Below are 1,035,373 nucleotides of genomic sequence, written 5' to 3' on the forward strand. Positions count from 1 at the left end.
ATGTATTTTTTCTTTATTCACAAAATTTACCCTTATAAATCTTCGGATAGAAGCCAGGGACTAATTCCTTCATGCAGAGATACACTGCAGTAAACTCTCAATTATCTATGAGTGGTTTATTTGTCATGTTAATTATTCATGACTACCTCTGCCTCATACTGAGGCACTGTTTTGCTTAATAATAATGATAACTAGCATTTGTATATCACATGTTAACTCACTTGATCCTTACAACAACCTGTGCTGTTATTATCCCCATTTTACAGATGAGGAAATTGAGGCATAGAGAGATTAAGTGACTAGCTCAGGGTCACCCAGCTAGGGAATCTGAGGTCTTTCTGACTCCAACTCCTGTATTTGATCTACTGCACCATCTAGCTGCCTCCATTACTGTGAGGCTGAGGTATGAGGGGACACAGAATGGGAGTGAAAGCATGTATGTGTACATCATATGCCCATATACATATATCTATAGGACCATGCAGCCTTAGCATGGGTTTGTGGTTAAATCTCAATTAAACAAGAGGTGCTGGGATAAACACACACAAATGAAATGAAATACCATTCTTGCCCACATTTTACTAGATCTTACATTTAGATTAAATGAAATACAAATAATTTTCAGCTATCGTTTGCTTGGTTGATACAGAGATAGAGATAGACATATATTTATATAGAGATGGTTTTCTAATCTTGCTGCCTTCAGTTCTGTGTATAATAACCAGGAATTGATAACAGTGACAGCAGTCATTCAGTTTGACCATCCTCTCTGGTTCCTCAGCAGTACTTATGGAAGGACGTGTCATATTTCCATTTCTGTCGCCCTTCCTCCTTTTCTACAAAGTGAAATAGTAAAATCTCAGAAAGGAACCTCAGACACCATCTAGTCCAACCCCCTATATGACTGATGAACTCACATACTTGGCAGATGGTTGTAAAACCCTGCTTAAACATTTCCAATAATGGAAACCATACTATCTAAGGGAAAAATACACAAACACTTTAGACTCAAATGGATCTATGATCTCAGCGATTCGGATATTCCCTTCAGTGATGGAGAACTCAGCTCGTGCACAATCAGCCATCCTGGGTAACATGTGTTCATGTCTTCCCTTAAGTCTACAACAGGTGATCCAGCCAATATGATGAAGGCTTTCTTTGCTTTCTCCTAATATCACAAAAATGCCAGCAGAGCACTTAGTCTGACTGCTTCTAGCCCTCACCCTTGCTTCATGACCAGCCCATCTCTTTTTTCTCAGACATTTCCCTGACGACATCCTTTACTCTTGTAACAGGTGGTGCTTGAGCTAAGCTTTGAAGAAAGCTAAGAATTCTAAGAGGCAGAAGTGAGGAGGTAGTGAATTCCAGGCATGGGGATAGCCTGTACAAAGACATGACATGGGAGATGGAACGTTTTAGCTGGACCCTAGAATAAGTGAAGTAGAGTAATATTAATTGTATCTGAAAAGGTAAGTTGGAGCCAAATTGTGAAGAGATTTAAATGTCAGAGAAGTTTGTCTTGATTTTAGTAGTAAAAAGGGAGACCTTTGAACTGAGGAGTGACATGGTCAGACTTTTTTTTCAGGAATATCACTTTGGAAGCTGTGTGCAAGATCGAATGGAATGAAGAGACTTGCAGCAGAGGAATCAGTTCAAAGGCTAGATTAGGTGAGAGGCGATAAGGTCCTGAAATAGGGTAGTGAACATTTGAGTGAAGGAAGGGAATCAATACTAATTGATTCTGAGCCCAGGCATCAGAATTTGAAAATAAGAAACACATGAAATAATGAACAAAAGTTAGGATGAGGTCTGTGATCAAGGTACTCAATAGAGCCCCCCTCACAAGGGAGATAACTAAGTCCAAAGTAAAAAGGTTAAGCCTAAGGCACTTGGTTAACTGGGACAACCCAACTCCTTGTTCTAAGTACTTAGATACCGGGGTGGGGGGGGGGGCTAAGAAACTCCTGCAGGAGAGATAACAGGCCCTTGTATTAAAGCCTGAGGAAACAACACAGAGAAGTCTTTCTGTTGGTCTTGGGGGTCACAGAATTCTGCCTTTTTATAAAAAAGCTAAGGGTTTTCAGCTAAGAGAATGTGGCACCACCTACTCTTCCTTGAAGAAGAGATCCCTGCAGATTTCAGAGGAGCCAGAACCCTGAGGCCATGGAGCTGGCAGCTTCCTGTGTAACTCTGACAATGGAGGGGGTAAAGAAAGGCTTCTTGTAGGAGACAGCCCTTGGGCCGAGCCTTGAAAAGAGCGAAGTTTTCCTAGGGAAGAGGGTGAGGAGACAACAACATGAAACACACAGTAGGAGAAAGAGGAAGCAATTGTAATTTTAAAGGGCAGAGGGAGTACCCACCTGGGTGAATGAATCCATTGGAATATTCTATGTAAAAATACAAATAGAGGGCATTCTCAAACCACACTAAGACTTTTGGGACACTCTATATTTGCCAGCTACTTCTTTTACCTGGATGAATTAAGACTTGGTTAACAGCTGTACACTGCTCGAAAGAGATAGCTAAACAACCTTAGTCAAGTATACAAACAGGGGAGTAAAAAAGGCAAAGAGGAGGCCCTTGGATTGTTATCCATCCCACCCATATCTATATTTGCCACAAAGAAAAGGAAAAGCCTCAACCAATTTACAGTGAAAAATTTACTTTTATACAGAACAAATAAATTGGGACCTATCAATAGAAAAAAAAATCAAGATTTCTTACAGAGAAGAATTACAAGCTCCAATTTATCAATCTCTTCCCCAGATATAAATGGGAGTGGGAAGGCAAGAGGGGAAAAAGTCAGCTTTGGCTGAGTCAGACTCAAAAACTGCAGCTATAATGATTGCATCAACAGCCCAGGGATAAAAATGGACTCATCTGCATTAAAATGAAAAGACTGCCCAACTCAATTCATCTCCTATGAATGTTACTGCTGAGAAAATGGCAGTCACTTTAAGAAGAAAGTGTTCCATTTCTTAAGGAGCAAAGACCAGGTACATGAGGTTTCTGTAGGATTTCATTTAAAAGAGAGACAAAAAAGAAAACCCTGCGGACCTTAGGAATGACGAAGGAAATGATCATTTAATTTGAGCAGGCTACTAGACCTGTTGGCAGCTAACATTGGAGGCAATTCAGCAGCACCAGAAAAGAAGGGGCTAAAAAATCAAAGGAAAAATGAACCTGGCAAATTTTGCGTTTTCAACAGCTTTCTAAAGAGCGAGACAAATTGCAGTCTAGTTAGGAGCAATTGGGGAAATTTCAGACAGGGAGATTTTAAACTAAGCACTGGGGAAACCTTTTGAATTGATAAAAACCAGCCCTTTTCCCTACACCAGGACAGTTCTCAGACACATACATTAGGCAGGGCCCTGGCCTGGTGATGAGGGAGGCGAGCTTTTCTCTGCCTCCAATTAATAAGATTCTTTAATTTGCCCTTTGCCAGAGCAATTTACCCCTTCGAGGAGCTGCTGTTTTTACTGCTGATCTGCAGTAATGAGGTTGACATGTTTTTCTACCAATCCATTCCTAAGAAAAACAACCAAGTTACCCCTGTGCCAATAGCTGTAACTCCTTATATCTATGGTCAGCTCACCCATATTCATAGCCTAGTTGTTGTAAAACTCCGGTATGAGCCCTCATGTGTGCCCTACTGGCATGGTCTAACCACCTTTTGAGAAAACACAGTATTCCATTAGAAGACAGGAAGAAACAAGCCAAGAAACCCTGTGTATACATCAAAAGCTCATAGAGCTCAAAGTTTCTAAATGGAAACAACCCAGAAGCTACTCAGACTGAGATTGTTTGCCTCCTGCAAACAAGATCAACCTTTCCAAGGTCAATCTCGCTCAGAAGTGGACAGGGATTTGCTTTCTTTATTATTATCCCTATTTGCCAGATTTCTCCAGAGGTCTAGGGAGGTGTGGCTAAGAAATTCACTACTCCCTTTTATCTGTCCACAAGAAGCCCCTAGAAAAAACTAGGCCAAGCCAAGCTCTACCACTTCAGTAACTAGTGGATGAATAAACTGTCAGGGTGTGGAAATGAGTTCTACAGCCTTGAATGGGCTTCTGTTTGTGTAGAAGGCCCTGACATACAATAAGGTCTCAATTCTAAGCATCCAAAGTAAGAGCTCTCCATTTCCTGACTAGGTAAAGAATTGGCAAATTGAAAAGAAAAATGGGGTGATACAAACTTGTTATTTAACATGATAATACCCAACCACAGCAGCTTTTAATTTTATTTTTATTAATCTTTGTTTTTATGTTATCTTTTCTTTTCTGACTAAATCCTTCTTACCTTCTGCTATTAAGTGAGCCATAATTTGAAGTAAAGATTTTAAAAGAAAGAGGGAGGAAAAAAAGCAGTTTAACCAATATACCAGCTGTGTCTGAGAGTACATATAATAGTACTGACCATATTCCCTCACCTCTAGAAAGAAGAGAGGGGAGTAGATTTTTCTTCACTCCTCTCCAGGACCCAGCTTGGTCATTAAGATTACACAATCTTCTTCAGTTGTTACTTTTTTGTTCTTCCCATTTGTCAAGTCGCCATTATCATAGCACTGGTCTAGCTGAGGGGCAACAGGCTGAAATTCTGCATAAATTATCAGAAGCTCCTTGCCTCTTGCCAGGCCTTGGGACACTTCAGTGAAGGGAAACCAAAGATAATCGAAGGAAGGGGGCTGACTTTTTCCTCTCAGCTGTGCGTGGAAGGGTTCCCGATTTTCCCTTTTGGTCTACCCTCTGCTGAAATAGATTGTGTCTTTAGGCAATGCCATCTTTAGCTGTAAATCAGGTACACACAGGAGGTGTGAGTGTGTGTGTGTGTGTGTGTGTGTGTGTGTGTGTGTGTTGGTTAAATAAGAGAATGACGGTCGGTGGCTGAAATAGATTGTGTCTTTAGGCAAGACCATCTTTAGTTATAAATTCATTATACACAGGAGCCAACGAGGTCCACATAGGGGTGCATGTGGTAGTGTACATTGGCTAAAAAAGAGAATGATGGTCAGTGGCTAAAAAGAAAGCATGCAGCAAAACATGGAGAACTGAACCTGGAGTTCTTAGTCTAGGGTACTTGAATTTGGGTGGTTTTTAAAAAAATATATTTTGATAACTGTATTTCAGCATGATTGTTTTCCTCTGTAATCCCATCTATTTTATTTCATGCATTTAAAAAGACTATTCTGAGAAAGCACTTGTAGGCTTTGCCAGCCTGCCAAAGGGGTCCATGATACAAAAAAAGATGAAGAACCCATGGAGGAGGGTAAAAGGAACAAGCTAGTTTCTGGAGTCCCAACCGTAAAATTTGGGGGTGTATAATATGGTCTATAAGGTGGTTTCTAAAATTCTATGACTTAACACCGTCTTCTCCAAAATCTCTGATTCTAAATTCACACAGCTATAAAACACAGCTCTGTTCCAGTGGAATGTACACTGGGTGTGGAGGAGAAAGGCTAAGATCTTAGTCTCCTATGTTATTACTGGATAGATGGCTGTGGGCAAGTAGATTGGCCTGTCTGTGTCTCAGTTTCTTCATATATTAAATGGGGATGATAATAATAGTTGCATTTTTAACTCATACTGCTGTGCTCAGGAAAGATTTGCAAAATCTTAAGTGGAAATAATAGAGATACGATAACTAAATGGCAGAGAACTATAGTAGTTCACCAATGCAGATATTTATAGTAAAGCCTCACTACCTCAGACCTTTACTGGGTTGGAGTTCATGCAAACCTGAAAAGGGCCTGGGCCGAACCTAACTTTTAGATTTACTTACAAAAGATTAGTGGTTAATTAGGCAAATGATTAATATAAACAAAATTAGGAGAGTAATGTTTACCTGCTAAAGAGAATAAACTATTTTCAAATATTTTAGAAGTAGCATTTACATATAATCAATATAATTCCAAGTGAGCAGAAGCAGGCTATTTAGGTTGGTGCTTAGGTATCTTAATTACAAATCATATTAATTTATTCATTAAATTATACTTTTTATTGGAAATACTTGGTTAGCTCTGTTCTAGCTCCTTTCTATTTTTTCTTAAACCAGGTCTTGTGATTTCATCAGAAGAAGTACCTGCCAAGGAAATACTCTCAGATAAGTTTTCCACTCCACCCTCCAAATTAATCATGTCTGGTGATAGCAGGGGTAGCAGTATTTATCTCAGTGGATAGAGCCCTGGACCTGTAGGCAGAAAGACTTGAGTTCCAATCTAGCTTCAGACCCTTATGAACTGTGTTACCCTGGACAAATCAATTAATTTTTATTTGACTTAATTTCCTCTTCTATAAAATAGGGCTAATAATAGCCTGTACCTCCCAGGGTTGTTGTGAGGATCAAATGAATTAATATTTGTAAATTGCTTTGCAATCCCATTAAATGCTAGGTAGTAGTAAAAAGATACCTCAGGTGGATAGAATTAAACACCAGCTCACTATCCTTTATGAACTAGCACAGCTGTATCAAATTTGACTAGAAGCAAGAGTGCTAAGCCAACCACACATAAGGATTCCGGCAGGCCACACGCTGTCTTAGAAAAACACATATCAACATTATCTATTTTCTATTACATTTTTATTTATTTGGTTAAATATTTCCCAATTACATTTTAATCTGCTTTGGGCCACATTCAAGAGTGTTGTTACAGGGCAGCATTTGGCCTCCGGTTTGACACTTTTGAACTAGTAGACAGCAAAATCCTGTCCTAAAAATACAAACCCAAAATGTTACTGAGCCAGTTCTGCAGCCAACAAAGTCCCTAAGACTGGAGGATGTTTATAGGCAGAACTGCTATCCACAGCTACTTGGGCATAATGCTGATCCTTAAAGAGCAATATTCCTACTATATATTGCCATCCCGAACACTCCTAATTTCCAAACTACACGGAAGGAAAAGATTTCAAAAGGCAGAGACCAAGCAAAAGAAATTAAAATCATTTGGGCACAGGACAAAGTATGTGTCATCCCCATCGGTTTATCTGCTACTGGAGTTTTCTGAAGGATACTTTCAGTGAGTCCACAGAAGGTGAGCTTTCACACTCCTTCAATCCACTTGCACATCAGTTCCCAGAATATCAAATAATAGAGGGATTTCATCTTGTCTTCAGATTGTTTCTATCTGAACCCTATCAAAATGATGATAACAGTAAGTTAACGGTGATAATAATAATAAAAAGAACTGTGAGATTCAAAAAGCACTTCACACACATTATTTCATTTGAACCTTACCATAGTCTAGGTGGTTCAGTGGAAAGCCGCTAGGTGGCGCCATAGTGCAGAGTGTTGAGCATGGAGCAGGAAGACCTGAGGTCAAATGTGGCCTCAGACACTTACCAGCTATTGATCCTGAGCAGGTCAATTAACCTCTGTTTGCTTCAATCCACTGGAGAAAGAAATGGCAAACCAATCCAGTGTTTTCACGGAAAAAAACCCCATGGACAGTAGTGGAGTTCTAAGGTCCATGGGGTCACAAAAAGTCAGACATGACTGGACAACAGCAATGTAGTCCAGTGAGGTCGGTGACAATATTATCCCCCGTTTTAAAGATGAAGAACTGAAGCTTAATGAGATTAAGTGATTCGTCAAGGATCATATAGCTAATATGCACCTGAAGTGAGGATCTGAACCTAGGTCCTTCTGACTCTAAGTCCAACACTCTACCCACAAATACCATATTTAATAGCCAATAGCAAGCATTGATATAGTACTCTAGGGTTTGCGAAGCATTATCTCACATGATCCTCATAACAACTCTGTAAGGCAGATGCTATTAGTATCCCCATTTTATAGATGGGAAACTGAGGCTGAGATCAAGTGACTTGCCTACAATTCACATGACTATCTAAGACCGGTCATTTGAACCCTGCTCTTCCTGACTCCAACTTCAGCACTCTGTCCACCGTACCGCCTAGCCACCTCACTTGTGTTATGTATGTACTTACTGGTATAGATATATCATAAATTTATAGAATAGCAAAGTATACTACAGATCCTAATTCAGGGAGACAAATTGGACCTCAGAGGTGCCACTCAATGTGATAAAACTCCAAAGTAGAATATGGCTCTTAAAAATTTAATTTGATTAAAAGAAAAAAAGACATGTAAACAAGGGGGCATAGAATAGCATTGTATACTACAATAAAGTACTGTAAGGAAACCTATAACCAAAAAGAAGAGAATATTTATGTGAATATCTAGGCAGCATGAACAAAAGAGATGTGGTCACTGGGGTATCCAACGGACAGAAAAAAAATAGATAAGTTCAGGAAACAGATCACATTCCTGGTATAGAAGTATAGACACGCGAACAAGGTGTTACAGGTGTGCATAGTGTGTTTGGTTTGCCCAGGTTAATTCCCTTAATTAACACCATAATTTTACTCCTCCCAATAAACTTTGGTATTTTATATCTCATTTTTTATTGTGTATTAAAAGTAAAGTTTTATTGTTAATTTAAATATATGTATATACATATATATTTATTTAGGTTTTAGCTTAGTTGATGACTAAAAAGAAAGAATCTTATGGCTATTCAATAATAGTTCACCTTTAAAAATAAAATTATCTAGGTGTAGCTAGGTGGCACAGTGGATAGAGCACTGGCCTTGGATGGAGAAGGATCTGAGTTCAAATCTGGCCTCAGACACATAAAAACACTTATTAGTCTGTACTAGCTGTGTGACCCTAGGCAAGTCACTTAAGCCAAGCCAAAAAAAAATTTTTTTTAATTAAAAAAAAATTACCTTTAAAAAATAAATTTAGCAAGATGTGTACTCTAAGGAAATGAGAGGGGCAGACCTACATAGTGGTTATGGGGGTCTTCAGTGCTGTCCTGGCTTTGATTCCAACCAAGGAGGAACCAGTCACTAGGATGGAAGTGGTAAGAATCCAAGGAAAAGTGACCATGCCATCTTAGAATCTATGATCTAGAAGAAAAGTCATTTTCTGACATGGACCTTAGCTTTTGAGAGAGCCTATTTCAAAGGATTCAGAGAAGAAGGGGGAGAATATTGTGACCTAATTGTCCTTAGAGAAAGTTAACTGGGTTGGGATAGGCATGAAATTTTGAAAATACAAAAAAAAAAAAGAATTCTAATGTAGAGAATAATGAATTGCCCGAAGTGAATGATTTGAAGAAACAGAGAACTCATTGACCAACTTAGTCTCATTTTGCTTTGTTTTTAATGTATGAATGAAAGCAAAAGCAATATCAAAGGATGAATACAAAAGAACCCCACATATCAGTGTCATGAGGACTAAAGCTCAGAATTAGCTGAAGGTAGACATAAAAGCAATGGGCAATAAGAAAGAGGAATTCTTAAAGCTATAAAGAAGAAATCCCCCCCCCCTTTTCTCTGTATCTCCAGAGCTTAGCATGGTGCCTGTCTTAATAATTTCTTATTGACATCTTTGGGGATTGTTGGGATGACAATAATGGATTATGAGAAGAGAAAGCTGCTCAAGTCCTCTGATTCCCTATCTAGCTCTGTGTTGTCTAGCCAGAACACATTATGAAGTTACTCAATCCCTCTACTGTAGCACCTGTCTTCTTGCAGAGTGGCCACCCTTCCCCAAAGCATCATGGATCAGTTGTATCAGTAGGATACAACACAACATTCTGTCTAGATCTGAAGTTTTGACAGCCGCTGCTGTAGGAGACTCATGGGGTTGACAGTTCTCCCATATCCAGCTTGGGGGATTCTTCTACAGTCTAATCCAAACTTCACAGAACAAATCCTGTAAAACTTGGACTCAATCAAAAGGCCATATCCAAGGACATAGAAGGCCATGAGGCTACAGACTAGACTTCCCATCTCAGTTCTAGACCATAACAAGATTGGGCTTATGAAATAATATGTGAAAAGCGCTTTGCAAATCTTAAAGCACTATATAATATTAGCTATTGATGTCCTCTCCATCAGGGGCATGTTATGGGCTACTAAGTGAAGTCTACAGTGTTGATTGAACCCAGGCTAGCTTGAGAAGCAACGAATGGAAGTGAAGTTTCTACACAGGTATAGGTGAGGAAAACATTGAAAATGAGCTAAAGTTAAAAAAAACAAACAAACTAGGAGTGAGCTGAGGACCTAGAGATAGACAGAGGTGGGAGTAGGTGGGCCTACTGAAACAAAAGCAAAGTCAAAGTCAGGAATCACAAGGTCACAAAGGGAACTGGTGATAACCAAGGATGATGGTTCAATCTGGAAGAACTCAGTGCTAGGTAAGAACTAAGTATTCAAGCTAGAAAAATGAAAGATCACAATTCATCCTACTCACTATTCCCATATTGTTACCGAGTTTTAAGCTCACTAGACACCAGTTGGCCCCACCTTCCAGACCCATCCAAATTCCCTTCAACTAAACAGTCCCCAAGGAGACCTTGAACTGACTTTCAAGGAATCTACATTGCTAAAACAGAAGGCATCTTCAAAGTAATCAACTCCAATCTCACCAGCATGGGTTAGCCATGGATCTATCATTAACATTTACATCAGTCTCTGAGAGGATGTTCATGAAGTTTGCAAATGGAACTACCATGGCCAGGAGGAGAAGGTGGTAAATATTTGGAAAGCTTGGAAGAAGAGAAATGTCAAAGGCATTCTGTAAAATCAAACTCAAGATGGTATCTCTGGAGATGGGCTGGGGAGAAGCTAAGTACAAAATACAAGGTGGAGAAGGACAGGCAGTGCACAAACCAGGTAAAAAGAATCCAAATATCATATGGACAGAATGTAGTGCCCTGGTATAAAAAGAGCATGATGCTGGACTTAACATACCTTAATACATAGGTCTAGCCTTCTCAATAGATTCCAAAGTCCTTGAAGTTATAGATATCTTATATGCAGTGGTACAACAGAGATGAGACAAGTGAGGTGCCTACCTTGGGTGTCCAAAGCTGAAAAAATAGAAATATATAAAATATACAAAATAACTAATACGAAAGTATAGGGAGGAGTTGTATATTTTTCCCTAGGGATTAAAATAACTTGTTACAGCTTTGGTTCTACTTCCTGTAATCCCTCCTTATACAAGAAGATGAATCCCTGGTAGAGTACAAAACAAATAATAGTGATGATGATGATAATAATAATAACAATAATAACTAGCATTTCTATAGTACCTTAAGGTTTGCAAAGTGCTTATAGAGATATAATAATAGCAACTAGCATTTATGTAGCACCTACCATATACCAGGCACTGTACAAATATTACCTAATTTGACTCTCACAACAATGTTGGGAGGCAGGTGTTATCATTATATCCATTTTACAGTTGAGGAAACTAAGGAAGAGAGAGGTTAAGTGACTTGTCCAAGGACACACAACTGGCCCCAAGTCCAACAATAGCTTCGCTGTGCCACTTAGCTGCAACAAATATTTGGAAATAATCAATCAGCAAGCATCTGATGGGGGCATCTTCCTGAGTTCAAATCTTATCAAAAACGAGTTCAAAGACTCATCCTTCTGAGTTCAAATTTGGTCTCAGATCATTACTAGCTATATGACTCTGGGAAAGTTTGCCTCAGTTTCCTTATCTGTCAAATGAGCTGGAGAAGGAAATGGCAAACCATTCCAGCATCTTTGTCAAGAAAATTCCAAATTGGGTCATGAAGAGTTGAACATAACTGAAAAAACTGAACAACAAATCAGCAAGTATTTATTAAGCACTCACTGTGGCCAAGCACTGTGTTAGGCACTAGAAATACAAAGACAAAAATAATACCATTTCAGCCTTCAGCGAGCTTATGTCATGATGACAATGATGAAAATGATGACAGCTACAAGGACAATTTAGGATCCATGAGCTAATCCTCCCAGCTTTGCTTCTGCTTAGTAGTGTAAGTTCTGATTATATTCAATGTATGTCAAATTCTGTGTCTAATTCTGCGCTCCACAGCCAAAGAAGTATGTGGAAAACCCAGAGAAGATTCAGTGGAAAGTCACAAATGAAGCGAAGTGAAAAAAAAAAGGCGAAAAATGAAAAGCAAGTAAAAAGTTGGAAAATAATACCTTGAGGGAAACATTGGCATAACGGGGATTATTCATTCTCAGGAAGAAAAGACCAGATAAATTAGTAGCAATTATCACTCATTCTTAAGAATAATTACTTAATGGACTAGATATCTGCTAAGATTCTGAATATCCAAGACATGTATTTATTATGCTGAACAGAAACTAAAGGAAACATTTAAATATGAAAAACAAACATGTATATGAAAAACAAGCAAGTATATTTTCTTAAATAAGAAAGAAAATGGACCTAGTACACTTATATAATTTCAAAGACCATTGAGATCCATTAGCTCAATCACTTCACTTTTATAGATGGGAAAATATTAGTATGAGATTGTCTATTATATAACATTCTGATGTCATAGCTTCTTAAGGTGGGGAGAGAGGATAACGAAAGATAATATATGGATGACGAATGATAAACATGGGAATGGTGAGAAAACCACTATGTCAAGAGGAAATCCCCCAAATCAAGGAGAACTGAAGGAAAGGAGATGTAAAGAAAGTTTTAGGTAACTGGAACGGGTATATGTTTGTACAAGGATGAATTGAAAGATTATAAAGTAATTTGGGAATAAAAGGATGGGAGGCTTTGTATTATGTAGCTATGTCTTAAGGATTGGAAAAGGGGAACATTTGTGGGTGAGTGTGTCATGAAGAATAAAAAGACTTGTTCCCAAAAATATTCATGGCTACTATTAGTACAAACATATGTTCAGACTGCACTCCTTTTCTTCCTTTTTTTTTTTAACAGCGAAGTAAAATGGTTGTGTTCCTGAAAGAAAAGGCTACCACATGAAATCTGACTAGATTGTATTTGTAGGTCACCTACAGACTAGCGTGCAGTGAAATATTGTCTTTGAGTACACAGTGTCACCTTGTGGACTATACGTGGTATTGCAAGATGTGTAATTTATTGGCTAGTTTTTGAAAGGAATAGACAAAGGAAGAATGAAAGAAAACCTTGTAAGTAAGAAATAACACACCAGTGGAGTTTGATCAGTTTATGGTCAGTTTATGGTCAGTGAAGCGTCTGATGCACATGATTGCAAATCAGATTACATAACTGCAAAAGACTGAAATCGGCCCATTTTTTCACAACCCCAGACTCAGACATGGTGCTATAATGATTTCTCAATGCGTCGCTGTACAAATCAACAGATTTTCAGCTCAGTCACTGTCAGTTAACAAAAGAGGAGGGAAACCTCTTGAGCTATTTCTCTCCCTATGACCTTGATCCCATCTCCACTGGCCCCATCTGGGATCATTATGAGCCATTATCTCATCTTTCATGCTTCCATCTTTCTTTCATGCTTTTACTGCATTCAGCTACTATCCAATCTTCCTTCTTCTCATAGGGCCAAGCTTCTTTTAAAAATTACCTACATTTACTGCTTCTATCTGTTACTCATGCGCTCTCTCCCTAACACCTTTGTGATCAGACTTCTCCCCAGACACTCAACTGCAATTGTTTTCTCAAAGGTCACCAGTGACTTTCTGTTTGTCAAATTAGGCCTCTAACAGCTTTTCTTCCATCTTCATCTTCCTTGAACTTTCAGCAATATCTAACATTGCTGAATACCCACTCCTGGATATATGCTTTCTGCCATCAGAAACACCACATTTTCTTGGTTCTTCCCCCTCTCTATTTTCTTCACTGGCTCCTCCTCCTTTTACTGATCCCAGAAAGTGAACAGTCCCCAAAATTTTGAACTGATCCCTCTCCCATTTTCTCTCTGCATTTTACGCTTAAACATCCTCTCTTGGTTATCTCATTCATTTCTACAGCTTCAACTCTTATCTCTATGCAGATGGCCCCCAAATCAATATCTTCAGTCCTGCCTGAGTTCACTTCTGATTTCTATACATCCATCTCTAACTGCCTAGAAGATCTCTCTATCTAGGCATCTTGTGACAAAGCAGTGTAGGTATAGGAAGTCTAGTTCATTAGCACCTCAAATCCAAATTCCAAAACCAAGTTCAACTTTTTTTCCAGAACATACAGTACAAGATTATTTGAAAGATTTAACAATAGAGATAACCTTATTTAATATCTGTCTGGTTGTTCATATCAAGCAAGGCACCGAATGGGAATGCATGTATGTCTATCAAAGACATTTACCACTGTCACAAAGTGGGTCAAACATAGACTAAATCATAGGATCACAAATATAGAGCTAGAAAGGATCTTACAGGCCATCTAGTCCAACACCTTCATCTCAGCCATTAAGAAACTGAAGATCAGATAGGTTAAGTGACTTGACAAGGCCATGCAATATGTATCAAAGGACAAATTTGAATACAGGTTTTCCTGACCACAAGTCCAGGACTCTAATTATTGTGCTAGGCTATCTAATACAAGGGTGGCATAGGATAGAAAAACAAGAATGAATTGTAACCTGCATCCTTGGAGGGAACAGCCACAAGAACAAATCTACTGTAGTAATTCTTCTACTTTGGGGGATTTTCAGGAGGTGAGGAAGTCACGTGATGATATCAAAGGATAAGCAATGGACTGATGGTGTGGCGTATTGGTGCCCACGTGATCTCAAGAAACCTAGAAGAAGACCCTTGGCTTGTTAGGTGGACTCACTGTGGGGGATTCATGGGAGAACATGGACAAGAGTTGCAGAGGATGAAAAGGCATTGATGAGTTGTGATTTGTGGCCTTGGAAGGATTGCCCATATTGATGAAATTAAAGGACCACTGAAATACATAATGTGTAACTCTGATCCTTTTATTCCTATAACACAGTTCATCTAATAATGTACTAGGGGCTTTCCTCAGAGTCCCTTGGCATCGTAAGGATGCCAACTGAGCACATGAACTTGTTCTTTAGTTATCCCTTGTTTTTAATCATGTGATACATCCCGTTTTATTTTTAAATTGTATTTCAGAGATTACATTTTACATACCACTTCTGCATTATTTACTCAAATGAACTGCATCACCCACCATGCATCTCTCCATTGCGCTTTTAATGATCCTCATTTTCAATCCTTCAGCTAAAACCCCACCTTTTACAAGAATCCTCTCCCAATCGCCCATAATGTTCATGCTTTTCTTATTGATTATCTCCAATTTATCTGGCATATATCTTGTTTGCACAAAGTTGTTTCCATGTTATCTCCATCCCACCTACTACTTTGTGAAAATGTGAGAGCCTTGAGATGGTCTTTTGCCTTTCTTTGCATCCTGAGCAATTATAATGGTGCCTAAAATACAGTCTTATCTCTTTCTTGCAAAATTTTCTTACAATATTGCCATTTATCCCCATACAAACATATGCCATTTCCTCTGCCTAAACTTTTCTTTCCATCTCCCCTCCTTTTGTTCCCCTTGATTTCCTCTTGACATGTGGCTTTTTCCCATTTCCATGCATGTTGTTAAATGTTCGTTGACTGATTTCAACAGAATACAAGCTTCTTGTGGGAGGGAATGATTACATTTTACTTTGCATCCCCAATGCAAAGCGAGAGAGAGAGAGAGAGAGAGAGAGAGAGAGAGAGAGAGAGAGAGAGAGAGAGAGACAGAGAGAGAGAGAGAGAGACAGAGAGAGACAGAGAGAGACAGAGAGAGAATGAATAACAATAACTGCTGATTCAATTTCTAGCTTTCCCATCTTTATAAAATGTGTATTAGAACAATCTAAGCATGCAGTGAAGCTATCCTTAATGAGTGATGTTCAACAAAGAGAACTGCATGATGTAAAATGTTGAAAATGCAGAAAAGCGAAAGCTTTGAGAAACAAAGCTATTCAGCTTATGGACAAATCTGCTTTCTATATTGTGTTTTCTACAATGTTTCTCTTGCAATTAGAGTGCTCTTTTTTCCACTCTCAGATTGGCAGTGTGGTATTTTGAGCTGTTATGTTGGTAGGCAAATTTAATTGTTAAACAAAACAGAGTGGCCATCTCAGGCTTACCAGAACCAACCCAAACAAAAAGTCTGCATCAGACAGAGAAAGAACAGGACAAAGTTCACCTCAGGCACTTGGCATCAAGACAAAGAGAATGTGATGTATGCATTTCCTTTCTCTAGCCAAGAAAATACATCTAGAGAGCATGTGAGAAGTCAGTCTTCTTGACATGTGATCTTCATGAGTACAAACTAAATGTATGAAGTCTAGGAAATGCTGTACAAAGTGCTTTTTTCTTTCAGTAAGCAATGATACAGCACTGAACAACACATTACTTAGAGTGGTTTGCCAGTCTTTGAAATCACAGCAATGGATTTTGGATTGTAACTAAAATGTGAATTTCCTGGATTAGCTACTAACATAATACAATAATCATATGGTCCATGTATCACATTCTTTAATGCCCTACCCTTTAGGACTTTTGTGATGAATAATTCCATTATTCCACTGCACCCACTGGAGTCTGTGTGAAATGTATGAGGTTGACGTCAAAGTGAGCTGGTTTTATATTTTATCTTCCAAACAAAAATTCCCTGTTCTCCCAGGACAATATATTGCATATATATAGGATGTGTGTGAATAAATGTGTCTATAATAAACATTGTATATATAACATATTGTGTGTATATAATGTTTATGTATGTATAGGACTGAATGAAATTTGTGTTTATATATACATGTGTATATGTGTGTGTGTGTATATATACACACACACACACATAGATATATTATATATACACATATATAAATTCATGTGTGTATATGTCACCCTAAACACATGGGTTTTCCTCACTAATGTGCTTCATTGGGTAGTTTCTATAAATATGTGACTAATCTCCCGCACAGAGTGTACTGGTGGGACAGTGTGACCTACATTTATGTGTAGATTGTAATGCACTTATTATTCCTGCTTTTGCTTTAATATATAAATACCTGTGATGTTATTATTATTTCTCTTCCTGAGCACTTAGCACAATGCTTGACATACAGTAAACACTTAATAAATGCTTATGGATTTACTTAGTGCTTAGTAAATGGTAATATTTAAGATCTAAATGCGTCATCATTGTGAGTGGTTTGTGTAAATGAAAGCCCATTGATGGGGGCTTAAGAGCTAAAGTTGTGAGTAATGGGAAGCATATTCCCCCATAACAGGGCTATTCCTGTGAACCTCAGAGAATGTGAGTGTATCTATGTTCTGATGGCCCATCTCTGGGAACCTAGACTGTGTGAGAGCAGGCTGGAAAGAGTCGACTAGCTCAGAAAGTGGACATAGGTAAGCAGATGTCCATACTCCCTGCGGAGAGGTGTGAGGCACTACAGTGTTGGTGGCTAGCCCTCAGAGTTGTACATGCAAAGATATAAATACATATGCATGTATACATACATACACAAATATCTAAATATATGCCTGTACAATATGATTAAGATATTTAGGTATATACACATTTCTATCTGCAGACATAGATACACATTTCACATGAAAGTGATTACTTCAATACTTCAAGCCTCTGATTTCATTAGACTTCTTCTACGATGCAGATTACAAATTCCGTTTCAGTTGACAGTCTTCATGAATTGCCATAGTTGAAACACCTATCACTTTGTCATCAGTCTGGTGATTCAACTTTCTATGTTTAGTTCGATTGGTCTCCAGACAACAAACATATATGCCATCTCCGGACTTGTTTTACTACTCAATACTGATTCAATCAACAGTTAAGTTGAATGCTCTCTATCTAGGCTACTTTTAAAAAATTGTGTTTTCGTTTTTGTAGCCTAATAAATGTCCTAGATAAATGCTATTATTAACCCAATAATCATAGACTTTAAACAAAGATTCTTCTGATAAAAGTCCATAGTACCACAAATCGAGAATACTTATAATTAGATCATTTTGAATAGCTGCCTACAGAAACAGAACATTCATAAAGATTTATAAAGAATTACTTAGGTTTCTGTAATATATAAATATATACACATACATATGTGTACATGTACACATATGCATATGTGTACATATACACATGATATTAAAAAATTTTTTTTGCAACTGGGGTTAAGTGACTTGCACAGGGTCACACAGCTAGTAAGTGTCAAGTGTTTGGTCTAAGGCTGCATTTGAACTCATCCTGATTCAAAGGTCGGTGCTCTATCCACTGCGCCCTCTAGTGGCCCCATAAATATATTTTGACAGAGAGGCAAATATGTGCAAGGATTCTATTTGAGAACATGATACCAGATCAAATATCTTTGTGAAAAATGTTATGTAACAAAACAAAGATGTTTTGATGAATGCTCTAGAATAGATAGGATGAGACTATTTCTGTTTAGCATGCAGTCAGTAAAATTCTCTAGATATTATTCACCAGAGCAGAGATTTTAGGTCATAAATAAATGTAAATTCAATTAGTTGAATGAACTCTAACATATTTACATACTCACTTTAGTCATGGTTCAACTTTTTTCTAGATTTCTAGCTTTAGGGCAACTGAAAGCCCCATATAAAGCCAGGATCCTATTAAAATGAACATTCCTTCATTAATCAGTACTTTTCTTCTGGTCCTTATTTGCTTTTCATATATAAAGTCCTTTAAATAAGCAACTTATTGGTAATCATAAACACTGGATTTTATTCATTTTGTTTTGAGCAGAATTTAGACTTCTAGAATTTGATTACAATTGATGGAGTGATATTTGAGAAATTATGATTATCTCTTTAAAGGTAGCCTGTGCAGAAGTGCATATGGCCAAAGAGAGACAGACACAGACACAGAGGTACAGAGATAGACACAGAGATATTTAGAATCAGAGATAGAGAGCTGGAAAGACAGAGAAGAGAGAGTTGTTAAATCATATTTCAAATTAGAACAAAAGCGTCTGACAGTCTATTAACCAGTGCCTGTTAGAAGATACCCAGAAAGTTGACAGGAACCCACTACCAACTGTTTGTAAAAAGGACCAAAGGGTTTTAATTGACTATAAGCTTAAGACAAGTTAATAGCAGGACATGGCTACTAATGCAATTTTAGATGGCCTTAAATAGAGACAATGGTGAAGGACACAGCAGGGACAGTGTACTTGTCAGACATCTGACACTGGGCTCATTTTCAAGAGAACATTAACAAAATAAAGTACATCAGTTAGAGGATGACAAGAGTTAAGGGTCATTTTGAAGCTGTTGTCATGTGAGACACAAAGGAGCTGAGAATGTTAAGCCAGAGAAAGACATGGGCAGTACATGAAAACAATCTTTAAATACAACTTATATGAGCTTAATACAGCTTAAGATTGCACTAAGACTTTTTAGAACACCCTGTACAAGAAGGGCTGCCATGTGAAAGAGGGAATAGATTCATCCACTATGGTTTCAAAAGATACAAGGAGGGGCAGCTAGGTGGCACAGCGGAGAAAGCACCAGCCCCGGAGTCAGGAGGACCTGAGTTCAAATGTGGCCTCAGACACTTGACACCTACTAGCTGTGTGACCTCGGGCAAGTCACTTCACCCCACTGCCCAGCAAAAACCAAAAACAAAAGATATAAGGAAACCAATGGACTGATATTAAGGGACACCGATTTTTTGTTTTGTGGCCACACAAAGTCCTCCTTTGACAATTCACTGTGACCTGGAGGTGATCATGGCTCTATGAGGCTGACACAAGAACTCTGGCAAGTTCCACCAAGTACTGGAAGTTCTTGAGTGCGGTCCCATCCTTCTGCCCTTTGAGGACAAGCTTGGATTAGTAAGGAGAGACTTATCATCAGCAGGGTTGTGACACAGGAGATTCTTTGGACAAGGTAGCCAATGAGATGAAGAAAAACATTCTGATGGTCTTTTCAATCCTGAGCAACCCTGTTTTGCATGACAAAGGGGTGAAAAGCATGTAGAGATGCTAAGAAAGACGCAATTCAATTCTAAATATGAGTCACGTTTATGGGACTCTGCCATCCCCCTCAAGCTATCATCCTATATTCTTCCATCCTTTCACAGACATCTCCTTAAGGCCATCTGCTCATCTCCATTTTTTCATCTCCCACTCAATTTTCAACCTCCTGCAATGTGACTTCTGATCCTGCCACTTGAATGAAGCTATCATTTCCTATGTTATTTTCTCCTTCAACTCTCTGTGTCTGTGTCTCTGCACCACATTGATTCAGCAGAACAGTACCCTACCTTTGTATCAAACATAGTGATTTGCTGGTCAAGTATCTGGGCCAATTATCTATTAATTACTAAATCCAATTGGCTTTTTCTCGGTATTAATGGTTTTGGGCCTCTCTATAACTTCCGACATTCATATTTTTTGCATCTTCTGGTGATGTTCTATGGCTACAAGCAATAGAGCAACACTGTCTCCAGAGAATCAGTATTTTGAGTCAACTAAGGGAAACTAAGCTACACTGGCAGAACTAGGCCACAACTCATTAACAATGGTTGACTTGCTTGCACGAAGTTGGGTAAGAGATGTCATCCAAGAGACATGTGACTTAAAAGGGAAGTGAGCTAGATGGCCATTATGCTGCAGAGAACCCTGAATGATACTACATTCAGGCACCTAGGAAGGCGCCTAGCACTTTGGATGGGCCCTTAATATCAAGATTTATGGAAGAATGTGGACAAGAATCATAAGATGAAAGAGACAAGTCAGTAAGTATTTAAGCATCTGCTATGTGCCAGGCACTGTGCTAAGTGCTGGGTACACCACAAAAGGCAAAAGGCAATCCCTGTTCTCCAGGAGCTCATAACCTAATGAGTGAGACAACGTGAAAACATCTATGTACAAACAAGGTGCATAGAGGATAAACAGGAAATGATCATCACAGGAAGGTACAGGAATTAAGGACTGGGAAAGACTTCCTTTGGAAGGATATGAGCTATACTGTTAGAATATCTATGCTGATGAAAGCTCAGATCCATTAAAGTTTTGAAGAATTAGGAAAATTTTTCTGACAATTTAGGTCATCCAAAAATGGAATGGACTGTCTTGTGAGATAATGATAAATATGAGCTGTATCACCATGGGTTCTCTATTACCAGAATTATTAAAGCACAGGTTGAATGATTACCTGTCAGATGTAATAGGAGAGTAAAAGATTATACTAGATGACCTCTACGGTCAATTATAACTCTTAAGATTGCATGAATCCAATGTGGCAGAGAATGAAGGAATTTTCTAGAAATAGAATTCAGACTTGACCCCTTTATGGAAGCCAAAAATCAAGTTTCTGGGATATTTTAAGATCAAAGACATTACAGATATTCTTTAGCCTATGGTGGGCCTATATTCTGTAGCTTCTTACCCACTCTGTTCCAACACTACTAAACGTTTCTCAAATCACTAATACCCAGGACCTCAAGGGAAGCTGTTTGTGACAGAACCCACACATCATATTTTGTAAATCCTAAACTGCTAGAACCTAGATGACCACAGCATTGACTTATAGTGACTTGCAGTTACAGAGTTTCTAATAATTTTGACTTCACTTCTTTTGGTTAAGTCCTTAATAGAGACATACATGTTTAGAAATTTTTGAAGGAAAACTGCATGAACGTAATTTCTTCCCTTTGGTCTGGTCCTGTAATTTCATTGGTATAGAGAATACTCCATGAAGAACCTACCTTCACCAATGCAGATCAGCAAATGTTTTACATTTTAGAATCTGAGTGACAGAAATTGAGAGGTTGAGTGACTTGCCCAGAAACAAATAGTATGTTTAGTGCTAATAAAAAAAAAAAGCATTGAATAATATATTTGTTTGAACATAAAACACTTTAGAGGGCTTAATTTAATTTAAAGTTTATTTAAAATAGAGAATGGTTTCATGAGAGATGTCAAGTAACAAAATACAAAGGTGAAAATGAAAAAAGAAAGAATTTGTTCCAAACTTACAAAAAGAAATCATAGCAGCATTACATTTATATTGACTCCTGGTGATAAGGCCACCTTTCCTTTTACATATTATATAATATTAAGTACAGAAAAATTAACCACTACACTTGTTTTTAGAACATAAAATGTAAGTTATATAAGAGACTTCGTGCTACTCATAATAGTCAACACTCCTTCCAAACTCAATCATTTCATGGACACACACATTTTACTTACTCCTCAGTCTAAATCTGCCACCAGAGCATTTCCTCTTTCCAATGCTATAGACATTTATGAAGCACCTGTACAAGATACTCTGCTACTTGCTAGAAACATGAAAACACAATGAAAACCAGTCCCTGCTCTTAAAGAGCTTACACTCTCCTGGGGAAGTGATACAGCATGCAAACAGATAAGCATACAGGGCAACCTGAGGAAGAAGGAGCGAGCATCAACAGCGGGGGAATAAGGAAAGGTTCCTAATGGGAGCTGGAAGAAGCGTTCAGTGAGGAATTCTGAGCAGCAGAGTTGAGGAGGAAGTACATTACTGTCAAAAGGGAGAGCAAGCAAAGGTGAGGAGGTGAAAGATGACAGGACAAATATCTGCCAGTAACAACATTAACATTCACATACAGGAAACAACTTTCTGAAAGCAACAATGATGTCCTCCAGAAAGAAATAAGCATACACAATGGCAGGCCTCGTTCTCCAGGCTGTACTAAAGTGTGACTTTCTAAACATGAAGTAAGTCTTTTTAGCAGTCACTGTTGATGCAGTACTTTCTCCTCAAAACCAAAGCAAAAATATATTCTACGATCCCATGATTTTATATCACAGTCAATTCATGCTTATCTGCATTGGCAAAATATGATTTGTGAGTCATATTTTCCCTCAGTTGAGCCAAATATATCAAGTATTTTTACTAAATAAACGACTTCTTGCTGAACTGGAAGGAAAAGAAAGAGTAAACTAAGGTATCATTGTATTAACACAAGACTTTTTCAGGTTATTTTAAAATGCAAGATGTAACAAACAATTAATTGCCTACAAAATTTCATAACTCAGTTATTTTTAAAAGTGCTGTGCGTACAAAGAGGTGATCAAATCTAAGGATTATGGAAGCTCATGATGGTACTTTCAAAATGTTGTGTGACAAAACATAATAAACACGCATATGTTATGTCTAAGATACTTTCCTAAAATTAATTATTAATTATTAGGCAAACATTTTCTGACAGCTTATTCCAAGTATGTGCAACATGCTGTGTTAGGTCCTGTGGGAAATCTAAAGATGTTGACAATCCAACAGAGAAAGGACACGAACACAAATAATTACATATAAAGTAGATCATGATAAGTGCATGTGAGAAATATAAAGTACTAAGAAATTCCAAAAGAGGGGAAAATTGAATTTTGCTTGGTAGGGTTGAAGAGGAATGCAGGATAGAAGAAAATCTGAGAAGGCTTCAGAAGGACTAGGAAGAGACTCATTTGAAATAATCTATAACAATTAATGATAATAGTTAATATCAACACAATACTTTACAGTTACAAAGTAATTTACATTTGATCCTCAAAACCTAGGAGGTAGGCAATAAAAACATTATCCCCATTTTACAGATGGGGAATTTGAGGTTTAAAAAGATTACATGCTTTGTCTAAAATTATGCAGGTAATTAAACTAGTAGCTTGAAGTCAGATCTCCTGACTCCTAAGTCCCAAGTTCTTTCCACTATACCATGCTGCCTAATGCACACAAGAATTAATGAAAGCAATCTCAAAGCTTTATCATGCGAAGGTGTAGGCTAGTCTGTATAGTAAAGCACACCCAGAAAGGAAAGTTCTTGTCACTGAAATCCTTATCATGGTGAAATGGTTTAGCATCAAAACAGATATGGTTTTATCAAGGGGAATAACATTAAACACTTTAAACAACATTAATTACCAAAGGCATGGGGCTTTTCCACTTGCAGATGAAATCTCCTCTATGTGCTTCCTTCTCCTATTACAAGGTGGGTTCCTGGAAAGCAGTGGGTATCTCACTTTTCTATTTATATCCCCAGCACTTTAATACATGCTTTGTAAGCTTTTAATAAGCACCCCGCCCAACCTTATATTCTTTCTTTCTTCTAGATCATACTGACTTCATACCAGTTCTAAAATTAATAAAATAAATTTATTTGGTTCAAAAGCATAATGAAAATACGAATTTCATTGAAGATAGATAACTTATTTTTCAACCATTTAACCTTACATAAATCAAAAGGCTAAATTTTTTTCTTATAGGGAAGACCCAAATAAGCAAAGTCATCCTAAGGACACTTAAGGATAAAACCAGAACCTTATTATTACTTCCCCTGCCCCTGAAATAGTGATCAAGTGAATATCATTAACTATCGATCCATAAGCCTACTTTCCCCATCCAAAGAAAATTTTTATGATAATAATATACACATTCATTGAGAAAGGAACAGTAAGGCTTTTGCAAATGACATTCCACAGCAGAGATTTACAATGTCAAAACTGACTAAAAAGTAAAGAGAATACAAGATTCCACTGAACTTACTGACAAGCATTTAATACAGTAAAGGCTCTCTTCTAACAGGCTGTCTCTTATATGTACATCAAAAGCACTTAAGATATAAGAGAAAACATTATCAACAACTCTCTGATTACAAATACCAGATGGGTCATAAGACATGTTCTTGACAAAGATGTACATAATTGTCACTGAGGAGATCTAGTAGAGTCAAAGACATAGATGGATTCTCGACATGATTAGGTCCTGGAGATGCTCATTTGGAGATGACAGTGGGCTGACTAAATCAAATAGTGGAATATCACACAGCCTCCTACACTAAAGCCATAATCATTTTTAAAAGTATGGCATAACATAAAGAAAAAACTCAAACAGTTGATGAATGCCTATTGTCCAAACCATGATATGAAGTTAGATAACAACCTATAGAGAATTTCCATCAGTACATACCTTGGACAAATACCACAAACAGAAAATGACCTGGGCTCAGAATTTGACAGGATAAGGAGATTAGGCTAGATTTCCTCTGGGAAACAGCAAAGTTTTTTAATGACTCCAAATTTCTTTCTGAAACAAAAGTTCACTGTCTGGTGATATATGATTGTGAGTTATGAAATACTATATTCTCCAAGGAATTACAGCAGAGCATCACACAAAGAAAAGAGAAATGGAGAGATACATGGTATGCAAGGGCAATGTGACACTTCACAAATAAGGAATTATACACGAGAAAGGGCATAAAGGAGGTTATCGGAGAGGTGTTTAGCTGAAAAACATGGGTGTGTCATGTAGCAAAAACAAAACAAAACAAAACAAAACAGGTATATGTTATACCCAGAAGAACATCTGTCAGGCCCCTAATCCTGAATTTATAGGAATATATGGATTAGAATCTCAATAAGGGCAGGCATGGAGAAGTCATAATCTGCATCACTGGAAAGAATATTCACATTGATGAGACCTCAGAACCACGGGAATACTGGAACCAGTCTATAAGTGTCCAGGAAACAGCCCAGGCAAGCAATTCCGGCATGTACCTGTAAAATGCAATGTAATAAATATTTAAAAAGTTATTGCTTAGAATAGCAGGAAAAAGCCTACTAGTAGTATACTTTCTGGCAGCATGTATCAATAACGTATTTATAAAGTCCACAATAAAGAGGAAACACAAGTAGCATATCAAAATATTTGCATTATTAAAAGTTACTATGGAGAAAAATACTGATGCATATTTGCAACGGTGATTATCTTTTGGCTTCACAACATAACTAAAAATATAGGAGTGGTGGAATAAGAATGGAATGCTATTCACTGGAATTTGCTATTTGTTGGTAAGAACAACCATCAATGCAGTCACAATGATGCTACATTTCTGTGAGTTTCAACGTGTTTCTCCAACAGATAACTAACTTTAAAAACAAAATTAATTTCTTGTATTACCTACAAATAGTTGATGTAAATCTGGCTGAGTACTAACTTAGTTTGCACACCAGACAGTCTAGTATTTTAATGAAAAGTTGAAAAGATTATTCCTTCCATTAAATAAACAGAAAGATAAACAAACTCAAAAAATGAGAAATTTACAGTTTCAACAAATTTTACTTCCTGATGTCAACATTTAATGTAATGGCATAATATACTCATTACTATATGCCCCAAATAAATTAAGTGAGCCATTAATATAAAAACATTTTTAACAACTGATTTTAAAAATATGAGATATCTTAATCCTCAGACTACAGGAAAAAAATTAATTTTGGACTCTGATACATACTATTAGTGGAGCAACTTTTTTCATGTTTTCAATGTTGTACTTGCTCTTCAAAATCTCACTAATGACTGCCAGTCTAATTTCACTCAGGACTGCAGTACTATTTATTTTTTTTAATTTATGCTGAACTCCTAAATCCTCCCAAAAAAAGATTACAACAGTACCTGAGTAGCCTAACATAGTCAACAAAATGCCACATATGGCCAAGCAAGATTTTCAGAATGACAAAATGTATATGAGAAGAATTCAATATTCTTCAGCTTCTCCCCTCATGACTATTGACATATTTATTCACAGCTCAAGTATCAAAGACTTTAGAGCCAAAGAGTACCTTATGTATCACCCAATACAGCCCCTTCATTTTATTTACAGAGGAGGAAATCAAAGCTTCAGAGTTGTTCAGAGACTTGCTAAAAAGTACTAAGCACATTGACAACAGCACACAGACTAAAACTCAGGCTTTCAGACTCTTGGGTCAGTGCTTTTCCAACTATATCAGCTGCTATTTCCTTGTCTCAAGTCAAGTTTCTAACACCTTCTACCTTCACATACATATTTTTTTAAGTCTTCAAAACACATTAAAAAGATATGCAGTACATTTAAAGAAACAAGAATAAGAGGCTAACATCCAGGAAATACAAGCTAAGTTTTACAAGCCGTTCTTGAGCATTCACATGGGATTTTAAAAGCCACAGCTTCTGTCCCAGTCTTGAGACAGGCAGTAGAGAGCGTTTCAGTAAAAGCTGAAAGGGACCCTAGAGGCCACCTAGGCCAGCTCCCTTTTCTTTACAGAGGAAGAGACTGAGATCTGCGGAGGATAAGCGGTTTTCCCAAGGTGCCACAGGCAGGAACAGAGGCTTGGACTACAGATTTAATACCCTTCCCACAAAAGGCAGCATCAAGAGCAAAGACCTGAATCTGAACTGTGCCTCCTGATGCATGTGAATTGTGTGAGCATGAATAAGTCATGTAACATTGATGCATAACAGTACTTGCACTACCAAGCTCAGTAAAGAGGGAAGTGATTTGGAAACCTTAAAGCACTACAGAAAGGGGGTTATTATTATTATTGTTATAATCTATTAACCAAGAAAAGAGGCAGTTGTCCTTCAAGGAAGATCATCTTAGAGAAAACAAGAATAAGTACGTCACTACAATCTTTCTATATAGAAGTTGACTCCAAATAAACTTCTGAATACCCCACAAGTATAAAAGGAAATTTGTTATGCAATTATTAGGGATGTAACCTATTGTGAAAAACCTAATTCACAAAGTCTTTTAATGCTTTCTAATCGGGTTTGGTAAAAAGAAAAAGAACTTACCATATTTACTCTCTAATTAATATGAAGCCTATTTGTGACCCAAAATTAATGCCGTCCCGGACATGAGAGAAGAACATATCAGGATGACAGGATGTACAAAGATCAAGATTTGGGTTCTGGTCAGACTTAGAATCACCTTGAATATTCTGAGGAAGAATTCCTCCTCGTTCTAAAAGAATTCTTAAAATAAGAAACAAAGAAAGACATCAACAATTTGTATGTCAATAATCAAGTAACCAGAATAATGTGTATAGGACATTATTCTGCTGGGGGGGGGTTGATTTTGGTATGAGACTGTTCTAGTAAAGATCTACAAACCAAAAAGGAAATTAATTATATTTCAATTATGATACCTGGCCTATTCTGCAAATGGGTTCTATATCCTTAATTAATAAGATAACAGGGCAACCTTCCATATTGTACTCTATAGACTTGGTTTAAGTAGAAAGCTTTGCAAACAACAAAAAGGATGGAAAGAGATACTTCTAAAGCAAATTAAAGGTATTTTTATGCAAGCTCACTCATTAGACTGAATTCAAACATTTTAGAATTGTTTTTAAAAATATCATCTGGCCCTCTTTTCTCCTTATTCTCTCTGGATTTTTAATAAGAAAAATAGTTAACAAAGTATTATATTATATACAAGGCTACAAAGTAATAAGGTTGGTTCTTAAAGTCATATGTAGAAATAAGTTGTATTCTTTTATAGTTGTATAAAAAAATTAAAAACTCTTTGCAGTTCACTTTGCTTCTGGAAGCAAAAGAACAGAACCAAACATAGACAAAATCAATGCCACTATGGGCAATCACACCCAGTTTTCTAGAGGCATTAATAATAAAACTCAAAAAAATTCAAATAGCAAGCCTCCAGAAAAATACCTTTAAAGGTAATAGGTTTTATATCATCCTAGTTATTTTAAACTAAAGAACCACAGTCTTCTACCCAGCTGATAATAAAAGTGTTCTCTGGTTATGTACTGCATTACTTAAATAAATCAGCTTAATGTCTCACCATCTTTGGAAAACTTTAGCCTATGTATTACTCATGATTAAAAGCAAGCTTTGAACTTTCTGTCAACCTAGGACTTTTAAAAATGATTAGATCACATACCAAATATTCTCTTTTTCCTTTCAAATCAAAAAAAGGCTAAGGAAAATTTCTATATTGTTTCACTAGAACAGGTTTCATCTTTTATCTAGATTTTTGATGTAACTGGGTTCTCAGCTAGTTGATGTCAGCATCCTGAGTGTCTCAGGGATATCATTTTGGTCTTATAATGAAAAGGCTGGTATTTTGTGTTCTACAGAAAAGAAATCAAACTTACCTAGTGGCTTTACGTATGTCAACATAGGGATTTGGTGAATCAACTAGTCTTACACATTGAGGGTCAAGATTATAAAAGGCCTTTGCTGAATCTCTCGGAAGAGTAAAACAACAAGGTCCCACTGAAGGGCCCATTACAACAAGAATATCTTCCAGGCGACAGCCATATTCTGCTACCAGAGCATTGACAGTAGCCATAGCAACTCCTAACAACGTACCCTTCCATCCTAGACAAGAGTAAGGGGAAAACAGTCAAAATTTGGAAATGCTGGACAATTATGGTTTGAACAGTATTTTTCACATTACTGTAATACTGAGTCAACTCCACAGTGCTAGTTCTTGAAAAAGCTATCATATTCCAATATAACACCAAGACTAGAATGCATAAGCACAACGAAAGCAATCTTCTAAACTTTGCTTAGGGCTAAGGAGGATCTGTACTGGGTCACAACATTAAGGACAGAAATGTAACAAGATTCAAGGGGAGGAAAATGAAAACAAGTTACTTATCACATTTAATTACTTTGGGGATCACTGATTTCATCAACCACTGCAGGCAGAAACCCTTCTACACCTGAGAAGTTCTTCGTGAAAAGCTACGGCCAGATTTATGGTGACTGGCCTCTCCAAATTTAGCTAGTCTCATTACTGGATGATAGCCACAGAGTTCAGAAGTGCCTTCCCAGGTTGGTAGAGCCTACAAGAGCTCCGTGAGCTCAGTAATAGGGAGAGTACAGCACAATGAGCCATCAGAATAGAACTTAAGAGAAAGAGAATATTAAATAAACACACATATGTTATCAGTAAGAATGGGATGATCTGATGGTTCTTAAAAAATATAAGGTAATTATTTTCTATTTAGAATGGAATAGGAAGAACTGAACAAAGAAGGAAGAATGAATAATATTAGACTTTTGAAGAGGTTAACTATATGAGCTGGTTAATGCCAAAATAATTTTTGATGGGAGACTATGGATTCCCTGACAATAAGAATGATCCGATTGACCAGGACCACCAGCAGATGTTTAATAAATGCCAAATATGTGCACAGCAGTGTATTGGGCATTATAGTTGGAGTTCTACCTAGAGGCAAGGAAATTAACAAGATGATCTCAGAGGTCCCTTCTTCCAATCCACAGAGTCTAAGACAGAAGATGATTTCATAAGGCAGGGTTTTATACAATAGAGAATGGGTTAGGAATTGACCTGTGATTCCTTATAGGGAAATCATAAATGAGAAAACTCCCTCTATCAATGAAAGTGCAGATTCATACCTTCTCTGCTTAAATAAAGTTCTTTTGTATTTAAAAATATAAAAACCATTCTTAATTCTTACAAAAACAGGCCAAATGTTGGTCTAAAGTATTGAGAGGTTTAGTGATAGACTCGTCCAGGGTCATTATATGTGTCAGAGGCTGGAATTAAATCCCGGTCTTCCTGGCTTCTAAGTCAGTTCTCTACCCACTACCCCCACACTGCCTGTTTTTATGCAATATAAAAGAAATAATGAACAGTCAACTGAATTTTATAGGTAAGCATGCTGCGTGCACAAGCAGGTGTGCAGACTCAGCTACAAGAAGCTACATCTTTCATAGATTCACTGAACGTGATGATTTGACAGAAATGAAGTACTGTGGTAATATATGTACTCTAATTATAGTCTATTTACTACAGTACACTGAAAACAGATAATCACCATTACAGGACCCAGGAAAAAAATTTAAGAGGAATTACATGTATGCATAATTTCCATGCTATTTACATTACCTCTGCTTTTTATTCCAATGTATCATATTTCCTTATTCTCAGATGGATGCTGCCTCTAAAACTATACTAAGACAGTGGGGTTCAGTACTGAAGACTATAATGTCACTAATTGCTTTTGCTCGTCAACTAATACTACTGCTGTCGTTCAGTTGCTTCAGTCATGGCCAACTCTTCATAGCCTCGTTTGGGGTTTTCTTGGCAGAGATACTGCAGTGGTTTGCCATTTTCTTCTCCAACTCATTTTACAGATGAGGTGCTGAGGCAAACAGGGTTAGCTGATTTTTCCAGGGTCACAAAGCTAGTAAGTGTCTGAGGCCAGATTTAAACTCAAGAAGATGAGTCTTCCTCACTCTAGGCCCAGCACTCTATCCACTACACCACCTAACTGCCTTAATATTAGTCATGTTTAAATCTGGGACAAAAACTTTCTAGTCCTTTCTTCAGTCTTTTAGTCAGACTCTTTTTTTCCTATTTAAGAAATGCTCTCAATTCATGGAACTGTTTATGAGAACTTCCAAAAAAAGATAACTTAGGATAAGAAAACAACTATCTACTCTACTCTCAATATAGACTCTATTTCAAAGTTTTACTTACCATTTCAAGGCCTCTATTGAGGCAGTTTCAGAAAATATCATTTTATTTCACAGGGATTCCTACAACCTGTGTGATCGCGGGTTTTCAGATCCAGATTTTACACCTGCTATATACCATTGTTAAGGGTCACATCTATAGTGTCTCTAACTTCATAAAGCATACCTTGTAAACTGTATATGGTAAGCTGATGTTTCAAAATAGAAAAATACTGATTTATATTCAACATATAGCGGGTATTGTAGACTATTTTCAAAATAGAACATGTAAATAAGGGACCTGAATTAGTGCTTCTCCTGTCCAAAATACAATTTTCTGACAATGCAGGGGAGTTTCCATAAGCCCTTCAATTAGTCTCTCAGACTTTAGTACACTTATTTTTCAAAAAGAAAATTTAACTGAACAGAAAGCCATAGATAACACACTTTGGTCTACTCTTGAGTATAGCTGCAATACTACATTACAGCCTTTTGAAAGTTAAAAAAAAAAAAAGAATGTGAATTTCCTAGATACTAAATCTATGTCCAAATTTTAATGCTACTTCTAAAATGCTAAAAATGAACTCACTGGCCTTCTTATATTTTGTGGCTAAATCGCTTTCTTTCCTTTTTAAGAACCTGATTGGTTACATATCTATGGAAAGGACTTTACTATCAAGGACATCTTGGAATTGGATATGAACTATTTCTCTGTATGTGGTCCACATCTTAAATATTTTAAAACCTCAAGAATTGCCAGTAGAATGTAACTGTTTTTCTTTGTATTCTTAACATTAAGAAAAGTGCCTTCGTAGAAAGTACTTAATAAATGCTTGTTGAATTAAACTGAATTTGAACCTCTGAAGCAACAAATAGGATCCACCTTCTACACCAGCAAACAGAGATAGAGAGTAAACCTGTGTTCCCCAGCAATGTTCTCTATTTAGCAAATCTGGCTACAAACCATCAAACGCCATTGCTATAACCAGGTGAGAAGCATCACAAGGTACATTCCTTTTTTCAGTGATATAAGTTCTGAAGCGCAAAGTAACAGACTGATTTGTAAAGGTGAAAAGAGACTTGGTAATTCCGGCATATTCTCTGTCTTAAGATCCTTTAATTCTTACTTAACTGATTGCCTACTTCCCCAACAAAGTTTTTCAATCCTCTTCTGTCCTGAAACCTTCCTCACACCTCCACCTTCCTATCTTCTCTCAACAAAAGATCTCACCTCTTATTTTACAAAGAAAATTGGCATCTTGACATTTAACATGTCCAAAACATAACTCATCATCTTTCACCCCAAACCCAAACTTCAAAACTTCTCAATTTTTGTCAGAAGCACCACCACTTTGCTGGGCTCCCATCATAACTTTGGTTTTCTCTTTGATTCATCTTACTCCATTTATATAGCAGCAAAATCTTGATGTTTCTACCTTCACCACATCTTTTGCATAGAACTTCCTCTTTTAGTAACATAGCTATAATCCCAGTATGAGCTTCTTACCTAGATTACTACCAAAGCCAAATTTTTCCTCTGCCTCAATCATCTCCTTCAGTCTATCCTACACAACACTGCCAAAGTGATTTCTTTAAGCATATATCTATCCATGTCATTCCCTACTCAATAAACTCCAATGATACCCTACTGTCTCTAGGATAAACCATAAGCTCCTTTAATTTTAAAGCCCTTCACAGCCTTGCTCCAACATTCCTTTCCAGCCTCAATGGGCATTACTTGTCCTCTCACACTGGGATTCAGTCATACTGGCTTTCTCTTTGTTCCTCACACACAACACCTCACCTCCCTCTTCTGTGTTTTCATACTTGCTGTCCTCTATGCCTGGAATACTCTTCCTTCTCCCCTCCACTTACAAGAATTTCTCTCTTCCTTTAAGATGCTCTTCAATTACAATCTTCTACCTGAAACCTTTCCTGATCCCTTCAACCACTGATTCCCCTGCACTCCAACCACCTTTTATTTAACTATGTCATTTATTCTCTTCATATTTGTTTTGTATAAACTTACATATGCCTTGCTGTCTCACATATTAGAATATAAGCTCCTTGTGTGTAAGGATTGTTGGATTCATCCTATTTGTAACCCTAGCTTTGAGCTCAGTACCTGGCATGCAGCAGGTGCTTAAGATACCATTACTGATTGACTGAAGATCATACTCAAATGAGAATCTACATACTGTTCTAACAAAGCTCCAGGAATTTATTATCTTCCCCAAACCATGAATGACAAGTGATCCAAGCTATTAAGAAGTTTTTCTTTACATTTATTTTAAATTTTTTCAACTTTAGCTTAAGTTTCTTCTCCTATCCCAATATACCTCAAAACCAACTGTCCGATATCCACCAAACCTTAAACACTCTATGACAAAAGGAGCCAACAGTGAAATAAGTAATGAAATAGAGTTACCAGAATGGGCAACACCACATGCTTTTTTTACAGGATCTGCAAAAACCAAAGGTAGACAGTCTGCCCCAAGAGCCGCTATGGTGGCACCTCTTTGGTTGGTTGTTATTCCATCATAAGAATCAGGCTCCTTCTTGCCCATTATCCAGACACCATTGGCATGATCAGTCTAATGACAGGGAAGATTTAAGGCAAACAAGGAAAAAAAGTTTTAAAAGAGAAATTATTAATAACTTTAAAATTATCACAATATACAGCTACATTATCATCTTAAGATTACTATTAAACTGTTAAGTCCATGAGATGTCTGACTCTCCTATAGATGATAAACACTAGGTGCCCTTGGACCAACATATTATCACATCTTGATATAAAAATATAAAAGCAATATAATTTTAAAAACTTTTCAAATGAAAAATCCATAAATATTACTTAAAGGAAAATTAGAAAACCAATAGGTCCCAAGGTTAAAAATTCAAACAGAGGAAGCTAAGTAGCACATTGAGTAGAGTGTAGTGCCTGGAGTCGAGAAGACCTGAGTTCAAATCCAGCCTCTAGACACTTAGCTGTATGATGCGGATAAGTCACTTAGCTTCTGTCTGAGTTTCTTCAACAGTAAAATGAAGACAATAACAGCAGCTACATCCCAGGGTTGTTGTGAGGATCAAATGAGGCAATATTTATAAAGCAGTTAGTTTGGCACACAGCAGGTGCTTTATACATGCTTGTTTCCTCCCTTTCTAGGGACCCAGGCTTTGTCAGTAAAAAGGCATCTTTTCATCAGTGACTGTTCTGTTTGCTTTTGAAGCTAGTGGAATGAACTCCTTTTGTTTTTAACCACACCCAATACTCTTGTAAATCAAAAAGGTTAGCCAGTGAAGCCATATACCAGTAGGCTTAACCTGCAACCAGTATGGTACTACAGTGCTTTTAGAAGACATTCCAAGTGGCAGATAAATATTATGTATCTATACGGTCTGATATGTCTATTGGAGAAAATCAAGAATAAACGTCCTTAGAATATAGGCGGAAAAACTAAAGCAAAAGTAGCCTGATCAGAAATCACATGATCAAATTTACTTTAATTTTCTCATCCGTGAAGCAACAAATTACCTTTATGCGGTGAAATTTTTCAGAGTCAAACCCTGCCGCTTGAGCCAACCTGCGCAGATTTTCTTGAACAACAGCTTTTGGATCTCTACGCTTAGTACTACTGAAGAGATTGAAAGAACTGAGAGTGGGTAGGTAGGATATCCCACCTGTCCTGGTAGTGAAGCCATGTATGAAGGTATCTGTTAAAAATATTCAGTAAAAGATTCAAAATAAATTCCATGCACGAAGACTAATACTTTACAATGCTCCTATCAGATGATATTGATAAGTGGTACTGATCAGATACCAGCAAGGATTTCTTAAGTCTATAGGGATAGCTAGGGAGGATTGGGCTAAACAAATGGGCCTGAGTTTGATCTAGTTTAAAAGGCAATGGAAGCCTTCTGAAAATCATCAAAGTAACTACTGCTGTATCAAGCAGCCAATACTATGTGTCTTCTGGCTGCCAAGCCTGAAGGCTCCAGAAAGCTATGCCTTCTTAATCATTACACAACCTCTTCCACCATCCCATAAAAAATTCATCCAGACCCTCAGCTTAAGTACTATAATCAGAATCCTTGTCTTGATAACATGCTTTCCAGTAACTAGTCCAATCTTCCCAACTTTGCTATAATACACGACCATATTGGCAATCTTTGAAAACAGTTTATCCCTCATGTGGTAACTGGATAACTGACCCAGCTATAATAGTTTATTTCAAGTCAATTTTATAGGATGGAGGCCTGAGCAATGGAAATTCAGACCCAATGCCCCACACCAACAACAGGTAGTAAAGAATAGTGTTACCCGAATAGAGGCATGCAAGTGCTATATAAATCCTGGTGCTGAGGGCCCAAATACTTCTAACAATGAAAACAGTTCACGTATATGCAGTATGGTTTGCAAAGTTTTCCCAAGCCCGAGCCAAAGAAGTAGATAATGTAAATATTATTTTTCCTTGCCAGGTTCTATTTTCCCAAATTTATGTTAATTCCTCTTTAGTTTCTAGCTCCACTGATCATGTCCTCCATATTTCTCTCCTCATGAAGCATACAGTCTATTAAGGAGATAAGACAAACAATGTTATGTAATATTATTACTACTTATATTATTAGAAAGCGTAGCGTGAAGTGCAAGAGGAAAGACTGTCACCAAAGAAGAGGCTTCTTAAAAGAGGTGGCATTCAATCTGGATTTTAGAGGATGGGTAAGAATTCACAAGCTACAGATGGGTAAGAAGGATATTTTAGGAATAAGAAACAGTACAAGCAAAGCCAACACCAGGACAGCCAAATATGCCTCATCATATTCAGAGCACAGAGCAGTCCAGTTTTTTTGGAATAACGCGTGAAAGGTAGGGTGACATTAAATAATAGTGGATAAGAATACTATCTGGAACCACAGAACAAAATGATCTTTTGAACTCTGACACAGCCAGCAAGGTGCAGTACAAAGACTCCTGAAATTGTAATCACAGCGCCCTAGTAGGGTCACTTATCAGTGACTGTTGACAAGTCAATTAAGAATTCTCTCTAGATCTTAGTTTAAGTTAGGCAACAAGCAGGATACGTCTAGCTCAAAATCTAGATTCTACAGTGACCTCATCAACAGAAGTTCTCCAAGGCTGAGTTAATGAGACAGCATGCCAATAAAAAGGGAATGCCAATTACACAGTTAATACTAATAGGTTTTGTTTATTTGTCCTTGATATCCATCTTAGTGAACCTTATTATCTCCTTCTAGCCAGAGAAGGGGAAGTGTCTCCTCCCCAAAAAGATAAAATTCTTTATCTCTTTTCCTTTGAAGCAGGTTTATGTTATCAGAGATCAACTAACTATTCTCTTGCTAAATCAAGAGTGGTATATTGATTTTACCCAAACAAGAGGAGATATTCTGATGCAGATAAGTGTGGTTATGCCTTTTATATAAGAAAGAGAGGTGAGGGTGTTTTATACTATGTTCTACAGAAGGAAACAATTGTCAGATAATGCTTCAGACCAGTAGTCTCAAAGTTTTTTTGATACCACTATCTGTGGAAAAAAAATTGTGTAAGTACCCCTAGTATATGTATATTTATTTATTTATAAATTACATACAGGTGCTATTATGTATATTACAAAATAAACACAAAAACAGAAACTGAAAATATTTTATTTATTAAAAGTATAAAACCCCTTTTTGATCTCACTTAAAATTATCAATTTAATGACAGCAAAATTAATGAATGCTTCATTGGTCTCGAAAATTTTTGTTTAACACTTTGTATAAAGCACTTCACAGATCTGTTTTAAGGTCAGTTTATTTAGAAACCTGGTTTTAATGGCTGCCATAACTGAAAAAGATACCTCACAAAATCACATAGATCCAAGTGCATTGTGGGCCATGCTTACTAAATCATTATATTCATTAGTACTCTAAGTATACAGATACATTGTTATAGGTGACACAGACATTGTTTTCAGCAACCTGGCAAGGAAACAGGAAATATTCAGAAGAAAAATATAGACAACATGGATGAAGAGGGTGGCATAGCCCAAAATTGGCTATTGTGGGGAACATAGAATGTGATCCACATTCCTACCACCTTACTGGTTGTTCACATATGAACTGAGGTCAAGCTAAAGTCTCCACTTTGAAGACCACTGCTTTAAAAAATGTGAATGCTTACTGTTACTCATCCACTAATAAGGGGGCCATCTTTATCAAATATATGATTTAAATTCTAGGAAAAAAAACATATAAAAGTGAATACACCTAGAAAAGTGTTCCAGTATATCCAGAGATATAAAATCTAACAAGTGAACTATATTTATTTTGAAATATGTTAACAATCATATCTTGTTAATACCAGCAAAATTTTCCAGGTTATTTCTATGCTTGCCAATGATGTTAATTTTCCATTTGTAAAATGGCAATATGGTTTATGATATTTTGCTTGCTAAGAAGAGAGCTGTGATAAAATTGTACATCTCGCTCCTTAGTCAAGCTATCAGTAATTAGTAAGAATTCACATGCCAAATATATGCCATGCACTGGGGATAAAAACAAGTAATTATACAGTTAAAAAGTGAACTGGATTTGGAGTCACAGGATTAAAATCCTACCTCTGCCACTTCCAGCTATACTCTCTATTAACCCTCTCTTGGCCTAAGTTCCTTATCAGTTAAATGAGGATTTTATACTATAAGTTCTCTTTCAGCTTTAAAACCATGACCTTTTGATTCTTTAACTATCTAGAGAATATATACAAAAGCTATACAAGGTAGTTTGGGGAGGAAGAGTTTGAGAGCTAAGTAGATCAGAAAAAGGCATCAAGTTATGCTTAATGTAATTGAAACTTGAAGGAAACAAGAGATTTGAAGAGGCAGAGATGAGAAGAGAGTGAATTCCAGGAATAAGGACAGCCAGCACAAAAGCAGAGAGACAGGATGTGGAGCGTCTAGTTTGGCTCAACCAAAGAGTAGGAGAAAAGAAATAAAACATAACAAAGCTAGAAAGATAGCTGAGACCAGGTTGTGAAGGGCCTTAAATGCTAGAGACAAGAGAGAAAAATGGGGGTACACTAAGTAAAGAAGTGACATCACTCATCAATGCAATGACCAAGCACAATTCCAGATGAACAATTAAGAATGCTACTTACTTTCTGACAGAAAGGTCATAAGACTCAAGATGGTATTTTTTTCCCCTCTCTCAATTAGAGAGATAGGAGAAAGAGAAAATAAATGCTTTTTAGAGAAAGAAAATTATTCTGACAGTGTATGAAAAAATGGATTGGGAAAGGGAGAGATTTGAGGCTGGGAGACCAGTTAGGAGGTTCTTGCACTAACCGAAGCAATAAATGATGAGGGACTGAACTAGAGTGGTGACTATGTTAGTACACAGGAGGTGACGTGTTTAGAAAATTCTGAACTTTTCTATAGTGTCTTATCATTCCTTTTTTTTCTTGATATATCCACAATTTTACTGACCTGGGTATTCCCTCTACCAACAAAACCAAAGACAGGAATGATTTTTTGTGATGCTCAATAAATAATTACTAAGTGAATGAATACCAAATGAAGATTATATATCTGTGGGGCTGCTAGGTGGCGCAGTGCATAGAGCACCGGCCCTGGATTGAGGAGGACCTGAGTTCAAATTCGGCCTCAGACACATAACACTTACCAGCTGTGTGACCCTGGGCAAGTCATTTAACCCCACTGCCTAAAACAACAAAAACAAACAAACAAAAAAGATATATCTGTGTATGTGTGCGTGCATGTGTGTGTGTGTGTGTGTGTGTGTGTACGTGTACGTGTATACACATAAGCCATTAAAAAGAGACCAAATTAAGCAGAGAAGAGGGATGTAGAAGAGATTAGATGAGTGCCTAAAGAGTTGACTACATGCATACATGAAAAATAAATGGATATAACCTAAAATACCTGGGATCAAGGAAGATGTGAGAATGGTGAGTTCCCCCTTCAGTCCTGGTAGACTTCTCAAATATGTTTTGATATCATTCTGGATTTCTTCTAATTCTTGGTTTGTAACAGTGTTTAGCTCAATGGATTCTTTTATATGGCTCTCTCCCAAATCTAGTGGTAAGTCTTCAAACTCAAAATGATAAACATCAGTGAAGAGTTGATCAATAAAAACTTTCATTAATGCTTTCTTCTGTAGTGTTGTCATTATTGTAATACTACTCAAATTTTCTTCATCAAGTTTTTGCTTAATTATATATAAGGTAGCAGCCATACTGGAATTACTTACAACCTCAAATCCCACTGGAAGGGCTGGTAAACTACTGATCATTTCAAGTTCACTATCACCATGTTCACCGCCATTTTCACATCTGAGATTACAGCAATGCATTATGTAAAAGAATTTGGCATTTGTGGCATGCAGGTACTGGACAGCATTCAGTGTTTTTAGTAGAGCACAATTACTCTGAGAGTTCAATTTCAAACCAAAGAAATCGATCAATACTGCTTCTGCCATATTGTTATAAAGCTCCTCAAAAAGAATCCTGCACCCAATAAACTACCTATAAAGAAAAAATATAATATCAACATACAAATTATTCAATTGTTACAGTAAAAAAGATTGTGTATTTTATTTTAAAAATTATATTTGGATATAAAAAAACTAATCCATCAAATAATATAACCAATGAAGTAATGCCTTATTTTCCATATAAAAATTTGTGCAGTGTTTTACATAGGAAGAGTTAAGTATTAACTAAAGAAGAGCCTTAGGATCCTTTTTTTTTTCATTACAGGTAGTTAGCTTAGGAAATATCTTTAAAACTGACAAGATTGTTCATATCTTGCCACAAGATATGAACTACCTTACCAAGCACCTGGAGCCAGGATGCAGCTTTTTCACTTACTAACCAAGCCATTTTAACTTCACTGAGTGCTTTCTCATCTGTGACATGAAGACAAGATAAGAATACTTCTAATATGGACCTCAGAGGGTTCATGTATAGATCAAATGAGATAAAATAAGTGAAAGTGCTCTGTAAATCAAAAGTTATATCTTGTTGTTATTTGGTCATTTCAGTTGTATCCCACCCTGTGACCCCTTTTTTTTGGGGGGGGTTTCTTGGGAGAGATACTGGAGTGGTTTGCCATATCCTTCTCCAGATCATTTTTTATAGATAAGGAACTGAGGCAAACAGGATTAAGTGATTTGCCCAGGGCACACAGCTAGTAAGTGTCAGAGGCGGGATTTGAAGTCAGGAAGATAAGTCTTCCTGATTCTAAGCCCAGTGCTTTACTCACTGTACCACCTAACTACGTAATAGCTTATACTTACTAAATTTCAGTCCAATGAAATCACTGGTTTATAAAGCAGCCTCATCATATGGATTAAATAGCTCAAGAGAATAGCTCATAGGGATTAAAGTTTTGTAAAGTGCTTTACATACATTGTTCTCATTTGATCGTCACATAAAACCTGTGAGGCAGGTTATTATCTCCATATTACAAATGAGAAAACTGAGACCCAAAGAGGTGAATTGACTTGCTCAACATCACCCAGCAAGTGAGTGGAAGTTCTGGAACTTGAACACAAGTCTTTTCAACTCTATCTATGGCCTTTCTATTATATTTCTTTAAAAGGAGAACAGCCAATAGGGAAATCTTTCTTATTTTATATGTATAGAATTGTGTATCTACATAGTACTACAACACACATCTTGATTAAATCAGTATAGATACTATAACCCTCTTCTTCCTTCAGCCATCAACATGGCACTTGGCACTTTTTGAAGGGCTCAGGCTGGAGACCAAGTCATAACCCCTATTCTTTCCTTAGGCTCTATAATGCCATGCCCTTCTTCTCACATCCCATCCCACTTCTTGCTCCCCAGCACTGTTATTTCCTAACATACTTAATGTTTATACTTCCCGTTCTTTATGTAAAGATGCCCTTAGTGTTAATTTGTAACAGAGTTTACCTAACTACAAATGGCACAGTGATTTGTCGTCCCTACCTGCCCCCTAAATGGTCCTACTGCCTTTTTCCTTTTCCTAAAGTATCAAGGGATCAATGTCTATCTCAGTTTCCTTCCCCTTCCCCTCCTTTTTATCATTCTTAAGGTATGCCTGGTCTTACAGATTCCCCCCAAATATATATGCATACACATAGATACATATGTATATACATATATACACATACATATGTGCACACATATATAGCTCAACGGATTTTGTAGATATCTGTACAGATATAGGCAGGTTTATATCTATGTATGTAGACACAGATCTATGTATATGTACATATAGATCTATATCTATGCATATTTATCTATAGTTCTACACACATCCACATAGGTATTACACAATATGGAACATTACAAACATTATGTTATATTATAGATACATTATTATTAGATAATATATGATCACTGGTGCTATTCTTAAGGGTGCTGATCCTTAGGTCAGGGCTAAGGTAGCCCAGCCTTGAACTTGAACCCGTCCCTCGGCCTTAGTGCCACCAAAGCTCTTAGCACTTGTCCTTGTGGGTGGTTAAAGTCATCTCACTAGAGGCTGGTTCAACTGTCCTCAAACGGTAGGCACTTCGCTTATTACTCTTAAGCTCCTTCAATGACTGCGACCCCGGTGCCCTGCTGGGGCGGCGCTGGCTACCGTCCCTGTCGCTGTCATTAGCGTCAAGCCCTAAAAATTAAACACTCCCAGGAAGCAGTGACCGGGTTAAGCCCACAGCTGATAACGATGCCCTCAGCTGGTGCCACGGTCCTCATGACTCACACACACACACAGCAGCCCCACGCTGCTTGGGCTCGCGGCGGTTCCCCGTTACTGACCTACAGACAGCCCGTACTTACAGCCCCAGGACGCGCGGCAGGACAACCTTCAACCTGCAGACTCCGCAAGGCAAGCTTCCTGGGGAAGCTGCACGAGCATGCGCACTGGGCTCGGCTGGACTGGGGGATGCGGACTGGCCCGCACCGCAGCTGCGCAGTGCGTCCGAAGATGCTGCGGCACTTCCGGCTTAGGAACGAGAGCCCCTGGACCCCACCCCCTTCCCCCAACATACACACTCTCACGGACCCCAACTCCAGGCGTGGCCTTATCTTAAAGCGAGGGTGGGGCAAGAAAATAAACCTGGAGAAAGAGCCCGAGAACTAGCCAGGGCTGGGGAGGGGGGTAGGGGAGGTAGGGTTCACCTGAGAGGCTGGGACGTGAGGGGGAGGGAAGAGGGATTACGTAGGGGGGCGGCAGTAGCCAGAACGAGGCTAAGAGTCTAGGGGGCGGGGAAGGGATAGAATCTGAGAGCGAGGCTGGATGAGACGTGAGCGAGGTCGGGCGCGTGCACCTGCCTATACCCCGCCCCTCAGGTGTGTGAAGGTGCGGCTGCAGGAGCGGGCGTGGTCCCAGTGCTGCCCGGGCGTGACCGGCTTCTTGAGTGCCTAGGATAGAGGGTAGTGGGCCTTGACCGCCATTCCCGGGACGCCGCGGAGCAGGCGGTGTTCCCAGGGTTCTAGTCCTGGTTCTAGAACCTGTAAGCGCTGGTGAGTGGTTTTTATAGCCTCACGTGGGCCTCAGTTTCCACATGTGTCAAGTTAGCTCAGACCAGAAAGTCGGTGAAACAAAACGCCTACTGTGTGCCGGGCACTAAGTGCTGGTGGTAGTTTGCCTGAGCCCTACAGTGGGCAGGTTGGCACCATTTTAAAATGAATATTCTACGTGTGGTCTGACTAATGCAGAGTGCATTGAGTCAACATGCAGAGCGCACAGAGTCAATGAAACACACAGTGAACCTACAGTCCTTTATAACTACCCGTCTGGAAAGTAATCTTTTTCAAAACAAAGGTATTGTTTCACCATAAACTCCCTATCTTTTATTTGGGAAATTGATGTTTTGAACCCAGCAGTAAACTTAACGTTTGTTTGAATTAAATGGCATCTTAATAGATTCAGCCCAACGTTCTAATTGTTTGGGAAATAACTATAGATATGGAAACATCTATAGATATATTCTATATCGATAGAAACATCTATATATATCCTATATAGATCTATATAGGTATTATATGTAATACCATATATTATGAATATTATATACTGTAGACTAGATACTGACTGCCATCCATAGTCTAGCTATCATTAAGAAACTTGAAGAGCGTGCTATCTTTGCCTTTATCGAAGACATTCCAAAAAATGTTGAGCAGCACAGGGTCAAGAGTTGATCTCAGGACATTCTACCATAGACTTGCCTCACATTTGAAATCAGCCCCTTAATTAATAGCTTTTTTGAGTGTGGTCCTTAAATCAGTTTAGAAAGTACCTAATGATACAGTTTATTGCCTAGACCACATCTCTGTATCTTGTCTAAAAGGATAGCTAAATTTGTTCTGTTTTAACTGTCATTCATTTATTATCAACATTTCAGTCATTCAAGAAATAGGTATTGAGATTCCATTATGAGACAATGTAGTGTGCCAGAATTAGCATTTATCTGGAGGTTGGCAAACCTGGGTTCTGCTTCCAGCCTTGCTACTATTTGACTTGCACCTCTTCAGACCTCAGTTTACTTATATTAAAAGGAGACCTTTTGAGTTGACTTCTCAGGTCTCTCCCAGCTCTAATATCCTGTAATTCTACTGCAAATAAGGAATTGTGTGTGGATTATACAAAGATATATAAAACTGTCCCTGCTGCCATGGAACTTCCAATTCAGTAGAGGAACTACATTCATCAATATATTATAAATCAAGCTGAAATAAATGTCGTAAGCATGGTACAACCAAAATACTGTAGGAAGTCAGAGAAGGGAAAGCTTTTTAGTTTTTGGTATAACTAAGAAAGGTTTCATAGGAGAAAGTGGCATATTTCTAGCTGACTTTGACTTTGATTTCCTGTGTATCAAGTAAAGTCAGTTGCAATGTAGAAAAAAATGAAGTTCTTGCTATTCCAAATCTGAGGAAGTATGGTGCAGTAAATAGAGTGTTGAATTTGAAGTCAGGAAGACCTACTTTCAGATCATCCCTCAGGGGTGGAGAACCTTCGGTCTCAAGGCCACATGTGGCCTTCCAGGTCCTCAGGTAAAGCCTTTTGACTGAATCCAAATTTTATAGACAAATCCTTTTATTAAGGGGATTTGTTCTGTGAGGTTTGGATTCAGTCAAAGGGCCGCACTTGAGGACCTAGAGGGCCACATGTGGTCTCAAGGTCAAAGGTTCCCCACCCCTGTCTCATATAGTTACTTGCTGTGTGACCCTGGCCAAATAACTTTTTCTTTGTTGAGCCTCAGTTTCCCATCTTTACATCTGTAAAGACAATAATAATAATACCTACCTCCAGGTTTTGTTGTGAGATGTGTGAAGCATTTTGCAAACCTTAAAGTGCTATAGAAATGTTAGCTATTAACTATTTTTAGTTGAATCAATTGAAATATTTCCATTATGGTACCAGTATAGCTGACTTTTAAGAAATATAGGGGGAAATTTTTAAAAACAAAATATAAAAAAAATATTTTCCATTTTTTACAGATATGTAATTTCATCAATTTGAGTACTCTCTCCACTAGAAAACAAACACTCTATACTTTAGTAGATATACTTTGACAGCTACTGTGGCTGAAAAAATGATCATGCTATGATCATCCTTGTGATGAACCTTCTTGAACTTAACTAGTCTGGTCCTCAGACAACCCAAGTACTCCCTCAAAGCATTTCTAGCTTGGTACGGCCTGTCAGATCATGCACTTTCCAGATCCTAGGGTCACATCCACATTTTGGAGAAGCATGAGTGTAGGTGTTCAGTGGAGTTCACTGTAAGCACTCAGCTCACTTTACTTCAACTTAAAACGTGGCAATGTAGTGTCTACCTATTTAGTTTTTGCATAGCAGTTTTCTGAACTTAATGCTACTGAAGCCAGGGGAATTTGAGAGGAAAAAAAAAATAAAACAAACTGACTACAGACCCAGAGTACAGTTGTATAAATGTAATCAAGCAGAAAATTTGTAGAAAATCAGATTCTTTCCTAGGTGGTGTAGTGGACAGAGGCTGGGAGTCAGGAAAACCTAAGTTCAAATTTCATCTCATATGTTTACTAGCTATGTGACCTTGATCAAGTCACTTAAATCTATTTGCCTCAGTTTCAACTGTAAAATGAGGGTCATAATAGCACCTATCTCCCAGAATTGTTGTGAGGACCAAAAGAGATTGTGGGTTAGACATATCTTTGAAAACAGTCTTCATTCTTAACTGTTACTTGGATAAGAAGTACCAGAACTTGAATAAAAAAGATGAAAAGTTCATCGAATTGGAAGAATCATAGAAGTTTAGAATTAGAAGGAATTTTAGTTATGATTTAGTCAAGCCAAATTATTTTACAGATTAGAAAAGTGAGATACCCCCCAAGAGGGAAAAGCACTTGTCTAAAGTTAGAAAGTTAGTGACATACCAGCAATAGAATCAAGCTCTCTTGACTCCAGCAGATTCTGTTTCCACTTTACCATTCATCTGTCTTCTCCTCTAAGATAAAACCATACTTCACCATTCTAGACATATAAGAATGAATCCTGTTTTTCAAAAATCCTAGAGAAGGTGATTTGAAAACTTCATTTTGATTGTAAACAGTCTGAGTTTGGGGGCTATGGGGAGGGAACACCATGGCAAAAAGTCACAACATAGTAGCAAAAAAAAATGTATTAAAACAGGAGAAAAGATAAGTGAATGGGGAGCTTCTATTTCTAACACTCAGGGAAAACCCCAACAATATCCCTATCGAGGGAACCAATTCTAGGGGCATCTTAAAGCATAATTATGGGTTTGTTCTGAGTAAAAGTGTCACTGAGCTAGGTCATGGCTGTACTTTTTACAAAGAATTTAACTTTATTTTCTGGGAACCAACCCAGCAGTTGAGTCTTGCACAACAGGCATCACCCAGTGGTTTAGAATTTACTCAACACTTAAGGATAGACAAGGGAATTCCTGAGGCTAGCTTCAGATAAAGCTTGCTTCATGTCTTAAATTAAGAGACCTGTTATTCAACCTGTCTTTATATAAACAAACTCTTCAACAAAATTCCCTGTCTGCTTTACTTCCTTGTAGAACCCATTCTAATGTTAAGCATACTCAGCCAAGTATTTTAAGCATATACCTTAAACTTAAATTCAAACCCATTTACTCTTTGATCATAAAAATTAGAACTGAAGAAAGATCTTAGAGAAAGTATAGTCTAAACATTTCATTTTAGTGATAAGGAAACAGGCCCAGAGAGGTTAAATTGCTTCCCAAGGTCACATCAGTACTCCAGAGAGATAGATTCTAAACCCAGGTCAGTTAATTAAAAAACATTTATTATGCACCAATCACTGTGATAGGTGTTAGGGATACAGACAAAAAAAATGAGATGAACACTACCCTCAAGGAGTTTACTGTTCGTAGGTCCTCTGATGCTAATGCCAGTGTCCTATTATATCATATTGCCTCATTCTGTACTAAGTAGAAGGGTAAAAACAAAACAATTGTATCTATAAAATTAACCTTATATATACTCCCAGAGGCTATTAAATCTCTTCTCTCTTTAAAGCTAAAAAATTCACAATTATTGTCTCATTTAATATGTCTACAACTGAAATCATCTTTCCCTCTAAACATACTCTCCTGATTTCTCATTTTCTGTATATGGTACCTTGATTGACATACCATTCACCCCATTTCCCACATTTGAAACCTCACTATTGTCTTTTACTTCATTTTCCTTCATCTTCTAGGTATAATTATCAAATCCTGCCCAAATATCTGCAATCTTTCTTGTCGTTGATTCTTTCCTTTCTGTTTCCATTGCCAGCATTCTAGTACAGACCTTTCACTATTATCCACCTAGATTATAGCAACAGATTCCATTATGTCTTCACATCTCTACTCTCTCAAGACACTCCAATTCATCCTTCATAGAGTCTGAACTTAGTGAGAGAAGGAACTGTCTTTTGCCATTCTTTGTATCCATGTTGTTTAGTACAGTACCTGGCACATGGTAGGTGCTTAATACATGGTTATTGACTGACTACCAGAATAATATACCACACTAATTAGTCCTTTGCTTTTTTTTTCCCCAGTGACTTAATATTGTATGCCAAGTATGTTTCAGACTCATTTGCCTAGCAGTCAAAGACCTATATTATCTGGTCCCAACTTTTCTTTTTCAGTCAGATCTCTCATTGCTTTCCAAATTCTCTCCTCTAGCCAAATTAGGCTAACCACTATTAGTTGAATACATCCTACTTAATTTCATCTCCACACCTTTGTTCACATCATTTCTTCTGCCTTGGGGAAAGGACTTGTGGCAAGGATGACATTAGAAAGACAAAAATGAAATGATCCTAGCCCTTAAGAAGCTTACATTCAATTGGGGGAGATAATGCCACGTCATATGAGGTTCCTCAGAAGAAACTGTGGCTTTTTAGCCTTGAGAAAAAGAAGTGGGACCATAATAACCTTCTATGAGTTTGGAGCGCTGTCATAGGGAAGACTTATACATATTTTCTTTGGATCTAGAGAACAGAACCAGAAGCAAGGGATGGATGTTGAAGAAAGGCACATTTCAGCTTGACTTAAGGGAATGCTTTCTTTCAATTAGAGATTTATTAAAGTAGAATGGGGCATCCCCCAAGGTAGTGAGTTCTCTATCACATGAGGTCTTCAAGTAAAAGTTGCATGACCACTTATCAGGGGCATAATAGAGGACATTCTTGTTCAGATATGGGTTAGACTCTATGACCTCTAAGGTCCTTTCCAACACTAATCCTCAATTTCATGCTTTGAGTTAAATAAGTACTACTTTCTGAGATGACTGCAGAGCATGCTTAGCTCTCCCTTTCTGTGGTCATGCACATAAAAGATTAGTATTCCAACATTTTTCAACTAGTTCATGAGGGTGATGACACCTGTCAAATAATGGCAGTGTTTCTGTCATCTTTCCTCTGTGTCAACCAAGCCCCCAAAGTTTTCCCAAACATTCTCTTTCAATTTGTTCTTTGCCTCACTCCTGTCATTCCATGTGAAGGGATAGGAGAGGGGGAGTCTAATAAAGTTGCTCCTTCAGAAGAACCAAATATCCAGTCTAAAAAGAATGAAACAAAAAATGGTTGTCCCTTTGACCCAGCAATTTCATTACTAGGTCTATACCCCAAAGAGATCAAAGAAAAGGACCTATTTGCACAATAATATTTAAAGCAGCTCTTGTTGTGGTGGCAAAGAATTAGAAATAGGATGCTTGTCAATTGGGGAATGGCTGAATAAACTGTGGTATATAATTGTGATGGGATACTATTGTGTTATAAGAAATAACAAGCAGGATGCTTTCAGAAAAACCTGGAAAGGCTTGTATGAACTGATGCAAAGTGAAATGAACAGAACCAGGAGAACATTGTATATAGTAACAGCAATGTTGTACAATGACCAACTGACTTAATTGTTCTCAGAAACACAATGCTGTAAGACAGTTCCAAAGGACTTATGATATACCTTCAGAGAAAGAACTGGTGGAGTCTGAATGCAGATTGAAGCATACTTTTAAAAAATTTCTTTATTATTCTTTTTTGTGGTTTCTGTTTTCTTTTACAACATGGCTAATGAGGAAACATTTTGCTTGACTACACATGTCTGACCTATATTAAATTGCTTGCCTCCTCAAGGAGGGAAGAAAGAAGGGAGAGAGAGAATTTGGAATGCAAAATTAAAAAAAAATGTTAAAAAATTTTGTTTATGTGTAATTAAGAAAAAATAAAAATAACATACTAAACATTAAAAACAAAAAAGGAATAGAGTGCTTCATATTTAAGTGGAAATGACACAAGTAGTAATTATTTTTTTCTTGATATACAGATGAGAAGTACTAAATGAATGAGAGAGAGAGAAAATGTTGAGATTCAGAGATTCTGTTGCAGTTTAGAATAGTAGTTAGGAATGGTCTTATGCCTCTGCTTAGCTGATGAATAGGAAAAAGCCTCACAGAAGCCTACTACTGGAAGGGATGTTAAAGGTCATCTATCTCTCATTACAGGGCCTCTGCAATACAGACGGTCCCCAAGGTTTCCATTTCCATACTTCATATACTGATTAAGAATCCAGGATAAGATATCATTCAACTGTGCTAATAAACACAAGGTACAGGGACCATCCCCTGCTGAAATGTGGTTTCACACGGAACAAAGAGATATTAGTTTACAAAGCCAGTGTAAAAAGTACCAGTGTTTTATAGTCAAAGGTAGAAATTAATTTTCCTTTCCTTTCTAAACCAGGCAGTAGAAAAACAGAAAAGGAATATTTCAAAGGAGCAAAGCTGTCATGGGAAAGAGATGTTCTTATATACTATTTACATATCCTTTCCTTTCACAGTGGAGAAAATACCAATGATGACATAACTTCTCTTGAGTATATGTACCTCAGAAGATCAGCAGGCCTTTCTGCTAAATATTATCTGCCTTTTGGTTAGCCTCTCAGAGCCCTGTTTATGGGTCTGTCAGGCCTTTATATCTATGACTCAGCTTCAGTAGTTCCAACTTTTACTCAAGCTGAGTTATGCCATACCTGTCAACATAAAGTTTTTGCTGGGCATGTTTCAAAATAATTAAAAATTCCTCTATTCCATTAAATAATTTCTACTCTAAATAATACTCTACTGTAAATGGCTGTTACTAACCATTCCCCTTCCCTTCCAGCTTCAGCTTTAGTTTTGAAACCTTAGCTTCAAAGGAACCAATTTCACAGTCAAGTGAAAATTATACATATAATTAATTTATTCAACAAAGATTTTTAAGCACCTACTTTGTGCAGTGCAGTCTGAGAGATGTGGGGAATGTAAAGATAAATAATGCTAGGCCGCAAAGAATTTATAATCTTAAAATAGTAGTATAAAGCACTGTGAGACCAGATGAGGGAGAGATTACTTACAGAAAGATTAAGGAAAGGCTTCAAAGAGTAAGGAACATTTAAGCTAGTCTAAAAGAGAAGACAAGGAAGTCAATAGGCAGGTTATATAACTTTCTTTTCCTTATTTTAGAGTTAAAACATCAGGACAACAGATAGGGAGTGGTAGGGTGAAGAGAGCATACAAGTAAATATGGCTGCTGACAAGATGCCTTCCTTTTTTTGGCCTCCAGAAAAATGGAGCATGGAGCTCTTCTGGAGTGAGTGAGTGTGCAGAGCAGCCCCCTTCTTTTTTTTTCTGGGCCAGAGGATCTCAAAAGTCCAGAAGAAGTATCTCTAATATAATGTCTTCTGCCTTCCGTGAGGGTTTTTGCTGTGTTTTTAACTCTGCTTTTTGAGTGGTAGTATTGAGTACAGTGATCCAATCTTATTCTTTTCCTCTATGGCTACATTCTTTAGGGTAGCAGTTCTCTACCTTTTTTAAAAGTGAAGGTCCTCCCTTTTAATGTTAAAATATTGTATCCTTCCCCAGCAATAGTGAGAATGACTATGAAATTGTGATAATTATTTAGAAAATACTTAATGACAAAAGGCTACAAATGAAGCCAGTCTTGTCTTTCAATGAATTTATATTTTATCACATCAGTTTCTACATACATTTGGAAAACAGCAATATATATAGTACAATTATAACATATACTTATATTGATATGAGAGGAAGAATGGGGTAATACCCAGCCTCAAGGGAAGAAAGACTTGGTTTTCAAGTCCTAGCTCTGACACATCTTGACCTTGTGACCATAGACAAGTAATTTAACTTCTTAGTGCCCCAAGCAACTCAAGTCTTAAGCCAATAAATTGCTGGGTAGGTGTGGATCTAAATTGGTAGAAATTTTCTCACGGGGAGTTTCTTTTATTAGTGAAAGTACAAGTCTAGGCCCAAAACAAATGTCTGTGTATAAGACATTTCTTTATTCAGTCTATAGAAATTATGTTTGATAAAGATCAAAATGGCAATACTTAGTGAATACATAGATTCCTGGGAAACCTTTATAATAACTCCATAGATCCTTCAATGTCTGGGACTCACATTTTGGAAACTACTGCTACTTATTATTGTTGTTGTTACTGTCACTGTTATCATTTATACTGCACCTTAAGGTTTGCAAAGTACTTTACATGTATTGTCTCAGTTGATTCTTGCTGCGAGCAACACCCCTGTGAGGTCTGCATTTTACAGATGAGAAGATGACTAGTCTAAGAGAGGTTCAGTGAGTTACCCAACCAGTAAGCATATATGTATGTATATGTGTATATATATGTATGTATATTACATGTATATATGTATATATACACATATATATACACACATATACAAACATATATGTGATTGATTGTCTGCTATAATAAATATATTACTTTTTTTCAATCACTAAATTAGTCAACACTATTGGATCCCTTCAGATTTGTTAACATGTGGAATTTCAAGGCCTTAACAATAGATGGCAGTATTTCTTTTTTTACCTTTAATTTCCTCTTCATTATTTTTGTAGATTACAGTGACTTTGCATAGCCCTCCCTCACTTAAATCCGTTCACTTGCAAGTTATGGCATCACTTTCCTGATGTCACAGTCCTCTTCAAGAACAAACAACAACAACAAGATTGTAGGGACTGATTGAAATAATTCTGATTTTTTCTTAACAGCTATATATCTTTGTGAGTGTATTTCTCTGGTGTGAATGTACCTCTGATTTGTTTAACTATCTTTTGTGTTGTCGGCCATTTTCTTAGGCTTCCTCTTTAGTTAGAGAGGATATGGGGGAGCAGCCTATTATTTTGTACACTGTGCAGGACCCGAAAGAGCCAGTCAATGTCCTTCAGTGGTTTACAATCTAGTTTAAATATGAAGTGAAAATGTAAGGTCTGAGGTCAAGAAACTTGGAGATAAATAAAGCACAGTGGAAGACACACTTGATTTGGAGTGAGAATTTGATTTTGAATTTTATTTACTCCCCATTAGAATCTTAGGGAATTACTTAACTTCCCTGAGCCATAGGTTTCCTCATTTGTTAAGTTAGAAAGATCAGGTGTTCTAAAGCTAGGATCCGTGAACTAACTAACTAACTCTCTCTCTCTCTCTCTCTCTCTCTCTCTCTCTCTCTCTCTCTCTCTCTCTCCTCTCTCTCTCTCTGTCTCTCTCTCTCTCTCTCTCTCTCTCTCCTCTCTCTCCTCTCTCTCTCTCTCTCTCTCTCTCTCTCTCTCTCTCTCTCTCTCTCTCTCTCTCTCCTCTCTTTCTCTCTCTCTCTCTCTCTCTCTCTGTGTATAGATATAGATATATATATATAGATAGATAGATATATGTATGAGACTTTCAATGGAATAGATTTCCTTTGTAATCCTGTGTATTTTATATTATGCATTTATTCTGAATTCTGAAAAGTGCAAAGGCTTTGCCAAATTGCCGAAAGGGTCAGTGACCCAAGAAAGGTTAAGAACTACTGGCATAGATGATTCATTCATCTTATGATTGGAAACAGCCTATGGCCACATGAATCCAGTTGTTCCACAGGAGATTTTGTGGTCTTGACTTCATTAACACTGTGCTGGTACAAACACCTGAACTAATAAACTACAAATTATTTACGTATGCAAAAGCAAAAGGAACATGTAATAATGGAGTGAAAAGAGTAAATGATATCCTTCACAGCAGAGATTAGTCTTGGAGTGAGGTTAAAAGGAAAAGAAGAATATGAATTGACAGAACCATGTTGCTCTAACTTCTCAGTGTGGGTGGGATGCCTTCAGCATTTTCTGCATAAGGATAATAGCTTAAGAAATGATTAGCTATATAATGAAGGACTGGACTGGGGGATTCCTACAGCCTCATTCACATAGAAATTGCTATGATTTTGTAATTCCAGTGGCTTCATAGACATTTATCTCAGTCTTTCCAAATTCCTAGTAAATCTCTTCATTCAGGTGGTCTTAGCTTTCTTTTTCTTATATATTCTTTTTCACATCAGATTTAAGAGGTCTAGGATAATAGAGGACAGACATTTAATAGGTAGTCTATCTCTTGAGAAGATACTTCTTGTTCAGTAATGGTTTTGCCTTCATTTGTGTGCAAATATAATTCAAATATCTTCCTTAATTTGTACAGAGTTTAAAGAGGTACCACTTATTTATTTAAATGTCTGTTTATTTTATGTCTGTTTTCTTATGTTTTCTCTGAGTTATTTGTGTTCAATACTTGTAGTTAGTGAGTGAGCATTTATTATATAACCAACTTATGCCACATGTGCAGATACAGAAAATCTAATCTGTGCTCTTCAATCCAACCCTTCCCACCATCGCCAGTCATTTTCTGAAGGGATTCCTCTTGTTTTATATTTAATTTTAAGTTTAATTTTTCAGTTTATTGAAGTGGTGAAGGGGACTATAAACCTGTAACTGATAAGATTCTTAAGTGCTAATGTACCAAATCAGTGGGTCAGTAAAAACAGAATTTCCTCTTCATTTCCTAAGTGATTTGTCTAGGATTGATACATGTGCACACTCCTGGGAAATAGAACAATTCTATGCTATGTCTACCTTTTTCGTCTCCCTACTTGTTCCACAGAGATAAGTGGACTTTATAGCAAAGAGCAAAATACAATTTTTAAACCAATGAACCTGAAGTAAAATGGAAATATCCTAGAGGATATTTGAAAATTAGGGTGAACTTCAAGAGTAGACAGTAGGTTAAAATAGAGAAAACTTAAGGAATATCAATCTAGAATTGGCAAATCAGTTAATTAAGATGGAGCAGATAAGCCAGAGGAGGTGAAATGGGATACTGTAGAGGCAGAAGAAAAAGACCCTGTGAGCTGAGATCTCCTCTGTGTCAACCAATAGGGAATGGGAAGGAGAGGAGAGCAGAACATAACAAAGGAACAGTCATGGGAGGACCAGGACAGTGCCTACTGTAAGAAATGTTCTTGTAACATGGGATACGTTACCAGCATCAAAGTGGGATCAAGGAGAGGATGTTAAATTTGGCCAGGAGGAGGAGTGTATAGTGTTTAGAAAAGAAATGTGTATGTTAAGATGTGTATATATAATGAATGTACATCAACCTAATTATAATATATGGCATTATTGTGTTACTGTAATTATAATACATTTAGAAATGGTCTGACCAAAAAAAAATGAGAAAATAGCATCATGTTCAATAAAGAAGCAGGTGTAACTACATCAGAAATCCACGTGGAGAATTCAGATTGTCTCATAATTTCTTTTGGGTTCAGTTACGTTCACAGAAAGGAAGCTTACTGGTCCCAAATCTCATGTACTTATGGTGAAAAAGAAACTTAGGAGCTTAGTAGAAAGGAAACGCAATTTCTTAGCACATTTAATAATAGCTAACAATTATATAATGCTTACTATGAGCCAGGCATTGTACTATCTCATTTTGTTATTTGTCTCATTTATCATTTATCTCATTTTATCATTTGTATTCTTATCCCTAATTTAGAACTGATTCTTCTCTCCAGGTATGGCTAAGAAAAACGATTCTTCATTTTCTGATGTTGTAAAGGAAGTTGTAGAGCAACAGCAATCCCAAACATCTGAAATAGAGAAAAACAAAAAAATTCTGTTCCAGTTACAGGTAATTTCATTCATTGTGCCTTTAATAAAATATTAAATGTATTTAAAACTTCTGCATTAATATAAGAGAAATGATTAAAGGTGATATGACATTTCATTTTTAGGAGGCTTTTTCAACCATTCAGTTGTACCTAAATTGTATTTATATGAACATTGTAATTATGTAGAAAATGTGTCATTCTGAGCATAAAATTAATACAAAATAGTCAAGTGTTTTATAAAGGCAGCCACTGAAGCAGCTAGTTGGCACAGTAGATAGAGTGGAAGACTTGGATCAGGAAGACCTGAGTTTGATCCTTCCATCAGATATTTACTTGCTGTGTGACCACTTGGTCTTTCTGTGCCTCAGTTTCCTCATATGTGAAATGAAGATAATAATACCTACTTCCTAGAGTTGTTGAGAGGATACATGTTAATACTTTGAGAACCTTAAAGTACTATTTAAATACTAACTATTATATAAGTCAGGGTTCACACTTGTATATGTGCGTATATGAATTCTTTGTTGTTTAACTCAGTTTACAGCTTTTAATTCAATATTTTCAAAATTGTAGACCACTAATAACTCTTAACCTGGATGGAGCCTGGTGGCTTTCCTTACTCGCTGCTTCTACTTCCTCAGTACTTTACAGTCTGGCTTTTGGCCTTAATAACTCAACCGAAACTCCTCTCTCCAAAATTACCAGTGCTATTTTAATTACCAAGACTGAAGGTTTTTTTCTCAGTACTCATCCTTCTTGACCTGACTACTTCATTTGATGCTGTTGATAGCCTCTCCTTCTAGATAGTCTTTCCTCTCCAGGTTTTTGCAACACCTCTTTCCTCTCCTGGTTTGCCTCCCATTTAGAGGATTACTCCCTCTCAGTCTCCTTTCCTGAGTCACCATGCACATCATACCCCATAACTGTTGGTGTTTTCCAAAGTTCTATTCTGGGTTCTTTTATCTTCTCTCTCTTCTTTTTCTGAGTAACCTTATCCACTCCCATGGGTTTAACTATCATCTTTATGCATATCATTCCTAGATCTATATATTTATCCCAATTGTCTGTCCTAAGCTTCATTCAGTCCCTCTTATACTCAATTATTGTTGTTCTTTCCAGTTGTTTTCAGTTGTGTCCTACTCTTCATGACCCCATTTGGGGTTTTCTTGGCAAAGATATTGGAGTGGTCATTTCCTTCTCTAGCTCATTTTACAGATGAGGAGCTGAGGTGAACAGGGTTAAGTGACTTTCCCAGAGTCACACAGCTAGCTAATAAGTGTCTGAGGCCAGATTTGCATTCAGAAAGATGAGTCTTTCTGATTCCAGGCCTGGCACTCTATCCACTGTGCCTGCTACCTAACTGTCCCTTAAACTTAATACTGTTTCTCTAACAATGAAATCCTTATCTTTCCCCCTAATCCTCTCCTTTTCTAGACTTCTTCCTTTCTAACGAGGGCACCACCATTTTTCCAGGTCTCAGTTCATTATTTTGTCCTTATTCTTGACTCCCAATTCTCCCTCACCCCACATGCCCCGTCAGTTGCCAAATCTTGCCATTTCTACTTTCACAGCATCTCTCGCATTTGATCCATTTTCCCTCTTCATATACCTGCCACCCTAGTTTAGGCACTCAGCCCCTCTTGCAGACTCTTGCAACAGCCTCAATTGTTTTCCCAACCTCAAGTCATTCATGATTCCAGTCTATTCTATACACTGCTGCCAGAGTATTTTTCTTTAAGTACAGATCTAACCACATGATTCCAACAACTCGAGTGACTTCCTATTGATTCTAAGATAAAATATAAACTCCTTCATTTTGCTTTTAAAGCACTACACACTTGGCCCCAATCTATCTTTCCAACTTCGTTGTACACTATTCCTCCTCTCACATTTTGCAATCTAGCCAAATTGATCTCTCTGTTCCTCACTCACAGTACTCCATTTTTAAATCTTCATACCTTTGCACCTGTCTCACTTTGTCTGGAATATGCTTCCACCTTACCTCTGCCTCATAGTATCCCTCTTTTCCTTTAAGACGCAGCTCTGGCTTCTGAATGAAGCCTTTCCTGATTCTTCCTGATTGCCCCAGCTGCTAGTGCCCTCCTTCCCATGGTATCCTATATTAACTACTTTGTGTATCTATATGTAAGCTTATATTTCTAATACATGTTTTTTATATGTACTTGTCTCCTTCATTGAAATGTTAAGTGCATTGTTAGCACTTAATACAGTTCCTGGTACACAGTAGATGCTTAAGAAATACTTATTGACTGGTTGATTTGGTACCAAAGCACTGAAGATGATTATAATTCATGGGTATGGCTAAAAAGAGAAATAGACAAGGAACAAAGTATTTAAAACTCTTTATACAAAAAGATTTTTATTTAATTTTCAGCTATAGCTACCACCAAAATTTCTGTCCATTTTCAAGTGACTACATAAGATTTGTAGCAAATTCAGATTTCTACTGTTTAAAATGAGTTACCCTGTACACTGCTGCTACCTCCTAGAGTTCTATATCTAAGCCTCATTCAAGTTAGAAGCTTCGCATAAGTATTCATATGAGTTCATAAGAGTATTCATAAGGTAGTTCTCCTTTGCTTTCTCTTATTATGGTCAAAAACCATAACAACAAACCTAAGAAATAGAAAATTGTGAAGTTTCAGTTTTAAACATGCTTCTTCATTATGATTTCATTAGTGATTTATTTTGTCCTTTCAGAATGGTAGTATGGTATCATAGAAAGACTTTATTTTATTATTATTTGGGGGGGGGCGTGAGGCAATTGGGGTTAAGTGACTTACCCAGGGTCACACAGCTAGTAAGTGTCATGTGTCTGAGGCCGGATTTGAACTCGGGTCCTCCTGACTCCAGGGCCAGTGCTCTATCCACTGCACCACTTAACTGCCCCGTAGAAAGAGTTCGAATCCTGTCTCTGCACCTAATACTTGTGGAGTCTTGGCAGGGCAAATCCCCTCAACTGGCCTCTCTCTCCTTAGTCACAGAATGAGAAGACTGGAGTGGATGAACCCTAAGGCCCCTTCCAGCTCTAAATCTATGGTTCCATGACCACAGATTGTAATCTTTCTAGTATTTTATGAGCTGTTTATAAGCTGTTCCAAAACTCATTACAGGGTGGCCAACTTGAAGGTTATTAGCTTTTCTAAACTTAGAGTAGGTTGGTCTTTGGAGAGCAGACACAGAGGCTGTCAAACAGGCTGTCCCTGGAGCCCTGGCCCAAGGCTTTTTAGCCTGATGGGACCTTTCAGAGCCTGAATTCCACTAGCATGGTCTTCATGAGCTCAAGTTTAGGTCTACATTATGTTAAGTCATTGGAGGAAGACTTTAGTAGAAAGATCTTTGAGAATTAGATTTTAACTTGAAAATATATTACTACCACCATCACCACTTACAACAACAACAACAACAACAATAATAATGAAGACTACCATGCATTTATATAAAGTCTAATAAGTTTCCAAATTTTTTTTAGCATGTGCCAAGACTTAACTGCCCTAATTAACTGTCTAAATTGGAGTAGTTTAGACATATTTATAGACTTCCTAATTCACATACTTGGAATAGCTAGGTGGCACAATAACAGTGCTAGTCCTGGAGTAAGGAAGACTCTCGTGAGTTCAAATCTGTCCTCAGCCACTGACTAGCTGTGTGACCCTGGGCAAGTCACTTAACCCTGTTTGTCTCAATTCCTCATCTGCAAAATGAGCTGGGAAAGGAAGTGGCAAACCATTCCAGTGTCTTTGCAAGAAAAGATCCCAGATTGGGTCAGGAAGAGTTGGATGTGACTGAAATGACTCAACAACAATTCACATGCTTGGATGTGGTCCTCAAGAACATCTTAATTGAAATTATTCCTTAGCAAGTGATGTTTTTCCTTTCTTAGATTAGTTCTGGATTTAGGCATGGATATCAAGGTATCAACTGTGATAGCATTGATAGCAGTATGGCAACATGTTTTTGATTGTTAAGTACTAGACTTGTCTATCATATAACAATAAAAATATGTTCCATTCTTTGTCACTTTCCACATTTATCTTGTTTGACACTAACAACAGCTCTACAAAATAGACTGTATAAGTAAGTAGACCTGTTCTACATATGAGAAAAATGAAATTCAGGGGTTAAAAATCTTCTGTAAGGTCTCTTGGCTGGGACTAGACTCTAAGTCTTTGGGTATATTCTCCAGTGCTCTTTTCACTTTACCACACACATGTTCTCTTTGTGTTACTTCTATTATTTCACAGAGTTATGCTTATTAACACAAATTTTTTAACGTATTGTCAAAATAAAATGTTAGGACCAAATAATAAAAACCTCATAGCTAAAAGTAAGTGAAAACTGTAGAAAATAGAGCTCCAAGTTCTATAAGAAATTTTTAAAAATCACTCTGAGATTTCATTGTATTTTCATTTTCTTGTATATCAGTTTTTCCAAATCTGAGAAATACATATTTTTTCTGATTGTTTAAGTGATTTTCCTGCATGTATTATGCATCAAAACGACTTTCCTCTGATGTTGAATATCATGAATTAATAATGATAATGTTGAACTATATTACAGAATGAAGTCTGTGAATTTGAGAAACAAATAGGATCTGTCATAGCAGAGACCAAAGAAATAGAAAAGCACATTTATCAACAAGAAAGTAAAATAGAAGAAACCAAGCTTCGTTGTGGAAGCCTAGAGGCTCAGATCAAATCCTTACATGCAGAAAATGTAAAGCTCAAATTTTCCATAGAAACAGCACAAGAAGAGTTTGAAGAGTTCCGTATAAGAAATAATGGATATGATCAGAAAATAAGAATATATAAAGAAGGTATTGCTGAGGCAGAAAATAAATGGCCATTTATGATTGAACTTCATCTGAAAAAAGAAGAAATTAAAAAATTAATGACAAAGAAAAAGGAACTGACCCATGATCTCCAAAATCCAGAAGGAAACGTGATAAAAGAAGCACAGGTTTGAAATATTCTTTTTTAGAGCTTATCATTTTTATTTTTTGCAAGTGCTACATAATACATTATCTGGCAAGGGAGTGTTAACTCATAATTAAGCAGTAGGCCTACTTGTTAAACTCTGTTTTAACTAGATTCATAAGCTGCTCAGATGGCTTTCGTAATTCTTTTCAGTTTTGTGAAGTGTTTGAAGTGAATGACAACAGTGTCAAATGTGTGGAGGCATAACTAAAAATGAAATAAAATCAGATTTATAAAAATATATAGGAAAAAATACTATGAGCAATTAATCCATTTGTGGTTAAAAATTGTGTTTCAAAGAAGTGCTCGAGCACTTGGTTCCAGACTAATAGATCCAAACCAGCTCAAATCACTTTAGTATGCCTGATGCTGATATGGAAATAATATGAATTAATGCTTGTACCTCAAGCTGTCTTCTTCTTTTTCCTGCTGTTCTTTGAAGACTGGGAGCGACAAAATTTAGGATGTCAATCATTTCTTCGTGCTGTTGCTGGGCTGTAGCCACCATGACTACCATTTATCTTTGTGTCTTATTTCTACTTGATTCTTGGTTCTGTTTCAGAATCTAAGGGGTTTTGATCTAATTTTAGTTATGTAGAATAGAAATATTTAAATGATGCTTAACAGCTTCTAGGTATGTTTTTCAAATCACAATGATAACTGTGTTTTAGGTTTTATGTACTAATATTCATCTTCAATTCACCCGTGTACTTTCAATTTTATATATAGGAAGAAATTATGAATCTAAAGGATAAAATTGTAGCTGTAAAGGCATCTATCTCCATGAAAACTAGTTTGCTTGAGGAAGAGAAAAAGGTACATGAAAAATTGACAAAAGAAATAGAGGTAAGTTTTAGATATTTGAGTTAATTTTTTAAAATCTCAGTTCTATATCACATAATTTTAATACAGTTGTCAGTTTTCCATTCTAGTGAAGGCAGAGGAGTCAGTAATCTGAAATTTTAAAAAAACTAAATCTAAATTCATTTGTCGGATTTTGAAATGTGACCAGGGAATCCTACTTTTCAGAGACTCACAAAACTTCACCACAAAAGGTGGGCTGGCCCTGCTCATTTTTACTCTTTAAGCTGTGATTCGCTGATTCGTACAGCTGCTCTGTTACCACAAAATAGTGGAGATGGAATATAGATTATTAGAACTGGGGGGAGCCTTAGAGTAGACAGTATTCTATATGGAGGAATCCTTGGACATCATCTGATCAGCACGAGGCTAAGAAAACGCCAAATGTGGAACCAAAACACAGTATCCTTGATCAGAAATGTCTAGGGAAAAGAATCCAAACTGATATTTCTTCCCAAGACTTCGTCATTTCTACCTCCACTGCATCTCTTGGGTCCATTCACCTCTCCCTCCTCACACTGCTACCACCCTGATGAAGGCTCTCATCTTCACTCCTGCAGTAGCTTGCTAGTTGGTCTCTGTTCCTCAAGTCTCTCCTCACTTAGCTGCCAGAGTGATCTCCCTAAAGCACAAATCTGACCCTAAATGCCAGGTTCCCTTTTACTTCCAGGATCAAATATTAAATCTTTACTTTGAGTTTTAAAGTCCCTCACATTTTGTCTCTCTCCTGCTTTTCTAGTCTTCTTACACTTTACTCTCCTCCATGTATTTTAGGATTGGGTCCCACTTGAATTCTTGCTGTTCCTCACACGTGACACTCCATCTTCTGACTGTCTCACTGGCTTCCCCCCATGCCTCTTCATTTTTGTGTCCTGGCTTCCTTGGATTCCTTCAAGACTTAGCTTCAGTCTACCTTCTGTAAGAAGTCCTTTCTTCCTGCTCCCCCTCCCCACCTATGTACAGAATTGTTTGCATGTTGTCTTACTTATTAGAAGCCAAATTCCTTGAGGGAAGGGAACATGTTTTTACCTTTCTTTGTATCCCCAGCATTACTAAGCTCCTGGCACATAGTAAACCCTTAATAAATGCTTGTTGACTGACACTTCATTTCCAGGAATGGTAGTAGGTATGATTACTAATCCCACAATAAAAGATATAATAGCAGCTTGGGGGTCTGGATGAAGCCAGAAATGGTAAAGGGTTACCCATCAGAATAAGTGATTTTTGAAATTCTTTCTTAAAAGTTCATCTCTTGTCGGCCAACCTTTTGTTGATGAGTTTTTATGCGCTTAGTAAGGCAGGCTCCTAGACACCAGAGGTACAGTTTATTGCCTGATCCATGCCTAAGACTATCCAGCTTAGAAGGAACAGACAAAGCTTGTCTTCTACTAATCCAGTCTTTGGAAAGCTCAAGGACATCACAATGCCACATGGAGACTTGGTGGGCTTTAATGAAAGAATAATCATCACTTTTTTTTTTAATAGCGCATATACAGCTTTAAGTAGGACTGAATTTTATAATAGTATGATACCACAGTGACACCTTAGTGACAATTAATGTTCAGATGGTTATAGGAGGCAATTTATAATAGAGAGAAAATAGATTAAAAATAAAAATCTGTAATAAAACTGCAAATCCGAAAATAATGCATCTTAAAAGTATTAATTTAGAAATGGCTTATTGTTTCTAACTTAATTCATCTGATTTAGAAAAATATGAGAGTACAAACTGAATGCTCTTATACCATAGACCATGAGTATAATTTACATTTCACCAACAATGAAAATAAAAATTACTTTTCTGGCCAAGATTAATATTCTCAGATGTTAAATCTTCTGTTTTAAAAGTTCCTATCTATTTCAGTGGCATTGATGTTTAGATAGAAGGGTGGATGAATCTGAGACTTTCATTTTTTATCACTTCAGCAGATAACTTCATGCACTGAAAATTAATGAACTGTTTCAAAGCCTTATAACAGCCAGTTTTGTCAAGAATATCTTTTCCATTATAACTTTAGCTTTATTACCTTTAATACATTTAAAAGTAGTTCTGTGTTAATGCTACCGTAATATTAGAATTGAAAAAATAAAACTTAAAAAATTAGATGCCCCAAGATTGTTATAAAAGCAAAGACTTATGTATTTAATGTGTTATGCATACCATAACATATAATAATAATAATCATAGTAGCTTGAAAACATTAATTTTTATTGAATCTGAAGAAATTTCAGTAAACCATCAGCTAACAAGTATTCTTCTTGAAATAGCATATTTCTTGAAAGGATATATGTTTCAAAGCTAAAATAATTCTGTATTATCCATCATACCTTTTGCTGTTTTTGTAAGACACTACATGATATGGTGGGAAAAACACTGGTCTTGGAATCAAGCAACAAGCATTTATTAAGTATCTGTTGTGTGTTGGAATCAGGTAATATATGAGTTTCAGTCACATCTCATACAATTACTAGGTGTTTTTTCTAGGTGTTTTACCATGGCTAAGTAATTTATTCTCTCTGAGTCTTTGTGTTCACATTTTGAAAATATGATGAATAATAACTCAAAAAGTTGTTGTGAGGGAGCCAAGATGGCAGAGTAAGAGGTGAGTCTCTCTTACCCTCCCCTATTAACCCCTGAAATCCCAGAAAATATCACCCCAGGAAAAACCCTGGAACAGCTGAACCAGAAGATGGGGGTGCAACAGTCCAGGAGCCTAGGTATCTTGAGGAATTAACTGGAAAGGCCCCTCTTACCTTGGGGAAAAGGGAGCAGTACAGAACGGGAGGCATCCCAGCAAGCTAGTGGAAACCCCCACCTCATCATACCAGGAAGAGATCCTGAAGCCCAGGTGGTGGAGCAGGCAAACACCAACACCTGGACCCCCAGTGCCTTCTTGAGGGGAGGGAACTGGTGGAAACCAGCTCAGAAAACCACCAGGTGCCTAGGCATTCTGCAGCAACAGGCTCTTCCAGTGCCTCAGCAAAACTAAGGGAAGCAGGGCTCCAAGGGGCCCCAGGTGGACAAACACCCTACAACATCCATCTGAAAGAAGCTGAAGAAAGCAAAAGGAAGGAAAGGCCTGGGTGAGCAGGAAATCTCCAGGAGCCACACTATCCAGTCCTACCCCTAGAGTTCCAGTGTTCCTGATTCCAGCCCAACACCAGGTAAACTGCCAGAATCCTACAGCCTCCAACTGCCAACATTGGAGGCCCCAGTACACAAAGCCATGTACCAGGCCCTAGGCTCCCAACACAAGAAGCTTGGGTCAGTGCCTTCTGCTCCCCAGCAGGAGAGCCCAATCTCTAAAGGACAGTAAATAAGCAAACACCATGAGCAAAAAGAAACGTAAGATAGATTCTTATTATGGGAAGAGTGAAGATCAAGGCAGAAATTCTGAAGAGGACAACATTATCAACAAACCCACATCTGGAACCTCAAAAGGGAATATGAACTGGTCTGAAGCCCAGAAAGCCTTCTTAGAAGAGCTCAAGAAGGATAAAAAGTCAAATGAGAGAGGTAGAAGAAAAAATGGAAAAAGAAATGAGAGGTATGCAAGAGAGAATCGATAGCTTGGAAGAGGAAAGACAAGAATTAACTGTAGAAAACAAGTCCCTAAAAAATATAATTGGCCAACTGGAAAAAAAGTACACTGAAGAAAACAAGTCCCTAAAAAATAAAATTGGCCAAATGAGGAAGGAGGTACAAAATCTAATAGAAGAAAACAATTTGTTAAAAATTAGAATTGAGCATATGGAAGCTAATGACTCTATGAGAGAGCAAGAATCAGTCAAACAAAAGCAAAAGAATGAAAAAATAGATGAAAATGTAAAATACCTCATTGGTAAAACAACTGACCTGGAAAATAGATCCAGGAGAGACAATTTAAAAATTATTGGTCTACCTGAAAATCATGATGAAAAAAAGAGCCTGGACAGTATCTTTCAGGAAATCATAAAAGAAAACTGCCCTGAGGTCCTAGAACCAGAGGGTAAAATAGCCATAGAAAGAATCCACCACTCACTGCCTGAAAGAGATCCCAAATTGAAAACACCAAGGAATGTAGTAGCCAAATTCCAAAATTACCAGGTCAAAGAGATAAACTCCAGAGGCTCCTATTACCTCCAGGATTAAATACAGAATCCTCTATGTGGCTTTCACAGCCCTTTATAATCAACCCCTCACACCCCCACCTTTCCATTCTTACACACACACACACACACACACACACACACACACCCTGCTCTAAACCCCACTCTCCCATACTCTTCAATTCAGTGACACTGGCCTCCTGACTCTGCCAAGGACAAGACATTCCCATCTTTAAGCTCCAGGCATTTTCTGTGTCTCCTGTACAGAAGGGAATGTTCTCCCTCCGTATCTCCACCTCCTAGTTTCTCTGGCTTCCTTCAAGTCCCAGCTAAGATCTCACCTTCTGCTGGAAGCTTTCTCCAATACTTCTTAATTCTAGTGCCTTTTCTCTGTTAATTATATTCCATTTATCCTGTGTATAGCTAGTGCATGTATATGCATTTGCTGGTTGTCTCCCCCCCACCCCTATCAGTCTGTGAGCTCCTTGAGGGTAGGGACTGTCTGTTGCCTTTTTTTTTTTTTAGGCAATTGGGGTTGAGTGACTTGCCCAGAGTCACATAGCTAGTATCAAGTGTTTGGTCTGAGGCAGAATTTGAACTCAGATCCTCCTGACTTCAGGGCCGGTGCTCTATCCACTGTGCCACTTAGCTGCCCCCTTTTGTCTTTCTTTGTGTCCCGGGTATTGAGCATAGTGATTGACTTATTAAATGTTTACTGGTTAATTGAGTCAGGACCGATACTTAGCTCTCCTGACTCTTAATCCAGTTCTTTCCAATATTTCATGATGTATATAAAGAGTTAACTATTTAAAAAAATGAAAAAACTTAAAATGGGTTAGTAAAATAAAGTTTAAAGCCCACAGCTAATATGGAAATATATTTTGCATGACTTCATATGTAGAATGGATATCATATTTCTTGCTTTCTTAATGGGTAAAGGGAACTGAAAATAAAAATAAAATTAAGAAAAAACATTTAAAGCTTCTCTTTTGAATATTTAAAATAGAAAAGAGTTTAAATTTAAATTTAGTTGAGATCACTGAGGTCAGGCAGCTTGGGCAAAAAGTTTGACCAAAACTAAAGTTTGACTTCATTGCCACCACCGTTTAGTTCAAGAAGCTGCTATTGATGTTAACCCACCCATACCCAGTATGCAAAATTATGTATTTCAGGGAGCTATACCTGTAGTATGAGCTATGTCTCCCACATCATCATCATGATCCAAGTTTAGGTATGTTTTTGTGTAATAGATTAGATCAGCTTTCAAAATCCCCACTAGCCCCAGTATTCTATTTTCTTATTTGTTTAATAGTTAATGTCCTTTAAATAACCAGTACCGATATCAGGAGACGTGAGTTTTTCTCTTCAGGTCTCTGAAAACATACTGTAATTTATCCCACACTACTTGACTTTTTTTATTTTAATCCCAAGTATGTATAGTACATGCATACTCTCAAAAGATACTCTAGAATTAATATACAACATGTGGAGAATAATTATTTAGCATTTTTAACAACCTTGAAAGTAAAACTGTTGTTTGAAACCACTCTTTCCTTAAAGTGATAAAGTGTGAAAGTGATAAACACAGATTTTAATTATTATCACTAACTTGTTTGATGCAATTTATGGGACAAGAATTGTTGATTCCACCTTCTGTAAGCCTCCTGAATTCATTATAACAAAATAATAGATTTTTAGAACCAGGAATAACCTCAGAGCTCACTAGTTCCTCATGTTAAAGAAGAAGTAGTTGAGGCTGACACATTAAGTGATGTATACAAGGTCACCCCGATAATTTGTCACAGAGCAAGACTAATACTGCACTTTCAGGGCAGTGTTTTGTTTTGTTTTTTTCTACTTTACTATATCATAGCATCCCCTTATCCCTTTTCTATGTGTATATGTAAAACCATAATATGCATACTTCTGTTTATCAGTTATTTCTCTGGAGGTATATAGCATCTTCCTTCATAGGTCCTTTGTAGTTAATTTGAATATTCATAATTTGAAATAGCTTAGTCATTCAGTTATTCTTTGAACAATATTGCTGTTACTATATACAACATTCTCTTGGTTCTGCTCATTTCACTCCTCATTTCATGCAAGGCTTTCCGCGTTGTTCTAAAACCAACCTGCTCATCATTTACAACACAATAGTATTCTATCACAATCATACACCACAATTTATTCAAGCATCCCCTCAATTTCTAGTTCTTTGCCACCATAAAGAGAGCCGGTATAAATATTTTAGGTCCTTTTCCTTTTTCTTTGATCACCTTGGGAAACAGACCTAATAGTGGTATTGCTAGATCAGAGTATATACACAGTTTCATAACTCTTTGTACGTAATTTTAGATTGCTCTTCAAAATGGCTGGATCATTTCACAGTTCCATCAACAGTGTATTAGTGTCCCAGTTTTTCTACATCTTCTCCAATATTTGTCATTTTCCCTGTCTATCATTTTGGCCAGTCTGATATATGTGAAATGATATCTTAAAGTTGTTTTAATTTGCATTTCTCTAATCAATAGTGATTTAGAGGTCACAACTCCATATGGGGTCACAGCCCATAGTTTTAGAAGTACTAGAGTGCTCACAAGTGGAAAAAGTTTAAGAAGCCCTGATTTAGAGCATTTTTTTCATGTGACTATTAATATCCTTGGACCACTTATCAATTGGAGAATGACTCATATTCTTATAAATTTGATAGAGTTCTCTATATATTTGAGATATGAGACATTTGCCCAAGACATTGTCTATAAATTTTTTCTTTCACAATTTTTTGTTTTCCTTCTAATCTTGGCTATATTGGTTTTATTTGTATGAAAGCTTTCTAATTTAATGTAATCAAAATTATCCGTTTTGCATCATAAGATGCTCTTTATCTCTTATTCATTCATAAATTATCCTGTCTATAAGTCTGATAAGTAATATGTTCCATGTTTTTCCAACTTACTTATGATATCTCCTCTTATATGTAGGCCATGTATCCATTTTGACCTTGTCTTGGTAAATGGTGTAAGATACTGGTCTATACCTAGTTTCTGCCAAACTGTTTTCAAGTTTTCCCAACAATTTTTTTTTTACCAAATGGTGAATTCTTATTCCAAAAGTTTAAATCTCTATATTTGTCAAACCAAAGATTACTATAATCATTTTCTGCTATGTATTGTATGCCTATTCTGTTCCACTGATTCACCTTTCTGTTTCTTAGCCAATATCAAATAGTTTTGACCATTACTGCTTTATAATACAGTTTAAGATCTGGTATTGCTATATCTCCTTCCTTTACATTTTTTTTCATTAATTCCTTTGATATTCTTGACCTTTTGTTCTTCCAAATGAATTTTTGTTATTTTTTTCTAGCTCAATAAAATAATTTTTGGTAATTTAATTGGGATAGAATTGAATAAATAGATTAGTTAGAATTGTGATTTTTATTTGTATAGTGTTTTACAATTATGTTCATGTAATTCCTGGGTTTGTCTTAGCAGGTATACTCCCAGGTATTTTATGCTGTTTAGTCATATACTTGTTTACATTTTTTCTGTGAGTTTTTGTGTTCTTTTTATCTGTGTAAATCCTTCCTCCTTTAGCCTTTACATTTGTTGAAAATCAAACTACATCTAGAGTTTCTTTTATATCTTCCCATAGATGTTGGTGTGGAGCTTTGAATACAGTGGAAACAAGAAATGATGACTTGGATTGTGCTTACCTCACCTAACTCCCAATATGCACACAATGTATATATATAGATATATGTATATGTATATGTGTGCACACATGCATACATGCATAATACATGTGTATAAGCACACATGCATACATGTGTATTAACTAGGAAGGTTAAGTTAAGGTTTGTATGATATACTGTGTAAATATATATAAATACATAAGCTATAGATACATGGAAACACATATAGGCCTGTATTGCATATCTATCTCTATCTTAGCTGGGGTGATTAAGTTGATTAAGTGACTTTTCCTCCCTCTCGATTTCTGGGTAGAGATTGTAAATAGAGAAACAGAATAAACTGCAACGTTAAGCTTTCGTAGCGTAAGCGTCTAAACTGTACTGAAGATGGAATGATATGTATGAGGAACAGCAAGTAAGCCAATTTGGCTAAACTACAGAAAGCAGGAAGGGAAGTGATGTCCAAACTTACAGAATGTCCCCTGTGCTTGCGAGGCGTTTCCTTGTCAGTTCGACCTCTTAGAATTCCTTTTTTCCCTTCAGAGCTGATATACAGGGTTACCTCCTATACAAGGCCTTTCCTGATCTCCCCAAGCACTAGTATTTCCCCAAAAAATTTATCTTGTAATAATTTGTTTTTCATATGTTATATCTACTTACACAGTCAATCTACCAGCATTTATTGAGTCCTTACCATGTGCCAAAAGCAGTGTAGCATGGTAGGCAGAGAGCCAGCATCAAATCCAGGAAGATCTGAGGGTAACAACTGGCCATGTGACTGCAGACAGTTTACTTGACTTCTCTGTGTTCTAGGTGACTCTCTATGGTTCTAGCAGAGAAGGGGCCCACCTTTTTGTTTCTTAGCCAGTATCAGATAGTTTTGACAATTACTGCTCTATAATACTGGAATGAGGAATGAGGAAGTTTCTTACCCCAATGAAATCACAGTTCCGTTCCTAGTCCCTGTCCTACTGTGTGCCAGGTGTTGCTAATGGCTTGAGATACAAAGGAAAAGTGAAAACAGTCCCAGCCATCAAGAAGCTTATGTTTTAATGAGGGCATCAATAGATACAAAATGACATATGAGATAAATGAAAGGGAGATAGGGAGAGGAAACTTAGAGGGAATGGTACCAATACCTGGCAGGACCAAGAGAAGCCTTCTAAAGGTGACACAAGCTGAGTCATACAGGGCCTCTAAAAGTGAGAGGCTTGGGGAACAGCCAATGGAAAGGCATGAATGCAGGAGATGGACTGGTGTATGTGAGGGAAAGAGAGGAGGCTGGTATGGCTAGATTACAAAGAGGCGATAGGAGGAGAGTCAAGTGTAAGAATATTGGAAAAGTGGGAAGGGGCTGGCTTTGGAAGAGCTCTAAATGTCAGGATTTTATATTTCAGCCTAATGGTTAGAGAGAGTCACTGGAGTTTACTGAGTAAGCAGGTAAAATTATCTTGCCTAGGCTTTACTCAAATCAATGCATTGTCAATCTGGCCCAATCCTATCCATTTTTAAGGCTCAAATAAAATTCTGCCTCCTCTGAGATTATTTTTATGAACACTGGAATCTAAAGGATTACTTATTGCCTGTATTGCCTTGTATTATTATTTTTTCATGTCTAATCTTATGTCCCAGCTAGAGTGCAAGCCCTTGTAAACAGGGATTATATCATATCTTTTAAATCCTCCAAAGTACCTAGCATGATGTCTTGCACATAGTAGATACTCAATATTTGCTAATTTGATTTTTATTTGGTATTATTTAATGTATGATTATTTGATTATTTTCTTATAAAAAACAAATAGATTCTCATCTTTCTGACCTGTCTGGCTTTACTATTAACCTACCCATAGGAAGGGAACAGACTAGGCAGCATCCAGGTTCTTTTAAGAATATAATTCTGTGAATAACTGCATAACAGATCTAATCAGCTCTTTTAATCTGTAACACTAATGTATGTACAAGTGCTTTCAGAGGTAGAGAAGGCTAGATAAACGTAAGTTGCTTTTATCCTTTGTTATCATCATCTCCATTTTTCAAGGATCCTTCAGTCTCTGGCTTTCCTACATGAAAACAAAACTGTAGTCTTGACTAGTAATAACATTTGTCATTTACAAAGGACTTTAATGTTTGTGCGACAACTAGGTGGTGCAGTGAATAGAGCACCATGCCTGAAGTCAGGAAGACTCATCTTCCTGAGTTCAAATCTGGCCTCAAACACTTCCTAGCTGTGTGACCCTGTGCAAGTCTCTTCACCTTGTTTGTGTCAGTTTCCTCATCTATGAAATGAGCTGAAGAAGGAAATGGCAAACCATTCCAGTATCTTTGCCAGGAAAACACCAAATGGGGTCTTGAAGAGTCAGACACAAGTGAAAAACAACTGAACAACAACGAATGTTTGCAAAGTACTTCTCTATATATTATTTAATTTCATCACAGCCCTGTGAAATAAATACTACAGCTATGTCCCCATTTTACAGTTGAGGTTTATAGAGACTGAAAGACTTATGCAGGGCCACACAGCTAGGAAGTGGCAGAGGAAGAAGTCAGGCCTCAAATTCTCCTAGTTCTCAATCCTATAATAATTTACCCTCCACGACAGTATTTTCTTATTGCTAAGACTTCTTGACATAAGTAGACAGCTTTTCATATCCATATTTATTATTTATTACAAAGCCTATTAAAGTGTACTCTTTGTTTCAATAGGTGCAAAATAAAAGGTGTGATGCTATTTTAAAGCGCCTCCGATGTCAGGTGAACAAGCTTCAGGCAAACAGAAGACAATGGCAGTGGAATATTCAACAGATGGAACAAACTGCGGAGGAACTAAGGAGATGCATAGGAATGAGAGATTAGAACAGTGCTCTGGCAAAATGGAGAATACAGGCAACAGCGCATGTCGTCCTTGGCATCCAGTAAAATAATTTGGGAAATAAGCCTTTGGATCAGGGACTAATAGGGTCTATCTTCAAAGGGACTAACGTAGTGAATGTTTCCTTCCTTGTATTAAAATCAACTCTCAGTTGTTAATTAAGTTGTTAATTAAACTACAGTTGAGAACAGGTATGTGGTAGAAGAGTCTCTGTAGAAATTTGTACTGATTTGTGCAGATGAGTTATAGAGAAAGAAGCCTTCTCGACAGTTGAACTATATGGATGGGCTGACTGGGAAAGACCTCTTTTTACAGAGAGTCAACTCAGTTAAATGCTGAACTGTTTGAAAATTAAGCATCTAATTCTGTTCTTTCTTCTCTTTTGTGTTTCATTTAGCACCAACAAACTGTAAAACATTTGGCAAGAAAATAATACTTCTGAATTTATAATAATTTCCATTTTAAAGTATTTTAAACCTGATACTTTAGAAAGAAAATGAATATCTATTTCAAACTGTGTTAGAACTTGCCTTCTAGACATCCATTTTAGCAGTAGTCTATAACAAAGATGTTTACATTAATTCATTGTTACAGGTTCAAAAAAGTGTAACTTTTCTATTTTGTCCAGTAGGTGGCAATTTAGTACCATTTTAATCATTTTCTTTGTTACAGAATGGAAATTGAAGTATTGTAGTTATGGTTTTAAAAAAGCATCAATAAAGCTTACTGTGTTTTTCAATATATATCTTCTATGTTTGTTTTAAAATAGCATGTGGTTTTTATTTCACTAATACAATAAAAATTAGTTTTTAACGTCAACAAAAACATACTGTGTTCTTAAAAAGATAGTGCCAATTTGTTTGGATTAACCAATTTTCCTCCGTTATAGAAAGGTAAATAAGTATCATGATAGTTTAAAATGAATTTTAAGTTACCACTTTGAATGGAATGAATGAAAAGGTATTTATTATATGTCATGCACAATGCTAAGCACTGTTGATAAAAATATAAAATATAGTCCTTAGGGACTTTATATTCTAATACAGGGAGACAATATATAAAGGGAGTGGTGGCTAGGAAAGATGAGTAGAAAATAGAATGTTATACCCCTCCCCCACTCTTTGTACTGTTTCATCCCTTAAGTCAAATACATTTTAGTGTTTGTATATAAAACCACTTATTTGAAGATTTCTTTAAAAAAAACATCATTTGTGGGATTTCTTAATTTAAAAGGGAAAATGAAGTAGATATCTATTTCTTCATCGTATATAACTTTCATTGTTCCTGAGAACTAATGAGATCATTTAAGACCAAATATTTCTGTCCTAGTCCTATGATTAACATGCATTGGCCCATTTCCCGAAGAACAAAATGTAGGGAGAAAGAATGCATGAGTTGGGCTAGGTTAAGAAGAAAGAGTTGGGATCCTTGCTAAAAAGAAATCTGAGTTGTAGAACAAATGAGGAGGATGTAAGATAGTCAAGAAAAGAGCAAAGAATTTACATAGTAAATGAATTGCCAAAAAGCAAAAGACACCATAACTTAAAAAATTAAGGAAGCCTAAGTAATAGAAGAATAGACAACAGGTAGAGATGTATAGCTTTCCACGTTTAAGTTTTTACTATTAACCTTACTCCCATCTAGTTTATATTGCATTTTCAGTAGCTGCCATAAACTGTTTCATATTTGTCTGCTTAAATCCAGTGTTTAGAGTGTTCCCAGGCATGAAAAACTGAGCACAAATAGAAATATTGTGCTATATCTAGCCACTTTGGATCTTTAATTTAAAATATTTCTATATATTTTATATAACTAATCTATATGCTAAATATTAATTTTTAATGTTTATATAACAATATCAAGTCAAGACAGAACATATGCATATGTGTGCATATATATATTCAACAGATGGAAAAAACTGCGGAGGAACTAAGGAGATGCATAGGAATGAGAGATTAAAACAGTACTCTGGCAAAATGGAGAATACAGGTGACAGCGTATGTCATCTTTGGCATCCAGTAAAATAATTGGAAATAAGCCTTTGGATCAGTGACTAATAGGATCTATCTTCAAAGGGACTTACATAGTGAATGTTTCCTTCCTTTTATTAAAATTAACTCTTATATATGTGTGTGTGTGTGTGTGTGTGTGTGTGTGTGTGTATTTATATATATATTTATATATATATATATATATATTTATATATATATATATATATATATATTTATATCACTAAACTTCAAATGTTGTCAATGTGGTTTTACTTCCCTAAGGAGAAACTAACCCCTCCAGGTAGAAATATAAAGAGGCAGCATGATATAGTGGGGGATATAGTGGGAACAGCAAGGGACTCTGAGTCAGAAGACTTGATTTTTACTACCGACTTTGACACTTACTTATCTATGTGACCATGGACGAATCATTTAACCACTTTGAGCCTCATTTTCTTCATCTTTAAAATGGAGCTAATATAATATGGTGGTCAATAGTCAATCTAGTATTGTGAGAAAAGTGCTTTGTAAATCTCAAAATGATATATAAATGCATTATTATCAATTCTCCCTACCAGGATTTGGGCCTTTAGGGGGTTCAGTTCCCAGGAAAAATCTTCCCTACTTCATACCTGTGACTCATAATCTTCAAAGGCCTTGGCAGTTGTGTTTGTGTGTGTGTGTGACCTGAGTAACAACCCAGCCAAATTGAAATAGACATTGTCAGATTGGCGATAGAAGGATGAATTTTTTCTGTCATGGCAACTCTCAAAAGCCATCTACAAAGACAAAGACAGGGGGGTTGCAGCTTGTTTTGGTGAAGAGGGTACCCACAGCAATGAGACTGTAGAAGGGTGTGTACATTAGCACTATGCTTTCTTGGTACAAGATGGCAGAGCCATCTCTTACCCAAAGGCTTTCTTCCTTAGTTTCTGCTCAGCACCAGCATTATAGCTCCCCCGTCCAAAGTGTCTTAGTGAGGCAATTACCCCAGTTTACTGTTCCCTAGACGTGGCTCTACCTCCTGTGCTTCTAGACATAGAAAACCTCTAAGCTCTAAAACTTTACCCAACTTCCTTCTCTGAATATGGCAATGCCAAAGGTCCTTAACTACCTGTTTATAGCTTATTAGAACTAAAGTGTTAATTTGCTTTCTAGCATTCTTAATTATCTCTAGCTGTTCTATTCATCTAATCCACCCCTAAACCTGCCCTTTTTTATTTGCAAGGAAATAGGCTCCCTTAAAACTGTCTCATCTACATGTTTCTGCATCCTATTCATTTCACAATCAAAAGAAAAAAGACCCAAAATCATAAAACTTGATGAGTGTCTTTTTTTTCCAATTAGATAAAGATTACTCATGTTTACAATTCTATATGTATCCCCTCTGAAGCTTAGTGCTTACATATAAGATACTTTGAATGACTAGTTAAAGGTATCCTTTCGTCAGCCTCGTAACTGCCAGCAGTTGTTTTTTTTCCCCCCTTTCTTAAATTTGCTTCAGGCCTGAGACTTCTTAAAGCAGACAATTTTTTTTTTTTTGCTTTCTGAGCCCAACACCAAAAAAAAGGTGGGGGATAGGAAAACTCATACATCTTAAGCATTCGTAGAGTTTCCTCACCGTTTACAAAAGACACATATGAGAAAGTTATAGGTATCCCTGATACTGTCCATGCACTAAACAGCAGTGTTGTATTACTGTTCACATGAGAAACACCCCCAGTTCCTTATACAGAGGTCCTTGTGTGGAAGATATAGGCCAGTTGGGCAAAGAGCTTTTACATTTATAATGTTATTTACATATTACCCATTTCCCATTATCAATTATTTGTCCCAGTCAGTCAGGATTCAGTTGTTTTCACTGTGGGCAGTATCTTTTTTCCTACCTTATAGTTTTCTTTAAATACCAATTCTGATCTTCGTTCTAAGGTGGTGGCCTAACTATACAGAGATTGCCAATTCAGGGATGACTCCCACATCAATAATGAGTTTTCCCATCAAAAATAATCAATTTAATATTTTTCATTTAACTATTAAAATATTTAACTCTAATATTTAAACAAGTAATTAAACATGAAAATCTATAATGAATATAAAAATGTTTATGGCAGTTTTAATGGTTTTATACAAAAATTTAAACCAATGACCAAAACAAAAAGACTGTGTTAAAGTTGTATCTTTTTTGGACCCTCTGTCAAACCCCCTTCCCTTTCTGGTCAGGATAGTGAGCAAGGTTGTAAATGTTGTTATTGTGTCACTTCATTTGTGTCCAACTCGTCGTCACCCCATTTGGTGTTTTCTTGGCAAGGCTACTGAAGTGATTTGCCATTTCCTTCTCTGGTTCATTTTACAAATGAGGAAACTGAGGCGAACAGGGTTAAGTGAACTGCCTAGGGTCACACAGCTAGTAAGTGTCTGAAACTCAATCTAAACTCAGGTCTTCCTGAACTCAGGAAGACTTCAGGCCTAGCACTCTATCCACTGCACCATCTAGCTGCTCTTAAGGTTATAAATAGTGAGCTTAAAGTAACAATAGCAGCAAGTATATTGGCGAAAGGAAACCTAGAAGTCCTAAAGATCAAAGGAGCATAATTTGCCAACTGTATCATATATTAACCAAAAATCATCCTGGGATTACGTGCTAAATCGGGGTATGCTGTCTAGACTTTTTTGTATGTATGTAAATGATGACATGTAAATCTCAGATAAGTTCCCGACATCTTCAGTAAGGTAAGCAGAACACACCCACTGGTGCTGATAACTTTGAGCTGAAGTGTATACATTAACTATAAAGTTTTGCTGACAATTTTGAGATGATCTGGATAGGTTAGTGATCTAACCCCAACATGGCATGGATAAGAATCTGTTCCCCCCCAAAACCCTATAAAATGAGACCCCTCCAAACTCCTGCACTCTCGAAATACTCTTCCATCTTCATCTGAGTCTATGCTGCTGAGTACTCCCAACTCTAATCTATGGTTATATGAATTACTTTCTATGACTTTCCCTCTCCTCATTCTCTTCCCCAATTTGCCTGCCTTCCTCTACCACTCCATCCCTATCCTCACCTCTGCCTTTGTATCTCATCCCCACCCTCTTTGTGTCGTTTGTCTCTGTACTTCCTGTGCCATTTTCCACATCACCATTTGTCCCTTATTCAAGTGTGATTAAAGCCTCACTCCCTACTGCCATCATAGTCTTCCTGGCAAGTACCAAAAGAACCAGGCATGCCTATCCCGTTTCATAATTCAATAAATTAATTAGCAATTCAGAGACAAAAAGAGCATAAAAATGCCTTAGTCAGCAAACACTTGACTTACTTGCCAAGGGAGATGACAGCCAAAGTTATAATATAAATTCACTTCTAAAATTTTACAAAGAAGGCTGACATATGATTGTAAGCAGCACTGCTTCAAAACAGAAACAGTTAAGGGCAGAACCATGTTAAAGAATGTTTGGTAAGAGATTTCAATTTATATTATTTTAGTTATTGTATATAGTTTTCCTACCTAATTCACTTGAATCAGTTCATAAAAATGTTTACCGTGCATTTCTATATTCATTATTTTTTCTATAGACTTTGATATGTTAGTTTTGTTGAATATTTTTTACTCTTTTTTTTAATTTAAAGGATGGTTCAGGGATTGGGGTAGATACATTGGTAAATATAGAAGATGTAAAAGAAAATATAATTTTAAAATGTTTGTAAATCTCCCGTTTTTCTTCTTCTGTTGTCCTATTTTCATCATCAAATTTAGCCCTTATTTATGTTACTTGTTTTTAAATCTTGAGATATTTAATCCAATTATTTTCTCCAGTTAACCCCTTCTCTTCTTATACTAATTACGTTAATTCTATGCAATCCTGTATGAAAGCTTCAGTTCCAAGTGATCAAATTATTTATGATAACTCTTGTAATTGCTTCTTTCCCTTGCTAGGCACTTCAAGCTTCTAGCCATAGTTGTGGACAGTACCGGATCTGATTCTCTGTGTGTGTGTGTGTGTGTGTGTGTGTGTGTAGTGTGTGACCTTTAATATTCAAATCACATAGCCATTTTGAGCTTATTATACTATAAGATGGAAAATGTTGGTTTAAACCTAATTTCTGTCAGATTGCTTTGTAGTTTTCCCAGGAGTTCTTGTCAAATAGGAAGTCCTTTCCTAGGTAATTTATATTTTCTAGTTTATCATATACTGGGTTATTGAGTTCAATTATTTCTGATTCTTCCTTGTCTAATCTGTTCATTGATCTGCTTTTCCATTTTTTAACCTGCATGAAATATTTTGATGATTGCTGCTTCATAATAATTGTTTGAGGTCTGGAAGTGTGCTTCTGCAAAACTTCCTGGAAAAGATCTATAACCATCCAAAATAGTTTGATTTGACCATCTACAGAAGAAAAATCAAATGAAGGAAAAATATCTGCTGCCTAGATTATAACATTCATTGGCTAGACAACCACTAGCACTTGTCCATTAGGATATTTGTGTATGTCTATGTACATATGAATGCATAGACACACACATAAAGGCATTATATACACACATATACATATATATGTGACATATACATATATCTAAATCCATCTATCTACATCCATCCATCTATCTATCTATCTATCTATCTATCTATCTATCTATCTATCTATCTATCTATCTATGACAAGTATAAAAAGACATTGAGTTCATGCCTTCACAAAAAGCTCCTTTAATTAGCTCTAGCATTTTTGGAAACAATTGCCCATCTTTATAATATCAATATTTTACCACTTTTGTTGTATAAATGTGGGACATGAAACATGATTATTTCCAGGGAATTAAAAATAAATGTCTCACAGAGGGCAACAGAGAAATACGTATTTTTGTGAGCAGCCTGCAACATATAATCAGTGAGGAACTTCAAAGAACAGGAGTAAAAGTTTTCACCACGGAAATGTATGATGGGAAGAGAAGATAGACCAGACATATGGCAAAGGCAATGGATGACAGGCAGACACATCAAATGTTCCACTGGTATCTTTGGGATGTCAGCAGAAAGCAAAGAAGTCTTTCATTGTAGTTGGTGGATTCCCTTTGGTAAACTCATGGGAAAATATGGACAGGTGTCACACACACAATGATTACACATAGAGAGATGCTATTTGCATTGTTGGAGGTAATGCTCAAACAGATGAGATTACAGATGCATTTGAGTATTTTGAGTTTTTATATATGTAGTTATTCTTGTTTTAAAAAAAAATGGATGTAGTTATTCTTGTTTTAAAAAAAAAATTAACGGAAGGGGAATAAGTGTTTTTAAGCACCTACTATTTGCCAGGTACTATACTAAATGCTTTACGAATATCTCATTTGATCCTCTCAACAACCCTGTGAGGTAGATAGCATTATTATCCTCATTTTACAGGTGAGTAAACTGAGGCAGTTAGAGATTAAATGACTTGCCCAGCATTAAGCAGCTAGTAAATGTTTGAAGCTGGATTTGAACTCAGGAGGTCTTTTTGACTCTAGGCCCAGCTCTCTAGCCACTAGATCACCTAGTTGCCTCTGTTAAGAAATAAGTATTACAACAAAGGAAATAAGTAGTATAATAGAAAAGCCCCAAATTAAGTGGAAATTTTCAAAATATAGGTATGAAATATGACTTTCAAAAAAGATAGTAACCTCTTATTAGACTTTGTCTATAATGCCATTGCATTTATTATCACCATCTGCATATTTCTTACTAAAGGAGGCAGTTGTCCTTTCTTGAGGGTTGGTCACTAATACTAGCAACAAATGAAAATTTAAGCTAGTCTAATGATAGCCCTGATTACAACATAACTTACCTTCTCTGAATTTTGCATAATTCTAAGCAGATTTTGTGGAAAAAGATAAAAAGGACTTCCCTTCTCCCTTTGCCCCATTCTTTCCAAATTTGAGAGCCTTTTTGGAAAATGGAAACGATTCAGATTAACCTAAGAGGACTAAAAACTGAACTTTCTTTCAGGGCTAATGCTTAATTTGTAGAGAAGCCACTGTGGAGAAATATGAGGAAATATTCCAGTGAAAAACACACTTAGGCACAAGCTTTATGGTTTGAAATCACCAGACTGGAACACATTTGAGTCCATTATTTCAGTCATCTTAACAACCAAATTGGATTGTGTCGTGGTTAATAAAGTCAAGTCACTACTGATGGTAAAGACATTGAAATTTTCTTCTCCACCAGACAGCACCTTTTTGTGGAAGAAGATATGGACCAGTAGAGAGAGTTCTGGAATTGGAATGAGAACACCTGTGTTTGAATCTCATCTCCACAGGGTGGTCTGGAGTAAGCCATAGAAGTTCTATGAGTCTTGGTCTTCAGCTATAAAATGGGGTTATTAATACATTCACTATTCACTTTTCAGTTGTTATGAGGCTCAAATGAAATAACTGATATGACATCAGCTAGTCCCGCTACCTCAATCTTGACTACTCAGGCACTCCACCCAAATTTACTCCACCTAGCACTGGAAAGAACTTAAGGAAACCTCAAACTTTCTGGTTCCCAAAGAGCTGGCAGTGTGTTTCTCTAGCTCTGCCTCTTTCTGTATGACACTGCCCTTTACTTTCATTTAAAGAGGATGGTTAATAGGGATTGATCTAATATCAAAATAGCTGTTAGGTCTCCATCCCAACAAGAAAAAAGCCAAGGTCTCCTGTGTTTTACTGAGCCTTAGTCACATAGGCAAGGCAAAATGGGATACAAAAGGCCACACAAGGATACTAACTACAGCATTTACATTTCTTTTACTCATAGGTATATTAAAAAAAAATACAAAGTAATGGATAGCAATCTGGCCTCAGGGTAAGGAAAACCTGGATTTAAGTCAGGAAAACCTATGACACACACTGGCTGTGTGACCTTAGACAAGACATTTAAAGTTTCTAAAACTGTATAATGCAGATCTGAATAGGAGGAGGGAGCTTGGCATCAGGACTCCCCATCCCACTGAAATCACAAGCCCAAAGGTAGGGTAGGGGGAGATTAATTACAAAGCAGTTTTGACCACAATCTTCTATATTCTGGCTTTCCTCAGTCCAGGAATTTTAGGAAAGCCATAGTTCCCACTTCTCACACTCACTCAACAGTGCACAAAGGGCTTCACAGTTACCTCCAGAATGGTCAGTCAGTTCCTGACAAACTTGGGAGCTCAAATTGGCTGAATTCTTTACGGAACAGGGATATAGACGCAAGCTAAACCCTAGCAGAGAAAGAGGCTCCTCTGGCCATCAGCAACAGTTCATGTCTGCTTTGTTCTGACCATGCGTCTGTTGTGGTATAGTGGATAGAGCAATGGACTTGGAAGTCAGAAAGATGTGGGTTAAAATCCTCCTTAAACACCTTCTAGCTTGGTCTCCCTGGGCAAGCCATTTAACTTCCTTGAGCCTCAGTCCCCTCATCTTTTAAATGAAGTGCTCAGACTTGATGACTGCTAAGGTCCCTTCCAGCTTTAAATCTACAATCCTATGACCCTTGCCTCAGGAATCTAAGGGCACCAAAGTTTCATAATAGAAAATAGGCAGTAGGAGTAGAATAGATTCACTGTTTCAGTTATTTTGCGCTCTCTCTCTCTCTCTCTCTCTCTCTCTCTCTCTCTCTCTCTCTCTCTCTCTCTCTCTCTCTCTCTTTCTCTCTCTCTGTCTCCTTCTTTGTTCTTGAAAAATAGGGACCACCTGTCTGTCTTTTTGCTGTGTCTGGATCATACCTCCCCTGAGCTACTCTTCTCTTTTTTTAACTACCTCGGTTTTATGGGCATGGCCACCCTGAAATGTTTTGGGAGTAGGAGCCCCTGGAGACACAGAGCCCATGATCCCTAGTTGGAACATAATATAACCCCTGCTACATAAATGTAATTTATGACTGTGGACTCACTTTTGGCTTGATTGACCTTGCCTATTCTGAACACCCAACCACATCTGAATTAAGGAATAAGAAACTTCCTCCCAGGGTTAAAGTCAAGTTTATTACAAATACAGAATCATAATTTACTTCCACATTTAATCCATCATTTTAATGGCTCATCAACAAAAAATGGAATTGAGCTGAGTTTAGTTGAAATGTAATAAGTTTTATGGTGAAAAGCAGTACCCAGATGAATGGAGACCATAGTACAACCATCAGAAGAGGGAAAAAATTGGCCAAAAACATTGATTGAAATCACGATGTTCACAAAGGTTTTGTTGTGACCTTTTAGGTTCACCTAGGAGATTAGCGTTAAAGGCTTCAACTCTTGTGCAATATTGCACAGTAATTTACTGTCTATAAATGTTTTATCTTTCCTGAAAGAGTGAAAAGACTGTATTGACCCTATGGAGATTTAAGACTATCGTGTTTGAGGTCAAAGGGTCAGAAGATTTTGAAGGCCAACCACTGGAGGCTGGAAGCTTGCATGTACTTGATCTATCCGGAATCAATATTCATGGAACACAAATACGCCCAGACATTAGGGCTTATAACATTTTCAGTATCATAAATATTTTATTTTTCATTAGCTAAGCTAATGATTGCCAAAGCTAATGATCAGAAGCTAAAACTGAAGTTATGTGCCTATCAAAATAACCTACGCTGCACACATTTGTTTGTTTTAATTTACCATGTATTCCTTGAGGAAGGAAGCTTTTTTTCTTTACTGAAATACATTTACAATGCAAAGAATCGAGCATTACAATGTGTTTCCTTTATCACAGATGTCGCTTCTTAAGGTTGTCTACTGAATATTGCTAAACAATATTGGGCATTGGGGAGGGATGGGGGATAAAGGGATTGGAAGAATTAAAAAACCATTGGTAAAATTATTCACCATATAACAGAATGGATGTTCCACATTGAACTTTTTGTAGCATGTTATATTTTAATAATGAATATGTAGACTAGATCTTGAGAAACATAAAAATAGCAGACAATTTGGTAATGACAGTGTTGCTGTTTATATACTTCAGTGAAGATAGACCCAAAGTAATGAGTCTTCTGCCTCTTAATTAATGAGATAATGTACTCCAAAGCCAAAATCAGAATTCATATGATAAATAGTTTTAATAGGTTCCTTACCCCAAAAGCTGCCTGGCAGAGAAATCGTGCTGAAATGGGAACAAAGAGCAAAAATTACAGACATTTTGCCAGTGTTACTGAAACATAGCATGTGGTGCTTTTGAGGAAGAAGCCCAAAGCCAGTTTAGGCTTAATTTTAAAAATATTTCCTAAAGCAAATATTTGAGTCAAGAAACATAATCCACCTCCTCATTCGTTAATGTTTATTTCTCCTTCTATGGCATTATTTCAATAAGTATAGATCTGACATCCTCCCTACTGCTGACGTGACTAACACAGACATGTCTACAAGAGATGCATGCTTTGCAAACACATTGAGTTCTGGGATCCAAGATATTTTGAGGTTTGCTCCCTGCCCCACCCCACCCCACCGATCTCATAATATTTGTGTACAAGGGAGACAACAAAGTACTGAGTAAATAATTTGCTTGGGTTGCTTTGTCTTTAGTATCCCACTGCTTCAGTGACTCATGCACAACAGTCTTACCTGATGTCAGTACATCTTCCTAACAGAAGGGAAAAAAAAAAACTTCAAGGGTTTTCCCATCACCTTTTTCAAAGTCACAGACATTGTCTTGCTGCCAAACCCCCCCCCCAAACCCAAGAAACTCAATCCTCAAAAAAGAGAATTCATTTCTCCGATCAATTCCCAGCCCCACTGGTCCTTTTCCGACTCCCCCAATAATGCCAATGCAGGATGATCTGGCAGAATCAAGCACACACCCCTAAGGGTAGGAGCTTCAAGCTCTTAGAAAGACCTTGGCTATAGGTCTCCTGCAGTGATAATTTGGGTATTATTCCAGTCTCTGGTTGGTCTTGAATTACAAGACAATTCCAAGAAAATGTAATTTGTCCTAGCCCTAGTAAACAGTTGTCAGTGTTTCAAATTGAGCTTACTCATTTTCTAAATCTAACTCAATTATGATTGTTGAAAACTCACATTTTTCCTTTCTTCTCACTTTATCAAAACTATTACCTCCTGTGCTGTGCCATTTAGCCTTTATTACCCTACTCATTAGTCTCTGGACATCTCACCAGTTGTGCTGTCTTCCCCATCAAATTCACATATTTCGTTGTCACCAGTAAAATTGTGCAAGTCTCCACTGAACGCTATATTTCTACCTGTGTGACTTTGTCAAGGGGCCTCAATTTCCTCCTGTGTAAATGAGGGGGTTTGGCCTCTGAGATTCCTTCCAGCTCTATAGCTATGTCCTAGATGATAGAATCTATTTACATTTTTTCGTTTCCTGTTTTTCTCCACCGATTTGCTCAAGTCTAGTGTCTAAAGATTTTCTTTGATCTCTTATATGGCTATAAATGAACTTTCTCTGGTAATCCAACCTCTTCTTTGAAATCCTTTTGAAAGAGGGGGCCTCTTAGAAGCCTTAAAAAAGCAGTCATGTAGTAAAGGTCTCCATTCCTCTACCCGCTTCTTTCCATCACTCCCCGGACCCTATCAGCCAAAACAAAGGACCTTTGCATCCTTGATAATTTTAACCGTTCCTATTTGATGTGGTTACTTGAAGGGTGAGGGGCAGTAAAATATTCATGCATCTAACTTGAAAAGAAGGCCTCTAGGGCAGGTACTTTATTTTCTATGTTTAGTACAATACAAAGTGCACTGTTGGCTTTCAGAAATAATAAATTACTGCTTCTTATTATTAATCTCTGTCAATGTGCTCAGGGGCTACCATGCAGGCACATCCAATAAATCTAATAAATAAAAACATTATGATAATGAAAGCCCAACTTCCAGTTCAGGATATTTACTCAACCCAGATAACATCATATGCCTGATTTTAGAGCTGATATACTCATTATTACAGGTACTACAGCTGTCGTCCCCCCCCCAATATTTTCAAGTGGCTGAGCATGCAAAAACCTTTGAATTTAACTTGAATTTAGTCTTTTTGTTTCCTTTTTTAAAAGATTTTTTAAAATATTTATTCAAAATTAAATCCCATGATTAAGTTATTCTGTTCGACAAAATTTTCTCCTGCTATAATATCAGAAAATTTCTGTGGACTACCCTATCTCAGTTTTGGAATAATATCCATGCTAGGAACTTTGGTGGTGGCAGGGTGGGGGGAGAGGTATAAGGACAAAAAAAAATGGAACTACCTGCTCTTAAGGAACTGACATGAACTTCTATCATGAAGAAGAGGTTATGGGAAAGATAATATTATGGTGAAGTCAGACACAAAAATGGTATTATGGAGGTTAAACGGGGGACAGCGGGTCTCCTCTGGTTAAAACATACCCCATGGATTGCTAAACTGTGCCAAGTTCTTTCAGTCTTGAGCCACATTCCTCCCAAAGTGAATAGTGTGCAGGCTCAGAAATTCATAGGGTTTGCTCTAACCAGAGCAAACCAAGGGACCTCTTACTCTCCACTAAGGAACCCAACTTAGCTCTGGACCCATATACTCATGCCCCCACTCCAGAACCCTGGGGCGAATCACTTTAAATTTTAGGTTTGGCTTTATGTCTTTATGGTCTCCCCAAAGGGTCAAGTAGGAAGGAACTCAATGAATCAATTGTAGAACAGTTATTTATTTCCATCACATAAAAGAAGTGCTAAGCCAGAAAGACCAGCATTCATATTAAAACACTTTCCTGTAACATAACTATGTTTTATGTTGAGGTTGAGAGTTAAGAGTTGAGGTTGCATCTTAAAACCATCAAAGTATAATTTGTGGGACTGCTAAATAGTCGTTGTCAACATCTCATCTGGACTCTGCACTGTCTCATTAAAAGTCCACATTTTCTGCCAATCCAGGCCAGGGTTTGGGGCTCCTCATCTTCACATTTATGGTTATTTTCTCTAAGAAGGGCAGATAGTTGCAGAACAGTCAGTTCCAACAGAGGGACCCAGGACCTCTGGATTGCTTGAATTCAGAGGCTAGACATCCATCTCAGGATCACTGATTAATCATCTCTGCCCAGAGAAGAAACAAAGGATCTAGGGACTCAAGCTCAAGCTCACTTAAGCCAATGTATGTGATTTAGCTGCATGTGCCCCCAGTTAGCCATTTCTGGTAAAGTAAGAAAAAAGGGCGCCTCCTTCCCATCCCCAACTCACAGGAAGAGTGGAATGCTATGTGCCCACCTTGACTCATAGGAAGAGAGCAAGCTTGAGGATATGTCTCCTTTTTAATTGACAGGACACCTCTGCTATAGTGTTGGGGCAGGAGGAGGAGCCCACCCATGTTTGCTGTATCATACCAAAACTCCAAGGCTGGAAGTGGCCAGAGTAGAGACTTCACACTACTCAAGGTGAGCTCTAATCAGAGTAGGCCAGAGAGCATGCTGTTTACTCTCCATTTCAGTAGCATTTGGGGCAGAATGAATTGGGCATCAGTCATTGCAAAATCAGTCAGTCAATAAGCATTTATGAGCATCTACTCTACGCCAAGCATCCTGCTAAGTGCTGAGGATACAAAGAAAGGCCAAAGACAGGCCCTGTCCTCAGGGAATTTACAATCTATTGGTGGAGAGAACAAGCAAACAATATGTACAAACAATCTATATACGGGACAAATAGGAAATAACAGAACGAAGGCACTGAAATTTAGAATGGTTGGGAAAGCCTTCCTGTACAAGGTGGTGTTTTAGTTGGGGCTTGAAGGAAGCCAGGAGAGCCAGGAGATGGATACGAGGAAGAGAGTATTCCACTGCTGGGAGATAGCCAGAGAAAATGCCTTTGTGCTGAAACATGTAGAACAGCCAGGAGGTCAGTGTCCCTGGATCAAAGAGTAAGTGAAGGGGGGGGGTGAAGTGTAAGACAACTGGCCACATAGGAGGGGGCTAGGTTATGAAGGGCTTTGAACACTAGGCAGAGGATTTTCTGTTTGATCCTGAAGGTCATAGGAAGCCTCTGAACTTTGAGTCATGGGGGTGATATTGTTGAACCTGTGTTTTAGGCAAATCACTCTGGCAGCTGAATGGAGGATGGACTCAAATGGTGAAAGACTTGTGGCAGGCAGCCCCACCAGCAGCTATCGCAATAGTGCAAGTGGAAGGTGATGAGGACCTGTACTAGAATGGTAGCGGTCTCACAGGAGATAAGGAGAATATAAGAGAGATGTTGCAAAGGTGAAGTCAACAGGCCTTGGTAACAGATTGGATATGGGGAAGGAGGCGGTGAGGTAGGACTCAATAGTGAAGAGTGAAGATGACATCTAGACTGTAAGTTATGGGGATGGGGGATGGTAGCGCCCTCAACAGTAATAGTGAAGTTCAGAAGTAGGGGGAAGGTTTAGGGGCAATATAATGAGGCACAGCTAGGGCTCAGTGGCCACCATAGCCCTTTGGTTACACTTTAGTAAAAGATTAATGGATTTATATTCCAAATGTGAACAAATGACCAAATTTTATACATAAAGTATCTTGAGAGTAAGGAGCACTGTGAAGATTAAAAACCAGGCTAGGCTGTGGTCTAAAAAAATGACTATTTCTGTATGTTCCTTTCGAGGAGAAAAGAAAAAAGGATAATCAGCATTCCCAAAATAAGGGCTGCAGCTGTCTTATACTCCAAGCCTGAATTCCAGCCTGAACATAGGGCAACCTACACATCAAACTCTCCATCCCTCTGCTCTCCTTGACAGCTCTTCTGCTGGGTCAGCAGAGGACTGAAATTCATGAAAATCCTGCTCTGTGCTTCTTCACAGAGCATGATTCTCGTCCTTTGCCAGACCACAAGAACAGACCTTTTTTATAGGAAGCAGGGGAAAGGGGAAACATCTGTACATTCCCCCAGATTGGCCTTCCTGAGTGTTCTGCTTTCTTCAGTAGCATTCCTCTCTCCCGGTATACCCTTTTGTAATTAACAATTCTCCTTTCCAATCATTCAATTATCCCTCCTGCAGCTCAAGAAGCCAGCATAATAATCTGATGAAGCAAAAGAGTAATTAACATTCAGAAGATGACAAGGGAATGGGGAACAACTCAAAAGATGTAAAAGAAGAGAAAACACTCTAAAATCCCAAACACAGCAGATGGCATCAGTGTCTCTGAGATTTTGCAATAAATTTAAACATAAATCATCAATCAAATTACGACACTTAGTGTAATCTATTCAAAATGACTCCCTAAAATCTGAAAATAGCAAAACTCATCATAACATTTAACATATGACTTTATTAGGCCAAGATCAACCAAGCAAAAGTCATTGAGATCTTGGAGCATTTTATAAATACTACATTTCATAGATGAAGAAACTATAGCTGTTGTAGACAGGTACATATAAGGGTATGCATGGGGAGGGGCAATTACCGCACAATGGCGGGTTTTGTTTGAGCTCAAAGCATTAAGGGAGAGCACAGTAACACATGTTAAAACTATTTCAACCAGGTTATGAGGGTGTGGCTCTACAACTCTAGGAAGCTGGCAGATAGGACCCACAAAAAGGGAAGTGAGAAAATGGCCAGCTGATGAGCTAGCATCCATGATTCTCAAAGGCAAAAGGAGAATTAGGCAATCAGTTAAAGGTACAATGACTGGAAAGGAAATTTGGAGTCATGGACATAGTACAAGGCCAGATCAATAGATAATCAACACAAGACAAACTTGAAAAGAAAAAAGAGGAAGGGGTTGCAGTATTGAAAGCAAGTTCCCAGATAAAGACACGGATCATAGTCTAGGCAATGGTGTTGAGAGTATACTTCAAGAGACTCAAAGGTTTTCTTTACCACCCCTTGATCACTGATGGCTGGATGCTATGTTCCCAATAAAATTCCATTATTGCTAATGCCTGTTCAACTAAGGATTTCACATAACAAATTAATTTCTGCATTGTGGAACATGACCCCAAGAAAGAATGCTTTGTTGAGCTATTTTCAATGAATTCTCTACAACTGTTGTTGTTGTTCAGTTGTTTTTCAGTCATGCCTGACTTTTTGTGACCCCCATTTGGGGTTTTCTTGGCAAAGATACTGGAGTGGTTTGCCATTTCCTTCTCCAGTTCATTTTACAGATGATGGAATTGAGGCAAACAGGGTTAAGTGGCCAGCCCAGGGTCTCGACTCCAGGCTATCCACTATGCCGTCTAGCTGCCCAATTAAATGAATATAATTAAATAAATACAATGAGTATAAACAAATATAACCCAGTTATAACAATTCACGTTTACATATCTGCCTGTGAGGTAGTTGGCACATGTATCTTTGCCCCTATTTTACAGAGGAGAAAACTAAAGCCCAGCAAATTTAAATGACTTGCCTATGAGACACTCAGCTACAAAGCACCAGAGGTGAAATATGAACACAGACTTTTCTCTTGGCAAATCCATTGCTCTTTCCATGATGACATGCTGATTCTCCAGTTTTACCGTGGTCCTTGTCTGTGTACTGAATTGACATCGTGGACAACCACCATTCTGTCTATTGGAACTTAACTTGTGTGGAGTTATAGGTTTGCCTCATAGCTATTTTGTTCATGATTGTGGGAGAAAATATTTCTGATTGTGTCTTGGATAAGCAGGAGGTATCCCTTTCCCCCCTCCCTCTTTGTCTTCCTGAAGAAAGAACCACGACTCATTCTTTAAAGAATAAATTGTAGCCAAGGATCTAGGCTAGAAGAAGGTCAGAAAAAAAGAACTTAAATATGTTTGGGGTGAAACTCTGAGATCAGGAGCCCAAGCTGTACAACTCCGAAAGGAGGATAAAGCCTTTAGAAAGAGATAGGCAACGAATGGGTATCTATAATATAAATAAACCTGACCCAGAGGGCTGGGAATCTTCATTCACATCAAATGAGAAGGGGCCCGCCTTTCACAATCACCGTGACCAGCAATAGCCGCTGCTTAGCTGCCACCAACAGGCGGATCACAAATGGCAGTGTGCCCCAAGCAAGAGACCAGTGGCACCACCAGTCCTACCTCCAGCTCATTGGTTGCCGCCATCATCTGAAGAGGCAGCTGCCATGGAGAAGAGCCTGGCTATCCCCATCCACTAACTGCCAAACAAATACCACTCATGTGGCAGGCAAGCCAGCTCAGTGAAGCAGTGGGGCACTCTGAAGGAGAGATGGGAAACAGCCCATTCCAGACACATCAAGTCGCCACCACCACCACCACCTTGACTACCTTCTGTCCTCAGACCCTTAATGAGACAATATGGGGACTCTGAATCCAGGAACCTTCAAGCCAGCAATGTTTCCAGCCCACTGCCCACAACCATCATCTTGGGAAGCAAGCTCCATGGAGATGTAGACTGGCAATTGCTCCGACAAATGCTGTAGGGTGAAGGGAACAAGCACTTATATCGCACCTGTTGTGTGGCAGGCACTATGATGAGTGATATACAATCATACATACATACATACACATATATATGTCTATATATACATACACACATATATATATATATATATGTATATATATATATATATATATATACATATTCTCACTTGATCCTCACAACAATAGGTAGGTGCTATTATTATCTCCATTTTACAGTTAAGGAAATTGAGGCAGACAGAAATTAAGTGACTTGCCCAGGGTCATACAGCTAGTGAGTGTCTGAGACTGGATTTGAACTCAGGTCTTCTTGATAGGGGTCAAATTTGCCATGTTTTCAGTTCTGTTGGATCAAGTGTATTTTCTAATAATGTGTTCATTTAAAACAATGGGGGCAGTGTGTAGTGGGTTTTTTTTTTTACTAAAACTTAGGGCATTGAGTTCACTGGAAATGGTGAGTAGTTCATTGTACTAGAATGCCTAGGATTATGCCAATGAAGAGATGTTAAAGGACAGCTAGTTTCATCCCCTCAGGAAACTGAGGCCCAGAGAGTATAAGTATGTTACCCCAGTTTACCTAGGTAATAAGTGATGGAGCCTGGTTTTGAACTAGGGTCCTACTGCCTTGAAATCTAGTCCTCTTCCTTGTGCTATACTGCCAGCAGCACTTTATGTTGCACTTTTGTGAGCTGATACACTTTCAGTTCATACATTGTAAACTATGTAGCCAAGATTAGAAGTCATCGTGAAAATTTAAGCCAAACACTTACAGTATTTCCTTATTATTTTCTCACCTTCCTATCTCTAGCCACATACACAATTTCCCATATAATTTCCATACGATATATAGCCCGTAGCTACCCTTCATTGCCCTAAGAGGAAGGTGCCATTATCCAAACACCATTTTTAAGCACCATTTTAACCCTCTCTTTCTGGTTGCATCTGGGGTGACCAAATGGAGCTCCCTGCAGCATTAGGCCTACCATAACAAAAGATGTGGGGAAAAGGGATAAGCATTTATATAGTACTTTCTGTGTCCAAGACACTGAGCTAAGTGCTTTTTACAAATATTATTTCATTTGATTCTCACAGCAACCTTGAAAGGTATATGTTTTTATTATCTCCATTTTTATGTGGAGAAAACCGACGCAAACAGAAATTAAGTGACTTGCCCAGAGTCACAGAGCTAGTAAGTATCTGAAGTAGATTTGAACTCAGGTCTTCTAGGCTCAGAGCTCTAACTACTATACTACCAAATAGGTATCTGTGTCTAAACCTTCATTCAGTTGTTGATAATAGTCAGACTAGAACTCAAGAGTTTGTATCGTAGATTATTATAACTGGAAGGATCATCTAATCTATTTTGTAAGGAAAGAAAGAAAAAGAGGCCCAGACATTTGCCTAAGGTCATAAGACCTTGTTTCAGAATTGGGTCTTAAACACAATCTTCTGACTTCTAGGACAGTGTTCTTTCAACTGAATGCTCAAGGTTGATGAGTCTGTCACCTCATCAATCAACGAACACCTACTATGTGCCAATCATTATGCTAAGTATTGAGAACATAAAGAGAAAGGGGGCTATATATATACATATATATATATATATATATATATATATATATATATATATGACATATATAGGTATATGTAGACTATATACAAAATTAATACAAGGTGCTTTTGGGGAAGAGAACTCTAAAATCAAGTATGATAAGAAAAGGTCTCATGTAGAACAGTTGTGTCAAATTCAAATAGAAACATTCATTAAACTGTAGAGATCCCTGCAGCCACATATTGGTTTTGTGGGGGGGGAGTTTTGTTTTTGGGTTTTTTTTTTGCTTTTCAATGAGGCGATTGAGGTTAAATGACTTGCCCAGGATCACGCCGCTAGTAAGTGTTAAGTGTCTGAGGCTGGATTTGAACTCAGGTCCTCCTGACTCCAAGGCCAGAGCTCTATTCATTGCGCCACCTAGCAGCCCACCCGTTAATATTATCTATGTTCTAATGCACTTTTATTTATTTTGTTTAATATTTTCCAGTTGTATTTTAATCTGGTTTGGATCCACTTGGGATTATATAGTTGCAGGCTGTGTGGGGTTGTGTGTTTGATACTTCTGATGTAGAAGATGGTACTTGGGTTGAGGTTTTATGGAATCCAAGAAATCCTCAAGTTAGAGGTAAGAAGAGAGAGCATTCCAGGCATAGGAGAAAGGCTGGTGAAAAAGCCTAAGAAACAAGAGATGGAGTGCCATCTGAGGGGAACTGTAAGTAGGGCAATGAGTGCAGAGGAGTAATGTGTAAGAAGGCTGTAAAGGATGAAACCAGGTTGCAAAGAGCTATAAATTCCAGGTACAGGAGTTTATTTATATTTGATCTTAGAGATAATAGGGAACCACTGACATTTATCAATTAAAAAAGATGACATAGTCAGACCCATGCTTTTGGAAAATCAATTTAGTGGAAGCTTATTGGAGTAGGGAGAGCCTTGAAGCAAGGAGACCAATTGGGAGGCTATTGCAAAAAGATTATAAGAACCTGAATTAGGGTGGTGCTGTATGGGTGAAGAGAAGGGGACCTTAAGAAGTGTTTCAGAGAGAGAAATGACAAGAGTTGGAAAGTGATTGGGTACATGAAAGTGACAGTGAGGAGGGAAGTGACAGTGAAGAGTTAGGTGTGACACCAAGGCTGTAAATCTGGGTGACTGGAAAGTCCATGTGCTTTAGAGAAGTTTGAAATAAAGGTTGCTTTAGGGGAAAAGATGAGTTCTGGTTTTGACATGTTAACATGCCAATGGGGTATGCAGTAAAAAATGTCCAATAGGCAGTTCGTGATATAGGAGTCCTGGTTGCTCAGATGAGAGACTCGAGCTAGAAATAGGGCATTCCAAAAGTCCCTGTGCACTTTTAGGCTACTAAAGCTTTAAAACTCAATAAGACTTTTGGGACAGGAGGTAGAATTAGTAGTCATTTTCGTAGAGATGCTAATTAATCCATGGGAGGTCATGAAGTGAAAGAGTATATGGAGAAAATAGAAGACCATATTCCCTTTAGTAGTGTATATCCCAAATCTATCCATGTCTTCAGCCCGAGCTTCACGTGCTTCTTCTGGAAATCTTCCAAAGGGGAATTTCTCCAGTATGGTGGGGAGGGCTTCCTTGAAATCTCTTGTTATTGCATGGATACCACATGGTTATGTATCGGTTATACTTCACTTTTACTACATGATTTACCTTCTGTGTTGGCCATACCTTTCTGTGTTAATATCCTTTACATTGTTTCTCTTAGATAATTCTTCATTAATGATAACTCTATGGCCTTCTCATGCCCACTACATGCCTCTATCATATTTTAGGTGACCTTCAATTTTCATTTTTCAGAGATTGTGGTGTTCCATGACTAATAACCATGCACCATGACCAGAACAACTTTTGTCTTCTTCTGTCTCTGGTGTCTGTCCAAGATTATGGTATTAACAGATCAGCTCTATGGGTTTTCCATCTTACTGTAGAACAATAAATGAAAATTCTTCTTGTTTTTTTTTTCAGTGGATAGTTAAGTTAAAATAGTTTTAGTGATTATGGACCTCATTCAGGAGGCTGTGAAATGTCCTGAGGCTTGATACAATAAACTCAATGTCATCTGCAAAAGGGGTCATGTGGAGATGACCATCCATTCTATCTTCAGGGAATCTCTCTTCAAATTCGACATTTACCATGATGGTGGCAAGGACCTTTGGTAAGCATACATTCCCTACATTATGTGTCACTTTATCTTAAAAATCAGAAAAATTTTAAAATTATCTCTGTTGTTTCATGTTTCAAGGAAGCTTATTATTTTGATTATATGCATGGGTAATATCTTACTGGAGTAGAACTTTTACTATGATGTTTTGATCACCACTTTATTGGTTAGGAACTCTTTTTCCTAAAGTATTTAAAGTATTTCCTTCTATTTTATGCTAATTCTATTATGAAACAACCTTTTGCATTTAGATCAAGTATTCATTTGGAATTTATAGTATGTGGAGTAAAATTATTTTCTAAATCTAATTTTTGCCAAATGTTTCCCAGTTTTCTCAATAATTCTTGTTAAATAGGTAGTCTTTCTCCATGTAGTTTATGTTTTTGGATTTACTGAACACTAGGCTGCTGAGTTCTATTTTTTCTAATTCTTTTTTCTGCTATCTAATCTGTTTCACTGCTCTAATTTTCTGTTTTTAACTAGCAGCAAATAGTTTTGAGATGATTGCTGCTTATAATATATTTTGAGATCTGGAAGTGCTATTTATTCCCTCTTCATTTATGCTTTTTTTAAAAAAAATAATCTCCCTTGATATTCTGGACCTTTTATTGTTGCAAATGAATTTTGATATTATTTTATCTAGCTCTATAAAATAATTCTTTGATAATTTTATTACAGGTAACTAGGTGGTACCATGGATAGAGCACTGGGCCTGGAGTCTGGAAGATCTGGAGTTCAGCCACTTACTAGCTGTGTGACTCCTGGCAGGTCACTTAATTTCTATTTGCCTCTGTTCTTCATTTGTAAAATGGGGGCATACTGGAGAAGGAAATGGCAAACCACTCAGTATCTTTGCAAAAGAAAACTCTGTGGTCAGAGTCCTGGGTTCAGATAGAGTTGGGCACACCTGAACAACAATAAATGTAAAAATTAATTTTGGTAGTATTGCCACTTTAATTATATTGACATGGCCCAACCATGAGCAATGAATAGTTTTATAATTAGTTATGTCTTCCTTTATTTCTGTAAAGAAATTTTATAATCTGATTTAGGTATTTAGATCTAAAGCTGAAAGGGACCATCTCAAGGTGGAGGATTTCCTTAAATCTGCTGCACGTGGAATGAAAGGAAATTCAAAGGATTCTGAGGATTGACTCTAGCTCTCTTTCCTTCTACCACGAGGACCAAAAATTTGTCCTGAGCCCATTTATAATAAAAGGAAAATATCTTTTGTTGATTTTAAACCTTCGGTTGGTATTTCCACTCATTAGAGAGAGAATCTCTGTTTCCCTGTCTACCTGATCAAATATTTCCTCCCTGTGTTGGATTTAATCCCTCAGGTACACACATAAATAAAGGACAGTATTTTAGAGAAATGGGTTTCTTTTGAAATAAATGGTGAAACAAAAACAAACTCTTAAAGGAAACGAGGATTGGTAAAGCAAGTTCATGTCTTGAAGAGAAAATGAGACAGTAAGGAGAAGCAGCATAGTATGGGGGCGTAGAGTTCACTGGGCTCTATCTCTGTAATTCAGTGGGTAGATTATTTTGCCCTGTTCTGTCTGGCTTGCACTCAACCTTGCTCATTAGTACTGATATGAGAGTCACAGAATCCTCCTGTCCTTACTTCCTGTAGCATTGGATTTATGTCTACTCTACCACTCTGAGTTCTGGTCACTCTCCCACCAAGACCCATATATCCCCTCTCTGGGATGAGATTCAGTTTTGGGAAGGATAGTCCTTGTGCAAATGTAAGGATGGGGGAGGGAAGTCAATGAATCAATCATTCCCCAGCCTAATTGTCATAATTAATAAAATGCTCTGGCCTCTAGTTTGTCTGGTATATTGATCAATCTGGCAGGCTGAATCTCCAGAGAATAGCTAGTTCTCTCTTCCAGGTTTTAGGAGACCCTGAAAGGCTAGAAACAATTTATCTTATATCCCAGCTTGTGAACTTCCACCAGCTTCTTCCCCCAAGGATTATCAGTTGATATCAATTAGCCAGGCAGATGTATTTTATTTTAGCTAGGAACACTTACTAATATGGTATAATAGTGATATAATAAGTTCATTTATAACATCTTTTCCCTGCCAAAAAAAATTTTTTTTTAATACACTTTCTGCAAGTTCGAATAGAACTCATGGGAAAGTGGGCTCAAGCTTTGAGCACATGTGATGAAGGCATAACTCACCCACAGCTCCTTTGCTAGAAGTTCCTTTCTCTCTTTGGGGATTTCTTACAAAGTTACCCTTAGGCATAGCACAGAATTTAGCTAGGTTCCTTAGCGTCCCAAAGCTGCCTTTCCTCAGCATGTCTCCTTTGTCCTTGGCTCCTCATGAAGACATGGCTGTTAGACACTGCTGTTCCAGGAATGCTGATAAGACACCAGTAAGAAGTCCAAATCTTCTAGATCTTTTGAAGTTCACAGATGTCTTCTGGTCAAGGGTGGGGCAGAAGACTAAAGCTCTTTTCTCCCTACCCCTGTAATTCCTTTTCAGGGGTTTTGCTGGAACTGGTCTCTTGCCTTGTACAGAGAATTCTGGAATACAGATTGACTTACTATTTTATGCAAACCCCATACAGTATAAGTAAATCTCCTCAATTAATCTCAATATACCTCCTATAGAAAATAATTTCATTTTGTCTTATGGCTTTCTTTCCTTCCAAAGTGAACAAGGATTTCTTGCACCTAGTTTAACATCTTTGACTCACTGATTGATTTCATTGATTATGTTGCCTCCAGGACAGGCCTCTTCTATGTATACTTTGTCTAGCCTAGCACTTCTTTCCCGTTTTTTTTTCTTTTTATGCCGTTTCTACTTCATCAAGTAGTATACAACACAAAGACTGTGTTGTTTGAATCTAAATGTGGTATAGCTTCATTGTCACTGACAGAGAAAAGAAATGTTTGTGGATAATTTTCTTTTTATTCTGTCCTTCATCTTCTTTACAATTTCATTCTTAATGCCCTTGGGATGATTTAGCTCAGTTGAATCTCTTGCAAAACTTTATGTAAATTTCCTTTTGTCTCTACTACTTCTCATTGTTTTATGTTATGATATCCCTAATAATCTTCCACTTGACAAAGATATCAAGTGTTTTCTGGCTAAGGCATTTTCAGTACTGTTTTGATCTTTCCAATCTGTCAATTGATTTTCATTAGTCAAATGCCCTTAGGAAATACTAATAATCTGCATTAATGTCTATTCTTTTATCCATTTCCAGTTTCTTAATGTTAAAAGCTTAAGTAGTGAAGGCCAGAGTCCCCCAGCTAGGCACAATATCCTCTCATTTTTACTCTTTCTACTAATTTGGTATTCATTGTAATCATGGCTCTAACAAGTTGATTATCTGAGTATATACAGACAACAGATTTTGAAATGACTCTCTCATTGGCAGCCAGTCTTTCTCTATCTTTTAAAATATAATCAATTCTTTTTGTGATATTATTTAGTGCTTGGCATATCCAAAACCTTCCATCTTTGTGTGTGTGTGTGTGTGTGTGTGTATGTGACACAAAATGGGGTTAAGTGACTTGCCCAGAGTCACACAGCTAGTGTGTTATGTGTCAGAGATCAGATTTGAACTCAGGTCCTCCTGACTCCAGGGCTGGTGCTCTATCCACTGTGCCACCTAGCTCCCCTCCTTCCATCTTTCTTATAAAAAAATTATTCATGATATATAGGCTTCCCTATAATCTAAAAGCTTTTTGACATATCTTGATTCTTACTCATGCCATATTTCCCAACATTTTTTGTCATCCTCCCCTATACCCACTCACATTGGTGAAGAAGTCACCAGATATTGTTAATTTAGTTTGTAAGATTTTTAAAATTTCTTTATGGGATTTCTCTATTTATTTATCCTCTGCAACAGATGTGTTACATAAACTGCAAATGTTTTCATGCTGTCTTTCTGTGGATCCTTTTCATGACCGCTGCAATATGGAATAAACAAATGTCTCATGGAAATGATATTTCTTGTTGCTTTTAGATGCCTAAGAAAATCAATTCCACTGACTCCTTTTGTATTTTCCCTTCCATTTAGCTACAAGTCTAATTTCTCTTTTGGTTTCATTTATGATGAAAATGTTGGCATTTCTATGATTCAGTTCTTTTAGTATTATGTCCACTAGTTGACCACTGGATAAGAGTCAGATCAAGAGCTAAGGTGGTGTTTACAGAGAGTCTAAAGACTGTGGTTCTTAGCACCTTTTGTCCTCTTCTCTACTTTTCCGCCACAGTCACTGAAGAAATGGATAAGGGCCCCATAGCACTGAAGTCATTTTGTATTTTTCTTTGTTTTATGGGCAGTCATGAATGTAGCACTAACTACCCTGTCCTCAGCTGCCTGAAGGCTACAAATATTACATTTCACCTCTTCCCCCCTCCAGTATTCTCTGGTACTTTCAGGGGATTGAAGTGTGTCTATGCCCTCTCTACAAATCATTCTAGCTCACACCAATTACATTCTTTCAAGTGTTGGGGGAAGGGGTGGTCATGTCCCCTGCACTCAAATTCTGTTTAACTACTAACAGTCAAATTAGCTTTTACTGGAAAAAAAAACTTCAAAAGCATAATAAAAATATACTAACTCTACAATATGTGGGAGGCTTAATCCCCTCCACCTTTGTACCACCTCAGTCTCTGGGGAGGGGGAAGGGATTAGATCGATGGTGTAGGTTGGTTCCCATAGAACACAGTCCCAAATTCCAAATCCAAAATCTCCTTTAGGCTTGAGTTCTAGGCACCCTGGCTTCTGTGGATTTCCTTGCCATGCTAACTGGCTACAGCATCTTGCCTAGAATCCTGCTTTCAAGGTCAATATATCTGGAACTCCCATCTCGTGTCTCTCCCCTCCTCCCCACAAACCAAGGTAAAACAGGGCTGGGGGTGGGGGTGGGGAAGATATCTCCCCTCCAAGTTCAATTTGTGATGCTTGCACTGTGAGAGAACTGTGTGTAATCCTCTGGATAGAGTAAATGAACTAGGAGGAAAAAGAGAGCCTGTCACAGTCTGGTAGTTTTTAAAGAGGCAGCCTGTTCTGGGTAGTCAGCCAATCAAAGGAGGCTACTTCCCTCCGTGAAGGAAGCAGAATGCCTCTTTGTTAGACAACGTGGACGTGCTCTAAAGGCTCCTTACATGACCAAAGAATTCATCATCAGATGGTCAGCCTCTGGTACTAAGCCTGCCCCCCTTACCGAGGCTGGTCCTCAGAAAGCACACTAGGCCTTTTGTCAGTATGGTTTTTAAGATAACTCACAGAGAGTTTCCTCATCCATAGGGGGTTGGATTTCATGAACTCTGAAGTCCCTTCCAATAAATCTGTGATTCTATCACCCTTTCCAGCTTGGTAGAAACTTCCAGAGCTTTTTTCTGCTAGCATAACCTTTAGGACCCTCTTTACCATGGTGACCTCTTTACTCTGAGGAGGATTTTTGTGGGGGCTATACTATGGATAGAGTAATTATAAAAGGTTTAGTCCAAAATATTCAACAATAAATGGGAGGAAATGATAGGCAAACAAGATTTAACAAGGCCTCATTTTTCTAAAGGTCCATAGTTTGAAACAGACTAAATGATTTTTATCATGATTTCAGAGACAAAACGAACAATGACTTACAATTTAGAGAACTTTCGCAAGCCCCTTGTGATTTAGAACAGGCAAAAGTGATGTTAACCTCTTTTAAATATTAGGTTTTGTGGTGGCCTGGATGCTCCAACTGTGACATGGAATTATTTGACTGACATATGAAGATAACAAAAGCATTAAATCCATTTATCATTTGTGAAAGAACATGAAAAGTGCCTATTCAGTGACAACTTTCCAAATCTATTTTTTTTGCTATTTTAATCTAAAATGTGTGAACATTTTTAAAGGTTGAAGTCTTCAAGAAATTGCTTTTTTCTTTTTTCCAATTAAGTGATTCTTTTAGGTAGCTCTGGTGAGAATAAACATGTTTAATAAACTGCAATAAATGTGCTTTTTATGTCCTTTCATTACAAATAACTTGATTGAAATATGCTCTTTCAAGAAATCATGTCTGTGCTGGTAAATTATGCAAAATGCTCAAGACACAAAATCCTGAAAAATAGAGTGTGTAATGAGCATCCTGATCACACAATCACAGCCTCCTCCGCAATGACTTACATGGGTATTATGAGGATGAAATAGAAAATATCTGTTAAAAATGGAAATCATAACATCTCCTTGAGATTGTACATAGCAACTCATTAACAAGCTGGGGTTGTATCTAAGATAATCTTTAGCAACTTTGCCCTTGTTTTTGATGTTTCTACATTGTATTCATGATCATTGCATTTAACTGTAATTTTTATGTAATGTTTTCCAATGATGCACTTTGTATCTCTCTCCTAATTATACCTGTAGAGAAATCATTTTCAGGAAACCATCTCATTCTTTGTGCCTACAACATTGCTCTTTGTTCCACTGAAAATAGCTTTCCTTTTCATTTTAATCACTTTTAAATATTCTTTACATTTACTATTTTTTCCCCCTAGAATTACAATGTTTCAGGAGTTGATAGCAAAGGGGTTTCAAGTACGTTTTATAGGTTTTGGCATCAGAAACATACTAAGCCATGCTTATTAGTCTTTAGAGACTGCTAATTTTCTCGTACAAAGGGAATTTCGAACTCTCATTAGGATGTTTCCCAGATACTTTAATTTTTGATACAGTTTAGTACAATTATGTTTGCTTTTACTACAGAAATGTGAAAAATAATGCACAGAGGGAAACAAAAAGCTAGTTGTTTTAAAGGACAAATGAGTAGCTAATAAGAAAACAACAGAGGCAACATGATTTTAAATCCTATGTAACTCAGGGAAAAATGGATACATAATAATACTGAGAATAGTAATTACTAGTGCATTACGAACATGGGCAAATAAATCAATTAAAACAATAAATCAAGGAAGTATGCCAAAATCATTTAAATTTTAGGCAACCAACTAATCTGAATTAAATAGGAAATAGCATCCTTCAGGAGCATGGGAGAGGAAGGGGAAAAGATGCTAAATGGAGAGTGTTTTTTTTTTAAATCAGAATACAGTAAAATGAAAATATGGCAGCAAATGAATGAGGACCAAGAGAAGCAATTAGTCTTAATCCATTGTTTTGTAACACTGTTTCGTTCTTATATTCTTTTTGTTTGGCCTTAACACCAGCTACTGAATATTGGGGAGTTAAGATTTGGTCTGTAGAAGGGAAGTACTATAAACTAAAATCAAAGTCATGGTTCAGAGAAAACGAAGCAAAAAAGTATAAGAACTTTATTTCCACTATTCTGTGTAATAGGCTCTCTCCACTCTCAAAAAAAAGATTATTTATGTATATAGGTATATACATATATATTTGAATGAGTTTCAATAGAAATTAAAAGGCTTATGATCTCAATTTTCTTTTTATCTTTTTTCTTTTTGGCTAGGCAATGGGTTTAAGTGACTTGCCCAGGGTCACACAGCTAGTAACTGTTATGTGTCTGAGGCTGGATTTGAACTCAGATCCTCCTGAATCCAGGGCTGGATTCTATCCACTACTCCACCTAGCTGCCCCATGATCTCAATTTTCAACAAAATCTTTGAGCCACAGTAGATACCATCCTGGTTAAAATATCACTAGAATTATATTTTAATACTATGTTTTAGAAAAACAGCTGCTTTTATGATAGGGTTCAATTTATCACTTAAGTACAGTTGTTGCTTTTTACATATCATGCTAGTAGTATTTAGGTTTATCTTCTGATGTCTATAAACATATCCATTTGTGAATTCTTCTTTTCTAAAACATAGAATGAAAATGCCTTACAACTGAGAAATTTGGCACCCAAAATCCCAAACCAAAATCAGTTCTTTTAAGAACAATTAAATATATCCCAATGGCATTTTTTGAAGGCAGAAAATGCAGACTGTTCACTTCACTCTTGGTATTGGTTACAAGTTGTTGTGGGGTATTTTTTCCCCATGCTCCCATAAAGTTTTCTTCTGTTTTTATTCCCTTTTGTTGCTGTCTTCCTCAATACACAATCAAAGTTGAATAATTTTGTATGTTGTTTTATATATTAGCTTTCTTACAAAAATGTCAAAATATATGAACTAAACTAAATGACCTCCAAGGTCCCTTCTAGCTCTAAATCTAGGGTCCAATAAACCAATTTACTGCATTTTATAGAAAGGAAAACTGAGGCACTACGTCTTATTTTTATTTTTATTCCATTTCCACATAGGTAGATTCCACACTCTTGTGAAGCTCCTGAGAAATATGCCTGTGTCTACATGGGGGATTCTATTGTGTTATTGGTTTGTGGAAAGCATGGATACTGAAAATTCTTGAAAAATCCAGAGAGAGTTGGAGACTGAGGAACTCGGTGGCTCAGTCCTCTGTGCTGAGCTGCATCAGTATCATGAGCTAATATACCACATAGGCCTTCTCAGAGGTTCCACAAATGCTTTCCTCATAAAATTTTGTTCCCAGAAAAATGTACCAGAATGAAATCAATCTCAGACACTGGGATTGCCCCTAAGTAGGATATAGCTTTGGAAAGGAAATTCCCCTGTTTGTGTTCACTAGAATCCCTCTCCAATAGCCCTTTATTTACCAAGTGTGAAGGAGGGTTTGAGACAAAAGAGGTCACTTACTCTCTTAGTCATCATCAGATTAAATGTTAGAAAAAATGAAACAGCCCTCTTAGAAGGCCTGCAAAGCCATATGTGTATATGTATATATGTGTAAATATACATGCATATATATGCATATACATATATATATATATATATATATATATATATATATACACATATACATACATATATATGAAATCTCACTGTGCATGCTACAGTTTATTGTATCCACAGGTGAGAGTTGGGTGTTAAGTGGATACCAAAGGTGGATGAGCAGCCCTGAAAAGGACTCAGCAAGTCCTCACACCAGAGGAAAACATTGGATCCTGCAGCTTTAGGGTAAAACCAAAGAAATTTGACATTCAAAACTCTCCATTGTTGAAGAAATGGAAGGGTTGCCTAAGGAAGACACTCAATGTGAAGACTAATGTGTTCCCATTTCATGAGAGGGTGTAAGTGACACACAGCCCACCTTAATTACTCTTTAATTTTTGAGAGTGATCTCAGAAAATCAAAACCACATAAAGGGCTAGTAGTCAGCAACTTGATCCACAATCCTCATTCTTCATTGGTAAGTGTGGAACAGAAGGCTGAGAAGACTTTGAATCAGAGAAAAAGTTGGATCAATACATCATGCCTCTAATTCAAGACATCTTGGATTGTTGGTCAATCAGTGGTGGTGGATGTGAGCAATGGATATTCCCCATGGCAGTAAAAGGTTAAGAAAAAGATCTTTACATATCCAGTAATCTTCTACCTATTTGAGCACATGACCATGAGGAATTTCTGGAGCTTTTGCCATTTTTTCAGTAGCTTGAGAAAAAAAAAACAGTGAGTGAAATGAACTACTTGGGGTATTGTATCTGGATGGTTTTGAAATATTTAGGAAGAAATTGGAAGAGCATGAGAGGAAAACTTCTGAAGGTATTAGACAGGCTAGGAGCTGCTGGTCTAGAGATGTTAATCAAATAGTTCCAGTTCTGCAGAGCTTCTGTAAGATACATGGGTGATGGGGTAATTCAATAAGCAGTGAATATTGATCATAAGAAAAATGGAAGTGCTTATGATTCAGTAGTAATCCAAAGAACGATCAGAAGCAGAATACTTTGCTAGGACTTGGTACCTATCAGATATTTGTGAAATTCCATGTCATCATGCCAGACCTTCTCAATGACTTCACTCATGGGTATTTCGTTCAGAAAACCACAAAACAGAAGAGCAAAAAGGGAGATCCAAATCTGAACCTCATGACTTCAGAAATTGTTGGCATGAGAAATATGGGCAGGCATTTAAGAACATATTCTGGCATTGACTTTTGAAGCAAATCCTATATATTTTGCGCTCACACCAGCCTAGAAGGCTTGGGAGAATTTTACAATATAAAAGTAATAGCCACCCATTGCATTTTCTATCAGACTATTCATTGACTGGGATGCTTGTCATCTTATGCATAAATATACGTTCTGTCCATGATAAGTTTATAGTTTTTGTGTTAAGAACTGAATTTCTACTACAGATTTGTGATTCACAGATTTGTAGCCTGTCAAGTGCTAAGTTGAGTGCTGCCAAAGAGATAGGGATAAGTAGCATTGGCCAGCTGTGAGTTCAGTGTACATTACAGGACATAGAAGATCAACATGGATATGATTTTTGTTGTTTAGTTGTTTCAATCATGTCCGACTCTTCACTGTCCCATTTGGAGTTTTCTTGGTGAAGATACTGTGATTTGCCATTTTCTTCTCCAGCTCATTTTATAGATAAGGAAACTGAAGCAAACAAGGTTAAGTGACTTGCTCAGGGTCACACAAACAGGATTTGAACTTGTGAAGATGAGTCTTCCCAATTCTAAGCCCTAGGCTAGGTGCCACCTATAAATCTATAAGATATAAGATATGCTAAGCCTATTAAATTTCATCTTATTATATATGGTCCAGATAGCCTAGGCTGCTAACATCTTTTTGTTAACACCTTATTTTGTTATCTAATATATTAGCTGTTCCCTCTAACTTTACGTCATGTGCAAAGTTGATAAGCATGTCACCAAGCACTTATACAAATAATTGCTAAAGATTTTCAGCAACATAGTGTCAAGCCCAAATTCCTGGACCACTTCACTGGAGACCTCATTGCAAGTTGACATTTAACAACAATAAATCCTCTTTATGTCCACCCATTCACCCAATTCTGAAACCACTTAATTATGCCATAATCTAACCCCCATATTTCCATTTTTTCCCACAAAAACAGCAGAAGAGACTTTGTCAAATGCCTTGCATTTGAAATAGATGAAATACATCTACAAAATCTTCCTAATTTACCAGTTGTATAATCCTGTTGGAAAAAGAAATGAGATTACCTCACAAGGCCTGTTCTTGATGAAGCCTTGCTAGCTCCTTGAAGTCACTGCTTCCTTTTCTAGATGTTCACTAACTATCTCTTTAATAAAACATTCTGGAATTTTGATAGGAATCAAAGTCAAGCTCACTGGCATATGATTGCAGACTCCATTCTCTTCCCTTTTTTGAAAAGTGGAACGATATATTCCCCTTTCCAATCCCCTGGCACCTCTTACATTCTCCATGACAGGGGCTTTGCAAACATGTTAGCCAAGTTTCTCAGTACTCTACAATGTGGTTCATGTGGGCCTAGAGACTTGAACTCGTCAAAAGCAGCTAGCTACTCTCATTATTTCCCTATTTTCAGTATGAAGCCCAAATCTGCTGAGATAGACGAGAGCAAGCCTAAATTTCCCAGTTCACTCTGTAATAAATGCACCCCTGTCCAATCAGGGGGTCACACCTGTTGTCAGGGGGCCAAGTCTTCAAGTTTCCCTGATGCTGCTAGTGATTAAGAAGTGTTGAAAGAAGATGGGAATAAGGAAGAAAAACAGAGCCCTAGTGAGGAGCAAACAACCCGAACTAAGGACCGACCAGATGAGTAGGTGGTTAAATGATTTATGAGGGAGTGCAGTAGTGCAGCAGCAAAGACCTCACTGTGTTTTCCCTAATTGCATGTATAAATATGAATTGAGTGTAAAGGAGAGAGAGCGGAGCTTCCTCTCCAAACAGGAACCTAAATCCTGGGCATGGCTAGGGCTAGTTGGCACATAGGTGATATAAAAAGGGAAAGTTTACAAATTGCAAACCTTCTTTGGATTATTCTTGGTTCCAGGAACCAACTGCAGAGACTTTCAAAGTCACCTTATCCAGACCTATCATTTTAAAGTTTAGGAAACTGAGGACCAGAAAAAAGTCAAGTGACTTGTCCAAGGCTATACATATGTTTATTATCATAGTATGCCTATTACCATAAGCAGAGATCTTTGATATCATTTTGTGATTTTAGAACTCAGGAAACTACAGACCAAAGAACTCAAGTAGCTTGTCTTAGGCAGTAATAATTTAATTCTCTCTCTCTTTCTGGTAGGTTTTGTTGGGAAGCTCTTTGACACCTCAGCCTTCCAAAATCTGCTTTCCCAACACTGAGCTCCAAATGTGGAAGAGATCTAGAACCTGAAACACTTTCTTCACATGAGATGTGAAAGCAATTATGAAGTTCAGTTATCAAAACATTTTTTAAAACTGAGCCCATGGACCCCAGGTTAAGAATTTCTACTCTAGCTCATCTAGCTATGGACTTGGGATACACCCTTGGTCTTTGGATCTCTAGATGAGAAATACTTCACTATTTGGCCTCCCAAGTTTTGGAGTCAGACCTTGTATCCTTTCACCTTCCTCCAGATCCTGGAATATCTTTTCATCATCCTCAGTGCTGGCTGTGCTCTGGGTGATAAAATTGCATCTTTGATCTACTGCCCCAGACTAAAACTGCTAGTAGCCCAAGCTGGCAAATAAGTAACCTTTAGAATTATATACAGAATAATTTTTGTACAGTGAAAAAATGGTGAGCTTAAAAATAGTCTAGAATGGTATGAGTTAATAACTTGGTTGCCAAGGAAACTCATTCCTGATTAGAAAAAAAAAAGCAGTCACAAGGAAGCATGGCATATAAAAACAGTGTTTGACTCCATGGGTTTTTTTCTCTTTTATAATGAGATTGGTTTCCAAAGTGGGTGATCAGGGTAGTGCCTCATATGTCATATCTCTAGGTTATAGCAAAGCATTTGACAAAGTCTCCCATGATATTCCAGTGGACAAGATAATGACAGGCAGGCAAGGTTACAGGATAGCCAAGTAGATTCACATATGTTGAATACTCAGAACCAAGATTAGTCATTGAGAAATCCTATCAACCTGGAAGAAGGTCTATAGTGGAGTGTCCTGGGGATCAATTCTTGGTCCTATTAATAAAAGTCCTAGAGTCACAGAGGAGAGAAGAGAAGAGAAGAGAAGAGAAGAGAAGAGAAGAGAAGAGAAGAGAAGAGAAGAGAAGAGAAGAGAAGAGAAGAGAAGAGAAGAGACGAGAAAGAAAAGAAAAGAAAAGAAAAGAAAAGAAAAGAAAAGAAAAGAAAAGAAAAGAAAAGAAAAGAAAAGAAAAAAAAAGAAAAAAAGAAATCAACTGCAGCAATACAGAACTGGGAAGGCAAGATTAGAAAATTGTTTCCGTGAAAAAGACTTGGGACTTCTAGTATATTGAAGATTCAACCAGAATCAATATCATGATATAGTGGTCAAAAAAAGTTAATGTGATCTGAGGCTACATTAATAGAAATAATGTTCAGAATGAGGAAGGTAATAGTCTCCACGCACTCTTCTCTGGACAAGCATTTGGAGAATTTCATTCAGTGGGACACAGCCTTCGAGGAAGAATGCTGACAAACTGGAGCTCTTCCAGAGAGAATGAATGACTGGCAAGGTGGGAGGAAATCTTGCCATGTGAGAATTTACTGAAGACATTGGGGACATCTAAACTGGAAAAGAAAAGTGGGGACAGAATGGTTGTCTTCAATTACTTGGAAGACTGGTACACAGTACTTGAGTTAGGATTATTTTGATATCAGCAGCAGAACTTGAAAATATGACTCAAAATTACAGAAAGGCAGATTTTGGTCTGATGTAAGGAAAAAAACCCTTCTTAATAATTAGGATTATCCAAAAATGGAACAAGATACCTCAAGAAGCAAATAATTCTCCATTACTTGAGGTCTTTAAACTGATGCCAAATGACAACTCATTGGGAATTTTTTAAGGGAGATTTCTCTTCAGGTCTGGGTTGAACTAGATGACTACTGGCATCTTTTCAAAATCCAAAAATTTTGGGGTTTTTTGTAAGTAATGTCCTTAATGATGACCTAGGTTCTTAAAAACATGTCAATTATGGTTTTGAAAAACCAACCCTATAGTAGCAGAATGTTTTCTCCTAGATAGTATGACTCCAATTTGGGTAGCATAAGGGATTTTTTCAAATGTTTTGCTAAAATCTAGGTAAACTAAAAACTAGGTAAACCATCCTCTGATCTACCAGTCTAGCAACTCTGTCAAAAAAAGGAAATGCTCTTAGACTGGTATGGCCTGTTCTTGATGAAGCCAGCCATTATGGCTCTTGACATTTATCACTTCCTTTTTAAGATGTCCAGTAACCATTCCTTATTGATATGTCCTAGAATTTGCTAGGAATCGAAGTCCAGCTCATTGTCACATAATTTACAGATTCCACTGTTTTCCTTCTTTGAGAGAGACAGTGTTTTGCCCTTCCTCCATATTCTACTATTTCTCCCATTCCCTATTATCTGTATTGCTAACTATGGCTTGGCAATCATGTCTGCCACTTATTTTTTTACCCTGGAATACAGGTCATCTGGGTCTGGTTACTTGATTCTTTTTTTCCTCTGGTAACTTGAATTTTATTTGAATCTTAAAGAGGCCGACTCAATTTAAGAAATATTTATAGAGCACCTACTATGTGCCAAGTACTGTGTTAAGGGCTTGGAGTACAAATAAGAAAAAGATAGACCCTTGCCTTCAAGGAGCTTACAATCTAATAGAGGAATAGAGGACAATACACAAAAGGGCAGCCCTTGGGGTCTGATGTTTTTTGTTGTTCAGCCATGTCTGACTCTTCATGACCCCATGGACCATAGCACATAAGACCCTTCCATTCTCTACTGTCTCTCAAAGTCTGTCCAAGCTCATGTTGTTGCTTCTATGACACCCTCTCTCCATCTCATCCTCTGCTGTCCCCTCTCCTTCTGCCTTCAATCTTTCCGAACATCAGGGTCTTTTCTTCTCTTTTTTTTTAATATAAATTTGTTTATTTTTAGTTTTCAACATTCCCTTCCACAAGTTTTTGAGTTCCAAATTTTCACCCCATCTCCCCCCCCCCCACCCCAAGATGCATGCATTCTGAATATCCCTTCCCCTAGTCTGTCCTCTCTTCTATCTCTCTCCCCTTCTCTTATCCCCTTGCCCTTCTATTTTCCTGTAGGGAAGGATAGACTTCTGTACCCCATTTCCTATATTTCTTATTTCCCAGTAGCATGTGAAAACATTTTTTTTTAAAACACATGTTTTTAAAACTTTAGGTTTCAAATTTTCTGTCTTCCTCCCTCCCTCATTGAAAATGCAAGCAACTCAATATAGGTTGTACATGTGCAGTTATGCAAAACACTTCCATAGTAGACATGTTATGAAAAACTAACTCTATTTCCCTTAATCCTATCCTGCCCTCCCATTTATTCTATTCTTTCTTTTGACCCTGTCCCTCTTCAGAAGTATTTACTTCTGATTACCACCTTTCCCATCCTCTCTATCATCCCCCTGCTCTCTTGTCCCCTTCTCCCCCTATTTTCCCGTAGGGTAAGACAGATTTCCATACCCAATTGAATGTGTATATTATTTCCTTAAGCCAAATCCTATGAGAATAAGATTCACTCATTCCTCTCACCTTCCCCATTTCCCTCCACTGTAAGAGACTTTTCTTTTCTGTTTTTTTTGTGAGATAATTTACCCCATTCTACCTCTCCCTTTCTTCTTCTCTGAGTATAATCCTCTCTCACCTTAATTTTATTCTCCAGATATGACCCCTTAATCTTCAACTCACCCTGTGCCCTCTATCTATCTATCTACATATACATACATATAATTTTTTTTTTCCAACTACCCTAATACTGACAAAGGTCTCATGAGTTATAAATATCATCTTTCCATGCAGGAATGTAAACAGTTCAATCTTAATAAGTCTCTTATGATTTCTCTTTCCTGTTTACCTCTTCATGTTCCACTGAGTCCTGTATTGGAAAGTCAAATTTTCTATTCAGCTCTGGTCTTTTCATCAAGAATGCTTGAAAGTCCTCTATTTCACTGAATGACCATTTTTTCCCCTGAAGGATTATACTCAGTTTTGCTGGGTAGGTGATTCTTGGTTGTAATCCTATCTCCTTTGCCCTCCGGAATATTATATTCCATGCCCTGCAGTCCTTTAATGTAGAAGCTGCTAAATCTTGTGTTATCCTGATTGTGTTTCCACAGTACTTGAACTGTTTCCTTCTGGCAGCTTGTAATATTTTCTCCTTGACCTGGGAACTCTGGAATTTGGCTATAATATTCCTAGGAGTTTTCCTTTGGGGATCTCTTTCAGGAGGAGATCTGTGGATTCTTTCAATTTCTATTTTGCCCTCTGGTTCTAATATATCAGGGCAGTTTTCCTTGATAATTTCTTGAAAGATGATGTCTAGGCTCTTTTTTTGATCATGGCTTTCAGATAGTCCAATAATTTTTAAATTCTCTCTCCTGGATCTATTTTCCAGGTCAGTTGTTTTTCCAATGAGATATTTCACATTGTTTTCTAATTTTTCATTCTTTTGGATTTGTTCTACTGTGTCTTGATTTCTCATAAAGTCACTATCTTCCAATTGCTCTATTCTAATTTTTAAGGAAGTATTTTCTTCAGTAAGCTTTTGGACTTCCTTTTCCATTTGGCCAATTTTTCTTTTTAGGGCATTTTTCTCCTCATTGGCTTTTTGGACCTCTTTTGCCATTTGGGTTAGGCTTTTTTTTTAAGGTGTTATTTTCTTCAGTATTTTTTTGGGTCTCCTTTAGCAAGCTGTTGACTTGTTTTTCATGATTTTCTTGCATCACTCTCATTTCTCTTCCCAGTTTTTCCTCTACTTCCCTTACTTGCTTCTCAAAATCCCTTTTGAGCTCTTCCAAGGCCTGGGACTGATTCATATTTTTCTTGGAGGCTTTGGATGTAGGAGCTTTGACTTTGTTGTCTTCTTCTGGTTGTATATTTTGATCTTCTTTTTCACCAAAGTAAGATAATATAGTCTGACTCTTTTTGCACTGCTTGCTCATGATCCCAGCAATTACTTGAGTTTTAAACTCTTTGTTAAGGTAGATCTGCTTCCAATGTGGAGAATGTACTGTCCCAAGCTTGGGTTTTATAGCTGTTTTCAGAGATACTTGTAGGGACCTGTAAATTTTCAGTTCTTCCAAGGTGGTATGATAAGGGGTGAGGTGTTTACTCCTTTCCTGGCCTGACACAAGTACTCCTTTCTGTCCTGTAACTGTGAGGAGGGGTTCCTCTCCACAATCACTCCAAGCTCTACCAGGCCAGCGCTCCTCCTCACCCCAGCACTGCTGCCCAGAACTGTGACCCAGATCCAAACACGGGCAAAGCAAGAGATTCCTGCCTCAGCACTGGCAAAGAGATCCCTGCAGTCCTTCTCTGATCAGCCACTGGATTCCCCCTCAGTCTGTGGGTTGGAAGCTCGGGAAGCAGCTGCCCCCCCCCCCCCCCGCCACACTCTTGGGTAATGGAGCTGAAACCCCACCTTCCTTTTTCAGCACCGACAGAAACAGACTTTTCCCACTGACCTTCTAAATTGTCTTTGGCATTGGTGGATTGAGGAGTCTGGAAACCTCCACAGCTGCCCGCGATTCAGTCCTCTGAGGCCTGCTCCAGGTTTGCTGCAGCCCGCGCCCATGCCGCACTGTGCTGTGCTCCCAGCCCAGCGCGATACACCTTTCTGATCAATCATCCAAGTTGTCTTGGGCTGGAAATTTGTTTCACTCTGTGTTTTTGTGGGTTCTGCTGCTTCAGAATTTGTTTAGAGCCATTTTTTATGAGTATTTGCAGGGGTTTGGAAAAGAGCTCAAGCAAGTCACTGCTTTCACTCCACCATCTTGGCTCTGCCTCCCTGGTTACTTGATTCTTAAAAGAGGTAAATATTCTGTTACTGGCCTCTTACCTATTGGGTTTTGACTTCCTCTGTTCTTTCCACTACAAAATATTTTCTCACTAGCACAGAAAACCAAAGCAAAATAATTGTGAATTAAGCAGCAATGAATTTTATTTTATTTCTGTCATTGTTATTAGCATGCCCGTCAGAACAACAGTTCCATTCCTTCTGTGATCTTCCTATTTTCAACAATAGTTTTTTTTTAAACTTATAATTCTTTTATAATTCTTAACTTTCCTCACCAATAACTAGCAGTTATGTGGAATAAGTTTTGCAGAGCTCTTTACAAATAGTATCTCGTTTAATCCTCACAACAATTCTGGGAGGTAGGTAATATTATTATCTCCGTTTTACAGATGAGGAAACTGAGGTAGATGGCATTTAAGTGACATGCTGAGGGTTACTCAGCATGTAAGTGTCTGAAGCTGTATTTAAAATCAGGTCTTCCTGACTCTGGGTCCAGCAAATCAATCCACTGTATCACCTAGTGGCCGGAAGTCATTGTGGACTTTAGCACTCCAAATACTATTCTTACAGGATCCTGCTCTGCTTTCTATCAATATATGTCTTAACAGCCAAGTTGGTCAATGACTTTCCTGTGAATCCACATTTATGTTTTTAAGCCCTCCCCACACACACACACACACACATGCCAAATACTAATTTGTTTTTGTCTCTCATCTATTTTGATTTTTCCTCAAGGACAAAGACTGTTTTTATTTTTACATTTAGATCCCTTGCATCTAGTATAGTTTCTGGGCACAAAATAGGTGCTTATAAAGGCCTGCAGAATGACTGAAAGAGGGGAAGGTAGGGGCTCTTTTCTAGATATAGTGGTTAGAGTGGGGGAAGTGCATGAAGGGTAGGCCATATGTGGAGAGCCCCTAGTGTGGTTGGTTCAGTTTGGCTGAAATCTAAGGTGTCATACATTTCAGCCATCAGTCTCCGATGCTGAGAGATTAGGCTGGAAAGATAGGTTGGAAGCATATTGCGGAGTACTAAGCTATGGAGAAGGGCCTTTTGTTTTCAGTAGGGTCAGGGGAGAGCTGTAAATAGATACACCTGTGAAATAAAGTGCATGACTTATGCAACATATTTTGTGACAGCTATTTTGCCTGCTCAGATTTTAAAATCTTGTTTTATTCATATATTTTAGTTTCTGCCTTATTTTCAGACATATCTTTCCCTGACCTAGCACCAACTGAGCCATCTCTAGTAACATTGATTTAAAAAGAAGGAGAATAAAAGCAGTTTAACTGTTATGAACTGCATCTGGCAACTTATGCAACATTTTATACCCATAGTCCCCATCTTTCATCTCTTCAACTGGAGAAAGGAGATATATTTTATCAACTCTTGTCCAGGTCCGAGTTTAGTCATTAAAATTGTATAGCATTCATTTTCTTTTTGTTGTTCTTTCCACGTGCATTGTTGTAAGAACTGTGTATATTGTTTTCCTGGTTCTGTTTACTTCACTTTGCATCATTTTATATGTCTTCCTGTACTTCGCTGTATTCTTCACATTTTTCTCCTTTTTTTCTCCATATGTATTCTCCATTTTTTCTCATAACACAGTAATATTCCATTATATTCTTGTAATACAATTTGTTTAGCTAGTTGTTTCATCACCAAAAAGTGACATTATTAATATATTTGTATATAAAGGGTATTTCTTTGACTTCCTTGGAGAATAGAGATTTTTGGTCAAGGGATATGGATATTTTAGTCATTTTTAAAGCATGATTCTATATTGCTTTCCAGAATGGTTGGACCAATTTATTGCTCCAACAATGGTGAATTAGTGTGCCTGACTTTCTGTAGATCCTCCAAAATCAACTATTTACATATTTTTTCATCTTGGCCATTTTACTAGGAGCAAGGTAAAACTTCAGAGTTGTTTTGTTTATTTATCTTATAATTTCATGTTATTAATTAGTTAATAATTTGCAATTCTTAGATAATGGTTCATATTATTTGACCATTAGAAGATGGCTTTTAGTTTCATAAACTAATTGTAATTGTATATACATGTCATATAGTAGTCTCTTATCAGAGATATTTGCTACAAAGATCCCTCCCTCACTTTAATGGTTTCCCTTCTTATCCTAGCTGCATTGACTTTCTTTGTACTAAAGATGTTCAGTTTCATCTCATCAGAATTATCTTTTTTTATCTTTTGTGATCACCTCAGCAGACTCTTTTGCTTATTTATTGGTTTCTGGATGTCTTCCAAATAATAACATTATTACATTAAAATCTTGATTAATCAAAATGCTTGGGGATGTATTCTTGTTAATTTGATTATGTCTTTAACTGAAGGCTAAGCAAATAACCCCCTTATATTAACTCTTATTGCTAGAAATCAATTCTTAGTGATTTCTTCCTAATCCTGATCCCTGAAATTATTTTGCACTTACTTTTCATTTTTTATTTAACTATATACGTGTGTGTGTGTGTGTGTATACAGAGAGAGAGAGAGAGAGAGAGAGAGAGAAAGAGAGAGAGAGAGAGAGAGAGAGAGAGAGAGAGATTACTTTATCATAGTAGAATGTAGGTTTCTTGGGTGAAGAGACTTTCATTTTTGTCTTTGATACACAGTACTTAGCAGAGTACCTTGCATATAGTAGGTCCTTAATGCTTATTGAATTAGATTTCTAAAATTTTCTTTCCCTACTAAATACATCTTATTGAATGTAATTTGACTTTTCTCTGATAATTAAGAATCTTATTTCGACATCATATTTGAAATATAAATGTTCATTGTAAAGTAACAAAGAATCTTATTTCCTCCTTATATCATTCTTTACAGTGACTCTTCCAAACATTTAACTTTCTTCTTGAGCCCCCAACTCTTATCGACAGGCTTCTTCTATAATGAAAAGATTAGCTCTTACAGGAGCTCTCTTATCCCTTCCTCTACTCCCCCCAAACTTCTTGACATCATCACCCATCCTCTCCTCCTCTCTTTAGCCTTGGAGGACAAATAGTTCTTACTAAGGATAATCCCTTTACCTGTGCCATGGATCCATCCCATCTCCTCCTGCCTCCTCCAGGACCAACAACAATTCCTTCTCTTTCAATCATTGATCCTTCCTTCATCCTCCTTCCTATAAACATTTATAGGTCTCTCAAATATAAAATAAAACCTTCCCTTGACCTTTTTATTGTATCCAGCCCCCTAGATAGCTTTCCTTTCTAGGTTAAGCTTCTTAACAAAGTTGTCTATGCTCCACATCTTTACCATACTTTTTCTTTTTTAGCACCTTGAAATTTTTTGCCTTTATTACTTTTGGCTGTTATTGACGTGTCATTTCAGTCATGTCTGATTCTTTGTGACTCCATTTGGGGTTTTCTTGGCAAAGATATTGGAATGGTTTGGTATTTCCTTCTCCAGCTCATTTTACAGATGAGGAAACTGAGGCAAACCAGGCTAAGTGACTTGCCCTGGGTCACATAGCTAGTAAATGTCTGAGGCTGGATTTGAACTCCAGAAAAGGAGTCTTCCTGACTCCAGAGCTCTATTCACTGGGCCACTTAACTGACCCTCCCAGCTCCTCAACAAGGGTGTTTCCATGAATTTGTCCTCCACTCTCTTTGCTTCTCTCTCTGTATTATCTCCCTTAGTAAGTCCCAAAGTTTCCTTTCTCACTTATGTAGGGAAGATTACCAAATCTTCTATCTCCTGCCCTGGTCTCTTCCCTAAATTCCAGAGCTACATGATGAATGCCTATATGTTGCACCAGAATATCCAAATCTCTCAGAGGTTTGTTCCAGCAGTCTCTTAGCACTCAATTAGACTGCAAGCTTTGGATCTAAATGCTCTTACTTTGGCCACTCTTTTCCTGTATGGAGACTACTGAGGGTATACAACCAGGCCATTCAGATACAGCTCTTTTATCACTGTTCCTCCAATATGGCTATTACTACGTAAAATGGCAGTGAGCCACAGAACAACACACTTTCAGGGTGTGGAGCACTAGGAGGGTATATCAGCCTCCATTTCTACACAGAACCTGTCTTTCTATCTACTTCCAAAAAAAAAGGCACATTCATTAGACTGTAGAACTCCAATACTCAGACCTGAGACTTTCCTTAAGCAGACATACCACCATCACTCAATGCTACTGTTCTCACTTCCTCTGACTTAGGTTATTAGCCATTCCACCTACAACACCAATATTCTATTCTCTTTCTAATCAGTACCATGTACGAAGGGGTCAGCCAACCAAACCAATCAATGATCCCAGAATCAAAACATCTTGAGAATTTCAGTGGCTCTAAATCCTTCCCAGCCTTGCTCCAATCTGCCTTTCCTTCTTTTCACACAGTTTGCTTTAGCCAAACTGGCCTTACTTTTTCTTACACAAGACCTTTCATCTCTAGGCTCTTTGCTTTTGCGGAATCTTTTCCCATCATCCATGCCTGGAATACACTTCCTCCTCACCTCTGCCTCTAAAAGGAATTGGTTTTCTTTCTTTCTTTTTTTTTAGTAGTATTTTATTTTTCCCAATTACATGTAAAGACAATTTTTAACATTCATTAAAAAAAAATTTTAGTTCCAAACTTTCTTTCTCCCTCCCTCCCTCCCTCCCCCCCCTCCTCCTTAAGATGGTAAATAATTTGATATGGGTTACATATGTACAATCATGTAAAACGTATTTCTGTATTAGTCCTATTTTGAAAGAAGAAACAGACCAAAAGGAAGAAAATCACTAAAAAGATAAAATGAAAAATAGTATGCTTAGATCTGCATTCAGACTCCATAGTTCTTTCTCTGGATGTGGATAGCATTTTTCATCATGAGTCTTTTGGAATTGTCTTGGATCATTGTATTGCTGAGAATAGCTAAGCCATTCATTGTACAACATTGCTGTTACTATGTACAATGTTCTCCTAGTTCTGTTCACTTCACTTTGTATAAATACTAGTTTTATTCATGGTTCAACTCAAGCACTACCTTTTTCTGATCTCCCCAGGTCCTTCCCCCAAACCTTCAAATTACTTCTTTATGTATATATTGTCCCACAACAGAATATAAATTCCTTGAGGGCAGGGGCTTTTTCGTTTTTTATCTTTGTATCCCTAGTGCCTAACACAGTGTCTAGCACTTAATAAATGTTAATTGATTGATTGATTTTTCTCCTCATTCACATGGACCAAGTAATAAATACTGGACAGCTGGAAGTTTCTTTCGCCTTCTGCACACACCTGTCTGCCTTTAAAAAAGTTCAGTCTCACAAACCTAACATCAAGTTTATCATCTTTTCTGAAAAAGTTATCCTTCTTTCTGACTTCATTATTTTTGTCAGTGGCATCACCATTCACCCAGACTCCCTTGTTTGAAACCTTGATGTTGTCTTTGATTTATTCCTCTTCTCTTCCTCTCATATCTAATCAATTTCCAAGTCCTGTCAATTCTGTCTCTGCAGCAGCTCTAGCTTTTGGCACCACCTCTCAGTTGCCATTACCCTAAGAACCTCATTACCTTAGGTATGAACTATTGTAACAACCTTCTAATTGATATTCTCAAGTCTATTCTCTACCCCCTCAAAACTATCCTTCACTGCTCTGCCAGAAATATCTTCTTCATGTCTAGATTTTGTAACATTCAAGGGTTTTGAAGGGCTCAAAATCCTTCCGCAGTTCCTTAATGCCTACCAAATGTAACCTCTGAGTGCCTCTGGGATATAAAGAAATGCAAGCAGGAATTGAAATTTTGTGAATCAGAACAGAATTTTTTGGACTGTAATCATGAGAATTAATACTGAGACTCTGGGGGTAGAGACACTAAGCTAAGGTGGCTGGGGATAAGTTCTGGACAGGAAGAGTGAGCAAGATAGGAACAGTAAAATGGTAGATCTGTGGAGTGCCGAGGATAGGGTAATGAGAGTGACAGAAAGAAGGAGGGAGGGCAGAAGGGAGGAAGGGAGGGAGGAGGGAGAGAGAGAGAGAGAGAGAGAGAGAGAGAGAGAGAGAGAGAGAGAGAGAGAGAGAGAGAGAGAGAGAGAGAGAGAGAGAAACTCTAGCAGGTATTTTGTGATATAAGCATAATGATAAGAAACTAGGTGTTTCAGGCAGCTAGCTTTCTCACCAGCAGGCTTCAACATTTTACTAGTATCTTAGAACCTTAAAATGTCTCTCACTCCTGATACCAAATTATGACTGGTCATACCTTCTTTCTGATATGTGTCAGTCTTTAATTGTAAATAGAGGAACTGCCAGAGAAAGAGCCAGTAAATGCCTTGTGGTCCATAGAGATACAGAGACAGAAAGTATGAACCTTCTCTTTCTGAATAGCAGGGTAAAAGCAATTTTTTTTCTCCCCTCCCCAACACAACTGGGGGCTCCTGAGCTAAAAAATTGTTGAACAAACCCTATAGTTTTGATTTGTTAATTTATTTTGATAAACATCCTCCAAAAGCAGAATTAAACTGTAATCTAGTTGTTTTTTTCTGATTCCTTTTAATCTAATAAAGTGGGAATGGATAAGGGTGAACCTCATTATCTTTTCCATTGTTTCCCTCATTTCACTGAGCATGCTCAGTGTAATGAGTGTGGTGACTAAGGGAATAATAGATCTGTCACAGGAAGAGAGAGGTGTGTTTTGGCAAAAATAGACACACCCACCTTTCAAAAGTAGGGGCTAGAAGAGGGAAGAAACTTTTTCTCTTTTTAAATCTCCACCTTAAACTTCCAAACCCTGGCAGACAGCGCTATCAAGTGGTTTTATACAGGTAAAAGTTCACACTCTTGAGTCTGGCATTTAAGGATCTCTAAATCTAGTAAAAATCTAGTAAATACAATCTAGTACCACCCTTACTTTCTAGCCTAACTACATACTCTTCCTTGGAAGCTCCCTTACATATTTATCATGTATTATATTGTATTATAGTTATCTGTTTATTCCTCACACCTCTCAATAGACTGTAAGGTCCAGGAGAATAGTAAGCATGTCTTATCTAAATTTCAGACTTTTTGAAGTATATAGTAAGCACTTAATAAATATTTGTTATATTGAATTAACTGGAGGTAGGAGGTTAGGTTGGAGGCATACTGATCCCAGGACATCCCCTGTGAATTTAAATTTAAATTTTGTTCTTAAGTCAGGGATTTAGTTGGATATTTCCACATCACAGGAGTTAAGCACAAGGCACACCCCATCCCCATCCCCCACCCCACCCCCCCAATCAAGAAAATCTGAGTAAAATTTTTTGGCCCTGTCTTTTTTACCAGAAAAGAAGTCTGAATTTTTTATTTTTCTCTTATAGGGTATTTACAGTACCTTATTGTAAAATTCTGGTTAAGTATTTGGTCATAGGTTCTGCATCATCTGCTGGCCTTCATGTGTCCTCTGCAGCTTCTGCAAAACTGCCCCCCAAATTCCCACCTTAATTTCTTATGCTGACCCAAGATATATTGAAACCTCAATGAGGAAAGTTGCGATGTGGAAGGATTAACTATACTATGATTTTGATAGAATGGGAAAGAGTACTAGACCTGTAATTAGGAAGATCTTGGGTTCAAATCCTGACATCACCATTTGCTAGTGAAGTGCCCTTGGGCAAGCTGCTTAATAACCTCTCTGTCCCTCGATTTCTTCACTTCTAAAATGGGAATATTAGTACTTGCAGTACCTACCTTACAGAGATTCAGACAACTGGCCAAAATTAAAGAACTGCATAAATGTAGTTTCTCATTATTTGTCTTAAATGTGGAATACTAAGGAGGAATAAAGTTCCAGCTGAAAACTTCTAATGACTCTGAATCTTGTTGATTCATTTAAATAGTATTTAGTGATGGTGCATAACATTATAAATATAAGACATAGTCCTTGCTCTCCAAGAAGTTAAAATCTAATCAAGCTGATAAGAAGGATAAAATAACAGTTGGGTCAGGGTGTAAGGCAGTATATTGTGGAAGCATATTAAAAACATCCTTTTTAGGAAAACATAAAATATTAATAAATAATATTTCTCTGGCTAAACCCCTTTTCAGACCTTTCCCTTTAGGAAAATGGGCAGGCTGCCCTCCTGACTGTCCAGACTGTCTCAACCATGCTACAAAAACCTCTTCACCCTGGAAGCTCACTCACTTCTGAAACTCTCACATTGGAATTATTCTCTACCCCTGTCTTCTCTCCTTCTGACTAGCTGGTTCTTATGGAGCGCTAATGATAGACCCCTAAAAGGTCCTGGACTTTCCCACGTGGCCCAGGTTCCTGGAGCTCACCTGGGGCACCCCACCCTTCTGGGTCCTTCTCTGTCACCTCCCAGTCACCTCAGACTTCTTGACTACTCCTAGATTCTTCCCACAGTCTTACTGTATATGAGGTCCATCTTGCCCCCCATTAGATCGCTCAGATTCTTTAAGAGACTGACCTGGTTGTATTCTCGTTAGAAAGGCTCAGATGCTTAAAGTCTGGCCAGTAGTGCAGTGTTCAAATTAACTTTGTCTGGCTGAAAGAAGGCTTGGGTCGAATTCATTTGAGGCAGGACCTGCATTGCTTGCCCTTGAATTTTGAGGTTCCCAGCACCCGTAGACCTCAACAATTCTTCCCAGAGCCTCCATTCAAAGGGGTATGCACAGACCAGCCAAGTCTTCATTCCTTACCAGCCTGTGCTCTTAATTCTCAGACTTTTTTTTTTAACCATGCCCCTCTGCTGGTACCTTCATCTCCTTCCCCACTGCCCTTTCAGCTTCCTTTTAATGGTGGTTTTCCCTTATAAGAATGTAAGCTTCTTGAGGGCAGGGACTGTCTTTCTTTCTGCTTATACAGTGTTTGTGTTTCCAGAACTTAGCAGAATTTCTGGCACATAGTAAGCCTTGATTAATGCTTGTTGACTGAAACAAAAGTTAGAGCCTTTCTTAGGAAATGGATTATGGGTGATGATCAAACTTAACCCATTTCTAAATAAGAACATTCCCTCCCCACCACTGGAAGGGTTTAACACCAAGACCCATCCTTCTCCAATGAGAAAGGATTTTGATATTGATATCGATTTAAGGGAGCAGTCCCATTGATTCCATGAGGGGAGTGATCTAGGAAGAAATGGTTTAATGGCTTTGTCACCAACAATTTTGGAATATTAACCCCAAACTGCATTTTAACATATTGTGATTTTTTTTTCTTTGTTTAAGATTCATATAATTGTTACCTCAAATCATCTTAGAGTAGAGAGTTATGTTGGACAGCACAGGGGAACCAAGATAGTTTGTATATTAAATTAAATGAAATTGTTTCTGGTAGACATGACCTAATACACATAGTATAATAGCAACATTTTTCTTCTTTGACAGTGTGATTCACACAAAATTGAATGACACAGACAAAAAATGCTAAAGGATTTCTGAAAAAGCAGAAGTTAATGGATGCTTCATCAGGCAACTCAAGAGCTGTACTCTCTAACAGAAGCATAGAGTTTGGAGATAAACTCATTTTTGGTTGGGAACAAATGAGGATGTTAGAAAACAAAATGCACTGAGTCAGATGTTAAGTTGAGTGCTAAAGTTAGAGATGGAGAAGGAAGACAGCTAATCTCTGAGAGTGTTCAGTACAGGTAAATTTGCTATTTCCAGTTTCTTTTAAATAGCTTTAGTTACGATACCATGCTTAAAACTTGCTTATTCAGCCAATAGTTTAGAATGTTCCTATAAATATTGCTACCCACAATAATCCTATAATTATGCCTTTCAGAAAATGGAATCTGGAGCAACCAGTTCTTTCTTTGATCATTGATATGGACTTTTATATTGAATCATGATTTTTTTTCAAAGGCAAACCACAGCAAACCAATGTATCAATCCAAGTTAAAGTGGAAACTACTGATTTAGCAGAGCCACAAGAGTCTCAAGAGGTCCCTTGATTTTTTAAAATGTTCTTAAAATAGAGTAAAATGAATTTAAAATGGTAGGACATTTAAAGAAGAATCTTATAGTTACTTTCTACAGCCATATTAGCTCTTTAAATGCTGTCTACTGTATGAGTTTCTCACAAAAAGCTAGTTGAGAATAAGTCATGTTATCAGCTGCCCTGGGGGAGTGAAAATATAATCAGATAGTTTTCATCTTTGCAAATGCCTTAACAAAATCGCCAGACCCTTTGCTTAATGCATTCTGTAACCCGAACCCTTGGACACACTGATGCCTTTTAAGGGTGATGGGGTGGGGGGAAGAGGAGAAATCCCTTAGAGGTCTGATTTTAAGATCCTGATTTGCATAATCTTTGGAACAGGTGATTTATGGGACCACTCACTGGGCTTTGAGTATGTTCCAATAATCCCAAGGTAAGATAACAGGAAATAGGGATGCAAATTGACTGAATCTTACACCTTACTCAGACACACATATTCTTTGATCTAGTGACACTGGCCTCCAGGCTGCTCCATGAGCTAGATACTCCACCTCTCAGCTCAAGGCATTTTCTCTGGCTGTCACCTACTGGCCTCCCTGGCTTCGTGTGAGTCTCAACTAAAATCTCATCTTTTGCTGGAAGCTTTTTTCAACCTCTTCATTCTAATGCCTTCCCCCTGCTAATTATTTCCTATTTATCTTGTATATAGCTTGCTTTGTATATATTTGTTTACACCTTGTCTCTCCCTTAGATTATATGTTCCTTGAAGGAGGAACTCTCTTTTGCCTCTTTTTGTATCCCCAGAGCTTAACACAGCATCTGATACACAATAGGGACTTAATAAAGGTTTATTGATTGATTGATTGAATTTGGCTCGCTGAGATTCCGCCAAACCAGAGGCTCTTATACTGGGCCTCATGAACTTTAAAAAAACATATGTATTTTGATAATATATTTCATTATTATTGGTTTCCTCCATAATCCTATGTACTTTATGTTCTGTATTTAAAATCTTTATTTGCAAAGCGGTACACAGGTATCACCAAATTTCCAAAGGAGTCCATGACACAAAACAGGTTAAGAACCCCTGTGCTAAATGAAGACCAGGGAATGCTATATACCAGGATCATTCTACTGCCCCCATGGAAGTAGTAGAATACAATAGAAAGAACTAAGCCCATGTTATATGCTGTATGCCTTCCAAATCACACAAATCCATATAATCATTTAAATTTGTTTGTTTAGATCAAAGATCACCAAAAGTCTGAGATCAAAGTTGTTGCAGTCTAGAGGTGCTAAGAACCCTACAATGCCAGGGCAAAGGGTGTGAGTCTGCCTTGAAAGAATTCAACCACTCAAGCCTTTTTTCAGTGAGAGACAAGACAATCAAAGTGGGTGAGATTTTAAGAATCTGCACAATTTAATGGGGACAAGATGGACACTTTTATACAGAAAGACTCCGGGAAGATCTGGATGGGATCTAGGGGTGGCAAGTAGACTGGGGTGGGCCAGATGTAGGCACAATGAAAGGGCAGTTAAAGGGATTGTTAACTGGAAAGGGCCAGGTGGCTTAGGCAAATGCCAGAGATCTGGGTTCAAGGGCTGGGTTGTGTGGGAGAGTTTCAGGGGCTTTTAGGGGTCCAGATCCAATCCCCATCAAAAGTAACTCCCAGTTTTCTGGGGTACAGGTTGTGCCCATAGTAAAACAAAAACAAAACAAAAGCCTTCTTTGAATAGTTCTATTCAGGGTCTGGGCCACTAGGTGGCACAGTGGATAGAGTGCTAGGCTTGGAGTCAGGAAGATTCATCTTCCTGAGTTCAAATCTGGCCTCAGATACTAGCTATGTGACCCTGGGCAAGTCCTTAACCCTGTTTGCCTCAGTTTCCTCATCTGTAAAATACTCTGGAGAAGGAAATGGCAAACCATCCCAATATTTTTGCCAAGAAAACCCCAAAATGGGGTCACGAAGAGTGGGACATGTTGAAATGACTGCATAACAACAACAAATTCAAGATCTATTCAGATTGTGATTACAACTCAAAATTCTAAGGGTCTACAAACATACACTGAATCAATAATTCTGTTCCTAAACCATTTCTGAGCAATATCTGAGTTTCTGACAAATTCTGATAGACTGTGCTAATCATTGTTTTCTAATTCATTGGTCTCCGTATATTCCCCTCTATGGAGTATAGCAATATATACAGATGGCTTTCCCTTCCCTCCTTCTCTAACTACAGGTAGCCACACACACACACACACACACACCCCCTGCTCAGACACACACTTACATAACAATGTGAGCATAAAGCAGAGAGGCTTCTGTCACCGTCCTCATCCTAGGACACAGTCATGGGTCACAGAACATTGTCACAGTACCAGCTCCCTATTGCCATTCACTTTCTATAAATGCCTCACCTAGGCCTTGCCCTGTCTTTGTTGCAGCAGGATACCATCTTGTTTTGACAGCTTCCTAGCCTATTGATGTTATCTGTTCATTTGTCAGATAGTTGGCAAGGAAGCTATTTACCCTGTGTTGGGGGGGAAAAATCGTTAGCTAGACATTTACACAGCATATAGAATGACAGTTCTGAAGGCACTAACCTTCACCTTTAGAAGGTCTTAGATGGTACTATCAAGTCAGCAGCACCTACTCCATCTCTCACCAAGCTATTAAGTGTGGCTGCATTATCTTTGATAGAATTAGATGACAGGATAACAGAACAAAGAAAAGACACCTACAAAAATAGGCCTATGAACTCGAAAGGGAGGAACAGAGTTGGGGGGGCATATTTCATGAATCCCAGAACCGTGCTGGCTTATTGATTTTTGACACAGCATTTTGATTTTTCACCAATATACTATGTGTTTTGGCAAGGATAACAGAAACAACCTTAGAACTAGCTGGTTCAATTGTAAACCAAAAAGATGAAGGAGTGATGGAAGATGAATGGGATAGAAATGGCCATTGTCATCCAAAGACATACTGAGTGGGGGAGGGGAAGATGCCCTTGAGATTCCAAGAGCCTGGGTTTGAATTGGTCTGGTGGAAGTCACTTAAGCTCTCCATGAGCCTCGGAACTGGTCAGCTATAAAATAAGATGATCCAGCCGGTCAGTCCCTAAGGTCCCTTCAGCTCTAAGTCCTTTGAATATGTTTTCAGGAGGACAACATGGTTTACTACCATTGTGTCAAGTTAAGAGTCCTTCACTGCTCTTCCAAGGCACACCCCTTAAATTGGTTACAAAGTCTTTTACAGTCATCTGTAATGTGCCCTTCACACTCATAAATGCTTATTCAGTGAATAGCAGCAGCAGCAGCAGCAGCAAAAAACAAAACAAACTCATGCCTTGAATGTGTTAAAAATTGTGGGGTTTTTTTTTTGGATGCACTAGCTGTATATCTTAAAACCAATACAGTACCTAGTACTAACGATGTTAGAAATACTGGGAGGGAGTGAGAAGGTTATGGGTACAACCTTGTTTCTACTGGTTGCTGTCAGAAATCTCCAGACTCCAACATCACAGAATAGAATCAATAAAATAATCTTTTACTGAACAGAGGAAGGCATTTTTCTTGATTTTATTTAATTTTATTTTTGGACCAGACATGATTTCACTGAAATAGACAACTCTCAATGTGGAAACTCCCTCCACCAATGAGAAAAGGTATATGCTCACAAATTCTAATCTTAGAGTTTTCTGGCAGCAGTATTGAGGGGTTATTCAGCTGTGTGTGTGTATATCTGTATATATGCAATCTAAACATGCTATATACATACATGTATATACACATATGTATATTCACATGTGCATGCATATATGTATGTGTATATGTGTGCATAAACACACACATCTACATATGCATACCCTATGACACATATATGTACATACACATACACTATTCTTTGTTCCCATTTTTATGGTTTCTTTTTTTCAGCAAATGAATTTCATGGAGAAATAGTTACTATATGTGTATATATCTATATAAATTGTAAATATGTATATATCTATCTAGATGTCTACACAAATTTTATGGATATCAGTATACATTTATATTATATATACATATGTATATAAATTTACATATTGATTTAGATATATGTATATATGATTTATACATATATATAAGGCACCCAATATTTAGAGATATAAATGTATACATATATTAATCATTCATCATTTTCTCTCTTTCTATGTACATATACATATATTAAGCGTTCATGTTTTCTCTATGGAATTCATTTGGTGAAAAAAAGAAACCATAAAGATGGGGCTAAAGAATACTGTTTGCTATTGCATTCAAAAGCAATTAATATGTAAAATATTGAAAGTGGTCCACAGAAGAGGCAGTATATATCAGGTTAGGTGTGTCCACTGGCAGAGTTATCTACTGGGTCGCAGATCTGAGTGGAAGCCAGGAGCCCCTGCTTCTTTCTTGTTAGTTTTGCTCACAGTGGTTTACTCTTTGATATTGGGCCAGTCATAGCATCTCCTCATTGTGGTACTTCCTGTTCAAAGCACAATGTTTGTATAGGCCAAGGCCCAGATTCTAGGAAAGTTTCATAGGAACTTTAGACATCATCTAATCCAATCCATCAGTTTAAAGATGAAGAGGATGAGGACATTCAGGTAACTTGCACATGGTCAGAGAACTAATAAGTGGGGTTGAGGTAGAAGCGAATGAGTTTATGGGAAGTTGAACCGTTCTGCTTAGGAAGCCAGTTGTTGGTAAATGGGGATTACACACAGAGAATGCAGAGGAGGGAGCTGAATTCTTTCAGGGACTGAACTTGAACCAGGGGTGGATGTAGGGTGGAATAAGAAACAACCCTCACAGATAATCAAGGAAAAGGCAGAGGAACCTAAGGAATTAGACTGATATATCCAGGACTTAGGGTTTTTCATTAAAATTTAGAGGATACCCAATGTAACTTTCTATTCTGTGCTAATGCCTGATAGCTTAGGATGAGTCTCCATTTTGGAGCTGCTCAGGGTCTGGGTGTCTATCGGGAAGAGTGAGGCAGTACAGTGTGCGGTGCTACTCACTACCTGTGTGAGCTTGGACAAGTGACCTAAGTGTCCCAGCTTCAGTTCTCCCCACAGGAGTGGGGAACCTGTGGCCTTCTAGATCCTTAAGTGTGGCCTGTTGACTGAAACCTTTGGATCTAGAAGGAAGATCTAGAAGCTCAGGTTGCCCATCGCTGTCCTAATCTGTAAAATCAGGATACATTTAATAATCAGAAAGACATTGAACAAATATGCTTTAGGTGCTATGTGGGTTGCATTGGCCACACAGGTAGAACATACATGGGGTGTAGGGTGTGTTCAGGGAGGACTAGTGCCTCTGGTGTGGAGGCTGCTTTCCACCCTTGGTGTCCACCTGTTCCACCTAACTCTCACTTGTGGCTCCAAGAAGCTGTAGCATGCACAATGGCCACACTCCGGTAAACCATTTTGGCAGACAGGCTAAACTAGGTCAGGGGTAACCAAGGGGTCCCAAACCCATTGGTGAGTTAGGGGGATGTCTACCCCAAGCATGTGAACACTTCGGAATGGGAGGATGAGAACAATTTGTTCCAACGACCATGACAGCAGCTGAAGTAGGCGCTGTGGAGCGCTTAGAGCTTGGTTAGCCATGGAAGAAGCCAAGGTCATCAGCTGCATCTTGAGCCATCACCAGTCCTTTTGATTCTGTCTTGCCACTGGACTGTGATGACTCTGGAGGAGAGAGTGAGGCCGATGACTTCATGCAACTCTGCCTCACTTAAATCCAATTTACACACAAATCAAAAGACATCCCCCCTCCCCCAAAAAGGTAAAACATACATATATTTTATAATGTAAATATAGACATGTGTATAAATATACGCACATATGCATGTAAGTATGAGTGCATATATAGTATGAGCATATGTGACCCTAGGTAAATCACTTAACCCTGTTTGCCTTGGTTTTCTCATCTGTAAAATGATCTAGAAAAGGAAATGGCAAACCACTTCAGTATCTCTCCCAAGAAAACTCTAAATGGGGTCATGAAGAGTCAGACACGACTGAATGATATGTATGTGTTTCCTATACTGACATTGTAAATATAGGATGTAAAACCTTAACTGAGGAGGAGACTAAAAAACCAGTAGATGGCAGTGTTTGCTATTTAAAAACCTATCCAGTACAGAACCGTTCCCTTCACTGTTAGTACATGTACGTAGTATAAATCCAAACCTCCATTTTAAGTCTTTATTTACAAGCCCAATTTTTATGTTCCTTCCTGATACTTCTGTTGAATGATTCTGTCACAACTTCTTAAATAGAAAAATATTTATAGAATACTGACACCAGAGAAAATAAGCTTATTATTCAAAGATTTTTTTTTCCTTTGCAGTAATACTTTTAAAAAAACAACTTTTTTTTCTCCATGAAAAAAACCCTAAAGGAATATTTTTTAAATGACATTTAGGCCATAACTACATCTCTATTCAATCATATAAATGTTTATAACTAGGATATACTAATTAATAATAATTTAATTATCTTATTATATATAGCATATCATATATAAATAAAAGTATTATTTTACTAATTAATTAATGAAAATAAATAATAATTTAATTATCTTAACATCATTCTTCTAAAGATTTTTAATATATTTCTAAAAGTATAAATTAATTCATGTTCCCAATGTAGCTAAGAATTTGAAAGTACTGTCCAGTACATAATATAGAAGAGGCTTATAATGGGACCTGTAGGTTTCCTATTGTAGATTGTCATCTAGCTAGCCTTTTAACTTTCCGGAAGGGGAAACTGAGGGAGGCCTAAGGTGGCAAAACTAAGTTGGGGAAGAACTGGGATTTAAACTCAGGCCTCCTTACTGTGTTCTCTACACTGCCTCTGCAGCATGAAGTACCTTATAACCAGCCAGACACTCCATACATCTCCCTGAACAGCCTCAGAAAAGAAGACTCTTAGGATCCATTAATAACTAATTCTTCTCAGCATTTACTAAATTCCTGCCTAACCCACCTGTCCCTACTAAAGAAGTGCCTACAAGCTCATGATGGTGTTTTCACCCGTCCTCCTCAAGCCTTAAGTATTTCTTAAGCTCTCTCTGCTTCTGATGCACATGAAGGAGTTTCAGCATCATTTACCATTGAAGGTTAAAACATCTGCACCCTGTAATCTCCTACTCAACAACCGATACCAGTTTAATACTGAGAGGTGAAGTGCCGCAGCTGAAATGTTTAGCACAGTATCTGTATTTCTCATCTTTGATTTAAAATTATGAAAATTATATATTGTCTGCAGAAGCAGATATTTCGAGTCAGTGATAGTTCCCCCACATCAGGACACTAAATGCATGCCAAGGTGTTTTACTCGGAATTAAAATTTGATCTCTGTCTGCATAAAATTTGATTAAAATTCAGGAGCCAAACAGAGGAAGATTAGCAAACTGAACTGGAGTATCCAGAAGGAAAGACATGCCAAGCAGTAAAAATGAAGAAAGGAAAAAAAAACCACCCCAACAACAACTTGGATTTTCTATATTTATCTGTGAGCTGTGTGTATTTGCTTCACTTGGTTGTCAATTTTAATTGGTCTGCAACATGCAGGGTTTCAGTTCTCACTAGTTTTAATGTATTCAGAATTCCTGTTGTTATTTCTCCCCTGTACTGTGCTATCCCAGAATGCAGTCATTTCCAGTAAGTAATAGACTTTCCTCTCATTATTGAAATAAGCAACTCATTAGCCAGATACTGGGATGCATTAGTTTTTATGTTTGTTGACACAACAGTATAGGGTGGAGAAAAATAGGAAGTAGTCTTTTTAGTATAGGCCAGAAAATATGGACAAATATTCTATTATATACCATAGTAAATAAAAGCAACACACGAGTCACTGAGGGCAGAATCTGGCCTCATATGAATTGATGTTTTTCAGGGTTGAGACTGTAACAAGTACATAGTACATTCTCAAAGACACTCATGTCCATTTGTTCCAAGAAAATAAAAGGAAATATATTAAACAGATTTAAAATTGTTGCTTCTTGAAAACAAAGGCCACTTGAAAAAGGAAGGAAATCTCTCTCTGGAGCGAATATCCATTTTACTAAATCTGACAGCAAGAACAACAATATATATTTGAAATTTGTGAAGTATATGAGAGTTAGATGGCAATAGAATTTAATCTAAAAATCAACTCATGGTAGAAATCAACCCCATGTGAATCTAGAGATATATGAAAATTAAGATTTATGTGAAAAATAAACGTCTGATTATTTACATTACAAAAGCATTATTTGTTGTATAAAGAAGGGGAGCTACCATTTCTTAGAGTGCTTTAGGATTCCTTAAAATGTCATCTTCTCCAGGGTATGCAAAATATGATTTGATTTATAAAAATATAATTTGTCAAAATATCCTCAGAAATAATTTGTGTAAAGTGAGGCATGTTAGCATGTTAGTGGAGTACCAAGAAGCAAAATTCCAACTATTGTTTGTCTGCCTTTTGTTTGTTTCCATTAATAAAAATAAGAAAACTCTTTATTTCCCTTTGGACAACTCCTACCTAGCATCTTTATCTTCACAATGGCTTCTTTTAGTACTTTAATTTAGCTTAAGTAACTTTTCTCCCCTTCAGCAGTATTCTCTAATTTGAAAATTAAATAGTAACATGTCTAATCCCAAATATTTTTTTCTGTGAATAGACACTGAGACAAAGATACACAGAAAGGGATAAAAGTTCTTGCAAATATATTGCCACATTAGTCACTGACATCAGAGTCTATGCTTGTAGCTAGATATCTAAATAAAAACTGAAATTGTCATCTAAAAATTGAGGTATTTTAAAATATTTAACTATTTGAGGCTTTGTGGGGAAAAATATGAATTTTCCAGTTTTCATTCAGATCCTTGTTTTCACGTAGAACCACTTGGGAAACAGTCTATGAAGCAAGAAGTGAACACTATAAAACAGCAAGGTCAATAATGCCCACATGTCTAACAGTTCAAAAAAAGCAACTGGACAGAGGCACATTATCTCTGGCAAATAACTTGCTATTCCATTTAGTTACCAGATTTTAGACAAAAAGGAGTACATTCATAAAGGAAGATGAAAAGATAAACAAATAAATAGAAAAGAGAGAGCACAGCCCAAAGCCATGTAGGATGGGGGAGTGAAGGTTGGGAAATTTTGATATGGGTCTCCAATGCTCTCCCCTTCATACCTTATATCAGCTGTACTTGATATATAGAATTGGACAAGTCGTTTAAAATTTCTGCAATAAATTTGATTTCTGCAATCCAGGAATAATCAAAGTGAGCTGCCCTACAGAGACACTGGGTGGATAAAATAATCCACATTTGGGCATTCCTATTTTCAAATTAATCTCTGCATTTGTTGGAAATGCTGTTTATCTGATAGTGCACTCTTTGCTTTTTCAACGAGATATTTAAAAAGACAACTGAAAACTGGACTAAGGCCAAGGGGTGAGTTTGTAGTGTATGATTTGAAGACGCACAATCTACTAAACAGGTCATGGCCCCGAAAGATGTTTATGATATAGTGATCCCAGCCTCTGACTTTTTAGGTGACCTCCCTTTAAATGCCACAATAAGTAGGGACAAATATAATTAAAGGAGTTGGCTGGTATTTGGTAAAATGGCATGGAAAAATAAAATATTCTCACAACCTCCAAGTGGGGAGTGTAAGTACGTATGCATGTGTGTATATAATATATACACATATATACATACATATACATATATATATATATATGCAGACAGACACACACAGACACATACATATGTAATTTCTTTCTTCATAATGCAAGGTGTGGCAGAAATAAATGGTTACTGAGGAATAGAAAGTACCATAATGTTACGTCTTTAATTCAGAGTGGCAATTGGGGTGGAGGTAACTAGGGCTCTTCCTCAGGGTACCAGAGGAGTTTTCCTTCCAACCACCACTTACCTAGCACTCCTCCCTACTTTTGGTTCTTAGCCAGGAAGCACCATGAGGGTCTTGCCCCTCTCTGAGGGACCCACCTTGTGCCAGGAGAACCCTTTCCTTCTATGAGGTTCTGTCCCTTTACCCCTCCTCCCCTCACCTTCTTGCTGCCTCCCCACATTGTGTCTCTTTTGAGAGGTGCCCAGTTTGACTGGACCTGACTAGGATGGGTTATAGTACTCTATACTCACATACTGTCTACATCCCTCCCCAATTACTATCTGAAGACCCTCACACAGGGTTCTGCCCCTCTCTAGTCTTGAGGATCACCTTCAGCCATTAGGGTGTATCCCTCTCTAACACTATCTCCATGACCCAGCCTGCTTTCTCTCATCCCCTCTACCTCCTCCACAAGGGTCCTGTGCCCTTTCCTATTCTGCCTCTTGGCCCATTCCTTCTCTGTTCATATCTTGCACCTCTTCCCAGGAGTTCTCCAGAGCAAAACTATCTTTGGCTTTCCCCAACTCAGTCAATTTTGCGCCAAGTACCAGAACTTCTGGGGGCAGCTAGGTGGTGCAGAATGCTATACCTGGAGTCAGGAAGGCTCATCTTTGTGATGCCTCAGACACTTATTATCTATGTGACCCTGGGCAAGTCACTTAACTCTGCCTCAGTTTCCTCATTTGTAAAATGAGCTGGAGAAGGAAATGGCAAACCACTCTAGTATCTTTGCTAAGAAAACCCCAAATAGGGTCATGAAGAGTCAGACACTACTGAAATGACTGAACAACAACAACAACCAGAACTCCTAGTTATGGCGTACATGTAGACCAGGTTGGGGGTGGGATGGAGTAAGGTAATAATGCTGAATACTGTTAAAACAATTGATTTATGCTTCTAATGTGTGTAGAAAGGGCCTTGCCAAAGATTGGCATGGCTGCAGAACACCTTAAAGATTTTTGTGTATTTATCTCATCCTGACTCCACATCTACTTCTTTCTTCAGCCCAAATGAGCTAAGGGACTTTGTTTCTGATCATGCCCATAAGGGCAGAAGTCACCTGAGACATGCACTTTGACCCATATACTTCTTTCCGGACTCCTAATGATGCTACCTCCCATCCTTCACTAAGTGTCCACTTCTAGCTCTTGTTATAAGCATCTTCCCAAACATGGTACAGAACACACCCCTCTGCCATATATATTAAAATCACACCGGATATTGAGGTATGGAAAGCAGACTCAATAGCACATCCTGAGCCCTGGAGGATATGTACCCTAGTATCCACATCTGGCTTCCATGGAACCCTGGTTACTTAGCATATATAGATGTAAGCACATTCACCATTATCTGGAGCTAGTGAAAGGTCAGGCTTAAATGATTTTTAGGGTCCTCCTCTGCATTTTATTTTGAAAAACACATCTAGGATTATTAGAAAACCAGTTGGAGACTTCTGCAGCAAAAAATGGTAGGATAGCTTTCTGATTGTGTCATCTGAGGAATAAGCAGGAGCAGCTGTATACTGAATGACACTCTGCAGGGACTATATTACTGAAAAGTAGTACTGTAAATTGGCAGAACAGGTTTCACTAAATAGAAAATGCTGAAATGGAACCTTTGGTTAAGATGACATAATGGACAGAGCTTCATAAAGAGACAGGTAGATTTGAGCATATATTGTCTTGGACATACACATGTGCACAATACATATGTGTGTAAATATGTATATGCAATGCAAGTACATACTCATAACACATGTTCATATGTACATATACCTATATATAATTTGTATATGATATATGTATATGTACTTACATAGATATACACATACATATACACGTATGTATGTCTCTGTGTGTATATGCATGCACGTAAACATATGGTTATATTGTATGACCTGTGTCCTGATTGCATTGAAAATACACTCCTAGATCCTGGATCTGCCACCACTAGGTGGCTGTTTGACATTGAGCAGGTCACAGAGCCTTATTTTCTTCATCTGCAAAATGGGGATAATAATAATAATAATAATAATAATAATACTTGCCCTATTTAATTATCTTATGGTTGTTGTGAGGATCAGATAAGATCATGGGTATAATAGTGTTCAGAAAAAATATGGAGAAAACAAAGATATTTAAATACATATGAATATGCATACATACATATATATATGGAACAGGAATAATAATTTACATTGATTCATCTCACAAGTACGCTACTGTTATTGAAATCTATCTAATAACAAGGCTCTTCTGCCTTGTTTAAAAATAGAATTAGATGGAATTTTTGCCCTGTGGATTTAAACTAGAAAAGCACACTTGATGCAAAGATGGGAAAACATTCAAGGTAGACAACAGCTTCATGTGAAGATCAATGATACAGTGATTAGAAAGAAGCTCTGAGCTCCTTGGATGACAGGTGCACTACGGCCAATTATTCCTTTGACTATCTCATCATTGTGAAAAGTGGCATTCTAAATGATGCATAGTAAAGCCTGGGGGGAGGAATGAATGAAAGCTATAGAGGACTAAGAGAAAGAAGTATGTTTAACTGAAGAAAAAGAAGGACACAGGAAGTAGAATGGAGATTTGAAGAAAAAAAGAAAACTAGAGATGGAATGGAAAGCATTGAAAAGGTAGTAGTTAATTAAATTTGCATACTTTCACGTCTATCTAAGATGTTCATTTTGCCCTGGAAACTGTTCCAAGAAGCTTGGGGTTAACCTTTTTTCCTTTTCTTCTTCTTTCTTTTCTTTTATTGTTTTTTAAAAATTTATTTTATTTTCAATTCACAGAACAAAGCAAGCAATTGCATAATGCAATACAATAAAAAAGATGATTGCACATGGAACTGTAAATTTGCCATGTAAAACTTGCTATTCTCTCTTACTATACAACAAAGTTATCATGTGAATTTCTTAGTTGTTTTTGTTTCATTCATTCATTTATTTATTTTTGAGAGGGAAATCAGGATTTGGGAAACATGGAACTATGACTTCATTCCTATAGGGAGCTGCCTTCAGAAATGAAGATTTTTAACTTTTCTGTAATTTGTGTATGACATCTTAAAAGAGTTGTCTGGAGGCTTTGTGCCATTAAGTGGTTTACTCAAGGTCACACAAGTAGTACATGTCAAAAGCAGTACTTAAAACACGAGTCTTCCTGAACCCGACTGACCCTGTAGCACAAGTGTTGTTGAGGGTGTGTGTGTGTGTTTGTGTGTTTGTGTGTGTGTGTGTGTGTATGTGTATTGTGGATACTTTGACATTTGGCCAAAGTCTATGGGACATCTTCTTAGAGTAATGTTTTTAATTCATAAAAGAAGATACATAGAATTATGAAGGAAAACAGTTATGTTGAAATATAACTATCAAAATATTTAGTAAAAAGGTCCATGGATCCCAAATTAAGAACCTCTGCTCTCTCCACTACTCTGTGTCATGCTAACTTTCACCTAGGATGTTGACATCAAGCCTAGGAAACACTAAGATCATTAATTTACCTATACCAATCAACCACCACAAAGAAAAGTGTCATTTTTTCAGAGCATGGAAAAAAAAGACTTTAAGGACAGTGAATTGGGAAGTTATTTTAAAGCATGAGATGAACTTGGTGATGCTGTCAACACAATTGAACTGATGACTTACATGTCAAAGACTTGGCTGTCATGCTGAAGATCTTCTCCTCTTCTCAAAAATCAGTGTAAATCCATTATAGGATCATAAATGTACAGCTACAGGGACGTTGGAGACCATCTAGTCCAATTCCCTCATTTTATATATGTAGCAAGTATTCTTTGGCCCTCTCCCAGAGCCAGGGATGGCCCTTCACCTTCAGGATTGGATAGGGATGCCCTGGGGGTTTGGGAGATCTCTCTTCTCTAATGCCATGGGCTTCAGCCTCCCATAGTTATATTCTCTCCATTGTTAGGGGGCAGTAACTATCACCTAAGTGACATTGGCCACTTGTAACTTTTACAAAGGGATATTTATTTATTTCAAAGGTAGAGAAAGAAACCAAGTCTCAGAGCAGCTAAATGACTGGCCCATGGTCATACAGCTAGGGTCAGAGGCAATATATGAACACAGATCTTGGTGATTCCAAGTCCAGCATTCTGCCCACTATACCATGATGCCTCTCAGTAATTTCTAGTACCCAAGGAGAGAACAACAATGTCCAATTGGTAATTCTTTACCCAAGAAGTCCTTGGAGAAGGCAGAATTATGGTAGCATCTATCTATCTATCTATCTATCTATCTATCTATCTATCTATTATCTATCTATCTGTCTGTCTGTCTGTCTGTCTGTCTGTCTGTCTGTCTATCTATGTAACCTTCACATGTGAGAGATCCCTTTAAAAACAACTTTGTGATTAAGATATTTCAGCCTTGACAACAAATGAGGGCCTTTGATATTTTATGGGGGCAAGACCAGAATAACAAATGATACTTACACACAGAATGATTTAAAAATGATTTGTTAATTCTGAAGCACTTATGAAAAATGTTATACACCTCCAGAGAAAGAACTGATGGAGTTTGAATGCAGATTGAAGCACACTTTTTTTTCACTTTATTTTTCTTGGAGTTTTGTTTTGTTTTGTTTTTTTATGTTTTCTTTTCCAATGTGGCTAATATGGAGGTACATTTTACATGACTGCACATGTATAATCTATATCAAATTGCTTGCCTTCTTAAGGAAGGAGGAGGGGAAGGAGGAAAGAAGAGAAATTGGAACCATTTTTTTAATGAATGTTAAAAATTGTTTTTACTTGTAATTGGAAAAAATATAAACATTTTCTCATAAATATGAATGATTTGTTAGCAGAACTCCAGTGATTCTCTCATGCTTCTATTAAAACACTTGCAGCCTAGATCTAGAGCCAACTTTGCTGTCACAATGGAGAATTTATGATTAAAAAAAATTTAATGTAGCCCAGAATTTTCCAGTTCTCTCTCTCTCTCTCTCTCTTCTCTCTCTCTCTCTCTCTCTCTCTCTCTCTCTCTCTCTCTCTTTCTCCCTTCTCTCCCTCCCTCCCTTCTTCCATCTCTGTCTCTGTCATCCCCTCCTTTCTTTCTTCACAACACAGGAACTAGATGGCAAGCACTATAGAACTATTTACTTGTCCAAACTAAAGTCTCCATTCTAGAAATCCCCAGTCAAACTTGTCCCAACTGAAGGACGGCTGAAAGCAAATTTTCCCTTATGTTCCTTCCTTCCTATCCATAATGGTTTTGGCATAAAATGATACTAATAGATTAAAATAACACATACACCCCCCCCCTTTTTCCATAGCATCAATGAAGAACAAGGTTGAGACTATGAGTGAGGTGAAGATGGACCTAGAAGCTTTGAGTTTAAACTTCAGGAAAGGCCACACCTAAATTATGCCAGTCTGATGTTTCTGAAAAGTTACATGGACAGAGAATCCACAACCCTCTCCAGTAACTAATTCCAATGGCCAACAATCCTCACAGTCAGGAAATTCTTCCATAGCATTTAATTAAATTCCTCATGCTGTAGCTTATATAAAAAAAATTAATCTATATAAGGGAAGGTAGCATTTCTATCCATTTTATTAAAAGCTATATTTCTTGGGGTCTCTGAAATATGTAAAAGAAAGCACAAGGAAAGTGAATTCAGCTATTTCCCCCACCCCCAAAAGCCTGTGTTCTGGTAGTTGCAATGTAATGAATGGTAAAACTGACTGTTTCAGGCTGAGTCTTGTAGCATTGTTGAAACTTGGCCTAGGGTTTGGTTCTTAGCTGTGTAATATGAGAAACTGGATTTTATTAGTTTACCCAGGATAACTGTTTCAGGCTGACCTAACTCAGAAGTCATTGATTGTTCATCAGAATGTCATTTTAGCAATATACAATGAGAGAAGTACCTGTCCAATGATGAGAATAATCATGTCTGCTATCAGGGGCCATGCCCCCTACACAGTAGTAAGATGTGTAGGAAACTGGTAACACCTCATTGATCTAGAAGTCGCTTAGCTGACTGACTAAATGGAACATAGCAAAAAAAAAGGGGGGGGGGGGGAGGGTAAGATACAGACCCAGGACTTCTGTTATTTAGTATACTCTAAATGGGTAAAGAATTGTGAAATGCTTTTTGAAAGATTTCATAGATTTTGGACCTGGAAGGTATCTTGTATTTGTGTGTTAAACAGTCTTATATCAAAAGCAAGTAAACTGAGGCTTACAGAGTAATTTGTTTATAGTTGCATAACTAGATAGTAGCAAAAGAGAAACTAGAAGCAGTCCTGATTCCATTCTAGTGTTCTTTATATTGCAGGACACTGTGCATTCTTAGTGAAAAAATAAATACAACTGTTTTAGCATGTGAAGGAGACATTTTCAATTATCTGGAAAATCCAGTTATATGGAATCGCATTCCTAGATGACGCCTGATAAATGAAGCATTACGGCAGCAGAACTAGAGAACATGAGGGCTTACTGGGCACCTTAGAGATCACCCAGTCCACTAGCCTCATTTTATATGGCTAATTTGTGGCCGAACTGGGACCAGAACCCAGAGTTTCTTGGCTCTGAGACCAGTGCAATTTCTGTTGCACCACAGCTGTCTAATCAGAGGGTTGATTGGTGGGCACAGAAGCAGAGCAAAGGGAATTGAATCATTTTGTGTTGTATTTCACACAATCTGTGAGAAAGGCTAGCGCATCATCCCTATGCCCCTGGCATACACTTTCCTAGCAACAAAGATAGTCATATCCTCCTGGGTCTAGACACACCTCAGTATATCTCTTTTCTTCAGCAGTGCTGAATAAACCCTGACAAATTCTTATAATATGACTACCTTCTCAGTGTTCCTTATCACTCTTAAACCTTGTGGTATGATGTAAAGCCCTGGCTTTAAGTGATGATTTGAACAAAAATTCACAGGACATAACTTCTCTGGGCCTCAGTTCCCTTGTCTTCAGAAGCAATGTGTTATAGTGGATAAAGTCTTAGACTTGGAGCCAAACAGACCTGGGCTCTGTGGGACCATGTCACTGGACATTTCTGATCCTCAGTTTCGCTTTCTGGAAAGTGGGCCTCATAAGATCTGTAACACCAACTTCATAGGGTTGTGGTAAAGTTCAAATGAAATAATCCATGTAAAACACTTTGCAAACCCCATGATGTCACATGTATAAGTGTCTGTGATTATTATGTGTAAAATGACAACATTGAACCAGGAGACCTGTAACCTACACCTTCCAGCTATAACATGCCTGCCTTCTAATCTTGGCTTTGCTTTTTATTCTTTCCTGATCCTAGGCAAAACACATAGCTTCTCTATGCCTCATTTTCCTCACTTGTAAAATGAGAGCATTAGCTTAACTTATCTCTAAGGTACTTCTGTCTCAAACTCCCAGGAGCCTGTTTAAAAAAAAATCTATATTGTGATGCCATGTTAGGATTTCCAAGTGTTTTCTTTAGCTTATATTTGGGGTAGCAGTTTCCCAGTCATAGGTACCTTACTCTTCATGAAGCTTTCTCAAATCATACTATAGAAGGGATACTTCTTGGAAGGATTATTTTAGAACACATATCTTGGGTATCTTGTACTGATTCTTTTTTTTTTGGAGGCAATCAGGGTTAAGTTACTTGTCCAGGGTCACACAGCTAGTAAATGAGGCTAGATTTGAACTCAGGTCTCCTGACTCTAGTTTGGGTGGTCTGTCCATTGAGCCACTCAGCTGCCCCTATCTTGTACTGATTCTTGAGAGACTCAGAGAATGACATTTGCTTACTTCCAATCCTATAATTTGGGACATACTTTTCTTCTCTGGGCAGGGGCAGCATGGTGTAGGTTTAGAAAAGAGGACTGTAGAGTTAGAGGATCTGGGTTCTGCCAGTTACCACCTGTGTGACTTTGGATAAGTTATTATATCCTGATAGGTCTTAGTTTGTTCATCTATAAAATGGATGCATTGGGCAAGATGACTTTTAAGGTTCCTTGCAGCTTTAAGTCTATAATCTTAAAATCTCCCTGACATTAATTAATAAAATCAAATTTCTGAAATTGCCAAGTTAAGCAGCAAAAACATTAAGCCAAGATTTAGCCATCTTGTGAGACCCAGCTTAAAACTGTCTTATCATGCACTGTTGTTGTTGCTTGTCTTTCCTTCTTGAAGAGGACCACGGCAACAGGAAGGTGATACCTTGACTTGCAAGTGAATTGGATTTAAGTGAGGGAAGACTGTGCAAAGTCATCAGCCTCACTTTCTCCTCCAGAGCCATCTGGGTCCAGTGGCCAAATATAGATAGATCAGGATGACCAGAGATGGCCCTTGATGCAGTGGGAGACATTGGCCTTTTTGAGCTAAGGTCTTTTTTTTTCTTTTTGGTGGTGTGATTGGGGTTAAGTGACTAGCCCAGGGTCACACAGTTAGTAAGTGTCAAGTGTCTGAGGTCATATTTGAACTCAGGTCCTCCTGACTCCAAGGCTGAAGCTTTATCCACTGCATCACCAAGCTGCCTCTAAGGTCTTCACTGGGTCTCAGTTTGTATGAGGCAATGCCCATTCAGTGATTAAAGCTAGGTAAGAAGAAATGAGGCAAAGAATGGCCTCTTTTACCTAGTCAAAAAAAAAATCAATCTGGGAGAGGAAGACCCCCAGGGTTTCTGACCAAAACGGAAACAATTGCTATTCACACTTACTCAGAGCCATCAGGGCCCAAACAATGACCAAGTGAGGCTTGGGCTGGTACCTACCTTTGGCCAATCAATGAAAGCCAGAGTGATTTGGGTTTAAGGCATGGTCCTTAAGAAAGAAATCTAGCCTGTAAACCCCAAGATACCTTGTGAGGTTTCAGCAATCAAAATTTATATTTCTTTAAGCAAAGCATCCACAGGTAAGATACCCTATGTGGACACAGGGAGAGGAGGGAGGGAAAGGAGAGCACAAGACTAGGAGGGAAGGACGGAAGGAAGGAAGGAAGGAAGGAAGGAAGGAAGGAAGGAAGGAAGGAAGGAAGGAAAGAAGCTGCATTGCCCAACTGGAACTGGCCAGTTGGGTCCCCAGTGGGGCAGCTCATATTGCTCACAGGTTTTTGTTTGTCCTTTCTAGAAGAGGACCATGACATCAGGAAAGTTATGTCATGACTTGCAAGTGAATTAGATTTAAGTGCAGAGTCATCAGCCTCACTCTCTCCTCTGAGCTATCTGGATCCACTGACAAGATATAGATTAGGAAGATTGGAGATGGCCCCGCCTTATCATGCATTACATTATCTCAAAGGATAAAATGTAAAAAAGCATTTTGTAAAACTTAAAGGGCTATATAAACGTGTTATCATTATTATCAGTCACTGACTGCATTGGCAAAATTACCAAGTATTCTACTAATATTTTTTTTCATTAACAACACTAAGCTTCTTGAAATAACTACTTTAGGTCAGTTAGTAAAGTAGGAAATTTATTTGAAATTAGAATGACTAATTGCATAAAATATAAAATTGTTTGCCTGCTTAAAAAAAACAAACAAAAAACAAACCAAAGAAACGACTCCACCCTCTTCCACCTGTCTATTCTGTAGCACTCTGTAGACAGTCACTTATATACTGAGTAACTCTTTTAAATCAAATCTCTTTTCTACTTCATGTAAAGTACCAGGTCCAAGGTTAGAGCTGGACTTAATTTCTCCATGTGGAGGTTAAGTAATGCAAAGTATCTGCAGAATGTCCAGAGGCTAAGGAGCAGGGCTTGTGACTCCATCCACGTCAGTACAAGGTGAGGGTAATTTTTAAGAGCCTTTTAAAGAGGTTTCATTGGTACATGTTGAAAAGGAAATGTTTTAAGGATGAATGGCTAAAATCCTGTTTTGAAGGACAAACTGCCCAAGGGACCGTCTTGGAAAGGAGGGGTGTGAAAGCATAAATATTATCTTTTTAGCCCTTGGAAGTGAGTGTTTATTTGACTGCAGTTCTTAAAAATGTTAGCATTTAAATGGCTGAATTTGGTTTTGAATAACTTATTTAAAATAAAGAGTATACCTCACCATAGTTGCTATTTGCCGAGAGAGGGTTCTGCTAGCCTGAATTCACTGGGCAAAATACCCATGGGCAGATATGTGAAAGTTGTACCTTTTTCACAAAAATGAATTAAAAATTGAATTCATATCAACAAAATGAATGCCTCTTATGTGCAAGACACTATACTAAATCATTATGCTCTCAGGGTGTATACATTCTAGTAGAACAATCAAATGCAAACAATAGGAATTTGGTAAGTTACTCTACCTGTACTGGAAGAAGACAGAACTTCATGGAGCTGTGGATCCTACAATTTCCTGTGTCTGTGAATTTCTGCCCTTTTTTGGCTATCCACTTATGATTTATTAAATATTCCATTAAAATGTCATATATCTCGAGAAGTTCATAGAAAATCATCAGTCTAATCAAGTATTCTCTAACTTGTTGCTCAGTAAAAGTGTCCTGTTATCCATTAACCCCCCACCTGCATGTATTTTCCAACATTTTGCCAGGACTTGACAAGGAGAAAGAAACAAGCATTTATTAAGTGCTTATAATGTATCAGACACTATGCTAAGGCCTGAGGTTACAAATACAAGCAAAAAGAAAGTCTTTATCCTTGAGAAACCTACATTCTGTTGGAGGAAGAGATTACAATAAAGGGAGCTGAAAATGGGGGTGGTAGGAATTAAAGATGATGACCAAGATCCTGAAGTACAGAGAAAGTCAGGAGCAGGTCTAGGAGGAAAATGAAGGCGGACAGTCTGGGTTCCTCTACAAAATGGCAGCTTCATGAAGAACTCACCAATGGTAAGAGTGGAAGAGGCTGTATGGAGGGATAATTCATGGGCCAAAGTGGTAAGCTATCCAAGGGTAGGGAGTTCCTGAGCCAGCCATGAGCCAGCAATGGGAGGGAGAGATGGTTTTGAGGGGAGAAGAAGCCAGGAGAGAAATCTGTGTCAGCCAGTGATGAGTAAAAAGGAACTGAGATAAAGAGTATCAGTGACTAATGGATCATAAAATTATAAATTTAGAGCTTGAAGGGACCATTTTACAAATGAGGAAACTGAAGCCCAAAGATATTTAGTGACTGGCCTAAGTTAACACAGGTGGTAAGGAATAGAGGCAGAATTAGAAGAGTGAGAAAGATTTGAAAAAAGAAAAACGAAGACATGATGGCTTGAAGGACATTAATAATATTTTAAATGAAAAAGCAAGCATCCATTTTAAATGCAGTTATACTAGGTTCTATAGACATATTAAAATAAAATAAAAAATAAATAAAATAAAAATGATATGTATTAATGCAAACACTTTCATATTGAAAGTCAGTGAAGCCTAGGAGCCCAAATTTGGAGTTCTGTGTTGTTGTTGTTTAGTCGTTTTCAGTCATGTCTGCCTCTTCATGATCCTATTTGGGGTTTTCTTGGCAAAGATCCTAGAGTGGTTTGATATTTCCTTTTCCAACTCATTTTTACAGAAAAGGAAACTGAGGCAAACAGTTAAGTGACTTGCCCAGGGTCACACAGCTAGTGAGTGTCTGAAGCTGGATGTGAATTCACGAAGATGAGTCTTCTTGATTCCAAGCTCCAAGCTCTACCCACTGTACCACCTATCTGCCCTGGAGTCATCAAGACTTACATTCAAATCCCACAGCTGTTACTGACTAATTTAGTCACCATGGGTTAGCCACTCACCAAGCCTCAACATCCTTATCTATCAAATAGGAGAAATGATATGTTCACAATATCTATCTTACAGGTTTACTGTGAGGTTCAAATGATTGTGTATGTAAAGTATTTTGCAGAATTTGAAAAGCTAATCTTCTTATCATTGTGCAATCCTCAAGGAAAATATCAATCTATTCCAGATTGATTGTTATCTGACCAATTCTTAAAGATACGGAGGAAAAGGGATGATGCAACTTTCTTTCCAACATGGTCCATAATCTCTAATGTCCAGGACTTTTTTTTAACCCTGTGATCAACTAAATACATTTAATGCTCCACTTGAAATTTAAATTGCCTTTTTGGACATTCTAATTCCACTCTGCTCCTAAGTGGCAATGAAGAATAGCTTGTTTACTATATGGTCTGCCGTATGATGCTATTACTTCTAAATTATACCTAAAAGGATATAGTGGAAAAAGCAACAAGCTGGAAGTCAGGAGAGCTGGATTCAAGTAGTAGCTCTGGCTGCTTCTAGCCACTTAGCTCTATGTACTGAGGCAAATTGTTTGACCTTACCAGGCCTCACATTCTTCAGATTCACTAATCTAGTTAGCTGGAGCGTGGTTCTCCAGCCTTTTGGAGTTCAAAGACTCTTTTCACACACACACACACACACACACACACACACACACACACACACACACACACACAGACACCCCGACTCTTGAATGAAAGCAATTGCATTCATGCTGCATATTTTGCCAGGGCTAAATAAAGATAAAATGCTTGGTACATATAGGGGTTCCCATATCTGTATAACTTTAAGACACCTCAGAGGTGCTCAGACCACAGGTTAGGAACTACCCAGACTAGAAGATTTCTAAAGTCCCTTCTAGCTGTAAAAATGTATGGATCTATGAGTGTTTTGGGTATGACAATATGCTTATATATTGGCCAGTGTTCATCAATAATCAGCACATTATGCCTGTGTTGACACTTTCAACCCAATGGTTTGTTTATTTAACTGACAGCTTCACCAGGGGCTATTGGCACACATTTGTTTAGCCTGGCCAAGTGATATGTTATGTTTGCATTTACTCTTTTTCTCCCTAGGATAATTACTATAATAAGACTGCAAGCTTCTTAAAGACAAGGCTCTATCCTAAGCTTCACTGATATCCCTCCCAACACAAAGCAGGCAATGAATGGTCAGTAAATCATTATTGCTAATTAACTGACTTTTGAGACAGGCAGCATGATATAGTAGGGAGAGTACCAGAATGAAGTCAGAGCGACCTAGGTTTGAATCTTCATATTTTATTTCTTACATATGGCTTTAGCCAAGCCACAACCTTTTCTGAGCCTCAGTTTCCTTATATGAAATGTAAAGATAGTATTACTGTTATGCCTCCCCATGAGGGTTGCTTATGAAGATCAAATGAAATAATGAAGTTAAAAATCAGTTTGCAAACTGAAAAACCCTATGTGAATGTAAATTATTATTATGCTGCATATACCACTTTCATGGAAATTATTTAATAAACAAGTTGTAAATAAAAACAATTGAGTGCTGATTTGCTTATTTTCTGCATAAAATGCCTGTATGTAAAGGAAATATGTCTAAGGCATTTTTTTCTATTGATAACATTGATAATTTAAAAAGTCGTTAACCACTTATCCTTAAAACATAAGACTCTTAGCATTCTTCTTTGATTCAGACTTTCAAATTCATAATCCCAAGGCCAATAGATGATTTGTGGCAGTGAGCTTGGCATGGGATTCTTCTTGAAGACCAACTATTCATCAACTGCCCAATGAAGCTAAATGTCCCCTTAGTCACATCTTGAACTGAATTCAATTCAATAAATGATATTTGGTGCCTCCTTGGTGCCAGGCTTCCTGCTTGGTTCTAGAGATGCAAAGACAAAAATAAATAGTCCTTGCTCTCAAGGAGCTTACATTCTCCTGAGGGGATGGGGAAATGATATGTCCACAGATAAGCAAATTATACATTTGTAATACAAAGTAACTTCAAAAGCACAGCTGAGAGACTGAGGAAAGCCCTCACATGGGAGATAGGAACTGAGTTGTGCTTTGAAGAAAATTGAGGATTCTACAGGTAGAACTAAGAAGGGAGTGCATCCTACACATGGGACAATGGATTGTTCAAAGGCACTAAAGTGGGAGATGATCACAGAGGGGGCACAGTTACTAGGCCAATCTGACTGGATTAGAGTGTGCTAAACAGGTAGAAGTTAGCTTGTGGAGAGCTTTAAATGCCAGGTTAAGGATTTTGAATTTGATTCTCGGTACATACTTTAATTAAAATCATATTATACTAGTGTTTTACAAAAAGCACAGTAACTTTTCATTTCTAGGTTCAGTTCAAGGTGTTTCTAACTTAAAACTATAAAGTCTTAGCTGATCTGGAGCCTGATTATGGGTGAAATTTCCAGTCTCCTTATGCACACTCATGATTGCTAAAATACATTAAAGGACTGGAGCTAACGGTTCCTTGCTTCAAACTTAAGACAACTAGGGATAAATTTTCTGTGTAAAGGTTTACTTTTGGAATTTGTAGAATAAGAGTCTATTTTTACCAATCACCCAAGGCAGGAAGGATGCAAAGCCATCTTTTTGGTTTAGTGTTCTGGATAGATCAAGCTTCAACTAACTACTCATTTTAAAGTGTTCCCTCCCCCCCATCTCTGTATTTTTAAAGAAGTTAATATTTGACTACTTTACTGGGCTATTGCAAATTGAATGAAGCAATTATGCTAAGCAGCAATTCACTTTTTAGGAGGAAAAAGTAATTTTTTTTATTACTATAGGGTGACAGCCTGTCTTTATCCAACTGGTAATAAGAATATAACTGGATCTCTTAGTGCTTGTTACTGGTTTGATTATTTAGTGTTTTGATGGCAAAGTGGTTTATGCTCATTTTCCAGTTGATCCTGATGGAACAGATGTTCCTTGAGGGTGGAAACTTTCATTTTTGTTGTTGTATATCCAGGTCTAGCACAGTGCCTGACATATAGTTGTAGGTGTTTATAAGCATCTTTTGATTGCAATTGCTTACATATCTTGATGACATAGCTCAGTATTAGCATATAGTGTTTTTACACTTGAATCACTATACATAACAGTATAACTAGGTTTCTTTCAGTGGGTAGTATATAGTAGAGGAAGAGTAGCTTGCTATTTGTAATTGCTTTTATTTTATAATGTTCATTTCTTATTAGTGTTTATGTCTAGAGGGAAAGAGATGCTTGCCTTGGTGGACAAAAAGGCTTTTCCCTGATGACATAGCTCAGTATCAGTGCATAGTGTTTTTAAACATGAATCAGTATACATAACAGTATAACTAGGTTTCTTTCAGTGAGAAGTATATATACTATAGGAAGAATAGTTTGCCATGATTTGTAATTTGCTTTATTTTATAATGCTGGTTTCTTATTACTGTTTATTTCTAGTGGGACAGAGATGCTCCCCTTGGTGGACAAAAAGGATGTTGCAGCTTTGACAAAGTACTTCCTACTTGGGAAAATTGTGGTGTATGTATAGAGGAGTGCTATCTAGATTGCTCTTTCAGACTCACAAAATCACACACTAAATACAGCTTTCACTAGAAAACATCAATTCTGGGAAAACCAAAGCTGCAGAAATTATCTTGGAGAATTTTGCCTCACAACAACTGCAAGGGATGCTTGTCAAACAACCATTGGTAGGTTCTCAGGACTCTTCTCCAGATTCCAACACATATTTTCACGTAAAAATGAAAACATTTCTAAACTTAAAACATGGCAAAGAAGTACACAAATTCCAATTTTAAAAAATGTATACTAAGGATGCCGAGTTGAGCGACAGAATGTAAATCGTTTAAAAAAGATCCCCCACTAGAGAACAAATAGCAGAACCCAAATCAATTCACTGTAATTTATACCTCAGTTTAGTCACTTTTCACAGCTGTGTTATCACCAGCAAAACCCCCATATATTTATGAACTGAGAAGAAGCTTGGGGAAAAAATGAACTTCTAAAGGAGTAGAAATTTAACAGGAAATAGAAAATTGAGAATTTTTCAAAAGGATCTTTGCCGAAACCAGGCACATTGGCAAGAGTGGACTTGGGGGTTCTATTGAATAATACCTAAGCAGGGCACAATTATTCAATGAGGGTGAGCTGTGTCACCTATAATCTATGAAGTGAGTGTCCAGGAAACACTGCCCTATACATATATCATTAAAGCAGCTGGCTTTTGACAGGCTCTGGGGCAGGCCTTTCTTTTGGAACAATGTTTCCTCACTGAGTATAAGCAATCTGCTACTGCATTGGGAATTTCATATGTGTTAAGGTATGCTTCCCCAGGACAGAAGAATGCTTAGCTTCTATTGACTTAAAGCATCAGATTAGGCTCAATGCTGTGTCCTTTTTGTGTACGTTCTTGCGTTGCTTTGTATGATTTGTTGTCTTTGCTTAAGTTGGAACTGTGGCACTTAGCCTGTCAGCCAGAGTGGGGAAAGGGTCACTCAGAAGAAAAGCAGCACAAACCAGCAGAGTTAAAATTAAGCAAGCCTGGGGGTAAAGGGTGGGGTGGGAATTCAGCCCATCAAACATTTATTGAGTCTCCTACTGGCAGAAGCACATTGCTACTACACTAGCCTAAGTTTGCACCCCAAACCTAGATGGGAGACTACAGAACATTCCTTTTCACTCAGCTCAAACCAGCTCATATTATATAGCATTTTAAGGATTTAGAAAATACTTTTCGGCAGGTAGGATCTTGTTTTTTATTTTTGGAGTGCACCAAACATTTACATTTTACATTTATAAGGCACTCTGCTAGATGATGTGGGGCATACAAACCCAAACTAAAACCAAAACTAGGAAATATTCCTGCTGTCCAGAAGGTTACAGACAGAGAGGATGTTCTTCATCTCTCCTTGGCCTTTTAGCTCTCTCTCTTTCCACTCTGTTCAACTTTAAGAATTTTTTTGCTGAACAGAATTATACCTTGGAATGCGAAAGACCAATCAAATCAATCAATAAGCATTTATTAAGTTCCTAATATGTGCCAGGCACCGGGCAGGGTATTGGGGATGCAAAGAAGAAAGTGAAACAGCCCTCACCCTGTAGAAGATGACATTCTTTTTCTCCATAATGAATAACAATTATTAATAATAGCTAATAATAGTTAGCATTTATGTAGAGTTATGAAGTTTGCAAAGCACTTTACAAATACTATCTCATTTTATTCTCACAATAACCTTGGGAAGTGAATGCTATTTTTATCCCCATTTACAGATCAGGAAACTGAGGCAGAGATTGCCCAAGGGTAACACAACTAGTTTGAGGTGGGATTTGAACTCAAGTTTTCCTGACTCAGGTTCCAACATGTAGCTCACCCAGCTGCCCCGGAAGCTTCCATTCTATTACAACAGGTATGTATATAAGTATATACTACATAAAATGTGTTCAAACGTGTTTGACTCTTTGTGACCCCATTTGGGATTTTCTTGGCAAAGATACTGGAGTGGTTTGCAATTTCCTTCTCCAGCTCAGGTTACAGATGAGGAAACTGAGGCAAACAGGATTAAGTGACTTGCCTGGGGTCACATAGCTAGTTAGTGTAATTTGAGTTTAAGTCCTCCAGACTCCAGGCCCAGCACTCTATCTACTTTCATCACCTAGTTGCCCCACTATATATAATACATATATGCATATATATGTACAGATATATTTGTTATATACACGTGTAGGTATAATACATATGCATTACATGTACATGTGTATGTATATGTGATATATGTATGTGTGTATGGAGTTTCCTAGCACAGCTAAAAGGTGGTGGGGTAATCAGGCTTCTTGTAGCATGTGGCACTTGAACTATGTCTTGGAGGAAACTAGGTTTCCTATAGGGAGGGGTGTGAAGGGAGTGCTCATAGGAAACATAGTGCTTCACTCATAGGAAACAGCCAATACAAAGGCTCAGAGACAGGAAATGGGGCATCCTATGTGTGAAATTATGAAACTAACAATAGGGGGGTCATACCTAAGGAGAGGTATTGTAAAGAGGCTTTATTTGTTCACTTATTTTGCAGCTTTCAGGAGTCTTTCCAACCAAAAGAACAGGTCGAGAAAGGCGTCCCTTGACTGCTTCTCCCCTCTTTGATGGTACCCCTCTGTTATTGGGATGGACACTTGACTGAATCTACACAGAGCCTGGGACACATTTTACCTTACTTCTCCTTATGCGAAGTTATGGGAGGCTAAGTAGACAAAAGAAAAAAAAATGCCCACGTTTGGCCAAGAGGGAACGGGAAAAGAGAAAACAACCTCACATCTCTGAAACAAACTACCCCCTTAATTCTCACGGCCTCCCTCCTCCCGAATCACCTTTTTAAGAACCTGGAACATGAATGCCATAGGCTTAAGAGCCATCCTCCAATGTGGCAGGGACGGCTTTGATGCAGAGGCTGTTAGGTCTGACCTCCCCTCGACAAATTCCTCCTTTCACCCATTTCACCCCACCCCTGCCAGTCTGGCTGGGGAGTTGCGAGTGCGGTGGGGGAGTATGTGAGTACCCTGGCCCTTTCTCTCCTTCTGCCAACTAAGTACCCAGCTTCCCTGGGCTCCTTCAAGGTCGCCGTGGCAACCGTGGGTTACAGGTCTTCATCTCGTCCCTGCCCCCACCCCCTCTTCAAGCTGGAGTAGTCAGAGGCGGTAATGAGAGGGAGACGTCGGTGGGGAGGGGGGGAGGTTAGTGGGGTTTCTCCCCGGCAGGCAGCGAGCAAACGCTCCCGCCTCGGCCACCGCCGCTGCAGCACCGGTGGGCACTCTGGCTGCTCCGCTCCGGGGGCTGGCGCTTCTCTTCCTCCTCCTCCACCCAGCAGCTTCGCCAGGCGAGACACTCCTCCTTCTCTCCCCCCGCCCCCCACCCCCAGCCTTCCACGGGTTGACGGCTTTCCTAGAGGGAAGAATTTTACCTCGGTCCCTGAGAGCATCTCTCTCCTCTCTTTCTCTCTCTCTTTCATTCTCCCACCTCCCCCTTCCTCGCAGTGACTCTCCCCATCCCCCCTCCCCCCAGCGCTCCCCAGCTCGCGCGCGCTCTCTCTCTCTCTCACACACACACACACACACACACACACACACACACACACACACACACACACACACACACTCACCCACACTCACCCACACTCACCCAGAGGCACGCATACGTTCGGGATCCGGAGCTGCTGTTTCTCGAGCTCCCCTAAGCTGGTCCCACTCTGGCCGCCGCGGCTGCTACTCGCCCAGGCTTCCAGCCGCCACGGGGCGTCCTCAGTCTGCAGCAGCGGCAGCAGGAGCAGCGGCGGCAGCGGCCCCAGGAGCAGCAGCGGCGACGGAGGCAGCCTCGGGCTTGGCTCGCTTCTCTCTGCCCGGGACAAGGAGGGGACAGACCCGGAGGGAAGGCGAAGCGGAGCAGCCGCGCCGCGCCGCCCCGCACCGGGAGGACCGCCTCCGTGCCCCCGCCCGGTGGCCGCAGGTAGGGATCTCCCAGGTCCGCAGCATCTCCGAGCCAGGATCTCCCCACCGTGGTCTGTCCCCGGCTCCCGGGCACGGATTCGGAGGCTGGCGAAGGAGGGTGTTGGGGTAGGGGTGGTGGTGGGGTGAGGCCGGGGGCGGACGAACAGGCAGAGGAGGGGAGGGGGTTTCTGGGTTTCCCCAAAAGCCCCCCACCCCTTTCACTTTTGCCAGCCCTTCCTAACAGCTGCTCAAGGCTGGGGGAGCTTCTTTGCGTCCAGGGCCGGCGCTCTTCGCTTCCCTTCCCGCTGCGCTCGGGACCCCGCTGCTGCCCCACCGCCCCCAGCCCTGGCTCCCTCTCGGGGCTCCCTCCCTCTCCTCTGGCCAGTTTCCTTTAGGGTGCGGAGGTCTCTGTTCCAGCGGGCGGCTGGCGGAGAAAGTTTCCTGGGCATTAGCTGCAGGAGAGCTTGTATTGTTAGACACCAATGCCCCCTCCCAGCTCCAGCCCAGAATATCTAGGCCCCTTGGACGGCGCTTCCCGATCCCGTCCCGTCCCTTCTGACGGGAGCGCTGCACCTTCAGAGCCCGCGGCCCTGGGATTCACGGGGCTGGCCGGGGCTGCGCCGCGCCCAGGGCGGGCACCTGGGCAGCCACTGGGCCACCTCTCCGGACAACACGTGCACGCCTCCCACGGCCCGGGTTCCTCCCGGACCACCTCTCATCCTCCCCCCTACAGGGCCACCACCACCCCATAGGTCGGACTCCCGGGGCTCCGGCTTCCTGATTGGCTGAAGGCGCAAACCCTCCCCTTCCCGGTGTGTGGGGGGTGGTGGTGGCTGTGGAGTGTTGTGGTTGTCTTTGACAGGAGCGCACATGGGGGAATGGGGGGGGTCAGCGGGTGGGGAAACTTGCCCTGGCCCAGTCCTATCTCATTCCCACTCCCTACACTTTCTTTTCTCCAGTCTCTTTACCTCCTTGCTGAAGACTCCCCACCCCCGGTGAAATATGTAAACAGTTGGGTTGCATTTCCTAGTTTTATTTTTACAAGAAGAGACAGTTTCTTGAAATAAGGATAGGAGAACCAGTGGGTGGGTGAGTGGTAGAGGGAACTGAGTATCAACCTGGGGTGATGACTAGTGGATGATATCGGCCTGGGATGGTTAGTATGATAATTTTGAAAAGAGGATAACAAAGGGAATGTCCCAGGGTTCTGAAAAGGGTGAAAAAAAGGAATTGGAGATGTATTTATGTGCCCTGGTGGTAGTCTCCCCTCATCTCCAAGAGTGTGCTGTGGAAGGTAAGAAGCTAAGAGAGAGAAGGGACTGGATCAACCTCATTGGGTGGAGTAGAGGAGAAAAAAAATTAGGGAGGTCATTCCTAAGGTAGGTAAAGAAGACAATGTTAGTGGGTTTGTGAATTAAAAGTATTGTAGTGGCCTTGATAAATATTAAGTTCAGTTTTCCCTTTTATTTTTGCTTCTTTTTCATTATATTACTTATTATCTTTTTAAAGGGAAACTATGCTCATATTATAAAGTTCTAGTGTTCTGGAAATTGTTTACTGTGATTTCTTGTCCTGTGTACATTTCTGAATGGTGACAAAAAGTGATGTGTGAGACTAAGAAAACTGAATCCAAAAAGTCCCTTTAATGTAATTCGTAATAATAAAAGTTACAGTGATTTAGAAAATGATATAAAAGTAACAAGTGAAATTTATACACAGTGTTGTAAAGATTTATAAAGAGACAAATAAAGACTATAAAACCCAAAGGGAAAAAAAGATGTTTGCCATATATACATATAAATGATACTGATTTCATAATTTCCAGGCATAACTATATAGAACTATTAAGCTTTAATTCCTTGAAGGTGTTTTGATCCTAATCAGCCTCTGTGCTGTGTATCTGCATCTGAGAATATTGTAATTCTAATCTTTAGATGCCTTGTCAATGTACAACAAACCACAAGTGATACAAGTTAATGTTGACAATTTTATATTGAGTGCACTGTGCTATTTGTAAGCTGGTGAAATATGCAAGAGTAACATACCATGACTGTTATTCCCCAGGGACCTATATCAAAACAAAGTAAGGATCATAGGAGGCTATTCCAGGGAGAACAATTCAATTATTTTTAAAAAAATGAATAAATTGTAAGATTCTTATATATGAAGAGTACCAAATTTTTTTCAATTTGAATCGTAATCTGTATTCACAGCGGGAGCCAATGTAATGTTATATAAAACAGCATTAAATTTGTTAGCTGACTCTAGATAATAGAAGCTTTTTCCATTTTTTGTTATTTTTATTTAAGGAGACAGGACTGTTTCCTTTCTAATTCCAGAACTGTTTCCAAGGGATAGGACTGAATGTGCTTGACAAGTTGGAAATGATCACTGTTACTGAGAAAATAATCTGTACTATGCCTTTGTATGTCTAGTGAACTTATGTTCATCTTGAGTTTTCCATGGAATTTAAATTCTTGTTGTAGGCTCATGAACTTTAGAGAGGTTTGACGAGGATATGTATATTAATTTACATACATGCGCATCTACACATAAACACCCTTGTATACATACATATATGCTTCATATTTGGGGATAGTCACTTATAGGTAATAGGATCTGGGGAATTTTTTTTCCTCTCATTTCTGAGTGTCCATAAGGTGGTCCTGAGTTAAATTGTAAAAAAGCATTATCACTAATGGAACTGGGCAATAGATCATAGAATCAGACAATAGTATTTTGTTGCCAGGCAACCACCTACTGTGAACAGAAAACAAAACGGTAGCAGCTGCTTCTACATCATGACAGTCACACTGTAGCTCAAGTATTGAAACCCTCCAAGTGAGGCAGATTCACTAAGTGATTCTCTAGAGTCAAACAGGTTCTGTTTTCTTCACTTCCTAAAGGAAGAGTTTAAGGAATTTGAACTGGAATGATATTGTTATATATTGCTGAGTGGAATCTTTCTTATTCCCTTTGTTTATAAGACAGGCCTGTTACAAACTCAAAACAAGATGCAGTGTCGGAATTGATGAGAATCCTTATATCCCATCACTTGTAGTATTAATATGGTACAAACACAAATTTTATATTATTACCAGGGTGTTCCTAGGCCCTTATGAGAACTTGACTTATCCTTATTAATCTTAGAATTATATGATGTTAGATTTAAAAGGGACCTTTAGATGATTCCCTTCCATTTAACAGATGTGGAAACTGAGGCCTATGGTGGTTTACAGACTTGTCAGAGATTCATATTGCTAATTTGGTGGTGGATTCCCTGGCTTTCTACTTTACTGGGGTTGCTGTGAATAGGGTGTGTTGTATACTTTAAAAAAAATAGACTTTCTCTTTGTTTTGCTGAATTTTAGTCAAAGCAGAGAAACAACAAACATGTTCATTTGGCCATCATGTTTCTGTGTTTCATTTGCTTAAGCTCCTGCCTCAAGTTTTCTGGCAACCAGAATTAAGATTATCATCAGGAACCTTGTATTATCTTCTTCTGTTAGAATGTAAACTCCTTGAGGCCAGGCACTATATCTTGCTTGCTTATATTTCTATTCCTAGTGCTTAGCACTGCACCTGGCATGTAGTAAGCACTTAATATATACTTCATCTATTTATCTATGAAATGAAACTCAGTTTTTGGCATTGAGATTGATTTTAGTCTTAAATGCACTGTGTTTTTGCTTCCAGTTTCCAAAAACTCCACTGAAATGTTGTTATCCAGTAGACTGGGAAACTTTCTCTTCACTTTTATAAATATTTATAGATTTTTACAATCTTTAACACCTATCATTTTGGGTGTAAATGCTAAGTATGATAAGCACAAGACTTGTATTTATAATCTGTGAATGGCAGCAAGAACTCTAAGCATATTAACTTTCTGTCATCCCACTTGTTCAATTCTTCCAATTATGAGACATAACAGAAATAGTATTCATGTGATTCACTGGGATTTTTATCCAATAAAGCCCATGAAGGTCACATGGTGTGATAGGAAGCATATTGGATTTGAAGTCAGAGGATCTGGGTTCAAGTCTCACCTTTGTCATTCATTATTTGTGTGACCTTGGACAGACCAGTTTGGCCTTAATTTCCCTATTTATAAAATGGAGGGGTTGTACTGTAATCTTTAAGGAATCTACGAGTTGGAGATCTGCCCTTTTGACTTTCAGAGGTGAATATGTGGTGTTTGTTACACTTTTTGTTCTCTTTGCCAAAGTTGTCTTCTCAGAGTTTTTTCTTTTCCTTATGTAAAGCTAAAAGTGAGCACTCTTAGAGGTGCTAATAGCTTATGTGATTTCTCAAAAATCTGATGATAAAGAGTTTATCTTTGGGCAAGAGACCTAACTTCTCAAAGCCTCTGTTTCTTCATCTAACAATTATACCCATCAGTACTTGTCTCACTGGGATGTTCTGAGGCTTAAAAGAGCTGAGAGATAGAAAGCTTCACAGACCTTAAAGTGTCATATAAATTATAGCTTTCTATGATCATTTGGTTGGCACACCACTTGTGGATTATCAGGTTTAGGGCTGGAGGGGACCTTAGACATTATGTAATCTAATCATCTAATCTCCCCCCCCCCCAACAAATGGGGAAACATTGGCCCAGAGACAGTGATTAGCCCTAGGTCACACAGGTTGTAAGAGGCAGAGCTAGAATTAGAACCCAGGTCTTCCAACTTCAAATCCAGGATTTCTTCCACAGTACTACATATGCATTATTAAGCCTTTAACTTTGGAAATAATTGCCTAAGTGATTCCTTGGAGCTATTTAAAAGAACCAGTATTCCATCATTTATTATTTAAACTAAAGGTTGGCATTGCTCTCTAATGCTACTCTCACATTCAATAAAAAATTTTGTAGAATGGTCAGAGAAACAGATGGACTGTATTGCTTATCAGTCGAGCTGTTTTCACCTGCAAAGCCTGCACTCTTTGCCGCTTTATAGGGGTGAATAAATTGATTTACAGCATGTTTAACCTAGTTTTAGAAGCCTGCTATTAACTTGTTCTAGCTAGAAGGATCTTCAAGGAGAGAATTTAGCAGATTTCAAGCCAATTTTACTGATTTTTGGGAGGAAACCATTTTATTCCCAGACTAGTTATAGTTTGTCTTGGGCAAGTGTTTGCTTTCTATCTTCTTTAGTGAACATACATACACACATACACACATTATATATACATACATACATATATATATATATATATGTGTGTGTGTGTGTGTATACATATGTGTGTATACATATGTGTATATATACATATATAATGTGTGTATACATACATGTGTGTGTATATACATATGTGTGTGTATATATATATACGTGTGTGTGTGTGTGTGTGTGTGTATCCACACATTTTGACATCACTCCTTTTCTCATGGTTTGTTTCTCTTGGAAAATAACCAGTGGATTGGCATTTGCATATATGAAAGCTCTGCAGAGTTCAGCAGAGTGGAAGGAGGGCTAGCCTTAGGAAGATGAGTGTTCAAATTCCATCTCTGACACAGGTGATTCTGCCCAAGTCTCTTAAACTGTGCCCCTATTAGTGCGCCAAGACTACAAGTCTCAGAGCAGTTACAGATCAGTCATTCTCTTCTCTGATTAACTCATAGGATGGAAAAAAAATTGTCACACACACAAAAGGAAAAGCCCACCATTGTCAGAGAAAGTAAAGAGAAGTCCTAGTGACTTTTAAAGTATGATATGGTTATGTTTTAAATCCCCCAAGCCAGCTTCTGATTTTGTAGCCTATAAACCCTCACCCACACAGTTATGGTTGCTTAAAAAAAAGAAAAGAAAACAGGAGTATCAAATCTCTTAGCCTTCATACCACCTAAGAGGGACAAATTCCTGTTATTCTTAATTTTGCACCCACATAGGTATGAGTTAAGGCCTGCGAGCTGTCTCTTAATTTCAAGGACAGACTGAGGTGGTATTTGCTTGGAGAGACAAAAAAAATATGCTGGATATAAGGGACAAAGAAAAATAAAAATAAATAACTAGCACTAATGCCATGCCTTAGAGATTTGCAAACCACCTACAAATATTATTTCATTTGATCCTTAAAACAACCCTGAGAAGTAAGTGTTATTATTATCCCCACTTTAATGGGGGTAAATGACTTGCCAAGAATCACCCTACTGTTAAATGTCTAGAGCAGGATTTGAACTCAGGTCTTCTTGATTTCTGGTCTGGGACTCTATCCATTGTGCTATCTAGTTGGAATTACATAGCTGAAAGTACAATGGAAGGATTAAATTGAATTATTCTATGGCCAAATTTTCTACCACCCTACCTTATGGTCTCTATTTCTGTCTCCATATATTCACAGGCACACATATAAAAATAATGTACATATGTATATTCACACATATTTTTGTGTATACGAATATACATATATACCGTGTATATATATACACCCCCCCAAATATACAAATACACACACAGACATGTATTTATGTGTACATATACATACATATGCATATTTATTATGTTTTCAAGAGGGAAAATAGGAAAATACTATAATACTTCTTATCTGTGTAAATAACATAAATAATAATTAGGACAATTGGAGGGAAAATTCATTGTATCTCTTTTTCATCTCAGTTAATTTTGGGGGGAAAATGGCAGCTCTAGCTAATAATATTTTAGAATATATTTCCTTTCTGCCATTGTAGAAACAGCTATAGAAGGATATTGATCTCTCCCAAGTACAGCCATCTAAAGTATAAAATAGCTATTTAACAGCCCTCAGCAGCATAACAAAGGTTATAGCAGTAAGTCCACTGAAATACTTTATTTAGTTGGAGCTGGAGGGTGAAGTTTGCTAGACCCAATGTAATTATCCAGACTGGAATATGGCCAAGGCACTGTGGTTAATATCCCAGACAGTAGAAGAAAAGTCATGGATAAAACTTTTAATGACCATAAGGGGACCGTGCCTTTGTATCTTACTTGTAAGAATACAGTAACTTTTGTAGCATAGGAGCCCTTAACCCAAAGGAACAGGGCAAGGTATGGACTCATCAGCCCTGTCCCCACAGGTGATACAACTTTTTAAAGGAAATAATAATGCTGAAATAAGAGCTTTTGTTTTATCTCATGGCACCTCTGAAAAAAGGCCCCAGACTTATGTATGAGTAACACAAAATGCAAGGAACTAAGAGTGGGAAAGCCCCCAACTAGAATTTCCCTGAAAGAGCAGTGCTGATAGATGTACAAGTATGGTGGTGACTTTGGATAACTTGGAGCTGAAAGGCCTTGTTCCCAGGACTTACTCCTTGGCAGAATTTTGGAGTAGATAAAATTTGGGCATCTTCTCCCACCTCTGCTTTCTGAAATCTTCTTTCTAACTTCTGGAGGTTTTTTTTTCTCCTTTTCTCTACACACACACACACACACACACAACTTTTGTGTACTATTCTTTTAGGGCATTCCTGATAGTTGTTAGTTCACTTTGGCTGAGGTGTTGGTCAACTTGGACTTAAGGTGTTATCTCTTGAAGAGATGTTTACATTTTGCTTCTTGCTAATTTTTTTCCCCTCTATTCCATGGCTTTTAAAAATAAGCTCTCGCGGCAGCTAGGTGGCACAGTGGATATAGCACTGGCCTCGAAGTCAGGAGGACCTGAGTTCAAATGTGGCCTCAAATCAAACACTGACACTTACTAGCTGTGTGACCCTGGGCAAGTCACTTAACCCCAATTGCCCCCCCCCCAAAGCTCTCCTCCTGGAGCCCAGGAGACAGTGTCCTAAGGCGGGGGTGGGGGAAGGGGGGGAAAGGGGGGCCCTGGTCACCGGCTCTGTGCGCTGGGATGTCAGGTGCTGGCAGCTTGCTCACTGCCCTGGGGTGACCCAGCCTAGTTGGGCCTATTGTTGCTTGGTTTCTGGGGCTGACAACTTGGCTTCTGCACTGGGGCTGGAGGCTTCACAGCTAACCTGATGCCACTGGCCTGTTCAGCCAGAACTGAAGGCCTTAGTTGCTTCCCCTGTCTTGCCTGGACACCGGCTATGCTGGCCTGTACTCCCCTTTTACCCAAGTGAGACAGATCTTTACTGAGGTTCTTCTAAGTTATTTTAAGCTGGAAAATTGTTTTACTCTGTCTTTTTGTAGGTTGTGTTGCTCTAGAATCCATTTAGAGGCTTGATTTAATGTTTCTAGGGAAAACTGGGGAGAGCTCAGACAACTTCCTGGCTTCTCTCTGCCATCTTGGCTCTACCTTTCAGCATTTATATTTTGATAAGAAACTCCCTAAGAGCCAGAGAGTCTGGGCCAAGCGGATCAGGTGTCTTTACTGAGCCTGGAATCAATATGTTGAGGCCCCAGAGAAGGGTCAGTGGGGGCACCAGGTGGGCTGCCTAAGGACTGTTGAATTGGCCCAAGTTGGAAATGGACCAGATCAAAGCTCCTATGTCAATGAGTGGTGGTATTGGGCCTGTGAGTGGCTATTGCACTTCCAGATGAGGGAGGCCCAGTATAGGAAGGAAAGGAAGGAGGAGAGAGAGAGAGAGAGAGAGGGAGAGAGAGAGAGAGAGAGAGAGAGAGAGAGAGAGAGAGAGAGAGAGAGAGAGAGAGAGAGAGAGAGAGAGAGAGAGAGAAGAAAACAAGAAAGGAAGGAGGGATGAAGTGAAAAAGAATGAAACTCACTATGACCTAAAGGAGTAAATATTAAATAGTGGAATTTCTTTAGACCAGGAAGAAAGAGTTTGGGAAGGGAGTTGAGGCTGACTGGCAGTCTTGAAATCATGTCATACCCAGTATCTGCCTACTTGCAAGACTCATGTTATCCTTATTTTAAAGAAAGATAAAGCAAGGTACAGGATTAATACTTGCTGTAGTAAGTCACTTAGAAGCTTATTGGTCAAACTGAAAAACAGAGTTTTAGAATTTCACTTGTAACCTGACAAGTAGTCAGATAACACCACTCCACAGAACTGTCTGTTGTGCAAGAACTTGTGATTAGTGTTTGCTAAGCTCATGATATTTGCCAGACTATCTAGAGTTAAATAGAAACAATTCTGGGTATAAATAAGAGGGAAGAAAGATAAATCAAAGGATATAAATTATTCATAGCCAAATGATTAAGGAGGGAAGGTAATATTTTATAAGAAAGATTTGAATATACTAATAGAGTTTTGGAGCAGGGTACCTAAGACACATATAGCCACTATATGAGGAATAAATCATTACTAGCCAAGTGGAGGTTTTAAAGCCATTCTCAGTTTGCTGGGCTTTGAACAGTATCTCTTCTTGCCAGAATTCTTTGACATAGCTAGGAGAATCAGGGGTGGATGAGCAGAGTGAAATAAGAAGAAAATTTTTTTAAAAAATCAGTAGAAAAGAAGCTTAGAATGATTAAATAAAGGAGAAACTGAAGGCATTGGAAATTAAGGGTGATAGGGTCAGGCTTTATTGTCCCATGTAAGAATATTAAAAGTCTGCCCCTTTTTTATTGCCAAAGATTTCTATAATCAAAGCAAGAGGAATCTGCTGTGCACAGAGAGACTTTAGCAGAAATTGAGAGTGATGATAAGCAAGAAAGAGTGAGCTAACTGTAATCACCAAGAGTTTGTGAGGCTTTATTAGAAAGAAAGGGAAAGAGGAAGAACAAAGAGTTAAGATCTTGGGGAATTAATATTTTTAGACAGGAAGAAAGACTGAAAAGTGTGTAGGAGATGAACTCTAGCCAGAAACTTGACTCTGTGGAAAAGAGGAAAGAGAATACAAATAATGGGCTTAAAATTTGTGTTTAGTATGTTTACAAGAGCCTATGAGCTTAATTTCATAGTTGTGTAATAGTTTTTACTTTAGTGGTAGGAAAAGAATTGTAAATATACTAACAGGTATTTTTTTTAATATACTATTTATTTTTAATTTTCAACATTTACTTCCACAAGATTTTGAGTTCCAAATTTTCTCCCCATCTTGTCCCTCCCCCCACCCCAAGATGGCATGCATTCTGAATACCCCTTCTCCTTGTCTGCCCTCTCTTCTATCTCTCCCCCACTTCTCTTATCCCCTTCCCCTTCTATTTTCCTGTAGGGCAGGATAGACTTCTGTACCCCATTTCCTGTATTTCTTATTTCCCAGTTGCATGTGAAATGCTCAGGAGACAGCCACTGCCCCCAGGCCATGCTGTTGGAGACTGGAGTTGAGACCCCTGCTCCTCTCTCAGCACTACAGAAACAGACTTTTCCCACTGACCTTCTCAGTTGTCTTTGGAGTTCATGGGTTGAGAAGTGTGGAAACTGCCACAGCTGCCTGCGATTCAGTCCTCTGAGGCCTGCTCCAGGTTTGCTGTGGCCTGCGTGCCCATGCCTCACTGAGCTCCTCTCCCAGTCCGGTGGGATATACCTTTCTGATCAACCATCCAGGTTGTCTTGGGCTGGAAATTTGCTTCACTCTGTCTTTTTGTGGGTTCTGCTGCCCTGGAATTTGTTTAGAGCCATTTTTTACAGGTATTTGGAGGGGTCTGGGGGAGAGCTCAAGCAGGTCACTGCTTTCACTCCACCATCTTGGCTCTGCCCCCCTACTAACAGGTATTTTATATAAATACTTTTTGTAGTTAAAAAATAAACTTCTTAATATCTCTCTCTCTCTCTCTCTCTATCTATATCTATATCTATATCTATATATATTTTTTTTCTCTTTTGAAAACAGAGTTGTTTCAAGAATCTTGTTTGGATAGGGTTTGGACTAGATGATCTCTGAAGCTTCTTTTGAACTCTAAGATTTTGTGATTCAGTAATAGAAATTGACCCATATAGACAGGCTTAATTGGACCTGAAGGAGAAGGGATAAACCAGATGTTTGACCAACTTTCTTCCTGCCTCGCTCTCTTCTTTCTTTTCCTGCCTCCTTTCCTTTCTCCCTCTCTTCCGTACTTCCTTCTTTCCTTCCTTCTTTCCTTCCTTCTCTCTGTTTTTAGGTTAAGGGTCATCTTAAAGACAGAGGGAAAGATAAGACATCTCAACAATGCAATAGTCTCTGATTTATTCTGATATGAACTCAATAAATGTTAATAGTCAGAGCTTTTTATACAGGTCCCATGGAAAAGGACATTCACCATTCACGTTGATAATCTCTATTCCTATAGTGATTGAAGGAGCCAATATGTTATAGTCAGAAGAAGGCTAGATTTGAAGCCTCAGGGTCTAAATTCAAATCTGGTTGAAATATTTACTACCTGTCGGACTCAGAGAAAGCTGTGTCATCTCACCTTCCTTATTTGTAAAATGAAAAGGTTGTACTAGATGACCCATAAACTCTTTTCTCATTCTTGAGTTTATAATTATGCCCTTCTACCATCACATCCCTGCTCCACCCAACCTTAGCATAAGAAATGCCCAAATATCCTCTAATCTATTTAACCCCCCCCCCCAAAGATCAGCAGGCAGTCTGGATTTCCTTCTCTCCTTCAATGAGATAGAAATTACCCAAATTTTTTTTATACCCCTCCCCCCCCCCCGTAACAGAAGTGTATTCCTTTTGATAACCTCCTACTTTTCTAAGGGTTAATGTACTTTATCCAGGTTGAACTGGCACTTCTGGAGGTCTTTTCCAAATCATCATCACATTTCCTTCTGTCTTTGTTTTTTTGGCCCAGAGCCCTAGATCAATTATTTTCCCATCTCCACATCTGGTTTCTTAGTTCTGCTAACAATTCGGGGGGTGTTTTTGGTTCCCATTTCTGTGCAGGAAATCTTTGTGGCTATACTAACTTTTGGTTTTATAGCTCACTCTTTTTTATTTTTAAAATGTTTGGTTTATGTATTTTGTTTCTACATTACAAACATTTCCAGATAACCTTCATACTGTGAGACTTCTCCTGCAACAAAGTAAAACATTTAAGCTAAGCTCACAATATAGTGACCTCATTTGAAAATGCATGAAACATTCTACATCTATAGCACTCAAATCTCTTTAATTTTTTTTAAACAGATGTTTTTTCCCCTCCCAAGCCACTGAAAAAACCCCACAAATTCCCTGTAATAAATATGCATAGTCAAGCCAAACAAATTCTTTCATTAACTGTATATAAATATATGTATATGTAAAACAAATATATAGTTACATATAACATATATTTAGTATTTAATATATATTATATGTAGTAATATGGCAGCGAGGCGGTGTAATGTAAAGAGTGCTAGGCCTGGAGTCAGGAAGATTCATCTTCCTGAGTTCAAATCCTGCCTCAGACACTTCCTAGCTGTGTGACTCTCAGCAAGTCACTTAATCTTATTTGCCTTAGTTTCCTCATCTGTAAAATGAGCTGGAGAAGGAAATGACAAACTATCTTTGCCAAGAAAATCCCAAAGAGGTCATGAAGAGTAAGACATGAATGAAAAACAACTAAACAACAATAGCAGTAATATATAGAATATTTTGTTCCATATAACAAATATATGTTGTTAAATATAGGTGTCATATATGTCACATGTGTGTATATACTTGTGTAGATATGCATATGTATATGTGTACACATGTGTATACATAGATATATGTAGATAAAATCTCTTATTCTATACCTTAAATCTATCACCTCTCTGTCAGATGGTATGTTTTTTCTCTACTGCTTTAGAATTGTGGACAGTCACTGTATTGATCATCGTTTTTACAGCTTTCCAAACTTGTTTGTTTTTCTTGAGTTGTTGTTATTGCATAAATTGTTCTCCTGATTCTGCTCGTTCAATTCTTCATCAGTTGGAGGGGGTGTAACGTTCTCTGAAATATGCATGTACATTGTAGGTTGTGTTCTATGGGACCTTAATTCTGATGTACTGTACATTTCTGCTTATGCTATATCAGCATTGGTACAAGGTTGCTGAGTCACCTGGTCTCCTGCAGAAGTAGTTCCTATAGAACAAGAACAAGAGGGTTGCTAATGAGATTGCTTTGGGACAGGGGGGAAACTGCCTCTTGTTATCTTTCAGTAAAAACATATGAAGGGGGAGCTCCAGCAGAATTACAAGTAGAGAGAAGTTTCATTTTTTGCTCCAATATCCTGGGTGGTTATTGTTTTAGGGATCATGGGGCTCACCTCTACTGCCTCTGCTGGCAGAGGAGAAGAGAGAGAAAAGCTTGGCCCCCTCCCCACTTGCCTAAGTCCCCAGCCTCAACTGAGAAGGGAGTGAGAGGAGAAATAGCCTCATAGCTACCTGGGATTGGGGCAGGCACAAAGAAGTGGGCAAGCAACTTCTTTCATTCCTTGCCCATCAGTCTTCATTGGTCTCTGTTGTGCTCCCATGGGCAAAATACCATTAGAGCTAGCCCTCACTTTACATGTTCCAAAAGGTGCCTGAAAATGAAGTCACAGGTGGAGATTCCACTAGGAAGGTATTCATCGTATTATGATACATGTGGAGATATTCTTAGAATTAAGTCATGTATATCAACACCAGCTCTATAGATCCAGGGCCTGAAAAAAATCAAAACTCTAGGTAGGTGAAACTTTTAATGAGTTTTGAAAATTAGACCTGGTAATGCTATCAACAAATGTATCCAGGGTCCCAGTGGTTGCTCTGGTGGTGGGATGAGGGGTGGGGAGGTGTGTGTGTGTGTGTGTGTGTGTGTGTGTGTGTGTGTGCGCGCATGCACGCGCACAGAGCATTGTGTGGATGAGTCAACATTTTTGTGGATGGATAGATATTTTTATTTGTTTTTAAAACCTGATTTGTAAGGCTGCTTGTAGCATGCCTCCCATAATGATGAAAGAATTGTGGGTGCCAGGCAGGAAGATCATGGATTAGGCAGCACTGTGTGAGCTGACAATGGAAAAGAAATAAGCTTTTAAATAGGCATAAGCTTCGAAGGCAAGTAATTAAGACACACTTCAACCTCATGGACAAATTAGGGTTCTAGTTAATACAAGGAAAAGATTGGAAAAAATAAATCACTTGTACACATATAATCACTTAGGAACAGTTTGTTTAGTAACAAAACACCAATTATCCCTTCTCTTTATGTGAGTTCCTCCTCCAATTCCTTTTTTTTCCCCTTTATCTCTAGGGACTAATTGAGTTCAAGGTCCTTCTCTCTTTCTCTCTCTTTTTTCTTTTTTCTTTCTTTTTTTTTTTAAGGTAGTACTGTATTCTTTTTTGAGAAAGTAGTGTCCATGTTAAAGCAGCTAATGGTTCTTCATGACATCCTGCCCAGAAGGCTGGTCTTTTGCCCATTTCAATTGAATGCTTCTGTGAAGATGAAGACTACATTTCTTTCCTTATTACTCAGTAATGTGTTGTGGCACAGAGAGTAGAGTTTAAAATAGGAATTTCCCAGGCATTAGAAGCAGTTCCATCAGGAGATGGAGAATGATGTAGGAGTGCTTTGCTATTATATCTGGTAAAGCCGCATATAAACTAATGGGAAATAACCCCTTTTTATATGGATGCCATATAATGTGTTAACACTAAGATGTTTATGTTTTCCCCATACAGCCATAAATGGCAAAATGCTGACATCCATATTTTCGCTCTTATCTATACACTATTGCCAAAGTGACTCCAGATACTGAAGGAAAGTTGTGTAATTTGGAGGAAAGAGAAAGGTTTAGGTATCATATACAATCAACTCTTTGATTATCCATAAGTATTCACCTCGTGAATGACCTGTACACTCTTCCATTCCACTGCCCACCTTTAACAACTAAGGCCATCCAGCTAGGGCCAAGCTGGAATTGGAATGGAGCCCAACCCACTGTGATTCCATGTGTGAATGAATGTGTATGTTCATGGTTGTGTACATGAAGGTACACAAAGATACATTTATTCCAGAGCCAAATATAAATGATTTTGGAGACTATCATTTTTGAGCCTATCTTTAGTTCTGGGTAATTTTGCCCTGCCTCTTGTCTTCTGTGACAATGTGTTCATGAGAGTTAATATATAAATGGTAGCCCTGGTTTATTAATAATGACATTAAGATGAATTACAATGTAACTATGTTACTATAGTTTCCTGTGACACTACTGATTTATTGCAGGAAATGAGCTTTTAAAACAAACCATTTTGCAGTGACTTTGTAATTATTCTATATATGCATGTCCTAGTTTCTTTACTTTAAAGAATTGTATCCATATAAAGTATCTGACAATAAAATCCTGGTTTTAGAGATTCTTTAGTGGGAAGGTTGGGCCAGTTGTTTTGAAGGAAATCACCCCCTGCTGTGTCAACAAATAGATTATGATTTTATCTTTTGTTCATATATTGTATTTTTCTTTATATGTTCACCTAACAGAAATAAAAAAAACCCAGCCATTTAAGGAAGTAATTTCTAAACTGAGACAGTTTGGGAGCTGCTTTGCTAGTGGTAGATACTTCTGACAAATATATGTCTTCTTGTTTTGAACCTGGCTTAAGTTGGTTCATTGTTGACCAAAATTATTTCTTTTGAGAACTTGTAAGTGCACAGGAGAAACTCTGTTGGAGGGGAGCCTTTAAGGCAATATTTTGCTCTACTGAATCAAGATGACTTTTTATAGACAACACACAATCAACACAGCAGTATCTTGCATGCTGTATGTCATTCAGTCAATTGTGTGACTGTAAATCAATCAAGCAAGATGGGGTCCGCTGACTTCTTTCTTTCTCACATTAGTCGTCAAGGATTCCCTCAATGGATAGGCAAATTATTTTCATACAGTTTTTGTAGACATAGAAAGGTAGGTACGTGGGGTCAGTAGGTACTGATATTTTCTCACCACTTAAAAAAATTATTTTTGGTAACAATAAGGTTTAAGATTTGTTTTAGGCTCTTGATATTCTTTTCTGTTTTAGCTATCTTGAGAATAAAATCTTCAGGGTGGAACAGAAATAGAGTTTAAAAAGAAATAAATAACAGGATTGACAAGCAGCTTAAACAGTCTAGTTTGTGTTAGTGTGAATTTGTAGTAGTACTGTCACTTTTTCATTACTTTCTTTAGTAGTACTTGTTAGATATCTTGTATCCTAATCAGTTATTCCTCAGCACATGTTTTCCTTTTCAATTTATCTTTTTCTAGTTTACTTCTAAGTTGCTCTAGTAATCGGTAGCAGTGCCTTAGCTCTTAATGAAAATCTGTCTACCACGTTATCAGAGAGGAGTGTTCAGATTTGATCCAAAAAGTTTATTTAATCTTATCCATAACTGCTGAACTTCCTTCAATAATTTATATCTCTAGCCAGGAATATATTACCAAAATGAAGTGAAGATTTGAAATAATTCTCTCAAAAAACCAAGAAATGAAATACCATGTAGATGGAATGTAGAATATTCTTGTAATGATTCAGTGCAAATAGGAAAGTAGATATATGGGTTAGTAGTTGTTATCTTTTTAGTCATTATTTTGTAATAATTACTTTCAACTAGAATAAGACCTGTGATATTTTCCCAAAGCTTTTGGATTTTTGAGATTCTTGAGAAATGATTCCTTAATGTTCTCAAAATTGCATATCCATCAGCATGGACATTTTATGTGCATATTTGGTGTAATTAAACTGATTTTCCCATCTTTGTTTAGTTTCATTTCCATTTACTTATGCAGTATGTCATAGATTGGGATGTTAGAATATAAATGTAGTTGTTCTTCTGTTTTTGATAGAAAAAATAATTTGTCAGCATTTTGTCTGTTCATTGTCCTTCCAGTTTCATCCTTCAGTGCCTTGAAAGTGATCTGCCTTAGTTGGGTCTCTTACTGTAAAAAGTTGTTTTTATCTCTACTGCTTCTTGCTTTTTTATGGAGGTAATGATACTTATAATTTCCCAATACTTGCCTTATATTTTAAAAATGAGTGTAAGTGCTATGCTGATGTGCCCTTGGCTGCCATATCTCTACATGAGGGAAGGAGATTGAGTGTTTGCTGATTAGACCATTTCTAGCCTCTTTTGCTCTTTTCACTTTGTTGATTGATTTACATCTATTCAATTTCTTTAGGAAATGGTGAAAGTCTATGTTGATATCTGTTCTTTTATCTACTCCCTCTTTTTTGACCTCAACAGATTGTTTAACTAGGTCAAGCTGGAGTTGCCTCAATTCCCATAGCATATTCTCATTTTTATTCTTTCTTTTAATTTAGTATTAATTTTAACCTTTGCTTTAACAGGTCAGTGTTTTGAGAGAACAGAGACAGCTATTTCAGCAATGACTCCTATATTGGTAATGAGTCTTTTTTTTGTCATTTAAATGATATTATTTGGTGATCATTATGTTAAATAACACCAAACTCTCTTCTTGAGGAAAGTATTCAGAATATATAGACTTAATACTTTAAGCCTTTGGTCTTTCTCATTTTTTTGTTCCTGATTTATAATTTCATATTTTCCAACATATTTCCCCTATTCTCTCCTTTACAATGAAGCATCAAGTATTAATGTATGCTTTGATTTAACTTGGAAAGTTTTATTATGTTTGTCATAAATTATCTTACATCTTTATCCTAAGTATAGATGTTGGCCCATAAGTTGTAATTTTATTGAATGTTTTTACCCCCAAATATTCATAATGAATTCTGCCATTCAAACTGCCCAAATCCCATGAAATGATAGCACTTTTTGCCTTTGGACATTCTACAAAGCCAACTCTACCAATGTATTTGCTTTTCCAAATGGAGAACCTATGGGTCATTCTTCCCTTCAGCTGCAACTTTTTTTTTTTTGGTAGTTTGGCTTCAGTTATAGAAAGAATATTGAGATTGATAACTTTCACCAGTACTGTATTTATTTATTGGTTACTGGACAAGGAAGGATCTCATATTCAGAATTGTTGTTTAGTCATTCAGTTGTGTCCAACTCTTTGTGATCCTGTAGATCATACTATCCATGGGTTGGTTTTTTTTTTTTTTGGCAAAGATACTGGAATGGCTTACTATTTCCTTCCTTGGACATTCAGAATTACACAACTGCTAAATTGATATTTATAGATGATCTGCGGATCTGAATGACCATTTTCATTGTTCTGCCCAGGACTCAGGACAAATTTGTGCCTTCCTTGGGTTTGTAGTATGGGATCAGTAGTCTAGGTCTACTATATTCTTATCCTGCTATTTTGTTGTTGGGCTTCTAGAAGCTTAGCATTGGTGCAAAAGGCTCATAGGGCTCTGGGAAAGCTCCTGCCTCTAGATAGAATAATGAAAGACTTGGATTCCTTACTTGTACCACTTTTGATAATCCATTATCTATTAATATTTCAACTTTTCAAGGAATCATCTAGAAGTTTCCAGAGGGTTTGCTAGGCCTCAGGACTTTGCCTTTGAATATGTCCACTAATTTCATGATCAGTTCTACAGATTCACTGACATATGCTATATCTTCCATGCACCTTCCATCATTTGATTGTCCTTGCATCATTTGATTATTTTAAGAAAAAATTTTGCTTTGCCCAAATGTTTTGAGAATTTTTTATTGTACACATCTTTTTGGACTTCTGTAGTGAGTGAAAGATTATATTGGCCTGCATTTCAAAGAGTACCATGGTCATTTTTTCAACAATATTTTTCTGTGGCCAAAGTATCCCAGCACACTGTTAAAGAGCCTTTCTGATTTTTTCTAGGTTGGTCCTCAGAAAGCAGATGTGATCTGTTACTGGGACTGTACTAGAAGACTTTCAAGCATGGTAGAACTTGCCAAAATTTGTAGTCAGTTGGCATAATCTTTGAGAACCAAGGGTCAGCACTATGCAGTGATGAAGCTTTGGAATGGGACTTTCTAGAGGCTAACTTAATTGACCTTTATAGTAATTTTGTGAGGTAAGAATTACATATATTATTTTCATTCAATTGACAGATGAGGTATCTGAGGTTCATAGAGTGACTTGTTCAAGATTTTATAACCATTCAGGGGTCATGTCAATATTAGAACCAGCCTACTCTCATTCCAGTGCTTTTTCTTCTGTACTGTGCTGCTGAAAATATGTGGTATGTGTCTTGCCACTACTTTTCTTTTTAAAATAAAATCTATTAATTGTTTGTTTTTATACCACCTAAAATTTCCCCAGCATCCCTCTTCCTTTGCCCTCCCAGAAAGCCATGTCATATAATAAAAAGGGGGGGAAAAGTAATCAGCAAAATCAATCAATATATCAAAAAATAAAATATTCAATTTTTCACATCCATGGACCTTCCACTTCTTCAGGGAATGAGTGGGTTGTTGTCTTCTTTTGTCTCTTCTTTAGGCCCCATGCTTATTTATTTATTTTTATAATTTTGCATCATCCTTTTTTTATTATTTTGTTTTTCTTTCCATTGAAATTGTTGTACTCATTGTGCATATTGTTTTCTTGGCTCTGCATAGTGCACTCTGTATCAGTGTAAGGCTTTCCATGCTTCTCTGTATTCATCATATTTGTTATTTCTTACAGCACAGTAATATTCCATTACTTTATTTCTAGTTGTTACCAGAAAGTGCTACTATAAATATTCTGGTATATATGGGGACTTTCTTATCACTTGCCTCCTTGTGGTATATGCAGGATAGTGGGATCTTTGGGTCAAAGGGTACAGTGCTTTTCAAAATTGTTGTACTAATTTGCAATTCCACCAACAATCCATCTAGCACACTACTTTTCTATTTTTCTAGGGGGTAGAGGGAGGTATTGGGGCAAGGAAGGAAACCAAGCAAATAATAGTGAAGTGTCCCAAGTTAAAAAAGGCTGAGATTTTCTTCTGAGTTCTGTTCTCTTAGTTGTGTTATTTCAAAGTGCACAATTATCAATAGGTAATCAAAGATTAAAGTATTAATGATGCATGCCTTGCATCTCCTCTAATGCTAAGCCTCCCCTCACCAAAAAACAAACAACCCCCCCCAAAACAAACAAAAAATACCCACAACAACAATAACACCACCACCAAACCAAGTCCACGTAAAGCAAACATCCCCTTCTACCACCAGTTTTTTTTTCACATTTGTAACAAATGCTGTAACTATCTTCATTTACCCCTCTGAGCCTGTTTCCTTCTCTGTCTTCTTTCTTAGCTTTTATTCCAGGAATCTGAAACATTCAGCCCTTGTAGAAAAAGGTACAATTTGGTACACAGCATTGCCACTGCTTTGGAAAAGCATAGAGAACTGGTTTCTTCTGTTTCTTCATCCTGTGTAAATCCAGGGTTTAAAGTAGCATTCCATAGATTCACTATGGAATTTCATTATATTTTCAAGGCAGTTAGTTAGCTTTTGCATTTTTTTTTTCTTTTCAGGCATGTTTTAGTTTGGAGTTGATTATGAGGCAAAACTCATAAAGTTCATTCCCTAAAAAAAAAAAAAGGATGGAATCCTTTGGTCTGAAGCTATTAATCAAACACTAGTTGGGGACAATTTGATTGCAAAACCTGTGTTGAAACATGTTGGGTTAAGTTAAAGCCAACAAAAAAGAGAAAGGAAAGAGAAGAAGAAAGTGCCTTTGTCATTTCTCAAAAACCACCAGGATGTGAAGATGGATTAACTGTACCTTTTGTGCTATTGTGTCCAGGTGGCCCAGAGGTTATATAAGGAAACAGCTAACAAATTTTAAATACTCCCTACCCGAATACATAGTACCAAAGCAATTCCTAAGCTTTATAAAGAGCAATGTTCTGTCTCCCAGTGAATGCATGGAACCCAAACAAAAGGAAAGCTGTATCTAACTAGCTTTATGACCATGGGAAATTCCCTCGGATTTAACAAGCATTTTATTAAAGTGCCTAGTAGAGTATGTATGAGGCACCAGGCTAGGTGTTATATGTGCAAAGATACAAAAGAAGAGGTTCCAAAAATGAAACAATTCATTTTGCCGTTGTGTCCTCCCCTATCAAATAAGGGAATCATGTTAGATTATCACTGAAGTCCCTCCAAGTTCTAAAGTCCTATCATCTGGTGTACTATGAGTAAATGGATTTAAAAAACAAAAACATTTATTAAGCTCGTTATGTCGAAAGGCACTTTGCTTAGTGCTGAGGTACGGATAGAAAATATGAAACAGTCAATTCTGAAGGAGCTCACACTCTAATTGGGGCAGATAACTCAGCAATCAATAAACATTTATTAAGTGCCTACTGTCAGGTACTGTGATAAGTGGAGGAGGTACAAAAAAGGCAAAAGATAGTCCCTGTCCTCAAGAAGCTTACAGTCTAATAGGGGAGATGACGTGCCAACAAATCTATACAAAGCAAGCTATATACAAAAAAAAAAAGGAAATAATTAAATGAGGGAAACACTGGAGTCAAGAGGGGTGAAGGAAGACTTCTTGTAGAGGATGTGATTTTAGTTGGAACTTATAAGAAGCCAAGGAGGTCAGTGGTCAGAGAGAAGGAGAGCTTTCCAGTCATGGGAGACAGCCAGCGAAAATATCTGGAGACAGCGGCAGCTAGGTGGTGCAGTGGATAGGGCACCAGCCCTAGAGTCAGGAGGACCTGAGTTCAAATCTGGCCTCAGACACATAGCACTCACTATCTGTGTTCCCCTGGGCAAGTCACTTACCCCTAATTGCCCTCACCAAAAAAAAAAAAAAGACAGAAAGAAAATACCCGGAGCCAAGAGATGGAGTGCCTCGTTTGTGGAACAGCCAGAAGGTCAGTGTCACTGGACTGCAGAGTACTGGATTGAAGTGTAAGAAGTGAGAAGACTGGAAAGGGAGGAGGGAGCTATTTTATAAAGGGCTTTAATGCCAAACAGAGAATTTTATGTTTGTTCCTGGAGGCAGTAGGGAGCCACTGAAGTTTATTGAGTAGGGGAATGACCTGCATTATGGGAAAACACAAAAGAAAGTTCAGCTGCAGGGCAGATGACAAGGCCTGAAATTCCTAAGGGTGTAGTGGTCATGTGGCAAAGCCAGGGATGACAGCAGTGGGGTTCTGGAAGACATAAAGAGAGAGGCAGATGGTAAGACCTGGATGATCTTAGGATGCAGTGCAGGGAAGATGGTAAATCTTTGTGGTTCTACTTCTCACCGGAAGGAAGAATTGGAGACTCCTATCTTACTCAAACTGCATGAGTAGTCAGGAAGTCTGGATGGGTTCCAGCCAGCTAGGCCAGGTTTTGGGTGGCTGGTGTTAAAAAAGTGGGTGAAGAGGTTACTTTATTCTTAGAGAAACTTTTTGAGAAGGTAGGAGTTAAAACAGAAAGCTTGGTAGTTCTGACCTCTTCTTCAATTCCACAGAACAGTCAATGAGTCCATAAAGACCAATACTGGACTTGGACAGAAGGAAACAAGTATGTAATGAGTGTGATCTACTGAAAAGAAATATTAGGAATCTAAAGATTCCATAATTAAACAGAAGCTACATTTGTTGCAATTCCTGTAATACTAGAAAAAAAATGTCAACAGTGATGGAGAAGCCTTCAACATCAAATCATAAGGTGTAACTTTAAGTGCCCCAGATAAAGTAAAATACTTTTGTAGGAAAGAAAAGAGGGAAGAAGGGAGAGGAATATGTCTTCCCAGTTAGGGTTTGAGCTTCCTAAGGCAGAGTCCTAGAACGGAGAGGAGCATTGATTTGATACCAATCTCCAACTCTATGGGTGCAGATTTTCTTTCAAAATGCCCATTACTCCAGACATTGCCACGTAGTCACCCCATTGTGCAAAATGAAGAGTAGAGTGAGTCCTAACTGAAGGGCTAAGCGGTGATGGGTGTGTATTCATCCTCATGCTCCTGTTACTTGAATTTTTCTGGATCTTTGTTACTTGCTGTTCAATTTCTGAAAAGCAAACAGCATGGAATCAGCATACTATTGAGGAAGCTGATTCATTGATGACCCCATACTCTGTTCCAATCAGTATCAATCAATTTCATATGGTTATAAGTTCTGTATATTTGGCCCCATAGCTGTGAGCTGCAGGTGGTAAGATCACTTGTGTAATCATTTGAACCTGGCTGGGGCCCTCCACTCTTGTTTTTTCCTTGTCGTGGTGACCAAGCCTAGTGTGGCAGAGATGACTCAACTATATGGAAAGTCCCTCAAAATTATTTTTGTAACTCTGGACCATTCTCTCTTGTCCAACACGAGCAGGTGCCCATCTTGTGACCATCTTATGGCCACCTAATAACCACCTAGTCAGTGGAGATATTCCTTGCTTTGCCCAACTTGTGACCCTGCTGATAGATGACATATTGTTTTACTTATTTTAGCCTTAACACATTATATGTCAACCAATGGAATTATTCTGTATCTGGTATAGCTGCTATTGAATATTTACATGTTGGACCTCGGGCTCGAGAAGGAGGGGGAATCTTAGATTGTGAGGAAGATCTGAGGTGTCTACTTCATTAGAGGAGACCATAGACCCTTTAATAAAGTGCCATTGGTGCAGAGCTCTGCCTCAGTTTCTGTTATTGGAGGTAGGATAATTTTTATCCCCACACTATGGAGGTGGCGGCATGGGGATCCCCTGGGGATTGATTATCTTTGCCGGGCATGTGACTTTTGGGGCATTCACTGGGGGTTCTGTCTCATAGGGGTGGGAAGGAAATATACTTCATAGGTTAGAAAATTTATTTGCAGCGGTAGTTTAAGTGAGTGTGGGTAGGAATAGTCATATGGAGAAGCAATAAAGAGTCCTGGATTAGGTTTAAGGAGCCTTGGCTTCAAATGGAAGGTTCTGCCATTCAATGACTGAATGACCTTAGAACAATTATTTCAGCACTTTTTGCTTCAGGTTCCTTTGAATCCTGTGACTTTCACTGAAAGCTAAGAAAAGATCTTAAATAGTAATAATGACTGGCATAATTCAAAGTGTTGTTGTAATGGCAGGTTTTATGCAGCATTTTAATGAATGTTACAAAAGCAGAATAAACTGCCCAGTAATTATGGGAAATAATATCGAAGAGCTCAAAGTGAGATGTACAAACAGGAAAGACAAAAAAAGTATGCATGAACCAAAAGAGAAATGCATGTGGTGTAAACATAGGAGAATAAGATTCAATCAGGGAGACCAAGAAGAGACTTTTTTTTTTTTGGTAGGAAACTGCCCTGAAACTCAGGTGTTTCATAGGCATGAGAAATATGGAAAAGGGCTCAGGCAAGTGAAAAGAGACAAGATTAAATTAGATAGCAAGATGTGAAAGTGCTTTGAAGAATTAAAAGCACTATAGAAGCGTAATTAATTCTTACGATATTCGAAGGAAGCTGGCTGTGGAAGGGAAGCAGATACTCCAAGGCTAGAAGATCTGGATACAAAGTAGGCAAGTGATGGTACCTTTTTGCAAAGCTGTGGAGATGCCTTTTATTTGGAGAGCGGTGGTGGCGTTCCTTTCTAGGGTGGAAGTGCCAGGAAGGTAGACATCCATTCAGTTAGAGAAGCAGCAGTAGAAATAAAGAAGGAGCTAGAGGACTGGTTCTTGAAAAAAGAAAAAAAAACACCAATATATCAAAAGTGTGATGCTATCAGTGTGGCAGCTCCCTCTGCCGAAGACTGCTTCCGTTTGTCACCTAGTAGTACACAAGTCATAGAAAGTTACTTGACATTCAGAGAAATTATGGGTCATGAAGTCAGTTGATTTACAACTAGATTGTGTCAAAGGCAGAATTTGAACTCGGTCTTTCTGACCCCCAAGCCCAACACTATATCCACAATGCCATACTATCTCTATGCTCAAACAGATAGAAGAAAACTTAGAACCACAGGTGAAATTTCAAGTCCGTTGTGACATATAAAACAAAATAAACTTGGACACTTCAAAGCTCATTGTGAGGATGAATTCTTCTATATGGGGCCAAGAGAAAGCTCAGATTGTCTATTAGGCCTCTTCTGTCTCTTTAATTCACTAATGCCACATTAGAAGGGGAAGAGCGTAAAGACTGAGTAGTCCTTGAGGTTCCATTGAAATTGGCAGAAAGTATAGAGAGCAAGGTGGGTTCCTGCCCGACAGTCTCTCTATGTCTGTGTTTTCCTTAGTCTGCTAGTTAGTTACCTGGTTAAGAGCCATGGTAGCCAGACTTGTACTTGTCAAATGTCCAGCTATATATGGCAGACATCACTTACTTTAACTACATCAGTGGACACTGAATTCATCTTTTCCCACCGATGTTTTAAGGAGCCAATTATAGAATATCTGTTTCATTGGTTCCTTAGTCATCTTCATTGGGAACTGATTCATTACCCAGTGGCTATAATAACTGGAAACTTTCTTTTCATGCTTAACCAAAGCTTTTATTTCCTTGTCTTGAGGCTACTGAGCAACTTGGCCTATTTGACAAGTACCATAGCTCTGGTGATGCGATTGACTGCCTAGTAAAATGAGCTGGATAAAGTTTGGCTCCCTGCATCCTCAGGGCAGGGATTCTTGACTTGGGGCTGCCAACATCAAGAAAAAAAGGTGGCTAAAAATTCGATCCAGTAATCTATCCATGAATTGGCTTGGGAACCCAATGGTGACATCTGCTCCACAGTGTTATTTATAAGTGCTACTACAAACCCCTAAATGTTACAAATCTATGCTCTTGTCTCTTCAGTCTTAAAATCTTAGCATGAAATATTTAGTACCCTAGGAAAGCTAAATTAGTGGTGAGTCAAAGTAATTAAGGCAAAGTAAATAATCTCCAAGGTTCTCATTCCCTGTGAAACTAATTTCATATCTTATCCTTCATGTGTTAAAAATAGTTCCCCGCTAATTCAAGATGCCTGTGTACTGTGTTGGTGAAGTGCACTTCAGTTCTATTGAAAGGCTGCAGATTAGAGAATTATTTTCAATGGGGTGGATTTTTAAAATTATTTTTTAAGAGAAATATTCATTTTGGCACCATGAGAGTGTGAATTTTCTGGGTGAACTGAGAGTCAGAAACAGCTGCACCAAGGCAGATGATAGGCCAACTAGCTTGTGATAACTTGCAGCTGGAGTATCCTTTTTATCTTTTCTATGGAGACAGAAAGATCCTATCCTTCTAGCCTAAGACTAAATTATTTTCATTCTTTTTCAGGGTTCTTTGTTGACATGGTGTCTACCTAGCCTACTAACAAAAAAACTGAAAACAGGCCTGCCTAGTTCTTCTGAGCAATGGGAATGTTAGGACTTCAGACATCATTTGTTTGCTTTTGGTCCCCTTAACACCATTGACAGAAAATTAAGAAAGGAAGATTTTTCAAGCTGTTTGGTTTGTAGATGGTAGAAACTAAAGTTTCCTGGTGTTTTTTTGTTTTTGTTTTTGTTTTTTTAGTATTTTGGTCATGCAAATTAGCACTGGCCTAGGAGTTTCGGCAGTGAAAAAAAATTAGGTCATCCCACAAGTCTGTGAGAAATCAGGTTAGAATAAAAATGAAAGGGATAAATGACACCAATATCGTTGTTATTCTGGCCAAAGGTATCCTTTGCCGTGGGATTTATCATTGCTGTGATGTTGTTTTGCACAATGAAAATTTGGCAACATGAGAGAATTTTTATAATCTCTCTGTAAGTCTGAGCAGCCCCATACAAATATGGCAAATGTGTATTCTTGGTAAGGGAGGGTTACTGATGGGATAGATGTTTGGAGAGAAATGTTTAGCATCTAAATCTTCTATTTACCCTACAGCTGTAATATGAAATCATTATCACCTTTGTTGCTCACCTTCAAATTCCCTCAGTTATCTTCCTCTCTCCAGGGAGATGACTGAACCACAGAGGACATTTCTGGGCTTAGTCCTCCAATGCAACGTAGTGTTAATAATGTTTTGAAACAGCAAGATGGAAACAGAGATGGAAATGAAGGCTAATATGCATTGTCCAATTTGTTTGGAAAAAAAGCAGTTTAATAGAAGAATATATCTCATAAAGAGGATTTAAATACTATTATATATATATATACATATACACACACACACACACACACACACATATACATACATGTGTATAAGTATATACATAGGGTGCCCCAAAAGTCTTAGTGCACTAACTGTGTTGATTTCCCCCCCAACCCTCTTTTTTAGTGCAGAGAAGTTCCTCTTTTTACCAAAGATGAAAATGGAAACCATAACTCCAATATACATATTTAACTTTACTGAATGCATTTCAAGTGTTTATGAATTGTAGAAATAACTGTGAGAAAACATTTAAAAAACTACTTTGTTTTTTTTTTTGAAGAAGCCTTCCTTCTGTATGTTCTGATTTGCTTGCATATGGGACTGACAATAGGTTTTGATATTCTTTAGGGGAATTGTTTGTAGTCTACTATTAATTTATTTGATTAATCCATTATTAGCACAGGCTATCTCAGGACTAAGAAAATCAGAGGCTTAATTTTTACAGGCTTACCTTTTAAAAAAAATAATGCTTTTACCTAGTGTCCTTCCAGAGAGACAGTTTGTCCCCCTTTTTTGTTTGAAAATCTGTAGAGAGGTTACCATCCATAAATCAATCAGGAATACACAAGATAGGCTGGAGCCTGAGCCTCTTAGATTCTTAAGGGAGCACTCTGCCTGCTCAAGAGTGGTAGTTTCATTGGCTGGGCACAATTTACCTATTATTCCATATCTCCCAACTCTGATTTCAAAGGGTCACAGACTATGTCAATTTGTGATGTTGAAATCTGACAGTACGTATTATCACAGCCTCTCAAGAATGGTGTGCTGCACACTATTACTTCTGGATAAAAGTGCTGTTGGTTTTTTTTTCTGGGGAGGGTGGAGGATAACAAAGGAAGTAGTAAAAATAATTGAAAAATCACGTGAAGAAAAGAAGGTAAAGTGGAGTTAAAGCACATTAGTCTCAAGTTGATATTGTTTCTTGAAAGTGGGCCATTTCGGTAGCTTTCCTGCACTGTATGTGGTATAAAGAACAAACCTTCCCATTTTTTTTTTTTACTGAGAAGAGCCACGATGTTATCTCAGTAATTGAAAATAATCTTCTAAAGTTACTCTTTAACTAGAGTTACACAATCCCCTTTCAAATCAGCCCTAATCTTTCCTTATATTTCACAGTAAATGTTGCTGTCTGCACAACAAGATCAAGTGTAATTCTTTGGTGATTTGAAATAAAGTATTTCTTGTGTAATTAGAGTGGCTTCTGGTTGTTCGGTAACAAGGATGTTTTCTCTACCGGGTTTTTGAGGATGCTTGGGGGTGAAATATGATAAGAACCCATACTCAGGTAAAGTTTTCTTTTGCAAAAAATGTTTTCAAACATGAATCATATTCTCTGCTTTTCAAGATATTTCTTTTTATGTTTGGAAATATTTTCTTTCAGAAAAAGGTATCTATTTTTCTAGATGAAGAACGTTGAGAGTTTTGGATTTTTCTCTCAATACAGTACTGGAAACGGTGAAGTGGATTTAGGATATGTTAACATCAGTTTCTGTGCCTCCATCTCCCACTCTGTAGAATTAGAATCCTTCTATTTTCATTTATGTTGCATCAGGGATAGAAGTGTTTTCTGGTAGTAAGAGTTAAAAACTGGAATGAATCAAAAGGGAATGTTTTTGAATTTCTGTTTCTGTTGTTGTTTGTCCTTCATTCTTGAAGAGGACCATGACAATGCAAGTGGGTTGGATTTGAGTGAGGGAGGGCTGTGCAAAGTCACCAACCTCACTTTATTCTCCAGAGCCGTCTGGGTCCAGTGGCCAGATATAGATCAAGACAACCGGAGATGGTCCTGGATACAGTGAGAGACTCTGGCCTTTTTAAGCTAAGGTCTTTCCCAGGTCTCATTTTGACTGAGGCAATGCCCATTTCAGAGATTAAGGCTAGGTAAGAAATGGCAGAGACTGGCCTCTTTACTTAGTGAAAAAAAAAATCCATCTGGGAGGCAAGATCTTCGGGGTTTCTGGCCAAAACAGTAGGACTCCTGGAACCTCCAGGATTCTTATCCGCTTTCTAGGATCACAGATTTACAGCTGGGACATAGAGGTCAGTTAATCCAACCCTTCTTCTTCTTCTTTTTTTTTTAAATAAATGAATAAACTGAGTCCAAGATAGGGAAGTGGTTGGCCTAAGGTAATATGCTAAGGTAGTCAGTAGAAGAGCTAGAATTCTCAATCAGTTTTCTCATTTGTACATTAGGAATAATACTATTTGAACAACTGACCTCATAGGGATGTTGTGGTGTGTGAGCATTTTGCAATCTTAAAGTACTTTATAAATGTGAATTGCTGTTATTCTTAGCATCAGAGATTGGGGAGTAGAGAGGAATGGATTGGGAAGTGGGGCAAATTCTGAGTACATCAGTCTCAGAAAGTCTGTAATAGCAGGAGAGGAAACTGAGGCCCAGACAGAGTAAGTGGAAAGTCCTTCCTAACTCTAAAATGAAGATGAGATCAGCTAAATATGGCCAAGCTTTCCTTAAAATGCCTTCTAACTTAGGTGACTCATTCAGTAAAACTTTTTTTAAGGGTCTACTATGTGCCAGGCACTGTGATAAGCTCTGGGGATACAAAGAAAGACAAAAGGCAGTCCTTACCTTAGAGGAGCTCACAATCTATTGGAGATTAGTGACTTAGATGGAGGTCTTTAAGTGTATGTATTTTACAGGTGAGAACAATTAAGTACTAAGAGGTCAAACAACTATCCTAGACTTACAGGTCCAGTGAAACCAAGACTTGAACCGAAGAACTTGTAAACAACACCAGACACCCTTCTCTTCCCCACTTCCCCCATAACAACACTATTAAGTCATGTTTATTTCCTCTTCACTTAGTGGTGAGGATTTTACTGTATCTACAAGCTACATATCCAAATTACAGTTAAGGTTTACTTTTTGAGATGGGAAAACAAAGAATGCACTTCTACAGAATTCCTGGTTTTTGGATTTCACATATGCTGTCCAATTCTCCAGCCATAGGGGTTCCTCCCATCCTTAGTCATCTCTAAAAGTCTGCTAAAATTCTGTTCCCATGGAGATGACCCGGAATTCTTAAAGGCTATGCTAGTGGAAACCAAGCTCTTGCACATCCCACCAATCTGGGAAGACTTCAAATTTGAGTCTTATGCCCAGTCTAGCTAAGTCTGGAGAAGCTCATCATTAGAGTATTGGCCACCAGGTGATTAATATTTTTGACCATGACAACTCATGAAGACTATGATGTCGTAAGAAAGGATTCAAACTTTGTGACCTCTGTGGTTCCTCTCCACTCTAAAATTATGTGATTCTGCAACTTCAAATTCTGAGCTCTTCCCACTATACAATGTTGACTGTATTTATGTATATTAAATTCCTTGAAAGGCATTCTAGAAAAATAACCTGGATATGAGTTTTGTGTGTCTTTTATAGAACTTAGAGTTTTTCACTTCCCTCACTACATTTTTTCCCCTTGAAATGTCTTCTGCTTTAGGTCATTCAATCAGTAAACATTTATTAAGCATCTACAACATGCCAGGCACTGTGCTAAGCTGAGGATACAACGAAAGTCAAAAGGCTCCTGCCCTCATGGAACTCACAATCTACCAGGAGAATAGTGACTTAGGTGGAGGTCTATAGTGGATATATTTTACTAGTGAAGGCAAGAAAGTACTGGATGGTTAAACAATTATTCTAGACTTACAAAGTTACTTACTGACAGTACCATGACATGTTACATAGAAATAGCATGAGCTGGGAATTAGAAGGCTTCCATTGTAGTCCAAGCCTGCTACAAGCTAGCTGTTTGACTTTGGACAAATCATTCATCAACATGAGTCTCATTTTTGCATCTATTAAATAGGACGCTTGGACTAGAATTGGTTTTTTTAAGCTAGGCAATGGGGTTAAGTGACTTGCCCAGGGTCACTCAGCTAGTGTTATTATGTGTCTGAGGCCAGATTTGAACCCAGGTCCTCCTGAAACCAGGGCCGGTGCTCTATCCACTGTGCCACCTAACTGCCCCATAGAAATTTTTAAGGTACTTTAAAATCTGGTGTGCTTATTAAGTCAGGGTTATCTGATTCCATACTCAGTGCTTATACCAAACAGTTCATTCCTTATAATATGAAAATGGATATAGCCAACTTAACATTGTTGGGAACAGTTATAGGATTTTTAGATTATTTGGGCTTCTTTCTTTTCCCTTAAAAAATGCTTTGCCCCAGCCCTTCTATTTCAATGACTATGAGTATTATGACTAATTAAAAAATATAAGGGGTATGGAACTAGGAAGTGATATTCACATTTCAGTGTGTGCCTAGAAGAATAATAAGTTTAGTGGATAAAAAATTTGAACTTGCTAGCCAAAATGAAGTTTGGGAGTTATCTGTCAATTTAGCTTATCCAATCCTTATTTATCCCAGGTAATTAAAACCCTAAATAGTCTTGTGAAATAAAAAAAAAATACATCCCATAAACATTTTTGCCTTCACATCTGAGTAGCCCAGTGGCAGCAAAGGACAAAAAGGAAAAATACTGGGCTGGCAATAATGGAAATGACTGTATCTGCAATTTACATTTATCCTCAGCTTTCAAATGGAGAACAAAATAGGGGAAAAAAGAGAAAGAATCAGTGACTATGTTTAAGCTGCTCCTGGGCAACTGTAATTTATGGTTTTCTCACTTAAACGAGATGTTGCCAGATGAATTCCTCAGATTGTTGCCAATACTGAGCTATCCCTCCAGACATAACTCAACAGTTGTATCCATCACAGACACATTCATGCACATTAAGCATCATGTCTTTACCCACAATGCATGGTAAGCAATGTTAAGTCCAGCTTTATTTGACATCTTCCTCAATGATGTAATAGGAAAAGAGGAAAAAAGAGCATGCTAATTAAATTTGCAAGGAGGGGCAGCATGACTGAGCATGCTTATGGTGGAAGAGAGGTTTAAGAATGTTTTTATTCCCAGTTCTGCTGCTGTGGATAAGTCATTTAACTTCTCTGTGTCTCAGAGTCCAAAAGTAAATAACACTTTAAGAAAGGAGATGGAACAGTATAATTATTTGTGGAAGAATGAGCATTTTGAAAACTTTCAAATGTTAAGAAAACTGTCATGTTAGACATAGGGGTATAAAAGGGTAAAGAGAGTTGGAAAGTATGCTAAAGCTCTTCCCTTCTTGAATTACAAGTATAGACAGATCCTAAGAGAATGAAATTCATCTAGGAAAATGTGAGCTAACATGTCATGGGCAAAATTCATACAGAACATGGGTATTGAAAGGGAAGGTAATGTTTGGAATATAGTTATGCCAATAAATTCCTGTGAAATAAACAGTTTTACATAAGGTCATAGTATGTCATGACTCCCCTGAAAGAGCCCACCTTATAAATGACTCAGCTTTTGAGTGGTCAACATTGAGTGTATAAATAATAACATTCTAAATGCTTCCAGAAAATGTCTCCAATTTTTGTTGATGTTATTGTTTATCTTGCTTTCTAAGAAACTAATTTTTCCTTAGCTCAGTCCCACATTATATTGGAAGAAAATGAGGTAGTCATTACATAGAGCATTTCCATTTTGATAGTATTGTCAACTGGAGAAGACACAAGTACTAGAAGGCAAAAAGACATTCTGTCTAGTCTTGGGCAACTCACTTAACTAACTTCAGTGTCTTAGTTTTCCAATAAAATGGAAAGAATTATAGCTGTCTCATAGAAATGTTGAAAGAAAACTCAGTATTTTTTTTTGAAAACTCAGTATTTCAAGGGTCCATCATTTTTGATAATATACCCTCCAGAAATGTAGATCCAAACCATATGTGACTTAGTAGAACAATCATTGTGAGTTGCTTTGATTTAAAAAAAAAAGTCATTGCTTGGTGACCAATCCTTTCGTGATGAGCTTCTTCAAATAAACTGGGCTGATCCTCAGGCAATAGATATACACTTCTTTGCTTGGCAGTAATTGCCATCTTTTCATCTTAGTAGGGCTTGCCACACCTTTCACTCTGCTGGCCAAGTCTTAGAGAACCTGGGCTCATGAGCTCTGTAACATGCTGATTCACTGGGGTAAGATTTTAGTGTAGGGTTGAGAGAATAAATGGAATAAATTCAGTGAAAAGCTTTTAGATCCCATTAGTAAATAAGCTATATAAATGCAAAGTAGCTAAACTGGATGACTTGTCATTTCCTGAACTCATCCCACCCCATTCAACCTTTTGTCATCTCCTTTGTTTGCAATATGGTTCCTTCCTATCTATGCATGTTGAAATCCTGCCCTTCCTTCAAAGCCTAAAGACCATCTCTTCTGTGAACCATTCTGGGGTTCCCTCAGTCAGAAATTACTTCACTCTTCCTTTTTTCCCCCATGTTTCTCTTATGTGCATGTATTCAAAGGATTTGTGATTTCATGAGTGTGAGTAATTTCGAGTACAGGCACGTTGCCTTCACTTGTTCAATCAGTAAGCATTTATTAAGTGGCAACTGTGTGTCAGGACCTGTGCTAAGTGCTAGAGATATGAAGAAAAGCAAAAGACAGTCCTTGATCTCTAGAAGTTCATGAGCTAATAGGGGACATTACATGAAAACAATTATGTATAAGCAAAGTATAGGCAGGATAAATTTAAGAGAATCAACAGAGGGAAGGTGCTAGCATTAAGGGGTATCATGAGTGGAAGGTGAAATTTTACGTGGTACTTGAAGAAAACTAGAAAATCCAAGAAATGGGTGTGAAGAGGGAGAGAATTCAGATACAGAAGACAATTGGTGAAAATGCCTAGAATCAGGTGATGGTTTCTAGTATGACCATACAAGGAGGCAAGTATCACTGGATTGCAGAGTGTATAGGGGCAAGTAAAGTGTAAGAAGGCTGGAGAGGTAGGAGGAGGTCTGGTTGTGGAGGGTCTGGTTTTGAATGCCAAACAGAAGATTTTAGATTTGATCCTGGAGGCAGGTGATTCTGGTAATAATATGGTTAGACCTACACTTCAGGAAGATTAATTGATAGTTGGGTGAAGATGGACTGGAGTGGGGAGGGACTTGGGAAAAGCAGTCCAACCAGCAGGTTATTGAAGTAGTCCAGGTATGAAGTGATGAGGGTGTGCACAAAAGTGGTAACAGAATCAGAGGAGAGATGGGGTCATATACAAGAGATGTTATGAAGGTGAAATTCACAGGTCTTGGCAGCAGGTTGGTTATGGGGAGGGTGTGAAAGAAAGTGAAAATCAAGGCTGATACCTAAGTTGCAAGTCTGGATGACTTAGGAGGAGAGTAATGCTCTAGACCAGCACTTTTTAAACTATGTGCTGTGACTGCATGTGGGGTCATGAAAAATTTGGCAACAGTAAAAGATTTCTGAACACACAATGACTAAAAATTAATTAAAAATCAAATGCCTAATGAATCTGAGGTGTTTCTGGCACCACTTGCCCTTGTTGCATCCATCATATTTCACTATAGCCTTGGTTCTGAACACAAAGCATGCCCTCAGGCCACACAAAGCCAAGAACGCTGTGGAATGGTGAAAAGGGGTTGCAAGTCAAAAAACTTTAAGAAGCCCTGCCCTAGACCAGAAGTGTCAAAAACAAATAGAAACTGGGGCAACTAATTCATATGTAAAGATCTCTGTGAGCTGCATATTGACTTAGTTTTAAAATGTCATGTCTTCAAAAGCAATCGATAAAAAGAAAGTCCCCATGAGCTCCAATATATCTATCAAAGAACTTTTTAGTGATAGCCAAGAATTGGAAATAGAGTAGATACCCATTATTTAGGAGATAGTTAAACAAATTGTGGTACATGAATGTAATGGAATATTACTGTGTTGTAAGCAATGGTGTGTATGATTAACACAGAGAAACATGGAAAGAGGTTTTTGAGCCGATGCAAACTGAAATAAGCAGAGCCAAAAAAAGATGTACAGTATACACAGTAACTGATACGAATTGAAAGAATAAAGGCACACCAAAAAAAAAGTAAATGTAACAAAATTATAAAGATCAAGTAAAACTGGAATGAAGAAATATGAGAAATTCCTCCTCTCCCACCCCCTCTCTCTTTTTGGCATTGGGAGGTCTACAAGTATTACACATTGCACATGTTTTAGGGCTTTTTTTTTTAAATGTATTCATCAGTTGTACAGATTTTTTTTCCTCTCTCTAAAAATACTGTTTGTTGTGTGGGATGGCTGTCTGGAACGGGGAAGGATATTTGGGATAACTATGGTGATATAAGAAATAGAACATATCAACAAAAGCTCATTTTTATAAATGTAGCATTACCTATATTTTATTATATTTTTATTTATTTTGTTAAATATTTCCCAATTACATTTTAATCTGGTTCTAGTTGCACTCAGGAGTCCCTACCAAGTGTTTTACACATCTGCGTAAGACTATAATAGGGAAGTTTGAAAGGGCTAGGGTTTTTGGGGAAAGAAAATAAGTTTAGTTTTGGACATGTTTAGCTTCAGATGTGAATCTGGAATTTAGGAGAGAGGTTAGGTGTGGATGAGACAATATGACAATCATCAGCATAGAGATGATAATCAATTCCATGGGAGTTGATAGTGGGCAAAGAGAAAAGGGCCCAGGATAGAGTCTTATGAGAAGTCCATAGTTAGCATGCACAACCTGGATGAAGATCTTGAAAAGGAAACCGAGAAAAAGCAGTCAAGCAGGTAGGAGGAGAACCAGAGTAATCAACAGTGGCGAAGGCTGTAGAGAGAGGTCAAGGAGGATGAAGACTGAGACAAGGTCATTAAATTTGGCAATTGAGAGATCATTAGTAACTTTGGAGACAGAAGTTTTGGTTAAATGATGAAGTTAGAAACCAGACTGTAGAGAGTTAAGAAGAGAGTGAAATGAAAGGAAGTGAATGCTTCTTAGCCACAAAAAGAAGGGAAGATATAGGATGATAGGTAGTGGGAATGAACATATCAAGTAAGAGTTGTTTTGAAGAGTAGAGGAGGCATAGGGATGTTTTAGGCAACAGGAAAACAGCCAGTAGAAAGGAAGAGATTGAAGAGAACTGGTATAGTAGGAATGATAGAGGGGCCAATCTGCTATCGGAGATGGGATAGAATGGGACCATTTGAACATGTAGAGGGGTTAGCCTTTGTAAGGAAAATGGTTTCATCTTCATGGGAGAGAGGGGTGAAGAAAGAGACAGTGGCAGAAGGCATCTGGTTGATATGAGATAAAGAAGAGGGAAGAAGAGGAAACTCTTAATGAATGTTTTCAAAATTTCAGTGAAATATGAGGCTGAGAGGGGGGAGGGGAAGCTCTAGAAGGTTTGAGGAGGCATCAAAAAGTGTGGCAAAGCCTCTGTGGTAAGGGATATAATGAATTGATTAGGGAGGTGTAAAAGGATTGCCTTGCCACAGGGAGGGCCCAGTTGAGATTATGTAACAAATTTGTAGTAGATTCCGTGTAGCCCAGTTTTGTGATTTTTTTTTCTCCATATTTAGTGGTCAGCAGGAGTGATGGCAGGGGATAATGGGATTAATCCAAAACTGAGGTTTGGGAGGACAAGATCAGCAACAGAATAAGGGAGGCTAGGGACCAGGTAGAAGAGAACAGTTTTATAGTGTAGAGTTGAATTGGGTCATCCAAAGGGTCAAGATGGGAAAGGGAGGAGGAGAGTGTGGATAGTGTGGGGGGTGATGACCTGAGAAAGAAGTTAGGGGTCAAGAGAATGAGAGTTATGGTGTAGACAAAGAACAAGGTTTGGAATTGGAAAGCAGAGGGGGAGGTGGAATGACAATAGATTGTGGTCTTTTCACTCACTTGGAAACCCTGCGTAATCTGGCTTGTGAGCTCATCACACTGCCAAAATTGCTCTCTCCAAAGTTGACAGTGATCTCTTGCTTGACAGATTTGATGCATAGCCTTTCCTCAAATCTCGTTCTTCTTCATTTCTCCTTAGCATTTGAGTGATGACCTATTTTTCTGGATACCCTCTCTCTCTCTGGATCTCCATGACATTGTCTTTACTTGGTTCTTAATTAATGCTTAATGAAATATTTATTGAACTTTTGGCAGAAAATTGGCCAATTTATTTTGTGGATTTGCTGATTATGCAGAAGTGTTTCCAGTTTCCTGAAATTTAATGCCTTGTACACAGTAGGTATTTTATAGGAATTTACAGAAATGAATTTGGATCTGAGTTATGGGAGATGCTGATTGGTATTGTAATAATTACACTGGTCTTAAGTCAATAGGCCTGAGTGTTAGAACTGTAGTTTAACACTTACTGCCTGTGTGGACATGAGCAAGTTACTTTCTTTTAACCTTAGTTTCTTTATGTGTAAAAAAGTGGGGTATTAATATCTGAACCTCCCAATTCACGCAGAAAGTATTTTATAAATCTTGATCTACTACTTAAATATGAGCTATTATGAAAATCTTTCTTGACACCATTAGGAGATGGGAGCATTTTAGAAAAACAAACTAACACTGAAGCAAATGAAGAAAGTAAAGATGCAAGCCCTTTGAGTATGTCCCATTTATACCTATTCCATTGTGAGCATTTCTTCCGTGCTTGATAATTCGTGGCTCACCAACCCCAGAGAGTTCAAGATTTTATTTTCCCGGCAGAGAAAAGAGTTTTTCTGGGAATAATAAGATATTCCCAATGTGTTAGGAAAATATGTCTCCAAAGGGACATCTCTGTGTGCTTTTGGGGGAAGACCTAAACAGTGTCTTTAACTCTATTACCGTGTATATTTGGTAATACCGTGTATAATTTGGTAATAATTTTTGAATTTTGATTCATAAATTTGTTTTATTTTTGTTAGGAATTCAGAACAGATAAGGTGATGAGGATTATCATAGCATATTGGACTTACTCGTAGATGCAGCATCTTTATTTTATTTTTAATATTTATGTATCATTTGGCTACATCTCAGAAATTATTGGCCATATTAAATACCTTAGATTCTTTAAAAGTAACATTTGCATATATAGAAATGCAGAGCAAGAGCATAGTAGTTATGGTGGTAAGACTGTGTACTTGCTTCATGAGGTTACTGTGAAGTTTAATTGTTTATTTACTGATCGCCTAGCTGCCTTAAAGGTGGACAGGGCTTTTTGGAAGTGCCGATTATTGCCATTATTACTGTTTTTATTGTTATTAGTTCAGAAAATAACATTAGTAACATTCTCAGAGATCACTGGTTGGTTTAACTTTTAAATTAATCCAAGCCCTGCTAATTGCCAGGTAAGGAGCAAGGCTGGTCCCCTGCTGGGAAACAGGTGTGTTCCCCATCATAGCAGCTCCCCCTGACGTAGCTATTCCTGGTGTCACCAAGCACTCCATTTCCATAGTTCCTTAGCTGTGGTGCAGTCTATACCACAGAGGCTTATCTCCATGCACCTGTGTCAAAATGGAAAAAACAGAAGCCTATGCATACCCTTGAATTGCAAAGTCTTTGTACTTCAGGGAACAACAACAACAACAAACAACAACAACAACAACAACAACAAAACAGCTGCTGGGTCCTTACGACATCTGCATAATCCTGGGGCAGTTTTGTTACTGTCAGATCCCTTGCAAAGAATTGTAGCTGAGTTTATTCCTTGCCCTTCCCTACTTTACTCCTAAACTATTCATCAAAATTGAACAACACTTTCTCCTGCTGATTCTACCTGTTGGATTTTTTAAAAATAGTGAAACTATTTTTAATAGCAAAACTTCACTAATTAAGGCAGCATATTCCCTGCCTACTAGACCTGCTGTCTTCTCTTAAAAACATAAAAGGTATTAATATAAGTAAAATGAGGTAAGGGATTGGAAACTTTAGAAACCTAAATAACTATGTTATATAATAGTATAAGTATTAAAATGAGGTTACTTTAAACACTTCATACAATTAGAAGAAGTTTATAGAGCTAGTCTGAATTGTAGCAAATTCCAAATGAGAGGTTTCACTGTAATAACAGAAGGCTGTTTCTAGTTCTTTGAATCACTGTATGGTGTGATGTGGACTGTTATTTAATCTCTGAATCCTCCAAGTGAAAAATAATCTTTATTTCGGGCTCCAATTCTATCCAGGTATCAGCATCATTAAGCTTAGCCTCTGGCTTATGAAACTCTAGTGATAATAGCTCACACTTACATAGTGCCTTAAAATTTATGAATCACTTTCCTCACAGCAACCTTGTAAGAGGAAGTTCAAGTCCCATTTTGCCAATGAGAAAATTGAGGAGAGCTCAGATTCAAATTTAGGCCTTGTAATCACTCTTTCCACTACACCATGCTAATTGGCATTCAAATATTATAGTTTCTGCCCGAGTTTGTGGGCTGATTGAGCCCATGCTTCTATATTGTGCAGACATTTTGTTTTCTCTTGTTCATTTCAATATTTTGGTCTGTGATCTCAGTTATGTCTGCACATCCTTCACTGGCACAGACTGTAAACCATCCATGCCCCATCTTTTGTGACTCTTGTCCATGACATTCTGTAAATCCTCTCTAGAAGGGCATACCTCAAAAGTGGTGGTGGAGAGCTTTATTTTGATCTCTTAAAAAAAAAATTTGAACTTAACATACAACAAGTACAATGAGCATTTCCATCTACAAAGCAAAATAGAAAAAGGGATTGCATATGTAGCCATGAATTTGTAAAAGAGTTTTCTAGCTTGTTCTTTTCAAAGCTGTCTGGCTTGCCTGTGTTTGCTACTGACCTTTCTTCTGTTCTTTGCTATGCATCTACAGATGCCTCAATGACCATCTTTTCTTTATTTTCTTCTTTTTTTCCCCCACCTTGGTAATCTTATCACTAACTCAATTCCCTGCTCTCCTTAAAAGAAAGCAAAACAGGACCCTCTTATCAAATAGATAAATAATCGAGCAAAATAGGTCTCCACAAGGGCCATGTTCTATACCTTGAGTTCATCACTTCACTGTCAGGAGGTAGATACATGGTTGTTCGTTGCATTGACCCGTTCAAGTATTTTTAGGTGTTTTATTTTTCAATGTTGTTATTCCATAAATTGTTTTCCTGGTTTGTTTGCTTCACTCTGCATCAGTTCACACTAGTCTAACAAGGTTCATTTGAAACCATCCCTTTGGTCATTTCTTAAAATAATATTCCACTACATTAATATCCCATTATTTGTTCAGCCATTCCTCAAGTGGTGGATATCTCCTTAATTTCTAGTTCTTTGCCACTCCAAAAAGAACTGCTGTAAATATTTTTATACGTATGAGTCCTTTTTCTCTTTCTTTGATCTTTTGTGGGGACTGGCATATTAGTGGGTACTACTAGATCAGAGGGATAAGACAGACTTTTGGAGTATAGTTCCAAATTGCTTTCCAAAATGTCTGAACCAATTCACAGATTTATCAGCAGTGGGCCAATCTTCCCACAGTCCCTTGTCATTTTCCTTTATTTTTTTTTGCCAATCTAATGGATGTGAAGTAGAATATCGGAATTATTTTAATTTTCACTTCTCTAATTATTAGTGTTTTGGATCATTTTTTTCATACATCTATTGATAGCTTAGATTTTTTTCTTAACTTTGGTAATTTTTCTGTGAAGAAATGTCTGCTTTCCTTATGTATTTTGGGTATCAGACTTTTACTGAGTAATTTCTTAAAAAGATTCCACCTCCTCCCCCAGGTAACTGCCTCCCTTCTAATTTTAAATGCATTAATTTTATTTTGCAAAAACTTCACTTTTATATGTTTTTATATTAAAAAAAAATCTTTCATGATCCGATCTTTTCTTTGTTTGGTCATGAGATCTTCCCCCATCCATAGTTGTGTTTGCTTCTGTGTATTGTGTGCCTAATCTGTTCTACTGACCAACTTCTTTGCTCTTGAACCAGAACCAAATAATTTTGATAATTTACCTATTTGTAGTATAGATTGAGATTTGGTACTTCTAAGATCTTTTCTCTTCCCCCCCCCCTTTTAAAAATTATTTCCCTTGAGATTCTCCACCTTTTGTTCTAGATGAATTCTGTTACTTTTTCTAGCTTTACAAAGTGATCTTTTCAAAATTTGAAACTAAAGAGTAAAAAGAAAGATTGTTCTGAAGACCACACTATTAATTTTACCACAGCTTCTAGTATTACTGCTTAGGTACTGCTTTAGACCCTTTCTGTTATTCAGTTTTCCTTACTATGTGTAGTTAGCTGGCGGGGAGAGCAGAACAACAGAACCCTTCCAGATCTTCCAGCTTCCAGGGACATCTCTGATACATACTTATGTAGAATAGCCTGGAATCTAAAACCTCAATGAGCATTTCTCTGTTTAAGGGCGAACAAACTGGAGTGGAAAGTTCAAACTCTCAGTTCAAAGAGTGAGGGGACTAGTGTCAGGTGAATGGCTTTTGAGGCAATTCACAAAACAGGTTATCAGTGCCTGGTTTACTTAAGACATATCAGCAATGGGATGTCACTTTCCTCTCCCCCCCTAAATTTCATTCCCAAGTCACAGTATTATTTTTCTCTTGACTTCTTCCTTCTCTTTTGTCTTTCAAAAATCCTGTCAAGGTCATTTACTGTCCTAAGACATCCTTCCTGGGACCTTCTCTTCATAGTCCATATGCCTTTTTAATAATTCTCCACAATTCTCCAACTTTGCTCTTTTTTTTCCTTGTCTTCCTTGATTATGTATTGGCTCCTGTTCCCCTCCCCCTTTTAACTCCCCTGTTGCTGTTGTCTTGGCTCTTCCCAGACTTGCTTTTAACCAGCTTCAGTTCTCTTCAGTCTAGTGAAACCATTGTCATCAGGGCTGCCGAGGAGACTAGTCTTTGTGCCTCCTCCTGTGACGTGTTCAAGCATCAACACCCATACTGTTAGTGCTTACTAAATACATAGTAATCATTTGTGAGGGAGTCCTTTCCCATTTCTTTCTTTGAGAATTGACTCCACATTGCCACTATAAGCACTGCCTTCTGGATACGCTTGTACCCTGCTGGTAATCCGTAAATGCTAAGATGCATTTTAGATGTAATTTATATTCACAGAAGTTTACACAGTGCATTATTTAGGCAGTTCAGCACCAAGGAGAGTGATTATTTGCTTTCCTTTGGGTTCAAGGTCAGTGGAGGATTTACTGTGTTTAGGCCTCTGCTATGCTGTTGGCAAGATGTAATTTTTCCATAATAGATGGAAAGCCAAACCCTGTATAAACACACTTTAATAATGGTGAAAGCACTGGTATAGTCTTACAGTGAGGAAATATTAAAGTTCATATTCCCGTAGCCTAGGCTTAATTGAAGCAAATGGTCTGCGTATGTAAATGTGGGTTGTTTGTTTATATTTATATATATATATATATATTTTTTCCCCCTTAGTGTTTATTCACATGCCTCTCATTCTTCAACAGATATATCTTTAAGTGCCTTTGCTACAGTTTCACTTAGTCTCTGTCTTGTCACCAAATCCTTGGGGCAGATTTACAACATTCTTTGTGACCCTTTGGAAATCTCTGTCCTTGTATCTCAGCATCTATTCCTCTGACTGTCTCTAGGGTTTAGCCATACAGCTCTTTCACTGCCTGGCAGTTTACTAAAAGAGTGACCTGAGGTGCTCATTTGTTATACAGGCAGGTGCCTTCTAGAACTATCTGCATAAAAACCATTGAAGCCAATTCAGGGCACTTTGGGACATGATTTTCTAGGCAGCCCCAAAGCCCTACACTTTCAGATGCAAGGATTGCTAGCCAACTAGTACATCTGGTACCTAGTATGCACCATGCACCCTGTGGGCACCCAATAAATGTCAGTTGATATGAAAATCCTGACTAGCGTGAAAGGGACTGGAAAGTTACTAAAAATCAGAAGCAAAGCATCTTTTTTTGTGTGTGTGAGGGAAAGGGTTCTTTTTCATTCTCATTTCCTCTCTGTATGCTTCAGTCTTCTTCCTACTTCAAGTGTATGATGGACCTCTCTTAAGGTAAGAGAAGTCAGATTTAATCTCTTTAATGGACACTAGAACTGCTGGGTCTTTTCTCCTATGCAGTAATAAGGGCCTTTTGAGTTTTGTCTTGACCATCCTTTCAAGCAGCTGGAATAGGGCTTTGGGACAGATGTCTGAAATCTCCCCAGGCAGTCCTGATTAAAAAATTTCATACAAAGAATGCTCCTAAGAGTTGCTGAGTTAATAGAGTCAAGGTACTTTCTGATCCTTCAGTAAAAATGTTATATGTTGTATTATTTTAGAGGGTCTGTACATAGAGATGAATGTGCTGACAGGCTAAAGCAGAGATGGAGTGCGAATCAATAAAGTGGCTGAGGTTGGGCCAAATCCGTTTATTCCCACATTCTTTACACCATTTAAACTTTTCCCTTAGCCTCTCCTACTGGGAAGAGGGTTGGTTCTTTGTTTTAATATTGATATTTTTTATTTCCCATTCATTTATTTATAGCTTCTAGCTATATTTTGAAGCTTTTAGTTGGCTGAAATATACCCCTCGAATTTCAGAATTCACTTTGTTCATTGACCAAAGTCAAGGTGGGAAGACAATTGTTAAGCTCGGATTTTAGTCCATACAATCAGAGGAACTAGGCTTTGCCTGGGATTCAAGGCCTCTTCTGCGTTTTATCCCTAAACTATTTTTTTTTAGTCTTGTTTCTTCCTATTCTCTTTCTCACACCCCCATGGTTTAACCAAATTGGACTATTTGCCTTTCTCAGAAACTGCGAAACAATATTCACATCTTTTTGTCCTTCATCAAGCTGTTGCCTCTGTCTGGAAGCCCTCCCTCTCCTCCTGTGTTGTTCAGATCTGCCTTTCAGTTCTTGTCAGTACTTTGATGTTTGGCCTCCGTGCTCGAAGAGGAATGAAATGATATCATGATGTTGGGGTCAATATATAGTACGTGCAGATGTGGCTGATCAGATCTACATGAGCTTGGAAGGCTCTGTCAAGGGTGGGGCACAAAAAGTCCATATGATGGTTTGGGCATCTCATGCTTCTTTTGAGCTGCCACAATTCTGCTTTAATCTCAGAGCGCAGTGCCTTCTTTGAGGTGGGCACACCATGCTAAATGATCTTGTGCCAGTATGTCTGCCATTTCTCACAATCACTACCAAAGTTCTTCAGAGAGACCTTGAGACTGTCCTTTTATTACTTCTTCTAACTACCATGTGAGTGCCTGCCTTGGTCCTTTAAAGATCTTTTCAAATTCCATATTTTCTATGAAGCCTTCTCTGACTTTCCAGTCAGCAGTAATTTCACTCTTCTTTGAATGAACTCTTATCCCCTTGAGGTTGTAGGAACCATGCTTTTTTTTTCATAATTGTAATTGCAGTGCCTAGTATAGTGTTTTGCATGTAGTAAGCACTTGTTGAATTACCTCTGTCACTATACTCGCATATTCTGTCTGCAGCGCTCTTGATAAACATACATAATCCTCTGAACTAGATTAGTAAACTCCCAAAGGGAAGAGACCCTAGTTTGTATATCATTGGATTCTGTGACACTGTGTGCAGCCTGGTGCTGCACACAGTAGGTCCTCCTTGAATGTTTGTCAAATGAATTGATAAACTGAATGAATATAGTTTTGTGATCTGACATTTTTTATTGTTTTCCATTAAAAAAAGCACACAACAAAACCACTTTCCTACCCTGTTTCAAATGTGCTCTGCATAGTGAACACCAATATATGATTGTTGGCTATTGACTGACAACTTTGTTCAAGATTCATCTTCTCCATGAAATATTTACAGATCAGCTTTGACATCAGTTGCCACAGATACAACCTATCTTTTATTCTTCATATTTCTTTGATTATTAGCACTCATGTAAAATCTCTATTTCTGTCTCTGTTTCTATAAAAGAATAGGACTAATTTTCAGAGATGGCTTAGAAGGCAGGTGGTTAGTGCCCTTTAGAATCCCATAGATTTGGGATGCTTATGTTAATGTAGCCATGTTCAAAGGGATAGAGCCTTGCACATGGGGTATGCTCTTTGAGTCTCTATTCAAATAATATAATCAGTGCCAAGAACACTTGTGTAAGCCTGAGGTGGTGGTCTTTCATGGTGCTGTCACCAATGTCTTATGTAGATGTCTGTGTAGGTGTGTGTGTCCTTCCTTACAGCTTATTTCAAATGTGTTGAAGGGGACTCTTTTTTAGTTCAGTAACGTTCGCAAGTCAGGTCGGATGATGTGATTGGTAGTGGGTGCTTGGCAATGACCTATCTGCTCAATAGCATTTCATTCAGAATTAGTGATTTCTTTGGATTTAGGCATTTGTCTCTGAGAAGACCCCTTGAAATGCAAATATGATACCTTGAGGGATAATGGATTAACTCTTCATTTAGTACTCATAAACATTTTAGTTGCTAATAGTTTTTCAGAGAACTTATCTGAAACCTGACTGAGGGCTGAATTCTAAGGGAAGGGGAGACAGGTCGGGTAAGTTTTGGTAGGGCATCAGGAATTGAAAAAAAAAATCTGTAACATGGTGGAGGAGAAATTGATAAGACACTACCTCAGCCCTAAATCAGGTATCATAATAGAGGGTCCTGATCATCTAGTGAAGTGGGCAGAAGGGAATAAACATTTATTATACATGTGGTATGGCACTGTGATAAGCATTTTACAAATAATATTTCATTTGATTCTAACAACACTAGGAAGAAGATGCTATTAATTATCCCCCTTTTACAGTTGGGGAAACTAAGGCAGACAGCGATTAAGTGACTTGCCCAGACTCACACACCTAGGAAGTGTGTGAGGCCAGATTTGAAGTGGGATCCTCCTAAGTCCCAGGAGGTATGTAAGTAGTATTAAGAGAGTGATAGGTCCAAATCCATCAAAGGTTGAGAACTCCCAATGAAGTGATCTCAAAGGTTCCTTTAAAGTCTTAAAGATTCTTTGATTCTCTGATATATTGACTAATGGATTATTATGTGGAACCTTGTAGAAGAATGCAAGATAGTTCTGGAACGTAGAGGTTCCATGATATACTTTGTATTCTTTTGCCTAGCACTTTAATGTTTTCAAAGTATGAACATCCTTGAAGGTCATAAAGTACTGGTGTTATTGTTATTTTCACTTTATGGGTGAGGGAATTGGAGTTCATAGACATTAAGTGGCAAATTCCAGCCTAATAAGTAGTGGAGCTACGGAGGGATCCTGGATCTTCTGATTCATTCGTTCATTCATTTTCTTCATTCAACCAGCCAACTTTTGTTAAACACCTATTTAATTTATTGTGTATATAGTACTGTGCTAAATACTGGTGGAGATAGAAAGATTAGATAAATCGTGGTCGTTATACTCACAGAGCAAATACAGTTTAGTTGGACACCTAAGCCTAGTGTTTTTTTCCTTTACAACACACAATCATTATTAGCATATGTCTGCTATGGCTAGATTGCTCGAGAACAAGGAATTAAGTGTACACCCCCTAGAAAATCTATCTGCCATCTTGGGCTTCCTATTTGACACTAATTCTCTTCATGTTTTTTTCCCCCAAAATATCTCTAATGAAACGCAATTAAAGGATTATTGTTTTGAAGAAGCTTCTTGAAAACGAGTTAATGAAAACATTGTTTCTATTTAAATGTGATTGAGAGTGGGTCATTTAAACAGTGAGGGTAAATATTGTTTTTACCAATATATCTTTTTTAGTTAGTAATTTAAGAACTATTTTCCCTGTAATTGTATATTTGGTATAAGGGGAAAGGAATTGTTATTATTCAAAATCAACTCTTTTTTTTTAATCTAATAGATTTTTTTTCTCCTTCATTTAATCTCATAATGCCTTTTCTTTACAATTACTATATGTTTTAGCTTCACACTTACTTGTGAAATACTAGGGAATTATGCTTTTTTTTACTTGGCTACTTTGTCAAAGTCAAATTAAAAAATACTCTAATCTCAGCTATAAGATGTTTTTTCTCCAGGTTAAATTGCATGCTATATATAATTTGAACTTGGGTGAAATATTTTTGAAGACATTTATCTTGCAAAACAACACATTTAGCACTTGGAATGTTTAATATTCCTATACCTGAAAAACAAACTAACAGCTTTTTTTCAATGACATTTACCTGTCTGTTTTAGCTTAAAATATATGGGCTTTTGGCATTTTAAATACAAGTCAAAATGTATTTTTGCTATTCCATGGAAATGACTTGTTTTGGTGACAATTATAAATGCAGACACCAGACCTAGCTTGTCACCTAAACTTGCTTTGCATCCATTGTCTGGGAAGGTGGATAGGGTTAGTCCCAGGCTCCCACTATTCCTAATGAGCTCCACCCAGAGTTAGGATTACAATGGAAATTTAGGCTTTTTATTGATAGGGACCTGAAATGTCCCAAATTCCCTTATAAAGCTGTGCTCTACAGAGACATTGTAACCAAAATACAGGAAAAATAACTGGTAAAATATGTCCCTCTTTAGAAAGTCTCTAATAACAGCCAAGGATTGACACTTCTGCCCTGAACTACAAACTTTTTTCTCTGGTCAGTTTTCTGAACTAACAGACCTATCCCACCATGTGCTTATGCCTCAAACTAATGGACATAAGGAAATACACGTTTGGGTGAAGCAGAGATGTTTATGAAAATTAGAATTAGATCAGGAAAGAAACCAAGTTCAGAGCAAAGGAAAAGGAAATTCCTAGAAATGGGGGTGACCTATACATGAGCTGAAACAGGAAAAGGAGAAATATGTAAATAAAGGTAAGTTCTTCTACATTCCCTGCAAAGTCCCTACATTGGGCATGAGCTTCAGCAACCACAGGCAAGATGCTGCCATGACTCAGTTCCATCTACACCTCTCTGGGACCTCCCACTGTCTTCCTTTCTCCCTGTGGGCCTGAGATGAAACCAGGATCTCAGCCACTGCTGCTGCCCTCCCCTAGGCCATACTGCTAAACTGATCATAGCCTGCTAATCTGGCTCCTTGCACTGCAAAATCTAGCCCCCCATCCCAAATTCTGGTGTATTCTTCATCTGTTCCCAAGCCAAGAGGACATTGTGCTGGGTGGAATTCCATTTCCAAATATGATTTGCCATAGTCCACATTTGTTCTTGAGATTTGCAGCAATATCCCACCTGAAGGGTATTTATATATAGACACACAATCCCCAGTGAGGGCTCTTCCTTCATTGATGCTCTATGATTTACAATTTTAGAGAGTTGCCTGGAGCAATGAAGGGTTAAGTGACTTGCCTTTGGGTCACAAAGCTAGTGTGTGTCAGAGGCAGATCTGGAACCCTGGACTTCCTGATGTTTAGACTAGATTTCTGTCCACCATGGCAGCCTGTTAAGAGTTCTTACATGAAGCATATCATAGAATCTTAAATAACCAAATCTTAGCATTTCAATGAAAGTGAGAACAAATTGAGGCCAACATGTATTAAGGCATGAATCCAGGGATGTGCTAATTTCAGTGTGAGCATTTACACCTTGGAAATTGGTCAATGCTGTGTATAAGGGCTCGATTTATTGTTTTGTTGATTGTCTAGACTTAAAAAAATGATAGGAAAAATGTTAATACTGCAAATTAAACTCAAAAGTGTGTTGTATGTTTTTTTTTCTGAAGACCTGGTCATTAAATATTTACCAGCATACCTATGCATGAATCCCCTCTACCATGTGCTTGTCAAGTGGCTACCTAGTTTCTACTGAAAGAACCCTAGTGATGAGACCCATTTAATAATGAATAAGCCACCCTATTCCAGTGCTAACTGTTGGAAATTCTTCATTTGAGTCAGCATGTGTTTCCCTATAGTTTTTCAGTCATTTTCTAGTCATATCCCACTCTCTATGACCCCATTTGGTGTTTTCTTGGCAAAGATACTGAAGTGGTTTGCCATTTCCTTCTCTAGCTCATTTTACAGATGAGGAAACTGAGGCAGAGTTAAGTGACTTGCCCTAGGTCACGCACCTAGCTGCCCTTCCATGTTTCCCTGTGACTTCTCCCTCAATTTTATCCTCCAGATGTGTACAGAATAAGTTTAATCTTTCCCCCACATAAGAACTCTTCAAGGAATTGAAGACAAGTTCTGTCTTCATGATCTGCGTTCTTCTCTAGGATAAACATTCCTAACTTCTTTAACATAAATTCCCTTCTTGTGGTTGTCCTGGTGACCCACCTCTGAAATTGTTTCAGCTTGTCTGTATCCCTTCTATAATGTACTGCCCAGAACCAAACGCAATAGTTTAGATGTGTTCTGGCCTGGATGCCCTCATTTTATATACTATGCGGTAGCTCTGTAATTCAGCTTAAGATAAATTTAACTTTCAGCTGCCGTGCACAATGTTGACTCGAATTGAATTTGTAAGCCACTCAAATCTCAAGTTCTTTTTCATAAGAATTGCTATCTGGTCACATTTAACCCATATTGCACTTGGGAAGCTGATTTTTTTTAAACCTACATAGAGGACTTTGCATTTATCTTTATTGAATTTTCTGTTATTGGATTCAATCTGTCATCCTCCCTTGTTGAAATCATTTTGATCCTGATTCTGTCACCAAGTATATTTGTAATCCTAAAATGTGATGGAACTCCTCTATGCTTTCATTCACATCATCAATAAAAAGCATGAACTGAAAAGGGCCAAAGACAGAGCCTTTTGGATTGCTAGAGACCTTTCTACATTTTACACAGATCGGTTAATCAAAACTCTTTGAATCTCATTATTTAGCAATAAAAATTTCACATTTTTATCTCACTGTAAAGTTCACAAAGCACCTTTCTCACAACAACTTGATTGGGTAGGTGTTGCTTTTTTTTTTTAATAGATGAAGAAATTTAAGTTTGTAGAATTTAAATGACACACCCACATTCACACAGTTTCTAAGTGTCAGAACTAGGATCCACATCTACCAATCTGTTATCACTCAGCTCATCTGGTCCTTTTTAGCAATAGGGATATTATCGAGGACTTGGCCAGAGTTTTTTTAAGGCACTTGTTTTTAGATTTCACAGGTGTGTTCCCTTAATGTTTGTTGTTTGCTGGATATAAAACCTCTGAGCCTAGAGCAGGAGTTCTGCATTCCAAGCTCTAGACAAACTTTCAAGCCCCAGCTTCGGTTAGTAATGATCACTCATAACACAAGCTACTGTACTTCACAGGTGATGCATATAGCAATAAGGAGAGTACTGGATTTGAGGTCAGAGGGCCTGGGTTTCAGTCCTGTCTTGGTCTCTGTGACTTTCGGCAGGTCACTTAATCTCCAGGAGCCCGAATTTCCTCATCTGGAAAATGAGGGGGTTGGTGAGATAGCCTGTCAGATTCCTCCTCTCTCTAAATTTGTGATTGTATAAATATGTAGGATTATGTTAGTGGCCATTTAACTACCTAGTGTCACCTTAAGGAATCCATGACTTCTCTGGGGCTCAGTTTCTCATCTATAAAATCAGGGGCGTGGACTAGATGACCTCTGATGTCCCTATCTACTCTCAATCTATCAACCCTTTAAATTTAAGCTTGTTTTGCAAAACCACAACCTATCACATAGAGTCCTAAGGGCAGTTAAGTGGTATAGTGAATAGAGTGCTAGGTCTGGAGTCAGGAAGACCTGAATTCAAATATGGCCTCAGATACTTCCTAGCTGTGTGACCCTGGTTAGGTCACTTAACCCTGTTTGCCTCAGTAAAATGAGCTGGAGAAGGAAATGGCAAACCACTCCAGTATCTCTGCCAAGAAATCCCCAAATGGAGTCACCAGGAGTTGGAATAGTTGAATAACAATAACAGCATACACAGCTGGCTGCTTTGACCAGGTACCACAGCACAGCATAGCTGAATATGTTGGTTGCATGGTTTGGGCAATCTTGAGTAGTTTATACGCTTAGCGGAAATTGTCATTCACTGGCAGACTCTAACTTGATAGATAATTACCATACAAAAAGATCTAGGTCACTGAATTTTTCTAAGGTGTCACATAGCTGTGTTACCTTGACCAAATTAACTTCACCCACTGGGACTCATTTTCTTCCTTTGTGAAACTGAGAGAGTTAGATCAGTCTTTTTCCAGCTTTCTGTTATTCTACGAAAAAAGCTGCTTGTGTATCTCACTGGGTTGCAAATAATCATTTAGGTATTTGATTGAGATTTTTCTTTTAGGTTTTTTTTTTTTAATATCCAAGTTCCGATCACAGGCTTCTCTGGTCTGTGTGACCTGTATGAATAATTAAAAGATCATTAAATGCACATTAGCAAAACTTTTTGCTCCAGTATTAACTGTGTGGTTTTGAATCAATAAGGAACATTAAAAGATGCTCCCTATAACCAAAGTGACTGAGAGACAGCAAAGTGGTTTCTTTAAAGAAAAAAAATCAATGAAAGAAGGGAAATGGAAAGAGTTAGTCCTGCAAATGGGTTTTGATTATCATCCTGTAGTTCACTTTGCTTTCCCTAAAGTAGCAATTTTATGGGAAGTCAAAAGAACAGATGATTTTACCTGCCATTTTCTCTTCCGTAGTCACCTAGCATAAGCAGGTGAGTCGACTGCTGATGGACAGGCCTGCCTTTCTTCCTTAACTCTGCCCTTCCTGGGTGATTAGACAGCAAGTGCAACAGTTAGCTAGTCTTCATAGGAAGCTCTTTGGGTTGGCATTCTATTTTCTGACCATGAGATTTTCCCCTTTTAAATTTTGTTTTTCAGAATTGGCCTTCTCCTTTGAACCTCCTCTCTCCCATTTTACTTTCCATCCAACTGTTTGAAATGAATAGTAATAAATATTGTCACTTGTTTCTGTGTGGGGGTGACAATCTTGTACATATAGACATGTATTATGTACTTATAGACATATATGTCTTACTGATCATGTTATTGTTTTGTTAGATACTTGAGTGGATTGATTAATCATGGTTCTGTTCAGGAAATCTGTTTCACATTTATATAACTCTACTTCTTAAATGCCCTTTTACTAGACCACAATTTTAGATGCCATCTTAAAAATATGTTTAACTGCTTGTTTTCTTGATTGGGAAGCAGTATAGTATACTGGGTTTGGTGACTAGGTGTGTCTAGAGTCAGGAAGATTCATCTTCCTGAGTTCAAATCCTGCCTTAGACACTTACTAACTGTGTGATCCTGGGCAAGTCACTTAACCCTGTTTGCCTCAGTTTTCTCATCTGTAAAATGAGCTGGAGAAGGAAATGTCAACCACTGTAGTATCTCTGCCAAGAAAACCCCAAAAGGGGTCTTGAAGAGTCAGATGACTGAAATGACTGAACAACAATAACAAAAACAAATGGGATATTGGAAAGAGTATAAGACTAGGGATTAGGATGCCCAGGTTATAGTCCATGGTCTACCACTAAATAGCTGAACATTCCTCTGAACCTGATCTATAACATGAGAGATTAAGAGTATTTATAAGGCCCCCTCTAGCTCTTAATAATGTGTGATGTTTTTTGGTTCAGCCTAAACGTTTGCTCTACTTTGTTCCTTGACCTCTTGACCCATTTTAGTTCAGCAGTCACTTTTTGAGACTTGGACAGAACTGGTTTCAGGTGGAGATGTTCAAAGCACATTACAGTGCATGCTACTGTACCCATTTTATTTGGGCAGGTAGATGGTACGGTGGATAGAGTGCTGGGCTTGGAGTCAGGAAGACTCATCTTCCTGAGTTCAAATCTGGCCTCACATACTTTTTAGCTATGTGACTGTAGGCAAGTCACTTCACCCTGTTTGCTTCAGTTTGCTCATCTGTAAAATGAACTGAAGAATGAAATGGTGAACCAACCCAGTAGCTTTGCCAAGAGGGTCACAAAGAAGCACACGGGATTGAAAAATGACTCGAACAACAACATATACCCATTTTGTTTAGAGGGGAAATGAAGGACAGAATTGTGAGGACCAAATAAGATCATATATGTAAAACTCTTTGCAAACCTTAAAGTGGTATGTAAGTGCTAGTTATAAGATATATTTGTATAGTTTAGTGCTATATGCCTGACACCTAGTAGGTGTTTAATAAATGCTTTTTCCATTTCTTCTTCTTCTTCCTCCTCCTCCTTCTTTTACTCTTCCTCCTTCCCTTCTTCCTCTTTCTCTCCCTTTCTCTCTTCTCTTTCTCCTCCTCTTCTTCTTCCTCCTCTTCCTCCTTCTCCTCCTCCATCTTTTCTTCTATTAAAGAGATAGTCCCATGATCTTATGATAAGACCAGTTCAGAATTGGGGATAGAAACATCTCCTTCTTACACCTAATTTTCTTGTCTGTAAACTGAGTGGACTGGACCTATTTCTTGGACTATATGATTTCTTAAAGGTTCTTTCACCCCTTAAAACTCCATGATCCAATAACTTCCAAAATTGTATTAAACCCATGACGGCCATGTTCCTTCTTCTATTTCAAACAAAGTTGATTAGAATCAACTTTTTAACATACTTTACTACCACAATTTCAACCTAAAAAAACCTTTTTGAGTCTAGTTTTCCACTTGAGTGGTATGTGATGTGATTTTGTTGAGTGACATACAGCTATAATCATCTATGGGTCTATACATCCAGATGTTAAAATGGCATGTTATCAAAGGCACTTGCCTCTAAATCTGAAATGAAAAGAAATGGAAATATGAAGGTCAGCAACTGATTAATGCTTCTAGATTTATCTCATTACTTCCTTTTTCTGGGATGCATTTCCCTCAGAAAAGAAAAGCTGGATAGTGGATATTCGTTGCTGGTTGGGACACTGAGCAGCAGTATCCAAAAAATGCTTCTGAGTGTAAGGGTTAATCCTTATGGTGATACTGTTTTTCCTTAGTTTAAGGATGAGAATTTCCCAAAAGGGGGTTTCTTAGACACTGGAAGTAGGCACAGAGACTGAGATCTCTTACCACTCATTTGTTGGAGATTGATTGAGGCGAATCCTACCAGAAGGAATCAAAAAGGTAATTTCTGAAGGTTTTTTCCTAATCCTAAGATTCTGTGATCGGCCGTAGCGAAGGACCCCGCCCTGAAAATCAGCTCTCTGCGCAATCTACTTGGAAAACAAGTTGGATACAAGGAAAGATGAGGAAGCTTGACAAAGAACAATGCTTTCATGGTGTTGAGAAATTGGTGTTCCATTTCTCTCTGCAGCTTCCAAAGTAGAGGATAAAACGACCATTGGCTGTGGTTTACTCTAATGCCTTTTGATGCTTCTGACAAGTTTGTAAAGCCCAGGATTCATTTGTGCATGGAGGTTATTATCTTTCAGTTGTGTGGAAAATAACCAGAGTGTCCTTGTTTTCCAGTAGCCCAGGCCTATACCCTCCACGTAGCAAGGGATATGTCTCCCTTTTGTGTTTGTCCCCTTGCTGGATGGCACTGCAGAGAGTATTTAAAGATGTCTGCACAGTTTATGGTCCTGTTTAAAAATATTTTTTTGCTTCCCATGGTCTGCTAGCATAAAAATAACTGATGGCAGATGGAAACCTTATTGATGTTAAGATTTGTATCTGTGGCTTCTGTTTGATTAAGGTAAATGAGCAGGAGGAGGAACATAGGTGTAGAACGTGGAAGGCTCTCAGAGCCTGCCTAGCCTAACCAACCCTTCTACTTTTCGTATGAGGAAACAGATCCAAGCAGTTTTAAGTGACTTAAGGTCAAGTAAGGAGTAAGCAGGGGAAGCTAGGTGGCGCCATAGTGCACAGAGCGCTGGGCCTAGAGTCAGGAAGACTGGTCTTCCTGAGTTCCAATATGGCCTCAGAGAATAGCTGAAAAAGGCCAAGGCTCCCCACTGCATCCACTGCATCCTGGCCTGTGTCTTGCCGTTGGACCCCGATGACTCTGGAGGAGGGAGTAAGACTGATGATTTTGCACAGTTCTGCCTCACTTAAATCCAGTTCACTTGCAAGTCAAGACATCACCCTCCTGATATCATTGGTCCTCTTCGAGAACAAAGGAAGGCCAAGGACTGGTACTAGGACAAGGCTAGGAGGGGGTATAAGGCATTACAAACTGTAACCACATTTCAAAGACTCCTGCAAAGTGGGAAGTTTGGATCCTGGTACCAAGTTTGGGTAACAACAATGGCCTCAGACATTTACTGGCTGTGTGACCCTGGATGAGTCACTTAACCCTGTCTGCCTCAGTTTTCTCATCTATAAAATGAACTCGAGAAGGAAAAGGCAAACCACTCCAGTATCTTTTCCAAGAAGACCCTAAATGGTGTCATGAAGAGTCAGACACGACTTAAAAACGACTTAATGATGCTGTAAGCACCATTTGAACTGTGCACCTCTTTCTCCCGAGCCAGCATTTTTTTTCCGCTGTACCATACCATGTCAGGAAAGGAAGAGTTAAAAAGCAAGGTGCTTCATCAGACTTACAAAGCCAATTAGACGTGGGCTGTCTTATACTCCTCACGCATGCCCTGTGCAATTAAATGTAATTTATGTCAGTAATGGATACTGTCCCTGTTTAGTGACCTGGACTCGGGTTATAACACAGCCTGAGGAGGCTGATGGGGGAAGGTTGAAGACTGCCTTCTGCTTTCATCCATCAGACAGACTGTTAGAACAGGGATGGTAGAGTGAGAACCAGTGGCTGATAAGACTTTTGTGGGACTGAAAATACACACCCACCCCCCACACCCACCACCATTGCTCCTATCCCCAAATCCAACCCAACCCTTTGAGCTTAAGTCCTGCTCAGCTGATTACTGCTAGAACTTAGCATGAATAGTAAGCCTGCCTTGTTTAGAGAATCTCAGAGTGCAGCAATTTAAGAAGTATTTATCTTAGTAAGAATTCTTTTCTTTAATAGAAAGCACATTGGCTGTTTCCTTGACTTATCTCTTTCAGTATTAGTTCTTCAATGGTTAGCAGTGGGAATTCCTCCTATTAGAGGCAAGTTAGTTTACTTTTAAATTGTGTAGAATAGTAGGGGGCTACTTTGGGCGTTTCATTATCATTTGGCACATGTTTTTTTCAATGATTTGGTATTAAGTGATAATCAGTTTATGAGAACTGAAAGGGTTTTAGAGGTTTAAAGAGGTTCCATGCCTTGCCTGAGGAAAAGCTCTTTTCCTAAAAGAGAATTTTAGGACTTAGGCTTAAAAAACAAACACATAGAAACTTAAATATGCAGATATAGCATGCATCCTCTCCTGGAATGCAGATTCCTAAGAAGCAAAGCTAGAGAAACTTAAATTTAAGGAGACTTAGAAGTCAGTAACTGAAAGAAACTCTTAGGGTTTAGCTAAACTCAGAACATGACCTCTAATCAGGTCTATAGGTTAAAACAGGGGTGGGAAACCTGTGGCCTTGAGGCCACATGTGACCCTTTAGGTCTTCCAATATGACCCTTTGACAGAATCCAAACTTCAGTCAAAGGGCCTCACTTGAGGACCTAGAGGGCCACTCGTGGACTTGAGGCCACAGTTTCCCCACTCCTGAGTTAAACTGTCTCATGCAAAAAATGAGAGACCTGCCCCTTGGATAGGAAAATGTGTTTGTTGATCATGAAATCATTATTGAGAATCCTGACTGGAGGTTGTCTTGGTGACCAGTGGTTAAGCCAAGGACTGGTACTAAGACAAGACTAGGAGGTGGTATAAGGCATTAAAAACTGTAACCACATTTCAAAGGTTCCTGCAAAGTGTGAAATTTGGATTCTGGTACAAAGTTCAGGTAAATATTGATTTAAATTTTCTTTCCCTTTTAGCCCCTCCCTCACTGTACTTGAAGTAAAATGGTAATTACCTCCCATCAATGGAAATTGTGACTCATCTTGCTGGTTTAATTTAGATCATAAAGCAGTGAAGAAAGGTCTTTTTTCCCCCCTTAGCAGTACTAAGGACTCTAATAGCAAAATGTTTATTTTAAAGTTATTTTATAGAACTGTAAAATAATATAAAAACATTTTTATTATTTGTAATAACAATGAGGTGTTCCTAAAATATTAGACAGATTTCATCTACTCAGAAGTGATTGCCCTAGTTCTATATAACTCAAAAAACCATGTATTTCCCCCTTAAACTAGTTAGACAGTGGTTCCTTAAGGAGGTATGAGTTTTGTATTAAAAATCAAAACGTGTTTTGAATATGTTTTGAGTTATGTTGGTTACTGTGAGCCAAAAGCAGCTATACTACTTCAATGTAAAATATATGTTTTAATCATTTTCACTCCTAATTCCAGAATAATTTTTTTTTTCTCAAATGACTTTCCAGAGAAGGGGGAAAAATGGACTGAGGCCAGGTTTTTATAAGTTTTGGCTGAGGAACTAAGTTATTCCTGAGTGGAAACAGGCGACCATAGCTTTCTGCTTATAGATAACTCTACCTTAACTCCTTGACTGTAAGTTCTGTTATTGAACCCAAAGCAAGATATTCTCAGTCTCCATGGAGAACTGAATCATTTATCCGGATAATAATTCCCCTTTGCTTGAACCCAGACTGAACTGGTAAATAGTTAGAATATAAACACAGCCTTTCTAAGGGTGTTGCATATTGTGAAATTTCCCCCAGATTATGAGGAATACCTTCACTTCTGTTCAGTCAGCTCAAGAAAATAGACAATGAGGGAAAAGGTTAGCTTAATTCATTGCTATTAGCAAACTCCTCTTCCCCTATTTACATACGCCCATAATTCCTTTGTGTGTGGTCAGTTCATTTGCTGTGACCTCTTCTCCTCCCCATCACCAAATGGGTCTGCCACCCAGACATACATTAAACAAACAGTTTTTTAAGATCTTACCGTTGTTGTGCCATGTACTGTGTTCATCTTTGGAAAAGAAGCAAAGAGAAATGAATCATAGTTCCTGTCCTCATGGTGCTTGCATTTCTGTAGGTGCAACATAATATGGACAAATCGCTATAGTTAAACAAGTAACAGGTATATCAAGTATTATGAGAGAGAGATCATTGCCTTGGGAACAGGGTGAGAAAGGAGGGCATGGGACTTTCTTTAATGTTCACTTTGACCGGCTTTCATCTGAGTGAAAATGTTGGAAGTAGAGGTAAGAAGGTATACATTTAGCACAGTGACTGACACATAGTAGGTGCTTAATAAATGCTTATTGACTTGACACTGTGATTCACCTTAAAGATGGCCTTGTATGTAATAATATGTGGAGAGGAACATAGTTTTATTATATTTTTGTAGCAGATCAAATAAATGCTAGCAAACTGTTATCAACTAGATATCTGGGCTTGCCAATATGATACATATAAAAGATTCATTAGAAATCAGAACACTTTTTTCAGGCTGCTGTTAAAGTATTCAGAAATAGTCTATTTTCTTTAGTATATTAAATATTTCCTTCTTTAATTGTTTATTCTGTTTACTTACTTAGTAAAAACATTTTTTCTCCATAAATAATGCTAAAGAAAACTTCAGGGCAAGGCTAATTTAATTGTCGCCAATTCTAAATGAATGGTATCTACATGAAATTTTACTGCAGTTTTAGTAAAAATGTAGGTGTTTGGGGCCTGAATTATCTGCTACACACAGAATGTAGAAGCATGGCCACAGTGCCTGTTGATAAAAGTAATTAAGGGGAATGTGACATAGTGTGGAATTTTTGTGGAATTATGGGGAAAATGTAACTAGGTGGTGCTGTGGATGGAGTACTGGGCCTGAAGCCAGGAATACTCATCTTCCTGAGTTCAAATATGGCCTCAGATACTTACTAGCTCTATGACCCTGACCAAGTCACTTAACTCTGTTTGCCTCAGTTTCCTCATTTATCAAATGAGCTGGAGAAGGAAATGGCAAGCCACTCTAGTATCTGTGCCAAGAAATAGGGTCATAAAGAGTTGTACAGGACTGAAACAACTGAACAACAATGGAAAACTACTTAAGCAGTATGAGCCTCAGTTTCATGACCTATAAAATAATATTATATGTCACATAAATCATCTATGTTAGATAACCTCTGATGCCCCTTATAGCTCTAAATATATGATCCTATGAAATTAGATTAGATAATCTCTGTAGTCCCTTCCAATTCTAAAATGCTATGATTCAGTTGTATTTTTCCATTGATTATGGATTATAAAGATCCTTTATGTAACCCAGGGCTCAAACTCATTTGCATGAGACTCTCCTCTGGTAGAGAATAATTATTTAATACTTTGTGTCTTCATTGGGGTAGAGTTGGTGAGAACTTGGTGGAGTAAAGATTCTAAGACTTCTAGCTTCGAGAGAGGACACACAGTATTCCAGGTTCTCTTCAGAGATTCCAGGAGGGAGAGAAAGATTCTGGGAAGAAGACAACATCTAGAAGTGCTGGAGGACCTTGAGCGTGTCCCTATTCCCAGCTTGCTTTATTAGAGACTTCTGGGAATTTCCTCTTGCTTGAGATTTGGGTCTCTCTCTCTCTCTCTCTCTCTCTCTCTCTCTCTCTCTCTCTCTCTCTCTCTCTCTCTCTCTCTCTCTCTCTCTCTCTCTCTCTCTCTCTCTCTCTCTCTCTCTCACACACACACACACACACACACACACACACACACACACACACACACACATGCCTGCCCTTCTGCTTTTAAACTCTGAGCCCTGCTCATCATCTAACTATATTATGTCCGAGGTATACAAACTATTATACAAAATCCATAGGATATCCTTTCACATTTTAGCCTACTGGTCACCAAGCAATTACTTAGCCCTTACTATGTACCAGGCGCTGTGCATATTAAACTCTGGGTAATAATATTCTTTGACCATGCAACAAAGTTATTAACCTGGGGTGTGTGAATTTTTAAATTAATAAAAATTTGGATAATTTCATTATAATTGATTTCCCTCATAATCTTATGTATTTTGTTTTATAAATTTAAAAATATTATTCTATTTTTGGTGAGGCAATTGGGGTTAAGTGACTTGCCCAGGGCCACCCAGCTAGTAAGTGGCAAGTATCTGAGGTCGAATTTGAACTCAGGTCCTTCTGACTCCAAGGCAGGAGCTTTATCCACTGCACCACCTAGTTGCCCCCCAAAATATTATTCTAAGAAGAGTTCTATAGACTTTCTTAGACTGCCAAAGGGGTCTATGACACAAAAAGAAGCCTTGAATTGATATTTCTTGTATACATTGATAGGCCAAACTCTTTTCGCAGTGATTAGGGAGCCCTTTGATAGGGCAGTTTTGGTAAAATGGTTGAGGAGAGGAGAAGAAGCCAATAAAAGGGCTCAAGTGGTAGTGATGAAGTGGTGAAATCAGATATAGATAACTTAGCAAGGAGGGGGAGGAGACAGATGAGACCATAGGGGAGGGTGATAGAAGGATCAAGGAAAGGCATTTCTTTGCATTTGGGAGACCTGTGCATGGCATAGACCAAGCTTGGTTTGGGAGAGATTGAAGATGTATGAAAGAGGGAATGAATACATACTGAAGCGAGGCCCTGAGGAGTCAGGAGGGAAGGTTTCAGTGGGTGAGGCAGAGAGTTTGGACTCAATGAATATCAGTGAGAAAGGAGGGAAGTTAGAGAGATAGGATGGTGATAGCCTGAGGCTTTGAGGAGTGGAGCAGGGAAACTGGAACGGTCAGGTCAAGTGGACTCCATCTTCTCCGTGAAATAGAATGGCGGGCCGTATGTTATCCTTGTGGAGGTGAGGATTGTGGCTGGTATCCCTGGGAGAAATACAGAGGGACAAAAGAATGTTTGGAACTGTTGGCTGTTGGCTGTTGAGAATGAGATAAGAGGTTGGTAAGAACAGACTGAAAGAATTGCCAGAGGGACCTTCTGAGTTTATGTGGCATGAGTTTGTGCCAGAGTTTTGTCTTTCATTTCTCTATAGATTCCCATGACCTAATTCAACTCTAAAAAGAAATTTAAATGCATTGAGGATTTTCTCACTGTCTTCACCTTTTTCTTGTTTTGCATCTATCCTTCTTCTCCTATATGTCCCTTAATTTAAAATGAAATTATTATGAACAAACAACAAACAATTATTATGAACAATTTAAAATGCAACAAAATAGGAAAAAGGCCCACCTAGGGATCAGCCCCCATGTCTACTTCTCTCTTCCACATGCAGTCAGTACTCGTCCACAGAGGAGGAAGAGAACTTTTATCCCTTCTTGGAAGATGTATGTATTGGGTAGCAACTTTATGTTGAGCTGGTGATGTATGCTAGATGCCTGGGAAGGAATTGAAGTTTCATTAATTTTAATCTACATTGTTTTTGGACTTTCTCACTGTATCCATCAGTTTACTGACTTTTTTTTCTTCTCAAAAAACCCCCAAATTACTGTTTATCATATGGGATGGCTCTACAGGAGTGGGAGGGGAATGGATATGTGGGATACTATGGTGATGTATGAAACAGAAAACATAAATAAAAATCATTAAAAAAAATTTTACCTACATTTCCCACTCATAGACAAGGAGGGGTAGTATATTTTGGGGACATCGTTACAAGGGCAACTCTTAGCTAAGAGTGGAATGGATGAAAACCATGCATTTGTTGCTTGATTTAAAGGAAGGCATTTATCTGATCTCATATGTGCTAACATCTGGCGTATGCAGTTAACAAAAGACACAGAGAGTGATGGGAGTAACTAGAGGCTGATAAAGTGATCTGGGGGAATCTTTACGGCTCTAGTGCCCCAGGAATAGCGATAAGTGTTCTAGGAAACACCTGGAACATCAGAAGGGTGACAAAAATGATCAAGTTCAGGGCAGACTTTAGCATAAGACTTTGGCAGTAAGGAAGACAATTCAGACACTTCTGTCTAAAAGAAACAATCCATTTCCTCCATCTATTTTCTAGGGCTGAGCCTCGATCAAAGGGAATCTTCTCCTTCCTTTCCCAGCCCACGTTCCTCTCTTTCTCTTAATTGTTTAAAGCATGTGGGAGTGGTGGAGAGAATGATTCCAGTGTTCCCCTGCTGTCCCTTTTTGAAGCTGGTACAACTAATGGAATGGTCATCAAGTGACCATTAAAAGGGAAAAGAAAAATATTGTTAATGAGATTCAGACTTAAACGTGCTAAGATTTCTCTTTGTTCTTCAGTATGTTTTGTTCTGGGCATTTAGGTTTCTACAGTGGCCTAAGCGAGCATTTTGATTCTGAAACAAAGAGGAGAAATAAAAAATATGTATATTGTGTATGAAAATAGATTATAATATAAAGAATATATTAAAATAGATAAAATATATTAGCATATATACTATATTTTAAAATATGGGCAGCTAGGTGGCACAATGGGTAGAGTTCAGGTACTGGAGTCAGGAAGAGCTGAGTTCAAATGTAGCCTCAGACATTTATTAGTTGTGTGACCGTGGGCAAATATCATTTAACCCTATTTGCCTCTGTTTCTCATCTGTAAAATGAGCTAGGGAAAGAAATGGCAAGCCACCCAGTATCTTTGCCAGGAAAATCCTAAATGAGGTCATGAAGAGTTGGATATGACTGGACAACAACAGCGACGTTAAAAAATATATTCTAAATATTAAGAATATATTAATATATACAAAACAAGTACATATTTAATAATAATATTTAAGTATATTAAATATGTACAAAATGAACATATTAAATATATAATATATAAAATAAAGACATTTTGTAAAATATATAAATATATACAAAATAAGTATATATTAAATATGTAATAGATAAACATTTTAGAACATATGCCTATATTAAAAATATATCATCTGTCTCCAGATCAAACCAGGCACTGGCACATATATGCATATATTGAATATATGTGTATGTATGTGTGTACGAATTTAAAATGTTCGCAGGCCAGGTTTGACCTTTGCCTATTCTTGGTTACAGCCATCTCCGAAGTGGGAAGAAAGGATTACATTATCTTAACTTGGCAGGGAGAGAAAGTAGGTTCAGGGCTAGTCACAGCAGAGAGCAGCAGTCAGTCTTGTAGAATTTCATAGCTGAAGAAGAATGTGCTGCTCTGGGTCAATTGTACCTAAAGATTGTATTTGGGGATCAAATCATATTTTCTGATTTGCACTGAGTATGTGTTCTCTTGCCTGCACTAATACAGGCTGCCCACTTCTCATCCACTCTATCTCGGGAGGCCAGATTCTGAAGCCTATCATTGGAACTAATTCTTTAGACCCTTTCACTTGGATTATGACACTCCCCAGAAAGAGCCTTGGACTGATGCCAGTGGCTGTTCCTGCGAGAAGGGGGTAGAACTAGCATCATCAAAAATGTAGATGATAGAGGAAGAGATGGTTATCCAGGCATGGAGCAAGCAAAGAATCATAGCTGGAGAGCCTGAGTGTTGGGGAGCCACAAATCACTGAAAGAACCAGAGAAGGATCTCTAGCATAGCGAGTAGATCTTCTCAGATTGGTTTTAGTTTTAATTTTTATTGATGTCTTTGTATATAGTCTTCCTCCATTCCCCTACTCAGTCAACTATTTGTTTGTTGTTGTTATTCCTTCCTTTTCAGTTGTGTCTGAATCTTTGTAGCCCCATTTTGGAGATTTCATGGTGAAGATACTGGAATGGTTTGCCATTTCCTTCTCCAGCTCATTTTATAGATGAGGAACTGAGGCAAACAGGGTGAAGTGACTTACCCAGGGTCACACAGCTAAGTAAGTGTCTGAGGCCACATTTAAACTTAGGAAGATGAGTCTTCCTGACTCCAGGCCTGGCACTCTACCCACTGCACTATCTAGCTGCCCGTACAATTCCTGGTACAAAGATATTTTTTTTAATAGGAGAAAAAAAAAGCAGCTCAGCAAAACTAACCAGCATGTCAGTCGTCTGATAGCATGTGCAAGTGTTACACACCCATGGGTCCCCACCTCTGCAAAGGTTTTCATCCTAGCTTGGCCCCAAAGATTTACAGAAATACGTGGGCATGGATGAGGAATGCACAGAGGGCGTGGATGGCTTGTTGTCTGCCCTGGTCTAGAGAGGTCCTGTTCTGATGGCATCCCACTCCTTCCAGTTCATGCATTTTAGCAAAAAGGTCACTTCCCAGACCCACTTCTCTCTATCCCTTGGTGTTTGTGGGAATCCAGAACCCTACAAAGCTTTCGAATCAGCCTCATGTGATACATTGATTCTTGCTATGGCCCATGGGAAAAGAAAGGCTTCACATTTCCCATTGCAGCAGTGTTGAAAAGCCAAATTTTCCCTTTTCCTACTTAAAGATTCCAGGCAGAAAAAAAAGAAGAAACAGCTAATTCCCTTCTGCCAAGGTCAACTGCCCTTGAATTACAACCTAATCATCAAGAAAAGTGGCAAATTCATTCTGTGCAGCCCATAACATTTCAGTGAACCTAATAGTGAATGTGGCTAGGTGAGAGGGTCCTGGCAATACAAAGCCCACATCTGATTGCCTATAACACCTGATGCTACCAAAATGAACTATTTACAGTTCAGCCTGCATGTGCTATTTTTTAAAGGACCTGGGGAGGAAAAAAAAAGACATAAATGGTAAGCTTTGAAGTAACCTCATGTAGAATCTTTTCCCTCCCTTGTTCATTCAAGATGCCAGAAAGCAGTGCAAGGAAAGAATTCTTATAGGAAGATGACATATTAGGATTAACAGGCCTACAAGTAGGAATATGTGATCAAGGAATTATTATATTTCTATGGGAATGATACGCCTGGGAACTTAATGCCAAGCCTGAGGATGTTTAGAAAAGGGGTTCACTGCTTATACATGGGAGACATCATGGTAATGAGGATGAGTGAAGGCTATGAATAAGTGAATTTCCCTGCAAACAAGTCTAGGAAGATGACTTGAATGGAATTATTATTGTTAATATGCAATAACTTTTGAATACCCATTGTGCCAAACAATAATAATAAGAAAACCACAGATCATTAAATGCCCTGTAGCATCTGCATTGAACGACAGACACTTGTGATGGAGTGATGCTCACTCCTTTTCCTCCCAGTGGGTCTGTCTTTTTATAATGGGAGCTGGGGAGGCAGAGAGATGTTGCTCTCCTGTGGCCTGTCTTATAGGATGAAATTGGGACATATGATGAGTGCATAGCTAACAAGAAGGCACATGTTCCTAACATGTATGTGTATTTGTGTCTGAGAATACAGAAATGAGATCTTGTAGACGACAGGGTACTGGGTAGCAATTGTTTTATGCTTCTGAGCCTCAATTTCCTCATTGATAAAATGAAGGGATGAGAATATGGGATTGCTAATCTCCCTTCTATATTGTATATGTAGTTATGCACTGGAAAGGCTGTAGGTCAGAAAGGCAGCACCTACAGAAAAAGAGATTTTGGTTCCAATTGCCGTCCTTGTATTTGTCCAGCTGGTGCTACTTTTATGTGGCTGTGTCAAAACTGGGGAAGGGTGGGTCATTCTCAGTTCTAAGGAAGTGTACATTACCCTTGGTGCTTCAGACACCTTGTGTGTGCAGCTGATGTACAGACAGGTGATGTGTGTAATGGAAGGAGGTTCAAGGAACAGGAGCCAGGTACTCCAGATTTAACTAGAGTCAAGACAACATGAAAAATGGGCTCCCAGAAGCTTCTCCTGGTGTTCATGGCATTATTTAAAAGACCTAATGTGCTGTCATGTATGATTTATGCTACGTAGGTGTTTTTCTACTGCATTTGGAGCAGAGAGATATTAGAGCATAATATATTATGCAGTTTCAAATGTTAAAAAAAAATACCGTAGTGATGTGAGGAGATAAAGGTGTTGTACTGGTGATCAGATATCCCAGAATAACTGTTTTCAGAGAAAAGGCATATATTTGGACAGTCTTATCCCAAAAAACATGCAAGTGCTTTCAATCTTCTTTTCCCTCTTATATTTCCAGGATTGGAAGTTGGTCTATCCCTCTATGCAAATACCTGTTGTTGCATGTATGTTAAAAATGAGCTGGCGGCAGTCTGGTGCAAGGGTGTGGCTCTGAACTAGAATTTGGGACACTAGTGGAGAGAGTACTAACCTGGGAGCCAAAGATCTGGGCCCAAAATATGCCTCTGATCCTTACTGGTTATATGGCTTTGGGCTCTGGGTCTCAGCTTCCTTATGGGTAAAATAAGGCCAATTTCTGAGATCCCTTCTGGCTCTAATATTCCATGGTTCTATGGTCCTTTTCCTGGCTCTGCCATTATCTAGTTGTGTGATCTCTTGGGGCCTCAGTTTCCTCATTGTAAATTGGGGAGGTTGGACTGGAAGATCTGTAAAGTCTCTTCTAGGTGTAAAGTTTGGTGATTCTTTTTGGGGGAGAGGGAGAAAGGTAGCACCTGCAGAAAAAGATATTTTTGATCCCAATTGCAGTTGTAGTATGAATTTACTTCTAAATTTCAGTAACTTCAACAAGTGGGATAATAACATAGTCTTCTTTTTACAGTACTTTGTTACCTACTTGAAATGAATGCAGGGAGATTAAAGGTTTGAAGTATCTTAGGGAATAGCAGGGGAAGTGGGCTGTCTTTTAGATTCATAAATTTTCCTTTTATTGTGCAGTGATGTCATTCCAAAGCCTTCCTAACAGGTTGAGTAAAGCTTGTTTATGGGACTCCTGAGAAGTGGTTTTGGAAACGAAAGCATTTAAATGAGCAGCAGAACTTTGCTTTTGCAAAAATCTTGTTTTCTCTCAAAGTCAGGGTTTTAGTGCTTGTAGAAAGGAGACTTTATCCCTCCGAGATGTATGCTTTGCCCCCATTTTACTTCTGTGTTCCCAAATATGGCTTCCTTATAGTGAGGTTCAGGGATGTTGAAATAAAATGCATCTTAGCATGTATACAGCTGCTTGATGCCTTTTCCTGAAACAGCCACCTGTGCTCTGGGCTCACCTGGAAGTCAGGGGGCCAACAACATGGAGCTCCTGGTTGCTGTCATGGAGTGGTGGTCATGGTGGACCCAGGTTATTGAAAGCATGGGAACTCAGAAGTGCCATGTTTGACTCTCAGAGAAGCTTGCTCCATGATTCTTAGCGTTATTGAGTAACATTTCAAAATGACCTTAAAAGATATGGCAGAGCTAAAGAATATCCCATGTTTGGCATATTTAAAGACAGCCTAGACTATAAGTGATAGGAGTGCAAGGGCAGGGATCACTGGCTTTGGAAGCAATGGTTCTGTGTTTGAATCTTGCGTCTGCTACTGGCTACCTGTGTGACCTTGACCAAGTCAACCTCTCCGGTCCTCAATTTCCACATCTATAAAATGAGGCAGGTTGGAATGAGCAGTGTCTAAGGTTCCTTCCAGAATCGACGTCTTTGGCATGCTCACAGTACTCAATGTTAAGCTGCTACAGAGATCACATTTCTTTGCAGTGCAGCAGGTGATAGTGGGGAATGGTGAGTGCCAGGCTGGGCTTTAACACGTTAAGAAATGTGCTTTGCAAACTTCCGTAGTTTAATTTTGCAGATGGGCACACAATCTGATGCCAACAGGCACATCTACTTTTTGAAATGTGGAGAACCTATCTTTCTTTCTTGGCTAGCCATATTGTACTTCTTAGTTGTGGCTTCTTCTTTCATATGATTAAAAATAGGCTTTGGAATTGTGATCCAAATAGTTCCCATCTTTCTAGAAATTTATAATCTAATAATAGCTCACTTTTATACACCAAGTCCATGTTTTATCTACTCTTTCCCTTCCCTATGCCAGTATATCACTCTGCCTCTCAATCTAAGACTATTTAGAGCTAGGTCTTTTAGTATAATGCCCTCATGTCATGTTATAGATGAGGAAACTAGTCTGCTGCTGTGAACTAGTCCAAGGTCACAAGGACAGTAAGTATCTGAGCTAGGATTTGAACCCAGGTTCTCTGACTCCAAAAGAGTGGTCTTTCTACAGAATTACCCTTCCTCTCAAATGATAGCAAAAGTATAGTAATAATAATAATAATGATATTTAACAATAACTAACTTTTATACCAGGTGCTATGCCACATGCTTTATATTTATTATCTCATTGATCCTGGGAGATCATCCCTATTTTATTAATGAGGTAATGGAGGAGAATAACTACTGAAGATATACATTGAGAACAAGCATAATTTGTTTTTAAAAATTAAAGTACAATTGTATTTAATAGGAGAGTGACTCAAGTAGCTGAGCTTTGAGGGGAACTACCACCATTCTTTAATGCTCATCCTACCCATATTTCCTTGGGAACAAGGAACCGGTTTTGAGCCCTCATTCTGTGGGACAGTTGTGGGGAAAAGATGAAATGACAGAGGAAACAAAGTTTTGAGCATCTGAACATATTGATTTATTAAGCAATACATACCAATTTCTCAACAAACGGGGACCAGGCCTCCTCAGCTTTGGCACTAGACCTTAAAATAGGGACAGACATTATTATATGTTAAAAAACAATTAATCAAATAATACCAATTAATTAAAAGAAAACAATTAACCAGGATACAAAATTAGGTAATCTGATTTCTAATTGGAGGAAAGATTAGGGACTTTCAAAGTTGGGAGGGGAGAGTGAAAAGGTGTAACTTCCTGAAAACAGAAAAAGAGGTGTTCCACTCCCCTCAAGTGTCTGTGTTCAATCAAAGGAAAATGAAAACAATAACTGGGGCCAGTTTTCAGATAAAACATGTAGTTGGCTTGAGGTGTGTAATTATGAGAAAACTCCTTGCATCAACCTTCAGATCTGACTAAGTTTCTGGTCAGCATAACCTAGATCTTAGTTAAGATCCTCTAAGCAGTGGGTAGAAGTTGTCTAGCTTCCCAGTCAGGCGGGGCTAGGTTTGAACAAATCAACAAAGCCTTCTTACAATTCCCACAACTGAATCAAGTTTTCTCAAAAGACAAAAACTGGACTAAACCCATAGTTAAATAGAAAGGGAATGGAGCGAATTCCAGAACTGAGTCACAAGATGGAGTCAGTATGGTTCAGTCAATTCCCACTACTACTTGCTGTTCTTTTTTTTTCTTTTTTCTTTTTCATCATTTGTTGTTCTGATCCCCTCAATTTCCCCTTTTGATTCATGGGGAAGGGCAGCCCACTCCCCCAATGGATCACTTATCTATAATCTAAATCTTTGAGGTTTTGCATATATTCATAATCAGAATTAGGTAAGTCAGGTTGCAGACCAAACTACTTAGTGGACTCACAATGGACTAAATCTGAGGAGGGAGATATACATTTCACCAAGGTAACCAAGAAAACTTAAGCATAAACATAAACACCATGAAACAAAAGTACAATAATGATCAATCAGTTTTAACTAACATCAGATCTCCTGGTATCCTAGTAACCCAGTCCCAATATCCATTCAATCATCTTATCTTTTCTTGAGTTCCAGATGTTCCCATGTAGTCATCTGGAACTTGGATATCTGCTCTAGGACATTCTGGAATAGTTTTCATTCTCAGGGCAACTCTGAAGGAGGCTCTGCTTCTCTGGTTCCAAATCATTTGTAGAGATTACTAGAGGAATTTCCTAAACTCTGCTAGTAACAAGACAGTACAATTTAGTACAACTTCTTAAATTTGGTTTTCCAAACCTGAAACTTCAGAGAATTCCAGTTGCTGTTTCTTTACCTAAACAGTGTACCTGATATAAGAATCTTTAAAAAAAATCATGAGGATCTAATTTGTAAAATGAACCCTTCTGTCTTTAAAATTATCAGATACTTTAAAAATGGGAAAATAATTTATTTTACTTTCTTTACAATTATCAATACAATTTTATATGTAAAATCCTTAATCCAATTTTGAGAACTTATTACTAAAACATAATCAAAGCCTGAATTTCCATACTAGATACATTTGGGAGTCAATCACATATGTAGTTCTCATAGAAAATGGTCTAATTCTGTTGCTTTCTCAAAGTTTATTACTCTAATTAGAAAATTTTTACATTAGATCTTTTATTACTTTGTCTAATTCCACCTTTTGGAGGATATCATCCCTATAGTATAATTTGACCACAAATAAGATTAATATTGTAAGATTTTTCATGCTTGCATCTTATTATAGTACTCAGAGATGTTCTAGTATCAATTTATTAATCTACTAATTAAGAGACTTAGTATTATATTTATAAAAATTCTGCTGCCTACTATTTAACTCACAGTATTGTGGGAAGGAGAGCATTTCACAAATTTAAGAGCATTATATAAGTATGTGCCATCATGTAAACAATTTCCAAAATCTTTTGTTGACCCTATGATATGGTCATGGTATGTCGTAGATACTTTAGTCGCAAAGATTTGTAAGTTTGCAATATAGAGTTGTGGGATATGGAGAGAAAGAAGCTACCTTGTTTTAAATCTCTCCCTGGGTCAGGCCAATGTAGCTTAAAAAAGCACTCATTGAATTGAATAGAAACTATAAAATTGGGTGAATAATAATACTCACCTCACAGAATTATAAGAAAAGAAACTTGTAAATCTCATAACATTCAATACATTGGACTTCTGGTTATTGTTATTAAGTGCAAAGTGTTATAATTCTTCTGTTATGTTTCTGGGTTCCTTCTATTTCCCTATCATACCTTCCCTGCTTATATCTCTTGGCTTAATAATAATAATAATAATGATAATGATAGCTAGCATTTATATTGTGCTTTAAGGTTTGCAGAATTTTAAATATATATAGTCTCATTTGATGCTTCCCAAAACCCTGGACTGTAGATGTTATTATTATAATACCTATTTTACAGATGAAGACACAGATAGACAGAGATTAAGTGACTTGCCCAGTGTTACATTGTTGGGTCTTTTCTTCAGTTGTGTCCAGCTCTTTGTGCTCATATTTCGGGTTTTCTTGACAAAGATACTGGAGTGGTTTGCCATTTTGTTTTCCAGCTCATTTTACAGATGAAGAAACTGAGGCAAACAGGGTTAAGTGATTTGTACAGGGTCACACAGCTAGTAAGCATCTGAGACTAGATTTGAACTCAGCTCTTCCTGTCTTCAGGTCCAGTGCTCTATCCACTTTGCCTGCCTCAGTTTGTCACTTTGGGAGTGCTTTTCTTTCTCAGGTTTTCCCTCATCATGGAGATTATAGTTTGTCACCTTCCATTAAGCAGACCTCTTGTTTCTCTGCCTTCCTAATCATACTGGCCAACATGCCTTTTTATTAACTTTCCATGGGGAAGGGAAAAAGGTGAAACTCAAACTCATCTCTTTTGCTACTAATTAGCAGCTCTGATGAAAGGCTTGGATAAAGTCACTGGCTACAGTGACATTTTGGAAATGTTTTCAATTATTTGTGTGATTTCCTTAATCACAAACAGAGTAGCTGTTTAGTGCCTGAAGCCCATTTTTCAACTTGAACGATGTTTGTACACTGGACCAGGAGGCTTGAGCACTTCCCATATCTCAGCTACTTAACTAACTCTGTGACTGAAGGCAAATCAACCTCTTGGACCTTAGTTTTACCATCTGTCAAATTAGGAGCTTGAACTAGACATTCTCTGAGGTCCTGTCCAACCCTAACCTTCTCTCTAAGAACTTATTAAGGAATAATCCAAATGAGGATTCTTTGAGGGGTGTGTCCACAACTCTGGGGTCTATTTCTAGTTCCAGAAAGTCATTATGTCTTCTTTTAGATTAAACAACAACAGCAAACAAACAATTATAGTGGTTTTTAATTAGGCATATTCTCTTAGAGGTAGACTGGAGCTGAGTCTAGAGTCAGGACAACCTCAAATCCACCCTCATACACATACTAGCTGTGTGACTCTAGGCAAGTCACTTCAAAACCTTTCTCTGCCTCAGTTTCCTCAACTGTAAAATGGGGATAATAATAGCACGTAGCTCCCAGAGTTGTTGTGGGATAAAATGAGACAATATTTGTAAAGCACTTTGTATACAGTGTCTGGTACAAAGAAGATGTTTAATAAATGTTTGTTTTCTTCCATTCCACCTCTGGCTGTTCCAAGTTAAGAAAATAAGGCAAAAGATGGTTTATAGAGGTTATTTTCTTGCTTGTTTGGGATGTATTTTCAATGCAAAAGTTTTAAACAAAACTATGAAAAGTCTTTAGTTTGGATTTTGGGCTAAAGCTCTGTGAACTCCTGACCTATTTCCTGCTAAATGGCATCTAGAGAGCTTTGAATCAAAGCTGTTAGCACAAAAACAGTAGTAACTCAGGAAGACCATAGCCTGATTGATAGATGATTTCTCACTTGGTAGGCTGAAAACTTGATAGGATATCATCTGCACTGTATTTGTGGAAAGACTATCTCCCCTTCTTTTTGTATTTATTTAAATATCAAAGGATGAGGGATTATAAATTAAAGAGATGTGAATAGTAATTAAGTAATCTGTTTATTTTCAGGAAAAAATGCTGCTTTTGCTACTGTTGACAGGCACAGCAGCTCTCCAGATAGAATTTAAACTAAAGAAAATTATCATATTGTCTCCTCAAAATTTAGAGAAAAAAATATATTTAATAATGTTCAGGTAAATGTAATACATCGTAGCTAAAGATTAAATATTTAGTAATGTTCAAAGTGAGGAAAAACAATTAGCAAATCCATGAATTGTTCTTGAATCAATACTTATCTTTCCAAAGATTAAGTAAAAAACACCTTTATTCTGATTATAGCTTTTTATTAGATTGACTAATTAGTATTGACTAAGCCTTGCTTTCTCGTTCAAAATTTGAGATGTGAAATTCAAACTTACTTGTGGAAATATGAGGGTTTTTTATTCATTAATGCCTAAAATCAAGGTAAGAGGCATTTATTAAATGGTGAGTGCCTTTGGGAAGACAAGTGCAAACTTGAGAACAATTAGTGAGTTTCCTAATTATTCTTCCCTGCCTATTGGTTGCAGTTCACTCTTCAGCAGTGAGAAATATAGCAAACCCTAAGTATTCAAGACATGAACTCATTTCTCTTCAGTTTTGAAATCTCTCTATGAAAACCTAGTGGCATTTGAAAGCTAATCTCCCAATGTGCTGAAGTAATTAGAGCAAAGTAAATAATCTCCAGTGTTCTTATTCCCCATAGAAATTGTTCTAATATCTTATCTTTCAAAAGTAGTGTTCAGCACATTCAAAAAAGCCTATGTAAAGTTCTTCACTGTTCAGGAAAAGAAGTAACTTTAAACAGTCCAAGAACATAGCTTCTCTCCATCACAAGTGAAGTTTCCCTAGGGTACTTACTGCTAGAGGAGGAGAGAGAATTGTTTTCCCAAGGGTGGGAGACATGTGGTAAAGCAGTGAGCCAGAAATCAGTATCCTGAACAATAAGCTACTGTGTGTAAACATGAGATATTTTGTTTGGTGTGTTGATCATTCAGTAGGTGGCATTCTTCCCTCTGAGTCATTATTGAACTGATGCCCCTGTGTGATATGGGGAGGCGAGGGGGGGCGCACCAGAACTGTTGGATGAGATGTTAAGCAAAGGGCTTGAACAGTTGTGGTGATTTATGATCCTGTGGGCTTTTCTCTTATTCCATCCTCCACAAGATTTGTGGTGTTTGTCCCAGTGTCTGAGTAAATTCCACTATGAGTCATTATATTTCTGCCTTGCTAAATGAAAAGGCAGTGATAAAAAGGGATGTATTCTCTGCTTTATCTGAAGGGCTAGGTAACAGCACACAAGTGGTGAAGGGATCCTTGCCTTTTAAAAGGGCAAAGTTGTTTTTACTTCTCAGAACCTGCTCACCCGGTCACAATGCACATGTAGAAAGTTATCATTTTTTCAAATGATAAAACCCCCAGGAAGAGTTTCTCACCTCACCTCACTTGCTGGTTAGGAAGATGTTGGGTGAGCCTTTGTCTCTTTGTATGTGCAAATAGTTCATAACTCTGATGGTGTGCAGACAATGACATATTTTCCTAATGTTCAGTCTTCTGTAATTTTGTTGTAAGTTCCACTTAGATTGAGTTTTTTTCCCTTGAAAATCTGTAGATTGAGTTTTTTTCCCTTGAAAATCTGTGAAAAGTCTATGGCTAAAAATAAGGTCTGTTGGAGGCAGCTTTGTTAGCTATGTGTCTGCCAGGTTTGTTTGTTTTTTGAGGCAATGAGGTTAAGTGACTTGCCCAGGGTCACACAGCTAGTGAGTGTTATGCATCTGAAGCCAGATTTGAACTGAGGTCCTCCTCACTCCATGGTCAGACCTCAATCCACTGCGCAGCCTAGCTGCCCCAGCTTTGTTAGATATGGAATTCTGGGTTTGGAATCAAAGGAACTAGGTTCAAGTCATTTGATTTCTTTGGACCTCAGTTTCCTCATAAATAATATGATGCTGTTGGAGAAGGTGATATCCAAAGTCACCTTTCAGCTCCAAATTCATTAGCCTCTGAATTATAATTTGCTCTTTTTGTAGTTTAATGACTCAGATTTTTGAAGTGTGTTAAGGTTTGCAAATCACTTCCTCATAACAATCCCTCGAGATAGGTATTAGAATCAAGATCCCTATTTTACTGAGGAAGATCAAATTTACTAACTACTTATCCAAACTCTATATCTTGATGATGTACTTGAAAACATTTTCTGACAAAGAATTGAAAAGCATGAATGTTATCTCTAGGTTGGTAATATTAATTTCAGTTCACAGCCTCCCATTGATTTTTGCCCCTTTTAATATATGTGATATGGTTTGGGGTCCAATAGAATTTTTGACATTTTGCTAGCTACAAATGGAGATAGGACCTTTGGGGGTCTTTAGCCCAATTTCATACCATTGATCTTTCCTCTGTCTTCTTTAATATGTTTTCCTTTCAGAGCCTGAATGTCTCCATTAAGAAGCATCTTATGGGTTGCCACTCTCACTGATTGGCTAGCAAGAACAAACAAGGGAAAAATAGTTTCATTCACTTGACAAATGAGCCATCATTTGTAACGTGGCATCAGCCCTGAAAATAGTGAGGAAAAAGCCCAATGAAAACTCAGTAAAGTAAATGGGCTGTATTCAAACAATACTGATATCCACCTATATTCTCCTAAATATGTCCCTGAATTCTACCTGTTGGTGTTACCTTGTGAAGATATCTTTCTCTCCTCTGTGATTCTTTGAGCATTGCTACCACTTGTTTCAAAGTTTCTTCCCCAAAAAATCCTTACTAACTTTGTGCCCACCTCATACTGTTGTGCCATATGAAAATTGCATTCACAATCACCTAGTTGCTTCTGGGGCATTCGTAACTCATGGAAAGGAGTGGGATTGAGGAACTATTCCAAAGGAAAAGGAGGAAAGTAAGAAATCTAATTTGCTAGACCAGAGTATCCTTGACTCCACTACCATGATGAGGCAATTGAAAATAGTTTTATAGTTGGGTCTGGTGTAGGCAGTACTGGTGAGATCTGAGTAGGGGTACATAACATATTTCACTGTATAGTCATTGCCACCACATAGTCATTGCACCCTGTTTTTTCAGTCCAAAAATTGGTTTATAACCTTTCATCGCATAATCATTTATGGTATAATTATGTTCATCACGCTGCTTAAAAGGTAAACAGAGCAGCAGTGTATTCACCAGTGGCATATGGATACGCATTTATTTCTTGCACAGTGTGAGTTGTGAGCCTAGAATTCTTAGCACACACGCATTGTTGGTATATTTCTGAAAGCCAACCTGCATGGTTTGTTTAGAGCGTTGCAGTGCTAACAGTATTGTCACTCAACCCAATGAGGAGCCATAGGAGCTAGGAGAGCGGGAGGGCAGGTGAAGCTGCCATGAGTAAGTCATGTGATATGATAAGACTTGCATCTTCCCAATTTTAACATATATTCACGAGTATTCCATGCATTCTAATCTTGCACCAAAGACAGTTTAGCAATAAGTGATTTTTAAATAATACTAGCACAATTTTTTTTAAAGAAAAGCTTCACATAATAGTCACACCCTACTTTTTTGCAAAAAAATTAGCATAAAATCTGCGAAGATTACGTGGTGAAATATGGTATAACGTTCGATGATCTGACATCACCAGTGGGATACCAATAATTAGACTCTATGTCTCATGTCTATGAGAGGCTTTAGCTTCTGGGGAAGGGAGAAGAGTAGCTAAATCAAAGTTCTAAGGAACTAGGAAAGGATTCTGAGGAAAACAAAAAGCATAAATATATTGATAAAGGAGCTGAAGGCATATAGGAGAGAATGTTGTTCAGGGACTAATGGTCTATTGTTGCCTTATTTATTTATTTTGTGGGGAATGTAGGAGACTGTTTTTATTTAATTGATTTTTTTGGTCACTTATTGGCTTATATTGCTTGTTTGGCAATAAACCAATGCATTTCATTTGATGCATTTGTTTTCCCCCAGCCTGGCACTTTTTGCATTAGTAGGGTCTCTGCACTAATTCTGATTGCAATCTATTGACAAAATGTAACATTACTCAGGCGCCTGTCATTGTCTGGACACATCATCTCCTTCCCATCTTCCTTCTTCTAGCTAAACTTACTTCCCTTTTAATGTTACTCATTCCTTAAGAAAAGAAGAAAAATAAAAAGGTATCACTATTATCTTGATGTATGACTTTGTACGCTTCCTTTCTTTTCTTTCCTATGTTCAATCTATCACCAAAGCTTGTGGATTCTTTCTTCAAGATTTCTCTCAGATTCAGTACTTCTTTTCCATTTTCACACTCACTACTCTAGTTTAGGGTCTAATTGTCTCATGCCTAGAATATTAAAAACACTCCCCTAACTGATCTCTCTTGAAGGCTTCCTAAGACCATTACTTTAATGGATTATTTTCCATTTAAAAACCTGCAGTGCCCCCTTCATCAGGTTTAAACTTCAAACCCCTCACTTTGGACACTCTCCCAATTTTTTCCCTGTTTTGCCTACCCAGCCTTACTTCCCTTATATCTAACAGCCTACGATATAGCATCTGCTGATCTTGTCAGCTATTGATTCTGTATCTTTCTTCAGTATCTTTCCTCTGGCTTAGAATGTCCATTCTCCATCTCTGCCTGTTTGAATCCCCTTCATCCTGCAAGTCATAGCTCATGTTCTCTCACCAACGATTCTGACTCCTGGTAACCTCTTCATTCTCTGTAGTCCTATTGCATTTCTGATCTGTATCACCCCAATGAACACTTGATATACTGTCTTAAATTGCTCTTTAATTAAGTCATGTGTGTTACCCTTGTTCCTTGTTACCTTTGTAAATTATAAGCTCCTTGAGGCAGAGACTATGTGTCTTTCTCTTGTATCCTCTGTAACATCTAGCATAGAACTGGTGACTAGTAGACTTAGTATTGACTTCTTCATTATTTGTCAATTTGCTTCCATTCTCTTTGGAGAGAGTAGATCTCAATATAAAGAGGGGTGTGTGTGTGTGTGTGTGTGTGTGTGTGTGTGTGTGTGTGTGATATTAATGCTACTTTAAATTGCCCTTTAACTTCTCCACATTCATTCATTCCACAATTATCATTATTACTATTATTATTATTATTTTGCAACCTTCTATGGAAAAGGGAATATGGTACAGTGGAACATACATTGGACTTGAGAGTCACTTTAATCTTTAGCTCAACACTCACTATCTTTTTGGAGCCTCAGTCTTCTCTGTAAAACAGGGATAACAGTTCAGTTATTGCATTGCACTACTTAGCACAAAGGATTGTTAAGTACCCCAAAATATGAGATAACGTGATGTACAAGGCACTTGCCTAGGCAATGTGGGGGTTACAAAAAATTAAAAGATTTTTTTTGCCTGTCAAAGGGGAAAGAAGACCCTTATACAAATTATATCAAATAAGTCAGTATGGGATATGCACTATAAATATAGTACAGAGTTCCATTTAGAGAGTTTTCGAGGGTTTTAGAGAGGAAGTGTAATTTGAGCAAAACTTGGAAGGATGGATTGTATTTTAAAAAGTAGATAATCAGGGAAAGAACATTCCAAGCAGTCCAAATGACTCCCTAAGGGAGATACTGAAGAAAAAGTACTTTACCCACCTTAGTTGGTTGGCTGTGGTCCTTCATTCTTGAAGAGGACTAAAATGACATCACTATGTTGGAGTCAAGGTACAATATGTCTGACTGTGGCTGATTGGACCAGAGAGCTTGGAATGCTCTCATAGTCCACGTGGACATTTGGAGTGGATTCTCTAAATTTGTGCATCTCACATTTATTTTAAACTATTGCAATTCTGCTTTGCTCATAGAGCACAGAGCCTTCTTTGATGTGGGCAAGCCAAGCTGGGCAGTCCTGTGTCAATGTCTCCCATGTCATAGAGTTGAGTCCAAATTTCTTCAGAGAAACATTGAGTGACCTAGTATTGCTTCTTCTGAACTCCATGGGAGTGTTTGCCTTGTGTGAGCTCCCCATAAAAGAGTCTTTTAGGCAAATATGTACATTTGACATTTGAACAATGTGGCCAGCTCATTGGAGTTGCTCTCTGCAGGAGAGCGAATATTTGGCAGTTTGCCTATATCAAGGAATTATTGTTACTATAATTGCTGTAGATTGAGATAAAAAAAACAGGCTTTCCATTGTTGACCATTTGGTAACCCTGGAACTACCATGATCTCCTATGTGGCAGGCAGTACCTTGAACAATGCTGTGTGCTTGGTACAATTTAGTAAATCTTCATGATTACACACATCTACCCATTCATTCAGGGCAACTAGGTGGCACAGTGGATAGAGCCCACAGCCTGAAGTCAAAAAGGCCTGAGTTCAAATCCAGCCTTAGACACTAGCTATGTGAAATCACTTAACTCTGTTTCAGTTTCCTCATCTGTCAAATGAGCTGAAGAAGGAAATGGCAAGTCACTCCAGTATCTTTTAAAGTCAGAAAAAATGACTGAACGACAACAAATCAATTCATTGGGTAAACATTTATGAAGTGCTTATTATGTGCTAGGCACTGTGCTTAGCACCAGGGATACCAAAAGAGGCAAAAGACAGTTCTTGCCCCCAAGGAGCTTACAATTCAGTCATTAAGAATGCTCTCATTTTTATTTTTGTGTTATTATCTGTATGTCTGAAATTCATTATCTATTAGAAAGTGTGGTACCTTCTCTGATAATGTTATAATGTGGGGCTGGAGAGTAGTGATACGTCCATTGGTGTAGTGGAAAGAGAGACCCAGAAGACTTGGTTTTGAATCTAAGTTCTTCTGATTTTTCTACCTATGTGACCAAGGGTAAGTAGCCTGACCTTTCCAATGCCCAATTTCTTAATCTCTCTAATGAGGAACTTGGCCCAGATGATCATGGAGGTTCCTGTTAGCTCCAGATCTTCCTTTCCAGCTTGCTCACATTTAACTTGGTGCAGCAGCAGACTCATTTCCTCCAGTAGAGTATAAGCCAGCTTCAGAAATAACTTTAGTAGCCTGTGAGGCCTTTAATGAATAATAATTGAATTGATTTTGAAGTATAGATCGATTTGCCATGGACTCTGATATGTTATGTGCCCCTTAAGGGCTGGCTGCAGTTTCTGGACCTGGCTGAGAAAAATTAAGAGAGTTTCTTCTGTGACTCCTTATGTTTTCCTTCCTTTGCTGGGTAGGAGCCTGTGGCCAGGGGTGGACCATCTGGCATCTTAAATATACACACACTCCAGAATTAAAAATAAACTACAACTGTAAAGCTCTTGTAATTTTGCTCCAAATCCAGTATGATAAAGTGAAGCTGCTCCTTAAAGCAGTCTTAGAAATGGCTTTCTCAAGTGTATATATCATGTCCAAAACATAACCTCCTTTCTCCATAATTGGGCCAAGACGCATCTGGCATGCAGTGGTTAGTGTTAAAGGAAGCTCTGAGAAGAACCACAGGAAGGTTTGGTTTAGTAGAAGTGCAGTAGTGGAACAAAACATCTGACAACCAAGCAGCCCTGTTCCTCGGAGGGCAATTACTTAGGACTATATTGGAGGGAAATGGGATAAAAAGCAAAGGAGGTGCTTTTCACCGTCATTAGGAGGAACTTCTGATAAGTGAGAATTAATAAATTATGGAATGGTTTCACAAAGGAACTGAACTGATTTTTCCCGTCTTAGACATTTAAAAGTGGGTAATCTCTTTGGGGACTGTTGAGACCGGTTTTGCACTGGTACCATTTACACAATGGTGTCGTGGGCATAAAGTCTTTTCCAAGCTTGATTTCCATGATCTTACCTTATGGAAACTGTGATAAATGAAAAAGGCTTCTCTACTGAGAAAACTCGGTATATTTTTCAAATGTTTCTTGACACTAACAGCTTCATTCCTCAATTAGCAAAGGGAATAAAGCTGATTATGCAGTTCTGTGGAGTGACACTTTGTATCTGATTAGCAGCTGTAAAGTAAACATTGAAAGGTCACTATCAATAACTTTTAGTTCTTTTGTTCCTGGAAACACCAGTCACTTAACTATAGCTTGTTCAACCTTCCCCCCTCCCCCCAAGCTTGATAAATACTGTTTAAAATGAACATAGTCTAATATAGGATAATAAAAGCAATGGAATTTAAAAACCCTGTTAGATTGTATTTTCGATAGTTGCATTTTCCTAATTATCTTCTAGCACCCATCTGTTTCTGTGCAATTATAACTCAAAAATGTTACAACTTATTGCTAGTCTTATGCATCAGAAATGGGGCTATATTATGCATAGACTTATAAAATGTTTAAGGTGTCCAATACCACATTCAGAGTGTCAAAGTTTTTGGGGGTTGGAGGGTCATCTGGGCCAGCAGGATCAAATTCAAATAGAAATGTGAGCCACTAATTCATACAAAATGATTCCTGTAGGCCACATATTGGCTTCATTTTAAAATGTAATTTTTTATTGTATTTTTATTTATTTTGTTAAATAGTTCTCAATTACATTTTAATCTAGTTCAGGCTGCTGGGCTTTACTTGGGAATGTTGTGACTGTGTTTGACCACCTCCTGTCTAGTCCTTTCTTTGACTGAAGGCACAAAAAGCACCCAAGAGAGGAAAGAAAAAAAAGTAGCTATTTATACTTTATGTTATGTTTTTACATATATATTTATTTTTAATTTTTTAAAATTTTAAACTTTTATAGTTTTTAAAAAACTATACATTTTAAAACTGACATTTTAAAAATTATTTTAAATTTTTAGAGTTTTGTTACTTTGAACTTGAAATATACCAAAAAATCCAAGAGAACGTTCCCATATATATCTGTAGCAAACAAAATGCTTTGGGGTGACTTTCCCAACTCTTGCTTGCACTGAGGAAAGGCATCCCCAGACCATGGATATTCTGTGTCCTCAGGGCTGTAGGAGTATCCTTGAAGGGTTAAGGAGTGTCTTTCTAATGCTATTTTCTCATGAGCCCTCACTGGTGCTCTCCTCATGAATATCAATCAGTCGATTGATGAGAGTGTTGATATAAACTAGTCAACCAGGCTCAATTAGACTTTAGAAAGGAGCAATTGCTAGGATGGGTCAGCTATGTAGCATGGTGGATAGAGTGCTAGATCTGGAGTCAGGAAGACTTCTCTTCCTGAGTTCAAATCTTACCTCAAACACTAGATGTATGACCCTGGGCAAGTCACTTAGACCTGTTTGTCTCAATTTCCTTATGTATAAAAATGAATTATAGAAGGAAATGGCAAACCACTCCAGTTTCTTTGCCAAGAAAACCTCAAATGGAGTCACAAAGAGTTGGACATGACTGAAAATGACTGAAGGACAACAAATTTACTAAAATGGTATAGTAAGGATAGTTGGTACAAAACTACTCTCAAAAGTCTACAATATATTCTCTACTAGTACAAACAAATTCCAGGGGGGAAATGGGCTCAAGTTCAGAGAGTACTTATGGCAAAAGGAGCAATTCCCAGAAGCTGTTGTGCTCAACTCCTCAAGATTTTCACTTCATGCAGGGGTGAGCTGGAGCTGTGAGAGACAATTGTTCAATTATCAGTGTGAGCCATATATACCTAGGAAATTGGCAAATGGTACAAATTAGGGCTTGATTTATTTTATTGTTTTGTTGATTGTATAGAATTAAGAAAGTGATGGAGAAGATAATAATGCGGATTAAACTTAAAAGTATATCAAGCCCACTTTTTTTTTTCTGGAGAGCCAGTTGTTAAACTGACTCACCACTGACTTTAGGTATGGTGTAGCTTTTTTTTTTTTCTGCTAGACTTTTTGTAAAGTCTTGAATCTGCATCTAGTCTGTCTTTTACTCCCAATGCAGGCATTGCTACCAGCTGTTTTCAGGAAATTTTTAGGATACCACTGGGAATATGGGAATTCTAAAATCCTCCTGACTTTTTAAAGCTCAAGTGGTCCTTCTTCAGTGGGTATGTGTGTGTGTGTGTTCAGGAAGCAGGAGACCAAGACAAGAGATACCTTCCCAGAGGTTATACTGGAGTGTTCTCTCCTGATTCACTGTTAACTCAAAAGCTTTATTTCTAACTAGGTTGATGGTTTTATACAAGCCCCAGAGGGTCTAAGTCGATCAGCCAATCTGAACAGACTCACTATCATGCCCAGGGAGGTGCCCAGGCCTTGCTTCTACCCAGGGAACAATCGATATATATTCTCACCTAATAAAAATATCAAGATGTAGTATATTATCATTTATTTTAAACAGGATTGGGGTTATTTGATTGATTTACTCAGTTAACCTCTATCCTTGTACAACAGAAAAAGAGCATTGTTTATGAAATTGCAAATCTCATTATGTACAGGTAGGGTTTTTTGGGGGGGGTGTTAAAAGTACATGCCAAATTCTAAAATGTTATTTCCAAAAGTTGTACTGCCTGCTTAGGTTTCCCTCTGATTCTTCTGTTCTCTTTTGTTCATTTAAAAAATGTTTGATTGGCCCACCCTCCCTCCTTCCTTCCTCCCTCACTTTCTCCTTCCTTCCTTCCTTCCTTCCTTCCTTCCTTCCTTCCTTCCTTCCTTCCTTCCTTCCTTCCTTCCTTCCTTCCTTCCTTCCTTCCTTCCTTCCTTCCTTCCTTCCTTCCTTCCTCCCTCCCTCCCTCCCTCCCTTCTTTCCCTCCAATATCTATCAGTACTCACTCGTTCTGGGTCTATTCACATGAAAATCTGCCTCATGCCAAGATACCCTGATTTTTCAGGTTTGATACTGGAACAAAATGAGACATTTGTAGTCATTCAAAGGTTTACCAAGGGAAGTTTACTTAACCATAGCAAGAGAAGGATATTGAACAAGGATTGAGCTTGAAGATACCTCAAGTTGGTTCAGCTGAGTGAAGCTCCCTTCCCTGAGTTGCCAAATGTGGTTTACCGAAAATCAGAGAGAACACTTAGAGGTCTTCATGGCTATTTTGTACTCACATGATGAAGAAGTGATATCGGCAGCCTTTAGTCCTCTGAGCCAACCAAGTCTCAAGGACAATCTCAATATCTTTTAGGGAAAAAAAATAACCTAATTTACCTGGTGGAGGGTAGGATATTGCACCTAACATATTATTCCCCTTTAGTCCTTCCCTCAGTCCCTTCCCCACCCCCAACCTTTCTTTCTTTCTTTCTTTCTTTCTTTCTTTCTTTCTTTCTTTCTTTCTTTCTTTCTTTCTTTCTTTCTTTCTTTCTTTCTTTCTTTCTTTCTTTCTTTCTTTCTTTCTTTCTTTCTTTCTTTCTTTCTTTCTTCTTTAGCAAGTTAGCATAGATCTATATATTGGCCATATTAAAAATGTATGTATCATTTTCTACTTCCAGTCTGTCCCCTCTCTGTTAGGAGGTGAGTGACATGCTTCATCATCAGTCCTCTGGAGTCATGCATTGATCAGAGTACTTAAGTCATTCAAAAATGTCCTTAATAATGGTCTACTTGTATAAATTGTTCTCCTGGTTCTGCTTACTTCACTTTCCATCAGTTCACACCAAACTTTCCAAGTTTCTCTGAATCCTCCCTTTTACCATTCTAGCACTTAGCATAGTAGGCACATAGTAGGCACTTGATAAATGTGTATTTATTGCATCAGATTGTACAATTCTATAATATTCTATCTATAGATCATAAGTTATTCATCCATTTCCCAACTGATGGATTTCCACCCTCCACATGTATTCCAGTTCTTTGTGACTACAAAAAGTCCTTCCATGAATATTTTTGTACATATCATTTCTTTCTCTCTTTCTTTGATCCCTTTGGGGTTTCTGAGTATTAGTGATATTTTGAATCAAAGGTATATATAACTTAGTGACTTTTAGTTACAAATTGCTTTCCAGGATGGTTATATCAGTTCATAGCTCCCAACAGTGGTATGTTAGTATGCCTGTCCTCCCACATGCCTTGCAACAGTTGCTGTTTTCCCTTAAATCATTTTTTTTTGCCCATTGATGAGTGTAATATGGAATCCCCAAATGTATTAATCTATATTTTTCTTATTATTAATGTTTTGAAGTGTTCTTTCATATATAGTTGTTGGTATACTTGGATTTTTTCCTCAGAGACCTGCTATTCATATCCTTTTATTACTTGTCTATTGGGAAATTTCTCATATTCTTACGTATTTGAATCATAATAATGGTTACCATTTATATAGCACTGACTATATGCCAAGTACTATGCTAAGCATCTTACAAATATAATCCCATTTCATTCTTACAACACTGGGAAATAGGTGTTATTGTTATCCCTGTTTTACACTTTGAGGAAACTGAGGCAAACAGAGATTAAGTGATTTAAGGTCACACAGCTCGTAAGTTACCAACCCTGAATTTCTGGTATAAATCTAGTCAAATCACAGTGTACCATCTTTTTAATATGTTGTTGTAGGCTCTTTCCTGATGTTTTATTCAATATTTTTGAACTTATATTCATTACAGATCTTGGTGTATAGTTTTCTTTTTTGTTTTTCTCTCTTTCATTTAGGTATGAAAACTTTATTTGAATTATAGAAGGAATTTGTCAGAATCTGTGCCTTTTCTGATTTTGCAAACATCTTATTTTAGAATTAATTTTTCTTTGAATATTTGAAAAAATTGGGGCAGCTAGGTGGCACAATGGATGGAGCACCAGCCCTGAAGTCAGGAGGACCTGAGTTCAGATCCAGCCTCAGACCAAACACTTGACACTTGCTAGCTGTGTGACCCTGGGCAAGTCACTTAACCCCAATTGCCTAACCAAAAAAAAAGAAAAAGAAAAAAAAAGAAAAAATAACTTTTAAATCTATCTGGTCCTGGATTACTCCCCTCCCCCTGCCCCCCGAGGGTATGTTTATGGCTTGTTTATTTTTTTCTGAGATTTATTTTTTATTTTGTTAATCTGAGTACATCTATATCTTTAAAATACACATTTTATTTATCAATTTTGTTTCCTTTTCTTTTGTTGTGAATGCTGTTTCTTCATTTTTGATATTGGTAAGGTAGTATTCCTCTTCTTTAAAAAATAAAATTAATGTTTCATATGTTTTCTTTCTTTTAAAGCTAATTTTACTTAACAGATCAGTGTTTTTAACTTTCAGTTTTGTTAATGTTTTCTTTGATTTTCTGAATTTCCTCTTTGCATTTAGTTAGGATTTTCTGATTTGTTGCTTTTTTCTAGTTTTCTTTTAGTTGCATGCCAAACTGATTGATACATCTTTCTCTCTTCTGTTGATGAAAGTATTTAGTGATATAAATTTTATTCTAAGGACTTTTTGGGCGCTATCCCCAAATTTTGGTGTGTTGCCTTATTGTGGTCAATTTCTTTGATGAAATTACCTATTGTTTCTATTATCTGCTCTTTAATCCACTAATTTTTTAGGATTAAATTGTTCAGTTTCCTTTAAATTTTAAATTCTTTCTTTAATTAAAGGCCCTTTATAGATGATAAATTCATTATATTGTGGTCAGTAAGGATGTGTTTAATTAATTTCTACTTTTCTGCATTTGAGTTTTTTATACCTTAACACATGGGGAGTTTTTGTAAAGGTGCCATTTTCAGTTGGGAAAGATATATGCATATATTTAGAACTATAAAACTCTCTATTCTTGTTCAGTAGTAGTCAGATATCTATCATATGAAACTTTTCAAATGTTCTATTCAGATCTAATTTCTTTCCTATTTATTTATGTAAGATTTGCCTAGATAGTTAATAGTGAAAAAAAAAACCCACCCCAAACCATGTATTAATTACCTGCTATGTGCCAGGCACTATGATAAGCACTGGGGATACAAATATAAATAACAACAAGCACAGTGCCTACCCTCAAGGAGTTTAGAATCTAATGGGGGAAGATGAAACACAAAAAGAAACTGCAAAGGAGGGGTAGGGGAAGATACTCAAAGAAGTCCAATAGCAGAGAAGCTGGTGGGAAAGGGGGAGAAGTGGTCAGTCAGTGAATGAATTTAAATACAGGTCTTGGAAACAGTGGCCCTGACTTTCCAGTCAGAGGGTCCAATCAAAGGGGGCATGATGACATATGAGTACCAGGCAGATTCAATTGTGTAGGATAATGAGATTTCCCAATGAAGGGTTTCCTGGGGAAGGAAGGAAGGAATGATGGAGAGAACCAAAGATGTCCAAAAGCGGTACAGCTGGTGGGAAAAAGGGGGATCTAAGAAATGTACAATAAAGCATCCAACTATTAAAGCTGTTCTATTTCTCCTTCTGATTCTATTAACTTTTCTTTTAATTATTTAAATACTATCAAATTTGGTGCATACATACTACATATTGGCATTATTCATTGTCTGTGGCACTTTTTATCTTAAGGTAGTTTTCTTGCTATGTAATTTAGTCTAGTTGGATGACACAGATTCTAGAGTCAGTTCCAAAGCCAATCAGTATATTATTTTCTCAGGCATTTATTGTTACCCTCTAAAGTATTTGCTGTAACTGCGATTTGGCATATTTTTAGTTAAAATTAGCTATTCTGCCAGATGATAGTTGTAGTATCTCAATCTACTTGTATTTGAAGGTAGTATTTAAGTTGGAGCCATAACCACATTGGGGAATTTTAAGGCATTTCACCATTTGTGAAGGCCTGCATACTTCTTTCTATTCTTAATGAGGCTACAAGGGAGGCATTAAATAATAGTCTTTTGAATCATTCTGTCTGTAGTTGCTCCAGTGATTGGAGATGAGATTAGCAGTGGCCACTTTGTATCCTCAGACTGCTTCCTTATGCTTGCTTTAATCAACAGAGGGGACTGGAAAGGGGAAGAGGCATCTAGCATCAATCAGCATCAGGCCAGCCAATGGCAATATAAATCAATTTAACCATTGCTAGAGTCTACTGCAGTTAACTCAACTATTTCCAGTATAGAAAATACTGACAGCAATGGGGTATATGTATGTGGGGGAGGGTATAGGATGGGTAGGATGGAAAGAGTGACCCTAAACTCCAACACTATGGCTTAAAAGAATGGCAGCATAATCATTGAACTGCATAAGCTGAATCAGAACGTAGACCTTTGGGATGAGTTCAGCTCTGCTTTGGAGACCTAGTTCTTTGGACATTCATTCTCCTGACCTTTGACCACGACTGCTATTTCTGTTGCCTTTGGATATGAATTCCTTTGAATTGTCATTGGTTATTTCTAGAGCTTGGGCATCTCTTACCTGATGATAACTGACACATGGCCAAATATTTAAATATTATTTAAGGACACTTATTATTGTCTATACAGAGACTTAAATTTCAGTCCATGCATCATATGTGGGAGCTTTTCTCTCTGTATCCCCTTAGGAGCTTCTACAAATTGGTTTCTCTGAGAAGTGCAAATTTCACTCCATCAATGGAAAACAAGTTGAAGTTTTTTTTTCTCACAGTTTCATACATTATCTGCATCAGCAGCTAAATTCCAAGCTATACTTTGCAGATGATGATATTTGAAATAAGCAGACTTTGAATAATGATGACCCTATAAAAGTGGCAATAAGAAAGACTTGTTGGAGCCAATAAAAAACTCATCAGACAAAGAAGCTGAGGCAGAAGTGTGGGAATCGAGGTCTGAAGTTTTACTTTTCTCATTTCTACCAGGCTTATGTCTCCTAAATCAAAGATACAACTAATTTCACTAATCAGAACGTTATTAGCATTGGTCATATTCACAACTATGGTGAGTACACCTAAAGCATAAATGAAGAATGAATATGTAGATATGTTGTGTTAGTCGAATGCCCTCAGCAATATAATAGGGGAAGAATAATGAGATCAATCAATCAAGCATTTATTAAGCACCGACTATGTGCCAGGTACTGTCCTAAGTGCTGGGGTTGAAAATATACTGCTGCTACTTTCTGACAGCTTACATTCTAAAGGATCATAGCTTTAGAGCTGGAAGAGGGACATATAGAAGCCATTATTCCAGCCACCTTATTTTATAGAGGAGAAACATGAGGCTCAGAAAATTAATCTCACCATCCAACCCAGAAAGCAAGTATTAAGTATTTTAGTTTTTTTCCCCCTTTACAATGTTGCTTTTTTTTTTTTGCTTGGTGTTTTTTTTTCCAGGAAATTGGGGTTAAGTGATTTGCCCACGGTCACACAGCTAGTAAGTGTCAAGTGTTTGGTCTGAGGCTGAATTTGAACTCAGGTCCTCCTGACTTCAGGATCAGTGCTCTATACACTGCGCTACCTAGCTGCCCCACAATGTTGCTATCTTTACTTAAATTGTTCTGGTTTTGCTATCTTCATTCTGTGTCAGGTCACACTCACCCAGGATTCCCTGAAATAATAATCTCCTTTGTCATTTTTTATGATGCAATAAAATTCTATTACATTCACCTATAATCTTAAGCCATTTCTCAGTGATCTAATAGGAGATCTAAGCTACTCCCTTAGGTTCTTGTTTTCTTATCTTGTCTTTCCTTTCTACTCCCTTTTTCAGTGCCAGGAAGTTTGTTTTGCTTGTAGCTATGCCCTCTCGGGTAGTATCCTTTTAATGACTGCCTCCCATGAACTCCCACCAACTTACACTTATGCCCCTGTTGGGTTTGATGTATTTCTGCACCATGTTGCATGTATGTTTAAAACTCTCTTCTGTCTATTTCAGATAACAGTGAGGTTCATCTGATACCCACTCTCCTTCACCCTTTTCTTTATGTTTATATACTCTTCTTTTCATGCACCCCAGATATGAGAAATAAGGTCTTCCTCCTTTCTACACTAGTATATTCCTTTTATGCTCCCTTCACTTGTCTCTCTTCACACCCTCAGAACATAATCAGCCTATCTCAAGGTTCTCTGTTCTTCTTCAACTCACTCAATACCCTATTAAGAACATTCAGAACATTAACATTCCAAAGTTACTTTTCCTTCTCCAGCTAGGTTTCTTGAGATTCTTGTATTTGTACTTCACTGTTCCTAATCAGATCTGACTTTTGTTTACCCAATGTGCTTGAACGCTCTCTATTCTATTGCATCCTTTTTTCCCTCCTATAAGATTATACTTGGATTTGAATGTGTGTAATTTTTGGTCTTAAGCCTGTATCTTTTGCCTTTTAAAATACTGTCTTCCAAGATCTCCTCTCATTGTAACTGCTAGGTCTTGTGTGATCTGTCTTTTTTGCTTGCAGTATTTTTTTTTCTTTGATACGAGAGCACTAAATTTTGGCTATGACATACCTGGGACTTTTCCTTTTGGGGTTTCTTTCAGAAGGTGCCTTCTGGTTTATAATATATCTTATAACACTAAGTTTTTGAAACATAGTATTTTTTTTAAACAGTTTTCAGAGAGTCCAGTGATTTTAAAATGATTTTTCCTTGACTTGTTTTTCAGGTTAGTTGTTTTTGATATCTTACATGTTCTACTTTTTTAATCTTTTGATTTTGTCCTAATATTTCTTCATGTCTCATGGAGTCATTGATTTCTGTTCATCATAGTCTAGTTTTCAGGGAGTTCATTTCTTAAGAAAGGTTTACCACTTTCTCTTCTAAGCCATTTACTCTCCCTCCAATTCTTTTCTCCAGAGCTTTGATTTCATTTTTCATCTTATGCTTTATTTCTGCTGGGTATCCATGTAGTCCTTGTGGAAAATTTATTTTCCCCTCTTTTGGTCACTGCTTGCAATTGTTACACAATTACTCCCTCCTTTTTGGATTATTGCAATTTGCAATAATTTTTTGATAGTGATGTTTTCTTTGATTTGTTTATCTTTTTACCTTTATCTCCTGAACTGGGGCTTTGTACCAGGGTACATCTCTGCCACCTGCTATATTTTTCAGTGTGGGATTGGCCCTGCTTGTTCTCACTTGGGTTTCCTGTATTGATTTCTACTTTCTGGTGTTAGCCCCTCTGAATCTTTGAACTTCAGAGCCCTGGATATTCACAATCCTCTCTGGCATCTCAGGGTAGAATATTAGAGACTGCAGATTCCCTGGACTTAGACTGGACTGCTCTGAGCACAAGTGCACCATACAGGGTGGCTCTACATGTTTCACTGCATTCTGCTGCTTTCTGCTACTTCCAAAGTCCCTGCCTTAGGGCTTTCTGAGGCGAGGCCCTTTGCTTTTGCTGCCTCAGGACAAAGATTCTTGCAGTCTACATGTTTCCCTGACTGTGTCTGGCTAGTCTTGGAGACTATCCTGTTCTAGAGCTGTCTACTGATAGCCCTCTTTCCTGTTGCACTTTGGCTTCTGGCTGCCCCCTTGTGCAATTTAAGGGTGGAAGAAGTCATTTACCTATAGCTTTTTAATGGATTTCTTGATTATTATTTTGTCTCATGTGAATGTTAGGGTTTTGCTGAAGTAGGTATGTGGGAACTAGGCAATCTGCTTCCCATTCTGGCAACCATCTTGGCAGGAAGTTTCCCTATGTATATTTATATCCATGGTGATTTTGATTATGAAATGGCAAGTATGAAAATTATTTTACCTTAATTGCATAGCTTTATGAACATGGAAGAAGATGGAAGGCCAAAATAATATTATTCAGATTCAAAGTATCATGCTTTCATGCTAATGAATATCAGGTCCTGTTAAGCAACACATTTCCTCCACTCATGAAAAAGGCAAGCCTGCTTGGGGCTTTCATTTAATTATCAGAGGGAACAGGACCAATGTCACCATGATCATATTAAGGTCAGAATTGTGCACAGTGATGGCAGCCTAACTTTTTTGTTTCAAGGAATAGTAATTTTTTAAAAATTTGGTCCGTGGTAAGGAAGACCACCTATGCAGAGTAAAAATTTGTTCCTTACCATCTCTGTTTGAAAACAAGCAAAGAAACAAACAAAAAAACCCAAGCCTGGAGATGATAGTGATGGGAAGGAAGGCAATGGTCCTGAGAGTTCTGCAGTTTAAAACTTAAGAGAATGATGGTAGTCACTAAGTAAAAAGTGAATCAGATTGGAAATTAAACTTTATGGATGAACTCAATCCTGTTTTGAATACCCACTTCCTTGAGTGTTTGTCTCACCGTTAGCATGAGTAAACTTTGAAAATTAATGCAAACTAGGCAGGGAATTATGCACATTATATTTGTTTATATAGAAAAAAATCTGTGGTATTGATGTGGGGGCTTCTTCCACCTTATACAAATGACTGTGATCTGTCCACATCTTGATCAGTGAACTCTTTTTGAACTCTCGGTTCTCATAAAACTTCATCACCTAGTGCAATATGAGTAACCTATGACTAAGATCCCTATGTAGGCTAGGCTAATTTTTCCCTTAACACATAGTCCTTGAGATTTAATTTTCCCAGGGGAGCTAAAGCTAAGCCACTGACATAGCTTCCTAGTGGTATATGTATATGTATATAATATGGTACCTGGTGGTTTATGTATATGTATGTAATATAGAAGTCAGGGTAGCAAGAGTTCCTAGGTCCATGCTCTTCAACCTGGCCAATCTCACCTGCAAAGTCAACAAAGAGTCCAGGAGATTATACCCAACTGAATCAATGCGCCATCTTTGTGGAATATTTTTTCCATATCACTAAGTAAATTTCCCTTTTATTGACTGTTAGATGGTCTATGGAGTCTCATTTTGTTTCAGTCTCAAACCTGGAACAATGAATTATCTGATCTGCAATATACAGTGAGCAGTCTTTTAATGATGACCCTCTTTGAATTTAGATAAACTGGCCCCTTAATGACATTTACATAAGCCCATGCACAACCTTCTTCTAGTGATATATACCTACATATATTTACGCATATTTTATGTACACATACATATGTATTAATATTCACATATTAACAGAATACCTAAAGGCACTTAATACAACATAGAAAGTAGCTCTATACCTGAATCTAAATAAGAAGCATATGAGGACATAAGGGAGAAGCGGGGGAAGAAGGAGGTTTGGATAGTAAAGACAAAGCTGGTTCCAAAGATGAGGATGATCAGTATCTAATTAAATTCACTTTTCACCAGTTTTTCTTGTCTATTGATAAGAGGAGAAGGTCTTCCCATCTTCTGAGTCAGCGGAAAAGAGATTACTATCTCTTCTAATGCTAGTTAGGCTGAGCTAGGTAATGCTAGTTTCTACTCTTTGGTACAAAGATGTAGTTAATTCTGCACTTTTGACTTATCTCCCAGGCAGAGGGTAGGGGCATTAGAGTGGTGGGGGGAGGGAGGGAAGAAGGAAGGATTCATTTCAGAGAATGATATAGTTGAGCAGATGAAACAACTTACTCATCTCTGCAAGAATATCAGTAGTGGTTTTTCCTTGACATGCTAATTTGAGTCACAGGAAAGAACTTCATGGATTGTTCCCATGATGTCACCCCTCCTCCCCAGGGTCAGCTAGGAAGCATTCAATTGTATAGCTGAGTGAGGCTGTGGGTGTTGGCTACTTACAAGGGCCAAACTGGGATAACTCACAGCTGGAAGTGTATGCTGTGCCCATGCTGAACTCTGAATTGAGATGGGAACCATGATCTAACTACAGCCGTTCTTGGCCAAAAACAGATCTCAGTCTTAGTTTGTAATGATTCACCTACTTCAGAACATTTACTGAAGGGATGGAAAGTGAATTAGGACTTTAGAGGAATTCTTTATTTTTCCTTACTCTTTCTCTCTCCTCTATTTCTTGAAAAGATGCCCTGAAGAGAAACCCTGAAGTCTTAATTGGCCACAACTAAGTCCAAAAATTGTAGTTTTTTCATTACCCTATAGAGTCTCAGGTTGATAACTGAAAGGAATTTTAGAGGCCACTTAGTCTAACCTCCTGATTTTCCAGATGAGGAAACTGAGGCTCAGAAAAGAGTAATGGCTTGCCCATTGTCACACAGAGGCAGAGCTGGGATTCAAATCTTGACTGAAAGCACATTTTCTATTGTATCACTCACCCCTTAGAAAATCCAGGTAGCTCCCCTTTACCACCACTAGCCTGGAGAGAGAATGAACAAACCTTCTGTAGTTAATGATCTGAATTGCAAAGTACATTATCTCATTCAGGCTTCCTCCTTACTCCCCTTTCATTATGTAAACTATTAATAGGTCACTGCTCAGATGGTAGAAACTCTGCTTTAGGTGACTGGGTAGTGCAAAAATGCCTCTCAGCTGTGTACTCTACACTTGTGCAAACCTGTTCCAGGCTGATAGTCAACCGAAGCCAGCCCACTCAGGAATTCCATGTATTATTAGTTGTCATTCTTTTCCAGCGGCCTCATTAGCATCCAAGAGCTCCACCCCTTCTCTGGTACTCTTGGGTGGTGAACAACCTAGGAGAAAATGGGCTAGAGAAGGCAGGGAACAATTTTGTTATTTTTACTGGGAAGGTAAATGTTTGTTGGAAGAAGCAAATTAATTGGATCTGGGGGTAGGGAGATATGGAGAGAAACTGTGTGGGAAAGTGTTAGTTCAAGTGACCTCCCAAACTAAAGCAGACTCTTTGGCAACAAATAGTGAATAGAGTGAACTCCTTGGGGAAAGATCTTAGGGTTCCTAGGAAATTGAAGGGAAAAAAAAGCAGCAGAATCTTACATCATTAGGCCATAAATAGAAAGTAGCTAGGTTTTAGAAATGTCTGTAGAGAATGGACAGAAGTGATCTCTCAAAACTCTCACCTCCAGGGGAACAGATCATAAATTCCCTTTAATTTATATTTTTAAAACTAAATTTCCATTAGTTTAAAGCTACTGAACAGATCAGAGCTCAACATCATCTTCTCTTAGTTATGAGACCCATATAAATGTGGTTTCAACTGAGTTAAATATGCATGTTCTTTGTTTAGCCATGATCAAGGGAAAATAGCCCCCAAACCTCCAGGTGTTAACTATCTCTGTTTAGTTGTGACCATTACCTATAAAGGACCATTGGCCTAATTAGCTATTAGTTATTCATTCTCTCCAAAGAGTCCACATCTTCCAAGGGGGTTGGTTGGTAAAGGAGTTACAAACTCATTCACTGCTGACAGGTCAAGCTAGTCTCTGTAGGTTGATTGTTCTCTGAGAAGTGCCAAATGAATTGATGCTGAACAGTACATGCAAGACGTGTTGCACTTGAATCATTATATTTTGGAAATAATGTATGTGTGCAGTGGCCATCCTAGCGATCACCATCGCTCTGGCCTAGTTGTTGCATTCTCATGACATTTGTGAAACTGTGTTTCGAAAGCGTCTGAAGAAGGAGAAGGTAATCCCAGCAAGAGTCAGAGGCCCATGGACCTCTAGTAAAAACCTGGAAGGCCATGAAGGGGACACTCTTGGTGGAAGAATTTCTGGTTCAAACAAGTCCCATCTACCTTTTCAAGTATTTTGTCATTTTTTCCCACTAAATATACTCTCTGTTTGAGTCAAATCGCCTACAGGCTATTCCTTGTGCACAATATTCTATCTCTTTTCTCCATGTTTCTGCATCTTGTGTTTGGAATGCATTCCCTCTTCAGCTCTGCCTTTTAGGCCTTTTGTATTTCCCTCCTGGCCATGTTCTGACTTTCTGGGCTTCAACACCATCACTTTGATGCTTTGGTCTTATCCTGGAAGCTCCCTCAGGGCCAGGGACCTCCTCATCTTGGAACATCCATCAGTAATGGAGCCCCCTTCTCCCATTGATGAGTTCTTCCTTCATTTTGCGGGCTGTGCTTCAGACTTTCTAGCCATCTGTGTTCCTTCCTCTCTCCCCTTTTCAGCTTCCTTTTGTGGGTGGTCTGCCTCTGATAAAATGTAAGCTCTTTGAGGGCAGGAAGTATCTTTCTTTTTTGTCTTCAGTATTTAACATAACATAGTGCCTGGCAGATAGTAAGCACTTAATTAATGTTTCTTTCCTTGCCTTGCCTTGCCTAAGAACAGACAGCAAGCCTTTCTCAATTCTTGTAGTTGTTATTTTTCACTCCCTCTTAAAATGATTTTGTATTAGCCTGTACATTATTATTTACATTATGTACAATTACTTTATTTATAATAATTTACCTTATTTACAGGGACAGAAACAAGTGTTTAAGTGCCTGCTATGTGCTCGGCAATTTGCTAATCACTTTACAAATATTATCTTCTTTCATCATAACACCAATCCTCTGTGGTAGGTGCTAGTATTATCCCCATTTTATAGCTAAGGAAACTGAAGCAGAGAGTGTTTAAGTGACTTACCCTAAGTCAAGTGCCTTACGTCACTTGTTAAATGACTAGCTACTAGCTACTAAGTGTATGAGGCTGGTTTTGAACTCAGGTCTTCCTGACTCCAGGTCCATTCACTGTCTACTATGCTACCTAGCTGCTTCTAAACCTGGATCCATCTTCCCCCTCCTCAGCAGAATGTGCAGAGACTGTTTTGTTTTTGTCTTGGTATAACCAGCCTCAAGAAGAGCGCAATACCTTGCACGCTGTAGGAATTTGATAGATAGTTGTAGATAGAATTTGGTAAGTGGAAGGATGTTGAATCAGATTGAACAGAGGCAACTAACTGGGGCGTAGTGCATAGAGTGCTGGACCTAGAGTCAAGATCTGAGTTCAGATCTAGTCTCAGGCATTTAATAGTTGGGTGAATCTGGGCAAATCCGTCTGTGTGAGTTTCTTCATCTATAAAGTGGGGGTCATAATAGCACATACTTACCAGTATGTGAGTGAGAATAAAATGAGATGATATTTGTAAAGTGCTTGACAAACCTTAAAGTATATACACATTAGTGATTAGCTATTATTTATTTTTCTTCACATTATTCTCTACATCTGCAGCTGCCCAGCTCTTAAGGTCCATCTGGATGGAGCCTTTCCCGACTATTCTAACCCACAATGAAGGACTCTATCCTCTGTCATCTGTACCACTTAATCTAGCACTAGATTCCATTCTAGTGCATTGTTCTCTAGCTGCTGCCCATAAGAAAACCTGCCCTCTCCAAACTAGAGAGTAAATTCCTTGAGAGAAAGGACCACACCTTCCCCTGCTGTCATATTTCTGGCAGTACCTAGAAAGGAATAGCATCTACCCCGTGGATATTTACTGACTTGCCATGAACTCCAACCAGAGGCAGTGAGATGAAAAGAGTGTGCTGACACAAGTAATACTGGGTTTGGAGATGTAGTTGGAAGATTAAATTATGTGGTGGACTTGGAAGGTGTAGCGTTTCTCCATAAAATGGAAAAGATGAATGGCTCGCCAGAATGATTTTAAATATCTGGCTTTCTCTCCTCTGACCTTCGCTAACCTAATTGTTTTCATATTCTGACAGGCAGAAGGCAGAGGATGTTTTACATGTGGAGCTAAGAGTGGGAGGACCTGATTGCTTGTAGGAAGTCACCCACTGTGGGGAGGATGTGTGTACCTCATCACGAGACTAGGGGATAGCTCACCAGAGATGCAGCCACATTTAGCCTGATGTTCTTGGGGTTCTGCCTTCTCCTTTGCTTCCAATCTGGTTGGCACTTCTTTCGGACATCTAATTTTAGAAAGATCATGCCTGACTCAGAAATGAACCATTGGATGGCTTTTATTTAGTGTGATCCTGAGAACCTCCTTTCAGCCTGATATGAAACCTAGGCCTTTATATTCATAAAGGGGGTACCTGTGTCACAAGTAATACTCTAAACCTGGTCCCGGATGACTGGTCCCTCCCTCCCTTTCTTCGTCTTGTAGGCTGGGGGTCAGTTCTTCAGGACAGATGGCACTGTTATGGGGGAAAAACCATCTGCCTGGGGAGAAACCTGCCTTGTAAGTCTCCTATTAAAAGGACTCACCAGGGGGCCCCAGGAACTGTGAGCATAGTACAGCCTGCCATATATAGCCATATACATGATATCTAATAAATCTGCTAATGAGTACTTCTCTATAGAGTGTGTGCTACTAACCTTGGCCTCATTTATCATGCTTTGGCTGGCATTGTCAAAGATGAAGGATGAAGTACCTAACACCATGTTGTTAGAAATGGTTGTCTTGCTTTCTCTCTGGATAGCTGTTTGTTTCATTGGCTAATGACTAGACTCTGCTCTATTCTAAATCCAAGGCCTAGGTTATGAGTGTGGCAAGTAACTAGCTTATAGAATCACTGTTCTGCGAGCTCTCAGCAGAGACTTACAATATCATTTTAAAATTTGAAGTATCCTCTTGTTCATTTCTTTTTTCGAAACACACATAAATATTTTTGAAAAAAAAAAGAATTTTCTAATTGGCTCCCTCTGGGTTTCAGGCCTTGTTATACTTAATGTTATGTTTTCTTTTAGTGGGCATCAGGAGATCGGCAGTGGGTACTTCTGCCTGATGGGTGGGGTAGGAGGATCTGGCAATACATTTTTTTTTTCTTTTAAGTTTTGTCTTTCACCTCAACTTTGCCAGTGACTTGGGGGGTTTGATTTTTTTAAAACCATTTTATAGTGTTGGGTTCTGTAACTCCCATTCAGTTTCAAACCCCCTTTAAATGCCAACTGCAGCTCCCACCACCCACCATGAACCAACTCTATGTGTTGTGGAAGAAAAATAAGAGATGGGGAGAGGGGTAGGGAGAAGACACAATAGACACAGTAGCATAATACAATATAGACTCATGTAAACAATCTTTACCCAGCACAGTTCTAATAAACCAACTTTATGCATGTCTAGTCCACTAGAAGTAAACACCCATTCAGACAATGGAACAGTTATTTTTAGAGGCCCTGATTCAGATGTTCCTATAGTCTAAACAACTATGAGAAGGCTGCCAAAATCTCTCTATTAATCACAGTGAATAGTACTTTTTTTTAATTGGACACACTGAAGTAAATGGGAGAGAGGGTAGAAGTAGCAAGGTGGGGGAAGGGGAGGGCATCATTTCAAAATATATGTTTTAGCCAGAGATTTAGGGTTCATACTTATGGATCTCAGTCATAACTAAAGGCATAATTATAGTATTTTCTTTAAAGTGCTATTATTAAAAGGAGTGGGGAGGGCATTTTGTCTGCCTGCTACTTTTTTTTTGGTTTAGAAGCCTATTGGAATGAAGTGAGAAGAAGCTCTTAATTTCCATTCCATAATTAAAGGGAAAACTTCACTGGGAGGGGTGCACATTAATGTTGTATTGTACGAACCCCCAACTGCTCCCCACCTCTCCCCCAAACTCACATACATTTTGTACCCTAGAACTGAAAGTAGAAATAGGGAGTGTGAGTTCAGAGCTGTTTCCCTGTGTGGAACTGTAATGGAAGAAGGCAGTGTTTCAGTGGGCCAGAGAGCTGATATAGTTAGAGTTGAATGGCAGAGCAGAAGATAGCCTTAGAATTTGGTGTCAAAGAACCTAGGTTCAAAGCCAACCCATGTCATTTAGTACCTTCGTGACTTTGGGCAAGTCACTTAACTGTTTTTTTGGACTCCATTTTCTTGTTTTGACAGTGTTGGACTGGATGATTTTCGAGGGTCTTTTCATCTCTACGATTTTATGGTCTGTAGAATGAGGAGGGTTGGAGCAGAGGGTCTCTGGGGTCCTTTGTAGGTCTAAATCTGTGATACTGGGAGCCTTGGGCATGACTTCATTGAGGACTCAGACCTCAAAGCAGGATAAGAAGCAGAAGGAACATCCTCTCATTGATAGACTGCAAGGGTGTGTGTGTGTGTGTGTGTGTGTGTGTGTGTGTGTGTGTGTGTAGAAAACTTATTTCGGTTCTTGGAAAGGAGCTGCCTCGCAATCACTGCTATTACCACATTTGGTCTCTCCTTTCGTGGAGCTGGCAGGCACTGTTTTCATTGATTGAATACAGAAGTGACTTGAAACTTTTTTTTTCCCCTTCACTAGTGCGTCTTTTAGGTATGTGTTATATCACGAGTGGGAATAGTTGTCCAACTGCAGTGGGGTTGGCCTGTCATTAGTCAGACAGAACCTGCCAAAGCATAAGGAAAAGCTTAATTTAGGGTTTAGCAAAGGATGAATTTAATAATAAAAAAGCACTCTTATTGAGTCTAAAAACCGAGAGACTTTCATTAAGGAAGCAGCAGGGGGAAGTGGAAGGAACCTGGATTTGGAGCAGAAACACCCAGATCTTGGCTATCCACCATCTGCATGAACTAGGGTATGTGACTTTGCTTCCTGGGCCTCAGTTTACTCATCTGTCAGATGACAGGGTTGGCCTAGATGACATAGCTCTATAATCCTATGATCTTTGAACTTTTTTTTTTTAAAAAAAAAAATCTCTAGAATTTCTCTTGGGAATAGGTCATGCCTTTCAAATGGTAGATGGGCCAAATAGACCACAAGAGGGCAGGTGTTTTCACTTGGCTATCACATACGGAAACAATATTATTTAGTGTGTTCTGGACTGGGAGTCATGAGACCTGGGTTCTAGAACTGTATGAACTGTCGATCCATCCATAAAAAATTTATTAAAAATACTGATAACATTCTCATATATATTAAATGCCAACTATGTGCAGGTATTATGCTAAGTGCTAGAGATACAAAGAAAGGCAAAAGATAGTCCAACCTGGCACAAGTCAATCAATCAATCAATAAACATTTATGAAGTACCCACTACATACCAGGTACCATGCCAGGAAGCAGAGAACCTGGGTTCAATCTTGTTTGTAATGCTTACTAAGTATGAGACCTTGGACCAGTCACTCAACTCTGGTTTTTCAATTTTCTCACCTATAAAATGAGTGATTTTCTGAATCCCTTCCAGGTCTAAATTTATCATCTAAGTTATTTAATCTCTCTCTGTATCAGTTTCCTCATTTCTAAAATGAGGATAATACTACTGTACTACTTCCATTACTTTCACCACCTATCTGATGGAGTTGCTGTGAGGAAAGCATCTTCTAAACAATCAAATCCCGATATGTGATTAGCAAGAGGAAAATGGAGTATCAATAATGATATAACTCAGTATTTGCTTTGGGGGGAGCAAAAGAAGACCTCTTTCCTTCTTTTTCCTTTTCTCCTGCCTCACCTTTCCAGCAACCAAAGATGTGTGTGCCTGGAGGCTGTGGTCAGGGAGTAGACCCATTTGGGAGCTACAAGGAGACTTAACAGTCTTTTAAAATGCAACGCTTCATTTTATAGATGCTGTCATTCCACACCCTCCTTTTTCCTCTTCTCTCCTCATCCCCATTTTAGGTCCTGAGTATCCACCTTTACTAATTCCTTACATTGCGTTCATCTCATCCTTTCTTTCTTCTTGTCCATGCTTGACATGCCTGCCCCGGAGAAGTAGACTCTCAGAAGCCCATCCTGATAGGCCTTCTCCCTGCGACGGATCAGGGAAGGTCTGGTATTGCCAATCCATGTATGGTCCAGCCCTTTGCTGAGGGTGCCCTCCTATGCACGCTTGTTGGCAAACACTTTCACATGTTCCAGAAAAATACGCATTTTCCCTGCAGTGAGAAACCCATGATCCCTTAACTTAGGATGTTTTCTTTTAAATACAGAGCATTAACTCTGTGGTTTAAAAGAGTTGAATTTCGGTATTGCAAGTGAAACCAGCAGAGTTATTTAAAAAAAATTCAGCTGGTAGATTACATATGTAAACTGGTGGTTATTTGAGGAAATAACAGGAATAGAAGGAAGGGATCGGGGGCGGAGTTGAATTTAATTAGAGGAGGGCTTTCTTTTTTTAACCTCATAGATTTTATCTGCCTGGCAGCAGCTGCCTGGTATTTGAGATGTACAAGGCTTTCACTAATTATGAATGTTTGACATAGCAAAAATAAGGATCAATATGTTTACATTTCAAGGTCAATGTTTCTTACTGTAAGGAGTCAGAACAACAGAATGAGAAAACCCAGGTCTTTTTATTATGTTATAGTAGAATCTTGCAATAATTATTATTTGGATACAAGACTAACATCCTTGTTAGTGCGTTTCCGTGTCAATAGCTAACATTTATATAGCATTTCAGGTTTGCAAAACAATAACCCCGGGAGATAGGTGCTATTATTACCCCCATTTTACCAATGAGGAAACTGAGGCAGGCAGGCATGAAGTGACTTTCCCAGGGTGACACAGTTTGTGAGGATGGAATTGAACTCCGTTCTTCCCAGACTCCAAGTCCAGTGTTCTATCTGTCCTGCTACCAGCTCGTGTTAGAGTGACAGAGTTGTACTTACACATCATTATAGACTATAACACCCCACTTATCTTGCAGTAAGCTTTCCAGCAACCTTAGCCATTTGGAACATAGTCTTGTGCCAAAAAGGATAGAGTTTTAAAAGCATCACAGGGTCATAGATTATATTAGCAATGATTTCTCCTTCCTCAAATTTCTCATAGCACTTTGTTTTAAGTTCCTTGAAATTTTTCTCTGTGTGTGCGTGTGTGTGTTTGTGTGTGTAGGTATGTTACTCTCAAATGACATGTTCTAATGGTCATATGTATACATTAGTAATCCCTACTAGCTTGTAAACTCTTTGAGGGTAGCTTCTGTGTCTTATTTCAACTTAATATGTTCTCAAGGTGCAATGCCTTGAACATAATAGTGTGCCATGAACATTTATGAAATTCAATTCAATGTAATTGTCAGTGGTAGAGTTTTTGGAAAGTATTAATGCAAAATTCTCAGGGAGTGTTCAACCAGAAACCCAACCATCTCCTGGTCTGTGTGTCAATGGTGTATCTTTGTGGAATCCATTGGTCTTATGGAATTGAAGCACCAGCCTTTTATGTGAACATGAGTGTGGTGGTCTTTGGGGAGTAACCATAATTAGAAAGTCATCTAATGTTGCTTAGTAGGAATGGAATTAGCCCATAGCATGTCTTTATAAGGAGAGTGTTTTGAAGTGGAATGGGGGAGGGGAAGAAGAAAATGAGAGGAAAAATAAAATCAATAACCAAATGATCAAATGTAGGCAGGATTAACAGAGGAAGGTCTCACAGGAGCACACAGGTAGGCAGACTGAAGTAATTTTCACTTATTGGACAATATATTGTTTCTCGTTCAATTTCTTCAGACTTCCAAATGATTTGGCATGAAGCCATCCTTACAAAATGGATTTGGAATCTAGGCTTTCCCCATCTATAATCCATTCTCCAAATAGCTTCCAGAATGATATTCCTAAAGCCCAGGTCTGACCAGGTCACTCAGTAAGTTTCAGTGGTTCTCCATTGCCCTTGGGTCAGCGAGGTAGCACAGTTGATAGAGTGTCAGACCTGGAGTTGGGAGGACTCCTTCTCCTGAGTTCAGATCTGGCCTCAGGCACTTACTAGCTGTGTGACCCTGGGCAAGTCACTTAACCCAGTTTGCCTCAGTTTCCTCACCTGTAAAATAAACCAGAGAAGGAAATGGCAAACCACTCTGGTATCTCTGCCAAGAAAACTCCAAATGGGGTTATGAAGGTCTGGACACAACTGAAAATGACTGAACGACAGCAACTATTACCCTTGGTATTAAATACAAAAACCTTTGTTTGCTGTTTCAAACCCTTTACAGTCTGGCTCCATCTCATCTTTTCAGGCTCATTACAGTTTACTCTCCATTACATACTCTATGCTATAGCCAAAATGGCCTATTTTTGTCTCCCCTTATATGATGGTCCATCCTACCTCTTTGCTCTCTTTCCTTACCTTACCCTTTTGGATTCAAGGCTCAATTCTAGAGCCACTTCCTTCAAGAAGTCTTTCATGATTTTTTCCAGTTGTTAGTTCTCTGCTCTGCCCCATCTCCTATCACTGTATTTATTTTGCAAACATTTCCTGTTTCTATTTATCTAGGAACATCTTGTATCCACCAATAGAATGTAAGCTCCTTGAGGGCAGGACTGACTTTTTTTGCTTGTATCCCCAGAATTTAATATTGTGTCTGACAAATATTAGTTACTTAGTAAATGCTTATTGATTGATAGATTGGGTGATTGATTGAATTAACTGCCTCTGTGTCTTAAATCATATACCCAGTGTAAAATCTAGATCACTAGGACTATGCCTCTGAATAATTCTGCTTCCTCTTCCAAATATTTATGCTCATCAAATATGACCTGGATATTGTTACATATTTTTAGTGATAGATTAAAATAGTTTAATGTCATTCTGTTTTTAAAGTCTCTATAAGGAGGACTTGTGAAGTCTTAACTTAGACTATAAGCTTTGTGAGGTTGGAAATAAACTCTCTATTTCCCCAACTCCCACTTCAGTGTCTGAACCAGTAGCTGGTTAATAAATCTTTGTTACATTTAATTAAATAGCAATGCCTCATTTTTCACCTTTTCCTGAAGCCTCTCTTTTTGGCAAATGCTTTCCTTGCTATTGAAAAATCTAAAAATACATAAAGAATTCCAGGTAGAGTATTGTAAAGTGAGAGGTCACAACTCTGACTCATGCAGCATGCTTATCAGGATTGTAAGCAGGACCCATTTGAGTTACCCATTCAGAATGAAAGGGCGTGGAGTTTTCTTTGTGTAATGGAGGCATTGCTAAGGGATGTGATTACAGTCGCTGCTTAACCTTCACATTATATTGTACTATACTTTAATACTTGGTTTTTTTGTGCCTAAGGTTGTGCTTAGTGTTTCTGATTTCTAATTTTGCCTCCCACACATTTATTGGTTGTTTGAGTAATATTCAGGATGAGAGTTGAAGTAAAAGAACAATGGAAAAAAAAAACAGCAGCAACCTACTAACAGGAAGGTTTGTTATCACAGTAAATAATGTTCCTCCATTACTTTTTAGGGGATTTTAGATTAGATATAGTTGTAATTAGGCAGGTCTGATAGAGACCCAGATGCTTAGTATAACTCTAATACTAAATTTCTGTGAGAGCTTTGGTTTGACCTTTCACTTCCTTAGACTGAGGTTTCCTCTCCTATAAAATAAAAGGATCAGTTGTCATGAAAATCAGATATATACGACACAGAGGGTACACAAGATGGTCCACTGGGATGTGGGTACACAATATTAGCACTTCTGTTTTGCTTATATTTTTAAAAGAGAGAAATAAGTTAAGATTTACTAATAGTTATCGTGTTGTTAGATGTAAGTGCTCTCAGTCTCTTTTTCGGATGTCCACATCATATATGTTACTTGAGTCCTACTGAAGGAAGATTCAGATTTCCACAGAGTGGAAGGGCTGACATCAAACTCCTTCATTCACTTCTTTTTAGTCTGTTGCTGTTTACATGTGCCCAGTTAAATGGCCTTAAAAGTTGTATTATCTAGTTCAGGGGTGGGGCTCTAGGTCCTCAAGTGGGGCCTTTTGACTGAATCCAAATTTTACAGAACAAATCCCCTTAATAAAAGGATTTGTTCTGTAAAACTTGGACTCAGTCAAAAGACCACACCCAAGAACCTAGAAGGCCACATGTGGCCTGGAAGCCACAGGTTCCCCACCCCTGATCTAGTTTGAAGCAAACAAATTCTCACAAAATGGACAAGGGTCTGAGGAAATCCTGCAAAGACAAAGCAAACAAACAAAACCCAACCATGGATTGAAGGTACTACTGATAATGTGAACCCAAACAAACAAGAAAATGGCCAACACTTTTCTTATGCCCTCATAAGCGGACTCTTTGTTAGTCATACAGTATGGTAAAAGCAAAGGTGATTGAATCAGAGCTGAGAGGTTGGCCTCCCCAAATTGAAATGATCAAGATAGTTTGATATATGTATTTTTATCCATTATCATCAGTGATGAGCCTCACCCTATGTGTGCATTGAACCTTGAGAAATTAGCTAGTGATAATACTAAGCCATTATGATTAGTGAGGCACTGAAAAACTAAGCTTTTGTTCTCAAAAGTGATGTGTCAACTGTAAAAATTCCCATATCTCTGCTTTAAAAACTTGGAAATATAATTTTCTAACTTGTTTAGAAATTACCCCCCAAACACTAGTTTCTGTGGGTTTTAAACTCATTAGTTTAAAAAGATATGTGTGTATATATATATATTCATCTTCCCCAATGTCAATCAGTTATTCTTGTAAACCAGTCAGAAGGCACTTATGTGTATGTACATATATATATTATATATATACATACACACAATACACACAGAGACATATATGTATGTATGCATATATAAATATATTATATATTATCATTATTACAATATATGTGCAATGCTTTATGACTAGTTTACAAGAATAATTGATTGACATTGGGGAAGATAAAAATTTATTATCTGAATTTTATCAAAAACGTTTGATAAATGAGTTTGGAAAAAATGAGTAGCATGATTTAATACATACAGACAATGATTCACTTCTTCTGTTTGGCCCTAAATATCTTTATGAGTGATCTTTTTCAGCTCTTGACAGTCATTAAGACCAGGCTGCAGAATAAATAGTAGAATCAGACCATTGAATTTTTTAAAATGGTGAAACATTCAATTACACTATCAAAGAAGTTTTTGTACCATTGATACATGAAAAAAACCACTTAAGTATTTATTTCATATTTATTCAATTATTTTAATGCCTTTTGTGTATTTTTGTAATATACACAATTTATTAGTACATGTTTGTGATTTACAAATAGATATAAATACATTGGAGTGCTTACTCTTTTTTATTATTGGGTTATGTGATTTTTTTTTTAAAAAATGAGGACTACTAAATAGGCTATCATTGAGATTCCTACCAGGTACAAGTCTATGACTCTATTAATCAATGAATCAAGACACTTTTGATATTTTCCTTATGAATGAAGTTAAATGAAAAGAAGTAGCAGCTAAAAAGGAAGGATGGTTCACTGGTCCTCCTTAAAGAGGACCAAATCCATCAACCAACAAGCATTTACTAAGCACCTGTTAAATGTCAGGCATTGGGTTAGGCCCTGGGAATACAAATATAATAAATTGGATAATCCCTCCTTGTAAGGAGCTTATATTTGAATGGGAGAGACAACATAGATGTGTATACAGAACAAATATAAAAAAATACATTAAAATAATTACAAAGTAATTCAATTCAAGGTAGTTTGGGAGATAACCCACTAGCTGGTGGAGGTGGGGGTAGAGATCAGGAAAGTCTTTATGTAGAAGATATTGCTTGAGCTCTATCTTGAAGGAAAAGAGGGATTCTCTGAGGCAGAAATAAGAAAGGAGTGCATTTCAGTATGAGGGATGACCAGTACAAAGGCAAAGAGTTAGGAGATGGTGTGTCAAGTGTGAAGGATGGAGAGCTGGCCAGTTTGGTTGAATTGTAAAGCATGGGAGGGCAGTAATGTCCAATAAGGCTAGAAAAAAAAAGATTTAGGTTGTGAAGGACTTCGAAAGTAAACAAAGTTATATTTTATCCTAGTGGTAATAGGGAGTCACTAAAGTTAATTTAGTAGGGAAGTAATGACTTTGGTAGTTGTGTGGTAGATGGATTGAAGTGGAGAGAAACCATGAAGTGGGGAGATGAATTGGGAGGCCATTGCAATCATCAAGAGGAGAGATAATGAGGGTCTGAGTAGCCATGTGAATAGAGATAAAAGAGATGTCAGATATCTGGCAACTGACTGGACATGTGGAATGAGGGAGAATGGGAAGTCGAGAATAATGACAAGGTTATAAACTTGGAAGATTGTATTGCTCTATATTCCTCCTGTGACAAGTGTCCTGTTAGTATGGTCATGGTACTGTCATTTCCTAAGGTCAACAGCTCTGGTCCACAGATGACCAGTTTGGTGGGATAGAGAGAAAGAGATGGAGATTCCCTTAGCTTTGAGATCAGACTATTTCTACTTGGCATACTGCACTGTCCATGCTTGTCTCTCCCCAGAATTCTTTATTTTTTCCCTGGAAGTCTTCTCTAGCAAAGGTGTCAAAAGGTAGTCCTATCTCTTGGTTATAAAACCCACAACATGGCAGTGTGTTAAGCATCTCCATTAGAATTAGTCACCTGAGGCTGTAAGAGCTGAGCATAAATTCTCAGCTGTTGGTACTTTCCAGGTGTGAAGAATATATGAGGATGCTAAGGGAAAGACAAAAAGTTAGCCAGTAAGTGTTCCATCTGTTCTGGAATCTTGCCAGCAATGAACCACAAGCCTGCCAGTCTCTAGTATCTGAAAGCTGCCTTTGCCTTTTTAATACTGGGACAACAGCATTTTCCCATTTCCATTATATTGGCATCCCTGTCAACTAGACCAATCTCCAGTCTGGATAGGATAACAAAAAGTTGTTCAAGAGGAAAATGAAGTCCAGTAAAGCATTGAGCTCCTCTAAATAAGTTAAATTCTCTAGGAGGAAATGAATGACACCATTCTGCAGAGTTGTGGAAAAGTTACTGGTAAGTGGTTTAGTCATCACTATTACAAAAAATTAATATTTGTGAGTGCTTAGAGTCAGAAAATCTGGGTTCAAGTCTAAGCTGTGCCACTTGGTAACTGTGTTACTTGGGACAGATCCCCTGATCTCTCTGAGTTCCATTTTTTTTGTTGTCAAGTGAGAATAAAATAACCTTACAATACAACATAATAATATAATATGACCTTATAACCTAATTGACAGGGTTATAGTCAGGTCCAAATAATAACTTAAATTTATGTAACATTTAAAATTTTTGCAAAGCACTTTCCTTATAGTAACCATAAGAGATAGGCAGTTGAAGTATTATCCCCAGTTTGACAAATGAGAACTTGGGGTCAGAGAGGTTAATTGGGTTGCTCAATGTCGCACAGCTAACAGATGGCAGAACTGGTGTTCAAGCCCAGATTGTCTAATACCATATATAGTTCTTTTTCCACTATCCTAAGTTGCCTTCATAATTTTAATGTATATAAGTTGTTGTTCATTCATTTCAGTTGTGTCTGACTCTTTGTGACCTGATTTGGGGTTTTCTTGGCAAAGATGCTGGAATGGTTTGCCAGTTCCTTTTCTAGCTCATTTTACAGATGAGGAAACTGAGCCCCAGAAAGGTTTAGGTACCTGTCCAAGGTCACACAGCCAATGTCTGAGGCCAAATTTGAATTCATGTCTTCCTGTCTCCAGGGCCAGCACTGTATCCACTCACTGCACCATCTGGCTGCATTTGAGAAATTCCTTTTTTTGGTTATTCGTGTTAATACTAAGCAATAAGGGGGTCCTTGATGGAGCCTCCCCACTTCATTCATATCCTGTCTTGATCTGGGAAACAGAGTAGGAATTCAAGACTCAGCCCAAAGGATTAGTGATCATCTATCCTTTGCTCTCCTCTTTTGCAGCTCTTTTGGCCATATGTGTTGTATTTAATAGGTCTCTAAGCTAGCCACAGTTTGGTAGCCTGGATGGGGTCTGGTAACACTGCAAGAGAGAAAGAAGGTGGTGGGAGCTGATGAAAGGGAAATAGCCCCAAATCATGATTTTATATATATTTTTTGTGGCAAATGCATTGTAAATTCGTACCAGAAGTTTTGTGTGAAGTAAAAAGGAAATTGACACAAGTGAGATATAAAGATATAAGAACAAGTGGGTACATATTTTCATGCATCTGAACTAATGCATGGAGAGAGTAAGGAGGGTTATCTCAATGCCTTACCCTCCTTTAATGTTTAAATAGTACTTTGATCAAAAAACATAAGTTAGCTCATGGTAAAGAACAAAAAAAAGCAAGAAAAGAAAAGCTATTGTCTGTAGGCCAATTGCATCCTGTGGGGCACAAGCAGGCCTGTGATTTCATTAGTGGTTATACTTCCAAAATTTTTCTTTTTCTTCCTAACAGACTTTGTAGCAGTGGGCAAACCAAGAGATGCTGAATTTAATGCTCTCATTAAAATGGTAAAGAGGCTTTATTCCTGTAAGACTAAGGCTATAATTACTTTATCTTTGTAAACTCAGAAAATTTGCTAGGACCTCTTGTGGCGGTATTCTCCTAATTTTCTTTTTTAGGAAGGACTTTGTGGATGGATTGAAGGGATCAAGTACAGAACTGTGTTCCCCTGAGTAGTATCTTTGAATTACAGACTCATGAAGTCTTCGCCTTGGAGAGGACAAAAGCATCCAGTCCAAACTCTCCCTTATAAATGGTATCCTTTCATGATGTGCCTGAAAAATAAAATACCCATCAAGATTTGGTGATACAATAGAAATAGCATTGGTTTTTGAGTAAAAACCTGAATTGAAGTCCTTAGTGTGACACTTCTTAGCTGGAAAGTCTCTCTCTCTCTCTCTCTCCCCCCACACCCATGCACGCACATACACCCCCCCACATATATACATATATGTATGTATGCATGCATGTATATGTGCATGTGTGTGTGTGTGTATATATGCCTTGGTTTTTTCATCTGTAAAATGGACATAATGCTGTTTGTAATACCTACCTTACAGGGTCATTGTGAGAATGTAATCCTTAAAACTCTACGGAAATGTAAGCTACTATTAAATGTGAGCAACCTCCTTGGAGGCCTTGGAAATATTGTGTTGTAGTGGAGGAAGAGCTGGCCTTGTTGGCAGGAAGTATTTGGTTCAGGTCTGGCCTCTGACTCTTACCTTGGGGTGAGTCATTTACCCTTTTGGTGTTCTAGGAAATTCTTTAAGACTATGAGTTATAGAGTAGTTGCCAATCTGCACTTTGTAGAGGGTTTTTCCTTAGAAGGAGGTTGCTCTACTGATAAAAACCCAGGTCCTGATCCCTTCATCTTAAAGTATCCTTTTCCATTTTAGAACTGATGTGGTTATTTAAAAGGTTTAATCTCCCTTATATTAATCATAAAGCCTATTCCCTGTAATTTCTATCTATTGGTCCTCCTTCTGTCTTCTAGGACCAAGCAAAATCAATCAAATCTCTCATTGTTGTGTCAATGTTTAATATATGTTAAATTAATTCTCACCTAGCCTTTAACTACTGAATGGGTGTTGCCTCAGACAAACTGAAGCTTAGGAAAGACCTTAGCTTAAAAAGGCCAAGTTCTCTCCCTGCATTCTGGGTCATCGGACCTGTGTCTTGCTCCTGAACTCCAGTGACTCTGGAGGAGAGAGTGGGACTGATGTGTCTGCACAGCTCTGCCTCACTTAAATCCAATTCACTTGCAAGTCAAGATATCCCCCTGCTGATGGCATTGGTCCTCTTTGAGAATGAAGGACGAACAACAACAATAAACAAGGTATCCCTCCCAACTTTGTCTTACACACACTTGATAAGCTGCTGCCTGTGTCTTCATTTTTTTAAGTACAAATCAGAGCTCTATCATTCATCAATATAGACATCCTTCCAGAATAGCCATAGAATTCTACTGTAATTCAGAATCTACCTTAGTCTATTATTTGTTAGCCTCTAGCCCACGTTTTGTCCATTTTGACCATAAGAATGTCATGAGCGACTTAGTCAAATGTCTTCTTGAAATGTAGGCATATGTAGCATTCCCCTAAAGTCAGTGTAGTACCCTACTTAAAAAAAAAAGGAAAAAAGGTTAGTTTGATGTGACTTGTTCTTGATGAATCAGTGTTGGTTTGTAGTGATTGCTCTTTCTTTGAGTACTCACAAACCATTTGTTTAATCATTCATTCTAGAATTTTGTCAAGAAGCGATGTGAATCCCTCTGACCTGTCTGTAGCTTGAAGAGTCCAGCTTTTTGCCTCTTGCAAATTGGGACAAAACTTTCCTGTTTCCATTTTTTTTAACTTATCTCATTTGGTGTGATTTCCTGACCACATCATTGCCTTGCTCAGAAGTCTTCAGTGAGCCCCTGTCTTGGATTAAATTCAGACTTCTCAGCTTGGCATTTAAAACCCTTTGTAATCTGGCTGCATCTGACTTTATTTTCACATTATCAGACAACCCTAACCCTAACCCTAACCCTTTTGTGTATTCTGCACTGCAGCTAAATTAGCTTACTTTCTGTCCTTTGAATTTGACATTCTGCTTATCCCTGTCCTTGGAAAGACTGCAGGCCTCCTGCCTTGCCTGGAATGCACTCCCTCCTCTCCCATCCCTCTTAGAATCCTTGGCTCCCTCCAAGGCTCAGCTCAGGTACTACTCCTGGAAACCCTTCCTGATATTCTTTATCATTAGCATACACCCTCATCTCGAATTATCTTCTATTTACTTGTTTATATGTTGTGTTCTCTGATAGAATGGAAGCTTCTTGAGGTGACTTTTTTTTTTCATTTTTGTCTTGGTATGTCCAGCGTGGCATCTTGCGCATGTTAGGTATTTAATAAATGCTTATTGAATTAAATTTAACTGAATTTAGTGGTTTAACAATTGCATTTATAAGTTCTTCCAGTAGCTTGGCATATCTTTTTTTTCTGGATCAGGTGACATGAATAATTAACTAAATGACTGTCATTTTCATTTTGCCAATATTCTCTCCTTGCTGATTAGAATCAGGTCCAGAATAACTGTTTTGTTCCTGATTTCTCTTCTTTCAGAAAGATTACATTATTATCAAGGCAAATAAAATAATGTTGGGTGGTCTGACTTTAGCAGAGATTGGCCGTCATCACACATATATCCTACCTCATTGCCAGCTTTTTGATCTGTTATGGCAATTCATCTTCTTGTGGAGATATCTGTGGTATATTTCCTCTGCATTGTGACTTCTGTCTTTGTAGTTTATTGGTCCTCTACATCTCTAATTCACTCTGTTTATCACCCTTTCTCTGGGCATTGGTGTACAGTTAGCTGAGAACTTGAATATTATTTCTCTCTCTCTTCCTGGTAAATGTCTCTTGAGGACTACTGGGCACCTTCACAGTTATTCTTCCAACCTTAGACTTGCTATTCACTTTACTGTCTGACCTAGAAGGTACATCTTGGTATTTTCATCCTTCCTACTCCTTTTTTTTAGTTGAAAACCCTCTTGAGATCAGCAAGTCTCCCGACTAATTCATTCTTCCTGGCTCTGGATAGAAGTACTCTATCCCTGGCCAAGAGCCCATCATTCCTGTATCTCACATTATGGTTCAGGAAGCCAACTCTTGCTCTCTTAACACTGTCTTCTTAGCCATATTGTCACTTCCCATCTCCTCTTTTCTGTTCTAATGATTCAACCTTCAATCAGCAGCTATAATGAAAACACCACCTGTACTTTGAAGTCCTTCTTGTGCTTTCCCCAAACTTTGTAATCACCGGGGATTATTTTTAAATTGCTTCTAGTGGTAGCATTAAATCTCACACGAGTTACCAGAATTGGGTAATGGTTGTCAGGTTTCACAGGTCTTGAATTATTCTTTGTCATGTTCTGAATGACAGCCTTGAGAAGACATACCTCCTAACTGAGCATATCAGATCAATTTATGTTTGTGTCCTATGAAGAAAAGTCACTGACTATATGAAAGATATTTTTCTATGACCTCTGTGTGTGTGTGTGTGTGTGTGTGTGTGTGTGTGTGTATGTAAGTATTCAGTGATCTCCTAATGGCCTTTTCTTTTTCCTTATCCTTCTTCACTTATGTGGATATTCCTAAAGCCAAGGTCTGATCATGTCAGTTCCCTCCTTAATAAATCCCAATGGCTCCATAGTACCTAATATAATTTCAACTTTTGGGCATTTAAAACTCTTCACAAATTGGCTTCAACCTACCCTGCCAAGCTTCTTATATCTTATTCCCTTCATGTACTCTGTGGTTAACTAAACTTGACTTCTTGTTACTCCTCACATGTGACATTTCATCTCCCATCCTCACACCTTTGCACAGGTTTTCTGCTGTGCCTGGAATGCACTCTTTCCTCAGTTAGACTCTGGTTTAGGAGCCAGCCTTTTACATGAGACTTCTTCTGATCAAATCAGACTGCCTTGTATTGATTTTATATGTATTTGTATGTGGACATGTAGTTTCTTGAAAGAATGTAATTTCATTAAGTGCAGCAACTTATGTCTTTGTATCTCTAGTGCTTACCACAATGCTTGGCAAATAGTAGGTGATTAATAAATGCTGTTGGTTCATTGATTGATTTGCTCCTGGCAGCACCTGTTTTTCTACAGAAAGTTGCTTCTACCTCTCAAGTTCCAGATCCATCCTCCATGGAAAGAGCCTCATGCTTGTAAAACACCTGTAAATGTTCATTGGGCTTCCACTGGTTTCAATTGCCCTCTTTTCCCTGACATTCTGTTTATCCTTTGCTTTCTTCTTGGAGTAATTCTTCCAACCTGTCAAGAAACATTTCATCTACTTTGATAAACTGGAAAATAGAGAAATAGCCATCAGGTTTGTTTTTTTTTCTTTTTTAACCTTCTTCTCTAGTATGGAAACCACACTGCATTGACTGCACATATATTGGTTCCCTGGCTCTAAAAGAAACAAATATAATTCAACTTCTTCTAATCACTGGAATAGCTACCCTTGACCTCCATACCTGAGATATTCAGCTTATTGTGAAAATCATGAAAACAGTGACTGTATTTATGAACTATTTGCAAGATACTTTCACTATAGAATAACAGAAGCTCCTTTGCTTCCTCCTGCCTCTCTATCCCTCTCATCTTCCCTTACTCAAACACTGGTCACTTTCTTCCACAGTCAGTACACATACCTGCGTTTACTTCTGCTTTATTCTAAACAGGCTTCTTATGGCAGGCTCTCCCAGAGTTATGTCCTATTATCTCGTGGAACTTCTTTGGTCAGATGCTCCAGATTGGTAATTAGCATATTTTTGCTTCTATCCTCGTGCCAACAGTATCTATAACCAGGAACCCTTTGTGAGATGGTCTTGCAAATACCCAATTCCCAGGAGCTTCCCCGTTCTGTCTTTGACTCTGTCTCTCAACATTAGCTGCTCAGCCTCTTTACTTCGATTTGTACACTTCTGTCATTCAAGGCAGCAAATGCTTCATTGTTTTCCCTCCTGGGTCATTTTCACATTTGGTGTCTCCTTTTTTCTCAAATCTATTGACTACTCAATCTCCAGTTTGAATTTGGAAATCCTGTTAAAGTTGTGGCCAGTACATACACACACACACACACACACACACACAAACACACAATATGGTGGTGGAAGGGTCATAATATTAGGTAGTTCACTCTTTGCTTTCTCCTTGGGCTTTGTTGCACACAGCGTGGGATGATTTTAGGAGAATTCCAAAGATGAACAGCTGAATAGTGAAGAAGTTTTGAGCCACTGCCTGGAAAAGGTAAGAACCCCTCTTTCAGGAAACACAGATGGAGAAAGTACTTGGAACTGGCACTGGGAAAAGATAGACTGCTCTCTGCTATTCTTCCCTGTCCCCAAGGCCCTGAAACCAGTTATGCCACAGCTGAAAAATACTGCTATAGAACTTTATGTGGTGAATACAGATGTATGTAAAACTACTTCCTGGTAATGAATTGTAATGATGTAGAAATCAGAGTGAAATGACAGAGCTAGAGCAGCAGTGTCTGTGTCTGGAAAACTGTCAAAGAGTAATTTAGGGGACCAAAAGATCAATGAATGCAGATGGCCTCTCTCTGGTTTTCTCATGCCTACAATAAAAAAAAAAGATTCTTGTTAGTATGGAAGCACAGTCTAGTCTCAGGAATAGCAGCCATAGCAAGTGATTGATCTGAAATATTTCTCTTCCCTTTTTCCAGTTCATCAATAAAAAAAAAATTAAGAAAATTTAGTCATAGCAAGGTGGGGTTGGAGAATTCATTTGAGTCTTTTGTTCTGAGTTTGAAGCAGGGTACTTTATTATTATTTTGCTTTGGAACTATCTTTAAAGCTATCAAAATTGTGTAGTCTTTAAGCAGTCAAATTCCTTCTTTCTAATGGGGATATGGCACCTTTATTAAAACCCATTCGTATCTAAGGGTGTAATTAAGTTGAAAGACAATATAGCAGGCTAAATGCAGTTTATAATTTGGGGTACTTTAGAACTGCTGATAGGTCAATGAAGACTTCTTTTTTGTGAGTTATCAATCCTAAATCCAGTGATGGTAAAAGATAGGACATAAAAATGGATCTCAACTTTTTCCTAGACCATGAAGAAAAGTAAATTCCATTTTCTGCAACACTGCATATTTAATATCATGAATTTATTTTTAAAGCTCTTGCAAAACTCAGGAATAAATGCAGATGCAGTCTTCCCTAGGACTTCCACCTAGAGACTATGCAATGTAGATCCTGGGAATTGCCATCCATGGCCAGCGGGGTTCTACTCTCTTATCTCTTAGACTCATGTACACATACTCATGTAGGTACATGTGCTCTTTTGAATTTTTGTTGTAGAGAGATTTACTCCCTTTAAAGTCTGAACATACTTAATCTAAACCCTGAATTCTAGGTTTCAGTGCTGGTTTCAGTCACTGGCCTGCGAAGTTCCAGTCTTTCTCAGACCATAGATTTACATGCCTCTCCGGGGTCAAAGGTCAGCTTTAGAGCCCTCTGGGTATTCCCATGGGATCTTGGCACATCTTGTAAGTATGGGTATTTTAGCTCACCCCTAGCACAATGCAGATACTAATTGAAAGTCTCGGAACTCAATGCACTTCCTCAGTGGTTCCATGTATATCTAATCAAATACTTTTAATAATCTTAATAATAGCTCATGTTGCAATAGCAGATTATAGTTGTGAAATGTCTTACAGAGGCTATGCATTTGATCCTTACAGCAACTCTGTAAGGTAGGCTGTGTAAGGGCTGTTATCCTCATTGGACAGATGAAGAAACTGAGCCTCAGAGAATTTGCCTATCTCCAAAAAGCTTGCAAGTTGTAAAGATGAGACTTGAAGCTAGGTTATACCCCTAAGTTTAATTTGCTTTCCTCAGTTCCATGTGAATCTAATAATAATAGTGCTTTACAGCTCATGAAGTCCTTTCACACAGATGAGTTTATGTGATGCTTTTAACAACCCTATGAGTTGGAATGGGACAACCAATAAAATTGCCATTATATAAATCAATAAACTGAGGCCCAGAAAGCTTAACTGACTAATGTATGTTGACAGAGGAAGACAAGTCGGACTATAGAATCATGGAACTGAGGCCTATAAGGGGTTATAAAGATAATTTAATCCAAATAATTTATTTTACAGATGAATAAACTGTGGCATAGAGTTGTGGAGCTTATCTTCAAACTCTTGATTCCCAAGACCTACTTTTTGTTACATTATGTTGTCTCATTAAGGGGTTAGCTGGGGAGAGGAAGAGCATCCTGAACATGACTATGGGATGATTTCAAAAGATACACAGACTCTATGAGTCACAGAAATTTCATAGAATCATGGAACTGGAGTTGGAAGGGACCCCAAGGCCCCCTAATCCAACCTAAGGGGTCATTTATACTCTGCTTAAAGACCTCACCCCCTTGCGAGGCAACTCTTTCCATCTTTGGACATCCTTGATTGTTCTGCATTGTTGTCTCCTCCCTTCTATGCTGCTGAAATCAGCCTCTTCATTTTACATTCATTGTTCTTCCTTTTCCCCACTCAGGTCAAACAGAACAAATTTAATCTTCCTTCCACATGAAGGCTCTTTGAATTCTTGAAAACTGCTATCGTATTTCCCTCTCTTGGATTGTCTCTTCTCCGTGGAAACTTTAATTTCCTTCAACTCATCCTTATACGATATAGTTTTCAGATCCTTGGTTCCCTCTAGATGCATGTCAGTTTGTCAATGTTCTAGAGCCCAGAACTAAAGACAGTACTCGAGACATGATATGGGTAGGGCAGAATACATTGGCACATATCCCTTGCTCTGGGCACTATGCCTTCATTAATCTGGTTATTGCTTTTTGGGGAGGGAGACTGCTTTTTCACACTGTTGACTCGAATTAAAGGAGGTACAGGGAAAATACAACTCTGGCATCAGAGGACCCAGATCCAAATGTAGCCTTCAAATCTTGCTTTATGTGAAACTTTCTTACCCTTCCTGGATCTCAGTTTCCTCATCTGTATGATATGGGGATTAGACTAGGTGATAATTGAGGTTCATTTTGGTTCTAGATCTGTGATCTAGTCCACTAAAATTCCTAGCTTTTTTTCATATGGGAGAGGTATGGCTCTTACCTAGCCTTATCTATTCCATACATACTTGTTCATTTCTTGTTTTCTTTTTAAACCTGTTCATTGAAGTTAATCAAACCCAAGAGTTTATATCCCTCCCTTTTTATATTTTCTTATATTATTTCCTTTGAGATACTTTTAGAACCTGATTTTTTGACATAGTGCATTTATCTCTCTCTTCCAGCTTGGGTACCACTTGCAAAGTCAGCAACCGTACTATCAGTGTGATCCCTAGTGATTGATAACATTTTGAACTGAATAGGGCCAGAATCAGGGACTCTTCAAAAGATTGCCCTCCAGGTTCACATTGCTCCATGTATCCAATGATACATCCTATTAATTGCTCCATTAATTACGCAGGGTGCCTCCAAATGTATATGTGGATTTGCCCATTTTTCTATGTTTTTGGTCATTTGACCAGTTTAGAATCCGCTTAATTATTGTTATTCCTGCATGTCTGGAATGCTGTCCTTCCCCTTACTCCAACTACTGACTTCCCTGACTTCTTTTAAGCCCCATCTAAAATCCCACCATCTAAGGGAAGCCCTTCCCAACCCCTCTTAATTCCAGTGCCTTTCCTCTGTTTATTATCCCCTATTTATCCCACATATAGTTTGCTTTTTATCTCCTTCTAGAGATATCCTATTGGCTCAGTGGATAGAGCATTGGTCCTAGCAGAAAGACCTGAGTTCAAATCAGGCTTCAGACACATCAGGGCTATGTAACCCTGGCAAGTCCCTTAAACTCTGTTTGCCTTAAGCCACTAGAGAAGGAAATGGCAAACCACTCCAGTGTCTTTACCAAGAAAACCTCATGGTCCACAGGGTCACAGAGTCAGACAAGACTGAATGATTCAATGACTGAACAACAAGAAAATACGAGAGAGAGAGAGAGAGAGAGAGAGAGAGAGAGAGAGAGAGAGAGAGAGAGAGAGAGAGAGAGAGAGAGAATGTTTTAGATTATAATCTCCTTGAAGCAGAGATTGTCTTTTGCCTGTTTTTCTATCCCCAGCACATAGCACAATACCTAGTACGTAGCAGGCATTTAATAAATATCAATTGATTATCTAGACCACATCTCCATTTTTTTAACATGACAGATTTTGCTAAATGCCTTGCTGAATGTGATATGAGATAAAGAATCAGACTAAGCTCCTTAAAAGTTGTGTCTTAGCTACCCTTCTCTATTCATTACTTTCATGATGTCAGCAAAGTCAAGGCTAGGGAGGAATTTTGTCTCATTAATATAGTACACTTCTAGTATGTAGCTATACCAGGACACCTGGGAATTGGTGATTTGGAAATTCTGTAATAGACACAGACCTAGGAGCTTTCCAAAATCATGATTCAAATTAGAAAAATAGTGTATTCCTGGTCATTTTTTAAAACATTGAATTATGCCCAGGATTTAAAATATCTCATATTGTTTCCTAGCAATTTCATTTATCTCTGATTGTGTTGTATGATTCAAAGAGATGCTGAATTCCCCTAACAAGGAGAGCCCTGATATGTCTTTGCCAAGATAAAGCTTATTTCTATCCTCATTTTCGCTAAAGTTAATAACAGTATTTTATAATATTGTTATCCTTTGATTTACCTCACTATAGGGAAATCTCAGTATCTGCCACCCTTGAAGAGCAAACTATTCTGGATAGTTGAGTGTTTCAGATAGCTGAAAGTTTCCAAACTCTTAAAGTTCTTTCATTTAACCATTTTTATAAGCATCACTTCTGTTTCCATCTATGTCATTGATAAATATGTTGAACAAAACAGGGGTAAGAACAGAATACTGGGGCATCTCATTAAAGACATCTTTCTAAAATGTTTTATACATCTTTGCCTTTTTATGCTGAATATACTGTAATCTAACATAATTTAACCACTTATTTATGACTAAGGGTCATCATTATGAATGTCAACCATTGTTCTAAGTGTGCCTTTATGGGATGGCTTTAAGGTTTATTGAGGGGAGTATTTGCCTGTGCATTAAATGGTCCCAGATTGCTATGATGCAGGGGTTCTATTGTCTGATACGTGTGTGTGTGTGTGTGTGTGTATAGATATAGATATATCTATCTATATCTATATCTATATCTATATCTGTATCTATATCTATATCTATATCTATATCTATATCTATATCTATATCTATATCTATATCTACATCTACATTCTTTATCTCTTCCATTGCTGTCAGTTCTCACCTCTGGTCAGTTTTCCTGTAACTTGCTCACTTTTCCCCCTTCATTCATCACCAGTAAACTCATCATCATGCAGATTGCATCAGATTTGGTCCTTATACCTCCTTGGTAACCCCAACTGCCTCTATTCCTCTAATTAGAGGTCTGGAGGATGGAACAAAAACACTGCCCAAAACCTCTATTTAAAAAGGGCTTTGAAGCCCAGCTGACTCTTCATTTTTTGTCTTTGGATTTGACTCTCCCGTCATCATGCCCCATTTTTAGCTTCCTATTCCATATTGTCTTCCCCCAGTAGATTGTAAGATCTTTGAGGGCAGACTGTCTTTCTTTTTCTTGTTTCTCAGCACCTAGCACGGTACCTGGTACATTGTAGGTGCTTAATAAATGTTTATTATATTGTACTATATTCTAGAGCAGTGAAGTGATAGAATATTTGTTCATTGATAGAATATTTCTCCTTCAGAATGACTTGGTATCTGTCTGCCTCATTTGAGACTTCTGCTTAGCTTTGTGATTTGGCAAAGAAATACAAAAAGTGGTAGAAATTGTCTAAGTACTACCACTTTGGAACTGTATTTTCCTTCATCTACTTAGTGTTCTGTGTTTATTGTAGTAGTTCTTGGTCGGTGGAGTTTTTCTGATATGCCACAGGATAGAAAAACAAATGGCTGAAATTTATAAAGGGCACTAAATTGTTCCATTGTGTTTCCAAGAAGAAAAAAATAAGGTCGGAGATGACCCTGTCCCACCATATGCTGTATCATTTGTTGTAAGCATGTTCCATGCAGCAAGGAGGACTGGGATTTTCAACATTCTAATATTTTGCATCTATTCATTAAGTGGTAATGTGTAATGCTTCCTGTCAGGGGCATTAAGTGGAATTTTTTTGTGCACTGCATTGTGTCTTCCTTTGTCAGGGAGCAATCTGTTAACTCCTGCCTGTGTCATTCATGAGACTTGTACTGGTAATGAGGCACATTTCAGTCCTTCTGGGAAGGTTTTTGGTATATGCACAATGAGGGATAAGACTAATGAAGGGTAGGATTCATTTGGGGAAAAAAGCATACCAAGAATAAAACCTTTTTTCCAGTCCATTTTATATCTTTGTACCTTTCCCAGGAAAGCCAGCTGAATATACCTGAATTGTCCCACTGCTAAATTTTTTTCCCCTGCCTTTGCCCTGGCAGTGTGCTAGGAGACTGGTACCTCCCAGTGGCATGTTCTGTTTCCTTTGAACAGTACAGGAGTCCAGTCCTTGTTTCTATCATGTCTATACTCTGTGCTAGGAAGGACTGGCTGTGTGCTGATAACAAGATTTGACACTGGGGAGGAAAGAAGAGCAATAAAAGAAGTCGGGAATGGAAATGTGCGAATATTAATGGTAAAATGGAAAGAGCCACAAAAGGAAAAAAGAAAGTAGAAAGACACATTTTTGATCCCCTCCCTCCCCACCTCTTCCTTGGGGAGAGGGAGTAAGGAAGAAGGAGGGAATGAATAAAGTGGTTAAAAAAAATGTGCAGGCTAGAAGAGGAAAAAAAAAAGATGGTGAATTGGAGCATAAGGAAAATAGAAGGTGGCAAGGGAGAAGGTAAAAGATTCAGAGACCACAAGAGTAAGGAAAGGGGGCAGGAGAAAGGAAAAGAAGCATTTAAGTATAAAAGAAAGAAGAGAGATGGGTATAGAGAGGGGTCCACATCCTCTAGTCATCTTTGGAAATCTTCAGTTGCTCCCAGTGGTATACCTGCCACATAAGCCAGTGTGTCTCACTGAAGACATTTCACTAACTTTTGTATTAAGTTTAATGGGATTCTCTTTCTGATTCCTGGATGACTGGTTGCAGTTACACTGACACTCTGTGAGATCAAAAAAAGTAAGTGCCAAGCCCTGGGTCTGCCCTATGTGCCCCATGCAGCGTTGTCTAAACTTCTGAACCTGCGCCATCTGCATTTGATGTTTGCCAGTCCTTCTTGCCAACAGGGAGAGTTGGTTGAAAGGGAAAAAATAGTCCTAAGACTTGTCATATTTATAGCAAATACATGAGAGAGTGCTGAACGCAGAGGAGTATGCCAATTACTTTTTAAAGAGAAATTCCCTTTTGTAGACAAACTGCTTGGCTAATATGTAAGGACTGCAAATGATGATTTCTAAGAAAGAAATCATTGAGAATCATAAAATCAACAGGGATTTATAAGCAAATGTTTCTAGCAAAGCTGTTTAACCTCTTTCAGCCTCAATTTCATTATCTGTAAAATGGGAATAGTAATGGTCATATTACTTTTTGCACAGAGTTGTGGTATGGAAACTACTTTGTAAACCGGAGTAGAAATTTTAGCTCTGATTTATTAATGTATACTAGTTCATAACAGCTATAGGTATGAGAAAGAATGATTGGCTTTGTTTGATAACTAAGACTTGTTAGTCAAGACCCTCCATAATCTTTGGTCCTTCCTGAGTATGGTCTCCAAATGCTCACGACTCTCCCTTTTGGGATTCTTAGCGTTTCCTTAAATTGCTGGGTTACCACTGACTATCAGTCTTAAAGTTTCTGGTGACCTCTGATTTGGGGAAATGGACCTGTGATGTCATTGATATAGGGAATGCCTGGGTGAGCAAACACTCTCTACTAACCATACGTGTTGGTATGTTCTCTGTAATTTAGGGTTAGACTAGAGTTACCTAGAGCTCTGAGATGTTAATTGTCAATTATGTGCCTGAACCCATGTCTTCCAGGATCTGAAGATGGCTCTGAGATACTAATAAAGATTATTAAAACTTTGAGGCATTCTTGATAGTCTGCAGAGCACACGCACTGATAATTTCAAAAATGTCATCCTGAAAACCTCAGAAAGTTTTAACTTATCTTCCCTACACGTAGGCAGTGGGGCATCCATTGCTTTTGAATAGCATCAGAAGTGAGATAAAGTTATCCTTGTGATTGAAAAGTTATTTTAGATTCAAATCTTTATGAACCTCACAGTATAGTTTAATTTGAATTCCTGTACAGTTTGGGGAGGGGGACAGGAGAGGACAGAGACTGTGCTGTTTAGTGTAGTTGCTATCAATGAAGAAATAAATATGTTATTCTTGGGAAGTTTGAAAAAATGATAGACTATATTTATTGTAGGACTTTCATTCTTAATGACTGTTAGAATGTTAGTAACTTCTGGATAAATTCTTTCAAAAGCAATCAGTAGGAATTGCTATAAATAGGAAAGGACAGTATCCAGTACCCAGTCAGTCAAAAGCACTTATTAAATGTTTGCTATTTGCCAAGCACTGTGCAAAGCACAGGGGATACAAATACAAGCAAAAACAAAGACAGATCCTGCCCTCAAGAAGCTTGTATTCTAAAGGGGAAGATAATACATCAAAGGAAGCTGAAAAAGATTGAGGGGGAGGGAGAGAGAAGGCACAATGGAGAAGTGTGGTAAAGTACAGCCTGGTGAGAAACGAAGAGATGGCTGACTTGGTCACCCTCTTTACATGGAGGCTCTGGGAAGATCAATCCAATCAGAAGGAGGGACATGAGGGGCAAAGAGCTCTTAGGGTGTGTGAATTCCAGGGCTGAAGTAAGTATCCATGATGAAGGGTTTTCTGGAACATGGTGGAGACCTGGTGGGAAATGAATCTTCAAATTAAACCTTTGACACGTTCACAGAGTTTTCTTTGAATGAAATATTTCAGGACTGTTTTAACTTTGTCTTACTTCCATTTTGCAGGTCATCAACCATCAATTTGATATCTTTAAGATATATACTTCACTGAGTCTGGAAAGAAGAGTCAGCCAGGTAAGTGTAAAAAGTTTGAATATATTCTCTCTCTCTCTCTCTCTCTCTCTCTCTCTCTCTCTCTCTCTCTCTCTCTCTCTCTCTCTCTCTCTCTCTCTCTCTCTCTCTCTCTCTCTCTCTCTCTCTCTCTCCTCCCTCCCTCCTCTCCCTCTCCTCCCTCCCTCTCTCTCCCTCCCTCCCTCCCTCCTTCCTTCCTTCCCTCCTTAGCACCAACAGATGCAGAGGCAGATTTTCAGTCTTGGGGACTTGATACATTTTGGTGATCACTTTGCTATCACCCTTTCATAACATGTCTAGAAACCTACGATGGCAGAATTAGGCCTAATTATGGATGAAGGTAGATGTAGAGTAGGGTATCTCCATCAGTCAGTTGTCAGCAAGTATTTATCAAGTGCCTAGAATCATGTGGAGTCATGGAATATTAGAGCTGAAAGGAACTTCTGAACTTCCTACTCCCCACCCCAATATTTTACAGCTAAGGACACTGAGGCTAAGAAAGGTTAATTAGATTAAGTGACTGGTCTGAGATTACTTAGGAAATATGTGGCAGAGCTGAGAGTAGAACCCTGGGCCACTGGAGTTTCAGTCTAATTCTCTTTCTCCTGTAGCATGTAACCCAACACCCTGCCATTGGTGTCCTGTCTGGGAGGAAACAGTGATCTGAGGAGTGGAAAGCTCTTTCCTGATGGGCACAGAGGGTCCAGCATAGAGCTGTCAGTGGTTGTTGAATTAATTTTGGGCTGGATGTATCCATCTGTTCAGTATTTACTCTGATGTATGGATAGTGCAGTGTCCACTTCATTTAAAAGTCCTTTCTGTTATCTGTGTCCCTTTGTCTCAGGCAGCTGCTCTAAATTCTCCTTGCATTTCTCCCCTAACATATACTTATGCCCCATAGCTCTGATCTTCCCAGGAAGCTCAGACAGATCATCGGGTTTAATTTTCTATTAACCTTTATTGTCTAAGTTCACCTCCCCCTTGTCTTCTTGAGGATTAAATAATCCCTGTTTGGCCAGTCTCCTTTTGGGATGTAAAACATTATCTTATTGATTATCTCTGTTGTACTGAGGCAGGACTTGGCAACCTGTAGGCAACCAACCCATGGACTAAAGCTGGCTAAATTAATCATGTCAGAGAGATCTTTTATGTTTCTTTTCTTTGTTTAAATAATATTTTATTTTTCCCAATTGCATGTAAAGACAATTTTAACATTCATTTAAAAAAATTTTTTTGAGTTCCAAATTTTCTCCCTCTCTCACCTCCTTCCTCCCTAACATGGCAAGCAATTTGATCTAGATTACATATATGCAATCATGTAAACCATATTTTCATATTAGTCATATTTTGAAAAAAGAAACAGACCAAAAGAAAAAAACACACAAATGAAAAATAATAAGTTTCAATATGCATTCAAACTTCATCAGTTCTTTCTCTGGATGTAGATAGCATTTTTCATCATAAGTCCTTTGGAGTTGTCTTGGATCATTGTTTTGCTGAGAATAGCCAAGTCATTCATAGTTGATCATCATACAGTATTGCTGTTACTGTGTACAATGTTCTCTTGGTTCTGCTCGCTTCATTTTAAATCAGTTCTTGTAAATCTTTCCAGGTTTTTCTGAAATCAATCTGCCTGTCATTTCCCATCATGTACCACAACTAGTTCAGCCATTCCCTAATTGATGAGAATCCCCTCAGTTTCCAATTCTTTACCACCACAAAAAGAGCTGTTATAAATATTTTTGTATATATAGGTCCTTTCTTTCCCTTTAAAAAAAATCTCTTTGGGATACAGGCCTAGTACTGGTATTGTTGGATCAAAGGGTATGCATGATTTTATAGCCCTTTGGACATAGTTCCAAGTTGCTCTCCAGAAGGGCTGGATCAGTTCACAACTGTGCATTAGTGTCCCTATTTTCCCTCATCCTCTCCAACATTTATCATTTTCCTTTTCTGTCATATTATTCAATCTGATAAGTGGAAGGTGGTACCTCAGAGTTGTTTTAATTAGCATTTCCCTAATCAGTAGTGATTTAGAGCATTTTTTTCACATGACTATACATATTTCTTCCTTCATCTGATTTCTTCATCTGAAAACTGCCTATTCATATCCTTTGACCATTTGAGAGAGATCCTTTATGTAAAAGAGTATCCATAGCACTATTTTTTGGGGAGAGTGGTAGCAAAAAATTGGAAACTAAGTGAGTGCCTCCCTGTCAATTGGCTTAATAAATTGTGGCTCATTAACATCATATTATTGTACCATAAAAAAATGACAAATATGAGGAATTTGAAGAAACTTTGGGAGGCATATGAACTGAGTGAAGGAAGCAGAATTAGGGAAGCAATATACAAAATTAGTATAACAGTATAAATAGAAAGAACAAGAATATGAAACTGAATAAAGAATAAAGTGAGCAAAGGGAGCCCTTAAGAAGAGATAAGACATTGTGCCATCCTCCTTTCAATGGAAATATGGGGTACTATGGGTGTGAAATGTTACATCTGCTGTCAGATACAATTGATGTGTTTGTTGTCTTTTGCTGATTGAAAAAAATCTTTATATAAAGAGAAGGCTTACTGAATGGAGGGAAAGTAGGATTATATTAAAAAATGAATGTGATGTAAAAGCAAAAGGCATCAATAAAACTTACCCTCCTCCAAAAACAGCCATTCCAATCATTCTGTACATAGATTCAAACAAAGATTCCTGTCAATGATGGCTGTTTAAATTCAGTTTTATGGTTTGATGCTTACATAATCCTGCACCTGAACTTTTTTATTTTAAGGCCAGGAAGAAATGCCAACAGGTATTGAGGATGGACAAGACCATTGGCATGTGTCCATATTGCTTCTTACTGCTCTGCAACTTCTGGAGCCCCTGTGACCCTTAACTTGTTGGCATGACCAGAGGTTCATCTGAAGGCAGAGCAGGGCAAGAAGGTGGGAAGAATGGAAGAGTCATAAATTTGAGTAGTGAACCAGGACCAGGATTAGTTCAGGTGAGAGATTTAGAACATTCTCTAGCCAATCAGATTTTATTACTGCCTCTCTAGCATCACAGATCCAAACCTAGAAGGGACCTCCTCTAGAATCCTTTCAGGACCTCATTCTCCTTTGCCTGAACTCTTTTAAACTACCCTTTCCTCTTGTCTTTTTCCTCTTTTAATTTATTTGACTCACTTTACTATATATGTGTATGTATGCATATGTGTGTGTGTGTGTGTGTGTGTGTGTATATATATATATATATATATATATAATGTATTGATCTGAACAAGGTATATGAAGTACTTTTTTTTAAAGCCCATGACATTTATTTATTTTGGCAATAAGGTCATTGTTGAATTTTTAAATCAATAATTTACTTTTAACATTCATTTTTTAAAAATTATACTTTCAAATTCTCTACCTCCTTCCACACATTGTGAAGGCAAAAAATGATATATATGAAGTGCTTTTCAAACGTTGAATTGCTATATAAATGCCTCATATCACTGTCACTACCACCACTAACACCACCAGCATCATCATCATCATTATCATCATCAAGGCAGTGTTGTATAGTGATTACAGAGCTCAGCCAACAATCAACTAGGAAGACCTAGGTTTAAGTACCATCTATGGTGCCTACTGACTATGACCCTTTGCTGTCATTTAACCTGTCAGTGCTCTAGGTCAGCGTTTCTCAAACTGTGGGTCTCGACTCCATATGGGCAACAGCAAAAGGTTTCTGAATGTGCATTGACCAAAAATTAATTAAAAATCAAACACATAATGAATCAGAGATGTTTATGGCAGGGCTTGCTGGTTTTTTCACTGCAGCCTTGGTTCTGGACACAAAGCATGCACACCCTCAGGTCATGCAATGCCAATGAACCCTGCTTAAACTTGAGAAGAGGTCAGGAGTGAAAAAAGTTTAAAAAGTCCTGTTCTAGGTAACTCTTTAAGGGTGTAAGTTACAAAGAAGGTACTTACCTCCATTGGAAGAGGGAATGTCCTCATCTGCCAGTTTCCTACACCATTGTATTTTACACAAGTACAATAAAATCTTGTACGTTTCTCCTTTCAGTGGAAATATGGAGAACTATGGATGTGGAATGTTGCATCTGCTTTCAAATACAATTGATGTGTTTGTTTTTTTTTGCTGATTGAAAAAAAATCTTTGTTTGAAGGGAAGGCTCACTGAATAGTGGAAAAGAAGGGTTATATTAAAAAAAAATAATGTGATAACCCTATCCATCCCTATTATTATTCATATTTATTGATACCGCATTTCATTGTTCAAAAGCTTTCATAGATTCCTCCTTTGCTTCTGAATATAATTTATACTCCTAAGACTAGCCCACTACCATTTGGCTCCAGCACACCATTCCAACCTTTTCTCGTTCTAATCCCTTTACATACCTTAGCTTCCAAACTGGCCCTTCTCCCAGCACATTCAGTACCTGCCCAGACTCTGTGCTTTTGCTCACAACATGTCATACTTCTGGAATGCCCTTCCCTTATCTGTCTCCATTGAAATTCTACCCTTCCTTCAAGACACAGGTCAAATACTCTGTCTTCTGGGAAGCCTTTCAGGATATCGCCAGCAGAAGGTGACTGCTTGCTCTGAACTCACACTTTGTTAGCTTTATATACATGGGTTATTTACATTTTAGTCATTTGTACACAGTCATTAAGTGGCAAGATTAAGGCTTTCTGACCAGAGTTTTAAGTCTTATCTCCCCAACTAAATCATTAGATCTTTGGGGACAAGCATCTTCTATCACCTATCATCCCACCTCAGCCTCTTGCCAGGGCTAATAGTACAATGTAGGGGAAAGTGCTGCACAAGTGCTAACTTATTCTTATTCATGGTGGTAGTGGTGGTGGTGGTGGTGGTGGTGGTGATGATGATGATGATTGTGGTCTAGCTGGATCAAAGGATGTGCAGTTTAGTGACTTTTTGGGACTAGTTCCAAATGGCTTTCCACAACTGGTCAAAAGTATCTTAACCCTTACTGAGCACTGTCTTTAGTGCACCCTATCAAGGTTATACTTTCCTTAAAGAATAGCCCCTGTTGAAGACCATCTTCTTAATGTGAGCTAACTGGTCCTCTAGAAAGGGAATGTGTAGTGTTCCTGGATTTATTTACCATACCCCTCTGGATGTAAGCCACTTTCTTGTTAGCCTTCTCTGCTGGGTCTGCATATTGAACCTAGAATATAAATGCCGTACCTATCAGTACATCAAGATTTCCTTCCAGCTCATTCAATACCATTTAAATCATACTTAGCTAGGGCATTCTTTCTTCCCAACTGTATCACATTGCTCTTATTAAATTTCACATTCTCTTTCCCAGCTTTAGTCTATAAAAGTGATCCTGAAAAAGATCTAGTCCATCTGTGTCTTCTTCCCCATCTTTTTGCCTTCTTAGGACAGAATTATTTGAATTTGTCTTGTGAGTTTGAGAGTTGATAAAAATATTGGAGTACATGTCTCATAGTAAAGCCCGAGAGATCTACTCGTTAGGGATGTTTATTTGAAAGAAAGATTATTCCTGGCATATAACACTTAGGCTATTGTCATTTCCAAATAAGAATTTATTTTCTTACCAGAGATGAAAGATAGTGCTTACAGAGGACAAGAAATCTGTTTTATCCAGAGCGTAAACTACTACCTGGAAGTAAGGTTGGTGCCTTTGGAAATTATGTCGAGCCCTTTAGGAAGCTGAGGCATCCTTTAGTGGATGCATGCCCAAGCTGGATTCTTGACCATAAGCTTGACAAGTTGAAGGTCATGGTGGGATGCCATTTTAATTAATGAGATATTCTGGAACTCGGAAATCATTGGAATATTCTGACAGGAGGGGATTGGATGATCTCCAAGTTCCCCTCTAGCTGTAGATCCTATGATTGTAGAATTAAAACACTGTTTAGCCTCATCACAGGTTCATAGCAATGGGATAATATCAAACTTAACAATATGTAATTTTAATAATATTTAGGAATAATAATATTTAGCATTTACATAACATTTTAAGGTTTGTAAAGCACTTTGCAAATATCTCCTTTGAGTTTCACAACAACTGTGGGAAGTAGATACTATTATTATCCCCATTTTACAAATGAAGAAACTGAGGCAGACATAATTTAAGTGACTTTTCCAGAGTCACACAGCTAGTGAGTGTTATGTGTCTGAGGCCACATTTGAACTCAGGTCCTCCTGATTTCAGGGCTGCTACTCTATCCACTGCGCCACCTAGCTGCCCCCAATTGTTTCTAAAATTAAAAAAAAATCAGTCTAATACTTTTATTACACTTGGCTGACCCCAAATCAATTGCTTATTCAATCAGTGAAGAAATATTTATTGAGCACCAACCATGTGAATGGCATTGTGAAACCAAATGCTATTTCGACTTCTAACCTTAACCCATCTGTCCATCCTGTTTCATTCCCATTTCATTAGTATTTACTATCATTCATCATGAAAATTTGTAAATAATTTGCCATGCAAATCCATCATTGTCATATTGCTAATATCTATAAAGCTTGAAAAAAATGTCTAGTTTTTTCCACCGTCATCATAATACCCAAAACAAGATGGCCATAGTACAGCCAGTTAATTTCTTGATAAATGAACTGTAAATAATCAGTCTTAAGTCTTAACCTTTTGTGCATTATGGACCCTTTGGATTTGGTGAAGCTATGAAAACATTTCTCAGATTAATGTTTTTAAATGCATAAAATATATAGGATTAAAAAGGAAACAAATGATATTAAAATAGTTATCAAAATAAGAAAAAAATCAAAATCACAGATCCCCTGAAATCTAGATACAGACCTACCATGCTAGGGTTCTGTAGACCCCAGCTAAGAATCCCTGGTATGGACCAATGGTTCTGTGGGTCATTATTTTTAATTAGACTGTTTGACAAAATTGACCGTAAATTCCTTTTTATGTATTCCAAATTTTCTTACATATCTTCCTAAATATACTAGTATAGTCTATAATTTCCCACTTTTAAAAGTTCATTTTAAAAGAAGAACAATATTTATTGTTTTTATTCATATCTAATACTTCTATTACCAAAACAAAACAAAACATTTTAACAACCTAGAAGCATAATATTGAATATCTTGACAGTATAGACTAATTTATAATTTCTTTGTCTCTGACTGCTTTTATTTCATATTTCACATTTTCCACTAATCTCAACTACTCCAGCATATTCTCATTAAAACCCAGAGACTGTCGACCAAGGAAATAATATTAGTATCTTCTTCATAAAGTTCTGATACTACAGAAACATTATTTCCCGGCTCTTCCTATCTATATTACCTAATTAACTCAATGAGATTTGTTTCAGAACTGTTACATTAGAGAAACATTGTAGTGTTACGAGGGCATTTTAATTATAGAAATACTGTTTGGAATCAAAATCTTATCAGCATTTCTTTTAAAATAGTTTTAATATGGTGAAGTGGCAGGTGACTACTCGTGAGGGGGTAATAGTGTCCACACATGATGAGTGCTTAATAAAGGTTTGTTGGTTGATTAACTGACTCTCCTAGATCTCCTCCTGCCCTTTCAATTGTATGTTCTTTGTGCCTTTCTTTCATTGTTTCCTCTTATTCCACTCCTTTGATATAGGCGTGCTGTAAAATAATAATTCTCACTTTATTTTTTACTCACTCCCTCAGTGAGAGCAGCCACCCCAACTCCTGTCCAGGTCTTTGGTTTTGACTCTAACATCTCAGAACTCTAAGGACTGCATTTTGCATGTATTGATTTTCTAATTGCCTGCTGGACATTACTTAGGTGGCTTACTTGAAACTCAATATATCTCAAACTAATCTCGTCAACATCCCCTTTCAAACCAGCTCTTCCTCCTGATTTTTCTCTCTCTGCTATTGGCACCAACATTCTGCTACCCAATCAAGTTTAAAACATCTCATAACTATTGACTTTTCCTCTTACTTTAGGCCTTTTCAGCCATCAAGATCTCGTGATTCTTGATTACCTGTCTTTCACAGCTATATTTCTTTTTCCTCCCACTACCCCTACCCTTTTATCACATCTTGCCTGGACAATTGCGGGCACCACCTAACTAATTTCCCCACATTAAGGCTCTTGCTACTCAAATCCATCTTCCACATCACCCTCAGGGTACCCTTTCTTAAAGCACTGCTTGGATCCTGTCACTTAACTGAGGTGTAATGTACAATGGGAATAGGATTTCTTTAGGAGTCCCAAGATTCGAGTTTTAATTCTGACTCTACAAAATCCTTTCATTTCCTCTAAACCTCAGTTTCCTCATGTGTAAAAATGGAGATGATAATACTTGCATTTCCTGTTGTGAGTCAACATAGTGTAAAGCGTTGTCCACAAAGTCAGAAATACTTGGATAAGAGTCCTATCTCTGATACACATGTACGATGCCATCCCAGACAAATTATTCAGAATTTCAGTACCTTGATAACTCTCTAAGGCTTTCTAAGTTTCGTAGAATGTTCCAACCCCTGTTGATAGAGAAATTTCATTAATGGGAGTTTCATGATCAGGACCCCAAATAAAACAAAAAATTATCTTGTAGGAGTTTCTTTGAGTACCAATTAGATAATATAAGTAAAGGGCTTTGAAAGCTGTAAAGATCTATATAAATGAAAGCTTATTGTTGTTTTTGTTATCATTATTGTACAGAAGACTTCTGTCTTCTCTCATTTCCTACTGAATATATCCTGAACTCCTTAGCCCAGAGTTCATGGCTCTCAAAACTCTGCCCACAACCTACCTCTCTTGTTTATTTTCCTCTCACTACTTCCATACAATCCCTACACTTCAGCCAAACTGAACTATTTATTCAGTCTCTACTAAATGTGCCTTGTGGTTTCCTGTCTGTGTGCCTTGGCTTTCTACCACTTCTGCCACCTGAAATACTCCCTCCCATGTCATTCATTACCTGTGAAGATCCTATTATTCCCTCTGGGCCCAGCTGCAATGGCCTTTCTCCATGGAATCTTCTTGGATCAGTCCAGGTGAACTGTTTTCTCCCTTCTTTCATTTCCTGTGCAGAATCTCAGTTTTTGGTGGGGAGTGTGTGGAGGAGATGGACAAAGTTGTGGAAGCATGGCATGAAGACAGACTAGGAAGAAAAAGAAGGGGTATGTGTAACCATGAGGATCAGTATCTGAAAATAAGTTAACAAGCTTGAATGCATAGGTTTAAGTGATGTGAGTGAGAGATTTAGAAAACCATTAAGACAAACATGGCACAGATTGATAGTGAATGACAGATGACATCTGACTTTGGGATGTGATGGGATAGGAAAAAAAAATGTGTTTTATGTATTTCAAGTTAAGATGCTTCTTTATTCAAGAAGATGGAGATGGGGGGGCGATGCTTGGTTCAGCGGAACATTCCTCAAGACCATGAAATTGGAGACAGTAGGGGGAATTCAGAGATATATTTATGAAACTTAGCTGCTTTGAATTCAAAGGCCAAATACTATTACTGTTGCATGATGATTTGAAAAAGGTAAATATGAAGAACTGGAAGGAGATATTGATTAAAGTATTAGTATATTTGGGAAAAATGGAATTAAATTAATTAAATTAAATCCAGTTAATATTGGACCTAATGTATTTTGTTTCTTCCATTCGATTCTGCTCCTTTTTGATTGAGTTGAAATAAAGTCAGTCAGGCCATGAAAAAGAAGTAAAACCTAATAGAAATAATAATAATAATAATAATTTATATAGCACTTTGCAAAGCACGTTGAAAGTATTTTCTTATTTATATTCACAGCAGCACTGAGAGGTAGGTACTATTATTATTCCCATTTTCAGGTGGAGAAACTGAGGCAAAATAATGTTCAATGATTTGCCTATGGTCACATAGCTAATATTTTTCTAAAGCAAGATTCAAACTTAGGTCTTCCTAGACTCTAAGTCCAGTGCTCTGATCTACTGTCCTACCTAATATTGATATTCATTTAAAAAAATCCCTAATTGTTATTTTAGTAGAAGCTCCATTATTTGGAACCTTTTGCACCTTTGCAAGGGAAAAAAATGGTTAAAATCTAAGAAAACAATACAATGGCAGGAATTTCATAAAAATATGGAGTTATCAAAATTTCATTGATTCTTCCTTCAAAATGTCTCTTCCTTTCCATTATGATGTCAACACTCTTGTCTAGACTAATGTCATCTCATTATCTGACTAATCACAATAACCTCTCAAGTAGTTACTTTCCCAATCTCTACCATTTATTACTTGGACTAATTGGATTAATCTCACCAAATTGGATTAATTGGATCAGTCTTGCCAAAATACCCACTTTCATCTTGTTGCTACCTGCTCATAAAGCTTCACTGTCTCCAAATTGCCAAATGAATAATATCTAACCTTTTCTGAATGACATTCAAGGCCTCCATAATCTCACTTCCTGCTTAGCTATGCCCACTTTTACTCCTGTGACCCCCGAGACAAACTTTGTGGTACATCCTGGAAGTTCTTATTGTCCCCTAGACTTCGAATGGTCTCCTTCATCCTTTATCATATCATTTCCCTCTCCTAGAGTACATTCTCCTCCTCTTTCCCAAGGATATCCATCTTTTAAGACCTATATGAAATTATTCATTCTCCATGAAGTCTTCCTAGTATACATTCTTTCTCTTGACTTCCTCTTGCATTTAATGTCCTTGCATCTCATTTTAGTCCTTAGTCCTTAGTCATAGACATATATATATATATGTATATTATATATATATATATATATATACACAGACATACACTCAAATACATATGTGTATATACACACTTGTGTATATGCACATACATACATATGTATATGTGTGTGTATGTCTATGTATATATATATCGGCTTTTCATGTGCATATGTCTTGTCTAGCCAACATAATATGAAGGCCCTTCCAGGACAAGGAATGTGTCATGTATATCCTTTCATACCTCCTGGCATTTAATGGCCAAGTGGTCAATAATTACTAATTGAGTTGAGAGAAGATAAGAATTGACATGTATTAAAACGTATATTGGATTGTCAAGTACACAGATGAATACCATAGAAAATGGTATTATTCCTTCCTCTTGCCAAGCCAGACAAATGTCCAGGGTAGGGGGAGCAGGATGTAGATTGCCTTCTGACTTGCTTTCCAAATACCAAAAAGTATCAGAATTGGTCTTAGTCGGGGGAAAAGTGGGGATGATGGTAAGTGGGGGAAGAATGGTGGTGGTGTTACTCCTCATTTCTTTATCACAATGAAGAGAAGTGGAGGCCCTGGTCCCTTCTTACATCTTTACTTGTCTTGTTTCCTGGGGTTGGAAAAAAGTGGTTTCTCAGGTAACATGAAATAGGGAAGGATACAGATCTGTTTAATTCTGTTGTCATTAGTGCTTTTCAAAATTTGAGCGTTAATCCACAATTTGTGAAATTCTGGTTACTCTAGGGTAGGGTAAAATAAGAATTTATGTAATTCAAGACAGTCCTCTTTGTTACTTGATAGTCACAGAAAGTATTTGGGAGAGAGAGTGGGCTGGAAATGAATGCCGTAACGTTTTGAAATTATCAGACTTTGCTTTTCTCCTCCTGTTACCTTCTCCAGGAGCATAGCTCCTGAACTGAGAACTAGCAATAGAAATAGAAAACAAACAAACAAAAGGCTACCAAAAGAGATATATATATATATACACACACACACACACACACACAGAGACTGAGAGAGAGAGAGAGAGAGTCCTTTAAGGAATAACTAGAAGGACATAAAAACACCGAATACTCTCTTGCTTAGAAGAGTTTTGCTCAGCTAAGGGAATAGATCTATCAAGTGCCCTCTATAGCTAAGACTTAGATTTGAAACAATGGCTCCTTAATTTGCCACTCTGTTAATGGCTGTCTGATTTGTTCTTTTTTTTTCTTCTTCTTCCAGGCCTCTGATATATTCTTAAAAACCTCTTAGGAGTTTTATCCTTTCAGTCTGAGGCATTTGTGCTTCATTTTGCCTTTTGTTCTTCAGACACCTTTGTCTCTTTTCTTACTTTCATCTTTTGAGAGGTTCAGAATAAATCTGCCTATGGTGTGCACTAAATAATTTGGATAAGGCTTGTGACAAGTTTTGACGATGTTAAGCCTCTCAGAATCCTGGAAAATATTCCCAGCTTGTGTTAGTGGAAGATTAATGCAGACGATCTTCAAAGTTCTAATTTTAAAAAAATATACATTGTCTCTACTGATGATTGATAAATATTAGCATTCTTCTATGCTGGTATTTCTGATTATAATTGCAGAGGTGGTTGGTTGCTGAATGGTTCATTGCTGTTCCAAGAGGAGCAAAATATTAATTGTCCCCAATTATGGCTATTAAGGGGCAGCTAGGTGGCTCAGTGTATAGAGTGCTGGGCCTGAAGTCAGGAAGTCCTGAGTTCAAATGTGGCCTGAAACATTTACTAGCTGTGTGATCCTGGGTAAGTCATTTAACACTATTTGCTTTGCCTCAGTTTCCTCATCTATAAAATGATTTGGAGAAGGAAATGGCAAACCACTGTAGTATCTTTGACAAGAAAACTCCAAGTGGGGTCATGAAGAGTCTGACACGACTAAAAGAAATGACTAACGGTTATTAAACATTTTAAAAGTTAATTTTTCAAAATGTATCATTCTTCTTTTTTTCAGATTTTATTAATTTATTTATTTTTAGTTTTCAACATTCACTTCCACAAGATTTTCTCCCCATCTCGTCCCTCCCCCCACCTTAAGGTGGCATGAGTTCTGAATGCCCCTTCCCTTAATCTACCCTACCTTCTCTCTCCCCCGCCCTGCACCCTTCTTTTATCCTCTTCCTCTTTTATTTTCCTGTAGAGTAGGATAGATTTCCATACCCCATTGCCTGTATATCTGATTTCCCAGTTGCATGTGAAAACAATTTTTAAACATTTATTTTTAAAACTTTGGGTTCCAAATTTTCTCCCTTCCTCCCTCCCCACCCACCTTCATTGAGAAGGCAAACAATTCAATACAGGTTATACATGTGCAGTCATGTAAAACACTTCCATAATAGTCATGTTGGGAAAAACTAACTATATTTCCCTTCATTCTATTCCACCCTCCCCTTCCCCCGTTTATTCTATTCTTCTCTCTTTTGACCCTGTCCCTCCTTAGAAATTTTTGCTTCTGATTACCCCCTCCCCCAATCTGCCCTCCCCTGTACCATCACCCTGCTCTCTTATCCCCTTCCCCCCTATTTTCCTGTAGGGTAAGATAGATTTCCATATCCAATTGAGTGTGTGTGTTATTCCCTCCTTAAGCCAAATCCAGTGAGAATAAGATTCATTCATTCTCTCACCTTCTCCCATTTTCCCTCCACTGTAAAAGCTTTTCTTGTCTGTTTTATGTGAGATAATTTACCCCATCCCATCTCTCCCTTTCTCCTTCTCCCAGTATAATCCTCTCTCACCCCTTAATTTTATTCTCCAGATATTACCCCTTCATCTTCAACTGACTCTGTGCCATCTATCTATCTGTCTGTCTATCTGTCTGTCTGTCTGTCTGTCTGTCTGTCTGTCTATCTATCTATAGATACATACATACATATACATACACAAACACACACACACACACACACATATATATATATATATATATATATATATGTATATAAATATTTTTTTTCCCCTCCAACTACCCTGATACTGACAAAGGTCTCATGAGTTACAAATATCTTTCCATGCAGGAATGTAAACAGTTCAATCTTCATAAGTCCCTCATGATTTCTCTTTCCTGTTTACCTCTTCAGGCTCTTCTTGAGTCTTGTATTTGAAAGTCAAATTTTCTATTCAGCTCTGGTCTTTTCATCAAGAATGCTTGAAAGTCCTCTATTTCACTGAATATCCATTTTTTTCCCCTGAAGAATTATACTCAGTTTTGCTGGGTAGGTGATTCTTGTTTGTAATCCTATCTACTTTGACTTCTGGAATATTATATTCCATGCCCTCCAGTCCCTTAATGTAGAAGCTGCTAAATCTTGTGTTATTCTGATCGTGTTTCCACAATGCTTGAATTGTTTCTTTCTAGCTGCTTGCTATATTTTCTCTTTGACCTAGGAACTGTGAAATTTGGCTACAATATTTCTAAGAGTTTTCCTTTGGGGATCTCTTTCAGGAGGTGATTGATGGATTCTTTCAATTTCTGTTTTGCCTTCTGGTTCTAGAATATCAGGACAGTTTTCCTTGATAATTTTTTGAAAGGTGATGTCTAGGCTCTTTTTTTTTCCAATCATGCCTTTCAGATAGTCCATGTATCCTTATCCTAATTTATTCTTATATACACGTACTTTGTGAATGAATAAAGATGGCAACTATATGTAAGCAAATATGCATTTACTTCTAAATGAGTTGCATATTTACCTGATACCATGTGGTTAGGTAGAGGAAGGAATAGGCTTAACTTCTTGTGGTTCTCATTTGAAGTGTATGTGTGTATGTGTGTGTGTGTGTGTGTGTGTGTGTGTGTGTACATGCATGCACATGCATGCACACAGAGATGAAGTGGGTAACAACAGTATGACTTATCCCAAAGAAGGTAATACAGAACTGAATAATTATTCCAGTGTCCTTATCAAGAATAATTTGGGTATGAGCTCAAAAATTTTGGTGGTTTGAGCTACAAATGACTGAACGTCCAGGTGAAGCCTTAAGGAAAGGGGTCAGCGATAGTTCACTGCCTTCCCCATCCCTCCCTACTGCTGCATCGTATTTTTCAAGTTTATTTTGATCACTACTTTTTATTTTGACGAGGCAGCATGGCACAGTGGATAGAACACCAGACTTGGAGTAAGGAAGACCTGGGCTACGGTCTTGCATCTGCAATTGATAAGCTCTGTGAAAAGTTGTTTAATCTTTCCAAATCTTTGCCAACTTTTAAATACTTATCTGCTAAATTATCAATAGCTTTACCAATGGATCACAGTTCTTTGACTCAGATATACTTGTTTTGGTCCAGTGAGGACATCACCCCCCAAAACCCCACCCCAAAACTCTCCCATATATACATGTGTACATATAAACACATATACAGAGCATGGCCTCAAAACAATCACAAAATAGAGTGAATGTGAGTGATAATACATTTTTTTCACTTTTATAGTTTATTTTTTACCATAAAGGAGGAGAAATATATACTTCAATTTGGACTTTATGATGCATTGTCCATTGTTTTTTGTTTTAGTTTTGTTCATTTTAATGTTGGCTTCATTTATATTTTTTTGTAGTGAATTTTTGGGCCTGCTTTTTTACACTTTATCTCTTTAGACAGTCCTTCCTATATTTCTCTGAGTTTTTGTTATTTGTGGATTCATTTCCCATTCTTTATAGCGTAATAATATCTGGAGTTAGCTGCATAATGTATTGGATAAAGCACTGGACCAGGACCTGAATTCAATTTGGGCCTCAGTTACTAGTTTTGAGATTGTGGGCAAATCACTTAACCACTGTCTGCCTGAGTTTCCTCATTTGAGGCAATAATAGCTCTCAACTCCCAAATTTGTGAGGAGCAAATGAAATAATTTGTCAAATTACATTAAATAATGTGCTAATAAATGCTTTCTTGCTTACTTGTTTGCTTGCTTCCTGCCTTCCTTCCATTGTATTCACAGTTTGTTCAGCCATTCTTGATTTTTTTGAGCATACACTTTGCTTCCAGTTTTTGGCTTTTACAAATGGTACCATTATGAATGAATATTTTGTCCTTTGAGTTCTTTTCTTGATGGCACTAACTGTTGCCTGAGGCTATAAAACCAGTAATGGGATCACTAGGTCAGAGTGTAGGGATCATTTAGCAAGTTTTCTTGCATACTTCTAAATTGCCTTCCAGGATTGTAGGAGATTTCATCACTCCATTATCCATGAATTTTCATGTCCAGCTTCCCTTAATCCTTTCAAATCTAGTTTTCTGTTCTTTTACTATCTTTGTCAATTTGATAGGCATGAGATAACACACCAGAATTGCTTCAAAATGAAGTTTTCTGATTTTAGTGATTCTGAACAGCTTTTCATATGATTCTTGATAATTTGCATCTTAAACTGTTTATATCCTTTGAGCTCTTACCTAAGAGGGAATGTCTCTTTGTTCTAAAGATTTATGTCAAATCCCTAGTGATGTTCAATATCAGACTTATATCTGAATTATTTAATGAAAATATTTTCCCAGGATGTGTCTTTTCTTATTATTCTGGCTGTATTGTTTCTGTTTGTAGAAAAGGACTTCATTTTTATATGATCAATGCATTTAAAAAAATAATTGTTATGTTTATTTATTATGTTTCCCCCATTCACATTTGTGAAAGTTAAGAAACTTATATTACTCTAGTTTGTTTTTTCACGTGACAAATTTTTTTTGTCATGTTTATTTAAATCATTCACAAGTTTCGAATTGATTTTTGCATATAGTATAAGATGCTGGCATACATCTATTTTCTGCCAGTTTCCCACCCAGTTATTCCAATGGTTCTTTTAGAATGAAAGAGTCCTCTCTGTAATAGTTTTATTTTTAGATTTTTTAGCATTGCATTGTTATATGTGTTTCTTTCAAGATCTTGCTTCTATAATTTAATCTACTAACCTCTTTGTTCCTTTTTTAGAAATCAGGTACTAGATAGGGTTTAAAAATTTATTATGCTTTGTAATTCCTTTTGATATTCCTTACCTTTTGTTCCTCATCATAATATTTGTAATAATTTTGTCCAATTCTTGTATCATTTTGTCAAGTTGATGAATCTATCAATCTGCATACAAATTCAGATAGTATCATTTTTTATTATACTGAGACCATTCAGACACAAATATTATCTTTTTAATTATTTATTTTCCTTTATTCCCATAAGAATTATTTTTTGTTTTGTTTATATTTCATGTGTCTTAGTAAATAATTCCTAAATATTTAATGTATTTTTTCTTTTAAATGCATTTTTATGTCTTATGACTATATTTTATGTTGCTACTTCAATTTTTTTTTTTAGTTGTTGACTTTCTAGGGTTTTTTTTTAAGTAGACCATCATATTATCTGAAATCATTTTACCTTATTTTGCTGTGTTCCTTTAACTTATTTTTCTTGTCTTATTGCTATACATAGCATTTCTAATCATAATCCAAATAGTAGTAGTGTAAATAGTGAGCATTCTTGCTTCATGCCTCAACCTGGGAAAGTTTCAAATGTGTCTGTGCTACATCTTCATTTTAGATGATTATTTTTGAAATATTAAAAGAAAAGGTCTTTTCATTCCTATGCTATCTTTTGTGGAATGTGTTTTCTGCTTCTGTTGATATAATTACGTCTTTTTTTGTTGTACTTTACTGTCCCCAGACAGTATCCAAACTATATGGATACATATCATTTCTTTCCTTGTATATTCTACCTGCATTATCCTTGACATACTTAAGAAGATGAGATCACATCACAATACTTTTTTTTTAACTGCAAAAAACCAAAAACCAACAATCATTTTATCTAACTCCTCAACAGTCTACCCAACTTTAAACATAAAATAGTAGGACAACAATTTATGCTTTGACCATTATTATCTGAATTCCATTAAATCCAAGAACAAGAATAACAGTGCAAACAAAAACAACATTGCATATACAGGTAGCACCTGGCAGTTTGCTTGGTGCTTTCACAAAGGATTTTTGAGTCAGGAAGACATGGGCCTCAAACACTGTGAAACGCTGGGTAAGTCACTTAATGTCTGGCTTTTTAAGTTTCTTCATCTATAATATTGGGATATTAGTAGCATCTACTTCACAGGATTGTTGCTAGGATCAAAGGAGAGAACATGCAAAGTGCTTTGCAAACCTTAACACACTATATAAATGCTTGCTTTTATACTGATCTTCACAACAACCTGAGGAATTAGACTAGGCTGGTATTATTTTCCCTATTTTGCTAGTAATGGAACTGAGACTTAATGGTTAAACAACTTGTCTAAAGTTACTCATTTAGTGTTTTAGACCTGGGAGCAGGAGTCTCATTTTCTTATTCTTATCATGTACTCTGTCCACTGATCCTTTTGAAGGGGGAGTTATTAAAGGGTTAAAGCTGGTTGAGGAAAGATAATAATCTCTCTTTCAGTTATGCTGGGTTTTAAGTGACATCTGTCCCCATGGAGATATCTACAGCCAGCCAAAAATCCAGGACTGGAGTGAAGGTTAGAGGTTAGGGCAGGAGATGTAGGTCTGAGAGTCCTTTGTGTACACATAATAATTGAAACCATGTGAGTAGCTGAGTAGTCCATAGAAAGAGGGAAGGGGGATGGCTCTGGGCCAAATATTGTGAGATAACTGGAAGTAAGAATATATGGGAGTCAGGAAGGCAGAAAAAGAGTGATGTATCACAATCATTAAATTGTTTAATTTAATTTGTAAATGAGTTGTCTTTTCTTGACAGTTGACACTGTGCTTCATACTTTTGAAGACATAATAAAGAAACAAACTCTTCCCCCGGACTTAGAATAGAGAGAGAGTATATATTATAAGTCATTTTTTCCCCAGACTTCTGCAGGTCTACACAGATATTCAATGCCCAGCAGAATTTTCCTAGACTCCACCAAGCTTACTTACCAGTGCCACTAATCCCCATAGCCTCATGCAGGTACTTGTGAAAATGCCACCCAGAAAAGTCTCATCTGCTTTGGTAGGTGAGGAAGGAGGAAATGGAGTAAGTTTCTTTTAGGAAAATTTTCTAGTTAATCATAATCCTCATATCTGGAGTTATGAAGCAATGAGATCTATTTAGCTTTCCATTATAATCAGAATCAAACTAGGAAAAAATGTTTATTTTTGACCTTTCAGAGTCTGTTATTTATGTTCCCTATGGTTAAAAAGAAAAAGAAAAAAGCGTGGTCAGCTATATTCTGCACGAATGTTCTTAGTGATGAGATGATGGTGAAGCAATGAATTCCTTCTGTTGTGTGAATGGTTACAGAATTTCACCTCCCAAATTATTTCCTTCCCAAATGATTTAGCATGAGATAAATAGGGTAATAGGCATTGTAGAATAAGGAAGAATTGCTTTTATAATTGTGTATGGAGTGCCCAAGAACCCCTCTATTTTGTTAAAAAGAACATTTTGGAAGGGGGGATGGATAACACTTTGAATTTACTGAATCATCAGCATGTAGAAATGTGGCTAGGCGCCTGTTTAGTAGAGCATGTGACAGTTGCGTGGAATATGGAGGAGTTAATATTTTCTGAAATAACTTTCATGCTGGAATTTACTGTCTTCTGTATATATAAATTTGAAACATTAATGTGCTATTCTAGATGTTTACATTTAATATGCATGCAAATTCAGGATGCATCCTGGGTGCAGTGAACATCATTTACGAATGCTTACTTTCCATGTTTGGTAGCAATTTTGGCTGCTTTAAAAATTAATACTTTAAAGAAATACACATTTTAAAGTATTTGTAATGATCACCTTTGGTTTGAAAAGAAAACAATATTCAGCTACTCTTCTCCCAGGGGGGAAAATGTAATGCTTAACAAAGTTATGCAGAGTGTTAAAGGTTAGAGTATTTTTATCTTTACTACCAGTCGGTTTAGATTAGGTGTTGCAGATGATTGTCTCAGTTAACAATGCTGGAAAATATGGTGTTTACAACGAGTGATTGCAAGCTATGACATTTTGGTACCATTATGGATGAGTCATTCCAGTGATAAACATACATTATGTTACAGAATACCACAACGTATTTTTAAATATAAAAAAGATAAGTAAGGCACAATATAACCAAAAGCTTAGAAAGAAAGAGTCCCAGACAGAGACTTTGTAGGGACTCTGGATGCCATTTAGGCTTGTTGTCTTGACAACTAAAATACCAGAATCCTGTCTTTCCCCAGGTATGAAACCTTAAGGTCACCTTTGACTCTGCACTGCCCTTTCCTCCTCCCTTATCCAATCCATCAATGAATTTCACTTCTGCAACTTCTCCATCTTTTGGATTTCCATTTTCCTTGCCATCTCCATAGCCAAGCCCCCAAGATCAAGCAGCCCTCCTTCCTGAAGAGAGAATTGAAGCTTCTGCAGTAAAGACTTCTGGGCATCCCTGTTTCTTACCTTTTCAGCCAACTGAAATCAACACAACCCAAAATCTTCCTTTTTTTCCTGTCACATAAATGATGTCATCCTCCCCATTCCACAAACCTCCTGTGGCTCCATATCATCCTTTCCATCCAAATAAGCTTGTTTTTCTTCCTATAAGTCTGCCTAGCTGTATGACTCTCTTTCTTTTCTCCCATATTCTTTCTTTGGTTATCTTTGTACTTCATGTGTCTCATTATTGCTATTTACTTTCAGACTACCATTTGTATTTGAATTGATTTTCCTTTACATCTATATCCACACTCTTCTTCCCCCTTTGCAACCTTACGGTTCCTTCGTCTTCTTCACAGTTACTTTTTAAATGAGAATGAACAGCTAGGTGGTACAATGGATAGAGGGCTGGAGTCAGGAAGATTTAAACACAGACTTGTTAGTAGCTGTGTGGTCTTGGGTAAGTCACTTAACTTGTTTGCCTCAGTTTCCTCTACTGTAAAGTGATGATAATAATAGCACCTACCTTGTAGGGTTGTTGTGAGTATCTGATGAGATCATATTTGTAAATCACCTAGCAAAATGCTGGGCACATAGTAGATGCTATATAAATACAAGCTACTACCACTACTACTACTACTACTACTACTACCACCACCACCACCATTACTATTACTACTACTACTGTTATTATGCAGTGAAAAGAGTCTTTGGATCCATGATCAGAAAATTGAGTTTGAATCCTCACTCTGATACTTATTACCTGGGTGATCTTAGATAAGTGATTTAACCCTTATGGGACTCAATTAACATCTTCAAAATGAAAAAGTTGGACCAGGTTATTTCTCAATTTCCCTTCAAATCTTGAAGCAACAGACTTGTAACTATCATCTGGAAATGATTACCTGGTGATCATCAACTGGGTAAAATGTTGGACAAAATATTTGATATGATGGCATTTCCTTTACTGCATTGTGGATTCTTTCATGTTTCAATATATATATATATTTTAAAATGACATGCCTGCCATTATCTACTTACTTGACATTCTGTTACCTCAAAGAAATCATTAAAGGTAACATGCACCTCTTTCCACTTGGGAAGGGACATAGGGAAGGGCTAGAAAACCTTTACCAGAGGGCCCAGGTAATATGGAGAAGTGTATAGAGTACTAGACTTGGAGTCAGAAAGACCTGGGTTTTCATGTCACTACCTATATTAACTAGTTATTTAGCCATGAAAACTTTCAAACTTCTCTTTCTAAAGTTACCAGTGATCTCTTATTTGCCAAATCTAATGACCTTTTCTCAATCCTCACCCTTCTTGACTTCTCCCCTGCTTTTGACACTTCTTATCATCCCTTTCTCCTAGATACTCTCTTTTCTATAGGTTTCTGTGACTGCTTTCTTCTGGTTCTCCTTCTACATGTCTGATAGTTCTTTCTTTCACTTCTTTTCTAGATCTTCATTTAGGGCATTCCCCACTTATCATGGATTGCCCCCAAGGCCTGTCCTGGACCCTTTCCTCATCTTCATCTATGCAATTTCACTTGGTGATCTCATAAGCTTCCATGGTTTCAGTTATCACCTCTATGCAGATAATTCTTACAACTACCCTTCATCTTGGCTCTCCAATTGAGTTTTGAACATTTTGAACAACATTTCTTGTAGATAACCTAAGCTCAACATGTCCACAACTGAACTCATTATTTCTTCCCAGATACTCCTTTCTTCCTATATCCCTTTTACTGGCAAGGGTACCATCATTCTCCTAGTCATCCAGGCTTGCAACCTAGGTATCATCTTTGACTCCTCACTATCTCTCACTCTTCATACCCAATAAGTTGTCAGATTGTATCATTTCTGTCTTCATAATATCTCTTCTGTATACCCACTTATCTCCCCTCCCCTATACCCCCAATCCTGGTTCAAGCCTTCACTACCTCATTCCTGGGCTATCTCAACAACCTTCTGATTGGTCCCTTTGTCTTGCATTTCTCCCCACTGCAACCTATCCTCCACTCAGCTGTTGAATTTATTTTGGATAGAGTGCCAGGCCGGGAGTCAGCAAGACTCATCTTTCTGAGTTTAAATCTGACCTCAAACACTTGATAGCTATGTGACCCTGGGCAAGTCACTTCACCATGTTTGCCTCAGCTTCCTCATCTGTCAATTGACTTGGAGAAGAAAATGGCAGACCACTCTAGTATCTTTGCCAAAAAAAAAACCCCAGGCTAGGTCACTAAAGGTCAAACATGACTGAAAAATGACTAAACAATGATAAAAATGCAAGCCTGACCTTGTCAGTATCATCAAATCCAATGAATCCCATCATCTCTAGGATCAAATATAAAATCTTCTGGTTTTTAAACTCTTCATAAATAAGCAGGCCCCTTCCTACCTTTCCAGTCTTCTTACATCTTACTCTATACATATTCAGAGATCTAGTGCCCCTGGCCAGCTTGCTATTCCTTACATAAGATGCTTCATCTTCTGTCTCTGAATATTTTCTCTGGCTGTCTTCCATGCCTGGAGTTTTCTCCTTCCTCTCTCCTTCCTAGCTTTCTTGGCTTCCTTCAGATCTCAGTTCAAATGTCATTTCTTCCAGAAGCTTTCCCAGTCTCCCTGAAGAGAGCCTTCCCTTTGTTGTCCCCCCCCCCAATTTATCCTGCCTACATCCTATTTGTACATAGTTATTTGCTTTTTTGTCTCCCCCATTAAGACTATGAGTTCTCTGAGAGCAGACCTCCTTCTCCCTTTCCTTGTATCCCTAGTGTTTCATACAGTACCTGGCACAGAGTGGGTAATAAATGCTAGTTGATTGATTGATTTGAAAGTATGCTGTGACTGGACTTGAGGTCATTATACATGTGAGGGAAAGCACAACTTGATAGGTACTATTACTGCTCTTCTAATGAATGCATGCCAAGAGAAATCCCAAGGATTCATTACTACTTTTCTGATATTTGTGAATAAGCCAAATTAGAGCTGTGTTTACCATGCTACTCTGGCCAAGCAAAAGGACAGTAAGAATTATGAGGAACGTAGCTGAACTATGTCTTACATATACTTTGAGGAGGGATGATAAAGGCCATAATTTCCATTAACTTATCCTACAATGGGAGAGAGAATTGTATCCATTTATTCTTTACCTAACTGCTTTATGAACCTCATATTGTCTGATAGCCTCACAGTTGTTGGGCTGAATGTAGTGGCTGGGTTTGAATTTACATTGTCATTTCTGTTAAAGCTTTCTGTTGTCTGTTTTAAGGGATTGTGCATTTGTCTTTTCTATCCCCAAAGAAGAAGCTGCCATATTAGATAAAGGGCCATTCCTCTGGTACTATAGTGTATGAAGCTAGTGTATCCCTGGTAGGCACTAGCTCTCTGTCTGAGTCTTTACCAGGGAAATGAATCTAGTTATAAGAGCCAGTTTTACTGATCTACCCAAGAGCATGCTACAGAAGAAATCTATCACAATAACAATGATCTAGCCTTCTACCAGAATCCAACCATATCCATATTCAGATTAGACCACAGAGTACTAGCTATAAAAATGATATCTTAGTGTTCTTGGATAATGTTGCCTTTACAGTATTCATAAAATATGCCAAAATCAAGAACTTCAAATTATGTTTCCATAGGTTGAGAAAAGAATGTGTCTTTGTGTCATTTCCTGTCAAATTCTCAAAAATAATAAGAGCATTTCTACCATGTTCTCAAACAAAGATAGACAGGCTATGGTTGAGCTGCTCAATCCCAGGGGATCTCAGACTTTGTGTCAAAGAAGGGGTCACAGAGAAGGCAAATTCGTTGTTAATTGGAGTACCTGCTAGGTATGAGACATGTACTAGGTGCCAAAATGCCTTATAATCCAATTTACCAAGTGTTTTTAAGTGTCTTTGATGTGAAAGACACAAAGGAAATGATCTGGAAACCTAGCTTTGTGGAATTGTGTGAAGACGTTCATCTGGTTGTTTCCATTTACATCATGTCTCATGGAAATGGGAAAATTAGCTCTCAAATATTCATTCATTTGCCATTCATTCAACAAATATTTCTGAGGCTCCTACTATGCACAAGGCACGATGCTAGGAATTATAGGGAATTCAAAGATGTATTAAGACACAGGCCTTAGGTGATGAATGGCTACTAAGGTAGGTAATGAGCACATACTAAGAATACAAAAATAAGAAACAACATACACCCTGCCCTCAAAAAGTATATACCAGCATCATGACACATGCTTTTTCTCCAATCTTTAATCTCTCTCCCTTTCCACTGACCTTTCCCTTTTGACTGTAAGCATACACTCAGGTCTCTTCTGTCCCTAAACACTCTCACTTGACTGTACAACTCCATCAAACTATCAGTCTGTATCTTTCTTTCTTTCTTTCTTTCTTTCTTTCTTTCTTTCTTTCTTTCTTTCTTTCTTTCTTTCTTTCTTCTTCTTCTTCCTTCCTTCCTTCCTTCCTTCCTCCTTCCTTCCTTCCTTCCTCTTCCTTCCTTCCTTCCTTCCTTCTTCCTTCCTTCCTTCCTTCCTTCCTTCCTTCCTTCCTTCCTTCCTTCCTTCCTTCCTTCCTTCCTTCCTTCCTTCCTCGGAAAACATTTCTGCACTCTCTGCCTCTGCTTTTCTCACTCATTTCTCAACCCCTTGCAATATAAAACTAGCTCTCATTGTCAAATGAAATTACTCTCTGTAATGTTACTGAGCAGTTAGGTGGCACAGTGGATAGAGCACAAGACCTAGAGTCAGGAAGACCTGATTTCAAATGGACCCTCAGATATTTACCAGCTGTGTGACCCTGGACAAGTCACTTAACCCTGTTTGCCTCAGTTTCCTCATCTATAAAATGAACTGGAAAAGAAAATGGCAAAGCACTCCAATATCTTCACAAAAAAAAATCCAAATGGAGTTGCAAAGAGTCAGACGTGACTGAAATGACTCAACAACGTGTCACTAGTGATCTTTTAATTGCTGAATCCAATAGCCTTTTCTGAGTCTGAATTCTTCTTGACTTTGCTGTAGCACTTTGCACGTAGGACCACCCTCTTTGAATATTCTTTTCTCTATGGATTTTTTGATAGGTATTAATTCTCTTCTTACCAATCTGACTCCTTTTCTTAGTCTGTTTTGTTGGATCACCATCCATGACCCACTCACCCCCAAGGCTCTACCTCAGGCCCCCTCTTTCTCCACTCTTAATATTCTCTTGCTGATCTCATGTGTTTCCAACGACTCAATTATAACTCTCTTGGGATGACTTTTAGATTTATACATCCACTCCTGGTTTCTCTCCTGAGCTTCAGTCCCTCACCATCAGCTGCCTAGTTGACATTTCCAAGTAGATATCCTGAAACTATCTCAAAATATGTTCAAAGGAGAACTTGTTATCTTATCCCTCAAACATTCCCCTCTTCCAAATTTTCCTTTTTCTGCTGAGGCGATACCATCATCCCAGTCAGTCATGTTATCAACACTGGAGTCATCATCAGCTCAGCCTCTCACTCAACATATCCTGCTAGTTGTTAAGTCTTATTGAGTCTTTCACAATTTCTCTCATGTCCATCCTCTTCTCATCATTCATGATGACACTTTTATTCAGACTCTTATCACCTTTCACTTGGCCTGTGATAGTAGACTTCTAATAGGTCTGTGTACTCCAAATCTCTCCCCTTTTCAATTCATCTTCCACACACCTGCCAAACTAATATTCTAATGTACAAATTTGACCTTGTTCCTCCATCCTTTAAGAAGCTTCAGTGGCTCCCTGTTGCCTTTAGGATCAACTACACCTCCTCTCTTTGGTATCTGAAGCTCTTTACCACTAGCTGCAGCCTACCTTTCCAGATTTATGAAACATTGTTCCCTTTCATGTATTCTACAGACTACCTAAACTGACCTATTTGTTACATACATCCCTCTGCTATTCTGTTTCCCATTTTCATGATTTTTCACAAGCCTCATGCCTGTTTAGAAAAGGTATTTTGGCTTTTGGCAAACTAAATTTGAGCTCATTGGCTCACTTTGGACTCAACTTACCCTGTCAAAGTTTGGAACTATTGTATAATTGAGAAAATTCTAAAAATAATATTGTGTTTTGAGTAGGTTTTTTTTTTAAGATAGAGTAGTCCTTGATGTTGTTAAATGAATAAGTATAAAGTACTAAGGAACAAATATAATCAGGATACTGTTTAGAAAATAAAATAGAAACAATAATAACTGACACATAGCACTTAAAAATTTGCAAAAGACTTTATGTATACTATCTCATTTTACCTTCATAGCAACTTTGTGAGGTAGCTATTACAGGGATTATTCTCATTTTCATTTTGCAAATGAGGAAATTGAGGCTAAGGAAAGGGAATTTGTTTCATAGTGCAGTGGAAGGTATGCTGAGCTTGAAGTTGTAAAACCTAAATTTGAATCCCAGTTCAGTCATTTAATACCTGTGTGCCCTTGGGTAAGCCATGTTATACTCTCTGGAGCTCAGTTTTTCCTCATTTGCACAATGAGTGGGTTGGAATAGATGAACTCTAGATCTATGATTTGTCCAAGGTTCTATGCTTAGTTAATGTCAGAAAAGGGCCTTGAAGCCAGGTTTGTCTGGTCTTATCTCTAGATGCCAGAGGTCTTAAGCCAAACCCTGGATCTGGCAACAGCAGTGGCACTTTTTCCACACGTCCATTCTGAGAGAGTTTTTTTTTTTTTTGGATGGGGGGAGTGATAGTAGGTCTTGGAGTGCCTAGATAAGAACAGAAATAGGGAGAGAGAGCACAGTACTATACAAGAAAGTTAACATAGGTGTGGGTTTTTTTTTTTTTGCAATGCTGATTTCTTTCAGAATACTTTACATAAAGCTAAATTTGTATAATGTGAATTTATGTAGAGTGAGAACTGTAGTGAATACTGGTGAATACCTTCAAGAGTAGGCTAGCCATGTGGCTGCTGTTGCTTAAACATGCCTGATCTTTTTGATTTGTAGGAGTTATTTAGGAAAGGCAAACATATGCATAGTTTGCTTCATCAATGCATAATGCTCTTTATGTTTAGATTCTTTCATGCAATTTCTGTTCATTTCTAGTAAGGATACCCCTTCGTTCCCCCCTCCCTTTGGCAACGTATCTCTAAAAATCATCATAGAAATCAATAGGAAAACAAAAATGTATTTATACTCTATAATTCAGTCATCTAATTCATAAAGTGTGCTCAAGCTGTATTTATGTTTGAGACTGAAAAATAGGAACCAGCTACCATGCTGTGTCATTGGTGATGAATAGAAGCAAAAAGAATCAGATTGTCTTTGACATAATTGGCCTTTCAATGTTATTTAGGCACGGGCTTGGTTATGAGTGTTGTAAAGTGCTGGTGAGGTTATAACGCCTCAGATTTTCCCCATCAATAATGAATAGAACATAGCAGACACAGTTTAGGTTGATGCTTAAAAAGTTTTTTGATTAATTGGATCTTTGAAAGGACTTCAAGCTTTGGATATTTTGTTAAACTTTCCCAACCAAAGAACTCATTTATATTCTCCATTACTTTTCTGGTTATATGGTTGTGTTGAGGGAATTAAAATCATCCTTTAAAAACATTCCTTGGATACCCCAAACACATAAATTGATGGATGTTAATGGGAGAGTCAAGTCTATTCTAGCTTAATATTATAGACATGTACTAAGCTATCTGGGGAAAAGCAAAGGTTGACTTAAATCCACAGACGAAGATGCTTTGCAGATTTTGAAATATGTCACTCAGCTCCAAATTAATTCATATATTCACCACACACACACACACACACACACACACACACACACACACACACACACACACACCCCAGCCCTGACAACTAGAAATAATACAGAGAAAGTCTAGACAAGTACAAACCTTTGGTGAATCCAGGACTAAGATAATGGTGATTCAAAGGGATTATGGCAACGTTTATCAGAAAATTAAAAAAGTGACTATTTTAAGAGTTAATTGTGATGAAGATAATTTAAAGAACTTTGTTTGATTAAATTGACACACATGGAATACCTCTCTCTGGGGTGAGATGTGAAAGAGAGACTTTAGGTTTAGGTGACATGCTTAGGGGATAAATAAAGACCAGGTTACTTACTGTAAGTGAAAGCAGGAAAATAATATTAGGTTCAGTTCTTTTCTCTTAAACAATAAAAGCATATCACTTTCCAAATATAAATACATTTCCAATCAAAAAGGCAAAGGGCAAAGCAGATCATCTTATATCAGTCCTAAGGCTCCAACAGATTTTGTTAGTAGAGAGCAGTAATATTCCTTTTCTTTTCTTTTGGCTGAGTGATTTTCTTGGTGGTTGCTTTACTTTGGAATTTTGTAGCTTCCATCATTTGAATTACATGGGTACTTACTCAAATTGGTACAGACCAAAACCCATCTACACCTTCTAAAATGGTATGATTATCATCCATGTTTTTCTTCAACTGTTTTAAACTATTTTAAAAAAATTGTGAACTTGGGGGTAGCTAAGTGGCACAGTAGATAGAGTACTGGCCCTGGAGTCAGGAGGACCTGAGCTCAAGTCTGGCCTCAGACACTTAACACTTACTAGCTGTGTGACTTAACCCCATTGCCTAGCCAAAAAACCCCAAAACAACAACAAACAAACAAAAAACAATAAAATTGTGAACTTAATAATGATTACCAATAAACATGGCCATTTCAGAATACAAAGATAGGGAAGAGGATTGTATAAGAAATTATAAAATTCTGATATATGTATGTATCCAGTTTTTTAAAAGAAATATATATTTAAATATTAAAGTTGAACAAGGTTGAAGCAAAATTACTCTATTTGTGTTCCCTTATGTGCTTCTTTTTTCTTAAGCACATTTAAAAATGTTTTATGAGGACCCTTTTGTTTTTCATGCCTATCATTACCCCCTGGCATTCCCCTTCCCAGATAGAAGCCCACTCTGGTAACAGATAAATATAGGCAAGTGTCTTTAAATTTTGCGCAGAGGACCCCTCTACTAACTGGAGTGGAAAGGTTTTTCCTTCCTCTGGTTCTTCTGATCCCTTAGAGTTAGTATAGTACCCAGACTGTTCACTGTTGCTTGTTGTTGCCACAATATAACTAGCCCATGACTAGTCCTCCTTAGGCCATATATATCTTCGATCAACACCATTGGCAGCACAGTGGATAGAGTGCTGGGCCTAGAGGTAGGAATATCTGAGTTCAAATCCAGCCTCAGACACTTAGTAGCTGTGTGACCCTGGACAAGTCACTTGACCTTTGTTTGCCTCAGTTTTCTCAACCGTAAAATGGGAATAATAGCACCTATCTTGCAGAGTTGTTATGAGAATCAATTGAGATATTTGTTAAAAAAAAGCAGTTAATAATTATAAATATATTAATATATATTGTATGATAAATATAATTAAATATTTTGATTCTTACTAATAATTTTGATTTTTCTGAGATTATGCTGTTCCATTTTTCACAACTATAGAGCAAACTTGAAGAATATTAGCCTTTCACACAGGCATGCGATCACTGAAAACAACGTATATTTTTTTCTTAAAGATACAGTCTTATTACCTCTTCCTAATTAATTCTGGGTTCAACCTATTGTTCTTCTTTTGAAGCTACCCCAAATAAATCATAAAATCATAGAATTTGAGAATTAGAAGGGCAACTCAGTAGCTAACTAGTTAAACACAAATAGGAAAGGAATCCCTTCTATAACTTAATGTATTCATAGGACGACTCATGATAATGTTCATAGCCTGAGTCCCTAGCTGTATGTCACAGTTTGGGTGTGTGTGTGTGTGTTGTGTGTGTGTGTGTGCGTGTGTGTTTTAAACCACTGTGATGGGGTTTTTTTGTTTGTTTTTAGTATTAATGGTTAGGCCAATCTCTTACGCATTTCTGAGTTTTTCACTGAGAAAGTGTTGCACAGTGTTTTGAGGTTTTATGTAATTAGTTCTACTGTATCTTCATTTGCAGAACCTCTCAATAAATAGGGAATATGTCTTTTGTTTAAATTCTTCACAGGATATCTTCCCTGGTACTGGAAAACAGCTAAGGTGAATATATGTCTGCCCATTTTGCACTTCATTTGAGGTCAGTATTGGATAGAATTAGACCTATAGTCATATTTGTCATGGAGGCTTGTGTTATTTTAATATATGCACAAGATAGATCCTGTGTGAGGAGAGGTTTTAAAAATGCATTTTTTCTAGGTGTTTCAGACATGATGAGATCTGCTATAGTAAAAAAAAAGGAAAAAACTTAACTATTTCCTATTTCTGCCTATTTCCTTTTCTTTCTTTTTCCATATTAGGTGGGAAAATATGGTTCTGAATCTAGGAATGCGTGTGTCCTTTACACTATTCAAGTCTATAGGCCTTTGGTTTTACTTTGGACATTGTCACAAAACAAAAGCTTTATGGAGATGAGAAGGGTAAGCATATGGATTAGTAGTGGCAGGATTTGTGTGTGGGATGCTACATTTATGTATGTTTTGCTAAAGATCGCATCATCTGTGATCTTTTCTTGTGATTCTTCTCTTGGGATTGTCCCTCTGAGATATCTTGAGAATCAGTTTCTCAATGTTTATAAAATTTTGTTGCTCACAGGAAAGATTGCTCTGTTGTGTGATTGATGGAGTCCAACCTGTCTTCTAAACATCAACTTCCCAAGGGCTGATGTTCTTGATTTACATAGCACATTAGGTAATAGAGATAGTTCTACTGTCATTGCTAATGGAATCATCACTATAATAGTATCAGCAGAAGTTTCGTCTATAGGTGCTCGCAGGATAATCTGGCTTAGGTTGATTTCATATCATATTTTCATTTCATATTTTCTCCTCAGATTCTTTTTTATTTTTTTTATTTTTATGAAGTCATTCTGTTCCTAATCTGTCATCTTCCTTTAGGATGTTTTGTTTTGTTTGTTTTTGTTGAGACAGTTGGGGTTAAGTGACTTGCCCAGAGTCACTCGGCTAATGAGTATTATGTGTCTGAAGCTGGATTGGAACTCAAGTCCTCCTGTCATCAGGGCCGGTACTCTCTCCACTGTGTCACTTAGCCGCCCCACCTTTAGGATGTTTTGAAAATGCCCTTGTGTTCTAAGATAGTACTGACCTTGCCTGATAAGTTTTTCTACTTGGTAAGGCCTTGGTGTTTGCTGGCTGAAGCAGTTTTTTGGTCTATTTCAGAATACTCATTGTGACTGCTGTATTAAATTATTTAATTTTGCCTAAAAATGGTGATTGAGTCAATACATTTTATTTATGTCCTATTTTTGTAGTCAACAGCATGCTTAAACAAACTGACTTAGAACTGGTGTAATGATACACAGTATCTTCTAATTTTTAACCTTTCTTCTAATTTGGTGCTCACCTTGACCTTTGTTCTAACCAGCCAATGATGTGACTGCACATTAAAAGCTGATTCTGAAAGGACTGTGGCTGTAACCAATAATCTCTTGCTTATTAAAATATAATTAGTTCTTTTTGTGTGTGATTTCTTGAGTGTTTACCACACAAAATAATTTCTCTGTTCTTATATAAAGTATAACCAGATCTTCATTAGTGCGAATAATGAATTCCTACGAAGCGGCTGCATGGATTTGAATTTGTGGTATTAGAAGTTATAGTTATGTAAAATATGCAGTGTGAATTTGAATAATGTGACCACTTCAAGGGAATTCTTTGTTTGTACTAATCAGGACCTAGCTGTTTTCGTGATTTATAGGTTTAACGGTTTGTAGGCATGACATAGGTATAACCAAAGGCCTATAGACTTGAATAGTCTAAAGGCATTAGGTCACACGCATTCCTAGATTCAGAACCATATTATCCCACCTAATATTCACTGGCCTTCTCTGTGCCCATTTTCATATTCAAGGGTCTGAGTATTGAGATTACATTTGACCTAAGTTTGGAGGATCTTGTGAAGTTCTTCACAATTTTTCATTTTAATTGTTCATCTTTTTAAAAGGCACTGAAACAAAGAGTCCACTTTTATGGTAATTGTAGTTTCTGTTCACTGTGCCTCCAGCAAGATGAGATTACCTTTTGTCCCGTGGAACAGTGTAACTTGCTGTCTTTGGGCACAGGATAAAACTATCGCTTTGCCAAGAAAAAACTTGTACGCCATCCTTCTACTGAGCTGAGGTTTCTCATTGGCCATATGTGTACCTGAATTGGAATCTCTTCTGCAACATTCCTGACAAATTGGTATTCCACCTTGTTTGGAGACTTCAGTCATGGGGGACCGGAGGCAAGGTCTATTTTTGTAGAGTTCCAAAATTATTAGGAAGTCGTTCCTTGTCTTGAGCGATACTGACTCTCCGACATGTTTCCCTGTTGCCTCTCATTTTGCCTTCAAGTGCTAAGCAGAATGGATCTAATCCATCTTTTACATGGAGACTGGCGATTACCTTGCTGCCTTTATTCATGTGTTTAAGAAGAAGGAACACACTTTCCTTAAGTCTTCCTTTAGACATAACCCAATTTATCAATGCCTGTTCTAAATGTGAAGCACAGTGCTTGCCGCGGTACCTCCAGTATGGTCTCACTAGGGCAAAAGGCAGTAAGACTGTCTCTTTCATCTGGAATTTACAATCCTACTAACGAATCCTAAAATGGTGGATTTTAGGATAGCTCTCTTTTGGTGCCATCTCACAAGGCTGGCTACTATTGAATATTCATTGGTCTTTCTTCACCTGAATCCTTGACTAATTACATCTACTACGTACTGAACTTGTGCCCATGTTTTGTTTTTGTTTTTTTGAAGCCAAAAGTGGGACTTTATATTTACCTTTCATATGATTAGTTTCAGTCCACTATTCCTGACTATGAAAATAGTAGATTTAGAGCTAGAAGATACTTTGGAGTTAATTTAACCTAATTTCTTCATTTCATAAATAAGGAAACATAGTTTCAATCAGGTGAAAGAATTTGTCCAAGATCATAAAGCTGGTAAATGACTGGTTTGAGATTCAAATGTGGGCCCTGTGATTCTAAATCCAACATTCCTTTGCCTATATCCCACATCTTCTATCTTTCTGAATCTTGATTCTATTCACTATATTAATTCGCTATATTAATTGCCTCTTTTTATCCCCCAAGCTTCATCTCATCTGCCATTTTGGTTAGCTTGCCATTTATTCTTTAATACATTAAGGATCTGTGATTTCATCAGTGTGAATATTCTGTTTTTTGACAGACATAGCCACCCATCAGTGTTTTAGTAGATTGGCTTTATGAGTTGCATAGCCTAATGATGTACCTCTCTAAGTTCAGCTGGGTTGGTCCTCAGAAGATACATAGTTTGCTGCTGAAAGTTAAACTCTTTCCAGCTTGGAAGGCCAAAGCTAACACAGCTCTGCTGGTGTATTAAAGTTACTCTGGCAAGACTTGTTAGTAATTACCCATGCTGACTCTTACTGAATATGTCCTTTCTTTTTAGTACCCACGAATCACCCCCCTAATAATTTGTTATCATTTTCTTTTATCAAGGAAAAAACATCAAACCCACAGGCCTATAGCTTCAGATATTCACCTTTTAAAAAATTGGAACAGTATTTGGTCCTCTTAATCTTATGACATATCTGCCATTCTTCATGTTTCCTCACATTTCACTCAACTGTAGTTCAGTTACCGTAGTCACAAGTTCTTTCAGTACTCTAATATAGTTTATATGATCAGCATGACTTGAAATTCTTTCATTTTCTTTTTGTTTTTTCCTTTTTTTTGCTTTTTGGTGAGGCAATTGGGGTTAAGTGACTTGCCCAGGGTCACACAGTAAGTATCAAGTGTCTGAGGCTGGATTTGAACTCAGGTCCTCCTGACTCCAAGGCCAGAGCTCTATCCACTGCACCACCTAGCTGCCTCAATGACTTGAAATTCTTGAGGACATCTAAGTACCCTCTTGATACAACCTTATTTATCTTGGATTTCAGTTTCCTGTTAACTATTTTTGTTCTAAAATTCCAGTCTAAAGATAAGTCTCTTTTTTGGTAGAGAAAACAAAATAAAAATCAGTTGGTTTATGTCTTTCTGTCTGTCTATCTATTTGTCTGTCTATCTATCTATCTGTCTGTCTGTCTGTCTATCTATCTATCTATCTATCTATCTATCTATCTATCTATCTATCTATCTATCTACCTATCTATCTATCTATCTACCTATCTATCTATCTATCCATCTATCTATCCATCTATCTATCTGTCTGTCTATCCTCACAAGACTGTTATGAAGACCAAATGAGATAAAATGCTTTGCAAAGTGATACATACATTTTAGCTGTATTTATGATGATGATGATAATGAGAAAACATTGATTGAGTACCTACCATATTCAAGGTACTCTACTTACTAATACTGGGCTGTCACCTCAGAAATTATTTGGATTGTTTTCTTTTTAGTCAAATCTAGCTTTTTCTATACAATTACTATATTATGTAAGACCATATAATGAGGCCATGTCAGTCTGTCTTTTCTATTAAATACTAAAACTTAAATATACAATAAGAAAAGAAAAAGAAATATAAACTTAAATATTAATATTTATTATATTTAATAATTATAATATATAACAATATATTAAAACAATATATTATATAATAATCATAATATAATACTATTAATATATTAATAAAATATATCTTTAACATTCATTATAATATATTAATAATTAAATATTAAAATTAAACACAAATACAAAATAAGAAAAGGGGGAAAAAAGCATTGCCATGTGCACAGTAGAACATAAGAGAGGATTCAAAATATAAAACAACAAATTTGCATTTCAAGAAAGCCTATATAACAAATACTACACATTGTGTTGAGAGCTGTCCATCTTTTCTTTGCTTCTTTATAAGTTTTCTTTTGTTCTCTGCTGTGTACTTTTTACTTTGTTCTTTCCCCCCCTTTCTCTCTCTCCTCTTCCCCCTCCCCCCAGAAGTCTACAATTAAGCGCAGATCTGTCAGTCTCTTTTAAAATGTGTTTTTCTTCATTCCATTTGATCCTGAATGAAAAGCCTCTTCAACCTGTAACAGGATCATAACTGTAGCATGAATGAGAAATTGGAATGCCAATTGAGCTGATGGAAATTCAAACTCCAGGCTCTTACAAACAGGAAAATGGATCCTCCAATTAAAAGGATTGTTGAGATTTGGTTGAGTTTGCTGCACAAAGTTGCCAAGTCAGCATTTTATTTTATTTTATTTATTTTTATTAATTTATTTTGATTTATCAACAATCACTTCCATACGCTTTTGAGTTGAAAATTTTTCTCCCCCTTCCCCCCACCCTCCCCAAGATGGTACACAATCTGATATAGGCTTTACATTTATATACCCATTAAACATTTTCGCATTAGTGAAGTTGTAAGTAAAAATTAAAACCAATAGGAGGAACCATCAGAAAGATGAAACAAAACTCAACAGAAGGTAAAAATAAGTGATAGTGATCCGACTTCCATAGTTCTTTCTTTGGAGGTGGACAGCATTTTCCATCCCGAGGCCTCTGGAGATGTCTTAGATCCTGGTAATGCTGAGAAGGGTTCAGTTTAACAATTTTAGTCATTGCATAATGTGGCTGCTATTGTGTACAGAGTCCTCTTGGTTCTGCTCACTTCACTCATCATCAGACCATATAAGTCTTTCCAGGTTTTTCTGAAGTCAGCCTGTTCATCATTTCTTATAGCACAATAGTATTCCATTACATTCATATACCACAACTTGCTCAGCCATTCCCCAGTTGATGGGCATCCTCTCAATTTCCAATTCTTTGCCACCACAAAAAGAGCTGCTATGAATATTTTTGTACATGTGGGTCCTTTTCCCATTTGTTTGATCTCTTTGGGATATAGCCCCAGAAATGCTATTGCTGGATCAAAGGGTATGCACATTTTTGTAGCCCTTTGGGCATAGATCCAAATTGTTCTCCAAAATGGTTGGATCATTTCACAACTCCACCAACAATGTATTAGTGTTCCAATTTTCCCACATCTTCTCCAACATTTATCATTTTCCTGTTTTGTCATGTTGGCCAATCTGATAGGTGTGATGTGGTACCTCAGAGTTGTTTTGATTTGCATTTCTCTAATCAATAACGATTTAGAGCATTTTTTCATATGACTATAGATGGCTTTAATTTCTTCATCTGAGAACTGTCTGTTCATATCCTTTGACCATTTATCAATTGGGGAATGGCTTGTGTTCTTATAAATTTGTCTTAATTCTCTATATTTTAGAAATGAGGCCTTTATCAGAGAGACTGGTTGTAAAAATTCTTTCCCAATTTTCTACCTTCCTTCTAATCTTAGTTGCATTGGCTTTGTTTGTGCAAAAACTTTTCAATTTAATGTAATCAAAATTATCCATTTTGCTTTTCATAATGTTCTCTATCTCCTGTTTGGTCATGAATTCTTCTGTTCTCCATAGATCTGATAGGTAAACTATTCCTTGTTCTCCCAGTTTACTTATGGTATCAGCCTTTATATCTAAGTCATGAACCCATTTTGACTTTATTTTGGTATATGGTGTGAGATTTGGGTCTATGCCTAGTTTCTGCCATACTCTTTTCCAGTTTTTTCAAAGAGTGGGTTCTTATCCCAGAAGCTGGGGTCTTTGGGTTTATCAAATAATAGATTACTATAGTCATTGACTACTGTGTCTTGCATATTTAACCTATTCCACTGATCCATCCCTATTTCTTAGCCAGTACCAAGCAGTTTTGATGATTGCTGCTTTATAATACAATTTAAGATCTGGAATTGCTAGGCCACCTTCCCCTGCATTTCTTTTCATTAGTTCCTTTGATATTCTGGACCTTTTGTTTTTCCAAATGAATCTTGTTATTATTTTTTCTAACTCTATAAAATAATTTTTGGTAGTTTGATTGGTATGGCACTGAATAAGTAAATTAGCTTAGGTAGGATTGTCATTTTTATTATATTAGCTGGCCTACCCATGAGCAACTGATGTTTTTCCAATTATTTAGATCTGATTTTATTTGTGTGAAAAGTGTTTTGTAATTGTGTTCATAGAGTTCCTGGGTTTGTTTCAGGAGGTAGACTCCTAAATATTTTATAATGTCTACAGTAAGTTTAAATGGGATTTCTCTTTCTATCTCTTGCTGTTGGGCTTTGTTGGTAATATATAGAAATGCTGATGATTTATGTGGGTTTATTTTATAGCCTGCAACTTTGCTAAAGTTGTTTATTATTTCAAGTAGTTTTTTACTTGATTCTCTAGGATTCTCTAAGTATATCATCATGTCATCTGCAAAGAGTGATAGCTTTGTTTCTTCTTTGCCTATTCTAATGCCTTCAATTTCTTTTTCTTCTCTTATTGCTAAAGCTAATTTCCAGTACAATATTGAATAACAGTGGTGATAATGGACATCCTTGTTTCACCCCAGATATTATTGGAAATGCTTCTAGCCTGTCCCCATTATATAATGCTTGCTGAAGGTTTTAGATATATGCTATTTATTATTTTAAGGAAGACTCCATTTATACCTATGCTTTCTAGTGTTTTTAATAGGAATGGGTGTTGTATTTTATCAAAAGCTTTTTCTGCATCTATTGAGATGATCATGTGGTTTCTGTTGGTTTTGTTGTTGATATGCTCAATGATGCTGATAGTTTTCCTAATATTGAACCAACCCTGCATTCCTGGTATAAATCCTACCTGGTCATAGTGTATTATTCTTGTGATAAGTTGCTGCAATCTACTTGCTAGTATTTTGTTTAAAATTTTTGCATCTATATTCATTAGAGAAATTGGTCTATAATTTTCTTTCTCTATTTTGACTCTTCCTGGTTTAGGTATCAACACCATATTTGTATCATAAAAAGAATTTGGTAAGACTCCTTCTTCACCTATTTTCCCAAATAGTCTATATAGTATTGGAATTAATTGTTCTTTAAATGTTTGATAGAATTTGCATGTAAATCCATCTGGCCCTGGAGATTTTTTCCTAGGGAGTTCATCAATGGCTTGTTCAATTTCTTTTTCTGAGATGGGGTTATTTAAGTATTTTACTTCCTCTTCGGTTAATCTGGGCAATTTATATTTTTGTAAATATGTATCCATTTCACTAAGATTGTCAAATTTGTTGGCATATAGTTGGGCAAAATAATTCCTAATTATTGTTTTAATTTCCTCTTCCTTGGTGGTAGCTTCACCCTTTTCATTCTTGATACTAGTAATTTGGTTTTCTTCTTTTTTTTTAATTAAATTAACCAAAGGCTTATCTATTTTATTGGTTTTTTCATAAAACCAGCTCTTAGTTTTATTTATTAGTTCAATAGTTTTCTTAATTTCAATTTTATTAATTTTTCCTTTGGTTTTCAATATTTCTAATTTGGTGTTTAGTTGAGGATTTTTAATTTGTTCTTTTTCTAGTTTTTTTAGTTGTATGCCCAATTCATTAATCTCCTCTTTTTCTATTTTATTTATGTAAGCATTTAGAGATATAAAACTTCCCCTAAGAACTGCTTTCGCTGCATCCCATAGGTTTTGGTATGTTGTCTCATTATTGTCATTCTCTTGAATGAAATTATTGATTGTTTCTATGATTTGTTGTTTGACCCAATCATTTTTTAGGATTAGATTATTTAGTTTCCAATTATTTTTTAGTCTATCTTTCCATGGCCCTTTATTACATATAATTTTTATTGTCATGATCTGAAAAGGATGCATTTAATATTTCTGCCTTTCTGCATTGGATTGTGAGGTTTTTATGCCCTAGTACATGGTCAATTTTTGTGTATGTGCCATGTACTGCCGAGAAAAAAGTATATTCCTTTCTATCCCCATTCAGTTTTCTCCAGAGGTCTATCATACCTAACTTTTCTAATGTTCTATTCACCTCCTTAACTTCTTTCTTGTTTATTTTGTGGTTAGACTTATCTAGTGCGAGAGGGGAGGTTCAGGTCCCACTAGTATAGTTTTGCTGTCTATTTCTCCTGTAACTCCCTGAACTTCTCCTGTAAGAATTTGGATGCTATACCATTTGGTGCATATATGTTTAGTAATGATATTACTTCATTGTCTATGGTGCCTTTTAGCAGGATGTAGTTTCCTTCCTTATCTCTTTTGATTAGATCTATTTTTGCTTTTGCTTTGTCTGAGATCAGGATTGCTACCCCTGCTTTTTTTACTTCAGCTGACACATAGTATATTCTGCTCCAGCCTTTTACCTTTACCCTGTATGTGTCACTCTTTTTCAAATGTGTTTCCTGTAAACAACATATTGTAGGATTATGGTTTTTAATCCATTCTGCAATCCGTTTCCGTTTTATGGGAGAGTTCATCCCATTCACATTCACAGTTATGATTACTATCTGTGTCTTTTTCTCCATCCTTTTCCCCCCATTTATGCTTTTGCTTTTCCTTTTTCCTTTCCCCCTTCACTAGTGTTTTGCTTTTGACCACCTCCTTCAGTCCCTTCCCCTTTTATTATCCCTTTCCCTTTTCTTCCCCTTTAGTCTTACTGCTTCTTCCCTCCCTTCTTTCCCCCTCCCTTTTCTTTCCCCCTCCCTTTTCTTTCCCCTTTTCCCTCCTACTGCCTATAGGGCAAGTTAGATTTCTATACCTAACTGATTATATTATGCCCTGGTTGAGCCAAATCTGATGAGAGTAAGCTTCAAACAGTGCTCCCCCCTCCCTTCTTTCTCTCTGCTATAATAGGATTTTGTGTCTTTTCCTGTAATGTAATTTACCCTTGTCTGCCTCCTTCTTTCTCAGTACTTTTCTAAGATCAGATTGATCCACTTATTTGGATCCATTTAACCTACTTGATTAGATTCTTTTTTATCAGTACATCAAAGTCAACTAATATCCACCCTCTTTATGTATACTCCTTTAACAAGGTGTAATAACAATACAGTTTTCAAGGATTGCAAGTCTCATATTCCCCTGTAGGGGTTTAAACAGCACCCCCCCCCCCATTAACAACATATTGTATCCTTCTGTCCCATTTACCTTTTTAAGTCCTTCTTGAGTCCTCTACTTGAAGATCAAATTTTTTGTTGAGCTCTGGTCTTTTTATCAGGAAAGTTTGGAAGTCTCCTATTTTGTTGAATATCCACTCCTCCCTTGAAAAATGATGCTCATTTTTGCGGGGTAAGTGATCCTTGGCTGCATTCCAAGCTCCTTTGCCTCATGGAATATTACGTTCCATGCCCTGCGGTCTTTTAATGTAGAAGCTGCAAGGTCCTGTGTAATCCTGACTGTGGTTCCATGATGTTTAAATTGTTTCTTTCTGGGTGCTTGCAGCACCTTGTCTTGCATCTGGTAATTTTGGAATTTTGCTATTATATTTCTTGGCGTTGTCAATTTGGGATCTCTTTCAGGTGGTGATCGGTGGATTCTGTCTATGGTTATTTTCTCTTCTAGTTCTAGGATTTCTGGGCAGCTTTCCTTTATGATTTCCTGAAAGATACCAGGCCCTTTTTTTCATCATGATTTTCAGGTAGACCAATAATTTTTAAATTGTCTCTCCTGAGTCGATTTTCCAGGTCAGTTGTTTTACTGATGAGGTATTTTACATTTTCACCTATTTTTTTTTATTTTTTTGTTTCTGTTTGACTGATTCTTGCTCTCTCATAGAGACATTAGTTTCCATTTGTCCAATTCTAGTTTTTAACAGATTGTTTTCTTCTGGTGGTTTTTGTACTTCCTTCTTCAACTGGCCAATTGTGTTTTTTAGGGACTTGTTTTCTTCAGTGTACTTTTTTTCCAGTTGGCCAATTGTATTTTTAAAGGTCTCTTTTACCTCTCTCATTTGACTATCAAAATCCTTCTTGAGCTCTTCTAAGAAGGCTTTTTGGGCTTCAGACCAGTTCATATTCCCTTTTGTTGTTGCAGATGTGGGTCTGTTGACAATGTTGTCCTCTTCATAATTTCTGTCTTGATCTTCACTCTTCTCGTAATATGAATCTGTGGTACGTTTGTTTTTACTCATGGTGTTTCTTTATTCCCTGGCCTTTAAAGAGATTGAGCTCTCCTGCTGGGGAACAGAGGGTACTGAACCAAGCTTCTTGTATTGGGAGCCTAGGTCTTGGTCGCTGGCTTTGGGTGATGGGGCCTCTTATACTGGGAATTGGAGGCTATAGGTTTCTGGCAGCTTTCCTTGTGTTGGGCTGGAATCACCAAGGCTCGAAGTTTCAGGCAATTCTAGGTTGCCTGCTTTTGCTTTCCTTTAGCTTTCTTCTGCTCCTTTTAGATGGGTGCTGCAGTGTTGTCTCCCATGTGTCTGCTAATGCACTGGGAGATTCCTTTGCAGTGGAGTGCCGAGGCTCCTGGTGGTTTTCTGAGCTGGTCTCCACCGGTTCCCCCCACCCTCACAGAGGCACTCGGAGGTCCAGGTGTTGGTGTTTGCCTGCTCTACCACCTGGGCTTCAGGATTTCTTCACAGTTGGAGGCTTCAGGGCTCCTACAGCTCACTTGGTGTTGGGTTGGAATAAGCAAGGCCATGGCTTTAGGAAGCCTTTAGGTTGTTTTCTTCACCTCCCTTCAGATGAATGCCACAGGGTAGTTGTCTGCCTGGGGCCCCTTGTAGTTCTGCCTCCCTATTTTTGCTGAGGCACTGAGAGACCCGTTTGATGGGCTGCTGCACTGCTGCTCCTCGTCTTTCTTCTAGTTAGGTGTTCCAGGGTTTTTTTTTTCTGGGGTGATATTTTCTGGGTTTCAGAGGTTGATAGGGGAGAGTGAGAGTGACTACCTTTTCACTCAGCCATCTTGGCTCCCGGGAGCCGAAGCCCAAGTCAGCATTTTAGTACAGTATCTGGGTGAGTGCTTAATTAAGTGGATGAATCTGTTCACAGTTGTACCTCGGGGGAGAGTAGCCTATACTTTAGTCTTCTGTGTACATTGGGGCCAATTGACCTTCAGTTCCATGGCAGCTGGGTGACTCTACACCAACTTCTATTGCTCTGCTAAAATCCTGTTTCATTGTATTGAAATTAATGTCACTGGCATCATAAGAAAATTTTAATTGCTTTTATGAGAATAAGGCTTTATGTGACTTTTTTGTTTTTGGCAATTCCCTATTCACAAGTAATGATACATTATTTGTTAGTACAAACTTTATGGTTTAAATTCTATCTGCACCTCCTATGACTCAGATATCCCCAGGCCATTGATTATGAAGAGTATGGTTTTTTCCATTGTGGTAAATTAATTGTGTGGAACCCAGAGAAGGACATACACACATATTTTCTGATACGCGGAAATTGTAGTTTAAGGTTAGAATAAAGGAGGGTATCTCTGGACAGAGTTTTAAGGGAAATTTCTGGAAAGGGATCAGGGACTTTTTTGAAGGGGAAATTTTGTTTCAGGACCTTGGAAAAACAGATACTTATTTTTAGTTTGAGACATATAAGAGACTCTTTGGCCATTTTTGTTTTGTGAGTCAGCTAACCACAAATTAATGGCATACTATATCTGGCAAACTCCACACTAGTCATGGTCATGCTTGAAATCCATCTGACCATCCACCCTGGCCATCTCTAGATCATCTTTCCTGCTGCTGTTCCTTTGGGATTACCTGAAGCTATGGCCCAAGTGACTTAACCTACCTTGCTTTGGGGCCATACTTTCCCGATTGCTGAGTCAGCCAGTGAAAATGCTCATGGCCCACTATATCGAACCAGCTCTAGTCCCTAGAGTACTCTCATGCCCCCATCTACTCCACCCAGCCTCTTGCCATCTTTCTGCATTCACACATCCTGACACTCCTTCCCCTGCCTCCATTTCCACCCCTTACTCTGACATCACTAATCAAATCTATGCTACCATTGCTTCTCGAATAGATGTGTGTCTAAGGTGCAATCTCTGTGACTTCCAAAACCAAACACTCTTCCCTGGCCACACTTCCTTGTATGTAAGCTGTTTGAGGGTAGAGACTGTTTCACTTTTCTAATTGTATCTTCTTCTTCTTTTCTTCTAATTGTATCTTCAAAGCTTACTTAGCAAAGAGCGTGGAACATAGTAAGCTCTTAAATGCTTTTCTTTTGTTATTCATTGATTAATTTTTATTACCAATTGGGTAAGTTTTAGTTAAAGTATGATGAAAATTTTAAAAAAATTTAAAAATTTAAAAATTAAAAATTAAAAAAAGTTAAAAAAATTAAACCATCACTCAGAGAAGACAAAGTTTAACCATTTTTAGGCAATAAAAAATACAACCATTCCTTTGTCAGATATAACTTTAATACACAATTCAAAGAAAGTGCAAGTTTAATTTTTATTGGAGGTGTACTATGTATTTCAAAGTGGTGATGATGAGGAATAACAAGATATTTTGAAACCAGCAGAAAATTAAATGATAGTTCAGTCATTTTACTTACCAAATTAAAATGGAGCAGATATTTACGTTGTATTTAGAGGTTTCCAATTTAGTACTTCAGGGCCATTTGGGGAAACTGCTGGGATGGTTGGGATGCGGATAAATATGGATATTTGACTAGTGTCTTTTTCTAAAATTTCATTAAGACATCAACTACCATTATAAATAATTTCAGTAACTTTATTTTTTTAGGTTTATATATTTGAATATATATATATATGTGTGTGTGTGTGTGTGTGTGTGTATATACACACACACACACACACACACACACACACACATATATATGTATGTATATTTAATGAGGCAATTGGGGTTAAGTGACTTGCCCAGAGTCACACAGCTAGGAAGTATTATGTGTCTGGGGCCTGATTTGAACTCAGGTCCTCCTGACTCTAGGGCTGGTGCTCTATCCACTGCGCCACTAGCTGCCCCTCGGATATTTTCTTCAATGGCATTCAACACAATGCCTGGCACGTAGTAGGTGCTTAATAAATGTTGATTGATTCAACAATAAATATTTATTATTATTTTTAAAAAGGTAGACATTTTAAAATATTTACGTATTTTACTTATACATGTGAGATGTATTAAGAATGTTACAAATCATTATATTGGGTTAGACATCAAGTCTATGATAGTCATGTCAAGGAATGGTTTGTGGGAAGTCATAGTTGATTTTCTAGATCCCAGCCTTGAGGGTTAAGTGGATACTTACAAAATTGTCCTTATAATTTTTATTTTTCTGGTACAAATGCCAAGTCTTTTCAGGGCAAAAATCCTTAAGAAAATGTTGGAAACTTGATAGTTTACTAAATTGGAAGGTATAAGTTTATTTTCATGAGCTAAATTTATCCCTTCGCCTATGCTGTTTTCTTCTGGAGTATAAGAAAGAAAAGTTCCTAGTTCTTATAATGGAACATTCTAGGTTGGGGGAGAGAGTGGTTAAGCTAGATCCAACTAGATGATCCAGGAGGTATCTTAGATTTTAGGGTCTCTGGGCTTCTATAATTATTGTTTGCTAATATAAAAATAATGTTAATGACTCCCATTCAAAGTAAACCTAAAAGCAGGATGTCCCAAAAGTTTTGCATAGGTTTTTAGCTATTATTTGAGAATCAGGTTGCAGAAATTCATTCCTTAAGTTGGGTATGCCAATTAATTAGAATATCATCAACATATTAAGCCGACTTAATAATGTTTCTTTTTTCTAAAAAGTTGATTATCAGGATCTAGCCTTGTGTACTATATATCCTACCCCCAGTTTGTCTTACCTGATTTAACAGTCAAGAAAACATTTTGGGTTAGAAGCCAGTTCTTCAAATTTAAATGAAGCTGCAATAGGTGATTCTAATTAAGTGGCATACCCAACTTAAGGAATGAATTTCTGCAACCTGATTCTCAAATAATAGCTAAAAACCTATGCAAAACTTTTGGGACATCCTGCTTTTAGGTTTACTTTGAATGGGAGTCATTAACATTATTTTTATATTAGCAAACAATAATTATAGAAGCCCAGAGACCCTAAAATCTAAGATACCTCCTGGATCATCTAGTTGGATCTAGCTTAACCACTCTCTCCCCCAACCTAGCATGTTCCATTATAAGAACTAGGAACTTTTCTTTCTTATACTCCAGAAGAAAACAGCATAGGCGAAGGGATAAATTTAGCTCATGAAAATAAACTTATACCTTCCAATTTAGATTATAATATTTTAAAAGAAAGAATGACAGACTTGGTTAGATATTATAGTTTTCCAGGGGAAAAAACAACAACAACCCTAAATGCCTATGTTGATGGCTTAAGTTAATTTCGTTTCCTTGGGTGAAATTTCACTGTGGGAACAGTGCATTACTCTGGTTGAGACATGTTATTTCCAATAAATATGGAAATGATGCCTCCCAGTCCTGTGGTCTGGTATAAGATCTCATGGGAAATAGCTTAAAACTACATGATAGGCTTGACATTAATTCTTTCCCCTCCTTTACCATCCTCATCCTCCATTTACAAGATACACTATTATTTCTTGGTATTTCCATGAGGATGAGTAACGCAGTTATGAATTGCGGAAGGAAACTGCAGTGATAAAAATCTCCTGGCACAAATGTTCTCTCTAAGAGGAGAGATGAACAAAATGGGCTATAATTTTGTAAGTTGGCAAAGAGTTGCTCTTTGCCCCTTGCACCATTTACTATCACTTGTTGTTCATTTTCTGTAAAGTGCCTAGAGAAGAAAATGCTGATGTGCATTATCTGTGGCTGAGGCACTACAGGGCTTTTTGGGGGGGGTTGGGGGTGGGGGCTGGTTTGCCAATTGAGATCCATGTTGTTCTCTGTGTTGTGAAGCCTCCCATTCTTGTATTAGTAACAAGTTAGGCTAAAAGTGTCAGAGGAGAAATAAGTACACATGGCAGTTAACAAGCATTTAGTCAAGCAACAAGTGTTTATTAATTACTTATTATGCTAAGTCCTGGGAAAAACAAAGAAAGGCAAAACTTTCTTTCTGCCTTCAAGGAGCCCATACTCCAACAGGAGAGAGAACATGCAAAAAGAAAATGTATCTACATAACATAGTTATCTCTTCCACATTGTGGGTGTTAGGAGTGCAGCACCCTCACACTCTTGAAAATCCACATAAAATTTTTTGGCCTTTCCTTAGTGCTTTTATTATGGTATTATTATTATTGGTATTATCATTGGTATGGTATTAAAAGATAAAATATCTTGATATTATATCATGCTATGCTATATTTTCTGCATTTCTGAGTTTCTAAACTTTTTCTGTGTTATCTGTTGACCTTTACATCCCATCTGTGGCTGCCACACAACTCCCCCAAAATTCCTATTTAATTTCTGATGCTGAGTCATGATACATCGAAACTACTATGGAGAAAGTCATGATGTGGAAGGGATAACTGCATACAGAGATGGTGGAAGATAGTAGGCAGTGGAAGGGACCAGGAGAAGTGACCTGCAGAAGGTAGAGTTTGAGCCAAGTCTTGAAGGAGGAGCAGATGTTAGGAGGAACATTCCATGCATGAGGGATGGCTAGTTAAAAGTCCCAGAATCAAGTAATAGAGTGTTATGTGTGTAAAAAAAAAAGGGAGACTAGTGTCATTGCATCTTAATGTATGGAGTGGTGGTGGAGATAAAGTATAAGAATACTGGAAAGTTTTTGAACTTAAAAGCAATAAGGAGCCACTTAAGTATAGTGTGTGTGTGTGTGTGTGTGTGTGTGTGTGTGTGTGTGTGTGTGTGTGTGTGTGTAGAGGCAAGCCATGGTCATCCCTGTGCTTTAGGGAGGTCACTTTGGAGGCTGGGTGGAGGATAGACTTGAGTAAGGAGAGACTTGCTGCATGGAGACCAATCAGAAGGCTATTATAATAGTCTCAATGTGAGGAGTTAAGATTTTGTACCAGGGTAGTGGCTGTGTGAATGGAGAAATGTTTTGAAGAAAGAGATGACAAGATATGGCAAGTTAAATACAGGTTAAATGCCAGTGAGGAATTGAGGACAATGTCATGGTTGTAAGCTAGGGTAGCTGGGAGAATAGTGGTGCTCTTGAGAGTAAGAGGGAAATTCAGAAGAGGGGAGAGCTTGGAATAAAGATAAGGAATTATGTTTTGGACCTATTGACTTTGAAATGTCTGTGGGACATCCAGTTTGAGATAGCCAAAAGGCAGTTGGTGATATGAGACTAGAGCTTAGCTGAGAAGTTAGGACTGGATTTATGGATGTAGGAATCATTGGCATTAAGATGATAATTATATCCAGGGGAGCTGATCAAAATACTGAATGATATACTATAGTAGGAGAAAGAGGACCCAGGACAGATCCTTGGAAAATATCCATAGTTAGGTTGGTGGGTGTAATATGGATGAGTATCCAGCAAAATAAATTGAGGAGGAACAATTAGACAGGTGGAAGGAGAACCAAGAGAGATGATTGTCATTAAAAAAAAAAGTTCATTCATTTCAGTTGTGTCTGATTCTTCATGACCCTATTTGGGGTTTTCTTGGCAAAGATACTGGAGTGGTTTGCCATTTTCTTCTCCAGCTCATTTGACAAATGTGGAAACTGAGGCAAACAAGGTTAAGTGACTTGCCCAGGGTCACACACACAGAGCTAGTGAGTGTCTGAGGCAGATTTGAAGTCAGGAAGATTATTCTTCCTAACTTCAGACACCGCACTCAATACACTGTGCCACCTCATAAAAAAAATAGAGAGGGGAGAATATCCATGAGAAGATGATTTCAACAGTGTAGAGAGGTAAGAAAGGATGAGAATGAGGATTGAGAAAAGGCCATTAGATTTGACACTTAAAAGATGATAGTAACTTTGGAGAGAATGGTTTCAATCAAATGATAAAGTCTGAGGCCAGATTTCAGGGAGTTTAGAATCAAATGAGATGTGAGAAAGTGGAGGCATGGACTGGAATTGATGCTCTTGGAAAGGTTAGTTATGGAGGGGAGGAGAAATACTGGAAACTAGTAGAGTTGGCTCAATCAATTAGGGGAGGCATGTGCATGTGTGTAGGCAATATGGAAGCATCCAGTAGAGAGGGAGAGATTTTGTTATTAAAGAAATTCCTCGAAGCCCTTTACAGAATTTGAATATTCTAGATATTACCTCAATCCAGCAGCCAATCTGGATCTTGAATTGAGTGGATATTACTTAAGGCAACTCGATTGAAATAGATACAGAATAGCTGAGGGGTTCCTCAATTTACCTGATGGTTGAATGTAAGCTCGAGGCAAGAGACTGTTGTGTTTATTGCCCAGCATGTCACTTAATAAACTCTTGTTGAATTATTTATCATCCACCTTGTTTCCACCATGGCACTAAGTGGTCTTGAATTTCAGTGTGGCAAGAGCATCATCAGTTTGGGCAAATCCAATCCATGGTTACCTTCTCCTGCTGTATTGACTATATCGACCCCAGAGGAGTAGAGGAAGAAACCCTATTTATTTGGCTTGGCTGTTACTGGTGGTTGGTAGTTCTCACAACAAATCAACAGCAGTAATGACATAAAAGTAAGGTGTTGTTTTTACTGAAGTTGGAGTCAGGAGATGTAGATCATATTTCTGACTTTCTGTCTAATGTGGGGCAGATCATTTATCCTACCTGATATAGGCCCATCTGAAAAAATGGTGGTAACAAATCTAGCCCTGTTTTGCTCATTTCCACTTAAATGGAAAGGAACATTGTAAAGATTTAGTAGATTAATAAAAATAGGTACATCTAGAAAGCGTTTTGAGCTCCTTAGAACTAGGTGCTGTATAAATTCAAGGTATGAATATATGTGTCAAACTCTGAATTGCAAGAAAGATGGGAAACAATGAAGTGAGAGCATTTGGCTTTCATCCAGTCATACTACCAGGCAGTACCATTAGAAATCTAAAGTTTGTCTTTAAAAAGGCAGGGGTCTATATTATAAGGGCTTTGTTCCATTTTTTTGGTTCTTTTCTATGACTGTTCATTCTTCTCAGCTCGTTAAATACTCATTGCCTAGGCTTCCTGGAACCTTAGACAGTTATTATTTCAGGTGGGTTACCTTTTAGGTGGGCTTTTATAGTGGCCCTCACCTTTGTCTCCATTGTCTAACTTTAACAATAAGATGTGACTCTGCCTGAGGTTGATTACCATACCAGGTATCAAGTGTCACTCCAAGTGTCAGGGACAATGTACTTTAGCAGTTCTACATATGTATGTGTGGTTCTACATATGTATGTGTGTTTATGTGTATGTTCATTTCTTAGAAAGTTTTTCAGGTCATACAATCAATATACATGTGAGGCAGGATATGAACACAGGTCTCCTTGAATATTAATCTCTGAGACTAGGGCCATCTTATAAAACTCATTCTATATGTGACTTTCCCCCCTGACTTTAACTTAGATATTTCCCAGACTCCAATTTCTGTATTTCTTCCTAGTAATTGATCTCTAATTCTGAGTAGGTTTTTTTTTTTAAGTGACTGGCCAGTTTTTTAGCCAAACTTTATCATTTCTTTTTTCGTTTCCTTTTTTGTACTCCAAACTTATAAATACTTCTGGCAAAACTTGATGTCGAATGTAATTGGCACAGCACTCAAGTAAAAGAGGCTTGAATTTTATTAGAATCTATCTTGACCTATAATTGGTTTCTCTACCTTTTGCTGAGTAATTCCTAGAATAATTCGAGCTAAATCCTAATTTTCCCTTTTGAAGAAAATAAGATCACTTTACAAAAATAAACAGCATTCTTATAATATAATTTCAGTGGCACATTTGCTCTAGCTTTATAATTAGCTTTTTCCATCTTCTGGAATTTACTGTCACTTCAAATAACATTTGCTAGGTCAACATGCATATGTTTTACTGTTGCTGATACTTTTTTAAAAAGATTCTCTTACATGAGGAAATTATAGGAAAAAGCTACATCTGAACATTCCCCTATCCTCATCCTTCCCTGGAGCTATCCCCCATTTCCTCGTGCATTGTCTGCCTTTTTTAGTCTCTGTCAAGCCAGTTGTCATGTCTAAAGTTTGTCCTGTTAGTCTCCCAAGCCTGCAGTTTCTCCCTGTCTGATCCATCCTTCCCACAGCTGCAAAAACAATTTTCCTTGTGCACAAATCCAAGTTGTTACTCTCATTGGCTCTCCACTGGCCTTCCTGTGCAGTCTTAGCTTGGCAATTATAACCATCTATCGCCCTTTCTAAATTTCTATTCTATTCTATTTAATAGATTCTGTGTTCTAGCTAACCTGGACTGCTAGCCATCTCCTGTTTGCCCTTGCCCTCTCAGGCTCTGCATCTGTGCTGTCCATATTCCAAGCCTGGAGAAGATTCCCTCTACATCTCTGCCTTTTGAAGTGTATCAAGGCTTTGCTCAAGTGCCACTTCTTCCATATCTCCTTGCTTTCTCCCCATATTTCATGCAGCATTTTGCCTCTAATGCTTCCTTTGCCTTTCTACCTTGTTTCATACTCATTTGCCTCTTGTAGATTTAGTAGATTTCAAGCTCTTTGAGGCCATGCACTATATTATTTTTCATCTTTGAATTGCCATCCATCATAGTGCTTGATTATAGAAAAAGAATAAATGGTTGTTGTTGTTTGTTGAATTGTTCTTCAAATAAAATTAAAAAAAAGCTATACATAAAGCTCAATTATTTATCTCTTTGTTACGAGGCAGAAAAATTAAATGCCATATATTCACCAAGCATTTGTTTTGTGTTTCCTGGATTTTGCTAAAGTGAACTCTCATAGAAATTACATTGATAAAACATTTGTGGCTTTGTGTTCCATAATGTGTATTTGTTTAAACAGTGCATTGTTTATCAGGTGAAAAGATAAAGTGATAAATTGCTTCAGCTTTTCCACTTACCTTTCCTAGTGGCTCTAAATCCCAGTTTTGAGGCTCAAAGAAAGTTCATCTCCTTTAACTGAGCTTATTTCTTCCTCCTGGATACCTGTGAAGTTTTTCTTACCCAGAGATAAATCTAGGAATTCTTTTACTGGGGACAAAAATCTTTGAGGTTAATGAAGCAGTTGGTGACAGAGCACAATATGACTGCAGGTACTTTGGCATCACAGAGGAAGCAGCCTGTCTTCTGGGAGAGTCTGACCCTTGACATCCCAGGCTTGGGGAGGGGGAGGAGGCAGTGGGCGCTTGGAGTAGAGGACTACATCAATCAGACCCCAAGGACAACAGCCCAAGGGAGGTTTCTCAGGCTGGTGGAGCTGGTCCTCACTGCAGAGAGAAGCAGTCATCTTTGAACTTTGACTTCCTGGAGCCAAATTCCATTCTAATTGTGGCCTGTTTCCTCAGCCACTCAAACTCTTCTTTCATTTTGCTTTCTTCCTTCACTTATATACTTGCATTTGTCCTACTGCTTATCCCTTTTCCTTTTCTTATTCTTCATGTACATACAATTCTTGTGTTCTCAAAGAAGCTATCATAGGAAAATTGTTCCTTATTCCTGCATAACTGGCAGGGTGTTTTTCTCCTCTTGAATATCACTGAATAGCTCTAATACAGGTAAAGAGAGTAATTTCCCTATTTGCTTAGTGAGAGTACTTCTGAGAAGTAGAAACCAGAATGGTCCTTTGTGGGAATCTCTATCCTTCAAGGTGTTTGGGGGACTTGAGAGATAAGAAGGTTTGGAGCAGCAAAGGTGGAGGGTAGGATAACACAAATAGATTAGACAAGAGAAGAATGATTGTCTTGCTGCTTTGGGGAACCAGCTGAGGTCAGATAACAAATGACCTAGCTGGCATGGTTTATAACTATCTCCATCTCCATAAAAACCTTCTCTAGGCTAAACATGCTCAGCTCTTTTACAGATCCTTAGATGATATTGTTTTAACCTACCTTGACATCTTGAGGTCACCCTTCTTTGCATATGCTCCACCTTAAAAGGTGAATCCTAGAATAGAATTTCATATTCCAGATACATTCTGACCACGGTAAAGAACAGTGGGACTCCATTCTTTCTTTCAGGGCATTGTGTTCTCTTAATGCAGCCCAAGATCCCATCAGCTTTTATTGGTGCCCTATTGTACTCTTTACTCATGTTGGACTTGCAGTCCACTAAGAACTCCAGGTCCTTTTCATGTGATTTTTTTGCTATGTAGCCTTATATTCTCCTTATCTTGTACTTATGCAAATTATTTTTGAACCCAATTGGAGAACTTTACATTTATTCTTATTAACTTTGATGTTACCATCTTGTGTATTAGCCATCATAGCCTTGTACCATTCACAAACTATATACGTGTGTGTGTTTGTGTGTGTGTGTTCTTTCAGTCGTGTCACTGATAGAAAGTTTGAACAGAAGAGGTCTAGGGACAAAGCCCTGGGATGCTTCCATAGAGATCCTCCTACCTTGCTATGGTGGCATTAGTATATACTCTTTTATCCTAGTCATTCAATGAGTTCTGAAGCCACTTAACTATACTATTATACCTACCTTTGCCAAGCTTGTTTATAAGAATATCATGAGACATTTTATCAGATGCTTTGACAGAAATCCAGATGTGTGAATATACATAAAAATATACCTACTATGACTACAGCATTCCTCTGAATAACAATAATTGTCAGAAACAGAAATGATGATTCTCATGTTTTGTTTTGTTTTGTTTTTGTTACCACCCTGGATTTTAGCATTCATCACGTCCCTCTTTTAGTGTTCATAAATGATCCTTTTAATAATCCATCCTAGAATTTTGTACGAAATTGAAATTATAGGTCACTAGTCTTTTGAAAATTGGTATGTTATTTACCTGTGTCCAATTCCCATTCTGCATGATTTTTAAAGACCAAACTGACAGATATTCATTGGTCACATCTGTAGTGCATCTGGACTTGTGACTTGAACTCCTTCAGGGTAGAGAGGTTATTATCTGACTCTCACTTTATTTATCTTGACTTTCCATGATTTTTTAAAAATCATTTTTGTTCTTTATTTCCTAGTCTGAAGGTGATTTACCTTGGAAGAGAAAACAGAGCAAGCCAGGAGTTAAGTAGTTTTGCCTTTGGCATATTGTCCATTATTATCTTCCCAAATACTCCTATATTTTTCTCTTGCCCCCAAATAGCATGTACTATGTCTTTGATATCCCTTCAGTTCCTTAGCATGAACAGTCTCTATTTTTATTGCATTTCAGTTGCTTTTTGTGCAGAGAATACACTACCACTTTTATTAGTTTAGGAGCATATGTAACCCTATGCCCCCTGAATTGCTTATCATACGGCAGCCATGCCACTTAATACTGGAGGCATTGTAGAAGGATGGCAGCACTGTGTGTGCACATGGGTTCATTTTCTATGCTGTCTTATGGAAATATGAATGGAATTAATAGCTAGAAAAGAAGCAAATGTCTATCCTTCTGTCCATCCAATAGACAGCAGAGCAGGTTGAGGAGAAACCCCTTTTCCCCCTAGAAAGAAACCCTGTTAGAAAGAGATTTGACCTTGATGGTGTATCTATTTTATTGCCCTTGTGCTAGGACAAAGGAAAAATGTGTGAATGGAGTCAGTGAGGTTCATCATTTTTAATCCAGAACATCCACTTAAGATTATTAGATGAAGCCCCCCAAATTTAGCATGCATAACTGAAGGTTCAGCTCTTGGAGGATCACAAAATATGACCTAGAGGAGAAAACCTGATTACTTCAGTTATTATTCCTGTAAGCAACCCTTTCCATAAGTAATTAGAAATCTTCTTGTCCTTCCAGTAACAAGACATCTAGGCAAAGCATTCCTGATTCAAGAGAAAAGTTTTCAATAAAACAAATTGCTTTAGTTCTGTTTATTATTGAATTTAAAGTTCAAGGACCTGTTTTATTTCCCATCAGGCAACAATGATTTCTCTCCACTTAAGAGGAAAACAAGCAGAACTCTACCTTCCTAGGCTTGATGTGGAAGTGGGATATTTAGTAACCCTTCTGTTCCCCCTCTGAACAAATGATCAAGGATGTAGGACAGTAATATAGGGCATGGGACTGAGGCATAGGCAAGGGAAGTAGAGAAGAGCCCATTACCCCTTCTTCCCCTACTTATACACAGGCTGAAGGGAAAGGTACCTGGCAGAAGTTCAGTATTGGCATATCTATGTTAGACACACTTTGTAGAGTTTGCATCATTACTCATCCATAGAGTTGTCACAACGAGAACCATATGCCTGCTGAAGCTTATTCAACAAAGAACTGTACACGGAAACATGATGTTCACTAGCTTTGAGGACGGCTGTGCTCATGTGCATTGAACTATGCATGGGCTTCTATGAGCAGATTATTATTATTATTTTTAAAGTTATTCCTTTCTCTGCTACTTGGTCCAAACAGCAACACCAGAAAAGTGAATGATCACTGTGGTCGACAAGCTGGTGAATCTTTTACTGGTTTTCCTCTAGGGAAGTAGATATCCTATGCTACTTTTGACCCATTTATTGCCTTTCTGGGGATAATATAGTAATAAGAGCAAATATTCATAGAATTAAAGCTAGATGGGACTGTAGAGATCATTGGGTCTAACCCCTTCATTTTACAGATAAAAAAACCCTGAATTTAGAGAGATTATTGCTTCCTCAAGGTCACACAGCTAGTAAATGTTCTCTTTCTTCCTTCTTTCCTTTCCTTTCTTTCTTTCTTTCTTTCTTTCTTTCTTTCTTTCTTTCTTTCTTTCTTTCTTTCTTTCTTTCTTTCTTTCTTTCTTTCTTTCTTTCTTTCTTTCTTTTTTCTCTCTTTCTTTCTTTCTTTCTCTCTCTCTTTCTTTCTCTCTCTTTCTTTCTTCTTTCTTTCTTTCTTTCTTTCTTTCTTTCTTTCTTTCTTTCTTTCTTTCTTTCTCTCTTTCTTCCTCTTTTCTCTCTCTTCCTTTTTCTCTCTTTCTTCCTTTCTCTCTCTTTCTCTCTCTCTCTCTCTCTCTCTCTCTCTCTTCTCTCTTTCTTTTTTTTTGGAAACAATACCATATGCTTTTGTGTAGGGATGTTTTATGACCATTTTGGTAGGGCTTCCAGTATCCAGCTTGGGAAGGAGCTTTGCCAAAAAAAAAAAGGTAAGTACCTACAGATAGTGGTGAAACCATCATGGTAGAACCTAAACCAGAAATCTGTAGAAAATCTAGTCATGAATAACAATTTGTGCTTAGGCTAAATGTGAAAACTGAATGACAATAATAGCTGATAACAAGCACTAAAGCCTATTCACGAGTTTTAGCAAACTTCAGTATCCAACTGAAATATAAAATTTAAAATAATCTGAATAAACAAAAATAAACTGAAAATAAAAAAAAAAACTACCTTCCCTCGTTTGCTTGCAAACAATTCCCCATTCCTAGAATAAAAAAGTAAGGTTAGTTTTCTTACACTTTTGTCTCCGCTTATTCTCCAACCCTATTCTGAGCCTTTTACTCCTTATCCACTTAATCTTACCTGTGTTCTTGATTATACCTATTCCTTTACTCCCAAAGGAAAAGCGAGGTCAGAGATTAGTTCTCCTTAGTGTAAGTAAGGAAAGTTACAGCTCAGCTTATGTACCCTAGATATTTTCAGCTCAGGAAAAGAAAACTTCTGTGACTTCATTTAGTCCCTAGGTATGCAGACCATTACTTATTTTCATAGGAGATCTACTTTCCAGGAAGGAATGTGCTTAAAGACAGACACGTCACTGACTTTCTAACACTTTTCAGTTTCCTTCATATAATAGGTTGTATGATTTACCTTTGAAAGAAAGAATGAATGAAAAAGAAAACACTTATTAAGCATTTAATATTTGCCAAGCACTGTTAGAATGAAGTGGAATAATGGGACTCTAGACCTAAATTATGCCTATCTCTATGGCATGCACAAATGCATTTTTACAATTTTGCTTCCATGTGAGATGGCAGTGACCAGGTTTTGTTGATACGTAGGTTGTTTTCTCTGAATAAGTTAAATTATTATTATTTTTTCTTGTTCATAGGTGATGTAATTTAAGATACAAATTTGTTTCAGACTACTATACATACATACATACTATACATACATACTATACATACAAATATTTTTACTTAAAAAAATGATAAACAGTATTTTTAAAGTGTTACTCCTTCCTTTGGGCCAGTTATGTGGTACAGTGGATAAAGTACTGGGCCTGGAGTCAAGACTCATCTCCTTGAGTTCAAATGTGACCTCAGAGACTCATTAGCTGTGTGACCCTGGGCAAGTCACTTAACCCTGTTTGCCTCAGTTTCCTCATTTTTAAAAATAAACTAGAGGAGGAAATGGCAAATCACTTCAATACCTTTCCCAAAAAAAACCCAAATAGGGTGACAAAGAGTTGGACCCAACTGAAAAATGACTGAACTGATCAAGCCAAATTAGCTACTGATTTTGATATGTGAACAATACACTGAACCCCAGTGTAACAGGGATGTTGAGGTGCTCTGCAGGTGTATTGTGGACCTTCCATCTTTGTAGATGATTTTTCTATTATTTCTGAATTGATTTTTTTGTTGTTGTTTTTACATCCTTCTCCCTATTTCAAGATCCTTCCATATCAGGCTTTGTCCTAGGTCCTGAGTGAATAAAGGAAAAAAAAAAAGAAATGATACTTGCCACCAAGGAGCTTACATAGCACATTATATATGCCATTATATAGTTTGGGTTGGGAAACATTGACCTAAAGGGATCTCATAAGTTCCATTTTCTAGTCTTGTAAATAGTTTTGGAAAATGATCAGACTCATGAAAATTTAGTTTCGTTGCAAATATTTCATTATTCCCAGCTTTTTTTTTTGTTTAGTGTTCTACTCTCCCTCCATATCATTAAGCTGAGAAAACACAAGTACCTGTTTGTAACCAGTATGATTAATAGATGTTCCACAGACAGATTCCTTTGGAAGACAAAGAAAAGAGACATCTAGAATGGGATGGACTTATGTCTGCTAGCAGAGAAGGCCTTAAAGAAATTTCTCACCTTTCTTGCCTTATTACACACACTCTACTACCACAGTGATGTTCTATCTTCCCAGCTCACTATCCCCAGAAAGGGCCACATTGTTTTCTCTGGCAGGACTGCCTTCCTCATCTCACTTTCTCTCTGCTGAAATTCTACCCACACTTTAAGATTCAGCTCAAATGTTCCCTCCTCCAGGAAGTCTTCACTGGTTTTTCTTAGATGGTAATTTTTTTGGACCTCAAAAAGTTTCTTATGCAATTATGCATTTTTATGGTTGTTTATATACCTTATCTTCCCTACTCTGTGCACCATATATTATTTAATCTTTGTTCTTCTCTGTTCCCTATGCCAAAGCAAACAAAACAAAATAAAACCAACAAGGCCCACACTCTGTGTTCTCAATAAACATTTATTGAAGCTGAAGTTTATCCTGCATTGGGCTAGGAGTATCATCCCGTCCCACAAGGTTTCAGTTTCTTCATCTGCAAAACTAGAGATTGGACTGGCTTCCTTTCAGTTCTAAATTTCTGTCTTATCTGTGACTATATGATCCTCTTTTAAAAATAGTACTTAAATATTTGTGCCAGAAATTATTTTCATATCATCTTTCATCAGCACTGCTAGTGACAGGAGAGACTGCATTTATTCATTTGGTTAGTCACCCAACAACTACTGAATATATAGTGTATGGATGCTATCATACTTAAAGACCATTTTAAAAAATGTAGATTACATAATCTTCTTTTATGATATACTGTAATTTGTCTTGATCATTATAAACATGTATTTCTTAATATCTGACCTAACTCCATACTGACTCTTTTAGTCCTTATTTTGTTTTCATTGAAATGGTGAAGAGTTACTACTTTTGCTTTTCAGATACTGCTGACCACTTCCTCCCCACTGTTTCACCTCTCCCAGGATAGCATGAATTTAAAATGAGGACATAAGCGTGAACAACTGGATCATGAGAAACAGATATCTTTGTAGCCTAGGGCTGTTGGAGATAAGGAAGTCTTGAGGAAAATCAACTTTTTTTCCTTTCTCATTCTTTGAGGGTGAATAAAACAGACAGTTTTCACTTTAGCCTCTGGTTAGGTGCATGTTACTTATACGAAAGATGGTGGTTAGTCCTAGAGTCTTGGGATATAAAGTTAAAAGCCTATGGGAGGCTGGAGAATAAGACCAATGATAATAGTGCTTGGAACCCTCTTTAATTGGTTATGGCCCCATGAAAATTAGATTTGGTGGACAAAACTCTCCCCACCAGGGAACCTGTTAACCCTAGATTCTATTATGACTCCTCTGAGTTACTACAATCTTGTAGCCCTACTTATATTGAGTGGCCCACTGCTTGACTAGTGAGCATCAGGGCTCCAACTTTAGCCCTGATCAGGACTATATCCAGAAGTTCCCTACTCATTCACAGCCTTCCCTCCTTAAATCCTTCCTTTGGAAATCTATTAACCTGAAAAGTACTCAACCCTGAGTCACTGAAACTTTCTGTTTTAACAGAGCGCCCAAGTAGGCGGGATATCAAAGACCTTGCCCAACAACACTTATTCCTCCTTGGCCTCTCCATTTCTGGGCCTGGGAAGGTGAAGTTACTGTCCTGGCTCTGCTCAAGGACTAAAGGCCTCCTCCCCTTGAAATCTGTTGTCTTATTTGGAGGTAGGTGACGAATGGCACATTGAGCCATTGAAAGGGTGAGCAGGGGCAGAAAAACTTCTGGGAGGAGCCAAGTTTTCATCAATGAAAGAAAAAGAAAAGAATGTGAGAGGACAGCATCTAAGATGAAAGTAATAGAATAAGACTTCTAGAGGGCACAGTGGAAGGGGAGAGGTCAGAGCAAAATTGGATCATGGGATTGATAGTTCAAGAATTCAGGAAGTGGAGAGCAGGAGGTTATGGTAGAGGCAGAAAGATTTCATTTAGGCAGCCCCCAGTTTGGAATCACAGAAATTAGGAGAAGGAGTGGATGGGAGTTTGCTAGCTCTGGTTGATGTAGGTGCTCCTACTCTCAAGGGTTCTGTGAAAATGGAAGATGGCGTCAGTTTTTAGCTTTCTCAGTCCTTAGGGAAAAGGGTTAATTGGGCCCCCAAGGGTATTATTAAATATAAATTTAATCGAGTTATATATAATATATAACACATAATTAAATTTAAACTGAAATTTAGTGCCAGTTAATTTCATCTTTTCCCAATATGGTAGGGGCTGATGTGTATTTAGGGGATTTCTTATACATGGAATATGTGCTTGGATCTTGGTTGGGGCTAATGTCTGAAATCCTGTTCCGAGATGAAGTTTTGACAGGAAGAGGTCTGGTATATGAGGTACCAGTTGTAGGTAATATCCTGGAGGTGAGAGGCCTAGTGTCTTGACACTCTATAATTTTGAGGGCTATTACAGAAAGCTGAGGCATTCATTTTTTTTTCAGATGGTTTGGTGAAGCCTTCACACATGGAAGTAGCTCCAGGCTTTCAAATCCAATTTCTGAATGCTCAGTGATAAGGAAAGTGTTGAAGCATTATAGTAGTTATCCATAGCAGAGTAGATTTTGTCTTTACAAAGTAAAGATACTTCCAGATTCTCCCCACCCCCACCTCCATTGGGGCAGGATTATAGGGTACAACTAAACCCAAGGTAAGTGATAGAGAAGGGAGGAATAGGTGCAGAGGCAGGAATCTTGGTGTTAACATAGGTCCATACCTGCCTAAGTGTTTTGTTTTATTTTTAAATTTTATTGGTGTATTTTTTAACACTATGAGCATTTATAGATTACTTCATGAGAGGTTTCTTTTAACTAAGATGTAAAGTTATATAAAATTAATAATATGGGGGCAGCTAGGTGGCACAGTGGATAGAGGCCGGGCCTGGTTCAGGAGGACCTGAGTTCAGATGTGGCCTTAGACACATAACACCTACTAGCTGTGTGACCCTAGGCAAGTCACTTAACCCCACTGCCTAGCCAAATAATAATAATAATAATAATAATAATGATGATAATGATAATGATAATAATAATAATAATGATAATAATAATAATAATGATAATAATAATAATAATGTGATACTTGATGATAATTCATATACTTTCATTGGGAATATGCTTTTTTGGATACAGCATCTTAAGGCTGAATTCACTTTCTTGACTACCATCTCATACTGTTGCTTCACACTGAGTTTGCAGTCCACTAAAATTAGGGAATGTTGTCTAGCCATGTCCCCAGTCCTATGTTGAACTTGTACTTTTTTCTGATTTTTTTTTAACTGAAATGTAGCAGTTTCCTATTATAGTCAATCCATTGTTGTTCAAGCCTGTCCAGATCTTTTTGGATATTAATTGCTATTCCTTATATGCCCTGACACCCAATTTTGTGGCATCCATACATTTGCTAAGCATGCCATCTATGGCTTCATCTAGGTCATAGATAAAAATGTTTAATAGTAAAAGGCAAAAAGGAGATGTGTGTACTGCTCCACCGGAAACTTCTTTCTTGGTTGACGTGAAGACATGCCTTTGTATCCAGCCGTTCAATCAATTCTTAGCCTACCTACCTGTATTTGTACGGTGTCCTCTTCTCTCTCCTCTGTACCACAAGGGTTTGATGATTTGCTTTGCTGGCTGAAATACAGCTGTATCTTCCCGTAGCTTTCTCCTGGCCTGCAAGTCAAAAAGTGCTACTAAGAAAGGAGGTCAGGGTAGTTTGATACGTCTTGTTCTTGGTGAACCTATATTGGCTTTTAATGATTACCATGTCCCTTTGCAAATACTCCCAAGTCTACAAGCTATCCCTTTAATAATAAATTCTAGAAATTCACTAGGAAATGACATCAGTCTTTTTTTTTGTATTTTATTTTGTTTATTTTTAAATATTTAACTTATTTATTTTTAGTTTTCAACATTCACTTCCATAAGATTTTGAGTTTTACATTTTCTCCCCTCCTCTTCCTCTTCCCCCCTCCCCCATTCCCCATACCCAAGAAGTCAAGCAATCTGATATAGGGTCTACTTATACATTCATATTAAACATATTTTCACATTAGTCATGATGTAAAGAGGAATCAGAACTAATGGGAGGAACCACTAGAAAGAAGAAACAAAACAAAACAAAACAAAAGGAAAGTAAATAGTATGCTTCCATCTGCATTCAGATGCCATAGTTCTTTCTTTGGATGTCGATAGCATTTTCCATCATGAGACTTTTGGAGATGTCTTAGATCTTTGCATTGCTGAGAAGAGCCACAACGTGGCTGTTACTGTGGACAGTATTCTCCTGGTTCTGCTCATTGCACTCAATCTCAGTTCATACAAGTCTTTACAGGTTTTTCTGAAGTATTCATACTTATCATTCCTTATAGTACAGTAGTATTCCATTACATTCATATACCACAACTTGTTTAGCCATTCCCCAGCTGATGGGCATCCCCTCAATTTCCAATTTTTTTTTTTGCCACCGCAAAAAGAACTGCTATAAATATTTTTGTACATGTGAGTCCTTTTCCCATTTTTATGATCTCTTTGGGATACAGACCTAGAAATGGCATTGCTGAGCCAAAAGATATGCATAATTTCATAGCCCTTTGGGAATAGTTTCAAATTGCTCTCCACAATGGTTGGATCAGTTCACAATTCCACCAACAATTCATTAGTGTTTCAATTTTCCCACGTCTTCTCCAACATTTATCATTTTCCTGTTTTGGGCAACAACATCAGTCTTACTGGCCCATTGTTTCATTCAGGTTTCCTGGAGGTACTGAAAACTTTTGTAAAAAAAACCATCAAAACTCTTGTGTGATGGTTACAAAATTCTATGCTCTTGATTCAATTTCAGAATTTAGAGACTTTGCTGAGGCAGGTACTCAGAAAATTCTGCTGTTGGTAGCCTATCCTGGTTGTGGCCCTGGGCTTATGGAGGATATGTAGCTGTTTCTTTCCCTTGTCAGAGGATCGTTGCTCAGACCAATTTCTTTAACATGTTTATAAGCCAATTTTAAATTTAGATTAAAAGCACAGGAACAGAGGACTCTGAAGAAGCTACTTTCTGATAAAACTGATCTTAGATAATAAATCCATGATACTTTGTTATCAAAATAAACACTGAGAGCTGGGATGCCCCTTTGGTTATTTTGCATCTCAGGAGGGATCACTAAGTTTATCTTCCTTCAACCCCCTGCCCCAGATCGCCCAAGCAAAGGGCAACACTGTCTTATGGAGCTGCAGCATACTCACGTAGCTTGTGGGTATAAATACTCTGTGTTCATATTTTAACTTACAAATGGAAAAGCTTCATGAGAGAAGAGCTGGGGATTTTTTTTTAGGAGAGTAGAAGAGAAAATCTCCATGAGAGAAAAAGTAAGAACAACTTTGGCATCAACTATATTTTCAGAGAGAGAGAGAGAGAGAGAGAGAGAGAGAGAGAGAGAGAGAGAGAGAGAGAGAGAGAGAGAGAGAGAGAGAGGTATTCCCCTATTTGAAACAGAGGGGTGTGGGCAGAAAGGGGGGAAGGGAGACAGAGGTGAGGAAAGGAGGGAGAGGGGAGAGACAGACACACAGACAGACACAGAGAGAGAGGGAGGGAGGGAGAGAGAAAATTCATCTTTAGATTCGGGTAACAGTTAAGTTCTAGGCAGAAATTTGTCAGAAAGCATAGTTGCTGCTCTTAGGAAAATACCAAAAACCTTATCATTTTGCCCTGTTGATATAGACTCAGACAAATTCTTATAGCTATTCAGTAGTCATAGCTTTCCTCATAGATTGCTTTATTACTTAAAATAAATGTTTTCCACTGATTAATCTCATTCTATAAACAATAAGATCTGCGTTTCTCAGATCATCTTCAGTTCTTCCTTTTGTATTAGATCCTAATGTTTCTAAAAACACACACGAACACACACACACACACACACACACACACACACAAACACAAACACAGGAATATGACCATGAAATGACACTGTTGATGTTTTTATTCTGTTTACTGGTCACTGGCAGTGTGTACTTTTTGTATGGACTGTTACTCTTTGAAATTCTGGCCTCTGTCTAATGGGAAGCATTATGTTTTGTTCAAAAAAGAGGCTCTCCATCTCTGTTCAGTGCTTAACATCAGGCTGTTTGTTGTTATTGCTTCCCAGAGATGACCTTGGTTTTTTCCTTGAAATGCATGCAGTCCATGGAGTACAACTAGGATTAGTGGGTTCAGGATAGAAAGTTGCATGTTCAGGCTTGCTGCTGGGGCAGCAAGGTGGTGTTGGGAAGCATCTAGAAATTAGAACTGTGCAAAATTGGAACAAGCTGCCTTAGAAAGGTGTTGTGCTCCTCCCCCTTGCCCACTGAAGGTCTTCAAGTAAAGACTACATAACCAATTGTTGGGTATATTGCAAGGGGGATTTCTTTAGGGAATGGGATTGGAAAGATGGCTAACCCAAGTTCCACTCCAACCCCGAAATTCTATGACAGGGTTCTTTAGTCAAATGTCTTTGAATTGATCTGCCCATGGCTGCCCCATTAAAGCTCTCTGTAAAGTGTGGGCACTGTTACCAGATCCCTTAAATAATGCACCATTCACCATCTCATTCGAAGACATCACTCCTGAGGGTGATCGCTACACTTGGGTGTTAATGACTGAAAAGACTGTAGGATTAGCAGATTGGAAAAATAAAAGATGATGAAGAGAGTTTCCACTGAATATGATATCAGAATCTGGGAGAGTGTTTAGAGAATCTGTCTGTGAGTCCAATACATTACTGGGCTGGAAAGAAATGTAACATTGCTGGAACAGATGAAGAAGGACTGAGGATCCTGTGCCAGAGAGTGAACCCGGACCTCAGGGCAAAGCTTCCTCCTGCTGAGAGATTTGCTTGTTTTGCAAACTGTACAAGTAATTGGTTGTTAAGTCATATTTTGCAATTTGAGGCACTATTTTAGAAAAATGGCTACAAGAAAAGATATTGGCAAAATGGAGTAGAGATGTTATTTTAAGTGTTGAGAGCCTCAGTTTAGATAGACTCAATGATATGCTACAATATTTTCCCTCAGATGGCTGAAAATGTTGACTTAAGCTATTTAAAATGTCAGAAGTATATAATCTTCTTGAAGGGTCATTAATGTTTCAAGTATAAGCCTACAGATTCTAATGGCAACTCCCCCCTCCCCCCAACACTCTCCTGCAGAGATTGCCAGGGTGTGTGTTACCAGTATCGCTTTCATTGTTGATAAATCCAAATGACCATCATATTCTGACATCCAGGAAGAATCAGTCAATCAGCAAACATTTATTAAATACCTATTTTGCTGCAATCACTATATTAGATTCCTAAAATACAAAATTAAAAATAAAATAGTCCTTGCCCTCAAGAAGCTTACATCACACTGTGAAAGTGTATGTACATATGAGCATATCCAAAATTTGCTCTTGATCAGTCATTTTTCAGTCATGTCTGACTCTTTGTGACCCCATTTGGGGTTCTCTTGGCAGAGATGCCATTTTCTTTTCCAGCTCATTTTACAGATGAGAAAGTTGAGGCAAACAGGGTTAAGTGAGTTGCTCAGGGTCACACAGATAGTGTCTGAGGCCAGATTTGAACTTAAGAAAATGAGTTTTTGTGACTCTAGCTAGGCCTGGCACCCTATCCACTGTGCCACCTCACTGCCCTATATCCAAAATAAGTATGCACAAAATGCATACAAATATTTCTGCTTCCTCCTCTTATGGGAGGTGGTGTTTAAAGTAAAATTTAAATGCAACTGGGGATTCTAAAAAAATTCTAGAAGCAAAACAGGAAAACAGTTCTGGGGGCTGGCCTAGACAAAGGTAGAGAGATGCAGAATGGATTGTCATGTGTAAGGAAGAGTGAGAAGGTCTGTTTGGTCAGACTGAGGAGTGCATGAGGAGAATGCAGTGTCTGGGCCCCAGGTGTGAAGGGCCAAGATACTGGAGTGGTTTGCCATTTCCTTCTCAGTTCTTTTTACAGATGAGGAAACTGGGGGAAATAGGCTCCAGTGACTTGCCCAGGGTCACACAGCTAAGAAGTGTCTAAGGCCATATTTGAACTCAGGAGGATAAATCTTCCTGACTCTAGGCACTCTATGCACTCTGCCATCTAGATATCATTAGGCAGATATTAAGTATATAAGGACAGTATCAGGACCTATAGACTTGAAGGAACGCTAACTTCTTGAAGACAGAAAGAAGAGGCTCTGTGCTTATATTTTCCTTCATGTATATTATGCGCCCCAGTATTTAAAACACAAAGGCAAAAAACCCCTTTTTTCTATTCTATTTGTCATATTTAAGAGGTCTGAAAACAGTACTCCAAAAAGGCCAAGAACTCTTTGACTTTAGAATATCCCATTACAGGAATGTTTGGACTCTGACCTGATGCTTATGATGTGCTAAGAGCTGGCACTTGACTATTCCTTGTGTATGGAACCATGCCATTGACTTTTGAAATAGGTCAAAGGGAGCCCTTAAGATTCTTCATATGCTGAGGAGACGATGTGGAATTAAGATTTGAGGGGTCAGCAAGAAAAGTGAATCTTCTTTGCATTCAGAAGTCTGGGAAAGCAGTTGTCTCAATATAGATATATTTGGAACAAGGTCCTAAACTCCACCTAAGCCCCAACACCTAACATGGGTGTTTAATAGAATATAGGAGGAACTCCAGCACAAAGCCCTTATAGAATATAGTGGGTAAAACAGTCTTCTTGTACGTGTTGTAGTTAATTCCTTGGGCTGCTAAGTGGCTCCAGGCCTGGAGTTGGGAAAACTCATTTTCCTGAGTTCAAATCCAGCCTCAGACACTAGCTATGTGACCTTGGGCAAGTCACTGAACACTGTTTGCCTCAGGTTCCTCATATGTAAAATGAGCTGGAGAAGGATATCTTTACCAAGAAAATCCCAAAATAGGGTCATGAAGAGTCAGGCATGACTGAAACAACTCAGCAGCGGCAACAAACAACAACAAATATTGATAATGGTACAACAACAAATATTGATATGGTTCAGCCTCAAATGGCTCTTTCACAATTGCCAGAGTGATATTGTGTGTAGGGTAAATTTTCAGTGTGACCTTGTACCTTTTGTTTGCTATCCCACCCTCCACAGTGGTAGTTCCAAATCTTACCTCTTCTCGAGCCCTCCATTGTACTCCTTTCCCCATCCCCCACCTCACACTTCACTGAAAAATTGAGTGAGATCATTCACTATGAAATCCTTTATCTTTCTTTCTCCTCATCTCTCACTACTATCTCTTTATTCACTTTTGTCACAGGTGAAGTGATAGGCCTTCTCCTTGCCAGCTCTATGCACTGTTGATCTCTTTCTAAAATTATCTACATTACCATCCCAATTCTTTTATTTTCAATCTCTTTGCTTGCTTCTCCATGCTAGCTACAAACATGTTGTCTCCTCTGTACTTAAAAAATAAAAATAGAAAACAGAAACAAGTAAGTAAAACTCACCAGAACTCACTTGATCTTACCATTCCCAGTAGCTGTTATCTACCCTCCTCCACTTTATGGCTTAGCTATTTGGGAATGCAATCTACACTTGGTGTTTCCACTTCTCATATTATTGTTTTCTAAACTCTCTGCAATGGGGCTTCTGATGTTGTTATTCAACTGAAATGTCTTTCTCCGAAGTTACCAATGATCAGTCAAAGCTCTTCACAATTAGGCTCCTTCCCACCTTTCCAGTCCTAGTCTTTCCTCCTCTTCACATACTCTACTTACCCAGTTATGAAGATCTATTTGATGTTCCTTATAGAAGACATTCCATCTGTCTCTGTGCATTGGCCCTGTCTGTCCACAAGTCCTGAAATGCTCTTTCTTCACCTCTACAACTTAGAATCCCTGGCTTCCTTCAAGATTAAGCTCCAGTACCACTTTCTGCAAAACTCTTTCCTGGTTGCCCTAATTACTAGAGACTTCTCCTCTCCTTTTACATATCTTTTTGTGTGATGTCCTTTTCATTAGAATGTTAGCTCTTTGAGAGCAAGGGATATTTTTTGTCATTTTTTGTATCTCCTATAGTTAGCATAGTGCCTGGCTAGTAAGAACTTAGTAAATGCTAATTGAGTGATTGCTTTGTCCAAACAAACAAAGGTTGTTTAGCCTGGATAAGAAATGACTCAGAGGGGAACAAGAACCTTTCAAATATGTGTCTTTTGGAAGTGGGATTTGACTTGGTCTGCTTGGCCCCAGAAGGCCAAAAAGGACAAACTTTAAGTGTCTAATTTAGTTTTAATGTAAGGGAAAGCTTCCTACAAAATGGAGATATCTAAAAGAAGAATGAATTGCCTCAGGACATAGTAGATCTCTCCTCAGTTGAGGTCTTTAAGCACATACTGAATGACCACTTGTCCAGTATGTTGTATGGGCTGTTCTTGGTCAGACATGAGCCTAATTCTCTAGCCTCTGAGGTCCCTTCAGAGTCTGAGAGTCTCTGATTGTGTGGTCTTGTGATGAAACCTCAGAACAAAACTTTAGAGGGAGGGTCCATAATAGTATAGTAGATAAATACAAATTGCTAACCTGGCATTTAAAGACCTTTAGAATCTTCTTCCAATCTCTTCTTTAAGCATTTTTTATATTTTTTCTCTTCACATACTTTTTTTCCGGTCAGACTGTGATAATAGCTTTTCGACTTTTTCAGGCTGTCCCTTTCTGCATACTTCTCTCTCCCCCATGAAGATCATGGACTTGTTACATGCATGGGTGTAGAAGCCTCAAGGGAATTTTCAGTATTTCCAGATTTCATAGAACACATCTGTGAAATAGCTCATTTTGATGTCCTATGCTTTGTTTTCCTTACAACTTTCTCCAGCATGGCATAGAGTCAGCCCTGAACTTGCAACAAGATGACTTGGAATCTAAGTCGTGACACCTAGCTCCCAGCTTTGAGATTATTACCTAGTTAGGCTAGAGTGCATTAGTCACTGACCTTTTCTGAGCCTCAGTTTCCTCATATGTTAAATAGGATTTCACTCCCACAGTACTTACCTTTCAAAGTTGTTGTAAGGAAAACACTTTACAGACAATAAAAGTGTCATACAAATATGAGCTGTTATTATTATGTCTGTTTAACACTCAACTGCCTCTTGATGGTGAGACTTACACAGGAACCTTCCCTGGAGCAACTTGGACAGAAATAGGGCATTTTCCCCCTTTCTTTGTACTTTAGTACATAATACATAGACAAGCCCAAACTAGCTTTGGCTTCCCAGTGCAAATGGAGAAAGCTGATCATGCCTGATAAAAGGACACAAGAAAAAAAGCTGCCCAAGGACCTTATTTTCCATGCTTACGTGTTATTCACTCTGAATACAGATTTTAAACACAACTCTCTCTGGGCTTTCAGAAGAAGAAGAAAAAAGAAGGACTGTGGGCTTGTTAAGAACATGATGAGCAGAGGCAGAACACTTTGGTGGGGTGGGGGGACTCAGCACTTCAGTTGTCATGGTACCAAAAGCTTTCAAGTAGATCAATTTTTTTTCTTTCACAGAAATTGAAGGTCTCTATTAGTATGCTGAGAATGAAAAGAAAGTCAGTAGCAATATAAATGAATTGAGAGGTGAGAATATATACTTTTACTTTTCCAACCATGGGTGTTGGGAAAATTATATCCTTTTAAAGTTTAAAGTTTGAGTATAGCTAGAGGTAGGCAATCTGGGAGCTTGGCAGAAAATCTCAGTTTTTATACGGGCTTCTTGTCAACATAAGTCGTTTCCAAGTTGGTTATGAATAAAATTCAAGTACATTTCCAGATGAATGTATTTTTTTAAAGGAATTTTGAAGAGAAATGCAGAATGCCAATACATACCAGCATCCTTGGTAACAGCAGCCACAACTTGCAAAGCTTTAGCTATGAGTCACTGACTTTTAAAGATGAAGGGTCTTCCTTGAATCAGGAGTGAACTATTTCTAGTTATCCAAAGGAGAGGAAAATAATTGTTTAAAACCAAAATAGTAACTAAAATGGCCATCTTCCCTAAAAATCGTTAGTTAAGAAAACTCTTCTACACTGCTTATAACTTATTAGTAAATGAAAATGTGATTGATTTTCTCACAAGTGTATGTCAACTTCATAAGTCTTGCATACCACACTAGCTAAATCAGCTCAATCAATATTTTCACATGGAAAGACAACTTAATTTAGTTTTTTTTAAGTTAGAAACATATAAATATTAATCTTTTAAAATTAAGAACTGGGAACATTTAACTTGGGCAAAAATTGCAACAGATACACATTGGTGCTATATTGTTATAAAGTAAGGTTCAGTACTAATTAAAAGGTCCATTGAACGAAAGAGTAATAATTAATGGTTTGGCATCAGCTTTGGAGGAAGTGTTTCGTAGAGTTTCCCAAGGATTTGTCCTTGGTCCTGGATTGTTTAACAGTTTTGTCAATGGCTTGAATGAAGGCATAGATGGAATACTTACCAAGTTTCCTGATGACACAGTAATGGAAGGAGTAGGTAACATATTGAACAGCAGAGCTGGGTTAGAAAGTTTTTTTTTAAAGCAGGCTAGAATGTGAGGCCGAATCTAAGATGATATTTAATAGAGATCAAAGACCTACTTTAGGACCCAGAAATTCACCTTTCCAAACAGAAAGTGAACAACTGTGGCAAGTAGAAATCTGTCTGAAAAAAAAATCTAGGGGTGTCAGTGGACAAGAAATAAAGTACAAATCCACAGTGTCACACAGTAGGCAACAAAGACAGTCCAGTCTTAGACTACATTAAGAATGACATGGTGGCCCGGACTAAGAAGGTGATAAGGTTCATTGTACTCTCTTTTCTGGTCAATTCATATCTGAAGTTTCATTTCTAGACTTTACATTTTAGAAAGGATATTGGAAACCTAGAAGACAACCAGTAGTCTTGAAGTTAGCCTTGATGAGTGATGTGTATACAAACGGGACCCTAAGGGTTAAAAGGAACATTGAGGGTTGCTTTTCCAGTACTTTGTGAAAACTCTTCTGAGGGGGGTTGGGGCTCATTCTGTAGCCCATCTTGTAACTTGAGGACCTCCTAAAGGCCTTTTCCCCTTGTCTTGAAATACCATAAGATTTCTCCTTATCTTGTAAGACCAAAAGAATTGCTTTTTTCTTCCTTATCCTGTGTCCTCCTTCCCTGTCCCTTAATCTTTAGTCTAGGTTCCCCTATCCTGTCCTTGAATATCTAATCTACCATAAAACCTTTAAAACCTTATCCAGGACCATAAAGAATGACTTTTTTCTCCCTCATCTTGTGTCACAAAATTCTTCCTTATCCTGTCCTTAATCTTCAACCCCCATTAAAAAACCCCAAAATATCATCATCATTCTGAAACCCCTATATAAGTTTGGTTCTCCCAAATATCAGGGCCTTTAAGTAGCTTTTTGCTAACAAGGTCTCTGTGCTTCACATAATAAAGCTCCCAATGGCTACTGAGAACGTCTAAAGTGAATTCTTTTTTTAAAAAAATGTAATCAATTTATTTTGATTTATCAACAATCACTTCCATAAGCTTTCGAGTTCTAAATTTTTCTCCCATTCCCTCCCCATTCTCCCCAAGACAGTACACAATCTGATATGCTATACATATACATTCCTATTAAACATATTTTCACATAGTGATGTTGTAAGGAAGAATTAGAACCAATAGGAGGAACCACCAGAAAGAGGAAACAAAACACAACAGAAGAAAAAAAATAGCAAATAGTATGCTTTGATCTGCATTCAAACTCCATAGTTCTTTCTTTGGATGTGGATAGCATTTTTCTTCAGGAGATCTTTGGAGATGTGTTAGATCCTTATATTGCTGAGAAGGGTTAATTCTATCACTATTAGTCATTGCAAAACATGGCTGTTGCTGTGTACAGTGTTCTCCTGGTACTGCTCACTTTACTCAGCGTTAGACCATACAAGTGTTTCCAGCTTTTCTGAAGTCTGCCTGTTCATCATTTCTTATAGCACAATACTATCCCATTACATTCATATACCACAGCTTGTTCAACCATTCCCCAATTGATGGGCATCCCCTCAGTTTCCAGTTCTTTGCCACCGCAAAAAGAGCTGCTATAAATATTTTTGTACATGTGGATCCTTTTCCCATTTGTATGATCTGTTTGGGATATAGCCCTAGAAGTGCTATTGCTGGGTCAAAGAGTATGCACATTTTGATATCCCTTTGGGCATAGCTCTAAATTGTTCTCCAAAATGGTTGGATCATTTCAAAACTACAACAACAACGCATTAGTGTGCCAATTTCCCCACATCTTCGTCAACATTTATCATTTTCATGTTTTGTCATGTTGGCCGTAAGTGAATTCTTTCACACTTGAACCACTCTCCAGAATTTGACCTCAACATTAGGAAGAGTCAAAAGAACTCGAACAATTTGAGGAAAGACTTAAAGGTGTCATGATCCCTTATTTGAAGGCCTAGTATTGGAAAGAGGCATTATAATTGTCCTTCTTGGCCCCATGAGAGAGAAATAGTAGTAGCAGATAGAAGTTACAAATAGGCAAATTTACCCTTTAAGTAAAAATTAACTTCTTAAGGCCTAGAGGTATCTGAAAGTCAAAAGAGCTGCATCAAGAGATAGTGCATTCTGCCTCCCTGGAGGTTCACAAATGGACATTTCTCAGGTGTGTTACTGGGGACATTGTTGTTCAGATAAGGGTTGAATTGGTTAGCTATTAAGATCCCCTTCTAACTCAAAGATGCTGTTTGATTCTATGAAGAGAGAAACAATGAGACAGTGAGAGGAAAAGGGGAAAAAATGGGAAAAGTGAGGCTGGAGAAGAGGAGAGGACAAGAGACGATGACTGAGATAGGCGAAGATAGCTACATCTTTAGCCCATCTCATCTGTTTCCTATAATCCCTCCCCCCCTTCCCAGATCTCTGCTCTTCTGCTGCTTTGGTCTAATTTCCCACTTTTCCTTTGCCTATATCTCTTATTCCTCTTGGGAGAGTGAACACCATTCCTAGGAGGAGCTATCAGCCAGCTAGGAGTTAACTTCATAGAGCTAACATGAAAACTGCAGATAAAACCCAAATGGGGACAACAAACAGCCATGGCTCTTTATATATGCTCTTTTTTTCTTACTTCACAGGATTGTAGACTTACAGCTGGAAGGAAACTCAAAGGTCATTTAGTCCAACTCTTCATCCTATCCTGATGATTTATTGTTTTGTCTTAACTATAATTTTTGTCTGGGCTTCTGGATTTCCTGTCTGGCCAGCTCTTGGGCTCCCTTCTCTCTGTTATAAGCACATCTTGGCCTTTTGGCCTTTTGCCTCTGGTACTTTTGTGTGCCTTCTTGGCTGATCTGTTACAAGCTCCCATTTCTTGCCTTTCTCCAAACACCAACTCAAAATCATCTTAGCCAGCTTTCTCCCAGATTCCCTGTATCCTTGTACCTCTAGTCCCATGCCCATTGTAGCAGTGTGAGCTTTCACTTGCCAAGGGATAGGCAATTAAAAAAACTGTTTCAAAGTCTGTACAAAAATCTAACAGGATTGTACTATATACGGCTAAAATATTCACTATCAAACTAACATTTAGCTCTTCGGATTGAAGAATTATACAAATAGAAAAAATCATGAATTTGGAAAATAATGCTAAGAATTATTCTAATTGTTCCTCTTTGCCATAGATTTTGGCTACATTTTGTTTTGTTGATTTCTTTGATTGCACTTTTGCATGGGTAATCAAACCTACACACACACACCCACACCCACACACCCACACACCCACATACCCACACACCCACACACCCCTCTTTTATTAGAAAATTAGCTTTTTATGTTTCTTAGGATCAGACTTTTAGTGTTCGAGGGGACCTTGGAGATCCTGTAGTGCATGGGTTCTTAACCTTTTTTACATCATGGTTTCTTTGGCTGTGTGGTGAAGCCTTTGGAACCTTTCTCAGAATAATGGTTTTAAATGCATAAAACAAAATGTATGAAATGCCAAAGGAAACCAATTATGTTGAAATACAGGTATCAAAATATTGAAAAAAGCAAGTTTATGGAACCCAGGAGAAGAACCCTTGATCTAGAATGACATGTAAAGTTTGTAGAAGTGGGAATTGCACAGGAATATAGCTAACTTGGTCACCATAGCCACTCGTTGTTGTTGTTTAGTTGCCAGTCATGTCCAACTTTTGTAACTGCTTTTTGGAATTTTCTTGGCAAAGATACTAGAATGATTTTTGCCATTTTCTTCTCCAGCTCATTTTACAGATGAGGAAACTGAGGTAAACAGGGTTAAGTGATTTGCCCAGGGTCACACAGTTAGTAAGCATTTGAGATCAAATTTGAACTCGGGTCTTGCTGACTCCTGGCCTGGCACGCTATCCTGTGCCACCTAACTGTCCTCACATCCACTCAAAGATCATTGTTTGGTGGTTGTAATGCCAGTCCCACTGTCTCTGATCCTTGTCCATAATAAGTCATTTGAGAGAGAGACAGCGAGAGAGAGACAGGGAGATAGATGGAGAGAGACACAGAGACGGAGAGAGACACAGAGACAGAGAGAGACACAGAGAGAGACAGAGAGGGAAAGAAAGGGAGAGAGAAAAAGACAGAGACAGAGAGACAGAGAGCGACAGAGAGGAAGAGACGGACAGAGACAAGATGGAGAGAGACAGACAGAGACAGAGAGAAAAAGAGAGACAGAGACAAAGAGACAGATGGAGAGACACACACACGGATAGATAGATAGATAGATAGAGAGAGAGAGAGAGAGCGAGAGAGAGAGCGAGAGCTCATTCTCGGGTTTTTTTCTGCATTCCAGACTGTGATTTCCCACAGTCCATTGCTAAGCCAGATTATTTGAGGTGGTATGTCAGTACATTCTAAAAATGTTTCTTCTTTTCTCCTGCCTTGGGAATACCACATGTGGGTGTGTGCACACATACAAACACGTTACACTAAGAGAGAAAAACAAGACAACTGGGGTGTGATTCAGTGAGAGAGAAAAGCACACTTTAAACACATCTGTCCACTATGTGTTCAGAAACCCCATTGTGGCCTAATAGGGAGGAGAATTGCAAAGTGTTCTAGCCTAGTATTTGCTGCTAACTTTGAGTGAGAGGACTTAACTCTTTATGCCTCATTTTTTTCTTTTTTTCTTTTCTTTTTTCTTTTTTTTTGCCACCAGGGATTTTGATTTAAACCTGTATAACAAGGTTTTGAAATAGCATTATTCAGCCTGTAAGAGAAAGGTGAGTGGACTGGGAGGCCACTCTAGGCAGGAATCTGGTATCAGAATTGAGGACGCTGTTCTCCTCTGAACTAATAATTAGTAGGAATTTTAATCCAATTACACTAGCAGGTCTGGGAATTAGTTGGCTTTTATTCTGCTGGTATTGTGTGAAATATTAGCCAAGCCATGTAGCTGAATAACTAGAGAGGATTTAATTATGATAGGTACTGATGTTTTTTTGGAACATCAAAGACGTCGCTGGCAGATTATGAAGCCAGATGTATTACAAAAAGTAAGACTTGATCATCATTTTCTAGTATTTGTATCCTGTACAGGAAAAGGTGTAATTATTGAATAACTTCTGCTAAGGAAGCCTTATTCTCCCCCATAGCTGTGTAGTCATTGACTTTGTGTGTTGGATTTTGAATTTGCCTTTAGGAAGGTTTAGGAAAAGGATAGTGTATTATTCACAGTTCTCCCAAGACCTTCATTCTGCTGAGAAAGTTAGCGCTCACAAATTTCAAGGCAGGATATTAAGTTGGTTAACTTAAAATAATTTAGGCTGCGTCTTCATTAAAAATGAAAGTCTTAATTCCTTTCTTGGGAATTATGAGTCTCCTTCATGGCTTTTATAGTAGTTTGTTTTAATTGTCTGCGTGTCTTTTAAGCATAAAAATCTACACAAAATGTAATTTTCCCTATGTTTGGCTTATTGAAGTGAGAACAGTAAAACGACCAAAAAACCCAACTGAACTATGACAGTATAGTAACTTTCTTAAATCACTGGAATTAATCATTGCTTTATTATGAATAATAAACTGGATTGCTGGGCCCAGTAAATCCTTCAAAGAGTATTGGATGTTTGAAATGGAACTGGTAGGAGCCTAAAGAGAAAGTGACCATGTTATCAAGAAGTTTTTGGATTCATTTTTAATTCAAAGGCAACTTTATTAAAATTATGCATTTTTGAGAGAGATATTTTACTTTAAAGTTCAGTGCACAGCTTGTCCTAATGATTGGAACCAAATTAAATGAGCAGTATCAAGTTCATGCTTTGGAGAATCTGATCTTTTGTTAATTGAGGATGATTGACAATATTCTCATTTAAGGTTGAACTTTAATAGGTCTAATGAAAGCAATAGCATCTTGTGAATGTTGGTCTGAATGTACCCAAAAAGCCAAAATAAGAAGAGAAAAAGCAAATGTAGTCTGAGCGTATTAGACTTTTAAAAAGTACATTCCCAAAATTTCAGAAAAGGTAGAGGGATGATCCCACTGTCTGAGATTCTTAAAAGGAAATAGCCTTAAGAGCACTGGGAGGCTGCCAAGAATGAAATTTTGAGGATTCAATCTTGTATTTTCTTACTAGGAATAAAAAGGGGGAAGTTGTCTAAAGAACATGATATCACATTAGAGGGGGCTTTTTGATGAACTCACATTTTAAAAGGACCAGCAAAAAACAATCTAGGTCATGTAACCAAGAATGAATAATAATAAAAATAAGATAGATGTGGGTAGGCAGGAATAATGTCAAGAGGGCCCTTAAACAGTGCTAAGAACAGGAAAGGAACTTTTTAAAAAAATCTATGCTGTGGCTTGGAAAAACAAAGAAAGTTGAGAATAAATGGAACAGTAATAATGGTAAAAACCAGACTTACTTTACTTCTATTTTCTCTATCTAGGAAGGCAGTCTCTATATTTAAAGAGAACAAAAATAGTTAAGAGGAAACAGAAATGTAGGAAATGCAAGGAGATGCTAAGAAATTATCTACCATCCCAAAATGAGTTCATTACTTCCCAGTGTACTGAAAGAACTTGCTGATGTGATTGCTGAAGGGTTGTTGGTGACCTTTGAGGAATTTTTGAAATTAGAAGAGGTGATTTGGAATTGGAGGTAGAAGGCATTGCCTTCCCCCCAAAAAAAAAGCCAGGAAAAAGGAAGATTCTGCAAAGTGTGAATTTAACATTGACCTTTGACAAAATTCTAATTATTAAATAAACTGTGGCTGCTTGAAAAAGGAAGTTAGCATGAATTTATGATCAGAAACATATCATGCTGACTAATCTCATTTACTGTAAGACTTAAGGTAGATCAGGGAAAAGCAGTAAATACAGTAGATTTGGATATCAAGAAGATATTTGACAAAGTCCCTTAATGAAATCCTTTTGGACAACATAGAAGTGTACAAACTGGATAATCGTACTGTTAGGTGGATTTAAATGTGGTGAATGACCAGATCCAAAGAAAGCTATATAATTAATTCACGTCCACCTGGAGTGAGAATTGTTCTAGTATGCTGAAGGATTTTGTTTTCTGTTCTATTCAGCATTTTTATCACTGATTTTGGTGAAGTTATAGATGGTATATTTATTAAATTTGTAGGTGATAATTTAATTATTCAGAAATATCTGTTAGTCACCTTCTGTGCACAAAACACTGCATTGGTATTGGAGAAGTACAAAATCAAGATGAAACAGGATCCTTCCATCATGCAGTTTATAGAGTAGAAGGGGGTATTATACAAAAATAGTTAACGATAATGCATGCTGTTACATGGTAACATTAGAGATTTGCAAAACACGGTGCAATATAAAGTCCAAGAGGGGAAAGTCTAGTGTATAGAAGACCAGTGTTTGTGTGTGTGTGTAGCCTAGAAATTTCATGAAGAAGTTGACATTTCAAATGGCGCTTTAGGAATGAGTTAGAACCGATGAAGTGGGGGTGATATATTACTTAATGTTGTTCATATTACTTTACCATACTAAGCATTCAACTATAAAATGAGAATAATATTTCAGCAGTTAATGCTGTAAATATCAGAAATTATTATTAAAGGCCATTGTAATTATTAATAATCATTGATATTTATATAGCATTTGTGGAATTACATAGTACTTTACAGAAAGTATCTCATTTGATCCTTACAACGCACCTGTGAGCTAGGAACTCTTATTATATTTATTTTATAATTGATAAAACTGAACCTCAGAATTTTTAAGTGACTTTCCAAGAATCTTACAACTAGTAAATGCCTAAAAAAGGATTTGAACCTTGGTCTTCTTCCCCCTCTCTCCTTTTATAAAATAATATTTTATTTTTTCAAATTACATGTAAAGACAAATTTTAACATTCATTTAAAAAATTGAGTTCCAAATTTTCTTCCTCTTTCCCTAAGATGGTAAGCAATTTGATATAGATTGCATATATGCAATCATGCAAAACATATTTCCGTGTTAGTCACGTTGTGAAAGAAGAAACAGACCAAAAGGAAAAAAAACTATGAAAAAAATAAAGTGAAAATAGTATGTTTCAATCTTCGTTCAGACTCCATCAGGTCTTTCTCTGGAGGTGGATAGCATTTTCCATCATGAGCCTTCTAAAATTGTCTTGAATTATTGTATTGCTGTGCATAGCTAAGTAGTGTTGTTGATCATCATACAATGTTGCTGTTACTATGTACCATGTTCTAGTTCTGCTGACTTCACTTGCATCAGTTCATGTACGTCTTGCCAGGTTTTTCTGAAATCAGTCTGCTTGTAATTTTTTACTTTACATTCATATACCACAACTTATTCAATCATTCCTCAATTGATGAGCATCCCCTCAATTTCCAATTCTTTGCACCATGAGAAGAGCTGCTATAAATATTTTTCTACAAGTTGGTCCTTTTCCCTTTTTTTGGTGTCTTTGAGATACAGACCTAGTAGTGGTATTGCTGAATCAAAGGGTGAACCCTGGTCTTTTTTACTCTAAATCCAGCCCTTATGCCCCAGTTCTATTGGATTACACCATTGGATAACTTAATCTGGGCACTGAAAAGATTTTCTTTAAAGAGAAATGTAATAACAATAAATAAAAATGTCCTGTATGTCAACTCATCTTCAATTATATAGGTATAGAATATGAGAAACATGGCTAGTTAACAATTCCTATCAAAAATACCTGAGGGGGCATAGTGAAAGGTAGACTGAATAAATAGTGTGAGTTTGAAAAATAAAAATAAAACCCCAAACAATAGCCAAAACCTTGTAATCTTAGATGATATTGTAGAAGCATAATTCCCAAAATGAGGGAAGAAGAGAGGCAGTTTCAGTGATCAACCTCCTGATCAGATTTCATGGGAGTATTTTCTTCAGTGTGAACCACAGTGCCGTGGGGACTGTGAGCAGTTAGAAAACCTCTTGGGAGGTCAATTGGAAGGGGGAGGGGACCAGAAAAAAATGCCATATTAAGTTTCATTCAACATATATTTATTTATTGCCTTGGGTATAAGGCATAGTTTTAGAACTGGGCAATAAAAGATGACAAACAAAAAGCCAGCTCTCTATGGCATTTGCTACAAGTGTAAGCAACTGGTAATTTTTGGACTAGAGAAGAGAAAATTTGAGAGAGCATAACTTTTATCTTCAAACTCTTGAGAGCTTCTCATATGATATGGTAGTAGAGTTTACTATGACTAGCCATAGTTCAAACTTCCGTTAAGATAACCATGCCAACTGAGCACAGTACAAGGCAACTGATATTTAAGTTTCCTTTGCTCAGGTTAGCCCTCTTTACTTCTTGGGACAGACCCCTGTTAATTCACTGGTCTCTTGTCCTTTAAGGAGTAGATCTCTGGCCACCTCATTCCCTGTTGTATAGGGAATTAAGATAAATTTATAAGAAGACAAGCCATTCCCCAATTGATGAATGGTCAAAGGATATGAACAGCAGTTTTCAGATGAAGAAATTAAAGCTATCTATAGTCACGTGAAAAAATGCTCTAAATCACTATTGATTAGAGAAATGCAAATCAAAACAACTCTGAGGTACCACATCACACCTATTAGATTGGCCAACATGACAAAACAGGAAAATGATAAATGGTGGAGAAGATGTGGGAAAATTGGAACACTAATGCATTGTTGGTGGAGTTGTGAACTGATCCAACCATCCTGGATAACAATTTGAACCTATGCCCAAAGGGCATACCCTTTAACCCAGCAATAGCACTTCTAGGTCTGTATCCCAAAGAGATCATACAAATGGGAAAATGACCCACATGTACAAAAATATTTATAGCAGTTCTTTTTGTAGTAGAAAAGAATTGCAAATTGAGGGGATGCCCATCAGTTGGGGAATGGTTGAACAACTAGTGGCATATGAATGTAATGGAGTACTATTGTGCTATAAGAAATAATAAGCAGGCAGACTTCAGAAAAACCTGGAAAGATTTATATGAACCGATGCTGAGTGAATTGAGCAGAACCAGGAGAACACTGTACACAGTAACAGCCACATTGTGTGATGACCAACTTTGATGGACATCTCTTCTTAGTAATATAAGGATCTAAGACAATTCCAAAAGACTCATGATGGAAAATGCTGTCCACATCCAGAGAAAGAACAATGGATTCTGAATGTAGATGGAAGCATGTTATTTGCTCTCTCTACTTTTTTTTTTGGTTTCTTTTTTCTCATGGTTTCTCCCATTATTTCTAATTCTTCTTTACCATGTGACTAATGTAAAAATAGATTTAATATGAATGCATATGTTGATTCTGTATCATTTTTTCTTGCCATCTTGGGGTGGGGGGAGAGATGGGGAAAAATTTGGAACTCAAAATCTTATGTAAGTGAATGTTGAAAACTAAAAATAAATAAATTTATTATTTTAAAAAGATGAGTACTTGTTGAAGATATTGTGAAGAGGATTCATGTTTTATATTGGGATTGGGGTAGATGAGAGCCTTGAGTAGTGAAAGAGAATTCTGATTTAGAATCTGGGGCCCTACATTCAAAGTTAGCTTTGCTATTTAACTGTGCTTCCTTGGGTAAGTCACTTTATCTCTCTAGGACTATTTTCTTACCTACAATTATATTAAGTTTGGACTGTAAGGTGGCCTTCTTAAGCTCTAAATCTGTGATTTCAAGGGTGGCCTTAAGAGCTGTGAGATCCTTTCTTCTATCTCAAGAGTCTAGTGATTCATGAATAGAAACATGTTTCTATAATTTATGTTGTTGTTATTTGTCCTTCATTTTCAAAGAGGATCAATGACATCACAGGATGATGTCTTAACAAATGTGTGAATGGATCTAAGTGAGGCAGAGTTGTGAAAAGTTATCAACATCTCTCTCTCTCTTCCTGAGTCATCAAAATCCAGTGGCAGGACAAAAAGTTAAGACAACTGGTCAAAAAGACTGGGATGCAGTGGATAACCTTGGTGTCTTCTATGTCTGACTAAGCTGTAAGTGCTCCATAGCGCTGCTTTAGCTGTCTTCATGGCTTTTGGAACAAATTGTTCTCATCTCCCCATTTCAGTGGGAGAAGTCTTCACGTACTTGAGCTAGACATCCCCATAACTCACCGACAGGTTTGAGACCTCTTCATTACCTTCAGTCTGGTTTAGCCTACCTGCTGAGATGTTTTTATGGGACTATGGCCACTGTGCTTGCTACAGCTTCTTGGAACCACAAATGAAAGTTAGGTGAATCAGGTGAACACCAGTGGTGGATGAATGGCCCTGAAAAGGGCTTGGCAAGCCCTCACCCCAGAGGTGCAAATCTCCTGAACACCCCATATACCCCTCTATAATTTATATATGTAATTTATATAAATGTAATATTTATATGCATCTAAATATATATAGAATTTGTATGTATAGAATATACGTAATATATACATAGAAACACAAATGTGTATTATATATACATAATACATACACACACATATACACACACATACACATACACATATACATGCCTTTCTTTAGAACAGTAGTAGCAAACTCAAATAGAAAGGGATCTCTGCATATTGACTTAGAAATGACAAATTCATATCATCTATATTGTACTATATTTTTATTTATTTTCTTAACCAGTTCCCAGTTACATTTTAATCTGGTTAAAGAGGCACAGAAGTTTTGCAGTGGCTTGTGAGGCCATGATTTTGATATATCTGCTGTATAGTATCTGATACTTAGTTGTCAATTTTTACAAAAATTGAGTTAAATGTAAAAATATTTAATTAGTGTCCAGGTACTCCATTATGATTTATTTATTTATTTGTTATGTAGTTCTGAGTAAATGCTGTTATATTTAATGTCAAAGTTCTAAAGATAGGAACTATCATTTAAAGAATATTAGTTTCAGATAACTCACTGGATGGAATCTTAACCACATCTTTCTTTGTATTGCTTCCATATCTCTTAAATCTATGGTCCTGAACTCTAGTGAGGCCAATGTGTCCAAAATTTCAATTCAGTGTTAAAGATTTGTTACTACACTTAAAATCTTTTGGACTAATTGGGGATCCATTTGGGAAGTCCTTCAGACAGACCCCATGGAAGGGAATCCCTGCATCATGTATATTGGTGTATGGGGGAGAGGGATGGTAGAAATGCTTCAGTCTAGCTGTGTCCTGTAAACTACACTCATGGGTCTTGAGGATAAGAAGAAAGGTTTGGAAGGAAGAGGGGATGGTGTAAGCCAAGCTAAAATGTCCCTGTTAAAATGAAGATACATCTGAAAAGAGTCATCCTTCAAGTTATTAGCTAACATGTACCAGCTAACCTTTTAGGGGTAAGCAGGAATGAATCAAAAGGATTGTTCTGTGGGATGTGTATCAGAAGAGGAAAAGAATAGTGATGGCGGGCCTGGGAAAAACCTGATTAAAAATATCAAAAAGATATAACATTTAAGGTTTATGAAGTACTTCTTTCCTCATAACAGTTCTTTAAGGAAGATACTAAAGTATTATTATCTTTATTTTTCTTGACATTCAGAGGGCAAGCGACTTATCTAGGGTCAAGTAGTTAGATAAATCTTCTTGATAGCACTGAAATCAAAGAAACTTATAATTTTTTCTCAGTGACTTTATTAGCTTCTAAGGGTTAAGTAATTTCTGTTCAGATGACTGCTAGTTCTTCCCACTCCTCCTTTCTTTCTCTCTTTCTCTCTGTCTCTCTGTCTCTGACTCTGTCTCTTCTTCCCTTTCTCTCTTTCTCTCTTTCTTCCTTTCTCTCTCCCTCTCTTTGTGCTTCTCTCTCATTCACTCTCCCTCTTTCTATTTATATATATGTATGCATATATATATACACACACACATATATGAGTGTATGTATGTGTGTGTGTGTTTGTGTATATATATATATATATATATATACATATATATATACACAAACATACATGTATATGTGTATGTTTGTGTGAGTATGTAGGTCACCACCATCATCATCCTTGTAGTCACAGAGATTTGTAACTGTGGACTCATCATTGATTCTTCATTTTTGATTCTACGTCCGCAATATTTCTTGTGTCTGCCCCTTCTCTCCTCTTTCGGGGCACAATCCTAGTCTGGACCTCTATCATCTTTCACCTAGTCTATTGACAACCTCTTAATTAGTCACCCTGACTCAAGCCTCATGTAGTCCTCGTTCTGCAGAGCTGCCAGTGGTATTCCTAAAATCCAGATCTAACCTTGTCACAACCGAATTCAATAAATTCTAGGTTCAAACACAAACTTTTATGTTTAGTATTTAAAGTTCACAGCCTGACTCTGACCTAATTTTTCCTGCCTTACAATGCATTACCTTCTTTGATGTACTCTACAGTCTAGTCAATCTGAAATTCTAAATGTTCCTCACATAGGACACTCCAAATAGCATCACCGTGCCATGAGTGCACTTCCTCATCACTTCCATCCTTAGAATCCCTAGTTTCCTTTAAAGCTCGATTCAAGTGCCACCTACCTCCTGCATGAGATCTTTCCTGTTTTCCCCAGCTACTAATGCCCCCCACCTTGAAATCATTTTGTATTTATTTTGCATATAATTTATGTATGTATTTATACGTGGATATATTCTTTCCTTATAAATAGCAAGCATTCTAAACCTAGACTTTATGGAGTTCTTTTTAAAATAATATTTTGATAACTCTATTTCAGTATAATTACATATTATTTTGTGCATTTAAAATCATTGGTCTGAGAAAGGAGATCAGAGACTTCACCAAATGGCCCAAAGGGGTCAAAGATTAGGAACCCCTGCCAAATGGAACATAATCTCCTTTGTATCTGCATTGCCTGGCACATAGCAGATGCTTAATAAATGTTTATTGATTGATCCTCACGAGTACCCTGTGAGGTAGATATGATAGATATTATTCCCATTTAGCAGATGAAGAAACTGGCTCAGAGAGTTTAAGTGAAGTTACTTGCCAAAGGTCAAACACTTAATGAATATAAAAGTGGGCTTAGAACGAGATCTTTTGGACTCTTAAAAAAATGAGTAAATGAGTATATTCAAAATCTACCACAATTAGGCAAATCTCTTTAGATACATTACTTTTTACATGTCAGTGTGAAAAAAGTTATGCGATCCAATTAATTGATATTAACTGAAACACGTATTTTCTGAAGCAGATGGGCCATTTGGGACCTTTTCAGAGAAAGTATACCTTGCTCTGCTTATACTGTTGGTTATAAGTAAGACACATATTTGTACTTGAGAATCAAATAGAAATTAGAATGCTAGAATTTAGAATACATTTAGAAATTGCTAGAAATTAGAATGTATTTTATTTTAATGTGGGTTTCTATTTAGCATCTTTTCACTTATTAAAAAACAGCCAGTAACTTCCAAAACTCTTTCTCTGTGTTCTTCATATCCTTACCATTGTTGAATTTTTAAAAAGCGTAATCAAGTATTTGGATGCAGTCGAGTTTGCTCTCTTAAAATCATTCAGAGAGAATCTGTTAACATATTGGGGGGGTAAGCTTATAAAATAAAAATAATGAAATCCTGAGACTAGTAAAGAGTAAAAGAGTATGTGTTTTTTTTTACTTTAAATTAAAAACTAAATATTTGCACCCAAGATTCATAAAGTTAAAAGTACAACTACTACCAGGCAACTTGTAAGTGAATGAATAAATGAACTAATGAATGAAAACTCATTAAAGGCTTACTATGTTCCAAGTACTGTGATTAAGTACTGGAATACAAATACTCAAAGCAAAGTGTCTGATTTGAGTCTTAGGCTTTGTTGGGCGTACATTCCTAGTGATATTTTGTAGTCTTTGGACACGACAAAATAAAGTGAAACTCATGAGTGTAATCACAACCAAAGAGTCAAGATGAGCCATCCTGTCAACACGTAAGAGAGTTCTCCGACAAAACATGAGCTTTTAAAAAATTTTTATTGTTCTCTAGAAAAATAAGCACTTACTATCCCTGGCATCCATGAAAAAGAAAAAGAACTGAATTTTCCAGTAAGTTTTCTGCAAAGACAGGTAAGAAGACACCCTCCCCCAGTTTCTCAGAGATGTCAGAAGAGCTGAGCTAACCCTAGGCAATATTAACCAGGGTATAACATGAACAGATCCTGATATAATCCTCTCCCACTGTGCTCAGCATTGATAAGGTCCTTCCTTATTAAGTCTAATTTTTAATTCCACATTTTAAAAGCAATATGTGGAAAATTGAGGTGATCCAGAGGAAAAGAATGAAAATGAGTCTCAGCAGGTTGGGGATAAAGGGGTTTGTGTTAGAAACTGAAAAGAACAGGAATCATTTATCACTGAAAAGAGAAGGCAAAGTGGTTACATCATAATAGTCAGGGGCTGGTCTCCCATATAGCACACACAAGCCACTCATCATAGATCAATTGAGCCTGACAAATTCCCCTTGAAATCAGTGGCTGATTGGCACCCTGCAGATCTCCCATGCCCCACATCTGTTGCTTGGAGTGGAGCCCTTGGTGATTACAAAAGACATGGTTGTTTCTTGGTTTCCAAACAAATTTAGTGCCTGCCCAATAAGTTAGAGGGCAATTGTAGTCTGGGAAGTGGGGGCAAAAGGAAGCAGTTTCCCAGTGTACTCCACTTAGATTTAAATCTTCAAAGATCTGTGTGACGTAGCATTTATTGTTGGAGAAGATCTTAGAGATGATCTGATCCAGCATCCTTATTTTACAGATTGAAACATACACACAAACACACACACACACACACACACACACACACACACACACACACACCCCCCAAAGCTAAGGTCCAGAGAAGTAGCTTATCTGGAGTTTCATAGGTGCAAAGTGATTGAGATGGGATTTGAACCTAGGTCTTCTGCCTCCAAAGACAGTGTTTTCTGTATAAACTATCTGTAGAGGCCAAGAATCCCTCCAACCAGCAGCAAGATAATCCTCTTCTTCCTTGTCTTCCTTCTCCTCTTTTTTCTCCTGTCCTTCCTTTTCTTCTTTCTGCCACCACAAATATGGACTAGACCTACAAATTTAGTAGTATAGGGCAAATCCCTGGAGGTGGGTGGTCACATATTGATATAGAAAACCACAAATTAACATCTGAGTTGTGTTATAGTTTTATTTATTTTATTAAAAATTTTCCAAGTACATTTTAGTCTGGTTCAGGCCCCATGTAGGAGTTCTGCTGGCCAGCTTACACATTTGATCCCTCCGGTGTAGGGAATTCCCTGGTAGAAGGAGCACGCTCAACAAATGCAGATCAATATTTTTTCTGCCATCCATCCTCTTAAAGAGTTGCCTAGGGCACTGAGGAGTTTTAAATAATGACTTGATGACTTGTCCAGGGCCAAACAGCCAGGATGTGTGGAGACAATGCTTAAACCCAGGTCTTTCTGGCTCTTAGGATAGGTTTCTATCCATTGTGCTACAACTATCTATTTACTTGACTCTCTGTGTGCCTATCTTTTCTAGTCCCGTTAGACTGTAAGCTTCTTGATATCAGCGACTGTATTTGTCTTTCTTTATATCCCCAACATTTAACAAGTCCTCGGCACATAGTAGGCACTTAATAATAGCTAATTGACTGCCTGTCTGCCCATTTTTCTGCCTACCTGTCTGCCTCTCATTTTTCAAATAGCATTTTTTGGTTTTCAAAACACTACATGTATTACCTCATTTTGAACCTCATGGGTAGGTGCTACTATTTTCCATTTTCTGAATGAGGAAACTGAGGCTTGTAACTTGTCCTGGGTTACATAGCATGTAGGACAGGCTTCAACTTAACGCTCCTTGAATCCATGGCACCACGTTGTCTGTTAGAAACATAGGGAAGGGGCATCACTGAGGACAAAGCAAGGATCTGTTTGTCCATCCATTTACACCTCTTTTGGTGAGTGGACCAAGAAACCACATATCTCTAAAAACACTGGTCACATGCTTTATTTTTAAGTAATCTAGAAAATGCTTAGAAAAAATTGTACACTTAGAATTGTGTATGTAGGTCTATTTCTCAACCCAAGATGTGACTTTTTATAAGACTAAGGACTGGAGCTATACTAATTACATGCTTATGCCAAAGACACATGCATTTTGAAGCACAATCCCATGATATGCTACAGGTGTATGGATTTTCGATGAAATTGTAGAACATGGGTTCACAGTACTGGTATTTGTGTTTAATGGAGACTAAAACCCAGTAAAGTGTGGGTTTGCATAATGGGCAGGAGGTGGGGGAATGAAGTAAGAATTTACAGACATACTTAATCAAATTTACAATTCAGTCCTGGACTCCTTCCTTGTGCCCAATTCTGTATGGGGTATTGACCATTTAGCTGCCTTTTCGCACTTGCGGTTGCTGTGACGGCCAACTTTTGTTGCTGTCTGAAGGTAATTAGAGTCTCTCAGCCTGGTGCCTGGGCTCACTTCACGCAGCCATGATTCTGGTGGTAGGATAATAGCAGAGCAGAGATGGCTGCTGTCCTGCTGATTTTCATATTCTGGCTTTTCTTTCTGTGCATGTATAATTACATTTTAAGAAAAACTACCAACAGATAGGCCCTTAGTTTTCTTACCCTCTCACAGCCTGGATATTTGTGTTTTTTTGTATTTACCTAGCCTTACATTAAGTTATGATGTGATGAAGAAAATTTCTAATTGATCTTAACAAATTAAAGAGGTTTCTCATTGAAAACAGGATTCTCTTTCTTTCCTTCGTTTCCTTTTCCTTCCTTCCTTCCTTCCTTCCTTCCTTCCTTCCTTCCTTCCTTCCTTCCTTCCTTCCTTCCTTCCTTCCTTCCTTCCTTTGCCCTTGCCCTTTTTTCCCCCTCTTCCTACTTCCTTTTTTCTTCTTCTGGATATTTATTAAGTACCTATGAGTAAGACACTATGTTAACCACTAAAGAATTATAAAAATAAATACCGTATATCCCGTAATATCCACACACCTTGTTCTCAAGGAGTTTCTAGTCTTATAGGGAAGGTAATATGTGAATAAATAATTATAATACACAAAAGAATGTTATAAGAAGTACAAAAAAACACTGGGAAGGTTTTATGAATGAAATGACTCCTGATTTAGGACTTGAAGTATGCATAGAATTTTTTGAACTAATTTTTAAAATTAGCAAATGTTTATTTTTTTTCTCCTACCTTCCCTGCCACTGGAATATAAAAATAAAAACAAACCTTTATAACAAGTATATATCGTCAAGCAAAATAAATTCCCACATTGGCCATGTCCAAAAATGTGTGTCTCATTCTGTATATTTAGTCTATCTTTTCTTTGTTATCAGTCCTCTGGAATTATGGTTGTGGAAAAAAAAATAGCCTTTTTTTTTAAAGCTTTAGAGTAAGTATAAAGTTGGCTTCATTGTTTATACTTTTCTTTTTTATTGCATTTTTTTTTACCTTTCTTATGTTTTTCTTGTTTGAACATTTTGGATATCAAATAATCTGTTCTAGTATTTATTCTTCCGGAGGAATGATTTGAATGACTCCGTGTTGTTGTTGAAGTTTCTTCTATTTCTATTATAAAATAGGCTCAACTTTGCCGAATGTTATTCTGAGAGTATCTTCTAAGCTCTGCTTATTGAAATATCATAGTATAATGTCTCTCTCTTCCCATAGACAAGGAGTTGGTCAGGTTTTGAAAACAGATTTTCCTCAAAAAATTAAAAGCTTTTCTTTTGGCTGCTTGTCATATTTTTGTTTGAAATTGAAATTCTTAACTTTAACCCCTATATCCGTTGATGATTGAAACTTGGGTTTTCGCTAAGTCAGTGATCTCTGGATTCTATCAATTAGTGTATCCTAAGTTTTCAGTGATTCTGAACTATTTTCTTGAATTATTTTCTAAGGTATAGTATTTAGGCTTTTCATTTAATCATGTCATTTTCTGGGAGACTTTTTGTCCTTAAAAATAGAGCTGAGCATACTATTCTCAAAGTTGGTTGATTTGTACAGAATGTATATAGTCTTTCGAAGCTATATTTATTTGATTATGTTTTATTCATTTATCCTGCAGATATGTATTTTTTAAAAATTTTACGTCTGCTAGTGGCTCTCTTTTTTCAGGGGCTCTCTTGTCTTGGAAAGATTTTCTGTTCTGTTTTCTAATTTGCCTACTTTTTCACTTATCTTGTTGAGTTATTCTTTGCTAGCTCTGATTTCTACCCTCTTACCCCATTCTTATTTCATTAAATTTTCCTTTTGTCTTTTGAAACATCATAGAATTTTTTATTCATTATTTCTGAGATCACAGCACAATTGGTAGTTTTGCTTTTATCATGGGTAGTTGATCCATTTACCATTACGTGATAATATTTCTTCATTGTGTTACGACCTTTTCTGGTCTCCCTGTTGATTTTTTCTTCTTTCCTTAATCCTTGCTGGATTTTCTGATGAGAGCTCATTTTATTCACTATATATCTCTGTTGGCCTTCTTAGTTTCAATCCCTTGCCTTATATGTGGTCTAATAATATATCTTTTGCTTATTTGCTGGATCTCCTGACCACCTCCCTCCCCAGCCATATCTTAGGATTAATTTCTACCCATATTTCCTTTGTTTGTTTTTTATTCTCTACCACCACTACTGTCCCCTTACTTTTTCTTCCTTCAGATGAGGTAACAGTAATGAGATGTCTGGATTTTCTGGTTACCTCTCTAACCACAGTCCTTGACTTTCTCCCTAAACCAGGCCTTCACAATCTCTGAACAGCTCTTGAGTTGGGGATTAGGCATCTTTGTATCTGGCTGCCAAATAGACGACACTGAATTTCACTGAAGGTAGATTTTTCACCTTCTTCTTCTCCTTCATTGTGGTTTGTCTATTGAGTTTCTACTCCATACACAGTTGTTCATTCTTTCCAAAGGGGTTGTTATGCTAGTGAACAGCTCATAGTAATGGACTCAAGACTGGAAAGAGTGATAGAATATACCCCAGTAAAAGTATTCACAGAGGGACAGTGTTGGAATAGGCTTGGAGTCATGAGTACTTTATTCTATCATGTGCCTTTATTCTCAAAGAAAAAACTTTGAGTTACATGGAGATATTTTCTATTGTCTTCTTACACTTTAAATAACAGCAGACATTTTGAATTATTTGGTGACCTACATAGAATGAATAAGGGTCTGAACTAGTCTGCCATCATCTGTTTGAAGCTCTTCTGGACCCACTTTTGTGGTTGAAGAGTCAATGTAATTTTTTAGATGGTCATTTGCTTCTTTCTTCTTGGCAGCTTCCCCACAGAAAGCATGGTTTATCTATAGGCCCAGGTATTGACCTCTGGCCTAGTGTGGGTAGAGTTCTGCTTATACTTTGCACAGCCTTTATTTGGTTCTAATCAATGATGACATGGGAGAGATATATTATCTGGTTGTACTAGAGCAAGGGTGGGGAACCTGTGGCCTTAAGGCCACATGTGGCCCTCTAGGTCCTCAAGTGTAGCCATTTGACTGAATCCAAATTTTATAGAACAACCTGTTGACTAGAGCGCATTCAGACTTTTTGCTGATGTCCATAACTTTCTTAAGGGATTTCAAACTCATAGTCATAGAAGCCCAAATATGGGTATTTTTTTCTTTTCCAGCTCACAGCAGCCTAGACCCTTCACCAGGTGCAAGAATATATTTTGCAAATGTCCTTCATAGAAAGACTAGAATACAGTTGTCATTTGTAATCATTGGTAAGCACAGCAGAACATTCTATATCTTTAGCCTCACAGTCACAGCTTCATGAGGTCTCAGTGTCCAGGTGCTTAAATAAGCAGCCAACATTTATGCGGTGACTTTCGTGAGCTAAGCACTGCATTAGAAGTAGAGGAGGAGACAAAAGTTTTAAAAATAAACACAGTGCTTTCTTTTAGCAGAGAGAAAAATAAGTTGAGAGTCCCTACTCTGTCACTTCCTAGTGCTTCATCTTCTTGAACCTCAGTGTGATAATATTTGAACTCTCAATCTAACTGATTTTTTGGCAAGTACAAATGAGATACTATTTCTATAAATGGTTGCTATTAAGGAATTCACATACAAGAGACAACTATGGAATATGTTTACAGAAAAATGCATCACACAAACTGAACATCTTCTTAGGAACTACTAAGGATAGGAATGAATAGAGTGAATTGGGATCAGTCTTCAAGGCTTCTGAGGACAGGTAAGTTTGGAAATACATTTTGCTTTTTTTAAAAATATTTTATTAATTTATGTTGATTTATCAACAATCATTTCCGTATGCTTTTGAGTTTAAAATTTTTCTCCCCCTTCCTCCCCACCACCCTCCCCAAGACGTACACAATGTGATATAGGCTATACATTTACATTGCTATTAAACATATTTTCACATTAGTGAAGTTGTAAGTAAAAATTAAAACCAATAGGAGGAACCATCAGAAAGAGGAAACAAAACTCAACAGAAGAGAAAAAAAAAGATAGCAATTCAACTTTCACAGTTATGATTACTATCTGTGTCTTTTTCTCCATCCCTTTTTCCCCCTGTTTATGCTTTTCTTTCTCCTTTCTCCCTTCCCCCCCTCACCAGTACTTTGCTTTTGACCACCGTCTCCTTCAGTCTCTCCTCCCTTCTATTATCCCCCTTCCCCCTTTCCCTTTGCCTCTACTGCTTCTTCTCTCCTTTCTATCCCCCCTCCCTTTTCTTTCCCCTTTTCCCTCCTACTGCCCATAGGGCAAGTTAGATTTCCATACCTAACTGATTATGTTATTCCCTTCTTGAGCCAAATCTGATGAGAGCAAGGTTCAAACAATGCTCACCCCCTCCCTTCTTTCCCTCTGCTGTAATAGGATTTTCTGTCTTTTCCTGTAATGTAATTTACCCTTGTCTGCCTCCTCCTTTCTCAGTACATTTTCTAAGATCAGACTAATCCACTTACTTGGATCTATTTAACCCACTTGATTAGATTTTTTTTTATCATTACATCAAAGTCAACTAATATCCACCCCCTTTATGTATACTCCTTTAACATGGTGTAATAACAATACAGTTCTCAAGAGTTGCAAGTGTCATCTTCCCTTGTAGGGATGTAAACAGTCCACCCTTATTAACAACATTTTGTATCTTTCTGTCCCATTTACCTTTTTATGTCTTTCTTGAATCTTTTACTTGAAGATTAAATTTTTAGTTGTGCTCTGGTCTTTTTATCAGGAAGCTTTGGAAGTCCCCTATTTCAATGACTATCCATCTCCTCCCTTGAAAAATCATGCTCATTTTTCCAGGGTAGTTGATCCGTGACTGCAATCCAAGCTCCTTTGCCTTAAGGAATATCACGTTCCATGCCCTATGGTCTTTTAATGTAGAAGCTGCAAGGTCCTGTGTAATCCTGACTGTGGTTCCATGATATTTAAATTGTTTCTTTCTGGCTGCGTGCAGCACCTTGTCTTTCATCTGATAATTTTGCAATTTTGCTATTATATTCCTTGGTGTCTTCTATTTGGGATCTCTTTCAGGTGGTAAGCGGTATATTCTTTCTATGGTTATTTTGCCTTCTGGTTCTAGGACTTCAGGGCTGTTTTTCCTTTATGATTTCCTGAAAGATAACTGTCCAGGTTCTTTTTTTTCACTGTGATTTTCAGGTAGTCCAATAATTTTTAAATTGTCTCTCCTGGATCAATTTTCCAGATTGGTTGTTTTACTGATGAGGTATTTTATTTTTCTTTTTTTTTTTTTTTTTTTTTTTCTTTCTCTTTTTTTTTTGTTTTTTTTTTTTATGTTTTCATCCATTTTTTCATTTTTTTTGTTTCTGTTTAACTGATTCTTGCTCTTCATAGAGTCATTAGTTTCCATTTGTCTAATTCTAGTTTTTAACAGATTGTTTTCTTCTGTTAGTTTTTGTACTCCCTTCTTCAATTGGCCAATTGTATTTTTAAGGGATTTGTTTTCTTCAGTGTACTTTTTTCCAGTTTGCCAATTTTGTTTTTTAGGTACTTGTTTTCTTCAGTGTACTTTTTTTTTCCAATTGGCCAATTGTATTTTTTAAGCATTCTTCTACCTCTCTTATTAGACTTTTAAAATCCTTCTTGAGCTCTTCTATGAAGTCTTTCTGGGCTTCAGACCAGTTCATATTCCCTTTTGATGTTGCAGATGTGGGTTTGTTGACAATGTTGTCCTCTTCAGAATTTGTCTTGATCTTCACTCTTCTCATTATGTGCATCTATGGTACGTTTCTTTCTACTCATGGTGTTTCTTTATTGGGGAGCAGAAGGCACTGACCCAAGCTTCTTGTGTTGGGAGCCTAGGTCTTGCTCACTGGCTTTGTGTGCTGGGGCCTCTTATGTTGGCAATTAGAGGCTGTAGAGTTCTGGCAGCTTACCTCATGTTGGGCTGGAATCAGCAAGGCTAGAACTTTCAGGCAATTCTAGGTTGCCTGCTTTTCCTTTCCTTTAGCTCTCTTCAGCTCCTTTTAGATGTGTGCTGCAGGGTGTTTATCTGCTTGGGGCACCTTGCAGTGCTGTCTCCCTTGTTTCTGCTAATGCACTTGGAGATTCCTTTGCAGTGGGGTGCTGAGGCACCTGGTGGTTTTCTGAGCTGGTTTCTACCAATTCCCCTGCCCTCACTGAGGCACTTGGAGTTCCAGGTGTTGGTGTGCCTGCTCTACCACCTGGGCTTCAGGATCTCTTCCTGGTTGACAGTTGGAGGTTCTGACAGCTTACCTGGTGTTGGGCTGGAATCAGAAAGGCTAGGACTTGAGGTAGACTTTAGGTGGCTTTCTTCAGCTCTTTTCAGATGAATGCTGCAGCATGCTTATCCACCTGGGGCCTTTTGTAGTGCTGCTTCCCTTATTTTTGCTGAGGCACTAGGAGATCCGTTTGCTTGGCTGTTGCACTGCTGGCCCCCATCTTTCTTGTAGTTCAGCTGTTCCAGGGTTTTTTTCTGGGGTGATATTTCTGGGTTTTCAGACGTTGATAGGGGAGAGTGAGAGCAACTAGCTTTTTACTCTGCCATTTTGGTTCCTGGAAGCCGAAGGCCAGAAATACATTTTGAAGAAAGTGGTGGGACCTTGATTGTTTCAGAGGAGAAGAAAAGGGCAAAGTCTAAGTAATTCTATAACCAGAATGTTAAGAAATGTGCTTAATTGTCAAGAATAAAAATGTATTAGGATTAAAAGGAACTTTGTAATGTGATTTTCATTGAATGTAAAATCAAATAAATTTTTCCTGTTACCTATTCTGTGTATGTGCGAGTATGTATGTACATACATACATACACATACACACACACACACACATGCACACACATATATAACTACACATGATAACCACAATATTTCAATGACTTTGTTTAATAGATAGAACTACTTATTGTAGGCTGTTTAGTTATATTAAATAAACCAAAGGTTTGAATGTTTGAATCTTATTAGTTGTGTGACTCTAGAGAAGACCCTTAATCTCTTTGTACCCCAGTTTCCTCATCTTCAAAACAGTGTGTGGTGGAGGAATTGATGGATTTTAGGTGTCTTCTAGCTCTAAATATATGATCTAATGAATATCTGTCAAGTATAGTACTAGGAGCTATGGCAGATAGAGAGATGACACCCTTCATAATTTCAAGAATGTTACAATGTATTAAGAGGGGAAAAGTCATTTACAGATATAGTCCATGTACTCTAATTAATTAGTTCCACAAAAATATGATATTAGATGAAATATTATAATAAGGGACATAATTTAAATTTTTATCATCTGAATTATAGTATCCTAGGAACATATTTCATAAATTATATAATTGTTCCTGTGGAACTAAGACTGCATGGTCTTTATGATAGTTATTGGATACATCTTTCCCCATAGCTTCCAACCCTTTTTTATCTCAGAGACCCAAGGGATTTTTACTTGGCAAGAGAGTGTAAAGATAGGTACACAACTACATATACCCTTTGATGTCTATGGTGGACTTAGAGAAGAAAACTTAGGCTCATTTGGGATCATGGAGGCATGGCCAATACTCAAAAGAGAGCTGTATGTAAGGAGGTGGGAAGGATGGTCTTTGTTACTCTCTGGCACCAAACTGGGCTTGCTTCACAACCAATGTCTTTGGCCTATTATTAAAGATTTCTAAGGGGGTTGTTGTCAGTCCTCTGGAGATCAGTGTCAGGATTTTCCAATATTATGGTTGGGTTTATACTGTATTAACAATGTTATGTGAAACTATATTTATTAGGAATTTCAGGAATGAGATATGCGTGAATACCTGAACTGATAAAATACAAAGCAGGATAGCACCCTATGTAAGTCCACTCCCTATCCTGTAAATATCCTAAGCACAAAACAAGTGCTATGGGATTTAGAAGAATGAACAGTCACTTGTAATTGGTGAGGTTTGGGATGTTATTGTTTAGTTGTTTTCATTTGTGTCTGACTCTTCATGACCTCATTTGGGTTTTTCTTGGCAAAGATGCTAGAATGGTTTGCCATTTCCTTCTCCAGCTCATTTGACAGATGGAAAAACTGAGACAAACAGGGTTAAGTGACTTACCCAGGGTCCTACAGCTGTTAGGAGTTTGAGGCCAAATTCAAACTCAAAATGAGTCTTCTTGACTCCCAGCCCAGCACTCTATCCACTATACCATCTAGCTACTCTGTAACAAATTAAGTGCAAGCACAATACAACATAGATAATAATAATATTTGGTTTTCTAAGTCCAAATGCAGCCCTCAGATATCGTTATGTACATTTGAGTGCCCCCATCCCCATTTCTATTTGAGTTTAATACTCCCAGTTTTTTCTTTAATTATTTATTTATTTTCTTATATTCCTTTTCTTAATAGACTACAACTAATCTCCAAAGTCAAGGAATAGTTATTTAATGTCTAAACTGTGATAGTTCTTGAATATAATGAAGACCTTTGTCAGATAGGGCATAAGAACGTAAAAGATTTCCTGAAGTCTAATATAAATTCCTAGAAGTTCAGGCTAATTCTTACACACACAGCACAAAATCTTTCAAAATTCCATAGGAAAACAAATTCCTTATATCAAAAAATAATCCAAGATATTGGATTTAAAAAAATATCACAAGCAGTGAATACTGGAACAGTGGGGAAAGCATCTGTTATCTGGAGTCAAAGGACCTGTACTCTGCCATTTACTATTTGCTATCTTATGTGAATTTAGGTCATGTTTGTGTGTGTGTGTGTGTGTGTGTGTGTGTGTGTGTGTGTGTATCTATAAACACATGCACACATACATACACACATACATGTGTATAGACACCAAACTCACCTGTCCTGAGAAGCTGTTAATTAATTTGGACTTTTTTTTTTTTGACAATTCTCTGGACCTCTGTTTTCTTAACTGTATAATGATGGGGGTTAGGCTAAATGATCTTCAATTCCCTCTTCCCTCTAATCCATCCTCCACAAAACTGCCAAAAGAATTTTCCTAAAGCAAAAATCTCTTTCCTACTTATGAATCTTCACGGACTTTCTTCTCTCTAGGAAAAAACACACACTTCCCAGCTTGGCACTTAAAATAGGCATCAGCTTACCTCTCCATGTTTATTTCACATTCTTCTTCATTCTGCATTCCTTCAAATGGGCCTACTAGGGACAGTTAGGTGGTGCAGTGGACAGAGCACTTGGCCCTGGAGACAGGAGACCTCAGTTCAAATCTAGCCTCAGACACCTACTGGCCATATGACCCTGGGCAAGTCACTTAACCTGGATTGGCTCAAAACAACAACAAAATAAATTGGCCTACTCTTCCCAGATTTGCCATTCCCTTTCTCACTCACTCACATGCTTTGCATTGGCTGTCCCCAGCTTCTGAAATGTGCTCTTTTCTCACTGCCACAACTTTGAATATCTAGCTTTCTTCAAGGTTCAGCTCATGTAACGCCTCACATTTCCTGATCCCTTTAGAAATTTTTTTGTGTTAGTCCCTCCTAATATAATCACAAATGTACCTATCTTACAGGTCTACATAGTGTATCTCCTTAGGAGACTCCTTGAATGGAAGTACTTTTTTTTTTGTCTTCAGATTCTTAGCACCCAGCATAGTAATTAGCTTGTTTAATATGCTTACTGTATTTTTAATAAATGCTTATTGGTTGGTTGCTTCCAGCTCTGCATCTTGTGGTGTCATTCGTTAAAATTGAAAATGGTTGTGATAACAGATCCACATATTGTGGTTGTTCGTCCTACATTTTTGAAGAGGACCAATGACATCACAGAGTGATGTCCTGACCTGTGTGTGAATTGAATTTAAGTGAGGCAGAATTGTGCAAAGTTGTCAGCCTCACTCTGTCATCCAGATGGCCCCGGATTTAGTGCATGAACTTGGTGTCTTTGATGTCTATTCAAATCCTTACGTGCTCCTTAGTGCCTGCTTCAACTGCCTTGATGGCTGCTGGAACAAATTGTTCTCACCCACCCATCTCTCAGAGGCAGGTTTTCACTTCTTGGGGTAGACATCCTCCTACCTCACGCTGACTGGTTTGAGGTCTGTGGATTACCCTCAACCTTGTTTAGCTCGTCAGCTGAATGGTTTTACTGGAGTATGGCCACTACACATACTACAGCTTCTTGGAGCCCCAGGTGGAAGGTGGGTGACAGGTAGACAGTAAAGGTAGATGAGCACCCATGCAGAGGTGATAGTCCTCCCTGAACACCCCATACACCCTGTGGCTTTCTGTATATATAAACAGAAATGAGAAGACCAGCATTGTCATCCCAGCTTTACCACTTATTTTATTTTTATTTTTATTTTAGGCAATTGGGGTTTAGTGACTTGCCCAAGGTCGCACAGCTAGTAAGTGTCAAGTGTTTGGTCTGAGGCCACATTTGAACTCAGGTCCTCCTGACTTCATGGCCGGTGCTCTATCCATTGTGCCACCTAGCTGCCCCAGCTTTACCACTTATTAACTGTGGCAGATACCACTTATTAACTTGGGCAAATAACTTGACCTTCTTGGCCATCTCGTTTCATCATCTGTAAAACTGCTCAGAATAGTCATGTGGATTTTTTGTCCTTGACATACATATTCCCTCCAGTGGTATGAGGCCATGCCTTCCATCCAGACCTTCCCATCCTATGCTCTTCCACTTCTTATAAATTTGCCATAAGGGCAATGTACTGAGGGCCTTCTTTCTTCTCTTTTATCATCTCTACCATAATGATGTTAACACATGGACTGTTCATTGTTAATCTCTTGCTGACAATAAATGCCCAGCCCTTCTTCTTTTTCACTTACACGCTTCTTTGATAGCATTTGTTACACAGCTTATAGCCTATCGAGCCACCAAAAAACTCACCTTTGACCTTTGGATAATTCTCAGTTTCAATTCTTTAGCTAGTATAATATCTTATTATAGCAATATAACAAAATGACAATTAAAATAACATTAGTATTAAAACATAAGAATAAAAAATATTAGAATGATGTTAGTATTAAAAAGATCAACATTAGAAATTATACCCAGATCATTATCCTATGTAGTATTCCATGATAAATTCAAAATGAATATGTAACTTTAACAAAGATCATATCATAATTAGAATAATAATAGCTAGTAAGTATATAGTGCTTTAAGGTTTGCAAAGCAATTTACACATTATACTATTTGATCCTCATAACAACTAGGGGATGTAAGTGCTATTTTTATCTCCATTTTACAGATAGGGAAACTGAGGCACAGAAAAATGAAAGGACTTGCCCAAACTAGCCAGTATCTAAGAAAGGATTCAAACATGGTCTTCCTAACTCTAAGCCAAGTCCCTCCATACTGTATCACTTAGTTGACTTCTCTTTCTCAGCTATGGATAGAAGGTATGTTTTTACCTAAACAAAGGATAGATGCAATTAGAAAAGATAAAATAGATAATTTTGATTATAGAATATTGACGAGCTTATGCACAAACAAAAATGATTCATCTAGGCCTTGGTTGGAGGAAGTAGTTGAATGAGGGAAGAAAATCTTTGTATCAGATTTTTCAAATGAGGGTTTAATATCCAAAACATATAGACAACTAAAAGAAACATATAAGAACAAGAGCCATTCTCCAAAAGATAAGTGGTCAAAGAATGTGAACAAATAGTTTTCAAATGTTCAGTTCGGGGCCCAATTCATTGTCCATTTGCTCTGTGTTTTCAAGACATGTCTACTGATGGATGAACTTCAGGGGCTGTCCATTAAACTGCATGTCATAGTTTGAACAATAGGCATTTTTTTTCTTTTAAGAAAATTTCACTGCTAGATTTTGTTTTTGCATAACTAATATCATTTTACACCTAACAATATCTTTCCTCTATCCTAGAGAGGCATTCTTTATAACAACAAATAAAAAAGAGATGGAAAAAGAGCAGTAAAAATTAATCAATATATAAACCAAATTTGACATTTTTAGTTTTCTACTCCTCATATCCTCCACCCTTCCTCCCCTACAACCTCTGCAGAGAACGGGAGGAAATGCACGCTCATATTTCTTCTTTAGTGTGAATTGTTTTGTTGTTATTCTTTGTACTTATGGTATTGTGGACATTATGTGTACTATTTTCTTGGTTCTGTTTACTTTACTTTGCATCAGTTTAAGTCTTATGCTCTTTGGAATTCATTATATTCATTATTGCTTACAGAACAGTAATATTCCATTACATTCATGTAACACCCTTTGTTTATTCATTTCCTAATTGTTGGGCATCTACTTTGTTTTCAGTTTTTTTGCTACAGCCAAAAGTGTCGTTATAAATGTTTTGGTCTACATAAGACCTTTTACAAATTATCAACATCGTTGGGTTGTATACCTGGTAGTATCTCAGAACACAGACATTTTAGACAATTTTAAGCATAATTCTATATACTTTTGGAATGATTGGCCGAATCCACAGCCATTCTGTTTTTGTTGTTGTTGAGCCATTTCGGTTGCATCTCACTTTTTGTGACCCCATTTGGGGTTTTCTTGGCAGGGGTGTTAGAGTGGTTTGCCATTTCCTTCGCTAGCTCATTTTACTCAAACAGGATTAAGGGACTTGCTCAGGACCACACAGACAGTAAATGTTTGAGGCCAGATTTGAACTCACAAAAGATAAGAAGAGTTTTCCTAATTCTGGGCCCTGTACTCTATCCACTGTGCTACCTAGCTGCCCTGTTATTCTATAGTCCCATCCAAATGAACAATAAATCCTGTTTATCCACTTAGTCTTTCTTTTGTGGATAGTAAGGCCAGACTCTGACTGATTATGAATCTAGTTTAGGAAGTTTTACATTATTCTAAGGCTTGATGAAATTAGTACAATATAATCCACAAACAGGAATAGCTGGAGAACTAACCATCTACAGGGAATCCTCCTCCACTTTCATTCTACCCTAGAACTCCTCTATGCCAATGGTAAATACCTTTGGTGATCTTTAACTTCATTTTATGTCTCAAATTTTATTAATTATCAGAAATCTAGAAAATACATTTATCTCTGCTGTTAAGGAATCATGTATAATTTTGATATGCACCAGATAACATCTGATTGAAAGAGACCCTTCAATATGATATTATGCTCTAACAAAATAAGTGGTTTGTTAATAGTTAACAACTCAGCACAATGGTAGCTTGCATTTTGTCCATCCTCAGTCAATTGTGTGGTAGTAAAACTGTAGTCAGTTGTGGATATCACTTGTGGAACCCCATTTCCTTCAAATATTCTCATAAAAATTATATACATATATGAAATTAGGCATTGTTGTTGTTTAGTCATTGAATCATGTCGGATCTTCATGACCCTGTATGGGGTTTTCTTGACAAAGGTGCTAGACTGTTTTGCCATTTTCTTCTCCAAGAATTTTAGTCACAGTGAATAATAATTATTGTTTTCTCAGCAAACTCTTTTTTAGTCAATAATATATCATTAGATTCCCCCCCCCCCATACTTTTGGCATCTTCCTTTTCTTCAGATACCTTAAGAATCTATTCTTCAACACCCTCAGTCTTCTTTGTGTGTAGTCCAGCTGCTTTCCCTTTCTTTACTTCTTCAGTACCATCATTAACTTACTCTACCAGCGCATCTGGGATTGTGATGTTAATTAGAATCCAGATGGGGAAAATCTATTCTCCTTGATGTTGAAGAAAGTTTTTTATAAAATTCTTTGTTGATCTTTTCCCATCTTTTGTCTATTTATTTGCCCTTTCAGCTTCATCTTTAAATGCCCTTGGGGTGACTTTACTCAGTTGGATCTTTCCAAGCTTTATTTAAACTGGCTTATCCTACCACAACTTTTCTTTTTTTTTTAAATTAGGTCATAATATTTATAATCTTCCATTTTTTTGTATGTAAGATTTTATAAACAGGTTTATATTTTAAATCTACATTGCTCTTGGCTGCCATATCTTTCCACTTGGCAAGTAAATCATTTTTTGTTTTTGTTTCCACAACTGACAGCTCAAATGCATCCCCTTTTCTCCTCTGGCTCAGAGCATCCTTACCTTCCTTCAAAGCACAGCACAGAGGCCACCTCCAAGATAAGTCCTTCTATGATTACTTCCTTCCTCAGTTCTTAGTGCTTTTTCTCCTCAACACTATTTTGTATTACTTTGTACATATTTTATTTATACTTGTATACATGTTATATCCCCCAGTGGAGTGTAAACTCTTTGAGGTCAAGGGCCATTTTGTTTTGGTTTTGTTTTTATATGCCAGGTACCCAGCACAGATTTTGTATAGAGCAAGCACTGTAATAATGTTTGTGAAATTTTCGCATAGCCCTGATCTACTAGACTAGTAAGCCTATCCAAAAGAGGAAGCCCTTTACTCTTTGTAATTTTTTATGATAATTTTCTATTCTTCCAAGAGTTATTGGTATAGACACAATTTAATAAAAAAAAAAGTTAGGCAACTTTAGATCAGGCTGTCTTGAATCTTTGTGTCATGGCTTCTTCTCATAATAATGTGTTAAATGCATATAATCAAATATACAAAATGACAAACAAAACCAATTATATCAAAATATAGTTATCAAAATGTTTTTTAAAAATTTGCAAACCCTCAGCTAAGAACCCATGGTTTTGATTATTTTCCAAGAATATGAATAAAAAATATAGATCTTCAAATTATATTACCAAACTCATTGCAACTGAGTGTTTTAGAAACAGAAGTAAAATATTAGAGCTAGAAAGAATCTTAGAGATCACAGGATCGTAGGACTGGTAGTAGAGATAGGTTATTAGGGATTATTTAATCTATTACTATAGTGAGAATCTGGACTTACTTTCCCAACTCATCTGCGTACTAGTAGTTGAGATTAGATAGATCTTTTCTCAGGGTACTAGAGGTTCCCTTGAAGGGGTTATAGAGTGTCTTTATAATGCCACAAAATTAAGGCACCTCTCTATCTCCTCCCAAATATCAATCATCAGTTATAGCTAGTATCTCTCTTATATCCACACCCTGCAGTCATTAGCACCCCAGTATCATTTAACCAACTATAATCAGTTTTACAAAATAACATTTATTGAGAAGAATATTCACCAAGTTCTTATGTTCCTAGAATTGAACCTACTTTGGTCAGTCCCTGCATTAATTACATTGATATATTTCTAGGATGTAATCCCTAAACTCTTGCTATACCTTAACACTGAGCCTCTAAATAAAATTATGATTCACTTTGTCCTTGTTCTGGTTAATAGTTGAAAGTGATGAGGCTCTCTTTTATTAGTAGTTTCCCAGCAGAGAAAAAGCCAACTTCCTTGACTTGTATTTTACTCTGAAGAGGTGGGTGGTGAAAAGACCAGCTCTGAGTCTATAGCTAATCACTGAGGAATGTCTGCTGCAGCCCCTTCCTGAAATCACCAGGGTCCTGACATCAGCCTCTGTGATAAATGGCAACTCACAAGTAACAACATTAGGAGATAGTTAGCTAGATCCTGCTGAGAAGACTTTAAGGATTAATGGAACAGAGGGAAGGGAGAGGAAGCCTCATAAAAGCAGTCTAATAAAATGGATTTCAGATTGTAGGAAGAGGTGGATGGTATGTTCCCTGCTGAGATGTAGTAATATTTCGATTACGTGATTAGATGGGGAATAAAAGAAATCCAAAGGGTTCCCAATGCACAGAAGTCAAGTGAGCTTAATAAAAATATGCTTTAAAATGTATACTGAGTTAAATGTATTTTGATTTATTATTTTAGAGCGGAAAAGAGATCAGATACCTAGGATTTTGGCCCTTTCGTTGCCTTTATTAGTGATTTCCAGAAAAAAAGAAGAGATGGAAGTGAGGAAAGAATTTGAAGAAGTAAATGAAATTTGAAAACTGTGGTTTTTCTTCACGCCTTTCATGAAGATTAGAGAAACCAGCAACAACTTTCTAACGTCTTACCTTTCTTATACATGAAGATTTTTACATGGCAGTATCTCAGACCATTTTAGGAAGTGTAGTTTAGCCTGGTTATCTTTGAAAGCATCAGACCTAGTTCTAGTCTTCCCTGGGCCACTAGCTAGCTTTGTGAACTCAGGGAGACCCCCTTCATCTCTCTAGTCTCCCTCATCTATAAAATGAAAGAAATGCTCCTTCTATCACTTCTTATCTCCCAGCAGAGTATATGTTTCTTAAGGGCAGGGGATTTGATTTTTTTTTCTTCCCATCCTCAAGGTCTAGCACAGTGTGTTACCACTATTAGACACTTAATAAACATTTAAATTATTATTGAATTTGATTGGATGATCTCAAAGGTATATTTCAGTCCTAAGGATTCTACGATTCTGTGACTTGTGTGATCTTACTTGGGTCAAAAGAGCTCCAGTGTTTATAGGACTTTTAGATGTTCCTCTTTTCCCTCTTCTCCCCAACACCCTGAGTGTATATATGATTAGATCTGCCAAAAAAAGGTATTGAATGTGATTCACTAAGACTTTTCTACTTTCCATTTGAAGGCCATGTCTCTCCTCGATCTATTGTCTGTACCACACACTCCTACTAAAATAATTTTCCTTAAGTGCACATCTGGCCATGTGATTCTCCTAGTCAACCAATTTCAGGGGCTTCCTATTGCCTCTAGGATAAAATATAAGCTCTCTTTTAGCTTTTAAAACCCATGTAACCTGGCCCCAAACTATCTTTCCAGCCCCGTTGGTTATTACTGTATATACCTACCCTCCTCTGCTCCTCCCATACCCAACTGTACTATGTAGCCAAACGGACCTTCTTTCTGCTTCTTACACATGACACTCCATCCCCTGTCTCTGTGCTTTTCCCCTGATTAGCCCCCAAGCCTGGAATGAATCCTCCCCTTGTTTCTACCTCAGAGTGTCCTTCTCTTCCTTTTTGATGCAGCTCAGACACCATCTTCCGGTTGAAGCCTTTCCTCATCTTTCCCAAATACCCTCCCTCCCAAACTGCCTGTATTTAACTTCTTTATAATATTTTATAATTACTTATAATATTATTCACTTTATATATGTGCTACATAGCTTTTGATATGTCTCCCCCATTATAAGTTCCTCATGTGTAAAGATGTTTTTATTCTTTCTACTTGCATCCCTAGCATAGTTATTAAATGCACATAGTAGGTCCTTAATAAATACTTGATTGATTGACTGATTGATCACACTCAGCTTGCCTTTTGACTAAGGCATTACTATTAGTCATTTGCATGTGTTGGAATAATTGTTGGACTACCTGCTCCTCCCTCCACACACACACACCTCTTTCATTCTGGTGTTTGCTCTACAGTCTCTCAGGGAAGTGCAGAGAAGTTGAAGAGAATAGTAGTGAACTCTGTTCTGAAAACTGTATATGTGTGTGTTTGTGTGTATGTATGTGTGTGTGTGTGTGTGTGTGAGGATAACCAAGAAGCAACATACCCAAAACTCGATCTTTTTTGCATATATCTCCAGAGAATATTTAGAGGTACGTTCGTCATATTTTATAACAGTTCTTCATTACATGCTTCTTTTGTGGTGGCCATTATCATTTCCCTTTCAAAAATGATTCATTACAACATGTATTCAATATAGTGTGATGTGGTATAAATGAATAACTCTGAAGGTGAAAAAATGGAGCACATTCTTCCAGGTGAATAAGCTCTCCTTGTGGATAAACAGATGTATTTTCTGAGGCAAATTTACCCTTTTTTGGGAGGGGAAGAGTGTCTACTAGGACCTTGTGTATTAAGTTCGAGCCACAGGATGTTAAAAGCCTAGCATGGTGACTTACATATACAAGAAATTTACTAATGCCTTCTTAAAATTTATATTTTTATAACCTATTGATTTATTTTGCCTTGACATAACACACAATTTCTAACAAAAATGATGTGAACATAGTAAAGAAACCAATGTAATTGAGCAGTAGGGGCTGCAAAGCAGAAACTTTGGACAGTAGCCCTAAAGACCGCATCTGTCTCTCACACTTGGATTCCCTATAGTTAGCTCATAAAATCTGGGAGAAGTAGGGAATCTTTCCCAGAATAAAAGGGCAGTCCATTGTATTTCTATTATAGACCAACCAAGAGTGTCTTTTAAAGAATGTAGAGTCAAGTGGGACCTTTTTGTGGTATAGCTTTGAATCCAGGTATCTGGTATCCTGAGTATTGTGTGTGGGTATTGTGTGTGTGTGTGTGTGTGTGTGTGTGTGTGTGTGTGTGTGCGTGTGTGCGCGCGCGCACCCATGTGTTGCCTAGCTATCAGAGAGTCTCTGATCACAAAGATGAATCTGGGTCACGAGGCCACTGACAGCTGTACTCTTGAAAACACCTTCTTGGCCATTTGGTCTTTTCTCAGGCATGCCTGCCTCAGGTCACAGTGGTCTCAGGAGAATGGCCAGTTAGTTGTGCATAATTAAAATTTATAATTACTAGCTTGCAGCTCTTAAGTTGATTCCCCCTCCTAATTGCTACCTCTGCTCTTTAGATACAAGCAAACATTCTTCAATAGCATTCTATGACTATTTATTTATTTTTAATTAATTTTAAGTAATTTTATTTATTTTTTATTTTACTTTTAATTTATGAAATAAAAGAAGCATTTCCATAACATAGTAGAATTCAAAAAGATGAAACTGCAAATCTATTATATACAATTTGCTATTCCTTTTACATATATAATAAAGTTGTTTTGAAAGTTGAGATGTACATTTGAGTGTACAACCTGGTGACACTTTTCTCACTTTCACTTTAATTGTTTATAATTGTGTATATGCACTTTTATATAAAATACTCCTAAAATCGTTAAATCTTTTTCACGTGATGCCTGTCTGTTCCTCCACATACTGTACATTTTAATGTTTTTGTAACCTCATTGTAGGACTTTAAATCCTATTAAATTTCATCTTATTAGATGTGACTCATTATTCTAAGTTGTTGAGAACTTTTTGAATCTCCATTCTTTCACTTAGATGGTGGGTTATCCCAGCTTTGTGTTACTTATAATTTGGTAAATTTGTGCTAAAACCTTCACTCTGGTCATCAATAAAAATATTGGGCAGGGCTGGGCCAATAATAAATTTCTAAGCCTCTTTACTGTAGACTTAGCTTATGGCTAAATTTAATCCATTAATTAGTGTCCTTTGTATCAGCTGTTCAACAATCTTTTAAAACAATTGTACATTTGTCCGGTCCATCCACATATATCCATCTTATATACAAGGATATAATGAAAACTTTATTAACTGTCTTCTTGACCAGTAACCCTGTCAAAAATGCAGATGAGGTTAATCTTGCATGACTACTTAATGAATCCATGCCCTTAATGATCATTTCCTTTTCTTAGTGCTTATAAACCATCTCTTTAAAAATGTGTTTCAAAACTTACCCAGGAGCCAAAGTCATACTCACAGGCTAACATTTTGAAGACTCTATTCTGCACACATCTTGTTTGTATATATAGTGGTTTGCATGTTGTCTTCACCATTAGATTGTGAGCTCCTTGAGAGCGAGTACTGTTTTCTGCTTTTTTTTTATTCCAAGAGCGTGAGGCTGATTTTGCACAGCCCTGCCTCACTTATGTACAATTTACTTCCAAGTCAAGATATCACCCTCCTGATGTCATTGGTCCTCTTTGAGAACAAAGGATAAACAACTGCTTAGCATAATGCATGGCACATAGTAGGCACTTAATAAATGCTTCTTGGATGACTGTATTTCCTGATAAAGAAATATCCACTTTTTTAAAAAGCCTTTAATCAGCAGTAGCAGGGAGGAAAACACCAAAAATCCCTAAAGACATCAGTTTCATGCCTAGAACTTTTATAAACTCTAAAGATATTTTATTTCCATCGTGATGTTCATTCCTCCATGAATAGCAGCAATAGATAGTGAGGTAATCAGATTGTTTGACAGGTCTCACAGTGCCGTCCATTATGCCTCAGATAAACACTCTGAGAAGACAGCATCACTTCCCTGTTGTGCATGTCAGGTAGATGTAGATAGACACCTTTGTAACCCTCTGCAGAGCTTGCTGTATAGATCCAATGAATCCTCTTCCATGAAGCTTGGTAACCTGTTTCCTGCTAAGATGGTCCAGAACAACTCCCAACTGGAAGAGGTATTGAATAAAACTGTTACCAAAAGTTCAACGGGCCTCCACCCCATCTTTCTGTTTCACTTTCTTCTGCCTTCTAATCCTTTTTGAAAGAGGTTTGTGTTTCTTATTTGCTTTCCATTTCTTCCATTCTTTAAGGAACACTTCATTCATCCCAACAAGCTAGAGACTAGAGAAGCTTCTCTCCAGCCTCTTCTCTTTTCCAAGCAGGGGGATCAGCTTGTGATTTGAACACAATGTAATTTGAGCCTAGAAGAGACCATAAAAATACTTCAATCCTTGCCATTCACTGCAACATTGCCTTCACCATTTATACTTTCTGAGCCTGAGATACTCAATTCTCTATGACTTTTTCATGTATCAGTAACCCCACTCTTTGCATTATTTGCAAATTTGATGAGCAGCAGTGACTTCAAGTAAGTCACTGATAAAATTACTGAAGGTAAATGGGACAGGGAGAGAGTCAGATTGCTACTGTATTTCACCACAGAATTACTTCCGCATCAACTTGACCATGTTTCGTCAGTCAACCAAGTAAACTCCATCTAACTGTGTTATCATCCAGTCAATACATCTCTATTTTTCTACAAAATATATCTTACTGAAATTTTCACATGCTACAAACTCATCTACACATCTAGTAATTCTATTAAGAAAAGACATGACGTCAGTTTAAGATGACTTGTTCTTAATGAACAAACCCTCATAGGTAGTGATTGGTTCTATTTCTACACGCTCACAAATTATTTCTCTAATAATATAGTCTAGGAATTTTACCAGAAATCAGTATTAAACTCACCATTGTCTAATGTATAATGCACATTTTCTTCCTCTTTATGGAAATTGGGTATTTGCTTATTTCTAGTCCCACTTCTTCAGCTGAGAAAGTTGATGGTTCTTGATTCATTGTCATATATTATCATTTTACTGTTCACCACACACATAGGCCTTAATCCTTTTACTTGCCCTCATTTCCATCTTTTTTCCATGACTTAAACATCTGATTTCATTAATGAGTTTCTTGTATAGCCACATTCATCTATTTAGGGTCCCCCCACCCCAGCTAGCCTTTTTGTGTCTTATTAGGATTAATTGCAATTACATCTACAGAATTTCCTTTTTTCTTTCTTTCTAGGCAATGAGATTCTCCCTATTCTGTTTCTGAATTTTTAAAAAATGATCTCTTTTAAAGTACGAGGTGCACATCTAATAAATGAGCTGTTTTCTTTGCTAGCTATCATTATTTCCCTATTTATTCTATGCTCTAAGGCAGGAGTCGTTAACCTGGGGTCTGTGAGCTTGTTTTTTAAGACTATATTTTGATAACTTCTAGTTAATTGGTTTCCTCTGTAATCCTACATATGTTACTTTGCATTTAAAAACATCATTCTACAAAGTGGATCCCTAGGCTTCACCAGACTGCCAAAGGGCTATGTGGTACCAAAAATGTTAAGAACTCCTACTCTAAGGTTCTATAGACTGTTCTTGTCATTTCTGATTTAAATCATTTTGGGAAATTTTGAAATCACCATCAATTTTAAAGATGTAGAAAAAACTTTTTAGGACAACTGATAAGATACATATCTATCTTCTTTTTTGCGCTGTCTTTAAAATGTATTTAGAACTTGGTTAGAACATCCTGAATCCAATATGGCTTAACTTCTTCCACCCACTTGCTATTTTTCTTAGCAGCTGCCTCTCATTTGCCTTTCTGTTTCTTGAGCTTATTAAGATACCTTTTGTCAAATGAATTATCTAGGTCCAAATTATCTTGTGTGTTCCTTGGCCTTGTTTATTTTGTTTTTTTAATGTTTTATTCTTTCTGCAATACTTTACTCTCTCCACTAGTCCTATGACCTATAAACCCTGTTTTTTTTTTTGTCAGTAACTAATGATATCCATTGACTTAAATATTCAGAGAGCTTAAAATGCCTGTTTTCCTTGTGATACAATTGCTTCTATGAGAAAACCTGAATGCTGATTAAAATTTTTTTTGGAAAAATAATGGTTTTCCTTCTCTGAGAATTCAGAGATCATGTGTATTTGAAAGCTCTGACTGGGACTGAGGTTGAAAACAAAATTGTTTGTTTTGGATATTTTCAAATCTTCAATACAGTAGAACTGTCTAGAATATTTTCATGTTTGGTCAATTGCAAATAACTAAAAACAAAACCCTCCATGCTCCCTTTTTAGAACCAATATCCGTGGCAGTTACTTTGAAGAGCAACTTCCATAGTGGTCTTGATTTTTACTCAACACATTGGTATCATTGGAAATCAGTGAATTGTCCCCTGAAGGTCAAGTCGTAAGGCTAGGCATGTGCTACTAAATGGTCCAGAGGAGTGGATTCTGAGATTTGTAGAACCCCATGACAACGCCTGAATTTCTGATAATTGGTTGGGAAAGAATGTTTTGTAACATGGTTCTTTGCTTTCGTGATTGTCATTTTTATAACCTTTTAATACCCTCACCTACCTGAAAAGTCCCTCGTATGACCTCTGTCATTCCTACTAGATTGACACATATATTATTATATTTTAAGTAGCACTTAGTCTGTCAAATGAAGCATTAGCCTTGGAGATTTGCAGTCCACGTTGTCATTTTAAGGGGGAGAAATTGGTTAAATGACAGGAAAAATATTGAGCTTCATGAACAGAATGGTTTTTGTATTTTGTTGGCTGTTCTGGTCATCCATATCCCTGTCACTAACCTCATTAGGTCAAGGGCTGAAGGCATTTTACACAGATGTCGCATGTATTTGGTGACAGTGTGGCGATTTTAGTATCTGAACAGTGGTTCAAAAATATATATTTTTTTAATTTAAAAAATTAATGGTTTTCAGTCCTCAGAAAAAGATTTAATGTAAGATTCTGAAGTTTGACTTTCTTTCCATTTCATCATTAGACTTTCCAAAAACTACCCAAAGAAAGCTGATGCTAAAAATTAACTTTCTTCTGCAGGACTCATTTATTTGGATGTTGTCCATTTGCTTTTCCTGAGATCAGCAAAATCTAAGGTGAACAATATCCTAAGATTCTGAGTCTTTCAGAGATATTTGTATAAGCCAAGTAATTGACATAGTAGAGAAAAAATTAATCATGTTAAGTGAGAGCCGGGGAAGGAAGCATCTGCAGCACTAGGTGGCTGTCTGCACACCATCCTGGCAGTGCGGGTTTGCCAGCTTACATCTGGAGTGGTTCATCAGCACTGAACAGATGTTAGTGTGAAATAGGTCATCGTAGCAGCAGGGCATTAGAACACTGCAATTTCTTTATTCTTGCAGCAACAGCTCTTCCATTGTATTCACACCAATTATGAACATTTTAAGCCCAACTCTGAAATAGGAATACACGTGTGATGGCTAGACTTGGAAACTCATAGAGATAGAAACCTAATCAGCTCTGAGGATTTGCCAAGGAGCTTTTCCCCTGATATAAGAGAAATAACCTTCCCCATTCCCAGAGAGTAGGATGGTTGCTGATTTTATTTGTCGCCGGGGTGGGGGGAGGGTGGGAGAATTGGAAGGGCTGTTGAATAGACACTTCTGAGTGCCTTCCTGGTGGCAGATGCCCAGACAGAGAGAGATGCTAATTCTCAGGAGTTCCATCAGTCATTGGAAAGGAGAGGTCACAGAGATAAGAAAAATGAACAGCACATAGTGTGTGAAGCAGTGACATTCAATGAGTCCTTGTCACCAGCAGCCATTAGCATGCAAGCCTGCTGTTAGGTTTCTGTGCTTTATGTGTTTCCCTTGACCAGACAGGGAGCCTTCGGAGCTCTTGTAGCAGTTAATATCATACAAGTTATTGTTTCTTTCTGGAATATCTTATATTTTTAATACCATTGAGATGCTTCTCTGTCCCCATGTGCCTCTAAAATTTTAAAGAGTATCAAAGAATGCATAATTTATATCTGTCCCAGAGGTAACTGAGTGACTCAGTGGTATCTAAGAGGGTTTTTTTTTTTAAAATTTCATGTCTTATGTAAGAGGAGATTTTTTATGTGAAAACTGTTAGCCTCAGGGACACCCAGCTAATTATCCCTCTTACAGTGAGTCTGGATTCCTTAGAGATTAGAGTAGAGAGCAGTTTGTGGATAAGACTTGCCCTTGTGCGTCTAGGCTGCCTTTATGAGCCATAGAGCAACTGATTCACCGCATAGAACAAAACTTACCTTTGGACCCAGAAGAGCATACACTGGAAACGTTTGGACTCTTAAGACTATGAAGAGATGCTGAATGGGGAATGTTTCTTGTGGATGAATTCATAGTTAAGTGAGGATTTTTTTTTTAAATAGCAGAAATGTTTCCCTCTCCTTTTCAGTCCCTAAGGTCTCCTGCGTCATTTTTTTGGGGGGAGGGAGTCTTTATTGAGCTCAAAGTTGGGAGTTACTTAGAATTTCAGCACCTTGATGCATGGAAATGTTGGCAAGGGCAGGAAAACAAAATCACATCCTGGTGTCTTTCAGTCCAGTAAAATATATTCATGTCTTCAGGCATCCAGACTATTGTGATGACATTTGTTTGTAAGTGGCTTCTTTGATACTTGTTTACCTTCCTGAAAGATTAATAAGTAGCTGGGCCTGCTCATCCCTTATCTGACTCTTCCTGTGAAAAAATAATCTTTGGGGAAAAGGGCTGTTGAAAACCATGAAGCCAGTGAAATTTAGAGGAAGCTATTTTCCATGGCAATTTACACGTAATCATATACTTAAGAGTTAGTGTGATATAGTGGATTTACAAGAGACCTAGACCTGGGTTCAAGTTCTGCTCTTAATACATTCTGGCTGTAACTTGTCCTTGCAGTGATCGAGACAATTGTCTAATACTGTAAGTTGCTAAATAGTTTCCTTACTTGAAAGTTTCTTCATCTGGAAGTTAATTCAGCTCTGAAACCTCTGATACTAAGACAGTGATATGGGAATGGTATCAGTGTTAATTACGAATATATTAGGTCAGGGCAGGAGCTGTGACTCCAAGAGACCCGACAACCCAACCTTGGAATTAGGGGACATCTTCTGAGTGAAAGTGTTACTGAGAATAGAATAGATAAAATATAGAGGTAAGATATATTGTGGATATTGTCTCTTTTTATTTTTTTATTTATTTTTTGTTTTGTTTGCTGGGCAGTGGGGTTAAGTGACTTGCCCAGGGTTGCACAGAGAGTAAGTGTCAAGTGTCTGAGGTTAGATTTGAACTCAAGTCTTCCTGACTCCAGGGCTGGTACTCTATCCACTGAGCCACCACCTAGCCTCTCCTCTTTTTTTTGAAAAATAAAATGTTATTGCTGTCTTTCATTTATATATCACCTTTATTTCCTGATGTAACCTTCTTCCATCTTCTTCCCAGGGAACCATCCCTTATAATTAAGAATAAAAAGGGGAAAAGAAGTTCAGCAAAACTAATCAAGTTATTGAAAAATTCTGTTACTATAGTTGTTCCACAGCCATAATCTCCTGCCTCTATAAAGAAGAGGCAGGAGATACCCTTTTGTATGTTCTTTAAAGCCAAGCTTGGACATTTTAACTTGTCAACCTTCAGTTTTAATTGTTTTGTTGTCTAGCATTCTTTCCATTTACACTGTTTCAGTAGTTGTGTGTATCATCTTCCTGGTTTTCCTACTTCACTTTGCATCAGTTTATACAAGTCTTCCCATGCTTCTCTGAGTTCATTACAGTCATCATTTCTTTTTTTTTTTTTTGGCTAGGCAATGGGGTTAAGTGACTTGCCCAAGGTCACACAGCTAGTAAGCGTTATGTGTCTGAGGTCGGATTTGAACTCAGGTTCTCCTGAATCCAGGACCGGTGCTTTATCCACTGCACCACCTAGCTGCCCCCTAGTCATCATTTCTTATAGCACAGCATTATTCTATTACATTCAGGTACCACCATTTGTTTAACTATTCCCCAATTGTTGGGTACTGCTTTTGTTTCTAATTCTTTACTGCTACAAAAAATGCTATTAAAAATATTTAGGGAACTTTCTTTTTTTGTCATTGACCTCCTTGGGAATATGCCTAGAAATGGAATCTCTGAGACATTTGAGTTTACTCTTTGTGCAGAATTTCAGATTGCTTTCCAGAATGGTTGGACCAATTCATGCTTTCACTATCAGTGAATTAGTGTGCCCCCTACCTCCCACAACTCCTGTATTAGTCTTTTCTTATTTGTTCTATTGGGGCAGGTAGGTGACACAATGGATAGAGCTCTGCAGACTCCATCTTCCTGAGTTCAAATCTTGCCTCAGACACTTACTAGCTGTGTGACCCTGGCAAGTCACTTAATGCTGTTTGCTTCAGTTTCCTCATCTGTAAAATGGGCAGGCAAATGGCTAAGCACTCTCATATCTTTACCAAGAAAACCCCATAAGAGATCATGAAGAATTATACACGACTGAAACAACTGAACAACAGTTTATTCCATTATAAATCTCCTGAGCCTGTCTGCACTTGGACCCTGAGAAGATGAGGTGTATTTAAGATGATGATGATGATGATGATGAAGAATGATAGCCGCTGAAATTTATATTTAAATTTAAGGTTTGCAAAGTGCTTTACAAATATTATCTTATTCTGTCCTCATAAGAACCCTGAGAAGTAGATGCTCTTATCCTCATTTTACAAATGAGGAAACTGAGGCAGGTAGATGTTAAGTGATTTGCCTGGCCAGGGTCACATGGTAAGTGCCTCAGGGCAGATTTGAACTCGGGTCTTTCTGACTTCTGGCCTGGTGCTGTATCCACTGTGTTACTTAGCTGCCTATAAATCTATGAGATTCTTCTAGGTGAAATTTATGGAACTAAAAGCCATACATGTAAAAGCACAAAGAAATAGCTACTATTTATATAGTTGTGTATTTATTTTCCTTTCCATTTGCCACAGGAATGGCCAGGACAATCTGTGATCTCCTCTTTGAAGCATACTGAAGTAGCTGCTCAGGACCGCTCTTCACTGGCCAAAGCTCCAGGACTGCAGTCAAACCACTGGGTGTTTCTGAAGGTATGCCATTATGCCAGGCCTGTGAGCGGTAGTTACAACGATAATCAAGGCAGGGCTATTGGACTGTATGAAAGGAAGCAGTTGATGTATGGTGAGGGCCACCTCTTTGTGCTCCCTCTGGAGGCCACCCACAATTAGAACTGCTTAGCTGATGTTTAAAGACTATACTATTTCACTGCCATTGCACAGATATGTGGGGGAGGTTGGAGGAGGGGAGGAGGGAGAGGAGGATGTTAGAGGCAAGAAAGGGGAAGGACATACACAGAGACAGATGGAGAAAAAAACATCATTGTATGAGAGTCATTTCAGTCTTTTGTCATTCCTTGATGGCATCTCCCGTGCATTTATTCATGTATGGTGTCCTTAGATGGTGGTGATGCTGGTGGTAGAGGCGGGGCGGGGGGGGTGTCATTCTACTGAGTTGTACTGTCAAGCTGCCCAAGGCGTTAAACATATATTCCGGTTCCAGAGTCGCAGCACATTAGTGTGGGAAGGGACTTCAGTGACCATTTAATCGAATCCCCACTGTAACATACTCTGGTTGAAGATCTCCAAGGAGGGGAGACCCACCACCTCTTGAGGTGGTAGCCCCCTTTCATTTTTGCACAGTTCTAATTTTTAGGAAATTTTACCTGATATCCAGCTTAAATGTGCTTCTTTGCAACTTCTACCCACTGTTCTTGATCCTGACCTCTGGGACCACACACAGCCTAATTTCTCCTCCGTGTGCTAGCCCATCATATATTGGAAGGCAATTATCAATTATTATCCAATTATATATCCAATCATCCAATTATGTAATATAATCTGATTATCTTGGATTCGTCCCCCTCTTTTTTTCTTTTGGCAGTTGCGGATAAGTGACTTGCCCAGGGTCACACAGCTAGTAAGTGTCAAGTATTTGGTCTGAGGCCGGATCAGAACTCAGGTCCTCCTGACTTCAGGGCTGGTGCTCTATCCACTGCACCACCTAGCTGCCCCTGCATTCTTCCTTATGCCAAGCTAAACATGCCTGATTTCTTCGACCAATCATTGTATGTCTTGGACTTAATGCTTCCCTGCTAGCTGCCCTCTTTTGGTCTTTCTCAGGCCTGCAAATGTCCTCAAAACACTGTGCAGGAAACTAAAAAAAAATACTCCAGATGAGGTATCATGAAGTCAGGGTACAGTGGAACCATCAGTTTTGCATTAAATTTTCTGGCTTCCACATCACAGCGCTGACTTATACTGAGTTTTTAATCCACCAAAATTCCCAACTCTTTGACAGAACTGCAGTCCGTCCATGACTTCACCATCTTCTAGTTGTGAGGTTGATTGATCTGTAATGCATTTCACCTTTTTAGAATTCAGCCCAATTCTCTAGCTTATCCAGATGCTTTGGGATTCTAACTGTGCCATTCACTGTGTTAGATATCACTTCTAGCTTTGTGTCATCTGTAGGTTTGATAAGCATGCCATCAATGCTTTTATCCGAGTCACTGCTGAATATGTACTAAAAATATAGTGACAGTTTTGTCATTAACAAGGAAGGATTCTTGAGTCATTCCTTCTTCAATCAAATACATTTTTGAATTGCCTACTGTGTCCCAATAGAGGGAGACTATATATATATATATACATACATATACACACACGCGCACATATACACATGCACATACATACATAAATACACAATACATATGCATACACACATATACGTGTGCACACATGTGTATGTATACTTTTTATATATGTATACATACGTGTGTGTGCGTGTGTGTGTGTGTGTGTGTGTGTAGGTACACATACACAAACAGGTACAAAGTGATTTTGGAGGAGAGACACTAACAGTGAGGCCATTAGGATAGCCTTCCTGCAGAAGATAGTGCTTGCTTGAGGTGAACCTTTGAAGAAAACTAAAGATTCAGACAGAAGGAGATGAGGAGGGAATACATTGCAGGCACAGGGTCATTGCCAAGGCTTGGATATGGGAGACTGAATATCATGTATAAGAGGAATAGTAAGGAGGCCAGTTTGGGTGGACCATGGTATGCATGGAAGGAAGTAATGTGCAAGGAAGCTCAAAAGTAGGTTAGAGATAGATTGAAAAAGGCTTTTTATGTTAAACAAAGGAATTTTCACATTAGAAGTCACTGGACCCTGATTGCTTTGTGAGATTTCACAGGCATCAAAGGAAAAAAAAATGATTCCAGGATTACTTCCTCTGAGGAAAAGTATGTTATTTGACAGCTTTCATCAAAGTATTATAAATCCACTTAAATTAAGTATGATTTAATTTGACCCAAGTTTATAAACAATAGCGCATAAGAAAAACCCCAAAAGAGTGCTATTCCATTACACAGAAAGATATATCACTTAGGACTTTTTCTTAGCATATTTTGGAAATGTATCCAATAAGCATTTTTTACTGTGTGAGAAGCATTTTCTGTTTTTTGAGATATATAAGGTAAACACTCTTAAATGTCACAAAGCTTTACAACCAAAGCAGACTATTGTCTCATTAGAGGGTTGCATCTCCAATGGCCAGAATTCACAAATTGAGATGCCTTGCTATAAAAATTCATTGTAAGCAAGAAGTTGGGAATGGGCATATTTGAAATTTAAGAAATACCAAGCTCTATGATCTTAGCTTAGGAAGGCTCAAAGATGTTTAAAGATGCACAATTATCCCCTGCATCATTTTATCTGATTTACAAATCTGGTTTTTGAAAATTCTTTCTCTTTTTTATAGCTTTTTGTCTGTGGGAAAGAAGCAAGGTGCAGTTATGTATGGGGCTGTTACTATGAATTGTGTCTTTGCAAGATGCTTCACTCCATTGTTTCTCAATTGATTTCAACAAACGTGTTTTTAAATGCCTACTCTATGCAAGGCATTGCACCTCGATAGCCTCCCTATAAAATCAGGGTAATTGTGAGTATTATTCAATTTCTTCTTAGAGTTTTAGGTGGTTACTGTCTAGTCCTACTTTGAATAGAGGAAAAGAATGTTCTATATATGCATATTCTCTGTTTAAGAGATTTTGACTGTACACTTATATTTGACTAGACAGCTTCCCTGGCAAGGCAGGAGGCATAGGTCATATTCAGGTTACTGAGAAAATGAGATGCGTAGAACCAGTATAGTTAGAGCAGGAGTATGAGGCTATTGACTCTAGAGTCTGTTTTTCCAGCTTGGTCAATGTGATGAGGTCTAGGAATGTAGGGTCAGTACTAGATCAGAGAGGCATTCTGGAAAAGAACTTTATGTTGGTGGCAGTGTGTAGGAAAGCTAAGCTCAGAGAAGGAGCCGTGGAGGCCTATATTCTTGAGCTCCAAGGTCTGGTGTTCATCTTGAGCAATAATTTGAGGATGCTACATAACCATCGGTTACAAGTCTAACCACTGCATTATGACTAAGGGTAATTTGCTGGGGGCAGATCAGCCAGGAATTGAGAGAAGAGGTCGAGAAAAATAGAGAAAAAGAACTAGGCACAGAGCACAGAAATTTCCAAAAGGAAGGCTGGAGAAAGAGAAATATGAAGTATGAGAAAGAAAACTTGGAACAGAGAGAGGTCTTTCTCATGTAGGAGCCAAAGGAGAAATGTAGGGATTTTACAGTCCATGGCTCAAGAAGGAGACACAGGCCTAAAGCTTATAAAGTGAGGCTGTAAGTTGTAATGAGGGAGGAAGAGGTTGTGAGCTTAGGAAAAAGAATCCTCTCCTAAGACCCTACTTCTCATGTCCTGACCTGAGGGTGTCAATAAGCAGATTCCTGACAGCCAAGACAAACAAAATCCACCAACCAGAGGAAAGGAAATGATAAAACAGTTGAAGATAAGACCTGGCAAAGAGAAGGCCTAGTCATGAAAGAAAAGAAAAACTGAGAGTGAAGCCCATTTGCTCTGAAGTGTCACTATTAGCATGTAAACTTACCCACCAATTGTTATTGTATTTTCCTGGTTATAATAAGTTGGGAGGTCTGATTGTGCAGCTGATTGAGAAATGATTTTCTGAATCAGTTTGGAGCTATTTGAAACAAGCTACAAAATTTCATCATTAAGCAAGAACATGTGGACGAGAGCACCATCCCACAGGGAATTCCTTTTCGTCTTGCACTCTGCTCCATATCAGTACGCGGTGGTTTTCTGTTTGTTAAAATATTCTGTGCTTGCCTGGTAGAGTATCTTTGGATTCTTTTCCTGAAAAAAGCATTCATGACATCTTGGTGTAAGTCTTCCCTGTCTGGGTTCTCCTCCTTAGTGCTACATTTAGGTGAATGATAAAAGCAGCTATGCCAATGCTTTATTCGTCTCTGCAAGCTTTCTTTCCATTTAGCTTCCTTTTTTAAAAAAGTTTTCCTTCACTTATAGCAAGAATATCAAAATTGATATGATTCAGTTCCTCCACTAGTGTGTCCACTCACTGATAATTATATAAGGATCTCATATTTAGAACACCAAAAGCTAAGTCAAGGATCAAACTCAGTACAAAGCATTCAAAATGATTGCATTGTGAGCTATTTAAATGATATTGACAATGAAAAGTGGGATGTAGATGCAAGAAAGGACGGAGACATAGACTACAAAAATTTTGTATATATGTTTAACTAATGTAAATTAATTTGCCATAGCATTCGGGTCAAAAGAGCCTAAAAAGGTGCAGCTAGATAGCAAAGTGAATAGAGCACCAGCCTTGGAGTCAGGAGAACCTGAGTTTAAATGCAGCCTCAGACACTCACTAGCTGTGTGACCCTGGGCAAGTCACTTAACCCTGCTTGCCTCGCCAAAAATCACACCAAAAAACAAAAACAAAAGAGCCTAAAAAGAATGATAGTCAGCAAATAGTTGCCTTTTCAAGTAGAGTGGTATGTCAGTCAAGGGCAGCACTAGTTTAGAGTATAAGCTCATCTATAAAATCTTATGGGAAAGAATGGTAGATTATGAATAATAAGTATTGTCTCCTAAAACCTAATATAATAATTGTTTAACTGATTTTAAAAAAATGAATTAGATAACAACTAATCAAAGTTACCCTAAGGAGATTTATAAATCAAAATGGAAGAACAACAAACAAAACACAATTGAAGATCTGTAAATACTATTATAATTTTTTTCATCATCAAGAATACTAGAGCTATCACCTTTGGACTCCAATATCTCAATCCCAAATGTTGTTATAGAGGAAATGGCACTAAAGAGAATAAAGACAGGACATTTCAAATGATTAAGACCTTTTTGTACAAATAGAAGATATGTGCTGGAGGTGACACAGTTGTGAAGGTATTGAGGAATTGATTCACAATATATAAGAAGTAGAGGGAAATGTTTCATGTATAGAAATAATCTGAGATCTTATTAATAAGAAAAAAAGAGATCATTGAGTTAATTAATATTAACAACTGTCAATCCATGGTTTTTTTTGTTAGGGTAGGGAATTGCAAATTTTTTTTTATGTAGACCTCAAACTTTTCCCAGAAATAAAATGTTTTAAATACTAACATACTATTGATGGTAATATATGGCTATGAGCCATGCTACCTTATAATTTCCAAATAAGTAAAAATGAATATCACTCAGAAGGCAATGGGTAGGCATACATTGGGTGGAGGTTGATGGTAATACAGTAAATGAGTAACCGTGAGGAAAAACTAGAGTAAAGTATGCCATTTGAAAGAAAATGGTTAATTTCAACATAGGATGGACTGGCCACATAGTGAGAGTGAGGGATAATCAATGGACAGCCCATGTGCTTCTTGTAACATCAGGAGAAAGTGAGGCAGTTGCCTGTATTCCCAACACACACACACACACACACACACATACACACACACACACACACACACACAGAGTTATAGGAGGACATGAGTAAGAGTTGCACAGGTTTGGTAATCAAGGATGGGTTACTATCTATCATTATGGGCCACATCCACATTGATGATATCACAGAAACACTTGAATATTGGATATTTTAAGTTTCATTCCTTTACTATATTGTTCTCTGCAGAAGTGTCATGTATTTTTCTGAGTAGTAAAAAAAAGGAGGGAAGAAAAATACCTCTGCCCTCTCCCAGAACCTAAGTAATTAGTAGTGAGAAAAAGCAGTGACATTGGAAAACCAGTGAGCCAAGATCTGGTGGGGAAGAGTGGCATCTTATGGGGTCAAAATTCTCAGGAAGGGGGTTAGTTTTTCAAATCATATCTCTCTAGGTTGAGAAGGTACTCACCTTCTATCTATCTATCTATCGATAGACAGATGGATATTTAGCCTTTTCGGTCTATCCTTTAAAAATGGCTGCTTTCTTGGTCTGGTGGTATTTAACTGATCTGATGATATCTTGCCTGCCTATCATAAAGCAGATTTAAATTTTAAAACTATTTCAGAAATGCTAATAACATTGGGAACAATAACACTCTGTTAGCCAAAAGTTTGTGTTGTTGAAGAAAGGGAAAGGTTAAAAATATCAGATTTTAAAATCAATGCTGAAAGGGGGAAAAGAATCACTTGAAGGTGGAGTTGCACCAAAGTGCATTTCAGAATAAACTCTTCTATACTCATTTCAATTGGAAAAAAAAAACCTCAGCAACTGTGTTTTTGCCTTTACTGTTAAGGATTTGATCTCCTGATCCTCACTCTGGTTTTACTCCAGGCTTTTGGGAGCTAAATATATCCATCACATTTTAGCTGTACAGTTCCTCCATCTGTTCAAGTCAGTTCAGAAAAGTTCTGTGAGCGACCAATCAGGAACTGCCACAGGCTGGCTTCATCATTATGAGTGAACAATTTAATATCTTGGATGGAAAATTGTTTTGGTTGCCCATCTCTTTGTTACTTGGAGGGCAGCTTTCTGTGCTCATTTTTATTTTAAAAAGCTTAGGTCCTGAGTATTGAAGAAATCACATTTCTCCCTATAATTTCTAGAATTATAGGGAAGGGATCAAATATCCTTCTCCAATACCCTGTAATAGGAATCAAAATACCAAATTCTCAAATATCAAATACCATATACCCTGTAATAAGAATCTTTTGAATGTAAGAATTGTCATAATCAGTCAAACTTATGATTCATTCAGCCTGATAATTCTGCCTTCAATAGCTTATAGCCCTGAGGGCTATTTTCTGCCCTTTCTGATGTCACACTAAAAGACTGAAAATGAACCTTGAAAGATCCCACTTTTCCTTCATGATCATGTCCAGGGTGAGTGTGTGTTTGTGTGTTTGTGTGTGTGTCTGTGTACTGCTGTTGGTGTCATTGCAGTTATTTGTGTTGTTTCTTTAGTTCTTATGAACTTGATTGTTCTAGTTGAAGAGTAATTGAGAAACAGTTGCCTGGGCCTTGGCAAAAATCAGAATTCACAGTCTGCTCTCACCCTGAATGCTTCAACTTTGAGGTTAAAGTCCAGAAGAAAGGGAAGAAGAACTTGTTGAGGTATTCCTTCTTAAAGTGGGAACTGGCATCATTATAAAGCACCTCTCTTGTCATTCCAGTCCCGCCACCCACTCCTTGCTTTTCAGCAGTGAACAGGTGCAGCTCCATCCTCAGAGGTCAAGGACAAAGTCAGACAGACGCTCCCTCTTGTTCTCCATTTGGCTCCGAATCAGTTAGCTAATTATTCTGTGTTGTAAAGTAATTGTTTCTTTTTGTCTTCCTTTGTTCCTAAGATGATTTGAAATAAATTATTTCAAAATTGTTGTTTGCTGTTGCTCTAAAATAATGAAAACAAACAGGTTTTAGAAGAAAAAGAAAAGATCCTATGCCTACGTTGACTTCTGTCATCCATGAATTTATCTAAACCCCTTTAAGTCCTTTCATGTTTTCATACCTTGTCATCTTGTGGGATAAGGGGAAAGCTTATTAACTTTGATCTTGAAATGCTGCTGTTTGAAACCAGGGAACACAGGTGAATGAGAGAGAAACAAAATGGGGCTTTAGCATACATAGTGTTACGGTGCTTTGATATCTCCGAATGCCAAATTGGTACAAATATGGTACAAATAAATGGAAAATTGACCTAAAACAAGGAGACAAAAGGAGTAATGGTCAGTGATTATGGATGTCTTCCACACGAAATTACAATCCTTGTTTCCATTTGTGGGGGGGTGAGGTGGGGTGTGTGCTCATGCTGATACACTTCCAACAGTTTTCTGGTTCTACCTTGTTACCTCCTCCTTCTCCCCCCCCCCCGAGTCTCCCTCCTGTCCCCAGCCAGTTCTCTCCAGGACTAGGTCTTTGACGTGTTCCTACTTTAAACCCCTTGTGTTTCCCACTTGACTCTCCTTTATCAATGTTACTTACCTTAGTCCTGTCTACAATACTGCTACCTAATTTCTGTTATTTCTCCTTTATAGTAAGAATAATTATGTCTAACACTACCATTATGAAGAAAGTCACAACAATCCTTTGTGGTTATTGCTATAAATATAATTATTCCCCTTTTACAAATGAGGAATCTGAGGACTAGAGTTTGAATTTTGGCTCTGATATGAATTTTTCATGTGACCCTTGGAAAGTTGCTCTCTATCTCTAGGTCTGAAGAAGTTTGGCTAGACAACCTTCAAGGTTTCTTGCAACTTTAAATTGATGATTCTTTTTTGATAAGTATTAGAACTAAGATTTGAACCTCAGTAGCTTCTGATTCCAAGTTCAGAGGTCTTTCTAATGTACTATCTGTTTCACAAAGCTTTGCCGTGGTGTCTACTAATATAATTACTATATCTTTAAGAGCCAAACAGAATGTTTTAAAATGTTTAGAATGTTCAGTCAACAAACATTTATTGAGGACCTACTATGTGCCCGGGCATTGTGCTAAGCATTGGGTGTACAGAGAATGACAAAAAATGATCCCTGGTCTCAAACAGCTTATAGTTTAATGGGCAGTTTAAAAGTAGTTTGGAGTAGGTTTAACTTTCATTCTAGAAGGTACTGTGAGGCAGCTAGGTGATGCAGTGATTAGAATTCTGGGCCTGGAGTCAAGAAGAGCTGAGTTCAAATTCTATCTCAGATGTGAAGTCATGCAAAACATATTTCCATATTAACCATGTTGCAAAAGAAAACACAGGCCAAAAACAACAACGAAACCCAAGAAAAATAAAGGCAGTGTATGCTTTCCTCTGAATTCAGACTTCATCAGTTCTCTCTCTGAAGGTAGATAGCATTTTTCCTTATAAGTCCTTTGGAATCGTCTTGTCATTGAATGGGTCAGAATAGCTAAGTCATTACAGTTAATCACTGTATAATATTGTTGTTTGCTGTGTATGATGTTCTCCTGGTTCTGCTTACTTCACTTTCTATCAGTTCATATAAATCTTCCCAGGATTTTCTGAAACTATCCTGCTAATTATTTTTATAGTTCAATTGTACTCTGTCACAATCATATACTTGTTCAATGTGCTCAGCTATTCTCCGATTGATAAACATCCCCTCAACTTCGGTTCTTTACCACCACAAAATGAGCTTCTATAAATGTTTTTGTACATAGAGGACCTTTTCCTTTTTGCTTGATCTCTTTGGGATAGAGTCTTAGTAGCGGTATTCGCAAGTCAAAGGGTATGTACAGTTTTATAGCTCTTTGGGGATAGTTCTAAATTGTTTTACAGAATGGTTGGGTCGGTTCCCAACTTCATCAACAGCACATTAGTGTCCCAATTTTTTCACATCTCCTCCAACGTTTGTTATTTCCTTTTTCTGTCATGTTAGCCAATCTGATAAGTGTGAGGTGGTACCTGCATTTATCTAATCAATATGATTTGGAGTATTTTTTCATATTACTATAAATGGCTTTGATTTTCTGAAAACAACCTATTCATATCCTTTGACCATTTAGCAATTGGGGAATGACTTGTATTCTTATAAATTTGACTCACTTCTTTATGTATTTAAGAAACAAGGCATTTATCAGAGAAACTTGCTATAAAATTTTCTCCTGTTTCCTGCTTTCTTAAAGGCATTGGTTTTGTTTGTACAAAACCTTTTAAATTTAATGTAATTAAAAGTATCCATTTTACATCCCATAATTCTATCTCTTGTTTGGTCATAAATTCTTCCCTTATCCATAGATGTAACAGGTAAAATTTTCCATACTTCCCTAGCTTGCTTATGATATCACCCTTTATGTTTAAATCATGTACCCATTTTGACTTTATCTTGGTATATGGTGTGAAATGTTGTTCTATACCTAGTTTCTGCCAAACTGCTTTCTAGTTTTCCCACCAGTTTTTGACATGTAGTGAGTTCTTGTCTCAAAAGCCTGGGTCTTTGGGTTTATCAAACAATGGGTTACATTAGTCATTTTTTCTATGTATTGTGTATCCAAAACATTAATCTATTTCTTAGCCAGTGCTGGATTTTTTTGATGATTATAGCTTGTGATACAGTTTGAAATTTGGTAGTGCTAGACTAACTTCCTTCATTTCTTTTCCATTAATTCGCTTGATATGCTTGACCGGATTCATCTTCCAGATGAATTTTGTTTTTATTTTTTTCTGGCTCTATAAAATAATTTTTGATAGTTTGGCATGGCACTGAATAAATAAAATTAACTTAGGTAGAATTCTCATTTTTATTATATTGGCTTAGCCTACCCATGAACAATTGCTATTTCTCCAATTGTTTAACTCTAACTTTATTAGTGTGAATAATGTTTTGTCATTGTGTTCATCTAGTTCCTTGGTTTGTATTGACAGGTAGACTCCCAGGTATTTTATATTTAGTCTGCTGTTATTTAAATTTTTTTTCTCCTTCTATCTCTTCCTGCTGGAATTTGTCAGTAATATATAGAAATATTGATGATTGATGTGTGTTTATTTTTATATCCTGCAACTTTGCTGAAGTTTTTAATTGTTTCGACTAGTTTTTTTAGTCAGTTCTGTAGGATTCTCTTAGCATATCATCATATCATCTACAAAGAGTGATAGTTTTGTTTCCTCATTGCCTAATCTAATGCCTTCAATTTTTTTATTCTGTTATTACTATGGCTAGCATTCTGATACAATGTTGAATAATAGTGGTGATGATAGTCATCCTTGCTTCACCCCTTATCTTATTGGGAAGGCTTCTAGCTTAACCCCATTGCAGATAATGCTGGCTTATAGTTTTAGATAGATGCTACTTATTACTTGAAGGAAGGCTCTATTTATTCCTATGCTTTCTAATATTTTTAAAAAATGAATGAATGTTGTATTTTATTGAAAGCTATTTCTGCAATTATTGAGATAATCATATGATTTTTGTTGTTTTTGTTGTTGATATGGTCAATTATGCTTTCACCCTGGATTCCTGGTTTAAATCTCACCTGATTATAATGTGTGCTCTTTGTGATATATTGGGATAATCTCCTTGCTAATATTTTATTTAAAACTTTTGTATCAATATTGATTAGGGAAATTGGTCTATAGTTTTGTTTCTCTGTTTTTGCTCTTTCTGGTTTAGGTATCAGGACTATATTTGCATCACAAAAGGAATTCAGTAGGACTCCTTCTTTGCCTATTTCCCCAAACAGTTTATATAGTATTGGAATTAGTGTTCTTTAAATGTTTGATAGAATTCAGTTGTGAATGCATCAGGTCCTGATGTTTATTTTTTTTCCTTGGGGAGTTTATTGATAGCTTGTTTAATTTCTTCTTCTAAGATTATTTAAGTATTCTATTTCCTCTTCTGTTTATCTGGGCATTTATAATTTCTAAATAGTTGCTTTAATTTCTTCTTCATTGTTGGTGAGTTCATCTTTTTCATTTTTGATACTTGTAATTTTTTTCTTTTTTAAAAATCAATTTAGCCAATGGTTTATCTTTTTTGTTGTGTTTTTCCCCCATAAAACCAGCTCCTAGTTTTATTTATTACTTCAATCATTTTCTTTCAATTTTATTCATCTCTCATTTGATTTGTAGAATTTGCAGTTTGGTGTTTAACTGGGGATTTTTGATTTGTTCTTTTATATAGTTTTTTTAAAAAATTGAATGGCCAATCATTGATTTACTCTTTCTCTATCTTATTGATGTAAGCATTTAGATATATAAATTCTCCTCTAAGTACTGCTTTGGCTGCATCCCACAAATTTTGGTATGTTGTCTCATTGTCATCATTCTCTTTCATGAAATTATTGTTTCTATGATTTGTTCTTTGATCCACTCATATTACAAGATTAGATTATTTAGACTCCAATTAATTTTTAATTTGTTTCCACGTCCCTTTACTGAATGTAATTTTTATTGAATTATGGTTTGAAAAGGATACATTTAATATTCCTACATTTCCGCATTTGGTTGTGATGTTTTTATGACCTAATACATAGTCAATTTTTGGGAAGGTGCCATGGACAGCTGAAAAAAATGTATACTCCTTCTCTTCCCATTTGGTTTTCTCCAGAGGTCTGTCGTATTTAACTTTTCTAAAATTTTATTCATCTCCTTAACTTCTTGTTTATTTTGTGGTTAGATTTGTCTAGTTTTGAGAGGGGAAAGTTGAGGTCCCCTACTAGTATACTTTTACTGTCTGTTTCCTCTTGTAGCTAATTTGACTTTTCCTTTAAGAATTTGGATGCTGTGCCATTTGGTGCATACATGTTTAGTATTGATATTACTTCATTGTCTATGGTACTTTTTAGGAGATACAGTTTCCTTACTTGTACCTTTTAATTAGATCTATTTTTCCTTTTGCTTTGTCTGATATTATGATTGCTATTCCTGGTTTTATTTGTTTGTTTGTTTTTACTTCATCTGAAGCATAACAGATTGTGCTCCAACCCCTTATTTTTACTCATATATATATAGCTCTTTTTCAAGTGTGCTTTTTGTAAACAACGTACTATTGGATTCTGGTTTTTAATCCACTCTGCTATCTACTTCCATTTTATGGGTGAGTTCATTTCATTCACATTCACAGTTATGATAGCTGTGTATTTCTCTCCATTGTCCTAATCCTATTCTCTCTCTCTCTCCCTTCCCTCCCCTGCTTTTTTTTCCTGTACCTCCTCAAAAGTCTGTTTTGTTGGGGACAGCTAGATGGTGTAGTGGATAGAGCACTGGCCCTGGATACAGGAAGACCTGAATTCAACTCTGACCTCAGACACTTGACACTTACTAACTATGTGACCCTGGGCAAGTTACTTTACCTCATTGCCTTGCCCCCCCAAAAAAAAGTCTGTTTTGTTTCTGACTAATACCTCTCTTAGTCCTCCCTCCCTTCTCTGCCCCACCCCTCCCCTTTTCTTATCCAGTTCCCTTCCTACTTCCCTGGAGGGTAAGATAGATTTCTATATCCAACTAAGTGTGTATGTTATTCTCTCTTTGAGCCAGTTCTGATGAGAATAAGATTCAAGCATTGCCCTCCCTCACTTTCCCCTCTACTATTAAAGCTCTTCCTTGCATACCTCTTTTATATGAGGTATTTTTTCCTGTTCTTACTCTCCCTTCCCGTTTGTCCCAGTGCATCACTTTTTCTTACCCCTTAATTAAAAAAAATTATCCCATCATAGTCAACTCATAGCCATGTTCTCTGTCTACATATATTCCTTCAAACGGCTCTAATAATGATCAAGTCCTTAGGAGTTACAAGTATCATCTTCCCATGTTGGAATGTAAACAGTTTAACATTTTCAAATCCCTTTTGACTTCTCTTTCATATTTACCTTCTTATGCTTCTCTTGAGTTTTGTATTTGAAAGTCAAATTTTCTCTCCAGCTCTGGTCTTTTCATCAGAAATTCTTCAAAATCCTCTATTTCATTAAATATACATTTTTTCCCTTGAAGATTACACTCAGTTTTGCCAGGTAAGTTATTCCTGGTTGTAATTTGAGCTCTTTTGCCTTCTGGACTATCATATTCCTAGCCCTCTGATTCTTTAAATCTTTTGTTATCCTGAATGTGGCTTCACAATATCTGATTTCTTTCTTTCTGGCGGTTTGAAATGTTTCCTCCCTGACCTGGGAGCTCTGGAAGTTGGCTATAATTTTCCTGGGAGTTTTCAATTTGAGATCTCTTTTAGGAAGTGATCATTGTATTCTTTCAATATCTATTTTACTCTCTGGTTCTAGAATATCAAAACAATTTTCCTTAATAATTTCTTGAAATATGATATTTAGGATCTTTTAAAAAAATTATCATGGCTTGCAGGTAGTCCAATATCTTAAATTACCTCTCCTTGAGATTTTTTCCAGGTCATTTGTTTTTCCAATGAGATATTTCAGATTTTCTTCAATCTTTTCATTCTTTTGACTTCGTTTTACTGTTTCTTGATGTATCATGGAGTCATTAGTTTTTACCTGCCCAATTCTAATTGTTAGGAATTATTTTCTTCAACGATCTTTTGTACCTTTTTTCCTCCCCATTTAGTCAATTCTGCTTTTTAAAGGAGCATTTTTTTCTTTAATGAATTTTTGTACCTTTTTTTCTATTTGGGCAATTCTGTTTTTTAAAGAGTTCTCTTCAGTATTTTTGGGCCTCTTACCATTTGGCCAATCCTGTTTTTTAAGGTATTACTTTTTTCAGTATTTTTTGTGCCTCTTTTACCAAGCTATTGATTCTCTTTTCATACTTTTCTTGCTTCACACATATTTCTTTCTCCAGTTTTTCCTCAATCTCTCTTATTTGATTTTTAAAATCCTTTTTTGGAGGCAGCTAGATGTCACAGTGGATAGAGCTCCAGCCTTGGAGTCAGAAGGACCTGAGTTCAAATCTGGCCTCAGATGCTTGATGCTTACTAGCTGTGTGGCTATGGGCAAGTCACTTAACCCCAATTGTCTCACCAAAAACCAAAAAAAAAAAAATTAAAAATAAATGTAATTTTTTTTTAAATGGGACAGCTAGGTGACATAGTGGATAGAGTACTGGCCCTGACATCAAGAGGACCAGAATTCAAATGTGGCCTCAGACCAAAAACTTGACACTTACTAGCTGTGTTACTAAGCAAGTTACTTAACCCCAACTGCCTAAAAATAAAAAATAAAAAAAATAAAATCCTTTTTGAACTCTTCCAGGAATTCTTTTTTTGGGACCTTTTTCTCCTATTCATATTTTAATTTGAGGCTTTGCTTGTAACTATTTTGACATTATTGTCTTCTGAGTTTGTATCTTGATCTTCCATGTCACGATAGTAACTTTTTATTGTTTGATTCTTATTTTATTTGCTCATTATCATAGCCCATTCTTTTTTCTTTTTTTTAAAATTTTATTAATTTATTTTGATTTATCAACAATCACTTCCATGTGCTTTTGAGTTCAAAATTTTTCTCCTGCTTTCTCCCCCACACCCTCCCCAAGACGGCCCACAATCTTTACATTCCTATTAAACATATTTTCACATTAGTGGAGTTGTAAGTAAAAATTAACACCAATAGGAGGAACCATCAGAAAGATGAAACAAAACTCAACAGAAGGTAAAAATAAGTGATAGCAATTGGACTTCCATAGTTCTTTCTTTGGATGTGGACAGCATTTTCCATCCTGAGGCCTCTGGAGATGTCTTAGATCCTTGTAATGCTGAGAAGGGTTCAGTTTAACAATATTAGTCATTGCATAATATGGCTGTTATTGTGTACAAAGTCCTCTTGGTTCTGCTCACTTCACTCAGCATCAGACCATACAAGACTTTCCAGGTTTTTCTGAAGTCAGCTTGTTCATCATTTCTTATAGCACAATAGTATTCCATTACATTCATATACCACAACTTGCTCAGCCATTCCCCAATTGATGGGCATCCTCTCAATTTCCAATTCTTTGCCACCACAAAAAGCTGCTATGAATATTTTTGTACATGTGGGTCCTTTTCCCATTTGTTTGATCTCTTTGGGATATAGCCGTAGAAGTGCTATTGCTGGATCAAAGGGTATGCACATTTTTGTAGCCCTTTGGGCATAGTTCCAAATTGTTCTCCAAAATGGTTGGATCATTTCACAACTCCACCAACAATGTATTAGTGTTCCAATTTTCCCACATCTTCTCCAACATTTATCATTTTCCTGTTTTGTCATGTTGGCCAATCTGATAGGTGTGATGTGGTACCTCAGAGTTGTTTTGATTTGCATTTCTCTAATCAATAACGATTTAGAGCATTTTTTCATATGACCATAGATGGCTTTAATTTCTTCATCTGAGAACTGTCTGTTCAGATCCTTTGACCATTTATCAATTGGGGAATGGCTTGTCTTCTTATAAATTTATCTTAATTCTCTACATATTTTAGAAATGAAGCCTTTATCAGAGAGACTGGTTGTAAAAATTCTTTCCCAGTTTTCTACCTTCCTTCTAATCTTAGTTGCATTGGCTTTGTTTGTGCAAAAACTTTTCAATTTAATGTAATCAAAATTATCCATTTTGCTTTTCATAACGTTCTCTATCTCCTGTTTGGTCATGAATTCTTCTGTTCTCCATAGATCTGATAGGTAATATCATAGCCTATTTCTTGACTTTATGTTAAAGTTGAGGTCTGCTCCTGAAGTGAAGGGAACACCATTCCAAACTTCATTTTTTTCATGTTGCTGTTTTCAGAGTTAGTTCTGGGGGCCTGTAAGTTTTCGGTGTTTCCAAGGTAGTATGCTCTAGGTGCTGTCATTGCTCTCCTGGCCTGTGCTCTGGTCTTTGCCCAGGAACGGATCTTGTTGCCCTATAGCTGCAAATGCTAATGCTCCTCTTGGCCCTGGAACTGTGATCAGGTCTCCTGCCCTTCTGTAGCTGCAAACCCTAGTGCTCCTTTCTGCATTGGGACTAATAACAGGGCTACTATTTCCTTGCAAATGACCATAAGTACTCTTCTCCACCCTAGAACCATGACCAGGGTTCCTGCTCCACTGTGGTCACAAGTGATATTGCTGCTTTTGGCCCTGGAACTGTGCCCCAGAACTGCACCAGAGTAATGGAAGAGGATCCTGAGCCCAGCTCCAGCAAAGCATCGTCTGAAATCTCTTTCTGACCAGTTATTCTACCCCCATTACCGTCTGTGGTCTGAGAGCTTTAGAAACTGCTACTGATATTTGTAGGTGCTTCCCAAGCCTGCTACTGGTGTTGCCAGAGTGTGGCCTGTGCTGTCCTCCTGGCCTAACCACTTACTGAGTTTAACAGACCTTTCTTGCCAAGCAGTTATCTAGGGCTGCGTAATTGTTTCACCTGACCTTGTGTTGACTCTGTTGCTCTAGAGTTGGTTTTGAGATGTTATTTTAAAGTTATTTGCAGGGGAATGTTGGGAGAGTTCAGGTGAGAATTCCTGCCTCTACTCCAACATCTTGACTCTACCTCTAACTTTACTTTTTTTTAATTAAATTTTATTTTATTTTCAAATGAAGATCTGACTTCTCTATCTCCCTCATTGCCCTCATCCCACCCCTCCCATTGAGAAGGCAAGAAAAACAAACCACCTGTTAAAAAAAACATGCATATTCAAGGAAAATAAACTCCCATATTGGCGATGTCCAGAAAATGTTTTATTCTGCACGCTGAGTCCATCACTTTTCTATCAGAAGGTAGGCAGTGTGTTTCATCATTAATCCTCTGGAGTTATGGGAGATCATTTTGTGAATAAGATTTCTTAAGTCTTTCAAAGTTGAAACAACTGACCTTTAAATAAACTTTTGAGATAGATACAATTATTATTAAATTCATTGTTACATAATAAAATTAACTTATTAATTGGGAGCATACAACAATTTTAAAGTTTGAAAGACCTTTAAGATCATCAATTCAACTCTTTAATTATTCAAATAAAGAAACTTGGGTAGTACACAAACATTTTAATTATACATATTAACAGAATTAGGAATATTAAAAGCTCAGAATTTAATCTTAATTATTCAGAACACAAATATGTAATTAGAATATTCCCCTAATATAATTTCCTGTTATTCCCCTATGTGAATCCGCCAGTCCAAACAAATGATTCTTGCTCATTGCTTGCCTTATGAACTTCTCCTCCCATGCCTCATCCCAGCTGTGAGTATTCCTCCTATTTTACCTTTGCCTTTGCTTTTGTTCTTTCTGAAATTTTGAATCTCCTTTCCCTTAGCTAGGTTCTAGGACCCAGCTCAAACTTTGTGACACCTTCCCCCAGTTGTTGGCAGTTCTCATCTGCTACATTATATGATGATTTATTTTTTAGGATATTTCCTTTTCTCAAATGGAAGATATTATCCTTTTCAAAGGCAAAGGGGCCGTGTTGTATAACCCTTTGTTCACCTAGTATCTTACATGTTGCAAGCATTCAATAGATAGAGAGTATTTTTAGCATTGGAAGGGACTCCCTTTTTTTTTTTTTAAAGATGAGGACACTGAAGCCTTTATAGAACTGACTTGCCTGTAATTATCCTGGTTAATATTGAGCAGAACTGGGATTTGGACTTAGATTCTTCTATTCAAAAGTCAGAGTTTCCTCAATTATATGGTTTTTGATGATGATACTTTAGTACTTAAATGGGCATGCACTTTTAGTCATATGGATACTCCTTGCAATAGTGCTGACCACAATAAGGCCACCTTCTTTTCTAATCACCTATCTCTCTGATAATGATACCTTTTATGCAACTGCTCTTAATTGCATAGTCTTTCATTGTATGTTGCCCTTTGAGTAACCTCAAATGTTATGACTATGGAAATTTGTTATTTGGAGCCCTACGGCATCATTGGATGAACGTTAGTGACAAAAAGAAGTTTTTGAAGAAGTTTAAGGGTAATAGAAGCCTTCTGCAGTTTCCAAAATGTCAGTCTGCATTCCTCTTGCTAATTATTTAATTATGGTCTTAGTCCAATGTCCATTGGTTAATCACTAGAAAAATACATGCACTGATGGACCCTATCTATGGGTATCCAATTCCACAACATATTAGTCTGGATAATAGGCCATCATCAAACAGTTATTTTATTTGTGTCCCCACTTAAGCAAGACTCATTTCAGGAAATCTGCTGTGTTCTGGGGATCGATTCAATAAGCACCATGTCATCTCCCAACAACAACCTCTGGAAGACCTATTTATCTATCGGGAATGCATATTCCATTTGGACTCCATGATGGGTGCCCTCCATGTCATTAGGAAATGGTGTTAGTCTTTATTGGCATCTCTTCTTTTTTAAAAAATATATTTATTTTTAACATTTATTTAATATTTTTTGAGTTTTAAATACTCTTCTTTATGATGTTTCTTGGTGCTCATCTAGTTCAATACCTCTGAACTACTGTCTTGGAGAAAATATTCATGATTTTATAGTCTTGAGTGTTCTGTGTTTTTTCCTAGCTTTCTTATTCCTAGAAATTGTGATGCTGATAAAGTTGCTGAAATATAAAAGTTACAGAGCTAGTCATTACTATAATTGAAAATAGGTCTCAGGATTCTGCTAAACTCTTTTTTTAAATTAAAGAGAATTTCTGCTTGCAAATTCTTAGTTTCATGCCATTTATATGGAGGTGGGATTAATAGAGAAGATCTGTGTAGAATTAGTGATGGAGGAATATGATTTGAGTGACTTTTGCTAGTTTTATGGAGCATGTGCCGTCATGGAATGCTCCCCCTGGAGAAGAGTCTAAGAGGTATTTGGAGGGGCAGGGAGGATAATGAGGATGTTCCATAGTGTCCCTTCAGAAAGGATTGCGTCCTTCTCTCTAACTATCCCTGGCCCTTCTTGGTTATGTCATCTAAAGTCAGATGAACACATCCCCAGAACTTATTGTGGTGAGCCCTGTGGTCTCTGTCACTTTAGATTAACTAAAATGTCATTAAAAGGGACTACCTTGCTGTCAAAAAAAAGGCAGATTCTTTCAAGTTGATGGATATCTAACCCAGAAGTGTCTGTCTTCTTGCGATTTCTTTTCAGAATTCCAGATCTCTTAAATTTTAACACCCCAGTTTTTGATTAAAAATTGTTCTTGCTTCATTTTTTTTCCTCCTCAGTTCTTCAAACCCTTACCTTCTTTCCTCTTGGAAACAACCTGTATTACAAGGAAGTGAATATCTTGCTTTTTCCACTTAACAAACCACAGGATCTTACACCAATTATCTTCACCTCTAGTTTTTAATAAAATGGGGATGATAATGCTGCCAAGGTTGTTATGAGAAAAGTGGTTTAAATTATGCATTAGTATTATTATTGATAGGCAAATCTCACCTCAGATGCTTTCTAGCTGTGTGACCGTAGGCAAGTCACTTAACCCTGTTTGCCTCAGTTTCTTCATCTGTGAAATGAGCTGGAGAAGGAAATGGCAAACCACTCCAAATGGGGTCATAAGGAGTCAGACATGACTGACAATGACTGAACAGTAGCAACAGCAGTAGCCTCCGAGTGAGTTTTCTTACTATGACATGTGGATAATAATAAATGAACTACCTATCATGAAAAGTTTGTGTGAGTTAAGAACCCATAAGTCTTAAAGTGGTAGTGTTAGAAATATGACATTTTCATTTATGTATTCATGTAATATTTCATCAGGAGATAATTCTTAGATGATATGAGGTATTATAGATATTTATGTACTGTAGGTCCTAGGGTACTATGTTCTAGTGGACATTAAGTAAGTGGAACTTTTTATTTTGGACCGGACCTGTGATTGTAATGGTGTATTGCATAGCTTTTATTGTCTTAGTGTTTTCTAGAGGCATCTGAGAAGTTAAATGATTTGCTCAACATCACACAGTCAGTATCTATTAAAGGTCAGACTTCAACCTAGAGCTAGCTACGTAATGATGGGGCCAATTCTTTCTCCTTTACGCCATACTTTCTGTTTTAAAGCGGCTATTATTAGGTACTAAATAAATACTTGTTGATTGGTGATGAACTCAGGGTCATGAAACACGATTGGAATGTCTCTGATTTTGCCTCTGTAACTTGGAAAGGAGGGCAGGTAGGGTTGTACTTATGATGTCTCCAGTGAGTGTGAGTAACAGGAAGTCCTATTAAGAATGCAATTTCTATCTGAAAATGAGAGACAAGAGTGAAGAGAAGAAGAAGGCAAGACAGCAGTTGAGTCAGTGGTTAGCTATGTCCAGCAGTTTGCTTCCTTTGCTTGTGTGCTGTAGCACTTCCACATTTGAGAGGCTGCATGCATTTAGAGTACGGATGATTGTAGTCCAAAGGCAAACACCCTTTCCCCTAGGTCCCTCCTAGCATTAGCATAATTCTGCAGAGAACTGCCAACAGGCCAGATGTGTGTATGTTTGCCAATGTTTGGCTGGGTGAGTGGTGCGTGAACTGAGACTGCCTCCAGTAACATGTCTTGCTACCGTTGTTTATGGTGCCTCTCTGGGTATGAAAGTCAAGTGGGTTGGAAAGCTAAGAGATTAAAGGGCAGGGAAATGAGAGGGGATAGAATAATATTGCTGTGTGGCTTTGTCACCCTCCTGAAGTGGATAAGTGTTCCCAGGCTCACGTGTGTGTTTAGAAGCCAGAAGTGGTACAAAACAAACATTGTCTCATCAGAAAAAAAAATCTCACTCCCCACGGATATATTAACTAAACTACTAAAAGGAAATCTGGCAGGGGGAAATGCGTTTAAAAACAATTATGGAAGCTGTCTTATAAAAAACATGCTTCTACATAATCTCTGTATCTGCTGTTGAACTCCTCTCTGTGTTTGACTTCTAAGGTGCCCACTCAGTACTCTGCCAGTGTGATGTTCCATTTACCTGAATGTAAATGTACCATTTATCTGGAAAAAAAAAAACAACAAAAGGGAGTGAAAATTAATTAATTGGCTGATTAATGTAGGGAAAGAAGTCAGCAGTGTCTTCTTGTCACAGAGGGATTTTTTTTTTTAACGTCTAGCTTGGGGATGGAGAAGCTATAGCAAGGCAACAAAGAGTAGCCTGAATGCATGAACATTGGTTGTAGAAGTAGAAACCTCATGTCCCTTCTGTGATGCTATTCGGGGTGTGGGTTTGGAGTGCTAGTCCAGCTTACTTTTGGAGCCATATATGTTATACCTCAAGGAGGTGGACAAATTAACTGCAGCTTGAGCAGAGACACCCAAAGGAATAATAACTCAGACCAGAGACTGCAAAATTCAGATAGCCAATCCAATCCCAGAGTCAACTCTAAAGTTGGTGACTGCCATGCTGAAAAATAATCCAAAAGGTGCTTAAAAACTGGAGAAAGGGGAACTGTGGACTAGAAACTAGTTACCTATAAATAATATTTTCTCCCTGGAACACATTTTGTAAACCAAGACCTACTCTTCAGCATAGCAGCAAAGGAGGATTGTGAGTCCCTAAGATTGTCCTTCATTTTGGTGTCCAACCCATTAAATTATGTTTCTGGAGTTTTCAGGTGGAACACTGGTACTAGTTGTGATCAAAGCATCTTTTCATATAACTAAGTTTCTGCTTCTCACTTTAACAATGTATGGTACTCTTTGATTGTGTGGTGGTTGGCTTCCTGACTCTGAACTGAAACCCTTATACCCTGTGACAGTTTAATCAAGATCCTCAAAACCTTCATGATAATGTTCAAAATCCTTAGCCTACTATTCAAGACCCATTTCAGTTTTGCATCAGCTTCCCTTTCCAACCTTATATATCATTACACCCCTGAACTAATGTCCTACTTCTACCATCCTAGTCTATTTATCTTCCCCAAACCTGTCATGTCATGTATAGCATACTCCTCCCTTAATGTTTTTGCTTGTATCATTCATTCCCCATGCCTGGAATGCTTTCACACTTCCATCTTTGATTATCCATCCTTCATGGTCCACTCAAATCTTACCTTCTCCATGAAGTCTTCCCTGTGTATTCCAAGCCCAAAATGATTCTCTTTATTATCAATTTTCATAGCATCATTTAAAGATTTACAGTTTGAGCTGCTGATTTGGCATTTACATGAAGTACTCTGTTGAGACAACACTTAATATCATTGTCTTATGTTGTCACTTAATTCTTGTGTTCTTATTCATATTTTCATGCATTTGTCTTGTCTCTTCAATTAGGGTTTCAGAGTTAATTCATTCTTTCAACTTACAGTATTAAATGCCTACTGTGTTCAGAGCACTATGGTAGGCACAAAAGGAGGGAAATGTGAAGTGTTCTTGCCCTCATAGGGTTTAAAGTCCAGCAGGGGAATATGACATTGGTTCATATAATATAGAAGATTAAATAATAAGTGTATTAGAGAGGTGCAAAAGACAGTGCCCTATGAGATCAGAAATGGAAGATCATTATTATCAGGATCAGGAAAACCTTCAGGATACAGGTGGAATTTGAGTTGAGCTTTAAAGAACAGGTAGAAATTTAACAGGTGTATTCAGGAAGGGAGGAAATTCAGGCATAGGGAACAGTGTGAATGAAGATAACACAGGAAAACACTATTTGTGTTTAAGAGACAGAGATAATCTAGTAATAGAAACACACTATTGTCATTACATGGTACAGGTGCCAAGGAGAGTCACAGCAGAGTTAAGTTGGTAACTAAACCAAAATGATTTGTGCTTTGAGAGACATTAGCTGCAGTAAATTTGGAGTATAGACAGTGTGGTGGGGAATAATGTGAAATAAAGCTGGAAAGGTAGTATAGTACCAGAATGGAATTACAGCCTGGCCTTGAATGTCAAGTAGAAAAGTTTGACCATCACTCAAAAGGCACTAGAAAGCCCCTAAAGATTTGTGAGTAGGGGACTGACATCGCAGTGTAATGTAATTCATTGACAGCCCCCTTAATAGGACAGGGCTGGCCACATAGTAGTTGTACACTGAGTATTATTAATTGGGTAACACCAACATCCAAGACAGTGAATGAATGACTGAAAGAGTCTGGGGTTTATGGATCCTTTTGTTGTGTTGACTTTTTCATGCCTAAGCTTTCCTGCTCATCCTCTTAGTGCCATGCCTTATTGGGATGTTGTAAGGATTAATGAGATAAGTCCTGGTAAGTGTTCCGAGCTCTCCTGAGAAATATATTACTGTCATTACATGACAAAGGTGCCACAAGGGAGTCACAGTGAAGTCAAGTTAGTGACTCAACCAGGATGATTTGTGTGGGAAGTGCTTTGAGGGACATTAGCTTTAAGTGTGACTAAGAGTTGAAGAAGAGTGGGGGGAAGCAGGATCTTCCTCAGTGTGAAATTTTGAGAATCATTTCTTTTTCCTTTACTGCCAGTTAAAGGAAAAAGAAAGAATATTAGTTAAGGAGAAATTATATACATATATAAATAAAGATGTGCATATGATATACCTACAAATAGATAGATAGGTAGATAGGTAGGTTGGTAGGTAGATAATAGATAGATAGATAGATAGATAGATAGATAGATAGATAGATAGATAGATAGATAGAAGAAAGAAAGAAAGAAAAAGTTAGTGAATTCTTCACCCCCCCTCCCCTTTTTATCATACACCTATTTTAGGGAAGGCTATAGAAGAGATGGATGCAGTTAAATATTTTGGAAAACATGGTTGTTATTTTACGTCAAATGCAGTTGCATCACCATAACATTTGGCTTCTTACCATTTATTCTTCATTTGTTCACTGGCATCGAAGTGCACTTATTTTGTGAAATCATCCCCCATTGAGATTATTTGAATTAATGATGGGTAGATCTGGGAAGACTGAAAATGCTTAAATGAGGGGAGGATGTGAGTTATAACTGCCTAACCCTCCTTTCCTCAATTCTAATGCTTTATGATATCTCTATAAAACAATATGTCATCCAGTGGCTACAGGGGAGCAGGTTCATACATATTTACCAGTTTGCAAATTATAAATGTTCAGCCCAGAAAGTAGCAGCGTTCTTTGTCTTTCTGCTTTTCTTCTATCACTAATGATTCAAAACTCAAACACATTTAACATATGAGGACTGTCTTTTTGAGTTGCCATTTCCCTTTGTACACCAATTAGGTCTTTGTAATTTAAATAGAGTTTTATTTTCTGAATTGGAAGCTTCCACAGAGGTAGACTGAGGTTTTCTCTTTCCTGAGACTGAGCTTTGATATAATGATTTATTAAGGTACTAGGGGAAATATTGATCCTGCTAATAGCTTCTGCCTTGCCACACAATGTTTTACATTTTACTCAGCTAACAGGACCATATTCCCTCTCTCGTCATCTGATTGACCATAAATGCTTTGGCCTTTCCTTAGCAATTATCTCACTTACCAAAGCAGTCGGTAAAAGTCAAGTATTTATAGACTAATTAGAGAAGTCAACATGTCTAAATAGTGTTCTTTATATAATACAAAGATGCATTGTATAGTAGTGTGAAGTTAGGTACAGTAAAAAAGTCAGTTGCAGAGAGCACAAAGAAGGCATGCACTTTATTGATTATGACTATCTTTGGTGGGATTCTTACAAGGCTGTGATTTAATAATAGCAGTTATGCCTATATTTTATTGGCTTTTCCCACTGTAGCCTCTCTCCTTGATCCTAAGTTCTTCTTCCTTATGAAAGCATTCTGACATTACAGAGTTTTGAGCTTATTCCTACTAGAATTTAGAATATAAACTCTTAGGGCTTATATGTACAGTAATACAGTATTCGGTGCTAGAGTGCAAAGCTATTGGGTAGAAAGACTGCAAAAATGCCAGTGGTTGTTATATTATTTATAAGGCATTTTGTAGTTTTGAAATGCTTTATAATCTCTAATTAATCCACATAATAGCTTGGTGACATAGACCAGGATCTCTATTCACATTTTGCAGATAAGGAAAATATAACTCAGTGAAGGAAGGTGACATTCCAAAGTTAAATGCAAGGCAGATCCAGAATTATAAGCCAGAGGTCATTCATGCGCATGCTAGACTCTAATGCTGACTATAGTGTTGATATTAAAAAAAATGAACAAATGAATTGGATAGTCCTTGGATTTTCATTTGCCCTCCTTCCCTCCCCACTGAAGCATGTTAATATATGTTTCTATAGGGATGGAAAGTGGTATTTCTCTTCCCTTCCTTCCTCTAGTAACATACCAAGCCATGTTGCACAGAAATATATTTCTCCATCCTTCATAAACCTTACCACAATGGACATTTAAAGCCCTTCACAGTCTGGCTCTAACTTAACTTTGTAAGCTAATTACCGCATCATGCACTTTACAATGCTAATACTGGCTTCCTTGTTGTTCTTTACCTACAGTATTCCAACTTCCATCTCAGTTCCTTTGACTATAGCTGCCTTTTAAAATCTCTGTCTTCCTCCAAAGCCAAGCTCATGCACCACCTCATAATAAGGCTTTTCTTGTCCTCCCAGCTGCTAGTACTGCCTGAGAATTACTTTGCATTTACTTTGTATCTTTATTTTTAATCATGCTGTCTCCTCTCATCCTATAAGGTTAGTGGGATAAATAACTCCATCTATGTATAGCCCCTGGAAGGGCAGCCCTCAATAACCTCTCTACTTGGTGACCACTTTTCTTCCCCGAATCTTGAAAATGCTTGTTGGGCTAATGTAGGAACACCATTCAGTGTCCACTTACTAGCTCCTCCCTATTCTGTCCTTTGTGGTAAAGCTTAAGAGTTAACAGCCAGAAATGGAAATTGTCAGTTTATGGCTATATCTTCCCTTATCAGTATTATATCTTCTTAGAACCAAATGAATTTCTTCAGGAGTCAAATGAAAGAACTCAGGTTCTAGGACCTGGCAGTTTTTCTACAGCATCAGTTTTTTTCCTTTTATATAAATGTAAGCCATTGGGAACTAGAACTGGGAATGTTATATTTCACAAAGGACTTTTAGCAACTGCTACTATTGCTGCTGCTGCTGCTGCTGCTGCTGCTACTGCTACTACTAATACTAGTACTAGTATTGGTACTACTACTACTACTACTACTACTACAAGCAGACATTTATGAGGTTAAGACCATATGCATGTCATCTTCCTAGCTACCTTGTGAGATAAGATAGCATGTATAGAGTCTTTAAAATTTATTTTTTTTCAAGTATTTATTTACATTGCTCCTTCCCTCCCTCACAACGCCCAATTTAAAAAAAAAAAAGAAGGAAAATCCTTGTAACAAATGTACTTTAGTTAACTAAAATAAGCCCCCATATTGGCCATGTCAAAAATGCGTATCTCATTCTGCATATTTAGCCCGTCAACTTTCTGACAAGAAATGGATAGCATGTATACTCTGGAATCATGGTTGATCACTACAATAGTGTGTAGTGTTAATTCTATTTTATAGAAGAAGAAATTGAAGTCATTTTCTGAGTTCTCACAATGATTAACTTCTAGAACCTACTTTTTGAGCACTCTCTTGACTTCAAGTGCAGCCCTAACTGAATCACTCTGCTATTATTCAGAAGTTTACCTGTCTTACTGCTACTGCTGAAACCATTCTGTATTGCCTCATTGTCATGAATTTCCATCAGTAAAAAAAGGTGATAAAATTGAACAAGGAGGAGAAAATGACAGTAAAGTGCTTTGATAGTTTTGGGTCCTGGGTAGATAAGTTGAGACCAGAAAGAATAATTTTGCATTTCTATACTCAAAGGTTAAGGAATACAAGAAAGACAGTTTCCTTTTGTGGCATGCCACAAAAAAAAAAAAAGGCGAATTTAATTTGAATGAAAAATGACAGAGGTATTCCTAAAACAAAATGCCCTTTGCTGACATTTGCTCCTGTATAGGGACCTGCCAAGTACTGCCAGGATCTCCAACCCTGCCTTTTGTATGTTGCATCTGTAGTTAGCAATATACAAAACTTCAAAGTCAGAGTGAAGTGTGTTTTGGCATCTCCCCTTCCCCTTTCTACACATGTTTCAAATCACCTATCTCCCTTGTGATGTCCTGTACCTTTCACAGATCTTTGGCTGCCCCAAACCAAACCCAGTGGGCATTCCACTGAGATCTATCCTTCCCTTAAAAGCATCCGTATTAAGAAATTATTTTTCTTACTTCTGCACTTCCTTTCAATTCCATTCCCACAGTGGAGCTGTCTCTGGAAGGGAATACATTTGCACCAAGATTTGAATAATTCTTATGACCCCGTAACTCGTTCTTAGTCCTCCCAGGAGAATTTCCATATTAACTCAAATCTAATTGATGTACTTCAGATAATAAAACAAAGTAAAATGGAGAATCTCTGATTTAGAGATAAGGATGGAGAGTAGGGGTAATTCCTTTCTGACATGCCATGTGTTGCACCCAGACTTTAAGTGGCTACCTATTCTACCTCCATGTAAGGCCAGCCTTGGGTATAGCCATCCTTTTCCTTAGTAGCAGGATTGACTTTCATTCCACTTGAGCCTGATGATGTAGGTAGGGCCAACGGGAGAGGATGGGAGAGTGGCTCAAAGAGAGGTTAGGGGGGAAGGGAGGTAGAGAATGAAAATGGAAAAGAGAGAAGGAGAAAACAAAGAGAGGAAAACAGATGAAAAGGAAGAAAAGGGATAAAATAAAAAGGAAGGAGAAAGAGGATGTACTGTAAGATTGGTGGGATAAATTAGGAATCAGGAGGCAGGCAGGACTGTTAGCCAAGGGCCTCCAGGATAACATATATTATGATGCCCTATTCAATCTCTAACTTCAGGCACTGGTCCCTTTGTGTGACTTCTAGGAATTTCTTGAATCAATCAATGTGAAACTTTGCTGGCAAACCCCTTTCAGTACATCAGAGCTATTTTCTTATGGTGGAATCAAGGCTGTCAATAAATACTTCAGCATTTTCTTTTTAAGCTTTTGTTGTTGCTGAAGGCAGAACTCTCTAGGTAGAAGCTCAGAAATCCCATACAGTGACAGTGCTAAAGATCCCTGCTTCTCCCAGTCAGGGTGGAGCAGTGGCGCATCCACCAGGATATGAGGTTGTCAAACCCTGCGGCAGAGCTGGGCCCACTAAGTGCTGTATGTGTATAATGATGCCAATAGGTGAAGTGTTGGGTCAGTCCTACTCCTTTTTTTTCCCTATGTCACTACATCAAAATAGAAAGATCCCAATAGAATCCCCAATTCTATTTTCATAATGTTAACTAAATCACTTATTAGTTTTTGTTTTTGTTTTTTGTTGTTAGCTGAAGTAGCAGCTGGGAAAGGATCGCAGAGTTTTCCTGAGGGCTAAAAGGCAGACAAAAATCATTTGACTGTGCATGTTGCTAGTGGCTGGGCTGGCCCTCCCACACTTTGAGTTGAACTCGTCTACCTGGTTTTCTTGGCTCTATCTTTCCCAGTATTGTGGATTCCATTTAGGGCGTGATCTCTAATGAAGCAGCCAAATGGCCTTGTGCACTTTCGTGGACAATTGGTCCATCCTAATGTTAGGTGCAAATTGTGCTTTTGTTTGGCTTTTATCCACACACCAAATGCAGCCTGTTAGCCTTGAAGCTTTTATTAAATACAGGAAGACCAAATTTGATTAAATTGTAATGTACCTTTTAAGAGAAAATAAATTTTCAGTGTATAAACATGCTTTCTAGCTTAAAAAGGTCAGTAGCTTCCTAAGGGGAAAATATGCCATATAATCTTCAGAAGATTAAAAAAAAACTAACCCTAACTTCATTTAATTGCTCCATTTGGGGGGGAGGGAGGGTCTCATTATAGATAAATGTCAGTTATGTCCTTTTTTGTGTGCTTTTGTATTTGAAGGACGATTTGAGGAGGATTTTCTTGATGAGATGGCACCATTGGTTATAGTTACATTTTAAAAGGCCAAAGAGAATAAAATTTAGTAATGATGTCCCCTTCTCCCTCTCTCTTTCTCTCTTCCTCACTCTTTTTCCCTCTCTCCTCTCCCCCTCTCTTCCTGTCCCTCCCTTTCTCCTTCTCTCTCTCCTTTCTCTCTCCTTCCTCTTCCCCTTTTTCTTTTCCTTCTGCTCCCTTTCATTGTCTCCCTCTCCCTCTCTTTTTTTCCTCCTTCCCCCTCTCCCTTTCTCAAAAATTATCATTACAAAAAACAAACACCACTAAACCTCTTGGTGTTTTAGTAAGTTGTTATTGAAATGAAACGCACAATCCCTAAGATTTCAGGGCTTAAGTGTGAGCTGTTTGTGATCTAAAGTCTTAAACAGCAGCTGCTGGTGTCCAGAACCACTGCTGAAAAAGCACAGATTTGCCTGTTTCTTCAAACCATTTTATATTGGTTTGAGAAGGAAATCAGGTGCTTTCTATTCCTCTTAACACAATGGTAAGTATGAGCTCTTTGCCAGTGTACCTGAAGTGAGCTCTCCTCCAACTGTGGCAGAGCTTTTTTGAAAATTTGTGTTTTTAAAGGGAGAAGAGCTATTGTAAAAAAGTAAGGAGATGGATTCTTGGACTCTTCTAGTCCTTACCCTGCTCTGTTAGTCTTTTTCAGGCATATGGACCCTGAGAATGGAATTCATTACTGAATTCTGGTCCTCGATGCTGAAATTTCCCTTTGCATCAGATAGTTCCATAAACTGAATTCCTGGGTTTTGGATGGACTGGTAGAGCTCATTCCTTAGATGTTATGAAAGAAAGACTCTCAATAGTTCAGTCAGATAAGCAACTTAGAAACATTATGACCTAGCAGTTATGTGGCCAGAATATAGATTTTAAATTACTATAAATTTAAATGCTGTTTTTTAAAATGTCGTACTGTACTGTACGGTATTCTTTATGTGTATGTAAGTGTATATATGAGTGTATATTTATGTATATACACATACACATATATAAGATCAAAATATAACACAAAACTTATAGAGCCATCTTCTGGCTTAACCAGTATGTAATCCAAAAGATTTAAATTCAGTTAGGCAGCGATGAATTGAGGTAAGTGAATTGTCTTATTAAAACTTTGCGATTTGGTATTTTACTTTTTGAAAATATATTTAACTTCCCTTTCAAAATACTCCGTTTGAAAATGTCTTAGCATATAATGCTTGTCATACCTGACCAACTTGCTGAACAACTAAGATCATAAATAATCCTTCTCCCGTATTGCTATTTGGACATCTATTTACTTAACTGCTTACAGGATGGAAATAAAGCCTTTCGCTTTTTAGCTATAGTCCCAGAAGAATTTCAGCCTCGTAATTTTTGTTGTTCAGTTGATTTTTAGTCATGTCTGACTCTTCATGGCCCCATTTGAGGTATACTTAGCAAAGATGCTAGAGTGGTTTGGCATTTCTTTCTCCATCTCATTTCACAGTTGAGGAAACTCAGGCAAACAGGGTTAAGTGACTTGCCCAAGCTCACATAGCTAGTAAGTGTCTAAAGCCAGACTTGAACTCAGGAAGATGAATCTTCCTGACTCCAGACCTGGCACTGTATCTACTGTGCCACCTAGTTGCCCTATGCCTCGTAATTAATACATTGAAATGATCAAGGACTGAAGACATGTTCTTTGTTGGAAATAGCTTTATTTTAATGAGGGATAAAGTGGATTCCATGATTTATGCAGTTTTATTGAATATTTTAATTATTCTTTTGGGCTTAAAAATGAACAACTGTATTTATCAAATTGATGTTTTTTTCCTCTGGAAGACAGCTTGCATTTATCTTTTTAAAATGTGCAAATATATCAAAGATATCTTAACCTTGTTTAAATCTGGAGATTTTTTTAAAGGTGGGGGGAGAGCAGGGAAACAGACCATCATATATATTATGCTTGATAAAGAGGTGAGCCCTGGCTGAAATCTGAACCATAGTGGTTGAGAAATTTTTAGTTTTTCTTGTCTTTTTTTTTTTAAATTTCAACTAAATTTTAAACTAAAAAAATGTTTTTGGTAAATTTGTGGCAGACAAAAGAATTTCTTCTACATTGCTTGATTCACTAGGTACTATGAAAACAAAGACTGAAAAGAGACCCAACCTGGATGGAAAAGACAGATTGAAAAAATACCCAGAGACTCTGAGTGATTTGCCTTCTTTTTTTCATATCATTTTTGAAGGCTCATAGTAACATATTTAGAAGAAAATAATTGCCATTTCCTAGGGATTAAAAAAAATCACTCCTATGAGATTTTCTTTTGGGAGCTGCATTGAGAAGGTAACATGATTTTATAATATCAGACAAAGCAGGCAATTAATACCGAGAGTGAGAATTCCCTCATATTTAAAAAAAATAAAACAAATTCTTTGGACCCAAAAGAATAAAGTAAAAGAAAGGAAAATATTTGTATAATTATTTTCTTACTGTCTGGTGGATATTCAGGAGCTAAATCTTGTCAGATTATTTTTCTGTAATACAATGTTTTCTGCCAGATACCATCTCAGCCTGAGGTTACTTTTTCTTTTTTACTCCATTAATGCTGGGGCTTGTTATTATTGTTGGGCTTTCATTCTTGAAGGGAACCAGTGACGACAAGAGTATGATGTCTTGGCTTGCAAGTGAATTGGATTTAAGTGAGGCAGGACTGTGCAGAGTTATCAGCCTCACTCTCTCCTCCAGTCATTTGGAGTCCAGTGGCAAGGCATAGGTCAGGATGACTGGCGATGGCCCCGGATGCAATAGGAAAGCTTGGCTTTTTTAAGTTAACAGAGGAGTCTGTTGCCTATTACATGTATTAAATGAGTCAATGGACAATCAATCAACAAATATTTACTAGGTGCCTACTATGTGCCAGGCATCATGCATTAAGGCTTCTTTGTAAGGCATATCAGTCTTTTAAAATTATTTCATTTTTCCACTTTGTTTTCATTCAAGGAATCAAAACAGATATAGATGTAAGAGAATTAGCTTGACAAAATGTAGTTAGTTGCTATTGGGCAAATGTCATTTCGATAAAAGGAAATCTCAACTTTGTTTGTTTTTTAAAAGAGCAAAAGTCAGTTTTATCCAAATTAGTATATGTGCAAATGTAAGATCCTATGTAATTTTAGGGATGATCTAGCTCAGAGAAAGGGTGTTGAACCACAGCCTAATTCTTCCACGATTTCATGGTTGACTAGGCCAGTTTAACAAATAACAAGTCTCAATTGGTATTGTATGCATTTTTTGAAACAATAATCACTGATTGTCCCAAAGGGATATGTTGACTACACATATGGGCTGAAAAGCAATTTAGTCCTGCCTACATTATCTGAGTCTGTGGGATCTAACAGTTATACAAGAGACACTCATTTCCAGAAAATCTAATCTAAAGATGGACCTTAGCCAGTGAAGCCCAGGGACCATATGCAGTGTGAGGAGCATATGTCCTGTGAAGAATTAGGTTGTATTATGTTATCTCTATAGCCACTGTCTTTTTTATTTGATTGATGGGAAGGGGAGGTCAGTTCATCCCTGGAATCAGGAAGCCCTGATGAGTTCAAATTCTGCCTCAGGCACTATGTGACCCTGGACAAGTCACTTAACCTCTGTCTGCCTCAGTTTCATCAATTATAAAATGGCGATAATACTACCTACTTACAGGGTTGTTGGGAGGATCAAATGAGGTGACCTTTGTAAAGCACAGCACAGTGCCTGGCACACAGGTAAGTGCTATATCATACTTATTCCAGGACCTTTATTCAAACTATAAGTAATTTTAAAACAGGTGGTTTCTTTGGGGGGTTAAAAATTTCTTTATATAAGCATAGCAGTAGAGGTCAGGGGACAAATTAGAATTATATTGGAAAAATGTTTCACTCTGACCTTGTTTTTAAATTACCTGTTTATACACACACACACACACACACACACACACACACACACACCTGTTTACACACACACACACACCTACAACTAGGTGGCCCAAGGTAGAGGGGAAGGAAAGGGAATAAACATTTATATAGTATATGTTTAATTGTTTTAGGCATGTCTGACATTTTGTGACACCCTTTGGGGTTTTCTAGCAAAGGCAGTGGAGTGGTTTGCCATTTCCTTCTCCAGCTCATTTAGGAACTAAGGCAAACAGCGTCAAGTGACTTGCCCAGCATCACAAGGCTAGTTCATGTCTGAGGCCAGATCTGAACTTAGGTTTTCCTGATGCTAGGTCCAGTGCTCCATCCACTGTGCCATCCTAAGCAGTATATCCTATGTGCTATATGGGAGACTGGAGTTGAGCATTGTTGATCTGAGAAATCAAGTAAAACTGTTCCTTCCTTTGCCTATAAAGGTGAGTTGATTTTACTGATTTAGGTAAGACCAAAAATAGTAACATGATGATAACAATAATAATTCAGGCAATTGAGGAAGTATAGTTTATTTGTAGTTAAGTCAATGCAGTATTCATTCCCTAATGTTGGTCAAAAATAAAAATTAATAAATAAATTCTTAGTTGCTGCTGCTCCATTACTATCTGCAAAGCCAAACCTGAATAAACTGTTCCAGGACAATGTGTAGTAGGAAGTATGTGACAATTCAAGTGATTTTTTTCATTGAAGGCCTCAGAGGAGTTGGCCATTTTTATGGGCCATTTTTAGGGTCAAGGAATGCTAGAAGTTAAAAACATTGCATGGAAGTCTCTATTTTCTTTGTTTACTTGTTACTTCATGTTATCTCCAGGATCAAATATAATAGTTTTTTTTTTTAAATTTTATTTTCAAGCTCTTCCTAACCTCATCTTTTTGTACCTTTCTGGTCTTTCTTTTATCTAGCTCCCCTCTACATAGTTTATAGGCACATGCCACTGATTTCCTTCCTGTCCCTTGAATGAGACACTCTCCTTTGACCATACCTTTTCATTGGCTGTCTCTCATGCCTAGAATTCTCTCCTTGCCATCTTTACTTTCTGGTTTCCTTCTTTTGTTGTTATTCATTCATTCAGTCAATGTCTGACACTTCAACATCCCATGGACCATATCACACCTGGCCCTTCTATCTTCCACTACCTCCCTAAGTCTGTCCAAGCTCATGTTCGTTTCTTCCATGACACCATCTATCCACCTCATCCTTTCTCATCCTGTTTTCCTTTGGCCTTCAACTCAACATCAGAGTCTTTTCCAATGAGTCCTGTACAAGTATGAGCTAAAAATTCCACCTTAAGGAAGAAGTCTTTACTGATCCCTTTTAATGGTAGTGTCTTCCTTCTGAGATTATGTTGAATTTATCCTATATTTGTCTTAATTGTACAAAGCTGTTAAATTGTAAGCCTTTTGACAGTAGGGGCTGGTTTTGTGCTTTTATATATACGCAAGTCGTAGCACAGTGCCTAGTATGTAGTAGTATTTTAATAAATACTTCTTGACTTATTGACTTGACTTTGTAATTTTTAGCAGCTCTAGGTTGGATACCCTTTCCTTCTGTCTACCAAGAAAGTATCAGGAGGAACTAACTGTGTAAATGTGTAATATTTCCAGTTGAGCAGTGCAATAATGTTTGTCCTCTACAGGCCACAACACCTAGGCTTCTGATGTTTATGAAAGAACAGGCCATAGCTGCTCACTTTAATCCTTTGCAAGATTTCAATAACCCTCTTTTGTCCCTCCCCTGCAACTCTTCCTAGCCTCCATGTGCCCCATAAGCAAGTCTGTAAGGGAGGAAACAAAAAGAAGCTTGACAAAAAGATTATTTTGATGGTTTTATTTTAATGGTAGAATTGACGGCAAATGTTACCTAGGGTCAGCTGGAGAGGATAGTCAGGCAAGGCTTTGTCTTCCATTATTATTTTAAAAGCAGTAGGAAGAAAGCTCTAGAATCCCAAACACCTAGGAATATTTTTAAATGGCTTTTGGTTTACTTACAGTTGTTTGTGCTGGGTAACAGAGAAGTACAAAAAAATAAAGAAAAATAATGCTTTAAGTGGTAACCTCTTAAATGACAAAGGGAGGCCCAAGAGCACTTTGCTGCCTCTCATTCCTTTCGTGGGTCAGGGTAGAGATTGGAGAGCAAAGTCATGAGCCAAAGAAGGGACATCTCAAGTTAAAAAACAAAATAAAACTACACAAAAACTGTAGGAGTGGTGGAGGAGAAGAAATAATGGACATGGTGTGGACAGTAAAAGTATGAGTAGAATTAGAGGGAGAGGAGCAGGGGAAAATGGGAAACTAATGTATGGGAGATGAGAATTATCCTACATTTGGTGTGGTTTACTTTAGACATAGAATTGTATTTCAGAATCAGTGACTGTTCCAAAAAGATCTGACAAGCATTCAAGTGAATCCAGGAACATACAACTCAATAGAGGCAGCTAGGTGGTGCAATGGATAGAGCTCTGGGCCTGGAGTCAAGATGACTTGAGTCCAGATTTGACCTCAAATGCTTACTAGCTGAGTGACTGTGGGTAAGTCACTTCAACTCTCTCTGCCTCTGTCACATCAAGCAAAATGGGGATAATAATCTAAGTAAAATCTAAATAATAATGATAATAATAATGATGTAAGTAATCTAATCTAAGTAACTACATATTTCCCCCAGTTGTTATGTGGATTAAAAAAGACAATATTTGTAAAGTGCTTAGCACTCATTTAGCATGTAGTAGGCTCCTACTAAATTCATGTTTCCTTCAATAGGGACAAACATAATCTTAACCCTCATTCAAAAAGTCAACTTCACAAATTGGGTATAGTTCGATAATAATTTGTCTGAAAAAGATGAAGAGGTTTTAGTGGAGTAAAGAGTGTGTGTGTGTGTGTGTGTGTGTGTGTGTGTGTGAGAGAGAGAGAGAGAGAGAGAGAGAGAGAGAGAGAGAGAGAGAGAGCGCTACATTAAGAAGCAGAACTTCTAGGAATAAGGAAGTAAAAGTACTGCTTAGGTGGGACTTCATCTGAAATATTATATTCAATATAGTAATTAATAAGTTAGAAGTCATCCAGAGAAGAACATTCAAGATGGCGAGGGGCCATCAGTCCATGTCCTGTGAGGAAAGTTTGATGTAAATTGGAGATGTTTAACTGAAGGAAGAGATAACTGAAAGGGAGAAGGAAGAGTGGAGGAGAAGGAGAAGGCATGCTAGCTTTCTCTGAGTATTTAGAGGGATATTAAGTAGAAGAGGGATTGAAATTGCTCTCTTTGGCCCCAGAGGGTAGATCCTGGAGCAGTGGGTGGATGTTGTAAAGAGGAAGGTTTAGATTTGGTGCAAGAGAAGACTTGCCAACAATTAGAGCCTTTGGGATGCTTTGAAGGACAAATAACTGTTGGGATTCCTTCTAGACGTTCTAAAATTCTGTAATTCTGTTCGTTCTTTTGGACTCTGTTTCCCTTTAGAGATGCATAGGGATATCATTCCGGCTAAAGCACAAACACTCTTCAAGTCCAGCTGTGCTTAAGATTCTTGACTTTTCCGTCAGAATGAAGAGATGTGCTTTATTTTTGCAGTGTAGAGTCAAAAATAGATTAGTTCTGACAACCCCCTCCCTTCTTAATATTTGACTCAAAGAGGAAACTAGAGCATACCTTACTGTGGTTACACAGTCAACCTAATGAAGCAGTGCCTTGGCACTGCTGTCCCAAACCCCAATTTGCCCTAGTAATCTGTGTCCCCAGGGGAAGGCTGGCTGCTTGTCCCTTCGGAGTCCTAGGGGTAACCCTACATGGTTGGAGATGTCTTTGTAAGCCTGTAGCTCATGAACTTCCACTATTGTGCTCCCCCCATTAATGATCAGTTGATAATAATTAGCTGGCCAGACAACTAACTTTTATAAATCAGTATTTACTAAGGTGGTATAATAAAAACAGTTGGTATATCCCCCTCAAAAAAAAAAGTCTAGAACACACTCTCTCACAAATATATAGAGTCCAGGAAAACTGTGCTCATTGATATGATATGATGTAGCAAAAGAGGGGTAACTGAGGGCTCCGGGAAGTATTTTTTCTGGGAGTCCTTTTTACACCTTCCTTGAAGCACCATTAGTTATGGTGTTACTTTCTGCTGAGCATCTTGTAGAGTCCCCAGACTGACCATTCTCAGTATGTTTAGTTTGTCCTCGGCTCCTAATGCAGCCACTGCTGTTCCAGGGACATAGTTAGGACACCTGTGGGAAGTCCAAAATCTTCTGAACTTCTGAAGTTCACAAGCTCTCATTCTAGTCAAAGGGGGTGGAAAGACAGGTTCTTGCACTTCCTAACACCCAGAGGAATTCCCTCTCAGGGGCTTTGCTACGTTTGCTTCTCCCTATAGAGTTGGCCTGTGAGTTGAATGTTGGGTTCCAAAATGCCTTCCTATTTTACCCATGATCCACTGGCTGTGACTGAATCTCCCTAAGCAATCCTGCTGTTGTAGTATCCAGTGGCTTCTATCCCTTCCAAACCAATTAAGCACTTTTCACAATTAGTTCAGTGACTTTGATTGATTCAATAGCAGAGCTGTCATCTGATAAAAGTATAAATGTTCAGCATCTTCTTAGTTATTTTAAGTGAGGTGGGTGATCGATTAGTGCATTCTACTTTCATCCTTGCACTAAAATAATTAACTCTATAAGTTGACATAATATTACATTTTCATTAATTACCCATACAATATTTGTACGCATTGCACTTTGCTACCTATCCTTTACTTATTCCAGAAAGGCAGGATGTCTAGTATGTAAGAACAAAGGAAGGGTCCTGCTCTTAGAACATCACTTTGCTTAGCTGAAGGCTGCTATTCTGCTCCTAACCTATTCAGTTACAGTATCTCCCACTCTTCCCCCCATAATAAATATATACTTATAAGCAATAAATATAAATGACGTAATACTAAAATGACATGATAAAATAATAAAAAAAAATATTTACCAGGTAAGACTAACTATGAAAAGCAATAATTTTGAAAAGGGGTTTTGCCACCAGTTAGGCCAAATTTCCATGTAAAATGGCCATTCTTGAGTCCAGTGCATTTGGGGCCCTCTACAAAGAAGTATCCCTCCCTAATAACACAGAAGAGCCTGATGGCGCTCATTATGTTGAAGAGCTTTGTGCTCAGCTGGGGCAAAAAGCCTGAGTGATCTGCTTACCATACAAATCAACTTAACTGCATAGGACCAGATGAATGACAAATAGCTTTGGAAAAGGCAGTGTGAATGCTGTTCTCATGCTCTCATTAATGGAGGATGAAGAGATGAGAACACTGGGGGAAGGAATCGCTGATTCCGTGGTACTCTGTAGATTTTTATTTTTACCTAACGTTTTGTCTGCCTTTATCATACTATAAAGGCAGCTCTTCTGTGGGCAGGAAAACCACCCTTTCTTTGGTCAATTCTTGACCTTTCTTTCCTTCACAGATGTGATTGTCCTTGGGCAGCCAGTATCCTCAAAATTTGATTTGAAAACAAAAATCCTCTCCTCTCCTCTCCTTCTTCCTTTCCCTCTCCCTCTCTTCTCTTTCTCTTCTCCTCTCCTTCCATCTCCCTTGTTTCTTCCTCTCCCTCTACTTACCTCTCCCTCTCCTCCTTCCTCTTCTCTCCATCTCCTCTCTCTCCTCTCTCTTTCTCTTCTCCTCTTCTTCTCCTCTCCTCACCTCTCTTCTTCCATCCCTCTCCCTCTCCTCCCCTCTTCTCCCCTCTCCCTTTTATTTTTTTTACTCTCAAAACTTAAAAAATAAAATGGAATGTAGGCCCAATAAATGATTTGAGAGCTATCATTTCGTGTATGAGTCAAGCATTATTTACCAGAAATTGTAGTACTTTAGTTTGTGTCAGAAGGAAAAGAAAAAAAGAAACAAAAACAAATTATATTCTGCTAGAATTGTCAATATTGATTTCTGTTCTGGGAAAAAAAAATGAAAGTAAAAACTCAGCAAGCAACATGAAGGCCTCATGCTTTAATTTTGTTAAGTTGAGTGTCAGGCTGCTCTGAACATCTAAGCATTTCTGATGGAACTTCACAGCTTCCTTGGAGAAATGCATAATATAATATATCCAGTGTAGCATTTAATTCCAATTGAAGTTTTCTTAAGCATCACACCTCTTTGTAGGGGGAAAAGAAGCAAGCTTTGTTTTCTTTTAATCACGAAAATAGGAGGAGGTTTAGGACTCTTGTCACGTCTTCGTTTTTTAAGTAAAAATGGAAATATAAAACATTGAGCTGAATTAAACCTATTTTCATATTTTTTTTGCCTTTAAAGGGAACATTTTGTACAAATTTCCTGTTGCACTTCACCAATCAAAAATTTCCTGGAGAATTCTATTAAAAGATTACAAGTATAAATGCTTTGGGAGTAAGTACTGCATTTGGCAAAGCGAAAGGGAAAAATAGTATTTCAGGGGAGCTCCCAGTCACTGAACTTTTCTTGGTTACTATCTATATTCAGTAGGCTTAATTTTCAAAGGTAAAGTAGCTGCCATTGCAATCTGATAGATTGTAAATTGCTCGAGAGAAGCTTTGTGTCCTACCTAACTTTGCATCTACCATGCCTGGCACAATGCTTTTTTGCACATAGTAGGAGCCTAATGAATGTTTATTGAATTGTTACAAAGTTGTAAATATTTATTCAAAATGTAACTATTTCTATGTGAATTGAAGTTTTCTAATCAATACTTTTCCCCCTTTGTTCAATTGCATATAATTTCTCCTGAAAGTTGCTGACTAATCTTGTTTACTGTCTGCCTTTCTGAATTTTTCATTCCTGAAAGTTTTTTTTTTAATCTCCTTATATGTACTTCCCTGAAAGTGTTTGCAACTGGCTTTAGTTAAAACAAATAGACAAAACAATAACAACTTTTTAAAAAAGGCTGAAATAGACAGGAAGTGTTTGACAGCGTTGACAGGGAATGTTCTAAATTCCCAGGCTATATGCTTGTTTAATTTTAGGAAAAGAGGGAAGAAATAGTGGTTGAGAGGATTATTGGAGATTCAATAGTAGAGGGGAAAACTGACAAGAGAAAAAATCTGCCTGACCTGTAGTATTCCTTTCCTGAATTTCTAACCAGCAGTTTTGAGAAGAAAATAAAGGTCAAAGAAATTATAGAATTTAAAACTTTCCCAGTCATCCTGTCCAACCCCATCTTTGTTAGGGATGAGGGAACAGAAAAGTGACTTACAAGCTAGTGTCAGAGCTGGAGTTTAGGTCTGTATTACAGTGACAAAAATCACTAACAGATGTGTTGGACAGTATGGTGTTTATCTCTTGTTATCTGTCTAATTTATATTTTATCACTCCCTTGCATTTATAAGCAGTAGATCTGATAGATTATCTGTAGGCCATAAATGTTAAATACTGTAAATGTGAGCTATGATTCCAAAACACTAAGACAACTTATTTTTAACAAACCTATCAGGGCCTAACACATCCAAAGGAGTGGTGTGATCTCCTTGAATGGGTCAACTGCAGAGGCTAGGAGGTTATTGAATTGACAATACTGTCGCTCAGAGCATTTTTGGAATGCCTTTTTTTTCAGACTTCACATTCCATTCCTTTGAATTTCCCTAGCGGAGCAGTTTCATCCTTTTGAAGGTGGATTTCATTTTGGAAAACTGTAAAGGGATGATTGAAACCAGGTCTGATGAATGAGTGTATGTGTGATGAGGTATGACTATAAAGCAACGAGACTTTCTTATGGGATTGGCTCTAAAGGCAGTTTTTTAAAAAGCAGAAATTCCAGGAACTTGAACAATGGCAGGGTTGTTTGTATCAAGTGCATGGCTTCCCAGGGTGACTCTTTTTAAGGGAACAACATTCATCAAGTAAGTCAGTAAGCATTTATTAAACTACTTATTTATTAAGCAGGGCATTACACAAAATCCTGAGAATGCAAACAAATTCAAAATACAGTCCCTACTTTCAAGGTGCTCATCTACTAGGCAAGACAATGAGGAAAAGAAAAAAGTAAATATATATATATATATGTATACACACACATACATATATATGTGTGTTTGTGTGTATCTTTGTGTGTATATATATGTATATGTATATATGTATATGTGTGTGTGTATATATATGCATATATATTTATATGTATATATTTATATATATGTGTGTGTGTGTGTGTATATATATATATACATACATATATATTTATATGTATATATAGCATATATGGTATATACAGCCCCCTATTCTCAAGACATTTATCTTCTACTAGGGAATACAATGAGAAAATACCAGGTATATACCAATTTATACATGCACATACATACATATACTCAAATATGCATATATATATATGTATGTATGTGTATGTATGTATGTGTGTCTGTGTATATGTAGGTATATATATTTATGGTGTATGGTGTAGAGATAAGTAGATAGATAGATAGATAGATAGATAGATAGATAGATAGATAGATAGATAGATAGATAGATAGAGGAAAGTAACCTCATAGGGAAGGCAATAGCTAAGGTTTGGGACTGGGCACTGGGGAAGGCCTACTGTAGCAAATGAGATTTGAGCTGAGTTGGAAAGGTAGGAGGCAGCAGGGAGGAGAGAAAACTTTCTAAGTATTAGTCAGTGTGAAGTAAAGATTTTAGAAGTAAGTGTCATATATATGAGAAATAGCAAATATGTTAGTACAGCTTGGTTATAGAGAACATCAAATAAAGTGTATAGTGACTGAAAAGGTAGCAAATGAGGCTTTTTTACACAACCCAGCTCCCAGCCAGACAAAGTGAGAGAGGGACAGTTCTGTGCTGAATGTTACATATAGAAAGGGAGACTTGACTCCCAGTTCGTGCAGAGAATGCTGAGAATAATGCTGAATATCTACACAAGGGACTTAGTTGAGTTTGTTACTGGAAGAGACGTGGAGAGAAAGGACCTCCAGAGAGGCAGTAGAGGAAATCTTTGGAATAGCCTTGCTTGAAATTCTAAAGATGGTGATTTCCATGTTGAGGCAGCTGGGCCCTCACCGCTTCTTTTGGCTATATCCAAGAGGGATGTTAGGGTAGGGCTATATCTCTCTGCCGCACCCCAGATGTTGATAGTCTAGGGTAGAGATGTCAAACATGGAGCCTGCAGGTCACATGTGGCCCACAAAACTTCCAAGTGTGGCCTGAACCAGAGTAAAATGTAAATTGGAAAAATTTAGCAATGTAAAAATATAATAAAACGTAGCTGGTGTTAATATATAGTTTTCTAATTCTGTATGTGCTGACAGGGATCCTAATGTATCGTGTGTGGCCCCTGTTTCTATTTGAGTTTGACAGCATTTGTCTAGGGGATGATAGCCACTCCCCTGGTCACTCTTGTGGAGATTGGTGACCCTCAGCTTACAGTTGTCCTCTTGCCCCTTCCCTACCAAACTCTAGTTACACAAAAGACCATCACAAATAGAGAAAAACAGATAAATCCATTTATTAAGTAAAACACCAAACAGAAATTGGAAAAATTCTACAGATTAGAATCTACCAGGAAATGTAAGAGTGAAGAAGCTCTCAAGTAGAGAGCAAGATGGAATCTCAGGTTCAATCAAGGGGAAATGGAATTCTCTCCCCCCGAGGAAGTCCATTGTCATTAGAAGTCTAGGGACATGATAGGGTCGGCGTACTATGTTTATCTGTCATTCTACAATTTTTCTTTCTCCACTACCTTTTTGGAACTCCTTTCTCTATGTACCTCTCCTGAATAACATGTGGAACCAATTCAGTAAAGCCAACAGCATTTTTCCTCTTTATACAACATGCAGCACAGTGCTACCCTTTCCATAACTCATCTGGGTAGGAGCCACGTTACATATATTTGATACTTGAGGTAATAGGGAGCCCTAGATATTACTGAGTATAGGATTGACATGCTCAGATTTGCAGTTTAGAAAGTTCACTTTGATAGTTGAATGGAGAATGGATTGGAGTGGAGGCTTGAGGCAGTTAGAAAAATGAGACAGCTGTTTTAGTAGTCCAAATGAGAGGTGATAAGGGCCTGTGCTATGGTAGTGCAGTCACTGTATGAGTCAAGAAGCAATGTATATGAGAGGTGTTTTGAAGACAGAAAGGCAATAAGATTTGACAACAGATTGGATATGTGGAGTGAGTACAAATGAGAAGTCAAGGACGATGGTGAGGTTTTGAGCCTGGGTGACTGTGGTATCTTCACAGTAACAGGAAAGTTATGAAGAATGAAGGATTGGGGGAGGGGAGAAAGAGAATGATTCCTGTTTTGGACGTGTTATGTTGGAGATGTCTATAGTACTTCTGCTTTGAAATGTCCTAAAGGCAATTGGTGATATGGGACTAGAACTCAAGAGATTATTGCATAATATATAAATCAGAAAATCATCTGCATGAAGACAATAATTGAACCCACGAGAGCTTAAGAGATCACCAGGGTAGTTAGGATAGAAGGAGAAGAGAAGAGGATGCATGAGAGAACCCTGGGGACACTTATGTGCACTGATATGTTTACTTTAAAAAAAAAACAACAGAAGATGGTTGAGCAAAGAAATGCAAATCGATAATACAACAAAATGTACAAATAGGCAATGCCTGATATGGTGAGAGGAGAGAAGAGAAAGAAGACAAAAGAGTCAGATTTTTCTAGAAGAATTCCCTCAAACATCTACTAGTTTCCCAAATTGGCTAGAATCTACTAATTAAAGATTAAGGGCATTTGAGCACCTAGCTAGTAACAAATAGCTTGAAAAAAAAGGGATAAGCCAAATATTAAAAAAAAAATCTCTGTAATATAACCCCAGTACATTAAACAAACACTGCCATGGATGTTACCTATAAGAGTTAAGAGTAGTAGTTGAACATTTTAGCAAATTGGATCTCCAGAGAATTGCAAAGATTTTTCTAATGTTTTTTTTTTTTGCTGTTGCTGAATAACAGCTCTATCTGTATGCAAAATTGTGAAAAGGTGGTGTTTTTTGCTATAGGAGATAGTGAAAGGACTGAAGGAAACCCCCTCTTCTCTCTGGTTTATCTTGTTTCAAGAGGTTGGAGGATGGAAGAATATACTTTGGGGAAGGAATGACAGAAGAGCCATTGAACCTTTTGACTCATTAAAAAATAGAAGGCTCTTTTTCAATAGAGGTTAGTGCTAAACTCTCTGAGAAGGGAATAGATCCTTATGCTTCCCTAAAATGATGAGATAGAAGTTCTCTAGGGATCACCCAGGTAGAGATCATCCAATACTCATCATGGAAAAGAAAAAAAAAAACAACAACCAAATTCTGATGCCTGGTGACATTGCTAGAGGATATAGAGGTTGCCCCAGTCATATGTCTGCTTGACATAAAAGGCGTAGAGGTCTATTATCTTTCTGGGGTATGTATCTGAGACATGACTGAGTGTCTCCTGAGACTTATCAAATCTGACAACTACTACTCACTTCTGCTGATTTATGTGAGGACAGATGCTGCTGCTAGAGGGAACTTAGAAAAGATTGCTAGAGATTTTCAGGGATTGAGAAGGAATCAGAAGACCTCCAAGGCACAGGTGCTATGTTCATCACTGCCACCAATTAAAGGTAGGGGTTTCAAAAGACAAGGGAGGAGTTACAAGATGGTTTCAGAGAGTTTGATTTATATTTTGTAACCATGGCCCAAGACACCATATTTACATGCTATTGGCCAGGGATAGAGATTTAATAAAAAATATTGCCTGAATACTTGCAGATCTGATGAAGAAGGTGTTAAATTAAAAATAGAAAAGGAGGGAGAAAATTGCCTTTATACATCTGCTATCATAGAAAGTAGCAGGTGTGACAGAGGAAGAATATTGATAGAAAACATCCATAATTCATAAGAGACAGTTTCCAAGAAAAGGGGGGAAATAATGCTCATGACCTTAGATATCTATGCACAAATGTGCACAATAGGTATAAAAAACAAAGTAAACTAGAAATCATATTGGAAGGAGGTAAATTCAGGTATCACTGGCACTAGGTACAATGTTACTCATGTGACTAGAAAATGGCAGTGGAAGGGTATGTAGCATACAATAGAAACATAGTGGATAGAATGCTGAGCCTAGAATCAGGAAGACTCATTTTCCTGAGTTCAAGTCTGGCCTCAGAGACTTACCATGTGACCATTGGCAAATCACTTAACCCTATTTGCCTCAGTTTCCTCACCTCTAAAATGTGAAAGAGAAAGAAATAGTAAACCACTCCAGTGTCTTTGCCAAGAAAACCCCAAACGGGGTCGTGAAGAGTCAGACACAGCTGAACAACTACTCCAGGAGAGAGCTAAAGACATCAGAGTAGAAAACAACTATTACTTCCTTTTCCTGTAAGCTGTTCCCCTCTTCACGCACCCCAGTGTCACATTAGCTTTTGTGACTGCCACACCATACTGCTGGCTAATTTTATAGTTTGTAGCTCAGTTTGTAGTCCGCTAAAGCCCCCAAATTATTTTCAGAATGATTTAGAGTAACTGCTGTCTACCCATGCCTCTCCTTTCTTATACATATGAAATTGATTTTGATACTCAAAGTGTAAGACTTTACATATGTCCCAATGGAATTTTATCTTCAGATAGCAGAAAGTTCTTCCTTTGCCTGAAAGTAGAGCCATTGATCAGTTACTGCCTTGCTTTATTGTTAATTTCATTATTTTTATCATTTATTATTATTTTATCTTCAAAAGATAAACTTGCAAGAAGTTTTATTCCAGGCCTGCTGCTAACCAATAAAGAACTGGTTGCCAAAGTAGAAATGCTGGGGGTGTGAAATTGTTATATCTAAGAGTTTGATAAAGAAAAGGAGGGAGAATGGATACAGTGTGATACAAGCCTTAGATCTAGAGAATTTCTATTTTAGTGAAGTTAGAGGAAGCATAGGGAATATCACATGCCCTAAAATTCTATAAAGGGAAGATGACGTATGAGGGATGGTATGTTCTGAAGCATCTAGGTGGTGCAGTGCATAGAACACCAGGCCTGGAGTCAGGAAGACCTGAGTTCAGATCTGGCTCCAGACACTTCTTAGCTTTGTGACCCAAGGCAAGTCACTTAATCCTGTTTGCCTCAGTTTCCTCATCTGTAAAATGAGCTGGAGTAGGAAATGGCAAACCACTCCAGTATCTTGGCCAAGAAAACCTAAATGGGGTCACAAAGAATGGGATGTGACTGAAAAATGACTGAACAACAAAATGTGGATAATACAAATACAAACACAAATGTTTCTAATTTTTAAAATGGTGAGTGTGGGTGGTGGTGGGGAAAGGGAGATGTGGAATTAAATAAACAAGGAATTGATCAACTTAGCCAAGTTTTAAAAAATGAATTAACCAGAAATACATGTAGGGAAGATGAAAGCAAAGGAAGGTAAGAGAAGATGAATACCAAAAAGGAAAGAAAAATAGCATGGTTCTGTAAGAGTGTTTTTATGAGTGTTGAAGCTTAGAACAACTGAGTTTGGTGACAAATGCTAAGGAAAACCAAAATGAACTTTAAAAATATTAAGAGTAAAAAGGAAAAATTACAGAAGGCTAAGACCACTGTTTGGGCACACGTATGATGATACCATATGGCAGAGCCCAGACATAATTACTGTACTCAACTTGAATTTTGCTTCCTTTTTTGGATTTGGTTTGTTTTTCTACCAAAGAAAATTATATTTAAAATTTGAAGAATAGAAAAAAAAATTCAACTGTAAAATAACTGAAAAACAAGATGAGTAATCTAAAGAGAGCGCACATTTGTCTTAGTTTCTTCTTTACCCATATGTTAGCAAGATAGTCAAAAGATGTTTACTCAGTAGACTGGTGGTAATTCCAGAAACTTATAGATGTCAAAATGTCAATTCAAGTCCCTTATTCAATAGCCAGTTTGAGTATTATTCACAAGGAATCTCATGTTTTTAGTCAAGTAAATAAGACAAGAGTTCCACCTTGGTATTACCTCTCTCACAGGCCTATATTAATAGCTATATAAATGTGGGTTATTATTTTATTATTGCTCTAATATTATTATTCTAACCTACTGGAATCAGTGAAAGACTTATTTGGATTGGTAGCAGATCTTGGTGTGCAGTGAAAAGTATTGTGTATTCAGGATTCTGCTGCTTGGTATCTGCTTTTCTATACGCATGCCCACAATAGCCTGCACTAAGTGTTATGACCCTGTCATCAGTCTGGAATATGGGTACTTAGAAAACAATTATCTGTACTTCTCCCATAAGATGGTTCTATGAACAAATGAAAGAAATTCTGTTTTAATCATTTATAGTGATTTCTGTGACAATTTTAAAAAATGTTTAAGTACCAAATGTTCCTAAAACATCACATTTGTCATTGTGAACGTAACACATGAAAAATAATCTTAGAAACTAAGGAGCTCACAGTGGCTTTTCGGTTGTTTTTATACTTATACCTTCTATATGACTTAATGTAAATTTAAGGAAATGCTGGTTATTTTTAAAAATGTCTTTAGGATGAAACCGTGGAAGATGCTACAAGTTCATTAAAACACAGAATTGAGCTTTGAAGATGCTTTATAACTCAGTTAATGTCACCTTAGGGCCTGGGTAGCAAACTGGACAAGCCTTGGCGAAGGGACTTCAGGGCTGGAAGCCCAGCTATGCAGGAGTCATTCAATAGATAGGCAGGCTGTTTCAAGGAACTACACTAATGTCATAGAGACATAGTGGGGATTTAGGTAAGCATATTTTTTGAGTCTTGGGTAGTTTTGCTTAAGGCAGAGAGATACAGAAGGACCCAAACCAGAGGTCTAAAACAGCAGAGATCCAGAGTCAGGGAAGTCAGAAAGTTAACCAACAGGCACAGTTGGGGAATTTTGGTCCTCAGGCAAAGATCGTGTCTTGTCTGTATTGGATATGGGTGACGTTAGTGCCATAGATGTTGATCACAGATGCTCAAACACCTGCAGGTAAAAGCCATGCCCAATTAATCAGGAAACACAGATAATGAAACTCAGGATGACCGAGTATTAAATTTGGATAGAGAGTATTTACAGAATCATAATATTTAGAGCTAGCGGGGCTTGTTTTACATTCTCTACATTTTTTTGCAGGCCACCCAACATTCTTTGGCAGGCACAAGTGGCCCTATGTTCTGCAGGCCTGCCCTAAGAGAACTTTGCATAGTCAGTTTTGCTGAGAGATTTACATTTTCATGGGCTGCCCGAAATCCTTTGGTGGACTGCGAGTGGTATGTGGGCCATAAGTGGTCCACAATGTTGTACAGGCCTGCTTTAGTGGTTACTTAGTACAGTTTATTCATTTTAGAGATGAAGAAACTGATGCCAGAGAGGGTAAATTCCTAAGGTTATGTAGGTAGCAAATCATAATTTTCATCATTATAGCTAACATTATATAATGCTGTAAGATTTACAAAGGGTTTTAATATAACATCTCATTTTGTCTTCAAAACCACTATTAGAGTCAGTGGCTATAATAATTCTAATTTATTTTATTTTTTTTTTATTTAAAGGCACTTGAGGTTAAGTGACATGCCCAGGCTCACACAGCTAGTAAGTGTCAAGTGTCTGAGGCTGGATTTGAAGTCGTGTCCTCCTGACTCCAGGGCCAGTGCTCTACCCACTGTGCTACCTAGCTGCCCCTGATAATTCTAATTTTGCAGATGAAGAAACTTAAGCAGATGGGGGTTCAATGACTTGCCCAGGGTCATACAGCTAGTAAATGTCTGAAACTGGATTCAGACTTGGTTCTAGCGACTCCAAGTCTGGTACTTCATCCATCTTACCATTTTGGTGCTGGAATTCGTGAGCAAGGCTACTCATTCTGAATTCAATGCTCTGCCATTCCGTGACTGTGCCTACTTTGTTCTTCTGCTCCTTAGCCCTAAGTCAATGGCTTCTCATATATCACTAGAAAACATCAGTTAACATTTATTAAGCACCTACTGTGTGCCAGTCACTGTGATAAGTACTGGGGATACCAAAAGTGGCAACAAACAGTCCCTGTCCTCAAAGTGTTTACTATCTAATGAGGGAGGCAGCAAGAAAACAAATAGGTAGAAACAAGGCACTTACAGGATAAATAGATACTGATTTTTAATTTTCTATTAATTATTAATAATTAATAATTTAACAATGTTTTAATTAATTTTTTCTTCAGTTAGCTTTTGTACTCCTTTTCCATTTGGCCAATTTTGCTTTTGAAGTAGTTGTTTTCTTCAGTGGTTTTTGAATCTTGGGTAGTTTTACTTGAGGCAGAGAGATACAGAAGGATCCAAATCATAGGTCTGAAATGGCAGAGATCCAGAGTCAAGGAAGTGAAAAAGTTAACCAACAGGCACAATTGGGGAATTTTGATCCTGAGGCAAAGATTGTGTCTTGTCTGTGTTGGGTATGGGTGACCTTAGTGCCATAGATGTGGATCACAGATGCTCAACACCTGCAGGTAAAAGCCATCCCCAATTAATCAGGAAACAGAGATAATGAAACTCAGGATGACCAACTATTAAGTTTGCATAGAGAGTGTGGTGGCTTGCTGATGGCTTGCCCATTGCACTGGGGTGGCCTGGCCTAGTCACATTTGTTGTGCCAGGATTCCAGGGTGCACAATTTGCTTTCTACACTGGGGCTGGATGCCTCACAGCTGGCCTGCTGTGCCACTAGCCTACTGAGCCAGGACTGAGGGAGCTCAGTTGCTGATCTGTGCCCAATAGATAATAATTAAGAGCGGGAAGGAAGGTGACTTGGGAAAAGCTTCCTGAATGATGGGATTTCAGTTGGGATTTAAAGGAAGCCAGGGAAGCCAATAGGAGGAGATGAGGAGAGAAAGCATCCCAGGCATGGGCGGACAGTCAGAGAGAGATGGAATGTCTTGCTTGTGGAACAACCAGGAGGTCACTGTCACTGGATGGAAGGCTATGTGGTGGGGAATTAGATATAAGAAGACTGGACCAGGAGAAGGCGGATAGGTTTTTATGAGCTTTGAATGCCAAACAGAGAATTTTGTACTTGATGTCAGAGACAATAGAGAGCCTCCGGATTTGAGTGTATGGTCATACCTGAGCTTTCAGAAAATCACTTTAGTGGATGGAGGATGGCTTGAATGGGGAGAGACTAGGCAGATGCACCAGCAGGTTATTGCAATAATACAAGTATGAGGTGAGGAGGGCTTGTACTAGAGTGATGGCAGTGCCAGAGGAGAATAAGAAGCATGTCATGAGTATTGCAAAGGTAAAATCAGCAGGCCTTGGCAACAGATGGGATATGATGGGGGGAAGGGTGTGTGTGTGTGCATGAGAGAGATAGGCAGGAATCCAGGGTGCCTCCTAGGTTGGGAGCTTGAAAGATCAGCAGAATGGTGCTGGCCTTGATAGTAACGGAGAAGGTGGGAGTAGGGCAGGTGCTGAGAGTAAAGATAAGTTGTGTTTTAGACATGAAGACTTCAAGGTTATCTACTGGACACCCGTTTCAAGATGTCTGAAAGGTAGTTGGAGATGAAGTCATCTACTTTATTATTTTCATTAATATTTTAATTGTTAATAAATATTTAAAATAGCAAAATTAATATAATTATTATTTAATAAAGTCTTTTACTTTATTAAAGATTTTTGGATTTTGTTTCTTATTGAATCATAGTATGTCTCATTTCCCTCCAAATCCTATAGCTTTGTTGTTGTCGGTTTGTTTTGTTGTGTCTGACTCTTTATGAGCCCCTATTAGTGTGTTCTTTGCAAAAACACTGGAGTAGTCTGCTATTTTCTACTCCAGTGGACTAAGGCAAAAAGAGGTTAAGTGACTTGCTTATATCACACAGCTAATGAGCATCGGAGGCCAAATTTGAACTCAAGTCTTCCTGACTCCAAGCCCAGCACTCTATCCACTGAGCCATTTAACTGCCTCCAAGGCAAACAGAGGTTAAGTGACTTGCACAGGGTTACACAGCTATGAAATACCTGAGGCTGAATTTAAAGTCAGGTTTTCCTGACTCCAAACCCAGTGCTCTATCCATCAAACCATCTAGCTACCTATATATATCTTAAGGTATCTGCCTCTCCTATATCTTATAGCTTACTGATCCCCAAATTACTTTATGTTATTTATGTATATATATACCTATATGCATATGTTTTAACGTTTATATATGTAACTCATATGTGTGAGTGTATATATAATACATATTTAAATACATGTGTAATATACATGTGAGTCTATATATAATACATGTTTATGTGTATACATATATACATATGTATATAGTCAACATTATATATAATATGTAGATACTCATAGATATATACATAATGCATAGACTCAGATATATGTGAGTAGGTCTAAACATATGTCTAATCTGCATAATGTAAGTTCCTTGAAGTCAGGAATTGTTTTTTAAAATTGTGTTTCTAGCACCTAGCACAATGCCTTATACCTAGTTGATGATCAATATATGCTCATTAAATTGAAATTAAATGCATTAAAATGGCCATATCATTTAGTAGAATCATTGCAAAAGAAAAAAATCCTCAGAAAATATATTTTTTAAATGTACCTAAATGATTTATTATATTTCAACTCCATTATGTTGAGTTTGCTTGGCTCTCTACATGCAGAGCTTAAACTGATTTCTAATTGAAATAATAGAGCTACTTACCAGTGAGCAACAGAGAGGATGAGCATATCTTGTGTACAGAATTGGTATAAACTTTGTAGAAAGGGCTAGCTACTTAGCAGAATAATTGCTCTAGAACATCGCTATGTATCCTTCATGGATCAGAGTTTTAACATTAAGAAGCTGAATGTGTTCTTTAGCTGATACTTTTCATGAACAAGCCTGTATTTTGAGTAGTGGCCAAATGCCACATGCTAATTGGCCCATATTCTCCAGCCTTTTGATGCATTTCAGTAAAATGTGGACTTGAGCAGGATACAAGTAAATCAGCAGTAAATGACTCCAAAGCAAAATACTGTAAACTTTTCTAGCTGAAAGGACCAAATTACTGAGATGCAAAGCTAGTTACCTGCTTCATTAAGAAATATGAGTGCAAACAATTTTTATGAAAAAATTATGGAAAGCAATTGGCTAGAGAGTGATTGCAGAGGTTAATCTGTATACTAATTGGCTTGTTTAGAACATACAGCCAAACCAGATTCACCAATCATTTCTACTTTAAGTAAATGATGCAATATTATGGCAATTAAAGCATGATTCATTTTTTTCCACACTGTTTTTGCATTAACTTAAAAATGATCATTTGGGCTTAATCCAAATCAAGGAAAAATATACAGCATCTAAATTAAGTCTTTACCTTTCAAGTATTTTAAAGCATTTTTTGAATGTGTAGAATACTGTATGCTATAATGCAGTATCTCATCCCTGAACTGCTGAGCTTAAAAGATATTTTCATAAGACAAACCTTCCTCACAACTCTTTTTATTTATACTACCGGTCATTATTCTATTGAATGTGACATTACAGTCATTTTTACAGTAACAGATTGTAATGTGGGTGCAAATTATAACTTTCTGGCACAGAACAAGGCAAGCAATTGTACAGGGAAATAGAAGACCTGAGAAATAGGAACCTTTGGATGTAGCAAAAGCAAGCAAATTGTGGAGAGTTGACAAACTGAGAGATTCTTTCTCTGAGACTCAGGGTATAAGGATGATTTCTGACATGATTCTTCTTTCCTTTCCTTGAAATGCCCATCAAGTATAGCAAAAGGATTATGGCAGAAGTTTCTGTCCAATATAGCCTGGAAAAGAGTTTCATAGCTAGTGAATGTTCATCCATTAAAATACCCAGAAATTTTTCAGAACATCTAGGGATTCCTCACTATGGGGGATCAGGAAGGTGTATCACATCCTTTTTAAAAAAATTAAGTCTAGTTGATAATCATTTGGGAACACAGATGGATCTTTTTTTTTTATTAATGGTACTAGAAAACTCTCAACTTCTCAAGGTTACAATTAGGACCTTGATTAGTAGTCAGGCACCTTCTGGGGCCTCATCCCACCAATTAGTTGGAAGCTAAGGAAGTCACCGTGTGGTGGGATGGGGGTAAGGTGCTGCATTTCTTTTGTCTCTCCTCCTATGCTTTATCCTTTGGAATTAAGTGGAAGATTTTCTATTTATCTCTATTAAAATTTGTTTTGTCAGATATGGCCTATCAATCTAGCCCAGGTTTGGCCCTGAGCTGAACTTGGCCCTTGGGTGGTGGTCCACCTACCTCTATTCTAGCCCACTGTGTGCATTCTGGATCTTGACTTTGAGTTGTTAGCTACTCCTTCTAGTTGAATTTCATTTGCACATTTGATGAAGTATTAAATCTAGAGCTTCATCCCACTCTGTTATCAAAATGTTGAATAGCACTGGGCCAGTAACAGATTCTTGGATCCCATATTCCAATGGAGAACTTGTTCAAATAATAGATGGATATAGTGAATAAGGTTTTCGAACTACTTTTTAAACATTGTCTCGTTTGATCTTTGTGAGCCTGTTTGATACTTATTAATATTATTCCCATGTTACAGATGAGGAAGCTGAAGTTGAAGGATTAAGTGATTTGCCTATGATCAAAAAAGCTTGTAGATTTCAGAGGCTGCATTTGAACCCAGTCTCTTCTGAATTCAAGCCCTTTAGCTTTCCCCTGAATTATTCTGATCAAAGATGAAAATCTTTGACATTTTGTCATTCAATCAGGTTTAATCCACTTAAAACTATACTTTTGTCCAGTAGATCTCTCTCAATCCTGTAGGCAGTCTGAGTATTAGAATAACATATTAGGGAAGAGGCCACAATGCTCATCCCTAGGAGTTTTGGTCTAGTCACCCCCTTACTTCTTGTGCTCCATTATCGTTAAAATTTTTTACTCCGACTTGACCATATAGTTGTAACCTCTTTCCTTCTCTTCCTCTTCAGATTGGCATAGACTTCTGTGTTAGTGCCTACAGGTGGGACAGAAGCTCTCATGCAGGAAACCAAAGAAATTGACTGGTTGACAAGGATATTAAGACCTATTCTGGAGACAGATATCTTGAGGAGAAGAAGGGACAGAGTGGATATTATTTAGTGGGATTCCAGATACCTTTCTCATAGCATTGGAAACAACTGTAAAAAACTTACATACCTAGGAACATGAAGGAATTAGTCTAAGCCCAAAAGAAGCTAAGAAGAGGATTCGATAATTTGATTTGATAATTTTCTGCACATATAGACATGTATATATGTATATATGTATGTTCAAGAGACCCTTAAGGCACATGCACAACTTCAGATGGTATCTGGTTTAAGAAAATGTAGTATGCTGATACAGGCGGTAGGAGGGTCTATGAGATTGGCAAAGAGGGGCTGACTGTGTGGATTTTTCAGGGCAAATGGGATTGTTTGCCACCCAATGCCTTTACAAGCTGATCACAAAAATTTATTAAAGTTATTTCCTACTGAAATTGCCTTAAACTCAAGCTTGGAGGCACATTTGGTTACACTATGATTGATACAGGATTTCCCCAACCCTGAATTTTGACCGTTCCAAGGTCCTGTCTCTGGCTTCCTTGATGTATATTTTAACTCTTTAAAATATGCACTAAAGTGCTTAGAGAATAATAGTAATTGTAGGTATTATAGAATATATTTTAGTATGTAAAACTTGGTTTAAAGTTATTTAAATAGTCCCATTGAGATACTATTTCACATTTTAATGAGGTTCACTGCATATGCATTTAATTCTTTTAAAAGTAACATTAATGCATTGGAGAATAGTATATTATATGGAATTTTATTTTGCAATATGTTGCAGTACCTTTGGTTTTATTATTAATCTTGAATTAACGGTATTATTGAATTGGTTAATGTAGGTATGTCTCAATTTAAGAAACTCTTACATGAAAATTTAAACAAAAAACGAGAAAATGTGACTATTGGCATCTCAGAATGTTTGCTGTATAAAAAGGGTCACTTTAAAGAGTAACTTATCTGGTTCACATTCATAGCTTCAATGTGACCAAGGGGTAAGGATGGTTAGAGAAACAAAGTTAAGGTGTGTAGGAGTAACTGCTGGTTGACGATAAATTAGATATAAAGATAAATTCTGAAGTTATGGAAATTAAAAGAAAGCATAATCTGTTTTATGAAAGTTCATTTTACAAAATATTTATTATCTTTTGGTTTATCACTTTCGTTGCCAAATCCTTACATCCTACCCAGTTCTGTTACAAAGGCTAAAAATCAATAAATAAAGCAGAGAAAAAAAAAACAGTTCACCAGAACACTAGCGTATTAATCAAACCCAACGGTGTGTCGGAACTAACTCTAGTGTACTTGGGGAAAACTGATTGTTAAATTTCAATGTGAGCATTTATACCTCAGAAATCAGAAATTGTAACAAATCAGGACTTGATTTATTGTTTCATTGATTTCTAAACTTGTGGAAGTGTTAATAATACTGATTAAACTGAAATGTGTGGATACATTCCGGTCTTACCCTTAGAGCCTAGTGGTTAAACACTTATCTGTATTGTTCTATAATCATTGCTTGAATTCATTAGGAGTGCATAGAAAGCTCAGAAAATGAAGTCGTCATTAGACTGGAGTTCTGGTGACTAATAAGAATAATAATAAAATGCATTAATAGAACTTTAAGGTTGGTGAATGCTTTACATTACCTCATTGGAACCTTATAACATACCTGATGAAACCCAACAAAATACGTATTGTTCCACATTCATAGACCCCCTCTCCTCCCTCCCCCACCTCTGCAACGTTAAGACCTTTAAGGAGAATGGTTTAGTGGCCATAACATGGAACTATGAGTTAAGGAGATTTTTGTTCAGGTCCTGATTTTTCTGCTTATTAGTTGAACAGATGATTTCTTAGATAGTAATAATAATTCTTGCACTAACTATCCCCATAGGACTTTTATAAGGATTAAATTAATTTATGTAGAAGAAAAGCATATAAGTATCTATACTATATGATACTTATAAAGCATATAAAACAAGTAAATTAAGAAAAGATAAAACCAAATTGGGGCAGCTAGATGGCGCAGTGGATAGAGTGCCCAGGCCTGTGATCAGAAAACTCATCTTCCTGAATTCAGATCTAGTTTCAGAAACCTACTAGCTGTGTGGCCCTGGGCAAGTTACTTCCCCTTGTTTGCTTCAGTTTTCTCATCTGTAAAATGAGCCGTAGAAGGAAATGGCAAAGTACTCCAGTGTCTTTGGCAAGAAAACCCCAAATGGGATCATGAAGAGTTCGACATGGCTGAAAAGACGGAGCAGCAAAAAAAGAAAACAAAAAATTAAAGTTTGGTTTTCTTTGTAACTGAGAACATTCTGCACCTTGTTTATTTCTTTCCTCCTTTATTATCTCATACACTGAGTTCTATGAAAAGCTTATGAGGAAGTGTCCTTCTTGCTGTTAATGAGAACTTGATTTATTGAATGTCCACTGGGTGAAAAATACTCTGATAGGTACTTCTGAGTAACATATTACACTAAAAAACTTTGTGGCCTCATTGAGAGAGTGCTGGCCTTTAAATCAAGAAGGCATGAGTTTGAGGGGGCAGCTAGATGGCACAGTAGATAGAGCATCGGTCTTGGATTCAAGAAGACCTGACTTAAATTTGGCCTGAGACACTTGACATTCACTAGCTGTATGACCCTGGGCGAGTCACTTCACCACATTGCCTTGAAAAAAAAAAAAGGACATGAGTCTGAATCCTCCCTGATTCTTAAGAGCTGTATGACTCTGAGGAAATCACCTAATGCGTTCAGCCTCTGTTTCCTAATCACGAAATGAGAATATTAATAGGACCTCCTTCACAAGGTTATTGTGAGGATCAAATAAAATAATATCTGTAAAGAGGCTTGTAAACTTTTCAAGTGTTAAATAAATATTAGCTATTCTGACTACAAATATAAGTATTTCAGCTATTAACCAAAAAACCCCAGCAACTCTTTTCCTTATATTGATATTAAAGTAGCTAATTTTGATTTTAGCCAGCAGTCAATATGTAATCTTATTTTTTCAAATAAATCTGTTTTCTTAGTGTGTTTAAAATATATACAATCATAATATTTTTTAAAATTTAGTAATAACAGTTTTGTAAATTTCTCTTTCTTTTTTGAATATTAACATTGCCATGTAGACCTTAGCCATAGTTTAATTTTGGTATTTATTTAACTGAATTTGGTAGTCTTTGGGGCATATTCCTTTTCATATCTCTAGACAATCTATGGAGTTTTCCCTGTTTTGGAGTGGGGCCAGAGTTGGAAGATAACTTTCCATCCAAATACTCTCCTTGGTCCTTCTTAGTTACATGGTGAGCATGAAGTTTTTTAGTCTGTAGCTGTCCTGTTGTTGTCTTATTTTGAGAGCCGTGCCAACTCTTACTCTTTTCCATCTGTTGTTTTATGAGCCTTAAGAGGTGGATGGCTTATAACTCAGTGGGGTCACTAGGACAGATTCCTATCAGAAATGATAAGTATAGAATAGTTCACTCTAGCACCTTTCTATTATAGAATTTTGTTTCTTTGGAAGGAAATTTTACCTTTCCTGTGTATCTAAAACGAAATCTCTGAAGCCTTTTGTCTGTTCACATTTCATAATTCTCTGCTTAGCAGGATCTCTATCAGGCGTTTTGCCTTTGTAGTATCAAAGAATTTGGGCAAAAAAGTTTATTGGTATTGTTTGAAAGACTTTGAACCAAGGCAATTAACTGAGACTATGTCCTTCAGGGCTGTCTCAAGACATAGTTCACTAAATGTTAGCATCAAAAATACTCATTGATCAGTGGACAGTTCAATCTAACTGCAGTCTCTAGTAGGATAGGATTCTGCATTTGAAAAACTCTTAACATGCAAACACAAATTAGTTTGAACAGAAGTTACTGGAGTTATAGAGTTTTATGTACTGTAGAGATATTTTTGATAGCAGTGCTGACGCACCAGCTAAAATGGAGACTCGCTAAAGAATAAATCAAAAATGCAAGCAGCAGTCTTTTGGTCCACTGAATCTTTAAATATTGAGGCAAAAGCTCTCTAAAGTCTTCTTTTTACTAGAGACACAATATCAAGGAATACTTGGAATACAAACATCTCTATCAAAAAAGGAATATAAACATCTCCACTTAAAAAAGATCTAAGCTTAAAAGTCCCACTACTGCTGCTGATAATGAGTTAGAATCTGTGTTTTGAATAATAGTAAATAGTATTGAAGCTAAACTAAAAAAAAATTTTGCATTTTATTCTTCACAATAAACAATGAAGTAACAGTCTTTCTAATGTTAACTCATCTACTTTACCCTCAAGAAATAAGTACCTTTGATTTTCCAGTTGACATTTTCTCACAAAATTGTAATACACAAAAACAGACATTAATGTAGTTCTGATGCTTCTTTTCATTAATTTTTTTGCCTTTGATTAGTATAAATCACCAACAATGAGTTTGTTCTTGAATGTTTATTATGTATAAGACATTTAAAAAAATTTTTTTAATGTGTAGAATACTTTTTTACTTTTTTAAGTGCTGGAGATGGAAAAAAGACTATAAATACTGGTCCCTTCCCTGGAGAGGCTTATGATCAAGTTGGAGGAATAAGATATGCATGTCAAAACAAAAATAGCTATGAAGGTTAAGTTCCAGAGTCCAGATAAAGCTCAGTATCTCAGGAATTCAGAGAAAGGAAGAATCCTTGAGGGCCAGGAATGGCTTCTTTGAGTCAAATCTAGTCAGCAAATTTTGTGAATGGAACTATTTTGGGCCAGGTACTGTGTTAAGTATACAAAGAAAGACAAAAAGAGTCCCTGCTTCCAAGGAATTCATATTCTAACATGGAGACAAGTATATACATATACACAATATGTTCTGTGCAAATTGGAGGTCATCTCAGAGGGACAAGATTGAAGGAGGCTCTGGGATTGGTACCTCTTACAGAAGGTAGGATTTAAGCTGAGTCTTAATGAAGCCAAGGAAGGTAGGAGGCAGAAATGAGGAAGGAGAATGAGGGATGCTTGGAAAAGGCATCTGCCTGTTTTTATTATTTATTTGCAAATAGGAGCCGGAGTGTGGTGTGAGAGGAACAGCAAAGAAGGCTAGTGTTGCTGTATCATAGTTTATGGAGGGAACAGTCAAGCATAAGAACACTGTAAAGATAGGAGGGGACAGTTAGGGAAGGATTTTTAAAGCCAAGCAGGATTAGATTTATCATTTAATTCTGGAGGGAATATTGAGCCGCTGGAATCTATTGAATGGGAGGAGTGACATGGAAGCCCATTTTGCCAGCTGGTCTGAGGAGAGACTTAAGGCAGGTGAGCTAAGCAGAATGCTATTGTAATAGTCCAGGTGCCTGGATGGCAGCTGTGTCAAAGGAGAGAAAAGAATATATGTAAGACATATTATGCAAGTAGAAAAGACGGGGTTTGGCAAAAGATTGTGGGATGAGCAAGAGTGAAAAGTGGAGGATGACATATAGGTTTTGAGCCTGGGTGACCAGGAAAATGTTGATGGCCTTGAGAGTAACAGGAAAATTCAGAAGAGGGGAGGATTTTGGGGGGAGGCTATTGACATGTTTTGGACATGATGAGTTTAAGATTCTTTGGAACATCTTGTTTAAGATGCGAAAATAGAAAGGTCATCATCCAAGTTTGATTTAATTCTATAGAAAGACTTCAAACATCAACAACAGCAACAAAAGAAGATTTTACCCCCAAAGCTATCTGAACAAAAACATTTAGTTTTGAGCTGAAATCAAGCATGGAAGTTTCAACCCCAAAGGTTGAAACCTTTTGGAAAATTATGAGAGTGAAAATGGAATTATAATGGAAGTCTTTCTGCTCTGTAATTTTATAGTGTTCCAAATAGTATATCATCTCACTTTGCATTGTGTTTACTTAATTAGATGCTTGAAATATGAAAAGCAATATTTAGAAGAAAGTAGAAACACAATTTTAATGAGAACTAAGCAGTATAAACAGAAAAAGATAAATTCAGGTGGCTTTATATTTTAATCATACAAATCATCATTCTCCTAAAGAAAGTGAAGTGAGTCTTTTGCCATTTTCTAATTCATCTTTCTGGCACTTATCACTGTACTAACAGCTTGTGTTCTAAATGTGCAAGGCTAAGTTCAGTGGCAAAGAATAGAAGAGAAAAATAGAGGCAATATTTCTGGATTCCTTTATCACTAGAGTTGCATTTAGGACAGTCATGAATTCTAAGGATAAGAAAGGGCTTGAGCTGGGAATATATATATATATATATATTTTTCCCCCTAGAGTTGGAAATTTTTAATAAATTCTCTGATCCTGAAGATGATGCATCATAGAGTTTTCAGAATTGTAAGGGACCTCAGAGTCTCTCTAATTCAATCTCTATCTCATATTCCACAAGAGACCCAACAATGGTCCTGCAGCCTTTGCTTGAGGGTTTCAAGTGAGAGGGAACCCACTATTTCCTGAAGCAGCCCATTCTATTTTGGGACAGCTTGAATTATTAGAAAATTTACCTTGCATCAAACCTAAATCTGCTTCTTTGCTATTTCTTCCCATTGCAAACCAAGCTCAATTGCTCTTCCACATGACAGCCTTCAGATAGTTTTGGAAAACAGCTATTATGCTTGCCCCTGAGTCTTCTTCAGGCTTCATATTTCTAGTGCCTTCAACCAATCCTCATATATCATGAACCTACATCTCTCCACCTTGCTGATTCCTCTCTTCCTACTCCCTAGATAGCAACATTCTTCCTAAAATAAGGAACGTAAGCATGAACATAATACCTCAGATGATCTGGGAGGCAGTACCATACAATGGAAGGAACAGTGACTCTGGAATCAGAGGACCAGTGTGCAAACCCCACCACTTTTGGTTACTATTTCTGCGACACTGGGCAAATCACTTAACTCCCTTGGCTTTCAGTTTCATAAAAGGCAGAGTTAGATTAGATGATCTCAGAATTCCCTTCGAGCTGTAATCTCTGACTTTGACCTCTCTAGTCTAGAACTGTTTTATTCTGTTAGCTTAATTCTCTATAGCTTAAGATCACAGCAATTTTCTTGGATGCCACATCAACATATATACTAAAATAAAGACTGATTTTCAGAGGGGTAGGCTATAGTTTGGGAACATCAAAAGAGAACGTTTTGCCACCCACTTCATGAAGACATAATTTTGATAATTTCGATGACCTTGTTGAATGTTAAATAGAATGTCAGATGAAGTGGTTACAGCATGATATTTCTCCAGTCGGAATTTTTAATAGAAAAAACAAAACTTCATTTTTCATTCTTGGGAAGAAAAGAAATTGAATTGTAGGAAAGTGGAGAGAAAATGTTTACTATTAACAGGAATGTCTTTTGGAATAAAAGCATTCCTTTAATCAGAAAATATTTATATGTGTTGGGAGTTCAGACTATTGAAATCTACTTTTTTAATAAATGTGCTTTAAACATCACATCTTTTTAGTGTGGCAGAATTAAAAGCTCATTTAAGGAACTTTTGTTCTTTTTCTGTTTAATCCAGGAGTTTCAAGGTCAGGATGAAAGGCAAAATAATGGATGGGAAACAAAGGTTTTTGAATGTTAGATGTAGAAGCTTTAATTAAAGGATGATGCCAAAGTGACTAGTTCTCCAGATTTTTAATAACGCTAGTTAATTCTATACTAATTTTCCTGGAATAATGCTCTAGTGAACTGGGATATTTTATCCCTAATCAGGCAGCATTATGCACTGTTAATTAATAATGGTGCTTCCATTTGTCAACCACTACTGAAATAAAAATGATACTTAAAAATATAATTATTTTTTTAGCATCATCATCATCAAAAACATGTTGTGAGCACCACATCTGCTCATAACACTGTGATTGTTAAACACTCTACTGATCACAGTTAATGGTCATAGTACCCTTGTCTCCCTAGGAGTTTATAATCCAAGAGAGACAGCACTTAATGTGACATGGGCAGCAAAAAGGACATAAAATCACTGGAAAAAAAAAACACTGAACAAAATGTAAATTAAATTAATGAAGTATAGAAGAATGATGAAGAAGAATGATGGCTTGGTGGGGAATGGGAAGGCGAGGAGTAGGGTGACAATCGTGGGATCTGAATGTTGAGGCTGGTTGGGCTAAATGAGGAAATTCACTTCCTCTTTTCCAGTTTAGTAGAGAAGAGTACATAGAGAAAAGTAGATTTAAGGAACTGCCTGAAATAAGAAAGAAAAATTCTTTGTTCTATTTGTGAATGTAATAGAATTCCAATACTTTGCGTGAAGACTCAAAATGGGAATGTAATTCTGGAGAAAGTGCAGTGGGCAAATTTGCTTATGTGTGAAAAAGAAATGGGTAAGAAATGAGAAAGATGAAGTCTGACCTATCGCAAAAAAAGTTTTCTGGAGGACGGATTGGTGTAAGGAGAGACTTGAGGCTGGGAGACTAATTGGAAGGCTATCTTGTAGTAGTTCAAGTGAGAGGGGAACATCATGTGAACTAGGCAGCTGTAACAGTTGAAAGACTTGAAATATAGGAAAGATGTTGTGAAGTTATGAATAAGATTTGGCACCTGATTTGGACATGAAGTGAGCAAAAGTAAGGGTTGTAGGATCCCGAGTTTGGAGAATGATGGAGTCCTAGACAGTAATAGGAAGGCTAGGGAGAAGGAAAAGTTTGAGGGAAAAGGTCAGTTCTGTTTTGGACATGTTGGGTTTGAGATACCTATGGGTTATCCAACTGGAGGTGTCTTACAGGCCATTGGTGATGAAGGACTAGTGTCTCTCAGGGGAGAGGCTAGGCTGGTTGTATAGACCTGAATCATCTGCACAGTGATGATAATTAAACCATTGGAATTGTTGAAATCAACAAGTAAGATAGTATACGGAGAAAAGAGAAGAGAGCTGAAAATAGAGACTTGGGGTCTAAAAATATTAGCTAAACATGAAGGTAGGGGGAAGGAATTTAGTGAGAAGGAAATTGTAATGCTCCCGATGAAAGGGTACTAAAGCTTGAACTAAGGGTCTTGTGGGGATGGCAAGGAAAAGGTGAAATTAGGGAATGTTTTGAAGTAAAAGAGAAATGAATTAACAGGTAGTCTCAAGTGGCTACTCTGTGCCACATACCATATTAGGCATTGGGCTGAAACAATCTGCCCATAAGGAGCTTATGTTCTCTTGGGGCAAATGTTGTGTATGTAGATAGGTAAAAATGTATCCAGAATGGGAATAAATAAATTTTTAGGGTAGGGATGGATCAAGAATGGCTTCATGTACAGTGTGGTGCTTGAGCTGAGCCATTTGGTGAGAGCCTATGTACGTGGTTAAAAAAAATATGATGTGTAAGACATGTTTTGTGTTTTCTTTCTTGAAGCTAGTGACATGGTGGGTTTTGACTCATAAAATGGAAAAATTAGGAATCAGGAGAGGCTTAGAGAAGAAAAAATGAGCAGCTTGATTTTGTCTTTGATATGGTCTATTGATGAGATATGTACATCGACTGAAAAGAACCAAAGGGGACATTTGTGTTTCATATATGTTACAAACAGTATTAAGCCATGGGACCATCTGACATCCCTAAGGATCTTAACATCTAATAATCAATCAATAAGCATTTATTAAGCATCCCGTCCACTGCCACACCCCCTCCCCACCATGCCAGGCACTGTGTCAGGTGGTATACAAAGACAAAATGATGTTCAAAGTGTCATGTCTGTGTGGTCCTTTTGACTTTTCTGAGCATTATATAATGTCTGTTTTCTTTGTTGGTAGTATCTCCCTTTTACAGAGGAGGGCTCTGGATGCCTGACTCCCTCTCTTTTCCTGCTTCATTATAGACCCAACTGGTAGAAAGTAAGTTCTTGAGGCTTCAACAAAAGGGGGAACAAGCATGAGTCTATATATGGGCAGACTCCAACTTAACCTTTCAAACATTGTCTCATGACTCCCTTACCTGTGGCTTTGTTCCAGCTAAATAGAGCTATTCATTGTTCCCTGAAGATGTTAAGTGCTGTTCTGCCTCTTCCTCTGTGCTCATGCTGCTCTGTCTTCATAGGATTCTATTCCCCATAAACCAGTTCAAATCTTACTCAGCTTTTAAGGTCCAGCTCAAATGATACCTTCTTCATTAAGGCTCCCCTGCTCCTCCTTACCCAATTAGCTATGGTTTCTCCCTCCTCTGCCCTCTCCGAAGACTTCGTTAGTATTTCTCTTATGGCATTTCTTATATTCTGCTTTGTATTTGAGTTATTTATACACTTGTCTTTTTTTTTTCTTTTTTGTCACACATCTCCCCTAGGTAAGAGGAACTTTTGAACTTTTCATTCAAAACAAAAGAAACAAAAACTAGGAATAACTGATTGGCAGCCTCAGCCTGGGAGGATTAATTTAGCGTCATGTAATGAAAAGAATACTGACAATTGTCTGGTAATCAGGAGAACCAGAGTTCTGATCTTGGCTGTGATGCTAACTAGCAGTGTGACTTTGCTCAAGTCAGAACACCTTTGTACTTTAGATTCTCCATTTGTAAAAGAGGGGATTGGATAAGCAGAAATTCTCCCTAAGGTCCTGTTTAGCTGTGAGAGTATCTGATTATGGAGTGACCTTAGGAAAGACATTTCAGTTTCCTCATCTAAAAAACGAGGATAAGAATACTTTAAATATCCACTAGGCTATGAGGAAAGTGTTTTACAGATCTGAAAGTGCTATGGAAATGTGAGGTATTTGGAGAACATGGATACATTTTTCCATTTCTGAATTAATTTTAAAATAAAGAAAATATGAAAAGTAATTAGTCCCCACACCCATTCCCCATTGGTCTCTATGCTTTTGGCTTATTTTGAGTGCAATACAAAAACAGCAACATAAGCCTTTAGAGGTTTTCTTTGAATGTTGTGTAATTCAAATCAACTGTTATTCCCTAGCTAACTAGATGCTGTATTGTTCTGTTATCTCAGCATTGGATTATCTGAACCAGTCAATTCAAAGCCTCTTTTCCCCCAGTCCCTCAATTTCAAATTGAATTGTTATTGTATTTCCAGGACTCCATCCACTTAAAAATAGATATTGCCTGAATGATGGGTGTGAACCAAAATATTAGCCCCTGACTTCTCAGAGTGGGCTTCCCAGAGGTAGACAATTAATCTCACTTATTTTTGGCCGCAGGGAAACATCAGATAGCAATCCGTCTTATTGGTCACTGCCTTTGCTCTCTATTCAAACTACTTGATTGAATACAGTCATGTCCACATCATATTAGAGAACTGACCCAAGGTTATTTATACTTCTGCCTCTGCCTCAAGGTCATTTCTGCTTGTGAAACACAGGTTTTCAATTAGGGCCAGTAATGGAGTATTATCACCAATTATTTTTCCTTGAAAACTCTTATCTAAGCCTGAGGGGTTTTTGGGGGTTTTTTTGTTTGTTTGTTCTGTTTTGCTTTTTTTTTTTTAGCCTTTATAGCTAGACTGCTGGTCTCCATTTATGGTTTAATAATGGTGGAAAGTTTTGCAATTTTTTTATAAGCTTCTAACAACTTGTGGTCATTGAAAGTCTTTAAAATAAAAATTTTATAAAGGATAGTGCTATATTTTTAATAAACTGTATTGTCTGTATTAATCCCATAAATTGTACATATTTGTTTAATTGAATTGAATGCTACCATCTTTTTTCCCCTTTGTTTTGAGGATGCAACATTCATTAATACTATTGTCCATATGTGCAGATGTAATTCATAGAGAAGCAATGAGGATAGTTTAATCATTTTAAGTGCTGATGATTGTTAAGCATGGCAGACACAGGCTGAACTGGAAAGAGTGTTATGGTGATCCAAGTATCAGTTCAAGGCCATTGGGTAACAGCAGCCTTTTCTACTTTGTCAGCTGTGAAAACCACCTTTGCTTCATCAGTTTAGTGTCTGCTAAGTGCCTATAGTGTGTGTTCATACATTCTGTATTTAGAGCCATAGCCTTTGTTTTTGGCACCTCTCATGTGATATTTTTATTGGGACTCAAGAAGGGCTTTCCACACAGTACTGCTGTCTGTATTTCAGCTGTGTTGTGTCACCTGAAGTGGGGCTTCGCGCTTCAGTACAACCAAGCATTTCTTCTGAGTTGACCCACTTAAGCCATACCATAACTATTTTCCCCCCTTTCATCATTCCTCAGCTGAGTGGGCCTGGTTGTAGTAAAATATTACTTTTGACATCAACAAGTTAAAAATATTACTTTTGACATCAATAAGTTAAGTTCCTCCTGTTGTTGGCAATCTTGCTGGACAGATCTGAGGGAAAAAATGTAATGTATTATACTTATAAGAATATTTTTGTGCCACTTCCTTAAATTATTTTCATACTAGAAAAATAATTTTTTTCATCTTTGTGAATAGAGAGGGCTCCTTAGACTTGGCAGATTCCTACAAATTAAAATAAGATAGTGGTCGGGGCAGTGTGATACAGTGTATAAAACACTAGAGTTAGAGTCAGGAAGACCTGGGTTCCAATCCCTTTGATACTTACTAGCTCCAGGACCCTGGACAAGTCACAGTCTCTTCGTGCCTCAGTGTCCTTATCTGTAAAATGAAGGAGTTGGATACCCTGGCTTCTAGGATTACTTCCAGCTCTAGTACAATGTTCCTAGACTGTGTTCAGCTGCAGTGCATAGGGGATCTGAGAAACTGTAGTTAAGGAGATAGTGAGTAGGCCAGCCTTAGAGTTAGGAAGACCTGAGTCTAAGTCCTGCTTCTGAAACACCATAGCTATATGGCTATGATAGGCAAGAGACACCCTATCTGAGTGCCTCCAGGCCCCTTTGATTGTAAGCTGCAGATGAGAGTTGCTGATTTACGTTGATGCAGGGAGCTTCCTTACATTAATGGAGTCACAGGTCTCCCATGTTCCCCAAAACATCTACATGTCCAATTATACTGTCTTAATATGTCTCTGTGTAAAGGAAAGAAAAAATGAGGAGGTGTGCATAGATTTCCTTCTTTCCTGGCTGTTCGGTAATTTGGATATAGACTAAAAGCTACAGGTGCTTTTTTTTTTCTGTCATCTGCATTGCAATGAATAACACTAATGGACTTGGAAAGTTAGAAGGAGTTGATGAGAAACAAGATGGGGTCCCTAGTGCACTGAACATACTTAATTACTTCTCAACGCTGTGGCGAAAGGGTGGGGAATACAGCAAAATGTGTTTAACATGAGAGGAATGAAGTGTGGTGGGTAGACACATTGCTGTTATTTTTTTATTACGTGTAGCTATTTAACAAGAATTAGGGGGATAAGGATCATGAATTCTTTGTTATAGGGAACTCCCAGATGAGGAAGTTCTTCTACCAGTACAGGTCAGAACCTTCTCAAAAGATAGACTTTCAGAGAATTTCCTCCCTAGGGCACTGAAGGGTTGCAGTTTGCCCAGGCCTATGTAACCAATGTGCATTAGAGACAGGAGATGAACCCAGGTCTTCTTGATTCTGAGGTCCACTCTCTATCCACCATGGCCATGCTGCCTCTGTATTCATGGCATTATGGAAAATGGCAGCTGAATATGTACTAATCATTGGGGAACCTATTTCAAATTAATATGGAAAAGAAATCAAGTGTATTTCATTTGAGAACATATCTTTAGTTTAATTATGATTATGGGACATGTTAAACTAATGTCTTATAGTCCATCCATGGAGAGGAATGAAGTCTACACAACAAAATTCTCATAATAGAATTTTACAACTAAATCTCTGTTAGTGGGATGAGGCCCTTGGGTCTGCTATGGAAAGTGGGTTTGCAGATTAATGAAGTTCTCTCATGTTATATTGCTGTGACCTTTGATTGTAAAGGTGGCCCCATAATTACACTCAAAGCCTTTTATTTGTTGGTCTTCTGAGGCATTGCTTTGGAGTTGGACATATGGAGTGATTTTGTCACCACAAACTGGCAAGAGATACATTTATTGCCCAGTCACTTTTCCAAATCTGACTTAAAGTGCCATGCTTAAGTTATCAGCTCTTAAAAATGATTAAAAAAAAAAAAACCACTATCCTTGTTTCTTCCAGTAAAGCCTACTCTGAGGCTTCATAGAGGCAAGCCTGGTATGCCAGGGGAACTCAAACTCTAGCAGGTTCTATTAGTCTAGAAAGGCTGGAAATATAGACTCAGCGATGGATTCTTTATCTATTGACTGAATGACAACCTAGCTTAGTTGACAGAGGCTCAGTAACAGAGGGCTGGAAAACATAGTACAAAGACCATCTTCTAACGCTTGGGGGGATTCTAGCCTTCTTCAGGGAGGACTGATGATCGATGATCATGCCAATGGAGTAATGAATGGGTCCTTGACAGCTTTGTTTACTTAGGTTCATTCTGGTTTCAAAATAGTCTGTTCATTTCAGCAAACGAATAAACAAAATTACATTGGACACATTTGCTGTTAAGAACAAAAGAACAAGGAAGATTGAGTTCTGTTCACTACTCTGGTCAGATCACATCTAGAATATTGTATCTAGTTCGGGATACTACGTTTTAGAGGAAAGTGGTATTGAGGAACAAAAATAGACAAAAATGTAAAGACAAAAGTAATAGAAAGCAAGGAAGAGTAATTAATAATAATGATAAAAAATAATGAATTAGTAAATGAATGACTGAATAATAATTAATAGTGAATAATTAATGAAGACAGTAATTATCCTCTTGACTAGATTATGAACTCTTTGATGATAGTGATAATTATTTCTCTTTTTCAACACCTCCCACAAAGAAAACACACAAACCAGAACATCAAACTCTTACACAGCGCTAAATACTAGGTGGCACAGTGGCTAGAGTTCTGGGCCTGAAGTCAGGCCTGAGTTCAAATCTGTCCTTGGGCGCTTAATAGACATATGACCCTGGGCAAGTCACTTCAGCCTGTTTGCTTCAGTTTCCCCATCTGTAAAATGATCTGGAGAAGGAAATGGCAAACCACTCCAGTATCTTTACCAAGAAAACCCCAAATAGGATCAGGAGAAGTCAGACATGACTGAGAAAGACTGAACTACAATAAGTAAATGGCTTCGAACGGAATGAATAAATGAGTAAGAAGGCTGTTGTTGTACATTGTGGAAAAATAAGACTATATGGTTTTCAGATTTATGATGAGGTGAAGAGGAGCCATTGCTGATATTTGGGTTATGGTTTCTATTTTGAGTTGAGTTGGAAGGAAAAAGGTAGGAGACAGGAAAGCCAACAAGAACACAGTTTAAGTTGTATATGCAAGACAGATAGCAATGATAATAGCTAGCATTTATATAATTAATAATAATATAATGATAATAACTACATATAGGACTTTAAGGTTTGCAATGAACTTTGCAAACATCTCATTTTAGCTTTACAACAACCCTAGGAGTTAGTTTTATTATTATCCTCATTTTACAGATGAGGAAACTGAGGCAGGCAGAACTTAAATGACTTGTCCATTGGCATTTAAATCCATTCTATCCATTGTGCTTCCTAGCAGTGAAAAAGCAAATATAAATTTGAAAGATAAAATATGAATTGGAGCCTTGGCACTTGAAAAGTGCTGATATTGCCAATACATGATTTCCATAATGCTTTTAGTTCTGAAGATCTCAAGTCACTGCATTAACAAGCATATACAGATGAGTTACACATTTGGTCCCTCTTCTCAAGAAGCTTATGATCTAGTATTATATTTCATAGATTAAGAGCTGGATTGGACCACAGAGGTCATCCAGTTGAACCCCTTTATTTTATGGATTAGGATCTTGAGGCCTAGAGAAATTGTGTCACAAAGATAATAAATAACAGAGACAAGGTTTCAACTCAGATCCTTGGATTTTCTTCTGACTTCAGAAATAGAGTTCTTTCCATTATAGTAAGCTGCCTCCTAGATAGAAAGAAAAAAAATGAAGACAACTTTAGTACAATACAGCATATGTAAGTGCCGTTGAAGGTGGTACAAATACAAAACTAGAAGTGTTTAGAAGGAGAAAACACTTTCGTCAGAAAGCACAAAGATTTTGTTGAGTCTTTAATGATGGGTAGGATTTCCACAAGCAGAGGGTATGTGTATACATGTATGCTTGTGTGTGTGAATAGGTTGTATACATTTATGTATGTGTATACTGACACACACACACACACACACACACACACACATATATATATCTATATATTTGTGTAAGCATATAAGTGTATGTGTGTGTGTGTGTTTCTAGGACTTGGGGAAGAAAATAGAGATAACATGGAGCATTTCAGACAGAGGGAACAGTGTAGGCAAAGGCATGATGGCAAAAGTCTAAGTTGTTCATGGGAAAAAGTGAGAAATCCAAATTGGCTGTGTAGAAAAGTAGTGAGAAGTTTGGAAAGTCAAGTTGGGTCCAGATTTTGGAAGGCTTTGGAAGACAGGCCACAGAATGTAGGCTTTATTCTGAAGGTGATGCATGACGAAAGGGCAAGATTTATCGGAGAGCTGGAGAGGAGACAGCCCGAGAGCAAGAAGACAACTTGGGAAGCTCATGCCAAATCCAGGTGCAAGGTAATAAGGCCCTGATTTGCCTTTGCAACATCTTGGTTCCAAACAAATTAGAGAATTGACATGATTTTAGAGATGGATAAACTGAAGAGCAGAGAGTTAATGAGTCTTGTGAGATTGTATACTAGGCCAAGTTGGAGCTGCAAGGCAGTTTTTGGACTCTAGTGCTTCTCACATACTTTATCATGAAAATATGCCTTATAAAGGATTCTAAGCTTTGGGGGCAGTGGTGATTCCATCATGCAGCTCCTTCTGGTATAGCTCACTTTAATCCTTTATATGAAAGAAATGAAATTGCAAGAAATTGGAAAATTCACTTCTGAGGCGTGGACTAAATGAAAGGAACAAAAGGCAGATTATTTGAAAGTATAGGGCGGGGGATTTATGAACTGATCTTCGTGCTGTTCCTAGTAGGGCCTAAATGTTTGAACTCCTTTCCTAGTGTCAGTGATGGTTTTTTGTGGTGGTGGTTTATCCGGCCACCTACTCTAAGTTCCTTCCACGAGGGTCCCATTATCAAAATGACCAGTAGTGGAATGCTTGGCCTTAGGGCAGGGTAAAGCTAATCATCCCAGGCAAGAATCAAGCCCAAGACTTTGACAGTGATAGACAAGAGCTCTAGATAATTGAGCCAAGCAATCAGAGTAATTGGCTAGACTACATGGGCATTATATAATTGTATATATGTTCATGATAGTACATGAATGACCCAAACCTGAAATTCTTAAGTGTGTGGGTATGTGTTTGCTTGTCTAAAATAACCAGTCTGGGAATTTTATAAGCAATTTTCCCTCATAGTAAGAAATTATAATTACTGCATACTGAGTTTGTTTTTTTGTCTTATCTGAGAAATGCTGCTATATTTATATGGCAATCTGAGCTCTTTTTGACCAGATTTTTAAAATCGCATTAGTTTGGCATATTTTTTAGAAAGAAAATTCACATGGACTGTTTTTCCTAATCAGAATCCAGTTTCTTACTTTTCTATAATTTCTTTGATATACGTGAAGAACTCTAAATCTTTCTTTAGAAAAAAAAATGAAATGCCAGTGGTGAGCCTACTTAACCTAGATAAGGTCTCTGAAACTAAGCAGAGGGTTTTGAAAAGAAGGTGAAACCTGCATTCTTTTTATCTAAGGGTGTTTTGTTTTTGTTCCTGGGGCTTAATTATGACTAAGATGGTTTTCAGATCTTATAGGGGAAAAAAATTACCTGCAGGAGTGTCACATCTTACATGTGGGATGCCACTGTATAAGACCACACCTGCTGGGGTGGCGGAAGGGCTCCCCAGAGCCAGACAAATCCAACTTTGTTGGATTCGCCGCTCCCCAAATAGCTCGAGCCTTTGTAAATGCCCAGACCACCTCAAACACAAATGCTAAGTCTCCTTTCCTTGAGGCAGGGGAGAGACACTTTTAAGAGACCTGTGCATCCTGGGTCTTCCTGGTTGTGCTACCTTCCCCAAAGAACATCCTCCCCAGTGGTCCTCCAATGGCCAAGAGGACACTAAAGGAACCCTAAGCGCTACCATCTGGAGGAAGGAGGTCGGGATTGAAAAGCCAAGCTTTTTTTCCCTTGCCCTTGTCTGATTATGTATTCTGTGGAAGCCCAGGGACGCTTGGGAAGGAGATTGGCATACCTCACTTTATGCAGTAGGAGAGCTCCTGAGAGGTCTGTCTCCATCGGTCTACCTGGTAATGCCTTAGGGGTTTGTCTTAATTTGGGAAGGGGAAGAGGAGTGGGTTTTAGTTTGCTGCCCATTTTGACAATTGATCAATCAATCAATGAGCATTCATCAACCCCTGATTTTGTTTGGTGCCTCTGATGAGCCAGGTAATAATGGGAAATAGAAACCTGGTTGCAAGGGTGTGCAATCCACCCTGCCAGCTTTTCTTGTTTTAATATTGAAATAATTACAGCCACTTAGGTGTTTAAAAGGCAGATAAGAGGTACAGTGGGTAGAGTCAGGAAGACCTGATTCCAAGTGGAGCCTCAGATATCGACCAGCTTTGTGACCCTGGGCAAGTCACTGTTTGTCTCAGTTTCCTCATCTGTAAAATGAGCTGGAGAAGGAAATGGCAAACCACTCCAGTATCTCTGCCAAGAAAACCTCAAATGGGGTCACAGAGAATCGGACATGAATGAAAAATGATTGAACAACAATAAAAAGATATTTAAAGGAATCCTTTGGTGATGTGTATGCTAAGGATCCCTCTGTAGAGCTGTTAAGCTTTCCTAAAATGGGACACACCTGAATTTTGTCATCCTGGTGACTCACCCTGTTCTCCTCACCTAGCAGTTGGAGAGTTTGCTTTTTAAAATTTATTTCACATTATTTATTTCCAGCATTTTGTTCCTTTTCTAATCACCTGAGTTTCTTTCTAGAAATGTGAAATGAAATTTTATTTATATACACATTTATTTTTATAAATTATTACATATTTTCTATGTATTATATGTTATATATTTATATATACTTTACGTAGACAATTTTTATTATATTTTTATTATTTTATTTTTGTTTTTGTTGTTTTGTTTATAGTATATTTGGAACTTGTCATTTTATTATATATGAATTCCATAGATATTATTTATATGAATGTGTATATAGAAATAAAATTCTACTCTATATTTCCATGCATAATTCCACTGCTTATTCCACATATATGTATGTATATATACACACATGTATATATTAATATATCAAAACATATTAACATATACTATAATATATACACATATTTATATAGTGATTTTCTTTAATAATAAATTGATGTGTGTTTATATACACATAGAATAGTATATATGTATATATATATATATATATATATATATATATATATATAAAATTGTTTATATCTAGATAGGTTATACATGTACACACATACCCACACACACATATACTTATGTGTATGCATGTATGTGTGTTAGAACTGGGAGCTCAGTAGTGAATAGAAGAGATTTTCAAAAAGGGAGATAAAATAAAGAAACCTTGGATTCCATCCCTTGCTTAAAGCTTTGGACAAGTCATTTAATGCTGTAGTGCTTTAGTGAAATTCATGTGAGGGAAGAATCAAGAATCAGAAACTTGTCCATTGTAATCCTTACTAACCCCCTCAAACACTCTATAGCTCTGAGCAAGTGGCTTCATTTTTTCCATGTACAAGCTCCTTATAGAGAAAATGTGGATGAATTAAATAATTTCTCTATGTGGAGCATTGAGAGAGTGATCATTATGGTATAAAGCACTTTTATAAATTATAACAAAACATCATTAATTTGGAAATACAACTGGGAACAAGATATGCAATTGGATTTGGATGACCTAAGATTGCGAAAGAAGTAGAGTGCATCCAATTAATTATATATTTAATAAAACGAACACAGGATTGTTGGACCTGACATCTGGGATGGTTGTGAGGGGATGCTCCTCTTAGGTAGCAGACTCCCCTGAGACTGCCAATTGCATGAGCAGCATTGTTGACCTATTGTCTTTAAAGTGCTTCAACTTTTTTGTAAGCATAAACTCTTTGTCTCCTTTACCTAAGGTGGGGACAGAATGACTTTAAGAAATGTCTGTGTCCTGTCAATTTAATTTTCTTAATTGTTTTCTTCACTGCCAGCCATTGCTTTGTTATATACCATAGGAAAAATTATTTAGGTTTCTGCTGATTAGGTATTTGTGAGCATGGAGCTAAGTGTCACTTGAATTTTACAGTATCTACATTAATTTTGTCACCAGTATTAGGAAAGTAAACAAGATTTAGAATGAGGGCTTAGTTATTAACCTATTTAAAAGGAAAAAAAAACATTTTAAAGCAGTGTAGATGATCTTAAAACAACAGAGTAAGTTGGGTGTGTTTTTTTGTTTAGTCATTTTTCAGTCCTATCTGACTCTTTCTGACCCCATTTGGGGTTTTCTAGGCAAAGATACTGGAGTTCGTTGCTATTTCCTTTTCCAGCTCATTTTACACGTGAGGAAACTGAGGCAAACAGGGTTAAATGACTTGCTCAGAGACACACAGCTAGTAAGTATCTGAGGCTGGATTTGAACTCAAGTCCTCTCTGTTATCCACTGTCTACATTATCCGCTATGCCACCTAGCTGACCAATGTTAAATTAGATCTCCTTTAATCCTTTATTTGTACAATTGACAAATTAAATCTTAAGTACAAGACTTCAGATTTACCTAGGCTAAATTTTAGCTTATCTAATTGGGACAATTTTTCCAGCCTCTCAAGATTTTTAAATCCTAATTCTGTCATTCAGCATATTATTAACCACCACCCCTAGTTTTTGTCATCTGCAAATTTATAAATATGCCCTTTTTGTCTTTACCAACTTAGAAAATGCTGGGCAGGAAAGACCTCCCTTTGGACACAATTGCTTCATTAGTCCATACTCTTTGGGTCTGGTTGCTCAACCAGGGACAGGTTTACGTAATAATACTTTCATTTAGCCTGTTTTTCTCCATCTTTTCCTGTGAACAAAGTTTCCATAAGGTAATTTGGTAAATTTCTTGTAGTCATACAGATACTGATTTCTATGTTCTGCTAATCTAATAACACTCCATACAAAAAGCAAATGAAGTTTTAACATGACTTGGTTTTGGCAAATGAATATTGCCTCCCAATGATCATTGAGTTGTTTTCTAAAGGTCACAAACTACTTGTTCAATAATACATTATAGACTGTTTTGATGATTAATGTAGTTTCCAGAGTGCACCCTTTGGAAACCAGGACAACAGTCATCTATCTGTAGGATCCGATGCCTTCTTATTATATCTCATTCACTATGATTGTTCATGGGTTCTGCGATGACATCTACAATTCCTTCAGTGCCATAAAATGTAATTTGTCTTTACCTGATCTTAGGGTTTTAGTATCATAGAATGATAAACTTGGATTTGGTAGATTTGAAATAATTTATAACAGCCAAGAACATAATGTAACTTCTTCAAATAGCTTCACATCTGAAAATAATGGTGCAACTTCTAGACTTGAGATAATGTCCATACATGATTTTGCATTTATTCTTAGTAAGTATTTTATTAAATAAGTGCCTTATTTACATGTGGACATGTAGTATTGGTCCAAAGAGAGAACATCCCCCCCATATAGGTTATGATTCTAAAATGAAATTACATGGAGAGAAAGAAAATCTATAGGTATACACTTGAAGATTAAATACACAACTCTATTACAATAGAGTTACTATAATTTTTTTTTGTGTATTTCTATCCTGATCATTGTAGCTTTCATTTTTTGTAATAATTTTCTTTTCATCTTTGTCACTGTCATGGTTGTTCTCTTGCTCAGAGTGTAATTATATAAGATGAATACACACCAGTATGGTAGGCACATGCATTATTCTCCATTGAAACAGGGTCACTAATGAGTTGGAGATTAGCAGCACTGACATGTTCACAATGGCACAAAAGTACGTCCCCAAATCAAGTCAATCATTAGAAAATTTAAGATATTCCGAACAGTTTTTAATTAAATTACTGCACGTAGATTATTTTGAATAGAGTGCAGCAAGTGGAACTGGAATTAAAACTTGCCGAACAGGTCAGAGTATCTGTCACTGTATCATTTTATCCAAAAGGGTTAAAATTTACTTGAAACATAGACACGAATGCTGATGAATTATCAGTACACGTGCCCGCACATAAACTGTGGTGCATATGAATGCATAAGTTCTTAGTTCAAGATTTTGTTATCTTCTCTCCATTTTCTTCTTTTAAACATGTTTACTTGGGAATCCCAGCTCTTTAGATCTTAAGGCATTAAAATGTCAGGAGTGACAATTCTTCTAAAAACAATCCCATTTCACTTCATTGCAATCAAGAGGCACAAATAGAAGACTGATTTGCAGGTAAAGAAAGATGTGTTATTTAGCCCCATTTTATTATTTGTTACTTCAGAAGCTGTCTTTAAGATTTTTTTCTCACAGTTTTTACTACTCCCAGAACAGTAGTTGATATTATAAATGTAGACATTACCAATAACATTTTCAAGACTCCTTATTTTAAATGTAACCTAATTTCTAAGGAGCAGATGGAAGGTTAATTATTATTTTTTGGCGGTCTTAGATCGCTTGAGTTATAAAGATATGTGTATATGTATATATATATATATATATATATATATATGTGTGTGTGTGTGTGTGTGTGTGTGTATATATATATGTATGTATATATATAATATGCACTTTTTAAAAATAGCAAATTTCCTATTTTCAGTGCCTGTGGCTTTTATATATACATATCCATGTATAAGGTTGTGATAAAGTCGTCTTCCCTTCCATTTACTAAAATTATAAATGATCATTCAATGAGACAGCAAAGTTAACTCTCTGGGCCTAAGAGAAACAATTTATCTTTAATTCTCTTTTTTTTTTCCAAAAAAGGCTAGAGACTGAAAATGGGAGTACCACTATCTCTCTAGTAACATCTTTCATCACATGCCTCATAGACCTTATAGGGTTATGGTAAGAAAAGCATCTGGTAAACCTTAAAAAGATATGTAAATGTGCATTATCATCATCATCATCATCATCATCATCATCGTCATCGTCGTCATCACCCTTATGCTTTGGGTACTAAGTATATTGTAGATATTCAATAAATTCCACTTGGTTGGCTCACCGATTGGATTATCATGAATGAAAGTAAAGGACCAAACAGTCAATGAGACATTAGAGTCAAAGTAATGGGATTTTCAAGATGTCAGGTAGTTGTTTGCAGGATATCTCCTCAACCTAACAAGTCAGAAAAAGGAAATATGTTATATGAATATAAATGTTAGTTATTATTATTTTGCCTTTGAAATGTCTGATTTCTAACCCAATTTGTCTCCTACAATCTCCTTTTAAAAGTTTAATTTCTCTTTTGAACTGTTTGGGAGTTTCTGTTGTTCCATGTTCTCTGGGGAATCTACAGAATTCTTTTTTCATTAGGAATTTTTTCACTTGTTTTCCTTTAAAGCACAAATATTTATTCAGTATGCTTTAAAGAGTGGTTGGCTTATTTTTCCTTCAGTATTTGTGCTGGTTTATCTGTTTCATGATCAGATTTCTACATAGTGTAAACAGTCTTTGCCCACAAGGAACTTACACTGGCCAGGAGGGTCAGGGGGGAAATGGGTGGAACAAAGAATAAATACCAATAAAAAAGTATACAAAGTAGAAACAAAGTAATTTTGGGCAAAGTAAGACTACGACTTTCTTCAAGATAGGCTTCCTGTAAGAGGTGTCACTTTAGTTGAAATTTGAATGAAATGAAAAATTTTATGAAGTGGTGGTGAGAAGGGAATGTACTGTAGGGAGGTGCAGGGAGTAGTCACCAAAGGTGCAGGATGCCCAGAAATGATGGTGATGTCAAAACAAAAGGCATCAATAAAAGAAATAGACAAACGAAAAATACTCGTTGGCTAAGGAGACAAAAAGGAGGGAGGAGTCAAAGATGATTCCAAAACTTTGAGCTTGGGTGTCCGATCAGTGGTCATTTGAATAGGAAGGTGGTAGGTTCCATTTTAGCCATGATGAGTTTGATACACTGATGGAACACCTAGGCAGAAATATTCAGCAGGCAGATGGAAAGATAACACTCTAGAGCTCAAATAAAAGACTGACACTTAAGATGTAAATCTAGTAGTCCTACTTTGAGAGTGCTTAAGTCAGATGACATCACGCTTGTTCTCAATGTCAGGAACAAGGTCATCGGCTGAAAGCCCGGGGACAAAGTTGGGTTTGGAAGCTTGAGCTCTGTCTGAGAAAGGTTTTGAACAGACACTATTGACCCTGGAGATAAAATCATGCCGAATGCATCTGGTACTAGGGCTGCAATTTAACTCAAAAAGACTGTGATGTGAAAACAGAAGGCATTAATGAAGCTTTACAAAGTTAAGGCCCTATTTTATGATAGGAATCCAGCAAATCCCTGGGCCAGAATGAAGAGAATGTACTGGAAGCTTTCATTGAACATATCTACTAATAACCTCAACTCATTTCTCCTTTGAAAGCATTTTCCCCTTCCGTAATCAGTTTGACAGACTACCATGGAATGTGATGGCAAATGTGCCCGGTGGCTCAGCCCTTGTGGTTGATGTGCTTTTGGATGCTTTGTAGCCACATACTGTTTGGTGACATAGAGGGCATTTTCCATGGAAGTCTGTTTTCTTGCATCTAAGACTGCATTTTGTTAACTTTTGACAGGCACATCTGTTGCCAGCCTCTACTCTGAACATGAACAGTGCTTGAATTCATGATTGAAAACAGACAATGGGAGGACAGCCTTAGACACTGTGTTTTAAATAAGATGTGTTTATGGTGCAGAAGTAAGATACATCAGCATCTGTTTCCTACTTTACCTTTGTGTAGATTTCTGTTCAACTGTTCTGGTCAATTTGAAATTTACCAGACCTTTACAGAGTTGCAGATAATGGGGAATTTCAACCCAAGCTCACAAAATTAAGTATGTAAGTACTTGTAAACCCATCCTGGGGAATGTGCATGATCACCTGTGGAAAGAAAATCTCTAGTACTCTCCTCCTGGCTTCCCTAGATTGAACCTAGATTATTATTAAAATTTTATTTATTATTAAAGGTTGACAGCTGCTGTGGATGACAGTTTTTCCCCCAGTAAGAAGGTTGATTGATGCAAACTATTGGTCTAATGTTTCCCAGAGCAGCAAGGAGTGTGTCTCTGTGTGTGTGTGCATGTGTGTGTGTGGTGGGGAGAATGAGAATCAATGAAACAGCATAACACAGTCAGTTATTGTGTGATTTGATTATGCAGGAACTTGCTTTGTTTGGGACATTTTTATATTTCTTAGGCGAAATGATTTCTTATTTTTTTTTTCCCAAGGCATTTGTTGTTGTACTGATAAAATTGGTTAGGCTACTTAATCACCCAAGAACCAGCCAACTAACCTGCCCTCAGCTACCACGCTGGTAGAATCCAGTCAAGCTGAAAGCTTTGATTGCTATGATGACAGCCCTGTAGTTTGGGGTAGAAGGAAGTGTCGAGAGCTTTTCTAATTTTGTTTTTTATTTTGTTTCATTTTGCTTTTAAAGGTGCCAGGATAATCCAGGTTTACTCATGTGATATTTTTACTGACATTTGGACTATAATTCTACTGTAGCAAAAAGTCAACTTAAGACATATGTACCTGCTGGGTGAGAAGCAATTCCAGGGCAGTCCTGTGACTACACTCTTCTAAGCAGTCAAGAAAATTGTCAGTTTGCCAGTCCTGAGGCTGTTGCCATAAAAACTCTTAATGAGAATTAAGAGTCTTGCTTTATACCAAAATAGCTTTTCATTCAATTCAGCAACAAGTAAGCATTCAAGTGATAAAGCTGCTGCTGATCTACATTGGTGAATGGAGTAACCTTCATGGGAGTTCCCTGTACCAGTGAATTCTCAGGTCTAGATCCCCTTGCAAAAAAAAAAAAAAGGAAGAAAGAAAGAAAGAAAAAAGAAAAAAAAAGAATCCCCTAAAAGTATTCAACAAACATGTATTAAGGACTTACTGTGTGCTAGGTATTGAGATCTGAAGGAAGATCTGGCATTTAGGGAAGATTTGGATGGTATTCTTATGGAGTTTACAGTTTATGTGTATCATAGAAAGATAAATAGCATTCTGTAGACTGTACTATATAGTTGTCATAAATGATATCATAAAAGTGTGTTGCAATGCATTGAGGGGAGAGTTGTTACCAACTGTAGGATTAGGGAAGGCTTCCTGTAAGAAGCAGCATCAGCATTTTTTTTTTAATTTTTAAAAAATTTTTGCTAGGTAATAGGGTGAAATGACTTGCCCAGGGTCACACAGCTAATAAGTGTCGAGTGTCTGAGGCTGAATTTGAACTCAGGTCCTCCTGACTTCAGGGCTGGTGCTCTATCCACTGTGCCACCTAGCTGCCTCTGTAGCACCAGCTTTTAAAGATGGACAGGAATTCAGACATAGAGGTAGGGAGAAAGAGGCCATTCCAAATGTAGAAAAGAGTATGAACAAAGCTATGTGATGGCTGAATACTTACTATATGGAATATCACATGAGGAGAGTAAGGGGTTATGAGACTCTGGAGAATGTTGAAGGACAGGCAAAGAAGTATGAATTAACCCTGTGGTATGGGGCAGCTAGGTGGCACAGTGGATAGAACTCTGCCCTTAGAGTCAGGAGGACCTGAGTTCAAATCCAGCCTCAGACACATGACGCTAGCTGTGTGACCCTGGGCAAGACACTTAACCCCGATTGCCTCACCAAAAAGCAAAAAAAAAAAAAAATTAACCCTGTGGCAGCTATCATTTATATAAGGCTTTGAGATTTGCAAAGCACTTTACATGTTATCTTATTTGGTCTTCACACCAACCCTGTAAGACAAGGGCTGTTATTATCCCCATTTAACAGATAATGGTATGAAGCCAAGAGAGGTTCGGTGTCTGGTCATGGGTCCCATAGCTAGGAAGTATCTGAAGCAGGATTTCAACTCGGCTCTTCTTGATTCAAATCAAACACACTATCTACTCTGCCACCTAGCTCCTTCAGTCTCAAGTGTGGGAGTCATGGACTGGTTGCCATTAGCTTTCTGTGGGTGAGTCATTTAAACAGTAGGCCTCCGTTTCCTAACTTATAAAAGGAGAGTATTGAACTAGATGATCTCTAAAGCTCTAACCTTCTCTAAAAGTCTACAGTTCTACCTTTCACAGAAAGTTTAGTGGAAGAACAACTTTCATTTAGTAACTGCCTATTCCCATGGTCACTCTCTGGTACATACCCTCATTACTTCCTTTTGGGATATTACTATACCCCCCTTGACAGTATCTCCTTCACACCTCTTACTCTGCTAGCTTTCTCTCCACACCCATCTTTCATTTTACTTCCAAAGTTATCTTCCTGAGGCATGTATCTGACTTGTCATTTCTTTGTTCAGAAATCTTTAAAGCTTTCCTATTACCTGCCAAATTCAGCTTCCTAAAATCAGCATCCAAAGCCCTCCTCACTCTGCCATGATGCCACCTCTCCAGCTTTATTTTATATTACTTCATTTCATTCATTCTGGACTCCAGCCAAATGACTTTATTCTTTCTTCTCCAAATGCATTGCTTTCCCATGTCTGTAGCTTTGCTTGCTCTAAGGCTTAATTGTTTTCTCTCGTCTCCCTTAAGCTCTTAACTTCTCACTCATCCTTTAAAGTCTAACTCATATGCCTCCATATTCTTGTTTGTAATGGCTTGGCTCCTCAGTGCTCATGAAGCACTCTGTTTTGTGCTTCCCTAATGTACTCATCATATATTATTGTATATTATATTTACTTGTGTATGCACGCATCCCTGTCCACTTTCTTCACCTTCAAGCCCCAGCGCAAGCTCTCTGAGGGAAGGGACTCTTAGCCAAACCTTGGATCTTTCTTCACTGCTTAACACTTTGCTTTGTATACAGTAGGTGAATGACAAAGGGCTATTTTAAAATTCTAGACCCTTACACATACAGAAATAAGCATAACACACAATAAGATGATGAACGCACTAGAGAAGAATAAAATAAAGTGCTTCGTGAGCTCTGAGGAGCCAGGTCATTACAAACAGGAAGATGGGGGGCATTCCAGTTGGGTCTTCATTGGATCAGATTCAGGTCCCTTAGTTGGGTACTTGGGTATGCTTTTGTCCTCCCAAGGACTCTTGATTTGGCATGGTCTGGGATATTCTAGACCCTTTTGACCTTTCCCTTATCTAGCAAGAATCCCTGACTTAGCCTCCTAAAGTGAGATATTATTCACCCTATCATTCATATGGGTGATGTCTTCCCAATGTAATAGTTAAGAAATGCATAGACCCTATTAGAATCTCTGAGTTTGCCGAGACTTCCCTGAACAGGAATCCCTGACAAGTTGTCTGTCATTCTGCCCGTGCTGGAAGACTTCCAGCGGTGCTGGTGAATTTGTTAACTCCTGAGAGTTCCCATTCTACTTTTAGACAGCTCTGGCTTTAAAGAAGTTGTTTTTTTTTTCTCCCTGTTATCAAGCCATAATCTGCTGGTTGGCAGCTTCTCATTCTCTGCCTTCCCTCATGCATGAGAGCCCTTCGCATGCTGGAAGACAATTGTAATTTCCCCCCATAAGTTTACCCTTCTTCAGTTGAAAAGCCCTGTTCTTTCCAGCTAACCTTTGCATGGTATTTCTTTTGTTCCTTGATCAGCCTGATTTCCTTCCTCTGAACACACTCCAGCTTATTCTACCTGTTAACTCTAGGTAGCAGTAACCCCTCTTTGATCTCTGCTTCACCTCATCAGCTCAAAAACAAAAAACAAAACAAAAACAAACTCTCTTTCCAAACAAAGGGAAAAAAACCTTTCTTTTATCCTTTTCTTTCATTACCTGTTTCAATTTGTTCTGCATTTTAGCCTTTGAATGAGATAATTTTTGCAAAATGCTTAGTGCAGTGCCTGGCACACAGTAGGAGCTTAATAAATGCTTGTCTGCCCCCCTTTCCAGTTTTAGATAATGTATTTAAAGTACATCATAAACCTTAAAACTACACATATAAGTGATAGCTATTTTTAAAAACTATTCTCATCATCATCCTCACTTTACCTTAGTGATTCCATCTTCTACGTAAGTTGTGTTGTACTTACTCTTTTAAAAAATTCTAAATTGGTCAATTAATTCCCTCTGCATTTATGTCTATGCCCTTTTCCTTCCACAGGATAATTTGCATTTATGTTGTTAGAATTGTGTTCTTAACAGTATTCTATTTATCCAAAGCCAACTTTATGGAATTTTCAGCCATGGGATCCTTCCTATTCTCTCTGAAACCAACTTTGTCAATATCTAGATCTCATCCCCCTCCTTGTCTGTCATTAAAATACTTGGAAGAAAGATTGCTTTCTCCCAAACTTTCTGCCGTTTTCACTTTGGCAGTGAGTTACATTTTTTTTTCAAAAGAAATAATATTTATTTTTAACACTTCTATTTTTAAATTTTCGGTTCCAAAATCTCTCCCTTCCTCCCAACCTTCCCTTACCCACTGAGAAGGCAAGCAAAATGATATCAATTATACAAATGAAATCATGTAAAATATATTTCCATATTGTAAAAAAAAAGTGAGACAATTATATTTAAGCTTGCACTCAGTTTATCAGTTCTCTCTTTGGAGGTGGATAGCATTTTTTTCATCATGAGTCCTTTGGGATAGTCTTGGATCACTCTATTGAACAGAGTAGCCAAGTCTTTCACGGTTGATCATCATTATAATATTGCTATAACTGTGCACAATGAACTGGTTCTTCTCACTTTGTTTTGCAGTAGTTCATACCAGTCTTGACATATGTGTTTTTCTTTCTGAAACCATACTCCGAATCATTTCTTATAGCACAATCATATGACACAACTTGTTTAGCCATCCCCCAATTTATAAGCATCCCCTCAATTTCCAATTCTTTGACACTACAAAAGGGATGATATAAATAGTTTTGTACATGTAGGTCCTTTTCCTTTTACTATTTTGCTGGAATACAGACCTAGCAGTGGCATTGCTGGATCAAAGGGTATGCACAGTTTTATAGACCTTTAGACATAGTTCCAAATTGCTCTCTGGAATGATTGGACCGGATCACAACTATCTCAACAGTTTATTAATGTGTCTATTTTCCCTCATCCTCTTTAGCATTTGTCATTTATGATAGGTATGAAGTGGTACCTCAGAGTTGTTTTAATTTGCATTTCTCTAGTCAATAGTGATTGAGACCATTTTTCCTATTACTAGATAGCTTTGATTTCTTCTTCTCAAAATTGCCTATTCATATCCTCTGACCATTTATCAGCTGGGAAATGGCTCTTATTTTTATAAATTTGACTTAGTTCCTTATATATTTGAGAAAATGAGGCGTTTGTCAGAGAAACTTGCTATAAATTTTTTTCATATTACTTCATCTATGATGCCTTTTAGCAAAATGTAGTTTCCCTAATTATTTATTTAATTAGGTCTATTTTTGCTTTGGGTTTGTCTGAGAATATGATGGCTATTCCTGCCATTATTTACTTCAGCTGAAGCTGAATAAATTTCTGCTCGAGGCTTTTATTTTAACTGTGTGTGTCTTTTTCATATGTATCTCTTCTAAACAACATAGTCTCGGATTCTGGTTTCCACTGTATTCTGCTATTTGCTTCCACTTTATGGGTGAGCTCATCCCATTCACATTCCCAATTATTATTACTAATTGTATGTTTTCCTCCATCCTATTTTCATATATTTATCATTTTCTCTCTCAAAAGTCCATTTTGGGGGCAGCTAGGTGGCTCAGTGGATAGAGCATTGGCCCTGGAATCAGGAGGACTCAAGTTCAAATCCAGCCTCAGACACATAACACTTACTAGCTGTGTGACCCTGGGCAAGTCACTTAACCGCGATTGCCTCACCAAAAAACAAAACAAAACAAAAAAAGTCCGTTTTGTTTCTCACCACTGACTCCCTAATCTGCCCTCCTTTTTACCACCGCCCATTTCTCATCCTCTTCTCTCCTATTTCCCTATTGAGTAAGAAATTTCTGTACCCAACTGAGTGTGTACATATATTATTCCCTCTTTGAACCAATTCCAATGAAAGTGAGTATCCCTCCATTTCCCTGTCCACTATAAAAGCTCTTCATACACCTTTTATGTGAGAATATTTTCTCTATTCTACCTCTCGCTTCACCTTTCTCCCAGTTCATCCTTCTTTCTTTCCCCTTCATTTTTTTGAGGTTATCCCAATATAATCACCTCATACTTATGCTTTCTGTCTATGAAGACTCCTTCTAACAGCTCTAATAATGATAAAGTTCTTATGAGTTACGTGTATCATCTTCATCTATAGGAATGAAAAACAATGTTTAATTTTATTGAGTCTTTTGCTTTCATTTTATGTTTACCTTTTTATGCATCTCTTGAGTCTTGTGTTTGAATGTCCAGTTTTTTAATTCAGCTTTGGTCTTTGTTCTCTGTTTCATTAAATGACCTCTTTTGCACCTCCCTGAGGTTTTCTTGGGTGAGTTATTCTTGATTGTAATCTTAGCTCTTTTGCCTTCTGGACTATAATATTACAAGTCTTTTTTTCTCTTTAATGTGAAAGCTGCTAAATCTTGTGTGATCCTTACTGTGACTCCATGATATTTGAATTGTTTCTTTCTGGCTGCTTGCGATATTTTCTCCTTGACCTTGGAACTCTGGAATTTGTCTGGTATATTCTTGGAGTTCTAATTTTGGGATTTCTTTCAGGAAGTGATTGGTGGAATCTTTCAATTTCTATTTTATCCCATAGATCTAAGGTAGTGGGGCAGTTTTCCTTCATAATTTCTTGACATTTTTTGTCTAGGTACTTTTTTGATTATGGCTTTCAGATAGTCCAATAATTCTTAAATTATATCTCCTTGATCTATTTTCCAAATCAGTTGTTTTTCTGATGAGATAGCTCATATTTTCTTCTGTTTTTCATTCTTTTGACTTTGGTTTATTGATTCTTGATGTCTCATGGAGTCATTCATTTCCACTTGCCCAATTCCAATTTTTAAAGGATTATTTTCTTCAGTGAGCTTTTGTACTTCTTTTCCCATTTGACCAATTCTGCTTTTTAAGGAATTTTTTTTTCCTTCAGTGAATTTTTGTACCTCCATTTACATTTGGCTTATTTTACTTTTAAGGAGTTCTTTTCTTCAATGGATTTTTTGTGCTGTTTTTTTTTTTTAACTGTTAGGCCAATTCTGTTTTTATAGTTATTATTTTTGTCAGTATTTTTTTTTACTTCTTTTGCCAAGCTGTTAATTTTCTTCTCATAATTTTCTTGTATCACTGTCATTTCTTTTCCCAATTTTTCCTCTACCACTCTTATGTCTTCCTTTATTGTCTCCAGAAATTCTTGTTGGGCTTGTATCCAATTATCTTCTTTCTTTGGGACTTTGGTTGTAGCTGTTTTCACATTATTGTCTTCTTCCTGGTTTATGGCTTGCTCTTTCCTGCCACTATAGTAGCTTTGTATGGTCAAGCTCTTCTTTTGTTGTAGGCTTATTTCCCCAGACTGTTTTTGTACTTTGAACTTTATGTTAAAGTTTAGTTCTGTTTACCTGGAGTGAGGAGGCATTCTCCCAAGCTTCAGGCTTTTTTGTGCTGCTGTTTTCAGAGCTGGTTCTATGGACATGCAAGTTTTGGGTGCTTCCAGGGTGGTATGATATAAGAAGAAGTGTAGTCACTGGTCTCCTGGCCTGCACTCTGGTGTTTACCCAGGAAGAGCCCCTGCTTCCCTGTAGCTACAAGTGCTAGTGCTTCTCTTGGCCCTGGAATCCAGAACTGCATATGGGTAATAGAATTGCCGAACAGTACCACGTCCCGCCTTCAGTGCCAACCAAGGGTTCCCTGTGATCTCTTTCTGTTCAGTTGTCTGACCCCCTTACCATCTCTGGGCTCAGAGCTCCTGAGGCTGCCGCTGCCGCCGCTGTCATAGGCACCTCCAAGGCTCGCCCTGCTGCTGCCGCCATACTCTGGCTTGGCACACTTCTACTGTTGACTTCCTAAATTGCCTTGGAAAACCGTCTCACCCTGACCTGTTGTTGCCTCCGCCGCCCCAAAATTTGATTTGTGGAGTTATTTTTAAATTTGTTTGGAGGGGAATGTTGGGAGAGTTCAGCTGAGCTGCTGCCTATATTGTGCCATCTTGGCTTTCCCCCAGGGAGTTGAATCTTATTGCTAAAAATCAGGCCTAGGATATTTACTTTCCTCATCACTTTCTGTTTTGGTAAAAGGTCTACTGTGGCATCTGACAGTTTTTTTTTTATTCCCTTCCCTTCTCATTTTGAAGCCCTCAATTAGATTTGCAAATCCACAGGGAAGTATATCTTTTCTCACCCTTGCTTAATATAGTCCATTTTTGGTAAGACAAAAAAAAAACCCAAAAATGAAACTAGCAATCTTATATCTTAAACTCTACTCCAGAAATTGAAATGCATCTGATCTGATACAGTTTTATTAATCAGCTATTTACTTCCCAAATCATTGTTTTTTAAGGCTAACTTCAATTGACAACCACCAAAAATAATTCACCAGCAATAGTGAAAATGGCCTAAATTTCTACTCCTTTCCCAGGACTCTATAATTTTTAGGAATATTTTGGAAGTTTCTTTTGGCAATATTATTTTACCTCCATGCAAAATCATCAGAAGTAAATAGTAATTGTTATGTTTGCTCTGATTCTGCAGGCTGTCTTTCAGGTGCCAGACATAGCTCAGTTTCTTCTGGGTATTTGGTTATTTTAAAGGGACATTAATCACTTATCCCTACTCTTCTTAGATTGATTTTAGATGAATACGCAGCCTTTTCCCCCAACAGTTTGGTGAAGATTTCCAAATTTTATACTATTTTTTTTTATCCTTAGTCTTTGTTGAAAAGGAATAGTTTCAAAACTGAAATAGTAACTACTCCTCATTTCCCTCCTCCCCCCTCCAAAAAAAAGGAAGAATCATCTGTCTCTAGGGTTATGTGTCTGGACATTTACCAGCTGCTGGAAAATTTTTATTTAGGAAGGAAACAAATCCTCTAATTTTGTTTCTTCAAGAAATTCATGCCTGTATTCATTTTAACAACCCCTGCATGATCTTAAATACGTTAGTGTGTTGCTAAAGTCCAGATGTTTGCCACAAATGTCATTGGAAAAACTATATGTATGGAATATATATACCCCTGCCCCTAGCCTGAAAAGGTGATTGGTAATGCTATTACCACACACAAGCTCCATAGATATTCCTAGTTCTTTTTAATGTCATAACTTCATTTGTTTGAAACTGGTACAATAGGGTAGGAGGAAATTCAGATGTATATCACTCATTTTAAGTGACATAAATTCTCCAGAGTTCTACAGTGCTTAGATTTCAGCATTCTTATTTGAATCATGTTCTGTAAAGATGAGGCATGTTGAATCCTAGAAATGAAATTTTGGAATTGAGGGATGAAACTGATTCCAGTGGGCAGATTGTCAGCTGGCTCTTTGGGAATAACAAAATGAATTAAATGCCAAACTCGAGATGGTCCTAGAAGGTCCACTTTAAATAATCTTCACTTTAAATTTTTTTTTAAGTTAGAAAGGCAATAACCATTGTTATGATAAGTGATCAAATAATTCAAAAAATAAAGGGCAAAATCTTAACCCCCAAAACTCAGTTTTAATAAGGGAGAACTAAACAAAAGAAATAACAGGTAATAAGCAGAGAATATAGTTTTTTCCTTTCTCTCATTCTAATACTGCCTGAAGGTCAGGCCTTTGGGCTTGTGTTTCTTCTTCCTTCCCTCTCTCTCTTTCTTAGCTTCTCTCTTTACTTCTCTTCTTTAAGATAGAAGAACAAAAGGAAAGGAAAGGAAAGGAGGGAGAGGGAGAGAGGGGGGGAGAGAGAGAGAGAGAGAGAGAGAGAGAGAGAGAGAGAGAGAGAGAGAGAGAGAGAATATCAAATTCTGCCTCTGCTGATTTGCCATCTTTTCTTTTTGTTCTATAGTTCTAAAAAGTTTGCCATATCTTCCTTTGATGGCTCATGGGAAGTCTTATAAATATTCACTTACACATTTGATGAATTTATTTTTTGTTTTAAGTAGTGTTTTATTTTTTCCCACAATTGCATATCAAAAAAAAAATTAGCATTCATTTTTACAAGATTTTGAGTTCCAAATTTTTCCTCCCTTCCTCCCTCCTCTCCCCTTTTCTGAAAATGGTGGGCAGTTTGATATAGTTTATATATATGCTATCATGTAAAACATATTTCCATATTCATCACAATTGTGGAAGAAGGAACAGATTAGAAGGGAAAAAACCATGAGAAAGAATAAAGTAAGTGAAAAAATATGATTCAATCTGCATTCAGAGTTTATCAGTTCTTTATCTTGGTATGAATAGCATTTTCCTTCATAAGTCCTTTGTACTTGTCTTGGATCATTATGTTGCTGAGAAGGGCTGAGTCATTCATAATTGATTATCACACAATATTGCTGATACTGTGTACAGTGTTTTCCTGGTTCTGCTTGTTTCACTTTGTATCAGTGTGTACAAGTCTTTCCAGTTTTTTCAGAAACCTACCTGTTCATCATTTCTTATTGCAGAATTGTATTCCATTACATTCATATACCACAACTTGTTTAGCTATTCCCCTATTGATGAGCATCCCCTCAGTTTCCAATATTTTGCCACCATGAAAAAGGCTGCTATAAATATTTTTGTATATGTAGGTCCTTTCCTCTTTTTTATGATGTCTTTGGGATACAGACCAAGTAGTGATATTGTTGGATCAAAGGGAGTGTGCAATTTGGTTGCCCCTTGGGCATAGTTCCAAATTGCTCTCCAGAATGGTTGGAGAGGTTCTCAACTCCACCAACAGTGCATTGATATCCCAATTTTCCACATCTCTTCTCCAATATTTATTATTTTCCTTTTTTGTCATGTTAGCCAATCTGATTGGTGTGAGAGGTGGTATTTCAGACTTGTTTTAATTTGCATTTCTCTAACTGAAAGTGATTTAGAACACTCCTTCATGTGCCAAAAGATATCTTTGATTTCTTCATCTAAAAACTGCCTGTTCATATCCTTTGATCATTTATCAGTTGAGGAATGGCTTGTATTTCTGTGAATTTGACTCAGTTCTCTATCTATTTGAGAAATGAGGCCTTTATCAGAGACATTTGCTGTAAAAATTGTTTTCCAGTTTTCTGTTTTTCTTCTAATATTGGTTGTATTGGTTTTATTTGTACCAAACCTTTTCAGTTTAATATGATCAAAATGCTATTCTACATTTTGCAATGGTCTCTCTCTCTTTTGTTTGGTCATGAATTCTTCACCTCCCCATAGATCTGACAGGTAGACTATTTCTTGCTCTTCTAATTTGATTGCTTCATTGTTTATGGTACCTTTTAGCAAGATATAGTTTCCTCCCTTATCTCTTTTAATTAGGTCTATTTTTGCTTTTACTTCAATTTGACAGATATTTTAAGAATACTTTAGTAGATGGAGCACTGGCCCTTGAGTCAGGAGGACCTGAATTCAAATCTGGCCTCAGACACATAACACTTATTAGCTGTGTGACCCTGGGCAAGTCACTTAACCCCATTGCCTAACAAAGCCAAAAACAAACAAAAAAAAGAATACTTTGCAAATTGTTCCCTATATCTTCCCAGCTATATGTTCTCCAGATATACAAACATATAAATATCTCCAAATATAAATAATCCCCAATATACCACAAAACTATATATAAACCTTCACTATGATGCTATGCATTTTAGTATAGAATTCCTATTTGGGGCTTATGTATAAGTTGGTTTAGTTATTAAAGAACTGAAACACCTAATTGTTCTCAGACCCTAAGAATAGCATTAATGCATGGCTCCAATGTACAAGGATGACCATCTTGGACCAGTTTAAATCTCATCTGTTTAAACAATAATCTGTATGAGAAAGTCCCTATAAACTAAATTCGGTCAAATCTCACCTAGGGGCTTTGAAATACTGACTAATGTTAACTGCCCTTTGGAAGTGGCACTATTACCAGTAGAAATTTTAATAATGGGAGTCATACAAATTTATTAGTTTTTAAAGTATATGTTTTGGGCTATTGACATAAAGTATTATATTTCTTTAAAGGCATCTAAGCCTTTTGTGCAATTGTTGTTTGTGCTGTGTTTCCTACCATACTATAAGGTACTACCTTTGTTTCACCAGGCATTTCTTCAACCTACCTGTACAATTCATTTGGAAATCAGAACTATCATAGTAAATCTACTTTATAAAAGAGAATCCTAAACAGAGAATGTTTGTAATGAGTCTAATTGGTCCCAGGGAAAAGCCAAGCCGTGGAGCTCACAATTCTTAAACTTGACCTTCTAATTGGACAATAAATTAACGTTTCTTGAGTGTTTGCTATGTGGAAAGCTGTGTTCTAGGCACTATGAGGGTTACAAAGAAGTATAAGATATTATTCATGCCTAAAGGGCCTTGCAATCATATCTTTTAATACTTTGGTGGTTCCATGATTTATCTCATACTTCCTCCAGTTAATCAGACTACAAATGTATCTTGTTTTTCTCTAAAATTGATGGCTATGTGTCCTTATCAACTCCTAACACAATGCTGTTTGAAAGAATCAAAAAGGGAAACTGAACACTATATAATTATAATGACCAAGCTCAAATCTGGAGAAGAATTTGGAAAGCACAACTCATCCCCTTCTTTGCTTAGATGGGGGATTCTGGGTAGAGGATATTTCATTAGCCCTTAATTAATTAATTAATGACTTTAATTAATGGGTTGTTTGGTTTACTTGAACTTACCTCCTATTGTAAGAAGGTTCATTGGGTAGGTGAGGGGGAAAAGGAAAGGAATAAAATAAGGAAGTAAAGGTTATGTAAAAAGATATCAATTATTTTTAATGGCGGTTTAGGAAGGTTAATCATTGTGCAGAATGAATTTATTTACATGGGGAAAGACTGGAATTTCACATTGAGGCCACTTAGAAGGTTATCATAGGAGCTTAGGTGTGATATGGTAGGGAAATGAGCAGTGGTAAAAGTAGAAATTGAAATGATGAATGAGAAGGAACTTGCAAAGGAAGAATGGATAAGACTTGGTGAATGATGGGCTAAGATATGTGGAGGTAGTGGACTGTGGTAAGCAAGGAGTAGAAAACATTTGATGATCTCACACTTGGTTGACTGGGAGAATGTTCAGGCCTTTTCTCACACCTCATTCTTCTTGGCCTCTCTGCAGCCTTATATACTACTGAGACTGCTCTCCTCTGTGATATTCTCTTCTCTCTCGGTTTTTAGGACACCACTCTCTCCTGGTTTTCCTCTTACCTGTCCCCTTCCCTATCTCCTTTGCTGGGTCCTTTTCCAGATCATACCCTCTACCCAGATAGGTCTTTCAGAGTTCTGTCCTGTGTCTTCTTCTCTTCTCCCTCTAAATTATTTCACTTGGTGATTTCTTGAGTTCCCATAGATTTATTTACCATCTCTGTGCTCATGATTCTCAAAACTACTATCTTGCCCCAACTCCAATCTTTCCAAATGCCTTTCAGGCATCTCAAACATCTCAAACTAGATGTCCAGTAGACATCTTAAACTCAATATGTCCAAAACACAAGTCTTTGTTTTTCCCCGTAAACCCTTCCCCCCTCCTATCTTCTCTATTACTGTAGAAGGCAACATCATCCTCTCAATCCCTCGGGCTTATAAACTAGGAGTCATCCTCTATTCCTCACTATCTTTCACTGCTCCCCCACCCATACCCAAACTGTTACCAAAGCCTGCTGACATGCCCCATATCCAAATTTTTGCCAAAACCTGCTGACTTCACTTTTGCAACATTTCTTAAATTTGCCTCCTTCTACCACTCTAGTGCAAGCCCTTATCACCTCATGCTTGAACTACTACAATAGCCTATTGGTAGATTTGCCTGCCTCAAGTCCCCCTGCTCCAATCCATCCTCCCTTCAGCCACCAAAGTGATTTTCCTAATGTGCAGGTCAGACAGTGGCTTTACCTACTCAATAAACTTCAGTGGCTCCATATTGCCTTCCACAATCAAGTTCAAAATGGTCTGTTTAATATTCAAAGCCCATCATAACCTATCCCCCTCCTACTTTTCCAGTCTTCTTACATCTTATTCCCCACCACATACCCTTTGATCAGTGACGTTGGCTTCTTGACTGTTCCATGAATAGGATGCTTCTAGAGCTCTGGGCATTTTCCCTCAATGTCTCCCATGCCTGGAATGCATTCCAATTTCTCCCCAACTCTATGTACTGGCTTTCTTTTAGTCCTAACTAAATCCTGTCTTTTACGGGAAGCTTTTCTCAACTCCTCTTAATTCAAGAGGCTTCCCTCAGTTAATTATTTCTATTTTTCCTATGTATAGTTTGTTTTGTATATATTTGTTTACATGTTGTCTCTCCCATTAGACTGTAAGCTCCTTAAGAGCAGGGATGGTCTTTTGCCTCTTTTTGTAACCTCAGTACTTAGCATAATGCATGGAACATAGCAGGCGTTTGTTGATTTATTGCCGTTAATAGAAGCAGCTGTTTGTATATAGTTGTTTGCGTGTTGATTTCCCAATTAGACTGGGAGTTCCTCAAAGGCAGAGACTATCTTTTGCCTTTTTTTTTAAAATCCCCATCACTTAACATATGTCTGGCGCATATCTGGTGCTTAATAAATGTTTGTTGAATGAATGACTAACAAATAGAGACATACACTGGCTAATGTTAACTGGTTTTGCGAAAACAAGACGTTAGATGAAACAATCTCAGAAGCATCAGTCAGTTTCTTAGGAGCAATATTATAAATAGGAGATACATTCCTGAATGAGCAAAATTCAGGCTATAAAAGCTTAAAATAGGTTTTTACACAGAGACTTGAGACTATAACCAGGAGCGGCAGCAGTGGTGCTGAGCCAAGTTTGTTTGGGGTAGGGAGAACTGGATTGGCTTAAGCCATGGAGGCAAGTGATTATCAACACCAGTGCTGCTGCCACCTACAAGGAGGCCAGGGTCTTGGAGGAAAATGAAGGGAAGATACTGCTACATTTGGTGGTAAGAGTTTGGTGATGAATTCTCATCATTCTTTTGGATTGGCAAGAAGTCAAGCCCTAATGGGGGAGGAAGGGACAGATAGGACTTGCCATAGAGTTGAGCACTTTTGCAACCCCTGAAACTGGAGCACAAAAGATTGGAGCAAAGCGTGACTCACCAGAATGTAAGAGAAGAGACAGTGTCATGGAGGCTGGCCCTTGTGCCCTTGGCACTGGGCATCTGTGGTCCTATAGATAGGGTGCCTGTAGGATGTACATTTGATGCCACTAGGAAACCCCTCCAGGTTCGTAGTGCAATCTCTCTTCCAAAGAGCTTTCCCCTATTTCCAGTTTATTGTAAGAAGGAACCTTGCTTTACAACTTTCTCTTTGTAAAACAATCATCAGATTTGTCTTGGGCAATTGGCCCAAGAAGGTACAGCAACAGGTTGCATAATGTTATTGTGAAGCGTAATATATTAGGGATATTATTGTGAAAGGATGGTAGTAACATCATTATCTAGCATATACCAATAGAGAGAAGTCTTGAGGGAAAACTATTTGAGTTGAAGAACAGGGTTTTTATATGCTGTATTGGTTCAAATATAGATAGTCCCAGAATATAAACCCTAAAATGAAATATTTGAAAGACAAAAAGTTAGACATATGAAAAAAAAGGTTCTTAGCCTGGGCTCTGCAATTTTTAAAAAGTATTTTGATGACTGTATTTTAGTATAACTGTTTTCATTTGTAAACATATGAATTTTATTTTATGCATTTAAAACATTATCCTGAGAATGATCCATAGGCTTCAACAGAATGTCAAAAAGGTCCCTGATACAAAAAGATTAATAAACCCCTGAGTTGTAGGCTCTGCTCTGGTTTTATATAACCCAGATTATTTTGGGGAGAGGAAAAAGGAAATGTTTTTGGACAATATGGCACATTGAGTTTGAGATAATCAAGATTTTCATGTACCATTAGTCAATGCAGCATTAGCATTGTACCTGGCACGTAGTAATCACTTAATAAGTATTGATTGATCGATTGAAATACTTTAAAATGGCACTAAGGCGTATATTTTTTTCTTAAATAGTGGTTGTAATAACAAGGAATTTTCAGAGCCTTTCAGTTAAATTTTAATTACCCTAGGGATGCCTTGAGTACATTAGATTGCCCCTCACATACACTCCTTCCTTCTCTCTTATTCTCTAAGCGCTCTCTCTCTCTCTCTCTCTCTCTCTCTCTCTCTCTCTCTCTCTCTCTCTCTCTCTCTCTCTCTCTCTCTCTGTCTCTCATCTAAGTGACAAAGATATATTTATTTTTAAAGTACTTGAAAGCTGGGTAATCATTCATTACACTTCACAACTTCCCTCTCAGGGTCATATCGCTATTTGCATCTCACTGAAAGGCCAGTGGAAACAGAAATACCTAAGGCTTCTTATCCTGGTGGCGACTGTGCCAGTGTTCCAATCTGAATTTCTTAAGTCCAGTCCACCCTTTTATTTGAAGGGCAGTGGTGTATTTTAAAGAAACGTATCTTGAAGGTGCAGGTGTTTGCTTTGCCCAGTAGCACCAACAACCCTGACATTTGAAAAAATCTTAACATCAAGCCTTAGTTCACTCACAAGTGTAATGGATGGTCAAAGAAGGAAGATATCATACGGACTAGAATAGTCAGAAATGGACACCCTAAAGGAAACTGTGAGTTAGCTTGGCTTGGAAAATAAGTAGGACTTAAAAAGTCATCAGAGGAGGAGTGTGTCACGGGGAGGATCAGCAGGAATAAAGGTACAGAGGTAAGACTGACTGTCATGTAGAAAGAGGCTAGGCAGATCGCTGGAGAGAATTTGTTCTGGAAATTCTAGCTGTCCTATCGCTCCATGATGAGGAGGCTATAGGCAATTACTGAAGAGCTTTCTCTTTGGAAAGCAACAGTAATTTGAGCAGAACAGGGGCATGATCAAAGGTTTTTTGTTTGCTTTTGTTTTGGGATAAATTTTGTGGCAGTGTGCTAGACAGATTTGAAGAAAGACCGGTCTAGAGTGGGCCTGCACAACCTGTGACCTGGTCGCCAGAGGATTTCAGGTGGCCCGTGAAAAATTTCTTCTCCATTTTTTGCAAGCCACTGAAATCCTTTGATGGGCTGTCGGTTGTGCAGGCCTGGACTAGAGGAAGGAAGAACTGTTGGGGGTGGTGAGGAGGGCCTGCTCTGTGGTAGAGAAGATATTTCAAAAGAACAGACTAGACAGGTTTGAATACAGAGAATGAAGGGGCAGGTTGAGACAAGTGGCTTCATCCCCACTGCTTCTTCCAGCCCTTAGTCAGAGACTCGGAAGAGTAGGAGAAACTTCATGCCCTGATATTCTTTATGACCTTCCACTCAATGCAATGTAGTGTTTGACAGATAAAGATAACCAATCCAGTCTTGATGATCTTTTAATAAAGGGAATTATGAGGAAGGACCATATTTTAAATAATTACATTTTCTGGAGTTCAGTAAAGCTAGAACATGAGAGAAAGATTTTGGTTTATGAGGAAAATATTAGAATATTCATTAATGTGATAACCATTTTTGTAACAAATGATTGATCCATTACCTTTAGTTTCTTGACTTTTGGAAGATGGAGTCATGGAATCATGAATTTAGAGCTTAGGAATGACTATAGGGACCATGTAATCCCCCCTTTTTTATAGATGAGAGACTGAGGGTTAGAAGGGCTATATTCCCACATACAGTAGAAGAGCCAGGATTCAAATCTAGGTCCTTTGACTCCCAATCCACCATTCTGGATGGTGTATCATGCTTCCTCTGCCAGCCTTAGGGTTGGCAACAATTGTATATCTTTTCATTCCTCTGTCCAGAATAAAAGAAGGTGTCTGGTTTCACTTTACAGTGACAGACATGTTTTCCTGAACAATACCCCATAAAGGTCACATAGAAGATCTGAGTCACAAGCTCTGTGATTCAAATTTGGGCCTAAGTTTTTAAAGTGAAGCTTCTCTAGCTTGACAAATTCCATTTAAATCCATGGTGTTAGGTTGGATTATGAAATAACGGACCAGGATCCCGGGGGATATTGTACCTTCATTGGCAATACATATATAGATTTCCGACTTTGCATTGTTTGCTGGGCCTGTATTGTGCTTGAATTCTGATTTTCACACCAAATCCTGGAATGATGTCTAATTTCATGGGCTGTTTCTGCCAAAAGTAGTTCATTTTCTAGCTTATCAATTATCATCAGAGGATTTATGTAACCACTTAATCCTTGTTGTTTGTTTAAGGTTATCCTTGCTTATTTGGAATTCACCACTGAGGATTCTTTGGGGGTATGAGGACGTGGGAGGAAGGGAAGGCTGAGAGAGCCCTGGGGCATAACCTAAAATCTTTGTTCAAAGTCTATTAAAAAAAACCAAAAACCAAAAACCAACTCAGAATGTTCTGTAGCTGAGCACTCTGTCAAGTTCCATGGGTTTTTGTTTGTTTGTTTTGTCCCTTGTGATCTATTTCTTTCTTCCTTCAATTAAATAGGCACTTATTGAGATTTTAGTATGTACCTCTAATCCTTTGTTCTTTGTCCTCTTAGAGATGGGTCAGTCTAGTCATCAAAGGTATTTCAAACTAGCTCTTTTTTCTTCTCTTTCTTCCTGTAGTATTCCCACTCTTCAGTTCTGCAGAACTCAGAAATATCAGCAGCCTTCCCATCCCTGACACTGACTTTTTATTCATGACTTAGGTTTCCTGCTGCCAAAGAATGAATAGGCTGAAAGTGACCTTCTTGCTCCCATCATTTTACAGCTCCTATCATAGCAAGCTCCTCAAATATCACATGGAATATGAGCTAGTAGCCCTCCTCAGACACAGTTTCCCCCCCCATGGCGCGGAGCGCCAGGGATTGGATGAGGGCATTTTGCAATCCTTGGTTGGTGGGCCCTAGAGAGATTGGGTTTCTCACACTTGTGACATGCTGTGATAAGCCCGAGTGCTGGGACTCCTCATGGTACACATCTCACCAGGCTGGCTGGCAAAGGGTAAGTTACGCTGTTCTCTATGCTGGCTTTTGGAACCTGAGATAATATGCGAGCATTCACAAATAGAAGGATATGGTGAACATGACTTTCTTCACTACCATAGGGGAGAGAGAGAGGTGCGAGGGCAGGAGGAAACAAAGAGGCATTCTAACAGGACCAAGGCACGATGCTAGGAGTGCTGAGCTTAGCCTGAGAAGCCCTGGGTTTGAGACAGAGCTCCCCGCTTTATTCTCTCATTGACTGCATTGATAGGAGTGGTGTGTCCAGAAGGAGAGAGCTGATGGGGCAGTCCCAGTGGCCTCTGCCCTGGTCTCACCATGTCTGAGGTATTGTTTTTGGTTCTACAGTCTACATTTTAGGAAGGGCTTTGGCAACTCAAATCAGATCCAGAAGAGAACAACTAAAATGCTAGGCTGGAAGGGAATGGAAATTAGGACGGGGGATGTTTTACTTAGAAAAGATTTGGGGGCAATGTGATAGCCATCTTCAAATATTTGAAGGGCAGTTGAGGGGATGAGATATTAAACTTCTTTTATTTGTCCTCAAATGGAAGAAGGGGGAGCAGTGGGTAGGAAGTACGGAGTCAGATTTCAGCTGATTATAAACAAAATTTTGTAATAAGCAGAGTTGTCTAACAGTGGAATTAGGTACTTTGGGAGAAAGGAAATAAATTATTCATTACTGATAGTTTCCAAATAAAGGCTAGATGACTTTGTTTTTATTTTTTGGGGGAGTAGAGAATGTTGTAAAGGGAATTCCTGTTCAGGTAGATTTGAACTGGATGTGTCCTGAGGCTAAATATCTGTGAATAAAAGCCTTACTTTTCTAATCTGTCAAATGGGGCTAATAATACTTTTACTATCTACCTCCAGGGGTTGATATGGGAAGAAAACACTTTATAAATTATAAAGTTCCAGATCAATATGAGTGGTTGTTCTTAGGTGTGATGATGTTGTTTTTAAAGGTTATTGGGGGCACTTTGTCTTTCTGCATCATTGAAGCCAGATGTTAGCTCATATTGTATACTCTGATATACACTAACAGATTTGGTTGGGGAGATGATATTTCAGGAGGAGCAAAGAGCATGGAGGAATAACAAGAAATTGGATAAAGTTTAATTCTCCAAACACTCAACCAATCTGTAAAACACCTACAGGGCTGGACCTAGATTTTTAATTATTTGTCTCTTCATTTTTTTTTAAGTATGGGGGAGGTGCATGGCCTTGACAGAAATATCAGTATTTTTTGTTTTTGTTTTTGCTGTGTATAATCTTATTTGAAAAGCACTGCTAGAAACCAGGTAGGTGCATTTGCGTGGTGTTTGCCTGAGTAGGACAGTGCAAGCCACACATACCAGTCTAAAGCAGATTATGAAAGATGATCTCTTAGGGGGAGGGGTGTACATTTAGGTAAAACTGACCTAGACATAGTGATGTCTATTTTACTATCAAGTCCATACTTTAAAGATCTATTTATCTATCTGTCTGTCTATCTACTTAGTTATTTTCTTATACGTTTATTTTTTTATTTGCTGAGCTGTAATTTTGCTCCCCCTTTTCAAGAATACTTTTTGTGAGCTTTGTCCTTCTCCTAATATCTTTGGCAAAGCAAAACCCACCAGATTGCTATGTTACAAAGTACTGTCATCTTTGGGATTTTTTTTCCCAACAACATCAAACACACAATTAATTTTACCTGTTAATGCCTAGGCTAGTGGTAGTTGCACAGCTAGCATTCAGTTTAATGTGCCATGATGAAGATGGTTATTTCTGACATGTTTTTAGCCCTTTGTTCTTTCTCTGACCTTCTTTTTTTTTTATTTCTAGAGACATTCTGGTTATGTCAAAACTTCATAGGAGTCCTGCCCTGGCCTTGTTCTGTGGGCAACTTCCATTTGAAAAATTCCTGTGAGTGCATCCTTTTAATCAAGTTCTCAGAGAGCAGAGAGAATCCTATCTTCTGATGTTCTGCCATTTTTAAGGTTTGTGTCAACTTTCCATTTTTATTAGTGAAATGGCCTTAAATTCTGTAGACTGTTTCAGAATTATGCAGCTATTATGTTATACTGCTGAGGCAAAGTGAGGGATGAAGGCAGGGTGGGAGAGGGAGTTCCCTTCAATCAGGGCATCATTCATTGGATTGGAACTTGTCATCTTCCTTGATGTTGAAGAGAAATGAGAGGCTATCTGATAGTCTGAAACTCACGCCCATCACTCTGTCCTTTCTGGGTTGTTGTGAAAATTCTAGAAACCAAGGGCTCAGCAATGTGCTTACAAACCAAGGCCTGTTGCTGTATTACCACATCTCATGATTTTTGCCCTATTTTCGTAAAAAAACTAAATGCACGCACATGTAAATATATACAGAGAGATTCCTTATTAGTACAAATAATGAATTCCATGGAGTGGTCATCTTATTAGATTTTTTTTCATTGCATATTTCCATTTGAGTAGAACCAATTACTATATTTTACATTTAATTATAACTTCAAATAATGTGGATTTGAATAATGAGACCACTTCACAGAACTTGCACTAAACAAGACCTTGTTATATGTATATATATTTATATAGAGTACATACATAACTATGTATATATATATATATATATATACACACACACACACATAACCATGTGTATATATATATATATATATATATATATATACACACACACATTATATGTATATATATATACACATACATATATACACACACATATATACACATATACATATACATATATATATATATATATATATATATATGTATATATAATATATACACACACACATTATATGTATATATATATACACATACATATATACACACACATATATACACATATACATATACATATATATACGTATATATATATATGTATACATATATGCATATCTTTGATGGGATTTGGTTGAAAATAGAATAGTGTTATCTGTTTGAGCCCTCCATTAAATTTCAGTAGGCAATGTTACAGTAAGATTTTGAAGTCCCAGGGATTAATCCCTGGGTCAGTTTAAGGCCTTGAGTTACCCCGAACAGGGCCCAGTAATGGGAAAACAGCCTTGATCCCCAGAGTTTATAATCCTATGTAGTTACATGACACCATTTTAGCTGCAGTTACATGTCACATAAGCAAGCTCCCCTCCTTGAGGTGCCCTGTTTGTTAAGAAAACAATAGTAGTCAATATAGCATCTTATCTCTGGAGAGGATGCCTTTGGGCTTGGCTGTCTCTTTTAAGGAATGTCTGTTTCTGTGGTTTTGTCATCTTCCAGTTGTACTTAGCAGAAAAGCAGGGTTGGAGACATACAATGGTTTGGCCCAAAATAATATGCATAGTAAAAGAAGACAGCTAGAAATGTTCTTGAGTCAGGTGCTTCTATCAGGAAAAAAAGTGTATAAAAATTATGAGTAATTGGCAAAAACATTTTAAACATATATGTCCATGTGATTATCCTAGCATAAAACAGTATATAAAAGCATAAAACATGAATATACAATGTTGCAGGAATTGTTTACTTTGGAATCATAACTGCTTATAACATAACCTTAATTTTTTTTTTTGCAAATATTTTGCATGTTAAGACAGCAGAAAGTAAAATGCTTTTATTTTGAAAATACTTGCCTGGTTAGACCTGGCCAAAGGCTAAATTCACTTTATGAAGGAAAAATCAGCACGGCATAGGGAAAATAGTCAGTTTAGTAAATGGATGAAGACTAAATGAGGAGCAGAGGAAGAGGGAGCATGGCATTCTCCCTGGAATGACAAGTCTTTTTTCCACAGGCATCCATTTCATTTGGTAGGACTTTTATTCTGTCCACAGTGACAAATGTTTTCTCCCTTAATAGCCCTTTACTGTTGGTTTTTTATTTTATTTCTACTGAGAAATCAAAGTAGATTGCACTGCAACGTATGGGCCAGATTCCAGTTTTCCCACTGCACCCTTCATCTCTGCACCACACATTTAACTCACTTTGAAGAGCAGGACAGGGTGCAGAGGGAAATAAGAATTTAAATCTCCATCTTCAGGGCCCTGTTCTGTCGTTTTGGGGTGATACCATCTGGATGTGGAGTCTGTGGAGTCATAGACAAGGAAGGGACTGGAGAAGTCATCAAAACAATTCTTTCTCTTCAGGCAAGACCATGCTTAAACTATTCCGGACAGATACAAATCAATTTATTTTAAAATTCTTCATAGCCAGGGATTCTAAAACTTCCTTTAGTAACCTATTCCTATTTCCCCTGTCTTATAACTCTCACTGTCAGAAAAACCTATATCATTTCTAACCTACATTCCCTGTGCTATGCCTTAAATTCATTTCTTCTTGTTCAGTCTCTCCATGGAGATGGGGAGCATGTGGTCACTGTCCACTGTATAATAACCTTTTCTGTATTGGAAAGCTATTATTAAATCAACTTTCTGCCTTCTGGTGAAAATATCCCCTTTCTTTTTTTCCCTTAATAGATCTTATTTTTTGAAACCTTTCATTATATTTCGTACTCATACTACCTACCTCATAGGGTGGTTGTAGCAAAAATACTTTGTAAACCTTAAAGCTATATATAAATAAGATATATTGTTGGTGACAGCTGGGGTTTTTTTTTTTTTGGAACCTCCTCAAATATTTTATATTAAGTTGAAGAAAGCAGAACAAGACAGTGCAGGTCAAACATTTTATAGGCAAAATGTCTCAGTCAAATGGTTCCCAACAAGGAAATACGTAATAAATTTTTAAAAGAATATAAACCTTCAAGAAAAAATAGAATATAAAAATTAGAAAGGACCTCATATCATCTGCTATAACCTCCTCCTTTTTGCAGATAGAGAAGCTGAGGCCCAGAGAGGTTATGTAGTTACAGTGAGGAGTAGGGATTTGTTGCTATTTGATAAGAAAATACAGATGCAGGATGATCTATGTCAGGCCATGAATGTCTCTCAATCTCTCTCTCTCTCTCTGTCAGTCACACACACACACACACACACACACACACACACACACACACACACACACACACACACACACACACACGGAAAGGGGAGGACAAAGGCATTTTTTCCAGGACCCTTCTATCTATTTCTGATTCTATTTTTTGCTGCTGCTGCTGCTTCCTCCCCCAGGCAAAGCCAGTAGAGGCTACTCTGATGATCTAATTAGGGTCAGCTTGTGGAGGACAGCCAAAAAGAATGAAAGGTTTTTGATACCCAATTAAACATCTTCCATTAATCCCTGTACTGTTTTATCTACCCATAGGTCTACACTCAAAGATTTTCAGTAGTATAACTGTCCCATTTTGTCTATTGTATTCTTCATCTAGCAGAAATATGGAATCTACATCCATGTTTCTTATCTCATTCTCCTGATGAAGTAAAATAATAAGAGTAAATGACTTAAAAGTCAGAGCAAGACCAAATCTTCATCCCCCTAAAGTTTCCTTGGGCTCTGGTCTCTTGAAGTAGTTCCTAAAATACCATACCTTCTTTACCAGTGCTTAGCATAGGACCTAATGCATTGCAGGTGCTCAATAAATGCTTATTGGCTGATAGACCATGCTAACATATAAACACTGGAATTTTTTGCCATGCTGTAAGCTTTACAAAACACTTTATGTACATCTTCTCATTTGATTATTACAACATTTCTATGAAGTAAGCACTGTGGGTATTATTATCCCCATTTTACAGGTGATGAAATGAGAATCCAAGAAGTGCTCATAGTCATACGACCATATCAGAGGCAGGGTCAGACCGAATGCCAAGTCCAGCATTCTATCTTTTATGTTAGGCTGAATTCCACATTAATATTCCTTTCTTCTAAGTTTGTCAGGAATATATTTGTCAGACAAATAGATCATTTGATTCCATGATAGAGTAATTCCTAGTACCAAAATCAGAACACCAAAATGAAACAAAATGAAACTTCACTCAGGAAACCAAGCTCTGTTAACTTGCATCTCTTTCTCCTTCTCCCAAGCTCACACATTAAATAGGTAGTTGAAAAGACAATTAGGGTCAAAGTCTTCTTTTCTCTGTTTTCTAACAAAATGGTAAACCATAAAGGGTAAGTTTAAATATATAAGTATATGTATATGTGTATGTATATATATATAAATGAAACCTATAACAATCTATAACATGTATCTATCTCTTTATCTCAAAAGGCTGCATTAATGGAGAGAAAGAAAAAAGAACACCAAAAAATTTCCCCTTATCCTTCAGTTATTCGATGATTTCAAACTTTCTGAATAAATTCTTGAGCCAAGTTCCCAAAATATTGAAGAGCCCACACATATCTCCTCATATGTGAAAGAAACTAAGAATGATAGACTCTGGAGGTTCTCATTTCCTGAAATTCAGTGCCATATGGGTTACAGCTCTGTAAAGATGAAGGAATAAATATTAGCTTTATGAGATCAAGTTCATATTCTAGTTGAAAAATAGCTTATAATAAAAGATACAAGGATGTAATATAGGAAATTATAGACAAATATACTTTTTTCCTTATGGGCATATATCTAATCTACACATCCAGAGACAGCTCTCTTGGAAAATCATGCTTGCAGCATAATACAACTTGTGTCTGTGATATATTGCTCTTCTTCACTTAACAATATATCTTAAGTGACTATCTCCTTACCAGTGAAACATTTCAGACATCTTTTCCCCATATCTTGTTAAAGAATTCTCTAGTTCTCCATATTGCTCATTGCAAGAATGATATACAATAAGAGATTTTCCATTCTTCAAGTCTTCTGGGTTCCCTACCTGTTTATCTGGACTTTACCCCCTTCCCCCAATGTACTCCCCTCCCTTTGAACATTTCATCTCTTTGGGAATTACATTAGAAAATATCTATTGACATTTTTAGTAGAAGTCTTTATGGGAAGAAATCAATGCTCTTCTACAAAAAATACCAGCATTTTGAGTGCATGATAACTGTTACTGTTAAGTCTGGAGGAAAGATATTTTTTTAGAGGCAGTGAAAATGTTAAAGTTTCACATTAACTCTTACACTCCCATAGTCCATATTTACTAATTCCCATTAATAGTATACACATCTAAACACTTAAAAAAACCCCAGGATGTTTACTTATTTGTGTTCAAATTACTTACTCTTTCCTAAAAATGTCAATGGCAGTTGTTAATTAAAAGTCAATCAACCAATCTGTAAGTATTAAGTACCCCTACAAGGCATTTTACTTAATTCCTCTGACCAAGATATCCCAGCCAAACTCTTCTCCTTTAGCTCATGGTTTTTCTCATGCTATGAGCCAAAAATAAATGATCTCAGGGACACAAAACAGTAGAATGAAGGTAAGGCCCTTGAGGACAGAGATTGTTTTTCTTTTATTTTTGTGTCTCTAGTGCCTAGCACAGGTACTTGGTGCTTACTTGGTTACTCAAATGGATCTCTGATCTTACTAATTTGGATATTCCCTCCAAAGATACATATTGCATCCTATCCATGTCTGCCGATCCTATATGACATCAGTTCACTACGAGAGGTTAATCTAACATATTAGAAGCCTTCCTAGCTTCTTCTTGACCTCATAAGGATACCCCTAGAGCCCTTCGACTGTTTACCTGTCATCTCTCTCCCTCAGCAATATGACCAGCCTATCTTCTTTGTCTATCAGATATTTCCCTGTTCTTTGAAGTTCTTCATTTATTATGTATTGCAGCCTTTGCACATGCCATAGTGTGCCTCTCCATTGTCCTATCGTGATAATCTATCTTCAGTTCTTCAGGGACTTTTGTGTTTCACATAGTAGGCACTATGTTAAATGTTTGTTCACTTTAATCGAATGAAATGAATTTTCAAGAGTCATTCCATTCCATTTTCTAAACTTTCACAGTATCCTTACCTCTTCAATAACATACATTTTTTTCTGCTTCTGCCAGTTCTTTGCATATTCTGGACACCTACCTTTTCATTCTTTTATTTTCAGGACCCTAACCCTTCTTTAGTATGGGTAACAGTATGATACCACATCATCTTGCTATTAAAATTTTTTGAATCAATATTTCTTGGACATCCAAGGAAAAATAAATTATTTTTCATTTTACTTCCTGCCAATTAATTTCTGTAGTCTAATTTTGTTAACTATTTATACCCTGCAAATATGACTTTCTAGATTCATTAAACTAATTACCAGAGAGTGTGATTGTGTTTGGAGCAGAAGAAATGAAAGAGAATGTGGAGAAATTTTTTAAAAAGAAAATATATAATCAAAGAAAGCAGAGGATCCCTTCCAATTCTTAGTCACCAGAGTGCTCTTACTTTTTGTGTACCCTTCTAAAGGATGCTTATTCATATTCATATTAGCCAGCAGCTAACATGTTTACCTAATTGTTAGAGACTGTATCTCAATGACCAGACCAATTCTCTTTCATTTTATGAAACATATTGTTTTTTCTTAAAAAGTCAACTAAGGTTGAATATTTTTTTCAGATGATTAAAGATTCTTGAGAAACTCACTGAAGCTCAATTTTTATTTCCATCTGCCATCTTGAAACAAAACGGGGGCCATTAAACACTTTCAAAATGTTATTTTAAAGTAATTTCTCTGAACTTTGCTATGTTGGTATAAGTTAGAGAGACCTCTTATTGCACTATATGGAGACTACTAATTCACTAAATGATTAACTAGTTTAATCTTTCTTCCACTAATAGCAAGTAGTCTTGAACCTTTAAACCTACTGGGATGCCAATGAGAAGTTTAAAATAGCTCTTCTAGAAGCAAACACCAGAGTGTAGAGAGCTAAATATGAGTCTGTAAAGCTATCCTTCCTTAAAAGCTTCTGATGTTCTACATTAGCACAGTCTTAATACAGTATTCTGGGAGACCAAATTGTATAAGACACAGATAAATTTTCCCCTCTCTGAAATCTTGAAATTGCCTGTACATCTGAGGTTTTAGCTTGTTTTAAAGTTGTTTCCTGGAATTTGCTGCTCGATGAGACTTGGGTTTCTATTCAGTTAATGATAATCTTAAGTATAGCTGCCTGCTGAGACCATTGACGCTGCTGAAGCTGCAACTTTTGAAAGGATTAAAAAAAAAAGCAAATAAGTTAAAAATATAACCATAAGGATTGACAGTCTCAAGTTCAGTTTTTACCTGTTTTACTCATTTGTCTTTCTCCATCATTCCAGAATGTATTGACCACTTGCCAAGTGCATTTTATATGAAAACGTTAGCTATCATTTAGTAATTTCCATTTGTCTTTCAGGTATGCAGGTTTGTATTGGTTCATTCTGAAAATCAACCCCAAATTAATTTGCTTGTGCATATCGATGATAGCTTTCTGGTAAACTGAGATTTTTGGTGCCAAGTTTAGATGTGAACAAGACTTACGTAGCTGAGCATAAACTCTTAAAAAAAAAGTGGGTTTCTGACAGAAATGCTGACCCCACTTTCCCTACAGTTCCACCACCATACTATGTGGGCTTTCATGTATACCTAGAATCAATGGAGAAATGTTTTTCAATCTTACTTAGCTCACATGTATTTTTAAAGACAGCTTTTGACTCTGGGGCTGCTTTTCCCAGGCCAAGATTAACAATGTTGTTTTCCAAGCCACGCAAATATGGTAACTTGACATTCTGCATTATAGTACACCCGATGAGATTTTTTCATAAGGGTCTCATTTGTTATTTTTTGTGGTGGGATTTTGACAAATTGTCCATTCCTTTTTTCAGTGAGTTTCACTTTGGGGGGCATGCCTATAGCTGGCATTCATGTAATCCATCTGCCTGTCCATCTGGGTGCATGCACTGGAGTGTGGCATGTGTATGGCTCTCTTCAGGGTGGGAGTCAAGATAAACAGATCTCTGCAGCTCACCATTTCCAGAAATTAATGAAAATTCTAATGCTTGTTCTTCAGTATAAGCCACCTCCTGAGCCTGTGGTCCACACTCGTAGTTGACTTGAATGAAAACTGTGATCAAGTCTTGAAAGTAATGGATTTCTTTCAATCCCTTTTATCTCCAACCTTCCCTCTCTTTCAGGATCTTGGGAGCTATCATATATAAAAGTCTCTCGTTTTGTGTAATGAAAAGAGTACTGAATTTGGAACTAGATGACCCAGGTTCAAATAGTGGCTGTCCTTGTGTGACCCTGGGAAAGTTACTGAATTCCTTTGGATCTTAAGTTCCTCATTTGTAGATGGAAGGGTTTGGAGTAGATCAGTGGTGTCAGACCCAGATAGAAATGGTGGTAAGGATCCTGGTAAGGCAGCATATTGACTTAGTTTTAAAATGTAATATTACCCATGTTCTATTGTCTTTTTAGTTGTAGTAGAATAAGTTCTGATATTGCATGAGTAAGCTTGTGAATGTAGGAGTCTGATAGGAGCCAAAAATAAAAAATAAAAATAAGTTGATTTCAGAAGATGAAGAAGCTTATCTTTGTATGGGGCTGTCATCACCATTCCAAACGTCTTTCCTTTAGCATCCCTAGAGGCCTAGTGGGGGGAATATAAAATGGACAGCTGCAAAGTACATCTGGGGCACAAGTAAAGTAGGATTGATTGAGCCCAGGCAAACTCACTAATAAGCTTTCCAAGTAGAAGCATACAGAAGTTTTGGTAGAAATTGAAAAGGACAGGAAGCCAGTGGGTTCTCAATACAAATGAGTAAATCAGTAACCATTTCGGATAGAAGAACATTTGGACTTGGTGTTATTTAGAAAAAAGTCACCAAGATCTGTCTTTCACACATCTTCAGAGGGCATCTGTTTAGTGTGGAGCTACATCACTTCATCAGGGTGATGTGGCAGAGGAATTAAGGATATGTAGTAGCCCTGTTGCCAACGAAATATGAATTATTTATAGATAATGCTAATCTTCAAATTTACATCTGCATAACTAGAACTGCTCACAGCTTAGTGAAAATGCAGTATATTGTTAAGGGGGCTTCCTGTGCTAGTTGAAAGGCTGTTGTGAAGGCGCCAGCACATTTGGATATACTTTCAGGAAAAGCATAGCAGTGCCGACTAATACATCTCTTTATTACACTTTGAAATATATCTGGGGAAGGGTGTGCTCTCTGCAAAGCCCTTTATTTCAAATAAAACATCTTATTTTCAGTACTTTAGATGCAAGCCCAAAGCAGATTCAAATCCCTTTCCTACAGAATGGTTTCATTATATCTGCTAATTCAGACACACCCCTACTCCTTGTTTTAGCTTTTAAAGCTTTTAAAGGGTATCATCATCATTGGGAATCTGATCAAGAATGCACATTTGCCTGGCTACTAAAGATAAACAGTTCCATTCATAAGCAATGCACTGTTCTTAAAAATTTTTTGGAGAAAAGCAAAATTGGTTGTCAGGGCTGGGCAGGAATGCCAAAACCAACAAGTGCTAGAATGTTGGAAAACGTTAGATTACATGTGCTTTCTGATGAGTGATTGGGCATAGAAAATGGCCAAGTAAGAAAAGGGAGTATCCACAAAGGTTTTGAAAAGACAAAAATTAGTGCAAGGGAAACCCCTACTAAATTGGTAAAAGAGCTTACCTGAATAAAGGGAATTATGCTAAAAATCCAAGAAAAATACAGTTTGTTACTTGTAAGTACATACAGAATCTTAAACTAATGACTAAGCAAAGGCTTGTCAAGAGAAACTCTTTTGCCTTGTTTAATGGATAGCATATTTGCTTATTTAATTCTCACCTTTCCCCCATATTTTTATTTTAATATGGTCAGGGGAGTCCATATCATTTAAGTCTCTGGGTCCTTATCCACTGCTCTTCTCAGAAACCCTCATTTGCAAAGGAGTAGTGACCCACCCAGAGTTGGACAGAAATCATTTTCTCTCTTGCTTCAACAATTCTTCACTACTTAGATCCGGAGTTCTCTTTTGAAGGCATGTGTGATCCCACACAAAACAACACGGAAGGAAGAAAATGATTTGAAAGTGACTGAAAACTGATAGTTTATTTGGGACTTTCTTCCCTTTCAGAATTAAGGGGTAGTAAGCAAGAATCTTTAGGGGGAAAAGTCATGCGGCTGCTTCAGTGTGAGTTTTCTATGTCCACCTCATAGCACAGAAGTGCACTAAAGGACCAGCATCCTTGCATTCCCTTCCCCTGGCAGATTGGAAGTAGAACAAAATAAATATGGGGAGGGAGTAAATGAATGATAAAGCTATGTGGAGAAGAGACTCTTCATTAGCTTTCCCTTCCCACTAATCCTAAGCAGTAGCAAGCTGTCATGATTCCTTTGATTTCCTTTTTTATTTTTATGAGAAGCACTTCTCTAAGTACTTGAAGATGTTTTTTCTAAAACACAAATGGGAGAGGAGTTGAATTATAGAAGAAAAACTATTTTCTTGGTATCTTTTGCTGAAAATGGAGGTTTGCTTTAGTGTTCATGGTGTCATGGCCTCTTCAAATTAAAGAGGATCTTAGAAGTCAGCCAATCCAACCTCTCACTGCAAATTCCTTCCATCGTATCACTGGCTGGTATTGTCCTCTCCCCAATAACCTTGCTTCTACCATTATCAGTGACTAGTATTGTCCTGTTCCTGGTAGCATTCCTTCTACAATATCCTTCCCTAGTTTTAGTACTTTAAGCAGTGGGAAATTCAACACCTTAGAAAGCAGGCAGTTCATTTAATTTTTAAACAGCCTCTAAATGTATTTCCTTATGTCTGGTTGAAATCACCTTCTATCTCTGTGGTAGCTAAGAAAACCTTTCTGACTTCCTGGATCTAGCCTTTCTTGTGCCAGGTACTACTCACTATAGAAACATCCTTTTTTCTTACTTGTACCCCTTTGCACACTCACACACACACACACACACACACACACACACACACACACACACCCCGCTTCCTTTTTCTGGAAACTTTAATGCCTAGAATCTTTCAAACTAGAAATTTTCTTGTCCCATTCACCCAAAAATAATTAGATGTACCTGATCAAAAGCTCGTTCATAAGTATAAAACTCTTGCTTTTCATTGGCATCCTTGAGCCACTTTGTTTTATGAGATATTGTCAGGTTTCTTACACGGACCCACTAACTAGACTTTGGCATGCTGGTGTACCAAGCCAGGAGGGTATCTTTCAAAGTATCATTGATCTCCTTCCTCTCTTTGCTGTTGCTTCAGAGAGCATCTCACTGCAGGATTTTTCTATTCTGGCCGAATTATGGAAGAATCTAGTATCCTCCAGAAATTTTCCATCTTTGTCTCTCTGGTGGTCCTGATCTAGATTTCTCTTTAACTGTGGAACCATCTTCAAATGTCCCACCTTATGCTTTGGGTGTCTCAAGTTTTTCTTTTTGTGAGCTTAACCACTCTTTTGATAGGGCCTATTCCCTTTAACATTGCTGGCTCATCAGCTTCTTCTTTAGAAATTGCTTGGTCCCCAAAAGCAGAAGCAACTGAAACAAGCTTCCCCCCACTAGAACTAGTTCTGATCTTTAAAACTATACAGAGTAACCAAAAATCACTCTTCCTCATAGCAGACCCTTAATACTTGAAAACATATTATGGTCCTTCCAAGTCTTCAGTTTATCCATGTTAAATATCCCCAATTTCTTCAATAATTCCTCAAATGACATAGCTTTGAGCTCCTTTGTTATCTTGGCCAGCTTTCCCTGAATACCCTCTGAGGTTTCAAATGAGGAAAAACATGACCATAGTAGGTAAAGGAACCTGTCCAGGTTACATAGCTAATTGGTATTTGTGTCCCTAGCACAAGCAATTAGCTCATGCCTGGCATATAGCAGACTCACAATAAATGCTTGTTGACTGACTGACTGACTGAGGTTGTACTAAAGTTTTTATAGTTAACTTCAATATAGCTCCAAATCTAAATTATCATCAGATATTATGTCTTAATTCAATAAAGTTTTCACTTTGTGTATTCAGAGACTATAAGACTGTTCCAAAATAATTTTGAAACATCTAGGATCATTACTGTATTTTGGATAAAAATTTGAAATCACCTTCAAAATTATACCAATGATAAGGTTTTCCATATAGCTATTCTTAGAGACCATTTCCATTCATTTGGTTGGACTACATGATCTTTATAACTTTATAACCCACACATAACACACACACACAATACAGTACTATTTTACCAAACAATGCACCAGTGTTAGAAACTGCAGCTATATTTGTATCAGGCCATTTATAACTCTAAAATAAGATTATATCAAAGAAATGGAATTTGCTTCCTAATTGATTAGTTTTAAAACATTATTTTCCAAAAGTGGAAGACCAGAAAATTAATATCAATTTTGTGGAAGGATCACTAATACAATATGTCAGAAAATCAAACAGATATCTAAAGATATAAAAATTTATAAGCTTTAATGCTGTTAGGCCTTATCAGTTTTTTTAATATAAATTTATTTATTTTTAGCTTTCAACATTCACTTCTACAAGTTGAGTTCCAAATTTTCACCCCATCTCACCCCTCCTCCCCACCCCAAGATTGCATGCGTTCTGAATATCCCTTCCCCTAGTCTGCACTCCCTTCTATCTCTCCCCCCCACCTTCTTCCCTTCTCTTTCTATTTTCCTGTAGGGCAGGATAGACTTCTGTACCCCATTTCCTGTATTTCTTATTTCCCAGTAGCGTATGAAAACTTTTTTTTAAACATATGTTTTTAAAACTTTAGGTTCCAAATTTTCTCTCTTATTACTCCCTCCCCACCCACCCTCACTGAAAAGGCAAGCAACTCAATATAGGCTGTACATGTGCAGTTACGCAAAACACTTCCATAGTAGACATGTTGTGAAAAACTAACTCTATTTCCCTTAATCCTATCCTGCCCTCCCATTTATTCTATTCTTTCTTTTGACCCTGTCCCTCCTCAGAAGTATTTACTTCTGATTACCCCTTTCCCAATCTGCCCTCCTCTCTATCATCCCCCTGCTCTCTTGTCCCCTTCTCCCCCTATTTTCCTGTAGGGTAAGACAGATTTCCATACCCAATTGAATGTGTATGTTATTCCCTCCTTAAGCCAAATCCTATGAGAATAAGATTCACTCATTCCCTCTCACCTTCCCCCATTTCCCCTCCACTGTAAGAGACTTTTCTGTTTTTTTTGTGAGATAATTTACCCCATTCTACCTCTCCCTTTCTTCTTCTCCAGTATAATCCTCCTCATCCCTTAATTTTATTATCCCTTAATCTTCAACTCACCCTGTGCCTCTATCTATCTATCTATCTATCTATCTATCTATCTATCTATCATACATATAATTTTTTTCCTCCAACTACCCTAATACTGACAAAGGTCTCATGAGTTATAAATATCATCTTTCCATGCAGGAATGTAAACAGTTCAATCTTAATAAGTCTCTTATGATTTCTCTTTCCTGTTTACCTCTTCATGTTCCACTTGAGTCCTGTATTTGAAAGTCAAATTTTCTATTCAGCTCTGGTCTTTTCATCAGAATGCTTGAAAGTCCTCTATTTCACTGAATGACCATTTTTTCCCCTGAAGGATTATACTCAGTTTTGCTGGGTAGGTGATTCTTGGTTGTAATCCTATCTCCTTTGCCCTCCGGAATATTATATTCCATGCCCTGCGGTCCTTTAATGTAGAAGCTGCTAAATCTTGTGTTATCCTGATTGTGTTTCCACAGTACTTGAATTGTTTCCTTCTGGCAGCTTGTAATATTTTCTCCTTGACCTGGGAACTCTGGAATTTGGCTAATATTCCTAGGAGTTTTCCTTTGGGGATCTCTTTCAGGAGGAGATCTGTGGATTCTTTCAATTTCTATTTTGCCCTCTGGTTCTAAATATCAGGGCAGTTTTCCTTGATAATTTCTTGAAAGATGATGTCTAGGCTCTTTTTTTGATCATGGCTTTCAGATAGTCCAATAATTTTTAAATTCTCTCTCCTGGATCTATTTTCCAGGTCAGTTTTTTTCCAATGAGATATTTCACATTGTTTTCTAATTTTTCATTCTTTTGGATTTGTTTTACAGTGTCTTGATTTCTCATAAAGTCACTAGCTTCCAATTGCTCTATTCTAATTTTTAAGGAAGTATTTTCTTCAGTAATCTTTTGGACTTCCTTTTCCATTTGGCCAATTTTTCTTTTTAGGGCATTTTTCTCCTCATTGGCTTTTTGGACCTCTTTTGCCATTTGGGTTAGGCTATTTTTTAAGGTGTTATTTTCTTCAGTATTTTTTTGGGTCTCCTTTAGCAAGCTGTTGACTTGTTTTTCATGATTTTCTTGCATCACTCTCATTTCTCTTCCCAGTTTTTCCTCTACTTCCCTTACTTGCTTCTCAAAATCCCTTTTGAGCTCTTCCAAGGCCTGGGACTGATTCATATTTTTCTTGGAGGCTTTGGATGTAGGAGCTTTGACTTTGTTGTCTTCTTCTGGTTGTATATTTTGATCTTTTTTTCACCAAAGTAAGATAATATAGTCTGACTCTTTTTGCACTGCTTGCTCATGATCCGGCCAGTTACTTGAGTTTTAAACTCTTTGTTAAGGTAAGAGTCTGCTTCCAATGTGGAGAATGTACTGTCCCAAGCTTCAGGGGTTTGTACAGCTGTTTTCAGAGATACTTGTAGGGACCTGTAAATTTTCAGTTCTTCCAAGGTGGTATGATAAGGGGTGAGGTGTTTACTCCTTTCCTGGCCTGTGACCACAAGTATTCCTTTCTGTCCTGTAACTGTGAGGAGGGTTCCTCTCCACAGCCACTACAAGCTCCACCAGCCAGCTCCTCCTCACCCCAGCACGCTGCCCAGAACTGTGACCCAGATCCAAACGGGCAATGCAACAGATTCCTGCCTCAGCACTGGCAAAGCAATCCCTGCAATCCCTCTGTGATCAGCCACTGGATTCCCCCTCAGTCTGTGGGCCGGAAGCTCGGGAAGCAGCTACCCCCCCCCACCCCACCCCCCTGGGGCCACTCTTGGGGAATGGAGCTGAGACCCTGCCTTCCTCTCTCAGCACTGACAGAAACAGACTTTTCCCACTGACCTTCTAAGTTGTCTTTGGTATTCGTGGATTGAGGAGTCTGGAAACCTCCACAGCTGCCCATGATTCAGTCCTCTGAGGCCTGCTTCAGGTTCACTGTGGCCTGTGTGCCCACACCGAGCTGCACTGAGCTCCCAGCCCAGCGTGATACACCTTTCTGATCAATCGTCCAGGTTGTCTTGGGCTGGAAATTTGTTTCAGTCTGTCTTTTTTGTGGGTTCTGCTGCTTCAGAATTTGTTTAGAGCCATTTTTTATGAGTATTTGGAGGGGTTTGGGGGAGAGCTCAAGGAAGTCACTGCTTTCACTTTGCCATCTTGGCTCTGCCTCTCAGCCTTATCAATTTTTTAAGCAAGTATGGTGTTAAATTCAAAAATGTAAAGGTCGATGTTAAGCAATATATCTTTTTGCAGTAGTCCTAAACATTTAAGATAAAACTATATAGAAAAATCATTTTTAAATTTTTTTAACATTTTTTATTCAAAGTTTTGACTGCCAAATTCTATTCCTCTCCCTTTTCTCCTCTCTTCCCCCTTCCCTGAGATGGTAAACAACCAGATATAGGTTATACATGTACAATTATGTAAAATATTTGTCTATTAGTCATTTTGTACAAGAAAACTTGAATAAGAGGAAAAAAAAGAAAGAAAGCGAAAAATAGCATGTTTCAGTCTGTATTCAATCAATATCAGCTGTTTTTCTGGATGTAGATAGTATGCTTCATCATTAGTCCTTTGGGATTTTCTTGGATCATTGTACTGCTGAGAATTACTGAGTCATTCATAGCTCTTCATCAAACAACATTGCTGTTACTGTGTATAGTGTTCTCCTGGTTCTGTTCACTTCACTATGCATCAGTTCATGTAAGTCTAGAAAAATAATTTTTAAAAAGATAGTTTTGCTTATGCGTTTCTGAGTAGAATAAATGAAACATAACTTAACTGCACCTGTTATTCTCATCATATAATTCCTATTGCTGATAATAACACGGAAGAATTTGAAACATTTTGGATTGTATTTTTGCAATGAATACTTTAAAATCTAAGTAAAATGTATTTTGAATAAGTGATTTCTGAACTTTCTATAGGTCCATGGTGCTAAGTGTAGTTCCCGATTCTAGGAATAGGAAGGGGCTGGATGCCAGGCACAGAAGGCTCTTCAGGATATTACACTCCAAATGCTCATTTTATTTTCTTCTCTGAGGCTCTACTCTATTCATTCCATGACATCTGGCAATATCTCAGATTTTTTGCTGGGCCCAGCATGCAGTATATTAGAGTTTTCCTGGAACAACAGTCAGGGAAATACCATTTCTAAAAATATACTTTATAGGGTTTAGGTTATTTATTTTTAATTTTGGGGAAAATTTATATTCTATTTTTCACATTTTGTCCCTGACAAAAGATATTTATTCAAATGAAAGCCACAGCAAGCCTGATACTCTCTGTGTATAAACTACTTAACAACTGAACACATGTTTACAAGTTCAGGTATTTTATAAAAGAATCAGGTGGAACAGCATTTCTCTTCTGTTGGCTTTTGGGTTTATTTTCATGGGATTTTGCTTTTGTGGGTAAATTAGCAACTTACTTGGCTTCAGGTACACTGAGTGACTATACTACATTTTTGCTGGCTTAGGGAGATAGTATGGAAAATAGTACGAGAGGTGGATAGTTGAATGTGTAAGAAGGATGATGGGTAAGCCTGGTAGGTGTGTCTTGGAAGCAGTAAAAATTTCCCTTGTGACTGAAATGAATATTTTTACTTAAAAAGTTAATGTGAGATAAATCTATACGGAAAACAATTCCCCTCATTTGTAATGTTTTCAAAGCTAAAGGGGAAAGTATAACACCGCCTACATCATTAAGCTCAAGCAAAACTAGAGAAGGACCACTATATTGGTAAAGGGACTTGAGATTAAGCCCTACAAGGTAGGTTGAAAGACCTGGGGGTGTGGCCTTCTAATGAAGATTGGTAGAAGAAGAGAGGATGGCAGAGTAGGAAAGGAAACATTATTATTCTCTTTAAGAATTTCACAGAAACAGAGAACCTTGGAGTTGGAAGGATCTCAGAGGCCTTCTAGTTCAACTGGTACTTGAACAAGAATCCCTTTTATAGCAGACCCAACAAGTGGTCATCCAGCTTTCATTTGAAGAAGTGATGTGTATTATTAAGGGATTCAGTTTGTTCTGCTTATATATATACTTGTCTTCTCTGTAACCTCCTTCAGAGCAAGGATTGTTGGAGACAGGCCAAGATGGTAGAAAAGGAAGAACAACTCAGCTCTCCCCACAACTCCTCCAACAAAGATATAAGAAAAACATCAGACCAAGTAGCGAAAGGAAAATCCAAGGAGAAAAAAAATGAGTCATCTTCCCAGACCAGGGAGCAGGAACGGGAGCCAGCCAGCAGCTGTGTTTCTCCGACCCCAGAACTGGGCTGCAGATCTAGTGTGGACTTAAGAGCAAAGCTTAGGGATGACCTACAGCTGTGCTCTGGGGCAGGAAGCGGTTATGGATTCAGCAGGGACTAGGCTTGACTGTGCATGGAGTGGGAACAGGAGCTGGCCAGCCTGCAAGTGTTACTATCTGACCTTAAAGCCAAGGTGCAGATTCAGTATGGACTCATGAGTTCTATGGCTAGGCATAGGGTCGACCTGGGACTATGTTCTAGGGCAAAGATTGGTGATTAAACTGAGAGTAATGGATGAAAGTTGTAAAGAGGCAGATTTAGGTTTGATGTAAGAAAAAAGCTTGCTAAGAAGTATTGCGATCCCAAAGTTCAACAATGTGTTTCAGGAGCTGATAGGTCTTTAAATCCAGAAAGGATTCCCATTGTAGTAGACGCTAGACTCCATCATTTCAGAGGGCCCTTTTCCCATCCCCCATTCAGTGATACATGATTTTGCCTCATTCCTGTATGTAGAAAATGATAATTTAATTCAGCAATTGTCTATGAGGTGCCTACTGTGTGCAGAGCACTGTGTTGTGTACAGGGTGAGAATTAGTTTAAATATCTTGTCTTTGTGGAATCTATAGTTTAGTGGGCAGATTTGACCCATATACAGATAAATATAATAGAAAATAATATATGATATTGGAGTTTGGGAAAACAAAGTGCTCTGTGATATCCCAGAGGAGAAAGGTGATCATTAACTGGACAGCATCAAGAAAAGCCTACTGAGGGATTCAGCGTTGGAATCTAACTTTGAAAGGTGGTTGGAATTCATTCAATGGGAAAGGTAGGTGAATTATAGAATAAGGAACAATTTGAGCAAGGAGACGTGAAGGCGTGTGGCCTCTGTCAAAGGGATGGTAAGCCGCCCTATCTGTCAAGAGCACAGGCTCTTTGGAGTGGAGTAGTACTAGGCAAAGCTGGAAGAGGCAGCCTGTTGTTAGACTGTGGAAATCCTTGAATGGTAAGTGAATGAATTTGAACTTGTTTTTGTCATCGGTAGTATTTTGACCAGAGATGTACCATGACTAGATCCGTACCTAAGAGAAGTCTGGGACATGATGTCTAACAATTCCATGATGGATGAATACAAGTGTAGGAGGTGACCCAAATGGCAGCTATGGCAATAGTTCAGGAAGGTTATACTGAGTTCCTTTATTACCTAGGTTGTAGCAATGAGAGTAGATAAGATTTAGGAACTGATCTGATATGAGAGGTGAGGTAGATGGAGGAATCAAAGCCAATATCAAGGTTTCAACCGGATGGCTAATACTTGCAGAAGTAGTGAAGGCAGGAAGAAGAGGTTTTTGAGGAAAGATGATAACAGATCGGGACAAGTTGAGTTGGCAATCCTACTTGGACACAGGTTTCCTGGAATTCCGCAGATGGGTTGATATTGGACGTATAAATTTGGCAGCCATTTGAGTAGAGACAGAAGTGAGTGTCTGTCCAAGGGAGTGAGTGTGGTCAACGGTAAAGAGGCTTCATGACTGAATCTTGAGGAGTATCTACTTTCAGGAGTCAGGCAAAGAATAAGGAGACAGGGAAGGAGATTGAAACACAAATACAATAAATCCTTCCTTCATCTAGGTTCTTGTTGGTATTTAGAACTTGATAAACATGATCAAAGATTAGTATTTCCATATACAAAGAAAAACAGAAAAAGAGAAATATATCTACCATAGATACACAAATCTCTTTTATTTACAGTCTAAAAGCATATAATGCAGGCTGTCCTTTCTCATATCTCCCCTTGAACTTCCTTTTCTGCATTTGTTCTTAATAGATTTAGAGTTTCACGTGCAATCATCTTTTTATTGTACTATGATATGGAAATGCTTGTTGTATTCCATAATTAAAAATAAAATAAAATAATGAAAAAATAAAGTAAATGGAAAGAGCAAAAACATTAAAAAGATGCTTGTATGACACTTTTGTTTTCCCCTTTCTAGTTTGGTCTTTGTTGACAAGCTAGTAGGTAAAAATGCTAAGAGACATTCAAATTTGATTTTTAGACAAGCTCTCTTTCTAATCTTACTTGAAAACTACCTATGTTAACTACAATGTTAATTGACTAGAAACAGAACAGTAATATAAAAGTTACTGATACCAACAGTAACAATATAAATAAGAGAACAATAATTAATAACAGAACAAAAAGACTTCCGAAATCCTAATCTCATAGATTCACAGATTTAGAATCGTGAGGGATTTTTTGAGGTTATCTGGTCCAGTCTGCCTCAACTCAAGTCAAATAAAAATGTATATTAATTGCATCTTTTTCCAGATGAGCTTATAGAGTGGTGAGCCTTGGTTTGGGACTTTTATTGTATTTCACAGAATCCCAGAATGTGGGACTTGGAGAGGAGTTCACCAGCCATCTGGACATGTTCTTTTGCAGATGAATTGGTTGGCTTGGACTACTATGGATTGGAGCCATCATTTCATGCTGGGCCTATTTTTAAAAAGGGGTTTCTGGGGTTTCTATAATATGCCTGTGCTATCCAGATATTTCCCCTTCTCATTTTAAAAGGCTGAGTCCTAGAACTGTCAGACCTGGGATTGATAGTGAGTCAACCCCAAAGCTGGTATTGCTGAGAATTTCCTCTTCTTTTTCTTTAGAAATCTGAGGTTCAGAAATTCTGTAGTTTTCCTTTAATGGGGCCACAGTTGAGGAAATGTGAATTTTCAACATGCCTCAGAAACTGCGGATCCAAGATTTAATCGAGGGCACTTAAGGTTCAGGAATTCAGGGATTGTTTATACTCACTCACCACTCCACCACTAGCCTGGCTACTGCCTCTTAGTCCACATCTAAGGGTGTGGGTATGGAAAATTGAGGCCTGTGTAGGCAATGCCTAGGGACCAAAGTCTGCCCTCAGGTCTCTCTGACTTGAGTTTACCTCTCTTTCCATCTCTCCAAAAATATAAAATGGGACAAAAACAGGGAAATTGACCCCCCCCTTTTTTTTCTTATCAGGAAGTGCATAGTGGATAGAGTAGAGCTGTCAAGACCTAAGTCGGAATGCAGAAACAGCTAGGTGGCGCTGTGGATATAGTGCTGTGCCTGGAATCAGTAAGACCTGAGTTCAGATGTGCCCTCAGATACTTACTAGCTGTGTAACCCACAACAGCCTAAGCTAAACCACTTCCATCCCCAGTTATCTCCAATGGCTCTAAAAATGGGCATGTCCACATATAATACAACAAAACAGCAATAATAATAATAGACCCCCCCAAAGGATTCACCATCCTGTAAATTCATCAGCTTGATAAGTGAGCTGTCCTGATCAACCCCTGCAGGTCATAGCACTTTGCATGTTTCCAAGTGCTTTCATAACTGTTTCCTCATTTATGTATCATGATAATGACTAATGTTTCTATTCTGCATGTATCAGCCAGGTTCCGAAGTCACACAGATTTCTTGTCAGATGTTCTGTCAGATGACTTTTATCCTTTTTGTCATCAATTGATGACTTTCTAAAGTTAATCAGCAGATTAGTTTCAGGTCACTAGCTAACCTAAAGCAGCCATTTCAGTTTCAGGGGCATCTTTAAGAAGAGCCAACATTTCCTTTATTTTAGCCAATATAGATATATGGGATATTGAGGTTTAGGGGGGGAAAAAGGGTTTTTTTTTTGTCTTTGAATAAAAAAATCTTAGATATTATGGACACTGTAGGGGAAAATAAACAGGCGCTATCATGTTATTCTTTCAGCCAGCACACATCTAAGGTAGTTGTCAATAGAAACGGGAGCAGACATTTGTCTTCATCAGTTATTCCAAGGTGCAGCTTTTTGGATGCAGGTGGCCTAACTTTCCAGGCATGTTAATTTGCCAATTATTGTACCTGCAGCTTCACACAGATACTGATTAGTTTCACATTTTGCTCAGTGGGCAGTTTAATGTTCTTGTCACCTTAAATTGAGCTTTAAATGTGCAGAGTGGGGGAGAGAATGTCAAACCCATTCCTACAATTTGGGGGCAACTCTTAGGAACTCACATATTTTCTGAGTACAGGTATCTGGGAGATTAGTAGAAGAACAAGTGAAGACGGTGAAAGATTATCAGAAAGGTCATGTAACTCTTAGTTTAAAAAAAAGCCTATAATCATTCTGTTTTATTTTCTTTTACGAAAGTGCTGCTTGCTCAAATGCAAGACCAAACACACACTTGCTAGCTAGGATACTGTCATATTTTAGTCCTTCCAGGCATTCAAAAATCTGTTCTTTTGCTAATGTGGACCCTTCTACCAATCGTGCAGGTCTCAATCCCTCTTCTCTTTAGTAGATGGTCGCAGAGCATTGCTGTAGCCTTAAACATTCACCACCGTTTATGGTGGAGAGCTAGGCTGCTCATTAGACAAGCTGTATAGTATGCCCAAAGGACCACGCTAAAAGCTTTTCTTACTATGATGGTGTTCTCCCTTGACAAATGGTTCAGGAATCTACGATTCGATCCCATATCACACAGTGATATCAGAATCGCCAAGTAAACTGGATTTGAAATCAAAAGACTTGACTTCAAATCTCAGCCTTACTGGACATTATTTGCGTGATTTCAGGCAAATTACATGATCTCTCTTCTGTTTTAGTGTCAATTTCTCATCTCGCTTCAGTTTCTTCATCTATAAAATGAAGGCCTTAGATCAAGTGTCCCCTTCTAGCTCTTAAATTTGCTAGCATTCTGTAGTACAGTAGAAACTATATTGGATTTGATGTTGAAGCTTTGGGGTCTTAATCCTTGGCTTGGCCATTTAGTACCAGTGTAAACTTGGGTAGGTCATTTAACCTCTCAGGTCCTAGTTTATTCATCTTTAAAAAGAGAGGCAGTTAATAAATACTTCTTAACTTGATTTGAGGGAGAATGGACCCAGATAACTTCTTAAATTCCCTTACCATTTGACATTTGTGATGTGAACATATGAGACTAGGATTTCAGGAGGAAGTAATTCTTTTTTATTACTATCATTCCAAGCATAATACTTTGAGAACTTTCTTATTTAAGTAACCTGAAGCAACTTAGATTTTCTAAAAGCACAGAGTATGTTGCTTTAGTTTTAAATCAAATGAGCAAAGTCACTTACCTACTTACATTTTAGTCAACTTTGCAACATCCATGACTCATTAATGCATTCTCCTGAAAATTACCAGGAAATAGTTCCCATTGGAAAAACCTAAAACCACACTGAACATCTGCTGGTGAAGGTATTCATTAGTTCTGTCTGCTGTTCTTTTGGCTAATTGCCTGGGAGTGAAGTTGACGCATTTATGGGGGCATAACCTGGTGCTGGTATTAGCAGAAGAGATCATGTAATGTTTGGAAAAGGAATGGAAAATGTCAGATATGTAGCATCCCAAACATAAACTTTATTTACTACTCTCTTGAACAGTTTGTTTGCCTACAATATTGTTCACACAACTGATAAGAGAAAATGTATTTAATAACTGTTCAGTGTTAATATGCTGTAGTATGCATGGCTGCCTAATTTAATTTATCTCTGATTAAGCCTATTATGTTTGAGATCACTTTACAGAAGAGACTTTTTTTGCCAGCTGTAAGCTTATTTGAATTGTAATATAAGTTAATAATGTGTGAAATAACCAGCGGTGCCTGCTTCTAAATGTTAATTTTACCAAGTGACTTCCTGAGTTAGTGCATACACAGATCATTCACTGGCATGTAGTTGGCATGTTATTGATTTTAGGGGACATTGTGTTGTAGTGGAAGGATGGTTTGGACTGGGATTGAGAAGACTTGAATTCAAGTCTCTAGTCTCTCACTTAGTGAGTTTTTTGCCTTAGCAAGATTTCTGGTCTTAGTTTCCTTATCTGACCATTCCGTAATTATTTTTCTCCTTTGGGAGAGGTAGGAAAAGGAAAATAAAGAGATGAATTGCTTTGTTCTCCAGAGCCCTTTACTCATTAGATCATATATCTAGAAGTAGAGATCACCTAGTCAAAATCTCTCATTTGATTTTATGTTTTATTTTATCTTCAATCCAGCCATTTTAAAGGTCAAGAAACTGAGGTATTGCCAATACAAATCAATTATTTAACTAGTAAGTAGCAAAGACGAGATTCAAACCTGAGTCCTATGATGCCTAAATCAGTGATCTTTTCATCACAACATTTCATTACAAATGTAATGGGCAAGTGAATGATGGACATTTTCATACTGATAAACACCATTGTTGAAGTATTGTTATGTAAATGTTGTTTTGTAACTCAGGCCTCTTTTGCTACCTAAGGTTTAAGGTGTGTGCTAGGAAAATCTTCACCCAAACTTCAGCTTGTGAGCCCCCACAAATATTTTTTATCATACCCACCAAAGGATACACACTAGTTCAAAGCAAAAGACATTTAATTGTAGGGAGGCCTGAGAGATACTAGATTGTCATCTGTTGCTGGGAGAAAGGTCAACAACCTTTCAGTCATCTATAACTGGCACAACTATTACCATTTTATTACACATAATTCCCAGTGGATGACAAATGTGTCTAAAAGAGCTGAGAAAAGCAGTCTTCCCTGCTGGGCTTATGAAGTCCAACATCCTTAGGGGATATTGAAATTGGGTGTTCAGTGAACCTGAAGAGAGCTAGTTAATAGTCAGCTGGAGCAGAGGGGTGATACCTACTAGAGAACAGTGGAAATGCCCAGTGGTGAGATATTGATATGCAATGCCTGGGGGTTCCAGCAAAGAGGAGTTCTATGACATCAGTAAAAGACACCACCATCTTTGAAGTGTTAGAGGTATTGTGTCTCCACCTGTGTGCCTTGTTCCCCACCCCTTCCCACAAGTACCTTCATCATATGAGTTCCCCACATTCATGAAGCCCACATGTGATCCCTTTAAATACTGTGCCCACTGAGTGTGTATGTACTGGGGGACAGCAAGCTCAATATTTGTGGGGTAATGTTCTGTTGCTTTATTTACATTGCTATTTAATTAAGTGCTTTATCTTTTAGCTACACGTGCCATCTGACTAGGATAAAAGTAAATGCATTAGTGGAGTATCCTGAGTCATGTTTTGGCCAGAATTCTGACCCATAAAGTATCTTGAATCTGAGATAGTTAATTAACTAGGAACTCAGATGTGAGTAGGGTTGGGAGGGGGTGAGGGCATAGGAAAATAATTGAACACCTTAGCAAAACAAAAGACAACAAATCCTTCATTTCATGCACACAAGTCTGACTTGTTCCACACAATCCACACTACTGGTTTGAGAGGCAATGCACATTGAGGAGGCACGAGGCCAGGGTTACACACGTGGGAGAAGGCAGATGTATAGGAAACACAGAAAGCCAGTGCCAAACCCAAGACCAGGGTTCCATTCTAAGTGGAATTCTTCCCTGTCTTTGATCCTGCTGCATCTTCTTTGGATAGCTGCTGATGGCACTTGCTGTTCTCTTGATCTAGCATGAGGCTAATGACTTCTTTTTTCAGTTAATGAAATCTGCTTGGGTCCTGTGCTGATCTAGCTTTGCTACTGCGTTACCATTTCTTGGTGGCTTTGATAAATAGTTCTGGTTGCTGTCAGCTGCTCTCTCTCTCTCTCTCTCTCTCTCTCTCTCTCTCTCTCTCTCTCTCAACTTGTGGTTGCAACATAGTCTCTTTGTCTCATAGAAAAAGTGCCTCAGTCTTTTAGCTATGAGCCCCAAGGGCTATTTCAACTCTATTTGATTCAGATACTTAATCTATCAGCTAGTCTCCCTTTTTAGCTTTCTGCTACCTCAGCTGCCACTCCTTAAATTCTGTTTACTCTTTGAGCTAGTGTGAGAAAATTCCTTTCAAATCCCTTCCTACCCCTGGTTCATAAAAATCATCCACCACCTTCACTACTAAGACTGAAAATGGATGGAGAAACCTTGTCCTGCTTTTCAGGCTGGAAAAAAAAAGTCACAGCACTTCCTACACTTTAAAGACTGTTTTAAAACCTTTAGATAATGCAAAGCCAGATGGACAAGTAGGTAACTTAGGAGATTGCCAGTAAGTTATAAAGCATTTCATGCCTATGTGTGGACATGTTTATTAACACATGAATAGTGAAAAGAGACTTGTAATTTTTGCTGTTCTGTGCATTGATCTCTTAGGCAATGACTACATTTGGCCTTGTCTACATAATTTGACTGAATCAACTGTTTTCAACATCATTCTGTTTTCCACTTATAGTAGCTGATTGCTAAGTCAATGATTGAATTGTACACAATCCAATTTGTTTGCTCAGCTATTTGCTTTATTTCATTGTACGCTTTTGGAACCCCACGTAAATCTTATAGAGAGAAGTTAAAGTTACTGTTGAGGAGTAGAATGTTTTTGTTTTATTTTGTTTTGTTTTTAAAGAATGTAGCCCCAGACTGTATTAGGCCTTTGGGAATCTCTGATATGTTCCTGATCAATTAGATATCTACCCATCATGGAGCTTCAGAGCTACTAGGCATAATTATGGCATTTGCTTTTCTGTTTAAACCAACATATAGGTTGATTTAAAATACACATTACCTATGTAGATATGCTTTTTTTCTACTACACTAGTCAGATTTCTCCGTGTTTTGAAATGATGCTGAAACTATAAATGTAACTGTAGTTGGTACATGTAATAATAGTATTAATATCACAATTTTCCTAAAGCATTCTTTTATCATCAAGCCCCAAACTACTCTTGGGCAACTTGTTGTTGTTGTTCGGTTATGGAAGTCATGTCCGGCTCTTTATGAACCCATTGGGGATTTTCTTGGCAAAGATACTGGAGTGGTTTGCCATTTAATTCTCCAGTTCATTTTACAGATGAGGAACTGAAGCAAACAGGGTTAAGTGACTTGCCCAGGGTCACACAGTTAATAAGTGTCTGAGGTCAGATTTGAACTCATGAAGATGTTTTCCTTACTCTAGGCCTGGCCCTTTTTCCACTGCACCACCTACCTTCACCTTAGATAATTGAATATTTGCTTTTAGAAACTGATTGCTGTTTAGTGATATACTTTTTCGGGGGAGGGGGGAAGTATTTTATTTAGAAGTTTATTACTTTCAATGGGAAGTTACAAATCATTAGAAGCTGGTAAACAATGAGACACGTAAACAAGAAGAAGCAGAAATCAAAAGGAAAGGGGGGGAACCCAAAAAACACAGTAACAAGATCTCATAGTGATCCAGGAGTTAAGGGGAAGCAAGGGACTTTAATTAGCACCATTAATTAAAGAACACTTGTATATTCATTCACTTTCATCTCTTCCATGTGGATGAATTTAGAAGCTTTTTAGAATATGAAAAGAGACATTCAGGCATGGGCCAGAAGTCTCAAATTTGACAGCATAAATTATAATTGTAACCTCCTTGAGGGCAAGAACATGTTATAATTATCACCCGATTTTAGAGTTGAGCAGGGACTTTATTAGTCACTGTTTCAATTCCTTTATTTTTATATATGAGGGGCAGGTAGGTGGCACAGTGGATATAGCACTGGGCCAGGAAAACCTGAGTTCAAATCCAGCCTCATGTACTTCCTAGCTATAGGACCTAGGCAAGTCACTTAACCTCTGTTTGCCTCAGTTTCCTCATCTATAGAATGAGGATAGTAACAGCACTGCTCTCCCAGAGTTGCGAGGATCAAATGAGATAATAATTGTAAGGTGCTTAGCACAGTGCCTGGCATGCAGTAGAAACTATAGAAATGTAAGCTATTAATATGAGAAAACTGAGTGCTAGAGTGGTTTTCCCAAAGTCACGCAGCTAGTTAGCATCAGAGCCAGGGCTAGAAAGCAGGCTCCCTGTCTCACACAGTCTAGTTGTTCCTTCTTTAATACCAACAAACATCTCTCATGGCCTATGTCCCTCTATCCCCCTTGTGCCTGACAGGAAATAGTCACTCAGTAAATATTTGTAAAAATTTATTGTCACTAGCTAAACTCAAAGCATTTTGTTTCCTAAAATGGATTGTAGTGTTTTAATTTGCATTTAAAGGATTCTAAGTATTCAATAGTAAGAGCCATTTTGAGAATTTTCATCATGCATTTGATTGCCCCTAGTTTTAGACTGCCTGAACAGTCTGTCAGATCACCTCCTTCAGGGTTGATTCTGTTGATTCAGTAAGGTTTTTGAAATAAGCAGATGTGCTCTGGTTCATCTGGCTGCCTCAATGATCAAATCAAATGTGTAGCAGTCCAGTGATGGGGGTGGCCCATCATATAGGGCATATTATTTATGTATTATGTACATATTTGCCTATAACCCTAGGTGTCCCATAAGGTGGGCCCTCTCTCCTTCTTCTATAGTACTTCATTTGATGATTTCATCAGTTCCCCTGGATTTAATTATCATCTCTATGTTGACAACATTCAAATCTACCTATCCTGCTCCAGTCTCTCTGCTGACCTCCAATCTTGTATTTCCAACTGCCTTTCAGACACATTGAACTGGGTGTCCAGTAGACACCTTAAACTCAGTATGTCCAAAACAGAACTCATTATTTTTTTTTCCTAAACCTTCCTCCTCAGCCTTCTCTGTTATCATCAAGGGCTACATCATCTTCCTGGTCCCTCAGGCTTACAACCTTAAAGTCGTTCTTGATTTCACTCTCTGTTTTATCCCTCATGTCCAAGCTGTTGCCTGTGAATTTCATCCTTGCAACATCTCTCCAATAATGTCCCCTTCTCTCCTCTGATACTGCTACTTTCTGGTACAAACCCTCATCACCTCATACATGGACTATTGCAATAGCCCACTGGTGGTTTTCTGCCCCAAGTCTCTCCCCACTCCAATCTATCCTCTATTTAGCTGCTAAAATGATTTTTGTAAAGTGAAGGTCTTACCATCACTCCTCTATTCAATAAACTCCAGTAGCTCCCAATGACCTCCAAGATCAAATACAAAATCCTCTGTTTGGGGTTCAAAGCCCTTCACAACCTATTCCCCTCCTACCTTTCTAGTCTTTTTTTTCCACCTTACTCCCTGTCAAATATTCATTCCTTCATCCAGTGACACTGGCCTCCTGGCTCTTCCACAAACAAGACCCTCCATTGGTATTTTCTCCTTGTTTCTCCCATGCCAACAATGCTCTCCCTCCTCATCTCTACCTACTGAATTCCCTGGCTTCTTTTAAGTTCCAACTAAAATCCCATCTTTTACAGGAACTCTTCCCAAATACTTTTGATTCTAGTGCCTTTCTTCTGTTGATTATTTCCTATTTAGCCTGTGTATAACTTGCATTTATATATTTTTTTGCATTTTGTCTTTCCCATCACACTGTAAGCAACTTGTGGGCAGGGACCTTTTGCCTCCTTTTGCATTTCCGGCACTTATCATAGAGCATGGCACATAGCAAGAGCTTAATAAATATTCATTGATTCATTAATTAATCTATCTATATGTCTATCTATCTATATCCTTTTCCTCTTTCTTTAATTTCTTTAGTGTATAGGAGGTAAAGCTGGGTCAATGGGTATGGACAGTTTGGTAACTTTTAGAACATAGTTCCCAATAACTTTTCAGAATGGACTAATTTCCAGTTCCAGCTGCCAAGCACAGTGCTTTGCACATAGTATGTCCTTCATAAAGACTTGTCTAATAAATGAGATCAATTCCATAACATTACCCTTCTTAGCTTTTAAAAAGTACCCAATTGAGCATGGCATTGTAAAAAGAAAGCCACATGGATACAGTCCTATAAAGAGTTTATAGCCTGATAGGCAATGATAACATTTATAGGAAATTACATCTGGCATAATAAAAACCTTAAACCAAGACAATAATTTAGATAGGGAAGATTATTTAGAGGTAAAGAAGAATTTACACAGTCAGGCCAAGGATTTGTCCATTTGTAGGTGGACATGGATGAATAGGTAACTGAGAGAAGATCAGAAAGGTAGCTCTGGGAAATCCATGTCTAAACTGTAGCATAAAAAGGAATCGTCAACTTTTCCATCTGGATGTTTGCCTCCCTAATGGCTATGTTTTCATTAATGAAATTAGAGGGCATTGTAAAAAAGAATTGCTCACTTAGCACTCAGTACTAGAAATGGCTGGTTGGGTTCCAGACCGTCTGTCTTTATTCTGAGTGACCTCAAATTGTATGGTACATCTGATTTTCCACGGTCTTAGTTCTCCCTAATGCAACCTGCAGAGCAGCTCTTGGCTTGCTCTCTTATTTAAGAGGACTGGTGCTTTTATTTTAATTTGATAGTCTTTTCTCTGAAGTTTGAATCAATGCTCACTCTTCGCAAATTCGGGAAACATATGTCTCCAATTGGACATCTTCCCAACTTCCTAGAGCTCAAACAGTGGGAGGATGGAAGAGGAGAAAATTTATGGAAGGAGGTCATCTTTCTATTTTCCCTTCTGCTCCTTATAAAATTGCAAAGAGGTTATTTCCTGTAAGTAGAGGAGAGAAATAAATGTCTGTGGCAAACCCCACCCTGAAAGTCTTTGGCTGAACAAAGAATTCTTTGTATTGTCTCTTTGTTTTCTTTAGGTAATTCCAAAGGGCATATAGATAAACACTGTACAATAATATATGTATATGTGTATGTGTGTGTGCATAGATATAGATATCGACACATAAATATCTCTATTTGTATATCAAATATATACCAATTTTTCACTACACAAAGTGTCAGAAAAGAGTAGCAGAGAAACCATGGAAGACAAAGACAATTAAAACAAAATTAAGGGTGTGGCTCTTTTCTTACTATTCTTTTCCCCAAAAAATCATTTCCTAAGAAACATCTCTGCCTAAGAAAATGATTGCAATTTTTTCTGCCAATTTTTTTTTTAAAATTCAGAGGTTTTCTTCATTTCCTTTCTCAGCCCTCAATCCCATTCTGTTTCTTAGGAGATTTCATTAGATTCAAGCAGGCCCAAGGTTACAATTTATTGTTTCAGAAATCTAAATTGCCCTTAGGTCTCAACCCGGAGAGCCAGAGACAATGGAATAAATGCTCTTTTTAAAAAAGAGTATGAAGAAGCTCCTCTCCAATTACTTCTTTTCTGAAGTGATTCTGAGATGTAGCTTTACTAAGAGCCTGATTGCCATCCTTTTTTATAAATAAGAGGAAGAATAAACACTTTATAGAGTTGAATTTGATTTAAGGAGACTGAAAAAATGTCACATCCCTACCATCCTTTAATATACTTATATAGAAACTTTAATATACATATATATAAATAATTACAGAATATATAATTTTAATGTATTTGTATATAATATGTTTTTTTGTATATGTATATATGTTTTTATATATATGTGTATGTGTATATATATATATATATTTATATATAAAATGTGATTAACTAAAAGACATTTTGTAAGAGCATAATAGAAGATGAGTGAAGACACTCATTCACAAATATACATTCATCCAATCAGCCAGCATTTATTATGTGCCTGTTATGTGTGGGGCATTGTACTAAGTGCATACAGAGACAAACATGGTATGGTCCCTACTGTCAAAGAGCTTTTGTTCTGTTGGGAGCTGGGGCCAGAAAATAGCCTACACATAGAAAAGTAAATGTGAAATGTGTGTGTATATACATACACACACAACACACCACACACACACACACACACACACACATATATGTATATAATACACGTGCCCATACACTAAGTCATTACCATAAAGTCTACTTTGCAAAATCAAAACCAGAGTGACATTTTTGTGATCTCATAAAAAAATAGGCAGTTTGGGGCTTATTATTTATTCTTCTCCATAAACCTAACCCTTATACTTCATTATGATCTGGAAGGTGGCCTGGGGTTTTCAAAGCCTACATTAGAAGAGCACTGCCTACTAAGCTGAAAAGACTATGATTGTGAACCAGGTGACAAATTATATGTCTGTCATCTGAGGGCTGGCCTGATTAAGTACAGACCAAGAACGCAGGGTTGGCCAGGAGGTGCTAGATTTTTATACACAACTAAGAAATATAAAGGAGTTGCCATCTGTATCAGTGGAGATACTTATTTCATAAAGATGAATTACTGGAGTTGATAACCAATCAGTAAACAATGATACTTATACTCATCATCACATTAAATGACTTCATAGAGTACTTTAGAGTTTGTGCAACACTGTTGTGAAGTATTATCCCTATTTTATAAGTATTGGAACAAAGACTCGGGTTAACATCATAGTCACAGATCTAATAAATGTCAGAGGCAGGATTTGAACCCATGGCTTCCAAGTTGCAAGTTTAGTACTCTTGTCTAGTATCCTTCATGAATGATTAAGTCCATCATTTCAACACACATCATAACAAGAAATATTTTATACATGGTCCTAAAATTCTAAAACATTTTTTGACAGACAGCCCTGAACAATGATTATTATTACTTAAATGCTGTAGAGAAGATTGTCTGAGGAGGCTGAAGCAAATAATTAATTTTATCATTTCTTTTCCTGGTAGTTCCTTGCCCCTATATCCAAATACATCTGACAAACACTAAATCCATTACATTAGTGCCTGTTTTTAACCTCCTCTTTTTTAAAGTTACTGAGTTAGAAAATCAAGCCAGAAAATGTGTATGAGTCACTGATTCATTGTACTGATTGGATCGACTTGCAAATTCATGCTCTCTAACTTGAGTTGGATGCACCATGCCACTATGCTTTGCTTTTATACATATTTCTTGGCTTATTATTATACTTCCAACAATGGCTGTTCAAAACTTTTTTTTCCTACCTTTCCCACTCCCTACTCTAACTTTGCTTTTAGCAAATGACCTTGCTTCCCCCATCACCAAAAAGTTTGAGGTCATTGAACCTGAGCAAACTCAAATTATATCTACTAACTAGTCTTTCTTCCAAGACCTAAAATATATTTCCAGTTTCCTGCTGATCACTTCCACTTATAATTTCTTTTTAATACTTTAAATCCATTTTGCCTAAAACTAAAGTTGTCCCTTTCCCATCCAAATGACCATTTCCTTGTCAACCAAGCTTGAAATGTTAGAGACATTGTTAGCTCTTCTGCCTTTTGCCTCCCTGTTCAATGAGTTCCCCCCATTTAATGAGTTCTCCCTTCAAATAGCATTTATCCCATCATTCTCTTTTCCCCAATTTTCATTGCGCTACTCTGATTAAGACATTCATTACCTCTTGACTGAATGAGAATCCTACAATTTTAGAGTTGGAAGAGATTTTAATGGTAATCTGGTCTAGGTCGCTACTTGACTCATGAATCTTTTCAACAACATACCCAAGTGATTACGCTAGCTTTGACTGATATGCCTATGGTGATGGAGAACTCACTGAGTAACAGTAGAGTAAACCACTCTACTTTTAGACAGGACTAATTGTTTGGGAGCTAGTCCCTATGATGAACCAACATGCCTAGGGTCATGTAACTTGCAAGAGTTTGAGACAACATCAGTCTTAAATACCTGGCCATTATTGTTTAGACAAAAGATATTCTTTATCCTTTTTTGTTCTCTCTGAGATCATTCAAGCCAAAGGCATTTAGGTGATTATGTATATAATTTAGAAGTTTTAGTAATATTCCAGTGCTCTATGCAAACATCACAAGACCAGTTATAAATAGAAATATATAGTGGACATCACCATAATTTCCAAACTAGTAGCAAATACCTTTGGCAAGTAGACATCTCTCTATTGCAAGCCTTCTTTGATATTAATAATCAGAAGTTCATAGAGCAAAATTGTTTCAGTTGGTACATCATGCATGATTTTATCATATATAATGGTGATACCTATTGGAAGACAGATTTATTTTTTTTTTTGGTGGCCGTTTGCTCTACTGATTCAACTGGTGTCAAAAATCAATAGGAATAGAAGATCTTCTTTGCCCTGCACCTTTTACTTAATTAAATAAAGTATGTATTCTATTCTGGAATTCTATTTGCTTCTCATACTTTCATCAAGGGTGCACTGAATTTATATGAAGGTTACTGTCATCAAGATTTTGTGGGAAGGGAAAAGTAGTGCATGGAGCACTAGTTATCTCATTTAATACTCACAACAAGGGGTGTGAACTCTGTGCTATTATTATCATTTTACAGATGAGGAAACTGATGACAAAGTCAGGATCCCAAAAGATCTCAACAGGCTAGAAGATTGGGCTAAATATATTAAGATGAAATTTAATAGAGATGAATGTATAGTCAAGGAATCCAAGCAATAGAGTTGAGAAGCTATGCATTTTTAAAAATATGTATTTTTTTACTTTAGGCCAGAGAACATTAAAACTGTGAAATACTATAAAAATTGTTTATTTGATTTCAGGACATTTGGCAGCATGCCTAAAAGATGACTAAAATACTTTCTACTTGTTTTGTTTTCTTTGTCTGGATAGAAAAAAAATCATACAATCAAAATAAAGACATGCTCATAAAAAAGTTTTACCTTAATTTTATTTCATTTCTTACCTCATCTTTCTGAGGAAATGACCCTGGGTTCTCAAAAACCATGCCAGAGAATTTGGAGCATTGGCAGGGCCTGCTAATTTGAAAAAAGGATTCAATCTGTTCTGGTGCTAGATTTGTTTTTTGTAGGAAGACAAGCCCAGTTAAGTTCATAGGAGTTTCTTTCTGGGAGGTTGGCCTAGAAGGTGATAAATTTTTAGGTGGCTTTTGAGATCCCTACCAACACTATATCTTATGATTCTATGATCATAGAAGCTCACAAAGACTGCATGCCAAGGTGTTAAGTAAGGGCTTTCTCAGTCTGCCTTAATGCTAGTTAGAATTATCTCCAAATTCTTCTGAAAACATCTTGTTTGTACATGGTTGTTTGCATGCCATCTGCATCATTAGATTGTGAGCTCCTTGAAATCTGAGACTGTTTGCCTTTCTTTGAATCTCCCTCAGTTAGTGTAATGCCCGAATATATTAAATGCTTAATAACAATTGTTGACTTGGGTTAAACGGAATTAAGTGCCTAGGTACAGAATTGGGGAGGAATGATTGGACAGTCACTTGTGTGGAAGAATCTGAGGGTTTTAGGAGACCATAAGCCCAATACGAACTGCCAGTATGACGTGGAAGCCAAGGAAAGAAGGTAATCTTAGACCTCTGTTAAGAGTGGTATGTTATGATAGTGTGGGGGATAAGGTCCTACTGTACCCTGCCCTGTCAGATCATCCCTAGACTAGTACTTCCAGTTTTGAAACCCAATTTTAGGAGAGTCCTAGAGAAAATTGTGTCCAGAGGAGAATGACCAGGATGGTAACAGGTTAGGAGAGCCAGATGACTCAACAAGTTGAAGACATTAGGAATGTTTAACCTTGGAGAAGATAAGAATTAGGAAGGATATGATAGTTATCTTCATGTAACGAGATCTACCATGTAGAAAAGAGAGATGAGACTTATACTACTAGGCTCTGAAGGGCAGAATTAAGAACAACGGTAGAAGCTACAGTCATGTTTTGACTCTATGGCATAAAGCTTCCCAACAATTAAAGCTATGGAAAAGTGGAATGAGCTCCCTCAGAACATAATTAGTGCCCCATCACTCAAGACAGGGATAGTAGTAGAAGAGGTAGGTCTGTTCAACCACGTTAGACCAAATACATTCTGAGGTCCCTTCTAATTCTGAGATTCTGTTTTGTCACTTTGTTTCAACCAGTCAGTGATCTGCCCCCAGAAAGCTAATTCTGAAATGACCATCAGGATTCAGCTCCTTCTTATTCACAAAGATATAATCAATCTCTCTCTCTCTCTCTCTCTCTCTCTCTCTCTCTCTCTCTCTCTCTCTCTCCTCTCTCTCCCTCCCTCCCTCCCTCCCTCCTTTCCCCACATAGACTCTAGGCTTGCCATTCTATCCACTGTGCCACCTAAGTCCCAGGCAAGAAAGGTTGTATCTCTCAAAGGCTTTTATACTAGGTGTTCAACCAAACTCTGTTGACATAATTTTAATTAGGTCCCTAAAAAGTACTATGATCTGTTGAAGGTAAATTCGTTTGCCTGAATTATTCCATGTCCTTAAAGCCATTTAGATGGCCACCTTTGGTCACTCACAGATTATTGCTACATTTTGGAATGCCTTCCTAGTCTTTTCATTTTTTTTCCTGGTCAAGGAAATAGAAAACAAGTTGAGAATCCTCTCTGAAGCAACAGCAATACCAAGCTTCTTGGGCTCAATGAGGGGGAAAAGGCTAAGGATGCCTCTTGAAGCTAGTGTTCACAGGTAGCATATGCCGAAGCATTCAATGTTTGAGGTTGCCAAACCAGTATGGGAAATTTAACTTACTTTTGAATCAAGATTATCAAGGATAACTATGTACAAGGTTGTAAATCTGATTAATGTTGCATGACTATGTTGTATGCCAATAATACTCTTTAAGCACAAGCTTTGAACACTTCAGAAACTGCCAATACAAATGATTAAGACCTCAAAGATAACGGAACCATTTGAATCGAGACACACAAGGTTATATTGCTGGGGAAATAAATGAAAATCTACTGTTTACATGCATTCATCCCCATCTCCCCTGTTGGCTTCTCAATATCGTGTGTATATGTATGTATGTATGTATGTATGTACGTTACTGTTTTAAACTTTGTCAGTCTTTGGCGGAAATTGCAGGATGCTTATCAACAAGGTTGGTCGTCTTATCTAGGTATATATATACATATATATGCACATACACACACACATATATTTAGAGAGACACAACAGAAAGCAGTGATTATGTTAGGGTGCAACTATTCTTCTGGTCTCTTGTGTTTGAGATGTAATCTTGATTCATAGAAGTAAGCTAGTTGAAGTTGTGGCCAAGAAAAACAAATATTGGATAGACTTTGAAGGTACTTTTCCCCCCTTGTATCTCATGGAAGAAAAATGCTCCAGGAAATAACCATTTTGCAATGCTGCTTCTTTACTAAACAAAAGAACTGATAAAGACATACACATATATATTATATATATAGCATGCATATACAATACATATATAAATACACACATACACATATACATAAACTTTTTTTCCCTGGGAAAAGTTTTCCTGTATGTGTTTTTTTTTTATTTGACATAGAACTATATCAGAAAATAGAATATGGATGAGATATTCTGTAGTCCCTTCTAACTCTAAGATCCTAATTTATCATGTGTTTTGACTTTTGCTCCAACTTTTCAATGTTCCACACAGAGAGAGCTAATTCTGAAGTAAGTATCAGGGTTCAACCCTTTACTACCCATAAAGATAAGATCTCTTTCTTTTTTCCCTTTCCTCCTTTTTTTCTATGTTCCTTTCCATCCCCTCCCTGCATCTTTCTGCAATTATTAGATGTATATTTCTTTCCATCAGGATCAAGTAAAATTTGTCTTCTTTCATCTTGCAGACCTATGATTTTATTGGCATAGGAATATCCTGGCATGGAAACTCTCTTTATCAAGGCAGATTGGTTAGGGATCTGTAATTTAGTCTCAGAGTCATGCTTGAGGCACTGAAGCTTTATTCATAACTTGCCCACTGTCTCATAGCCAATATATATTACAAGACTTCAACACAGGTCTTCCTGACTCCTAGGCTACCCCTTTATATTCCTTATGCCATGCTTCATCTTTTTTATTTCTTTTTGGTCACAGGAAAAAAAAATAGCTAGAGCATAACATTTTTCTTTCTACAAATCAGATATTCATAATCTCAGGTCTGTTGACTTTTTGTTTTTCCACATTTAGATAACTATTTCAATATGAGTTTTTCCTTTGTAATCCTATATATTTTATGCATTAAAAAAGCATTATTCTAATGGGTTCATTGGCTTCACCAGACTGCCAAGGGGGTTCTATGATGCAAGAAAAGGTTGTAAATGGAGTGGATGCCTGCTATAAGTGAGTCACTGGAGTTAATATTATTGGCATAGAAAGACCTGAAGTCTAGCAGGGTCCAGCATAAGTAGCAACATCTGACTTTGCATGTTTGTTTCTTAGTGTTCACTTTATATAGCTGTCCCTTGACCCTTTCCTAAGCAATTAAACTTGCCTAAGGGAAGTCTCACAGAGGAAAAAGTGTTTGCACCTGCTTAAGGAAATGTTTTGCTGAATAATAACTTATTTAGTGAAATGCTATGGACTAGACCAGCCAGATCGAGCAGGCAGAAAGCAACCTGGACCTCCAGTATAAAGGAACCTACCCTGGGAAGTGAACTGTTCATTTTGGGTCTAGTATAAACATCCACACCCAAAGAGCACTGGCTTATCTATAAATTCAAATTTGAAACTCAGTATTAAACTCCTTCCCCTTGCTAAAGCCTCAAGGCATACAAGATTTGAGTCCATTTCTAAGATGGTGCGGGTTACTCGATTCAGCCCTCCAGATGTCAGCAGAGAAGTTTCCCTCAGAGGTACGTTACTGTTTTAAACTTTGTCAGTCTTTGGCGGAAATTGCAGGATGCTTATCAACAAGGTTGGTCGTCTTATCTAGGTGAAAGTACCTTCTGGTTTCTAGTGGTGCATTTTGCTAATGTGTAGACTGCCTGGAAAGAGTTTGGCTCAGACATGTTCACAGACTTAATGAACCAAGAATGAACCAAAAGAAGATAGTCATGATCTCAGGAGAAGGTAAAGTTTGAGGCAAAGAGAAAAAAAAAACAACCAAAGAAACCCAACAATGCCACTGTATATGTTTTGTTCTGTTCCTGACTCCTGTTTTATTTGTTGCTTTTCTGCCAAGAAAATGGAATTTGGTCTATGTGTAAGCATAGCATCCAGGCCAGCAATTCTTAAAAATGGCCAAGGTAAAGAGAAGAAAGGCTCTTAAAATAAAGGAAATGAAAAATCCAAAGGCAGATACTTATTCTTGTATGACTGAGTCTTCTTTGTGTGCCCTCTGGTAAAAGGATGGTGCCAGGAGCCACATTTGATCCAACAGATGGAATAGGACTGTGCTTTTGAGGAACATAATGAGATTTCATGTTTCTCTTTTAATCTGCCCCTCAACAGTGAGCGGACAGATTATTAGGAGGTACTTCCTTTAGTCTCCAAGAAGTTGCCTCATCCTTTCTCACTAAAAAGAGACCACATTCTACTTTTATGTGAGTTTACATGGACTTGGATCAGCTGACAAATGTGGATAAACTCAAATAAGAACTGATATACAGTGGATCCAGAATGGTGTAAGTGGCCTTTCTTCAGGAATGTTGGAAGTAGCGATACATTTCTGGTTTGCCTTTCAATAGATATCACTGTCTTAATGGAAACATCTCTCAGGATGACTGTCAGGAGCCACTGCCGGGATGAAATGTTTCAATGTCTCTGTCTGCTTTTCTGCTCAATTAAAACCATTGATTGCTGTGAGCATTTTAAAGGTAGATCATTTATATTTTGCATGAAAGAAGCATTAACACATTTTAAAATCATGTACACTTGATTGACCTCAGGGTACTCTTACTTAAATCTTTGAAAAGTTTAGCAAAAACATTACATTGACCAAGGCATCACATCCAGAATGAGGAAGCTTATGAGTACATCAGATTTGGCCCTGATCAGATTCACATCTTGATTAGTGTGTTCAGCTTTCAGTGCTATATTTTAAGGAAGAATACTGGGAAACTGGAGACCATGTAGTGCAAGGGAAAAGGGAGGGCAATGACTAAGATGGTGAAGGGACTAAAGATCTGGCCACGAGGAGTGATTGAAGGAACTGGGCATGTTTAGCACAGAAAAGGCAAAGCTTGAGGGAGGAGTGCAGGATATTATAATTGCATTCAAGCTTTTGAAGATTTGTCATATAACAAAGGGACAAAACTGGTTCTTTTGACCCCCAAATAAAGCGAGGCATAGTTAGGCATGACATCAAGAGAAACTTCCCCAGCAATTGAAGTGACCCCAAAGTGGAGTGTCCTGCCTTAGGAGGGAGTGGTTCCCCCTAAAAAATAAGAGGTTTTTAAGTGGTGGCTAAATAGCTACTTGTTAATGATATTGTAGTAGAGATTTTTCAACAGGTTTGATTAGATGGCTTCTAAGTTCTATTACCATTCACAGATTCTTTGATTCTTATTCTTATCTTTTTCAAGGTTATTTGCTACCAGATGCACCAATGGGCTGTAATCCCTCCCAATATACCTTCCCTCTACTCAACTAGATGCTGACATAACTGTGGACCAAATTAATGACATTATGAGTACTGAAACAGGGCTTCTACATATTCTTAACTCTGCTCCAGAAACTGTAAGGCAAAAGCAAGGCACCTCTATTGACTCAGGGCAGTCAGTCCAAGTTTATCTATTCTGAATCTTGGCTGGTCAATCAAGTCCAGTGAGTGACTATGTCTCATTGTCAGAACTGTGGACATTGAAAACTCTGAAATACAAATGTCAGAAGCCTAATTTGAGATCAGGTCTCAAGGATTAGAAATTCAGCCACTGTGACTAGCTTACCAAGGTTAAAAAACAAGGCACTAAGAGACTAGGGGCAGATTAGTGACCATTACAAGACTAACTTGATGCCATCGTAGAGAATTGCTGTGCTATATCTTCTTGTATCTTCCTTAGCTAGGGTCAGGTTAGGGCCTGGCTGAATCTACACGTTGTGGGGTACTTTGATGTACACACTGGGTGAGAGGATGGAAGTAGGGGGTAATAAAGGTTCTGGAAGCCCTTGTATACATGTCATTCTTAGAGGGCTATACAAAAATTAAAATAGGGACCGTGCCTTCTAGAGATACATAATACACTGCAGATTAACTACATTTACACATTAGGATCACTTTTTTTAGAAATTATTTCTGGGGTTTCTTAGTATTTTATGCCTTTTTCTCTTTGTTTCTTTTCTGATTCAATTTCATGAACATTTATTGATTATTCACTGTACACATACTGTCCTAGAAAGAAGATACAATTTATAACCTAGTAGGAGTGTGTGTGTGTGTGTGTGTGTGTGTGTGTGTATGTATGAAATACTCGTAGTAAGGAGATATACAAATAGCTATGATACAAAATGCAATATGATAAATAGATGAAAGAGGTACAAAGGCTGTGTAAAGTTGGAGGTGGGAAAGATGAGTAGTAGGATCAGAGAAAGCTTCGTGGAGGAAGCAACATTTGACCTGATTCCTAGAGGCTGGGTATTATTTCAGAAATGTGGAAGATAGGAGAGAGGGGGTATTTCAGGGAGAGAGAACAGCATAAGCAAGGTCAGAGTGGTGGGAAAAGGGTATGTTCACAGAGAATAGTAAGTGGTCCAGATTGGCTGGAGCAGTATGAGGTAACTTTTGACACCAAATTGTGGAGAATCTTGAAGGTCAGAATAAGTGGTCTTTGTTTGACAAGGAGTACTGAGCGAACCATTGAATGCTTGCTGAGCATTGGAGCGTCATGATCAGTTCTGTGCATAGAGATGTTTAAAATGTTTGATAATTGAGAATAATATGGTAAAAGATGGAAGAATGGTGAAGGTGGGTAATAGGGTAAGGTAGAAAAAGTGCTTGACATGGAGTCAGGAGAGACCTAAGTTCATTTCCCATTTTTGACACTAGTTCTGCGATGTAGGGTGAGCCAATTTGCCTGTCTAAAACATGAATTTCCTCATCTTAAAGGGGGGATAATAACAACAATATTTTCTACTGCACAGGGCTGTTGTGAGGTTCAAATGAGAGAATGGTTATAGAAGACTTTGGAAACCTTCAATTGCTATGTCAGCCATCATCATCACCATCACCACTGCTACTTCTTAGAGGTTCTTGTTTGCAAATGTAGTCCGTTAGCTGTCTGCAAAATTATTTAGGGGCAGTTTTCTTGTAGAATATTTGGTAGGGAGAGCATGAGAAAGAAGAAGAAAAAGATAAAGGAAAGGGTAAAGAGATCTCTCCTCTTTTTCTTTCTCTCGTTAAACCAGCCTCCAATCTTTTGTGTCTGAGGAAATCTATGTGAGGTGCTAGAATGTCACTGGATCAGTCAGATTGTGCCTGCCAGCTATTCTCATTCTCTTTCATGAAAGCAGTACCCAGTGATCAACATTTTCTGGAGACTTGTTTGATGTCTGCATTGAAAGATTCCAGGGTTTCTCTCTTTTTTTTTTTAAAGAAAGCTTACTTTCTCATAAAACATTTATAAAGTCCCTTTTGAGTCAAAGTTGTACATAGCACATAGTAGAAACAGCCCATACATTATTTATTTAAAATCTCATATGTCACCAAGATTGGTCAATGGGGTACAAATGGAGGTCTTTTCAAGGTCAGGTTATAATGAGGGAGGCTCAAAAGTTAAGCTGCCAAAGCTCTTAGATCTCTGAAAGACTTTTTTTTTCCCATTCAGTGGTCTCAATCCCATTATTATATGGAATTATAGAACACTAGAGTTGAAATAAACCCTCCAGGTCATGACTCAGTCAATAAACATGTATTAAGTGCCTACCATGGGCCAGTCACTAAAGTATGGGGATACACAAGAATGCAAAAGACAGTCCCTGCTCTCAAAGAGCTCTCAATCTGATGAAGACAACATGAAAACACATATGTACAAACAAGATGTATTGAAGATAAATTGGAGATAATCAGTAGAGGAAAGGCACTTGGATTAAGGAACATTAAGAAAGGCTTCTCATGTTAGATGAATCTTAGCTGAGACTGGAAGGAAGTCAGGGAAGCCAGAAGGTGGAGATGAGTAGTATTAAGATAGAGTAATGTTTTCATTACAGTGATACCAGAAACATAAATTCACAGAAGCTAGTGTGACGATACCTTTCTGTTATGAATTGAGATTGCCTCAGAGTCAGCATGACTCTTGCATTTAATAAAACAAGAAAGCATTCTAATATCTCATACTTTTTATCTAGTAGGATATTCATTGTTATTTAAAAGGATTGGATCTGTAACTCATACCTCCTTGTTTGACTGGTTTCTTCCTAGATACTAAGATTAAAGGTCCAGATTCCTTAGCTGGGAGATAAAGTCCTCCATAATTAGGTACTGGCTTGACCCCAACCTTGTTCCACATTATTCCCTAGCACATGTACATTCTAATAATACTATAATTATCACCATATCCCCCCAAATTTATGTTATTTTTCCATTTGTAGGATTTCTTTCTTAGCTTGGAAAGAATCAGGTTTTTCTGACTATTTTACTTCTGATGTTTGTCAGTGAATACCTCTCAAAATGAGTGATTTTTGTAGTAAATCAGCATCTACACTAGAAAAGGAAACTAAATAATATTTATTGAAGAATAGAATATTGTTTATTGCCTCAGGAGTGATAGACACAGAACATGCTACAAGTTTTCTAGTAGCCTAGCAACAAAAATGACATCCAAGCTTTCTTTTCTTACATAGGAAAGGTCCCATTTCTAACACATGTTAGCGAAGGTGATAATGTTTTATTAGTTTTTCCCTCACTTTCCATTGATTCTGAAAAGGTGATTTCTGAGACAAGAAATCAAACTAGGAAATCAACCTGTTTCTTCTACTCTTAAAATCTATATTTTGGGATCTTTGAGCATCCCAACTGGATGAGGCATTAAAAGAGGAAGAAAAAGAAGTGGTAGGAGTGGAGGGAGAAGAGTCTGGCTCACTCACTCCATCGCTAATGGCAGATCAACTAGGTCTGTTCTCATTGTGATGGAAACCTATTCTTGTGTCCTGTGTTCTGAATAATTTTCCTAGAGCCCCAAGACTTACTACTCTGTGCAAATTAGCCATGAGCTTGTAAAGGATTACATGACAAAAACAGGGGCAACAATGATATAAGTGTTCAAAGCGTATTAGATTTCTAATTTAGTTCTTAACCATCCTGAGGCTATTAAAGCATGTTTTTAATGTAATAAAGAGGTTAATATTCATATTGGAGTGTCTTATGTCCATGAGATAGACTGCAGGCAAGCCAAATATGTATGTGCGTGCACACATTTTCTAACGAGTGATGTCAATTCATCTCCAGGCACAGAGGAGAAATGGTAACTTGAAAGTATCATAACAACAACAACTAGTATTTCTATAACACTTTAAGGTTTGCAAAGTTCTTTACAAAAATCTCTCATGACAACCTTTTAAGGTAAATGCTATTATTATCCCCATTTTGTTGTTGAAGAAACTGATGCTAAGAGGTGGTCACTTCCCTCAGGACACACAGCTAATAATAATAATAGTCATAGAGCGCCGGTTTTGTGCCAACTCCTATTTAAATGCTTTACAATTATTGATCCCCATAATAATCCTTGGGGGAAGGTGCTATTATTATCCCTGTTTTATAGATGAGGAAACTAAAACAAACAGAGGTTAGTGACTTGCCCAGAGCCACATAACTTGAAGGTGTTTGAGACAGGATTTCAATTCAGGTAGCTTTCTGACTCTGTTTCCTCTTCTGTAACATGAGCTGGAGAAGGAAATGGCAAACCACTCCACTATGTCTGCCAAGAAAACCACAAATGGTGTCACAGTGTCAGACACAATTGAAACAATCTAACAACAACAAAACTTCCTCACACCATGTCCAGTGCTCTATCCACTGTACCATCTAGCTGATATGTGTGAGTATATTATGAAAAGGTTAATACCCACAAACCAAATATTTATGGAATGAAGTGAGGTTGTTACAGCTTAGCTGGCCTGCTGCTCTCCCATACATGTCTTGAACTTTCCCATCTCCTTGCCTTTTTTCATATTATTCTCAATACCTTGAAATGCCCTCACTTCCTTCGTTGCTACCCTTTGAGATTCTTAAACATCTATCTCAAATGTTTTGTCTTGTGGGATCTTCCCTTGATTTTCCCCATACAGGAATTAGTTTTCTTCCTTAATCTACTTTATATCTCGTGTACAGTTGCCCCATCTTGGTCTGAACGGACGCGCTTGGCTCTGCATGTTTATGAGTCTCTGATTCTGTGAGTTGAGTTTGGAGCTGCTATTGTATTGATGATGGTAGCTTGGATCATGGAGCACAGGCTAGCCAATGTGGAGAAAATGATGTATTAATATGGCATTCTTTTTCACGCCTATCTCTACATCAATCAACTGCTCAGCTTTGTCTTCTGGAATATGATAGTTCTGGTTAAAGTCACAGACATGGCTTTCTTTGTGCAATAGATTCTTGAAAAATTGCATGTAAATCAAATTTTTGTAACAATTCAAATCAAATGAATTATATAAATTCTGTAAAAACTGTTTACCTCATAGGTAAATATAGACTTAAATGTAGAAGGGACGTGAGAGTCCATCTACTGCAACTCTGTGACAGCCGAGACACAGAGGTGAGATGCTTGCCCACTCAAATTTCTGTAAATCAAACCAAGTAATAAATGTACTGGGGAACAAAATTTTTACAGGAAAGTATAACCAAGCCTTTTGCAAAGTGAAGAATATACATATACATATATACATATATATATATATATATGTATATATGTATATGTATATATTTTTTTAAGTGAACAATTCCTGAATGTATGAGGAATGGCATTTTCCAAGATGGAATTTGTTAAGTTCTCTTAATGTGAGGCACACCTGCAGTCAATTCTAGATTCCCTGGCGTTAAAGTTGAACTTTTCCATAATATGTTTATAACATTGGACTTGCTACCAAGACAATTTCTAATTTACACAACAGATATTCTTGGCATACCAAAGTGAATAATTCTCCTCCCTCCCATAAAATTGGTATGTATTATGTATCATTACTGGGTTCAGTTAATAAAAAATTACTTGTGTGGGTATTTAATGATTTTAACACAAATCTTACTTGAAGGTCTTTGAATATTATGCCTTTGATTTGCAAAAAGAACTAAGAACTGAAGTGAATGCATATATAGAGCTGGGAATTTGGTAAGGGCACCAGGCATAAATCTGAGCAAAATACTTGTCAAAAAAAAAAAAAGCCAAAGATTTCATGCTAGGGCTGAAATTTGATATGATATGGGTTCTATTTAAATGTTTCTTTTTTTTTCTTTTTCTAGACTGGGCAGGGGTGGGGTCACGAGAAGATTTAAGGATTGGGAAGGGAGTTGCATTATTGTTGTTGCAAATTAGTGTGCCATTTCAGTTTGTGATCCAGTGTTGCTGTGGTCTATCCTCAGACACCCCAGGAATAGGCAGAGCAAAGATTTTTTTAATAAGAGATTCACTGAGTTGAAAAAATAATGTCCTTGGCTCTGGAACTATGCATTTAACACATTTCCAGCATATGCCATGTGGAAAACTCATCAGGACTTACCCAGTGCTTTTAGATTGAGGCAGCGATGTGCATGAATAAAAGACTGGAGTGTTGACCTTTTTTAGTAAACAATACTAGAAATGTTGAGCACCTTTAAAATTCAAATGCGGCTTTTAAACCGTGTTCTCATTTTTATGGACAGCTGAGACCTGCCTGCACTAATACCCAGATAATCTGAGGACTTTACAAAGCTTGTGAAATTAGTCAGACCTGGTTCATCTATACTTGTTTTATCTCTATGAGTGAAAGCTTGGCTGCGCTGCCCTGGTTCAATTTTTCCTACCATTTGGGGACTTTAATTTCCCAGGAGACCTTTTGCATGTCAGAACATTTGTATTGTGTGCATAATATTTGGACCACTGCTTCCTGTCCCCAACCTCCATTTTAATTATGTAGGAAAGCTGATCATTATTTATTGGGATTTGTACTTCAAACACAAAGATTCCTTTCCTTTCCCTTTTGTGATAGCTTCCTCCTCTTCCTCATACAAATAAATCTCTCAAGATTTGAGTATGGACTCAGTTTGAGGCTTCATTAGCGGAAGTTACTGGTAAAAATAAGTTCATAGATAGTCAAATAAAAGATTTGATCAGTTATAAATCAAGTCTCATATAAGACATTTCACCTGTTTAAAGCCCCCTCTTCCCCCCCCCCCCCCCCCCCCCGGCCTCCAGCCCCATGCCCACATACCTTCCTACTAGGATTGGAATATCACCTCAAGGCATGTTAAAGAAATCTTCAAGACACTAGCTTATACCAAGGCTTCCAAGTGACAAGGCTTCAGCTGACCTATTCCACTCTATTAAAAATTAAAATCTGTTTAAGGTTAAGCTGTTCACTTTCCACCCAAGGCATCTAACAACATTTTCTGGTGAAGAGAAATGACTTCTGGGAAGCTACTCCCCCTCCCCTTGCTCTAACCCCTCTTTTCTACTCTCTCTTTGTTGTAGAATCACAGAATTTCAGATCTGGGAGGGACCATAAAAATCTTCTAGCCGTGTGTGTGTGTGTGTGTGTGTGTGTGTGTATGTGTGTGTGTGTATATATATATGTATGTATGTATGTATGTATATGTGTATGGTGACCCTATTGGCACTCTGAAGCTTATGAGTCCCTCTCCAAAATAATGTTTTTAAATGCATAAAATGAAACCCATAAAATTACAAAGGAAACATAGGCAGCTAGGTGGCATAGTGGATAAAGAGTTGGGCTTGGAATCAGGAAGACCTGAGTTCAAATCTAGCCTGTAATACTTACTAGCTATGTGACCCTGGGAAAATCACTTAACCTCTGTATACCTGAGTTTCCCCATCTAATAAAATGGGGATAATAATAGTATCTACCTGCCAGGTTGTGAGAATAAAATGAGATAATATTTGTAAAGTGCTTTAGAAATGAGTTACCATTATTATTAAGAAACTAACTATATTGAAATAAAAATATATTTTTGTCCCATACAAGTTCATGGACCCCTTGAAATCTATAAGAGGTCCATAGACCCAGCTTAAGAACCTTTGCTCTAGTCTAGACCAAGCCTTTTATTTTATACATGAAGAAACAAGTCCAGGTGGATGATTTGAGTTTCCCAACTTTATAAAGTGACTAATGTCAGAATCCATGTCTCCTGGATACTGGACCAATGCATAGCATGGTATATGAGGCAGTAGACTTAGAGCCAGGAAAACTTGGGTTCAAATTCTGCCTTAGGCACTGCTTGTGTGACCTTGAGTAAGGCACTTAAGTTCTCTGCTTCTCAGCTTTCTCAGCTTCAAAAATTGGAGGTAGGGGTTGGCTTGTGGTATTTAAGATTACTTCCTTTTCTAATTCTATGATCTTATGATCACTTCCTCCAATTATCCAATTGAAATTACCAGTTTAAAGCTGGTCACTGATGCCACCCTAGAACATACTATAAATAAAGGGAGTTTGCATTGTATAAAGGTAAATTATAAAGTTTCAAATCCCTGCAATGGTCAAACAAAAGAGTTTCTCCCTTGACACACCAGTTTTAGGTGAAATTGGCAAGTCAGAAGAAAATAATTTCATATTAAGCTTTTATCATAGTGTATTGTATATAATAGATACTTCAGAAAGGTTTATTGAATGCGCCTGATCGTTTTAAACAAATCCCATACAAAATACTAAAATCAGTACAAAATCAGACTAATTTTCTGTGCTTTTCCTTTCATCTTGCTGATTTTGGCCATCATCCCACCTGTTCAAGATAGTTTCAGATCTTAATTCTGTTACCAGTTGTATTAAGTATCATTTCCAACTTTGTATCAAGAGATTTAATAGTCAATTTTATACAGCTTCATCCAGACTGACAACATTTTTGAATAGGACCAAGGACAGAGTTCTGACAATCCAAAAAAGATTTATATCTAGCTTGACCATGTCCGTTAATCAAAGTGATTTGGGTATGGTTACCAGTTGTGAATTCACCTAAAAGTGCTACTTTATGCTGCCCTTTCTTCTTACAAGGATATCATGGGGACCTTTATCAAAATTATTCACTTCTTTGAGGCAAAGACCTACAAAATAACCAGTCTTGTGTACTCTATTGCCATTTCTATTTGAATAATGAAACCTGCCTGACCCTTATGGTTGACCTTTTGTGGTTCCATGAAATCAATATACACTGGTACCTGTGGTATTCTCCTAGTCCATCATTCTCTTAACTGTAGAAAAAAAAATACAGGAGACCAGTGAGACATAACTTATTCTTAGTGAACCTGTGCTGGTTCCCTATGTTTGAGCATATGCACACACACACACACACACACACACACACACACACACACAGACATACACATATATATGTACACATACACACACATATATACATATATACACACACACATAAATATGTATGTATGTGTGTGAGATGTGTGTGTGTGTATGTGTGTGTATGTGTGTGTGTGTGTGTATATATATACACACACACACACACACACACACACACATATATAATCTGGCATACTGGTCTATAAATTCCAAAATTTTGTTTGACTTAGAAAGCATTTTCCAATTCTAAAGTTTCTTGATATTCTTTTTATCACCCTATAATATAATTCCGAACCTGGAATTTGAACTAATTAAAAGCAAGTGCATGCTTTCTTACTATTTCTTTACCTTACTTGTCTGGGTTTCAGCATAGGAACTACCAACATTCATCAAACATTATGCTTACTACACATTTCTGGTGATTCAGCTTATATTTCTAGAAAGGACATGGAAAACATTGTTAGGAAATATAAATCTGAACCAAAACAAGAAAAAAAGATTCAGCTGAAGACCTTATTAGTACAAATAGTATATGCATTACTGCTACAAATTTAAACTAAGAGATTTGTAAGACAATTTTGGGGGGGTTTTTTGGTTTTGTGTTAACAAGTCAGTATATGAGAATAAGATGGTTTTTTAAACAGTAGTTTAAGATATAAGAATGATGTGGTATTTTTAAAAATTATATTGAAATACATGTGGTTTTTATATCAGTTTCATATCAAATATATCCCTTTCCCTATTTCTCCCAGAGAACCATTTTTGTAACAGAGAATGAGAAATAGTACTCAGTAAGACTAACCAATATATCAGCCAAGTTAAAAATACATTTCATGTTCCACACCTGTATTTCCCCTACGGTTCCAAGAAGGGAAGTAGGTCCATTTTCCCATATGTGTTCTCCAATATTAGGCCTGAACATTGTAATTACACAGAGTTCAATTTTATTTTTTGTTGTGAATGATACTGTTCTCTTCATGTTCAACATTTACATTGTTGTAACTGTAGATCATTTTCCTGGTTTCACTTATTTCACTTTGTATCAGTTCATTTAAATGTTCCCATTAGTCTTTGTATTCTTCATATCCATCATTTCTTATAATTTAATGATATTCCATTACATTCAAGTTGTTTCTATGTCTTTTGCTACTAGAAAGAGTGCTGCTATAAGTACTATAGTGTTCATGAGAACTTTCAATCTTTGATGTTATTGAAGTTGTCCTTTTCAAGCTAGAAATATGAACAAATAATGTCCTTTGGTCTTGATTTTACTTATTTTTTTCTACCACAGAATAATCAGGTTAAAGACAGCAAAAGTAGTTATAGCTGTTCATGTGAAAAATATGTATGGACTTTAATGGACTCCTTTATGTGAATCAATTGTGTGGTCCCTCACAATTCTGATTCTGTGATTGCCATTAGGCTCATATCCTATCAATGAAGTGTTTTCTTCACTTAGCATACTGTCTGCATTAGGAACTGCAGCTTGACAGTTATTTTCCTCTAAGGCTCCCATCACTTCCTTATCACCAGCCAATTTTCCCTTATTAGTTAGAATTAAATTAATAATGATGATGATAATAATAATGCAAATGTTTGAATGGAATGGAATTATACTGAATTGCTGTGCTTGCTTATAAAGACTAAGGATGATCTCTTAATATCCCTGGACTTCATCCTATTAGGAATCCATCCTTCATGAACTGACCTTTAAGGTCCTTTTTAGCACTTCGAGTTTATTGTTTTAGAATTTATCTAAGCTCCTCTTAAACATACAACATTTAGTGTCTTTTGGGATAAGGATTTCCACTTATAAGCAGTGTGTCAAAAAATACCTCATTTTATTCACCCTAAAACTATCTCCTTTAAGATTTGAAGGATTTTCCCACTTCTAGTATCACACGATTTTATGAACAAATGTTTATACATCTTTCATGATTTTATACACTTTGATCATATTTCCTGATAGCCTTTGTCTTTGCAGCCTGGAGAGTCCTAATCTTTTTAGTTTATCTTCAACATAGAAGTTTATCCCTTGATTATTTTAGTTGTCTAGTGTACAAACAAAATACATTGTATATGAGAATATCTTTGACTTGGAAATCTTCCAATTGAAACCCCAGACACTTGTCTCAAGACAACATCTTTGATAATATTGCTGCCACAGCCATGAAAACACCTTTCATTTCTCTACCACTGCTTCTTTCTGGCCATCCCGATATTTTGCTACAGGACAGGAGGTGTGAGACTAGGATATAACATAATGGGATGTGAAGAAAGTGTCACATAGTGAAGATTCATTTAGTATGGCATGGCAAAGATATCAAAAATAGGATCATAGATCTAGGGCTGGAAAGAATGAGACCTCACAGAACTTCTAATCCAACCTGCTACTATATTACAGATGAGGAGGTTGAAACACAATGGTGAAGTGGCCTGCTGAAGACCACTTCAGCCTTTATTTGGCACCAATTATATGCCCAGCATACTAGATACCAAAGGCACAAAGAAAGAAGTGAAAGAACTTAGTCTATCTGGGAAGAGATCTCATCCTTGAACAGTCCTGTGTCTTCTCACTTCTGTGTTTTTGTCCAGGATAAAAAATGTTTTAAAAGTACTTTATTTGTTGTACAAAAGTCTTTTCCCTCTTGCTAGAATATCATAAATAATATTAATCATTTATTACTTATTATCAATAATAGTTTCGGTTTGAGCAGTGTGATTGAATGCTCATTAAAAAAAACCCAACCCAGCAACAAATCTTGTATGCCCTGGAGGAGTAGGGCAGACTTAGAAACAATAAATTGTTAATCAGTTATTCAGTTAATTTAATCAATGTAGTTAGCCAAGCAGGTGAATCTCATTTTTTTGGATAACTTTTTTTATTGAAAGATGCACAAAACAATAATCAAATAGTAGGTTATAACAGTAAAATAGCTTTTTAGCAGAATTCATGTTTTTCTGTATGTATCATCTCAACATGCATAGCAAGCAAAAATGAATTATCCCTGATCTTCACTCAGCGGAAAGTTCTCAGAAATCTATTACTTTTTTTAAAAAAAGATTTTGCTTAAAGGATGGTATCATCCCTTAATTTCCTGCTCATATTGGGGCATTCTACTTATCTTTTTGTATGATTGTGAACAAAAGCAAGAAAGCCAGTTTTGCTGGCTTCCCAATTTGGGGCCATGTTGTGAAGGAGTTTAAAAACCAAATAGAGCTTCTATTTTATCCTAATAGCGATAGGAAGTTGCTGAAGTTTGTGGAGAAAGGGGTGACAAGTTCAGACCTTCACTTTAGGAACCTCTCTTTGACGGCTGTGTAGAGAAGCATCTGAAGAGCCAGCAGGGAGACCAATTAGAAAGTTATGGCAATAGTCCAATTTAGAAGTGTAGAAGGTCTGAACCTGTCAGAACTTGAAGGGTAAATAGAGTGGTGGTAGCTTTGTGAGTGGAGGAAAATGGACACCCTCTGAAGAAGTTGGGAAGGTAGAAATGATAAGATTTGGCAACTGCTTTGATACTTGGAATAAGTGAAAGTGAGAAGTCTGAGTTTGTAAATCCAGGTGACTACAATGGTAGGTGCTATCCTTAAGAGAAATAGGGAAGTAGAGGAATAAGGAAAAAGACTTTAGAAGAGGAATGGTTTTAGGAAAAAGGTGATGTAATGAGATCTGTACTGTAGACCACAATCTCTCCCTGCCTTCTCATACAATGGGGCTAATAGTCCCACCCAAAACAAAAGGGAAGGAGGTGGGGTGAAGGGGAGAGGTCAGTGCTCAAGTAGAGCCTGCCTCCCACCTTGGACAGCTTCCAGGAGAAGGGGACAGGGTGGGTGTGCTGGGAGGCAGGATAGGAATTTACCTAATGGTGCCTTCATCATTGCCCGTGCCCAGTTCAGAAAGGAAAAGGATGGGAGCTTGTACAAGGGTGGGAGGGAAGGCCCAGAGAGGAAATGGGGATAATGCAAAAATAGTTAGCTGTCTTAGAGACAAAACCCATGACTGGTTTTTGAGATGATGGGATGTAATCAGGGATCATGCTGGTAAATGTTTAACACCTAGCTCTCCAGGGGAAAATTTTAAAATATAATCTGCATCATTAACATTTTTCTCTACCTCTTCCTTAAGACAATGAACAGAACAGTAAATCAAGCCATGATTTGTAGTGTTTGCTGAGGCCTGAGATATGAATATTCACATTGAAAATTTGACAATCAGCCCTCACAAGCCACTACAAGATGGCTGCAGTGCATCATGGGTTGTTATCTATTTCCCTACCCTCCAATTAGTTAATCACGCCCCCTTAGGGATCATGCCCAGATTCCCAGGCTGGCCAGCCCCTCGATACATTGGAGACAATGGTTTCGAAATTGCATTTTCTTCCCAAATCCTACCTAATTTTCTTGGCCCCACCTCTATGAAATCTTCCTTGACCTTTGCTGAAACTGAAAAATAGTAGCTAATAGTAACAACAACAACATTTATATAGCACTTATTATGTGCTAAGCACTGTGTTAAGCACATTTACAAATATCATCTCATTTGATCTTTATAACTGCGGGAAGTAAGTGTTACTATCCTTGTTTTACAGATGAGGAAATTGAGCCAAATAGAGGTTAAGTGACTTGCTCAGGGTCATATACCTAGTAAGTGTCTGGGGCCAGATTTGAACTTAGGTCTTCCTGATTCTAGATCCTGTGCTCTGTGCATGTGCTACCAAATTGCCAAATTGCTAGAATTCATATAATACTTTAAGATTTGTGAAATACTTTCCATATGTTATCTCAGTTGATCCTCACAGCAACCAGTGAGATAGTTATTATTACCTTCATTTTATAGATCAGGAAATTGAAGGTGCAGGATTCCAACTCGGGTCTTCCTGATTCTAAGTCTGACAAGCAATCCTCTGTACCACCTAGTCCAGAAGAATAGATATAAAGCTGGGAGGAATGTTAGAGATCACATAATCCAACTGCCTCCTTTTACAAATGAGGAAACTGAGGGTCAGAGAGTTTAATGGGCTTACCCCACATCACACAGGTAGTGTCAGAGATAAGATTTGAACTCAGCACTTCCAACCCCAAATCCCATCATCTTTCCATTGCCATATTCACTTTCTCCTTGAATGTTTCTCTGCTGAAACCTTGCCACGCACATTGCCTGGACCAGCTGAGCATTGATTATATATTGCCTTTGCTTTTTTATATCCATGTAGTTAGGCCCCTATTCCCTGTGCACTTCAGGAAAACAAGAACCATGCCTTTCTACTTCTTTGCATCCTCCCAACACCTTGCATGTTAGTAGGTACTCATGACTATGTTCTGATGATGGTGATCATGAAATGGTGTGCCATCTTGACCTCAATGTACAATGAAAGCATATCGCTCTCTGAAGTGAAGGAAATAATTAGCAGAGTTATTTTTGCTATCCTCTTATAGCATGTCATATTTTTATTTGCAAGTGTCTTCAGAGCACTAATTGTGCATAAAACATATGATATAAAACCTAAAATATGAGGGGATAAAAGCAACAGGAAATAGCTATGAGTCTTTATAAAGAGTAGATATTCACTGATCTTCCATGGCCTCGCTAGACCTATGAAGGCCAAAAGATTTAGGGCAGAGAGGTAAGCATTCTTCTTCTGTCTCGGACATAAGTGATGCCTCTCATTTATTCTGACAGTCATAGCTAATAGGAGCCAATGTCTATGAGTCAGGAGGAAGTGGAGGATAGTGGCAAAGAACTATGAAGAAGATGCTGTTTGACCAACCAGAAATCTTGTAACATTCCACATTCCTGTTCCCTTCTTGGGTGCTCTGCTTATCAGAAGGAAGAATAGGAGCAGATACGTGCTCATCATTGTACTAACAAACAGGACGGTATTGGGTGGCCATGCAGCCAATCCATTGTCTTGTCCAGCAGGTCACAATTACAGGCTCTTGGTCACAGTGTGTGCAGTTTGACTGGGAGATCAGGGATTAAAATTGTTTCAAACTTTCTCATTCCTAAACTGATCATAATAAAAATAATATTAACAATAATAGCACTAGACAGTGCAATTAATAAATGTGCTAATAATAAATCACTAAACAGATTGCAAAAGCAACTTTCCTCCCAACTACTCCCTTGGGTACATCATTTAAATATTATTACATACATATAAATATTGTTATATAAATATTAAATGATTTGCTCAATGGTGAAGTTAACAAGTGTTGGAGCCCAAACTTGAACCTAGGTCTTCTGACTCCATACACCATATCTATCCTTCATACTCTGCCATGCTACCTTTTAAGTTGCTAAGAATTGTGTATGCCACGGAGGCAGTGCTGTTTGCTAGAGAGTATACTAGATTTTAAGTCAGACAAATTTGGTTAAATCCTACTCATGCAATTTGCTGCCTGTGTAACCTTAGGGAAAGTGTTTAATTTGGGGGGACCTCAATTTGCTTGTCTAGAAAATGGTGAAGGAAGTCAGACAAGATGATCTCTAAGATCCTTCTCATTTTAATGCCTGCGATGTAATGTATAGAGGAGTAAATGCCCCCATATATCTGAAGTTTATTTCATGGTATTATTCCTGCGATAGAATAAGACCGGACAACTCTAGAGCAGAGGTGTCAAACTCAAATAGAAATGGGGCCACTAAACCATGTCTAAGGATCCCTGCAGGCAGCATATTGCTTTAGAAAACCACAAATTAACATTAACTATGTTTTGTCATATTTCAATTTATTTTTTAAAATATGTCCCAATTACATTTTAATCTTGTGTTTGAAACTTCTGCTCTACAGGGTACCTAAGTGTTTGACCAAGTCTATGGAATAATTAAAATTTTGCATTTCTTAGTTGTTTTGTTGTTTCAGTCCTGTCAGACTCTTTGTAACCCCATTTGGAATCTTCTTGGCAAAGATATGGAAGTGGGTTGTCATTTCTTTCTGCAGCTTATTTTACAGATGAAGAAACTGAGGCAAATAGGGTAAAGTGACTTGCCTGGGGTCACACAGTTAGTAAACATCTGGGGCCAGATTTGAACTCAGCAAGATGAGTCTTCCTGACTCCATGCCTGGTGGTCACTGCACCACCTAGCTCCCTTGGTTTTGAGGATGGGATTCTGGTTAGGGGAAAAAAAAAGAGAAAAAATATATAAGCATGTTTGAGTTATCATTCTTATAGTATGTTGGTTGATTTTGAGGCAATGTAGTATAGTGGATATAGTGTGGGACATACTACCAGTCAGTTGACCTAGACTTAAATTCTGTAGAGTCTGTCATACTCTATAGAGTTTCTTTATAATATAATATAATATATATATATATAAATAATAATTTATAATATATAATAAAATGGGTCCAGTAATACTCACACTCCCCACTTGTGGTGAAGAAAATTCCTTGCACACTTTAAAGTGACAAATCCATGTGAGTTATTGTCATCTGTAAAATGGGTGTGTTGGCCTAGGCTAAGCACTAAACTCCCTTTCAACTACAAATCTGTGATACTATCATTAATAGTTAAGCCATTCTAAATGTATACATATTTCATCCTTGGGGAGATAAAAAATAAAGCAGCTTAGTATATCAATTCATTTTATTTCTTTTCTTCTGGAAGGTTAAGCCATGTAGAGTATCTGGCAAGACTTACTTTGGCATCTCAATAGAAACTAAATCACTGGACCTTGCTAACATCTTGCCTCTACCTCCAACCTAATTTTCTATGGATTAATTATTTTGCATCAAATCAAGTCTGGCTATTTATTTTGGAAAGAGGGAAGATTAGTATCTTCCCTCCTAAAATTCTTCACTTACAGTTTCTATGAGGGGAAAAGTTAACTTTTCTTCAATGTATAGGACAGTTCTGGAGCATGACTGAAAATGACTTTCTGTTCCATTGAGTTCCTCTGACTTTGTGTACAGTTGAAGTGAAATGCAATTTTAAAGACTGCTACATTTGAGGAAATCCAAAAGGGGAAAAAGAGCTATCAACAATCAATGATTTGCTTTATTTTCCATTAAATTATGGAAGATTTTTGAACTTGATTTAGCTTACTGAGTATAAAATAAATATGCATTTAGAGTTCATTTGCTTGGAGGGGGGAAGGGGAGGAGGAAGCCCTTCCCCCCCAAAAAAAAGGGAAAAGAGGGAGGGAGGAAGGAAGGAGCAAATTATTTCAAAATTAATTATGTCCATTATTTTATTATTACAAATTTATAAGATTTGTGAATGTATAATAAAAATGCTGGAATGCTTTGGCACTTCTTCAGTTCCTGCCCCACTGCAAGTTCTAACAAGGTTCTGCAGATGCTCAATTCTAAAATAACATTCAAAGGGGAAAGAAAATGAACTTTTAATAGAAAGGCAACATGGAATAGTTGACACAATCTTGGACTTGGAGTTAGGAAGACTTTGGATTAGAATCTTGTAGCCATGGTCAAGTCATTTAATCTCTCTGAGCCTCAGTTTCCTTCTCTGTAAAATAGAGACAAAAGCACAATACCTTACAGAGTTGCTCTGAATATCAAATGATGTAATTTGAAGCATTTTGCAAGCCTTTTGGTGCCAGGTAAATGTGAACTATCACAAATTATTGCCTTTATTATAAAATATATAATATTTAATATGTTAATTATGTCAATTGACTAATAATTATTATAATAAATAAAGGTCTTCATACTAATTTTGTTTTCATTTCTCTACATCATTACTTTGTATATTTCAGTGGATTTGGAATCTGATCAATATGATTAATACTTGCAGTGGTACAACTGGAAACTCATCTGTGTCTTCTTATCTTGTGTGATACTTGCTCATGTGACCCACAAACCTGCTTTAAGGTGTCCATCCAACATGCTGAGGGCCTTTCTCTAGTCTGCAGCATGCACGTTTTTCATCAGTTGCCTCTTGTTCTTGCATTATGACTGACTTACTTCCTTTTCTGGTCATATATATATATATGTATCTCGGATGATAGGTTGTATACCAGTTTTTGCACATAAGTTATCATTTATAACATGCCCCATTACTATGCCCATCATTCATCTCTACATTGCCCTTTAGCTGAACTGCCGTTTTGATTCTTCAGATTGTGGTCTTCCATGATTCACAGCTATATAGCATTCCTGGAAGAATGTGTTTAAAAGATAAGTTTTCTAGTTCAGGACCAAGTATTATGCAGTTTCCCATATACAATTCAGCTTCTTCTCTTCCTCCTATTCAGTTCTGAGCCCAATTCAGTTGTACATTTGTGGTGCTTCTACAAGATCTATCTGACTGTGTCTATCTGTTTGTCTCTCTGTCTCTCTCCTGCCTCATTGGGTTGCCTATCCAATTGTATTTCATACTAAAAACAATAAGATTATTCCATTTCATGTGGAATTTTTCATGTGAATTTTTAGGCCACATTCTTTTGACTTTAAATTTTATGTGACAAATACTAAGGTGTTCTAGAGTTTGATGAGATCTGTGTAATGTCATATGCAAACAGAACAACCTGAGGAACCTTTCCCTGTAGAAAATAACTTTTTAATAGTACCTAAAAAGACTATTGAGAATTCATTAATAACTTCTGACCTAACCTGCATACTCACTTTCTATTATCTACACATATATTAAGGGTATTTGATGAAAATATGAGGAGAGAATGCAATTTAAGTTCAGCCCTGGACCACATCTTTACAGTCACAACATTGGCTGAAAGGCAAAGACAATGTAAGATATCTTCCTTGTTTCTTGTTTATAAAAAGGAATTTAATTTGGCAGAGCATAGTAAAACTTTAGACATTTCCCTCACAAGAAGGTATCTCACATTCATATGGTAAGATCATATAAGATTCCTTGATAGACACAACAGAGAACTTTGGTAAACCTCCATTTATTAATAATTTTATTGAAAAACATAGAAGAGGGTGAAATGTATTTGCCAGAGATATTTGTTACTGTTATAGATGTCCAACCCTGAGTCCAAGTGGAGGTGGGTATCCACTACAGTACAAACAGGCATATAAATAATGGGGGGGGGGAGAGGAGAAGGGGAGAAAGATAATTTGAGGAACCTGAATCTTCCAATAATCCTACTATTTCATTTTTAACTATTCCTTTCTCCAACCAAACCTTTCATTAGAACTACTGTCTCCACTCTTGAAATCCTTCTGTTATTTCAGGGCTTCCCTCGGGTCTTCCTTCTTCCAGAAAGCCTTTCCTAAGTTCCTCAGCTATCAATGATCTCCCTCATCTTAAATTTACATAGACCACTTTGTCAGCATCATTAACTTACCCTAATCACATTCTGCCTTTTATCACCTTTATTTGTGTACCTTCATTTCTCATTCCCCTCATTATAGTGTATTGTCCTCAGGGGTTCTATTGTTTTTAATCTTTAAACAATTCTAATTACTTCTGATTCCCCCTGTTGAAATTCTGTCGCTTATATGGTAGCACAAATGTATTTTCCATTGTTTTGGTTTCAAGCATATGCGGTCATAAGATTGCGAGAGAAAACGAAAAATGAGAATATGTAATTCCATAGGGCAACACTATGATCACATTGTCGTTACAAAGTTTCCTCAAGTTTCTTCAATTTCAGGTGTGAATTCCTAGCCATTACATTGCACTGCTGTAGTTCTGCATGTCACCCTTTCTACTCATAAACAGATTCAGCAATTCAACTCAGCATGGCTCCTTGTGTGCCTATAAGGAAGCCATTTGAACTCAACATGCTTTTATGGAAAGAATATGACTGCATCTACTGTTTTATCCTGCAGCTCATTTTCTATATTAATTCACAGTTCCCTTCAATTTTCTGCCCTTCCTCACATATCCTCCCTATCTTTCTAATGTTCCTCATAATGTCATCTAATGGCAGAATCCATCACAATAAGATCCCTGCCACTGCTAGCCATTACCCCAAATTTAGTGTGCTGGATTAATAAGTCACGATTAGGCTAGAAACCTTCACTACCCTGTTTGATCTCCTGGACTACAGCAAGTCTTTCTACTCTAATTAATCATGTAGCTGGACTTAGTGTTGGTTTTCCCATCATACTTGAAGTTCACTTATAGAACTTCCCACCACCCTCTCTCCCTTAAACCGTTTAACTCTCTGCCCCACTTTCAAAAATGTAACTTTTTTCTTTCAAACCATATTTTATGAATTTGCCAGAATTTTAATTATTTAAGATGTCCTAACAATCAAACCAAATGCTATTGGAGAAAATGAAGGCAACAGAATGTTAATGATCCACTAATGCTTAATGTGAAAGTTTTTTGGGTAGTTGGAGGTAGTTGGTTTGGGGGGGGTAAGGGTAGAGGTTTTTTTTTTTAAGTGCCAGAATGAATCAATTAATTAACTAATTGAAATAACTTTTAGTTAGTATTGACCCACCAACGTTGTCTTTAGTGCTTGACGTGCAAATTGAAAAGTGAGACAGTCAGTCCCTTGCCCTCAAGGAGCTCAGTTGAAGCCACATGTATAGGAGCAATCAAACATGTAGAGTGGATAGAAAGGCCAGGTGGTTGGTAGGCTTCTGAAGTATCTATCCATTTTGTTAGGAGTATTTAGACTAGGTAGAATGTAAGCTTCATGAAAGACAGGAACCATTTTTATTGTTGCTGCTGCTATTATTTGAATCACTAGCACCTAGCAGAGTATCTTGGATGCAACCTAATCAATACTTATTGGGTTGGAGATATAAATCATCTCACACTTACTTAGGGTTTTAAGAGTTACAAAGCACTTTCCTCACAACAACCCTGTGAGAGAGGGGTTAAGGACTGCAAATATTGTTGTTGGTGGTGTTCAGTTGTTTCAGTCATGTCTGACTCCTTGTGACCCCATTTAGGGTTTTCTTGGCAAAGTTAGGAACGTGGTTTGCTGTTTCCTTTTCCAGTTCATTTCACAGATGAGGAAACCAAGGCAAACAGGGTGAAATGATTGGTCCAGGGTCACACAGCTAGAAAGTCTTCGATTGGATTTGAGCTCAGGTCTTCCTGACTCCCGGCCCAGTAATTTATCCATTGTGCCACCTAGCTGCCCAGCTGCAGATTTTACAGATTAGGTAACTTTGGTGAGAAGATGAGAATTGTTGAATCAGGAGCCAGACATCTACTAAGTGTCAGAGCCTAGACTAGAACATAGATTCTTCTGACTTTAAACTAATGCTTTTTCCACTAGGCCACTAGCTGACTTATAAAGTCTCACTCTCCTTCCCCCCCCCAATGCCTTTTCCTGTTAGTGCCCTATGCAGCTTTTGATATGAGGATCAAAGTGATAAACATCAAAAAGTATATTTCAGGAAACATGGAACAAGAACTTTCCTGTGATATGCAAATGAGGCAGCCAAATTTCCTTACTCATCTTTCATAGGAGAGGCAAGGTGAGAGTGAAGTCACTCAATCAGCTATCAGAGTTGAAACTTATATAATACAGTGAATGGAAAAAAAACTGCACATAGGTAAGTGCCTAATAGAAATGGGATGTTTATTTAATTTCATGAAAAAAAAAAACAGGCACAGTGGAATCTCATCTGTATGAAGCTCCTTACCCGTGCAAATCTCTGCATTGTTTTCTGGGGATATGAAGTAGAAGGTCCTGGGCCATGTTGCTCCTTACTTGGCCCAGTTCTATTGCTCTACTTCAAATGCTGCCCTGTGATGGAGTAAAAATATCCAAGTTGAAGTAGATGCTGATCGGTTGGGTAACAGATAACCAAATTATAGTGCACAAATGCAAGGGGTTTGATTGTGCCATGAGAAATAATCAAAAAAAATTAGAGAAGCATGGAAAACTTACATGAACTGATGCAATATGAGGAACCAAGAAAGCAATATACACAAAGACCATAACAACATAAATGGAAAGAACACAACAACAAAAAATGAGACTGAGCAATGTAATTAGAATGATCAAGCTTGGTGCCAAAAAAAGAGATGAGAAAGAAAAGAGATGAGTTACTCTTCTTTTCAGGAGTGATTTTCAGGACTATGGGTTTGGAGAAAATTCTTCGTTAACCCATTCATGAATTTATTCAGTCATGAAACATTTACTAAACGCTTCAGTGTGGTAAGCACTATATTAAGTGTTGGGGAGACTATGATAAAAAAATAAAGCAGATACTGTCCTTAATGAGCTTAAATGATAGAGGCAGCTTTCATAATGACTAGAGACTCAGAAGTCAGAAAAAGGCCTGATTTAGCATCCAAATCTGATGCCTTACTACATGTGTGATGCTGGACAAATCACTTAGCAATTAGGTGCCTCAAGAAGGCACAGACAAGTTGCCATCTGGGTTGGTGGATGGCGTTCTCATACCAGTTCCTCCACACTGGTGAAATCACAAATCTTTCTCATATATATGTATATATACACATGTAAGTTCATATAGGTGTATGCATACAAACATATAGCTATGCTGTTATATACATATATAAGATAACTATATGCATTAAGATATATTAATTATATATAAGTAAAGATACAGTATTAATGCTGTAGGACTAATTATTGTTTTTATCATTGTTTAAGTGGAAAAAAATGCATTCCAAGTTCTAATTGAGGATTCTAGGAACACAAAGAGCTATAGCATTTCAGAACCAGGAGGAACCTGCGGAGGAAGGTAGGGCTAGGAGGAATATCTTTCAATGAGGGATCTCATAATTAGGAATGTCATAGTTCTTAGGGAAGTGGAGGAAATGTAGGAACTCTGGAAGCTGGGGCTAGGTAGGTGGGGAAGGTGGTGTCTATGTAGGTGGAATTTTGAGATCAGGCTCCACCAAGCATCAGTGGCTTCAGCACCTAGGACAGCAGCAATGATTCTAGCCTCTTGGGAAGCAACCAAGGATTCCAGGGGAAGGAAGGAGAGGAGATAGTAGCACTAACCATTTGTAAGCCAAGTGTTAATAACTGGAAGGCTGCCTATACTGAGACAGCAGAATACCATATTCCAGGTTTTGATATCCAAAAGATATATTGATATGGAACTATGAATCTTTCTGGAATTATTTTCTGTAAAGACACTGGAGTTGGAGTCAAAAGACCTTGGCTCTTACATTTATTACCTAGGACACATCCCTTCTTTCTGGGCTTTATTATCCTTTTCTGTAAAATGAGGGGGTTGGATTACTTGATCTCTCAGCTTCTTTCTGGTTCTGAATCCTATCGTCCATTTTGATGTCCCTTAGTTCATAAGTTGACTCTATGATCTCATTATCTTTCCCTTTCCAGAAATGTTTTGTGTTCTGCGGCACCTTTTGGCATTGAGGGAAGGGTTACCAGCACTAAAGATAAGGCTAACATTATGAATCTCAGTTAAAGGAGTGAGTGAACAAACCTTGATGGTATATAGTGCAGTTTAAACACAAAGTCAGTATCAGCAAGTAGTAAAACCTTTCAAGGATCATAACTAGAAATTTACCAATCAGTGAAATAAATATCTGATGCAAAGACTAAGCAAGAAAACTTTGTGTGAGTTTAAGAGCATTGGGTTAAAAACAGAGCGGTTCACTCTTCTTTGAGTGGAGAGGGAGAACTTTCTTGCTTCCGATTAGGATGGTGTGCTTCATGCTAAGTGTCAGCTGGAGGCAGGATCATTTTCTGGCAGAAACATTCTAGATTTTTTCACCAACTTACACTTAGCCAAAAGCAACCCAATTGTTAGTTCAGGTAAGATGCATGCAGTATTTATAAGAAAGTTGTTTTGCATTGTTTTTCTATCAATTTTTATGGCCTTATCCACCAACTCTCATCTGGTCTCACTTGTGACCAACAGCAGACATTTTCTAGGCAGCTGGATAGTTACTACAGAGGGTAGCTGTAGAAAAATAACAAAGCTAACTGGCCTAAATGGGGGTCAAATACTTGACTTCATCTTCCTTAACTGCCCTCTAACCAAATGAACTACCCAGAATCCAGAGAGTGCAAGTTGAACCAGAGTACTCCTAAATAGCTAACATCAGGCAAATTAGAGGTGCCAGGGAATGAAACCCATCTACTCCTCTGGCCTTGGCATCAGTCTGGGTCATAGGAGAACCTCTGGAATAAGTCTTATTCTGAGAAAATCTTTCCCTGAGTTAACCTATGCTTCTAGGACAATGCTGACACAAAGAAAGTGTTTAATAAATGCTTGCTTATCTGTCTGTCTATCCCATATGTCCATCTCTCTCTAATACAGATATTCTTAATCTTTTGTATGTGTGTGTCATGGATGCATTTGTCAGTCTGTTGAAGTCTATGAACTCAGAATAATGTTTTTGGGGCAATTGGGTGGTACAGCAGATAGAGCACCAGTCCTGAAGTCACGAGGACCCAAGTTCAAATCGGATCTCAGACCAAATACTTGACACTTACTAGCTGTGTGACCCTGGGCAAGTCACTTAACCCCAATTGCCTAAAAATAAAATATTTTTTAAAAGAATAGTGTTTTTAAATGTATAAAGTGAAATATATTGGAATACAAAGAAAAAATATTGAAATAAAGTTCAAAATATTTTTTTAAGTTCATGGACCCCATGTTAAGAATCCCTGATGTTGGGGCAGCTAGATGACACAGTGGATAGAGCTCTGGCCCTGGAGTCAGGAGGACCTGAGTTCAAATGTAGTCTCAGACACTTGACAGTTACTAGCTGTGTGACACTGGGCAATTGCCTCACAAAAAAAAAGAAGAAGAAGAAGAATCCCTGATCTAATATATCCTGGTATCCATTGTGAAGGGCTCATGTCTAGGGTATAGGGGACTATGCTCAGACAACAAGTTACATGTGTATCTATTTGGCTCAATATAAGAGAAGGCTTATTTTAGTTATCTCTCCTTTTCTGTGTGACCTGTACCCAGGCTCTTGGAGTCTCTTAATTTCATAATGCAGATCCTCAAGAAACTTTGTTTCTGGCTGCCTTTCCCAAGAAATTAGTTTTCATGTCCCCATATGCCCCATCAATGCCCCAGTGCTGTTCCCAGGCACCTCACCTGGTCTGTTTCTGCATTCTCAAACAAAGGATGGACTATTTAAATAAACGACTATCAAGAATGGGTGAGTGAATTTGTGTGAGTATGTGCCAAAAGACTGATCAATTAGCATTACAAGACTTTTCCTTGGGTGGTATACCAATGTTTACATGTATGTCTGCGTGTCCAAGTATAGTTGCTGGAGTATGGTAGTTATGTCCATTTGTATATTTGATAAGTCATTTAACCTCTTTGTAAAATCTACACAATGCAGAAAATAATATTTAGAGAGATTATTTGGCTTACATGAGTGGTAGGAGAAGAATGATTTTCTAAACTTTAAATGATTATATAAATGTGAGTTGGGATTTGTACTAGACCTGTGATGTCAATGGCACAGGAAATGCCCAGATGAACAAGGGCCTTCTCCCAGTGTAGGTTGACAAATTCTCTGTAACTTCTAGTCTTGGAGAGTTGCTGAGAGCCTTGGGAGATTAAGTTATTTGCCCAGGGTTACACAGCCAGTATGTGTCAGGTCTTCCCTAATCTGAGATCTCTATCTATTATGCTATGCAGCTTCTTTAAATGTATTCCTTTTTATGAGTGACTACATAGTACATTGGACTAGAAGCAGCTAGGTGACATAGAAGATAGAGTGCTGCAATTGAGATCAAGGAGACCTCACATTCTAGCTTCATTGTTGGCTTGTGACCCTGAACAAGTCATTGAACCTCTCTAAGCCTCAGTCTCCTCATCTATCAAATGGGAGGGGATTGGACTTGATGACTCTAACATCTCCTTTAGCTCTAAATATATGATCCTATGATCAGTGACTAAACATGAGACTATATATAGGGAACTGAGCCAAATTTATAAAATGAAAAGCCATCCCTCAATCTATAAATGGGCAAAGACATAAAAAGGCAGCTTTTAAAAGAAGAAATCAAAGCTATCAATTGTCATGAAAAAATACTCAAAAGTACCAATAATTAGAGGAATGCAAATTAAAACAACTCTGAGGTACCACCTCACACCCATCAGATTGGCTAATGTAACAAAAAAGGAAAATGACGTGCTGGAGGAGATGTGGAAAAATAAGTACATGAATGCATTGTTCATGGAGTTGTGAACTGGTCTGGTCATTCTGGAGAATAATCCATAATTATGCCCAAAATGGCTATAAAACTCTGCATACCATTTAACCCATCAATTCCACTTCTAGGTCTGTATCCCAGAAAACAAAAAGGACCTATATGTACAAACATTTATAGCAGCTCTTTTTGTGGTGGCAAAGAATTGGAAACTGAGGAAATTCCCATCAATTTGGGAAATGCTGAACAAATTATGGCATGTGATTGTGATAGAATACTATAATTTTGTAAAAAATGATGAAAGAGAAGGTTTCAGAAAAACCTGGGAATACTTGTATGAACAGATGAAAAGTAAAATAAGCAAAATCAAGAAAACAATGTACACAGTATCATCAATGTTGAATTGATAATTAACTGTGGAAGACTTAGCAACTCTGATCAACACAATGACCAACCAAAATTTCAAAGGACTAATGATGAAAAATGTTATCTACCTCTAGATAGAGAACTGATGGATTCCAAGTACTAATTGAAGCATATTTTTTCTTCTTTATTTTTCTTGCCTTTTTTTTTTTAATATGGCTAATGTGTAAATATATATAATGGGCATTCTATTTGTTGGATTCTCTTCTCAGATGGATGAAGAGAGGTAGAGAATTTGTACCTGAAAATTTAAAAAGTAAATCAATAACACGCATTATTTAAAAACCCTACAAGACTAGTAATCAGAAAATGTGGTTTTGAATTATCCTGGCGTTAATATTTACTAATATACCTATATACATGTAATTATTTTTATTAATGGTAATTATCCACTATTATTAATAATAACTATTCACTATTGTTACAAATGAAATTATTATCCTAAAGATAATATGCATAATAAATCATAATCTGGTATATATTTGTAAGTAAAAACCCCTCTAGTTCTTAAATGCTATGCACATTCTTAGCTACCTCCTAGTTGCTGATTCATTATTTCAGAGTTAGAATAATTTCATAATAAGCCATCAAAGTAAATGTTGCTCAAGAATGAGAAGGTCAGTGGACTCAAAGAACAAAAGACTTTTTTTCCCCCAAGTAAGACCAGAAGGGGGAAAAATGTGCTAATGCTAGTGGGAATTCTTCTAAAATATTTGTTTTGGTTGGGTTTAAACCATCTAGCTGTGAAAATAACAAACCATCATAGCAATAGCAACATACTGTAATTCCCAGAAAACACATTCAGCATAATTTCTTTTATATAAATAATAAAACCATAAATAAATATTATCACTCCAAGCCAACCTAAAATGATATGTAGCACCCTGGGCCAGGTTTTTTTTTCCTTTCACATCTCTGCTTCTTTAAGGTCAATTTCTTCCCTATTTTTCCTCCTCTGTAACTTTTTTGTAACTCTTATAAAAGTAATAAAACAAGAAATTTTTTTCCTGAAGTGAACTTGAGGAACAGGTAGATTCTTCAAAGGCAACCAGTATCCCAATCCAGTATATGAGTGCTTGGGATTGCAGAGCAATGCCCTTTTCAGTACTGTGGCCAGCTACAAAGTAAGATGACGTCTTGGCCTGAATTATGATCAGAGAGGCATACCTTGCCAATGTTGGTTAGCCTGTGCTTGGTTGGGGGTGAGATACTTTATGCAGAGTGCTTCAGGGACATCATAAAGAGCACATTAGTTTAAAGGGTAACTCAGTATGCTCTTTGTGACCCTCTCAGTACATAAGTTACTTATGATGTGCCACTAGTTTACACTGGCTGTGCTCTGTTTCGTTCTGTTTTGTGTTTGGGTTCAGGCCGATTTCTGCTGATTAAGTAGCAGTACACGGCGTGTTTTGGAACGTGGATAACTCATTTACCAAAGTTCCCCAGTTGTTTGAGGGCCAGTTATTCACCCTCTGCAATTAAAACGTCCCACCTCATCTTGTAATGTGTTTTCTATGGCTGGGTCAGAGTATAAAATGAACACATAATGAGAAGCTCCAGGACAAAATGGCACCAGTCAGAGATTTATCTGTCGCTGGTTTTCCTCAGCGTGAGAAGAAGCTGCTGTTGCTGGCATGGATGGCTTGAAAAGGGTGATATGTAACCAATACACAGCTCCACAGGGTGCACATGCAAAAACTGTTCTTTTGTGGGTGGTTGGTACTATTGGTTCCAGGACTTCACACCATTGACAACCCTGCCTTAGAGGCTTAATGTCAAGTGTTGATGCCTTTGTTCCAACAGAGCTATTCCCTTTATCCTTGCAGGGTTGCCAGCTGCACTATTTCAGTTCCCTCTGCCTGCAGCTTTATCAGGGTGTTTGAGCCTCTATGTAGACCCCAGATGTCTCCTTGCTGCCTACAATACTTTTTTTAGGCTTGGTGTTGTGTGAGGATTGTCAGTTTCAAAAACAAAGAGCTTTCATCCATTGGAGGGTGGCTGGCTCTTGACAGATTTATCTTCATTTAATTTCACAGACTCCAGTGTGTGGCTCAGGTAGCTGTGAAGCCCTGGAATCCCTGTTGAACTGATAGCAAAGTGATATTAGACCATTTGCCCAGATTTTCTCATCGACCTTAGAGGGAGGAGAGGGATGAATTTAGTTCTCTCAGCTTTTAGATTCTGTCTTACTGCAAGGAAGGACTTTCAGATACTTTAAAACTGCCCTAAAATTGAATGAACTGCCTTTAAAAGAAGTGAGTTCACCATCATCAGTGGCATTGAAGCAAAGAAAGGATCTCATCTTATCCTGCTGCATTTGGTGGCAGATTGACCAAATGAGCCCTTTTTAATACTTAAAGTCTATCAATCTAAAGTAATCACAAATGGCATTCTGATTGATGGAGACTACTTAGAGTGGAAGTGCAGTTATTTTAATGGAACCAGTGCTATTTTTACTCCCAAGTTGATTTTTTTCAATAATGCATTTACAGTTTGAGACATGGGTTATATGGCACTTCCATTTGGTTGTTTTTCTTTCATATAGTAGTTATACTTAGAAAAACAGAAATCAGTGGGATATGCTGGCTTGTACATTATGTGATATTTATCAAGCAAGAGAATGATTTGAATTATCAATATTTCATACTTACTAATAATTGGACATTTATATGGAACTTTAGGGTGTTCAATAGTGTTTTCAATATTTTACCTTTTCAAAAGTATTTTCAATATTTTACCTTTTAATCTTCATATCAACCCTCTGAAAAGAGTAGTGTAGATATTATTTCCCCCTTTTTACAAATGAGGGACCATGACTTAGAGACTTGACTTACCCATAATTACTCAACCAGAAATTATCAGTGATGGGATTTGAACCTGTGTCTTCCCAACTCCAAATCCACCACTTTATCAGGCTGTTACTCCAAACTAGGCTGCATTTCAGTCTTCAAATAGGGAATATTCTATTCAGGAGAAAAAAAAATTATAAGGAAGAGGAAAAGCTCCAAATATTTAAATCTTATTCATCTTAATAATTTGAAAATACCATATATACAGACTTTTAAAGGAAAATAACGTAGTGTTGCCATATTTTGTGGAATACCTACCCAGTGATTATCTACTTTAACTCCTTTTTTTAGATGGGGAGACTAAGACCCAAAGAAATGTAATGACTTACCCAAGGTCACATAGCTAGTAAGGAACACCAAGATTTCCTAAAAATCAGCCTAGTTCTTTTCTATTCTACTTCCCTGCTTCTTTTCTTCCATTTGGGAATGCAAAGTATATTTTTTGCAAAAAATAAAATAAAATAAAGGTTTCCCCTAAGTTACTTTTCCTTTTTTCCCCGCTAGCATTGTTCTGCACTCCTCTTTTCGATCCTGTGGAGTGTTTTTCTCCAAGTCAGAAGATAATTGGCTTTGTTCACCATCTCATGTGCGGCCTATCCTGTTGAAGTCATCTCTTCAGCAAATTGTGTCATTTCATTTGATTGCATGATTTCAGAGAGAGGCCTTCTGGTCATGTCTCAATTTTATTTTTAATGCTGAGTTCTTCAAAGACTGATATGTCATTGGGTGAAACCTTATCATTTATTCTGTAACCATTCCTTGCCTGAGATGGAAAGTGAGTGATTTACAATTTAAAATCAGGTGCTAGACAAAGTGAAAAATGGAGGTTGTAATCACAGGTCCAGAATGGCATTTTGTATTTAAGCAACGGGCAGATTTGCCTTTTATTATTGGCATTGCATTGCCAAGCTAACACTCCCCCTTCCTTCCAGTGATTTCACTATTTTAGTACTGTATGTGCCTTTGTTATCACTAATGCCTCACTTAATGGGTCTCAAGATTCTGTTATTTATAGACTTCAGCTCATTCAGGCAGCAGCTGCTGGAATCCTCACAAAAGAAGAGGCATCATTGTAACCTGCTGAAGACCAAGCATTGGCTGCCAGGGAGGGTTAGGTTTTGGGAAATTAGCAGCTGACTTTGTAAAGGACACCCCAAGTACATCACGTGCTAGCTTTCACGTTTATCTGACAAACCTTTTTAAATTTTGTTTTTATTTGTTGTTGGGTTTTGTTTTGGTTTTTTTGGCTCTGCAAAGCAGCATGTGTTATGGAGTCTAGAAGCAAAACTTTCTCTCTTGCAATCTTCTGATTAGCTTCAGACAGCTGAGATTTGGGATTGAGCCCTAGCACACCTTAGTTTAGAAATGAATCATCTTCCCAATGGCAGCCCTTGGTTGGCTTCCTTGTACTTGCAAACTAAAAATTCAGAAATAACATTCTCTCTTTTGAGTTATACTACTTAGTGCTATGATATGATTGTTCCCCCATTGCCCAGCATTTGAGACCCTTTAAAAGAAACATAAAAACTCAGCAATCCGTCTGTTCTTGTAATGTTCTACCTCTTAGAATCACTACCTTTCTTTAAGATTCAGATTGGGTGTCACTTCTTGAATATTCTCTCTCTCTTGAAAATGTTACATCTTTCAATAGAACATAAGCTCCCTGAGGGCAAGACCTATTCTTACCACAATGCCTTTTTGATGTGTTATTTGTTTTTAGGGTGTGTAGATCTGCAATTATTTTGTAACTTACAGTCTGGAAGACTGCAGGAGAAGGAGAGAGAGTTCCCTGGGACCATGAAAAGTTAAATAAGGATCAGAATTTGACTGGAACTCTGGTCTTCTTGACTCCACTATGCTATGCTGCTTCTGGCACTTAATAAATATTGTTAAATTAATAAGTTATTGTTAAATTAGCTCAACTAATACAAAAGGAGCAAGAGAGAGATGCTGAAATATGTATCAATTTTATGACTTTCGGACAACATATCTTTTAGGGGGTTATATCTGACTGAATCAAGTTTAGCCCAGCTCATGTGTCAGCCTATGACATTCTCAAAACATGACGCTATCCTTCCTCTCCCACAAGGAGGTTTCATAGCTTTCCCAATGTTAAATAACTTTGTCTTTCATTAAGTGCTTTTTAAACCTAATCCAAATCACCACTACCACAGCCTAATCCCATTTTATCTTATTCTGCCAGTAGAAATGGATAACATCTGATCATTGTCCTATATGAAATAAACCTTTACACATTTAATAACTTTAAATTACCCTTTTAGGTTGACTCAGACTTTATTTAATAGACCAGAGTATAAGCCTGGTAAGAATCCAAGCTGCTCTGTCATCATCCAGGTTGATTTCTTCTAAACTATTTCCACATTTCTAAGTTCAGAGCAAAATAAATAGTTATTATAACTATTATTAAGGGACAGTGGAAGTGAGATGGCATAGTGGAGAGAATACTGGGCCTGGAGTTGGGAAGAACCGAGTTCAAATCTGGCTGCAGACACTTACTAGCTATGTGACCCTGGGCAAGTCACTTATCTGTGTTTGCCTCAGTTTTCTCATCTGTAAAATGAGCTAGAGAAGGAAATAGAAAAATGCTGCAGTATCCTTGCCAAGAAAATCCCAAATGGGGTGACAAAGAATCAGACACAACTGAAATGACTGAACAACAAAAACTATTGTTAACAATAATAATAGCTAACATTTATATAGAACTTTAAGATTTATAGAGCACTTTACATTTGCTATCTCATTTGGTCCTCACAGCCATCGTGTTAGGTATAGTAATGGGTATTATTATACACATTTTACAGATGGAGAAACTGAGACAGAGTTTAAGTGACTTGCCTGTGGTCACACCAGTAGTAAGTGTCTGAGGTAATATTTGAACTCAGGTCTTCCTGATTCCAAGTTCCATGTGCTATCCATTGCACTACCTAGCTGCCCCAGAATTTTACTAAAAATAAAAAATAAAAACAAACCAAAAAATTTATCATTAACTATCAGTGCAAAATGATAAACTTATTCTATCATATAGTCTAGGTGGCCACCCAACCTGTGCTGGACATTCTCCAATGAGAGGGAACCCACTACCTTCCAAAGTAACCAGTTGTACTTTTGGCTACATCTTTTTTTTTTCCATTCAATTTTATTTTATTTTTAGTTACAAATTCTCTCCCTCCTTTCCCCCCTCCCTGCCATTGAGAAGGGAAGAAAAATAAACCCCATTACAAATATATATTGTCTTCTCAAGCAACTTTCCATATTAGCCATGTCAAGGAAGGAAGGAAAGAAGGGAGGAAGGAAGGAAGGGAGCAAAGATGGAAAGAAGGGAGGGAAGAAGGGAAGAAAAGAAGTGTGGAAGGGAGAGAAGAAGGAAGGGAGCAAAAAAGGGAAGAAGGAAGGAATGAAGGAAAGAAAGGAAAAAATGGAGAGGAAGGGAAGAAAATAGGTTTGGATCTATACTCTGCCTTCATCATTCCTCTCTCTGGAGATGGAAAGCATGCTTCATCATGTGTCTTTTGGAATTGTGGTAGGTTATTATGTTGATCAGTGTTCCTAAGTTGTTCAGAGTTGATTCTCCTCACAATGATGTTGTTATTGTATAAATTATTCTCCTGGTTCAGCTCACTTCACTTAGTTCAGCTCATACAAGTCTTCTCTGGTTTTTCTGGAACCATTCCCTTCATCATTTCTTACAGCCCAGTAATATTCCATTATATTCATGTGCCACAACTTGTTCAGCCATTCCCCAATTGATGGGCATCCCTTCAATTTCTGCTTCTTTACTGCCACAAAAAGAGCTGCTATAAATTTTTTGTACATATGAGTCCTTTTCCTCTTTATTCACTTTCTTTGGAGTATAGACCTAGTACTGGGAATTCCAGGTCAAAGGGTATATACAGTTTAATTGTTATTATTCAGTCATTTTCAGTCATGTCTGACTTTTCATGACCCCATTTGGGGTTTTCTTGGCAAATGTACTGGAATGGTGTGCCATTTCCTTCTCCAGCTCATTTTACAGATGAGGAAGCAGAGGCAAACAGATTTAAGTTACTTGCCCAGGGTCACACAGCTAGTAAGTGTCTGAGACCAGATTTAAACTCAGGAAGATGGGTCTTTCTGACTCCAGGCCCAACGCCGTGCACAATTTAATATAGCTAGCTCTAATTATTAAGAGGGCAGCTAGGTGACACAATGGAGGGCCAGGACTTCCCTTTGTGAAGTATTGGACATGACTGAAAAATGACTGAACAAAAACAAAAAAATTGTTAAGAAAATTAACTCCTGACATCAAGACTTAATTTGCTGCTATGTGACTTCCACTGATTGCTCCTAGCTCTGTCGTCTTAGTCCAAACAGAACAAATCTCATTCCACTTTCCCACATGATAACTGTCCAAATATTTGAAGACAACTGAACCTTCTACTCCCCACTCTAAAATCCACTTAATATCTCTGAACGTCAGTTTCCTAACCTGTAAAGTGCAGATAAGACCTGTAGTACTTACTAAGGGGTTTTGTTGCAGCTCAAATATATCAAGTGCTTTGTGAACCTTAAAGCAATACATAAATCTTGGTCATTAGGATAAATACTGGTACATAAAATATTTTAAATTATATCTTTTATACCTAGGATAAGACTGTTAATTTACCTCAGGACTAATTAGACTTTCATGTTTTGTCCTGTTTTACAGTTAATTACACATTGTTCTTATTCTTTGAATATCCCATGGTTCTTTTATAACTTACCTGGAACACAACTTAAAATTATACAGCATTTTCTCTCTAAAAATATATTACTACTTTGTTTCCTCCCCTTTAAAAGGGTCAGATTTTAGAGTAGTTTCAGTGCTATGCCATCTATAGCTTCTGTAGAAGACTCATTTCTGTAATGAAAACTATTTTTATATATTAAATACATTATGTTCTTTTTGCCTTACAGACTAAAGCAAGACATTTTTTCAGGGACTAGAATGAAGAGTAGAACTCTGAATGAATCTAGGATTGTTTTGACTATAAATATGCACCATTTGTGGGTGGAAATGAATAGTTTCTGAAAAACATAAAAGGATCCCTGGGTGTTGAAAGAGAAAACATGTTTATATACCAGACCCGGTGTCATATTGGAGGGAAGCAATTGAAGCCCCATTTGGCCTGGACTCTTTATGAGGGATGGGTAGCCTGCTTTGCTCACTAAAGTTATTCATCCATGAAAGTTAGCATGTGCCTAGGGCTCAGAGGATATTGGGCAGTAGGCCAAAGAAAATCGGGCAGTAGTCCTGAAAATAAATTGAATATGACCTACCTCTCCTTTCAATTTACTTTTTATTTGGTTTTAACGGGAATCTTATGTTGGTGGTGCAACTGTAGGTGTGACCGATACTGGCACAGTTGGGTTCTAGGGGGCAGTTGCAAGGGTTAGGAGGAGTTTGCAATGGAAAGTATGAGAAAGGCCAATGCAGATTGTACAGGTCAAATGTAATTGTTGGAGCCTTGGATGAGTTTCAAAAGCTATTTGCAAGGCTAGTCTAATCCAGTTCAAAATTAAATATAAATCCCCTTGTTAAAATGATTATGACATTGAATGCTAAATTCTATCTTAGAATACATCTTATAAAGGAGAGTATTATAAAAGAAGTAATTTGGCCTTTGGCAGAACTGTATTACCATTATATCTAGCCTTTTACATACATGATTGGTTTGTGGCTCTAATCTACATAGGTAGTTCTCCCATTGATCAGGATCACAATATATGCATACTTTCCCCTTCCCTGTAGAGGATTCACTCAAATGGTGGAGGCCTTCTTTTGAGTCTTTTAATATTTCTTGAACACTATAACAACAATTTGAACTTCCACATATCCTCTACTCATGAAAGATGACTGGTCAAACCTCTTTTTTTTCAGTCACACATGTCCTCAACAATGCCTTTTACCCCATTCCTTTTGTGTGGACCTTTGTTGATAACTTGTTGAACATATCTTATAGTGTCACTGGAAGAATATTTGCGATTTAAAATATGGGTTTTTGTGGCAGGCAGCAGATTGGTATCATTAAAAATACTCTGCTGGTTCTCAAAGGCAATTCAGGCTGCTCTTCTCTTCCTATTCCCTTGTGGACCTAGCTCATTTGTCCAGCTACAATGTCTGCCAAAATATAAGCACCAATGGACAAATTCATTAAGTTACTATACTAACTATGGTTTTAAAATCTGGGTGATAGGCATTCTTTATCCATTGGCTTTTTCTTGTTAACTTAATCTTTTTTAAAATCATCTTCAGTCTCACTGGCAAGGCCCCACAGGGTTTTCAGGCTTGAAATAATTAGCAAAATGGTAGGTATTTCCTAACCGAGAGTCTTGACCTTTTTTGTATCTTGGACCCTCTTCTGCAGTTTGATGAAGCATATTTACTCCTCAGAATATTGTTTTTAAATGCATAAGAAATCTAGTTTTAAAAAAGAAATCATTTTAAATACAATTATCAAAGTATTTTTTTAAAAGTTTACTCACCCTAGATTAAGAAATTCTGCCTAATGGGAGCATCTTGAGAACCTTACCATTTACAAGGAATTTTCCTTTTCTCCATACTTTGCAAAAAATATCCTCCATCATACTATTGAACTCCTTTGGCAAAGTGTATGTCTTCCTGTTTTAGGCTTTAGTTGTTGTACTCAGAGGATCATTGAACAGAGTTACCCGTTTGGTCACATGTATCAAGAAACCTTGAATGTTTTTGCCATATGTATAGGAGACACCTTGTTGGAGGAGAACCTTTAAGACTATGTTTTTCTCCAACATGTCAAATGCTTTAAAAAAAATCAGCAAACAACAAATGTAGCCTGTGTCTCTCAATCAAATGGCGTTTCTCCAGGAGAGCTACTAGCAAAATGAGAAGGATTAAGAGTCTTATTACAACAAGTATGGAGAATAGGGCAGGTTTTATAGTGACTGGCAAAGAGTGTGTGATATGTGTATGTTATTGCTATAGATACATGACTCTCATTTATGCTCAAACTGCAGGCTGGCTTCCTCCTAGAAGAAACAGCAGAAAGCTTTGAGGAATGCCTTATACTCTCCAGGTTATCCGGGAGAACTAAGTGATCCTTTAATAAAACTAAAGAAAGGTTTCAGTGGGAGAATGAAAAAGAAAATGGATCGAATAAAGCATCCCACAAATCCTGACCTCTCTGCAGGTTGAAGGGGAGAAGAATATCACTTAGAGGAGACAGGGAAGGAAAAAGGACTGCTGAAAATTAGGAACTAAGAAACTAATTTGACTCTCCTCTTGAAGAGGGAAGTTGCATATTCCAAAAAAGAATGCTTGGTCTCCAAGAAGTGACAGCGTATAGATTCACAGTTGTGCTGGCAGGGAGATGAGTAGTGAGAGTTGCTGACTTCCTACTGATGGGGATACTGAGGAAACTTTTAGTAGACCTGGTAGCACTAGCCTTTATAGCTTATGTATTCAAGACTGACAAGAATAACCTTCCAAGACCTACCAGACCATAAAACCATTGCCCATTTCTGGAGTATCCTGTAGTCACAAATGAAAGTGGCACAGGGAAACGAGAAGGCTTCCTACAGATGATCAATCAAGACCCCTCTGTTACCCTGGGCAAATCGCTTAACCTGGATGGCCTCACCAGAAAGAAAAGAAAAAAAAACCCTCAAGACTCCCAGAACATGGGTGGTATTTTCAACACTGTTACCCTTGGAAGTTAAGGGCTTTGGAAGGGAAAGGCAGATTTGAGAAAGGAACAGATATTTAAAGAAAACAGTATCTGAAAAGGAGGTTTGGATTTCTGTCCTTGGGCTTAAAATACAGGAATAACAGGTTTCTAACCTCATTAGCTGTATCTGGGAAAAAAGGCCATTATGTGCCTGGAGTTCTGCAAATCCTATCCAAAGGCGATAAAACTAGAAAGGGTGGGGAAAACCTACATATCATAAAGAGTAGCCACAGAATAGACCTAGTATAGCAGTAGAGATGAACAGAAATTCACAGGAGAGCAAATCCAAGCCACGAATAAAACCTATGTCTATACAAGTATGAACAAACAAATTAACTTGAGAGCCTAATGTGAAAAGGCTGTTGGGTTTGACATTGTACATTTGCAACTTGGGGTGTGACTTGTGGGATGAGATCCATAACTAGGCTACAACACTGGAATATTATGTCTTATTCAAAAGAAGTGGGATAGGTAAAAAGGAGAACAGAGAGGCATTGAATGTCAAGAAGTTATTCTAATTGGAAAAATTCCAGAACTAGATGGTAAGTGCTGTGGAGAGCATTTGGGTGAAAAGTTAATGGAGACAGAAATGGAAATGATGTTATCATCAGAATATATACCAGAGGCCACTTGTACCAAAAAAGGAATATATTGGAGTTTGAAAAGTAAATCACAAGCCAGGTAGTGAGGCACAGTATATTAGTAAAAGTGGATTTTAATTATCTGGACATCTGCTGAAGCTCTTGGTCCTTTGTCCCCTTTCCTTCTCCCCCTTCTTTCTCTCTGTCTCCTATTTCTATTTTTCTTTCTCCTTTTCCTTCTCTTCCTTCTGCATCTTTTTTCTTCCTCTTTCTCCTAATTTTCCTTCTCCTCTGTCTTCTTCTTTTCCTCCTCCTCCTTTTCTTCCTATTTTCCTTCTCCTCCTCTCTTTTCTTCTTCCTCTCCTTCTCTGTCTCCTTCTCCTCCTTCATCATCTTCTGCTCCTCCTCCTCCTCCTTTATCTCCTTCACTTTCTCTTTCTCATATATATAGAACAGCTAATAATTTCTTGATTTGCCTTCATGATAATTTCATCCTCTAAAAGGTTAGGGAACCAACATGAGTATATTCTTTTCTGGATCCAATGTTTATCACCAAAGAGCTTCTAGGTGCTAAAGAAAAAAATGAAAGCTAATGCAGACTTGGGTTTCACTGAGAGTCATAGTGTCCAGGACTACAGTGATGATACTCATGTTGTATGTTGCCCTTACAACATCTAAATTATCTTGTTGAGTTTTGGTTCTACCTTTTAGAAAGGACACTAGTAAGCTGTAGAATGGGTAGAAGAGGTGGAGGATTGTGATGGTCCTGCAATTCTTCCATATGATAGTCTGCCAAAAGAACTGAGGATTCTTAGCTCAGATAACAGGATGAGGCAAGTGGGCTCTCTAAGGATTTGAAAGACTGTCAGGAAGTAGAAGATTTAGACTTGTCTTGCTTGGCCCAAGGTGGAATTGGCAAAAAGGCAGATCCAGGCTTGATGCAAAGTAAAACTTCCTAGCCATTAGAGCAAAAGTGGAATGAATTGCCTCACAAGGTGGCTGGTATTTCCCTCTTGGAAGTCTTAAAGCAAAGTGATTGCATTGTATCCCCTGCTAGAGTGTAAGCTCCTTGAAAGCAAGGGCTGTCTCATTTTGGCATTTGTAGTCCCAGTACTTAGCATGGTTCCTGGTACAGAGTAAGTCCTTAATAAATGCTTGCAGATTGATAGATTGACTAAAATAGCCACAGGGATTCTGGTTTAGATGTGTTTTATAGTATATGACTCCCATGGTCCCTTCCAACTGTGAAATTTTCTGATTTGATCATTGTATGACTATGGAGATAATGATCCATTAAGACCATCATTTTCGAAAGACTGCCTGTTCATTTCTCCTGTTTTCCTCAAAGGTATCCCTGATATACATGTGTGTGTGTGTGTGTGTGTGTGTGTGTATACATATATATGTGTGTGTGTGTGTATTCACAAATATATTTTCATAAATATTTTGTAGACATGAAGCATTACTGATTTATTTTCAGCTTCCCTTTCAGTATAATAATATCTGTTCTTTTCTCCTCTTTTTCTTCTCTGGGATGTCTTGAAAATCAGTCCTCCAGTGCTTTTTTATCAAGGATTAACTTTCATACGATTTCTTCTCTGTGTGTTTGTTCAGGTCCTGACTTTATCTTAAGTGCCTAAAGTCATTAAAATGGCAGAGCCAAGATTCAGACCCCAATCTTCTTCCTGATTACAAATCTAGTATTCACTGTGGGACACCATGAGACTGCTTGTTATTCCTCACACTCAACAGACACTCCATCTCCAGGCTCTTTCCTTTTACACTGCCTGTTTCCCATGCCTGGAAAGCTGTCCCTCATCCCCTCCATTTCCTAGCTTCTCTGGCTTCCATTAAGACTCAGCTCAAATTCCCTTAGTGCCTTCCCTTTTTTGTTTGTTTGTTTGTTTTTGTTTTTAGGCAATTGGGGTAAAATGACTTGCCCAGCGTCATACAGCTAGTAAGTATCAAGTGTTTGTTCTGAGGCCAGATTTGAACTCAAGTCCTCCTGACTTCAGGGCTGGTGCTGTATGCACTGTGCCGCCTAGCTGCTCCTCTTAGTGCCTTTCCTATGAGACTGACTTCCATTTACTGTTTCTGTATATTATTTGCTTGTAGTCCCCTCCATTAGAATGTAAGCTCCTTGAAGGCAGAAACTGCATTTCTTTGGATCACCAGCATTTTCCCTAGGGCCTAGCACATAGGAAGTATTCTAGAAATGCTTGTTGGTTGACTGTGATTGTGTTTGGATATATTTATCATCATATACTTTTCCCTTGCTGCCATTTTGAGAGCCAATGACTTCTTCTGATAGGTCAGGATGGAGCTGTTGTATCTTCTCACCCATATACTCTCTTCCAATTTGTTATTGGTTTTGACCTTTGCTTCAACTAATTAGTTGACTTCATATAATTATTTTTTGTCTGTTAAAGTACATTGATTTTGGTTTTTGGGGTAATGTTTGGTGTTTGCCATATCTAGTCACTAAATGTTTATTTTTCATAGTTAAATTTTTAAATAAAGCCTTTCTCATGTGTCACTTCTGAGCAATAGACAAGACTCATCTTTTTGTTTTACTAATTCAAGTCTATATACTTAACCTATTTTTCACTCTTTGCTTGTGTATATCTTCACAAAGAAGTCATCATTCATCAAGGCATGTGTTGGCTTATTTTGTAGGAGCCAAACTACTTCATATAATTTTTCTATACCTTATTTCTCCACAACAGATGTTGGTTCATAGACTGCAATTATCTTTGTGGTAGGTTTCGTTTTGCTCTGTTTTGGTTGTGCTAATCTTGATTATAGGAGACAGTTTGACATAGGAAATAGATTTCTCCATTTAGAACCAGGAAGTCCTAGTTTCAGATCTTATCTTTGGTACTTACAACTTGTGTGACTATGAGTAAATCACTTAACTGCTTGAGTGTGCCTCAGTTTCCTCATCTGTAAAATTGAGATAATAATACCTTTAATACCTGCCTCTTGAGATTGTTGTGAGGTCAAAAGTCTATAAAGTGCTTTGCAAACTTTGAATTACTATATAAAAGTAATTACTGTAGAGTGAGATGACTGTATGTCATGTGATTGATGTTTTATGTTGCTTTGGTAGTAGTTCTCTTTTATCATCAGTTTTGCTATTATGCATCTTTTTATGGCTTCTCTTTATGGCTTCTGATTTTAATATGCTACTATAGCAATACAGAGGCATCTAGGTGGATCAGTGGATAGAATGTGGGTCTAGAGTCGGGAAGACCTAAGTTCAAATCAGACCTGCAACACTTATTAGCTGTGTGACCCTAGACAAGTCACTTAACTTCTGTTTGCCTTAATCCACTGGAGAAGGAAATGGCAAACCACTCCAGTCCCTCTCCCAAGAAAACCCCACAAATGGGGTCATGAAGCATTGGACACGGCTGAAACAACTGAACTACAACAAATAGGTTGATTAGTGATATACCACAAGTGGAGCTGCGAATGTACTGAAGGCACAGAGGTTTGGGTTGGGCAGTAGAAAATCTTGTGGCTACAGGCTTTACATAACAGTTACAAAGTATTGTGCTTCTTGTTCTGTCATACCAATGGCAGTTTCCAATATCAAGTGAATTACGTTATTTTCATTCTACATCTACCATAATAATGATGATAGTAATAATAACTCATTTATCCAATACTTTGAAGTTTACAAGTTTTGTTGTTGTTATTTTTGCCCAATGATCTTGTCAAGTGGGAGTACTAGTAGAATCATTCCTATTTTAATGAAGAAAAAAATTCAAATTAGGAGAAATGAGCTTTTCAAAGTCATGCAACTAATAAGTAGCAGAGCTGAAACTCCAAACTCAGGTGTTCTAACTCCAGTTGGAGGTGGGGGTATGGATGTTTCTACTGAAGGATGCCATCATTTATGTCATAAATGGTTGTTTTTTTAATGATCAAGAATTCCTTAAAAGCTTTGGTGATTCAGAAGGTAGGTGACCAGGAGAGCCAAAGGTTGACTTTTTTTCAAAAGACTTTGTAAAGGGAAAAAGAAAAGTCAGTTAACATTGTGTCGGAGGCCAAGGCATCACCTTGCTAGGTAGGGTGCTGGCATGCGTGTGGTTAGTTGTGGAAACATGTGGTTTTCACTATTTCAAAATTAATTACTTAATTACCCACCATTACAGAGGGATCCCAGGGTATATTAATGGAAAAGCTACACTCCAAAATGAAATAGTAATAATAATTAGCATTTACTATATTCAGAATCCTTTGTAAACTTTAATTTAACCTCCTCACATCTCAATAAGATAAGTAAATATCCCTAGGAATATTAGCCTCATTTTTAGTTAAGAAATAAGAAAACTAAGTCTTTCATAAATCTTAATTATTTATTATTAATGAACATTAGCACTGATTATCAATGAGAAAGGCAATTTTATATAATACTGGTCTGAAAGTCAGTATGGTCTGAGTTCTAATCCCATCTTAAACACTTACTTGCTAAGTGACCCAGGGACAATCATTTATCCTCTTTCACCCTCTGATTTCCTATCTATAAAATCAGGACAGTAATATTTCACAAGGTTGTTATGATGATCAAACTTATATGTATGTATGTATGTATGTATATGTGTGTACAAAAATGTATGTCTGTATAGTCAAAGATACATATATACACATGTGTGTGTTCAAAGATACATATACATACATACACATGCATATATGTGTGTATTTTATATATGTATATATACATTTTTATAAAGTGGTTTATAAACTTTAAGGTGATATATTAGTGTTAGCTATTATAAGTAATACAATGATAATGCAAAACGAATTAGTTATTCAATCAGAAGGAAATGATATACTGGAGGGAGAGGGGCATTTCACTAATTATAAGCCAATATTATCAAATGTAGTACCTTTCTTCCAAGGCCAGTGATTCCCAAACTTTGTAGATCTGTTCGTTTGATTTTCTTGCCTAGTGCAATAAACTGTACCTTGGCATCAATGTTAGAAGGCCTGAGTTCAAATCAAGCCCCTGCTACTTACTACCTTTATGATCTTGGCACAAGCCCTACTAAAGCATCATCTTAACTTCCCTGGACCTTTTGACCCAATGAGCCTATCCTACTCTTAAAAGCGATATATGCCATGCACTCCCATTTAAAATAAGAGTAAATTAATTTTGAATTTTTAAAAAAAGAATTTCAGTATGTCCATATAGATGACTGAAGAAACCCCAGTCTTTCATAAGACTATATTTGAAAAGCATTGCCCAAGCCATGGAAGATGTGTATGGGAGATTGTCATATAAGTTCCCTCAGTCACTCAACTAGGTGAACTTAAGGCAGAGAAAGGTACAGTGAATATCCTGGGTTACAAAGAGCGACAGGAATGTGGCCAGGATTAAACAATGAGGACTTCTGGTTGTCCAGTACTTTTTTCAGTGAAGCTATAAAAGGGACCTCTGGGATGGGCCAGGAGTTGGATTAGCTCAGACACACCAAGAAGCAGAAAATCAAGTGGCACCTAGGTATTCTGTTTCAAGTGGTCCTTTTGTTTAGGAGACTCCAGTCCCAATCTCCTTTGTATTGCTCTAATCATGAAAATGCTAACTATTAGCATAACACTTTGCACAGTAGAAAGCTAATACTGTTTTGAAAGCATTGTCTGAAAATGGCAGGTGTAGGCCAAGATGGCAACTGGCTTGGCATTAGTCCTACCTGCTACAAACGCTGATCTCCAAGGCTGCAAACCCTTCAGAGGCTTCACAATTGAAGATTTGTTGGACAGAAGGAAAAGGCAATGTATGCACACTTGGGTGCAAGTATAGCTAGCTTCCTGGACTGGGAATCTGGCCAACTCACTCCTGCTTTGAGAAATAAGTAAGATAAATAGTCACCTTGAGATGATCAAATGAAAGGGCTCCCACATCAGGGGTATTTGGGCATTTTAAATGAACAAATTTCAGTCTGTTTGTCTCTGCATATTTTGTAAAGATTCAAGCAGGAGTGAACTGAGAGGCTTTGTTGGGGCGGAATATAGATTTCGATGGCATTATGGATAGCTGAAGGGTAGAATTTAGGTACACCATTTCCTCTGCAATTAAATTTGTTTTATGTGGTGGGAGTTTCTTTGTCTGATGGCAGCCATTGCCTGTGTTAATTGATGCACAATATATAAGTGAGTCCTAGAGTCATATGGGTAACAGAGTTTAATTGCCTGGTGTAAAATATGTATACTGAGTACAATCTGCTACCACAGTGAACTGTTGTATGGATAAAGATAGTTTACCTTGATGGCAGCTTGTTTGAGGAAACTCTAAATGTCTCACATTTCCTACTAGTTGAGACAGTACTGCTTGCAACTTCATCAAGACAGTGGGAATGGTTTAGAACTTCCACTCAAACAGGTGAATCTTATGTTTCTATTTCTTGGCAACAAGTTCCTGCTACCAAAGCAATGAATAGTCTTGTAATAAACTGATAACCCCATTCTAGAAAGAGCCATTTCAAGAAGGCCAACTAGTACTTTAGACAGACCATGTAGTATCTAATTCTCAGGAATACATTGATGTTAATTAGTAGCGTATATATTTTTGGAGGAAAAAAAGGTTCCTAATATCAGTGAGTGGGAGAAGAAAAATATTTTTATTCAGTTGTTGGCTTGAAACCACTTAATATGCTATGTTTCACTCCTTTAAAATGACATGATTATCCTTCTAGTTTGAACCATTAAAAATATATCCACATATATTTCAAATTCAAAGAACATTCAGGCTAAGTCAAATTATGTCTCAGTTACAAGGATATTCCAACAGATAGTGAAAAACAAAGATATCTCCATAGCTCCCAGATAGACCCAAGACCTATTACGATGGAATATTCTCATCCTTTGTTCAGGATCTGGCATTATTTATTATTGCATTTCATTCGTTTTCCAGTTTCCACTTTAAAGTCTATAAAAAAAGTTTTTATATGGGTTATTTCATTTGAATCTCACAGCAACCCTGTGTAATAGGTACTATAGAGATTATTATCTTCATTCCACAGATGGGGAAAATGAGACTTGGAAAGTATAAGCAACTTAGTCACTCAGCTAGTAAGTTTCAGAGGTGCATATGGACCCAGGTCTTCCTGACTACAAATACACTTCCTGTTCTGTACTCCACGATGCTTTAGAGTGGCTTCTTTCTTTTTTTTATACTTTTCTAGCTCTTTTCATCTTTAAATACATTTTACAGGCAACTGTCCTCTAAACTTGCAGGATGACTGAGTTCTTAACATAAAAGCTAAATTCTCGCTCAGCCCACTCCATTGATGTGTATGTACATAGAGAAGGCTGCAGAGGAGCTGTGTCTAAGACCCCATTTGTGAAGATTTGTGAGCTGGAGGCAGGAAGCCTGACATCTTCACAAATGGTACTCTTCATCAATCTAGCACAGGGCATGGATGGGATAGTCCTTGGTTAGGGGTGCTTCACTGGACTCTTGCTAATGCTTGCTTGCCTGGAAGTGGGTTTCTTTTCATTTGCTTGTTTGTTTTGAAAAGACAGTGGTTATACCCTTGAAGGAGACTGGATATAGTTTCTTATCAGTCTTTTCCTCCCCTTTTTGTAGGGCCTGATGATCTCCTTGTGGACCCTGCACATACTAACCAAAGGGCTCCTGCACCTCCAGGTGTATATAATGCAATTGTAGATGAGCGTGGAGTTGAAAGTGTCAAAGAGCGGCCCAAGGAACTCACACAAATGATGGCTGCAGGTAAATATGATTTCCAAGAACACCTTAGCAATACCATCATAGGGCTTTTGTTGGGAATGTTTGCCTAGCCATGAAAATAAGCAATGACCCATGTTCTCTGGGGCCTAAAGGAAATCAGGTGGTGGGTCTCATAAAGGCTAGACATAGCATTAAATCAAATTGAACATGCCTAGCTTCTTTTCTTTCTTTTTCTTCCCCTTTTAAATTGGTGGGGATGGCAGGGGTTTGGGGGAAAGAGAAGGTGGTCATGGAAGTCTTTGTTTGTGAAGTTGAGCTCACAGGTGCTCTAGATCAGTAGACTCCAAAGTAGAAGCTGGAACCTCTGAGGGACCAAGGTAGAGCCTCAAGAAAGTTGTGACAGGACCTCAAAGGGTATGAGATACAATACAGATGAGTTGAATGAGTTGAACCCCTGCAATGCCCAGTCATCTGACTTGTCTCCAACACAACCACACCTATTATACTACAGCACTCCCTATTTCACCTTCACTCATTGTTGTACCAAAATGCAACCTGTCCACTTTGGGAACTGGTATTGGTCCCTCAGGGAAGTTATAACCTAACCCAAATTGAGCACCCACAGCAGTAGCTTTTCAAACGCACAGTGGAAAAATTCTGCTTGCTTCCTCGACCCTGATAAAAGGTATAAGATGAGTTTGGAGACCACTCCTCTTCATGTAGACACTTGAGTTCCCCCTTGAGTTTGAAGAAGAGGGAGCATTGACTTTAAAAAAAATGTAAAAAAGGGCATCGGGACCAATTCAAATGAAATATTCTGAACAGAATTTTAGTGTTGATAACTATTTGTAAAACTCTCAGTCTCTGAGAAGCACCCGTTCCAAAAATACATGTCTGTAAACCAATGACTTTATTTTTAGTCTGATAATCGAGTCAACTTCAGAAAGAGAGAAAATATCTCTGCTTTTCTTAGCATAATAATTCATATGCCCTATCCTGCCTGGTCCTCCTAGCAACACTCTGAAGCGATGCAGTGTATAGAGGACTGGCTTTGGTGTCCCCATTTTACAGATGAGGACACTGGGGAGCATAAAGGGGCAGCAATTTCCTCAAGGTGGCAGATATTGGAAAGAAAACTTGGGTTTTCCGACTTTCAAATCTGCTCCTTTATTTTACTTTTTTGCTTCGACACGGCTGCTTCCCTGCAACTTAACTAATGTTGTTTCACCAGAAGAAGAAAGTGCTTTTCTCCTCTTTTCCAGGGGTGCCACGGTAATAGCTTGTTGTGTATAATATAAACTACATGTCATTAAGTTCCTTCTCAGAACGCATTTAGAAACTCTTTCTGTTTATGTCTGGGGAAAGTGTTGCTATAGATTACAGTGCTTTATTTTTTGGTGGTATGGGGATGTGGTAAATGAAGCCTCACATCTCTGGAAACATCATTTCCTTTAAAACAAACATTCTTGCCTGTTGACTCCAACTTATAATTTGTTTGTTGTTATTGTTTTTCCCCCCCTGCAGCAGCTGATGGTTTGGGAAGTATAGCAATAGATACGACACAGCTGAACATGTCCGTTACCGATCCAACAGCGTGGGCAACTGCCATGAATAACTTGGGGATGGTGCCAGTGGGCCTAGCAGGGCAGCAGCTTGTGTCAGGTAAGCCCTGGGGCAGGTAGGAGTGCAGAAGCCTTTATTATCTCTTGTGTCGTCACCGGTGTTTTAGGAGGTGATGATGGGGACTGCCAATAGCTGGAAACACGGCTGCAGAAAAAAGAAGCCCCTTCCTGATCATTGGTCTCATCTGCACAGTGGCCCCACAACACTGAGACTGTCTTTTGGTTTATGGGTATGTTGTATGTATCTCATTACTATGGTGGTCTGCCCCAATCTGTGTAGTTTCTCAGACAGAGGCCTTCAGTTTCCATCCCCCCACCTCCTATCTCCGATGGCTGCATTACATCCTAGTCAGCCTTCCGCTGTGGGTCTGTAGTTGTCTATGGTTACAGCTCTTTTTTTTTTGAAGTTAGTTGCAGTAAAGAGTATTGGAATAAAGATGCTATAGACATTTTCCGTTGAGGAAGAATTCAGCAGGGTATAAGTGGATGCCAAGCTGACCTCTGAGATGGGAAGATCTGGGTTTGAGTCTACCAATGCCAAGTATTGGTCATGTGACCCTGGGCAAGTCATTCTCTGTTCTGGAAAAGGTGCACATTTACATTGGTAAAGTAAGTTCCCTGCCAGGATCTCTCTTTCCTGATATAGAACTGGTATAAAAAAAGTCTTGATTCAATTCATCCAGTATTTACTGAATATTTGTTATGTCCAAGACTGTCCTTTGTGCCATGTGTGCTTCAAGGAGCTGGTTCATGCTCTTAAGGATTTTGCACATCCTCGCATAGACAAAACTACTACTTAGAAAACTGTTGCTTCACTGTTTCACTGTATCTGAAAGGCATATGGGTACTCCCTCCCTCCACTGCTTATGCCACGCCAACCCAGAAATCATCTCTAGCAGAACTATTCAAGTTGCCAGAGATCTTTGTCTAGTTCTTTTCATGTTGTGTGAGGACAGGTGTGACAAGGAGGCACATGTCCAGGGAATGTGTTGTATACTGATAGGAGGTCAGTTCCCTGTGAAGAATTATCAAATTACCAACCAGCAGGCCTCCTTACTCTAAGCTGAGAATGCAGCTTGGGTGATTTTAAAACAGAGAGATATAGAACTCAAGAAAAAATTTCTTTCTTTCTTTTTATTTTTTTGAGCATTGGTCCTTGGAAAGAGTTCTCTAATAGCTTGGGATATCTGTAAAATGGGCATTTCCCTTTTTAAGTTGATGCTGTGAAATAATGTTCAGAGAAGATAAATTAGATGAGAAAAGAGAGGCAAGAAAGGCATTAAAGAGAGAAAAAAAAAGAAAGGAAAGGAAGAAAGATGAGAAGAAGAAAATTAGTTTATTCATGTTAGCATCTCATAATCTGTACAAAAGATAGTCCTTAGTGGCAGTACAAAAAAAATACCATTTGTCTGATCTGCAAAATAATCTAAGGATGTGTGTGTGTGTGTGTGTGTGTGTTGTGTATACTACCAAGGTGCAGGTAAATCCACAGCTTTCTTCTCTCCTCAGTTCTAGTATCTACAAATGAAAATGTCCATGGTTGGGGGTCCCCTCTGACCACATGTTACCTAGGCCCTTTAATCTCACCAGACCTTTCCTTCATTGAATTAGTAAGTGGAAATTTTCTTCTTTGCCCTCCAAATTTTTCCAGCCTCCTAATTGAAATATTAATAGGTTGGAAATTACTTTAATCTTCCCAACCACTCCTACTCCCTCTCTGTTCCCTGAATACTTTGTGTCTTCTGGAGTAAACCATATCCTCAACAATTCATTATTTTTTCCTATGGTTCTGAGACTTCTGACGTTTTAACCATGACCAATTTATGATTTTCCCAACAACTTACCATGAAAAGAATTACAGCCCTGCTCGTTATAGAAGATTTACCATGTCTGCAGTGAATTACATTCTCTATCTCCTGTATTAGCCAAACTGCTTAAACTGTCTCTGAACCTTTTGGGGTCTGACTTGGCTCTTTCATTATTTCCCGGACCTCCAAGTATTTTATATGTAACCTGCTTTCTTTGATGCCATCTAGCCACATTTGTTTAAGTTTAAAAAAATGGAAATCCTTGTACAATCTCAGGATGGAATTCTTTTCACATTCCTTTTTCTTTAGCATTGCCTATATTTGGTCCCTTTCCATATAACCAGAGCTCACCTAAGCTTGTTAATTGGCTTTTCAAAAATAAAATGTTAGATGTAATGACAAAGAAAGGGACAGTTATTTCCATAGGAGGAATGTTATAGTATAACAAGATTATAGCTGGGTTTCATCACAGATATTATGGCAAATTAAGGATTTTATTGCACAATGACTTTGGCTGAGGCAAGGTCATATAAGTTTTGTGAATAGATCCAGAATTCTTGAGGTAGGTTGCTGCTTTTTATTCACAACCTCCCATGATATATTCAGTTGTCCAGTTCATGAATCAGGGACTGATTGATAACGGTGGATAGAAGAAGGTTTTTAACCTTTTTTGTGTCATTGTGGCGGTCTGGTGAAGCCTGGTGAATCTCTTTTCAGAATAATGCTTTTAAATACATAAAATAAAATACATAGAATTGACAAGGAAAATAGAGTTTATATATATGCATATATGTACACACATATAATACATGTATATGTGTATGTATAGGTATACATGTGTATACCTAGACATGTGTGCATACATGCATGCATTAATGTGATGTTCAGGGACGCCAGGATAAGAACCTCTTATATAGAGGGATGCTTACATCCTCTACTACTTTTTAGGAATTTGCTCAAAGGATTGTCCTTGCTGAGAAACAATCACGTCTTTATTAGTCCAAGAAAAATACCTTCCAGACCATCCCAATTTTCTTCTGTTACTTGAATCATTGATGGAAGCCCAAGTGAAAACACAGTCAACCATAACTGGTTCTTTTTGAATATGTTCAAGAATGGTTCTGGGAATTTTAAAGTATTTTTAGAAAGCCATCCTCAAAATAACAAAAGCTGTTATTGAGCTTCTGAGTAATACTTTTCAGTGCATGGTATTTGACAAATGTGAAGTTCTTTAAGGGGGGCTTTTTGACCTTGAATAGCTACTGCCCATGGATGACATCATCAATGGAAATGCTTGGCATAAGCTATAAGATATTCTTCATCAGTTCTTTAAAAAAAGCATAAAGAGAAGCTTTGTTTATCTTTCTTTACTGTGGGATGGAGAATATCAATTTTTTGTGGTTCTATATTGTACTGTGAATCCTTCCTCTCTCCCGCCCCACATAAACATTGTTTCTACCATATTGACCTTTTAGTCTTACAATATAAATTGTAATTTCTCATCTCCTCTCTAACAGATGTTTAATTGTTTAATGCTATGTCATATCCTGTGTATTTGTCCTGCATTGTGAACTATAGGAATGACACTTCTCTCCCTGTTGAAATTGTCTTGCATACACACATGTGCGTATGTATGTGTATATGTATACATATGTAATATGTGCATGCATAGTACACATGTGTGTATATATATGCCTATAGATATACACATCTGTATATGCACATACATATAGACATGTAGGTCTATAAGCATACACACAGGTGTGAAACAATACCAGTGAAGGTGATTTCATTTTCTGGTCTTTCCTCTGTCAGATCATCATGGATGCAGTTTGGTACCAGTGACTAATCAATTCTAAACGTGGCTAATCTTTTAAATACCAGTCTGATGTTATCTATACACAATTTAATCTTTTATCTATTGGTGCTATAAAATTGAATTTTTGGTCTGGGCAAATGTCAAAGTCTTTCATTTGTAAAGAGAGACTCTTGTTAATAATTGTGTTATGTCTTCTCTGCCTCTATATCTTTCTTTCCACTTGTTATTCATTGGCATTTTCTGTTCTTGTAATAGCTCATTCTTGCATTATGGATTCTCCGTGTTACATGCATGCATTCATATAATACAGTCAGGCTGAAAATTATCCAAAAGAATGCCCTTTAATAATACAACCCTCGTGTAAGGGGTTCAAGGAGAAGAGAATATGGCATATTTAAAAAAAACAAATTACTTCCAAGGCATGGATTTTCATTGTATTTAGATAGGACCTATTTTCTGGCTATGTGGCCTGCCTGCTTGGTATGTTGATGATAGGAAGCCCCTCTGCTAAAAAGCTTTTCTCCTGTTGACCATAGAAATTTCACCATTATTGATTCATTCCTCTGAATTGCATCACTTGTCTCCTAGGATCCTCTGAAATATGTCTCTCTCTCTCTCTCTCACCCTCTCACAAACACACCCCTTCATATAATTCAGTCTCATTTGCCTTCCTCAGGATTTGTTAATCTAATCTTTCTTCCTTGGGTAACTAGACAGGCAGAGGCAATAGAGCTCTTTGGGCTTCTGCTGGAGTATGGACATACCGTACAAGAGTAAGGGGCAAAGAGAAATGGTGAGGACAAATGGAAGGGCCAAAGATAAACCTTATATGATCATAGATTTAAATTTTAGTGATTACCTAGTTTGGGATTCTTAACTTTTTTGTGTGACAGACCTATTAGGCAGTCTGGGGAAGCCTATGAACCTCTCCTCAGAATAATATTTTTAAATGCATACAATAAAATACATAGGATTGCAAATGAGATCAGTGATATTGAATTATCAAAATATATTTTTAAAAAACACACATAAGTTCACAGACCTCAGATTAAGAACCCCTGATCTACTTCAACTTCCAGATTTTACAGATGAGAATACTGAGCCCCAGATGCCTCAAGTCACATAGATATGAAGTTTCAGAGCTGAGATTTGAACCCTGTGCTCTGGTTCCAAATCCAGGGCTTTGTGCTGTTGCTTGCTGACTCTCATCTCAGCATTTCTGTCACATTTTGCCACGGGCCAGTGCTGGCTTTGGACTGTCTTTGAAAAATAAATAAATATCATTAGTTAGAACTTTTTCACTTTAGGTTGGATTTCAGAGGAGAATTTTATTATATGAAGTTGAATACCAGAAAATGGATTTAAATATTTAATTCTTTGTGACTCTAATCTTGGTTAGAAATTCTCTTTGAAGTGGAGGGCTCTTCCCAAAGATTCCTAGGCTTAGAGTTTGGAATCCAGAGATACTAGACTCTACTATCTGGAGAATACCCAGGAGGAGATTAGTGGTATCAGGTAGACTGCTATGAATTAGTGATGGCTATCTGGCTTTCAAGTCCCTGAATATGATTTAGCAGGGCCATAAATACAGTAAAGGGGGGTAGGTTTCAATGTTCAAAAAAAAAAAGGGAAATCTCACAGAAAGTAGCAGCCAAATGGAGCTTTTTAATCATGAAAACAGAGAAGATGAATTAGGCTCATTGCATAAATCCAATCAAGTAAAAGAGCAGAATTGGAAGCAAGGAAATACAGAACTAACAGGATTTCAGTTGAATATAACTCCACTGTAACATAAGACCTATACGGCTTCCCAGCAGAAACGTCAGACCTTTTTTTGCCTCTGACGTCCTGCTTAAAAAGCACCTTCATTGTTATGAACTCTCAGAAGTGGGGGAGGAGGGAAGAGAGGGAAAGGAGGAGAAAATGTAGCAAGAAAAAGAGTAAAAGAGGTATCCTTTGGACATAGGCAACATGACAAGAGGAAGAATCAGCTTTTGTAAGTGGCCAAGCCTGTTCATGTGGATCAGACAACCTTTGCTGTGCATGCCCAAAGCAATAAAATAAATAAGACTCGAATGGGGTCATGAAGAGTCAGACATGCCTGATCGACTAAACAACAAAGAGCACACAGTATCCATTCCCCACCCTTCGTAGAATAAAGAAACTTGGAAGCAAGAAAAGTTTAATTTTTTTTGTCTTTAATTTTTGTGCACGTCTGGCACAGTGCCTCAAATACAGTAAATGCTTGAGAAAGTTCTGTGGAATGATTGGTTGAAATTTCCATTGAATTCAACTGAACTTTGCTGAACATTATCTCATATGATTCTCACAACACTGAGAACTGAGTTGGTAGTGAATGCATTATCACCCCTGTTTTTCAGATGAAGAAATGCCAAAGTCCAGACAGGTCAATACAGCTCAGTAAAAAGTTGAACTGGGACTTGAGCCCAGGTCTTCTGATTCCAAGTTCGGTGTACTTTCCACTGTATTCTTTCCACACTGTCTAATTTAAAAAGTTAAGCAAGCTGGGTAGCAAGCACCTTAGAGCATGAAGAGTTAATTCAACTCAGTCATTTACTCAGTCTCACTAGAGACTATTTTTCAAGGATATCTCTCTGTCTTGGAATATATAATGGCACTGAACTGGGATTTCATCTTTCTCCAGATTCTATGCACAGACCCTGATTTTGGCTTATTTTTATCTGTGTGACTCTGAGGAAGTCGCAGCCTCTTTGAGCCTGTTTCTCATTTCTAAATTGATTGGGTTGGATTAGATGACCTTCAAGCTTTTTTCCAGCTCCATATCCAGTGCTCTAACCAATTGATAAGGAATTCTGGAGAAATTTGATAAAAAAATGGAAGAAGTCCAAGGTGTATGTCAACCAGAGGAGACTTTGAAAGGCTAACAGAAATGGAGTTAAATAGGGTGAAATAGTGGAAAAGACAACTGGACTGAAAATCAGGGAGCCTTGGGCTCCGTTCTTGGTTTTGAAAAAAATTTCTGGGCCTCAGACATTTTATCTGTAAAATGTAGATGGTAAGATAGACCACATTGAGCAATTCAGCTAACCAAAAAATTTGAATAATTGAAAGAAGAATTCTGAAAGCAAGAATCTAAGAAGTGAATGCTAAAATTGTGCTTATAAAGCCAACACCTTGACAAAGTAATCAACATAGAAAAAAAGGGAGAGATTGTCCATAACCTATCCTATGCACTGCGTTAGGAACCAGCAGTATGGAAATCTTGGTCATTAAGGTAGCCATGGGTGGATTGTTTTTTTTGTTTGCTTGCCTTGTTTTGTTTTGGTTTTGCTCTGTGTGCGCGTCTGCGTGCGTGTGTGTGTGTGTGTGTGTGTGTGTGTGTGCGTGTGTGTGTTTATTGACCCCGAGAGCCCCTGCTGAGTTAATCATACATTCTGTCCTACAAGCCTTAGTCAAGGAGGATTCACACAAGGAGGACTTTAATCTTTGAAGCCTTTGAGAAATCACGCCTAGATTATAGAAGGAGAAAGGAATAGCCAAAGGGAATGAGAAATGTGGCTTAGCCTCATTGCCTTTGTCATCAGACACATTGTCCCCAGTGCATCTGCTGCAGTAGGTAATAATTGAGGTCAGAGATGAAGAGGATACAGTCTGGAAGCTGGACACTCAGATGCCCCTCCACATAAGGGAGATTGCAGGGGATGGCTTGGGCCTTCTGCACATTTCTAAAGATGGTAGCTTTGTTGTCATTCAGTTGTTTCACTTGTATCTGACTCTTTGTGACCCTATTTGGGGTTTTCTTGGCAGAGATACTGGAGTGGTTTGCTATTTCTTTCTCCAGCTCATTTTACAGATAAGGAAACTGAGGCAGACAGGGTTAAATGAGTTGCTCAGGGTCACATAAATAGTGTCTGAGGCTAGATTTGAACACAGGTCTTCTTGACTTCATGCTTGGCCATATTCACCACATTCACCATATTCATTCATTTATACTACATATTCATATGTAGTGGGAGTTGACAAGTACAATTAGTCCTCAATTAAAGTACCAGGAAAGGAGAACAGAGGTGAGTGTAATGTACAAATCTGCTTCCAATTAGTCTGAGGCATGTTTCTGTTCATTTCAATCAATCAGTCAGTCAGTAAGCATTTATTAAGAGTGCACTATATCTTAGACATTGCTAGGTATTGATGATAGAAAGAAAAATATAAAGCAATCTCTTCCCTGAAGGACCTTACATTCTAATACAGTTTTGTGTGATCTGAGAATTTGTAATTCTGAAAATAAAATTAACTGCAATATTAAAAAACCTGACACATGTATAATTGAAAATGCCGTCCCCCATCCTACTTCCTTGCTTTTTCATACTTTTCCATACTTCCCTCTCAATGTTCCAACTGGATATCATGCCTCTCAAGAACCTATGATTTTGGCACTGTGAATAATCCTGTGTGGGAACTTCCCTCCTCTGATGCAGATAGCAAGCCTTTTACAATGGCTAGTCTTGGAAACTTGTCTGAGGTTCAGAGGTAAAGTTACTTACCCATAGTTATAACATAGAGAAATAAAAGGAAATTAAAAATGTGAAGGGTGAGCCTCTTTTTTGTATCCCCAGTCCTTAGTACAGTGCCAGGCAATTGTAGTTGCTTAATAAATGATTACAGGCTTTATTTATATTAGTAAGAACTTTAAAACAGGATTTCCCATGAAATTTTCAAGCACTGATTATATACTACAACGTACTTTATGAAGATGACACTATTGCCACCTTATCGGTAGAAATCAGAATTTTGGAGTCTGAAATGCGTTTGGATAGGAATACCTTCCATGTGCAGAAAGTCTCATGAGAAAGATCTGTGATTTCTCAGTGTTTGTAATGTGCCTATGTGTTATCTTCCTTGATATCTAGAACCTAACCTTCCCATCTTACATATAAAGAAACTGAGGTTCAGAAAGGTAAGTGACTTCCTCAGTGGCAAAGCCAATCCCAGGACCCAGATCTTCATGACCAGCACTCCTGCCTTCCTCAGTAGCAAAGCCAATCCCAGGACCCAGATCTTCATGACCAGCACTCCTGCCATCATATCATGGGTGTTTACAATCCATTTTCTCTAGTGGAGAGTAGGGTATAATAACAACAACAACAGCAAAAACAATGACATTCATTAATGCTTTCACGTTTGCGAAACACTGCACATGCATTCTTTTAACTGACCCCAACCACAATCCTATAAAGTAGGCGTTATCATTGTCCCTGATTTGCAGATGAAAATAAAGTTAAGACTGAGAAATAAGTGACCCACCTAAGGCTATGTTGCTAGCCAATATACTAGAATCCCTACCATTTGGAATCAAGAGGGGAGTTCACATCTTGGGTCTGCTTTTTTACATGTTTTAGGACCTTTAGCCAAATCTCTCTGGGCATCAGTTTCATCTGTCAATTGGTTCCAAGTCCAAAATCCCAAGATACTACTAGCAATAAGTTTGTTGTAAGACAAGAGACAGAACAATATAGTGGAATAGTAGAATGAACAAGAAACAGAATAAGTATAATATAGACAAGAGGCAAAATAGTATAATAGACTTATGGTCCACAGAGACCTGACTTTGAATGCTAGTTTTTCAGTATTTACTAATTGTGTGACATTGGGCAAGTCTCAATAATAATAATAAAAATAATAAAAGCTAAAATTTACGTAGCATTCACTATGTGCCAGGAGCTGTACTAAGTGCTTTATAATCACCTTATTTAATTCTCACAACAATCCTGGGGGGTAAGTGCTATTAGCATCTTCATTTTACAGATGAAGAAACTGAGGCAGAAGGAGGTTGAATGACTTTGTCCAGGGTCACACAGCTAGCAAGTGGCTGAGACACCTAACCTTAATTGAGTCCTTATTTCCTCAACTGTATAATAGAGATTACGACAGCTCCTGGAGAATGTTGTGAGAAAAACACTGTGAAGTGCTGTTTCGTGTGAGGTCTTATTAGTGTGACTGATGATATGCATTCATGAAGTTCTGCTTGGATCTGGGTATGCCACGTTGTGCATATGGATAGAGGGTTGTCTGTATGAAGGTAACTAGCTGGAAGCCTTGACTCTTAACCTAACGTTGGAGTCAAACTCCAGCCAACTGAACTAACATAAACATCCTTCAGAAAACTGTATTTGTGGCTACTTAGGAATTATTGTGTGTTAAAATAAAATGAAAGGTAGGCTTTGCCTCACTCTCAGGCCCACACCAACAGACATACAAGCAAAGACCGAAAAACAAACAAACGAACAAAACTGAAAAAAGAGATAACCCATTGACCTTTCATAGAAAATATGAAATACTGCCAAATTTTAATGAACTATGTGGTATTTGTTTCTCACTCAAAGCCCTCTTTTACTTTTCCCTGGCTCATTTTGAATTCTAATCACTTCCTTTGCCACTGAATTCTTCTTACTCTCTGTCTTGTGGCTCAGACAGCCTTCTCTCGAGTATGGCAGTGGTTTGCAGAACGGTTTTTTGTTCTGCAACAATAATGAAACACAACAATAACAAAATGCATTGATACCCTTAGGGTAATTTAATATACTACTCATAATATTTTTTTAGATTTATTCATTAAGTGCTTATAATAACTACAATGATAACTTTAGCCCAATAAGCTCCAAATTAAAATTTACAAACCTATAATGCTTCAAACATGTACATGCTTGTTGTAACAGAAGAAAAATATATTTGTAACATAATTGGGCAATTATTTACTAGTTAAGTTACCATCAAAGACTTTTTAACTCAAACTCCTTACACTATCATGATAAATCCCCAAGGGGTTCACAAACCACTAAATGGGAATCACTGGAGTATGGTATAAATCGTATACCTTATTCCTTCTTTCCTTTCAAAAGAATAAAAATAAGCCCCTGGAAAAGCTTTCTGCCTGTAATTATCTCTAGCCAAGCCTTAGGCCTGTCTACCCTGATGGTGCCCCAGCAAGCAGGTCTGGGAGAGCGATCCCATCTGGGAGTATGTTACCTCTACTTAAAGCTAAATGAAGAACAAGATGGCGATGAGACACCATTATTGTTGGGATGTTTCTGTTGGAGAAAAATAAATTAACTTTCTGCCCCTAAGCAATGCATAGAACACTTTGCTTTTTCTGCTCTTTTCCTTTTATCACTGGTTTTGTTTTTTTTTTCTTTTTGGGGTACATCTTTTTATATGAATTATTTGTAGTTGCTTAACAATTAAATAAAATATCTTCAAAGACTTATCAGTTTCCTAGTCTTAGCCAGGGTTGCCCCTCTCCCCACCAGGGCCCTGCTTATGGGCAGGGAAGGACAGCCACACTACTGTTTGCTGCTCAAGACTGGGCATCACTTGCCTCTCTTGCATGAGTTTGTATCTGGTTTATTTTGTTTTATTTTTAATATAGTAGAAGGCTTTCTTTCTAGCATATCATCCACGATCATAGATTTAGAGCTGGAAGAGGTGTCAAGGATCATTTAGTCCAAACTATTCACTTAAGATCTAACCAAGTTAAGTGAATCGCCCAAGGACAATACACAGTCAAGTGTCAGAGCTGCAAGTTCAAGCCAGTTCCAAATCCAACCCTCTTTCTGCTGGATTCTCCTGAATATGTTAGCTATCCTTCCTAGCTTGTATCTTCTAAAAATGTCATTAACATATCCCTGTGTCTTCATTCTTTCTAATTTTGTTCAGCATCACAGGGCCAAACATCAATTCCTTAGAGTACTCTAGGAGAAGAGACCTTCTTCCAACTTGACATTTGATTATTGATCATTTCAGCTTTCTCCTATGTTTATCAAGCATCATAACTGAAAAGAATTTAAAACCTTTTTAAAGAAAAAAGGTGATAACTTTAATATACAAGTAGAAAAACTAATGAAAATATATCACATTGGAATATGGAAACTAAATAACATTCTCAATAAAAATAACTTTTTTTAATCAACCTGAAGTTCATTTTTCAATCTTTTCTGTAATTTTCTGTACCATTTCCCTTTTTCTTCATTTCAGCATAGTGGCCAGACAGTCCTCCCCTGTATCTGACAGTTTTATTATTGAATCACTCCAGGGTTTTAGAAATCCTCGAAGTTGAGGTCACACCTTGATTCTCTTATCGCAGATGGTAAAAAGAAGGCACACAGGAAGAGGGAATTTTCACCGCGTCAAGTAGAAAGACAGCTTTTGGGGTCATTTTCAAAAATAGAATATAGTCAAAAATTAAAATTGAGCTGTCTGGGACTTTCCACATTCAGTGACATAGTTGAACTTCGAATACATTTTCCATGATGATTATAACAATATCTTACTACCAAAGTTATGAGTGATCACAGGACTGATTTACACCTTGAAGGGACCTTAGATACCAAGTCCAGCCATCCATTTTGCAGAGGAAAGATATGAGGCCTAAAGAGGTTCAGGAACTAACCCTAAATTTCCTACCTGTGGGAGAAAATGATCAGTTAGATGGGCTTTTGCCTTTTTTTTTTTTTTGATAATCAACGCTTCTAAAAAAAGGTATATTTTGGTATGTTGATCTTATTTAGACTCTGAGCTGTCACATCTTTTTCCAGTAATTCATTCTAAATGCAGTTCAACAAGTATTTATTGTCATCTCTACATGAAGCTTTGTGTTAGACATTTAGAATACAAAAAATTGATAACATAATCCCTTCCCCCAAGGAGTTTGTAATCTATAGGAGACAAAAGGCATATACGTAAGTATGAACTATGATAATGGCAAAGGAAGGGAGTTTAGATAGATTCCTATAAGAAATATGGATGTAAGGAACCAAGGAAGGCTGCCACCTCATATTCATTTTTGACTTTCCAGTCCACCGAAACCCCTCCATATACTTTTTAAATTTGTATCTCTCCATGGCTTCCCCATCTTGTACTTGTGAAGTTGATTTTTTTTTAAGTTGAACGCAAGACTTTATTTTTGTTAAAGTTCAGCTTGTTAGGTCCAATCCAATGTTCTAGCCTTTCAAGAGATTTTGAGACCCTGACAGTGATCTAATATGTTAGCTACCCTTCCTAGCTTTGTATCTTCTAAAAATTTCATTAACATATCCCTGTGTCTTCATTCTTTCTAATTCTGTTCAGCATCACAGGGCCAAACATTAATTCCTTAGAGTACTCTAGAAGAAGAGACCTTCTTCCAAGTTGACATTGACTATGGGTCAATCCAACCAGTCCCAAAGCCATCTAACAATACTATTGTCTAGCTTATATTTCTTTATTCTGCTCACAATTGTAGGATGAAAAACTGTAACATGTTTAAAATCTAGGTCAACTATATCTGTAGAATCCCACTACTCCATCTTTCAGCCCAGAGCAGTCCAGTCTTCTCCCTTTTCCCTACAATGGCCATTATAAGGTGAGTCTCTCATGAGCTACTCCTGATCCGTCATAATGGGTCTTTGAAATCACTTTTCCTTTTTTTGATGCTCACTAACCATGCATTTTAAGTTAGCGCTCTAAATAAAGCTCATTGGCTTATAGTTTGCAGACTTCTTTTTTTCTTTTTTTGGAAATCCGTTCTTCTTCAGTCCTGTGAAACTTCTTTTCTCTACACTCTTTCACAGATCTCTAGTAATGGCTTAGCAATCAATTCCCAAAGTTCTTTCAACAGTCTAGGATGTAGTTCCTTTGAGCCTGGTGTTTTGAACTCATCAAAGGCAGTTAGGTGCTCTCTTACTAGCTCCTTACTTATCTTAGAAATCAACCTTTTGTTGGCCTTTTTTTCCCTGTCCTTTTCAGCCCTAAGATCACTGTTCTTGGAAGAGAGAGGGGAAAAAAAAGAAACAAAAGAAGCTTTGAACTGAGCAGCACAACCATGTCTCTAAATATAATTCTTTGATTTTCATCTTTGCCTCAGTATAACTTAAAAAAAACACCCAAGCCTATTTGTTGTTCTTAGATTTCCTTGCTAGCCTCAGTTCATTCTCTTTGGTACTACTAGCATATTTTTAAACAAGAAGGCTGGATCTGGCCTTGTAAAATACCCAGCAGTTAGCTCCAGAGTTGATCTCAATATGATTCCAAAGGCAGTGGTGAATTTTTAGACTGTTGCCATGAATCAGCAACTAGCATGAGAACTTCCCATCCCTTTCATGCCTCTGTCACCCTCTGCCTCATTCTGAGTCTCTATGAGGATGCCAATGTGAGCAGAGAAAAAAGAATGGATGCGAGAGATGTTGTGGTGGTAAAATTGATAGTATTTGGTAACTGTATGTACGGAATGAGAGAAAAAAGAGTTTAACACAATGATGCTAGGATGTTGAACCCACAAGACTGGCGAAAGCAAGGGTGGGGAACCTGTGGCCTCAAGGCCACATGTGGCCCTCTAGATCCTCAAGTGTGACCCTTTGACTGAATCCAAACTTCACAGAACAAAACCCCTTAATAAAAGGATTTGTTCTGTGAAACTTGGACTCAGTCAAAGGGCCGCACCCAAGGAAGTAGAAAGCCACATATGGCCTTGAGGCTACAGGTTCTTCACCACAGGACAGGTGCCACCAAACGTCATTCTAAGGCTTGGAAAGGAAATAATCGAGGACCAAAGGTTCTTCCCGTTAATTTGGAAGAATAAGCCAATAAGTGGATAACAAGTTTATAATTTTCCTCTTTGGGAATAAATATAGCTTTTATATACATATGTGTATACATATATGTACAAATGTTCATATATGTGTGTATACACATATGTATATATAGGTATTTATGTGCCTGTATACACATGCATGTATATAAATATAGAAACACACATTTATGTAGAGGATAAATAAAAATCCTCTAAGGAGATAAATATGCTTCCTTCACTTGGGATTTTACTTTCACAACTTAAAATGAAGGCAAAAAATCTTCAATAACTTCACAGCTTCTGAAGCAGATAACTATCATTATCGTGTCATTTCTATGAATAATAGATCTCCTCCATGTAGAAAGAAGATCTGGACAATGGACATAATATTTAGATCTCTTACATTCCAATTATTTACTGAATCAAGATGAACTTTACTGATCTTTCTCTTCCCGTCTCTCTCTCAGGAGAGGAGGGGGAAAGTGTTCTGCTCACACTCATTGTGCTTCATTTGAACTCAGCAAGAGCTCTGCCCTTACAAATTATGCCCTCAGGCCAGAGAAGAGACAGTATTCTACTGACTGTGGAAGAACCCTGGACAAGAAAGCTGAAGCCTTAGATTCTAGTACTAGCTCCGTCATTTATTAGGCATGTTACCTTGGGCAAGTCATAACTTATATGAGCTTCATTTTCCTCATCCATAAAACAGGGATAATAATAACTCCCCTGCCTGCCTCATAGCATTGTGAGTTAGAAATGGAATCATGTAGGTGAAGGTGCTTCAAACACTGCCAAGTGATATTTTCGAGTACAGCATTATTATCTATCTTTAAATTGTCAGGCAGGTGCTTATTACATGCCAGACTAGTGTGGAGAGGCAGTGTGGTATATTGGATCAAGTCCCGAACTTGTAGTCAGGAAGGCCCATGGTCAAATACCACCTCAGCGTGCTGTCCTTAGAGGCAGCAGGATGTAGGTTCAAAAACCACCTCCTACACTTAGTAGCTGAGTGACTATGGACAAGTCGGTCTTTAAGCCTTAGTTTCCTCCTGGTCAAAATGCGGGAATGATAGCTGTAGTACCTACCTCCCAGTATTGTCAAAAGGTTCCAGTGGGATGATACATGTAAAATATTTTGTAAACTTTAGACCTCCATGCAAATGCCAGTTATTATTATTCTACTCAATACCTTAAAGATCCTTTGTTATGTTTTTGCTTCATTTAGCATTCTTCTAGGAGTCTATATGTGGTGGCTACAGATCAAAGTCTAGTAAGAACCTCTCTTGAGAATAGCCACATATGCTTCCATCAGTCAGCCTGTCAATAAGCATTTATTCCAACTACGTGCTCCATGCTAAGCGCTGGGGATGTAAAGAAAGACAAAAGACAGACCTTTCCCTTGAGGAACTGAGAGTCTAATGGAAGAGACAACATGCAAACAACTATGTACAAATGAGCTATATATATAGGATAAATAGGGAATAGTCAACAGAAGGAAGTTAAGACTTCCTAAGAGTTAAGAGTAGGAAAGGATTCCTGTAGAAGGTAAGATTTTAGCTGGCACTTAAAGGAGGTGAAGAGTAGAGATGAAGAGGAAGAGAGTCTAGGTATAGGGGGCAATAGAATTCTTCAATTGAATTCAACAAATAATTATCCAAATCTACTAAATTCAAGGCATTGTGGTAGTTTGGATTCAGTCAAAGGGCTGCACTTGAAGACCTAGAGGGCCACATGTGGCCTCAGGGCCCCAGGTTTCCCACCCCTGTGCTAGATATTGGAGATAAAAAACAAATTGGTCCTTATGCTGGGGAGCTTCCTCAAAGAAAAGATAAGGAATGATGGAAGCAAGTGAGCAATCAGCGTGCTGTAGAAAAAGGTAACAGTTAGGGCAGGGGTGGGAAACCTGTGGCCTTGAGGCCACACGTGGCCCTCTAGGTCCTCAGATGCAGCCCTTAGACTGAATCCAAACTTCACAGAACAAATCCTCTTAATAAAAGGATTTGTTCTATAAAACTTGGACTCAGTCAAAAGGCCAAACCCAAGGACCTAGAAGGCCACATGTGGCCTTGAGGCCCCAGGTTCTCTACCACCAGTCTAAAGGCAAAGGGATAGAGTCAGGAAAACCAAGTAGAAGCGGTGGCTTCTGAGCTAAGGCCTGAAAGGAAAAAGTTTTGAAAGGTCTCTGTGAGGAAAAAATAGAGGCTAGGTAGATGAAGGCAGGAAATGTCATGTTGAACAAGAAAGGGGGTGCTTGAGGGAGATCAAATCTTTGTTATCAAATAAGCTTAATCAAGCAAAATGTCTGCTTTTGTGTATATTTAAGTTCAGAATTTTTGTTTTATTTTAAATGGCATGTTGAAATCAAGAAGCAATCAGTTTAGCTGGAAGGACGGCTAAGTGGTACAGTGAATAGAGCCCTAGGCCTGGTGTCCAGGAAGACTCCAGTTCAAATGCAGCCTCAGACACTAGCTCTGTGACGCCTGGACAAATCACTTAACTTCTGTCTATGTCCGTTTTCTCAACTGTAAAATGGAGAAAATAATAACACCTACCCCACAGGGCTGTTGTCAGGATCAAATAAGATAATAATTGTAAAGCGCTTAGCACACTGCTTGGTGACTAGCAAGTGCTGTGTAAATGTTAGCTATTATTATGTACTTTAGAAGGGGAGCAGCATGAAATGAAACCACTGGAAAGAGTAATTGGAACAAGGTAGAGGGCCTTACATGGTAGGCTGAAGAGTCTATGTTTTTTTCTTAGAGATGGCAGTGAGGCATGGATCATTTTTGAGCAGGGTGATGACATAGTCAAGTCAGATAATTTTGATAGTTATGTGAAAAAAAATGGACAGTTAAGGAAATAGTCAACTGAAGGCAGAATGACCAATTAAGAGGCTATTACAGTAGTCCAGAAGAGATGTGATGAGGAACTTGAACAAGGATGGTGCCAGTGTTCATAGAGAAGAGAGAATGGATGTAAGAGATGTTGAAGGGGTAAAATTGACAGTACTTAGCAACTGTTTGTATATAAGGAATGGGAGAGGGAAAAAAAAAAGAGTTTAACATAACTCCAGGATTTTGAACCTGAAAAAGTGGCAAGAATGTGGGTACCACCAACAGAAAGAGGTTTGAATTGATTAAAAGCAATTTGGGATGAGGGAGGTGGTAAAATGATGAGTTCTGTTTTCAGCTTGCTACACTTGAGATTCCAGGAGGAAAGCCGGGTGAAGATGCCTAGCTTGCTCTTATAGATGCAAGGCTAGAATTCAAGAGAAAAGACTAAACCTGGATATATAGCCTTCAGTGTCACCTTCATAGAGATCATAATTGAAACTGAAGGAGTCCTTGAAATCACCAAGGACAAAAAATGTTGAGAAAAGAAAAGAGGGACCAAGATTGAATTTCAGAGGACACCTCTGCTTAGCAGATGAAAGAGAAACCAACAAAAAGAAGTGTTTAGATGTATAGGAAAACCAAGAGACAAGAGTGTTACCAAAGTCTCAAATGGTTATTACCTTTGTTCAGTCCTTCATCACCTTTCACCTTGACTGTGAACTACTTTCCCAATTGATCTAGCACAAATAACTTTTTCAAACCTCAGGTCTGGCTATGTTACTTCCCAACCCCAGAATCTTCGGTGGATCCTGCCTCCAACCCTAATCCTCACCCTGTTGCCAGGAGGATAAAATGCAAATTCCTCAGCTTGACAGCCTGGCTCCAGTGTATCTTTCCAGGCTTATTTCATATTATTCTCTTCCACAAGCTATTTTGCATTCAATCCTCATTGTCTTTCATCTCAATTTGACTTCTGCCCTTTAAGCATTTTTTCTGCTTAAAATCTTTCTCCTATTTAGCATTCTGGCTGATTATACCAGTTAGCAAGATTAGTCTTTTGCTATAAGCAAAGTATCTTCCTTTCTTCTATAGTAGTTTGAATCTGCCCTTGATCGGGTTCAAGTCCCTTAAATGACCCCAATTCACATAATCCTGGCAGTCTTCATCTTCATTATTCATTCAGACTTTCATTTACCTTCCAAGTCTGTTGTTTTCACTAAGTATTTGCCTACCTGTGTCATTCATATTGCTTTTATTATTAATCTCAAGAATACTTCACGTAGAGAACCTCTGCAGCTGGCTTTTGTGTCTTTCTCCTAAGTTACTTTAATATTATCCAATATTTTATCATACCTCTTCTTTGATGATTTTTAGTCCATTAATTCCTGCTATAAAACATTGCCAAGTGCTGTTAAAAGCTTTGTATACAACATCCAGTAGATCCCTCTTATCAGTTATAGTAATATTATCTTGCAATGACTTTAGTACTTAGTGATTCCCTTCTCCTCTTTCCAAATCCAGCAAATCTTCTCATATGACATTTCTTGTGGGAGCTTCTAAAATCTCTCCTCTAGTTAAGGTTAAAATTAGCTCCTGTTTTGACATATGAACTCCAATACCTGGTCAGAATTTCATTACATCTGGCCAGAGTCCATTATCACACATTTGCAGAACAAAAAGCTTACAGATACATTGCTATCTTTAGAATTCTTTGTAAAATTCCAAATAGAGTCAAGTTAGAGTGAATTTCAGAGTGTGAAAATCAATAACATTTTGGAGTTCATTTATAATAAAGGGTCATAAGACTGACATATGACTTTGTGATTTTTAACTGTAGTATAAGAAGTGATTTTAGTTGTGATTTTTAAAGTGTTTGGTGGAAAAAAAAGAGACCCTAAAAACATGTATATTTTTGATGGACAGTAGGTTATATTTTAGGGTATAGTTCCAGATCTGAAGTAAATAGTTCAAATTGAATCCAAGAAAATTCTGGAGCGGTTCTAAATAAGCAGAGCAGGGTCAAAGGTAGCATGGAAGGTCGTTAGGATAAGGACCCTATGAATATTGAGATTTCCTGAGCTAAGACTCAGTATTTTCCTTTAATCAAAGAAGTGGTCAAAGGGAAGGAGAGTCTATTGGGCACCCCCAGATGATGGCAAGAGGAAGAAGAATATTTAATGATGATGAAAGTAGTTCATCAAAGTGATCAAAGTAGACATTGTCTAGATATAGGTTTGCCTAAGGCTGAACAAGAGAAGAGTGGGTAGAGTTATTTATTTTATGCCTTTAAATGCTGCGCTATTATCTGAAAGAGCTTCTATGTGATTGACTAGTTAATTTCTTATTGCCCAAAGTGAATTTACCTCTTCTCTGTTAAATAGTAGAAGCAATAAGAGAAGCATCTATGATAGAACTGAGACCAAAAAAAGGAAGAACTTATAGCTAAAATAGAAATTTATAGGGACTATGGACTCTTAAATAAGGACAGGAATGAGCAATGTAGTCTGAAACACATCCTATATTTGAGGAGTACAAATTAATTCACGTAAAAACACAGCCCAAGTGTTACCTCAAACAGAAGGCCTTTCCTGATCTCTCTAGTTGTTAAAACCCCATTGTATTGGCCCCTTAAATATTTTGTATAGGAGGCATCCTGGCATGGTAGATTTGTAACTGGTCTTGGAGTCAGGAAGACCTGCTCTAATGCTTACTGACCATGAGAGCCTGGACATTGCCTAACCTCTCAAGACCACAGACAATTTTCTAAGACTATGAATTGTAAACATGTATAGATCAGCATTAGTAAAGGGAGTTACCTACACCAATGAAAAAACAGGTCTGAATGGGGCCAAACAATCTTTTACCTTTGTATATATTGTGTTCACCCAGTAGTTTACAAGTTTCTGAAGGACGATTTTTAAAAAAAATTTTTGTCTTTGTATCTCCATTGTGCCTAATGCTGTGTCTGGCACATAACAAGCACTCAATATATTCTTTTTTAAATTGAAGTGAAGGTAGATCATACCTTGTTGCTTAAAATACTACAGAGAAAATTAGCCCAAGACCTGTTTGGAACCTTTGCTCTTCCACTCCATGCACGTGATAACCAATGGCAAATCACTTCACCTCATCATTAGGAAGAGGCTCTGGTGAATTGAAGCTAGGTGCACCAAAGCTAAGGAAGAGTTTCTCCATAGAATCATCTGTGAATCCCTTTCTTCCTTTTGCCCTGTCCTTAGGATGGACAACAGATCCTCCTTCCCTTGTTGACCCTGCCTTCTGCACTGTGCACCCCCTCCCCAGGTTATCCTTTTAAATCTCAGATTTTCCGCTGTGTGAATTAAAATGTGCCAAATAAAGGGCTCTTGATTTTAGCATTATTGGTCAATCTGATTCTTTTGCAAAGGCTAAGTCCCCCAAAACAACTTTAATGGACTGGAACAAAACCTCAACCATTTCCAATCAACAAATGAGTTAAACAAAGACAACTAGATTCTTTAACAGCAATGTTGATTTGTATCTTGTCAGTTACATTAAAAATGAAGCTGTAAAGTTAAACATTCCTGGGTTGTTGTTTTTTTTTTGTAATATAAATGAAAAATCATTCATTAAGTGCCAAGTATGTGTTAGGCCTTGGAATCACAAATACAGAATTGAAGACAATCCCTTCCCTCAAGAGATTCTAATAGGAGAAACGACATACATAGGGAAGTGGTGGCCAGGGAAGGGCACTTTGGCCCAGGAGGTTACAGGAATGGTGATGGGGCTACAGGGGAATGGATTAATGTACCCCATCCAGGAACAATAGTTGAGTTGATTTTATCATGGTTCATGTTTCCAGAGCAGTGGAGGGTGAGGGGGCTGGGGAAGGACAAGGGAAAGAAAGGAAATGGTTAATAGGTGATAGCAAGGAATTGATGGGGTGGCTGTTTAGGAGGCAGCCAGATAGGAGGGAATGAAGTGAGGAATGTCTGCGGCTATCCTGAAATAGTATTTTGGAAGAGGCAATCATCAGTCAGGAAGCAGTATCCAGAGTTTGGGCTCTTCTAGGGCCTGGTCTGTGGTGTTAGCAGTGAGAAAGCTGGGTTAGGCTTAATCCCTGTAAATTTAGCAACTCTATGTCAACTTATATACATACACATGCTTCCATACAAGGAAGAAACAAATAAAATTGCTGCATAAAGCCAATAATTTTCATGTGATACTCTGCAGCTGCTAGGTCAGGTGATTGTGCCTGTCTTGACATTTCTGTACTTAACCTAATAAATCATAGAATCATACCCTGAGCCCAGAAACTGCAATCTCCAGACTGCAAGTCCAAGGCTCCTTTCTCTCCACTATGATGCCTGCCCTTGATCATTCTAGAGGGCTGGTTGGCTTGAGAGAACACATGATTGGCCACCTGTTCTATCCATATCAAGTCCTTGGTAAGGCTATCCTTAATGAGAGCTGAAAAGGACCTGCTTATTCTTAGAAATTTTGTCTCTGGCAGAATTTCTGTTTTCTTTCATGGCCTGGCTAAAAAAGTTCTACTTCATTTCTGACTGCCTTTTGTAGGTAATTCCATCTGCCTCTACTCCCCAACAGTCTGGAGCTTGGTTTCATCATCTGAGTGGTGTGTTTATTTATCCTGGAAGCCTTTCTTCAAAAAAAGCCCACTTGTGCTTGAGAAGCTGTATTATTTTAGGTCATCTTCTAGTGGCTGCTCAAATCGGCTGCTGCCCTCATTCTCCACATATTTCTATGGTGGAATAGATAGCAATCTTGCTAGACCTGAGGAAGGTGGCAAAAAAAATCCCTATTAGGATCATAGGACATAGCAGCTCAGCTGAGTATATCAGTAGCGTACCTTCAGTTGGTAGTATAATAGAGAGTGCCTCAGATAGACACACCGACAGGGGATGCAGAGGAGAGTGCTCTAGTAATCCCACCAAGACAGAGAGCAGGGACATAGGAGCGTCTCCTGATTCCTGAGGTATTTTTGTTGTTGTTCAGTCATATCTGACTCTTTGTGACTCCCATTTGGGGTTTTCTTAGCTAAGATCCTGGAGTGGTTTGCCATTTCCTTCTTCAGCTCATTTTACAGAAAGGGACACTGAATCAAACAGGGTGATGTGACTTGCCTAGGGTCACACAGTTACTAAATGTCTGAGACTGGATTTGAATTCAGGAAGATGAGTCTTCCTGACTCCAGGCCTGGCATTCTCTCCACCGCATCGCCTCGCTGCCCACTCTGCTTCTGAGTCACAAGCAGAGCCATTGGAAAGTAGAAGCAGTGCAGTCTCTCTGGAAGAGCACTTGATTTACCATTAGGAGACCTCGGCTCAAATCTCAGCTCTGTTATTTACTTATTATGTGATCTTTGATAAGTCACTTAACCTCTGGGGACCTCGGTTTCTGCATCTTGTAAAATGAGGGGATGGGAATAGAGGATGTCCAAGGATGTACGTGTTTATATATAATGGTATATGTACATGTATTTGTTTGTGTGAATACATCTCTGTCGATCTCAAAAACAACATGTCAGCCTTCCTTATGTTTATTTCAGTGAAGAATCTTCACCATCTGCCTCTCATTCTTTATAATCAAAAGGGATCCTGCTGGTGTGGATGGTGTCATTTCCCTTTTCACCAAGCTCCCTATTTCTGTAATTGCAGCCCTATAAACATCAACAGCAGCGGCTCACTGGGGAAGACTTTGTTATTAATACCATGGGATCTGTCGCCTTTGAGTAAATAAATAGATAGTCCTTCTTGAGCACGTTGAATACTATGTTCTAGCAGATACATTAGCAAGACTTGTGGCTTTCTCATGAAAAGGGGAGCCTAACATTTTTTCTAGCGTCTCATTGGCATCTTGGGCGTCTATTTCTCTTGCCCTTTATTTTCACGCATCATTCTCTCACTCCAGATGATTCTCCCTCTTGCTGTTTCTATATGACTAGGCAGTGTTAACCACTGCAGGTTAGCTTGCATATAAATCATTATTAACATAAGGATCAACCATTCTGTATGACACTTTGGCAACTGTTTTCCTTCCAAGATGAAGAGGAAGCTTTAGAAACCTAACAAAGTAGGGAAAGAATTTTAGGGGCGTACATTCAGATGTGAGGAAGCTAGGTGATGCAATGGATAGAGTGCTGGGCTTGGAATCAGGAAGACTCATCTTCTTGAGTTCAAATATGGACTCAGATGCTTACTAGCTGTGTAACCCTGGGCAAGTCCCTTCACCCTATTAGCCCTCGGTTTCCTCCTCTGTAAAATGAGCTGGAGAAGGAAATGGCCAACCACTCCAGGATCTTTGCTGAAGAAACCCCCAATGGGGTCGTAAAGAGTCAGATATGACGAAAATGTGGCTAAACAGGCTAGTGCTGCTTGCTGCAGGCTCTAGGCAGTCACCATGCCTATAATGCAGCACTCACCGCAGGACGAGCAGGAGAAGCTCCAAGATAAAGCTCTTCAGGCTGTGAAGACTCAGTTATTCCAGATGAAACTATGCCTAGACAAGACCGAGCTTGTGGATCCTCTCAAGCACGCCTCTAATATGCTTGGTGAACATCAAACATCTGTGTTACCACCAACGAACTACTATGAACATTGTACGGCTACTTCTGATGAACTGCACCATTTGGAGGTCTGCTTGATAAATGAATTTGCCAGAGGAAGGAAAGTAGCAGATCCCTATGAACTTATACAGTATGCTGGAAATATTATCTCAAGACTCTATCTACTTATTACAGTGGGAGTTGTTTTGTCAAGTTATTTCCTCAGTCCAGAAAATATATTTTGAAAGATTTGGTAGAGATGTGCCACAGTATACGCCCTCTCTTAAGAGGTCTATTTCTTCGAAAGTACCTTTTTTCAATATATCAGAAACATTTTGCCAGAAGAAGGAGAGCCAACAGGTGAAGAAACAACTGGAGACATCAGTGATTCTATGGATTTTGTACGACTAACCATTTCAGAAATGAACAATCCCTGGGTGCGAATCCATCATCAAGGACCTAGCCAGAATAGAGAGAAATGAGAAGGGAAAGACAGGAACTTAGACTTCTGATGGGAACAAATTTGGTTGGCTCAGTCAGCTGGAAGGTGTAAATGTGTAGCAATATAAACAGACTGTTTTGACTGGTATCTTGGAACAAGTTGTGAATTGCAGGGATGCCATACCTGCAGAGTATCTTGTGGAGTATATCAATCAGGTCTTTCCTGATGAATTTCATCTACTGACCTTGAACCCTTTTCTTCAAGCCTATGCTGAATTACACCAAAATGCAAATGTGAAAAACATAATCATTGCTTTAATTGATAGATTATCTTTATTTGCTCACTGTGAAGGTAGACCTGGGATCCCAGCAGATAGTAAACTTTTTGACATATTTTCACAGCAAGTGACCACTATAATACAGTCCAGACAAGGTCGGAAGATGTGGTATCTTTGCAAGTGTCTCTCATCAGCCTTGCCATGAAGTGCTATTCAGATCATGTCGATAATGTTGATCAAGTGTTAGAAACTATGGTGCAAATATTTAATAAGCTAAATCTAGAGCTTATTGCTACCAGCGGTACAGTTTCAAAGGTGCTTGCAAGGCTGTTGAAGATACCTATGACGACATTTTAACATTTTTGAAGTTGAAACATTTTTATCCTCTCTTTGAGTATTTTAACTATAAGTCCAGAAGGAGTATAACTTGTTATGTGCTTAGTAATGTCCTGGATTAAGACACTGAAATTGTCTCACAAGACCAAGTGGATGCAGTCATGCATCTGGTATCAATGTTGATTCAGCTTGTGGAAGACCAGGACCCTGAAGACTTTGCCGATGAGCAGAGCCTTGTGGGAAGATTCATTTGTCTTCTGAGGTCAGATGACCCTGATCATCAATTCTTGATTTTAAACATGGCATGGAAACATTTGTGAGCCAGAGGGAACTAACATATTCACTTATACTCCCTCCCATGGTATTTGTAGCATATCAACCGGGTTTTCGCTACAACGAAAATTACAAAGTGGATGATAAGTGGGAGAAGAAGTGCCAGAAGATTTTTTTTTCATTTGCACATTAGACTATCAATGCTTTAATCAAAGCAGAATTGACAGAGCTGCCTCTATTACTTTTCCTTCAAGGCTCTAGCTTCTGGGGAAATTGGTTTTGAAAACCATGAAACAGTGACATGTGAATTTAGGTCTCAGGCATTTTCTCTGGATGAAGATGAAATCAGTGATTCTAAAGCCCAGCTGGCTGCCATCTCCTTGATCATTGGGTTATTTGAGAGGATGAAGTGCTTCAGTGAAGGGAACAGTGAGTCCTTAAGTACTCAGTGTGCCTTTGCGGCTTCCAAACTGCTGGAAAAGCCAGACCAGGGTCAGGCTGTGAGCACGTGTGCCCATCTCTTCTTCTCTGGCAGAAACACAGACAAGAGTGGAGAAGAGCTTCATGGAGGCAAGAGAGTAATGGAATGCCTAAAGAAAGCTCTGAAGATAGCAAATCAGTGTATGGACTCCCTCACTGCAAGTTCACCTTTTATATAAATTCTGAGCAGATATATCTATTTTTATGAAAAGGAAAATGATGCAGTGACAATTCAGGTTTTGCAAGAACTTCCAAATCTTGAGTCCAGTGAAGAAACAGATTAACAAACATTTTCACAACACCCTGGAGCATTTGCTCTTGAGGAGGGAATCACTAGTCTCAGGGGCCAATTTATGAAGGTTTTATCCTTTAAAGAGAAGAAATGCAGACTTCTTAACATTTACATACAGTATTTTTTAAATTGTTAGATTATTTCTCCTTCCCCTCCCCCCAATAGACTGTGTTTTTTAGAAAAGCCAAGTTAGGTTATTCTTCTCTTATCTGTGATATATTTTATTAGCATCTCTAGACACTCACCTTCAGGACCATAACAAATTAATTCATTTCACAGGTATTCAAGTTGGGTCATCAAATGTCTGTCTGATCAGCACAAGTAGCATGATTGAATTGTTTTTAAAAAATTCCTCTGCTTTTCAAGTCTCTTCTTTCAACTACTAGTTTTTTCTTTCTGTTTCTCTTCACTGTTGTTGCTTCTGTAATTTTATTCAGTCCTAGAGAGCATTAACCTGGAAGTAACTAGTGTTGTCTCTTTTTGTCATCTTGATTTTTACAAGAGATTTGATTTGAGGTGGGAGGGATATTGTATGTTAAATTCAGTTTGAGCTTTTCATTAAATTCAGGACAAGGCTATGTGTAATATTTGCACTAAAACTAGAGTATATTAATTCATATTTGAGAGTTTAAAAGTACCATGGTTAAAACCAGAAGTTTGTGTTTTGCATTTTTGGACATCTACTAGGGACCTATACTCATTATTGGGTGTGTTTATCAAGGAAATTTTGTTCTAAATAGTATAAAAATAAGGAAATTGTAATCTATATAGTTTATATATAACTTTCATTATTGTAAATTTAGGGGAAAATGAGTTACACAAGTATCATGATTTTGTACCAGTGAAACAATAAAATTGCTGTAACGATTAAAAAAAGAAAAACAACAAATTCAGATGTTCAGAATCCACAAATTTAATATTACTTGAGCATTACTCCTTACACATACACACACACACACACACACACACACACACACACACACACACACGCACACACGTACACACATCCCTACCCCTTGTGGACTGAGGAATAGAGAATGGGATTTGGTCCAGTTGATATACAGTCTCTAACATTGCTTTTTGTTGACTTCAAGATTGTATAGTTTGGTGCATAATTGCTCATAATGTATTTGGTTAAATCGGGCCCTATCTATATAGGTTCATATTGGATGTGAACCAGAATGACAGTTCTTTTGTTCTTATTATTAATTTAATATCACGGCCATCATTTACATATAGCACATAATAATATTAGTAGCATATAAGATATGAGAAAATCCATAATGAGTCAGACCCATGGGTCTATACCATCCAGCATTCTGTCCCTGACAGAGAAGGCAGTTAATGTGACAAAATACTTTTTCTGAAATCATCCTCAGAGGTTAGGGATGTACCTTTAAAAATTCATCATTAAAATAACCCATTTTTATGGATACTTATGCTTATGAAGTTTCATCCATTATTGAAGAACCATCCTCTCTTCCCTCACCCCACTCTTCTTTATCAAGGTCAAAGGAAGGAAGGCCTTCAGTATGTTGAAATCTCTGCCCTCGGGAGCTAAACCTTATTTTAATAATGATTCCCATGTAAGCAACACTGAGTATTCTGATAGAAATTAGGACAGTGATAATTATGTGGTTAGTGAGTCCCTAACCTGGACCACCATTTCATGAGGGGCCCCAGACATGCTTGCTTCACTTGGAGCTCAAATCAAATCTCTGAACTTTTTCACCTACTTAGTAGCCAACTTTCCCCCGAATATCCTCCTCTCTGTGTGTGTGTGTGTGTGTGTGTGTGTGTGTGTAAGAATGTAAGCTTTTTGAGGTTAGGAGCTGTCGCATTTATTATATTTATATCTCCAGCATTTAGCACAGTGCCTGACATATAGCAAACAATTAATAAATATTTATATAAAAGGACATGGACAAGAGTTGCACTGGATGGTCAAGAAGTTGGTGGGGTCACAGGTCAGTTTACATATTTTCAAGGTCATTTTAAAGTTTAATTCTTATCTTCCATAGAACTAGGGTCATTCATATTGTTTAGCCATTTCAGTTATGTCCAACTCTTCATAACCCCTTTTGGGTTGGTTTTTTTTTTTTTGGCAAAGATACTGGAGTGGGTTGCCATTTCCTTCTCCAGCTCATTTGACAGATTAAGAAACAAGCAAACAGGGTTAAGTGACTTGCCCAGGATCACACAGCTAGTAAGAGTCTGAGGTTGGATTTAAATTCACGAAGATGAATCTTCCTGACCCTAGGCTTAATACTCTATCACCTAGCTGCCCTAGGGGTAATTTATATACCCAATAAAAATAGTGTCTCAGAGATACTCTTTTTCTTTCCAGCCAAAGACAAGTTTTATTAGAACATCCTTAAGGATGTTATTAGAACTCTTAAGGAGTCTGAACATTAATGAGCTATTGGCTAGATTGCAAGAATCGGAGCAGCGGCTATATTATAAGAATCGGAGCAGCGGCTACATTATAAGAATCGGAGCAGCTTAATGGAGACAAGATGGATCTTATATACAAAAAGACTGTGGGAGGGATCAAGGAGTAGCCAGGTAGTTTGGGGTGACTATAGGAGGGATCTAAGGAGGATCTGGACAGGAGTAGCCAATAAGCTGGGATGAAAAGAATGCCTGGGACCTGGCCAAGGAAGAATGGAGCCCAGTAAGGATCAAGGTGGGAAATGGCCTGGGGCCTTAGGGAGGTAAGACAATGGAGGGCTAGGCTAGGTCAAGGCTGACTGAGAATTGGGAGATTGGGTGTAACCTCAATGAAAGGCCAGCTGATGGGATTATAGCCCTCAGGAACATATACATGAGACACTTCTACCCAAAATGGGTATTTCAAATAAAGACATAGACCCTATCACACAACTGAACTAAGGCAAGGAAAGGGTGAGAAGAGAGGGTGATATCCTGACATATTGAATAAAGAAATTCCTGATTCACACAGTTCTGTGAACATTCCAGCAGTGGAATACCACAAGATTTCCCTTCACTAAGAACTGAACTACTAATATGTTGGCAGATAGCTAGAAAAAAATCACCATCGATACACTTGGCTTCCCTGCAGATCATTGTTACAGGCCTCAGTGCAGAGATGTCAAACTCAAGGTCCTCAGAACTCTCAAGCACTGCCCAAACCAGATTAAAATGCATTTGGGAAATGTTTAACAAAATAAAAGCGCAGTACAACATAGATAATGGTAATTTATGTGGCCCACAAAGCTCTGTTTTTATTTGCATTTGGCACTGATGCTTTAGCAAACTAGGCATCAGATGATAAGTAACATTTTCCAACTCCTGGACTATCTGTTCCTCCACAGCAACCCACAAATATAGACTTTCTAGCAGCTCTCGTGGCAAACATATTTTTCACATATTTTTGGATATTCCTTATGTTCTCCTTACAAACCATACGTACGTGGCTGAAACAACCTCATCAGATTATTTTTACATCTGCTGGGAGCATGCCATAGGTTCCTTTGTGTTCCTAGTACTTAGGCCATCATGGCCCAAAGTGTCAGAGCTAGTCACTCCACTGACATAGCCTTGAGACCATAGGGTCACCTCCACACCACCATGAGACACTGGAGAAGAGCCTTGTGGAGACAAGTAATGGTTTGTGGCCTGTGTGATCTCCAAGGTCCCTTCCAACCCTCGGTTACAAAGATTTTGAATATAATTGATCCCAGAACAGACCCCCATGGTACACCACTTTTACTCCAGGAAGATATCACAAAAATGCTAACTATTCTTAAGCTTAAACTCTTATGCCAGTAGAAATGATGGATAATGATATGGGATAGGGTCTGTACTGGCAAATACATTGGGAGGAATTTCAGGTGAGGAAACTCTCTCCAACAATGAAGTCAGTTTCTTCTTTTTTTTTCCTTTCTTTTTTTTTTTTAACTTGCAGTCTTAACTTCCTGCAGCACAGAAAAGTTAAAAGACTTGACCAGGGTCACATGGCCAGAATGTATCAAAGACTACATTTGAACCACAGGTGTGCCTTATCTCAAAGCCGGCTCTCTATCCTCTATGCAACACAGTGTCTCAAAATTTATACCCTGAAATCCCAAAATATTATAATTATCATGTATCATGTATCTCTTAACTAGGTGATCTTTCAATTTTTAATAGACTAAAATTAACTTGCTATGGTTTGATTGGCAAATATAGCCAAGTGGCCAATTTTTTTTTTAATGTGAAGACCTTGCCATTTCTTTTTCATTCACTGTTGACTTGAAATATATGAAACCATGGCTAAATAATGCTACATGGTCATAGTAGCCCAAATGACCTTTTTTTTTTTCAGGCCTGTGTGGCCAATGCAAATTTCTTCTCTGTATCACATTAAGTATAGACTAGCCAGCCCAACACTTTTTCTAGTATGTAAATCCATATTTTGTGTCTTCACATGCTTCAGCATGGATAATATTGGCATAAACTCAGTCTGAAGTTGGCTTGCTGAAGACAGCTTAACTGTGTTGAGGAATGTGGAAAGAGCTATAATAAAAATCTGAGAGAGCCACCTATCCAATACCCAATAGGTACTCAGTACCTGATAACAATGTGGTAAAAATAACCTTACTATTTACAGTGTAGGCCAGTGTATTGAAAAACACGGCGATGACTTAGGGTACGTATTTATATACTTTACTATGGTTCCATCATATCTCACATGTAGCAACATTTTTATTATGAGGCCTTTCTAGATTTAAAGGGCTTTATGTGTGTGTGTTAGTGTCATATCCCTAGCCTTGAAATGGCAAACCCTTAAAGGATGTGAGTAGGAATCTCAGGCTATTTGATCAGGTAGGCAATTTCCACTCAACCTGTAAAGCAAATTTATCACAGACCTTCCCTTATCACAAGACTAAAACTAGACTCTGGGGCATCATAACAACTGTGACCTGAAGCACATGAAACCCTAGAAAGGGAACACACATTATTTATGCTTTTGATCCCCTTCCTTGAGACAGCTAGCCAACCAACAGAATATGGCCCTAGACAGAAACAAAATGCCCAGAAACAGTAAGCCACCATGATAGTCTTGCTTCTCTGCTGCATGGAATCCTACTGGGTGGTAAGTCTGTATTTTTTTTTTCAAGAAAAAAGGTTACCTTAAGGGAGCCTTTCAAGCATATTCCATCAAAAGAAACCCCAGACCTATTACAACAGTTCATATTGCCTGCCTTCAAGTGATCTTAAATCTTCGCATACTAGCTAAGACCTGGAGTAATATCACATTCATAGAATCACTGGGGGGGTTGGGGGGGGAGGCCCTAGAATGCTACAGTATTTTCTGTAGCATTTATAAATGGTGATGAGTGCGAGAAAGAAATGGACTCAGAATGGAATATGTTCTCAATGATATGTGTTCCCTCTGTCACTGTGACCAAGCAAGCAAGCCATCAACAAATAATTTTTACGTGCGTTCTGTGTGCTAGGGACGAAAATCAAACAATCCTGCCTTCAAGGAGTTTACATTTTATCCAGAAAGATAACGTACACATATAGGTATGCACAAAATATACAAAAAAAAGTATATAAATATATACTTTATACAAAATATATACACAGTTTATATATATATATAAAGTTTATACATATTTATATATATAAAGTTTATATGTATTTATATGTGTAAAGTTTATACATATTTTTATATCTAAAGTTTATATATATTTATATATGCATATATAAAGACATTCTTTATAGAAAATATATAAAACATAGCAGTGAGGGTCGAATTCCAGAAGAGGTGTACGGAAGGGAGTATTTGAGCAGCGAAGATCACAGACTGTCCCGTGTCATTCTCCGCAGTTCTTAGTCATGTTCTCTCCCAGATCCTTCGCCGTGGGTCTACTCCACAGGCTAAAGTTATTCCTTTTGGTATTATCATGTTTCATGAGTATCAGTGCAGCATTTGGACCGTCCAGCTGGTATTCTTTGTTCTTACCATGTGATCAGCTCATTTGATTCTTCATCCACGCATTTCTTCAATGGTGTCCCCCATGTTCTTTCTCATGTACCAGTTACTATCAGAAATATTCTGCAGCCTGCTTTGACCACCATGAATTTCTCCAGTTTTGTTTGTTGTTGTTTAGACATTTTTCAGTCATGTCCAATTCTCTGTGACTCTATTTGGGGTTTTCTTGGCAAAGATACTGAAGTGGTTTGCCATTTTTTTTCCTCCAGCTCATTTTACAGATGAGGAAACTGAAGCAAACAAGGTTAAGTGACTTGCCCAGGGTCATAATAGCTAGCGTCTGAAGTCATATTTGAACTCAGATCTTCCTGACTCCAGGCCTGGCCACTTAACTGTCCAATTTCTCTGTTACCCTTTATTTTATCTGTAATTTTTATTCTTCAGGGATTGAAATGTTCAAAGATTTAGAGCCTTATAGCATTGCCGAGAGGATGTTTGTATCAAAAAGATTTGTCTTTGGACTGGAATTGTTGTTTAGTCATTTTTGAGTTATGAATGACTCTTTGTGACTGACCCCATTTGGAGTTTTCTTGGCAAAGATACTTCAATGATTTGCCATTTCCTTCTCCAGCTCATTTTACAGATGAGGAAACTGAGGCAAACAAGGTTAAGTGACTTGCCCAGGGCCACACAGCTATAAAACATCTGAGACCAGATTTGAACTCGGGTCTTCCTGACTGTAGGCCTAGTGTTCTATCCACCGCGCCACCTCACTGCCCTATTGCACTGGAGAGCAATGTGATATTGTGAGAGACTAAACGATTTCCCAAATGCAATCCAATCCCCTTTCTTCCTGTTTAATTCTTTAATCAGCCCCTAGAAATATAAACATGGTGATCATTGGAATCTTGAAAAATACGAGATATCTTTCATAATTTGACATTAGATCACATGATTGAATCAGTAAAGACATCTTCCATGTAATTTTTTCGTGGAACACATTGCTGAAATTGCTTAGGTCACAGTGTATTTTTAAGGTTACAATAGTCATCCAGTTGATATTACTGGAAGCTGTGTCATAAATATCCAGCATGGTACCTTCACTGAAGTGAGTATTCTTATCAATGCTGGAATGAAAGCTTCTTAGAGAAGAATCAGATTCATACCACTAGAAATCATTACACGTGGTACTGAAATTATAAGAACAACTCAGTTACAGGATATTATCAAAGCATTTCTCAGAGTGTTCTCTGCTGAACCGGAAACTTACAAGAGGAAGCCAATGTCATGTTATTTGGATTCAGATGCACACCCATAGCCAGTGTTCCCAATCTTGTATTCATTGTTTCTGTCTCTGTTCAAATAGCTAGACCTTTGGCACATCTGCAGTTTTCAGACTCCCAGTCAGCTGTTAGCAGGGCTGTGGTATCACATCTGTTAACTTAGCATCATCTCTTAGTGGCCGTCTCTACCATATATTCTGCCTGATGCCTTTTCACACAGTATTTTCTTCCAATGCATCTACTACCCCTCATTCCCTCTGGAGTACCACATTTCTCATACAGTCCCACAGAAACCTTTTTGAGTATAATTCTTTCCATTGCAATCTGGGTGAATGCAATCTTCTCTTCTTTCCAAAACGTTTTTGACTCTTTTCTTTCTGATTCTCCTGACCCCCAAATATACTTAGTTGACACATTTTTTCAATTGATCACTCTCTTGGATCCATCCCTTTGTTTCCACTCACACTGATACCATCCTAGTTCAAAATCTTATCTCTTCAATGGATGATTGTGATAATCTCTTTACTAGTCTCTCTGTCTTCAGTCTCACCATTCTGGGCCATCTTTGGCATAACTCTGAGGGGGAAAAATTCTTCCTAATGCACAGGTTTTGACCTGATCAAAGCCATTTAGTGACACCCTACTACTTCTAAGATAAAATACAACATCCTTGATCTGCCATTTAAGACTTCTCACAATCTGGCTCCAACCTGCCTTTCTGACTTTATTTCATATTATTTCCCTCCATGTATTCAAACCAAACTATTGTTTATTGAACTTAGTATGCTATCCCCCACTTCTTTGCATGTATGAAATCTGTCTCCAGTGCCTGGAATATACTTCCTCATTACTGCCTTTCAAGTTTTTTCTGCCTTCTAAGTTTAGCACATTTGTCACTTTCTCCACAGACTTCTCAGATCTCCCCATATTAAAATGCTGTCTCTTCCTTCAAATTTTATTTTTTCTTAAAAAAAGTTTAATTTTATTTTTTCAGTTAATAAACACAAAAAAATGATCCTCCCCTACCTGCCCTCATTGAGCCATTAATGTTTTTAATTAAAACTTTCAATATATAGTTGCACAGACCTCAAAAGAAATTCTTTTATTAGCCATGTCAGAAAATCTGTTTCTTTCTGCATTTTAGTTTCAACTCTATGTCAGGAGATGAGTGAAATGTCTCATTTATCATTTAGACTTGTGATTTATCTTTGCATTGATCAGAGTTCTAAATTTTTCAAAGTTGCTTTTCTTTATAATGTTATCATTATATAAATTGTTCTATTTCTGCTCACTTTTCTCTGCAACACTTCACAAAGGTCTTCCCAGTTTCCTCTGAAATAGACCACTTCGTCATTTCTTATGGCACAATGGCATTCCATTACATTTATATACCACCATTTATTTAACCATTCCCCCACAGGAGAACACCTCCTTAGTTTCTACCATTTGACTATGATGAAGAGTTGCTATAAATATTATTCTACGTACATTTCCTTTTTATCTTTCTTTAATTTTTTTTTCAAAGTACAGCCCTAGAGGTAGCATTGCTGGGTCAACAGTTATATATAGTTTGCTAGCTCTCTCAGCACAATTCAAAACTGCTTTCCAGAATGATAGCCAATCCATAACTCCACCAGTAGTGTTCTGATATCTTTGTTTTCCCACAGCCTCTCCAACACTGGTCATTTCCCTCTTTCATCTTTTCCAGTCTGATAGGTGTAAGATAGAATCTTAAATTTTCTTTAATCCACATATCTACAATTATTAATGATTTAGAGCACCTTTTCATATGATTATTGATAGCTTAGATTTCTTCTGTTGAAAACTGACTTTTCATATGTTTTTGATCTTTATCTATTGGGAAATTGGTCTTAGTTTTATAAATTTGAACCAGTTCCTTATATATCTTAGGTATTAGACTTTTGTCAGAGAAATATTGAAAGGAATTTTTCCCCATTTATTTGTTTCCAATTCAGTTTGTTTGTGTGAAACTTTAAAATTTTATATAAGCAAAATTGTCTGTTTTATCTTGTATAATCCTCTATGACTAATTTAGTCCCAAACTCTTTCCCTAATTAAAGTAATTTATTCTTTGCTCCTCTAATTTGTTTCTTATGTGACTTTTAAATCTATGTCATATATCCATTTGGAGCTTATCTGGGTGCATGTTATGATGTGCTGGTCTAAGCCCAATTTCTGCCAGACTGCTGTCTATTTTTCCCAGTAATTTTTGTCAAATAGTAAGTCCTTTCCTCAGTAATTTGAGTCTTTTGGTTTATCAACCATCCTGCTATTGTGTTTGCTTCTGCATGTTGTGTGTCTGATTTCTACCGCCACCACTACCGCCGCCACCACCACCACCACCACCACCCCTTCTCTCTTTGTGTCCCTCTCCGTCTCTGTTTCTCTGTGTCTTTCTCTCTTTGTCTCTCTGTTTCTGTTTCCCTCTGTCTCTGTGTCTGTCTCTCCTCTTCTCATCTTCTCTCCCTCTCCCTCTTCCTCTTCTTCTCCCTCTTCCTTTCCTTTCTCCTGCTCCTTTCTCCCTCTCTGTCTCTCCCTCTCTCTCAATTTCGTTCTCTCCACACCAGTATGAATCATTTTAATGATTGCTGCATTTTGGTAAAGTTTAAGATATGGTACCAATAGACCCTTTCCTTCCCACTTGTTTTCATTATTACCTTTGAGATTCTTGACCTTTTTTCTTCCATATGAATTTCATTGTATTTTTCTAGGTCTATGAAATCTTCTTTTTCTAGTGAATAAGTAAATTAATTGAATTAGCGTTGCATTTTATTATATTGGCTTGACTTATCCATGAGCAGTGAATGTTTCTCCACTTATTTAGGTCTGTCTTTAGTTCTTCAGAGTTTTTTATAGTTACATTCATGTAGTCCCTGGAAAAATCTTCGTAGATGTGCTCCCTATTATTTTACAGCTTCTGTAGTTATTTTGAATGGAATTTCTCTTTCTAGCCTTACCTGCTCTTTTTTGTTGGTCATGTATAAGAATACTAATGATTCGTGTGAATTTATCTTATATCTTGCAACTTTGCTGAAGTTATTTCAAGAAAATTTTAGTTGACCCTCCGTGGTTTTCTAAGTTCATCATTATGCAGTCTGGGAAAAGTGATAATTTTGTTTCCTCTTTGCCTGTGCATATTCCCTCGACTTCTTGTTCTGGTTTTGTTGGTATAGCTAGCATTTCTAGCATTACAGTATATATGAATGATGATTATTCACATCCTTCCCTTTGCTTTTAATGTTACTGGAAAAGGCCTTTAACTTTTCTCCATTATACATAAAATTTGTTCTTGGATTTTACTAGGTACTGTATTTAGGAAAAGTCTATTCCTGTGACTTCTAGAGTTTTTAATAGAAATGAGTGTTGGATTTTGCCAAAAGCATTTCTAGTATCTATTGACATAAACATATTTTTATTATATATGTTGTTAACATATTTTATTACATTTATATTCTTCTTTATGTTGATTCAATACTGTATTCATGAAATAAACCCAAACTGGTCATACTGTATAAATTTTCTAATATGTTGTTTTTTGCTAATTTTTTTTAACTAAAATTTTCCTTAGGTACATTGTTCTGAAATTTTCTTTCTCTGATTTGCCCCTCCCTGGTTTAGTTATGAAGACCACATTTTGTATTGTAGAGAGATTTGAAGGATATCTTTTTTTCTTATTTTTTTGCAAACAATTTTTATATAGTATTGGAATTCATTGTTCCTGACTTTCCTGATAGAATTCAATTGTAAATCTATTTGGTCTGGAGGCTTTCTCTCCCACCTTGGAAGTTCAATTATAACTTGTTCTGTTCCTTTTTCTGATAGTGAGTTATTTGGCCTATTTCTTCTTTTGTCATCTTTTATATCAAGTATTCATCTATTTCCTCCCCATTGGCAGTTTTGTTACCATATAATTGGGAAAAATAGTTTTTGGTAATTTCCTTTATTTCCTAGAGTCTGACTGTACTTTTCTTTTGCCTTTATCAAATCCTACATTGTATTAATCTTATCTATTTGCATATCAACCCCCTCCAGAAATTTTAGGGGGGAGAAGGTTGCCTTAGTATCCCCAGCCCCTAGTTCAGTGCCTTGCAATATGCATGTATGCAAAAGATCCATTATCTCTTCAATGTGGAGGATTCCTGGTTCACTGGAGCCGTTTCTTCTTAGTAGACAAGTGGTAGGGTGCACCACCCTAGATGTGAAGTGAAATGAATATGCTCAGTGGGACGCAGCTACTAAGTTTTAGCAGCTTAATTTGAGCCTAATCCTCCTGACTCAGAGCCCAGTACTCTATCCATTATGTCGCACTGTCTCTACATATACCTTGCATAGTAGGACCTTAATTTGGAATGCGGAGTTTAATTGGACCAGTATTCTGGTGCATATCATGGTATTGGCAGAGCCGTGTAAATGAATATTTCTACTTTGATGTTCATGAATATTTTCTTTATTGTTCCATATTATATGTGTGACTGAAACTAATCCAAGTCACTTTGTTTCCATTCGTTTATTCCCTATCCATGATGTTTTCTTTCCTGAGTTAGTGATTAAGGTATAAATATTCTGTTACCACCTCAGTTTCCAGGCCCTCTACATGAACTATTCCTCATGGTCAATGTTCATTTTTTACCCATTGTTTTGTTAAGGTTCCTCTCCATCACTTTCAGCTGTAAATCTATAATCGTGTTCTGACATCATAGGATATCACTTGACAATTACTTTAACTTTTGCTCAAAGGGGGAAAATTGAAGATGAGTTTCAATAAGTGATCAAACCTTGTGTCCTCAGACCAGTTACACCTACCTAATGGGTTGCACTGGTTGTACTGGTGAAAAAAGCCTAATTCTAAGGTGAGACTTTGTGGAGGCTACATTTACTTAAGCAACTTCCACATCTGGTGTCTGAAACTCAATAATTCTTTGCTGTTCTTGTTAGAGGAAATGCCTCTGCAAAGTTGACCTTGCCCAAGTTTATCCTTGGCTGATCATGGACAATTCTACAGCAGAAACTCAAACAATTACTTACCCTCTGGCAGTCAGAGCTAAGTGCTTTTAGCTCAGAATCTCTATTGCTCCTAGAATTTTCCAAGTGTTCATTAAGACTTCTTGATGAACTTTTAAGCATGGTGTCATGGAAACAACAGAAGATAAATTTGCAAATTCTTCATCATTTCAACACATCAGATAGTTTCGTGATCAAAGAAATGTTTAATTGGAGCTTTCAAGATCAAGTATGTTGACTGCCATTATTTATCACACTCTAAAACAAAGTCAAAGCTTCAAGTCTTCCTGGGATTATTTAGTTTCTACCATTTTTTCTTCCCCAAAGGCAATTCTTTCTAAGACATTCCAGCAGCATTCCATGGCATTGAACTCCCAAGCATGAAGGGGTTTTCTGGGATGTCCATCTATCATTAACTCCTGAGCCTGTGCTACTATGTTCCAGTAATTATAAACCATGCTTTCTTTCCACATCCTCTTCACCTGATGCTAGTGGAACCATTCAGCCCAGCAGAATCAAGGGACCACTTTTTTTTTTTATAACTCAAGAACAATGTTATCTTCTGAATAGAGCCAAAATCAAGTTAAATGAAGATGCACTGCATGGGAAACCCAAAATATTCCCACTTAGGTCATGTCTGCACAGTTTGCACTGATCCCAAGAGCCTTGTAGGAACTTTCCTAGGGATAAGCCTGCATGTTTAAGTATGTTACTCTTTATTTAGTACTTGAGGAGGGACAATTTTACTTCATGCTTCTGACTTCAAACCTGATATTTGAATCACATCACACATTGTGAGCAGTCTACTATTTCAGAGCTCAGATTATTTTATGTCATTTCCATTGTAATTTGCAGGTTAGTTAGACCTCTTTGGCTGATGAGATTCCATAATTAACTATGTGAATGAAGTACCATATTCTTTAGAATCATAGAATTTTGAAAATGGATCTCAGAATTTATACTTTATCTCATTTTGTACTTGTTGTAGAAGAGAGTGGTCAGCAGAGAAACTGCCTGCAAAGTCAAGCCGTCCCAAGCATTTGTCAATAATAGGGAAACTATGCTATTATTCTATCCCACCATTTTGGTTGGGGAACTGTAGTACATTTGAGAAGTGTCTGCATGAAAGCATTGACTAGAAATTATTTTTGGTGATCTGAAATCCTGATGTTGTTGAACAGATTATAAGAAAATGACATGTCCTGTGTTATTAGAATAGTGAAAAATAACTAATAATAAACCACGTTGATTTTGTGGGATTATTTCAGGAGGAAAATGTGTTGATTGTAGTTGCCTCCTTCTTAAAATAGTTTGAAGTTATCTTGATCCCATGAAAAATTTCTGCCACAGTAATCACAACTCCATATCAGTTATTTGCAGCACAAAGTTTGTCATATATTATTATTTCTAATATGGAATCTGCCTTGACTTCAATTAGATTTCAGGGATTATGAAAAGGAAATTAAACTTTCACTGTTTTGCTTCGATCCCCCAATAGTCAGGTTAAAAAGATGGTACTGCCTGCTAAGGTTGATCTGAAGCAGATAGTAAGAAGAAAATATTTACCAATTTTCATTGCTCAACGTGTTATTTCATGTTTAATAATAAGATGCAGTATGCCTAGATTACTAATGGGACAATATCTTAAAACATCCTGTGGCCATTACCACACATATTCATTAGAGAATTTACAATAAATACATATCTTAAATGTTACTTTGTGTTTCCCACAAGACATCCTTTCCTGGGAAATATGCTACCTTAACCATGTTGGAGTTCTGCCATTGTAATTGAGGCCATAAGGTCTAGGGCATAGATAAATCAACCATATTGACCAATTATGAAAATGCCATTCTCCCTCCATCCTCTCTTGGTAAAGTGATAAGAACTGAACCATTAGAAGAAATATCTCATCTCAAAATATCTTTCTTGAATTCTTTTACCTGCTATCAAAGGAAGGGAGCTGTAAGTCTTCTTGGACTTTTGCAAATGTTAAGGCAGTGTTTTACCACAGCTTATATTAACAGAGAGTCAACCTTATGGAAAGATAACTTGGGGTTGATTTTTTTACTGTTAGCTAAGTAGAAAGGGTGTGTGTGTGTGTGTGTGTGTGTGTGTGTGTGTGTGTGTGTGTGTTTATATTCATATACTGAAGCACTAGTAGGACAACATAGTGATAATACTCCTTTCACTTTTGTATTTGATGCCATACGTCCATCCCAGATGCTGCAGTGATTTCCAGAGCTTTTCAAAGAATAAAGTTCAGTCATGTTGAAGAGCTGTCATCCCCTGTCTATCACTGCCCAAAATGACAAAGTGTTAGGAAGCTGATTTTTCCCCCGTGTATAAAACCATAGCTAAAGTGATAAAATGAAGAGCCATAACACCTGACTGTTTAGTTTGCCCTCACAAGAATGCTTCTCATCTGAAAAGCTCCTTGCAGTTTCTGTTTTAGGACCTGTGATGGCAAGAGCTTTGCATCCTAAATTCTTCCTTCTCCCTATTATTCTATAATAATACACACCAACTATAATACTTGAATGTTCTCTTGCCAACTATTTTCAGTGCTATAAGACAATTTGGGGATTTCCTAAGTGAATTCATCATCTGAGGCAATTCAGTGACAGAGTGCTTCCATGATGGAAAAAAAATACAATTACTCTTCTGTCCCAACTAAGTGCCTGACCTGTGGCACATGACTACTTTGTGCCTCAGTTTACCTAAATGTCCATTTTAATCCAGAAATCCTATTGAGAATTGTGATATACTGACCTGCTACTTACAGGATACTTCTAAGGACTGTGAAACTAAACAAACACACACACACACACACACACACACACACACACACACACACACTGCTTAGACTTAACACCTGGATTCCCCTACAGACATCAATACAGTGTTTTTAGTATACAGTCATCACTCAGGAAATGCCCTGCACAGAGTAGGTGCTAAAGACTTGTAGATACACACAGGCCAGAAGGATAGAAATGACCCTAATGCTAAGATCCAGAGTTAAATGGGACTTTAGGGATTATCTAGTCTGACCTGCTCATTTTTATAAATGAAAAAACTAGGCACTTCCATGATCTGCCCAAGTTTACACAATATTAAATAACAAACCCAAGTCCTTAGGATGTATCCCTTGTTTCCTCCCTCTCCAGTTTTCTTCCTATTCCAGAGACTCTGCTATTGTTATCAGAGATAAGTCAGGGAAGACTCCTAGACTATAAATTCTAACTCCTTTTCCTCTTGTCTCCTATGGAACCATGGCCATATATAGAAATTTTGTCCCAAAGGTGCATCAGAAATAGGTATGGGTCACATAAAGATGGAGGTAACAGCTAAAGGGTTGTAAATAGAGCAAGCGTTATCAGCTAGGGGTTGATTGGCCCCAAAGTGGTCATGAATCATAAATGCTCCAATGTGGTTATGGTCTCATGTGGGACTTTGAAAACAATTCTTAAGCTTTCCTTTCTCATTTGTTAAGGCATGTGGGTGGGGGAGAGGAAGACCTATATCACAGACATTTAACAAGAAATGGACATTAAAATGTTGAAAAGGGATTTTCAAACGTAAAATGCTATGTAAAAGCTTAGTGATAATTTAAGAAATGATGGCTAGTGACTAGAATAAGATAAAAAACCAGGAAATGAATAACAGAAACATAATTTTAAATATAAAGTCAAGCATAAAATGCATAATTTCAAATGAAATATCTTTTGCAACATTTTTAAAATGTTGGACTTAGACAAATATCTTTGGGTCATTTATTTATTCATTTTTTTTTAACTGGGATTGAAGTCTCTCAGTCTCTCAGTCTTCCATATCCCTGCACTGAAGTGGAAAGCACCATTACACAGATTCATGATAGTGAGTCATATTCAGCTCAAATATCCAATTTAGTTTTAAATGGCAATTTGTTAGCTAAATATTTTTTTCTTTAGTGTCTTGCTCTGAGAAATTAGCCATTATAGTTGTCCAAGAGGCTACCAAAATTGCAAGTAAAATCACAAATCTCAAAGTTGACTAGGATCTTAGAAGGAGTCTAATCCAACTCAACCCATATCCAAACAATAATCCCCTCTACAACAGACCTAGCAAGTGGTCCTCCAATATTTCCTTGAAGATGTCAAAGACAGAAGTTGGGTCCTTACCTCTTTAAGGTAACCCATTCTTCTTCGAAAAAGCTCAATAGTTAGAAAATTGTTAAAAAGGTTTTCTGTTATTGTTGTTCTTAGTGGTGTGGTTTTGGTTGTGGGTGTCTGTGTGTCTTCCCCTCACTAAATTCACGTCTCTATATCTCCTGCCATTGCTCAGACTCCTGACCTGTGGGGCCAGTTACTAACTGCAGTGAGTTATTGTGGACCTTTTCCAAGTCTACTTTTCTGATCATAGAATTTCCAAGAGTGTGGTTATTATTAGTATTGTCTTAATTAAAATATGAATCCACATGTAAAGAATAAAAATGTAGCCAGGATTTAGAAAAGCCAATCTCTTATCACTGTATTTCCTTTGTTGTTTTTGTAGGAGTCTTTCTGATTTCCTCTGAAAGAATGATTTCTCTGTGTCTTTGTCTCTTTCTCTATTAAATTCTGTCTCTGTCTCTCTGACATGCTGTGCTTCTATCTCTATCTTCCGGTCTCTCTGTCTTTGTGTGCATCTCCCTCCCTGTATCCTTCCCCTTTCCTCTCCCCTTTTTCTTCCTCTGGTTCTCATCTCCCTCCATCTTTCTGTGCTAGTATATTTATCTTATTTTTTTTCTGTAGGAATCTCTCTTTTTAGATGTCCCTATATCTCTATCTCATGTTTCTCTTTTGTTTATGTCTTCTCCTCCTTACCTTGCTATTTTTCCCTTTCTCCCCTTCACCTCTTTATCCTCACTCTTCTTTCTCCCTTATCTGTCCATAATAATAATATAATATAATATAATATAATATAATATAATATAATATAATATAATATAATATAATATAATATAATATAATATAAAGTTTATTTATGCTTTCATTATCCATCATATGAGCTGTTCTTGATTTTTTAATAATGGATGAGTAGAAAATTTTGTTTTTCTCTTTACACAAAATTAAAAGCTGATTTTCATTTATATGTCTCTTAGTTTATTATTTCTCTCCCCTTGTAAATCAAGGACTATTTAAAAATCTTTTATATTCTCCAAAGTGGCTTTTAAAGAATGATAAAATTATCAAATGGAGACTTGAGTAGGGCAGGTTTTAAAACACCATACTATTTCCTTCACTTTCTCCTTAACATTCAACACATGTTTAGGTGTTATAGGCAGACAAATTGGGGAGAGCTGTAATATTAGGGATAATAAGCTTAAAAACATATAAGAGATAGCCCTCTCAGATTTGTTTTATGATCTTGGGCACCTTACTCCATTTTTCAATTACAGAATGAGAAGAGTAGATTAGATAAATTGACAGACTAGATGAATGTAAAAAAAAAGTATGAGGTCCCTGTCTCATTTCAGGCTATAAGGCATTCAATGCCATGAGGCATTGCTAATGAGATACTTTGTGGTCTACCAAGTAACTATCAATGCCTTAGTATTTTGAAAGATCTATAATCTCATCATTGTGGAGACAGTCTTGCTTAATCTTTACGTCATTCCTTCCATACCTTGCTGACTGGTTTGTCTGTGGGTTGCTGTAGCCAACCTTCTGAGGATGGATGAGACCTTGAACTCATCTAGCCTGTTTCATGAACCAACACCCGAAGTCTTTCCATATCAGCAGCATGTGCCTGACCTTAGCATAGCCCCAGAGACCCCAGAGCTCTCCCCCACCCCGTCTCAGCATAGTGGTGAAACATTAGAAGAGAGCTTTGGGGAAGGATTGATGATAAGATGTCCAACGGCATGATAAATTGAATAAGCCTAGGTCATGGAACAAAAACAACAGCAATGATAATAATGCCTTACCCTTGGATGGTACTTTGCCATTTTCAGAGGGTTTTCATAGACTATGTCATTATCTCTTTGTTGGAATGGATTTGGGAAAATAAGTGTGGTCACCAAGCCTACTTTGTAAAGAAGACGGGATGGAGCTAATATCAAATCTTGTAATCCTTTTAAGGCTATGCCAAAGTTTTAGTGTTTATTCTTTTTACATGCTCTGCCTGGAATTCTTGATATATTTAATTTTCTCAAAATGGTATCTATATACTTTTATAAAATTGCCTGCTACCTATTGATCTTATTTATTAGGCAAAGCCTGCAAAATTTCAATTTCTTAAGAGACTAGGAATAAAGCATACCTATATAACTTACTTTAAAATAAAAGGATAAGGGCATCATCTTGGAAGGTAAATGTTGAACAAGATTTGTTTTTTCCCACTTAAATTTATGGAATGTTACCTATCACCCAGCTGCCTCTGCCAACTGAAACCACAGTTGACTTATAAAATCAAAGCCTAATCCTCATCAAATATCCTCTGCATACATCCAGGGGTGTGGGGTTCAATTGGAAGATCCCTGTACAGAAAGATCTTATACTCTGAAATGCCATCTGTGCTCCCCATTCACTGACTGATCATTACTTCATTTACATGTGATTTGGCTCCCAGGAAGGCCTGACATTCACTTAACTGTTATCTTGAGATCAGACAAAAAATTGAAGCAGTTCTTTAGAATGGGAGCCATTAAATGCCAGGGACAAGTGGACTTAGATAAATATTTTGGGCTTTTGCATATATTTACAGCATCTCTGCTTCCCAGAGAAGTGCTGTGCTATGTGGCTGTTTGAGAATTTAAGAAAAAAGTTTCCTAAGGCCCTCACACTTTTTTTTCCTATCTGAAGTATGCTTCTACAGCAATGAACGTTTAAATCATGGGGGAAAAGAAAAAATACACCTAACCACAGAGAACACCAAGAGCCTATTCAGTATATTTTATCATGTAAAAGCCTGACAGTACAAGGTCACATACCATTGTACCAGATGGAAATTCATCATAAGCTAATGAGAAAAGCAATGAAAAGAAGTTGGGAAAGGAGCAAATTAGCCAGGCTCTATTCTCTGTGTCTGTTCTCATGGACTTTAGGTGGGCAGCAGTCTGTCTGATCTTGAATGGAGTGGGACTTAATAGGCAGGGGAAGATAGTGCATACGTTAGAGGATTGTTTTGAGGCTCAAATGAGATAATACCTGGAAGTAGCTTTGCAAAACTTTAAAGGGTTATAGAAATGCCAGTATTTGTTGTGAGATGTGGGACTCTAAAGAGATAAGCATGAATATCACACAGAGGGTGGCAGAGAATTGCACGGTGGGTTTGAGTAGCTGTAATGTATAACTAATGAACTTTGATGAACAGGAATAAAAGATGCTCTGAGGGAAATATGTGATAGGAGAAGATGGACTGGATATTATATATCATATGTGAGGGATAGCAGATGGATAACAAGAAAGCTGCACTGACAGGCTCATGACATCAGGAGAGAGGGAGGGAGACCACCAGACACATTAGGTAGACCCCCATGGCAAACTTATTGGAGAAAGCAGACAAGAGTAACACCAGATGGGCAAACATAGATAGTTTTTCATCTACTTCACTGAGAAGAAATTGCAAAACAATAAGATTACAGATCCATTTCAGTATAAATATAAGTAGTAGTAGTAGTAGTAGTAGTAGTAGTAGTAGTATAGTAGTAGTAGCAGTAAAAGTAGTAGTAATAGTAGTAGTTGTAGAAGTAGTAGTAATACTAGTAGGGGTGGTAGTAGTGGTGGTGGTAGTAGTAGTAGGTACTGTTGTTACCACCATAAACAAATTGCAATCTATCTTCAACCTATATTTGACAGCCCTTTTCTGGATTTCCTGATTTTTTTGTTATACAAATTCTGAGAAATAGTTAGCAATTCCCCTCTGTGGCTAACCAGATGCTCAAGAATATTCCAACTATATTAGATTTGAGGTCCTTTTGAATTTCCAAGGAGATTTTGCTCATATGAGGGAATAGGGAGGCAGTAATAACTATTACAGATATCTCCAAATAGCTGTTTTTTTCTGATGCTCTCTCAAAAACTGGCTCAGGAAGCCGTCCATCCCTGGCTGAAGTCTCACACCAATATCTGGTCCTGTTTGGAGATGGACGAGAACTATCGTTTGGGGTTCTAAGAGAGTGGAGGTTCCCATAGAATCTAAGAGCTCACCCTTTCTCTTCTCCATGTTTTGCATTGTAATGTAAAAAGATAAACCACTAGAAGGTAGAACAGGGCCTTGACATGGTATCAGATTCGGGGTGCTGAAGCAAAGGTGAGGACTGTCTTTCTGGTGTCCAAAGCAGCTAAGGCTCCCATGCTGTTTGAAGGTAACATGGAAAGTTTTATTTTAGGGCCTCTTGGATCACTTTTCATATATCTTATTGTCTACCAGGCTCAGTGATGCTAGTTCCTGTGTCTCCTGATGCTGCTGAAAAAGTTGACGGGTCATGTGTGATTTCTTTCTTAAGGATATTGGATATTCCCTTTTTGGCCCGTCTACTCTATACCAGCCACCTTAAAAATAAAAGGTCCAGACAGGTTATTTTACTTAGGTCTGATATAAGAACCACTGAGTGCTCTTTGACCTGCAACTAAATTCAAATTAAACAAAGTTTCATTAAGAATCTACTACACATAAGTTCTGTGCTGGATGGTTAAGACACAAAGGTGAAAAATAATACTTTCCATTGATGACACTACCACCTTCCATTTAACACCCTGAAAGTCATCCTCATCTCTTCTTTCTCCCTTCCTTCTCATATCTGATTGTTCCTAAGACTTGTCAGAGATGTCCTGTACCCTATTAAGTTCATCTTCACTTCTCTCTTAGACTGCTGCAATAATCTCCTACTTAGTAATTATAGTTAGCTTGCTCCACTTTCTTTCTTTTCCATTACATCTTCTAAAAGATCTAAAAATGTAATTTCTCCTAGCCTAAAATATGAAATAACTCCCTGTGGCCTATAGGACAAAATATAAACTCTTGAGCCTGGCATTTAAAGGACTCAAAATATGATTCCCACTTACCTTTCCAGTCTCATTTCATGTTATTCTCTTTTGCTTTCTCTCTCTCTCTCTCTCTCTCTCTCTCTCTCTCTCTCTCTCTCTCTCTCTCTCTCTCTCTCTTTCAATTCCCCTCTCCCCCTCTCCCTTCTTCACTTCCTCCCTCCCTCCCTCCTGCTCTTCTTGCCTGCTAGATATTCCCATCTCTGGTCTCTGGGCTTTTGCTCAGGCGGTCTCTCAATTTTGGAGCAGACGTTTTCTTCACCTTTGTCTCACAGAAGTTTTCCTCCAAATCACAGCTCAGGTGTACCATCCTACATGAGGTTGGGTTTTTTTTATTGTTTTACCTCATCTATTACCACTTTCTCTCCCTTGAAATGCTTTGCATATGCTTTGTATTTACTTAAGAGGTTCTCTTGGTCAGCCCCTTCATCTTTACATTTGATGAAACTGAGGCTGGGAAAATTGCAGTGATTTTCCCAAGGTCTCGGCAGTAGTAAGAGGCACAGGATTAAGCCAAATCAAATTAGATGAAATTTGGTAGGTAACAAGGTAAAATCTTATACTGGGGTTCAAATAATCATCATTGCAAGCATAATCTGAAGGAGGCATGAGTGGATGGCATTTCATCTGAAAAAGATTGGGGGTGGGGGTGGGTAGGAGAGTCAGTGAACTATCAGCAATGCAATATGGCAGCCAGAAATGCTAATGCAATATTAGGCTGCATCTAGAGACCTGGAATCCAGGAATAAGGAGTCAAGAAACATATGAAGACAAGAAGTGATAAGGGTTTTAACTATAATGAGAATAGAAATGAAGTGGGGAAAGTGAAGAGATAGTTGGCCTCTAAACCACTTAAGCTTATTACCTGTTCTATGCCAGATGTTCCATTAAAAGCTTTCGCTTTCTGTTTGTGGTGGTCCCTCTGGTGTTTGTATATTTCAGCAGGTCAATAAAACATTTTGATGATGTCCTCTGGGTGGTGTGGGCTGGCTAAATGTACAGTCAGATTTTGTAGTTCTTACCCATTCAATTCACCTAACCAGCCTAGGATGAGGAGCTCTCAGGGAACTTTTGGATTCTCTTTAACCAACTGTGTACCCTAAACAAGCATTCTGAACGGCCTTTTCTTACTGGTTAATTTGCTACTTAATACTGTTTGTAGTCTGGGTGACAAATACGGTGGACTTAATTCAGGAACCTTTGCTTTGGGGCACTTTACCAGTCAGGAAACATTAAGTGCCTACTATGTACCAGGCATATAGTATCAGATATATAAAATATGCCAGGCATTTTGCTTAGAAGTAGAGATACAAAGGAAGGTAAAGAGACAGTCCCTGTCTGTCCTCTAGGAGCCCACAATCTAACGGGAGAAACATGCAAGCAGCTATGTACAAACAACCTATATGCTGGTTAAATTGGAAACAATTAACAGAGGGAAAGCACTAGGATGAAGAGGGACTGGGAAAGGCTTCCTGAAGAAGGAGGGATTGAGTTTAATGTTCCCATTACTCATTGCTTTGTCATATTTTTCAAACAGGGGCACAAATCTCCTCATCCCAATGTCCATAAACCTTACAATCAGCTCTGCAAATTCTTCATCTCTCTGGATCCCACCAGTGTTGATGAAAAGTAGACTCAGAGGATCTGAGAGATGAAATGAGGTCTTTGTATATAAAACCAGCACAGCAGGACTTGAAGAGCACATGTTTGTTATGCATCTGGTGTTTAAGTGAAAAATGTACTCCTTATGACTTTTGAATCACTTGGCAAAGATCACAAAAACATTTTTTTAAAGAAGACAGTTTTATTCTCTTAAAGATTTTACTATGGGAATCAGCTTTTCATATGAGTTCAATAAGATATTCACCTTACCTCTAATTTCCTATGAAGTTAATTTCTTTCAGTTTATATTTCATGTCCCTTATTGAATTTGGAATGAAAGAAGGCCTAAAAAAGGTTCATTTCCTAGGAAAGCAATTTTCAGAAAAGCTTCCAAACAGGAAATTAAAAATCATCTTTTAAAAAAAAGTTTGGTCCCAAATTGTGTATGTGTGTATATCTATATCCATATCCATATCTATATCTATATCTATATCTATATCTATATCTATATCTATATCTATATCTATATCTATATCTATCTATCATCAATGTGTGTGTATGTATAGGTATATACACACATATACATATATAATTTATAGTATGTATTGTATAGATATATAAACACACACATCTACATATATTTGCATAAATATAAACACACATATATACACATATATTTGTGTATATATATATATACACACACACACACACATATACACACGTGTGTGTGGTATGTGTGTTTGTGTGTTGGAGGTGGAGAATTACTTTTTGGTGTTTCTGCAAAGCTGCAACATTAATATGGTTGTGGATCACTCACTAATTTGCCAGAATTCCAGAGACTGGAACTTCTCTATAATAATAAAATCAATCCTTAGAAAGAGGCTTTTTTTTGCCCCTACCATTTTGACATCATGAGTTTGGACTTTTCCTTCATTCAACAGATTGGGTTTTAAATCACCCAGTCTCCGTTTAGATTAGCAGAGCATTGTGATTGAATCCCTTCGTCTTCTTTGTTTCAGAAAGGACCATGTTCTCACTGGAGATGTGAGACTGGGTAAGGGGACAAACAGAGATGGTGGCATGGTAAAGAGCCAATGAGACCTGAAAGTAAGGAGAGAGATCATGAGTTGGACAGTGGTCGACAGTGGGGAGAATCCTGAGAATGTTGACAGTGCCCTAGATAGTAATCTGTTCTCATAGCCTGTAATCTGCACTGAGCTCATGTCTGTGTAACCTTGGAATCCCAAACCCTTCCCCCACTCGCATTTGAAAAAAATAGTGATAACAAAGGGCCAAATACTGCACTAGGAACCAGGGAATCATGAATTTGGATCATACACTTACAGAAATCCAAAGAAGGCGATAACTCATCACTCAGGGTGGAAGCCATCTCTGTCAGAAAGTGATTTTGTGTGGACAGCTTGATGTGGTTGCAAAAGCAGTGGACTTAGAGTAGGAAGATGGGCTTGGAGACCTGGTATGCGTCTTTGAGCAATCACTTCACATCTCTGCGATTCAGTTTCCTCATCTGGAATATTTATGCTAACTACTTCATGGGGTAGTTGTGTGTATCAAATGAGATAATAGAGGGGAAAGGCTTCTATAGCTATAAAACACGATATATAAAGACTAATGCACAAGTCAGTATTATAAAAAGCTCTCTAGTTTCCCCTGCTTTGATTTGTCTGTTTTTTCTGGTTTGGGGCTAGCCTGCCCCACCCTGCCCATTCTCAGCATGACTGAAGTCACCCGTGTGACTCTTCCAGGCAAGACAAGAAACAAGAGACGAGTCAGTAAGACAGAATCTGCCCTTCCCTTACCATAGTGTATCTGTCTGTGTGTGAAAGCTCTTTTTTAGGTCTTCTTATACTATTAACAAGTTCATGGATCTTATAAAACAGAACTCTTTCCCACTTTCTCACTCCCACCCCCACCACCCAGTGTCCAATCCCGGGTCTTGTGAGATCCCACAGCAGGATATAGTGGAAAGGTCTCAGTGGGGCTGAAAGCCTTGTTTCAAATCCCATTTCTGATACACAGTAGCTGTATGGTGTCAGGCCAGAAATTTAACCTTTCTGAGTCAATTTCTTCATCTGCAAAATGGGGTTAATAATACTTGTCCTATCTACCTCACCGCATTGGGGAAACACTTTATAAATCTTAAAGTACTATAGAAAAGTGAATTTTATCAATTGGTATTCTTGCAAGCTCTTCTCAAAGTACTGATTTTATCAGGAATGTATCACTGAATCCCATATTTTCTGCATATTTTTGTCTTAGGAAAATCTGAATAATTCTTATTATAGGTTAAATTATTTCACTCATGAGATAAGCCATGCTTACCCAGTAATCCATCTCTCAAGATATTTTACTTATTTTGCCTTCAAATAGAGAGGGGAAAAAAAGAACATTACAGCTAAAGGAGAATGTAAGAACTGGGCTTTGTAGTTGTGGAAAATATCCACTTACTATAATTCATGGACCTTTTCAGGCTTGCCCTTCTGGGCTGTTTCAGTTTTAACTAATGTTTTTGTTGGCACATAATGAGAAGGCTCCATAACCCCCCTCAAAAAAAACCCCCAAACTAAATGTTAAAGAAACTGTGACTGTAAAGTAATGAGATTACCATTTATATTTAACCAAATGTCCTAGAATCCATATGTCTAAATGCATTTTGTCCCTTTCAAATCCATCATCTTGGAAGATTTTGTACCTTTTTAATGATGTTCAAAACATCAATGTTCAAAACATTTTTTTCCTAGCTCCTCCTTTGGACACATTATTTTAATTCAATTTTTATTTTACTTTCAGTTCTGAATTCTCTCTCTCCTTCTTCTCCCTGCTGCACCCACTGATAAGGCAAAAAAAAATTACAAATAGGTATAATCATGCTGTTGAAATCTAGAGGTTTAGGGGTGCTAAGACACCAAAATCTCGACTGCCTGAATGAATTCAACCCAAGCCTTCTTCTAACCAAAGACAAGGTTTATTAAAGATCTGCCATATTGACCAGACTCTTAAAGAATTTGAACATTTGTGAGCTATTGTCTAGAATATAAAAATCTGAGCTCTTGGCTAGGTTCTTAAGGGATCTGAGCCTGGACACATTCTTTTAAACACATTCTTTGGGACACATTCTTTTGAATCTTCCCATTGATGGCAATTTCTTCTTTCAAAACGGTTTTGATTTTTGGAAACAAGCTGAAATTTGTTTGGAGTCAAGTGTCAAGTCGGATGAATACTATGGGTGATCAAGCTGAGACATGCGGTTTGGAAGGCAAAAAATGAGATGTGACTGTGAAATGAGACTCATTGTCATGTATGGCTCATAAAGTGGATCTGAAGGCAATTGAATTCCCAAGTAGGAGTTCTTAAAATACCTTGAGCTATATCAGCATAGAGTAACAGAATTTTCTAGTTGAAACAGAATCTTGGAGATTTTCTGCATCAGTAGAATATTGGGTTCAGATCCAGATCAAAGGTCATTTCTTTTATGAAACCTACCCTCAGCTTAAAATGATCTTTCTCTCCTAATGAACTCACATAATAACATGTTGTTCCTGCCTCCAATTTGTATTTATATTCAGCATTGTATTATTTAATTTTGTCCAGTCTTTTTAGCTCAGGGCTTGACACATAGTGCTTAATAAATACTTTTTATCTTTTTAACTAGTTAGCTGGTGAGTTTTCTTTCTATTCCTCTCCATGTTTAGCACACACACAATTTGTTAAAAGCTTACACTTTCATTATGGTGGACTGAGCTCTCAACTCATCTATAACATAGTCTTAGAGAGCAGTTTGAGGCCCAGGATGCTACTCAAGGTAACACAACTGTTGAATGCCAGATTTGAACTTATCTTTCTGATTCTAAGTCTAGCACTTTCTCCATTAGACCTTGCACATAGCAGGTCCTTGGTAAATATTTATTAAAAGAATAAATGGATAAACCTGCCATAGAGGCTTTGTAGTCCAACCTCCTCCCTTTATAGATGAAGAAACGGAGGCCTACCTTCATTGGAATAAAAGTAGACTTTGCCAAGTGGACCATTTTTAAGGTCAGATCTCATGTCTCTTTAAAACCTCATGTCTTCACTCTCACACTCTGTGTGTGTGTGTGTGTGTGTGTACTGGGATTAGTGAAGAGTAGCATCTCATAGTCAAATGAATGGTGCTGGAGGAGATGAGGAATCAGACAGTTGAGGAGGGTAACAAGACCCAGAGTCATGCTGTCCCCACCAAGGTTCAACACAAAAGAATGAACAGAATAATCAAGAGAGCTAAACAAAGAGCCCGCAACGGGATATCCACTCAGGGCAGGTTTTCCATAATCAGAACTCAGAGCACCTTCTTAGGTCTTCTGACCTCACTCTTTATGCAACCCCCAAACAGCTTCTCCTGATCCCTGCCCCCCAAGTTGCAAATTCTTTTCCTTGTCTATTCTGTGCCTCTCATCACATTCTTCTCTGAATTATATTATTGATCATTCATTCAAGTATTATATCGCTATGGCTAAACTATAAGCCATAACAGTATCTTAATCATCCCTACATTTCCTCTCAGTAAACTTTGTCTGTGGCAAGTAATTGACATATTGTTGCTGTTAAGTGATTGGTCTGGGGAGTCATCAGCATTTTTAGTTCTGAGTGTCACCAGCAGAGTTCTTGCGTAGACCCAAGACGTGATCAAGAAGAGAAATAGAAATAGAAAAAAAGAAAGGAAGAAAAAAAGAGTATGAAGGAAGAAAGAAATTGGGTGGTAAAAAGAAGAAAGTAGTAGGATAGAGAAAAGAAAGGTACATACATGGAGAGGCAGAGAGCCGCCAGAAATAGCCTACAGTGCCACCCCATTGAATTTGTGAAATAGATGTCTTTTCCCTGTGCTAGGCCATTCCTGGAAAGACTAACCTACTGCAAGGAGAGTGTCTTCTTTCTTTAAAAAGTTAACCTCCAGTTAAAGTGATTCCCATAAAGCCCTCCTTGAGAACTCTTTCTAGTGATTAAGAACTCCTTAATTTAACTAATTTTTAACTCTTTTCTTGTATTTAACAATTTTTTTAATTTGGGATGAATTGCCTTACCTAAACACTAGCCATTAATAGCTGTTTCCTCTCTCTGTCCCTTTCCCTCACTCTGTGGTTAAGTGAGAAGGTCTGACTTTTCTTCATTTTTTGGAGAAAAATATGTGGAATAGTGATTCCAGCAATAACAACTCATCTATTAAAATGAAGTTAACCAGAATCAGAGAATCTCAGATTTGAAGGGTGACATTTGCTTACCCAGCCAATGGGTCAGCACAGACTAGTGATCAGGACAATCACTGGGGCTAGGGAAGGACAGTTATTTTCAGGGGAAGGATGACAAAATATGAATTGTAGTCTAAGTAAGCATAAACCCAAAGGTTTGGCCAGGTCAATATCAAGGTTCTTTTGAAACACTGAAACCCAAGGATCTGTAATGGAAATTGGAAAACAGTTGCAGTAGCAAAGATTCAAACAAAAAGATTAATGCCAGATCAGGGAGCAAGATACAGACAAATGTCAGTGGACTTCACCCTTTGACTCCATCTGTCTGCCCAGACATTCACTTTCTCATGATGGCTGTTTGCATCTATAAAACCATAGCTCAGGTTTAGAAGGGAACCCAGGTACTGTCTAGTCTAACCTGTATCTGAACAAAAATTCCTACTAAAACATAATTGTCTTCAAGTCTTTCCTTGAAGAGAACCATTGTGAGAACGGTTCTACTTATGGAGGCATTTCATTTTTGGGTAGCTCCAATTGTGAAGAACTTTTTCCTTATAGTTCAAGCCCGTATCTTTTACTAAACTCTTCCTATTTATCTCCTCTGAAGTAAAGCAAAGCAAGTCAAATTCTTCTTCTATATAAATGCCTTTTAGATATTTTTAAGATAGTTACCTCCTCTACTAAGTTGGTTCTTCTGCAGGTGAATCATACCTAGTTCCTTTTGCTGATGCTCATAGCTGTGGTCATCAATCCTTTTAGCTTCTAGCCCCACAAAGCTGTAACCAGAAATCAGATACCCAGACAAATATGACAGCTTCCCTCTCTACTTTATAAAGGTACTCATCCCTTCTGAGGCAGCTCTGCCCTTGTCCCTGGAGGGCCTTGGGCCGTTAAGTACCTCCCCTATTGATAGAGAAAATTGTCTGAGGCAACAACATCATCACAGCTTCTGGCTACCCAGAAGTTGCTCCTCTTCCCAAGGCCATATTTGTTTCTTCAGCAGACCCTATATCTTCCTTTTTTTTTAAATTCCAGGACCAACCCATCTTGAGATCTGAAGTCTCCCTCCCTTCCTCTCCCCCTTAATTGTAAACTGCTGCATGTAGGAAATACCTCCTCCCACTTCCCAGGATGTCAGCACCTTGGGTCAAAGCTCTAGTCCCTCTGACCTAGTTATGATTCTGGTGCCTACCCTTGTTTGAATTTACTCTAGCTTGTCAACATCTAGTTTGTTAAATAGTTGTCTAATTACTGTTTTATTGCTTGATTAATTTCTCGAAGCCACTTGTACTTACCAATTGAAATCCTGATAAGTGCATGTAATATCAGCTATGTGCATCATTCAGTTCAGTAAACTATTGGACTCAAGGGGTTTGGGAAAGGAGACCATATGGTCTCCAAGTGCTTCCCCCTGCTCCCAGAGTGAAGGCATTTCTTGCATTAATGAATAGGGAAGATCTCCCCCAAGAGGCTTCATCTGCTATTAGAGACATGGTTCCCACAGAGTCAGGCATCTTGGTGAGACATAGCCTGGGTATTAGCAGTTATTCTTGTTATTTGTCCTTCATTTTTGAAGAGGACCAGTGCCATCACAGGCTGAGGTCCTGTCTTGCAATTATCCCTTGCCTTAAGGACAAAGCTTAGCCCACTTTCTGTTGTGGCCAATGGAAACCCACCTTCTCTACCAAACAGCCCCACTTGATTGAAGGGTGACAGGAAGGAAGGAGATACACAAGCAAGTATTTTTTAAGTGTCCACTATGTGTTAGGAACTATGCCAAGACCTTTCCAAATATCATCTCATTTGTTCCTCAAAACAACTCTTTGAGGTGGGTACTATTATTATTCCTGTTTTATAGTTGAGGCCACTGAGTAAGACAGAGGTTAAGTGACTTGTCCAGGGTTACCCAGCTAGTATATGACTAAGGCCTGATTTTAACTCTGGTGTTCCTGAATCCAGGCCCAGTGTTCAATACACCACATCACTTAGCTGCCACCCAAGAATCCCCTGGATTGTGTAGTGCATTAGTCATGTTTTATTGCTCACTGGACTTACAATCATGAGGACTCGCGCTAAAATTTTGCCTCAGACACTTCTCAGTTCTGCGATCCTGAGTAAGTCATTTTATCTTTCTATGCCTCAGTTACCTCATCTGCAAATTGAAGAGATCAGACTCTACGGTCTCTAAGGTCCTTTCCAGTTTTAAATCTGGAGCCTATGTTTTGCTGTCCCTTATTGTCCCTTGAGGAGAGGGAGTGAGATCCAAGCAAGAATTTCACTTCTCTCTTGAACTCTACAACTATCCTGTCTTTATCTTCATTATGCATTTTAATTGGAGACAAATATATGGAATATACAAGCATGCTTAACTTTTCATTCCTAATTGGTCGTATCCGGATGATCGTGAAGGCTTTGCTAATTACGAATAATCGCCCATCCTGGTCTCTGTAAAATGGGATAAAATTTGTTGATCTAGCATAATTATGCCACTGACCATCAGAGAGAGCTTCCTATGATCCTTCCCTGAAACATCCAAATGAGACTTGGAAACCAGTGATGACTGTGCCTTCTTTGCATCTTCCTATCTCCCTCAGAATTCTCAACTTAATATGCCTTGAAGTGTTGGCTACAACTCTCTGGGTCCCTTGATTGTTTCTTCCTTGTGCTTTCGTGGGCCTGTTGCCTATCATAGCATTCCTTGCTGCCACCCCTCAGTATCTGGCCAATGGCATAGCCCATAACAAACACTTCCTGACCACCTGCTATTTAGAAAGCAATGTGATGGGCAAGAAGGAAAATTCAGACATAAATAAGAAATATTTTTTGGCCCCCCCAAAGAGCTTATCATAAAAAAGGAAAAATACATAACACAAAGTAAAGTGTGATTAGAAAAAAAGAAAGAGGTAAGAAAAAAAGTACTTTAGAAAATTTGAGGAGGGAGAAAGTACTCTCAGTTGAGGGGAAGCTGAGGCATGATTCAGGGAAAGCTTCATGACAGGCCTGACACCTGAGCTGGGCCAGGAATCAAGAGAAGGACATTAGCAAGTAAGAGGTAGAATAAAGGAAAAAAGAGAATCTGATGAACTAATGTTGGAAAGCGATGTTGGACTGGATGATGGAAGGCCTTATGTACCAGGTTACACAGTGTGCATTATAGTATTATAAGGATCCACTTAAGATTGTTGAATGGACATCCTGGGCTTTAGAAGATTACTTTGTCAACTATGGATTGGAGAAGAGGAACAATTAAAGTCAGGGAGATTGTTTAGGAGGCTGGTCCAAGTAAGGGGTGATGGGAGCCAGGCAGTAGTGTTGTGACTGGGTAGAAGAGGATGGATTTAAGAGGTGCCATTGACAGAACTTGGTAATTGATGAGATATGGGAATTGTGAAATATGGAAGAATCCAGAATCACCCCAAGATTTCAAGTCAATGTGAATGTGTGCCATCTCTGTAAATAGGTAATTGGGGTAGGGAAGTAATATCAGTTTCAGAGGGGATGATAATGAGTTCAGTTTAGGACATGTTGAGTTTGGGATACTAGAAGGAATATGCAGTTGGGGATATCCAACAGGTAATTGATGATGCAGTACTGGAACTCAGGGGGAAAGATTGGGCCGTGGGTCTTCTGCATAGTGATTACTGATCCCATGAGAGTGAAACTCACCAAAGGAGAAAGTATAGGCAGGCAAAGGGGCCAACCCACTTTTGGGGATACTCACATTTGAAGATGAACCAGTGAAAGAGGAATAATGGACTTGGGTGGTGGGCAGAGACCCAGATTAGTATCCCAGAGACCAATACCAGTGTGGTCAGCAGAACTGTGCTATGATGTCAGGGAGCTATGAAATGAGGGGGAAAAAAACCCACTGGGTTTATATTTTTAAAAGCCTTGGTACCCTTGGAAGATAGTAGCAAAGCGGAAGGGTCAGAAACCAAATTGCTGGGGTTTGAAGAATAAGTGATGAGGAAGTAAATGAGAGCAGAGGATTTTGTCTAAAATTGAATGCATGAAAGCCATGGAGTGGTGTGAGCTACAAGGGCTGAAGCTACTTGTTTCCAAGGCAAAAGAGTTTGGCAGCCTCTCGACTATGTTATCATAGAGCAGGTGATCACAGACCAAACTCTTTCAACATCAAGGGCGTTTGGACTAAAAGGCAACCTTAATAGAATCAGGCTGAGAAGTAAATTTAGAGGGCGCTTCAGTGCTAAAAGATATTCTTCCCACATTCTGTCTCATAACACAATGTAAATAGCACACTGATGTTCTGAAACAGAAAATTGCATTCTATATAATAGTCAAACTTCGTGATGCATGGTGTTATACTTTAATTCTACTTGGTCATATTAATATTTCAATGATTTATCATTTCCTTTATGTATAATTTGAGGTTCACCATTCTACATGAGTGGGCATAAGGGTGAGAGGTGGGAAGTTGTTCTAGTACCATTCCTCTGGGATAGTTTGCAGTAATTTTATATCTAGACAGGTTCCTGCCTGAAAAAGTAAATGATCTTTGTTATCAAAATACTAACAGAATTTGAGTTTTATAACCCAAGCTTTTGAATTGTATCTCTACAGATTCAATCTGCGTACCAGGCTTTGATCCCAGCCTCAACATGATGACTGGAATCACTCCAATTAACCCAATGATACCAGGCATGGGGTTGGTACCACCACCACCACCCACGGACATGTCTGTTGTCAAAGAAATAATTCACTGTAAAAGTTGTACACTCTTTCCTCCAAACCCAAGTAAGTGATACTTGTGATGTAATATTTGCTAATGGCTTCCAAATTTTTTTAAAACATAAATTTAAAAATAGTTTTGTATATGTTTTCAGGTACTGACATATGTATTCTCCTTTTGTGTTCTATGTAATATGCCTGCAAGCTCATGGAGTTGCTGGGTCTCCATGTTAGAAGAAACATGATATGGAATGGCTTTTTAAGTCAAGGAGCTAACTTGATACAGCAGTGCTGCTAATACAGTAATATTTGGGGGTAGGCAGCCACAGTTAACCAAGCTAGAGTCTAGCATTGACTACAGAACAATGTGTAAACAATGTGAGCCCTTGCATCCATCTTCACAAGTAGATGGGAAAACTCCAAAATGTATTTTGCTAGATGGAAAAAAGAATTAATTCAACAGCAGTTTCTTAGCCCTCATCAATGGACATTTCTGGACCAAACTGTATTTAGTTGAAGGCAACAAATATTAGATGAGTCAAATGGGTCAGAATATTTAAAAATATAACTTCAGATGCCATGTTTGTGAACTTTAATAGCCAAACTTGTTTTTTTGGCTTGGATTTTTTTTTATTCATATTAATCAGTGTTGGCTTTAAAAAAAAAACTGGTCTTTTCAGAAGATTGCTTCAGTAATCTGCATATAAACTAGGTAAAATGTTATGACAGTGTGTGCTTTATCTTTTATACAGCTTCCCCCAAATTTAATAGTTTGCTCATTTAAATGTAAATAATAAAAAAGTGGTTTCTTCAGGCTCTGGTGTTTCACGGCCAAGTAAGTACTCTGTGAGCTGTTAGGTTATGTTTTCTGTGTTCTGGCTTTCTGTTCTATTATCTGGCAACAAGACAAAGCAGATAACCAGCAGAGGTTTTTCATCATGTTGTCATTTCATCATGTTTTGCACTTCTCTGCTTTCCCCCTCCCCATTTGCTGGGGCTTCTGTATTATGAAAGAGAAATGAAATTATGCTAACATTTGCTTTGTCTTTGCTCACCGACCAGCGTAGCCATTCTACATGTAAGAATGAACACAGACAGTAAAGAGTGGGGAGGGAGGGAGAGGAGCTTGAAAACGATATAATCCAAGATAAATGTAAATGGGTATCAACGTATGAAATCTCTTTGGTTTTAAGAAGTTCCAGCTGGGCCTAACTTTTTGCCCACTGAAACTGCCAAATGAAATGTAAATGAATAAACAACAAAATCTTTGTGCTTTGTTGTGATCAGATCTTCCACCACCTTCCACAAGAGAGAGACCTCCTGGGTGCAAGACCGTGTTTGTGGGAGGATTACCCGAAAATGCTACCGAGGAAATTATTCAAGAAGTCTTCGAGCAGTGTGGTGATATCACAGCCATTCGGAAAAGCAAGAAGAATTTCTGTCATATTCGTTTTGCAGAGGAGTTCATGGTTGATAAAGCCATTTATCTTTCTGGTACACTGCATTCTATGTATGGTTCGAGGGAGGGTCAGTTGGGGGCATGTCCTTTGCTGTGCATTTGCTAACTCCATTGGCTTTGCTGCACCAAAAATACCATTTGGGGACTAGAAAAGAAAAAAAAGGGTAAGGGGACAGAGAGCATTCCATTTGGTCTACCAAAAAAGCACCATGTGAAATCTATGAATTTACCCCCATTCCTTGAGCAGTATGCCACCATGTTGTATTAATACCCCTATCTTATTCTTCCTCCTTTCTGCTTCAGGTTTGTCTAATGGGCCATAGATGGAAAGAACGATAATGTATTCTGATTCTTGTTACTGTTATTGGATGGGATTCTCTGGGGTGCAAAGTACCCCAGTACCATAAACTGTTCCCCTTTTAAGAAGTAATTCACTCTTTAGGATGCCAAGATACCAAAATTAGAGTAATCCAGTCTTAAAAAATTGTTCATGTTAGTGGCTAGAATGCTGGATTTGCAAGTAGGAAGGCAAAAGTTCAAATCCCACCTCAGACATTCACTAGCTGAGTGGCCCTGTACCAGTCACTTAACCATTATCTGCCTCAGTTTCCTCCTCTCTTAAATGGGGATAATAGCACCTACCTCCAAGAGTTGTTGTATCAAATGATATAATATTTGTAAAGTGCTTTGCAAACCTTTAAGCACTACATAGATGACTGTACTAAATACTATTATTTGGACCCTGGGCAAGTTCCTTAATGTCCCTTGTTCTCGGTTTCTCTATCCATATAATAAGAGAGTTAGCATATATGGTCTTTAAGTTCATTGCTAGTTTTGAAGTTATACTCTGCCCATTTGATGCTGCTTGTAATTTGGTTGGGCAGGCCTACTGATCTCTGGCTCTTTGGTATCAATTTTTTCAGACTTCTGATGATTTTGAAATGAGATCTAATATAGTCCTATACATTGAGGTATGGGGGCTGTGTATGTTGAGGTTGGCAACAAAATTGTTATCAAATCAAAAACTGATACCATTGGTACTGGTGATGATTTCAGAATATTACAATTTTTGAAATACACATTGCTGCTACCCCTCCTTGTTCTTTATACTTTCTTCTTTTAGTACTCTAAAAATTGTCAGCTTGTTTCTCTGTTTTGATTTCTCTATTCTGCCCATATATACGAATGCTTCTGCATATACACATATGCACATATTCTGCACGTACACATATGTTTCCCCTTCCATTTGGCCCTCTTCTCAATTTCCTGTCTCCTCCTTCCTCCACCTACTTCCTTTCTTTCCCCCTCATAAGCTAAGGAAAGACTACATAACACTTCCTCTAGGTAGCTCCCCTTCCTAATTCATCAAAACCAAAGGTGGGTCAATTGAGTTGAAGTTAATGAGGAAAGAGGGAAAAACCAGCCGAGAAGCAACATCTAAACATCATTGCCAGATTTCAGCTAATTTCTGCAGGCAGCCCCTAACGGCCGTGAAATTCCATCACCAACCCAGAGCTTTGAGTTGATTCCAACGCTGCAGAGACTTTCCTATGCCAAATAAAGACATAAAACAAGTCTGAGGCATACTTATTCCAATCAGTCTTTAAAAAGGAGGAAAAAGAATCTGAAGGCATTCTAACTTGTGGTGGAGAACACTGTGCCTTGGACATAGAATGTAATTAATCAGCATTTATTGAATTGTAAGCACAAATAACCTCTGTCATTCACTTACTATGATTATATGGAGGTTTAAATGATAACACTTTAAAGTATGAGGTTCTGTTGACTGGCAAGTCAGCGAAGCTTTTCATACACATTCTTTAATTTCACAAAGATTTGGGCAGCCTGGCTTGTGTAAAGAAATCGTTGCTTCACCGCCAGGAAGCCATGTGACCTTGGGCCCGTTATTTAACTTCTCTGGGCCTCAAATGGCTGTTCTGTAAAATGCAGGAGTTAGACTAAGTGATTTCAAAGGCCCCTTTCCAGATCCCAATTTTGAATCAATCATAAAACTAAAGAGCACAAATGAAGATAACTCAATTTAGGTACCTGGCAGAGATTTCCTCCCCCCTCTATCCTGGGTATTTCTGATTTCTGACAAGACCCTCTTCAGTTGCTACCCAACTCCCAACCGGCTAAGTATGGTGCCCCTTTTCTTTCTGACTTCTAAAGAGGGAGTGGGCAGAGGCATAACCCCTCCAGGATTCTGCCTTTGTGACTGGATGAAGAGGGCTGTCTAGCCTCTTCCTTAGCCAGAGTAGAAGCCTTGGGGATATCAAAAAGCCAAGTTGGGGAGACAGGGAGGAAAAGGTGGCAGAAATATGCACGGGAGGTTCTACAAACCTGAGCACAAGTGGAAGGCCAAGCTAAGTTTGGGAACATTTCATATCTGAAGGCCAAGCTAATTTTAGGTTCAGCATCAACAGGGGCCCTTTAAGACTTCTAGTGATGTGTAGGTGAAAGGGAGAGCCATGCTTTTTGAACCAGAGACATTTGCAAAACAATCTTCTGAACATGGGCACAGGGGAAGTTTTTTGGCTAGTAATCTAGATTGGACAGCTGGACTGCTCTTAGGGATTCTGGACTATGCTCAGCTGCTAAGTGTGGTGTGGGAGGTGATTTAAATGGCTGACATTCTTCCTAATTACTTTGCCTTTTTTTTTTTAAAGACTCAGTTATCTACAGCAGAGAGAAACATTTTGCTTTAGTATTACATTTTGCATTTTTGTTATCCAGATGGGAGAATCACTTTTTTTTAATGTTGCTTTCTCTCTCTCTCTCTCTCTCTCTCTCTCTCCCTTTTCTTAGGCAGCAGTTGACATTGAGGGAAGAAAGAGGTTGAATTTTGTGGGAGAATTCAGTGTGTGAGCTGCATGTTGTTTAAGACTTTTGTGACTCTGGAAAGGTGTGAAATGCCCTATTTGGGGATATGAGTCTTCCCTGAGATTTCCACCTGAATTTAAACCCCAAAACACTAAGACAGTACTTTGAAAAGTGTTATGTGATCTCTCAAGATCTCTACTGAGTATCCTTCTCTTTTTAGAGTAGAGGTCATTTGCAGCTCTATCCCCCCCAAACCTCTCCTCTCCACCCCCACACACATAATAAGAATGCTTCTCTCTCATTGCACTGGTGGGCCCTAGTTGACTTGATTCAGTGGGGGCCTCAATTTAAGTTTTGAAGAAATCCAGGGATCCCAAAATCTACCTTCCCTTCTGCATTGAAGTGAGGCTGCCTGGCTGATTTCAGGCCTGTTTGTGATGATTTCTAAGATCAGGTTCCTGCTCTAATCCATGTAAGTTGGATAGCTCACAATAAATCCTCTAAAGATTTCTAGGTCCATTTCTGGTCTTGTTCTACTCTGCAGAGCTGATCCAAGCACAGAGCTCCTGCAGACTTCAAGGGTTGTAGGAGCTATTTATACCGAGCTTCATGCCAGATGATCCATTGTGGGGCCTTTTAGGAAAGCTTTTTGTTAGACCTCCTGGTTGAAGGTAAAATATTTTTTTTCCCAAGCACCCCAAGAGGATAAATGGAAATAAAGCAACATAGCCTAAGAGCATTTGTAATTGTGGCTTTTGGAACTGCAGAGAGATAATTGAAGCAGGGGCAGCACATGTTCTAGGGTGATGAAGTTGTGGCTCAGGGGCCCAAGTGCCATGGAATTTCCGTCATAGTAGATGGTTAAAAATAGAATAGGCAGTGGTTTAGGTAAACTTCTCCTTGGAAGCAAGAGGCTGTTCTACATGACCTCTGAAAATTCTTTCTGCCTATGATGCTATTACCAACTCTGCAAGGTGCTGAGCTTGACAATACCTCGGTCTCACCTTCTAGAAGTGGGAAGTGATAATGGTTCCCTACCCACGTAGCGATGCTATATAAAGGAAATAAGCAATATGCCTAATGTGCTTTGAGGGCCTCAGAAATAAGGTCCTTTCTGATCAGTAGAGAGTATTGTTTGTTATCTAACATGTTTGTTCATTGGTTCTAGGTTACCGCATGAGATTAGGCTCCAGCACCGACAAAAAGGACTCTGGTCGCCTCCATGTGGATTTTGCTCAGGCCAGGGATGACTTTTATGAATGGGAATGTAAACAGAGGATGCTGGCCAGGGAAGAAAGGCACAGACGCAAACTGGAAGAAGACAGGCTTCGTCCTCCCTCCCCTCCAGCAATAATGCATTATTCCGAACACGAAGCCACATTATTGGCCGAAAAGCTGAAAGGTATTAACTGGCCTATTCTTTCTTTTCTTCTCCTTTATTCTTTACCAGCTGATGCTACTCAGACATGAGCCCAGTCCTGGCCAACTGGTGTCTCGATTCTCTGCTTTTATCCCATGCTGAGGAAGGAAGGTGAGAAATTAATTTCCAACATTAGCAAATCCTATGGGTTTGCCTTTTTGATTAGCTGCAAGCATTTTCCAGACAGAAAGCACACAGAAGAAGCAATGGTGTGCAAAGCAGACCACCCCCCTGCCATCAGCACTCTGAGGGAAGCCTTACTCACTCCTAGAACTCTGACCCACATTCTTCATGAAAGCGTATGCTCGATGGGAGTTCAGTTCAGATGGGGAGGAAGCCGGGCCCGTGGTACTAATGGCTCAGTAGAATGTTGCTATTACTTTTCCTGCTAAGCATCTCACTCATCAAGATCCAGCCCACTCCAGTGGGTCGGGTCACAGTGTTCCTGCAGTCCTCGTAAAATTCTTCCTACACAACAATGATTCAACAAGAAGTGCTCATGGTACTAAATTCCATGCTGGGGGCTGTGGGGGAGCCTAAAAGAAATGTAAAACATAGCCAGGTCCCTACCCTTCAGGGTCCAGGGGAGCAGATAGAACTAATGCAAGAAATAATTAGAATACAATACAGGCCTGCAGAAGACTAAATTGAGAGGATGTTCTGGGGTGCTGACAGAGAGTACACAGGGAGTCTGGAGAAGGGCAGCTAGAAAAGTGATGGATGGCATCATGGAGGACAACTTCAGCTGGGCCTTGAATGATGATGAGAATTTGGGGGGACAAAGAAAAAGGGGATAGGATTGAAGAGCAAAGAATGCTAGGAAAGCTTAGTATGGAGTTAAGGGAAAGAGCCCTAGATCTTAAGTCAAAAGATCAAGGCTCAGATCCAAGCTCTGCTATTTACTCTGTGACGTTGAGCAAGCTATGTCATAGGTATGGGCTTTGTTTTTTTCATCTACAAAATGAGGAAGTTGGATAAAGTGATCAAGTTTCTATTCTAGGAACCTAGGTGGTTCAATGGATAGAGTCTTTGGCCTAGAGCATGGAAGACTTGAATTTAATCTGACCTTGGACATTTTACTAGAAGTGTGACTCTGGATAAGTCACTTCACCTCTCTTTGCCCCAGTTTTGTCAACTGTCAAATAGGGGCAATAACAACACCTATCTCTCAGAGTTGTGATGAAAATCAAATGAGATAATATTTGTGAATCACTGAGCACAGTAACTTGTCCAGAGTGGGTGTTTATCAGTCTTATTCCCTTCCCTTCCTTCCCTTCTAGCTATAAATCCAAAGAACCTATGATCTTCTCATTTTTGCTCTTCTAACTCAGAAACCCAAAGTGGGAAACTGCCTTTGGCTAGGGAGGGTGAGGTTGAGCCAGGGCAAAACTGAGTTCGTGAATCCATGAATCTTAACAGGAGAGAGCACACTGAGGACATAAGTCACTTCTTAATTGCCAAGGAAAACTGTCTTTAACAAACTGAATAATGGTTCTTTATTATATGGAAACCTGAGAAATTGACAGCACTGATCATTTGTCCTAGATAGATGCTGTGATGAGGAGATTTCAGATAGTCTCTTGTTCACATGTGGACAACCTATGCACGTTATTGAAGATAATATTTTCTAGCTTCATATTTGTGTGTTTGGATTCACACTTGAGAAGACTGGTACATGTGAGGCTTCCCTACCAAGCATCTGTGTAGATCACTCTAAAAAATTTTTTTAAAACATTTTATTTGAATTAATCAATCAAAATCTGCCTTCTTACCTCCCACTTTCCCCTTATCTCCCTACCTCATTGAGATCCCAAGACCAAGAAAAACAAAACCCATTACAGACACAACAAATTTCCACCTTGGCTATGTCTGAAAAATATGGATAGATCACTTTTTAAAGAATTACTTAGCTTCAAACATCTTGTCTGTCTTTTTGGGAGCCCAGGTAGGGGTGGGGAGGAGAAGAAGGGCACGTGTCCAGATGCCTGCTGGTCAAGGCCGGTGAAAGCCACCATGGACAGGCTTCACTAAAACAACAGGTTGCATTCAAAGCATGTGGTTTCCTGGACTCTCCAGGACTCGCTGTTCTAGCCTCAGGGAACATGGGTTCAAATACCACTTTGGGTTCTTAATTGCTTATCCCCTTGCACAAGTTACTTAACCTCCCTAGGCCTGTTTCTTCAGCTGTAAAATGAGAGAGTTGAAGTCTATGGCTTCTGGGGACCCCTGATCCTAAGAGGGGCATTTAAGGAGACTGCAACTGGATATCTCAGAGGCAGTAAATAAAAGCACCACTTTTTCATTAATGGGTACTACTGGATGGAGTGGAAGGAATGATATGGATGGAACAAATTCATCCCAGTCAGGAATATTCCAGTGTGAGTTTTGTGCACCGGGTTTTTTAAAAAGAAAAAAAAAAAGCAATGACTCAGTAGCAAACATCCCACAATTTACAGCTTCTGGTGCAGCATGCACTCATAATCTACACAACAGAATGTTCGTATTCATGCATGTCCACACCCAGGAGTGACAGCTTGGAAAACCACTTCTTACAACTAGGTTGTTTTCAGTCTCGGTTTAAGTTGCTGAAAAAAAATGAGCGTGTCTTTTTTTCCCATGACCTCCCTTGTTTGGGTATTACACACAAGCTGAGTGCTGCTTCTGTCCAATGCCATTTCAGAAAAACAGACCCTAAGTTTCCGAGGGAGCAATACTTGCTTCGTCTTTTTAGGGCATAGCAAATTGGGAACTGAATTTGGTAATGTAATTTGCAAGACTTGCCATTTCCAAACTATATATTTGTATAGATCAGTATAATTTGCAGAACTCTGAAGCTGTACCTTTGCCAAGTACGGTGTGATCCCTTGAGAAAAGAACAGATTGGAAATTTAAATAGATGGAAGATACAGTAGGCTGAACTGACTAGGGATACATCTTAGGCAAGAGTCAGGTAATATCGAGCCTGACAATTTCAGCCCATGTGCCGGGCTTGGAATATAAACAGCAGTTAATTGCTTAGGAAATTGGCTGGATCACTGAGAGGAAACCCACCTACCTTTCTTTATAACCCTGAAGAACCAGATGATGAGAGCTGGGGTAACTGATTCCCCAAAGATGATTTTAGTGATATGGGGATGTTTAATGTAGTCAAGATTCAAGGTGAAGAGAAGAAACCTAAATAGAATTTGCAGAATACCTAATTGGATTTGGATTTTTCCCCCCTGAAAAGAGGAAGATTTTAAACATAGTTAAAAGGTTTGCTCCTAGCACCAAACAGCTATAAGGAGCATTTTTTTTGTCACCACTTTTATATCAGATTTTTATCTTTTTTCAAAACCAAATTTTTTAATCCATTTTCTATCTGCATTTTCTTGTTGGCATCCATTGTGACCCTGTGCCCCTGGCCATAAGTGCTGACCACTAGCAGATATAAAAACACAATTTTCCAGTGGTGACAGGTGTTAAAGAATTTTCAGCACTCAGTGATAGCGTAACCCAATCCAGCAGAAGCCTTGCTGACTAGGCCAAAAGCAAACACATTTAATTTGAGCTTTATTATGTGTATATCTCAGAATCACCCAATCTTCCTCACATTGATACAGATTTTTAAAAATTAATGGGAACCCAGATGATTAAATTGACAGTGTTTTAAGACCATTCCACTTAATGAAGACTGACTGCAAAGTAACTGCTTACGGACCTAAAAGTTTACAACATGGCTTTGAGAAAGAGAGATAGAACTCAATAACAGGATAATTACACTTTATTGGAAACAGTGGTACCAGCCAGATGCGATAATGAATTTCTGTGTGTCTGGCACAGAACATCTACCCCTAGAGGAAGCCCCTCTTTGGAGTGTGGAAGGAAGGGATTGATTAGACAGTGAGGAAAGATTACAGTACTAATTCATTGGGGATTTCTTTTATTTGTTGTTTTTTTTTTTTTTTTGCTTTTAGGCAATTGGGGTTAAGTGACTTGCCCAGGGTCACACAGCTAGTAAGTGTCAAGTGTTTGGTCTGAGGCCAGATTTGAACTCAGGTCCTCCTGACTTCAGGGCCAGTGCACTATCCACTGCGCCACCTAGCTGCCCCGGGGATTTCTTTTATTAAGAGCATTTACCCCCCCCCCTTTGGAAAACTTCAACTAATCTTTCATTACTCAAAGTGGAGAGTTTCTTTCTGAAACAGGTATAGTTCTAACAAATCATTAAATCCTAAATCCAGAGTCTTAAGTTTTCCTTGCAATACCATTGGGATTACCTGATATGTTATCTGGACTTCAGGAGTCTGAATCAGAATGAATAGTAATCCACAGAGCATTGACCTAATTTACATCTCATGTGATGCAGTCCAATCCTTCCAAATTCAAGGCAAGAAGAAAATGGTGTTGGTATTTTGCTGAAAATGTGTCCATATTTATGTGAAAGTAAACACCCAGAAAGCTCCTGCCATTCCCCTGTTAAGGAAGAAGGGAGAAGAGAGAAGGAATAATTCTGCTTGAAAGTCAGTACTTCAGGCTGTGTTGACCTTCAGAGAGGAAAGAGCAGGTCATTTTGAGTGAAATCTATTTGTCAGCCCAGGAAGTCCAACTTACTCAGAACTCCATTTTCTCATTTTTCGAGGCACAGGAATCATAGCACCTCGAAGTTTAAAGAGACCTTAGCGGTCGTAAGATTATATAATTTAGAGCTAGGAAAGACCTTCAATTAGTTCAGACTTCTACTATATAGATAACTAGACTAAGTCCCAGAAAGGAAAGTGGCCAACGTCACAAAGGTAAGTAGTAGATCCAGTATGTAAGTCGACATCTTCAGATTACAAGTCAAATGTCCTTTTGCCTAAACCACACTGGTTAGAATGCCCAGGGTCAAGGTTCAGAGGAGGCTAGCCCAAGTAGTAAGTATAGAATTAGATTTGAACCCTGACTTCAAATTTGTCACCTTGCCCTAAAGGTGCCCATGATGCAGGCAGTTCCATAACTGAAGTGAACTTATACCCTTATCACATTCAACTGCACAGCACAGAAGTGGAGAACTCAATGAACTCTATAGATAACTCAATGTAGGGCAGCTAGGTGGCACAGTGGATAGAATAGTGGCCTTGGATTCAGGAGGACCTGAGTTCAAATCCAGCCTCAGACACATAACACTTACTAGCTGTGTGACCCTGGGCAAGTCACTTAACCCCATTGCCTAACCAAAAAAAAAGTGTGTGTGTGTGTGTGTGTGTGTGTATGTATATGTATGTGTGTGTGTATATGTGTATGTGTGTGTGTATATTATATATATGTGTATATATATTACATATGTGTGTGTGTGTATATATATGTGTGTGTGTGTGTATGTATGTATGTATGTATGTATGTATGTATGTATATATCTACGTGGCCATCACCGATACCTACCTAGTATTCTAAGGGAAAACAGGTAGGGAGGTGGCAGTGGTTCTGAGAGCCATCCCTAACCCTGCTTCTAAATTTTAAGTTCGCTTCTAAGCTAGAAAGTCATAGTGGCTGGTACTTAGAGGCCTTTGTACATTTACAGAATACTTTGAAAAAAAAAATAATATGATTAAAAATAGCTCACCTTCATAGAAGTAGGGCTTTTGGTTTGAGAAAGCTCTTGCCTTACCTCTGTCCCATGAGGTAGATTATGAAAGTATTACCTGTATCATGCAGATGAGGAAACTACCATCTCTGAAGCGCAGGAAGGAAGCTCGTGATTTTCCCAAAGTTACTGAACTATTTTTATTGTTGTTCAGTGGTTTTCAGTTGTGTCTGACTCTTCATGACCCCATTTGGGGTTTTCTTGGCAAAGATGCTGGAGTGGTTTGCCATTTCCTTCTCTAGCTTATTTTACGGATGAGGAAACTGAGGCAAACAGGGTGAAGTGACTTGCCCAGAGTGACCCAACTAGTAAGTGTCTGAGACCAGATTTGAACTCAGGAAGATGAGTCTTCCTGACACCTGGCCTGGCGCTCTGTGCACTATGGCACCACCTAACCGCCCCACTTAACTACAGAGTGGCTCCAATATATCTCTTGAGACTCCAAATCCATTGAATGCCCTTTCCAGATTGCCAATCTTGTTCTTGTCCACACTCCAAAGGGATTTGTGTAATGCTCAACAAAGCATCATACCTTCTGTCTTTTTCTTCAGATAAACAAAGACACTCCAATTAAACTTCAGCAGCCTTATATTTCATACCCAGCTCTAGTCAGGAAGATCTGAGCTTGAATCCTTAGACACTTAGTAGCTGTGGGACCAGGACTGTATTGAGCCAAGACTAACAGGATGGAGAGATCAGATTGTTATATTTTCAATGAGAACATCATATTGATTTATTGTTTCATTGATTGTCCAGACTATAATCATTGTTAATAATCAGATGTGCACGTTTCTTTCTCCTCTGCCTCAAGGCTGGTTGCTTAAACATTTACCAGCACGTGCCTATATTGTTCTATTAATAGTGTTTGAGCTCAGTAGGAGTGCAGTAGAAGAGGAGGTGGGGGGAGAGAGCATTTATTAAACGCCTACTACGTGCCAGGCACTGTACTAATCAATTTACAGATACTATCTCATTTGACCCATTTAGATTTCATTAGATTGTAAGCTCTTTGACCACAGAGACTGTTATTTGTCTCTTTTTGCATCCCTGTTGCTTAGCACAGTGCCTGGCACATAGTAGGTGCTTAATAAATGTTGATTGATTGATCCTTATTACACCCTTGTGAGGTAGGTGCTATTACTATCCCAATTTTACAATTGAGGAAACTGAAGCATATAGGTTAAATGTCTTTTTTATGTACCCAGAGTTACATAGCTAGTTTCTGAGGCTGGTTTTTAACTCAGATCTTCCTAATTCCAGACCCAACACTATCCTCTATGACATCTCTATGTTCAGGTAAATGTTCAGGGAATAAAGTCTTCACCAAATTGGAGTCCTGGTGACTGGAGGTTAATATTAATAATGATAACTGTCATTTATATAATACTTTAAAGTTTTCAAAGTACTTTATATCCATTGTGTCTTTTGAACCTCATGAGACCCCTGTGTGTGACTCTGAGCAAGTCACTTAACACCTGTCTGCCTCAGTTTCCTGAACTGTAAAACGAAAATAGCAATAGTACCTCCCTTCCAGGGTTGTTGTGAGGATCGAATGAAATGTTTGTAAAAAGCACCTAGCATGGTGCCTGGCACATAGTAAGTGCTTAATAAATGCTTATTCAATCTCTCTCTCTGTCTCTCTCTCTGTCTCTCTCTATCTCTCTCTCTGTCTCTGTCTCTCTCTCTCTCTCTCTCTCTCTCTCTCATGTTTTCTCATGTTCCACACAGTGTAGTTGTGATCACAGAATCATGGAGTCTGACTGTTGGAGGAGACCTCAGACCTATATAAATGCCAGTCATCATTATTAATGTTAGCCTATAGTCACCAGGCCTCTTCTTTGGTGATGGCTTTATTTTCATCTAGTCCCACCTAAACCCCCAAACAATCTACAGCATGATAATATAATTTATTGTAATATGGTAATATAATAACCATTATAGATGATAATATAATCCACTATAACATTCCTGACAAGTGATTACCTACATTGTGCTTGACCTCTTCTGTTTGTTGGCCTTTCTCAGGTTTATTTATTTTTTTAATTATATGTTCATTTGCCCATCCATGACGCCTTATACTTAGTTTGCGTTCTGTTGGCTCAGACAATTTCCAGACTAAAGTATTGTAACTACTCTTGAATGGAATTGTGGGGGAAAGGAAAAGGATGAGTACCTAGATAGAAGCAAAGAAACTCAAAACTTTAAAAAAAAAACAAAACAAAACAGGTGGGATAGAGTTGGTGAATAAACCAAAATTGTCTAAGTCTCCTCAGGCAAGAATACATTTGTATGGAATGGTGCCAGGAATGGGAGACTCCACTGTGTAGAAAGGAAGGAAGGGATTGAAATAATGGAAGCATAAGGCTTAGAGATCACACAGCCTGCATATTTCACAAATAAGAAAACTGAGGCCCAGATCAGGGAAACAATTTGCCCAGGATCAAACATCTAGAAAAAAGCATTTTTAAAATTGAAATTGGGGATTGAAAACCAGATTTTCTTACTTTTAAGTCTAGTATTCTTTCCTGTATCAATCTGGTTGTGTTGATAAGACAGCAGCAACTGGGAGTAAGTCCAGCACACACACTCACACACCCTGTTATATTACCTTGATCCCATATCTCGGTCTACAAGTTACCCTCGTAAGACAATATTCTCTGTTTCCCACTTGAGTCTATTTTTCACACTCCCTTTAGCCTATGCTTTACATTTTGTTTTGCACCTCAGAAAGCTCAAGGTTCATTGTTAGTACACACTTTCTGCTAATGCAGTCTTGGATTCTGTTCCCTGGATTCCTATGGGTTACTACATTCCTTTGCATGACCTGTTATGATGATCCTCGGGAAAAGCTAAGAATTCAAGAAATACATTTAATCCACAAAGATTATTCAACTTTCCCTGACTAATGGGAAATGGATAAGATCATAAAAGGAGGTAGGTTGGTCATGTTACATGAGTAAGGGAGAACTAATGAATGTCCCAGTGCTCCGTTGGTACTTTCTAAAAGTAAAAAGAAAACATCTCTAGCATGTTCCCTGTAGAAGATCTGTGCATGACCACGGCAAAACAATAGCACAGAAGGAAAAGATTTGGTTATGATTTGAAGCAAACCCCCACTGATGAGGTCATAGATACGTGGAAGCCATGGATCCATTAACATAATGGGTTGTTTCCCAAATTGTGCAACCAGGATAGTAAAAATACTTGAACCTATAACATAAAAGGAACTACTAGAGGAAATGGATAGATTTTGTTTAGAAAACAGAAGTCAGGTATATAATAGAAGTACAATGAGTAAGGAGCTAAATCAGGTGATCTCTCTGTCTCCTTTTGCATTCAAGTCAATGAATGAGTATCAAAGTGTATTCTGTCAAGTTCTTGACAAGTTCTTAGAATTTCTCTACCTTTTCGTCTTTTGGAAAAGATGTTGATGCATGAAATATAATTATTTTATGCTGATCTTTTTGCTTCCTGCAAATGACCAAGTGTCTCATGGAATTGTGATTCTTGTTGCTTTGATCCACATGATGAAATCAATCCACCAATGCTTTTGTTTGCCTCTTCAAGAAGAAAACCTGTGAACAGTCCTTTCCCTTAGCCACAATTTTTTTGTCAATATACCTCTTAAAAATAATGAACTGAAGACTAGACACAATGCTCCAAATGTCTCATCAGTTCAATCTAATAATACCATTATCTTTCCCCGTTTTTTGGATACCATCCTTGCTTATTAATGCTAGAACTGCAATCATTTTTTTTTGTCAACTGTATAACACAAAGTACTAAAAATAGAGGGAAAATCCAAGGCCATCTTGTCCTATCCATACCTGAACAATAATTTTGTCTCCATTATACCTAAGAAGCCTTTGACTAAAGACCTCAAGTGAGGGGGAATGTACTGCTTCCTAAGGAATCCCTTTCCACTTTTAGATAGCTATAATTGCTCAAAAGTTTTTCTTCATCCTAAATCTGCCTCTTTGTAATTTTCAGGCAATTACTTCCAGTTTTGCCATCTGGATTCAAGAATAACCAGTTTAATCCTTTTTTGTTTGACTATGTGAAAGCCCTTTGCATATTTGAAAATAGCACTTGTATCTCTAAGTTTTCTATTCTCCAGACTAAATACTCCCAGTTCCTTTAAATAGTCCTCATATGGCTGAAGGAAAGGGCTTTTACCATCCTTTTTGCTTTCCTTTCCAGCTAATCAATATTCCTTTTTTTTAAAATATGGTGCTCACAACTGCACAGAATACTCCAGATGTTGCCTGACTAGGGTTGAGTATAGTAGGACTATCACCTCCATGTTTCTGTATACCACCTGTCTCAATGTGGAATAAGACTGGTTGAATTCACTTTTTGGCTGCCATGTCTCACCCTCAAGTCATCTTGAACAGTTAGTCCACTAAGTAATAATGCTTGCTATTATCAAAGTGATAGTTTTGTGGCTCTTTAAAGTTTAAAAAACACTTTATATAGATTATCTCTTTTGAGCCACATGACCAACCCAGGAGGTGTGGTATAACAGTTATTATTATCTCACTTTATAAACAGTGAAACTGAGGCCCAGGGAAATTATGTGACTTTCTCATGTTGTCCCAACTAGTAAGTGTTAGAGGCCAGACTTAAAATCAGGTCTTCCTGATTCCCACCTCTAACACTGCATACCTATTTATTTCATTTACTGGATTTGACCAAGTGCTCTAACTCTCAAGACTGTTTACAAATCCAGAACGATGCCTATCCTTCTGGTTTTGTGTCATTTCCAGATTTGATTAATATATCATATATATTTTTATCAATTCATTTATAAAAATATGAAATAGACCATAGCCTACTTATATACCCAGGTACTTCACTGAAGACTTTTTTTCTCAATGATTATGCTTTGGGCCCTGCTAGTCAAGGAATTCCAAATCTATGCAATGTAGCTCATGTCTCTTTATTTTCCTATAAGAACAACATGAGATATTTTTTGAAAGACATATCTAAAATCTAGGTAATTTTTTTTGGCTAGGCAATGGAGTTAAGTGACTTGCCCAGGGTCACACAGCTTAGTGAGTGTTATGTGTCTGAGGCCTTGACTCCAGGGCCAGAGCTCTATCCACTGTGCCACCTAGTTGCCCCATTCTAGGTGATTTTTATTAACGGTATATTCGCTCTTATACCAACGTAATACCATTGGCCATAATAAAAATAACAATAGGACAAGGACGGGATCTGTGAACAGTTCTCTATTAGGAACAAAGGAGGGAGAGTGGTATCCTTACAGATACCCACTGCAATTGTAGTTTGACTACCACCGAGATAGAAAATGCCAGGTGTTATGGTTGTTGTTGTTTGTCCTTCATTCTCAAAGAGGACCATGACATCAGGGAGGTGATGCCATGACATGCAAGTGAATTGGATTTAAGTGAGGAAGGACTGTGCAAAGTCACCAGCCTCACTTTCTCCTCCAGAGCCATTTGGACCCAGTGTCTTTTCATTGCCTTTTTTATTCTGTACTTTGTCTAACTCAAATATATGTGTGTGTGTGTGTGTGTGTGTGTGTGTGTATGTATATGTATGTATATATTTACATATATACATATATTCACATATATTTAAAAAATCAATTTATTAAGATTATTGAACTATAACAGAAATATATTAGATACCTCCCATGTTCAGAATAATATACCAAGTGCTAGGGGAGAAACAAACTCTAGATAAAACATTGTTCCTGACCTCATGGTGTATACCAGTACCTAAGATGTATGACTTCACATGATCAGTGCTTCAGAGAGTTTCACCATAAAGTATCAGGTGAAGTCAAAGGAGAGCTGTTTTAAAGCAGATTCATGGAAAACTTTGTGAAGAAAGTGATATTGAAGGTTTATAGGATAAATAGGATGAATCAGAGCAGGAAGAAAGACTATTCCAGGTGTTAGTAAAGGCTGGTGAGAAAGTGTGTTTTTGGCATCATCATGTACCTCATTTTGGCTAGAGATGTAGAATACTTGCAAAGTGGGGAAAAGAACAGAACGACATCCCACAGTTTTTGGTGTAAGAGGAGTATCTTGACCTCACTCCCTGGCCAGAATTTGCTGCCACCTGCTTAACTGCTGTATCAAGAGGGAATGCCGTGATTGGCTGAGCAAGAGAACTAATTACCTTCCATTCCTCCCTAGGGGATGGTCAAATAAGTCAGGTCCGAATCTCTTCTATGCCCAGACTGTCAAATTCTTTGTTTTTTCTTTATTACATGAAGAGGAGCATGCAGATGGCAGAGCCATGAAACTGCCTCACTACATTGGCAATACTCATAAGCCAGACACTGGGTTTCTATGGCAATAAAGAGAAATTTGTCTTAAATAGGAAGAAAGATGACAAAGTAAATCTGGACTATTATGCTAAGTGCCCCTCTCTAGAAAATGAAAAACAGGTAAATAAGTTAAATGAAAAAGGATCCAAAAAACCAGAAATAAAAGGTCATGAGGCTACATTTTGTGGTTTATCATCAATGACTGTTATAAATAATGGTTAGGTTCATTGTTCCTCACTACTTTAAGTTGTGACCATTCCAAAATGATTTTGAGAGATGACTCCAACCTGGATGATGACTCCTTTTAGAAGGGCATTGATTATTCTGTTCGCCATACAACTCTCTCCATATCTGGAGCATGTAAGCCCCCCCCCCCCCGTCAAAGGCCTGAAAAGGAAGGGGAGGAGGGAGGGAAAAAAGAGCAAGCTCCGGTGAATTAATATAACTTAACGTTGATTGCCTCAAATTTTACTCATTCATTTTTATTTAGCAATCTCTTATTAACCATAGAATGCTCATCAAAAAATTAATCATAATAAAAATAAAGATATAGAGGGGAATGCCCAGTGAGCAAGTAGTAGATTTAAATTTATTCTGGGAAATCTGTTTTCAAGTTACCTTTTTGCGCTGATGGAAGATGTTTATGTCAGCTTGGAGTGCTCACTCTTTTAATTATGTTAAAATGCCTCCTTTTCCTCACTTTTGAAATTAGTTCCTCCAACTAACCACTTCTGACTGATTCAGAAAGAAAAGTGTCTTGGTACAGCTATGTGATTGATTTAAAAAGACATCTAAAGTTCTCTAGCCCCTGATCACCTGCTGGCTGAAGCAGTGGGCTGCTAGTATCTAAATACTTTTGATGTAACTTAAAGCCCAGTGCGCCGCAGGAACAGTCTAGAGTTTAAAACAGGTGGTGCATTGTCCTCGCAAGTATAGACTCTTTTCAAAAGATCTGGGCGAGGAAGCCAAACAGTTAACAGGCACTTAATGGTCATCTACTATGTACATAGCACCGAAGATGTAAAGGACAAGGTACTCATCCTCAAAGAGTCTCATGGAAAACACAAGCCATGGAGCATCAGGCAAGTCATCCAAGTTTGCTAACAACTAAACTTTGTGATTTATAACTATAGTAGGAAGCTATGCTATACTATAAGAGCAATGGTATTTATAAAGCACCGAAGGTCTGCAAAGCACTTTACATATATTCTCTCATTTGAGTCCCACAATAATCTTGTTACTGGGTTATTATCCCCTTTTCACAAGTAAGAAAACTAAGGCTGAGAGAGATTGTGACTCACCCAGGGTTGCACAGTATCTCAGTTGGGATTCAAATTTAGATCTTCCTCTGTTTCCCATTCTTTTCACTACTCCAAAAGTCTTCAACCTCGTGAGTGTGTATGTGTGTGTGTGTGGTGTGTGTGTGTGTGTGTGAGAGAGAGAGAGAGAGAGAGAGAGAGAGAGACGGATCTCTTTGACAGTGTAGTGAAACTTGTAGACTTCTGAGAATTATGTTTTTAAATGTTGAAAATAAAATACATAGGACTCTAAAGCAAATGGATTATTTTGAAATACATCTATCATTTTCTCATAAGTTTACAGAACTCATCAATCTAATAATGAAGATGATAGCAATAATAACATTTATATAGCATCTTCGGTGCTGCAGGTGCTATGTTCAGCACTTTACAGATATCTCATTTGATCCTCAAAACAATCTTAGGAGGTATGTGCTATTATTATTAACCCAATTTCACAGTTAAGGAAACTGTGAAATTTCAGTTTCCTGAAACATCTGGTTAAGTGCCATGCTCAGGGTCACAATAATAATAATAATGATGATGATGATGATGATGATGATGATGATGATGATGTGTCTGAGACTGAATTTGAACTTAAGTCTTCCTGACTCCAGGTCCATGGCCCTATTCGCTGCCTCTTTCTAGATGGAGAAACATCTGGGACTTGAGCTGGCCACTCAAGGAAGATTAGATTTTGTTAGGAAGGGAAAGGGAAAAGTATTCTAAGAACAGAGACAACATAAATAAAGTCAGGGAGAAGGTGGGCAAAAATATATTAGTGTTGTATATTCCTGGGGCTGAGAGGAGTAGCCAATGAGAATGGAGGGTGCATATTAGTGAATAGTGGATAACATTTCATGGTAGCCTCTAGGCATTCTCTGATTTCTGCCCTAGGCCCTTTGGTTCTTCTTTCTCTGATCCTTGGAGATTTCATCTAAATCTTTGTAGCTTTAACTATCACCTCTCTATGGATCATCTCCATTTCTTTCTCCAGGTCTCAACTCTCCTCTTAGTTTCAGCCCCACATCTCCATTTTCCTCTTTGATATCTCCACCCAGATGTCCCACCAATCATCACAAACTCAACATTTTCCACTATTCACCAATATGCAAAAAATAAAACTCATTATTTTGCCTTCTAAAATATTTGTAAACCTCTTAAAATCCCTATTTAAGGGGGCAGCTAGGTGGCACAGTGGATAGAGCACCGGCCCTGAAGTCAGGAGGACTTGAGTTCAAATCCAGCCTCAGACCAAACACTTGACACTTACTAGCTGTGTGACCCTAAGCAAGTCACTTAACCCCAATTGCCTAAAAATTCAAAAAAAGAAAAAAAGTCCCTATTCAAATGAACTCTATTCTTACCTTTCTTACTTGAAATTTAAGATTCATGTTTAAAGATTCCATTCATTACAAGGTAGCGTAACATAGTGAATAGAGCACTGGGCTTGGATTCAGAATGGGTTCAGGCTTGGGTTCAAATTCTAACCCAGACACTTAGTTATTGCGTGATCCTGGACTTAGTCTTATAATTTCTTTGTTCCTAAATTTTCTCATCAGAAGAATGAGGGTGGGAAATATATTCAGTCAATTCTAAGGTCTCTTCTAGTCCTAAACTAGATCCTAAGAGTCTTCCTCTCCCACTCCCATATCCAATAATTTTCCAATAATCTCTATGGATTTTCCTTCTATAGTAGGAGCTGTTAACATGAGGTCTACAGATTCCAGGGGATCTATGAACTTGGATGGGAAAAAATCACATCTTTATTTTAATTAATATCTAACTGAAATTTAGCATTTCTCACTCAATCTCTCACAATTATTAATGAAGGCAACAAACCATTATTCTAAAAACGGGCCATGGGCTTCACCAAGACTGGCAAAAATGTCCTTGACACATAAAAAAGGCTAGTAACCCCTGCTACACAATGTGTCTAAGTTCCATTCCTTCTTTTCCTTTCCTATTGTCACTCCCCAAGTTTAAAATTTTATTTCTTCATGCATAGATGATTGCATTGGATTCCTAATTATTCCTAGTCTCTTCATTCTCTTTCTCCTGTTATTAGTTTTGATAGACAAGTTCCTATAAAACATTGCTTTCATCATGACTCTCCTCTTTTCAGACCTATATGAACTATTCAAAATTCACCAGTGGCTCCATATTAACTCTAGGGAAAAGTCAAAGTTCTGTAATTTGACATTCAAAGTCCCCTACAGTTTGGTAACAAACCTATCTGTCCAGATTTGTCTTTGACTGCTCTTCCATATCAAATCTTTATTATATACAAATCAATCTACTCACCATCCCTAACACTAAACATACCATGTTTTCCTGCTTCTATGCTTTCCCTTATACTTTCTTCTTCCCCGTTTTGAGAAGAGATGCCACAATAGAAATTGTGTTTAAGGAAGATTTATCTAGCAATAATGTGCATGATGGATTGGAGGGGATAGAGACTAGAGGCAGAGAGGCCAGTTGTGAGGCTGTATTAGTAATTTTGTCATGGTGTGATGAGGGCCAGGACTAAATTATATCGAGTATAATTCATCAAAAGTAAAATGGCCCCTAAATAATTTTTTGAGAATTTAATATAAGAAAGGAATTCTGCTTAGAATTTTTAAAAAGCTCTCATCACTAGGGCTGTACCTAAATGTGATAAGAAAATGTATTTGGAAATTTTATGAGTGTACCTTTGATGTGATTCTTATGAGCAGTATTAGTTTCTTTCTAAATGAAAATCTTTAATAAGGCTGCCATGCCCATCCTATTTAAATTAGTTTATATTGTTCTCTGCTTTCTCAATTATCTTTCTACCAAATAAAAAATTAAATTTACAATAGGGCATTGAAATTGCCCTCTCCTGATGTGCTCATGTAACCATCCAGAAAGTTACTGAGGTTTTTTCTTAATTAATATAAATTAAAACTACCCCCTATGTCCCAACAAATGTTAACTGATGTTACTCGTCGTGCCTTAACTAATGCAAGTCCAATTTAATTGGAATGTCAGTATATCAATCAAAGTTCCATTTGCCAGTTAAATGTTCTAACAGTAAAATAGCATATTTGTGAATCCTATGAGAGCAAGAAAGAGACAAAATAACTACAGGCAGTTGTAAGAAAGATGAGCAATATTATTTTCATGTATTGTTGAGTCTATAACAAAATGCTAATGATTTTCTTTATGTATTTATGGAGGAGGGGAAAGTTATAGCGAAAGAGAAAAAGAGAAGCACTTAGATGTAAACATTTTTAAAGGATTTCTTATAAAAATTTGGTTTATCTCTGCTGTCTATTCAGAGGTCCATTCTCCTAACATCTGTTGGTAGGGTGAGAGGTGGAGTGTGTGAGGGAGACAGAATTTATTCTGACTGTAACTGTTGCAGTGGGCCTTTCAGCAACATAATGCTAAATTACGATTCCCTCCACGGGCTGAACATAATGTTAAGTTATATGATGGATTTTTCCTTATAAGAGCTGCCTTCATTCATGGAATGAGCTAAGAAACCACTACCTCTGAGTTCACCGAGGGTTGAACTGAAAACTGTATTTCTAAAGTTAACTAAGTTATGTGAGCTTCCAAATGGCACTTCTTTGCCTGAGCTAGTGGGATAAGATTTTAAGAAAACTCATCTGTTTCATTTCCAGAGTCCAGAAAGGGCAATTCTAGGCCATCAGTTGGTTAAAGTATGGGTTAAAAAAGTCCCAGATTCTCAGGTTCATACTCCAAACTCACTAGTTCAATTTACATAGAGAAAATTTCTGTTCCATAACCAGGTTGCACTCCTAAAAACAATCCTTCCTGCTGAAAGAAAAGTCAAATCACATGTCCTGTGACCATATATCAATAATGTCACGTACCCTTGAATGTAGGACAAGTATAATCTATGCTGCTAATATTTTTTGTTAAACAATTTTCTTTTTAACAGCAAATGAAACCAAGCTTTTATGTATTAAACATACCTTCTAAGCCAAGTCATCATTACCTACCCAAGAAGATACATATAGAAAGAAAGGTCTGGTAGTATAGATATTCCTAAATATATGTCATAGGTAAATGTATTTTTAAGGAATGCCTTTTAAAATAATTTAGTATTTTTCAAGTAACAGGTATTTTTTTTTTAATTAATCACTCCTTCCCACTGCCTTCTCTCAAATTAAAAAACAAACTAACCAACCAACCCTGAAAAACAAATCCCTCAATACATAGCCACATAGTCTGACAAAACAAAATTCCACATTAACTATGTCTAAAAATGTATCTCTCTCTCTATTTTGAGTTCATCACCTCTTTAGGAGGAAGTGAATTGTACATTTCATCTCTATTCTTTTGAACTCATGGTTTATCATTCATTGCACTGATCAGAGATCTAAAGTTTTTCAAAGTTGTTTTTCTGTATAATTTTGTTATCCTTGTCTAAATTGTTCTATTTTGACTCACTTTGCATCAATTCATAAAGGTCTTCATTGTTTCCTCTAAAATTACTCAGTTCATCATTTCTTTGGTGCAGTAATTTTCCATTACATTTGTATACCACAGTGACTCTAGTCATTCCCCAACAGGAAGAAACTCCATTTTGGGCTTTCATGAAAAGAGCTACTATAAAAATCTTTGTATATATAGATCCTTTCAAAATTTTGTTTGTTGTCTTTGGGGCCATAGGCTAGTAGTAGTATAATTGAGTTAAAAGATATTGACAGTTTGGTAGCTTTCAGTCATAGTTCCAAATTACTTTCTGGAATGGTTAGGCCAATTTACAGCTCCATCAACAGTGTATTATTGTATTTGTTTTCCCACAATATTGATCATTTTCCTCCTTTGTTATCTTTAACAGTCTGATAGATATGCTGTAGAACCTCAAGTTGCTTTCATTTGCATGTCTCTATTAGTGACATAGAACACTTTTTCATGAGTGTTGATAGCTTGGATTTCCTCCTATGAAAATTCTTCTCTTCCTTTGATAGTTATCTATTGAGAATGATGCTTGTCTCATACATTTGACATAGTTCCCTGTATATCTTGGATATGAGACCTTTGTCAAAGACACATATTACAACAGTTGTGGCATATGATTGTAAAGGAATATTACTGTGCTGGAAGAAATGACAAACAGGATAATTTCAGAAACACCTGGAAAGACTTACATGTTCATGTAATGATGTGTGCTGAAGTGAGCAGAACCAGGAGAACATTGTACACAGTAACAGTGATATTATACAATGATCAGCTGTGAATGATTTAGCTATTCTCAGCAATAAAGATAATTCCAGAGGACTCATGAAAAATGGTACCCACATCCACAGAAAGAACTGATGGAGTCGAATACAGATTTGAGCTTACTATTTTTCACTTTATTTTTTGGTGTTGGTTTTTTTTTTTTTGGCCTGTGTTTTCTCTCACAACATGACTAATATGGAAATATATTTTGCATGATTATACATGTGTAACCTATGTCAAACTGCTTGCCATCTCAGGGCAGGGGAAGAGAAGGGAGAGAGAGTTTGTAACTCAAAATTTAAAAAAAAAAAAAGAATGTTAAAAATTGTTTTTACACACAATTGGGAAAACTAAAAATTTTTTAAAGATATGTTACAAAAGTTTTCCACTTATCTCTTTCCCTTCGAATTTTTATTATGTTAGATTTGTTTGTGCAAAAATCTGAAATTTTTGTATTGTCAAAATTCTTTATTTTAACTTGTGTAAACCTCTTTTTGACTTACTTAGTCATAAACTCTTTACCTATGTATAGATACAAAAGTTAATTTCTTCCTTGCTCCTCTAATTTCTTTATGAGATGACCTTTTTATATTTAGGTCATATATCCATTTGGAGCTTACCTTGGTATATGATCTGTACCTAATCTGTTCCACTGATCAAGTTTTCTCTCTCTTTTTTGAACCAGTACCAAATATTTTTAATGATTACTGTTCTGTAGTTCAATTTGAGACAGACCCCTTTTCTCCCCACTTTTTTGTTATTATTATCCTTCACAGTGTTGACCTTTTGTTCCTCTATATGAAATTTGCTAGCTCTGTAAAATTTTTTGGCTCTATAAAATATCCTTTTGGGAGTTTGGTACAGCACTAAATAAGTACATTAATTTAAATAATGTTGTCACTTTTATTTATATTGGCTCAACCTACCCATGAGAAATTAAAGTTTCTCAATTGCTTAGGTCTGTCTTTATTTCTGCAAAGAGTGTTTTTTAGATTCATATAGTCCCTGAGTGAATCTTGTTTGATACACTCCCAATTATTTTATAGCTTCTACCATAATTCTGAATGGAATTTACCATTCTTTCTTGTTTCTAGGTTTTATTGGTTTTAGATAGAAATGCTGACAATTTATGTCTTTTGTTTAGTCATCATCCATTATCTCAATGATCTTTGGAGGGAACCTTGAGTTCTTAAAGGCCCTTGAGTGCAGAGCAAATGAGCTGACAGATTCTACTAAAACTAGAAAGGCCTTGAGTATGAGTCTTATGACAGACCATGTGTCTGTTATCTACAGAGTCACAGCTAAGTTCATATGAGCTTTTATTATCTTGTTAACCAAGGGGAGATGAACTCTTCCACATCTGACTCTCAAATCATAAAGAGAATACAGTCTTCATTAGTAGAGGAATACCTGTCTTGCTAATTTCTGAATTTTCTGAAGTTTGAAATTTTTGAAGTTTTTCTGAATGATGGTATACAAATTATCATTAATGTAAATATTTTATGAGAAAATACTATTTATAATTACAGCAGCCTCACCCTTACCTATTCAAATAAACCATTAATACCAAACTTTAGGGAAATGTAAAAAGCAATAATAGTATTACCCCATTTATCACAATTTCCTGGGAAGTTTTACAAATGCAAAGTAGTCCCCTCAAACAAGTCTCCAGAATGAGAAAGGCAAATAAGTCCAGAAACTAATGTAGAGGATATGCTCTGGGCTCACTGTCTCAAAATCTGCCCAACTACATTTGACATCTCAAGGTTATAGGGTACCCTGAAGAGTTAGGTGTCCCTTCTCTAGTGCCATTATCTCAAGCCCCCATTGCTTTTTTTCTGTCTCTGTTAGGTGCTAGTGACTAGAACTTCAGTTCCATTCAATGACTTAATGCCAGTTAGCTTTAGAAAGGAATATTTACTTGGAAGGGATGCAGTTAGGTAGCTCAGTAGATAGAGCACTGGGCCTGGAGTCAGGAAGATGTAGGTTCAAATCTGGCCTCAGACATTTATGAGCTATGTGACCGTGGACTAGTCACTTAATCTATGTTTTCCTTAATCCACTGGAGAAGGAAATGGCAAACCATATAGGTATCTTTGCCAAGAAAACCCCATGGACACTCTTGGCATGCTGTGTTCCATGGGGGTCACAAAGAGACATGCACAACTGAACAACCACAAGAACAAATTTACTTGGAAGACATAGTATATCAAAAGTACAAGGAAATGTTATCTCCCACAGCTCTTCCCGATATCGTCTCAGTTTCTGGGGAGAGTAGGCTCAAACCTAGCTCAGTTTTTACATTGCATTGATGCTCCCTGGTTCACATCTAGATGTAGTGTTGACTCTTAGATGTGTCCTCATCTCACCTGCTTCTGGGCGGGATCCAAAGGTCTTTCTCTGTTCCTCAGGGCCCCAATGCTGTACTCACTGCAAAACCCGGACATGAGGAAACCTAAATGCTCTCTCTTCCCCTTTCCTGATCTTTTGAAATTCACAAGTTCAGAAGGTGCAACAGAGGGGGGAAAAAAGCAAGCGTAGACGCAAATGGTCAAGGCCCATTTCTCAGGGCCACATGGCTTCCTTGTTTTCATGTGATGAATCTGAATTAGCCAAACATGCTAATACACTATGCAAATGTGCCAGTCCTCAATACACTGAGTTAACAAGAAAAATGCCTTACCTCCTTTCACCTAGAGAGACATGGCAGCCAAAGCCAATATACATTTAAAATACAAACTCATTTGGAAACCACTGTGGAGGAGGATGATAGGAGATTGCAAGTAGTATCAATTCATAAAGCAGGAAAAAGCAGCAGAGGCACAAAGGAAGCTGGGCAAATCATCAACTTGAGAAACGTCCTCTAATAAGCATTTATAAATGAGAATGGCCAAAGGACTACAAATAGTACAAAAGATCAGTCACAGAATTGCTCTCTTCCATTTACCCAAAGGGCTCATTCAGCCTTTACTTGAATACAAGATCTTAAGGGGTAATCAACTACCTTCAGAGGCTGCCCATCTCACTTGGATAACTCAAATTGTTAGGAAGTTTCTCTTTATCTGAAGCTTAAATTTATCTCTTTTCAGTTTCTAACAATTTCTTCTGGGTCTGCCTTCTGGGGCCAGGTAGGGCAAATCTTATCTATCTTCCATGAAGCAGTCCTTCAAAGGATCAAAAACTTGAATCGATCTCAAACCTTAAGTGACTGTTCTTTGGGTCTGGCTAGTCAACCAGTTGGAAATTCACCTAAACATACCTGTCCAAATGTCATTCAATTCAGTAGAATGTGAAATTTACCCGTAGGAAAACTAAAGCTAATGTCATTGTGAGAGTTTCCTTCTGCATATTACCTGTAATGTGAACAATACCTTTTGAAGACTACTAGGACCCTCCACTCTGTAATATGTGTATGTATTTCTTGTACTTAGTTTTATATATACATATATATATATATATATGTTGTGCATTTTATGTAATCTAGTGCATGTAAGTGTATGTGTATACACATACATGTATACAAGTATATATGGAGACATATATATATATATATATGCACACATATATATCTTTATGTATAACTTATATATTTTATGTAACTTAGCATTTATAAGTATGTGTATATATATAATTTATGTAGACAATATATATTCATACATATGTATAGTATATATGCCCTTATGTATATCTTGTACATTTCATGTAATCTAGTGAATATAGGGGTATGTGTGTGTGTATATTTATATATGTGTGTGTGTGTAGATAACATGAATATATATGCATATATGTATGCATATGTATATATGCCCTTATGTATATCTTTTATATTTTTATGTAATTGAGTACATGCACAGGTATATGTGCATCTACCCATATATAGATAGCATTTTATATATATATATATATACACACACACATATATACAAATACACATATACATACATATATAACATATACATACACACAAACATTATCTCATTCAAAAGAATATAAGCTTCTTGAGGGCAAAGACTGTTTCAATTTTGACTTTATATCTCCAACACCTCGCAAAGTAAATTACACATTTTAGATGCCTGATAAATTATTTGTTGATTGATTGGTAATAAAACATGGCATTTAGACCACTGTCTGCTTTATGGATAATTTCACACAAATGGAAAAGAATGAGACAGAAGGCAGAAATCTAGTGGTGGATAATATTTGTCCTCAGATAAAATAATTTGACAGCTCTGGGTAATATATTGAGGGTGATAATACTACATCTTGTTCCCTGAAGGGAACAAAAGGAAAACATGCTTTAAATTTTTGAAGGTTTAGGGGTGTTTTTTTAAATATGTCTTTAAGCTATATTCTGCGGGTTTTCCCTTTGCAGATGACAGCAAGTTTTCTGAAGCCATCACAGTACTGCTGACCTGGATTGAACGAGGGGAAGTAAATCGGCGATCTGCCAACCAATTCTACTCCATGGTCCAGTCAGCCAATAGTCACGTCCGCCGCCTGATGAATGAAAAAGCAAACCATGAGCAAGAGATGGAACAAGCGAAGGAGAACTTCAAAGATGCCTTAACTGGAATCCTCACTCAATGTAAGCAGCCGTTTCGGGGGCCGTAGCTTGTGTTGTGGTTTTGCTTTCCTTTGTTGGTGTGTTTTGGTTTGTTGTTGTTGTTGTTGTTTCTTTTGGGGGTAAGTAACTATAACAACTTCCCATTCTACTCCATACTCAATGGCAAACTTCATGACCTACTTCATACTCTATGGCAACTTGGAGGAACACGGACCATCCCCTAAGAGCTTGTTTCTCAAGGTGAGCAAAGTTTCCATAGCTTTCCATCAGCCGTGCAGCATCTAGCCTCCATGTCAGGAGTGGCCAAATGCACCCGATGCCTTGACTCGGCACATGCTGTCCATTACCTGCCGTGCATTCATCCACGTTTAAATATAGATTTGTAGGTCACGCTAATGCTGACAGAATAGAAAGCACATACAGACTAAATTGTCCTTGGGCCGTGCCTGGGGAAAAGTTGCAGGTAGGGCTACTTTTCCTCCTCTTTAGGTCATGATACTCTGAAGGTACACTGCTTAAAGTCCCAGAAATTTGATGCTTGGGAATAATATTGGCAACAAATAGTTAGGTCTAATTTTTTATTTTATTTCATTTTGCCTTTGCCCATTTAGAATGGAAGGCAAATTGCCTGTTGATTTTTTTTTTCCACGTCCCGATATGTAATTGATGAGGAGACGTAAATGGGGCTTCCTCATAGAACAATTGTCAGGGTAATTACCCAGGGCTCTATTCAAAAAAGGATGTGTGTGTATGTGTGTGTGTATATATATATATATATATATATATATATATATATATATATATAGCTGTGCTTGTAGTTAATGTCAAAATGCTATAATACTTCCCAGCTGCCGATGTTCTCTTGATTTGTAAAGCCCATTTAATGGTGCTGTAACAATACTCTTGTAAATTCCAAACCAGACAAGTTGGTGATGCGTGATTTAGGTATTAACTCTTTAAAAAGCTATATTCTTCCTCAAGTTACAGAGCCAGCAGAAAGTGTAGTGTAATGGATAAAGGGCTGGTGTTGGCTTTATCTGGTACATAGTAGGTACTTAATAAGTGCTCGTTGATTGATTATGCCAGGCTCTGAAAGAGATACAAAGTTAGATGATACACAGTTCCAGTCCACATAGGGTCTATAGGACAATAGTCAGTAATTTATATCGTGTCTGACTCTTCATGACCCCATTTTTGGGGTTTTATTGGCAAAGATACTGAAGTGGTTTGCCATTTCCTTCTGCAGTTCATTTTACAGATAAGGAAATTGAGGCAAACAGGGTTAAGGGAATTGCCCAAAGTCACACAGCTAGTAAGTATCTGAGGCTAGATTTGACCTCACAAAGATGTGTCTTCCTGACTCCAGGCCTGGTGCTCTATCAACTGAGCCACCTAGCTGCCCCAGGGCAGTAAGATATCAATACAGATGGCTGTAATGTTTAGTAATACGTGGTAAGTGTATTAAAGATGCTAAGTTTGTCTGTGAGGCTGGAAGAAGAAGGTTATCACTGATGCGGAAGAGATCGTGGAAGTTTGATGCCTGACTTGTGTGACTCAAGAAGGCTTTGTAGCAGCAGGGAGACACCCACAAATAGTACCTTATAGGTGACTGAGTGTCCAGTATGAGATAAAGGTGAAGCATCTGACCATACAGACTAAGAATTTGAAATACACGGGATTATCCTCACAGAATAGAAGAGATGGAGTCATCTGAACTCTGACTCATCACTCAGCTTTATCTTCACCCTATCCCACCAGACACTCCACTAACATAAGGGCAGATTCACCAGCATTGGGATGTACTGGTAATGATATCCAAAATAAGGAAGGGACACAAGATATTGCCCTTTAGAACATAAACAGTAGCATCATACAATGGTCCAATAGGAGATCAGAGAGGCAGCATGGTACAATGGAAAAAGAAATACTCTAGAATTAGAGGATTTCACTTCAAATCCCAGTTTCATGGGAGTAGTGGCTAGAGCCCTAAATGGAGACCTGAGTTCAAATCCTGTTCCAATTCAGTTCAAGAGACATTTATCAAGTGCCTACTACATTCAAGCCATGCAGCACAGTGGAAAGAGCACCAATCCTGAAGTCTCATCCTCCTGAGTTCAAATATGGCCTCAGATGCTTTCTAGCTGCGTGACCTTGGGCAAGTCACTTAACCCTGTTTGCCTCAGTTTCTTCATCTGTAGAATGAGCTAGAGAAGGAAATGGCAAAACCACTCCAGTATCTTTGCCCAAGAAAACTCCAAACTGGGTCATGAAGAGTCAGACACAACTGAAATATGACTCAATAACAAAAATATTCAAAGCGCTTTTTGTTTGCCTCTGGACATACAAAGATGACATAAGACTCTGCCCTAAAGGGTCTTAAAATCTAATTGTAAAAATAAGAGTGATCTAGTTAATGGAACATGATAAGTATAAAGAAGGGTCTAGATAAAATGTAATGAGAAATCTGAGTAGGAAGAGATCACTGTCATTTGCAGGAATTGACTGTCACAGAGAAGGGGGTATCTGACATTGATCTTGAAGCAATAGAAATTTCATTTGACAGAGATGGAGGGAGAGGGTGTCCATTTGAGACATGAGCATGTAAAGAACAAATACATGGAGACGGGCAAGGGCAAGAAAAGAATGAGGGATGCTAAATAGTCCACTGTGGTTAGAATGTAGTTTGAGAGAAGGGAGGGATGGTAGAGTGGTGCCAGATGAAGAATGGCCTTGAATTCCAAGATAAGGAATTTGTACCTTATGTTAAAATGAGAATCTGGCTCCATGAATAAAAACACAGAAGTAGAGCATACTTCCCTAAACCACCCTGGCAACAATTGAGAAGTATTTCCTGGTGTACTTTCAACTTATAATGGGTAGAGATTCAGCTTTGCTACTAATATTGAAGATAAGCCAGACAGTGAGTAATAGGAGTCACTGAAGTTTGGTTTTGTCTGCCATGTCCATTAAATGGGTAACAGCATGTCAGAAGAAAGAGCTTATAATGATGAATGTGTGCTTCTGGTTGGAAGAGCAACAGTGATAACCGTAGTCCGGCTACATGAAGTTACCAACTGTTGGAGGCCACCTGGTGGAGCAGAAGCAGGGAGGTATAGTAGAAAGGGCCATGCCATTCTAGTCAGAGGACCTGTGTTCCAGTCCTGCTACATACATTTCATAGTTGTATGATCTTAGGCTAATTTCTTCCTGCTAAGCTTCTTCGTCTGTTTTTGGTTTTTGTTTTAAAGGAGGTTGGAGTAGCTGACCTCTGAGGCCTCCTTCAGCTCCGGTTCTCTAATCATCATACAAGGGATCACGAACATCTGCATTCAAATTCCACTCCAGCTGTGTGGCCCTAGGCCATTCACTAAACCTTAGCCTCAGTTTCTCCATCTGTAAAATGGACCTAATAATAGCATACCTCACAACATTGATGTGAGGATTCAAGAGAGATAATCTATGCAAAAAGCCATGTAAACCTTAAAGTGTTAGATAAATGTGAGTTATTGTTATTAACATTCTTGCCTCACAGGATGATTGTGAAAATCAGAGGAGAGAATAGATGTGAAATATTTTGCAACTACAAAGTATCAAATTATTATTATCCAGAAAATTCATATGGCTCAATTCCCAGCTGTGATAGATATGACAACCCATTAATTTCCCATTCATCTACCACCATGTGGTGTTCTTTTCTAGTCTTATAACTTGATTCCGAATTCCCACCTGACACTGTTTCGCCAACTTGCTAACTTCAGCAGTGACTGTGGCAGGCCCAGATGCAACCTGAAGTATATTGTTTGGCAGCATAGCCAACATGTTGGCAGGCATTCCAGAAGCCTTGAGCAAGTCCTGGGAGCCATGACACTCTCCACGTGACTTTGAAATAGATGATTTACCTTAAAAGTTAGGGAGGTTTTGGCTTTGTGCCCCACTTACCAACCCTTGTTTATTCTCAGTGATGGGCTCATTCTTCTCTGCTATTGATAAATGAACTTGAGAAGTAAGGATGAACTCAATACAGGAATTCATCCAAAGTGAACAGTAACATATGCGCTTAACCTTACATATATACAGTGTACACACTGTGTGATACCCTTTGTATTTGAATTGGCAGCATTTCTAATCCTGGATTACTTTTAAGGAAGAGTCAGATTTCAGTTTCTCTAGGCACTGGTGGCTTCTGATCCTGGTGTCCACATTCCCAGCTGTGTATGTGGATTAGGAGTGGCATCCTGAGGAAGCAGGGCCAATAAGGAGCGGCCTAAGAATAACTATTGGGATTATGGAAGGAAGATTTAGGGATCAGCAATTTAGAGCTGGAAGGGACCTCAAAGGCCCCTACTCCAGCCCTTTCATTTTGCAGATGAAGAAACCAATATCCAAAGGGGTTGAAGATGTGCCCAAGGTCATAAGGTAGCAAATCTCAGAGTCAGGATTTGAATCCAGATTCTCTTACTGCAAAGCCAGTGCCTTCTACACCATGGTACCCTAGGATAAGTCCAGAACTACAGAGTGAGGCAGATAGCGACGTGAACAGCTGCCATGGCATTTCCATAATCTGAACAGCGACAGTCCTTTATGGTGAACTCAATTGCCACATTTTCCAAAAGCTTCTTGTTAGTCAACTGAGCATCAGTAACATCCCTGCTTATTAACATTAATATTCCTGGCAAACACCACATGAATCACATTTTGGCTTTTTCATTTGGGAATGAGCCTGGGATTGTTAAACATGAAAATTATATGAGGAAGGCATCTCAGTTCTCTGTCTCCTAGGTGACTGGAAATATTCCAGTCATTCTAGAATGCCTCCCTGAATGCCACTTCCCAATAAAATATCCTGATTTTGCAGTATCAATATGCTTCTCTATAGATATCCTTACTAGCTGAAGCAAAAGAGGTCTGAGAACTCTCTGGGAAGTGTTTCAAGATAATCCTTGAATGAGGACATTAATATACTGGTTTTGTAAACTTTACACCAAAGAGCATGAGTGAGGTTTATAAGCAAGAGTTTCTCACTGAGTAAGAAGAGTTCTGGGGAAAGGATAAAGGCAGGGCCCAGGGCCACCAGAGGAGTTCCAAAGTCCACCACCAAAGTCTATCTGTCATCTAGATGTGCAGTACCCACAGCAATGTGAAAACACGTCTTCCCTTGATAAAAATGTTTCTGTGAATCTGCCTCATTGAAAGGGACAAGGGCATCTATAACTTGATGTGCAATCCCAGTTTTATGGGTTTCCTGCCACATATTCAGAGATCGATTAGAATCTATTTAGTCATTGATCTAAAGATGGAAGGGATCTCAGAGGCCTTCTAATTCAGTCTTCCTCATCATTTAAAGATGAATAAACTAGTGAAATGACTTGTCCCAGGTCAGCCAGGTAGTAACTGCCATATCCTGGTTAGAACCCAGGCTGTCCACTCCAGAGATACTCTGCTTGCCCTCTCTTCACTGCCTCAATTCCTGTCTACACCAATGTTTTGTGCAGATAGACTAACTACAAGGCGAGACATTACCGCAGCTAATTTGTAAGTCATTTTAAGTAGCTTCCTTCTCCAAAAGAATGAGTCAGCCATGATGGAAACCGATTCTTCAAACAATTTCTAAAGGTACCAGTTTCTTTTTAAAGCTCTAGTCCTCCACCCTAAGATGTAGCCAGTTAATGCATTTCATCAAATAAGTATTGCCTAACAAATAAATTACAAGGCAGTTGAGGCCTTCCACACACTGTTTATTTTCAGATTAGAATTGATAAAGATTCAGTGCTTGGTACCAAACTCGATGTCCCATTCTCATCCCTCTTTCTTCCATCTCTGTGCTATTGCTCATACCATCCTACAGATCTAGAATGGTCATTGGTTATAGAGGTAAGGTTAGAAAGGACCCTGCTCCCCTCATTTTATAGATGGGGAAACAGAGACCCAGAGAAATAAAGTGACTTAAGGTAAGTGGCAAAGCCAGGATTTAAATATGCATCCTCTGGCTACTGATGCATTGCTCTTTCCCACAATGCCATACCTGTCCCCTTCTCTCTGCCTGCTGAAATCCACCCATTCCTTCAATACCAAACTTAGATATCATTCCTTGCATGAAGCTTGCCTGGATCCCATATGTGGGTATTATCTACTCTCTTTGAATTTCTTATAGTACTTTATACTTTACTTATTATATCTCAACTTATATAGAAGCTTTTTATGCACAAATTTTATTATCCTTAATGTATTATTATCAACAACAATAATAATGGCATATATCACTTTAAGGCTTGCAAAGCAAATTTGAATTTGTGTATATGTGTATATGAATACATGTATGAATGTATATGTGGTATAAATGTGTATGTGTATATATACATACATATGCCTATGCATATCTATATACATGTGTATTGTGTGTGAAATACACATATACCTATGCATATCCACATACATATGTATGCACCTGTGTATGTATAGATATGCATGCATGTATTTGTATGCTCATCTTTTATATATATATATTATATATATATATATATATACACACACACACAGACATACCCATATATGCATATATAGCTATGCGTATACACTTATATATGCATATATACATATATGTACATATATGTATGTTATATACATATGAGATTTGATTCTCACAACCGTACAAGGTATGTGCTATTATTCTCCGCTTTACAAATAAGGAAACTGAGACTCAGAGAGGTTAACTTAAACATGACTAGGATCTAACTGCTGGTGAGTGTCTGAGGCAGAATTTGAACTCAGGTTTTCATGACTTTATGGTGAACTCAATTGCCACATTTTCCAAAAGCTTCTTGTTAGTCAAGTTGCTTCATCCATCATATTTAGATCAAACACCACCTCGAGGCACCCTGCTTCATCTTTACACTGCCAGCACCTAGCCCAGTGGCTTACACATAATATATGCTTCATCAGCTTTTGTTGATTTGAATCAATTTAATATTTTCTTCTCATCCAGTGCTAAATAAATCAGGGACTTGAGTAGCAGTAACTGTCTCTTCGTTCTTAGGTAACCCTTCATTTCTGGTTACAGGTGCATAGTCACCAAAGCTGATAGAACAGAATATGGTGCTGATATTGAAAGGAAATGTGTCTTCCTTTTCTGACTGGCCAGTTAACTCCTTTTTGGTGGAAATAAATACAGGTGTAGTGGACTCTTCAACACAGATGAATTATCTCATCATTATGTCATTTTATGATATGGGGTTGTCAGTTTCATGGCATAAAACACACCATGTTTTACATCTCAAAGACTTTCATGTTGTGCTATCATCTACTTTATATATAGATACACTTTCCAGGAATCCCCCACAGGCATTCCAAATCTCAGTTTTGTTTTGAGTATAGCCTGTCATTTCATAGCTCAGGCAGGAATTGTTTCAAAGTTCTGGAAGCATGTGCTACTGCATTGAATTATTAATGTGCACATCTTGTTACGACACTCAGAGACCTATGAAAATTTAAACAATCCATGATATTCCCACTCTGGTTCTTTCCCAACATGTTTCATGGTATGAGAAAAGAGAGTCGGGGTTGCTGAGGGACTGAAAAGCATATAGGAAAGAAGAACAGAAATTAGAAGAATGTTGGTTTAAGAATATGTACTGTGTTTATGCTTTACAAACACAACATAGCTGTATTCAACAAACAATCACTAATAATTAGGAGGGGTTTTTTTCCCTACAATTGGCCAGTATTTGCCCCCTTTCAGCTTCTGTGCACTGTGTGGTTCCCTTTGGGACCAAGAAGAACAAGTCTAAATATTCTTCTGCATGGGAGGTCTACGTATAATTCAAGAAAACTGAGATCACCGCTTTGAATTTTCTCTTCTCCAAGCTAAATGTCCCCAGTTCTATAATTTGATCTCCAAGCGCCATGGTGTCCAGTACCCCCACTTTCCAGTTACCCTCCTCTACATGTTCTCCATAGAGTGCTTTCTAGAATGTTATAGTCAGCACAAAACATGGTGCTTCAGGCGAATGACTAAATTAACAGCTAAGTAAATAAATTAAAAGATTTGGCATATTGTTCTAGTTTGTTGAGATCATTTTCCAGTTAACTTTTTTGGTTATTATGTAACACTACTGACCCATGTTGAGCTTTCAGTCAAATAAAAGCTCTAGTTTTTTTTTATCTTGAACTTGTGAAATTGATTTCTTGAACCTAAGTATAGACTTTATATCATATCTTATCTTGCCTAGTATATTATGATGTTTTTGGATAATGACGATGTCATCCAGTATGTTAATTACTTCTCCCAACTGCATACCATTTCCAGATTTAATAGGCCTGCCACTGAATTCTACATTCAAATCTGAGACAAAAATTTCAAATAGCAACTAATATACTAGGAAGTTAATAAATGTTGTTATCGATAAATGTTCCTCCTTAATTTTACATGCAGTTTGAGTTATTTTTTCCCTGACCCTCAATTCAAACCACATAACTTAAGGGAACCTGTCTGTTACATCTATGTCTGGGCATGACCTGCTTCCACAGTGTTTTGTGGGAACTATGCCATGCAGCTAGGTGGTGCAGTGGATAGTGTACTCAGCTTGGAATCTGGAAGACTCATCTTCATGAGTTCAAATCTGGCCTCAGATACTTATTAGCTATGTGTCCTAGGATAAGTCACTTAACAGTGTTTGCCTCAGTTCATCCTCTATAAAAATGAGCTGGAGAATGGAAATAGAAAACACTGGTGTATCTTTGCCAAGAAAACCCAAATGGGGTCATGACGAGTCAGGACACAACTGAAAAACAACTGAACAACAACAACATCATCTCTGTTTATGTATTAAGGCTGAGTTTGCATAAGTATGATTTGTGAATCCACAGAACCCGTACACAAGCTGGGCCAAAGTGGAGTAAGGTCATAATCCTGTATCCACGTTAAATGTACAAAAAGTTGAACATAACCCATGTTGAGGGCTTTTGACTGTGTTTGTAGCACAGCAGTTAAAGGGCATTTGGCACCACTACAGAAAGGTCTCCCTACCACTTCTACCATGGAGGATAGCAGTCATCCTATACAAGGTTAAGAGAGATCAATGATCAGGCCTCAGACACTTGACATTTACTAGCTGTGTGACCTTGGGCAAGTCACTTAACCCCGACTGCGTAACCAAAAAAAAGAGGGCTCAATGGATCAAGATTGACGATATTTTAGAGGCCACCTAGTCCAGGTGAGAAAAGTGTAGAATACTTCTGTGTTCCGGGCATTGGAACGCTGACTGGATATTGGTACTATCAGCATAAGGAGCACCATAGTGTGGTGGATAGAGTGCTGGACATAAAATCAGGAAGACTTGGGTTGGAATCAGATCTCAGATATTTACTACTTGTATAATCATGAGCAAATTACTCAACTTCTAAGAGCTTTTGTTTCCTCATCTGTAAAACTGGGAGAGCAATACTTAGACTACTTACCTAATAAGAAAGTTGTGAGGAAAGCACTTTACATACCTTACAGTACTTTATAAATGTGAGTTTTTGTTGTTATGATAATTATTATTATTATCATAGTATATTCATCCTGACATGGATGTGACTCTGGATTCTATGCAGCTATACTAATGTGTCTGCTTTCAAAGGACAATTGCCAGTGGACTGGTTCCCTGTTATTGAAATATTTGCCCATGGAAAGAAACAAAGAAAAATGAAAGATGGACCTGAGTCCAACCAGGCCTCTCTGTTTCTGCCATGAGTGTGCCAGATTGTACCAGACAAAAGGACCAAGGGGACTAAAATTCACACAGCTTTTTCAACCATCTATAAAGATCAACTTAATTTTTAATATTCTCAACATAAGATGCTTGTCCAATGGCCAGTGAATAGCTATGCTATTGGAAAAATTAAATTGTATACATACTCACTATAAACAAAAAAGAAGAGGGAAGGAAATAACTCAAAGGAAGGATGCCTCACGGGTTCTCCTTTGAGAGGCAAAGAAAGGACTTGGTGGAATTGATTTTATTTACATCCAAGGTCAGTAAGAAACATCATTTCATAAGACATCTTGTCATCTTTTAGTGGTTATGATAAATATTTGCAAAAAGAACACCATGAAAATCATAAATTATAAATTTAGAGCCAAAAAGAACCTTTAAGGTTACCTAAAACAACTCCCTTATATATGAAGAAATCAAGAAGCATAAACATTAAGTGATCTTCCCTTGGTTACATGGGTAGCAAATAGCAGAATTAAGATGAGAACCAATGTTCAACACCTTCAGGTCCCTCATTCTTTCTGCTGCACCAAAGAAATAGTTATATTTTATGCATCAGCATCTGTGGTTGAGGATGAAGAAGAAGAGAAATCCTTTAAGACCTTCCAAAGTAAATGAACATATTCACTGATACTCAGTAACTTTAATGCAAAGTTGGAACAATTGAAAATGGTGAAGATATTTTGGAAAATATGATTCAGAAATGAAGAATGAGAGAGACCAAAGATCTGTAGACTACACATAAGCCTCATGACTAAAAATCATGAATACTTTCTTTCAGAAATGAATCAAAAGGTATTTTACATGGTGAATGCCAACAACATCCAAAAAAGTGAAGCTGATTAAATTTTACAGGCAATTAATGACTTGCTACTGATCGTGGGAGTAATTTCTGAATCATCTGTCTGTGTGCAGATAACCACTGGCTTGTAAGAACAAAGAACAAAATTGATACAAAGCTAGAATATATGGTGTGCAATTAAGTACTGCAAACTAAATTACTGAAACAAGCTATTGGCACTGAAAATGCATGTGGGAAAGGATATCAACAATGATCATCATTTCATACAAATTTTGAGTGACATAAATCAGTTATTATGAGACCAAAAAAGACTAAAAAAACTTAGTTTTTTAAAATATATTTTATTTTTCCCTAATTACATGTTCAAATAATTTTTAAAGTTGTTTTTAAGTTTTGAGTTCCAAATTGTATCCCTCTTTCCTTCCCCACTCCTCTCCCTGAGACGGAAGCCATCAGATATTGGTTATACATGTGCCGTTATGTAAAACATTTCTACATTAGTCATTTTGTAAAAGAAGACTTGAATAAAAGAAAGAAAGTGAAAAATGGCATGCTTCAGTCTATATTCAAACAATATCAGTTCTTTCTTTGGAGGCAGGAAGTATGCTTTGTCATTAGTCCTTTGGGATTTTCTTGGATCATTGTATTGCTAAGAATAGCTGAGTTATTCACAGTTCTTCATCGAACAATATTGCTGTTACTATGTATAACAAACATTCTCCTGGTTCAGTTAACTTCCCTTTACTTCAGTTCATGTGAGTCTTTCCATTTTTTCTGAAATTATCCTGCTTGTCATTTCTTATAGCATAATACTATTCCATTACAATCATATGCTAAAGCTTGTTTAGCCATTCTCCAGTTGATGGGCATCCCTTCAATTTCCAATTCTCAGCCACCACAAAAAGAGCTGCTATAAACATTTTTGTATATATAGGTCCTTTCCCCTTTTTTGATGTCTTTAGGATATAGACCTAACAGTGGTATTGCTGGATCAAAGAGTATGTACAGTTTTATAGCCCTTTGGGCATAGTTCCACATTGTTCTCCAGGGTGGTTGGATCAGTTCACAACTCTACCAAGAGTGTGCATTAGTGTCCCAGTTTTCCCACATCCCCTCCAACATCCATCATTTTCCATTTTTGTCATATTAGCCAGTCTTACAGATGTGAGGTGGTACCTCAGAGTTGGAAAACTACTTTAGTTAGCAAACATGAGTTACTTCTGTGGTGGAGATATGTAGTAACCAAGGGCAACACCAGCTGAGAATGTAAATTAATTTGGAAAATCCTATAAGGAATGATGTTGGAAGATTATTAGCAGAAACACCTCATAAATAAAAATTAGAAGGAAAAACCAGTTTAAAGAAAGTGTGGTAAGAGATGCCACTAGGCAAAGTCTTTCTGAGGACATTTAAGGATTAAACTGGAAAGAGGTCAGCAAACATAAAAGATGGAAAAGATCTGCAAAGATTATTTATAACTAACTCTTCTCACCAGTAAGGACAATGGAATCACTACATTTAAGCTGTAACACAACCATCACATGTGCTTAAGAGGAAGTAGATGACACTGAAAGAAAATAAAACCCAAAGATGGGAAAAGTAATTGGATGGTTAAAACATCTTCTGTATTTTTAATACCAAATATACATAGAGTAGGTAGATTTCTTGAAAAAAATGAGCAACAGAGATAACATTGTTTGACCAACCTCTGATCATTATCATCCAGTGCTACAGAAAACAGGGAGATATACACTCGTGAAGATCTTTGCCATGGTCATAGACAAAACCCATCATAGAGTCCAAGTCAAGGCAGAATTTGCTCTAGATAATGAGAACCTACTAGACTTCTAGAGATAGTGAAGGATAGAGGGGCCTGATGTGCTGTGGTCCACGGGGGTTACCAAGAGTCAGACATGACTGAACAACTGAACAACAACATTGAGGTACTTCAAATTCTCCTATTTGTAGTTGGTATTGTAATGATTGTATCAAAACCCAGGATACTGCAGAGACTTCTAAAAGAGATCCATAATCACTGAAGAGAATTTGACTTCTCTATCTACAGAGAAAGCAACAAATGGAAGAAGAATGCCCATTATCCACAAAATAGCCCCAAGATTCTCCCCGAAATAAAATCTTCTGCTTTTAATACCAATATTCGCCATTTTTGTTGTATGGCTGTGAGTCATGGAATATTACAAACTCCATAGAATTTAAATTGACCATGTAAATGGTGGTCAAAAGGCACGTGGTAGATGTGACTGGCTGCAACATATTACAAATTAGGACATGGGAAGGAGAAGTGGTGTACAAGATTTCATCAAAGAAATATACTCATGAAAAAGAAGATATGTTAGTCATATGATGTGAATTTTTGACGACTGATAGACAGCAAACTTAAACCAGCTCATGGACAAGAGTTGCAGACAAGGACAGTTGGTGATTGGAATGATTGGAGAAAGAACCCTCATCACTGAGATTACAAATCCATTGATATATTTTGTTTATTTGGGAGTATTACATCACATTCATAAAGTGGTCTGTAAGGTGATGGCCCTTAATTCAGCAGCAGCATCATGCATATCAGTAATCATTTCCAACCCCCAAACTCTTTCCCAGATACCCAGTTTGGGTGATTGGTGCCACAATTAACCTCAGGGCTATTTCTGACACAAAATATTTGTGAAATCAGGGTAGTGGGGGATGACTATGTCTTTCAGCTTTAAGATACTATAGTTTGCTGCAGCATGTAGAATCCAGTTTTTGCTAATATTTACCACAGATCAGACTGCATAGTATCAAATGCTTCAGTGAGATCAATGGATAATAATATCCAGCAAACTAGATGTTTTTCCATATACTTTTCTCTGGTCTGTTTTAAATAAGGCATTGCAGGTTAAAGTCACATTTCAGTTCTGAGGATTTGAGTTTGGCAGCATGCAATTGAGAAAAATCAGGGCCAAAATTATCATCAATGGAGAACAGTGAAATTCCTTGATCATTTTCTCCATGAGCTACCTCACCTTACTTTTTGAAGTTAGCACATAAAAGGGTCCAGGGATGTGGAAAACTGGAGAGTGAAATGTGAGGTGTTTCAGATATCCGGGGGTATGCTGTTATCCCCTTCAGTCAGATTTGTGGCCTCTTCCACATTTCTTCTGAATGTGGAGCACTCCTTGAAATCAGTTATCTCTTAGGAACATTGCAGATAAACATTTTTATTCCCACCAAGGGAAATTTGGCTCCTGTGCTCTGCTGTCCAAAGAGAATTTTATGAAGTGTTAAAATGTTTTTTCGACATTTGTGGCTATCATCTATATAGCTCATCCACAGAAGAAAGTCCCCATATAACTGTTGTAGCAGCTCTGCAGAATCTATCTTTCTCCACAGAAGTATCCTCTGTGACTAGTATTTGCTGATCATTTCAAATGCTGAAGGCTTTTCCTTCCCAAAAAAATTCCCTTTTGCTCTCAGAACAACAATGTCTGGTTAAAATAATTCTTAAAACAAAACAACAAAGTAGAAACCCTTCAAGTCGGTGATATGAGGGCAAATGTTTCCATTTCTCGGGGTAAGCAGTCAAGATTGTTTGGATGCTGAAAGTTTGCCTGTCTGTGGAGTATATACAGCCTTATTTGATGTAGACTTTTAAGGCCCTGCTCCTGAATGCACATTCTCAGCGAAGTCATGCCACTATAATATTAGCATTTTTAAAGCCATTCTGAAAATGCAGTGGAGGGGCAGCTAGGTGGCACAGTGGATAGAGCACCAGCCCTGGAATCAGGAGTACCTGAGTTCAAATTCGGCCTCAGACATATAATACTTCTTAGCTGTGGGACACTGGGCCAGTCACTTAACCCCAACTGCTTCACTAAAATGAATGAATGAATGAATGAATGAGTGAATAAGTAAGTAAATGCAGTGGTAGGAAGGGATAGAGAAACTTACCTATTCACTAGCCTAATCAATTCCAAAATTTACCGGAAGAGATGTCTGGTAAAACAAAGCAATTCAAGTAAGAAATATTCAGTTCTGGGCACTAAAAACTGTCAACCTCATAGTTGCTTGATTGTGTAAAAGGATTAAAAAAGATGTTAACTAGAATAATAACAATAATAACAATAATGGTGATGATGTTCATAATAACGTTTATATATTGCCTTTAAAGTTTGCAAAGTGGGCAGCTAAGTGGCACAGTGGATAGAGAGCCAGTCCTGGACTCAGGAAGATGTGAGTTCAAATGTGGCCTCAGACACTTACTAGCTGTGTGACCCTGGGCAAATCACTTAACCCTGTTTGCCTCAGTTTTCTCATTTATGAAATGAGCTGGAGGAGGAAATGGCAAACCACTCCAGAATCATTGCCAACATGGCATGCCCCAAATGCGTTCATGAAGAGTCAGACTGAAAAGACTGAATGACAAATAAACAAAAAGTTTGCAAAGCGCTTTAGATATTATCACAAAGAGGAAGTGTGATACAGTGGATTTTGGCCTGTAGGCTCTTTAGGCATCATCTACCCAATGAGAGGAAAAGAAGTAGGAAAGGGAATAAGTATTTGCAGGTATCTACTGTGTGTTAGGCATTGTGCTTTATAGGTATCTAATTTAATCCTCACAACAACTTTGTGATAGAGGTGCTATGATAATTCCCATTTTACAGTTGAAGATACTAAGGTATAAAAGGGGATTGATTGACTTGCCCAGAGTCACAGTTAGTCAGTGTTGGGGTAGAATTTGAACTCAGGTCTTCCTGATTCCAGGCCTTGCCCTTGCCCCCGGTGCCTATGAAACTATTGCACTATAGGTCCCTCCCAACCCTTGATCTCACATTACAACCCTTTGAAGTAGGTACTACAGGTGAATGACAAACCTGAAGGAATTCAGAGTTTTAATTGGCCTTTTCATGATCTCCTAGCTAACAAGTCCTGATTCCAAAGGCCAAGTTATTCTGCTCCATTCTGCTGCAGAAAGTGGATTGAGGGAAATGGGCTCTAAGAAATACATTGCAACAAGTCCAGAGCTCCTCATAAAAAAAAAAAGACGGTTTTTACTTGGGGATGAATATAGAAGTTGCATGAGAAATAAAATGATGCATTCTTGATTCTTTGTGAAGCTCAACAAGCAAGAAAAATCCTCACATTTGAGATAAAAGAGTGCTTATCTGGGAGAATACCATTTTGAAAAAAGGATGACCATGAATGAGGTAGAGTATTTCAAGATTTCTAGGTTTGAAGGTAATAGGGCAACACAGGGAGGTGTTAATCATAGAACCATTGACCTGGAAGGGATGGTGAAGAAGTCTGGTCCAGTCTCCTTTAGCCCTGTCACCAACCCTGCTTCATTTTAGGAAGAAAGAAAAATAGAGGTGGTCACTTCCCTAAGATCACACAGTCAATGGCAAAGCTCTCTAAAACCCTTGAAAAGCCAAAATCTCTGGAGACAGAGCAGGACTGTAGCAAAATAGTCAGTGGGACCTTTAGGGAGTGACATCTATGCCCTTCATTATTGCACTAATCATATCTTACTTATTTGTGTCACTTCTATTAGATTTTAAATTCCTTGAAGGCATGGATTGTTTATTTTTTTTTTAATCTTTTTATTCCTGATGCCCAGAATAATGGTCTAGATATTTTTTAGTTGGGGGTGGGGGAAGGGGGCACAAGAAGTGGAGAAAAGGGAATAGAAATCCTGAATGTTAATTCATTAGCGTAAGGAACAGGACTAAGATTTTTAGGATACCCTGTATAGGTAAATGTATGTATAGGTGTGTATATTCATATATATGTGTGTGTGTATGTGTACATATGTATATGTATTCATATATGTATTATGTACATGTATATACACATGAATACATAGATACAGGTATATTTGTGCGCTTGTGCGTGTACACATAATCACACATGTGTGTACATGTGAATACCTACATGTGTGCATTTTATATTTGTGTGTGCACGATACGTGCATGTATGCATAATGGACATGTGCGCGCACATATGAATACATATGTGTATATACATTTGTACGTTTATTCAAATATGTGTATGTATGCGTATGGGTTGTGAATACACACACTGACACACATATATTAAGAGACAACCCTAATGAAAGAACTGATATCAGGACAAACTTAGCAAAGACTGTGTGGGATTTACACCCTCCCCCTCATATTTTCCACTTTTGGACATTGGCAGCTTCAAATGTACGTGCCCCTAAGAGCAGAGAAGGGACAGTCTTAGAGCCCTGGCCTCAGTATTCATTCTTTCTCCTCTCCCCTTTCCTATTCCCAGAGTGAGCCAAATAGCCAACCTCCTTGTGCATGAATTGTAGTATAAGATACCGCCAGCAGCATCAGAAGTATATCTGACATTGGACCATGTTTGAGCCTTGGGTTTAATAAGGTTGTAATAGATACAAATATCACCAGACTCTTCTTTTTGCCCTCTCAAGATAATGCCCCACTGCCTGTTTCCCTCCCAAACTGACCTTGAAATTCTCATCTATCCATACATAATGCCAAGGTTTGACTACTTTAATTCCTTGTTTATTGGGCAGCCTGCCAGACTGATTGGCAGGCTCCTGTATTCTCAGAACCCAGAGCCAGACTGCACTTAAGTTTTGTCTGAGACTCTCTTTGCTGCAGCTTTCAGTAACATGATGTCAAACTGCTTAGACCTCTCCTCTTGACTTTCACACATTCTTCTGACTGTCCTCCGAGAGTGGAACCACTTATTCCTTTTCTTCATTTTAATTATTCCACAGGGACTCCTTTGTATCCATCCCGTCACTCTAACATTCTCTGCTCCCATTGCTGGCCTCTTCATCCTTCTCTCTCCTTCCCTCAGCTATCTGACTTCAAAACAAAACAAGACAAAACAAAAAAATAACAACCACAACAAACACTAGAAAACCTCAGGTGGATTCTAATTTAGTTCATTTGTTTCCTGTGTCTGACAAGCTCTTAAGAGCTCTTCCTGAGGAATTTGGAAATTTTTATCTCTCAAAGAAAAATCCCTTCTGAACCCTGCAGGGTTGAGTCTCTAACTCTCAGCGCTGATGGTATTAAAAACAAAAATGAAGGTACTTTGTTTAAGACAAGCCTCCTGCTTGTAAAGATTTAATCCAGTTCTCCCAGTATTTGGAAGGCTGAACGGATTAAGGATATTATCCACTGAATGGATTAAGATATTTAGCTAAGGCTGGGGGCCTGGAAGGTACTTGGGGGCATGGGAGAGGAAGAAAGCAAGGATCTATAGACTGTGAGTTTCAGCTTTTTGCAGTTTGGCCATTTTGCCCTGCCACTTGGCTTCTAGATTTGGAGCTCCAAATCCCAGTCTCTCAGGAACCCTTACTTCTCTGGGCAGGAGTTTCTTCACCTGTAGAAGAAAAGGTTATATTAATTCGTCGGTTAATAAATATCTATTAGCACTGTGCTGAGTACTCTTAGATAGCCCATAAGGGTCTTCCCAGTTCCAGATCCATGATCCTGTATACCTCCCACAATATCTCAAACCACAGATTGATTGGTCTGCTCTGCCAGGCTTTGCTCTTGTAAGAGGAATTGGAGGAAGAGGGCAAAGAATGGCATATAGTCAAAAGAGCACTTGATTTGAAGACAAGACCTGAGCTGGTGGTGCCCAATCTCTGCCTGTTTGTGATCTCTAAGACCTTTCTCAGCCTGTTTCCCCATTTGGAAATCAAGAACATTGAACTAGACAATCTTTAAAGTCCATCAAGCTCTAAACACTGACAAAAACATTGGTGACCACCCAGATCTGTGCCCATAACAATGTGCCCCAGCATCCACTCTAAAGATACATTCTCCTTCCCCGGCTATCATATTGATAGCAGGGATGTAATGGACATCTCGGAGGGTCACTCTCGGAGGAGAACTTAACCAGGGGTCAGGTTTTATCAGTAGCAGATATTTTTAGAGGGGAGGGTGACTATGATTTCATTCACATAGGAAATTTCCAGTAAAGAACAGATACAGATTGACTATGTCTGTTGTACCACTTAAAATCTGGAAGAATTTCCTTGGCATGTGAAAGGGGTCTGCTCAGGGTCACCCAGCCAATATGTATCAGAGGTGGGAGGTGAATATGGATTTTCCTGACTCTGAACCAATCTCTTCTATCTCTGTACCACACTGCCTCTCAAGTATCATTTACCCAGGTGAGGAAAGTCCTTCTACCAATGCAGGGTGGCATTCTTTAAAGTTTTTGACAGATGCCTACTTGTCCATGGTCACATGGTTCATCCTCCATTCAGCTGTCAAAGTGATCTTCCCGAAGCATGGGTCTGACCCTGTTACCCCTGTCACCTTCAGGGCCAAATATAAAATCTTCTGGTATTCAAAATCCTTCCTAAACTGCTCTACCCGACCACCCACACCTTTCTAGTTTTCTTAGAGTTTATACTCCACCCCCCAATACTTGCAGTGACACTGGCCTCCGGCTTTTCCGTGAACGTGACATTCCATCTCTCAGCTCCAGGCATTTTTTCCAGCTCTTCCCCACACTTGGAACACTTTCCCTCCTGCTTGCTGGCTTCCCTGGTTTCCTTCAAGTCCCAGTTAAAATCCTATCTGCTACAGAAAGCCGTGGGCAGCTAGGTGGCACAGTGGCTAAAGTGCTGGGCCTGGAGTCAGGAGGACCTAAGTTCGAATGCCAACTCAGACACTCAACTAGCTGTGTGACCCTGGGTAAGTCACTTAACAAAGTTTGCCTCAGTTTCCTCATCCGTAAAATTCACTGGAGAAGGAAATGGCAAACCCTTCCAGTATCTTTGCCAAGAAAGCTCCCAAAAGGGGTCACAAAGAGTCAAACACAACTGAAAAAGACTAAACTAAATCCCCCTTAATTCTAGTGCTTTCCCTCTATTGATTATCTGCAATTTATCTTGTCTGTATCTTGTTTGTATGTAGTTATTTGCATATTGTCTCCTTCCGCTAGATGGTGAATTTTTTTGGAGAGAATTCTTTTGGTTTTTAGCCTTTCTTCATATCCCCAGAGCTTGGCACCATACATACCTACCACATGGTAGGTGCTTGGTAAATGATTATTTACTGACTCATGTAGTCAGTCAATAAATAATGAGCAATTATTGATTGACAGACACAGCCAGTAGCATCAGAGGTCTTCTCAGCTCCAAGACTGGCTCTCTAAGCCATCCTATGACTTGGGGCTAAGAAATAGAAAGAAATCTGGAACCTATATAGAGAATGAACCCAGGATTAGGATTTGCTAGCCCAGTGTTATAACCGAACTAACCAGCCATGCCTTTATATAAGCCATGAGTAAATATATACTTATCTGGTCATTTGTGCCTTTTTTCACTTATAATAATTTAGGCCATTGGAAGCACGTAATTAAATGATTTAGTTTTCCTTCCGATTTTCCCATTTTTTGTTAATTTGTCTCTCTCATTCCAATATATACACACACATATAATATATATTCTACTATAATAGATATAATATAATATAAAATATATCTATGATAGATATCGATATGTAATATATTAATCAATAATGTATTAATATAAGATATAATAGATAGAGACGTATGATATATATTCTACTATATACACATATTATATACATATTACATGTATGTATATACTATAGTCCACTGTACCATGTTATGTCATCTATATATATATATATACATATATATATATACATATATATATGTATATATATATACACAACACACACACACACACATATATGCACATGTGTATACATTTCTAGGCTGGTGTGTATATATATGCATGCATATATACAAACAAGTGTGTGTGCGTGGGTGTGTGTATGTGGGTGTGTGCGTGTGTAGTGGAAAGAACACTGGCTCTGGAGTCAGAGAACCTGGTTTCTAATGCCTCTGATGCTTACTGCCTTGACTGTGTGACCTTGGGTGAGTCACTTAACCCTTAACCTCCCATAGTCTCAGTTCCCTCATGTAAAACGAGGAGATTAATCCAGATAGCCTCTGAAGTCCTTTCCAGCCCTAGATCTGTGACCTTATCATGTATATATTTATGCCTGGCATCTGTTAAAGTTTGACTCTGGTGCCTCATGATGGTAGAGAGGTGACCTTGGGTTCTTAGAGTCAATGCCAATGTAATCTCAGCTATAGCAGAACCCACCAAAAAAGGAAACGTTTTCAGTACGGCCCCAGTGATAGACTAGTGTCTAGACTAGTTTTGCTTAGCTCAGAGAGTCTTCTCGCCAGATGAAGAGGTCTTTTGACCATAGCAGCTAACAAACCATCTACTGAGGCAGAGATGCAGCTGCTTGATGGGTCAGTGGAGGGAGCTTTTATACTGACTATATTAAAAATAACGATGATGATAATTATAATAATAATGATAATAACACTTATATAGGTCCTACCATGTGCCAGGGCACTGTGCTAAGCACTTTACAGATCCATTCCATCGTTTGATCCTCACATCAAGGTATTATCCCCATTTTATAATTGAGGAACCTGACCCAAATAGATGTTAAGTGACTTGCCCAGGGTGACATAGCTGGATTTGAATTCAAATCTTCTTGACCTTAGGCCCAACAATCTATCCATTGAACCAAAAGATCTTTTGAAATATAGATACATGTGTGTTTTGTATCTGTCTATATAAATGTGTGTGTGTGTATATATATGCATATACATATATACATATAAATTTACATTCTGACCTTTATTTCACCCACTTCAAACGATGGCATCTATAACATTCTTTCCTGAGGCAGACTTTGATGAATTCTCAACACACTGATGTACAGTCCTAATATAGTAATTGCCAATGGATTTTTGATAGAATTCTCCACCATTTTTTTCCCAGCTCATTTGTAGTAGCAGGTGTGTTAGGGTCAAGCCAGACACTGTGGGATATTATCACATTTGAAGGTCTACTAAAACATGAGTATCTACCAGAGAAGTGCTTTGCTGTTGAAGTTACAATTAAACTGCAGTCATCTGAAAGACTCCATAGTGAACATATTATCATACAGAAAGAACTCTTGAATTTTAGCAGTAATTTTCTGCCATTATAGAATCCAGTCATTTACACTGGATCTGTCTGACCTCTCTGTATAACAGCCAAATTGTACTATGTAAGCATTCCAAACAAAACATCTGGGAACATCTGCTTATGAACACTAAATCAGAGGCCATTGTTATCAGCCAAAGCCCCACCCTTATTCTACAGAATTCCATGAGAGGAATATGATATTTCTCTGAAAGGATTTAATAATTTAAATGGATTAGTTTATCCATTTAGTAAGCTAATTAGATCCATCCCTGTATGGCTAGGAATGAAAACCTTAACGCTAAGTCAGAAAGTCCCACCTTTCTCACACATATGAACTTGACAAAGACTTACTTTCTCAGGGCCTAATTTTCCTCATCTATAATATCAGTTATTCAGTCAGTAAGCATCTATTAAATACTTACTGTGTGCAAGTTGTTTTTGTTGTTGTTGTCGAGTTCTTCGGTCATATCTGGCTTTTCATGACCCTGTGGACCATAGCATACCAGTACTGCCCATGGCAAAGATACTGGGATGGTTTGCCATGTCCTTCTTCAGCTCATTTTACAGATGAGGAAACTGAGGCAAACAGAGTCAAGTGACATGCTCAGGGTGATATATCTAGTAAGTGTCTGAGGCCAGATTTGAACTCAGGTCTTCCTGATTCTAGGCCCGGCACTCTATCCCCTGTACCACCTACATATCCAAAGTAGGTCCTTGATAAACGTTTACTGACTGACTGACTGACTGCCAGGGCTCTTGGTAGCAGCTGTTGCTTTCCTGCCCACACAACTCCATTGTCTTTCTTCCTGATTGCAATAACAATATTTCCCTTTCTGTGGCCCTTCTATTACCCACTCTCTGCCATAAAATAGAAGGGTAACCCAGCATCTCTAAGTGTGTGTGGATCTTTTAAAATCCTTCCACCATTGTGTTAGTTTTGAAAACTCAAGTCAGCTTGGTAGGATATCCCTGCATGTTCTTGGGTTTTCTTGGCAAGACAGTGCCTTAGTTCTGTCAGCTCCCTAAGACTAGTCATCATTCAACAACACATAAGGGAGATGGGGTGTAACATAGCTCCTCCAGGGAGAAATCTATGCCAAGCCTATGCTTTTTAGACCCTTTGCACGGCTACGTTGACAGGACACTATTCCTTTACAATGTGTATTTATCCCTCCCTAAATCATGAACATCTGTGGTATTGAAAACATAAAACCAGACACTTTTTAAAAAATCATATTTAACATATGTCTGCAAAGCAAAGCTATGACCTGCACGAAACCTAGTCTTATCTAAATTTTATATCTCCTTCAGCACACAGCTCTGTATACACCAGGTGCTAAATAAATGATTCTTGAATGGAATGGAATTTTAGAGCTAGAGAGTAATTAAGACCACCTAATTTTATAAAATGATAAAGCGAGGCTGAGATAAAATGATTTTCCAGAGGTCACCTAACTGGTAAGTGGCCAAACCAGGACTCAGATCCGCATCTCCTAACTCTAAGCTAGGTCTCTTTCCACCTTGCCTCTAGACTGTGAGCTCCTTGAGGGCATATGCATTGTTTTTCTCTGTGTGTGTGTGTGTGTGTGTGTGTGTGTGTGTGTGTGTGTGTGTGTGTGTGCGAGCGCGCGCTTGTGTTTGTTTTATGTTTGATGTTGTTATTGTTGTTGTTGTTATTTGCCTTTCTTTGTACCTCCAGAGCTTAGCTTAGTGCCTGCCACATAGTAAGTGCATTGAGTGACTTACTCACGTACCAAACACTGTGTTCCTTAGCAGCTGTAAAATGTGTGTTCAGCATGGCCAAAATATACCACCCAGGAAGGGAAGAGCCCAGACATAGGAATGAACGTGACCCAGAACAGAATCAAAATTGCATAGAAGTAACTAGTCCTGCCTTCCACAAAGCATTTCCCTCCACGCCTTCCTGTAGAATTCTGTTTCCTTCTAGGTGAGGGAAGCTTTCATTTGTTACAGCAGACTGAGCTTAAAGCAGTCTGCCATGACTGCCCTGGTAAATGTACCTGCAGTCAGGTGTAGTGAGAGGGAACAAGGCAAAAGAGGGGATGTATCTAGCACCACAGGGGGCCCTGAGGGAAACAGAGACCTGAATTGATGACAAATTGTCCCATTAAAATTGAGTTAAGTTAATGCATCACTTGACATGATGATAAGATTTGATAAATGAGAAGATTGGGTGTTCTTTTACATAGAGGCAAAAAAAACCCACAGTAAACATAAAAGCTTCTATAAGAATAATCCCAATATTCTGAAATAATAATTGAATGAAGGAACAAGTTAAAAATTGTGTCGTATGAATGAAGGCATCTTCCCCCCCATTTTCCACCCCATTCTACCTAATATTTATTTGAACATTTTATATCCTTTTTCTCTCTTTTTTAAATTTATGGAATTTTGTTGTGATCATTATTTCTTCTGGTCCCTCCTTTGAGGATTATTGTATCATTGTAGACATTCTTGGCACATGACATTTTGCCAGAGTGTCAGAAATCTTGTTAACATCTTGTCTTTTTACAAATGTATTCTTTTACTTATTTTTTGAATAGAGCCTTTGAAATTACCTAGTAAAGACTTATGGTGGTTTTTAACTCCAACAGGAAGATAATAAGCTATGTCTTCACAATTAATCATTAAAAAGTTCAGATGTGCACCTTGATTCAGGGACCACATGAATCCCTTTAATTTTTAATTCAAATGGTTCATTCTGTGTCCCTTTAATTCTTAAAAAAAAAAATTCTTCAGTTTCTCTTTGCTGATAAAAACCAATGGTTTTTAAAACATGCATTTGGCTGACCCTAATCCCTAACACATAATACTAATGGCTCAGTCTTCTCTCTGGGTAGTATAGTTAACAGATACTCGATATTTATCTTTCCAATTGTACCATGCCTGGAAGCCACACAGGTGCTAAATGAAGTCAAGGAGACGAAGTTAGAACTTAAAGTGGTTTGGGAGCCAGAGGGAGGGGAGCTTTATGAAAGTGATGATGGAATAATAGCCAATGGTATATAGCCCTGATGAACTATAGAGGGCTCAGAAGGTATGTAAATGAAATCTGCATGCTGATGCAATGAGTTGGGTGAGCCAGCTGGGGAACCTTGAAGAAGAGGTATTGGCTCTAATTTTTTCAATAGGATCTTTGGGTTGGGTGCATTTGGGAGCACCACAGTGGGGCATAATGGAGAACTGGGGAGTAAAAAAGGAAATTGTGAATGAGAGAGGAGGTGCTTAAAAACCAATTGACCCAACTAAATCCACCTAAGCTATGATGTTTTCAGAATTATGTCAATGGCACACTGAGGTCATGGCATCTAGGAGTTCAGAGATGTCTGCCTTCTCACTCAGCAGTTCCTCTCTCTTTCTCAACTTCCAGCTCCCAACCTCAACATTACAAATCTCAATGTGAGGACAGATGGATGGATAGATAAGGCATTCACAACTTAAAATGATAGCTAAAGGTACTTAGAAACAGCTGCCCATGAAGTATTCAGGTCACATTTAAAATTTGTGTAGACTAAAGTTTTGGAGACAGACTTGAAGGGAGACATCCCCAACCTTGATAAAATGTAAGTACAAAAGGCACATGATTGGATGGCTATCGATGATGTTGTCTCAATAATGACATCATCTATAGACTCCTAGTGTCTTTGCTTTGCTTCACTATAGTGATCACAACATAAATTACTTGTCTTGTTTGACTTCCTTGTTCACCAAAGTTGAGCAGATTGTGGCCGTTTTCAACGCTTCTGCCAGACAAAAAGCTTGGGACCATTTCTCGAAAGCTCAGCGCAAGAACATAGACATTTGGCGAAAGCATTCTGAGGTTGGTGATTTTATTATTCTGTTTTAACCACCATCACACAGCTGGATTGGCCCAGAATGGTGTGGCTGCAGCTAGGCTGTGACCTTCTGCATCTACCCCTTGCTAGTTACAGCCGGCAAGGCAATCCACTCATCATTGTGCAATCTCATTATCTGCTCCAAAGCCAGCAAAAATTTGTTCTATATCCAGAAAAGCGGCTGAATTAACACTTGGAGAACAGAGTGATTTTCTTCTATGAAAGAGAAATATTGTTATAGTTTTTGACTTTTCTGCTAGTAATTAAGTTTGGAAATCAAGCAAGAACCTCTGTTCACCAAAGTATTTTAAATTAAGATATAAGTTTTCATATTTGCACCTTGTTTGTGTGTGGACATTTTTATTTTTTTGGACATTTTACGTGCCCTCTCTAGTGACTGAGGTTTGTGATTTTGTCAAAGCCCAAAGATGGCAAGTATGTCTTTCCATCTACATCTTCTTTATTTATTAGTCACTTCTGTGAAAACACACATATCTCTGGGAGAAATCCAAAGGGACTGACCAGGCTAAAAGAATTCCCCCCCATCACTTACCCCCTAAACCCCCTACAAGCACCTATGCTTGTATGAGGATTTTAAAAACTAGGGGAAAGAGATCAAAGCTCTGAGACACCACCTCTATCACCTGGGCAGCAGCACGTGTGTTTCTAGTCATTGGTCTTCCAGTTTCCATGTTTAATTCAGCCATGTAGTAGTGTACGCTATGAACCTGTACTTTAAAAAAAAAAGTAAGTACACTGTTTGTCTTTGTTTCTTTCTTTTATCTTAACAAGAAAAAAAAATTCATCCAGATGCTTCTTCATTCCTAGCACAGCATGTTAATATTACGGTACTCAAAATGATTTTTCCCCATTTCAAAATCAAACTTTTAGAAGGTAAGGTGTACTTATTTAATGATTTTGGAGCACAATTTTTTTTAAAGTGTAGTTTGAGAAACAACAGAGTGCTATGATATAAATTATTTGGGTAGCATTTTAAGTGCCCATTAACTAATGCTAAATTACAGTTGAATACCAATGGCACTAGATGTAACATCCACATGAATACCAAATGAATTCTTTATTATCACTGTTATTATGGGGAATACCAAATGACTTCACCATAATGGGACACTTAAAATGCTACTGCAATTTATTGTTAAGGACTTTTTTTTTTTTTACTTTACAAATACTTTAGAAGGCGGTGGCTGATAAAATTGTATTCCTCTGGATTGGATTTTGGGGAGGATGAAGATGGGATTTTCTCTTTGATTTTCCAGAAACTAGAGAAATATAAAAGATTCTCTGAATAGACATCTTGAATTCAGACCTCACACACTGCTTTTCAGGAGGGGCCAAGTAGCCATGTGTGGTAAAATAAACAGATGCAGGGCTATGAAAGACCAAATGGGAATCCATAGAAACATTTTTTGGACTTAAAAGTAACCAGATTATTTCCCTTCCTCTAGAAACAGGACAAGATTTTTTTTTGTAATGGAAGAGAAGAGCAAGGAGGTGCTAAATGACCCCCTTTTTCAACTCCTGTCACTAGCTTGAGAATGTCAGCCAGAAACAGATGTTGTCTTACGTCTTTTTTTTTTCCTGATTGTTCCCTGTGTGCTGACTTAAGTGCACTTTTTCTTCCTTCCTCTCACCTTATGCCCCCTCCAGACTCTAACCTCCAACAAAATCCTGGTGGCTCCAGAGGGGACGGCACAAAAACCTCTGGCTGTTTTAGGAAAATGGCTAAGTTTTAAAGAAAGGTAGAAAAATTGCCTATTAAATGCTCTTCAGCCCTGGATCATGCCAATGTCCCATCTTTTAAAGGTCCCTCATGATATCCCAACCCTTCCCACCCACTCCCATTTGCTCTACACTATGAAACAGAATTAGAAATTACCTTTGATTTTTTTTTTCCCTGCGTGCCATTTAATTGATTAAATACCATTTTGCAACTTACATTGTGGATAATTTCTCAGTTGCATACAAGCTTGATAATTGACTTGATTTTTCAGCCTCCCCATGTACAGCATCTGTTAATTATCTGCAACACCTTTACAGACTTATTAGAATGTACTAGTGATTTACTGCTGAACCCGAGGCACCCTGTGGAAACACCCTCAGGTTTTTTTGTGGGTTTTTTTTTTTCACTTCTTCCTCCCTCTCCACCTCCCATAGCAACAGCTACTGTATGACTCTTTATCGCTAATTGGGGAGAATAAACAACTGGCCCTTTCTGTGCCATTTATTTTTTCCACATGACTTTTCCTTGTTTCAAATATTTTTAAGCTACCTCTTTGGGAATTGGGCCCTTTGTCAATAGAAAAATTAACTGTGTGCCACTTATAAAGCACCAGCCTAATCATGGTGTAGCATACCTTGGTCAACACCCGGCAGCAGGATTTAGGGTAGAATAGACCTTTCTCTGTCTCATTGAATGATGTGCTTCAAAAGGAAGTACTTTCAAGGAAGGATTCAGAGAAACATGGGAAGACTTGCAGAAAGTTAGGGAGAGAGAGGAACAGTAAACAAAACTGTGCTCAAATATCATGGTGCATGATGATGCCATATGAGCAGAGTGAAAGGACAGGTCCCCTCCTCTGTGTGAACAATCGATAGTGTTTTTAGCAATGGATTTTAGAGGAAGGTTTGTTTGGGTGTTTGTTCAGAGGTGTCTGTTGTATTGAAACAAAGGTTATCAATACTTTCACAAAATTAATGAAAGGAGGGAGAGGGAGAAGGAGAAGGAGGAAGCAGAAGAAAGAGAGCAAGATGTGTTAAGAGCTTAGATGCAAATAAACATACAAAAAAACCCATCCAAAACCCAAACCCATATAGTGAAATTAGGAGGGGAGGAAAAGAAAGGAGACATCACTCACCCTCCTGTCTCTCCTTGAAAGAAAACAAAAGAATAAGGCTTTATGCAGGCCCTGAATAGATATTCAATCTTATGGGGTCCTCCCTTTCTGAAAGTGTCCTTCTTCTTCCCTCAGACACTGGATATTTCAAGAGGATACACTTAGCACTAAGAATTCCTTAAAACTAGATTAATGTATTGCCAAATTTTTAAGTACCCTTTTTTTTATAGGTCAGGACAGAGACAGGAGAATGAGAGAATATCAGAGTAACCCAATGCCCATTTTTTAGATGAGCCCTGGGCTCTTTGTTTTTAATCACCTGTAGAAGAGTTTTGTTTTACAAAGCTATTATTATTATTAAAAACCATACTCACTACTTAAAACTCAATAAAAACATACTGGAAGTAGTGGATCCTTAATGAATTCTGACAATATTTTGTGAACTATAAAAACTTGTGAGATTGGTATGGTCCTTTTTTCTTCATATGTTAATTGGGCAGAATACCTATAAAAAAAAAAGATAACATAGGGAGTGAATTCAAGAAAAAAAGTAACATCTTGATTTAAAATAGTATTTCTGTTTAACACCCATTAATATATTATCCTGAAAAGTTGGCAGTGATAATCACTAAAGGAGGACATGTATGTTCCCTTTGTCTCTATTTCATATTTTACAATTTAACATCACAATAGTCCCAGCAAAGAAAAGCACTGTAGAGCTTCCTTCTAGATGGGGAGATGTAGGAGGTAGGAGGAGGCAGCTTCTGTTTCCATATTGACATAGATTTGTTACTTTAAGACAACCAGGGTACAGCAGAAGGACTATTGAGAGAATGGGTGTTGTCTCATTTTCTTTCATTCTAAAAAGCTGTTCTTTTTTGTTTCTAGGAGCTCCGGAATGCTCACAGTGAACAACTCATGGGGATCCGGCGTGAGGAGGAGATGGAAATGTCTGATGATGAGAGTACTGACACCCCTAATAAAAAAATGAGAGTAGATGAATCAGGTAATGTTGACAACCTGTAATGGGAGAAGGCAGAGGGAGTGTTCTGAATCTTAGATGGATGAGAAGTAATAGACAGTGGTCAGAGAACACCAGGGAAGAGGTTCTATTGGAACTATACTTATATTTTATCTGTCAGTGGCCCTGCCTTTTGTCTGCTGAACCTCAGGCTCTTTAGAAGGAACATATTGATTTGAAAGCTCCTCTCCCTCTCTCCCTGTGTGTGTGTGTGTGTGTGTGTGTGTGTGTCTCTCTCTCTCTCTCTCTCTCTCTCTCTCTCTCCCCCCCACTCTTCTTTTCTCTTTTTCCCTTTTTCTCTTTCTCTTCTTCCCTCCCTCCCTTTCTCTTTCTCTCCCCCCATATCTGGAACCATGATAGTTTTTTTTTTCCCAGGTGGATTGCCTTTTTTTTATAAAATTATATTCCATGGAATGGCAGCTACAGCTTTCACTGTAAGATAGATGTATTTTATTCTCATTTAAGGGATTTTCCCACCGTGATAATTTTTTTTAACTAGCAAAGAAATATTTAAGCATCTGTTCTAATTCCCTTGCAATTCAGACTATTTCCTACAGAATTAAGATTATTAAGATGTTATAATAATTATAATTATATATTATAATAAATAATTAAGATCTATTAAGATCAGACAAAAAGCTCTGGATTCAGAGTTAGAGGATCTGGGTTCAAATATCAGCTGAGCTACTTACTACCTATGTGATCCTGGGGAAAGAGCAGCCTCCTTTTAGGCCTCAGTTTCCCCATTTGTAAAATTAAGAAGTTGGACTGAATGACCTCTAACATTACTTCCAGGTCTAAATCTATAATCCTATTAACCTGCTCCATGTATCCATCTGATCTGTAGTCAAAGGGTTGTCTTTCTGTATATCAAGCAAGATGATTAGGTCCATTTCTTGTGTTTAATAGAATGAAGGAGCTTATATAGAGACTTGACTGGGTCAGAAATTTAAGATACATGTTTGCTAATCTAAGGTGCTGGCTTGAAAGCCTCTCTGGTTTTCTTTTCCAGACAGGGGAATTTGAAATCAGATACAGTAAGAGAGCTGCTTACTAAAACAGAAAGGGAGCCCTTTAGGAAGGTTCCTGGCTAGAGAAGAAATTGGGTGTTATGCAGTTATGGAAAATGAAAACTAAGGGGATAGAATCTGTTTGACCTCACTATTTGCCAGATCACACAACACAGACCTGCCTTGAATTCTGTAACTAAAAGATTATAAGAGCGCCAGGCAGAGAAGGACAGTGATATATGACTAAAAATAGGTTGTTATAGCTGCCATAAACAAAAGGATTCCAGGAAGAGGGTCAACCTGGCCCCACAAAGCATCCAGGTTCACCAGGACCACAGTAGAGAATGCCAGAACCCCTGATATTGATCAGAAGTAAAGTTTCTGGTACATACATATCTAGGAAGGATTTTAATTTCTTTTGATAATTCTCTTTCATCTTTAAATCAAATTCATTAAGTAGTTTCATGTACTTAGTCTTAGGGATGGGCATCATAGACGTACTTTCTGATTCCATGTTCTCACTCTCTGGTCATTTTTTTTTTAACTTTATGTGTCAGTGTTTCCCTCTTATTTTGGATTTGGTATTAGACTTTTTAGGGATGATCATCTTTTGGTTTATTATATATTTTAGATTGTTTTTCCCCTAAGAAAATCACTATCTTCGTGTCTCAGTCTTGTTAACTGTTAGATACCATGTTTTAAAAGTCTAGATTTGGGTGAGAAAAGTTGAAGGAACACTGCTTTTGGAGGCAAAGGACCTTAGTTTGAGAATGAACTCTTCTGTAATATTTATTACCTCAAACATCTGTGTCATACACTCTGATTTCCAACTACTCCTCAGCTGTGAGATCCTTAGCAAAAAACCTCGTCTCTCTGGACAATATTTCTTCACATAACTCTCCTAGTCTATTTCATTGGCTTAGCTGTAGGTATCTAATCCAAACATGGGTTTTGGGTTGGAAGAGTTATAAGGCCCCTTCTGGCTTTGAACACTTAGATTGGTCCTAGTTCTGTAAGTGCTACTTCAGGTAAATAAGGCAAATTCTTTTTTCCCCCAATGAAAGTTGTATTAATGTGCTTATATCCATGAGACAAGGTAAAATAAAGCTACAGTTCTTAACTTAACTCTGTATAGGGTAGACTTAGAAGGAGTACAGGAGAAATTCTCATTTGAACATGTAAGTTTTTTGTTTTTTGGGGGTTTTTTGTGACATTTCTCTTAAGTAGCATGTCAATTTTCCAGGTAAGAAATGTGTCTAATTTTGCAGCCTGCTTAGGACATGACCAGAATAACAACAACTCTGAACAGCTTAGTCTCTGCTTCTGGAAAATATCACTGAGCATGGTATTGGTGCCCAACAGATGTTACTTAGTAATCCAGATCCAGACCCCATTTCATTTATTCAAGGCAAAGTAGATCCTCCTGAGGCCTTATCTTTTAATCCAATCCCCTCAATTCTTCTTGTCTCAAAGTATCTCAGAAGCATAGACATAGATGCAAAAGGACATTTTGATAGTAACCAGGGAGTTTCTCCATAAATCTGAAAAGCCAAGCAGGACTCCTTTTTTTATTCTCAATTAACCTGCCAAGAACATGAAGGAGAATATAGATTTTTGGATGATCTGTATGTGTCCGATTCTTCTATCAACAAGTACTTACCATGGCCCATTGAAAAGGTTATCATTTGATTGTATTCCTTATATACCAAGAGATGGAATAGACTGGGAAAGTCAGTATAGTAGTTTAGAAGGAGATTGGAATATTCCCTAATACTGATGAAATGGTATATTTGGAATGTTCATAAGCTCTCTGTAGCTCAGTTTACCCATTTCTAAAAATGGACATTAAATATCTCCCCCATCCTCACTTCATAGCAATAATGTGGGGACAAGGTAGATAAGATACATGAAGACTTTGCCATCCAGATGACCAAGATAAGGCTCTATGCCCAAGAAGTATGGCATTCAGAATCTACCTGGAATTTTAAAGGATTTGGTTTCTGGAATCCTGAGCCCTGGGACCCTTCGATATTTTTCCCTGGTTCTCTTCTTATACTGCAGCTCAGTCTATGGCCTGCTGTCATTCCCTGTTTCTTACTAATACCTTGTCCGGTGACTCTGGACAACAGGCTTCCAGGCCCAAAGCTTCTTCATCATTTTTAGCTTTATGTGCTCTGGGGCACAGGCTGACACAAATTCTCGCCTGGTCTTTTGACCAAGTAGCAGACAAATCCTTGGTAACTAGCGTATGCAGCCAGGGACTAAAGGCTCATTGCCTAAGGGGTACATGTCTCCTGGTGGTAGCTCATTAGGCTATCTATCACTCATTTTTAGATACAGGATTTACATCTGTCACTCATAAACTAGCTGCCTTCTCCTAGTGTGCTGCTGTCTTTTATTGATGTTAGGAAATGCCAAATCTCCAAATCCATGTGAAACTTTATGCCCATGAAAGAATCCCTGGCCCATCACTTTCATTTGCCTCCTGCCCCGTGAGCCTGTGCCATGGAGTTAGTCAGGTATTAGCAGATCTATTCTTAGAGAGCCAAGAGGGATATTGTTAAGTAGTCAGCCCAAGCTGAAGAAGGAACTCATGAGATGAGTGAGTATGTCTCATCGTAGAAAGATACTATTTTTGATTTCACCATCTTTGACTGGAAGGTGTTTTGTTTATTAATCTCTCTCAGCTTAGTCATAAACCTATATTAAAGCTTGGGTTTGGCCTGTATGTTTTCCATAAAGGTTTTTTGACCATTGAGGAATAAAAGGATGATAGGTTTTTGTTTTTATTTTTCTATTTCTGAATAATGCCCTTCTTCCACACCATTAATTTTGGATGAGGTGAGTGAGCCCTGACTCATCACATATGAAAATGTATATTTACTTTGTATTTTTTGCCTGATCTCTGATTACATTGAGATAAAGAAGCTTCTTGAGAGCAGGGACTGTCTTTGCCTTTTCTTTTCTTTTTTTTTTTTTAAAATATCCTTAGCACTTGCTTAATAAGTAGTTTTGATTGATAGAAAGCTGCTTGGAGCACTGAGAGACTATGTGATTTGCCCAGGGTCGTGTAGCTAATGCCTTTCAGAAGTAGGATTTGAACCCAGAGCTAACAGACTGTGGGTTCAGCTCTTTATCCCCTATGCCACTAGAGGTACATGGTACTTATAAATTGAGGATTTAACAAAATCACTCAAATTGCAATATCAGTTACATCTTACATTTGGATCACATTATTGATATATTCTGATATAATTATAATTCTTTAACTTCCCTATTGGTCTTAGGTATTTTGTTTTAAAGGGAAAAAGGAGAAAAGAGAGAGAGAGAGAGAGAGAGAGAGAGAGAGAGAGAGAGAGAGAGAGAGAGAGAGAGAGAGAGAGAGAGAGAGAGAGAGAGAAAAGAGGAAAAAAAAGAAATGCGTTCATTACACCATGTGGAGCTTGACAGGAAAATGGAGGCAACTGAGGTAAACCTGAGCTGATAAAAAAAAAGTTGGAAACCAGCTTGGTTAATAAATTTAAAGCTCTAAGTGTAGTTATTGAAGCATCCATTCAAGAAGATACTGTCCTGATCAGAGGCATGGGAAGAGAGAGGAACTTTTACAAAACTGAAATTTATAGATGCTTGGTCTGCAGCCTGCTGGAAACAAGTCAAGGCCCAGAAGTCAAGGTCTTAAAGATCCATTCTTAAATAAAAACTGCATCCTACTTTTCATAAGACTCTGTATATATATAATAGGATATAGTTTAAACACACACACACACACACATACACACACACTTCGCTAACACCCACAAATCTGCCAATGATTCACCTAATCCTTAAAAAACAAACAAACAAAAACCCTTCATTTAACCCTTTACCTATAATTCTATATCTCTGTTCCCTTTCACATCTAGGCTTAAGAAAGTTATTTTCGCTCACCATCTCCACTTTCTCCCCTGTTTATTTTCTTAACCTGTTCTGGTTTGTTAACCTCACCACTTAACGGAAACTACTCTCTCCGCATTTCCCAGTGATCTCTTAGTTGCTAAATCTGTTGACCTTTTGTCAGTCTTCATCTGTCTCGACCTCTCTGAAGCCTTTGATCCTGTTGTCTATCCTCACTTCCTGATTAAGTCTCTCCTCTCTAGGTTTTTGAGGCACTTCTTTCTCTCTTCTTACCTGTCTGGTCGATTTTTTGGAATCTCCTTTGCCAGATGGTTAATGTTATTTCCCACATTCTAACCATCAAGATCCCTCGAGGCTTTGTCCCTGGCCATTTTCACTCTCTTTCTCTTTCCTCTCTACCTCTCTCTGTCTCTCTACATATATAGATATATATACACATACATACAGACATCTATATGTGTGCACATATACACAGACACACACACATATCCTTTCTCAGTGACCTCATTATCTCTCATACATCCCAGAATACACAGATAACTCCCAGATTTGTATATCTACCTCTTATGTGTCTTCTGAGCTCCAATCTTGCCATTACCAAGTGCCTATGATACATTCCTAACTGGACATCCAACATGTCCAAAGTAGAATTTACTTTTCTCCCACCAAAACGCATTCCTATTCTGAAATTCCATGTGTTTGACAACCATTCTTCTGATTCACCCAGGTTTACAACCTCGGAGTAATCTTGACTCTTCACTTTCTTTTACCCTTCTTATCCAATCGGGAACCACGTTTCATTAATTTTGCCATCACATCTCACTGAGATCCATCAGCTCTTCTCCAGCACCATAACCACCCTCATTCAGACCCTCATCCCCTCTGACCTGAATTATTTGAGCAGGCTTCTGAGAAGATCTTGTTGTTTAGTTGTTTCAATCTCGACCAACTCTTCGTGACCCCATTTGGGGTTTTCTTGGCAAAGATACTGGACGCATTTACCATTTCCTTCTCCAAGCCTCCTAATAGTTCTCTTTAACCCAAGTCTCTCCCCTCTGCAATCCATTTTTCTACACAGTTGTCACATTGATATTTCTAAAATATAGTCCTGACCAAGCCATTCCTCTTCTTAAGAAGTTCCAATGATTTCCTTTTGCCTCTAGGATATAATACAAACTCCTCATTCTGATATGTAAAGTCTTTCACAGTCTGTTGCTAGCATGTATTCTGGTTTTACTGAACCTTACTCTCCCTCACACACTCAGAATTCCAGCCAAATTAGCCTTGTTGTTATTCTGCATACATCGTATACTCTCCCTGCTCTCTTCTGACACCACCATTATTCCAGTTCAGGCTCTTATCACCTCATCGTCTCATCGCTTCATGTAATAACCTGCTGGTCGGTCTCCCTACCTATTCTAGCCTACCCTCCACTCAGCTGACAAATTAATCCTCCCCAAGCATGGATCTGACCACGTCAACCCACCCTCCCTGCACAACAAATTCTGACTCCCTGTCACCTCCAGAATCAAATAAAATGTTTTGGCATTTATAACCCTTCACCACCTGGCCCACTTCTACCATTCCAGTCACTGACACATATTCTAAAATCCAGTGACATTGACCTTCTTGCCATCTCTCGCACAAGACACTCCGTCTCCAGACTCTGGACATTTTCTCTGGCCATCCCTCATGCCTGGAATACTATCCCTCTTCCTCTTCACCTCCTGGCTTCCCTGGATTCCTTTAAGTCCCAACTAAAATCCATCTTCAATGAGAAGTCTTTCATTATTCTCCTTAATGTGGGGGCCTTCCTTCTCTAATCTCTAATTTATCCTTTATCTATCTAGTTTGTACGTGGTTGTTTTCATGTTGTCTCTATGAGACTATGAGCTCCCAGGGACTTTCTTTTGCTCTTTTCGTGTATGACCCATGCTTAATACAATGCCTGACATACAGCAGGTACTTAATAAATGCTTACTGATTGACTGCATACACAAAATTCCTTCTATCTCCATGCCTTTGCATAGGCTATCCCTATGCCCAGAGGGTTTTCCTAGCTCACCTCTGCCTCTTTAAATCTATAGCTGCTTTCAAAACCAAAGTGTCACCTCCTACATGTAGCAGTCCCTCATACCCCCAGTTATAATTGTCATACACTTGAAGTGCTTTCTATTTATTTTGTATTTAATTATCTGGGTACTTTTTAGTTCTTCTTAATAGAATGTAAGCTTCTAGAGGGGTTTGCCTTTGCATCCTTAGAGCCTGGTACAGTGCCTGATATATAGTAGGTGCTTAAAATATGTTTGTTGAATAAAAGAAGGTAATCCCCATGCTCTCTATGAAATATCTCTTTCTATGGGGTATTTCGTTTCTGATCAAATGGTCCAACACCTAGTGAGGTAATAACCCTAAGCAAATCTATTTGGAGTGAAAAAGTTTAAATTCCATGAAGAAGAAGAAAAAATACTTAAAAATAAGTATGACCCATTCTTCAAATAAGTTCAGAATTTTTATGCATAAGGGATTCAATATCATATTGCAATTAAGTCATGAGGTGATGATGTCACTGGGTATCATCATCATCCTCCTCAACAAATCTTTATTCTGCATCCATAATATGCACTCTACTAGGGGCTGGGCCAAATGGTTCTGTGATTCGTACTAACTCAAATTTACATAGTACTTTAATGATTGCTGGAGTTAATATAGTATAAAGAATGGAATGCCTGTCTTGAAGCCAGCAAGACCTGGTGGGACCCCAGGCAAATCACTTTGCGTACCAGTGTTCTGATCTCTACAATTATGAATTGCCAAGAAAGTACTGACAAGCATTTAATTCCCTTATACCAATGAAATCAAAGACTAGTGAGCTCCTATCCTCATCCCTTCAAGTTTACCTTGAAGTCATGACCTGTGTCTTTGAAGAGATTACAGTCTATTTGGGAAAATAAAAAATTATCAGTAATAATATGAAGTATTATATGATAATCACCAACTGAGTGGGACAGATGATGTTATAAAAGATAACAGAACATACAAATTAGCCAATTTGTACTGATTTTGGCAGTCTTGGGAAGACACCGGTGAACCAAAAGGACTTTGTATGATCCTAACTCCATTCCCTCTCATTGACTCCTTGGTAAGGCCAGTTTGCAGTGGGCAAGTATGGACAGTTTGCATACTTTGTAAGTCATTAGGTTGTGGTTATACTCTCAGGTGAACTTTAAGCTAACTATAGGCAATGTTTTGTTTTTAAAGGTATGAAAAGGTTTTTTTCAGGATGTTAGATTCTTAGAGGAAACTTGTAAGGATATGGATATATATGTGTATATATAATATATATGTGATACATAAGGATAAGTATTTTGTTATGGAGGTAGATATCATTCAAGGATATTCCTAGACACTTCATGAGGCATGACGTCAAATTGGCCCTTAATTCTGCCATCATGTTGAATTTGAGATTGTTTAATAATGCCACAATGTAAGCAATTTCATATGTATCTGGACACCCTGGATTAAGAATGACAATACCTAATTAGTGATTATGTAGCCATTGACTAGAAAATTTCAAGATCACTCTAATTTTACTTTTAATTCTGAAGACTAAGCTGCATTTCCATACCTCTATAGATTATAATGCACATTTCCTACAGATTGCATAATTCCTATAGATTATATTATTTGTTTTGGCCATCTGCTTTAGATTACATAATTATATTCTATTGAAAAAGCAAGTATAAGTTTATGCAAATGTGTGTGGGGTGAAACTGAATTGTAACCGTTGTCATTATAGTAACTGTATGGTAGTGAGTCAGAGAGATTCTCAAGGACCCCTACCTGACTTGTACATCCCATGTACATGGAGATTGCATCACGCCCAGGCATCACCAAACAGCAGTCGTTGTGGCTGGCCATGGATGGAATGGAAAGAAACTTGTTGCTAAAACAGTGTTTTTGCAGTGAACTGAAGGAAAATAGTGGCATAGAGGGCAGGGAGATGAAACTTTTTCAGGAAACATTGAAAGATGATCTAAGATGATGTCATGTAGCTTAGGAGATACACCACAGGAACAGATAGGTCAAGAAAGGGAGAGAGCTGTCTTAGTCTGAACTGACATACTGTATTGCTGCCAAATCTAAGAGAATGAGCTAAACCACCAGCAGACCCCAAAGACCTGCTGTTGTGGGTCAAAGTGCAACTGGTGTATCTGATCGTATTTTGGTCTTTCATAGAAAATGACAGCATGGGCAGCAACATCCTCCGACTGAAAATATGGTGGTAATATGCTGCCATCCCCACTGCTGGGGAAAAAAAAAAGTTTCCTATGGAGGAAAAGAGCATTCTATTTCTGTCAACAACAAAATGTCATTGTAGAACCTAAGTGAAAAGCCAGTAACTTCATCGGCTGAAACTGGCAGAGGCTTAACTGGGCTGAAAGAGATTTCCTACAGTGGGCTTGGTTTGGTCTTCTAAATTTCTTAATTCTTACAATAGGTTTTCATCAATTTCAAAAAATAATGACCTTCCTCCCTACTCCCACCCCCATTTCTTTCTATGTCCTAAACCAGCTAAAAGGGCTCAACTAAGCAACTTTTTTTTTCAATTTTCTTATACAAGCATACATCAGTTTTTGTAATAGAAGTTTGCCTGAAAGTTATAAATAGATCAAATTTTTGCAAATGAATTCACATGTAAAATGCAGGGGGAAGTTACTATTTAAAGGAGCCCTTTTGTAAAGTTAAGGATTGTTTTTTTATGCAAGTAATCATCCCTAATTGATCTCTTTTATAACTTAGGTTTTTGTAGGTTAGGTTATCAGGTCTACTTCTTATCCTTTAGCTTACATAACAAGGCAACAAAGTTATTTCATGCTTCTCATAAGCTGACTTAAAAAGCTTTCATAATGAAGCTTGACTGTTAAATGGGTCTCCACTTCCATAAGAGGCATTGTATCTGGAAAATACAGAATCATAGGGTCATGGATTTATAAAGAGAAGGGCCTTGTTGATCATCTATTCCAGCCCCCTCATCTTGCAAATGAAAGATAAATTCATTTGTCCAAGGTGATCCAGGTTGGTGCCCAAGGCAGGATCTGAATCCAGGACCCTTCATTCCAAATTCATTGCTTCCCTCCCCTACCCCCCCCACCCGGAATATGTTCCTTCCCACTTACCAAGCAAACCATTATAATATTAAATCCTGACTTGTCCCTTTGTGTTAGAAAGCTGCTCCTCACAACCCACAGTTGGGATGAGATAAAGGCCACTGGCAGAGAGCAAAGAAGTTAATAACGGAACTTTGAGGGAAGAAAAATTGCTATGATCCTAACCCAAGAAAGTTTCAGCAAAGTGTCCAGTTAACCACATGCGTTAGCAGTGCTCCAGCAGTCTAAAGCCTGGGGTGCTCTGATGCCTTTCAACTGCCAGGAATGCTATTATCTAGATTACATTTTATTATATTTTCTGGGTATTTCATACTGATAAGGTTTTATGCAGGATCATTACATAGGAGAATAGATTTGATCCTGTTTTCTTAGCAGGCTTTAAGGACACTGAGGAATTATTTATGTAATAAGATGCAAAGTTGCTATGGAAAACACTATAGCAACCTAACATCTTCACAAAACCAAGCAGCCACTTGTGACAGCAATCTAAATTTACATTTATTTTAGTGTCATTTTATCGACACTCTTAGTATCTCATTTTGACAGGCTGTTAAAATATGTTTTCAGCTTGTGCTTGAGCAAAATTAACAGAGTGTTGTTGGAATTAAAGTGCATTTTGCAGAAATTCGGGAAGTATTGTAATACTTTTTGAGGGACTGTAGACCAAAAAAGAATCCCTCAAGTTGGTAAGTTTGGAGTTTGTTTTGTTTTTCTGTATCAAGCAAAATCCCTTTCACTCAATATATTTTTAATTTTCTTGCTTTTATTGTATATAAAGTATATAATAAGTATCTAAATATGAAGTGGAGATTATCAGTATAAAATAGAATAATATTTATAATGCACTTTGCAAACTTTAAAGCACTATATAAATCCTAACTATTATTATTATTGTTATTGTTTAAGGATGCATATCTTTTCCCCAGTCTTTGTGAGGCAATTATTGACAAAAACAACTTTAAACGGATCATTACCCTCTAGTATCTCATGAACTTATTCTTAAAATCATGGAGGATAGAATTAGGACTAGGGGAACAATCTTAGAGACCATCTAGTGCAGTTCCCTTGAATGAAGATGAAGAAACTGAGGCCCAGAGAAGGTGTTACCTGCCCAAGGTCACCCAGGTGACAGTTGGAATTCAAACTCAAGTTTTCTGATCCCATACCTGGCACTATTTACATTGTATCCCTGGGCCAACCACATTAATATAGCCCTAAACAGATTTGTTTTCAGATAAGACTTCCCAGCCTAACACAAAATGTCCAAAAGCGTTGGTTTAAAAAAAAATCATCTGTATAGAATTGAAAATATGGAGCAGATTATTATGAAATCAGTCTATGTTCTTTTTGGACCTTTATCTGTCACTACGCCTTTGGCGGTATCAAGAATAATCTTTCAGGGGGTCAGGAAAGTGTCCTCGCAATGTTTGCACCTAGGGTTGTCAAGCTGCCTGGCTGGGTGTAGGATTTACCTCTCTAACAGCAGATTTTTTAGGCCCTTCCAACATGAGGGTGACCAAAGAGCTGTAGATATGTATCCCATTTAGTAGTGGAAAGATAGAAAGTATTGATTTTCATCTCTAGCTCTTGGTCTGGGATTGTGAAGTGTGACTATAACATTGTTAAAATGGACCACTGGCAGAGAGAAAAAAAAATCAATATTAGGACATATTAAAACATATGCTGTTACCAACTTCATAGTACTGTGATGTACTGTTTATTAACATCATTCTCCTAATTCCCCTCTGCCTTTATAAGGCTTTGTACATCTAAACACAGTGACATGAAATTCTCATACCCCTGACTCTTAACTCTGGTACCCATAAAACTTCTTTAGACAAAGCCCTGGAAAGGCTCCTCTGTCTGAGGCCCAGTAATGGAAAGTGAAGAAGAGATGAAATCTTGCAGAATTTCAGGTCATTGAACATATTAAAGTGACACATATCTGATGTGAAGAGCTGTTTGGTATTCATTTCCTCTCCTTTCCGTGCTTAAGAATGATAGGACTTACCATCAAATGATACTTGTCTAGTACTTAGAAATCCTTGAACTTAAGGTTCTACTGAAATATACATCTTTATTATTGTGGCAAACTTTCCCGTATCCAAAAAGCTTGAGAACAAGCATCTTCACTAAATCAACCATTCTAGGAAATGGGAGGGGTCCAGGGGCTGCATCTGAGGCCCTTCTCCTGGTTGGATTCTAAGTCATAACTCTGAGGGATGCCCTGCCTATCTGTTCTCCCTGGGAAACATTCTATGTAAAGTCATCAGCCTAGTCCATAGGTCAGAGCCATAATGAAAGGCTTGGGGAAATTTGTAACAGTTCTTATAGCCATCATATCTCACAAGCCCTTGGCTTTCACTTTGGGATATAGGAGCCACTGACTGCAATGCCCTCCAGTAGCTGCCATAGTTATTCAACTATTCAATTTAACAAACATTTAGTATGTAAATTAATAAAATAAATAAGAAATAAATGAAATAAATATGTAAAAGCCATTGTGCCAGATAGCATGGTATAGGGCCTAGATTCAAATCCTTAGAACATAATTATCATTATCATCGGCAAGTCAGTTAAACTCCCTGGGCCTCAGTTTCCTCATTTGGAAAATGGGGCTAATACCCATAGTACCTACCTCACAGAGTCATTGTGATGATTAAATAAAATAATGTATGTAAAGTGTTTTATAAATATCACAGCACTGAATAAATGTTAATTAATATTATTAGGTACTGAGGATGCAAAGTCAGGTTTATAATTCTGACTCTGCTTTCAAGAAGCTTATAAATCTAATAGAAGAGAAAGATATACGAGAAAAAAATATAGGGTGTTCCAAAAGTCTTAGTGCAGTTTTAAACTATTACAGTTGTGGCATCCTTTTATTTACCATCTTTTTCCCCATCCTCTGTAACACCTACTGCCTAGAACTTCCTATGTAAAACTTAAAATAAGCTTTAAAAGCTTAAAATTGCACTAAGATTTTTGGGATACCCTATATTGTTCATTTTGATGTGAGGGATAGGAAAATTAATGAAAAGGAGAGATCCAGGCAAAGTGCTATGAGACATGTGAGAACTTTCACTTTGGGTTGGGTACCAGGTAAGGCTTCATGAAGAAACTGCTGTCTGAAATTAACTGGAAGCAACTTCACTTGCTTGGGGTATCCTCTCCTGGCAATTTTCAATAATTATATGTAACTGAAATTAGATTACTGTTGCTGGGGTTGGAGAAATTTATTGTGTTACCTCATGTATGGGGAAAGTCAAAATTTCATCTTGCATCAAAATTCTCACCTTCCCTGCTCATGATTTCAGTTTCTAGATCCAATGTCCCATGATTATTTGCACAAATACCAAATGTGTACTAGATATATTACCAGTGTTCTAGACCAGGTGAGAGTTTGCAGAAGATTGTTAATGGCCTCTTGTTTTTTCCCTAATGGATGTGGAGTTCATAGAACGATTCCTCCCTTTTTTGGAAGAGAGTCATTCTCCATCTTTTTCACTGCTACAAAGACATTTGCTTCTATTCAGGTTATGTACAAAGTCAATTATCTTTAAAAAACATTCCCATAGACATGCAAGTTGTTTTTGTTTTTGGATAATTCCAGAAACTGGTATGATCCCTTTCTGAGGAAGATGACATTTGTTTCCTCAAAACAGAACATGCTGTAGGAGCCAGTCAAGAGAAGTGATTTGTACACAGTGCCCTGCACACATTAGGTGTTTAATAAGCTTTTTTTGGATGAACAGGGAATGGGATATATCAACCATGTCACATTTACCCTGGGTGAGGCTACATCTGCTTTTTGTCACACCCTATCTTTTTCATTTCTAAAATCTGTGAACAGGTAAAGAAAAAAACAAATATATTGTCAAAAACACTGATAACATCTGATGACTACATTTATGAGTGATTTGAGCTGCAGTGTCAGTATTTTCATTTCCCATCTTTTCTCCTATTTTCTCTGCAACACCTACTGCCTAGAACAGCCTCCATAAAGCAGACCAATTTATTGATTTCTCTTCCACTTTCAACACTTTCCATTACAATATTTCTCCCTAATTTGCTTCCCAAATGGCAAAAGAGGCTTTGCTTCAGATGATGGGATATATACCTTTTAAAATGTCTTTAAAATAAAAGTTGAGAGAGATAGTTCATATAATGCTGGCTTATTGAGACAGTGCACCCCAATAGTTTTAGTTGAGTTACAGAATGTATAATGAAAATGTATATTGGGATTTTATTTGATTATTGAAAGTTTCTATTCACAACTGCTTAAGCTATAACACATGTATGTGTATATATACGTGTGTGTGTATGTGTACATATGTATATATACATATGTGTGTATGTATACACATACATACATACATACACAAAATAAAATTTTAGGACATAGGAAAAATGGCCAGAGATATTTGGATAAATGTGGAAGATATATTCTCCTTTAAGTGATTTGCAGGTCAGACAACTGTCTACCTGCTTTACTGTAGTCTTCTAGTATACTTAACTAACTTTTAACTTCCCTAAATTGCTTTAAGACTTAATCACTGCTTAAGAAGAGTGATTCAATTTTTTTTTAATATTATATGAGCGCCTACAATGTGCCTTCTTTCCTGGTGGGAAGGGTACAATGTGAGTGCTGGAATTGGAGAGCAGAATACCCAGATTCAAATCCTGCTTATAACACTGAATGACCATGGGTAAGTCACTTCACTTGTGTGAGTCACAGTTTTCCCATCAATGTGATATGAATAATGATGCTGATAGTACCTATAGGTAACATAAGAAGGACAGAAAAATATGGTACTTTCCCCATAGATTTGTTAAACCCAAATAAGATAAGTTATGTAAATTTTTGTAGTTTGATAATGATGTTGATGCAATCAACTTTTTTTTACTGAAGGTAGATTAACTTACAACCATGAATAAAATGAGACTGAGATGCAGTATTTGATCTGAAAACTTTTCCATTCGTTTGCCTTCATTTGGCTTGAAGTGAATCATAAAAAATACCATCAGATTATAAATTTGGGAAGGAACCTCAGAGGTCATTGAATCACATCTTCTCATTTTATAGATGAGGAAATTGAGAACCCAAATTGTGAAGTGATTTGCCCAGGGTTGTACAGCAAGTATTTTTCTAAGGTAGAATTTGTACCTAGGTCTTCCTGATTCCAAGTCCAGTGTTCTAAAGCACATGTCCTCTATTTCTCTGGTTTACACTGGATCAAAGAGGAAATGTCACCTCTGTCTTCTCCACTGGATGTAGGAATAAGCAAAAAACAATACCTTGAATAAAGCAGGAAAATGTGGGAGGCAAGAAGCCATATGAAGGTTTAAGTTATTTAAGCTCAGCATCTGCTCAGTTCTAGAGAAGGTGAATCTCTTAACAAATAGATGATTTGACAGGGCTGAGGTCCTGAACTCCATACCTGATGGAAAAGAAGGGTAAGCAAGTCACTAGGGACAGAGATTGAAATGATCTGCAGTTTTAATTGTTGGTATCTAGAAATAATCGGTCTGTTTCTTTGAAGTTGACAAGAGAATTAAGGTAAGACATTGAGAAAAATAATGGACCTTCTTACCAGAAAACAACCCCAAAGTCCCTCCTTATACCTCATGACATACACATTCTGTAACATACCATTAACATTCAGTCTGTTATGAAACTTTTGCAACCAACCTGTGCATAAGATGCCCTGTGTGGTTCTCTTCAGGAAAGGTTATAGTGAATTCCTGATTCACAAAGCCCTGAAGTACTCATTCTGTGGAAAACATTGTACTGGGTTCTATAAGAGACATAAAAGTTCCCACCCTTAAGGAGATTACAAATGTTCTTTTTTTTTGTCCTTTAATTTTTTTTTAAATAAGGTGAAGACTAAGGTTGAGTAGAAGATGGCAGAGATGTAATACACAATGCGTAGTTTGAGTTTTTCTCTGATAATTAGCCTGAAGACATTACCTATGAAACATATATTTGACATTTTCAATAATCAAAAGTTGTTAGGTCCCTGGCTTTTAAAAAAATGAGTAAAATATAAAGTTTTGTAATCATATTGTATGGGCAGCTAGGTGGCACAGTGGATAGAATGCCCAGGAGTCAGGAAGACTCATCTTCCTGGGTTCAAATCTGGCCTCAGACACTTACTAGCTGTGTGACCCTGGGCAAGTCCCTCAACCCTCTTTGACTCAGTTTCCTTATCTGTAAAATGAGCTAGAGAAGAAAATGGCAAAACTCTCCAGTATCTCTGCCAAGAAAACCCCAAATGGGATCACGAAGAGTCCAGCATGACTGAAAACGACTCTACAACATCAATCATATTGTAATTACATGCATGTAATTATATATGTAATGAATGTAATATATTCATTGGTTTATGGTATAATAACATATATTATGGTTACATATAATTATATTAACATATAATTATGTAATATTTGAATCATTAGCACCTCATTTATAAAGCACTTTCTCAACCACTCAGTCTTTTAAGCTGCCTCCCATTCCCAGTTACATTTCAGTTAACAAGAGAGCTTCTTTCCCAGAGGATTTCCCTTAACCTTTCAGAAACAAAATATTTCATGTGAATTCTTAGCTTAATTTGAGTGCAGTCATTTCCTTAAAAATCGCTGAATATGGGCTGAAGTCTACTCCATCACTGACCTCCTTAATTCAATCAAGGTCACCCCCATAAACTTGCCCAAACAGCTTTATTTCTCAATTAGAAAATAGGCAGAGCTGTTTAAAAGCATTTAGTGTTTGATTAATAGTGCTTAGCGGGTGCTTCAGCGCTTACTGAGGTTTTTTTAAGTAGTTGCCAGTAAGAATAAAACATTGCTGACTGAAAAATTAAATTCATCAGAAACTCAAAACAAATCATTTTAATGAGCAAAAGCAAAAACTGCGTTTTGTGGACTCCCAAGAAAGGTTTTTGTGTCCCAATAGAGAGGTTTTTAATACCTTAACCTAAGTCCCCTCTTGTAGAAATGTGTATAATTTAGCTCTGGAGATAGATAGTTCTTGAAACTAACTGTGCTCTGAAGCTGAGCCTGAGGAATCTGAGAAGACAAACTGTCATCTTTGTGGGACAGGGTCACAAAGAGAAGAAGGGAAATATGAGCTTCCAGAACACTCAACGTTGGGAATGAATGAGCTATAGTCTTGGTGGAGATGGGTCTAGTTTCGTAGTAGGGAATCCGTCTGAAAGAATGGAAGATTTGAGACTGTTGAAAAGAAGGGATGGTGGGAAAATGGCTGAACAAGTCATAGTCCATGTAGGAGAATGCCAGAGACAGCTGGAACCAGCTCCTGAAAGTCTATGGGTGAGCATGTACACCTCAGAAATCATCAAATACTACAGATTAGAACTTGAATTATTGTTTTGCTGATTATATAGACTTAAGAGTAATGGAAAAGATCTTAATAATGCAAATTAAGCTTAAAATTATACATACCTTCCCATCTTTTCCCTTCCTCCCCCCCCCCCAAGTTGGTGGTTAAATGTTTACCAGCACACCTCTGGGTACGTGCATGTAATGGGATGTTACTATACCGTAAAAAACAATGAATATGAAGGGCTACAGAGAAGTAAGGGGAAATGTATATGAACTGATGCAAAGTAATTAAGCAGAATCAGAAAAAATATATATATATGTCAATACATATATTTATATTATATATCATACATATAGTTGTATGTATAAATATTACATCATATATAATACATATACTTATATAGTTGTATGTATAAATATTACATAATATATATATATATATATATTTATATGTATAAATATATATAATGGCAATAACAATATAAATTGGAAGGGAAAAAAATAACAACACCATGTAATTATAGTTAACATGTTTGTCCCTGAAGAACAGTGGAGAAATTGTATCCCTTCCCTTTTTTGCAGAGGTGGGATATTAGAGATGTTAACATTCCATATACTTTTTTACGTGGTTGATATGTTGGTGAGATTTTCTGAACTACTTTTTTTTCCCCCTTTCTTTTTAAAAATTCTTTGTTACAAAGGGGAGGAAGGAAGGATATATTTGGAAATGAAAGTGTTATTTTAGAAAATATTAATGCCAATTTGATAAAAGAGAGTCAATGAGGCAGATGACCAGACATTTCCTCCTTGCTTCCTAGGCCTGCCCAAAGGCTGGTCTTGCAAAGTGACCTAGTTCTCCTTTGAAGGGAGCCCCAGTAGAAAAGGCAAACTTCCAGGATTTAGAGTAAGGCATCTACAGAAGAGGGGATTATTTGGTGTCATCAGGCAGAAAAGAAAGGCACCTGAACCTTGAATTATAATCTCATTTCTACCTACAATTTCCCATGTGACTCTCCTCTCGAGTTTCAGTTTTCTCAGCTATAAAATAAGGTTTCTCTAAGAGTCTTGACAGAATTATGACCAGCCACCAATCAAATGAACATTTGAAGTCTCTTTGCAAATATCATATGCTACATACATTATCAATAATTATTCTGGTAATTGATCCAAGAGAATCTAAACTATGGGAATAGATTAGAATAAATTGACAGAGAAAAGAGTTTTGAGGCAAGGAAATAAAATGTAATTACAAAACAACAAAAGTCAAGAAATTGAGAGAGATGTAAAAATGGAGCCAATGGTATCAAAGTGTTACTGAGTAAAAAGAGGAAAGAAGGTCTGAGGTTGTTGATAGAAAGAAGAGATACAAACAGGTTCTAGGGTAGAAGGTTAACATTAGATAGACATTGCCACATGCATGGTTTAGCCCTAAACCATCGACCTAAAAGAGACCATTTAAAAGAAAGAAATGAGGTAGACAGAAGCAAATCAGCCACTGGTGCCCAAGGAAAGAATTCTCCCATTCCCCTGATGTGAGGAGACCAGTGAACCCTTTAGCTGCCTTGGCCACAGAGGGGTAGAGAGAAAGAATGCAGGATGAGTGACCTTGTGTCCTTGCCGAGGAGAGAAATCTTAAAGCCTTCTGGATTTGAGAATATGCACATGAAAAGTCATTCTAGTCCTTTACAAACAAAAGCTGCTGAAGATAAGCCCAGCATGAGTTAAGGAAGGTGGTGCTGGGGCACCCTAAGAACATAGATGTTAATTCAATCCTCAATGTGTCATGAGGCCATTCTAGATAGAAACTATGTCCATATTTTTGCTTGCAAAGAAAAATAATACAACATCTACTAGATGAGAAAATTGTGCTTTGGAGACATTGGGTAGAGGATTTATGAAGGCATTAAATCACAGTATCATTATAGGAAAGACATTAAGAAGCATTCATTCAGAACACAAAAGGTAGATTTTTTTTTTTAATCATGAGACCTAAAAAGGAAAAGTTAGAAGGAAGGAAGCAATGGTGCTTCAGATGTTAGATGCTGAAAAATAAGAACAGTTAACATGTATGTGACACTTAAAGATATGCAAAGCACTTAACATAGATTATCTCATTTAGTTCTCAGAGTAACCCAGGGAGGGTAGGCACCTCCAGTCTTATTTTTTATCTCCATTTTATAAATGAGGAAACCAAGATCTGAACCCAGGTTTCTCCTGCTTTCTGATCCAGAATCCTTTTCACTATAGCACAGTCTTTTTTCTAATGAACAGCAGTCAAAGAAGAGACTGTCCTTTATACTAGGCGAGATCCATGAACAGAGTGTTTAAAAACAGGGAGCAGACTCCAATGTGGTCAGAATCCAGTCATTTTTTTCATGTTATCTTTTGTGGCCTACAATTCCTGAAGGACAGGATATTTACTCTGCTTTCTATGGTATCTACTACTGGATACAAAACATTGATATTGGGGCAGCTAGGTGGCACGGTGGAACTCCAGCCTTGGAGTCAGGAAGACCTGAGTTCAAATCTGGCCTCAGACACTTGACACTTACTAGCTGTGTGACCCTGGGCAAGTCACTTAACCTCGATTGCCTCAAAAAAAAAAAGCCAAAACACTGGGATTGGATCCAGAAGATGCATGGGTTTGAATCCTGTGCCTGACATTCATGAGTAAATCTTAAGTTGTATAATCCTAGACAAATCCCTTTTCTTCTCAGGACCTCAGTTTCCTTATCTAACAAAATGGAGCAAATAGTGTCTGTGATAAACTCACCACAGGGTTGTCATGAGAATCAAGTTTATAGAGTGATTCACATACTTAAAGCACTATGTAAATTATTTATTCATCCTAATTAGAATTATTATACAATAGAATGCCAAGCAGAAGTAGGTGCTCATGAATAATTTAGGGTAAGGTGGAGCAGTGGTGTGTTGAGCTGAATTGAAGATGGGATGGCAGGTCCCCTTCCTTGGGACACGGGAGGAGGCGATCTTTATCCACGCATTCCTTCGAACTTCTGTCCGCCTTTCTTCTTTGTTGTCAATCTTCATATAGCTGGAGCCTCAGAGTACACTGGGTCCACCTGTGCATGAACAGAAACACTGCCCTCCGCCCAACATCCTTGATAAATAGTCTTCCAGGCTCTGCTTAAGGAGACTTGCTATTTAGTAAGCAAAAACTGTCTGCCTCCTGAGGAAGCACCATTTATTTTCACACAGCTTTAATTGGTGGGAAATTCTCTCTTCTTTACCTTGAGCCGAAACTGGCCCCCAGTTCTGTTTCCTCATGCACACAACAGTCAGATCCTTTAAGACATCTTGATCCTCCTACCTACCCCACTCGCTTTCTTCAGCCAGTTTCCCATCACATTATCTCTGGCCCCTTCACTATGTTAGTTATCCTTCCCTGGACATTGTCCGTCCTACTGTTATCTGAGTCCCACTTAGACTTCATCAATGCCTGAGTGGTCATCAGCACTGAGCACAATTTTTCTTGTGCGGTCTGACCAGGGAAAGCGGACAGCAGGATTAACTTTTTTCTTGTTCTAGGCAACTGGCTCTCATTACAGCATCAAATTAAATTAGCCTTTCTTTGGCTACTGTATCATGTTCTTTTTTTCATTTCAAGATTGTGGTCCAAATAAGACCCTGAAATCATTTTCATACAAACTATTGATACTTTCTGTAATTGTATGGTTGATTAATTTAACCTAAGAACTATTTACCCTTATTAAATTCCATCTTATCAGATTCAACTAATTGTTCTTAACTATCAAGATTTTTTTTTTTGAAGGGGGCAGTTCCTGACAGCCGTTCCATGTGTTGGCTGTGCTTCCCAGCTCTGTATCATCTTCAGATTTGATAAACATATCATCTACATACCTTCAATGTTAAGTAGCCAAGGGCGAAGGACAGACTCCATTGGATGGTCCTTTGTGTCCTGGCATTCAACCAGTTTTATCAAATAAATTCTTGAAATCTTGGCATACTGTGCTTGCAACAATTGCCTGATCTAGCATGTTAGTAGCTTTAAAAAAAAATAAATCAGGTTAGTCTGGCATGTCCTATTCTTAGAGGAGCCATCTGTCTCTTGGTAATCACTATTTCCCTTTCTAAATGCTCAGAAACTAGAATAATATGTTCTAGAATTGTGTCAGCAATCAATATTAAGCTTACAGACTTGTAATTTGGAAAGCTGACCTATGCCATAGGAGAGTTGCAAATAGAAGATAAGTGTTCATGGCATATAAAGGAAGTGCGTGGATGATAAATTACACGTCTACAACACTTTGAGTTTTATCCATCACTTTCCACAAAACAACTCTTTGAAGTATATAGTGAAAATGTTATTATTCCCATTTTACAGATGAGGAAACAGAGCTAGAGAAGTTAAGTGGGAGTGTCCATGATTATATAGCTAGAAAACAAAAACAAAGTGTTTGTAAGTCACTTGCCTGAGGTTTAGACGATTTTGCCACTAACTGAGTTGGTGCCCTGATGATGCGGACGGCCGGGCTTCTTTAGGGCTTAGCTGAGAGAGGATAATTTGTATCTTTCTCATGAGGTAATTACTTTATAATAAAATAAGTCAGCACCTAACACAATACCTTGCATGTTTTAAGCCTTAAGTAATTTTTTAAATGAATGAACAGAGCGATAGTCTGAAAAATCTTAGTGTTGCAAAAACAATGCTTCTTAGGTTACCAGAACTTTATAAAGTCATATAACAAGACACCATTTGGGAGAGAAATGAAGCATTTTCACCATGATAGATGGCATTGCATGGCTAATGAAAGAGCAAAGTAAGCAATAGTTAGACTCAGGCATATAGAATGTGGGGTCTTTTTTCTCCTATGGAAATCAGAGACATGTGATGTGGTAGAATTATGGTGATGCTACATTGTCGGAAGGCTGATAGATCCCATTAACACATTTAAGCCAGAGGCTTAAAATGGGCATCCCAATGGAATAGGGTACTCAAGACTTATCCTTACTTCTGTCACCAAATATACACACATTTATTAAGTGCTATGAGCTATTGTGCTGTGTTGGAGATGCAAAGCAAGGCAAGAAGACAGTTTTTGTCTTCAAAGAGCTTGCAATGTAATGGAAGAGACAACGGTTTCACAGGACTGAATGCTGCTCAATTGTAAGAGCTCTATCTTGAGTTTGGGGTGCTGTCTGTAGTAGTTAAGTAGGACAAAAGTAACTAGCCCTTCCAAAGCAGCCCAGTTCTCTGTTTCAGAGGACAGAAAGGAGAATACAAATGGATTCATGCAAACCTAAGGCCGACAACTATAACTCAAAGATCATTCAAAGAGCCATCAACTCAAAGAACATTTCTCCAACTTGTGATAAGCTGTACGTAATGTTACTATCGAAAGTGAAGAGCTTATGCATAACTAGCCAGGAACAAAGGTCAAAAGGGAGGAATTTATGAGAAAGGAACACAGCAGCAACAGGATGATGTTCTGCATATGTGGGCTAGAGAGTTAGAGGTGCTCTCCTGTCCCCATTCTAAAATATGGCACTGTGATGCAAACATGTCAGAATGACAGATTTCTGTAGGCACCTTTACTGACATCAAGCACGTGCACATGTTTTAAAGCCATATTTAGGTAACCTCCACTTCCTGATGTAAATGTGTTATAAAATTGAAACTGTCAGTCCAAAGGTGGTAAGGGGGGGGGGAAGTAATCACTACCTTATGCCCAATTACAGAGGGAAAGGCTTTCTGTAGGAAATAGGATGAAAGGGGCCATTTGAGAAAAGACTGGTGTGAGGTTGGAAGAAATGGGCTGTATAGGGGCCAATATATTGCAGGGAGAGACAGCATGCTATAGTGGAAAAAATGCTAGATTTCAGGCTGGTGCAGTGGAAGGAGTGCTAAATTTGAACTCAAAGGACCTGAGTTTGAATCCCAACCTTACTACTTACTAGCTATATGACCTTGGTCAAGTCACTTTCTGGGAGTCGTTTTACTCAACTATTAAAAAAAAGGGGAGTTAGACTAAATAATTTCTAAAATCCCTTTCAACTCTAGATCAACATTCCTGTGTCTCAGTGGTGCCACTTCTGGCTGTGTGACCATGAATGAATAACTTTATCTTGGTGAACCTCCAATGTTCCATCTCTCAGATCTCCTGATAGAGTAACACTTGCATCAGCTGAGTCACAGAGTTGCTGGGTGGAAAGCATTCTAAACTTGATGTACTCTTTAAGTTTAGAGTGTGTATTAATGTGAATGATGGTGGTGGTGCTAGTGCTGGTGGTGATGATGGTGATGAGGATGTTGCAGATGGATGGGGGGAAAGTCTGAAGCCTTCCCCTTCTGATTAAGTTATTTGACAGTTAAAGCAAACCTTGAGTGCCATAGGAGAGGTGAAATTATAATAAGACTCAATCCTCATGCTGAACATGAAAACCTGTTATACATCACTACCTTCCCTTCCTCCCTGCCCCTGTCCTTATCCCATCTCCTTCTTCCTGGAAATACTAATAAGTACCTAAATGAGAATAACTAAAGGCGCTGGTAGGTATAAGAGATGGGAAATTAAGATTAAAGGGAAGACAGAAATTCAGATGCTTATTCTTTGATACCTGGATGCATCACGGGTGTGGACATTCCCTTTTCCAGTGCAAATCACAGCCTTCTTGTCCTGTGTGATTCTTATCTATGTATGTCTGTTAATTCTTTTTTTTTTGTTATGTACAACTTGCAATTCCTTTTATTTTTTTTAAATTTTATTAATTTATTTTGATTTATCAACAATCACTTCCATATGCTTTTGAGTTGAAAATTTTTCTCCCCCTTCCTCCCCCCCACCCTCCCCAAGACAGCGCACAGTCTGATATAGGCTTTACATTTACATCTATTAATTCTTCTTAAAGGTGTCTAAGGCAGTAGAGTCCTTCTTCAAATGAAATTCCTTTTTTTTTTTTTTGAGGTAGTTGGGGTTACTTGCGCAGTGTCTGAGGCTGGATTTGAAATCAGGTCCTCCTGACTCCAAGGCCAGTGCTCTACTCACTGTACCACTTAGTTGTCCCCAAATGAAATTCAAATAGAATTAGTGTCTCCCAGCTTTAGGCTTGGGGCAGGGCAGGGACAAGTAAGAAGGGATGAATCTTATGACCAATAGATTTTCAGAATTTTTCTTTCTTGCTTTTGTAAGGTCATCCATGAAAGCCATGAATGTGTCTTGCCTAAACTTTGTATTAACCCTTGCCTGGTCCAGTGTTCTTCATGAATTAATTAATTAATGTGTGGTGAATTATATATTGCCATTCTTTTTTCTGCTGTGTCTTTTTTTTTAAATTCAAGATTAGCCTAGTGTTGAAAAAGAAATAATATTCTTAATTGCCTTGCTTTTCTTTTGTAAACAAGATAAAGGTTGTCAGGAAGGAGAGCTAGGGATAATAAATGGGAAAAAATGTTTGATGCAGATCCTCAGTTAGACTCAGCATAAACCCAGAAGCACAAGAGGAAAAAAATATCACATGAAGGAAGAATGGTTCCTTTAGGTTTGTTTGTTTTGTTTTGTTTTTTAAAGGCATCTACTACAGATTCATCTCCCAGGTTCTTCACCTTTAAGCCATAGCAATCAGAGACTCTAGACTTGCTTCCCTTCACCCAAATATGCTCATTGCCTTTGTCTCCCACCAGACAGAAATAGACGCTGTTATGCTTTTGTTTAGGTCTTACTAATAACATCCTGTGCGCTGACTACAGAGCACTCTGCAAATATAAAATGTTACTTCAGTGCCGCGCTATAATAATAATAATAATAATCCAGAGAAGCTGTAGCTAAAAGGATTTCTATAAGCAATTTGGGGAAGATTGCTGCTCTACACTCTTTACACTGCTTGCTCTATCGCTTCAAATTTTGACACAGATGTTTCATTAATTCTTTCAAGAGTACTTACTATGCTAAGCATTATGAAAGACGCAAAGAAGAATGATAATAATAAGCTAACACTCATGTCATCCTTTAAGGTTTGCCAAGCCCTTTATGTATGTTAACTCATTTGACCTTCATGACATCCCTGAAAAGTGGTAAAATTATTCCCATTTTACAGATAAAGAAATTGAGGCTGGGAAAGGTTGAGTGACTTGCCCAGGGTTGAGCAATTAGTAAGTAACCAAGGCAAGATTTAAGCTTGGGTTTGAATCCTGAGTTGGTGTCCAGCACCCTTCATATGGTCTTGTATCTCATGGAATTCATAGTCTAGGACCAGGAAACAGTCATGCTATTTCTTCTGGCAGTTAGTCTGGTTAACTGGAACCTCCCCAGGCAGAAGTCTCATAGTCTTTGTAATTGTGAAAGTGATCACTAACTGTGAGTGACAGAGCCATTCAGTTCCTGATAGCCTCAGTTTCTTTATCTAGAAAACAGATTATACTTATCTTGGATTTTATACTTTGTTAGGGTCCTTATAAGCAGAGGAATCAAATGTAGCCCACAATACTCAAACATAGTTCACAATACTCCAGAGTGCAGCTTTGGCTCAAGATTTAAATTTAATTGAGAAATATTTACAAAATAAATAAAAATATAACAGAACATAGATAATATTAACATACAGTTTTCTAGGTCAGTATGAAGCCAATGGAGATCCTTACGTACGGTGTAGTGGCCCCTTTTTCTATTTAAATTTGATACCACTGCTTATAAGGACTCATGAATGGATAGTTAAAAAATAATTTGTAATACAATTTGCACAAAGTAGTTATATTGTTTTTAGGTGACTTCTCAAAGTCTCCTCAGTCAACATTTCTCTTGTATATTTAGTATGTAGTAGAGCTGAGGAGAATACCAAGGAAATGATATTTAGTCACCACCCTCAGGGAGTTTACAATCTGGTGGAGAAGATAAAAATGCATGGGGGAAAAACACTCAGGAACAGTTATAAAGCAATATATAAACAACTATTTTTAAAAGGATGGAAAAATATAATACTATTTCCATGGTCCTTTTGTTCCATCGGGATCTTAACATGGTTCCTGGCCATTAAACTCAATCTCTTGACACAGATTCATTAATCTCTACCAGGTTTAGATGGTAAACAGTGGGCAGATCTCAAAATAACCTTAGAGAAGGGGAAAATCAGGCACAGAGGGTGACATTAGGTGGTTGATCAGTGTCAGAAAGGCATAAAACCCAATCTTCAAGACTTCCAGTTGGATGTGGTCTTCCCAAAACAATTCCCAAGAGTGTTCTAAAAGGAACCTTTTTGGACGTCTGACTAAATTTGGAGATCCACTTATCCTAGGTTCTGGAACTCAAAGATAAAAAAAGTGAAGTAGACTCTTTTCTTTAGGACCTTTTATTAATATAATATGTGAAAATATGACATATGAACAGATAAGTATTACACAAGGTAGGGTGTGATAGGCTAGCAGAAGAATGCAGACAAAACTCTTTTAAGAAAATTGGAGGTAACATGGAGAGAACATTTAAGGTCAAGAAATCAAGGAAGGAGGTGGCAACACAAATTCCCCTTCAAATTTCCAGTAGCTTCCTACGCGTACGCCAAGAGCAGCCTTGGCAAACTAATACATCTCAATGTTGTGCTCTCCCAGTTGGAACCCCTTCATTTTGTAGAAGAGGAAACTGAAGTTCTGAGAGCTTAAATAATTTGCCCAAAGTCACATAAGAATTGAGTGGTGGAGGCAGTTTTTGAACCCATATCTTCCTATTTCAGAGCTAGAGATTGTACCTGTCATTGTACCAAAAACAATGCCCCTCTAGCTTACTCGAGGTGAAGGAGATCTTGAAAGCACTTGGACTAAAAAGATGAAGAATAAACAGTGTCTATCCTCTTAGCCTCCTAGAAGTTCTGACACTGTAAAGAGAAGTTTAAATACATGCATTTCCCTAGTGACACAAAGATTTACAGTTCTTGAGAACTACAGATAGAGTTAGAAACAGTATGTTAAAGTGTTCTCTTATTTAGTTATATCTTGCCTGAGCATGAAAAAGATATTAACATATTGTCAGGATACTAGGACAAATCCCAAAATAACTTGCATTTTTTCATATAGTGCTAATTATTTTTCAGAAGCCAGCTGTAGCTGATGATAACTTAGAAATTTCAATGTTTTCACCAGATCATTTACTTAAAAGAAGTAAAACATGGCATCATCTTCATCTTAGAAAATTTGGATGGTTGCTAGCTTCTCAGGAGGCAGAGATCATATTAATTCAGAGAATAGCAGGTCATAGAATATGTATTACATTACATTCTGTCCAACCCAAATGCAAATAAACATTTTCCCCAACAATAAAATTTCATCAACAAATTCATCAAATTTTATGTTCTTGTCAGTTGTAGTTATCTTAGTTCCCCAGTGCTAATTAAAAAAAAAAACACAATAACAACCTCCTTAATTTGGTTAGCAGAATTCTTCTATTGTATAATAAGCTTCCATTTTTCAAAGATCCCAGAAAATTTAATAATCCCAGTATCATTGTATTAACAATGATATTTAAAGCATATGGTTGTCTTGTTCTTTTCTATTCTGTAGCACCAAGCACAGTGTGATAGGTTCATGGTACTCATTGAGCAGATGCTTAGTTGATTGATTAATGACATCAAGGATCATCACTTTCCAGGTCCTTACTCTGCCTTCTGAATCATCAAAGATTAAATTGTGTTCAGTATATAGTTTTGTGAATGCTCTGTTGTACTCTAATTCTTTGAAAAATGTGTAAACATTATATGGTTCCAGTCCCAACTTATCCACTAGTTAACTAGTCATCTGCAAAAAGAAGGGACTGGACCAAGGTCTTTTCTTGCCCTAACATTCTGTGACTCTGTACTAACTCTCAGTTAACCAGACTATTCTATAAAACAGAGTATCTTTTGGCATTTTAAACAAGCAGTTTACTATCATTATTCTCTGCATTTCAAAAAAAAAAAGAACAACTAGAATTTATCACACATTCATTTGCCCATTCATCCATTACACAGTCATTCAGGAAGTACATTTCATCAAAAAAGCTTTGATTTTTATGCTTTTCAAATCTTTTTAATTTGAAATAACAATGTAGTTTTCTGCCAGATGTTCCAAGAGAGGTTGTAAAAAAAAAACCCAACTAAGGAGATGTTCTTAAGTTTTAATTTTCAGTCTCTTTGGAATTTTCAGGTCCTATAAATTCACTGGGTCCAAATTTATCAGCATTTCTTTTTTTCTGCTATTTCTCCTGTCCAAAAAGCCTAATATTGTCTTAAGTAAATAGCTTTTCTCTGGTGAATAGCCTCAGGGCTGTGGTCCGATTCTGATTCTTGTTTATAAACAGGTGGCTTGAAGTTAAGTGGAGTCAATATATGATTTCTCACCCTTTAGAATATTACCACATGGGTAACAAAAAAGAAATCTGTAAATATCAAGCTTGAAATCATTTAATCGGGAACATGAATCATTTATACACCCCAATTATAAAAATGTTGATAGAATTGGCTATGGTGTTGATTTTTTTTTTATATTGCAGCTGTTTTCTTATAATGATATCACATCCCTCTTCCAGGAATGCAGACGCCGCTGTGTCTTGCTTGGCAAACTCACTGGTCATTTGGCTCAAGCAAAAATAAGAACTGTCAGTGGTACCATTCCATAGAATTGTGAGAAAGGCCCCAAAAGAATGGATGGTCCTTTTCTCTATATATATTTATGCTCAGATAATTTATTTAAATAATAGTGCTGGCGCATTTTGCTACACAGATTTCAGCTTATATTGCAGACTCTGCAATTCATTTGGAAAATGTAATTTCCACCCCTGCATACTAATCGATTTCTTCACAAACACCTGCTATCAGTTATGATAATAAAAATGCCATTCTAAATTGAAAAAGGGCCAAATAGAGCTTGCTAAGGAAATGACTTAAGTGTCTTTCAGTGTTGCTAATGTATTAATGTGCTTGTAGAGCCAATACCTTTTTTCAGTCTTTGCATTTTCGGTAATTTTGCCCTGTTACATCATCCCTCTGTCAAATGAAACCTCCTTACAGTAAGTTAGACCAAAGTAGGAGGGGTTGTTATCTGAGATTGTGAGAAAGTGATCGAAGCTGGGCTGTAAGGGGTTAAAATGTCTAGTCTCATCTCTCAAATCTATCCTGGCTCTCTTTCTGCCCTTGTGGGTTAATCTCCAAAGAACGGTAAAATTGCCTACTCCTTTACTGCACACACCCAGAAAATAAACTTCTGTTGATCCAATTTCTCTAGCCTCTAATCCATTCAGCACACCATTGCCAGACTAAATCTTCCTAAATCACAAATTTCATCCTGTCCTCCCCATCTTAAGAATCTGTTAGAACTCCCAACTGACTGACATTCCAGACCCTCTACAACCTTGGCCCTCCTTACCTATTCAGTCCTCTCTGTCTGTTCTACAACATGAACACTCTACTTCATTCAGGCATTCTCCTTATCAGAAAATCAGTTCAGCCCTATAAAGGTCATGTGACATATTCAGAGTCCAATAGGGAGTATGGAACAGACCTGATGTTCAAACCTGGGTCGTCTGACCCCAGACTCAGTTCTCATTCCAGTACGTCATACTGACAATATTCTAAGTTTGCTCTTCTCTTTCACCCACTCAATATCAACCTCAACAGACCCACAAAGAAAAGTGGAAAAAAGTGTGCCAAGTGGAAGTATTCTTTGCTGATCCCTTGTTTATCCGTAACAATTACTAATAAGTTTTGTGTCAGGAGAGGGTATCAAATAAAAATCCAGGATTATGGAGACTGTTAAAAACCTGCTGGCCAGAGAAAGAACTGATAAAAAAAAAAAGGAGTATGCATAGAATGATTTTACGTATGTTATACATATTTGTGTCTAATGGTGGTCGTCTCTGGGGAGGGAGAGTAGGTAAAGAAAAACAAAGAAATTTACATGATAATTTTATGATATATTAAATAACAAGTTGTACATAATAGATTTGCAGTTTCATGTATAAAATCATTTTTATACTCTTATGGAAATGCTTGTTTTATTCCATAAATTCCATAAATAAATAAATTTTAGGTAAAAAAAGGTTAAGCAATGACAAAAAAAAGGACAAAGTACTATCATACTTACCTTTTTATGCTCAGTGCCTTGCGCATTTTAGGCATCTAATAAATGTTTACTGATTTGGAGGGGAAAAAACCTGCTGGCCAAAGAAAAGAAACTGAATTACCGGTGGGAAAAAAGATCATTTTTAGCCCAATAAAATGTAAGCTCCCTGAGGGAAGGGATTATTTTATTTGTCCTTATGTCCCCAGCACCCTGCACACAGTAGGCATTTAATAAATGTTTGTGGAATGGAATGGGATGTAAGAAAATTTGGTGTAGGGTCAGCTCAGGTAGATTTCTCTTTCATCCTTGGATGCCACTGTATCTCTGGGACTACATCAGTCCTCTTGATGTTTTAAGAAGCTTGGCCTTCCAAGATCCTAAACAGGCATAGAAAGAAAGGAATCACAATACAGTTGAATATTATCATTTGTACAAAACTCAGCACTTTAATAGTATCAGTCTGGGATTCCCATTCTGTCAGGCACTATACCATTCATTCAATCATTCATTCAACAAGCATTTCATGTGTACCTACTATGTGTTGGGCACTGTTCCATACAAAGGCAAAAACTCTGCCTTTGAGGAGTATATATTCTAATGAACACATCAGGTCTAAAGAAAGAGGTTATGGTCATAGAACATTGTAGTAAAGGGGGGGAGGTCACTATCTCTAGAATCAGAGAATCCAACCTCTGAAACATACTACCTGTGAGATACTGGGCAGGCCATTTAAGAGCCTTGGTTTCCCCATCTGTGAAAGCAGAGGATTGAGTTAGATGCTCTCTGAAATCCCATCTAGCTCTAAAACTGTCATCCTATGGACCCTTCTTCATAAGGATTTAGGAGCGAAATACTGCATGTTTGGAAAATGCTTTAGAGTTTACTAAGCACTTTGACAATTCCATGAAGAAGGCAATTCCATGATGAAGAAACTGAGGATTAGAGTGGGCAAGTGGTTGACCCATGGTCACAAAACTATTAAGGGGTGGCAAGACTCAAGTTCTGGTCCCAAAGTCTGCTAGATAATGTTCCTTCTCTATGTCTAACATAGCCAATAAAGAGTGTCCTGACAATGCAGGTGTCCCAAAAGTCTTAGTGCAGCTTTAAGCTCTTAAAGTTTGCATGTAGGGTGTCCCAAAAGTCTTAGTGCAGCTTTAAGCTCTTAAAGTTTGCATATAGGGTGTCCCAAAAGTCTTAGTTTGGCTTTAAGCTCTTAAAGTTTTCATATAGGATGTCCCAAAAGTCTTAGTGCAGCTTTAACCTTTAATAGATCAAAATTGCACTAAAGTTTTTTGGAATACCCTGTCTAATAAACCACCATGAGAAAGGACTGTGGGTTTTTATTTTTTGTGTTTCTGCTTGCATTATAGCCCAGAGTTGTCACGGTGTTTCTTTACTCAGGTAGACAGATCACTTTCCCAGCAAGAAGCACACCAACCCCAGTCCCACCTAGGTCTCTTACACACCACCAGGGACTTCATTGAGCCCAATTCCTGACATTGCTGTTTGTGCCCCTCCCCAGCCCTGGCTGCTCAGGCCTACGCCCTCAAGGAAGAGAACGACAGCCTCCGGTGGCAGCTAGACGCCTATAGGAATGAGGTAGAGCTGCTGAAGCAGGAGAAAGGGCAACTTTTCCGCACAGAAGAAAACCTCACCAAGGACCAGCAGTTGCAGTTCCTTCAGCAGACCATGCAAGGCATGCAGCAGGTATGTCGGCCCCAGGCTTGAAAAAATAAAGTGGGGCCCTGGATCCTGGAGATCACCATTCCCCAGAGGTAGAATTGGGAACCCCTCTGGGGTGGGTCACAGGCCAGCATGGAAGGATGGGGTGGAAATGAAATAGGAAATGCGCAGCTGGGTGAGGGGGAATGGATTTGATATCTCTCTTTGGGTGAAATGAAAAGAGAAGGGCAGGGGTCTGGATGTGGCTGAGGTAAAATACACATCATAGATAGATAGATGTATATTATAAATGCATATAATATGTATTTATTATATGTATATTTAGATATAATATGTATGTGTATATATTTACATGTGTACATATACATGTATACATTTATATATATGTACATATACATATATACATTTATATATATATAGTAAACTATCTAGAAGAAGGATTGATGAGGAGGCTTATTGGTCATTTGACATTGGTATTCGCTTAAATTTCAGACAGCTTACGTCTTATGTATATATAATATGCATATAATCAGGGATAAGTCAAGGGAGCCCCTTCATTTTCTGCATGCTTGGGAATGTGTCCTAGATGACCTCTGAGGGGTGGGGCTACATGAATCTAGTCCAGGAGATCAGGAAGCCTCCCCTAACCAACAACCTTACCAAACATACACACACACAAACACATTATAATAGGAGATAGACAGATACGTACATACATGTAGATAAACATATACATATATGTGTTCATGTGTGTATATGTCATTATATATCCATGTATATGGATAGATAGATGGATATCTTAAACTTAACCAAGTTTTGATGTCAAATGGTCAATAAAGCCTTGTTATTCTTTCTTCTAGGTAGAAAATTGTTTAAGGCAAAAATACCCAAAATTGGTTTTGCAAAAGTATGAACTTATGATTTCATGTTTCACTATTGTGTTTGTTTGCTCATTGAGAGTTCAAATCATGCCTTCTGCCTCCTTTGTACCTCCACATTGCGTAGTACAGTACTGGGCATGTAACAGGAACTTAACAAGTGCTTGTTGGCTCAGTGAATGGAAATGTCGGTGGGTGCCTGCTACTGATGTCATTGCTAATCTCCCTAGAAAGATGGGGCAATTGCATGACTTGGTTTGAAAGGGTATTGACTTGGGTAGATTGAATTTGAGGGTCTGTGTTGCCTGGCTGTTATTGCAAAGGAACAGAGATGGGCACTTTGGTGGAGAGAAAAAGGAGCATGGATTGTGGGACATTGGGATTGGGAGGGAGAAAGCAAGAGGAGTGGTTGTCCAAGGAAATGAAAAATTCTGCTTGAGATTTAGATACAAAGTCATCAGAGGGATGAATTCAGAGAACTGGCAAAAATCTATCCTCATGATGTCTAATCAAAAGTTAGATGGCCTGCCTTGAGAGAAAATGAGTTCTCTCTCACTATAGGTCTTCAAGCCAAGGCTGAATGACCACTCCACGGGCGCATTATAGTATGGAATTATTTCCTGTTGGACTACGTTTCCTTGCAACTAAGTGTAAGATGTTGTATGGTTTTGAAATTCTAGAATTAGGTATCTTGAAATCTTGAAGTATCTTTCTGGAGAGTTAATTGATTCATTTTCTTAGTTTAGTGATCTTCATTCTATGACTCAGAGGTAAAGGTCACTTAATGATGGCCATCTGTTTCTCTCCCTGCCCGCATGGTGAGACATGTGTATTCCTTTATGTACTGATCATAGTTCACTTTTATCTAGTACTTTAAAGTTTTCGAAATGTTTTTCATGCATTATCTCACTTGATAATTATTTAAGTAATAATAGGAATCTACCGAGTTCCCCAGCAACCTCGGAAGGGGGAGTGCTAGGTCCTTATCACTCTGCTAATTCACATGTGGATTTGCCCTGCCTGCCATCCAAACGTATCCTGGCTTCCTTAGGGCCAAGTCTGTACAGCGTGGTGCACGCAGAGAAGACAGTCCAGTTTGTGTTGGAACAGAATAGGAAAAGCAGTATCTCAGTAGCAGATGGAATAAGTGAGGGTGATAGATCCCCAAAGAGAATTTGAAAAGTCATGATAAAACATTTAGCTTGTAAATTGCCTTGTGAATAGATTATAGCTAAAGCAAATTCTAAGGTAATTTTAAAATGCAAATACATCTAGGTACCTACTTACTATTTCATAACCTGAACATGGAATGCAGTCAGATCCTAGGGGAGGCTACTGTATTAGCTTCCTTCTGGAAGCAAGATTTCCCCTTCTGTGATGGTGCTAGAATGTAGAGCTTTAGGTAATGATTTCTGATTTCAAGCCCCAACTTATAATACAGACTAGACAAATTCTCACAATGGGAGAATATTTTCTGAAAGAAGGTGGTTTTCATTTAAATTAAGATGGGGGCAGATGGAGAACATGTAGTAACACTTTCATTTCTAGAAGTACTTACTAGCATCCTCAGGGAGAGCCGCTCATTTAGAAGGAGCTTATGGAGTCAAAAGAACAGCGGGTAAACTATTCCCTGGCATTCATGGATCAGAGTCTGTTCTCATGGATGGAAATGAGGCTACACATCTAAGCAGAGGAGTGTTTTATTTATAAATTTCCAGGTTAGTGTCGCCATCCACATGGATGGCTCTGTAAGTTCAAGACCATGAATTGTCTACAGAAACATTCAAATGACTGGAGAGGTAACTATCATGGGAACATTAGCCAAGCAGAGAGGAAACAATTGAGAGGAAGGAAAATAAAATGAATCAGTGGTTCGTAACAATAATAATAAAGGTCCCCATTCATTGAACACTGTCTGGTTCAAGAACACTTCCATCACCTTTCCTCATAACAAGGTGATAAGAAAAAGTTAATGATAATTCATATTTCTATAACTCTATAAGACTTTAAGGTTTGCAGAGCACTTTCATCATAGTCCCTTGAGGTGGGTTGTGCAAGTATTATTGCCTCCATTTTGCAGAAAACAAAACTGATGCTTCTGACTCATTGTGTGGGGAAAGTGATATAATAGGTATGAAGTGCTTTGGAAATAATTTCATCGACAGCCCTTTGACATCATTTATATAGGGGTCTTCTGACAAGGAACATCCTCCACTGATGCAGGTGGGCACCTCCTTGGCATCTTATAGGCTTAGAGAGTAGCCTGGGACTCTGAAATGTTACATGACTTGCCCAGGATCACACAGCCAGGGGACCCAAAGTCTTCCTAGCCCTAATGCCAGTCGTGTATTCAATGTGCTATACTGCTCCTGAGGACATCCTCAGTGCCATACCTTCTGTAAACCATAAAGTATCATACAAGATGTCCCCAAAAGCTTGCCACCTGCACTAAGACTTTTGGGACATCCTTAATAATTGCAGGTTTTCATTATTGTTGCCTCTCTAGAATTCTTTCCATTTCCCTGCTTTCAGTGTTATTTCCTTTCTTTTTGTCTAATGTTTCCTGCGTTTAGCATTTTTATTTTTGCCCCCACTTTGCAGATAATAAAACTGAGGCTCATCCTGGAGTTTAAATGATGTGGCACAGTGACTAAGTCACAGTGCTATTATATAACTTGAACCCCAGGCCTTCTGATTTCAAAACCCACTGGGCTATGCTCCTTGCTCTGTAGTCTAAGAACAATTTACCAACCAAGTCACAGAAATTATGTACTGACATCTGTCTCCTTCAAGAAATTTTTTAATATTGGCTTTGAACACTAACTAGTTGATGTTGTCAATATGTGTGGGCCAGATCACTGAGTTTCAAAGGCCAGCCAGAAAATGGCATTCAAATGACTTCTCAGGCTCCTCCATTTGGAAACAGATATGACAGATGCTATGTGGGTGGAGTTCCTGGGGATGTCCATCTGGTCAGGACATGGGACGTCTGTCTCTGCCCTGTGCCAGGATTAGGGTCTGTTGATTTCCCCGGAGGCATTAATATCACACCTCAGTCTGCAAGCTGCTGCAGAACAGTAGGATCCTTTTTTCTCCCGTGGGAGCTCTTTCGTGTTCCTCCCATCACTGATAAGTTCAAGAAATCCTTGTTTGAGGAGGCAGCAACTAACAATCAGTGCATAAATGTTGCCTTGAAATTATTGGGTGCCTGGTACTATGGCAGAAGATGTGGGGCCAGGTTTATCAGAAATCAGGAAGGAGAGGAGATGAATTCTATGACTATTCAATCAGGGATAGTGACTTGGAGAAGAGATTCCAATTCAGGTAGAGTTTGTATTAGGGGGTCTGTGAGGTTCCACTCAACTCTGATTCTGTATTTCTAAGGTAGAGCTGCCTACTGATGTATCAGCAAAGGTATATCCCCTGAATGCTTGTTAACAAACCATGAGTACTTAGTTAAAATATTGATATTTGACCAAGGTAGAACCAGCTCTCGAAAAATTAAGTATATGAAAGGTAACTGTGGTAGAATGGGTCCAGGATGGCTGGAGTTTCCTGGGTGTTCTCTATGTTAATGAAAATACAGATCTAGACTCAACCTCCTTCCCCCTTCTCCCCCGAAAAAAAAAAAGACAAAAAAGATTTAAAACTGCAATTCTTGGGCATTTAAAAAAAACTTGTATTTATCTTTTTGTTTTATGGCATCTTCATTTTTAAATATAGCTCTGCCTCCACCTCTCTCCTCCCAAATAAGTTATCCATTAAAACAAATAAAAAGGAAAGGAAAAAAAAAGAGTTCTTTAGCAAAATCAATCAGTACATTGGCCATATCAGACAATAAATGCAGTGTTCATTTTTTTTATTAATTCAATAAATGTGCAATAAACATTTACTAAGTAAGCACTTACTCTGTGCAAGGCCCAAGTATGTTGGAGAAAGAGAGAGGGTGAGTGGATACAACAATGAGAAGTTCCTGCTATCTTTCCTCTAGAGACATACCTTACTATTTAGTAGTTTCTATTAGGTGACATTTTCATATCATACTAAGAGGTTTCACTAAGGAAATAAAAGTACACAAGAGCTTATTCACCTCCACATCCGAAAGATAATTTTTCCAGATGTAATATGTGTGCATACATTAAAGAGGGGAAAATCAAGAAACTGCTCAAAAACATTGATTCATTCTTAATTTTTTGTTTTGTTTTGAAAGTGATCATTCTAATATGTCACATATTCTTCAGGGTGCTCTGAGTCTGGCTGGATAATGTGGCACTCAGATGGGTGTTAATTTATTTACATAGTTGAAGCAACCACTTTTAACTACTTCACAAAACAGCAAGATATAACAAGAAAAATGGTCTCCAGCCTGACCCTCCAGTAGAAAGATGTCTCAGCAGATATCCACAGCAAGGACAGCCAAGACAACTTGGTTTTCCATCCCTTTTGTAACCCATACGTGTCCAAAAGATTTCAATCAATTTTATTTTCACCAATCAGAAATGTTAGCTATTATGTCCCCATTTATGGGTCTAAGAGTCAGGCTTCTCTAAGGATTCGTATTTGTGATGTCTTCTATCTTAGGCAGTCTTTGCTGTGTTCTGCAAAAGTATATATTAGTATACTGTACATAGCTGATGTCTGTATCAATAGCTATATACATTATACCATATATAGTGCACTGTAGTATAATATGTACTAGAGTATTGATTAAGTCACATAGTAGTATATAAAGTCACATTTTTAGCTTTAAGTTATAAAGTTACTAGAAAATATGGGAGATTAAATTAAGCAAAGACAATTCCTATCACTTTCTGATTTGCATCCTTCCCCTACCTCCCCATGAATTCCATGATATTAAAATCTGTCATTTCACAGTACCTACCCATGTAGCAAGAAAAAAAAGGTCACACTGTCTTCCAAGAAAGCAAATAGAGAATAGTTTATTTGCATCATTTCTTAAAAAAAAAAAATCAAACATCATTCTGGAAACCATTGCCTTGCCAAACTAAAGCTACCTGATACATCTTAGCACCTTCCTAACAAGCTTGATAATTTTTTGGATTGTTTTTATACTTAAGAAAAGCCCTCCCCTGGCCTGTCTCTTTTCCTCATTTCTCAATGAAATCCCCAGCAGATCAGACAATTCCACTCCTATTTGTGAAGAAAAAGGTATGGTCAGGAGTAATCTAGCAATCCATGTTCCTGAAAATGAAAGCCTGTTGGGTTATTGCATTAAAGTTAGATCCTTCTAAGTTCACTCCCGGCAGTAAGTGTGTGTCACAGTTTAATATCAGGCCCACTCAGAGGTCTCAAACAAAGGAGAAATAATAGCTTGTATCCATGGTAACACATGATAGCCTCTACCTGATCTTAAGATGGCAATGAAATTAACTTGTATCTCTGCCACACAGGTGGTGGTGTTGGCTTCCATTTGTATCTATACGTGCACAAATGGAGAACAGAGACAGCTGAAATTGTTCTATATCTTATGATCACCCCACTGGAGCTTAAGCATAACTGCAGTCTCAAGATGTGCTTTCAGAATTTTTTTTATTCTTACTCAAGAATGGATAGCCATTTCTTGTTAAATAATAACTGATTTTTAAAGTATAAGTTTCTTTTTAAACTCACAAAATTCTGATTTCTGAAGTGTCTGGTAATGTTCAGATAACAACAGGATATAATTATAAGTGCTGATCATAAAATTGTATGTGACTAATGATGATTATGCCAGCAGGCCCCCCCTTAGGTAAGACACAGATGATTTCATAAATACTTTAAGGCAATACTCTATAATAGCATTAGCAAAGCTAGCCTGCAGACCAGCTGTCTCATGCTGGTAAATCACTGTTCCATGTAGAACAGTCTTTTTTTCTTTTTTGCTTTTTACTTAATATTTTGGTTTTCCCCAATTGCATCTAAAATAATTTTTAACATTAGTTTCTTTTAAATTTTGAGTTCCAAATTCTCTTACTTCCCCTCTCTCCCCCATCACTGAGAAGGCAAGCAATTTGATATAGGTTATATATGTGGAGTCATGCAAAATATATTTTCATAATAGTCATGTTGTGAAAGAAAACACAGACCAAGAAAAAAAAAAGAAAAAGAAAGTTAAAAAACAGTATGCTTCGATCTGCATTCAGACTCCATCGGTAGAACAGTCTTTCTAGATTAATAAGGATTAGGTCTAGTCATCTGTTCTGATCACCTTCAGGAAGCAAAGGTCAGAAATAAATTAGGATGAGTGGAGCCAGTATCAGCACATTAGTGCTTCCAAGAATCCATGGGTTCTTATGGTCTCTTTTTTGTTTGTTTGTTTTTGTGTTTTGTAGGTTGTTTTGTTGTTGTTGTTGTTGTTTGTGAGGCAGTTGGGGTTAAGTGACTTGCCCAGAGTCACACACATAGTGAGTGTTATATGTCTGAGGTCACATTTGAGCTCAGGTCCTCCTGATTCCAGGGTCAGTGCTTTATCCACTGTGCCACCTAGCTGCCCCACTATGATCATTTCTTTACTTCACCTATATAGATTGTAACCTCTCAATGTCTTAGTAGAGGGTCTTTGAGAGTTGCCATGGTAGAAAAATTCATCATCCTGAAACCAACCTGATTATGTCTTTCTGAATTTAACTTTTGTAACAACATATATGAATATATATAAAAAAGCACATGTGTCCATCCCTAGGCTGTATATGAAGCCAATGTCATTGACTAATTTATCAAAAAGTAAACAAAATACATTCTTATACACAAAATGAATATAAGTATCTGCATATTTATATTGGATACAGAGTGTATTCTGTATACTACACAACAGAACTTCATTATTTGTATTGTCTGGAAAGCTAATCTCAATTAGGGAAAAATCCAAATTATGGAATATTTGAAAAGAAATATATTTTTATAGCTTTCTAGCATACAAAGTAACTCTAAGCTAATCAGATGTTGGGCAATAGAGGTCTTTGGGGACCTACATTAATGAATAAGTATTCTGTTAATTAGTATAGCAATTATTTCTATGTAAACGGGTGCTTTTAAAGTCCTTGAAAACAGTAAGATTTTGAAAGTTAAAAGTACTTGGCTTAAAAGATGTGTAGAGCAAAAGCAAACTTCATTCTAAATGATTCTAGTGTAGAACGGTCTGAATCAGAGGGATGAAGACAGCTGGTAGCTATAGGACACTTAAGTCACAACCTCTTTCAGACTCAATTTCCTCATCTGTAAAATGGGGATAAAAATAGTTCTTACATCACAGTGACGTTATGAGGATCAAATTAGATGACATGTCTGAAGCACTTTGCAAATCTTAAAAATACTATTATGCCATATAAAATGCTATGATATTAAATACTGTTTAAATATTAAATTTTAATTAAATATAAAATGCTATCATATTATATAAAAAATGCTAATTATATTATTTTGCTCAGTGGTGCAGTGGGTAGAGTGCCAGGCCTGAAGTCAGGAAGATGTGAGTTCAAATCTGACCTCAGATACTTACTAACTGTGTGACCCTGTGTCATTTCACCCTGTTTACCTCAGTTTCCTTATCTATAAAATGAATTGAAGAAGGAAATGGCAAAGTATTCCAATATTTCTGCCAAGAAAACCCCAAATGGGTCACAAAGAGTTTGACACAACTGAAATGACTAAAGAAAAACAAAACAACAAAAAGGATCTTATTTTAGTTATATTTGAGTTCTTCATGACTTAGTAAACTGGTTAGAGGAATTAGAGGCTCAGTAATACCCAAAACCATACAGCCACTGTGTGTTAGAGGCAGGGCTTGAACCCAGGTCTTATATGCTTTGAGACCGCTATACACCAGAATGCCTCACCTAAAAAGGGAATATTTTTGGGGGGAAAGGCTAGCATGGTAAATTGGAGTCAGATTACAAAAGACACTAACTGGCTGGTGAGGAGTTCATAGTTTATCCGTTATTCACTGCGGCACCATGTGAGGCTTCTAAGCAGGGGGTGATATGTTCTGACCTTAGCATTAGGAAGATAGTTTTGGTAATTTGGTAAAGGTCACACAGGAAAGAGAAGAAACAGGAGGGAAGGAAAAGAGACAGAAGGCTTTTGCAGAAAGGTGATGAGATGAAAATAGCAGAAAGCTATAAGAAAAACAGTTCATCTACAGGAAGAATTGAGTAGTGCCACAGTCAATAAGGACAGCTGATTTAAGGGAGCAGAAATAAGCCAAGCACGAAACTCAAATCCATATCAACTGTTAGATGGTGTTTTGATGTGTATAAAGAATTTAAATGGATGAGTGTATGTGGGAAGTAAGACTTGTTGAGAGTTGTATTAAAAGAGGAGGTCAGTGCTGGTCATAAAAAATTGAATGGAAATACTTAGAAATGTAAGCTACCCAACCAACATTAACAGGAATTCATCTTTCTCTGCAATATTCATCAAGATGGTTCCTGAAACTCCAATATATTCGAATTGTAGAAGAAAGATAAAGAGCCTGTCTGTTCATAGACAGAGCACGCCAACAGAAAGAGTAGAATGGTCAGTCTTTCTCTTACTCTGGAAATCTTCTGATAGACCACGTGTATTATCTAACGTGAAAATACTGTACAACAAGCCTTATTATTCCAGTATCATAAAACCATTATTATTTCAGCCTTATAAAATTAGACTGGGAAAGAAAATAAGATAATTAGAGAAAGAAGAGGCTTACCATCCATCCCTTACTTTATGAGTCAGTACTAAAACCTTGATTTAAAAAAAAAAAGTTATAGAATATCTGGAATCTTTCCAAAGCATAGACAGTGGGAAAAGTAATCCAATTTTGCCTATGGTTACAACATTTCTTTGTTACCAACATGTTATACACATAAATAAAACATAAATGACATTTTACACATCTTTACAGAAAGCCACTGATATTTTCCCCGCAACAGAAAAATCATAGAATATATTGACTCTCATGGTTGATATTTTATTTAAAGAAATGTTTGAAAGATAAGACTCTAAGATTTGTCAGTGCTAGAATCCCACTAGTCTCCCTTTCTGATCATCTGCATGGGTAAATGTATGTTGACTGCAAAGAAGATTTCCATTCCTTTTTGCTGCCCGGTCATCACTAACCACCCTGGACTAATGTATTCTAAAAGCAGTATTTATAAAAAGTATCATTTGTAGGTATGCAGCACCTTCCTTCTAGACAGCTCAAAGTCATTTCTGGGTACTTCTAGAACATATGCAATCTGTAATATATTTATCAGCCAAATCCTCTGCTGGAGAGTGCTGATGCATGATGTTAGCCTGTAATCTACTCCAGAGCACACCAAAAAATTAGGCAGCTTCTGACTCGGTTTGGGAATTCTCAGGGTTTTCCTTATGATGTGAATCATTCATTCATTCATTCAAAGAAAGCATTAATTAGATCCTACTGTATACCAGGCACTGTGCTAAGTGAGAGATTCAAAGATAAAACAAAAAAAAATCTCCACCTTTAAGCAACTAACATTTTATTGAGGAGAAATAATTTGTGCATGGAAAATTGAATGCAAAATATGTATGAAAGCAGTTTCTGAGGGAAGACCCCATCAACTAGGTGTGATCAAGATAGGTTTTCTGTAGATGGTGGCACTTTAAAGTGATTTCTCAAGAGGGCTAGTTCCTTAGTCAGAGGGGAGATAATTAATGGCATGGATGTTTGCAGGAAGAGTCAGTTCTCCAGCTGTGATACTGGAAAAGGACAAGGGAGTGGGCGATGGGATTGAGATGAGTTAGGGAGATGAAGATGCTCGTGATGAAGCATCTCAACTTTTCTAGTAAAGCATTTCCCAAAGTCTTCTGAGGGGAAAAGCATAGTGGATAGGGAGCTAACCTAGCAGTCAGAAAGACAGCACTACCTCTGACACACTGACTTGTGGCACTCAGCAAATCACTTATTATCTCAGTGTCCCCAACCAACTCTCTAAATCCAGTTACAAAGAAAGTTGCTTGTTTGCATGGGGAGAGGGAGTTCTCACTACCAATGAAATTAAAGTTCCCGTTCCCTAGCCCTACTCCTAATGAAAGGAAAGAGGAAGGATTGGGGTAGTTGGCTTGAAGAAAGAAGAGAAGGTTGGAACAGATGCTGAAGGGAGTGGGATATATAAGCAGGAAGGAGGGAAAGGATTGTCATGCAGCAGGGAGGACCTGGGGAGATTATAAAATGTAAAGTTAAAAGCATCTTTTAAGGGGCAGCTAGGTGGTGCAGTGGATAAAGCACTGGCCCTGGAGTCAGGAGGACCTGAGTTCAAATCTGGCCTCAGACATGTAACACGCACTAGCTATATGACCCTGGGCAAGTCACTTAACCCCATTGCCTAGCAAAAACAAAAAACAAAAGTATCTTTTAAGCCAAACATTTTTAACCTAAGAGATCTTACTGTTCTCAAGCACTTTTCAAGCCACCACAGTTATGGGACCCCTCTATCAGTGCACATTTAGGATTAGAGAAATGAAGATGGTGGAAATGACCTAGCATTGAAATATAACCCTACTCACCACAGTTTACTTGTCTGCTCTGAGCCTGTTTGCTGATCTGTTAAAAGAAGATGTTGAACTGAGTGATGCCCAGGGATTCTTCCCACTCAAAATGTTATGACCCTATGACCCATCGCTGCTTCAGAAGAGGGAAGCTTATTCCAAGAAGGGAAGGGTGATCCACTGTATATCCAGAGGCCAGGATGCTTTGGGTACCCAGTCAGACATCTCCTCTTTGAAAGGCATAGGAAGGTTTTTCTAAGGCAAGCCAGGATCCAAAGTGGCATGGGTCTAAGGCCACATTCACAAGCCACATGACCTTGTATAAGGTAATTAACTTTTTTTGAAGCTCAGTTTCCTCATCTCTAAAATGGGGACAATGATATCTGCCTTGTCTACCCCACTGAGTTGCTGTGATCATTGAATGAGGTAATTTTCATGAAAATGCTTTGAAAAGCTATAAAAAGCTACATAAAGATAAGGTTTTTATATTTTAATGGCTATAGTTTTTAGATATTAGATATTAGATAACTAATTCTTTACCATATCACTCTGAAATAGAATGGGATCATTAAATGTGATCACCACTTTTTTCCCAAGTGAGCCTGTGGAGACACAGACTATGGAGGACTGTAGAGTGAGTAATCTAGAGATAACCATGGGTAGCGTTCATTCTTAAGCAGAGTTTCTACTCTCTTTCCATCTAGGTAACCCAATGTATGCCTGACCAGAAATAGAAAAGTGCTCTTTTTTTTGAAGAGGCAATTGGGGTTAAATGACTTGCCCCAAGGTCATACAGCTAGTAAGTTTCTGAGGCTAGATTTTCACTCAGGTCCTGCTGACTGCAGTGCACATGTGCTATCTGCTGCATCACCCAGCTACCCCTAGAAAAGTGCTTCTTAACTGCTAAAACAAATTAAGTATAGACATTTCCTAGTTCCTGCCTCAGGCACTTATTAGCTGCGTGGCCCTGGTTTTAGAGACTCATGGTCTCAGTTTCCTCATCTCTAAAATGAGGATGATGATAACACCTACCTCCCAAAGTTACTGTTAGGATCAAATGAGATTGCATTCAAAAAGCGCATGGGAAACCTTTAAATGCCATATAAATGTTAGCTGTTATCATAGCTGTTGTTCAAATAATGAACTTGCTCTTTTCCCTCCCCCAAATCTACCTGCTCTTCTGATCGCTCTATTTCTTACCCTATTTCTTAGGCGGTGGTGTTGGCTTCCATTTATGCAGCACCAACTTTCATTTAACCAATCATACATGTTCAACACCTTGATGCTTTTCCAAGCATTTCCCTTTCTTGCCTTCCCTATATTCAAACAATTGCTAATTATTGTTTATTCTACATCTTATAATAGCTCTTAAATCTGTCCCTTCTTCTCTGTTTCTATTGCCACCTCTCATCCCAGTTCTTACTGTTATTTGTTTGTCCTTCCTTCTCAGAGAGGACCATGACACCCTGCCATGGCATTCACCTGCCATGACTTGCAAGTGAATTGGATTTAAGTAAGGGAGGGCTGTGCAAAGTCACCAGCCTCACTCTCTCCTCCAGAGCCATCTGGGTCAAGTGGCAAGATCTTAGCCTCCCAACAGATCTTCCCACTTCTACTCTTTCCCTTGTAATTCATCTATTCTTCATACCCTTGCCAGGTTAACGTCCCGTTAAACAAATCTGATCATGTCATTCCTATGTTCCCGACTGTCCAGTGGTTCCCTCTTGCCTCCTTGATATAGACTGGACCCTCAGTTTGGGATTTAAGGCTCTTTATGATTGGACATTACTCTCTTTTGCCAGCTTTATCCCACACTATTCCTTCCACATACTTAGTGTAGACTGAATGAGCTCCAACATCCCTCCTATTTCCAATGCCCATACCACAACACTTCGTCAGTTCCATGCCTTTGTTAAACAGTTCCTCATGCCTAGAATCCCTTCTCCTTACTGAATCCCAACCTATCCATCAATGCTCAGTAAAATGTCACATCCTTTAGGAAGCCATCTCTCTTCTTCATTTCCTGAATTTTTACACTGAAGGAACCCAATTCTCTCTCATGTCCACCCCCATCCCCTCACTACTGTAGAAAACATTGCTTACTTTCCTTCTTGGACCTTCACAAATCATCTTGATTGTCTGTACATAGACGGTGCTTGACAAGTTCTTATAGAAGTCATTGAAAATCGGCTCCATTCAGTCAGGCTTCTCATGTTATATGACCTAAATTGCTTTTTTTTTCATTTACATAAAGTAAAACCTAATAGAAAGAGTAGAGGAAATACAGCTTTTATTTATTGACATTTTAGCTCTAAAAACAAATTTTCATGCTTCTGGAAGAAGAATGAGAAAAATAGGAAAGAGACTCTAATAAAATTTAAGTAGGGGAGAATTCATATCCTCACAAACTATATGTGAGATACTATTAATTTACTTTATCACCAAACACAATCTCACTAGTTAATATTCCTTCTAGAAATAATGAGGCTATCAGAAGGTTCAAATTAGAGGAAGGAAAATATCACAGTGGAAATATGGCATTAACCTTGTAGACCTCAAAAAGTTTTGCTTTCCACTCTTAGCCATTTTTTTTTTGTAGATCTTGGCAAAGAAGGCATACAACATGGTGGAGAGGAGAGAGGGTTGGACATAGTATAAGTGTCACCTCTTGCCAACTTCTAACCATGTCACCATCAGCTCTCAGAGTTTCAGTTTCTTCATCTCCAAAATGGAGATAATCTCTCACTGCCTCCCTTATAGGATCACTGTGAAGATCAAATGAATTCTGCTCTGGGTACCAAATTTTAAGAAAGCTCTTGATGAGTTGCAGAGTGGGCAGAGGTGGACAATAGTTATTTTGTCTGGGGAAGAGAGGACTACTGGAAGAACATGGGGCTGGGTGGTGGAGTTGGGGAATGATCTCTGTCTTTAAGTGTTTGAACAGCCATTATGTGAAATTAGACTTGTTCTCTTTGGCTCCAAAAGGCAGAACCATAAGAAATGGGTCCAAGTAGGAGGGATAAATTTAGGTTTGATATTAGAAAAACTGTCTAGCTATTAGATCTTCCTTGAGAGTGATGGCACTCCCTGCCACTCTTCATGTTAAAGTTAGATGAGCTTCAATTCTAATTGAACTTATCAAGTATATTATAGAGGAAATTCTTTTCAGATATGGGTTGATGCAATGGCCTCCGAGATCCCTTTCAGTTCCATATTCTGCAGGTCTGTAAAGTGTACATTAAATGTTTTGTCATCTTAAAGTATTATATAAATGTAAACTCTTATGTTGAAATCTTAAATTAATCTTGCAGTGACTCTGGGAAAGGCTAGGTACCCCCAACTAAAGGTAGATAGAGTATATCATTTCTTTTCCCCAAAAGGGCATACTGCCAAAGAAGAGCTCTGAGAAGACACCTCCCTATACTATTTTTCAGAGGTGGAAAGATGTATATATTGTCAGATTATTTTAAAATGTTTGTTCAGTTTTGCTGACTTTTTCTCATCTTTTTTTTTCTTTAAAAAAATTTCTTTGTTGTCTGCAATGGCTCTCTGGGAGAGGGGAGAGGAAAGGATATAGCCAGGAATTTGGGTGATGTAAAAATGAAAGATATCAATCAAAATATATAAGCATGTTAGAGACTAGACTCAGATGGGATGAAATATATGCTAGATCTTCACACTATTATTATTATACAATCTAAACCTTCAACCATGGAATTATGATTAATTTTAATTCAATAAATCATCATTAATTGCTTTCATTATGCTAGGTTCAGGAGGTATAAAGGTGGAAAATGACATAGTGCTTGCCCTCATGAAGCTTATACAATAATAATGCAAGGGATTTCAGGGGCCACCTAATTCAACCTATCTCTGTAAAGGAAACCCCTCTTAAACAACCCTGCCAGAGAATCATCCCCTCTCTGCTTTAGGATCCCTATTAAGGGAGAAAACCCTAAAACTACCCTCCCACTGAAAGCAGCCCATTTCACTTCTGGATAACTATAATTGTTAGAAAGTTTCTCCTTACATCAAGCCTTAACCTTCATCTTTGCAGCACTTACCCATTCAATTAGATTCTAATAATGATAATAACTAATCACTAGCATTTATTTATACAGGGATTTAAGGTTTGCAAAGTGCTATTATACATGTTTTCTCATTTGATCTTCATAACATCTCTGGGAGGTAAGTGTGATTATTGTCCCTTTTTGGTTTTTTTTATAGATGAGGAGTTTGAGGCTTGAGAAAGGTTAAGTAACTTGCCCAAGGTCAAAGTTAGTATCTGAGGCAAGATTTGAATTCAAGTGGGAGATAAGGATGGAAAAGTAAGCTGTTGCCAAATTGTCAAAAGCCCTGATAACTTTATTGGGTAGGGAATAGAAAAGTCCCTTAAGGATTTTAAATGGAGGATGGTGTGATCAGACTGCATCAGGAAAATCATGCAGACCAAAGATATAATGATAAGACAAGTAATGGGGATGTGCTAGAGACAGGAAGACTGAGTAAGAGCCTATTTAAAAAGCCTAAGTGAGAAGAAATGAAGGCCTAGATCATAGTGGTAACAATGGGAGTGGAAAGATAGAAATTAATTCAAAAGGTAAGGTGTAAGTAAAATTAACTAGATTTGGAAAATAGTTAATTAAAGGGAAAGTCAGAGAAACACAGAGAGAGAGAGAGAGAGAGAGAGAGAGAGAGAGAGAGAGAGAGAGAGAGAGAGAGTGAGAGTCAGTCTGTGATGACTCCAAACTTTAAATCTAAGTGACTTGGTTTGGTAAAATGGTGTTGTCATCAGTAGAAGTTGGGAAGTTAGGAAGAGGTGCAGTTTGTTTTTCAGGGAAGACAATTAATTCATTCTGGGGACCAGGTTAATGAATCCATGTGCCCTGGCCTTGAGTCCACAGCATTATGACTTGGCAACTCAATGCTATCCCCCAGGTCAATCCCAAACCCTGACTTTTTGCAGAAGGCATTTCTGTATGTGTATAACAGGTGTCAGACTCCCAGCCAAACTGCATAATTGCCCGTCTCTCTGCTGGGCTATAGTTGGTAGTGGGCCAGGGCTTTCTATACACAGCTGGTTAGAAAAAGGAAATGAGTATCATGAAGGACCAGCCAGTTTCCTGTGTCAGCAAAAAGTGTGGCTATAGAGAATCATTTGGGTAGGGAAAATGAGTTAGGAGGCATACAAGAGGAACGAGTTGGAGGTACGAGGTTAAATAATGAGAAAAGTGAGGAGATAGGGGTAGTATTTTCTTAGGCACTAATACTATATCTAACCAAGAGAAGAAGCAGAGAGGCTAAGAAGCAATCCAAATAAGACAGGAACCAGAGTCTTAACAAGTTTTCCTAGGCCATCTCTATGTAATTTTGAAATGTTGGCTGACACATTAACTAACTTTTGAGAGTTAAGGTTAATATTGAACATTTGGAATTGAAAATTGAGCCTAAAAATATGTGATATTTAATTAAGGGCTAGACTTCCTTTGTTGAGCAAATAATCATTAAGGGCAGCTTCATTGGTCAATGCCTAATGTGCTCTGCTGTTCATCGATCTGACTGATCAGTTAAGATGCGATCTCTGAAGGGGCAGCTTCTTTAGTTTGAATGTTCTTTTTTTTAAAGCTTTTTGTGCCTTCTATGTGCACTAGCTTCTTGAAAGAGGAAGGGAGAGAGAAAAGAGAATATGAATTTTTCTTCCTAACTCATCAGAACTAAAGCCTAATTTTATGAAAGTCCAAGGAAGGGAAGGAGAAAGAAGATTATATATTATATAGATTATGATGTTAAAGGAACTATATTACATGAACCTTTGTCCAAAGAGAAGGCGTTTACGCAAAGCACTTCTGAATAAATATATAATAAAATTACTTCCAGGCCCCTGACCACTTTTTATTGGGTTTTTAGAGTAGTGGGTCCAATAAAGGGTATTACTGGACCCTCTTGGTCTCTGTCTTATCCCATACCCTGCACATAATTCAGTTAATTTATTTCCTATCTGACACATTTTAGTTTTAAGCCAAGTAATACTCAAATCACAGTTGGTTTCATTGGCTAGCACAGAAAGTTTCATAGGCAGGTTTCAGGGGTGTATATTTTCATTTAAGATTTCCATTTCATCTTGAGTAAGTCATTTATCGAACCAGTGCATTATATATTTTTCAATCATTTAAACACAGATGGAGAGATACTCTGTGATTTTGTCCTTCACTAATTCTCCGCGTCCCTTGTCTTTCCTCCAGGTTTATATTTCTTCCCTAGAGGTTTGTAATTCTTATCTTCAGTGCTCCTCACAATTTATTTCAGAAAGGTTTTGGTAATAGCCTAACTGCAAAGTCCATAAAAATGCTGGCGTGCTGGGTTTCTTTATACTATATAATTTTTTTTTCCCAGTAATCCTTCCATTTATCACTCCAAGTCATTGGGAGGAGGGGGTCCAGAGTAATTTAGGGACTAGACATCTGTTAATGTAAGCTCAGTTTCATTTCAAAGGATTTTCAGAGTATTCAAGATCTCCCAACACTTGTCTTTCATAGGCCTCTGTTTCCTTGTTGATCAGTCTGGCCTCAGCAGGCTGCCTATTTGCCCAGCTGGGTATTTTACTTCCTTCATTCAAATCTGCAATGTTCTGACCATTTCTGATATTACATCCAGATCTCTCATTGCAACAAGCATGACTGATTTAGCTGTGTGTTCTACCTGTGAAATGACGTTGAGCCTAATGTGAGAATGCCTGGGATTTTTCTTTATTTTTTCCTCTAGTCCCACATTTAATTTCTCACTTTTGTTAACAAAGATTTAGCATCATAAAATATTAGAGCTGGAAAATATGGTAGAAATATTCTTGGTCTAACCCTTCCTCATGTATAAATGAGGAAACTGAGGCATGGGAGATCTGTGTGTCTACAAGTTTGCAACTAGTTAGTAGCACAGCTAGGAATAAACAGAGGTCTTCTGACTCCTAAATTCAGCATATTTTTCTGTCACATGAAACTGCCTCTTCAAATTGTTTTTCATTCTGGAATCCTTTTTTTATTTCCATTATTTCAAATCACTTTTTTTTAAAAGTGATTTTCCAATCCAGTAGAGAAATTGTTGACTTTTTCCACAGATATTGGGCAGACATTTATTATTTAGAATCTTACCCATGGCTCATTACCGAATGTCTGGACTCACACAAATCCAAATTCACATTGGAAAGTTTTTCCAAAATTTCTTTTGCTTGTGTCCCCGCCTAGGAGTTTCCCCTTGGGATCCTCTGCATTTGGCTCATTCCTAGCTCTCATCTAGGGATCCTCAGATTCCTTGCAAGCATCAGTCTAACAAGATACAGAACGTAAAACAAGTGTGTTTACATGTAATCAAGCATGTGGAGAGTACTCAGACCCTTTGCTCATGGCTTTTCTGGAAGTTCCTAACTGTGGCAAGAATCAAGTTGATATAACTCTACATGCCACACCATGATAGAGAACTGCTTGGGCAGGAGAAGAAGCCAGGGATTTTAGGCAACCCTTCTCCCAGAGAACAATAGAGTTGCAACAGATTTTTTTGTGCCACTCTAGGGTTGAAGCTTCTCCAAGAAGAGAAGGAATTCAAGAGTTCTCCCTCCCTGCTCTGTACAGTCTGCCTGACGCATAGTTCCATTGAATTGCAAGGTCTTGATACAAAGACCTCTCCAGGCCTTTGAGTTCATGGTTCTCTTCCATGCTGATCTTTCATTCTGCCTTCAGTGCTCCATTTTCTCTTGGAAATGGCTACTGCCTCTAACTACTCCATGTCTGCTCAGCATCGCTAGACCTCTCTAGCTTATATTCATCTTGGTGTCACTGGTTTGGAGGCTCAGTCCCTCTGCTGCTGCTACCACCTCTCTGTGGCCACCTTCCATTTTCTCTGGTGTCATCACCAGCACCATGGTAGCTCCTCCACTTCCTTGGCAAAGTGTTATAGCTCTTTCAGAATGAGATAGCCAAGGCCAGTACACTATGAGGTTATCATTTCCAGTTTTATGGTTAGGCATATCTGTTCCCCATACTGCTGACATGAGAAAGGGCTAGCAAGATCACCTGACTCACCCTTATCAAACCCAAGAGTCTTAGCTCTTGTTCTTAGCTGAGGAAGGACGACTGAATTCCATTCTTATCTTCCATGTCCTGGGTACAGAGATTGTCTCCTTCCCTCCTCTGCTCCCATTTGCCATTTCCTACAGAAGCATTTTGTAAGAGTGGGTGGGGAGAAAAATCCTTCGTCTTTCTAATTCCCTTTACCCTTCCCCATCCAATACTACCATTAAGGCCACGCTATACAATCACCTTGAGGCTTGGAAAGCCCTCAAGAAAAAAATGAGAATGGAAGGCTCAAAGCTGGCTGCCATTGCCAGCAACCATGTGCCAATTGCAAAGGTTTGGAATTGGAGTCCCCTATGTAGAACTACAGACTTTTGAGAGCTAGCAGAGCTCAGTGACAATCTAGTCTAACTCCAGCCCTTTGCAGATGGGGAGACCAAGGCTCAGATGGGTACGGCAATTTGTCTGAATTCACACTTTTAGGAAGGTCTGAGCTGGGATTTGAACCCAGGTACTCTGGCTGTATAATCAATGCTCTGTCTACTGTGTTGTTGTTTGGTTATTTTCAGTTGTGTCTGGCTCTTCATGACCCTATTTGGGGTTTTCTTGGCAGAGATACTGGACTGGTTTGCCTTTTCCTTCTCCAGTTTATCTACAGCTGAGGAAACTGAGGCTAACAGGGTTAAATGACTTAACCAGGGTCACACAGCTGGTAAGTTTCTGAGGACAGATTTGAACTCAGGAAGATGAGTCTTCCTAACTCTTGGCCTGGTACACTGTCCACAGCACCACCTAGCTGCCCACTATATATCCTACCATAAAAACAAGGCCTTTATTGCAACCCACATTTGAATGGGATCATTTTAATCAGCTAAGTGGTGCAATGAATAGACCACTGGGCCTGAATTCAAATCTAGTCTCAAACACTTACTAGCTGTTTGGCCCTGAGCAAGTTACTTAACCTCTGTCTGCCTCAGTTTCCTCATCTACAAAATAGAGTTTATAATAGCACCTACCTCCCAGGGTTTTTATGCAGATAAAATGACATAATTTTTGTAAAAGTGCTTTGTAAACTTTTAAGTGAAGCATAAATAATAATAATAATTATAAATGTTAAATCATGCCAATTTTGTTGAGAAAACTAGCTTTTAGGATTTCAGAGAAACCTTTAAAAAAGTTTCATCCATTATAACAATATTCGGTATAACAGTAATGCCATACCAACCTGAAAGAATGATGAGCAAAATGAGGAACCAGCGTCCAAATAGGAGCAGTGCATGTGAGCTTCCCAAGCAAGCCTACTTGAGGTCACATAGAAAGTCTGGGGAATGTAGGGGCCTATATTCTTCCCTGGGAGCTCACTTATGAATAGCATCAGGGTTTTATGTTCACACAGCAACGCTTTTCCTCCATGACCATCCGAGCACTTCAGAAGCTTTAGCTAATCTTGGGAAGTAATTCAGTTTTTATTTGTTGCCATTTTACTTAGGGAACAACTGTGACACAGGTTCAGGGGCCTACCTGGAAGCACATTTCAATTAGGGACATTTAAAGTGTGACTAGTGCAGTATACAAAGCACCAGAACCCAATTTTCATTCCTATGGATTACACTGGAGACATGAGGACACCAAATGAGACTCCAGTGGGAACCAGAAAATAAGCCAACAATGCCATTGGTGACATCTTGCTTGGCCAATGCCCACAAAGATGACTTCTGGGCAGGAGAATCCCTTCTGTTGCCCCATTCAGAATGCAAATGAATATTTATGGCCCACAAAAGGAAGCAGAAATATCCCAATCATGTGGCAAGCGATACTATGAGCCGTCCCAGTTTTGTCCATCAACCTATTTTCATGATGCTGCCCTTATAATATTAATAACAACTCATATCCATATCCATATATATTTATATAGGGCCATGAGCTTTGCAAAACACCTTCCCAGCACCAATCATGTGAAATAAGTAGTACAAGTATTATTATCTCCATTTTACACACAGGGAAACTGAGGTTTGAAGGAGAAAAACAGGTCGCTTAATGTCATCTATTCAGTAAGTCTGGGAGCTAGGATTTGAACCTGTAGTTCTTTACTCTTTCCATTATGCCACCAAATATATACATATGTGTGTGTGTGTATATATATAATACAAGCGTACATATATGTATATAATATATGTATACACATGTATATGCATGTGTGTATGATGTGCATGTTTGTTGTAGATTACCCCTTCTTCATTTAGAATACAAAGAATTCCATCCATAGCTAGGTTAGGTTTCCCCAAAAGACAATGAGATTGACTCTCTTCTTTGTTCTCTAAGTGATTCTTCTTTTTTAGAGTCATTTGCATTGTGACCATTTGCACTGGAACCAGCTGACCAGAACACAGCTTAGTACGGCTATCCCTGCTAAGAATGTTTCCTCAATGGAAAAAATAAAAAGATGATTGGAGCAGATTATCAACCTTCCCCCTCCCCCCAAAAAGTGAGGGAGGGGCATAAAATATTTCCCTTATTCTTTTTCTTTTGAAGAATTCAGTCAAAAATATAGAACTTGGCATTTCATTCTGTCCCCAGAGCATGAGCTTAGGAAACCAAATGTCGTATATGGCTTTTTCTTCAAGACGCTGACGTTTGGAAGTGGGGCTTTTAGCTGATTTCAGCAAATGTGCTTTGGCAGAAATTTTCATTAAAAAAATCATTAGTTAGTCTCTCATATATAATGTTAAAATGCCTTCACTTACTGCTTATGGGAAAAATTACTAAGAGTTTGGGGTGTATTCCATCACAGGATATATTAAGGTTGGTATTAAGTATGAAGATATAGCTCCAATTTTTCTGAATTTTAACACTTTGAGAGTTTCAGGAGTTTGGTAGATTGGTTTGTTTGTTTGCTTTTTGTTTTGGGTTGGGTGTTCTGTTTGCTCATTTTTTGCAATAAACTTGTTAGCATTCCTGGTCATGCTGATACCGTTCTTTGCACTGGGTCTGAGTAATTCAGCTCACTTCTATAATGTTTTCTGTATTTAATGTTTCAGAGGCAGAGAAGATTGGTTTAAAATAATAATTTTCTTTCTGCACTTTATGGATTTGTGCATAATGGGTGTTCTCTGTGTGTATGTGTGTGTGTGTGTGTGTGTGTATACACACACACACACACACACACACACATATACATATACATATATATACAGATACACATTCAATAGGTTTCAGCCCCAGAGATGGGGAATGTGTAAGCTCTTTTAACTCCCTTTTCAATACAATTGGTCAAGTTTGTTTTTTCTTTCTTCTTCTTAAAATGACTTTAGTCACTTTCAGGAAAGCTGCCAGCTTGAGACTGTGACAGGCTACCCTGCTTTTGACCATAGGCAGCTTTCTTAGAGAATCTATTCTTTCCAGTAGTGGCCCTTAGCCATCCACTATGGGTTAGAAAACCAGTGTGTCCTTGGGTGTTTAGAAGACTCCAAGGACAGTATGTGACATCCAAGAGTGGTTTTAAGTTCCTCAGCAAGGCTGGTAAGTTCTTTGCTTTGAGGACAGGAACTGTTCCATCCTGGTCTTTGTATTCCTAGCACCTTTCACAGGGCGTGATAAATAGTAGGCACTTAATGAGTGCTTATTGACTTATCAATTAATTAATAGATTTACTTAAAACTGATGAACATGTTTTGGAACCTGCCAGCTATGGCTAAAACTCAGTACGGACTACTAGCTTAGATGTGGCAAGGGGCCTCTGGTCCTTGTAGGCCCAGGCAGCCGAAAAACTCCAGGGGCATACCAGGGTTTAGAGTCATTCATAGGTCAATTTAGAAATTAGAAATTTAGAAACTTGTCAAAGTTGAATTAACTCCGACAAAAGTTCACCTTCAATAAGGCTTCAAGAGTGGGTATGATATGTTAAAAATCACTTTTACATGTCATTAGGAAAAAATATTATTCAAAAAGTGTGCATAATAACACTCTTCTAAACTGAATTAATGAGTAAATATTTTTCTGTTTATTTTCACAAAATTAACCATTGGTCAGACGTCTAATATTGAGATTAATCAGATAACCTTGACATTACTCAGGGTTTCAGTTTCACTTGATATTGCCTTCTGCAGAATTGGTTGTGATCATTTCTCCTTTTTCACTATTGTAATCCAACAAGCATAGCATTTTCTGCATCTATAGCTGCTTTCTTGAAACTATAATCAAGACAGCCCTTGTGTCTTAAAAGCTCAGGGTTGATGAGGCCAGGTACAATGGGTTTGTGGTGTGGATATAAAGCTTCTGAGCTGAATTGAGCCAAATTTATTTTCCACAAATGACCAACGATAGCTCTACATCCTTACTAGCCTGTGCAGGATTAGTCAGTCAGTTGGTGATGAAAAGCTTGCTAGCTATAAATGTTCTGTGATAACTGAGTCATAACCATTGAGAAGAGAGAACAATATCTGTTGGCCTTCAGGGCATAATACAAGACACATCTGTTCAATCAGGTTCTTGCTTGATTGAAGTAAATGAGCTGACCTGGCTGGGGATCTACTCTCATGTTAATATTCTACATTTCTATATTAACAGAAGTACATGTGCCCAGAGGCTGGGCTGGTGACCATGTGGTATAAAAAAAATTTTTTAAGGAAAAATAAAGGTAAATTATTCCAGACAAATTGGATTATTGTTTTTGATGGAGTCGCCAGCTTAGACAGTGGAGGGAATTCAGTTAGTGCAGTACATGATCATTTGATGAATACAGTGGCCCGCTCTATCTCTATCACTCTTTCTGTCTCTGTCTCTTTCTCTCTATCTCTTTCTGCCTCTGTCTTTTTCTATCTCTCTCTCTCTGTCTTTCTCTGTCTCTCTATCTGTCTCTCTCTGTCTCTTTCTCTGTTTCTGTCTGTTTCTGTTTCTCTTTCTGTCCCTGTCTCTGTCTCTCTGTATCTGTATCTGTCTCTGTCTCTCTCTGTGTCTCTGTGTCTATGTCTCTGTCTCTCTCTGTGTCTCTATCTTTCTCTGTCTCTGTCTTTCTCTGTGTCTCTGTCTCTCTCTGTCTCTCTCTGTCTCTCTCTCTCTCTAAAATGCATGGATAGAATTAGTTCAAATTGACTTGGCCCTGAACACTTACGTCAGTTGAAAACTAGCCAGAGGACTACAGGGACAAAACATGACCATGGAGTCTTGAGCATTAAGTGTTCCAAATTTTAATCTAAACTCTGACAGCCTACTCACTATTGGACAAATCATTTGACCTTGCTCAGTCTTAGCCTCTTCATCTATCCAAAGAGTGTAATGGTATCACTTTCATTTTATGTGGTCCCTTTTGACATTCAAAAAGCTCTGCATACTTATTGGGTATTCTTGCTTCTCATGTATCTTAGTAGCACTGGGATATGGACCCAAAGTTCAGGACACTGTATGATGGCTTGCCCATCATCCTACAGTGAGTCAATGGCAGAATACAATCCAGACCCGTGAATTCCTCTGGGCCACTCATGGGATCTGTCATATCTCTGTTCACCATTCCAGAAGAAAATCAGGTCATTGCTTTACAGTGATTTATAAATTATTCTTCATCAGATACTCATGAGGGAGACTTTTGACAGGAATGATAATGATTCATTTTTTTCAAATGAGGAAACTGAAGCTCAGAGGGTAAAATGACCTGCTCCAAGTCACACAGTGTGTCGATACCCTGTCCATCTTTTCTGAATCTTTGAACTCTGCATGGAGTTGGCTTTCTGTGATCCAGACCACTTGTCATGTGCATTTTCTCCCGCTATTAATACTGTAGTAGCATCATGAGAGTATGGTGTTCGTTGCATAACTGTCAACTATAAATAGCATGCAGATACTCAAAATTATTCATTAATACTGAAGAATTTGTAAATAAAGAAAAAGTGGTCTGTTGACATTCGATTGAAATGGAAAATGGGGAGAATTGGAAGGGAGAGATATCAGTACATGGTAAAAGTCCCTCCAGCCTTCTGTCACCTACCACTTCCATACTTCCCAATAGAAAGATGAGGCAACATGATATAATGGAATGATCTATGGATTTGGAGTCAGAGAACCTGGATTTCAGCCTCAGTCCTATTATTTTCTATTCATGTGACCTTCAAAAAAGTTGTATGTGTAAACTGTCTGGGCTTCAGTTTCTTCATCTGTAAAAAAAGAGGGATTGAAATAGGTCATTTCTAAGGTCCAGATCTCTGATCCTATAATTCATGTCCATAACAAAGGCTTAGAGATACTGAAAGACCATAAGTGCCCCTGAATAAAAAATATTAAATTGTGCTCACAATAGTTTTTGTTGGGAAAGTAATCTATGCATGGCACATCAATCTAATCACTTCTCTTAACTAGAATATTTTACATCCCTCAGTTGTACCAGGAAAAGGAAAGTTTACGTAGGAAAGGGATAATACAAAAATCACTGGTAAAGGCAAGTGACTGTTAGGAGCCCGAACATTCAGCCATCCTTAGTAATTTCTTAATTATCAAATGACAACAAGTTACTTCCCTGCTACTTAGAATGGGGTGGAGAGAGAGAGAGAGACATAATAACTCATCCCTTGTCCATTCAGCTTCAGCCAGAACAATAGGTGTCTGGAAAGTGAGCTACAGAGAGTTAGGTTGAGAAAGTTTTCTGTTGCTAATGGAGTGTTGGGCCTCCTTGATTCAAAACTTGAGAAGCCTTTTTGTAAAGGATGGCACTGCCACTGGCCTTTAGACCTAAGAGTTTGGGCGATAGAAGGCATGGCATTGCCTCCAGATCTCATGGTGTGCTGACAAATGGGTTAGAAAGTCTAGTCGGAAGGAAGATGATTGGATGTGGCCCAAGTAGACCAGCAGTTCCGTGATGCAGAGGTCTTCCAGATGGTCCTTGAGTCCTTTCTTTCTCAGACCTCCTATTGAACTATTTATTAAGTATTCATTTATTTATTTATTAAGTATTTATTAAGCATGTGCCAGGCTCTCTTCTAGATACTATGGACATAAAAATCAGAAACAAAATAGTCCTTACCCTCAGGGAATTTACATTCTTTTTGGGGAAAACAACATGTTACACAGATAAATAAAGATCACTGAATTTGGAGTCACTGGTTCAGTTTTTGTTGTTGTTGTTGAGTCATTTTTCAGTTGTGTCCTACGTCCCCATTTGGGGTTTTCTTGGCAAATATTGGAGTGATTTGCCATTTCCTTCTCCAACTCATTTTACAGATGAAGAGACTGAGGCAAACAGCGTTAAGTGACTTACCCAGGGTCACACAGCTAGTAAGTGTCTGAGGCCAGATTTAAACTCAGGTAGATGAGTCTTCCTGACTCCAGCCCAGCACTCTACCCTGCACCACCTTGAGGCCCATGGAATCACTAATCTCAGCCCTGCTACTCGTTTCCTATGTGACCTTGGACAAATCACTCTCTTAATCTGTTCGTTTTTCATTTAAAATGAAAGGTTTGGATTTGATGACCTCTAAGGTCCCTTCCAGCTTTAAATCTATGATCCTTGTTACAGAGTCATTAGGAGAGAGAGAAAACACTAGAAAACTTGGCAATCAGGAAAAGTTTTGTGTAGGGGATTTTATGTGAGCTGGGCCTTGAAGGAAGGTAAGAATTCTAAGAGGAAAAAAGAGTTCTTTGCAGGCATGCGGGAACCCAGCCTATCCAAAGGCATAGTGATAGGAAATGGAATGTCACGTAAGGAGGGGCATAGCAAGTATGCCCATTTGGCAGAATGTGCAGTAAAGCCTGGACAAGTCGGCTGGAGCCAGATGGTGAAGGATAGTGGGAGAAAGTATTTTATAGGCTGGAGGCACAGGAGTAACCTGTGCTTTAGGACCATCAGTCTGAAAGCAGATGTGTGGTCAATGTGGTCAGTGCTCATCTCCCTTTCCTTCATGCCTACTTCTCTCTTTCACCTTGTTGGACTTGGCACTAAGACATCTCACATGTGACTGTCCTCGTGTCAAGGATTGCCCCGTTGAGATCTCTTAATGTCAGCGATCCTTGTGAGCCTCTCTTCAGGAGCACCATAAAGAAAAGGAACCATCTTGATGGTTTTACTGTTTGTTGGAGCCAGAAATGTCCCTCTGTTGATATGCTTTCAAGTCCTCATTAAATCTCAGTCTCTTTCTTTCTCTCTCTCTCTCTGTGTGCATGTGTGTATGTGTGTTTGTCGTTCTGTCTCTGGCTCTCTGTGTGTCTCTGTTTCTGGTTCTCTCTCTCTCTCTCTCTCATATCAAGTTCAACTAATCAAGTGTCCTATTGTTCACTGCTTAAAAATCATGAGTTACTAGATAAGAAAGTGGAGTTAGTTGCACCCTCAAATCCCTTTCTGGGGTACTCCTCTCTCGATGTTAGGTAAGTTAAAAATAAGAAAATAGGTCCAAAACACCTCCAACTTGCAGGGTGAGCCCTGCCCCCCACCTCCAACAATGTCTTCAGTCCACAAGTCCTCACTGATGGATTTCCCTTTATTAGTCATCCAGAGAACACAATTAGCTCAAAGCAAAGGTACTGACTAGAATAGCAAAGTAAGAAGATTTATAGCAGAACATTCCCCTCACTGGATTCTTAAGGCACATTATCCACATATATACATGTCATCAGAGTGGAGAAAGTGAACAAGTACAAATGTTACATTTGAAGAGCCTCGGTGTGAGAAATGTATATGATGGGCAACTCACAGCCCAAAGCTGTAGGGCCTCTAATGTCCTCTATGTCCTCTTGTGATTTCTCTGCAGGGCACATTTTTCCAGCAAACTTAGTGGGCTTGTGGGTGTCTCTGTCTCTGTCTCTCTCCCTCCCTCCTTCCCTCCTTCCTTCTCCCTCCTCCTCCCTTCCTCCCTCTCTCCTTCCTCCCTCCTTCCTTTCTCTGTCTTTGTCTCTGTCTCTCTCCTCTCTCTCCCGTACTCTCACTGTTTCTCTCTTTGTCTTTCTCCCTCTTCCTCCTTCCCTTCCTTCTCTCTCTCTCTCTCTCTCTCTCTCTCTCTCTCTCTCTCTCTCTCTCTCTCTCTCTCTCTCTGTCTCTTAACACTTTTATATGATTTTACTTTTAAATGAAAAAGTTTCATTAAGGTCCAAACCACCCTACCGTATTTTAGCCTTGATATCAGTAAGTACTTGATAAATGATTATTGACAGACTAAAATGAACCGTTCAAAGTCTGATACAGTGGAGGTTTAGCATATAGCACATAACAGTCCATCAGGTAAGACACAAGGAGAATTTTTGAGGGACCCTTAAAGAGGCCAAATGTCAGAAAATGAAATTCTTGAAACTGCATTAGTAGTTCTAGAAGTACTCTGCCTTTTTTTCCCCTGCTGTAAGTAAAGCTGAATCCCATCAGGGGAAGAAGATTGCCTTTCTGCCTAGAAATGAGAATGGCATTTAAAACTCAATATCAGAAAAACTATCGATGAGATTAAGGGCCTGGAAGAATTGATTTAGATGAAGGATCAAAGAAATTAAATATGTATAGTCCAGGATAATAGGATATTAGTCCCTAAACACAATTTCATTTTTGTTATCCAGTGTTCCTGTTATCAGTTATCTGAATGGTCTAGTTCCCCCACAGAGACAGCTTTTCCCTAGAGTGCCCCTGTGTGTGAGGTACTGCATGGCCCAGAGAACGAAGCATCGGGATCGATACTGTGGTACCAGAGGCTTTGTCACTATAACATCTGACTAGACTTGTAGGAGGCCTGATTTCATCACTGTGGATGTATCCTCTGCCATGCTTCTCAACACTTGCAGTAGCTAAAAAATTTTACCTCCTACTGGTCCAACCTACTTAATCTCTCGGAACTAATCAAGGCTGCTTCTCTGATGACAAGCATCCAATCAGTTTGTCACTGGGCCCATCCATACACAACGCATTTTCAGCTTGTTAGAACAGCCAGAGTTTGCTGCCCATTGACTTCATCTTAGAGAACCCAGGCTCACCTCTATGATAAGATAAGGCATTGGAGTAGGACTTTTGAAGATACTGTTATATAGAGGCCTTAAGACAAAGCAATTCTCCACCCCTACCCTCTATCCCCTATGGAAGGTGGTTTTCGGTACAACTAGGTTCCAGACAGTCACTAGAAAGAATGCTAGAAGTATATATAGAATAATTTTATATATACATACTATTTGTGTCTAATGGGGTGAGGGGAGGGAGAAAAAAAAAGAAAAAAATTTACATGACAATTTTTTTATATGTGTGAAAGGAATAAATTGTGCTTACTGGATTTGCAGTTTCACATACAATGTCTTTTTTATTGTACTGTGTTATGAAAATGCTTGTTTTATTCCATAAATTAAAAAAAAAAAGAAAGAATACTAGAACTAAAGTCAGAGGACCTGGATGCAAATCCCAGTTCAGATCCCAATGGCTCTGTCATTGACTGTGTGGCAAGTACTTACTTAACCTTTTAGGACAACAGCTCTCTTATCAGTATAGTGAGTCAGACTAGATGACTAGCCCAAGATTTCCTTCCATCTCTAGATCTATAATTCTGAGATACTGTGATGAACAGTTTTAGACCGGTTCAACTGAACATTCAAATTATAATGCTTTTCAGGAAGGGAAATTTAATTTTTAAAAAGTCAAATAATGCTTACCTATGCCACAGTTGAAACTCTGCCTCCCATATTCCAAGGTCTCTGAGGGTGTATTAAGCATTATTGCCAAATAGTTCTATCTCTCTGATGAGACCCTTGCCCCATAGGTGGTAATCGCATGAGTCCATCACATTCTCACTTCTTGGTTAGTGTGGCAAGCCAACAACTGTATCCATCTTGTCTATTAAAGGGTGGGTGGTTCTTGTTTGTAATTACGCCTCATCTGGTTAGAGTAGTAGGAGAGCTTGCAACTGGGAATCAGAAAGACCCGGGATTCTAGTTTAGTTCTACCATTAACTAGCTGTATGCCCTTGGGAAAATGACTTAAATTCCCTAGACCTCAGTTTTTTCATCCGTGAATGAGAGAGCTAGACCAGATGAATGCTCAGGTCTCTTCTGTTTTTAAGAGCTTACATTGCTGTCATAGAGCTTAGAAGGGAAGAGAGTTGATGGTTAGAGAAGGATTTCACCAAGAAGGAAAAGGAAACACAGGGCACACACCCACCAGTGTGTGTGAAAGACTTGGGACTGATGTAGTATGCAGAGCAGCGTTTTGATAAACTGAACAAGAGGAGAAAGTGAAATTGGCACAGCTGCGAAATTGGTATTCTGTGTTTCTCTTCTGTTCAAGAAACCACAGAGACTCCCCATTGCCTCTAGATTAGAAAACAATCTCTTCTGGACGGCCTTTGAAGCTCCTCACAGTCTGATTCCGGCCTTACCTTATCCAGATGTTGCCTGGAATGCACTTCCTTCTCACCTTGACTCCTAGAACACCCTACCTCCTTCAAAACTCAGCTCTCGTATCACCTTCTATATAAAGTCTTTATTTTTAACAGATTTTTGTTGATATATTTTTTTAATCACCTGGATTTCCCTCTGTGTGCCCCCTCCCCTTCCTTTCTCAGGGAGTCATCCCTTATAACAAAGAAGGTTTTATTTTTTTTTTTATTTTTTTTGTCTTTTAAGAAAGAGAAAGAAAATCAGCGTACTGAAAAAAAGCTGACATTATTTGCAATGTTCCACGCCCATGAGCCCCAACTTTTGCAAAGAAAGTGGGAATGGAAGATGTCTTCCTATATTTATCCTTTGGGGTTAGTTTGTTCTTCATAAATTTGCAACTTTCTTTTTTTTATTGTTTTGTGGTTTAGCCATTGTGTTTTAGTCATTGTGTATATTGTTTTTTCCTGTATCTTCTTCCTTTACTTCATATCAATCCATATGTTTTTCCACGTTCTCTATATTCCTTTGCTTATTGTTTCTTATAGCACAATAATATTCTTTCTGTACCTCAATTTATTTGGCCATTTCCCATTCGATAGGCATCTGTTTTTTTCTACTTATTTCCTACACAAAAAGTAAAGCCGTAAATATTTGGGTATATGAAGCCTTTCTTTTTTGACTTTTTTGGGCCGTATGCCTAGTAGTAGAATCTCCAGGTCAAAGGGTATGACCATATCAGCCACTTTATTTGTATAATTTCAACTTGCTTTGCCAAACGGTCGTACTAATTCACAGCTCCACCGACAATGCATTAGTATGCCTGTCTTTCCATAACCCCTCCAATATTGACTACTGTCTTTTGTCATCTTTGCCTTTTTGTTAGAGGAGACATTAAACCTCAAAGTTGTTTTGCTTGGTATTGTATTGTTCTTACTATTAGTGAGTGATTTGGAACACTCTCATTCAGTTCTTAGCAGTTTGCAGTTCTTCTTTTGAGAACTGTTTGTTCATATTCTTTGATTACTCCTCTATCGGGGAACTTTTGATTTTATATCTTTCTGTTAGTTGTCTATATATCTTGCATATCAACCCTTTATCAGACATACTTGATGCAAAACTTTTTTCCCCTAGTCAACTACTTTCTTATCCTAGATGTGTTCATTTCATTTGGCAAAAGCTTCTCAATTTCAAGTAATCAAAACTATTTATTTTTATCTTTTATAATTGCCTCTGTCCCTTGTTTGGTTAAGGATTCATTCCCTACCCATAGCTATGGAAATTACACGATCTGCTTCACTTCTAATTTGCAGATCACATTATGATTTGAATCTGTTATGGAATATAGTATAAGATGTTGGTCTAAGCCTAATCTCTGTTGAACTGCTTTCTAGTTTTTCCAGCTGTTCTTATCAAATAAGGAGTTCTTTCCTAGATAATTTGTGTTTTGAGGTTCATCAAACATGGGTTTCTTGAATTCATTATTTCTGATCCTCCCTTGTCTAGCCTGTTTCAATGATCTACTGTTTTTCACTGGCACTGAATGGTTTTGATGATTCCTGCTTTATAACACAATTTGTAGTCTGGAATCGCTGTTGCCCCTCATGAGGCCTTTCTTGATCCCCAGAGTTGTTAGGGCCATTCCTTAACTTCCCATCATTTTGCATTTACTTTGAACATCTTTTATATTTGCTTATGTGTGGATGTTATTTTCTTATTTCCAAAAGAATATAAGCTCCTGGGGGCAGGAACTTTTTTGTTTGTTTTTGTCTTTGTATCTTAGTGCCTACCAAAGTACCTGGAACAGAGGAGATACTTAATAAATGCTTGTTGAGTAAATGAAACAACTTAGGATAAAATATGTTTAGGAAAAGAATAAACATTTATCAAGAGCCTAGGCACTTATGCTAGACATTATATGCTAGGCAGTATGCTAAATACTTTACAACTATCTCATTTAATGTTCACAATAATCGTAGGAGGTAAGTTCTATTATTATCTCCATTTTACAGTTGAAGAAACTGAGAAAAACAGGTTAAGTGACTTGTCCAGGGTCACACAGCTGGTTGTGTTTGAGGCCAGATTTGAACTCGGGTCTTCCTGACTCCAGGCCCAACTATGTCCATTCACAATGCCAACCAGTTGCCTCTAGGTTTAGTTGCATAGACTTGTATATATAAGACTGCATTGTCACATCATGTAAAAGATTTCTTTGCAGCCAATTCTAAAAGCACATGTTCTCCAGAATAAACTAGAGACTTCTGGAAATTGCAATGACTTTGTACAGCCCTTGGAGCACGATCAAGAGCTTTAAAGAAATAACAATAATTACGGTAACATAGATAACCATGAAGAGTTAATACCAATATCCTCAACTCGATTTTAAGCCTCTTAAGAGAAAGGATCACCTCTTAGATGTCTTTGCTTAGCTCATCTCTGTGTACACAGGAGGCTCTCAAGTGAAGGAGGAGTGGGGACAGAAAGGAAATCCCCTCTCCTCAAATACTACCAGGGCACTTGGGTGGTAGCCTCACCTCTCTGGGCCTATTTCCTTGCCAGGAAATATAGCTGACATATTTCACATGGTGAGAATTTGCACTGCTGGTTATGACCTTCATGAAATGTAACCCTCTTTAATCTGTTGGATAGATAAAAGCCTCGCCTTGGTAACACAGTGTTTAGAATGAAAATATGAAATTAAAGGAAAAAAGGAAAATGAAGGGATTGTCGTTCCTCCCAGGAAAGTGAAATCGCCCACACGGCTCACAATGTACACATGAAAAGCATGCTTCAAGCAGCCTGGCTAGTCATTGAAAATGATGAACACCCAGGTAGATGATGCTCCAAAGACCTTGAGCTTGGGATGCCCTGATTTCCATTTCAAACTGACAGTGCAGTATGGTTGCTAGGGCACTGACTAAAAGTAGAATCAGGAAATTTGGTTGGTAGAGATAGAAGGTCACTTCTTGGGAGGGTGACTTGGGTTGAGTTACTTAACCTTTATGTGTGTCTGTACTTTTCTCATCTGGAAAAACTGATGAAAAAAAAAGAGCCATATTCCACCAAGCTTTCAAATAGCACATGCAATGCATTTCGCATTCATAAAAGAGATAGGCCCATTACCCATCTGACTCTGTCTCCCCAAAGAGCATTATAGAACGCTTCCATTAAGTCTATGGCCCAGAAAAATCACTCTATGTCAGGTCTACTATTTTATTTACCTGTTTATTGACCACCAGAGCGTTTACAACTTGATTGACATATGGATAATTATCTAATTGGCACCCACTCATTTGAAACCACCCAAAATGTAATGCTGCATCTGTTTAAAGCTGTATTCTCAAATGTTAAATTGAAATCACACTGCACTCAGCCAATGCAGCCAGGCAGTCATCTCAGTGACCACGAACTTTTGTCATCTGGAGCACTTTAATACCTAACAATTCAATCCCACCTCCTCCCCTCAGACAATCCCCACAGACTATAAAGCTTCACATATTTCAAATGCAAGGAACCAAAGACAGTGACTTTGCAATAACCAGGGTCAGATTATCGCACTGTTTTCCCAGGTCATCCAGATGAATGGAAAATTGCAGCTGCTTGACTCAGACCCTGTTTGGAATACACAACTACTAGATTCGTGAGCTTTTGCTATAGAAATAAATTAACAGCCATTAATGATATTGAATACAGAGACATTCCAGATGGTAGCTGTTTTTTAAATCATTAATAGTATTGCTCCTTCGGTAGATGGGGAACGGGAAAGAGATGACAAAACACTAACTTAATGAATGGATTTTCATGACCTTGTTTAGAAATACTTTCTTCTAGATTAAAAAAGAAAACAGTAACTTCATTTTATCACCAGTGAACCAAAAAGATTTATTTGTGGAATAGCCATCTTCCTTTAATAGTATTCATGGGTACTCATGTATACAGAAATAATAGTCACCAAATTATGTGGCTCCTGGGTGGTATTTCTGCTTCCTTTCTAGACTTTGGATGAATCTCCTAGAGTAATAGGAAAACTAAGATTTATGCCCCGATGTGTGCATTCCCAACAAATGAAACCCCTAGAGGCAGTATCCACTGCGCAGTTCCTAGGGGGTCCCTTAATTCATTTGACATGCAAATAGACCTTGTGGTCTCCACCATTTTAGGGAACTGGTCATAAATATACTGTCTAGCACTGACATCATTGTAACAACACTGAGGTCATCCCATCCATCTTTGAGCCACAATCCTGGCAATCACAGGATTGAATTAATAGACCTGCATAAAGGATATTAAATATGATGTAATAGGCATGATGCAACTAAGGCAGAATGGGCTATATTGACCATAGTCCTCTCTGACCCTCCATTCTGATCTGTACAATGATGGAGATACTTGCATTACCCACCTCATAGGATCGTTTCAAGGAAAATACTTTGTAAACCTTGGTTTGCTAGGTAATTATGACCTGTTATGTAGGTAACGCTAGAGGGAATCAACCAAGATGGTTCTTGAGAGCTTCACAACCAGGATATCCACCCAAAGGACTTGGCAAGAAGATCAAGGAAGCAGTAAGAAAATAAATTGTGCCATGCCTAGCATGTGTTCACAGGTATTCCAGGATGGCATTTCAAAACTTCATCATGTTGAAAGCCTGTGCCGATTGAGACATACCATACATATTCCATACATAGCTGAGAAGCCATTTTTAATCAAAGCACGTGCCTCTAGTGACTGAGGTCCTAAAGTTAACAGTCATCAACTTCCTAAAGTTTACCACTAGTTGATGAGGTCACAGATCTAGAGTTAGAAGGACCCTCAGAGGCCATCTAGCCCTACCCCCTCATTTTACACACCTGCCCTAAGTCATTCAAGTAGTAAATGTCGTAGTAGGATTTGAACCTGCGTTGTTTGCGAGCTCTCTACTATGCTTCTCTTGGTACCAAGGTTGTAGAGGCAATCTGGCACAGTTACTAAAGTTCTGGGCTTGTAGTCATAAAGACCTGGGTTCAGATAACACTGCTGACTCATACTAGCTTTGTAACCCTGGATAAATCATTTATTTTCTCTATGATCTTTAGGCAACTCCCTCAGCCTTATGTAGGGGTAGAAGGAATTCGCATACCTACAGTTCTCCATGCTGAGGCAATCACTGATTCCTGCTGTATTCAATCACTGATCCTTCTTGCATTTGTGCATTAACAAGGACAGAAGAGTTTTTAAAAAAATAATAAATCATCTAGACAGTAATCAGGCCATCACATTTTTATGAATTCAGTCAATCAATAAGTATTTTTGAGAGCCTGCTTTGTGTCTGACCTTGTGCTAAGCACTGTGAATAAGATTACCACATAAGAAACTCCCATTCCTGATAAGCTTTCATGGTATTTCATTCCCATTGTTTGGTGCTATTATGAATTACACATTGGATTCAAGGATACCCAGCTTGAAGATACAATTTTTTTCACCCATCATTAATTAAATTTTTTAACAGGGATTCGAACCCTGTTTTTATAAGGGTCCAATGAACTGAAAATTTATCTTATATTTGGTACTTTGGGTATTGAAACTCCCTCAGAATGGCTTTGAGAACCATGAGAAAAATAGAAGGAAGGAAACGTATCTTGCCCCATTGATTGGCCATTCATTATTTGTAGGCTCTTGTCTCAGTGTCTAAGTCCCAGATAAATTTTCTAGATTCTGTTCTCTAATCGATTGTCATGTGAATTGTCATACAAACCTATGAGCTAATGGGGATATCGCCAAATCTGTGATTATGTTGCAGTGGGTGGTAAAATGGTAGATTGGACTGAGAAATTCTTCAAGCCACTTACATACAAGGCTAAAGATGCAAGGCCGCAAATAAGATAACCAGTGCCAAACTGGGTGTTCAGAAAGTCACATACATGGGACAGCATTTCTTCTGGATGCCTTTTTTTTTTTCCTGACCTGATAAATTTTTGAAAGTTTCTTTGAATTCCTCTAGTTGGTCATTTTCAACATCAAGAATTCAGTGTCCGTGATCATTCAAGCTTTGCCAGCTCCGACTTTGCCATGTGACTCCGCAGCCAGACTTGATGAGGCACCAAAGAAGCCTCCTTGATGCCTGAGACAGCTAACTCCGTGTCATGAATGCTTGAATGTTTGCATGTTATTAATGTGGGGTTGATGATGGGTAATCACAAAAGAAACAGAATTTGTTCTTTTCAAACCACTCATCCTTTGTTTTCAAAAGGAATCATTGCTTTCTGAGAGACTTTATTTTAAAGCTCATGAAAAGATTTTCTTTTTTCTAGCCTATGTATATATTAATACATAACCTTGTTCCAAGTGGGAATCAGCATGGTACAGTGGGAAGAATATTGGCTCTGGAGTCAGAGAAACTGGGTTCAAATTGGGCACTTATGACCTGTATGACCTTGGGCTAGTCATGTAACCTTCTTAGGTCTCTTAACTTTAAAATGGAAAAGTTGGACTGCATGGCCTCTGACATCCTAGTTATAGGATCCCAAATGAAACAGAGCTAGGCACTACTCAGTTTCAGGCAGCTGCCATTCGCTTGCCTGTACATGAGTTACAGTTCAGATGGCGAGGAGAAGCCCAGAGTTTACAAACATCCTCAGTCCCAGAAATACTTGGAGTGTTCCCGCTTAAAAATAGCCGTGCAGGTCAAAGCTTAGTGTTTTGATGGCTTGTATCAGCAGTTTTCTTGGCTGATCTATTGATCGCTGTTGGACTATGGGCCTGCTGATCTAATAGAAGACATCACCATCAGAACAGAGTTAGAAGAAGGATCTTTACCATTCCCAGCAGCTTGGTGCGGTTGCTTCACAGAATATAATTTTACAGAGAATGGAATGTCTTTAGGCCAGTGACTAATTATATTAAAGGTCTGCGCTTTTAAAATTGTTTATGACTGCCAGTATCTGCCTTGGTCTTTTAAAACCACAGAGTGCATTTCTAGAAATAAGAATTTGTTCAAAAGGTTATGACAGTTCCTCCATGGAAGATATAGTACCCAAGAGTTTGGTGCTTTAATATAACAAATAACTTAGCCACGTATTAAGAAATGCAACCCTCCTAGAGCTCTGCAGCAGAGGGGAAAATACGCAGAAAACAGAGAATCATTCTCTAATGATTGAGTGGACGTTGTGACTGTTTGAAAAACCCCTGGCCTCTGAGCTCCCTAATCATAAATGGCCTTTGTGTTCACAGCAATTATTGACCATTCAAGAAGAGTTGAAAAACAAGAAGTCTGAGCTGGAGCAAGCAAAGGAAGAGCAAAGTCACACGCAGGCATTAGTGAAAGTTCTACAGGAACAAGTAAGCTGTTCCCTGAATGGGACGCCCCTAATTTATCCATCAATTCAGATGCACAAAGTGTGTCACCCTTGTGCTTCATGTATGCAAATATCGGCAGAAGTTAATCTATGGTATAATTTGCCTATACCTTGTCAAACCCCACTCCTGTCTTGGCTGGGTGGAATTTGCAATCCCAGGGCTGGCTGCCTTTGTCCTCAATTCCGTACCTCAGTAGGTGACACACACCAGTGATGTGTGAAGGTTTTCTCCCAGGAGACAAATGAATTTTGATAAAGTTTAAAAAATATCGGGAAAGCAAACATATTTCAAAATAAGCAGTTGTTTCCTGTTAAGTCTAATTGTGAAGAAAATGAGTTTAGCATAGCCTATGGTATTTCTGCAGACAACATATATACAAAAGACTGATTCATGGTGACATTAAAAAAAAATCCCCCGTGTATCAGGGTACTTATCTAACCATAGTGAGAAGCAAACCTTTTCTATAAAGTCAGTAAATCTGATTATTCCATTCGGGCTTTCTTTGATACTAAAGTGTGGCCTGACATTGATAAGTGGATTTGAAAGTATTGTCTTACAGCAGGGGAAGATGAATCACTCAGCAGCCCAGGGAAATCTGAACCCTCCATCTCCAGAACTAGAAAAGGAGCAGAGTCAACTGTGGGGAGTCAGGGAAAGCTCTTGAAATGTATTTCCAGCACTGATCTTTGTTCGCTGCCACAGACCTAATGGATCTTAATTAGATTAAAGGAAATTACAGACAGCAAGCCCAACCCTTTGGATCTTATCAAATTTGGGGTTATTATTATTTTTTTTTTACTGTAACTATTGGTTCTAAAGAGTCAAATCAGTAAGCATTTATTAAACACCTACTATGTGTCAGGCACTGGGCTAAGCACTATGGATACAAAGAAAGGCAAAGATAGTCCCTGCCCTAAAAAAATTCACAATATAATGAGGGAGGAGACAATATAAAAACAATGTGTAAACAAGATATACACAGGATAAATTGGAGATAATCCCATAGGGAAGTCATTGACATCGAAGAGGACTGGGAAAAGCTTCTTATAGAAGGGAAGACACACATACATGTACAAGTGTGTGTATATGTATATATGTGTAGATACATAGATAAATAGATAAACATATGTGTGTATGAGTGTGTGTGTATATCTATATAGATATATAGATATACACACATTTCAGTTAAAGAGTACTATGCAAAAAAAAGAATACCAAACGTGATAATTTTCTCAAAATATTTAGTAGAGAAAAAGTGTTCCCAGACACATCTGAGTCTAGTTACCTCATACATGATTTTTTTAAAGGATGGTTTGGTTCAATGAAATTTACTTTGTAGTCACCATCTCCTTGAATTAAGTGCTGAATTTTCAAGGAAATTTATTTATTTATTTTAGTTAGGCAATTGGGTTAAGTGACTTGCCCAGGGTCACACAGCTAGTAAGTGTTATATGTGTGAGGCTGGATTTGAATTCAGGTCCTTCTGAATCCAGGGCCGGTGCTCTATCCACTGCGCCACCTAGCTGCCCCTGGAAATTTTTTAAAACATTATTTTAAAACCATTGGAAACATGGGGAAGAAAGTTGTTTATTAAAACAAAGGCCTTATTTCTCTTAATATGGTTGCTGTGGATCTATATGAGTGAGTGAATTAGAGTGAACTGAAAAATATAGCGAACTCCATTCACCACAACCTATCAAAATATAAAGCAGACCTGGAAATCATACCTGAAAGTCTCAACCTCACCTCTTTCACTGTACAAAAAAGAGATGGTCAGTAAATGCATCCAGCAAACATTATTAAACACCTACTATGTGTTTCTTGCTATGTTTTGTTCCCTCTAACTAGTCCATTTTTGTAGCTTATAGGATTTCTTTACCCCAAAAAAAACCCCAATAATATAGAACCTTTATTTTCCTCCTGATGACAAAGGTTATCCAAATTCTTCAGTTTGATTAGAAAATTTCAACTCCAATCATTAAGATTGCTTCTGAGTTTTGAAATAGTCCAAGTTTTGGGATACTTTAGATGGAACAAAGAACGAAAAAGACACAGAGAAATTATACTCAGGGTTGGGCATGATGCCTTAATGTAAATGCAAGAGCTTAGATGGAGGCTGCAAAAATAATTAAAGTAATGGAAAATAAGGCCTTTAAGGAAAATTTCGGGGAAATTACTTATACACATGCATACATATGTAAAGGAGATTATAGCTAGAGAAAAGAAGGCAAAGGACAAGTAGATAATGGTCTTCAAGTATGTGAGAGGTTGTTCATTATGTGGTTGAGGCTGAGGACCAGCTGTTTTCCATTTCTAGGAGAACAGAACAAAGGGAAATTGGCTTTGGTTGCTCCATGAATGGTTTAGATTAGAAGAATATCCTTGTGCTGGAGATTGTTGGAATCAGTTTTTCAAAAGAAATATCTTGCTAAAGATGTCCAGAAAAAGGTCGACTTAGTCATCCAACTAGGATAGGTTCAGTAAAAGTAACCAGATGACTTTGGAAAATTCCTTCTCAATATCCCTTAGCTTAATGATACCCTATCATAACTCTGGAGTCCCCTTCAAAGATCAAGGCTCTGATAAAATAGTGAGTTTATCGACATGAATGTTCCAGCTTATAACGCTGGCCTAGAAGTCAGAAGGCTGGGATTTGCTTCTTAGTCCATAGGGATTATTTGTCCCCTTTATAGACATTTGAGATTGCACATCAAATAAGGTTGATGCCTTTAGCTCAGTGGTAGAGAACTCTTCTTAAAAAAAAGAAATTCAAGAATTGTTCTATTCATCACATCGAGGATAGTGGTTTTCAAGCAAAAGGCATCAAGAAGGCATAAATCTAAGCTGCAGAGTGGCCAGCTGTGACAGACCTCCAGTGACATCAACAGCCACAAAGAAGCCCTACTGTATAGGATGCTAAAAGGTGCTGGCCATACACCTTCAGGTCCAGACCCCGGCCCTCATCACTGACATCATCTTTACTTATAAAATTTATAGCTAGAAGTGACCTTAGAGATCATCTACTCACATTACATATGATGAACTGAGGCTTTGAGAAGCAAAATGTTCTATATACATGTAAATACTAGGGACCACCATTACTGGAGTTTCCATAACCATGGTGATTTCCATCACTCCACCCAGTTACAAACTGGGAATTTGGGGGCTAAAGTACCTGTTCAAACTTGCTCCAAAACAGACTCTCAAAGGTATTTATGTGGAATATTTAAAAAAATGGATATTTCCTCATCAAAAGTGGGGCAGGAGAAAATATGAACTAGAGATGAATATGCAAATGAAATTCAGGGTAGTCTTTAATGGAGTGCATAAACAGCTTCCTAAAGGCCTGATAAATGACTATTGGATACAGTCATCACCATCAATAAATGCTTCTTCATTGCCTGCTTCTCTAGTCTTTCTGTATCCTCTTCATCTTACTGTTTTAGACAGCAGGTACTCAAGAGAAATGAGTTTAGATGATATTAATGAAGGAAATGATCTTTCATGAAAAAGATAGAAAGCTTGTCCTCAAGGAACTTTACAAGCAATTCTGTGTTTTGATATATTTTATTGATTGATTTTTCTATTTAAAGCCAAAGTCACAAGTTGGGGATTGATACCTAACTGACTAGATCAGCAGGCAGGCTCTGACCTAGGCACTGGCTCCCATTGAAAATTTATTCTTAATTTAATTCCTCCTTTGAATCATCAAACTATTACTGTTGCTTACACTTTGACTCCTGTGCCTTATTTGCATCTACCTAACTTCATGATAATAGTAGGTTCCCACCACTCAGGTCATTCCTTATCCTTCCTTCTCATAAACACACATACATACACACATACACACACACACACACACACACACACACCCCACACACACACACACACAAAAGGGCCAACCCCGTCTTCTGAGAAGGGGAGAGGCATTCTAGTTAGCCTAAGACAGGGCCCCCTACCTGTTCTAAAGAGAGGGGTCTTCAGGGTAGATTCCACACTTCAAGGGCAGGTGAGGATAGGAAGAATACATAAAGCCTTCTCTTCCTGGAAGCTATAACAGATATGAGGAGAGTGCCCAAGCAAGCAGAGAGGTGTTGGGACAAAGGGAAATGAGTGGTAAGATTATGTATAGTGGTATGAATAATATTGGGTTGGGTAGATGATTTGCCTTTGGAGGGGTCAGGAAAAGAGATGTGTTAAGAGGATGTTGGGTAGGATAAATGGAAGGAAGAAGAAATAGGAGAGACAAGAGGAAGACAAAGGAATTGTGGAATATGGGAAATGGGGCAGGGAATGCCACATTCACAGTCACAGACTTCTAGTACAACATAGCTAGAGTCTCTCTTTATAGCCAAGGATTCTGGATTTGGAGTTTAAAATATCCAGGTTCAAATATAGCCACTGAGAGGGGGGCAGAGCCAAGATGGCAGAGTGAAAGCAGCAACTTGATTGAGGTCTCCCCCAAACCCCTCCAAATACCTATAAAAATGGCTCTAAACAAATTCTAAGGCAGCAGAACCCACAAAAAGACAGAGTGAATCAAATTTCCAGCCCAAGACAACCTGGATGATTGATCAGAAAGGTATATCACGCCGGGCTGGGAGTGCAGCACAGCGCTGCGTGGGTGCTCAGGCCGCAGGGAACCTGGAGCAGGCCTCAGAGGACTGAATCTCGGGCAGCTGTGGGGGGTTTCCAGACTCCTCAATCCATGAACCGCCAAAGACAACTTAGAAGGTCAGTGGGAAAAGTCTGTTTCTGCAGTGCTGAGAGAGGAAGGCAGGAGTCTCAGCTCCAGTTCCCTGAGAGCTCAGAGCGTGGCCCTGGGGTGGGCAGCTGCTTCCCAAGCTTCCGGCCCACAGACTGAAGGGAAATCGAGTGGCTGATTAGAGAGGGACTGCAGGGATCTCTCAGCTGGTGCTGAGGCAGGAATCTCTTGCTTTGCCCGTGCTTGGATCTGGGTCACAGTTCTGGGCGGGGGTCCTGGGGTGAGGAGGAGCGCTGGTGTGGTGGAGCTTGTAGTTGCTGTGGACAGGAAACCTTCCTCAAGTTCCAGGGCAGAAAGGAGTGCTTGGGTTACTAATAGACCACAGCACAGGCCAGGAAAGGAGCAAACACCTCACCCCTTATCATACCACCTCACAAGAACTGAAAATTTACAGGTCCCTACAAGTATCTCTGAAAACAGCTGTACAAACCCCCCAAAGCTTGGAATAGTACATTCTCCACATTGGAAGCAGACTCTTACCTTAACAAAGAGTTTAAAACTCAAGTAATTGGCTGGGATCATGAGCATGCAGCGCAAAAAGAGTCAGACTATATTATCTTACTTTGGTGACAAAGAAGATCAAAATACAACCAGAAGAAGACAACAAAGTCAGCTCCTACATCCAAAGCCTCAAGAAAAATATGAATCCGTCCCAGGCCTTGGAAGAGCTCAAAAGGGATTTTGAGAAGCAAGTAAGAGAAGTAGAGGAAAAACTGGGAAGAGAAATGAGAATGTTGCAAGAAAATCATGAAAAACAAGTCAACAGCTTGCTAAAGGAGACCCAAAAAAAATACTGAAGAAAATAACACCTTAAAAAATAGCTTAACCCAAATGGCAAAAGAGGTCCAAAAAGCCAATGAGGAGAAGAATGCCCTAAAAAGAAAAATTGGCCAAATGGAAAAGGAAGTCCAAAAGATTACTGAAGAAAATACTTCCTTAAAAATTAGAATAGAGCAATTGGAAGCTAGTGACTTTATGAGAAATCAAGACACTGTAAAACAAATCCAAAAGAATGAAAAATTAGAAAACAATGTGAAATATCTCATTGGAAAAACAACTGACCTGGAAAATAGATCCAGGAGAGAGAATTTAAAAATTATTGGACTATCTGAAAGCCATGATCAAAAAAAGAGCCTAGACATCATCTTTCAAGAAATTATCAAGGAAAACTGCCCTGATATTTTAGAACCAGAGGGCAAAATAGAAATTGAAAGAATCCACAGATCTCCTCCTGAAAGAGATCCCCAAAGGAAAACTCCTAGGAATATTGTAGCCAAATTCCAGAGTTCCCAGGTCAAGGAGAAAATATTACAAGCTGCCAGAAAGAAACAATTCAAGTACTGTGGAAACACAATCAAGGATAACACAAGATTTAGCAGCTTCTACATTAAAACCGCAGGGCATGGAATATAATATTCCAGAGGGCAAAGGAGATAGGATTACAACCAAGAATCACCTACCCAGCAAAACTGAGTATAATCCTTCAGGGGAAAAAATGGTCATTCAGTGAAATAGAGGACTTTCAAGCATTCTTGATGAAAAGACCAGAGCTGAATAGAAAATTTGACTTTCAAATACAGGACTCAAGTGGAACATGAAGAGGTAAACAGGAAAGAGAAATCATAAGAGACTTATTAAGGTTGAACTGTTTACATTCCTGCATGGAAAGATGATATTTATAACTCATGAGACCTTTGTCAGTATTAGGGTAGTTGGAGGAAAAAAATTATATGTATAGATAGATAGATAGATAGATAGATAGATAGATAGATAGATAGATAGATAGATAGATAGATGGCACAGGGTGAGTTGAAGATTAAGGGGTCATATCTGGAGAATAAAATTAAGGGATGAGAGAGGATTATATCGGAGAAGAAGAAAGGGAGAGGTAGAATGGGGTAAATTATCTCACACAAAAAAAAAACAGAAAGAAAATCTCTTACAGTGGAGGGGAAATGGGGAAGGTGAGAGGGAATGAGTGAATCTTATTCTCATAGGATTTGGCTTAAGGAGGGAATAACATACACATTCAATTGGGTATGGAAATCTGTCTTACCCTACAGGAAAATAGGGGGAGAAGGGAACAAGAGAGCAGGGGGATGATAGAGAGGAGGGCAGATTGGGAAAGGGGGTAATCAGAAGCAAATACTTCTGAGGAGGGACAGGGTCAAAAGAAAGAATAGAATAAATGGGAGGGCAGATAGGATTAAGGGAAATAGAGTTAGTTTTTCACAACATGTCTACTATGGAAGTGTTTTGCATAACTGCACATGTATAACCCATATTGAGTTGCTTGCCTTTTCAATGAGGGTGAGTGGGGAGGGGGGAAGGGAGAAGATTTGAAACCTAAAGTTTTAAAAACATATGTTTAACAAAAAGTTTTCAGATGCTACTTGGAAATAAGAAATACAGGAAATGGGGTACAGAAGTCTATCCTGCCCTACAGTAAAATAGAAGGGGAAGAGGATAAAAGAAGGGGGGAAGAGATAGAAGAGAGGACAGACTAGGGGAAGGGATATTCAGAATGCATGCCATCTTGGGGTGGGGAGGGGTGAGATGGGGTGAAAATTTGGAACTCAAAATCTTGTGGAAGTAAATATTGAAAACTGAAAACAAATTTATTTATATTTTAAAAAAAACAAAGAAAAAAAAAACAAATACAGCCACTGAGGGCTTACCTTATCTTATGGGTTTTAGTACAGGGTTTGAGATGGAAGGAGTTCTTCCACTTTGACAAAATCAGCAATCATTTAGTAAGTGCCTACAGTGTACTGATGAGGCAGCATAATCTGAATTCATTAGAAGACCAGGTCTCCAATCCTGGCTCTGATACATCTTAGCTTATGACTAGGCAAATCACTTAACCCGCTGGTATCCCCTGGCAACTCTTTAAGATTCTTAGGTTGAAGAAAAGGTGGTGATCTGCATTGGAAGGAGTTCCTTACCCAGGAACTCCCTACAAAAAGGGAAACATTGAACCTATTTAAATAAATAAATAAATAAATAAATAAGCCAGGGACTAGGTCATGGTGATAGAAAGGAAAGTGAAATAACCTCTGCCCTCAGGGAGTTTACGCTTTATTGGGGGAAAGAATATGTCTATGTAAGAATATGTGCATATATATGCATATGTGATATATACATATACAGAATAAATAAAATATAAAGAGGACTGGAAGAGCTTTAGCATTTAAGAGGATGAGGAAGGACCTCCTATAGACTTGAGCTGTGAAGAAAACTAAAGATTCTCTTCCAGTTTTCCCCCCACATGCCCTTTAGTTTGTAAAAGTGAGAGAAACTGTTAGACTTTGGTCATGGTGTCAGAAGAGCGTTAAAATGTACCTTCATTGGTGGATTTTGTTATTGAGTCATTTTCAGTCATGTCTGACTCTTCATGACCCCATTTGCAGTTTTCTCAGCAAAGATACTGGAGTGGTTTGCCATTTCCTCCCCAAGCTCATGTTACCAGATGAGGAAACTGAGGCAAATAGGGTTAGGTGACTTACCCGGGGTCACACAGCTAGTAAGTATCTGAGGCTGGATTTGAACTCATGAAGAAGGGGCAGCTACATGGCTCAGTGGTAGATCTTACATTCAAGCAGACTAGGCAGATTTTTTGGTCTGGGGATCAGCTGTCCCTAATCACCTTCATGTACTTTGAAAACTTTCTCCTGCTCAGAGTCAAGTGGGTGTGACTTTCAGGCTATGACTATGGATCTGCTTTAAGAAACTAGAATAGTTAAAATACATAAAGAACCAGAAACAGCAGATGTTCTAAATCTTACACAGTGGTGATATGTATGCAAGTGTGTTGTTTTCTTTTTTTTTCCCATCCAAGCTTTGAGCATTTATCTCCCACCATGAAGCATTTATATTGGGCATAAAAGATGACAGACCTGCATAAAGCAGAAGGAAATGTAGGCAGACAGCTGGAAGGATGGCCTACCCCTCCCTTGTTCCCTACACCCAAATATCTGCTTTCAGTCAGGCTAGGGTGAAATGCCAATTAAAGGGTTTCCAGAAACTCTTGATAACTGATTATTTGTGAGCCTTCCAGGAGGAAGACTGGCGTTTCCAAACGTTCACTGTTAAAAATCTCATCTGAAAAAGAGCTTTTCTCTAAATGCATCAGTGACCAAATCTTCCCAGTTCTTCCTCCCAGCAAAGAAACATAGGGTCTCTTCCTTCCTCTTCCCCTGGGAGCAATGCTATGCATTGAGATAGTCTCAAGGAGGTCCTGTACAGTAACACGGGTATTTTGAACAACCCGAAACAAATATATCATTCAAAAATAATCATTAGTACAACACCATTGAGCTAGTGGCAACTTGCAAACACTGCAGAGTTTAAATTAATAGCAATAAGGATAGCAAATGGAACCATTTATTATTCTTGAGAGCTAATTTTTTATACTTTATGCCTTTCAAACCACTTACTAATGTTATTATTAAAAACAATAATGTCCAGGATATATGTGTGTGTGTGTGTGTGTGTGTGTATGTATATACACGTATGTGTACGTACCAGCTAATCAACCTTCAGAACATGTTGGTTTCAAACTGGTTTCAGAAAGACTCATTAGAATTATGCATCCCATCTGCTTCTTCTCTTTGGAAGCCTTATAAAATGCAACCTCCAATAAATCAGAGTTAACCGTCAGTGTAGCACACTCTCAAGTAATGTGCCTGCTTGTTTATTTGTCGTATGCTTCTCCTTACCCTTTGCAGTTGAAAAGTGCCAAGGAGTTAGCCGAAACCAATGGCCACAGCCACGAGGATGCCAATGTAGGTACAGCAGGTTTGTTTACCACTTGTCATTTGATGCTGGTTGAGTGCCCACTTGCATGAGATACGTTATGGATCATATGAAAAGGAGATACTGTTCCTGTCTGTTGGTGACTTCCTGAGATTGCTGCTTCTATTGCTCGATGAGCATTCATGCTGTTAGCTTAGATGCCCAAATGTTGGATTGAAAAATGCTTCTAACCAACCCAGAGCCTCACATATTCAAATCACAAGGAGGCCGTTAAAGTTCTAATTTCAAGTCTATAAACAACAGAGTTCTAAGAAGGCCAGAGGGAGAGGGGACATTGTAATGTCATAGAATATCTTATTTGATGCATGTTATCACGATCATTACTTTTAATAGTGATAATGGCCTTATAGACCATTATACCTAATTGATGATACCTTAGGTTTCTCTAGTGCAGGTGTTCTTAAACAGGAGCCCATTAACTTTTTTTTATTTTGATAAGAATATTTCAATATATTTGGTTTCCTATGTAATGCCTGTACAATGCATTATTCTAAGAAGGCTTCACCAGGCTGCCAAAGGGGTCCATGGTACAAAACAGGGTCAGAACCCCTGGGCTGGTGTTTCTACTTTGCTAAAGGTAAGATTTCTGTTCCCAAGGTTCTTAATGGTTTGGGATGTATAACCATCATTTAATCCCTCAGCATGTGTTTATTAAGCACTTACTATCTGCTATGTACTAGGGTTATAAATAAAAAAGTGAAGTATTTCCTGCTTTCAAGAAGCTTGCATTCATTCTTTTGACCCGTAGAATGCAAACCTATACTTATTTATTTATTTTGCTCTTTTGTCAATCCTTTTTCCTTTCAAATGTATGTATGTGTTAATACCGTTCTTATCTTCAAAAACTATTTACTGAGCACTTTAGTTTATCTGGAATAGAATCAGAATATAGAATTTCTGAGCGAGCTTGGGGCCAGGTAGGAGGGATTTTCCATCTCATGTGCATCCTATTTAATTATTTACAACGTAGACCCTAACATCAGCAGCATGTCTCCCTCTCCACTTTGCATCATCTGCAAATTTAATAAGCGTGCATCTAAGCTTTCATCCAAGCCATTGTCAAAAATGTTGAACAGCACAGGGCCAAAGATAGAACTTTGGAGTGCTCACTAGAGATCCACTTCTAAACTGACATCAAGATATAACAGTTTGGGTCTGGACTTAGTGAATCTTCTTGTACTGTCATCTTGCCCACAAGGACAGATAGCATGAGAAAGACTTTATGAAAGGCTCTGTCAAAATGTAGATACTTTATGTCAAGAGAATCACGAGTATTCTCCTCCTGATTAATACCCTAGGAAACTTCATAAAATAAAAGATTAGCTAGGCATGATCTCTTCTTTATGAAACCAGTGCTGACTATGAGTGATCATAGTTTCCCTTTCTAAATGTTCACAAACCATCCCTTTGATAATGTATTCCAGAATTTTACCACAAGTCAGTCAAGTTCACTGGCTTTTTTTTTCAGAGTCTATCCTCTTTTCATTTTGGAAAATCAGGATAACAGTTATCTTTTTCCAGTCTTAAAGTACCAATTCCATTTTCCAAGAACTTTCAGAAATCACTGATGTTCATTTAGTAAGCATTCCCAGCAGGTTTCTCAGTATCTTGGGATTCAGTTCATTTCAGCTTGGTAACTTGAAATGATTCAGGACAATTAGATGTTCTCTTACAATCTCTTCTTATTTACATAGAATTGTTTTTGGTTTTTGGTTTTTTGTTCTTACAGTAAGTGATACTAAAGGAAAATCTCAGGCCAGGTAGGAAGAAGAGGAGAGAGGGAGTGAAAGACACATAAGCAATTGTTTAGTATTTGAAAATATTTGAATATGGGGGGAAAAAAGTCTGAAATATAGGCTTTGTTCTCTCTGAAGATTTTGTCTTAGCTCTGTATTGACAATTTGAAGCAAGGCCATTAGGCTAAAAGCCTGTATTTAAAATATTATTGACTGAAACAAATAGATTTTTGCTACTGTCATTCACATCAGAAGCTGCTACACGATGAACCTGTTGTGACTGAGCAGATCATTCCTGGGATGGTTCGTATTGGCTTTTTTGGTTAACATCTGTGAGCACTTACCATGATAGCTTCTGGCATTCTGTTTTGGCCTTCTAAAATTGTCTTGGCACTCACATGTCAGATGTGCCCCTGAAAGATTTCATCAGTAATTCTGAAGGGTGTCTTGTGCAAGACATTTCCATCCTTGCAATTTACTAGCTTGTTTCCCAAGTGCCAAGGAGCTCTCAGATTCCAGCATATTATTTACGCCTGGAAATATTCTAGATCCCATTACATTATTGCCTTATGGCCATGATTATTATTATCTTTTCCTTGAGTACAACAAACTTTCTTTAGCACCACATTTAACATAGAACTAGATACGAATCCTACCCAGTATTTTCATGGGCTTACAGGCTCACTGGATGTTACAACATAAATGTTAGATGTCAAAAAGTCCAATGCAATTGTACAGATAAAGAAACTGAGGCCCAGAGTCCTGCAGTGACTTAGCCAGCGTCACATGGACAACAAATGATAGAGCTAGGATTCAGACATAGGTGTTTTGACACCAAATCCAGTAATCTGAAGTACCAATTCTGATATTCCCTCAAATAAACTATATCCTTTCCCTGTTTCCGGAATATACCAAAATCTGTTGCCAGCTTACCCAGAATCAGCTTTTTCTGGAGGAAAGGATAAATGTATCACTGTTGGGAAAATGGAACAACTCCATCAGGCCCTGATCTTGGTCAGGGCCCAAATTGCTGAGGTCAAGCATCTTATTTGCATGTGGAAGTTTTGGATATTAACCATAGCTAGAACAAATCACATCTTTTAATTCACCCTGGACTTAAAACTAGCCTTTATCCCAGGTCCTCAGAAGGACATTTTTTCAGTCTCGATCCTATTCCATAGCCTCCTCAAAGCATATTGTTTTGCAAACCTTGGGAAAGGCGAATGATAGAGCTCTGATAATATATTCATGGTAATTTAAATAATGGAGCAGGATCATACAGCTAGTTAAGTGTCCAAGTACAGATTTGAACTCCTGAGAATGAGTCTTCCTGAGTGCTCTGTGCACTATGGCTCCACCTAGTGGCCGAAAGTAGGACCACAGATCTGGAAGGGACCTCACAGAGACTAATGTCTTCATTTGAAAGATGAGAAAACTGAGCTCTAGGGAGATAAAGAAACTTGGACTTGAGAGATTTTCTAGTCCAACTCCATCATTTTTAAAATGAGGAAAATGTGACTTAGATTGTGACTTATACAACTCGATGATATTGAGGGGCAGGTATTAAGTGGTAGATCCAGGATTAGAATCCAGGTCTTCCCAATTCTGAATCCAGCAAGAACTCTTTCCATCCTAATGAAAGCACTCCCTACATTTTTGCACTTTGGAGAAATGATACTGGGTTGATGTCATACTGACAGAAATGATTTCTTCTTACAATAAAAGAAAGCATCTGAATGATCACGTTTACACATATTGGTATAGCACGTTTATAAGCTCTTTAATATGTGTGAAGATATCCTTCCCAATTTTAAAATGTGGCTTTCCACCATTCACTAAACAAAGGATAGACATATACACAGATGGGAGAAAGCTGTGTAAAAGAAGAGATCCCAAAGTAAACAAAGTCACACCATCAAAGACAAAGAAAAACCCAAGTGACTGTTCTTATGTATCTCCTTCTCTTCATTTAATACACAGGACAAGGGTTCACTGGTACATAGACTCAGTCTGAAGTCAAAAGACTTGGACTCAAATTCTTCCACTAATACTTAGTGCCTTTATGACCTTCAACAAATCACTTAACCACCCTGAGTTCTTAGCTGTAAAAGGACAGGATTGGAATAGAAGGCTTTGGTGGGCTCTTTCACCTTTACACCTCTGATCCTAAGAACCTGTGAGACCCTTCAATACACAATATTCACTCTCCTTCTCCCTCCAATGATATCAAGCATCTGTCCCCGCACCATCACCACTGCCCAATGGATCTGGTCTTTGGTAAAATTCAGCAACTGGAATACCTTATGAAGGAATATTTGAAAGGGAAAAAAAGTCTGAAAAAAAGTTTTTGTTCTATCTGAAGATTTTGTCTTAGATCTGTATTGACTATTTGAAGCAAAATATTTTAACTGGTGTCATTAGACTGAAAGCCTATGTTTAAAATATTTACCAAAACAAATATTCTTTCATAAATATGTCATCCCTTTTCATGTATCTTTATCTTCTCTCCTGCCCCACCCCCTGCTTGCACTGGCATTTTCCTTTCCTTCCCATGGCCCTCATTCTTCCCTTCTCACTCCAGTACTTCTCAATCAATCAAACAGCTATTTACTAAGTGCTTTCTCTGAGCCAGGCATTAGAGATACAAAAGAAGGAAACCGTCCCTACTCAAAAAGAACTTGTATTCTGATAGAGGAGGCAAGGACGTATATAAATATGTGTAACAAAGTTAATAAATACAAACATATACAATAAATGGCGTTAAATGCAAGGTAATTTGAAAGGCAGAGCACTAGCATTTGGGGAGGGATCAGGAAAGACTTCATGCTGAGGTCTGTGCAAAAAAGGAGCCACTTCACTAATATCTGTTGATTGATTGATCCTGTTAGAGATTGTTCCCTCCCTGACAGCAATGCCCTTACTTTACAAAAAACTAACCTGTCATGTATGTTATCTTCTCAGGCCCTTGCTCTGTGTTGGGAAGCTGATCAACAATGAGTTATAGCACAAAGGACACTGGGTTTGAAGTTAGAGGACATGGTTGGAATCCCACTTCTCTTACTCAGTAACTGGGTGACCTTGGGGAAACTACTTTACCTCTAGGCCTTTGCTTCCTCATCTGTAAAGTAACAAGGTTGTCCATATGGTCTGTGTGGTCTTTCCAGCTCTGAATTCTGTGTTTCCCCATTAGTCCAAGCCAAAGTGATGATGAATGATAATGAATCAGTGGATCGCACCTATTCTTTCTCCGTGTAGGCTTTGCTCCAAAAGCATCAGTTAGGCCTTTGCATGGGACCACCTTTTCCTTTCCCCCCCTAAGGACCATGCTGTCTTTCATCCATCCTCATATTAACACCTCACTCCCAGAACCTGTGTCTTTGCTTTCTGGTGCCATGAATCATCATCCTTAGTTTTCTTATGCTGACGCTGCCCTTCTCTCTGATTTTGCTACCTTCTCCCAGGCTTGTTTACCGCTTCATCGTGAGTTAACCACATCTCTTGCTGCCTGCCAAGAAATCCACCATCCATCTGAGCAAGCCCACAGAGAAATTCAATCCCAGTGCCCTTGACAGCTGTGGATGATAATTGGGGCCGTTTCGTGAACCTGGGAATCCAGTCCTTGACCCTCCCAGACTCTAGGGGAGAATCAGGGAAAGAATTCCTCTGCCAGACAAAGAAGCTAACTTCATGCAAGCTTTATTTAACCTTATTTTTTAAGAACACTCAAGGAAGGGAACCTTACAGAGTGTTATATTAACAAACAAGCTGTTTGAAAATACAGCCTTGTGGTTTTGTTCTGAATGACAGGCCAGGAGTGGGTGGTTCTTGCTTGGTTACTAGTAGATTATGATACATCTACTTCCCCTAATATCCAGAATTTAATTGTCATATGAAGGTGACATCTAGGCTTTCTTATTTTATTTTTTAAGGCAATTGGGGTTAAGGGGCTTGCCCAGGGTCACAAGTATTTGGTCTGTGGCTGGATTTGAAATCAGATCCTCCTGACTTAAGGGCCGGTGCTCTATCCAATACGCCACCTAGGTGCCCTCCATCTAGGCTTTCTAAGGCTGTGCCAGTGGGACACAATCTCTGGGCCAGGAGTCAGAAACACCTGAGTTCATTTACTTACCTCAGTCATTTACTAGCTATGTGACCCTGAGCAAGTCACATAACCTCTGTTGGCCTCAATTTCCTCAGCTATAAAATGGGGATAGTAATAACACCTACCTCCCAGAGTTGTTGTGAAGATCACATGAGATATTTGTAAAGTACTTAGCATGGTGCTTGGCAAATAGTAGGAGCTTAATAAATACCTGTTCCCTTTCCTTTCTTTTATCACTAGATTAGCCACAGAATTCTTCAGTCACCATAACTCTCAAGAGGCCAGCTGCATGAGTAGAAAAAATACCCAGATTGATTAAATTAAAAATCCTAGATGTATGTAAAATGTAGAAGTAGGATACATGTAACAGGATTAGTACACATTGGATAATTCTGGCAGGTTTTGTTCAGAGAACTAAAATACCTTATTGTTCCAAACCAGATTGGAAAAGTATAGTCAAGGGAAACAAGAACATCAGATCTAGGCCAAAGAATTCTATGACTATATTGTCCATTGAAATCAAAACATATCCAAAACGTATTTATCCATTTTGAAGATTATAACTTGATCTCCCTAAACAGTCTCAAGCAATATTCTTATGTGTGCTAACCCCACATATAATCATTTAGAGATTTGAGACCATTAGACATGTTTCTGTGTCCATCTATGAATACTTTTCAGTAAAAGTGGGGCCTATGGGTGATAGAATAGAGAGAAATCTAATGTCTTTTTTCAAAAACAGACCCTGGTTTCCAAAAGGTAAATAATTATAAGTAATGAAGTAGCAATACTTAAAGTGAATACCTAAGAAGAAGAAGAATCACAGTATAATACCAATCTATCTGGCAAGAGTCACCGTAGTACAATGGATGAGGACCAGCCTTGGAAGACTTAGACTCAAAGTCCTGATTTTGACACATACTAGCTATGCGACCATGAGCAAGTCACTAACTCCCCAGGTAATTCTGTAAAACTGAAAGTCACAGATGAACTGCTATATCAGTGTAGGGAATTTCCATATTTAGGTCCCACACACTGATGAAATCACAATTCTGGGTCTTCTCAAAAAATGCCAACGTAAGGATTTGGGAACATTTAACGGGAAAGAATAATGAGATAATGATCATTCTTGAATACTTTTGGAAAGCAAAATGATACATACTCTCTAGGAGCTTCTAGAGGAACATGGTTTCAGGGCTCCCTGTATTTTAACGGGGGATCTTGAAATGAGGTACATTCCGAGAGCCTAGATCTTAAGTATTCTGCTCAGATCTAGGCTAATGGAAACAAGTCACTCCCTGTTTAGTAGCCCAGCTTCCCAGTGAGATCAGCTAAGTTTTCAATTTATGAGTTTGAGAACACTAGCAAAATTAAGAGAATAAAATGGATTACATCTCTGAATAGGAATTAAGCCATTTTAAGTGATTGAATCAAAGATACCCACAATATCCAAACCAAGCTCAATTTAATCAACAAAGGAGAATACCAGAGGTTCAGCTCTTTAAGATAAATCACGTTAGGAGACACAAGCAGTCCTATTTTATAATTATGAAAAGAACGTACAGAGATCTTATTCCTGGGCATACTGCCCAGTAATGGCAGCCTGTTATGACCTCACATGGAGGAGAGCGAGAGAGTGAAAGAGGGAAGGGGTTAGGAGAGGGAGAGACAGAGAGAGAGAGAGCACACTTAGTCACATGTGTATGAGAAAAAATTCACCTCCAGAAGGAGTGTCATAAGTAGAAATTCTGCCCAAGAACCCCGATAGGAAATGGGAGGGAGATTGATCAGCTCTGGCTCCTAGGAAGGATTGGAAAAAATGAAGAAAGTGAGGCAAGGGGCCAAAAATATACTGATTGACCTGTGAGCACTTGGAATGGAGGGAAGATTCTCCGATTAACTTCCCTTTCTTTTTGTCACTCATATACTGGTGAAAAGTGCCTAAACTGCCTGGAATTTTCAAGTGTGTTGAATAGCCCAACAATGATATCCATACAATACAACTTCTACCAACATGAATTGGAGGAAGGGGACAAGAGTCGAGATGTATGAACTTTACTGACCTAAAATATATCTAGGTCAGTCTTCCTTGGGTCGAATTGGAAACCAGTGATTTGCTCTGCTCCTACATAAGGATTTCACACCCTACACTCCTTTTATTTTTATCATATCTTTCTGTAGCCTTGGGAAAGGGAAAACTCATTCTCTTTTCCTACATGCATAGTTCATTTACCGCCTGATCAAATTACTTCCTCAACACAAGGGAATACTCTACTCTATTGCACTGGGGTGTTGCTGGGAAGATGTTGGATTATGCTTGACTGTGGGGATGGAAGTGAGAGTAGAGGTGAAAAGGAAGGAAGTTTGCATAAATTTCACTCTTCTCTATACAGCCAGCTCAGCCTAATCAACCCTAGTGATTAGCCAGTGACAGATGTCACAGTCAGATCTCCCTCACAACACATTCCTTCTTAAAAAACCTTTGCCAAAGGTGTTTTTCTGATTAGAATTAAAACTCATGCACGTGATTGTAGAAATGCTTGTCCCAAAATAGATTATGCAATCAAATCAAGCAGTTCCCATCACCCGTGGGACACATTGCAAATAGATTGATTAATATTGGTAGATTGTATGGCAATACTTCCTCAGGGGAAGCGTATGATTGCTCTCAAGTTGGGTGTAGCAGCAAACATTTTTAAACCACCCTCAAAGAAATGCAATGTCCCAAAGCCTCTCCAATCTTACCTTTCCTATTCTTCCTTTCTCTTTCTCCATCCCTTCTTTTCCTACACTGGGTGCCATCACTGGTTTTGTAGTGGTAACTAAAGCACCACTCCAAGAGATGAAATACCCAAAGGGCCACTGGGAAATATGTGCAGCTGTTGCTCAAAACCGCCAGTAGCAGAAATCTCTACTTACCACCACTTACATCCCGTGTGACCTCAGTGAACAGGGACGGAACAGGGCTGCCCAGCCTGGCACATGAGAACCTCTGCCTAAGTAATTTCCAGGCAGCCAGGTGTGATTTTCATAACCCTTGGTACCTAGGAAGTTTTTTCTCTGTGCTTTTGTTAGAATAGTCCTCAAAGTAAAGTAGTTAGTTTCCATTCACATTTAAGGCTTAATCAGAAAAAATCCCTGACCGTATATACACAGTAAAACACCTAGATTGGCAGGGATGTAGTCAAGATTGTTTCTGCTTTCTTTATGACCTTAGTAAGAATTTTCCTTCCAGGACAGTGAGAACTAAGGATCTTCCTCAAAACCAGAAGGCTGATCATAAGGAATTCATTGTGGGATAATGAAAAGCATGGGATTGGATTTAGTCACAAAATCAAGGCTTGAATTCTGAATTGGTCATTTCCTGAAACCTCTGTGACCCAAGGGAAATCACTTAATCTTGCTAAGCTATAATTTCTTCATCTGAAAAAATGTGGGGATTGGACTAAATGACCTCTAAATGACCTTGTAGCTCCAGATCCTATGATTATATAAACTTTTCTCCTTCTGCTCTTCATTTCCTCCTTCCCCTTTAGAGTGTTGGATTCATTAAATTCTTGAACTCAGAAGAAACATCCTAGGATATTCACATCATTCTCAGCTTTCTGAACATTGAATGCTATAAAGGGAAGAAAAGTTGTAATCACTATGAAAATAGTCATTGTGATCCCATCCTGTATCTAGAACTGTGATAGCCTTTAGTGTACAGTTGAAATATCTATGTGTCAGTACCAGCAAAGGTTCCAAGCTTCTCTGTCCCCCAGCAGACCCATTCCCTTCCAGGGTTAATCTTATCTTTGTGTGGGAGTGAATGTGCACCTCTCTCCTTTTCCATATTAATATACATTAAGGATATCTGGGACATTCTCACACATTCTTGAGATGGTCTATTTCCTCCCACCTCTATACTGGCACATGCTCAGTATTTCAGGAGACATATGCTCCACACCAATCTTTATCTTGAACCAGTTTAGTTAATTCCTAAAAGTAACTGAGTAGTGCAAAAGTAGTCAAATTATTTTTAGCTGTAGGGCTGTCCTGGGCATCCTTAATTAAAGAGCTGCCTCAAAGAAGGCTGCATGTTTCACTTTGGGGGAGCTTTGAAAAGAGCTGTTTAACTAGGGATACCACATTTATTCATAAGTTTAGTGAATTTCTTTAATCCCAAGTCAAAGCCTTAGGAGTGGTTTTATGTCCATGGGACCATGAGGTGAAATCAGAATAGAGACATGTTTCCAAAAGGAGTTAGTAGTGGAGCCTGTATCTCTGGTTTAGCAATATTGGGCATTGCCTCTTCCATGAGGGTTAAGACCACCAGCAGAAATGATGGGATCTTGGCCACCTCAGGCTACCAACACACCACGTCTCCATGCAGGCCAAACATCTTGGCCCCAGAAGAGTCTGTCTCTCTGAGCTACGGGAATCTTTGTGTGTTGATTTCAGCTGGCATCAGTCTATTTTGTAAATACCCACAGAGTTACTGGAAGGCACAGGAAATCAGGCCCTTGCCAGGTAATGCTAATTATTCCCTGAATCCTGGAGGGTTTTTTTTTGGAGGGGGGGGATGGATGGAGGGCAAACTTGCCAGTCTTAGATCACTTAATGCTTTTGCAGATTTCTGTTCGTTTAATTTGTTCAAGAAAATCGTATCAGCCTCAGCCTTCCTTAGCCCAGAAATTGCCCTTGTAGGAGAAATTTATTGCTGTGATGCTCACCATCACTGTCATTATATATGTGTGTGTGTTTGTGTGTGTATGTGTGGGTGTGGGTATGTGTGTGGCAGTGTTCCCATTAGATCACAGAGGGTGAGTGATGGACATTTTTGTTTGGAACATTTCCATAGTGCTCTGGGGATGCTGATGAACTGCTTGTTTTTATGAGACTTTCAGATTCTAATTAGCACAGGCAATTTCTTTATAGTCCTAACTTTCAGGAAGAAGACCTTAAAGAGTGAGAAGTGTTTGTGAGTGCAATGTGCATTTGAGGAGCAACCTTCCCCATTTATTATGTGAATTTAACTTTTCTTTTTCTGTCCTTGCACATTTGGCAATGAAGAGGCAATCTCTTTCAGATTGGGGTTGACTTAAGAAAAAAATGGCACCCATTTTGTAGTGTAAACCTTAAATTAGCCCCTGCAGAATAAATGTAGTCACTGTGGGCTGGACTGGTAGCCAGAAGAACCAGTAAATGGCATTTGTCCCCAAGTTTGATCTAGTATCAGACATGGAAAAAAAATTGTCTTTTATAATTTTTCATTCCTACATAATAGTAGAATTATTCATTGGTAATAGATCTTTTTTTTGTAGCTATATTATTCTCCTTGCCCATAATACCCACTCCTTTTCCTTCTACCTATCTTAATAATAATAATAATAATAATAATAATAATAATAATAATATAATAATAATAATAATAATAATAATAATAATGATAGCTGACATTTATAGAGCATTTGCTATGTACCAGACAGGCAGCTAGGTGTCTCAGTGGACAGAGCTCTGAGCCTTGAGACAGGAAGATCTGAGTTCAAATCTGGCCTTAGACATTTACTAGTTGTATGATCGTAGGCAGGCCACTTAACCCCTATTTGTGTAGGAGGCAGCTAGGTGTCTCAGTGACAGAGCATTGGGCCTTAGGTCAGGAAGACCTAAGTTTAAATCTGGCCTCAAACACTTACTAGCTGTGTGACCCTAGACAAGTCACTTAACCTTTGTTTGCCTTAATCCACTGGAGAAGGAAATGGCAAACCACTCCATATCTTTGCTGAGAAAACCCCATAGACATATTATGATCCATAGGGTCGGGAAAGTCAGACAGGACTGAACAACTAGAACCAGAATGTGCCAGGCAGGGGGCTAATTGCTTTACAATAATTATCTCATCTGATCCTCACAACAACCCTGGGAGGTAGGTGTTATTATTACTTGAAATTTACAAATGAGGAAAATGAGGCAGAGGTTAAGGTCTTTGCCCAAGGTCACACAGCTAGTAAGTGTATGGTGGCCTTGAACCATTCTTTAAGGATGGCTGGATCTGGTCCAACATCCTCATTTTATAAATGAAGAAATAGAAGCCCAGAAAGGTTAAGTGACTTGCCTAAAATCACACGGGTACTAATCCTCAGAGGCAGGATTCAATTTCAATTTCAATGCAGATTTCTGACTCCAGAAATTTTTTTTCCCATTCTACCACACTGCCTTCTGGACCTCTTTTGGTTTTCTCCAAGTCTTCCATCCCTCCTAAATCTCTTCCTCTGCTCTGAACTCTTGTAGCACTTAGAGTTGGATGACATAATTTAGTACTTAATATTATACCATTTAGTGTTCATTGGAACAATAGAATCTTAGAACTTCAAGGGACAACCTTAAGCCTCATCTAGTCTAATGGTGTCAAACTCCAATAGAAATGGAGCCCACTAAAGGATCCCTGCAGTCTGCGTATTACAAAAATCACTTAATTAGAAAGCCACATTTTACAAATATGTAGTTAGAAAGTACATATGAACATTATTTATATTCTATTGTATTTTTATTTATTTTGTTAAGTATTCCCCAGTTACATCGTAATCTGATTTGGTCCATACTGGGCCCAAATTTATTGGTTTACCCATGGAGTGGGTAATGCAAGTATTAATTTGTTCCCATTTTACAGATGAGGAAATTGAAGCTCTGGGAATTACAGAGATTGTAAATGTCAGAGCCAAGATTTGAACCCAATTCTTCCAACTCCACTGTTCCTATGTCACCACCTCCTGTCATCTCTTTAAAGGCAGAGACTGGCCTGTGTTTATCTCCAAATAGTTTCTCATACCATGCTAGGCAAATAGTAGGCATTTCAGAAATGAATGAACCCCACCTGAACAATCCCACTTCTTTGGTCTTTCCGATCTAAGGCAGCAGCAGCAGCCCAACGGTGGGGAGAAGGAAAGAGAGAGAGGAATTTGATCAGCACCACTCAGGTGCTAGGACATTTGTGATATTTTCTTTGCATGACCCCCAAATTGCTAGCCATGACCCAGATCATGCTTCAGTAATGTCTAGGGCAACCAGTTCTTCCTGGAACATTTCTCTTGTTCTATATAAGGAGATGAGAGGTGACAATAGAGAATTGGATCTTAGGAAAAAAACTGTTTAATATTTACCAAGCACCTACAGTGAGCCAGGCAAACCTGGTGGGGGTTTATTTTACTTTAATAATCATCCAATGACTTTTTTGTCCTGTTCATTGGTTCATATCCCATCTATTCTGGTGACCTATATTTGCCATTAGAAAGGTCAAATATAACCTCTAAATTTTCATATTATCATTAGTAACCTAAACTCAGCAGGTGAAAATTATGATAGCGGGTGCTTTGTAGTGGAGAAAAATAAGAGGTGTCCTTCTGAGAAATGAACTGGGAAACTAACGTGCCAAGAGCACCATAATACAATTAATCTTTACCTACAATAGAGGTAATATCTCATATGAGATAAATCAAAGGGACTAATTCCAGATGCACACACATACATTTACAGGGATTTTGCTGTGCATTCTTCTGACTGTTTCTCAAATTTTATTGGCTGGGGAAATTGTTTATGTTCATATTTTTCCAAGCAATGAGAGGGGGTGGGGAAAGTCTGTGGAGGCGGATGGAGAATGAAAAGTACAGGGAAGTAAAGGATTTATTCCTTATTTTTTTTAAATATGACCCAGAAATACAGTGGTATGCTGTGGATTAAAAGCATTTTTTGCTTGACTTGGCAAACTGGGAAGAATGCTATATTTAGAAAACCTGTGTTCTAATTCTCAACCCTGTGACCTTGGAGAAGTCATCAAACTTTCTTGGGACTCATTTTTTTCTCAACACTTACGTGAGAAGACTGGATTTTAAAGAAGGGGATCATGGAAAAGCATTGGACTTGAGGATCAGAAAAATGGCTCCGTTTCCCATTTCCCATTTCTTCCTCTTACTATTGTGTGATAGTGAACAAGTCACTTCAGTCTCTCTGAGCCTCAGTTTCCACATCTGTAATAATGCTTCAATTTCTTACCTCACAAGGTTAGTGTGAGGAAAGTATTTTATAAACAGCAGATATAATCTCTTATTATCTCTAAGGTCCTTTCCAGCTAGGTGTGAAAAATAAAGTGATATCCCCAATTAAGCTACAATTCAGGCAGCAGTAGAGACTTACCATTTAATAAGGCAACATTTAAGTAATGGAAATGATATTATCCCCTTGAATTGAATACAGCTGCGATCTGTAATAACATCAAAAAATCTAAGATAATAAAGGTGCTATTATCTTAAAACATTATATATAAAAAGCTCAACATACCTCATACCTAAGTTAATAAAGAAATTATTTTAAAATAATGGTTCTGATACCTTACAACTTTATAAAGTTATGCCTACATGACAATAAACATTTCCATGGACTAAAATGATGAACAGCACCCAATGGATTCCATTATTTGTTTGTGTCCATTTCCAAACATTGATTCTGTTGTCATGGGGGAGTTGTCAAGATAAATGTCTACAAATTGATTGACTAATTAATTGATAGACAATCAGTGAGTATTGTTTAAATACCTACCATGTGCAGGTAGGCTCAGGGATACAAAGACACCCCCCCCCAAAAAAAAGAAGAAATAATCCTGCCTTCAGGAAACTTACCATCTTTAGGGGAAGACAAGATGAACATATATAAATGTATGTACATATACATATATATATATATATTTATGTAGATATGTAGATATTTATATATGTATCAGTATATTTTGTGTTGATATATAATACAGGTTAATTTTGTGAAGGAGGCACTAGCAGCTGAGAGATTACGAGACAAGGCCCTTTCTAGGAGGTCGTATATAAGGTGTGTGCATGTGTGTATACACTAAGCTAATAGAGGAATTATTTTAAAATAATGATTATACTGTATGACTTTATATACCTCCAATATATGTGTGTACATGCACATATTTGTGTATTTGTAAGTATATATGTCTGTGTGTCTATGTGTGTATGTATGTGTATAGTGTCTATATGTATGTGTATTGTATAGGTACACATACATATATACATATAGCCATATACATAGTCATACAATATAATCATGATTTTTAAGTCATGTATATATATGTGTGTGTGTGCATTTTGAGCTTTTTCTATATTATGCTTTAAATAATAATGTCTTTCTAAGATATGGTATTTGGACTGAGCTTTAAAGAAAGTGTGGGCTTCTTCCATTCAGAGGAGAGGATGGAGTGCATCACAGGCATGGGGGTGCAGCCTTTACAGAGTTATGGAGAAAGGACATGGAATGTCATAGGGGAAGAACAGAGAGGAGGCCTATCTGGCTGAACAAGGGAGCCAGGCATGTAACAAGGGTGGAAAGGTTGATTAGAATGGTTGTAAAGGACTTTAAACACACACACACACACACACACACACACACACACACACACACACTCACTCATGAGTTCATCCTGGGTCCTCAAAGTAATAGGGAGGCATTAGAGTTTATTGAACATGGGAGTGACACGGTCGGACCTATGCTTCAGGAATATTACTTTGTCTATTGTGTGGTCAATGATCACAGACTAAAGTGTCCTGCCTGATAGTCACTTTCTCCCATTCCTGTATATTAGCGTCACCTCCTCTATGAAACTTTCCCTCATCACCCCATCTCATCTAGCTCCAACCTCTGAACACCTAAAGCAGAGGAGTCAAACATACCAACCACTACACTCCCAAGTAGGCCAGTTAAAATGTAATTGGGAAATATTTAATCAAATAAACAAAATACAATAAAACATAAATAATATTACATTTTAAAACTAAGTTAACATGTAGACTACAGGGATCCTTTTGTAAGGCATTGAGTTTGACCGCACTGTCCTAAAGCACATCATACAGATTTTATGGTAGTTATTCCATGCCTTGTCTACGGCTTATGTCCCCAACACAGGGAGCTTTGTGAGGTCAGAGACAATATCTGGTCCATCTCTGGATCCTCTCCTCCTCCAGGGCCCAGCACAATGCCTTGTATTTAGTAAATATTCAATAGGTTTCTGTTGAATGAAATAATTATTTTCTTTCTCTGCCCTCTCTTTAAAATTCTCTACCTTCAAGAAGCCATACAATACACAGAAGTAGAAGGAGGCTTATGGCTATACATGGACCCACCCCAGAAGTTTGTTAGTGTAAGCAGAGTGGAGGCCTCAAAGCCACAGGTCCCCTACCCCTGGAAAAGTCTAACGCTATGAACATGAAATTCATTTTTCACAATGCTGCACCTTGTTCTCTGGTGCTAGTAAGGTACCAGTTCTGCTGCCTCTTACACTCACACCATAGCCACTTCTGGTAGTACTTCTCTGAAAGAGGTCTTTTTCTCTCTGTCTCTCTCTCTCTCTCTCTCTCTCTCTCTCTCTCTCTCTCTGTCTCTCTCTCTCTCTCTGTCTCTCTCTCTCTCTCTGTCTCTCTCTCTCTCTCTCTGTCTCTCTCTCTGTCTCTCTCTCTCTCTCTCTCTCTCTCTCTCTCTCTCTCTCTCTCTCTCTCTCTCTCTCTCTCTCTCTCTCTCTCTCTCTCTTTCTCTCTCTCTGTCTCCTTACACCATTATATTCAGACAACTCTGATATGCCTGGTCCTTGATCCATCAGCCCCCAGATAGCTTCCTGGTCTGTTTCCCTCCTACTGCCTTCATAATTGTATGACAACAATTGCTAATCAGACTCAGCTGGAGACTCTGCTGTCTCCCAAGTATGCTGGGAACCCAGACAGCTCCGGGAATTTGGGAATATGTGTTCTGAGTGTTCAACATCATCTTGCTGAAACCAAAGCTCATCCATCCTGTGCATATGAACCATACTGGTGCAAAGGCATTTTGGGATATATTAGAATCCCCTCTCCCTGGCACCCCCTGAAAGACCCGGGCTAGCTTGACCTTTGAAACCAGAAAACTTTCTAAGCCCAGTTGTTTGAATAGTCTTAAGACAAAACAAATACTCCGCATGGCTCAGGGGTCTAGCAATTGAACACCAATGAAGTGGAAAGTCTCACCATGTAGGATGTGATAGCATCATGATGAATGACTGCATCCATGCTGAGGAACAAGAGCCCATAGACTTCTACCATTAAACAGTCTCTGTGGAGCTCAGGCATGACCAGCATGCCTCCAGACGCCTCCTCAGTGCAAGCACTGAGTACTAAAGCCCCCCCTCCGAAGAGGTCACCTGGGGGTGGCAGTCCACCTTCCCAGAAGGACTGGCAGTCCCAGGCTTGATTACTTAAAGAGCCCTTAGAAACTCTAACCCCATAATTCCTACAGCCCTCTGGACCCTGCTGAGGATCTGGTAGCCCAGATCTGTTTTTTTAATTGTTAAAGATTCCAGAACTCACTTCCACTCCTCAAACTGGCCATTCCTCATCTTGTTCTCACCTTGTCTTCTTGCAAACTTGCCCTTCCTCTACCCTCTTGACTTCTTCCTAACAGTGATATCAATTCATCCAGTGTTCCTCCCACCAATCCCAAGAGAGAGGTGGTATGAGGTGTTATTTGTCCCTATTTTACAGATGAGGAAACCAGGGTCCAGACAAGTGAAGTGACTTGACAGCTGGTAACTGTCAGACCTCCCATTCAGAACCATGCCTTGCTTCCAAGTCCAGGTTTCTTTCTACTACAGTGGTCTGCCTTTGTTAGATCACAAGCTTCATAAAGGCAGAGACCATATTTCATCTAAACCTTACATCACCACCACTACCACCCCTCCCCAGCTGCCTAGCATGGTGCTCTGCTTGCAAGAAGCATCGTTGAAATTAATCCAATTGGAAACCCAAAATAAATGTCCTTCTCTTTTCTCTCTATCCTCACTACCTTTTTATCTGAAGGGGAAATCAAGGTAGAGAAGGAAGTTATCACAGAATTCCAGCCCAAAATGGAAGAAAGAAAATTCCCCCCTAAAATGTAAAAGCTGGTCATCTAACCTTGGCTTGAAGATTTCTAAAGAGAAGGAACATACTCCCTCCAATTCTTTTGTTAAACAGATCTAATTAATAGGATTTTTTTTTCTGCTGTCAAACTTAGATTTGCCTCTTTGCAACTTACACCCATTTTTGCTAGTTCTGGGAGAAAACAGAACTATTTGCATCCACATGATATCCCTTCATATACCTGAAAATAACTACCTTTGGTTTCTGTCTCCCACCTGCCTCCTACCCCTCCCCGAGCTCTTCTCTTCTCCAAACTAAGACATCCTCACATGGCACAAACTTGAGGACCCTCACCGTTCTGGTTGCCCATCTCTGGATGTCCTACACCTTATCAATGTTTTTCCTAAACAGTGGTGTATCTGTGTGTGTGTGTGTGTGTGTGTGTGTGTGTGTGTGTGTGTGTGTGTGTGTGTAAACCTACATCACATCAATCACCTATCTGTAATAGAGAATATGTTTCATCATTGGTCCTCTGCAATCACGAATATGGTCATTGTATGGATCATAGCTTTCAAAATGTATGTTTTTATAGTGTTATTATTGTATAAATTGTTCCCCTGGTGCTGTACATGGATATGCCTATCCACAGGTCCACCAATAGTACATCAAAATGTCTGTTTTCCCCTCGGCCCCACCAACATTTATCATTTTCCTCTTTTGTCATCTCTGATGGGTGTATAATGGAATCTCAAAATTGCTTTAATTTGTATTTCTCAAATTAGCAGTAATTTGAAGCATTTTATTTTTCATTTGGCCGTAAATAGCCTGGGTTTCTTCCCTAGAGAACTACCTGTTCATATCCTCAGGTCATTTATCAATTGAGGAAGGGCTCTTCTTATAAAAATGAAAGTGAGATCTTTATTAGAGAAACTTTCTATAAAGATTTTTCCCAGTTAGTTGTTTCTCTCTTAGCTTTATGAGGTTTGTACAAAAACTTCTTCATTTTTGTAATCAAAATAACCTATTTTATCTTCTGTGATCTTCTCTATTCCTTGTTTGGTCATGAACTTTTCTCCTATCCATAAATTTGATAGGTAATAGTTTCCACATTTTTCTAATTTATTTATGATCCAACCTTTTTATATCTAGGTCATGTACTCATTGGAGCTTATCTTTGTATATAAGATGTGAGTTGCTGGTCTGGATCCAATTTTTTTCCATATAGTTGTCCAATTTTCCCAGCATTTTTTGTAATATACTGAGTTCTTGTTTCAGTAATGATCTCAGGGGTGCTTGTGTTCATTGAATAGTTGGGTAATAGATATGTTGCTTCAGACTATTGCATGCCTAATCTGTTGCACTGATTTTTCTCACTATTTTTTAACCAATACCCATTAAAAAATTACTCTTTTGTAGTGTAGTTTGAAATCTGACACTGTCAAATCCCTTTCATTTTCATTTCTTTTCATTATTTATGTTTAGACTTTTGACCTATCTTTCCTCCATATGAATTATGTAGTTATTTTTTCTGGTTCTATAAAGTAATCCCTTGGCAATTTGATTAGTATGGCACTGAATAAGAAAATTAATTTGGGTAGTATTGTCATTTTTATTATATTGGCTCATCCTACTCTTGAGCAATTAGAAGTTTTCAATTATTTAAGTCTGTCTTTATGTAGTTTGTAGTTGTATTGATATAATTTGCATGTGTTTTTTGGGAGGTCACTCCCAAGTACTTTATACATTCTGTAAGTATTTTAAATGGAATTTCACTTTCTAACTCTTGCTACTAAGGTTTATTGGTTTTGTATAAAAAGGCTGATGATTTGTGTTGATTTATTTTGTATTCTGCAAGTTTGCTGAGGTTATTGTTTCAATTAATTTTAGTTGACACTTTAAGGTTCTTTAAGCATACTATGGTATCATCTGCAAAAGTTACAATTTTGTTTTTTCTTATGATTATTCTCTCAATTTCTTTTTCTTATCTTAACCACTGTAGTAGGTATTTTGAGTAAATATTATGTTAAATAAAAGTGGTGACAATGGGAATCCTTGTTTCATCTCTGATCTTATTGGAAAAGATTCTCATTTATCTCCATTATATATATATTGGTAGCTCTTGGTTTTAGATGTAAACTATTTATCATGTTAAGGAAAGGTCCAGTTTTCCCTGTTTTATAGTATTTTTTAATACTAATACTAGAAATGGATGTTGCACTTTGTCAAAAGTTTTTGTAATCATATGATTTGTTTTTGGTTTTTGTTAATATGGTTAATTAAGTTTATGGTTTTCCTAATATTAAACCAACCTTGTATTCTTAGTATAAATCCAAACTTGTTATAGTTTATAATCTATATGATCTGTTTCATATGGTTATGAATAATCTAGGTTTCTTCCCTTGAGAACTGTTTATTCATAACTTTAGACTATTTTTGTTATACACTGAGTTCCTATTTCAGTAATGATCTCAGGGATGTTTGTGTTCATTGAATGGTTGGGTAGTAGATATGTTGCTTCAGACTATTGTATGCCTCATCTGTTGCACTGATTTTTCTCACTATTTTTTAACCAATACCCATTGAAAAAATTACTCTTTTGTAGCATAGTTTGAAATCTGACACTGTTAAATCCCTTTCATTTTCATTTCTTTTCATTATTTCTCTTTAGACTTTTGACCTATCTTTCCTCCATATGAATTTTGTAGTTACTTTTTCTAGTTCTATAAAGTAATCCCTTGGTATTTCTTAAGGAATGGCCTCTTTGCTAATATTTTATTTAAAACATTTGCAATTATATTCATTGGAGATATTGGTCTATAGTTTTCTTTTTCTGTTTAGATTTTCCCTGATTTAGGTTTCAAGATAATTTCTGTCAGAAGAGTTTGGTAAAATCCCTTCTTTTGCTATTTTTGAAGTCAATTAATTGTTCTTTGAATGTCTGATAAAATTCACTTATGAATCCATCTAGTCCTGGAGTTTTATTTTTGTTTTACCTCCTGTGGAAGTTTATTTCTACCTCTCTTTGGCAATACATTCTAGACTTTTGGCAGTAATTGAAGTCAAGTTTGCTAGCCTATAGTTTTCATATTCTAGTCTCTTACATAAATAATATTCTTATTATTTAAAAAAGTAATCAATCTAATCTAATGGTTTTTATCCAGTTCTTCATAATCTTTCAGATATCACTGACAGAAAATCAGCAGTCACATAATAATAATAGCTAACACTTATATAGAACCTGCTGTGTTCTAGGTGGAGCAGATGGGTGGCACAGTGGATAGAGCACTAGGCCTGGTGTCAGGAAGACCTGAGTTCAAATCTAGCCTCAGACACTTAGTAGTTCTGTGACCCTGGGCAAGTCACTTAACTTGGTTTGCCTCAATTTCCTCATCTGTAAAACAAGCTGGAGAAGGAAGTGGCAAACCACTTTAGTGTCTTTGCCAAGAAAACCCTAAATGGGGTCACAGAGAGTCAGACATAACCACAAAAATGTATCACGCACTGCACTAAGCACTTTACAATATTATCCCATTTGATCCTCACAACAATCCTGAGAGGCAGATGCTGTGATTATATTCATTTTACAGATGAGGTAAACTGAGGCAAACAGAGGCAAAGCAACTTGCCTAAGATCACACAGCCTGTAAAGGGTCTGAGGTTAGATTTGAACTCAAGTCATTCTGACTCCAGGCCTGGAAATGCTCTAGCCGTATCCACTGTGCCACCTAGCTGCCTCCTACCTATTCACAGCTACCATTTCTTTCAATGCCAGAGGATATAATTCATCCAGGACGGGTGACTTGAATTCATACTTTTTAGCAAGGTATTCTTCCACTGATATTCATTCAAATGCTTTTCACCTTTTGTTCCTGAACCCTCTTTTCAATATACAGTGCTCCTCTACTCCATCCCCTTTATCTGTTTTCTTTCTTTGAATGAGGCCTGCCCCATCTAGGACTATTTCCATCTCTCTCCATAGCTCTCACCCAACAAGTCTCAGTGATACCTTCAAAGTCTAATCTGACTCCTTGAGTTAAGACTTCAAGTTCTTCTTTTTTTATTGCATAAAATATGCATTTTGTGCCTACAACTTTCAGGCCATAAGTTTTGCTTCTGACTCCTTTCCTTTAGTTTCCTATAGTCTTTTGAGTATGTCAACTGCTTTTCTCCTCTTTATATTATAGCTACTCTCTACAGTATATCATTTAGTGGGTACTGTAGCATGGTGGAAAAACATGCAGTTATTTCCATCCTCCATCTATTTCAGTTTAAAACTCTTTTCATTAGACATCTGGAGCACACCAAGTAAAGAAATTCTTATAACCCTTCATTAGGTGGATTTCACAGCTGTTGAAGAGTCTGTTTTTCTGATATCTTAAGGTGCAGTTCAGAAATCCAAATCCCATTCTCAGATACCATCTTCTCAACCAACTATTTACTTTCCCAACTTACTTTCTCTTCTTCATTCCTTGGTTTCAGTGAGGGCACATTCACTCATGTACCTATACGGTCTTTAATTTCTTGCCCAAGACTTTATACTTTGACAATACATTTTAGATTTTTTCTTGAAGTATCATTTATGCCCACATGAATTACCAGAAATGGGTGATGGTCATCTGTTTTGACATTTATGAGGGGAATCTTTGTGATGTCTTGGTTAGAAGCCCCAAAAAGATAAGCAACCCCTCTATTATTATCAAGTTAACAAATACTTGCCTGAGGACATCTGAGCAGGGAATCATGAGCCAATCTTACTGCTTCTTCTAGTCCTTGCTAAATGATGTCTTTTTTACTATTACTTGTGATTCCATTTTATTATGCCTTGGAAGATAAGCAGGTGCTTCCTCTTCAGAACATTCAGCTACCTCCTCTTCAGAAAGAGCTTTTAAAAGTTAGGGTTCTTTTTTTTTTTAGGACCACAGGTGTTCCTTTGGCTTCCCTTCCTGCTCTGTGTGACTTTCTCCTTTTTTTCGACTTCTTATCTTGAATCAGACTTCTCCTCTGCTTCTTCATACCTTTTTTTCAATTTTTAATTTTTATTTTTGCATTGGAGCCCCTCTTCCATTGTTTAAGGCATACTTCATTTTCTTTGATAACCTGCAGTGTACTGGGGCATTCATAACTTTTCAGCCTCCATTTTGAAATAGGTGATAAAACTTAACCTTTCAACACTTCTCTTCACCCAGCACAGGTAGAGCCATCATTTCCAGATTATCTCTCCTACCTGTCACTGGAGCACAAGTTCCTAAATAGTGAATTATTCCCAGTTGAAAGTTGACAAGAATTCTGAGTTGTTTATATCTCATCTTTAACCTCATCAGAGGAGGTGGTTTTTGTGTTTTACCTTCAAAGAAAAAAGGGGGAAAATTATAAAATAAACATTAAGTCCTCTGGGCCCTCTAGGCCATAGATTTACCCTCCTGCACAACCTCACAAAGTAGTCTTATGAAATGTTAGTATTTGCATGAAGATTTTCCTCTTAACCCCTAGGGGTGAGAAACAAGCCTTTATGACAAGCTTGACCCAGGTTCTTCCATTGTATGGGAAAATCTCTTGGAAATTATTAACATTGATGAGCTCTCAATATATCTGTTCCCCTCTTATCCCGTCTCATTTGTGGAGGCAAAAGCCAGATATCAGGAAATGAAAATGGGAATGAGTGTCAAGGGAATAAGTGCTAAAGTGTGAGTTCAAGAAGCTTGGCCTTGAGATGAAAGGGGTGGAGGAGAATGGTAACTAGACAGATAGCAGGTGCAAATGAAAGTTTGTTTTTTTTAGAAGATAGGAGATCCCTGGCTCAGCCCTTTTCCTAAAACAATGCCAGCTCAGTAAACTCTTGAAGGAAATCCATCCACAGTAAAAAAAAGAGTTGAGTCATCTTTTGTCATCCTTCCCAATAATTGATGGGGACTTTTAGAGGGGAAAATTCAGCAGCAAGTAACTAACCCATTAAGAAGTCTTAAAAAGACTGTGGCATCTGGCTTCCTGATATTGAAGACTTTTTTCTCTGGGCCCTTAATGACTCTTTTCAAATATCAGAGAAATTGGAGTTCAGAGTTCGAGTTAGAAAAGATTTATTAGGTCATCTTGTTCATTCTCCTGCACTGATTCAGAATTGTTACCTGTAGCACACTTCCTAATCTCGTGTGCTTTTTACAGTCTCAAGTAAATGGTATTCTCACCACTTCCTTTGGAAGACTATTTCACAGTCCAATAGATCCCACGATGAAGAAGCTGTTGATCCCCAGCCTAATATTTTCTTCTTACTTTATGCTTCATACACCCTTAGCATTTTCTTCTTTCACCGTATTCTTTCCATCCTCAGTCATGTCTGTTTCAGACATCCGAAGCATCCATTCTGATGCATTTATTGTGCATTGTGAAATTCATTGCATATTGCATCTTTTAGGGTCAGAGGATGTTAACCCAGTTAAAGTAGGAAGTATCTTCCTAATATAAGAAATAGATCACTGAAATACATATTCTTTTGAACGTTCACATTGTCTTGAAATCATGGTTCTGCTATGGAAAACAAAAGTAATCATGTTCCTTGAGTAGTTAAAGCCAGGAACAATTGTGTTGGAAACAACCAGGGTTTGATTTGTCAACTCTATAAAATCTTCCAAAACCTTCCGGATCTGAATTCAGCTTGATTAGCAATGATAGAGCTCAGATGACAAATATTACCCAATAGATAACATAGGCTATGGTGTGCTATAAATAGAAACAGGTGAATGGGAGAAGAAAGTTACTGGTGTTTAATTAGTGGTTTGTAGTAGTTATGTCTATGGCCAATGATGACAAATATCTGACTTAATTTTAGCATGTTAATAAGACTGATATTCAATAATATTCAAACTGAATTAAAATTAATCTTTCTCCAAAGAAGTTTCCAGGTCTCAAAATAACCCTGTGATTTAGAGAGTAAAGGTAATATAGATTAGGAAAAATGGGCCTCTGAAATTATCATGCTAAACTCCTTAGGAAACGGTCCCTCATTTTGTTGTTGTTGTTCGGTCATGTCAAACTATTTGTGATTCCCTTAGGGTTTTCTTGGCAAAGATGTGAGTTTGCCATTTTCTTCTCCAGCTCATTTTACAGATGAGGAAACTGAGGCAAACGAGGTTAAGTGACTTGCCCAGAGTCACACAGCTAGGAAATGGCTGAGGGAAGATTTGAACTCAGGAAGATGAGTCTTCCTGACTCTAAGCCTTGCACTCTATCCACTGCACTACCTGGCTGCTTCTCACCTTAATCACATCCTAATGCTTAATTGTGTTTATTCTCAGTCTTTGCCATATAAAATCAAAGCTAACATGCTACATCAATTCAGTGAAAGTCTACTATGCACAAGACACTTTTAAATACTATAAAAATTAAACCAATACAATGGTGTATCCATATTGTTGCCCTGTGCCTTCTACACTCCATGAGAGCCAGGGCCTTGGGTGCGGGGCAGGGCTACTCTCAGACCCTGGACCTCCTCATCCTAGTCCTGGGGCAGCTCCAAGACCTAAACACATAGCTTTATGTCCCATTGCCAGCTCAGTCAGTAAGATGGGGATTGAGCTTACACTGCCGCTAAAAAAGATGAAGTCAGGAAAGTCTTAGACAGATTTTGCAAGAGGAAAGAAATACACAGATGGGGCACTGCCTCTAACCTGGATGTTACTCCTGGCCCTTACTCCCACTGAAAAACGTTAAGGACCTTGTGGAACTGGAGGCCATCAATGATATTCTGTGGGTAAACTACCAATTTGTTTCCTGATGCCAGCCTTGTCCAAGACCTTCAGAAAGAACTCTATGGTATCATCCAGAACGGTGTTCACAACATCACCAGGCTGATTTGCATGTTTGAATCCCAGCGTATGCTGAACTTGGACAGTTTGCTGGTAGAAAACAGCTGCTGCAAAGTCCGCCTCACGAGAAGTGTTAGGGGCCAAAGCTGTTGAAGCCACCATGGTGCAGAGTCTGGTTTCAAAGTCCCTGGCCTCAAAATTGGTGTCACAAGGGCAGCTCCATACGTGCTGAAGCATCTGAGAAAAGAGAGAATAAAGCAGATAAAGGAGGAAAGGGCCAGGGCAGACGAGGGAACCACTCAGAGCAAACAAGGAGGAAGAAAAATGACCCTAACTCTGATTAGATTTTTAGTTATAAAGTAAAAACAGCATCTGTTTTGGGGGAAAAAAGGGTTTTTTTTGTTTTTTAAATAAAATAAACTAATACAACGTTGTGCTTGTCCCCTAGGCACATATAGTCAATTGTCAATCAATTGCTTAAGAACCAAAGGAGAGTCTATCAGATGCTGAGAGAACATAATCGAAAAGAGAGATCTTAGCTAGAATGCTTGTTGATCTCGGTATCTGTAAATGGAAGGGTCGCTTCTAAGAAAAGAATTCTTGATGTTGATTCATTAAAAAATGAAGTGAAATACTAGCCTACAGCCTCTTAGCTACATCAAACATGCGCCACTGCAGATGTTTTCTCCCATTTTCACCAGTTGCCTTGTGGACGTTTCAAACTGGATATTCCATAGGCATCTCACACTCAACGTGTCCAGAACTGAAATCATCTTTTCCCTCAATTCCACTCATTTTCCAGACTTCCCTATTTCTGCTGAGGATAGCATCATCCTTCTGGTTCTCAACTTCATGAACTTCCTACTTTCCTTTACTCCACATATCCAGCTAGTTGCTAAATTTTGTCATCTCTACCTCCACAATATCACTCATGTCCATCCCCTCCTTGCTGTTCACATGATCCCCCACTATAATTCAGTCCGCCATCGCTATTTTCATGGACTATTGCATTAAGTTCCCAATTGGACACCCTGTCTCAAATCTCTCTCCCTCCTCCAATCCAGCTTTCACTCAGCTGCCAAAGTGATTTTTTTTAAGTGCAGGTCTGATTATGTTACTCCCCTGCTCAAAAAATTCTATTGACTCCCCATTACATCTGCAGATATTTACTCTTCTGTCTGACATTTAAAACCTTTCATAATCTGCCTCAAACCTATCTTTTTATCTGTGGTCTCATCTCCACATCTGTAGTCTAACCAAATCACACTTTTAGTTGTTTTTCAACCACAATACAAAATGACTTTGCACTGAAACCATCTCTCATGCCTGGAATACACTCCCTCCAAACCTCTAACTTTTAGAATCCTTAGTTTTATGAAGCCTTTCCTACTCTCCCAGGTAGGATTGCCTCCCTCCCCAAAAAGAATCTTTTGTTTAATTTGTGTCTGTTTTATAGATATTGTCATTTCCAATAGAATACAAGCTTCTTGATAGCAGGTATTGTTTCATTTTTTCTCCCCATGTATCTCTGGCATCCCATAGTAGGCACTTTGTAAATATTTGATTCATTGGTTGAGTCCATGTAAGCTTTTGTACCTACAGTAGCAAGGGAATTATTCCATATTGCCATGATAAAGGTTTTAGGTCCAAATCCTTGTCTTTCCTTGTATACGTCTTTTGAGTCCTGTCTTATGAATTCAGGGTTCAATTCAGACTTAGCTGAAAAGACATACTACATGACAAAGAAAGCCAAGAATTTCCTCCTGCAGCTAAGCTCCGAGTCTCCCAGTTCCTTCAGAGCTATACAAGTTGTTAATCTGGTTCACTATTAGTGGTCCATGGGCAAATGAATGGCCAAAACATAAGCTACACTTCTCTGCCTGAAGAGCTGTTTCCAAAAAGAAGACTTCAGCTCATTGATTGAGAAGTTATGGATGCATCTCTTTTTTTGTTTTTCTTCACCTCCCCTCACCCCACTTTTGTTTCTTTTTCCTAAGTGGGCAATAACAGTTAGAGCACATACCTTACTTTCAGACCATCATTCATAAGTAAATCAATGAAATTCACTGGGTCTTCCCTATACTGAGACTTTCTCTTTCATTTGGTTTCCAGTGCTTAGCAAAGTGCTTGGTATACAGTAGGTGATTAATAAATGATTGCTTTTTGATTTTGGCTCAGAAGTCGGTGACATGTAGCATATACCCATTTGGTTGGACTCAGCATCATTGGTCTTTGCCATGTTTTACTTGTTCTTTGAAAGCATGGATGGCTGTCTCTTTTACTTCCCTTAATTAGTCAGTTATTCTTCACTCCTCAGTGGGCCCCAAAATACTGTCTTACCCACTCTTGTTCATCTCTTCCCTATTGAACTAAAAATGGCAATTCAGATGTCATCACTTATTATCCAGGATATAAATGTATCTGCCTGTCCTGAAAATATTAACCACACTTGGCCCTAGAGCTTATTTGTGTTTCTCTTAATTAATGCAATCTTGTGTTTAATAGGCTCCCCTGGTCCACCAAATCTCTTTTGTTATGAGATCGCTGGAGAATCATAGTCCTCACTCAGCTTTACCTTCCTTCTGCTCCCTTCCTAGGCCCAAAAATCTGGGTCTGTTTCCCCCTGGTATAAGCTGTTCTGAACCATTCTGGAGAGCCTGTTATTGATGGTGCTCTGCAGGCTGCCTGACCCCTACTAGCTCAGGGAGAGGGAGTGAACTCATAATCTTTCTCAAGCTCTAATTGAGACAGCATAATCAGGAATCACCATATGCTGCCTCATCCCAAAGGCAATGAGTCCTTTCCCTGGTCTGCTTCTGTACAAAATGTTCTGTTCTGATCCACATAAACTTGTGAATCTGTTCCGTGTTTTTAAGTGCTTTGCTATGTGACAGTCAGTTCAGATTACTGGTATGTCCCTTCTAGGCCCTATGGTCATGGATTCACCCATGACTGAAACCTAATAGTCTTTAACTCACAAGTCTAAACCCACCAAAAAACAGTTATTCAACACCCAAAGAACCCATGTTCTCTACCAACACCTGCCCCTCCATCAGTCTCAGTACTCTTTTGATACCCACAGGTCAACAGATCTCCTCTTCTATATGCTAAACTATCTATTCTTTCCTCTCTAAACGTCCTTCACTCTCACTTCTGGTTTACTCTTGGTTCATTCTTTACAATTTACCAAACCTTCCACTAAAAACTCTGATCCTTTTAATTTCCCAGCTAATCATTCAATATCTCTGAAGACCTTTATTTCCTTTCCATATCCTAAATGTATACCTTCCAATTGATTACAACCCCAGAAACAACTGCCCTTCTACTTTTTCCATCCTCCATTAAATTAACCCTTCTATGTGCCTTCTCTCAAAATCTAGTGATTTCTCCACCTCTCCACTGGACTCCCAATGTCCTGGTTTTTCATTAATCAATTTCACTTTAAAGATTAACTTATTCTGAACCATGTCCTTTCCCTCTAAGATTCAACCACACTTGTTACAGAACCTGCTACTTTCTATTGGATAGCACTAGATTGCATTACTATCTGTTAGACAGAACTGTAAGTACTGGAGTTGAAGTCAGGAAAATCTGAGTTCAAATCCTGCTCATTAAGGCACACCCCCCCACACCCTATGTCAAGTCATTTAACCTCTCTCAGCTGTAAGATGGTCTGTAAGATGGGGATAATAATAGCACCTACCTAAGATTGTCATGAGGATAAAATGAGATAATATACACAGAATGCTTTTCAAACTTTAATAAATGTCATCTATTATAGTTATTATTACTACCCCACAAAGATAGGGTTGTTCCTTGTTTACCCATAAAGCTAATTCAGTTAATTTATACTTTGTCTGGAAGCCACTGCATGCATAGTGAGATTGAATAGGTCTGGGAGGACATGAGTTAAATCTTTTCCTTTTTTTTTTTAAACCATGAGTACCTTTAAAAAGAACTATAATAGTTTGGCCTTGATGTTTTAATATGTTACTGGCTTATTGTACAAATTCTTCACTTTTAGTTTCCAGAAGAAAAGAATTTTCCAACCTTGTCTTTATCTACCTTCTGCAGTAGTGTCCAAGGATCTTTCCACACTTGACTTCAACTATAAGAACAACAATTATATCAAAGCTTCCCATTACCTTGGTCTTCCAACAGCCCCTATTTCCATACATACACACACACACTCTATCTTTCTTCCTCTCCCAAGTTACTAGCACAGTATTATAAATCAGTCTGCAATGTGGTTGCCAGAAAAGTTTCCATTCATACTCAAAATAACAACGGTACTAAAAGTAACACCAGCCCCATTTAAATATGGTTTCTGTTAACAGAGTTTAATCGGAACGTGAACAAAGCTTGAAATAAGTAGTGACAAATTTGGTTGCTGCAGGACAGAGCCTGGGTTTCAAAATTGCTCCTCTGCTACTTAGGAAATAGATCATTTATTTAGGACTAGTTGGTCCTCAGCTTTAATTAAAAGTAAAGGAAAAGCCTCTTTTATAGCACTTAAAAGAGCAAGCAAGTTTTGATCAAAATGTAAGAAATTCACACGAACATATATTTTGTTTTTGCTTCTTAAAAGGAAATCAATGTGCTGACTGTGGCGTTGGTCAACCAAGACCGAGAGAATAATACCGAGAAACGCACTCAAGGCTTGAAGTCGGAGAAGGAGGCACTACTCATTGGTAAGGCAGCTCTACCTTCCTCATGCCTCGTAGGCCCCATGAAGCTGTGCCCTTCAGTTTATACCCACACAAGCCTGAGACTCAGCCAGGGAAATATCCATATTTGGGGCTAGAATCACTGAGTGCTTGGAGCCAGAAGGTATCTTAGAAATCCTCTAGGCTACCCCCCACCCCAACCCCCTGACAGTACAGACAAAGAAACAAAAATATGTAAAGGTTAAATGATTTGCCCAAGGTCAAGCAGCTAGTTAGTGGAATATATTTCACAACATATTCAGGACTAGGGTGCTGCCTCTCAGTTTACTGCTTTTTAGGGGAAGTGAAGTCTGACCTTTAATCTATTCTGAAAGAAATATAGACTTAATACTTTCAAAGCAAAGAAGTGACAACAAAGTATTACCAAGAAGACTTTTGAACCCAGGTTTAATGAAAAAATTATAATTAGCACATTAATTTTTAAAATAGTAATGGAGTCTAATGACTACTTCAAAAGGTTTTTTTTCCTCTTTAAGTCAGCTGGAACCAAGATTGTGTTCAATGTTTAACAGATAAGTAGCCCTCCAAAAACACATGGTATACTTCTTAAATTTAATCTGCATTAATAATATTTTTCCATCACCTTCTTAAACCTACACAATCAGCAAAACAGTAAATCAAGCCCTGATTTGTAGTGTTTGCTGATTTCCAAGACAGTCGTGCTCACATTGAAAAATTGAACAGTCGGCTCTTGTGAGCCCAGTAGGAGCTGGCTCCAGGACACCCCTACCTGGGACCAACCCAGTCTTGTTTTGGTAAGAAAAGTTTTTCTTCACAATATTGCCAAAGTAAAGTTCAGCTCATTCCAGATTATTTTAAGTGTCAGGTTAATGGATTACAGAATAATGAGGCTTTTGCTGCGCTATTTCTGAACTTTACTTGGTAATCTAATAAAGGAATGAAATCTGCAAGGCTAAACTAATTTGCCCAATAGGATCATAAATACAATCATTGGTATTTATATCATTTTTTAAAGCTTTACTAAGTGTTTCACAATACATTAACTCATTTGAGCTTCCCAACAACCTCATCAGTAGTAGGGACCAGAGGTACTAGTATCTCCACTTTCCAGGTGAGGAAAAGTTCACAGTTATTTGCCCAAAATCATTCACTGAGGAAAGGAGGGAGTCAATATTCAAACCAAGACTCTCTAATTTGGAGTATAGCATGCTTTCCTTGATAGCATAAGCTTTTGTATGACAAATCTCTCAAGTCTACAACCACCTCCATGAGTCATTCCTAAACCATACGTCCTGAAATCCTGGGTGAGGCCCAAAGACTCCCTAGGATTCATGACCTTTTAAGAATTCTTCTGACCGGAATCTGGACAGAGCATGTGTGGACCATCAGCAGAGTTTTAAAAGTTGCCTCCCTACATTCCCTGAAGACATCAGGGACAGTTTGGCCTGTAGAAAGAGTATTTATTTATTCTTTCAACATTTATTAAGTACCTACTGTATACATTTGGGGGGACAAAAATGAAATAGTCCCTGCCCTCAAGGAGCTTACATTCTACCAGGAAGACACAACATGTGCACATATAAGAAAATACAGCACACACAAAATAAATAGGAAGTAATTGCAGATGGGATAGCACTAGCAGCTAGGGACCAAAAGATTTACCTATGCATTGTCATTCACCAGAGTTTACTTTCTGTGGCTCCATTGTTAAAACTAGGCTGTATTCATTCAACAAAGAGAATTCTTGGTAAAACCTGTTTCTCCTCCTGTCATCAGCCCATAAAGGTGTCTACTATCTATCTCACTTCACTATAATGCATGTGATTTGACTTATCACAAAAGAAGTACATATTTCACAGTGAGCAGTATTTTCTGGTGTTCGAATATGTAGGGGATAGGGACCAGATCCATGATGTTATCACTATAGGGACCTATAGTGAGGAAACACTCTCTATCAATGTAGATCAGCACCCTTCTCTGCAACTTATGGTCTTAGAGAGTTGCCTAGAGCCCCGAAAGGTTAAGTCACTTGCCCGAGGTCACACACATGTCAGAGGCACGTTGAGAACCCAAGACTTTCTTGGCTCTAAGACCAACTCTTTATCTATTACACCATCCTGCCTCTCTTAAAAAAGGTGCATTTAGAAAAAGGCAGTATTTTAAAATGTCCCTCATTATGTGTTGACCCTAAGTAACTGCCTAATTTCCATTCTAAGCTTTACTCTTCAGTTAAATGAGACCTCTGCAAGGTATACTCAAAAGTGTAATTAATATTAGCCTTGAGATCTTGGAAGGGGTAGATTTAGACCCAAAAATAACCTGGTGCTGGGCTATACTTACAAGGCTTCTCTGACTCCAGACCCAGACCTGCAGTTAGGCTGGGTGATAAAAAACAAACTGGTTATTTGAGAGAGGGAGGGCAGAGGAGACAACTGCCTTTCACCTAAGTAGGGCAGGTGACAGTAAGCAGACATCAATTTCAGTTTCCTGTCTAGTCTGGTCACATTAAAAGCCAGGCTCCTGAAGATCATGTGTCTGTTAGGACATTGACTCCAAAATAAAAGATAAGTAACCTCCATAAAGTTATTAATTTTTTTCATTAAGGATATATGAGTATTGTGTATGAAATTTGTGCTTGGGACTCTCAATCCCTATATACCTACTATTAGGATGAATGAAGTTTAAAAGGCACAGAACTCTCAGCTGGGAGGCAGGGAAGAGCCCATCCTTCCTCTGTGATCCATAGTATTGATCTGAGCCCGGTCTTGGCAGTGGCTCTAGCTCAGGGTTCCAAGTTTTGATTGGCTCCTCGGTCGCATGGTTAAGAGTGAGCAATGAGATCACTGCTCATGTTAGACAAATGGCTTTTCCATATTTGGTTATCTGGCAAAAGTAGCTCCTAGTTGCATTTTCAAGGCACCGCATACTCGCACCTCAAAATGACAGGTACACCGGGCCTTTAAGAAGCTGGCTCAGAAGGAATTAAATTTAAAAGATAGTCCAAACTTCATCCATCATATATAGATTTTTCAACTACAGGGTTATTGAATATGACATCAGCTTAGAGATACTCCAAGGAAAACCAATTATTTTTCTCTCCAGTGATATACAGCTGTAATAACATGCCAGGCACAAGCCTTATAAGACATGCTGATCTTCTCTCAGTTCTAGGAGCCCCAAAGTGAACCCACATGTTGTTGATAACTGGCTTATTCTTATACTGGAAAACATGTCAAGTTTTGACAGATATTTTTCTTCTGTTCAGTGGGACAAAGGGGCACTTTGCCTCATCAGGGCTTTAGGGAATGAATGGACCTACAACAATAAAGCACTTTACTCTGTATACTTCTGTACAGAACAGACTGAGGTCAAGAGAGGGCTTTGGTCTTGAGTTTTCTCCCTCTTTTCATAGATCATTTCTTCTGAACTCCCACGGAAGGATACAGTCTACTGATGCCATTATCAATATTGTTAATTGAGTTGTGTTATTTATGTTACTTGAGACCTGAAAACCCATTCTTATTAGGTGCCTACTGTGTACATTGACAGTGCAGAGACAAAAATGAAATAGTCCTTGCCCTCGAGGAGCTTACATTCTACCAGGAGGAAACAACATATACGTGAATAAGAAAATACAAAACACATGCAAAGTAAATAGGAAATAATTGTAAAAAGGATTAGCACTAGCAACTGAGGAGCAAGAGATTTACCAACTCTGAGCAAGGTGGTGTCATTACAAAGAATTACCATGTTTCTGAACCACGCACTATGCATTCTATGACTTTTAGTAACTGAATGTATGAAATATGCTGACATTAGGAAAGGCATACCCTACTTACTCCTTTCTATCCTTTGCCTTTGCTCACACATCACACTATCAGCATTCGGCTCTAGCCTATGATGCAATTAACCAGTTTGTGTTTAGCATCTCTACCCAAACCAATCACATGTAAAATGTATGGTTGAAAAAGTGATGGGCTTAGTCACGTCTCAAGAGCAGGGGTAACCAATGGACACTCCATGCTCTCTTTGGTGTCACTGTAGCATTAAGACAAAGCAAGGAAGGTCCCTCTTTCTCACCTCCCATAGTAAACCCAGGGGAAGTGAGGGACAAGAATCACACAAGATGGACAGATGTAGATGGGATGTAATCTGTATCTTTGGAAGGAATGTCCACATCAGCAACATCACAGATCCATTTGGATATGTTTGAGTATGTTTTCTATTTATTTATGTATTTGTGTATGTATTTTCCCTCTCAGGAGAATGTAACCTGCTTGAGTGGGAAGGACTGTTTCATTTTTGTCTTTGCATCTCCAATTCCCAGTATCTGTTGTTTTTTCATCATTCAGTCATGTCCGACACTTCATGACCCCCTGGAACAACTGTTTGTGGTGTTTTCTTGGCAAAGATACAGGAGTGGTTTACCATTTCCTTCTCCATCTGATTATACTGAGGTGAACAGAGGTTAAGTGACTTGCCCAGGGTCACATAGCTAGTAAGTGTCTGAGGTCTCTTTTGGACTCAGGTCTTCCTGACTCCAGGCCCAGTGCTGATCCACTTAGCTGTCTACTTGACATATAGGAAGTTCTTAATAAATACTTATTGCTGGTTTTTGCATAGTCCATAGGGTTACATGAATTTTTTTATAAATAGCCAAATCAAGTAGGGATTGGGACAGGGTAATAACAGTCATTGAACAACCCTCCTCAAACATTAAGTTATAGTCAACTCTTGCTTTTTCAGGGCCTTTGCTTCTCACTGTCAGCCCTTTCAGGCACCTCCCCCAACCCTGCCTTTGTTAGCTTCTTACTAGAAAAAATGGGGCAAGGGCCAGGAAGCAAAGCTCAGAATAAAATGTTTGCTGGGAAGTTGATCAATGTGAAACCCTGGAATGATCAGTGATTTAGTTTTTCCTTGGTGTCCTCTATTGCCCCCTATTCTGCCAATTGCAAATGAATTATTTTTAGTTAGAAAAAAAAATGTGCCTATGATTTAGGCTTGCTGAGCAGCCCAAATCCCTATAAACTTAAATCCATGTTAACTAGAAGATAGGCAGCAGAGTCCATTAGGCAAAGGGACCTCCCAAAAGAACTAACCGCAGTAACGAAATGGCTCAGTAAGAGCCATAAATTATACTCTGTCTTTTCTTTGTAACATATGTCCAAGTATATTGAAAATTGTTTCCCCATCCCACCCCTACCATCTCAGTCCTACTTACAATATATGCTTTGTGACTTGGGCCCCAAATCCTTGGAGCTTCCAAAGCTAAAATGTTGCTTGGAATGGAGGAGGACATTTGCCTGTATCCAGAACTGCCATGGGTCTGAAAAGGTGGGAAACCCAAATGGAGCTAGGGTGATCCCTGCTCTAATGAACACCGAGTAGCTGGAATGATTGATATGCTCAGCCAAAGAAGCCTTCTTCCCCAACCCTGCCCCCTCTGAAAAGCACCCTTGGAGTAACTGGAACCTCCAGGAGGCCACAGCCATGAACCCCCAGACCTGCTCTAGTCCAGGCTGATTCTACAGGAGAGCTTAAAAATAGCTCAGGGTGGAAGTAGATATGAGAACATTTTATGATCAGGCAGCACTAACAGATTGAAACAGTGGAATGTGGGCACTTTGAGGGCACGGACTGTTCCGGGTTTGTCTTTATGTGCCCAGTGCAGGACCTGGCTCAAAACAAAGCACCATTGGTGCCCCCATCAGTTCAGTCCTATGATCTGGCAGTCACCTGAGGATATCAGAATGCAGCATAGTAGTTAGTTACCAAGGATGTGCATTAGTACAAGACTTTCTGCTGTACCTGTGGAAGGGTCAGGAGGCATGCCCCATGACTTACATGTCCTATATCCATGTGAGCTCCACAGGACTGAAAAGACAATTTCACAAACAATACAGTGTTCTAAATTCTTGGTAGCCAGGTAGAAGATAGAGTGAGTGGCTTAAAATCAGGAAGACCTCAGTTCAAATCCTGCCTCTTACACTTATTAGGGGAATGACCCTAGGTAGGTCACTTAACCTCTGATTGCCTCAGTTTCCTCAACTATAAAACTGGGATAATAATAGCACCAAACTCATAGGGTTGTTGGTGAGGATCAAATGAAATAATATTTGCAAAACACTTAGCACAGTTCCTGATTTGTAGTAGGCACTTAATAAATGCTTATTCCATCCATTAACCTCTGTCTGCTTCAATTACCTCATTTATAAAATGAAAATAATAACAACTACCTTCCAGGGTTGTTGAGAGGATAAAATCAGATAACATATGTAAGGTCTTTTATACAACCTTATAGATCTAATATATTCACTATTATGGGTGGTGGTATTATTATTGTTGTTGTTTAGTCATCTTTATTGGTGTCCTACTCTTTGTGACCCTATTGGGGTTTCCTTGGCAAAGATGCTAGAGTGGTTTGTCATTAGCTTCTCCAGCTCATTTTGCAGATGAGGAAACTGAGACAGAGTTCAGTGACTTGCCCAGGGTCATACAGCTAGTAAGTGTCTGAGGACAGATTTGAACTCAGGTCTTCTTGATTCAAGACCAGTTTGCTAGCTGGCTGCCATTATTATTTATTACTTGCAGATCCTTAAAATTGCTCATCCTTATAGAAACAAGTTTGCCTAAGCAGAAAATCAGGCTTGCCAGATTTACTTATGACCACTTCATGGAAGCAAGTCCTTTGCCTTGGGCGTGTAGATGCATACCCATTGTGTATCTTATACATAAAACTGATGAGGTCAAGGTCACTCACTTATTTTTCTCTGATGTCAAATTGGAATCAACAAGCCTTTGCCTATTTCAATTACTCTCCCACCTTCTGTTATTTGCAATGAATGTGGGAGCAGCCGCAGAACCATAACTCTAGAGTTAGAAGGGATGTAAGAGGACGTCTAGTCCAATTCCATAATTTTATAGAAGAGAATATTCATTGCCTCCCTAATGAAAACAGAAGGAGTTATGTTCTAGTGCCTCATTGTGGCATGGAGGTGACCTTGGCTTCTCAAAGATTATGCTACATGAATACAAGAGCTACGTAGTTCCTGCCAACCTGGAAAGACTGAGTCTGGGCTTGGTAATGAACTGTTATTGATCTGTTGTCCAAGCATCAGCCTAGCCAAGTCCAAAGAGGCTTATGTCCGTGTTGGCATCATAGTAATAATTCTTTTGGGCCACGTCACTCAATTCTCCAAGACTGTCCACTGAGTCTTAGAGGGATTGAGCTCTGCATTGCTAAAAGGGAAGAAGCATGCACAATAATGACATTGAGTATCCTTTAAGTATTTAGGTCTGAAGTGAGTACTCAGTAGGGGAAGTCCAGCCGTCAAGATTCAATTCATTCTGGTTTGGGAATTGCTGAGGCTTTTCTCAATGGTTCGGTCTCCTTTTCCACTTACCACTTGTGAGGACAGCTTGACATACAAAAGGGTGAGATTTCAACGGTCATTTTAAAGTAGATTTTTATATCTGACAATTCTACGTTCACGCCCTCGTTAGGTCAGTCTGACATAGCACAGAGTGGTACAATGCCAAAAATTCTTGAGTTTTTGAACGTCTGTTCATTTCACAGTATAGGTCACATGCTGGATTTGGCAGGTATTGGAGGTGTGGGGGATGTAATGGTTCAGTACTTTTGATTCCAACCCAGATCCTTGGAATTCTACGAAGCTGGACACTTCTGGACATTGTTAAAATGGAGAATGAAGCAGAACTTATGCTAATAGATATCTGGCTCTAGCCCAGTTTAGGTTAATAGCTCTGGGAAGATGGTCACACTAGGCAGCTGGTTCCTTATCACTTTATTATCTCCTGCTTGTTATATAAACTAAGAGATATAAAATCAGAGAACTTTAGATGTGGAAGGGACTTACAGAACATCTTGTTCCACCCCTGCTTCTTACAGAAAAAGGACTGGACACCCACAGAGTTCAAGTGACTTGCTATCATCCTGTTATCCTAATAACCCGACCATGCCTAGCATTGCTAGTCATAATTTTAAACTTGCATGTAGGTGGAATCAGTAATGTCCATAGAGCTTTCAGTGTTCATTAATCCATCCTTCCTCAGTGTCTGAGCTGATAAATGTACTCTTAATTCCTTACTGTCCGACCTTCTTGTTTAACTATCAGCCATTCTGCTATCTGCCAGCTTCTCAAGTCTCTCTTTGCCTACTTGCCTGAGCTCTTTTTGCCCCGACTCCTCCCATACCCCACTATTCTCTACCTGACCTGCTTGTTGCCCACCCCCTGCCCAAATGGTAAATGTTAGGGTGAAGGATGCCCAGTTGGTAAGGTAGCTTAATAAAGGATGGGACAGGAAAATTCACTGATCATATAAGTGGCAAGTAGTGTGGGAAAGGAGGAAGGAAGAAAGGGAGGGAGGGAAGTATGGAAGGGAGGGAGGAGGGAAGAAAGGAAATGAGGGAGGGAGGGAGAAAGGGAAGTAGGGGAGGGAGGAAAGGAAGGGAGGAAGGGAAGAAGGGAGGGAGGGAAGGAGAGAGGGAAGTATGGGAAGGAAGGAAGGAAGAAATGAGGGAGGGAAGGAGGAAGGGAGGAAGAAAAGAAGGTAAGAGAGGGAGGGAGGGAAGGAAGGAAGGAATTATTAGGTGGAAATAAAGAAGGTAGTTGACTTTGGGTGGGAAGCAGCTTTTTTGAGTGATATTTGAGTAGACATGCTAAGAAAGGTTGTGTTGTAAACAGGAGTATTTTACCAGTGACTTTTTTAAGGTATTCAAACAACTTTACAGGAAAAAAAAATCTAATCAGCATTAAACCCTAAACTGATTCTATCACCCTATATTCTCTTCCAAATTGATTCATGATGTGAGTATATACCCTCCAGCTATGCAGATTGCAACCCATCCATGCTTGTTCATCCAATTAACTCTTTTTCAAGGCCTCCCACAAGTTTGCCCAGGGGCTCTACCCAACGTCCTGGGGACTTTCTTGTTGGGCTTTTTTTTCTTGACATTGTAAGGATATCCATGGAGCACACTGGCTGTCTATTGCTTATCTTTCGTTCTTTCTATTTCCCATCTTTTCAGCTCATACATTTCTCTGATGACATCTTTCCTTCTGGTTTCCTTTTGTAATTCCTCTTTTGTTCCTTAACGGCAAGGCTTCCTTTTTATACGTATCCCTGGCAGAATACTTGGTACATTAAACTCACTTAAAAAATGCGTGTTGATTCATTGATTATTCATGGAATATACATGTGTGTTTTATTATGTGTGGCTCTGCCCAACCCAACAACCATGAATTAAGGACTCACTATTTACAAACCAACCCATCAACAAGCATTTATTAAGGATTTACTGTGTGCCAGGCACTGTAAGGTATCGTGCTGGGCACTGACCATACAAAAATAAAACATCAAAAACAGTCCCTGCCTCCAAGTCGTTCATTCCACTCATTCCATCTTGTTTTTTCTTTCATTTTCTTTCATTCTCTCATTACATTTCATTCAGACACTTCCAGGTAATGATATGGTACCTACACTTGCCACTTTTTTATTGCATCTTGTCAATATAGCAGAGTTTGCTGAGTTTCGAGGGGTGGCATTTTTCTGGGTTTTTTTATTAAATGGATATAGAATTCCTTTCAAGCAACAATTTCACAGCTACAAGGGATCTGATAGATCATCTAATCTAACCCCTTCATCTTTAGGAAAAAAATTAAGGTTTTTGTGTGACTTGGGGGAGATAACTTTTTTAACGATCTTCTCTGAAAATCATTATGTACTAGGGGATGAATTGATCATCTGAATTTTGTTTCCAGGTGGCAAATGTCCATGCCAGTCAGTCAGTCAGCAAGTATTATGAGGTTCCTAGGACTCTAGGAAAGGTACCATGAGAAATATAAATATTTAGTTAGGCAAAAAGCATCACATTACCAACAGTGTGCCCACACTCATCTTGGTCCAGAAAGTATGCCCCTGGTCCCAGGATGCTGACCTTCCCTAGTCCAGTTACACAGGACTCAGTTGTTATAAACTCTTCAGCACCTCAGTTCCCAGTGCAAGGTTATACTAGGCACTTTTCCCAAAGTCCTTAGCCCAGAAAAATACTAAAGAAGAAAGGAGAAGGACCATCAACAGGGCTAAACCCACATCAATCCAGGCTAACCCATCTCCTTTTGCTAGGTGACCCATTTCAGGTAAGGTTTGTTCCATTAACTGTATTTCATCTAAAAACAAAATCTATAGCTCCAACCTTTGCTTGGTTCATGAGGACCTGACTCTTAGGTTATCAACAGATAATTCATTATGAAATCCACTCAGACACAGCTGGGGAATGTTCATTTGAATATGACTTTTCAACAATTAGCTACAGAGAGTCCCTAGAGATGAGTCTTCCTTGCTTGTGCTCTTTTAATTTGGGAGAAAAGGAGTCAGAAGGGTGGAGAGGGATTGCTTTTCACAGCAATGCTAAGACCGACATCCTGCTTTTCATCTGTCAAAACAATGCTGACAGTTGATTTTCGTGATGGAAAAAGCTCTCAATTTATCATCTGATTCCAACTAAACCATTCATTCCCCTAGACCTTTTAAAATGTTCTTATAAATTACAGTGAGGAGAGACAGAGCTGGGCTTCCTTTAAACAACAGCCACCAACAACCAAAAGCCAGTGTGTCAAGGATTTGGGCTTCCTTCAGCAGCCGTCAGGGGCAATATGGATTAAATACTTTTTTGTAACTAGCAACTATAATTATTCGGAAATTTTGAAGCCCTGTGATTTCTGAAACAGCTGCACGAGTGAACCCTTTTCCCACTGCAGCATCCACTGAGGGAGAGAAACACCATAATTCTATCCTTCCAATAACTACAATTTTATATTGGTAAATCAAGCATAAAATTGGTAGTTGAAGTGCTTCCAGGAGTCTTTGTTTAGAAATACCTTTATTCATCTATATATTATCTTGGTCACTAGCTTTCTAACTGCTATCTTCCTACAGATAAGAAATTCTGTTTACTATGTTACCATTACTGTATTCAAAATGTGTTGTTATCTAGTGTTTGTTGAGTGCTGTTAGAAATAATGGGGCCATAACTCAGCCTGACAAAATGGTCACAGAGTGACAGAGGTGATATTACTTCGCTGAGGCTGTTTGTGCTTCTAGTTATTTCTAATATTTGGGTGTTTGTTTTTTTTCAATACAGGTATCATATCAACATTTCTTCATGTCCATCCTTTTGGAGCCAATATAGAATATCTTTGGTCATACATGCAGCAGCTGGATTCTAAGGTAAATGGTTTTTATCTAAAGGGCTTTCATTGCCTAAATGCAAAGCGTCGTGATTGCTGGCAGCAGGTGGACTCCACATGAGGCCCCATTAGGGATGTAATGGGGAAATGGGGCCTGTACGCTTCCCTCGTTCCCAAATTCTTTGGCAGTCAGGCTGCCTTCCTTCACTTGCCTCTGTCTTTGTGGTAGAACAGACTGTTATCTGAAATGACAATGACTTTAAGCAGATGCTAAATTACTTGGGGAAGCTTGTGGGGAATGTAAAATGTAAGGTTAGTCAAGGGAGTCTCAAAGACAAGAGAGGAATCAGTCAAGGGCTCCCGTTAGGGCATCGGCCTTGGACCATGCTGGCAGGCCTCCCGGCTACAGGATTTCCATTGACTTCTAAAGGAACTTGATATGGTGAAAAAAATGTTTGCAGTCATTTAAAGCTACCAGAAACATTCTATGGCTTTTAAGAAAATAACTTAGGTCCTAAGTTATTTTATGTGTTGTTGGCCAAGTTACAAAGCATACCTACTTCCTCTCCTCCAATTCTTCCTATCTTCTAAACAAAGTGTGGTTTCTTTCTCCTTCCATTTTGATCCAGGTCGGTGCAAATGGGATTTTGTGGGATCTTCAGAGTCCCACAAAAAGATACTCTCAGGATCTGAGAGAAGGACAGTTAGTGGTCCTTTTTTGGTTTTATTTAAATCATCAGGATCTTCCCCCCTGCCCCCAATAGTACCCTCTTTCCATGATGACATTCTTGATGTTGTCTCAAAGTTAAGACCTTTCTTGCTTCTTTGACGTCCTTGCATTTTCTTTCTCTTCCAGTGCATGAGGTTCCTACAAGTATAGAGAAGAAAGGGGTTTAGGGGGTTGACAATGCTATAGGAAAGCCCATTGGTGCCAAACTGGTGCCCACAGAAGCCCTGGTAGTAGCTAGAAGGCCAGAGAAGCAAGGCTGACTGATCACTATAGAGCAGATAGAACTCAAAGATCCAAGCTCTTGCTCCACTTAGGGTTGCACAGTGAGCCAAGAAGTTGTGAAGTGGATAATTTTCTAGTCCTGTTTATAGATTGGCGTTATGCCACATTGTGATCTAGATAGAACATATGGTCATTTATGAAATGTAGAGAACCCTGCACATTTGAACAGGAAGAGAAATAGCTCTTAACTGGAAGAGGAATAAATCATCAACGCAACTGAGACTTTCAGGAAAGAAGGAGCTGGAAAAAAGAAGGGAGGCCGGTTGCATTGAGGGATTAAGCACTTCAGCCATGAACACAAATTAAAAGCAGTAGGAAAATCTTTAAGAAAGCTTGTCTAAAGGGGACCATCTCTCAGATACCTGGGTCTATTGAGGTCCCAAACTCAAAAGTTCTCCAACCTGAAGCACACATTGAAAACTCTTGCCCAATCTCAGGGCAGTACTAGCTAATGCCCCATTTGTGTTGTTTTTAGGAGAGGCCATCTTGTGTCTTAAAGCCATTAGGATCCCTGCATGGGTCTGACCTCCTACTTTAAAGGGTCTAGAACAGTCTAGAACCCTCTGTCATTATTGGCAGCAAGGATTTTCCTTCTATGCTATATATCCCTGACATTTTTTTTTCCTGGCTGGGGGTGGTGTGGAATAGAATAAGACAAGATGAATGACCTGTCTTAAGGGACCCGATAGATTGGAAATATCTTCCTTGCCTTGGAGTGAGGACACCTGAGTTCCAATTCCAGGCCTACTATGGGATACTGGGCAGGTTATTTTCTTTTTCTAGGCTTCAGTTTTCTTAATTACAAGTTAAGCTCTAAATATATATATATATATATATTTACACACACAAAATAATTATATATGATGATCATATGAATTTAGAGCTAGAAGGAAGCTCGGAAGTTACAGAGTCCAATTTTTTGTATATTATTATTTATGTATATTATTATACAATATAAGTAAATTATAATATAATATATGTCATAATATATTATATAGTTATTGTATATTATATATAATGTATATTTCTCTTCCATATATAATATATAAGAACATATATAACATATTATATAATATATAGTATAATATATGATAAACAAATTGCAAATAATTCACAAAGTCCCTCCTAATAGTCATAATTCAAACATTTGAATTATGTTTCCTGTGGCTGGAGGACATATGATACTCATCTTGGTATTCGCCCACAGCACCAACTACAATGCTAGGTACATAGCCATCGTTCTTCAAAAAAAAAAATGCTTTTTGAATTGAATAAGCATGAAGGTGCAGTATACACTATAAGAATTTCATTTCCTTTTATTTTAGTAGATTATTAACAGCTTCTCCTACTTTTTTCTTCTGTTGATCCAACCCTTAGCACAAATGCCTGGCACATATTAGGCATTTAATAAATGCTGGTTGACTTGACTTAATATCATTTTCCCTCATATCCTGAGCATTTCTTTTCTTACCTTTCTGGAAATCCTTTGAGAGAAGAGAAGTATTTAATAAAAAGAAGCAAGTAGCTTTTAGCAACAAATGGTATTAACCAAAGAATCTACTTTTCAAGAACTTCCGGGACCCTGTGACATCTACATCACTGGTATAAGTTAATATTTACAAGTGCTACAGTGAGTAGAGTAGAAGACTTTGAGTCAGGAGCACCTATGTTCAAATCCAGCCCCAGACGTTTATTAGCTCTGTGACAATGGGCAAGTCATTACATATCTCCTAGCCTCAGTTTCTCCATCTTTAAAATGAAGGGATTGGACTCTGTGGCCTCCAAGCTTCCTTCTAGCTCTAAATCTATAATCCTATGATTATTATATTTTCCCCCTCAGGGAATAATTGAAATAATGGTTTTTACTTATATTGATGGTAGAGTGGTAGGTAATCTTCCTTCTCCATTTTTATGCTGCTCAGCAGGTATGTCAACCATTTTCAGGCAGACAGACTTTGTGCAGTTTTCTCCATCAATCTCTGGGGATAATAAATTCATTTAGAATTAGACCTTAGAAACTTGGTCTCCAGTAATAAGATTAAGTTAAGCAATCTAAGATAACTGAAGAGATGATAACAGATCTCCCAGGTGCCCTCACTAAGTTTGTTACCTGACTGAAGACGAACTGTAACCCCAGGTAATCTCCAAATGCCATTTCTTTTTGGTTTTTTTGGGGCAATTGGGGTTAAGTGACTTGCCTAGGGTCACACAGCTAGTAAGTGTGTCAGGTGTTTGGTCTGAGGCCGGATTTGAACTCAGGTACTCCTGACTTCAGGGCCAGTGCTCTATCCACTGCACTACCTAGCTGTCCCCCCCAAATGCCATTTCTAAGCCATTGCCAGGGATCTTTGAAAAACTATAGGAAATAGACAAGATGCTACAGGAATAGAAATCAGCAAATGACCTGTTTTCAAAAAAAAGCAGAAAGAAGATGGAGTCTTTAAATGATCATTGAACTTGACTTTGCTTCCTAGTAAAATTCTGGACTATATTATTAAAAAGATGGTTTATGAGTACTTGGAAAGGAAAATAGTCATCACTAAGATACAGAACAAGTTCAGTTGAAAACAGATCAAATCAGACTACCATTATTTACTTTTCTGACAGGGTTACCAGACTGGTACAACAGAGTACACATAGTACACTTGGGATTCCAGTGAGGTATCTACCCAAATCCTTCATTAACACATTAGGCATAAATGCATCCTTCATGAACCTTGTGAACCAATTAGAGGAATAAGGGCTAAATGGTAATACACCTAAGTGAGTTTATAACTGGCTAATGACCAAACAGGAAGTATTGTGATTGATGGACTGATGGAGGGAGGCCTCTCACCTAAGGATTTCTCCTTAGCTTGGGTCTTTCACCCTTTTTTATAAATTACTTGGATGAATCTGACCTACTTCTCCAATTTGAGAATGGCATGAAGTTGGGAGGAATAGGTGATACATTGGATGACAGAATTGGGTTCCCAAAAGATCTAAGGTGATGAAATTTGATAGGGATAAATACAAAACCTTCTACTTTGAAAACACCAACTGGACGAGTACTGGATTAGTGAGTAATGTTCATATAAAAAAGAACTGGGAAAATAAGGGACTGTAAGCTTTGGGTGAGTCAACAGTGTGAAATTAAAGGTCCTCCCTCCAAAAAGAAAAAGAATTAATACCATCTTGGGCTTCATCAGTAGAAGGATGGTGTCCAGGATAAAAGGGCTGATGAGCCATCTTCACTCTGCCCTGCTCAGATGACATCTAGGGGACTTACTGTGTTCAGGTCTGGACACTACAGTTTAGGAAGGGTGTTAACAATCAAGAACACACCCAGCTAAGTACAACTAGGATAATTAAAGGACCGGAATCCAAACCGTCCCATGTGAAAAGTGACAATGTTTTAGAAAGAGCATTGAATTGGAGTCCGAGGACCAATATTCAATGTGGCTAGGTGGCCTTGGATGAGTAACTGACTCTCATTTTCCTACTCTGTAAAAGGAAGGGGTTACAGTGATTGATCTCTGTGGTCTCCTTCATCTCTAAAGCTGTGGTCCTGTGAGTCTTTGTTTTGCCTGGGGAAAAAAATTTGGGGGAAGAGAAAGACCAGTGGAGGATGGTAGGAAGAGAAAAGTAGGAGACTGAGCATGGTTAAGGTCTGTAGAACACTTTGCTTTTATCTCCCTTGATCTTCACAACACTCTGTGAGGTAGGAGTTATTATTATTCCCATTTTACAGATGAGGAAACTGAAGCAAACAGGTCGAGCAACTTGCCCAGGGCCAGTCTTCTTCATTCCAGGTCCAGCCCTCTCTATCCATTACACCATCTAGCTGTCTCATATTTTAAAGGCAGTTGTATATAAAGGAGGATTAGGCTAATTTCCCCTGCTCCCAGAAGGTAGAATTAGGAAAAATAGGTATAGAAGTTGCAGAGGTATATTTGAACTCAATACGAAGAAACATTTTATGACTATGAAACAATCCAGAACAACTGGGCTGCCTTCAGAAGGTACTAAAATCTCTGCATTACTCAAATCCTTCAGATGGAGTCTGTGGTGAAATGAAGAGTGTCTTGGGCTTATAGTAGAGAATTCTGTGTTCTAATCTACCCTCTGACCTTGAATGAGCCACTTAAATTCTCTGAGTTTCAATCTCCCTGTCTGTAAAACAGCAGTGATACAGATAGCACCTACCTCACAGCTGTGTGTGTTATTCAGTCCATTTTCATTCTTATTCAACTCTTCATGACCCCATTTGTGATTTTCTTGGCGAAGATACTGGAGTGGTTTGCCATTTCATTTTACAGATGAGAAAACTGAGGCAAACAGGGTTAAGTCATTTGCCCAGGGTCATACAGCTAGTAAGTGTTAGAAGTCAAATTTGAACTCAGGAAGATGAGTCTTCCTGACTCTAGGCCTGGCACTCTATCTACTGCAGGTAGAGAGCCTTGTTAATAGAGGTTTTGTGGGGCTCAAATGAAATGATGGATGTAAAGCATATGTAAACCTTAAAATGCTATGTAAATGCCAGTTATCATATCACTGTCATTAGCCTCCAGTCTGGTGATGACTTCCTTCCTTGAGCCTTTCAAGCAATGTTTACAGAGCAATGAGATATGCTAGTAAATATATAACATTCAGGCTCTCCCATGGGAAAAAAAAAATGTATGCCCATACACTTTTAAGTTTGATCTGCAATATCAACCTTTTCTTAAGTCTAGATGATCAGCAGAATAAAACCAGCATCGATTTGTAGCCATTGCTGATTTCTGAGGTGTAAACGCTAACACTGAAAACTTGACAGTGGTTCTGTAAGCCAGTGTTGTGCTGGCTTCACTCTACCTTCACATAGAAATATCAGTTATTAAGTAGATTAGTATAGAGAATGTTGTAGGAGGAATAGAATTGGACCATGTGGCTTCTCAAGTGCCTTATTACTCAGGAGTTTCTGTAATTCCATGGTTCCATACCTTTCCTCAGAGATTCAGTTGGATGATTTCATCTTATCTCAGATTGGCACTTAAATTTTGGAAGACAAGCAGGAAATTGTGCCCCTGAGACAGGAAGAGCCTAATGCTTACTTCTCCTCATCAATTCTCTTTTCCCCCGGTGAGGAGCTGTGACTATCAGTCCCAGAATATACCTTGGCAAGGGGAAAGGGCCTGGCAGATGTTTTGATGTAGCAATATTGGCTACATTTCTGTAGACCATAATAATTTGCAAAACACAATCCAGGTAGCAACCTTGGGGGGTGGGTAGTACAGATTTTATTTTTCCCTTTTCCACAGATGAAGAAACTGAGGCTTAGCGATGTTAAGTAATATCTCTCCCGTAGTCATATAGCTAGTAAGTTATGGAGCCAGGATTTAAATCTGGATCTTCTGACAAATAAAATAATGCTTTCTACTATCTCATATTGCTTCTTCATCTATCTGGTGTGGTTCAGGAGAGGCAAAGGGGACTGACCACCATCTGTGGCCCTTTAAGATTCTGGAAATGCTTAAAGCCTCTTTCATCATAGTTATCATTCAGTTGTTTCAGTTGTGTCTGACTTTTCCTGACCCCATTGGGGGTTTTCTTGGCAGAGACACTGGTGTGGTTTGCCGTTTCCTTCTCCAGCTCATTTTATGGATGAGGAAACTAACCAAACAGGGTTAAATGACTTGTCCAGGGTCATTCAGCTAATAAGTGTCTGAGGCCAGATTTGAACTCGGACAATAGATAACTGTGGGATTCTGTGGTCCCTTCATCTAAGAACTTTAATGGCATACAAACCCAGGACAGCACCCTCTGTTGTTTTTTTTTCAAGTCTAGGCCCCATCTTCCGGTGTCCAAGACGCGGTCATTCCTAAATAGATTGATTCTTATGTCCTAAGAGATCCTGTACCAGGTGAGCTGCTGAAATTCTGTCTAGGGCGTGTAAGGTTAATCAGAAGGAATTGGTTGATGGAGCTGTCACAGGTAGTTTTTATTACAATGGAATATTTTTTTCTGGGATATTTACTCATTTAGAAACATTTAGCATGTGTGAAGTAGAAGCAACCTGGTGTCATGGACAGAGAGCTGCCCTTGGGGCCAGGAAGAGCTAAGTTTAAACGCTGTCTTTGAAAGACACTGGCTCTATGACTGTGGGCAGCTCAATTAAGTTCTCAGAGCACTGGACCATGGGTGTGGGCTGGCTGCATGTTGCCACGCAACTCTCCCAAGGGTGGCCCCAACAAGATTAAATGGAGCTCCTGTCTGATTTTAATGTGTTGATGTAGTGATAAAAAAAAAAAAGAATATATGAACATATGTGGTTTTCAAGTAAAGATGTGGCCCACAATTTAATGGCCTTTTTCTCTATCTGATTTGACCCCACTACTCTAGATACCTCTCTAATTCTCTGGTTGCAGAAAAAGTGCTCCTCTGAATTGTTAGAGAAAGTCTCCTCATCCAGGCAACTCCCTTTGTCAATGAAGGGAGCAGCTAGGTGGCACAGTGGATAGAACACTGGGCTTGGAGTCAGGAAGACTCATCTCCCTGAGTTCAAATCCAGCCTCAGACACTTACCAGTTGTGTGACCCAGACAAGTCACTTCAGCCTGTTTGCCTCAGTTCCTCCTCTGTAAAATGAACTGGACAAGGGAATGGCAAACCACTCCAATATCTTTGCCAAGAAAACCCAAATGGGGTCATGTAGAGTCAGCCATGACTGAAACGATTGAACAACACCAACTATGTCAATGAAATCATGGAGCTAGGATGAGTCTTTTTTTTTTTGTGAGGCAATTGAGGTTAAGTGACTTGCCCAGGGTCACACAGCTAGTAAGTGTCAAGTGTCTGAGGTCAGATTTGAACTCAGGTCCTCCTGGCTCCAAGACTGGAGCTCTGTCCACTGTGCCACCTAGCTGCCCCCAGGACCAGTCTTTATCCCTTTGAGTCAAGTATTTCCAAAGGACTCTGTACTGGGCACTTTGGGGTACACAAAAATAAATAAAACATGTTCCTTGATCTCAAGTAATTTATAATCAAGTAGGTGTGATAAGATGTACATACAAATAATTATAATACAAAATTATAATTATAATGAGCAGTAACAGGACTGAGTAGACAGAGAGATCTGAAAGGTAGGGATAATAGTGCTTTTACTACTGATTTCATAGGACTCTTAAGCATTTTCTCAACCACATACATATATGTGTATGTGTGTATTGTGTGTATATATGTACATATGCATATATATGTATGTATGTGTATATGTGTGTGGTTTTTTTGACAGGTCAGCTAGGTGGCCCAGTGGATAGAACACTCGGGCTGGAGTTAGGAAAACCTGAGTTCAAATATGGCCCCAAACACTTACCAGCAGTGTGATCCTGGGCAAGTCACTTAATCCTGTTTGCCTCAGTTTCCACATCTGTAAAATGAGCTGAAGTGTGTGTGTGTGTGTGTGTAGATTGCACAGGCACATAAGCATACACGTGTACGTATAACTGTGTTTGTATATTGTGCCTGTGTGTGTATGAAGTAGTTATTCCCTGGGTGTGTGTGTGTGTGTCATTCAGTCATAAAGACTAGCTTGGAAATAATAATAGCAGCCTGGCATAGTGGATAGAGAGACGGATGGCCTTGAATTCAGAAAAATCTTGTATCCCCAGCCCCGGCAGGACAAATAGAGAATGGCTTTTTCAAATGCTCGTTGAATTGAACTGAATTGCATGCTACTTTGTGCTATAGACATTTAGTACACTAAAAATTAGAGAGGGGAAGACATTTGTGATTACATTAATGATAGAGCCAGGGATTCACTGCATGCCTTAGAAATAACCTCTTTGCCTTGAATAATCCCCACTTCAATGGCACTTTAAAGGTTATAGAGCACTTTCCTTTTAACACCATGGGGTAGAGAGTACAAGCATCTGGTGGTAGTGGTTCTTGCTGCTACCTGGTATTACCCCAACGTAGGCAGCTTCTGAGAAGAGCTGCCGATTTTATAGTGCCTTAAGGTTTGGAAAGTACTTGGCGTTCCATTATCTCACTTGATTTGATCCTCACAACTGCCCTGTGAGGCACATGCTATTATTTTATAATGAGAAAACAGACTGATAGAAATTAATTGACTTGCCTAGGGTCACACAGCTGTCTGCTGGGCAAGATTAGAACTCAGGTCTTCCTGGCTATTTACCTAGCTGCCTTCTGGTTAGGGAAATCCTTCTATCAGTGCACACTGGTAACTTCTCTGCAGCTCTGAAGTCTTGAAGAGTAACCTGGGGTTCTGAGGTGACTTACATAGTCAGTATGACTTGAATGCATATCTTCCTAACAGAAGCCGGCTCTGTCTCTGCTAGGCTAAGCTGCTTCTTTTATCTCCATTTTACAGACCATTCATGGTCACCCAGCTGGAAAGTGTCAAAGGCAGGATTCAAACCCAAGCCTCCCGACTCCCAAATCCATTGGGGTTCCCCCCCAATTTATCCCATTCTCACTCTAGCTTCAGCTCCCAGTCCCCAGCTTTAAAGTCCAGAGCTGGGCTGGGCAGAAAGCGGTTTCCACAAAAAGGAATTCTGCCCTTGAATTTGGCTTTCCCTGTTCTCGGGTCTTGACTCAGCCCAGGCCTTTGCCTTACAGGACCTAAAGCAAGAGAAATGGAGGGGGGGACCCTCATGTTACTCAGCTTTCCCCTGCTGGCCTGACTGACCTGGGGAGATCAGCCAGATAAGCTGGAAAATAAAATTGATTTATGTCTGCTCATGTCAATTTGTACATGTGCCCAGAGGCCCCAGGCAAGCAGGGCTGGGGGGGAAGGGGAGGGTTCACTCAATAAATCAAAAAATAAACCAAGCAGATCTTGTAAAATACCTCTGTGGCGTTTGTGCCACATAAGCCCAAGAAAGTAGCAGGCATCTCCGTTATTGAGAGCCTGAGCCCATGCCCGTGGTTTTATTTAAAATTATAACAGATAAATCTGACCCAGTACATCAATGCTTCATCTTTGGGAATTTTAAAGTAGAAAGGTGATGAGAAGGGGAAATCACTGAGAGCGTCAAAGATGCCTCAAGCAAATGCCACCAACAGCTTGGAGGAAAAACTGACTAGGTAATAGAATGTTCAGAACTTATTTGTGACAGAAATCTCCTCCTCCTCCTCACATCCCAAATGCACAACGTGTAGGGAAATGGGATTGCAGAGGCACCCATCTCCCCCCCGAATCCAAGGATTCCACTGAGTTTCATTTTCCACATCTATGACCTCCTCCTCCTCGAGTCCCTAAGAGGCCTGTCAGACCATGTATTATAGATGCGGGAGCTGAGGCTAAACGCGCTAACTGCCAGACCAGGGTTTCCCCCAACATCTCCTGTGTCTTCTAGGAGGGCCGTGGTCTTTTGTGTCAGATGCTGCTGCTCCCAGAGACAAAAGTGGCCTAGAGTAGGATGTAAAGGAAACAGATCAGTGGCTGGGCAAATTATTGGTGTGGCGTAAAAGGGAAAGGCATTGGGAAGAGCTACAGATACTGTTCAAATAAAGAAATGCTGCCTGTGGGGCAAGAAAAAAGACCAGAAATAAGGTATCAAAGACAAAAGGAAAACCTGAGAAAATCTAAATGGCACTCATGGACTTATGGTAAGGTGGATAGAGTCAAGGAGATCTGAGTTCAAATACAACTCTCGGACCCTCACTAGCCATATATTCCTGGCCAAGTCACTTAATGTCTCTTTGCCTCAGTTTCCTCATTTGTAAAATGGGGATAATAATAGCACCTATTTCCCATGATTGTTGTGAAAATAAAATGAGATGACAGTTGTAAAGTATCTAACACATAGTGGGTATTATATACATGTTAGCTATCATTATTATTATTACTAATAACTAGCAATATATAGCTCCTTAAGATTTGCAAAGTGCCTCCTTTATGTTATATCTGAGGCCAACCTGACCCATCAGTGCCTCAGAAGGAATGCTGAGGGCATTTTAGAATGCAACTTGACTTGGAATAATAGAACTTTACAGATGGAAGTGTAAATAGAATTTTACAGATAGAACTTTCCATCACCTGGTCCAGCTCCTGTATTTTACTGGTGAAATAGCAGGCCTCTAGAGGTGGGCCTATGACCACGTAAAGGGACTTGACCAAGGTCACACCTTTAGGTGGCAGAATTAAGGGCCCAGTCTTGTGTTTGCTTGTATATGCTGCTGACAGAGCTTCCTACTTCATCCCAGTAAAGCTTTAGAAAATCATGCCTCCCAGCAGATAAGAGTGAGTTTGAAAAGCACATACTTCTCTGCACTCTTCTCTAAGTCTGAAGGGCAGTATTTTACTTATTTGCCATAAAAGCGTTGACTCAAGGGTCAAAGGGCAGCTTGGTGTAAATTGGAAAAAACATTTGACTTGGCACTCCAGGTTCAAGTACCAAGCGATACCTCCTTTTAGCCTCGAGATGTTTCCTTTCTTTGGATTATCTGACATCTCACCATTTAGTTACCAGTAAGCTCTATTAAATATACTGTAAGACTTTGGGGAAATTGCGCTGTAGACTCCAAAAGGCATTCTGTGTAAATAACACTATGCTTCTGTGCAAAGGTAGAATAGTAGAGTGTATAGAAACCTGGCCTTGGAATCAAGAAGACTTGGGTTCACATCTAGTCTATGCCATCTGTTGGTTGTGTGACCCTGGACCCCTGGTAGTTGTCGTTGTTCAGCCGTTTTTCAGTTGTGTCTGACTCTTCCTGAACCCATTTGGGGTTTTCTTGGTGAAAATACTGGAGTGGTTTGCCATTTTCTTCTGCAGCTCATTTTACAGATGAGGAAACTGAGGCAAACAGGGTGAAATGACTTTCTCAGGGTCACACAGCTGGTAAGTGTCTGAGGCTGCATTTGAACTCAGGAAGATGAGTAATGAGACTTCAGGCCCAGCATTCTATCCACTATAGCACCTAGCTGCACCCTCCTCCAGTAGCTTTTTTTTTTTGCTTTTTGGTGAGGCAATTGGCGTTAAGTGACTTGCCCAGGGTCATACAGCTAGTGAAGTGTCAAGTGTCTGAGGCCAGTTTTGAACTCAGCTCCGAGGCCAGAGTTCTATGCACTGTGCCACCTAGCTGCCCCTCCCCAGCAACTTTTTAAGATTGTAAGTTACAGATCTTAAGTGGGAGAGCAAGTTGCCTATACCAGTGGAATCACAGGTCCAGTCCAAAAACAAAAACAGAAGAAAAAAATACCATTATACACTCAGGGACAGTACAATTTCTACCAACACAGATTCTAATCCCTCTCATTCTTGAATTTCTGTAGGAAAAAATAAATCATCATCTCTTGTCCACCCTACTATTAATGAACCTCTTCAATTTAGGTTGGTCAATCAACAAACTTTTGAAAAGTGCCTACTATGTGCTATGAACTGTTATAGTGCTAGGGTATATGAAGATAAAAACAAAATGGTGCTGCCCTCAATGAGCTTACTTTCTACATACAAGTAAATAAAAGCTATATGCAAAATAAATGCAAAATCTTTCAGGAAGCAGCCCCAGCAGTCCTCAGATCAGAGTGCATGCTTGAGCTGAGCTTTGAAGGAAGCCAGGGCTTCTAAGAGGTGGGGGTGAGGAGCGAAAGCATCCCGGGCACAGAGCCCAGTCCTTGCAAAGGCATAAAGATGGAATGTTGTGTAAAGGAAAAGGGACTTAGGCCAGGCTGGCTGAAATGTAAAGTGCATGACGAGTAATAATGTGTCAGAAGTCTGGAAAGATAGGATGGAGCTGGCTCAATGCCAAACAGATAAGTTGCTATTTTATCCTAGAGGCAAGAGGGACACAAACGGCAAATGCACCAGCAGTCTCTGGACCTGTGCTTGAAGTCTTTCCAGCTTGGGGTATGTGCCCGAGCTGATGAGACCCCAGGGTCACCTCCATACCACAATGGGGGCATCAGACAAGGACTACAAAAGGAAGTTGCCATGCACATGGCCCTAAAACTTCAAAATAGATCCATCGTATTTTAAAGCCTATTTCTTTTTTAAATTTACCTGAACTCAATTTACCCATTCTAGAGTGAATTTCCTTTTAAAGGATCAGTCAGTTTATAAGCATATATTAAGTGCCTACTATGAGCCAGGCACTGTGCTGAGTACTGGGAATACACAGAAATGCACAAGACAGTCTCTGCCCTTCAGATGTTCACAATCCAATGAGGGAGACCCCATATTTAGAGCTGGAAGAGATCATAGGGGTTATCACATCCAGCTCCTTCATTTTACAGACAGGGAAACAGAGGCCTAGAAGCTTGCCCAAGTTTACACCTACAGCAAGAAGCGGGGCTGGGATTTAAATCCGGGTCTTCTGAGTCCAACTTTGGTGATGTCTTACTATACAGCATTGCATCTTTCACTCCTTCTTTTTCTCTACTACATACTGAAGTTCCTTTGGAAATGAATGGCAGAAGTCTAAACGTGGGTCATCCTACATCAAACTGCCTATGAGAGCTATCCTTCATGCAGTAGCTTCCAGCCATGACATTGATTTGGGCTGAACCCTTCATAGACCCTTGTGAACAAAAGCAAATGTTTGTTAGATTGCTGGGCAAGGTGGGTGGGATGTGATTCCCACCTGCAGTTAGCCAAGTCGAAACTCATTGATTGAGTACATACTGAGTGCCAGGCACTGTAATAAGCACTGGGGATAGAGAAAAAGGCAAAAGCACTGTCCCTGCCCTCAAGGAGCTTGAATTGTAATGGAAGAAAGACAACACAAAATCTACTTCTATACAAGCAAGATAGAGCCTAATTGGAGATAATCTTAGAAGAAAAGCACTTCTTAGAGGTGGTAGGGTTTTAATTAAGACTTAAAGGAATCTAGGAGACAAAGATGAGGAGGCATAGCATTGCAATCAATCAGTTAACACTGATTAGGTACCTACTATGTGCCAGGCACTATGCTAAGTGTTGGGGATACAAAAAGAGGCAAAAAACAGTCTCTGCCCTCAACGAGCTCACACACAAACAAATATATACAGGATAAATTTAGGAAATAATTGACAGAGAGAAGGCACTGGAATTAAGACAGGTTAGGGAAAGCTTCCTGTAGAAGACAGAATTTTAGTTTGGCCTTAAAGGAAGCCAAGGAGGTCAGTATTTGGAGCAGAGGAGGGAGAGCATTCCAGGCATGGGAGACAGCCAGAGAGAATGCCTGGAGCCAAGAGATGGAGGGTTTTGTTGGTGGGAGGAGGCCATTGTCACTGGATTGAAGAGTACATGTCGGGGAGTAAGGTGTAAGAAGACTGGAAATGTAGAAGGAGGCTAGATCCTGAAGAGTTTGCATTCCAAATAGAGTATTTTGTGTTTGCTCCTGGAACACAGTGGAAGCCAGTGGAGTTAGAGTTGGGGGTGACATGATCAGACCTTTGTTTTAGGAAAATCACTTTAGTTGCTGAATGGAGAATGGATTGGAGTGGAGAAAGACTTGAAGCAGGCAGACCCACCAATAGGCTATTGCAATAATCCAGGCATGAGGTGTAAAGGGCCTACACCAAAGTGTTGGCAGTGTCAAAGGAAAGAAGGGGGCATATAGGAGGGTTATTGCAGAGGTGAAATCCATAGGCCTTGGCAACAGCTTGGATATGGGCAGTGAGAGATGGTGAAGAATACAGGATGACTCTTAGGTTGTGAGTTTGAGGGACTGGGAGGATGGTGTTACCCTCCACAGTAATAGGGAAGGTAGGAGGGAGGGGGGGAAGGCTTAGAGAGAAAGATAATGAGTTCTGTGCAAAGGTACAGTCATTATATGGAATGTCTTGTCCAAGGAACATTAGGGAGGTCAGTGTCATGGAAGGGAGTTAGATGTAAGAAGACAGGAAAGGTAGGAAGAGGCCAAATTATAAAGGCCTTTAAAAACCAAAGGATTTTATATTTGATCTTGGAGGTAATAGGGAGCCACTGGAGTTTATTGAATTGAGGAGGAGGGAAGTCACATGTTCAGACCTGTGCTTTACCACCTGAATAGAAAATAGAATAGAGTGGTGAGAGAGGTTATTGCAGTCCAAGCTGAGGTAATGAGCTAATAGCAAGATAGCAGCCTCATATCTCCTATAACTTTAGCATTAAGTGCTTTGCCCTCTAGCCAGCCAAATTAATTGGCCACAGCTGTCCTTAGAAAATAATGAATGGGGACGCATGTCATGGAGTGGAAAGAGCACTTCCTTTGGAACTCGAGGGACATGGGTCCAAATTTCTCCTCTGACACTATCGATGTGACCTTGGGCAAATCACTTAGTTTCCTTATTTGTGGAATGAGGTAGGTACACTAGTCCTGGAGGTTCCCTCTCACCCTTGAATTTTGAATTATATATTGCTATAGGATTGATGACCTGAAAGCCTAGCGCTTCAAATGCAGAAAATATATCCTCAACCCATCACTTGACTTCCTTCCACATTAACGAGAGATCCATTTTGCTCCAACTGATTTTTCTCCCCTTCTCCTAGATATCGGCAAATGAAATTGAAATGCTTTTGATGAGGCTGCCACGTATGTTTAAACAGGAGTTCACAGGCGTCGGAGCAACACTGGAGAAAAGGTGGAAGTTTTGTGCCTTTGAAGGAATTAAAACCACCTGACTGTAAACAGCAAACGCCCTCTTCTTGAGAAGCAACCATCGTACCATATGGGCTGGGCGAGGCTATCTGAGAGGAAGATCTTTGGAGTGGGCACATGGCATTACATTCGCAGCGCCGTCAAGGCCTAATTTTAGTTCCATCTGTGGTGTTCTCTTGTGAGTGGAAATGTAATTGTGCCCCAGTTCCTTAAAAATAAACTTTTTAAAAAAAAGTTTCCTACTGTGACAGAGCCGTTTCCTATGAAAACTAAACTATGACACCACATTTGCAAGGATGGTGAGGTTTTCATATCTGCAACATCCAAGTAAATCTCACAGAGCAGAACATTGGAGGGAGACGTGGACTGACCGTGGTTGTTGCTAAGCTACCCAGAAATGTAGATGTAATGTATAGTTGAGCTCATTAAATGACATTTTCCTGGAAGTCTATCTTTCTGTTTTATTATATAAGTAATTTTACAGTGAGGGGAAAAAAATCATACCAAAAGAAAACTTGAATATGTGTCCTAATAGTTAATGTATTTTGTAAATTAAGTTATATGCTATTCCAGGGATTTTTTGCCTTATTCAAAGAGGCCTAAAATGTGATTGGACTCCTCAAGAATGCTCTATCAAGATTATTATTTTTCTAAGGTAACAATTCTCCATCATAAGTTCTTTTAACATGGATTGCATAACAGTTTTCATAAACATTGTAAATAGAGGGAAAAAAAAAACAAACCAGTGACCCTGTCTTGTACTTGGTATGTTACATTCAGGTTTATGCATCAAAATAAATATTCAGTTGCTTTACTGTTACAGATTTTATAGCAAAGATATTAATTTTTTTCAATAAATATGACTTCTACCATATTGGTTTTACAAGCAATCCCTCTGATGTTTCTTAGTTTTTCCTGTTTGAAAATGTACTATTTCTTAGAGTCAGTTGCTCAGCCCTACCCCGGTTCTAACACCTTCCCATTTTACACATGAGCACTGTACTAAGGGAGATGACATTGGCTCAAATTAGAGAAAATTACATTTCTTAGAGTAGGAAGTGCCAAGATGGAAGATTATGCATTTGTTAAAGAGAGCAGATATTGTTTAAAAATATCTAGACAAAGCAGTCAGATTTAACCAATATAAATTTCACATTTGTTCAGTGGTGTGTCAGATCATTACAATGCAACCAATTAGTCACCCTTATTAACTCACAGATAATCCTTTTGTGCATCACTTTGCATAAGGGATTAAAGAATTCACACTCGGCCTAGCATATTAACGTTTGGAGGCAAAAATAGTCGTCCATCGATTCAATATTCAATAAATATTTGTGGAGCAGTGTGGGATGTACAAAGAAGAGTGATGCACAGTCCTGCCCTCGAGGAGCTTCCAGTCAAATACAGGAGAGATAAAACAGTGACAAACTCCTAACAAAATACAGACTATGAAAGTTCAATAAGAGGCTTACAAATTGATCAAGACTTTGGACAGAGGCCATATTGTGGAAAAAGGGAAAGATCACTGGACTTTAATTACACCACTCCTGAGCTGATATTTGCCGGCTGAGTGAGCTTACATTAGTCACTTAACCACTCTGAGATTCAGTTTCCTCATCTTTAAAATGGGGATTGTGATACTTAGAATGTCTACCTGACGGGGTTGTTGGGAGGATCAAATTAAATGACGTTGATAAAGAAGTTTTAAAGGCGCATAGTGAATATACAAAGCACCTGTTACTATTCCTCAGTGATGACTTCAGGGAAGCTTTTTTAAAGGAGATGGCATTTAAGTTGAGACACAGAGGATGTTTAGAAGTTGGACAGACAGAGATGAGAGGGAGGTTGCTCCCAGCAGAAGGATCACCAGAAGCAAAAGTATAGTGAGTAAAGCCAGTCTGGCCACCATGGAGAGAGCAAAAATTTAAACATGGGGGCAGGAGATGATTTAAGGCCAAATCTTGGACAATTTAACTGTTTGAATCTTTCACCACCACCACCCCATTTCCCTCTCTTATGTGTAAGAGCAATGAATAAGGACAATCTTAAAGGAACTGATTAACCTCAAAAGTGTCACTTTCAAGACCACAGCCTTACTAAGAATATGTTCCCAAACACCAAACAGTTGATGCAATGCCTTCCTAAAGTACTGATGTCATCATAATCGTCAAGCAACATTTACTGAACCCTTATTACTGAACTCTGGTGTGCTAACTGCTCACTGGATGCAAATTAGCCCTCTAGAAATTTACAAAAATATTGACCATTTTGGTCACTACTACTGTGTATAAGGTCAGGAAGAAGGAAGCATTTATTGAGCACGAATAATGTGCCAAGCCCTCTGTTAAGCACTTTTTACAAATAATATCTCATCCTATCCTCACAACAACCCTAGGAAGTAGGTGCTATTATTTTATACTTGAGGAAACTGAGGCAGATAGAAGTTAAATGACTTGCCCAAGGTCACACAACTAGTGAATATCTGAGGGTGGATTTGGAGTCAGGTTATCCTGACTTCAGGCCCGGTGCTCTCCCTATTATACCACCTAAATACCTAGGCTAGGGTATTGCATGCAGGATATCAAAGAACCATATAATCCTAAGCCACATTTTGCAGGAGGTAAAAGGAAAAGCATGTAGTCAGTGGTAGCCTCATTTCATTAAATGATTACCCATACAGCTGAAAATAGATGATTTTAATAGAATAATATGTATATAATAGAATAATAATAAAAACGGAGTGGCTCTGCTTACTATCGAGGATAACGTTTTGCCCCATGTCACTGAAGCCTATAATGACTAAACTGAATATGAAAGAGTGAAACAGAGAATTAAATCAATTACCCAGAAAAGGCAGATCCTTTTGATTCATGTCTTCACAAATGGGTGCTAGCCCCCTCATTTGGACCCATGTCATTGTGTTAGTGACCCAGGGAAGGAATAAAATGAGCTGGGTAGAATATCTGAACTGACCATTATATGATGGTTATCTTGACCCACCAGCCCACTTGCCTCATGAGTTACTTCTCTTTGATCATGGACCAAGTGCCAAGGAAAACTGGAGAAGTGAATGAGGGATGTCAGTTCCCCCATCTCAAACTCACACAGGAGCAAGCAGAGAAGTCTCAGAAATTCTAGATCTTTTCAATGTTCCTAGTCTTTGTTTCTTCTCCAGGACTGAAACAGAGGCTATGCTGGCCTCTGATTGCCTCACTCTCTAATCTAGGCTCCCAAGCTCTACCTATAGTGTTGAGACTACCATTGGTCATGTGGCTGACCTGGTTCCCCAGTCAATGGCCACTCCCTATTCTCTCCCAACAATCTGAAAAGCAAGGTCAAAAGTGGAGTAGCAATGAGAAAAGAACACAACCAGAGGGCAAACATCCCTTCATCCTATCATGTGACTTCTGAATTAGATATTGGATGAAATAGGGAGAAGTAATAAATATTCTCATATTGAGCCAAAAATCTGTCTGCCTCTAATTTACATTTGTCCTAGTTCCATTTTCTAAAGCCATGAAGAATTAAAGGCACCTGTTATGTCCATCCAACCATCTCTTTAGACTATCCCCATTTCCTGTAGCCCACCCACTTATTTCATGCTGCCAATACCCTGGTTGCTCTCCTGAACACCCTATTCTGTATTTTTTTTTAAGGTCATGATCAGGCAAATTTATATTTCTATACAAGTTTCAAGAGTATCAAGCAAGACAACGCCATACAATTTTTGGCTACATAACCCCACCCCACCCCCCAAAAGTTTGTACAACAAATTTTAAAAGACTTCATGGCCTTTCATTCATTTCATCAATTAAGATACACAAAGCAGCATATATATAATCTACAATCTGGTCTCTTCTGTGACTAGAATTTTCTCGTTGTTCATTTTGTCCAATACAATTTTTGCTGTCATCAGTATCCATTGGCTCAGTTTTTAACCTCATTCCTCCTTCTGTATGAGGCAAATCATCTGGCAAAGAAGACAGGCAATTCTGGATCATTTCAATAACTCGTTCCAAGTGCTTCTGAAATCTTTCAGCTGTTTCAAGGTGCTGCCTTTTCTGTACCTCCATCATGACTCTGAGCGTCTCCCTTGCTTGGTGGGGTCAGTATTCATTTATAAGGTGATGCACATGGACAAAAAGCAGCTTAAGGTCTTCTAGCTTTTCCTCTCGTTTTATGCTTCCAGGACTCCTAATCAAGATAACTAGAAGATCTAAAAAGTTAGATAAGGATAGACATAGTGAGTTTTCTTAGTTCTTTCTTATGATCAAACTGCATAGGGTGAAGTCGTTCAATGCCCTGACTTTCCAAAGGGCGGATGATAAGGTCATCACACTGGAACTGATTGCCAAACATCATATAACTGTCTTTCATTGGAGGTGGAGGCTTAGGAGCTAGACTTTTCCGGATGTTTTCATCTGTATATTCCTTGATGTATTGCATTGGTGGTGGAGGGAGTGCACTCACTTGCTGAGGTTCACCCATTTTGAAAGATCCAAGTACCTCCCACTATGCCAAGCAGTCTCTAGACTGTTGCGGATAAACCGCGTCCCCTATTCCGTATTAATACTTATTCTTCTATGATTCTATCATTCCATTGATATAGTTACCCATGTCACTGGCACTGATCACAACCCATTTGGGGATTGCCATACTGTGTTATATATCACCCATACCTTTCCAAAAATTCTCTAAAGAGGAGCATGCCCTCATCTGGTTCTTTTAATATTTCATAAACAATAGTGAAATATGAGGATTGTCCATCTATTATCACTCATTCATGCTTCATGTCTGGCCCAGCTCCTTTGACTCTCTGTTAAGATAGTGGATATCATCTTTATAAAACTGTTCAATGCTTACCATACTCAATGTTTTCCAGCTGTTGATTATTCAAAAACATTCATACTACACATAGATGAGGATTCTGAGTAATGATACATAGGTATAAAGCCATTGGTCTCCATTTCTTCATCTCCAAAATAGTTTCAATATATTTTTCCACATAATTTACAACACATTTTATGCCATTCTCTGCTGGGCCTACCTTCAGATTGAAGTCAGCAAGCATCAATATATAGATGAGGACTTGGATGAAAGATCTTTTCAGGATTTTCATGGAATTTTTTTTCTTTCTTCATCTACTACAAAAGAAATTGGTGCCTAATCTGCAATTATGTTCATGCTTTCATGATGAAAGCAACACCAACAGCTTCTTTCTTTTCGTTCTTTCTCGAGAGCCCATGAATAGTCCTACTTAGCTAATTCTCTTCATCTGGTTTTCTGGTTTCATTTAGAGTGAGAATATCAGTACAATTGTCTAATTTCTTCCATTATATAGCAACATATCAATCATTGGACAAACCTCTCATGCACAAAGTATGAAAAGTTTAACTAATTGTAGCTGGTCTCAAATTCTTTAATTCTTATCACCTTTTGTCCCCTTTTCCATTATATTTTCACCAATTGCTGGAGAAGAGATAAATTTGAGGACAATTTTGTATTATCTGTTCCATGAGTATCCGTGGCCAAAGTATGAATCCCCTAAATGTTACTAACCTTCCGCTGGTAAGCCTCTCCCTATATGGCTTGAATGGTTCTCAGAGACCAGGCAGAGTGTCACCATGCTCAGACTCTAAACCTTTTCAGTTTGGTAGAACTTGCCAGTGCTTGTGTTCCTCTGGACTCAGAACCCAAGACCACTTCCATCCTACTTAGGTAGGATGTTTGTGGAGGTCATTTTATTAATGTCCATTCTAAAATGTGAAGCTCAGCCCTGACCACTGTCACTCGATATCGTTGAAAGAGCTCTGGATTTTGATGAGAGAAGGGCTAAGTTAGAATTCTGAGGTTTTGGCTCCCTGAGTGTCCTTGTCACTTCACCTGTCTGGGCCTCAGTTTCCCTATCTGTAAAATGAAAGAGAATCTCTAAGAACCATTCCATCTCTAAATCTATAATCATTCTATACTCCAGATGTGAATATTTCCTTCCTTTGCACTTAAAAATATATTTCTATTATTGTAGAATATGATAGTAGTGGTATTATACAATAGCCCACAATGCTTGCAATCTCTAAGTCAGCAGGGTCTTTTTCATATGTGCTATTTTCTTGCCAAGTCTTTTCCAACATTGATAATAATTAGCAATTATTTGGCATTTTAAGGTTTGCAAATATTATCTCATTTTATCCTTACAACAACCCCAGGAAGTAAATACTATTATTTTTGCCATTTTGCTGATGAGGAAACTGAGGCAGACAAAAGTTAAAAAGGCTTTCCCAGAATCACTCAGCTAGTAAGGATCTGAGGCTAGACTTGAATTCAGGTCTTCCTGAATCCAGGACCAGGGCTCTCTATCCACTGAACCGCCTAACAACCTCAAATTTTACCTTTCAGCAACCCTGAGAGTTAAGTGCTGTTGTTATCCACATTTTACAGATGAGGAAACTGAGACATATAGAAATTGTGTGACTTGCCTAACATCACCCAGCTAGTATCTGAAGCCAAATTTGAACTCATCTCTTCCTGATTCCAGGCCTATCACTCTATCCACCATACCTCCTAGCTGCTCCAACATGTATGTACGCAGTTGAATTTATATACTCAAGTGCTGAGCTTGAAACTCAATAAACATAAATATTAACATTCACTTCAGCTCATCGTTCCAGTGTGTGTGTGTGCGTGTGTACACACACACGCACACACACACACATATATATATATAGGACCCCAATTCTACCATTCAATCAATTAGGCATTCCTCTCAGTTTTGTTACCCAGAAGTTTGCCAAATATACTGCCTGCATCCAAATCATTGATAAAAACACTCAACAGAACAGGGCCAAGGGTAAACCCTAAATGTCTGGTGTTGGAGTCAGAGGACCAGCTTCCAATTTTGGCCCTAAAACTTACTACCTGTCTGATCTTGGTCTGTTCAGGTAAAAGGCAATTTGAAAAAGTCCCTTTGCCTCTCTCAGTCTTATTTCTTCATCTGTAAAATGAGGCGTTGAACTAGCTGCCCTCTGAGGTTTTTCCATCTTGAAGACTCTTATCCTCTTACCTTTCTCCTGGAGTTAATAATAGCTTTTCTTGTGGTCCCTGTGGTTCTTGTTTATGTGTCCATGGAACACCAGATGCTGCATCTTCTTCAAGAGATCCTATCCTCTCAGATGGGGCTTCTTCACCTTCTTTATATCATGGACCAAGCCTTCAGCAGCCTCTGGACCCCTTCTCAGAAGAATGGTTTTAAATGCATAAAATCAAATACATGAGATTACAAAGGAAACAAATTATATTGACATAATTATGAAAATGTCAAAAGTTCCAAGTTCATAGACTCCCAGAAATCTCTCCTTGTACTCCATGATAAAAAGCCCCTGCCCTCAGGAAAGAGCCCCGTGTGCATTACATAGCTCTAGCAGCCTGGAGTTTCTTTTCCTTCTCCTTTCCCTCCACGGTCACATTTGTTCCCCCACCAACCTCTTTACCCTGGTTCTGATTCGCTTTAGAGGGATCAGAATCTTTTTCTTTCTGACTTTCTTCTTGAATTATTTCTTCAGCCCTAAGTACTTTTCATCCTGTCTAATGAACCGGTGCTCAGCTAGAGAGTGCTCAAATTCTTTTTACCTTCTCCCCAAACAGCCCAATTAATTTACGTGTAATAGACATATGGCATCTGATTGTCTCTGGCGAGAATACAAATACATCATCCCTAAAGATCATTGAAACACCTCGTAGAACAAAGGTGAGGGTTCTCAAGTGAAATAATGATTTTGTAGACCCCTGAAAAGTGTCTGCTTACTTCACTGGCTAGTTGCTGCTGGTAACTAGTCATGGTAGATTTCTAGGCTGACCAGTCCCTTCTGTAAATTATCCCAAACTAATTTGTTCAGGTGACCATTTGTTAATAATCAGCATTGGTCTGCTAAACACATTCATTTGTTTTTAAAAAAAAATTGTGAGCATTTCCAAGCATAGATGATTTCCTACAAATACTACATAATATGGAGGAATTTGAGTGGGGCAAGAAGTGAGAGAACTCAAAGACTGTGTCATACCAAAGACTTGTCACCACATTATAGGAGGTACATGCCTTTATGTGTCAAATCTGGAGATAATCAGCATGATTCAGCATTTAAAAGCTCCTTGTCAGTGCCAAGGCAAACAAATTATGATTTGAAAAATAAAATAAAATCAGATATGGTAGAACATACTCATTGACATGGATCCCTCCTCCCTTAACCTTCACCAAAGATACAGTTCAAAACCAATCAGTGCCTGCACTTCTTACCACCATTGTCCATATTCTCCTACTCACCACAAGGGGAACTTATTCGTTATGAAAGGGAACTTCCTGAATCACTATTGAGGTTTTAAGAATACCAGTGGTACACACAGACTTTCTATCAGTTACCTCCCCCACCATTCTGTCATATGGAAGACTCATCTTCTTTTGGGGGGGCAGACTTTTTTTTTTGTATTTATTTATACAATTGATATATGTTGTTTCCTTTGAAAGAGGGCATGGACTCTTTTTCCCCCTTTGTATCCTTAGTGCCTAGCACAGTGCCTTGAATATAGTAGGCATTTTTTGAGTTCCAAGTTCTATCCTTCCCTGAGATGGTAAGCAATCAGATATAGGTTATACATGTGCAAATATGTAAAACATTTGCATATTAGTCATTTTGTGCAAGAAGACATGAACAAAATAAAATGAACAAAAGAAAGAAAATGAAAAATAGCATGCTTCAGTCTCTATTCAAACAATATCAGTTCTTTCTCTGGAGGTGGATAGTATGCTTTATCATCAGTCCTTTGGGATTGTCTTGGATCATTGTATTGCTAAGAATAGCCAAGCCATTCGTAGTTCTTAATCAAACAATATTGCTGTTACTGTGTACAACATTCTCCTGGTTCTGTTCACTTCACTATGCATTAGTTCATGTAAGTCTTTCCAGGCTTTTCTGAAATCATCCTGCTTGCCATTTCTTAGGACCTAGAATGATAAGAGAGCTTTTGTATCTCATGTCATTTCCTTTCATCAGGAAGCTCTAGGAACATATTCTCACAATGAGTTCTCACAATGATGATGCCTCAACAAAAGAGGAGGCAGAGGGCCTGAATTTTTCAGGCTGGTCCATCAGAATGGAGTAATAAATAAAATACTGGGCTTGGGAATCAAAAAGGCAGAGGTTTAAACACTGACTCTGATGCATACTTTCCTTGTATGGTCATTGGGAGCTGGGTCAGCCATAGGCAAAACTGAGGAATTTGCAGGATATCTACTCAAGAAGAAACTCAGGTTGTGTCCAATTTCCTGTCTGTCCAGTCAGGGGCCCCTGCAGAGCATCAGGACCCCATCTTCTTTTCCTATCATGCATTTTAATCTTGGATTAAAGAGATTTGAGCAGTGTGAATTAGTTGCCAAAAATTCTTCCCTTTTCTTAACAAAGTCATTCACTTTCCTTTTGTCCAGTACTTAGAAGCTGAAATATGATTCTCTCACAGAGAACAGAAACCCATCTTGTTCTGACAATTCCTTTGATCATTCAGCAAATAGATATTGATAGCCTACTATGTGTAAAGCACTGTACCATGTACTATAGAGGAGGAGGAAAGATCAATAAGCAATAAGTAGTCTCTGCCCTCAAGGATTTTATAATCTAGGAAGGATGAATTATACAAAAAAAAAGAATTATAATACAATCTATAACGTGAAAAAAATGCCATTAAGAGGTTAAAAAGTGGTTTGTGAATTCTGAGGAAGGAGAATCACTCCCAGCTTGAGGAATCAAGGCATCCTTTATTTAGGAGATAGCATTTGAGCTGGACCATGATGTGAGCCAAGTGGTATTTCTACAGGTGGAGGAAGTTGTGTTAACAAAAGGAATCATGGAGTGTTTCATAAATGAGCAGATTAGTTTTACTAAAAAAGACTTTGTAAAAAGAGATAAAACTTAAAAGGGGGAGGGGAGTGAGCAGGGACCACATTATGGAGAACTTTGAATGAGAAATTACTGTACTGCTTATACTTAGTGTACAGGAATTATAATGACCCCACACTATATGTAGGTTTGCATTAAAAAATGTCTTATTTTATAACTTTTAGGCAATCGTTTCGGAAGACTGAAGGCCAAGTAACTATAAATGAATTTCTGAAACAATTTAATTCATCATTCCCCAAAACTTCAATATTTCACATTTTTCTGGGGGAAAAAACAATGAATTTTTTTGAGAATTTTTGTTTATGCTAACCAATGTCCAGGAGGCCTTCATACCACTAGCCATGTGCCATATACCCTAGCATCAGGGTACATGAGTACCAATAGAACCCTGTGGCTATCCATCTGTTATCTCTTACTTTCACCATATGACTAACCCACTCTCTTTTCTTATCAAACATTTCCTCAGCTGCATCTCTTATACAACATCCCAAGAATAGGTCAACATTGAAAATCTGCTGCAGACCACTTGTGCCCACCATATGTTTCTCCATTGTCCTCTGGGCCATCTACAGCTTTGAGAGATTATGCTCTTCCAAGAATTGTAATCAGATAGCCTCACCAGAAGAACATTTGTGTTAAAAAGATGAGCCCTCATTCCAGGGAGCAGCTTGGCATTGTTCAAAGAACTGTGCCATTTCCCAAAGGCAATCGAGCCCACTTGGTTCAATTCTTGGTTCAACTCATCCTCCATCTGTATCATGATGTACTAACTAATTTTAAAACACTACAGAGGGTGGCAGAACATTACAAGTATTGCCTTTTAAAATAGCAAAAAAAAAACAGTGGAAATGAAAACAAGTCTATAGAAGGCTTGGCATGAGACCCAAATGAGCCATATCCTCTGAAGAGTATCCATGGAGGAAACTGGCAAGAGAATAACAAATAGACACAAAATGAAACAAAATTGTCAACATTTCTATAATGATTTATTTTCATCATCAGCATCTGAGGCACCACTGAATGTGGACAGTAACACCTCAGTCCCTGATGTATCCTGTGAATAAAAAGAAATGGTATTGAAAGATAAAATTGAGAAGTGATCAGATCAGACCAAGGACACACTGAGGAAATCTGTGTTGGTGACACCATATTGAAAGCATCATTTTACAAGATATCTCAGGGTAGAGAAGATGATAAGGAATTAGTGGATACGAAGACTTTGAGTTGGGTCTTGAGATTCCCAAAAAAAGGAGAATTGGTATGGAAGCTTGATGATGACAAAAAAAATAGGAACACAGATGAGGTGAGCATCAAAGAAGGAGAGGCTGTTAAGTGATAGCAGCAGCCATTTCCTAAGAATCTGGAGGTTACAATGAGACTTAAGAAGTTACAATCTTGGGGCAGCTATGTGGCACAGTAGATAGAGCTCTGGCCTTGGACTCAGGAGGATCTGAGTTCAAATCTGACCTCAGATGCTTGACACTTACTGGCTGTGTGACCCTGGGGCAAGTCACTTAACCCCAATTGCCTCACCAAAAAGCAAAAAAAAAAAAAGTTACAATCTGATTCTGTGCTTTGGGGATGGGGATGTGTCAGCATAAGAAGAACATCTATTGCTGGAGAGAGGTTGGCATAAATTGATTTGGGAAAGGGTCAACTTTTATTTTACTTTGTTTCTTATTTATTTATGTGTTCATTCATTCATTAGATCATTTATTTATTTATTCATTGTTAGTTTTTAACATTCACTTCCACGAGATTTTGAGCTCCAAATTTTTTCCCCATCCCTCCCCTCCCCTACCCCAAGACTGCATGCAATTTGATATAGGCTCTACATATACATTCATATTAAACCTATTTTCACATTAGTCACATTGTAAAGAAGAATTAGAACCAATGGGAGAAACCATGAGAACGAAGAAACCAAAAGAGAGAGAGAGAGAGAGAGAGAAAGAGAGAGAGAGGAGAGAGAGAGAGAGAGAGAGAGAGAGCGAGCGAGCGAGCACAATATGCTTTGATCTGCATTCAGACTCCATAGTTCTTTTTCTGGATGCGAATAGCATATTCCATCATGAGCCTTTTGGAGTTGTCTTAGATCTTTGAAATGCTGAGAAGAGATAAGTCTATCAAAGTTAGTCATCACACAATATGGCTGTTGCTCTGTACAATGTTCTTCTGGTTCTGCTTACTTCACTCTGCATCAGTTCATATTAGTCTTTCCAGGTTTTTCTGAAGTTCATCTGCTCATCATTTCTTATAATACAATAGTATTCCATTACATTCATATATCACAACTTGTTCAGCCATTCCCCAACTTATGGGCATCCATCCCATCAGTTTCCAATTCTTTGCCACCACAAAAAGAGCTGTCATAAATATTTTTGTACATGTGGATTTTTACTTTGTTTCAATTAGCAAGCATTTATCTTCTCCCCAGCTTACCCACAGTTAATTGGAAGGGGGAAAAAGCCCTCCAAACAAATATAAATAGTCAAGCAAAATAGGACCATGACCAAAAATGTATTACTCATTCTGTACCTTGAGTTCATCACCTGTAAGGATGTGGGTTCATCATTAGTCCTCTGGGATCATGATTTGCCAACTAGATGGATCAGACTTCTTAAATCTTTCAATTGTTTGTTCCTGCCATGTTGCTACTGTAGAAATTGTTCGAATGGTTCAACTCATATCACTCCAACAGTTCATACAGATTTCACTGAAACCATTTCTTTCATCAATCCTTACAGCATAATAACATTTCATTACATTCACATACCATAATGTGTTCAGCCATTCTTGATGTGATAGGCTCCCCATTAGCTTCTATTTCTTTGCCACCACAAAAATCAAAGCTGCTTGGTACTGGTTAAAAAAGAAAGGTTCATCAGTAAAAACAGATTAGGTACACAACATTCTGAAATAAACAGACCTAATAGCTTAGTGTTCAGCAAACCCAAAGACTCTGCCTGTGGGAATATGGATTAATAATTAATAATCAACAAAAACTTCTGGGAAAACTGGAAAATGTCTGGAAGAAATTAGTTTTAGACCAACATCTCATACCATCTACCAAGATAAGTTTAACTTGACATGACTTAGATATAAAAGGTCACATCATGAACAAATTGGAAAAGGAAGAAATGAAGTCATGACCAAACAAGAGATAGACAGGATCTCAGAAGACAAAATGGACAATTTTGAGTATATAAAATTTAAAAGTTCTTGAGTATAAAGTCTTTTGAAGGAGTTAAAGTTTTTATGAGTGTTAGAAAATGGAAAGAATATAAGAGGAAGCAGTCCTAGGTGTAAGAGATTTTTTTTAAAAAAAAGAAAAATAAAATGGGATTCCAGAGAGGACACAAGATTAGAAGCACAACAGATGATAAGAGACTAGGAAAAGGTAAATGTGAGGTGAGTGGGGACAAGAAAACAGGGAGTGGTAGTAAAGTAAGAGAGTTTCCACCCAGCAGATGACTCAGGTGAGAAGAGAGCTGTTCCCCCTACCTACAAGATGGCAGGGTAGGGGGAGAAATACCAGAGTCTACTAAGCTTGAGTGTTTAGCAAGACTATTAATAATGAGCAGGGAATGCTGGAGCTGAGCTCTTACAGAAGCATATAATCTCACTTTTAAAGGTCTTCTAAGGTGATGCAGTCCAACTATGATCTGAAACTAATCCTCTCCACAATATGCCCATCGAGGTCCTATTTGAACATCTCCACTGAAAGTGAAATTGCTAGCTCCTGAGGTAACCCATCCTGTTGTGGAAATGGATCAGAGGAGAAAGATTAGAAGCTGCTGCTGCTTCTCCTGCCTCCCATCTCAACTCCAACCTTCCTCCTTATACTCCCAAAATAACTTTCCTAAAACATAGGTCTGATGGTCATGTCACACCTCCTAAGCAATATACTCCAGTGCCTCTCATTTACCTCAAGGATTTAATACAAATTCCTTTCATTGACTTAAAGCTCTTCACAACCTAGTTCCAACAAACTTTTAAAGCCTTATTATATTTCTCTCCTTAATGCTCTAGCCCTTCTGGTAGACTTGGTGTTTCTCACATTCAACGCTCAATGTCCCATTGCCAGGCTTTTTCACGTGCCTGGAATTCTTCAGCTCTGCCTTCTGGAATACCTACTTACCTCCAGAAGTCAACTTCAGACCTTTAACTACAAGAGGCCTTTCCAAGTTCCACCCAATTACCACTGTCTTCTCCTTTGAGGTTATTATTTTTCCGGCTTTTATGTGACCTGTCTATACCTTTATATGTATATGTTGTGTCCCCAATAAAATGTAAATTCTTTGAGGATAGCCACCGTTTCTGCTTTTGTTTTGTATCCCTACTGTTTAGCAAAGAAAATGGAAAAAGTATGAGAGAAAGAGGTCCTACATATGAGGTTTTAAAAAAGAAATAGAAGGGGATTCCATTCCCCTGCATAGCACAATGCCTAGTTTATAGTAGATGTTTTAAAATGCTTGTTAAAATTGATTGAATTAACATAAAGAAACTGAATTGTAGTGAATGAGATATGCCTCTTGACTGGAGATGGGTAAATGATGTCATCCTGATTTCCAAAAAGAGTACAAAGTTGGCATTTTAAACTATAGACCTTATAAGCTTGAAGTGGATCCCTGGTAAAATCCTAGAAACACTTGTGAAAGTCATAGGTTGTTAGTCCTTAGAATGGAAAAATGTAATTATCTGGTACCAGCAGATGTTGATTTGTTAATGAGTCCTGCCAGATTAGTATCATTCCTATTTTTGTGACAAGGTTTCTATATTAAGTGATTCATGGTGGTAGATTGCAGCCCAGTCTAAGGAAAAACTTCAAGATGATTAAGCTATCCAAATTTAGAATGTACTGCTTCAGGGATCAGGGAATTTTATATTCCTGGAGGTCTTCAATAGATAAGGGATGGCCATTTTGTTGGAGTTACTGGGTTGAGTCTGGCTATAATACTTCTGAGGTTCCAACTGGCTCAGATTCTATGATTCTCTGTACTAGATTTTATGATTTTCTCCCGATGTTGGACAATGATATTCCAAGGAAGTCAGGCAGACGCAGCCTCTACCTACCTCTACAATGCGGAGTGCTAAAAACAGATCAGTGCAAATGGAACGTGGGTAGATAATCATGATGCTCGAAACCACACAAGCTCTCTTAGCCCTGCTGAAGAAAAGAGCAGCCCCAGTAATGAGAACCAAGCATGGCACATGTAGAAAATAGCCAGCCTGAGTTCTTTGCCTCAGCTGCCTTTTTTTGCTATGCAGCATGTTTTCAACAAACAGTAATTAGGGTCAAGTACAGTCAACGGAGGAGACACTATATGGCTCTTGGCAATTGCCACTTTGAATGATGGTCAACTAGGTGTACGATATGCAAAGATTAAATAAGGTATTAATTATGTCTTTTAAAAAAACCCAGGAGAGATATTGTCAGGGAAAATTATAGTTTCATTCAAAGCATACAGGAGTATTATTTGAGAGAACATACACATCTATTATAGTTGCTGAGAGTATCAAAGCAAGTGACTCCAGCAAATCTGGTAATTACAGAATAGTTTTGTTAATAAAAATGAAGCATTCTGGTCCCAAACCCAAACTCAGTCTTCCTCCTCTTGGACTGGAGAGATACCTAAGCTGCACAGCTGGGAATGCCTATGTGGCAAATTTCAGTTGTTGCATGATGTACATTTATGGGTACGGTGCAATATAATGGACTGTACTTGCTTCATGGGAAAAAAACAGACTCATCAAAATAAATTGCAGGCATTTTACAGCAGAAAATGACACTATTTCATACCAAGCCAAAATGTAGTTAATGTGCAATAGAAAGTGTGTCATATGTAATGAAATGCATCTTTTGGGGGGCCTGCGCAAATATATTTATTGTGTATTGGAAATTGCAATATCTTCCCTAGCGCAAAGAAATTTCTATTATAAAGCTCATTTACTATCGTGGGTAGGGAAACCCATTTCTTGTTTCCAAAAGTAGTCGATCTTAATATCAGCCCATAACATCAGCAAGTTCACTTAGGAAGAGATATGTGCAGACAAGCATGGGACTTAGGAAGTCAAATCCTCTGCTTGATCTGATCTGCATATCATGACAAGGACTTTGTGGTCTGCTCCATCTGGAATTCATCTCCTCAGGAAAGCTTTCAACCAACAGGAAGAGGATCTCCAAACGGGTTATGTCTAGGTCTTCATTTAGTAAGCAATGGTTTGCTTTTGCTTATGCCTGGGCACAAATAGGGATTTGCTCTCGTCCTATTTCAAGAAACAGGACATTTCCATGCCATTCAGTAAAAGTTTATTGAATGCCTATTTGCAAGCCAGGCAATGGAATGTGCTTGTGGCAGGGGGCAGCGGGAAATCTGCATCATATAAAACTTATCTCTATTTGTCAATTAATTACTGTAGCCAATCAGAATGCAGGGTGACTGGGTCTTGAATTATAAACTTTATCAAGCGCTGAACAAGGGTAAAAGGATCAAGACTTGGGCACCCACCCTGGTCTAAGAAAGGTCAGTAAGAAGGTTTTGCAATCCTGGGGCTAGAAGGAAACCAAACACTGGATGGAAAAGGATTTAAATCCAAATGAGGAATAAGTCACAGCTCTCACGGCTCAGTTAACAATAGCTGGCATTCGTGTCACCCTTTATGATGTACAAAATGACCCCATGAGGTAGACACTGCCAGTCTTGCTATCCCCAATTAAGGAAGGAGAGGTTAATGACTTGACCACATCTCACTGCCAGAGCGCCAAGGCCTGAAAGTGAACCCAGGGCTTCTATCTAAGCCAGGTACCATGGGAAGAAAGAACTGGAGAGCCTGGGTTTGAATTCTAGCTCTAATACTTGCGAGTAGGGTGCTAGATCTGGAGTTAGGAAAACTTAGATCCGAATCCCACCTTGGGATACTAGCTATGTGATCCTGGGCAAATCGCTGAACCTCTCTGGGGTTCAGTTTCTTCATCTAGTAAATAAAGAATTGGATCAGATGGCCCTTTCAGTTCAATATATATGATTCTATTATCTTTAGGCCAGTCCTTCAACTTCCCCTGGCCCTCAGTTTCCTCATCTGAAAAATAAAGGGTTTAAACCAGATGGCCTCTATTCACAATCCAGTGATACCTTAGCTCCATTCTAATCCTAGGTATTGATAGGTATTGCCAGGACATTAGGAAATGGACATGAAAGGGCAGCTAGGTGGCATGGTGAATAGAGCACCAAGCTTAGAGTCAAGAAGACTCTTATTTTTTGTGGTGGTTGTTGTTTGTTTGTTTTGGTTTTGGTGAGGCAATTGGGGTTAAGTGACTTGCCCAGGGTCACACAGCTAGTAAGTATCAAAAGTCTGGTCTGAGACCGGATTTGAGCTCAGGTCCTCCTGACTCCAGGGCCGGTGCTCTATCTACTGTGCCATCTAGCTGCCCCAAGACGACTCATCTTCCTAAGTTCAAATCTGGCCTCAGACACTTATTAGCCATGTGACCCTGGGCAAGTCACTTAATCCTGTTTGCCTCAGTTTCCTCATCTGTAAAATGAGCAATAGAAGGAAATGGCAAACCACTGCAGTATCTTTGCCAAGAAAATCCCAAATAATAAGGTCACAAAGAGTCAGACATGACTGAAACAAATGAAGAACAATAAGAACAAATACCACCATATAGCCAAGCATCACTTCCGTTGCCAGACAATGCCCATGGGTATTGGGCATACTCTAGGGTAGGCTGGGGACCAAAGAGAGGCAAAACAACTTGCTGCTATAATCACTGTAACTCTATTCCTGATATACTCCTCCTTTCTTAACCAGCTGCTGAATGGAGTCAGGCCCTGGAACAAGGGATACAAGAGAAAGGGAGTCTCTGAATCCCATATCCATACAACACTTGTTAGTGGAAAACAGATTCCCCTCAGATGTCAGAACTACCACGGCAAGGGAAACAAGATGTCTAATGCTTAGGACATCAACAAAATGTTCTGGGTCCTTACAAAGGTTCAGGGGCAGCTAGGTGGTACAGTGGATAAAGTACCTGGCCCTGGAGTCAGGAGGACTCGAGCTCAAATCCAGCCTCAGACATATAACACTTACTAGCTGTGTGACCGTGGGCAAGTCACTTAACCCCATTGCGTAGCCCCCCCCCCAAAAAAAAAAAAGATTAGTCACGGGGTTTTGTTGTCTTGTTTTGATTATCTGGTGCCTGAAAATCACCTAGGCAGCTAGATGGTACAGTGGATAGAGCATTGTACCCGGAGTCAGTGAGACCTGAATTCAAATCTGGTCTCAGACACTAGCTGTGTGACCCTATGCAAATCACTTAGTTTTTCCTCAGTTTCTTCAGTTGCAAAATGGAGACAATAATAGCACCTGCCTCTCATGGTTGTTATGAGGATAAAATAAGATAATAGGTGGACTTTTGCAAACCTTAAAGAGCTATTGAAATGCTAAATATTATTTTTTTAAATGCACTTTCTGCTTTTCTCAGCCCACCTTTTAATAAACTTTATCGCCATCTTTGTGCTGAAGAGTTCCATCTGACCCAGCTGGCTTATTGGCTATCAGAGCTTATTATTATAGGACAGAACACACTTAAAGCTAGTAGGAGCCCTAGGGACTCCTTAATTTTACAGACAAGGAAACTGAAGCCCATAGGGATAAAGCAGTTTGCTTGGGGCCACATGAGTAGTAAATGGCAGAGCCAAGAGTCCAACCTATGTTCCCCTCCAGAACCAGGAATCCTTCCACTTCTCCCATACTGTATCCTAGAGTATTCTTCATTTGAGTTCAATTATGGAATGTAATTAACTTAAGTAACACAGACACTTATCTCTGTACATTGCCCATGAGCAGTGGAGCCAGCACATAGAATAATGCCAGGTAGCAGAAGGACTTAGGAAGAATGCTGGAATCATTGGAGTCAGAAAACCTGGGTTTGAAATCCAAGTGAATGCAAACCGTCAATTCACCTGAGCTTCAATTTCTTCATTTGTGAAATTAGTAATAAATTTATTATTAATTGATCATTAATATTATTATTAATCATTTGTGTTTATTAAAATAATTATAGCATTTATATAGCACCCACTATGTGGCAGGCATTGTGCTACTTAGCATATCTACCTCACATGGTCATTGTGAGGAAAGCTTTTTTTTTCTTTAGTAATTTTGTTATAGTAGAGGGATATAGCAGGAATAATATCCTAACCCCTGACCCCATACAATTTAGTCCACTTTTCCTTAAATGGTATTGAGATATTCCTCCAGACTTGACTGGCTTAGGTGACTGAAGGTTCAGGTGGTTGACATCGCTTCCTGATCATCTGAGTACAAAATAGCCATCAAAAACTGCAGAAATGCTCTGATGATTGACTAGTGGTAGGTGATGGACAACTCAGGTAAGGCTAAGCTGAGTTAACTCAAGTTGTCCTCAATGCCTTTCCCAGTTTAACATCCTTCTCCAGTTATGGCCAAGTGAATCTACTGTCATTCATTGTTGAAGGACCAAGGAGTGCCTTATTTTGTTTCAATATCAACCCTAAACTACCACAGGCTTGGCCTGAGACAGGACTAGCCCCAAATCAGAGGTCTTCAAGAACAAACCATGGCTACTTAATAAGATTAAGTGTTTTGTTTTAGGCTCTATCTATTCTAGTCTTCAAGCTAGCCTGTCTATTTTCCCTTTCTTGAACTGTAATGTTAGAAATTTTTGTGCACTGAAAAATACTGCTTTAGAGAATGAAATGAGCTCTAAATGCAGTGAAAACTTGCTAATGCGGTATTAAATGAATCACATTACATAAAGGATTTAAAGTGTGACTAGTGTTAAGTAATTTTTCCAGCTATATTATTGAACTTGCAATGACCAAGTGGGAAAAAAGAAGCACTGTTATATTTTCAATTGAAACTCCTATAATATGTTTTATAACATTGACATACTCTCCCTCAACTTTGCATTCATCTCATAAGCTTTTTCATGATTCCTAAGCTTTATAGAGTTTTAATTTTTTTATAAAAATACTTTGATATGAGAAATATAATTTGTGTTATTTTAAAAATTTTGTAACTTTGAAATAAACATCTAATTTGCTTTTATTTTATGTGGCCTTGATAAGTACCGATTGAGACCTGGCATTGATAGATGTGTTGACTGAGTAAGTTTACTGCAGATATTAAACTTTGGGGTTTGGACCTGTGAAATAGAGGCAATAGATCAGCCAAATCAGAGAGGTCAAGTAAGAGCTGAGCAGCTATGAGATATCTAAGAGTAGACTCTGGTTCTTCAGAGGCATATGTTATATATTGTCATCACCTCCCAAGGACCACACCTACACCAGGCAGAGGCAGGGGTGGAATGGACCCTGCAATGGAATTCCTAACCTTTGATTTGGAGTCTCCTGTGTTCTCTAGAAAGAATATGAATGAGCACACGTCCCCAGAGATGAAGGAGTAGCAAGGGATTGAACCACAAGGCAGGACAACAAATGAAACCTTTTGCTACTACTATGAGTTATTCAGATAGCAAGGTCTCAAGGCAAGGGGTTGCCTCTTTAGCAACTCCAAGTGTCAAATTCCTATTAAAGGACACCCATAAACTTCATATAGTACTATATATAAGTTTGGCAGACTCAATAGGCCCTTAAGGAAGCTGAGACAGGAGGAGAGACACAAATAGAAGACTAATTCTCTAGCAACCTCAAATGTTAAATACATTTTTAGGGGAACAGCCCCCAATAGTAGGGGAATAGCCGGTCCAATAGTAGTGTGAGTCTGGTAGTCCAGAGAATCATACAGGTCTTTAGGTGTATACTGGAGAGGCTAATTGGGAAATTATGGGTTTATTCTAGCAACCCCAAGTTCATTTCTCTTCCCAGGGAAAAAAGTCTAAACCATGAGTGTTACTGAGCCTGGTGGACTATGAATGTCCCTTGGGAACATGAAGGCATAAAAGAAAGGAAAAGAAAATTGTGTTGGTTTTAAACACAATTAAGTTTCCCTATTTATCTCTTTTAATCATGTTTATTTTTATTATTGCTTTTTTATATATCATGATTGACACCCTTGTTTTCTGAGATTAACTTGAAGCATAATAAACTCCTATCCCGTTCCTTATTTTAACTCAATGTGAATCTGTACATTTTAGGTATACTTTTTGTAAGTAACATATTGTTGGAGGTTTTTTTCCAAAATCTATTTGTTCACCTTCTTCCATTTTATGGGTGAGTTTATTCCATTTACATTCCCAGTTATGAATATTGGATGTGTTTTTCCTTTCATAGGCTATTATAATGTTTCTGCTCTTCAACCTTGACCTCCCTCTTGGCAAAAGAAGAATAGGGAAATAAAGGGACTAAGAAAAACTCTAGTAACCTATAGGTAAAGTGATTTCATCCCATTTCCCTTACCTTCTTTTTTTTTAACCTACTCTACATCCATGTCATTGAACCTTACCCTTTCTTTCTCTTCTGTTAATTCCTTTTTTTATAATTAGTTTTTTTGAAATTGACTTTTCTTCTATTTGTGACTATTCCCTCCCTCACAAATCCTCTGCTTTCTTTTCCTGGCCCCTTCCTTTTCCTCTCTCAGTTATAAACTATTTTAGCACCAGGCTCTCTGTATAGGTGTGTATTCTACCTCAGTATTTATGTATTCTTTTGTCATGACCCCTAGTATAGTCTTAAAATGTTACCCACTTATTCAACAACCTTCAGTGACTCCCTATTACCTCCAGGATCAAATATGAAATCCTCACTTTAGCTTGTAAAGCCCTTCATGACCTGTCCCCTTACCTTTCCATTCTTTTTATACTTTACTACCCATCACAGACTCTGTGATACAGAAACAATGGTCTCCTTACTGTTCTTTACACAAGACCCTCCAGCTCCTAACTGCATTTTCACTGGCTTTCCCTCATGCCTAGAGAATGTACATAAATGTTTTTATGTTGCCTTCTGACTTCAAACCTGATGTTCTTTCAGGAAGAAATTGAGAAAAAATTGAAAATGATCCTGTCCTCAGGAGCTTACATTCTACTAGAGATGTATTACATGTACATAGAAAAAAAAAAGAAAAAAGTAATTTTTAGAAAGAGGAGCAACTGGGAGAATCAGGGTAGGCCTTAAATAGCAGATAGCCTTTGAGCTGAGCCTTAAAGGTAGAAGTGATTAGGGGCCATGAATCTCAAATATTCCTCCAATGATTAAATTATATTTTATTTCTTTTAAGCATTCTGTAACTGTACTTATATATCATCAGTGTACCTCAGTAGATCTATTCCCAGACATTTTTTACATTTTGTAGTCATTTTTAATGTCTCCCCTTTTTGCATTATTTCCTCTGTAGCAATTGGTATTGACATATAGAAATGATCTTGACTTTCTGGACTTAGTTTGTATTTTGCTACTTTTCTGAAGATATTAATTATCTCAATTAGCTTTTTTGCTGATTCTCTGGAGTTTTCTAAGTAAACTATCATCTCATCATCGACTTATGATAATTTTGCCTCTTCTTTGACTATGACATTAATTTTTTTGTTGCCTTATTGATATTGCTAGCATTTCTAGAATAACGTCAAATAACAGAGAATGATGTTAACATCCACATTTTCCTCCTATATTTATTTTGGAAAGCTTCTGAGGTAAGGCCACTGCAAATATTTGAGATACACACACACACATACACACATATATTTATATAATTTATATATTATATTTATATATAGTAGAGTAAAGTATATATTATATATATTATATGTACATTTTTATCTTATTAAGAAATGGCCTTTCTATGCCTGTGTTTTGCAAGGTTTATAGCATAAAGGAGTGTTGTACTTTCTCAGACTTTTTCTGCATCTATTGATATAATGTCTTTTATTTAAATGTGACTAATTTCATTAGATGTTTTTCCTACTGTTGAAACATCTTTATATCTGTATGTACATACGTGGGTGCATGTATGTGAACTTACACATATGTACAAATATGTATATATATGCATATATGTATACACATACTTATGCATATATATGTCTTTTGCTAGAATTAAAAAAAACCTTTTTGCATCAATACTCACTAACGATATTGGTCCGTGGTTCTCTGGCAATGGCTTTTCTAAAATGTGATGCCTAGAACTGAAGACAGAACTCAAGATATGGTCTAACCAGAGCAGATTACCATTGGATTAGCCCCTCCCATGTTCTGGACATTATACCTTTCTCAATTCAGTCGAAGATTTAATTGACTTTTTCTTGGCTGCCATGTTTACTTACATAGAGTTTGCAATCCCCTAAAACTTCTGAATATTTTTCTGTAAAATGTGGATAATAAATAATAAAATGCTGCTTCCCCCCAAGTTCCCTCATCCTGTATTTCTATAGTTGATTCTTTGATGGAAGTAAGGAGTTTACATTTATCCCTATTCAGTTTCATTTCACTGCATTTAGGTCATCTTTCTTGCCTGAGGGATCCTTTTGGATACTGAGTCTTATCCAATATGTTAGTTACTCCTCACAGCTTTTGGTCATTTCGTAACAATAGAAGTAATAAAAAGTAGCATTTATATTGTACTTTAGGTCTTACAAGCACACTTTCCCAGCAACAATTTTATCAGATTTTTAATGCAAATATTATTATCCACATTTTACAGATAGGGAAGCTGAGATTCAGAAGAGTCAAGTGACTTGATCCAAGGACACTTGGCTAGGAATTGTCACACCCAGGTCACCTAATTCCAAATTAAGCACTATAGGAGGTAAAAATTAGAAATGCTATAATATTCTTTGACTTTGAAGGGTTTATAATATATTTGAGATTATAATTTCCCTTTATACCCATAACATTACTTTAAGGTAGGATAAGGAAGATATTATACTATTCTTTCCAATTTGCAAGTGGAAAAATTGAGGAAACTGGGGCAGGTAGGTGGCACAGTGGATAGAGCACTGGCCCTGGAGTCAGGAAGACCTGAGTTCAAATCCAGTCTCAGACTAGACACTTGACACTTACTAGCTGTGTGACGCTGGGCAAGTCACTTAACCTCAATTGCCTCGCCAAAAAAAAAAATTGAGGTAACCAAAAAACTCAGATTAAAATTAAATGCTTGAATTTTTTTTTCCCTTTGGTCTTGACCTGATCCATGTGGGAAGCTCCCAGGTATTGACACTACCTCCACTGATACAGAATAGCAACTCATCTGCATTTTTGTCTTATAGAGAGTCTCTGGAGCACTGAGAAGTGACTTGTACAGGGTGACACAGCTAGTACGTATCAGAGGCAAGATTTGAATCTAGGCTTTCTTGACTCTGAGGTTAACCCTCAGTCCTCTATTCCATGTAACTTCTCATGATCAAATATAAAATATATATCAGGTACTAGATTTAATTAATTAAGGGGCAGCTAGGTGGCACAATGGATAGAGCACTGGGCCTAGAATAAAGAGCACTCCTCTTCATGAGTTCGAATCTGGCCATACAGATACTTGCTAGCTGGGTGATCTTAAGCAAGTCATTTAACCCTGTTTGCCTCAGTTTCCTTATCTGTAAAATAAGCTGGAAAAAGAAATGGCAAACCACTCCAGTATGTCTGCCAAGAAAACCCCCAATGAGGTCATGAAGAGTTAAACACAACTGAACAACAACTGAATTAGGGTTGATTCCCAGACTCAAAGCTCTTCCATCTAGCCCACGCTATACCAAATTACTGCAGGTGTTTTTATTTCAACCCCACAGAGACATCTGTACATTTCTGACATGCCGCAGACAAAATGCATAGATACCCATCTGTATACTTGTGTGGATCTTGAGATCTGGGTCCCACCTCCATCATTAACTTTAACTCTTCCCTCTACTATCATCACTTTGGAGGATGGGTTGAGGAAGGGTCTGGAGCAAAAAGATATTCAAAGGGAAAATATTTCTTAGTATTCACAATGCAGGCTGTTGATATTAAGACTTGCCATTTCTGTCCCACCAGGGAGAATCTGCACTCTCAGTGTAATAGAAAAAAATAATGTATAAAAAGCTTAAAAGGAGAAAAACAACAACATAGAAACAGGAGCAAAAATAGAGATGGAGAGAACCTGTCAAAACGTCAGGCTCTGTCCAAAAAGGAAAGTGGGGGTGGAGGAAAGAAGCAGGAAAATAACAGCCCTGAATTTTGCACTAATGAACCCAACAGGATGTTTTATTTTCTCTAAAATCTCTGCCTGCGATTAGATCTGACTTTTTTTAGATAAGTCACTATTTTAACAGATAAGGTTTGTCACTCATGGGCAGAAGAAATGGAATTGTGAACAGCTTGGAAAACATGGCCACCCTCCTGGCTCCTCCTCTCCCATCAGCAATTGCTTTTAAGGGTATTCATTAGCAGCCACAGAAGAAAAGATGCTCTGAACTCTTATAAATAATCCATCTGGAAGCAAACAGGTTTGGGCTGTGCATCCGTTTAACAAGCTTCATTTGCAAGAAGACATTTCCACGGCCCTGTAACACCTTATGGCACTGTCTGCTTTCTGTGCTCCCTCTCTGGTTTTTTTTTTTTTTACACTACTGCTGTTTTCATATAAAAATCATTATTGGACAAGAGCTCCTGTGTGCTGTGAGGAAAAGAACTTGTCCAAGCTGTTGTGTTTGAGCATCGCCTTGGGGTCCAGGTGTCAGAATCTCCCTGCAAGGCTGCCATCAACTCATTCCTAGCCTGCTCCATCATCTCAGGCTGGGCCTCTGGAGTGCCAACCACCCACATGGAGTGGTTCTGTGATACACTTATAAGGCACAAAGAACAAGCAAAGTGATCCAGCTCGGGAGGCTGAGAGGAGAGAGAACTCTGGAATTTATTCCCAGTTCTGTTACCTTCCTTGTGACCTTGAACAAGTCCCTCAGTCTCTTTGGGTCTCAGTTTCACCTCCTGCACTTGCAGGACAAGAAGAACATTTGCCAGCTACTTACCTGCCTAATACATAATAGAATAAGTGCTCATAAAACATTCTTGATATGCTTTAAGTGTATAAATCAAACAGGCTGAAATATAGGAACCATCAATATCACTGCTTTGGGCTCAAACCAAGACTTCAATTCCAGTCTCTGGTGATGAAAGGCTGGTGGGTGGAAACTCTGTCAGCTGCCCCACACCTCTTGTCTCAGTGTTTAAAATGCTTGCCTTTAGATCAAGGATTCTTTAGGAAGGACTACCTCATAGTACAGTAGCATTGTTGTAATAACAGATTGACAAAAATGGAGACAGATGGCTGCTCAGCAGCAGTTTTTTAAAAAATGAATTTACTGTTTATGAAATGTGCTAGATTGATGGTACTGGAGACAGAGAGAGAGACTGCTGTTGAAAGGGAAAGAGACAGTGTACTACAGGGACAAGGGAACCCACAACTGCCACCTTTCTTCCCCTACCATCACCACCCCGCCCTCACCATACCATCCCCAAAAATATCCCAGACAGAAGCTTCAGCCTTGACTTCCATTTGCAGCCAAAAGGAATAGAATGAAGGCTCATGGTCACCCTGACTTAGGAAGAAGAGCACGGATCTCCTTTAGTCCTGGTGGTTTGGGAGGAAATTACCAAAATTACCAGGTGTGAAAGATCTTTGATGGATATTTGTTTCAAATTTTAACTTCTTTCTGTTTTTCTTCTTTCCTAGGAAATCAGCCAAGTTTACCACTTCCAAAGAGCTGTGATCTCATTCGTACAGTTTCCTCCCTTCTATTGATGTACACCAAAACCTTTGCCTTTCCTGAGTAGACAATTTGATGAATTCAATTTAAGTAAACACATATTTATGAAGCTCCTTACATGCGCCAGGCATTGTGCTGAGTGCTGGAAATACAAAGGCAAAAAATAAAACAATCCCTATTGAATTTCTGTTCAACTAATGAGATACAACACAGAGACAGATAAGTAAAAAAAAAAAAATCACTTCCTGGTGGCCAACTCTCTGGTCATGGGCCTCTTACGGGAAGTCTTTTCAGCTTTATAAGACTGGCCAGAGATCGTGCGTACAGGAGACAGCACACGCAAGGACAGAGGTGAGAGATGGGACGCTAAATCTGAGGAACAGCAACTAGGATATTGGACGCAGAAGAAAGAGTGATATGAAATAAGCCTAGGAAGTCTGGAGCCAGACTGTGAGGGGCTATAAATGGCAGGATGAGCCACTTATGTTTTATCCTAAAGACAATAGGAAGCACGGAAGATTCTTGAGCAGATAAGTGACACAGTTTAGACTTTTGCTTTAAGAAAATGTTAATTATGTGAATGATGGATTAAGTAGAGGGAGACTTGAAGCAGGGAATCCAGATTTTTGTCATCATCTAAATGAGAGTTTGAACTTCATTGGTAGCTATTTAAGAAAAGGTCTATGGATCTTGCTAAAGATTGAACATTTTCCAATGATTCATCTATTACCCAGAAGAGTAATGATTCATGGACATTCTAAATGTCTGTGATGATTTTCAAACATCACAATTTTTGTCAAAGTCTGATGGTGCCTTCTGAACAAAATTATTTCTTCTGTCTTCTATGGATGTGGCTGAAAACAGAAGTTCTTTTTGCAGAGTCTTGAAGGCCATTTGTTCTTCACAAATTTCTTAATAAGGTGCAAATGAAAGATGTAGCTCCCTAAACCATTAGCAATGAATACTTTAGTAGGAATCAATTGGCAGTCAGCTGAGTATCAACTAACTGAGATCAAGAATTACATATATGGTACATGCCTGGCAAGGGGAGTAATGAGAAGGGAAGATGGGTAGATAACAAGGTAGGGCAGAAGAGAAGGGGAGATAGGAAAATACATCTGTAGTACTGTGCTAATTTTGGCTGCCACATCTTGGTATCAACATGGACAAGTTGGAAATCTTCCAGAGAAGCATGACCAGGAGGGAGGGACCTCAGGACTGCCATATGAGGCTCTTGGAGTGTTTAGCCTATAATAGAGAAAATTGGGGGAGTCGGGGAGCACAGACATGATCACTGTCTTGAAATATTCAAAGGACTATTACACTGCAGAAGAAGGATTAAGTGCATTTCACTTGGTCCCAGAGGAGAAAACTAGGGTTAATGGGTAAAAAATCAAAAAGAAACAGATTTAGAGTTGTTGGAGAAAATTTCCCAACAGTGAGAGTTATTGCCAAATGGAATGGACCTCTTTAGAAAGTTGTGAACCACCTTTAGAGATCTCAGAATCAAGGCTCAGTGACTTGTTGGGGATGTCTTATATAGGTCTAAGTTAGGATTACAAACCTGAGATCTAGAATACTGTGATCTGAATCTATAACTCCTATTCCATAGTTCATTCATTCATTCATTCATTTACTGTGTCATTTAAAGCAAACCACTTGATTCCTCTGGAATCTGGAAAACCAAGGGGAAAAAAAGCCTACTCTATGGCTCGTCACTGGAGATAATATCTACACAAGACAAGAGGGCTCAAATTCAACTTCCAGAACTATATCTAGAGTTATGTCTCAATGACTAACCTGAAGTCCTCTGTCCTATTTTGATGAGGCTGCCGTGGAACTTAAGAGTTTTCACCAATGTGTTAGACTGGCCAGCAAAGGCTGAAAGCGGCAGCTCTTTATTTTAAGTGTATTTTAATTCACTCAAGGGAAACCATAAAGCCTCACTTAAGAATTTCAGTGACCAGAACTTGTGTGCATATAGGACAGCTATAAAATGTAATTAGGAAGCAGGAATAAGGGCAAGGAAATGAGGGGTTTAGATAAAGGATACTACATACAACCAGAGAGGCAAGAATACACCAAGTCTTGGCGACCAGCTAAAATAGGAGACGCCTAAATCTCAGTTTTCTACGTCAGAGCAGCTCAGTAACGCAAGGTACCATGGGTTTCACAGGACAAGTCAGGATCTCACTCAGGTACATCTGACTGTTATATTCAGAGAGATGCTGGGGACTGCCCAGTGGAGGGCCCCTCGCTACAAGTTTTCTGCATGGAAAATTCTAGTAAAGGAAGGAGACATTAGGCATAAGGATGGTTTATGTCTAGAGCAAGGAAATTTTTTTTAACATATTTTCACATTAATCATGTCATAAAGAAGAATTAGAGCCAATAAGAGGAATCACAACAAAGAAGAAACAAAACAAAACAGAAGGAAAAAAAAGAGCAAATAGTATGCTATGATCTGCATTCAAACTCCATAGTTTTTTCTCTGAATGTGGATAGCATTTTCCATCATGAGACTTTTGGAGATGTCTTAGATTCTGAGCAAGGAAGATTTTTTGGATTTATATATGTTCTGATTTCAGTATATGTATATTATAGGTCTGTACCTTCCTTCAGTGGGAGTAGAAAACAATAACTCACTTTATACTCCTCAACCCCTTTCAAAATTGCTTTGTGTGCCAGGCTAGAAGTACAATGGACATTCATGAGCCTAGTTCACTACTGTTGGCATAGGAACTTTGACCTGCACCATTTTTTCACCTTGCCTGGTTCATCCCTTCTTAGGTACCCAAGTGCCCTGCTCCCACCAGCTCTTGGGAGCTCATCATTTGGGAGGGTGGATGCTTGAATGGCTTTAGCCCTACTGAAATCGAGAACTCTAGAACTAAATGATCCAATAGCTTCAGTCTCCTGTCAGCAGGGATTATGGATGTGCACCACCATGCCCAGCCAACATTACTTCATAATATTAAGGATACTAGGCCTCAAGCTATATAAAAAATAATATAAATGTCTTCAGTATTTCCTCTTTGAACCTGTTTTTCAGTATTTTAGTCCCCTTTTTCTTTTTCAAGGTTACTTAAATATATAACACACTCGGAGATCCTTGGGAGGAAAAGGGTATCATGAAAGACTATTGGAACCCAGGAGTTCTGCTCCACTTAAAAAAAAAAAAAGCCTAATCTAAGCTTGGCTTTAAAATGGCTTTTAAATCTCCTCAATTTCCTGATCAGCACATAAAACATAAGAGCCTGTCTCCACTCTTCTGTGCATAGATGGAGTGGAGGGAGGTCAGCCCCTTATTTCAAATGTATTATTACATTCATGGTACAGTTTATTCTCAACTAGTCAGGTCAACTTTCTGATTTAGGGGTTAAACCTCATAGTCCCTAAGCATGAGAAAACAAGCAGACAGACCCTGACAGCAAGGAGAGGGAAATAAATGGAAGTCCTGAATCCCTCCTGGAACCTGTCTTTATCCTTTCTGGTTCTGTAACTCAGCAATGCTCACCATCCACCCACCTCAAAAAGTTCTTCCCCACTGGGCCCCGCCCCCAGCTGAACTGCTTCCCAAATTCAATTCTCCCCCTCCTATCTCCATGCGTTCATACAAATCATGTTCCACACCTGGAATACTCCTCACACTTCATTTCCTCCCCAAGAAAATTTCTCGAGAAACCTTGTCTTTCTTTAAAGTTCAAATCAGGTGCTACATCCTCTGGGAAATCTTTCCTAATCCCTCCCCTCTTGCTTAATGCTCTTTCTCCACTCAATTTTCTTTGTCCTATAATTATCCATGCACATGTTATATCACTGCCCCCTCTACACCCCAATGGAATGTAATTGCTCCTTAAAGCCACCTATTTTTATCTTTGTATCTATTTCCACACAGTCCTTTGCACACTGTAGGAGCTTAATAAATGTTTATTAAATTGAATTGCTGTCACCAGACCATGCTGTCTTCACTTGAAAGCTCCCATTCCCCATGGAACAAGATAAAAGTAGATTTTCAAGAACATTACTAGTTTTAAAGAGGAAAGGTTAATATTCACAAACATCTTGTAGAGTTACAGAAGTACTGAGATATTGATTCTAAAGAATCTGATCATTAGATCTTCCCTCATATGGTCATTAAAAGTTTAGATGGACTTTATTGGGGAATGGCTAAACAAATTATGTAACATGAACATAATGGAATATTACGGATCTGTAAGAAATGATGACTATGATGAAACAGAGAGGCATGGAAAGACATGAATGGAGCTAGGAAAAAAATACACACAAAGACATTAATGTAAATGGAAGGAACAATCACAAAACAATTGAAGATGAATTTTATAAAATTATAAAGACCAAAATTTGATGCAAAGGAAAGATGAAAAGATACATCTCTAAGTTTTCATGACATTGCTTTTTCCAGTTCTCCTCCTACCTATCTGAACACTCCTTCTCAGTCTCCTTTGCTGGATCTTCCGGCAGGTCACACACACTCACAGTGGGTATCCCCCAAGGTTCTGTCCCAGTCTTCTTCTCTTCCTCTTCTATACCTTTTCACTTGAGGATATCATCACCTCCTATAGGCTGAAGTACCATTTCCTATGCACACAGTTCTCAAATCTATTTTTCCAGCCCTCAACTCTCTCCTGACCTCCAGTCTCACATTGCCAACTGCCTAATGGACATCTCAAAGTCTGAAAGAGAATTCATTATCTTTCTCCCTAAACCTCCACATTTCCCTATTACCATCCAGGGCACAAGGGGCAACCATGCTCCCTGGTTCCGAGGAGTGAAACCTCAGTATAATCCTCAACTCATTCGCATTAAATTATTCCCAAGTCCTGTTTCTAGCTTCACAATGTCTCTCATCTATGCCCCTTTCTCTGCTCTGCTTTGACCCTTATGGTGGAAAAAGTATTCGTGAAACAAAATCATGGATACTTGAAGTACTGACAGAAGAATGAGACATAACATATACACTTCCCAGATGCCATTCCTATCACCTCTCACAAAAAGGAAGCTATTCCTTTACATCGAGTCTCATTTCAATATTTAGTCTAGGCAAAATTTTGGTACATTTCATGAAGCACTCAGCCATTGATTTTCAATGGCCAACACAACAAAAAAAGCCTAGAATCCTTTTGGAGCAGAATTCCATTTGTGTGACAGCATAGGTTACTGTGACATAATTATAAGGGATTTCAGCATAAAAAGAACCTTTTTAAAGAAATTAAAACCTACCTCACATGCTAACTGATTAAAGAACATTTGCAGATAAGGATTAATTAAGTTAGTTCATACCCTAAGGTTGAAAGTATACAGCTAATAAATTGTTCTCTAAAAAACAGCTTCATCTAGAAAATGAAAAGACCAGGAAGGGTTGCTGGCTGAGAAAGTCCTTAACCTCAGCTTTATGTTTTAAACACGGGTAGATTGAGGTTAAAATGAAATACACTGTTTTATTGGTGTGCAGGAGGAGGTAGAGAGACATTGGTCTATATAGAGCTCAAAAATGAAATTTGATTTTTAGCTAAGGTGCTTTGGGGGAATACATACAAAAAAAGCTTTAAAATAAAATTGAAATATACCTTTGATTGACAGGCCAGAGTAGACCCCCCTAAGAGTTTTCCAAGGCCTTTTCTGTCAGGGGCCAAAGTTTAAATATGAAAAATAGGCTATTACTTGAAATGGGAGCAGAATTCAGGATCTTTACATCCCTTTGGGGAAAATGTCAGCCAATAAAAGTGACTCAAAACTTTCAAAAGTTATCTGGCCAAGTATTGCGGAGACAACCTATCCCAGAGTGCTGCTAGGTTTCTGAGAATGAATCTTAAGCCAACAGGTCCTCATGGACTGCCGATGGAATGCAGCTGTCAGAGGATGGGGAACCTCTAAAAGACTGATAACAGATCCTGACAGGAAACAAAGCTACCATATGGGGTACTGTTTAAGGAGAACAGTTGGTCTTTCAACAACTTTGACCCTCAGTTTCGTCTTCTGAAAATGCGTTTTCTTTATAGAGGGCACAGAAAACTGAATAAAATGAGGCATGAGGGAATAAATCCATTTTTAGTCACTAAAGGACAACTTATTGAAGATTTCTGGAAGTAATCTCCCCTAATTCTAATGGGATGGATTTCTACACAAGAAAACCCAACCACCCTCAGGCAGCTTATTTGAAATCTCAGAATATTGGTTCATTCTGATAAAGAGAAAGGTATTTATCTTCAGGAGTTCTGTTTAAGAGAGAGAGAGTGTCATTCTATCAATCCAAATAGAGAACACAGTGAAGTTACCAAAAATCAAGGAATGAACATTTTAAATAATTGAATACTTAGCTCATGAAGGTTAGGGGCAAGTCAGGCAATAAGAATGTAAGACCTAGATTCAAAATACCTGAGTTTAGGACTGGGTTCTGGGGGCAACTAGGTGGCGCAGTAGGTAGAGCACCGGCCCTGAAGTCAAGGAGGACCTAAGTTCAAATCCAGTCTCAGACCAAACACTTGACACTTACTAGCTGTGTGACCCTGGGCAAGTCACTTAACCCCAAATGCCTCAAAAAAAAAAAAAAAAGAAAGTGAGGACTTGGTTCTGTCACCTACTAGTCAAGTAATTATGTCACTTCATTTTGTGGGACCTGGCTTCCCCCTCTGTAACAAATAGGAATACTAATATCTATAATAACTATTTCACAGTTTTTATGAAGACCAATTGTTATAATATGTAGGGAGTGTTACGCGAATCTTAAAGGGATATACATTTTGGCTATTAATAACAACAATAATATTTCTTAAAAACTTTGTTATTTGATATGACCATCACACGTCCGCTACTGAAAGAGGAGAACGCTAGCGACCTCTCCAAATACAAGCCAATTTTACGTTTATTTCTTTTTTCCAAAGCATCCGCAGCCTGGATCATGCAATAACCTATAAGTGTATCTTCAGTTTTAAGGGTGAGCTCATCCCACTAAATTAATATTTATGATGGTTAATTGTTTATTCCCTTCCATCTTATTGTTGTATGCTACGTCTTCTGCATCCTCCTTGTTCCTTCATTATTTCAAGTTGTTACCCTTTCTTTTTTTTTCCTTTTGACTTTCTCTTCATTATTCCCTCTCCAAGCTTAGGATTTGTTTAGCTCATGATCAATCCCTCTCTTATCTTCTTATACTTATACTCCCCTTTCCCCTTCCTGTTCCTATTTGTATGCCTGCTGAGTACTCAAATTTGGGCACTCTTTTGATTGTTCTGTCCTCTTTTGACCAGTTTGAATGAAAGTCAAGTTCAAGTGATGCTAGATCCCTCCCACTCCTTCCTTGTCTCTATGTTGTTCTACTTGTGTTACTCCGATTATGTGTTAGCAAGTGTCCCATTTTCCTTTCAATGTTCCTCTAAAGTATCCTTTCCCTCCTCCCTTTTATTTTTTCTTACAGTGTTTTTGAAATATAACGAAACTACAAGGGTTTTTTTTTTTTAAATCTCAATTGACTATCTCTATGACCTTTTTTGACTTCAGGATTCTGAAAGAACTCTTTTAACATTCTCCCCACCCTATCAGAGTAAGTGGTAGTCAGAATGGATTAGAAGGCAAAATCCAACAATATGTTGTTTACCTGAAACATACTTGAAACATAAAAACTCACACAGAGTTAAAATAAAGAGTTGGGAAAAAAATCTATTATGCCTCAGCTAAATAAAGAAAACCAGTAGTAGCAAGTATGACTTCAGACAAGGCCACAACAAAAAATAGATTTAATTTTTAAAAATGTGTAGAAGGAAAATACATTTTGCTGATAATGAATTAATTTCAATATTTAATATATATGCACTGAATGTCTTAGTTTCTAAATACTTAAAAAGAAAACTAAATGAATTATAAGGAAAATGGGTAGTAAAACTATAATAATGGAGGACATAATTTTACTTCTACTAGACCTAGATAAATCTTTCCCCATTAGATGGTAAGCTCCTTGAGGGCAAAACTGTCTTATTTTTGTATTTGTATCCCAAGCATTTCACACATAGGAGGTATTTAATAAATGCTTAGTGACTGATTATTAACTAAGTGATGACATACGAAAACAAGTCATCTAAAAAGGCTGAATAATCCTTAGGGTGCTGCAGAAAAAAGCAGTTAGTAAGGTGTCTTCTTTAGTGTCATTTCAATCGCTAAAAGCTTGTCCATTTCTGACACTAAGCCGCTTAATAATGACAAGGATTTTGTTATTGAGAACTATCACAGACTCTTAGATTTGAGGTTGGGAGAGAACTCAGATGCCTTCTTTTACAGATGAGAAAACTGAGGCACGGAGAGGTTAAGTGACATGCCTGACATTGCATAGCAAGTAAGTGTCTGAGGTGGGGTTTGAATTCAGGAATTCTTAACTCTTGAGTTTCTGTGGCTACTAAATAAATTGGGCTGTAGTATTTGCAGAGGTGACTGCTAGGTTGCAGAAGGGTTGCTGCCTTCAGTGATGACTGTCTTTATCTTGTGCTGAAGCTGAAGAGAAGTGTGCTAGCCTACTTTTGGAACCGCCTAAATGGCCAGACTCAGTGAAGACCCGTGACGGTTTGATGTCAGCTTGGAGGGAAATCTGCAGTGGAAGGTCCCAGGGATCTGGGCTTGGCCCTGTCCTGTTTAATTTTTATCGCTGGCTGCATTGACATACTTATTAAATTTTTAGGAGCCAGAAAACTTCAAGAAATAACAAACATGTTGTATGACAACAATAGAGTCCCCAACCATCTTGACAGGCTAAAATTAAAAGTGAAAACATGACTAATGTGGAACTATGTTTTGCATGATTGCACATGTATAACCTATGTCAAATTGCTTACCATTTCAGGGAGGGGGAGGGGAGAGAGAGGGAGATCATTTAGAAATCAAAATGTTTTAAAATGAGGTTAAAAATAATTTTTACATGTAATTGGGAAAAATAAAACATTATTTTTAAAATAAGTAGATTCTTGAAATGCAAGTTACAGTCTTCTCAAGAAATTTGGAACCTCCTCTTTCCATCCTATTTTGGGTCCCATGTTCAAACAGAAAAGCCTTGGCCCTGTTAATTTAGAATGGTACATAGAATTGATAGGAAAGGCAAACAATATTGTTCTCAGTAAATACGGATTCCCTGGAAGGTTCAGGCATAGGATTATTTCAGAATTTCTGAAGCCATGGTTTTGTGATAAGCACATTGGATTTGGCTTCAGAAGCAGTGAAATCAAATCTTGGCTCTGCTCCTTAATATCTATCTATATGATCTTGGCCAAGTCACTTTAGTTCTTGGGGCTTCCGTTTTCTCATTTGCAAATGTAGGGTGTTATATCATACGCACTTTAATGTTCCATCCATCTCTAAATGTATGATCTTATAATATGCAAAATAAAATTAAAGGAAATTTGATAAAAAATAAATGTAGGATAGCTAGTTGGCACAGCAGATAGAGCACTAGCACTGGAGTCAGGAGGACCTGAGTTCAAATCCAGCTTCAGGCACTTTCTAGCCATGTGATCCCAGGCAAGTCACTTAAACCCAATTGCCATGAAAAAAAAAAAAAAAAGTGAAACCAATCAAGCTAAAAAAAGCAACTTCAAAAGTGCAGATAATAATAATCACTAGTATTTATATGATGCTTTAAGGTTTACAAAGAGCTTTTACAAATATTTTCTCATTTTATCCTCACAACAATTCTAGGAGGTAGGTGCTGTTATTATCCCTGTTTTACAACTGAGGAAACTGCAGCTAGGTGGTGCTGTGGATGGAGCACTGGGCTTGGCGTCAGGAAGATTCCTCTTCAGGAGTTTGAATCCAGCCTTGTGTGTGGTGTGGTTTGCCCTGCGTTCATGACTTCGGGAAGATGATAACAAGACTTGCATTGAATTGGATTGGGTCCAGTGGCAAGATACAGATCAGGAAAACCGGAGATGGCCCAGGATACAGTGGGAGACTTGGGCCTTTTTAAGTAAGGTCTTTCACTCTAGTAACTGTCTATGGTCAAATTCTTTTTTTGTTGTTTTTGCTCATTCTTTTTAGCCTTTTTCCTTTCTTTTAAATTCGAACTCTGCTCCCAGAGCGGGAGGGGCACTGTCTCAGGCTTCCTGTGGCTGCAGGCCCCGGCTGCTTACCTGGTGCTACACTGATGATGCCCTGGTGAGGCCCGTGGGGGACCCTCATGTCTGGGGCTGTGCTGAGGGGCTGAAGTGAGGGGGCAGCTGGTGCTGCTGGAGGCCAAGGGGGTCTGGCAGCTTACCTGGTGCTGAGCTGGGGTCCCAGGAGCGGTGCCTGACATGTGCTGAGGCCAGTGGAGCATTTCTGCATTTCCCCAGGGCTACACTGAAGCACATGGAGTTCTAGCTGCTGGAGGATGCCTGCCTGCCCAGGGCTACAGAATCTTCAGGAATTGGTAGCAGCATGCATTTTAATAACAAAACACAGCCTATCTCAATAGCCTGGAAGTCACAGGATATAGAAATAGCCGTCATTTCTGAATCATCTGTTTTGGTGCAGTCATATCATCCAGTGAGGAGTGCAAAGGTCAAAACAGTTATGCTCCCCAAAAAAGAATAAAGATAAGAATGTCCTATATATAATTCTATCACCCCCAAATTGTTTAAATGAGCTATCAACTCAGTGGAAACAAGTAGGAAATGGATAAAAGTGAAGATATTAACTTTCTAGAGAAGTTACATGAACTTTCTTAGAGAAATTTAACCAACGCAAAGCAGTTGTCACAAGAGTGTGGAAAGAACCAAATGCCATTAAATCTCCTCAGTAAGTTGATGTATATGGCAGCCAAGAGCAACAAAGCTTCAGAAGGCAAACTCATTTAGAAAACGAGACAGAGGAAGATGATGAAAGATAATGATGACAGCAAACTGTAAGCAATATTAACTAACGAAACAGTGAAAGGTAATGGAGGAAAGCGAAAACCTATGGAGTGGTTAGTGTGTTATCCAACTGATGAGCTCTTGGAAAGAGATAGTAAAGAAAGGAAAAGACCCCAAACCAAGCTGCAAGGTCTATCCTAACTCTGCCATTGTCTGTGTGAGCTTGGGCAAGTCACTTAACCTCTCAAGCCTTCAGTTTTCTTTTCTATAAACTTAGGGGTTAGACCAGATGATATCCAAGGGCCCTTCCAACTCTCAATCTGTCATTCTGTGACCAATGTGAAAGGTGTAGGACAAAGCAAATGATCCATTAAAGGCAAATGAGAAGGAGGCAACATGTGAAAAAGCACTAACTCTGGAGTCAGAGGGATTGGGTTCAAATCTTGGTTCAGTGCTTACTACATGGGTAATCTTGGGCAAGTCATATATCTTCCTTAAGCCTCAGTTTCCCTTTCTGTAAAATGAAGGAATTGGATTAGATCGTGTCTTAGGTGCCTTCTACCTCTAGATATACCATCTTGTGCTCCTATGATTGGTCATAAAGGTAGGAGGAAAATCAGGAGAGAGCAATGTCATGAAAACTCAAGGAGGAAATTATAATAATAACTGACATTTATGTAGAACCCAGTGCTCCAGGCACTGAACGAAATGCTTTATAATTATTATCTTATTTCCTGGGAGCTAAATGCTCTCCGTATCCCCATTTTACAGATGAGGAAACTGAGGGAAATAGAATCCAGTGACTTGCTTAGGGTCCCACAGCTACTAAGTACTGGAAGCCAAATTCGAACTCAAGTCTTCCTGACTCTAGGCCCATTACTGTATCCACTGTGCCATCTAGCTGCCCATAATTTCAAACACTGCAGAGAGAATAAGGACTAAGATAAGGGCTTGAGGCTACATGTGGCCTTCTAGGTCCTCAGGTGCAACCTATGTTTTACAGAACAAATCCTTTTATTAAAGCGATTTGTTCTGTGAGGTTTGGATTCAGTCAAAGGGCTGCACTTGAGGACCTGGAGGCCACAGGTTCCTTTACCCCTTACCTCTGGACTAAGACTAGACTATTAGGTTCAGTAGCTTTTGTTGTCGGTAAACTTGGAGAGAATAGCAAGTGTTGTAGTTGGAAGCTATATTGTATTGAATTAAGAAGGGAGTGGAAGGTTATAAATTCACGATGAAGTGTATAGATAGATGCAGAGTAGGAGACAAGATAAAGTTTGTGACATAGACGTTTTTACTTAAGGATGCAGTAAAGTCTTTTGCCGAGTGGGAGAAGGAGCCGATTTAGCAAACTCAAGGAACGAGGAGAAGGTTTAAAACAGCTGCTGTGCTGAGTGTAACAGAGAGTATATTATGGAGGAATAAAAGGCTTTGCCAAGTTGACAGTGAGGTTAGTTGAGAACAGACAACATAACTTTCTGGCGAATTCAGTTGGCGCAGGTCTATAACTTTCGGCAGCAGCACATGACTAGGAGCAGGGAAGATAAGTGATGGGGGTGACTCATGACTGCAGTCTGTAGGTAAGGTACGGCTAGTAGTAGAACAAGGGGCAATAGGTTGAAGGACTGAGGATAGTATACAGACGAATTTGCAAAGTGAAAGGAAGCACTTATAAAATAGGGTCAAGACTCTGAAAGGAAGAAAGTGAGACCAAAGCCTAAACTTCTATGTGTACTGAACAAGCACATAAAGAAGAAATTTGTGTTGAAGGCAATGAAAATTTGAAGGCATAAGGGAATCGAATCTCAGAATTTCTTAGAGAGGGGGAAAATTCCAAAAGAATGGAAAATATGGCAAACATAGGGAACTTTGAGGAAAGATAGAAGGCAGCTAGGTAGCACAGTGGATAGAGTGCTGGGCCTGGAGTTAGGAACACCTGAGATCAAATCAGGCCTCAGATATTTACTAGCTGTGTGACCCTGCACGTGTCACTTGACCCTTCTTACCTCAGTTTCCTCATCTGTAAAATGAGCTGGAAAAGGCAATGGCAAGCCATTCCAGTATCTTTGCCAAGAAAACCCCAAATGGGGTCACAAAGAGTTAGAAATGATTGAAAATGACTAAACAACAAGGAGAAAAGATAGTACAAGAACCCAACCCTCCCATTTTTTTTATGTGATGATTATAAGAAGAGCACCATATTCAGCAATGACCAAAAAATCCAAATAGAGACATCAATGAGCTCATTCATCCAGGCTAGCACTGCACAAAAACAGAACTAGAAGCTCTGACACTGAAAGAGAAGTACTACCAGAGGAGCACAAGCGTGGGTAATCAATGGAAAACCTAAAGCAATACCTGAAAAGCCAAAGATAGAGCCTTGACCAAGGAAGCCCTTAGAGCACAAAGACCCTTTAGCATACTGACCAGAATCTCTAGAGAGTGGAAAAGAAGCAACTGGAGAAGCCCTTATGGAAGAGAAACTACTCAGTACCTTGATTAGGGAAGCACAAAAAGGAGATGGAAGACAATTCTGAAGTCTGATCAAAGAAATCTTTTGGGGGAGGGGGCTGGAGGTTAGCAAGAACATTCTGTCTCTGATCAAGGAAGCCCCAGGGAAAACATAGATAACCTAGTGCCCTCATAAATGAAACAAATTAAGTTTCAGGGATGATTTTAATACCTTTTAAGGAAAAACTAGCCTAGCGTATATAGCAGATACTGCTCCTACCACATTGGGAATATTATTTATTTATTTACTTTTTTTTTTGCTTTTTGGTAAGGTATTTGGGGTTAAGTGACTTGCCCAAGGTCACAAGCTAGTATGTGTCAAGTGTCTGAGGCTGGACTTGAACTCAGGTCCTCCTGACTCCAAGGTCAGAACTCCATCCACTGTGACACCTAGCTGCTGCCCAGGAATATTATATTATAGTTATCTACATATGTGTTTTATCTCCTGTGGTGAATGAAAGATGAAATGACTGAGGAAACAAAGGGTTGAGCTTTTGAGCTTATCGATTTATTAAGCAATGCATTCCAATTGCTCAACAAATTGGGACCAGCAACCTTCCTCAGTTTTGGTACTGGACCCCAAATACAGGAAGAGACAGATTTTTATGCATAAAAACAATTAATCAAATAAAACCAATTAATTAAAAGGAAACAATACAACAGTAGGTGATCTGATTTCTAATTAGATGAAAGATTAGGGACTTTCCAAGTTGGAGGGGGAGAATGAACAGGTCCAATTCCCTAAATTCAGAAAAAGAGGTGTCCTACTCCCCCTACATGTCTGTAAACAATCAAAGGAACATGGAAACAATAACTGTCTGATTAGTAGAGGGCCAGTTTTCAGATAAGATACGTAGCTTGCTTAAGACATAATTTTGAGAAAGCTCCTAGCATCAATCTTTGGATTTGAATGAGTTTCTGGTCAGCATAACCTAGGTCCTTAGTTGAGGGTTTCTAAACTACAGGGAGAGGTGGTCCAGCTTCCCAGACACCAAGGGCTGGGTTCAAACAATACAATAAGGTTTTCTCCCAATTCCCACAATTGAATAAAGTTTCCTCACAAGACACAAGTTGGACTAGATCCATAATTAAATAGAAAGGGAACTGAGCTAGTTCCAGAATTGAGTCACAAGATGGAGTCAGCATGGTTCACTCACTCAGTTCCTACAATGAAACACTTGCTGTCCTAATCCCCTCAATTCCCTCAATTTCCCCTTTTCTTGCTGCTCCAGTCCCCTCACCCCTCAGTAGACTATAAGTTACAGGATGGCAGGAATGGTGCCTTACCTAGACTTTGTATCTCCACCAGCATTTGCCACAACACTTATGGAATCTAATTGACTATATTGCAGAACTAGTTTCTACATAGGTGAGGATCATATTAAATGACCCCAAGGTCCCTTTCTACTCAGATGTCCTTTGATCCTATGATTTCTTTGTCGTGCAAGGATGGTTTCTGTGCTTTATACTAATATGCATTTACTGCATCCTTATTTTCTAGCAGCAGTTCTAGAGGGGCTCATTTGAAAGATGAAAAGATCCTTCATTGAGAGAATACAGCCCAGTTACACTCCTCAATTCTGCCCGAGGCCCAAAACGAAGGACTTTTAGTGGGAACATTCCTGTCCTTCTGAGTCAGTGCAAGGCCTCACCAGGGTATAAGGTAACCAGTATATTAAGTGGGATATTAAACAACAGAAGATGTCAGAGGTTAAAATCAACACCTTGAACTGGTATCTGCTGAGACAGTAGCCAACACTGACAACCAAATCCATTTTATCACCTGATGTGATGATCCGTGTTCATCTTTCTCCTCTAGCACTATTGAGAAATGGCCTTCTCCATTGGTTAATGATGCAGTTGTTAGCGTTTCTTTCCAAAATGGAATATTGCCCAGATGGACAGACACACGTGGGAAATATATTGATGTCACCTTCCAATAAAATATGTGTCAAGGCAATCTCTTCCATAGAACACATTCGCTTATAAATGCCAATCCACCTCCATTTGCCAAGAAATAAGGTGCCCGAGATGGCAGCAAGAACCTATAAAGATGTATAAAATGCACACTGCAAATTAGTCCTCAAAGATGAAAGTCTGTGTGCTAGGAAGTGCTTAAATCTCTGCTCCAATTTCAGATTCCTCCTGCTTGAACTATTGAGGCTGGGTGTGATTCATCAGGGCCGCACTCCTGTTCAGATGCCAGACATGCTGAGAAATGACCCAATAATCCCTGAGGAGGATGAGCACATCCGTCCTTTGCATTTTCAGAAACCCAATACATATGTCTATGGAAAGAGCAAGGCTGTAATCTCCAGTCATGGCTGCCCATTATGTCAGGGCTTTCCAGTCCCCAGAAGCTCTGGATCAATACACCCTGCACCAGTGACTTTGTCCATAGATTGATTTCCTGGATCAGCCTCCCAGGCATTCTGGAGAAGGGTGATGAAGGACTGCTCTGGTTAGGTGGCCCTTTTTGAGATCTCAGTAAATCAGAACTATTATCTCTCATGAAAGGGAAATAAAAGTGGGGTCAAATTACATTCACTTCAGGTCATGTGAACACTTGATCTTTGATTTTTGGAGAAACCATCTATTTGTAGTAACACCTTAATTATTTAGCTGTTAGGCAGTTATGTGGATACAATACTGGCCTTGAAGCCAAGAAGACCTCAGTTCAAATCCTGTAACAGAGTCATTTAACCATTTTTCACCTCAGTTTTCTTATCTGTAAAATGGGGATAATAACACATCCTAGTAGTAATGTGAGACTCAATGAGATGGCATATATAAGGTGATTTTTAAGCTTAAAAGGGCTTAGATGTTGGCTTTAATCATCACCACAAGAATATTATTTAAATCAGAAGAAGCAAAAGACCACAACCCTTGAATACCTCCATGGAAAGTTGGTTGAAGTCTTGGTGACCTAATTGAAGATATTGGCCCCACATTTATCATCTCAAGAATATACTTTTGCAGTCAAAGGAGAACTGGTATAATTTGATGGAAAGAGTGTTGGTTTTGAAATCCACCTCTCTATCTTACGAATCCCAAGGCGATACTTTTTCAATCAAAGGAGAAACAGAAAGAAGACTGCTTTTAGAATCAGACAACCTGGCCTTGAGTCTTGACTCTGCTCCTTACCAGCTATACGACATTTAGCAACTCACCTTACCTCTGTGGGCCTCAGTTTCCTCAACTGTAAATTGAAAGAATTTAACTAAGTGATCCTTACTATCCCTTATGCCTCTAAATCTATTATCCTATCATCATGCTATGATAATGAGGAAGGCCCCAAGACCATTGTATGAAAACTGGAAAAAATATCATTCATCTTTCCCACTTCTGTGTGGGAACAGAGTAATTCTGGAGTAGGTGTCTCCTTTCAAGCCAAAGAAGCTGAGGGGAGTTTTCCTGTCATCCTTGTGGTCCCACGAGACTCATGCTATCCCCAGGGTGTCGGTAGTCTTGAGGACCCCATGATCACAAAAGGTAGCTGCACATGGTGTGATCTGAGTACTGTGTGAGTCCCTGAAAACCCTTTGATAGAGGATGAAGCCTTTCATTGCATAATTAGAGATGAGGCTTACTATGCAAGTATGTTTGGAAGAAGTAACAGTGATAAATTTACACTGAGGTGGAAATGAATACTACCTTTTTATGCCAGCAGATTTTAATAGGGGACAAATGAGAGAGAATACAAGGGCACCTAAGGATGAGGAGGAATAAGGAGGTAACTAATGCAGAAAATGGATGTTGGAGGCACTGAAAACACAGGCCACCACAGGTTCACAGGTTAAGGGCTGGCCTTCACCACAGCCAATACAAGTAGGGAGCAAAGGAGTCAATGTGGCTCAGTGAAAATCGTGCTGCCTGTTGAGTCTTAGTTATCTGGCTTCAAGTCTTTGTTCTGCCATTTTGGACCAATTATTCAACCTCCCTGGACCTCAGTTTCCTGATCTGTATAATGAAGGCATTGGACTAGACCACCTGAAACTTTCATCTTGCTCCAAACTTATGCTCCTATAACTCATGACCCTTATGGGGTGACTCCCACAAAAACACTCAGAAACTTCAGTGCTATGAGTAGGGGCAGATACTAAGGAGTAACGTCTAAGTTGGGGGGAAAACATTGGGGAAAATTCCCACACAGCACCCTCCCAAGGCTGGAATCACCTTGCTGCTCCTCTAACTTCCTGGCGGCTGTATCCTTTTTTCTCTGACTGCTTTCTCCAAGATCTTAAGTTTTGGATTTCAGTTATGGGCTCCCCCACCCTTCCTGACAGTTTCTACATTCAGCATAGCCCCTAACTCGTTATTGGCTGTTCGATAATTATTCTCTGGTTGATTTTTATGATTGCTATTTACAACATAATCCAACTAGGAAATTAGTAGATATTTGTCATCAGGGCAATGAGCCTTTAACAGGAGGAGTTGGTGCCTGATTTAAGGGGATGTCCCAGTAGTCTCTCGAAGTTATATGAGTAGAGCGCTTTGTAAACCTTTAAGCACCATATAAATCAGAATACTCGTTATTATTACTTCTTATTTCTCTCCCATTCTGCCCTCAGAATTCACTGCCTGTCACACATAACAATCTAATCCCATCAGGAAAGCAGTAGAAAGTAATGGAGATGTCCTGGGGTGGTGGAGCTTGTGCTCGGACACTACTTTTCTCTGTAGAATCCTCTGGGTTCTTCCGACTAGTTGATTGCAACACAACACACCCAGGCGGTCTGGCTCCAAGGTGAGAGGCAGTGGACTCTACTGGAAAGAGCTCCGGACACAGTTAGGGAAGTCTTGGATTTGAATCCTGCTCATGACACTTACTAGCTGGATGTCTATAAGCAATTTGTTTACCTTCTTTCAATCTCAATTTCTTCATCTGTAAAATGGGGATATTATAACCAATGACATTCAGTTCAGAGGATTGTTTGGATTAGGAAGTGGGACACCGTATGAAAAAGCACTTTGGAAACTCTATTTCCTTCAGCACTTTCACAATGTAGTGGATCTGAACTGTGAAAGTATTGAAGGAGACACAATTTCTAAAATGCTTTCCATACATTGTCCATACAGTTATTCCTTCCATGAGTGCAGACAGTATATCCTCCATGCCTTCCTGTCCTGTCTGGTTCTTGTCTATGTCCCTTTATAGATTCTCCCAAAGAAGACGCATCCCATGGGCTGGAAGCCTTTCTCTATCTAGGTCTTTTTTTTTTTTTACATTTTGAATGTACCCATATAAGCTTTGGCCTATTACCTGTTACCCCTAACTCTTGCCACCATATGACCTGCTGGATTCTTTTTTTTTAATTGCATAGGACAATAGGTGGCATAGTATATATAACACAAGACTTGGAGTCATGAAGATGTGAGTTCAAATGCTACCTTAGGTACTTGCTATCTATGTGACCCTGGGCAAGTAGCTTAATCTCAGTTTGCCTCAGTTTCCTTATTATTAAAATAAGGATAATAATAGTATGCACCACATAAGTTTGCTATGAGGATAAAATGATTTCATATTGGTAAAGTATTTTTCAAATCTTAAAATGCTATATAAAGGCTGGCTACTACTATGCATCTCTACTCTTCATGTCTTGCATGTGGGCCATCTTTGAACATATGCCATGGCCTACTTGCACCCACCATATACTTCCCCATTATCCTTTGATATTTCACTTTGTTTCCTTGGAGATTATCATGTTCCAAGATTCACAAGCAGGCAGCCCCAAAAGGGACTGAGATGCTAGAATCCAAATCTGGAGATTTACTAATTATAGATGATGAATATAGATCATTATAGAAAGTGACACCTTTATTCCATTTTATGACCATCGTGTGTCCTTCTAACAGTTTGATCCATGAACACTCCTGGGATGATCTGACATATTTGAGTCTCACACCAAACTTACGGTATATTAGATTTTGCTCCCACTGCTCGTAGAAAATGGCAATCATTCAGGATAATATTGTTACCTTTTCTGATAGACCACTACCTGGCAGAGATAGCTCTTTGGAACAGGTCAGGTTGAAGCTGTTGTCTTTGTTCACTGGGGCCTTCTCATCTCTAACCTTTCTTCTAATTTGATGTTGGTTTTGACCTTTGCTTTAAGTAGCTGATGGTCTGGCTGGATGCAGACTGCTGATTCTGATATGAATCCCCTATCAGTAAGCAGTCACTTTGCATCTGTCTGCTAGAATACCACAGAGCCACGTTTTTCGGTGTTTTATGCATTTGTCTGGAGCTTGCTGTATTACCTTCTGACTCTTTTCTGGGAGAAAGAGAAATCATGATACAAAGCTGTGATCCTTTAAAGTAGGCTATAATTCAATTCAATCCAACAGACATTTCATCACTTACCACATGTAAGATGCTGGCAATACAAAGAAAATTCTAAGCAATCCTTGCCCTCCAGGAGCTTACAACAAGCCTCCGACCTCTTTTATTTCTCCAACCCAATTATTTTTCTATATATTTTTTGCCGTCCTTCCCTATGTACACTTTCACATTAAAGTCGCTGAGTAGCAAAGTACATGTGGACTCGATGAAGAGTGTCAAGTTCTCTGTAGAATTTCTCTACTTCTTTAGTTTCTGCAACAATAAATGATGATTTTGATGAGGAGGAGGAGGATGAGGATGAGGATGAGGATGACGATGATGATGATGATGATGATTTCACTTTCTATCTATAGCTTGGCTTGGTTTCATTTCCACTGAAAGAAGATGCCCCTCCCAGAATGAGCTGATCATTCCAAATCTCATTACCATGCTGTTAACAGCCTTAGATACTCAAACTCCTTCCTACCTCCCTCAGCTTCCTCTCTCTTCTGTTTGGAGGGAATGAGGGTGGAGCTCTAAACACCTCCCAAAGCTCTCCTTTATAGAGAGCTGCATTTGGATTTTCCAGTCCACATCTCTTTTCTTCTGTGGCTCTGCTTGGGGAACAAGATGTTCTTCCTCACCACAGTACCTTTTGGTATCTCTCTGTGCTCCTTCTCTTTCTAGCTTCCTTTTGTGTGTTATCTTTTCCTATTAGATTGTAAACTCTTTGAGGGCAGGGACTATCTTTTTGTTATTTGTATACCCAGTGATTAGCATAGTGCCTAGTAGACAGTAGGCATTTAATAAATGTTTATTGAATTGAATTTACTGAATTAATAATAACTAACATTTGTATAAAGCTTTAAGATTTGCAAAGAGCTGTCTGAAATTATCTTCATCATTTTTATTAAATTTTGGTTTTTTTCTTTCAAATAACAAACATTTATTTTCTCTCTCTTCCACTTCTCATTCCTCCTGGAAAAAGAAAAGAAAAGAAAAACCAAAACCAAAACCCTTGTAAATGATGTGTATAGATAAGTAAAGAAAACAAAAATTTCCAAAATAGATGGTTGCAGAGAAACCTGGGAAGCAAGGGCAGAGTGAAGTGAGCAGAACCAAGAGAACATTTCTTTTATAACAACATTGTAAAATGGACAACTTTGAAAGATTTAGCAACTTTGATCAATACAATTTTTGTTGTTGCTGAGTTGTTTCAGTCGTGTCCAATGCTTTGTGAGCCCATTGGGTTGCCAACCATAATTCCAGAGGATCTGGGGTGAAGAATGTGATTATCTTCATGACAGTCTTTTGGGACAGGACTATTGGTCATTGTACTCCTGCTGCTTTGTATCAGCGAAAGGCATACAGTGGCATTCTGAAAATGCTTGTTGATTGAGCAATTATTTGCTTGAAGAGCTCTCTACAAGAGGAGATGACCAACTGTCCTATGAAATGTTTCTTATTTCCTTTGGGCACTTAATGAAACCAGTTCTGTCCATTCCTCTCTTTTCAGGAAACCCTATGAGTTATCCTTCTATTGAGCTGAGACTTTTCTTTTGTTTCTGGTTTTCTTTATTGCAAGAATATCAATATTGATTTGGTTCACCTCTTCCAAGAGCATATTAATTTGTTGATCACTGCATTAAGATCTCACAATTAGAGTTCCTCCCACCAAGATTTAAAGATAATCTACTACTTCTTCTCTTTATCTACCATTGCACTATTGATCTCCTGAAAGCAAAAAAGGGTTTCATTGGCCTGAAGACCATTTTAACTTTTTTTTAATTTTCTGGTTTAACAAAAAAAAATACTCTTCATCACTGAGTAGGAGGGACACGTTGGAAGATGTTTAACAACAGGCTCTCTGAAAAAAATGTATTCACAATAAACCTTGAAGTTGCATCAACATTATTAACATTTTGTTCATCCCTTTCTCAAATCTAGACAATCAACAAAACAGTGAGTCAAGCCCTGATCATAGCATTTGCTAATTTCAGAGGTGTAGATGCTCATAGTGTACATTTAATAATCAGCTCCCTGGAGTGGGTTTGAACTAGCTCCAACATATCCCTGCTTAGGAGCCATTGGACTAGAAAGGGACTCTCCATTAGGTTGGTCTTCAGATAGCAAACTCGTGTGTGTGTGTGTGTGTGTGTGTGTGTGTGTGTGTGTGTGTGTGTGTGGTGGTTGTGCTGTTCCCGTTGTTTTGAACCTTAAAGCTTTTCCAGCATGGTTCAATCTGTCAGAGTTGACACTTTGCTGACAGAGCCTTTGAGAACCCAGAGTCACATTCATGCCATGATGAAGCATCATAGCAGGGCCTTAAAGTATTACATAAATATCAGCTACTTGTTATTACATCAGAGCTTGGGAGAGATACTAGAAGGAGAGATATCTGAACCTGGAATTCAGAAATATTCTTGACACTTTGAGTTATTTTAAACAGTACTGCAAAAATAAGAGAAGGGGAAGGGAACAAGCATTCATTTAGCACCTACTATGTGACATGCGCAGTGCTAAAATCAATTTAAATTTATTGCATATGGACAAAGTTATGTGAATCTATGTACCATGTGCTATTCTTCAGTTCAATATGTCACAGCCACAAGCATCCTCTAAGCAGCTACTGTATTTGCATTGAAAACTGCTCTGATGCTGCCATAATCTTACTGTGTTTACCCACCTAACCTGTTTATGGACTTAATGGCTTTGGATTGACTGCTAAGCCTCTGTGTTCATAGGATCACAGAATTTAGAGCTGGAAGGGGCCCCCAGAGATCATCTAGTGGAAACCTCTCATTACTTTTTACATGACCCTAGTAGCCTGGCTACTGCTTTAAAGCCTCCACATTATCTCTAGCAGACAATGGTATTCTGTTTGCTACACCCAAAAGGAGCTCCCCTTCCCTGTTTGCAAAGAAAAAAAAAAAGTATATATAATGACATGGCCAGAAAAAGAGTGAGAGCAAGATAGAGAGCATGCACGAGAGAGACAGAGACAGAGAATGAGACTAATTGTATCTTTTCTTTCTATTGCCTTTCATTTGATGATCTTCTTTCCTGTAGCTTAAATCATCATCTCCATATGGATGACTCCCAAATTTGAATATTCAGCCCAACCCTTTTTTCTGAGCTCCAGTAATGTATCACAAACTACCTATTGGACTTTTTTTTAGTGTAAATTTAAAAATTTTAAATTTAAATACAAAATGAGAAAAGAAAAAAGCACTTCCATGTACACAGCAGAACATGACAGGATTCAGCATAAGACAATAAATTTCCATTTCAAGAATACCTATGAGGGAGCAGCTAGGTGGCACAGTGGATAGAGCACCAGCCCTGGAGTCAGGAAGATCTGAGTTCATATCTAGTCTCAGACCAGACACTTGACACTTTACTATCTATGTGACACTGGGCAACTCACTTAACCCTGATTGCCTCACCAAAAAGAAAAAAGAAAAAAAAACCCCTATATAAAAAATACTAGAACATTGTTTTCAAAGCTACACAGTGCTCCCCCCCCCAAAAAAAGCTACACAGCTTTTTTTTTGCTTTCTTCTAGGTTTTCTTTTGTTATCTGCTGTGCACTTTTTACTTTTATTTTTTTCTCCCTCCCTCCTCACCTCTGCCTCACACCCACCCTAGACAGGGTTACAATTAAACATATTGTGTGTGTGTGTGTGTGTGTGTGTGTGTGTATATATTTGGATGGATGGATAACATATATATGTATATATGTACATACACATATATATGTATATATACATACCCATATACATACATATATGCAAACATGTATACATATATACATATATATACATGTATACATATATACATATATACATATATACATATATATACACACGCACATATATATATATATAGATACACACACACACACACACACACACATATATATATAAAAGACTATACTATGCATATCTCTATTTGTTATTTCTTTCTCTGGAAGTGAATAGCATCTTCCTTCATAGGTCCAAGTCTTTCCATGTTTTTTCTAAATCAGCCAGCTCATCATTTCTTATATCACAGCAGTATTCCAATACAATCATATCCTATCTGAGAGATTGTCTGTGAAAGTTTTTTTCCCCTAATTTTCTGCTTTCCTTCTATTCTTGGCTACATTGGTTTTATTTATGCAAGAAAATTTTAACTCAAAATAATAAAAAATTATCCATTTTACACTTCAACAAAGCTCTAGTTTAAGATCTGGTACTGCTAAATCTCCTTCCTTTACATTTTTTCCCCTAGTTTTTTTGAAATTCTTTACCTTTTGCTCTTCCAAATTAATTTTATTTTTTCTAAGTAAAGTCATTTTTCATTATGATTATTAAACTAGGGGTCCAATTCTTGTCATCAGTCCTTAGTGTCCAAAGAAGATCAATGACATTACAGGGTGATGTCTTGGCTTGCATGTGAATATAATTGAAGTGAGGCAGAGTTGCACAAAAGCATCAGCCTCTTTCTGTCTTCCAGAGTCATTGAAGACCAGCAGCAGGACAAAAGTCAGGATAACTGATGACAGCCACAGTGGATGACCTTGGCCTTTTAGATGTCTGAGCAAGCTCTAAGTACTCCGCAATGCCTATTTCAGCTGTCTTCATGGTCATTGGAACAAGTTGTTCTCATCTGCCCATTGCTGGGGAGTGGGAGGGGTGGGAGGAGTCTTCACATGTTTGGGGTAAGCATCCCCCTAACTCACTGAAGAGTTTGAAGTCTGTAGGTTACCCTCAACCTGGTTTAGCCTGTCTGCCAAGACAATTTTACCAGGGTTTGGCCCCTGTTCATGCTATAGCTTCTTGGAACCACAGGTAAGAATTGGGTGATAGGTGAACCCTAAAGGTGGATGACCAGCCCTGAAAAGGGCTCAGCAAGCCCTTTTGCCAGAGGTGCTAAGAGTTCCCCAAACACTCCCATTCTTAGCTAGGTATTATATATGCACATAAAAATATATAGATTATATGTGTACATTTATAAGTATAATCTACATATGTACATATGTAACTTACATATATTTATGCATACATTAGAATCCATGTACATACACAGATTTTTTAATATATTCATTATGACCCACATCCAAGAACAGGTCAAGGTACAGTCCACGTACCATCACCATACTAAAAAAACTTACTGCACCCTGAAGCACTAGCTTTTCCTTTATATAACCCATCAACAGAATAATTAGTTTACCTTATTCTTCAGTACAGAATTTTGTTTTAGCAACTCTCTATACACATCCACCCAAAATACACCTTATTTTGCTAAGTATGATTTCCAGTGCTGACACTTTTCTTTGCTCATATCCTCCCTTGCACTGTGGCTGACCAATATTTCAAGGAGTTGGAAGCCACCCAGGTGGCTTCAGTCCGTCTAAAAATCATAACCACTGCTGGGCCCTGAGGCACTCTCCCCTTCCCTCCTCAGGAAAGAGGCCTCTCTCAGCTTTAGGCCTGCACACAAAGACCAGGTTCAGTTCTGGTGGAAACTGGCCCCTATAGAGACTGGTCAGCCTCTCTTTCCTGAACTCACTGGCTTCTTTACAGACACCACTTGAAAACCCAAGGAAGAATCATTTAAAGCTTAGCTTTGAATGCAACCAAGATTAGAAGGGAAGCAGAAAGCTAGGAAACAATCTTTACAGCCTGTGTCTCTGATAAAGGCCTCATTTCTAAAATATATAGAGGACTGAGAACTGAGTTAAATTTGTAAGAATACAAGCCATCTCCAAATTGATAAATGGTTAAAGGATATGAATAGGCAGTTTTCAGAGGAAGAAATTAAAGCTATCTATAGTGATAAGAAAAAATTCTCTAAATCACTATTAATTAGAGAAATGCAAATTAAAACAACTCTGAGGTACCATATCGTACCTATCAGATTGGCTAACATAACAAAGCAGGAAAATGATAAACATTGGAGAAGATGTGGGAAAATTGGAACACTAATGCATTGTTGGTGGAGTTGTGAACTGATCCAACAATTCTGGAGAGCAATTTGGAACTATACCCAAAGGGCTGTAAAACTGTGCATACCCCTTGATCTAGCAATACCACTTCTAGGTCTATATCACAAAGTGATCATAAAAAAGGGAAAAGGACCCATATGTACAAAAAATATTTATAGCAGCTCTTTTTGTCATGGCAAAGAATTGAAAATTGAGGGGATGACCAACAATTGGGGAATGACTGAATGAGCTCTGGTATATGAATGCGATGGAACACTATTGTTCCTTAAGAAGCAAAAAGCAGGAAGACTTCAGAAAAACCTGGACAGACTTACATGAAATGCCGAGTGAAGCGAGCAGGACCAGAAGAACACTGTACACAGTAACAGCAACATTGTGTGATGACCAACTTTGGTAGACTTAGCTCTTCTCAGCAATGCAAGGATCTAAGACAATTCCAAAGGACTCACGATGAATAATGCTATCCACATCCAAAGAAGGAACTATGGAGGGTGAATGCAGATCAAAGCATGCTAATTTCTCTCCTTTTTTTTCTTTCTCATGGTTTTCCCCTTTTGTTCTAATTCTTCTTTCACAACATGATAAATGTGGAAATATGTTTAATATGATTATACATGTATAGCCTACATCAGATTGCATGCCATCTTTGGGGGGTGGGATTTAGAACTCATACTCTTCTAAAAGTGAATGTTGAAAACTAATAATAAATAAATAAATGAACAAATAAATAAAATAAATAAATAAATAAATAAATAAATAAATAAATAAATGAATGAATGAATGATGAATGAATAAATGAATGAATGAATAAATAGAAAAATAAAGAAATAAATGAATGAATGGATGAATGAATAAATAAATAAATATACATATATATTGTAAAAGCTTAGCTTTAGGGGCAGCTAGGTGGCATGGTGGATAGAGCACTGGCCCTGAAGTCAGGAGGACCTGAGTTCAAATACAGCCTCAGACCAAACACTTGACATGTGCTAGCTGTGTAACCCTGGACAAGTCACTTAACCCCAATTGCCTAAAAAAAACAAACAACAACAAAAAAAAGCTTAGCTTTGGCTTGTGTCTAGGATCTCTGCAAAAAGAGAGGAGTAAAAATGTACTCAATATATCATGTAAACCAGGTATAGGATGCCTATTTACTTCCTCCACAAAATAAAAGTTATGCTTAACACAAGAAACTCACATGTTTGAATTAACAAAGACTTAAGCAGGCTGTTGTAACTTTAAACAACTATTATATTCTCTCAAGAGACTGACATTTAAAATGTCAAGCCATGAAACATTTTGTAGGACTGCTAAATTGACATTTGACCTTCATCTTGGCTCTGCACTATCCAGACAATTCCTTTCAGTTACATATCTTTTGACAAGCCAGACTAGATCTTGAGATCATCCTCTTACATGTATTCATCTTCTCCAAGATGTTTACAGGTACAGAACACTCCCCTTGCTTCCAGTAAGCTGTGACTGAGGAATCCAAGAATTCCTAACCCCTCCAACTCACAAATCTTTCTTTAAGGCTAAATATTTCCTTCTAGCATTCTCGGTACAGTCACCTCTGCTCAGGGGATGAATACAAAAGAGGGAGCCAGCGGTTCAAAATCTGGTTGAGGCTTACCTAGGCGAGACATGTGCTCACTGCCAAGTGCTAGAAGCCCCCATGCTTCCAGAATGGAAGAAGGTACCTGCCCCTCCCTCCATTTCTCATAGGAAGTCTCAGAGAGGGAATTTTATATTCTACTTGTTTGAAAGAGATAGGGGGGAGGGAAGGAGGGGGGGAGGGAGGAAGGGAGGGAGGGAGGGGGAGAGAGACAGACAGAGACAGACAGGAAGAAGAAGAAGAAGAAGAAGAAGAAGAAGAAGAAGAAGAAGAAGAAGAAGAAGGAGCAGGAGGAGGAGGAGGAGGAGGAAGAGGAGTAGAAGGAGGAGGAGGAGGAGGAGGAGGAAGAGGAGTAGAAGGAGGAGGAGGAGGAGGAGGAGGAGGAAGAGGAGTAGGAGGAGGAGGAGGAGGAGGAGGAAGGAGGAGGAGGAGGAGGAGGAGGAGGAAGAGGAGGAGGAGGAGGAGGAGGAAGAGGAGGAGGAGGAGGAGGAGGAGGAGGAGGAGGAGGAGGAGAAAAAGAAACTACCTCTCCTATCTCTTCTTTTCAAGTCTACTAAATGAATAGTTCTTCCTGGCTCAATGGCCAATTGTCTTAAGGTAGATAACCCTTGCTACCATAATGGGACCAAAGAACCAATAGGAAGTGCCCGAGTCCTTTGGAGCACTGAGCCACACATGGATGGCCAGAAGCATCTAGGGCATCTCAGTGAATCCTCCATGAGGTGGCCTCCCAATCTTTGTTATACTAGACACTGCCAAGGTCATTTATAAATTGGCCACAGACACTGGACACTCAGATAACCCTTCACAAGGAAAAAATAAGGCATGAGTATCAATAAGGTATCTCAGTTTGACTATCCCTTCTGGCTACTGAAGGCTAAACCTACCAAACTTTTCCTGATCACCTTGATGATTACTCTAGTGGCTTCCGAAATGGAACTTGTCAGCTCATGGGTATACCTAGCACACCACCAGCCATGTCTCTTGAAGATTCATTAGGCCCTAGACTCAAACTATGGTCACTCTTCAGACGAGTAAATGGCTAGGAAACATGTGTAGTCGAGAAAGAATAGGAATCACTTTAGTGCCACAGCCAGAGTGCTTAACAGACTAGAAAGACCTAAGGCCAGAAAACCCAAGTTATTCTCAAAGAATCTCTATGTGCCTGAACTAGTCTGGGCCTCCCATCTGTAATACTCCCACAAATGCTGCCTTTGTGGGACAGAGAGGTCCTCTAGGAATGGGGGGAAGATATGATGCATCCTGCATTAGCACAGAAGCTACCTAGAGCTCAGTGAAAACTTGTCCTTGGGTGCACAGGCACATTTAGAAGCAAGCAGGGAAGACGCTGTAAGCTCTGTTCCCTGACAGTGTATTTCCTTTGTGGATAATGTTGTCTGGTTTGTGGCTCCAGCAGCTTTTGGCTACTTGAAGCTTTTGTGTTTGCGATCTACCCCACCCTCCCAGTAACACTCTGGGTAATCCTTGCTCATGACCAGCTAGCTCACAGAGCTAGTTAGGGACTCATCTTGAATTAGAAGACAGATCATTGACTGATACCTACTTCAAAGCCCTTTCCCTTACACCATATTGCCTCTTGTGCTTATGCATTTTCTCTCCCCAACTAGGTCTATTCCTTCTTTTGCATATTTCTCAAAGAATGTACTATGAAGCTAGTCATACTAGAAGGCATCCAGTAAAGTTTTAGGAAGGAAGGAAGGAAGGAAGGAAGGAAGGAAGGAAGGAAGGAAGGAAGGAAGGAAGGAGAAGGAAGGAAGGAAGGGAGGAAGAAACTATGAATGGCTCTTGAACGGTTTTAGAACTGTTAGGATCAACCATGCCCTGTTCAGATATTTCATACATCCATACAAATTAGACACACATCTTCACTTCTTAATTATAAGAGTAACATATCCAATGTCATCAGAAATAAACCTGACAAATCAAATTTCCCTAATCACTTAAACCATCTCCTACATATACCCTTGGGGGAAGAGAGGGAGGGGTACATGCTTTGATGGGGAGTGGAAATTATTTGGGCTTTCGTGAACCCATAGGAAAGGAAAACACCATCACTAACCACTGGAACGTAGAATTGCACCCATGTAAATTACACTGATTCACTGAATTGAGGGCAGTGGCCATTTTGTGGAGAATGATTAAATATTTTAGTGCAAGCTTGAAGTGTTACACTTCTGTCTCAATCAATAAAGCAACAACAACTTATTAAGTGCCTACTATGCTGCAGATACAAACAAAAAAGTGACTCGGTCCCTGCCTTTAAAGTACTTACATTCTGTACAGTAAAATGACCTATACTTTCACGCAGAAAATTTATACACACACACATACACACACACACACACACACACATACACATACTCCATACACATACATACGTATACACGTGTGTAAGATGTATATAGATGATTTTCTGTGTATATGCATTTTCTATATGTACACATATATGTTTGTGAGTATACACACACACACACACACACACACAAATGGGAGAGAGAGAGAGAGAGAGAGAGAGAGAGAGAGAGAACAAAGTAATTTCAGTAGCAACTGGAAGAATCCAGATAGGCTTCCTGTAGGAAACAGCGCTTGAGCTGAACTTCAAAGAAAGCTAAGGATTCTAAGAGGTAGAGGTGAAAAGGGAGAGTATTACAGGCATGGTGAGCAGCTGCTACAAAGGCATAATATGTCATCAGTTTTGGCTGGAATGCAGAGCAAGTAAAGGAGATGAATATGAAATAGTACTGGAAAGATAGTTTGGAGTTAGGTTGTAAAGAGCATTAAAATGCAAGCATCAGAGAAGTAGTCAGACCTCTGCTTTAGGAGTATCAACTCAGTGCTTCTGCAAACGAAGAATCAGAGAAGCAGAGACTAGATTTGGGATGACCTGTTAGGAAATTATTACAATAGTATTGTTGAGATGTGATAAATGCCCAACTAAGTTAAAAGTTCATGAGTAGAGAAAGGGGAATGGATGCATGATATTTCATGGACATAGACTTGGCAAGTGAGTGAATAAGAAAACTGAAAGAAAAGCCAAGGATGACTCCAAGGTTGTGAACCTGGAAAGATTGGAAGGGTAGGGGTAGGAGGTGTAACCATTATTATGTCCATTTTACAGATGAAGAAACCAAGGTTCAAAGAAATTATGTGGTCAGGCAGCCAGTGATTAACAAGTTGGTCTTCAAAGATAGATCTTCTGATTCTCGATTCAGTAGATATTTATTCTATCATATTGACTCTGCCAAGTAGAGGGATGACCTACCACTGGGCAAGCACAGAACTAATAGCGCGGTGCCTTAAAAGCAGTGGCGACTCAATAAACTTAGGCTGGATCCTCCTGGCCTTTATTTCAGGACAGGCATACCTCGTTTTACTGTACTTTGCTTTATCATCCTTTGTAGATATTGCATTTTTTACAAATGAAGGTTGTAGCAACCCTATGTCAAAGCAATTCTATGGGTGCCATTTTTCCAACAGATAAGCTCACTTCATGTCTCTGTGTCACATTTTGGTAATTCTCACAATATTTCACTATTATTATTATAAATGTTACAGTGATCTATTATCAGTGATCTTTGATGTTACTATTATAACTGTTTCGGGGTGCCACGAACTGCACCTATGAGATGGTGAACTTACTCAACACATGTTGTATGTGTTTTGACTGCTTCACCAATTGGCCATTCCCATCTCTCTCCCTTTCCTTTGGCCTCCCTTGGCCCTATAAGACACAACAATATTAAGAATATTACATAAACTTAGTTGATAAAGTAACAGTAGGGATTGAAAGGATTGGCTCCAATTTTGAAAGAAGTTCTATTGGAGGCAAAATGCTATCAGACACCATCACGTCCTGTAGAGAAATCTTTCATGAAAAGAAGAGTCAATCAAGGCAGCAAACTTCATTGTTGTCTTACTCTAAGAAATCGCCACAGCCACCTCAGCCTTCAACAACCACCACCCTGATGAGTCAGCAGCCATCAACATCTAGGCAAGACCTTCCACCCAGCAAAAAGATTACAACTCGCTGAAGGCTCAGATGATGGTTAGCATTTTTGTAGCAATAATTTTAAATTAATATATATTATATTATATTATATTATATTATATTATATTATATTATATTATATTATATTATATTATATTATATTATATTATATTATATTATATTATATATTATTATATTATATTATATTATTATATATATATATTATATTATATTATATTATATTATATTATATTATATTATATTATATTATATTATATTATATTATATTATATTATATTATATATTATTTTATTATATTAAATCATATTATTATATATTATTATTTTATTGTATGAATTTAGTATATATAAAATTATTTTATTATATATTAAACTAATATATATTTTTTAGATGTAATACTATCGCACACTTAATAGACAATAGTATAGTCTAAGCACAACTTTTATATGTACTGGGAAACCAAAAAATTCACCACTCACTTTATTGCAATATTCACTTTATTTTGGTATTTGGAACCAAACCCACAATGCCTCCAACGGATGCCGGTACCTGTGCAGGGCACTAGCAAAAACACTTTGATGATGGATGGATTTTGAATGCTATTTATTTATGAAAGACATTCCCTGGTCAGTCAGTCAACAAGAGAAGGGAATAAGTATCTATTATGTGCCTACTGTGTGCCAGGAACTGTCGTAAGCACTTTGCAATTATCATGTCATTTAATCCTCACAATCGCCTTAGAAGAGAGGTGCTATTAGTATCCCTATTTTACAGATGAATAAACTAAGGCGCACAGAGGTGAAGTGATTTGCCCAGGGTCACATAGCTTGAAAGTGTTTGATACTTAATTTGAACTCAGGTCTTCCTGGATGACAATGGGTAGGCCCAGAGCTCTATCTACTGTGTCACCTAGGTGTCTCCGTGGGAGAAAGTCTCCACGGGATTTACGAACCAAGCACTTTCCATGTGCTAAATAATCACTGAGGATATAAATAAAAGCAAAAACAGCCCCTACCCTCAAGGTCCCAGTACAATAATCACTTACATTTTCATAGTACTTTAAGGTTTACAAGGCACTTTACTCAGAACAGCCTTGGAAGGTAGGAAGTTTAAGCATGTTTGCCCCATTTTGCAGATGGAAAAATTGAGGATCAGAGAAGTTGACACAACTCAGCTGTGGTCACTCAAATAGGAAGCATTCAAGTTGGGATCTTGACTCCAAGTCCAATATTCCATTATATTCCATTATACTCTGTTACACTCCATTATATTGTCTCTCTGCATATAGAATGTCAGAGCTAGAAGGAAAAGTAGAATTTGCTGTTCTGTCGTTCCAGTCATGCCTGACTTTGTGACCCCATTTGGGGTTTTCTCGGCAAAGAAATTGGAGTGGTTTGCCATTTCCTTCTCCAGCTCATTTTACAGATGAGGAAACTGAGGCAAACAGGGTGAAGTGACTTGCCCAGATCACATAGGTAGTAAGTGTCTGAATATAGAAAATAAAGCATAGAACACAAAAGTTTGAGGTGGGAGAGGCCTTAGTACAAAAAAATATGTCAGAGCCGGAAGGGGCCTTAGAACAAAGTGCTGAGGAGGAAGGATTGAGATTTGAAAGGAAAGGAGATACCTCCCTCTGTGAGGGGAGAAACCAGGACCAGAGCAGGCCAGGGTGGGCCCGTAGTACCTTCTGCTCAGGCACTGATTAATCTTCTAATCATTTTAGTTAGCACTTGTGGAGCTCTGACAGAGGGCAGGCCTCAAATCTGTCTTGGATAAAGGCCTAGTGCTAGATTTGCATAATAATAGATTTAATATTTATTTATTTTAATATTTATTTAATATCCTGGCTCTCTTCCATTAGCATTATCAGAGAAATACAGGGTACTTGTTCTGGGCTGAGAGGGTAAAGAGAAGAGTTTAAGAGAGCTTCCTCGACTCTCTTTATGCACCTAATCTGTAAACTGCAGATCAAAAGGCCAGAGTAAGCAGTTGTCCATCAATAATGAAATCACACACTCAAGTGTGCAAGAAGAGCCAGACTTCCCTGCCAAAATCCTTTGAAGGGGGTTCTGGCTCCTGCCCTGCGCTGGATGCTTTGACAATGGGTGTTGAAAAGATAAACGGACAGAGGCACCATGTGCCTCATATGCCAATATGATCTTTAATTTGAAATCAAGCTCATTTCACAGACTCGTCCTGCAGGTCTCTGACTGACTTGAAGGTTGCAGGGAAGGATGTTTGAAGCCCGGGAACACTTTTATTCCTAATAACTTGACTATTCCCCAAAAGGTCAGTGTACTAGGTGAAAAGCTATTTCATTTAAAAATATTTATCTAAACCCAAATTCTGACTAGGAATTCCTAACAAAATTTCCATATGATCGAATTCTAAGGAAAACTCATCAAAACACAAAGCAAACCAAGTATTTTTTGAATGAACAGAATAAAAATGGATGCCTACCCTCATGGATTTTCTACTCAATTTCATCATATGGTTTATGTTCCTGTTCTAGGCTTCTACTAAGAAAATGCAGTGATGATGAAATCCTATACTATACAAGATAAGGGGACATGAGCAGGAGTCATATTAGGGGGACAGGGTTTGTGTGGTGGAGAGGATAGAGAACTTCCCCTAGAGACAGAAATACCTAGGTTCAATCCCTTCCTCTGCATATATTTGTTGTATGATTCTAAGCAAGTCACATAACTTCTCAGTGACCCAAAGCTACTCTCTAAGACCATAAATTGTAGAGAATGTGAAAAAAAAAAAAAGGAAATTGGTCACCAAGATGGTATTACACTGATGAAATCATAGGTCAAGTTTTTTTAAAAAGGCACTTTAAGAAACAATTTCACATTCCTACAGCTCTTTAAAGTTTACAAAGCACTTTGCTCACGAGGATCTGTAGTACAATTAGGTTAAGACACACATTTGAGTCCTACTTTACCAAGCAAGACCCTAAGGAAGGGAAGAGCTAGGCTAACTACTTTAAACGCATTGTCCAAGCATTGGTCACTAGGTGGCGTTTCTAGCTCAATATGCTAGGGCTGCTCACTTCCATGGGACTTAGTGCCAATAGGCCTAGCCCTCTGGCTTTATCTGGACAAGCCACCGGTTAGTAGTATTCCAAGCCTAGTTACTGAGAAAGTGCTAGGAGTATTTGGAAGTTCCTTTCTATAGCTTTCCCTAGGCTCTTAGCTAATCTAAGGGTAGAATTAATTCCCAACAATAATTCACAACTAATCAAATGACTATAGTCCCATTCCCATAGGATCTGAATCTCCTTCCCAGTGTTGTGTGATCCTAAAGAAATTACTCATCTTCATTTCTATAGCCTCCAAATACCAGCATTTCCATCTAGCAATATACAAAATTATGGGGGTAATGATAGAAAGAGAAATCATATTCAAAATAACTAAAAAAAAAATCACCCTATGAAGAAACACTCAAGTCGTATAAATACAAATACAAAATGCTAATTATGGAAATAAAGGAAAACAAGCAATTGAAGATATATGCATTGCTTATGGTTGGGTCATACCAATAGAACAAAACAATGACTCTATGTAAATTAATGTATGTATTTAGCATTATAACAATCATACTGCTGTGGTGAAATAATAATGAAACTCATTTTAAAGAACAAAAGATCTAGAATTTAAAAGAAGATAACTAAAAGTTTAGGAATGAAGGAGGGGTAATAGCACTTCAAAACTACATTATAAAGCAATAATCAGTTATTTGGTGCTGGTTAAAAAATAGAAAAGCAGATGACTGGAATTGCATAGTTAGAATAACTGTTTAATAAACCAAAGATTATAAACTACTTGGGAGATTCTCTATTCAATATGAACTGTTAGTGAAATTGGAGAGCAGTCTGGCAGAAAATGGGTTTAGATAAGCAACTTATACCATATTCCACAATAAGTTCCAAATATAAAAGTTCACAACATTTAAAAAATAAAATAAAAGGAGATATATTTTTCAGCTATAGCTAGTAGAAGACACCTTAATCAAATAATAAATAAGAGATTATTTTTTTAAAAGACAATACTAATTTTTTTTAAATAGTAAAATTTTTGAATGAGTAAAATCAATCCACTGAGGATAAGAAGACAAACTGTCAATTAGGGAGAAATTTGCATCAAATATCTCTGATAAAATTCTGCTACAGAAGTTATATAGAGAATTAACACAAGAATGAAACAAGTATTTCTAAGAGACCAGGAGGAGTGTTTGTAAGCATACATTTCACAGAGTCCTCGAATTTCTACTTTCCTTGCCTTTCAAGAGACTTCGCACCCTATACTGATTATGGCTTTGTCCACCATTCCACTTCATTTCTTCCAAGTTGTTGCCAGAATCAAATGAAATAGAACAAAATAAGACCTGGAATTTCCTCAGAAGAATTACAGAGGAAAAGGAGGAGGAGGGGAGAAAATGGAGGAAGACTAGAGACCTGGAACAGGCAGGAATAAGAAAAATGGAATCAGGGCAACAATGGATAGGAGGGTCATGACATGGCCAGGATTCCCTGAGCCATGGAAAAATCATGTAGAAAGCAATACCAACCGACCGTATTCCCAGCTTTTCATTCTTCAGAGAGGTGTTCAGTGAGTTACAAAACTCGCAAATCCCTCCCTTATTCTTTCTCATCTGTCGCTGTTCTATCGTCTATTACTGGAGGCCGAGTTGAGAAGAGTCAAGCCAGGGCCACAGTTCTGTTGCAGCTTGCTATTTGAAAGTCTTATCTCTGTTAGCTACTGTTTTGTAGTTACCTCGCTGTGTTTAAGTAAAACCTGTGGTCATTAAAAAGTAAATTGTCTAAGTGCTATGAATAAGGTCAGTAGCAAATGAGAAGGGAACATTCCAGACATGTAGTAAAGGCAGGGCCACCTAGAAATTTCCATAATTCTTATAATTTAGAGTTGTATTCAATTTTTTTCCCTAGACTGAATTTCAAATCCAGTTAATAAGGCTAATTAAACCTGCCCAGCCCTGTGAAGATGGAGGAGGGGGAATCTCTTGCATGAGCATTGGAGAAACTTTGTCCCCTTCACTGGTGGCTAGAGCAGAGTGCCACCTGGTGGGCAAATTTCATATTACACCCCCTTGCCTTTTAATAGATTAGTTAAATTACTACTGAATAACAGTCCAGGGGTGGGGAATCTGTGGCCTCAAGGTCACAGGTGGCCCTCTAGGTCCTCAAGTGCGGCCCTTTGACCGAATCCAAGCTTCACAGAACAAATCCCCTTAATAAAAGGATTTGTTCTGTAAAATTTGGACTTAATCAAAAGACCACACCCAAGGACCTAGAAGGCCACGTGCGGCCTCGAGGCTGCAGGTTCCCCACCCCTGGTTCAATAGCCCCTTCTCTACAGATTTCAGGGGAACAGTCCTGGGGTGTAGGTGGGTATGGCTTTGGATGCACCACTACATGTGTTCCTAGCACCATCGATGCCATTTGTCACAAATACATAAGACCAAGGGTCGTTCTCCAGTAGAACAGTGGTCAAAGGATATTGATAAACAGTTTTCAGAAGCAGACTTGCAAACTAGTAATGATCCTATGTGACTGCTCTACATTAACAAATCAACAAACATTAGCACTTGCTATATGCTAGACACCGTGCTAGGCAACAGGAATAAAGATGAAAATGAAAGCTTCTACACTCAAAAAGCTTACAGTTAATCGAGGGAGACAATATGTAAACAAATAAGCAAGAAAACCAGTGTGGTTAGATTGTAGAATGCAGGACGATATCTGGTAGTCAGGCAGTGGGGGCCAAAGTCACCAGTATTATAGCTACTTCTACAAGAGACGGATAAAATAAAGCAAAAGTATTTGTAATTCAAGAAAATTAAATTTTTTTTCTATACGAACATGGTGAATTATATTAAAAAATGCATTGCTCTCAGGATAGTGTGGCAAATAATGCATTGACCTGTTTAAAAAGCTGAAGCTTAGGCAAATGATGCAAATTTTCATTTATCATGCCCAAGTAGAATAATGGCACTAGACTTGACTCTAAAGCAAATAGGCACTTTCTTATGGCAGGTTCAATGTTGGGAGAAAATGAGACATTTGCAAGTCATTGAACAGTTAATAAGAGGAAGTTTACTCTATGCTAATACAGTAAGGATATGCATCAAGGTTATTGAGACACCTAGCTTCTCTGAATGTGGACCCCTTCGTCTCCATATGGAAACTCTCTGGGCATCAGGGCAGGATATGGTAAAGGACAAGGTGACTTATATATAGTCTTCAGAAACCATGAAGTTAGAAGAGTTCAGATATAGAGATACAACATAGCTGAGATCTTTTATGCCCATAAGTAACCAGGAAGCTATTTCAGGGAAGCTGAGGCCAGTCATGTCCAGGGACAGTTTTATTCTCATTTTGAGGAAAGTTGAACCCCTCCTCAGGAGGGAAGGAGGAGGGGTAGCCCTAACCATGATCGTGGAAAAAGACTGGTAGATATTGGCTATATCACAAATAGGTAAAAGGAAATTAGCTTTTTTTGGGAGGGGGGAAGGGGGAGCATTTGGCTCTAAAAATTTTATTTAACTAGAAAGATTAGCATTGGCTAGTTTATCAGTGTGTCTCCCTCAACCTCTCTTACCAGATTCCACCTCCATATCCAGGTACTCATATTACAATGCTGAGACCTCAGACACTATAGCACAGAGAGAGTTCACAGATTTTCTATTTTTAAAAAATCCTTCAAGGCTCACCTCAAAGTCTATCTCTTTCACAAGGCATTCCTGTATCTTTCATAAGGGCTTGAACTTGGGTTTGCACCTTGCTTCTGTACTTAGGATCATCGATTTAGATAGATCCGGAAAGGAACTTATGGGTCATCTATTCCAGCACTTCTTAAACTGTGGGTTGAGACCCATATGGGGTTGTGAAAAATTTGGCAACAGTAAAAGGTTTCTGAACACACAACAATCAAAAGTTGGTTAAAAATCAAACAGGTAATGAATCCAGGTGTTTCTGGCAGCACTGCACTGCAGCCTTGGTTCTGAATAAAAAGCATGCACACTTTGCACTGTGCGTGCCCTCAGGCCACACAACGGACAAAAAAAAATGCGTGAAAAGGGGTGCAAGTGGAAAACGTTTAAGAAAGCCTGATCTAGTCCAACCCCCTAATTTTTATAGATAATATGGGAATCACAAGTGACAGAGCCAGGATTTAACTAGGGTCATGAATTCAAGCCAGGGTCATGAATCACACATCCTCCACTATTTAAGGACAGCTTCAAGGATTTTCACCTCATTATTTCCCACCTGGCTTGTCTCCTAGATGTCAGGATCCCCAGAAACTCATCATCTTGCAAGATGGAATCAACTCTGTAACTCACATATCCTCAGATCATTTCTTATCCTCCCTGGCTGCTCCCAGACTTCATCATGCCTCCTTACTTGGTACCTGCATCAACCACTTCTTTTCAACTTCTTTTTATGTTTTGTTTTCCCCCACTAGATTATAAGCTTCTTGAGAGCAGGGGCTGTCTTATGTCTTTCTTTGTATCCCCAGCACTTAGCACAGTGGGAGGCATGTAGCTGGTACCTAATAAATATTCATCAGCTCTGACTTATAGTCCATCGTAGTATACTTCTTCATTTTAATAGACACTATAGTAACTAAGAGTTATAAGTGCCCTAGTCAGGATTTGAATAAAGGGTCATGAATCATTTCTCTAGGTCTAAACAAGATCTGAACTACACTGGATGCTGCTTGGTATGGACTGGGATATCCAGTTGCCATGATTCTTGAGAGTAAAGTCAAGAGTAGGGATCATGGCATAGTTCAAACTGGAGAACAAGATGAGTTTTAGAGTCTGAATTGGTGAGGTAGGGTTAGCATTCAGAGGACCAAACTGGGGAGAGAGCATAAATTGAATCACAGCAGCATCCCAAGTTTTAAAATGAGTGAATATAGACAGAATACTGTTTTAAAGTTTATCAAGTTCACATACATTATCTCGTTTTCACAATAACCTGGTCTCATGCCCTGGTTGTGTCACCCTTAAACTCTGTGCCTCAGTTTCCCCATCTGAAAAATGAGGGAGGGAGGAACTTGATGGGCACTAAGGTCCATTCTAGCACTAAATCTATTATCCTGTGTTCCTGTAAGGTAGGGAGTACAGTTATTGTTTTCCCCATTTTACGAATGAGGAAACTGAGGCTAAGAGGATTGTGGTCACATAACTACTAGAACTGAAGAGGGATTCAAACCAAGGTCTCTAACGACTCTAAGTCTAGCATTCTTCCTAACATACCATGCTAGTGAGAGTATATGAGTTAGGGTCAGAGTACCTAGGTTCCACGTACACTTTTGTAAGTCCCTTCATAGTTCCAGTGCTCCTTTTTCTTAGCTCTAAAAGGAGGGAGGCTGTTATAGATGATCCCAAAAGTTCTTTCCAGGCCTAAAGCCTCTGATCAGCACCCAGAAATTATGAGTGGGCAGGAGAACAGGAACAGGAGCACGGTTCAAGTACATTGTCAACGGTTAAAGTTTAGATTCCAAGTTGGGCATGTGCAAACCACAAAGAATGGCATTTAGCCTGGGAGCCTGGTAGTAATAGCCTAGAGCCTGGGAGAGATGGGTAAAAACACAACCATGATGTAATTGTTGGTTGCAAGACAACAGTTATCTTCCCTTAGCTTTTGTTTAAGAAGGCTTCCTGGTGTGGGAGAGCTAAGAATTAGCAAGTTTGAGCTGCTCTCCAAAGCAAGGCAAGGTTTACTTAGTCTCAGAGAATTTTAGAAATTGAGGGAACCTTGAAATCAGTCCAACCACCCCATTTTACAGATGAGGACACTAAAGAGATGGAGTAATTTGCCCAAGATCATATAGCTAACTAGTGTCTGAATAACACTATAATTCATCTGCTAATTCCCAGGTCAGCATATTTTGTTTTATTTGTAGTTAAATCCATTTTTTTCAATTAACAAAAACAATTCTATCTCCTTTTGAACTCCCCACTCCCCACTACACACATACATATAACATCACCACCACTGAAAAAAGAAAAAGGAAATTCATGTTGCAAATATGTATAGCCAAGGCAAAACAAAAATTCCTGCAAGGGTAATGTTTAAAAATGTTTCATTCTGTATCTTGTGTCCATCACCTCTCTGACAGTGGAGATAGCATGCTTCTTCATTGGGATCATGATCTGCATTGATCAAAGCTCTTAAAGATTTCAAAGATTGTTTTACTATTATTGTTGCTATTATATAAATTGTTCTCCTGGTTCTGCTCTCTTCACATCAATTCATACACTTCTCAGGTTTCTCTGAAACTGTCCCCTTGTTCATTTCTTACAACATGGTAGTATTCCATTACATTCATATATCATAGTTCAGCCATTTCCAATTGCTGGGCACCATCTCCAGTGTTTTTGCTTTTGTACATCTGGTTCTTTTCCTCTTTCGTTGGTCTCTTTCAGGTATAGGCCTCATAGTGATATTGCTAGGTCATAATTTAGTAATCTTTGGGGCATAGTTCCAAATTGCTTTCCAGAATGGGTATGCCAATTCACAGCTCTACTAACACTGAATTAGTGTGATTCTTTCCCACAGTCCCTCCAGGATTTGTCATTTTCCTTTTTTTATCAGTTTTGCCAATCTGACGGATGCAAGGTAGATCCTCAAAGTTGCTTTAATTTGCATCTTTCTAATTGTGATTTAGAGAACTTTTTCATAGAGTTGTTGACGGTTTGGATTTCTTCCTTAAAAAACTTCCTGTTCATGTTCTTTGATCATTTACTAATTGGGAAATGGCTTTCATTCTTAGATATTTAAATAAATTCTTTATATATTTTGCAAATGAAACTCTTATAAATGAAACTTGTTACAGAGATTTTTCACAGCTACCTGTTTCTTTTTAAATTTTAGCTACATTGGTTTTATTTGAAAATAAATATTTAAATTCTATGTAATCAAAATTATCTGTTTTATCTCCAGATAACCTCTCTCTTTGCTTGTTTGGTCAAAGACTCTTTTCCTATTCACACATCTGAAAGGTAGTTTCTTCTTTGTTCCTCTAATTTGTTTATAATTTTATCTTTAATGCCTAAATCATGTAGCCATTTGGAGCTTATCTTAGAATACCTTGTGAGATCTGCGCCAGAATGCTTTTTACGGGAGTTGGTGAATGTAGCAGAGTGCTGAGTCCTTTGAAGAATCTTCCCAGGTTCCATGGTGTTGTGCATTTATAATGATGACTGTAAGCTCTATATCTTTTGCCTTTTTTTGTATCCTTCATGCTTAGTAGAGAGCCTGGCACATGGCAGGTGCTTAATAAATGTTAATTGACTGAGCGATGATAATACTGTCTTCCAAATATGAAGATGACGGTACTATCTCACTGTCAACAGGCTAGCTACATTTTTCCAGTTGTTTTTCCAATATTGTTGATAAAATCATACTCTTACCCAGTCTCTCTTTTGACTGTAGCATGTATTAAAATACAGGTAGCCAGGGCAGCTAGGTGGTGCAGAGGATAAAGCACCAGTCCTGGAGTCAGGAGGACCTGAATTCAATTCTGGCCTCAGACACTTGACACTTACTAGGTGTGTGACCCTGGGCAAGTCACTTAACCTCATTGCCTAGCCAAAAAAAAAAAAGACAGGTAGCCAAGACTGGACACAGACCATGAAACAAACTGAATCACACAAGGATCATACCAATGACCAATGACCAAGATATTCTAATCACCTGAGCCAATCAGGTCCTGATAGGCTCAACTATACACTAACATACAGCAACAATTTTCCACAGATCACTACAAAGATATCTACCAGGTCACCTGAGGTCCAGCAATCTAAAGTCTTCTCTTCTTCCATCTGATCTCCAGTCTACTGGTTTCCCGTTGCCATTTCTGTTCAGCACAAGTGATGTGATACCATAGTCCATTCAGGTTAAAACTTGGGAGTGACAGAAGATAGCCAAATGGTAATTGACCCACCTTGCTCTGACCTTCACCCTTTATAGGTCCTGGACCTTGAATACTACCTGTGATGGGCACCATGAAATGAGACATTGACATTGCTGCCTAGAGCCCACCTGGTGCCAATCTCTTTATCGTGATACAGGCAGGGATTGTGTCGGCACTACTACCACTCAGCTCAGACTGGGGTGGTGGCAAATTGACAAAACCAAACCTGGCAGCCTTGGTTGATTTAAAGGGAGCATTGAAACTATTTCTCTCTTGTGTTAGAAGCAGGAATGAAATGAATGTACTGTTTACTCGAAGGAGGCTTTGGGGAATAGAGGTTTGCAACTTAACAGAAGGTAATTAACGCTTCATCTCCACCATGGCGGACTCTACAGCGTCATTGGGATGACTCCCAGGAAACACATTGTAATTGTATCATCCCATCCAAATGACAACATCTATATGTCAAGATGAAAACTAAGGAAAATGAAAATGATGCTGATGCCCAAGGAGACTTTCATCCCTACCATGGAGAGTATGTAAAGGAGGCATGGAAAGGAGATCTCTGCCAATCCCATTATTTTGTCTATGGTTAATCAGTCTCACAAACTTCCCCCACTCTCCCCTAAAGAAAAATGGTCTGTGTTTAATACTGGCATTTAATAGTAGAGAGAAATGGTTCTGCTCTGGATATGCATTGCTACAATTTTAGTTAAGAGCCCTCAACTGTGGTCCTCATTTTAAGGTTCTAGGTCATCTAGGTCATTCTGCATCTTTTTTTGTGTGTGGTATGGAACCTTTTGGTAGTTCATGTAGCCTATGGACCCTTTTTCAGAATGTTTTTGAATGCGTAAAATAAAATACCCAGGATTTCAAAGGAAAGCAATTATAATGAAATAACAGCTATCGAAATATTTTTAAAAATAAGTTAACAAACTTCAGGATAAGGACTCCCTTTCTAATTAAACCACAAGGGTCTGCTTCACAGTTTAGCTGCATGACCTTGGGACAAGTAGTCATTTTACATTTCTGGGCCTCAGTTTCCTATTCTATCAAATGAAAGAAGTGAGTTGTATGGTCTCAAGAATCCTTTCAAGCTCTAAAGATCTAGGATTATCTCTTCTTCCTCTTTATCTTCTCCATTAATAATATTCTAGGAATAGTTGGGAAACATCTCTGCCTAGGGATTCAAAGCAGAGATGTTAAGCAATGGAGCCAACCCCATTGGCACTTGAGAAAGAAACTTTTTATTGTAATTAAATTCTGTAAAACTTGGTTATTCAATAAAGTTATAAATGACAATAGATGCTAATGAACCTACCATGTTTGCAAAGGGCTTTACATAGAGTATCTCATTTGAACCTACAGTAGCCCTATAAAGAAGGTACTAACAAGTACCTGTAAACTCATTTTTACAGAAGAGGAAACTGAGGCTGAGCTATGTTATGTGACTTGCCTATCACCCCACAGCTAATGAGCATTAGAGGCAAAATTTGAATACAGATCTTCCTGACTGCAAATCCAGTATTTTGTTCTGTGCTGCCTAAAATCATTCATTCAAAAAACAAGAGATTAGAGATAAGGTGTAACGTACTGGCTGTGTGACCCTGAGCAAGTCAAATAACCCTTCTGAGTATCAGTTTCTTCATCTGTAAAATGTTGAGAATAATACCTACAGTACCTCCCTTATTGGACTGCCAAAGAGCCTAAATGAGATCATCAACGTAAAGCGATTTATAAGCCTTAAAGTACTATGTAAAGGTCAGCTATTTTTGTTAGTGCAGAAGGAATCCTTACTTTAGAAAGGTAGTTGGGACACTCCATTGCAGAATCCTCTTTTAATATCTAACACTCCATTATTCTAAATATAGCACACACCCCAAAAAGGACATTTAAATGGGAAAGCTTTTTACTTTCCTTCTCTCCTTATTTCTTGGTCAAGTGTGATGGTCAGCATCATTTGAGGGTGGGGAGATGGAAAATTTCTTTCTTTCTGACATAACTTGCGAACTTCTGTAACGTATTCCAAACATCTGTTACCACCTCAGCTCACTGGACATGCTAAGTTGGTCTTTTCTTTACTTAGCCTGACAACTCATTCCAGACTGCATTTATTTTCCTTCAGATAAAACCTCTTCCTTTGGAAATCTGTCCTCTAGGTCTGTCTTTCTCACAATTCTCTAATGGAGCCCTAGAGCTCAGTCACCCTTCCTGGCTCAATTCCTGGGCATGGGCTACTGCCCCACCCACTCACACACCCTGGGCCTGAGAACATTCTCCTGGAAGGTATAAAACTTTGTAATTCCAATCCTCCCTTTAACTTTTAATAAACACATGGGCTATCCATGATTCCAAGTTATGTAATAAAATACAACAATATTTTTGGCTGTGTTTTTGTGTTTTAAGTTGTCTCATTAAACACAAATATAGGTTAAATCAATTATTATGATTGATAGAAATTATAATGACTGAGCTTGGCCTCAAGAAAGAGATATGAGGAGGAACCTCCCCCCAAATCTTTGCAGAGAAGGGGAATTATGGGTGTGGAACATTGCATATAATTTCAAATTTATTCTATATGTTGGTTGGTTTTTATAAGGTTCTTTGTTAAAAGGGATGGCTCTCTGGGAGGAGAGGAGTAAGAGAAAGGACAGATAGATAGATAGATAGATAGATAGATAGATAGATAGATAGACAGATAGACAGATGGATACATGGATGGATACATGGATGGAGCACTTATTAAATGCTTACTATATACATAATACTAAGTGCTAGGAATCCAAAACAAGCAAAGACGGTCTCTGCCCTCGAGGGACTCACATTCTGTTGGAAGAAGACAACAGAAAGGGAAAGGTTTCAAATAGAGGCAAGATGGATTGGAGGTCTTGAGTGTCATGTACTGGTCTAGGTTTGAAGAGAGCATGATAGGTGCAAAGGTTGGGGAGGAACTCACCAATCAGAAAGAGGATGTATGGGTGAAAGGAAGGAGAGGACTAGAGGGACATTGAGAAATACAGGTGTTCTATTTTAAAAGCTATCAATAAAAATTTATTTTAAAAATAATTTCACCTTTGCATTTATATGAATCAATGAGAAATGGACTAAGCAGAAAAAGGGAAACTATATGCAAAATAATTATAACAAAATAAATGAAAACAATAACAACAAAAACTAAACAGGACTTTATATAATTATAATAATCAAGCTTATCCCCAAAGATGAGGTAATAAAAATATGCCTTTCTCCCTTCTTTGTAGACGTGGGGGATTATGTCAGAGTTAGTTGATATATGGCTTGGTTTTGCTAAATTGCTTTCTCTCCCCATCACCCTTTCTTGTTAACTAGGGATGACTTCCCAACTGGAGGGAGGTAGGAAGAATATGTTTGGAAATAAAAGTGACACAAAAAAAGCAAAAAGATAGCAACACCATTTTTAAAAGACATAGAGTCCAGAAAAGAAAAAAAATAGTTTTCCCATTGGTCATGGTATTATTTTAGTATTGGTCTGTAATTGATGAAATGTCTGCTCTGTATCTTGTTTAGAGTATTCAGGAGATATGAGGGGTGGCCATTACAAGAACTTATCTCTTTAACATTAGTATTAGCCCATGGATGCTCTATGACTTCAAATCAAGGAACATCACAATTTCCAAAGAACCCCAAGAGCAGGTTCTTCCAAAGGGCAATGGAGAGACATAGGGAAGGAATAAGGAGGCAGTAGCATATTACCACTGATGCCTAATGTGCAATAAGTACATTCAGATTTTAAAAATCATCCAGGAAATGCACGATCAGAAAATGAGGGCAACCAGTCATGTAGTAAGAATGAGAGATGACAGATGGACAGGCCCAGTGCTGAACTGGTACTCATAAGATGTTAAAAGACGTAGAGAAAGGTTGTCAATCTGCTGAGTAGATCCTCTGTGGGGGATTTAAGGGAAGGGCATGGTCAGGAAACACAGGATGAGAAAGCACAGATGTTGTGATCTGTACTAGTAGAGAGGACACAGGCACACATGTACTCCCACACACACATAGCAAATGAGATCACGCATCCTTTGAATTGCTAAGGTAGTAAGATGTGATAAAATGGACAGAATGGACAGCAAAGAATTTGGTCACTTGTTTTGGAGATGACCATATTAAGCTAGAAATTTCATTTGTTCACAAGTTATTCAGAAGGAAGGTAACTAACCTCCTCATCAAACAATGCTGTCCATCATACCTAACAAAGAATTTAATGATACACAAGCCAAAAGGACCCAGAAATTCAGAATATGGAGCTAAAGGGAAAATTAAGACAGAGCCTGATGTAGTGGGAAAAAAATATTGGATTTGGAGACAAATGGCCTTGTTATGAAGCCTGCCTGCCTCTGTGGCTTCCTAGTTGTATAACCTCAGGCAAGTCAATTTGTCTCTCCGGGCCTCAGTTTCTTCATCTGTAAAGGGAAAGAGTTAGATTAGATGACCTATACAATACCTTCAAAGTCTACTTTTCTATTAATTCTGGTGCTTCTTATCCTAAACTTCCTTGCAATTACTTTTGAATCTCCCTTATCCATCTCTTACATGTCATAGCCAATGCATTCACCAGGTACCTACTATGGGCCAGGCACTGTACTCTAATGAGGGCAGAAAGACACACTCTCATCTGGGCTCAAGTATACAGGCACGTATACATACACATTCACATCCTTTCTCTTTCAATTTGAGCACCTGCTAAATATCCTTTCAAAGAGGGACCAGTGAAGAAGAAAACCTCCAATGAGATTAGCATCACAAATCTTTTCCAGGGCACTGAAATCCTCTTGTGTGGACTCTTATTTATACAACAATGCTCCAGATGCCAGAAAGTTCCTTGATTAAGTACCAGGAAGGATAAATTGACACCCTATGATTCTGCCTTGGGGCATTAACTCCACTCAATTATTGGAATTAGGGTTAGTTTTGAAATAGTGTTTGCTTTATTTCTAAATAATGGAAGTCTCACTGGCAGGAAGAGTCCCTCAGCAGTCATTATGGCCCTAGTGAGAAACAGGAGGAGGATGAGAAGTTATGAGGCAGTTAAGACCAAGGTCTGTCACTTCACTAACATAACAATCATCATTAATCCACAAAACGTCAGTCTGGAATAGGAGATAAACATGTTGTTTTGTTTTGTTTTGGTGATCTAGGAAAATAAGGGCACTCATTAATTCCTGTTTAAACTAATTGGCATAGCAGTCCATGCATGCAAGTTATGAATGATGGTGTGTAATGGTCTTTCTGAAAAAACAACCTATGGCTTGAAATATCTTCTCACCTGAGTGCACTCTTTCACTTGGCGTACATCTACTACTCCACTAAACCCAGAAGTCCTTCGTCCTCGGGGTAGCTAGGTAGGGCCAGTGGATAGAGTGCTGGGCCTGGAGTCAGGAAAACTAATATTACTGAGTTCAAATCTGACCTCACACACTTAGCTGGGTGACCTTGGGCAAATCACCTCACCCTGTTTGCTTCAGTTTCCTCATCTGTAAAATGGGCTGGAGAAGAAAATGGCAAACCACTCCAGTATTTTTGCCAAGAAAATCCCAAATGGGGTCAAGAAAAGTCAGTCTCTAACAGAATTCAACAATGTTGAGTGAAACTTGTTCTTCAGCTGCATATTAGATGACTTCTAAGGATCTTTCTAAGATTTGGGATTCTTTGACTACAATTTGACAAGATTTTGGCTTACTAATAATTATCTCATGTTGACCCCTGTTTAAATGTTCATCCTATGAATTGCAATGAAAATTCCCTTACCAAGTTTCACAAGAAAGAATTGTAAGTATGAATTCTAACAACAGCATTAATTTTCTTTCTTTTTCTTCCTTTCTCCATTTCCTCTCCTTTTCTTTCCTTTTCTTCCTTCTTTCTCTTCTTTCTTCCCTTCCTTTCCTTTTTTATTTTTTCTTTTCTATCTTTCTTCTTTTCTACCTCTTTACCTTGAACCAAATAACTAAAACACATCTTCCAAACATCTTTCAACAAATTCTTACAACCAGGCCTTGAAATTTGCAAGTAACCAACTTACCACTTGTGACTATAATATTTGAGGCTCTTTGAGGTCCAGAACTACAGCTGATCTCCCACAAAGAAGCTGCACAATGTTCTGTATCTATTGAGCTAAAGGACCCTACAAATACGTTGTAAAGAATTCTCCTATATCATCTAAATGATGTTTGGGAAGGACTATTTTGAGGGAGATTTCAGGCTTGCTCAGAAGTTAACAAGTCCCTAAGGTGGGGCTAGTACAGAAGGACTAATTCCCAAGTGCAGCTGATCCAGATGGGAAATATTTAACAAAACAAATTAAAATATAATAGGACCTATATAATGTCAACATGTGGTTTTCTAACTCAATATGCAACCCTCAGGGATTCTTATGTACAGATTAGTGGATCTTCTTTTTATTTGAATTTGACACTACTGGGCTAGAAGGTTTTTCTCTGAAGTTAAGGCCAATGACTTCTAAGACCTCCTTCATATCCCCAGGATACCTACTGAAGTGTCACGTACATAGTAAGGATTTAATTAAAAATGACCTGCCTTACTGAAGATATTACAGTGAATCTGTAGCCAAGACAGAACTGGAAAAGCTGTGAAGAGTTCCCCTCAGAGAAAGACAATGTCTTCAAGGGCTAGCTATAGCCTCTGTAAGTGTAGACATAGTATACCTAAATTTCAGCCAAAAATGTGACAAAATCTTTCATGCTTTCTTTGTGGGCAAGATGGAGAGCTGTGCCCTAGATGATAATGCCATTAGGTAGATTTGGACCTGAATGAATAATCAAATCCCCCCTAATAGTGATGAATGGGCTACAAGATTATCGGTCACTATAGATATGGATGTTGGTTTATAGAGAAGTGCCCTTTGTCCTATACTGATCAGCATTGTCATTGATGACTTGGATGAAAGGATAGATGACATGCTTTTTAAAATTATAGATCTGACCCAAAACTAATACACTGAAATACTGAGTTAAGATCCCAAAAGACAGTGACACACTGGGCTGATGGGCTAAATTAAATAAGAAGAAATTGAATAGGAATATATGTAAAATCCTACACTTGGGTTCAAATAATCAAATTCACAAGCACAGAATGGGAGAAGAGGAGCCAACCATTGATTCACGTGGAAAAGCTCTTGGAGTTTGAGTAGATGGCAAGCTAAACATGGATGAACAGTATGTCATGGTCACCAAACAAGTTAGTGCTATCTTGGCCCAAAACCTACAGAGGCATACGTACTGAAACAGAGGAGATTGATCTTGCTGCTATGCTCTGCTTTGGCCTGACCAAATTTACAGTATCATGTTTAATTTTGGGTGCCATATTTCAGGAAATGCACTGACAAGCTGGAACACATCCATGAGGTTGAGTAGGATGGTGAAAGGACTAGATATAGGAAATTTGATTGGAGCAGCTGGGAGCAGTTAAACCAGAAAAGATATGACTTAGAGGAACATAATAACTGTTTTCATTAGTTTGAAAGACTGTCATAGGGAAGAGAAATCATCACATTTGGTTCCAAAAGTCAGAATAAAGAACAACGTCTAGAAGGTTCCTAGAGGAAGATTTTGGTTCTCTATGTAAAGAAAAGCTTCCTAACAATTAGAACTATCCAGATTACGGAATGGGTTGTTTCAGGAGGTAGTGAGTTCCCTATCACCAGAGTCTTCCAAGCAGAGGTTTAATGACCAATATATCAGTGATGTTGTGGAACAGGTTCTTAGTCAGATATGGATTGGATTAGATCACCTCCAAATCCCCTGCAACTCTGAGATGTTGTGAGAGCAGAGCCTTTGTAAGTCTGCTGAAAGTCTGTACCACATGACAGTATGAAAAATTACTAAAATCATCTAGTGGCTAAATGACTGCTTCTCTTCAATAAATAAATCCCAATGAATATTTATTAAGCACTTACTATGTGCAAAATGCTCTGAAAGGCAAGAAGGAAGATAAAGACATAGTCCATGCCTTGAAGTCTATAATAAAAAATGGAATATGACAAATACATGATAAATATATGCCATATATATATACAAATATATAATAAAATATTGCCACAAATAAGAGGCAATAAGGGATCCAGGAAGGGAACAATGATGCTGGTTGGACCATAAGAATGAGGAAAAACATGGGGAAAGATGGCATTGCAGCTAGATCTTGAAGAGGAGGAAAGTACTATCTCAAAAGATGGAGGGTGCTCCTAGCATATAAAATGCTATGAGCAAAGGCTCAGAATCAGGAAAGCATAGGAAGGGCATTTGATTGTTGAATAAATGAATGAGTGAATGAATGGGTAGAAAGTGCATTGTGAAGTATGAAAGAGAAATCTGGTTTTAGCTTACTTAACTGTGTCTTGGCCGACGCTTTGAGGTACTAGGGAATATTGCAGAAGGCGAGAGCTTGAGTTCTTTTCTTACAGTAGTAGGGTAACAACTGATTAGAAACAGGTTCTTAGTCAGATATGAGTTGGATTAGATCACCTCCAAATCCCCTGCAACTCTGAGATGTTGTGAGAATTCCTGCTCCCTAGTGTCTGTGCATTGACTTGCGATTTGCTTAAACAGGTGAAGTCCCATGGATGGCTAAGCTTGGGCAGATAACAAATTTGCTTTGACACTTAATTCCTACAGTAGCTCTGCTCTCTTACTCCCTGGCAGAGTTACAGGATTGCAGCAGCTATCTAAAGAAGCAGCCAGATGGACATGAAGTCCATATAGTATCAAAGGAATTGGCAAAATCTGTTTTCAAGCAAGACTCAAATGCCACCACTGTCTTAACCGCCTGCCAAGAGTGTGCCTTTGGAAATGGCAGGTCATGGGGAAGAAAGGGAACTCGTAGGCATGCTCGGTGTCCCAAAGAGCTGTAACAGGAGAAGATGCAGGATTTAACTTGAAATCTCCACTGCATTCCTTAGACAGCATCATGTTGTAGGAGCTGGCTCAGATGGGAACCCTAGAGAATAGAATTAGCATTCTTCTGGCCCTAAAATGAGTACAAAATGTGTTCTGTCAATCTGTAAGAGTTTTCCTTCCCCTCTCCCCTCCCTTAAACCAGTGGTAAACAATAATAAAGCCTACAAAGATGTGCATTTTGTATTTCCTTCCAGCCTAATTGATACTTCCAAACTTTTGCCCTGTAGTTTATGTATGTATGTATGTATATATAAGTACATATATATATATATACATACATACATACACATATACACACATACATACATACACACTTGCATCCATACTTAAATACATAATCAATCACATTTACTTTAACACTCCAAGATTTGTTGGTGGGGCCAGTCCTTTCACTAATGTGGATTGCAACCCTCTTTGACTTAGTAGATGATCTTTAAAAGTTTCTGAGTCTGAAAAAATCAGCACCTTGCAGCCAACCTGATCATGAGCTTCTCTGGATGCAGACCAGCTAGTTCACAAACAATAGACGCTTGGTAAGACTTCCCAAGGACTGTGCTCTGCTAGCATTGCCCTTGAGAGGCAACAGGCTAGAGTGGAAAGGACAATTAAATTGTAATTTAAAGAGAGACCTGGGTTCAAATCCTGATTATGATACTTATTCTGCTAAGATTTCTTTTATTGATTTCTTTTATTATTTATTTTTAATTATTTAATTATTAATTTCATTGTGATATATTTATTCATATTATATTCATATTACATATTTATTATGATTAATTGTTTTATTTTCTCTGTAAGATTTATTTATTGATTATTATCCACTTCCTGACTATGGTTTATCAATTATTCAACAAGCAGCAAGTATGCGAGATTGCCAGCAAGTGAAGACATAAATCAAACAGTTCCTGTTCTCAAGGAGCTAACATTCTGTAGAATTGGTCCGTGGACTGATGGTTTTGTTTTTAACACTCTGATAAGTATATTTCAATATAATTGGTTTCCTCTGTAATCTGATTTTTTTAGATGCATTTAAAGCATCATTCTGAGAAGGGCACCTAAAGATTCTATGACACAGAAAAGTTAAAGATCCCTTGTTCTATAGGAAAGAAGACATATACCTCCGTTTCTTCAGTTGTAAAAGAATATCTGTTGGGGCAGCTAGGTGGTGCAGTGGATAGAGCACCAGCCCTGGAGTCAGGAGGAACTGAGTTCAAATGTGGTCTCAGACCAGGTACTTGACACTTACTAGCTGTGTGACCCTGGGCAAGTCACTTAACCCCAATTTCCTTGCCAAATAAATAAATGAATGAATGAATGAATGAATAGATAAATAAATGAATGGATGAATAAATGAGTGACTGAATAAGTAAATAAATGGATAGATAGATAAATAAATAAATGAATGAATAGACAGATAGATACATACATAGATACATAGATGAGTAAATAAATAAATAAATGTGTAAATAAATAGATGGCTAGATGAATAAATAAATTAATAAATGAATGAATGGATAAATAAATAAATAGAAAGAATATCTGTCGAATTAATTAACAGAGTTGTTGGGAGGGCCAAATGAGATACATTATGTAGAGCACTTTACAAACCTTAATATGCTATATAGACACTAGCTATTACCGTACTGTGGAGGTGTCAGCCAAGGACTATAGTAGAGTATGTAACTCCTCCCCCAATAGATCCCAACTTCTATGATTACTGGCTGTAGTGCAAATATGGGTATGTCCCTTAACCTCTCTAGGCCTCAGTTTCCTCATCTGTAAAATGAGAGAGTTGTACTAGATGGTTTCTGTGGTCCTTTCTAGCTCAGAATTTATGACTCAATGTATTCTTAACCTCGTTTTACAGACTAAGGAATTGACAGTCAGATTGGTACGGGGATACCTAGGGTCACATGGCAGCTAGTTAACTTCCTTAAAGAAGACTCATAGCAGATTTGAACGCAGGTCTCTTGCCTCTGAGTCCAGGCCTTGTTTCACTACACCATGCTGATATATGCATGTATTTATACAGATGATAAAAAAAGATGAGATTTCCATAATTCATGCAGTAGGTCCTGATCAAGCTGGCTATGAGGCAAAAATTGTGCTAAAATACATGCTGAGATTTCAGGATAGTGATCAGCTATTAAAGAAGCCTTTGAACCCTCCACACACTATGCTTTTCTCACTCCAGAATGACCTCAAACAAAATGTATGCCCAGTCATAATGAGCTCATTCTTTCTAATCAAAATTGCAGTGCAAGTCCAGGATGTGTATTAGCTTGCATGAATATCTGTCCCAAGTAATTCTTTCTAGCTGAGATCACTTCATTATACACTTTTAGTGTGGCTTCAAACCAAGGAAACTGGAGAATAGCTTAATCTTGCCCCCAGTGCCTTCTCATTTGTTTTCCATTCTACAGAATCCATAAATGGCCAGGCGCATGTGAGGAGAAATGCCCTGGCTTCGCAAGACCTAATACAGACCATTCCTGAAGTTTCCCCAAGGAAAATTCTTTCAAATCTGCTGTGTCTCTGAAATCTGTCTGGTAACAGAGACAATGAAAGGATGAACACGTGAGAGACGCAGTATACGCCCTGAGACAGTCGTATAAGGCAGGGGAGGCTTTCTTCTTGTGTGGAGGGAATTTCAGACCAAATTTACTTTGTCATCAAGAACAGATAGAGATTTCAGGCACCATCAGTACACACCAAAAACAATGGGCATGAGGCGAATTAAAGTGATAGGAACAATTGATTTTCATCATCAGACCTCTTCAAAGGCCTCCAACCTTCTGGAAGAAATTCAGATGACCAAGGCTGGAATGCAGTGAAAATGCTCATTTATTGATTTCCTTTGCACGTAGCCCCTGAGTAACAAAACCATGGAAAATATGGCCTCCAAACTCATGCATTCATGTTGCCATTTCTTCTCCCTGGACATCCATCTGATCATAGCCCAGGCTTCCTAGAGAGTAATGGATCACATGCAGTACCTTTGTCCTTCTGGTACACACATTGTCCTTCCTTAAAGAAGACCCATTGACAGAGATAGTCTACTTCCACATCAAGTATCTTGGAGAGTTTGTATTCTAGTTAGTTCTTCTCAGACCCTAAGTGGGCATGGGCTGGTACTATGGGAAAGCATAATGACTTTGGAGTCAGAGGATCAGGATTCAGATCCCACCCATGTTACTCACGACCTCTATAACCTTGAGTTCCTCATCTGTAAAGTAGAAGTTGGACTAGAAAGCCTTTGATGTCCTAACCAGCTTTCAGTCTGTTGGCCCTATGGGTTCTTCTCATTGCCCAGGAAAAATGTAGGGGTAGGACCTCCCATTTTCCTGCCTTAAACAACACTCTTCTTCATATTTTCTCTCTTCCTCTATCCCCATTTCTTATCTCCTCCCAGGTCACTGAGACAGAAAAATCATTGACCTGAAGACTTCATGTCGTTGAGAACAGGGCATCTATTCAGCCCTTTTTCTACAGGAAAGCAAACCTCCAATTCAAAAGAGAGCCAAAAGAGAATCCAAAGGTCAACCTCGTTTTCTGCAAATATAGTCATTTTTATAAAGTAAGTTACTTGTATCTCTCCTCCTGGGATAAGAAATTCTCAAAGGGTAAATATTTGAATTAATGTGTGTATAGACTAGGAACATGTCAGCTTCACAAGGTGATGTACATGTGAGATTCAGTGTCAAGAAAATTAATCGATGATCATCTGGAACAGCAACTAAAAGGGATGGCATGGAAAAAGGTCTTTGAGGTATCTCTGGAGTGGACAGGAACAGAAAATACTGTCTTAGAGACAAAAGAAAATACGATAAGAGGATAGCCTGGAAGGCACTGGGATGTGTGTCTCACATGAAAAAATGCCAGCACTGAAATTTTGTCTTGCATGATTTGAAAAGGAATGGATGGAAAAGCATCTACTAACAATTTATCATGTGCAAGGAACCCTTCTATCATGTGCCAGGAATTCAAAAACAATAATTAAGACAGTCCCTGCCCTCAAGGAGGGCATATAGCTACAGGGCTAGTGAGTAGAGCCATAGAGCTATTGATCGACCCATCCTTTCCAGGAATGATAATATTGCTTACTTCTCATAACCAGAGCTGGAAAACAAGGGAACAGGAACTCAGGAAGGCATTCAGGGGCATGGGAGGAAGATAGCCTTAAAGCAGTGTGGTGGGTCTGGGTCTGTCTTAGATAGGGAGAACTCTCGCCAGTCAGGACACCAAGACCCAGAATCCTAGAGTTGGAGTGCCAAGTTATAGGCAGAGCCTAGAGCAAGGAAGGATGGGGTGAAAATGACCAATGAGCAGAAAGACAGCCCTAGTTTTCCCTTTAAACTACTAAGGATTTCAGGCAAATCCAAAGGGTGATCACAGTCAAAAATGAGGCTTGAAATGACATCCTTTTTCAGTATGCTTGCTTGGTTTACTGACAAACCCCAGTGCAGAATCAATAGAGGTTTGGGTAGTGGGTTGTATTCCACTTTGTTTCATGCATCAGCAATGCCTATCGATTCTTACCACTGTTACTGCCCTGGTAGCAAATGTCTAAGATTCATTCTCTCTCTCTCTCTCTCTCTCTCTCTCTCTCTCTTTCTCTCTCTCTCTCTTTCTCTCCCTGTCTTTCTCTCTTTTTCTCTCTGTCTCTTTCTCACTCTCCTCTCTTTCCCTTTGTCTTCTTTTTCACTCTTTCCCTCTGCCTCTCTCTCTTTCTCTCTTCCTCTCCCTCTTTCTCTGTGTGTGTGTGTGTGTGTGTGTCTTTGTCTCTATTTCTCTGTCTCTATCTTTTTCCTTCCCACTCCCTCCCAGCACCCCCATACATACATTGCTCCCTTGTTGTGGTTCCCCGATTGTGTGCCCTGGCTTTAAGGATTCTATATTTTGTGCATCTCTTCACAGTGCCAAGGAATTTGTTATCAAGAATTGCTTTTGGTTGTGCCTCTAGTTCCTGATAAAGCCAAGATGGTACAGGGCCAGGGTCTTGGTGACTATAGTCTTCATTTGACTCCAGAACTCCATCAAGGATTGATCTTACATAATAATAATAATAATAATAATAGTAATAGCTACAATTTATACAGCATTTTAAGGCATACAAATTACTTTACATGTAACATCTCATTATTTATTATTAACCAATATTTTACAATTTAAAATTATTTACAATCAGATAAGCCTAATATTTTATCCTCACAACAGCCTGATGAAGTAGATACCAGTAGATATCCCAATTTTACAGATGAGGAAATTGAGGTAGAGAGAGGTTTGGTGACTTATCCAGGGCCAAACAATTAATAACTACACAAGATTCAAACTCAGGTCTTCTTAACTTCTAGTCCAATGATCTAGTCACTATACCACCCAGTGTTTTATATACAGTTTCTGCGGTGCTATTACCTATTCCTACACCAACTAGCCACATAGGAGACTTAGCTTGAGACAGAAGGCAGAGCTGAAGTTGATGAAAACAGTTGGAAGGTCTGGCAGAAAAGACCAAGCCTAGAGATGTTGACTGTACTCACGGGAGTTGATGAGATTCGCATAGTGTCCGTTCACCCAGTTAGTGCCCAGTAATGTTTGCTGATCCTACTCCCATAGAACATGATCTCCATTAAGGTGGGTAAACCCTCTATCAGTGCAAATAGCCATCCCTCTGTGCCTTTTCATGTCTTTCTAGAAATCTATAGCAAATCTACTCAGTGTTTGAAAAGCTGTCCTCTGGTTCTCTCCAAATTATTGCATTGACACCTGGGTGGGGCTGCCCATGTTATCCTTTGTTCTCATTACATAACTCTCCATCTGTTTTTTGGTCATATGTGGCCTAGATGATTTTTTTCTTTAAATCACTCTTTGTAGAGAAGTTACTGCTGGGAATCTGCTGCGGCCTCTTTATATCTCCTGTATGCTTTTCTATTGACTTTGAGGTCACTGGTACTTCTGATTCTGCTAGGGTCATAATGTCTCATGATTCACAGCTATTCTAGTATCAGTGGGAGAATCCAAGTATTAAAGCGGGGAAAAGCGACCTTTGGAATCATTGATTTTGTTAACCAATTCATAGTTAGAGAGACATAGATATAGATCGATATACATATGTGTTCTATATAGTTCACAATTTTTCTTTATATATATATTTTTCAGAAAAACCATGAAAGTCGCAAACAGATGACTATACTATCAAACCAGTGCCCTCTTTGCGCAGCAGTAATGCTGTTGCCTCATAGCCAGTAGGACATAGGGTTCAAATTAATTTTCCAGTCTCCATAAAGGATTTGTATTGTATCCATCCATACCCTCTCCCTTAGGGAGTTTTGTGACCTGTGGTTGTGCTTATAAGTGACAGCTGGCCGGGCCTGACAGTGGCCTGGAGGTGTCCTGTGGGGGCTGGAACACAGCCCTCAGCCTTGTTAGTCCCACATTCTAAACCACTGAGCCAACCTGTCCCCTGAACCCCTCCATACGCTAAGGAGAGAGATCACAGGACAGCCATATTCAGGTATATGAATAAACCAACAAACCAATAAATGATTAAATATTTATAGGCAGTGGAGGGCTCAGGGAGGCTGTGTGACTGGGGCTTTGAGTAAGAAAAAGAAAATCATCACATTGGCCTCCTTTCCACTTTGCTGGGAAGACAACACAAAGTAAATGATGCTTTCCCTTGAAGTGTTCTTCTCTTGGGGTGGAGGAAAGGCCTACTGGTTCTGACAGCAGGGAAGCTTTATAACCTTTGTAAAAATTCTTTGAAAAGAGGTTTGCTTGTTTGTTTGTTTTTTAAGAGAATCCTTTGCAAAAGCTCCAGATGTATAGAGCACCTAGATATCCCCAGCATCCTTCTCCACCTGTCAGGACACCCATTGTCAATCAAGGCATTTTATACTATTCTCTGGGAGCTTATTTCACTAGGATTTCCTCAGGCCAAAGCTCTTTGGAATCTTGCAGCTTACTGGATCTGGCCCCAGGAATCTGAGGCCACTTAGAAATAGCCCTCCAGCCCCTGCAGTTTGAGGGGTATCTATCTGACTCACTGAAAGAGAGTGGTTAGGCCAGCCATCCATACTTCTGACCTTGGGAATAGGAACCCTGGAGCCAGGGAAAATCTTGAGTGAGCAATTTTTCAAGGCAAAGAAATTGAAGACCTTATCTGAGATTTCCAACTCCAGAACAAAGACAACCTGGCACACATCTTTTAAAATCTTTTAAAATTAAATTAAATTAAACTAAAAATTAAAATAAAATTAAAATTAAAATAATTTGTCAAAAGGTCTATGATTTACTTGGACCAGGAATTTTTTTTTCTTTTTTTGCCCTTTTCCCTCCAGGCCAAGCAATGTGACAGTTGTTAGTTCTTCCTAGAGTTTTCCCCTTTGATATTAACTGTGGCTTCCTTTCCCCATTTCTCAGTTTCTTTCACTAACAGAGGGGCCAAAGTAATAAATGCTTTGTATTTATAGAGGCTTTAAGGGTTACACGGGGGTTTGCATGTATTATGTCCATTAAACTGAGGCTCAGAAAAATTTACCCAGAGCCATACAGCTGGTAAATGTCTGAGGGGTAAGGAGGTTCTAACCCAGGTCTTCCTTCCTGACTCCAAGTCTAGCATTCTGTCTATTCTGAGCTATACCAAGCTCTCTTCTTCCTTAAATAGATAATTATGACCCTTAGATTTTAAACCTGTTGCCTTAAAAAAAAAAAAACCTGTGCCTCCAAAGAGATCCCACAATCTTTAAAGGTAACTGTTGCAATTAACTTATCCCCAATGTGAACTGGGCAAACAACTGGGTAAAAGAAGGATCAGGATTTGGTGGTTGTTGGCCATCAAAATTTAGAGGCTCTCTTCCTCATCTTAGCCTGCGAACGGGGGTGGAGCGTCATGAGGGTCAGAAGAAATGTCGCAATGAGATTTCAAGACACTGTCAACTTCTACAGAAGAGCTAGCCTCCCACTGAATGCTTGGGGTTGGCAAGGGTTGGCTATTTCTTTCCAAATAATCACAGAGAACGGTAATTTCCCACACCAGAACAGCAACCTTGCCCCTAACATGTTACACAATGTACCCCACAGCAAATTTTGCAACCGTAGCTAAAGCTTTTCAGTCCAAGGGACAGGGAAGAAGAGTGAAACATTGAGGAATTCAGGAGACGTCCCCTTAGCCCCTTTCTTTGCCCTCTTCCCACAACATAAAGTGAATCAAAGCAGTAATCTATTTCAGAGATGCAAGCACATGAATGGAAATCTTTATGCAGTGGTCCTTCACTCATCAGAGACAGAAAACCTTTTTGCCCTTTAACTGTCCTGTCTACAAGAGCCATTGCAATGGGTTTTTTTTTTAGGGGAAATTCTCAATTACTTTAGCTTCCCTGTGTCTTGTTCCAGTTTTATGTAAGTGCTAAATGCACATTCAATAATAAAAATAAGGCATCCCAGAAAGATGCCTTGCAACTGCCTTTTATACTTAAGGATGTAAAACTGGTTAGGAAGGAGGTTAATGTTGTTATTCTTGGGAGATAACCTCGGTTGCCATGGCGAGGGATAGGCTGTCAGTAACCGCAATGAAGTTGGCTCCTTTTGCAAAGAGCATCCTGTTATAACTGTAGCCTGAATGTATTTGCCACTGAGCTTTGACTTAAATGTTTAACTTGGCAGACAGGCCTGTTTTCGTCGTTTGAGAGATGGTAAATTCTAAATGTGCTGCTGTATGAAAATGCCGGGTGAAACGGGGCATGGTCCAGTTGGGGTAGACCAGGCAAACAGGCTAGTTTTAAGTTTGATTGAACCTCTTTAGGTAGAGGGAAAGGGAACCCCAGGCAGGAGCGAAGATGGCCACACCCACCAAAAGAAAAACCTTATAGAAGACATTTAAGCTGAGGTCACATGTGGTTTATAAAGTGGGAGGTGCTTTTGATTGATGGATTGATTTTTTTTTTAATTTAGTGGGCTTCAACTATGGTGTTCACAGCTTAATGATCTACATTTCCTACGGAAATTTATTCAGGCAATAATCCACAAGAAATTGGTTGTTTGCAGCAGTTTATGACTTGTTATTTAACATTTAACAGAATGGCCATTTATTTTGGAAACAACCAATTCTGAGAGGTTTATTGCTATTGTAAACCATAATCAGCCGTTTGTATCATTACTAGTTTTGCAAGAGATAAAAATGGGCAGCTGTGAAGGGAAAATTGTGGAGCAGACTCCAAGCATTTGCATTTGTGATTGTATGTGGGGGGATATTTCACCTTGAAGGTCACCTGCATTCAGGGAAACTGTACTTCACTTCAATGTAAAGCATTCAGCCTCCCCCTTAAAATCAGATCCAAATAAGATAATGCTCCAGCGGTCCCTATAATTTTTTTTTTAATTGCTTACATGGAAAAGGAAGATAAGCTGTGGACAGGCTAGGACAATACCGTAGATTACATTTTGTTTATCACACCATCACACCAGGAATTAAGTTTTGCTGCCTTTGAAGGAGCCACAAGTGTTTGGATAATTTATTCCACTGTACCCAGAGACAGCTCGCTGGTTACCAGGGTTTCTGGAGAAGCATTAGCCTCTTTCCCTGCCAAAGGATTCGTGGCTTTGGACTAAAACGGAAAGTGTGATTAGATATTTTAGCCTGGTCATCCTTTTGAGGGGAGATTATCTTTCAAATAACACAAACAAGCATTGCAAAAACAAACAAAAAATCATCACACCAGTGGTAGCGTGCGTGTGTATGTGTTGAAGCTACATAGATTCTCCAATCAAATTGTAGTTATTTGGTACATCTGTGGAGGAACCCCCAGAATTCTGGGGTTAAACAATCCTTTCTTCTTTGCAGAGATGAGAGACTATGGAATATTGCATGTACAGTGTGTGGCTGATAATATTTGCTTGTTTACTTGATTCTCAGAATCAGTCAATGAGTTGAAATGTTTTTCGAAACTGTGTTCCCTCCATTCTCTTTTTTATTCTCTGTTTCCAAGAAATGTAATTGGGAAGGGGAGGGGACAGGGATATATTCAGATATTAAGGCAATGTAAAAACAAATGATGTGAATCAAATATTGTTGGGGGTTTTTTTTTAAAGAATTCTAGGACCACCAGAGACTTGAAGTCTAGTGTGACCTTGGATCATTTAGCTGCTCTGAGCCTCAGTATCCTATAAAATAGGGATGAAAATAGTAACCCTACCTAACTCACAAGTTGTTAATGGATGAAAATGAGGCAATGAATATGAAGGATCAGGGAAGAAAAAGTTAAAAGGACTACAGCAATTTACCATATTATTCTGGGTCATTCCCTAGCCTCCAGGCAAAATGTACAAAGCCATCAAAACTTTGACTGTTTCTTCTCAACTCTCCTCTCAAAATTATGCTAGGTTTTTTTTTTCACTCCTTTTCCACATAAGCAGGAACCTTACAATAAAATTCAAATGCTCATTTAGCCAGAATTTGCACTGTCTTGGACCACAGCTCCTGCCCTTTTTCTTAAAAAAGAAAAGAAGGGGCAGCTAGGTGGTGGACCTGAGCTCAAATCCAACCTCAGACACATAACACTCACTAGCTGTGTGACCCTGGGCAAGTCACTTAACCCCATTGCCTAGCCAAAAGAAAAAAAAGAAAAAAGAGGAGGGGGAGAAGACAAGAGTTAGAGATATCCTCTGACCTGGCCCATAGGAAAAGGAGTTCTATTCTGTGAATTTTCTGACATTCCCATTAAATTCTAAGCTCCTTGAAGGCAGGCACTGTCTTTTGCCTCTATTTGTATCATCATCAGTTAGCACTGTGCCTGGCATATAGTAGGCACTTCATATATGCTTGACTACTAACACACAAAACTCCAGTGGAGCATGTCTTGGGCTAGGGCAGAGCTTTAAGGGGACAGTTGACAATGTTCCCTCTGATAACACCTATGCTCCCAGTCTAGGCTCTCCTGAAGTCATTAAAAAACATCAGAAGACACAAGGCTCTGGCTGTATCCTGGCCAGACCACCGTTGCTTGGGGCAGCCACCTCACACCACCTTTTCTCTGTCTCAAAGAGAGAAAGCTAGAAGGAGGGCAGTGAGGGGTGCACTTCTCCCAGAAGCAGCCCTCCCCTCTGGGGAAGCACATCTGCCTCAGCATCCAGATGACAGTCAAGCACATTATTAGCTGTGTGACAGGAACAGATGGAGAGAATGGAGAAAAAAAAGGGGAGGGGAATATGGGATGGAAAGTGTTTCCACTTTATGGTGGTCTGCCGTGAGGGGAGAAATCATTACCAAACATGACAGACCTGGAGTGCAAAAAAAAAAAAGCAAAACAACCAAAAAAGCCTTTCTGCAATCCTAAAGGCCTAAAACAAAGCCAGGCTAATAAAACTTACGAAAAAGTTAACAGCATCCTCAGTACCAAGTACACCACAGAGAATTCTCCTCAGCCTCTGGTACTGGCTGCAGGAACTGTAGCAATTGGTATGAGAAAAACCTCTTGCTGTCAGTCACAAGGTGTTAGCAATTCCCTGCCTGTAGAGGAGAAAGGAGATGTAAGAAATGAAAAACATGTTTTAAACAAAACCATAACCTTCTCTAGTTTGGAGTCATGGGAAGAGGAAAAGTACTGAAGGAAAGACACAGTGGTGTTACTTTTGTGGTCCAGAGGGACATGCCTTAAGAAGACCACTTGGTCTCCATGGAGTTGTCCAAATAAGATATCATTTCCCCCAAAGTAGAATCCATTCATATGTCTACTGGATTTTGTCAGTGTGGGTTAAAACCCCCAATAAGAGTATCCTATATGTCCCAAAATGCCAGGACAGGTTGAGGAGTCGGCATCCCTGACATAGAGTCTCATTGGGACAGACATCATAGGGACAAAGGGATCATTTTCTATCATCATAATTATCATCATCAAAGGAAAAATTACTGAACATTCTGGTTGGGGATAGGAGTGGGTGGAGGGACATGAGAGAAATACTATCCTTGTATCATACCTTCTAAAAGTATGAATTGGGACACAGAATGGTACAGTGGGTAAATCACTGGCTCTGGACTCAGGACCTGAGTTTTGATGGTTACTAGCTGTGTGACCCTAGGCAAATCCCTTCCCCCTGGGGCCTCAGTTTCCTCATCCTTAAGGCGAGATAGTTGGGCTAGATGGTCCCAGAGTCTCATTCAGTTCTAGATCTACAGTGCTATGGTCCTAATTTACAGAAATTAGCAGCTGAATTCTTGTTCATTTCATTTAATAACACCATTTTATAATAGCAATATTTATATAACTCTTATAATATTGGTAAAGTGCTTTACATACATTATCTCTTTTGTACTCCCCAAGAATATTGTGGGATAAGTGCTATTATCATCCCCATGTTACAGTTGAAGATGCTAAGACTTAAAGAAGTTACAAGACTTGCCTGGGGTCCCATACAGCTAGCCTGTGCTGGAGGGAATGTTCAAACCCAGGTCTTCCTAACTCCAAGTCCAGTTTTCTGTCATATACCACACTGACTCTTGATTTCCCATAGTACTCTAGCTATGTGTTTAGCCTCTCTAAAAAGTAAAGTGTTTGTTTTGTTTTCCTGCAAGATATTTTTAACTGTATGTAGACTCTGTACTCTCTCTCCTAGAGAGAGACAGGCTATATCTTCCCCTCAAAGTTGTAGGAGTATCCCTAGGAGCGTATGTGTGATTCCTCTCTAATACTATTAGCTCAAGCTGCTATTCTAATGTCCCTTCCTCTGTTAGCCAAAAGTCACTAACCTGCCCTTTAGATTGAACCAATTAATATGAACTAGCTTTTACAAAGAAACATTTAAAGAAATGGCAAACTACTCCAGTATCTTTGCCATGAAAACCCCAAATGAGGTCACAGAGTCAGACATGAAATGGAACAACAAAATTCACTTCAAATCTATAGCAAGAACATAGGTTTTTAAGTTTAATTTGCATCATTAACATTTTCTCCATCTTTCTTAAGTCTAGATAATCCACAAAACAATAAATCAAGCCCTCATTTGTAGCTTTTGCAGATTCCCCAAGGTGTGAAATGTTCTCACTAAATATTTAACGATAGGCTCCTTCAAGCTGCCAGAAGTTACCCCCAGTGCATCCCTACTTGCAGAAAAAGGATTTAAGCATTTGAACATTTCTCTCCAACACTAGGAGGACACTCTCCTCTATATCATCTCAATGCCTGGAAAGAATAAGCTTAAACCTAATGCAGCGTCTATATAGCATCGTCCTCACTAAATTCACTTACAAACCATAGCTAATAGATAGACGAGTTGTCTTCTCTCCTACTGCTGGACTGGGCTGAGCAAGGCTCTTGGGACAGATCCCTACATGGACATGACCTCCAGCTCCTAGATTTCTGGTGGCTTGCTCTTGTGACTTTTTGGAGCTCACAAAGGTGTTAAGCCATCTCTGATCTCCTTCACCCCCACACAGGAAAGAACAGACACAACACAGACACAGAAGCAATTCTAACAGTACAAAGCTCCCAGGAAAGGTCTAAGAAGTATCATCAGTTATGAAGTACTTTGCAAATGCAAATTGCTACATGAGGATTTGAGTAAGAAATGTCATTATTAGCACGTTTCTACAGGAAGGCAAATATTTGGGCAGGGAACAAATTGCTTTAGTTGCCTGTGGGGAGCAGTATCTTAAACAGATAAAGATATTGCTTTTCTCCCTCTGGCCAACCCAAGAGATTGTGCCAGACAGAAATGTAAGGTTCAAGAAGGCTTTCATTAAAAGCTCATAGAATTTAGCGCTAGAATAGACCTTAGAGCCCTGGGGGAAAAAGAGAGAGAGAGAGAGAGAGAGAGAGAGAGAGAGAGAGAGAGAGAGAGAGAGAGAGAGAGAGAGAGAGAGAGAGAGAGAGAGAGAGACCTAAACAAGTTAAGTGACTTGCTCAGGTAGTCTGGCAGTAACTTTAGTAGTAAGTTTCAGACAGTTGGTAAATATTTAACAATCAGCTCTCTAAAACATGTGATACCGTTTTAAAGTTTAATTTGCATTATTAATATTTTCTCCTCTTTCTTAAGTCTAGACAACCAACAAAACAATAAATCAAGCCCTGATCTGTAGCTTTTGCAGATTCCCAAGGTGTGAGTGTTCACACTGAATATTTAACAATGTGTTCTTTTAAGTTGGTAGGAGTTACCTTCAGCACACCTCTGCTTGTAAAAAAGGGATTTGAATCTGGACCACAGTGGATGATTTGTGAAGGATCATCCCTTTTGTCATCTTGGAAACACAATATGTGGGAATTTCCTTTCACAAAGATAGATACAACCCATTTATAACTTAGTAGATGGTTCTAGAGAGTTATCTATAGCTAGGAACACCTACTATCCAGTTACTTGCCTAGGGTCACATAACTAGTAAAGGTTAGAGGAAGAATTTGAACCCAGACCTTTCTAAACCCTACACTTATGCATTAAACTAAGCTACCAGTGCTTCTTAAACTGCTGGTTTGCTACTCCATGTGGGGTCACAAAAAATTTGGCAACAGTAAAAGATTTCTGAATGTATAATGACCAAAAATGAATTCAAAATTAAGCACATAATGAATCTTCAATGTTTCTGGAAGTACTTGTCTGTGTTGCATCAAGCAACTTCACTGCAGCCTTGGTTGGAACACAAAGCATGCACACTTTGCATGCCCTCAAGCCATGCAACTCCATGCCAACTAATGCTACTGAAACATGCCTTGAGTGGAAAAAGTTTAAGAAGCCCTGATCTAGATCATGAGTTCTTAACCTTTTTTGTCCCATGGATGTCTGGTGAAACCTATGGATTCCTTCTCAGAATAATATTTTCTAGGATTACAAAGAAATTATCAGAATATTTTTTAAAGAAGTTCAAGGGCACCAGGTTAAGAAAGCTTGCTCCAGATAGATCTAAGTAGCAGGTCATTACTGAGGATATTAGCATGTTTAGGGATATATCTCCAACCTATGAGAGTGATACATAGTTAAGATATTACTCTACCCTTCCCACAACATATTTTCTTGGTCCTACTTTGGAAACTAGGGTGAATAAGAGTGTGTGTGGGGGGGGTGTCTAACCCATTCTGACAGTTCTTAAAAATTGATCTGTCTTTCCAGCTATTTACTAAAACATTTGTTCCTGTTTTCTTGAGATGTATTCAAGGAAGAAGCCCCTGAGTCAACGTCTTTCTGTGATCATGTTTGTTACATTTTCCATTTTCTCCACTTCTATGCACATACAAGGGATAAAGGGGCAGTCTGGGCAGTAGGTGAGCACCTGGCTCAAATGTAGGAAGCACTTTCTGTTTATAGCCCAATCAATTCATTAGGAGATTAGATTCTGCTCCTCCCTAAGGATATAGCTGTCATCTTCAACTTGGCTTTGCCATTCATTTATTAAGTAGCTGATGAGTGAAGGATGCAGTGTTAGGGGCTGAGCTCCATCGCGGAAGGTTCTGCTGTCTGGGGACTCAGAGGGGGCTTGCTCACTAGCTCCTGAGAGCGAAGCCCAAAGGAACCAACCAGAGCATGCCAGCTAGCAACCAAACTAGCTTTATTCAGAGCAAATTGTGCCAGTCTGATTTAATTTCCTTCTATGACAGAGTGACAGGCCACCTAGACAAGGGAAAAGCTATAGGTATAATCTCCTGGGATTCCAGAAAGGCATTTGATTCTGTCCCATATGACAGTCTCATCAGTCTTTCAAGATGGCAGTGTCACAGTAGATTGAAATGTAATGGGCCAAATGTTGACTCTCTGTCCATGCTTCATGTCAGTACAGGTCTAAAGGACTCCTGAGGTCCCAGGCAAGGAAGGCGGCAGGCCCAGAGGAGCTAAGAGACTTTGGAGAGACTAGATTCCCTCTAGGCTCCTCTAAGTGTGAGGTAGCAGAAAGAGCAAGGGATTTGGATTCAGAAGATCTGGGTTCATATCCTATTTCTGTACAACCCTGGGCTATACATGAGACTCAGTTTCTTTATCTATAAACTAGAAAGTTGGCTTCAATGGTTTCTGAGGTACCTTCTAGTTCTATCATCCATTGGATCGAGGCCCACGAATATGTAGAACAAGACAATATACAATTTGACTCATAGCAATGTAAATGAATAGGTGCTAAACCTGGGCTACATATACCCTGAGTTCACAGATTGTTTTGTTCTTTGTTTTCAAAAAAGGACCAATGACATCCTGGGTGATATCTTGACTCATGAGTGAATTGGATTTAAGTAAGGCAGAGCTGCACAAAGTCATTAGCCTTATTCTCACTTCCTGAGTCATGAAAGTCCAGTGGCGGGACAAAAGCCAAGATGACTGGCGATGGCCTGGAATGCAGTGAATGACCTTGGCATTTCCATGTCTGAGCAAGCTCTAATCACTCCACAGCACCTGCTTCAGCCACCTTCATGGCTGTTAAATCACATTGTTCTCATCTTCCCATTCTCCTGCGGGAAGTCTTCACATGCTTGAGGTAAACACCCCCTTAACTCACTAACAGGTTTGAGGCCTTTCAGTTACCCATAACCTAGTTTTAGCCTGTCTGTTCAGATGGTTTGACTGGGGTTTGGCTTCTGTGTATGCCACAGTTTCTCGGAGCGACAGATAGAGTTGAACGAATAGAGTGAATAGACACCAAATGTGGATGACCAGCCCCGAAAAGATCTCGGCAAGCCCTCACAACAGAGGTGCTAGTCATCCTTGAACACCCCATACAACCCATGGATAGATTTCAGGAGATCTGTGAACTTCAGATGAGGGCAGAAAAGCATATCTTTATTTTCACTAACTTCTATTAAATTGAACATTTTCTCCAAATATAGGTAATACACATGATCAGGAGAAGGGCTTCAAAGGCATTACCAAACTGTCAAAGGGGTTCTTGACACAACAAAAATGAAGAACCCCTGTTGTAAATGGGAAGAACAACAAGCAAATAATCACAACCGATTTGCTGCTAAATTACAATGACCACGTCTGGGCTCCATAAAGAGACATGAGAAGACATCCCTGATTATTCACAGAGGTGGAGGACAATGGTTGAGTAATACTCACTTTAACACTTGGCACATATTAGGCCCTTAATAAGTGTTTATTGATTGATAGGACATCAAACTTTTTTGATGTTTTGGTTAGTTTTATGGAACATTTTTTCTCCTTATTTTATTTTTATCATCAGGGACAGCACTCTGCCAAGGAAAGATAGGGTAGGAAATGTATGTACTATAAAAATAAAAGATATCAGCAAACAAATAGACAAATAAGTGATATATACATACATATATATACATATATGTATATATGTGTGTATGTGTATATATATGTATATGTGTATATATACACATACATATGTATATATGTGTGTGTATATATATATATATACATATATATACATATACATATATATATACATATATATATATGTGTGTATATATATATATATATATATATATATATATATATATATATATATACATATTTCAGACAAAAGGTGATCCTGAACTGGGTTAGTAACTCTATGAGTAAAGAGAAAGAGAAGGATGTAAGAGATATGGAGATAGAATTACGAAACTTGGCAACTTGATATGGGAGTGAGAGTCATTGAGTTAGAGAGAAGAATCCACGAAGAGTCCAACACCGTCAGTCTGAGTGACTGAAAAGATGATGGTGCCTTTGACAGAAACAACAGGGTGGAAGGAGGATACTGGATTCCAAGGGATGAGAAATCAAGTCAATTGCCCAGACCGAGTCTCGGAGCTGTCACCACCTGAGAGGACCAGGTTGCTAAGTGCTGTAATTCAGGAGGTTCCTTTTAGGATGCCTTGGTAGAAAGAGCCCTGGATTTGAAATCAGAAGATCAGGATTCAAAACCTAGTGCTGCCACTTCTTACTTGTGTGACTTTGGGAAGTCATTTAATTTCTCTAATCCTCAGTTTTTTCTTCTCTAAAACGCAGAGGTTAGACCAAATGACCTTTACGATGCCTTCCAACTCTAAACCTATGATCCTATGATCTTCACATTGACCCTTGACCCTGTCACCTCTGTCCACACTCTCTGGATGTGACAGACAGAGACCAATGCTCCCTCATAGCTCTGCCCCACTGTCGCATTCACCTCAGGCAGCCTTTCTGGACCACATTTTTCATTTGGAAGGAGAAATTCCAGTTGCCCTGGGAGTAGATAGCTATGCGTGTGGGTCAAGGTTCCATTGGGGTTTATAACTTCCTTCTTCATCTCCAAACCAGAGCACTTTCTCCTCTATCACTTCCAGATTTGGCTTCCTCGCCAAGAGCAAGTATTCTCTCATGGATCTGGGAAATGGATCTTGCTTTGGTCTGAGGAGCTAAAAGGCCTTTGCCATCCCAGGCTCCTAGGACAATTTGTCACGAAACAGCTTCCAATTCACTTCACAGGATGCTTCCTCTGGTTTCATAAATGCAACATGACAAGTGACAAATGTGCTGTAAGATAACAAGGCCCTTGGATGGAAACACATGTGGAAATGAATGACTGCCCCGCGGAGATTCAGTGCATTACCAGCATCAATTCTAGCCCATCAAGGAAGGGCTCAGGAACACAAAAGCCTTCTCCTAAGAATTTTAAAGGGAAAGCTACGCCATGCTTTGACTTGAATCTGCTGGATGCACCTTCTCACTTCAGTACAATGTTCCTCATTGAGAATCTCAACTGGTAGGCAAGTATTGTAATTCAGTCATAAGTGACAAGGTCCCTTAAACATTTCACGAAAAGCACACTGCCCCTCCTCTGGTGTCAGTGTGTGGAATGACCATTGTGATTTATCTTGGGCCAGATTCCTAGCCTAGAGTGGCAAATTAATTTCTAGCCCATGGAAGAATTATTTATTAATCACCTATTGTATACCAACCAATATACTAGACTAGGGTTGGGGGTAATAAAGGGACAAAAATGAAGCACTCCCTACCCTTGAGGAGCTAACCATCAATAGAGGGAATACATATATACAGAGAAGACAATACAAAATAATTTGAGTGGGGAGATGGTGATATAGGGAATCGGGAAAGGTTTCACTAAGGAGATGGAACATGAACCCAGGCTTTAAGGAAGCCAGGGATTCTATAAGGTAGAGGAGTGCATTCTAAACACGGGAACAGGTTGTGCAAGGGACCTGAGACAGAAGGCCAAATTCAGGAGATACATGTATTCCCATTAGCCAGGAATATACAGTGTGTGAAAGCACTAAGTGCTAGGGACACAATGACAAAAATGAAAAAACAAAAACAAAAACATCTGTACACGAGAAGTTTATATTCCTTTGGAGGAACATGTGTTTGTGTGCATGCATGCATGCATACATACATACATACATACATACATACATACATACACACACATACATACACGCATATATGCATATATGTATATATACATATATGTAGAGAGAGATAGTGTGTGTACACACATATGTATATATGTCTATATCTATTTGAAAATAATGTGGCACAGATGTGGAAAAGTGAGAGCCAAATTGTGGAAGTTTATATTCCTTTGGAGTAATGTGTACATGTATGTGTGTGTATACATATACATGTATATATATAGAGAAAATATGTATACACACATGAACGCATGTCTGTATCCATATGAAAATAATGCGGCATAAGTCTGGAAAAGTGAGAGACAAATTATGGAAGTTTATGTTTCTTTGGAGGAATGTGTATGTGTATGTGTGTGTGTGTGTGTGTATGCATATGTGTATATACACATATAGGAATATATTATGTGTGTATACACATATACACGTGTGTGTATCCATATCTATATGAAAATAACATGGCATAAATCTGGAAAAGTGAGAGCCAAATTGTAGAAGTTTATATTTCTTTGGAGGAACGTGTATGTGTATATATGGGTGTACGTATAAATGAATATGTATGTACACACAGAGATATAATATGTGTGTACACACACACATACATACATATATATATATATATCTCCATATCTATATGAAAGTAACATGGCCTAAATCTGGAAAGTGACAGCCAAAATGTGGAAGGTTTTAACTGTCCAGTTAAAGATTTCAGAGTAGGAGAATGGAAGAGTCAGACCCGTATCTAAGGAATATTATTTTGTCAGCTGTGTGGAGGATGAATTGCATGAGGGAGAGATTGGGAGCAGGGAGACCAATTAAGAGAATATTGAATTTCACCTACCTTGGTCTCTAGCCTTAATCTGCTTGTAAACCTTTTTTTTTAAAAAAAAAAAATCACAATGTGGTATCTGAATTGTATTGCTTTTTAATGGTAAAAAAAAATTTTAAAGTTAATATGTTATTCATTCAATCATGATTAAAATGTGATGTCTTTAAAACTGTGTATATGATTTCAATTATAATAGAACCTCATCATAGCACATCTTGTCAAATGCATCTCTATGTACCGTAGGTAAAATCACACCCATCAAATCATAACTACATATATTAAAGCCTGAAATAAAAAAGAAATCATAAAAAAAGGTTATTACAATAGTCTGGGTGGAAAGTGATGAGGACCTCAACAGGGATAGTAGACCAGTGGCAAAGTGGATAGAGAGAAAGGGAATGAAGTCATGAAATTTTGTAGAGGTAGAATCAATTAATTGGGCATAGCGGAATCAAGAAAGATAACTCCCAAAACTACAAACCTGGATGACTGGAAGGAGGGTGGTTACCTCAGCACAAACTGGAAAATCTGAAGAAGGAAGATGAGAGAGGAAATGTGGTATTTAATATAATATAATATAACACAACATAACATATAATATAATTAATATAATATATAAATAATATATATAATTAAATATAAATATAATATATATATATATATATAATATATATATAATATAATATATATAAATAAATAATAAAATAAATATAATATAATATAATATAATATAATATAATATAATATAATATATGTAGGTAAAACTGGACCTTGAGATGGATGGAGAGCACAATAACACTTAGGTCTCACTTAGGTAGTGGGAAATGAATGATAACTGGTTGGAATGAAACTGGTTCATGAAGGCTGGGCCAGTCCTTTAAGGGGGGGGGGGCTGCCTGAGGTATAAAAGGCCCCATCGATGGGGATTTGTGATCAGAAGTTTTAACAGAATTCTCACTGTTTTATGAGAATGAACTTGCTGACATAGAATGGTAGGTGAATGCAGAGGTCATGGAACTTATTTTTTTTTTAACCTTATCTTTTGTCACCTGTACAGTGACTATATGTTTACGATCCACATATGCCTTAATCAGGCTAACTCCAATCCCAAATCACTGGATTGGTCTAATTTGGACCCAGCCCAGAATATTTGACATAGTCAGCAGGGGCTGTTTGCAATGATTTTGTGGTTAAATTCATTATTGAAGTTGAGGGAGGATGTTGTGGAGGAAATGGAGCCTCAGGAGTGAAATTAGTGGAATTATTGCTTTTTAATGACATGGGGGAGGTAAAGTTGTCTTTTTTATAATCATGAAGAGCAGGAGTTTACCTGAAAGAAAGATACTCCTTTAGCTGACTTGGAGGTAATATTGAATCCCTGGATGAAGGTAAGGAGTTTTCATTCAACCTCCATAGAGAAAGGGGGGTAGCCTCTCAGTAGAAGTCTCTTAAAGGGGACAAAATTGGGTACCATCACCTGATAGGGGGCCTCAGGGAAGAGGTGATTTTGGTTGGGAGGCTGGGGTAACACTGATTGAGTATTGGCCCAGGGTGAGTCCTAGTATCAACTCAATCCTTAGGACAGGTACATACAGAGTCCAAGAATTCTTAAATTATCTTGACCCAAATGACCTGGACCCTGTGATGGGGATAAGTGATAGTACTAGAACTGAAGCAACATCTGAAAAATGCTGCCTGCCTCTAGAAAAAGAACTAATGTTATCTGAATACAGACTGAAGCATACCACCTTTCTTTCTTTCTCTCTTTCTCTCTTTCTCTCTCTCTTTCTCTCTTTCTCTCTCTCTTTCTTTCTTTCTTTTTCTCTTTCACTTCCTCCATTCCTTCCTTTCTTTCTCTTTCTCTTTTTCTTTTCCTTTTGTTCTTTCTCTTTCTCTCTTCCTTTCTCTTTTTTTGGGGGTCTTCTTCCACGAAATGACTAATATGGAAATGTTTTACATGATTGCACATGTATAACCTATATCAGATTGCTTACCATCTTAGGGAGGGGGTAGGGGAAGGAGAAAGGGATAGAATTTGAAACTCAAAACTTTAAAAAAAAATAAACAAATATTAAAAAATTACTTTTATATGTAATTGGGGAAAAAATAAAACATTTTTAAAAAAGAACTATCATTATCCACTGTGGACTCAATATTCTCAGTGCTGTTCTTGATTATCATGGTTGTTGTTACATCAGGCATTCTGAATTGCCCCAGAATTACCCTATCCAATCCAATAAACATTTATTAAGTGTCTACTGTGTGCCAGGGATGTGCACTATGCTAAGTGCTATGGATGTGCTATAACTATGTGCCAAGTGCCAGGGGTAAAATTAAAAAAAGAAAGACAGTCCTTGACCTTAATGAGCTTATAATCTAAAGATGGAGACAATACAGAACAGGAGGCAGGAAAGGGGCAGGAGAAAGTTTAGAGAGGGGTAGGAGGGGCATACTGGTATTTGTTCTGTGGAGCTAGTTGCCCTGTGGCAGGGCAATAGATGCAAAGTGGAATGATCTGAGAGTCCAGTTTTTGCCTTCCCTAAAGGAAAGTATTGGGAGTAGTTTAGAACTCTGCTGTCCAAGCAGAGGGGAGAGGAGGCTAAAGGAGATGGAGTCAGTCTAGCCTTGAGTTAGCAAGGTGTTGAGTTTAGGAATGATAAGCTTATCTTGAAAAGGGCATCTTGTTCAGTGGAGTTTAAATCAGGCAAAGCTGCAGATGCAAAGTGAAATGATTCCCCTGTGTGCTTTATACTTTTTGAAAGACCAGCCCAGTCTCCATAAGCAAATGCTACTTGATGTACAATGTACCCGCAAAGGAGTCTGAGAACAGTAGGAGAAAAATCAAGAGAGAACAACAGCATGAAGTCCAAGAGAGGGGAAGATATTCAGGAGGAAGGAGTGGTTGACAGTGTTAAAAGCTGCAGGGAGCTCAAGTAATCTGAGGACTGAGAAAGACGATTGGATTTAGCAATTAACAGATCTTTGGTTACCTTGGAGATGGTAGTTTCAGTTGAGTAGGGAGGTCAGAAGCTAGGTTGCAAGGGTGTTGAGAAGTGAGGAGATGGAGATGATCCTTTCTAGAAGCTTGGCCGTGAAAAGGAGAAGAGATATAAGGCAATAACTTGAGAAGATAGTAGGGTCAAGTGGGTGGAGGGTAGTTTAAGGATGGGGGAGGCTTGGGCATGTTTATAGGTGGCAATGAAGGAGCCAGTGGATAAAGAGAGATTGAAGATGAGAGGAACACAGGGGAGGATTAAATGGGCAAGCTGTTGGAGTGGACTGGGAAGAATGAGTTCAAGAACACAAGTAGAGAGGTTGGGCTTGTCAAGGAGAGTTCCCTCTTCATCAAGAGGATTTCCTCTAGGAGTTTTTGCTCTGAAAGATAAAAAAGATACAGGATGATTGTTCAGTGGTGTCTGAGTCAAGTGAAGACTTCTTGTGAATGGATAACAATAAGGACAGGTCCCTAAAGAATGTGGTTCTGGTACATTTTGGTGGCACTACCTTAAGAAATGTTTCAAAGTCTCCAAATACAGTTTCTTCTTCTTTTTCAACAAAACTTCCACAGCAATATTTATTGGCTTATTTGGGTTATAAATGCAGGATGGGTAGCATCATAACTAGAGGAAGATCTGTGCAAAGAAATATCTCTGCATTTAGACTCTGGCTAGCTCTCTCCAGAGGAGAGGCATCATAAAGACCCACATGGAGACACGCACTGAGAAAGCAAGCCCCAGGCACAATCTCGCTCTGAAAGCAGATCGAATCAGCAACACATGTAGGAGTGTGTGCTTAATGAAGTGGGTGGAGAACAAGACCGGAGATGACTCCATGTCAAGTGAGAAACATCTTCATAGGAAGCTGAGCATACACAGCTTCCGCTAGAGCATGCAAGTCGCACACAGATGTTGTTTGGCAGCTCTGCACCTGGCTCTGCAGGGAAAAAAACTACTAATTGGCTCCAAGGTATAGTCACCTGATCGGCTGAGTTGCCAAGAAAAAAAAAATTAAATTCATTAGTGGAACTGGCAGCTTTGTAACCCAGCATGTACATAGGACAAACGTGTACCTTGTTTGTGAATGTTGGGTTGGGTAACATGGACACCATGAATCAGATCAAAACTTTCAGAGAGTGTGATGTTTTTGATAAAGCAGATATTACATTCAATGAGTTAAAATGAATAGAAGACTTCTCCGTCAGTGGTGAAATGGAGTTGAGGCTTGTGCACAGAACTGGAAGGCAGAAATAGAAACTTCTAATTCTGATATCGTGCGGGTAGGCTATGGATAGAAACTTACAGTACTACCTCTTTGCCAGACACAATATAGAGACACTGATGCTCCTGAAACCAGAACCCAGAAATCACAAAGGATCTCAGACCCAGAAGTGACAGTGGTAGATCACTTGGCAAAAGCAAAGTTCTAGGTTGTGCAGCGATACCTTAAATAGTAAATAAAGGAGAGACAATGCGGTTTGGTGGTTACAGAGCCTGACTCAGGAAGACACTCTGGCTGAAGGGACCCTATGCAAGGCACCAAACCTCTTAGTTCCCCAGGCTTTAACTGGCAGAGAGAGAATCAATCTGCACTGATAAAAGGAAGCCCCCTACTCTGATGAAAATACAGATTCTGGCAAATACATAATAGATATATGTGTTTATATAAATATAAATATATATATATATATATATATACATACACACACATATACAAACACACAAAGATGAATGAATAAATAAATAAATGATAAAAAGATACAGATAAATAGACAGGTAGACAGATAGATAACTACAGAAATCTTGAACTGGGTTCAAGTCTAGGCTCCCAACATTTCCAAACTCTGTGACCTTAGACAAGTCACTTAACTTTTCTGAGCCTCAGTTTCCTCATTTGTAAAATGGGAATAAAAAAGCTGATACTATCTACCTCACAGGATTATAAGACAAGTGCTTATAGGATTTCAAGTGCTATGGAAATGTGAACTACTATTAATCTTATTATCTCTAAGAAACCCAAAACCCTTTATCAATTTTTTTTCCCTTTTCTCTGATTTCTCTCTCATTTGTCTCACCAGCTTACTTTGTAGGTGGTATTTCAGATAAAAAAAAAATAAGGCAAGGCAGTAGAGTGGATTTGAGTTAAAGAACCTGGGTTTCAAACCCAGTTATGCTTTTACTAGGACTGTGACTGGCTAAATAACTTCCTTTTAGCTCTAAATCTACGGCCCTATGGCATAGGTGATTGGATCAAAAGACATAAAGCAATTTAATGAGTAGCCAGAGCCAGGAACCAAAAACCTAGCTGTACAGATCTCTTTTAGGTTCTACCAAGCCAAGTATGAGCTATAGGTAGTTCTCTGGGGAATATCCTATAGGATTAAGAGAAGGACAAGGAAAGTAGTTAAGGTAGAGAGGTGAGTGGTCTTTCCTGAACACCATAGGGTAGTGAAAGGCTGCTGCTCAGAGCAAGCACAAGGATCCTTCAGTAATAGGTTGGGAGGAGTTTGGAGTTTTGACACAACTATACCTGGGTGCTTTCCTGGCATGTGTGATTGATTCAGTGATAAAGGTGTTATGCTTTGACCCCCCTCCCCCCCACTGGCTACTGAGAGAAATGCCAAAGTGGACCTTTTTGTTTTTAGTTGAGAAATGTATCTGCATATAAAAGTGGGGGGCCATGAGCCACCACAGTATGACCAAAATGGTGGGACCTAGCTTGGCTTGGCTCTATTGCTGACAGACACAAGGGCTGTTTTATGGTGGAGGCAAGGGCCATTTAAAAAGTTGGAACTAGTCACAGCCCAATTTTCATATATCTTGAGAGACCAGTAGGGAATTTTAAGATGAGATGCCATCTTTTAAGTGGCCCCCACCTATAGAGGGAATGTGTTTTGTTTCCTTGCCAAGATGACTTGCTTAAGGAGATGGCTTCCACCTGAGAGCATCAAGGTGGCTTTTAACAACAACAACCAGAAAAAACATCCATGCTTCCATTTTATGGTAGATATAACCTTTATGCCGTGTTAGGGAAACATGGTGTCAAATCTCCTTCTTATACCACTCTGGATACACATTAAATAGTGGGGGGCTTGATGAAAAAATAAGGCCCTCCCAGGCCAGTGCAGAATGTGCGTGGTCCCTCACCAATTTTTCCCCCTGACTTAGGCAATATCATTAAGATGACGATACCAATTTCATGGACTTTTTTTCCTTGGTGGGGTGAGGGAAGAAGAGGAAGAGGAGGAGAGGAAATTAATATTGTATTTTGAGTACCTTTCTACTCCCCACTTTCAGGAAATCCTATAAGTAAATCTTCCTCAGGGCACAAAGGAAGGAGATATAATGAGCCAAATTATGTGAGGAAAGGGAGCCTTACCCCTCTTCATTTGAAGATGGGCCCTCCTAGGACTGAACCAGGTCCATATCTTGTGCAGAAGTCCAGAGTTGAGAGAGACCTCTCAGGGGGAGGAAGTAGATGTTAGATCAGTAACTTCTAAACAGCACACTAGAATCCTGAGGCCATCTGGCATGGCCACTCCTGGTCTAGGCTTTTGTGCCCTCTCTGAAAAGGAAAGAGGAGAAAAAGAAAAATCTTACAGCACTAGACTTAAGGGAAAGGTAAGTGAGCACTGTCGTTTATTTCCTCATTTAAATCAGAAAGTCAGAGTGGATGTCAGTAAAGCTGAACGCTAAAAAATCTTTAAACCTCTTGGTTGATTAATTTGTCCCCTACAGCCAATTTGTACTAGAGTAATTCCCATTGACAACAGCGAGAGAAACCCTAAACAACTGTGGTCTGCCCCACTGTTGAACTCTGCTAACTAGGTACTCATGACTCCAAACAGATCTGTTCATTTTCGACCAAAGACAACTTTGCTGGACAGATTTTTCTTTCTCTCACAGGGGCAACTGTCAGCAGTGCTATGAGCAGAAATACCCTGAGACTCTTGAATACTGTTAAGTAGAAGATGCTGGACTGCTTGCTGGCACTGGGCTTTACCCAGCATCCTCTGGGAGGCAGCTTTAATAAACTAACATCATTACCATTCTGCAACTACCCAACCCTGGGAGCTCTTCTTTAAGAATATGGCCTATTAAAAAGAAGAGGAGGGTGGGGAGAAGAACCCAAACCAGTCTCCAAATCAACTAGGTTTGCATTTCCACGCTGAGCATTCACATGAAATAGTGGTTCTGGGTATATGCAGAAAAGCAAATAAAAATAACTTCACCCATCGCTGGAGTTCACACATTTTTCATCTGATTTTCCCCCCTTTGTTAAATTTCTTAAAATTCACCATCCCACTCACTGTACCTATTCTTGCTTATGTCTGTACAGAAAATTGATGTCCATACACAAATCTCACCGACAGAGGAAAATACAATGCTTCCGCTGTGGGTCTCTCTGTGGGGTGTGTGTGTGTGTGTGTGTGTGTGTTGTAATATACAGATCTGCTATGGAAAATATTCATCCCCTGATAACAACAATGACAAAAAAAAATCCACGCTTCCATTTTTATGGTAGATATATCCTTTATGCTGCGTTAGGCAAACATGGTGTCAAACCTCCTTCCTATACTAATCTGAATACACATTAAATAGTGGGGGCCTGATGAAAAAATAAGGCAGTGCCAGGCCAGTGCAGAATGTGCATGGTCCTTCATCAATTTCTCCCCCTGTCTGAGTTAGAAAATATCATTAAGATGATGATACCAATTTTCCTTGTTGGGGTGGTAGAAGAAGAGGAAGAGGAGGAGGAGAAGAGGAAAGCAGAGAGACTATTCTTCACGTCAATCTCAGCTTCCCTATTGGGAAAAGTAGAGGATTGTGTGGCAGTCTTACTCTTTAGCCCAGCTAACTATGGGAGACAGGCATTCCTGTGAGTGGGGACCATTGGGTGGTGTCAGCATTTCTGTGGCCAACACCCGTGTTTAGAGTTCTTTATAGTCAAAAATCGCCAAGGGCCAAAACTCCACAGGAAAGGTGCCCAAAGCAAAGAAATAAACAAACCAGAGCATTTACACACCCTGACTTGGGAACTTCAGTTACAGCAAGAGATGAAGAGTAAATTTAAACCATTGTTTCTTTTCCCTTTCTACCTTTCTTTTTAATCCCCTGGTGGCATTTTAAAGAGGCAACATTCTATGATGAATCTAACCCTCTTAAACAGTTCAGCATCTGGGCAAATCCATATGTTAGTATATTGCTCTGAGGTCTGAAATTAGGAATCATAAACATTTGTTTACTAAAGCACTGTACTAGGCGCTTAGGGAAGTTGTAGGATCATACATTTAGAACTGGAAGGGAAGTTAGAAGTCATTTCATTCAACCCTTTCATTTTACAGATGAGGAAACTGAGGCTAGGAGAGGCTGTGTGACTTATCCAAAGTCACACAAATGGTGGATTCAAGATAGACAAGGTATAATCCCTGATCACAGTCTCAGTTCTGAGGTCACCATCAAGATGAGGACAAGATGTTATTGTTCAGTTGTTTCAACTGTGTCTGACTCTTTGTGACCCCGTTTGGGATTTTCTTGATGAGTGCTTTGTCATTTCCTTCTCCAGCTCTTTTTACAGATGAGGAAACTGAGGCAAACAGGGTTAAGTGACTTACGCAGGGTCACACAGCTATTAAGTGTCTGAGGCCAGATTTGAGCTCAGGAAGATGAGTTTTCCTGACTCCAGGCCCAGTACTCTATGCACTGTACCATTTAGCTGCCCTAATTACAGAGGTACCTTATCGTATATGAAAGATATATTCCTGGAAAGTTACAACTAAGTTGACTTTCTAAAAAAATCGATTCTTTTTTAAGTGTGTTAGGGGAGATAAGTATTTAAAGTAATGGAACTCTGCTGTGAATCATTTTTAAGCAAATAATTGCCCCTCTCAATATGCCTTTCTTATAAATGCATATTTTCATATTTTGAGTTTGCTTAAAAAACACTGTATGCAAAGATGAAAAACACAGGAGTATTTACATAAAACATCTAATGCAATATAAGAATACAATTCAAATAGAATATCCAAGTACTAGGAAGCTGGAGAACTCTTTGCTGTCAGATGGATATAGAGGTAAACTTAGATACATGATCTGGTTATTAGTGATTATACCATTAAAAGAAAAAATTAGCAGAGAACCCGATTGGGTACCTGATATAGCTATGGCTGGAGAGGAAATGATTAACAGGATACAGGATAGAGATGATTACAAAAGATTAAAAGACAGTTTTTGATTAAAGGAAATTGAAAAGCCTTTGTACGAACAAAATGCAATGATAATTAGAAAGGAAATCATCAACTGGGAAAAAAATCTTTATGCCAAACATCAATAACAATAGGTGATTCCTAGGAAAAATGTCTACACTTATTTCCTCTGCTTCTTTTTCTTTCACTCACTCCTTAACCCTCTGCAGTCTGATCTCCTCACTCAGCTGAACAGAACCTGGAGCTAGTGGTCTTTTCTCAGATGGCATCCTTCTTGACCCTCTTACAGGTGTCCGTGTTGACCTTTCTTTCCTCCTGAATACTTTCTTTCCTTTGTGTTTTCATGACTCTTCTCTATCCTTGTTCTCCTTCCTGTCAGACTGCTCCTTCTCATTCAGTCTCCTTTGTTGATTCATCATTGAACCAACAGTCATTGCATGCCCCCGAACTATGCCTATTCCACACCCTTTTCTTGAGCCCTATTCTCTCTTTTTCTGCTCTGGAGCCACCAACTTACTTCAGGCCTTCATCATCTCTTGCTTAGATTACTGCAACAGGCTCTTAATTGGTCTCTCTCCCACTCCACTGTATCCTCCTCACAGCTGTGAAAGTGATTTTCCTTAAATGTAGATCTGCTCACATCACTCCCCTAATCAATCAATTCCAGTGGCTCCCTATTGCTTCTGCAATTAAACTCCTCTGTTTTTCACACTCTGGTATCAACCCACCCTTCCAGGCCCATTGTGCATTATTTCCCTCCCATAATTCTGTGACTTGGTCAAGCTGGCTTTCTCCTTATTTCTCCCAAATGCTATTCCATCTCTGTGTCCCTGTACTAACTTTCCCACATGGCTAGAATTGACTCCCACGTGGCTAGAATTGACTCCCACGTGGCTAGAATTGACTCCCTCTTCACTTTCACCTCAAAGAATCCCTTTCTTCCTTCAACAAGCCACTCAAGCACTATCTTTTACATGAATTTTTAAAAATCTGTTTATTAATTAATTATCTATTTAATTAAAAATCTGTTTATTAGTTAATGACTATCACTTCTAGGACCATAAGGTCATCTTGACTTCTACATGTCATGGTTATAGAAATAACAGCCAATTAATAAACATCTAATTTGTTGTTAAATAGTTAATCAATTAAGCACCTACTATATACCAGGCACTGTACCTAAGCAAATGCAAAAGTAGAAAGGCAAAAGACAAGCCCAGTTCTCAAGGAGCTTCCAATGGGGGAACTTGTGGCAGGGAGATCAACCAGTAGGCTATTGCAATAGTGCCAGGGTGTGGTGATGAGGGCTTTGACCCCCAGTCTTGTGTTTTCAGTCCTGTGCTCTCTCTGCTGCACCAGTGGTTCCTATTCAGTGGTTGTCAAACCTTTTGGGGTTTTGTGATAATGGTCTAAGGGATTCATGCTAAAAATTCTTTAATGACACCTTAAGTAGTTAGTAAATGCTCAGTTGTGTTATAAATACCTTTTTCCTCTGGGATAACAAGCATGTGTATGTTGGAAACATTTTAGATTTATTTCTATAGCAATTAAAAAACCATCACTATCATATGCACAAAACTTTTGGTGTTCACATAGTGATTACATCAAACTCTGACCACTTGTGACGTAGCACAACACATTATTGCAGTTTCTCATCAAATTGTTTTCAAACCACCACAAAGATTTGACATTTAAGCACAAAACATTTCCCACTGGATTGTGAGATGCATGTTCATACTTTCACTTACCATCTATACACTGTCCCAGAATGACTCCTTCATTCCTCTGTGTATATCCTCTAATTGTACCTTATCAGATGTGAAAAGATGCAATTAAGATATAAAGGATGTTTGTATTTTTTGCAACACAAATGCCAGACTGTTTGAAAACAAGTAATTTCGAAACCACCATGGCCCATCACAAAATCTTGCAGAAACAAATCTTATGTTGTCTCCTGTTGCAGTATTAAGGCTACTTTCTGATTTAAACTTACCTTCTGTTTATGCTTGTGTTCTATCTGGCAGACTTTTTGACAGAACTGGTTGAAAACACTGATCACTCAGTAGAACTTCTGTAAGAGTATAGCCAGTGTGGTGGTAGTAGAAGAGAAGAAAGTCACATTTGAGAAATTTTTTTCCTTATAAAGGCTATTTATAAATAAGCTATTAATAATGAAAGCATATATGCAATGGAACTTTAAGTTCATTTCTCATTTAATATATAACTTGTCACTAGGCAGTAGAAAAGTTAATAATTTATATCATAACTAGCTATTAATTTTTATTGATTGGCTAGGTGGTTAATTTTTTTTAAATCAATTTTCATCTCTCAGCAAAAGAGCTTGTAAAATTCTACCATTTTCAATCACATATTTGTGTGAGTGAGCATTTTCATTTTATTCTTGTTTTAAAACAAAATACACAGATAAACTCAATGTAGAATTGGATTTAAGACTATGTTATTCTGGTGTTGAACCAAATATTACAAACCTATATTCAAATAAAAAGTCCATATTAAAATTAAGTTTATATATAATTAGCATATCATGTTAAATAGTTGTAATTTATTTCATTAAAATGTTATTTATATTCTACAAAATTTGTAAAATAAAGAAATTTAAGATAAAGTCTTGCCATATTACTTTCTTTTAATTCTTAGAATATCCTAAAATATTCATAATTACTTTTATAATTTCATGTTGAGAATTTTCCAATGATAGAATAAAATTTTGTATTTTATAATCAGAACTCTATAATGAAAAATTTTAATTTGGAGACATTTGGGGATAATTGTAGTGATGTGAGCACTTAATGAATAAATCTGAAAGAACATTATAAATAGTATGTTAAATTGCCCTGAAAGTTCACAACACTTTTGTTGTTGTTATTATTGATAGGGGTACATTGGGACCCACCATACTACACCATACTGTCTCCTATCACATTTTAAGATTACAAAAATGACTTGTTAATTTTAGTTCTGGTAAAAGTTAGAGGTATAACTTATCAATTTTGGCATCTGAGGCAAAATTAACTTTCTAAAACAGATTAATTTGGTGTGAGAGTAGTTTAAGGGAGTAAGAGAAACCTCTAAGAGAAACATTAGACTGTGGGACCCAGGACCTCTGAGGAGAAGAAACTCAGGAAAACTCAAGTTTGTAGCTGGAGATCCCCACCAACGAAAAGAACAGCACAGGTCCTGGCTGGTGAGGAACTCACCTGGGGCACAGCTGATGAAAGACAGAGAAGAACATCTGGTAGCTTGCCTTTTTAACTAATTTTTTTTCAGTTAGACGCAGTAGAAACCTCAGTGGTTTCTATCTGGTGAAGGAATACAACTAATTTCAGCATCTTCTAAATTTCCACACCCTGGGGCCAAGCTCTAGTTACTGTGCTCTAATTGCAGCTAGCCAAAATGCAAATTCTCCTCAAGTGGGTTGGGACCATCCATGGGGCAGCCGGGACAGTATATGAAGACCTAAGGTACAAGCACTCCTTGGAATTCCCCAGTGGCTACCCATATAATGCTCCCACTGTGAAAATTGTCACACCTTGTTACCATCCTAATGTGGACACCCAAGGCAATATTTGTTTGGACATCCTCGAGGACAAGTGGTCAGCTCTGTATGATGTCAGGACCATCCTGCTATCTATCCAGAGCCTGCTGGGAGAACCCAACATTGACAGCCCATTGAACACACATGCTGCTGAACTTTGGACAAACCCCACAGCCTTTAAAAAGTACTTGCTGGAAACCTACATGAAGCAGGTGACTAGCCAAGAGCCCCGACCCTGGCTGCCCAGCCTACCTTCCTTCATCTTGTGCGTATGTGTATATGTGTGCGTCTGTCTTTTTCCCTTCCTCATAACCTGTGTTCTCCTTTTTTCTGCACAGGACTCTGTTTCATAGACTGTTTTCCCTTCCTTTTTTTTTTCTCAAACTCTTGTCCAGTCCTCAACATTAATGTATAAATAAATGAAGTTTTGTTGTTTAAAAAACAACAACTGACTCTCGATTATCTGCACTCATAAAGGAGGGAAGTGTCTCAAACAAATTTGAAAATCCCTTAAAATGGCTTGGGAACACATCTTCAGTCTTATGTTTGAATGCTAGCATTATGTCTAATGTTCTAGAAATTTACAAGTCATCTGTGTAGACCCTGTTCTGGAGTTAGAAAGCCTCTAGTTTCCCCTCTCCTTCATTGAACTCCCAGCCTCAACACCACTCTGAAGACAAACAACACCAGTATCACCTCTCAGACTGATAGGATCAGACTAAACACTTTCTGTCTCTTTAAAAGTACCAGACTCATCTTTTGAGGGGCAAATAAATGTTTGTTATTGTTTGAAAGACTCCTCCTGATAACTCCTTAAGAAACTGCCTTTGTTCATGTCAACAAAGGAGTTAAGGAAGGGAAGCAGGTGATATTAGTAGGAATGAAGGTAAGGTTTGCCCAGACCAGACTCAATATTGCATAAATCAACAAGTAGGCTAACACCAACTCAGCAAATCTATGTGATATTTTTTTTCTGAGTTAAAGCTAACACCAATTTAGCAAATCTATGTGATATTTTTTCTTTTTTTCCCCAGAGTTAAAGCTAACACCAATTTAGCAAATCTATGTGATTTTTTCCCCTTTTTTCTCTAGTTAAAACTAACACCAATTTAGCAAATCTATGTGATATTTTTCTTTTTTCTGAATTAAGGTTAACACTAATTTAGAAAATTTATGTGATATTTTTCTTTTTTCTGAGTTAAAGGATTACCATCTACTTCACCATTGCGTACTGAGGATCGTAGGGCTTTTCCATTTGATTTACATTTTGTTTCCCTTTATTAGAATGTGGGTTGCTTGAGAGCCAGAATTGGCTTAATTTTCTATTTGTATCCTAAGAGTTTGGCTTTGTATGCAGTAAATGCTTAATAAATACTTTCATTCTCTATCCCCTTCCAGCAGCCATCTCATGTGCTTGGAATGAACTCCTTCTCATCTTTACCTCATAGAGCTCCTCTCTTCCTTTAAAATGCAGGTCAGATACCATCATCTGCAGGAAGCTTTTCCTGATCCCCACAATTGCTTGTGTCCTGCCTTCCAATCAACCCAGTATTTAACAATTTTGTATATGTTTGTATTTGTATTTAGCAACTTTGTATATGTTTGTTGTATCTGTTAAATTTGTATTTCTATCGTATATTATATTTATATTGTCTCCCTCTTCAGAATGTAATCTCCTCAGTGACAGATGGTTTCGTTTGTCCTATCACTCTCATCTAATACTCATCAGAGGTATTTTAAAAATACTTGTTGATTGATTGATTGACTGTTGTAATAATACTCTCTTACATAGATGTACAATTTTAATAGCATATCATTAAAATGACAACCAGAGAGCTCTGTGGCTGGAGTCAAGAAGACGTGAATTAAAATTTCACTTCAGAAACTACCTATGTGACCTTGGATAAGTCACTTAAATCTCTGTCTGCCTCAGTTTCCTCAATTGTAAAATAAGAATAACAATAGCACCCACTTTCCAGGGTTGTTACAAGGATCAAATGAGATGATGTTTGTAAGGTGCATGGTCCTTCATACAGAGTCGGTGCTTAACAAAGGTTGGTTCCTTTCTTCCATTATAGATTGGGAGGCAACTTGGTGCAGTTGGAGTCTGGAGCTGGAAAACCTCAGGGCACTCCTCACCTCTGATGCTTACTACCTGTGTAACTCTGGGCAAGTCACTTGACCTCCTGGGTTTCAGTTACCTTCGATGTCAAATGAATGGGGCAGAATAGCTAGCCTCCGAGTTCCCTCTATATCTATGAGCCTATGAGATAGACAGCATTGAGGGTAAGGGTTCTTCATTTGTATCGCGGACCCCTTTGACAGTCTAATGAAACCGATGGATCCATTCTCAGAATAATGTTATTAATGTGTAAGATAAAATATATAGTATCCTAAAGGAAACCAATTATATTTAAATGTAGTCATCAAACTCTTTTTTAAAAAACAAATTCATAGGGGCAGCTAAGTGGTGCAGTGTGTACAGCACTGGCCCTGGAGTCAGGAGGACCTGAGTTCAAATCCAGCCTCAGACACATAATACTTCCTAGCTGGTGACTCTGGGCAAATCACTTTACCCCAATTGCCTCACTAAAAAAAACAAAACAAAACATAGACCATTGGTTTGCTTTAAAGACAGAAGGTATAAACAACTATTCCAGTTACATCTACTTAGATTGATGCAATTTTGTGTAAAAGATGGAGAGATATAAAGTAGGTAATGGTAAAAGTAGGAGGATTCAGAACTACGTGAATGGCCAGACACAAAAAATAGCATTAATACATTTGTGCCAACGTAGACGTCTCTAGTGGTCAGCCTCAGGGATCTATTCTTAGCTCTATGGTGTTCTACAATTGTATCCAGGACTTGGATAAAATCATAGGTGGCATGCTTATTATATGTCACAGAGCTAAGAGTAATCATTAATACTCTGAGTGAAAGAGGCAGAATTCAAAAAGTTCTTAATAGGCCAGAATATTGAGCTCAATCCAATTAGTTTAAAATTTATAGGGATAAATGGGAAATATTATTCTTGGGGGAAAATCAACGTCCAAAATAAAAAAGGGGGGGATGTATTGGATTGGCTATTTAAGAGTCTTTCTGAGACAAAAAAAAAAAGGCTGGGTTGGGGGTGGGGTTATAAGTCAGCAATATGATAGCAGCCAGGAAAGCAAATGCAATCCCAGGTTTGCACTAGGAGAGGTAATGTTGGCTAGGCCAAGAGAAGTGATAGGGAAGCTTTGCCCTAGTCAGCCATATTGAGTTGTGTGTCCATTTTAGGAAGGCCATTGTTTATTAGAGGGTGTCCAAAGGAAGGCAATCAAGATGGTGAAGGGTCCCAAGTTCTTACCATGTTGAAAGGAATTGGGAATGTATAATCTAGAGGAGAAAAGACTCAAGGGATGTATGATAGTAGTTTTCAAGTATCCAAGTCTCCAAAAGTCCAGTGCCATATTAGGCATTAATAGCTTAAAACTGCACTAAGACTTCTGTGACACCCAATGTGGGAAGCACAAAATATGTTAAGGTTGAGCTTCATGCCAGCACCATGTTAGTTCAGGTTCAATTTCATCAAAATGAGACACTTATAAGCTCTCGAGCAGTTAACAAGAAAAGGTTTACTTTGCCCTAACCCAGCAAAGATATGCAAGAAGGATGGGTCAGCTGGGCAGGGTGTGGTAATGCTTTTTAGACATCTACCATGTTAGAGGGAGCCCAACTGCACAGGAATGGGACTTCTATTCCCTTAAGTGACCAGGAAGGTACAGAGGCAGGGGCCAATCAAGTCCTTGGGAAAGCTTTGTTGCCTTTTAGGGAAAATAAATCTCTGTTGTGGGCAAAGGAGAAAACTTTGATCTTATTGCACTATGGGAGAACAATTCATATTTGTTCTGTTTGGCCTCAGAGGAGCTAGAAACTATGGGCAGGAGTTGAAAAGAGGTAAGCTGATTTAAAGAAAAGCTCACTAACAATAAGGGGCGCCCCAACGTGAAATGGGAAGCCTTAGGAGGGAGTAGATACCCCCTGCTTCTCCCACTGCAGGCCTTCAAACAAATGCTAGATGGTCACTTAAAGGGTCTGTGGTAGGTAGAGGAGATTCCTGCTCAGATGAGGATTAGAATAGATGGCCTTTGATGCCCCTTCCAACTCGGCAATTCAGTGAATGTGGATTAAAATCCATGTGAGTGCCTTTTCACCAGACCACAGCCTTGTTAAAAAATAATTTTTTTGCATTTTGAATGAAAGTACAGCAGGGACTGATGACGCATTTCAGAAATGGGAAAAAATCAATAGAAAAACATTTCTTTAGAATTTAATAGAACATTAAAATGTCTTTCAAATGTTACATATTATTCCTTATTGTTTTGGTAGAAATATTTTTTGCCTTTAATTCTTTCACCATCTGCTAACTCCCTCACCTTCTAAATAAATTCAGACTTCTTGCCCTCACCTCCAAGTGTTCGTCTCTTTGCCAATCAATGCCTGCTGTTTAACGCCTTTCATGGCCGTCCCTTTTGAAAATGAAATCTTTCTTTCGTGAAAAGTTTCAAAGAATAATATCCCTTTAAAGTTCTCTATCCTACTGGCCCTCCTATCCCCTACTCTAAGAGCTAAAACCACCTTCCAGCGTTGGATGTTTCTGAACCTAGCTTACTAGGCCATAGGCCAGAACTTGTGACCATCGAGAAGACATTGTTTATGCTCCACAGTTATAAGGGATACTTTGAGAAGCTTTCTACACTCTTTGTGGAGTCAGAGAAGACTAGTACTTCTGGTGTGAGGGCTGCTGAACCCTTTTCAGGGCTGCTCAGCCACCTTTGGTGTCCATCTTTCACTCAACTTTCACCTGTGGCTTCAAGAAGCTGTAACGTGTACCAGTAAAACCTTCTCCGTAGACAGGCTAAACCAAGTTGAGAGTAACCAACAGGCTTCAAACTCATCTGTGATTTACACAGGTGTCTAACCAAGCATGTGAAGACTTTCCTCATGGAAAAGTCAGATGTGAACACTTTGTTCAAACGGGTCAAGAAGGTGGTGGAAGAAGGTGGTGCTGTGAAGTGCTTAGATTGAGCTTGGTCAGACACAGAAGATGCCAAAGTGAACCACCGCATCCTGGGCCATCCCCCATGGTCTTGACATTTGTCTTGCCCCTGGATGTTGATGACTCTGGAAGACAGAAAGGCTAACTAATTTGTGCCTCACTTAAATCCAGTTCAAGAGCAAGTCAAGATATTAGCCCATGACGTCATTGATCCTCTTTGAAAAGGAAGAATGAACGACATTCTCTGTTCACATTTACATGAAAAAATCAGAACCACCAAAGGCAAGACCAGTAACTGTAACCTGGCCCCCAAACTGTGCAGTGATCTTGGTAGATTCAAGGTAGTGGTTTACTTGAAGCCTTCCTAGACATCAGAGTCACATCTTGACTTTTGGGTAAGGGTTGAGGGAAAGGATAGAACTGCTGAATGGATCCAAGTAGAATTATTCAAGCCACCAGGTTTAGCTTCAGCCACTTGGCCAGCATCATTGGTGTTTCAACTCAGCCAGTAGGAGGTGTCCACACTGAAGAGGTGACTCAGCATCATTTTCCATCAGGAGACTCATTATCTAAATTCAGGCAAACTTAGAGGTTGAACACCTATGTTCATTGCCTTTCCCAGGGGGCATTTTCTCCCTCCGGGTCAAGGGACTAATTTAAAGCTTCTGGCTAAAATCCAGCATGAGTAATTTATATTCTGCCTCCTGAAGTAGATCTGCATTTTCTCCCATTCGTTCCTAAAATGTTGTCCAACGCTCCTAGGCACTGTCTAATAATTCAGAGAGCAAGAAGAAGGATGAACAGTATTTAATGAACTTGCATTTCCATTGAGTGGGATTTTTAATAAAAAAAAGTGAGCTTTTTATAAATTCTTTTGCTCAGCAACAATAAAAAAGGAAGATCACTCAGCTGGGAACAATAGCTACTCAGCTCATAAAAATCATTAGAGGGAATATTTTTGCTGTCTACCATGCAGAGCAATTTGCTGGTAGGCAGCGGTCCAGATCACTTATAGAGCTTTCCTATAAAAACCAGAATCCAGAAGAACTTCACAACTTTTTTGGGAACCACGTTATACCTGCAAAATCCAATCATGGCATTTCCTAATGTGTATTATTCCAGCCCAAAGCAGACTTTGGTTCACATTATTGAGGTTGTCCTTGTGGGCACAAAATTGATACTATTTTTACAACCTCTGGCAAGGGGTAGGCTGGCCACACACACACACACACACACACACACACACACACACACACACACATCCTAGGATTTGTAGTTCTCCCCAGTTTGGGGAAGAGAAGAAACTAACAAGAAATCAGCCCTAGGACAGTAGAAGAGAGGTTTTCACATAGAAATTACAGAAGAAAAATTTAGGGATTCTAGAAGAGAAGGTAGATGTGGCAGTTGAACCATAGCAGCATCACATGCCTGCCATATCTGCAGTTCCTTTCTTTGATATCACAAGAGATGGCTTTAAACTTGACAGAGGAAGAGAGGAGGAACAGGAGAGGGGAAAGGAGAGGAGAGGAAGCGGCCGGGAGACGAGAGAGAAGGGAACAGGGGAGGGGCAAAGGACTCGAGAGGAGTTTGCACATCAGAAATTTGCCTGGAGGAGAAGCCTGGAAACTTTTAAAAGATTGGATAATCTAAAATTACTTACGTTTTGACTTGAAATAAGATTGTATCTTATATTCCAGAAAGTCAGAGGACTTCCTACAACAAAATGAAACTATGTTAGAAAGATCACTCAGATTGAATTGAAAACACATCTAGTTTCTTCATTCAGCTCCCAGAATTCAGGGTCTTGCTTTTTCTCATGGCATCCTGAGAATATATAGACGAACATCATTTCATAGATAAAAGCACATCAATGTCCGACCGCATGTGTGTCTGTCTGCGACTCTCTCCGTCTCTCTGTGGGTTATTTATTTGCCATATACCTCATCTGGGCCAAGGAAAGGGTGGTTGTAGTTGTTGTTCGGGGGGGGGGGGTGTTGAGGGTTTTTTGCCTCCTAGTACCTTTGGGCTGCAGGATCTATTCTGAAGCAGACAAATGCAAATGGACATTTGCATTTCAGCAGAATAGATACTGGCAACAAGAACTTGAATGTAAGATTTGCTGTTAGAGTACGATCCATTTGAATAAAATGCTTATGCATAAATACCCAAGAGCTGATACTAATTAGCTAGCTAAAATCCAAGTCTCAGGTGTATCACAACTGTAGAATGGCAACCGGTCTGCTTCTACCTAAAAAGCTCACTGGGTATTTTAAACCCACTGGGCTTAGATTCCAGTTAACTTTGCTTCAATTCTATATCCTACACTCGCTTTTAAGCATAATACTTATATGATTGGTCTATTCAGAATAAAAAATTTCAAGACAGTCTAATGGCCAGCTCGAAGTCTGAGGGAAGTAGCTAGGAAATAATAGTAAGAATAGGTGCATAACTTAACGGGAAGTAGCTCTAAAAGATACAAGGCTGTTCAGATTGCTGGACAGGAAACTAAAATGCAACACTCCCTCATTACAATAGTCTATCGCTAAGAGGGTGATTATTAGAATCAAACAAATCCTGGGAAGATGAACTAACTAAAAATACTACAAAAAATTATCAGGTGATCTTAATATATATTTTTTTCCTTTTTCCTTTTCGGTGAGGCAGTGGGGGTTAAGTGACTTGCCCAGGGTCACATAGCTAGCAAGCATCAAGTGTCTGAAGCCAGATCTTAACAACACATGTGAAACTAGAAAAATTATCAATGAAGATAATATGTTCACAAGACGCAGAGTCTGCATGTCTGACTATGCAATTTACTGTTCTGTCTAGATGATGTCATGAGATTTAGGATGGAATGTATCTAACGAGGGCTAGGATGACTGCATTTTCTTGTAGATTGCCAAAACTGGTTATGAGGACTTTAAACTGAAAATATGGGAGATGGAGTAGGGGAAGTTGTGAGAAAGGGGGAGGCAAAAAAGGAGAAAGTGAATAGATAGAGCTGTGTCAGATCAGACACTGCTTTATCAGAGTTTCAAGTAACCTCTCCACCCGAGATGTACTCCTTTGGACATGTTACAGCTTGTCTGTCTTCTTTTGAATATATGGTGCACGGGACGAAACAACAACTTGACCAAGACAGAATACAGTGGTATTATCACATCCCTTGATCTGGAAGCTATTATATAAATGCAGCCAAAGTCGACATTAATTCCTCAGCTGTCATATCACATTGTGAGTTGCTTTACAGTGAGCTTGCAGCACCCTGAAACCCCTAGGTCTTTTTCATACAAATTATTGTTCAGACATGACTTTTTCATTTTATATTTGTGAAATTGATTTTTTTAACGAAGGTGTAGGACTCAATATTTTTTCTATTATATTTCAACTTATTAGATTTAGTCCATCATTGCAGTGGCGGAGATATTTTTGGATGTAGCTTTTGTCATCCCACATGTTAGCTACTTCTCCCAACTTCATGTTACATTCAAATTTCATAAGCGTGTCAACAGTGCATAACTCCAAATCACTGAAAAGAATGTGAAACTAACAAGGACAAAACTTGGGGACATTAATTCCACTAGAGGCCATGATCTCATGATCTTCTCATCAACCATGGTCCAGTTATTGCAATTCAATTATCCATTCCCAACTTTGTGACATTTGTGCAAATCTTGGGTTCCTCCAAAAGAATCAAGTTCTTGGAAATAGGAGCTTAGTTTTTGTTTTTGTCTCCCCATGGCCTAGCACATTCCCTTTCACGTAGTAATCACTTAATAAAAGTTTGTTGAATTGGGTGTAACTGCACTGCCCTTTTAATCTATTCTGTCCCTTCGGAATAAGATACAGCCTTCTGTTGCTACATTCAAGTCATGCATTGCATTTTCACAAATTTCATTGATACCTAGGTAGAATTTACCTAGACAGAAAGAGTGTCTGGATAGCATTGTACATACAAGAGACATTAACCAGGGAGGAAATTCCTAAACCTGTGGGGGAAATTACAATAGAAACCATATGAGTGAGAACTAAAGTAGAGAGAAGCAGACAATATCATGATAGCAGTGTATTCAAGAGACCACCAAGCCAGCAAGAGGAAATAGAAAACAAATTTTTGAGGTAGGTTACAAATTAGGATATAATTGTAAGGTGGGATTTCATATATCTGGACAGGTTTCTCTCTCATTCTCTCTTTGTCTGTCTCTGTCTCTGTCTGTCTCTCTCAATAGTAGAATAGTTGATAAATTTGATTTGATTAATTAAAGAAGCAAGGGGGCAGACTATTATGGACATAATTCTGGTGGAAACAACAGGCACTATGGCAGGTAGAAACAATGCCATCTTACAATTTGTTATGTAGGAGGAGGGGAGCAAGGAATACAGTCTAACCTATAAGAATTGATCCAAGGACTTCAAAGACAAAATAGAAAGAATCTCTTGGCCTGAGATTCTAAGACGGAATATTATTGAAATGTGAAAGGCTACTGAAAAAGGACTCATTTTCACAAAAGCTCCTCAGAAAACTGGAAAGCCATATGGCAGAAATTAGGTTTAGACCAACATTTCATCCCATATATCAACATAAGCTGCAGATGGATACATGATTTAGAAATGAAGGAAGAAGAAGAAGGAGGAGGAGGAGGAGGAGAAAGAAATTACCTTCTCGACTTATGACTAGGGGAAGAATTCATAACCAAAGAGGGAATGCTTACAGGGCATCCACATGGAGATATCCAGCAGTCAGTTGGTGATATAGGACTGGAGTTCAGAAAACTCTATTATATTTGGCAATGTATACCTTGGTAGCTATACATTGGGAGCATATCACCTATTGAGCCAGCTAGAAATTTCTAAACCTGTCTTTCTCTTTTGAAGCCTTTTCCTTCAATTGGCCACAGTGATAAAAATGCCACCTGTGCCCCTATGATTCTTAGCAATACAGTCTAGGTATCTTCTGGCAGTATAATTTGTTCCTAAATGAATCATCCAGACTGAGTAGTGGTCTTCATGTTGGAGAAGTCTCAGGGGACTCTATGGCATGTTCCGGATACATTCCCTAACAGAAAACCAGTATTTTTCTATTCTTATGTTGGTCCTTGAGGTCCGTTGATAAAGAGTCACACCTATAATTGTTCTTTTATTCTTCTCTCTTACCATTGTGATAGCCTCTCCTGATAGTACCTGCAAACAACCATGTACAAAAGCTCTATATTGGATAAAGTAGAAATAATTAACAGAGGGAAGACACTAGAATTAAGGGGAATTAGGAAAGGCTTCCCATCTTCCCAAGGGTGTGATTTTTAGCCAGGATTTAAAGGAAGCCACAAGGCAGAGAGGAGAAAGGAGGGTATTCCAGGGATGAGAACCAGCCAGCAAAAATACCTGGATTAGGGAGTTGGAGTTTCTGGTGTGAGTAATAAGGAGGGCAGTGTTGCCTCTGGACCTTTTAACCTTTGTCACCACGTTAGAAAATAACTTGCACTTCGGGCATACGAGGTTTTCAGTTGGCAATGACATCCTTAACTTGCTTGTTAACAGAATTACCAGTGTTTTCTTGCAGATCTTGTGGTTCTCACAGCTAACTCGCAGGCCAGACTATGGGTTTGCTTCACTGAGGACTCAGTGGTTGGGGTCTCCTGTGAGAGGCTTAATTCTTTAGGGTTGCTTTCCTCCCTTTTCTTGAGATATGAAAAAGCTATCTTGCTTAGCTATCTTTGACTGACAATGTGCACTTTCCTAAGGAGACCAAATAGGAAAGAAAAAACCAAAGCTTCTCTGCGCTGTCTGCTGCATGAGGTTCTCAAGTAGGTATTCATTTACTGGCAAGGTACTGTCTAGTTAATTACCTATCTCATTTCTCCTTCTCTTGCTGAAGCTTAGATGCCTCTCCTGCCTACTCCCTGTGTGAAAATGGTTATTCACAGGAGGTGGTATAAAGATGAAAACATAGTTTCCAAAATGTTAGATTTCCAAAAATGTTTAGATAAACCCATGGATAGTAGATATAAAACTGGGTATTGTGAGAAGTTAGTGATGTTTTGGGGGTTGAACTCTTGTCGTTTGGTCATTTTTCAGTCAGGCCCAATTCTTCATGACCCCATTTGGGGTTTTCTTGGCAAAGATACTGCAGTGGTTTGTCACTTCCTTCTCCAGTTCATTTTACAGATAAGGAAACTGAGGCAAACAGGACTAAGTGACTTGCCCAGGGTCACACATCTAGTAAGTATCAAAAGCCAGCTTTGAACTCAGGAAGATGAGTCCTTCTGGTTCCAAGTCCACCATTCCATCCACTGTGCCACCTGGCTGCCCCTCTAGTTGCCTGAATGAAAACTGCCTATTTCTTAGTGTCTTGTCAAAAACACAATGTTGGGGTGATTTCGCCCTATGTAGCCCAGTCTGGGATTCCTTATGTTCTGTTGGTTTTTCAAGCAAAGTTGAGTACTCATGAAAAATTTCATTTCTGCTTTGATAGGGATTTTCCGTATGATTTTAAGTAAATCATTTGGTCTCTTTGTACAGATGGTGATTTATTGTATCTGTTGATTTTCTCTAGACTTGATAAAGTGATAGAGAAAATGTTCATAACGCAAATTACAATTACCCCTTCCACAACACAGGGTTTAGGGATGAAGTGCCCCTGCAATCTGGAAAATGTGTGTAAAATTTTTTTGCTTTCCCTTTGTACCAGAGAAGTCTGAATTATTGTAGTATTAAAAGATACAATATGTTGATGTTATACGACGCTATACATACATTTTATGCATCTCTGAGTTTCTAAACTTTTTCTGTGCAACCTACTGGCCTTTGTGTTTCATCAGTGGGTTCCGTAAAACTCCCCCCAAATTGCTATTTATCATGCTAACCCACGATATATCAGAACTGTGATGAGGAAAGTCGCAATGTGGAAGGGATAACTGTGATCTGAAAAATCTTTCCCACATATATTACTTTTCTGAGAGCCTCCTGTTAAACATTTACATTAAACACATTTCTGATTATGAGGGTCGGCTCTCCAAATGTGGCACGGGCTGCCTCAGAGCAGTAGCAGGCTCCCCCTCACTGGCTGGATGATTGCTGTCAAGGGAATTTTGTAGGAGGACTCTTGTTGGGCTGTAGATGTCTTCTGTAAAATTCCTTCCACCTCTCAATTTTGGTATTATCACTCTTTCCTAGAGAAATTTAACTGACAAAAAAAAAAACACTTGCCATGACAAAAAGGCTGAAAAAACTCATAAGCCACCTCAGTCAGCAAACAATCATCTTTCCAAAGAGAGAAACATGGCAACCGAGGGCAGCAACAGTTGAGAGTACGTGCTCATTTTTGCAAAATATCACGGAGCGACAGGATAGGAGGCAATGAGGCCTAGGCCTTACAAAATAGTGAAAAGCGCTTGACAAGGCTGACCCTGAAGGGAGTCTAGCATGAGATCTGGTTAAGCCAATTGTCCTCAAAGCATTTGGAGATGGGGGATAATGGACACGAAGTGCAACAAAGAGATCTGCTTTTTTATAGTGACCTATTCTTATCAGCAATGTGAGAAGAGCTACCACATTCGAACCCTATAACCTCGGAACCATCCGAATTTTGGGACACAACAGGATGTATTGAAGAGCAGCAGCTGCTGCTACCCAAATGTGTGCAGGAGAAATCCAGGCTGAAAGTGACACAATTTTAATGACACTCAGATTGGAATCTCAAGATAACTCCACAAAGTGAATATTTCAAAATGGATTCATCAATGAATCAATTAGCCAAGTATTTTTTAGTAGCCTGCTTGGTGCAAGATACCATACTAGGCACTGAGGATTCAAACATGAAATTGTACCTCCCTTCAAGGAGCTTACACACCTTCCATATTTCTGCCCTATAGACTCTCTCTTGCTTCAAGGTATCACCCAAGCACCATCTTCTACAAGAAGCATTTCCTGATCACTAAAATGCTAATGCCCTTCCTCTCAAATTATCTTGCATTTAACTAAATATGTATTTATTCACTTCATTTTTTCTGTATGTACATATACCTCTATACCTCTCTCTACACACATGCACACATGCACGTACACACACACACACACACACACACACACACCCCTTTGTGTTTAAATTTCCACCTTGTACAGGAAGCCTTTCCCAACCCCTCTTAATTCTAGTGCTTTTCCTCTTTTAATTATTTTCTATCTTTCCTGTTCATCAAAGAAGGCACTATGCTCTACGAGTGAAGCAGGATTGTAGTAGCTCAAAGGAAACATGAAATATACAAATTTAGAGACATCTCCACTCCAAATTTTCATGTGGACTATTTGTGCCCAACCTATAGTAGAGCATTCCAAGGCTGTATTGGTCCAATCAGCCACAGTCAGACACAATGTACCTGACTCCATCATAGGAACGCCATTTTGGTCGTCTTCAAGAACAAAGAACGACCACCATTTTTCCTGTATATAGCATGTTTTGTATATATTTGTTTGCATGCCGTCTCCCCCATTAGATTGTAAGCTCCTTGAGGGCAGGGACTGTCTTTTACCTCTTTTTGTATCCCTAGAGCTTAGCACAGTGCCTGATACATAGCAGATTCCTAACAAATCCTTGTGATTGATTGATTCTCTAAGGCTCTTAGATGCACTTAGAAAAGTGCATCCCACAATGAGGACAGCCTGTGCAAACACATAAGAGATGAGAGATAGAATGAGTAACAGTTAGAAGACCAGTTTGGCTGGACTGAAGAGTGTATGAAGGGGAGGAATGTATGGAAGAGTAGGTTGAGGCCAGGTTCATAGAGGACTTTAAATCAATTCCACATGGCGGAGTTTCTCTTTGATGGTAGTACCTAGAGGTACTATACCCTCTAGAGCTATCCGGGAACTTCCGGATATTATTGAGCAGGGGAATATCATCATCAGACCTGTGATTTAGGAAAATCACTTTGGCACCTCTGTAGAATTTAGATTGGAGAGGGTAGAGATCTGAAGTTGGGCAGTCACTCAGGAGGATATTCCAATAGTGTAGGCGAGATGTGATAAGGGTCTGAATTGCAGTGATGTCTGCGTGAATAGAGGAGGCAATGGACCTGACAGATGCTATGGACATAGAAATGTCAAAGCAAATGGTTGGACATGTAGAGTGAGAGAGAGAGAGAGAATGAAGAGTTGAGAATGACTCCAAGATTGTGAACCTGAGTTACTCTGAGGAAAGTGGTATCCTCAACAGAAACCGGGAAGTTTATACAAGCGGTGGGGACTTGGGGGAAAAGATGGAATTCTATTTTGATGTGCTGAGTCTGAGACTCCCTAGGGGGCAGCCAGGCCTGGAGTCAGGAAGACTCATCTTCCTGAGTTCAAATCTGGTCTCAGATACCTCCTAGTTGTGTGACCCTGGGTAAGTCACTGTTTGCCTCAGTTTCCTCAGCTGTAAAATGAGCTGGAGAGGGAAATGACAAACCACTCCAGTAAATCTGCCAAGAAAACCCCAAATGGGGTCATGAAGAGTCAATCACAACTGAAAAAACTGAACAGTAACAATAGGACATCCAGTTGGAAATGTATAATAGGCAGCTGGTGATGCCAAAAGAATGGAAAAGATTATACTTAGTCCCCACCTCCCTCTCTTCCCACCCTCCCTTGCCCCTAAGACATTAGTATTCTGGCCCATATGTATTCTTTCTCAGTTCTATAAAATTTTTATAACAATAGTCTATTCAGGCACTGAGGGTATCCTCAGTAAAAATATTAGAAGCAAATAGGCATCCTCTTGTAAGACAATTTTCTACAGCAGATCAAACTGACTAAGAGGTGTGGAGAATATAAGATCCTGCTGTGTTTATTGTTTTTCTGATTTTAAAAATATATGTATTTATTATACATACATATACACATATACACACATGTAAACATACATATGTACACACACACACACACACACATACAATTTCTTAGAACAAAACATTGCTTGGAAGGCTCTACCCAGGTGAGGTTTTTTTCCTCACATATACGTTAAAACTATAAGACTGACAGCTGTGTCTATGCAAAACTTTATTCAACAATCTAAGAATGGATTGACAAGTAGAGGTGCCGATACAGAAGCATAAATATTTAAGATGCTTGCCAGTGGCATGCACTATGTCTTATTCCTATATAGCAGTGAGACTCCAGTTGAAATTAGAGGCAGCTAGGTGGCATAGGAGAGAGGAAGATCTGAGTTCAAATCCAGCATCAGATTACTTACTAGACACGTGACCCTGGGCAAGTCACTTAACCTCCGTTTGCCTCAGTTGTCCTAACTCTAAAATGGGGATCATAACACCTATCTCCCAGGGTGTTGTGAAGAATGAATATTTGTAAAATGCTAAGAATAATGTCTGGCATATAGTAGGCATGTAATAGTGCTGGCACATAACAGGCTTGTTCCTTTCCCCTTCCCTGTCTTCCTCTACAGAAAGTCCAAACAAAAAGATGGATTCTCTATTAATGGCAAGGTTCTTCAAATGCTCTTATTTACAGATGGCATGGTACTTAACTACACTGAGCTCCCAGAGCACAGAAAACTGCCTTAGTGAAAGCCTCAGCCATGCAGAAGCTATTGGTCTAACCAGGGGAAGCAGTGTGATAGAGTGGACAGATGATTGGATTTGAAGTCAGAGGGCCTGGGTTTGAATCCTGGCTTTGCAACTTGCTACCTTTGGGACCACGAGCAAATGGCTTCATTTAACTAAAAAATGAGGGAGTCAGATCAGATGGTATTTTAAGGACTCTTCTGTTTCTAAATCCATGTTTCCACAATGCTTTTTTTTTTGTTTTAATGGATGAAAAAATGCATCTTTCTCAGACTATGACATAGAACTATATAGACAGTCTGTCCATTAGTGTGTTTGGTGGTGCAATGCACCTGGAGTTAGAAAGATTTGAGTTCAAAGGCACTTACTACCTGTGTAACCCTAGACAAGTCCCTTAACCTGTCTGCCTCAGTTTCCTCATTGTAAATGGGAGTAATAATAGCATCTAGTTCTCGGGGCAGCTAGGTGGCGCAGTGGATAGAGCACCGGCCCTGAAGTCAGGAGGACCTGAGTTAAAATTCGGCCTCAGACCCAATACTTGACACTTACTAGCTGCATGACCTTGGGCAAGTCACTTAACCCCAATTGCCTAAAAGCAAAAAAAAAAAATAGTATCTAGTTCTCCAGCTTTGCTCATTTTGGACTTCTTTGATTCCACCAAGGTCCTACCAGGCACTCCCCCACCCCACTTTTCCTCAGCTTTATGTTTTCTTCCCTCACTAGGTTGTAAGTCCCTCGAGGGCAGGGACTTTCTTTTTTGTATCTGTACCTCCAGCACTTAGCCCAATACCCAGCACATAGTAGGTGCTTTAACGTTTGTTGACTATTGAAGGTTGTTGTGAGAGTCAAATGAGATAATATTTGTAAAGTACTTTGCAAACCTTAAAGCACTACATAAATACTAGCTATTGTTTTTATCGTTGTTGCTGCTGTTATTTCTTGGAAAGGTAAAGAACCATCTGGCATAGGGACTGAGTAACAGTAGATTAGACTACACAATACTTTCGATAATCCAAAATTACTTACCGTTCTGTTGCAAACATTCATTTCTTTAAAACCAATAATCTCCAGGTTAGTCTGAATCAAGGGACACGATGATCTCAGAAGAATTAAGGTTACTACTAACCCAAAGGTTAACTGGAGGGGGAAAAAAAACTATCACGGGCATAAGTAGGCTGGAGCATGTTACCAAAGATAATTTGCATGACATGAGTGGTAGAAAAGACAAGGCTATGTAGGGCTGTAAAAGGAGGTGATCCAGTGATCCAGAAAGACAAAAACACAATCAATATATGAACGTGGCAGTACACTTGTACCCCAAAAAACACAAAAAGCAAAAAAGATGGCATCTGGTGGGTTGGATAGATCCTGTATGCTAGACTTACGGGAAAACATAGATAGAAATTACATTGTACAAGAAAACATGGACAAGTTGAGGACTGTATCAGTGGAAGAAATATCCACAAGGAAAAAAATCAAGAATCCAAAATCAAGGATCACTCATGCATGGTGCTTGGAGGCTACATAATTAAATACTGCCCCTTTACAGTCTCATGAGGTCTTTGCTTCTCTAGACTCCTCTTGGACCTTCCTTATAGAGTCGAATACACAAATCTTGAGTCAATATAATTGCTTTCCAAATACCGCCACTTTAACCATAGGGCTGCAGAGTGCATAGTTCTTCCAAAAAGGAGAAATGAAGTCCATTGCTGAGAGAGATGAGGGAGGAGAAAGGAGGGATGAATAGCATAAATGGCTTGAGATGATAAGAGTTTGGAACAGCCATGGTGTGGAGTGCAATAGAGATTCAATAAGGGAATAATAAAGATTCCCATATAGCAGTGAAGCTGCAGTTGAAATTAGAAAAATTTGAAGTGCATCCAGTTGGCACAGTTGTGTTATTTGCTCCACTGGTGTCCAGCCATACACAAGAAGGAATGGAGAGAGTCGCTAATGGTGTTTGGCAAAGCATGAGCAGTAACAGGACAAGAGGGCAAGACAGTGAAGTTGGACTGATGACCTCTAGGGTGAGGAGATCAAGAGAAGGAAAGGGAAAGTCAGAGCAGAGGTGATGGACTGACACAGCAGGAAGAAATAGAGTAACAGGTTGCAGTGATGACAAAGAAGGCAATAGGACCACAGACTCAGCACAGCGCTTTATGTTTTTTAAATTTATTTTTAGTTTTCAACATCCACTTCCTTAAGCTTTTGAGTTTTAAATTTTCTCCCCTGTCCTCCCCACCTTTCTCTGCACCCCAGGATGGCAAGTAATCTGATACAGGCTCTACATGTATATTCCTTTTAAACTTATTTTCACATTAGTCATATTGTAAAGAAGAATTAGAACCGAAAAGAAGGGCCACAAGAAACAACGAAACAAAATAGAAGAAAAAAAAAGAGCAAATAGTGTGCTTTGATCTGCATTCAAACTCCATAGTTCTTTCTCTGGATGTGGACAGCATTTTCCATCATGAGACTTTTGGAGATGTCTCAGATCCTTGCATTGCTGAGAAGAGTTAAGTCTATCAAAGTCATTCATCACACAATGTGGCAATTATTGTGCACAATGTTCTCCTGGTTCTGCTCACTTCACTCTGCATCAGTTCATTTAAGTCTTTTCAGGTTTTTTTGAAGTCTGCCTGCTCATCACTTCTTACAGCACAATAGTATTCTATAACATTCACAACTTGTTCAGCCATTCCCCAATTCGTGGGCATCCCCTCAATTTCCAACTTTTTGCCACCACAGAAAGAGCGGCTATAAATATTTTTGTACATGTGGGTCCTTTTCCCTTTTTTATTATCTCTTTGGGATACAGCCCTAGAAGTAGCACAGCCCTCTAGCAGCCATCTAGATCAATTCTCTCGTTTTATCGATGAAGAAATGGAGACTTAGGAGATGATGACTTGCCCAAAGTCATACAGGTAGTAAGTAGCAAAGCTAGTAGTAGAACACAGGTCTTCTGATTTAAAATGTTCAGGACTTTCCACTGAACCACCCATCAGACTTAGGTAGTGGAGAAGGGGACCAAAAGAGGGAAGTTGCCCCAAAACAGTTTTTAGATACCTGTGGACAAACTGTAATTTTCACAATTCCCAATAAAGCTGCTTTGCTTTTCCCTTTCTCCCCACAAACTCTGCTACCTTCCCCCGACCCAAAAAAAAAAAAGGTTTGATAGGAGTGACTGGAAAAATGGAAAGATCTAAGTTGTGGTCAGGGAGGAATTTCAGAGTTCCAGGTCAGGGAGATTGCACAGTTCTGCATGATGGTGAAATCGAGGTAACTGGGCATGGCTAGGATGGATCTAAGGTGCAGATCACAGGTGGTAAGGAGGTTAATGAATAGGGAGACTAGGGTATTTTAGTGAATATCAACATGTATATTGACATTCCCAAGAGCAAAGGCAGGGATTAGGATGGAGAGGTAGACCATGAGCCAGGTGGGTGGCTAAATTCCATAGAAAAGGAGAAAATGGTGGGAAAACTATTTGGGGGTGAATTCCTAAGGAGGATGGATGAATGATGGCGGTAAGGCAATGTCTGTAATTCAGGCTACCTCCTCTCCAAATCTCTGAGATTCAGTATTACAGGCTACTTATATGAATACTGGTTCCCATTGCTACCACTTTGTCATCCTAATCAGTCCTATCCCCTGACATTCTTAGCCCACGCCTTTCGTTGTGCCCTTTGGAATTCTGCTGGGTTGTTAACAAGCCTTAATCGTTTTAGACTGCTTCCTCTCAAGTTCCTTCTATCTTCCTGCACTAATGGGACCCTGGCATTTTCAAGAGACGCCATCCGTGGCCACTGTCTTCCAATACACTAGGTCAGGAGGAGTAAGCTCTATCACAGGGTCACAGACCTCAGAGACCATCATGTCCACCTCCCCTCTATTTACAGATGAAGAAGCTGAGGCATGACTTTCCCAAGGTCATGAAGCTAGTTAGAGTCTAAGACAGAACTTGAGTTCCACAGCTACTATCTGCTGGACACTGTGCTAAGCACTGGGGACACAAAAAGAGGCCCTGAGGAGCTCAGAATCTAGTGGTGGAGGAGACAGTGAGCAAATAGGTAGCTACCAGCATGCTACGCATGGGATGATCAGGAAATAATTAAAACAGACCAGGCACTGGGATTGAGAGGGGCTGGGAAAAGCTTCCCAAGATGAGATTTCAGTTGGGACTTGAAGGAAACCAGGGAAGCTGGCAGCCAGTCAGGAACTTTTGACTATTAGTCTGTTCTGTGGCTGAACAATGTATATGTGCAGATTAGAAAGCGATAGGATAGCTTCATTTGGCAGAACTTTATTAACTTTTTTCAGAGTTCCACTTTCCACAATAGCAATCCTGAGCATCACTGTTTGGTGCTGGATTCTAGCAAGTCTTTTGCTTCATTTATTTTGGTTGCTAAATAAGGAGATCCACCTGAGAGGACAAAGAAAAACAAATGAATTAAAACATACTTCATTATGACAGATTTTTTAAAGACCCAAATTTAGAAAAACATTCCTAATTATAATTCTCTCTTATTTTCTTATGCATTCATCCTCTGACAAATTGTTTCACAAGCTGACTAAATATCAAAACAGCATAAATTAAACTTGTATAGTAAAGCACCACTAACATCCAACAATCAAAGACTGAGCCACTAAAAAAAGTTATAATCTGGAATAATTCAAAAAACACACATAGATTTCACCAGGCAGACATTTATGAGAGCTTTTAAAAAATTCATAAGGAGAGCTTTTCTTTCTCAACTAATCTTTAAAGAACAGAATAACTATATAAGACTAAGAGTTACTCCCCAATGGTTAAGGGATCAAAGGGATCAAAATCGTTTGCAAAAGACTTGCACACTACTGGATAAACAACCAAATGAAAGAATGCTTGGCAAATAAAATGTCTGAGGCTCCACCTCATACCTGGCAACAGTGAGAGAGAGAGGAAAAGATGGAAACAGTCATTGCTGGAGCAAGTGCCAGGAACAGGTATGCTAATGGGCCACTGGTGGACCTGTGCACTGGTCCAGCCATTAGGAAAGAGATCTAGAATTATGCTTTTAAAAGTGACTACAATGTCCTTACTTTTTCCCTAGAGATACCACTGTTAACCATGTACTTACTCCAAGCAGGGGGGAAAAAAAAAAGAACAGTCTCACAGGAGCACATTTTGTGGTGTTAAAAAAAAAACTGGAAGCAAACTAGGTAATTGTGGAATGGCTAAACAAATGTTGGCACATGAATGTAGTAGGACATTACTGTAACACCGTTCATGATGTCGTGAATTGGTGCAGCCATTCTAGAAGAAAATTTGGAACCACACCTCCAAAGTTACTAAACCGTACATAGTCGCTAACCCACAGATACCACTAAGGCCTGTACCCCAAAGATCTCAACAAAAAAAGAAAAGAACCCATATGCACAAAAATATTTACAGCAGCTCTTTTTGGAGTAGCAAGTAACTAGAAACTAAAGAAGTAACCATCAACTGGGGAATAGTTGAACAAATTATGGTATATCTATGGCAGCTAGGTGGCACAGTGGATGACAGCACCTGGGACTTGGGGTCAGGAAGACTTGAGTTCACATCTTGCCTGAGATATTTCCTAGCTGTGTGACCCTATTTGTGGCTCAGTTTCCTCATTTGTAAAACTGAGATAATAACAGTATCTGCCACCCCGCTGTTGTGAGGATCAAATGAATTTTCAAAGTAAAGTGCTTTGTATACCTTGATGATGATGCTAAATGGAATGGAATCCTACTATGCCACAGAAATGATTAAACAGATAGTTTCGATGAAACCAAACTCTATGAACTTGGGCAGGAGGAAGTGAGCAGAATAAGGAGAAAAATTATATAATAACAATACTGTAAAAACAACTCTGACAGCCTCAAGAACTCTGAACAACACAAGGATAAGCCAGTAGTTCAGAGGACAAATGACAAAGTATGCTGACTACCTCGTGACAGAGAGGTGACGGGCTCAGGGTACAGAATGAGAAATAATCTTCTGGATGTGGCCAATGTGTGAACTTGTTTTGCTTGACTATGAATATCTGTTACCAAAGTTTTGTTTTTCTTTTCTTTTTCAATGGTGGGAGGTAGGGGCAGGAGGGAGAGAAAAATCAATTTCTATTAATTAAAAAAACCCCTAATTTTAAAAAGAACATTTCTGTGCCATAACAAACAATGCATATGAAGAATTCAGAGAAACATGGGAAGCTTGTATAAACTGATGCAGAGTACTGTACACTGAGGAAAACGATACAATTACACTACAACAACGGAAATGGAAAGGACGATAAGATGAAACTGAATACTTAGAATGACAGAGTTCAGCCTGGGAGAAGAGTTGAGAAAATATACCTCCCTCAAGGCTTTCAAGTCAGAGGCGGGGAACTCTGGGAAAGAAACACTGCACATTCTGTCCAACCCAGCTGATGCACTGGCTGGTTTTTGCTGACCTGCTTTTATTCTCTTTCTTATTTTATCTTTTATGAGCAATGGCTTGCTGGGTGGGGAGAGTAAGAACTATATTTGAAAAGAACAAAAGGCATTAATAGCAAAAACTCTTTTAAAAGAAAAAAATGAGATGTCTGTTCAGGAAGATGTCCATCTGGTCGACCAAAGGACACTGACAGATGATCTTTCAAGGTCTTTTCAAACCTTATTACACTTGTGAAAACAGTAGTCACTCCCTTTAGGGAAGCTATTAGAGAACAGTTGTGTAGTCCTTAGCTCCAAAAACACACTCATAAGCTCAAAAAGGTTGTGTGTATTGCTGATGATAGTAATAAAAGTACACACAGAAAGGCTCCCTGTCCTATGAAATGATACCTGCAGATAGTTGTAGAATTTAGACCTAGGTCTCTGCCCAAAAATGAAATAAGGTCAGTCCTTCTTTAGTGTTCTCTTATATAACGATATCTCTCTTGAGCAATAATAAAACAAGGCAAATTGAGGTGAACTTTTTGATGTGGAACTGTTATAAATGATAAACAGCACCTATCTTGCTTCCAATTTGACACAAAAATAACAGTCCCCAAATGTCATATTAAAGGTACTTAAAACATGGTACGCCTCCTAAATTCAAATCTTGAACAGTTCATTGCTTACTGCTCCACCTAACAATCTGATTACAGTCTTTTTGTGATTATTTTTTCATTCTCCACCCCCCTTGAGTGCTAACCATCTGCCCACGGTCACTGAAAATATCATGAAGTTTCTATCAGTAGCTCAGCACACACTCAAATACACCTCGACGTCATTTGTGAAAATATTTCTTGTTTCTTTCCTAATAGGAATGCGTGCTCAGGATGGCTCTTTCATAGACACTGATTCTTATGAATGAAAAATGAAGGAGACAGAAGGAAGAAAAAATGACAGCTCTACAAGCTTGGGGTTTGGATAGGTGGAGAGGAAAATGTTGGAAGTAGTTATATTTAGCCTTCTGCCCTTGAGGACTCCATCGACATTTTCATATCAAGATCTGAATCACTGTAAACACTCATTACTGAATATATCATATAGTGTCAAACCATGTCCTTGAATACACAATGAAGGTTCCTAATAAAGTCAATGAAAATCTTACAGATGTGCTTGGGAACACAAAGTTTAAAGAAAGGTTCTGGGGGGCAGGGAGAAGGAGATTTCAAATAGGAAATAATAATTCTTGGCACTTACGTAGTTTAAAACCTTTATGGTGACAGGCCAGTGCCAAACATTACATGGGCACGTTATAAATAATACATGGGGTGAACTTCTGAAATATTCTATTAATTCATCCGCACAAAATTCTGGATGGTTAAACGGTAAATTGTGATATGCTCATTTATCTGACAGGAAAACTAAGGCACAGAGGGCCAGATCCCTCGCCAAATATCAATGAGTTGATCTCCTACCAAGAAAATATTTTAATTCCATGCAACCCAATAGCACAAACATTATTAATGTGCCTACCATGTTCCAGCCATTGTGCTAGGTGGGAGGGATATCAAGCCAAATCAGATACAATCCCTGCCTTTAGGGTATTTATGTTTTCCTGAGAGGAAACATGAACACAAACAGGTAAATTTAGAAAATGTAAAATTATTTCCAGGGCGCCATCATTAACAAGGTGGGGGGAGTAAGGAGACGCTTCCTAGAAGAAGTAGCACTTGGTTGAGCAAAGGAACGAGGGAATTCCAAGAGAGGAGAGGGGGAAGAAGAGAAGGAGAACATTCTGAGGCATGGGAGATGGTACGTGCAAAAGCTTTGAATGGGGACATTAAAGGTTGTATATGGGTTATAAATAGCAAATGGGCCAGTTTTCCTGGAACATAAAGGATGGGAGAAGAATGTGAAATCAGTCTACAAAGATAGGATGGAGCCAGATTGTGGAAGGTGTTAAATGGCTCTCTTAGAAGCAACAGGGAACTACAAGATTCTTGAGCCATGGAATAAAATGGTCAGACTGAATTTTTTTGGAATATCATTTTGGCTGTGTAGAATACGAATTGGAGAAGAGAGAAAATGGAAGCAATGAGACCAACCGCGGTAGTCCAAGCAAGAGATGGTGAGGGCCTGAAACAGGTGGTGGCTGTGTGAATTGAAGGGGATAAATGTAAGAGATGTGGAGACTGAACTTAAGACTGGCGGATGAGGGACTGAGGGATGAAGATACTCTTACATTGATCAGAAGTTTAGCAGGAGACGGCATGATGGAATGGACGGGGGCCAGGACTTGGAGCCAGGAAGATCTGGATTCAGGTCCCACTTTGGGCAGTTAGTAGCTGTGTCTCCCCTGGGAAAAATCAGTTGTGGTGGATAATCTTTGGAGAACTTCCCAACTCTCTCTCTAGGATACAATGATGCCATTGGCAGAAAGAGGAAAGTTCAAAGGAAAGCTGGAGAAAGAGGCTGAAGGGAGTGTTTTGGACATAGTGAATGTGAGCCTCTGGAATATATACGAGGAAATCATTAAAAAACATGGGACTGGATCTCCAGGGAGAGCCATTTGTGTAGAGAGAACAACTGAATCACCTGAGATCATGAGGGTGGGCAGAGAAGAGGAGAAGGTCCAGGACAGAGGTGTGGGGTAGATCTATACACAGAGGATGAGGGACATAAGATCTAGCAGACAGGTAGAGAGGAAATGAGGAGAGAAAAATGTCATGAAATCCCAGGAAGGAGAGAGAATCCAAGAGAGGGGAGTAGTCAATAATGTCGAATGCTACAGTGGTGGCAAGAAAAACGGCTAAAAAAAGGCCATGTTTTAGCAAGGGTTGGTATCACTGAATAGCAGCTGAAAACTGATTAACTACAAGGACTAATCTTGGTCTGGGAAGACAGAGGACCACATTTGTCTTTACTTCCCTCTTCTCCATAAAGAGTTAAAAGACAACAGAAGGTTGCCTGAGCTGTCAGACAGTCTTTCTTTTTTTTCCTCTCTTAACATTTTCCTTTATTAAAAGGAAGGTTCAGTGGTGGCTGGTGGTGGGGATACTAGGAAATGACTAAAAAACAAAGAGCATCAAGAAGGCCTTTAAAAAAATGATTACATCCTTGCTCCCAGGGTCAAAAAGCAAAGATAAGGCTAATCAAAGGTGAAGTCAGGGGCAGAGTCTAAAAAAACCGCATTTAAAAAATCAGATTAAGCATTTATGCCAGAGTCTATTGTGGAGAGATGCCATATAAAAGAGTAAAAGAGATTGTGAGAAACTCCCAACTTCTAGGAGCTTTTGACTTAAGTATGACAATATAAACACTGTCAGCATAATGAGGTTTATATCAATACATCAGAAAATTATCAAAAAGCATCTATATAGCACCATATGCAACATACTGAAATTAACACAAAGTAGAAAACATTGTTAAAAATGTTTCTGGGTAGCTTTTCTTCTTGTATTCCTACTTCTTTCTTATGCGGTTGGTGAGGTAAGGGTGGGGACACAGCTTAGAAAATAGGGAAATAATTATATGCCAATAAATCTGGCAATCTAAGTGAAATGGATCAATATCTACAAAAATATATATTACTCAGATTAACAGAAGATGAAATAAAATACTTAAATAACCCAATCTTAGAAAAAGAAAATGAACAAGCCATCAATCAACTTCCTAAGAAAAAATGCCCAGGAACAGATGGATTCACAACCGAATTCCAACAAACATATAAAGAACAAAAAACTATTTGAAAAAACAGGCAAAGAAAGAGTCCTACCAAATTCCTTTTACAACACAAATACGGTGCTGATACCTAAATCAGGAAAAGCCAAAACAGAGAAAGAAAAATATACACCAATTTCCCTAATGAATACTGACACAAAAAAATTTTAAATAAAATACTAGCAAAAAGACTACAGCAATATATCACAAGGATAACACACTATGATCAGGTAGGATTTATACCAGAAATGCAAGGTTGGTTCAATATTAGGAAAACTATTGGTAAAAAACAACAAAAATCAGATGATTATCTCAATAGATGTATTTGACAAAATACAGCACCTATTCCTATTAAAAACACTAGAGAGCATAGAAATAAATGGAGCTTACCTTAAAATGATAAATACTATTTATCTAAAAACATCAGCAAGCATTATCTGTAATGGGGATAAGCTAGAAGCCTTCTCAATACAATCAGGGATGAAGCAAGGATGCCCGTTAGCACTAGAAATGTTAGCTATGGCAATAAGAGAAGAAAAAAAAATTAAACCCTTGCCTAAAGGAATCAGAATAGGCAATGAGGAAACAAAGCCATCACTCTCTGTAGATGATGATCCTATACTTAGAAAATCCTAAAGAATCAACTAAAAAACTACTTGAAACTATTAACAATTTTAGCAAAGTTGCAAGATACAAAATAAATCCACATAAATCATCAGCATTTCTACATATTACAAACAAAGTCCAGCACAAGCTATAGAAAGAGAAATTCCATTTAAAATAACTGTAGGCCACATAAAATGCCTGGGAGTCTACCTGCCAAGATAAACCCAGGAACTATATAAACATAATTATAAAACACTTTTCACACAAATAAAGTCAGCTGTAAATAACTGAAAAAATATTAATTGCTCATGGATTGACTGAGGCAATATATAAAAAATTATGAGTCTACCAAAATTAATCTATTTATTCAGTGCCATACCAATCAAACTATCAAAAATTTATTTTACACAGCTAGAAAAAAAAGTAACAAAATTCATCTAGAAGAATAAAAGCTCAAGGATATCAACAGAAAAAAAAATGTAAAAGAAGGTAGTTTAGCTATACCAGATCTCAAACTATATTATAAAGTGGTAATTATCAAAATAATCTCGCATTGGCTAAGAAATAGAGTGGTGGATTGGTGGAACAGATTAAGTACAAATTACATTATAGTAAATGACCATAGTAATCTAGCATGTGATAAATCCAAAGATCCAAGTTTTGGAACAAAAACTCATTAGTTGACAAAAACTGCTGGAAAATTGGAAAAGTGTATGGCAGAAACTAGGTATAGACAAACATCTCACATCATATACCAAGATAAGATCAAAATGGGTACATGATTTACACCTAAAGAATGATACTATAAGCAAATTAAGAGAGCATGGAATAATTTATCTATCAGATTTATGGATAACGGAAAAATTTAGGACCAAAGAAGATATAGAGATCATTACAAAATGTAAAACAGATAATTTTGATTATATAAAATTAAAAAGTTTTTGCACGAATAAAACCAATGCAACCAAAATTATGAAGAAAGCAGAAAACGGGGAGAGGGGGAGGCAATTTGCAACAAGTATTTCTGACAAAGGACTCATTTCTCAAATATATAGAGAACTATAAAAATACAAGTCATTTCCCAATTGATAAATGGTCAAAGGATATGAACAAGCAGTTTTCAGATAAAGAAATCAAAGCTATCTACAGTCATGTGAAAAAATGCTCTAAATTGCTATTGATTAGAGAAATGCAAATCAAAACAGCTCTGAGGCACCATCTCACACCTATCAGATTGGCTAATATGACAAAAAAGGAAAATGTTGGATGTTGGAGGGGATGTGGGAAAACTGGGACACGAATGCACACTGTTGGTGGAGTTGTGAACTGATCCAACCATTCTGGAGAGCAATGTGGAACTATGGCCAAAGAGCTATAAAATTGTGCATACTCTTTGACACAGCAATACCACTGCTAGGTCTATATCCCAAAGACATCCAAAAAAAGGGAAAAGGACCTATTTTATACAAAGATATTTTATAGCAGCTCTTTCTGTGGTGGCTAAGAATTGGAAGTCAAAGCCCATATATTGGGGAATGGCTAAACACGTCGTGGTATATGATTGTAATGGAATATTATTGTGCTATAAAAAATGACAAGCAAGATCATTTCAGAAAAACCTGAAAAGACTTACATGGACTGATGTGAAGTGAACAGAACCATGACAATACTGTACACAGTAACAGCAACACAATGACCCAAAATAATCCCAAAGGCCTAATGGTAAAGCCTACTATCTGATTCCAGAGAAAGAACTGATACGGTTTGACTACAGACTGGAGCATGCTATTTTTCACTTTTATTCTTTCATTTTTTTCTTTTATTTGAGTCTCCCTGTACAAGATGATTAATATGGAAATGTTTTATGTAATTGCACAGGTATAACCTAGACATGATTGCTTACTGTCTCAGGGAGGAGGTAAGGTAGGGATGGAGACAGGGATAGAATTTGAAATTCAAAACTTTAAATAAAAATGTAAAAAAAAAAAGGGAAAGAAAAGTAGAGTTAACAGAAGAATAAGGATGCAAGGGAGGAGAAATAGAGAAGTATAGGACAATTAGACTTGAAGCCCTGAGAAATGAAAAGTAAAGAGGACAAAAGGAGAAGATGAACAGAACAAGTAACTTCAGTTACATTCTGTGAGGCTGTATACCTAAAGCGGCAGCAGAGACCTCTCCTGTGATGTCCTGGTGCCTCCCTCTCTCCCTCTTTCACACAGCGTAAGAGACCTGGGAGGATGTGCTGGTTAGTATATTCTCGTAGCTTGGCTGATAGATATTTCAAATCCACGAGTGGAAGACTAATAATCTTATTCATAGGGAATGGTTTTTATGTAGACTGTAAACTTACTTCAACTCTCCATATTTAGGAAGCTTAAATTCTGTCCTCACTGCAGCCTTCATCTGTCTGCCAGATATTGCTACTTAGATGTACTGACAGCATCTCAAAACTCAACCTGTTTAAATCCATTACCTTTTCCCCAAAGCCAGGCCTTCCCAGAGTCTTCTATATTTCCTTTAATAGTATTAGCATTCATTCTCCTTGTCACCCAGGCTTGAAACTTCAAATAATCTTCAAGTCTTCCCATTCCCCTATCTTAGTTCTTCCTTTGTACTATCTCTCAAATCTGTCTCTTTATATTCCTGTTGCCACTTCCTTAATAATAATAGAATTCAAATGCATATATTGTTTGCAAAGCACTTTCCTCACAGAACACTCTGCAGTATATATTGTAAGCATTACCTCTAACTTACAGATAAGAAAAATGGCAGGTAGGTAGTGAAGCCTTCTCACAATAATTTATTTAAAGGTATAAAATCAACTACAGAGGAAAACAAAATAAACTAATTATATAATTAAAAAAAAATTTTTTTAAAAAGTTTACAGACACCCTGTGAAGAACATAGACACCCAGGTATTCTGATTGTGAATCTAGTACTCCTTCCACTACACAAATTTGCTTTAGTACAGCTCTATTTCAATAGTTTCCTAACTGGTTTTCTTACCTCCAATCTCTGTCCTCTCCAAACCACCTATCTGACTAACTTTACTAAAGAAATAAGCTTTGTATATGCCATGCCCATGCCCCCAAACTTTCAATGGCTCCAAAGTCAAGCAGCAGGCTGGAGGAATGAGCAAAGAAAAAAAGAACCTGAAAATAAAGACCATCATAAATTGAACCATAAAATTAACAAATGGTCAAGAACATAAAGAGAACCAATGGGGAAAAAATGGGAAGAAAACGGAGCCTAGCAGTACTAGATCTCAGAATACACTAAAAAGTTGTAATCATCAAAACACTTTGGTACTGGGGAAGAAATAGAAAGGCTGATCAGTGGAACAGATTAGATAACATAATTTACCAAACCAAACAAGCACAGTAACCTAAGGTTTGATAAACCCAAAGATAACCAGCCATTGATGTAAGAACTTGTTATCTGACAAAAAAACTGTTGGGAAACCTGGAGAGCAGTTTGGCAGAAATTAGGCATAGACCAACATCTTATATCATATACCAAGATAATCTCAAAATGGGCTTGTGATCGATTTCATTTTTTTTTTAGGCAATTAAGGTTAAATGACTTGCTCAGGGTCACACAGCTAGTAAGTGTCAAGTGTCTGGTCTGAGGCTGTATTTGAACTCGGTTCCTCCAGACTCCAGGGCCAATGCTCTATCCACTGCACCACCTAGCAGCCCTGGGTATGTGATTTAAACATAAACATTATATCATAAGCAAACTAATGGAACATGGAAGAATTTATCTGTCAGATCTATAGATATGGGAAGAGTTCACTACCTAACAAGATTAAGAGGTTCACAGGAGGTAAAATGGATAATTCTGACTACATAAAATTTTTTTTTTGAAATTTGCATAAACACAACCAATGCATCTAAAATTAGAAGAAAAACAGGAAACTGAAAAAAATTTTTGCATCAAGTTTTTCTGATAAAGGTCTCATTTCTAAAATATACATGGAACTGGGTCAAATCTACAAGAAACCATTCCCCAACTGATAAAGGGTCCAAAAACATGAAGAGGCAGTTCTCAGCAAAAGAAATCAAAGCTATCAATAGCCATATGGAAAAATTCTCTACATGACTAATAAGTAGAGAAATGAAAATTAAAGCAACTCTAATGTACCATCTCAGATCCATTAGACTGGCTAAAATAATAATAATAAAAAAAGGAAAATGACAAACTGTGGAAGGAATGTGGAAAAACTGTTACATTAATGTACCAACAGTGGAGCCTCGACTTAGTCCAAACATTTTGTAAAGCAATTTGGAACTACACCAAAAAGAGATCACAGAAAGAGGAAAAGGATTCCTATGTACAAAAATATTCGTAGCAGGTCTTTTTGTGGTGTCAAAGGATTGGAACCTGAGAAGATGCCCATCAAATGGGGAACATCTGAACAAGCTGTGATATATAAATGTGATGCAATACTATTGTGCTAAAAGAAATGGTGAAGGGGATGGTTTCAGAAAAAACCTGGGAAGATTTTTATGAACTGACACAAAGTGAAGTGAGCAGAATGAAGAGAACGATCTATACAGTAAGAGCAATATTGTAAAGATAATCAACTTTGAAAAACTTAGTAACTGAATAATACAATGATCCACCACAATTCCAAAGGACTCATGGTGAACCATGCTATTCACCTCCAGAGAGAGAACTGATGGACTTAGTGCAATCTGAAGAATTTTTTTTCCTTTTTCTTTCTTTTCTTGCTTTTTTTTTGGGGGGGGGGTAGGGTGGAACATGGCTAACTCAGAAACTTGTTTCGCACAACTGTACTTGTTTATAATTTTTTTTCTTGCCTTTTCAATGGGGAGAAAAGAAGGGAGAGAATTTGGGGAAAAGAAAAGAATAAAAAAGTCTCAGTGCTTTAAAAAAAAATAAAACCAACAACAAAAAAAAAGTGTCATACACAAGTAGGTGCTTAATAAATGTGTCCTATTGCTCATGAATGGTGAGTTGCCATTCCATTGCCTCTTTCAATGTAATTTAATTCGATAAACATTTATTTTATCAAGTTACCAAGCTTTCAATGAAGAAATACTGTTATATTTCTGTAAGGAAATAGTGAGGCATTAAGGGTGAAGATATTTATTAACAGTATTTTATATCACCAACAAATTACAGACAAAATGCTTTCTCACTAATTAAGTTTTGTATGGAAAATGATGGCATTCAGAGGTGTTAGTCAGTATGAGAAAAGATAGTCAAGGGTTTTTAAATTAATGACACTTTCAAAATAACTATGATTTATTGATAACTGCATCTAATAAGTAAGAATACTGACCTAGAAGCAAAAAACAAAGCACTCTTTCCTCCAGACAACACCTACATAACTAAGATTGTCTCAGATTTTTCTGCCAATGAAAAAGCATTTACTAAGCTATTAGTACGTGCTAAGCACTATGCCCAGTCCTTGGAAAACAAATACAAAAGCAAAGACAGTCCCTACCTTTGGGAAACTGCACAGTGTTTTTAATGGCCCCAAACTTTCCCTCTGAAGCAAAGGCACAGCTTTTTAATAACAACATTCTTCTAGTGATGTACAGCTACGTGTCATAGAACAAAACTGTCCCAAGAATTAAGATTTTGAGACATCCTAACCCCAGTGTAGACATGGGGGGTATGAAGAAAACCCAACATGTTATCAACAAAGAACTTCACATCTGACTTAAGGAGGGGGGCCAGTCACAATGAAAGGGAAAGCTAACTAATGGATGCTCCCAGGCTGTCTACACAATAACAAGACAGGGTGCCAAGAGAAATGTCTGGAGATCCTAGTTGGGCTGCAATCTGTGCTGGGGGAAGAACTATCCACATTAAGTCACAGCTCCATCAAAGCTTTCGATATTTGTACCTACCAAGGATGGAAGGGCAGATGAAAAACCTAAAAAAAGGGTATGACAAGTGTGATGATGTGATAGACAGAATACGGCACCTGGAAGTTGAAGCCCTTGGTTTAAGCATCAGCTTTGTCACAAACTAGCTCTATGGCCTCAGACAAAGCACTTAACCTTCCTGGGTCGCAGTTTCCTCCTGCGTAATAGAAGGGTAACAAGACTAGGTGAAGTCTGCTTCCTGTGACTAATTCCGTGGTTCTGTGATTTGATTCTAGGATCCTCAAATCAAAAGAGAAGATAATAGCCTTTTTGTATGAGGTGAGGTCTACAGGCCCAAATTACTTTCCAGTCAATCACTTCAGAATCCATTTAGCCATTCAGTCCTCTAGTCCATCTCTTGCCATCTTTTCCACAAGAATAACATGAAAGATTTTATAAAATGCTTTGCTACAATCTAAGTAAACTGTTAATGCGTTCCCCTGATCTAGCAGTTTACTAACCTGTCTAAAAAGGAAATCGGGTTGGTCTGTCTGGCATGACCTGTTTTTGATGAAGTCAAGCTGACTGTTGATGTTCACTATTTCCATTATTTCTGTTTGTCTGTGGTTACCAAACAACTTTCAGACCTACTTTTTGGCATTTCAATCTGTGAATCTAGGTCTCTCAAAGTATACCCTATAAGTGCATTCAGTAGCATGGAATGGTACTTTGTCAAGTTCAGCCTGTCATTAAAATTCAATTCTCCTTTGAGCATCTGACTCTAAACCTTTCCCTGATGTTAGGCCTCAAATATCACTCATACAATACAGAAGAGCAACTTGAGCTTGCCCGTTTTACTTGTGCCATTTGCCCTGAGGTGGGCAAATTCATTATCTAGGTAACTTTAACAGGCACCTGTCTTAGCCAAACTATAACTATCACTTATAAGGCTCAGTGGTAACCATGAAAATTACTGCACTAATCACAGAAGATCTCTTCCCACTTTTAGTTTCCTCAGCTATTTTTCCAAAACCATCTCCATTTCATGAGTGATCAAAAGGATAGACAAATAGCAGAGCTATTGGGCAGGTGATTATATGGATTCCTTATGCAATATGGTCAATAGCTAGAAACATTATACATGAATTTCAGAGGCAAGCTTTAGAGTATGAATTCTTGTAACAATTTTGAACGTTCTATTTATTCGGACAAAGCAAATACGCCAAAGAATGGTAAAAGAAAAAACAGCAGCAGGTACGGTAGTGCACCCCTGTAATCCTTGTTGCTCTGAGGTTCGGAGATCACTTTGATGTGGGAGTTCTGAGGTGTCATGGTATCCACATGGAGTCCAGCACCAATCTAGGTCTTCCTGACTCTAAGGCCTGCTCCCACGTTTGCTGCCCTCCAACATACTCTTACTTTTTTTTCTTGATACATATTTTTTTATTAAAATTGTATACCTTCCAAGCTAACCTCATCTTCAGTTGTCATTACACAGATGCAGGAATATCAAACCTAAATTCTCTCTTCCATTTTGCATTTTATATCCTACCTTTCCTTAACTTGCAGTAGTTTTATTAAAAGTACCTACAGATTCATTTTTCCTTATTTCCTTTGATTCTACTTTCCCATTTAAAAAAACAAAACAAAACAAAAAGGTGATCTAGAATCAGAAGACCTACATTCAATCCTCATTCTACCACTTACTAGCTGGGTATCTTTCCACCCATTAACTTCTCTGTCCTCATTTATCAAGTAGGGATATAATACTTGGCACAACCTACTTCAGAGAATTGTCGTGAGGATCAAATGAAAACACATGTGCAACTGTTTCATAATTGAAAAGTTACACAGCATGAACTATTACTATCACTAAATTTAAAAATGTAATCTGAATGAAAATTCAGTCATGAGATAAGAAATATGGGTATTGGTCTTCACAAACGAAATAGATAAAACAACAATGCAAATCATGAAATAGTATAGTAAGATACAGTTAGTATATTACATGGACTGTAAGTGGACCAATCCATGAAAATTACTAATTGAACATAACATTCCCTGTAGAAATATACTGTAACTTTAAAAATAAAAATGAAAGAAAGAAAGAAAAAAATCAAGCATTTATTGAAGCAAGACTGGACCTTACGATATACTATTTTCTACTCTCTTTGGGTACGAAAAAAATTCTTTAAGTGCTGCATTTAAAAACTCTGTTTCCTTACCAACAGGCATAATCAACAACCTGTCCATCATATGGAGGGCCCAACTGCCTGAATTCCTGACCCCTATTACAAATCAATCAGTGAAGTTGCATCTATTTGACCCGGAAATGGTAGTTTTCTGGAGACAGGAGGCTTAATGGAAGTACCTATATAAAGTTCTTTCAAAATAAGATACTCAAATAGTGAATGAGAATTAAGACAGTGGAGCAGAAATTTCAGTGACTAATGGAGCTATCTGAAAACATTAAAACATTTTTTTCACAATTTAAATTTTTATTATCCACACTAAAAAACAAATACACGAAACCAATGGTATGGTATTTGGTAAAGATTATTTTTATAGAAAATAATTAAGAAAGTAAAAGGGCTGAAGGAAGAATATCTTATTTGGTGGGAGTGGGGATTGGTAGAAACCCAAGTTATCCACCTACCCCATTAGAAAACTAAATCTGTCAATAAGGATTTTAAAAAACCCCAACTCTCTTCCCCCTCCCCCTCTGACTTCTGAAATATAGGGCAACTCTTTACCATCTGTTATTTTAAAGCACAAACAGTAATGAACATATGGGCTTTTTCTCTCAACCAGCTGTAGTGTAGTTAAAGTTATAATAATAGCTTTTCTGTAAGATAAATTTACATTAAAAACCTGGCCAGTTAAAAACAAATGGCTCAGCTTCAGAGTCTTACAGAATAGAATTAAGAAATTCAGAATAATCCATGATATATTGTGTTCCGTGACTTAGAACAGATCCCTCAGAAACTCATCATGCTGTTCAAATCAGTTTATACAATCAAATAGTCTATAATTCACGCTTTCTCTGCCTCACCCAAAATGCCAGAAGCCCTAAACAGGTTCAAGTTCTTACATATAAAAAAACCAGTAACTAAATCCTCCAAAGCAGATAATATAAATCTACCACTTCTGTGGGTCACCAAACTCCAATATAGTCTTATTTATTTATGACAGAAATCATAATACATGTGAAGCATAAACTGCCATCCTAACTGTATATCATTTAGTGAATTTTACAGTAAGTTATTCACAATGAACTTAAATGAACTGGAGGGAGTTCTTAGCATATTCTGATCCGTATGATATTATTGAAAATAGAAATTCCATGTACCTTTATCTGGGTGATTCAAAATCATGATTCTCCTGTGAGCTGTTCTAATCTTGGCCTTGCCAGCAGATGGGCTGTAAAAATAAATTAAAGCGCTTACAATAAATAGTGTCAAATGCAGATTGTAAATTAACAGCTTATATGGGGTTCTGAAAATTAAAAACCAGTGAGAATTTCACCACCTTGTGGACAAACATGAAATTACAGTTTTTCACTTCAACTATCAGAATGAATCTTTGACCCCGTTTTTACGTGGTCTGTTTCCCTGCACTTCTCTGGCTTCAGGAAGCTTTTACAAAATATCATATACGAGGCATAGGAGTCACAGTACTAAGAGTGTACTAAGTAGTGAACTAGTCCTCTTATTATAAGTCAAATAATCTTTTAACAGAGGATTCTCAATGACATGTTTAGCAAATAACCTGATCCTACAAAATGTTTATGAGAAATGCTATCAGAAAAGTGTGGTTGCTTGTCTTTACATTCTGGGGGAAATAGAAGCGAGATTTAAAAATCATCAAGAAAACTTCACTTCCCTGGCATTACTGGGGAATGAAATGTTCCATACAATTGCTATGTCAAGTCTCTGAAGTGTCAAAAATATTTTGGATTTTGGATAGCCTTGCTAATACGTCTTCCCTACCGCGCTGCCTTCATAAAGGGAATATACTAAATTTGACTTAACCTTTTCCTGATGACTAAGGGTATGCACTAAGAACATCAGTTATTACTGTCTTAGAATGCAGTTGTACCCTCATGGATCACCGAGGTTAGCGCAGTTACTTGCACCAACACTAAATGGTCCTGTATTGCTTCCTGAGCTTTCTTCCTCACTATTTATAGGTGCGTGGTTCCATTCCTTGCTCCTGGCTGTCCCTTATTTGCTGCTATCAATGTATCTCTCTATTTTGCTGCTTCTAATCAACTAGGGCTAGAAAAGCAGATAATCAATCAAGCTTTCTAGAACTGTGTTTAAAGTAAGAGTAAACAGGTTTTAAGTGGGGCCTGACCTTTCTGAGTAAAGTACACAAACTTTAGTTAGTATATTCACTTATCTCCAGATGAGTGAAGTATTGCTAAATTAGAAACTTAAATTGGATTCTAAAGCAAGGGTAGGGAGCCGACAGCCTTGAGGACACATGTGGCCCTTTAGGTCCTCAAGTGAGGCCCTTGACTCCTAGAGGGCCACATGTGACCTCGAGGCTGCAGGCTCCCTACCCCTGTTCTAGAGGTTAGTAATAAAATATCATCAAGTTCATGGAACTATTAATAAGCAAAAAGGATCATTAATTTTGCTTCTTATCCTTCAGATCTGGACATTTTTTTGCTGTGCTTTTCCTTAAAAATACAAGATGCTGTCTTAAAGGGATGGTACTTTTCTTCTTAATTTTTCCTCCCAGAGGAAAGATATATCCTATATGAGTCAGCACCATTTTTCCCCTCAGGATGCCAACAGTGTTGTATGTACAGTAAGAACTTAATAAATAATTTAGTGCATGTATTATGTGCTTAATATATTTACTAAAGCAGTCCAAAATTCTAACTATAGTTTGATGAAGAGAACACTGGGTTTTCTCAGAAGCCCTGAATTCAAATGCTAGCATTGCCACCTAACTGTGTTACCCTAAGCAAAGATACAACCTCTTCTCTAAAATGGTAGTAACAGTATCTGAACTCATCCAGGGTTCTTATGCTAATCAAAGGAAATAATCTATATAAGTTGCTTTGCAAAATATATAGTGGTGCTATATCAATTTGAACAATTATTAAGTATCTAGGCTCAATGTTGGAGAAAAGGATGAAGACATTTTTCCAGAAGTACCAATTGAGTTTTATTTTTCTCAATTACATGTAAATAAATTAAGTCATTTTTAAAAATGTTGAGGTCCAAATTCTCTCTTTCCCCCACTTGGAGAAAGCAAGGAATACAAAGATCCAAGACAGTTCTGAAAAACTTATGATGAAAAATGCTATACACCTTCAGAGAAAGAACTGATAGAATCTGAATGCAGATCAAAGCATGCTTTTTAAACATACTTTATTTTTCTTGTTTTGTTTTGCAACATGGCTAAAATGAAAATGTGTCTTGCATGACTGCACATATATAATTATATATGCGTGTGTATACGTATGTATATGTATATGTATATAAAATCAAGAAATAGAGTGACTTCTTCATGAAACAGCCAGAAGGCCAGTATAACTAGAGTAACAGTGCTGGGGGGTAAGGGATAAAGAGACTGGAAAGTTAGGAAGGGGCTAGGTTATAAAAAGCCAAACAGAGGATTCTGTATTTGACCCTGGAGGTGACAGGGAGTCACTGGAGTTTACTGGGTAGAGGGTGAACTGATCAGACCCTGCATCTTAGGAAAATCATTTAAGCTGCTGAATGGAGGATGGACTGGAGTGGAGAGAGACTTGAGGCAAACAGACACACCAGCAGGTTACTGCAATAGTCCAGGTGTGAGGAGGTAAGTGTGCACCAGAGAGGTAGCAATGTCAATCAGAGGAGACAAGAGGGTATATTTGAGAGATGTTGTTAAATCAACAGGCCTTGGCAACAACTGGGATATGGGGGGGGGGAAGGGATAGCAAGGAGTCCAAGTAGACTTCTAGGTTATGAGTCTGAGAGATGGGAACGATGCTGTAATAGGAAAGGTGAGGATGGAGGGGACAGTTTACGGGGAAAGATAATGAGTTCAGTTTTAGATATACTGAGCTTAGGATGTCTACTGGATATCCAATTTGAGATGTCTGAAAGCCAGTTGGAGATATGAGACTGGAGGTCAACAGAGAGATTCAGAGATCTGAGAATACCAGCATAGAGATGGTAATAAAATCAATGGGAGCTGATAAGATCACCAAGTGAAGTAATATAGAGGGAGAAGAGAAGGGGGCCCAGGATACAACCCTGAAGGACACCTATGGTTAGAGGGCATGCGCTGGATGAAAATCTAGCAAAGGAGACAGACAAGGAGTAGTTGACTAGGTAAGAGAACCAGGAGGCAGTGGTGTCCCAAAGCCTACAGAAAAGAGAATACCAAGGAGAGGAGGATCAACAGTGTTAAGGGCTACAGAGAGGTCAAGTAGGAACGAGAATTGAGAAAAGATCATTGGACTGTTGTTGCTTAAGCCCTGCCCCTCCATTTCTTTACCTCTAAAATAAAAAAGTCAAGCTACTATAGGAAAGGATGTCTAAGGCACAGAGCAAATTTACTTTGGGGGAAAAAAAGCCCTAAAAAGTAGGAGCTAGATGAAAATTTTACTTTCAAGGGAAAAGAGAAGAGAGGAAAAGAGGAGAGTATGGGGAACGAATGATACCAAAAGAATGACAACAAAAAGCCAACCAACAAAAACAAAACAACCAAAAACATAACAAGTAAGATATATAAGAAGCTCTGCAAGTGCAGACTGTTATCAGATATACAATATACAGTTGCTGGGTTGTTTTTTGTTTTTGTTTTTTTCGCTAGACCAGAAATCCTTAAACTAGATCCACGAGATTGTTTTTTAAATATTTTGTTATATATTTTGACATAACTGATTTCCTTCATGATCCTACATTGCTTTATCTTATGCATTTAAGAACATGATTCTGAGAAAAACCACCAAAGGAATCCTTGACACAAAAATGGTGAAGAACCCCTGGGCTAGAAAGAGCAAACGGTCCAGGAAGCTAAGGGATATGTCAAAAAGAACAGGATTTATTTTTTTTTAAAAGAAAAGGATTTAAATCCGGAGAAAGATCAAAGTCTAGCTAAAATTTTAACTCCAAAGACAACCAGGGCCAACTTTAAAGACTTCATAAAACTGTCCCATTATCCACTGAACCCCCTTTTAAAAAAACCACAGCCAACTGTGGAGTTTCCCACTGCTGTACTTCGCAGCATCACAACCACCAGGCCCTCACTGACTCTGCTCTCCCTCAATCCAGTCAGGAGTCAAGCCCTGCTGATTCGGCCTATTCTCTCCAATCCCGTGGACACTATTCCAGGTGTTTCTTTTTGACCAGACTACTGGAAAAGCTTCGTAATTGGTCTTCATGCTTCCAGTCTCACTCCTCTCCAATCCATTCTCAACAAAGGTGGAAAACATAATCTTTCTTTGGCATATGTGTGAATTGTATTATTCTCCTAGTCAAAAGTACTCTCATGATGTAGAATCACTATGGAATTCCTTGTTTTCTGTCTTCTGCAAATAACAAATGAGAACTAAGATGAAATAGATGCAATGAAAATATGCTAGACATTAAAGGAGGCAACAGATTCCACAATGCAAACTGTGGTATACTGCATATCAGATTCTAATAGTGACCCCAGTAAGCATTCAAAGTACCACAATAAGTGAAATTTTACTTATTTCTGAAGGTTTATTATTTCAACAGCTGCAGATTTTTGTCCTTAAGGCATGAAGCCAGAGCTTATGATTGTTTATATTTTCTGCTACATGTAAGTAGATGCCTGGATTTGATATTTCAAAATATAAACATTCAAAATATCTCCTTTCCCTCAAATGCTGAAATACAAGAATAATTTTGTCTCATCCTTGTACCTGGCATTTTCTCTGTTTCAAAGGGCAAACTTGGTCACAGAAGAAAAATAATACTTATGCAACACACCTACCTTATGCCTAAAATAAGACTAGCTTCTCGCCTACTCATTTTCTGCTCAAATCCTCCTTTATAGTAGGATGAAAGGCTCTGTACAGGAAAAAGAGAGCAGGAAATAATTAGTTCCATGCATGAGGTGGCATGACCTCAATCCCATCCCATAGCTAAAGGCGAAATAATGCGTTTTTCTAGAATTCAGCCTCAGATGGTGAAGCAGGCATAAAACAATGCTCATTTTAAAGCAACAGTGTCAAGGCGGAAACGGCAGCACTAACAGGACCAGAGTTTAAGAATACCTCAAAGAACCAAGCTGCATCAATTGACACAGCACATTCTTTTTCATCCACACGTCAAAGAAAAGAGAGTAGGACGATAATTTTTATTTCAAAGTAAAACAACATCTGCTTTTAATTATTTGTATTTAAAATGGATCTGCACAGATAAGAGAAAGAAAATATTTAGTTATCACATATATTCCCTTGTAACAATTTATTTAGAAATTGTTTTTTGCACATTTTTTTTCATTGTGCATTTGCCAGAAACAGATTTGTGCTTTGTTTTGGGCAAAACAATGGTATTTCATAAGGTCACAAGTGGTGCACTGTGGCTGGAGGAGCATTCAATTCATGTCTTCACGGTGGCTGTAACTTTTCATCTGCCACTTGGATGATCTCTAGTATGGCTCTCTCGGACAGTCTGCTGCTTTCACTAAGCAGCACCTTGACGTTTTCTTATAAAATAGGAGAGTATCTGGTTTTTGCTTTGGGTTGCTCTCTGATGGCTGTGAACATATGGATGGAGGGTACTCATGATAGTTACAGACTTGGATGTCTTTCACTAGCATGAAGGCAGTGTCACTTTGGGCTTCTCTATAGATTTCAAAACCAGTTTTGCACAGTGGCCTATGTGTCTTCACCATTTCTGAAGTTCTCCATGGTTCTGACAACGTCCTAATTATGCTGCACCTTTGCTTTATACAGCTCAAGAAAATGTACATGACAGGATGTAAGATAATTGCCACTGCTACACCTTTTTAAAATAGCAATTTCACATCCTTCAATATTACATCAGTAGTTATACTGGTATTGTTGCGGTGTGAGAGGTTGAGAGGTTGTGACCCCTCAAAGACTGAAGTAAATGGGTCATCTGGAATGAATTCACAGACTCAAGCATTCTTTAAGTCAAGGTGGCAAACATTTATTGTTACACTTTTCAGCGGGCAAGGATTCTTAAAGGATCCTGCAATCTTAGAGTGGTACAGTTAAAGTTTATATAGGATAAAATACAACAAAACATGTACCAAATATGCAAACTAGATGACTCAGGGTGGGATTAGGGAGTGGTTAAGGAGTGGTCAGTTCTTAAAAGAACATGCACTTCTTGCACCTACTGCGCAGTTCACTGAAAAGCCCACAAGGGAGGCCACATGGAGATGTGGTTTTAGGCCTGCTAGGTCACTAAGTCAACCAGAGTTCAGGGTAACTGAGAGTTGTCCAGTCTGCCACCAATCAATGTCTTGTTTGAATAGATAGATGTAGGGAGTATACATACGTCTTAAGTCTAGAATACAGTTAATGAGGAGTCCAGGATGTAGATAATAAGGTAGAGCGGTAGGAGATAGTCCAGTGGGTAAAAATGTCTTTATGACCCAGTGCAAAGCCAATGCAAAATAATAATTCCTTCAGGTGCTGTTTGTAACTTCACCAAGGAGAGAGATAAGGGTCTTGCTGGGGCCCACTCATGAGTAATTGCTAAGCACAGTGTCCTTGGGCTGGGGAGAAACTGTCAGGGATAGTGTTTCTGAGGCTAGGGAGAAATTGGGGTCTAAGCACAAGCACCCAAGCACCCCATCAGTATCACTGCTGCTAGTATTGTCTTTCTCTAAGTAAAGGAATGCATTGAACAAATATTTGTTTTTGGTGTCTACTGCCAACCAAAATTTAAGGCCAAATTCATCTGATTTGTTTGACATTAATTGAATAAATTTACAATGTGTCTTGCAAGACAGCAATTGCTCATCAACTGTTATATAAATACATCAGGAATAAATGCATTCTGACAATTTTCAATAAAAGAATCCCACAATGAGAATACTAGACAAAACTTGTCCTGAAATAGATTTGGCTCCCTTTCATTTTTCAGGTCAAAGCAAAGATATCTCATTATACCTAGGAATCAATTATTTGGCTTAGTTTCACTGAATAAAGGACACTCCCTCAGGAGCTATTCCACATACTTTTTTATAGGCAGATTTCTTCCACCAATAATGCCATGACAAAAAACAATGAATTTTTCTAATTCATCTAATGTAAAAGACTATTTATTTAACATTGCCTGTTACTCACTGTCCATAAGCATTTGTGCATTTCTGAATGTTTCTAAGCACTGGCTTGCTAAAAAAAAATAGAAAGGAAAGGGGATTTGTCTTGATGACTGCAGTAGGACCAGATGGAAGTGTAATGATATAAAGCTGTTGTGAGAGTCCTCACACTGCATGAAAAGTAGCTAAACCATCTTTACCTTTCAGACATCTTGGCTCTTCATCTCTTTTGCTGTGAATTTGGGTTTGACAAGTACTGTATAGTTTATTACCTTTTAGATTATCAGCTATAAAAGGACTTCAAGGATGGACTTATCATCGCTGGAATCAGATGAGGAATACTCTTCTTCATGCATTACAACTGTAACATTTACATCATCAAATTTCCTATGTGTAAATTTGCCATGAGTTTGGATGGGCTCTTTCTTTTTTGTTCTAAAATCTGCTGATAAGAAAGTCTCTTACACATTTTATCAGCAAGCACACAAGCAAAGCTATATTATTATGACAACCTAACTATAAATTCTGAAAAAAAACCAAACATAAAGATTAAGGTAAAAAAACTCCAGGGAATTAGTCAAATAGTTGAAATAGTTGAAACTACATGTGAAGATAAAATTTTGTTTTGCTCTATAAATATATTATTCACAAGGTTTTATAAACATTTGACAAAGTCTACTGATATTCCAGGGGCAAAAGACTAATATGAGCAAAGAAATAATTCAACAGAAATTAATGTTGGAGAATTTCTTCTTATTTGCAACAGAAGTATCAAGTGTTTTAGGTACTTGAAGTATTTGGTCCTTATTGGTATAACTAAATGTTATATTTCTTTTGTTATCTGAAAAGTCTTTAGAATGCTAAGGAACAAAGATATAAATTTTGTCTTTGGTCTAGATAACCCTGAGCAAATCATTTAACTGATATATGATCACCTTTTTACCATGAAACTCAGGATCTCTGGGTCACAGGATCACCCATCTCTAGTAGAGTGGGAAGGAACCTCAGAGGCCATTTAATCTAATGCCCTCACTCTATAGATGAGGAAACTAAAACTCAAGGAGACTGAATGACTTGCCCAAGGACACACAGGCAATAAGTGTTGGAGGGGAGCTTTGAAGTCAGTCTCTAAATCTAGAGTCAGCACTCTTTCCATCGTATCGAATTTATCAAACATCAATTGAAATGAAAAAGGAAGGACTAGCAAAATGTGGTAAAGACAGGCTGGGGAAATGTAGGTCAAAAGGAACAGAAAGAAGGGTGGGAATGGAGGGATAAGATGTAATTGGCAAAAAATATATATTTTTGTGGTGAACCAATAATGACAGCTGTTGAGAGAAATCTACTAATGAGAAACAGGATAGACCGGTAAGGGTTATGGGACAGGAAGATGGAGACAAACAGTTGGTCAGAGATTAGGACTGATGCTCTGTGGGGGGCAATAAATTGGGATGGAAAGGAAGGAATTCTTATAATAAAGATTATTTGGGGGTACATAGGTACCCTAACCTGAAAAATATTATTGCCAGTATTTTTCCATTAATAGATCCTACAAGCTACAGTCTCCCTCAAGGGAAGACTGTCATAGTGGTCTCAAGACTACCAGGCTTAATCTTATAACACTTCTTCTTTACAATGTTATAGTTTTATAAATTATTCTCCTAATTCTACTCACTCCACTCTGGATCAATTCAGATAAGTCTTCCCAGGTTTCTCTGAGCCTATTCCTTTCATTATTTCCTATAGCAAGAAAGTATTCCATTCCATTAATATACCACAATTTATTCCTTTAATCCCTAACTGATGGGTAGCTCCCTAATTTCTAGTTCTTTGTCACTATAAACAGAGTTGCCATGCATATGTTGGCACCTAAGGTTCTTTTTGATCTTTCTTTGATATCTTTGGGATAGATACTTAGTAATGGTATCATTGCATTAAAGTTTATACACAGTTTAAAGACTTTTTGGATAAAGTTCCAAATGGCTTTCCAGAATGGCTAGACTGTGCCTGCACTGAACAGCCATTCCAACAAACATCATCTTTGCCATTCTGATGAGTATGAGATGTAACTTCAATGTTATTCTGATTTGCATTTCTTTAATTATAAGTAATTTGGAGCATTTTTTTTCAAGTGGCTGTTGTTGGTACCTTGGGTGTTTTCCTTGAGAACTGCCTATTAATATCCTTTGACTATTTATTAGGAAATAGATTTTTTTTACATTCCTTATGTATTTTGGAAATCAGAACTTTACCAGAGAATCTTTCTGCAAAGATTTTTTCCTAGTCAGTTACTAGTTTCTCAGTTCCACTTCCTCTTCTAATTTTTCTTGCACTGATTTTGTCTGTGCAGAAGGTTTTCAATTTTAAATAACTGAAATTGTTCATCTTATTTTTTGTGAAGTGCTCAATCCCTTGTTTGGTCATGAACTCTTCTCCTATCTCTAGCTGTGAAAGGCATCTCCTTCTTTGCTCCTCAAATTTGGTAATGATGTGACTTTTCAGATCTACATTCAGAGTACATCTGGAGTGTGCTGTGGTACCTGCTCAAGTGAAACAACGTGTTTAAGGTGCTTCACATATCTTCGATCACTACGTAAATGCGAGCTATAATTATTGCTCTTGTTCTTCTCTGGTGTTAGATGTTGATCTGAACCCAGTTTCTGCCAAACTGCTTTCCACTTTTCCTGGTACGATCTTTGGGTTTAGCAAACACTATGCTACTCTTCATTTGCTTCCACATATCATTTACTTCATGTGTTCCACAATTGACTTTTTCATTTTTAACCAGTACCACATAACTTGGATGATTACTGATTTGTAATGTAGTTTGAGATTTCATATTGTCATTCCCATCTTTTTCCATTATATTCCATGAGAGAATCTCATACATGTATACATATGTATGTATGTATGTATGCATGTATATTTTACTGGTATAGTTGCTAGTCCCACCATTTAGCTGAAGGGAGAGATGACAACATCCTGTAGTAACTGAGGTCCCTTACCCCAACGACAGTATTATGGTCAGGACAACTCACTACCATAGGTAAAAATGCATGAATGTCAGGGAGTTAAAAATAAGTTCCTGGTTGCCAGTATTAAGTAAGGCAGGGTGAAGCCATCAAGTTATTCTCCTATCAACAACTCACCCTTTGCCCTCTAATGGTATGCTCTTTCTAAGTCTGTATCGCTGGATCATCTTCTATGTCCCCCTCCAAACTGCAGGTGGGCCTAACAGGTCTGTTCAGAGCCTTCTGTTCTCTCTAGGTGGTCTCGTTAGTTATACTATTTACCATTAATGATTTCATTATCATCTTTATGTAGATGATTCCCAGCACTATATATCTAGCCCCATTCTCTCTCTCCTGAGTTCTAAATGAATGTCCAGTAATCTCCTCAAACTCAAGAGAGGCAAAACACATAGTAGAGGCTTAATAAATGTTAATAAATGAATATACCTAATATTTATATGCATTTACTACATGTCAGGCACTGTGCTAAGTGCTTTATAATTATTATCTCACTTGATTCTCACAGCAACCCTGGGAGATAAGTGCTATTAACTGTCCCCATTTTATAGATGAGGAAATCGAGGCAAACAGAAGTTAAGTGACTTGCCCAGGATCACAGCTAGGAAGTGTCTGAGGCCAGATCTGAACTCAGGTCTACCTCAGGCGCTACCCAGCTGCCCATATATAGCTGCCAAAGTGATACCCTAAAGCACAGCTCAGGTCATGTGCCTTCCCTACTGAATAATAAGCCACTCGATGAGAATTTATTGTTTAGTGCTTTGTGGATATAATTTTGTCAGGTGTGCAGGGAATGGACTGGAATGAAGAGAGACTTGAGGCAGGGCGTTTCATCTACTCAATACCAACAATTTCTGTTCTTCATCTATGTTACAACTATGTTTAATATCTGAGATTAATAGGAAAGAAAATTATATTAATCCTTGTTGTAAGACTAAAGGTCACAAAAAGATGAGCCTAATGTATAGAGCAATTCTTTTCATATTTTGAAAAATATTTCTTTTCCTCGATTATCTCAGGAAGCTGTGAAACGTTTCATTTTCAAAGAATCTCAGTGTTTTGTCATATGTACGACTTGTCATTATCTGTACTATAGCCACAAACCCTAAGAATAATGGAAGCTTCTTCTTGTTGTTGTTGTCATTATTTTTACCAAGAGGAGACTGCTTACCCAGGAATGGCCCCTCAAAGAAACAGGACCAGAAGTGGCTCCAAACTGTACAACATTTGTCTGTTTATAGAAAACACTAGTTTGCTATAACATAATTAATGCAACTTGCTCTAAAAAAATCACTTTGAGGGTATAAAACATATATTTTAGAGACGCCAACAAGAGAGAAGAGATGAATGAGGGGTCTACTTACATTCCTCAGTTAGTATACTTTTGCAAGCAGTTTCTCAGAGAAAAAAGAAGCCATTATAAAGATAGGTGGGTAATCACTAATATGGTTTGAAAACACATTTACACCGCAGAACACATAACTTTAAATAGTGTGAAAATTTATGTGTACCATTGAACAGTATTTTAATGTCACACTGCTTAAACAGTGACTGGAGCCCAAAAGAATACAAGATAACAAATTTATATTTTAAAAAAAAGTATATTATGAGACACACTTTTAACCTTTAATTCATATTGGACCTATGACATATACAGTATCGGATAATTGAACATACTTAGGAAAACTGGGAGGTAATTTAGGACTATGTTTCCTGACAGCACTGAAGTTTTTCAAGGGAAATGTGAAGATAGATACAATGAGACCATGAGAAACACTCATTAACAGCAAGAAGACTAATCAGCTAACAGGATCTTTCTATGACTCCATATTGGGTTCTCAAGGACAGAACAGTACACCACTGAGGGGCCAACAGCTCTTTGCTGCTGTTGGAACTCTTTGGGCCCTCTTTAAAACTTTTGGATTATTAAAAGGCCATTACTCATTATCAAGTACTGAACATCTGTTAACCTTGTCTCCAACAAGTTCTAACTAATGCTTCCAAATTCCACACATGAGCAGAAGGATGAAAAAAAATGGAAGTAATCTAAAGCAGAGGTATCAAGCTCCTATAATACTCTCCAGTATTGCCCAAACCAGATTAAAAAATAACTGGGAGACATTTAATAAAATAAATAAAAATACAATAGGACACAGATAATGTTAAGGTGTGGTTGTCTGAAGCTATACAAAGCTCAGAAATCCTTATGTAAGGTTTAGGGTGCCCTTCTTTCCACTGGAATTTGACACCACTGTCCTAGAGGCTATATATGTAACCCCACCCAAGTTACACAAAGATATATGAAGAGCTGGGATTATTTTTACACCTAAAATTATTATTAGATGATAACCATCATCAAATTTGTTAAAGGAAGATTTAAAAGAAACCAAATGAAACAAAATTCTTAAGTAGTTAATCCATTCAGTCACCATCCTGAAGCACAAGGTCCCTAGATGAATGACCACAGGATGACAGTCACAAAAAGAACAAGTTTTTTAGATAAGAGGTGCCACAGTAGATGGAATGCTGGGCCTGGAGTCAGCAAGGCCTTGAAAGAAGCGTCAGGCCTTAATCATCAGATCACTCTGGGTAAGTCATTTAACCAATCTGCATCACAGTTTCCTCAACTATAAAATGGGGATAATAATAGCAGAACTTAGCACAGTGCCTGGCACGTAGGAGGCATCTAATAAAGTATGTTCCCTTCCCTTTTCCCCCTCCTCATTTTTGCTATATAAAAGAACCTATGTAGTTCTTGTAACTAGCCTTTCTGCCACATGTATACTGATTAAAAAAAAAAAGTCCAAAATACTGTTTTGTAGTTACTGTTCTAAATGTAAATGAAAACAAATATAAAATTAGAAAAACAATTTTCTCAATTATAAGGCAAAGGACTAGGCTTTTATAGCACAACAGAATAAGATTTCAGAGTCCTAACACAGCAAACTAATTTTTACTCACTTCCATTAAAATCTTAATTGGATAAACCTAAGGTTTGGAGGTGTCTATGGGTCCTCTGAAACCAAACCAATGGACCAAAATCCTGATGAGGTCCTACACCAAGCTGGAAAGGTGAGTATGAGCCTATCATACTTCAATAACGACAGGCCAAGGTAAATTCTGAGAGGCTCATCATAAGTTTGGCCACAAAATAAAAATTTTTCAGAATAGTAAGTAATTCTTAAAGATAAGGTCTTAAATTGTAGAGTTCAAATCTTGCCAATGCCTCTTCCAAGACTGAATCTATGATCCTATGACACCAAATTGTGTGTCTAAATGGGGTTACCATAGCAACATCAAAGAAACTTTAGAAACGGGAAACAAAATAATTATGACTGTGGTATTCTATTAACAAGTTCTAAGGAAATTCTTTATAATGAGACCAAGAAAGCTAAAAGGGGACTTAATTATAATTTTAATTGTGCATATGAAGAAATATGTTATATAAGTGGTACTTCTATTGTTTCCACAAAAGGAAGAACAAGAAGAAAAATGGGATTAAGTTATTGTGTAGTAGGCAGGTTAGAACTGGAATCAGAAAGAAATGGGTTCAAATCCCATAGTAGCTGTGTGACTCTGGATAAGTCACTTAACCTATCTATGCCTCAGTTTTCATTACCTGTAAAATAAGGGAGTTGGACTTGTTGAATTCTGGGATCCATTCTAATTGTATTTATAATCCTATGAAGGTATAACTGAGAAAACATTATGTTTTTTATCTAGAAAGTGTTTTTCAGGTAGCAAGTACTTTGACATATATGGTATCATTTGATCTTCAAAATGAGTGTAAAAGGCAAACAATCAGCACAAGTTTATTATCCTCATTTTGTAGATAAGAAGCCTGAGGTTCAGAAAAGGTAGTGCCCAGCCCAAGGACACACACCTCATAAGCGGCACAGACGGACCTCAAGTTCATGTCTACTGACTCCGAGTTCAATACAACTTTTACTTAAGCAGATAGCAGCATGCTCATGGCACTGCAGAAACCCTCCTCATACAGAATCACCTTCTACAGAAAAAGTTAAACATTAGGTAAATAACCATGAGATATAAAAGAAGAAAACAACAGTTTTAAGCATGATAAAGACTAAGCATCTGATATCTTTCATTATAAAAGTGATGATAACAAGATTACTGAGATGGTGTAGGAGTTTTCTTCACATCTCTCCAATCCAAAAACCTCAACAAGAAACTGAAGTAGTAAAGAACTGGAAAAAAGTAAAGGTCTTTAGGTTGTGAAATGGCTAAACAAATTTTTACTATTACTGCACTGTGAGAAACAAATATGAAGGGGCAGCCAGGTGACACAGTGGATAGAGCACCGGCCCTGAAGTCAGGAGGACCTGAGTTCAAATCTGGCCTCAGACACATAAAACTTAATAGCTATGTGACTGTGGGCAAGTCACTTAGCCCCAATTGCCTCACAAATAAAAAGAAAAAAAAGGAACAAATACAATGAATTCAGGAAAACTTAAATGAACTGATGTAGTATGAAGTAAGTAGAGCGTGAAAGCAATATGCATAATGACTGCAATAATATAAACTAAAAGAACAACGCTCAGTAATTACCATGACCACTCTCGATCTCTGAGCTGAGCAAAATAAATACATCACCCTTCCTTCACTCAAGAGGTAACAGGACCAGGACTGATTGACTGATAAAGACAGATGTTTTTTCACATGCTTAAGGTATCAAGGCTAAAATGGGGTGGGGATGGTTTCATAACCTGGTATAATCCTAGCGTTTTCACTCTCGTCCCACGTATCCAATTCGTTTCTATCTCCATAATAACTCTTACGTATGTTCCTTCCTCTACACTCACAGAGCTGCCATCATAGTTCAGGTCCTCATCATCCCTTCATCACTCTACTGAAATAGACTCCAAATTTTTTTCTCCACCTCAAGTCTCTCCCCAGTCCAAGCTATCTTCCACACAAAATGATTTTCAGAGAGCCAAAGTCTGATCACGTCAATCTCCTACTCAGTAAACTCCAGCAGCTTCCTAATGCCTCTAGGATCAAATAGACACTTTTATTTGACACTGAATTCCCTTCACCACTGGGCCCTTCTTACCTTTCCATTGTTCTTATACTTTATTCCCCATAGTACAGCTATTCTGGTCACAAATGACCCTCCATCTCCCATATCTTTGTACTGACTGTCCTCCATACCTAAAATGCTCTTTACCCTCCGCAATGACCATCAGAATCCCTGGTTTCTTGCAAGGCTCAGCTTAAGTGATATTTCTTATATGAAGCCTTTCCTGGTCCCCTGTGCTGCTAGTACATCCCCAACCCAAACTACCTTGTATCCATTCTATTTACATTCAGTATACAATTATATCTGTATATGATCTCTCCCTTAGTAGAACAGAAGTTTCTTGAGGGCAAGGACTATATCACTTCTGTCTTTGCACACTCAGCACTTAGTACAGTGCCTCGTACAAAGTAAGTGCTTAATAAACACTTCTTGATTGACAATGACAGATCTGGAAAATAATCCTTGAGATTATTAGAAGTAGGAAGAGTTCTCAAAGAAACCTCCTAAAAACAGATGGCATTTATAGAGCTTTAAGGTTTGTATGGCCTTTTATTCCCATTATCTAATTTGTTCTTCATAACCACCCTGTGAGATAAGCACCACAAATATTGCATGTGACACACCTGAGACATAAATAGATTAAGTAACTTGCCCGGGGACACATAGCCACTGGGTGGTAGAGGCACATTTGAACACAGGTCTCTCCAAGCCCACAGTGAGAGGAGAGCATGATTTTCCCCTTGCTAGAACACTAGTGCTGGAAGAAAGGTTAGAGTTTATCTAATTCAATCTCCTAAATTCAGTGATGAGGAATTTAATCTGGCTAAGATAACACAGTTAGTCAGAGAGGTAAGCAGTGAAATAAGCAAACTTCTGCTAATGACAGTTAGAATTAAATAGGTTTGCTTAAGTTATTTCAAATTATGGAAATATGGCCAAATCCAAGTGACCCCTAACCAGACCACTTACAGGAAGCTGAATCTTCTTTGCAGTTTCTGTGATTACTTGCTCCAGAGGCTTCCAGATTTGAAATGCACAGCGACCTAAAAAAAAGTGTAAAGGTGTAAAGTGAATTTTCTAAAAATTAAAACAGGTAAAAGCCATCAAGATATTTATTTATCATAGCATTTACTTTATGGGATATTTTACTTTACACAAGTTAACTCCAAAAGCAGCAAGGATTAGTTTTTATATTTAAAATATAGATAATAATATCCTTGAATAATACAGTAAAAGAAAAAAAAAGATTGGTCTAAGAAACAAATGAGTGATTTTAACAGAATTATTTCTAGAGTTAAAAGCTAAGCAGAAAACCTTTTCCAAATGTAACTATAACCTCTTACTCCCTTTCTTAAAATAATAGTTTATTTTATTGTTTGGGGTTTTTTTAGACAACCTTCTCTGCCCCTCTCTGTCTCTCCACGTTCTATACAAATAAGAGTCAAAACAAGTTTTCTTTTGTATTTGGGGCATCAATTAAGAATATAACTTTATTATCTAAGCAGTGTACTTCTCATTTTTCAATCTGATTGTCTGCCTTCTGTCTCTTGACAAAGTAAATTACTTTGAGAACATCAAGGTCTGTGGAAGGGCCCAGAGCATCTTTTAGTTTTTTTGTCTATTTTTCCAAGAATCAAGTCTCACCAGTGCACACATGTAAGAGAGCTGTTGTTATTCATTTGCAAATGGATTGCTTCAGGGTGCAAAATACAGTGACAGTACTGGGGCATCCACAAGACCCAGCTCCACCCAGCAATAACAACAAAAAGCTTTTCAAACAAAGGAAAACATTAAATAAGGTTAGCCTCCAGACCCATTTCCATCCACATTCCTGACCAAACCTTTAATAATGTTCACTAGTGCATCTTTCATTCAATTTTACTCCACATTAACATTTAGCTTCTAAATTGCCTTAAGACCTTTCCAAACTTGGAACATGAAGCCACTACTGACAGCTTACCTGAACCTAAAAAAAGAAGCTGGAGTCTTGGAGATGGGAAACTCTAAAAACCCATTAAAAAAAGGTCACCAAGAACTAGAAAACCCGTATTTAAAAAAAAAAAATCAGGGGTGGCTAGGTAGCATAGTGGATAGAGCGCCAGCCTTGGAGTCAGGAGGACCTGAGTCAAATCTAACCTCAGACACATAACACACTAGCTGTGTGACTCTGGGCAAGTCACTTAACCCCCATTGCCTCATCAAATTTTTTTTTAGGCAATGGGGGTTAAGTGACTTGCCCAGGGTCACACAGCTAGTAAGTGTCAAGTGCTTGGTCTCAGGCCAGATTTGAACTCAGGTCCTTTTGACTTCAGGGCCAGTGCTCTATCCACTGTGCCACCTAGCTACCCCATCTCACCAAAAAAAAAAATTTTTAAATCTAAGTATATTTTTCCTTACAGACTTTTGTTCAAGGAATCCGTGGATCTGAGAAGTATGAAATCACTGAATATTATGGTTAACAATAAACATTTGCCCACTTTTCCCTGTACAGAACACAGGACCAGTCTCTCTGCATTTGTGAGAGAACACCCACAGCACAAACGGAAGATAAGGTAGAGCTATCTTCTCTACTTTTGAACCAATGCTTGCACCTGAAATTCTAAAAACCTTTCTCTGCCACACAGCTCTACACTAATTTCCTTAATTCCTTAGATTATTTCCAGGGACCTTTGAGAACTAATCTCGGATTCCAAAAGTCAGCCCATGAGCATACGAGGACCAAAGTTAGTAAAGCTATGGTGGCCTAGCAAGAATTAGAAAAATGAATATCTAAATATATATCATTTAAGTTTTCCTGCTTATATATTCTAAATCAGCATAATGCCAGTGAGATTAAATATCTTGTCATGACAAGAGCAAAAAAAAAAACCCCAGCTTTTATTTTCCAATTCTCTAGCTGAATATAAGTGGACTTGATATATCCACATTCAAGTACAGTTTCATCTAAAACAGAATCCAGCAGAAAAGGCCACATGCATAGAACTTAAATATACACAAAAAAGATTAAAACAAAGTTTAACATGCAAAATGCTCTCAGGTTAATGTTCAATTAGTGAGCAGTTGTGCGATTTACAAAAAGAAATCAATAAGTCGAGCAGGTAACAACTTTGTTTTAATTCTTTAAAACTGTTCTGCCTTAAGCAGTGAACAACTGTTTCTCAGGTCTTCAAAGAAGTGAAGTTAATAATGATGCCGTGTTAAGTAACCGTCCTTCATTTTCAAAGAGGACTAATGACATCATGGGGGTGAACTGGATGTAAGTGAGGCAGAGTTGCACAAAGTCATCATCATCTCCTCCTGAGTCATCAAAGTCCAGTGGCAGGACAAAAGGTCAATGGACTGGCAATGGTCTGGGATGCAAAGAATCTTGTCATCCTCTATGTCTGAGCAAGCTCTAAGCACTCCACAGCACCTGTTTCAGCTGTCTACATGGCTGTTAGAACAAATTGTTCTCACTGGCCCATTCCACTCGGGAAGTTTTCACATGGCTAGGGTAGACATTCACCTAACTCATCGAACCTGTCAGTTGCCCTCAACCTGTTTTAGCTCATTTGCTGAGATGGTTTACCCAGGTGTGGCCACTGTGCATGCTATAGCTTCTTAGAGCCACAAGTGAGAGTTGGGTGAAAGGTGCATACCAAAGGTGGGTGAGCAGCTTTGAAAAGGGCTCAGCAAGCCCTCACACCAGAGGTGTGAACCCCCCATACAATCCATATTAAGTAATATATATCCTAATGAAGAACAATCCTCACTGCAGGGATCAATCAGATGACAATCAATCAAATGATATTTGTTTTAATTACCTACTATATGCCAGACATTATACCAAGCACTGGGGATATAAAGACAAAAACGCCTTTCCCTCAAGAGGCTTACAATCTATCAGGCTAAGTAACATGCCAAAGCAGAAGGCTGCCATAAAAAGAGTGCTGGATTTGGAGTTAAAGGACCCAAGTTCAAATTTTCATTCTGCCACATATTACCCATATGAGTCACCCTTAGACAAGTCATTTAACCTCTTCAGTTCTCAGTTTCCTCAACTGTCCGATATCAGGATTGCTTTAGATGACCTTGAATTCCCTTCTATTTCTAAACCTAGGATCCTATTACCTTGCCAATATGTGTGAGTGTGTGTGTGTGCATGTGTGGCAATCTCTACGTGTACAAAATTAAGGCAGCTGCAATTGAGATGATCAAGAAGGCCTCATGTAGGAGGAACATTTCAATTGAGTTCTGAAGGAAAGTAAGGCTTCTGGTAGGGTAAGAAGAGGAGAGGGTGCCTGTCAAAGGTCACAGTGACAAGACACAAGTCACACAGGGAGAACAGCAAGAAGGCCAGTTTGGCAGGACTACAGGGTATATAAAGAAGAATAATTTAAAATAAGCCTAGAATTGGTGGTTGAAGTCAGGTTGTGAATGACTTTAAAATCCAAAAGAGGAGTTTACATTTTGTGCTGAATTTTCTGTGCTGGTGCTGGAGTTTATTAAGGAGAAAAATGTCATGATAAAACCTGTACTATAGGCTTATATCTTCTGTGTGCAGGATGGACTTTAGAGCAGAGTTGAGACAGGGAAACTAATTAGAAGTGTATTTCAATATTCTGGCCAAGGAATGATGAGGACGTGACGTAAGAAAGCATGAGGAGAGAGTAGGGAAAGGAAACAAGAGATGTGTGGCAGGAGAAGCAACACAACTTGGCAACTAATGGGATATGTGTGGTAAGAGAAAGCAAGAGATCCAGGATGACTGATAGCATGTGGGAATCCTCTTCCTTTAAAAAACATTAAGATGGAAGAAACAGTACATAGATAAGATTATTCAGACAGCAATATGAATGATGAATTGGAGAGGAAAAGAGTAGAGCTAGGAAAACTATTACTACTACAATTCAGACATGTGGTAATAATGTCCTATTCTAGGATGGTCAGATTGAAAATAGTGAAGAAGCCATGATTATGAGGGGATCTTGTAGGCATTTAACTGGAAGGACTTGGATATGAAAGGTGAGAGAAGAATTAAAGATGAACTAAAATTATAAAGAAAGTGTATGAATTATGGAGACAGAAGTAATAAAGTCAAAAGGGAGAGTAAATTGAGGGGGGGAAACATGGTTTAGTTTTGGACATGTTAAGTTTGAGATGCCAGTAGGATGTCAAGGTTAGAGATTTACTGTAAACAGAGATGTGGCTCTGAAATTAAGATGAGAGGTCAAGATCAGAGGTACAGATTTTGGGAGTCATGCCTAGAGACTGAAGCCCTTGGAGAGGATGGGCTTGCCTAAAGAGAGTATGTAAAGAAAAAGGACAAGGACAAACTTTTGGGGAACCTTCACATTATGAGGATTAAAAGCCTGTGAAAAAGACAAAAGAAGCAGTTAGAAAACTAGGAGAACCTAGGCAGAGGTGGGGAACCTGCAGCTTCAAGGCCACATGTGGCCCTTTAGGTCCTCAAGGGCAGCTTTCTGAATCCAAACTTCACAGAACAAATCTCCTTAATAAAAAGATCAGTTCTGTAAAACTTGGACTCAGTCAAAAGGCCACACCCAAGGACCTAGAAGGCCACAGATTCCCCATCCCTAACCTAGAGAATGTAAAGTGGAGGGAAAAGGAAGTATTCTGGGGGAGGGAGTACTCAACAGTCAAAATCTACAGGGAATATCCAGAAGGAAGAGGACTCAAATTAGACATTTACTTGAGGCAGGGTATTTTATTAGGCAGCGAGGTTACAAAGCAAAAAGTGAGACACACCCTGTCTTCAGAGAGCTTATTTTCTTCAGGATGTAAGGCATGGGAAAAGATCATTGTATCCAGCAATTAGGAGGTCACTGGCAAATTCCCATCTCTAAGAAATTGAAGAAAGTGAAGTAGACACATTGCAATACATAACTTTTTAAAGCTCAGCAGTGAAAAAGAAGAAAAAGATGACATTTGCTGGATGGAACAGGAGAGCCAAGTAGGTTTTTCACTTTTTTTTAAATATCACAAAAAGACCTGAATATGTTTGTAAGCATATGGGAAGAAGCCAACTGTGACTGAAAGATGCCAAGGAAGACTGAAGATACATGAGATGATAGAGATAACTGCTAGAGCAAAGTTTTCTGGAAGAAATAGGAGAGAATCGGATCAAAGACTTAGGTAGTGGGCTAAGCCTTAACACTCAGTAAGGATATCTCTTCTATAAGCAGAGGGAATTAGGAGAGAAAAGATGATAATACTGATAAAAGATGATAAAAAAGATAATAAAGTTTGAGGAAGTAAGTAAAATTTGAGGATTTCAGAGTAAATTGAGAGTTTGAGACAGAATTGGAAATATTGGTTATTTTGGCCTATGCCTCCACAAGGTTTCTCCTCCATGTACGTGTTTCAGTTCCTTTATTGAGGGACTAGAACCTCAGGGCCAGTCTGGGGGTTGGGGTACAGTAGTGCTGCCATTAGGTTTCTGGAGTCTCTATACCACCTTTATACTCTGGGCTTGCTGAAGCAAACACTAATTTACATAAAACATGTCATTATCTAAAATAACCCAAATCTAAAATAATTAACCTTTGATGAGGCTATTAAGCCTGGAAAACAGCACACAGTTTCATTACTTTCCTTCAGAACAAGGCTTACTGGGACCTTCTGCCACACCAATAGCAGGGATGAGTTTTCAGTGACTAAAGTATAAGGAATTGAAACAAGAATTGAATTAAGATCTCTGGATAAGCGTTCTAAGAATTTCTATGAATCACTAAAATTATAGGGAAAGAATAATGGGAAGACATTCCTTTTGCAATTTTTAACAATACTTAACAGTTTATTTCCCTTACCTGCAAATGCAAAGGCTGCAACCCCTAGTCCCACCGCTATCAGTGTTCTGGCCTATGACAGAAGAATGAGGTCATTATGTAGTGTTCAAAAGGCAGATTCATTTAACAGTTGGTATAATCATTTTATGTGCAATACTATTTTGAAACATTCCTGTGACGACAAGAAATTGCTTTAAAATCTTAAAAGAGTTAAAAATCATCCCTTTTGTCACAAAATAGGAAAAGTAATTTTCATCAATTGATACAATTTAAAATTTTCCCTTAATGTCATATCAGAATTCATTTGGTTTTTTGAGGGGTTTTTTTAGGCAATCAGGATTAAGTGATTTGCCCAGACTCACACAGCTAGTAAGTGTCTGAGGCCAGATTTGAACTCAGGGGTCTTCCTGACTCTAGGGCTAGTACTCTATCCACTGTGCCATCTAGCTGATCCATATCAGAATTCATTCTAACCAAGTCTTCTATAGCATATATTTCTGGCAAAAAAAAAATTCTAAGATTTCTTTATGAGTATTGAGATTTTTTGGTAATTTTTATTACCTTCTACCAAGGTAACTGTATATTTTTCTTCCATTATTTTGCAGTTGGGATACTTAACACCACTTCGTATTTTTTAAAGTTTAATAAATATTTAGATATGTTTATTAAGGAGAATAAGAACTGAAAATTGGTACAAAACAAAACCAAAATTATTTTTAAAAAAAGTTAAATAATTTGTCTTTATAATTCTATGACAAGGTAAAAAGAGTTACTGATGTGGCATACAGCATAGGAATTTAGCATGACCACAAGATCATTTTGAGGACAACCAACTTAAACTTGGGAAATGTTGTCTGTCCCTTTATTTTTCATTTAGTGAGAAACAGTTGAGTTCCCAACACCCCATTTTTGTTAAGGCTACTCCTAGCATCCCAGGCATCCAAGTTCTTCAATAAATGCTCGCTAAATTAAAAAGAAAAAAAAACTATTTTTTCTTTCTCTACCCCTATAAAAGTAAAGGAAAACTAGAAGCTTCCTAATCTCCCCCAAACCCTAATCCCCCGATGCCAGGAACAGGAACTCTTCACATTTTTTCAATTAACTTTTATTAAGCACTGAGAGATGTTCAATACTCAAAGAGGGTGCTGTTTTGGTCTAAATAAGATATATGGAGATAGAGCAAATGAAAGACTGAGAAAAATATGTATACATATTAAAAGGGTAATAGTATGTTTTTTTCTCCTTTGCCAAATGCTTTTTCATTTCTCCCTTTTGCTGTGACCCAGAAATCGGGCCTCCTGCTATTTATTACCTAATCCACTGACACCAATAACAATAGAATTGTTTCACCTTACTTTATACAACAGATTTGTTTCTTAAAAATCTGTATGCACATTGATACTCTGTATTTTACTTAAATTTAGAGAGAGCTGAGCAAGCTATCCAACAAAGTAAAACTATCGCAAAGGTATTTAAGGATGAAAATGGAAAGACAACAAATAAAAGAAAAATAACAAAGATATGGAAAATCATTACAGAAAACATTTTTTCCTCCATCAAGGGCAGTGTAACCAATACACTTGGACTCTAATCACAATACCAAATATTTTTATTACAGCAGAGGTAGAAACAGCACTAATGTAAACGAAAGATGGAAAAGCAGCTTGAATGGACTCTGTCATCTGTCTATCTACCTGTCTATCTATCTATCTCTACTGTGACACACAGATGATGGACAGATAGACAGACAGATGGCACAATTCTGAGGGCATTACACGATCAGTGTACAAGGTATCTGAAGGAACAAAAAAATACTAGAGGCATGGGAAAAAAATCGTGGACCTTATTAATATTGAAAAAGGGAACTAAGAGAACATTAATATGTTGACCCTAGATGCCAACTATTCCATTTTTACAAAATTATGATAGTCATCCATACATAAATTGAAGTTATCTTCAATGAGGGTATTAATGGAGAACAAGCAAGCTTTTGCAAAGGGAAGAGTCTTCCTGCAATGTACATAATCACCCCCTCATTTATTCTTTTTATAAAGTCTAATTTTTATAAATTGAGTTTTCTTAAATTACTGTAATGAAATGTAACATATGTAATGAAAAATGAAGATATTGTTCTTGTTTCTCTATTCCACAGCCTAAACATTAGAATTAGTTAATTCTTTAATTCTATCATTTCCTAAATTTGATAAATCAATATCATTCCTATCATCCCCCCCCCCTTTCACCTTGTCCCATACCTAGGCCTGGCTTAAGCACAGCATCAGTTCATAAGAGGTATGTGTGACACACACACATATACACAAATACATATGTGTGTGTGTGTGTGTGTGTGTGTGTGTGTATCTATGACATACAAAGGAACTAACAAAATCCTTTGCATTTGGCTATGCTATTTAAATCAATGAATCCAACTAGTATTTATTGTTCAATAGAAAAGTCTGCTTTAGGGGCAGCTAGGTAGTGCAGTGGATAGAGCAGTGGATTCAGGAGGACCTGAGTTCAAATCCGGCCTCAGACACATAACATTTACTAGCTGAGTGACCCCACTGCCTAGACAAAACCAAAAAAAAAAACCAAAAAAACAAGAAAAGCCTGCTTTAGTCCAGCCCTAGATAGAGAAGTGCTGCCAACTGTTTGACATGTGAACGTGAGCTCCTTGCAAGTAGGGCATGTTTGGTTCTTTGTACATGTACCACCGGCACAAGGCTTGACACCCAGTAGACATGATGCCTGGTTGATTGATTACTTGGCAGAGCTAAAAGTTGTAAGCTATCCTCTAGTTTACTCATTTCAAAACATTATAAGGACAAGCAAGCCTGCCCTGGAGAAATAACTACACCTTGGCATTTCTGAGTTATGTACATTTCAAAACGATTATTTTGATAATCATTAAAAATGTGTTTGTATACTACTACTATATCATTTCAAAGAACAAAAACATAAGACAACTAGCTAGGTTTCCTGGCCCTAGAATTGCTGCTCTGACCACCTGCCCCAGGAAAGCCAGTGATCTGGTCCAGCCCTGGCCCAGCTGGTCTCTGCTGCAGCCATCTGATTTCAGATGCGGAATTCAAGGGGATTAGCGTGAACATTCATCTTGCTCTCTTTCTGCTTCTGGACATAGCAGACAAAGCTAACTCTCCATGTTTCAGGGTTTCACACCAAGCCACAACAGGATGGACTAGAGATTTTCTGATTATTTAAATTAAAATTAGACCAGTCTAAAGAAGAAACAACACATGACTGATGCCATCTGGGCCTACCTCTGAAAAAAACAAGCATCAAGACAAAAGAGAGCCAAGGCAATGTACTAGTGATCATTTATGATCGACAGCAGACAAAATGCATTAGATTTAACCTGGATACTATAGTGTGGGTGCAAAGCAGTGGATTCTTTACATGTTGAACCAGAATCTCAATAACAGGCTGTTCTAAACTGCCGGCAACATGTGAGACAGGAAGTTCCTGGACAAGGAGCAACTTCTCAAAGCCAAAATGGGAACCTGCAGCCTCGAGGCCACATGTGGCCTTCTAGGTCCTGGGGTGTGGCCTTTTGACTGAGTCCAAGCTTTACAGAACAAATCCTTTTACTAAGGGGATTCATTCTGTAAAGTTTGGATTCAGTCAAAGGGCCACACTTGAGGACCTAGAGGGCCACATGTACATAGGTTCCCCACTTCTGCACTAAGATCTCTTTTCAAATCTAAGAGAATCCATTTGCTCATTTTCAGAACTAACTTCATTTATGAATTCTGAGACCAAAGAATGATCATGGTTCATCTAACTAACTCTATCCATTTGCCCACATATTTTTTAATGACTTTACCTTAGATACCCAAGTTGACTCCCCTTGCACTACTCCCTACCACAGAGGAGAAAAAATTCATATTCACACATAAAAAAATGATCTATACATAATGACAGAACATTTTCACCAATGGTGAAGAATCATACTTTTGAGAAAATGTATGAAAAAGGAAGATGGATTGCTTTGCCCTGAAAAATTCCTCATCTTCTGTCACTAAAAAAGCAATGGTATAAAGAGATTCCTTTTCAAATATCCTGAAAAACCCAAAAGAAAAAGAAAAAATACAAAGGAGACCTAACAGAGAGGAAGAACTATATAATTTTAAACTTTGAAAACAAAATGAAGGAAGAATGTTAAGATTTCTAAGCAAGTAGTTTATACAGAATTGCTGGACCATACCTATTTTGAGTGTTTAATTTAATTAAAACAAAACAATCCTAAACACATTGGTTGTAAAACTCTCCCATGGCTCATTTGACACAAATGGTATAAGCACTTAAAATCTCACCAATATAGTCTCTTCTTTACTACTGCTAAAATACAAAACAAAACTACCACATGTGCTTGATCACCATCTTTCACATTTACTTGATCTTAAATTTCATATCCAAAGGCTAAGAGGTTCTATTTCTTTTATATACACACATCTTTATTTATTATCATCCATAAAAAATGGACTTCGTTCTTTATTGTAAATACCTTTAAAATCACTTTTCAAAATTAAACTACTAAAAAGAGAACATGAAAAAAGTTATTAAAGAATATAAAAACAATTCTAAGGCAGAATAACAATTATTTCCATGGTCACCAGAATCAGGGCACATAATTAGTTTGCCAGTGCAATCACTTTTTATAAACTGCAATCACTAGGTAAAAATTATAATTGCTTATATGACTACATAAAATCATCTCAAAACTTCTGTGAATTTTCCATACTGCTTTTAAGTCAGCCTTGAAAGTGAATATATACCTGAGACTATGGACCTACATTTAGCCTATTTCCAATCTAATACTACTATTACTACTACTACCATCTAGCATTTATAAGGCTATTAAGGTTTGTAAAGTGCTTTATAAATGCTTCATAAAGTGCTCATTTTATTCTCACAATAATCCTGGGAGGTAGGTGCTATTATTATTCCCATTTTACAGATGAGTTAACTGAGGCAGAGGTTAAGGGAATTGCTTAGGGTCTCAGTATTTGAGGACAAATTTTAACTCAGATCTTTCTGACTCCAGATCAAGCATTCTATCTATTTCACCATCTAGCTGCCAGCTGAGTAAGTCTAGCTAGTCTAAAGCATTAGGAAGTGTTCAATGCCTAATAGAATATTAAGGTGGTACTGGTGACTGCAAATACCATGAGATGTTTTCTGCAGCCATTAGGCTTTGGTTCCCCCTCTCTCCTCCACCTCAATGGCTCATAAGGCTGCCTTGGACAAGTTTTAGTTTTTGAAAAGTTTACTTTTAATATTTGGTGTGTAGAGTTTAGGGAGAAAAAATCCCAGCCCATATGGGTTTTGAATAAATTCTGGGGTGCCATGGAATTTGTTTCAGATGAAATTAGCACAAACTACATGTCTATGATCCTAGAAAAATATGGTCCATGTGCATGTTTATAATTATGTGCCATATACAGCAGCTGATCTCTCTACAATTATGTAAATACCAAATATGTCATAAAGAACAAAATATTTATACTAAATAATACTTTTTAACCTCGGCTATTACAACTGCTTTATTATAAAATGTTACTTGGAAAAGATAAGAAATATACATATTATCTGTACATTCATGTGTTAATGCATATATTGTCAATGACCTTGATATAAATTATCAGTAGTCTCTAAATGAACCCACTAAGTTTGATGATTTACAATTATATACATTTGTAAAAAATGAAAAAAAAAATGTCATCACCTGTCTGTACTATAACAATAGTACAGATCTGAATTCATAAGCATCCTGTATTGCAGAAACAAATGGAAAGTCCCCACCATCTTCATCCCTACCCTGTCCCGGCCCCAAAGAGATAAGAAATCTCCTCGCCCCCTCCAGCATTTTTTTTTTTTGCAAAGGTGGGAAAGCTGTAGCTACGGAAAAATGTACATACTACCTGATCTGGTTAATGATGAACTTTGGTTAGTTTTGTGGCAATTTTTCCCCCTTATCCTTTTTATTCTGTTTCAAGAAATGCTGACCGGATAGGAGAGGTGAGAGGTATAAGGAAAGGTAACGTAAAAACAAAAGATGTCAATAAAAACTTTCAAACAACAAGTGGAAATTTCTTATCAATGATTGATTTCAAAGCTTCACAAGAATTACTAAAATCAACATTTTCTACAGGGGTACATTTTACCAAGGCCATCCCATATTTCTTGTAGCCATAAATACCTTTTGCAGACAAAGAATAAAGGCAGACATGGTGCTATTAGGTTTGAAAATATGATTGGCAATTTTGCATTTTGAATCTACTGCGGGGGGAGGAGGTATCAAAATGAAGACAGTCCACCTAAATGTAAATGAAGGATGATAATCAAAGAACTTTTGTGTCTTTTCTTTAAAAGGGTCATCATACTCACCAAGTCAATATTTGGTGACTGTCTACTAGATATTCACTGTAGAATTACTATTAGGTGATAACGAAAGGAAAAAAACAAAGACTCTTCTTTCAAAGAACTTATTATCTCACAGGATATTGAATATATATTGAAATAGACTCTGGGATACTGATTTGGACATTCCTTCCAGTGATATAAATAGAAACCTAGCCATGGCTGCTCATCCTGTGGGACTCTTATCCATGTCTTCCTCTAAGACTTGCACAGAGTCTACCCATCTTGCTACAGAACTTCCAACTTTCTCTTGACATGGAAAGGGCAACAATGGAGAACTATGTCCTCTAGTCATCCCTAACTGTTGCCACGTAACTAGCCCAACACCTCTTCCAACCTTAAGGTTCTTTGATGACGTCTTTTACTTTTTTTTTAAGCTACTCACTAATTAGACACTGCAGCCTGTTCACATCCATCATGCACCTTTCTATTGCTCTCTGTGCTCTACTTTTTTTTTTATGTTTTTGGAGACTTTTGTATTCTACATCTCATTGCCATACACTGATAAAAAACAAGTATTAAAAAGTTATATTTCTTTCCATGGGAAGCCTGGTATAATTAAAATATTTTTACAATTTCCCAAAGCCAGCCCAGCTTGGTCCCTTCCCACTCAACTTTGGGCCCGACTTGTTGCCACACGTACTGCCCCTAATATAAATACTGATGGAAATAGACTGTCCACATAAGTACATATCCTAATATTGTCAACAGACACTCTTCATTCTCTTGATCTTCTGTGTGAATGGTCAGACCAAACTCTTTTGAATGGCAACTTACATAATATTTATAATCATATTATAAAAAGTGAAATTAACAGAGGGGAAAAATTGTATTCCTAATGTTGGGGTCATCCCTAAATCATCTGTCTATGAATAATGAGATTGCTGATTTGTTAGAGCAAATATTAAAATGAATAAAAAGCTAGAGTAAGGAATAATGAATGAAATATGGCACATAACTGAAGCAACTCCATCCTGAATTATTCACACTTTTTCTAGTGAAACATGGCAAGTGGAAAACAGAAATTACAATGTCAATTAAAATAATTTTATACAGAAATTTAACTTATACAAATCAATTAGCACAAAAAGAAGACCAAGTGAGCCAAGAAAACATCATAGTTAGCAAACATCTCATATACTTGCCAAATAGAAAGAGAAGTCAAAGGCAACACCAATTTGGAGTATGAATTCATTTGCAAACTCTTATGAAGAAGTATGATGGATGATTATAAATAGTATCATTGTGTAAAAGAGAGAGAGAGAGAGAGAAAGAGAGAAAGAGAGAGAGAGTGTGTGTGGAGGGTAATCCAATTTAAAGAAAGCTTGACAGACATCCAATGAAGACATCCATCCACATAGCAGAACTTAATAAATGTTTCTCTCCTTCCTTCCTCCTTTCCTTCTGTCACCCCCCAACAGAAGATACATTCAAGGAAAATGATTCATTATTCTACAAAGCCACATAAATTTAGTGAGTACAATCTAATGCAATGCAAATAATCCTTAAGTGTAAAGGAGTAGTTCAAATGAGGTAAGGAAACTGAGGTTCAGAAAGAACAAACAGCTGAGTCAAAATTTAAATCCAAGTCTTCTAGTTCCAAATCCATTGCTCCTTCCACAAAATAGAGCTGCCTGTTTTAAAGGTCTGCTGCCTCACAGAGCTGAGATGGTATAGATGTCCTGTAGCGGAACCTGGGAGTCTTTGTTACTGAATTTACAATAGTTATTTGTCATCATCAATTTTCTCAATCAATGTATATAATCAGTATAAATATTATGGGTCCTCATACTAGAAAAGGTTGGGAACCACTGGAGTTGAGAAAGATTTAATCACATCCAGATATCCCCAGTGGCCACATCCTCTGGCAACTGCTTTGTTGTTAAGTATGGGTAGAGGAGATGAGTAACATTATGGAGCAAGAAAGTGAGTTATTCTCCCAAGAGAAGGAATACATTTGAGGGGAAAAGGGTACACTCAGTCTATGTCTTCTCATTTAAAAAAGAAAAAGAAGAAACATTAAAAGAAAAAAGGACCACAGTATTTGCTTACCATCAACTTAGAGGCTGAGTAACAGAAAGCGAAAAAAATCCAAGGCCAAAATATGTCAGAGAGAAATATTTAACAGCTGGTCTTATTAATGGAGACAGCTCACAGATTTGATATTATACTTGATTTACCCTATAAAATACATACCTGTGCTTCCCCAGTCCAATCACGTTTCCCAACACAGCCCTCATGCCTCTCACTCACTATCCTGAAATGACACTGCCTGGAGTTAAGAAATACATTCTGTCAACCTAAAATGTCCAATCCATGTGAAAATAACTGAAACTATGGCTGCTCAATGCTGCCTATTTTAGACTAAATGCCCTGTACTAATTTTTATAGCTAAATAATTCTATTTAATTGCTGACATACATGACCCAAATAACTCCTAGCCAAAAAAGAACTTCAAAATTTAATAAGTTTAAAGGAAAGCAAATACATGAGTTTTACACATGCTATTAGCTATGTTCTCAATCTCAAAAAAAGGATCATAATAAAAATTGCAAAATAAAAGCAACATGTAACAGAATCTTCAATTCATAACACCTGAGAAAAAAGTTTGCATCAAACTAAAGGAAAAGAATAAGCCAGATGTCTCACTTTTTTTTTTATTATCTTGCAGTGATTCAAATCTCATGGGTTAATCATTGGCAAACCATATTCTGCTGAAGTCAGTATTTTCATGCTGTCTTGTTATTTAGCTCAATTTCTACAAACAAAGCTTTTTGAATTCAAACACAAAGCTCTCAACTTTGTTGAGAGAAAAAGGAAAGGGAAGGATAAAGTGTTGCTGAATCAGCAAATACTAGTGTGGGAGGATGTTATAAATGCAGATTTTTAAAAATTCATATTCAGAGAATGTGTCTGGTATGACAAAATGTCACTCAGAGAGCAGAGGACGTACAGGTATCTGCCCCCAAATCTTCACACCTATCACAAATTTCACAACTTTTAAGATCTGCATTAACCTTAGCTAGGTAGGGAACAACTCTTCAAACACTGCTGCTCCGCTCTCAAAAGCAAATATACCAGATCCCTATTAAAACACAAATTTCCATGAACACCCTGCATTAACTTAACAGGAAATCTAAGCATTACTAATTTTCTTAGATCTGGGCCTTTTACTAGTGTCCTGAGCCCAGGATGGGTTTCATTTCCTAGGCACTGCTACTGGCTTCAAAACCATGCCCCAGCAGCTTTTTCATCCTGGAACTTCCTTCATCACCTGTGACATCCTTGCCTTGGAACATTCAGACTTTCTCCTTATGCCTTTTCTTGTATTTCTATCACTTAGCACAATGCCTGGCAAATAGTAGGCACTTAATAAATGCTTACTGATTGTGTAAGGAATGCTCCCTTTTTCCACTGGCCAGTTCCTCCTGCAGACTTCATTTTGTGCCACCACCTAAGCTGACATTCATTCCCGTACTAGCTCTGCCTTGAATTCTGGCCTTCAAAACCATTTCCCCACTTCATCCTTCCTCCCAATCATTCCTTCATCCTTCCTCCCCAACTCCTCCCCCAGCTTGTTGTGTGATGTCTTTCTCCACTAGAATGTATGCTCTTTGAGAGCAGGCACACTCTCTCTCTCTCTCTCTCTCTCTCTCTCTCTCTCCTCTCTCTCTCTCTCTCTCTCTCTCTCTCTCTTTTTCCTTGTATTTGTATGCTCACAACTTAGCAGGGTACCTGGCATATGATAATTACTTAATGTTTCCTTCCTTCCTCTAGGTAAGACTTAAGTTGCAAAGGTGTTGACCTGCACTGGTGGACAGTGTTTCCTTATCCAGGAGATCCCTATACCAATGAACTGACAGTCCAGTCTCTATTCCTATCCCCTTTAAGTCCATCTCACCTTCTTTTTGGCAAGAGACCTAAAAATGGTATCATTCAGGAAAGACACAATGGAGAAGGAGGTGGGTTGGTCAGATAACAGGAACAAGGGATACTAGACAGTACTCAGACAACATAAGAAGATATAGGCCTAGAGGAAGGCCTCTAGAACAACAGGGGTACATCCTCTGTGGAAGGTTTGTGGGGCCAACACGGATAAGAATCACAGGGGATGAGAAGTGATGGATGGGTAATGATCTACAGTGATCGAAGGAATAGCCAAACGTAAAACATCATAGGTAACTAAAGTAATGGAGTAATAGGCATATACTAACTTCCACGATGAGATTAGTGAGTGAATAAAAGAGAATTTCTCAGGCTTACCCAAAATCAGTAGCATTTTATGCATAATTTCAAAAAATCTTAAATCCTCATTATATGCAGTGATTGCCTAAGAATAATCTTTTAAGTACTACTCTATATTTATTCAGTGTGCCACGTGATGTCAACATGGTTTCTACTTCCTAATTAAAGAAAGAAGCGTTCACTGATGACATTAAACTAAAATATGAATAAATGTGAAAATAAGGGTTGGCAGAAAATAATACAGATAATTGCAAAGTCCCTAGCCTGTTATAAATTGATGAATACATTCAAGATGTGGTGGTAAAAGCAAGAGTACTAGATAATATAAGGGTTGGTCAAAGAAAGTATCTCTTAATTTTCATAATCTTTGAGTGAAGAATCTTAAAGCTACAAGGAACCTCAGAGAAGATTTGGTATAACCAAGCCCTGACCCATATACTCTTACAATATATTCAGGCTCTGCTCAAAAACTTCCAACTAAGGGAAAACCTCAAATTCCATTCCACTTTTTCCAAGGAATCCATAAAGACAGATCAGCTCAGAGCTGGTGCTACATATGAGCTAAGAAAGAGTCCTGGCAGAAGGGTCATTGTAGACGGTTCTCTGAAGTTACTGGGTCAGTGGGCTGCTTCAACCTCAAATTCCAATAAAATATGTTAAGCAGCGTCAAAAAGTGATGTATTTACCAAACTGTGTTCCTCTCAATCCTTGTAGTGTAATAATGATAATAGCTATCTTCACAACATCCTACTTCAAAGCTACTATTCAAAATACAAGGGGCGTTTGTTTTTAATGAGAAATACATTCCAAGTTTTAATAAACAAAGAAATAAACTTTTAGGACACAATCCAATTTTAAGTTTGGGGCTGTCTGTATTCAGTTGAGGAATTTGTTTACCATCAAGAAGTGAGACCAAGGAAAGAAAATGTAACAAAAAATCCCTATAAACACAAAAAGTATTCTTTAATTTGGGCTCCACTGATATTATTATGTAAAGATTCAAAGAAAAGGTTGCTATAAAGCTAGATAACTTCTGTGAATTTCAATGACTTAATGGGACATTCTTCACAAGTGAGGATGAGCTATAAATGAAAACTGTTTACCAGGAAAATTATTTTCCTCTAAGATAAGAATTTTATCACTAATTTCTCAATTATTTAGTAGCAGTCAATTCAACAAGCATTTATTATACATTTATACCATGTTCAAAGTTGGACATAGGGATCACCATTCAATTCCCATAATCCCAGTGTAATTAAAATATGTATTATAACATTATAGGAGAGATGGATTTACACACGAGTTAGGTTCTGAAGTCAGAGTACACGGCAAATAAATTTAAAATTGCTGTACAGAAAAATTACCCTTGAAAATCCCTTAAACTTTTCATAAATGAAGTTCCATAGCTAGAATGGGGCTGGGTCTCTTTAAAGGAAGTCATTCACAACAAATGAAAGTAAATTTTGTTTTCTACAACACTGAGGAAGGCTATTAAATGAGAGGACAGTCATTCGGACTTCTCAAACAGAAGAAAAAGGTAAAGACCCAGCTGGCAGAGAACCTGGTGATTAGAGGACAACATAGGTTTAAAAGGGTTTCACACATAAATCCAACTATATTAGAGGATGAGCTCACCATCACAAAACTATTTTTTTCTTTCTGCTTCACAATGAGACAAGAAAGAACAAGAAGTCAAAGGAAAGAGGTCACCTAAAGCTGCCCTTAAGCAACCTAAGCAGAATGAAGCTGTACGTGAGTGAGAGGAGAAGAAATTCTAGATACACAAAGAAGAGGATGAGCTGAAAGAAAAGCAGACTCACTGCTCCCATTTCATACTCACTCCAGGGTATGTGTTCCCTAAGTAGAATAATTACATTTAAACAGCTATTCTCCCTCTCTTTCCCTCTTTTTGTAACTTACAGACATCAATTAATAAGTATGTATTAACTAATCAATTAATTAAGCACCTAAGTGCTAACAGGCACTAATCTATTTCTCTGATGAAGTTAAAAGCATTTCAATGTTTACTAAATTTTACTCCATAGGGTGGGCATCAGATAGAGCACTGGGCTTGGAGTCAGGAAGACCTGAATTCAAATGTGACCTTAGACACTTACTAGCTATGTGACCCTGGGCAAGTCACCAAATCCCTTTTGCCTCAATTTCCTCATCTGTAAAATGAACTGTCGAAGGAAACGGGAAATCAGTATATTTGCCAAGAAAACCTCAAAAGGGATCATGAAGAGTCAGACACAACTGACACGAATGAACAACAGTAACAACAGACCCTACTTCATTTAAGATCTCCATGTTACAAATAACTGACTCATGGCATTCAAGTTGCTGTATGCTTCCGTACCCCTTATGGGCCGGATGCTGCACACTACAATATTTGTTATTTATGTATTTTGCCAGCTCTGGCCAATTCAAAAGCAGCCTATCCAAGCGTTCTGCCTCAATTCAATTCTATTAACATTTATTAAGCGCCAACACATATGTGTACTCAGATAGACATTATGTGTGTGTGTGTATACACATACACATATATGACATAGTGGGGAGCAAGGAGGAAATATCAGCTAGGAAGTCAAGAAAGGCTTCGTTGTCAAGTGGTGCTTCAGGGGTGCTGAGTTTTGAGGGAGAGTGGGGAATCCTAAGAGATGTGGCAAGAAGACAATGCCTTCTAGGCATGGGAACACCCTGTACGAAGGTACAGAAAGGTGAGAGAGTGTCACGTGGAAAGCAGGAGGGTCAGATTAGCTAGACCAGAGGTGTCAACCTCCTTTTATGTTGTCGTTGCTGAGTCGTTTTGTCAGTCACGTCCATCTCTTCATGACCCCATTTGGGGTTTTCTTGGCAAAGATACTGGAGTGATTTGCCATTTCCTTCTCCAGCTCATTTTGCAGATAAGGAAACTGAGGCAAACAGGGTAAAGTGACCTGTCCAGGTACACATAACTGGTGAGTATCTGTGGCAGATCTGAACTCAGGAAGGTGAGTATTCCTAACTCCAGACCTGGTACTCTATCCTCTGTGAAACCTTGCTGTGCTGGCGACCCACAAAACACCTGAGTGCCACTGAACCAGATTAAAATGTAATTAAAAAATGTGTAACAGAAGAAATAAAAATACAGCAAAACATAGATATTAATTAAGTGAAGTTCAGGAGACAGGTGGATTATGGGGGAAAACAATGAATTCTGTTTTGGACATGTTAAGTTTGAGGTGTCTACTGGGCATGCAGGTAGGCACAGGTAACAGGCAGGAGGTAATTTAGGACTGGAGAGATCACCGTGTCAGAGAGTACAGAGAAAAGAGAACAGGATACAGGACAGAATCGTGGGGTACATGCCCAATTTGGGAATATGAGATGGATGAAGATCCAGCAAAGAAAAGTGAGAAGTCAGACAGGGAGGATTCATTCAGTTTCTTTTCTCTAAATCGTGTAGTATTTAGCCTGAACTATGCAATTTAAAACTTGATGGTTTATTATCTTGTATTGTTCTCTAGCTATCTCATATAAATAAGTATAGGAATATCATCATGTCAGTTCTGTCTTATATTTCTTTTGTATCCCCAATTGCACAAGGCTGGACACAAAAGTAGATAGGGTTAATATTTGCAAAGTGCTTTACAAAACTATATAAATACTGGATATTGTTGTTGTTGTTATTGTTGATAATAATAAATACCTTTGATTAACTAATTTATTATAGAAGTATTTCTCCCAATCTAGAAAGATACTGGTGAGTGGTACATGCGTACCAGCACTAAGTGAAGACCCCTCAGAACACAAGATCCCCTCCCCTTTCCTTCTCCCTCCCCCCCACTCTTAGAGAGTGTTAGCAGAAATTCCTGAGCCATAAGAACATCCTGTCTATCTCACCCTCTGGCTAGTTATATGACCTTGGGTAAAAGGCTGCCAAAACTGAGGCCCTGAAAAGGGGAACATACTAACATAATTTCTATACCTCTCTGTTCTCTCTGTTGTTGGGGTAGTTTTCACACAAATAGATTGTACACCTGAGGCTCAGCCAATCTATATATTCTTGCCTTAAACAAAGAGCTCTCGAACTCTCTTGGGCTGATGTGAGTGTCCTTTCTCGAGAAAGTCAATAAAGAGATTTCTCCTTTTTGCAAGCTTTTGTCAAGACTCTAGTTTTAATTTCGGTAGGTGGTCTCTGTCCCACACACTGGTTTACCCCACCCCCATAGCCATGAAGTATGCAAAGAAGAGGTGAACCACCACGTGAAATTTAAAATATATATATTTACCCACTGCTTTCTGAAGCAATATTTCACAAATAGTCTCCAAGTATGCAAAACAAATCTTGTAAATTTCTTTGGAGGAGTGGGAATGGGGAAAGATCCATTCATGAATGAACCCTATTAATTATAAAGTATATAATTAACTCTCACATCAACTGTTTTCGAGTGATGTTCATTTCATACTATGGTAATAACAGAAGAGCAACAGCAGTTAAATATTTCACAAAAGTACCGTAAAGAGAGAGGCTACTCTTCCACATGAACTTAAATCAGTTGCTTTAAAAGAAAAGATCACCCTCATATATTCCTTTTATAAAATGGAATTAAACCTACTTTTCCAAGAAAATCAGATATACTGATAAAGACTGAAAATAAAATCAGATTACACAGTTTTCACCACAAAATGCCACATTAAAAAACCAAGTAGGTATTTTTGCCTACATCTTAGACAGTTCCTCAACTGATTAATGAGTTTTAATTCATAACCCTAACGGGAAGTTTAACTGAAAAAAGACTTAAATAATTTAGGTTTTTAAAATTAAAAAAAAAACCCACATATTTCACACTTATTAAATAAGCTGCAACTTTCCTGTAATTATTATGACAAAACTATTTCTCAACTAGGCTTCCAAATAGGTCTAAAAATAGTTCATAGTTTTTTTTCTTAATCCTTTCTTCATCCTAGCCATATAATAGAATGTACCTTTAATGTGGAGTCAACAGACCTAGCCTCTAATTGTTAGAAAAATCACTTAATTGCTCTGTACTTCAGTTTTTTTCTGATCTATAAAATGAAATCACAGATCTAGAGTCATTTAGACCTTAGAGGTATATCTCTGTAAATAATTTTCCTAGTTTATATTTTAATGAAATGAATTAAGAATTATTACAATTTTATAACAAATCTTAAGCATAAAAAACAAAACAACTAAATTAAAATGATGGTGCCCTATTTGCTGTCAAGGGATACAGGACCATATATGTATAGGTGGATGGTCCCTTCAAGGTCTATACTCTAGACCAATGATCTCATTTTACAATTGAGGAAAATAAGGCCTAATAAAGTTAAGTAATTTGCTCATGGTCACACAAGAAATAAGTGGAAGAACAGAGGCCCAACCGCTAATCTAACACTCTTACAACTGTATCATTCTATCTCCCAAATGTAAAGGGGAAAACTTGGTGGCAGGCTGCCCTCTGAATTCTAATCCAATCTCTACATCCCAATGGAACCAAAGGTTGGGGGGAGGAGTAAGTCTGACTGGATATTTGGCAGTCTGTCACCTCTGCCTGGGCCAGTCTCAGGCCATATAAGCCACGAAATTCCTGTAAGCCCCATGTCCACAGGGCAGCCAGCATGAGCTTCAGCAACATCCTGCGTGGCAGCACTGGTGGTAGCCATATGATCATTATCAGAATATTCCTCCGTAATTACCTCCTCCCTTCAGGAGGTAGCGTTCTTTCCCCCTTTGACCAGAACACACATCAAGTGGGCATAGACTAGAGGCAGGAAGATAAATCAAGAGACCATTACAATTGTTCTGTTGAGAGGTCATGGGGGCTTGAACAGTGACAGGAGGCATCAGATTGGAGGTCACTTAACATCTATGAGCCTGTTTCCTCATCAGCAAAATGAGATGAGGGAAAGAGTGTAAGATGGCCTCAAAGTGTCTTTCTAGTTCAATCTATGATCCCTGACTTTACAGAAATGGAAGCAAGTAATGGCTGCCTTCAGTCTCACTCTAGGCGAGGAGAGGAAAGGTTACTAAGTACTGAAAAAAGTAAATACAAATAAGTGAGTGAGGATAGCACTCACGATGGGTGGGGTCAGGAAAGACCTTTCCAATGAGGTAGCCCTAGAGTTTTCCAAATAAGGGGGGAAGAAGGAAGGGCGATCATGCAAAGGCACAAAAAAAAAGGAGACAGGGAAGATCATGTAGGCAGAATCAGCCAGTTTGGCAATAATAGAATGCATGAAGGGCTTTAAAGGGGACACAGAAAAGTATGTATCAGGGAGCCACTAATGCTTTGTGAACAGGGGAGTGATAGGCCTGGGCTTTGGAAATATCAATCTGGCAGCTGGCTGAAGGTATGACTGAAGAGGGAACTAATTAGAAGGCTACAGCTATAGTCCAAGGGAGAGGTGATGAAGGCTGGAATTAGGGTGGTTTGGAATGAAAGGAGAAAAGCCGAATGTGCAAGGCAATATTTAGCTTCAGGGCTCCTTTACCCTAAAGTTCAGAACAAATTCCATGACACCAAGCCTCAGAGTATGTCATATGAACTTCAAATAAAATGTGATGACGCAGATAAATGACAATTAAAATTAATTACTATAATTGGTTCCTAGCAAATTAATTCCAAGATTCTATATTTTGTAGAAACAAAGAATAAAGTTCTGTTTATAAGGGAAAAGGGGAACAGAAAACGGGGAAAAGAGAGAAGAGGGTCAAAAGAACTTTAGATATCATCTAGTCCAATGGAAACCATGTTCCAGAGAGTCTGTGTAATTTACCCAAGCTTGTACATGGTCGGCAAATCTCTCTCTAATCTGATGCCTCCTGTCCATTTACACTCTCCCTGTTCAAGCCCTCATGACCTCTCAACAGAACAATTATAATGGTCTCTTGATTCATCTTCCTGCCTCCAGCCTGTGCCTTCTTCAACACGTCCTCTGCACAACTGCCAAAACAATATTTCTCTTACAAGTATGACCTCCTCAAAAACCTTCAATGACTCCCAGCCACCTTTTGAAACATAAGCTCCTTGCTCTGACATTTTAGGTCCACCACAATCTGCTATTACACACCTTATCCACCACTACTTCAGGGAAAGGAGGCTCTTACAGGCCAAACATATCTTGAGTTCTCTTTCACAATCTACTGTTTAAAAGTGTGCAAGTTATGCTATTTGTGTTTGATTTCCCCCCCTGACTTGTAGCCAGCTTGTGTAAGAATACTTACAGAAGGAGAAAGTTTAAAAAAAAAGAAGAAAAAAAGGAAAAAAGAACAATGCTCACACTATCAAATCTGAAATAGAGTGTATAATTGTATTAACACTGGAGCCTGACTGGCTACTTTTTTTAACATATTAGGCAATATTAAAATCACGTCTTTCTTTTTGAAGATGGAATACATTAGAACGGAAAAAAAAAAAAGCCCTGCCCAAAGATGAGACATTACCTTCTTATCTATCTGCTGACATCCTACTCCTCACAAGTTCGGCCCTTTGAGCATCATTTCTTCTACAAGGCCTTCCCCTTAGCCTCCCCAGGGAGCAGTGACCTTGACCTCAAAATTTTCTTCCAGCATTTTGACTGGATCTATCATTTGCCCTTATCACATTCTACCATGTTATAATTACCGGGTATAGAGCGCATCCCCAATACTAGACCAGAGACTCCTTGGAGACCCTAGCTGTGTGGTCATTAATGTATTCTGAGTACCTAGGACCACACCTTGCACACAACACGCAAAGAAATGCTCCTTGGATTGGCAATGGTTTTAGACAACTGTTAAGGACCAGTGTCTGAGAGCAAGGGGCTGGAGCGGGGGTGGGGAACCTGAGGCCTCGAGGCCACGTGTGGCCCTCTAAGTCCTGTGAAGTCGCAGTCAAGGGCCGCACTCGAGGACCTAGAGGGCCACACGTGGCCTCGAGGCCTCAGGTTCCCCACCGCTGGGCTAGGCTATGGGGGTAAAGATTTTTCTTTAATTTAATCCACACGACAATCCTGGGAGGTAGGTGCTATTATTATTCCTATTTTACAGTTGAGGAAACTGAGGCAACAAAAGTTAAGTAACTTGTCCAGGGTCACACTACTACTAAGAATGTAAAGTAGATATGAATAGAAGATCACGGGGACGGGGGGATAGGGGTTCGACAGTGGGTGGAAGAGAAAGGGCCCAAAGAGAGGGGACCGACGTGAGAGGACGAGAGTGGGGAGGGGGCGGGGCCGGGGGGGGCCGCCGGGACCGGAGACTTTCCGTGGGTCCGGGTCTCCCCGGCCCCCAGGTCCCGGGGCCCTCCCCCGGGGCCCCCGGCGGTGCGCTGCGCCCTCGCCCTTGCCGGGACTCACCAGCCCCTGGTCGAAGTCGGACTCGGCCCGTTTGGCGGCTGGGGGCGCGTACTCTGCATAGCGCACGCTCTCGCTCGGCCCAGCGCCCCTGGCAGCCATGGCAATGCGGGCGGGGCGGGGCCGACGTCACGCTCCTCGCCGGCCAGCGCCGCTACGAGGCGGCCACGGGGACACACTTCTGCGAAGCGCGTTTCGGGTTTGGTTTTAAATGTGACCCTTTTTCAATAGGATTGATTCCACGTCAAGGATGGACGGATGGACGAGGAGTGGACGGCAGATTGGAAAAGGTGGCGCGATTCTGGAATCTTTGAAATGGAATGGATGAGAGTGAACCTCGGTTGGCCCTGGATCAGAGAGCTATGTTTATTTCCAAGAATCTTCAAGGGCTCCGGGTCATCACAGGGTCAGGTTCAAGTCCAGTGTGGCGGAGGGGAGAGCTCTGGCCTAGACAGCCAAAGTATCCCCCGCCCAGGAGTCCCTGCGGGTAGACTTCGTTATCCTAGGCTGGGGCAGGGAGAGCCAACCCAAGCTTGCGCAAGGCCTGCTGCCTGACCTTCCTTGAACCTCTATTTTCTCACCTTTAACGTGGGGGAAGGGAGTGGACTAGTTGGCCTAATTAAGCCCCTTTCAGCCTGGGATTTGCTGGTAAATGTTTAACAACGGGCTATCGCTGGAGAAAAAAAATTTTAGTCGAGACACATTTTAACGTTTAATCTGCATTATTAATATGTTTCGCTATCAGTTTCTTAAGTCTAGACGATCAATAAATCAAGCCTTCACTTGTAACATTTGCCAATTTCTGGAGTACAAATGCACTTGGTGAAAATTTATCAATCGTCTCTCACTAGCAGGTTCGAGCTGGCTCCAGCACACCCCTGCTTTCAACTCCAGCTTATGACCCTCTTATTGGACGTCTTTTCTGGTGGTCTTTGTCGTCTTTTACCCTCGAATTATTGTATTGCTCCACTTACCCTCATAGAATGTAAGCTCCTTGAGGGCTTAGACTTTTGATTTTATCTTTGCATTTCCCACCAGTGCCAGATGTTAGCCTAGGGAGAAAGAAAATTGGGCTCGGAGATGATTGTGGATCTGAGAAATATGAGGTTGGGAAAGATGTAAAATCAATGTAAAATCAAAACCTTGGTCTCTTAGAAAACAGTACAGATGTAGTTGATCAACCTCATTCCTTGAAGGCTGTAGACTCATTCAAATGCAGAGAATAAGCTGCAGTGTTGGTTTTTTGTTTTGTTTTGCTGGAGGGAGGCGAGCACAAAGATACGGAGCCCATTTCCAAACTACTTAATACAAAAGGAAAGGATTGATGGTAAAAACAAACAAAAACCGGATTTCAGCAATAAAATAGAAAAACCAACAGAGAAACTGTCAAAAACTAATAAAAACTGTCAAAGAAGGAGGGGTGAAATGAGCAAATAGCCTAGGAAAAGAGGGAAACTCCATCAAAAAATTCTGGAGACGAAAACATTACAATAAGTTCAATGATCCCCATAGATGACAATGGAAAAACTCTAAGAGCTTCCACATTGGTTCAGAAGAGCAATAAAAGAATTAAGTGAACATTCATCAAAGAAAAAAAAAGAGAATTTAGTGGTTTCTTAGAAGAAATCATAGTGCATAATTCTGGACTTTGAATCAGGAAAGTATGAGTTGAAATCCAGCTATAGTACTATGTGAGCCAATCATAATTAAGTCACTTAATTACCCTGAGTCTTATCTTACTCATCTGTACAATAAAGGAGTTAAATTAATGACCTCTGAGGTCCCCCCTAGCTTCAAATCTAGGACCTTGTAGGTCTCATAAGAGAGTAGAGAAATTAGAGTGACAGAGACACTCACCCAAACAGGATATCTGATGAAAAATAGAACAAAATTGTAACAACAAAATCAAAAATACAGAGCCTAAAGAATTAAGTGAAAGAAATTAAAAGATGACACAGCTGGAAGAACACATGAGAATTATACAAAATAAAAATACTAGATATGAAGATAGGGTATGAAGAGATAATCAAATCTAGGGATTATTCATTTGTCTGAAAAAAAAAGATAAGAAAAAAAATTCGTGAAATAATATGAGGCTACTGCCCAGAAATAATGGAAACTGATTGCAAAATACAGATTGAGAGAAGCAGGACATCAGCAGAAAGAATTGTCAAGATTAATTCCCCCAAGAAATCTTAGGGTCAAACATTAAGACTACAATAAAGAGCAACAAATATTGCAGACATTTAAGGAAGAAAAAGAATTTTTTCAAAGAAAGTCAATCAAAATAGTGCAGGAACCTTCCTTACTTATAAGAAATCAAAGGAAAATTTGAAATGTGATATTCCAAAAAGCAGAGGAGATCAATTTCTCCCCAGAGTAACACAAAATGGCAAAAAGTTAGCCTAATCATCAATGAAAAAACTTGGATATTCATTAAAATAGAAGAATTACAGTCATTCCTTTAAAAGTAGAGGTGGTAGGGTATTCATCATGAAAACACGAAAATTTTTAAAAAGGCAAACAGATTCAATAGTGTTGAATGATGGAGAAAAGAAGTGGATATGTTCTTATTTCTAGGCTAGGCATGAGTGTGGGAGTTCAGTTGTTTCTTTTTCATCTCCTTAAAAATGATTTTCACACTGTCTTTGAGACATTGAGAAAATGGAAAGTAGCTATAGGCAAATGATTGTAAAAAGCAAAAGATATAAGGTGGTTAAAAAAGAGAAGCATAGTAAATCAATATCTTTGTTGTTGGGATAGTAGAAAGAATTATTTTACTAACAGGACCAGGAGAGGGAGAATGGAAGAAGAGGAAGAGGAAGAAGAGAAGATGTGTTTCTAAGAAAAAGGTTGTTTATGACTTGAGAGGAATATGAATGTGAGTTTTTTCCAATCTCTCCTCCTTGTCTAGGTATCTTGGGAGCTAGTCCATTGGGAAGCAGTTCATAGAGGGAGAAGTGAAAGTCAAATCTTTCCAGTGGTGGAGGGATGCTTATTCAATTTGGCAAAGCAGTCCCACAGAGAGAAGATGGAATGGACTGGGGTCCTGCTGCAAACTCCATTTGGGGGTTGGGACACAAACCAAAATGCTTCTCCAACCATGGGGTGTGCTTCTCAGGATTATCTCCTAGTTGGGGGAAAGGGAAGAATGGTTGGAATTCTGTAAGAGCGTGTCTTGGGGAATAGGGTCTAGGTATCCTGAGAGTTTAGCACACTTCCCTGCTCATGGCAGGAGATTAACAAATGCTTGTTGATTGACTGAGGGAGCATATGATGGGATAAATGATGAGAGAATGGGAAAAGGACAGAAGCTGTCCTTGACTTGGGTTATAGAGCACTCCTCACTGCATCCTGCTGCTTTCTTTAATATACTTGGGAAATTAGGCTCTTTGGAAGAAGAATTTTGCAAAAATGAGGATGTTTGAGAAGAAATGGGAGAAGATCTTTTTTCGCATATCATTAAAAAAATGGATGGAGTAACAAGGAAGAATTGGTGCTCCTATCTGATCTGGGCAAGACAATCAATAATTTTAAAACTGAATTAGGGAATAACAAAGTAGGTACATTTCATAGAAATTCATAGAAATATGGAAAGATTCAAATGAAATAATTCTGTGAAGTAAGCAAAATCAGAAGAACAATATGCACAGAGACTAATGACATAAATGAAATGAACACTAAAAGGAATCCCAATTCTGGGTAATTGTAATGACTAATCTTAGTTCCAGAAAGTTGATAATGAAACATATCTTGCTTCTCCTACAGGGGGATGGGGAACTATGGAATATAGTAATTATGGACCTTAAGAATCATTCTGCAGCTGATATACTTTTTAAAAATAGATACTCTGCTTTTCAATTAGAGCAGGCAAAATTGAAAAATATCAAATGTATGTTGACATCTGACTCAAGAAGTTTGCCAACTGTAAAGTAAAAAACAAAACAAAACAAACAAAAAAAGCAGTGATAGTGGAACTCCCAAGTGATTGGGATCCAGCTAATGATTCAGTATTATCAAAAATTGAAAATCAGCTCCAGGCATGCTGGTCTTGATGGGGTATGGGCCCAAAGTGAGACCTTTGTCCCAGTTTGGGCCCCATTTGTCTAAGGGCCCTAGAAAACCTTGAATTCTCCCACTTGATCAAGGAGATCTCCGCCATTCCCCTGAGGCCATGATTCGTACTTTTGACTATACTCAATCCTTCAATTCTGTTATCCTTGACCTAGCCTGGCCCTCCATTATCTTGCCTCCCTATGGCCCCAGGCCACTTCCCACCCTTGGTCCCACCTAGGCTCCATTTCCCTGGAATTCTATTACCTCACAGACTACTTGGCCACTCCTAGATATTACTCATAGACTACTTGGCCACTCCTGGATCATTCCCACAGTCTTTCTGTATATAAAGTCCATCTTGTCTCCATTAAGAGGCTCAGATTTTCACAATCCAGCCAATAGCCCACAGATGTTCAGATTCCTTAAGACTCTGGCTAGTATGGTGAATCTTCAATAAATTGTGTTTTTGGCTGAAAAAAGGCTTGGGTCGAATTTTTTCAGACAATACCCGAGTGTCGTGATTTTGGGATTCCAGGACCCCTAACCTCTAGAACTCATCAGTCTCATGAGGAAGTCAGTGGTGCTGGATGCCAATAGATGGAGCAGGGATATATATATAGTTTGAGTATATTACTAGAATGAGACAATATGCAAAATAAATATAAAGTAGCTTTTAAAAATTATTTTGGCAAGTTAAAAAATGATTTTATCCTTATTTGAACCAAGAAGCTAACACTTATTTACTTTGTAGAGAACTTTTTCCTTCTATGCTTAGGTATGCTACCTAATATGTTCCAAGCAGTTCGCTGTTGGCCAGGGCTTCTCTGCATCTGTACAGGGCCACTCTGCTGCTAAGCTGGGGCTGTTTTGCTGCTGGGTTGGACCACTATGCTTCTGGGATATGTTGCTTCTCTGCTTGGGCAGACTACTTCTCCACTAGGCAGCTCCTCTCCTTTGCTGGGCTGGCCCTATATATCAGGTAATGCTGTGCTCTTCCAGAAAGGGCAGAGTCCTTTAGCCTGGCATTTGCAGACACTTCTCTAATTCCAATCCCTTAGCTTGGTCTCTGTAGGATTTTTACCTTCCAGAAAACAGGTGACTATACTAAGAAATATAGCCTTCTCTTTCTCCGCACTCGGGGCTTTTCTTTGATCAGCCTTCCTGATTCAGGGCTGAATTCCCTCAGTGAGAGATCTCACTCTAACTTACAGTGATCAATCAGTCCCTTCAATAAATCTTTATCTCTACAGGCTAAGCGAAGCCATAATGAAGTTGTGGTCGTTTGTCCAGCAATCATATAATAGTTCTGGGGCTCAGGGTTACCTAGTTTTTAACTGAAAAGGTCCCTTGCTAGTTTTGGGCAAAGGAGCAGTTGGCAATGGCGGTCTTTGCCCTGATAAAGTGCCTTGTTTCTGTAGGTTGCTTTCTTAGTGTTTTTCATATGCAAGTTTCACATTTGTCTTTGTCCCTGCCTGGCTGTTTCAGTCAGCACAGTTAGTCTGAAAGCGGGATACCATTACACTTAAAATCCACAGAATTAAAAACACAACAAAAGATAATAATGAAACACATGAGAATGACATGAAATCCAGCACTTAATAGACTCCATTTAAAAATCCAAAATGATAGATAATTAACCAAAGGTGGCGAAAACAGCTTAATCTGGTTTCATTTGGTCAAGGTCAGACAGTATGAGTCAGCCAAGTATCCATAAAAGCACACAGATGTGAGCACTGCTATCACAAGATGAAACCATATCAAAGTTACTGCTTGTCTCAAGCAACACACACTACTATAACATCGAGAATCTGGTAGTATCTGTTTTAACTATCATGTCTTATTAAGTCGGTCAATCAGAAGACCTAATAATCTTACACAGAGCTGTGTGATATACTTATCTTCCTTTTATGAGAATACTCACTCAAAGGATGCTGGTCTGGATAGGGTAGTCTTAATATGGCAACCAACAGATTAAAAATAAGCTTATGCTGAGTTGATCTCATGATTAGGTATTAAGTAATTTGTTGTTGAAATAGTGTTTTGAGTAGAATTATGGGGAAGAAGAAAGGAAAGAAACATCTTATCATACCTATTACGTGTCAAGCCCTGCTTTAAACACTTTTTACAAATATTATCATATCTGATCCAGTACGAGGTCTAAATGGAGGCAGCTAGGTGGTGCAATGAATCGAGTGCTGTGCCTAGATTCAGGAAGACCTGAGTTCAAATCCAGCCTGAGACAATAACTACCTGTGTGACCCTGGGCAAGTCACTTGACCCTGTTTGCCTCAGTTTCTTCATCTGTAAAATGAGCTTGAGAAAGAAATGATCAATCGCTCCAGTATCTTTGCCAAAAAAAAACAACCCAAAAACGGGTCACGAAGAGTCATATACAACTAAAAACAGCTCAACAACAAGGTCTAAGTATTGTCCAATTTAAGGGCTACAGACCTTAACACTAAAACATATGAAAAATACTGATAAACTTTTTAACTGTAAGTATGTGGGAGATTTTTAGACATAAAGATTTAGGCCTCAAAGGAAACAACAAGGAAAGTAACTGAAATCTTTTGAGGTTTCCCAACTGGTAACTATAAAATAACTTTAATTTTGAGTGTAGATGTTTGCTGGTTCAATGAATACGTGTATAAAATATATATGGACAAAATATCTACAGAATAAAAACAGAATATTTATTCAGCATAGTTACGATATAAATAGTAAAGCCTCACTGGTTCAGAGGTTACTGATCCAATTATCTCAACTCTTTGGAATACCACCCAGAAGCTGAAAGTCAGCATTAAAAGGACTCTGAGAAGCCAAAATAGAAGTCACAAAGTCCCAGAACTAAAATTCACATACTTTATTCATAGGAGAACCCCTAAGGCCTTTGCTCTGAACCTATTGTCTAGTATTTTATATATCATTCTGAGGATGTAGCCTTTATACCATTTTAATTCATCAATCAATAAACATTTCTTAAGTGCCTACTATGTGCCAGGAGCTGTGCTAAACTCTAGGAATAAAAATACAATTAAAAAAAAAGACATTCCCTACCCTTAAGGAGCTTACATTCTAATGGAAGAAGACAACTCATAGATAGATTAGCTAACCAGAGCATTTATTAAATGTTTGCTATGTGCCAATCACTGTGCTAAATTCTGGGAATGCAGACAATTTTTTTTATGTAAATAGTATTTTGTTGGTTTTTTTAAAAATTACATGTAAAGACAATTTTCAACATCCATTTTTTATAATATTTTGAGTTCCAAATTTTTCTCCTTCCTCCCTCCCCTTCCCTTTCCCCAAGATGGCAACCAATCTGATATAGGTTATACATGTGCAATCATGTAAATGTATTTCTACATTAGTCATGTTGTAAAAGAAGAAATAGAACAAAAGGAAAAAAATGCAAAAAAAAAAACCACAAAGAAAGTGAAAATAGTATATTTCAATCTGCAATCAGACTCCATCAGTTCTTTCTCTGGATGTGGATAGCATTTTCCATCGTGGGTCCTTTGGAACTGTCTTGGATCATTGTCTTTCCAGAGAAGAGCTAAGTCAATCATAATTCATCATTGCACATTGTTACTGTTACTGTGTTCTCCTGGTTCTGCTCACTTCACTCAGCATCAGTTCCTTTAAGTCTTTCCAGTTTTTCTAAAACCATCCTTAGGAGTCTACATTCTAATGAAGGAAGATAACATATTCAAGGGAGTTGGGAATTAATGGTGGGCTGAGGTGGAAGGGTACCAAAGCAGGGCGAGGTTGTTGGGAAGGAAATAGAAAAGTCTGGGGAGCGGAGCTAACAATGAAGTGAGATTGAATGAACTGGGACCCTTGTGGAATGATGGCTCACTACCTACCAGAGGAAAGGGCTGCTGGAGTGAACCCGTCTCTAGGGTTCTAACCTCTGTCCTATTTTATATCTCTATATCACAAACCATTTACTCTTCCTCCCTTCTGCAGCCCTATCCCCCATTGGAAAATAAAGCAACTCAGAGCAACAGCTGTTAGAGTCATAGGATTTTATCTAGCTAGCAAGAGAAAATCAAACAGCTTAAACAGAAATTGGAAGGAAACTTCACTGAACAGAATAAGCTTTTGAAATCAATTTCTGCCCCACTTAGAAAAGCAAAGGGGATGGGGAAAAGCCAACCACTTCAGCGCGAGTCTTTTATCATGGAAAGAAAATCAGCACCACCAGGTTGCTCCACTGTCCACAGTGGGTAGAGATGGTAGTCACAGAGTTTATTGGGTTGGATCAGGGCCAGCTACCTCAAATGCCTTGCTCCTAATCTCTAGTCTCCAGCCCAAACTTCAGTTCCTTCTCCTTGTTCATTCAAAATCATGTGAATCCCCATGGTCTCCTCTCAACCCTACATAACTTTGCACAGCTCCTATGAGGGTAGCTTTATTTCTCTTTGCACTGGAACTACATCTCCCAGAAACCCAAACAGCTAGACTGCAAACTTCTCTTCTGCCCACAGAATCTGCCTCCAAGAGCTCCTTACTATGGTGGTTTGTTCCATTCTACAATGGATAAAAAGCACTAATCACCTACTAATTTAGGCAAAGAAAGAATGCTTTAGGCAAAAATATAGAAAGTAGAAATAAAAGGCAGCTAAAAAAAAGTCTGACAGTAAGGGAAGAGAAAGGAAAAAAATCTATAAAAAAAACACATAACTAACTGGGTCCATTTAGTGCAGAGATAAACAGTACTATATACATGTCTATGAGGACATAGTTGTATCACAACATGAAATAGTTTATTGGTATTTTTAATGATGACCCTGAATCATCAAAAATAAGCTAAATTATTTCCAAATCTGTAATTTTCATTATGTTTAAATAGACCCTGTTTAAGCAGTCAGAGAAGTCTGTAATATATTTTTGAAAGATTACCCTTAAAAGTGGTTTAAATAAAATTTTGTCACTTAAAAGGATAAGACTTCAATTATCCGGAAAATTTAATTATATGGAATATCTTCTTTCTGACAGTGTTAGATAAATGAGGTGTCACTAGAACTATTTTCCCTACACCATTGTTCATTAGCTATTTATTTGCTTTTCTACAATCATATCACTGTGTTATTTCTATTGTGTTTGGGTTATGTTTAGAAACAGGATTCTGCAAAATTGTGAAGTCAGCAATGTTTTTCTTCAGTGTCTCTCATTTCCCTTTTTATTCAGCTCCATCCCCTTTCTAAATGCCTTTCCCCTCAGGACTGAGTGCCCTCATGCACCTGGTCCATTCAGCCAGGGGAAAAATGGTCAAACAAATGCATTTGCAACACAGTATGGAGACGGAATGTGTTACCCAGCATGGGAATGTTTGGGTTTTAAAGTAGTGCTCTGTAAAGAGCAATGCTTTGTCCTCTATTTAACTCCAATGTTAACCACTCCAAGAGGGTAAAGCCAGCCCCACGCACCCAACCCAGAGTAAAAGGAAGATCTGACACCTGATACGTTAGACTTTTCATTCTACTAATGTTAGAAAAGCGATTGCTAGGAGAACAGGAACAATGTATAGTAATAGGTAGAGAAATAGGTTGTTAGAAAATTCACCTAAACTACTGGTCATTGACAAACGCATTAACTGAATAATTGCTAAATCCCTCCTTGACTTTGTACAGTGTAGACATCATTTTAACCTTGGATATGCTAAGGCCACAGAATTACCAGCTTCCTTCCACTCTTTCAGATACACAGAACTGCTTTATAAAGGGGAAACAGAGCTGAGGAATGTTTTCAGTTAGAATTTCTAGACTCATGGGAAGATTGAAAAATAAAAAAACACAAAGAAATGGACCTAAAAGGAAGCCACCAGGAGGCTGAGCAGAAGGAAATCCAGCCAAACAAGATCATGTTTTCATTTTTTTTAAACTTTAACATGTATTTTCAATTGACTGCCTGCCAAACCACTGGCAAGCTTGCATTGGCCTGTGACAAAGGCGTTAGAGGAAGAACTCTTCATGGCAGTGTCCACTGTCTAATCGTAGGAAATGGATCCTCTACATCATGTAGATTCGTCTAATGGCCACCCAGAGCAACATCTGTGGCTCAGGTGCCAGCTAGAGATAATCCCATGAAAGAAAAGCTGGCAGTGCCACACACATGTTCCCTTCTAAAGCCAATTTACATTTTGTGCTTTTGTCATCCCTAGCCAAAACAAAATGAACAGTGCCAAACCTGGTTTTCTGATTATTTTCAGGCTGATTGAATCTGGCACATGACATGGGTTTATCTAATTAACCCACATGTGGTACAAAACAAAACAAATTTAAAATGGAAAGCTCTTTCTGACTTTATTGAAAGACTGAGGGGGAATATGTAATTATTTTGTCCTCTTCTCCTGGCCAGATTTATAGTTGGTAGAGGGAGGTCTCTTGATAGCAGGTAGAAAAACAACTCCTATACTATTACCTCTATAATATTATTATAATTAAAATTTATTACAGGTTATCCATTTTCCCACATTCATTTTCCCTTCCTCCCTATCTTCTCGGCCCTCCCAACTCTCTCTCTTTCTCTCTTCTCCTCTTTGTCTCCCTCCCTCTCCTCTCCTGTCTTTCTCTCTCTCCCTCTCTCTTCTCTTCTCTTCTCTTCTCTTCTCTTCTCTTCTCTTCTCTTCTCTTCTCTTCTCTTCTCTTCTCTTCTCTTCTCTTCTCTTCTCTTCTCTTCTCTTCTCTTCTCTTCTCTTCTCTTCTCTCTTTCTCTCTCTCTTCCTCTTTTCTTTCCCATTCTCCTTTCCTCCTCTCTCTCTTTCTCTGTCTGTCTCTTCCCCATCCTCACCCCAAAAGACCAGCTAAAAGCCAAAAAGTCATATTTCTAATAAGCAGTTGAGCTGTTTGTCAGAGTTTATGGAGAGGTGTCTGCACAAAATATGCTGCTACACAGCTTAAGAAGTAAATAATCAGAGTTTTAGAAACATTTGGCAGCTTAGGAGCTCAGTTACCCTCCTAGGATAACTACCCATTCTTTTATGGCAACTGTTACCTTCCCTCCGTCTCTCTGGCAACAACAGAGTTAAGTGACATCTAGATTCTCAGGATTTCTGTCCCACACCCAGGGCAGTGGAATGGAGATGGTTACATTCACTACACTTCTTCTTAATCACAGTACTAAGGCTGTTAGAGTGGGAAGCAACATATACCTTTCTATGATGAAAGAAGGAAACTTCTTTGTAATGACCTTTAAAAAAAAATCCTTCAGTTTGGTTGCCAATAACATCAGGATTTTCTCTTTATGCAATTTTTAGACCCAGAAATTTTTGAGGAAAAAAAAATGAAATAATTTGTACTGGAATGTACTGCTGCATGAGCCTCAGATAGTTGGGATATGACTTCTCATCTATTTCTAGTCTGTCCACCTACCTCCTGGAGCCTTACTTACTTTGATCTGGATTTCACTACTATCAGTAGGCCCTCCAGAGGTGCAGATCATAGCCCATTGGGGCCATTTCATCTTGTGCCACCCTTGTTTACCTTCTCCCATAAATCCGCCTCAGGGGGTCCATCCAGCATGATGGGGTGGGAGGGAGGTCTTCTTTTGTCTTTTAACACAATATAGATGCCAGCACATTGCATAGACTACTTATCCACTAACCCTCATCCTTTCTACATAATCTGTTCATCTCCTTTTCCAGTCTATTGTTTTGATACTTCTATGCCATTGGATTCTGAACAGTCGGCCATAGGTAATATACCACAGCCTACTTACACCTGATATGAGTCTCCCTATTTCCCATTGAGTAACCAACAATTTTGTGTCTTCATAGATTTTGTTATTCCATGGTTAATGTCCTCATAGCATTACCAGAATCCGTATAGCATCACTGGCATCTTATATAACAATGGCTCACACAAATATAGACCTTTAAGGTGTATTTTTCTCATAATTGTTACGTGAGGTCATAGCATCATGGGTTTTAGAAATGGAACTGGAAGAAGTCTTAGAGACAATCTAGTCCAAGCTTTTATTTTGTTTTATTTTAAAAAATGGTTGCTATCTTTTTTTTTGTCAAATCACTTCCAAATCCATTCCTCCTCTCTCCTGCCCAGTGAACCATTTTATAAAGAATAAAAAGAGAATAAAAGTAGTTCAGCTAAGCCAACCAACCCATCAACCAAATCTGGCAGGATATGTGTATTCCACATCCATCGTTCCCATCCTATGCAAAGGAAGGAGGGAGGAGTATTTGTTCAGCACTTCTTCACAACCAAGCTTGATCATTAATTATAACTGCAGAGTGTTCTTTTTTTTCCTTTTTTGTCATTCTTTCCATTTGAATTGCAGTGGTCATTGTGTATGTTGTCTTGTGCTTCACCCTGCTCAAATTCCTGTAAGTTTGCCCACGTCTCTGAATTCTTCAGAGAACTCATAGAGGCAGCTGTAGAGGATAGAGGATAGAGGATAGAGTGTTGGATCTGGAGTTAAGAAGGCCTGGGTTCAAATGTGACCTCACATACTTACCAAGTGTGTGACCCTGGGCAAGTCATTTAATTTCTATCTGACTCAGTTTCTCCATCTATAAAATGGAGATAGTAATAGCACCTACCTTTAGGATTGTTGTGAGGATTAAATGGGATAATATTTTCAAAGCACTTTGCAAACCTGGAAGCACTGTATAAATGCTAGCTATTAATGTAATATCCAGCTTTTCTAATGGTATAATAATATTCCATTAATTAACATTACAAAGTTTTATGTAGCTATTCTCCAATCAATGGGCACTCATTTTGTTTTCAATTATTTACTTCAACAACAAGTCCTGTTATAAATATTTTGGAGAATAGGGGCCCTTCTTTCATTGACCTCTCTAGAGTAGGGCATTTTAGTTACTTTCTTAGTATAATTCCCAATTGCTTTCTAGAATGGTTGGACCAATTCACAGTGCCAACAGAAGTGTGTTAGCATGACTTTCCTTCTGCTGCCTCTTCAACGTGGACTATTTAAATTTTTTCTCATTTTCTATATATGAGTTAAAACCTTATTTTTATTTTTTTTAATTTTATTTTTTTTCCCAAAAGAACCCCAAGGGTTCAAGTGCCCACACAGAGCATATACTTTATTTTTTTAAAATTTTAAAATTTATTTTTTTTACATCCCATTCTTTTTTTTTTGTTTTTAATTATTTTGATTTATCAACAATCACTCCCATATGCTTTTGAGTTGAAAATTTTTCTCCCCCTTCCTCCCCCCCAACCTCCCCAAGACGGTGCATAATCTGATATAGGCTTTACATTTACATACCCATCAAACATATTTTCACGTTAGTGAAGTTGTAAGTAAAAATTAAAACCAATAGGAAGAATCATCAGAAAGATGAAACAAAACTCAACAGAAGGTAAAAATAAGCGATAGCGATTCGACTTCCATAGTTCTTTCTTTGGATGTGGACAGCATTTTCCATCCTGAGGCCTCTGGAGATGTCTTAGATCCTCGTAATGCTGAGAAGGGTTCAGTTTAATAATCTTAGTAATTTCATAACGTGGCTGTTATTGTATACAAAGTCCTCTTGGTAAAACCTTATTTTTAAAAAATGTACATTCCTTTTGGGGAAGCTAGGAGCTCCAGCCTTGGAGTCAGGGGGGACCTGAGTTCAAATCTGCCCTCAGATACTTGAAACTTACTAGCTTTGTGGCCCTGGGCAAGTCACTTAACCCCGATTGCCTCACCAACAAAACAAACAAACCCCAAAAAACCCAATAAATAAATAATGTGCATTCCTTTTAATATTAATGTTTTTGATCAATCTTTCATATGTTTTAAAAATTATTTTTAATTTGAGAAGTCTATTTATGTCTTTTGACATAAATTGGAAATTGTCCTATAGATTTACATTTTTAATTGACTTTAAAAAAAAATTCTTTAGTTTTGTTGCCAACAACATCAGGCTTTTCTCTTTATGAGACCCTGACTTTTTGAGAAAAAAGAAAAGGATCTTGTACTAAAATGAACTGCTTGGTATACTTCAAACAATTGCTTTGCAATAGTTCTATTATCTATGTCTACATCTACAACTATGTAACATCTATACCTGTCTTTTCTATGTCAAACCCTTATCAAACATATTTGATTCAAAAAATGTTGTCCTAATTGGCAGATGCCTTTTTTATCCTAGCTATGTTGATTTTGTTTGTACAAAGGCTTCTCAATTATATGCAATCAAAATCATCTGTTTAACCTTTCCTGACCTCTCTTTAGTTTGAGTAGCCACCACAGTGAAAAGTGCCTGCGATCTTCCCATTTTGACAGATAAACAAGCCAAGGTCACATAGAGAATAAGTGGCAGATTTCTATTATATAGAAGAGGGTGAGTTGTCCACAGTCCCATACTTGGTAATTATCAGAACTCGGTTTTTTCACTCCAAGCTCTGTCCTCTTTCTCTTATATCAGAGCTACAAGTCACAAAATAATAACTACTCGTATCTATACTGAACCTTAAGGTTTAAAAAGCATTTTTCTTAAAATAACCCTGGGAGATGACCATATACATTCTATCTGCCACATTACATATGAATAAAATGAGACTCAGAGAGGTTAAATGACTGGTAAAGTCAGAACTCACACCTAGGACCCTTGACTGTAAGTTTACTATTCTTTTCTCGCTGTCTGATTTTATTTATATATATATTTTTTTAATCCATGACCTCTTCTGGAGATTTTCTATTTCTTTAAAATGATAATATTTGATAAGGTGAAGCTGATGTCTTCATCTATCTTCAGATTCTAACAATTTATGAAAATAAAATCAGATGTTATTTTCTTTATGCTTTAACTGTAGACAGTTTATAGTGTTTCCTTTTCCAGCCCTATTAAGTCAGCAACTCAGAACTTGCTGACTATATAAATAACCAAATTATGCAAAACTTTATCAATGAAACTCTGCAATATAATGGATGCATTGCTCAGGAAAATAAAAGACACTAGCCATGTGCAGCAACACACATCAGTTAAACACTTGGAGAATATCATTGGATCCATTTTTATAACAAATATTAAAGAGTGTTTCAATTTCAGTACCTTGCTTCTGGTTTTTTTATCCTTATCTCTACTTTTTTTTTTGCTCTAATTAAACATCCCCTGCCATCAAAAGATCTCTAAATCCAAACAAGAATAATTAAAGTAACACTTCACCTTTATTCTGCAGTTTTCCCTCTAGGGACCAGTGAAATTTCATTTCTTTGGCATCATGATTTCTTAAAAAACAGTGGTGTCAGCCCTTTCACGCATTCTTTCACCACAACAAGGCATTCTTGATGGAATACAGCATCTTGTTTGAAGGATAGACTGCCAATGATACCCACAAACCAATCAATCTATCACAAGTAATGACAGGATACATTTGATCAGTCCATTTACTCCCCACGTGGGTTTTAAGCTCAGGTTATTCTGAAGGGAGATTTTCTTAAATATGTGAAAAAGAATAACAATATTATGATGTAAGGCATTAAACCAGAGAAAAATACTAGAGAGTTTCAGCCACTGAAAGAATAATAAGTATTTATATATTCATTTGAGTTTAAATTTTGCCTTTGGCTTTAACTGAGTTACTTGGTGATTAGACTCTGAAGTGCACACATGTGAGATATGTATGACAAAAGTTGCCATCTCCAGGATCCTCTTAACCTCATCTTTGTCCTAGTCCTGAAAATTAAATGTGCCTGATACATGTTGTCCTTCTTGTCTAGGTTTATGTTTTGTCTTTCTAGGTTGAGATTACATTTATACCTCTTAGCAGAAGATAAACAGGGAACAAAATTCTAGTATATTTATTTTTTTACAATACACATTTTCTAGTTTCATGCCAAATGTCTCTGACATTAGAACAGTGTGACCTTCTTGGGAGGTTGCTTTAAAAAACAACAACAAAAATAGGACCATAGTCTCAAGAATAAGCAGTCTGCTTATAATATCAGCCTTTATATCTAAATTATGAACCCATTTTCACTTTATTTTGGTAAATGGTGTGAGATTTTGGTCTATGCCTAGTTTCTGCTATACTCTTCTAGTTTTCCAAGCAATTTTTGTCAAATAGTGAGTTTTATAAGTGAGTTCTATAAGCTTAACTGGGAGAGCAAAGAATAGTTTACCTGTCAGATTTATAGAGAACAGAAGAATTCATGACCAAACAGGAGATAGAGAACAATATGAAATGCAAAATGGGTCATTTTGATTACATTAAATTGAAAAGTTTTTGCACAAACACAGCCAATGCAACCAAGATTGGGAGGGAAGTAGAAAACTGGGAAAGAATTTTTGTAACCTGTATCTCTGATAAGGGCCTCATTTCTAAAATACATAGAGAATTAAGTCAAATTTATAAGAACATAAGTCATTACTCAATTGATAAATGGTCAAAGGATGTGAACAGGCAGTTCTCAGATGAAGAAATTAAAGCCATGTATAGTCATATGAAAAAAATGCTCTAGATCACTATTGATTAGAGAAATGCAAACCAAAACAACTCTGAGGTACCACATCTCACCTATCAGATTGGCCGACGTGACAAAACTGGTAAATGATAAATGTTGGAGAAGATGTGGGAAAATTGGAACACTAATGCATTATTGGTGGAGTTGTGAAATGATCCAACCATTTTGGAGAGCAATTTGGAACTATGCCCAACGGACTATAAAAATGTGCATACTCTCTGATCCAGCAATAGCACTTCCAGGGCTATATCACAAAGAGATCATACAAATGGGAAAAGGACCCACATGTTCAAAAATATTCATAGCAGCACTTTTTGTGGTGGCAAAGAATTGGAAATTGAGGGGATGTCCATCAATTGGGGAATGACTGAACAAGTTGTGGTGTATGAATGTAATGGAATACTATTGTGCTATAAGAAATGATGAACAGGCAGACTTCAGAAAAACCTGGAAAGGCTGATGCTGAGTGAAGTCAGCAGAACCAGGAGAACATTGTGCACAGTAACAGCCATGTCGTGTGATGACTAAGTTTTATAGACTTAGCTCTTCTCAGCAATGCAAGGATCCAAGACATCTCCAAAAGTCTCATGATAGAAAATGCTATCCACATCCAAAGAAAGAACTATGGAGTCTGAATGCAGATCGAAGCATACTAGTTGCTCTTTTTTTTCTTCTGTTTTGTTTTGTTTCCTCTTTCTTGTGGTTCCTCCTGTTGGTTTTAATTCTTCCTTACAATATAACTAATGTGAAAATATGTTTAGTAGGAATGTATATGTATAGCCTATATCAGATTGCACGCCATCTTGGAGAGGGTGGTATGGAGGAAGGGGGAGAAAAATTTATAACTCAAAAGCTTATGGAAGTGATTGTTGATAAATCAAAATAAATTAATAAAACATTTTGAAAAAAAAAGAAGACTCAGTCTGCCAATGATGTACTGCACAATGGCTGTGATGCTTCTATGTCATCAAAGATACTTTTGCAAAGTACTGTTCCTTTAAGAGACTGCCTTTTCTTTTGGAGCAGCTTATGGTAAAAAGGACAGGAAAAGCACTTTTTCGTAAACAAAAAGTTATATCTACTGGTAAAGGACATAGAATATATCTCTTTCGTAGATGAGATTTGATGCCTGAAAGGTGTAGGAAAAGAACTTCATTTTTAATAAAACCTACTAAAATATGTGCAAAGAAACAGTTTCCTTCTGGGATTTGAACAGTTTGGGGTGATAAATGAACTATTGCTTAAATATAAAGACTTAAATCATCTTGTAGAGGATGTAGGGGAGTGCCTTGTTTGTAAGTGAACAAGGTTTAGAAAGACAGAGGAAAAAACTTTAATTCATTAAAAAAACTGATAAAATATAAGTATAAAGAAACACAATTTTTATGGACACAGATTGAGATGGAAGAATGTTCTGAGAAGAGTGTTGCAAAGCATCATTGTCACTCAATTTATTTGCATATAATGATTTTAAGATTTAAGGAGGTAAAACTAGCAAAGTGAAAAAATCATACCTATTGGAGTCTGAGGGATAATTATGTAAGGGTTATTGATTTCAGAGGAGAAATTTGGTGATTTGTTACCTAAGTGGAAGGTGAATCACCAAAGTATCAAGAGACTCTGATTTAATCTATTTTAGAGTAGAGGCTGGGATGGAGACTCAAGTGTGGATGGTAAAGAGATTAAAAAGCCTGGTAGCTGATTAAAAAAAAAGACCAACTTTGTCAGAGCTGATTGAAGAAACCAGCAGTCGGAACAATTAGCTGTTATCTAGACATTAAGGGCTAGTTCCTGATTAGCTGAATAAAGCTCATTAAAACAGGCACTGGAAAACTACAGCCTCTGGGCCACATCTAGCCCACCACTTGTTTCTTATACTGCCCATGAGCTAAGAATGTTTTTTTTTTTTACATTTTTAAATACAATAAAATTTTTTTTAAAAAATGTAAAAAAACAGCCTCAGCTCAAACCAAAACAAGCATTGGAATGGATTTGGCTCGTAGGTGTTAGTTTGCTGATCCCAGCTTCTAACCCGTGGGTGGCTAGAGCTGAACAGAGCAGGCTAGAGACAGGAGAGTCAGGAATCAAACAGAAGTTTAATTTCAAAGTGAGGGAAACGACTTGAAAGCAAGAAGGTGATGTAGACACCTGTGCCTGGGCCCTGCCCCTAGTGGGGGGACCTGAGGCAGTGTGGGGAGATCTCAGTACTTATGCCAATGATTGCACTATGCGCTGTAGCCCTGACAATGAGTAACAGCAGCAGTGTGACAAGCTGATTCTTAGCAGGGCTTCATGACTGGAACATGACTGGTACTTGTCAGGTGCTTGTCCAAGCTCAGAGAACACCTGGTGCTGGTCCAAGCAATACAATTATGATGTGATTTTGCCAGAGAGTAAGATCATCCAGAGGATGGGCACAAAGGATTGTTGTTATGCCAAGCTCAAGGCACAGCTTGCTTGCTGGACCTTAGCTCTGGAAAACAGAGTGTCTCCTAACATCTTGACATGTTTAAGGTCTAGAATTGTCAGTGCCTGACAAATGGAACTTCAGGGGGGGAATCAAAAACTAACACAGTGAGTAAAGCAATCCTGCCACACCAGGATTACCTTTAGAACTTTGAGATTTTGATTGTAACCTTGTAGGGCTGGGCCTTCCTTGGGAACTTAGATGTGAGTGTGAGAACCGATTGGAGTTAGTGATTCAGCCCAGAGAGTGAGTAGATGTCAATCTATCCATGTACAAGGTATAAGCCACACAAGGTATAGTGTGTTCTATTGTGGGAAACACAATAGAAATTCATTTTTCCTAAAATGCAACAAAGTTATTCTGGGAAGCTGATCAGTCCCTGCCTCCCTTGATACAGCATGGTCACCTAAGGGAACCGGGACCTGCTTGGGTGTCTTCTAATCTGCTCTGAGCTCACATTCTCTGTCTCTGTCTGTGTCTCTGTGTCTCTGTCTCTGTCTGTCTGTCTCTCTCCCCCCTCCTTACCCCACACCCACATCTTGCTTTTTATTTTTGCCCTGGAAACAATAATCAAACCAATTCTACTCTTTATAATGGAAAGGGCATGACAATCACCTGCCCTATGCCTCCACTCACAGTCTCTGTGACTCCTCACACCAAAACTCTCTTCTCTCCCTATTTTATCTGCCCCTATTAGAATGTAAGTTCCTTGAGAGTAGGGATTATCTCCCTTTTGTGTCTGAATCTCCATTACTCAACACTGTACTTGGAACTTAAGAAGCATTTAATAAATGACTTTTATATTCATTCCTTCATTGCTATTCTGGAGGGAAGAGCTTCCAGGAGGCTCAACATCTTCATTCTTTCCTGGGGAACCTCTATACTAGTATGAGTTGGAGACTAAAAACAGGTTCTAGGAATAGACTATTGGTTGTGGTATGTACAAGGAAAATTGTCAACATTGCGTTATTTTTCTGCTTGCAGGGGATGCAGGATAAAATGCTCTCATTTCTGTGATGTCAGAGTATTCTAAGGCACAGAGCAGCTGCTCCTGAAGTTAGAGGCTGGACTTTCCAGGACACATTTCTATGTGGTTAGGTTGTGTCCATGGAATGCACCTGTAAATAGCTTAAACAACTGGCTGATGGTGTGTCTGGAATGAGAAAATTAGAAAATCTGGCTTTGGTGAATAAAAACTTTAATTAAGGTAGGGTACTGCTGAAAGGAAAATTTTGCCTCGTTAATCAGGGTGAAAGCCCAAATGAAGAATTTTTCTCTCAAAAGTACCACCGAAGTGGGAAGACTTTGTGGAAAGTCTGAAAATATTACTGCGGCATGAGGAAGTTTACCTGACTATGGGGAAGGCTGTCCCACAAGAAACCCTTTTGGGGATCCCCTTACCACTTATTAGGCCTTCAGGAGTTCACCCAAAGGCCAGGGACATTCCTTCTACCCTTTCAGCCAGAATAAGGCCAGCAACAATTTAAAGGAGTGAATGAGTTGCCTTCAAACAATGAGAGGACTGAGAAGTCATGGCCTGACTTTATCCAGAGGAATTTTAATTTACCAAGGATGAATTTCAGCATCCTTTGTAGAGTCAGGAAATGTCAGCAGCATATTTTCAACATTCCTCTTGTTTGGAAGGCTCAGACCTGGCAAGCAGGAAAGTATCCTTACCTGTCGATTCCTAAATCGAACTTTCTTCTAGTATTTTAACATCTGAAAAAGAAAATGCCGGGTTTTTGTAAACCGATATAGACTTTCTATATGAGTCACAGAGTAGTGCCTCACTTAGAGACCTGGCTTAAGCATCAGAAAAACTTGAATTTCTCCTCCTTTTTGACCTTGAAGCCTTTGACACTGCTGATAACCCTCTTTTCCTTTATATTCTCTTTGCTTTGTTTTTTTGAGACATTGCTCTCTCCTTGTCCTCCTCCAACCTGTCTGACCATTCCTTCTCAGTCTCCTTTGCTGGATCTTTATCCAGCTTTTATGGGACAGCTACTGCAGCAGATAGAGCACTCGGTCTAGACTCAGGATGACCTGAATTAAAATCTGGCTTCCGACACTTACTAGCTGTGTGAGCCTGGGCAAGTCATCCTCTGGGTATACACTGGGGAAAGAAATAACAAACCATCCAGTATCTTTGCCAAGACTTATTCCATGAGAACACAACTGAATGACAACAACATCTGGGATGTGCCTGCTAGCTGTGGGGGTCCCTTGAGTTTTTGCCCTGGGTTCTTTCCTCTTCCCCCACATATTATCTTTCTTGGAAAATCTCATTAGCTCCCACGGATTCAATTATAACCTTTGGATCTATTCATAAAACACTTCTCCCGACCTCCAGTCTTGCATCTCCAACTGTCTATTGGATACCTAGAACCTGACATTCCTTAAACAGCAGAAACTCAAGATCTAAAGAAAACTGAGTTCATTTTTTTAAAGCCCTCCTCTCTTCCTAACTTTCCAATTACTGAACAGAGGTCCCTACAGTCCCATCCTCCTAGTCATCACCCTTGACTCTTCACTCCCTCTCACCTCTCCATAGCCTATCTGAGGTGGACTCTTTGCAACATCTGTCATGTACTTTCTGTTTTCTCCTTTGATATTGCCATCCCCATGGTGGTGCCTGCTACAGGCTCTCATCATCTCATGTCTGGACCATTGCCGTAGCCTTCTGGCTGTTTTCTCTGCCTCACCTCTCTGACCTCTCCAGTTCATCCTCCATATAGCCATGACACAAGGTGATCTTCTTAGAGCACAGGTCTGAGTGCGTTTCCCTCCCCATCTCTTTTCAATCCCTTTTAATTGTAGTGGCCCCCTATTGCTTCTAGGATTAAATATAAAATCCTTCCTTTAGTTTTTAAAGCCCTTCATAATCTGGTCTCTTACTACCTTTCCAGACTCTTTATATTTCATTCCCCTTCATGTATTCTGTGATCTAGTGACAGTGGCTTCCTTGCTGTTTTTCTAAAAAGCATTTCATCTCCTCCTATTTTGGGGCATTTTCTCTGGCTGTCTCCCATACCTGGAAGGCTCTCTCTCCTTGTCTCCCCCTCCCAGCTTCCCTGGCTTCTGTCAAACCTTTGCTAAAATTCCACCTTTTGCAAGATTTTCCCAGTTCTCTTTAATGCTGTTGCTTTCCCTCTGAGATAACCTTCAAGAAATCATTTTTTGTTG

At 38.1% G+C, this 1,035,373-nt stretch overlaps 4 protein-coding genes and 2 pseudogenes across 7 annotated transcripts; 3 read left to right on the top strand and 3 right to left on the bottom strand.

The window, feature by feature from the left end:
- Window positions 1-21,717: 21,717 nt before the first annotated feature.
- LACC1 (laccase domain containing 1) lies at window positions 21,718-42,105 on the bottom strand. 2 transcript variants are annotated; one of them, XM_020971673.2, is made up of 7 exons: window positions 41,926-42,105; window positions 39,038-39,639; window positions 34,636-34,814; window positions 33,526-33,691; window positions 28,763-28,988; window positions 27,438-27,617; window positions 21,718-25,381 (listed from the first exon to the last, which is right to left on the bottom strand). In XM_020971673.2, exons 2-6 carry the CDS (start codon window positions 39,591-39,593, stop codon window positions 27,443-27,445), a joined length of 1,302 nt encoding a protein of 433 aa, XP_020827332.1. In that variant the 5' UTR covers window positions 39,594-39,639; window positions 41,926-42,105; the 3' UTR covers window positions 21,718-25,381; window positions 27,438-27,442. The 2 variants fall into 2 exon arrangements, with proteins under 2 accessions (XP_020827332.1, XP_020827327.1); XM_020971668.2 differs by having other exon boundaries at window positions 41,947-42,104.
- A 222-nt stretch (window positions 42,106-42,327) lies between these two features.
- Window positions 42,328-71,887, top strand: CCDC122 (coiled-coil domain containing 122). The gene is made up of 5 exons (XM_078147593.1): window positions 42,328-42,633; window positions 54,537-54,652; window positions 59,214-59,612; window positions 60,359-60,475; window positions 70,977-71,887. Exons 2-5 carry the CDS (start codon window positions 54,539-54,541, stop codon window positions 71,124-71,126), a joined length of 780 nt encoding a protein of 259 aa, XP_078003719.1. The 5' UTR covers window positions 42,328-42,633; window positions 54,537-54,538; the 3' UTR covers window positions 71,127-71,887.
- A 77,282-nt stretch (window positions 71,888-149,169) lies between these two features.
- ENOX1 (ecto-NOX disulfide-thiol exchanger 1) lies at window positions 149,170-827,035 on the top strand. 3 transcript variants are annotated; one of them, XM_020971657.2, is made up of 19 exons: window positions 149,171-149,940; window positions 272,256-272,324; window positions 302,441-302,509; window positions 385,970-386,086; window positions 486,443-486,597; window positions 571,116-571,259; window positions 572,742-572,879; window positions 631,213-631,386; window positions 632,608-632,814; window positions 636,771-637,004; window positions 659,819-660,031; window positions 685,334-685,440; window positions 689,200-689,317; window positions 721,334-721,518; window positions 759,446-759,553; window positions 769,064-769,120; window positions 799,289-799,391; window positions 810,553-810,638; window positions 826,045-827,035. In XM_020971657.2, the coding sequence occupies exons 6-19, from the start codon at window positions 571,247-571,249 to the stop codon at window positions 826,174-826,176; spliced, it is 1,875 nt and encodes a 624-aa protein (XP_020827316.1). In that variant the 5' UTR covers window positions 149,171-149,940; window positions 272,256-272,324; window positions 302,441-302,509; window positions 385,970-386,086; window positions 486,443-486,597; window positions 571,116-571,246; the 3' UTR covers window positions 826,177-827,035. The 3 variants fall into 3 exon arrangements, with proteins under 3 accessions (XP_078003720.1, XP_020827316.1, XP_020827311.1); XM_020971652.2 differs by lacking the exon at window positions 302,441-302,509; XM_078147594.1 differs by lacking the exons at window positions 302,441-302,509; window positions 769,064-769,120 and having other exon boundaries at window positions 149,170-149,940.
- Window positions 596,285-598,610, top strand: LOC110197585 (vacuolar protein sorting-associated protein 35 pseudogene; annotated as a pseudogene).
- Window positions 827,036-829,938: 2,903 nt separating the features above from the next.
- LOC110197670 (mediator of RNA polymerase II transcription subunit 7-like) lies at window positions 829,939-830,701 on the bottom strand (annotated as a pseudogene).
- Window positions 830,702-956,765: 126,064 nt separating this feature from the next.
- On the bottom strand, window positions 956,766-1,013,362 carry DNAJC15 (DnaJ heat shock protein family (Hsp40) member C15). Its single transcript, XM_020971724.2, has 6 exons — window positions 1,013,230-1,013,362; window positions 994,222-994,273; window positions 988,382-988,455; window positions 977,036-977,112; window positions 972,417-972,487; window positions 956,766-956,901 (listed from the first exon to the last, which is right to left on the bottom strand). Exons 1-6 carry the CDS (start codon window positions 1,013,326-1,013,328, stop codon window positions 956,831-956,833), a joined length of 444 nt encoding a protein of 147 aa, XP_020827383.1. The 5' UTR covers window positions 1,013,329-1,013,362; the 3' UTR covers window positions 956,766-956,830.
- Between the last annotated feature and the right edge of the window lie 22,011 nt (window positions 1,013,363-1,035,373).

This window comes from Phascolarctos cinereus, unplaced genomic scaffold, assembly GCF_003287225.1.
Source record: "Phascolarctos cinereus isolate Bilbo 61053 unplaced genomic scaffold, phaCin_HiC Scaffold_7;HRSCAF=346, whole genome shotgun sequence".
Taxonomy (NCBI): domain Eukaryota; kingdom Metazoa; phylum Chordata; class Mammalia; order Diprotodontia; family Phascolarctidae; genus Phascolarctos; species Phascolarctos cinereus.

Bases quoted from the DNA above. Each gene is read 5' to 3' on its own strand.
- LACC1 (XM_020971673.2), bottom strand. From the start codon at position 39,593: ATGGCAGAAGCAGTATTGATCGATTTCTTTGGTTTGAAATTGAACTCT. The intron at 34,815-39,037 runs GTATTTTAGGTT...TATTTTTAACAG, and splicing joins CACATCTTCCTTGATCCCAG to ATACCTTCATACATGGCTTC. The intron at 28,989-33,525 runs GTAACTCTATTT...ACTCTTGTCTAG, and splicing joins ATGTGGTGTTGCCCATTCTG to GATGGAAGGGTACGTTGTTA.
- CCDC122 (XM_078147593.1), top strand. From the start codon at position 54,539: ATGGCTAAGAAAAACGATTCTTCATTTTCTGATGTTGTAAAGGAAGTT. The intron at 54,653-59,213 runs GTAATTTCATTC...ACTATATTACAG, and splicing joins AAATTCTGTTCCAGTTACAG to AATGAAGTCTGTGAATTTGA. The intron at 60,476-70,976 runs GTAAGTTTTAGA...TTGTTTCAATAG, and splicing joins AATTGACAAAAGAAATAGAG to GTGCAAAATAAAAGGTGTGA.
- ENOX1 (XM_020971657.2), top strand. The intron at 660,032-685,333 runs GTAAGCAGCCGT...TGTTCACCAAAG, and splicing joins AACTGGAATCCTCACTCAAT to TTGAGCAGATTGTGGCCGTT. The intron at 769,121-799,288 runs GTAGGTACAGCA...GCTTCTTAAAAG, and splicing joins ACAGCCACGAGGATGCCAAT to GAAATCAATGTGCTGACTGT.
- DNAJC15 (XM_020971724.2), bottom strand. From the start codon at position 1,013,328: ATGGCTGCCAGGGGCGCTGGGCCGAGCGAGAGCGTGCGCTATGCAGAG. The intron at 977,113-988,381 runs GTAAGTGGTCTG...TTTCCTGTACAG, and splicing joins CAAAGAAGATTCAGCTTCCT to AGCCTTTCATCCTACTATAA. The intron at 956,902-972,416 runs GTACATGGAATT...TTGTCCTCTCAG, and splicing joins TTTGAATCACCCAGATAAAG to GTGGATCTCCTTATTTAGCA.